Source organism: Rhinatrema bivittatum, chromosome 2, assembly GCF_901001135.1.
Source record: "Rhinatrema bivittatum chromosome 2, aRhiBiv1.1, whole genome shotgun sequence".
Taxonomy (NCBI): domain Eukaryota; kingdom Metazoa; phylum Chordata; class Amphibia; order Gymnophiona; family Rhinatrematidae; genus Rhinatrema; species Rhinatrema bivittatum.
Window position 1 is genome coordinate 189,164,309 of NC_042616.1, and position 1,085,460 is coordinate 190,249,768.

A 1,085,460-nucleotide genomic window follows, 5' to 3' on the forward strand; every position below is an offset into this window, starting at 1 on the left:
GATAAATCGGGGGAATTTCTATTGTATCGCGACTCTAACGATTTTTGACTATTTAAAAAATATCTGATGATTTTTTTAAATCGTCAAAAAACGATTCACATTCCTAGTAAAAACTATAAGGGAAGGGAGTTTGAAGAGAAAGTCAAAGACGGCATGAAAGCAATAAAGGTAACTGGGCAAAGTCTATGTAAAGCATTAGATTTCCATGCCAAGATGAAAAGTTGGAAGGCATCAGAAAGGGAGGGGATTTGGAAAGAACCTCAAAGACAACAAGAGCAGAGAAAAAACCATGCAAAGATAGCAAGAGTGGAGCAGCAGCAGTACTGGCATTTAAAATAATAAATGGTAGGTACAGAGTAATGCAGCAAAAAGAGTGCTATCAGGACACCAAGATATACATAAAGGGCTGAGGCAAGAAGAATAGCATCAAATGCTCTTCTCAAAGTCAAGTACCGTTACAACCAGTTTCTGAGCTCACAAGTCCAACTAGGCCTCTTCCGGGCTAAAGCCCTATACTATGCAGAAAACAACAAATGTGGCCATCTACTTTCCTCACTCCTAAAAAAGAGAATAGACAGGAAGCGTATTGTCAAGATACACTCTTCATCTAATCAAGCATTAACAATGGATGCGGACATAGTGCAAGCTCTTCGAGACTTCTACGCCTCTCTTTATCAATCTGACAACCCAGCCTCCACTGACGCCCTTCAACTATTTTGTCGACATTACCACGGGCTGCCTTATCCGGCAGCCACTCAGCGGCTCTTGACTTTACAATTTCAATGGAAGAAATAGGCTCAGCCATAACCTTGCTATCCTCTAGGAAGACGCCAGGTCCTGATGGATTTACCACAGACTTTTACCAAGCATTTAAAAAAGACCTTCTACCACATATCCACACTTACTTTGCATCTCTCCTGTCTCATCCTGAAGCTTTCTCAGCCTTCACTGAGGCCTGTGTTGTTGTCCTTCCAAAGCCAGGTAGAGATGACACAAGCGTAGCTATCGCCCTATTTCTCTCTTAAACACTAATTATAAAATTTTTGTGAAAATACTGGCCACTCGCCTCTCCCGGCTTATGCCCACTATTATTCACCCTGACTAGTTCGGTTTTATTAAAAATAGGCTGATTGTCAACAATTCTCACCTATTCCTCCATATCCATGAGTCGATGTTCTCTTCTCCACAACTTCTGTAGCAGTGTCGTTAGACGCAGAGAAGGCCTTCGACCGGGTTGAATGGCCTTTCCTTTTTGTTACACTCTGGTGGTTTGGAATTGGCTCTACTTTTCTGTCCTGGGTGCAGTTTCTATACCGCTCTCCAACAGCTTTCTTATATGTTAACAATCAGTCTTCCCCTCCTTTTCCTTACACAGAGGCACCCGTCAAGGATGTCCTTTGTCCCCGCTCCTCTTTAACCTGGCTTTGGAACCCCTTTTATTAGCTATTCGCTCTGATGAATCCGTAGAAGGTATCTCTATTGGTCCTAATACATATAAATTGTCTGCTTATGCTGATGATGTCCTTCTCTTCCTATCTAATCCTGTTTCTTCCCTTTCTCGCTTATTTGATTTAATTTCCTCATACTCTTCTCTTTCTGGCTATAAAATTAATTGCACAAGACTGAGCTTCTCCCCTTGAATTACTTGGGATCAGCACTAGAGCTCTCCCAGTTTCCTATACAAAAGGTTAAAAAAGGTCTCAAGTACTTAGGGATCTACTTTTATAAAGATCCAGTGGCCACGATAGCAAACGCTGAGTTAAGCATTCTGCAGATGTTGCATGATGCTACACTTAATTAGTCTCCTTTACATCTCACCTGGTGGGGATGGCTAGATACCATCAAAATAGTATTGGCTCCAAAAATCACATACACCCTTGCTATGATTCCCATTTTCCTTTCCAACGATTTTTACAAACATGTCGATAGGTATTAGTAAGATTCCTTTGGCGGAACAAGGTGCCAAAGATTGCAATTAGTAAACTGAAAGCTAATAAACAAACTGGAGGTGTGAACTTTCCGGACTTTTATGCATACCATCAAGCCTTCATTCTGCAACAAGCACATAATTATTTTATTCCTGAGGAGGCTGTTTTGAAACAGCCACGTTGGTTGTGCATAGAACGGAATCTTCTCTCTCCATACCTGCTCACCAGCTTGCCAGGGATGTTGCTCCTCCCCAAACATGCTTCTAACCCGATACTGCGCTCCGTACATCGAGCGCTCTCAGAAATGGAAACACTTAGACCAGCGAACACTTGCTCCTGGCGGTCATCAAAGTTAGCCCCTTTTTGGAATAACCCCTCACTTAAAATTGGGGGATGGCCTCTCAATTGGCCTACCTAGCAGAACAGGGATATCTGGCATCTATCCTCTTTTACACAAGATGGTGGCTTGATGACCTTTACCCAACTACAGGCTCAATTTGGCCTACCCAGATCCCAATTCTATGCATGATAACAACTGCGCAATGCCTTACAGTCCTCTACAGGACAGAACTTAATCTCAGACGCAACACCATATCTCTTTACTACCTATCAAGTGCTGAGGGCAAAGGGACACCTTGCGTCTCATCTATATAAACTTATTAAAACTCTCTCCCCTCGATGCTCTATAGCGTCCCTATATTCCACTTGGGCCTCTGAGTTTGAGGAGGTTCAGTCTTCAGAAGTGTGGGCTCATGTTTGGACAGTTTCTCTGCATATCTCCCTATCCTCTAGTCTCACACAGACCTCCTTCTTTATCCTTCACAGAGCCCTTTGGACCCCGTGGAAACTTCACCGAGCAGGCCTACTTTTATCTCAAACATGCTGGTCCTGCTCTTCTGCTAAGGCCACTCTATAACACATGCTTTTTTCTTGTCCTCACATCCAGTTTTTTTGGCTCCAAGTTTGGGGTACCATCTCTGCTATAGTGGATCTCCACCAACCCATCTCATACTCCTTGGTCATTCTCAAAGGCGCAAGCTCTTCTTTTGATGTCCCTGTGCCCCAAAGGAAATTATTAGACTTTTAGCTTACTGTCGCGCAACATAATATTATGTCTAATTGGAACCGTAGTGACTTGCTTTCTGAACACTTATGGTGGAACGCTGTTTGTTTATATTATAAATATGAAAAAGCTATGAAGATAAAATTTAACAGATTGCGGAAATGGTCTCTCATGTGGAAGCCACTGGATATATATATTGCTTCATTGTAACTTATTAATATATATTGGTCAGCGTTGTTCACACCGTAGATGTTGTCCTTCCTTCTCCCTCCTTCTACTTCCCTCCTCTTTATTCTCCTCCTTTTCTTCCTTAACTGAGCCACACTCTCTTGTATACTCTTTTATTTCTTTTGACGTTATTATTACCCTATAGCAATGGATTATTTTTGAATTATTCGGGATGTTCTCCTTTTTGACTCCATGTTTCTCTTATTATAGATAACATGATTGTATGAATGTTATAGTTGTATCTGCTGAATTTTTCTCTCAATAAAAAGATTTAAACATAAAAATATACCTATGGCTAACTTACTATTCCTGGCCCCTATTTCAGGCAATTTCCCTGTTTACCTCTGAAGCAGACTCTGGCTGGAGAGCTGGAGAATCGTTTGAGGAGGAGGCTTGCTTATTGGTCTGGTCCTGGCTGAGCTGCCAGGCTTCTCTCTGCTCCTGCTGTCTCAGACTCCACACAACTGTCAGATCCCAGCATCCTTCTTTGGCGCTTATGATTCATATTGGGTGCTTTCAGTGGTTAAACATGGGATATATCCCTACAGGGATGTGGGAGTTCCTGGTCAGTGGGGGGGTTACTACTTGTAGAGAGAACTTGGGCCAGAAGGCCTGAAACTGTTCTTTTTTTATTTGTTTGTTTTTCAGGAGTGCTATTTACCTAGATATCTTTGACGATATCTGATGAAATAACTAGTTATCCAACCATACAAGGTCGGATAAAATTAGGCCTAACTGGTCATATTCAAACAATGGTTGGTTAGGGTTATAGTTATTTGGCTATATATAGCTGGATAACTTTAAACAAATATATTCAGAGGGACCTTTATCCTGCTGAATATACGGGACAAGTTATCCAGCTAACTTTAGCCATATAACTTGTCCAATAACCACCTTAACTGAATATGACCCCCATAATGGAGGTAATTTTCAAAGAAATTATGCATGTAAATCTAACACATTTTTGTAGCAAGTTTCAAAAGCCATTTACCTGCTTAAAGTCTACTTATTAGTGTAAAATCTATGGACAATTATATGGCATATATTGTAGCAAATTTCAAAAGCCAACTTTCATGGGTAAAGAATATTTACATGTGTAAAACCCAGTTTTAAGCACATAAATCTTTTTGAAAATTACCTCCCCTTAGCTATAATAATCCTTTCTTTATGCATAGCTTACAAAATATGTGTTTTCTGGATTCAGCATAATCAAGTCTTTTCAAAAGAATTAGGAACACATTTATATAAGTATTATTTCTCTGATTCAGTAAGTTGAAGTGTTACCGTAAAAGACAAGTTATATTATTTAGATTGGGCCATACTCCTTTCATTTGTGTTGCGTTCGTCGGTTGCAGACAGCTGTGACCGCTCTGCCTCACTTCTCTTCTACCCTTTTCCTCCTGCCTGGGAAGGACAGCTGCCTCCAGTACTGATTGCCGAAACCCTTGGCGTCTCGGACACAGCATGGGCGTCCCCATCCACCATGCTTCTTCCTGAGGCCTCCTAGGTGCATGTGCGCATGCCACCTATGCTTTTGAATACATCATGGTGGGAACCTCAGGGGCGTCCCCACCTCATGACGTCAGTACCTCCGGGTATTTAAACCTCCGCTCCGCTATAGCCCAATGAGTTAGCAAGGACTTCAGTTTTGCTACTCTGACCACTTCTAAGCTGCTCGCTTGGATTCCTCTCAACCCTCTGGGGTAACTCGTTCCTACGGAAGCTCTGGGTACCCATGCCTTGGGGGCCTCTCACTTCTATCTGCCCTTCGGGGTTCAACTACCTAACCAAAGGTCAACTGCTCCTCAGGGGTCCTATCTACTTTCTTCCAGGATTCTTTGGTTCTCCTAGGTACTCTCTCCTTGAGGGCCTATCCTGCTCAGGGTATCCTGCACCTCAGACCTCGGGTCCCTCTCTCTATTCTTCTACCAAGGAAGTTACCAGCACTGCCATTCCGTGAGTATTGCTACGCTCCAGCTCTCCTTATTCCACCCTTCAGGTTCGGCTTATCACGCACTGCGGAACACTACCCAAGCTTGCTACATCTGGGTGAGACAATCATCTATAGAGACTGTCTGAGCTTACTGTGATATCGCTGGCCTACAGTACTATCCCTTCCTTGAAGCAAGATTCAACTTACATCAGCAGTACAATAAAGCTTTATTTCCTTAGTGTCTGCTTACTAGAGTCTAGCCTATCATTGTGGTTCCCCACGGGGCCCCTCCTCATGGGAGGAGTCATCGCCACTTCGACCAAGAGTCCACAATATACCACAAACCCAACAATTTGAAATACCCAAGCTGTGACAGAATAATTAATTATTCATCTTATTCCATGTATTTTGTAAAGAAAGTGTAGGTTTCAAGAATGGCTAATGCAATTCTCCAGGAAAAGTTTTGTTACCTATACTTCCTCTTGAATAAATATTGTATTTCTCCCTTTAACTTTTATAGGCTACAGCAGCTATGGAAAGACACATCCGATATGATGTGCATTTTAATGTCGGTATAGAAAAGTTGCTACATAAATAAATAACGTTCGGTTGTCATAATTTCTCAAGAATGTGTGAAATAAAGGAAGGCAAGAAAAGTTTCAATATATACCATATTTTCTGGCGTATAAGATGACGGGGCGTATAAGACGACCCCCAACTTTTCCAGCTAAAATATAGAGTTTGGGACATACTCGCCGTATAAGACTACCCTTCTTGGCTGGTTGTTGTATACAAATCCTGCTTGGATTGGTCAGCTCTCCCTGCCTGCCCAGCCCTCCCTGTCTCCAAGACTATCAGAGCGGTAACGCATCCCTCTGGCCCACCCTTGTATCCTATTACCGGTACCTCCTTCTCTGCCTCTCAGATCTCGCTCCTGAGGACTGCAGTGAAGCAGCGCAGACGCGCATGTGCGAGATCTGAGAGGCAGGAAGGTGCCCACAGCCGCAAATCGCAGTGAACGTTGCCGCTGGAGCTCCGGCTGCTGCCGCCGCTGTGACTTCACTTTATAGTCCCTGCCCGGGCCTCCGCAGATAACCCGGGTCAAAGGCGATGGCGAGAGGGAGAGAGCGCGCACGCTCCGAGGAAAAGGCGATGGCCGGAGTTTGCAGCCCAGACCGGAGGCCCTCGCCGCCTCTACCACTGCCGTTGCTGCGTCCGCCGCGGCTCTACCCAGGCATGTGTTACTGACAGAGCGCAACCCCAACTACTCTCCAGCGCCCCACCCGCCGCTGCCAATCCCAGGGCCGCCTGCCTGGGCCCAACCGCGCTTCCCACCAATCGGAGAGAGGGAGAACTGGAAAATACACGCTGACGTGCCTAGAGGGAAGGCGGATGGGAAGCGCAAGGGAAGGGCTGGAATGGAGTCAAAAGGAAGAACGGGAGGGTGGGGAGTGGAATATCAGGTGAGTGTCTGGGCCATGGGGGGAGGGGTGGGGGCAGGACGAGCCTCCCCCTCCCGGAAACGTTCTCTACCTGCTGCTACAAGACCTTTCGGAGAAACGAATAAGGGGAGGGTGGGGGGGGTGCATTTCTATATATACTGAAAGAACTTTGTGATGGAAGGTAGAGAAAAGGATTATCTAATTTATTTTATTGCCAAAAGATACGACCTGTCATTCTGAAAAAGGAATCTAATAACTTTGCCGGTAATAGGATACAAGGGCGGGCCAGAGGGATGCGCTACCGCTCTGATAGTCTTGGAGACAGGGAGGGCTTATAAATTAATTATACACCCTATAAAACAACACCCAGCATATAAGACGACCCCCGACTTTTGAGAAGATTTTCAGGGGGTTAAAAACTCGTCTTATACACCGGAAAATAGGGTAGTTTTAATTTATGCCAATAACTCTTTACATTTACTTTAAACATTGAAGAGGCACATTTGGGGATTGCTCTGATTGATCTGATTATGTAGTTAATGTTATAGCAGTGCTCCCAAATTATGTACCAAATACACATATAAGTTATACCAATTTTCAAAGTGGACTTTTGCACATAAGTCTGTTTTGGAAATCATTCCACAATAAGACACCAAGAAACCATTAGAAGACCATCTATAAAACAGACTAACTATAAAACCCCAACAAAGGAGACAGTCTATATTCTCAGCTCACAGTTCAAATCAAGCTGAGCATATAGACTGTCTCCTTTGTTGGGGTTTTATAATTGGAAATTATTCCACCAAACTTACTTGCATATGGATTTACCTTCCAAGAAATGCAACCAAAAAGATATGGATTCTGCACCAAAAGCCTTATGGGATGAGACTAAAGGATCCATATATGTGTGTAGATATGTGCTAGGCATGTTGCCTAAGGTTAAGAGTCTAGGAGTGATATTGGACCCTGTTTTCTCTTTGGAGGTTTTTGTGAAGCAACATTGTCAAAAGGCATACATACAGTTGAAAAGAGCTCATGAACTATGCCTTTATTTGGATGCAACTACATTGAAAGTTGTAGTGTTGTCATTTGTTATGGGAGTCTTGGACAACTGCAATGTTTTGCTAGTGGGGCTACCAGTTCATCTCACTTGGAAACTGCAATTAATCAAGAACACGGCAGCTTAGTTGGTATGTGGGAAGTCTAGATGGAAGACGGTTTCATTGTTGCTTGCTTTGTTAAATTGACTACTGATAGCTGAAAGAACAAAGTTTCAATTGCTGACTTTGATCCTCTGTTATATGAGGGCTAATGGGCCAAAATATTTGTCCAGTAAATTGGCTTGGTTTTCTCTTGGGGGTTTTTCAGGGGTACAGGTTTAAAACTAGCTATTACTTAAAATGGGCAGATACAGCTACAGTGCCTCAGGTTTGGAATTCACTCCCAACTCTAGTTAGGGGTAAATTGAACTATTTGAAATTTCTGAAACTGATTAAGGCCCATCTATTTCCTTTCAAGGATCTTTAAGGGAGGCTGTATGACCTTGATAATGTAGCTATGGCAGCTTTTTTAGGGACAAAGGCTGAGAGGTGTAGGATGGTACTGGGATGTGATTGTACTGGCAGAGGGATGATGTTAAGAGTCAATAGTTCTTTGTTCATGATTTTGGATTATTTTTATTATATGTGGATTTGTAAAGCAGTTTTATTGTTGCAACTGTTTATGCAGTATATAAATTTTAATTATTTGCAATATAAAAGAAACAAAAACAATTTTTTATGAAAACATTCTCAAGTACTAATAATGATCGATGATTAAAACAAGTTGACACTACAAGCATGTGTAAGTCACACAATATGTGTGCAGCTTGCATCCAAGTTATGATGAACAGATGAAAACATATTTCATTATTGTAGTGAAATTTCTATAGTGCTCTGTAGTGAAATTTCTATTTTTGTGGATTATTTGTTATTTTCATTGTTATGGTTTTTCTGTGGTATTTTAACTTTAGGTATAACATTTCTACATGGGGATAACCTGCACGAAGAGATAGTTTCTTCTCTAAAAAACTTGCTGGGCAGATGGGATGCTATTATATATGTGGACATTTTTCAGGAAAATTTACCTGCATACCAAAAGTATGCGGATAAGTCCAAAGTTTGCCCCTTTCCCCTCTGTGGTTCGGCTAAAATGAGCAATCAATGTCCCCTCCTCTCCTTCCTGTGTCCCCCCCATTCCCCATGTCCCCCTAACACTCCCACCTACTCAATACCTTCACAACCCTTTTCTTCTGTCGGGATTGTGGTACAATCCTGCCGCCTTCCTGACCGCTGAGTGATCATACCACTTTTATTTTTAAATTCTGTCTGGAGGGATTGGGGATGGAGGAGCTTGGCCTGGCTGGACTCCATTTTTATACATTGAGTGGGAGTATAGGAATCTGGCCATAGGCCGTGTCTCACTTCTTTTTTTTTTCCTCTGTGCCACTTATATTCTTTTGAATATAGCTGGTTAAGTCTAAAGTTATGGGGCTAACGGTAGCCAGATAACTTTATTTGGGTATATTCAGTAGATATTTATCCCACTATCTGGCATAACTTATCTATTCTACTTTAGTTGGATAAGTTAATGTTTTAGAGGTATTTGAATATTGCCCCCTTGAAATTCAACTACAGCAAAGTGCAAATGCCATGGTTTGCAGTGGGGGGCCAGGCAAACTAGCAGAAACTCCTGTCCCAGTCATATACATTTAACAAAGCATCGAAGAAAGATATATAACGTAACTGTTAGTACAAGGATCATCATGATTTAAAATGTGCACATTGTGAAAGTTATTCAAAATTGTAATATGAAAAAATTAATAAAATGCTGGCACAGTTTATTTATTCTTGTTGTTGATTGTTTATACATGATTTTTGTAATACAGTAACTTGAAATAGAATTATTGCTTTGGACAAGTACAAAATAATCTATGTTCTCTCTGCTATTGTTTGAGTTGTTTGTAAGAAGTACATTGTTTTTCTGTAGAGAATTCAGAAAGAGACACTGGCTATGTCTAGTTGTTTTTCTTCCCTTTGGTACAGGGTAAATTTAGAAGCAGCTCATAACACAACAAAAACCATAGCAGAAAAGCCCAGACAGTAGAAAAACGTCTTAGGATGTGCATGACCTTAGAAGAATATAAGTAACAAAAGAGCCAGATGGGCCACTTTTTTTTTCAAGCAGGTATCTTGCACATAATTTAATGAAGGCTATAGAAAATTGAATAATTCTTTAGCAAATACCAGATGGTAGCAGTTAGGAGCATGCCAAGGAATTTCAGTAGAAGAGTGATGAATCAGGCAGGTTGGATCTTCAAATAGCTGACTCTTGCACATCAACCATTTGTATATGTGCAAAGATTAACGATATGTTAGCCTTGAGTTTTACAACACTCCCTTTAATTTGTTAGCAAAGGAAAATAAAATATTTATATTCGGGGGATGCATGATTGTGTTACTAATGTCATTGTTCCTACTTCATCCTTGGAATGTCATAAGATTGGATAATACACTGACAAATCAACTTCTGATAAGCTTTATGATTTGATATAATATTTGTTCCAATTGCTGAATTCATATATGTTCAACAATTCTTGTAATGTTGTTTAAGAAATCAGATCAATTTTATTTATAATCTGCCTTTCCTCTGACATTTCAAAGGAGGAGAACAGCAAATCAAAATAGTCATAAGTATTCCAAATGCCATAAAACAGGGCTTCCCAAACTATAGATCGGGACCCCAAGTTGGGTCACACAACCTTCAACTGGACTCACAAGTGCTTCAAACAGCAGCATTCTTCGGGCAGCAGCTGCGGCAGCAGCATTAGTAGTAGAAGTCAGGGTGGGGCCTGTGAGCCACTGCTGGCTGTGGGCATGCACAGTGGCTACAGTGGTTCCACCTTTGCATGAGTTTCTGTGGTAACAGGAAGCCTTGAGTCAGAGGATTCAGGGCTGCTGCAGGGTCTGTGCGCTTGCACTGGCTCACAAGCCCTGTGCTAACTTTGATTTCTAATGCTGCTGCCACTTGCGGATTCGCTGTTGGACTTGGGACGAGCCATGAGGGGAAGATGTGTGCACGAGCCAATGGAGCTTGCCATTGATCCTCTTTCCCCACCCACCACTGAACCTACCCAAGAGAAAAATGTTGTCCCTGCCATCAGCCTGGTTAACATCCATCTTTGGACCAGGGTCCAAAGGAAAATGTTGCCGCTGAACTTGGCCAAGGGGATGTTTGAAGGGAGGGATAGGATGCAGGAGGGATTTGAGAATTGGATCAACTGGAAAGGGATTGGCCGTGCAGGGTGAGAGAGAGGGGGGGGGGGGGTGACAGAATATATATAAGGGAGGAGCTGGGGGATGAGAAGGGATCGGCTGAGGGGAATATGAGACTGGGGAAAGGGTTGGAGTGAAGGAGGGGGGACTGGGAGGTGAAAGAGAAAAGATGGGGATGAGATCAAGGAAGGAATGGGGGTCGAGGTTAGGGGAAGGACTTAACAGGATTAGTTGGTGTTATAAGAAGGGCTTGGGGGAGAGAAGATCAGCTGAGAGTGTGTGAAAAGTGCTGGAGGGGATGTGAGAGAGGGGGTGGTGTGAGGAACTGGGAGATGTAAGATTCAGAGAGGGGGGCCCACTAGATGGGAAGAGGTTAAAAGGAAAGTTTATCTGGAGGGGTGGAGGTTGAGGGAGGCCATGGAGGTGGAGAGAAGGATTGACTGAGGAGGTGAAGGCTGAGCATTTGATTCAGCTGGAGTTCAAGAAGCATCTGTTATCACATACAAACATAGAAAAGAAGTACCCTCACAATATTGTCTCCTTCACAACTGAATCCAGTTCTAACAGGCAACAAATTCCAGAATTTCATATTTTCCTAGGAACAAGCCTTTGCTCTGTCATAACAGAAAGGCATCATGGCACGAGCCCTGGAAAGCTGACTACCATATTTGTCACCAACCTTGAATAATCAAAATACATCAGTTTATTTAGATTATAATAATGTTTATGAATGTAACTAGGTGACTGAAAAGTAATGGAGTTAGATTTTTTTTTCTTCCTCTAAAGCAAGTATAAAAGTAACAGAGCAGATATAATTCAAAATTGTTGCTTTCTTTGCTCAACAAAGCTGATTTAAAAGGCCAAAGGGACAGTTGACAGCTGTATGCTGCAATTCCTTTTGAAAGTCAGGAATGTCCAATGGAGGTAAAAAAAAATGTTTTGAAAAACAAAAGAAGTGTTTATAGTAAATATTAAATGGCTCTTGATGTGTCCAGGGAGCACTTTGTGTCACAACAGGTTTGCTAAATTACACTGACACTTAAGGCCCGGTTTTAAAAGGCTCGTGCACATAAAAAATGGAGCTGACGTGCGCAGCCAGGCCCCGTGCGCACTACTCACATTTTAGAAAGGGCCCGGCCACGCGTAACCCCTGTTATGCGCAGAAGTGCCGGGCCAAGTAAAAGGAGCAGACCAGGGGGCGTTGTCTGGGCAGGGCTCGGGGCAGGCCGGGACTGCACCATTTGACGCTGTCCTGGGGAAGCAGTTTACTTCTGCTCCCAAGGAGCAGTAAGTATAGAAATAAAAAAATTTGGGGTACCTAGGTAGGGGTTAAGGGTAGGGGTGGAAAAGGGGAAAAGGGAGGAAGGTTAGATAGGGGGGGTAGGGAAGTTCCCTCCCAGTATGCTCCTTAATTGGAGCGGACTGGGAGGGAACTGGGAAAATGGGCGATTGCATTGCCGTGCGTAATTGGAAAATCCCCCTGAGCACGCGAGTCACGGGATACCCGCACATGCGCGTGGATGTTAAAATCTGTCTTGCATGTGCTCACAGACATTATATTTTATAACATGCGCACAGCGATATGCACGTGTTATAAAATAGGCACGGCCATGTGCACACTCCAAGAACCACATGCACATGGACGTGTGCGCACTGCTCTTAAAATTGAGCCTTTGGTGGATATTATTGGACAGGGGAAGCTATGTGCATTTCGTGGATGGTTAGTTATTATACATTCTAATTGGGATTCAAATTATAGGTCTTTGCATCAGAATTTAGGTGGGCAATATCTGCCTAGAGCCATTAGGATCAGGGGAAACTGTTGTTAATGAACCTTCTTAAGCAAGCATAAAAGATACTGGTGCCTTTGTTTAGGATTAGACAGGGTCAAGGGCAGACAGAGGCTGCAAAAGAGATGCCATAAAGTGAGGGGTTTTCTATTTCAGCCTCTAATTGGTTGATTGCTGCAGCAAAGGAAAGAAAAGTTTTAGGTGTTTTTCTTACAGTCATTATTTAAATACAAGTACTTATCCAACAATATGAAAAGAGATGTTTGTTATTTTGTAATAAGGGAAAGGAAGGGAATTTCTAAATATTTACTGATCTTTTTTTTAACTTTTTTTTTAGATAAACAGCATTAGGAATAGCTGCTTAGTGCTTAGATACTATATAGTATTAAGCAAATTCTAGCTTCAGGCATTTCAGAAGATTTAGTGTGATTTTATTTAGCGTACAGAGGAAATATAATTATTGTTTTGTGTGAGAATCTAGACATTCAACCCCATGAAGCAAGTGGATCCTGAATCTGTGCTGAGTTCTAGACTCTAAGCATCTGCAATGGCTTTATCAATCAACCAGCAGAGAAGTTCATTGAAAAGGATTCAAAAACCAGATGAGCCTTAACGGATGGCCAGAATTTAGATGGGAATTTTGAAATATTCTGCAAGTGAACTGACCTGAGATTTGGGGCAGGGTTAGTCATTTTCTTTTATAATTTACAAAACTGATTTCCCTAATTTTAGAATATTAATAAGGTGTTTTCTTTCATCACAATGCCATGTGTCTCTGTTTGCAATAGAGCAGATGTTGCCAAACCTGTCCTAGGGGACCCCCAGCCAGTCAGGTTTTCTGGATATCCACCATAAATACACTTTAGATAGATGTTCATGCATTGTCTCAATTGCATGCAAATGTATCTCATGCATATTCATGATGGATATCCTGACAATCTGACAGAGAACCTGCCTTACTGGGGGTCCCCTTGAACAGGTTTGGGAATCACTGCAATAGAGTGTAAGGATTGTAATTGCTATATAAATGTGCATGCACATTTATATATTATTATATACTATAAATGTGCACGCACATTACTTGCAAAAGTAATACATTGTGGGTTTTATGTTATTCTGTATTGTTTTTATTTTCTGCTCCATCCTCTTCTCTTCACCTCTGAAAGAACTTTTAGTTGTATGTGTATGCTACATGTGCCTATCCTAAATCACAAAGCTGAGCAGTAGATGGTGGGGGTTTACATGAATATAGAAAATAACTTCTAGTGACATAGAAAGACTAAGGCCTGGATTTTCTAAGGTCGCAGACCTTAGAAAATCTGGCAATAACGGGGGGTGGGGGAGGGGCGAAGCAGGGGGGCTGGCCTGCGAAAGCCAGCAGCTACCACACCACTGTGGTGCGCTGGCTGCCGGCTTTCGCACCGAATAACTACACCATAAAAGGTGTAGCTATTCGGCACGAAACTGGCGGCAATAAGGGTCCTTATCTTTCGCAGCCAGCAATGTCTCCTCATAGTCGGCCCCGGTGCCATCCCGATTCCTCCTTTTGCATGCAAAAAGTACCTTTCCGCGTGTGATCGCTTTTGAAAATGACCCCCTAAGTCCACATGAGTGCAACCTGTTATCCAATCACATTGGGAAGATGAGTTATCTTATAGAAGCTACTTCACACCTTCTACTTTTGGTGAGCAGTATAGAGATAATGGATATACTGCCATACATTGACACACAGAATACTTGCTCATGACAGTTATGTCTTCAGTCATTGTTTAGAAAAATAAAACAGTAGTAAAGAGCTTATAAACCATCTGTGCTACTCCCTTCAGATGCAATCTGTGAGAGTGATCTTTATGAGATTGTAGATGTCCACTCACTTGATCACACAGTTCAGAGATGAGAGATCTGATGAGGCAACAATTGGCAGCCAGGAACTTTCTCTGTTAGCTGTTCTAGATCCAGGATGGATATACTTTAAATCCCATTTTCATGGAGGCTTGATGTCTCCTTAGATTTTCCTCAAAGATGAGGTTCAGTGTTAAAACCACCAAGCTCTGTATCAAGGATAAATATATTCTAATAAGGGAAATTCAGAATAGAGTTCATTCACTCTTCTGGCTTTTTATAAGTTGACCTAAACTGAATGCCATAATTCATTTTTCCCATAAAGTATGAGATGGACATTGATCGTTTAAAGGTACCACCTATTTCTGCCATCTTGTTTTTACTGGGCCATCATTCTATTACATACACATGATTATGCTTAGTGTATGCAGGTCTAGATTTATCAAAAGGCACAGTTGGCCTCTGACTAGGGTGGCACATATCAGAGAAGTAGGAGGTAGAACAAAAGATTTACCACCTATACTGTTGCTACTCCAGGCACTTGAAAGAAAAAGAGCTGCGCCTGCTCTCCCCCAGCTGATGTGGCCTGGCAGAGCTGAGAAAAAGCCACCACAGCCAATTGCCCTACTTCCAGCCCAACATAACCAACAGTGAACCAGAAAAAAATGTTGCGCTCAGGGGTGGACCCTTATCCTGGGACAGTGAAGGAATATCTCCTGAAAGGGAACAGGAGGTAACTGCCCCCAGGGGATGGAGCACTGGAGAGACAGAGGCTGTGAAGAGCTTCACCACTGGAAGCCCGAGGTCCCCCCAGGAGGAGCCCGTAGGGACCCGGGCCACTTGAACTTAGGTGGGCCTCGCAGGGTCTCCTGGGAGAATGAAAGTCCGGTGTGCCCACGGACACAGGGGGAGCATGATCAGGTTCGAAGCTGGAGGCTGGGTGGAACAAGGAGAACCAGAACAGAGTTTATTTATTTTATTTATGAATTTATTTATCGAGTTTTATATACCATCGTTCGGTTTTGCCATCACAATGGTTTACAAAGTTTCGATGTTTAACAGAGTGTACAAATAATTGATATTCTTGTTAATAAAGTTATCTTAGTCATTAAGACATAGTTTGGTTGTTAAATTGTACAGTTAAATTACTTGCTTTAGATTAATTCTGCATGTTTATATCTGCTGGTAGGGAGGGAAGTTGTAGCATAGAGTCATAGGGTGTTTTGGTAGGCTTTGGTGAACATCCAAGTTTTTAGTTCTTTTTTGAAGGTTTTTAAATTTTGTTGTGTTCTCATTTCAGTTGGGAGGGAGTTCCATAGTTTGGGGCTTCCTAGAGATATGGCTCTCTTCCGAGTTGAGGTAAGTTTGTGATGAGCAGTAGGAGTTTTTAATAGACCTTTGTTCGCTGAACGGAGATTTCGGTTTGGTGAGTGGAGTTTTATGGATGCACTTAGCCAATTTGTTTGTTTTTCATATATTATTTTGTGTATTATGGATAGTATTTTGTAGTCTATCCTGTATTTTATTGGTAGCCAGTATAGTGATATGAGAGTTGGGGTAATGTGATCATATTTTTTCGTTCCTGTGAGTATTCTGGCGGCTGTATTTTGAAGGATTTGGAGAGGTCGGATGGTGGTGAGAGGTAAGTTGAATAGCAGGGAGTTGCAGTAATCCAGGTTGGAGAATATGAGTAATTGGAGGATTGTTCTGAAGTCGTTGGGGGAAAGGAAATGTTTTAGGTGTCGTAGGGTTAGGAGTTTGTGATATCCATCTTTGATTTTTGCGGAGATGTGGTTCTTGAAGGATAGTTCCATGTCAATTATGACTCCTAGGTTGTGGGCATGGGTGACGAGCGGGATTGTTGTATTTTGATTCATTATGTTGAGTGGTGGTATTTGCGTAGGGTTGTTCTTTCTATCCAGCATGATTATTTCTGTCTTATCAATGTTTAGGATAAGTCTCATGTTGGTTAGTAGTTGCTTTATTTTGGTGAGGTAGTTGGCTGTTTTTTTGTAGGTGTCTTCCAGACACCTACAAAATACTTATCCAAATACTTATTGGGATAAGTATTTGGATGTTATCAGCATATAAGAAGTGAGTCAGTTTAAGGTCTGAGAGGAAGTGGCATATCGGGAGAAGATAAATGTTGAATAGTGTTGCCATAGTGCGGAGCCTTGGGGAACTCCAGTTTCAAGGTTTATTTTCTTTGAGAGGGTGTCGTTGATTGATACTTAGTAGGTCCTTTGAGATAGATAGGATGAGAACCATTGTAGGGTTTTTTCATTTATACCGATTTCGGAGAGACGGTCAATCAGTATTGAATGGTTTACCGTGTCGAAGGCTGCTGATAGGTCTAGTAGGACTAGAAGTTAGCTGTGTCCGTTGTCGAATCCTTTGAGCACAGTGTCGTTAAGTGACAGGAGTAGTGATTCAGTGTTTAGTTGTTTCCTGAAGCTGAATTGCGTGGGAAGTAGGATGTTGTTCCTTTCCAAGTGGTCACTGAGTTGGGCGTGGACAAATTTTTCAATAATTTTGGCAATGAATGGTAGGTTTGATATGGGTCGGTAGTTTAGTGGGTTTTTTGGATCCAGGTTGGTCTTTTTCAGTATGGGTTTGATAATTGCCGATTTTAGGCATTCGGTGTAGTTTCCTTCTGTGAGGGATAGGTTCACGAGGTCGGTTAATGTTTTGGTTATTGATGGTTCGATGGCTTTGATCATCTGTATGGGTATACTATTGATCGGGTGCTTGGCTGGGTTCATTTTTTTGATGGTATTTTGAATTTCCAGTGATGATGCTGGGTCAAAGTTGGGCCAGCTTGTTGTTTGATTGATTTGTATTTTCAGGTCTTGCGTGTTGTTATTGAGGTTGTTGATTTTTTCGTTAAAGAAGTCTGCAAAGTCATTGCTTGAGAGGTTGGAAGTTGGTGGTGTCTGGTCATTTGAGGATTTGGTTAGTAGTACAATATTAAAGAGCATTCTTGGGTTGTGTTGGAATTTGTTTATTTTTTTTGAGTAGAAGTCTTTTTTTGCATTGAGGATAATTTTTTTGTAGTATGCTAATTGTGATCGGTACGTGTTCAGTAGTGTAGTTGTTTTTTTGTTCCTCCAGGTTTTTTCTTTTTTCCGGAGTTCACGTTTGACTGATCTGATGTTGTCATTGTACCATTGGTTCTGGTGTTTTGGGGTTTTTATTGTTTTCTTTATTATGGGGATTATCTTGTCTGCTATTGTTTTAGTGATGTTGAGCTAGGATGAGGTGGCGTTTTCTGCGTTAGATAGGTCTATTTTTGTTAGTTCTGTTTGTAGATTGTCTTGAAGTGTCTCTATGTTGAAGGGTGGTCGGTAGGAGAAGGATCTAGGTGGGATTTTTTCTGTTGTAAGTTTACAGTTGAAAAACAAGTTGGCATAGATTAGAGAGTGGTCTGACCAGGGGATATTAGTGCTGTTTGTGTGGTAATTAGCCCATGTGTCAGTATTGACGAAGACTAGGTCTAGTTTGTGGCCTGCTTTGTGCGTTGGACCTATGATGATTTGACTTAGCTCTAGGGTTGATAGGGCGTCTGTTATTGCATTGCATGTGGGGGAGCAGGGGATTTGTCGACGTGTATGTTAAAGTCTCCTAAGATGATGATGGGTTTGTTGATAGTTTGGACAAGAAGAATTCATTTAGTGGTGAGCAGTTCCGGTCCAGTGAGTTGGGGGACAATATACCAGACAGATCTGAAGTAGGGGTGAGTCGAATAGTGCGATTTCCAGAGGTGGGAGTGTGTTGGTAGGGAGTAGTTTCATCTGTAGGTTTTTTTTTATGATTAGCATTAGATCTCCTCCTTTCTTTTTTGATCGGGGGATTGAAAACATTCTGTATATGGGGTTGTTTATTTGGTTGATTAAGACTGGGTCAGTGTTTCTTATCCATGTTTCCGTGATGGCTATGAAATCTGGTTTGTGATCGTCTAGTAGGTCAGAGATGACAGGTATTTTCTTTACTATGTGTTGAATAGAAGGAATGATAGTGCTATGTAACTGCTGTATGTCTTAGTGTTGATATGAGTGATGTTAGATTGTTGGTACTTACATTTTTTCTTTGTTTATTTTCTTGTTTCCTTCTGTGGGTTTTCCGTGCTTTGATCTTTTCTGTGGGATTTGAGGTGATGTAGTTATGAGGTGGAGTGTTTGCCATTTCTTGTGGAGTGCACTATGGTTGCACAAAGGGGTGCACAAAGGGGAGTGCCCCTTTGTTGTGCACCTTCAGTGTTTGATGCCTGGGGAGCGCGCCTTTTTGTGCGGTGGGTCGTCCGGCGCCTCCGGACGATGTCACCGGGGGGGGGGGGGGGGCGCCCTCCTGGCCATGGACTTCGGCACCAGCGGGTGGTGATAACAAGGCAAGGACAGAGCCAGAATCTGGAGATGAGATCAGGCAGGCACAGGTCAGTCCGAGGTCAGTCTGAGGAATGGTCAGCAAAGCAGGTACCAGAGGTCAGATGAGGTCAAAGGCAGGCTGAGGTTTTGAGACAGTAGGCAGGCAGTCAGGCAGGTCAGGAGCAAGCTGAAGTCTTTGAGGCAGGCGGCAGGCAGGCAGGTCAGGAACAAGCTGAGGTCTTTGAAGCAGGTGGCAGGCAGGCAGGTCAGGAACAAGCTGAGGTCAGTACCAGTAAGACAGTCCAAGGGTACTACCAGGGTAGACAGACAGACAAACACGGGAACAAGCAGGACGCAGGAACTAGGATGCAGGAACAAGTCAGGAACAGAACTGGAACAGAAGGATCCTGGAACGAGACTAGGAATAGGCAAGAACAGGAACAAATGCAGAGGCAATCTTAGAGCAAACCGACCTGATTGCCAAGGCAAGTAAGTGTAGAAAGGAACTTCCTTATATCGAGGAATCAATCAGGGTGTGCTGCAGAGCTAAGACCTGCCCTTGGCCCTACATGAGTCAGGGCTGTCCGCGTGCATGTAGGGGCGTGGCTAACATGGCAGAGGACACCAAGCCTCGGCGTGAGGCCTGGCGGGCAGTGGAAGGCCCAGCAACCGCCACTGTGGGACGCCGGGGCCTGGCAGGGCTGGCAACTACTGCGAGGGAGGTCGGCCCGGGACCTGCTGTGGAACCATGAAGGTGAGGAGGCCCGTGTGCGGGACGGCCGTGGGCGGGGCACGTAACAAAAAAAATGCCTATGCATAGAAGCATGATGACAAATAAAGACCGTATGGCTCGATCAGTTTGCCCATCTGTCCAATTAATTTAGTATTATAATTCTCATTACTTCCTTAGAGATAAGTTCTTGGAGGAGAAGTCCATTAACGGCTATTAATCAAGTTTACTTAGGGAATAGCCACTGCTATTAATTGCATCAGTAGCTTGGGATCTTCTTAGGGTTTGGGTAATTTCCAGATTCTTGTGGCCTGGTTTGGCCTCTGTTAGAAATAGGATGCTGGGCTTGATGGACCCTTGATCTGACCCAGCATGGCAATTTCTTATGTTCTTATTTTCTTATGTATTTATTTCATGCTTTCATGAATTCAGATACTGTTTTTGTCTCTACCACGTCCACTATAAGGCTGTGTCACACATCCACTACCCATTCTGTGACATAGTGAGGGCAAAGGCTATCGGCACCATTTTGAATACTGGCAGCTGACAGCCCGAGTGCAGGTCACTTCCGGACCCCCGCTGGACTTTTGGCAAGTCTTATGGGGGTCAGGAAGGTCCCCAAGACTTGCCAAAAGTTCCTGGTGGTCCAGTGGGGGTCTGGGAGCGATCTCCTGCACTCGGGCCATCGGCTGCCAGTAATCAAAATGGTGCCGATAGCCTTTGCCTTTACTATGTCACAGGGGCTACCGGTGCCATTGGTCAGCCCCTGTCACATGGTAGGAGCACAAGATGGCGCCGGTCATCCATTGCTCCTACCATGTGACAGGGGCTGACCAATGGCACTGGTAGCCCCTGTGACATAGTAGGTCAAAGGCTATCGGCACCATTTTGAATACTGGCAGCCGAGGGTGTGAGTGCAGGAGATGGCTCCCGGACCCCCCCGCTGGACCACCAGGGAGTTTTAGTAAGTCTTGGGGGGGGTCAGGAGGGTGGGGGGGTTTGTTTAAATTGGCTCCTTTAGATGGCCGAATAATTCGGCGAAGATTTGTTGAATTCGTTGGGAATCGCAATACGTTTTGCTTCCCCACGAATACAACAAATATGGCCCTATATGTTGCGGATTACAAATATGTAGGAAACGAATGCACACCCCTACTACCTTAACACCTTTCCAAGGTGAGTGCTGAACTTTTCAACCTTTTTATTTAGGTATACACTGCTCCTAGCTTATTTCTAGCTTCTGGCTACTTTTTTTTTATTTTAATATACAAACACTCTAACTTTTGCTTATTAGCTGCCTTACAGACTAAATAAACACACTAACTACTGCGTATTAGCTGCCTTACTGACTATTTAAAAATACAAAGTCTAACGTCAGTTTATTCCTTGCTTTACTGACTATTAAAAGCACAAAAGCACAAACACACACAAAACACTAAATAATATTCCCAAATAGTTAACTTCGTCCCAATGCTTTTAAAAAAGAAAATTTCCCAAGCACTGAGAGGAGAGGATCACCTTATTTATTTATTTATTGGCTTTTAGATACCGACTTTGCTCAAATCCCTTAATATGTAGCTGCTGCTCCCCCTCTAACCCAGCCCCAGTGGGTCATAGTGGGCACTGGAAGTCCTACACCCCTCCCCTAACAGGCAGTTCCTGCTTCCACTTGGCAAGAGAAGGCAGCCTGACAAACGACGAGATTAATTGAAAGTGTCTGTCACTGTGTATGTAAACCCCTAGTAACAAGTTCGCATGTGTATGTGTACACATGTCAGCACATAGATCTGATTTAAAATACATCATTACGCACATACGCATAGTCACACATAGACCACACCCTTTCCATGCCCCTGATACACCCTTTTTATACGCGCATACTGTTGCGCGAACACGCATATATATGTGCATATTTTGCAACTTTAAAAATACAAGCTCATCCCGTGCAGACCATATATATGTGTATGTGGCCATTTTTGCACAAGCAATGCTTTTAAAATTGACCTCTAAGATTTGCAACAGAATGGGCACATCTGAAGGAGTAGAGCAAATGAGAAGTGATCTAAGAAAGCTCAAGGAGTGGTCGAAGCTTTGTTAACTGGGATTCAATGCCAAGAAGTACAGTTATGCATTTGGGATACAGAAATCCAAAAGAGCCATATGTATTAAGATGATGAAAGACAGGTGCGTATGGACAGAGAGAGAGGCCTCGGGACGATAGGGTCGGATGATCTAAAGATAATGAAGCAATGTGACAAGGCCATGGCTTAGGCCAGAATGGATGCTGGGCTGCATAAACAGGTGCAACCAGCTGGAAACAAAAAGAGGTGATAATGCCCCTGTACAGGTCTTTGGTGAGGCCTCTACTGGTGTTAAGTTCTGGAGATAGTATTACGAAAAGAATAGAAACAGGATGGAAGTGGTCTAAAGAAAGTTAAGCAAAATGGTGTGGGGTCTGTACTGGAAGACTTATTAAATGAGACTAAAGGACAAATATGTATAACCTGGAGAAGAGAGACAGGGGAGGTATGATACAGACTTCTAATGATAACACATAGATATCTTTTCCAGTGAAAAGAAAGCTGATGATATGAAGCTCCAAGGAAGTAGACTCAGAACCAATGCCAGGAAATCCTTCTTCATGGAAAGTATGGTGGGCGCATGGAATGCCTTCCCAGAGGGGGTGGTAAAAACAAGGACACTCATGGAATTCAGAATGGCGTGGATAAACATACAGTTGTGGAAATGAAGAAAAAGGGTTACCTGTGTTACCTGGGGTAGCCTTCATGAAGCAGTAATTGCTACCCTAAAAACTAATCAATCAATAAAAATAAAGTAAAATAAACTTGCTGAGCAGACTGGATCGACCTATTCGGTCTTTTTCTGCCATGTTAGAGAGGCAGAGAAAAAGATATGAGATGAAAGATAAAGATGAATGTTCCTTATGAATATGTCCTCAACCAGATTCACATCTTTCCACTTTCCACTTTTAAGTGAAGTTCAAGAAGAAATTATTTACAAAGTTGTGCATAGAACAGACTTCTGAGGCTTCTCGAACAAAAAAAAAAAAAAGAAACATTAATTAAACTGTGGATTTTACTTTATCCTTGAGTTCGAGATAACAGAAGTACACAGAAGAAATTTCATAAATAAATGATAACTACTGAAGCTAGTTACAGAGAAAAAAACAGGCTGAGTTTTATGATCTGAACCCTGCCAAAGGTAATTACTCTTAGTCCTGTTAATAAAAAAGGGGCTTTCGTACATACAATTCCATAGAAAAAGTTATTGGAGAACTAATGCTTCTCATTTGAAGTAATACTTTTATTTTGCAACATTATTATATTTAGTAAGGTCGCTTTTCTCCTGATGCACTATGCATACCAACTTTTTCACCACACATTAACAAAGAATAAAAAACAATAGATTTTATGGATAACAAATGTTAATTAATTTTGCTATTATGTAATTTTTATTCAAGCTTTTAATTATTACTTGTTATTGCAATTTTTTTCTTTATTATTTGCATTTATTAGTTCCTCCAGTATCCGTATTATTAAGTGGAAGTTTAGAGAACATACTTCAAATTGTGTTTCATATAGTCTTTAAATTACATTTCCAGTGTTAGATATAAAAGTATTATTGTGTACTGACATTTGATCTCAGTTGAGAGATCACACTGGTTTATATTCAGGTACTTTAGGTATTTCTCTATCCCCAGAGGGCTTACAATCTAAGTTTTGGTACTTGAGATAATGGAGGGTAAAGTGACTTGCCCAAGGTCACAAGGACTTGAACCTTGGTCTCCTAGTTCATACTCCACTGCTCTAACCACTAGGCTATTCCTCCTCCCTACCTGGCATTACCAAAAATAAATAAATAAAAGTTATCACCACTAGTTGGTCTAGAGCTAAAAGATTTTCAATGTAATTTTTTTTCATTCTCATCTGGGGCAGTGTTTCCAATTGGATTTGTTTTGTGCATAATGTTACAGGAATTAACCTATTTTCTAAGCTGGGGTAGGCTGGGACTGATCGCAAAGTTGACTGCAAGTGCCTTTCCCAATACTCGCATTGTGCCAAAGAGAGCCTTCTTCTGGAGTTCATAAGATGCAATATGCATAAGCAACATATCAAGGTGCACGTGGACGCTCTTTTTAATCAGGTCGGTGGCATCCAGTACATTTGGGACTATTTCTGTTTCTGTCACATTTCCTTGGTCTCTAATTGCATTCCTAAGTACAAAAGGATTTTCTCTTTCTCCACAGTATAGTCTCTTGTTACTGATACTTCTATCAGTAACTTAGTGCACTGACAGGAAGCAGAGACGAAGAGGTCCAGTCAAGGGTCAGAGCCGGCAGCTAGAATAAGAGGCGAGGTCCAGGCAATGGTCAAGAACTGGGAGACATTCCAGAAAAGGAAGGGAGACAAGTCAAGGAACACAGGAACGTGGCAAGAGCAGACCAAGACACGGAGGCACAAGAAGGCAAGGCAGGAACCACAGAATATGGCAAGGGAGACATGAACCACAGGACATGGCAGACAAGGCAGGGACCAAAGGAAATGGCAGGGACCACAGGACATTGCAGGCAAGGCAGGAAGCAGTAACACAGTAACTAGCACCACAACAAGCATAGGAGGACCTGTTGCTAAGGTGCTGATGAGCTTCAGATCAATACTTAAAATAGGCCACTGGGTGATGTCATTGGGGCATGCTGTCGTTGCCTTCCCACACTATCTCCCAAGGCTCTCAGAATCCCACACATGCATGCCTACAGGATGTGTGGGCCAGTGCCACAAGGGCAGAGTCACGATGCCAGGAGGGCCTGAGCTGTACCAGTAAGGAGACACCAACCGCAATGTGGCTGCCACAGCTGCTGCACCATTACAGAAACTATATGGTAACAATTAATAAAGAGTACTGTAGGCATCTTATATCTGTAGCACCCTCTGAATCCAATTCCCCCCTGAGTACTCATGAACTAATATAGTAACATAGTAATGATGGCAGAAAAAGACCAAAATGGTTCATCTAGTCTGTGCAGCAAGCTTCCCAATGTAGTTACTGCTGCTCCGTGCAGGTTACCCCATGTTTCTGTTAAGGGTAGTAACTGCCGCTCTGTGCCGGTTAAACTTTTTTATTTATTCCCATCCTCTAGCCTTTAGGGATCCACAGTGTTTATCCCATGCCCCTTTGAAATCCTTCACAGTTTTAGTCTTCACCACTTCCTCCATAAGGGCATTCCAGGCATCTACCACCCTTTCAGTGAAGAAATATTTCCTGACATTGGTTGTAAGTCTTCCTCCCTGAAGTTTCAAATCGTGACCCCTAGTTCTACTAAATTGTTTCCAATGCAAAAGGTTTGTTGACGACCATGGATCATTAAAACCTTTCAAGTATCTGAAGGTCTGTATCACCCCTTCTCCTCCTCTCCTCCAGGGTATACATATTCATGTTCTTCAACCTCTCCTCATAAGTCATTCGATGGAGACCACCCACTGTTTTGGTTGCCCTTCTCTGGACCGCCTCCATCCTGTCTCTGTCTTCGGTCTCCAGAACTGAACCCAGTACTCCAGGTGAGGCCTCACCAAGGACCTGTACAAGGGGATTATCACTTCCCTTTTCTTACTAGATATCCCTCTCTCTATGCAGCCTAGCATTCATCTGGCTTTGGCTATCACCTTGTCACACTGCTTTGTCGACTTCAGGTCATTAGACACTATCACCACAAGGTCTCTCTCCTGCTCCATGCACATCAGCCCTTCACCCCCAATGCATATAGTTCTTTTGGATTACCACACCCCAGATGCATGACTCTGCATTTCTTGGCATTGAATCCCAGCTGCCATATCTTCAACCACTCTTCCAGCTTCCTTAAATCCCGTCTCATTCTCTGTACTCCTTTTTGCGTGTTCACTCTGTTGCAGATTTATTTATTTATTTAAAGCTTTTCTATACCGGCATTCATGATACAGTCATATCATGCCGGTTTACAAATAACAGGGGGGTGCAATAACTTTGTTCTTTTAACCAGTGCAGAGGAAGCAAAAAGTTACAATATAACAAGGTTGTTGAAACTGGGGGGAAGAAGACAAGAATAGTCAAGAATAAATATAAATCTTTACAGAGGTAGATTATTTACATTGTGCAGTAAGGTCTCTCAATGGATATTAGACTCTGGAGGGCTTGATTGCCGTAGGATCTCTCCTTGGATATTAGACTCAGGAAAGGCTTGTTTAAATAACCAAGTCTTAAGCCTTTTTCTGAATGTTAATAGGCAAGGTTCAAGTCTGAGATCAGGTGGTAAGGTATTCCAAAGAGCGGGGCCCGCTGTAGAGAAGGCCCGGTCTCTGTGTGTAATATGGTGTGTAGATTTAATTGGGGGAGCAGTCAATGATCCTTTGTAGGCTTCTCTGATGGGTCTGGATGATGTGTGTAGTCTGAGGGGGATTTGGAGGTTGAGAGGGGCTAGGGAGTGGATGGATTTATGGATGATGGTGAAGGACTTGTGTAGGATTCTGTAGTGTACTGGCAGCCAGTATAGATTTATTAGAATGGGAGAGATGTGGTCTCTTCTTCTGGAATTTGTCAGGATTCTGGCTGCCGTATTCTGGAGCATCTGAAGTGGTTTGATGGAAGAGGACGGGAGGCCTAGTAAGATAGAGTTGCAATAATCTATCTTGGAGAATATTACAGATTGTAGGACTGTTCTGAAGTCATGAAAGTGTAGGAGTGGTTTCATTCTTTTGATTACCTGCAGCTTATAGAAGCAGTTCTTGGTTGTATTGTTAATAAATGTTTTTAGATTCAAGTGTTTGTCTATTACAACCCCTAGGTCTCTTGCTTGTGTAACAATGGTGTTCATTGGAGCAGTTTGTGGGGAGTTGCTGTTTTCGGGTGTGATAAGGAGGAGTTCCGTTTTGGCTGAGTTTAGAATCAGATTTAGGTTTGCGAGGAGTCCGTTGATCTCTTGGAGGCAGTTTTCCCAGTATTTAAGAGTTTTTGTGATAGATTCTTTGATGGGTATCAGAATTTGAATGTCGTCAGTGTATAAGAAATGTTTTAGTTGCAGGTTAGTTAACAGTTGGCATAGAAGAAGAAGGTATATGTTGAATAGAGTTGGGGATAGTGAGGAGTCTTGAGGAACTCCTTGTGAGGAATTGTAGCGGGGGGATTCTTTATTATTGATTTTAACTTTGTAACCTCTGTTACTATGGAATGTTTTGAACCATGTGTGAGCAGAGCCAGTTATTCCGATGTCCGAGAGGCGGTTGAGGAGGGTGGCATGGTTGACAGTATCGAAAGCTGCTAACAGGTCCAGTAGAATTAGTAGGAAAGATTGTCCTTTGTCCAAACCCATGATGAGGTGGTCTGTTAGCGATAGGAGTAGGGTTTCAGTGCTTAAAGCCTTGTGAAACCCGTATTGTGTGGGGTGTAGTATTTCGTGATCTTCGAGGTAGTTAGAGAGTTGTGAATTGACCAGTTTTTCCAAAATCTTTGCTACAAAAGGCAGGTTGGAGATTGGGCGGAAGTTGTTTGGATTCTTAAGATCCAAGTCTGGCTTCTTTAGTAGTGGTTTCAGAGAGGCAGTTTTTAGGGCATCAGGGAAGATTCCCTGTGTTAAGGAACAATTTACAATGTCTGCTAGTGGTTTGGAGATAGTTTCGGGTATTAGCAGAAGTAGTTTTGATGGTATTAGGTCAAAGGGATGGGAGGACGGTTTCATTTTCTTTAAAAGGGTTTGGATCTCTAAGGCGGTGGTAGGTTCGAATGCATCCAGTGAGATTCTTTTGTTGAGTAGTTGGTAGGAGCTAGTCAGAGGGGTGGGACTAGGTAGCAAGAGGGTTAAGAGATTGTGATTTTACTTTGGAAGAATAGGGCTAGTTCGTTGGCTTTGGATTGTGCTTGTTCATTGGGGATAGATGGGGTGTTAGGATGTGTTAGTTCTGAAACGTAGGAGAAGAGGGCTCTTGCATCAAAGGTAAGGTTGTGAATCTTGTGAGCATGGAAATCCCTTTTTGCCTTTAGGGTAGAGTTCCTGTAGTGGTGGAGGGCAGATTTGTAGGTGGAAAGTGTGCTGGGGCAAGGGGTTTTGCGTCATAAGTTTTCCTTTCTTCTGAGGATTTGTTTGAGTTTCCGTAAGTCATTGGTGAACCATGGTTGTCTCTTTGGGGAATTTGGGTTGAGTGTTTTTGTTGAAAGTGGACATAGTTTATTTGCTATTTCCTCTGTGATATTGCTCCAGGATGATAAGGCTGAGTTGGGATCTGAAAGGTTTAAGTGTGTAAGTTCTTTAGCCAGGTGGAAGCTGAGGTCATCAGAAGAGCAAGATCTTCTGTAGGTGAGCGGGGATTGAGGGGGGGGGGGGAAGACTACGGGTTTCTGTTATTGAAAAAGTAGTGGTGATTAGTGAGTGATCCGACCAGGGGACTGGAGTGCAAACCGGAGGGGATGAGTGCGTGATGCCGGAGTTCATCAAAATGAGGTCCAGGGTGTGGCCTGCTTTGTGGGTGGGCTTGTTTATAATCTGTTGGAAGCCCATGGCTGTAAGTGTAGAGAGTAAGGCTTCACAGTTGGTTGTGAGTGTGGTGTTATTGACATGCAGGTTGAAATCTCCCAGGTTCAAGGCGGGAGAGTCCAGGTTAATGTGTTTTGCAATTAATTCTATTATGAGGGAGGCGTCCGAGTCGAGGAGTCCTGGAGGGGCGTAAACTAAGAGGATTTGGAGTTGGGTTGTTTTGAAGAGGCCTATCTCCAGTTTTGAATCTGATTTTATTGGAAGTTGGGAGACTCTCAGCTCTTTTTTGGTTGCTAGAAGTAGCCCCCCTCCCCTTTTCTTTAGTCGAGGGAGGGAAAAGAAGTCAGATCTTAGTTATCATCCACACATAGACAAACTTTACCTTCTATCCCTTCCGCAATGTCGCTCACGAAGATGTTGAACAGAACCGGTCGGAACACCGATCCCTGTGGCACTCCATTTAACACCATTCTCTCTTCAGAGTATGTTCCATTTACCATCACCCGTTGTCTTCTATCTGTCAACCAGTTTGTAATCCATGCCAACACCTTGGAGCTGACTCTCAAGCTTCTCATTTTGTTGATGAGTCTTCTGTGTGGGACTGTATCAAAAGCTTTAATAAAATCCAAGTAAATTACATTGCACGCTCTTCCCTGATTCAGTTCTCTAGTCACCCAATCAAAGAAATCAATTAGATCCGTCTGACAGAACCTTCCTCTGGAGAATCCATGCTGCAAGCGCAGTCCCAAGGTATACATACCACTCTTTGGGCCCTTGAAAATTGGATTAATTGAGATAAGAGGGGCAATCTGATGGATCTTTTGAGTATGAGGTGGCACACTCCCTGTGCTGGCTCAACTGTCCCCTCTTTCCGTCTACCAAGGTGGGTAAAGGCCCAAGGCATCTGGTCTCAGAAAGCCAGGGTTATACTGCCTGCTCTGCACAGAAGGGCAGTCTTGTGACTAGATGGAAGGGTAATCAATAAATCTGCACTCCACATGGGTAGAGATTTGTCTCAGCCATGAAGATGCAGGGGAATGAGAGGGAGAAAGAAAACAAACTCCTATCCCTCTTGTAATGAAGGATGTTTTGTTCCTGGATTTAGCTTGAATGTGAAACTGAGGGTTTACATGAAATGGTTCCCATTAGCATTGTAATTCCTGATACCCTGTTTCAGTTCAGCTACCTCATCATGAAGGAGAGGGGGGGGGGGGTTATCTCTCCCTGTTGAAGTTTAACCCTTAATTCCTGGTTCTGAAGAGATACAAACTATTGCAGTAACGAGTCTTGATCTTCACTATGGTCAATTCTCTTCAGTTTACTGTGTCCTTTTCTTATAGCAAGGGACTGCCAGTAGATTGGGAGTGCATTCCTTTATCAAACCCATGAGGCTCAGTATAGCATTCCTGTAGTAATCATTGTCCATGCACTGCTCATTCACCTCACCAATATAAGTTCATAGGGAAGGGACCTGAATTATAGTACCCTTCCACATATGATTTGTTTAAAATATGCTGGTTATTAGTTTCATGGAGTGTACCCTTCTTTTAGCATATTTGAAAAGGTAAATAACCATCCCCTTTTTACCCATTTCATCTTATTCAGGATTTTATATACTTCTATTATATCCCCTCTCAGTTTTCTCTTTTCTAAGTTTAAGAGCCCCAGCCTGTGTAGTAGGGAGCCATGTCATCTCCTTTATCATTTTTGTCACTCTTTGCACCCTTTCTAGTTCCATTATGTCTTTTTTGAGATGGGAAAACCAGAACTGCACACAGTACTCAAGGTTCAATCACAATATGGATCGATACAGAGCCCAATGTACTAATTTCCATTTTATTCTCTGTTCCTTTTCAGATCATTCTTAACATTCTATTTGCTTTTTTGGCTACTACACATACAGGCCATAATGTCTGCGATAAATAATGCATTGCGAGGTGCGTATACAAATTTTAAAGTTTTTCCAATGGGCAGAGTTAATTAAAAGGAGGGGTACTTAGTAGAGATGTGAATCGGAACCGGAATCTGATCGGTTCCGGTTCCGATCCAAATCTTAAATTTCTTATTGCCCGGCACGATTTGTTTTTTGATTATCGGCTGCGCCCGATCCGATAATCAAAAAACCCTCCCCCACCCTCCCGAACCCCCAAAAAAGGTTTTAAAAATACCTGGTGGTCCAGTGGCGGCGCAGGGAGCGACCTCCTGCTCTCGGGCCATCGGCTGCGTTAATTAAAAATGGCGCCAATGGCCCTTTGCCCCTTACCATGTGACAGGGTATCCGTGCCATTGGCCGGCCCCTGTTACATGGTAGGAGCACTGGATGGCCGGCGCCATTTTTAAAGATGGCGCCAGCCATCCAGTGCTCCTACCATGTGACAGGGGCCGGCCAATGGCACGGATACCCTGTCACATGGTAAGGGCAAAGGGCCATCGGCGCCATCTTTATGAGTGGCAGCCGACTGCCCGAGAGCGGGAGATCGCTCCCCGCACCCCCACTGGACCACCAGGTAATTTTAAAAGGTTTTGGGGGGGTCGGGAGGGTGGGGGAGGCTAAGGGGGACATTTTAAAGGGTTGGGTGTGCTTTTTTTTTTATCAGGTCATCTGCGCCATTTATATTAGTGGCAGCCAAAATGGCGCCGATGGCCCGAGAGCGGGAGATCGCGCCGGGACCCCCCCATTGGACCCCCAGGTAATTTAAAACATTTTGGGGGGGTTCGGGAGGGTGGGGATTCGTTTTAAAGGGTCGGGGTGGGTTTAGGGGTTGTTTTGGTGTGCCGGTTTTCCCGCCCTCCCCCTGCCCCGATTTACGATTTTTCACGATAAATCGGGGGAATTTCTATTGTATCGCGACTCTAACGATTTTTGACGATTTAAAAAATATCTGATGATTTTTTAAATCGTCAAAAAACGATTCACATCCCTAGTACTTAGCATTGCATGGGATAGCAAAGCACATGCTATCATGTGTTTTAATGCCGGAAATAACTTTACCTTTTTCCATGGCGCTATGCCTGCAATAGCTATACATTACTGCTGAAAGGGGATTTGCAATATTAATCACAAATCCCATTTCGGGCAGGGAGAGGGGAGCGGTGGAGAGGAGAGAAAGAGAGAGGCATTGGGGGAGGGGCACACATATTAGTCAACTATTTATACCACTGTAAGAGGGGCCTCTAGCAACTTGGGGTGAGGTTTATGGGGTGGGATGGGTTCTGGGGGACAGTTTTACATGCACAGTCATAATTACAAACAGAACAGTTACCATCAATACAGATTTTATGTGATTTGGGGGAATGAAAAATACACAAAGTTGAGAATTGTACATTGTACTCTTGACCTAGCTTGATGCACTCTCTATCTACCTGTTACCAAGCTAGATCGAGAGTTACTTATATGCTGTTCTTATAAAAAGTCTCTCTCTCTCTCATTATTCTTGTTAAATTTATAGCAAAATGATAAATCGATGCCTAAGTTAGGATGTCATGTAGATTCACTTATATTGTTTTATGTAAGGTTACACATTTATTTAATTTTGTTTGTTACATCTATTCCTCATTTTCTTAGAAATCAATGTGAATTACATACATAAAAATTCAGTAGTACAGAACATATACACATATAAGGTACAACATTTAATTAAAAGCATCTAAAAATGACATTGCTTTCAACCTTTTTCTGAATTTCAAAAAATCATCTTTATTACATACATTCCAGGGCAACATATTCCAAAAGAAGGGTCCCATTATAGTAAATATTTTGTTTCTAGTTGCTGACAGCCTAGCTATGGAATTAAAGATAATGATAATAAGTCCTGTGATGCAGATTGAAGAGGACAAGAAGGAATATTCCATTCTTTAGACAAAAGTAATCAGAATAAATAGCCTTATAAAATAAAAATAACAACTTGAACTAGACTCATTGTGCAACTGCTAACCAGTGTAGTTCCTTTAAAAAAGGGGTAAGGCTCTCTCTCCGTTAAAGGCTAAAATGCCAATTGGCCTAAATTTGATCCCCGGACCTTTCCCCTATCATGTGGTAGGGTAAGGTCAGGTTGGCCCAATTTGAAAATGGTGCTGACCAGGTCCAAGGCTAAGGGGTCCCCAACAAGGGGTCATCTTCAGGTTTTCAAGGTTTGGGGGTGCAGGAATGAGGTTGGGAGGTGCTTAGGGGGTGGAGCATGATTGAACATCAATTAATTTTTTAAGACACTTGGAGAATGGGAGCACTATATGTTAGGGAGCGTAGGAGAGCGGTCCCATTTCCAAGGGGATTGTGTGCCCTTGGGCCACTGAATGACCTCAGAGAACTCCAAGGCGGTACCGAGGCAGGTGAGACATGCACGAGCCTGGGCTGAGACCAGGAAGCCAGGCCTCTGCCGACCTGCACAGCCTCAGTGAGGCCAACCTCACTGAGGTTCACTGGATTCAGAAAAAACCTAAACACAGAATCTCTCCTTCTCTCACTAAATGACATAATACTAAGAGGCTTCGACAAAGGTGAAAAATACCTACTCATCCTCCTTGACCTCTCAGCTGCTTTCGACACAGTAAACCACAATATACTGTTAGAACGACTGACTCAAATCAGCTTAACTGACACCACCCTACAATGGTTCTCTTCCTATTTATCTGACAGAACCTACCAAGTTTTAATCAATAATAACCCATCCAAAAAGATCAACCTCAACACTGGAGTTCCCCAGGGATCAGCGTTATCCGCCACCCTATTTAACATATATCTTCTCCCCATCTGCCAATTACTAAAAAATAATGGAATCATCCCACTTCCTCTACGCCGACGACATTCAACTTCTAATTCCCATCCAAAATTCGATTGAAGACACCTACAAGAAAATCTCGACTCTACTTATCTCAATTAAACATCTACTAAATTCTCTGAAGCTCATAATCAACATAGACAAAACTGAAATAATATTCATGGACAAAAAACCCAATCCAACTCTGCCACCCCTGCCTTTACTTGACAAACAAATGAACTCTATACTCCCCACCACCCACACCAGGAACATTGGAATTATCATTGATAAAGAACTTTCATTTAAGAACCACATATCAAATAAAACTAAAGAAAGATATCACAGACTTCTAACCCTAAGACACTTAAAAGCATTTCTTAAACCTTATGATTTCAGAACAATCTTACAACTACTCATTTTCTCCACCTTCGACTACTGCAACTCCTTACTAATTGGAATACCTTATTCAAACCTCAAACTGCTCCAGATTCTGCAGAACTCAGCAGCCAGAGTTCTGACAGGAACAAAAAGAAATGAACACATAACGCCCATATTGATATCACTTCATTGGTTCCCAATTAAAGCATGCATCGAACACAAATCAATGACCATCATTCATAAAATTCTAAACAATGATCATCAAGGACTAAATGGCTTAAACATAACCCCCCAGAATCCTCAAAGAAACCTACGCTCAAACAACTCAGGATGCTTAAACATCCCCCCCCTATCAGAGATGCGCATCTAACAACAACAAGAGAAAGAGCCTTTTCCATTGCCTCCCCTAAATTTTGGAACTCCCTACCCAAAGATCTGAGAACCCAACCCAACCTCAAAACATTCAAAAAAGACCTAAAAACATTGCTGTTTCGCAAATTGTACCTTGACCTTCATACTTCTGAACATCCTAACTCCCAATCAAACTTTCATCCAAAAACCTCAAAATAACTTCTCTCCAGCAAGAACAAACAATCCCTCCTCCTCCCACATAATGATACTTTCTGGACTTGAAATGTTTAACCTCTGTTTAATATGCACATTGTTATACTTATTCCACAATTGTTAAGAGAGTTACAATTTAAATTTTATACACTGTTATGATGGCTTTACCGAATGATGGTATATAAAACTCAACAAATAAATAAATAAATAAATATATAAACCACATAAGATTGGTCTCTGAGTGGTCCTCTGACCACTCCAAGCCATTTTGGACCTCCCGCTGGGAACGGCAAAGGCGGCAGGCCGGACAGGAGGCAAGGGCGGATGAAGACTCTGGAACATAGAAGACTCAGATGAGGAACTTGGAACGAGGAGACTCAGACGAGGAACGTGGAACGACTCTGAGCACTAGGAAGATTCAGATGAGAACTTGGAAGAACTCAGAACAAGGATTCAGGATCAAGTACTAGAGTGAGGCTGCGACGCAGCATGCCCTACACAGCCCACCCAAGGGAATGGTCATGGACCACGCTTGATGCGAGACAGACTCCAGGAGTAGAAGTGAAAGTTGAGACTGGAACATGTCGAAGATTCAGTAGAGGCCTGCACCAGTGCGCACCCTACACAGCCTCCCATGGCTGGTCACGGACCACGCTGGAGCAGAGCAGGTTCTGGCAGAGTCTTGGTCATGGACAGAAGCAGACACAAGGGAATCCGAGAGCCGGAACAAGCTTCAGGGAACAGGACCAAGACGGGACTTGGCTACAGGGAAGGATGACCCTCTGGAGGCTTGTGTTGCAGATGAGAAGAAGGCCTTGTACCACGTAGCACCCTACACTGCCCACCATGGTCTGGTCACGGACCACGATGGTGGCACGCCAGGAAAGGTGGATGAGGAACCAGGGGGTTCAGGACATCAAGGCTGGATCATGGAACATCCAGAACATCAGGATTGGATCACAGAACATCAGGAACATCAAGACTGGATCATAGAACATCAGGACTAGATCACGGAACATCAGAACTAGATCACGGAACATCAAGACATCAGCAGAGACCAGGAATGGAACAACGAGGGATCCCGTGAAGAACAAGGAATGCCAGCAAGAGTGAAAATGAGAAGTCCTAAGGAGGACTAACCCCTTGTGAAGGCAAGGACGGAATGACTGAAGTGCCCTTAAATAGAGCTGAATATCAGAAGACGCCCATGGAGGAGTCCAGGTGGAGCCAGGAGGGCTGGCCCTTTAAATTTGCAAGGAAAACGTGGCCCTGCCCCTTAGGCCTTAGGGGAAGAGGGAAGGTCCATGGACAGCGGCCATGCTGCCTCTGCATCGCTGGAGAGCAGGGGTGAAGCAGGAACTGGGCCTTGGAGCAGGTCACGACGTTGGAGGTGGCTCCCTGCCACAGAGAAGACACCAAGGGCGGTTCTGGCCACCGGGAAAGACTGGGGATTGCGGTCTTTGGGCCATGAAGATGGAGAGGGCATCGGCGGTGGCTCCAGCTGCAATACAGCATGTGCAGGAAAGGGACGCCAAAGTCCATGGCTCCTGATGCGGTGAAGGAGAAGGGCTGGCTGCGGCTCCTGCCACGAAGAACATCGGCGGCTCCATGCCGCGGAGGTAAGTCACTGCTTGTGGTTGGGACCATGAGCAGGAGTTTAACAGTACCCCCTCCTCAAAGGCTGTCCCCTCCCGCCTTCGGGAAGTCAAAAACCAGGCAAAACTGGAACTGGAACATGGATGATGCAGGGCCCTCCTGCAGGTTGTAAGGAAACACATAGAAATGTAGAACTTGAAAACACCAAAACCAGATACTAGAGATGAATTCTGGGTGCAGGCACCTCCTGCAGGTCATACAAACCCAGAATAGAAAGGTTTTGGAAACAAAAGTTCTTGGAAACAAGGGCACAAAGAAATCCAAAGGTATAGGCTCATTATAGAAACACTGGAACAAAGCAAAACAAAAATGATGGAACAAACAGGCAAGGCAAAACATGATGGAACTAAGCAAGGCAAAAAATATACAACGGAACCAAGCAAGGCAAGGCAAAAAATATATAGCGGAACCAAGCAAGGCAAAAAATAGCAGAACCAAGTAAGACAAAAAATAGCTGAAGCAAGCAAGGCAAAAACTAAAAGAATGGGCAAGACAAAAATACAGGAACAGACGAGGCAAAAAATACTGTAACAGGCAAAAGGGAAGGCAAAAAATACTGCAATAGGCAAAAGGCAAGGCAAAAAATACCACAACAGGCAAAAGGCAAAAAATACTGCAACAGGCAAAAATCCAGAGTAAAATAGGAATCTTTAATGCAGGGCGGGTGGGCGGGACTAAAGTTCAGAAACTGATGAATTCTTGAATGTGGGGTGGGTGGGTGGGACAAAATTTCTGGAGATGGAGATAAAGTCCAGGAACAAGACCCAGGACGTGGACAGTCTTACCGGACACATGGCCTTTGCAAACTGTTAGGGAGCATTAGGAGAGCGGTCCCATTTCCAAGGGGATTGTGTGCCCTTGGGCCACGGCAAGACACCAGAGAACTCAAAGGTGGTACTGAGGCAGGCAAGACATGTCCAAGCCTGGGCTGAGACCAGGAAGCCAGGCCCCAACCGACCTGCACAGCCTCAGTGAGGCCAACCATGCAAGGTTGGTCTCTGGGTAGTCCTCCGACCACTCCAAGCCCTTTCGGACCTGTCACTGGGAATGGCAAAGGCGGCAGGTTGGACAGGAGGCAAGGGCAGACAAAGAATCTGGAACATAGAAGACTCAGATGAGGAACTTGGAACATGGAGACTCAGACGAGGAACGTGGAGATTCAGACAAGGAACTTGGAACAACTCTTAGCGCTAGGAAGACTCAGACGAGAACTTGGAAAAACTTGGAACAAGGATTCAAGATCAAGGCTGTGACGCAGCGCGCCCTACACAGCCCACCCACGGGACTGGTCACGGACCACACTTGATGTGAGACAGACTCCAGGAATAGAAGTGGAAGTTGAGACTGGAACATGTCGAAGATTTAGTAGAGGCCTGCACAGGTGCGCGCCCTACACAACCGCCCATGGCTGGTCACGGACCACGCTGGAGCAGAGCAGGTTCTGGCAGAGTCTTGGTCATGGACGGAAGCAGACACAAGGGAATCCAAGGGCCGAACGAGCCTCAGGGAACAGGACCAAGATGAGACTTGGCTACAGGGAAGAATGACCCTCCGGAGGCTTGTGTTGCAGATGATAAGAAGGCCTTGTACCAGGTAGCGCCATACACAGCCTCCACATGGGCTGGTCTCGGACAACGACGGTGGCACACCAGGAAAGGTGGATGAGGGAACAGGGGTTCAGGACATCAAGGTGGATCACGGAACATCCGGAACATCAGGATTGGATCAAGAACTTCAGGAACATCAAAACTGGATCATGGAACATCAGGACTTGGTCATGGAACATCAGAACTAGATCACAGAACACGGAACATCAAGACATCAGCAGAGACCAGGAACGGAACAATGAGGGATCCCATGAAGAACAAGGAATGCCTTCAGGAGTGAAGACGAGAAGTCCTAAGGAGGACTAACCCCCTGCGAAGGCAAGGATATAATGACTGCAGGGTCCTTAAATAGGGCTGAAGATCAGAAGACGCCCAGGGAGGAGTCCAGGTGGTGCCAGAAGGGCTGGCCCTTTAAATCTGCAAGGAAGAAGCCGTCCTGCCCCTTAGGGGAAATTGGCAGGACCATGGACAGCGGCCATGCTGCCACTGCTTCGCTGGAGAGCAGGACTGATGCAGGAACTGGGCCGTGGAGCAGGCCCTGACGTTGGAGGCGGCTCCCTGCCATAGAGAAGACACCAAGGGCGGCTCCGGCCGCTGGGAAAGACTAGAGATTGCAGCCTCCAGGCCGCGAAGAGAGGGTGGCGGCGGTGGCTCCAGCCGCATAAGAGCACGGCGGCAGGACACGCCGTGCAGGAAAGGGATGCCAAAGTCCACGGCTCCAGCCACGGTGAAGGAGAAGGGCTGGCTGTGGCTCCTGCCGCAAAGAACGTCGGCGGCTCCGTGCAGCGGAGGTACGTGCATGCTCGCGGCTGGGATTGCGAGCAGGAGTGTAACACTATACCCCCAATGTTTTTGCTTTTGGTTCCCTATTGGGGGGAAGGCGCAGTCATTAGGAACTTGGAAAGTTGGGTTGGTGAAAACAGTTTTTTTTAATGACAGGGTAGGGGGTGTGAGGGTGGGCCATCGTCATGCTACGATTTTATTAAATTTTAAATACTTTTCGGTATCAAGGCCCCCCGCCTTCAAAGTGGCAGCTCCAACTTGAGCCAGGTGTCAGCCCTGACCTCAGCTCAAATTTGTCTTTTCCCTGTGGCACTTTTTAGTTCCATTGCATGAGCCTTTAAGTGTAACACGGGAGCCTCGGTACTTAGGTCCAGGGGCTCCTGCATTACATTTAACAATTCCCTAGCAGGTGTCGATATTTTATCATGGCTGACCACTTTTTCGTTTGGCTGTGATTAAATATTAACATGAAACTGCCTAGTAATGAACTGCTTGGCAGTTTCATGCATGCAAAGCAGCTTATTGTAATAGGGGAGGGAATCTGGGCCGGGCCATGCAAAATATTATGCATATCGTGCAATGTGCACTGTTTAAAGCACGTTAGAGCCCTATCCTAGCTTGAAGAATCTCCCAGAAAGCTTGATAGAAGATCCTTTCAGGCTCTCCCCCATTCACAATCCTCAAGCTCCAGCACTTTGTCATAGGATCCCTTTTCCATCCACATGTACATTCACATGGTCCCCTGCGAACTAAAGTGCAGTTACAGTGTCACTGAGAAACAAAACTTCAGGTGTAACTTTACGTTGGGCAATCAGGAATAACTCCCTGCCCTTATCAGAGAGATGAACACCGCCCAGCCCAAACAGGCCAGAGCGTAATGTGTCCACACAATCATGTCCTATGTCCGCCATGTGTTTGCCCTCTAGGGACATTAAGAACGAGCTTACTTGTCTGTTGACTTTAGCTATCTCTTTTTTCTATAACTTGGATTGCATAGTGTGCATCTAGATTATAATCTTGGAGCAAACTACGGTCATGGAAGGTAATGAGGTCTTAAGCGTAGTAATTATAATAAAATATTAGTCAATTTGGTGGCTTTCTGCTCTCCAAGAATTATTTAGTTTTATGTTTTCAGTCATATTGTTTATTATGGCATTGTTACCGCTGTTATCGCTAATTCCCCTCACAAATGGGCAACAAAAGGACTTGGAAGAAGACTGACAGGAGGAAAATGGAAAAAAGATCAACGTGATTAGAAACAAATATGCAAAATGGAGAAAGGCTAAGTGTGACTAGAAAATAAAATGTTCACACACAAAGGTGGAAGAAAAGGATTTTATTTCCGTTTACTTATTGGAATATGTCAGCTTTGGAATGTGCATCTTTTATGTCTTTGTATTTTGCATAGTACAGGAGGAAATTGATTTCTCTTTCTCTTTTTCCATAGCTGCATTGCTTGCAGAGTCTGCTTCTGAAATCAGTTTTTGCCTGCATGTTTCTAATCTGTGGTCACTTGTTCTATATTTGGTAAAGCTTTCTCTGTGTTCTGAATGTGTGACTGATGAGATGTATCCTGCTAGCATGCAGTGTCCAGGTAGGGATCTGTAGCAATCTGGCTGGTTCTGCTTTCCCGATAGGTGGAATGTTTGTGTTCTAGGGCTTGTAATATTTGCAGTGTTACTTTTTCAGAGGTAGAATTTTTACTGTTTGAGTTCTGGGTGTTATTGCTTATGTCAGGTTTTTATTAATATTTATGTGCATAAATCTTGGGCTGACAAGTCCTGGATAGGATCCCAGGAAACACACCTCAAACACAAACTCAAATATCAACGTTCTTCCTGATAGTTTATCTGCATGGTCCATAATTCTCTGAGCAGAGGGAAAATTAGCTTCTATGCCCTATGCATTACTTAATTCTCACTCCTTCATTTAAGCACATGGAAAACAGCACTAATTATTATCTCATAGAGAAAAATAGTAGTGATAAGCATGCTGGAAGCTGGTATGGTTTCCAATTCAAACTTACTGATGAGTGATGAAATTTGATAAAGTCTCTTTATAGCTTAGAATAGTTCCATATCCAGATTCTCATTCTAGGGTTTTAATAAATTTGTGATTCTGCTTCTCTAAATTATTTACATTGATGATGAAAGGCAATTGTCATCCTTTAGATCTATTTCATGTCTTAAGATGAAGCAGGGTTCTGCTTCCCTCCCATTTATTGGATGGAAAGAATAATTTAGATGTTGGTGTCAATTCCCCAATCTCATACTCTCCTGCAGTTCCTCCCTCTCCCTCTCCCCTTCGTCCCAGTTCTGTTGTACCTGATTGGCATGGGTTTTGTTCCTCTCCATTCTTGATCTCATTCACGAACCTCCTCCTTCCATCCTTGACTCCTTCACCCTGGGGATGAAAGAAGATCCATCTCTCTCAAAGGATACAAATGATCCTGTGGCTCTTTCTCTTTGAAAGACACCCTTCCTCTTGATGGTAAAGAATCTGAGTCCCTAGGGTCTAGGGTACTCAGTAAAAGCAAAAATAAAATCCTTTACAGAACAGGAAAATTAAACCAGAGGCAGGAAGGGTGGAAAACTTCCTCCTCCATAAACATGGTTTCCAAAAACATGCTTCAATTAAGCTAAGCGGAGGCATTTCCTTTTTTCTTCACTGTACCCAAGTATAGAGACCCAAGAGCCTTCTCCTAAGGAAGATAAACCAAAATGAAGCTGCATGTTACCTGGCTAATCCAGGGGCAACTGAAACATCCATGCCTTATTTATTGTTCTATATCAGAGGTTTCCAAACCTGTTCTGGGGGACCCCCAGCCAGTCAGATTTTCAGAATATCCACAAGGAATATGCATGAGATAAACTGTGCATGCTATGGAGGCAGTGCATACAAATTTATCTCATGCATATTCATTGCGGATATCCTGAAAGCCCGACTGGCTGGAGGTCATTCAGGACAGGTTTAGGAACCACTGTTGTATATGTCCTCTATTCCCATTCCTTTTGTGCTGCCTTAGACTGCGGGAGGGAAGCCTCTCCTTTTGTTGTTATAATTTTAACAGGAGCCCAATGCCCACCGATAGGATCATATTACCCCTGTCCTCAAACACCTACACTGGCTGCCAATCTCATCCCGGATAACATTCAAGTCCCTCGCCGTCATTCATAAATCCCTCCACAACCAAGACATGCATTGGTTCAACGAGCGCCTAATGCTTTCGCACCCCTGACAGACCCACTAAGAACTCAATATCAGGCAACGCTGCACACACCCTCCCCTAAGCTCACAAAACATATCACCACCAGAGAACGCTCGCTCTCCATCGCAGGGCCTGCTCTTTGGAACAAGATGCCCCTCTCAGCCTTCGCCAGGAATTGTGTCCAAAGAAATTCAAACAGAACCTCAAGACCTGGCTTTTTAAACAGGCATTCACCTGAACTATTTCATCCAATCCAATCCCCCCCCACCATTGCTTGCACCGCCCCATCTACTGTAAATACTCTTTTTGTCAATACTCTGTTTTGTAAACTACTCTGTCAATTCATCTTATCGGTGAATATTTCTCCTCTGTGAACACATCCCATCGAAAACCCTTTAATACCCTGATAATACCTCCCCTGCAGATACCCTGTGAAAAACCTTCCCCGATCACCCGACTGTAACCCGGCCCGTTTTATACTTCCTGTTATCAGACCACAATTTATCCTCTTGAACGTTAACGACCTCCCTTTCAAGGTTCTTTTATTGTACATATTTTCACATGGTTAATCAGTTTGTTGTTATTCTCTGTCGGGCGGATTTTAAAAGCCCTGCTTGCGTAAATCCGCCCGGATTTACGCGAGCAGGGCCCTCGCGCGTCGGCGCGCCTATTTTGCATAGGCCGTCGGCGTGCGCAGAGCCCCGGGACACGCGTAGGTCCCGGGGTTTTTTGAAGGGGGCGTGACAGGGGCGGGGCCAGATGACACGGCGTTTCGGGGGTGGGACGCGGTGTTTCTGGGGCGGGACCGGGGGCGTGGTGCCGGCCAGGGGGCATGGTCCAGGCCTCCAGACCAGCCCCCGGGTTGGAAGACGGCGTGCCAGCAGTCCGCTGGCGCGCATAAATTTACGTCTGCTTCTCGCAGGCGTAAATCTAGGGACAAAGGTAAGGGGGGGGGGTTTAGATAGGGCTGGGGGGGTGGGTTAGGTAGGGGAAGGGAGGGGAAGGTAAGGGGAGGGAACAGAGGCAGGCTGCGCGGCTCGGCGTGCGCAGGCTGCCCAAAATCGGCAGCCTTGCGTGCGCCGATCCAGGATTTTATAAGATACGCGCAGCGATGCGCGTATCGTATAAAATCCTGCATACTTTTGTTTGCGCCTGCTGCGCGAACAAAAGTACGCGATCCCACTTTTTAAAAAAATCTACACCTGTGTTTCTTGTAAAGTCTGTTGCTGCATTAAGTTAACTGTAAACCGAGGTGATGTTCCCATCGTGCCGCGGTATATAAAAATGCTTAAATAAATAAATAAATAAACAAACAAACAAATAAATAAATAGTAAAGTTCTGCAGGGAAAGCACTGCTTTAACCACTGATGTCCCTTTGAAAATTGACTTCTTAGAGGGTAAAACCTGTATAATTGAATGACCTTAAAGGGTACTTTTCAAAGGGGCTTCTATGGGTGAAGAGGTGCTTTATCCTCAGGAATGGCCTTTTAGAAGATTGTGTAATTAATGAGCATTGTATGTGTCTTCATCTATGCACATAAAGGGGCGGATTTTCAGAGCCCTGCTCGCCTAAATCCGCCCAAAACCGGGCGGATTTAGGCGAGCAGGGCCCTGCGCGCCGGTGAGCCTATTTTACATAGGCCTACCGGCGCGCGCAGAGCCCCGGGACTCGCGTAAGTCCCGGGGTTCTCCGAGGGGGGCGTGTCGGGGGTGTGTCGGGGGTGGACCCGGTCGTCGCGGCGTTTCGGGGGCGTGTCGGCAGCGTTTTGGGGGCGGGTACGGGGGCGTGGCTATGGCCCGGGGGCGTGGCCGCGCCCTCCGTACCCGCCCCCAGGACGCGGCCTGGCGCGCAGGAGGCCCGCTGGCGCGCGGGGATTTACTTCTCCCTCCGGGAGGCGTAAATCCCCGGAGAAAGGTAAGGGGGGGTGTAGACAGGGCCGGGCGGGTGGGTTAGATAGAGGAAGGGAGGGGAAGATGAGGGGAGGGCATTAGAGGATTCCCTCCAAGGCCGCTCCGATTTCGGAGCGGCCTTGGAGGGAACGGGGGTAGGCTGCGTGCCGGCTATACAGAATTCATAGCCTTGCGCGCGCTGATCCAGGATTTTAGTGGATACGCGCGGCTCCGCGCGTATCTACTAAAATCCAGCGTACTTTTGCTGGCGCCTGATGCGCCGGCAAAAGTACGCCTATTCGCGTTTTTTGAAAATCTACCCCAAAGGAAAGAGCAATCCTGGAGGTGGAGTCTGGGCAGGGTTGGCACTTATGTGCATACTTTTGATTTTAAAAATTGTAAAGTGAATTTTCAAAAGGTTTTGTTTGGACAAATAAGATCTTTGTGTGTTAATAGCATTTATTCGCACATATGCTATTTTATAAACTTCAAATACATATATGTGAATAGGGTTTGTGCATAGGGGTGATCTAGGGGCAGGGCCAGTATTTGTGCATGTAAATTTGGCAACATGATTGCTACCTGGCTGTTGAGGCTGAAGAACCAGCAGGACCTCATTAACCTGCAGAACGAATGGGCAAGCTGGTGGACTCTTTGGTAATTTCTACCTGGGTGCTGTCAAGCTAGGGCGAGAGTACATTGTAGAAATCTCATCTTTGTGTATCTTTCCTCATTCCAAATCACATCAAATCTTCACTGATGTGTACTGTGCTGCTCGAATGTCTGACTGTGCATGTAAAATTGGCCCCCATACCCTAGACCACCACCAAAACCTCACCTCAAAACTAGTTAACCCTCCTATAGTGATATAAATAATTGACTAATACATATGGCACACCAGAGGCTTTCTCTCTCTCTCCTCACTCCTCCTCCTCTCCCTTCTCCCTGTTCAAAACAGGGTTTGCAATAAATATCACAAATCCAAGGTATATCATACAGCTTAACACCAGGAAAAAAGGTGCAGTTATTTCCAGCATTAAAACATGAATTACACTATAACATGCAGCAGTAAACACCCTCTTTTTCATAAACCCCACCTAAACTCCTCCCCTTTGACTACATTTTCAAAATTTGCGTATGCATCTTGTGATGTGAAAAATAATGCATTTTGATAAATGACCCTGCTAGTGTGTAAATTCTTCACATGTATATTTTTAAAATATAAAATAAAAAAACACACATCACTTATCTGCATAAGTAAGAGCTGGTTAAGTCTTTAAAATTGCTATGTATTTGGCTAAGTAGAGCTTTTCAAGAGTTATTCAGCTAACTTGAATATCTATTCATGCATTATTTTTACATATGCACAGATGTTGCAGGGAAAATGTTTGCGTATTTAATACTTGCGGGTTATGAAATATTGAGGTAGATCTGGACGTGTTTATGTGTGCACTTGCAGGTCTTTTAAAGTTATCCTCCCCGAATGTAAATTCTCTTTACGAAACTATGTGCACCAAACAGCAGGTGTAATTGTGTTCACATGATTATGCTTGGATAATTTCCAAAGCCAATTTACTTGTGCTAATTAGCTTTGAAAATTTCAGCCTGTTATAAAATTAGCCACAATATATGGTTTGATAGGGCCTATGAAACAAAGTGGTAATTAAAGAATTGCAATTTAAAGGGACAATTCCAGGAGAAAAGTACAATGGAAGATTTTGATTTGCTTTGGAAGTATATTTTAATAAAATAATGCCCTTGAAGTAGATCTTGTATTTTTCAATTATTCTATATTGGTTACTGGTGTTCTGTTTTTTTTAAACCCAATTCATATAGAAGTAATGTGTGGGCAGAGAAAGCTTTGCATGCACACAGATGGAATTTTAGAGTGACTTTACTTGTCTTCCCAAACTGCAGTAATAGATCTCACATCTCTTTTCCCAAATAAGCAGGGTGAAAGCTAAAAATGTCTTCTGCAGTACAGACTGTACACTGCACTGATTTTGTCTTGTAAAAGGACATGAATAATTGCAGCAGTTTCCCTTTAAGGAAGCAGAGAGTGAGTGAAGTGAACTGGTTTAATTTACTTAGTTGCTATAGCTAAGCTGATGCTGCCCTCTTGTGGAATCAGAGTGGCAGTGACCAGTACTGAAGAATATCCAAGCATTTACACCTTTCATTGTAATGAAGCATTCTCATGTATTTGAAGGAAATAGGACTTCACTTTACATTTTCCCCTTTTTATTTATTTATTTTTTGAAACAGATCAAAAGTGAGGTTATAGAGTCATTCAACTGCTAATTTTTTTTTAGTTTTTTTTTTTATTATTGTTTCAGAATACAGGGCAGAATGATAAAAACAACACCTGTTCACAGTCATCTGCAGATTATTCATAGATATCCACAGAAATCTGAGCTTTTTTGAAGTTTGTACTCATAAAACTTTTCCACGTGTAAAATTGGAAGGTACGCGGTATTAGCAGTAACTTGCAAAAGTCTGATGTCCATGCGCATTAGCAGTGTCACACATAAAATTAAAGAAAATAATGGATGGTTTAGGGGCAATCTGAGCAGGGTTCAGAAGTTAGTATTTTGTAACTGGAATATGCACATTCATTACCAAACTTTCCATGCGCTTTTAGACCTGCTAATTTAGTCTCAGAAGTGAAACTGCATTTGCTTTCATCTGCATTTATTTAGGGGAAGTCTGGGTAAAGTGGTGGGAGGTCTGGGTGAAGTGCTGGAGAGTCTGGGTGAACTGCTGATTGTAAGTAAGAGCACAAATAAATATTTTTATAAGCAGGATATCAGCTTTTTTTTATAAAACATATGCCTCTGCATATAACTCAGGGGTATAAAGTGCATGTATTACAATTATTATGTGCATAATATATATATATGTATATACATCCTATATACTGATCCTATTGGACCTCACAGCAGCTTTTGACACCATAAACCATGATAGTAACATAGTAACATAATAATGATGGAAGATAAAGACCAAATGTTCCATCCAGTCTGCCCAGAAAGTTGATCCATGCCCCTAGAAATTAGACTACAGAAAGATTTCAAATTTAAGAATTTAAAAACCTGGCTATTTAAACAAGCTTTTTACAAAGAGAATGGAGAATATTGGAATAATGAAAGCTGACAGCAGAACATCAGCACATAGCACATAGCTCAATATGTGTTTTTATTACTTTATTTTACCTTTAACATAAAATATACAATCCAATAGAGCCATACATGTAATTAATACTGATACATGAAGGGAAAGGACACAATTTATATCATTCAGCAAATAGTCTTTATTATGAAACTATGTTACCGGACTTTAATGGCACTTCTTATAGATAAGTATTAACATATACAATTACCAAATTTATATATGTGCCTTTCTGTAAAGCGTTGTGATGGTATATAACTTAACAACGGTATAGAAAAGATTTTAAATATATAAATAAATGATAGTAACTGCTGCTCCGTGCCAGTTACCTTCATTCCTTCTGTTAAGGGTAGTAAATACCACTCCCTGCAGTTACTCCTATGTCTTCTGTTAAAGATAGTAACTGCCTCTCCTTGCAGGTTATCCCCATGCCTTCTATTAAGGGTAGTAACTGCCGCTATGTGCAGGTTACTCCCATGCATCCCTTTTTTCATTTCCAACATTTACATCCTTCAGCATTTCCTCATAATTCTTCCGATACAGACCCCATTTTGGCTGCCTTCGTCTCTATCCCTTTGGAGATTCAGTCTCCAGAACTGAACACAGTACTTCAGGTGCGACTTCACCAAGAACCTGTACAAGGGTATTATTTCCTTCTTTTTCATATTGGTTAATCCTCTCTTTATGCAGCCCAACATTATTCTGGCTTTAGCTATCACCTTGTCACATTGATTCGCTGCCTTCAGATCACCAGACACTATTACCCCAAGGTCCCTCTCCTGGTCTGTGCACATTAGTCTTTCATCCCCCTATCACAAACTGGATTACTGCACCCCAGATGCCTGACTATATTTCTTGCCATCGAATCCCAGCTGCCAGATCTTTGACCACTCTTCAAGCTTTCCTATATCACTTTTCATTTTCTCTACTTCTTCAGGCATGTCCACTCATGCATATCTTAGTATCATCCGCAAAAAGGCAAACTTTACATTCTATCCCTCTGTAATATCCCTCACAAATATATTGAAAAGAACTGGTCCCAAAACTGATTCTTGAGGCACTCCACTTAATAATGTTCTTTCTACACAGCAGATTCCATTTACCATTACACTCTGTCTCCTGTCAGTCAACCTGTTGGTAATACATACCTTCTCACTTGGTGCTTACTCCCAAGCCTTGCATTTTATTTATAAGCCTCCTATGCAGGCTCGTATCTAAAGCATTGGTGAAATCCAAGTAAATCACATCAAACCTCTTCCTTGAGCCAGTTCTCTAGTCACCTAATCAAAAAAATCAATCAGATTTATCTGATAGGACCTCTCCCTGATTAATCTATGAAGCCTCAGGTCCAGCAACCCACCGGATTACAGATAGTTCATTATCCTTTCCTTCAGCAGAGTTACCATTAATTTTTCCACCACTAAGATAAGACTAACCAGCCTATAGTTTCCAGCCTCCTCTCTGCTACTGCTCTTGTGAAGTGGAACACAACCACTCTTCTCTAATTTTGCGATACCACTCCTGTTTCTAGGGATTTATTAAACAGTTCCTTCAGTGGACCTGAGAGCACATCCCTGAGTTCCCTTGGTATCCAGGGATGTAATTTATCTAACCCATGGCCTTGTCTACTTTCAGTTTTACTAGCTCTTCCCATATATTCTCCACTGTAAATGGTCTTGTTAGTGTTGCATCCGTCGGTCTCAGACGGCTTCACCCAACATGCCTCACCTCTGTTTCAGCCTTCTCCACTAGCCTTGGGAGAATGGTGTCCATAGCGTCTCCTTGCCGCACACTCCGGCATCCCTGGAGCGGCTTTGGCACGGCGTCCCGCCATGTTGACCTGAGGCCTCCTAGGGCGTGTGCGCGCGCACGCCTCACATCTTGTAGCAGTGTTGGCTCGAACCTCGGGGGCGTCCCCCTCGAGTGACGTCACTGCGTCTGACTACATAAGGTTGCCCATTTGCTGACTCTCGCCGAGTTAGCAACGGATTGGAGTCATTCCGGTCTGAAGCTGCTCTGCTGCTTCTGCTGCTGCTGGAAGCTTTCTTCACCCTCCAGGGTTCTACTAACTTGGGTACCCGCTCCTCGGGGGCTCTTTGCTTATTTCCAGGTGCCTATCCTGAACCCAGGTACTTGCTCCTGGAGGGCCTGTGTGTCTATCCTGGTGCCTGCTACCAGTTCTTCTACCTGCTGGAACACAACCTATCAGCTACAGAGAGTGGGTACTACTTCTCCCAGTCTGTTCGTCTACAGCTCCTCATTGTCTATCTGCATCAGGCCCTACACCACCATTGTGGAACGGGACTCCTCTGCTGAGGATCACAGACTGTTGCTACCTATCCTCTCTCTACTGCTTATTGGGAACTCTATCTACTCAGCTACAAGGGAGTGTGTAATAACATCTGCCAGTCTGTCTCTCCTACTGCACCTCACTGGATACCTGCATCGGGGCCTTACACCACCATTGTGGGATGGGTCTCCTCAGCCGAGGATCACAGACTGTTGCTATCTAATCCACTCTCTACTGCCACCTCTGGTGAACCATACAAGCTGCATAATAAAGATATATTCTCTGTGTTTGTGCATCTGAGTCTAGCCTGGTGCTACAGTTCCCTACGGGGCTCCTCCCTGTGGGAGTCACTATCACTGTTGTCCCTAAGAATCCACCAAACACCTCAATATCATAACAGATTGCTAACTCCATGGATTCAGCTCAGTTTACCGTGTTGCAGGCCATTCCAGGCCTGGTCCAGAGAATCACCGAACAACAGAACTCGCTGGATAGCTTGACTGTGGCCTTTAATCTACTGCACTCACAGATGAACACTTCTACTACCTCAGGTAAAGAGGAAATACCACCAGAAGTGATGGTTAAAAATGTTGTACCCCTCTCCGCTCCTATTCGCTTCTCAGGGGAAGCCTGGAGATGCAAGGGATTCCTCAACCATTGCTGTATGCATTTTGTACTTCAACCTAATAATTTCCCCACAGCTTATGCCAAGACCACGTATATCCTGTCTTATCTGGACGGAAGGGCACTAGCTTGGGCTTCTCTGCTGTGGGAGTGAGATGACCCCATCCTGAGGGACCTTGCTGGGTTTTTGGAACTGTTCAAATCCGTATTTGATGACCCTGCCAGGTACACAACCACAGGATCCACATTGGTTCATCTACAGCAAGGTAATAAACCTTTACCAGACTTCGCCATCGAGTTTAAGACTTTGGCTTCAGAGTTGAATTGGGACTCGAGATGCCTGAAGACTCTTTTCTTTGAAGGCCTGAACTCCCGGCTGAAAGATGAATTGGTGGCTCGAGAAATGCCTGAGACCTTGGAGGACCTGATGAAGTTAGCTACAAGAATCAACCAACGACTTTGGGATAAGGTTCAAGAGGTTAAAATTCCAAGAGACCTAGCCAGGGAGAAATCCGAGTCAAAACTATACCTGGCGAAGAAGAACCTATACAACTAGGCCGTAGTCACCTGACTTCTAAGGCGAGAATAACGCAGAGAAGATTAGGCCTCTGCATGTATTGTGGTCAAGCAGGCCATGTGGTACAAACATGCCCTATCTGTCCGGGAAACGGTCAGACCTAACTCCTGTGGGAGGATTCTTCTTAGGTTAACTGCACCATCTCCTCCACTCTCTGCCAGTCTCCTTGATAAACAGACCTCTTGAATTCCAGACTCTTGCCCTAGTGGACTCCAGGGCAGGAAGGAATTTTATACTGAGACATCTAGTGGAACATCTGCATATCCCCACTATGACTATGAAGCCTCTGCTTCTGTTATCCTCTATCCATGGGGAGCCCTTACCGGGTGAAGTAACCCTACAAATGGAACCGGTCAGTTTAAGGTCTGGAGCTCTTCATACGGAATCCATTTCCTTCTTCGTGCTAGAAAAGGCTATGCACCCCTTAGTACTCGGGTTACCAAGGCTACAAAAGCGCATGCCTCAATTCAACTGGGCTACTCTGGAGCTTTCATGTTGGGGCCCAGATTGTCATGGCAAATGTCTGAAGGAAGTTTCAACATTACCCTGTATGCTTACGACTCCATTGATGCCTGGGTTACCACCCCAATACACATCGTTTCAAGATGTGTTCTCTAAAGAAGCCGCTGATATACTTCCCCCGCACAGACTGTGCGATATACTTCCCCTGCACAGACTTCCCCCGCACAGACTGTGCGATCAATTTGAAATCGAATACTGAACTACCTAAGGGAAGAATTTAGCCCCTCTCGGTGGTGGAAAATAAAGCAATGTCTGAATACATCCAAGAAAACTGCAAAAAGGTTTCATAAGGCCATCCAAGTCTCCTGCAGGAGCAGGGTTTTTCTTTGTGGGGAAGGACAGAACCCTACATCCATGCATTGATTATCGTGATCTAAACGAGATCACGGTCAAAGACCACTATACCTTACCACTCAATGCAGAGCTGTTTGACCACCTACAGGGGGCTAAGATCTTCTCCAAGCTGGATCTTAAAGGAGCATATAACCTTGTTCATATTCGTTCAGGTGAAGAATGGAAGACAACTTTTAACACCAGGGACGAACACTGAGTATTTGGACAGCTTAGTGTATAGCGGCTTATGCAATGCCCCAGCTGTCTTCCAAGGCATGATGAACGACACCCTGCGTGACCTACTCTACCAGTGTGTTGTTGTCTATTTGGATGACATCCTGATCTTCTCTCAAGATCTGAATATTCACATTATGGATGTCAGGAGAGTGTTACAAAGATTGCGGGAGAACCATCTATACGCTAAGCTGTCCAAATGTGAATTCTACAAGGAATCTGTACCATTCCTAGGGTACATAGGGGTAGATTTTCAAACAAGGCGCGTTGGCGTACTTTTGTTGGCGCTCCAGGCGCAAACAAAAGTACACTGGATTTTAGTAGATACGCGCGGAGCCACGCATATCCGCTAAAATCCTGGATCGGCGCGCGCAAGGCTATCAATTCCGTATAGCCGGCGCGCCGAGCCGCGCAGCCTACCCCCGTTCCCTCCGAGGCCGCTCCGAAATCGGAGCGGCCTCGAAGGGAACTTCCTTTTGCCCTCCCCTCACCTTCCCCTCCCTTCCCCTACCTAACCCACCCGCCCGGCTCTGTCTAAACCCCCTCCTTACCTTTGTCGGGGGATTTACGCCTCACGGAGGGAGACGTAAATCCCCGCGCGCCAGCAGGCCAGTTGCGCGGCGGGACGCGACCTGGGGGCGGGTACGGAGGGCGCGGCCACGCCCCCGGACCGCCCCGGGCCGTAACCACGCCCCCGGACCCACCCCCAAAACGCTGCCGACACGCCCCCTAAACACCGAAACGACCGGGCCCGCCCCCGACACGCACCCGACACGCCCCCCTCGGAGAACCCCGGGACTTACGCGAGTCCCGGGGTCTGCGCGCCCCGGTGAGCCTATGTAAAATAGGCTCACCGGCACGCAGGGCCCTGCTCGCCTAAATCCACCCGGATTTGGGCGGATTTAGGCGAGCAGGGCTCTTAAAATCCGGCCCATAGTGTCTAACAAGTGATTCCAGATGGACCCACAAAAGCTGGAGAGCATTCAGAAATGGTCCCAACCTACTGGTCTAAAGGATCTCAGAAGGTTTCTGGGATTTACAAATTACTATAGAACCTTCATTAAGAATTACTCCTCACTGATTGTGCCTTTAACAGCTCTGACAAAGAAGGGTGCCAATGTTGCCAATTGGTTTATAGAGGCTGTCACCACTTTCCAAAAACTGAAGGACACTTTCTCCAGCAAGCCATGCCTCTATCACCTGGATCCTACTCGCCCCTTTATTGTCGAGGTGGATGCCTCTGATGTTGGTGTAGGGGCTGTAAAGTCAAACCAGTGACTCCAAGATCCTGCAGCATGTTCCTTCTTCTCCAGATGATTCACACCGGCTGAGAGGAACTATGGAGTCGGAGATAAGGAATTGTTGGCAATAAAGATGGTGTTCGAAGAGTGGAGACCCTGGCTCGAGGGTGCTCAACACCAGATTACAGTTTTTATTGACCATAAAAACCTAGAATACCTTTGTCATGCCCAGCGTTTCAACCATAGACAGACGAGGTGGTCCCTGTTCTTTAACAGGTTTGATTTCATCTTGAAGTACCAACCTGGAGATAAAAACATCAGAGCGGATGCCCTATCTCGCTCCTTCTTATCTGAAGATGTGCCTGACGCTTCGCAACACATCATTGAACCTGAGAGAGTCATTCTATCAGCTACTCACCCAGTACTTGCGGGCAAAACGATTGTGCCTATCAAACTCCGAAAGAAAGTACTAGCTTAGACTCATGACTCTAAACTGGCTGGACATCCCGGTCAATGGAGAACCCTGGCAAAGCTGCAAAAATTCTACTGGTGGCCATCTGTGAGAGAAGACGCCTTTGCTTATGTAGCGGCCTGTACCAACTGTGCCAGACAAAACCTCCACCCGGACGTCCTTGGGGTCAGCTACAACCTTTACCCATACCGGATGAGGCCTGGACTCACATCGCCATGGACTTTGTGGTGGACTTACCCCTCTCTAGGTGCAACAACACTATCTGGGTAACGGTGGACAGATTGTCAAAGATGGCTCACTTTGTGGCGCTTCCTGGCTTACCATCTGCCAGTGAACTTGCAAAGCTTTTCATCAGCCACATATTCTGCCTGCACAGAATACCGAAGCACATGGTCTCAGACAGAGGTGTACAATTCCCAGCCAAATTCTGGAAGGCTCTTTGCAAGAAGTTTAATATCACTCTCGACTTCATTTCATCTTACCATCTGCAATCCAACGGCCAAACTGAGAGGATGAACCATACCCTCAAACAGTTCCTCAGATCCTACGTCTCTTCATGCCAGAATGACTGGGCTGAACTTCTACCGTGGGCCGAGTTTTCCATCAACTCTCATCCAGCAACATCTACTGGATCAACACCATTTGAAGTGGTATATGGATGACTACCTTCACCACCTTTGCCACTTCTACTTTCAGTGTAATCCCCAGCAGCATAAGCCACTGCCGATGAGATTCAACAACTTTGGAAGAAGACAAAGGAGATGCTCATCAAAGCTTGAATTTGAGCAAAACGAGACTATGACATTCATCACAGCAAGGCTTCTGAACTCAAGCCTGGTGGTAAGGTCTGGTTGTCTACGAAGCACCTTAGATTGAAGCCATCTGCTTGCTTCGCTCCATGCCATGTCGGACCATTCCCCATCCTCCGACATCTGTGCAATCTCTCCTACAGTCTCAAAATTCCTCCAGCAATGAAGATCCATAATGCGTTTCACATCTCATTAGTGAAACCACTTTTTCTCAACAAATTCAGCACCAAGACACCAGATCCCCCTCCTGTTGATTCAGAAGAAGACATTGAGTACAAAGTAGATGCTACACTTGATGTAAACAAGAGAGGCAGAGCATGGGAATACCTCCTGTCGTGGGAGGGCTATGGACCAGACAATAACTCATGGGAACCTATGTCTAACATTCTGAACCAAGAGATGCTGAACCAGTATCATCGTTCACATCCTTGGAAACCAAGACCAGGTAGGGGGTCTGGAGGAGGTCCTTTGAAGGGGGGTACTGTTGCATCTGTCGATCTCAGAAGGCTTTGTCCGACATGCCTCACCTCTGTTTCAGCCTTCTCCACAGCCTCAGGAGAATGGCATCCATAGAGTCTCCTTGTCGCACCCTCTGGCATAACCAGAGTGGCTTTGGCACGGCATCCCGTCATTTTGACCTGAGGCCTCCTAGGGCGCGTGCACGCCTCATGTCTTGTAGCAGTGTTGGCGCGAACCTCGGGGGCATCCCCCTTGAGTGACGTCACTGCTTCCGACTACATAAGGTTGCCCATTTGCTGACTCTCACCGAGTTAGCAACGGATTGGAGTCGTTCCAGTCTGAAGCTGCTCTGCCGCTGCTGCTGGAAACTATCTTCACCCTCCGGGGTTCTACTAACTTGGGTACCCGCTCCTCGGGGGCCCTTTGCTTATTTCCAGGTGCCTATTCTGAATCCAGGTGTTCACGCCTCAAGGGCCTGTGTGTCTATCCTGATGCCTGCTACCAATTCTACCTGCTGGAACACAACCTATCAGCTACAGAGAGTGGGTACTACTTCTCCCAGTCTGTTCGTCTACAGCTCCTCATTGTCTATCTGCATCAGGCCCTACACCACCATTGTGGAACGGGACTCCTCTGCCAAGGATCACAGACTGTTGCTACCTATCCTCTCTCTACTGCTTATTGGGAACTCTATCTATTCAGCTATAAGGGAGTGTGTTATAACATCTACCAGTCTGTCTCTCCTACAGCACCTCACTGGATACCTGCATCAGGGCCTTACACCACCATTGTGGGACGGGTCTCCTCCGCCGAGGATCACAGACTGTTGCTATCTAATCCACTCTCTACTGCCACCTCTGCTGAACCATACAAGCTGCATAATAAAGATATATTCTCTGTGTTTGTGCATCTGAGTCTAGCCTGGTGCTACAGTTCCCTACGGGGCTCCTGCCCGAGGGAGTCATTATCACTGTTGCCCCTAAGAATCCACCAAACACCTCAATATCACAACAGTCAGCCAGCACTGTTTCTTCTCCAGGGACTCCTTCTTTGACTGAGGTGTGACATGCATAACTGCGCACACGTGCACTCAGAAATGCATACAGGGGGATGAACTGACAGACAGACAACACATCATCAACAATTGCTCTCACTTTTTTCAAAAATATGCCAAAAATGTTGCATATTTCCATATATAAAATGTATTTTTTTGAACATTTCTGGGCACAACACCTCGGGGGCATCCCCCTTGAGTGACGTCACTGCTTCCGACTACATAAGGTTGCCCATTTGCTGACTCTCACCAAGTTAGGAACGGATTGGAGTCGTTCCAGTCTGAAGCTGCTCTGCCGCTGCTGCTGGAAACTATCTTCACCCTCCGGGGTTCTACTAACTTGGGTACCCGCTCCTCAGGGGCCCTTTGCTTATTTCCAGGTGCCTATTCTGAATCCAGGTGCTCACTCCTCAAGGGCCTGTGTGTCTATCCTGATGCCTGCTACCAATTCTACCTGCTGGAACACAACCTATCAGCTACAGAGAGTGGGTACTACTTCTCCCAGTCTGTTCGTCTACAGCTCCTCATTGTCTATCTGCATCAGGCCCTACACCACCATTATGGAACGGGACTCCTCTGCCAAGGATCACAGACTGTTGCTACCTATCCTCTCTCTACTGCTTATTGGGAACTCTATCTATTCAGCTATAAGGGAGTGTGTTATAACATCTACCAGTCTGTCTCTCCTACAGCACCTCACTGGATACCTGCATCAGGGCCTTACACCACCATTGTGGGACGGGTCTCCTCCGCCGAGGATCACAGACTGTTGCTATCTAATCCACTCTCTACTGCCACCTCTGGTGAACCATACAAGCTGCATAATAAAGATATATTCTCTGTGTTTGTGCATCTGAGTCTAGCCTGGTGCTACAGTTCCCTACGGGGCTCCTGCCCGAGGGAGTCATTATCACTGTTGCCCCTAAGAATCCACCAAACACCTCAATATCACAACAGTCAGCCAGCACTGTTTCTTCTCCAGGGACTCCTTCTTTGACTGAGGTGTGACATGCATGACTGCGCACATGTGCACTCAGAAATGCATACAGGGGGATGAACTGACAGACAGACAACACATCATCAACAATTGCTCTCACTTTTTTTCAAAAATATGCCAAAAATGTTGCATATTTCCATATATAAAATGTATTTTTTTGAACATTTCTGGGCACAACACTTTGAAAAGTAAATGCAAGATTAACAAAAGAGAAAATCAATTGATTTTTAAAAATATGTATGCCCCTGAGCCAAAAAGACTCACATATTGAGGAATGAAATACATTCATAGATAGTTAATAGTGTCCAGTGAATCAACTATTCTATGTTGAATGGACAGGGTTGTCCTGATCTGCATTCATTAACTGCTACAATAAGCTCACACTGTCTGTTTGAAGCACTGCTGACCTATAATTCTTAAAAATTAATTTTAGAGTATCTTGCTGTCATAAGATGTGCTTGGCTAACTGTACATTACATTTTGCATGGTCATTAGCTTCTGGAAAATGAAGGCTTATTGTTATGCACTTGGTATTGTGCTTGGTCTCAAAACGATGAAATTTAGTGCTCATAGGCTTTGGCTTTGTAAATTAGTCCATAAAGAGAACCACACTTAAAATTCATAGTTCACAAGAGTATCTAGAAATCAAAGTTGCTGTTATAGGCTCAGAAATATTAATTCATCAACATGATATAATAAAGATTAATACACCAGTTATAAATGAAATCTAATTAATTTTTACATGTGTTATTTAACAAATTTAAAACTCCCCCCCCCTCCACTCTGAAATGAAATTCAGCCAAAATATGAGTCAAAAACAAATGGAATGAACTGTTGTAAAAATATTTTGCCTACAGATAGATCCCTATGTATTACCTTAACCAGTGTTTAGGTCCATAATTAGACCTTAATCAAAATGACCTGTCCTGGGCACCAGTTAGGAAAGCCCTGGAAGACCCATACCCTTGAAGCCTGCAGTAATCTGACTGACCTGAGTCAGGAGGGCATTGGCAACCCTCTGTGAGCACCTTCTTTTGTTGGGGCAGCAATGCTTAGATGTCATAGTCCACAAGGGCCTCTAAGGTCTAAGGGGTAGATTTTAAAAGAAGCGCGATCAGCCTACTTTTGCTTGCGCATCAGACTCAAGCAAAAGTACGCTGGATTTTAGTAGATACGCGCGGAGCCGCGCGTATCCACTAAAATCCTGGATCGGCGCGCGCAAGGCTATCGATTTTGTATAGCCTGCGCGCGCCGAGCCGCGCTGCCTCCCCCCGTTCCCTCCAAGGCCGCTCCGAAATCGGAGCGGCCTCGGAGGGAACTTTCCTTTGCCCTCCCCTTACCTTACCCTCCCTTCCCCTACCTAACCCACCCACCCGGCCCTGTCTACACCCCCCCCTTACCTTTGTCGGGGGATTTACGCCTCCCGGAGGGAGACGTAAATCCCCGCGCGTCAGCGGGCCTGCTGCGCGCAGGGCCGCGACCTGGGGGCGGGTACGGAGGGCGCGGCCACGCCCCCGGGCCATAGCCACGCCCCGTACCCGCCCCCAAAACGCTGCCGACACACCCCCGCAACGCTGCGCGCTCCGGCCCCGCCCCCCCGACACGCCCCCCTCCGAGAACCCCGGGACGTACGCGAGTCCCGGGGCTCTGCGCGCGCCGGGAGGCCTATGTAAAATAGGCTTCCCGGCGCGCAGGGCCCTGATCGCGTAAATCCGCCCGGTTTTGGGCGGATTTAGGCGAGCAGGGCTCTGAAAATCTACCCCTAAGGAAAGAGCTCAGCATTCTAACTAAGGGCCTGATTTACTAAGCATTTTTCCTATAGACACAAAATGGAAGAGAAACCTTAGTAAATCAGGATCTAAAAAAGAGTTGATCTCAAAATGCTATACAAGTTCAGACCACCAGTCAGGATCAGGCCTCACAATGCCTGAAGTGCTCTTTGGAGTAACTAATCACAGCAATGATAGACATTCAGGTGATCGACAGTACCACTGTATGCCCCATCCACTATCCCTTCAGCCACATCCATGCTACATCATTGAACCCATTGCAGAGGGCAATATACCAAAGATAGAAAGGCTGGGTCATTCCAATTTTGATGGAAAAAGCCTGATTCCTCAGCACACTTCCTAATTCCCACTTAGAGCCTTCTGTGAAGTACTTAGTGCCAACTGCAGTAGATACTGTGAGGATACGTTGTAATCTTTTTACCTTTCTGCTGCAACATGTTTCTTGCAGAAAGTTGGTACCATCTATTGAGACCCTGCAAGACATTAGGCATCAGGCGCAAGCAAAGTTGGTACCATCTATTGAGACCCTGCAAGACATTGCGCATCAGGCGCAAGCAAAAGTAAGCTGGATTTTAGTAGATACGCGCGGAGCCGCGCGTATCTGCTAAAAACCTGGATCGGCGCGCGCAAGGCTATTGATTTTGTATAGCCGGCGCGCGCCGAGCAGCGCAGCCTACCCCCGTTCCCTCCGAGGCCGCTCCGAAATCGGAACGGCCTCGGAGGGAACTTCCTTTTGCCCTCCCCTCACCTTCCCCTCCCTTCCCCTACCTAACCCACCCACCCGGCCCTGTCTAAGCCCCCCCCTTACCTTTGTTGGGGGATTTACGCCTCCCGGAGGGAGGCGTAAATCCCCGCGTGCCAGCGGGCCTCTTGCGCGCCGGGACGCGACCTGGGGGCGGGTACGGAGGGCGCGGCCACCCCCGGACCGCCCCAGGCCGTAGCCACGCCTCCGTACCCGCCCCCAAAACGCTGCCGACACGCCCCCTAAACGCCGCGACGATCGGGCCCGCCCCCCCGACACGCCCCCGACACACCCCCCTCTGAGAACCCCGGGACTTACGCGAGTCCCGGGGCTCTGCGCGAGCCGGTGAGCCTATGTAAAATAGGCTCACCGGCGCGCAGGGCCCTGCTCGCCTAAATCCGCCCGGATTTGGGCGGATTTAGGCGAGCAGGGCTCTGAAAATCCGCCCCTATATGAATAGTTTATGGACATTCATACCATTCTACATGAACATATGGTCTTTTATTTGAGAGAACTTAAATCATGTGCTTTGTACTTTGTAAAGAACACAGCACTGTTTGCAAAACCTTGTCATCTGTAAACCTTTGACTGGAAAATATTTTTTATTGTATAAATAAATGTTAATTTTGTCCACTTTTAAAATTATGTTGGTGTCTTATCCATTTCAAAAGAGAAGTGCAGAAACATGAGTAAACGTTGTTTAATAGTCCATGGCAATGGAACCCCCAGATCTAAGTACCCTCACATGCCTTGTAAGATTCTTCCAGTAGAGTCATAGCAAAGGCCTATGCTAAAGGCCTTCAGTGATTCCTTCATAAAGTATGTATTATGCTAGACAAAAACAGAAGATTTGTAACTCTCATTTTTAAGTGCACATGACAGAGTCTGCATAAGAAGGCTTGAGGGGATAGCCCTGCTCTGTAAAAGGAAACACAAAAAGACAAGCTTAGTAAGTGAAACTGGATTTAAAGGGTCCATTAAAACAGAACTTTCTTTCTCAGTTTGGTACCCCATACTGGTTAAGGGACCTGCTGCAATAACTTTGTTTCTGCTTTGACTCTGTCTCACAGTGCTATTCTGATATCTGGCAGGGGGCACCAGGAATCCTGGGGGTTGTGAGGATTAATTTTGTCCTCTATGTAGTGTGATTCTCAATCCAATCCTTGAGATACAATAACATGTCTAGATTTTAGTATACTCACTGTGAAAAACGTTTATGGGTGTACTATTACTGAGCTTTTATATTTTTAATAATTATTTTTTTAAAATGTTTTACACCTACACAAACTATGGAATTCTCTTTATGAATTGTAACCAGAAAAATTTTTTTTGTAGAGGGGTTGGAAGGGTCTCATATAATCGTGTAGGCAACCCTGCCTCATTTGGCATGTTATAATCATAGAACCGCCAACCTCCTCCGTTTTTTTGTGCCCTTCTATGCAAATATTGTGTTTCAAAACTTCAATAATTTCTACTATGTTTAGAATGACATCCAGTACAAAATGACTCAACTAGATGCAGGTTGTTCTTTGTTGTTTTCAAATACCACGGCACCACCATTGATGTTCAATCAACTATGATCTCTGATCCTTCTCTTATTGAGAACTAACTCTATTCTTATTACTGTATATCAGATCTCACAAGTTATCAATATCCCAACATGTACATGTTTCGGACACGGATGCGTCCTTCCTCAGGGGATGTTCCGGTGAGTGATGTTTAAACCTGCTGTTGAAAACAAAATCAAAATTTTAATGTGTAAATATTACTTTCCTTAAGTTTTCTTAAGGTAATTCCTTAAAGTAATATTCACACATTAAAATTTTGATTTTGTTTTCAACAGCGGGTTTAAACATCACTCGCCGGAACATCCCCTGAGGAAGGACGTATCCGCGTCCGAAACATGTACATGTTGGGATATTGATAACTTGTGAAATCTGATATACAGTAATAAGAATAGAGTTAGTTCTCAATAAGAGAAGGATCAGAGATCATAGTTGATTGAACATCAATGGTGGTGCCGTGGTATTTGAAAACAACAAAGAACAACCTGCATCTAGTTGAGTCATTTTGTACTGGATGTCATTCTAAACATAGTAGAAATTATTGAAGTTTTGAAACACAATATTTGCATAGAAGAGCACAAAAAAACGGAGGAGGTTGGCGGTTCTATGATTATAACATGCCAAATGAGGCAGGGTTGCCTACACGATTATATGAGACCCTTCCAACCCCTCTACAAAAAAAATGTTTTCTGGTTACAATTCATAAAGAGAATTCCACAGTTCGTGTAGGTGTAAAATTTTTTTTAAAAATAATTATTAAAAATATAAAAACTCAGTAATAGTACACCCATAAACGTTTTTCAAAGTGAGTGAACCTTTTTGGTTCCTTTTTGATTTTTTGGATTATTTAACACTGTGTATGTGGCATTGATACATTTAGATTTTAGTATAGCCACAAGTAATATGCATGAAGTACCTTTGCATAAAGTGGAGGCAGTGTATATAAATCTATCTCATGCATATTTATTATGGATAGCCTGAAAATCAGAGTCGCTATGGGTGTTCTGAAGATTGGGTTGAGAACCAATGTGGTAGCATATTGCAGTATTGGAAAGAATGCAGCAGATGAGTACAATCATTGCCACATTTTCAGGTGAGAATTAAAAGGAACCACCTGAAAGATCGAAATTGTGATGCAGTACGACCTGGCCCGGGGCAGAAACAGCTGAGACACAGCCGAGCAGAAGCTAGTGGTACCAAACTTAGCCACCGGAGGGCGCTGAGGAAGGTAGCAAAGACTACACTTCCCAGGTTCCCCGAACCAACACCTGACCCCTGGCTGGAGCCTGAGCAGGAACAGGTGGAGGAAATTGGGACTGATCCCTATGACTCAGCATGCTCTATGGAGGCTGAAGAAGAGGGCGTGCCCCCGTGGTGGACCTGGCCACAAAAGCCCGGCTCCTCGGAGTCTCTGAAGGAGGAGATGGAGGTAAGCTGGGGAGAGGAAAGCTCCAGCTGTTCCTCTATGGAGGTGGAATAACCAGGAGGTTGGGGGATGGTAAATCCTGTATTGCTGTATGGATGTATGAGACAGGCGGGAAGGGAATTGTGTTTTAAATGCTGTGTACCCTGGGGCTTGTAAGGACAACCCCGCATTAATATAAGGCTGCAGCCGCTGAGCTACAGCACCACATTAAACTCCTTATTGATTAAGATCCTTTTTCTGTGTACTGCTTGGGAGTGCCAGGACTGGGCCTGGCACTCTGACTAGAGGCTGTGAGGAGTCCATAGCAGCGCTATGCTTGAGCTGTGCAAGGGGACAAGACGTGTCATAGGAGCAAAGCCAGAGGCCTGAAGCCCAGCAAAGCCCCACAGCACGCTGAGCGGAGGGACCTGATCGTGACAAAATACATGAAGAAACTTTTCAACATTCCAAATGTACATTCTATTATGGAGTGAGTGGACGTGGGCTTCATTGTACTTCCTGTCTGCCAGACTCTTCAGGATAGTCACCAGAGAGAGTGGCATGGTCAACACCTATATCAGTAGGGATGTGCAGGAGAAAGACTTTTGTTTCATTTTGAAATTCATTTTGTAGGGACCCAAATTCATTGTTTTAGTTACAAAACAAAAAAATTATTTATTTATGTGATTCAATTTTCGTTTGCCATAAAGAGGTACAGAGAAGGGCAACCAAAATGATAAGGAAGATGGAACAATTCCCCTATGAGGAAAGACTGAGGAGGTTACGACTCTTCAGCCTGGAGAAAAATAGAAACATGATGGCCAATCCAGTCTGCCCATCTGTCCAATTGTTGCGTCCATTGGTCGCAGATGGCTGTGACTGCTCTGCCTTACCACTTTTTCTTCTCTTTCACTCTCCTTGGGCAAGATGGCTGCCTCCGGTGCCGAGTGCCAAGGGTCTTGGCATTTCCAAACTAAGATGGGCGTCCCAGTCCACCATGCTCACTCCCATGGTCTCCTAAGGTGCAAGCACGCACATCTCTTACGCTCAAATACATGTCATGGCGGGAATCTCGGGGGCGGCCCCACCGCATGACGTCAGTACCTCCGGGTATAACAAGCCTCCGCTTTTGCTACCACCTTGAGTTAGCAAGGTCTTCGGTTTAGCTACTCTAACCGCTCTAAGCTGCATGCTTAGATGCCGCTATCACTCCAAGGGCCTCGCTCCTGTAGAAGCTCTAGACACCCGCTCCTCGGGGGTCTCTCGCTTCCAACTACCCTTCAGGCTCCTCACTAACTAAGACAACTGCTCCTTGGGGGTCTTTTTCTCTCTCTACATTTCAGGATATCAGACTATCAGGTACTCATTCCTCGAGGGCCTACCAACCATTATATCCTACTCCATGGACCTTCGGTCCCACCATTCCACCATCAGGAAGACGCCTTCATTCCTGCGAATACCTCTATGATCCAGTGCTCCAGCTCCACCCACCAGCTGCGGCGTTACCCGCACTGCGGGCTCCCGCCTATCATGAACATCCCGGGTGAGACTATACATCTGAGCCTGTTGAACATACTGGCACTTCGTGGATCAGTGCCTTACCTTCCTACTTTCACCATCTATCTACAGCAGTACAATAAAGCCTCTATCCATTAGAGATGTGAATCGGAACTGATATCAGATCCGATTCTGGTTCCGATTCACATCTATAGAGATGTGAATCGGAACTGATATCGGATCCGATTCTGGTTCCGATTCACATCTCTACTATCCATACTGTGTCTGCTATCTGAGTTCAGCCTATCGCAGTGGGGCTCCTCCCCATGGGCGGAGTCATCTCCACTGCAACCAAGGGTCCACAATGCCACAAACAAAAAGGAAAATTGGTTCTTACCTGCTAATTTCCGTTCCTGTAGTACCAAGGATCACTCCAGACTGCTGGGTTATGCCTCCCTTCCAGCAGATGGAGTCAGAGAAAAGCTGAAAAGCACCCCCTAGATATACCAGTGTGCAACCTGCGATCCTTCAGTATAATCAATATCAAAGCAGAATGAAGTAAATTTAATAACCAATGACTAGATCAAGGAAAAAAACCTTTCCTATTTATTTATTTATTGTAAAACAATCAGCGAAAACTATGTATAAGTGTTCCTGCGAGACTTCGAAGATGCCAAAACCTTTTAATCGAAAACCACAAAACAAGCTGAGTGGACTCTCCTGGACAATATATCTCTGGGTGGGCATCTGGACTGATCCTTGGTACTACAGGAATGAAAAGTAGCAGGTAAGAACCAATTTTCCTTTCCCTGTACGTACCAGGATCAGTCCAGACTGCTGGGTTGTACCCAAGCTGCCCTAAATGGGGTGGGACCTCGAGAGTTCTGCTCTAAGCACACTGCTGCCAAAGGAATCCACATCCAGAGCTCGGACTTCCAAACGGTAATGCTTAGCTTATGTGTGCAAAGACTTCCAAGTAGCTGGCCTGCAGATTTCTTAAGGTGATACACATTGGCTCTCTGCCCATGACACCACTTGCGATCTGATAGAATGAGCCTTAAGACCATCTGGCACTTGTCGGCCATGACATATGTACGTTGAAGCAATAGCGTCCTTTAGCCATCGGACAATGGTAGTCTTAGAAGCCTTACACCCTTTCTTTGGACCGCTCCATAAGACAAAAAGATGATCAGACAGTCGAAAGGCATTAGTCACCTCCAAATACCGTAGGAGAATCCGTTGTACATCCAACTTCCTCATATCCTGGCCCTGAGGAGAACTCTTATCCACCTCCAGAAAGGCTGGTACCTCAACAGACTTGTTGACGTGGAACGCCGAGACCACGAACGGATCTCTACATGACAACGCCTGAAGTTCCGAAACGTGTCTAGCTGAATAGATAGCCACGAGAAACACCGTTTTAAGAGTTAAATCCTTCAACGTGGCCCGCTTGATAGGCTCAAAAGGAGAACCACAAAGTCCGCAGAGCACCAAATTCAAACTCCATGAAGGACAAACCACCCACACCGGTGAGTGTAAATGTTTAGTTCCCGTCAAAAAACAAGCAACATCCGGATGTCCCGCGATGGAGGTACCCTCAAGCTTACCATGTAAGCAGCCTAATGCCGCTACCTGGACCCGGAGTGAACTATATGCCAAAACTTTCTGCAAGCTGTCCTGTAAGAAGGCAAGAATGTGTACTATTGTGGCATGCCGAGGGGACACTTTCAATCCACTACACCAGGAATCAAACACTTTCCACATCCGAACATAGGTGAGAGAAGTAGATGCCTTTTGTGCGCTCAGAAGGTTGGTAATCACTGCCTCTGGATAGCCTTTCTTTTTCAATTGCCTCCTCTCATAAGCCATTGCTAGACAAAAGCGATCCGCCTGATCGAAATATACTGGACCATGTCACAGTAAATCCGTTAGGTGACCCAGACGCAAAGGGCCCTCTACCGCTAGGTTGATCAGATCTGTGCCCCACGGCCTTCTCAGCCACTCCGAAGCCACAAGAATAACCGGTCCCCAGTGGGATTTTATTCGCCTTAAAACCTTTCCCACCAAAGGCCAAGGAGGAAACACGTAGAGGAGAATGTCGGGAGGCCATGGAAGAACCAGGGCATCTACCCCTTCCGATCCGTGCTCCCTTCTGCAACTGAAGAAACGAGCCTCTTTGGCGGTCAGCCGAGTCGCCATCAAGTCCAGCCGAGGGGCCCCCCAGCGGCGCATCACTAGCCGCATCACCTCCTTGGACAGTTCCCATTTGCTGGGATCTAGCCACTGTCGGCTGAAGAAGTCTGCCTGGATGTTGTCTACTCCGGCTATATGAGATGCCACTATGCGGGTCAGATTGCATTCCACCCAGGCCATCAACTTGTCCGCCTCTGAGGGTACTGACCGACTCTTTGTACCCCATTGACGGTTTATGTAAGCCACGGTGGCCGCATTGTCGGATAGAATCCGCACCACCCGGTGCCGGACAAGCGGGAGAAATTGGTGCAGCGCTAGCCGAACCGCCCTGGTTTCCAACCGATTTATGGACCACTTGGCCTGCTGAGGTGTCCACTGACCTTGTGCCGAGTGGGACTGACAGACCGACCCCCAACTGGTCAGACTGGCATCCGTTGTCATAATTAACCACTGGGGATTTTCCAGGTCCTCACCTTGAAGCAAGTGATCCAGGACCAATCACCCATCTAGGCTGGCCGTGGTCAGATCCAGTAACGGGAAGGGCAGGTAGAACTCGTCCAAATTGGGATCCCAATGGGAAAGCAATGCCCTCTACAAAGGTCTCATATGAGCAAAGGCCCATGGAACCAACTCCAGGGTAGACGCCATAGAACCAAGAACTTGTAAATAGTCTCACACCTTGGGCAAAGAAAGGACCAACAGATGTCAAACTTGAGCCATTAACTTCTCCATCCTCGCTAGAGACAAGGAAACCTTGCCCTCAGATGTGTCAAAACGTGCTCCGAGAAATTCCACGTGCTCCCGGAAATTCCAACATTGGGGACAGAGCCATCTGGCTCTTGGTGTAATTGACGACCCAGCCTAGACTGTGCAACACCGACTGCACCGCAACCTTGCAAGGCTATTTTGATTTTGCTTGAATGAGCCAGTCGTCCAGGCAGGGATGAACTAATATCCCATCGCGCTGAAAGCATGCTGCGACTACCACCATTACCCGAAGAGTGGGCCAGTAACGTTTCATAGGGTAGATTTTAGCCGGAGCTCCTTGCGAAGAGGAGTCCCGAGCTGGTCTCCGGTCTCAAAAGGAATGAGACCAGGACTGCGACCATGAAGAGGGAGTCCTGTGAGGCACCGGTTTAGTCTAATGACCACGCCGTTGCCCACTGAACCGGGGCCGCGTAGTGTTGGAGGTTCTGGTGGTCCGAGGACGATCTTCCGGCAATTTATGTACCTTATCCACCCCAAGCGATTTAATGCCCTGTGCGCACTGCCCGTTCCCTCCTCCTCCCCCCACCTTCCCCTCCCTTCCCCTATCTAACCCACCCCCCAGCCCTACCTAAATCCCCCTACTAACCTCCGGGCAGTTGTAACTTACGCATGCTGGCTGTCTGCCGGCGCAGCAGGCCCCGACACAGGCCACTGTGTTGGGGCACTCGGCCACGCCCCCAGATCGCCCCCACGCCCCGAACACGCCCCCAAGCCGACACCACGCCCCCTGGGCACGCCCCCGGTGGCCCCTTTTTGCAAGCCCCGGGACTTACACGTGTCCCGGTGCTTGCGCGCGCCGCCGAGCCTATGCAAAATAGGCTCGGCGCACGCAGGGTTTTTTTTAAGGGTTACGTGCATTCCAGTCGTGCTTAACAATTTAGATAGAATTGATGTGGATACTGCATTATCTTCCTGGAACACTATAACAACAAATCTGGCCAATACATTATGCCCTATTATTATAAAATAAATCAAACCATCTGATAAATATAAAGCTCCCTGCTACACTTCATAATTGAAAAAAATCAAATGTACCCTCAGATCATTAGAAAGGAAATGGGGAAGAAATCTATCTTGTCAACAATAAAAGTGGAACCAAATCAAATTAAAGATAATGGCTTTAGAAGGCGTCAGCAAGCCTGACGTTGTGTGACTTTTTTACAGAGACACCAACCGGTCTTTTCAATCATTCGCCTTCTTTGTAGTTTTATTTAATTTCAAAAATAATTTTTTATCAGAAATATTTTCTTTTTTCTTAAAATGTCCTCCGTCAATCAAGATAGACTCTTAATCATCAGTGCTTGAATATATCGCAGCCCAACACGGCCAGTGTTTCACCCATAAACTTCTTCAGGGGCATATAAAGGACATATAGACAAGAGTCTTTATCCTACAGTGACAATAAATAAAGCATTGAAAAAACCTTATCTCAAAGAAGGTAGGAAAAACTTATACTCATCTTTAGATTAAGCCAGCTACCCATTCATCAGGACTTCACGTCTCAGCAACCGGAACTGTTGCTCCTATAGAAACATAGAAATGGCGGCAGAAGAAGACCAAACGGCCCATCCAGTCTGCCCAGCAAGCCACGCAGTTTATCCTTTTTTTGTTTCCCCCCCTCCCTTTTTCTCCCTCCCACCCGTCACTATTGGCTTCCAGTGCCCTCCGGCCCCAACTCCCTTCCACCCCTCCACCCCTTCCACCCCTTCCACCCCTCCACCATTTTTTCAATGCTATGGGACTTAATGCAGAATTGGACTTGTATTCTTTCCTTGGATAAACAAAGAAACTTGATTATCACCACTGCCTACCTTGATGGATTTCGTAAGATAAGACGTCATAAATAATTGGCGTAATTAATGACATCACATAATCTCGAACGTTTTAAGAGACGTGAGGTTTGGCTTCTTCCCTCCTCCTCCTTGTTCCGGTTGCTGAGACGTGAAGTCCTGATGAATGGGTAGCTGGCTTAATCTAAAGATGAGTATAAGTTTTTCCTACCTTCTTTGAGATAAGGTTTTTTCAATGCTTTATTTATTGTCACTGTAGGCTAAAGACTCTTGTCTATATGTCCTTTATATGCCCCTGAAGAAGCTTATGGGTGAAACACTGGCCGTGTTGGGCTGCAATATATTCAAGCACTGATGATTAAGAGTCTATCTTGATTGACGGAGGACATTTTAAGAAAAAAGAAACATTCATGATAAAAAATTATTTTTGAAATTAAATAAAACTACAAAGAAGGCGAATGATTGAAAAGACCAGTTGGTGTCTCTGTAAAAAAGTCACAAACGTCAGGCTTGCTGACGCCTTCTATAGCATTATCTTTAATTTGATTAGGTTCCACTTTTAATTGTTGACAGTATGGATTATAGTGGATAATTATTGACTCTTCATGCTATTAGAAGAAATCCATCTCCCATTACGCTGGGCAATTATAGGGCTACTCTTACCAAATATAGAACTACTATCTATAAAACTAAACGAGATTTTTTCTCCAAAAAAATTCATGACTATCAATTTAAGCCTAAAATCTTTTGACCTAACCAAAGCCAGTAAACAGATGGAAAGTCAGGATAATTTGAAAATCAAATACGAGTTAGCTCTCTTTTTTAAAGACAAAATCTTGAACTTAATTAAGAATATCCTGGTGTCAAATACTCAACAGATTACTCTTCATAATAACCCAGATTCCATCTGCTATACGTTTAAATAATATTTCATCAAATGAAACTGAATACTAGTAAAAAAAGATGAACCCCCGCTGGCTCATCCAATAGATACAATTCCTATCAAAGCTTTAAAGTTAATTCCGAACATTGTTGCAAAACCATTAGCAGACATCATCAATATCTTCTTAATCAAGGTAAATTTCCTGAGATTCTTAAATGTGCAATCATTAAGCCTATTCTAAAAAAAACCTCAGTTAGATTCATTAAATCCTGCTAATTTTAGACCTATCTCTAATCTACATTCTGTGGCAAAACTCATGGAAAAAGCAACAACTTATAGAGCACCTGAAAAAAATAACATTCTGTATCCAGCACAATTTGGCTTCCGCAAATTCTTCAGCACAGAGACACTTCTTGTCTCTCTTATCGACACTTGATAGTGGACAATCCTATCTCTTAGTAATGCTGGACATTTCAGCAGCATTTGATATGGTCAATCATGACATCTGATTAACCAGTAAGGCTGATTGAAATTGGGTTACGAGATATTGGGTTCAAATCATACTTACATAATAGATCATATAAAGTGAAGATGGGCATCTATGAATCTCAGAAAACAGACCTTGAGACTGGGGTCCCTCAGGGGTCCCCTCTTTCTGTAACACTGTTCAACATATACATGTTGCCATTCTGTAAATTATTAGCAGGACTTGGGATAAACTATTACATCTATGCAGATGATGTTCAAATTTTAATACCAATCAAAGAATCTATTGAAAATTCACATGAAATTGTTGCGATCCCCGGTCGCGGCACTTGTGACCAGGGCCTTACCTCTTGGCTTCTGGCATCGGGTCCAGACTCGCTGGAGAGGCTTGCTGGGTTCCGGGTCTGTTCGGCGGTGGGCCGTCATCCCCATGGGGGCGACGCCATTGGGACGTCCCAAGCCAGCCGCCCTCCTTCTAGGTGCGCGCGTGCGCAAAGAGGCCGAAGATATAGGCCCTTTCCCGCCACTCACTGCTCCACCACCCGCTCCCGTGACGTCAGACGCCGGCGGGTAAGTAAGGTCGGCACCTGCCTCTAGCAGATGCCTTGCCAACGAGGTTTACCTTGTGGTTCCTAGTTGCTGTGTGCCTCGGAGTTCGCTAACTTCTTCTCGCTTGTAGCCTGCTTCAGTTCCAGCTTGGTTCCTGCTTCTGTGTCTTGCTTCAGTTCCAGCCTGGTTCCTGCTTCTGTGTCTTGCTTCAGTTCCAGCCATGTTCCTGCCTCAGTATCCTGCTTCAGTTCCACCAGCCTGATTCCTGCTGGTAGGCCTGATTGACAAACTGAAGAGTAGTAAATCACCTGGACCGGATGGTATACACCCCCAGAGTTCTGAAGGAACTGAAAAATGAAATTCAGACCTATTAGTAAAAATTGTAACTTATCATTAAAATCATCCATTGTACCTGAAGACTGGAGGATGGCAAATGGTAACCCCAATATTTAAAAAGGGCTCCAGGGGCGATCCGGGAAACTACAGACCGGTTAGCCTGACTTCAGTGCCAGGAAAAATAGTGGAAAGTGGTTCTAAACATCAAAATCACAGAACATATAGAAAGACATGGTTTAATGGAACAAAGTCAGCATGGCTTTAACCCAGGGCAAGTCTTGCCTCACAAATCTGCTTCACTTTTTGAAGGAGTTAATAAACATGTGGATAAAGGTGAACCAGTAGATATAGTATACTTGGATTTTCAGAAGGCGTTTGACAAAGTTCCTCATGAGAGGCTTCTAGGAAAAGTGAAAAGTCATGGTATAGGTGGCGATGTCCTTTCGTGGATTGCAAACTGGCTAAAAGACAGGAAACAGAGAGTAGGATTAAATGGGCAATTTTCTCAGTGGAAGGGAGTGTACAGTGGAGTGCCTCAGGGATCTGTATTGGGACCCTTACTTTTCAATATATTTATAAATGATCTGGAAAGAAATACGACGAGTGAGATAATCAAATTTGCAGATGACACAAAATTGTTCAGAGTAGTTAAATCACAAGCAGATTGTGATAAATTGCAGGAAGACCTTGTGAGACTGGAAAATTGGGCATCCAAATGGCAGATGAAATTTAATGTGGATAAGTGCAAGGTGATGCATATAGGGGAAAATAACCCATGCTATAATTACACAATGTTGGGTTCCATATTAGGTGCTGCAACCCAAGAAAGAGATCTAGGTGTCATAGTGGATAACACATTGAAATCGTCGGTACAGTGTGCTGTGGCAGTCAAAAAAGCAAAACAGAATGTTGGGAATTATTAGAAAAGGAATGGTGAATAAAACGGAAAATGTCATAATGCCTCTGTATCGCTCCATGGTGAGACCGCACCTTGAATACTGTGTACAATTCTGGTCGCCGCATCTCAAAAAAGATATAATTGCGATGGAGAAGGTACAGAGAAGGGCTACCAAAATGATAAGGGGAATGGAACAACTCCCCTATGAGGAAAGACTAAAGAGGTTAGGACTTTTCCAGCTTGGAGAAGAGACGACTGAGGGGGGATATGATAGAGGTGTTTAAAATCATGAGAGGTCTAGAATGGGTAGATGTGAATCGGTTATTTACTCTTTCGGATAGTAGAAAGACTAGGGGGGCACTCCATGAAGTTAGCATGGGGCACATTTAAAACTAATCGGAGAAAGTTCTTTTTTACTCAACGCACAATTAGACTCTGGAATTTGTTGCCGGAGGATGTGGTTAGTGCAGTTAATATAGCTGTGTTTAAAAAAGGATTGGATAAGTTCCTTGGAGGAGAAGTCCATTACCTGCTATTAAGTTCACTTAGAGAATAGCCACTGCCATTAGCATGGTTACATGGAATAGACTTAGTTTTTGGGTACTTGCCAGGTTCTTATGGCCTGGATTGGCCACTGTTGGAAACAGGATGCTGGACTTGATGGACCCTTGGTCTGACCCAGTATGGCATTTTCTTATGTTTCTGTGTCTTGCTTCAGTTCCAGCCAGGTTCCTGCCTCAGTACCCTGCTTCAGTCCCAGCCTGGTTCCAGCTTCCGTGCCTTGCCTCAGTTCCAGCCAGATACCGCTTGATCCTGGTTCACCATCTCAGCATCCTTACTCGCCTAAGTCCCATCGGCCGGACTCCTATGGGCTCCTCCCGGGGGAGTCTCGGCTTCCAGGGTGATTGTGCATTGAGCTACTACCCGGAACAACGGATAGGGTATACCCCTTGTCTCTACCCGAGACCCCGGGCCATGTCGGAATACATCTCGGAAAACCTGGCTAAAAGTTTCATCCGCCCATCCAAATCGCCAGCTGGGGCGGGTTTCTTTTTCGTGAGTAAGAAGGACGGTTCACTAAGGCCATGCATAGACTATTGGGGCCTTAACGCGATCATGAAGCGGGATCGCTACCCCCTCCCGTTAATACCAGAGCTCCAAGATAGACTGCAAGGGGTGAAGATTTTCACGAAGCTTGACTTGCGCGGTGCCTATAATCTGGTCCGTATCCGTCCTGGGGATGAGTAGAAAACTGCTTTTAACACCAGGGACTGGCACTATGAGTATCTCGTGATGCCCTTTTGGCTATGCAATGCCCCTGCGGTATTCCAGCACCTAATGAATGAGGTACTGCGAGATCTCCTGAACACCTCAGTCATCGTCTATCTTGACGACGTATTAATTTACTCCCATGATCTACCGTCACATTGCCAGCAGGTTCGTCAAGTCCTACAGATCCTCAGAGATAATGGTCTGTACGCTAAACTGGAGAAGTGTATCTTTGAGAAGACTTCCCTGCCTTTCCTGGGCTACATAGTCTCTGCCTCCGGATTCCAGATGGACCCAGAGAAGGTAGCCACCATTAGAAACTGGCCTCGGCCAAGAGGCTTAAAGGCGTTACAGCGCTTCCTCGGCTTTGCAAACTTTTATAGACATTTCATCCCGAACTATTCACGTATTGTGGCTCCGCTCACCGCTCTTACCCGGAAGGAAGCCAATGCATTAGACTGGCCCGACTCCGCTTGTCAAGCCTTTGAAACCCTCAAGGAGGCTTTCCTGCAGGATACCTGCCTCCGCCACCCTGACCCACTCCGACCATTCATGGTGGAGGTGGACGCATCCAATGTTGCGGTGGGGGCCGTGCTCAACCAGTACTCCGACTCTGGACAACTACTACCCTGCTCGTACTTATCAAGGAGATTCTCGATCGCCAAGAACAACTACTGCATTGGAGACAAGGAGTTGCTGGCCATAAATCTTGCTTTTGAAGAGTGGAGGCAGTGGTTGGAGGGAGCCAACCATCCCATTATGGTATACACCAATCACAAGAACTTAGAGTTCCTGTGTCAGGCTCAACTCCTGAACCCGAGACAGGCCTGCTGGTCCCTGTTCTTCAACCACTTTAATTTCACACTGCGTTATCGGCCAGTCTCCAAGAATGTCCGTGCCGACGCCCTGTCTCGTTCCACTGAACTGGAAGAGGCTGAGGAACAGCCACAGTATATCGTGGACCTCGCAAAGGTCAACCTTTGGTGACCTCGGTGAGCTCCCTAGGGAAGAACGTAGTCCCACAACGCTCTCGGAGAGCGGTTCTTGTCTGGACCCATGATTTCCTCACTGGGGGCCATACTGGCCATTTCCTGGCACACTGCAAGAACCTGATTAACCGGTTCTATTGGTGGCCTACAATAAAGCAAGATGTCCGTGCATTTGTGGATTCCTGTCCCACCTGCACCTTGCAGAAGCCACGCACAGGGGATCCTTGGGACCTACTACAGCCATTACCCATTCCGGTAGAACCATGGACTTACATCTCCACTGATTTCGTGGTGGACCTCCCAGTCTCCGAAGGGAACACCATCATCTGGGTGACTGTGGACCGGTTCTCCAAAATGGCTCACTTCGTTCCCTTGCCGAAATTACCATCATCCCCGGAGCTGGCTAACCTATTCGCACAACACATCTTTAGGATCCACGGCCTACTGCAGGACATAGTGTCCGATCGGTGTCCACAGTTCACCGCCCGATACTGGAGAGCCTTGTGTAAGAGATTCAACGTGTAACTCAGCCTGTCGTCCATCCAGAGAAAACTTGCTAAAGCGGCCAAGGCCACTAAGAGATTTATTTATTTATTTTATTTTATATACCGGCAACCGTTTGCACATCGTGCCGGTTTACAAGTAACTTATAACAAGGAATATATAGGCGAGGCCTTTACAAAGAACAATATGTAACACAGTAACAAAGCAGATAACTAAATAACTTGGGGAAGGAGGGATAGATACAACAAGGGGGGGTGGGGGAGGGAGAGAACAGATACATAAGGATAAGATATATACATGGATTTGAGGAGCAGATGGTATGTACACTGGTTATATATGGAGTTATATAAGTGCAGATAAAGACAGACACATTATTTTAAAGTAAGGGTTGAATGAAGTGTTTGAAGTTCTTAGAGGGAAAGGGGGTTAAGTGTAGGGTGTGGATCCTGTAGGGGATTAAAGGATTTTAGGGGGGTATTGGTGAGAGATGAGGGTTGGGTGAGAGTGTTAGTAGGTGGGGAAAAGGATTGGGGGTATGCTTGGAGGAAGAGCCAGGTTTTGAGATTCTTTTTGAAATTGGGGGTGGAGGTTTCTGTGCGTAGGTGAAGAGGCATTGAATTCCAAAGGGAGGGGCCTGCAAGGGAAAGGGCTCTATTGGTGGTGGAAATAAGTCTTGTGGATTTTATGGGAGGAGGAATAAGGGTTGCTTGGAGTGATGAACGGGTAGGTCTAGTGGAGGTACGAGGAAGGAAAGGTGGGTTTAGCCAGTTGTAATGCTCGTTGGTGATACTTTTGTGGATGAGGGTAAGCGTCTTGTAAATAATTCGTGAGTGAATGGGAAGCCAGTGGAGATCAATGAGGGTGGGGGTAATGTGGTCTTTTTTTTTTTACATTAGTGAGGATACGAGCGGTAGCGTTTTGAAGGAGTTGGAGAGGTTTGATGTGGGTGGCAGGGAGTCCAAGAAGGAGAGAGTTACAGTAGTCAATTTTAGAGAAAATTAAGGATTGGAGTACAGTACGGAAGTCAGAGAAGTAGAGAAGGGGTTTGAGTTTTTTGAGGGTTTGAAGTTTGAAATAGCAACTGCTAAGGATGGATTTGATGTATGGTTTGAAGGTAAGTTGGTTATCAAGTATGATACCAAGGTTTCTTGTGTTAGAAAGCAAATTGGGGGAATGGAGAGTGGAGGGAATGGGTATGGATGCATGTTTAGAGGAGATGAGGAGGAGTTCGGTTTTTTGTGGGTTGAGGGCTAGGTGCATATCAGTGAGGAGCTGGTTTATGGAGGTGAGAATAGTGTTCCATTTTTGGATTGCGATGAGTACAGAGTTTGTGAAGGGGATGAGGATTTGCACATCATCCGCGTAGATGAAGTGTGTAATACCAAGGTTGGAGAGGAGGTTTGTAAGGGGGAGCATGTAAATGTTAAATAAGGTGGAGGAAAGGGAGGAACCTTGAGGAACGCCACAGTCGAGATTGACAGGGGGGGATGTAAAGTTGTCAGTGAGGACTGTGTAGGTACGGTTTTGGAGGAAGGACTTAATCCAAGAAAGAGCAGTACCTGAGATTCCTATACTAATGAGGGTGTTGATGAGGATGTTATGATTTACGGTGTCAAAGGCAGCGGAGATGTCCAGCATGGCAATGAGATAGGAGTTGCCGGCATCCATTCCTTTGATGAGGGTATCAGTAAGGGAAAGAAGTAGGGATTCAGTACTGAGGTGTTTTCGGAAACCATATTGTGTGGGTGGGAGAATGTTGGATTGTTCTAGGTGGTCAGAGAGACGGTGGTTTACTAATTTCTCCATGACTTTGGAGAGGAAAGGGAGATTGGAGATAGGACGGAGGTTGGATAGGTTGGAGGGATCAAGGGAGGGTTTTTTTAGAATGGGTTTGACCACAGCTTGTTTGAGGGAGTTCGGGACCAGGCCATGTTCCAGGGAACAGTTCACGATTTTGGAGAGTGGAGTGGCTATTGTTTTAGGGATAGCGAGTAGTAGTTTAGTAGGTATGGTTTCCGAGGGGTGGGAGGAAGGTCTCATCTTTTTTAAAATGTTCTCTATTTCTAGAGATGAGGAGGGTTCAAAGGAAGAGAGGAGGGTGTGTGTAGGAGGGGTAGGAGGGATTATGTTGTTGGTGTTGTGGGAATTTTTGGTATTGGGGGTAAACTTGGCAGTGATGTTGGATATTTTGTTTTTAAAGAAGAGGGCGATTTCATTACATCGGGTCTGTGTGATGGGGACTTGGGGTGAAGACACGTTGGGTTTGGTCAGATTTGAGACTAGGGTGAATAGTGCTTTCGGGTTGAATTGGAGGTGGTGAATTTTCTTGGCATAGTATTTTTTTTTGGTTGTTTGAATGGCGTTTCTGTATGCATGCATGAGTTGGTAATAAACGGTCTTTGTGGCAGGGGAGGGGTGTTTACGCCAGTGTCTTTCAGCTGCTCTAAGTTGGATTTTTGGGTTTGAGAGTTTGGGTGTACCAGGGTTTTTTGGATGAAGTGGTTTGTGTGATTGTTTTTTGGATGATAGGGCATAAGTTGTTGGCTATGTTTTGGGTGGTTTCTGCCCAGGAGGATATAGCGCTATCTGCTGTCTCCAGGTCAATGTGATTTGGAATGTTGGAGCACGCCATTTCAAGAGTGTCTATGGGGCAGGTTTTACGAAGTTGGAAGGATTTGGGTTGAGGAGGAGAGGGGGTGGGTGGGGGTGGTAGAGAGAGGGTAGTACTGATGATGGAGTGGTCAGACCAAGGAACTGGGAGGCATGTGGGGGTGTGGATGACATTGATGAGTGAGTTAGTGAAAATAAGGTCAAGGGTGTGACCTGCTTTGTGGGTTGGGGAGTGAATCAGTTGGGTGAAGCCCATTGCATCTAGGGATGAGATGAAGGCTTCGCATGTAGGGGATTGTGGAGAGGAGTCGACGTGGAGGTTAAAGTCGCCAAGGAGTATTGTGGGGATGTCGGGGGAGAGGGAGATGGTGAGGGAATTCGATGAGGGGGGAGGGGTCTTTTTTTAGTAGACCAGGAGGGGTATAGATAAGGCAGATTTGTAGGGATTGAGATTTGAAAAAACCTACTTCGTATTGATTGGGAATATTGCAGGTTTGTGATGTGAGCTTGAATTCTTTTTTGGCTATGAGGAGAAGGCCGCCACCTCTTTTCTTTTTACGGGGGATAGAGAAAATGTCATAGGTTTCCGCAGGAAGTTGGTTAATGAGGGGGGTGTCACAGGGTTTAAACCAGGTTGCAGTTAATGCGAAAATTTCTGGTTTGGACTCAGTTAAAATATCGTGGAGAAGGTGCGTTTTTTGTTTCAGTGATTGGGCGTTAATGAGTAGAAGAGAGATGAGTGAGAGGGTGAGGGCTTGTGAGGTGGGGGATATGGGGATGGGGGTCAGGCGTCTTTTTTGGGTGTTGTGGGGACTGTATGAGGGGAGGAATATTTTTGAGGGGTGTCTGTATAGATAATTGGGGGGGCAGGGGCTAGCGTGTGGAGGCATTGTTGGGGAGGGTGGCAAATTGTGAAAAGTAGATACCGAGAAGCAGTTGAAGAGGTTAATGCTATTATATCAGGTTAATGCAGTTGAAAAGAGTAATGTACATTGACAAAGTAATGCAATTGTATAGAGTAGGCTGGCATTTAGGTAGATTAGGTTATGAGATGTATATATTGTACAGTATTATACACTGAGACAGTAATGTGGAAGACACACACTTACGTATGATAGGCTTGGTGAGAAAGTATAGTGTTCTGGATGAATTATCTAGAGGAGGGAGGAGATTTGCCAACAGTCCATGTGGTGCATTTCGTGAGCGTGGTATTCCTGGGGCAGGTTCTTGTCTCCGAGATGGCAGGTGGAGGGGCTCCTGGCAAGGCACTCTTGGTATTAGTTCATTTGCTGGGTACCAATTGGGAGGTATATTGGGGTGCTGCTCGAGGTGAAACGAAGCCCCTTTGTCGTGCTCCTTCGTGCGCGCGACGCCCGGCGCGCGACGCCTGGGAGGGGGGTGGTTTAAAAACCCCGCCGGTCGCGCCTCTGACGTCACCGCTGCGCCGTCTTGGTGGGCGGTTCTTTTTTGTGTTGCTGGCGGTGCGGGCGAGGGCTCGTGGCCGGGATCGAGGCCGGCTGGAGGAGGATCGAAGGCCCGGATCGAGGTCGGCTGGATGCTGTAGGCAAGGGCTCGTGGCCCTGCTTGTGGTCGGCAGGAGGAGGAGGTTCGCGGCGTTGCAGGTAAGAGGAGCTGCTGGACGACGGTGAGAGGGCCGGCGATCGGCGAGGGAGCACGATCGGGGTGAGCGGAACAGGAGGCCTTACCCCGACGGGCTCCAGCGCCGGTTGCGCAGGCCAAGTTCACCGCTGGGTTCCCTCTGAAGCGCCGGAGAAGCAAGAGGAGTGAGTCGGGGAGAGCGGCGGTTTAAAAACCCCGCCGGTCGCGCCTCTGACGTCACCGCTGCGCCGTCTTGGTGGGCGGTTCTTTTTTTTTTTTTTTTTGTGTTGCTGGCGGTGCGGGCGAGGGCTCGTGGCCGGGATCGAGGCCGGCTGGAGGAGGATCGAAGGCCCGGATCGAGGTCGGCTGGATGCTGTAGGCAAGGGCTCGTGGCCCTGCTTGTGGTCGGCAGGAGGAGGAGGTTCGCGGCGTTGCAGGTAAGAGGAGCTGCTGGACGACGGTGAGAGGGCCGGCGATCGGCGAGGGAGCACGATCGGGGTGAGCGGAACAGGAGGCCTTACCCCGACGGGCTCCAGCGCCGGTTGCGCAGGCCAAGTTCACCGCTGGGTTCCCTCTGAAGCGCCGGAGAAGCAAGAGGAGTGAGTCGGGGAGAGCGGCGGTTTAAAAACCCCGCCGGTCGCGCCTCTGACGTCACCGCTGCGCCGTCTTGGTGGGCGGTTCTTTTTTGTGTTGCTGGCGGTGCGGGCGAGGGCTCGTGGCCGGGATCGAGGCCGGCTGGAGGAGGATCGAAGGCCCGGATCGAGGTCGGCTGGATGCTGTAGGCAAGGGCTCGTGGCCCTGCTTGTGGTCGGCAGGAGGAGGAGGTTCGCGGCGTTGCAGGTAAGAGGAGCTGCTGGACGACGGTGAGAGGGCCGGCGATCGGCGAGGGAGCACGATCGGGGTGAGCGGAACAGGAGGCCTTACCCCGACGGGCTCCAGCGCCGGTTGCGCAGGCCAAGAGATGGGTAGATAAGCACCGGCAGCCGACGCCTATCTTCCTTCCCGGAGACTGGGTTTGGCTCAGCACAAGGAATCTTCAGCTTTGAATCCCATCTCGAAGGCTAGCTCCAAGTTACTGTGGGCCCTTCCACGTTGCTTAGCGCGTAGGGGCAGTATCTTATCGACTACACCTACCCTCCTCCATGCATATACACAATGTGTTCCATGTTTCCTTGTTGAAACCCCGTGTTCTCTCCTCGAGTTCCTGATTCTACAGATCCATCAATGCCAGACGAGCCTACCTATCAAGTCCGAGAAGTCCTAGACGTACGGTTCCATCACTGACGCTGGGAATATCTGCTTGCCTGGGAGGGCTGAGGCCCCGAGGACAACACATGGGAACCAGCCCGCAACATCCTGGATAAAGAACCTCTTCGACAATTCCATCGTCAGCACCCAGGTAAACCCGGACCTGCTAAGAGGGGGCGTAAGAGGGGAGGTACTGTTGCGGTCCCGGTCGCGGCACTCGCGACCGGGGCCTTACCTCTTGGCTTCTGGCATCGGGTCCAGTCTCGCTGGAGAGCTTCACCGGCTTCTGGGCCTATTCAGTGGCATCCCCGCAGGGGCGACGCCATTGGGACGCCCAAGCCAGTCACCCTCCTCCTAGGCGCACATGCGCGCAAAGAGGCCGAAGATATAGGCCCTTTCCTGCCACTCACTGCTCCACCTGCTCCCATGATGTCAGACGCCGGCGGGTAAGTAAGGTCGGCGCCTGCCTCTAGCAGACGTCTTGCAACGAGGTTACCTTGCGGTTCCTAGTTGCTGTGTGCCTCAGAGTTTGCTAACTTCTCGCTTGTAGCCTGCTTCAGTTCCAGCCTGGTTCCTGCTTCTGTGTCTTGCTTCAGTTCCAGCCTGGTTCCTGCTTCTGTGCCTTGCTTCAGTTCCAGCCAGGTTTCTGCCTCAGTATCCTGCTTCATTTTCAGCCTGGTTCCTGCTTCTGTGTCTTGCTTCAGTTCCAGCCAGGTTCCTGCCTCAGTACCCCTGCTTCAGTCCCAGCCTGGTTCCAGCTTCCATGCCTGCCTCAGTTCCAGCCAAGATACCTGCTTGATCCTGGTTCACCTTCTCAGCATCTTTATTCACCTAAGTCCCAGCAGCCGGACTCCTACGGGCTCCCCCCGGGGGAATCTCGGCTTCCAGGGTGAAGTCATTACCACCGATCTCCTAAGTCCCAGCGGCCGGGCTCCTACGGGCTCCTCCCGGGGGAGTCTCGGCTTCCAGGGTGAAGACATCTCTTCAGTACTCCTAGCCCTATCCCTCAACTCCCACAGGCTCCTCCTCTGGAGTACGGGCGCCCGGTGTGAAGGCCACCTCCTTCACCCGGCCTGGTGTCCGCCTCCCGGCCTGCTCCCCCTCCTTCGGAGACAATAGTCCATCCTACCATAGTCTCTGGCAGGCCGGCCCAAGGGTCCACTAAACAGTATAATCACAACAGAAATTAAGGAATATATATCTTTCTGCTATTAAACAAGTTTTATCACATATGAGTCTCTGTTTAAATGAAACTAAAATGGAAATATTATTAGTATGTAATAAACTAAACGAACATACCAACCATGAAATTAATGATCTAAAATATAATCAAGTCATAGGAAATTATGTACAAAATTTAGGAGTGATTTTAGATACTGAACTAAATTTTAAGAATTTTATCACTTCGCTAACCAAAGACGGCTTCTTTAAGCTTCATGTGCTTAAAAAGCTTAAACCATTCCTACATGCCAAGGATTTTAGGACTGTCCTACAAGCACTGATTTTCTCAAAAATAGACTACTATAAAGCACTATTCTTAGGTCTTCCAGCATCCACCACCAGACCTCTTCAGATTCTTCAAAATGTGACTGCAAGAATTCTAACAAACACTAGAAAATTTGATCATATCACACCCATTCTGAAAGAACTCACTGGTTAGCAATTATCTAGAGAATACAGTTTAAATACTTACATTATTACATAAAACATTATATAATGAAAAAATTGAATGGCTTAATGCCGCCCTACATTTCTACATACCACAAAGAAATTTGTGTTCATCAAACAAAGGACTATTATCTATACCATCTCTTTAGCAGGTCCAAAATTATGGAACTCTATACCAATAGATTTGAGAGCTGAGGCAACTCTGCTGACTTTTTCAAAGAAATTAAAAACCTGGCTATTTCAGCAAGCTTTTTCTGATTCAATAATGCCATACTCTTATTTTATTTTTATTATTATACTGATTATTTTATGACTATTGTATTTGTATTTTTAATATATTATCTATGCTGATTTCATTTTTTGCTTTTTATCTGATGTATTTTTATTTACTAGTTTTTATTTTTTATTTTGTAAACCAATATGATGTATTCTCGAATACCGGTATATAAAAACAAGCAAATAAATAAATAAATAAATAAATAAATAAATTTGACTTAGCCACATAAGTTGTACAGCTAAGCTAGATGTGCCATAAAGCAGGTCTAACCTTAGCCGGTTAGACTTATCTGGCTAAGGCCTGGATTTTCCATTCTCGCAGAGAATGGAGAATCCAGCAGTAATGGGGGGCAGGCTTGCAAAAGCCAGCAGCAATCGCACCACCGCGGTGTTATCATTGCCCGCTTTCACGCCGCCAGCGAAGATAACACCGCGTCCACCTTCTCGCTACCCCGACTCTTCCTCTCAACCGCCCCCGACTCCACCCCTGGCAAGTTATCACATGTGAAAAGGGACTTTTTGTATGCGATAGGCTTAGAAAATGACCCCCTAACTGCTCAGTTATACATGAATTTTCAGCAGCATAGCTGTGCCATTAAATATACTTCTTAACTTAACCGGATAAATTCTAACCAGCTAAGGGGGTTATTTTCCTAACATTTATTGCATGCATTAGGACCTTATCACGTGCGATGGGATGCAAATTAGCTGGAGAGGAGGAGTTGGGGAGGGGAGGGGGAGGAGTAAGCTGCGGCACCGCTGCCGGCGATAATGTGAGGAACATTATCACTGGCAGTCATGTAGCGAATAGCACCACCACTACCTTTTATGGTGGTGCTATTTGCACGAAAGGCTGCAGAAATCGCACCACCAAGGTGCAAATGGCTGCGGCCTTTCACAGGCCCCCCCGTTTTTCGCAGGACGGGAGATATGATACAGGTCTATAAAATAATGAGTGGAATGGAACAAATAAATGTTAATCAGTTGTTTATTCTTTTGAAAAGTACAAAGACCAGGGGACACACAATGAAGTTACTAGGTAATACATTTAAAACTTATAAGTGAAACTATTTGTTTACTCAACACATAATTAAGCTCTGGAATTCATTGCCAGAGGATGTGGTGAAAGTTATTAGTATAGCTGCATATAATAAAGATTTGGACAAGTTCCCGGAGGAACATTATTTATTTATTTATTTACTTACTTTTATATACCGGTGTTCGATTTTACATATCACATCGGTTTACATTTAAACAAAATTTGCAGGAACTTATGCGTTACCTTTGTCAAATACATTAAACATTTAAATATGGGGATTGTTAACAAGGGATATAAAAGAACATGGGGAATGGCTAACACTATGGGATGCATGAAGGGGAGTGCCACTTCAGCGCGCGACGCCTGGTGTTATGGCGCCGTTTAACGTCCGTCACAGTCCTCAGTGACATCAGAGGGGACGGGTCTCCCAATCAAGGATCACACACCACTCCTCCCCTCTCAGTTCCAGATGGATTCTTTCATCTTTTTTTCTTTCTTTCTTTCTTAACAATTATTAAGGTAGATTTGCAGAAATCCACTGTTTATTCTTGGGCTAAGCAGCTTGGAATATATCTACTCCTTGGGATCCTGCCAAGTACTTGTGACCTGGATTGGCCACTGTTGGAAACAGGATACTGGGCTTGATGGACCCTTGGTCTGACTCAATATGGCAAGTCTTATGTTCTTATACTCTCTTCAAACCTCACTAAGAGGAGTTCCTTGTCACAGAGGGGTCTTGTCATCCCTTACAGCAGATGGATCACCCAGCTAGTCCACCACAAAATCTGCTTGACCATGGCTTCTTAAGAGCATAAGAATCCCTTTCTCAGGACTTACCTCAGACAAGGGGTACACATTGATGTCATAATGGCATCAAGCAGACTGGAATGCAATATTAGAAGATATAAAGTTTATTTTTAAAACTCTAGCTTAACTCATACCGTGAGGCTCAAAACATGTTCATCATTAATTCACTTTAATTAAATAATATTGCTGTAAGAATCCAATAGCCAATTTTACTCCCAAAACTATTTTCTAATGTTTACAGTATCCATGTGACTTCAGGTCTTGTAAGTAAAATGGCTCTGATGGGGAAATGAAGTTGTTACAGGATCTGCCATCTCATCTTATTCTAGTTCAATGATAATCCAGATTCCACAAGGGCACAGGAGGAATCCTTCTCCTGCCCTCTGCCCAGGTTTCATTGACCCATGGCTGCAGTAGCAGGAGATCAGATGTGAGAGACAATACTGCAAAGTCTGAAGAGGGTGGTAATTAAAATGCATGGTATGGGGGAAAACACCTCTCATTTTATTTATTTTTATTTAACAGTTTTATATACCGACCTTCATAGTAAATAACCATATTGGATCGGTTTACATTTAACAAGGGGTATAACTGGAGTAACAATTCAAGTGAACGAAGATAACAATAGGTAGGAATAAGTCAAAGTTACAATCAACAGGGGAAGAGAACTTGGAAGCTTGCAACAAGCTGGAAGGAAGATAAGGCAGGAAAAAAATTATAACGAATTACAACGTATTACCAAAGAGCGTACGGGTTAAAGCTTGAAAGGTGCTTTAACCTGGAAGTTTAACTTAGAAGTTTAACTGAAGGACTTAGGACTGGGAATGAAGCTAAGGATAGATATCTGTTATGAGAGGACTGCCAAAGAATCCAACCCACAATTATAACCACTGTATGTTGGGATATATGTAGAGGCTGGAACATTTAGCAGTCAATCATATCAAAGGGAATGTTCCCACCATTCAATAGCTTGATCCATTTTGCTTTTTATGACATAATTTAAACTTTTTTATTCTGGTCCCATCACTCATGAAAGGAGACTTCTCATGCTCAAAAAAGCCACATTTTCTAACTGGACTGACTTATAAATCAGGACTATTTGTTCAAAGATCATCAAGAGGAAAGCTTTGAATCAATCTCTTAGCGACTGATTCCCCACTGCGGGGAAGTATTATTTGGATCAGTTAGCCCAATAAAATTATTTTTAGTTCACACAGGGGTAGATTTTCAGACGAGCGCGAACAGCCTACTTTTGTTTGCGCTCCAGGCGCAAACAAAAGTACGCTGGATTTTAGTAGATACGCGCGTAGTCGCGCGTATCGGCTAAAATCCTGGATCGGCGCGCGCAAGGCTATCGATTTCGTATAGCCTGCGCGCGCCGAGCCGCGCAGCCTACCCCCGTTCCCTCCTAGGCCGCTCCGAAATCGGAGCGGCCTAGAAGGGAACTTTCCTTTGCCCTCCCCTCACCCTCCCCCTCCCTTCCCCTACCTAACCCACCCGCCCGGCCCTGTCTAAACCCCCATCCTACCTTTGTCGGGGGATTTACGCCTCCCGGAGGGAGGCGTAAATCCCCGCGCGCGAGCGGGACTCCTGCGCGCCGGGCCGCGACCTGGGGGCGGGTACGGAGGGCGCGGCCACGCCCCCGGGCCGTAGCCACGCCCCCGTACCCGCCCCCAAAACGCTGCCGACACGCCCCCGAAACGCCGCGACGACCGGGCCCGCCCCCCCGACACGCCCCCGACACGCCCCCCCTCCGAGAACCCCGGGACTTACGCGAGTCCCGGGGCTCTGCGCGCGCCGGGAGGCCTATGTAAAATAGGCTTCCCGGCGCGCAGGGCCCTGCTCACGTAAATCCGCCCGGTTTTGGGCGGATTTACGCGAGCAGGGCTCTGAAAATCCGCCCCTTCCAGAAGAGGGCCACCAAAATGGTGCATAGTCTACCCTATAACTCATATTGTGAGGCTGAAGATGAACTTTCCAAAAGAAAGAATGGAAATGAAAGATATGATACAAGCATTCAAATTTATTTACCGTATTTTATTTATTTATTTAGGTGTTTTTATATACCGGGATACGTTGGGAACATCATCTCGGTTCACAAATAACTAAAACTGCAACAGGCTTTACAGAGAACAAATTAAACAGTGGAAGTAAATAATGTAAACCATGAACGACATTTGAACAGTTAACACGATATGCTATATAGTTAACAGATTATAATGGGAAAGATAATTCAATGTAAGCATGATTATATAGAATAGATGGCAGGGAGGAATTATACAGGGGTTGGGTTGAGGCGGTTAGGTTAAATGGGGGTTACAAGGCATACTCGTAACAAAAGAATGAGGTAATCGGGCTTGAGATAGGGGAGAGGAGGTAAAGTGAGATGAGGGGGGTAAACTGAGTAGGGTGAGGGAGTAAGGTGAGATGGGAGGGGATTAGGTGAAGGCCTGCTTAAAGAGCCAGGTCTTGAGGTTCTGTTTGAATCTTTTTTGACAAGATTCTAAGCGCAGGTTTGGGGGCATTCTGTTCCAGAGGGTGGGTCCAGCTAAAGAGAGCGACCGTCGCTCCCTGTGACAAGATAAGGGCAAAGGCGATCGGTGCCATTTTGAAACCTCCAGCACCGGCACCAGCACGATTGAAGGGATGGCTCCTGGACCCCCCGCTAGACCACCAGGTACATCTAAAAGGTTTTTGGGGGGGTCGGGAGGGTGGGAGAAGCAAAGGGGTAATTTGAAAAGGGTCGGGTGTTTTGTTTTTTTTCGGGCCATCGGCGCCTTTTTATCAGTGGTAGCCAAAATGGTGCCGATGGTCCGAGAGCGGGAGATTGCGCTGGGGACCCCCCCCCCCCCCCCCCCACTGGACCACCAGGTAATTTAACATTTTTGGGGGGTTCGGGAGGGTGGGGGAGTGTAAGGAATTTGTTTTAAAAGGTCGGGGTGGGTTTAGAGGTTGTGTTGGTGTGCCGGTTTTCCCACCCTCCCCCAAATAATTCCCGTGCCCTATTTAACGATACAATATAAATGCTCCTGACGATAAATCGTGGGCATTTGTATTGTATCGTGTACTCTAACGGTTTAGAACGATTTTAAAATTATTGGACGATAATTTTAATCATTCAAAAACGATTCACATCCCTAATTAGCACTTAATATTTAATGGAGCAGAAGGAGGTAAGAGCCTCTCTTCTTCCTGCTCTGTGTTGGGGGAGGATTTTGAGAGTTAAAAGATGGATGTGATAGGAGGTGGAGGTGGGAAGTGGAGATTTCAGACAATCTCTTTTTTGAAGGGTAGGGAAGTTAATGGTGCAGCTCGGCACTGGCAACATTTTAAAATATATAGTGGGCAGAAAAGGGTTCCTGCTTGGCCATGCTAAAATTTAAAATAGATTGGGTGAGGGAAGGGGGCTCACTCAGCCGCAATAAAATGTAAAATAAACTGGGGGTGGGAGGGAGGGCCAACTTGGCCATTGCTACAATTTTTATCCTGGCAGGTAGGAGGGAGAGCCCCTACCTGTTTATTTATTTGAATATTCAGTAAGCTGCTGAGTTCTAGTCCTCTCTCCTCACATTTTTGTAGAGCTTTTTGATACCCTCAAGGGTTAATTATTTTTCATGACAATAAATTCTGGATTTCCCCAAGGGGAGATCTCTTGCAAGAACTCTTCTTCATAGTTGGTTTACTTCACATTAAGGTGGGCCCACAGAATCTCAAAATCTGGGAAATCATGTCCCAGGACACCCGGATATGAAGGCTGCTAGACAGTACCCAGTTCAAGACTAATCTGTCCAGTCAACGTCCCCAGTGAGACCCATGTGGCCACGCCCCACTGCTGTTCTCCATAAGTGTATGCTACAGTCACTGGAGGTTTATATTCAGTGTAGAATGTCTTAACTAATTCCCTCCAAATCAGGGGTTTTCTACTCCCATAATCAACTAGATTTTGTGAAGGGATCCTATCCAGTTCAACCAGGACCACAAAAACATCAAGCCTGGGGTGAGAAGTATCCACAAAGCTACAACGGTGGGGTCTCATCAAGTTGGCACCCATAGCTTCTTCTTCGTTCCCAGGAGCTTCTTTGGTGAAGTGGACGCTCGGTCCATAATAAAAGCATGCCTGTGAACCTAAGCATTGAGGCTATACTTTCTCTGGGTCTTGTGACACAGTGTGCACATTTTCCTTTCTTTCTTGGTTATTATTCACAATAATCCTCTCAAGATCTGTCTTGTCATTTTCCTTGATCTCCTCATCGTTGGCATTCACCTCCTTCTCTCAGTCTTCTCCTAGGCTCATCTTGGGTGTCATAGGAATGAATGGGGTATGCCAGGCTATACCAGCTTGCAGGGCTTGTGTAATCCATACCAAGGAAGCCTGGTTCTTGTTTGAACCCTCTTGAAGGACTTGCTGCTGGGCACTCCAAGTCAGTACAACAGTCTGTAGCTGCTGCTGCCCATCTACAAGGACCTGGAGTAAAACTTCCATCTCGGCTTAGTATATGTTCTGCTGTAAACAAGGCTTTTTGGCTCCCAGAGGACCACTGCCCTGCTCAAGAACACAACACACGAAAAAAAAAAAACCCTCTATTTTTTTATTTTGGAAAAGGGGGGAAACATTTCCTAGCTGGCTCTGACTCCCTATATGTCTCTCACTATCTTGGCCTGCTATATGTACTTTCAGGGCTGCCGCTGCAGCCAGGCTCCAGGAAAAAAACTTTTCTTTTAGCACAGATCTCTGCTTTGTGCTGACGCTTAGGGCAGAACTCCTCTGGCACGGGTCTCTGCTCTGTGCAGACAATTAGAACAGGTCCCATCATCTTTTCTTTGTTTTTTTAGTGCAGACATCCAGCTGTTACCACCATATGTGATTACATGCAAGCGGACTTTGGGTTTATAAGAGTGCCAGAGGACAGAAGAGTTTGGATCTGGCCTTTTCTCCACAGAACTGGCCTTGTTTACTGCATAACAGAAACAGGCAGAAAGATCAGCTTTCTGCCTGTTTTAGAACTCAGCTTTCTGCCTTGATTTAGAACTCAGCAGTTCTAAATCAAAAGTTACGTCAATAGATACTAGTCTTGTCCTAGGAGCTGCCTGCTCCTCGTCCCTGGATCTCAATGTTCGCTCCTGGTACTGTTCTCTTATTCCTTGGTTAGGGAAATGTCCTGAGACCAGAATTACCTTCTGGGCTGTGAATTGAAGTGGATCAGGCTAAATGTCTGTTCCTGGTCTTTTAAAGGGGTCCTGAAATATATACTTTTACAGTTTAGTTTGATTTTGGGTTTGTTATAAAAGGACTTAGCTTTGGAAGATTTTTTTCCACCTCAGGTGAGCTTAGGTTCATATTAAAACTTCAATTAAATGAATTGCTAATTAGTGAAAATGGCATGTTTATAATCATTTCTCTGTAACATTTCTTTCTTTCTATTACTTTAGTCATACTTGTAGGAATTACAGTGATTTCTTTGCTCTTGTTAACTGCGTACACAGATTTGAAAACAAGAAATTAAGCAAGGAGTTTCATTATTAGTAATTCTTAGTAGGTGAAATTACATTTAAATTGCTGACTAAGCTCTTCTTTCCATTCACTAAGCAGGCTGCCATTGATTTCTTTTGGTAATAGTTTTCACCTTTGTCCTATGCTTTGCTACCATTAGCAAAGACAAACATAAAGCTTTGTCAGCAGCTTACAGATGAGAACGCTCAGGGCCACTGGATTTCTTTCTTTGTTACAATTCTAACACAGGATAGAAGATTAGTGAATTCCAGAAAAATATACAAAAGAAATTCATAGCATATTAAATAGATGTAATCTTTCTTTATAAATTACTATTGTACCAGCTCATAACCAGTAACAGAATGTAAAACAGAAAAGCATTGAAAATATCGGCAATTTGAGATCCCCCCAGAAAATCAAATGTCACTTTGTTTGATATATGACATCCCACTATTATATTCTCTGGTAGAAAAATTCACAGTTTTGACTAAAAACTGCTTTAAAATGCAAAATGAATGAATGCTGTAGTCTAGTGCAGCTTCATCATGATTTTTGAGATTTAGGATTATTTGTATAGCAGTCCTGTGCACCAATGTATGCCAAGGCCAGTAGCATGCATTCAGGGGGTGCATTTTTAAAGGGGGTTTCCTGCATAAAAATAGCATATATGCATGCATATAATAACATTTATGTGCATGTATGCTATTTTATAAGACTTGAGAGTACATATATATTTTCGGTTTCATGCATTCATTTTACCAGGGGAAAAAATAGGGTGGGTCTAGAGGCATTCCAGGACAGAGTTCAGAAGAAAATGCCTTAGTTGCTATTTTGTAAGGGACACACATACATTACCAAACACATTCATACACTTTCATACCTACTAATTGACTCATTCAAGTGAAATTGGACTTCTCTGTTGTTTGCAGTTTTTGGGTGGGAGATCTGGGTTTTACAGATAGGGGGTGTTTAGGGCTGCTGCTGGCCCTTTATTTTTCAGCCTGGAAGCATCAAGACATGTGTTACTGTCCCGATGCTCCAGCATAAAATTAACTAGAACTCCTGAATTGTAGCTAACTCTGGGAAATAACACAGCTCTGGCAAGCCAAGTTATTTTATTTGCATAAAACTAGCTAATAATGAGCTGCTTTGCATTCATTTGATAGTTGTATATATGCAAAGCAGCTCTTTTAAAGACACAGTGGGTTTTAGTTAAAATACCATGCAATACTGCAAGATAAATAGTGATTTTTCGCACTTTGTATGCTTCTCGCAGCCTAGTAAATATACCCCTAAGTTTCTACCTGAGGCACTAGAGCAGGGGTGGCCGACTCCAGTCCTTCAGAGCCAAAAACAGACCAGGTTTTCTGGATATCCACAATGAGTACGCATGAGTTAGGTTTGCATACAATGGAAGCAGTTCATGCAAATCTATCTCTTGCATATTCATTGTGGGTATCTTGAAAACCTGGGCAGTTTGTGGCTCTTGAGGACTAGAGTCAGACACCCCTACAATAGAGAGTGAAGTGACTAACCCAAAGTTACAAGGAGTGTCAGCAGGACTTGAAGCCTGGTTTCCCTGGATCGCAGCTTGTTGCTTTAACCATTAGGTTACTCCTTTACTACACAGTAGAGGTGTTTTGGGGAAAACATGCAGCTGCCTCAATATTTTGCTGCTTGAAGCAATCGCCTCACCCTGCCTAATGATAGAACTGCCCCTGTGCAAGGCATGTATGTAGTTGGAGATAGGACTGCAGAAACTGAGCTGCAAGCCCCTCACAGTTGCACAAAGTATGGAATTGAGAGGGATGGTCATGAAGCAGCATCCTTTCACATATGGTTGGAAGCTCCTCTCCAGTCTTTCTACTTCTGTTGTGTAGCCCTCTAATCCAGCTGCTTCTGCATGGCATGGATGGAGTGGTCATTACAGAAGGGGTGGGAGTAGCTTTGGGGGATGAAGAACACAATGATGCTGTTGGTTATCTCAACTCTCTGCTGGGGTATGGCGATGGCCATTGCTTGCATTCCTGCTGTTAGTCTTTCGAGAAACAACTACAGGTTTTCTGAGGCTTATGGTTTCTTTGATGTCAATCATAATTGTTTGAGTACAGAATACAGGATATTGTAGTAGGTGGTTGGTCAGATGCCAATGCTTTCCAGAGTCAGGGTTGGCAGATTTCCTTTCCAGCAGTAAATGGGACTGACTGAGGCACCTTCTGATGTTGGTCTATCTCCTCCTTGCAGACTTTCTCAGCTGGGTGTCATGTGAGAATATGGGTCACTCATCTTGGATGTGTGATACAGCCTCCAAAATGATGATGAGGTCTTTGCCTCCTTGCTTTGATTCTTCTACACTGTCCTGCTCCTCTTCCTCCTTGGCAGACATCAGAGTTGTGCACTTTTGGTCTGGTTTTTTTCAGAAAGTCTTTTCTTTCACCTTCTCTCTGGGGGTTTAAGAGCATGAGAGGAGGGTTTAATCAAAAACAGAAAAGCACACCAAAGGAAGCAACCAATCAAAACACTAAAGGAGGGGAAAGGCTGATCAAACCCAAGAGTTACAAGACTATACAACCAGAACTATGAATAAAAAGAAAGAGCCAATCAGAGATTATGGGGAAATGACCAATCAGAAATAGAGGTTTCAGAAACAGTGAAATCATAAAATATCATAAAAAGATTGACACCTCAATATCCCAGTTCAGACCATCAAGGGAAAGAGAGAAAGTTTATGGATCTAGCACTGTTCCCTGCATATCAGAAAAACAGAGAAATTGCCTCTTCTTGGGGGAGGAGTTACCATATTAATTGTGAAGAATTTCAGATCACAAGAAAATGGAAAACCTCGAACCTATGTGAAACAAGGGGAGCTTTAGCACAAGCTATGGGGCGGATTTTCAGAGCCCTGCTCGCGTAAATCCGCCCAAAACCAGGCGGATTTACGCGAGCAGGGCCCTGCGCGCCGGGAAGCCTATTTTACATAGGCCTCCCGGCGCGCGCAGAGCCCCGGGACTCGCGTACGTCCCGGGGTTCTCGGAGGGGGGCGTGTCGGGGGGCGGGGGCCGGAGCGCGCGGCGTTGCGGGGGCGTGTCGGCAGCGTTTTGGGGGCGGGTACGGGGCGTGGCTACGGCCCGGGGGCGGGGCCGCGCCCTCCGTACCCGCCCCCAGGTCGCGGCCCGGCGCGCAGCAGGCCCGCTGGCGCGCGGGGATTTACGTCTCCCTCCGGGAGGCGTAAATCCCCCGACAAAGGTAAGGGGGGGGTGTAGACAGGGCCGGGGGGGTGGGTTAGGTAGGGGAAGGGAGGGTAAGGTGAGGGGAGGGCAAAGGAAAGTTCCCTCCGAGGCCGCTCCGATTTCGGAGCGGCCTTGGAGGGAACGGGGGGAGGCAGCGTGGCTCGGCGCGCGCAGGCTATACAAAATCGATAGCCTTGCGCGCGCCGATCCAGGATTTTAGTGGATACGCGCGGCTCGCGCGTATCTACTAAAATCCAGCGTACTTTTGCTTGAGTCTGATGCGCAAGCAAAAGTAGGCTGATCGCGCTTCTTTTAAAATCTACCCCTATGTGTAGGAAGGAGGTGTGTTCAAAGGTGCGAGTTTTCAGGAGACGTGTGGTTTTTCCCATGTACAACAGGGGACATGGATGAATGATAACATATACCACTCCAGTTGAGATACAGGTTGAAGAATGTTGCAGGAGGCATGTCTTTTCAGTGACCGAATGTGAGAATACAGAAATAGATAAAGAAGAAGGGCATGCTGAGCAGTGGCCAGTGGCCACATGGGTAGTTGCCCAGATCCAAGGGGGCCTGGGGGAAGTGAGAGGGTGGAATTCTGAGTATTCTAAATGCTCTTGTAGATTTTTACCATGGTGAAAGGAAAAGTGGGAAATTTCATTAAAGATTGCATATAGATTAAGAATCTGAGAAATATGTTTGATTATGGAACAAATCTGTCCAATTTAGTTAGAAAAGGGTAGGAAACATGTGAGATGATCCTAGGCACAGGTGGGTGCTCAAATGAAAAGAAGTTCCCAGTTAACATAAAGGGTGTGTTTAAACACATGTTTACCACTCAAAGGCCTAGATTTATCATTTTGCTATAAATATAGCAGAAATAGTGCCTGCGATAAAAAAATGGGTGTGGTTAGGCAATTGTAGAGTTACTGCATTGCGTAGATAAATATCGCAATGCACATTTTTTGTTTTTAAAGCACGCAGTATATTATTGTGGGTTCTAACTATAGTGAACTAGCTCCTACAAAGGGAGGAGTTAGGAATCTGTTATGGATCTCCTGTTAGGGAGTTAGCAATCTGTTGTATATCTGATGCCTGGTGGGCAGAGCAATCAGATAGGAGGTAGCAATCCGTGTAGATTGACTCCTGAGGAGGAGGAGTTAGCAATGTGTATGAATCGGCTCTATGTAGAGCATGGAGTTAGCAAACTTGTTGTGTATAGACTCCTGAGAGGAAGGAGTTAGCAAGCTAGTTGTGGAACTGCTCCTGAGGAAGGAGGAGTTAGCAGTCTGTTATGCTTTGGCTTCCTATGGAAGGAGTAGTAAACAATCTGTTAGGATTTAGACTGTAGAGTATCAATCTATATGAATCTGTTGCTGAAGACTCCTGATGGAGAAGGAGTAGCAATCTGTTACCAGCAGAGTGCTTGGAGAGAACACTCAGCTGTAGAGGAATGTAGATAGGTGAATCCTTGGGCAGATGGCAGATGACTGCGCCCCCAGGAGGATATCCTGAGAGGGACCACCGGCTAGGCTTCAGTACGGCGACAGACACAGGTATTACTTTTATTAGACAGTTTAGTAGAACCATCAGAGGTGGCAGTAGTGAGTGGATATGCCCGGCAGGGCTAAAGTCCCTCAGATGCTGGAACCATGATTCCAGGGTTGCTGAGCTGTAGAGAAACTATAGACAGTGAGTAGACAGGGTATGCTGTATTCATAGCCAGAACTAGATGACAACACTCACATAAGGTCTTTAGGAAGCCCAGTAGCTGGAAAGGGTTAGGCCCTCGAGGAGCGAGTACCTGGTTTCAGGGAAAGCTCCGAGAGAGCGATGACAACTCACAATTGTCTGTATGTGCAATAGCTTCCAGGTAGTAGATAATCTTCAGGAACATGGGCCCTCGAGGAGCGAGTACCGGTTCCTGTCAGCAATCTGAAATAAAGAAAAGAGAGCGAGGCCCCCGAGGAGCGGGTACCTCTGGTAAGTCCAAGGAAGCAGGATAGCTTAGGTAATAAAACCCCTTGCTAACTCGATTCGTTAGCAAATACTGAGACCTATATATTGGAAGCGGATGATGTCATCTCTGGGGGACGCCCCCAAGGTTCGCACCCTTGCTGGTACATTAATCAGAGCGCGCATGCACACCCTACGTCATCAGGAACATGGCGGATCCACAGCATCGTGCCAGTCTGTGGACGCCGGAGGGAGACGGCAAGAAGACGCCGCGGCTGCTAACAGTCCATCAGACCTGGAGGGAATTGCCACAGAGGTAGAGAGGGCAGAGTGAGGGCATTGAGCAGCGACGGACGCAACAGTATCTCCTTTCAAAGGGCAATCTCCTTTTCGGGTACCAGGCTTAGGTTTCAAAGGATGCACGAGGTGAAACTGATGAAGCATTTCTTTGTCCAAGATATTGGTCTGAGGCTCCCAAGAATTTTCTTCGGGGTCGAAACCTTCCCCTTTCAGAAGGTATTCAAAATTCTTGTCTCTGTTACGAACATCCAGAATCTCTTTCATCTTGATTTCTATTTCATCTTCTGCAATGATGACAGATGGATCTTGAGATTTGGAAGAATCTTTCAGAGTGTTATTGATGATATCTGAAGCAATGGGGAGATCTGCTGTGGACATCACTGAGGAATTCAGTGGAAGTGATGATGTTGAAGAATGTCCAAAATCCACTTCTAAAGATGACTCTCCAGTAGAAGATGCAGGATGAGAGATGGTAGTATAGCAGCAATAGCTAACTGCTATAGACGCCACTGTGATATCAACGGAAGTGGTAATGTTGGTATCCGTCCAACCCCACTTTAAAAGGTAACATCTTCAGTAGATGAAACTGGATGAGATGTTGATTTCAGCAGCAATCTCGCTGCTATGACGTCACTGAACCTTCCGTGAAAGTGGCGATGTTGGGGTACGACCAACCCCACTTCTAAGGGTTCTTCTTCAGTAAGGCGACTGGATGAAGTGTTGAATTCAGCAGCAATCTTAGCTTCTATAGACGTCACAAAACTTCAACAGAAGTGTCAAAGCTAGGGTACGCCCAAAACCCACTTCTGGATAACTCTTCCGTAGAATTAGCTGGAAGAGAGATGGTGGCAGCACCAGCAAATCAAACAGGCTGTTAGCTAGAGATATCTTCTTCGGAACTAATAGTGCTGTAGTGCTTCAGACATGACTTCCGAGTGAAACAATCGTAGCAGATATCTCTAAGTCATAGTCCGTGAAGATGGTAAAGATGTAGAGTGCCATCTAGCCATGGCAAACATAGCAACCGCTATGGATATCAGCAGCCAGGAGTAGCACGGTTGTGGGAGTCATTAAGATCTTCAAGAGAAGTGGTGATATAAAGGATCGTCCAAAGCCCACTTCAAGTTGTGATGCAATAATGGATCTTCAAATTTGATAAAGGGATTCCTCAGGTATTCCACAAGATGTCTGAGAATAAGGTTGCCTCCTGCCCCTGAGTCCAACAGAGCAGAGGTTTGAACCGTAGCTGGTTCAGAGGTCACAGAGACTGAACGAGAGAGTGGAGGAGATAACGCAGAATGGCCCAAGAACAGTCCTCCCGCGGGACTTAGGCCCATCCGTTTCCCGGACGAATGGGGCATGTAGAGACATCATGGTTGGGCTGACTGCAGTACATGCACAAGCCACGTTTCTTCCGAAATCTTCTCTCCTTTGAGGTCACGTGACCATGACCAAGTTGCGTTGGTTCATCTTTATCAACAGCAGGAATTGCTGGACCCATCCGAGGTGCAGGGGTACTGGCCTATTTCAACCCAGTTAACACCTTTGGCCAGAGTTCCTTCACCTTGTCTCAGAGCCGACACTCCATCCGAGGTGCAGGGGTACTGGCTTGTTTCAACCCAGTTAACACCTTAGGCCGGAGTTCCTTCACCTTGTCTCGGAACCGCCAATCAATCTGAGTTGCTAAGGCTATCAATTCTTCCAGCGAGTCAGGTGTCTGGTGAGTGGTCAGCTCGTCTTTCAAGCAGGTATCAGGGCCTCTGCAGAAGAGAGTTGAGACATCTGGGGTCCCAGCGAAGTTACAATGCAAGAGTCTTGAATTCTATGGCAAATTCAGCCAATGATCTGTTGCCTTGCTTCAAGTCCTCTAAAGCAAACCCGGCCACAGACATAGGAGCAGGGTCATCAAAAACAGATTTAAACAAGTCCATAAATCCTTCTATGTCTTGCAAAATAGGGTCCATTCGTTCCCACAAGATAGATGTCCATGACAAGGCTCTCCCATCCAAGTATGACAGGATGTAGGAGGTCTTAGAGAGGTCCGTGAGAAACAATGAAGGCTGTAAGTGAAATGCAAGCTCACTGGTTCAAAAAGCCCTGCTTCTTTTGGAGTTCTCTGGTGAAGTGAATAGGAACAGCCAGTGGAACAGCAGTCTTTAAAGTTACCTCCTGTAACTGACCTTCTTTAGCAGAAGCTGTGCCTTGTATCTTCTGTGTGTGAAGCTGATGGAATGCTGCAGTAAGTTTCTCCAAGGTTTCTTGCTGTTCTGAAATGCGTTGCGCCAGGCCTGGTATAGCCTGCAAAGTGGAGAGGTGTGCCGGGTCCATGGGTTACTGACATCTCATACCTGAAGCTGGATTCCCAGGAGTACTGTTTCTCCAATATAAGCCGGATCCACTGGAGTTAGCAATCTGTAGTGAACTAGCTCCTACGAAGGGAGGAGTTAGCAATCTGTTATGGATCTCCTGTTAGGGAGTTAGCAATCTGTTGTATATCTGATGCCTGGTGGGCAGAGCAATCAGATAGGAGGTAGCAATCCATGTAGATTGACTCCTGAGGAGGAGGAGTTAGCAATCTGTATGAATCGGCTCTATGTAAAGCATGGCGTTAGCAAACTTGTGTATAGACTCCTGAGAGGAAGGAGTTAGCAAGCTAGTTGTGGAACTGCTCCTGAGGAAGGAGGAGTTAGCAATCTGTTATGCTTTGGCTTCCTATGGAAGGAGTAGTAAACAATCTGTTAGGATTTAGACTGTAGAGTATCAATCTATATGAATCTGTTGCTGAAGACTCCTGATGGAGAAGAAGTAGCAATCTGTTACCAGCAGAGTGCTTGGAGAGAGCACTCAGCTGTAGAAGAATGTAGATAGGTGAATCCTTGGGCCGATGGCAGATGACTGCGCCCCCAGGAGGATATCCTGAGAGGGATCACCAGCAAGGCTTGAGTACGGAGATAGACACAGGTATTACTTTTATTAGACAGGTTAGTAGAACCACCAGAGGTGGCAGTAGTGAGCTGATATGCCCGGCAGGGCTGAAGACCCTCAGATACTGGAACCACGATCCCAGGGTTGCTGAGCTGTAGAGAAACTATAGATATTGAGTAGACAGGATATGCTGTGTTCATAGCCAGAACTAGATGACAACACTCACATAAGGTCTTTAGGAAGCCCAGTAGCTGGAAAGGGTTAAGTCCTCAAGGAGCGAGTACCTGGTTCCAGGGAAAGCTCCGAGAGAGTGATGGCAACTCTCAATTGTTTATATCTGCGATAGCTTCCAGGCAGTAGAGAATCTTCAGAGTGTTCAGGAACACATGAGCCCTCGAGGAGCGAGTACCGGTTCCTGTCGGCAATCTGAAATAAAGAAAAGAGAGCGAGGCCCCCGAGGAGCGGGTACCTCTGGTAAGTCCAAGGAGGCAGAGTAGCTTGGGTAACAAAACCCCTTGCTAACTCGATTCGTTAGCAAATACTGAGACCTATATATTGGAAGCGGATAACGTCATCTCCGGGGGACTCCCCCGAGGTTCGCGCCCTTGCTGGTACATTAATCGGAGCGCGCACGCGCCCTACATCATCAGGAACATGGCGGATCCACAGCATCGTGCCGGTCCGGGGACACCGGAGGGAGATGGTAAGAAGACGCCGCTGCTGCTAACAGTCCATCAGACCCGGAGGGAGTCACCACAGAGGTAGAGAGGGTGGAGTGAGGGCATCGAGCAGCGACGGACGCAACACTAACACACAAGCACAGCCATTATCATGGGGGAGTGGGGGTTGAGAGAGAGAGAGAGAACCTTAATTGGGTGAATAGGACTCCATATATAAGTAGCACTGTAAATGGGCACATTCAACTCAGGGTGGGTTTTGGAGGTTGGGATGGTTTGGAGGGGTTGTGTTACATACACAGTCAGAGGAATTAACTGCAAATTTGATATGACTGATGAATTTCTATCATTTGAATCAATGAAAGCTACAACAAGAGATCCCCTACATGTGCCATATTTCGAGACTCATGTCTGCATCAGGGGATAAAAACGTTCAACCAATTTTGGTTAATTTGTCAAGTCTATAAAGAAACAGTACTAAAATAAAATACAGCTTCTAGCACAATAAGTAACGGTGTGCACTCACCACTTATATTTTTATCATCTTCCTTGGATTCTAATTTCCCTCTGCAGTGATAGTTACTTCTTATAACCTAAATAATTCTGACTCTGCACCAGTCAGAATATTGTCTAAATAGTGACATCATCAGTGTCCAGGATCCTACATTCTATGATTTTACTAATCAGGAAATTACCTTAGTGATGCCATAATCAGAATCTCAGGACCTAAATTCTTATCCCTTGATGCAGATATGAGTCTTGAAACTTGGTGCATGTCAGGATAATGAAACAGACTTTTAATTCAACCATTAAGATTAGTAAATTAATTTTATTTGCAAAAAGGAAAAGAAGTCTCACAAAAATTTATAATTTTCGGACCAATGCTTAAGAGTAAAGCAATGAAGGTTGGATGACCGGGAGTGCTTATTATGATGGTTCTATATTAACACAATTATATTTGATTTAAAAATAATTTAAGAAATAATTCTTTGTGAGGTTTGATACCGTCTTCTGCCAGGTTCTTCCATTTGATCCTTCCCCATGACTTTCTGCATGGATACAGTCTTTGGTTAAGCAGCGGACTTGTGAGAGATTTTCTCACCACCCTAGAAGCAGACATTCTAGTTGAAAAACACTTGGTGGTTCCTACTTTTTACACCTTAGCTATAATACATTAAAACCTCAATAACCCTCCTGGCCAGCTGATTGTATCAGGAATTGGCTCCCTTTTGGAACCACTGTCCATATTTGTAGACTGATTTCTCCAACCATTTGTCCCCCATTATGTTCGTGACTCAAGCCATTTTACAAGTTCTTCCTGTACCAGTCCATCCATTTTTTTCTCATTACCCTTGATATCATTTCTCTATACTCGAATATTCCCCAGGGGAGGCCATATCCCTGATAGAATCAGACATCTCAGCATACCCCCAGCCCAAAAATTCCCACTTCTTTCTTGGTGGACATAACATGTGTTGCTTTGACAGAAAATGTGTTTTCCAGGGTCAGTTTTACCAGCAAATATAAGGTATAGCCATGGGCACGATCATAGCCCCTGATGTAGCTTGCCTGTATGTTGCCAATTTTTAATCTTCTTTGTATATTCTTCCTCTTTCAAACAGTGGATACCAGTTTGACTGTGTTATATTGATGATATCTTTTTCCTCTGGATGGGCACAAACATCTAGTTTTTCCTCTTTTTTGACTGACTGAACATCTGCGACCCTAATTTACAATTTAACTTTTCCATACACCCCTCCTGTATCTCTTTTTTAGATATTCATATCTCCTACTCTGAAGCGGGTTTTTCAACTTACATCTACTATAAAGACACTGACCACAGCACTCTACTTTCATATATGAGTCACCATGGGATAATATCCCTGTAGACCAGTTTTTCAGACTACGCTGCCTCTGTGCTAAAGAGGAAATAGAGACTTTCAGAGACACTAAAGCATTCCAAACAACTTCTAATGTAATCACAGGAGGTTTGTCAAGGCCATTGTTTAAAACCAGAACATTCAACACCATACCACCTCCACTCAGTACAGTTCCTTCATCCATATCACCAAGAGGGGCCGATATCGGGGTGAATGCTAAGGGAGCAGCTGCTCCAGTAGTACCCAAAGCAGGGGATTTCTCTCCAGTGATATCTGGAGCTGCCATCGCAACAGATGAAACAAGGCTCCCAGCTTCCTCTGCTGCCACTCATTCCAAATTTGGCACTCTCCAACTCACCTCAAAGAAGGCCGATGAAAGGTCTGAGAGCACCGGCAAACTATGGTGAGGGGGAGATGGTGCAATAGGTGCACAAGGGATAAGGGAGATTTCTTCAGCCAACGGGGGTGGCGTTTGCTCAACGTCATCCACTGCAGCACCTATTGCTGCCAGGAAAATTGCTGGCGTGGCTGCAAAGAACCCCTTGATCCGGGGTTGATGTAAATCCAGTGAGGGAGAACTAGTAATGTTCTCCCTCAGCTTAGTCTTCCGCTTTGTATGAGGCACTGTAGAGGAAAATTGAATCCAAAGAGGTAATCTGGAGAGGGAGAGCTCATGCAGCGCTTCTCAATCAGCAGCCTTGTCTCCCAGCTTTGCTATGTTCTATCTGTAAAGGATTTAGTGACTATTCTGCATGATTATATTATGATTAGATTGGATTGTTCTATCTCATTATATTAGGTTTCATCTGGGATTAGCATGGAGCATTTGCAGCTGCCCCAGAACACAATCACTCAGCTGGTGGTAGGATCACATAGGTAGGACCACAGTTGAAGCTAGAATACAGTTTAAAACTATGATATTGGTTTTTAAATATATCCACTGGGGTTCTCCAGGTTACCTTGCTAAATTAACTTAAAATTACACTCCAGTGCCACCATTAAGAACATCTGAACATCATTTTTGGATATTCTTTTTTCATCTGTCAAACTGACAACTAGAAAGACAGTTTTTAGCTATTGCACTCCATTTTTGTAGAACAAATTACTTATTGAGACCAAGGAAGAACAGAATTACTTAAAATTTTGCAGACATCTCTGGACATGGCTATTTGCTCAGGCATTAGAATAAAAACTCCAGATTGTTAAAATGTAATGAGGAAGAGCATTATTAGTGGGATTCTACTGTAATATCATAAATCTAATTTGCATTTAGAATGTTATCTTATTAGAAGTGTTTATTGTAATGGTCTGTTTTTTTAGTTTTTATTATGTCTTATATATTCTGTAATTTGTTTTAATGGTCCTTGCTATGATGGATACTCTGAAATGGTGAGTAATCAAATATGAATAAATAAAAAAAGAAGTTAAAATCCAGCATTAAAAATCGATGGGCCTTTGGTTCAAGAGCCCCCAGGCCTGAGATCTCCGTTCTAGGCCTTTGTGCCCTGTAACCCCCAGATCTGGGATTCTTGGGCCATAGATGCTCTCATCCAGGTCCCCAAGGCCATAGACTCTCTGACCGAAGATTCTCAGGTTAGAAGGCCTCCGTTCAGGTTAGCTCAGGTCCATGGGAACTTCTTATTTAGCACGAGCAGGATGTGTGACAATAAAGTAGTGCTGTTCCATCTCAAAAAAGAACTGGCTCATACAAAGAGTAAAGTTTTCAATATGCTGACTGAGCTTATTTATTCATTAATATTTAAAGTCAGTAGAGTTGTACAGACAGGGGGCCTGGGCAAGGTTGGATTGAGGCCATTTTGGAAAATGGCGCTGACCGGGCCAGGTGCAAGAGTGCGCCCCGGTCTCACTGCAGGAGAGCCATCTTAAATTTAAAGTTTGGGGGGTGTGGGAGTGGGGTGGTAGGTGGGGGCCTGGACCCTAATTTGTTTTTTGCTCTTGGGGGGGGGGTGGGGGGTATCAGAACCTTATTATGAACTTGGGGGAATGGGGTGGGTAATGGGACAGGGGAGCCGGGACTGTAGGACTTTATCTTCGATTTTTGGGGGCTGTAGCCAGGGACTTTTTCTTTGGTATTGGAGGGGTGGGACAGGGGACTTTATCATGGTTTAGGGGATGGGCCATCACTGCGTGACTGCATTAAGACTTTTTTTTTATTTGGGGGAGTCAGGGCTGCCTTGAGTGGTGGCCCTGGGTTGAGACAGGGGTCAGCCCTGACCTCTGCTCAACCACCCCGTTTTGCTGTAATTTTTTATTTTTGGGCCAGTGCCCCTTTAAAGTGATGGTGGTCCCGTGAGGTTGGGGACGCCATCTTTTAAAGGGCCACTGGACGCATTCTTTTGGCACGTGGTGTTTGGCCGCAAGAAGAAAGAATGTGCCAGAGAACTGCGATATTTTTCTGGGGATGGGCCCCACTACCTCAACTATACCCCTCCGCGATAGCGGGAGCCCCCTCCTGTGATAAAACCTCACGGCAGAGTGGACATAGGCCTAAATGTGTTATTTTTGTATGCAAATGCACCAGCAGAGAAAAGCAGGTGCAAAGGTCTGGGGTTTTTTTTTGCTCCCACAGAAATTTTCAAAGCGATAGCATGTGTGGGTTTTCACTTTGAAACGTGGTGCAAAGACTGGGGCAAAAGGATTCTGTTTCTGTGGACATTTCAGCAATGTGGGCAGTTTGAAATTAATCCCAGTAAAAACACCGACACTGCCTGAAAACAAGTACATGCTCTCATCAGCCTTGGCCTGCTGTACACTGGAAACCTTCAGAGATCAATATTCACTGGTGTGGGGAGCAGGAAGTTAGCTGCTTAAACATTTTGAATATTGAAGTCTAAATGTCCTGCTGTGTTAATTGTCATGCATTATATAATGTGTGATTTGATTGAACAGTGAAAGACTTATCACAGCTTTACTTTGCACAGTGAGAGCCCTCTTGATAACAAATGTCTGTCTAACCAAGAATTGCTCCGGGTCAAAAAATAATTCTCACTCATTTTGCAAAACCATATCAATGTACAGTGATTAATCTGGATTATAAAGAAAAGGCATAGTGGAATGTCACAAACATCTCATTTACTATTTGTATTTACTAAATAATATAAAGTATTCCTTATCTATTCCTTGATGTCTCTAGTTTAAATGTAGCAATTTGACCTTCACCCCCATGTTGGCCACCAGATGTCACAGTCCCTGTATAGAACACATTATTAAGCAGCCATCCAGCCCTTCAGTCCTCCCACCTGGAGGGCTATGGTTGGATGCTTCAATATTATTAGGACAGCCATTTTAGGACAATTTGGGATCAGTTTGAGAAAGCATCGGAAGAGTAAGGATGTCTAAGGTTTCATACTCTGGTGAGGCTTCCCAGCTTCACCCATATGGAGTTTCAGTTACAAGTGACACTTCTTCGTGCACTCCCAGCCAGAGGGCCCTTCTAATTTACAGAGAGATTGATTTTTAAGCCTGATACTTTTTGGGGCAAAAGGGTTCTCATCAGAGGACCTGTGAACCCTGCTAAATCCTAGGGGGTCGATTATTAAAGGAGTGCGTGCGGACACATGGACGCAGCTATTTTATAACACGCGCACGCATGTTATAAAATACGATATCTGTGCACATGCGCACTGGATTTTAAAATCCGCACATGCATGTGTGGGCAGCGTGCACTGGGGGGGAGGCGAATTTTTGATTAATATGCGTGGCGATGCAATTGGGCCTCCCCCAGTTTCCTATCCCCCTATGTAACCTTCCTCTTCCCCTCTCCTCTCCTCCCTGACCCCTAACCCAGGTCTATCTTCTTACTGTTTTTTGGTTTCATTACTTACTGTTCCTTTGGAGCAGATGTAATCTGCGCACACCAGCTGGCTGCTGGCGTGCGCTTCCCTGGGACAGCATAGAATGGTGCTGTCCTGGCCCGCACCCCCACCCCCACCCCTCCTCTCCCTGCCCAGTCCCCACCCCCCAGCCTATCCCTTTGGAGAGGCCCGGCACTTGTGCGCGTACTGGGGTTTACGCACGTGGCCAGGCCTGTTTTAAAATGTGCGTGGCCACAAGCATAAACCCTGGTTTTTAGGTGGGAGGGCCTTTGAAAATCCAGGCTTAGATGGGCAAGTACCAGTGATGTATCCTGTTGCGAGAGACTGCGAGAGACAGTGAGGGCAGAAGATGTGTCCAGTTTAAACTTTAAAAGTAGTTTTTGGATCTGAACAGAGTGGGGAGGTTTTTGGATCCCCTTTTCACTGGGATTGCAGTGCTGAGGTGGCCTGATCTCACTTGACTTTTCTCCACGAGACTTCTCCTCAGAAATATCAACTAAGGATGGAAGAACAAGATCAGGCGACCCCCAACCGGACCTCCAACCATGGGACCAGTACAGACTGGGTATCTGAGGAGAAGATGACCTAAGGTAGGACTTTTTGCTGTGAAGCTGGGGACCCTTCCACTAGGATTCCTGGTTAGCTGCTGGGTGAGCTTTGTGCATTAAATATCACCATGGGAGCTCTACCCAGATGCCTGAACAAAGGACACTTAGCTACAGAGAAAATCACTCATATATCACAGTCAGATGTAACTTCAACATTACGGACTAATGGACTTTAATCTAGTTATTATCATATCAGTAAACTTTAATTTAACAGCCAGAGCCTGGTCCTGTCTGATTTATCACAGCCTCTCACCTCATGGGATGCAATCCTCATTATTTAAACACTCTGTGAAGCAAGACACCATGGTTCGGGCCACAAGTAAGAGCTTTCCCCCCATAAAAAGAATCCCCCCCGGGATTAAGAGTTTCAGCATGGGAGTACATTGCTAGACAGAGCAGCCCCTGAAGATAAACAAATATGTTTGTGAGCCCTTGGGTTAAAACCCCACTAAGGGTTACTTAATAAGCCAAATGAACTGGAGCCTAAATTAATATAAAACTAATTACCCATAAACTACTCTTAATGTGCCATTCAACTGCTCCAGCAGTAAAGTGTTATTCCATAATACTTTCTAAATTCGTAGTGTTTCTTCTCTGAGATAAGACCTCATGGAATCATTCTTATAATCCATTTTTAATGTGCTGGTGTTTATTGGACTGCCCTTTTATGATTAAACATGCTTCAATTCCACTTTGCCTATCAGTATTTTGCAATTTTCTCATTAACCATAATGTTCATGGTTCATTAATGCGATCAATGTAACATTTTCTAGAAGCTGATCATCTTTCGGTACTTCACAAAGCCTGGAAAGTATTTCATCATTTTATAAAACATATTCTGCCGATGCCTCTAATAGTCTCAATCTGGTGAATATCAATAGCGCTATAAAATATCCTACCTATTTGTCATTCTTTCTTTTTGTATTTGTCTTCCAGCCCAATCAGAACCAGTTTGTATTGGAGCTGTGACTGCATGAGCTTTTCTTGGCAACTATCCTATGGTTTTCTCCATTTTTTTTTTACCTCCCTTATTCTCTTTCATCTAGCCAAGTATTATAGCAATAGTCATCAGCCTGGGCCCATAAAATGCCTCTTCCTCTAGAGCCATAAGCTATGGGAATAACTCTTCAGCAGCTGGCCTGGATAGTTATGCTGATAGCTTATTCTTCGGAGCTGCTACCAGATCAATGCTGGACTGTGATCCCGGTACTGAAAATGGGGACCCCCACTGTCTGATCAGGTACTGGGTGGGTGGGAGAGTTAGGGTTGAGAAGGTCATATGTTTTGTTCAATTTACCATGGAGGGCGTGCGGGGGGCTGATGCCGAGAGTCTCTATACTTTTCTCTATCTGATGGGTTGGGGGTGGGGGGAACTTGGCCAGCAGAGTTGTTAAAGATGTATGGTGGGATGTGAAATCAGGCTGGGAGGCCCACAGTCAAACTTTTTTTTTTTTTTTAAAGAAGAGTGCCATTAAACTGGATATCGTTACAAGATAAAAATCTGTCTAAAATGTAGCCAGATAATGGATCAATATTTTAAAAATTGCCATTTAGCTTGGTAACTTGTGAGTTATCTGGCTACTTGGCTTTGAATATTGACTCCCCCCCCCTTGGTAATAAAATATGGAAGGGTATTTGGGTGTTGGATTAATTATTGGTCTTCTCCTCATCCCTCCATTATTCTACACCCATTTCCCTCATCCAATCTCCTCTCATACTTCGATCCATCACTGCATCCATTTTCTCAGCCATCCGTACCGTCCCTTCCCAGGCCATCATCTTCCCTTTTTTACCTCTTCATATTTTATTTTCCATTTCTCACTCATTCATCCCTCTCCCTTCCCCATTCAACCATAATCGTCCATCCTCAATACCCCCAACCCTTATGCACCGCCTCCCTTTCCCCATGCTCAGTGCTACCTTTTGCACCTCATCCCTACCTTCATTGCTCAGTTTAGTCTCAGTCATGTAATGTAGACTGTTGGTACCTCCTGGCAACTACGGTCAGGGCAGATTTTGCAACCAGTGACTGGCACTTGGAGGTGAGAAGGGAGATAACGTATCAACCTGGCAGGAGTAAGGGGGAGAAAGTACGGCAGCCAGCAGGCTAGGGGTGAGAAATGAAGAATGTGATGTACTAAGGGGGGGGGGGGGACAGAGGTCAAATGCATTGGCTGGTGGGAGTCTGAGAAGAAAGAGCGCAGCAATAGTTGTGAGAATAGGGGGATTAAGAATATTGTGACAACTGAAGGGAGGAAGGAAGGAGACAATGAGGTGCATAGGGTGGATGTGGAATATTAGAGAAAAACAATAGAAGTGTGAGGCTTGAGACTGGTCACCAGCAAATATATTTCACTAGAGGCAGCAAGAGCAATCAGCGGCAGGGCTTCTGCCTTTCTGATATTTCATGGGGACATCATGTTCTGCTGCAAGGTGCAGATTCTTGCAGAATTGAGGAAACCCAGGTACTTTATCGATATATTTAGCTAGTAAGGACAATAGCGTTGTTTATGCTGATCATTCACCAATAATTGAACTTGCACGTTATTTTCTAAGGTATTAGTCCATAATTGGTGTGAAATGCAGGTAGATTTCTCTCTTGAAAAAGAGAAGATTCCAAAATGCTTTTGGGAAAGAAGTTTGAGAAGAATTTAAGGGGTAAGGGGAGAGAAGGCATGTCAAGAAGGCAAAGGCAAGGGGAGACAGGTAGGTACACTGACTGCATGAAAAGAGAGCAGAAGGAATGGAGGGAGAATCATAGCTGGAGAAAAGGAAATTGAGAAGGAAGGGAAAGAGGAGAGAGAAGCTGGCATAAAGTGAAAGATGTACAGGGGATGAAACACTCACATTGGAACAATCATGGGAGGGGTCGGCACTGAGGCAAAGCAGTGAAGGAAAAAGGCATCAAGGACTGGCAATTCTCTGGCGTTTGTCTAACGCAGAAAAGAAATGTACCCTGTGCTTCATGCTATTGTGAAATGATGTCATCAAAAACATTTGTGCTGTCACTTGTGACATAATGACACTGCCAAAGCGCAATTGTAGGCCTGACTAAAACAATTATATTTTATGAACTTTATTCCCGTATGAGCAGAGAGGATGCAAACGGGAACAGGCTGCAGGAGTGCTGTTCAGGAGGGATGGGTGAGCAACGGGCTGTTTTCATGCTAGAGGAGAGTTCATCTGAAAGAAAAGAGATCCAGTTGGTTTTGTTTTGAGCAGGCTGAGGAAGTGGAATTCTATTGCACTTTGGTGGGGTATGTGGCGCAAAACTGGCATTATTGTGCTTTATTGTAGTCAGCCTTTAATAAAGTAATATGGCTGCCATGCTAACAAATTCCAATATTTAAAAAATAAATGGCAGCAAAACAAGTTGCAGGTGATACCTTAGGATTGGCTTAGTGGGTACTCTAATGGCCTTAGGTCCAGGGTCCTGCCATGGCTACTCCTTGTGACCTGTTGCAAGTCTCTTTGTCTCCTGTTGTCTAAGATTTCCTCTTAGGTTGCAAGCTCTTACTGTACCTGCATGCAATTTGAACATTACCTAAATGCCGAAATAAATATATAAGGTGGCAGGTACCACATGTAGCCATATAAAGCAGCTAATAAGCAAAAGTCCTGAAGTTCAGACATCATCTTCCTCAGCCCATGTTGCCCAGTCCAGCTGAGAGAAGTGTAGCTCCTGAAAGCCAGCCACCAAGGTATTGTGATAGGCCAGCAAAAAAACACATCGCCTGAAATTTGATTTCCTGTCTGTATCTTTTACTTAGTAAAGTGAAATCATTGTCTTTACATATAAAGTTAAAGGTAAGACACCTGACACAGGATCCTGAAAATACTTTTATTATTGGAATTTGTGACAAGTAATGTTTTAACACATTTGTTGGCATTTATTTTAGCAAAACTTGTTAATTCTGAGAAAAGCATAAAAAAATTCCCTCCAAAACTCAAGGCATTGTAAACTCTAAAACACCTTTGCTGAGCATGCACAACACTGAAAAAGGAGTCACCTTGAGAAAGTGACAATCTTGAGAGAAGTCAGAGCTTGATTGTTCCTTTAGTAAAATAAAGCAGCGTGGTTATCATTTTAATACACTTGCTGGAAAGGTAGGAGTAGAGATCAACAAATAAGTTGTTGGTGATGCTATTTTATTGGACTCTCTTAATACATTTGGGAGTAGCTTTTGGAGGGTTTTTTTTCTTTTGCCTGGAGCTGATGAAGGGAGCATAGATCTTGAGAGCCAGTCTCATTGCTACTAAGTCCAATAAAAAGTTATCACTGGAACTTCTTTGTTGAATTTTATTACAACGTAAGAACTTTGCGTTATTGTTTTCAACAAAGATTTCATCAGTGAGCCTCCACAATAAGAGCACAAAAGTTCAAAACTGAGACAGAATGATTTCAATGAAACTGATTTAGGGATTATGTTTAATGCTGACAGTGTGCCATTTATGCACAAACAAATCCATATGAAAGTGGGGAAACCCTGTTCACATGCCATTGACAATGTTCCCTCTAATTTCTTCCAGGGTGAGTACCTTATTGTTGGGCATATAATTTTAGCAAGTGAGCAGTGGACAGAGGTACAAAGGGGGTACTGCCACCACTTACTGCTTCTACCGCCCCACCACTAGGAAGGAACCCAAGCTCTGTTGCTCTCCTTCATTCGCTTCAAAGCGTCTCTCTCTTCCATTTTCATAACCGCCTCTTCTGACTCCTCTCCACCTTTCTCACTTCTTTTAGTTTTCACCTACCCAGATACTCTCTTTTCCTCTCCCCTACCCTTTCTGTCTCCCTTCCCTTCCACCCCCTTCCCCTGTTCCTCCATCCCCACTTCTCATCCATATGATCTCTGGAGCCACCTTCAGAGCACTTCAGCTGGCACGGAATGCGTTGGCTGAAAGGCTAATGTTGGTGTGAGCGAACATATCACACCCCTTCTTCAGTCACTCCACGGGCTTCCCATACAATGGCAAGCTCAATATAAGGTGACATCCCTAATATACAAGCAGTACTTTGCCGTGGGTCTCTGCCATTTTGTAGCTTCACATTACATCTGTACATACATGAAGATCAGTAAACCATAATCCACTTGAAATTCCTTCACTGCAATGCACTCATTTGGTCTGTGTGCATTATCCTCTGTGCAAATAAAATAAAATAAAAAACAAACAGCTGAAAGTGTTCCTTTTCACACAGGCATTTGCCACCTGTGTCTAATTTAACCTTTGCCTCCCTGTCTCTGGGCTGCTCATCCTGGGGGTATTTCCTGCAGGTTTCATTATTGCCTAGTATGTTTATATTATGTCTTTTAGTTATGTGAGTTTTATTGTTCCCCACCTTGAATAATGGATAAAGCAGGAAAAAATCATTTTCAAATCAATCAATCAATCAATAAAACAATGGTTACTTTTCCATTCTTACCCCTTGCCACTAGCAACAATCAATGTTCCTCTCCCTCCTACATCTCCCTTCAGGCTGCTGTTTCCTCCATCCCCAGTCTTTGCCTTCCTTCTCTATCCCCAGCATCCACCCTTCTACCATCTTCTCCCACATCCCCAGCATCTGCTCCCCTGCCTCCTTCTCTCTCATCCCCAGCATCCACCCTTCTACCATCTTTTCCTGCATCCCCAGCATCTTCTCCCCTGCCTCCTTCTCTATCCCCAGCATCCACCCTTCTACCATCTTCCCTGCATCCCCAGCATCTGCTCCCCTGCCTCCTTCTCTCTCTGTCCCCACTCAGCATCCACCCTTCTACCATCTTCTCCCACATCCCCAGCATCTGCTCCCCTGCCTCCTTCTCTCATCCCCAGCATCCACCCTTCTACGATCTTCTCCCACATCCCCAGCATCTGCTCCCCTGCCTCCTTCTCTCTCTGTCCCCACTCAGCATCCACCCTTCTACCATCTTCTCCCACATCCCCAGCATCTGCTCCCCTGCCTCCTTCTTTCTCTGTCCCCACTCAGCATCCACCCTTCTACCATCTTCTCCCACATCCCCAGCATCTGCTCACCTGCCTCCTTCTCTCTCATCCCCAGCATCCACCCTTCTACGATCTTCTCCCACATCCCCAGCATCTGCTCCCCTGCCTCCTTCTCTATCCCCAGCATCCACCCTTCTACCATTTTCTCCTGCATCCCCAGCATCTGCTCCCCTGTCTCCTTTTCTCTCATCCCCAGCATCCACCTTTCTACTTTTTTCTCAGATAGATAGACACGGCTTAATGGGGAAAAGCCAGCATGGATTTAGCAAAGGAACGTCAGATATTACTAATCTATTACAATTCTTATAAGTTATAAATAAGCAGGTGGATAAGAGTGAGCCATTCAATATGGAATATCTGGATTTTTCAGCAGGTATTTGATAAAATCCCTCATGAAAGACTGCTTAGTAAAATAAAAAGCTATGAAATAGGAGGCCATATCCGATTGTGAACTGGTAAAATAGGATTGTATGCTCAGTTTTCTCAGTGGGAAGAGGCAGAAAAGAGAGTATTCAAGGGCTCTGTATTGGGACCAGTGTGTTTAACAAATTTATTAATGGTCTGGTCAGTGTGCAATATCAGTCAAAAAAGCAAATAGAATGTTAGGAATTATTTGGAAAGAAATAGAGAATAAACCTGAAAGTTTAGCATACATAGAGCACAGTGGTGCATAGACACCACCAGCTTTAAAAATGGGTGTGCTGCACACCACCAACTCGAGACACTGTCACCTCCAGCAATTCCTTCCTTTCTGCATGCCCATGTGCTCCACTGCAGGCATCAGTTACTAATACAATTGATTTCTGCAGACACTCTGAACTACTTCCCCCAGCCTGACAACATCTAAGGCCAGCTCAATATTGTGCAAATTGGTACAATATAGGAGGCATTTCAGGCAGGCCCTCGTTGATGACATCAGGCTGGGGGAGGCAGCTCAGAGTCGGTAACCAAGAGTGGGAGTAGAGCTTTACTCTGCCCATGAGCAGTGCCATTTGGCACCTTTTCTGCCACTCGCGATGCGTATCTGGAGCCAAGCGGAAGCGGGCACAGGCACAAAGGCTGCATTATCTACCAACCCCCATTTCCTCCCTTCTTCATCCCCCACCCCCCACACCATCCTGTGTCCTGGAAGCTCAGGGCTGGGGGCTGAGTTCCAATCGCTGGGATCAGAAGGGGTTCTGGTAGGCTCACCTTTGGCAGAATGGGGAAGTAATCCCAGGCTCTCTGTCCAGAAGTGGCAGCTGCTCCCAGGTCTGCCACACTCTGCCTTATTCCTGGGGCCAGAGGAGGATCTAAGCACAGGGAAAGTTCAGAAGGGAAGTAGGAATGAGGGACCACAGAGTCTGAGGCTGGACTCCCGTCAGTCTACAGGAGAGAAGGAGGAAGGTTGGGGCAGGAGTTGTTTTTTTTTAATTGATATATTTTAATGTTTTATCTTGTAATTGTAAATTGCTTTGTTCTGCTATATCTTTTTAAAGAGAGAGTGACCGGAACTGCACAAAATACCCCCCACATTTTTATACAAAGACCTTTTGAAAGGGAAAAGGAGTGACTGCTGAAGTTGGTAATCCACCAGAAAATGTATTACTGCCATGGGACTGAAAAACTAATTTTGAGGTCCTTCAAAGGAATTATATCAGACTCTCTCCCAGGCTTAAACTCTCATTGTTGAACTCTTTCCTGCACACTAGGCCATAAATTGTTAATATAACTATCTATTTATATTTTTTACATAGTTTTTATTTTAAAGCTAGTGTGAAGTTAAAATAATTTTAGAATCAGAAGTAAGCCATACTTAGGCTTTGCAGAGTTCAGATCTCTGGGTCTTGATGTCTATAACCAGTCTTATACAAATCCAGACATCCATCTTCTGGGCTCTCCTTCTGCTCCACCCTCTAGGATCTACTCTCTCCCTCTCTCCTGTGGCTCCTGCTCCACCCTCTAGGCTCTCCTTCCTGCCTCCCCCCCTGCTCCATCCTCTGGTATCTCCTCCATCCTCTCTCCCTCCTTCTGATCCATCCTCTGGGAACTCTTTTCACCTGCCCTCTTGTGGCTCCTGCTCCTACCGCTAGGCTCTCCTTTCTGCCTCACTCACTTCTTCCACCCTGGTTCCTGCTCCATTCTCTGGATTATCCTCCTTTTTCTCTCTTTCCTTCCCTCCTTTTTTCCCTTCTGCTCAATCCTCTAGGTTCTCTTTTTTACTCTCCCTTCCTTCTTTCTTCACTCCTACTGCTCCTGCTCCATCCTCTGCCTCTCTCTTTTTTGCTCTCTCTCCCTCCTCCTTTACTTTAATTTTAGTTTAGTTTAATAAACTCTATTGATTATATTGCCTTTTTTTCCAGTTAGTGAAGACTTGGGCTGTGGAATTTTTCTTGGAATATGTGCTCAAGGCTAGTGGCATAGCTGAGTTAAACCAAAGTCTGGATAAGTTTTTGGAATGAAGGCCTGTAAAAATGTATCAGCCAGATAGACCTGGGCATCTCTACTTAAAACTTCTGAGAGTGAGCAATAGGGAATGAGTTTTACGATTAGGATCTGCTGGGTTCTTCCAGGTGTCAGGTAAACCTGGACTGGCCTATGTCGTAGACTAGATGTTGGGCTCCATGGAGCATGATCTGTCTTATGTTCTTCCTTCCCCTGCCTCTGGTGCCCTGCTGCTTCCCTCACTTCCTTGCCTCTGGCTCCCTGCCTCTGGCTCCCTGCCTCTTTTCTCCTCCCTCTTCTTCTTTCCCCAGTATGTGCTCCCTGCTTCTTCCACTCCTCCCCCAGCATCCAATTCCCTCCTTCCAACTCTCTGCTGCACCTGCTTTCTCCTCCCAACCTCTGTATCTGCTACTGTCTCAATTTATTTATTTATTTGGTGTACTACCCCTTTACATTTCAGACTCAGGGCATCAGGGGAGAAGGAAGCAGAGGGAGCCATCCAGGGTAGGAGCCTAGCCTGTTCCAACATTATTTTTAGGCCCATAGTCCCAATCAGCTATTTGAAAAGGGGGGAACTGCTGCAAAGCAAGGCCCCGCCGTGCTGCAATCGATGACTGTACCACTCCTGTGAGTGGGTTCAGAACCTGCTGGCTGATCCGCCATGCATGCTGACCTCATGCATGGCAAGATCAGTCTACAGGAAATGCCTGCTTGCAAGTTTTGAACCTTCTCGCTGGGCCAGCTTGGAGTGGCAGCAACAGTGGCATGAGCTCCTGGTTCTCCTGCTACCTGGGTCAGGTTCTGCTTGGCTGTGCATGCATGCACCTTAGAGGGAACATTGGCTCATCTGCATTAAGTGAATGATGTTTCCGGGTAATATACACATAATTGCAAGAGGAAACATTTTATGCAGATAAAAGAGAAAGAAATATACAAAGTTCAAATAAAATACATGAAATAATTTACAAAATAATATTAACAAAAATAAGTAAACATGTACATAACATTAACAAATAACAGTAAAATGCTGCCTCCTTATTCTCCAAAATAAATATTCAAATAAATAAAGTTAGGCAAATAAACTCTTACCTTTTTGTGAGCACAATTAACAGAAATGATAAGAAAACACACACGTTTTATTATCAGTATATTTTACATTGATTTTACATAGTGATGTTTCATTATTGTGGCATTATCAAATGGCTTTTTGCCATATTTTGGTAGTTATTAGGGAATTTATATAGTTGATAAATAAATGGGGACTAGAAAACACAGGTAAAAGCAGAAATGGGAATAGAAATAAAATAGAAAAATACAAGTTATACTATCACCAACACCCACAACGATGCTATTTAATGCTTCGCTTAATCAAGTAGAGGTTTTGGATCACAGGAAACTTTCCATCCCATAGCTACTTGGAGGAAGGGTGGCCTAGCACTCAGAGCAATGGGTTGAAAACTAGGGAAGCCAGGGTCTGAATCCTGCATCTCCCTCCTAATATGCATTGTGATGTTGGGCAGGTCACTTTATCTTCCATTGCCTTAGGTATCTACTTGGACTATAACCTCTTTTGGGCAGGGACTTATTGTACCTGAATACTTAATATCTTTGTACACTGCTCTGTACATATTAGTATTGCCTCTTTTTAACCCTTGCCTTTTCTGAAACCCTCACATTATTTTTCTGAAATTTAGTTTTTGTTTCAAAGTGGTGCTTGCTTAAAGGTCACAAAGCAGACTTGTTCTTTGTTACTTAACAGAATCCATGTTTGCAGGAATAATTTTGACCAACACACTCTCCCTATTTATAGATCCTTGCTTAACAGGATGAGTTTGATTGTGCTAAGTTAAGAAAAACACCCTGCAGAACACAGTTGAGTCATTTAATAAAAATCAGAGACATTAAACAATTGGAACTGGGGACCAATGAAGCAAGTCAGCTGAGTTCAGCACTTGCATTGCACTCATTTCTCATACCGTGGAGGTTGTTATTTATTGGTGTCGTAAAACTTTAGAAGAATTTGAAGTGTGTTTATATAGTTTTCTGCCTTAACCAACTTCACTTCTCTGGAGGTTTACAGAGAGGAAATTACGAGATGCGTCTTCTACATATGAAAAAAAAAAAAGTAAGTGATGAGAGGCTACCTCTGCTGAAAGTTGACAGTTAAGGCCATAACAGCATTGTGAGGATGGTTGCAGGTGCTCTAAAGAGCTTGCATAAGTACCTGTGTTCACTTTCATTTTAACAGCTATAGTAAAGAAATACCTATGCTACTAGGTGAATTCTGCCACTGTATTTTATATGAATTTGGGCAAAATATATTTTAGACATTTGAAGTGAATACAATGGATTGAATTGATATCATCCAACTTAAATTGTCTCTCTCTCTTTTTTTTTTTAGATGTTTCTGAAAAAATGAAGAGGTGTAGGATACTTGATTTTTGATGATCCTGAGTTCAACAATCTTGATTTGCATTATTCTTCTGAAAACATCACTGGAAAAAATATCCACTTCACAATGAATGTTTCCCTGTCGCATTAAAACTATCATTTCAGACATGGTTGCAAAACTGAACATCTCAGTGATAAATAGTTCTACTGCTGTTGTAGGCTCTTCAAAGTCTACTGTTAATTTAACAGAAATTTAGGAAAGTGCTTTAAAAAAACCAAGAAAAATAGTGGATGTACCAAACTACAAAATGGACAGGAGAATCTTAACGTTATACAAGATTGGTTTTGCTTATTAAGAAAAAACCTGAGAAGTAGAACCCAATACTGCACGAAAAGATTATTTTCTTAGAGGCTGCCTACTAAAGAATATCACATTTAGAGGAATGCTAAGATGCTGCAAAGACAATGGTATTCTATGACTGAGGATATTTCAGAGCTGTTGTAGCCCAAGGACAGCAATACAATCATTTATGATTATTCTTATTGTAAATTCAATTTCTATTTGTTATTGGTTAGCAATGGTAGGGATATCTTGTACCCTCTTTCAGTGTAAACCAATGCAAGAAAATGATCCAAAATGAATTAGATACTGAAAGGAGGAGTATAACATTATATTATTGGCTGACTATCTCATGACTGGTAGTGGAAGCTCTTTGATAACCTGGCTCATTAACTAGATTGCAATTGGCTAACTTCATTAATTAAACCTTGGTACTGCTCCAGCCACTTAAAAGCTGAGACATTTAGCACACTTATGATACCTCTTCCCAGAATATGGAAAATGATACATGACCTCATTTTCCTTCAGCTGGATGGATGATGAGAATATTTCCTCTGATGAGTAGGTATAGTGTTCCACACAAGATGAGGGGCAACTACTTACAATTTTATATCAAAGATAAATATCAAAAAAGTCTAGTCATAAACCCCTTTAATATACAATTAGAAACCACCTAGAGAGCTACATTTTATAAGTTAATAGGGTAACAGACTAGACACTTATATACTGCCGCAGTATAGACTACAGAAACCATATTCTATATTTACATATATCAGCTGATTTTGTTCTGTCAGTCCCAAAGGAATTCCACTCAGCCTAGAATTTAAGAACTTACTTGTAATTGTCTACATGACACTTCTAGCACAAGACACATCACCCTTTATGAAAAGAGGCAGTTTCTATGGCAATACTAGTTAAGTGCATATCATGCGGCACTAATATAGTGCAAAAAGTTGCCTCACATGTACCAAAAAGATGCAGGCAACAGTTGGAGAGTTCAAGAATGTAGAAACAATACTATAACATTTACAAATAGATACTGATTTTCCAGTGTACTGTAATCACTTTAAAATACGGAATCTGAGCATACTTGCTAGTATACAATACGTGGCATAGATACTTTTGGAGTGAAATGAGAACCGAAGCCCTGAAAATTAAAATGTTGACATCAAAAGGCAGGTGAACAAAAGCTATCATTAGCAATTCAGGTGCTGCTCAGAAGGCTAATCTTGATTAAGAGCTGACATCTTCAACTAAGTACTAAATGCTTTTAAAGAAGTACGGTTTATAATTCTGACAGATTACATATGATTGAACTGAGTATATAGGTTCCGAATGAATACAAAGAGTTGTAGAGAACTTGGTATTAACTCTTCATGCTAATTGGTTATACTGGGTTAATACTGTCATTGGATAAATCTGGCATGAGGCCTGTTCACAGGTACATTTCTGGTAAATCAAGTTTTCAGAGATATGGACAAATTTGCAATTTGCAAGTTTCAGAAAGACCATATAAAAAACACCTGTTGTAGTTTATGTTAAAGAAAAACTGCTAAAATGTTCGGTGATGATGGTCAACAATGGGTAGAAATGCCTTGAGTGGCTCAATAGCACTGTGAAGTTTGTTCTTTTTATTTTATTGGCAATATTTCAAGATGTCAAAAGCCATTGTTCTTTTAGACACCTTGCAGTTTGAGAATACGAAGTTTTTAAAGAAATAAAATGGAATCCAATTGTTGCAACATAGATTTTCGGTTTTACATATCTGCATCTCCATCGTAAGCCAAGGTTAGTGGTTTCAGTCGATTGTTCTGCCTTCTTGGAGGCTTCTTTGGCTTTTTACTGCAATATAAAAAAAAAAAAAAATCAACATTAACAAAAAGTTTCAGTCATTCTGGGGGTACATTTCGAAAGGATTTACAGACATAAACCCCAGTTTTATGGGCATAAATGTCTCTTCAAAAATTACCTTGGGGGGGGGGGGAGAGGTTTGTGTGCATAAAAGTACGCAAAAAAAACAAAACGATTTCACACGCATTACAAAGAAGCACTCTGGGGTGAGAGCTGTGGCAGGGATGTCATTTACGCACATTTGATTTTTGTGATTTGGTTGCTAATCCTAGCTGGTATGAAGAGCAGTTATTAAGTGAATATGTTTTCTATTTTATTTGTAGTGTATGGTATGTCTAAAGAATTATGTTTTTTTTTTTAAATTGTAAATTGCCTACGGTTTCGAACATTTGGCGATCCATAAATTTTAATAAAGTGTAAACTTTAGAAAGTATGGGGTAGATTTTAAAACCCTGGCGCGCGTAAATCCCGGGGTTTACGCGCGTGGCCGGGCCTTACGCACGTCGGGCCAATTTTCAAATGGCCCGGCCACGCGCGTAAACCCCGGGACGGGTGTAAGTCCCGGGGCTTGAAAAAGGCATGGTCCGGGGGCGGGGAGGTCCGGGGGCAGGGTTTGGCGGTCCGGGGCGGGGAAGGGTGGGGCTAGAGGCGCCCAGCACAGCGGCAATTCGCTGCTGTACCGGGGGAGTTGCGCGCCGGCAGGATGCTGGCGCACGCAACTTGCTCCTGCTCCTTGGAAGCAGCAAAAGGCAAAATAGAAAAATTAGGGCTAGTTAGGATAGGGATAGGGGGAGGGCAGGGGAAGGGGAAGGGAGGTTAGGCTAGGGGTTAGGGAAGTTCCCTCCCAGTCCGCTCCTTAATTGGAATGGACTGGGAGGGAACTGGGGAAGGCCCGGATGCGTCGCTGCACGTAATTGCAAACATAGACCCCTCCTTGTGCGCGCTGACCCGGCATTTTATAACATGCACATGGACGCGTGCGCGTTAAGTTTAGAAAATCGACCCCATGTGTGTAGATGTACACGAATAATGTTACAGCTGCCCGTGAGCCACTGTAACTTTGCGTGTGTATGTTGACACTGGTTCTGGTCACACTCACAAATTTATGTACATAAATTGGCTTTGAAAATGCTGGTTAAAGTCTGCAGGTGAAAAGTACCCACAGACTTTCACCTATTCGGGTTGTTTAAAAATCTCCCCCCCCCCCCAAGTCTTCCAGGTCCAGAAAAAGGTTTCAAATGAAAGAAACTGTACCCCATTCTCAGCAATGCTTACAGCAGTAAACTATCCGTCGAGGAGAAAAATGCAGCAAATTCGTCTGCGCTTTGATTTAACATAAACTGTGAAATTAATCCTCTAAACTATGGAAACCTTCAGGAGCTCGAAACAAATGTGTGAGATTTCTGTTCTATAATTAAGCTAAAAGGCTTCCATCCATTAGGGAGGCATGGAGGAGCAGGTGGCCCACTCCTGGATGAGTACTACTTCCCTTGTTAAAACCGCAGAAGCAGGAAGTGAATACAATGAATTCAGTATGCAAAGCTCACTGTGCTGCAGTTCCATCATGCTTCTCTTTATTGTCCCATATCTAATTGTATTGTTTTTCTACATACAAGAGTAATTATTGAACTAATATTTTTTTCTGGGTTGAGTGGACAGGACGTGTTTTGGCATATCCTGTACCTCCTGATCTGTGGAGTGCACGTTTGTATATTTTTGCTGTTCTGCTTTGTTGAAAAGTAGTTTTACAAATCTAATCTTTTTCTCCTCTATGTTCCTTTATAGTTAATAGATTAAGCATTTATTTTCCCAAGTGTTTTTTAATAACTTAGAAGAATTTACATATAATATTTTTCAAATAAAATATTTTATCCTCTAAATGGCTACCCGACAATATTCATTGCCATATGCAGCTAAATTCTAGCCACATAATGGGCTGGATTTTCAAAAGGTTACGTGCGCCGGGCCTATTTTCAAAAGGCCCGGCAACGCGCGTAAAGCTCCGGGATGCATCTAAGTTCCGGGGCTTTACTAAAGGGGCGGGGTGTGGGCGGGGCACGGGCGGGGCCAGAGGCTTCCAACACAGCGGCCATTTGCCGCTGTACTGGGGATCGTGCGTCGGCAGTTGGCCGGCTCGCGCAACTTACTTTAGCCCCAGGGCTGAAGTAAGTTTTAAAACTTGTAACAGGGGAAGGCAGTGAAAGGTGCACTAGTAGCAGGATAGCACGCGCACATGTACGTACATGTGTGCCCGCGTGCTGGTTTGAAAATCTACCCCAATGAGTTCTATAGTTAGAATTTAGCCGCTTAAGTTGGGGGCATTGCAGGGTGGGCGGGAGGCGTTTCTGGGAGGATCAGAGTTAGCCCCATAAGTTATATGCAGCTAACTCTGGTTGGGCAGTAGGACTATCCTAAAGTTAACTGGTTAGACATAACAGCTAACTTTAAGACAGCAGGGTATGTTTATCTGACTAACTAGCTGAGCCACACAGTGGCTGAAATTGGACCCCATGATTTCTTTTTCAATATTGTTAGTAGGACTGGAGAATTTATCATTTCATTCTATTAACTGTGGCTTTTTTTTTAGCTCCTCTCTTTCCAATTCATTTTCACTATAATGGGATCTCATTAAAACATTCCTCATCATCAGTATCCAATAAGCATGTTATAGGGTGAAAATCTGTTCTCTATCTAAGGGGGGGACAGTAATAGAATTCCCCCAAATCCTCTCGATTCTTATTGGGGCAATTTTCAAAAGTGCCCAGAAAAGTCTGCAGATACTCTTCCCCATGAACTGTGCAGTAATGCTTAAAGAGAAAGTACACACACACTTTCCCTTTGAAAATTCCTTTTTCTGCAGATACCTTTTCCCTGAAAAACAACGCCGGCATGTTTTAAAAATGCAAAGCTATGTGTCTTGTTGCCTCCTCCAACCTAACTCTGCCCCTGATCCTACCTACTTTCCCCCCAGGTATAAGTACACGCTTTGGTGATCCCCGTGCTGTACTTTTATCCATGTGTAGGCTGGGCAATTTTCAGGCGGCCTACTTATCTGAATAAATGGCTTTTGAACATTTTCCTCCCCAGGCATGTATTTCTTTATTTCAAATCTGTTACATTCTGATGATTGCAGTGCCAAACCATACTAAGCGAATTACAGCTTTAAAACATTTACAATCTTCTGACAAATGCTACAAAACAGACCTATCAAGAGAATAAGGGCCTTGGAATTCTACAGGACATCAATTGCCATGCACTTGAATACTGTGGTGCTCTCTATTTACAGTGGGCTCTCAAATTTAAATAAAGCCGAGGCTTAAGCCTCCAACAAACAGATTATTCCTTTGGTTATGCATGTGGTACTGCAAAGTCACGGTGGATCCTATTTGATTATGAAATGTGTGCACACTTGGGAAATAAATCAGGGATTACTGATTTGGGAATGTATTTATCTGTTGTGAAAATGATGTCTAATATCTATACATTTGGCATTAGTCCCCTTTGCCACTGGATGTCGCTGTTGCTTGCAAGCAGTGCATCTTCATGTACAACGGTTCTGCTGTGAACATTTCACTTATCACCCATAGAAATCAGTGAAAAGCAGCTGCAGTTCCCTCCAGGCCAAAAGAGATGCTAGGCCAATAAACTATAAAGGTGAGCATGCTTCCTATATTTCAGTCAGTGCACCGGATGAATCTGACAGTGTTCTGAGCCTAAACACAATCTTACATTTTTATGCTATCCTAAAATGGCTCTTGGATTATTCTGGTTGTTATGTATATGGAACCAAATGCTGACACACTTCATAAAACTTCACATTTTTCTATCATTAGGTTCTATATCTCACTCAGACATGTACTGGTGTCTTCCATCATCCTCTTCTGGGGTCTCAGTTTTGACACTTGGTGTTGAATTGTGCCAATACATTGCATATATTTAATAAGGCTGCCCTATAATCAAGTCTTCTGTTCCTTCAAAAGACCATCAATTTGGCTATGAATTATCAGAATAACTCACCAGGCTAGATAGATCATAGAGACAATAAAGATGAGCAAAACAAAGGCGCCTGCAGCTACACCATAAACCCAAGTCTTCAGCCTCCCATCTAAAAAGAATGAATGTTAGTCATTAGCTTATTAAATTAGTCATGGCTGCATGGAAATGTTTTTAATGTAAATTAATATTGACATTCTTATCCATGAAAATAAATGCAGGTAGTGTTAAATCCTACTTTGGCATTATTAGAAAATTAAGCCCTCCCTTTCATATCCATGAGTTAATTGTCATGAATTATCAATCCTATTAGTTGCAATTTATGGCAGTCTTTTTGTCTTGCCCTTCTTTTGATGTACATTATTATGGATCAGGCATTTCAGTTCCAGAGCGCAGTCTAAGTGAGGCTGTGGCTGCCACTGGAAGTGATTTGTTAATAGAACAACACTGTAGATAGATGAATTTTAATGAAGTTAATACAAATGTACATTCTAACATCATAAACCAACTGAACTGTTAAAATACAGTTAGGGGAACAGATGTGCTCTGACCTATTCCCTGTAGAATCAAAAACAAAGAGAAATTCAGAGTTCATTATGATAACATTAACTATTATCTTTCAGGGCTATTTCCTTTAAGCTCATTTCTGTACCTTTCTTTTTCACAGCAAATGGGTTGTTTCTTTTTTTGTATTATAAGCAGTAAAATATAATGGGGGCAGTTTTCAAAAGTATCTAGCAAGCGAGGCTGGTGCAAGGGTATTAGGTGCCCTAGGCCAAACTTCTGCCTTGTGCCCTCCTCCCAGTTCAGGCCCTGGCTCCAACCCCGACCTCATTCACTCAAACAGGCCCCCTCTCTTACATACACTCAGGGCTCTTATCTCATTCACACATGCACCCATACACAAGCTCCCTCCCTTTCTCTCACTAACATCATTGCTCTCTTGTATACTCACAATCCCTCTCAAACACACACACACACACACACACACACACACACACAAACAGAGGTGCCGCTTGTGGCCCACCGAGTCTTTACTCCTCTCGACCGTGAGTGGGATAGGCTCTGCTTGCGGGCCCACATGGCTGCTCTTTGCTGCTCCCTAATGGCTGATACCCTAGGCAACTGCCTTGTTGGCCTATTGGGGCACGCCGGCCCTGCTAGCAAGGTACCTATAACAATGTATTATATCTGAGGTAAAATCTTTAGTAGCAGAGAGGGAGGGTTGTAAGAGGAAACAGGAAGTGAGAAGGTGTAAGGAGATAGAGAGGAGGTGAAAGATAGGGAAGTAAGAGAAAGAAAAACAGACTGGATTCCAAGAGAGGATGAATGTCAGTAAGGAAGACGGGGCTAGTTAGGAAATGAAAGTCAGAGGAATAAAAATGAGGGCTGGGGAGGCAGGGAATAAAAAGAGTGGAAATGGGGGCCTAGAGAGTGGATGAAAGACACAGGTAGTAATAGGAGACCGGGCTAGGAGAAACAGGGAGAATGGGAGGACTGGAGATGGAGTGAGAATGGGAAATGGAAAGTTGGTAGGTAGGTGAGAAGTGAAAATATGGAGCCAAAAAATTAGAGGGTGGGAGAAGCAAAAAACGAGAGGTAAAATCAGGTTATGAATGGATTGAGAGGTACAGAAGAGAGAAATGGAGAAAAGGGTGAATGGAATATCTCAATGTCAGATACAGATGTAGAGAAGGAAGGGAAAAAGATAAGAGGAGAGAAGAAATGAAAAATGGATAGGAAATCCTGGATAAGAAAATAACTTAGGAGAAGACAAATACAAAGAAAATGGAAAAGAGACACGGACCAAGCCAATTATCAGAAGAAAATTGTTCAGGCAACAAACAGAAATTGAAAATAATATTTTTTTAGAGATAAGACTATATCAGCTTTGAGAAATGTGCATCTTTTTGATTTTAGTATTTTGCAACATGCAGGACAAAATTTATTTTTGTTTTTCTTTCTCAAGTACTGCACTGTCCTCACAAACAGTATGGCTTCTTGGGATTTCCATTTCAATTTATTGTCTGCATGTTTCTGATTTAAATTTGTGGCCCTTTATTCTATATTACGTGAGGGTCTGTGCATATTCTGTTTGTATGACCAAGATGAGGAATTCTACTAGTGTGAATTTCCTTTGAAGGGAGCTGTAGCAATTCAGTTTGTTTTGTTTCTCAAATATGAGGTGTATTGGTGTTCTAGGACCCAGTGCAATATCTAAAATGCTACTTTTTCAAAGGCACAGTTGTTGATGTTTTAGTCCTGGGCGTTAGAGCTGTTGTGGTATGATAGGTTTGCTGTTTAGATTATTTCTTTTTTGCAGAGTTTTGTGTTCCTTCACAAAATGCCTGTCAGTGGACGGTGCTTGTATTGTTGTTACTGAAATAACAACAGAATTTGAATATTTTTTGTATGATGAGTTGTTGGGGGAAATTCTGTGGATGCAGAGTGTGCTGCAGAACTGGAGATGCTGGATTTATATTGTGATTCTATCTCTTCCTGTATAGACTTCAAACTTCACTCCCATAATCCACATAGAAGAATTAATTGAATGAGGCTATCAAATCATTTTAATGGTAGTTTTATTGAGAGGTAACAACTGGCTGGGTTTCTAAAAACAGCACAATAATACCTTGGGACTGTCTCATTGTGTCTTTTAGAGTCAATTTAAAGACAGAGGGCCATTCTATGGGGGTGGGGGTGATATATGGAAATATCACTTGGTTTGCCTGCCTCCATACGTAGCTTGCCCCCTTGTTACCTCCCCAAATACTTTTATCTAAAGATACCACTGTCGATCACAGGAGCTGTACAGCTTCAAGTGATCTATCAATAATTGGTGTGATGTTATCTATGGATCAATAGTGCCTCTAAGATTAAGGCTAAATCCATAACCCAAGAAGTTAATAAGAGCACTCAGTAGATTCACTGCTAGTCTACTACTACTATTACTGCTACTACTCAGTGGCATACCTGAAGTATTTGGCACCAAGGGTGGATTCTTCCTTTGGTACCACCTAAGGTTCACTTCTTCGTCCAACCACCAGTGATCTCCAGTTCCCCTCCCCTCTCCCTCAAACAGGTTCTCTCTCTCTCTTGCAAAACCTCTCACATACCCCTGCACACAGGCTCTCTCCATTTGTCTCTCCCTCACACATACACACCCCTTCACACAGGCTTCCTCTCTCACACACAAACACACACCCTCACTCCCATACAAACACACACACACACACACACACAGGCTTCCAATCTCTAACTCACATACATACATACATTCACACACTCCTTCCTTCTCCATCACATAGGTTCACATGTGGTCATTCTGGCCCTCTTCCTCTTCAGCTGCCTGTAGCTATCCAGCTGCTCTCTTCACTGTCTTCCATCACTTACGGCCCGGCAGCCTCCCTCTTCTTCTTCCATGAGTGCAATCGCCTCCTCTTCTTCAAGTGCGAGCGGGATGGGCTCCGCTCACGGACAACGACCCTAACCTCTCGATGGAAACCCCCCTTCCTGGCTGGCACCTCGGGTGGACTGCACCCCACCACCCCCTCCTCTGCAGTATGCCACTGCTTCTACTAATACTACTTAACATTTCTATAGCACTAATCAATGTATTCAGCACTGTACAAACAACAACAACACACAAGAGACATTCCCTGCTTGATAATTTATTGTTCTACTTTTGTAAATTAATTTGGAAACCACTTTGATAAAGGGAAAGGTGATGTATCAAAACTTTGAATAAGTAAACTGATGCAGAGGTTCTCATCAAGGGCTGCAGCCGGGTCTAGTTTTCGGGATATCCACAATGAATATTCATCAGATATACGTGGGTATGTATGGCCCAAGAACAAGGCTAATTTGCATAGCTTGCTTACCTGGAACCCATTTGTGGCAATAGCAGAGAACCCCTCTGTTAATACATATCTTCTATTTGAGGGTGAATTTTTCATCGCCATTTGTTCACATTAAATATGGGCTTATGCATGCACGTGGCATGTTATTCAATTGCCGGATGACTGTGCACATAAAAGTATGCAGGCAGTCTGATTTTACACATACTATTACATGCACAAGAAAAAAGGTATTTGGAGGGTGGAGTTGGAGTGGAGTTTGAATTTATGCACATATTGAGGGAGATTTTAAAAGCCCGACATGCACATCAATTAGGGGATGTGCGCACAAGTTGGGCTCCTGCGCGCCCACCTCATTTTAAAAGCCAAACAGATGCGCACATATCTCCTGCTGTGTGCACATCTCAAACGTTTTCAAATAGGGGTGGGGTAGGGGCAAGGACTGGGCGGAAAATGGGCAAGAGGTGAGAGCATAAATACTTATGCGCCTGGGTGCACGCTCAAATCCCCTGCCGCTTAAATTTACTTCTGCTATGGAGGACGTGTAAATTTAAAAAGAAAAAGAAAATACCATTTCTCAGGGGTTTAAAGGATTTGGGGTAACTGTGGGGGGAGTGGGGGAGGTTGGAGGGTCTAACTGTTAACTGGATGAACTGGTGAATGAACTGGTGAAACTGGCAATGGCGTAGATGCGCACCCATTTTAAAATTCCCCAACTTATGGGGTAGAAAAAATTGAGCAAACGTGTATGTGGTCAGGCTATTTTATAACTTGCACGCATATACGCGTGCAAGTGATAAAATGGACACATATCTGCATGTACTCCGACACACATGCACCAAAGTGCACCCGCCCGCCAGTTTGAAAATTACCAGCCCTATGTGCAGGTGTAACTTTGTGCGGGTGAGTTTGTGCATGTACTTAGGCACAATTTTCAAAGCAAACTTAAGATTATAAGATCACCATGAAAACTGGTATAAGTTATGCTCTTAGCTGCCGCATATGTTGCTCGCAATGTTACAGAATTGAACACTGGCCTAGGTATATGCTAATGATGTGATCACGGATGCGTGCTTACTGAGGGTCCAAAACTTAAAAGACGTGTTCAGTGAATGATCAGAAGGCAATGATCAATACGGAGGCAATGTTCAAACTGTCCAACTTTGGAACAAAGCCCACGGGGAGTTTTTGCCTGCGGACCTTGCATCAATTCTCAGAGTGCAATTACATAAAATATTTTCACTTTGAAACTTGCTGTGGGTGCAAAGCACTTGCTTTTTCTAAGAGTATTTGTTTTCATGGAAAACAACACATGCAGATTGTAAAATGAAGTTTAAGCACATTATTTTCCTTCCCTGAGCTTGCCACATCCCTGGGAACACCTCCTCTATGTATGGCTAAAAATACATATGTGTACAAAGTGTGTATGTATAGCAGCACTGAAGGAGAACAAGTCGCAGGTAGCTAATTTATGCATGTAAATCACTCTTTACCCATGTAAATCACTTTTAAAATTATCCCCCAAATGGTTATGGAATACCTAAAATGTACTGCATATAGAACCACTCTCAAACAGATATATCTCTCGTCTAGTATCAAAGAGGAGCATACAATTAATCGTATTTATAATTACATAGCACAGTGTAGGTTGCTGTTATTTTTGACAGAATATGCTTATGTGTAATTGGGCGTGTGTGTGGGGATAATGCTGCCAGCCATTTAATGAGAGCCAAATTGTGATGTCACACGCTCTTCCTTTCCTCTTCTCTCCCACCATATATTGATTTTTGTGAATGGAAAATCTGCAGCTACATTAGCACCTGCTAAGCACCAGCGCCAGACAGATTAAATAACTGGCACAGTACACTGCTGTACCTATTAAAAAGAACTGATATTCTCTCTTCCAGCAGTTGTTTGTGATTTAACAGCATGCAAAGCAATATCTTCTTTCAGTTCAGCTTATTTAAATGCTGTTTGTTTGAGGTTTGCCTCCTGTGATAGCAGACAATAATAAGGAAGGCGTTGTGCATAAGGCTGTAAGGAATTAGCAAAAACATTTTCAATAGTCTCAAAACCCTTCACCCTTTGTCACTTCCCCCACAATAAAAGAATGAGAGGAAAGAATCTAAAACAAAGGTAGCAGAGATTTCTATGGCAAAAAGGGACTGGCAGTCCTATCTATGGCCCTTCTCCAGGGTCTATAAATGCTCTTTTAGCCTCTTCAGACCTCGTCTAGATCCCTCTCTAAATCCACAGCTCAAGAGAAGATACAGAACAAGCGTTTCAAACTTCAGTCCTTGAGAGCCACATATCAATCAGGTTTCCAGTATAACCCTAATGAATATGCATGAGATGCATTTGCATGCACACTCTTTCAATTGCATGCAGATATATCTCATGCATATTGATTAGGGATATTCTGAAAATCAGACCAGTTTGCGGCCCTCAAAGACCAGTGTTGGACATGCCTGATGTAGAAGGTAAGAAAAACAGTTACAATAAATAACTATAGCCCCCTCCTTACTCTTGTGGCTTACATTTTGCCCCACTCAGGACCAAATCCACTCCATGATTCTCTACCTCAGAGGCCCTTAGAAAGTGGAGGTGCCCACCATCGGCAGAGGCAATATCTTTCTTGGTTCGATGGGTACCAGCGGGGGTTGTGGGAAAAGCAACTATTTGCATAGCACAACCCTGTGGGCAAACACTGAAAGTTTGGGATCAATGGAGAATTTATGTTATTCTCTTTTTAAGAAACATTTTCCATTGTTACAGGAGCAGACACCACTAACTGAAGTTTATTTGTAGCAAGTATAGGAAGAATTGTTAGGTTACCTATGTATACTTGTAGTCGATTTCAAGAATACTTAAATACATATTAACTTAGATCTTTTAGATTCGATTCAGATAAATATAAATATTCAGTGCTTCAGCAGTATGAAACATCAGGGATAGCTGCTCTGTGAACTCACCTTGTCCAAATGGCTGCAGAAACCATGTTCTTCCACCTCTACCAGAAGGATTATTGGATGGTTGGGTAGGGTTAACAGCTCGACTTGTTTTCACATCTCCCTTTTTGTCATCTGTTGTAGGGATCACAACAACTGGAATGAGCGTGCACTGATCGAGTGTGCCATCTGATGAGGTGACTTCAGTGTAACCTTCTTCACAGCCACAGGTTCCAATCTGAAGGAGACCAAGCAAACAAGGGTTGGAAATCGGGATGGCAGCAAATGCCAGCACACTCTTGGAATGTTTCAAATAAGGTCAATTGGGACAGAAAATTGTCTAGATGAATAGATGGGGGGAGGGTAGCGCAAACTATTTGATTAGCATATTCTTTCCAAGCAATTCACCTCCCCTCCCAGCTCTTTTGTTTTTGACATTTAATGCAAAACACAGGTAGCGGAAGATAAAACAACCGTGGGAAAATTTTCAAATGGCTTGCATAGATGCAAAGTAGGCTGGCTCTTTTCCATGCCAACTTTGTAGCTCATTATCACAGAGAAACTATCTGGGTAATTCTCTTGGAAAATGAGCCGGCATAAAGTGTGTGTGTGAAAAGTGCCCATGTGCTCTGAGTGGGCGGGCGGCCAAGGAGGGGTAAAATAACATGCATATTTCTGAAAATCCCATGCATGCACATTCTTTTACTTTCTTGACCAAAACAGACTACCCAGGAATGCATCTTTATAACTTGGCTACTAGTACACACTGTGGCATACTTGTAGGCACTCTGAGCAGGGCAATTTTCAAAGGAGTCAATTCGTGCAGGCACATCAATATTTATCTTGGTAAGCAGCTTTGAACATCCCCCCTTCCCCCAGTTCAGGAAATGTGTAAGATCTTACCAGACGAGTGGAAAATGTCCCTATAAAGTGAAATTTCAACAGAGAAAGAAAATCTGTTCTTCCTGTTCATTGCAATCTGTCTTCCAGGATAGCTTCTGACTTTATTTCATTTGTTTATTAATATTTAAAAAATGTAGATGAACTGTTACTTAATGATTTCTCTTTACATTCACTTACAGTGGTACATACCTCAGTACAGTAAGAGTGTGGCTGATGACATGGTGGGTTACATGACCTGTCAGCCTCTGGCTGGTACCCTGCTAAACAGCCACCTGTAGGGCAGGAAATTATATTTTATCAATAAGATCTTACCCACAACTTAAGTACTGCCTGTAGTCATGAAATGGAACATCACAGTATGGGTCACATAGGAATATCTTGCTGTCAAAAGTTACTTTCTTATATGCATGAACTTTGGCTTTGACTCACCCAAATTCAGCATTTAGACAAATTTAAAACAGGAAGTCATTTGCCTATTTTGGCTAATGAAAATAGTAGGCTCCTATACAAGAAAAAACCATTGCTTTAGGATCTCTATATACCAGGAAAGTCACAGAGAGCCCCTTGTTTTGTTTTGTTGGATCTAGATTCATTACAATATGCATGACCTTTATTCTCTTTTCCCAGAAATGCAGAGTCATTCACTTTATGTCACCAATGTCTGGAATTTGATGGAAAAATAAAAGTGGGATCCTACCTTATGACAGCTTGAATTAACAACAAGAAGGCAAAAATGCTTGCCCACACGTTATTCACCAGACACTTACACAGCCCTGGTCATAGTAGGAGTGTGCTGGGAAAATGCAAAGACATTTCTTGTTTTATTTTATGTCATTTCCAATCAGAAACAACCACCACCACAAAATGTTTTTCCTGCTATTTCTACACGAGCCCTGGCACCACACTTTTAAAATGAAAAGCCATACTTGGCCATCCTTCACTCCAATGATACAGTAATATGCCCCATCCCATCTGATAATTTGGCTCTCCTACAAAATACCAAAATCTCACCCGTAAAGGGTCCCCACCCTCAGGACCCCCTACCCAAGTATCCTCATGTGCCCACAGATCCAATCCTACTGATAGACCTGATGACATTTTAATTATGGTGCCGATGGGGCAGCAGTGAGAGAGGATCACTGCTGCTCCATTACGTCCTTGGGGGTGGGGTGGGGGTGGGTGGGTGGAGGGAACATGAGGGTAAGTGGAGGGGGGCAATGCAGGGGTAGGACTGGGGATGGTATATTGTAGGGGGATGGGGCTTCTTTGTTGGGTGTAGGGCATGTTGATTCCACTAAGTTTGCACTAAAATTATTTAATAAATACCAAAATGATTTAGTGCACACTAAACATTTTAGTATGCACTAAATCATTTAAACATGCTTTAAAACAAAAATGAAATATTTTAAAAAATGGAATAAAAAAACCCAAACAAAATAAATGAAATCCAACACTAAATAAAACATTTTTTTCATGCACACCACTATGCCACAGGAATGAATGGGAAATTCTAGGAGAGAGAAGCCGCTATAGTAAAACCCTACCAACAGCAAACCAAACCTCTATAAATCTACAGACAGTACTACCTATTTAGAGGTCAATTTTCATAAATGTTCAGTACTTTAGGTAGGTGCCTAAATTTAGGAGTATATTCAGCTGAAAAAGTTTCTTAAAATTAGGGATCTAAAACTTTGATGCCTTAGTGTAGGGATTCCAATTCATTGTTCTAGATTTAGGAGTCAGGGAGGATAACATTCAAACCCTGCACGCAGTGGCACATATGTGTATATATGGTCGTGCATAGATTTACTATGGCATTTTATATCAGGCGCGTTTGATATACGTGAGCTTGATAAAATATGTGCATGTCTAACCAGCGTAACCACTGATGCCACTGAATCCTGCAACCCTTTTTGGTAAACGAACTTGATGCTGTAAATCATTTCCATGATCCTTATTTTCACTTCGTGATCGTTTTTGGCAAACTAAATTGATGATAAATATGTAAATGTGTCCCCGCTATCTCTGATTTCCCCTTAGGATCTTCTTACAGTTTTCAGCCTTTGTTTTCATGCACACCTTCGATATGCTGCATACATTGAAACAGGGTTAACATCTGATTTGTGTGAACTCTCTGGGATTCTTATAATTTGGACAATTCCTAATCCTTCTTTTGCGCCCCTCCCGATGCAGCTCCATCTATGAAACATGGCCGTGTTGGGAGACTGTACTACTAATGAAGATTATTTAAATAAACGTATTGTTTGCTTAAAGAACTGGTGATTGGTTTCTAAACCCCAAGAACAGTCTTACCTAGTGTCACACATTCCCTTCCTGCTTTGATGCTGCATGTATAACTTTTCTACTCCACGCTTTTTTGTTTGCGCTTTCAATTATCTCTCCCCTGTAACATGCGCACATATCTAGGCTTATACGCACAACCACGTTTATCAATGCACCGAACACATATACCTTACCCACCTATTATAAAAATATACATGCATAAAGTAGGATCAATGTAAGTCCCGATTTATGTGCCTAAGTTGGTGTATCCTCTAGTATGCGCGTATTGATGAAATTTCCAGTTTTAACCATTAGTCCACCAGGTTGCCCAGTCCCTCTGCAGTTCATCAGGCCTTCCTGCTTCTTTAGCTTGAGCTCATCCCAGTTCACCCAGACCTTTCACCCCATTGATACTATATAATAAACACATTTAATATCACTTTTGCAAGATAATTATCAAGTGTGAAAATATGCAAGTGGCTTTTAAAATAGCAACTTACGTGTATAACTGCTGGCCCCACTTGGGAACGCCCCTAGACTGCCCCTTTTAAACACGTGCGTATATGCATACAAAAGTGATAATACACGCATATTTTGGACATTTCTAAAATATATAATACACAAGTAGAGCTTACTTACGCACATATAGGCTAATTTTTCACCTTTAAGTTAAGTGCCTAGTACCCACTTTTAGGGACCTAAATTTAGTTGCCTGGTGAAAATAGGCTCCAAAATTTTGATGTCCGCTGCCCTTATCATTTTTTAAAGGGGCCAATTTACATGCCAAACTCACATAGTCTTTGAAAGTTCATCCTTTAGTTGATAATTTAGCCCAGTGACATGAAATTAATTCTGGCATATCTCCAGTACACCCTAAAAAAATTTCATTTTTTTGGGTAGATTTTAAAGGCCTTTGCGCCCCAAAGCTGGGAGATATGCACGTGTCTCTGGCCAGTGCACACTGCACAGATTTTAAAAAACGGCTGAGTACGCGTGTATCTCCTGGTACGCGCATAAATCCAAAAGGCAAAAAAATGGGCGTGGCATGGGCGGAGTCTGGGCAGAACATGGGCAGGGCATGAGCAGTTCGGATCCATAAGTAAAAATTTGCGTGTATGTACTTACACGCACAAGCACGTGCCGGGGTCCCTTACCGCATAACTTTACTTCTGCTTTGGAGGAGGTGTAAGTAGAAAAAAAAAAAACTAGGCTACTCAGCTGGGTTTTAAGGGTAGGGCAGATAGGGAAAAAGAAAGGCTAGCTAGCGAACTGGGAATGGATTGGGGAAATGGGTATTGGCGCCAGTACACGTATCTTACAAATTCCTCCCACTTATTCAGTAGACGCGGCATTTGCACACATCCATATAACATTGTGCACACATGTACGTGCTCATCCTTCAGATTTTATAACATGCGCACATGTGTACACACCAGCAAATATGCGCACATGTGTGCCCATACGCCAGAATGAAAGTTGCCGTCTTCATTTTCATTTTTTAAAAATTTTCTGTAGTTTTCCTCAATTCATTGCTTTTTAGTGTGCACTATTTGGATTTAGTGCACTAATCAAAACAAAAAGGAATGCACATCCTTAATCTCTAGGTTGTCAACCAGCTCCATATTTTCAGGAGAGGTTCACACTGTTCTAGGTTTACCCCATTTCATGCAAGTACATGTACTTCTGATTTCCTGGTTACATTCCTTACAAAATGCAAGACTACAGACTTCTCTGCATGAAGTGAGATAAAATCAGACCAGGGTCAACCTGTCTGGAAAATCTGGAGCCAGGTGGCAACCCTACATTTCTCAGTGACCGTTCAATACAGCAACAACAAAGAAACAATAAAGAACATGCACTGAAGGTGAAAACATCTTTAAAAAATAAGTTTTATTTTGACATTTATTTATTTTATTTATTTATTAAAGGCTTTTCTATACCGAATTTCTTGATACAAATCAAATCAGCTCGGTTTACATCAAACAAGTAGGAACTATAACCAACCAAACAGTAAAGATAATTTGAAGGAGAGTAAAGTTACATTATAACAAGGATGTGTAACTTGGAGGAGGAAATAAGAAGGGGGACGAGAGATTAAGATATACATTGGAGTATGCGAAGGTTACAAGTTGAAGACCTCATGATAAATTTGTAAACATTCTCTTGAAATTTATATACACGGATTAGCGTTTGTTAAAGTGCATAGTTGCTAGAACAGTTATAAGTCAGGCTGTTATAAGTCAGACATCTCCTATATCTTATCAAACAATTAACATCTTCACTGACCTATTCCAGTGCAGACTATATATATGAATTGCTTGTTCTCACTCCACTATTTTATTATCTGGCAGGGCAGTTGAGCTACAGACCAATGTGATCCTACCTGTGAGGAAAGTTAGGTAAGTATTAGACCAGTCCTCAGACTTTAGGGCTCAAAGGGAAACTCATGCTCCACTGGTTTCTGACAAGATGCTGTCTAAGCACAAAAAGAATTGGGAACTCCGTATTCCAACAAAACAAAGGTCTTGATCCATGAGGTCCGCTCACATTTTATATAATTCTATAGGGGATAGTCTGGAAGTGCTGACAGTGTGGGAAAGCTGCAAATCTGGCATCAGATTCAGATTGCTGTCAATAGCACTGGAATGGCATACTGAGAGGTAAATGAGAGGTGAAATCACAAGCATTATTTATTTATTTGTATCCACAGTCCCATTTTAGCTCAAATTGCAAGTTACCTAGGATGAAGCAGGTTATCCTAGAGCTACTAAAGGGAATCACTCCTCCAGGAACAACTCAGACCTCTGGAGGAGTGAGTCCTAAATATACATTGCCAAAGACCTATCCCAGGAATTCAAAGCAGGGTTCCTCCTTCTTAACCTGGTATTACTGTAATTTACAGTTCTGTCAGTGCATTCAATTAAAAAGCAGACTGGGAGAGAACTTTCCTACCCTCCTACCTACCCTCCCTCCCTCTTCCTCTCTCCTCCCCGACCCCTTAAGACTTCATACCTTTTTTTTTCTTCTTTGTTTCTGAACATCTGCCAGCTCCTGAGCTGGCGTAATTTGCGCGCGCCAGAAGGCTGCCGGTGCGTGATTCCCCAGCACAGTGGCAAATGACCGCTGTACTGGCTGCCTCCAGTTCTATCCTGCCCCACCTCCTGGACCACCCATCCCCGCCCCCTGGACCACCCCTTTGCCGAGGCCCGTCTCTTGTGAGCGTAACAGGGTTTACGCGCATGGCTGGGCCTCTTCTAAAATGTGCACGTAAGGCCCAGCCACGCGCGTAACCCCCATATTTTACACGTGTGGGGGAATAAAAATTCGGCCGATACTGTTTTGAAAATACTTTCTTGCATGAAAGTACTAGTTCGCCAGTACCTCCACCAACTGCTTTTCTGTACTTCTTTAAAAGTTAAAAGAAAAAAAAAAAAGCTCAGCTGCCGCATTGAAGACCGACGCCAATATGCTCATCGTTGGTTTTCATAACCAGCGGACTGCAGTTATGGAAACCGACGCCGTGTTTATCAGCGTCAGTGATCATAACCAGCAGACCACCGGTAACCATGGATTCGCGCAAGGAGGTGCTAAGGTCATGCAAGCGACCCTAGTGCCTCCTTGCTAGTGCAACCCCCTAATTTGCTTATAGCATGGCACCCCCCTTGCTGACTTTTCAGCGCCCGCTTTCTTAACGCGTGAATGGCACCCGCAAGGGAGGTGCCATGCTGACTTTTCAGCGCCCGCTTTCTGCGTTTTTTATAGCATTGGCCTCATTACAGGCAACAGACAATTTCAATTTTACTTGCATGAGTAAATTAGCAGGAGTAAAAGTGTATGAATAAGTATGGTAACGTAAATGCATATATCTCTTACAAAATAGAAATTACTGCACCCTTCCTCTTGCCAGCTGCAGATTTAACAGCAATCTCTAAGTCATCTTCAAGTTAGACTCGCTTCACAACTTATGCTTAACAGTGTGTCTTGGATCTTGCTGCAATCCAACACAGAAGGTCTATGGATCATTGACCATTTCTAATCCTCAAACTCTTCAGTGCTACTGAAGGAACTACCAAAGGGACATGCCTTTTGACACATGCTGACTTTTCAGGGAGGAGGAATAGCCTAGTGGTTAGAGCAGTGGACTATGAACCAGGAGACCAAGGTTCAAGTCCTGCTGTTGCTCCTTGTGACCTTGGGCAAGTCACTTTACCCTCCATTGCCTCAGCTACAAAAACTTAGATTGTAAGCCCTCTGGGGATAGGGAAATACCTACAGTACCTGTGATATCTCAATTGAGATGAATGTTGGTATATAAAAATAAATAACATGCCTCCTGCAAAATGCCACATCCTGTAGCTCTTTTTATGAATAACATTGGCCAGAGAAGATGATGGCAGCTGGGAGGGGTCAGAGTTTCAACCTCTCTGCCTAATAGAGGAATGTAGCAAAGCTCTGAGGGAAGCTGCAGCATCAGGAGAGATTGATCCTGTACCCTTTGCTCCTCCTTTGCTTACTGGGCTGCTGCTGCTCAAGGCACACTGCAGCTCTTTTTCACAGATGGCATAAACCACAGAGGATGATGTCAGCCTCTGATTGCTGTTTCACTGCGGTTTCACTTGCTATGTTTTTATACTTTTGCTGGACCTTTCACTATAGTGATAGGCCTGTATAGGAAAATTGCATTTATGGAGTCTACTTTACAGTTGTTCATGCTATATTCATACTTCACAAGGGTTAGTGGAATGCCTGAATGTATTCAGATGAGAATCAACATAGTACTATTCCAATTTACTTATATTCATAATGGAAACTGCCAAGGAGAAGTAGCTTTAAAAAAGCTTTTAGTATCTTATTGATTTTGTTTTAGCTAGGTTGATCATACAATGCCATGTCAAAAGGATAGGCTGCATAGACAGAGATGCAGATTGTATATCCTTAAATAAAACAAGACTGCATTTCCATACATGACATTGAGCTTCATGGATGTCCTAGTTTTAATTGATAAATGAATAGCATAAAGGGAGAAATCTTTCAAAGCCATTCATGCACATAGAACACAAGATTATGTGTGTAAATGTCTCCTTATAAAATTGCATGAGTTATGGGCATAAAAGTATGCACAGAACCCAATTTAACACACATCACTATGCACACAAGATAGGTGTTCCAGGGGCAAAGTTGGGGTGGTTTTAGATTCCATGAATAATTCACCTAGAATATTTAGAAATTAATCTGGCCTAGTAAATTACATAACTAAAGGAAAACATCAGATCAGCCCAACTTCAGGACAAGCAAGAAGAGACAAATAGTACTATGGAGATAAAATGATGCTGTGGGAAAGGGTGAGGACCGTTTCAGTGTTAAGGTCTCCTCTATCATGATGCTTTACAACAGAGTCCTCAAGTGCCAGGTCAGTCTGCTTTCATGGATACACACACTGAATACGCAGGATACATATTTGAATGCAATGAAGGAGGTGGATGCAAATCCATCTCATGCATATTCATTGTAGGTATACTGAAAACCAAACTGGGTAGCAGGTACTTGAAGAACAAGTTGATAAATCATGGCAACGTAGAGGAATGGTTTTTAACACAGTAATGTAAAAATCATGCTTGACTATGACATTCCAAATGAAATGCATTTTATTGGTGCTTGGGATTATAAATTATGGATTGGAGGGGTGGAGTCAAGATGGCGCCTTAGGCAGACGCGTTGTTCAGACCTGTGCCAGCGTTTTTTCTTAATTTTGAAATATTACAAGAATATCATGCCACCAAAGCGTAAGGGGAAAACCAGGAATTACCCCTCGATACCTGCACTTCCCTCCGGACAGAGGACAATCTCACAATGCGTCGGGAAACCGGCATTATCAGAGCTAGGAGGTCCGACTGTCGGGTCACAGGAAGGGGAATGTGACCCGACCTCGGAAGCAGTTTCCCTAAGCCCTCTGATGATAGACTGCCTCCGGCTGCGCATGGAACCTCAACACCGCGATTGGGGCTGAGCCCCGAAGTGGGTGAGCAGCTTAACCGACCCGAGGGGGCGGTGGGGATGGAAGAACCGGCGCAATCCTCCATGGACAACGGAGAGAGCTACCACGGAGATTTAGTTCTGGAGAGAGGAGGAAACCAGACTAATGGAGAAGGTGAGCGGTCTGGGACATGCCCTCTCCCCCCCGAAGTAGTTTTGGCAATGCAGAGACCGGAGGTAGTGACTCTAGGTTCATTATGGAATCTATCACTTGCTTTAGTAAAAGCTTTTGAGACTACCTCAGGGAAGATAAATACCATCTCATTTCAAATGGAGACATTGAATAAGAACTTTCAAGGATATAAATCAGAAACTGACGGGGAAAATTCAAAATTTAGAGACTGAGATTAATCAAATTAAGCAAGTGCAGGCAACGATCATACAAGACTGTAATGACATGAACAGGAAAATTGAAAACATAGAGAATAAATTGAGACATTTGAATTTGAGGTTACTCAACTTTCCCAGGGTGGTTGGAGAAATTCCCAGGTTGACAATTAAAAGATATTTCTCAGAAGTATTGGAAATTCCCCTCGAGCAGACTCCACCCCTGGAAAAAGTGTTTTTTCTACCTATTCGGGGTAACCAGCAGACACAAGTGCCTCCTAATGTGTTAGAAAATTTAACAGTTTTTTTTAGAAACATCTACATATGAAGTAGTAGAAAGATCTACTCTATTAATTTCCTGTTTCAATGAAAATGACCTGGGAATAATCATGCGTGCCTACTTCAAGAAAATTAAAGCTGTGTTCCTGGGTTCAAATGTGAGAATATTCCCGGTTTAACTAAATCAACTCAAGTTAAAAGGAAAAAATGTCTTGCCTTAAAACAAGAAGTAATTGCAGTAGGAGCCTCTTTTTATTTAAGGTTCCCCTGCAAATGTATTGTCAAGTTTGAAAGTAATAATTATATTTTTTTCCAACCTGAGCAACTCAGAAGCTTTATTGAAGCAAAGAAAACATTGCTGCAGTTAGGCAGTAGTTAATATCATCCACACAAGGAATAACCGGTTTAAATGTCGCCTAATTTTCTATAAAGTTGTTTTATTACCTTTTTTTCCCCCCTTTAATTTGCATGTACTCTACCCCCACTATTAGTGGTCTAAAGGGTTAAGATTAAATAATGTAAGTTGAATAAATTACTATATATGTAACTGTATAGAAGTGGAAATTTCCTAATTTTAGTTTCTTTTGTTCTTAACCATATTTCATGACAAAGTGGATGCTTTGTATGTTATGTTTAAAATTAGTAAAGATTAAATTAAAAAAATAAATAAATAAATCAATAAATAAATAAATTATGGATTGGGCAAGGGAGACCCGACCATTTGCAGTCTTATACCTGAAATTGCTTCTGCTGCTGGAATGTTTTATTATTTTCTTGTGAAACTTTTCCAGTTGGTATAGTGAAGCAGACAGGGAAAAGTAATGTTTACCCCTTGGAGCCCTCTGCCTCCCATCACAGTTCCATTGACCAGTTCATTGTTCGCGGTTCAGGGGTTGAGTCCCAAGGACTGAGGGAGTCACACTGGCTCATGCAGTATGTTGACTACCAAGCTCTCTGGCATGCCAGCTACTTTAGAAATGTCAGCTTGAGCATTCTTCACAGGGGAGAATTTGATGGATTGAGGAGAACTTGTAGAACAAGTAACTTTAGGCAAGGGTCCTGAATTGGTAGAAACCTGAATGAGTGAATTGAGTCTGAGGATTAGCATGGGGAATAGACTGATTGTTGCAGGTCTAGGGATCCAGGCTTGGGATAGAAAGTCTCTCCCTTACCAGCCTACACTTTCATTTACAGTTTCAAAAAGACTGATGTTGTTAACCTTGGGGCTATTTGGACTGACACACCACATTAGAGAGGTCAGTTGCAAAATCAGTGAAAGACTTGACTATATTTTCTGAAGATCTGCATAATAGGATTTAGACCTGGGAAAAGACACTGAAGGAATTTCTGAGAAATGTATCAGTTTAAATAAACAAGTTAATGCCTTTCAGTCCACCAGCTCAGTCATGGCTAAGGATAGTCTGACAATGAATACCAAGTTGGATGCATTAGAAAATTAAACTAGATGCCTTAATCTGAGGTTCTGAAACTTTTCCAGATAGCCTACTGTTTTTCCTGGGGGGATGTTGATGAAAGATCTCCTTGAGGTCTTGCAAATTCCATCTAAGGTAATCACCAAAGAGTAAATGCATGCAAATCAGTTCATTACCATGCCAATGAGTTGCACAGCTCATGAAAACATTTTGAAAACAGGAAAGTAAGTGTCACTAGGCTAAAGTGCCTGATAATACTCCAGAGCTGCCAGCTTAAAGGGGTCAAAAGACTCTATAATATAGCCCTAAGAAAAGCTGTCTGGTGGCCAATGTTTCCTCCAAAGAAAGACTTGGTGTTGGCAAATTTTTTTTCATGTGAGCAACACATTTTTTTTTCATGTGAGCAACAATTTTTTTAAACCAACCATTTTTGAGCACCAGTATTAGCGTCGCAGTTCTGTGTATAGCTCAAAGAAAAATGTATTGAGCGATGATGTAAAACCTGTGAGCGATGCTCCGAAATGTATGAGCGATCGCCCACATGCTCAGCTTAGAGGGAATTATGCTGGGGGCCTCAACAAGCAAGGTACAGTCTTTACCTCCTCCTGTCAGCTGGCAGATAAATTTTAAAAAAATAAGTAGTGCCCCTGAACGCCCTCATCCTGGGCTTTAGGCTCCACATATTTAAAATATCCAGTAACTCCCTTACAGTAACCCCTCCCAGATCCACCCCTGCCTACCCTATCAGTATTGTGGTAACCCCCGCTTGCGCCGGCCTGCTAGTGCCATCATTCAAAACTTTCATGTGGTGGGCAAAGGGGAGCCAAGAGTCAGATGGCATTGGCAGAGCAGGAACTAGTATGGATTGCTTCTGCCCCCTGAAGACCCCATACTGATGGGATAAGCAGAGGAGGAGAAGCCAGAGGGAGTGGGGTTCAGCAAGGCTACTTTTTCAAATGTACCTATTGGATGGGGGGCCATTAGGGAACTTTTCTGGAAGGCCATGCTGCAGGGTCTTGCGGCCTCTTTAAATCACCTGGCCATGAATGAGGGCTCGGCATCACACATTGCCATGGCTGGAAATGCAAACTTTTCACAACCATAGCAATGGTGGTACTCAGTTTATTGCTGAAGGAAATTTTCTCATAGTAAAACGGTACAATAATGTATTGTTTGACTGTGGCTTAGTAAATTGGCCCCTCAGTTTCATCCAGAATTTGGAAAGGTCTCTGGAGGAAGAAGAGTCAAGGGCCACATTTCTCTTTTCTTTTGTTTGAGAATCAGATCAGGTCTGGACCACAAGCTTTTACTTTGTCATAAGGATAAGATGTTTCTGGGTCAAAGACTTTAGGCAAAGCAACACAATTGAAGAGGGACAGTTTCTTTTAATGCATCAAGAGGTGCAGAAGTTTTTTCTTAGATGCTCATGAAGATGCTTGATCATATTTTGTTGCAAAAATTACATTTCTTAGGATCCAAAACTACCAAGGGTTTTTATTAATGACAGAACATTTCCTAATTTGATGGTGGGAAACATTTATGTATCTTGACTTTTGCTTTGAGGTCAAAAGTTTCTGATAATGTAGTAGTGAACTTCCAGGCACTCATCATTTTTGCCCAAATTTTTCTGTTTTGGATCCACCTTCTTTTGGCTAGGAAAGGGGTAATGTAAGGTTAATTTACTTCTGTAGCTTTTTCTTGTTTATGTTTCCTTTCATATCTGCTTAATTTTCCTTTTTGCAAGTTGTTAAAATGAAAGTATGTAAACTGCTTGCCTAGCCGCAAAAGAGATAAAAGAAAGAAAGGGCAGGATGTATTCGAGTTTATTTTTCTTTCTTGGTCCTTATCATAAACTAGATTTTTTTTTCCAGAACCATGCACCATTGATGCACATGACAGAAATATTCATGTGAAGGCCCCTTTCAGATTCCTGTGGATCTACAAACTGTGTTGTTTACCTTGTCACTAGCAACATCTAGACTAAAACAAACTTTTTGACTAAGGTTGCCATCTGGCCCAGGTCAACTCGAATAGATTAATCTAGCCTTGATTTTACCCATTGGGGCCAATGTAATAATACCTGCGGCAAAACAGGTGCTAGTTATGAGCGTGGGTTTTGATCACTGCATGTGGCTAAAGCTGGTGCCTTGGCGGGATGTAAACAAAAAACATTATGCAAATTATTTGCGTGCAGAAATCCATGCACACGTGAAGAAATGCGTGTGTGCCTAAGCGCAGTAAGGCCCTATGTAATAAGCAGCGACATCCATGTAGAAAAGCCTTGCCGATAATATGGGCATAAAAGCAAACGAGGGAACGGGTCTCCCTATTCAGTGAAAGTATGACCCTGGAATGTATTCTTAATATTTTGAATAACTGTGTACTGCAGAAAACATGGCAAATATTTTCATGGGTGCTCGGGCGCTGAGATTGGTGCTCAGCTGGGCGTGAATCTGGACCCTCGAGTGCCCAGAAAGGTGCCTAGCTAAGCACAAATCTGGACGCTCGGTTACCGAAATAGGTGCTCAGCTGGGCGTGAATCTGGATGCTCAGGTACCCAGAAAGGCACCTAACTAAGCATGAATCTGGCTGCTCGGTCACTGAGATAGGTGCTCAGTTGGGTGCGAATCTGGATGCTTGTGCACCCAGAAAGGCACCTAGTTTTGCATGAATCTAGCTGGAACAGCCTGCTCCTCATGATCACTCCTCTCTGCCTGCTCCCTCTGATCTTCTCTCTCCTGCCATGACCTCTGTCACCTGCCAAACCTTCTACTGTTGTCAGCCTTTGGTGAAGCCACAGGATATACCATAACATCAAGAATAGCTGGACACAATCAGAAATTTCCATCATCAAGGGGACTGCTTAATCCTTCAGCTCTTCAGCTCTTCTTACTATTTTTCAACTGTTGTTGCCCTTCCTCAACTTTTACCCATTTGTGAAACCAGGAAGGAATGGAGAGAATAAGATGTGATTTAAGAAAGCTTGAAGAGTAGTTGAAGATATGGCAACAGGGATTTAATGCAAAGAAAGTGTAGAGTCATGCATCTGGGATGTGGTAATCTGAAAGAACTGTATGCGGTGTGGGGGGGGGGGGGGTAAATGCTGCTGGGCACGGAACAGGAGAGAGACCTTGGGGTAATAGAGTCTAGCAATCAAAAGATGGCTAAGCAATATAACAAGGCAAAAGCTAGAAGAATGCTGGGCTGCATAGAGAGAGGAATATCTAGTAAGAAAAAGGAAGTGATAATCCCCTTGTTCAGGTCCATGGTGAGGCCTCACCTGGAGTAATGTATTCAGTTCTGGAGACCATATCTCAAAGGGGACAGAGACAGGATGGAGGCGGTCCAGAGAAGGGTGATCAAAATGGTGGGAAATCTCCATCAAAAGACTTATGAGGAGAGGTTAAAGGAACTAAATATGTATACCATGGAGGAGAGAAGGTGCAGGGGAGATATGATACAGACCTTCAGATACATGAAAGGTTTTAATGCTGCACGATCAACAACAATCCTTTTCTGCTGGAAAGAAACCAACAGAACTAGGGGTCACGAAATGAAATTCCAGGGAGGACGACTCAGAGTAAATGTCAGGAAATATTTATTCATGGAGAGCTGGATGCCTGTAATGCCCTTTTGGAGGAGGTGGTGAGGGCAAAAAATGGTGTTCAAAAGGGCATGGAATAAACACTGTGGATCCCTAAAGGCAAGGAGGAGGGAAATGAAGTAAGAGGCATGGGGGTAACTTGCTGGTGTGGCAGATACAACCCTTAACAAGTAAGTCTTCAGACTGTTGATGCAACTCCATCATTGCTCACTGCGTCAATGGCAGGGGGAAAAGAGGAAAAGAGGAATTGGATTCAGACTTCAACCAACAACGACACTGAACTGTACAGTCTGGGAAAACAAATAGGTATGGGGGTAACTTGCCTCATGCGGTGGTTACTACTCTTAACCAAAAAGCCTGATACTACACTTCTGATGCAACTTCAATATTGCTCTCTGCTTCAACTACAGGGGGGGGGAAGGAAATTGAACTCAAACTGTAACCAACAAGAGCCCTAACCTTGGTGGTCTGAGTAACTGATAAGTATGGGAAACTGATAATTATGGGAGCTTGCTGGGCAGACTGAATAGGCCATTGGGTCTTTTTCTGCCATCACTTCTATGTTTCAATGTATGTTTCTGTGTTTGAGGACAACCTCATAAGATGTCTATCACTAACTCTGGGAAGATTGAGATTGCTTTTGCCATAGCCTCAGGGACAAAAAGAACCAAACACGATCGACCCTCCCCAGAGAAGGTACTGACTAGTCAAACAATATCAACTTAGCATTTAAAAGAAATGCTGCAATATAACATGGAGACTACCTGTGCTATAAAATTGGAGCTCTTGGATTTAACTGCCATGTTCTTGCAATATCACTGCGTTTGGACACTGTGGAGCATAGGCTGGATTCCTGTGAGTCAGCAGTTGCTGACCTCCAGATTGTTTCACAGAAATGTACCTCCTTACAAAATGACTTTGAAGATCTGTCAAACCGTAACAGACACAATAACATCTGCATCCTTGGTGTACCTGAAGGCTGCGAAGGGTCTGATGTACTGCCGTTTCTCCAGCAGCGGATACCTGCCAGTCTGGGCCTACAATTTGAGCTCCTGCTTGAGATTGAATACACCCATCGGATTCCCTCATGACCGATTCCTCAAGCCATGCACCCACGGCCTATTAAATTAAAGGTCTTGAGATACCAAAAAGTCCTGATGATCTTGGCTGCTGCCAATGCCAAGTCAACAATTACATTTGATAACATGCACCTTACTTAGTTCCGGATTTAGCCAAGGCCACCGCCACCCCCAGGAAGGCCTTTCTAGGCCTACGACCATGCTTTCAGGAAGCCGGAGTCCAATATGGCCTATTTTACCCAGCCAGAATGAAAGTAACACATAATAACTACACTTGTTCTCATGATGACCTATCAGCATTGATCGCCTACCTAGATGGACTTAAACTGACCTCCTCGATGGTTATTTGAGCACTGCAAGATGACGCCATTTTTTTTTCTTTCTTCCTTATTCAGCACTCTCTATATCTGCATCACAAAATCTATTAACTTGAAGAAGCTGTCCTGACATTTTCTCCTACTTGGTGGATCCTGCCCGACCTTGTTCTCCTACATTATTTTTTTCCAGTGTTTTTCTCTCTGGCTTTAGATCGATATACAGCTGATCATTGGTGCATAGAGTTGATAATTTTTGCCTTATTCCCTTCATTTGCTGAGTGGCAGCCTTTCTAGGCAGTGGTTCCTGTGTGGCACTTTGATTTCATCCTACAACAATGGATGGTATCGTGTTTGGCTCCCCTATAGAACTCACATTATTAGTTGACTTTTTGTTATATATGTGGGTTTTTTTTTATTATTTACTAGATTACTGCATACTTCTCCTATCTATTATTATATTGCCAGGATTGGAGGCATGATGATTGTGTTTCCATTCCTTTCCATGCTGTACTGACTTAGAAGTTTGGACCCATGACGTATCAGTACCTGCTGACTTCCCGTGGACCATGTCTGGAACAAATCCATTTGAGTCTCCCTCTCCTCCCACCTTACTCAATCCAATTTCTTTCTGGCTCACCATGCAGTTTGGACATTCTGGACCACATTTAAGGCCGGTCTTTCCACAACTAATCATTGTTGGATATGTAATGCCCCTAAGGCTGCCCTTTCACATCTTTTATTTCATTGTCTAAACACCAACAAATTCTTGCACGTCATCTAGACTATGATTTCTAAGATGCTAAATTTGACTTGCCCATTATCCTATAGTCTTATTGTTCTTAAATCCCTTGCCATTCAGCCACCCTTATCACCCTTTAAAGGGAAACTGTGTGACTTTCTGATGACTATAACAGTTAAATTAATATTGTAAAATTGGAAACACTCAGCTGTCTAAATGTTACATTCTGGTGGCACACTGCATGTCTAATTCATCGTTTTGAAAAAGAGGTGGCCAGGTATTAATGGATACGGAGCTGGGTAGCCATGTTGAGATCGGTGGACCACTACTTTAAGGACTAGGATGTCGATCTGTATTATGTCAGCATTTTGTTGTTTTTCTTCCATTTTTGTGTAGACTGCCTATTCCTTTCTTATGTTGATGCAACTGATGTATAACTATCAGTTTTCTTTGGAATATTCCCATATGGTTTTGATTCTGCTTAGAAGTTCCTCCTCTCTTCCCCTCCTCCCCCTCTCTCTTTTTTTCCTTTTGAATCTCAATTTTTTATATATCTTAAACTTGTTACTGTGTGTGATACTCCTCTGGAGTGCATAAGGAACCACTGTACTCTAGAGATATGCTTGTTCACATACCTTGCTGTTTTAATAAAATGTTTTGAACTAAAAAATAAAAAAGGAATCTCCATCATCAAAATCACATCAGAACTACACAGATTAACAACCAGACCACACCAATGCAAGCAATGGAATAAAAAAGCCCTTGAGATGGTGCTGTCACTTAACTCGTGCTCTGACCATGGCGGTAAAAACCCGCATTAAAAAACCTGCACTAGCATTAGCGTGGTTCCCTGCATTGACCATGATTAGATAATTGCCTCCTTTGCAAGCCATTAACATGCACTCACACAGAAAATATGCAGGTCAGTTAGCTCGTTCATATGCGCTTTTTTCCCATGCACAAAACCTTTATTACATCCCCATTAGAGCTTTGCACGGGAAAACGCACGTATTTGCAAGTACAAACCCGCAGCGGCTTCAGCACACCTTATTACGTCGGCCCCATTGTGCACATGCAGATTTACTTCTATTTTGTTTTTCTTAGGAAATCAAGAACTACAATTCTCTGCATGCAATGAGGCAAAGCCATGACTGGAGCAACGTGGATGACCTGGCAACCCCATTTTTCAGAAGTCTGATATTCCTATCTATTTTTGTGCAGGCTGCCTGGAAGATGTAAGTATGACTAGAAGTGCAAACATAGAATGAAATCCCTTCTCTAATGAAATCTCGCAGTCACTCCTGTGCATTAGAAGAATAAACACTCTTCCCTGCTTTTCTTCCCACCTCCCCCGTGTTCCAGTATTAGCTTAACACCACTGAAAACATTTCCAGATAAATAATATGTCAGGTGGCATTGTTAACATATTTATTCTTGGAAAGTGATACATATGAGGGAGAGGGATCAGGCATACTTAGAAAAAGGAAAAAGAAGCTTTCTTATTTTTATTTATTTATTTATTTATTATTTTTATATACCGACATTCGATCTCAATTGAGATATCACACTGGTTTACATTCAGGTACTGTAGGTATTTCTCTATCCCCAGAGGGCTTATAATCTAAGTTTTTGTACCTGAGGCAATGGAGGGTAAAATGACTTGTCCAAGGTCACAAGGAGCGACAGCAGGACTTGAACCCTGGTCTCCTGGTCTCCTTTCTTAAAGAGTTATGTACAAAAAAGGATACCAGCTGACCATACCTGTTTAAATTCATTCAAATAGTTATCTAAATTATACTCTCTAATGTTCAGCTCTCCTGAAAGCATAGCTAAATAAAATCCCAGAGGGATAAAATTAATTTTTTAATAAAGTGATATCATCTGTGATGTAGGTATTGACGTATGTCGGGAACTTTGTGGCTCTACAGGCCTCTGTTGAACATGGCACGGAACTGTGTGCTCTAAAGGTACAGCTGTTTCCCGGGTCATGGTGCCATCAGGTGAACTCTACATAGCACTCCAAAAAAATCCCTCCTCCTCCCCAATATCTGCATAATTGGGCATCCTGTCATAAGTTCTACTTTCTGAAACTAAACAAACAGGTTGAAGGTGATACCATTTTATTGGACTAATGCTTTATGTTATGTCTATGAAGACTGATTCTTGTCTTTAATTTTGGCTTGTTTCACCCAATGTAGCATCCTTCTCATATTTTTGCATTAGATTATGTACACAGTATTCACAGAGCAGGATGAATGTAAACTTCTTAGAGCTGTAGAGACATTTGATACGTGATGGCATCGTGGTGTCTTGCAGGGTTTGGTGCTATTTTCTTCTATCTGGGTTTCTATTTGGAGCCTACTGTTTATAAGTTTTTGTTTCAGGTTAGGTAGCTAGAACTGGGAGGGAGGGGGATAGTAGCTCCCTTTGCAATGCTAGAAGCACCGGGTCTGGGTGGCGTAGGACTGCTACTGCAATCTGGGCTGAAGATCTTACAGTTTCAAGGTACCAGCAGAGCGGCAGGGTTAGGGTTGGATTAGGGGGTGAAGGGAGAGAAAGGGGGGCCGCTTTTAGAGAAAATTTGAAACTGGGAAGGGTGGGAGGGGGAGGGGAAGGCGGTGCCAATAATTAAGTCTTTCATTTTTTTTCTTAATGCTGGGAGGAGTTTGGGAGGTGGGGAGGGTCTCAGGCCAGCTGGCACCTTGTTTGCAATATTGAGTGGGGGCATGGATTTGGGATGCCAGGCCAACTTTTGTTTTTATAACAGGCCATCACTTCTTAACTGGCTATATTCATTTCATTTGAATGTAGCCAGTTAAGCTAAATTATCCGGTTGTACAAAGATAGATAACTGTATATCTAGCTAGTGATATTCAAAAGATTGCCAGTGAAGGTAAAATTACTCAGATGAAGATGGCTGGATAACTTTAATCTGGGATATTCAGTGGGAAGTTTATCCCACCGAATGTCCTTAGTAACTTATCCAGCTAAATTTAACTGAAAACACTATCTGTTCTACACTTGTGGAACATTAGCATCTTTATTGCCAAAATATCCACAAAATCCCTATAGCTATGGAGACTTCAAACACCTTTGCCGTGAAATGGTTAAAAATGATACAAAAACATACCCCAACTTTGTAATTCCTTCTTGTTTTCAACATTTATGCAGTATCTTTATCTTTTAGTTTGTGTTTTCCTATTCTAAAGAAATGTAGAGGCTGATATTCAGTGCCATTTGCCCAGCTAAGCTCAGATATGAAAATCTCACCGCGCTGACTGGCCCCGAGTTACCTGGGGCAGAATCAGCTAACTGGCTAAATTAGCCTGATAAAAGCCAAAGAGCTATCTTAAAGTTAGCTAGTTCAACTTATCCAACTAACTTTCTGATAGCTGGGGATCTTCAGCAGCGCACCAGGCGGTAACCATTCCAGACAGCCAGTGGTTGAATACGTACCTCTTAATTCCTACGGTCCTTTCTTTCATCCACTGTCCCCTCTCTCTCCCATCATTTCTGCTCTCGTTTTATTTTAGAAAGACATTCTGTATGCCCTCAGTATATTCTGAACAGTCTTGCAGCTAGGATTGTGCCTTTTAATTACTCTGAAACCTGTTCGCGAGCTAAATAAAAAAGTGCCCTAGCAGCAGCGCTTAGAGCAAATGACGCCATGCGGAATATCTAATTATTATGTATAGAGGGGGGCAGCCCTGCTGAGAAAAGGCCAAGAATAGTCAGGGTAAAAGCAGAAGCAAACAGGAAGTTAGCAGATTTGACAGCAAATGCCACAGCATGTGAACCCTCAGGACACCTTGAGAAAGACAAAAATATATGGATTTCTGAAATTGGGACATGTATTCTTATCACCTTTTCATCAAACGCTATGCCTGTACTCGGAAGATAGTGGCCAGGCCACTATGTCCTTAGATGTTTTTAAACTTAAATCCATATGTAAGGGTAACAGTGTCTTTTAGTACTTGCATTAGGAAGAGAAAATACATTACCTGTAACGTTCAAGCCATCTGACCTTTGACACCAAACTGATCGAGAAGATCCTTTCCAATGGCTGGCCATCCACTTGTATTCAAAGCACTGACCGTCTGCATATACAAAAGGGATCTTTGAGGATAATTTTGTAATAGCTCGCTTAAGAAAGTTAGCAAATATGGGATAGATATTCATAGATATCAGGTTAAATAAGTTAGCCAGATAAGACTTATCCGGCTAACTTACAAGGGATATTCAGCAGAACAGCTATGCTGCTGAATATCCTCATAAAAACTGCTAATTAGCTGATTACATTTATCTGCTAACTTTAGACCTGCTATTGAGCAGGTCTAACTTATCCAGTTAAGTTAATCAAATACGTTTGAATATTGCTGTTTATCTGGCAGTCAGGGTCATTCATCAACATGCGTTAGGGCCTTAATGCCTGCGATAATGCATGCATTATTTTTCACATCACAAGATGCATATGCAAATTTTAGTCAAAGGGAGGAGTTTATGAAAATAAGGGATGTTTAACATTGCGTGCAATAGCATTACACATGTTTTAAATACACCTTTTTTCCTGGTGTTATACCCAAACTGGGATTTGAAATATTTAGCACAAATCCCATTTTGGGCAGGGGAGAGAAAGAGAGAGAAGTAAACTATTTATACCACTGTAGGAGGATCAACTAGTAACTCGAGGTGAGGTTTTGGTGGTGGTCTAGGGTTTGGGGGTAGTTTTACATGCACAATAAGAGGTACGAACAGCACAGTACACATCAGTGAAGATTTGATGTGATTTGGAGTGAGGAAGGTATACAAAGATGAGATTTGTACATTGTACTCTCAACCTAGTTTGATGCACTCTCTACCTAGCTGCTAACAAGCTAGGATTAGAGTACATTGTAGAAATCTCATCTTTGTGTACCTTTCCTCATTCCAAATCACATCAAATCTTCACTGATGTGTACTGTGCTGTTTGTACCTCTTATTGTGCATGTAAAACTGCCCCCCCAAACCCTAGACCACCACCAAAACCTCACCTAGAGTTATTAGTTGACCCTCCTAAAATGGTATAAATAGTTTACTTATATGAGAGCCTCTCTCTCTCTCTCTCACTCACACACACATGTGGGCACTTTGCAAAGTGAAAATATTGCAGGTGTGATAAATTTAAAACATGCTCTGGTAAAATACCTATCAAAGCAGTAACTCAAATATTTGGCTAACCACACCCCTTTTTATCACAGGTTTCATTCATGCAAAATTAATAGCAGAATAATGAATCTAGATCTAAGTTAGCTGGATAAGTAGCTCTACCTCGGAACGTCTATATCCAACCTATCACTTATCCGACTAAGTGGTAGCCGATGAATGGGATCATTTATTCAGCCACCACCACCTAGCTGGATAAGTCCCTATTTATCCAGTTAAGTAGTGCTGAATATCATCCTCTGTGTGTATAGGTTATACAAATTTTTAAAGTAAACTTCAGTGTGTATTTTCACTTTAAAAATAAATCTACTAAAACTACCTGCATACAATTACTAATTTATGCACTCAAAAGTTTAGTAAAAATTCACATGCATACTTTAAAAAATCTACAAGTATGCATATCAATCCAGAACCTCTTCCAGCTCTGTCCCAGAGGATGCTTCCACTCTGTCCAGATAAACTTATGCATACACAGGGCATATGTGCATAAGTTTACCCACATATTGGGTAGACAATTTTATAACAAGTCATTTATAGGGACTTGCAATTGTTTTTCCTGAATTAGGCAATGTCAATGAAATTTCCTAATTCGGAAAACTCCCGATAGCACACGGTAACTCTGCCAGGTTAGTGCGCACTAGCCTGAAAATCGGGGCCCCCGAAAAAAAAACCCCAAACCACGGGAAAAACAAAATTCCCATGGGGGGGCCTGAAATGAAGTTTGACATGAAATTTTTACCCGAAGCACATCTGTATTATCAACATATTGTGAACCAGTATGATGTTACCATGAATATTTGTATATAAAAATAAATAAATACAATAAAATACATTGGTAAAGCACCATTTTACCGATGGAAATGCCTTTGAAAATTACATAATATCTAATCAGTGCCTCAGATGACAACAGCATTCTACTTTAAAAAATTGCTAAGGCAGAAAAAGGTCCAAAGGAGTTATTTAAGACTGATGTTCTAATAGGCAAACATAGTAGACTCAGTAATGGAATTCCGAATGAATTGAATGGGAATAGTTTTTCTAGGTATGGGATGAATAAAATCAAAGAGTATTGTAAGATATTGGAAAATGACTTAGTAATCAGATGGCAGATGGATGCAGGAAAGAGTTTAGAGGAGGGGATGGTATTGGGGAAGAATGATTAAGGTTTAGTAGATTTTTGCCCAGTAGACCAGATGGAGATGAGATATATTTTGTCTTTGTGTAAGGTGTTTGTATGATCTATGCCAAAGACTCAGCCTTGCATAGGTTGAATTTGTGGCAACCTACAGCAACCTCGGCCTCGGCCTACTCAAGGTTGATGCCTGAGCTTGAGCCAAGGCTGGAAATTGGGCCCAGGCTCAATGCTGTGGCCTGGCAGGGAGGCCAGATCCTGACTCTGGGACCTTGACCCAGATGCAGACTCAGTGCTGGGGCCCCACATCCTGAAGCTGAGGCCTAAACCCAGACTGAGGCCCAGGGCTAATGCCCGGCCTAGAGGTGAGTTCCAATGCCTTGGCCTCAGTCTTGCATAGGCTGAGGTCACAGTAGGTTGCTACTAACTTGGCATTGGCCTATTCAAGGCTGACATCTTGGCCTAAACCAAATCACAGGCCCAAGCCCTATGTTGCGGCCCAGCTGGAAGACTAGGTCCTGAGCCAGGCCTTGACCCTGACCAAGGACCGATGCCAAGGCCTGGCACATAGACCAGGTCCCAATGCCTTGGCTTCAGCCTAGGGCCAGACTGAAGCCTTGTCTTGCTTAGGCCAAGGTCATTGTAGGTCACTGTGACATCAGTGTCAGCACACTCAAGGTTGATACCTCAGCCTAGGCTATAGCCCAAGCCCAGGCCCAACGCTGAGACCCACTTGGAGGCTGGGTCCTATCACCTGGGTCTTGGATTAAGATCAGGCCTAGGCCTAGAGCCCAGGCTTCGAAATAGCTCCAATGTGTCCGATGTCCTTTTGTTTTCTTTTTCAACTGATGCCATCCATTGGAGTCGTACTGGACTTAATGAACTCTGGTGAATTAACCCCATCAGACAGTGCCATTTTAATTTATGGCAATGTATGCAATGCCATACATCAGAATGGCACTGAGCACTGGGGTGAATATACCAGAGTTCATTAACTCTGGCGTGATCTCAGTGGACAATGTCAGTTAAAAAAGAAAACAAAAGGACATGTAGAATATCTGTTTTTGCAGAATATCTGCCATCATAAAATGGAATATCTGCCATCATAAAATGGAATATCTACCATCATAAAATGGTTGTTATTTGGTATGTTTTCAAACTCTCAAAAAGTTATTTGGAAGAATCATAATAACAAAAAGGCTTATGGGGAAGCCAATTTTCAAAGAAATTTGCCCAGGTAATTATACAGTTACCTAGGTAAATTCCTCAGGCTGAAAACCCCTCAATGGCCAAAAGTATACATGCTGTTCATTTTTGGCTGATGGGTAAAGGCTTGAGAGGAAAAAAGCAAAGTTTAGGCAGAGTGCAGAGTCTATGGGTACAAAAGTACGCACAGTCATCACAGGCCCCACATTTTCAAAAGGAAACCCCAAAAAGTTTCCCTTCAAAAATTAGCTTGTGGGTCTACAGATACATATCTGTTTACTCTGTCCAGGCACAGATGTGAGGCATTCTTGCTTTGCTATGATTCACAAGATCTAGCTTTACAGAATGGGTAAGAAGACTGAGTGACTACAGTCACTCTTTGATCTCCAGATGTGTTCATTGTACATGACATAGTTATATCCATAAGAACTGATATGCATCCCTGTTGAGATGTATCACAGTGGGAGGTGTGCGAGACATCCTAGCCTAAAAGGCATTATGCCAGTTAATAGGTATGATTTCCATGTTGTAGAAGTTGGCGGGGTGTTTGTAGGAGTGTGATTTACAAAGATAGACCCCCTCTATTTCAGCATGACTGCTAGGGAGATAGACTAGGTAATGCAGTGATGGAACCCTTGAGAGTGACAGGTGAGATTCCAATGGCAAATAATCTTAGGCTTGCTAGCCATTATCTAGTAGTACTATAGCAATGATAAATAGAAGCCTGTGTGAAAGGAGGCTGTGAGATTGTCAAGCCATGACAGTAGTGAAGGAGTTAATGATTGCATGGTGTGTATAAAGGAAAGAGATTTGGCTAGCATCCTGTCAATTATATCCTTTCATGAAGAAGGCAACTATGCATGAAGGATACAGGATAAATATTGTGTGGATGAGAACATTATTTCTCTTTTCATTTGGTCACCTGTTCTTGCTTACTAAGCAATGGTGACTAGGTGTGTGTGGGCTTTTCTTGTTTGGTTTTTTTTTGCTTGTGGTTTTGTTAAATAATTTACTTATTATCATTAAGATCTGAAATTGTTTATAATAATAAATAATTGTATTTGAAAATGCATACATAAAAAATTTAAAAAATAAAATACAAAATTCACTCTAGCCTACTCACCATTACAAGATCTAGATTCCAGAGTTTGTTCTGGACATAGATGCTGATTTTCTAGTTCTTGAATTATTACTGCTCTGGATCGAACTTGTATGCCTTCAAATCCAAGATCTTGACCATTAACACATGTCAACTGACACAGGCTCCATTCAGACCACTCCTTCAAATAACAGTCACCTGCCAATAGGAAATTACATAAACAAGTTTTACGGCCTGGGGGTACTGATATACAGACATAAGTGAAAAACCATAGGATTGCTTCTATGGCCTAGTCCAAAAGCAAGTCAGCGTGGTCAGAATTTTCAGGAAGGCTTCTCAACCAGTACAAATTAGGTCCAAATTCAAAACCCATTTAGATGGATAATTTAATAGTTATCCATCAAAATGACTTACCGAGCTATATTCAGCCTTTATCAGGCTAAATTCTAGATGGCTAATATGTTAGGTGGCCAGAATTTAGCAGGATGAGTTAGGGGCTTATCACTGTTAACCTGCGATTGGACGCATGTTTTGGACGCGCTAGCTTTACCCCTTATGAGCATCCAACCCTCCCGAACCTAAAAGCGCCCACAACATGCAAATGCATGTTGATGGCCCTATTAGGTATTCCTGCGTGATACAGAAAGTAAAATGTGCAGCCAAGCTGCACATTTTACTTTCAGAAATTAGCGCCTACCTTCAGGTAGGCGCTAATTTCTCCGGGCACCGGGAAAGTGCACAGAAAAGCAGTAAAAACTGCTTTTCTGTGCACCCTCCAACTTAATATCTTGGCGATATTAAGTCGGAGGTCCCGAAAGTTAAAAAAGTAAAAAAAATAGAAAAAAAAATGTGAAATAGGCCCGTGGCTCGAAAACCAGACGCTCAATTTTGCTGGTGACCGGTTTCCGAACCCGTGGCTGTCAGCGGGCTCGAGAACCGACGCCGGCAAAATTGAGCATCGGCTGTCAAACCCGTTGACAGCCGCCGTTCCTTTCAAAAAAGAGGCGCTAGGCCTAATTTAAATAAATTAAAATACTGTATCGCACGCACAGGAGAGTGGCCTGTCTCTAATAGTGGCCAATCTGGGTCACAAGTACCTGATAGATCCCCAATAGTTGATTTGTTTCTTCTATCTTACTCCCAGGGATAAGCGCTGGCCTTCCCAAGTTTACCTAGCTGATAACTGCTTGTGGACTTTTCCTTCAGGAACTTGTATAATCCTTTTTGAACCCCATTATATTAATTGCCCTGACCATGTCCTCTAGCAACTGATTCCATTGTTTGATTTTGCACTGAGTAAAAAAACAAAAAAAAAACCTTCCTAGTATTTGTTTTAAATCTGCCAGTTGCTAATTTAATGGAGTATCCCCTGGTCCTTGTATTGTTTGAAAGAGTAAATAACAGTTCCCTATTTACTTTACATGTTTCACCCCAGTCATGCTTTTATAAATCTCAATCATATCCCCTCTTGATTAGCTCTATTCCTTTCCAAACATTCTATTTGCCTTTTTGACTGCCACCACACACTGAGCCAAAGATTTCAAGGTATTTTCCACAAGGACTCTCCTTTTCCTGAGGGGTGGCTTCTAACATGGAACCCAGCGTTGTGAACTGGTAGTTGGGGTTATTTTTCCTACATGTATCGCTTTGCAATTTAAATTGTATCTGTCATTTAGAAGCCCAGTCTCCTACTCTCACAAAGTCCTTCTGCTGCTATTTTAACAAATCAAAATGATTTTGTGTCATCTGCAAATTTGGTCATCTTATTCGTTGTTGTTTTCTCAAGATCATTTATGAATATGTTAAGTAGCACAGGTCTCAGTACAAACCCCTGGTTCACAAATCCACTAACAGCATTCCTCCATTTGGAAAACTGACCTCTGTTTCCTGTCTTTTATCCAGTTACCAAGCCACAATAGGACACTTCCTCCAATCCCATGACCTCCACATTTCCTGAGGAGTCTCTCATGAGGGACTTTGTTAATCTTTTTGAAAATCCAAATGCTCTGTATCAACTGGCTTACCTTTATCCTCATGTTTATTTATACCTTCAAAACGAATCTAGTAAATTTGTAAGGCATGACTTCTCTTTGTAAAAACCATGGTGACCCCCCCCCCCCTTTAAACCTAGTCTGACAACAGTAATTTTGTTTTTAAAAACAGCTTCTACCATTTTGCCCAACACCAATCTATCGTTTCCTGGATCACATTTTAAAAATTGTCAATATTTTGGGCACCCTCTAGTCTTTTGGTACTGTGTCTGTTTTATATGATAGATTGCAAATCACCAGAGACAGGTCTGCAATTTCATGTTTGAGTTCCTTCAGAACTGTGGGTGAATACCATCTGGTCCCAATGATTTGTTGTTTAGTCTGTCAATCTGACATTATATATTTCATTTTCACAATGATTTCATTTAGTTGCTCAGAGTTATCACTACCAAAATATGTTTCCACTGTGGGTATGATTCTGACATCTGCCTCAGTAAAAACAGGCAACAAATTCATTTATTTTTTTTCTGCTATTTCCTTGTCCTCCCTGACCACCCTTTTTACCCCCTTGGTCATTTTACAGTCCAAGTGACTTCCTCACAAGACCTTACAGCATACTGGCAGATTATACAACTAATACTACCTAAAACAATTGGTACTAATTTTATCTGCTTTAACAATATAAATAATGCTTTGAATGTACCAGGACTTGAACTTGTGAACCTTGAGTTTACAGCATCACAGATACAGTATTACAAATTGTTCTTTAGAAAACAGTTGAACCCTTCAGCATCAAGAGTTTTATATAGTTCCTATTCCTACTGTATTAGCTTGTTGTGGACGTGGACCCTTGGACTGAGATGGAATTGGCACAATTCACAGGGTGGAGACCTGCAGGTCCCCACTGTCAGCTGGTGGAGTTGAACAAGGCAGAGGCACAAGTGGAGCATTGCCTGTGCCAACCCATGTTCCCCTTAGGTTGAGTCCTCAGGTGCCGGGGCTGGCAGGTTTTAGGTGGTGGCCTCTGTTGATGAAGGTAAGATCTGTGGGACATCGGGTAGGCAGGAGAAGTCGAAGGCAGATATGGGTTAGAGCAGGCAACGTTCAAGAGAAGCCCAGTAAGAAAGCTGGGGTAAAAGCTGAAGATCCATCCAAAGGAAGGCGGGACAGAGCAACACAAGAGGCAAGGCACACTGAAGAACTGAAAGGGTAATGGATGCCTGGAATGCCTTCCTAGAATGGATGGTGAAAAATAAAATAGTAATAGACTTCAAAAACGTTGTTGAGTAAACACAGAAGATTCTTACTTGCTAAAAGAAAAACAAAATAAATGAAGGGACAGCAGAAGCATTACCTAGTGGCACCACAAGCCATGGGTATAGCCTAGGGATAACATGTATGAAGTGGCAGTTATGACCCTAATAACAGTGGTATGATTGCATCGGGCTCCAAGAATGCACTGGGGTAGTATGCATAGAGTGACAGTTACAAACTTAATAGCTGTATAATGGCTATATTGGGCTTACAAGAAGATATTGGGGTGACCTGTAGAAAGTAACCTATGATTAAAATCCAAAATTCAGCTAGTATGGTGAAGTCAAATGCTTAGGACAATGGCTTTGCTAGTTTTATTGGCTGTGTGGATTATTGAAAAACTTGGTAATAATTAGGGGTATGCACAGAAAAAATTTCTGTTCAGTACATTTCCTTTCATGGTGAAAGGGGTTGGTTTAGACCACATTTCATTTTGTTGGGATGGGAATATTTTTCATTTTGGAGGGGTTATTCTTGGGAAATATTACATACTTTTTCTGTTGCATTTTGCAGTCTGCTGGCTAATCTCGTGAACCGCCACTCTCACCTGTCAGTCCGGCCCCGGGCACAGAAAGATGCCCTCATGGCAGGATGTCATTCTCTGTTACTTCAGGTCCCACACCTCTTCAAGGCAAGATGCCGCTGGCTTCCCTCATGGCTGGACACTGCCAGTGGCCTGCTAATGCGCTTCCCTTAGAAGTGCATGGCTGACACTGACAAATTTAAAGGGTCCATGCTGGGAAAAGCCCCATGGTGTGGGCTGATGACATCATGCAGCTAGGCCTATAAAAGGCCTCCAGACCTTGACTTCCTTGCCTCGGCAACAGATCTCCCTACGTTCTGTTGTGTGAGTTGTCTCAGCATTCAAGGTCTTCGTTCTCAAGTTCCTATGGTCCTTGCCTTCGTACTTCAGTTCCTGTGTTCCAGTTCCTGTGGTTCATGTCTCCATTTTCAGTTCCTATGGTCCACATCTTCATCTTCAGTTTCAGAGATCCTTGTCTTCATCTTCAGTGTCTGTGGTCCCTCTTTGGTTCTTCTGTCTGTTCTTCACCTGCTGTTCTGCTCCTTGCCTTCCTGCCCTGCCTATCCGTCCCTTCTTCCCTACAGATGGATACCCAGTATTGACCTTGGCATGACTCTCAGACCTTTTTGTTTGCTGCCTGCCACTGTCCACTGACTGGCTCTTGAACCTTCTTCTTGCCTCCTGCCTCTGACCACTGCCTGACTCTTGGATCTTCCTGCTTGCTGCCTGCCACTGATCACAGTCTGCCTCCAGATTCGCCTCATCCATTCCTACTCCAACCCAGTGACCTCGACCGATCTCTCCACCCGCAGAGGCCCACCAAAGACCTGTTGGCCCCAGCACCCAAAGGCTCAACCCGAGGGGAATGTTGGCTGGTATAGGCAAAATTACAGTTGGGATCTCCCTCATCCAGATCCACTTGCCAATGGTGGGGACCTGCAGGGCTCCTCCCTGCAGGTTGCATTAACCCCACCTCAGCCTCAGGGTTCACACCATTAAAAGATTGCTGAGGCCATGGACTCGGTAGATGTCATAGCCTTACAGGTCATCCTGGTCCTTGTGCACAAGCTACAAGAGCAGCAGAAGTTTCTGGAGTTTCTGTTGGCATTTTTTAAATGAGTCTCCACATGGTTGGATGCTGCCTTGCTTTGGCAGCCCTGTCACCTCCTGTGACTGAACTGCTGAGATCCACGGCACTCAGCCACCCTATACTGCAGCTGCTGGCGCTACCCAAGTACACCAGGGACCCCAAGCAATCCTGTGGATTCCTGAGCCAGTGCCAAATGCATTTCACATTGCAGGCACCGTTGTTCCCGAATGACTTGGCTAAGAGCACATATATTCTTTCCCTTCTGGATGGCAAGGCACTGGCTTGGGCTTCCCCCCTCTGAGAGCATACAGATCCATTACTACATGACCTGCAGCAATTTATTGCTGTATTTAAGATGATCTTTAAAGAATCAGGCTGGTTGGCCACTATGGGTTCGGATCTTTTCCACCTCTGTCAGGGCACCAGAACATTAGCGGAATACGCTATTGAATTCTGGACCCTGATCATGGATCTTAATTGGTGGAATGACTGTCTCCTCACCATTTTCCTGGAAGGCGTGTCCCCCCAGGATATAGATGAGATCATGGCCCGAGATTTTCCTGCATCCCTGGAAGGACTTATCAAGTAGATGGGCAAGACTGACCGCTACCTCCAGAAATTGGGAAAATAATTTAAACTACCTTGTAGAGCTATTACCCTGACACCCCAGTTCCAAATGCCACTTTCGCCTCCAGTTCCTGCTCTTCCAACTGTCAGCTCCCCTCAAAAATCCATGCAGCTGGGTTGCAGCCATTTAGCCCCTGAGGAGAGGTTCTGCCTGGCAACTAGGCTTATGCCTGTATTGTTCGGGCAGGAGTCATCTATTAGCTCAATGCCCACTGAAGCTGGGAAACTCCAGTGCTTAGGGTCTGGTGGGAAGATGACCATAGGCCTTACTGTCCCAGCTTCCCAATGCTACTTCATGTGACCTTAAAAATGGGTCCTTTAAGCTTTCCCACCCAGGCTTTCATGGACTCTGGTTCCGGTGAGAACTTCATCATGAAAGAACTCATGGACCAGTTACTGATTCCTATCATATGCAGGATGCCGCCCCTGATAATCTATTTTGGGAGACCCAGGTCCTGGCCAGGTCACTCTGATGACCATGTCTCTAATGCTATGTACTAGTCTTCTCCACCAGGAGGAGATTAGTTTGCATGTCATTGCCAAGGCCATTCATCCCATGACCTTGGCATTACCCTAGCTCCAGCAACATTGTCCTCAATTTGACTGGGCCACCCTATAGCTTACCCATTGGGGCCAAGAATGTCAGGACACTTATCTGAAACATGTGGAATCTCCTCTCCACTTGACCATGGCCACAGCCCTTCCAGGCCTTCCTTTTCAGTACGCCAAATTCGAAAACATGTTTTCAAAGAGAAAAGCCAAAACCCTACCTCCTCACGCTCATACAACTGTGGAATTGAACTCCTCCTGCATACCAAGCCACCTTGGGGAAGGGTCTACCCCTTGTCACTCTCCACGACCTGAGCTATGTCAGACTATATCTGGGAGAATCTGATGTGAGGCTTTATCTGGCCCTCTGACAGAGGCAGCACTGGAAGTGTTGAAAGCAGGAGAGATGGCCCCTTGCTCCTGGCATTGAAGGAAAAGCTATCAGCAGGGATGGGGAGGGGTAGAGGGACGGGGATGGGGATGCAGTGTGGGAACCACATTTTTTCTTAGTGGTTGGGTTGGTGGGAGGGGAACGGCAAGATAACATAGGGATGGGGACCCGACTTCCAAATCAGAATAAATCTCTTTGATTTAAAAAGGTTTGGGGGAGTTAGGATACAATGCATGAACTGACTTATGCTTTGTGGGGAGGGAGGGGATGAGCAACATTTTTTCTTTAGTAGATGAGAATGCTCCTTAGCTGGATATCTTTACAAGAAAGCACATTATCTGGCTACACAGGGCCACATAACTAAAAAATCAACCTGTCTATTTTCAAACATAGCTGGTTAGCTATTTTGTTATCTAGCTATATGTAGCCGGATAACTTTAGGCTGGTTTATTCAGCGGGATGTTTCTCCCACTGAATATGTGGGACCAGTTATTTGGCTAACTTTAGCTGGATATCTTGTCCACTAACCAGCTTCCTGAATATGGACCTTGATATATTGAGGTTGCTATTTGACTTTTTAGGAAACATTGCTTTTAACTCTTGCTTTTAATTAAATGTTATTTGGTTGTTATTTTTACATCTACCTTGCTTGATTATGGTAATGGAATAGTAATATATTTTACTGTTTTATACATTTCAGTTGTCATTGTTTATATGGGTTGTTATTAGCTTGTGATGTTAGGTTTGTCTGATCTTTCAATAGAATTTTATAATATTGATCACTGTATTTAAATGTATATTTTCTTCTCTGCCATGAGCCTATAGGATAGGCAGATAATACTGTAGATCAAACAAATAAGATAAATAAACAAATATATTTACTGTAGAAGAAATCTTCTTTTTAGTTGACACATTCCACAATTTTTTATGCTTGCTTGACCCCTGATGATTCAGCTTGCTCTGCCAAAAGGGGAGATATGTTTTGGAACTCCTGCTCAACTCAATACCTGGGGAGGGAGATGAGAATGCATTCTGGGAAGAGGATTAACTGAGGCTTCTGAGAGACGTATGCAGTTCCTCCATTTCCTAGGCCCTCGATTACTCTGGTCATGATTCGGTTTGATGCAACAATGGTAACAAAGGTCATGTCTATCCACAATGGACATTTTCCTATTGCATACACAGTCCTTAAAGCTACTCCAAGTGGTGCCTTTTCTTGCCGGACAACTTTATTTATTTATTTATTTATTTGTAGCTTTTATATACCGAGGTTTAGCACTGATGAGTGCTGTTTGGAGGCTGCTGAAGCAACAAGGTAATTTTGAAGAAAAGAGAAATTAGGAATTTTACAGAAAATTGAAGACAAAATTACAGGAGATAGGGTACATGTCCGTGCTGCTGCTGCTTGGATAACAAAAGACTGAGGGGGCTCATGAAGCAATAACTATATGAGAATTCCCATATATGCTCAATAGAGCAAAAGCTCTATGAGGTTAGAGAGAAGGGTCCGTTCGGTGCCACCAGGTGATGTCACCCCACATAGGCACATACAGTACCCTGGCTAATTCAGCCTTGCTTGTCAACTCCAGTATAAGGCAGGAACAACTTTTTGGACCTTCATGTTGCCGTGCAGCCATTATCCTCTATAAGAGGTAAAATGTGACATTTTATTTTCCTTTCATGGAAAATCACAGGAGTTTGTCTTTACTGCCTTCTGTCATTCACATGGAATATGAAAATAGTGTTAGGCCAGAGATAGTCAGCAGCTCTTTTTTTGGGAGCATTTCTTGCTGCTTTTCAAGAGACCCATATAAGTTTCTTTATTGGAAATCAAAAGCACTTTTCTGGACCCTTCTGGTTGCACATGCATCCTGACGGTCTCACCATGCAGCATCCAAATATTCAAACCTCATTTTCTCATCCTCTCTCACATCTACATTATTTGTTAGGGACGTAAAGCCCCAAGTTTGTTTCAATTCACTTTTTTTCGTTTTTGGTTTCTTTTTTTGTTTTATAGTATTTTTAATGGGTTTGGGGATTTTTTGGTTAATTTGTCAAACCCAGAAAGTCAAAACAAAACATTAAACAGAGCCCCTCTACCCCAAAATATTAAAAAAGGGCATCCTGGAGCTCTGCTGACTACACAACAATATGGGCAGTTACAAAATTTACCATCAAAGTGAAATTACTGTAATCTGTTCTTTCAATGGAGGAATAGCAAATTTACACAAATTTGCTTCTGATGTCCTTGCATGGCAGACCTTGACATTGATATTTAGCTCCTGAACATATTGCTATATGCAAAAACAAAATAGAAGCAACAGCAAAAAAAAAAAAAAAAGTTGTATTTCATGAGTTTTTGAGGCCACATCCAAAGTTCTGTAGGACCAAGTGGGCAAATAGAACCAGAATCTAACAAAATCAGTTTTTCTTATTTTACCTGGACATGGTAAGGTACAGGTTTCCTCAAGTACCAGCTTCTTATCGCCGTTTACAATTATTTCTGTTTCTCCACAAAACTCTTCATCCACTATTTTACCAGGATCTTCACTGGATCCATCATAAACCATGCAGGAAATATTCCTGATTCTTATTCCTTCTCCACACTGAGCATCCTGGGAGACGGGGAAGAAGACCACAAAACCTGAATTAGAAATAACATTTGTGGCATCACTAAGGTTGAAATAATATTGTGTTTCATAAAGAAACTTTTTACTTATCTTCTGCACCCAACAAAGAGTTTGTACTGCCAGCGTTGCTGACATTGGGTGGCTACCATTACCTGTTACAGTACATTGTGAACATATTGGGGGTCATTTTCAAAATGATTTACACCCTTAATATTGGGTAGTACATGTGTAAATGCACTTTAAACATGTAAGTGAGCTTTTGAAAATTGCTACAATATATCCCATTGAATTATCCACAGGTTTTGCATGTGTTAGTGCACTTATAAGCTTATAAATGGGCTTTTGAAAATTACTGTGACAGAATGTTACATTTACAAGTGTAATCTTTTGAAAATTACCTCCATTGCAAAGCCTAAGGCTAGGGAACTAGGTTATTGGTCAGATGCAACCTATGAAAGGTTTTCGTCTTTTTAAAGATAAGGTCACTAAACTGTGTGTTGAATGGTTTGAAGTTGAGAACCTGGTGCTCCTGATGTAAGATCATATCAGTGATGTAGAAGTTTCAGTGAGGTATCAAATACCAAATCAGCTTAAGGTACAGGAGTTCCAGTTGGTTCTGGAGAAGGAGCTGTTGAATTGAGTTTCTAGGATTAGATCTTTTGCCTTTTTCCTTGGAACCAGTATGGTGATCCAGCATCAGAGAGAGAGGCTAAGAGAATGAATGAGGCATATTATTAATGTTTCCTTGATGGAGGATGTGAAGATCTCATCTTTGAAACTGGTTATTGCTCACACACTTCTAAAAAGCAATCTTCCAATTTCTAGTGCTAATTCAGAAAATAGACTTGACACGATTGTGTCAATTTATTTATGACTACAATGTCTTGGATCCATGCCAACTGAGGTTTTACCCTGGATATGGTCTGAGACATTGCTGGTAGAACTATTAGGGTTGAGGATCATGGATACCCTGTCATGGTGAAGGCGTCTTAATTTCTCTGCTGCTTTTTATCTGGTAGACAACCAACTTTTAAATCTTTCTGACCTGAAGTTATCTGGTCCTGTATTTGCATAGTTAGCTTTGTTTTTGAGTAATTAAGTATAAAGGATTGCGTTAGGAGAACACTGTTCATCTTTTTGCCCATTTTGTGTGGGCTCTCATAGATGTGGTCACTTTCCCCGGTTATTTTTAATTTGCTTTTGCAATTTGCAGCCACTTGCCACTGTCATTAGACAATTTGGTGCTGGAGTACAGATATTTATTTATTTATTATTTAACAGTTTTTTATACCGACCTTCATAGTAAATAACCATATCGGATCGGTTTACATTTAACAGAGGGTATAACTAAAGGAACAATTCAGGTAAACAAAAGATAACAATAGATAGTAATAAGTCATTTGTAGACAATATTTGTAGACAATGTTCAACTATATATTACACTGGGGAGAGATGGGACAGGAAAGAATCTGAATGTATGCCTGGCAGCAGTTTGGAATTGGACTGGGCCAATTAACAGGATAAATCCTGTAAAATCAGAAATGCTGGTTATGGGCAAATAAATTCCTTTTGATACAACGGTTCAGTTCTCATTGAATGGGATCATATTGTCTATTAAAACTGAGGTTCACCACAGCCATGGCTAGCCTATGGCCAATATGGCCTCGGCCATTTGCGCCATCCTTCAGGGGCACCGTCAGTTCCAAAATCTGGTCAATCAGCTGCCCCTCCGCTTATACATATTTAGCGCCTCAAAAACTCAGTTATTTTTAAACTTGTCAATTTCACAATCGCAGCGAACGTTTATTATTCTGCGAGTCACGAGCTTTTGAAAAAATCCAAAATACTTCACAGAGGGGAAACCACAGAGAACAGTAGATTTACTGCTTTTGATGATTAACAGTAAAGAATTAATGAAATGGATCGATTACAAAAAAAAACCAAACATTTTTTTTAACACACGCTCCAGGCCGATTTCGCCCTTTGCTATTGTGCATCCAGAAAAGTTTTTTCGTTTTAAATTGATTCATTATATTAATTCTTTCTTGAGTGTCAGTAGCAATTGTATTGAGTGCTCGTAGCAATATGTATGCGAACAGCCACGTTTCCTGTCCACCAAATGCATTTGAGCGCTGGGGAAGCACAATTTCTCCCTACAGCATCCCTTTTAAGCACCAGCTCATTTAAATATAGCATTGAGTGCCCAGGAGAGGTAGCTGTGCACGCATTAAAAAAATGGGCACCCAATTTGGATGCATGTTTTTACGCACGTCTTATTGCATCATCCTGTCAGCTGGTGCCCATTGCCCAGTTGCCCGCTGCTCAGACAGTCAAAAGCAATGCTGCAACTCTCCCACTGTCTTCACCCACACCCAGACCCTGCCTCCACCTTCCCCAAGGGAAGAGAGAAATCAGCAACAAAGCATTGCCTGCCTTTCTCTCCTCACTATCACAGTGGGCAGGGTGAGACCAGTGCAGCTCAGACTTGAAGCCACCAAAAATCATGTTTTGAAATTAAAACTGAAACTCTGTGAGACTCAAATACTCTGTTCTTTGCATACAAAATCTACAGAAGAAATGTACAGCACTTCTTATACATTTAGACTATAGATCTCAGCGTCACTTGATCCAAACTGCAGCAATTGGCTACATTTGGAAAAATGTTTCACTGTGATTTGTCATGTCTTGCCTCTTTGATTACATGTCCTACCCAGAGTCTGACAAGGCAGTGAGACCATACCTGACCTATAGGGAAGGACTGATTGCTATAGTTAGTTAAACCTGTTCTTCCGCTGATTTCTATGGCCCATAGTTTTCAGTGGGCCATAGAAATGAATGGAAAAGAAAACAAATGAATCAAGTAGGATTTTTTTTTTTTTGTGGGACCCCTCCCCCCTCCATTTTGGGGCCCCATTTTTGTTGGATTGCCCATCACTTTAAACAAATACACAACCATATCAAATAGTGCAAATTTTTGGGCAAACCATGTTATTTGACTAGCACAGTTTAGGGAAGTAATGAGCTCATGCATTCATGGGGGGGCTCAGATAACATGAGATGCTTAAAATATCTCACATTATCCCCGTGTTAGTCCATTTACTGTGAGAAAAACAGCATTTTTTGCACAATATATGTCCTAGCATGGCTTAGAGAATGAGACTGTTGGACTGTTTAGGGCAGTGATGGCCAACCTTTTGAGCTCAGTGTGTCAAAATTCATAAAAAAACCGAGCATAACTTGGGTGGTGTGTCACTTCTAGAAAAATCCATAATTTTGTGATATTTGTAGCTCTAATCAATAACAAAAAGTTATAATTTTAATATGTACTGTATTTATTAATAAAACAAAACCAAATAATTCTTTACCTTACCTGCTTAGTGACTTTTTTGTTGCTGAATTTCATTGGCTAAATCTTCAATTGAAGGTTGGTATTTCGTACACTTCAAGTCCAAGCAAGCGTTACAAACTTCATCTGTCAGTCGGTTTCTTTTATTGGCTCCCATTCATTTTCACACCACTCCCTCCCCATCCCCCAGGCATGCACACATTCATTCTCACACACACACAGACCCCCAGGCAGGCACCCATGCATTCACACACATATACCCCCAGGCAGAGTCCCATTCATACACATGCACACACTAAAGGCAGACCCCCTCTCTTTCTTTTGCCAGCAATCTCGGAACCTCTCTCATTCCTCTGCTGCCACTGTCACTGCTGCCACATGGCTATTGGGGAGGTGCCGATTGCTGCTACTGACACTGAAGCCCATTCTGCTGCCTCCTCTGTGCAGGCCCCGTGGGCTTCCACTTTCTCCATGCTGATCTCGTACATTGTGAGATCCGCATAGAGAAAGTGCTATTCTTGCACATTCCCAAAGATTACATGTGCCAATCACTAAAAAGTAATTTTTTTTTTTTTTTTTGCCTTTGCTGTCTGATCTTAGTTTTCTAATTGGTTGGTCACAGGCTTTTTTTTTCCAACTTCCGTTTCTTATTTTTTTGCTAATTCCTTTTATATTGTCTTTTTTTCTGTTTCTTTTCTCTCCATCTTCTTCCCTCAAACACACAGTCAGGTTCTCATTCTCGCATGCATTTCTCTTTCTCACACACACACAGGCTCTCACTGGCACATGCTCTCTCTCTCTCTCACAAACACACAGAGGCTCTCACATGCTGTCTCTGCAAACATTCAGGTCTTCACTCCCACACACAGTCTCTCAGCTCATCTCAAACACGCACACATACACCCTCTACAGACCCTCAGCCTCTCTCTCACCTCTGGGCCTCCTCTTCGCGGGTCGCCGCAGGATGGGCTCTGCAGTGGCCCTGATCTTCTCGGGCTGATCTGCGGCAGCAGCAGCCCTGATCTTCTCGGGCTGCGGCGGCCCTGCTACCGGGCCTCTTCCTCTTCTCGGGCCGCTGCGACTTGGAATTCGCGGCGGCCCGTAAACGCAAATGCTGCTCCTCTTCTGCACGCGCTGATGCTTCACATCCTTCCTGCCCACGCGGCTCCAGCAACGTTTACTTCCGGGGACACACAGGAAGGAAGGAGGAGGAGCATCAGCACGTTTAAACGCGATCTTTGTCTTGAGCCTCATCGCTGCGCCGCATGAGCCTCCCTGCGCCCGGGGGCATTGGTGGAGGGGTCCGGAGGGTAGGGGGATACTAAAAAAACAAATTTTAAAGAGTCGGCGCAGCTGAAAAAGAAAAGGCTTGGCGCAGCCGATAAAAAAAAAAAAATCCCGATAGTCCTTGAAACGCTGCACGTGTCAGCAAAAGCGTCTCGGCGTGTCACCTCTGACACACGTGTCATAGGTTAGCCATCACTGGTTTAGGGAAATACCTAGAGTACCTGAATGCAATCCACTTTGAAGTGGCTGAAAGTTAGAATATAAATCAAATCAAATAAATAAACTGGTTAGTTATTCCAGTGCTGAAAGAGGTGAAGCTCGGGGCCACTCAGGAGACACAGCTTTCTCTTGCATCTCTCCTTTATATCTGGAAATAGAGTAACTTCCCTTAATGACAGCTCAGTGGGGGCTTAGCTTCAGTTTCCTAAACTACTAAAGACCTGGCTATTTCACAGAGTCTTTGATTAGTACTTCCTACCTGGGCTGAAATAGGAATCAATGTAAAAATATGTCCTGTGTTAGTGGGTTGGAAAACTAATCTCTGGGAATTTTGATTGTGTGTCATTTGAGGATAGATTTCTTTTTTCTATTGTACCCGATAATAGAATTTGAAATGTGATATTGCTGTATCTGAAATGTTTTCACCTTGAACTGTGCCATGAATGTCCATGGTGATACGTCAAATAGCAAAAGATTTGTTTACATTGTTTAAATACATTTTGAGGGGTTTTAGATTTAAATTCCAGCCCTCCAGATTAATTTTCATTGGAAATCTGGGGGGAAGTACAGCCCTGTTCTCTGAGCGTGATTTCTTTCTTTCTCTCCAAGGGTTTGAATTACTAAACTTTTTTTTTTCAAATACAGAATGAGAGAAAATACTTATCCAATTAGACTCTAAAAGGTGAATTTTAAAAGAAATGTGCACACAAAGGGGTATATTTTCAAAGGGTTACGCGCGTAACCCCGAAAACCGGCTCCTGCGCGCACTGAGCTTATTTTGCATAGGCTCAGCAGCGCGCGCAAACCCCGGGACGCATGTATGTCCCGAGGCTTTGGAAAAGGGGGCGGGGCTGTGGGCATGGCGCAGGTCCGGGGGCGGGACTGAGGCCTCCAGCACAGCGGCTGTGCCGGGGGATGGCGCGCCGGCAGCTGGCCGGCGCGCACAAGATACGCCTGCCACAGGCAGGCGTAAAACGTGGAACAAGGTAGGGGGAGACTTAGGTAGGGCTGGGGGGTGGGTGAAGAAGAAAAGTTCCCAATTTCGGAGCGACCTTGGAGGGAACGGGGAAATCCATCAAGGCTCCCCTAGGGCTCGGCATGCGCAAGGTGCACAAGTGTTATACCTTGGTGCGTGTATAACATGCGGCAGCATGCGCATGTTATAAAATCAGGTGTACATTCGTGTGTGCCACGGAGCGTGCACAAATGTACCCCGCGCACGCCGTTTCGAAAATCTGCCCCAAATAGCACATATTCGCACCAATGCTATTTTATAAACAAAATACGCATGTATGCCATCAACTGTGTGGATATTTTTACATCCTCAATTTAATGCACCAAATTCAGACCTCACTTGCATTTTGGGACCTGGTGCTTGGTATAGTGGCTACTCGTGGAGACTGCAGATTGGGGGGAGTTCTTGGATAGTGCATTTTTCTCATTTATCTGCTGTTTCTTTGAAGTGTCCTTCATTTCTTGTGTGCTTGTTTTCTCAGTTTCTCTCAGTGTGTCTCAGACTCTGGGTGCCTTTCAGTGTGTGTGGGGCTCTGTTTAGGAGAGTTTGTGTGCCTGTTATGACCAGGGGTGTGTCTGGTGTAGAAGGTGATGGTGGGTTTCGTGTAACTGGTGGTGAACAGTGTAGCGATGAGTGCTATAAATGTAGAATCAGTGTGTGTAGAGGGAAAGACAACAGAGAAGGAAGAGGAGGCATGCCATAGTGAGAGTATATAGGTTCCAAATAGTTTTTGGATCTGTCTGGGAAGGATGTCATATACAAATTCAGGTTCAATAAGGAAGGCATAGTTTATCTCTACCAGCAGTTGGAGGAAGATCTGTGCCCTTCCACACAGAGGCCACGCCTTGCCAGTCCACCTTAAAATCACCACAGTCCTGGCCTTTTTCATCACTACACCTTCCAGACCCCTCTTGAGATCACAGCTGAAATAAGCCAGTCAGCCTCCTCGCTCTGGTGTCAATCAGTTTTTGGGTGCTGTTGTTCAGGAGAACTCAGCAATATATATCTTTTCCTGATGACAGACATCACCAAAAGAAAATAATGATAGAGTTTTGACATAGCTCATTCCCCATTACACATAGCAATCAGACCACCTGCTGGTAGTGAGGGCAGCTTCCGCAACCTCAAGGGCTTCCATTTTTTCAACATGCAAATGGTATGCAATGCCGGAGATCTCAAACAGATGTCGTGCCAGTGTTTCTGGGATCCTGCCATTATAACAACATTCTGTCACAGTCAGACATTCATGATCGCTTCCATACTGGCCCCATCACTGGGGGATGGCTTTTAGCTATGTTTGCAGCTCACACAACCACTGCTCTACAATTAGCCATGGCTCTTTTCTCTCATTCTGTTTCTAGCAGATCTTGCAGCTCTTCATAAAGAGAAGAGCTAGTTTTTGGGAAGGGCAAGCCAGGCAGTAGCCTGGGATGCCATCAGCTGAGGGGAACCCTGATCATTACAAGGCCAGAGGAAAGGCCCAGTATAGCCACAGCAGATCCCATTCTGCTGCAGCCCAAGAGAGGAATCGCATGCCCATGGCGGACCCCATCCCACCTCAGCTGAAAAGAAAAATCACATGGTCATGGCAAATCCCATCCTGTCATGGCTGAAGACAGACACGGCCTGGCTATGGCAGATTCCACCTCGCCACTGCTGAAAATAGGCCTGGCCATGGAGGATCTTATCCTTCCACGGTCAAAGACTGGAATCACATGGACTTGGTGGATTCCAACCCACTGTGGTCGGAGAGAGGACAAGATGGGGGGGGGGGGGGTTTGCCATAAATTGGGGGGGGGCACTTTTCACCCAGGGTGCCGTTTATCCTAAATCAGGCCCAGACAAGGAGACCCACTCCAGGTTCACCAAGGCCAAGATACATAGCTCTCCACCTTTGCCTCTCTAATAATCTTTTCCTCTGTCTTATCCCTCTCATGTGATAGAAGCTTTCTCAAAACCTGCCTCATGATCCACCCCAAGCACTTCCCAACAGTAGAGCAGAAAAGCAATACAACAGGCCCCACAGGCAGACCAGAGAGGAATTTTGGCCTACTCAAAACCCACTTTCAGTGCCTGGACAAATCTGGGGATGTATTTTTTATACCCCAAATAAGGCCTGTGACATATTTCTAGCCTACTACATACTTCATAATCTGGCAAACAACCATGGCCTGCTTCCTCCTAAAAGAGAAAGCCCACAGCTCACAGACCCAGGATTGAGTGATGGGAAGGAGGGGAGAACAGAATGAAAAGGGGAAATCAAATTGCGACAACGCCAGGCCCATGACAAGGCTATCTACCAACTGGAGATAGGGCTCCTTGGTTCTCTTTTGATTTAATTATAAGAAAAGAAGAACTTTGAAAAACAGAGAGAGCTTGGCATGGGAATAAGGATCCTGAGGTGAGGCAGTGTATAGAGTGCGTGAAAAGCTTATTACACTCAGCAAATTGGTTTTGCCCTTAATCAACCAAGGGAGCTATTTTATATAGTGAGAAATTTCTTAGAAGCTCTTAAGAAAAAGGCCATTAAATGTACTTGACTGTGAACGCATAGATGGGTTTGTTTTTTTTTTTGTGTGTGAGAAAAACAGAGAAATTGCAAGCTACTATACCATCTATTGATCGAAAAGCACTAGTATCTTTTGAATCCAGTCTGTTATTATAACAACTGTTCTCAGCTGTGTACTAGTGTTGTACAGAAACTGTGTATTTGTCAGTGTTATGTTACTTAAAGTTTTTATTTAAAAAAGGGGCTACTTCCTCTGCACTCTGTACAAGAAGCAGGAAATTGTTCTATCTCTATCTCTTTGTGCACACTATTACACATTCTGCTTGTCTTACTTGCATTTTTGCTAACTATATACTATCAGGTATGGACCCAGAGCTGGAACAAGCTCAGAATTGTAACAAACATAGGGCTGCGGTCAGAACAGTGCTAAAAGTCAGAGGCTCAGTGAGGAAAACAAACAAAAAAAAAAAGGCAGAGTCAAAGGAAATGGCAGCCATTGGCAGTATTGCATCCAAGTTTGCAGTTGCTCATCTGACTAACCAGAACTACCAGACTTGGAAATTTAAGGTAAAAATGCTCTTTACATGAGAAGGTGCATGGGAATGTGCAGAAGAGGCTGTCCCTGCTCCAGTCAGTCACACAGGAATGGGCTGAGAAAAATCAGCAAGCTCAAAGTACTTTTTCTCTCAGCATTAAAGATGATCAGATTGTGCATTTTTGTGAATGTGTAAGAGCCAAACAGTTGTGAAATGAGATGAAGAAAGTGCGTGACAGAGCAAATGTAAGCAATAAGCTGTAATTACTTGGAAAGCTGTTCCAAACTAAAACGCTCAAGTGGGCTGGCTTCGCAAATTGCAAAGTCATATAGCACAGCTTTAACACATTTTGCAATGTTTTCACAAATAGCGTTTTCAGTATTTTAAGAAAAGAGAGAGAGAGAGAGAGAGAGAGAGAGAGAGAGAGAGAGAGAGAGAGAGAGCGCCTAGCTATAAGACCCTCATACTAGATAGGTATTTATACCTCTATATGAGGCCCACCTAATAACTCGAGGTGAGGTTTAGGTAGTAGTGCAGGGGTTAGGGGCCACTTTGACATTCAGAGTGCGACATATGAACAGAACAGTGCGCTACCTTTGCCCTCACTATGTCATATGTGCGACGTCGGCCCGTATGACATAGTGAGGGTAAAGGTAGCGCCGGCGCCATTTTGAATATTGGCAATACGGCCCGCGTGCAGGAGGTCGCTCCCGGAACCCCGCTGGACTTTTGGCAAGTCTTGTGGGGGTCAGGAGGCCCCCCAAGCTGGACAAAAGTCCCTGGGGGTCCAGTGGGGGTCCGGGAGCGATCTCCTGCACTCGTGACGTCGGGTTCCAGGAACCAAAATGGCGCCGACGCTACCTTTGCCCTGTCACATGTTAAGGGCAAAGGGCCACCGGCGCCATTTCTATTAATGCAGTCGTGGCCCGAGAGCAGGAGATCGCGCCGGGACCCCCCCACTGGACCCCATGTAATTTAAACATTTTGGGGAGGGTGAGAGATTTGTTTTAAAGGGTCGGGGTGGGTTTTAGGGTTGTTTTGGTGTGCTGGTTTTCCCGTCCTCCCCCTCCCCCGATAAAACGATTAAAAAAAAAAAACCATGACGATCAGATTTCACCCCCCCCAGCCAAAATCGATTTTTAAGACGATCGATCACACAATTCACATCTCTACAAGATACTGGCGAGTCAGTTGCTCAATCAATAGTCTTATTTGAGGACAATCAATGCAAATAGTGAGAAAATAAATGCCAGAACCAAGCATGTATAGTTTGGGCAATTGCCAGTTCTTGTGGCCTGGTTTTGGCCTCTGTTGGAATCAGGATGCTGGGCTTGATGGACCCTTGGTCTGACCCAGCATGGCAAGTTCTTATGTTCTTATGTAGATGTGAAACATCGTTATCTTTGACATTCAGTGGAAGAAGATGTGATTGTGTTTGAATGTTCTAGTCTGACAATATGCTAGCAGATATTGGAATAGATTTTAAAAGAAGCGCGCGCGGCCTACATGCAGGCGCGCGCATGTTATAAAATCCGGGGTCAGCGCACGCTAGGGGGTGCACAATTGTGCATCTTGCGCGCGCCGAGCTGCACTGCCTTCCTCAGTTCCCTCCCAAAGCTGCTCCGATTTCGGAGCGGCCTGGAAGGGATCTTTCCTTCACCCCTAACCTAACATTCCCACCCCTTCCCCTAACTTGTCCCCCCCTAGCCCTACTCTAACACCCCCCCCCCCCCGACTCTTGTCTTACCTTTTGTGCCTGCCGGCAGCCTGCTGGCAGGCGATTCTCTGACACAGTGGCAAAGCCACTATGTCGGAGGTCTCTGGCCCCGCCCCTGCTCTGCCCCGGACCACCCCTTCCCGGATCGCCCCTTTTATAAAGCCCCGGGACTTACACGCGTCCCGGGGCTTTATGCACGTCGCCGGGCCTTTTTAAAATAGGCCCGGCGACGTGTAACCCTTTTAAAATCCGGCCCATTATGACTAAGCCAATTCCAAGGCCAAAGTTTGAGAGTATCTAAGTTGGGACTTATCTGAGAAGCAGTTGTTGAGTAGGGGTGTTAGACTTGTATTTTGAATCCAATCTGCTGCTGTAAGAACTGTTCTCAGCTGAGTACTAGTATTGTATAGAAACTGTGTATCTGTCAGTGTTGTGCTGCTTACATTTTTATGCAGTTTGTACAAGAAGCTGGAAGTTGTTCTGTCTCCATCTTTTTGTGCACACTATTATTTTATTTATTAGGATTTTTATATTCTGCTTTTTGGCACTTCAAAGTGTACATCAAAGTAGATTACATTCAGGTACTGGAGGTATTTCCCTATTATCCCCACAGGGTTTACAAACTAATTTTTGTACCTGAGGCAATGGAGGGTAAAGGTTTTCCATGTGCTTTTCAGATTTTGCTTGTCTTACATTTCTGCTAACTCTCTGTTATCATATCTGTTGAATATTGCAAAGATATACAGTGGTTACAGTTTAGATCTGTCTCTGTGATCAAAATCACTGAATTGATTAGTCAATTAAAAGCTACTTACCGTTTCTTAGAGCTGTGCCCATTTTGGTTTCTTTGTGCAATGCACACTTTTGCGTATGGGCAATTAGTCAAAGTGGTAAATGCATCACTTATGGACAGAGGTATGCCTGCTTCTTTTAAAAAATATTTACATTGGCTGTGTCTGTTTCCAACTACTCCATTTCCAATCTGACATTTTTAGCAAAAATAATTGAAAAGAGAGTGTTAGTTCAGTTGAAGGAGAATTTGTAGGCGCAATCTAATTTGGATTCCCAACAACCTGATTTCAGAAAAGGAAGAGAAGATTGTATGTTTTTTATTGTAAGTGGATTGTTATGCTATTTTACAGATGTCAGCAGCTTTGTTGATTCAATTAGATGTTGCAGTGGCTATGATATGATTAATCCTGAGATTTTATTAAAGCACTTGCAAGCAATTGGTATAGGACATACTGTTTTAGACTGGTTTAGATTTATTTAACTAGTAGACAGCAGTTGGTAAAGGAGGGTGATAATTGTTCTTAGTGACAAACATTGAAGACTGGGGTGCCACAAGGGTCAGCACTCTTGGTTGTATTTAATAGCTGTTTGTTGTCACTTGCTGTGAATTGATGTCATTAGGGGTTAATTATTATATTTATGCTGACAACATACAATTTGGGATTCCATGTAATACTGATGGGAGTATTCTAATAGATGTTGTATTTCATTGTTTCAACCAGATAAATAATTGGATGGTTTTGAATAAATTAGTGATGGAATGGGGGGAAAAAAAGAGGTGCTATGGATAAAGAGAGAAAGCATTCTTGAGAATAAAGCGATGCTAGTAAATGCAAATATAAAGACACAGATTGTTAAAGAAAAGCCCACAATTTTAGGGGGAGGGGGGTTTATAGATTCATAGCTCACTTTAAAATCTCACATTGGAAAGGTTGTAAAAATCAACTTTTTTAAATTGAAAAGGATAAGAAGAACATGCTGCAGCTGAGCGGAGGCTGCCATGCTCTGTCTAAGGCAATGGTATTCACTTGCAACCCTCGAGGGCTGCAAAGAAGTCAGGTTTTCAGGATATCCCTGATGAATATGCATATTTGCCTACAGTGGAGTCGGTGTGCATGGAAATCTCTTGTGCATATTCATTAGGAATATCCTGAAACCTCACCCTCAGGCGAATTCAGTAAAGTCCGCGGGAGAGCGAACGAACGCCCGCTCTCCCGGTGCGTGCACAGGCCACTCTCCTGTGCACGCGATTCTGTATTTAAATTAGGTGGTGCGGTAGAAACGGGCAAAAGGAGGATCTAGGGACACCAGCGCGTTCCTAGCACCTTCTTTTGACCCGGAGCGGCGGCTGTCAGCGGCTTTGACAGACGACGCTCAATTTTGCCGGCGTCAGTTCTCGACCCCGCTGACAGCCATGGGCTCGGAAACTGGACGCCAGCAAAACTGAGCGTCCGGTTTTTGGCCCGACATCCGCCGGCCCATTTTAAATTTTCTTTTCTTTTTTTTTAAACTTTTTTTTACCCTTCGGGACCTCTGACTTAATATCGCCATGATATGAAGTCGGAGGGTGCACAGAAAAGCAGTTTTTACTGCTTTTCTGTGCACTTTCCTGGTGCCGGCAGAAACTAGCGCCTACCTTTGGGTCGGCGCTAATTTCTGAAAGTAAAGTGTGCGGCTTGGCTGCACATTTTACTTTCTGTATCGCGCGGGAATACCTAATAGGGCCTCCAACATGCATTTGCATGTTGAGGGCGCTATTAGGTGCCACGGGTTGGACGCGCGTTTTCCGCCCCTTTCTGAATAAGGGGTAAGGGAAAACGTGTGTCCAAGGACCTGTTTGCAGTCCTCAAGGGCTGGGAGGGAATACTACTGGTTTAAGCTAAAAGAGTTAGCAACTTGGCATTCTCTTTGCTTCAGAGTGCTCCAAGGGAGCTCCACCAGAGCTGTGGCAGATGGGATGCGACCCCAAAAATTCAATCTGCATGAAAGGGTATCATGATGCTTGCTGTAAATATGGGAAAGTCCCACAGATAATCAACCCAGTGCTCCCTAGTAGTCAAAGGCATTGCTAGGTTCTTAAAAGACTTGGGACTCAAGCCCATAGGCGCCCCTTCCAATATTTTCGCAACTAAAGAAGAGAACAATCACAATCCTTCCCCCCCAGAACAATCCTGTAAAAATACATAAATACACATCATACATTTCTAAATATTATACTTTAAATATTCAAATTATGGTACCATCTCAGTCGCAGCAACATAGACTCTTTCCACTGATAGGCACATTGTGAAATAACACAAAACCTTGCAAAAACATGGCCCCAATTCAGAATGAACTTTGCCATACAAAGTGATAACATACACTCATGACAAAATCTGAATACTGATATTAAGCTGAATTTTCAAAGGATAGCATGTGTATAAAAGGCCACACGCACACATATGTGGCCTTTATATGTGCTACTTGTATTTTAAAAACAGGCCACATGCATGTGTATATGCACGTACTCATGCTCCTTTCCACACACAAAAAAAAGAGGTGTATTGGGGGCATAGTTATGTGAATGTGTAGAATGACTTATTTTAAATGTATGTAAACACACGTAAATGCAAATACACTTCCTCTTCCTACACCTCATTTTTGCATACAAATGCTAATGTTCACTTTGAATAGCGACTTGGAATTTTGGGGGCCTGGCTCCTCCAGGTGAGTGGACACAGGAGAAGGCCAGAGGATGGGAGGGAGTGTAACAGGGACAGAATGGGATCTTCGGGGTACAATACAAAATGCCGGGTCATACAGAGGGGGTTACAGGGAAAGACTGTGTTTGCACTAAGAGTTTATGGGATAGATAGGGCCAAACTGGTTGATAACTAGGACATACAGGTTTATATTGGTGGTTAGTGAAAGACAATGGGGGGAAACAGGAATATAAAGGACTATAAACAAGAGTGGCATTGTGTCTTCCTGCCAGATATTGGGGGTCCTAAGTCAATGGTGGAGAGCCCTTTTCAAGATGACTTTAATGGCCTGTGAGTACTCAGGTCTATATGGCTGAGGAAGAGAGAGCAGAGGAGGAAGAGGAAGAGGAGGTACCTCTTACACAGGGTATACAGGACTTGGACACAATTTCTGGAACTTTTTGAAGATCAAGACATGTGCAGGTTCAGGTTCAACAAGGAAACCATACTGTACCTGTGCCAGCAGTTAGAGTGGGATCTGGAACCTATCCTTTGAAGGGGCCATGCCTTCCCTGTATACATTAAGTTCACTACCGCCCTGGCATTTTTTGGCCACTGGCACCTTCAAACACCTCTTGGGGTAATGGCTGGAATTGCAGTCTGCCACCTCTGTGTATAGATCAGGTCCTGGCTGCCTTGGTCAGGACAACGTGGCACTATATATCCTTCCCTTGGGGAACACAGCAACAGCATGAAATAATGCATGAGTTCTATCAAATAGCACATTTCTCTTCTGTCTTGGAGGCTACTGATTGTACTCATGTCCCAATAAGGGCACTGGGGAAAATGAAACCCCCATACTGCAACTGCAAGGGCTTCTACTCCTTCAATATGCAGGTGCTCTGCAATGCCAAGGGCATCATCCTGATAGCTGTTTTAGGTTTCCGGGATCCCCTCACAATGCCTATATTTTCCTGAAGGACTGCTCTGACCTTTTCCTGTCAACAAGCCTGCTGCCAAGCCCTAAGCCATATCTAACTCTGCTCTTCTCTACCTTCTCCCCTACAGGTGACAGATGATATCCATTCAAAACCTGGCTCCTCATTCAATGCCTAGCCCAAAAGCCACTGCGGAGGAGCCTCACTACAGCAGAACCCACCAGAAAATCAGGGCAGCTTACTCAAAACACATTTCCTTTGTCTGGATAAATCTGGGAGATGCTTTCTCTACAACCCACCTAAAGTCTGTGAGATCTTTCTAACTTGCTATATGCTACATAACCTGGCCCTAACTAGATGCTTGCCTTCTCCAAAGGGACTGGAATGAATCCAGATAAAGAGGAGGAACAGGAGCTGAGTCAGGATAAATTGCAGGAGATATAGTGCATGAGTCAATGACAGGCTTTACAGAGAAGGAACACTCTGATACAGCGATATTTTCGAAGGTGAATACATTTATTTATAAACTGTGCTGTCTATTTAATTAAAAGTAACAAAATTAACGCTTCCTTGTCCATCCTTTTTTGTGGGTGGGGGGAGCTCTGCTGCCTGGGCTTGCCCTGTTTAGGAGCTCTTCTGCAGCAGGATCTTGCCACTGCTAATATTGCCCTCAGAGGGCACAGGATCTGGGGGAAGAAGCACATTGGCATTGCTGCACAAGGGTTCATCAGGAAGTGTTGCAAGCTACAAAGGTGGTGGTAATGGTGGCAGCATTACTGGAGGTGGTAGATTGATGGATGATGGTGGATCAATGCCTTAGTGGACAATAGCACAAGCAGACCTTCAGCCTGTTGAGGTACCATCCAAGATCCTAATGCTGGAATGGGTGGTAGGAGCTGCATGCAGGGTCTTGAAAAATAATATGGAGCCAGTGATGGCTGCAGCTGGCAGTGGGGCCTCATTTCCAGCCTCTCCCTTCGTACTGCAGTCTATGCATCCATGGACTGGTGAAGGCCCCTTAGCTCATGCTGCCATCTCCTCCCTCACAGCCTCCCAGAGGCCCTGCCCTTCCTCTTTCACCGCATCCTGGAGGTCATGTATCTTGGAGTATGGGTTTCTCCTCCAAAACCGAGGCATTGATATCTATCATTGGCCTTTCAGCTTGACTGGTTGGCATCTCCTTCTCTCGAGGAGGGACTTGATCCTTCTTTGATGAGCTGCTTTCCTGCTGCCCACCTTCACGCTGCCCAATGATAGGTGCCACTGAAAGAGCTGACTTGTCCTCTCCTCATCCATGATGGGCTGACATGGCTCCTCTGTGGGCCACTCTGTCTCCTCTTCTGAACTATTAGACAGCACCCATATGTGCTGCCATGCCTTTCATGGGCCACTTTGTCCAAGCCAATCAGGTTAGTCACCATGCTGCTCCCCTGCAACAGTGGAAAATCTACATGCTTTAAACTGACATAATATGCAGGTTATTCTCTGTGATCCTTCCTTTCTGCCTAAGAGAGCAGCTCCCTGATCTTTCATTGAGCACCTTCTGATACACCACAAAATGTATACAATTCATTCCTGTAATGTTGATATATTTTCTGGAATCACATGTAAAGCATTAGCATGAAAAGCTGACTTACTACATGCTGTAATTCTAGAAAAAGGTTGTTTACTGGCTAAAGGTGTGGAAAACAGGAAGATCTGGTCCTGGAATGTAGCCATTAGGTAAAAATGGTGCCTTCCCAGTGTGGTGGGTCAGGAGATGACAGGAAAGTGGATTCTAGTAAGTACTTATATGCATACAGAAATGGAGGAAACATGAAATAGAGGATGTGCCTGGCTAGACATGCATTTCCAAGCCATCTATCAATAAAGCTTCATGTATACCATCGGTGTGCAAATAGTTTCCTGGGAGAATGAACTAAGAAGCAGGACAAGTCTCAAAGCTTTCTAGTGCTTTAAGGTTAATGCACAACTCTTCTAGTCAGTCTGAACCCTGTATACAAAACTGGGAGTTCAGGAGGCCTCTCTTTGTGGGGATTTTCAAGCCAGTCTTTGGAGCACATCGAGCCAGTCAGGTTTTCAAGATATCCACAATGAATATAAATGAGATAGTTTTGCATGCACTGCCTCCATTATATGCAAATCTTTCTCATTACATATTAATTTTGGAAATCCTGAAAACTTGACTGGCTAGGTGTGCCCTGAGGATTGGCTTGAGAACCCCTGTGTTAAAGTGCATATAACCTTCACAGAATGATGACTACATATATCTGAACAGGGTACAATACATAAAATAAATAATTCTATATACACACTATTTAACGTTTTCCTATATAAAATGCTCACCTTGCTGGCATTCAGGTTGGGAGGTGTCCAATTGGCAAACCCCTCCTACTGCAGCTTCCAATATGGTGTTCAGCACCAACCATTCTGCTGCAGTGAAGCTCACCTGGGTGTCAGGCCCCTCCTTTAACATCCTGGCCTGCTTCCTTTTCTCCACCAGAAGCCGGTCCCACCAGTAGTAACGCAGCTCATTCACACTGTGATCATTGTGGTAAACACAGTTCACCTTGTGGTGGATCATCTCCTCTCCTGGACTGAAAGCCAAACAGGAAATGCTGGACTCTCATCACCTACTGCACCAAAAGGTCCAGCTCCCTGGGCAGGAGGTTGGGCTTCCAGATAAGTGTTCCACACCTCTGGGACATAAAGCCAAGTAGGAGAACAATATTCTCGATCCCAACCCTTTTATATCTGTATACATGCAAATTGCACATATTTGCTCTTGTATGGACCAGCAGTTTGTGCATCTAAATATTACGTGTATATAAATAAAACTGATAGGAAATGTATGCGTGTTCATTCTTACTCGCATATATATGTTTTATTTTCCATGTGCAACTTCTCTGGATTTGTAGAGATGGTTTCTATCAGGGACTCTTCATCCCATCCTGGTGAGCCACTTAGGTAATCAGGTGCTCATAAATTTCAGAATGATAAAGCCGAAGAGGGATAAGCACACAATGCAGGCAATGCATGATATTCCAGCTCATGCATAATCATTGAGGACATCATGAAAACCCAACCGTTTGTCTACCTGTGTCATCAAGGCTGGGTTGTCAGTGCCATGGATCCAGCAGCTATGCCTCCAGCATCACAAGTTAGAACTTTTAATGTATGATACGATGGAAGTTGTGGATGATTAAGAATCATCACAGCTCTGAATGAATGCAAATGTGGCCTTGGCCTTGTTCCCTGTGAAGCTTTATTTATCTCCATCTGCAAATGGACCATGATTTTGGAAGTATCTTCTAGTCATTTATACAGTATGTGTCCTGTACATATCTGGCCCACATTTTCCATTCAGAAAGTGTCTTTTCTTTCCCCTTCCATCCCTTTCACCTCTTATTATCAGTAAGAATGGGAAACAGCTGCTGACAATTACACTTCACACCAACCTTCAGATGCAAGGCAAACTCTGAGGGTTACCTTAAATCAGATCATGGTTCTAGTCCTTAGCATTTACCATAGATGGAAGAGATTGAGGTAAAGTGACTGATAGTCCTGGTTGGTAGTTAATAAAGGACACACACACACACACACAAAGCACAGCAAAAAATCTTGTTAATGTAAATAGTAACAAACAAATGTAAAAACTGCTGATGAAAAAAAACCATAAAATGGGATAGGGGTAGGGCGAACTAGGGAGCAAAAATATTTACAACAGAATAAAAAGGGCCAGGTATGTGGGAAGGCCAGAGACTATAGACTTAGGAGTCTGGTTGGTATGGTGGCAGACTCATTGCGAGCTTCAAATTTTCCCCCAGCAGTGGCAGCTGCCATGATGGGATCAGGGGTTGGGACCTCACTACCAGCCTTCTTCTCCAATGAGGTCTAGTCATCTGTGAAGAGAAAAGTCATTGTGTGTCATGTCCTCACATTTTGCAAGGTGTGCTGTTCATGATCATAGAGGTAGTTGGAGGGCATTACTTTTCTGGAAGTGGTGTAAGCAAAAGCTGTACAGGATTGGGGGTCATATAATTTCAATGGGAATACAATTAGGATTAAATGAGAATACCCTGAATGGTTACCAGCTAGGCCTGAGGGTGCCTTCCATTTGACAATTCATGACAGTGTTACCTGTGACCCAGAGAAATTTCTAGATCTCTGTATGGGTGAATGAGTATTTGTTGAAGCTGAAGGCAGAGACAGAGTCAAGCAGAGCAGTAAGCCAATTGTGTGGTTGGTGATGGAAACAAAACAGACACAGCTTGTGAACATCTCCCTGATGGACATATAATAAACTTACCTCCATCCCCATCCCTCATAGCTCACAGCTGATTCAACCACCTTCTCTTCTTTCAGCGCAGCTCCCAGGCCTTCTTCTTGAGGTTCTCATTCTAGGATGACAAATTCTAGGGTGTACTGTATAGAGATGTGCATTTGTTTTTGCCGAATTGGACAATTTCAATGAAATTGTCCAATTCGGCATGTTTCGGGGAGTCCGAAAAACCATCGGGATTTTCCCGTTTTTTCATGAAAAATCATTTTTTGGATTAGAATGTGCTAACAGGAGTTAGCGCGCGCTAACTCCCATTAGTGAGCACTAACAAAAACTGTTAATTTTGTTACTTTTTGTGAGAAAGTAACAAAATCTAATGGGTTTTGTTAGTGCGCGCTAACCCAAAAAATGATTTTTTGCAGAAAAAAAACCCGAACCACAAAACAATGACATTTCCTGCAGTGGTCGAAAAACGAAGAATGACACGAACACAAAAAACGATTCACATCTCTAGTACTGTAGCTGTTACTGTGACCTCCATTCTGGTACATAACAATTTATTCTCCTGATGTCAGAAGTGAGTAACATGACCCTTTGCACTCCATTAATTCAGATAGAATTGGTGTACTGCCACCTGGCCCAAAAGTAGACCAAACTAAGGAGCCTCCATGAAGGGCCATGAGTAAACAAGCTGTGCAATGCAGCCAGTAGAAATATCCCTTTACATAGAGAAGACAGCTTTGTGAAATAATGAGAATCATGCAACGGCCGTAATCTATGGTCCTCTAAAAGGAAGTCAAAGGTTTCCAATACTATAGGTACTATCATGGAATGTATGTAATGTCCCGGAGGAAGTTGTATCTAATCATTACACCAATCTTTTGACTATAGATTTCAGTCATTCCTTGTTAATCTTGCCTATTATTTCAGTTACATTATATTACATTGGCAACAAATGTATATTAATGCTATTAATGGAATGTACAACAGTTACAATATCCATACAAATCTATTGACTCTTGCCCTATTTGTAGGGCAAGAGTCAATAGTGCCTTTAGTGACCCCCCCCCCATGCACATCATTACCCACCCCACCCCTCCACAGCCTCTCTAGTGACCACCATGTACAGCCTTAACTACCCCTACTATCCACATTCTTCCTATCCCATGTGCTTAGGATGCTTCTCTGTTAAAGGCATGGGGCACTGTGTGTCACGCCAGCTTGTTCCTCTTGACACCAGTGATGGGGGAAAAGGTTCCGTTTATACTCCACCACCAGGGATGCCAGACAGGCGATGTCTCTGGCAGTGAAATTAAGCTGTCTGGCTATATTTTCTATCCATACCTCTGAAGAACCAGAGGCTCTGCACTTGCAGAAACATGCATGTGTTCAGACATGTGAATGTGCAAAGTACACACAAACATGCATGTACAGCACAAAACTATATGCAGATGTGTGCATATGTGCTCAGGCAAGTGGAAACTTAAAGTTATGTGTATTTTGTATCGTGTGTGTGCTTTTGCATGCATGATACAAAATACATGCAAATTCACACATATATGCCCATATACATGTGTATATGGGTGTACGCGAAGTTCTTTAGAAGTAAACCTTGATATGGGATATAGATTATCACAAAGCTAAAAGGCAAATAGATTTAAAATATGAACAACAATTTTTTTAAAGTAAATATTATAAGCCAAATAAATTCAAAGGTAGCACTTGTTTGAGGAAAAGTGGCAACAGATTGGTTGCCTCATGTTCTGTGACATCACTATGAGGCAAAACAGTGATGTCATGGTGTTCCTGAAGCTGACAATGCCTAACTGTCATCAAAATAATGGCTGGTGTAATTAATATTGTTGCTATTATTTACGGAAACGTGTTAAAATATTATATGGACACTAGCATTTGTGAACAGACCTTACAAATCAAAGAGTTCACATGTTTAACAACTAGACAGAAAGACATATTGAAGAACTATACAACATGTGCTTCACTCTTTGTGGTCTATATAATACAATATCCATGTCTACAAATCTATGTCAGTCAAACTTCAAGAATGCTCTGACAACGGATTTGTGAACACAGAAGTTGTCTTAAACACAAAGAGAAAATGCACCTCTAGTAACACATTGCTCAGAATTTGAACATTCTTTTTCAGAATTCAAATGGATCATGATAGATGTTGTGCATAAGAGTAAAAGAGGCGGAGACCGGTTAAAATCTTTATATCTCCGGGAACAACAGTGGATTTTCAAGTTGAAAAGTGAGGAACCATTAGGGATGAATAGTAGAATAGATTGGAATACTTTACTATAAATAAAGATAGTTTTTCAAATCGATTGGAAAAATATTCTTAACACGTAAATAAGTGAACGTGAACATGCACGAATGTAATGACATGTGTTGTGAATGGTTAAGACAGGTTTAAAAAGCAAATCTTTGCCATAGTGAAATAGCCCGATGGAATTGCTACAAGAGAGGTTTAAAAGAGAATCGGAGTAAGTACATATAGAAGCTTTCATTGCCAGTATGTGGAATGTTATATTAAATTTAATTGAAAATGATGTTGTTACAGAACCATATAGCCCTAACGCAGCATTGGCGAAATGTTGTCAATGTCGGCGTCCTACTGGTAGCTATTATCAGCACCAACTTCACAGTCTTTTGCAAATCGAGAACATTTTGCGATTAAAAGGGATTAAAGAATCTTATGAAAATCTCCATATGAGATAAGTACAAAATAATCCTATTTTTTCCAATGGGCAAATATGTTTCTATAAATAGAAAGAAAATATGTGTCATACATAATTATTCTGAGACTGGTTTATCTATATAATTGTTTTTCAAACATAAAGGAAGTAGAAAACCAGTGAATAATTTTTTAAATAAAAATAAGAAAGTTTTTTGATAAAATAAAAGTGGAATAAAAATAATGAGAGGCTTTTCTAGACCCTTGATTGCACCTACTGGTATAAAAATCTGATGAAATATTCAGTGGAAACCAGTGCGGAGGTCTTTTCCTCTCTTTTGAAAGACATATAATATTTTAACACGTTTCTGTCAGTAATAGCAACAATATTAATTACACCAGCCATTATTTTGATGACTGTTATTAGATACTGGTGTTTTCCTTAATCACATGCTGCTTGACAATGCCTAACTGACCAACCTGTCCTCCAATCTTTTCTCCATGTCCCTTTTCCTCTTGGCAGGAGGAAGCAGCAAAAAAATAGTCTTCCTCCGATTCAAGGGCTGGGCTGCAAATTGTGTATCAGCACCACAAAAAACTCTTAAAATTTGCAAGCTAACACAAGTGATTGCTCATGAATTTTCAATCTACTTTCTTTTGCTGTGGTGCAAAAATGAAAGTTACACACAATTTAATGCCCATTCATCAGATCAGAGAGCAGGAGGAAGTGACAAATACCAGCAGTGATCCAGACCAGTGGAAAGGGATGGGGGGGGGGGGGGGGGTGGCATTAGTGGCAAGGCAGAGGAAGAGCTGGGAAGTTCTTCCCTTCCACCCACACCCAGATCTGGTGGGGGTCTCCAGTGCACTGGTTGCCAGACCCAGACATGACAGGGAAGGTTCCCGTCAGGTAACGCAGGTCAGTTCATGACCGTGCACTGAAGAACGCTGCAGGAGGGTGGAGGGGGCACCCGTGAGCAAGTTAGAAGTCATCCTAATAAGCATCAGGTTAAGGACTCTGAAATTACAGCATCTCCAGTCTAGGCAACCTTAGTCACCTACATCTCAGCTTATCCACCCATGAAAATCACAGAATAGCCTCATCAAATACAGAAGAATTGACCATAAATTAGGAACAGAAATATACAGACAAAAAATGAAATGAAAATTGCAATAAGTGAGATTCAGCCTTTTAGCTCATTTCCTCTTGAGTAGTGTAAAATATAGCAATATAAAAGATGTACACTTCCCAGAGTCAACAGAGAAAAAATGAACAGGAAAAAAATCTCTATATTGTAATCTTTGAGAAATTGGAAAACAGCATCTTTCATTGGTCCTGGAGTACCACAAACAGGTCTGGTTTTCAGGATATCCATAATGAATATGCATGAGAAATATTTACATAAAATGGAGGCATTGCATGCAAATATACCTTATGCATATTCATTGTGGATATCCTGAAAACCAGATTTGTTTATGGTACTTAAGGACTGGAGTTGCCTACCCTGATCTAGTACCACAAAATATATTATATCCTACCATAAATTCGGAAATGTAATATGAACAGAGAAAATATTTAACTTCACCAGCACAGCTGGTGAGGATGACTGCATGGACCACACTCACAGCTCTTCTCTCCCCTGCCCTATCTTTGCCCTTCTCCCTTCCCTCCCTATATCTTTTCTCTTTTTCTTCTCATTCTGTGCCTCCTCTCAATACTTATTTCACCCCTTACTCAACTTCCTCTTTCCTATCTCCATCACTCTTCTTATCCCTCAACACCTCCTCCTCTCTCTCTCCGATCACTCCTCTTTCCATTCTCCCACATCACCATAAGGGCAACCAGTTTCCTCTGCCACTTCAGCCTTGGGCTGTCTGCTCATGTGACCTTCTGCCTTGCCATCATGCTCACTGTAAATGCAGCCCATGCTGCCAGTGGAGCCCCGCTGATGCAGTACATAGCAGCTGCTCGTTTCTCTGGCCCCACAGCTTTCACCACTGGCCGTCAACATCTTCATGTTTCTGAACCACTATCTGTGGCTCCGATGCAACTGCTGGCACATGTGTGATCCACCTTCACTGAATATATTTGTCAAGTATTGCCAGCAAATATATAATTCATGACAATTCTATTGTGACAATATTGCTGGGTCTGCCTGGGAAACAAGAAAGGCTGTAATACTAGCAATGGCCATAAAGTGTCACGATGTTCTATTGTAACACTTAGGTTGTCCTCAAATAGGGTACTCCTCAATTTCAAGGGCAAGTTTCAAGAAGGCTCAATACCCAGTAAAAACGAAACTGGGGGTAACCTGCACAGCACGGCAGATACAACCATAAGAAGCTTACTGGACAGACTGGATGGACCATCTTGGTCCTTTTCTGCCGTCAGTACTATGTTACTATGTTAAACCCACCACATTCCAGAAACAGATGAAGATCCATTCCTCTGATTTGACCTTGGAAGAGTCAATGGAACTCTCTGGGTGAGAGACTCCTCTGGAAGAACTCCTCTTTCGATGATGGTTGATAAATGTCTTGGCCATGGTAATTTAGTTAGCAAACAAAAGTGAAAACAAGTTTTCAATAACTGAATCAAAAGAGGGGAGGGTGGATAAAAACTTCCTTCAACACACATTCCAAAAAGAGGAAATGTTTGCTAAAAATGGGAAGAAGACACCATTCTAACCTTTCTAACCCAGACCTTAAACAATAAGTCCCAAAGGTCTTCTTTCCCCAAAATAAGAGGGTTAATACCATCCTGCCTCCTAAAAGTCCAATTAAAAGTCCACACTTTCAGATGATGTTGTTTCTGTTTCTTACCGAACCAGAACATTATGCAGCAGCCCAGATGAGGGAGCTATAAAGCACTGGGGATACTTCTCATCCCCCTACACAGATGGAATATTCCTCTTAGTGGAGTTCTAGTGGGGCTCTACATATTATAATAGGATACTGCTATCTTGCAGTCTCTGTTCGAGTATATCTCCACAGATAGACAAGCATCCATAACTGTATTATTATAATATTGTTGGGGTTAAATACTTATTTTACTTCAAGTGGAATTTTATTGCTAAAAAAACAAAGCAAAATTAAAGTGGGATTTGGTGGGTTATTCTAAACATATAGGGCCTGATTTTCAAAAGGTTATGCGCGTAAATCCGGAGGATTTACGTGCATAATCGGCCTTACACGCGCCGGGCCTATTTTAAAAAGGCCCGACGGCATGCGTAAGTCCCGGGGCTTTACAAAAGGGGCGGGGCGTGGGCAGGGTGTGGGCAGGGCGGGGCCAGAGGCCTGCAACACAGTGGCCATTGCTGCTGTGTCGAGGGATCACATGCCGGCAGCCTGTGCTCGCATGTTATAAAATCGGGCGTACATGTGCGCGCACCGGGTAGTGTGCGCACATGTAGGCCGCGTGCGCATGTTATAAAATCTACCCCATAGTGCAGCTCTGTTTGCTCTGTGTTATACATACCCACAATAAACAACATGTGTACTTAAAAAACATTTTAAAATGCTCCAGAATATACCTCAACTTTGCATTCAGACCACTGGCCATATTTCCATTGATAACAAGGTTTCACTGGGCAAGGCTTGGATTGCTCCATCTGTGAGGGACAAGGTCTACCATCCCCTTGGAATGGTTGTGTTACTGTCCTCCTCCGTAACATTTTTCCTTACAAAAAAGAGAAATAAAAACTCAAATTATTTACCTTGTATAAATACATTAAAATAATCACAATCTTCTAATATCTGCAATTTCCTAAGACTATAGCTTTCATTTTAGTACAATAGACTACTGGGCCTTAGAGTGAAAATGTAAAATTCAGAAGCAGTGCATTTTTCAAAAAGGGGATTTGACAAATTAATGGAAGACAAGGCAGAAATGCAAGCTGGGGTGAATGCTTCTCTATACTAAAAACATTGGAAACTGAAAGGATATGACAGTAATTAATAATGTAACACATTTACTGATCGTATGTACCTTCTCTTGCACCCATTAGTTGCCACTGTCAGAAATGGGATGCTGGAATAGAGGTACTTTTGGTTTGATCCATTTTAGCACTTCTAACAATTTTACATCCAGTAGTAACAGGTCTTAATTGTAAGTCTTGCTTAATATTTTATGATAGGATTTATATTTTTTGCTTACATCATATATTTTGCATTTGTCAAAAATGTAAGGCTTTCAAAAACAAATCCCCCTTAAAATTAATGAGGTCAATATACAAATGATCTGTTTGGCTAACTTTAGGAGTTAATGGAATACTTTGGAACCCAATGGGTTTAACTGAGATATTGAATGGAATATATTTTTGTGAATGAATCGGTGCGGGGTAGCTTAGTTATTCATTGTTTGATTTCAATTTATTGCTATGAGGAGGCGGGTCCTCTGACTTTCCTTCCTATTTAAAAGCCAACAATGATGTGGGACACGCATGCTTGGCATCTTGTTACTGCTGACGCCATGTTAGAGGTATTGGAAAAACATATTGGAGAATTCTCTACCGTGATACTTTCTTGTAAGTAGTATTATGTTTTTGGCAGTGTTCAATGGTTTGCATTATCAGACTTTTTTGAATTGCTTTATTATGAGTTTTGAAATGAGATCTCATTTTATTTTTTCAAAGGCTGCTTATAGTTTGGGTATATGATGGTGTGGTAAAAATGTGGGTAATACAGCTTTGTGGTCAACTGCGTAAGTGGGATTTTTTATCCTTATGTGGACTTAGGCTATGAGATTTTTGTTACAGAGAAATTTTTGTTTTAATTTCTTTGTTTTTGTTTTGTTATTGCAGATATCCATTATCCAATGTTTTTGGAAATCAATAGCAGTTCAACATTAGGACTACACAAGCAGCTGATTTTTAAAGTACATGTGAAAATTCTAATATGCAGCTTTATGGCTGTTGTTTTCTGCACTGTTATATAGCAATTTTGCAAATTAATAATGATATAATACCACGACCCTATAGGCAGCTAAACCTTTAAATATATTTTAATGTTTTTATATAAATTTTGTGATAATGTGTTATATTGGGTGCATTTGCAGAAATTTCAGTTGCGTGTGTTATCGATTCCCCTGAAGAAGCCGTCTTTATCAGCGAAGCTATGGTCCTTAGTTGGGAATGTGTGAACTGTTATAGTAATGCAATTTTGTATGTGCATATATGGGTGTTGTGTGTAATTTTTATATTTGACTGTCTTGTTAATAAAATATATTGTTAAATTTATTCAGGCACTTTATAGTTTTTTGTTATTTGCTTACATGGTGCCTGCTTAATATACCTTCCTATTTTTTTGTAACTTTAGGAGATAGCCTGATACAACTTTGTGGTTTAAATTATGCCCCCTTCCCCTGCTGAATAGGTGAATTTTGTCCAGAGAAATCGTTGCCTAGACCAAATTAACTGGAAGGAAGAAAGCCACGGCTGGAGGTGTTTTCGGCATGTGATAAAACTGGACAGTGCTGATATTTAGTGCTACCTGGCTATATTTATGCAGGTAGCTCTGGTCAGGCTGAAAGGCTGTCCTAAAGTTTTCCAGATATATTCAGCTAATCTGGATAAGTCACCTGCTTGCTAGCTTGCTGAATAGGGCTCTCTAAGTATTACACACGTCTACAAATATTCAACAAATCACTTACAGGTCATCCATTAAAACGCGATGGGATGTTATTGCGTGTGTTAGAGCGTTATTGCATGTGATAACACCCTAATGCACACGATAACTACTGCATCGCGACTATAACATATAAATGAGGGAAAGGGGTGGGGTTAGCATGGGGTTTGGGCAGGGAAAAAAAATTTATGCTGGTACCATTCTGGGTGATAATGTTTTACACATTACTGCTAGCAGTATCGCCAGAAATAACACCACCTTTTGCAGTGGCGCTATGGGGACAATAGTTTGTGGCTCAGTGACAACTGTGGCAGGTGAAAATGCAGCGCTGTGATGCAGTTGGCTGTACATTATTGCCCCCCGCCCCTTTCCTGACAGAATGATGAATCCCGGGGTTAGCCTAGCTAACTTCAGAGTAGCACGTTTTTCCTAAGACAAAATTATTGCACTAATCTGAAAGCAGAAAAAAAATAAAAAATGTCCCCCTACTGTAGAATCCTGATTCAGAATTAGTCAGCTTTTTCCTACCCTACAGGATTTGAAAGTGACCCCTTATCTTTTACAGGGACTGCCCTGTAAAAAGGGGATTATAGATAGATTCCTTAACATCAGTGTTCATAGTGAGATGATGACTTATGCTCAATTTTCAAGAACTAGATTTGATTGCAGATATTTGTCTGATAGAAAGTGAACAAAGTTTTAAATTTAGTATTAGGTTTGGAAATTTAGTCATCACCTATTAAAGATAACCATTAGGTCTCATTACAAGGATACATGTGTTTATATACAGGGGCAGATTTTTAAAAAGTATGCACACGTGTACTTTTGTTCGCGCAACCAGCACAAACAAAAGTACGCCGGATTTTAAAACATACGCGTGTAGCCGTGCGTATCTTTTAAAATCCGGGGTCAGCATGCGCAAGGCTGCGCAAAATCGGCAGCCTGCGCACGCCGTGCCACGCAACCTGCCTCCGTTCCCTCCGAGGTCTCTCTGAAATAGGAGCGGCCTCAGAGGGAACTTTCCTTCTGCGTCCCCCCACCTTCCCCTCCCTTCCCCTATCTAACCCACCCCCAGCCCTACCTAAATCTCCCTCCTACCTTTGTTGTACAAGTTATGCCTGCCTGAGGCAGGCGTAACTTGCACGCGCCACCTCGCCATCCCCCGGCATAGGCCGCAGTGCCGGGGGACTCGGGACCGCCACCCCCAGCCCTCCCCCGAACCGTCGCCATGCCCCTGGACCCACCTCGGACCGCTCCTTGACCCAAGACACGCCGCCAGACACACCCCCGGACTGCCGACACGCCCCCGGACAAGCCCCCTTCCGTCCCTTTTACGAAGCCCCGGGACTTACGCACATCCCAGGGCTTTGCGTGCACCGGTGGCCTATGAAAAATAGGCACGCCGGTGCGCAGGGCTTTTAAAATCTACCCCATAAAGCTTTAGAATAATCGTTAATGTAGTTAGAAAGCTCTGAGCAACAAAACATAAGATTGATGTTTTAATGTTAATTAGTTCTGATGTCTACTGCATAATTTTGGCATGTACTAATAATATACTATGGTTAGCAAATACATTAAACATCCCCTGATGTACTAAGACCCTAATACTGGGGAAACCTAGTGCTGCTTAATGCCTATGTGGGTGCTTTCAAGTTAGTGTGCTCATATAGTCTAAACTGTTACATAGCATAATAATGAACTCATCTATTGGGACTAGCAAAGTTCTCCCAAATGGTTCCACCTGCCAGTGCTGTACTCTATGACCCATATGTAGATTACAGTGGCCAATGTCCAATCCAAATGGTTTCAGTTGATATGAGTGCCTTTGAAATTTAGACATTCAAGCCAGTAGGAATGAGGTCTGTCTTCTACTGCCAGTTAGAGAGGTAGAAGGTAGAGTGGAAAACCCTGAAATGGATTTGTTGCCTTGGGAAGATTGGAGGAAACTGGGTCTCTTTATTCTTTGTGGAGAAGGAGTGAAGAAGATGAGCAGGGCTGAGAAGACATTTTTTTGAATGTTGGGTCAGAGATGAGAGTACCCTTTGTACTTATTAGAGATGTGATTTGGCCGAACCTTTTGGTTCGGGCTTCGTTATCGGCCCACCACAGGAAATTTTGTTTCCCATGGTTTGGGCCGATTTTTTTTCGGCTGTCCCAAACTGAAACCCCCCCCCCCACTCTTCAGATTTAATTAATTACAATCCCCCACCCTCCCGACCCCCTCAAAACTTGCCTAAAGTCCCTGGTGGTCCAGCCAGGGTCCCGCCATCCATTGTTCCTACCATATGACTGGGGCCGGCCAATGGCATCGATAGCCCCTGTCACATGGTAAGGGCAAAGGGCCATTGGTGCCATTTTGATTAGTGGCAGCTGATGACCCGAGAGAGGGAGATCACTTCCGGGACCCCCGCTGGACCACCAGGGACTTTGGGCAAGTTTTGGGGGGGGGGGGGGGTTGGGAGGATAGGGGATTGTAATTAATTAAATCTGAAGGGTTGGGGTGGGATTGGGTTTTTTTTTTAATGTGCCCTTTTTCTCTCCCCCCCGAAAACGATATTAAAACCACATGAAATTTCATGGGTTTCCTATTGTTTCGGGGTCCCCCCGAACCGTGACGAAATAGAAAATATCATCTATATTTCCTATTTCGTCGCAAGCGAATGCACATCCCTAGTACTTATCAACCCTTTATTTTGGGCAGGTTAGCTCGGGCGAACATTAAGTCAGAGGTTTCCTAAGCATGTATATACATTTTAAAGACCTTGTTTACTTTACTTCAGGACTTTGAGGGCATATGTACTCTGCATAACAGTAACTCAGTACATCAAAAATTACACTTACTTCTAGTGTTGTGCTAAGAAATGTGCACTTATGTTAGCATAACAAATTTGTAGTGCACATTTAGTACACAAGATACTGATCTTGTGTTCCCAGATCAGAACGGATTTCATTTCATCCCAATCATGTATACTTGTCTGAACTTTTCTTCTCCCCAGCTACTAACCTGAAAGGCCACAGGCTTGAGAGCACTCAGACCAGGAAGACCACTCAGAGAGTTGACAGTTTACTGGGCATTCCACCACACATGACGTGTTCATCTGCCACGTCTTCTCCAAGCCAAGCTAGAGGAGAACAAACTACACAATTAAAATATTTCCTCATTGATCAAAACTATAGGTCCACCCATCTAGAAAGAGCCAAAATAAAACATATCTAACTTGTGTAAGGGAAGAATGTAAGAGAAATTTGACTTAATTACCTTAACATATAGCGTTATATATACAAACAAGGTACAGTATCTTTGGGTATTTGGAACCTTTTTGTAAACAAGTATAAAAATATCAGTGATTAACAAAATAAACCATTAACTAGGCAGCAATAATGGGAAACCATTCTTTGGACTTCTTACACATAAGTTAAAGTGAATCTGATATAATGGCTCCATAAAGGGGGCAATTTTAAAACTGTCCTATTGGTGCAAAGTCTGTTGGTCCATTTTCCTGCAGTCTTTATGCAAGTTTTCAAAGAGAAAATATGTGTAGTCTTTCACTCTGAAAATTTCTATGGGGTAGATTTTCAAAATGCAGGTAATATATGTATGCTGAAGAGCAACATGCATAATTTCAGTTGGGAAAAGAAAAGACAAGTTTCAGATAGCCCTTTTACTTGGGAGTAAATCTTTATTTACCCAGGGAAAAATTGTTCTCAATATCAGCATATTTTAAAGGGCATTACAACAATTTTTTTTTAATTTAAAGAAGCCCAGATACTGATTAATATAATAAAAACAACAGTTTGAAGGCAAAAAATAAAATGTATTTATTTATGTATGTATTTTCTTCTAAAATATTATTTTGCAATGTATAATCTGGTCTTTGTCTGTCCTTCTGATACTACAGTCTTGAAGCACCTACTGCACACATGCTGTGTGTTGCGTCTGTTGAGATTGGCTCAACCTGTGGGGAAGGGCCCATAGGCTCTTACCACCATCAGGCGGACCCTAGCGTGGCAGAGACCAGAATGAGGCTTCACCTATACCAGCCATCGTTCCCCTCAGGTTGAGCCTTTGGATGTCGGGGCTGCCAGGGCATAGGTGAGGGTCTCTGGGAGTAGGCAAGGTAGAGGAGTCCAGAAAAAGGATAGGGTTAAAAGCGGAAAACTAGCAGTCAAGATGAGGGTCCAGGCAAAGGTCGGAGGCAGGCAGCTGCCAGGCGAGATGAGGATTCAAGCAGTGATCAGTACCAGTTATCTATCTGAGGAGTTAGGAGAGCGGGAAGTGGAGTAGAAGTTGGGTCAAGCAAAGCTGACGACATAAGATCAGGCTGGGCAGACAAGGCAGGAAAAGGCTAGGCAGATGAGGCAGGAACATGCTAGCAACATGCACTACAAAGTTTCTAGAACTGTTGCTGAGGCATCAGAAGGGCATCTCGCGAGCCTTTTAAAGGAGGAGGTATTGACATCATCTAAGGGCGCCGCAGAGGTTTTGCCACTGTGGGTCCGTTAAGAAGCCAAGTGCTGGCGTGTGCACATGCTAAAGGTAGCTGGCAATGTCCTACTGCGTTGGTGACAATGGTGGTGTTGGGGTCAGTAGCGTGGCTTGGGGGGTTCCGATCGCCGTCATAGTGAGGGCAAAGGCGATCGGCGCCATTTTGAGTATTGGCGGGACGGCGATTTTGAGTCTCAAAATGGCGCCGATCACCGTCATAGTGAGGGCAAAGGCGATCGGTGCCATTTTGAGTATTGGGATCGGACGGACGGCGTGAAAGGAGGTCGCTCCCAGACCCCCGCTGGACTTTTGGCAAGTCTTGTGGGGGTCAGGAGGCCCCCCCCAAGCTGGCCAAAAGTCCCTGTGGGTCCAACGGGGGTCCTGGAGCGACCTGCCGTCCGACGCCAGGACTCAAAATGGCGCCGATAGCCTTTGCCCATACTATGTCACAGGGGCTACCGGTGCCATTGGTCAGCCCATGTCACATGGTAGGAGCACAAGAGTTAGGAGTTAGGAGAGCGGGAAGTGGAGTAGAAGTTGGGTCAAGCAAAGCTGACGACATAAGATCAGGGTTGATGTGATGCCTATCATGAAACTCGGTATAACAAAAACAATAAATAAATAAATAAATAAATAAAGATGGCGCCGATGGCCATGTGACAGGGGCTGACCAATGGCACCGGTAGCCCCTGTGACAAAGGCTATCAGCGCCATTATGAAACTAGCACCGAGGGTCTGAGTGAGTTCCCGGACCCCACCGCTGGACCACCAGGGAGTTTTGGTAAGTCTTGGGGGGGTCAGGAGGGTGGGGGGTTGTAGTTAATTTAGTAGTAACGTATTTACAGATCGACAACTTATTGAATTCTCCATACTTCCGCATGAAACGGAATTGACCCCCCACGAATACGGATCACGTACGCAACGAAAACTTTTTGCCTGCACATCCCTACTGTTTTCCTAATAGGAGGTGTATTGATGTTTAGGGCCTGGTGTAATTTTTGCAGTGTTGCATTTTCATAGGTAGGGTTGTTACTGTTTGAGTTCCATAATGCAAGTGTAACTTTGTGCACATTAGTTTGTGTACATTATTTCACATCCTGGAAGTCTGATAGGTGCTATATTTTTGTTTTGCACAGAATGCAGAGTGGCTTTTTTGGGTTTCCATTCCAGTTTCTGTTTCCATATTTGTAATTTGTGGTCTTTCTGTACTTGGTGAAGGTTGATTCTATGTGTGTGACCGAGGTAAAGTATTTTACTAGCATGTAGGCATTTGTATCAATATTATTTGTTGTGTTTTCTCAATAGAACATGCATTGGTGGTAAATTACTGTTTTTCATAAGGAGGGCTATTGCACCTGGTAGGAGAGAGTGTTTATGTTGCTGTTATTGAGATGTCACCAGAAATATCTTTTCATGTATGGTAAATTGAACGGGGAATGTCCTAGTTCTGCTCTGCACCCATTGTTGGGGGTCAAGGGGGTTCCTGTGGAATGCAGAGTGTTTGTTTACATTTAGCCTAGTGATGGTTACATGTTCAGTGTGTCACGCATGTGAGAACCATCTGTCAGGTGTGTCCCGACAGAAAAAGGTTGAGAACCACTGCTCTAGGCCATAATGTTTCCAAGAGATCAAGTATTCCACCTTGTTAACCTTCTTGCAGGAGTCTAAGATTTGTTGGACTTCATATACCGTATCTTCTTCAGAGTCGATTTTCTTGGGTTCTGGAACAGTGTGTTTGGCCATGAAAGTACTAGAGGTTTAAGTACAGAGACATGGAAGGAATTATGAATCCTCAGAGTGGGAGGTAGTTTCATTGATTGGTGATGGGATCTAGTTGCCATATCACTAGAACGATCCTATGAAGCGAGGTGCCAAGTGTAATGAGGGGATGTTGAGGCATAGGTGTTTGGTGCTTAGCCATACCTTGTCTCTTACCTTGAGTTGAGGGGCTGATCTCATTTTGGCATTGGCAAGTCTTTTAGCTTCTGTGACAGCCTTGTTGATCAGGACATTGGTTTGTTCCCAGAGCCTCCAAAGTTTCTTGGCAGAGATTAGGGCTGTAGGCAAGGGTATCTGAAGTTGCTTCCAGTAAACAGTGTGAAAGGGGGAAGATCTGGTGGTGGTATTGACCCGATTATTGTGGGAAAATTCAGCCCATGGAATCAAAGAGGTCTAGTTATCCTGGTACTCATTAACATAAGAGCTTAGAAAGGTCATAAATGTCTGACTAGTGTGTTCCACTTGTCCATTGCCTTGGAGGTGATAGATGGTAACTTAGTCTAGGGTGATCCCAAATTTCTTGCAGAGAGGTCACCAATGGTGAGTGGTAAATTTCACACTCCTATCTGAAAGAATGTTGTCAGGCTAGCCGTGTAGGTGGAAGATGTGATGTGTGAAGAAATGTGCCAGTTATGGTGAGGAAGGAAGACCTGGCAGGGGAACATAATATGTCATCTTGGAAAAGCGATCTATTACCACCCAAATCAAGAATAGCGCCATAAGAGAGAAGTTGGTCCATGATAAAATCTGTGGACAAGTGGGTCCAGGGTTCCCTGGGGGCTGGTAATGGCTGTAACAGCCCCCAAGGTCAGCTAGCAAGGATTTTTTCTGGGCACAGGTAGGGTATGAGTTGACATAGTCCTTAACATCATGTTTTATGTGAGGCCAGCAGTAGTGGTGTTGGAGTAATTTGAGGGTTACTGCCACTCTGAGATGTCCTGCAACCTGAGTGTCATAAACCCATTGTAACATTTTCTCACACAGACATGAGGTTACCACGGTCTTCCCAGGAGGAACCAGTATGGCGGCAGCCAGGAATATCTTGGCGGGATCAATGATAGGTTTAGGAGCTTCCAGCAGGTCCTCGGTCTGGAAGGAATGAGACAAGGTGTCTGATCGCTGGTTCTTGGATGTTGGATGGGTTTGTAACTCGAAATTGAAGCAGACGAAAAAGAGGGACCAGAGGACCTGTCTGGGGTTGAGCTGCTGGGCCTTGTGAAAGTACTCCAAATTTGTATATATGGTGACGTGATGTTGGGTTCCTTCAAAAAGATGGCGCCACTCCTGTAAGGCCAATTTAATGGCCAAGAGTTCCTGGTCTCTAATACCATAGTCACGTTCTGCAGGCGAAAATTTCTTAGAGAAGAAGAGGCATGAGAGGAATGCACCTTCACTATTGTGCCAGCTGAGGACAGCCCCTACCCCCAGGGTGGAGGCTTCCACCTTGAGCACAAAGGGCTGGGTTGGTTCCGGGTGGTGCAGACAAGGCCCTAGGGCGATGGCAGTTTTTAGTTCCTGGAAGGCCTCGAGAGCCTCTGGCATCCAGTTCCAAGTATTGGTGCCCTTGCAAGTAAAAGCAGTGAGAGGTGCCGCCAAGGTGGAATAGCCAAGGATAAATTGGAATAATAATTGATGAAACCCAGTAACCTTTGGATAGTCGTATCCCAACTGGACAAGGCCACTCCAGGACAACATTTAGTTTAGTTGGGACCATGTAGAATCTAACCCTTGAGACTATGTATCCCAAAAGATGGAGCTCATCTTGCTCGAAAAGACACATCTCAAGCTTGACATACAGGTTACTTTTACGGAGTTGCTATAGGACCTTTCTGATGAATCTATGATGAGAAGTCAGAGTTTAGGAAAAGATCAAGATATCATTCAGGTATATGGCCACACAAGTATAGAAATGGTCATGAAAAATGTCATTAACCATATTCTGGAAGATTGCAGGGGCATTACAGAGGCCAATAGGCATCACCAAATATTCAAAGTGCCCATCCCATGTGTTGAAAGCAGTCTTCCACTCATCCCCAGCCTTGATGCAGATAAGATTATTGGCATCTCAGAGATCCAGTGTCATAAAAATCTTGGTACCCTGAGGGCGATCAAAGAGTTCTATGATCAATGGCAGAGGGTACCGATTCTTCTTCATAATGGAATTTAGGCTGTTTAATCTATGCATGGCCTAAGGAATCTATCCTTCTTAACCACAAAGAAGAACCCAATGCCTTCTGGAGAAGATGACGGTCGAATAAATCTTCTGGCAATGTTGTCTCTGATGTTTTCAGTCATGCCTTACATCTCAGGTAGCGAGAGTGGGTAGATTCGGCCCTGAGGAGGTGATGTTTTGGGAAGGAGTTCTATGCTGTAATCATATGGGCGATAGGGGCGGCAATGTTTCTGTGCTTTTCTTAGAGAAGACATCCTGGAAATCCAAGTACTGGGGCAGAAGCCTGGGTAGCGTTGAAGCCACAATCATAGAGTTAGCAGCATAGACCAGTCAAATTGGGGCTGGTACTGATGAAGCCAGGGCAGGCCTATAATCACTGGATTAACTTCCCGGGGGATGACATGAAAGATAATATTTTCAGTGAGCAACAGGCCAGAATGGAGTTTAAGGGGTGCAGTTGTCTGGGTGAGGAAATTGTGAGGGGTTGCAGCAATGACAATGTAGGTGTCTGGAGCTGTTGTACAAGGTCCTGGAGGATGAAGTTCCCTCTGGCTTGGGAGTCGATGAAGGCCTGTGTTGAGAAGGATGTTGGGCCAATTTCCAGGGTGACAGGTACCAGAAGTTGGGGAACAAGAACAATAAGATCTAGGATCACCTCCCCAGTTGAGCTTGGACATTTAAATTTCCCAACATCTCGGGATACTGAACGATGAGGTGACATGTGGCCGCACAGTACAAAGCTCATGTTCTTTGCGATGGAGCCTCTCCATGGGAGCGAGCTTACAATGACCTAGCTGTATGGCATATTCAGTGACTTCAGGCTCTGCTGGCAGAGTGGAAACCGGTGTAGGCAGGCATTGAAAACATGGAGCCAAAGTGAAGGACTTGCATACCGGATGAGTCTCCCTAGCCCTCTCCTGCAGACAGTGGTCGATCTTGAAAGTCAAAGTGATAAAATCCTCCAAGGAATCCGGTAACGCCAGGGCTTCAAGCTCAATTTTTATCCTCCCCAAGAGGCAGAATATCCTTGCACCAATTGAGCTCCAAGGCCAGGGTTCAGAATTCCACAGCATATTCACCTTGGCAGATGTGGAACAATTCTGAAGCCATTGGTCGCCTGGGTTCTTCAAATACAGAATGAAACTGCTCCAAGAAGGCAAGGAGGTCTAGTAAAATGAGATTCTCTTGCTCCCAGAGAGGAAAAGCCCATGCCAGAGTGAGGCCATCCGGCAAGGAGAGGATGAACATTTTCTTACATTGATCATTTGGGAATAGAGCTGCCTGAAGCTGCAAGTGCATCCTGCATTAGTTGAAGAATCCCCAATATCATTTGGTATCCCCCAAGTAGAGAAGAGGCACAGAGCTGAGCAACTGGCCAGTTAACTGATGCATGATGTGTGGGAATGGCTACAGATGGAGAAAGAGTGGAGGCTGAAGTCAGAACATCCAGTCAAAGGTTAAGGTGGTCCATGGCTGCTGAGAGTTGTCCCAAGATACCCTGTTGCTCTTGAAGCCTAACCTGGAATCACTTAGAATGAAGACAAGTCCACTGAGTCCATGGCCTCAGGAAACTGTTGTGTCTGTGGATCCTTGGACTGGGGTGAGATTGTCTCAACCTGTGGGGAGGTACCCTGCAGGTTCTCACTGCTATCAGTCAGACCCTGGCATAGCAGAGACCGGAGTGAAGCAGCACCTATACCAGCTCTTGCTCCCTTCGGATTGAGCCTTTGGGTTCTGGGGCGGCAGGATTTAGGATTGTCTCTGAGAGTAGGCAAGGTAGCGGAGTTCAGAGCCAGGCTAGGGTTAAAGGTGGGCAGCTAATAATTGAGACAAGGGTCCAGGCAGAGTTCGAAGACAGGCAGCTGTCAGGTGAGATGAGGTTCCAAGCAGTGGTCAGAGGCAGGCGGCTATCAAGCAAGAGGAGGGTCCAGGCAGAGTTCAGTACTAAGTATCTGCTGAGGAGCTGGAAAAGAGTGAGGCAGAGCAGGAGCTGGGTCAAGCGGGGCTGATGAGGTAGGATCAGACTGGGCAGATGGCGCAGGAACAGGCTGGGCAGATGAGACAGGAGCAGGTTCATAACATGCACTACAAAGTAGCTGGACTTGTTGCTGAGACATCAGAAAGGATCTGGACCAGACTTTTATAGGAGGAGGTACTGACATCATCTTAGGGTGCAGCAGGTGTTTTCCCACCGTGAGCCCTTTAAGAAGCCAAGCATCAGCGCATGCTAAAAGAAGCCGACAGTGTCCTGTCATGCCGGCAGTGACGGTGGCATTGGGGTGAGCCACAAAACGCATCACTGTGGATTGCTGAGTTTGAATAGGAGTGACCAGAATGCTGCAATACCATGTTCCTTACTGGGAGTTAATTTGATATATATTTTTTGTCCATCAGGTTCTACCAGTTAATGGAACAAGATGGCTTACTGTATTATTACAGGTGCACAAAGGATTTCAGATTTAAGTCACTGTTTGAAATCTATACTAAAGCGGCAATGCATTTTTGGCAGTCTTAGCAGAGTACGGTCCAGAACAAATTGGGTATGCAAACTAAACTAACTTATCAGTCTGAGATATTCTATGGTAAGATAAATTGGTACAGTGGCATGGAGCTTTTATGGTTTCTGTTCTGTAAATTGAAATAAATGTCACAGATCAAGTGACTGCAATTAGTTATTTTTCATTCAAACTCTGAATTTTACTTTCCACAATCCTGCATTCTTCTATTCAAGGAAAAAAGAAAATAAACTGATTTTATTAACTAGAAAATATCCATGAGATGCCAGCAATTTATCAAGAGACATGTTAGAGTTTAGATATTACAATGGAAATTAGTTTTATGTCCAATTCCACAGGATTTTTTGAAAGTAATGTAGGGAACTGTTTAAGAATGAATCTAATAATTGCTAAATTGACTGTACCAGACGCACGTATACCACGTGTAATATGGCCCCCATGCTATTGGATGGACTCAGTATCCACCCACGGCTGCCCAAGGCTTTTCTATACATTGGTGCTATACTGGACCTCCACATTCCTCTTTCACCCCAGATAGCATTATTTGGCATATTTCCTACTTCTTCATTGGGAACTTTGAAATAACAATTATGGATCAACAAAGTTTTTATCTTGGCAGCCACCGCCATTTTGTGTCTGGAGGCAACCAGATGAGCCTGCTTTGACCCAGTGGTGCAATAATATTCACAATGTACTGATAATGGAAATACTTTTGTGTAAACATTCTTCTTCCTTTAGGCTTAAAAAAAGACCTGACCCCCGCTGGAGTTTTGGCAAGTCTTGTGGGGGTCAGGAGAGTCCCCCAAGACTTGCCAAAAGTCTCTGGTGGTCCAGCGGGGGTCCAGGAGTGATCTCCTGAACTCGGGCCGTCGGCTGCCAGTAATCAAAATGGCGCCGATAGCCTTTGCCCTTACTATGTCACAGTGGCTACCGGTGCCATCGGTCAGTCCCTGTCACATGGTAGGAGCAATGGATGGCCGGCACCAACTTATGCTTCTACCATGTAACAGGGGCTGACCAATGGCACCGGTAGCCCCTGTGACATAGTAAGGGCAAAGGCTATCAGCGCCATTTTGAATACTGGCAGCCGAGGGTGTGAGTGCAGGAGATGGCTCCCGGACCCCCCGCTGGACCACCAGGGAGTTTTGGTAAGTCTTAGGGGGGGTCAGGAGGGTGGGGGGTTTGTTTAAATTGGCTCCTTTAGACGACCGAATAATTCGGTGAAGATTCATTGTATTTGTGGGGAATCATGATACATTTCGCTTCCCCAGGAATACAACAAATATGGCCCTATACGTTGCGGATTACAAATACGTAGGAAATGAATGCACACCCCTAATAAAAGATGCAAGCGTAGAAATTGGTCTGTAGGTATGTTGTTCCTTAGAGGACGTGGATGATCACTGGTGATTTGTAACAAAGTGTTGCAGTCAGTAGACTTGCGATAGATGGAAGTAGATAAGAGGCCATCATTCAGGGTAATCATGATATCTAAGAAAGGGATGCTGTGGCTGAGATACAGAGTGAGTGAAATGTAAGTTGGAATCAAAACAATTCAAGCAGTCTAAAAAAAGGAAAAGTTGTATGGGTCATCACTATCATTAATATTTAGTCTATCAACATGATTCAGGTATAGCATGTATTCATGTTCTCTCTGTCTTCTAATTGTTGAGCTGTTTTAAAATGGTTTTGTGCCCTCTATTGTTCTGAAGCTCACCTAGCCCCTTAAATGGATGTGTGGCAGTTCTCTTTCTTTCTCCCATTTTTCAATACATTTCTCCCATACTCAATAATAAACTTAGTGGTTTTCGTTTCTTCTTTCTGATTTGGAATATTGTTATATTGTTTCTCATGTAAGTATTGGACTTATGTATACATATAAAAAATTCTCTTCTTTTTCTTACTGATATCTCTTTACAATATTAAATACAGTTCCTTTTGAATTAGGTATGTATGTCTTCCATATACCTCTTGCTTTATGCCCTTTTCTGTAGATTTGCAATTTACTGCTATTTCGTTTGATTTTGTTTAGAGTATACCTGAAACATATTCAGTCTGCATTTGTCCCTCCCGATGCAGCCTTGTGAAATATGGTCCCGTGACGGGGGACATCCATTCATTGAGCAATTGCTTAACCTGCACAAGACTGGGGATTTTTGCTTGAATAGATTTACACTTGTAAAGGACATTCTCTGATTAAAATGAGTTTTACAATTTGATTAATGATAAGATACATCCATTTTCTTGAAGTTTTCTAAATTTATTGTTTATTTGCAACCACATTAAGAGTTAACACAGCACACAATTATATATTTTTGTTTTCCTTACCTGTGTGTTCTGTGCACCGGTCCACTATTTTTTGTGATATTGGTTAAAATGCAACACCTCTTTGGGGTATTGTAGATCTAGATATCATAACCTGGTTATCATCTGTGCCAAAAAAGCAACTATAGCCCCAGTTTTGAATCATAGTTGCCAGTGGGATCAAGAATAAATTAAAAAGGCAAGGAGACATGACAGAACCCTAAGAAACTCCACAGTGTATATTTAGCTTCTGAAAGTTCCCATCTCCATTTTACCCTACTGACCCAATCTGTAAGGTAGAATTGAAACCATGACAGAATGAAACCTTCAATATAAAATTTCAAAAGTTGATGGATTAATAGTTTTTGGTCACTGGTACAAAGGCTGTGCTGATGTCAATAAAAACTAAAAGTGAGTCCTCGCATTTGCTCTAAGTCAGATGTCATTGCATACAGCAAACAATACTGACTCATAGTATGAATGACTTGGAAAACCAGATTGATGGTGCTACAAGGAATTAGAATTACGAACAAAATACTTGAGTTGTTTCAATATTACTTTCTCAATAATGTTGGAAACAAGGGGAGGCTGGACAGTGAGTGACAGAGACTGAGCACAGTAGGATGCACGGTCTTTTTTTTTAGGCATGACACATATCATGTTTTAAGGCAGGTGTGGCAAATGAATTAAGCTAGAATTTACCATAGAACTTAATTGGTGTGCTAACCCTAATTTAGATCTCTTAATCAGTTTAGTAGGAATGGAATCTAGATGGGATGTACTAGAGTTCATGGAATACAACACAAGATCATTTACCACTGGAGTGGGAACAAAACTTTTCCATTGTAAAAAATTCTGTACATGCTTTCATCTCAACCACAGAAAAGAGCCAAAAAACTCTGGAAATGGTTCAAATATATTTTTGGTGCAGAAGAAAAAGCAGCAAGGCAAACACTGACAGTTATTCAGCCATGTATGGGGGAATGGATTTTTTCTACAACTGATACATTAATGAATTTCTAAATTGAATTAATAACAAATGAAAAATTTGAACTTAATATATTCATGTTTCATTTGAGGTGATTTTCTTCTCAATCAGTCCATGAGAGAGAAAATTCTAGTTTAATGTTCATTTTTAGGGAGACAAAGCCTAAGCTTATTCATTAGAAAAAGATAGCACCCACCTCTTCACAGTACTTCAGGTCAACTGATTTGCCATCACTGTTCACACAATCCAGCATCCTGGTTTTAATGCCATTGCCACAGACAGCCTTCTCACTCAGCTGACATGTACTCCAGTCTGTAAATGAGAAATTAGCCAGTAAAAAACAGTGCTTGAGGAATATTCAACAACCCTAAATTTCACATTCAGTTCAAACTTTGGCATTTTTAAAGATCTAGAGTCAAACAGTCTTGCAATCATTTTTAGGGAATGTTGAAGCAGTTATGTGCAATGACTCCATGTCTGTCTCTATCTGTCTGAGGCCAAAACAGCTCACTAAAAAAGGGGCAGAAAGTCACTACATTTGGTTTCCTGGAAGAACATGAGACTATCTTGGATACTTTTGGAAACCAGAAACATAGGGCCAGTAGTTTGGAGAACCAAGCCTTTAAAAGCATTCATTTTGCTTTCTATGAGAGCTGGTTAAAGGCTACAGAATGCTGATGTCCATTTCAAATGTTCCCCTCATCCCTCCAGCAGTTTGTCCCAGCAGGGGAAAAATCTAAAGCAGCTGGTGAAGGATGCTATACACCTCAACAGACACATACATGTACCAAAATCAGCACACCCCTCTCAAATTGCCCTCCACATATACACACATTTTTCCCAGCCTGATATAAAACAATCCCACACACCATTACCGTCGCCCCTCTCTCTCTCCATAAAAGGTAGACATGTGGCGAGCCTTCGTGGACCATGCATTTTTGAGCTTATGAGCTTATTACAGATATATGTTGGGTGTAGTGTTGATTATTTAACACGGGCAGCCGCAACCACTTGTCACTAAAGGAGAGGGAGAGCGAAGGCAGCACACACTCACACATTCCAAAATGCTATAAAAACCAGATGTGGGGTAAAATTGGCCACAGCTTTATTTACAATAATAACAATATACAACCATAACTGTGAACCCGAGCCGTAACATAGATAGAGATGCCAAAGTATCCCTTTCTCACAGTCAGCACGTCACCTCTGGTCCGGGGCCCGCAGCAAACAAGCAAGGCCCTGCCCTCTGAGAGATAATTATCCTCAGGGCGTTCCTGGTCACCCACCTCACCCAAACAAGGTTACTACCCAGTCACAGGGTGGGGGCGTCCGATCTGCCACTGCTACGGGGCCAATATGTCCTGGTGACAGACAGTCCCCATCACACCAAAGTAGGGTATACCATGTGCTGTGCACTGCCTAAAACTAGTGACCCCCCTTCCGGCTTGGGTAGCCCCGCCATAGTGCCTGGATAGCCCTACCACTTATCCGGGAACCTCCACTAACCCAACTGTGGCCAATGCCTAGGAGTCTAAACACCCTGTGAACAACATGCTTCAAAATGTTCAAGAACAGATCCTGTCACATATCTGAGAGATGTACCTCATCATTGCAGAACAACGCCATGCAATGCACGAATAGCCAGTCGTGCCTAACGTGAATGCCATCCCAGCATTCAGTAAAATTGGCAATCTGCTTGTTTAATTTTTTCATTCACCATCCCCAGAGTGGCAAGTTCAGGAATTGGTGATGGAGGATGACCTCCAACCAAATGAGCCCGGTGCAGAGGATTAGGGACAAGATGATCACGATTTCATTCCACATGTTGTCCAGGAGCAGGTGCCCCGGCATGGTTCCCAAATCATTAGTTCTGAGGTTATGATTAATACCTCTGGAAGGGAAGATCTTGTTAATTGCTGCCTTAGCAGGGGGAAAAACTGGTCTCAGCGCATACCCCTCCAACCCAGCCATCGCACTATTCTATCCATCGCTGCTGTACCCAGTTGTGTACCAATGGTATTTTTCATTGCATGCTGCTCCACCCAAAATACAAACTAGTGTCCAGTGATCCATCAGAGACGATCTGTGCTGATCTGCAGAAAACGTATGTGGAACCATTAGTGAATGGAACCAACAGATGTTTAAGCATTACTCACTCTATATAAGATATGTTCATATTGCGGATGACATTTTGAATTCCATTGCGACTCTCAGTGTTTTCAAATTTAAGCCCCTGAGGCAGCCACTGGAATGTGGCGAAACTCGGCCTGAGTCGGGCAGTTTTAATTAATACGTCTCCACCCAATAAAGATTTGGCAAAGATTTTTCGGGCATCTATTCTTTGGTGTTTCCTCACGGCTTTGTTAGATCGCCTGCCTTGCTGTTTTTTGGGTCCCCCCGTGGAGGGCCTTAGCTCCCTGTAGCATGCCACATTAGCAATGGGATATGTAACCAAACCCAGTATTTCAGCAAGTGTGACTGATGCTCCATGGCTGAGCTGGTCGGTTTTTGATCTCCATATCCGGTGAGTCAGCTTCCCATCGGTGATGGAAAAATCACAAGCTCAAAGACTGGAGCGGTCACGTCTGCAACTGGCCATGGCAACTAATTTGCTCACGTGACAAGCAGCAAGAAATGAAATACAAAAGGTGGCTCAAAACAAGACCAGTTTGAAATCGTCCAGTACCAGAGAGGGCAAACAATGCCACAGGGCAAGCAGGTGATCATGCAAGATAGGATGGCGTGCATCAGGAATGTGTGGATTGTATTTGGGCCAACCCGCAAGGACACACCTATCCACAAAGTCCCTTACAGGGTGGGCAAACCCTGGGCTTTCACAAAAAAGGTGTAACCTGCCAGATTGGTTTGAACTGTGCCTCAAGATGCGTCATAATGCTTAGCTTGCGCAATGTATTCCACCATCATGTGTGAAAGACTTAGGTCCCCTAAGAAACATAAGAAACATAAGAAATTGCCATACTGGGTCAGACAAAGGGTCCATCAAGCCCAGCATCCTGTTTCCAACAGTGGCCAATCCAGGTCACAAGAACCTGCCAATTACCCAAACACCAAGAAGATCCCATGCTACTGATGCTAGCAATAGCAATGGCTATTTTCTAAGTCAACTTGATTAATAGCAGGTAATGAACTTCTCTTCCACCTACTTATCCAAACCTTTTTTAAACCCAGCTACACTAACTGCACTAACCACATCCCCTGGCAACAAATTCCAGAGCTTAATTGTGCATTAAGTGAAAAAGAATTTTCTCCGATTAGTTTTAAATGTGCCACATGCTAACTTCATGGAGTGCCCCGTAGTCCTTCTATTATCCAAAAGAGTAAATAACCGATTCACATTTACCCATTCTAGACCTCTCACGATTTTAAAGACCTCTATGATATGCCCCCTCAGCCATCTCTTCGCCAAGCTGAACAGCCCTAACCTCTTTAGTCTTTCCTCATAGGGGAGCTGTTCCATTTCCTTTATCATTTTGGTCATCCTTCTCTGTACCTTCTCCATCGCAACTTTATCTTTCTTGAGATGCGGCAATCAGAATTGTACACAGTATTCAAGGTGCGATCTCACCATGGAGCGATACAGAGACATTATGACATCCTCCATTTTATTCACCATTCCCTTCCTAATAATTCCTAACATTCTGTTTGCTTTTTTGACTGTCACAACACACTGAGCTGACGATTTCAAAGTACTATCCACTATGACACCTAGATCTCTTTCCTGGGTGGTAGCTCCTAATATGGAACCTAATATTGTAGAACTACAGCATGTTTTTTTTTTCCCTATATGCATCACCTTGCACTTATCCACATTAAATTTCATCTGTGATTTGGATGCCCAATTTTCCAGTCTCAGGTCTTCCTGCAATTTATGACAATCTGCTTGTGATTTAACTACTCTGAATAATTTTGTATCATCTGCAAAGTTGATTACTTCACTCATCATATTCCTTTCCAGATCATTTATAAATATACTGAAAGCACGGGTGCTAGTATAGATCCTTGAGACACTCCACTATTTACTAGGGGTGTGCATTCGTTTTGAACGCATATGTAAAACGCAACTTATATTTTTAAAAGAGAAAAAAAAGGTTTGAGGAGAAACGCATCGCGAGTTCCAACGTATTCAACATATTTCTGTTGAATACGTTGAACCTAAATAAACACTTAAACCCCCCACCCTCCTGACCCCCCCAAGACTTACCAAAACTCCCTGGTGGTCCAGCGGGGAGTCAGGAAGCCATCTCTGCACTCCTTTGCGATTTCCTCATGGCGCCGATAGCCTGTGTCACAGGGGCTGCCCGTGCCATTGGTCAGCCCCTGTCACATGGTCACCGGCGCCATCTTGTGCTCCTACCACGTGACAGGTAGGTCACGTGGCAGGAGGTCACTCCGGGACCCCCGTTGGACCCAACCGGAACTTTTGGCCAGCTTGGGGGGGCCTCCTGACCCCCCCCAAGCTGGCCAAAAGTTCCGGTTGGGTCCAACGGGGGTCCGGGAGTGGAGGAGCACATGACGCCGGAGCGGAGTGACGCCAGCGTCACGTGCTCCTCCGCGCCTCCGCTCCCGGACCCCCGTTGGACCCAACCGGAACTTTTGGCCAGCTTGGGGGGGTCAGGAGGCCCCCCCAAGCTGGCCAAAGGTTCCGGTTGTGTCCAGCGGGGGTCCCAGAGCGACCTCCTGCCACGTGACCTACCTGTCACGTGGTAGGAGCACAAGATGGCGCCGGTGACCATGTGACAGAGGCTGACCAATGGCACGGGCAGCCCCTGTGACACAGGCTATCGGCGCCATGAGGAAATCGCAAAGGAGTGCAGGGCTGGCTTCCTGACTCCCTGCTGGACCACCAGGGAGTTTTGGTAAGTCTTGGGGGGGATTAAGGAGGGTGGGGGGTTTAAATTTTTATTTAGGGAACCGGGACACTTATGGACAGATCCACAACTTATGGATTTCTCCATACTTCCATATTGAACGGAATCGACCCTCCACAACAACGTATCAACGATTCAATGTAAACTTTTTGTCTGCACACCTCTACTGTTTACACTCTTTTACTGATAAAATTGTTCATTTAATCCTACTCTCTGTTTCCTGTCTTTTAAGCAGTTTGTAATCCTCAAAAGGACATCGTCACCTATCCCATGACTTTTTATTTTTCTTAGAAGCCTCTCATGACGATCTTTGTCAAATGCCTTCTAAAAATCCAAATCCACTACATCTACTGGTTCACCTTTATTAACATGTTTATTAACCCCTTCAAAAAAGTGAAGCAGATTTGTGAGGGGCTGGTCAAGGGCTTCCAGGAAATTCGAGACTTCATTTTATCCCCTCAGATTATGACCGCCAGGTAGATGATGCGATCGACTGGCACAAGAGGTCGAGTGCATCCTGGCTCCAATGTTCCAGAGGTGTACAGGAACTGATGTCCCCTTCTCTTCGGTGTCCAGACCAAGCCTCCGGAAGTCTTTCCATGTAGAACGAGATAGACAATCAGCAATCTCATTGTGAAGGCCTTGGATGTGCCTTGCCTGCACCATCATGTTTATCCTCAAACACCTCAAGACCACTAGCCTCAGGAGTTCCCAAATTGCGGTGCATCTAGCAGACTGCTGATTGATTATTTGTACGACTGCTAGATTGTCACACAAGAATATCACATTTCTGTTTGCCAGTTGTTCATTCCAAATGTGGAATGCCACTACTATTGGAAACAGCTCCAGAAAGGTAATGTTTGATGTGATCCCCCACCCAATTCTGTGTCCATGACTCTGTGCACCAGCTGCCCTGACAGTATAGGCCAAAGCCAATGCCCCCTGAGGCATCAGAGAACAGCTCTAGGTCAAAACTAGATACTGGTGGGGGTAGCCACACTACTGAGCCATAGAATTGAGCCAAGAATGTTTCCCAGACCCCGAGATTCTTTTTTTTTTTTTCTTTTTATAATTCTTTATTTTTCAATTTTTTGAAAATATACCCAAGACATCAAACTTGTACAGAAAAGAAGTTGTTGTCATTACAAGTATTATAATGCAAAATAAAAATAAGAAATTAGATATACAATGACCAGCAACAAAATTATAAGAAATAGGGGGGGATGGAGAAAAGTAATAATGAGCATTATATAAGCAAATAACTGTGTTACAAATCAGGTCGCTGCACACTAGTACAAACCCTTTTTTATATAGCAGAAGCAGTAACTGGATTCTCTTGGGATAATGACCGTATAAAGGCTCTGAGCTGGTCTGGTTCTAAATAAACATATTGTACATTCCTATATCTTATACAACATTTTGCTGGATATTTTAACACAAAGCTCGCACCAAGTTGTAATACCTCTGATCTCATTTGTAAGAATTCCTTACGTCTCACCTGAGTTACTTTAATAACATCAGGGTAAATCCAAATAGGGTGACCAAAAAAGGATACCTGCCTATTTCTTAGAAATAATTTTAAAACATAATTTCTTTCAAACAGGAAAGCAAATGAAATAAGTAAAGGCTTCCTAGTTTTGATCTCAGAGTCCAAGGAAGTTTCCAAGAAATTTGTTAAGTCCAAATTTTCCATTAGAGGTCCAACTCCGGCTTGCTCTGTAGTTTCCCTTTGCTGTAGGTAATAAGCCTTAGCAATGACAGGGGTAGCAGCTTCTGGAATCTTTAATATTCGATTCATATAGATCTTAAACATATCTAGAGGGGGTGTCAAGGGTTGTACAGGAAAATTAAGAACTCTCAGATTGTGGGCTCTTAAAGAGTTCTCTATTCCCTCTAATCTTTTATTAGCAATTTTCTCAGATGTTATTAACTTCTGTTGAACTTTCTTTATAGAATCCACTCTCTTTTCTACTCCATCCATTTTCTTATTAAATGTTCTTATCAATTTATTATTAGTTATCGTTTGCTCTCTTGTATCCAAAGTTATTTGAGAGAGAGTTTTAATAGATGTTTCTATAGACTTCAGAGCGGCCCAAATTCCTTCTAATGTTATATTAGTTGTTGTAGATATCCCAAAACCAGCAGTCATTGCCCTCAATCGGTTTTCTCCCTCCTCCATATTACCTTGCATGCTCCTGGTGGTTCCTTGCAGTAAGGAGAATTGTTCCCCCTGATGTCGCTCGTCCACCGGACTGGGGGCGGCCACCTCCGTAGTTTTTCCCGGGCTGGCCTTCTCCTCTCTCGTTCCGATGGCCTCTCTAGCTCGAGTCGCGCCACATGCTCCACCCAGATTTGCTTTCTGGGGAGCCTCTACCGCGACCGGCCTGCTAGGCTCACCACCATTGTCAATTGCAGGAGCAGGCCGCTTCGACTCACCGGGGCTCAAAGAGATGTCCAGGGTCAGGGGTGAAATCGCTTGCTCCAGCGACTCCGTTCCAGCGACCACTCTCACCGGCGTAGAGGCTGTGGATCCGGCGAAGAATCCGTCCTTTGCATGGTTGGCATCAATAGTTGACCGAGCTGACCCCCACAGCACTCCAGGTACAACCACAGCAATGTGGTTGTACCTGGAGGTACTTGGAGGTCAGCTCGGTCAACTATTGATGCCAACCATGCAAAGGACCACTCCTAGTTATTAATAGTCCTTAGGACCCGCTTGGGACCCGTAGGAGCTTCCTGCCGCCTGCGCTCCTTGTGTGACTTATCCTCCCTTCTGCGCCTTTCCATCAGACTAAATATGTCGACGTATTGACGACGGCATATGCGGCATCAGAGCGAATGCGGGACACCCTGCCAAAGCTGCTTCGTAGTGTTGAGGGCAGGTAAACCTGTGCTAGCAGCAGTGGTGTTCCACGATCCCTCTGCCACCGATGACCCGCATAAACCAGAGGAGGATACTGAAGAGGAACTCCTGCTGCCAAGGAGTCGGAGTGGCAGGAGTGTCTCCTACTTTTTCTTTTGTGCCTCTGCCCCATGGCCTTGTTGCCCTGCAGGGTTTGGTCAATGGTTGCCTCCTCCACCCTGGTGGATGAGTAGCGGTCTCCCCAACCCCAACCACAGGAATAGCAATGGTAGACTCACCTTCAACAGACACAGGGGTCACTGACTGTACCACAGGGGTTGGCACGGGATCCGCACTGATGGCATTCCGGATATCTGGCAAGTCAGATGGACTGGCACTCTCGCTGGAAGCTGATGTACATGCACAGGTGGGGTCGAGCTGCTGTTTTGGGCTTGTGGGCACATAGCATACCCAGAAGCCCACTGCCCCGTGCCAAGGGGTACCCCAGGTTGCCATTGCGAATAGGCTCCATGATTAAAACAGGAGGGCCCAAGTATGGCTACACAGGCCAGGAAGGAGGTACAGCCTCTGTAGCCCCCAAGCTGATATCTGCACTGATGGTACACTGTATGGAAAAGAAGGGTAGTTGCACGACTGGGCTCCCCCAGCTGAATACCACCCTATTTCTGAGGGGATGAAACTGCCTGAATGGATGGCTGCCTGGTCCCTATGTGGTCTGCTCGCCTGGATCTGTGCATCTTGCTGGCGGGTGGCGGGTGCATAGTGTGGCCATGTAACTTACTTGAGCTCGGGCAACTGATTCTTGTGCAATAAAGCTGCAGCCCATTTGATCCCCAATTTCTGTCTGTGTTTTCATTGCTATTGATTGTGAGAGGGTGGGTGCTGGGAGAAGAGTTGGTCCTGGCTACCCATATTAAGGCTGTTGACCATAAAGTAGTAGTATAAGTTAAATTAAATTGTGAAAAATTTCTATATTCCCTGATGTATCTAAGGTGGCTCAAGTTTGGAGGAAGCAATTTCTTCAATTGAGGCCCAAAGGTTTAGCTTTAGGTGCCTCTTTCTATAAAAATAATTTTAAAAAATCTGTGAAAATGTTTGATTACTTTTGCAAAGAATGCATTTGTTTTTCAGGATCCATTATATTTAGAAGTATTTATAGTGGATAAATCAGAGACAGAGTAAGAGCTTCTGTTTGGTTAATTGTAATCTAGATATCAGTTTATAATCTCCATTTGCTTGATTTCTGTTTCTTTTTAATTTCTTGGTATTATGCTCCCCCTATATTTGTGAAGTAGACTTTATGTACTGGCTATTTCTTCTATTTTTGTTTTTATATTTCTGGAATCAGCTTGTTGTATTACACATGATATTCTTTATTATGTTAAAATGTTAAATACTTAAACTTTAATAAAAATTAAATTGAAAAATTAAATTGTGAAGTGCCATTTGTATCTTATCTGTAAAACTGCATTTACAAAACCTCTCAACTTAATTGCTATGTAAAATAAGGAATTCAAATCTAATATCAATTAACCTGTGTAAAGCTGGAGATGTTGGATCCTTGCTGGTTTCCTAACTTTCATCCTGATGGCTATAATTATTTCTATAACTGGGATGGTATAGATTTTGCAGGAGACTAGCTTTGGTATTACTGGTCTACTCATTCAGTTACAGAAATAGATCATTGGTGGAGGTAGTGTTTATAGAAGTATTCAAGGCTTAACATTAAATAGAGCTCATGTGATGTCCCTTTTACAAGTAATCCAGGCTTGACATATATAAATAGGTTACAAAGCACAGGCTCAGATTACTCTCCTGGCAGTGATAATAAACCAGAATCCAAAAATCATCATTGAGGCCCATGTACAGTCAATGAAGCCAGAGAAAGATGGTTCTGGGGTGAAAAACCAGTGTCTCTGTAAGGAAGACCTTTTGCAATTTGTCTCACCATTAGCTTCTGCAGAAGTAGGCAGCTTGAGACCTCAAGTGCTGCACACAGGCCTGGTTTTCAGGATATTCACAATGAAGATACATGAGATATATGTGCATACAATGAAGATAGTGCACGCAAATCTATCTCATGCATATTCATTGCGGATATCCTGAAAACCAGATCTGCCTATGGCACTTGAGGGCCAGAGTTGACTATTCTTGAGCTACTATTTCCCATATGGAATATTTTTAGTAAACAAATCAAACTGTTTCCAGGGGCTTCAGTCTTGGATTCTTATAAGTACAACAGAATTAAAAAAGGTATGGGATAAACACAGAGGATCCGCAGTGGCAAGAGGATGTTAAGGAAGCACTGGGGTAACCTACATGGAGATGAAATGATTGCATTTTGAGTCCTTGAAGGCATGGGATAGAGGAGAAGTTACTACACTGAACAGAAAGTATGGGGTAACCTGCACAGAGTGGCAGTTACAACCCTAAATAGAAGGCATGGGAGGAGGAACAATTACAATCCTAAACGGATGGCATGGGTAAAACCTGCACAGAAAGGCAGTTACAAACTTGAACGCCTCACTGGAAGACCGGATAGATCACTTTGATCTTTATCCATCATTCTTTACTATATTACTATGTTACTTTAGAATAAAGAGGGATATCATGACAGCCCAAGTTTGCTTTTTTGACTATAAGACCAGAGGGGAACTGAATGAATAATTTACAGGAAATGCTTGTGCCACTTACTTCCTGCTTCCATAGCATTTGGTACTAGGGATGTGCATTTGTTTAAAACAACCAAATAATCCTACTTGAATCAGGAAGATTGGTATCTGTTCTTTGAAAATTAATTTCAAATGACGAGTGCCCTAAAAATATTAATGAAAAAATGTGTTTGTATTAATTATCATTTTCTATTAAAGTCTATGGGACAAGGAAAACTTGAGGGTTATTTTTCTACTCATGGCAAGCTAGTAACCACCAGTGATGTCACTCTGAGCCTGAACTGACTGGAGTTGGGGTGGAAAGGGACTGGGAATAACCCAGCAAGCCAGACAAATCAAGTCAAGCATTTTTTTTAACCAATTTATCTTAACTGGCATCTGCATGGATTGACAGTGACATCCTCATTTTTCAAGCTGAAAGTGAAAGAAACTGCTCATTTTAGTTCATTTGTTTCTGGCCTGCAGGACAGGGTAGTTGTGTAGATTTCTAGCTGTGAAAGCAGAAAATACATTGAGAAAAGAGACTAAAAAGAGCCTATAACAATTGTGAGATGGGCTGGGCTCTATTTATGGAGTCATTTTCTGACACACTGAATTCAAGAAAGCATGAGATAAGCCAGGGGTCCTCTGCGGGAGTAGTAAGGCATAAGGAGCAGAGTAGTTGATGTGGACAGGAAGATTAGATAGACAATATGTTCTTTTTTTCTGTCATCATTTTTCTATGGGCAGTTTTCATATGCTCCATGTTGGGACATGATTATGATTTCGATTATTTTTATGTTTAATTTATAAATTCTGTGAGATTTTCAAGAGGTAGTGAAATACTACCATTTTTTTTCAAATATATTTCCTTTCATACTAAATCATTTTTTCCTCTTTAGTTATATCCAAATTCCTGTCTTTAGCTTCTTCTCTGAAACACTTTACAATTCATCTTTCTGCTGCACTACTTTTCTTGCTTTGGTTCTGCTTTTTTCCTAATCAGGTTCATAGCGGTAAACTTGCACAATGTTATACTTGATCAGATTTCTGCCAATGAACCACATGATAAATGAGAAAATCTGCAACAAAGTAAAAAAAAAATAGAAATAGAAATAAAGAAAACTCTGAAAAAATGGCAGAGAAACCTAGAACCAGTGAAATAAGGAATTTCTACAGGTACAAATGCTTTACTGTCACTGATCATCTTAGGCTAGATTTCTTCTGCTCTGACTGATCCAAACTCCAAAATGGTTTTCTTCAGGACAGATAAATGACTTGGGGTGTGATCAAATATTCCTTAGTTTAACTTGCAAAGGCATAACGGAAACATATAAGAGAACATAGCAGTAAGTATCAGAAGAAAAAGGTGAGGAGTAAAATTGGAATTTCACTATGTTCATGATTTTGCAGTGACCCTTGATATGTAACTCTGTTTGGCAGTGGGTCTTCTTACTGATACATTCTTTTCTTACTGTATGCCGTGTGCATAGTTCGAGTTTCGCAATGTAATACATAGGCTAGGCAACTGCACGAAACATACCTGTCACATTGTAATCGTAGTGGTAACAGTTTTTGTTTATACTGCAGGGTTCAGTCTCAACAGCAGCATGACAGTTCTTTCCTTCGTCGGGTTGTCTTATGGGAACTGCTGACCTTTCCCGAAAGTTGTCACCACTGCAGGGCTTGCAAATTAGAATAAACACATGGAAAGTTTGAATAAAAGAAAATTGCCATAAGAACACGGCATTGTGACTGCTGCAGCACTGCATTCCTATAAAACAGAGACCTTTTATAGGTCCATATTTGCACTGTGCTAATGGGTCATAGTGTTGCAGAGCTGATGCTATCACAGCTTGTTTTTTTGCATTTATTTACATAAAGTTATGTTATCACTATGCAACAGTTTGCTGATATTTGGGACAGAAAAATACATGCAGAGATATTGGACATATAATAACATATAGAAAGATGACTAAATTTGCACTAATTTCCAATTTGTGCCAGTCAACCATTCACTTATTTGGAGGAAGATTGGAAATTGGCACTACAGTACTAGTATATCCAAAATTAAAACAGGATTTTATAGTCTTAAGATGGGCTAAATACCCAAATATATTTCTTTTAATTGGCCTATCCTCAAAAATTGTAATTTGTACCATTGTATTTTGTATGATCTCTTTTTATAGATAAGGTACAATTTAAATAATGTAAATAAGTAAGTTAAAATTTACAATGCTAAGCATAATTCTAATAGCAAGTTACAGCTAGTCTCTTCCTAAGCCATCTGTCTTTCATTGCCCATTCCTAACTGAAGGTGCTCATTGTGGGATCCCTGCACAGGACAGCAGGCCTAATTGGACAGAGTCACAGACAGAACATGAGCTATCCTCCTCTCTCTGTGCCCACTTCCCTCCAAAATCCAGGGCAGACCTGAAATCTTAATCCCATCCAGCTTCCTGACTGGCCAATTCTTCCTCTGCACTTATACTGGTCTCCAGACCCATGCGACCAGTGGCAGAGTGTAGTTCCATGAATTTATGGCAGGCAAAGGCAGGCATGCTGAGAAGTTGATAGATGCCCCAGAAGCAGAAATCAACAATGTCTCGGCTGTACCCCTATGAAAGGCATGAAGGTATGGGGTGTCCATTCAAGGAGGAAGTCAATAGAGCCCTACAAATGTATCCTATACCCAGACTGCTGGATGAACTGAACTTTAGTGAAGATGGAGGAGGTTATCCCACCGGGAAGCTCACAATGAAGCAGCAGGAGCAAGCTTAAGCAATGGAGGCAAGTACCCCCCTCCAGTGGGAGTCTCCAGCCCACGTCCCAGTCTGCCATTGCTTTTCCGATACGCTATCCAAGTAGTTGCACCCTACTATTTGAGAACTATTCTGGGTCAGGAGAGATTTGATTGAACTGCCCATGCAGACTTCTTGGTCTTCAACAAGGAGCTTTGTCTAAATCACCAAGACATCCAGCACTTAGACAAAATTATGCAAAACCAGAAAACGGTAATCCTGCAATCCACTGACGACATCACTTCTTCACTAGACAGAATACATTTGATTTTGGCTGACATAACCCACCCTTTTCTGGCAAGCTAAGACAGTAAATGGCTATTTCTACAATGGTGGAGTCCATAACTGGTGCCAGCATGTGCCAATAGAGCCAGCAGCTGTGGGGACGACCAGTTCAAGGGCAAAAAAAGGTCCCCAGCTGAAGAGCTCAATGATGAAGATAGTGGGAAGCCTCCTAAGGGGCCACCCTAAAAACATAACAGCAGGAATATGCAGGCTGGTGCAATTAACCAGTATTTTGATGACTGTTGATCCAGTCTGTGGGTCCTATGCACCTGAAGGTATTATTTTTGCCTAGAGCTGCTACCTGGGGAAGTAGTCTGAATCTTGTGTAAATCCTGGCCTGATCAACCATCTGATTCTATGCAAATGTCTCCCAAAGAGCAAGATTTGGTTGCTGGGGGCTACACTTAGCTATAATTTGTTGACTTTTATTTATTTTCCTGCATGATGTGACATGTTATGCTTATTCACTTTGAGACAGATGCCTCAGACATTCCAATATAAAGCTTTTGTTGGCTTAACAGTTCTGTTATCAGTTGTACTTGGGAGTGTGTGAGAAGCCTTTTCCATACCTTATGTGGCAATAGGTCCTTCCAAATATTTACATGGTATCTTCTAAGGGGTGCATTTGTTTTCAACGTATTGGCAATCCGCAACATATATGTCCATATTTGTTGTATTCGTGGGGCACGAAACGTATGGCGAACCCCCACGAATACAACATATCTAACAAATAAACCCACCACCCTCTTGACCCCCCCCCCAAGACTTGCCAAAAGTCCCTGGTGGTCCAGCGGGGGTCCTGGCACGATCTCCTGCACTCGGGCTGTCGGCTGCCGGTATTCAAAATGGTGCCGATAGCCTTTGCCCTCACTATGTCACAGGGGCTACTGGTGCCATTGGTCGGCCCCTGTCACATGGTAGGAGCACAATCCTCTTTGAAGTCCGAAGTTATGTCATAATTTACAGACTTATATGGAAGAGGATAGTGCAACCTCTGCCACATTGTCGGTTTCCTAAGTATACAAATCTGATCAAGACTGACCCCCCCAAGACTTGCCAAACATCCCTGGTGGTCCAGCGGGGGTCCTGGAGCATGAGAAATAAAGCAAAGTTGCTCTTGTCGCAGTACCAACAACAGTTTACGTTGATGCTGTATGGCCCCACAAACATCAGATGAATGTAGATATTTAACATCCAGTCTTGATCAGACATAACTTCGGACTTCAAAGAGCAACTCTCTTCCTTTTTAAACAGACAAATTAGTCTTCCTATGTGCAAGTTCATTTGTTAACTTTTCTGAGACAGCTTTATATGGACGTTATACTCCGCAAATTTTGGAAAATCCTATTTTTAAGAAGATGTCTTGCACTTGCTTCTGAGGCCCCTGGTAAAGGGAATTATTATCTTCCTAGTCTGATGGTCAGGGCCTTTGTCTTTATTCAGGGTTTGGGCAAATGTTGCCTGAAGCAGTTCACATTACATAGTTTACACACTGCCACCTTTCCACCTTTACATTGATAAACCTACTACTAACCTCTACTTGGTAAGCCTTAGCGACAAATACATAAATATACAAAAATAATAGCTTCTGTGCAATTTCCCCTTCATGTATACTTTTTAATGTATGGAAAAGGCTGATAAAAATATAGGGCTGAATTTTAATACCTATACGCGAGGGGTACATTTGTGCGCGCTACCTGGCGTGCACAAATATATGCCCGATTTTATAACATGTGCGTGCAGCCGCGCGCATGTTATAAAATCCAGGGTCGGCGCGCGCAAGAGGGTACACACTAGTGCACCATGCATGCGCCGAGCCCTAGGGGAGCCCCGATGGCTTTCCCTGTTCTCTCCCCCACCTCCCCCTATCTAACTCGCCCCCCAGCCCTACCTAAATCCCCCCTACCTTTATTTTGTAAGTTATGCCTGTCTCTGGCAGGCATAATTTGCATGCGCAGCCGGCTGCCGGCGTGATCCTCCAGCTTTGCTGCTGTGCAGGAAGCCTCAGTTCTGCCCCACCCCCGGACTGCCCCACGACATACACACATCCCGGGGCTTTGCACGTGTCGCCGGGCCTATGCAAAATAGGCTCGGCGCACGTAGGGTTTTAAAATCGGCCCCATAGCATGTTCGGGATCTAAGATTCTGTTGGTGTTTGTTTTCTGTCTGTGAAAATATTGCGATACATGGGCCGGATTTTAAAAGGGTTACGCGCATAAGGTATGTGCGTAACCCTTCTAAAACGGCCCTGCGCGCGCCGAGCCTATATTGCATGCAAAGCCCCAGGATGCGTGTATGTCCCGGGGCTTTCTTGGGGTGGGCATGTCGGGGGGCGTGACATGGTTGGCGTGTCATCGGGGGCGTGTCAGGGACGTGACGCAGTCGGTGCGTCATACGGGGGCAGTGCTGCAGGCGTGGTTTCAGCCTGGGGGCGTTCCGAGGGCATGGCCGCGGCCTCCGGACCAGCCCCTGGACCGGAACATGGCGCGTGGCAGCCGGCCTGGCGTGCGCAATTTTACGCCTGCTTCGAGCAGGCGTAACTTCTGCGACAAAATGGGGGGGTTAGATAGGGCCGGGGGGGGTGGATTAGGTAGGGGAAGGTGGAAGGAAAGTTCCCCCCGAGGCCGAAGTTGCACAAATGCGCACCCCCTTGTGCACGCCGACCCCGGATTTTATAAGATACGTGTGGCTACGCGCGTATCTTATAAAATCCGGTGTACTTTTGTTCGTGCCTGGTGCGTGAACAAAAGTATGCGCGCACGCTATGTTTTAAAATGTACCCCATAGTGTCCAAGTTCTATTTGGACGCCCTTTTGATGTGTTTTCTTTATGTGGAACTTTTTTCAGTGCTTTGGGATACTAGAGTTCTGGAAGAAAATTCGCCATTTGTTTTGGTTGACATCCCCTGAAGAAGCTTTGCTGAGCAAAACATGTTGGGATTATGAAGGATTGAAAACTCCTCTGGGACTGTGATTTCTATGGGAGTTCTATATCTCATGGGTTGCTAACTCCTGTGATATTGTATATCTGAACAGATATTGGGACTCTAATTCCCATGGACTTTTATATTTTAGAATTGTTTTTGTGTCTTTATATGTTTTGTGTTTTTATGTTTGTGGTCAGTGTGTAATTAATATATTGCAATAGTTTTGTAAAATATGTTCAAATGTTTATGCTTTTTGTATATTGATATTAAAGATTTATACTATTGTATTGTACATCATCCTTTTTAATCCTGGTAAGGCTTAGACATTCTTACCAAAGAACACTTTGTCCATGGTCCCCATTCAGACATAACACAGTCCTCAGGGCATGGTAGTTTGCACTTTCTAGCTCCATGAGGCATCTCTTCTGGATCACACAAGTAGTCTTCTACGGTATCAGAGGGACCATCAACTGTGTTCTGCATGCATCTGAAAAGAAAGAGAGCTGCCTATGACAAAGGTAAAAATATTTTGTACTTAGACAAAAAAAAAAAAGATCTGATGGCCAACACACTTCCTTGCTTCTCCATTCCAGTGGCTCTCTAAACATTCCCTCATCAGGAAGTGCCATTGTTCTTGTGCTCTGCATAATATTTTTTCATGGATTCTAATGAATGGAAAAAATGAACTAGTGACAGTTCCTAATGACATTTTCTTCTTGAATTTTTTTTTCACTTTCTGGGTATATTGCACTATATAATTGCTGCAGACTGCTGAGTTGATGCTTTAAAAATGTTGAAGGAGTTAGCTGCAAGGTCATGGCTCTTTCAATCCAGCAGCTGATTTTAGCCCACGTATTTACAAGTAGGATTCAGCTAATGTAACTGAACACTTCCAGTAACAGTATATGCACAAACACACTATGGGTTGGATACTCAGAATTACGTGAGCGCATAGATTTGTGCGCGCAACCTGGTGCGCACAAATCTATGCATGATTTTATAAGATGCTCGCGTAGCCGCGTGCATGTTATAAAATCCAGGGTCGGCGCACGCAAGGGGGTGCACCGAGATCTAGGGGAGCCCCAATGGCTTTCCCCATTCCCCCCATCAAAAATCGGAGCGGCCTTGGAGGGAACTTTCCTTCCACTCCCCCCCACCTTCCCCTCCCTTCCCCTATCTAATGCGCCCCCCAGCCCTACCTAAATCCCCCCCTACCTTTGTTGTCTTAGTTATGCCTGCCTCTGACATGCGTAACTTGCGCGCGCCAGCCGGCTGCTGGCGTGCGATCCTCCGGCATAGCCGCCGCCGGAGGCCTCGGTCCCGCCCCTGGACTGGTGGCCCGCCCCCATCCCCGCCCCTTCCCGCCCCTTTTTCAAAGCCCCGGGACATACGCGCATCCCAGGGCTTATGGGCGTCACTGAACCCATGCGTAAGTTACGTGTGTAACCCTTTGAAAATCTGCCCCTATGTGGAACAATCTGTTTGGTGGCATTTAGCATGTTTATTGAAAGAGGAAGCTATGCTAAAGTTTTGTTTTGTGTGTCACTCAAAAGAGCAAACTGTCTTGTAAAATGTATACTGTACACAATCCTGGTCAAGCATGTAAAGCAGTTTAAATATATTTTAGCCAAATTGCTACTGAACAATAATGTCAATGTTCATGTTTTTTCAGCAATGCATTCTGTGTCATTGTAGTCTTAAGCAACTCCAGTGGATGATTCTATTTGAAATATAATCTTGTCAGACCTACATACAGCAGATTAAAGAGGATATTGATAAAATGAATGCACACGGGCATTGATATAATGTTTGGTAGATTAAATTCTTTTGGCAACCTATTGCACTCTAATTGGCATTTTCAAAATGACACCAGTAGGTATACTTATTACACTATCAGGTACATTTTCAAAAGGATTTAAACATGTGAATATAACTACTATTGTAGCAATTTTCAAAAGCCATTTACGCATCTAAAATGCACTTACATGATGAGCAAATCCTATGGACAATTCAATGGCATATATTATAGCAATTTTCCCAAGCCCACTTACTCAAATAAAGTGCATTTACTCATGTGTGTACATGTTTTTTTAAAATCAGGCCCTATAACCATAAGGACAGATTTTGTTTCTACCTCCCTCGGAGGGAACTTTCCTTCGGCCCCCCTACCTTCCCCTCCCTTCTCCTATCTAACCCACCCCCCAGCCCTACCTAAATCCCCCCTACCTTTATTTTTTTATTTATTGCGTGTGCCAGCCAAGTGCCGGCGCGTGATCCCCCAGCACGGCCACTGTTCTGGAGGCCTCGGTCCTGCCCCTGCCCCACCCATGGTCTGCTCCGCCATGCCCCACCCCTTTTTTCAAGCCCCGGGACATACGCGCGTCCCAGGGCTTGCGCGCGTCGCCGGGCCTATGCAAAATAGGCTCGGCACGCACAAGAGGGGTTTGAAAGGGTTACGTGCGTATATTACGTGTGTAACCCTTTTAAAATCCACCCCATAGCTTTTTTCCCAAATTAGGCAATGTCAATGAAATTGCCTAATTCAGAATGGTTTGGGAGCACGCACTAACCCCAATTGTATTCACTATCTCAGCCAGGTTAGTGCACACTAACCCAAAAATCGGGGCCCCTGGAAAAAAAAATCCAGAACTGCGGGAAAAACAAAATTTCCGCGGGGGGGGGCCCGAAACGAAGCCCAACACAAAATTTCTACCCAAAGCACATCTCTAGTGCAAATCCATCAGCCTGCATCCGGGGACATGGCTATTTTATAACTTGCGTGCGTATATGCGGGCATGTTATAAAACAGCCTGACCATGCACACATGTGCACCATATTTTAAGTGGATGCACACAAGTGCATAAAGGGCCGGATTTTAAAAGCCCTGCACGCGTAAATCCGGCTGGATTTACGCGCGCAGGGCACTCGCGCGCTGGTGTGCCTATTTTGCATAGGCCGCCGGCGCACGCATAGCCCCGGGACGCGCATAAGTCCCGGGGCTTTGTAAAAAGGGCAGGAGGGGGCGTGTCTGGGGGCATGTCCGGGTCAGGGGGCGGTTCATGGCGCCGGCCTGGGGGCGTGGTCGAGGCCTTCAGACCAGACCCCGGGTTGGGTGATGGCGCGCCAGCAGCCCGCTGGTGCGCGCAGATTTATGCCTGCTTTCGGCAGGCGTAAATCTGCCAACAAAGGTAGGGGGGGGGTTTAGATAGGGCTGGGGGGGTGGGTTAGGTAGTGGAAGGGAGGGGAAGGTGAGGGGAGGGGGAACAGGCAGCGCGCACCGGGCTCGGCGCACGCAGGTTGCACAAATGTGCACCCCCTTGCGCGCGCCGACCCCAGATTTTATAAGATATGCATGGCTATACGCGTATCTTATAAAATCTAGCGTACTTTTGTTCGCGCCTGGTGCGCGAACAAAAGTACGCGCTCGCGTAAATTTATAAAATCTACCCCAAAATGCACACAAATGCCACTTCTACCACATAAATCAGGGGATTTTAAAAGGGGTCTGTGCCAGTGCCATTTCCATTTTTACTAGTTCATTCCCAGTTAAGACATAGGTCCTCCAAACCCCCCATGGTTTGATAATCTTCACCCACCCCAGCTATCCCTGATCCTTAAAACCCTGCTGATCTGCCTTTTTATCATAATGTTTGTAACTTACACAGCATCCATAGCAGAAGTAAAGTTACGTGCAAGGGCCTTGGTGAGAGTTGGATTGCGTAATTATTTACACACACATCTCTGGTTCACACTCCAAAACAACCATGCCCTACCCAAATTATGCCCATGCCCTACCCCTTTTGGAAAACGTTTAAGATGTGTGTACCTCAGCGTTTACATGCATATCTGGGTGGCTTTAGGAATCTGCTCGGCGTGCATGAGCCCGACATATTCATGCATCCCCTAATTAATGCATGTGTTAGGTTTTTAAAATTCACCTTAATGTTGCTTGGATGTTTTGTAAGTGGACTGTCTGAAAAACAACCAGGACATATGGGCTTTTTCATGAACAGTAATGACATCTTTATGGAGAATGAGAAAAGAAGAGGCTCATACCTCCAAAATGTGTTGTACAGTCTCTCTTCTTTACTGCAAATAAGTCAGTCAAGGAAAATTGGACAGACTACTGTATATTGTAATATTGGGATAATTTTGAAAGAAATAGTGGTATGGTATTGTAAAATGTGTCTCTTTCAAAAGTATGGAGGTACTGTGATGGATTATCAAAATGTTTAACAAGCTAAGGGGGTTATTTTCCAAGCCGCGTTATGGGCATGAGTTAAGGTGTTTTCACATGCGAAAAATGCCTTAACCATACACCATAATGCATGGTGCAATGCTAATTTAGAAAGGGGGAGGAGTTTAGGGTGGGATGGCTGGCCAAGTGGGCTGGCTTTGCAATGCTATATTGTACATTTTTAATGTGGCAAATAACTATACCTTTTTTTGTTTGTGTTAAGCTATGCAATATGGCATCATTGCACTTTGTGATGTTTTCACAAATAGCTTTTTTGATATTTTAAGCTGAGAGAGAGAGAGAGAGAGAGAGAGAACCTATCTACAAGGCCCTCATAGTAGTTAGGTATTTTACCTCTATATGAGGCCCACCTAGTAACTAGAGGTGAGGTTTAGGTAGGAGTTAGGGGCCCCTTTGACATACAGAGTGAAACGTACGAACAGAACAGTACACTCTTGTGAAGATTTGATGACCTTCGGAGTGAGGAAACTCACACAAAGATGAAATTTGTACAATGTTCTCTCAACCTAGCTTGATGGACTCTCAACCTGGGAGAGCCAGTCTCTCTCTCTCTCTCTCTCCCCCCCCCCCCCAGTGGTTGTAGGTAGGAATTGCAACAATTGTGGTACTTACCACAAAGTGTGAAAAAGTTATTGCAGTCTGCGGTAATACCTGTGCTAAGTTAGCACACTTTGCGATAAACAGCCTATTACCATAAAACATGCCCCTTTTCCTATCACATGCGATATTTAGTGCATTTTGATAAATCCAGGCCTAAATTTGTAAGGTAGATAAAATTTGATGATTTAATAGGGGGCAGTGCCAGTGGCATGGTTAGGTTGGTGGATGGAACTTAACCACTTATTGCTGATTTTCAGTGCTAGCTGATTATTTTAGCTTGTTAATTGTGGGCAAAAAAATTGCAGGCTGAAATCCAACTTATCAACTTTTGACTAGCTAGATTTAAGGTAAATTTCAGCTGCAAATCTAGCTGCTTAGGTTTGGCTGAAAGTTTATGTATTTAATGCTTATGTATTTCCTTTTGGGAATCTTTTTTTCTATTTATTTCATTGCAAGTAGAATAAATAAAGAAATGTTTTTACGTATTTTATTTTATTTTAACCATTGTACATCGCCTAGATGGTCTGGATAAGCAATTCAGAAACAGTAATAAAAAAGATAAGCAGTTAAAATTAGCTTGTTATCTTTGCCGCTCACCAGTTCTTTGAAAGTTGATCCCACTGTGTATAAACACACCTTTTGGTTTGAAGAGATACTGTAAGACAGCAGGAAGATGCATCCACAATGTAAAAATATCAAAAGGGTTAACGACTTTAGGATGAGGAACTGTAAATATAATGTGTTTGTCTTATCTCTAATTCCCTCAGCCATGTTATAAAATACTCCTGATTTAAACCATTTATAAAGATCTGATGAGACGTTCAGAACAGTATAACATTTTCCCACTCAGGGGCTCTTAGATCTCACTAACAGGTCCTTAGTTATTTTTCAAAACCAAGGGTAGATCATTGCTCCACAATACACAGGGCTGCAAAATTTTGATAAATGTTTATTTTTATCTTCTTTGCTCTTATTCTTTGTCACGTTTTGCTTGGTAAGAAATGTAGCTATTTTCCCCAGCTCCTGCTTTTTTTTTTTTTTAATCTTTTTTAAGTCCATTCTATGATATGTGCTGAAAATTATGTCTTAGCCTATGCAAAAATAAAAAACAAAAAACAGCTTGGATGAACCTATTGCTGAAATGTGTAACGTTGATCAGTGTATATATATATTTCAGATCTATTAAGAGTAGGAAAAAAAGGTGTGCCTACTCTTAATGCTCATGCATCATCAGGCCAATGCTTCAGTATGATGGCGATGGAAAATGTGAGCTCTAAGTAGCTTTAAATGCACCAACCTCACTTTTCTGGTTTGTACTCCTTCTCCACAGTTCTCTTTTAGGTCCACATTAGTCACTTTGCAAACACTCCATGGCTCTGTAATCCATATATACTGACTGCAGTCACTGTGACATGGAACCACTTCATAAACCTAAAGCACACCAGAAGATATCAGACTTTCTACATGGACATGAAGAAACAAATTTACAACAGAAAAATATATTCCTTAATATAGTGAGTTCAAATATGAAAGAGCTCACCAAAAAATGAACCTTTCATGCTAGTATAACAGAATAAAAGTTTCCACCACTAAGCATATTTAAAATGCTGCAAACATTTAGATTAAAATGATTAATCTATTATCTACTTTCCTTTGATTACATTTATGTACACAATAATGCCTGAGGCTCCAGAAAATAATTTCATTGCAAGATTTAGTTAAATCAGACCACTGCGGCAGAGCTTGATTGATTATCAGAAAGCCCCAAGATGAAAGAATTTCCTTCTACACTCACTTGCAGTCCATGTTTTACAGAACACTAAAATGTGAATTTTAAAAGCCCGACTTGCGCATCACTTGGGGGTTGTGCGAATAAGTTGGGCTTGCGTACGCTGAGCAGATTTTAAAAGCCGGCAAGATATGCATGATCTCCTGCAGGATGCACATCTAGAAAGCTTTCAAAAAAGGGTAGGGCATGGACATTTTGGGGCACGAATCTGTGATGTGTGCATAAATACTTATGTAACCTGGTGCATGCTGAGGCCCCCTGCTGCATACCTTTATTCTTGCTATGGATGCCGTATAAGTTATAATTTAAAGAAAACTAGGTAGATCTGTAAGGTTTTAAGGGTCGGGTCTAACTGGGAGAATGAAGGCTATCAAACCAGGGTGGATTGGAGGACCTATCTCATAGCTGGGTGATCTGGGGATGACCTGGGAAAATTGAGAATGGTGTCAGCGCATGGTTCTTTAAAATTCCCCAATCTACACGGTAGAAGTGGGATTTGTGCGCACGTGTGTGTGCCCATGTAAAATCTGGCACACGTCTGTGCACGGCTAGGCTATTTTATAACAAGCACGCATGTGGGGACTCAGCTGAAACTTCAGTTAATCGAAGAAAAAAACAGTTGCTTGTAGATGACAGGGATGGTAACTTTAATACTGGCATGTAGGCACACATGTACGTGTGTTCATTGACCCGCATCCAGAGATGTGTCTATTTCCTAACATATATGCATATATGCGCTCATGTTATAACATAAGCTGGATGCACGTACGTGTCCTCACAATTTTAAATGGACGCGCGCATGTGCGTGCAAATACCACTTTTTCTGCATAAGTTGGGAAATTTTACAAGGGACATAAGCCGACGCCATAGCTAGTTTTCCCAGTTTGTCCAGTTAAGGGATAGGACTTCCAAATTCCCCTAGTTTAAGAACTTCCCTTCCCCCCTGTTAGCCCTAATCCTTAAAGCCTTGCTGACTAGCCAAGATTTTTTGTTTTAATACTTACACCCCATCCATAGCAGAAGTAAATTTATGCACAGGGGATTCCAGCGTGTGCAGGGTCACGAATGTATTTCCGCGCATATTTCTTGGCAAGGCCCCAACATGGCCACGCCCCCTTCCCAGACCATGCCAACACTACACGGGCCCAGGACAGCCCCATTAGGCACAGTCCCGCTGAAACGCACTCCGGGATCTGACCAGCCCGTGCAACCTGCTGCTGCTCTGGAGAACGAGTAAGTTTAAAAACAAAAAAAATCTAGGGTAGTTAGGGGGGTTTTAGGGGGTGGAGCTATTGGGTAAAAGGGAAGCAGGGTAGGAAGAGGGTTTAGGAAGTTCCCTCCCAGTCCGCTTCTTTACTGGAGTGATTGGGAAGGAACTAGGGAAAAGGCCTATTCTGTTGCCGCATGCATCTACTAAATTCCCCCCTGCTTATGCTCATAAGACGGCACTTGCGCTCACATGTGCGTGCTGATATAAAGTCGTACACGCATGTGCACGCGGGTAATGAATTTTATAACATGCGTGTGCTAGCTGCCAACGTGCACGTCCCGGGATAGTGCTAATGGCCACAGTCCCGGCTGGCTTCCGTCCTGCCCCACGCCTCCCTGCCCTGTCCATGCTCCTGGCCCTCCCCTTTTTCAGGGTCCTGCACTTGTACGTGTAGCAGGACTTACGCACCTGGCCGGGCCCTTTTGAAAATGTGCACGGCGCGCAGAGGGCCCGGCCACGTGGGCAAGTCCCAATTTTTATGCATGGCCCTTTAAAAATAGGTCTTTATATTTCCCAAGTCCAACTTGATAATGGTTTATGGCCTTTTCCTCCAGGAATCTGTCCAAACATTTTTTTAAATCCAGCTACACTAACATCTTCCATCACATCCTCTGGAAACTAATTCAAAGAGCTTAATTATGTGTTGAGTAATGAAAATATTTTCTCCTATTTCTTTTAAATGCACTACTTAGTAACTTCATGGCGTGTCTTCTAGTCTTTATACCTTTTGAAAGAGTAAACAACCAATTTGCTTTTACCTGTTCCATCTGCTCATTCTTTTATAGATCACTATCATATCTCCCCTCTGTTCTCTCTTCTCGAAACTGAAGAGTCCTAATCTCTGAAGCTTTTCTTCGTAGGGGACTTGTTCCATCCATAGAAACATAGAAACATAGAAATGACGGCAGAAGAAGACCAACCGGTCCATCCAGTCTGCCCAGCAAGCTTCACACATTTGTTCTCATACTTAACTGTTTCTCTTGGCTCTTAGTAACCTTATGTTCTAATTCCCTTTTCACCCCCACCATTAATGTAGAGAGCAGTGCTGGAGCTTTATTTATTTAGTCACCTTTCTCTGTATCTTTTCTAATTCTGCTATATCTTTTTTGAGATGTGGTAATCAAAATTGTACACAGTACTCAAGGTGTGGTCGCACCATGGAGCGATATAGAGGCATTATGAAATTTTCTGTTTTATTCTTCATTCCTATCCTAATAATTCAAAACATTCTATTTTGTTTCTTGACTGCTGCCGCCACTGGCTTTGCCACTACTTAGATGGATAAATCAGAACTTATCCAGATAAACAGGAGCAGAACACTACTTAGTTGGATAAGTTGGAATTTAGCTGGATAGGTGTGGGTAACTGGTATACGTGTATATTTTTACTTCTACTTTTAAAGTTTTATTTGCAAGTAGATTTAACATGCATATATTAAATGCATTCATGCCCTGCAAGTTGGAAGTCTTTCTAACACATGCATAGCAATGAAATTACCAGTTTACCAATTTGTCTACCAATTCACCTAATCCATCTGCAGGTCATTGTGACCCTTCTAGCTCTTCTGGTCCCCCCATTTCACCCACCCAGTCATTATTTCACTTTTAAGAGGTTTACGATCACTTTGTATATCGAGCAGGAGTAAACATATGTGATAAAGGTGCCACATTTATATCCATAAAATACTTATAAAATAGCAACTTGCTCACAGAAATGCTGGTCCAGCCCCAGAACCCCCTTGGCTTGCCCCTTTTATTACTTGTGGACCCTTATCTACACGTGCATGTTGAGATTTCTAAAATAGCATATATACGTGTATATGCTACTTTACAGGAGTATCTGCTAATTTTTATGTGCATAACGTTTGAAAATTCACCTTTTAGAGTGGAAGGGGTTGGAAGGGACTGGCAGCTTCTCACTAGGGGAGTGAATTTTCAAAACATTTACATGTGTAAAATTTGCATTTATGGACATAAGTAGCTTGTACTTGTGTATATGCTATTTTATAAACATCAAAAGTACGTGCGTATTTTCAGTCTTGTGTGCACGTTTACATGCAAAAAAGAGGTACACAAGCAAAGAGATCTATGTGCACACATTTTGCAACTTATTTGCATAATTTTATGCCTACTAATTATCCTCTGCAATTGATATAAGACTTACCTAGTAAAATATATGAAAATAAGATTTGCCATACTAGGTCAGATGTCCATCAACCCCAGTATCCTGATTCTGTGGCCAATCTAGGTCACAAGCAGATGGTAGGATCCCAAAAGGTCAATAGATTCCATACTGTTTTTCCTAAGTCTGACTTAATAATGGTTATGGACTTTTCTTCCAGGAACGTGTCCAAACATTTTTTAAATCCAGCTACACTAACAGCTTTTACCACATCCTCTAGCAATGAATTCCAGAGTTTAATGTTGAGTAAAAAAAAATTTTTCCTATTTTTTTTTAATGTATTACCTAGTAATTTTATTGTGTGTGCCCTAATCTTTGTACTCTTTGAAAGAGTAAACAACCGATTTGCATTTACCCTTTCCACTCCACTTATTATTTTATAGACCTCTCTCATATCTCTCCTCAGTCATCCCTTCTCCAAGCTGAAGAACCCTAACTTCTTTAGCCTTTCCTCATAGGGGAATCATTCCATCCCCTTTATACTTTTGGTCACCCTTCTCTACATTTTCTAATTCTGCTATGTCTTTTTTGAGATGTGGTGACCAGAAATGCACACAATATTCATGGCTGTTTACTATTGTTTGAGTGGGAGTTCTGAGTGAACTGAGGGTAGATCAGAGCGAAGAACTGGAGAAAGACTAGATGAGTTGGTGGAGGTTTGGGTAAACTGGTGATTTCAATTATGCGCACATGTTTTAAAATATACTGATTTCCACGCATAAACAGGATTTTATGTGAGCTAAGTCACAATTTTTTACACAGATAAAATATATGCATTTATGTTTTTAAAATAGGTAAGAAAATTAAGTGCTTTCAATGCACTGCAGATATTAATGTGTAAGGAAACATACACATGCATATTAGGGGGGTAGACATACATATAGGGGTAGATTTAAAAAATTTGCGCGAACAAAAGTACGCTGGATTTTATAAGATACGCGCGTAGTCGCGCGTATCTTATAAAATCCGGTGTCGGCATACGCATGGGGGTGCACATTTGTGCAACCTGCGTGCGCCGAGCCCAGCGCGCGCTGTCTGTTCCCTCCGAGGCACTCCGATTTCGGAGCGGCCTCGGAGGGAACTTTTCTTCATCCTCCCCCCACCTTCCCCTACCTAACTCACCCCCCCGGCCCTATCTAAACCCCCCCCCTTACCTTTGTTGGCAGATTTACGCCTGCTAAAAGCAGACGTAAATCTGTGCGCGCCAGCAGGCTGCCATCACCTGCCATCACCTGACGCGGGGGCTGGTCCGGAGGCCTCGACCACGCCCCGGGCCGGCGCCACGCCCCCGGAACGCCGCAGCACGCCCCCGAAACACAACGTCATTTCGCCCCTCCCCGCCCCCTTCCCGCCCCTTTTACAAAGCCCCGGGACACGCGCGCCGGTGACCTATGCAAAATAGGCGCGCCGGCGCGCGAGGGCCCTGCGCGCGTAAATCTGGCCAGATTTACGCGCGCAGGGCATTTAAAATCCACCCCATATTTTATAATCTGCGTGTACCTGATACAGTTAGGGGTAGATTTTAAAAAATTGTGCGTTCGCGTACTTTTGTTGGCGCACCAGTCGCAAACAAAAGTATGCTGGATTTTAGCAGATACGTACGTAGCCGCGCGTATCTGCTAAAATCCAGGATCGGCGCGCGCAAGGCTGCCGATTTTGGGCAGCCGGCGCGCGCCGAGCCGCGCAGCCTGCCTCCATTCCCTCCGAGGCCGCTCCGAAATCGGAGCGGCCTCGGAGGGAACCCTCTTTCGCCCTCCCCTCACAGTGGCAAAGTGACCTGGGTAACTGCAGTTGAGTATATTCAGCAGGAGACTTGTCCCATGGAATATCCAGGTGACTTTACCTGGAGGGAGGCGTAAATCCACGCGCGCCAGCGGGTTGCTGGCGCGCCGAGACGCAACCCGGGGGTGGTTCCGGAGGGCGCGGCCACGCCCCCGGACCGCCCCGGGCCGAAACCATGCCCCTGGGCCCGCCCCCGAAATGTCGCGTCCCCCCCCCCAAAAGCCGTGTCGATCGGCCCCGCCCCCCAACACGCCCCCGACAAAAAACCCCGGGACTTACGCGAGTCCCGGGGCTCTGCGCGCGCCGGCAGGCCTATGGAAAATAGGCCTGCCGGCGCGCAAGGCCCTGCTCGCGTAAATCCAGGCGGATTTACACAAGCAGGGCTTTTAAAATCCGCCCCTTAGGTTATAAAATACTGTAGTAGATCACTGCACAGCCATGCACGAGTGTATAGGAGGCCACGTGGAGTTCTTTGAAAGTTCTCCTCAGAGTACTTGGGAGGATGGGAATGCTGGAATTGGGTTGCAGCTGGCCTGCCAGATGTTTTCTCCCCCAATAACAGTGGCAAAGTGACCTGGGTAACTGCAGTTGAGTATATTCAGCAGGAGACTTGTCCCACGGAATATCCAGGTGACTTTACCTGGAAAACTTTGCTGTTTGCAGGCTTACTGAAAATGGAAATTTTGAATTCCATAAAAAAAAAAAAAAGGAGATAATTAATAAACTTGGAGGAAATATTTGTAATCAACACTATACAAATTCCTTGCCCAAGAAAAAAAAATCTGAAATCATACATAAAACAAGGATGACAGAAACGGGAAATAAATCTATGACAGTCAAGCTTACCTGAGCCTGGTCCAGGTATAATCCAAGACAGAGGGCCAGCAGGCAAAGAGAAAGAAAAAAAATAGTTTAGCTACAGAGCACAGCACAGGCACTAAGATTTTCAGCAGATAAATAATTTATAAATGTCTTTCTATAAAGCCCTGAGATGAGATAGGTAAATCAATGCTTGTATGAGAATGTCAACTTAGGGCCATTCTTTATCTATAGGGAAAATAAATAATCTTAGTTAATCAGTTCCTTAATTTCACATTTGGCTTTACATTTTGTTTGGTGTTCTATTGTGCTCATGTCACAAAATGTTCCATTTTAGTCAGTGTGGCTTTGCCACAGTTGGCGGTGGCAGTTGTGCAGATTTATTAAATATCATAGGTAATAGTGGTTTTAAGCATATCAGTCGAAGGCTTTATGGTGAATGACACAGAGTGGCACTGTGCCAGACTATTATCAGGCTCCTCAGTTTTTCCTCTATTAGGTACATTCCACCAAGGAGGATTATTGAGGCTGGTGGTGGGGGAGGATGAGTGAAGTTGGGGTAGAGGGAATACTGGGAAATTATGAATTTGGGGAGAATGAATGAGGTTAGTGGATCACTGGGGGAGGATTAGAGAAGTTGGGGAAGCACTGGAACAGATGAGAGAAACTGGGGAGGGGCAGTATTGGAAAGGATGAATGAGGCTAGGATAAGGAAACACTGGAGAAGGGAGATGAAAGATTGGGAAGAAGAAACAGGGACAGGGAAAGATGGAGGAATGTGGTTCAATGAGGGATGGATATAGAAGGTACAAGGCTTAGATGCAGAAGAGAGCCAGAGAGGGATGAAAAAGATAAAGATATGTGTGGAGGGGGAGGTGGGAGGGGGAGAGGGGAGTGGAAATGGGGAAGGAGAGAATGGCTCGGAGCAAAGGAGATGCAGGTTAGAGATTGAGAGAGGAGGTGCAATGATATAAAACAAAGATGGAAGGTGTGCAAAATAGGGATAAGTAAAAGGCCCAAAATTAGAAGTAAGATGAGAGAGAAATGTTAGCAAGACACGTGGAAGAGGAAAGAGAGAAGGGGAAAGGAGAAGCACATGAGGAAAGGTAAGATGGAAAGAAAACCAGGAAAAGAGTTGAGAAGATAGAAAAGAGGAAAGATTGCAAACCATTTGATGGACACAAAGGCAGAAAACAGTTTTTGTATTTGGTAATCACTGGAATATGTACCACTTTGCAGTGTTAAACAATTATATTTTCAACATATTTTTAATTATTTAAAACTGTATGTGTAATCACTGACAAGTGCTCTACTGTTCAACTTAAATATTTTTAGTATAATATTTTAGCTGATGACTAGAAAATTTGGCTGGCTTCCATATTTTGGGGAATATTTGTAGCCCTGCTCAAGCACCATGCAGAGAGGGTCTAAGCTAACGTTTATTTGTATTTATTTGTATTTAATTAATTGCCAAACAAAAAAGATTTAGGTGATACAAAAATCAAATACCAAGACACAAAAATTACAATAAAATACAAAAATAATACAGTATGATACAAATCAAATAAAGCAATAAATTACAATATAATGCAAAAGAAAAGTACAGTACAGTACAAAGAAGTAAATATGCAGTAAGAAAAGAATAAAGTTATAAAATAGTATTAAAAATTAAATGTATCATAAGGCTCACATAGTAAGAAAACAATACAAAGACCCTAACCCACCCCCCGGCCCTATCTAAACCCCCCCTTACCTTTGTCGGCAAAGTTACGCCTGCTTTCAGCAGGCGTATCTTTGCGCGCGTCGCCGGCAGCCCCGATCCGTCCTCCGGTCCCAGGGGCGTGGTCCGGAGGCCTCGACCACGCCCCCAGGCTGGCGCCACGCCCCCGGGCCTGCCCCCAGGCCCATACCTTTCTGAGACTTACAAAATTTCCAAACTGCACTTCAATCTCTGACTTCAATCAACTATTGCAATGCTTTATATATCGGTGTCCCATATACTACCATTAAGCCTGTCTAGTTAATTCAAAATTCTGCAGTAAGGTTACTTACAAACATGAGCAGACAAGAACACATCACCCTAATCCTTCAGTGCTTGCACTGGCTTCCAATTGAATACTGGATACAATATAAACTGGCACTCCAGTGTATAATTTATTACACCAAGTCAATTCTCCATGGGTCAGAGGTACACTTAAAATGTATGTTCCAACTAGATTTCTCTGATCAACCTCCCAATCTCTACTCGAAATTCCATCTTTAAGTCTAGCTAGACAGTCTTCCACCCATGAAAAAGCATTCTCACTTGAATGTCCCATGCCAAATACTTTTTGATTACCAGAAATTATTCTTGAGCATTCTCTTTTTGTGGGATATTAATCAGGAAATCATGAATATCTGGAAATATTCGCCATTTCGAGCCAAAGAAGACAGGGGCAGATTTCCCTTTCCCCAACCCCTCCCCCAAAAATTAAAAGAGATTTGTTGAGATATAGGGTCCCACCCAAAACCTTGACCTCCCCCTGATTCCCCAAGTTATACAAAACCTTGTTGGTTTCTGGTGGAAAACCCCCCCCCCCCATGAACCCCTGTTTCATGACTGCACCGGACCTTGCCCCAGTCATGTGACTAAGGCAAGGTCAGGTCAGCACCATTTTGAAAAATATTGCTGACTGGGCCTGGGGCTAGAGAGCACCCTGGGTGCCAATGTTGGAGCCTGTTTGCACTTTTGAGGTTAGAGGGTGGGGAAGGTGGTTCAGGGGGGTAGGGGGTTGGGGGTTGGGTTTCCTATACAAACCAACAAGGTTTTGTAAGGCTTGGGGGATCAGGAGGATGGGGGAGGTTTTAGGAGGGACCTTATATCCCAATGAATATGTTTTTATCATTGGGGGGGGGGGGGGTTGGGGGGGAATGGGGGAACCATGCTAGGACATTATAAATTTGAAATGGGGTGGAGGACACACTTTATTGATTTTTGACAGGGTTGAGGGGCCATCATTGGTGCACGAACAAGGCATTCTTCTTTTTTAAACTTGGCATGTCAGAGCTATTTGAGTGGTGGCCCCGGGGTGCGCAGCGGATTGGCTTTGATCCTCCTGCACATTTTCTGTTTTGAGCCAGATTTTTTTTTGGGCAGTCCCATGAGTTCGGGGCCATCATTGCACTTAAAGGGCCTCAGCTGCATTGTTTTGCCCCATGGCGTTTTGCTGTGAGACAAAACAACATGGCAATACAGCTGCTATGTTTTTCAGCACAGGGACCCAGTATTACAGCCCCCCCCCCCCCCACAATAGTGGATTCCCTCCCACGAAAAAACATTGCGGCTTAGTGCATCTAGATCAAAATTAGCATGGCTTATTTTTTGGAAAGCAAGGAAATACAGTGGTATACAAATACTTTTTTTAAATGCCTGATTGATTTTAGTCTCTAATAACTATAATGACTGGTTTATGATATTTACTGAATTGTGATGTGCAGAAAGCTCTCTACATAGCTAAACCACATATGATCCTAAAGACTTTATGAAACTGATTTCCAGCCAACACAGTATCAACCTAGTTACCATTAGAGGGCAGTGCGGTTATGCACATACTTCTCTTGACTAGTGTTTGCAGCACAAAACCGGCATGGGAAGCTTCCCCCTTTCATTCTATAGTGTCAAGAGTTTAATCTGAAACAATTATTAGCCACATTGTTCATTCGTGCCCCCTTATTTCTAATGCAGATCACATTAGTAACAATATTTGTTTTGATAAACAGCCATTTAATTTTTTATAAAACACGATGGTGTGTTCCCACTGTAATTTGATTACAAAGATTATGATAGCAGTTCACGAGTAACACGATCTAATGACTTCTTACATGAACTACCTCTGTAATAAAACCATTAGTAGCTTACTAATTGACAGCAGAATATTTCGTATCAGATCTTTAAAACAGAAGGCATAGTTTTCTGTGTTGAGAACGCAGCAAGATGAGCGGTATGCATTCTATTTTTGTAACGGTAATGAGAAAAGAAGATAATAAGTCATTCAATTCTGAGGCACATGGAAGGTCTCCCAGAAAGTAAATGCCCTCCTTGCTTATTTGTGGAAAAGCTGAAACATCACTGCAGTTATTTCTGAGAGATAAGTGCATTGGGCAGCAACTGCAGGAGTTGCATTAGCTTATTAATACAGCAGAAGTCATGAAAATGATTTAAAAAAAATTAAGATGAATTCATTCATGCAAACGCACTTACCTGATTGACATGATCCAGCTTTGGGCAGGGCCTTCCTCCATTATACGGTTTCTCGCGAAGCCATTTAGAGCGAACCTTCACTCCACTTCCACAGGATTTACTACAGCGGGACCAGCTGGACCATTCACTGAGTTTGCAATCAGAGGGGCATGGAATGATACACGCTTCCTCTATATAATCTGAGAGGAACACTCAGAATTAAAACATGTATTGGTCATGCTGCCACTCTTTTTAAACATTTCTAGCTCATTTCATGGACCTTGAACAAGAGGGCTATTTTAATCCAGTCTCATCCTGTGCACCCTGAATATCTAAATACTCTTTTGGCAACAGCAAAAACAACAGCCAAGCATCCAAAATACTAGCCAATAAAAATTTGAATACATCAAATTTCAGAATTCTGGTGGTTCTGTTTTAATTTACACTGACCACTGCTTTTTTCTATTATTTTCAAGATATAGAAGGGATATTATGGATATTTTATGTTTTAGCTTTAGCTAAACTGAGTTGTTCAGATTAACAAAACCATCTAAATAAAGAATAAAAAGAGAGAGAGAGAGAGAGACATACATGTATACGTTTGTATCTAAAAATATAATGAACTGAAGATACCACTGAACTGAAATTTAGACATTACAATATACATTATTAATATATATTTAAGAAGCTGATATGCAGCCAGCTGTGTCCAGATACAGTAACTCTATGCAGATATACAGCCTAAAGCCGCACCAGCTGAATATCCGGACTAAGATTATCCAGACAAGTTTGTCTAGGTAACTTTAGGCCTTCAGGGTGGCGCTAAATAAAAACCAAATATTTACGCTGCCATGACAATGTAAAAGCATGCCTTGGGAATATCCACAGTGCTGCTTTTTCGCCTGGACAGAACTTAGGACAACAAATTGTTTTAACTTAAAAGGGGACAAATCTACCCAAATTCATTTTGGTAACCAAAAGCCAAATGCAGCAATTTTGTTAGTCCTGAATTTCAACTATTCTAAAAAAAGACATTCAAAGAAATTCAAGAAGGCCTTGCAAAAAAATATGCATATTGCATAAGAGGACGGACCATCATAGATGCATCATAAATGCCTTCAACCCCACCCAAGGACCTGTCTCCCATAGCTAAATCAACAAAATATTGTACTCCATGTTTGAACATTGAGATTATACAGAATATAAGTTATTTTCAAATAAATAAACAATTATTAGCCAGATAGACTAATATCTCACTCCCAGGAATAAGCCAGTGCTTATTCCTGGGAGTGAGATACAAGAACTACATCAACTATTGAGGATCAGTCGGGTACGTGTGACCCAAACTGGCCACTGTTGGAGACAGGATGCTGGACTCAATGGACCTTGGTCTGACCTAACATGGCATTTCTTATGTTTTTAAGACTCATTATCCTCTTTACTTAAACAAACTTCTAAAATGTGGTAAATTTAATAAAACTAACCCTCAAAACTACAGCCTAGTTTCCAATATGCCTTTCCTAGTAAAGGTCTTAGAAAAAGTAGTCTGAAGTCAACTACTCAAATATGTGACAAAGATCAATGATATACACCCCAGGTAATCTGGATTTGGGCAGGAATTTAGTACAGAAACAGCTCTGGCTGCACTTACCAATGAAATTACGATCAAAATTGATTCTGATATGAGTGCAGCTTTTGATGCTATTAATTCGCGATATGAGTGCAGCTTTTCACCCTATTAATCATTTCATGTTTTTATGATATTTGCAAGATCTGTGGTTTATGAATACTGTTTTAAAATGGTTGTATCTAACTGATCAGGTCTTTAGAGTTCCCCAGAGAGTTTACAATCTAAAGGCTAGATTTACTAAGGCTTATTCCTCATTCTGAGTCTATGGGAATAAAGCTTAGCAAGGCCCTAGGTTTGTATCTAAGACAATGGAGGGTGATGTGACTAGCCCAAGATCAGAAGGAACCAGAGGTGTACTAGGTCCACCCCAGGTGGCAACAGGGAGCTCCTGCGGTGACGTGGAACAGTGACGTGGCAGGGGAAACCCCGCCAGCAAAGGCAAGGACCTGCAGTGGCAGAGGCCAGCGGCATTTCCTGGAGCCAGCACAGTGGCAAAGATCAGGCCCAGCACTGTCACCGGTGCTCCGGAAGCTAGCAGCAGAAGAACAGACCCAATGTTGCTGCTGGAGCCGGCGGCAGAAGAGGCCGTGTGGTGCCACCGCCAGCCGAAGAAGGGAGAGACTGGCTCTATGAGAGTGTTAGTGTGGGTGCGTATATGAGGGTGTGTGTGTGTATGAGAGTGTGTGTGCATATGAGGGTGTGGGGGTGTGTATGAGGTGTTGGGGTGTGTGTATGAGAGGGTGTGGGGGTGTGTGTATGAGACAGTGAGTGTATAGAAGAGTGAGTGTGTGTGTGCCTGCATATGTGTATGAGAGGGTGCCTGTGTGTGGGGATGGGGGTGAGAGAGAGGAAGCATATGTGTGTGTGTTCGTGAGTGAGACAGGAATCGTGTGTGAGAGATACAGAGATAGTGTGTAGGTGTGAAAGAGAGACGGAGGAAACGTGTCTGTCTCTTTCACACACACACATGCACTCAAACTCCCTCTGTCTCTCACCAAGCATGTATGTGTGAGAGACAGAGGAAGAATATTTTGTTTGTGTCTGTGTGTGTGTGTACCCCCAGCTTATGATAATCTCAGGGTGACAGGTGTGGAGAGTGGGGGATTTTTAAAATCCTGATTAGTTTTAATTACTGGCTGTTATTTGATGTCTGCTGTTTTGAAATATTTTATTGATGTTTAGGAAATTTTTAAAAATTTGTATAGGAACTTCTAATTATTGAATATTATTCTATTCATCAGCTGCTTTAAAATGTATATTTTTTTAGTATGGTTTTACTATTCTGATTGATTTATATTTCTTGATTATATTGTTTTGAGGAATAGTGATTTTTGGCTTTTCCATTGTTACACTACATACAGAATTTGGCTTGTGGTTTCCAGTTCAGTTTTGGTCTGCATGTGTGTGGGTATGTGTGTGTGTGTGTGTGAGAGAGAGAGAGAGAGAGAGAGAGAGAAAGTGTGTGTGTGTGTTAGCGTGTGAGAGAGACACAGAGGAAGCATGTGGGTATGTGAGAGAGAGAGAGATGGAAGAAGAATGACTGTGTCTGACAGAGACCCAGAGGAAGTGTGAGTGTACCTGAAGACTGGAGGATAGCTAATGTAACCCCAATATTTAAAAAGGGCTCTAGGGGCGATCCGGGAAACTACAGACCGGTTAGCCTGACTTCAGTGCTAGGAAAAATAGTGGAAAGTGTTCTAAACATCAAAATCACAGAACATATAGAAAGACATGGTTTAATGGAACAAAGTCAGCATGGCTTTACCCAAGGCAAGTCTTGCCTCACAAATCTGCTTCACTTTTTTGAAGGAGTTAATAAACATGTGGATAAAGGTGAACCGATAGATGTAGTATACTTGGATTTTCAGAAGGTGTTTGACAAAGTTCCTCATGAGAGACTTCTAGGAAAAGTAAAAAGTCATTGGATAGGTGGTGATGTCCTTTCGTGGATTGCAAACTGAGACAGGAAACAAAGAGTAGGATTAAATGAACAATTTTCTCAGTGGAAGGGAGTGGGCAGTGGAGTGCCTCAGGGATCTGTATTGGGACCCTTACTTTTCAATATATTTATAAATGATCTGGAAAGAAATACGACGAGTGAGATAATCAAATTTGCAGATGATACAAAATTGTTCAGAGTAGTTAAATCACAAACAGATTGTGATAAATTGCAGGAAGACCTTGTAAGACTGGAAAATTGGGCATCGAAATGGCAGATGAAATTTAATGTGGATAAGTGCAAGGTGATGCCTATAGGGAAAAATAACCCATGCTATAGTTACACAATGTTAGGTTCCATATTAGGTGCTATAACCCAAGAAAGAGATCTAGGCGTCATAGTGGATAACACATTGAAATCATCGATTCAGTGTGCTGCGACAGTCAAAAAAGCAAACAGAATGTTGGGAATTATTAGAAAGGGAATGGTGAATAAAACTGAAAATGTCATAATGCCTCTGTATCGCTCCATGGTGAGACCGCACCTTGAATACTGTGTACAATTCTGGTCGCCGTATCTAAAAAAAGATATAATTGCTATGGAGAAGGTACAGAGAAGGGCTACCAAAATGATAAGGGAATGGAACAGCTCCCCTATGAGGAAAGACTAAAGAGGTTAGGACTTTTCAGTTTGGAGAAGAGACGGCTGAGGAGGGATATGATAGAGGTGTTTAAAATCATGAGAGGTCTAGAACGGGTAGATGTGAATCGGTTATTTACTCTTTCGGATAATAGAAAGACTAGGGGGCACTCCATGAAGTTAGCATGTGGCACATTTAAAACTAATCGGAGAAAGTTCTTTTTTACTCAACGCACAATTAAACTCTGGAATTTGTTGCCAGAGTATGTGATTAGTGCAGTTAGTATAGCTGTGTTTAAAAAATGATTGGATAAGTTCTTGGAAGAGAAGTCCATTACCTGCTATTAATTAAGTTGACATAGAAAATAGCCACTGCTATTACTAGCAAGAGTAACATGGAATAGACTTAGTTTTTGGGTACTTGCCACGTTCTTATGGCCTGGATTGACCACTGTTGGAAACAGGATGCTGGGCTTGATGGACCCTTGGTCTGACCCAGTATGGCATGTTCTTATGTTCTTATGTTCTAAGAGAGGTACAGAAAAAGAGCATGCGTGTTTGTGTCTCTATCACACACACACATGCTCCCTCTGTCTCTCACCAAGCATGTATGTGTGTGTATGAGAGAGAGGGAGCATAGTATGTGTGTGCACATCCAGTCTAAAACAATTTTGGATGACAGATATGGAGAGCGATACATTTTAAAATCCGTATTAGTTTTAATTTATGGGTATTATTTGATGACTCTACTGTTTTGAAATATTTTATCAATGTTTAGGAAATTTTAAAATTATATATTGGGGTTGGGAGTGCCAAAGAAGTATCTATACCAGGTGCGCCTCTGCAAAGAATGGCAGTGGGACTTCAACCCTGACTTCCCTAATTCGTAGTTCACTGCTTTAACCACTAGGCTACTCCTCCATGAAGCCAAAGATTATCCAATACTGTATGGAGATCTGCAGGGTTCCATTTTATCATCAACTTTTTTTAAACTCTCTTTGGTCTCCTAGCTATGTTAATCCAGGATCATGGATTTAGTGGATATTTTTATGCTGATGACCTTCAGCTTGTTGTTTTTACTTACTCATGCTATCCAGTTGCTTGATCGTCACTTTATTCCTGCTTGCTGGCATTTGTGGCTTGGGTAAAAGATCACAAACTGAAGTTAAATCCTTCAAAACCAGATGCACTTTTGATTAGCAGAACAAATCAGCCCCTTGATATTTTACATAAGCTAATGGGTATGAAGATCTACCCCCAAAAATGGAGTTATTTCACTGGGAGTCATCTTAGACCCTAAACTATGAACGTTCATATTTCTACTGTTGGGAAAATATTTTTGTAGTAGGAAAGGCCTGGAAATATTGGTTCACTCATTAATCCTTACTAAATTTGATGATTGCCATATCCTTTATCAGAGCTGTATAAGTTGGCAGATCTGAAGGCTTCAGTTAATTCAAAACATGGCAGTCAGATTGTTGTTTGTGCAATGAAGGTCAGTTTCTCCTTTATTGATATATCTTCATTGGCTCCCCGTTAATTGTAGAATGATGTTTAAAATCTTCTGCCTACTCAATAAAGATTTACCTTCAGATGTTCTGCAGTATTTGCTTAACCATTTATGTAGGCCTGGAATTGTCAATCGGCCCTATAGGCCTGTGCCTAGGGCAGCAGAAACCTGGGGGGGCAGCAGTCTGGCTGAAAATTTGCTGCTTTTCAGCTGTGCTGAATCTTACTCAACAGAGAACAGCCCTCTGCTTCCTGATATTAGAGAGGGAGATGCAAGGAAGAGCAAGTCCAGAGCATGGTAGGGACCCCTCCCTCCTCTCCTCCCTACATGCTGTAATTCAAATCCTCCTTTCCTTGATCTTAGATTCTATCCACCAGATCCTGAAACCTCCCTTTCCCTCCCTATCTCTTCCTTTTCCCCAGATCCTGGAACCCACTCCCCAACTCTGCCTAATCTTTCATCAGTCCAAAACCTTTCGTCTCTCTTCTCTTCCCCCATGCTAGATTCCTAATCTTCCCTATCTCCCACCCCGCTCATTCCTAGTCCTCTTTCCTTCTCACACTCTTCCCCCTTTCTCCTCCCCCCCATTCCTGATCCACCTCCCTTCCTCTCCCCATCCCTGAGATCTCCTCCCTGTATTGATACTTGAGATCACTTTTCTGCACTCAATACAAATAAAATTATACATATTATTAATTAAAGTGTAAAACAATTTTTATAATGTAATATAAATGATGGAAATGTTTGACAATTTGCTCAGGATCTACTCCTGAGCTGCCACAGGAAGCTAGGGGGCTGTGCCTTAGACCTTCTGCTCCCTGTTGTCCAACATTGAGGTGGGGGAATGGAAGGGGAGTGGCAGGGGACAACTGTACCAACAGTGCCCAGGGGTGCCAAAATCCTTATCAGCTGACACCTTTGCATTCTATGCAGCAGGATCTACTTTACTTCCCTCACTTTCTACCATCAGGTTGGAACATACTAACCTTTCTGTATTTAGTTATCCAGTTACTTCATTTTGCAATTGCACGCCTTTAATGATTAGAAAAGAAAAGAACTACTTAAAGCTCTGTAGGAAGTAAAAAAAACAAACTGGTTTTCACAAGACGATGAGCAGTTGGCTAATTACTTTGATATCACACTGGGTGTTCTGGTTATTTGAAACAGTCTCTTAAATTTTGTTTTATTTTAAAGTTTGTTCTTTTACTTGTAGCCCCCTTTTTTTGTGAGTGTCCTGAATTAAGGGCTACACAGTTGTCCCTGATCACAAACTCCCTTTCTCTCTCCCTCAGTCCACAGGCCCCAGGTACGTGGGTCCTTTTCAGTGGTGGGAGGCTAAGACTCAAGACAAACCACGAGGGGAAACAATCTCTCTGTCTCTTTCTCTCTCAGATGTATTCACAGTTGGGATGTCCTTGCTTTAGGGGGGAACCTTGTATGCTCACACCAGAGCACTGGACACGCTGGTGGGATGTTCCAACAAACATCTTACTGCAAAACCCAAATACCTTCAATCCAATTAGCAAAAACAATCTCCAACTGATCTTCACAACCTTCAAAACTGTACATCTTGTCTCAGAGCTGCACAGCTGAATTAGTGTCCCTTGGCACTGGGAAACAATCCCAACACTCCCAAGTGAGAGAATGAATGTGGGATTCTGATGGGGAAAGGGATCTCCTATCCTATCTCTGATGTTTCTCTTGGACCTCTGGGTTAGAAAATCTGAACAAATTAAAAAAAACCAAACAAAACCTTCTCTCCTTCTCCCGGGCAGGAACTCGAGGCAAAAATTCCTCCCAAACAAAACTGGAACAAAATCTTCTCCAAATCTCCCCTCCTCCTCTCTGGCATGACCCTGCTGTCCTCCTAGTATTGCAGGCAGGGAATCACAGCACTTTCTCCTGATCTCCTCCTGAGGTGGGACTGGGCTCCACACAAAAACTCTTTACAATTCCCTGAGACACTCCCCGCCAGACCGAGGGGGTACTGGTCAGAAATATGCCTCTTCCCAGGTACCAGGCTTTGGGGACCAAAGATGGGGAAAACTCTTAATGCTTTCCTGCTTCCTCAAAACTCAGCTCAAAACTGCCAACTAAAAGTGCACCATTCCTCCTCGTGCTCTGCCTGCCTTTATACAGGCTGGCTGACCAATCCAGGCATCCTCCCGGGAGGTGTCAGCAAGGGATGGTCTGCAACCTACCCTTTCTTCCTAACCAATCCTAGCCCAGTTAACAGCTTGGTCCTCCAAACCCTCCCTGGTTTGATAGTCTGCACTCCGCCCAGTTACCCCAGGCCCTTTAAACCCCCTGCAAAATTGTTCTCTCTTTTTATTTTCCAACTTGCACCTCCTCCGTAGGAGAAGTAAACTTACGTGGCAGGGGATCTGAAAGGCTCATGTCCCACTCAGACCTTGCCCACACCCTGTCCCCTTTTTGAAAACGTTTGAGATGTACGTTCTGTGTTCACTAAAGAGGACCCTGGAGAAGGACCGTCACTAGTTAACAAGAAAGTGGAGGGGAATGGAGTAGATGTAACTCCATTTACAGTAGAAAATGTATGGGAAGAGCTGGTGAAACTGAAAGTGGACAAAGCCATGGGGCCTGATGAAGTTCATCCCAGAATAATGAGGGAGCTCAGAGATGTGCTGGCGGGTCTGCTGTGTGACCTGTTCAATAGATACATAGAAACGGGAGTGGTGCCGAATGATTGGAGAAGAGCGGTGGTGGTCCCACTTCACAAGAGTGGGAACAGAGAAGAGGCTGGTAACTACAGACCGGTTAGCCTCACTTCGGTGGTGGGAAAAGTAATGGAGTCACTGTTGAAAGAGAGAATAGTGAACTATCTACAGTCGGGAGAATTGCTGGACCAGAGGCAGCATGGATTCACCATTGGAAGATCCTGTCAGACAAATCTGATTGACTTTTTTGACTGGGTAACCAAGGAATTGGATCAAGGAAGAGCACTCGATGTCATCTACTTGGATTTCAGCAAAGCTTTTGACACTGTCCCACACAGGAGACTGGTGAATAAAATGAGAAGCTTAGGAGTGAGTGCCGAGGTGGTGGCCTGGATTGCAAACTGGTTGATGGACAGAAGACAATGTGTGATGGTAAATGGAACTCTCTCTGAAGAGAGAGCGGTTTTAAGCGGTGTACCGCAGGGATCGGTGTTGGGACCAGTCCTTTTCAATATCTTTGTGAGCGACATTGCGGAAGGGATAGAAGGTAAGGTATGTCTTTTTGCGGATGACACTAAGATCTGCAACAGAGTGGACACGCCGGAAGGAGTGGAGAGAATGAGACGGGATTTAAGGAAGATGGAAGAGTGGTTGAAGATATGGCAGCTGACATTCAATGCCAAGAAGTGCAGAGTCATGCATATGGGGAGTGGAAATCCAAATGAACTGTATTCGATAGGGGGAGAAAGGCTGATGTGCACGGAGCAGGAGAGAGACCTTGGGGTGATGGTGTCTAATGATCTGAAGTCGGCGAAACAATGTGACAAGGTGATAGCTAAAGCCAGAAGAATGCTGGGCTGCATAGAGAGAGGAATATCGAGTAAGAAAAGGGAAGTGATTATCCCCTTGTACAGGTCCTTGGTGAGACCTCACCTGGAGTATTGTGTTCAGTTCTGGAGACCGTATCTCCGAAGAGTCAGAGACAAGATGGAGGCGGTCCAGAGAAGGGCAACCAAAAAGGTGGAAGGTCTTCATCAAATGACTTATGAGGAGAGATTGAAGAATCTAAATATGTACACCCTGGAGGAAAGGAGGAGCAGAGGTGATATGATACAAACTTTCAGATACTTGAAAGGTTTTAATGATCCAAAGACAACAACAAACCTTTTCCGTAGGAAAAAAATCAGCAGAACCAGGGGTCACGATTTGAAGCTCCAGGGAGGAAGATTCAGAACCAATGTCAGGAAGTATTTCTTCACGGATGGTGGCATTCCACGGATGGTGGCATTCCACCTTCGGAAGGGCATTCCAGGCATCCAGGTGGATGCCTGGAATGCCCTTCCGAAGGAAGTGGTGAAGACCAGAACTGTGAAGGACTTCAAAGGGGCGTGGGATAAACACTGTGGATCCATAAAATCAAGAAGCCGTCAATAAAGAGTGGGTGGCTCGCCAGAATGACGGCTACTGCCTGGAGATAATACCCTTATTCAATAAACATACACATGGTTACTGTGACTCCAACATCACTCTAAGCTACAACAGCAAGAGGAAATGTGGAAAAAAGGATTCACACTCACAAAGCAGGGAGTAGCTGGCTTGTTACGGCGGTTACTACCCCAAACCAAATAAGCCTGATACTTCACTTTCAATGCATATCCAGCATAGCTCTCTGCTTCAACGGCAGGGGAGAAGAAAAACTGATACTTCATGCATATCCAGCATAGCTCTCTGCTTCAACGGCAGGGGAGAAGAAAAACTGATACTTCACGCATATCCAGCATAGCTCCCTGCTTCAACGGCAGGGGAGAAGAAAAACTGATACTTCACGCATATCCAGCATAGCTCCCTGCTTCAACGGCAGGGGAGAAGAAAAACTGATACTTCACGCATATCCAGCATAGCTCCCTGCTTCAACGGCAGGGGAGAAGAAAAACTGATACTTCACGCATATCCAGCATAGCTCTCTGCTTCAACGGCAGGGGAGAAGAAAAACTGATACTTCACGCATATCTAGCATAGCTCCCTGCTTCAACGGCAGGGGAGAAGAAAAACTGATACTTCACGCATATCCAGCATAGCTCTCTGCTTCAACGGCAGGGGAGAAGAAAAAAGGATTTGCACTCACAAAGCGGGGAGTAGCTGGCTTGTTACGGCAGTTACTACCCCAAACCAAATAAGCCTGATACTTCACTTTCAATGCATATCCAGCATAGCTCTCTGCTTCAACGGCAGGGGAGAAGAAAAACTGATACTTCACGCATATCCAGCATAGCTCCCTGCTTCAATGGCAGGGGAGAAGAAAAACAACCAATAAGGGCTGAATAACATAGTCTGGGTAAAACAAACAAGCATGGGTGTAGCTTGCTTATTGCGGCGGTTACTTCCCCTACTACCCCTAACTAATCAAGCTTCATATTTCACTTGGATGCAGATCCATCACTGCTCTCTACATTAATGGTGGGGGTGGAAGGGAAATAGAACCAAAGAGCTAAGAGAAACAGATAAGTATGAGAAAAAAATGTGTGAAGCTTGCTGGGCAGATTGGATGGGCCATTTGGTCTTCTTCTGCCGTCATTTCTATGTTTCTATGTTTCTATATGTGAAGCAGGAGATACCCCTTAGAAATTTAACACCTGCACACTAACATTTTTCTTTTGTGACATTGAGTGAATTGGCCATAATGTTGTTACTCGATTCTTTAACAGAGTTGTTAATGGAAGGTTTGTAGCTGCCCAAAGGGCATAGAATGGTCTTAGAAATTATGTTTTTGTGTGAAATAGTGCTGCTCATATTTTAGTTGCTCCCTGTGGCTTTATGTTTCAGGACCAAATGGATGAGATTCTGAGAAAGCTTGTGATAATTTTTTCTATATTCTTCTATAAAGATATTGTATGTCAAGTCATAGCACCTGAAGAGAAAGGGGTTGAAAATGTAGCTTATGAGTTGTGCTATGAGAATATAATGAGGTCCATATTCAAAAGTCATTTAGATGGATACATTAATAGTTGTCCATCTAAATGACTTACCCAGCTATATTTAGTCTTTATCCAGTTACATTCTAGCTGGCTAATGAGTTAGGCGTCTAGAATTTAGCCGGATAAGTCAGGGGCATTCTGGGGGCATAACTGGGAGGAGTTGAGTTAGCTGGCTATCTGTAGGATTTTTTATTCCTGCAAAAGGTGTAGATATTTCTGGCGCTACTGCCAGTGATAATGTGTAAAACATTATTGCCTGCAGTGCAACTAGCCCCAAAATTTTTAAAATCCCACCAAACCCCTCCCATTTTCCTCATTTAAATTATATTGCCGCGGTGCAGTTGTTATCACGTGCATTAGGGCATTATTGCACATTATAAGGCTCTAACGCACGTGATAATGGCCCATCGCATTTTGAAAAATGACCCCCTACGTTAACCGTCTAACTCTGATATTCATAGTTAGCCGGTTAACTTAGGGCTAGATTCATAAAACTATCGCATGCAATAGGAAGAGGGGAGTGTTTTATGGTAATAGCCTATTTATCGCAATGTGTGTTATCTTAGCACTTCGCATAGGTATTAAGCAAAGTGTGGTAACCCAGGTTGAGCGTCCATCAAGCTAGGTTGAGAGAACATTGTACAAATCTCATCTTTGTGTGAATTTCCTCACTCCGAAGGTCATCAAATCTTCACAAGAGTGCACTGTTCTGTTCATATGTCTCACTCTGCATGTCAAAGTGGGCCCTAACTCCTACATTACTACCTAAACGTCACCTTGAATAATTAGGTGGGCTTCTCTCTCTCTCTCGTGTGGCTGCACTACTAAATATGCCTCCAAAGTTAGCTGGTTAAGTTTATTCGGCTAACTTTGCTATCCTGACTGTGTCTGAATATAGACCTCATAGTGTTTGCATATTACAGTAATGATCATTTTAGTTGTGTTTTCCAAATCAGGTATGAGTAGTGACAATGTACAGTGCCCAAGAAAATATATCTGAGAATGGAGTTTTCAGTTTCATTCCAAACTGAAACCAGAACATATTCAAATCATGGTATTCATAAATACATGATTTGAGATGCAGAGAATAACAGATTTCTACTTTCATTTTGAAAATCTGTTTCTCATTGATGCCTACTGAATTACATTATCCAAACTGCATTGAAAAAGTTAAAAAAGAAGTGAGACGGAGGTTTCAGGATTCGAATGTGGATAGTTATTCTTGGTTTCATGTCCTTCCTCTATGCTGTTGACATCAGAGCCTGAAGATATTCATTGTATTTCCCATCCCTATTTGAGATATACATACTTTTGAGGGCAGGTTTATATTGGAAAAGTAATGATGATACTCATCCATATTTAAATGGGTCTGATAATTTTCTACATGATTTAGAGAAAGCCATCCTAAAACTGTATAGTAAAATAGATTTATACAAAATATGTGAGGTACACTGCAGAGTCACATGTTTTACTATATGATAGAAATAACTGTATAGGTAGTTTCTTAAATATTCTCCAGCTGGACATATTTCAAAATTGTTAATTTGGATGAATTAAGAACCAGAATCATAAAAGCGGTATTCCAATAATCTAAATGGTCAAGAAATTAAATTTGAAAACCTCAATCACAGTGAAGAGCTTTCCTCTTGCCCTAATCAATCAATATATCAGTTTACAGGGATCAAAGCTCTGGTTATTCCTGAATAAGTAAATATTTATGGGCCTATACTATGATTATTTAGCATGCACCACGAATGGAGAGGCTGTGCACGCTAAACTGGATCCAGAATGTATTAGCATTCACATGCTAAAATTAGATTGGAAGAGAATGTAAATGAAGAGATTTTAATTGAAAAACAGATTTTAGAGGGCATGAAAATAGCATTGTATACTCTCCTTTGCATGCTATTGAGCATGTTATTGAGCACTCAATAAACTTTAGGCTTTAACCACTGCTTCAGAACAGATGTTAACTTTTTACTATGCATGGTATGTCAGAGGCTTAGCTTGCAGGATGTATTGTGGGTTACAGATCAAGGAAATGTACAAGAGATGACCCTGTTTAACTTTGCCTACATAGAGCTATAACACACATTCCTACACATCTCTTTGTAAAAGAAAAATACCAACACACACTGTAGACTTTCCTACACAAATCCACATTTATTTACAGACGGAAAACATCTGTAAAAATCAAAGAGTAAAATGTGAAAGACCATGATGATCCTCACGACCAACAGTAAGTACAATCTTTTATAGCGATGCACTAGCGTTGTTGGGATTATGGTTCAATACAATCTAAATTACATAAAAAACCCCCAAAAAAGAGTAACACACGACAAGGGGATTTTCAAATATTGTTGTATATTCCACAATCTTTACAGCACAAGTGTTTCATTACCTCCAATAAAGGACCATTCCACAAAATTCTAGAGAAAGGCATGGTTATGATGGCTCCTACAGTCCTTGCTATGGTTAGTCCAACCATAAACCATTGTAGGCATTCTGAGGCCTGAGCAGAACAGTGGTTTGAGCAGCAATGGCTTCTTTAATGTCAAAAATTATTTTTGTTTGACCATTGCATTCTTTCTAGAGAGTTTTGAAAACCTTGAGCCTCAATCAGAAATGCCAGTGTCATTTCCCTACACTACCCTATTTTTAGCTCACTCACACAGGGTACCTCTAGAGCCAAGGCAAGCCTTGGCCCTAACAATGCAAGATGATTGTAGAGGGTGGGTGGTCATTTGCTGATGCTCTCCAGAGTCAAGGCTGCTAGATTCCTCTCTCTGACTGCTAGATTCCTCTCCCTGACATCTGTGGGATGGATATGGAGGAGACAGCCAGCACATCAGCTGATTTCTGTCTTTGTCCTTGCTGACTCTCCTCACTGGATGTTGTGTGAGGGGATTGGCCAGTCATCCTGGACGTGTGTCACACAGCCTGCAGGATGATGCCATTGCTTTACTACTCTGATTTTTCTAGGCTTTCCTTGTCCTCTGCCTCCTTTATGTCTTCTACCTCCTTGTCAAACTCCTTTCCTGGAAGACTCTTCTCTTTTTCAACACCTCTTTTGGACTCCAAAGGCTCTGCCACTTCTGCCTTTATTACTGACAACCAGCCCCATGTGCCAGACTTACTTTATAAAGGATTCCAGTAAACGGGCAAACCCATAAAAAAGGAGGACTATATGTTCATTTTAGCACATATGGGCTCATTTCTGTAAAGCTTACATACTACTTAGCAATCAGGTGGATCTAGCAATGAAACACCATACTTTATGTGTTAGCATGCCCTGTAATATTGTGTTCATGCTACTGAAGCCATATTTGAGAATACGTGCAAAACTTTAATGCATTGTCCATTAAGTGGCATTTTATCATGCACATTAATGTTTTTAGCACATGCATCTACACATTTTTAAATGAAGTTTCTAGTGCATAGGCCTCTTAATTCATATTTTTGGGATTCTCAAGAAAATAGTTCTTCTGAAGCCATACAAACTATAACATGCTGCTAACCACTGGATGCTGCATTGCAGTCAGCATCTTGTACCTCAAGGTCCTGAGTTCAGCAAGGTCCCTAGCATCTTGATCTTTTGCTGCTAATGGCTGCTCTGACAAAGGGCCAACTCCAACTCAGCAGTTTTAGAGGCCCAGCTCCCAAGATATCCTGTGGCGTGCCTTGATGACATCATCACTACTCTGTTATAAAAGGAACCTCAGTCCTCTGAGCAACAAATTAGGATCCTCAAGTTCCTGTTCATTGCAGTTCCTGTTCCTATCTCCTGAGACCCAGCTTGATTTCTGGCTCTTCTTTCGTCTGTCACCACCCTGATCTCTGCTTGCCTCTTGACACTTTATGAACTCTGCCTGTCAATGCTTTTGGTCTACCTCTCGTGCTTGAACAAACTCTGCCTGCCTTGACCTATGCTTACTTTCTGATGCTGAATGAACTCCATCTGCCTGCCTGTCTGACCACTCTTCTGCATTTCGATTCTATTCCGATTTCTTGGTCTCGATCATCAGCTGTTTCAGAGTCCACCCTCAAGCCTGTGACACAAATTTATGAGCAACTTTAGAGAGATTGAGTTAATCCACATCAGTCAGTCAGCAGAATTTGAGAGACTGATGTACTAAAGTGTGGTGCATGTCACTAAAGCATTAATGAATGAAAAATGGAAATAACTTGCACACACTAATTGCACCTGGAGTACTGTGTTTAGGTCTGGAGTCCATATCTCAAAAAGGATAGAGACAGGATGGAGAGGGTCAAGAGAAGGGTGATGAAAATGGTGTGGGGTCTGTATCAGAAGACTTCTGAGGAAAGGTTGAAGGATTTAAATATATATACCCTGGAAGAGAGGAGGTGCAGGGGAGTTATTATACAGAACTTCCGATACCTGAAAGGTTTTAGTGATGCATGTTCCTTGAACCTTTTCCATTGGAAAGAAATCAGTAGAACTAAGGGTCATAGAAATGAAACTCCAGGGGGGATGACTCAGCATCAATGTCAGGAAATATTTCTTCACAGAGAGGATAGTGGATGTCTGTAATGCCTTTCCAGAAGAGGTGGTGAGGATGCAGTCAAAGAATTCAAAGGGGCATGGAATAAACACTATGGATTCCTAAAGGCTAGAGGATGGAAATGAAGAAAATGGTGCATGCTACTATAAAATTCACCATAAAATCTATACAAAACTAGGTAATGAGCTGCATAATTACATAAAATAGTCCATTACCTATGTTCTCACAGCTAAATAACTTGCAAATACAGATTTTAGCATAGGGCCATCATTATGAGAAATGTTATTATATCCCACAAAATTTAACACATGATTTTTAGCAAAAACCCTAATTTGCATATGATTATCATGGAGCATTTTCGCATGTTAGTTAACACATGGTAACACATATTAACAAAGTGTCAAAAAGTAATGGATTTCACATACATGTGAATGATTGGAAGCCGGTGGGCTTTTAGCTGAAGAGATCTGGAAAACTATACAGTGAATGCAAGTCCAAATGCAATTTGACATTATCCAATGAAAGGTCACAAATAAATGTGCACAGAAAAATCAAATGTATAAAAAATAACCATATGGGAACTTTTTTAGCTGCATTTAGTGTAGGAGTTTCCAATGCAGTCTTATAAGCGCTCCCCAATCATTCTGGTTTTCAGGTTATCCACACTCAATATGCAGAAGATATATTTGCTTGCATTAACCCCACTCTTAGATCTAATGTATGCAAATTTATCTTCTGCATATTGATTGTGGATATTCTGAAAACCAGACCAGTTGGTTGAGTCTGTAGACATGGCTGACAACCACTGATTTAGTGACTATGAGAAAACAACAGTGCTGGCTCTGTGTTCAGCAAAGACACAGCTGCTCTATACAGTATTCAAAGTAGCAGGTTAAGAGCCTCACCTGAAAGACAGATGAGCTGTTTGTTGCATATTTAAAAAGACAAATGCTTAAAAAAAAACCACTCCAACCTTCTAGAAGAATAGGAATGAAAAAAATACGGAAATCTTGAAACTCAAACTGTAAATCTTGACAAGCTATGTCAAGAAAAAAGCTATGTAGAATATCAAGTAGCCAACTACTGCAGAATTGATAAAACACCTTTATATATCCAAAATTTGACTTTGTTGTAATGATTGTGTAACAAGGAAATTCCATGTTCTTGCTTGATGGGTACAATTCTGCTTACTTCAGTCCATTTTAAATGCAAATAATGAATTTGTTAGGCATACCTTAATATACATTTTCCATGGAAAAAATTGTAGGGACACTAATTTTCAGGGCAGGATGTTTCCTCTCATTAATATGCTGGTTATGAGCCCCCAGCTCTTCCTACAAGGGCATTAACCAGCTGCAAATGTCCTTACGGATTTCCATTATTATGCAATTGGAATTCAGATTCTGTTTACTCATATTCAGAATGAAACCAATGTTTCAATTAAAAGTCATTGTTTTCATTCAAGGGCAGGAAGAATATGAAGTTGTTTTTCACTTAGTCCTATTTAACCTCAAGATCTGCATCTGCCAGTGACTTTGCTAAGGAAGGGTACGTGGATTGTATAACCCTCTCCTGGAGGCACATCTAACCAGTCTGCTTTTCTTTTCTTCTTTTTTTAATAACTTTATATTTATTATATTTCACAAAATTCCACAAGATATAACTTGCTAAACATTAATAGAAGGGTTACACGATAGCAACAAAACATGCAATCAACCCATACAGATATACATAAGAATCAAATTAAGAGCTCACAATAAACTACAATAGGGAGGAAGAAAAGAAAAGAAAAGAAAGGTATAAAGAGAGAAAGTTACAAAAAGAAAAAGAAATAAGGCAAAGACATTAGCTAAATGCTTGGGATAACTAATAAACACCGCACAATTCAATCAGAGTCATTCTCATTTATGGGGGTAATATTAAATTCTTCATGTCCAGGAAGGATCAAAATTGCTCAGAAGCAAAAACTACAAAATTAACTTGAGCATAGGCAATCAGGCATTTACAGGGATAATGCAACAAAAAAGTGGCACCACAGATTTAGTCTTCCATCTCATTGATAGGAATTTCTTTCTTTCTTCCTGAGTGAATTTAGTCATATCAGGAAAAACCCAAACACATTGTCCCAAAAACTCTACAAAACTTTCTAAAAATACAGCTGGAAAATATTATCTAAATCTTCCCTGAACACAAAAGAAACTAACAAATTTGCTGTGTTAGATTCCAAATTGTGAGAACTTTGACGCCATTCTACTATATTCAAGTTTTCCCCAGATGGAACTTCAGGCAACTCTGTGACAGAAATTTGCCTTCTCTTCTTGGGAAGAAAATAAATCTTATTTAAAAGGAGGAAATTCCTTCACAGGCATTGAAATAACCTCTCTCAAAGTATTTTTCAGAAGTCTCCAAGAGAGATAAGAAGCAATTTTGGGAAAGTTCAAGAAACGTAGATTTAACTGGCTTAACTGGTTCTCAATTTGCTCCAAATAATCTATGGATAAGAACCTTATCCTTCACCAAGGAGGCAATAACCATTTTAACCTCTTTGAGTTCCTTGTCCAAGTCATCCTGTTTATCGTATTTTCCGGTGTATAAGACGTAGTGGTGTATAAGTTGCTCCCCCCTATAAATTCCCATTTTGATAAAAAAGTTGGTTGATATGTCACACCTGTTGGTACAGCGAGGTTAACAGCACAGGCTGAGAGAGAGAGAAATTGTGACAGTATATAAGTATATATAGTATAAAATCGCTGAAAAAAGATGACATATACACCACAAAATACGGTATTTCTTAAGCCATTAACATCAGCATTTTGTTTCTCAGTCAGGGCCTTAAGAGATTAATTTAAATTAAGAATATCTTTAGAAGAGGCATTGACAGATGAATCTAAATGAGCCAAGACAACCCAAATAGTGTCCAGGATAACAATCAATGGTTTGACCAAAGGAGGCAGAGTCTCACTAGATGAAGACAAAGGGAGAGTTCCAGCATCCAGACCAACAACAGCAACTGAGTGGTCAGTCCTCTACAAGACCAAATTCATATCATTCAAACTTCCCAAGCTCTCCTCAGAAATGGGAGACTAGGCTCCTGTGGCACCATGATCTTCTCTCCCTGTGACAGTGATCATGATGTCATCAGAATGCAATTGACTATCACAGGATCCGTATGTTGTTCTCCGGTAACCAGTGGTATGGAGCAAAATGGAGACAACAAAACCTTCTCTCCAGCCAAGAGAAGCTCTCTCTCACCACTCATGGCAGCGGAGCCCTCATCCTCACAGCTTAAAGCAAATTCTAGGAAGGCGTTCAATTTCTGCTGAACTAACAGCGTTGAAGTAACAGCTGCTTGAGGAAAACCACAAACCTTCAAAACAGTTCAATCAATCAGTGGATAAAACAACAGCAAGGGTAGAAAACATATGCAGGAAAAACAGAAGAAAATATGAGCACAACCGAGAGTCACGCCTCCATTTTAACTCTTTCCCCTTAATCAAGTCTGCTTTTCAAGATATCCGTAATGAATATGCATGAAAAAGATTTGCAATAACTGGTTCTCTCAAATCTATCTCATGCATATTCATTATACAAGTACTAAAAACCTAACTAGCTAGATGTGCCTCCAGGAGAGGACTGGGAAACACTGGTATAAGACTACAGTTATTATTGCTCAGTCAATGGTTCAGATACATAGTATGAACATTTAAATTAACACTTTAATGCAGAGCTTGCAGTGTACTAAGCCTCCATAAGTGTTCTACCATATTGTGGCAATGGGTAAAGCCCTTAATAAATCCAGCACACTGTATCATTTTGAATGGAAAGCACATGTTTCAGATACAGCAAAACATGCATGCTGCTTTATTTACCTTTGATAGATAGAAACAGTTTATTTCCATTTGTAATTTAATTTAGAAAATGGAGTTTATCCATTGCATATATAAACAGCTAATTTGCACCATTTTCCTTAAGTTCCCTGTACACATATATCATCATCTCATGTTCAAGATGTTTTGCTGTGCTGGAGACCACACGCCCCCTAAGGCTAAAGGAATCCATCATAAAATCAGTTGGCTTCAGTAAATGTTCAGAAAAAGAAACATTTTTTTCTGAAAGACTTGTTAGATAATTTCTCTGAACATTGCTTGACATGCTTGATTTTATACTACAGTCATCAACTAAGCGATTGTGGATGCAAACCATAAAATATCAGGACAAAAAGTGACCTAGCAATAAGTCTAAATATGCAAGCAACAGAGATTAAGAAAACTAGGAAGATCCTTATTCACCAAACAGGGGAGCAGACTAGTTATCCGTCTAAAGCTAGCCAGATACACTTATCACAGATATTCTGCCGGACGAGTCTCTGGCTGAATATTCTTGGCTAAATTTACCCATGTAACACCCTGATTACTTTTAAACCTAACTAGCTATGTTTGAATATAATTAGTCAGGTGTATAGTTACCTGGATATATGTGTCTGGATAACTTACTTTAACCGGTTAAGTAGCAAAAACTAACTAAATACAAATCCTTCCAGGCCAACAGACCAGATCCCCTAACCTTTTACCTCACAAAAACACTAAAAATGTTGTAGGGCATTGGGTCTAATTTCCCTCCTCCCACCAAGCAAGCAAGGAAGAAATCTTATGGACCATATTGGTCTGTGGATTCCCATCCTCCGAATTTGCAAAAAAAAAAAAAAAAGGTGGGCTCGGAGCTCCTTCCTACTGCCTACCCTCCTACTCCCACCTGCAACATCAGCCTTCCACCTTCCACCCCACAGGAGCTCCCCCAAAAGGCCCATGACCTCCCAGCGGCTTCCAATATATATGAGCTTCCATGCATGCTTGAACATTTTCACCTTGAAGTTTACTTGAGCGCGGTGCTCTATTTGAAATACAAGCTTTTGAAAATGTGCAGTGCTATAAGTATATTCAGCTATATTTTGTTGAAACTTGCATTTACATGATACTTGCACTCTCTTTAGATTTGGTTACAGTCACACCCTGAGGCAGTTAACAAGAAACGCTGGCCAACGTTGGTGGTTTGGCTTTTTGCCATTAGTGAATTAACAAACAGTTAAAAATTCCTTTGGCTTTTTTCTTAAAGAAGTTATTTCAATATAAATTTCAAAAAGCAAAAGAGCAAAAAATTAAAGTTGCAATAAAGTGTGTTTGGAGGTTTTTTTGAACTATGATTATAAAGGTATGCAAGCTTTAACTGTTTGTCAGCAATGGCATACAAACATATGGGAGGTCTTTTCCTCCTTTAAATAGTATTTCACCTTTCAAAAGCACAGAGTACTGAAATTTGTAATGAAGAATCATATATGTGCAGGCTACTGTCTTCCAGGGATGTGCAGAGGGATGTCATACATTGCATTCAGGATTCGTATTCGTCGGGGGCCAGATACGTTGCATTCAGCAAGGGGGGCCACCGATACATTTATACATTAATTCTTATTTGTTTCCCGGCTAAAATTAAATTAACTACAACCCCCCACCCTCCTGACCCCCCCAAGACTTACCAAAACTCCCTGGTGGTCCAGCAGGGGGTCTGGGAGCCATCTCCTGCACTCACACCCACGGCTGCTGGTATTCAAAATGGCGCTGATAGCCTTTGACCTACTATGTCACTGGGGCTACCAGTGCCATTGGTCAGCCCCTGTCACATGGTAGGAGCAATGGATGGCCGGTGCCATTTTGTGCTCCTACCATGTGACAGGGGCTGACCAATGGCACCATTAGCCCCTGTGACATAGTAAGGGCAAAGGCTATCGGCACCATTTTGATTACTGGCAGCCGACAGCCCAAGTGCAGGAGATCGCTACCGGACCCCCACTGGACCACCAGGGACTTTTGGCAAGTCTTGGGGGACCCTCCTGACCCCCACAAGACTTGCCAAAAGTCCAGCTCCGAGCCCACCTTATTACTTATTTTTTATAATTTAAACCCTGTGGGCCACTTCCAGAGGCAGTAAGGGATGGAACAGGGGTCTTGCAATACCCCTAGGAGGGCTTTTCACACCTTGTGGCCCTATAAGATGGCTACTCTTGGAAAAGGGGGCTACCACTGCATGATTTTACCATACTTCCCAGCAGTATTTTTCCCACAGATTTTTTCAGCAGAGGAAAATACCACATGGTTTCCTGAATTATGGTACCTATTACGACAGCTGGTAAAGCCCCTGTGGTATTTTTCTGTGACTCTCCATGGAAAAATACTGCAGATTAATAAATGATACCCTTATAAGGGCCCAATTCACTAAGCTTTTTTCCCATAGACACGGAATAGGAAAAAAGCCTTAGTGAATCAGGCCCTTATTAGTTTGGTAATTCTGTACATACAAATCTATTGTCCCAATTAAATATGTTGGAATATACTATAAGTTTTCTTTTGTAGTTTGATATTTGTACTGAGATGTTTATAACTTGTGTCACTTCTGTCTTACCTTTTTAAAAATATTGTAAAAAAGCTATTTCAATATTTTAATTGCAGGACACTAGTATGCATGAATTCTCAACACATTCCCCTGAACCGAGGCTGTCATCTCCCCTGAAGGGTGAAGAAGACTGTATTCCAGCTCAGGAGCATTCTCCCCTGCACCTTCAGTACAAGGGGCAATGTGCATGAGCTCATACAAACTCCTCTCTCATTTTAAGAACATAAGAAATTGCCATGCTGGGTCAGACCGAGGGTCCATCAAGCCCAGCATCCTGTTTCCAACAGAGGCCAAACCAGGCCACAAGAACCTGGAAATTACCCAAACACTAAGAAGAACCCATGCTACTGATGCAATTAATAGCAGTGGCTATTCCCTAAGTAAACTTGATTAATAGCCGTTAATGGACTTCTCCTCCAAGAACTTATCCACTTGGGAGGGGGCAGGATTCCCCCATAGTGGTACATCATCCTCTCTTCCACAGAGAACACTTCTCTTCCTTGAATGGTGGAGGAGAGGACAGTGCACAACTATGGGGGAACCCTGCACCCTCCCACGTGGATAAATGAGAGAGGAGTATATATGAGCTTATGCACTGGTGGTCAAAGTGTGTGCAGAGATCCAGCGCCCTTCTCTTTCAGAACTGGTAGTGGAAGCAGTTCCGGGGTGGGGGGCAGGGAGGTCTAGGGCAGTGTTTTCCGACTTTATCAAACCCAAGTCATTAATAAAAATGTTGTGTGGCATACCAGCTTCCAACGGATGTCAATGTTGACATGGAGAGGGCTTTAATGGTCAAAATAAGAGAAAGGGAAGCACTAAAACCTCCACCAGTCTCTCTTCTACATTTTAAAAGAAAGAGAGAGAGAGAGAGAGAGAGAGAGAGGATGGAGACATGAATGAACCCTCAACCTAAAGGGCCAGTTTCCCCTATTTACAAGTGCAGGAAAAGAGAGAAATCATATTGTAAGTAGGAAGAAAGGAGCTCCTATATGTTCAAGAGCCATTGCAAATGACTCGTTGCTGTGAGGTGCTGAGAGCAGAGTCCAGGTGCTGCGCTGCATCTCAGCATCAGACAATGTTGACTTTTCTGTGGAACACCTAATCTAGTTGGGGAACAACGGCGTAGGAAATGTAATTGGGGATGATATGCTTCAACTATATGACTGCCTATCTATCTCGCCATCATGCACTGTCTACAATGTTCATGGTGTTTTGAGGGTACACAATGGGACAGAATTTCTATTAAAGAAGTGAAGATTTCTCTCTCTTTCTGGGGAAAAAAACCCCAACATGAATTTCTTTAACAGTAGATTGGATAAAGTAGTATGGCTACAGTATTAGTCCATTTGTGAAGCAGTAGCTGAAACTAAGTTAATTTTAAGAAGCTCTGCAATCCTTAAAAAAAGAAAAATCTAAGCCTGTTAATGTGCAAAATGTTTTCCCCCATGCCAAGATCACAGTTGACATGATTAATTTGCATATGATTCTTTTATGAAACTGCCTATAAAATGTATCTCATACAATAAATAAATTAGGAAGCCAAAAGGTGCAAATTAGACATTTAAGTCAACAGAAAAGGGCAACACAATAAATACTTCATATCTTATTTTTATATTTCATTGCCTAATATTCACAGACCCATGGGTAGTAACATTTGAACAATTGCCAGCATCTTCACCTATTCCAATGACATTAATAACACTTGAAGCATTAAGTGAACAGGATCAGCATGCTGTCATATTTTCCACTGAGATCATTTGTGAAGTCAATTAACATGAAAAATTAATTATCTAAAAGTTTAGAGGCAAAGAAATATTTTATGTTAAAAAATACTGAACTTATATTACCTCTTTATTCAAGCAACATCTCACATACACAATAAATCTAATGAAAATAAAGGTTATCAAGTGCCCCTTCCTATGGAAAGGATGAAATAAATTGCCATCTCCCAGGTCTACAGTTATAAGCGGATATGATCAAAAGGCCAGAAAGGGAAGCTAAGACTTCTACCTCACCCTTGTAACTAATTACCGGAGCTGCCTTGTTTTTCAGAAGATAATGCCATAGTAGATGAAGATTGATAAGGACCACCCAGTCTGCCCAGTTGTTCTGATCTATAATAAGGATATGTCCCAGCTGTCAACCATACAAGTTTGACTGCCTCCAGGATAATGCTTCTTTATACATCTTAGATTTATTGTCTTTCCTCTTTGGTCCTCTACCACTCTAAATAGATAAACGTACAGCTTAAACCAACACCCAACAAAACTGTCTCCGGCCCTCCAATGTATTTTACCCACCCTAACAACCACATTCATATCACTGTCCTCCATATCTGTACCAAACATGCTTTAATTTCTGGCACAGTATTGATTTCCATCACCTCTGTTAAAACATTAGTCCAGTTATCTACTACCCGCTGGGTAAAATATTATGTCCTTATATTTCTACTGATCATCGCTTTTAATTCAAATCATGATATCTTGTCCTTGAATTAATTTTCCTATGGTATTTTGTATATTCCTGTATTTCACTGAAGCCTGTCAATTATTTGAATGTTTCTATCATATTTCAATTTTGCTTCTTTCCTACAGTAAGCACATTTTGAGTGCCTTAAGCCTCTCGCTTTACAGGGCTTGTGTTGCAGGCCTTGTACTATTCTAGTAGCCCTTCTCTGAACCTCATCGATGCCCTCATCATCATTGCAAAAGTTATGGCTTTCAGAAATCATCACAGTATGCAAGCTAGGGTCTAACTACTGGACAATATTACCTTCTTTCTCCTGCTTCTAATATCTCTACTTTTAAACCTAAGCATACTGCCACTTTATTACATTGATTGCTAACTTTCAGGTTGTGTGAGATAATTACTCATAGATTGTTTTTCCTACTTTAGGTGTACCCAGTGACTATTACTACTAATAATAATCATTTTTAAAACATTACTATACATACATAGCACTGTTCAGATACTGTACATATAAAAGACAGTTCCTGCTCAGTGGATCTTACAGTCTAGTCAAGGAAAACATACATCATAAGAGTCTGTGGAAAGTGTAATTATAGAGAAATGTTTAGGATTTAAAATCAGCCTCGAAAAGCTGAATCTTTAGGCTGGAATTAAATATGACCAGGAAGAGAGTATGATACACCAACTCAGGAAATCAGTTCCATGCATATGTCACAGTAAAGTGCAATGCATGGAGTTAGCAATTGGCAGTGGAGGAGAACAGCCCAGACAGGAGTAACTTATCTGATGAATGGCATTCACAAAGTAGGACATAGGGAGAGTGAAGAGAAAAGAGGTAACGAGGAGCTGCAGAGTAAATGCATTTATAAGCAAGTCTGAGAAGCGGATGGGGAGCCAATGCAGCAACTTGAGAAGAGGGGTTACATGGTCATAAAGATTCTTAAGGAAGATGAGTCCTGCAGCCAAATTATGAATAGAATGTAGCAGAGAAAGATGGTTCAATGGAAGGCCCACGTAGAGCAAGTTGCAGAAGGCTAAGAGGCAGGTGATAAGAAAGTGGATGAGAGATTAGGTTGTACATTCAGAAAGGGTGGGACTGTTCTGTAACTTAATTGAACATCCGAATGTAAGTAATTCCACACGCTGGGTCAGACCAAGGTCCATCAAGTCCAGAATGCTCGCCCTGAAATTGACCAGTCTGACTCAAGTACCTGGCAGATCCAGATAAAACAGATCTATTTCTTGTTACTCACTCCCAGGGATAGCAATGGTTTTCTCTAGTCTAATTGACTAATAATGTTTCCTGGACTTTTCATCCAGGAACATAAACCCCTCTATGCTGGTCACCTTGACCATGTCCTCTGGTAACAAACACCATTGCTTGTTTTTGCACTGAATGAAAAAACACTTTTTACTATTTGTTCAAATCTACTGGTTGTTTGTTTCATGAGTGTCTCCTTGTTTTAGTGTTTTTGAAAGGGTAAATAACCATCCTTTATTAACCTATTCCACTCCTTTCATGATTTAGTTTTTTGCTTCTATGGCAAGATTCTTCTCAAACTCTCTTTGTTTTACTGCTGTTTTATATCTAACTTGCCTGAAATTTATGATCTTGCATATCTTCTTCAGTTGAATCTGCTTTCCATGTTTTTGCAAAAATATCCTTTTTGTTTAAACTATGCTGGTAGTCATTTGGTCTTCCTTTGAACTTTTGAAATGCAATGAATACATTTTATCTGGGCTTCCAAAAGTATATTTTTTAAACAATGTCCATGACTCATGCAAACCTTTGTGACTACTCTTTTCAGTTTTTCTCTAAATGCCTCATTCTAAAATATGCTAAATATTAGGGATGTGCAGGAGAAAAAAAAATTCATTTTAATTTTTAATTCGTTTTTGGGAGATATTTTTTCCACGAATTTCAGTTTCTGGATTTTTTGATTTGTTTTAATTCGTGAGAAAAACCCAAATCAAACAATAATAAAAAACCCATAAATGGACAAAATACAAAAATGAGGCCTCCTGGGACCTCCCGCCCAAAAACATTCTGGGGCCCCCAGTCTGGTGAGGATCTGCTGGCTTCGGCTTAGGCACAGGCTGAAACCTCAGCCTTGCGTAAGCCAAGGACACAGTAAGTCACCGTGACTTCGGCCTACTCAAGGCCAAGGATTTGACATGACCTGGAGGCCGGGTCCCAATGATGGAGCCTTGGCCCATACCCGGGACCGATGCCATGACCAGGCCAGAAGGCTGGGACCTGACGCTGGGGCTGTGGCCAAGGCCAGAGCCCGGACCCATGCCTGACACCATGACCTGGCCCGGAGGCCAGGTCCTGATGCCAGGGCCTAGGCCCAGGCCAGACCCAGTGCCACAATCAGACCCTGAGACCATGTCCCGATGCCGAGGCCTCAGCCTGGACCCAGGCCCAATGTCATGACCTGGCCTGGAGGCCATGTTTCAGGACCAATGTCGTTACCCAAACCAGATGCCAGGTCCCAATGCCAGGGCTTCAGCCAGGACCCAGGCCCGACACTGTGACTTGACCCAGAGGCCTAGTCCTGGCACTAGGGCTAGGGCTAGGGCCAGGACACCGACCTGATGATGGGGTCTCATCCAGGAGGCTGGGTTCTGACACATGGGCCTCAGCCTGGCATAAGGCCCACGCCTCAAAGCCCAGGCCTTAGAGCCTTTTCTTGATGCTCTTCATTCTTCAGCACTTGCAAGCCAAATGATGCATCCACTGGGGTCGTGCTGGAACAAATTAACTCCGGCATATTCACGCCAGTGGATGGTGCCATTTTGATGTATGGCAATGCCATACACATTGCTATACATCAAAATGGCGCCATCCACTGGGATGAATGTGCCAGAGTTAATTAACCCTGTCGCAACCCCAGTGGATGGTATCATTTGGCTGGAAAGTGCTGAAGAACGAAAAGGACAAGAAGAGTCTTTGAGGTCTTAGCCTGACTCTGGGCCAAGGTACAGATGTTGGAACCCAATCTCCTAGCTGAAGCCTTGGCTTGAGGCCTGGGTTTGAGCTGAGGCCCCATCGTCGGGACCTAGCCTCCAGGTCGGGTTGTGGCAATGGACCTGGGTCTGGGGCCAGGGTCCCAGCATCAGGCCTGGGTCCGGGACTCAGCCTGGGCCAAGTCCCTGGAATTGGGAACCAGCCTCCAGGTTGAGTCATGGCATCAGGCTCGGGTCTGGGCACCAGCCTGGGCCAATTCTCCATAGTCAGACCCCGACCTCCGGGTCGGGTTGCGGCATCAGGCCTAGGTCCGGGATGAGGGCCTGGCATCGGGACCAGGCATCCAGGTCAGGTCACAGCATCAGGCTGAGTCCCCTACATCAGGAACCTGCCTCCAGGCTGGATTACCACTTTGGGCCTGGGCCTGAGCCCTGGTCTTGTTCAAGGCTTGGGCCTGGGCCGGGTCACTGCCTAGGTCAAGACTCTGGCATCAGGCCCTGGCCTCTGGGTTGGGTTGCGGTGACAAGCCTGGGTCCAGACTGAGGGTCTGGCATCATGATGCTCCTCCAGGCTGGGTCACAGCATCAGGCCTGTGTCTGGGTCCAAGCCTAGGACAAGGCCCTGGAATCAGGACATGGCCTCTGGGTTGGATCTCAAAGTTGGGTCTGGGTCTGGGCCTAGGTAAGTTTTATTTTTTTCCATTTAATTTTTGGGGGTCTCGACTTTGGCCCCCAGCATCAGCCCATGCCTTGGCATCAGCCCATGCCTCTGCCAAGACCCCAATATCACACTCAGGCATAGGCCACAGTCCCCCGATTCACTTCGGAGCCCCCTCGAATGAAACGATTTAGCCTTATTTGTTGCATTTTGCAGTATTGTTTTAAACAAATGCACATCCCTACTAAATATAACTGCAGTAATTTAATTAATGTTGTCCCTCCAGTTATGTCAAATTTGATTGCATTATGATCACTATTGCTAAATGGCCCTAGTACAGTAATCTCTTGAACCAGGATCTGCCTTCCACTGAGGAATAGATCTAAAGTAGCTGCCCCTTTCATCAGTTCTAGGATCAGCTGTTCCATGAAGCAGTCATTTATGGTATCTAGAAAACTAACCTCTTTAACATGAACCATTGACAGATTCAAAACTGGGAATGAGGGAGTCTACAGGAAACACCCTCAGACCAGTTTAAGGGACCAGCCACAGCTATCTCGCCTGGCCCTCCTCAAGTCCCAACCCAGCATGGGATTCTGGGCCTAGGTATGATACCTTTAGCCTAGCATAAGAAGGTAGGGTCCCAGGAAGAAAGCAGAGACCCAACCTACGCAAAGACCTGCTATGTTTGAGGACTTTGTGTTGCATGAAATTAAGGTGAGCATAATTGTTTGATTTTGGTTTTCTCACTGTAAATAAACTGCACCTAAGTAAACAGACAGAATCTGCCTCTTTATCACTCTTGGCTGTTTTCTAAGCCACAATGGGCCATATTACCACATATGGTGGCAGCAGTGGGATCTCTTGCCTAAGTGGGAAGCACAGGCAGGAATTCACAGCTGCAGTAGCAGAAAATTAATTCCTGCAGAGTTGTTTTCTCTTTCTCTGGAGCCTCTCCATTTCACTCACCCAGCTGAAGTTACAAATGGTCAAGGAAGTAGCCTGTCTGTGCAGTCAGGGTTCAAGCAGTGGGTCAGGGCCAGACAGGCAATCAGGTTTTTTTCCCCTCTCCTTTACCCAGAGAGATACCCAGTTTGGAGGCAGCATGGAAAGCAGGGAAGATAGAGCAAATGATCCAGTTCCTTGCTACAGGGTAGCAGCAACTGCAGAATGTCCTATAAACCCAAATTGACTAGGAGCAGGCACTGCAAGCACAGCTTATGCCACAAAACACAGTGCTTACCCAGGTAGCACAGGCCAGCAAACCACTGTGACCACATCACCTTCCCTGTCACCAGTTATACTTAAGATGGCTCCAGGAGAAGAACCCAATTGTTTCCTGAAGAATTTTGAAAAGACCGCTAGATTAGCAGCCTGGTCAGAAGATGGTTGGATGAACTATCTTCTCACCAGAAGTAATCAAGAGGCCTTCTAGACCACCATTTCTTCATTTGTTCTGATAGAACAATTCCTAGTTCCCAAACTATATCATCAGAAGCTCATCCAACTAGCACACAACCACCTTCTAGAAGGGAAATTATTGGCACAATTCTATTAGCCAGGCCTACATAAACAGGTCCAGTTATATTGCCAGTCCTGCCCTTCCTGCCTACTCACAAAGACTGCAGGCATAGGGGTGGCACTTCTCAAACCAATGCCCATAATTTAGATCCCTTTAAAAAGGGTGGGCATGGATCTTGTGGGGAAACTAGAGAGATCAGCTCATAGAAATAAGTACATCCTTGTCATTCTGGACAATGCCACAAGATATTTGGAGGCAGTACCGCTACGGAATATGAAAACCCTGATGGTGGCAACCATTCTAATGGAGGCTTTTTTGCGACTCAGGTTTCCCAAGGATATCCTGACAGATCAGGAAACCCAATTTGTGTCCAAGGTAATGAAACAGCTCTGCATCTTTCTCAAGTTAAAAACACTTTGTACCCTGGTGTATCACCTGCAGACCAATGGCCTGATTGAGTGCTTCAATTAGACACTCAAAAAATGTTGAAGAAATTTGTAGATGAAGACGTCAGAAATTGGGACAGATTGCTAACCTATGTGCTGTTTGCAATCCGTGAAGTGCCACAGAGGTTAATGGGGGTTTTCCCCTTTTGAGTTACTGTATGGGAGAAGACAGAGAGGAATCTTGGACATAGCCCGCGAGACTTGGGAAGACAAAAGGAACCCCAGGCAGAGCTTCATTGACTATGTTCTCCGAATGCAGGATTGCTTAAAAATGTCTGGGGAGGCAGCCCACCTATGCCTAGAGAAGGCTCTGGCTACCCAAGTCCAAGGTTACGATCCACCATGGTTCAAAAGGTATTCCAGCTGGGGAACCACATCCTTGTCCTCCTCCCATCTTCAGAAAGCAAGTTGTTAACTCATTGGAGAACCCAATGAAGTGTTGGAGAAAACAGGGCTGTAGAATATAAACTAGCCCAGCCAGATAAATAAAAGAAAACTCAAATCTACCACATAAATCTTCTGAAGAAGTGGATTGCACAGGAAAGGGGAGTGTTACAAGAAGGAGAGTTTGGTCCAGAGGTCAAACATGAAGTGGACTGAACCCGGATTCCTTACAGAGAGCAGCTGTCTACCGCACAGACAGCTGACTTAAAGTAGCTGGTGGAGCACAACAAGGAGATCTTTTTGAACCTAGGAGGTCATACCCACTTGGTGCAGCCTCCTGGAGCTTTGGTACAGCAACAACCCTATCAGATTCCTGAGACAAGGCACCACATCATTGAGACCGAAGTGAATGAGTTGTTCCAGTTCAGGATGATAGAGGAGTCTAACAGTGATTGGTCCTCACCTATCGTGTTCATGCCGAAGCCAGATGGGAGCATAAGGTTCTGCATTAACATTAAAAAGATCAACAAAGTCTCAAAACTTGACACGTACCTGATGCCATGAATGGATGAACTGACTGAGTGTCTGGGATCAGCCCAGTTCATCTCTACCTTGGACTTTACAAAAGGCTATTGGCAGGTACCTCTTATGCCAGCGGGGAAGGAGAAGATTGCCTTCTCAATGCCAGGGGGACTTTTTCAGTTAATCATTCTCCTGTTTGGACTTCACGTTTCAATGCTTGGTTGACTGCCTGCTTTACCCACATCAAAGGTATGTATTCGCCTACTTGGATGATATCATAATCTATAACCCAGATTGGAAGACACATCTAAGCCAACTCCAGGCCACACGAACCAATCTGGGGAAAGCAAGACTGATGGCCAACCCTAAGAATTGCCTGTTGGGAGGATGAGAAGTCCAGTATCTTGGCTACAACAGAGGAAAGGGCAATGTGCATCCATAGAACCAGAAGATGAAGGCAATAACTTGGGTACCAGTCTTGCAAACAAAAGTGAAATTGAGAGTGTTCCTAGACCTTATAGAGTGCTACCGGAGGTTTATTCCCAATTATTCAGAGAAGGCAGAGCCTCTCAGAAGGCTGTTGTTGAAGAAAACAACAGAGAAGGTCCAGAGAATAGCTAAAGCAGAAAAGGCGTTCTGGGCTATGAAAGGGGCATTATGTTCTGAACAGGTCCTGATAAGTCTGAACTTCACCAGATTCTTCATGGTGTAAACTGATGCCTCACAATTTGGCTTGGGAGCAGTCTTAGTCCATGACAAGGATGTCCAAGAACATCCTGTGGCATTCATTAGCCGGAAGTTGATGTCACTGGAGAGATGATAATCAACAGTCAAGAAGGAGGCCTTGACAGTCAAGTGGGTCTTAGAGGCCTTGTGCCACTACCTGCCAGGATGGCAGATCACACTCATAATGGACCATCAATTGCTCTTATGGATAAATAGAAGTAAGGAGTCCAATGCAAGAATGATGAGATGGTTCCTGGCCCTACAGCCCTTCATCTATAAGATCTGACATAGGGCAGGAAGAGAAAACACTAATGCAGATTTCCTGTCCAGAGAGGTGTCCCTATTATGGGCAGGCACTCATCCTGGCAGGGCTGAGCTGAGGGGGAGGGTATGAGAGGGAGTCTACAAGAAATTCCCTTAGACCACCTTAAGGGACTGGCCTCACTATTTGGCCTGGTCCTCCTTAAGACCCAACCCAGCAAGGTATTCTGGGCCCAGGGAGGATCCCTTCAGCCTAGCATCAGAAGGCAGTGCCAGGAAGGGTTAGAGATGCCACAGGGAGCAGGCAGAGATCCAGCCTACACAAAGATCTGCTATGTTTGAGGACTGTGTGTTACCTGAAGTTAAGGCGAGCTGCATTAATGGTTTGATTTAGGCTTTCTCACTGTAAATAAACTGCACCTAAGATAACAGCCAGAATCTGCCTCCTTATTTCTCTTGGCTATTTCCTAAGCCATGGCTGGCCACGTTACCACACTAGGGTAATTAAAATCTCCCATTAATTCTGAGTTGGCAATTTATTTGTCTTTCTTATTTCTTTTAGCATTTCACAGAGTGTGTCTTCATCTTGGCCAAGTGCACTGTAGTATACACACACATATACTCTTAGCCATCACACATGGAATTTCTATCCATAAGAATTCCACAGTGCATTTTGTGTTCTGAATGATTTTTCTCCTGCTTGATTCTATGCCATCCTGGATATATAGTGCCACCCCTCTACCAATTCGATCTATCCTGTTATGGCAATGTAATTTATATCATCTTGCATTGATACACTTATTCCACTTTGACAGTCTTCAGTTTCTTTGGGCCCTGAATGTGGAATAAATTGTAAGCAGGGATGAGAGAAGCAGGGAATTTCTTGAAGTTTAGGAAACAGCTTAAGACTAGTTTATCCAACCAAGCATGGGATATTTCTGGACATGAAGGATAAGGATTTTAAGAGGGTGCATTTATAGGATATGGGAGATATTTATTAGGTATAATGTATTTTTAAATATGCTTTGGAGTTTGTGTGGAATATAAAATGTATGTTAAATGTATCTCCCTTGTTGCGATTCTGCCCCTTGGCAGCCTCTTACCTTCCTTTTTGCAGCCTTTCCTGCGGCCCAGAGGCCGCCGACTCTCCTTCAACGCAGCTGCCATCATCGCAGCCACGACCCGCAGCAGGGAACCAGCATCGCTGCTGTTTCCATTGCGGCAGGGGTTGCCAACGTCTGCCCTCTGTCCCGCGGTCGGGAGGCCATGGTCGCCACTCCCACTCAGTCTGGAGGCTGTCCTGAGCCACTGAAATCCTCTTCTTCTTTGCGGTCTGGAGGCCGCAGACACCGGTGTTTCCTTGCAGCTGGGGCCGCCCTCGGTCCTCCTTCATGCGCAGGGAAGCCACCTCCCACATCGGGGCCTCTGTGGCCTGGTTCCTGCTCCAGCTCCATCTTCAGCGGCAGGGACGCCGCTCTCCAAGGTTCTGCCCACTTCCTCCTTAGGTGCGGGGCTGTGCCTTTCTTCAATACTTAAAGGGCCAGTGAGGGAGTGGTGCTCCAGTAATGTCATTGTGGAAGTCTCCTCTTTAGCCCTATAAAAAGGGCCTGTCTTCACTTCATCCTTGCCTTCGCAAGGAGCCAGTCCTCCTTAGGACTCCTCTGCTATCCAGCTTCTCCTAGGCACTCCTTTCCATGTTCTTTGTTGGAATTCCATGTCTATGTCTTCGCCTTCATTAAGGTCTCTCGTCGGATCCTGTGTTTTGCCCAGATCCTGATATTCCGGATGTTCTTCATGTTTTCGTCCTTCATTGTTCTTGAAGTCCTGATGTCCAACTCTCCGGATGTCTTCATGCTATCATCTTCTTCATCCAGATGTTCTTCATCTTGGCAGCGCAATACTCCAGATGATCCTGGCTTTTATTCTCTAAGTATCAGCTTCCATACTCCGAGTTCGCTCGAGCTCCATGCCGAGCTTTACTCCGAGCCCCTGGATCATGATTGAGAACTCTGCCTTTTACGTGCTCCACTTGACGTGGCCGCGCCTTGCCTTGATTGGCTGGGAGGGCGGGTCTCAGTACAGGCCTTGCTGAGACTTGTCATGTCTTCATCCTGAATCTTCAAGCAACCTGCTTTGGGAAATATCAAGCGCGGTCCGTGACCTGCCTTGCTTGGTAGTGTAGGGCGCATGAAAGCGTGGTCTGCAACTTGCCTTGCTTGGTAGTGTAGGGTGCGTGATGTGGCAGTACCAATCCAGAACACCAGATCTTGTGACTCTGTCTGAGACCTCCGTATATCCTGAGTTTCGTTTTAGCCTACAACTCTTCATCTCACCTTCTATTACCCTGAGTCTCATCTCAGCCCTACAAGTCTTCGTCAGATCTTCTGTCTGCGTCTGATGTCTTCGCCCTTCAGCCACTCTCCATCCTGTCGCATTTGCTGCTCCCATGCAGCAGGTCTGAAAGGGCTATCAAGTGGCCGGAGGGCTACTCCAGAGATGTAAACAGGTTCGGCAGGTGCCAGGGATCTACATCACAGCATGGACTTGGACACTGCTCGCCTGTCTCGGTGCTTCCTGGAGCTCCTCTGCGGTTGCATCGTGGCCAAGGGTACACAAAATCCCAGAAATGGGACTGCCTCAAGTGTTCCCATAACATCCCTTGGATGGTTATATGATGGGTGAGTAAGTTTGGATATAGATAAAGGTAAAGATATCCTGCTATCATAGTGTCTCGTTGGTTACTCTAATAAAGATGTATCTGAGATGCCTATAATCTCTCTATCCTCAAATAATTCTAACTCTCCAATCTTATTCAGACTTGTAGCATTTGCATGCAAGCATTTTGAAGTATGCTTTTTGTTTGTATTCACAACTTGCTTATTTCCAAAAGATACAGGCAGTTTAGAGTAATTCACATCTGCTTGTTTTCATTTACATCCATCTGGGCTGCTACAGCCTTAATCACATCCTCTTTACTGGGATATTCTAACTTCCCTGTTTTGTTAGTATCTTTGGAAGATACCTCCCTCTGACTATGAGCGTTTGAGTGATTGTCAGATTTCCTTCATGGTTTAATTTAAAAGCTGCTCTATTTCCTTTTTAAAATGTTATTGCCAGCAGCTGGTTCCACCCTGGTTAAGTTGAGCCCGTCCTGTCGAAATAGCCCCCTCCTCCTCAATGTTTCCCAGGTCTTAACAATCTAAAGCCCTCTCTCCTGCACCATTGTCTCATCCATGCACTGAGACGCTGGAGCTCAGCCTGCCTCTGGGGTCCTGCATGTAGAACAGGGATCATATCTGAGATGCAACAGTAGAGCTTATGCTTTTAAATTTCTTAGCTAAAAGCCTACATTTAGCCTCCAGAATCTCCTTCCTGCACCTTCCTGTGTTGATCACTCCCATAAGTACCACAACAGCTGGCTCTTCCCCAGAACGCTATCCTATCTCGCTAGCGTGCGAGGTCCACTACCTTTGCTACAATTGCATTGTAAAATTTGTGGAGGAGCAGGCAGAATCTGTGATCAATGGTATGAACTCTCCTTGAGCTTGCACTGGAATAGACTATTCTTTATTGGAGGCTTCTGTGTCTCAGGTACCTGATAAAGCAGTCCTTCAGTAATTCTTTAAAAAAAAACTTTAATGCCTAAGTCTGATAATTTCCCTCTTAAACCCAGAGAGCTGAACAGAGAAAAGGCAACACTGAAGTTTCCCCAATGTTTCTCCAAATATTTCAGATGCACAAACATTGCATTATGAGGATGTTCAGGCCAAAGAAATTTAATTTAGTTTCTTTTTCATTTCTGGGATTTTTTTTCTTTGTTTTTTGGTTCATTTAATATTTATTTAGGTTTGGTTCATTTCCCTGACCAAAATACACATTAAAAACCACACACAAAACAAATAAAATAAGCAAAATGGTGCCTCCCAGATGCCCTCTATCCCCTCTCTGGGCCCCTAAGGCAAGTAAGGAGCTTGGACAGAGTCCAGTTAGGACTCCCCTAGACTCCTCCAATCCCTCTCCTGACCCTCCAAAAAAAACACAGAGCTTGGATTCTGCCAGCTCTGAGAATGCAGCAAAGTGCAGTTTGGTGCTGTTCTTAGGGCTGACCAGTGCCATGATGTTGTATGGCTGTACAGCAACATGGTACTGGCCAGCAATGAGAACAGCACCAAACTGGTCATGTTGGTGCTGTTCTTAGGACCAGTGACAATTTAGCTTCAAGAAAGCAGGAAGAAAAGTGAATGAGAAATATTCTTAAATCTAATGAAATAGAAGTCAGTTTGAAACAGCCTGACAAACCTCACTGCCAATACCCCTGACATGCACCACCATGCAGAATCCACCAGCATGTAGTAGCAAGGCAGAATCTAAAGTTACACAGATCTTCAGTGATAAAGGATTCTCATAGGCTTTTACATTTCTAATAGAGAAATGTAAAAGCTGTTTTTGCAGTAAAGCAGTACCTTAACCATGGACAGTGGATTTATAAGAAATGTCTGCCTGATGGGCAGGTGAAAACGTATGTGCAGCCTGTATGTGTGTATTTTTACCTGCATACCAGAGAGTAGGGATGTGAATTCATTTGAAAGAAATATACAAAACACAATGAATGAGGCCATTTTCAGTTTGTTCTAAATGGAACGAACTGAAAATGGCCTTTCAAAAAAAATGACTGAAAAATTTGGGGCATTTAAAAAATAAAAGCCTTGCCTGGGTCCTTCCAACTCCCTTCTTGCCCCTCAAGATAGTATCATGGCTCAGTCTGAGCTCATCTGGACCTGTCTTACAAAACCAGCCTTGGAGCCCTGGCCTACCTGGCTGGGCTCAGCCAAATGCAGCAAAGTCCTCCTCAGGCCCCCTCTCTAGCTTTTGATAAACAAACTGAGAAAGTGAACCACCCCAAAATGAAATCCCCCACACACAAAAATTAACTGAAACAAAATTATTGGGCCTGCACATCCCTACCAGAGAGGTGCTCCTGCAAGTGGGACTATGGAAGGGTTCCACGTTCCACGTTACATGCAGAGTTTTTAATTTTAAAAAAGTATATGTATAAATGTCACCGAGAAAACTACCCACACATATTAGCAGGTGTAAGTGTGTATGGGTAATTTTCAAAGTGAAAAGATTGGATGAATACTTTCCCTTTGAAAAATAGTGTAAAGTCTGTGGATAAAAACTACCTGCAGACTTTGCACTCTTTGAAAATTACCTCCTAAACTGTAAATTCCTCATATTACAACCATGTTACAGAAAGAAGCATACATTCACTGATTCCCAGATAAACTTCTGCAGTTCTCTGTGTAAATTCTGCAGCTAGAGAAAACAATTTTTACAGTCAGAGTTAATCAATGTATGTCATCAAAGTAATGCTAAAGGAAAAAATAATGTAACATTAATAAGTGAACAGATAAGCACCAAAACTAAATTGAGTAATTTTTCAATTCTGAGCTTTCAAGAGATGTATCTACATCAAGATCAAACCATAAAGCGCCAATAAATTCCCTATATATTGTATGTCAAAATATTTTAACATTTGCAGCCTTTAAAAATGTACATTTTTCCTTGATTGTGTTTTTTTTTAATATTCTAAAATCACACCTTTATTGAGTTTAAACCACAGTTCAACTTTCTGTACTACAGGTAAGTTTCAGACTTGTGGTAATTCAACCCATTTGGGTGTATGCTCCAATATACTGTATGTCCAATATACATGCATGTAATTTTCAGGAACCAGACTAACTAAAGGATTTTCTCCCATTCTCGGAGTAATTTTTAAAGGGATTTCCATGGATAATCTGGAGTTTAAAGAACGAAAATCTCTAAAAAATTGATCAATCCATCCTCTCCCCATGGAAGGTAAGGTGGGAAGTGCACTTGCTTTTTACAGCATGGGTATTTTTCCTCATGGGAAAAGTGTCATTATCAGGTGGGCTGGAAGAAATACAAATCCCCACAAATTGTTTACCTTCATGCTTTGCATCTGCCAAGTATGCTAGGTAAGAAAATCTTCATGGAACCAGCCACTGGTGGATTTTCTAAGAGAAATTCTTTAGGCCTGAAAGTTATGTAGAGGGCCTGAAAATAGGCCTCCTTATATCTAAGGGGATAGACATAAAGAGACCCATATTGATAAGCGTTTAGCTGGCTAACTGACAAGTTAACTGGCTAAATGAATATTTGGGTCCATGCCCAGCTAAATTCTAGCTGGCTAATATGTTAGGTAGCTTGAATTTAGCCCGATGAGTTAGGGGCATTCCAGGGACATAAAAGAGATGAGTTGAGTTAGTTGGCTTAGGGGGTCATGTTCTAAGCCTATCGCACGTGATAGCTTGCTGGGGGTGGAGTCGGGGCGGCAAGGGGAGGAGTCAGGGCGGTGAGGACACGGACGTGGCATTACCTTTGCTGGCGGCAATAAGGTAAAGACCGTTATTGTCACCTGTAGCGCACCTAATAGCACCACCTTTCACGGTGGCGCTATTGGGTGCGAAAGCCGGCAGCAATAACACCGCGGTGGTGCGATCGCTGTTGGCTTTCGCAGGCCTGCCCCCGTTACTGCTGGATTCACCATTCTCTGCGAGAATGGAAATTCCAGGCCTAAGTTAACCAGCTAATTCCAATAGCAGGTTCACTATAGCCACCTTAGTCTGGGCAGGCCAAAAAACTATTCTAAAATTAGCAGGTTAAACTTATCCAGCTAACTTTAAGATAGCTGGTTAACTGCGTCACTGAATATACAATGCTAGTTAGTCAGATAATTTTATCCATCTAAGTAGCTGAGCTGCACAGCGGCTGAATATGGACCTCAAGGAGTCTTTGATCTATTTATAGCAAAACACAGTAACAAAGATGAATCAAATGTTTCTGATCTTGATTGCACTGATTTGGTATTTTTATATTTGTTAGAAGAATCACCTGAAATGTAATTGAGCCTATAAATAGATGTGTAATATTTTATATCATCATAAGCTTCCTGCTGTTGTTAATGCAGTGCAATACAGTCTTTATTGAGCTTTCTACTGAGTTTGAAATTAATTTTACAAAAGTATTTAAGATGATTTGTAGCATAGGCAGAGACACTGTAAATGAGCTGAAAATGTGCTAAAGAGCTGAGGCAAGTTTGCCTGTTTTTTTTTTTGTTTTTTTGCAGAAATGTGTAAAGTTTTCTTTTTTCTTGAAGTCACAGGCAATGACAATTATTTATTTTCACACATCTTGTCATATACTGTATACTCTAAATCCCAGTTCAAGAAGGAGGAAAGAAAAATATTTGTTCAGGTCACTAAAACTGCATATGTACTTTTACTTTTAATTGAATTATGTTAAAATGTTGCATTAAGAAGTTAATTGAAAGTAAACTGAAATCTCAGAAGTATATGAAAATAAGTTTTATGTTTGTAGAGGGATGATAGATGAAGAGTTATTATTTTGCCATTCATATTTCAACCCTTTTTCTACCACTGATTCTCAAATGTTGACTCCTTTATCTTCTTTTTGACATACCCAGAGCCAGTGCCATTATGCAAGTATAGATTCCCTCCTTCATTGATCTGTAGATTCTGACACAGAAGGAAAGTCGATGTGATTCACAGCTGCAGACCCACTCAACATGGCTGCTTAAATCTGTCATTGCATCATAAGGCTGTACCCCTGTTTCAGGAGATTTGATGTTTTGAACCAGTAAGAAAGAGAAGAGTGATTTGAAAGTAGCTTGCTGGAGAGAGAGAGAAAGAGAGAGAGAGAGAGAGAGAGAGAGAACCTTGCTATAGGGCCTATGCCTAGACAGGTATTTGTATCCCTATGGGAGGGCCACCTAGTAACTCGAGGTGGGGATTAGGTATGAGCGTAGGGGGTTGGGGGCCACTTTCACATTCAACATGAGACGTACGGAAAGAACAGTGGTCTCTAGTGGAGATTTGCTGGCCGTCGGAGTGAGGAAACTCACTCCAAGAAGAGATTTGGGCAATGTTCCCTCAACCTAGCTTGATGGACACTCTACCTGGGCAACAACAAGCTTGGTTGAGAGAACATTGCCCAAATGTCTTCTTGGAGTGAGTTTCCTCACTCCGACGGCCAGCAAATCTCCACTAGAGACCACTGTTCTTTCCGTACGTCTCATGTTGAATGTGAAAGTGGCCCCCAACCCCCTACGCTCATACCTAATCCCCACCTCGAGTTACTAGGTGGCCCTAGCATAGGGATACAAATACCTGTCTAGGGCATAGGTACTATAGCGAGGTTCTCCCTCTCCCCCTCCCAGTTCGGTCTTGTTGCGAATGAATGTGTTGTAGCTATTAGCCGTGATAACACTGTGGCTGTGTCACAGCACCTGTTTTACATATGCTCCAGCCCCTGAATATATACTTATGAATATGCATTCGCAAATCGTGTTAACGGCTGTTAGCGCGATGTGCGGTATTATCTCCTGTGATAACACCTTGGACAATGACCCCCAAAGAGAGAAAACAGGCTGCTCTGATTGGGGAAAGGTTTCCTAATCTATGAAGAGATCTGGACAGTGAACTCCCTGCTTAGTTTGAGAAGTTACATGAGAACAAAATGACAGCATATTACTGAATCTCCAGTGTCTTGCTGGAAGCTGCTTTAGCTGAATCTTGATCTGAAGAGTTGTATCAAGACTAAGAGTGGGAAGGGGGGATAATTTTGTTTCGGTTTTCATTTCATTTTTGGGGGAGATTCCCCCCTCAAATGCAATTTTGTGTAATGTTTATTTTGTATCTTTAGTTAAAGAAATAGAATAAACATTGAACCCCCCCCCCAAAAAAAAAAAAGAAACAGGGCCTCCCAGTACCTTCCCTGTCCCCCTCCCACCCTCCCACCCAGAAAAATGCCAGGGCCAGGATCCTCTCCAGCACCCACTTACCCTGTACAGGGGGGATCTGCAGACAAGCCCAGGCCCCAATCCAAGCTGGGGACTTGTGTGGGATCTAGGCCAAGGTTGCTGTGACCTACCACATCCTAGGCCTATGGAAAGCCCAGACTTGGAGGCTTGGACCCGATACTTGGACCAGGGTCCAAGCCCAGGCCTGACTCCGCAGTCCAGCCCGGAGGTTGGTTTCCAACGCTGGGGCCTCATACTGGACCCAGGCCCAATACCGGGGCCCAGAGCTTGAAGTTCCTCTTCAGTATCTTCTTTCTTCAGCTCTTCTTCTCTAACTGATACTGTCCGCTGGGTTTGCACCGGTGTTGATTAACTCCAGTGCATCCATCCCAGCGGAGAGCACTGTTTTGATGTACGGCAACTAATTTGCAAGGCCCAGGCATCAGGATGCGTCGGCATAACCCCCGATGCAATAAGGGGTTCAGTGCGTCCAAAAGTAAACGCTGGTCCAAAGAAAGGCATAGTTAATAGCGCTCATCACTTGTAAATGCCATGTAGATGAGGCTCTTAACTATTATCCTGCAATGCGAAAAATCCCCGTGTGCCTAAGGCGCATTTTTTAACCTGTAAAATTGTATGCCTCCCTGGAGCAAGCGTAAAGCCTTCCTGCACATCAAGGGCCCAACTTAAAAACAAAAAGACCTGCTTTTCTGTGGTTCCTCCTACTTAGAATCGTCGCTCTGGGCCATGTATATTATGGTGCGTACTGTACCAGTAAAATAGCTGCTGCGGGAAAAACGGATGCTGGTAAATTGAGCATCTGTTTTACTGACTGCGTACAGCCATGTCTCCTGGGCGCCCTATGTGATGGACGCACTAGGAGCACACAATTTATCCCTAGCGCATCCTTTTTAGCGTGGCAGCTCATTTGCTTATTTCATCGGGCACCCAGGAGAGGTGATTGTGGGCACATTAATAAGACACCCAGTTTGGACGCACATTTTTAGAGCATCCATATTGCGTCGGCCTTTATGTTACTGAAACGAGGAAGTAGGATTATTAGAGTAGGTATTTTTAGACTGAGAGACGAAAATGACAAATGTGAAAAGAGTGAAAAGAAAAAAGCAGAAATGCTAAACAAACACCCTTAAGCAGTTTTAATCAAAGAAGGGTTTGAAGAAGTTTCACAGATAATTAGAGGGAAACTTATGGTAATGGTGCAGTGTTTGTATCAAACTAGCAAAACTAAAACAAAAGTATGGGATCAGATAAGATACATTTTAGGATATTAAGGGAACTGAGAAAAGTTCTGTCGAATCTACTGATGAATCTATTTAATTTTTCTTGGGAGTCTGGAGTTATTCTGTAGGGAGGTGCAATCATTTTTCCCAAATTAGGCAATGTCAACGAAATTTTCTAATTTGGAATGGTTCGAGAGAACCGAAAAACGATTCAATTTTTTCCGAAATTTCGGAAAAAATTCATTTTTGAGTTAGTACACACTAACGGGAGTTAGTGCGTGCTAACTCCCAATAGCACGTACTAACTCTGTTATCATGCACTAACTCCCAATAGTGCGCACTAACCCGAAAATCAGGGGCCCCCCCAAAAAACCCCCCGAACTACGGGAAAATTCACGCGGGGGGGGGGGCCAAAACGAAGCCCGACACAAAATTTTTACCCGAAGCACATCTCTTTTATTCTATGGGACTTGAGAAGAACAGATATAGTCCATCTGATAAAAGTGGGGGTTTGAAATTACAAACTAATGAGCCACAACTCAGTGGTGGGAAAACTAACGCACACTACTGAGTGAAAACATAGTGAAGTACATAAGAACATAAGAATATAAGAAATTGCCATGCTGAGTCAGACCAAGGGTCCATCAAGCCCAGCATCCTGTTTCCAACAAGGGCCAAACCAGGCCACAAGAACCTGGCAATTATCCAAACACTAAGAAGATCCCATGCTACTGATGCAATTAATAGCAGTGGCTATTCCATAAGTCATCTTGATTAATAGCTGTTAATGGACTTCTCCTCCAAGAACTTATCCAAACTTTTTCTGAACCCAGCTACACTAACTGCACTAACCACATCCTCTGGCAACAAATTCCAGAGCTTTATTGTGCGTTGAGTGAAAAAGAATTTTCTCCGATTAGTCTTAAATGTGCTACTTGCTAACTTCATGGAATGCCCCCTAGTCCTTCTATTATTCGAAAGTGTAAATAACCGAGTCACATCTACTCGTTCAAGACCTCTCATGATCTTAAAGACCTCTATCATATCCCACCTCAGCCATCACTTCTCCAAGCTGAACAGCCCTAACCTCTTCAGCCTTTCCTCATAGGGGAGCTGTTCCATTCCCTTTATCATTTTGGTTGCCCTTCTCTGTACCTTCTCCATCGCATCTATATCTTTTTTGAGATGCGGTGACCAGAAATTGTACACAGTTTTCAAGGTGTGGTCTCACCATGGAGCGATATAGAGGCATTATGACATTTTCCGTTTAATTAACCATTCCCTTCCTAATAATTCCTAACATTCTGTTTGCTTTTTTGACTGCTGCAGCACACTGAGCCGATGATTTTAAAGTATTATCCCTATGATTCCTAGATCTTTTTCCTGGGTGGTAGCTCCTAATATGGAACCTAATTTCGTGTAACTACAGCAAGGGTTATTTTTCCCTATATGCAACACTTTGCACTTGTCCACATTAAATTTCATCTGCCATTTGGATGCCCAATCTTCCAGTCTTGCAAGGTCCTCCTGTAATGTATCACAGTCTGCTTATGATTTAACTACTCTGAATAATTTTGTATAATCCGCAAATTTGATATCCTCACTCGTTGTAATCCTTTCCAGATCATTTATATATATATATATATATATATATATATATATATTGAAAAGCACCGGTCCAAGTACAGATCCCTGAGGCACTCCACTGTTTACCCTTTTCCACTGAGAAAATTGACCATTTACTCCTACTCTCTGTTTCTTGTCTTTTAACCAGTTTGTAATCCATGAAAGGACATCACCTCCTATCCCATGACTTTTTAGTTTTCGTAGAAGCCTCTCATAAGGGTCTTTGTGAAACGCCTTCTGAAAATCCAAATATACTACATCTACCGGTTCACCTTTATCCACATGTTTATTAACCCCTTCAAAAAAATGAAGCAGATTTGTTAGGCAAGACTTGCCTTGGGTAAATCCATGTTGACTGTGTTCCATTAAACCATGTCTTTCTATATGCACTACGATTTTGATCTTCAGAATAGTTTCTACTATTTTTACCGGCACTGAAGTTAGGCTCACTGGTCTATAGTTACCCAGATCGCCCCTGGAGCCTTTTTAAATATTGGGCTTACATTAGCCACCCTCCAGTCTTCAGGTACAATGGATGATTTTAATGATAGGTTACAAATTTTAACTAATACATCAGAAATTTCATTTTTTAGTTCCTTCAGTACCCTAGGATGCATACCATCTGGTCCAGGTGATTTGCTACTCTTTAGTTTGTCAATCTGGCCTACTACATCTTCCAGGTTCACAGTGATTTTGTTCAGTTCGTCTGACTCATCACCCCTGAAAACCATCTCCAGAACTGGTATCTCCCCAACATCCTCATTAGTAAACACGGAAGCAAAGAATTCATTTAGTCTTTCTGCAATGGCCTTATCTTCCCTAAGAGACCCTTTAACCCCTCGGTCATCTAATGGTCCAACCGACTCCCTCACAGGTTTCTTGCTTTGGATATATTTAAACAAGTTGTTATTATGAGTTTTTGCCTCTATGGCCAACTTCATTTCAAATTCTCTCTTCGCCTGTCTTATCAATGTTTTACACTTAACTTGACAATGCTTATGTTTTATCCTATTTTCTTCAAATGGATCCTTCTTCCAATTTTTGAAGGATTTGTTTTGGTTAAAATAGTCTCTTTCACCTCACCTTTTAACCATGGCAGCATGGTTTTACTACAGGGAGATCATATCAAACAAATCTGTTCAATTGCTTTTGGATGTAATGTACTTGAAGTTCAGGAAAATATTTTATATTATCCCATGTAGGAGACTCATAGATAAACTGTGTGGCCTGGAGGAAGTCCTAAGGTGGTGGACTGGATCAGAAACTGGTTGATTGACAGACAGAGGATAATGGTACATGAAATTCACTCTGAGGAAAGAAAGGAGATAAGTGGAGTGCCTAAGGGATCGTTCTGAGGCCAGTTCTGTTTAATAGCTTTGTGAGTAATATTGTGAAAGAGTTAGAAGAAAATTTCCCTCTTTGCTAATGACACTAATATCTTTTACAGAGTGGGCATCCTTGAGGAACTTTGAAAAGTGATGTAACATGGGCTGAAGAGTGGTTGAATGATTGTAAATTAAGATTCAATGGACAAAAATTACAGAATCCTGTATTTGGGATGCAGGAATCCAAGGACGTGAGCTGTTGATGTGTACCAGCTAGGAAAGGGACCTTGAGGTGATCATATCTGATGATCACAGGCTAATAATACAGTTTTATAAGGCAGTGGTCAGTGCCAGAAGGATGCTAGAGTAAATAGGAAGAGGCATAAAGCTGATAAAAAAAGAGGAACCAATGCCTTTGCCTGGGTCAAAGACAAGATCTTACCTAGAAAATAGTGTCCAGTTCTGGAAGATTTCCCTGCAAAAGGCTGAAGGTGGTCGAGAGAGAATGGCCAGCAAAATGGTGCAGAGTCTACACTAAAAGCCAAATGAGATGAGACAAAGGCCTAAATATGCAAACCCTAGGAGAGAAGGTGTGGATGGGGGTGGGGTGGGGGAGTATATATGAAAGCAATTCAGTAACTCAAAGAACTAAATCTTTTTCTTTTTTGTTTTAAAGGAAAGAATACTTTTGAACAAGAGATCATAAATTGATGCTCTGGGAAGCTAGACTCAGCAGCAGTGTAAGCAAATATTTCTTCACAAAGAAGTCAGTATTCACAGCTGGCCATTTAAGTAGCTTAGCCGGATATAATTTATCTGGCTAAGTTGCAAGGTATATTCAGTAGCACGGCTAAGCTGCTGAATATACGCATATATATGTATATACATACATACTTAGCGGTATAAGTTATAACCAGCTATAACCGGTTATATTCTGTTGTATGGAGGGTCTAATAGGGCCTGATTCATTAAGGTTCTTTCTCCATTCTGTGTCTAAGGGAAAAATGCTTAGTAAATCACGCCCTTAGTCAGTTAACTTATGCGGCATTATTCCTGGAATGAAATTGGGCAGACCAGATGTATTTCATTGTTTTATCCGTTATCATACACTATGGTTCTGTGTAAGTAAAATTAGTTTGATAAACTTAGCGATACACATGACACAGGTCATTTTATATGGGACATTTTCTGTATAGGAAAAGCCAGCAAAGAAATTTTTTTTTTTTTTTTTGCTATTCTTTCTCCTATTATACTGTGCTCTGCTTGACTTATGCATAAACATTAATAATAAAAAAAATAATTCTCATTTTCACTTAGTCCTCTGCTCTGATAAGTCAGATTTTACAGTACATGAGAAAATTGCTGAATTACAGGGGGAAGTGATGCCTTTACTTACCATGGCTGTTGCATCTTGATGTTTCTACGAGCCTGTTGTTCTGATCGTAGCATGCCATTGCTTGGTAGCGATATCCCTGCCCGCATTCCTTGATATCTCCTTGGACTTTCATTCCCAATAATACTTCAACCTTGCCTTCAGGTAAAATGCAATCAGACCAGTTCCCCACTGGCTGGGCATTGTACTTGTCACAAGGACAGAACTGGGTCTCAATCAAAGGATGCAACTGGGGATTTTTGCATTTGTCGTTCTTCTTACTTTTCCCTGGGTTAGAAAATCAAGAGGCATTATTAGCAGTCATTATTATACCTGGCCAATATTATGGGGCTAATTTTCCAAAGCATTTACATGGTCTTATGTGCGTAAATGGACTTTTTGGAAATTATCCTGGAAGTTGTACACGTGATATGATTTCATGTGTACTTTTTCTGTGTACTGGGAAGAGGCACGCCTGGGGGCAGAGCTGGGGTTCAGGGAAATAATTTACTTTCATGCACCTTTGATTTCTGAAAGTATGCACATGCACCCATTTGCACCTGCTTACAGAATTGTCACACCCACTAAGCTTTCCTATTGAGGGATTTACCGGGTTCTGGCTCTTTTTAAATTCTCATTTAATTTTTTAAAATAAAACAGGAGAAAATGTTTTAAAGGAAAAAAATTTCTTAAAATGTATGATTATCCTCTAATGTTAATATAGGGCAGACTTTTACTAATCCTGGAATTATTCCTAGCCCTTAGTTTGCCTCTCCCACACCACAGAAGTTTGGTGAAATGAAGCTGAAAGTACAGCTCTGAAAAAGAAGGCTATTTGGTAGTGGCCTATGCTTGGGGGTGATTTTTTTGGGTATTATAGCTGCTACAATTCTTGCTAGTGTATGCAACATGTTGCACAGTACTTCTTTTTAGATTTATGTTTATATTCTGATTATATCTTTGTGAACTGTATTTTTAACATGTAAGCTGGGATTGATTTGTGACTTGTATTTTTTTACGTGTGCGACATTTTGGGCAGTCTTTTTTTTTTGAACTGGCAAAGGTGGGGCATAAGTCTAAAGATAGACAGTGTTTACCATAATAAATCATCACTGAAAAATTGCCATCTATTTATGATGTACTATTAAAAAAAAAAGTGACATATTAAAAAAGAAATCAGGTTATATTTATGAAATGCTTTCTGGCGTGAGACATTGCCCATGAAAATAGTGAAAATAGGGGTACTAAAACATGGAACTCTCAAGGAGTTCACAGTTCAATGTACAGTATACTCGAAGCCCAATCACAATTTAGGAAAGGCAATCTGGGTCTTCCCTTGTCTGCTCTGATTATGTATCTCCATTCTCAACCTGGTGAAGTTATTCTCCCTCTATTCCTGCTGAGAATAATTAGATCTTCACACTCAGTTAGGTGTATAGATTTATTTGTCATAAATATAGCATTGCAGTATGGGCTTTAGTTATTTACTAGGAAATAGCCTAGGTAACAGGAAATAAAAAAACATGTGGGTCACAGCTGCTTTAGAATGCATGGGCCTAGCTGCTGTACTTCTATTTCCCAGGAGATAAACATAAAATAACAAGGGAATAAATTAGTACATACAGGGCATGATCTATAAAAGCTACTTTTTCCCTGTAAGCACACACGGGAACAAAACCTTTTATAAATCAGGTACAATAGCATTCACTATTAATATCAAGGGGTGCTATAAAGTTAACCCTGGGGTTATAAGAAAGGAAAAATTGGAAAAAAAAATGAAGAAAAAACCTCTGTGTTGTGTGCATGTTAGGAGGGGCAGGAGTGGCAGCAGTGAGGGGTTGTATTTCTGATTAAAACATGGTGACATGAATACATTTTCATATGGGTTCAGAGGAGCTGTTCAGTATACCAGAAATTTGAGAATACACATCATAAATATATCCATACAGTACTTTCCAGATCTCATTGCTTAAGTCTTTATGACCACGTACTCTGTTGAGTTTAATTCTGTACAAATTTGTGAATAAAATGGGTTCAGAATTTTTGTGCTTGGGGCAGAAATAGTTTTATAGTTTGTGTAAAATGAATTGGAGGGCTTTGATGCTGCGCATTTATGAGGTCACTCATTTTTTAATGGTTACTAGTCCTTAGGCAAAATGGGAGTAGATTTCACATAGCATATGAATCGTCTTATATTGAATTCAGTTTCATTTCAAATGTAATAGTACAGAGAAGACATGAACTTTAATGCAAAATGCTTTGAGCACCCAGAGTGCTAAAAGCATACAAAGGCATACTGAGGGTCTCTGGCACCCGGGGGCCAATGCATTTGTGTTGCCTCCCCTGCGCCACCCCCTCACCATCTCCTTGTAAAAATGCTTGCGGTCACAGAAAGTCACATTAATACAAACCCCAGAAAAGAAATGAACTGACAAACTAGTGTGAGTTGCCTATGAGTCAAAAGCATCCCTGCCTAGAGACAGGCTACCAAAAGAGTTTCCTTTGCCGCTTCCCTGTGTGGTACTGCAATCAACAAATACAGCCTCTGATAAAGAATGAGACCAAGAGCCAAGGATTGTGATGTAAAATGTCTAAAGTCTTCCAAAATTTCCTAACTTTCGCTGTACTGTAAAAAAAAAATAGGGTTATTCAGATGCACATTTCCACAGGGAAAATCAAATTCTTCCCACTTCCCATCTCAGAGAAACAGAAACAATAGCAGTCCTACTCTCCCAGCCCCCAGCAGTCTTGCTCCGTCTCCCCTTTCAGTGTTGCGGAAGTGGACCCTTGGGCTGAGGGGGAGTTAGTGCAACCTGCAGGGAGGAGCCCTGCAGGTCCCCACCATCGGCAGGCAGAGCAGGCTGAAGCAGAAGCCCAACTGGAGCTTCACCAATACTAGCCCTCGTTCCCCTTAGGTTGAGCCCTTGGGTGCCAGGACCGGCTGGACTTAGGCGCAGGCCTCTGTGGAGGTGAGGTCCATGACATAGAATATGATGCAGGTCAGCACAATAAGAGAATGTGGGGTCAGGTCAAGTAGCGGTCAGGACAGGCGGCAGGCAATCAGAGTCAGGTTCAGGCTGTGATCAAGGCGTGCAGAGATCTGTCAGAGTTGGGGGTTCAGGCAGTGGTCGGGCCAGGTGAAGTTTAGCCAATAACAGTAAACAGGCAGTGGTCAGTGGCAGACTGAGGTCAAGCAGCATCAACGTCCAATCCAAGGTCAAGCCAGAAGTCCTATCCAAAGTCAAAGCCAGAAATCCAATCTGAAGGGACAAGGAATGAAGAGGAGGATGAAGGGCCACAGGAGTAGGAAGAGACACTGAAAACAGATGAGGAAGACTGACCAGGAAGACTAGAACTCAAGATGAACCAGACTGCCAACGGAACTGGGAACAAGACACAGGAACTCAGGAACACGGCAGGATTCAGAATCAGGAACAGGAGTCAGAAACCAGGAGCGCAGAGGTAATGCACTTCTCTAAAGAGATGACCTATTGACGAGGCACAGAAGGACTGCCAAGGTGGCCTCTTATAGGCCTCAGGTAGTGACATCATCTTCATGCACCTCAGGGATTTTCCCACAGCAGGCCCTTTAAATGGGAAGCCATCAGTGCATGTGCCCCTAGGAGGGGCTGGAAAGAGAGGCAGCATCAGTGGCAGATCAGGCCCAGGGACCTGCTGCAAGTCAGCGGGGAAGGTGGACAGAGTGTGGCAATCTGCCCCAGTGTCAGAGGCTGCCTGCTAGAGTCCAAGGCTGGAGATGAGTTCAGCGGCTTGTTGGGGGGAAGGGGGGCCTGCAAGCACCAAGTACAACAATCTCCCTCCTCTAACCCCCCCGAGGGTTTAGGTTTCTTGGGGTATGTGGTATGGAATTCCTTGAGGAAGCTCTTGTTCAGTATATTGGAGGCAAGTTCCCAAGTGTTTTCTTCTGGACCATATCCATCCCAGGAGATAATATATTCCCATCTTTTGCCACATCAACTGATGTTCAAAACCTCTTTCACCTGATAGGTGACATCGTCTTCTGTGGAAATTTCTTGAGGTTCAGTAGTTTCCTGGAGGGCCATGAGAGAATGAAAGGCTTTAGAAGTGAAACAAGGAATACATTGTGGATTCCTAGGGAGGCTGGTAACTATAACTGGTAAGTCACTGGACCCAGTTGGCACAGGATCGGGAATGGCCCGATGTATCCGGGGGTGAGCCACATTGAAGGCATCTGGAGTTGGATGTGATGGGTGCTAAGCCACATTCTGTTTTCCAGCTGAAAATGTGGTGCTGGATTCCAATGTAAGTCCATAGTTTATCTGGTCTTCTCAGCAGCTTTTTGGAGCATCTCTGTAGTGTGTACCCAGTGTTCCTGGAGTTCCTGGGCAGTCAGCTGGGCCGCAGGCGAGGGGACAGTTTACAGAATAGGCAGCGGCGGTGATGGTTGCCTCCCTTATACTATTTGGAAAAGTGAAGATCCTATAGTGGTACAGATGTGTGAGTTGTAGGAAAATTCCACCCACGGTAAGAGAGATGCCCAGTTGTCTTTAGGGTTATTCACATATGTTGTGGAATAGTGGAGAAGTGAGGGAGCAGGGGAGAAGGAAATATACAAATTTTCTCCTTTCTCTGTCATACACACACAATACTTCTACTATCTCTTCTTATTCCCCTCTTCCACTTCCTCACTCCCCCATCCCCTTCAGACTCTCTCACTTACCCCTCTTTCCTTCCTTCCTAGTCACTCACCCCCTCACTTGCACTCGCTTTCCCTTACCTCAGTCACTCACCACTCCCTTTTCTCTCAATCGCTGGCCCCCTTTCTCATCACTCACCCACTGTTCCCTCTCAGGCACTCACCTCCTCCCTTGCACTCACCTCTTCCCTTCCCTTTCAGTCACTCACTCTCCCTCCACCTCTGCCGCTGGGCATGATGAGATCCTCTGGAGGCCGTGAGCAGGGCCGGTGCCAGCATTTTTGCTGCTCTTTGTGAACAAATACTGTGCTGCCCCCTCCTCATTCCTTTTTTATTTTTTTTTAAACACAGAATGTTGTTTTTCCCAGTAACCAAAACACATTAGAAACTATCAGTCTCACACTCTGTCACAGGTCCCCTTCCCCACCAAAAAAAATCCATGCTCCCTCCGGTAATCTATAGTTTTAAAATCGACCACCCCCTGACCTCAGTGTCAAAATTGGGCAGGAGTCATCCATTAACCAGTATGTTAAAATGGTGCCAACTAGCCTTGTAGATGGCACTGCTATGGTGCCACCTAGTAAATCCATATGGTATTAGGCCTATTGTAACATGTGTTGGGTGTGAGCTTGGTCCTCAGAAGTCTTGAGTAAACTAAATGACAATAATGATATAGTAAACTTCCCATACCTAAACAGTACTAACTGCCAGAGCTCAAACAGGAATAATCCTGTCTATGTGTGGCACCCCTCCACGGATTGGCCACTAGATGTCATAAGGTCCCTTTATAAAACTTTAATATCATGAGCCTTCCATCCTCATCAGTCCCTCCCACGTGGAGGGTCTGGATTGGATGCCTGAACCCTATTTAGCCCAGCCATTTTAGAACTCACTGGGATCAGTTTTAGGAAGCCTTGGAACAGTAAGGATATTTAAGTTTTATACTCTTGTGAGGTCTCCCAGCTTCACCCTGGAGTTTCAGTTAGAAGTGCTACCTTACCGTGCACTCCCAGCCAGAGGGTCCTTCTTTTACTAATTTACAGAAGAGATAGATTATTACACCAGATACCCTCTTGGGGCAAGAGGGCTCTCATCCAGGGACTGAAGACCTGGGAGTACAGTCTAAACCCTAGGTTAACATGGACCAGTGACCGATCCTGCTGAGAGAGACAGTGATGGCTGAAGGTATATCCATTTTTCCATTTAGAAGTATTTTTGAACCTGACCAGTGAGGGGAGGATTTTGGATCACCCCTCCCCACAGGGATTGCAGTGCTGAGGTAGCCTGATCCCACACTGACTGTTCCCCAAGAGAAGTCCCCAATAACAACAAGTAAGAATAAAGGAACAAGATCGGGAGACCCCAATTAGATCTCCATTCATGGGACCAGGTCGGGATGAGTGTCCAGGAAGGAGATGAATTAAGGTAGGACTGTAACTGCTGTGAAGTTGGGGACCCCTCCAATAGAATTTCCGATTAGCTGCTGGGTGAACTTCTGCATTTAAAATCATCATGGGAGCTCTACCCAGATGCTTGAAACAAAGGATACCTACCTACAGAGAAATGCACACAGGTACCAGCAGTCAGCTGTAACTTTAATATTATGGACAAATGGACTTAAATTTATCTATTATCTAATCAGTAAGCTTTATTTTAACACCCAAATCCTGTCTGATTTGTCCCAGCATTTCACCCCATGGGATGCACCTGCAGTCTACACACACTGAACGCACACACCATCATCTGAGCCAAAGGTGAGAGCTTCCCTCATAAAAAGAATCCCCCCCAGGATTAAGAGTTGACTATGGGATACAGATTGCTAGCTGGAGCAGCCCAGAAGAAAATAAATATGTTTATGTGCCCTTGGGATTAAAAACCCCCGCTAAGGGTTACATATAAAAAGGCAACACTTCAAATATTACAACAGGCCTTAAAACACCAATACAAGTCCTGTGGGAAAACAGAACAAACCAGGATGAAACAAATCCCTACATAAAAACCACAAACTAACAGAATATCCTACCTCAGTTACACATGCAGAACACAGACTCACCCCACACCAAATACAGAATAAAGAAAAGAGGCCATAAACTATAAATAGAAACAGAAACTGAACTGGAAACTGCAACAAGTCAGACTTTGCATGGAACACAGCAATGGAGAAACAAACATCACCAGTTCTCATAAATCTAGGAATATACATTAATCCTATAAGTAAAACCATACTAATATAAAGAATATTTCGAAAAAGCTAAGGATTAGAATAACACCCAATAATTAGGAGCTCACACAAAATTTAAAACATTTTCCAAACATTATTAAATATTTCAAAATTGCAGACACAGACATCTAATAATTAAAACAACAAGGAAGGAAAATTCACCACTCTCCAAACCTGAAATCTTCATTTCCAGTCACCCTGAGCATGTCATGGATTACTTGGGGTGCACAAACTATCTCCACACACACAGTGGCAGGCTCACATTTACACATACACACACCCCAGACAGGTTCCCATTCACACACATACATACACACACACAAATACACACACACACAGGCAGGTTCTCAATCATACACACACACATACACACACACACAGGCAGGTTCTCATTCATACACACATACACACACACACACACAGGCAGGTTCTCATTCACACACACAGGCAGGATCTCATTCACACATACACACACACACACACAGGCAGGATCTCATTCACACACACACACACACACAAGGCAGGATCTCATTCATACACACACATATACACACACAGGCAGGTTCTCAATCGTACACACACACATACACACACACACACAGGCAGATTCTCATTCATACACACACACACATACACACACACACACACACAGAGGCAGGATCTCATTCACACACACACACACACACACACACACACACACACAGAGGCAGGTTCTCAATCGTACACACACATACACACACACAGGCAGGATCTCATTCAAACACACACATACACACACACACACACACACAGGTTCTCATTCATACACACACACATACACACACAGGCAGGTTCTCAATCATACACACACACATACACACACACACACACACACAGGCAGGTTCTCATTCATACACACACACATACACATACACACACACACAGGCAGGTTCTCATTCATACGCACATACACACACACACACACACACACACAGGCAGGATCTCATTCATACACACACACACACACACACACACACACAAGCAGGTTCTCATTCATACACACATACACACACACACACACAGGCAGGATCTCATTCATACACACATACACACACACACACAGGCAGGATCTCATTCATACACACACACACACACACACACACACAGGCAGGTTCTCAATCGTACACACACACACACACACACACAGGCAGGTTCTCAATCGTAAACACACACACACAGGCAGGATCTCATTCACACACACACACACACACACACACAGGCAGGTTCTCATGCACACACACACATCCAGTCAGTTGCTCATTCATTCTCTCACACACAAACACACAGAGACTCTCAGGCAGGCACCAATTTATTCTCACACACACATACACCACACACAGGCAGGCACCTGTTCTCACACAGACAGACCCCAGGAAGACACCCATTCATTCTCATACACACAGACACACCCTCAGGCAGGCACCCATGCATTCACACACATACACCCCCAGGCAGACTCCCATTCATACACATGTACACACTAAAGGCAGACCCCCTCTCTTTCTTTTGCCAGCAACCTCAGAGTCTCTCTCATTCCTCTGCTACTGCTGTCACTGCTGCCATGTGGATATTTAGGGAGGTGCTGATTGCTGCTACTGGCACTGAAGCCCGTTCTGCTGCCTCCTCCGTGCAGACCCCGCGGTATTAAATATTTACGGGCTTCCACTTTCTCCATGCTGATCTCGTACATTGTGAGATCCGCATAGAGAAAGTGCCACTCTTGCACATTCCCAAAGATTACATGTGCCAATCACTAAAAAGTAATTTTTTTTTACCTTTGCTGTCTGATCTTAGTTTTCTAATTGGTTGGTCACAGGCTTTTTTTTCCACCTTCCCTTTCTTGTTTTTTTGCCAATTCATTTTACCGGGTCTTTTTGTTTTTTCTATTTCTTTTCTCTCCATCTATCTTCTTCCCTCAAACACACAATCAGGTTCTCATTCTCATAGAAGCCCTACTACCGGGTTTCCTCCTCTTCTCGGGCCACAGCGATGTGGGATTTACAGCGGCCCATTCACACTGCTCTTCTGTACATGGCAGATGCTCCTCCTCCTTCCTGCCCTCGCGGCTCCGGCAACGTTTTTCTTCCGGGGCTGCGCAGGCAGGAAGGAGGAGGAGTGAACGTGACCCTTTTCTTCGGGCCGTGGTGAGGGTAAGCTCCACCACGGCCCCGCCGATCTTCCTGCTGTAGTTCCCTGCTTCCACTGGCCCTGCTGCTATGTGGACCGGGCAACACCTTCACACTGCAGGTGACACACTCATGTGTCACAACTCACAGTTTGGAAAGCTCTGCCCTAGAGAATGGCACCCGGGATCTTGCCCCCTCCCCTTGGTGCGCCACTGAAAGCATATAATAAACATATATTATTTTCTTCTAAAGGATTTTCAGATCTTTAACAATGTTTTCTTCAACCAAACAGAGGCATGGTTTAACAGAATGATTTTAAAGAAAAAGCCCATTATTATTTACATCCGAAAGAGCAATTTTAAAAATAACCTATTAAAATAATTTTTTAAACTAGCTTTTCATTCCATTGGGTATAATCAATAATGCCCTTGATCACAATCTATATCATTATAATTGTTTTGTCTTCAATTACATACCACTGACTTTGGCTTAGGACATTTAACTGTAGTAGGGGGTAATTATCTGGCAGTACTGCCTGGTGCCACAGGGACTATATCTTAACAAAAATGACAAGGTTACTGTTTAGAAGATTAACTAATACAGATGCTATTCAGAGTACATTGTACTGTTAGCTCAGATCTTAACATACCTGATGGATTCTAAGCGGGTAATGCTTATTCCCTAGAAATGCTCTTGTTTGTCTTTGTAAAATGGTTGGAATGTCTGTCTTTATACAATCTCAGAAAACATTAATTTTATCCTACAATAGCAATAAACTTGCCTCAGCAATCCTTTATGATCAGGTAGAGCACCGAATTAACGAATATGAATTTCCCACAATGCCTTCACATCCACTTAGACAGGGCATAGGTTGCACGTACATGCCTCGTCTTGAAGGTTTATTGATGCGTTATAAGGGCTGGCTTATCACATTGATGGTGTCTTAACATTGCTGCCTTGTATTATTAGTTCTGTATGCTTTGTGTACATTTTGTTTATGTGTCATGCTGTCATTTGCTGGATGTTTAGGGAAACTGCAACAATACGTATTGAGTTTCCTAATGCATGAACAATCTTCACTCTGATGGGGCAGGCTCTAAGGAGTGCTGGAGATTTTCTCCTGTGTAAGGAGACACTCCATCTCGTGTCAGCAGCTTAGAAAAGCATGCGGTCAGTACCGGTGGAAGGGTGTCCAGCCTACCTAGGCAGTCACGGCGTCACGTAATCCATCTCTCTCTCTCTAACCGCTCGTGACAAACAACCCCCAGCTCTGTAACGAAAGACATACCCAAAAACAGAAAATGCCCTCCAGCTCCGTGCCTGATCTGCACCGCTTCTCATCTCGTCCGTCCTATCGAAACTGCCGCCTTTTATCGGCTACTCTGCCACCCCGCCCACTTCCGGCGCTCTAGGCCACTGCCTACCCCGCCTAATGCTTCCATGGCCCTGCATGCAGCCTGTCTCTCCAGAGCCTAGAGAAGGCATTGCTTCTTACTAACATTACAAATCAGCAGAAGTATTGCATGAAGGACTCCAATTATCTTCAGATCAGAGACTATGTGACAGATTGTGAAAGTTAAGGAGTGAGTGTCTCACATACCAAGCTGAATTAAGATTAATTATCTGTCTAGCTTTATACTGTGAAATGTACAGTGGGAACAGAATAAGGGTACTGAGAACTTTCACTTCACAGTCAGAGTTCTGACATATTTTGCCACTGTGAAGATCTTGATGTTATGGAATGGTAACAAATGTTATTTATTCAAACCAAAAACTGAGAAAATTATTGTTGTTGGTGCTGTAGGAATACATACATACACTCACTGGGGTCTTTTATCTTCATTTAATGCAAAATTTTATTTCTTTAATGGAACAATACTTTGAGTGCTATTGGATTTATGCATTGCTATGGTGATAAGTATTCAAACATGTCCCTTACCAAAATGCTATTAATCACAGTGCATATGGAAGATAAAGGGGCCTATTCTGCATGAATGCTAAGGCAGCATTAATATGCATTAAACCCCCTAATCATCTCATTTAAATTTAACATTGCTTGCATTCATACAACAATCCATATTATTGTGCCCATTAATGCAAAAGTTAACTACAACTTAAGAGGTGAAGCTAACTTTTTTTCCCAGAGCCTTGGAAAGCTAATATTCCATTGTATGTAAAAGGCTGTCCAGGATCAAAGGTACACCCTGGTTTGTAAGAAGCATACCCACCCTAGCTGGAAATCATAAGCATACTCCCCACCACCATTGGAGACCCCTCGCTCAAAGAATACTTAATCTCCTGCTGGAAATTCCAGTGAAGTTTTACATAACTCCAAGCCCCAAGCATCACAGATCCCCAATCCCATTAGAATCCTCTGCCTACCCCATAAGATAAAGTGAAGTGGGCAGTTGCAATCCCCACCCGTTCCACTGACTCCGAGGCATCAAATGATGCTGAGTGACCTGACACTCTTTCGTCCCACATGTACATCAGATGAGATAGTCAGGGGCTTCCAGGGAGATCTGAGGACTCAGAGCTGCCACCTTGAAGTTCTGGGAGAAATGGAGGAGGGACATCAGGGCAAAGGAGAGTATCATTTGATGCCTTGGATCCTGTGAAGCAGGAGCAAGTGAGGATCGATCCTGTTCCCCACCTGACTTTTCATGTCATTAGATGGGATCAGGGCCGGTGCTAGCTTTTTTGCTGCCCTGTGAGAAAAATGATTGCACTGTCCCCCCCCCCCCCCCCCCCCCCCACATACATACACACAAACACACATACACATACACACTCACACTTCATTCAGTCTCTGTCTCAGGCCTGCCAAAAAAAAAGCCCAGCTCCTTCCAGTGATCTAAACTTTAAAACTGTCACCCATCTACCCTCCGGGTCTTCACCCCCTCCCCTGGAACCCATTGCTCGTGCAAGAGTATTAGGAGCCCTAGCAAATCTTATACCCTTGCTCTCTATCCATGTACACAGTTAAAAATTATTCATTTATAATGACAGATTTTACATGAGAAAGAATATTCAAAATAAAAAATTATCACAAGTATTTGCATGCATTTCTTTGGTATCAACCAGAAAATGCTACAAAAAAAGACACCTGGAACCCATATGTTAATGTGTGTTAGGAGTAGGCTTGACTCTCAAAAAGCTATGAGTAAATTGCAATTAAAATATAATAAACCTACCACAACAAAACAGTACTAACTGCCAGAACTTAAAAAAGTAAAAACCTTACCTATGAAAAGGAAACGCTTTACACGTCCTATTAAGAAAACAGAAAAAAACAAGCCGCTATAGATTCCTACACACTATCAGAATCCCTCTCCTTGGTCACACTTGAAGAAAACAGGTAGACCCTCATCAAATACAGAATAAAGAGACCATAAACTATAAATAGAAACATGCAGACAAAAACTGAATAGGAAAACTGCAACAAGTCAGACTCTATGCAGGGCAACAATGGAAAAACAGAAACCACCATCAATACACAGACATTAAACATAAAATCAAGTAATAATAAATGTATCATAGTAGTATAAATATACTAATAAAAATAATATTTCAAAACAACTGGTGAATGGCAGATCCAATAATTAAAAACTCATGAACAATTTGTTTTAAATTTCTCAAACACCAATCAAATATTTCAAAACAGCAAACACATCAAACAGCATCCAAAAATGTAAACTAATACGGATAAAATAAGTCACACTCTCCATACCTGGAAACTTTGATTTCTAATCACTCTGAGAGTGTCGTGGATTAGTGAGAGAGGGATGCATAAACTTTCTCCTCTCTCATAGACATATATCTATACATACACATATATAACATATGCTCTCTCCCTCATACACGAACATGCTCCCTCTTACATCACATGCTCACATACACATACTCCCTCTTTCTCACACACATTCTCAGACTCACACACATGCTCACATATGCTCCCTCCTACATATACATGTTCAAACACATGTTCCCTCTTACATACACACACAAGATCCCTCTTTTTCACACATATACAGGCTCACACACACACATGTTCAGACTCACACATGAAGAGAACACCCTATGCTTCAATACCTCACTTTCCTAATACAAAAAAGAATTTTCTGCTAAAAAAAACTTACTAGTATTTAGACCTCTTATTCCATCATCCCTAGAGCTTGCATCTGTCTCAGTGCTCCCTCTCACACACACATACACTACCTCTTTCACACATGCTCAGACACACACACATGCCTCCTCTCACACATACATGCTCAGACACCCACACACATACATATATGCTTAGACACACACATGCTTACACCAAGGCCACTCCCAGAAGCCGTGGCCTTCCACTTCTGCTGTGGGACAGGTTAGGAACTGATCGTGGTTTTTTTTCCTTTTCGTCATCTACCAATATAGGAACCATGTGGCCCTGCAGGTTGGAGCTCCTCATCTTTGCCATGCGGCTCTGCAACTTATCTTGGCAGCATGGCCCTGCAGTTCCTCCTCACCTTTGCTGCGCTGCAGGTTGGGAACTGCCGTGCAGCTGGGGGCCCTGCAACTCTCTTGTCTTTGCCCAGCGGCAGGTTGTGAACCGCCACATGGCCCTATGGCTCCTTCTTTTCTTTACCACACGGCAGGATGGGAACTGCTGCACGGCCATGAAACTTCCTCATGTTTGCTGTGCGGTGGGTTGCGAACTGCCATGATGCCCTGTGGCTCCTCCTTTTCTTTGCTGCGTGGCCCTGCAGCTTCTCATCTTCATTGTGTGGCAGTTTGGGAACCACCGCATGGCCCTGTAACTCCATGATCTTCATTGCCGAGCCCTGCAAATCCTCTTTTTCTTTTCCTTGTGGTGGTGCCAGCAGCTCACTTAATTTGGTGGTGGCCCTCAGGCTGTCAACCCCTCCAGGATGCTGCCTTGTGCAAGCGCACGGCTTGCACAATGGGTTGCGCCGGCCCTGGATGGGATACATGGGGTGTGAATGGAGAGAGGATCATGGTAGCTTGGAGCCCCCCACAAAATTCTAGGGAGGAAGAAAGGGGGCATTGCACCTTAGAAACATTTGATACCATGAGGGAGGGGCATTGTCAAATTGGAATGAGGTGGTGGAGGGAGTATTTCCTGGTTAGTGTAGATCAGCTTTCTGGGGGAGGGGAGGGTATGCTTCTGGCTATATGGAGGCATGTCTGCTCCTGGTGTATGGAGCAGGAGAGAGACCTTGGGGTGATAGTCTCTAATGATCTGAAGTCGGCGAAATAATGTGACAAGGTGATAGCTAAAGCCAGAAGAATGCATAGAGAGAGGAATATTGAGTAAGAAAAGGAAAGTGATAATCCCCTTATACAGGTCCTTGGTGAGGCCTCACCTGGAGTACTGTGTTCAGTTCTGGAGACCGTATCTTCAAAAAGACAAAGACAAGATGGAGGTGGTCCAGAGAAGGGTGACCAAAAAGGTGGAGGTTCTTCATCGAATGACTTATGAGGAGAGATTGAAGAATCTAAATATGTACACCCTGGAGGAAAGGAGGAGCAGGGGTGATATGATTCAAACTTTCAGATACTTGAAAGGTTTTAATGATCCAAAGACAACGACAAATATTTTCCATTGCAAAAAAATCAGCAGAACCAGGAGTCACGATTTAAAACTCCAGGGAGGAAGGTTCAGAACCAATGTCAGGAAGTATTTCTTCATGGAGAGGGTGGTGGATGCCTGGAATGCCCTTCCAGAGGAAGAGGTGAAGACCAAAACTGTGAAGGATTTCAAAGGGGCATGGGATAAACACTGTGGATCCATAAAGTCAAGAGGATGTGAATGAAGAGAAGAGGCACGGGGTGGCTTGCTTGCCGGAATGATGGCTACTATCTGGAGATTAATATCCTTATTCAATAAACATACACACAGTTAATGCAACTTCAACATTGCTCTATGCTTCAATGGCAAGAGGAAATGTGGAAAAAAGGATTTGCATCCACAAAAAAGCAGGGGAGTAGCTTGCTTGTTACGGCGGTTACTACCCCAAACCAAATAAGCCTAATACTTCACTTTCAATGCATATCCAGCATAGCTCTCTGCTTCAACGGCAGGGAGAATGAAGAAAAGATGATTTATATTTAGACAACAATCAACAAGGAATGAATTACATAGTCTGGGTAAACAAATAAGATACGCACGTAGCCGCGCGTATCTTATAAAATCCGGGGTCGGAGCGCGCAAGGGGGTGCACATTTGTGCAACCTGCGCGCGCCGAGCCCAGCGCAAGCTGCATGTTCCCTCCGAGACCGCTCCGATTTCGGAGCGGCCACGGAGGGAACTTTTCTTCGCCCTCCCCCCACCTTCCCCTCCCTAACCCACCCCCCCGGCCCTATCTAAACCCCCCCCCTTACCTTTGTCGGCAAAGTTACGCCTGCTGAAAGCAGGGACTTACGGGACTTACGCACGTCCCAGGGCTTTACGCGCGCGGGCCTTTTAAAATCCGCCCCTTGGAATACATATCCAGCACAGCTCACAGCTTCAACGGCAGGGGGGAATGAAGTAAAGAGGATTTATATTCAGACAACCAACAAGGACTGAATTGCACAGGCAGGGTAAACAAGTGTGGGAGTAGCTTGCTTATTACGGCGGTTACTACCCCAGACCAATTAGCTAGATACTTCACTTAGATGCAGCTCCAGCACTGCTGTCTGCATCGATGGTGGGGGTGGAAGGGAATTGGAACCAAAAAGTTACTTATAATGGCCAAGAGTAACAGATAAGTATGAAAACAAATAGGTGTGAAAGCTTGCTGGGCAGGCTGGATGGGCCGTTTGGTCTTCTTCTGCCGTCACTTCTATGTTTCTATGTTTACTTCAGGATACTGACAGCCCTTTATGTTAAATGGTCTGTACTAATATGCATGTTTTTTTTCATGTGCTTTCAGGCCCCAACATCATTTGCCCAAGATCACAATTACTATCGGTGAGAGGTTGGATTTGAACCCTGGTGTCCTTGGTTCCCTGACAAATGCTCTAACCACTAAGTCATGTCACCTCACAATATGTTCTCACAAGGCTCTTTATAAATGACAATTAAAGAGTTTTGCATTCCTTTAGTACATACCCAAGAGAGAACGCCTTCTTGTTCTGACTGCCCCACAGTCACCATTGCAGGAAGAGAACTTTGACCAGTGAGTGAATTGACAGTCATCCTGGCATGGAATCTGGCATGACTGAGTTAAAGCTGGCAGTGGACCTGCATACTTAAGGCACTCGCTAACATCAGCTTGTCCTCCATCTTGCCGGCGACAAGTGATTGCTGTAAGCAGAAAAATACATGGTGTATATCAAGCTGGCAGGCATATAATTAGTTTACTGGTCAACAATTAATATGGAATGGCAGTCTCTGATTCATAGGGTCACAATTGTTACTTGGTAATTCAGTGATATTTATGATTTATTAAAGATCTATGGGGACATTATTGAACTAAGACAAATGTCTCATTTTCAGTAAGATCTTGGGGCAAAGAACAAACTACTAAGCAATTACAAACACCATGGTATGATAAAATATTAAGGAATGGGAACATTTTGATGGATGCAAAGTCTTATTCTAGCCTACCAGCTTCAAAGAAATCTCAAAAGAAATAAAAACGAATGTCATGAAAAAGGCCCACAATAATAAAACACTTGTGAACAAGCTACAGCTCTAGTCTTGGGAATAATGAAAAACTGCTACTTGAAACAGAGGCATATAAGGCAACAGCAATGCGGTATTACTTTTTAAATCAGATGAAAAACCATGAAAATACTTAAGAAATAAATACAAAAGATAGCATCATCATCTTAAATGAGCCAGATTATAAAAAAAATAATAGAGGAAACTACAAAATTATGAATAAAAAGAGGCAATTTCGGAGATACCAGCGGTGCCACCCCAAACAGCCACCACATGGGATTCATCGTTTTGTGTTTACTTCTCTTCACTGTTTTACCATGCCCTGTCTAATTTGTATGTACAAATACAATAAATATATTATACAAAAAAAAAAAAAAAAGAGGCAATTTTCAATTTCCCACCTAATTGCAAAGTATGGAGTAAATTTTCAAAGGGGTTTCACATGTAAAAATGGAATATATGTGCGTACGTAGCATGTACGTGCGGATATGCTATTTTATAAACATCAAGAGAATGTACATTTTTCCATTTCACATATACATTTTATTAGCAGAAAAAAGGGGAGGGACAAGGGTGTATGGGTCATGTGATAGTTACTGTTTTGCAAGCTATACGCACATTACCAAACCTATTTGTACACTTTTACACCTGCTAATTGACTGGCACAAGTGAAATTGATCTTGTTTGTTGTGCGCAATTTTTGAGTGGGAGGTCTGGGTGAACTGGTAGGGTTCAGGATAAAGTGCTATAGGGTCTAGATGAACTGGAGATGGACTGGGTGAACTGGCAGAGGTATTGGCGAACTGTTATTTTATTCAAGTATGCATGCAAGTAATTACTTTCAAAATACTATACGCATATACTTTATAAATTATCTGCCTACACATACATATTGGGGTTATTACACATACATGTTATATTTTTACATGCCTAAAATATATGAACGCATATGTTTATAAAATAGGTATATAAAGTGAGATTTCTTGCACGGGAAATATTCGCCCATATTGAAACACTGAGAACATGTATTCTTTCAGAGAAGAACTATGTGGTATTTTATAAACTGTGCAGCTCCCACCACAGTTTGCAAAATACTGGTATGGCCCTTCTCGGCCAGTAAATGGCAGTAGTGTAAGTTATAAAATAGGAAATTTAATCGGGAGAATGCTCTATCTTTTACAATGTAGAAGCTTCTCTTTAGGAGAGTTCACTAAAAGGACAGTAGGTGTCCTAAATTCTGTTCTATCTTTTAAAATGGGGAACTCTCTGTCAAAGCAGTAAAGTCAGGTTGGTGCCATTTTGGAAAATGGTGCCCTGGTCTCTTTGGAGTGGTGGACTTCAGATTTTCAAAGCATTGGGGTGTGGGAGAAAGGTTTGAGGAGGTAGGAAGGGGGTCACACCTGAACCCAATGATTCTTACAACTTGGAGGGTCTGTGGGGAGGAGGGAGGCCACCACTAGATACTGAAGGGTATTTTTTAAAACAGGGAGAGAAATTGGGGAGCTGGGGAGTGAACTGCCTGCCATGTTATATATGGAAAAGGGGGGTAGGGGGGCCTTATTCCAGCTATTTTATACTTTCTGATTAGGTTTTGGGGTGCAGGCTCTGTCATCATATGACCTTTGAAATATTTTTTGTATGGATGTTGGTACCATCACTCAAGTGGCAACTCCGGGGTGAGGAGGGGGGTGAGTTTGACCCCTATACACTTTTTATATTTTTGGGCACAACTATGTTTCCCTGGGTTTGTCCTTTAAGGCGATGGTGGAGCATGCTTTGGGAGCTGACATTACAGATAAATTCAATTATTTTTGTTCAATTATCTTGTTCAATTATTGTCCAATTTTTTGTTCATATTGTTTGCTGTAATTTCCAATTGTTGGTTCTCTGTAAACCGAAGCGATATGTACTTGTACATGATCTTCGGTATAAAAAAGTTTTAAATAAAATAAATAAATAAATAAAGGGACAATGCCATGTTGTTTTGCCTCACAGTGGAGAAGATTTTTAAAAAGTACGCACGCGCATACTTGTGATCACGCACCCGGCGCAAATAAGAGTACCCCAGATTTTAATAGATACGCGTGTAGCCGCGCGTATCTTTTAAAATCCTGGGTTGGCGCGCGCAAGGCTGCACAAAATCGGCAGCCTGCGCGTGCCGAGCCGCGCAGTCTGCCTCCGTTCCCTCCAAGGCCACTCCGAAATCTGAGCGGCCTCGGAGGGAACTTTATTTCCGGCGCCCTCCACCTTCCCTTATCTTCCCCTAACTAACCCGCCCCCGGCCCTAACTAATTCCCCGTAACTCGTGCATGCCGGCCAGCTGCCGACATGTGATTCCCTGGCCCGGGAGCAGTTTCGGAGGCCTTGGCCACGCACCTGAAAAGCCCCCAGGCTGGAACCACGCCCATGGCCCCGCCCTCGGAACACCCCCGATGACACACCGGCCGCGGCACGCCCCCCCGACAGGCCCCCCCCAGGAAAGTCACGGGACTTACGCACGTCCCGGGGCTTGCGCGTGCCGCCGAGCCTATTCAACTTAGGCTCGGCGTGCGCAGGGGGAGCTTGGGGCAGATTTTCGGGGATACGCGCATACCTTGCACTCGTACCCCTTTGAAAACCTGCCCCAGTGTTTTGTTGCGAGATGAAGCAATGCGGCAATACAGCCAAAATGTTTTTTGGGTGAATGGCCAACTATCGCGGATACACCATCCTGCGATAGTGGGAGCCTTCCCATGTAGAAACATCGTGGCTTGATGCATTCAGACCTAAGTTTACTGGAGAAGTGGCCATGCCCAGGAAGGTTCCCATTCCACCCACCACTGAGCTGGATAACTCTTGAGCTGGCTAAATGGTGGACACTAAACACAATCGAATATTCAAACAATGGTGGTAATATTGACCTCATTAGGAATAACAGTAAAATGTATTTCTTCACAGAAAGGGTGGTAGATTCATGAAACAGCTTCCCAGTTGATGTTGTGGAGGTTAAAAAAAAACCTGAATTCGGGAAGACATGGGATAAACACAGAAGATCCTTGTGAAGAGGTTATGGGAAATCCTAAGATTGACACCAGTCTGCAGCATCATAAAAGGAAGCAAACTGGGCAGACTAGATGGACCTCATCACTTTCTATGTTCTATGTGTACTCTGGTATGGAATTGGTTTGAATTCAGGGTCCAGATTTCCTAATAAATTCTGGTGGCTACAGCAAAGTGGCTATCATCCTGCAGTAAAATAAGGGAACCAATCAGTTGCCCTGTTTCATCTGAAAACTAGATTATAATTTTTTTTTTCATGGATTGAGGCAATGGGCATAGAGTACTTGTTTCGTAGACCACCCTAAGATATTACGATATTGTCTGTCACTATGAAAATGTGTAGCATACTTGTTTTGTTAATTATTTAAATTACACAGTTTTAAATGAAATATCCTGCAGCTCATGCAATCATACTGCTATTTTTTCACTTCCTTGGCCTTTAAGGCACTCGGCATTCAGCTTTGAGGTTCACAGATACCTGAGATATGCACATTTCTTTCTGTCCAAATACCATGTTACATGTTTTCCCTAGTTTATATACAACCTGCTCTACCATTTGTAAATGTGGGTGGACCCCCAAATTTGTGCTCACTTTTCTGTTCTAGTCGCACAGGATATTTTGGGTGGGGAAGACCCCAGAATATTCATTGGTTGCAGTTAATCTAAAAATGATTTACTTGTTGAAGAGGCACAACGAATGAGGTCATCAAATTTACAGTTGACACAAAATTATTCAGAGTAGTTAAATCAGAAATGGATTGTGATAAATTGCAGGAGGACCTTGTGAGACTAGAAGATTGAACATCTATATAGCAGATGAAATATAATGTGGACACGTGCAGGGTGACGCATATAGAGAAAAATAACCCTTGTAGTTACACAATGTTAGATTCTATTTTAGGAGTTATCACCTAGGAAAAAGATCTGGGTGTCATAGTAGATATTACATTGAAATTGTTGGCTCAGTGTGCTGTGGTGGTCAAAAAACCAAACAGAATGTTAGGAATTATTAGGAAAGGAATGGCAAATAAAACGGAGGATGTCTGTTGCACTAGAGGTGGACCCTTGGCCTGGTACAGGATTGGTACGGCCCTCTGGTCAGACCCAGAGAGCGCCTGCCACCAGGAGGTGGAGTACACAAGGAGACAGAAGCTATCTGGAGCTTCACCAATAACAGTCCGAGGTTTCCGCAGGTTGAGCCCTTGAGTACCCGGACCGCCTTACTTAGGTGGGTCTCAGATGGTCTCCCGGAGAGGTAGCGGAGGGGTGTGCCCACCATGAGCAAGGGTGCGTCACTGATGCAGAGAGGATGGACCAGACCTGAACTGGAAGCTCCAAAGACCTCAGGGAGGTAACAGCTCAGGAAGGTTCTCCGGGTGAGACAGGCAGCGCCTGCGGGTCTAGTCAGGTGAAAGCTGCGGGTGGATTTCAAGCAGGTTGATCTGGTAGCCACAGTAGGCCAGAAGAGAGTGCCCGAGTGAAGCGCAAGGGTCAGAGCCAGAGTATCAGTCCAGGAGTGGTCAGCCAAAGCAGGGGTCAAATACCAAGGTCAATCCTAGTGTAGTCAAGGCAAGTGAGGGTCGGTTCCAGGCAGCAGGCGAAGAGAATGGTCAGGTAGGCAGTGGTCAGTTCCAGGCAGCAGACGAGAGAGTAGTCAGACAGGCCGAGGTCTGTACCAGAGATCAGTCCGAGTGGTACTACCTGAGTGAGGATACGGGAACCAACGGAAACTCAGGAACAAGGAGACGCTGGAACAAGGAGATGCTGGAACAAGGAGACACTTGGAACACAGGAGGCAAACTTGCTATACCACTGTGCAAACCAATTGCCAAGGCAATGTCCTGGGGACAAGGCCTCACTATTTATGGGAGGTTCAAGTGACATCACTGGGCAGCAGCCGAGCTGGATTTCCCACGCTGGGCCCTTTAAAGAGAATAATGTCTGACATGTGCACACCTCGGGGTGGGGCTGAGGCAGCCAAAGATGTGGAGCCCTGATGGGAGCTCCGCTATAAGGCCTGCGGCCTGGAGGAAGCTGGAGAGGGCCGTGGTGAGCGTTGGGGATGCCGGGAACTGTCAGCCGCAGCAAGACCGGAGCTAGTGGAGGGCTGAGCGAGGTGGGCAGGCCCGGTCGCGGCACTCATGTGGCCGGGACCCGCAACAATGTCATAATGCCTCTGTATCGCTCAATGGAAGACTGCACCTAGAATACTGTGTGCAATTGCGGTCACTACATCTGAAAAAAGATACAGTTGCACTGGAGAAAAAACAGAGAAGGACGACCAAAATGACAAAGGGCATGGAACAGCTCTCCAATGAGGAAAGGCTAAAGAGATTACAGCTGTTCAGGTTGCAGAAGAGATGGATGAGGGGGAGATATGATAGGGGTCTACAAAATCATGAAAGGACTTGAACAGGTAAATGTGAAATGGTTATTTACTCTTTCAGATAATACAAGAACTAGGGGGCACTCCATGAAGTTAGCAAGTAGCACATTTAAAACAAATTGGAGAAAATTATTTTCCCTCATTTGTTGCAGAGAATATAGTTAAGCAGTTAGTGTAGCTGGGTTTTAAAAAGGTTTAGATTAGTTCCTGGAGAAGTCCATAAACTACTAATAATCAATAGGGAATAGCCACTGCTTGTTGCCGACATCAGTAACATGAGATCTATTTAATATTTGGGTACTTGACAGGTATTTGTGACTTAGATTGGCCACTGTTGGAGATAGGATACTAGGCTTGATGGACCCTTGGTCTGTTTGAATATGGCATATCTTATGTTTTTACAAGCCGTTAAGCCCATAATGGGCTACATTAATTTTTTTTTTCAGTCCATTTTCGAACACAGCACCTTTCTACACTTTTTTCCCTCATTCCCCTTCCCCTCGCTCATTCACCTTGGTCACTCATCCTCCTCCCCCTTGGTCACTCACCCCTTCCCTCCCCTTAGTCTTACTCACCGTTTGTCTCCCATTGCCTCCCTCCCCTCACTCTCACCTCCTCCTCCCTCCCCTTCCCTCAGTCACTCCCCACCCTCTCTCAATCCCATTCCTCACTCTCATCCCCTCCAATCCCCTCTCAGCTCATCCACAACCCCTTCCCTCTCCCTTAGCCCTCCTCCACTCCCTCTTTTTCTCTTCTCCACAACTTCTTACCCTTCCCATTTACTCACTCACATCCCTCTGTCTCCCACTGCCTCCCTCCCCTCACTCTCACCCACCCCTCCCTCCCCTTTCCTCAGTCACTCCCCACCCTCTCTCAATCCCATTCCTCACTCTCATGCCCTCCAATCCCCTCTCAGCTCATCCACAACCCCTTCCCTGTCCCTCAGCCTCCTCCACTCCCTCTTTTTCTCTTCTCTACAACTTCTTACCCTTCCCACTTACTCACTCACATCCCTCTGCCCCCCTCCCCTCAGTCACTCCCCCTTCCCCTCAGTCACTCCCCCCTCCCATCACTCCCCAGTCACTCCTCTCTTCCCCTCAGTCACTACCCTCAGTCATTCCCCCTTCCCCTCAGTCACTCCCCCCTCCCCTCAGTCACTCCCCCTTCCCCACAGTCACTCCCCTCCTCCCCCTTCCCCTCAGTCACTCTAGGACGGTGCAGACGGAAGATCTCCGGGGGTCCCTCCCTCGCATGCTCCTCGCTGCCGGTACTTCTCCTCTCTGCCGCCACCACCACCGTTACTGCTCCTCCCAGCGCCATGTTTTTTAGCAGGTCACGCTCTGCTCTGACCGACGTGCTCGCCCACGCATTCACGGTAGAGCTGCTTTCTACTGCGCATTTGTGGGCCGTCAGTCAGAGCCCATTTATAAGATTGATGTTCTTTTGTAAGGTGTAGTACCACTGAATGACCATAGAATGGCATTTATTGTGGGGAGGGTTATATGATGTTCTTAATGTTATGAATGATAGATTGTGTGTTGGTTCCCTTTACTGCATGGGTTTAAATGATTGGTGGAAGAAGGTTTAGCAGTAGGGATACATTTGGGAGGATTTGGTGGGACTGCGCCCTTTTTGCCTTTTCCTAGGTTGGAGTTGGTGTGAAAGGGATCTCTAGGATGTAGTAGCTTGGAGTAGCCAGCTTGTGGGTTGATGGGATGGGGAACCCTGCAGGGGCTCTTCTCCTCATGGGAAGAGGCCCAAGGCTGTGGAAAACAAGAAGGGGTCTCTCTCCCTGAGGAAAAACTGGAAGTTAAATGTGGAAAAGAGGCAATTCCTCCCCTTCAGGAACTGTCTTAGAGGAAGGAGAAAGGGGTTTTTCTGATATGAAGAGACTTCATAAAGCGCCCAGGGCATGAAGGATACTGGTAAAACCCTAAACTTTACTGGAGTAGAGAAATCATATTGAAAGGCTGAGTAAAGCCAAAGTTGTGAGTAAAACATAAGGGGATGAACCTCATTTCCCACAAGGATTGTGGGAAATGAGAAGGACGATTGTTTAAAATTAAGATGGATATGGGAATGTGGTACCTGTTCCTTGTGGTTTTCAGTGGGTTTGAGATAAGGAAGCGAAGGAATATCTATTGGTATGAAAATGGGAGAACTGTACTCTGGGGAACACAATATTTATATTCTGGTATATTTGGAGTTCAGAGATCTAGGTGATGTTTAAGTGTAGACTGAGTGACGGGTACACTCATCCTGTAGAGCAGTGGTTCTCAACTTTTTCTCTGCTGGGATACACCTGACAGATAATGCTTACATGCATGACACAATGAACACTTGACAGTCATGGGCATCCACAGGAACTTGCTCCCCACTCCTCGGTCCCCAAACACCTACATAACTCCCTCACTCCTTCTCAGTTGTCAGCCTGCAAGTAAAAGACATTTTGTTTAGTGTGAAACCTAAAAAGGGTTTGGGCCAGATTGCCTTTTAAGTGAATTGAGGACCCAAGGAAGGGGCCAAATGTTAAGTCTTGTGGGGTGATTAGTGTAACTTGCACTTAACACTACATAAACTTTAGATCTACACTATGTACTCTCTGGCTCTGGAACCTGCAGCTGCACATTTGCTCTCCCTAGAGATGAAACACACCTAGGGCTTTCTATAATTTTCAAATAGCCCTCTGACTAAAGACTTATGTCATAATAGCATTCAGTGCCAGAGCCAGAGAGAAGGTCCATTGTTTGGTTAGAGGTGATATATTTTACAATGGAAGAAGCCATATATAGGTTATAGGTGCACTATGACCTTTACATAGTTGTACAACCTATTGGTCCCCAATAGAATGAAGATATAGCTACTGCACCTCTAGCCAAGCATTTCTATACCTATTCCACTGGACTGTGTATGGAGGTGAACACTAACTAGCTAATGCCCATCTCACACACAGGCCCATGAACCCAAGAGTAAGCTAAGAGTATGCTCCCTGGAGAAGGCAACTGGAGTCAATAGTGAAGTTTCACAGTAAGGAGTTTCCTGTGTAGTTCTTGTTGTCTTGCTTGGGAGCATACAATGGAGCTTTTGGTTGTAGGCCCTAGGCCATATGGTCTTGCCTGTCAGAAAAGTACCTATTTGGAATGGCCACTGGCACTCCACCATGCCAGCTCATATGGATCCCAAGCTTTTGACCTAGTCAACCTTTAAGACAAAAAGCACACAATGAAGACAGGCAACTGGAAAGTATTTTCTACAACCTATAACCACTTTATTATACAACAAATGTCATCAACAGATTGAAAGCAAGTCAACATCTTTGGTAATCACATTCTGCATGGACAAGATATCAAAATGCACATGACATTGTCATTAACATGTCATTAAAATGAGTGTAGACCTGTACATACATTGATCCACATTGCAACATTACAAATACAGTCTAACCATCTTGTCATTTTGCACAATGATGATTACAGAAAAAAACAAAGTGGAAGTAACACCCCTACAGCTACAGTATACCTCTAATGTTAGAGCTGATAGAAGCACAACTATGTGATATTAAGAAGAAGGTCCCAGACAGTCCATGTTGAAAGAGTGCACTCTAGGGATACCCTAAGGGTCAAGGCAGCAGAGTTCAACAAGAAGGCAGCAGGACCAGTTCCAAAGAGTGCAGAATAAAGGCTGAGGACAAGACACAGCAGAATTGAAGCAGGAGCCCCAGGAGAAGACACAGCAGCATGAAGGCATGATGACACAGCAGCATGGAGGCTGCAGCATGATGAGCTGAGATGAGATGAGATATAGGCATGGAGGCAGCAGCAGGATAAGATGAGATGAGACATCAGCATGGAGACAGCAAAAGGATGAGTTGAAATGAGATCAGACACCAGTATCAGGAGTAGGAAATGAGTCATGATGAGAAGAGAGTCATGATGAGAAGAGACAGCAGCTGGATCATCACTGGAGACTGCATCAAGGAGGCTGCACTACCGGCAGAGCATCAAGGAAGGCTTTAGGACTAGACTGCAGGACAATACTGGTAGACAGTAGACAATCCCTATCAGCAAGTTGGCATAGAAATGCTGTCGTCAGGACAGGTCCAGCAGGCTTCTTCCATCTAGCTGGCACAGGAAAGCTATACAGAGACCTGGACAGACTTCTTTGGACATGTCTTGTTATCATAAAATGTCAGGATGTCTGCTCCTTCATGGCCCTTTGCCATGTCTTGCCTTGCCACTTGGGAGTGATATATCTTTGGGAGGCCTACCCTTGGGTTGTCTCTCAGGCCAGGGACTGCTGCGGGGCATGGAGTCATGGGATGCTGGGGAAGGGATAGGTAGAGACTCAGGCATGTGTTGTAAGATATGAGTCAATACGCTGGTCATGTTGTTGAATTATGTCACCACCATTGTCAGAGCTTGTGGGTCTACTGCCATAGAATCATGCAGGGCCTAGATTTGATTGTTGACAACCCTCCTTGTGGTGGAGCGGTACCCCATGCTTCCTTTCCAGCCGGTTCAGCTGCTCATACATTAAGGTCTCTGTTGCTGCTGGTGCCTGTGTCAGTACTGTGCTAGTCATGGCACAAGCTAATGTTTCAGGCTCCAAAAGTGGCAAGAGGGGGGCTGGTTGGCTGCTCCTGGTGAGTACTGCTGCCTCGTGCTCGCAATGTGGTGTGTTCGAGAGAGGTTGGGCTGGTTTAAATGGCTCCCACTGCAGGCTGGGTTCTCCATGAAGGCTGATATTTTTAAGCTCACACTGAATGGGCTTGCTGAGCGGAGGAGTTCCAGCATCTGCCTGTGCTCAGGAGGCTGGTGCTGCTGCTCCTACTCCCACTTCCTCACTGACCTGTGTCTGTGTGTCAATCAACAAGGGGACACAGAAAAGTGCTGCTGGTCCCTGGGGCTTGACAGCTGGGACCGGCAGAATCCTGGGCAAGAGCTGTGAAAACAAAGAAGAAGAAACAAGTATAAAAGCCAAGAAGTACACACGTACCATTTGGCATGAGATGCACACTTTGCATCTCAGTCAATTTAAGCATCTTATGCCAAATGATGAGGGCAACTGTAGCGGCCTTGCCATTTACAGGTAAGGTGAATTTACTGGCTCCAGCTTGTGTGATGTCCAGCTGCTCAGTGATGTCTTCAAACACATCCAGTCCCAGCCATTGGACGAAGTGCTCCTCTATCAGTATCAGCACTATCGGATAAGAGGCTTCTCCTCCAGTCTGCTGTATATATTTGTTCCAGTTCAACACATTTGTTTTCAATTGGGCCTTTATGTCACAGTATCTGTGGGTCACCTGCTCCCCACTCCACTTCACACCGCTGCACCTGGATATTGCCTGAGCAGTAGAATGCCAGATCTGGCACTTGGATACTCTGGATGTCCTGGCTGCATGGTTACTGAAGAGCATTGTGTAATGTTCGACAGCCCTGTGATAATCATTTCATTGCGCTCCACGCTGAACTTCAAAACTCTCAGATGAGGGTGCCTTGCTGCCTGGCTGCCAGAATGGAGTGCCACTTCTGCTTCCGGAAAGGTATCCTTCCTTTTCCTCACTCTCGCTCCCACTCCCCTCTCCCCTTTCTCCTCCCTTCCTCCCCCTGCCACTGGCCTACAAACTCCCTACCCCTCTGCCCTCTCTGTCTATCCCTAGCCTGCCATCCTCCTCCCTCCATACTCGCCTGCCTATCCCCTTCGCTCTCCCATTTCCTCCTATCCCTTTCCTCCTGCCTATCTCTGCTCCTGTCCCTGTCCCTACTCCTGAACCTAGCACTCCTACCCTCATCTTCCCTCTTCCCCCTCCTCTCCTGAAGCCTGTCCTCTTCTCTCTTCCCATTCTTCTCACACTTTATCCTCTCCACTCCTCAACACCACCACGCCTCACCACTATTCCTCTGCCTCTTCACCACATCTCACCACTCCATCTCTGCCTCACCACCAAGCCTTATCACTACACCTTACCATTTCTCCTCCACCTCACCACCATGCCTCACCACCATACCTCACCACTCCTCTAAGCTGGTATATACAAACCTGAAAAATAATGTGCCTTGCATAAATCAATGCATGCCATGTAATATGACACATGATGTGCTGTCGCCACGCGCATCGCGATAACTTATTGCGCTTCACGAAAATTGCCTATGTGATGTGGTACACAGGAACTTAGCCTAACCATGCCCATTTTTTATCGCTCATGCTATTGCTGCTATATTTATAGCAATTTGATGAATCTAGCTATAACTTTGCTATCCAGATTATGACTGAATTTGGACCTTTTAACAATTATATTGTAATATTGCACTATGTATATTACAATTGTTATAAAGTCTACTGAGATTCTTTTAGATGAATGGCAGTATGTAAAGTTATAATACATGTGTGATATAAGTAGAATCATATTTCTTATAAAATGTATAATATACGTGAATCTACTTTTTATCCATATTTTGTTTTTATTCAAATTTTGAAGTGAATCCATTGAAATGTTCCAAGTTTACCTATATTGGCTTCAGCCAACGACAAGAAACTAGAAATAGAAAAGTTTCAAATGCAGGAAACCTACTTTGGAAAAATGCATTACCTTCCATTTAAATAGGTAAGAATACATACAGGTAGAAGAAATGCTGTAGTCTGGTCTTGCTATATCAAAGATCATACAAACACAGGGCCTACAGTAAGTATGATGACTACTGTGAAAGAAACTAAACATGATGGAACTGAAATACTAAAATAACACACTACCAAACTTCTAATTCTGCCTATACATGCATTTATTGATTTATTTTTCATAAGGCTTGGGATTTCCTATTAGTAGAATCCTGACTCATAATTAATTTAGATTTCCTCATTACATGAGTTAGATGTGAATTTTATTGATCTTTATTAAGTAAATTCATTTCTCTGCATACAATTATCCACTACAGTAGTCCGTAAAATCCATTAATGGTAATTTTACTTTTGGTGTATTTTTCCAACCACATCTGCTAGAGCTGATTGCACTTTAAATCTCAGCTGTCAGTTCCAGACATATCTAACATGCAATTGCTTTATTTCTCTTTTATCAATTTGCACAGTATATCTGTGGAATGTTGCTTCGAGCCCTCTAGAGGTAGTTCCTCTGCTGTTGCTAAGATCCAGAGACAATACGTATGATAGCCAGGAGCAATATCTTGGCAAAAACTGAAAGGCATGATTCTGCTTTAATTTGTGCAACAGAGATGGTATGATAGTGATCACAATGACAGAAGCAATACTAGTAATAAAAAAGAATTTCTATAATTCTTTATTTCTAGTTCATGCGTTTTTATTGTTAGCCCTCAAAGGTTTACAATCTAAGGGGTAATTTTCAAAAGGATTTAAACTTGTAAATGTAACTAGTATTGTAACAATCTTCAAAAACCCATTTACATGCGTAAAGTGCATTTATGCGTGTAAAAGTCATTTTCAAGTGTGTAAATGCTTTTGAAAATCAGGCCATTAATGTATACCTGAGACAATGAAAATCAAAGTGACTTGCCCAAGGTCACAAGGAACATTAATGGAAGAAACAAGATTTGAACCTTGGCTTTCAGCCTGCTGCTCTAGCCACTAGACTACTCTTTCAAATTACTGTTCTGTGATGTACCTGCAATCTTATTTCTTAAAATATGTGCAGTACCACCATGTACATGGTAGAGTGCCATGCATACTGGGTATCATACTATATGACTGTTACTGAAGAGGAGAATAAGAAGGAGAAATTATATTACTCAGTCATAGTAGGATAGGCTGAGCTGCTAGAAAATAAATCAACTAGTCTAAGGTCACATGTGGACAAAGCAAAATGTTAAAAAACCACATAGGGGCCGATGTAATATTTGTGCGTAGAAAACAGGCGCTCAATGTTGAGCACCTGTTTGTCTAATGCATGCCTAGCAACCTCTCCTGAGCGAGTGATGCAATATTTAAATTAGGGGTGGCACTAAAAAGGAGGCGCTAGGGAAAATTTTGCGTCCCTAGCACTTCCTTGGCATCAGGCACACAGGAGAGTTGCTGACAGTGTGGGTTGGAAAAATGGACTCAATACGAGAGTCCGTTTTCTCCTGCTACCGGTACAATATACACGCACAAGATACATGGCCTGGACCGTGTATCTTTGCGTTTATATTGGGCACCCGGAATTTTTTTTTTACCCCAGAGTTTTGGGTTTTTTTAACTGGAATCTGCTTTCTGTGGTTCCTTCTAATTAGTATCACACCGACACTAATAGGAGGAATCACAGAAAGCAAGATTTTTTGTTCTTATTAATGAGCCCTTGAGCGTGGGATTTTAAAAGCCGCCCGGATACACACGTAAATGTTGCAGCTCACATACACACTCAGCCTGACTATTTAATAACATGCGCGCATATATGTGCGCAAGTTATAAAATAGCTGCATCCCTGGGAATGGGCTGATGAAGGCACACACATATGCACCCTCGCGCTGGTTTGAAAGTTACCGTCCTGAGCAATCGCTACATCTTGTTGCTGTCCCCTTTTCTATTCTACCTCCAAGATATGGTTTTTGTGCAGGAGGTGGAGTCCCATGGACACTCTTTTTCTCTCTTCCTCCTTTTTATTCTTGCTCAAATTTATCTGTCTGACTTTTCTCCCTGGGGTTACTCTGTAGTTCTCTAGTCACATGGACTCAATCACACACCTCCCCCTAAAGGAATGTGCACCAGTACAACCAGTATAAGTCTCACTCTTCTCTTCCTGAATTTGAAATCTGCATTATTTTTCAATACATTTTTTATTTAAAATGTAGATGCACATAAAATTTACTTTAGTACAGTGCATAATATCTCTATGTAAAATGTAATAAAGAGCAAAGTGCTGAAATATGCCATGAAAAATCGAATATATTTCCAAATAATCATTAATGTTGCATGCAAAACTACTGGTAAATCAAGATCAGTCATAAACAAAAAGCTCAAAAGCAAGATTAGTCTTATAGCAAAATATAGGGAAGTGGTTAAACCATATTAAAATATCTTAGACAGTACCCCATATCTAATGAAACTAATGCAATTCTCTTTTCATTGCAAAATACATTTTTCCAAAAACAAAGGAACTTTAATATGATTATACCAATAAATTAATTAGGGAATATTCTTTTCATGCATGGCTATAGTGAAGTAAACTGCTAGAAGCAGCTATGAAACCAGCCTTCTGTGCCATAAAGGAAATTCAGATGTATTTCTTTTCCTAGTAGACACAGAGAGAGTGATCACATATGAAATCCTAACCATAACATAAATTTCACATTTTATCTTATTCCAAAAGGATTGAACCCATCTACAAGACCATCACATATAGAGATGCATGCCAACTTGTCCATAATGTCTCCAATGAAACATTGAGGCAGTAGGGTCAAATTTATAAAAAAACAAAACAAAACAAAAGCAGGGATATCTATAGGTTCTAGGGGTGGGTAGTTGTTTGCAATGAAATAGGTAATTACATTTTGGAATTTAAAAAAATGATAGGAAAAAACATGAAATTTCAAAATGGCATCTGCCAGACTTTTGCCTTTATCAAATGTGACATGGGTTGTCCAAGGGTATGGGGAGGCCCTGTCACAAGATAGGGGCAAAGGACAGTCAGTGCCATTTTGATTAATGGCAGCTGCCAGGCCAGGAGCAGGAGGTCGCTCCCGGGCCTCCCTAGACCACCAGGGCAATTCTGGTGAGTCCTGGGAGGGGTTAGGCTGGGTGCAAGGGGTCAGCTGGTGGAGGGGGGGGCTCCATAGTTTAAGAAATGGGAAAGGTTGGGACAGACTCTGGGTTATTTTTTTTTAAATCAAAATGAAAATGTAAAAAATGATATTAATGCCCATACTGAGTAAGCCAGAGAATGGCAAAGTTATCTAGGAAATTTTACCTGGATGTTCAACGGAGCATTCTCTGGTAAGTGTTCTGCTGAATCTACCTGTCTAAATATTTAACCAGATAAAGTTACCCTCTTAACTTTAGGACATTGATTTCTTTGACTAGAGTTACTTGGCTCAGTTTATCCAGTCAGTGCTGAAAATTGGCGCTAGCCAGATAAATTTTAGCTATGCTTGCAGAATGCTCCCCGGCCCCTGCCTTTTTTTATCTAGAAAATTGTTACCTGGGTAATGACTTGTCCAGACAAAATTTTGGGAAAATTCATATCTTGGGGATTGTCCAGGTAACTCTTTGAATAATGACTTCATTATGTACAGATTTCCAAATTCTACTCCAATCTACAACTTCTAGGTTAGCATTTAGTTCTTCATTCCCTGCACAAGACATCAAGTCATCCTTCCAAATATAAGATCCGGTATCGCTTTAAATAGTGATGATATATTCTTAGCATAAGGACACGAAAGACAGCAGGCCAGCTCAGCCTGTGTGGGTGCCTAGGAACCCAACAATCTGCTAGGTATTCAAATAATTCACCCCAATCTAGTAAATCATATATGAATATGTCTGGCTTCAGAAATTCACATCTCAAATCTTCAAACAATTTGAATGATGACTCTATGAAAACTTAACATACTAACTTCAATCCACATGCTATCTAGTATGCACTAGCAGGAGAGAAAATAACTATAGAGATTAACAGATTATTGTAAATTGGAACCAATGGAGAGAACTTCTCAAGACAAACTATAAACAGCATGACATATTTGCAAAGTATGTGTAGATAAGGGGCTTTGTCTACAAATTTATGGAAACCATTGGGTGTTTGAAGGCAAAGTCAGTAAAATAGACAAATTCAGATCTCTAGTTTGGTATCTCTCCAGAGAAGTCCAAATGAAGGTTGAATCTCCACTTATCCAATTCTTAATATAGGTTGCTCTGGAGGCCAAATTATATAATTCAAGATATGGGAAAAACAGAGGGCCATGTAATTAACTTGCCAAAACCTACTTAATTTAATATTTGGTACTCTATGATGCCAGAAAAAAGGTATCTATTCCAGTAAAAATCTTGAGGAGAATATGGAATGGCATATGTTAGAATAGGTACAAAAAATGGGGTAAAATATTTATCTATGCAGCCTACAAGTAGGTTAATGTGCTGAACCCATGTCCTAAGAAGCTCCATCCATTTCATCATATCTCTCTTGATGCCCTTTACTACTAGAATATAATTCCATTTCGATAACTTTAAACATTTTGGAAATCTTTATATAAACACCTATTTGTCAATTTAAATGCTTAGAAGCCATTCAAACTACAAGTTCTGAAAAAGCTAAAACCGCTTCTGCACTCTCAAGATTTCCGCCTGGTCCTACAAGCTATCATCCTTACCAAAATTGACTACTGTAACTCTCTGTTACTCGGTCTACCAGCTACCACTATTAAGCCTCTACAGATGTTACAGAACTCTGCAGCCAGGATCTTGACTAACGCTAATAAGAGAGACCACATCACACCCATCCTCTACAACCTCCGCTGGCTGCCGATCAAATACAGAATTCTCTACAAAGTCCTGACCATCACACTTAAATCTTTATACAACTTAGCCCCAATGGATCTTACATATCAACTGCACACCAACAAATCCTCGAGACCGATCAGAAAAGCTTACCAAGGCACCCTTTTTATCCCTCAAGCCAAAACTTCGCTAAGGAACAGGGCACTATCCACCACAGGTCCTATGCACTGGAACACACTCCCACTAGAACTCAGACAAGACCCCTGCCTGATTTCATTCAAGAAAAAACTGAAAACATGGCTATTTAACCTAGCGTTTCCTTGTGGGCTTACAGTCACTCCCCTCTACAACCATGTTTTTTGCTCTTTGTTATCAATCCACACTTAAACCCTCCCCTACACTCTACCTCTGATCCACTGTTCCCCTTATCCCCTTCTCCCCTCCCCACACCCTATCTCAATTGAGGCAATTCTCCGACTGCTTTCATTTAAAGTCATTGGTTTTTTGCATCAACCTTGTATAAAAGTTTATTTTAACACCATGTTACAAAAGGTTTTTTATATATTCCTTGTTCTATGTATTGCTCTCAAGCATTATGTTGCTTTCTGTTCTATGTTCTTCATTCTATGTAATGCTCTTAGGCAAGTTCCAATGTTTCACTGTAAACCGGTTTGATTTGCATCCAATGTAAGAAGATCGGAATATAAAAAAACAAAAATAAATAAATAAATTCAAATTATCACAAAGGGAGAGAGGATCAAAAATTCAGATTTCAAGTAAAGTATCCTTTATGTGGATGCACAACTAGATTTCTCAAAAACATGGAACAGTTTGATAGCTGATTTTTTTTTAGGGTTAGTGATGAAAATAAATGTAGCAAAATAAAGCAAGGTTTTATGCTCTTATTTGTGAATTTTGTATCCATATACAACTGAACTCTCCATGATAATGTAAGCTAGTGGCTCAATCATTAGGTTAAATGAGAGAAGTGACAGGAGGTACCCCTGTCTAGTACCACCTAAATTATTGAAAATAAATCTGCTATCATCCCATTATATAAAATATAGACTCTAGATTTAGTATACAAAGTCATAATGGAGGCAATAAACCCTTTAGGAAAATGAAATTTCCTTGGTGTAGCAAAGAGAAAAGTCCATTTCACTCTATCAAACGTCTTGCTTGTGTCAAGTGACAAGATACCTGCAATCTTCTCTTTTTCCACTAAATTTATAATATTGAACAGCATCCTTGTATTGGACACAGAGGATATGCTCTGTATGGTCAGGATGCAAAAGTGTGGGTAGGATATTTTCTAGACACAATTGCAGAATTTTGAAGAGAAACATTAAATTCAACGTGATCAAAGATATCAGCTGGTATAAATTACAGGAAGTAATGTATGTTCCTTTTTGTGAATGAGCATGATAATTGCATGTGACAAGGCACCTACTGATGTATTAGGATCTCAGAGTTAATTAAATATTCCTAATATAAAAAGGAGCTAAATAAGCACATTTATTTTTATAAAATTCAATATGAAAGCCATCTGGCCCAGCACATCTTTTAACTGGAAGAATGCTAATCTCTTTAAAATCTCTTGTAAAGATATGAGCGCCAATAAAATCTTTGTTTGCTTAGCAGCTACCATAGAGATTAAATTTAGAACATAAAAATTATTCAACTCCTCAGGAAAAGAGGTATCATCTTTTGCATACCTAGATGAAAAATATTCTTTAAAAAAAATCCTTATCTATATTTTCAGCACCATATTTTATATTACCAGATTTAGGCCCCTAGACACAGAATGGGAGAAAGACCTTAGTGAATCAGGCCCTTAATGAGGTATGAATATAGCGAAAAATAGCACCTGCAATTAAAAAAAAGGGCATGGTTAGACTAATTTGCAGCCTGCCGCATCACATAGGTAAATAACGCGCACTGCGTTGTGTCAGCGACCGGCTCGTTGTGTCAGTGTGTTATGCGTTACGTCACCAGGTCACTGCATGCCACGTCATTTTACACAGCTAGCATACATTAGTGCATAGTGCGATATATTTTCAGTTTATATATCCTGGCTTTCTGCAGCTGCTTCTTTGAGGGTGTGTGGCAGCATGAGGGAGAGTAGAAGAGTGATTTATTTATTTATTTATTTATTTGTGGAGTTTTATATACCGTCATTCGGTAAAGCCATCATAACGGTTTACAAAATTTAAATTGTAACTCTCTTAACAATTGTGGAAAAAGTATAACAATGTGCATTTTAAACAGAGGCTAAACATTTCAAGTCCAGAAAGTATCATTATGTGGGAGGAGAAGGGATTGTTTGTTCTGGTTGGAGAGAAGTTATTTTGAGGTTTTTGGATGAAAGTTCGATTGGGAGTTAGGATGTCCAGAAGTATGAAGGTCAGGGTAGAATTTGCGAAACAGCAATGTTTTTAGGTCTTTTTTGAACATTTTGAGGTTGGGTTGGGTTCTCAGATCTTTGGGTAGGAAGTTCCAAAATTTAGGGGAGGCAATGGAAAAGGCTCTTTCTCTTGTTGTTGTTAGATGCGCATCTCTGATGGGTGGGGGGGGGGGGGGTGTTTAAGCATCCTGAGTTGTTTGAACATAGGTTTCTTTGAGGATTCTGGGGGTTATGTTTAAGCCATTTAGACCTTGATGATCATTGTTTAGAATGTTATGAATGATGGTCATTGATTTGTGTTCGATGCATGCTTTAATTGGGAGCCAATGAAGAGAGATCATTATGGGCGTTATGTGTTCATTTCTTTTTGTTCCTGTCAGAACTCTGGCTGCTGAGTTCTGCAGAATCTGGAGCGGTTTGAGGTTTGAATAAGGTATTCCAATTAGTAAGGAGTTGCAGTAGTCGAAGGTGGAGAAAATGAGTAGTTGTAAGACCGTTCTAAAATCATAAGGGTTAAGAAACGGTTTTAAGTGTCTTAGGGTTAGAAGTCTGTGATATCCTTCTTTAGTTTTATTTGATATGTGGTTCTTAAATGAAAGTTCTTTATCGATGATAATTCCAAGGTTCCTGGTGTGGGTGGTGGGGAGTATAGAGTTCATTTGTTTGTCAAGTAAAGGCAGGGGTGGCGGAGTTGGATTGGGTTTTTTGTCCATGAGTATTATTTCAGTTTTGTCTATGTTGATTATGAGCTTCAGAGAATTTAGGAGATGTTTAATTAAGATAAGTAGAGTCGAGATTTTCTTGTAGGTGTCTTCGATCAAATTTTGGATGGGAATTAGAACTGATGATGGAGTGTGGAGTGATGGAGTGTGGAGGAGTGAGGAGGAGTGGTATGAATTAAGGAGTGGTGTTGTGGAGGATTGTGGAGGAGTGGTGTTTGTGATGAGGAGGAGTGAGGAGGATGGAGCGGGACCAGCATGGGGAGAGAGGAGAGGAGAGGCATGAGGAGAGGAGTGGTGGAGGGAGGATGTGGGAGGACAAGGGAAGGAGTGCTAGGAGAAGAAGGAGTAGGAGAAGGGACAGGGACAGGGTCAGGAGTAGAAATATGCAGGAGGGACGGGATAGGAAGAGGCAGGAGGGGGAAAGGATAGGCAGGCGAGGACGGAGGGAGTAGGATGACAGGCTAGGAATAGAGAGGGCAGAGGGGAAAGAAGTTGGCAGGGCAGGAGGGGGATGAAGGGAGGGGAGAGGGAGTGGGAAATAGGAAGTAAAGATGATATTTCCTATTTCATTGGCATTTCGGGGAGTAAACAAAATGAAAGGAAAACCCACGAAATTTTATTTGGTTTTCCTATTGGTTTTTTTTTTTGGGGGGGGCAGAAAGGGCACATTTATAAAAAAAAAAACAAAACCCCAAACCCACTCCAACCCTTAAAGTTTAATTAACTACAACCCCCCACCCTCCCTACCCCCCAAAACTTGCCAAAAGTCCCTAGTGGTCCAGCGTGGGTCCCGGGAGCGATCTCCTGCTCTCGGACCGTCGGCTGCCAGTAATCAAAATGGTGCCTGTGGCACTTTGCCCTTACCATGTGACGGGGCTGTCGGTGGCACTTTGTCCTTACCATGTGACAGGGGCTACCAGTGCCATTGGTCAGCCCCGTCACATGGTAGGAGCAATGGATGGCCAGCACAGTACACCTTGGTAAAGATTCGACATCATGTGGAGTGAGGAAAGTCTCATAAACATGAAATTTCTACTATGTTCTCTCACCCTAGCTTGATGGACTCTATAAGAGGGTATCATCAAGCCAGGGTGAGATAACTTGGTACAAAATTTCATCACACTCAGGCAGGAACCTCAATACCAAGGCAAGGTCTGAGAGGCAGACCTTGCCTTTAAATACCTGGAAGAGGAAGCAGCATCAGAAGGGAGCCACAACATTTCCTGTCGTGGCCCCTTTAAATCTATTCTTCAGCTGTGCGCGCGGCTCTAAGAAGCCAGGAAGAGGGAGGAGTCACTGCAGCCCTGCTGGGCTCTGCGGCTGGCCCAGACAGCGGCCAAGGCTGCAAGAAGAACGTCGGAGGAGGCTCCCTGCTCCTGCAGGAGCCTCCGGGTTCCCCCGATGTCTCGGGTGAGTTGTTGATCCCGACCGTGGTCCGCCTCGGCCGGTGGCCATGACGGTCGGCCCCGGTCGCAGCTTGCTGCGGCTGGCGGCCATAACACTATGCACCTTCTGCCTTGTGCCGCCCCAACCTCCCCGGTCGTGCTGACCCCCCCTCACCCCTGGTCACAACCCTGACTCTTATCTCCACAGCAGGGACCACATGCTGCCACTCCACCACCCCTGCACCCCCCAAAATTTAAATAAATTAACCCCTCCACCCTCCTGACCCCCCAAGACTCATGAAAACTCCTGGTGGTCTACCGGAGGGCCTGGGAGTGATCTGCCAGGCCATTGGCTGCCACTAACCAAAATGGCATCAGTGGCCTTTAGTGCCTACCATGTGACAGGGGCTACCGGTGCCATTGGCCGGCCCCTGTCACATGTTATGGTGCTGGTCATCCATTCCCTCTACCATGTGACACGGGCCAGCCAATGCCCCCCCCCCCACTGGACCACCAGGGGTTTTTGTGAGTCTTGAGAGGGTTGGGAGGGGGAGGGAGGCAGGATAAGCCAGGGGCTGGGCAGATTTTTGAAGGGGCCCTTTTTGCCGCTTCAAAATTCTGCCGCATGAAGCAGCCACCTCACCCTGCCTCATTGGCTCGTGAGCGTCAGCAGTGCCCTAAACCTGGACCTAGGCCCAGGCCTATGTCACCTAGTGCTTGCACCAGTCCTGCCCCCTGATATTAAGAGTCGAGCTGGGAAGAAGTCAGCTAGCCAGAGCAGCCCCAGAGGTTATAAATGTAATGTGTGCCCTTGGGACTAAACACCTCTGGTAAGGGTTACATTAGTAAGTCAGGCCCTTAGATTATGAACCCTCTGGAGATAGAGAAATATGTACAGTACCTGAATATAATCCACTTTGAAGTGCCTGAATAAGTAGAATATATATAAAAACAATTAATATAGCTTAAGAGAAATGTGTTGTACCAGAGGATCTCATCTGAGGAACTGTATGGGGCAGGAAAAGGGACTATAGAGTGAAACCCAGTCAAAAGCAATATTTAACCCCTGTGATCTATACCTCATTGAATAAAGATAACAGAACCATTAAAGCAGGTTGCCCCTGCTCCATTACTATTTTCATTTAGGTTATTAAATGTTAGACTGGCCAAAAATAAGATTCCCCTAATCCATGACTTGGTTGATGAACATTGACTTCCGTTGTTATCTCTAATGGAAAAACGGATGGGAGAAGGGGATACAATTACATTTTCTCAAATATGCCCTAACAGTTATTTGTATTATCATCAATCAAGGGCAAATCAAAGGGGAGGGTGTTAGCAATAATATTTCATGACTCTTTAGCACTTGAAATTGAAGCTTGCAAAGCAGTTGCCTGGCTAGAATGCCTAATGGTTAAATTTATAGGACAGGATACTAAAAGAATGAGAATTGTTTATCACTTCCTGTCTGCTGATGCATCAGTTCTGATAGAACTATTGGAATTTATCACTGAATTAATATTTCTTATACTAGGTGATTTCAACACCCTCATAGACAGTAGTATGAAAGGTGCATAACACGACTGTGCACAATGTATGAAATGATCAAGAACATAACACATAGAAGTGGAATCTCCTAGATCTCATTTGTGTAAGAGACAATGAGAATCTAATGATGACTAATATCATAATAATTCCAATTTGCTGGACAGATCACTTTTTTGTGCGGACCTCACTATTAGATGGCCATACAATACAGCACGGGCTGGAAAAACAGACAAGAATGCAGACTTTGAGGAAGAATCCTCAGAGGAATAGCCGTGTTAGTCTGGTGCAGCAAAAGTGATAAGAGGCGAGTGGTACCTTATAGATTAACCAATTTAAGCCCAGATTTTAAAAAGGCTACATGCATAAATGTCAGGGTTTACGTGTGTGGCCGAGCCTTGCGCACGTCATGTGCATTATATAACGGGCCTGGCCACGCGGGTAAACTCTAGTACGTGCAGAAATGCTGGGCCTCTCCATAGGGATAGTGCCATTAGCCGCTGTCCCAGGGAAGCGCATGCTGGCAGCTGGCCGGTGTACAGAGGTTACTTCAACTCCAAAGATGAAGTAAGTAGAAAAACTAATAGGTAGGGGTTAGGTGTCGGGAAGGAGACGGGAAAAGATAGGAAGGTGAGATAGGGGTATACGGAAGTTCCCTCTCAGTCCGCTCCTTAATTGGAATGGACTAGGAGGGAGCTGGGGAAGCCCTATGCTCATCGCCACGCGTTGCTTTGTAAAATTCTCCCCCGCGTGCGCAAGTCGCGGACAACCCACACATGCATGTGGCCATCGGCTTTTATAACATGCGCACGTTGGGAACCATGTGTACAAGGACATGAGCTCTCGGGTCTTAAAATCGACCCCTGATTGAGGCATGAGCTTTCAAGGACAGAGTCCACTTCATCAGATGCATCTGTCCTCAAAAGCTCATGCATCAATACATTGGTTAGTATATAAGGTGCCACTTACCTCTTTTCAAATTTGAAGAAGGTAGCCTTTGAAAAAGTACTAGCATAAATTGTATTTCCAAATATTACAAATACAAATAAATCTTTAGAATAAGTAATCACAGTAACACCCATTACTATCTAAACCCTGCTCCCACTGTTACTAAAACCTGTTGTAACACGCTTTCAACACTCTGGATGGAAGAGCATGATATAAATAAACAACGATGATGATCACGATGATAAAGAGCTTCAAAGGATACTGGATATAGTAGTACCACACTAAAATGAGGCAAATGAAACAAAGAGGTAAAAATAATAGGAATAGTCAAAAAATATTCAAAAGATTTATGCAGTTAAAATCAGCTTTTAGATGCATAAATCTAACTGATAAAAAATTCCCTTCCCACCTCATCAGGCTTAAAATAAGCCGACATAAACAGGACCAAGTTGCAGTATGCTTGTGCCATGGTTTTCAAATTTAGGGTCCTATATACTAAGCATTTGTTTCATACACATAAGCAGGTGAATTTTCAAATGTTGGGCATGTCAAATTTAGCACTTGTGCACATAAAATAGCATACGTATGAATGCATGCTATTTTCAAAATTGCAACTTTTATGTATCAATCGCCATCCATGAGTAACTTTGTACATATAAGAAAGATGCATGCCACGGGCGTTCTGGGGCAGGGCCAACATTTACGCAAATAAGTTGGTATTTTAAAACCTGCTAAAGTGACTTGAATATGTCATATAACAGTGTATATTTATTTCTGCTCAATCTGGTGTAAGTGATTGTAAATGTTGTTAAAAAATGGCTGGGTGGGCGGTCTGGGTACAATGAGGGGATTTCAGGCTGAAGAACCAGGAGGGTCTTCATGAGCTGCCGATGGACTGGGCAAACTGGGAGACGAATTAGTAAAACTGGTTGTTACATTGCACTGCGCATGTTATAAAATTCTGTGACTAGTGCATGTAAAAGCCGACTTAATGGGGGAGTAAAAGCATCAAATTAATGTGAATAAAATCTATACGTGTGACCTTTTAAAACTGGAAGTACAAAAATGCAAGTATATGATTTGCACACATTTATCTGGCTAATTTCCAACTTATTTATTTATTTATTTTAACATTTTCTATACCGGCCTTCATGACAAGATTCATATCAAACCGTTTACATGGAACTTAGGGACTAACTAAATAACCATATAACAGGAAGGCCAAAGCACAGTTACATATAACAGGGAGATTGAACTTGGGGGCTAGAGTAGCCAGGAAGTAAAAGGAAAGCAAAAACTAGAGGTTGAATACATATGTATATACTGGGGCTGGACAGGGAGTCTAGCCAATTAGGCTGAGTCTGATTGAGAAGTATGTTGATATGTTAGAACTTAAGGGAAGGCTTGGAGGAAAAGCCAAGTCTTAAGTTGTTTTTTTTTTCGGAAGTTTAGAAGGCAGGGTTCCAATCTTAGGTCAGTGGGCAAGTTGTTCCAGATGACGGGGCCCGCTGTGGAGAGTGCACGTTCTTTGGTGGAAGTTAGACGCGTGGATTTAGTTGGTGGGACTTGAAGGGTTCCTTCATATGCTTCTCTGATGGGTCTTGCGGATGAGTAAAGTTTGAATGGGATCTGAAGGTCTAGAGGTAGTTGATTGTGGGGACAGGGGTGCAGTCTGGAATGTTTTTGTATGATAGGTATGAGTTTAGGAGGATGAGGTCGAGCGTGTGTCCTGCTTTATGGGTGGGTTTATTGATAATTTGTTCAAAGCCCAATGCCAGGAGTGTGGAGAGGAAGGTTTCACAATTGGGAGAGAGCGAGGAGGCGTCAACATGCAGACTGAAGTCCCCCAGTATCATAGCTGGTGAATCTGTGTTGGTGTTTAGCAATGGTTTCTATGAGGGGTGAGGCATCGGAGTCTAGTAATCCTGGCGGGGCGTATACTAGAAGAATTTGAATATGTTTTGACTTGAACAGTCCTAGTTCCAGTTTTTTTAGAGGAAGTCTTGACTGATTGCTGGCTGAGTGCTAAGCTAAGTGCTTTCAGCTAAGTGCTAAGCTAAGTGCTTTCAGCTAAGTGGCGCCTTTGCCGCTACTTAGACAGATAAATTTGAACTTATTCAGATAAGCAGCAGCACTTATCTCGCTATATTCTGACTTATCTGGCTAAATCGCAGCAGATTTAAATAGCTGGGTAAGTCTGAAAAGCGCTACTTGTCCATCTATCTAGCGCTTTTCAGACTTATCCAGCTACGTGCTGCTGCATAGCCAGATAAATCGTAATTTATCCAGATGTCCAAACTTGCACAGCTCATAGTTTTTACATAAGCGAGCATTTGAGCATGCACAGGTTCTCATACTTTTTTAACCTACACATATCCTTTCTGCGCAGGTGATAAATTACAATAACAACTTTACTTACACCCATAGGCATGCGTAAATGGGCACATGCGAGCAGATTTGAAAGTTAGCTTCCTTGTGGGGAAAAATCTGGGACAACAACTTTCAAACTAACGTGCATGCGCGCATTTGCATGCATATCTCAGCCCGTACCCAGGGACATGACCATTTTATAACATATATACACACAAATATGCACATGTTATAAAATAGCCTGGCGCAAAACATTAAGTGGGCATGCGCATCTGTGCACAAATGCTGCTTCTACCTCATAAATCAAGGAATTTTTAAAGAGGCGTGCGCCAGTGCTATTCCCAGTTTTATCACTTTGTTCCCAGTTCGCCCAGTTAAAAGATAGGACCTCCAAACCCCTTTAGTTTAATAAACTTCACTCATACCCCGACCCTTAAAATTCCATCGATTAGTCTAGTTTTCTCTCTTTTTTTTTTAACTTAGACATCATCCACAGCAGAAGTAAAGCTTCGTGGCGGGGGGGCCTAGGCACGTGCTGAGTCATGTCAGTGTTTGTGCGCACATCTTAAGTTCACACCCCCCGAAACGCCCATGCCTCACCCACACCACGCCCATTCCCCGCCCCTTCTTGGAAACATTACAGATGTGCGCATTGCGGGAGTTATGCAAGTAACTTGGCGGCTTTTAAGTCCTCTTGGAACGTGCAAGCCAGACCTTTCCAAGCATCACCTAATTAATGTGCACGTCGGGCTTTTTAAATTCACCTCTATGCCTATTAGCCTAATATTCAGAGCTGCACAAACGGCAGCCTTAAATCTAACCTCACAGAATTTGTGCGGTTAGATTTAACCAGATATTCAGCCACAACTTTAGCAGTTAGTGGCAGCTGAATATCTGGTTAAAATTAACTGGTCAACTTTGCTGCTCAGCTTTAAAAAAACAGAATGCTTTTAACAAAATTATGTTTGAAACTTTTTTCACCTATTTCCTTCACACAAAGCCAGTCTGTTTCTGATGAATTCATTTATAGTCATGATTTGCATGAAAAAGGATTGTTTGGTTTCTTTTTATAAAAGGCAGCGAGGCAGAATTGTCTTGAAGAAAACAAATTGTACTGCATAACTTTATGAGTCATCCAATGTACCTTTACTGCCAAGCAGGCAAGATGAGATATAAAACAAAAAATTGCAGATGGAAAACATGTGCAGATGAAAATGAGGCCCAACGTTCAATGCAAAGCACAAATGTTTTCTAATTATATCTACGTCCTGTCAGGACTGGTTTGCCTTTCCTCAACCTATACTCCCCTGAATGACTTGCGCTCTCTGTTTTTCCATGTATGACAAATTAAAACATTCTGTGGAAGGCATGTTATTCCTACAAATATTATATTGGTGCAGAATCTGATAGTGAAAGGGCAGGAATGGAGCTTGTTTCTTTCCTGCAGTGCTGGCTGGAGGAAACCAAAGAAATTAAGAGAACCTCACGGAGTGGAGCAGACCCACTGAGAGAAAATTGGAACATATCATTGACTCTATGTGGGGGTCAAAAATTGCAATAAGTAAATTGCTTTAATAACTTGAAAATTAATATGTGCAGCACTCAAAGTTTAGTTGAAAAGGAGGAGAGATAATTAATCCAGAAGCTGTTTGCAGTATTTTTCTAAACATTTAGAAGAAAACAGAGAGTGACAGATTAATGGAACGGCCTCCTAGTAGAGATGATGGAGACAAAAATGGTATCTAAATTCAAGAAAGCATGGGATAAGTACGGGGGATCTCTGAGGGAGTGATGAGAATTGCAAGGGTTAAATAAATTGGACAGATCGGCAGACTAGATGGGCCATATGGTCTTTTTGTACTGTCATGTATCTATGTTTCTATATATAAAGTTACAAAAATGTATATACAAAGTCCCGCCACATATTTTATGTGCCCATTGAAAATGACTTCAAGTGCTCCTATATACTTTATCCACATAACCACCTTATCTTCAAACACACAAACGATGTGGGAAGTTTGAGTTTGAAGATCAGATTGGATTGTGCAGGCCGAAAACTATGCACACACATGCTTTGTCAGGAGGATTATTGAAAGTTTACCCCATCTGCACACAGTACATTCATTATCAAGTAGTAAGGTCCAAACCTATCATGATGAAAGTCAAGGAGGTTGAGACTTTTTTTTTTTGTTTAATTTCTATATACTTTTGAGGCTTTCCAAACTTTTACATAACATCTCATTATCTTTCCACTTAATTATGCCACCCTTTTCTTTTCCTCACTGGAAATAAAAGCTTTCTATTTTTTTCTCTTAATGCCCAATCATACATTTGGAGTTGGGCTGATTAGGTTTAAAGGAGGCAGTGTTTTTGCCCTTAGTTCAAGCTGGCATAATAATTGGAATCTGCCCAATGCCAACTGTTCTGCCAAATCCATTTTGGTGGTGATAAAACAATGACTGTAATATTAGGTAAAAGATAATGAGGTTCATTCATATTCTGACAAGGATGATAATCTATTACACAATTCTGAGTAAGGACCAAAATAAAACTCAACATAAACTCAATGTAAAAGAGGTTGTTTGTTTTTTTCTGAGATGCACAGGATATTTGAACCATAGGAGGTTTTTTTTGTAACATAAGATATAATTATTTTTGCTCCCTGAAGTCAATGAATAACTTTCTGCAAGAATAGTTTCCAAATTAGAACCTAGTTACTACTAGTCTGGCAACAATGCTTTCTTGCTAGAATTTGAGACAGTTTTCAAAACTGGCATTTCCAAATTGGTACAAATTCTATCTATACCTTGTGAAACACAGCCACAGGTCAGGATGGGTCCCAGACCCTGGGTCGAACATAAAGCTGCACACTTTTATTCCCCTATAAAGGATTATTTTCAGACTCCGTGCATCAATGAGCAAACCGGTTCACAGTCATTCAAAACAACAAAGCTAGCTCTGTCGCAGCATTCACTAAACACATGTACCGACCAGGCCAGGCTAAGTCTGTTAGCTCCACAATGAACACATTCTCCTTTACCCTTTGAATATATCAGAGTTCAGTATCACTGCCATCTTTAAGGAGATTATTATAGCTTTCTCTGTAAAGAAATATTTCCTAAGGTTATTCCAGTGTCTACTCCCTTTCACCTTCATCCTGTGCATGGAAACCTTTGAGATATTTAAATATCTCTATCGTATCTCCCCTATCTTGCCTTTCCTCTAGGGCAGGGGTGGGCAATTCCGGTCCTCGAGGGCTGCAAACCAGTCAGGTTTTCAGGATATCCCTAATGAATATGCATGAGAGAGACCTGTATACACACTGCCTCAGTTGTATGCAAATCTATTTCATGCATATTCATTAGGGGTATCCTGAAAACCCGACTGGTTTGCAGCCCTCGAGGACCGGACTTGCCCACCCCTGCTCTAGGGTATACATGTTTAGTCTTTAAGTCTGTCCCCATATGCTTTAGAACGAAGACCATTGATCATTTTAGTAGCCACTCTCTGGACTGACTCCAATCATTTCATATCCTTTGAAGGAGCGGTCAACAGAATTGTACTACAGTGATGGTAACTTTCAAACTGGTTCTCAGGGGCTCTTTAGGTCCCAGATACGCGACCATTTTATTACTTGTGCCTGTATATGTGCGTATGTTATCAAATATCCTGCACATGCACATAGGGGTGCCAAATTTTAAGTGGGCGTGCACCTACTGCTTCTACTGTGTAAGTCTGGGGATTTTAAAAGGGGCGTGCAACCACACCATTGCCAGTTTCACCAGTTCATCCTCTAGTGTGCCTTGTAACAGCTAGGTCCTCCAAAACCCCCTGGTTTGGTAGTCTGGACTCCCCCTGGTTACTCCAGATTTTTTAAACTTCTGAGAAACAGCTCTATCTTTTTATTTTTTTAACTTACATTTCAACCCTAGCAGACAAACGTACACGGCAAGCAATAGGGGTCACTGACAACAGTAATCCTGGTACACTGAAGAGAGGTCATTCTTGAAGGTAACGGGTAGGTGGGAGGGTGATGACTGGGGGGAGGCAGATGTGGGACATTTTAAGTATTTTTAGTGGAGGGGGGGTGAGGGCTGGGCAGGCAGCAATGTCTTTTGAAAGCTGTAAACTTGCCGGCAACTTGTTGGGACCACAGAGTGGGATAGAATCATGTGCTGGTGGTGGTGGAGGTGGGTATCAGGCCAGAAGGCCCACAACCTTTTTTTTCAAAGATGTGATACTTACCTGGATATCTCTGAAGATATCTGGGTAAGTAGTGAGTTATCCAGCTGACCTAGCCGGATATACTCAATATTCTGAAAAGTTAGCCAGATAACTCAACCTTCCATGGAACATCCCTGAAATGCCCCTTTTTTAATCCAGCTAACTAGTTACCCAGCTCGAATTTAGCCCAATAAAGGCTAAATATAGCTGGGTAAGCCATTTAGGCAGATAACTATTAACTTATCCATCTAAATGACTTTTGAATATTTAGTTCCCGATATTTTTATATTTAATTATTTATTTGTTAGTTTTTATATACCGCCGATCATCAGAGATATCACATAGGTGTACAGAGAAAAAAAGGAAAGATTAATTACCTTAAGTCACTGTAGGCACGCCAGAGTGACTTTAAAGTTGCAGATCACAGTGAAAGCTTTATTGTTTGTTACTAAATATTGGGTTAGACCATATTTAAAACATAAGAAAAAATAGTAAAAGAAAAAAATGTAAGAAAAAATAATAAAATTAAAAAAATGACAACATAAACTAAAAATTGTTTAAGAGTCGGGGGTTAAATCATACGTGGTTCATAATAACCGAACTGGATAATTTCGTGTGCACAGTGTTGAAAAATAAACTAAGGTTTCAGGAACACAATCCATTTAAATGTTAATAGACTAAAATAATTATTAATCAAAAATAGTCTGAAACCTTTAATTTTGTCTTTTGATAATTTATACCGACATGCAGTTCAGCTAGTGTTTTAAATGTACACATTGCAGTAAATAACTAAATTTTGTTTGTGATTGAAGTGTCAAAGTCGCTCCGTTCTTGTGAACACCCGTGGTGAACATTTCAACTTGCCAGCGGAATTGATGATTTACACGCTATATAAGAACATAAGAAACATAAAAAAATGCCATACTGGGTCAGACCAAGGGTCCATCAAGCCCAGCATCCTGTTTCCAACAGTGGCCAATCCAGGCCATAAGAACCTGGCAAGTACCCAAAAACTAAGTCTATTCCATGTTACCATTGCTAATGGCAGTGGCTATTCTCTAAGGGGTAGATTTTAAAAAATAGCGCGATCGCGTGCTTTTGTTCGCGCACCAGGCGTAAACAAAAGTACGCTGGATTTTATAAGATACGCAAGTAGCCGCGCGTATCTTATAAAATCCGGGATCGGCGCACGCAAGGCTGCCGATTTTGGGCAGCCTGCGCGCGCCGAGCAGTGCAGTCTGCCTCCATTCCCTCCGAGGCCGCTCCGAAATCGGAGCGGCCTCGGAGGGAACTTTCTTTCGCCCTCCCCTCATCTTCCCCTCCCTTCCCCTACCTAACCCACTCCCCCGGCCCTATCTAAACTCCCCCCCCTACCTTTATCCATGGATTTACGCCTGCCGGAAGCGCCAAGACCCGACCCGGGGGCTGTTCCGGAGGGCGCGGTCATGCCCCCAGAACGCCCCAGGCCGAAACCATGCCCCCAGGCCCACCCCCCAAATGCCACGTCACGCCACCGAAACGCCGCGTCATTTGGCGACGCCCCCGACACGCCACCTTAAAATGCCCCAGGACTTACGCGCGTCCCGGGGCTCTGCGCGCGCCGGCGGCCTATGCAAAATAGGCGCGCCGGCGCGCGAGGGCCCTGCTCACGTAAATCCGGCCGGATTTACGCGAGCAGGGCATTTAATATCCGCCCGTAAGTGAACTTAATAGCAGGTAATGGACTTCTCGTCCAAGAACTTATCCAATCCTTTTTTAAACACAGCTATATTAACTGCAGCAACCACATCCTCTGGCAACAAATTCCAGAGTTTAATTGTGCGTTGAGTGAAAAAGAACTTTCTCCAATTAGTTTTAAATGTGCCACATGCTAACTTCATAGAATGCCCCCTAGTCTTTCTATTATCCGAAAGAATAAAAAAAACGATTCACATCTACCTGTTCTAGACCTCTCATGATTTTAAACACCTCTATCATATCCCCCCTCAGCCGTCTCTTCACCAAGCTGAATAGTCCTAACCTCTTTAGTCTTTCCTCATAGGGGAGCTGTTCCATTCCCTTTATTATTTTGGTAGCCCTTCTCTGTACCTTTCTCCATCGCAATTATATCTTTTTTGAGATGCGGCGACCAGAATTGTACACAATATTGAAGGTGCGTTCTCACCATGGAGCGATATAGAGGCATTATGACATTTTCTGTTTTATTCATTCCCTTTCTAATAATTCCCAACATTCTGTTTGCTTTTTTGACTGCCGCAGCACACTGAACCGATGATTTCAATGTGTTATTCACTATGACGCCTAGATCTCTTTCTTGGGTAGGAATGGTTATTTTTCCCTATATGCATCACCTTGCACTTGTCCACATTAAATTTCATCTGCCATTTAGATGCCCAATTTTCCAGCCTCACAAGGTCTTCCTGCAATTTATCACAATCTGCTTGTGATTTAACTACTCTGAACAATGTTGTATCATCTGCAAATTTGATTACCTCACTTGTCGTATTTCTTTCCAGATCATTTATAAATATATTGAAAAGTAAGGGTCCCAATACGGATCCCTGAGGCACTCCACTGCCCACTCCCTTCCACTGAGAAAATTGTCCATTTAATCCTACTCTCTGTTTCCTGTCTTTTAGCCAGTTTGTAATCCATGAAAGGACATCGCCACCTATCCCATGACTTTTTACTTTTCCTAGAAGCCTCTCATGATTCCTCATTTGTCAAATGCCTTCTGAAAATGCAAGTACACTACATCTACCGGATCACATTTATCCACATGTTTATTAACTCCTTCAAAAAGGTGAAGCAGATTTGTGAGGCAAGACTTGCCTTGGGTAAAGCCATGCTGACTTTGTTCCATTAAACCATGTCTTTCTATATGTTCTGTGATTTTGATGTTTAGAACACTTTCTACTATTTTTCCTGGCACTGAAGTTAGGCTAACCGGTCTGTAGTTTCCTGGATCACCCCTGGAACCCTTTTTAAAAATTGGGGTTACATTAGCTATCTGCCAGTCTTCAGGTACAATGGATGATTTTAATGATAGATTACAAATTTTTACTAATAGGTCTGAAATTTCATTGTTTAGTTCCTTCAGAACTCTGGGGTGTATACCATCCAGTCCAGGTGATTTACTACTCTTCAGTTTGTCAGTCAGGTTTACCACATCTTCTAGGTTCACCGTGATTTGGTTCAGTACATCTGAATCATTACCCATGAAAACCTTCTCCAGGATGGGTACCTCCCCAACATCCTCTTCAGTAAACACTGAAGCAAAGAAATCATTTAAATCTTTCCGTGATGGCCTTATCTTCTCTAAGTGCCCCTTTAACTCCTCGATCATCTAACGGTCCAACTGACTCCCTCACAGGCTTTCTGCTTCAGATATATTTAAAAAGTTTTTACTGTGAGTTTTTGCCTCTATGGCCAACTTCTTTTCAAATTCTCTCTTAGCCTGTCTTATCAATGTCTTACATTTAACTTGTCAACGTTTATGCATTACCCTATTTTCTTCTGTTGGATCCTTCTTCCAATTTTTGAATAAAGATCTTTTGGCTAAAATAGCTTCTTTCACCTCCCCTTTTAACCATGCCGGTAATCGTTTTGCCTTCTTTCCACCTTTCTTAATGTGTGGAATACATCTGGACTGTGCTTCTAGAATGGTATATTTTTGAACAATGACCACGCCTCTTGCATACTTTTTACTTTTGTAGCTGCTCCTTTCAATTTTTTTCTAACAATTTTTCTCATTTTATCAAAGTTTCCCTTTTGAAAGTTTAGCACGAGAGCCATGGATTTGGTTACTGTCCCCCTTCCAGTCATTAATTCAAATTTGATCATATTATGATCACTATTGCCAAGCAGCCCCACCACTGTTACCTCTCTCACCAAATCCTGTGCTCCACTGAGAATTAGATCTAAAATTGCTCCCTCTCTCGTCGGTTCCTGAACCAATTGCTCCATAAAGATATCATTTATTCTATCCAGGAACTTTATCTCTCTAGCGTGTCCCGATGATACATTTACCCAGTCAATATTGGGGTAATTGAAGTCTCCCATTATTACCGTACTACCAATTTGGTTAGTTTCCCTAATTTCTCTTAGCATTTCACTGCAGTCTCACCATCTTGACCAAGTGGACGGTAGTATACTCCTATCACTATAGTCTTCCCTGAAACACATGGGATTTCTACCCATAAAGATTCAATAGTGCATTTAATCTCGTGCAGGATGTTTATCCTGTTGGACTCTATGCCATCCCGGACATAAAGCGGCACACCACATTCCTCGTGCTCCTCTCTGTCATTACGATATAATTTGTACTCCGGTATAGCACTATCCCATTGGTTGTCCTCCTTCCACCATGTCTGTGAGATGCCAATTAAGTCTATGTCATTATTCACTGCTATATATTCTAATTCTCCCATCTTACTTCTTAAACTTCTTAGGAAATAAAAATGTCATGGGATAGGGAGCAGTGTCCTATTGTGGATTGCCAACTGTTTAAAAGATAGAAAACAGAGGGTAGGGCTCAATGGTACATTTTCCCAATGGAGAATAGAGTTCCCCAGGGATCTGTCCTGGGACTATTGCTTTTTAATATGTTTCTAAATGACCTGGAAATGGGGTGATCAGATTTGCTGATGAAACACAATTATTCTAAGTTGTTAAATCACTGGAAAATTGTGAGAAATTGCAAAACTGGGAGACAGGGCAAGCAAATGGTAAATGAAATTTAATGTGGGCAAGTGCAGAGTGTTGCACTTAGAGAGAAGTAACCCAAATTATAGCTACACAATGCAAGGTTCCACATTAGGAGTCACCATTCAGGAAAAGGATCTAGGTGTCATCATTAATAATATATTAAAATATTCTGCTCAGTGTGTAGTAGCAGCAAAGAAAGCAAATAGAATGCTAAGAGTTATTAGGAAAAGAATGGAGAATAAAACAGAGAATATCATAATGCCTCTGTATTGCCCTATGGTGTGACTTCATCTTGAGTATTGTGTGCAGTTCTGGTCACAACATCTCAAAAACAATATAGCAGAATTAGAAAAGGTTCAGAGAAGGGTGACTAAAATGATAAAGGGGATGGAATGATTTCCCTATGAGGAAAGAGGTTTGAACTCTTCAGCTTGGAGAAGAGATGGCTGAGGGGAGATATGATAGAAGTTTCAAAATAATGAGTAGAATAAAACCAGTAAACATTAATCAGTTGTTTACTCTTTCAAAAAGTACAAATACTAGGGGACACACACTGAAGATACTAGGTAATAAATTTAAAACTAATAAGAGAAAATAATTTTTGTACTCAACACAAATTATCTAGAATTTGTTGCCAGAGGATGTGGTGGAAGCTGTATTTAAAAATGGTTTGGACAAGTTCCTGGAGGAAAAATCCATAAACCACTATTAAGGTGGAGTTGCAGATATCCACTGCTTATTCTTAAGATAAACAACTTAGAATCTATCTTCCCTTCCCTGCCAGGTACTTGTGACCTGGATGGGCCACTGGTGGATACTGAACTTGATGGACTCTTGGTCTGACCCAATATGGCAAGTCTTATGTTCTTATGTTTTTGTATTCTTAGCAATGTTCAACAGAATAACTGGGCATACTTGGACTGATCAACTGGTCTTTATCTATCATCTACTAAGTTATTATGTTATATTTTAGATGATTTATACCAGAATCCCATATTCACATATTTCATGTATTAAATAAACAGTGCTTAGACATGTCAAGCAAAAAAAATCATCCATAAGATAATATCATCAACTTGTTAGTGAGAAAATTGAAAGAATTATAAAAAATATTTAATGATTAAAAGAGTTGAACCCCATTTACCTCTAGCTTGTAGCCCTGGTCCACAAGTCTCATGTGCCCCAGGGCTGTCCTGTCGGACGTACCAAGGTACTAACTGGCATCTTCGCCATTTGTGTGTCTTCCATCTGTAAAGAAAAGATCAATACCTTACAATGCTTGCAAGATGGAGAAGGAGGTTAAGAAAAAGTTACCTTTTCTATAGCACTTTAAGGAAACAATGAGTAAAATCTCCACTTGGACTGATCTAAATTCTTTAGAAGATGAGAGCAATCCTTGAAATTTGGAATAGTTCCATCTAGACAAAGAAATATGTTATACTGTAGTGCTCAGAAATACAGAACATTTTCATAGATATAAATGTGGTTTATTTCTATTTTGAAGTTTATGAATAAGTGAATTTTTATGTGATCCTGTTACTGGCCTGTTGCAGAAGCCCCAAACTGAGGTACCTGTGGTCCACTCTTTGTCTTCTCTCTTAACATCTGGTTGTTAAGGGAGACCTACCAGAAGCTTGCACACTGCTAATATCACACTTGGGATCATCAGAGTACTCAAGCCTCTTAACCAATATCAAAGTGGAGGAATCACTAGGAAAATGATCCAGGCAGACTTAGGAAAAAGTGGACCAAAGGGGATGTAAAAGAAAGTTATAACATGTAATTGGGCCTAATCTGTGTCATGATGATGATATTAATTTACATAATTGTCAAGTAATTTATAATAAGTCTGTCATAACATTCAGCATAGAACAAAATGAAGAAGGTGGGAAAAAAGAGAACTCAAGAGGGTCAATATTGAAAAATTATCCATTTATCTAAGTTAGCCGAATAGACATATCTAACTAACCTAATTGGGATATTCAGCAGCATGGCTATGCTGCTGAATATTGCTGGAGAAATCGCTATTTAGATGGATGTCTCATCTATCTAAGTTTAGACTTGTTATTGGGCAGGCCTGACTTAGATTTAGATTCATCAAATCGCTATAAATATAGAGAAAAAAGTGCCAGCGATAAAAAAAAACGGGCGTGGTTTGGAAAATTAGCAGCTTGCCTCATCGCATAGATAAATAGTGCATGAGGCATTGTGTCAACAGACTCGGCATTGCTTCAGTGCATCACGTGTTGCATCACCATGTGGTGCATTGCGTTAGCAGGCAGTGGGGTAGATTTTACAAGCCCTACATGCTTAAATCTATAGGATTTACATGCGTAGATGGGGTTACGCATGCCGGACCTATTTTAGAAAGGCCTGGCAATGCACATAAAGCCCTGGGACATGCAGCTGTCCTGGGGCTTCAAAAAAGGGTCAGGGCGGGCTGTCTGGGGAGCCAGAGGCCTCCGGCACAGTGGCCATTTGCCGCTGTGTCAGAGGATCGTGTGCCGGCAGGCTGCTGACGCGTGCAACAGGTAAAATAAAGGTCAGGGGGGTTAGGGGGCGGGAGGTTTAGGGGAATGGCAAGGGAGGTTAGGTTAGGGGCTTGGGAAGTTTCCTCCAAGGCTGCTCCAAAATTGGATGGCATGGGAGGGAACGGGGGAAGGCCTTGGGCATCGGCACGCGCAAGTTACAGAATTTGTGTACGCCCTTGCGTGTGCCGACCCCCAATTTTATAACATGTGTATCTGCGCGTACATGTTATAAAATTGTGAATCTATGTGCACGCGCTGGGTAGCATGCGCACATGGACGCGCGTGCAAAATCTTTTAAAATCTGCCCCAGTTCGTGCCGTGTGATTTTACATGGCTAGCATTAATTAGTGTGTGATGCATTATTTTTTTCTGTTTATATATACAGGCTTCCTGCAGCTGCATTTTTTAGGGTATGCTGAGGCGTGGGTTAGTGGAGAGGAGATGAGTAGCGGTTAGTGGATTAGGAGTTAGTTGTTATTGGGAATTCTGAGTGCATTGTCCTGTTCTTTACAGTTTTTCCTTGTGTTTACCTTGACCTTTGTCTTTTGTCTATCTGTGTGTGTAAAAGATTTTGCTTCTTTGTCACGTTTTTCAGTTTGCCTTTTTCTGTGGAGGAGGTGAGTGTAGAAGTGAGGAGGTGTGTGGAGAAGGTGAGTGGAGAAGTGGAGGAGTATGGAATTGTGTGGAGGTGAGTAGAGGAGTGAGGAATTGTGTGGAGGAGGTGAGTGGAGAAGTGAGGAGGTGAGTGGAGGAGAAACATAAGAAACATAAGAAATTGCCATGCTGGGTCAGACCAAGGGTCCATCAAGCCCAGCATCCTGTTTCCAACAGAGGCCAAACCAGGCCACAAGAACCTGGCAATTACCCAAACACTAAGAAGATCCCAAGCTACTGATGCCAGTAATAGCAGTGGCTATACCCTAAGTCAACTTGATTAATAGCAGATAATAGACTTCTCCTCCAAGAATTTATTCAAACCTTTTTTAAACCCAGCTACACTAACTGCACTAACCACATCCTCTGGAAACAAATTCCAGAGCTTAATTGTGCATTGAATGAAAAATAATTTTCTACAATTAGTTTTAATTGTGCTACTTGCTAACTTCATGGAGTGCCCCTAGTCCTTCTATTATCCGAAAGAGTAGATAACTGATTCACATCTACCCTTCTAGGCCTCTCATGATTTTAAAGACCTCTATCATATCCCCCGTCAGTCTTCTCTTTTCCAAGCTGAACAGTCCTAACTTCTTTAGCCTTTCCTCATAGGGAAGCTGTTCCATCTCCTATATCATTTTGGTCACCCTTCTCTGAATCTTCTCCAGTGCAACTCTATCTTTTTTGTGATGCGGTGACCAGAATTGTACATAGTACTTAAGGTGTATTCTCATCATGGAGCGATACAGAGGCATTATGACATTTTCCGTTTTATTAACCATTCCCTTCCTAATAATTCCTAACATTCACACTGAGCCGACGATTTAAATGTATTATCCACTATGATGCCTAGAGGAAGGAGGGCAGCAGGCTATGGATAGAGAGAGAGGGCAGAGGGGAAGAGTGTTGGTAGGGCAGATTTAGGAAGGAGTAGGAAGGGAGGGGAGGGGAGAGGGGAGTGGGAGGGAGAGTGAGGAAAGGAAGGACACCTTTCGGGAAATGGAAGTGGCACCCCCTTCTGGCAGCCAGGCAGCAGGATACCCTCGTATCTGGGCTATCAAGTTCAGTATTCAGGAGAACAAGATGGTCATTGCAGGGGTCCTGTACCATTATGCCATGCTCTTCAGCAACTGGGAGGCCAAAACCTCAAAGGCAACTAAGGGCCAGATCTGGCAAAACATAGCCCAGGGACTAGCCGCATACCACCCTCTTTGGCAGCCCCTTCCTCATGGATGTCAAGACCCAGGTCAGCGAGAAGGAGGAGGAGCAGCAGCAGACTTAGGCTCAGGAGCCATTGGCGATGATGCAACCCCTAGGTTCATCCAGCCCACTCAATGTATCCCTCAACTTGTCTGGCTTCATGGAGGAACAGAGCCTTGAGTGGAAGGCTACAGATTCTGAACTACCTCAAGCCAGAATACCACAGCACCAGCCCAAAGCATCACGCACTCACCAGGAGCAGCCCATAAGCCCTGTCATGCCACAGTTGGAGGCCCAACTTCCAGTACTCCACATCACCATCACAGCGGTGCCACCAGCACTGGCACCAGGTTCAGCACCAGCACCAACAACATCCCCAGCATCAACAGAGGAGTCCATGCATGAGCAGCTGATCCAGCTGGAAAAAGAGGCATGGGGGCCCACCTATGACACATACAGGCAGAGCTAGTGTGCCTCAACAGGACTGTCAACAGGCAGAACTAGATCCTGCGAGAACAAATAGTTGCAAACATGCAGAATGTGATGATGCTGGTTGCAGCACTCAACAGCATGACAAATGTGCTGACACAAATCCTGCAAAGGATGCCCAAACCACCTTCCTGATATTAATCAAATTGATTTAGGGAATAGCCACTGCTATTACTGGCATCAGTAGCACGGGATTTACTTAGTGTTTGGGTAATTGCCAGGCACTTGTAGCCTGGCTTGGCCACTGTTAGAAACAGGATACTGGGCTTGATGGACCCTTGGTCTGACCCAGTATGACAATTTCTTTTGTTCTTATATTCTTCTGAGTCATCCCCAGCATCACTGCAGTCCACCCCTTGCAGCAGTCCCCGGTATGACAGATGCCTGAGGGGTAGGCCCCCAAACTCCATGCCCCCCAAGTGGCAAGTGCAACATGGCAAGGGATCATAAATGACAAAAGGTGGTGTCATCAAATGACAAATAAGAGTTTTACCAACAATCCTGGGCCAGCACCTCTACAGAGCTGTTTTGCCGTCTAGATGGAAGAAACCTGCTGGGCCCATCTTCACTACAGGCTTGTTGTTCCAGCAGGCAGAAAGGATGGTCTACTGTTAAGCATTGTGGTTCAGCAGCCTAGCTCTAAAGCCCTCCTCAATGCTCAGCCTGTATTCCATCCTCTTTGAAGTAGCTTCCAGTCATGATGCAGCTGCTGTCTCTTCCATCATGTCTCATCTCCTGCTCTAGATGCTGGTGTCTCATCTCATCTCAGCTCCTACTGCTGCTGCTGCCTCCATGCTGCTGGTTTCTCATCTCAGCTCTTACTGCTGTTGCCTCCATGATGCTGGGTCTCCTCCTGGGCTTTCTGCTTCCATGCTGTGCTCGATGGTCCTCATCCTGATGTCTTCTTGTTGCGCTCTTTGATTCATGTCCTGCTGCCTTCTTGCTGAATTCTGCTGCATTGCCCCTTAGGCTGTCCCTTTCAGTGCAGTCTTTCAACATGGACTGTCTGGGGCCTTCACTTGAACTCTGTGTTGTGGAGGTGGAACCTTGGCTTGAGGTGGTGTTGGAATCACCTATAGGGGAAACCCCCACAGGTCCCCACCTTTGGGAAGTGAGGCCAAGTGAGAAATGATGGCCAACTGATACTTCGCCAATACCAGCCCCCCCGCAGGTTGAGTCCTTCGGTACTGGGGCTGGCTGGACTTAGGCAGGCCTCAGTGTCGATGATCCAGAGAGAGGTGTCCATAGGGCAGTATACCAGAATGCAGAGGAGTCAAAGGTTCTCAGCAAGAGGTGAGACAAGGGCCAAGGTCGAGTCCAGGCGGAAGGTTAAGGGCAGGTGGCTATAGGTGAGGTCAGGTTCAGGCAGAATTGTCAGAGGCAGGCGGCTAGGTTCGGAGTCGGGTTCAAATCCAGGTCGAGCCAAGGAAGTCTGTCCAAAACAAGGCAGGATCAGGAACTGAAATAGGAGCTGGTACTGGAATGGGAACTGGAGCAGGAGCAGATACTGGAACAGGGACTGGAACAGGAGCAGTTATTGGAACAGGAACTGGATCAACAATGAAGGGCATAGCAGAGTAGCGTGGAGACCTGTTGCCAAGGGAGGTTCTGGGCGACTGAGCCTGCCTTAAATAGTAAAGCCGGTTGACATCATCACCTGGGGCCATGGGTGGCATTCCAGCCGCTGCCCCCTTAAATCCTGGATAGACAAGTACACTTGCGCCTAAGGCCAACAGGCCAAAGAGGAGGAGTTGGTGGCATCTCCCTGCTCGGCACGCAGGGAGGCTTGGTTGGCCCTGGAGGAACTCGTCGTGGTGCAAGAGGGTCCCGGGAGAAGCATGGACATGGAGGCGACTGCCCACTGCCGCCAAGGAGGTCAAGCCAGCTCTGGAAGTCTGGCATCGGGGGTGAGTGAACCTGTCCGCGGGCCTGCCATGGCAGGGGAGCGCAACAGTACCTCCCACTACTTACACCTCCCTCCTGAAGGTCTGGGCTTACAGGATAAGTGGTGTGGAATTGCTTAAGAAGACTTTTATCAAGGATATTAGTAGTGGGCTCCCAGGAGTTATCTTTGGGGCTGTAACCCTCCCAGGAGAGAAAATATTCCCAATGGCAACCTCTTTTTCAGACGTCCAGGACTTCCTGCACCCGATAGAAAGTGTCAGTTTTAGAGATGAGGTGTGAAGGCTCAGGAATTCTGTGAGAAGGTCAGAAAAGAAACAATGGTTTGAGAAGTGATACATGGAAAGAGTTGTGGATTCCCAGTGTAGGTGGAAGACAGCTGATAAGTCACCGGGCCGATGCACTGAGTGACTGGAAATGGACCAATATATCTGGAGGTGAAACGTTGTGATGGAAACTTTAGATGGGTATGGCGAGTGCTCAGTCATACTTTATCGCCTTGTTGAAACTCTGGGGCTGGCCTTCGATGCGTGTCCGTTGATCTCTTAGCATGGGCAGGTGCCTTCAGCAGCCTATGATTCATGCAGGTCCATAAAGCATGAAGAATGTCTGCAGTCGCTTGAGCCACTGGAGAAGGGACTGTAAGAAGCATCGGGAGAGGTGGCCGAGGTTGTCTCCTGTACACTACAGAGAAAGGGGAGGCTCCCATGGAGGTAGAGACATGTGAGTTATGAAAAAACTCTGCCCACGGGAGCAACTAAGCCCAGTTATTCTGTTGATCATTGGAAAATGAACGTAGGAACATCTTGAGTGAACGATTCATGTGTTCAGCTTGGCCATTGGCCTGAGGGTGGTAGGCAGTGGTCAGTCCTGCCAATATACCAAATTTCTTGCAAAAGGAGCACCAGTAGCAGGCGACAAATTGAGGTCCTTTGTCAGAGGTAATATGTTAAGGTAATCCTTGGAGGCGGAATACATGTAGGAAGAACAGGCATGCCAGTTCAGGTGCAGAGGGCAAGCTAGGTAGTGGAATAAAGTAAGCCATCTTGGAAAACATGTCCATTACCACCGAGATAATGGTGTTGACATTAGATGCGGGAAGGTCCATCACAAAGTTGATGGACAGGTGGAGCCAGGGCTCCCTAGGAGATGGCAATGGCTCTAACAGCCCCAGGGTTTCCCACGGGTGATTTTGCTGTGCACATGTGGGACAGGAGTCCACATAAGCTTGGGTATCCAGGAACATGGTTGGCCACCAGTAGTAGCACTGAAGAAGAGACAATGCCCTCGTGCATCCCAGATGTCCAGCAACTCTGGAGTCATGTTCCCATTTCAGCACTTTTTTGCGGAGTCTGCGGGGGATCACCATCTTCCCTGCAGGAACAGTCATGGCGGCAGACAGGTAGATACAAGCCAGATCAATAATATGTTGGGTCTCCTCCAGGGAGTCTATGGGGTTCAAAAAAGTGAGATAATGCGTTAGCTCGCAAATTCTTTTCTGCAGGGCGATAATGTAAATTGAAGTTAAATCAGGTGAAGAACAATGTCCAGCGGGCCTGGTAAGATTTCAAGCACCGAGCCTGTCAGAGATGCTCTAGGTTCTTATGATCTGTAAATATTGTGAATCGGTGTTGGGCGCCCTCTAGCCAGGGGCGCCTCTCCTCTAGGGCGAGCTTAATTACAAGAAGCTCACAGTCCCCGATACTAAAATTTTGTTCTGTGGAGGAAAACTGGTGCGAGAAGGAGCACGGATGTAGAGTGTCCTTAGAGGAGTGTTGGCTTAAGACTGCACCTGCTCCCATGGAAGAAGCATCTACTTCAACAGTAAGTGGACGACTCGGGTCAGGGTGCCATAAACAGGGTCCATGAATGAAGGCTTCTTTCAAAGCCTGAAAGGCTGCAGTTACTTCAGGAATCCAATTCGTGATATCCGCTCCCTTACAGGTAAGCGCCATAAGGGGAGCTGCAATAACAGAGTACTTTCATATAAAATGTCAATAATAATTTGCAAAGTATAAAAATCATTGTAGTGTTCGTAATCCTACTGGCTGGGGCCAGTTCTGGATGCACAGCAGATTGCTAGGGTCCATTGAGAAGCCAGGTCTGGAAATGATGGAGCCAGCTCACACACCAAGCTTTAGGGCTGGCACATTGTTTGCCCTCACAGTCCTCTGCAGCATGGGGTGAAAAGGCCAGGCCTGAGCCAACTGCCTGCAGATGTAACTGTACAAGTTACTTGTCATGGCAGCTCTGCTTTTCCTCCCCCCTAGCCACCCTCCCATTTCCATCCTGTTTGCCAGAAAATCACATAGCCTGAGATGAAATATTGAAAGAAGCATCTCTCTTTCCTATGAGCCAACTATCATCATACAGGTCATACTCAAAATTTTCAAAGAGGCCCGACTGGCTAAGTATAAAGGAATCATGCTTGGCTCCCGGGTACCTGAACACCACATTGAGGATGTGCATTCGAGAATCACAGACCACGTGCACATTGATGGACTGGAAGAGCTTTCTGTTGCGGTACATCTCCTCCCTAGCATGGGGTACAGTTAATAGCTCCCATCCCAAAACACTGGGAAAGTTTGCAAAGGCATAAAACCTTCTCTTCAAGTCCATCAAGTCCTGCCTGTCCCAAGGAAATGCTATGTAGTGATTAATGTGGTCAGAGACTGCTGTGATGACCTGTTCCAGACAGCGGGAAAAAGTGGTTTGGAACATTTCCCCATGACCCCTACTGTTGTTTGGAAGAAGTCGCTTGCCATGAAATGCAGGGTAGCCAACAGTTTGGTGAGGCCAGGCACAGTGTGGGACCTTGTGGTTACGATCCTCCCCTTGGATTTCTTCATATAATTCCAGGATAGCCTGAGAGCTGTGGTGATACCTGCAAACCACATAGTCCTCTGGCAGGCCCAGCAAGGATGTTCTTGGAGGAAAGATGCACTCCCTGAATTTCCTCCGCCGTGGCTGCCTGCGTGCAAGGCGCTGCCCTGGGCCCCAACCCTGCAGGGCCCTGTGGCTAAGCTTGCGATGCAGGGACTTCACTAGTAGGGCTTGGAACAGGCCTGCCCTGTTTTTGAGTTTGTTGTTCCACTTGTTGTTGTCTGCGGCGAGCCTCCTGAAGCATCCAGTATCCCCCAACAATTAAACTGGCCACAAACATTATGGCTTTAGGAAGCTAGGCCAGGTAAGAACAGGTGTTTTTATTGGGGCAGGAAGGGCTGGTAGGTGTGTCCATTATAATTCCTCTTTCTATCATTTACGATAAGCGCTGCGATAATACCCATGATCTGCGATATCGCCTGCAATAAATACTTTTTTCACTGTACCGCAAAATAAATAGGTGTAGTTATTTCCGGCATTAAATCCCGCGATAGTGCACATTAATCTATGGCACACTGTGCTAGCAGACCCTCATTTCCATTTACTCTACCCAAACTCCTCTTACTCAAATACTAATTTTAAATTTGCACATACATTTTGTGATGCAGTATTTATCATGAGCATCACGCATATTAGGGATCAGTAGCACCGCCCTGATGTGCCTATTGCCCATCCACAAATTGTCCAGCTAACTAGATAACTGGATAAGTGACTTATCCGCCTAACTAGCAGTCGCTGAATATAACCAAATATTCAGCAGCCACTAGATAGCCGGATAAGTCCTACTTATCATGTTATCCAGTGTCTGAATATCAGATTCTAGGTCCCTAAATAGTAAGGGGTAAATATTCAGCTGCTGAGCAACTAGTTAAGTTAGCTGGATTCACATATCTAACTTAATCGAGATATTCAGTGGCTCAGCCGCACCACAGAATATACCCAGATAAATTAGAGTTAGCCGATATGTGATATCTGGCTAATTTTAGACCTGCTCTAAGGCACATCTAGAGTTAGCTGGTTAATTTAACCGGATAACTCTGCTCCTCCCTGGAACGCCTACCTCCCGCCCTAGGAATGCTCCCGACTTACCTGGCTAAATTCGAGCCGGATAATTTGTTATCCGGCTAGAATTTATTCAGATAAGCCTTTTAAATATGCTGCTAAGACATTTAGATGGATAGCTTTCATGTTATTCATCTAAATGGTTTTTAAATATCTACCCTTAAAAGCCTAACTTTCAATAGTTTACATAAATCACCAAATTTCTATGTAAATGGGCACATGATTTATGCTAGTATTTTATAAATTGCATGGTAGAAACTACACAGTTTATAAAATACTCTGTTTCTGCGCTGAAAGTACGTGCATTAATTTGTAATGCAGGAAAACACATATTTGTTCTACCCATTTTATAACATTATGGGGTCGATTTTAAGAACCCCGCGTGCGCACGTCCATGTACACGTGGTTCCCAGCGCACGCACATGTTGCGCGTTCCGTCCGCGCCTGGCCCGCACACGGGCCTGCTCACCTCGCTAGCTCCTCTGCAGGTCACGGGTCAGCCTCCCCAGCGGCAACCACGAGCACTTCCAGGCCTCGGCGTCACGCGGCGGTGGTCGCCGGGCCTTCCACTGTGCACCAGGCCTCCTGCCGGAGTTCAGCGGTGGCATTGGCCATGCCCCTAGGCACGCGCGCGCGGACTGCCCGGCATCTTGTAGGGCCAGGGGCAGGTCCTAGCTCCACGGCGTGCCCTGATTGAACGTACGATATAAGGAAGTCCCTGCCTGCACTTCCTTGCCTTGGCAAATGGGTCGGCACTGTAAGTGTACTAGTTTGCCTCCGCGTTCACAGTCTTGTTCCAGTCTTGTTCCAGCCTTGTTCCAGCGTCCTACTGTTCCAGCCTTGTCCAACATCCTTCTGTTCCAGCGTCTGTCTGTCCTGTCTCCCCAGGTAGTACCCTCGGACTGTTTCTCTGGTACTGACCTCGGCCTGTTCCTTGACCATTCTGCTCGCTGCCTGGATCCTGACCTCTGCCTGCCTTGTGACCTCGTCTGACCTCTGGAACCTGACCCCTGCTTCGTTAACTACTCCTCGGACTGATCCTCGGATTCTGACCCCGGCTGCCATTGACCACATCTCCTGATTCTGGCTTTGTCCCTTGCCTTGTCATTGCCTACGCTGTACTGGCCTTTCTTGGTTCTCCAGACCTACAGCCTAGTAACAGACCGCGCTCCCTTGCTGCTTGTGGGCATGCCTCTCTACTAACTCTCCAGGAGACCCTGTGAGGCCCACTTAAGTCCAAGCGGCCCGGGTCCCTACGGGCTCCACCAGGGGGACCGTGGACTTCCAGTGGTGAAGCTCATCCTAGCCTCTGTCTCCTCCAGTGCTCCGCCCCCTGGGGGCAGGTGCTTCCTGGTCCCTTCCAGGGAGCCGTTCTACACTGCTCCAGGACAAGGGTCCACCTCCAAGCACAACACGCAACTTAATTGGTAGATGTAAAATTGTAAGGACAAGAGAGTTTGGTAATGTATTCACATACATGGCTTGCAAAACAGCAACTTGTGTGTGCACTTCCAAACACCACCTCAGAATATCCCTAAACCACATCTTTTTCCCTGTCAATTTTTATGTGTATTACCCAATGTTTCCAAAATAGTATATACTCATGTACATGCTACTTACATGCACATAACCAATTTCATTTGTGGAAACATTTTGAAAAATAACCCTATACATTCCCATTGAATTAAAGTATGTAAAAAAAACAAACAAACCAGATGCACATGTTTTAATAATCAAAGTTAATTTTAAGGCATATGTAATACACTATTAAAGGACACAAGAAAGCTTTATCAATGTGCTATATCTTTTCCCTATAAAGCCTGTCTTATCATAATTGATTTCTTTGCTAAGCTATTGACTGGAGATTTTTTCATGTGCTACTTGAGAATTTTGTCAGCTTTCATTTTTAGGAGTTTTCTATATTGTTGATTACATTGCTGTTTTTACACTTCTTTTAGTATTATTATTTGCGCCATTTTGGTTGCTATATTCTTTTGCTCCATGTTGCTCATAAAACCAAAATATGATATAGATCACTGTTCATTAGTATTTTAATATATTGTGAATATTCTATTCTTAAAACAGCTTTATTTTCAAATACACACAGAATGGTAGAAATCTTTTTCAAAAGTGGGCCCTATATATACTCTTACATTGCTTCTTCTTCTCTTGTATCTCATCTCTCTAAAATCAATGTTGCATTACATACTATCATTGAAAATTGTCTCACAGACAAGTTTTCAAACTTCAATTATTTATGGCTAGATGTATTAAGCATTTTTTCCCTTAGAGACAAAAGAGCTGATTCACTAAACTACTAACATTAATGCGTGCAAAACACGTGTTCACATGCATTAATGAATACAGTATTCACAATCAATATAGCATTGGAGAAAGTTGATAGATTGCAGTCATGTATTAAAATTATGCAACCTGGGGATAATAGGCTCATTAGCACATTAGCCCTCAATATACCAAGCTGCAGTAAATGGAGCAAAATGTTACACAGCTGATCTGCCAAAAAAAAAAAAAAGCTGCAGGTATTTTAGGTAGACCAATGGGGCTAGCATGCCTACTCAGTGATCTGGTCCTTTGTCTACTGATCCATCCTGATCTTTTAACATTCTTTCCACCATGCACATCCAAAATCCCTCCAAGCACCTCCTTAAAGACCCAATTCCTTCTGGCACTTCCTTAAAGAACCCCACCACTGCTCCCCTCAGTTCCTCCAGAAAGACCTTTCACCCCGTGATTCACATCCCCTCTTCTGGACCTGCATAGTTTCCTGTTCTTTCCCTTCTTCACCCCACCCCCACTGTAAGAAGTTTTCTATGCCCTACCAACACCAGCATCAAGTTCAAAAGAATGTCAGTCGATGGTGCTATACAGAAAAGCACTGCATTTTGATTCCATTTTGATTCTGAAACCTAGAGCTAACAGTTGGTAGAGAGCATCTTCTGGTGGGTGGGGAGGGGAAGTACGGGGGAAAAATTCTTTAGGATTTGGGAGACCACATGTGTCAGTGGATAGCATCCACCAACCAGCATTATTTTATTTATTTATTTATTTATTTAACAGTTTTTTATACCGACCTTCATAGTAAATAACCATATCGGATCGGTTTACATTTAAACAGGGGGTATAACTGAAGGAAACAATTCAGGTAAACAATAGATAACAATAGATATGAATAAGTCAAAGTTACAATCAACTGGAATCGAGAACTTGGAAGCTTATAATAAGCTGGAAGGAAGATGAAGGTAAGTAATAATAATAAATGAATACGATAGTGAGAGCGGGTTAAAGCTTGAAGGTGTTTTAACCTGGAGGAGCCAGAGTCCATAGTTCATGGAGATAAGTGTCTAAAGGCCGGGTGAAAGTGGAAGGCCATTAGTGATTGTCTGGTGGATCGGAGAAGGCTTGGTGGAAGAGCCACATCTTGAGTCTTTTTCTGAAAATTAAGAGGCAGGGTTCCAATCTGAGGTTTGAAGAGATGTTATTCCAAATTGATGGGCCTGCTATCAAAAAAGCTCTGTCTTTGGTCGTAGAGAGGCGTGTGGCTTTAGTAGGAGGAAATTGTAGAGTGCCTTTGTGAACATCTCTCGTTGGTCTGTTAGAGGAGTGGAGTTTGAATGGGATTTCCAGGTCGAGTTGAAGTTGATGATGGATGGTTTTGTTTTTAAAGTTTGATTTTAAAGTTTGATTTTAAAGTTGATGCTGGAGCTGGTAGGTGTTCCTTCTATCTGTGGGGGAGGGGATGGGTGTGGAGAAAGCAAAAGCCATGGGGGAAGGGACAAGGACTAGAAGGGGGATTGCAAGGTGGGGCCCCTTGTGGAAAAGTCAAGGGGAACAGGAAGGGGGGATCCCGTGAAGTGTCAGGTTGGAACAGGGAGGAACAGGGAGGAAGATTAGCGATCCTGCATCCTCATAATTGCCTAGCTGGACATGCATTGATTTTTCCAATATGCTCATCAGCCCTCAGACTCGGGGGCCAGTTAGTGCAGGGAAACAGATGTAAATAGTATGTTACAATAACTTTCTAAAGAATAATTGTTTTGTAAAAATGTTAGTATCTTATCAAAATACCATTCCTAAAGTGAATCTCTTTACAAAATAAAATATTTACTATTATTTCTCTTTTTATATAGTGCCATTATCCAGAGAAACAATAATTACTCGCACATAAGCAGAATAATAAAGCCTAGCATAATTTAACCTCTACGTATATAAAATGAAGGGGATTTTCTGCCTGGATTATTGGCCTATCATCATAAATTCATGCTGACCAATCGGGTTTTGAACAGGTTGCTAGGTAACCAGGTAAAAGGAATTAGAATCCAAGTTGACCACTGGTTGATGCCTTCACATTTTATGGGCGACCTCATTCAGAATGAGAATTTTCTGAAACCTGAAAACTTTTGATTGTCCTTTCACATTTTGAAACTTAACTCTGACATCTCTAAACAGTGGAACATAACTTGTTATAGTGGTGTTCAACGCACAGTTGAGAAAAACATCCATTAGATGGTCATCTATCCCTGTCAATAGTAGGGTTTCTTTGATTTTTAATTTATAGTTGAAAATAAACATTTTTGGAAACATTTTCTGAATTATTTAGCAAGTTGAATTGAAACGCTGCGGACCTTCGCACAAATTATGATGGATCACTGCAGATGTTTTATGATGAACATTAAGGAAATCAAGGGAAAGACAGTGGGCATGAAATAGGCAAAATCTACACATTTATTCTCAAAGATATTACTGCCATGTGCAAATCTGTGCACTAACGCTCTCACCATAATAAGCAGACAAGTATGGATCCAAGGCTGTCTTTATTGATGAAATGTCCTAAAATTCATAATTATTTATTTAGTTATCTATTTATCTATCTAATTATTTATTTATTTAAAGTTTTTTATATATCGATACTTGTTAAGAAAACATCACATCGGTTCCATGCAAAGCACAGAGACCATGTATTTTTTTTTTCCTATAAGTATGACCTGCATTTGATATATTTTCATATATTTCAATGCACATCTGGAAAGAAGTGCCTTGTGAATTCCTGACAGAAAATGTTTATAAAGGGGTTATCTTCATACAAGACTGAGATGATATATTGCTTAATAACACTGATTTATATTTTTGTAGCAATAACAAAATAAAAAAAAGCATGCTGCAGGAATAATTACGGAGAAAATGACATTTTGTGAGCCAGAGTATAAGCACTTATACAAAGAAAAAGTGTTTTTGTGTGTTGTAGAGGAGAAATGAGATCTTATTTTACAAAAAGGGTAATGACTTATTTTTTTTTCCAAAAGACAGAACAAATGTGATATTTATGATCTGAGCTAAATTAAACTGATAACCTGCTGGTATGACCACATGGGGCTTCTTTAACTCATAAAAAGACCTAATTAAAGCAATGCAAAGATTCTGCTGAATTTCATCTGAAGTGATACTATAGATTTTATATTTATATATGTAGAATGCATAACTGTCATGATAAAAGAGCATAGCATACACTTCATATTCAACCCTGTTAAACTCTGACTCAAACTGGAACTCTGGATAGGACTCCAAAAAAAACTACACTGCTGTCTAATGTCTATATTAATAATTTGCTTCTTCCTATCTTTGAATCTGCCTAGCATTCATCCTTTGCAGGAGGAATATGCAGAAACGAGAGGGTCTATATCCTGTTCAGCAGACTGACACATGGTTAAGGGGTCTCTCACGTCTACAGCAGGCCACCAGATCAAATCTGGTGACCTGCTGGGTCAGTATCATCTGAAAACTGGTGGCCCTACCTGAAATGACTTGGGGGGTCTCATTCCAGTGGAAGGGTGTTCACATTGTGAAAACAGCATCATGATTTGGTGCTAATTATTAGCACCACTGTTATGTTAGCAGTCTTTGCCAAGCGATCAAGGACTGCACATGCATGAAGACTGGATAATCCTCTCATCCTCTCCAGCCGGTTCCCAAAGTTCTAGATTAAGATACATTGTTAGGTCAGTATGGAGAGGCTTGTACTGCCCTGCCTGTGCTGTGCTAGCTCTGTGAGTAAATGCATGACCTTTGTTGCTAGTGCTTTCAATCTGCCACATTTCCTGAGCACTAGGTTTACTAGAAACCCTTCCCCCTTAAAAATAAACAAGACAAAAGATATCCTGTCCTCTTCAATTTTTTTTTTTTTTTTTTACCTGTAATTATGGCAAACTTGAGGAGACTGACATTCTTTTTCTTCAAATAAAGTGTCAGGGCAGTCGCGACCACCGTAAGATGGGAACTGGATGATAACACGATGGCGAGACTGCTTCCTTACTGCAATATCACCTGCAGAGAAGAATATATGTCAGGAATTTCATTTTCTCATCCCAGTCTTTGGAGCAGTTCATAAAACCATTACCACAAAAATGAATGCCACAGTTCCATTTAATGTTACATTGGGCGGGTTACAAAATATAAACAATCGTACTTCAAATTTGAATTGTGCTACATTAGGTGAATACACATTGTTTTCTAAAGCAGTCACATAGATGTCCATATTCAGTCATTGTCCAGATAGAAAAATTAGTCAAATAAACTTATCCGGCTAACTTTTATAGGTATGTTCAATAGTGCATCCACACTACGGAATAGAAGAAGCCGGATAAACTTATCCAGATAACTTTGGAGGTATATTCAATAGTGCAGACGCTGGCTATCTTATATGTAGCTGGCTAACTTTATCCGGCTTCCTTTAGGATAGCTCTTTGGCCTGACAGACTTGCAGGGTGATGCATCAAGCCGAGTTAGTGCTCTAATGCACGTTATAATCACGTTTATCGCCATGATAGAGTGCAATATAGGCAATATTTTGCATCACCCCGCCAGATACCCTCCGCTATTACAATGACCTTTTTTGCATGTGATTTGCATGCATGAATAATGCAACTTCATGCAAAGAAGGTCATATATAGGAAATCCTAAGCCAGTGATGGCCAACCTTTTGAGCTCAGTTTGTCAAAATTCATAAAAAACCCGAGCATAACTCGGGTGGTGTGTCACTTCTAGAAAAATCCATAATTTTGTGATATTTGTAGCTCTAATTAATAACAAAGTGTTAATTTTAATATATGTACTGTATTTATTAATAAAGCAAAAACAAATAATTCTTTACCTTACCTGCTTAGTGACTTTTCTGTTGCAGAATTTCATTGGCTAAATCTTCAATTGAAGGTTGGAATTTCGTACACTTCAAGCCCAAGCAAGAGTTACAAACTTCATCTGTCAGTCTGTTTCTTTTATTGGCTCCCATTCATTTTCACAACACTCCCTCCCCATCCGCCAGACATGCACACATTCATTCTCACACACACAGACCTCCAGGCAGGCACCCATGCATTCACACACATACACCCCCAGGCAGAGTCCCATTCATACACATGCCACACACTAAAGGCAGACCCCTTCTCTTTCTTTTGCTAGCAACCTCAGAGCCTCTCTCATTCCTCTGCTGCCACTGTCACTGCTGCCGCATGGCTATTGGGGAGGTGCCGATTGCTGTTACTGACACAGAAGTCCATTCTGCTGCCTCCTCTGTGCAGGCCCTGTGGGCTTCCACTTTCTCCATGCTGATCTCGTACATTGTGAGAGCCGCATAGAGAAAGTGCTATTCTTGCACATTCCCAAAGATTACATGTGCCAATCACTAAAAAGTAATCTATATTTTTTTCTGCCTTTGCTGTCTGATCTTAGTTTTCTAATTGGTTAGTCACAGGCTTTTTTTTCCCCACCTTCCCTTTCTTATTTTTTTTGCCAATTCCTTTTATATTGTCTTTTTTTCTGTTTCTTTTCTCGCCATCTTCTTCCCTCAAACACACAGTCAGGTTCTCATTCTCACATACATTTCTCTCTCTCTCACACACACAGGCTCTCACTGTCACATGCTCTCTCATACAATCATTCATACACACAATCTCTCACTGGCACATGCTGTCTGACTCTCACACACAGGCTCTCTCTCTCTCCCCCACACATGCTGTCTTGCTCAAGCACATGCTGTCTCTGCAAACATTCAGGTCCTCGCTCTCAAACACAATCTCTCAACTCATCTCATACACACACACACACTCTACAGACCCTCAGCCTCTCTCTCACCTCTGGGCCTCCTCTTCGCGGGTCACCGCAGGATGGGCCCTGCAGCGGCCCTGATCTTCTCGGGCCGCGGTGGCCCTGCTACCGGGCCTCTTCCTCTTCTCGGGCCGCTCCTCTTCTGCATACGCTGATGCTTCACCTCCTTCCTGCCCACGCGGCTCCAGCAACGTTTACTTCCGGGGCCGCACAGGTAGGAAGGAGGAGGAGCATCAGCGCGTTTAAATGCGATCTGTTTCTTCGGGCCGTGGTGACGTGAACCTCACCACGGCCCTGCCTATCGCTGCGCCGAATGAGCCTCCCTGCGCCCGGGGGCATTGGGGAGGGGGGGTGGAGGGGTCCGGACGGTGGGGGGATACTAAAAACCTAATTTTAAAGGGTCGGCGCAGCCGGAAAAAAAAAGGCTCTGCACAGCCGATAAAAAAAAAAAAAATTCCCAATAGTCCATGAAATGCTGCGCGTGTCAGCAAAAACGTCTCGGCATGTCACCTCTGATACGCGTGTCATAGGTTAGCCATCACTGTCCTAAGCAAATATTTTATTGCGGCCGATTGAGAAAGTTGTCATTTGTGAAAAATAAGCTATACCAATTTGAAATGTGTTAAATATATGGTGGGATGTCCATGATCCTAACGTGGGTCCCAAGGCTCCCGCCGCATATTTAAAAGGGCAGGAAAAAAAATGCAGGCAAATTGGGGGGGGGGGGGGGGGGGGGGTTGAGGGCTGACCCCTAGCTCAATCCAGGGCTAACCCTCAAGGTGGCCCCCAACTTCCCTCAAACACACTGATGCAATATCGGCACACGTTAAATGAGCACTCGTGATTGAGCACCCACTCTCTTAATGCGAGCTGATCCACCTCTCCCAGGCACACAATTTAATATGTAAATTGGTAAAAAGGAGACGCTAAGGAACATTTTGCGTCCCTAGCACCTCCTCAGCATTGGGTGCCTAGGAGAGGTGGCTGTCAGCAGGCTAGGAAAGTGACCGCTCAATTTTACAAGTGTCTGTTTTCCTAACCTGACTGTTGGCCCCTTTTTTTTTAAATTTTTCTTTTAGGATTCTCCTTTTGCAGTTCCTCTGACTTACTATCGCCATGATATTAGGTTGGAGGAACTACAGAAAAGCCGTATTTTCTGCTTTTCTGTAAACATTTTGGGCTTCTCAAGAATTAACGCCTGCTCCAGGGCAGGTGTTCATTTTTTAGGGTAAAAATGTGCGCACCAGGCGCACAATTTTTTTTTTTTTTGCATCGAGGGAAATAGCTAATAGCCTCATCAACATGAATTTACATGTGATGAGCACTATTAGCTACATCAGTGATGGCTAACCTATGACCGGCGTGTCAGAGGTGACACGCCGAGACATTTTTGCTGACACGCGCAGCGTTTCATGGACTATCGGGAATTTTGTTTTTTATCGGCTGTGCCGAGCCTTTTTTTTCTCGGTTGCGCCGACCCTTTAAAATTAGGTTTTTAGTATCCCCCCACCCTCCGGACCCCTCCACCCCACCTCCCCAATGCCCCCGGGCGCAGGGAGGCTCATTCGGCGCAGCGATAGGCAGGGCCGTGGTGAGGCTCACGTCACCACGGCCCGAAGAAACAGATCGCATTTAAACGCACTGATGCTCCTCCTCCTTCCTGCCTGTGCGGCCCCAGAAGTAAACGTTGCCAGAGCCGCGTGGGCAGGAAGGAGGAGAAGCATCAGCGCGTGCAGAAGAGGAGCAGCACTTGTGCTTACGGGCCGCCATGAATTCCAAGTCGCACCGGCCCGAGAAGAGGAAGAGGCCCGGTAGCAGGGCCACCGCGGCCCGAGAAGATCAGGGCCGCTGCAGGGCCCATCCTGCGGCGACCCACGAAGAGGAGGCCCAGAGGTGAGAGAGAGGCTGAGGGTCTGTAGAGTGTGTGTGTGTGTATGAGATGAGTTGAGAGATTGTGTTTGAGAGTGAGGACCTGAATGTTTGCAGAGACAGCATGTGCTTGAGCAAGACAGCATGTGGGAGTGAGAGCGAGTCTGTGTGTGTGAGAGTCAGACAGCATGTGCCAGTGAGAGACTGTGTGTATGAATGATTGTATGAGAGAGAGCATGTGACAGTGAGAGCCTGTGTGTGTGTGAGAGAGAGAAATGCATGTGAGAATGAGAACCTGACTGTGTGTTTGAGGGAAGAATATGGAGAGAAAAGAAACAGAAAAAAAGACAATATAAAAGGAATTGGCAAAAAAAATAAGAAAGAGAAGGGGGAAAAAAAAAAGCCTGTAACCAACCAATTAGAAAACTAAGATCAGACAGCAAAGGCAAAAAAAAATATATAGATTACTTTTTAGTGATTGGCACATGTAATCTTTGGGAATGTGCAAGAATAGCACTTTCTCTATGCGGCTCTCACAATGTACGAGATCAGCATGGAGAAAGTGGAAGCCCATGGGGCTTGCACAGAGGAGGCAGCAGAATGGGCTTCAGTGTCAGTAGCAGCAATCGGCGCCTCCCCAATAGCCATGTGGCAGCAGTGACAGTGGCAGCAAAGGAATGAGAGAGGTTCAGAGGTTGCTGGCAAAAGAGAGGGGGGTCTCTGCCTTTAGTGTGTGCATGTGTATGAATGGGACTCTGCCTGGGGGTGTATGTGTGTGAATGCATGGGTGCCTGCCTGGGGGTCTGTGTGTGTGAGAATGAATGTGTGCATGTCTGGCGGATGGGGAGGGAGTATTGTGAAAAGGAATGGGAGCCAATAAAAGAAACAGACTGACAGATGAAGTTTGTAACTCTTGCTTGGGCTTGAAGTGTACGAAATTCCAACTTTTAATTGAAGATTTAGCCAATGAAATTCTGCAACAGAAAAGTCACTAAGCAGGTAAGGTAAAGAATTATTTGTTTTTGCTTTATTAATAAATACAGAACATATATTAAAATTATAACTTTGTTATTAATTAGAGCTACAAATATCACAAAATTATGGATTTTTCTAGAAATGACACATCACCTGAGTTATGCTCGGGTTTTTTTTAATGAATTTTTACACACTTAGCTCAAAAGGTTGGCCATCACTGAGCTACATGTTCGGTTGAATGCACGTTTTGGACGCAGTAAACCCCGTTTTGCATCGGGGGTTATGGATGCACATCCAAAACATGCGTCTAGTCGCGTATTGAGCCCTGCGCTTCAGCCAGCACATGGTAATTCATCGGCCTGAAAGTGTAAAAAAAAAAAAAAAATGCACTGGCATGGTGATGCCCCATCCTTGCACCCTCCCAAATCTCTCAAGTAAAATATAGGCCCAGTCCCCACCCCCCCCAAAGTGAAAATTAATGTCTCCCCACCCCCTTAAATTCCTCAAATAAAATATAAGTCCGGGCTCTAGCCCCCCTCCCATCCCCATCCTCTCAAGGGAAATATAATGGCCTCCCACCCATCAGCAATTTCCCCCTACCCCCAAACCACCTCCAGCACCCCCCTGAATCAAAATGGAAGCCGTGTAGGGGCTGGGCACACCTTCACATCTGACCCGGTCGCCTTGGGTCCGATCATCTCCGGACCCTTACAACAGTCACATGCCTGGGGGCAAGTTCAGGTTTGTGCCGTTTTTGGAAAGTGGCAGCATCCTGGCTGGTGCGAGGGTACTCCCTGCCCCTTCACAGGATCCATTTTAAGGTTTGGGGGGTGCTGGAGGGTTATCAGGGGTGGGGGGGGGGGGAACCATTATTTTTCATGTGTGTTTGGAGATGGAAAGAGGAGGCCAGGGCCCAGGCCTATATTTTATTTGAGGGATTTTGGGGGTGGATGGACACAGATTTTCATCTGGGGGGAGTGGAGTGGGGGACATTAATTTTCACTTGGGGTGGGGCTGGGGATGGGAAGGGGGGGCCAGGGCCCGGGCCTATATTTTATTTGAGAGATTTGGGAGGGACATTAATTATCACTTGGAAGGTGGAGGCTGCAGTTGGGAAGGAGGGGCTGAGGCCCGGGCCTATATTTTATTTAAGGGATTTGGGAGGGGTGAGGGGCCGGGGCCATCGGCTCGTAGGTGCAGATTTTTTTTTTTACACTTTGGGGTATGTCGAGGCCATCTTGAGTGGTAGCCCCCAGGTTGAGACAGGGGTCAGCCCTGACACCCACTTAACCTCTCTGTTTGCCCACTATTTTTTAATTTTTGGGCTAGCAGTTCTTCAAGGCCACCATTGCATTAAAGGGCCGCTCGTTGAATTGTTTTGTCCTGCGGTCTTTGGCCGCGAGACCAAAGAATGTGTCAGAGAGCCGTGACAGTTTTTCAGGGGAGGGGGCCCCAGTATTGCACCGACATCCCCTTGTGATAGTGGGGACCCCTGCTGCGATAAAACATTGTGGCTTGGTGCATCTATGGGCGACCAGCTAACTTTGAATGTTGGAGTTAACTAGATTGCTTTTCCTGACTAACTCAGCTCCTTCCAGTTATGCCCTTGGAATGCCCCTAACTTATTTGGCTACGTTCTAGCTGGCCAGCTAAAATATAGTCAGTTAAGTGCCCAAATACTCATTTAGCTGGATAACTTCTGAGCTATCTATCTAAATGCTACTGAATATGGACCTCATAATTTTCTTCCATTTGGTGCCTACAGGAAAGATACTCAGGATAACTTTAAAACTACACACAGCTCCATAAACTCATATAGATCTCTGTCAGTTAATTTATAACCAGTACATATCCTATACACGTGCCTTATAAAATATATGCATATCTACCCTTAAAATCATGCAAGTAGAGGCTACTTATGTGTGTGTATATGCAAATGTTTTACACATGTAAAGATTTGAAAATTCACCCATAAGCACACAAGTCCCATACAAGCTAACTTTTGGAACAAAACTTTCTATACTGGAGCCACAGTAATAATGAATGCGAGGTCGAGTATCATTTGTCAACGACATAGTGAAATGAACCCGTTCATAAATATTCCAGTATCTGTTTTCAATTGTTTATGTCATATTTAAAGGATAAAACAAATTCTCCTTCATATGTTCAGATTCAACCGAGCAGAGGAAAATAAAGGTGCATTTTATTTTTACTTTAGTTAACATCAGATTTGTGCTTAAAACTTGCTTGTGGTTTCTTCATAATGAGGGTGGGGAAAAAACATGTTTGTGCCTTTTGGCAGTCAATGGGATGCAGATGAAAGTTACAAAGAAACGCAGTAGATGAGGTTTGTGCCTCCTCAGCACTTTAATTCCCAGCAGCTTTAATTCCATGGTAATTTTCAGATATGGAATAATTCTAACTATTGTATTGAAAAGAAGGTTTTGAGTTCAATCACTAAAATCTTAAATTAGTTATGGATTGCTCCAATTACTTAATGTAATTATAGCAATAGGAACTCGCTTTACAAGCGCTGCTGAGCGCATAATGGAAGACCTTGTAAAAAAGGGTGAAATGACAAAGCAGTACATAAAGGACAAATTGTCTTATGAGTGATTATGAAAACATGTCACACAGTGACAAAAATCCATAAATAATGAAAACTGTACACTGGTAGCAGGAATCAAATGTCCTAAGCAGTGTAATTACAACGGAGCTGCGAAAGGTCATTTTTCTAGCACAGAACGCACCATGTGAATGAGGGAATGCTGAGCAGGCTAGGGCGGGCCCCTGTTTCTTAGAAATGACATGTGAGGGGGAAAACATCTTTAGATCTTGATTCAGGAAAATAAAATCCCATCCCACTATTCATTTTTTTTTTAAAATCTCTTTATTCCCTAGCCTTTTCCTGCATGTACTCCTTTTAGGTGATTTATGGTCACCTCCTGATTCAGCTGCCTATATATATCCCTACAGAATAGAAAGCTGGGCTGGTGGAAAGGCCTATTTGGAAATTAATTTACATGATCTTGCCATGCTGGTCCTGCCAATCTGGGTACCTGTATTTCTGTGCTGACATCAGCAATTTATGAAACAGAGGAGGGAGACTATGCAAAGGGATAATAAATGCAAGTAGTTTATTGATAGGCTTACGGTTTATTTATTGGAATATAAAAGAAAATTACCCACAATCTGCTGTGCAAGAATTTAGAGAGGCATGGGGAGAGAAAGGAGTATTATGAGGTCTGTGTATGTTTGTTTTTGTTCTGTCTCTTGGATTATTATCTGATACAGGTTTTATTATTTTTAAATAGAATACGCTCCACTAAGATTACAGTTCAACACATTAACAAAAGACATCGAGGTCAGTTATTAAAAGGATCTATCTGCCTAAGTTAAAGATTTAGAAATGGATTCACTAAGTCATGGTATTTTATCGTGGGAGGGTCCCAATACTGCAGAGGGTAGTCCCGTGATAATTTCCCACTCTCTGACAAAATATCATGGCAGTAACACTGCTTTCTTTTGTCTCACGGAAAAAGCCCACAGAACATAACAATGCGGCTGAGTCCTAGTCAAAGCAAAATGGCGGCCTCCAACTCACAGGGTGGCCCAAAGTAAAAATAAAGTAATCGGGGGTCTTAATAGACCCCCCCCCCTCACCCCTTGGTCCCCCAAAAAAGTTAAAAATAGAAGAAAGGTGCAGTGTGATGATGATGCCCCTGGTCAACCCGTCTATAATGAATAACCCTTACAAAGATTGAGGTGCCCCACCTCTCGGATCCCTTTTTCATGCAAATAATAGGCCAGTAGAGGCCCCCTTAATCCCACCCCTCAACTTTTCAAAAATTACATTAGTGGTCTAGCGACCCCCAACTTGGACTCCCCCTGGATGTTCCTCATACTTCATTACCTTAAAATTCTCATTGGTGTTCAGTGTGTGGACCCGGGGCACTCCCTAGCCCCAAGGTCAATCAGCACCTTTTCTCAAAATGGCGCTGAAAAGGCCTTCTCCTATTAGATGATAGGGGCAAGGTCTGGTTAGCACCATTTTAGAAAATGAAGTTGACCAGGCCTGGGGTTAGGGAGCACCCCAGGCTCACACACTGAACAGCAATGAGGATTTTAAGATAATAGGGTGTGGGGGTTCGGAATAGGGGCCACTAGGCCACCAATGTAATTCTTAAAAATTTAGAAGTGGGGGTTAATAGACTACTATCAGCCTATTATTTACATGGAAAGGGGGGGCAAGAAAGTGGGGGGCTCACTCTATGGAGGATTTATTCAATATGTAAGGGGTGGGATGTGGGGATCATTGTTGCATGGCATCTGTCATCTATTTTTTTAACTTTTATTTTGAGAGGTGCCTTGAATAGCAGCTCTGGAGTAGGGAAGGGGGTCTATTAAGACCCCCAGTGACATTTTTTTACTCTTTTGGGGGGATCCATGTTGGGCTGCAGGCCCCTTTATTTCTACCACAGGAGCATCGGGACACACGTTAAACAGGTCTCAGTGCTCCTGTGCTAGAATAGCATTTCTGAAAATTTGTAGATAAAGTAATGTGGCAAAAACATTTTCTAAGTCAGCTACATTATTTTATTTACATAGGATTAGGTATGCATGAGCCACTTTGCATGATTTGCCAAATTAATGCATACAAATGCCAAGCAATGCAACTCACTGTAATAGGGATGGGTTTCTGGCCCAAACATCATGACATATAGAGCTTTTATCACACAATATACACTGTTTAATGCATGTTATAGCCCAGTCACAGCTTGATAAATCTCCTCTTCAGCTGAATAGATCAAAGTCTTTGAAAATTGACTAGGCAAACTGGCAAAAGTATCCTCCTACGTTTCACTAAGCAGATAAATTCAGTCAACCACTGTTGTGTTTGAGGCATTGTGGATCCTTGGTCACAATGGAGATGACTCCGCCCAGGGGGAAGAGCCCCGTGGGGAACCACTGCGATAGGCTGACACAGTTAGCAGACACAGAATGGATAGAGTCTTTATTGTATTGCTGTAATTAGATGATGAAGCAGGAAGGTAAGGCAGTGATCCACGAAGTGCCAATACGTTCAACAGGCTCAGAAGTGTAGTCTCACCCAAATGTTCACGATAGGCAGGAGCCCGCAATACGGGTAACGCCGCGGCTAGTGGGTGGAGTTGGAGCGCCGAATCACAGAGTGAAGGCATCTTCCTGATGGTAGAATGGTGGGACTGAAGGTCCGTGGTGCAGGATATGAAGTTGATAGGCCCTCGAGAAGCGAGTACTCAATGGTCCAATATCCTGAAAATGAATAAAGAGAAAAGACTCCCGAGGAGCAGTTGTCTTGGTTAATGAGGACTCCGAAGGAAAGTTGGAAGTGAGAGACCTCCGAAGAGCGGGTGTCTAGAGCTTCTGCTGGAGCGAGGCCCTTAGCGAGAAAGTGGCATCTAAGTGTGCAGCTTAGAGCAGGCAGAGTAGCGAAGCGAAGTCTTTGCTAACTCAAAGTGGTAGAGGAAGCAGAGGCTAGATATACCCGGAGGTACTGATGTCATGCAGTGGGGCTGCCCCCGAGGTTCCCGCCATGACGTGTATTTGAGCGTCAGAGATGTGCGAGCTCGCACCCTAGGAGGCCACAAGAGTGAGCATGCTGGATGGGGACACCCATGCTGGTCTGGAAATGCTGAGGCCCTCGGCACTCGGCACCGGAGACAGCCATCTTGCCCAAAGAGAGAAAGGAGAGAAAAAGAGGTATGGCAGAGTGGTCGCAGCCGTCTGCGACCGACGGACGCAACACCCACATTGTGAGCTGATCCAAGAGTAGAGTTAGATCAGGAAAAGCAAGTTAAAGAACAATTTTAAAAGCCCTGCGCCCGTGAAATTTGGGAGATACGCATGTGGCTGGGCTGCACGTATGCCGTGCGGATCTTCATAGGCCCGCAGCCTCGCGCGTATCTCTCGGTACATGCAGAAGATTGGGTTAGGGAAAAAGGGGCGAGCCTGAGGCAGGGTCTGGGTGGGTTATGGGTGGGCTGGGACAGCGCCGTTAAGCACTGTCCCGCTGAAGCACGCGCTGGGAGCTGAGTGGCCCATGCAAGTTGCTGCTGCTCCAGAGAGCAGGTAAATAGAAAAACAAAAGGCTCTAGGGTAGTTAGTGGGGTTTTAGGGGTCGGGATTAGTAGGGGAAAAGAGAAGCAGGTTAGGTGGGGGGGTTAGGAAGTTCCCTCCCAGTCTGCTCATTTACTGGAGCGGACTGGGAAGGAACAGGAAATAGGTCCTATCGCATCGCCGCTTGCATCTAATGAAATCTCCCCCACTTGCACGCGCGATTCGGCACTTGTGTGGAATGCGCACACACTGATATAAAATCGTGCGCGCAGGTTGCTGCGGGTAGCAGATTTTATAACATGGGCACGTCGAAGCGCTCATGTTATAAAATCAACGCATCCTTGTGCCAGTGCCGGGAACCGCGCTTACATGGATGCCCGCTCGCGGGTCTTAAAATTTACGTGTTAGGCAGCTAGCACTGGTTTTTTAGGTCTGCGATAGCAAACTAAACCTGGCCAGCCCCTCTCCTTTACGACCATTATTTTAAAACAAAAAAAAGTTCTTGCCAGTGGAATCTCCCACCCTCCCCACTTGTCACGTTAACAAAATGTCCTCACTGCAGGACTCCACTCCTTCCCTCTCAACTGTCATTTAAAAGAAAAGAAATGTCCACCCTGGGCTTTGCTGGAAAGGATTTTCTAGCAGTGGAAAAATAAATAAATAAAATAAAGGAATGTCCCTGCTATCTAATAGAGATGAGCTTCGTTTTTCCGTGTCGGGTCAAGTTTCGGTTCGGGCGCTTCGTGGGAAATTTCATTTTCCCGCAGGTCATTTTTCGGCGGTACGAATGGGGAAAATGAATCCAAAAAACAAATCGAAAAAAACCCCCGAATTGGAAAAAAACTACCCCAACCCTTCAATTTTATTTTATTACAACCCTCCCACCATCCCGATCCCTCCCCAAGACTTACTAAAAGTCCTGGTGGTCCAGCGGGGTCCCGAGAGCGATGTCTCCCTCTCGGGCCATCGGGCCTACCACAAATCAAAATGGCGCTGGTGCCCTTTGCTTTTACCATGTGACAGGGGCTACCAGTGCCATTGGTCGGCCCTTGTCACATGGTAGGAGCAATGGATGGCCGGCACCATCTTAGAAAATGGCACAGGCCATCCATTGTTCCTTCCATGTGACAGGGGCCGACCAATGGCACCGGTAGCCCCTGTCACATGGTAAGGGCAAAGGGCCACTGGCGCCATTTTGATTCTTGGCAAGCTCGACGGTCCGAGAGGGAGACATTGCTCGCGGGACCCCTCTGGGTCATCAGGGCTTTTAGCAAGTCTTGGGGAGGGATCGGGATGGTGGTGGTGGTGGTGGTGGTGGGGGGTTGTAATAAAGTAAAATTGAAGGGTATCGTCTCAGCAACGGATCTACCCATGATCGAGAAGGGCAAAATGCAATTGTTAGATTCATCGGAAGGATTATGGGATGGTAGAAACAGCCAGTCCCTACTGGGATGGTAGAAACAGCCAGTCCCTACTGGGATGGTAGAAACAGCCAGACCCTACTTCAATATCAGAGTTGTCACCCTCGCGCTTTGCGCGATAATATACCTACGGGGCAGTTCTTACGCCTACGTCGGTTGTGTTCGACTCGTCTTGAATTTTTAACACAAGCAGAGGGTATGATGAGCCGGTTTTTGGCCCGGGGTTATCCGTATCGGGTAATAAAGAGAGCTTTTAAAAGAGCACTATATACGAATCGGGACTGGCTGTTTCTACCATCCCATAATCCTTCCGATGAATCTAACAATTGCATTTTGCCCTTCTCGATCATGGGTAGATCCGTTGCTGAGACGATACGTAGACACTGGTCCGCTCTGTCCCTCACAGACTTGTTACGTAGCCCGCTCCGCTTTACTTTTAGACGCGGCAGGAACCTACGAGACACCTTAGTCCACACTTTTACAGCTACCAACCAACCCGAGAGTCTTGGCACGCATGGACCCTGTGGTCACTGCACTATGTGCAGATACACCACAACCACATCTGAGTTTTTGCACCCCAACACTGGACGGATATTTAAACTTCGTTCTCCCTCGGACTGTCTCACAAAAGGGGTTGTATACATAGTGAGATGCCCATGTCCTCTTCTTTATGTAGGTAAGACCACCCGCATGTTGAAAACTCGGATTATAGAACACTGTTCTAATATCCGTTTACACAGACTCGATGAACCATTGGTGTCCCACTGGCTGGCGTGTGATCATTCCATCTCTGAACTCTCCTTCCTGGCGATCGAGGTGGTGCGCCGCCCCTCCCGGGGCGGTAACTACCCCGAAATCCTGGGTCGGAGGGAGCAGAGGTGGATCTTCACTTTGGATACAGTAGCTCCCTCTGGCCTTAATAAAGAAATCGAGTGGAATCTATTTTATTAACTGTACGGATCCACCGAGACCAGCTGTTAGTTCTGACAGCTCTCGCGAGAGCTGCCAGTGTTCGCGCCTCTTTTCTGTTTAAATGTTTCACACCTGTGCGGGCTTGCGCGCTCCGGGTATTTCTGTATAGGTATGTACATCAGTAAAGGTTAGTACTATGTAGCCTCTTTTCACCTTCTGTATACTGACTGATATTTGTGTGTTTTTATATCTTAGATTCAAATATACCTTTGGTCCCCCCCGACGCAGCCTGGCGAAACACGGGACCGTGTCGGGGGATCAATTTAAACGCTGTCATTTTGAACGGTTTGGAGTCGCCATTATTAACATTGAGATTCTTTATCCATTGGAACTGATTATGACTACTATTGAATGTGTGGTGATTAAAGATTCATTATCCTGCACCAGTGTACTGTGATACTTGCTTACGTGCAAGGTTTTTGCTCCTTCTTAGTTTGGATTACGTGCCGTTTTATTGGAGTATGTAATGGCTACTGATGATTATACATTCAGTTATTCTGAAGAGGCAGTGAACGCAGTACTTACAGCAAGTCATTTCTTTGAGGATTCAAACTTGGAGACGGTCACCCCGGTGTCCTGGACGGATTTGATCAACACTCAGAAGCGTTTGACCAGGGCTGAGCTCCATTCATTAACTCTTATTGAATACTGTCGTACACGCCGGATACCCAGGGGTCTACGGGTTCAGAAGGAGCCACGTCTTCATGCTGACAACCCCTCTTTTATTACCTGCTGGAATAAAATTCTGAACAAATGCTCTTTGGACTTGATGGTGTTGATCATCGAGACCAACAAAGAGCTTATTGAACAGCTCAAGGGAGAAGTTACATTTAAAATAGACACCATCAAATCATCTACTGTGGTTGATCAGTTTGACCAACAACTTCAGGAATTTCAAGATAACTTATCTAAGTTTCGTTCTGATTTGAAAGCTGTCAAACTGAGTAAATTCCAGCGAGACGCCACTGATTATCAGACAGGATACGTCTACAAATGGATGAACCAGAAACCTTCCAAGAAGGTTACATTTGCCGAAGACTCTTCGTCCTCTGGAGATTCCTCCTCAGAAGGTTTCACAACACAACGCCCGCGTGTGGCTCAGCGTCGAAATCGAGCACCACCCCAGGAAGAAGCCTCCGCACCTGTGGCTCTCGACCGGACTGCACAAGCCTCCGAGGCTTCTTTAGGACTTTCTACATCATCTCGATATGCTTCAATCTCGGCCTCTTTTTTAGACTCGGGCCATGCCCCACGCAACACGCGGGGGTCGCGAGCGAGGGGCTCTATTCCGTCCCAACGGGTACAGAGACCACCTCGGGTAACACGTTCGCAAGTAGATCCGTGGCAGTAAAACAAGAGACAGTGTTCAATTTATCATCGCGTGGCCTAACAGAGATGGAATTAAAGGTTTTGCAGAGGGGTCTATCTTTTGTCCCTACGGTTAAGGGGGATGTATTTGATGTGTTTATACACTTGCATCGTTTCTTTCGCTTGCTTAGGCTTAAATTGTTTTTCTTGGATGTTGATGGATCCACAGATATGTCGATCATGCGCCCGCGGTCTCGGTGGATTCCCCCCGGCCCTCTTGACGTCTCGTTAGGGGCTTTTGAGCGTTTAGTTAGCAAAGATGTACGTAACCTTTTTTTGTCTAAACGTTTTATCCGATATAACCTGACTAGAGATGAAACACGTGCATTGACGTCTCTGAGCAGGGATCAGTCGATTATGATAAAACCAGCGGACAAGGGGGGAGGGGTGGTTGTCCAGGACCGGGCGGATTATGACATGGAAGTGTTTCGCCAACTGAGTGATAGGGAATTCTATTGTCCATTACCTACTGACCCTACTACTGGATTACAAGATACTATAAAACAGGTTGTTCAGGAAGCGTTGGATCGACACATGATTACTCTGAAAGAATACAAATTTCTTGTTACCCCACATCCTATTACCCCTCAATTTTACACGTTACCTAAGATTCATAAAACTTTAACACATCCGCCAGGTCGACCTATTGTCTCAGGCATCGGGTCTATTCTTGAACCCTTATCCCAGTTTGTGGATCATTTTCTGAAACCATTTGTTCCATTGATTCGATCGTATGTAAGAGACTCTGCTGATTTGATTTCTTTATTGTCTGCAATAACTACCCCTCCCCACCCCTTTTATTTTGTTACATTGGACGTAGTTTCGTTATATTCCAATATACCTCAGTCTGAGGCACTCCAAGTCATTTCATACACCTTGGAGAAACGCCCACGACCTCACAGAGTATCTACTTCATTCCTTATGCAACTAACTGAATTAGCGCTCACAAAGAATTTTTTTCAGTTTCATGACTTATTTTTCCAACAGATTAAAGGGACAGCTATGGGGGCCACGATGGCCCCCAGTCTTGCCTGTCTCTTTATGGATAACTTTGAGAATCTATTTGTTTACCCTTCTGACTGGTATAAATTTGTTTTCCTCTGGCGCCGGTATATTGACGACGTTTTTGTTATCTGGAAGGGTACGGACATACAATTCTATTGTTTTTTGGACTGGCTCAATTCTCTTAGTGCTCACATCCAATTCAATTTTTGTATTCACCACCGAGAAATTGCCTTCCTAGATATTTTGATTATGGCTGGTCAGGACTCTTTTGAAACGTCTATTTACCGTAAGGAAACCGACCGCAATACCCTACTTCAATATCAGAGTTGTCACCCTCGCGCTTTGCGCGATAATATACCTACGGGGCAGTTCTTACGCCTACGTCGGTTGTGTTCGACTCGTCTTGAATTTTTAACACAAGCAGAGGGTATGATGAGCCGGTTTTTGGCCCGGGGTTATCCGTATCGGGTAATAAAGAGAGCTTTTAAAAGAGCACTATATACGAATCGGGACTGGCTGTTTCTACCATCCCATAATCCTTCCGATGAATCTAACAATTGCATTTTGCCCTTCTCGATCATGGGTAGATCCGTTGCTGAGACGATACGTAGACACTGGTCCGCTCTGTCCCTCACAGACTTGTTACGTAGCCCGCTCCGCTTTACTTTTAGACGCGGCAGGAACCTACGAGACACCTTAGTCCACACTTTTACAGCTACCAACCAACCCGAGAGTCTTGGCACGCATGGACCCTGTGGTCACTGCACTATGTGCAGATACACCACAACCACATCTGAGTTTTTGCACCCCAACACTGGACGGATATTTAAACTTCGTTCTCCCTCGGACTGTCTCACAAAAGGGGTTGTATACATAGTGAGATGCCCATGTCCTCTTCTTTATGTAGGTAAGACCACCCGCATGTTGAAAACTCGGATTATAGAACACTGTTCTAATATCCGTTTACACAGACTCGATGAACCATTGGTGTCCCACTGGCTGGCGTGTGATCATTCCATCTCTGAACTCTCCTTCCTGGCGATCGAGGTGGTGCGCCGCCCCTCCAGGGGCGGTAACTACCCCGAAATCCTGGGTCGGAGGGAGCAGAGGTGGATCTTCACTTTGGATACAGTAGCTCCCTCTGGCCTTAATAAAGAAATCGAGTGGAATCTATTTTATTAACTGTACGGATCCACCGAGACCAGCTGTTAGTTCTGACAGCTCTCGCGAGAGCTGCCAGTGTTCGCGCCTCTTTTCTGTTTAAATGTTTCACACCTGTGCGGGCTTGCGCGCTCCGGGTATTTCTGTATAGGTATGTACATCAGTAAAGGTTAGTACTATGTAGCCTCTTTTCACCTTCTGTATACTGACTGATATTTGTGTGTTTTTATATCTTAGATTCAAATATACCTTTGGTCCCCCCCGACGCAGCCTGGCGAAACACGGGACCGTGTCGGGGGATCAATTTAAACGCTGTCATTTTGAACGGTTTGGAGTCGCCATTATTAACATTGAGATTCTTTATCCATTGGAACTGATTATGACTACTATTGAATGTGTGGTGATTAAAGATTCATTATCCTGCACCAGTGTACTGTGATGACTATACATTGCCCCCATGGACCATTAGGGACTTCCTGCCAGTGGGATGGGGGGGGGGGGGGCAAGTCACAAGATCTTGCAGCACCCTTGGAGTATCACCAGACATATAAGCTAAAGAGGCATAGCTAATTTTCCCCCAAATATTGGAGTGCACAAAATGTTTGCATTGTGCTACTCGCTGGCATGCCAGTGAGCCACTGTGTACACATCTGCATGCTGCACAACTCATTAGCATGTCTGTGTTGCACCTGATTTTTGACCTGGTAAAGATGCAAAAGTTTTGTAATAATCACAATTTGTGCATATTATTTTCAATTAACACAATAACTCACTTATCCACATGGGAAATGGTATTTGCTGCATGCAAATGTGTTATCACAGCTTACTAAATAGGCCACTAAGGCCTGGATTTTCTAAGGTCACAGACCTTAGAGAATCCGGTGGCAACGGGGTGCGGGGGGGGGGGGGGGGGGGCCAGGCCTGCGAAAACCGGCAGCGATCGCACCTCCACGGTGCAATCACTGCCGGCTTTCGCACCCAATAGCATCATCGTAAAAGGTGGTGCTTTGGGGGCGCTACTGGCAGCGAAAAGGATTTTTACCTTTTCGTCGCCAGCGAAGTTTCCGCCGTGACGACGCCCCGACTCCTTCTCTTCCGGGGCTGACTCTGCCCCGATCTAGGTATCGCATGCGAAAAGTCCCTTTTCACGTGCGATATGCTACGAAAATGACCCCCTAAATTAGCTAAATTTGGCAGGCTAGATTTAGGAGAATATTGAGCAGAAAACATGGCCATTTAGGTTCACTTGAAAATTCTCCTAAAGATAAGTGGCTAAAATTACTGGTTATTTTGGCCGTTTAGTGGCTTTTTGAAAATTGACCTCATTAGGATCATCTAATAAAAGCGGAATATGTGAAAATACCCTTTGCAGACCTCAGTCCATATAAGAATTTTTGCAAATGTAAGGCAGCTCAGGCTTTAATATAAATTGTAATAGTGGATTGGCTAAAATGAAGAATTTTCCAGAGTGGGGACGTTCTAATTATTTATTTATTTTAAAATATTTCTAACCTGCACTCTTTTGTTACTTGAGGCGGCTTATATAGTTAAAATCATTCATATTTAAAAATGCAATGTAAATAGTCAAATGAAGTAACAATATATAATGTATAAGTAGGGCCTGATAGAGAGAGAGCAGATATCTAACTGGTAGATGGTTTGCCTTAGTAAACAAGAAGGGTTTTAGGGCCTTTTTAAATGCTTTTTTGCAAGAAATTTTGCAGAGGGTATCTGGGATGGAGTTCCACAGAAGTGGACCTGACACAGAGAAAGCTTTTTTCCAAGTATCTTCAAGCCTCAGAGTGACAAGGAGTCCCTTCCCCCCAAAAAAGGGATGGGTTGGGAAGAAATTATTAAAAGTGCTTTCACAAGCACTTGAGAGTTGTTGCTGTTTTGAATTTACTGAGGAGCACTGGAGCTGGGGCTGGAAAGTCAGGAGCCTGGACTGGAAGGTGAATGTTACGAAGTGGACCCTGAATCCCAGACAGGGTTGTTACCTACCTCCGAGGAAAAAACCCCTGTAGGTTCTTTATGTCGGTAGGTGGAGCTGGCAGATGTGGAGGCCCAACAGGAACTTCAGAGAAAAACAACTCCATGAGGCAACCAGCGGAAGGTCAAGGATGAGCCAGAAGTCAGGGCAGGCAGTGATCCAGCAGAATCCGTATCCAATCCAAGAGTCAGGGCAGGCAGCAATCCAACAGAGTCTGTATCCGTTCCAAGAGTCGGGGCAGGCAGCAATCCAACAGAGTCTGTAACCATTCCAAGAGTCAGGCAAACAATAATCCAAAAGATATGTGTCTGTTCCAAGAGTCAGGGCAGGCAGCAATCCAGAATGTAATCCACACAGTCCAATCGAAACCAGGCAGGGCGATCCAGGAGAAAACGGCGACAGACAACGAGAGACCCACAAGGAGCACGACCTGCTGCTGAGGCAAAGCATAGCAGGCAGGGACAGCTTTAAATAGGTAGAACCGCTGATGTCTTCAGAGGATCGGCGGGAACCTTTCCCACTGCAGTCCCTTTAAGAAAAGCGGGGAGGCGCGTGTGCGCGTGCCCAGGAGGCCACTGGCAAGGTCGAACTTCTGCGTGCTGAGCAGCAGCCCTAAGCCGCGGGGAAGTCATGTGCTGGCGGCGTCTTTCTGCCGCTGCAGATGAGGACGGGGTCGGACCGGGGCTGCATCGGGTGAGTGTGTCTGGCTGCGGGACGCCGCAGCCGACTCACGCAACAGTGAAGCAGGCTGAGGCTTGTAGCCTGGAGAGTTAATCAGGATAAGTCTGAGGATTTCTGTGGATGTGAAGTATTCCTAGGAAGAAGAGCATTCTTCTGAGGTGTGGAGATTTTCTGAGACTGGCTTTGGGAAGTCACAGCTTGGGATAATTCTTGAAGTAAAGAGAAACTGTGAGTAACCTCTGTGATGGGGTAGAAGATTTGAAAGCGAGAAACTGTTTGTATTTTGTTTGGACTTGTGCTCCTAAAGTTGTTTTATTTTCTACTTTTATTCTGCCTGATCTAGACTTTTCTTTTTCACCTTGAATAAATTATCTACCTGATTTGGGACAACAATTTGGTGTAGACCCCTATCTCTTTTTCTTATGAGTGTAAGTCTCCCCTTGGGCCTTGCAGTTTTGCTGGTCCCCACTGGATCAAATCCTGAAGTTTATCTGTTCTGGGGCTGCAGAAGGGTCGCTCACTACCCTTGTGGCTGTTGTGTCCCGTGCCCGTGGCCATCCACAGGCGCGGCCCCCTACCTCCACCGCGGCGGCGACCCGCTGCGGCAACCTCTGAAACGCTCCCTAGGGCTGGTGCCCATCACCCCGGGGATGCTCCGCAGTCTGGCCGCCCGCTGGGGAGCCGTCCCTGCTCCTCCCTCACGGCGCTCTGCTGGCTTTCCTCCTCGGAGGAAATCCAAGATGGCCCCCGCCATCTTTAGGTGGGAGGCCATGCCCCCCTGCTGGATTTAAAGGGACCTGATCCCTTTAATGATACTCACCTGCTTCCAATGATCCAGAGCAGAGGAAGTATTTAAGGAGGCTTCTTCTGCTCATTCCTCGACTTGGCAACGTCTCCTATGAGCTTTGTCCAGTCTACTTGCTTCGGTGAGTTCCTTGAGCTTGGCTTCTGGTTCCTGCTTCGTCTTCCTGGTTCCTGACTTCGGATTGGCTGACGGTGATTCTCTGGTTCCTGACTTCGGATTGGCAAGTGGTGATCCTCTGGCGTACAACTTTGGACTGGTGAGCGACGACCCTCTGGCACTCGACCTAGGACTTCTTCAAGACTACCGTCTCCAAGGGCCCGTCTAAGTCCCAGCGGACCGGGTCCCTACGGGTTCCTCCTGGGGGGACAGCGGGCTTCTAGGGTGAAGCTCCAGTTGGCCCTTGCACCGTTCCCTGACCTCCCTAGGTCCACCTAAGTCCCAGCGGTCGGGTCCCTACGGGCTCCTCCCGGGGGAACCGTAGACCACCAGTGGTGAAGACACAATGCCTCATCTCGTCTCTTCATCGCCTCTGTGTTCGCCTCAGCCTCCAGTGCCAAGGGTCAGCTGGTCCCGCCTCCTGTTCTGCCTCGTCACCCGACGAGAGAGCCTACGGACCCTCCGAAAGGTATACCATCCTCTCGTCGGCCAAGGGTCCACAAGCCTGAGCATAACAGTGGCCATCAAAGATGACCCCTGATGGGAGGCTACACAAATATAAACACTGAACGTTGACAACTTATTCTGTGAGAAATAAAGCTGTTGCTTTTAATCTGCTATTCAAAAAAAAATGTAAGCAATTCATGTGAAATTTCACAGTATTCCTGGAAAAATTTTTGGAAAACAGCTTCATGGTAGACATTATGAGAGATACGCAAATTCGTAGAAAATCTTTTGTGGGAATGTGTCAGGAAGCAACATCATTAGGTGCTCAGATAAACATTAGATATCCATGTAAATGAAGTTTGCAACACAATGGTAAAAGTTATATTTTTTATGACCCATCACAACTGAGGAGTTTTCTAGATAAATGTAAAGGTGAAACTAGTATTACCTAACCTGTTCAGGTGTAATTAGGTAAAAAGGCTGATATATCCTCCATGTTTGCTTTACAAATGCTTTGTGATATAAAGATATGTTCCAGTAAAACCAGAGATCCTTTTGTTTCCTTATAACTTGCAGAAAAAAAAGTTTATATTACATTATATAATTTGAATAGTAATGTGTTTATTAATTCCTGTCCATAAAGGATAAGAGTTATGAGATTTAACTTGATGTAAACTTTTCTGTTTGTATAAATGAAAAACTGATAAATAAAGAATTGAAAAAAAATGGATCTTCTGATCCATGTACTGTGTATGATGTCATTTGTAGTCAAGTTCTAGTAGACATATTTGTCCTGGAGAAAATAGAAGTCTTAATGGCTGATTCACTAATTAGAATAATCATTAGCATGTACGCTAAATCATATTAGTGCACATGCTAATTATTAACAAAGTTATTGTTCTATGTAAACCGGTTTGATTTGCATCTAATGTAGGAAGATCGGTATATAAAAACAAAAAATAAATAAATAAATAAATGCTCATAACCGTGCTAAAATGAGTGATCAAGGTCATAGTGAAACTGAGCATGGTCATGAAGTTAAATTATGCAAAAAGGATAAAATTAGTTCATTTTTTCCCTATTCCTTAAACTGCTTTCTCATGCTGGATCACAATCTCACAAAACATATGACTATGCGACTGTGATTCAACAAGTGAAACCATTTCAACAGCACTAGTCCCTGATGAAAGCCATGATTGTTCCAAACATTGACAGTCTTGGGCATTTTTTGAGTAACTTCATAATCATCCTTCTGGTTCTTTAACTTGAATAGGCATGAGTTAAGTGAAACATCTAACTGGAGTTGATATCTAGTGAACTGTACAATTGAAAGATTTTTAAATGAAACTGACCCCCGCCCCCCCCCCCAAAAAAAACACAAAAAAACAAAACATAGCATGGTTGAGGTCATTTCATCTAAGGTGATATATGACTGAATGTGTGTAGGAAGTGTCAAGACATTTCCCTTGTTATTACGAAGGTAAGCATGTCCTATTAAGCAAAGCTGCACTTACCTAAGATACCAGGTGCTGAAAAAATAAAGGCAAAAAAAAACAAAAACAACCCAGCATTCAAAAAGTAGAAAGCATCCCAAAAAAAGGGAACACAAGAAAGAATATCTGTAAAAACTCAGGGAGACGAAACAAGAAATAAGGAAAGCAAAAGATGAAATGGAAGAAAGGATTGCCAAAGAGGTAAAGCAAGGTGACAAAACATTTTTAAGATATATAAGAGAAAGAAGGGATGCCAGAAGTGGTATAGAGAAAATGAAAGGTGCCGAGGAGCAATGCGTGGAGAAAAACGAAGAAATGGCAAAAATAAACAAATACTTTATTCAGTGTTCACTAAAGAACAACCTGGAAAAGGACCATTGCTGGCTGACAAGACTGTAGATGGGGATGGGATAGAGGAAACTCCATTTACAGAAGAGAATGAATGGGATGAGCTAGGCATGAGATACATCTCAGGATACTGAGGGAGCTCAGAGATGTGCTGGCGGGACTGCTGAAGGACCTGTTCAATAGATCCAGGCAAACGGGAATGGGACCATGGAATTGGAGAGGAGCGGTGGTGGTCCTGTTTCACAAGAGTGGTAGCAGAGAGGAGGCTGGAAACTACAGGCCAGTTAACCTCACCTCAGTAGTGGGAAAATTAATGGAGACTCTGCTGAAGGAAAGGACAGGGGTTACTGGACCCGAGGCAGCATTGATTCACCAGGGAAAGGTTTTGTCAGACAAATCTGATTGATTTTTTTGATTGGGTGACTAAAGTACTGGTTCGAGGAAGAATGCTCAGTTTGATGTACTTGGATTTCAGCAAAGCTTTTGATATGGTCCTGCATAGGAGGCTTGTGAATAAAATGAGAAGCTTGGGAGTGAGTGCAAGGTGGTGGCATGGATTGCAAACTGGTTGACTGATAGGAGATCACATGTAATGGTAAATGGAACCTACTCTGAAGAGAGATTGGTGTTAAGTGGAGTGCCACAGGGATCGGTGTTGGGACCAATAGAGATGTGAATCGTGTCCTCGATCGTCTTAACGATCGATTTCGGCTGGGAGGGGGAGGGAATCGTATTGTTGCCGTTTGGGGGGGTAAAATATCGTGAAAAATCGTGAAAATCGAAAAAACGTAAAATCGCAAAACCGGCACATTAAAACCCCCTAAAACCCACCCCCGACCCTTTAAATTAAATCCCCCACCCTCCCGAACCCCCCCCCAAATGACTTAAATAACCTGCGGGTCCAGTGGCGGTCCGGAACGGCAGCGGTCCGGAACGGGCTCCTGCTACTGAATCTTGTTGTCTTCAGCCGGCGCCATTTTCCAAAATGGCGCCGAAAAATGGCGGCGGCCATAGACGAACACGATTGGACGGCAGGAGGTCCTTCCGGACCCCGCTGGACTTTTGGCAAGTCTTGTGGGGGTCAGGAGGCCCCCCCCAAGCTGGCCAAAAGTTCCTGGAGGTCCAGCGGGGGTCAGGGAGCGATTTCCCGCCGCAAATCGTTTTCGTACGGAAAATGGCGCCAGCCATACGCGTATGGCCGGCGCCATTTTCCGTACGGAAAATGGCGCCGGCAGGAGATCGACTGCAGGAGGTCGTTCAGCGAGGGTTCGCTGAACGACCTCCTGCAGCCGGCGCCATTTTGAAAAATGGCGCCGGCTGAAGACTACAAGATTCAGTAGCAGGAGCCCGTTCCGGACCGCTGCCGTTCCGGACCGCCGCTGGACCCGCAGGTTATTTAAGTCATTTGGGGGGGGGGGGGTTCGGGGGGGTGGGGGTTTTATTTAAAGGGCCGGGGGTGGGTTTTTAGGGGGTTTTAGTGTGCCGGCTCACGATTCTAACGATTTATAACGATAAATCGTTAGAATCTCTATTGTATTGTGTTCCATAACGGTTTAAGACGATATTAAAATTATCGGACGATAATTTTAATCGTCCTAAAATGATTCACATCCCTAGGTACCAATATCTTTACCAGTGACATTGCGGAAGGACTGAATGTATAGTTTGCCTATTTGATGATGATACTAAGATCTGTAACAGAGTGGACATGCCTGAAGGAGTAGAGAGAATTAAATGTGATTTAAGAAAGCTTGAAGAATGGTCAAAGATTTGGAAGTTGGGATTCAATGGCAAGAAGTGCAGAGTCATGCATCTGGGATGTGGTAATTCAAAAGAGCTGTATGTGATGGTGAGTGAAAGACTGATGTGTACGGACCAAGAGAGATCATGAGGCAATAGTATCTGGCGATCTCAAGGTGGCAAAGCAATGTGACAAGGTGATAGCTAAAGTCAGAAAAATGCTGGGCTGCATAGAGAGAGGAATAACCAGTGAGAAAAAGGAGGTGATAATGCCTTTGTACAGGTCTTTAGTGAGGCCTCACCTAGTGTACTGTGTTCAGTTCTGGAGCCTGTATCTCAAAAAGGACAGAGACAGGATGGCGGCAGTCCAGAGAAGGGCGACCAAAATGGTATAAAATCTGTATCTGAAGACTTATGAGGAGAAGCTGAAGGATCTGAATGTGTATACCCTGGAAGAGAAGAGGTGCAGGAGGAGATATGATACAGACCTTCAGATACTTGAAAGATTTTAATAATGCACAAACTTCAAACCTTTTCCATTGGAAAGAAAGCAATAGAACTAGGGGTCATGAAATGAACTCCAGGGGGGATGACTGAGAACCAACTTCAGGAAATATTTCTTCCCAGAGAGGGTGATGGATGTGGAATGCCCTGCCAGATGAAAACAGTCAAAGAATTCAAATGGACATGGGATAAACACTGTGGATCTCTAAAGGCTAGAGGATGGAAATGAAGAAAAGCGAGCAGTAATTTGCTATTGTGGCAGTACTACTCTTAACAGAAGATTACTATCCTTAGTAAAGGAGCCTTGATGCTTTTAATGCAACTGTAACAATACTCTCTACTTAGACAGCAGGGCTAGAAATGGGAATCTGATTCATATCACAACCGATGGCCCCAACTTCTATGGTCTGGGGTACTGATATGCAGACATAAGGGAAAAATCACAGGATTGTTTCTACGGCCAAGGCCTTAAGCAAAGCACATCAAGTTGCACTGTTTGAACTTTCAATAAAGCTCTTCACCCAGTAAAAAATGGTGCTAGCTACAATTTTTATAGGTTATCATAAGGCTTGAGATATTGACTCAGAGCAGCAGTTACTACCCTTAGGAGAAACATGGGAGTAACCTGTGCAGAGTGGCAGTTACTACCATAAGAAGCTTGCTGGGCAGACTGGATGGATCATTTGGTCCTTTTCTGCCATCATTACTATGTTACTATATACTTCTTTTATAAAAATGTATTTAGAGTTTGTGCTTGCTACTGTTTGTTGGATTTTTGTGGTAAGTTATTTTGTTCTGTTAGTATAAAAGATGTATACCTAATCAAAAGATAGTGGTTCCTATTGTTGGACATTAGCACATCAAAATTATTCTGAAGATTTGAAATATTTTGCTATTGATCATGTAAAACTACATTTGAAAGGTAGAGATTGTGAATGCCATTTGACGATTCTTGACCAGACTTGGAGATACCGGTATATATCTATATAAATAAAAATGTTAAATAGTTTGGACAAAATCGCTAATCTTGGAAACCACTGAACCGATTGCTTTCAAATTTGGACACAACCTTCATTTCGCATACAGGAAGGTTCTTCTGTACTTACATTACAGATATGTCACACCTGTGACAGGTAAAATAGGTTTAAAAATTGTTTCAAGAAAACAGCGACATCTGCTGGATGTAAGCGCCATCTGTTACACCTTACACTAACACACGCTACACTAATCATTTCGCCAGTCCAGGTCCACGTTTCACTTCCATTTTAACACATTCATGCACTTTTTTTTCCGGAAGATAACTATTTCCTTTACAGATAAAATACACCCACCACCCTCCTCACACCCCCCACACACATGCCAAATTGATTTACTTCCCACAGCCTCCCAACTCACACAAAACCACCCTCCTCACACCCCCCACACACATGTCAAATTTATTTACTTCCCAGGCCCTCACAACACACACAAAGCCTGACAGAAGACCGGGAGGCTCCAGCGGGGGGCCAGGACCGGTCAGGGACACATCTCCTGCACTACGGCCGTCGGCTGCCAGCAATCAACATGGCGCCGACGGCCCTTTCCCTTACTATGCCACTCAGGGACATCAATGGCAGCAGTAGCCCATGTGACATAGTAAGGGCGAGGGCCCGTCAGCGCCATTTTCAGGACTGGCAGCCGGCGGCCCTTTGCCCTTACTATGTCAGAGGACCTACCGCTGCCATTGCTTCACCCCACTGACATAGTAAGGGCAAAGGGCCGTCGTAACCCGTTTCAGTGCTCGCAGCCGACGGACCAACGCCAATACATCGCTCCCGGACCGCTCCTGAATGCCCGCTCCACCGACAGACATTTTTATCAGGTCTCGGGGGGTCCGGAGGGTGGGGGGGTGGTAATGAATTTATTGCGAACATCTTGGGGAGGGGTCACGAGGGGGGGCAGGTTTAATTCATTCGGCAACTCTGGGGTGGGCAGGGGGGTGGGCTACTGTTTTTCACAGGGCTGGGGGAGGGGGGCAGGAGAGTGTGGGGTGGTTAGTTTAAGAGAACATTTCTCATAGGGTTGTTTTTTGGGGGAAGGGGGAGGTTCACACACAAATACATACACTAAACTTGCACGATCTCGGGAACGCTCCAAAATAGCCCTCCCCAGACCACAAAACAAATTTTGGAGTGCAAATTTGGTTAGGCACTCCCCTATTTATTTATTTATTTATTTAGCATTTTTATATACCGACTTTCCAATAACAGAATTACTGATCAATTCGGTTTACATTCTGAACAATAACATTGACAAGTAAATGTCTTACAATGAACATGTCGAAATAACTTGGATTAAGATATATGGGGTTAATAACATAATTCAAAGATACGGTGCCTAATGTAGGCTAAATAGACAGGTGATAGGTATAAAGTTAGGTTTTGATATTAGACTGCCAAAGTTCATGTGATTTCTAGAGGGTTACCACGGAAGGGATCAATGGCAGGGATATTCCGCGCACAGACACCCAGGGACAGACCACATGTAGCACCAACAATTTTAATTTCCCAGGTCTTGGGGGGGGGGGGGGGGGCAGGAGGATGGGGGGGTTATTATTTGATTTAAAGGGTTGGGATTGGGTTGTTTTTTTGGGGGGGGTGGGGGGTTCCCACAGAAATAGAAAGACAAAAGTTTTCTGATCTGAAGGGTAGGCAGTAGGTGGGGGAAGGTGATAGTGAGGGGAGGGAGAATGAGGGGGGAGGTGAGTGTCAGGGGAGGGAGAATGAGGGGAGAGGTGAGTGTGAGGGGTGAGAATTGGAGTGGGGACAGGGGAGGGAAGGGGGGGTGAGTGACCAAGGGGGAGGAGGATGAGTGACTGCGGTAAATGAGCAAGGGGAAGGGGGAGGGAGGGAAAAAAACCTGACTCTGCCACTGCAACGTGTGGCGGGGTACCGCTAGTATATATTTATATATATATATATATATATGCACATTTATATCCATTCAATATCACTGTTGTGACCCATAAGACCAAATGGCCCATCCAGTCTGCCCAGAGAGCTCCTACACTTATTTTCCCATACTTAGCTGTTTTACCGACCCCCAAGTTCAGGCCCTCGTTGGTAATTGTTTGATTCAAATTTCCTGCCATCCCCTGTCATTGATGCAGAGAGTAATGTTGGAGTTGCATCAAAGGTGAGCATAAGGCTTAATGGTTAAGGGTAGTAACCGCCGCATCTCTGTCTTTCAAATGTAGTTTTATTTGATCAATTTAATGGCATGTTTTGATTTAGACTGAATATTTTCATTACTCATATTGATGGAGTATATATTATTACATCACCTCTTCACAAATTCTTCACAGATTATTGCTTGAAATCCACTGACTGCGGGTCCTTTGAAAATGAGAAATCACATGGGGTTTCTTGTAGCCTGGCTATTTTATGACATCTCAGTTGGTACATATTCTCACTGCTTTCAATGAATTTGGCAGGATTGATTAAAATGTGTTTATTATTGATTGGCAGAATCATTATTGATGCTTTTGTTTAGTTGTAATCTAATCTTACACTTGTATCCCACCTTTTCAGTTCCACTGGACTGCCCAAATTGGTTTTCAGCAATCACTTGAAAAACTGTGATATATTGCATTTGACTATTTCAATATGGCATATTGAAATACCTCCTTCTAGTATGCTTGATCCAGTGCACAATTAAATTCTATTGTCAAATATGGTTTTAAGTTCAAGGATAGGCCAAAAAATGACCTTACCTGTTTATCTGAACTGTGAAGGAAAAGAGAACAGTGACATTTGAATCTATTTTATTTGGAAACCGTTTTGGCCAACCTTAGTTGTAAAAGTGAAACAGATTTAAATAAATAAATATCGGGGGGGGGGGGGGGTGTAGGGCAATAACCAAAACATTTTATGAGTGTTTGGCTGAATAAAATTAATCTAATCCTAGAACCCATCTCCTCTGTGTTGCTAAAAGTTCATAATACTGTGAACAGCGCGCATACTTTAATTCAAGGGGAAAAGCAGGCAGGGTCTGGTTGGGGGAGACACAGCACAGATCGAGATTGCATTTTTGAATACTTATGCGTATCTTCTGGAGAATACGTTATGTTTGCTTCAATGAAGGGGCAATGTGAGGAGTTTCGATCTGGAAACTTGTTTACAGTCCCATTAGTAATTTAGGCCTGTGGGGTATTCCAAAATAGGCTTCTAGATAAGGAAGGGATAAGGTATCATGCCTGGCCAGGGGCATACCTCAGAGATGCCGGGTACTCTGAGCAGGTATTATGCCTGATGCAGCCACTGTTCCTGGCTGGTTTTGGTTAAAGGTAGCTGCTAGGATTCACCGATCAGAGGCAGCAGACACTTAGAAAAAAAACTTGTTTGGTCTGTTCTGTCTCTATGAGCACAGACTCGCTTTTTATACCAGCCATTCAAAAGACTGTTTCCCTTAAACACCCAGCCACTGGCCTCTCTGCACAAGTTGTGTATACAATTTGTTGTCCATGCCAGAAATGTTATATTGGCAATAATGGTAAATATTTGTCTAATTGAGCACAGAAGCTGCTTGAAACTCAAGTGGGAGAATGCCTCCTTGATTTCACATTGACTTGAGTTTGTGTCACCCTGTGGAACAGCTGCGCGTCTGCGGATTAAATTTAGCTGTCAAGGATTGGCGAGGTGGAGACTTACCTGGCTATCTACTACGTCTAGAACAACAGTGGATTTATAATCTTGAGTACCTTAGCTCTAACTGGATTGTATATAGAACATAACTTTTCAGTGTTTTTATAGATTGTGTGGTTTCATTAGAGGAGTATATTTTTGTCTTTGAGATCTTATAATGACCTCAATGCCCTTTTGTTTTCCAGAAATCTGAGGAGCTGACATTGAGACGTGTTGACATAACAGAATCTTCTTTTACTCAGCATATGGAAGAAGCTTTCCCCTGTCAGAACTCCATGTTAACCTGAGAGGCTGTGCAGTCCGATTAGGGGCATGGAGATTTTAGCTAAGTCATCATTTTTTAATTCCCCCTGAAGCAGCACTTGTATGAAATGTCAGCTGATGTCAGGGCATTTTTATATAATTTTGCAAAAACTTGAATGTATTTGGTTTTGGTTGTCATGTTTGCATTAAAAAAAAAGTCTTTTAAAAAAGTAACTGAAGCACATTAAGAGAAAGCAAAGTTTCTGAGTGATTGTTGTAAGGTGGATGATATAAAAGAACAGGTATTGAAAACTTTCAGTATACTCCATCTGGCTTGCTGACACCTTTTAAAAAATATTTCTTTATAATGTTTTTAGTTTAATATTTGCCTTGGTTTGACACTTTGTCTCCTTGTCTTTTTTTCTATATCAAAATCATAATGGAGGAGAACCTAAGAATGGAGCCAAGGACCAGGGGCCAATTGGAACCAATAACAGTCAGGAAACAGGCGAGGTCAGTAGCCAGTCCAAGGTCAAGGCAGGTAGCAGGCATGGTGTAGTCAAAGTCCAGGCAAGAGACCTGGCAGGTGGTAAGCAAGGTGAGGTCAATGTTCGTGCAAAGTCAGCAATTGAAGATCAAAGCCAGGGAGACACAGACGAGGCAGGGAGACCAGGGAGTCACAGATGAGGCAGGGAGGGCAGGATGGGATGGCAAGACCGGCACTTGACAAGGAAGGAATAAGGCAAGAGGACCGGAACACGGCAAGACAGTAACAAGACAGGAATACAAAGCAACTAGCACTGTAGGCAGGAGCATAGCAGAAGACCTTTGCTGAGGCACTGGGTTGGCAGTGCTGAGCTTCTCTTTATACTAGAAGACAGATAACGTCATCAGTCAGCATCCCTAGGAAGTGCTGGCTGCCTGGCTTATAAAGGGGCAGATGGTCCTAACCAAGCCCTAGGATGCATCATGCTGTAGGAAGCTATGCTGGGAGTATCTGGAGGTAAGGGGCATTACAAAGTGATATTCTCCTCAGTCCTCCCAGTCATGGATAAAGACCCATACAGGGAAGTTTGCTGTACGCTAATCCTCACAGTATGGGAAATAAATTCTCAGATCTAGAGGTAGTCATAGAAGATGTTTATTGGAAATAGTGGCTGTCACAGACATGGGATACATGAAAACCATGACTGGGATATAGTTATACTGGGTAACAATTTATTCAGGAAGGACAGATAAGGACAAAAGATAGGTGGCATGGCACTATATATAAAAAATAACATTAAAGCTACAGGACTTAAAAGGTAAGGAGGAAGCACTGTAGGTTAATCTGAAAAGAGGGAATCAAATGTCTATTTATATTGGTATAATATATAGACCTCCATCAGTCAAAAGAAATGAACATAAGAAGAACATGAGAACATGCCATACTGGGTAAGACCAAGAGTCCATCAAGCCCAGCATCCTGTTTCCAACAGTGGCCAATCCAGGCCATAAGAACCTGGCAAGTACCCAAAAACTAAGTCTATTCCATGTTACTGTTGCTAGTAATAGCAGTGGCTATTTTCTAAGCAACTTAATTAATAGCAGGTAATGGACTTCTCCTCTAAGAACTTATCCAATCCTTTTTTAAACACAGCTACACTAACTGCACTTACCACATCCTCTGGCAACAAATTCCAGAGTTTAATTGTGCGTTGAGTGAAAAAGCACTTTCTCCAATTAGTTTTAAATGTGCCCCATGCTAACTTCATGGAGTCTTTCTATTATCCGAAAGAGTAAATAACCGATTCACATCTACCCGTTCTAGACCTCTCATGATCTTAAAGACCTCTATCATATCCCCCCTCAGCCATATCTTCTCCAAGCTGAACAGCCCTAACCTCTTTAGCCTTTCCTCATAGGGGAGCTGTTCCATCCCCTTTATCATTTTGGTTGCCCTTCTCTGTACCTTCTCCATTGCAACTATATCTGTTTTTGAGATGCGGAGACCAATGCTTTTTTTATAGTCGCGAGTAGTTCTGGAGGATTGGCTACATACTGTTGTGGTTCCTCATCATAAAAGTGTACGTAAGGAGGAGACTGGGCACTACTTGTGTCTGTCTTTGATATGCTCCCTCTGTCTCTAATTGTTTCCCTAGTTTACTATCTGTAGTTCTCATTATTTCTTTGTGAATGTGTAACCTGTACACTGTTTCAAACTAGTGATTTTCACATGGAATGAGGGTCCATAAAACATAAATAAACAAGCAAATAAATACAAAAATAATCTGACCTCTTTGGTGAGCAAGTACATGGAATTGCTGCTAAAAAAAAGAGGATAGTGCACATTCTGAAACCCAATGGATTTCAACATCTGAAGCAGCATGGTTGTACCAGAGGTAGGTTTGTCAGATTAATCTGATCAATTTCTTTGATCGTTTGACCAGGCATTTGGTTTCGGGGACAGGCCATTTTTAAAGATGGCCGACGCCATCTTTAAAAATGGCACGGGCCATCCAGTGCTCCTACCATGTGACAGGTGCCGGCCAATGGCACGGATACCCTGTCACATGTAAGGGCAAAGGGCCATCGGCGCCATTTTGATGAGTGGCAGCTGACTTCCCGGGAGTGGGAGATCACTCCTGGGACCACCACTGGACCACCAGGTACCTGTAAAAAGTTTTTAGTGGGGTCGGGAGGATGGGGGAAGCTAAGGGATCAGTTTTAAAGGGTCGGGGTGGGTTTAAGGGTTATTTTTGTCTGCCATTTTTCCCGTCCTCCCCCAAAACAATAAGAGAACCCCCACGAACAATATTGTGGGGTTTTCCTATCGTTTTGGGGGAGCCCCCGATTTCTGACGATTTTGAAAATATTGTACGATATTTTCAATCATCTGAAGCCCGATTCTCATCCCTAATATTTATCATCTTTCAACATGATTTGAGTTTTTTGATTGGCTAAATACTATGCACCGTTCTACTTATATCTTCCTATGGCATTTTTCATTTAAATTGTTGCATAAAGATGTTCTGCACTCATGGAACATTGAAATGAATCATCTTTTCAATACGATTTGATTTATTTAAATGTTTCCTTTATGCAGATTCTACTCTAAACACTGCCAGAGTGTTTGTATGGGGTTATCTATTCAGAAGTGATATTTTCTCTTTCTTTTGGCCACAGGAAGAAAACGGACATTAGATCATACTTTGGGCAGTATTGTTTTGACACAAAGCACTAGTGCACTTAAACATTTTTTTTCATCAATCCTTACTATATTGTTAGCATATACAAAATATTTTTCAAAAAAGGCTATGACTGGCATCTCAGAGACATGGTAGAAGGAGGATAACCAATGGGACAGTGCTATACCGGGGTACAAATTATATCGCAATGACAGAGGGGAACACCCGAGAGGTGGTGTGGCGGGGTGGCGCATTATGTGTAGGATGGCAGAGAGTACAACAGGATAAACATCCTGCATGAGACTAAATGCAAAATTGAATCTTTATGGGTAGAAATCCCTTGTGTGTTGGGAAAGACTACAGTGATAGGGGTATACTACCGTCCACCTGGTCAAGATGGTGAGACGGACAGTGAAATGCTAAGAGAAATTAGGGAAGCTAACCAAATTGGCAGTGCGGGAATAATGGGAGACTTCAATTACCCCAAAATTGACTGGGTAAATGTATCATCGGGACACGCTAGAGAGATAACGTTCCTGGATGGAATAAATGATAGCTTTATGGAGCAATTGGTTCAGGAACCGACGAGAGAGGGAGCAATTTTAGATCTAATTCTCAGTGGAGCACAGGACTTGGTGAGAGAGGTAACGGTGGTGGGGCCGCTTGGCAATAGTGATCATAATATGATCACATTTGAATTAATGACTGGAAGAGAAACAGTAAGCAAATCCATGGCTCTTGTGCTAAACTTCCAAAAGGGAAACTTTGATAAAATGAGAAAAATTGTTAGAAAAAAATGAAAGGATCAGCTACAAAAGTAAAAAATGTGCAAGAGGCGTGGCCATTGTTAAAAAATACCATTCTAGAAGCACAGTCCAGATGTATTTCACACATTAAGAAAGATGGAAAGAAGGCAAAACGATTACTGGCATGGTTAAAAGGGAAGGTGAAAGAAGCTATTTTAGCCAAAAGATCTTCATTCAAAAATTGGAAGAAGGAACAAACAGAAGAAAATAGAATAATGCATAAACATTGGCAAGTTAAATGTAAGACATTGATAAGACAGGCTAAGAGAGAATTTGAAAAGAAGTTGGCCACAGAGGCAAAAACTCGCTGCAAAAACTTTTTAAAATATATCCGAAGCAGAAAGCCTGTGAGGGAGTCAGTTGGACCGTTAGATGATCGAGCGGTTAACGGGGCACTTAGAAAAGATAAGGCCATTGTGGAAAGATATGATTTCTTTGCTTCGGTGTTTACTGAAGAGGATGTTGGGGAGGTACCCGTACTGGAGAAGGTTTTCATGGGTAATGATTCAGATGGAGTGAATCAAATCACGGTGAACCTAGAAGATGTGGTAGACCTGATTGACAAACTGAAGAGTAGTAAATCACCTGGACTGGATGGTATACACCCCAGAGTTCTGAAGGAACTAAAAAATGAAATCTCAGACCTATTAATAAAAATTTGTAACCTATCATTAAAATCATCCATTGTACCTGAAGACTGGAGGATAGCAAATGTAACCCCAATATTTAAAAAGGGCTCCAGGGGAGATCCGGGAAACTACAGACCAGTTAGCCTGACTTCAGTGCCAGAAAATATAGTGGAAAACGTTCTAAACATCAAAATCACAGAACATATAGAAAGACATGGTTTAATGGAACAAAGTCAGCATGGCTTTACCCAAGGCAAGTCTTGCCTCATAAATCTGCTCACTTTTTTGAAGGCGTTAATAAACATGTGGATAAAGGTGAACCGGTAGATGTAGTATACTTGGATTTTCAGAAGGCGTTTGAGAGGCTTCTAGGAAAAGTAAAAAGTCATGGGATAGCTGGCGATGTCCTTTTGTGGATTGCAAAGTGGCTAAATGGGAGGAGGAATAGCCTAGTGGTTAGAGCAGTGGACTATGAACCAGGAGACTAGGGTTTGAGTCCTGCTGTCACTCCTTGTGACCTTGGGCAAGTCACTTTAACCTCCATTGCCTCAGTTACAAAAACTTAGATTGTAAGCCCTCTGGGGATAGAAAAATACCTACAGTACCTGAATGTAAACTGGTGTGATATTTCAATTGAGATCAAATGTCAGTATATAAAAAAATAAATAAAATAAAAGACAGGAAACAGAGAGTAGGATTAAATGGACAATTTTCTCAGTGGAAGGGAGTGGGCAGTGGAGTGCCTCAGGGATCTGTATTGGGACCCTTACTTTTCAATATATTTATAAATAATCTGGAAAGGAATACGACGAGTGAGATAATCAAATTTGCAGTTGACACAAATTTGTTCAGAGTAGTTAAATCACAAGCAGATTGTGATAAATTGCAGGAAGACCTTGTGAGACTGGAAAATTGGGCATCCAAATGGCAGATGAAATTTAATGTGGATAAGTGCAAGTTGATGCATATAGGGAAAAATAACCCATGCTATAGTTAGACAATGTTAGGTTCCATATTAGGTGATACAACCCAAGAAAGAGATCTAGGCGTCATAGTGGATAACACATTGAAATTGTCGGTTCAGTGTGCTGCGGCAGTCAAAAAAGCAAACAGAATGTTGGGAATTATTAGAAAAGGAATGGTGAATAAAACGGAAAATGTCATAATGCCTCTGTATAGCTCCATGGTGAGACTGCACCTTGAATACTCTGTACAACCCTGGTCGCCGCATCTAAAAAAAGATATAATTGTGATGGAGAAGGTACAGAGAAGGGCTACCAAAATGATAAGGGGAATGGAACAGCTCCCCTATGAGGAAATACTAAAGAGATTAGGACTTTTCAGCTTGGAGAAGAGACGGCTGAGGGGGGATATGATAGATGTGTTCGAAATCATAAGAGGTCTTGAATGGGTAGATGGGAATCGGTTATTTACTCTTTCGGATAATAGAAAGACTAGGGGGCACTCCATGAAGTTAGCATGTGGCACATTTAAAACTAATCAGAGAAAGTTCTTTTTTACTCAATGCACAATTAAACTCTGGAATTTGTTGCCAGAGGATGTGGTTAGTGCAGTTAGTATAGCTGAGTTTAAAAAAGGATTGGATGAGTTCTTGGAGGAGAAGTCCATTACCTGCTTTAATTAAGTTGACTTAGAAAATAGCCACTGCTATTACTAGCAACAGAAGCATGGGATAGACTTAGTTTTTGGGTACTTGCCAGGTTCCTATGGCCTCGATTGGCCACTGTTGGAAACAGGATGCTGGGCTTGATGGACCCTTGGTCTGACCCAGTATGGCATGTTCTTATGTTCTTATGATGATCTACGATTACGTGAAAAAGGGGTGCCCTTCCGACAACGCCCATACCCTCCTACTCCCTAATGACACAGTCAAGACATTTTTCACACTTAATAGGCTGAATAGAAATTGTCAAGAATGTTAATCATTATATTACTAGTTGCCATGTTACTGTTAGTAAGGTTAAAAACTAACAAACTGTGGCCTGGATTTATCAAAATGTGGTAAATATCACATGAGATCGGAAAAGGGGCGTGTTTTATGGTAACAGGGAGTTTATTGCAATTCGTGCTAATACCCTTGTGAAGAGCTAAGTTACTGCAAATTGTGATCACTTTTTTGCACTTTGAGATAAGTGCCAAAATGTGGTATTTCCTACATACAACGACTGTGGGGACCATGTTTAGAGAGAGAAAGAGGCCATAATGCTGTCACCCTAGAAAGATATTTATCTCTCTATGGGAGGCCCACCTAGTAACTTGAGGTGAGGTTTAGGTATTAGTGTAGGGGTTTGGGGCCACTTTGACATTCAATGTGAGACGTACGAACAGAACAGTGCTCTCTTTTGAACATTTTATGACCCTCGGAGTGAGAAAACTCACCCAAAGATGAGATTTGTGCAATGTTCTCACTCCGAAGGTCATCAAATATTCACAAGACAGCAATGTTCTGTTCATACGTCTCACATTGAATGTCAAAGTGGCCCCTAATCCCTACACTAATACCTAAACCTCACCTCAAGTTACTAGGTGGGCCTCCCATAGAGATAGAAATGCCTAGAGGGAGAGGGCATTATGGCTAGTCTCTCTCTCCTCTCTCTGTCTCTCTCTCCTCCAAGGTCTCTGATAGCTAGGTGAATGCTCTGGGAGCTTCAAACTACCAAAACCAGCATCTGCAAAACACATTGCAACAGGTGATACAGCCATAACACAAGCTATCACACAGCTTAACACTCCTGAAAACATTGTAGCTAAAATCAGCATTAAAGCCGTGCAATAGGGCTTTGCAAAACAGTCAGCCCAACCCTAACTCCTCCTCTTTTTCGGATTTGCATCACACCAAATGATATGGTGCTTTCGCATGCGTTAACAGCACTTTTCGCATGTGATAAGCCCTTAACACATGCGAAAATGCCTTAGCACATTTTGATAAATGAGGGGATATATCTGTTATTGTACAAAATTATCTGTTTTGACCTTTACTTTTAGAAGTTGTTATACTTGTAAACCGGAGTGAAGGCCTGTTCCAAACTTCGGTATATAAAAACACACAAATAAATAAATAAAATAAAAATTTATAAACATACAAAGACAAATTTTAAAAGAGATGCGTGCACCAAAAAACAAGATGTGTGCGCACCTGGCACATGTGCGTGGCCAACTTATGTTATAGACTTCACACATGCACGCAGAAGAACTGATACCCGAATATAGAGTGAAAAAAGGGCAAATGGGAGAAGCATCATGGGTGTTCCAGAACAGGGCCAAGAGATATGCGTGATTGTAGCGAAATGAACGTGGTGCATGTCCGATAAATCAGATGTAAGTCTAAATAAAACTATTTTTAGCCACATACGAAATGCTTGAGGGGTCTGTTCAAACTGGGGGGGGGGAGGGTGCAGGGGGGGCTTGATGACCTCAGTATAGACTGGGCAAACTGGCGGACAAACTGGTTAAACTGGCCATTTCCTTCACGAATGCATGTTATAAAACGTCCTCACCTACGCGTGTAAATGCTGACAATTCCCAGCAGTTCACATAAATGCCTAAAATTAGGAGCACACGTACATGCGCAAGGCCTATTTTATAATATGTGTGCCTACTTGCGCGCAGGATATAAGATTTCAATTTATGTGGCCGCGCACCCATACACATGTATATATGGGCACGGACGCGTTCACTTTAAGTTCTTTTTTTGCAATTTTTATTTCATTGATGCTAGAAATGCCCAGTGCAACAAGAAAAATCAGAGCTTGCAAGGTCATGAATAAATCCTATGTGAAATTCATAGGAAAAAATTAGCCAACACATATTTGTTTCCAAACATTTATTTTTTTGAATGATTACTGCAATGACAGAACTACAGCAGTGCAGTACTTTATAAACACTGCCTTTCTTACAAACATTAGGCATCCAATTTTTCTTACTGGATTGGCCTAATAATAAATAGCGTTATATGCTAGCAGTCTAACAAGAACAGATTTGCTGTAAAAATGGTAACTGAGTACAGAGGATGAACTATTTATACTGCATATCACATGAGCCCCATGTGGATATTATTTCTGCCATAAATTTTATTTAACAGGAAGACCATATATTTAACAAAGGAGTCTTTCCATGCTCAGGAAATAACTCAAAAGAAGATCTTTTGACTCCGGGCTTTTTACTTTAAGACATCTCAATTGGTGACATCCCTAGAACAAGCAAATGCCTGGTTTTCATTTGTTTTATATACACTGCAGAGCCTTTAGAGATTTCCAGATAAGCTATCCTTAAACATAGACTCTATGATCATTTAAGTGTTTCCTTGTAAAACCTGCTATTAAAGTTTTATATAATGCATGCTGCAAGACATGAGTTTCGCATAGCATGTACGCCATCATGGATTGTTAGGGAGGACTGAAAATGATAGCAGTAACCTGCCCAGGATTGTAATGCCACTCTATTTTTTTTCAGTACTATTCTGCCTTCAAATTTCTGCCTTTATCAGTACTCTCCAGATTGAACTTTTCATTCCACACAAAGGTTTTGTTTTTTTTTTCAATAATGCTGACTACTATTGTTTTACTAAAATTTCACTTGAAATCATCTCATATCCAATAATTTAGCAAAAATAATTGTGCATTTAAATATGAATTTTTTTAGACTGTCATGAGAGTTGACCATTAAATTTACCACACTGATATAACAATTTAATAAAAAATGCAATGTTTTATCAAAAAACTTTTTTTGAGGTAGAGAGGAAGGTTTCATACTCCGTTCTTTTTACCACAGCAATAGGGTAATATATATATTTTTTGTAATCATCAACACTCCTCCAACCTAGGTTTTTTTGTGTATTTTTCTATGTTGCGTGAGTTTAAAATTGTTTTAACAGTGATGCCGTGCCAGTCTAACAAATCTAAAGCGTCCGCTTTTGATGCCCAGGCTTTGATATAAACATTCAACCGACTTATCTGTTTAGTAGCTATGACCCAATGTGGCCGCATTTCAGATCCAACAGATCTTTTCTCAGGGGATATTCTCTCCTTCAAGCTGTCGGTGGTTTTCGGCACATGAGTGTTCAAATGAAGTTTTTCCTGGTTGTAAGACTTTTCATTGGCAAATTCTTCATCTTTAAATCGACTTCATGCAGCATCACTATTAACATTTTTTTAAACTCACGCAACATAGAAAAATACAAAAAAAACTAGGTTGGAGGAGGAGTGTTGATGGTTACAAAAATATATATTACCCAATTGCTGTGGTAAAACGAACGGAGTATGAACATCTGAAATATTTGCCTCACATTTTCAGAAAATTCAAAAGACTGTTATTTTTCTTAAAACAAAGAAAAGCAGACATTTTGACAAAACTTCACAATTTTCCAGGTTCATCGACTAGTTTGATAAACCAATTCTAAAAATAACCATATATCTTTAGCTGTCATCAGTGTTCCATTTTCTAAATTTTGATCAATCCATGTAACTTGACCAGTTCATGCAAAAGCAGCATTAGCCAGGTAGCAAGGTTAAATGTACCTCTGACTTACTCGAAGGAAGAGCAATACAAACTTCTAAAAACTCCAACACATCATTAAAAATGTTTTCCACCAACTAAACCAACAACTGCACGGATAGCAAGAAGAATTCTTAGATTTGTAATTTCTTTGTGTAAACTGTAAACATTCTTTTGCAATGCTATGTTGCACATCAATTGATCAAAATCACAGCCTGACCTTACCTTCTTGACATAAGGAAAGACATGGTGTCCAGTCACTGTATGGGGTCACTATGCAGTCTTTCCTACAGGGAAGTAGACAAGGCCTCATAGTTTCTGGTCGAAGGCTCTCAGGACATCTTCAAAAAGAAAAATAATGACTAAATTATATAGTTCCTTGCCAGCTGAATAGCCAGTAAACTAATGCATTTCAGTACTAAACTCAATAGGCCCAATTTTCTGGTTGAAAATAAATGACTAATTAGACATCCAAATCTATACCTTCAAATACGTACCAAAAGTTAGTAATGACCATATTTAGCTTCTTATTTTCTGATGGGGCTGCTTTTTGTATTAAATAAATAAAATACTTCTTTTTTAAGATAATTCTACTATGCATCTGTTGTCATATTTTGAGATCAGATAGATAATATGAAAAGAAGATCTACTGCTCATGCCAATACTTTTTGTAATAATGTCTCATTGTAATGATATAGTTTAACTGATAAATTTGCGATCTATACTAGATTGCACTGGAATGCTCCTGGACATGTTCTTTTCTACCGAGCACATACAATAGCTGATGCAGATGAACAGAGGATGATTTCCTGTTCACATGGGAATACATCTGCCATCATAGTCAATGACAACAGGAACGGTAAGTACAAAGAATGAGATATTTTTGGAGGATGGATATGTTGGCGGGGGGTGGGCACCCCGACAGGTTCCTCCTGCTCCTTTGCTCTTCCTGCTCAGTTGGAAACATCTTATTATTGGGCTAATATGCTAAGCCTTCATCCACAAACTCCCCCCCTTGTTTTCTATCCTTGCTCCCAATTGACTTAGCTTCTTCACTGCAGTGGCAATCCTTTATTTATTTGAAAATTGTACAGTCTTCTTATATCAGTCTAGTCATGCTAAGCGGATTACATCATAACATTCACATTATTTAAAAGACAAACATTAACTATACAAAACAAAATACAAGGTGTTACTGTTAATGATTGGGACTCCTTTCCGCAAGAGCCACGAGCGCTGCCTTCGCATCAACCCCAGCCAGCCCAGAGAGCAGAGGCTTGGCCAGGGAATCAAAGCCGAGTCCTCCACATGGCAGTGCACAGGGCCACCAGACTGGCCCATAAAGGACAATTTTGAAATCAGATTCAATATGCCGCTGCTGGCCTCACTCACCCCTGATACACTGACATCCTTCATGGCAGGATACTGACGATGCCATGCTGCCTACCTAGGTGCACACATCTCTCCCATTCCTTAGGGCCACATGGAAGGAACCTGGCTGTGGTACCCGAAGATGACATCACGGCCAGCTGGATATTTAAACCCCAGCTGTCCTGCATGCCCGTGCCTCACTAACAGGTCTCCTGCTGTGCTTCCTGCATGCAGTGCGATTTGCTTGCGTTCTCATTTTACTCCTGCCATGTTTCAGTTCTCATCCTGTTCCTGCCTTGTTCTAGCCCTCATCTTGCCCTGCCTAATTCCAGTTCTTCTTCTCCTGCCTAGTTCCAGTCCTTGTCCTGCTCCTGCCTTGTTCCTGTCCTCTCCTTATTTCCTGCCTCCTGCCTTCTGCTCTCTTTTCTGATCTCTTCTGCTTGACTTCTTCCTGGATACTGACTTTACCTGATTGCCGCCTGCCTTGACCTCTGCCCGGATATGTACTCTGCCTGATTGCCACCTGCCTTGGCCTCTGCCTGGATCGGAGTCTGCCTGATTGACATCTGCCCTGATCTCTGCCTGGATACTGATACTGCCTGCCTGCCACCTGCCCTGACCCCTACTGTGACCCAACTCCACTCAACCACTCCTTGCTGGACTCTTGTGGAGGAAGAGGCTGGTATGGGTGAAGCCTAATCTCAGTTCCAGCTTGAGCATGTCTTCCTGCTATTGGCGAAGGCCCAGCTGGTTTCATCTGCCGGGCTGTGTCAATCACACAACAGTCCATGGACTTACACGCCGTGACACTAAAATAAAGAACTGAAAACATAAATTGAATTTCTTTAATCATTTTCTTTAATAATTTGTAGTTTGTATTTCCACTGATTTTTCCTTTTCTGGATTATTTCCAGATGGTTTAAATTTGCTCTTCTTCAGTTTAAATGGTGCAAAGGAATATATATCAGAATCCCCTTAAAAGACCAGGACCAGGCATTTAGCCTGGTCCACATTAAGGTACAATCCAGAAGGGAATCCTGGTCCCAGGGTGTTTCCCTAAGCAGGGGAATAAGAGAGCCAATCCAGGATGGAACAGAGAGCCCAGGCAGCTAGAGGTAGGACAGAATACGCCAAGGCTTCCTATATCTGACTTCTACTGTTTCTGTTTAGCACTGCTGAGGTAAGCAGGTCTTTTTCTGTCTTTGGGAGTCATTTTCTAAAGTGATCGCATTAAATCGGGGTGGAGTCGGGGCGGAGTCCGCACCATAAGGGGAGGAGTCAGGGCGGCCTCGGGGCAGATTCTGTTACGACTTCGCTGACGGCGAAAGGTAAGAATCCTTATTGCCGCCAGTATCGCGCCCAATAGCACCACCTTTCATGGCACCGCAGAGGTGCGATCAGTGCCGGCTTTTGCAGGCCCGCCCCTCACTTCGCCCCCCCGCCCCCCCAGTACCACGCGATTCAGGGAGCCAGGCGAAGATAGAAAATCTAGGCCTTTGTGTGGTTATAAGTAATAAAGTATTTCTGTGAAGCAAGGATGGAATCCAGACTGCTCTGTCCTCTTGCACTTGATCTAAGCCTAGGCTGCTCCCAATGATACCAACAAATCGGTTCAGATTTTTTACAAATCTGCACCCACTTCATAGTAACATAGCAAAGAGTAAATGATGGCAGATGAAGATCAAAATGGTCCATCCAGTCTTGCTCAGCAAGGTATTTAGGATTGCAATTGCTATTCTGGACATTACCCCATTCAGAAATATTACAGAAAAAGTTATCACAGGTGACTCCGGTTCTTCATTTTCATCTTCTAGCTCAGTGATTCTCAACTTTTTTTCTGCCGGGACACACCTGACAGATGGTTCTCACATGCATGACACACTGAACATGTGACCATCACGGGGCAAAATGTAAATATACATTCTGCATCCTCACCTTTCACGGTGGCACTATTCGGTGTGAAAGCCGGCAGCGAAGACACCGTGGTGGTGTGAAGGCTGCCGGCTTTCACAGGCCCACCTCCCCCTTCGCCCCCACCTCCTGTTTTCGCAGGATTCATCATTCTGTGATAGAATTCTGTGATAGAATGATGAATCCAGGCCTAAGTTTGTACCTGAGGCAATGGAGGGTAAATTGTCTTGCCCAGGTAAAGTGATACCATATCGGTATTGAACATCACCTAATAAAATACCTATCCCTTTTTGAAAGCCTCTTGAAATAAAAGGGCTTTTAATTTCTTCCAAAACAAAGAAATATCACCCAACCCACACAGAAGTTCAGATAATCAATTCCAAAGAATAGCGCCCATAATAGAAAAAGCTTGTTTCCTAGTTTCATACAAATGCCCAAATTGAAGGAATTGACAATAGCCCTTTACCCTGTGATCGAAGAGCTCAAGTAGGAGAATAGATTTTAAAGGCATCATTTTGGGGTCAGAGTGTCTCTGTGACACGGATCTTACTCTGCTGGAGCCCATGGTAACCCATCTATTCCTGCGCTTACAAATCATCTGTGGGAGTTGGTGCAGACTTCCTGGATGCCGTCTAGTAAGGAAGGTTCTTCTAATGGCTACTAATTCCTCTTTAGTTCTTTTATTTGTACCTAATTCTGCTTTTAAGTTGAGTCAACTCCTTTTCTATGCAGAGAACTGAAAACAGATGGGGAAAGCTGTAAGCCTCCAGATGGTATGACTTAAGACTAAGGCATCACAGTTATCATATTGAATAATAGTCAATTAGAAAAAGATAGTCTTGTTAAATCTTTGTGATCCAGTGAAAAGTTTAGTCAGTACTACTTGCCTTACACAGAATGTTCATGATGGCATTGTTAAACAAGAACGGAAATTAAAGTTCATATTGTACACATATAGGATAGTTAATTATTAAAGTGAGTTTTTACCACCATGGAACTCTAACTACATAAAATAAGATTAGCTAAATGTTCCAAAATTGTGTAGGCCGAGCAGCATTACAGTACTGCAATTGTTTCTAATGGAAAATTGGATTCTTTGTTAAGCTGTAGTACCTTTTATTGGAACAACATGAGAATTTTCAAAAGATGCTGTAGTACATATGCATTTGAGACCACGTAGATATATTTTCCTCAGTCAAAAGAACTAATTCCGAGTTAGCTTTAAAAGTCAACTGTTTATCAGAAAGCATCTTTTCCCCTTCATTGTGTTTGTGTTGGTATCTGTGCTTAAAAGCAGATTATTGATTTTTTTTTTAAACACTAGTCAAGGTCAAATTAAACTGAAGTGATATGAGGTGAAGTCTGTTACTTGAGAGGTAGATAAAGAACAATAATATTGATTTTATCAAACCACTGTAATCCTTTTTATTAAAGAGAATTTAAAACAAGGTTCCCATTTACACGTTCATGTCAATGTTCAAAGGTTACTTAATGAATTTAACATTGCATCTTTGAGGATTGATTTAAATCCTTTTCTTCATGACTGACATAGTAACTCCTTGTCCGAACCTAAAAGGTCAATGCAAGGATACCCCCAACATCATACAGATGCAAATATAGCACTGTGGTAGAAATAAAAATCAGAGACAATCCACTGTAGACCGAGTCCAAGGAAAATTCTAATGAATACCAGTTTATGTCCAGAATACAGTCAATCTAATGATCTGGCTATTTATTATTTATTATAGCTTAATGCGGTTAATGCTACAATTTGACAAATTATAAAGTATTTGAAGAATTAATTTGTAAATATGTTATGCCACTTTGTTTCATTATAGGCTACTGATTTAAGCATGCTAAGAAGCTAATTTAATGCCAGAACTATGAATGGATTTCCAGTCAGTTTATACTACATGAGATGTCTCACTTTGTGCTACAGTTTGTAATTCTCATCTGAAAATTGAGAGCAATACTTTTCTTACTTTTCTGTCTAGAAAGAGAAAGATAAAAATACCCATCCAAACATCAATTTTTGCTGTTCAGGAGGAAACTCCATTTTTTTTTAAAGGAATTAAAATAGGTGATTTAAAAACTTCCAATACTTCTTACTATATTTCAGAAAGTTCATGTTGTATTATGGTCCCCTCTAAGTTTACTAGGGAATTTGTCATGAATGCCCTTTATTATTTTCAATGTTATATTTCCTTTTAAAGATTGTGTGCCTTAAATCTTAATGCTCCAATGAAAATTAGAAAGTAGCTTTAAAGATATAATTTTACTAATACTTTTAATGTGCTTATTAACTTGCATTATAATGTGTTTTCCACATGTGTTCCCATAAGGGGCCTGTTGGAAAACATGTATAGACATTTTATATTTCATGGACAGGTTCATTGCAATTTCTTAATTTGTTTCATCAGTGGACCAACATTTAAAATTCACTATAAACTTTGACCAACATAGTCTCATTTTTGGACATTAAAATCAATAAAAAGGATGGCTTCTTATCCACTACCATTTACCGCAAGCACACTGAAAAAAAAAAAAAATTTAGAGATGTGAATCGGAACCAGAATCGGTTCGGATTCTGGTTCGGATTCACATCGTGGTTTTTTTTTTTCGTCCGGCCCGATCACAGTTTTGTTTATCGGCTGAGCCCGAGCCGATAAACAAAACACCCACCCCAACCCTTTAAAACTAATCCCTTAGCTACCCCCACCCTCCCGACCCCCCCCCCCCCCAAAAAACATTTTACAGGTACCTGGTGGTCCAGTGGGGGTCCCGGGAGCGATCTCCCGCTCTCGGACCGTCGGCTGCCACTAATAAAAATGGCGCCAATGGCCTTTGCCCTTACCATGTGACAGGGTATCCGTGCCATTGGCCGGCCCCTGTCACATGGAGGGAGCACTGGATGGCCAGTGCCATCTTTAAAATGGGAGGGTGGGGGAAGCTAAGGGATTAGTTTTAAAGGGTCGGGGTGGGTTTAGGGGTTATTTTTGTGTGCCGTTTTTCCCGCCCTCCCCCAAAATGATAAGAGAACCCCCACGAACAATATCGTGGGGTTTTCCTATTGTTTTGGGGGAGCCCCCGATTTCTGACGATTTTGAAAATATCGTATGATATTTTCAATCGTCTGAAGCCCGATTCACATCCCTACAATTTTTTAATGCTATGAGAGCTTTCAATCTCAGCGTTTTAAGGAAAGTTTACCTGTCAGCCAATTGTAAAGGCTTGGAGGCTCTGCATAGAATTGGATGATTTTAAGACTGAGTCAGAAATCATGGGAAAGCGTTTTCTGGAAAGGAGCTACCTATAAAAAAAACGCTTGTTTAACACTATTGTATGAGCCCATTTTTCAGATCTTGATTTGCTGCTCACAGCTAGACCTAAAATGGTAGAATTGTGGCAAACGTGTGTTTTGCAATGTTCTCATTTATCATCCAACATCTGCCAGATGTTGCAGAAGTGCCAAGTTTTGCTTTTTCCCTTGGGAAAAATCTGAGAGAACATAATATAATGAGATCTGACATGCGAAACACCCCTCCCCCCCCCTTCCCCATCCAGTGGTTATGGATGTGAGAGTTCACTTTGCTTGTGGGAATTACATGTGTCCTAACACTATAATGACTGACAATGTTTGTTACTAGATCAGGCATGATTATTTGGTTGAAATATCATACTGATTTTAGATCAGCTTTTGTTGTGTTTATCTTATTAAGTGGTCAGTATAACATTGGTAAGACTAAGAGGATGATTTATGAAGAGGATGATTTACACTTGTCTAACAAAATGCAAACATTGTATTAATACTCAGAAGGTTGAAATACCCAAGGTCATTCACTATTTACAATTTAATTTGAGGTGGTTGGTCATTGATCAAATTCCTCAAGTTGGTGAAGAGGTGAACAGAAGCAAATACTGGAGAGGTGAGAACAGGAGTGAATTTACTGGTTACAGACAGTTGTTCTCAAAGGACTCAATGCTGAAACTGATTGGAGTGTGCTCTTGTAATTTTTCAAATGCAATGTGTGTGTGTGTGTGTGTGTATATATATATATATATATATATATATATATATATATATATATAAAAATAATAGTGGCAGTGAGCATAATTAGAGTTATTAAAAATCAATACTCTAGCTTATTGATAACAAACTGTTTACATCTGATATAATTTCCTCCTCTATTAAAAGAGTTTCGAATTCAGCAGTGAACCTAATGGCTGTGTGCAAGATGGCAGTCTCCTCCAAAAGTTATTGATGTGCGTTCCATTTGATGACACCAGCGAAGAAGTTTCATGTTGCACATTTTTCAAGTCCTAGTGCAGACATAAGTTATAATCGTGAAACACAGTACTGTGTTGCATTTGATTTAGTGCTTTATTATTCATGAAGCTGGTGTTTAGTATTGTGAACATGACTGTGAAGACAATTGTTTACTGGGAGACAGGAGACAGGAGCATTAGTTTCAAGTTTTATTTGCATACACATAAAAAAATTAAAAAAGAGATGAACATTTGGGACTATTTGGACTTGTGATTTTAATTTTGCACTGTTGTTCCAATGTGTCTATGATGGCACAATACATTCAGTATGATGGTCCATATTTTTAAGATTTAGAATTTAGTTATAGAGAAACGTGTCACACAGCCTGACCTAAATATTTAAAGTCAATATATTAAGGTAAATAGTTTTCAAGATTTTTTTAACTTAGTCAGTAATGTAAATGCCCAAATATCATGATAATGATCAATTACTTCACTTTCTGAGAAGTCCCTATCATGGGGTCAATCTTCTAGCAGATACCGACATAAGCACTACTTTCACAGAAACCCTCCACACAGGTGCTTCCTTATCAGTATTCCATGCATAGAAGGTCCCCGCCAAGATATTCCCTTTACAGGTATGACAGTACTGGCATTTTTGTTATGAAACCCCTCACACAGGCACTCTCTATGGAGAGATATTCTTCCCAACTACACCTCCCCCACATGGTGATTCCCCATAGAAATATTCCCTACTTGGAGTCCCCTACAGGAGATCCCATCACCCCACCCTGTGCATTGCAGAGCACCTGAATGCTCACAGACCCCCTCATATACTCTTATTACACCTACAGGTGCAAACCCTGTGGTTGCTGGGGAGAATGGGCAATATAGGTGTGATGACCTAATTCAAACCTGTATGGAAAAACCTGCTGCAACCAGGAATGTTGCTCTGTGACTGGAGGGCAAGTTCGACACAAAGAGTAGCCCGAGGCAGCCATCACAGAGGACGATCATAAGGTCAAATGAAAATGTAAAATTTGGAGCAAATAGGTTATTTCACCTCTTGCAACAGTAGCCATAGTTCCTTTCCTGGCTCCAACGCTTCAGGGTCCTCTTCAGTAATGGGCGATGCCCATGCTCTAGTGCTCAGTAGGGGATCCATTGGCATGGACTTGGACCACAAACTGTGAGAATCTGTCCTGGGATCTTTATGTATCAGACATCACCATTAAACTAATAAATTCAGGATATTAGTAGGGCATAGAAAGTGAGGTCAGAGCCAGAGAAAGCAAAAGCATGGGTTGGAAGACAGCAAGTAAGACCATTAGAAATTAGTTAACTGTATTCATTCTTTCATTTGTTTAGTTTCCACAGTGAACCATGAAGACCCTATCCTAGTGCAGTTTCTGTGGTGCTACCATGACTCCATCTTGGGGGTGTATAAGGAGTAGGGATGTGCATTCGTTTGTGACGAAATAGGAAATATAGACAATATTTCTTATTTTGTTGCAGTTCGGGGGTCCCAGAAAATGATAGGAAAATCCCATGAAATTTTGTGTGGTTTTCTTATCATTTTCGGGGGGGGAGGGGGGGGGAGGAGAAAGGTCACATAAAAAAACCCCCAAACTTTCGGATTTAATTAATTATAATCTCTTACCCTCATGACCCCCCCAAAACTCACCTAAAGTCCCTGGTGGTCCAGCGGGGGTCCCAGGAGCGATCTCCCCCTCTCGGGTCATCAGCTGCCACTAATCAAAATGGCGCCAATGGCCCTTTGCCCTTACCATGTGACAGGGGCTATCGGTGCCATTGACTGGCCCCTGTCACATGATAGGAGCAATGGATGGCCCGTGCCATTTTTTAAGATGGCGCCAGCCATCCATTGCTCATACCATGTGACAGAGGCTGGCCAATGGCACCGATAGCCCCTGTCACATTGCAAGGGCAAAGGGCCACCGGCGCCATTTTGTTTACTGGCAGCCGACGGCCCGAGAGCGGGAGATCGCTCCCGGGACCCCCGCTGGACCACCAGGGAATTTAGGCACGTTTTTGGGGGGGGGTGTCGGGAGGGTGGAGGATTGTAATTAATTAAATCTGAAGGGTTGGGATGGGGGGGGGGTTGTTTTGTTTTTTTTCACAAAATAGCACGATAAAAGTTTTCCAATCCAGGGAGTGGACCGAAATGGCCCTCCCCAGACTTGAAAATGAAATGCGGATGAAAAAAAATGTTTGCACACCCCTAATAAGGAGTACAGTGGGTTTGCATGGCTCAGTTACGATGAGGCATTCTGAGAAAGAATGGCAGGGAAAACTATCATTAGGTGAGGAATTCAAGACATCAGTCTTTGATTAACCAGATAATGAATAAAGCCATCACATATTTGCCCAGTCTCACTCCTTTCTGACTGCTGTCCTGAGGGCATTTACAGTGAGAGCTCCACACCTAGTGAGGACTGTTGGTGCTTCAATAGAGGAGAATGTCCTGTACCCTACTTTTAAATATCCAGAAAAGTGTCTGATGGCAAGGGGAAAGTAATATATTATTGGTAATAACTGTCCCCACTCTAATCCAATGGCAGAGTATGGCAAAATAGTTATCCCAGTACCCTAACAAGCGATTGGTTGCCACACTCCTGCTCGGGTTCTGCAAATAATTCTTTATTCCCTACAAGGGCTCTAGGTTCCCAACAGAAGTAGTGCTGCGCTGGAGGTGGACCCTTGGCCTGGCGCAGGATTGGTACAGCCCTCTGAGGATTCCCAGAGGATGCCTGCCACCAGGAGGCGGAGCACACGAGGAGATAGAGGCTAACTGGAGCTTCACCATTAACAGTCTGGGGGCTCCTTGGGTTGAGCCCTTGGATTCCAGGACAGCCTGGGCTTAGGTGGGCCTCTGAGGGTCTCCCAGAGAGGGAGCGGAGAGGTGTGCCCACCAAGAGCAAGGGTGCGTGGCTATTGGAGAATAGATGAGCTAGACCGGAACAGAGGGTACCGGAGACCACTGGAACGAAGCAGGAACTGAAGGTCCTCCGGTCAGGATAGGCAGTGCCTATTGATCTAGCTGGTAGAAGGCTGCGGGCAGCATAAGAACAGGCAGGCCTGGTGGTCACAGGAGAAGCAAAGAGAGTGTCCATGTGGAGCGCAAGGGTCAAAGCCAGGGTATCCATCCGAGGGTGGTCAGCCAAAGCAAAGGTCAGTTCCAGGTATCAGTCCGAGCATGGTCAGTAGCAAGCAGAGGTCGGTTCCATGAATCAGTCCAAGAGTGGTCAGAGGCAAGCTGAGGTCAGTACCCAGTATCAGTCCAAAAGGTACAACCTGGAAAGCGGATCAGGAACATTGACTGACTATTTTTAAATAGTCCGTCAATAAGGTAGCTAGTAAGCAGTAGGTAGTGTGTTTATTTTTAAAAGTCTGCAGAACTGAGTGTTCTGTAGACTTTTTAAAGAACTGAGTGTTTGTATTTAATACAAACAGAGTGTTTATATTGAAAAAAACCCAAAAAACCAAAAAGTAGCCAGAAGCTAGAAATAAGCTAGAAGCAGTGTATACCTAAGTAAAAGAGTTGAATAGTTCAGCTCAGTTACTCACCTTGGAAAGGTGTTGAGGTAGTGTGATTGGGTTTGAATAGGGACCAACATTTGTTAATCAAGAGAGCAGTGAGTCACTCTGGCTAACTGTATTTAGACTGTTTGTCTCACGCGTCACCTAGATAGGATTTTAGACAGTGCTGGGGAGGAGCCGGCTGTCGTGGTACATGTGGGCACCAGCGACATAGGAAGATGTGGGAGGGAGGTTCTGGAAGCTAAATTTAGGCTCTTAGGTAGAAAGCTTAAATCCAGAACCTCCAGGGTAGCATTCTCTGAAATGCTCCCTGTTCCACGCGCAGGTCACCAGAGGCAGGCAGAGCTCCGAAGTCTCAATGCGTGTATTCAGTTTTTTTAGGAACTGGGGAACCTTTTGGGGAAGGGGGAGTCTCTTCCGAAGGGATGGGCTCCACCTTAACCAGGGTGGAACCAGACTGCTGATGCTAACCTTTAAAAAGGAGATAGAGCAGCTTTTAAACTAGAACAAAGGGGAAAGCTGAAAGTTGCTCAGCAGCGCATGGTTCGGAGAGAGGAATCTTCAAAGGATACTAATGATGCATTAGAACTAGGGCATCCCAACAGTGAGGTTCCAATAATTAGAAAAATAGTCGAAGTGCCTGTAACTAAAAACTCACCTGAGATAAAAAATTCTAACTTATCCCTATCAATTAAAAAGCAGAATGAAAATACAAACAAAAAACAAACTTTGAAATGTCTGTATGCTAATGCCAGAAGTCTAAGAAGGGAGAATCAGAATGTATAGCAGTGAATGATGACAGACTTAATTGGCATCTCAGAGACATGGTGGAAAGAGGATAACCAATGGGACAGTGCTATACCGGGGTACAAATTATATCGCAATGACAGAGAGGAGCACCCGGGAGTAGGTGTGGCGTTTTATGTCTGGGATGGCATAGAGTCCAACAGGATAAACATCCTGCATGAGACTAAATACAAAATTGAATCTTTATGGGTAGAAATCCCTTGTGTGTCGGGGAAGACTATAGTGATAGGGGGTATACTACTACGTCCACCTGGTCAAGATGGTGAGACGGACAGTGAAATGGTAAGAGAAATTAGGGAAGCTAACCAAATTGGTAGTGCAGTAATAATGGGAGACTTCAATTACCCCAATATTGACTGGGTAAATGTATCATCGTGACACGCTAGAGAGATAACGTTCCTGAATGGAATAAATGATAGCTTTATGGAGCAATTGGTTCAGGAACGAACGAGAGAGGGAGCAATTTTAGATCTAATTCTCAGTGGAGCACAGGACTTGGTGAGAGAGGTAACGGTGGTGGGGCTGCTTGGCAATCGTGATCATAATATGATCAAATTTGATTTAATGACTGGAAGAGGAACAGTGTGCAAATTCAAGGATCTCGTGCTAAACTTTCAAAAGGGAAACTTTGATAAAATGAGAAAAATTGTTAGAAAAAAACTGAAAGGAGCAGCTACAAAAGTAAAAAATGTCAAAGAGGCGTGGTCATTGTAAAAAAATACCATTCTAGAAGCACAGTCTAGATGTATTCCACACATTAAGAAAGGTGGAAAGAAGGCAAAACGATTACCGGCATGGTTAAAAGGAGAGGTGAAAGAAGCTATTTTAACCAAAAGATCTTCATTCAAAAATTGGAAGAAGGAACCAACAGAAGAAAATAGGATAAAGCATAAACGTTGGCAAGTTAAATGTAAGACATTGATAAGACAGGCTAAGAGAGAATTTGAAAAGAAGTTGGCTGTAGAGACAAAAACTCACAGTAAAAACATTTTTAAATATATCCGAAGCAGAAAGCCTGTGAGGGAGTCAGTTGGACCGTTAGATGATCGAGGGGTTAAAGGGGCCCTTAGAGAAGATAAGGCCATCGCGGAAAGATTAAATGATTTCTTTGCATTGGTGTTTACTGAAGAGGATGTTGGGGAGTTACCCATAATGGAGAAGGTTTTCATGGGTAATGATTCAGATGGACTGAATCAAATCACGGTGAACCTAGAAGATGTGGTAGGCCTGACTGACAAACTGAACAGTAGTAAATCACCTGGACCGGATGGTATACACCCCAGAGTTCTGAAGGAACTAAAAAATGAAATTTCAGACCTATTAGCAAAAATTTGTAACCTATCATTAAAATCATCCATTGTACCTGAAGACTGGAGGATAGCAAATGTAACCCCAATATTTAAAAAGGGTTCCAGGAGCAATCCGGGAAACTACAGACCGGTTAGCCTGATTTAAGTGCCAGGAAAAATAGTGGAAAGTATTCTAAACATCAAAATCACAAAACATATAGAAAGATATGGTTTAATGGAACAAAGTCAGCTTTGTTCCATTAAACCATGCCCTGGGTAAAGTCAGCATGACTTTACCCAGGGCAAGTCTTGCCTCACAAATCTGCTTCACTTTTTTGAAGGAGTTAATAAACATGTGGATAAAGGTGAACCGGTCGGCCTCTACGACATAGTGAGCGCAAAGGTAGCGCCGGCGCCATTTTGAATACTGGCAATACGGCTGAGTGCAGGAGGTCGCTCCCGGACCCCCGCTGGACTTTTGGCAAGTCTTGTGGGGGTCAGGAGGCCCCCCCAAGCTGGCCAAAAGTCTCTGGGGGTCCAGCGGGGGTCCGGGATCGATCTCCTGCACTCCGGCCTTATTGCCAATATTCAAAATGGCGCCGGCGCTACCTTTGCCCTGTTACATGGTAAGGACAAAGGGCCATCGGCGGCATTTTTTTTAGTGCAGCTGATGGCCTGGGAATGGGAGATCGCTGCCAGCAGCCCCCCTGGACCACCAGTTATGTGTAAAAAGTTTTGGAGGGGGGGGGGTCGGGAGAGTGGGGGAGGCTAAGGGGGTAATTTTAAAGGGTCGGGTGGGGTTTTTATTATCGGGCCATCGGCGCCATTTATATTAGTGGCAGCCAAAATGGCGCCGATGGCCCGAAAGCAGGAGATCGCGCCGGGACCCCCCCCCACTGGACCACCAGGTAATTTAAAACATTTTGGGGGGGTTTGGGAGGGTGGGGGATTTGTTTAAAGGGTGGGTTTAGGGGTTGTTTTGGTGTGCCGGTTTTCCCGCCCTCCCCTGATTTACGATTTTTCACGATAAATCGGGGGAATTTCTATTGTATTGCGACTAACGATTTTTGACGATTTAAAAATTATCTGACGATTTTTTTAAATCGTCAAAAAATGATTGACAACCCTAATTGTTATAGGCATTACAGAGGGTGGTAGTGATGTCTGAGAGCCATGCCATAGCCAATATAATGACTGGGGAACTCACCCATTTCCAAACCACCCCTGCGTGGGGGTGGGCAGATGACAGGGGTGCTCCCTATGGTGTAGTATTCAATTCTAGTTCTTGGGGAGAGGTAGACTAGGGGAGGGACAGAGTTCTCATCAAAGAGGCATGATTAAGGTCATAGCCTTAGCCTAATTAAGCAAAGGAACAAAAGTGTGTCAGCAATGGGCCCAGTGGATAGGGATGAGAAGACAACTGCAGGTTCGTATTCTGCAGATGATAGGAAGGAGCAAGCAGTCTTGCTGTATTTGGCAGCCTGCCCAATGAGACCACACTTTATGATTATTGCAGCATCCAAATGAACCAGCTTTGAAGACTGCTGTGTGGAATTCACATAGGCCTAAAGCTGTCACCCGAGGGAGGGAAGGGTGTAGCCCAAACACAGGTTCAAGTGTCCATATTATTTATTATTATTATTATTATTATTTATTTCTTTTATATACCGACATTCAATCGAGATATCACATCGGTTTCCAGATAACCAAGAGAATAGGGCGTAGTCTGCCCTATTTTACATTATAACATGGTAACCAAAAAAAAAAAAAATAAATAAAAAAAAAATTATAACATATTATAACATATTATATTAGATTCAATTGTTAGAAATTTTTTAATAAAAAGCTATAGTCAGTGATATCAGATATGATAATTTCCAGTCATGATTGTCATTGTGTTCGTTATCATAATGTAATTGTTAAAAGTAAAGAGTGGCTTGAACTGGTTTGTCATGATTGCCCCAGTTACAAAATTCACTAAAGCATTGGATAAACACTATGGATCCTTAGTTATGTAGAAGTGAAGGGAAAATCAGAAATCAGCAGTAGTCTATGGCATTATAACAAAAAATAAATTGGGTAGACTACATGGACCTTATGGTTCATATTTTCTCTCATATTCAGTTTCATTTCTTCAATTACTGTGGAGCATTATGATTAAGAATGCATTTTCTGATGATAGATAAGAGGTTTTCTATACGCGTTTTCATTCTTTTTTCCTATTTCCTAAAGAACAGGGATGTGTACATTTTTTCAGAGGGTATTTTTTAAAATGGTTGAATGGTGATTGAAATGTGGGCAAATATTTTTAGCTTCATTCCTTAGTTCATGCTGATTTTGTGCCAATAGAATTCTTCATGCACTTCCTCTGCTCTATTCCAGATGTTGCCCTGGAGCATTATGTTGCATGTATAAAAAGGAATAATGTGGTTCATGTATTGTAATAAAGCTGATAATGAAAGGTTTTTATTGGATTTCTCTGAGATATGTGGGTAATCATAATTGCATTTTTCAAATATAAGATAGAAATGTTTTTATTCATCTGATGTAGCTATTTTGTGATTGAAACATGATGTTCTTGAATGTTAGCTTGGTGAATAACAACATTTCAATATTATATGATTCATTAATCGATGAATGTTTAGATGTTCTATGCTTAACAGAAACATGGTTAGATGATGACATTGATGAGGTTGATATTAAGCGCCACTTAGCCAGAAAAGTTCAGATTTATCTAAGTGGCAGCATCTAAATATCAGTTGTATTCAGTGTCTGCTACTTAGCTGAATAACTATTTATCCAACTAGTCATCCACTGAGTAGTGGGTGGGACAGGAGAATAACAGGGAAGAGCTACTTATATAGCTAACTAAAAGGTGGATTTACTAAGTTGCAATAAGGCAATCCTATGAGTTAAATAGCATTAAATGCTGTTTATCACATGATATCACCAGGGCCGGTTCAAGGGTGTTGGGTGCCCTAGGCAACCCTTGAGTTGCCGCCCTCCCCCCCCAGTTGTGCCCCCCCCCTACCTGTTTTGGCACCAACCGTGTGCTTCTCAGGGCGCCGAGCCATAGGGGGCGCCGAAGAGCAGCCACGTGGTGCTGCAAGCGGGGCCTATCCCGCTCACAGAAAAGAGAAATAGAAACAGTCGGCGCCGAAATAGGTGGGGGGGGGGGGGGGGGGGCACGACCCTGAGAAGCACAAAGTCTCTATTTCTGTTTGCTGCGAGCGGGATAGGCCCCGCTTGCGGAACCACGTGGCTGCTCTTTGGCGCCTCCTATGGCTCGGCGCCCTAGGCGACCACCGAAGTTCGCCTAATGGACGTGCCGGCCCTGGATATCACCATATAATGGCGTTATCACATGATATCGTGCAATAGAACATGATTTCCTCCTTCACTGGAAATAAACTGCTTTGCATGCATGTGCATCCATAAAATTGTCTAATGCATGCAAAGCAGTTTGAGGTAAATATTCAAAACTAAACATTTAAATGGATAACTTGGAATTAGATGGCTAACTTAGCTAATATGGAGTTAGAAGGACAACTTATGAGTAAGATGGATAACTTGGAGTTAGATAGATAACTTGTGAGTTAGATGGATAACTTGCCATTTAGATGGATAACTTGTGAGTTATTCATCTAATTAGCTTTGAATATTGATGCCCATATGCATAGACAATCTTATGGTAATAAAATAACATGGATGACTTAGAAAAAAGTCAGTTCCATTATTTTAGTGTGTTTGAGAGAGGTGCAGTTATTTTCTCGAGGGAGCATCAGTCCACTAAGACAGGTTCTTAATGGTCCCATGGGAAAATTAAAAGGCCAAGATGTCTGAAACCCCCCTCCCCCCAGAATCAGCAAAAAATGAACCCGCCACAAATCAAGCTCTCTTGTTTCACAGGTTACTATACTACAATGTTCTCAACAGCCCTGCTATAATTTGCAAGTTTACCACCTCTGCCACAATTAACAGTGCCCTCTTCTCAATCATATTATTACATACACTGCTAAACATATAAGGTCTGCTCTCCTTCTACCATAATATATAATGCCAAAGATACACTAATCACTAAGTTACCCCATGACAGAATTCAGGACACATGTTACAATGGCTTCTCTTCTTCTGCTTTAAGAGGCAACACCAAAGTCACCCTTGCTCAAAGTACTCATGTTACACAGCTACTCAGACTACAAAGTCTCATTGTAAAGAAGAAACCTATGTAAATGGAGTCCTTAGTAACTACATAAACCAGTGTGATAACACTAGTTGAACATCGGTATAGAAAAACAAATAAAAATAAATAAAGACCCTCAGCTGCCACATGCCACCTTCTGAGATGACTGTGGCCCCCTGAAATAAATAAAAAGCAATGAGGGCAACTGTGCGGCAAAGCCCTCATTGCCCTTCCCCACCCTTTCCCCTTATTAGTGAAAAAGGGAACCTTGGTATTAAGATTCTATCCCTCAGAATGTGACAAGGGTTGGGTGACAAATTTGTTGGGTTTTTATTGATTCTTCTGCCAATTTGTAACAACTAGCATTTGTAGTATGTTTTTGTTTTGGTTAGTCAAATATATTAGGGATGGACATTCAGGAAAAACAAAATAGGTAATTAGGCAATTTCCATTTTCATCTCATTTCATTATCAAAGTGAAATAATTGACAATCTGCAGGAATTTCATTGGTTGTCACATTAAATTTTGAAAACAAAATTGAAATGTTGGGCCTAGGCCCAGGCCAGAACACAGGGATCTCGGCCTAGGCCAAAATGTGATGCAGGGTCCTGGGCCTAAGTCAAGGCCCAAGGCCGAGGCCTCACCTAGCTATAGGCTGTGGCCCAATGCACGAACTGCTACTAAGGATGTGCATTCATTTAAAATAAAACAGCAAAATATGATGAGTAAGGCTAATTCATTTCATTTTTGGGGCCCTGAAATGAATCAGGAACCCCCCTAATGAAACAAATGTTATTTGTTCATTTTGTTTTAAACTAATGATTCGGTCCTAGGTCTAGGAAGAGGTCCAAATCAGGGATTACGACCTATGCCCAAGTGCGATGCCGGTGCCTCGGCTTGAAGCTGGGGTCTCACCTAGGCATAGGCCGCGACCCAATGCATGAAGTGCGGCTAAGGATGTGCATTCATTTAAAAAAGAAACTGCAAAACTTGATGAATAAGGCTAATCAGGGGCCTACCTAATGAAACAACTCTTATTTGTTCATTTTGTTTTAAACTAATGACCTAGGCCTGAAGCCGGGCCTCATCAAGGGCATAGGAAGAGGTCCAAAGAGCCTATGCCCAAGTGCAATGTCGGCGCCTCAGTCGGAAGCCAGGGCCTTGCCTAGGACATAGGCCAAGGCCAAAAGTAGGGGCTGCAGCCTAGGCCCGAATGAAATGCCAGGGTCTTGGTGTAAAAATGATGCATTTCAGACCCGCATGGAACTGTATAAATTTTTCAGACGGTTACACATTCGAGAATTTTTCTCTAATGAAGATACTGTATATGAGAGAGGGGGTTTATATAAACCTTCTAAATGGGTACCTTCTATTCCTCCGAGTCATTTGTTACAAACTTTTCAAACACTGGTATTGGCTGAAGTGGATCAAATAGATGAGCAGACTGAATTTGCACAGTATAATCTTTCCAAGGATGAATGGACAGCCCTCAAACAGTTGAGGGATGATCCCTCTATAAAAATTGTTGCTGCTGATAAGGGTGGTGGAATTGTTCTTATGAATGATTGTGATTATGATCATGAGGTTTATAGACAGCTGTCAGATGAAAAGTCTTATAGGAGGTTGGAAAGTGATCCCACCATATTATTACATCAACAGATTAATGATGTTTTGGAGGATGCATTAAAAGAAAAAATCATTACTGATAAAGAATATCGATATCTAGTAGTATTGTTTCCGGTTACGGCTTATTTTTACATCCTGCCAAAAATACATAAAACTTTGATTGACCCTCCCGGTCGCCCAATAGTGGCTGGGATTGGCACCATATTGGAACCAATTGCAAAATGGTTGGATCATTTATTACATCCTAGTGTTTTGGCTATTCGATCTTATATAAAAGATTCCACGGATTTTATTAATTCGTTAACATCATTACAAAATATGGAATCAGATTGGGTGTTGGTGACTGCTGATATAACCTCTTTATACACCAGTATCCCACAACAGGCTGCACTGGATATCATTAAAGGGGAACTAAGAAAAATGGATATGCCTATGCGAAGATTTAATTTTTTGTCAACAATTGCTGAGATGGCACTTACTATGAACATTTTTAGTTATAAAACTGAGTATTACTTGCAGGTTAAAGGCATTCCAATGGGCTCCCCAATGGCCCCTAGTACCGCTTGCCTTTATGTGGCAAATTTTGAGGAGAATTTTGTTTATAATTCAGCTTTATTTCAGGATGTTATATACTGGAAACGATTTATTGATGACTTGTTTTTCATTTGGAAGGGGAACAAGGTTGATTTGGAGAGATTTTTGAAGTTGTTGAATTCCAGTGATCCCAATTTGATATTTACTGTAACCCAAAATACAGTATCTACAGTATTTTTGGATATGAAGGTATCGGTTCATGAGCATAGATTGATCACTAGTGTACACAGGAAACTTACGGATCGTAATACATTACTGCATTACCGTAGCTGTCATCCTAAAATGCTTAAGGATAATATTCCAACAGGACAGTTCTTACGGTATAGACGTCTGTGTAGCTCTACAGCGGAGTTTAAAATACAGGCTCAACAATTATCGGAACGATTTTTGGCAAGGGGTACAGTAAATCTACAGTAAAGAAGGCATACAAGCGGGCACTTTATTCAAATAGGGATACTCTTTTATTATCTAATATCAAGGAAAAACCGGTTCGGCCCATTTGCTCCATTCCATATTCTGCCAAATTAACTAATATAAAGCAAGCCATCTTGAAACATTGGCATATTTTGGCCACTAACTCATGTTTTAGAGAAAAACCTATTTTTGCGATTAAAAAATGTCAGTCGCTGCGGCAACAGCTGAACAATAAGAATAGTTTAATAGATTCTGATGAAAGTTGTGGTCAAGAAATATGTGGATCATGTTCAGTATGTTCATTGGTAATGGTCTGCTAATCCTTTCAACATCCTCACTTGAAGTATCCCTATAAAATTCCTGGGAGATTTGATTGCAATTCGAGTGGTGTGGTGTATGCCATAGTTTGCCCATGTGAGTTAATTTACGTGGGGCAAACAGCACGTTCGATACGCTCTAGAATCATTGAACACCGAAGTTGTATTAGGTTGCGCCGAGAACATGCTCCCTTGGTGGAACATTGGGTTTTAATGAATCACGTTGTGGAGGACATTCGATTTTTTGTGATCAAACAGATAACATTAAGACATGGTGGAGATTTGTCTGGTGCTTTAAGGAAGATAGAACAACGTTTTATTTATAATTGGCGAACGATTGTTCCATCTGGTCTTAATGACTCTATCGAGTGGCGTGCATTTTTCTGATGGGGATCAGGTTGAGAGGTTTTGGGTAAAATCATTTGTATGGCAGGGGTATATAAAGTTTTGGGTTTTCAATCTCAACACTCGACTTTTGACGCAAGACGTTGCGTCTGATTACGTGTGAGTATGGCGGTGTCGAAATGTTCGTGGTGAGGAGTGCTAGAAAGGAATGGTAAGTTTGTATTAAAAATCGAGTTTATAAAGAATTATTTATTCCTTTTTGAATAGATATAATGAGGCACAACATGCAAGGTTTTTGAATCGAACCCACTTTAAAATTTCGCTTGAACTTTGAGCAGTTTAAAGGTTGAATTATGCGGCGTTTTTTGGAAGGAGTACTGATCGCTGCTGAAGAGGCGTGAGTAAATTGGATTGTACGTGGTAGAATAAGATTGTGGTATAATAATGGATTTGAGCTTTCAGATAATGATTGTTGTTCATTATAGATGAAAACCATTGGTTATAAGCAGCTCTTGGAAAGGTGTGTTCACAGAAGAGAATTATCTCTGGTCATAACGAGGTTATGAAAAAGTATTGTGAAGATTGGTGATTTATAAGAGGTAAGATTCTGGCTTATAAAGTATCGATGAAATAGGTTGAGTGGTTTAATAAGATATGTTTTTTGATTCTTTAGTGTGAGAATGATTATGAAAGCATCCAGAGATATGATCTTCTGTGTGAAATATTAGTCCCTGAGGAAGCCTAATTGAAAGGCGAAACAAGGAGATCCTTTGTTGGACAGATAAGGATGAATGAGGGAATATGATTTGAGACGAACAACTTTAATGAAATAACAGTCTCACACATCTGATATTGTTTACATTATGTAAATTGTATGTATGTAACTAATTGTAATTTTGATTATATAGGGGCGGATTTTCAGAGCCCTGCTCGCGTAAATCCGCCCAAAACCAGGCGGATTTACGCGAGCAGGGCCCTGCGCGCCGGGAAGCCTATTTTACATAGGCCTCCCGGCGCGCGCAGAGCCCCAGGACTCGCGTAAGTCCCGGGGTTCTCCGAGGGGGGCGTGTCGGCAGCGTTTTGGGGGCGGGTACGGGGGCGTGGCTACGGCCCGGGGCGGTCCGGGGGCGTGGCCGCACCCTCCGTACCCGCCCCCAGGTCGCGGCCCGGCGCGCAGGAGGCCCGCTGGCGCGTGGGGATTTACGCCTCCCTCCGGGAGGCGTAAATCCCCCGACAAAGGTAAGGGGGGGGTTTAGACAGGGCCGGGCGGGTGGGTTAGGTAGGGGAAGGGAGGGGAAGGTGAGGGGAGGGCAAAGGAAAGTTCCCTCCGAGGCCGCTCCGATTTCGGAGCGGCCTTGGAGGGAACGGGGGTAGGCTGCGCGGCTCGGCGCGCGCCGGCTATACAAAATCGATAGCCTTGTGCGCGCCGATCCAGGATTTTAGCAGATACGCGCGGCTCCGCGCGTATCTACTAAAATCCAGCGTACTTTTGTTTGCGCCTGGAGCGCAAACAAAAGTAGGCTATTCGCGCGCCTTTTAAAATCCGCCCCATAGTGTTGTTTGTGCATACACATGTTTTTATATGGTATGTGTGTGATTGAGGGATGAATGTGCGAGCTCAGTTTTTAAATGTCTATATAGGTGAATATGTTGTGAGTTTCAATAAATGGTCAAAGTGTATTTTGATTATATGTGATCTCTCTGTTGTGTGGTATGGCTAAGGGTCTTGGTGGAGGCATGGGTCAATGCCGGGAACTTGGCTGATAACGCCAAAATCTAAACAAAAAAATCCTTACCTTATTCATCGGATATCCAATGAATACTGGGTCCCAAAGCTAGGGCCTAGGCCCAGGCCAGATGCCGAGATCCAAACCAAAAAGCCAAGTCCCGATGCTTCTGGGCCGGGTTGCTGCATCGAGCCTGAGTCTGGGCCCTGGCCTAGGTTGAGATCTCGGTGATGGGACCCTGCTTCTGGGTCAGGTCATGGCATCAGGCCTTAGTCCAGGCTGAGGCCCCGGCATCAGGATCTGGCCTCTGATTCAAGCTAAGTTCTCAGCCTTGAGTAGGCCGAGGTCGTGGTGATCTACTGCTTCCTCAGCCGATATAAGATTGAGGTTTCAGCCTGAGCCTAGGCCGAAGCCGGCAGATCTCCACCAGACCGAGTAAGTAGGGGCCGGAGTGATTCCAGCCCTGGCCTTTTTTCCTACAGGTAGGTGGGAGGCCTTGCTTTTATTTTTGGCCATTTTTTGTTTTTGTTTTCTTCTCATGAATGAAAACAAATCAAACAATACACAAAACAAAATTTGTGGAAAAAAACCCTACCAAAAATGAACTGAAAACAAAAACATTTTTTTCTCCCGCACATCCCTAACTGTGGTCTAGGCCCAAGTGCAACACTGGGTCTCGGCCAAAGCCCAGACCTAATGCCTGAGTCTTGACCGAGACCCCAAAAATGTAAAAAACTTGCTTGCACCAGGGATCCAGTGTCATGGTCCAGGACCAAAACAGACACTTGAGCCTCAATCCTGGCCCAGGTCCAACGCCAGAACCCAACCCAGAGGCTGGGCTCTGATGCCTGCACCTCGGCATAGGCCAGGGCTTGAGTCCAGACCCGACACCGCGACCCGGTCTAGAGATTGGGTCCCAATGCTGAGGCCTGAACCCAGACCCAGGCCCAATGCTGGGACCTACCCAGAGGCTAGATCCCAATGCTTGGGCCTTGGCCTAGGCTGGGGAAAAGGACCAGATCTAACACCTCAACCTGGTATGGAGACATGGACCCGACATGGAGACCCACCCAGAAGCTGGGTCCTGATGCCTGGGCCTCTTCCGTCTTTTCTTCGGCTCCTGAAGCCAACTGACACCATCCTCTGAGGTGGTGCCAGAGTTAACTCCCTCACATTCAACCTAGCATTGTATGGCATTGCATGGCTTTTTACGGCATTGCCATAATATATAATAGAGCCATCCACTAGGGTTAATGTGCCAGGATTAACTCTGGCATGACCCCCAGAGCACAGCACCAGTTGGCCTGGGTTCCAAGGCCTGGGTCTTAACTTGGGCTGAGGCCCAGGCATCGGAACCCATCCTCTAGGGCAAGTTCTGGTATCTGGCCTGGGTCTGGGCTAAGGGCCCTGCATTTGGACCCAGTCTCCAGATCTGGTTGCGGCATCAGACCTGGGCCCAGGGTTGGGTCCCAGCATCGGGCCTGGGTTTAGGCCAAGCCTCCAGCTTCAGGACCAGTTCTCCAGACCAGGTTGCATCATCAAGCCTTGCCCTGCGCCAGGCCGAGACCCAGGCATTGGGTCCAGAATTAAAGCCTAGGCCTTGCTAGGGTGTAGGCATAGGTCACAGTGACCTACCATGTCCTAGGCCTACATAAGGATGAGGCAGCTGTAGATCTCTGTGATCTCAGTCTATGCCGTATGCAAGGCCCAGGCTTCGGCCTAGGTCTAGGCCTTGGCATCGGATTCCCCTGGACCACATAAGTGGGGGTCAGGGAGGATCCTGGCTCTAGTATTCTTTTGGATGGGAGGGATGGGTGGGGGCTTGGGAGGCCTCAGGATGTCCTGTTTCTTTTTTTGTTTGTTTTTTGGGATTATTTTTGTTTAAATGTTTATTTTGTTTTTCTAACTAAATAAACAATTGACAAAATGAAATTTGTGGAAAATCAAATCCCTGAAAACAAAATGGCAAACAAAATAAACATTTTTCTTTGCTCCCACCCGTAATATATACAATATATGTTAAATGTTGTTTATGTATGTTCTTTTTGTACATCACCTCAAGCAACCCTTTTTTGAGCCTAGAAATTATTCTAAATAAATAGATAAATAGCTTATGATACTGCCACAATCTATGGCAGATAAAAAAAAGGAGGAGGGTGTAATGATCTTCTGCCAGGAACTTGTATTATTGAAGAAATGAATGGTGAGGCACCCAGAGTACTGTTGAATGCCTTTACCTTTCTCCATGCTCAAAAGATGGATTTAGCAGCTGCTTGGTTTATAAAGCCTCCAGAGACTTTCTACCCCATCAAAAGATATATTGAATTTAATTCCAATTTTAGCATTTGATAGCAGAAAATTATTGCTACTTGGAGATTGTATCATCATATTTTTGATCCAGATTAGTCCATAGAAACAAAAATTTTAGATACTATGAAATTGTTATGATTTGAGCAACAAATCTCAGCTCCTTCTCATATGGCAATCATTGTCTTGACCTACCCTTTTGCTCAGGTTGGGTGGGACATGGGGGACAGGCACTGGGTCAAAGACTCTTGGATTTAGAGATCTAATAGTTACTCCAGTATCCTATTCATGCCATTTCAGGATTAGATGGTCATCCTGAGAAGCTTATCATCTAGCAGAAACTTAGAATATTGTTCAGCTTCAGTAGAGATTATTTTGTACTGGAGAGATTTTGGGGGAACTCTTCAAGCTGCTGAGTTTTCTTAAATGACAGATGACAGATGTTTTTTCTCAGGTGAAAGGTGATAAACTCCTGGAATTTTGAATTGACTTCAGCATTGGATAGGACCAGCAAAAATTGTAAAGTGTCAGAGATAGAAAGCCTTCCCGGTAATTTACTCCTATGTTGAAGAATCTGAAAAAAAGGCTAAGTGGGCTTTAGAAAGAAAATAGCAAAAGTCCCAGCAGGAAGCTGATAAGGTTTTGTTCAAGGAATCATTAAGAATGTATGAGAAGGCTGTGAAAGTTGCAAAGAGGAGTACTTTAAGGTTAATATTCTATTAGCAGAAAATTCCTTGAAACAGCTTATTAAAATAATAACAAACCAACTGAAATTCCCACACATCCCTGTTATCTCTCAGTCAATACATGAGAATTTTGCTTCTCATTTCAGCAATAAAAATTAGAGATTGGAAAGGAACATTGGATAGGAACAATATTCAGTTTCCTAATCCTGACCAGTAGCCTTTCGCATGATTAGAATTCTACCCACTATTTCTTTAAGAGGGAGAAAATATTTTAGCTAAGGTGAATTCTAACACTTACAGCTTTTTTTTTTTTACCAGCCCCTCTTGGCTGGTAAAGAATGTAAAATCTGGTGTTTTTCCCACCTTATTGCAAATTGTTAACAAGTCTTTACAGGAAGGATAATTTTTTAATATGCTAAACCAAAAAAAAAAAGAAAGCCAATGGTGCATACTTTATTAAATAATCCATTATTAGATCCTGCATATTGTAATAATTTTAAATCCGTATCTAACCTCTCATTCCTCTGTAAAACAATAGATAAGGCATTTTTTTCCAACTTCGATCTTATGTCAATGATTTTCATATTTTGCATGTTTGACAGTCAGGGTTTAGAGAGAGGGTGCTCAGCTGAAACTGTGCTGACTTCGTTTATGTTGCTTCAATTTGTTGCCTGCAGCTCATAAATGCTCTATTTCCTTCCCAATCCTTTTTGACCAAACGGCTGCTTCTGACAATATTGACCATGATATTCAAGTCAGCCACTTTGTCATTAGAACTGGGAATGAAAACATTAGCCTAGTTGAAGTCTTACCTTGAAAAACATACCCAGTAGCTTTCCTTGGCTAACTTTTTATTTCAACTATCTGTGGTCACTTATGGGGTATTGCAAGGCTCCATATTGTCTCCATTATTATTTAACTTGTATACACCATTGACAGCATTATTATAGCATAACAACGCTCAACTTTATGTTATTCTGGTTAAATGTATCATACATTGCAAGAGCTAAATAAATCTGACATGTATTTTTAATTGGATGTCAATAAGCAAGCTGTGATTAAATTCATCCAAGACTGGGATTTTGTTTGTTGGGAAGAAGGGACCAAAGACCTGATATATGCCTTTGATCCTTTTGCTTGATAAGTTACTTCTTCCAGTCAAGGACAGAGAAAATGATTGGTTTAACATCAAAGCTGCTTATTACTTCAGTTGTAAAGAGGGTTAGGCATAATGTTTGGATCATTCGATCACTTAAACAGATCTTAGTACTAGAGCAATTGGTGATCTTGGTTCAGTATTTTATTTTATCCAGACTAAATTATTGTAACATTCTTTATTTTGACTTGCCATGTGGATCTGTTTATAGGCTGCTCGCCTTTTGACTGGCATAAATTATTGAGAGCATATTTCACCAGTTGTGAAAAAATTAAACAGGCTTCCAGTTCATTTTAGATTTTTTATAGCTCTATCATTTACATCATCTAATAGTTAAGGGTAATTTTACCTCCAAGATTGTCAGATGAGGGATATAACCTAGAACACACCCTCTATCACAGGTTCCAGCAGTAAAACAAGCCTTTTCTGTGCAATGCCAATTTTAATTGAATTTCTGATTTACATTCCATCTTTTCTGACTCTGGTTGGAGCCTGATTATTTGATTTTCTGGCAGAAATTAAAGACTTGGCTCTTTACACAAGCTTTTATTAATCAAGATTGGTTAATTGATTTTTTTTTTAGCTATTTTATTCAGTCTGCTGTTTATGAGTTGTAAAATATTAAGTCTAGATTTTTCAGGGTGGGTCTGGTTAGATATTAGTTTTTTGTTCTTTTATTTTAGAGTTAGTTTGGTTTATATAACATTAATTTTAAATTTTTTGCTAATTTTTATGTGCAATTGATGTATTTATATTGTTTGATTAAGATATATTTTATTTTATGCTTTGCTTTTAAAGGTTTATTCACTTTGCCTATTAAGGGCCTTATTTTCTAAGGCTATTGCAGGCTTGCGCTAACAGCACAAGCCTGCGATAGCTAGCGAAAGTAGCGCACGCCTGCACTACCTACATCGGGGCAGAGTCGGCCCCGGAAGAAGAGGAGTCGGGGCATCACGGGGGCCAACTCTGCGAGGACGGCGAGGACAGCGAAAAGGTAAGGAGCCTTTTCACTGCTTATTTCATGCCCAATAATAAACCTTTTATGGTGTAGTTATTCGGCGCTAGCCGGCAGCGATCGCACTGTGGCGGTGCGATCGCTGCCGGCTAGCGCAGGACCGCTCCCCCCGCCCCCTGTGACCACTGGATTTTCTAAGTTCGCAGAACTTAGAAAATCCAGCCATAAGTTTATATAAGGAATTAATTTACTATTTGTTGCGCTATGCTTTGAACAATTTTACTGAAAAGCATAAAAAATATAAAGTTATTATTATTATCATTATGAAAGACCGGACAGACCTTGTGTCTGGACGGTCGAGTTAATGTGGGCCCAGTCCATTCGCGAGGCGGGGGCAGGGGGGGGGGTGGATTGAGGGGAATTAGGAAGCAGGGAGATAGGGGGGGGAGGGGAGCAGGCGCGCGGTAAACAAAGAGCAAAGGGAGCACGGGTCGGTGAGGAAGGGGGGGGGAGGGGGGATGGGGTCGCGGAGAAGGAAGAGTTAGAGCGGGTGCGCGCATCGAGACGCGTGGTGGTTAGGGATTGGGCTGGTGAGTCGGAAGGCAACGCGGCGTCTAGGGATTGGTTAGGGGAGTTTGAATTACAGGGGAGTTGCGGACGAGGCGCGCGGGGGGGCCATTGGCGCGCGAGTAAGCCGAGCGGTAGGCGCGTCGTTTGAGAAGCGGTGAGGCGGAGCGATTTGGGACTGTACCTGGTCCGAGGGTAGGATTCCTTGCTGGCATGGAGGGAAGGCGTTCCGAGTGGGAGGAGGAGGAGCTGGATCAAGTGCTGGCGGCGTTCCTGGAGTCGGAGGAGGCGGCCTGGGTGCCTGAGGAGGAAACAGCTGAGGCCGATGAGGCGGAGGCGGAGCCGGAGAGGGTGAGAGGCTTCGGAGTGCGGGGAGAGGAAGGTTTGGAGGGGTTTGAAAGAACAAATGCTCGGGGCGCGCCACGAGGAGCCAGGGGAGAAGGGTCGGAGGGGCTGCTCTCCTCGGTGTTCAGTTCGGGGATTCGAGGGACGGTTAGGGGGCGGGGAGTGCAATTCATGCGCACTCGAGCCAGGGGCCGTCGTGGCAATGCAGCGTCGGGGGGTGGGGAGCCCCTTTTAGTAGTTGGGGGGAGTGCTGGCGGCATTGACAGTGTGCATAGGGGCGCTGGGAGGGCAGACAGACTGGGGAGATCGAGAGTCCGTTCTGAGGCTCGCGGACGGACGGGCAGGGGAGTGCTTAAGAGGAGAGCGAGTCTGCCTCGGGAGCTTCAAGGCAGGGGGGTTTGCGGGCCAACGGGGGGCCATGGCCATGGGGGGGACAGAGAAGTATTTACTTTGGCACAGGTCCCGGAGCTGGTTGAAGGCTCCGGAAACAGGGGGAACAGTTTATGGGAAAACCAAGGAAGGAGTGGAGGAAGGAGCAGAGGAGCGCGGCTGACACGCTGTCGAGGGGAAAGGCCTTCTAGGACCACGTTGAGGGTTGGCAATGGGCAGGGGTTAATGAGGGGTCAGGGGGTTCACGGCAGGCCTATAGGTGGGGGTGCAGGAAGTAGTGGTGGAAGGTTGGCATCAGGCTTGGGAAGAGGGCTGGATATTGTGTCGGGTGTGGTTCCTTCTTCTGTTCCGGTTGTTTTCCCGCAGGGGGGATGGGATATGGATGACGGAGAAATGCCGGGGTCTTCCCAAAGTGAGGCCTGGCGCAATGTGGCCTCGGCAGTGGAGGACAGTGGTCCGAGGGAACAGAGAAATGTTGATGCTGTTCCAGTGGTGGAGCCTGACTCAGTTGGTGAGTTTCTTATATTTCCTCGTATGGTCAGGGGAGCAGTGCCTAGAGCGCGGGAGGGGGGAGAGAAGGTAGGAGGGGGGGCGGGCAGCGGGAGTGCGGATCGAAGCGTAGGGTTCCCCCAGGTTAAGGAGGGGGACAGGGTGATGGGGAAAAAGGGGTCTTCTAAGGCAGGGAAGGCTAGAAAGAAAAGAAAGAGGGGGCGCTCCAGTTCTTCTGACTCGTCGTCGTCATCTTCTTCGACCTCATCTTCTTCATCTAGTACTTCGAGTTTGGGATCTGTAGCGCGGGCGAGTGCTGTGGGAGGGGGAACGGTTCATGGAGCCCCGGCGTTGGTAGCCCTGACGGAGCTTTGGGAAGAGGTGCCGCGTTCTATTCGCAAGCGAATTCGGCGACGTCAATTTATTGATATTTTTCAATTATTAGAAGGGCGGCGGGGTAAGCGCAAGGACAAGAAGAAGCGGGGAAAAAATGAGAGATTCCCGGGAGCACAGAAGAAGGTAGCCCGCAATATCCATAACTGGATGCGAGCGTTTCTGAGACTAGCCAGTGTGGTAGGAAAAAAGGATCCGTCGCAGTATGGGGCTTTGCTGTCTTATGCTGATTCTATCTTAGCCGCTAGCAAGACGTATGAGGGCTGGTCTTGGCTAAATTATGATGAGCGTTTCAGAGATCGTATGGAGGAGAATAAATTTATCTCCTGGGGCACTCAAGATGTGGGACTTTGGTTAACACAGATGGCTAGCAAGGTGTCTGGAGGAGTGACTGGGCAGGGACTAGTATCAGGCACAGGTCAGGTGCGGCCCTTTCGGAGGGACATGTCCGCTAGTGCATCGAGTAAAGGCAGCGCGGGACGATCAGATGTGTGCTGGCGTTTTAATCGATTCGAATGTATCTTTCCGGACTGTAAATTCCTACATGCTTGTTCCACGTGTGGAGCAGGGCATCCGGCTACCAGATGTTTTAAGCGACAAAGTGAAGGAGCCGCTGCGGCTCAGACCACAAAAGGTTCCGGAAAGTCAGGTCTTTGAACGGGCACGGACGCCGGTCCGGGTGTTAGCCATGGAACCTTGGTTACGGTTGTATCCTAATAGGGAGATGGCATGGTTATTATTTCAAGGTTTTAAGTGGGGCTTTAAAATACCATTCCGGGGAGGGGAGGAGGTTGGGGGGGGGGGGCTAATTGCCCGTCAGTGCGCCGCTTGGTGGGAGTGGTTCGGGAAAAACTGAGTGTAGAAATGGATTTGGGGACGAATCGCCGGGCCGTTCTCGGAGCCTCCAGTTGCGGATTTGGTGCTGTCACCACTGGCGGTCATACCAAAACGGGAGCCGGGTAAGTTCAGGTTAATTCATAACCTTTCTTTTCCGGAGGGTAGATCGGTTAATGATGGCATCCCTCGGGAACTCTGTACTGTGAGATATGCTTCATTTGATTCGGCGGTGCAGGTTGTTAGGAAGTGTGGTCCGGGTGCTCTGATGGCCAAAGTGGATATAGAAGCGGCTTTTCGGTTGTTGCCTGTTCACCCGCTCAGTTTTCGTTTGTTCGGTTTTCAATTTCAGCAGGACTACTACTTTGATAAGTGCATGCCTATGGGTTGTTCCATTGCTTGCGCTTATTTTGAAGCTTTTAGTTCATTCATACATTGGGTAGTGCAGACGAAAGTGAAGTCCAGAATGTTAGTGCATTATCTGGATGATTTTCTGTTTGCAGGGCCTGCAGGTTCAGCCGATTGCGAGAGTTTATTGCACGGTTTTAAAGAGGTGGCGGCTGCGTTCGGGATTCCTTTGGCGGAAAATAAGACGGAAGGCCAAGTACCACTTTGGTCTTCCTAGGTATCGAGATGGATTCTGTAGCCATGGTTTCGCGTTTACCGATTGATAAGGTGGAGCGTTTACGTAATTTGGTGCAGGAAGCTGTGAGTCGATCGAAATTGTCCTTGAGGGAATTGCAGTCGGTAGTTGGCAGTTTGAATTTTGCCTGTCGGGTAATTCCGATGGGCAGAGTTTTTCTGCGTAGGTTATCACATGCTATGTCCGGTTTGAAACATCGGCATCACCGTGTTCGTAATACTCGGTATTTACGCGAAGATTTGCGGATATGGGACACATTTTTGAAGAACTTTAATGGGGTAGCTTTGTGGCAATCCAATCCACGGTCCAATCATGATTTGGAGTTGTTCACAGACGCAGCGGGTTCGTTAGGATTTGGGGCTTATTTTCAGGGGGCGTGGTGTGCTGCACCTTGGCCAGCGGCATGGTTGGCATCTGGAATTACAAAAAACATCACTTTCTTGGAGTTATTTCCGATTGTAGTGGCGGTGCACCTCTGGGGTGAACGGTTGAGGGGCAAAAGGGTGGTGTTTTGGAGTGACAATATGGGGGTCGTAGAGGTCATCAACAAGCGATCAGCACACTGTATGAAGGTTTCAGAATTGTTGCGTGAGCTCATTTTAAGTTGCATGTCCTTAAACGTGACTGTCTGGGCGCGACATGTTCCGGGGATCTCTAATGGTGTGGCTGATTCTCTTTCTCGTTTCAAGTGGGAGTTGTTTCGAGAATTGGCCCCGGATGCGGAGCTTTGCGGCACTCCGGTTCCATCTTCCCTCTGGAGATTTGGTTCCCTGAGTCCTGGAACATGCTGCGAGCTTCATTAGCTCCTTCAACGTGGACAAGTTATGTAGGGGGGGCTAAGAGGGTTTCAGCGGCATTATCGGCCGGGGGTTGGGTGGGTGGTCCTATTTCTGATGTAGCTTTGATTCGGTTTATCGAACAAGCAAGAGCGAGTGGCTGTTCGAGGTCGTCGGTGGGGAGGCACTTGGCGGGCTTCTCCTTCTTTATGAAGGCTCATGGGTGGGGATACCCGTCGGGTCGTTTTATTGTCCGTCGAGTTTTGGCGGGTTGGTCTAGGGGATTAACCCCTCAGGTAGACCAACGTGTCCCCATCACGCATGATATTTTGGTTTTATTGTGGGAAGTTTTGTCGGAAGTGTGTTCCTCGGAGTATGAAACAGGTCTGTTTCGCGTGGCGTTTGTTCTGGCGTTCTTTGGCGCGTTTCGAATCAGTGAATTAGTGGCTCAAGCGGTTCGGAACAGGGCGTACCCGGGATTATTGGCAAAAAATGTGGTGGTGACAAACAGAAAGGTGACAATTGTGATCCCGAGGTCGAAGACGGATCAACAAGGTAAAGGTTTGACTGTGGTGCTGTCTGCAGTACCTGGTTTGATCTCTTGTCCGGTGTGGAACACGGTGATGTACTGTCAACGGCGTCCGGAAGGGGCGGACCAATTTTTGGTTCACGACAATCTGTCGCCCTTGACCAAGTATCAGTTTGATGTGGTATTACGCAGGGCTTTGTATTTGGTGGGTCTCGACGATCGTCGATTTGGGTCTCATTCTTTTCGGATTGGGGCGGCAACTTCTGCAGCGGGTGCGGGTTTGCCCGGCGGGGTGATTCAGCGGATAGGCCGGTGGCGGTCTAGGGCGTACAAGAGTTATGTCCGCCCAGATTTAGGGTGTGAATGAACAGATTCTAAATCCACTTTCTTTGCAGGTGCGGGGCCCGAGACATTGGCGGTGTGGATTATCGGGCATTCCTACACCTACTGGGCGCAAAGACACGCCAGCGGTCGTCCATATGGCCCACATTTGGATTTGCAGCAAAGGGGGGTACGGGTGGTTTGGTTGGGGCACAGGGGGATGCTCTGGAATGAGCTCATTCCTTGTGTGCGACGGGAACGGAAAAGGAGCGGGGCACTGCGGGTCTTAGTGGTGCATTTGGGAGGCAATGACTGGGGCGGGATGTCGGGGAAGCAATTTATCGTCATGGTTCGCAAGGATTTGATGACGGTCTCTATATTGCTTCCAACGACCATCTTGTGCTGGTCAGATATTATAGTGAGACCTGCTGAATGGGAGAACATTCGATGGAGACGTTGCAGGTCCAAGGCAAATCAACAAATCGGGGCCTGGTTGGAACGTTTGGGGGGTCGCCATATCAAATACGATTGGTCATGGGGGAAAGTAACCGGTTTATTTCGGTCAGACGGGATTCACCTTTCCTTTTGGGTTTGGATTTGTTCTTAAACTCCATTCAGGAGGTCTTAGAAAGTTTGTTTCCTTTGTAAGCGAGGCCGCATCTTTGGGGGGTCACAGGGCATAGGATGCCTGTGCCTGGTGGCGGTTGGCCCGAGCCTAATCAGCTTATTTATGGTTCTGTTAAATGAATTTAGCAACAAGCAAACGAGGATGGACAGCTGGGGCTGTCGTTGGGAGGCTCGGCTCCTTGCCGGAAGGTGGCGGGAGCGGGTTGGCCAGACCTCTGGCAAGTGGGTAGCGGAGGTCCACCCAGGCTGGCTCCTTGCCAGAGTGAGGCGGGAGTTTATCCTGGTGTGCGAAGGGCCACACGAGCAAGCAGTGATGGTTGGTCAAGCTATCCTGCCGGATGGTGGCGGATAGTTGGTGGGGGGCTTGGTAATGCAAAAATTCATGTTGTTTTGTTAACTGTGTTATAAGGCTCGGGTCAAGTGTTGATTAAAGCTGCGGCCTTGTTTTTCCCCAAAATTATGTTTCAGAGAATTTATTTGTTTGCATTTGAATGGATGTGAGCGAATGAAGTACTGGATGCCCATATTATGAAAGACCGGACAGACCTTGTGTCTGGACGGTCGAGTTAATGTGGGCCCAGTCCATTCGCGAGGCGGGGGCAGGGGGGGGGTGGATTGAGGGGAATTAGGAAGCAGGGAGATAGGGGGGGTAGGGGAGCAGGCGCGCGGTAAACAAAGAGCAAAGGGAGCACGGGTCGGTGAGGAAGGGGGGGGGGGGGGGGGGGGGGGGGATGGGGTCGCGGAGAAGGAAGAGTTAGAGCGGGGTGCGCGCATCGAGACGCGTGGTGGTTAGGGATTGGGCTGGTGAGTCGGAAGGCAACGCGGCGTCTAGGGATTGGTTAGGGGAGTTTGAATTACAGGGGAGTTGCGGACGAGGCGCGCGGGGGGGCCATTGGCGCGCGAGTAAGCCGAGCGGTAGGCGCGTCGTTTGACCCTCCCACCCGCCCTCTTCTTAGTTGAGGTTTGTGGGTGAGGTGGGGGTAGAGGGTTGTCGCAGCAAGGGGGGGGGGGAGCGAAGGGCATTGTGGTTGGCCCGAGCCTAATCAGCTTATTTATGGTTCTGTTAAATGAATTTAGCAACAAGCAAACGAGGATGGACAGCTGGGGCTGTCGTTGGGAGGCTCGGCTCCTTGCCGGAAGGTGGCGGGAGCGGGTTGGCCAGACCTCTGGCAAGTGGGTAGCGGAGGTCCACCCAGGCTGGCTCCTTGCCAGAGTGAGGCGGGAGTTTATCCTGGTGTGCGAAGGGCCACACGAGCAAGCAGTGATGGTTGGTCAAGCTATCCTGCCGGATGGTGGCGGATAGTTGGTGGGGGGCTTGGTAATGCAAAAATTCATGTTGTTTTGTTAACTGTGTTATAAGGCTCGGGTCAAGTGTTGATTAAAGCTGCGGCCTTGTTTTTCCCCAAAATTATGTTTCAGAGAATTTATTTGTTTGCATTTGAATGGATGTGAGCGAATGAAGTACTGGATGCCCATATTAAGTCCTTAGCTGGGATAAATCAAGTTCTAAGAAAATGTCTCCAAACAATTAGCTATGGACAGTTTCTTTGGTTATTTTATAATTTTTCTGGGATATTCAGGAGAATGTTCATCATTTCTAAAGCTGCCAGTTCACTACATATATTTTATATACATTTATGGGCCATTTTTGCCTTTGTCATCAAACGTATAGTTATAATGACTTATTTCTATCTCATTATGCATCAAAGTACATTCTATATTTAAGTTTATTCACAAAGGGGTAGATTTTCAAAGGGTTACGCGTATAGGTTACGCTCGTAACCCCCGAAAACCTACCCCAAACACCCTCTGCGCGCACCGAGCATATCTTGCATAGGCTGCTGGCATGCGCAAAGCCCCGGGACGTGCGTAAGTCTCGGGGCTTTCCTGGGGGGGGCGGGCGCATTGAGGGCGTGTCACGGCCGGCGCATCCTCGGGGGCATTCCCAGGGCATGGCCGCTGCCTCCCGACCAACCCCCGGACTGGACTATGGCGCGCCGGCGGCTGGCCCAGTGCGTGCAAGTTATGCCTGCCTCGGGCAGGCATAACTTGTGCAACAAAGGTAGGTGGGGTTAGATAGGGCCGGGGGGGGGGGGGGTGGATTAGGTAGGGGAAGGGAGGGGAAGGTGTGGGGGGGGGATGGAAGGAAAGTTCCCTCTGAGGCGCTCTGATTTCGGAGCAGCCTTGGAGGGAACGGAGGCCAGCTGCGCAGCTCGGCGCGCGCTGGCTGTCGATCTTGGGCAGCCTTGCATGCGCCGACCCCGGATTTTAACGGCTAGGCGCGTATCTATTGAAATCCGGCGTACTTTTGTTTGCGCCTGGTGCGTGAACAAAAGTACGCGCGTGCGCTTTTTTATAAAATCTACCTCAAAATATATGAACCATTTTTGTAACTGGTTTTAAATACAGTTCATGATATCTGTGGGTAAGTTACTTTATAGTTCTTAATGAACTACATAATGCTCCCCACCCAAAAAAAAATTGTACTGGTAGGGCGTCATACTTTTCCAAATGTATAATTATTTTTTTATCCTAACAGAAATTTACTAATGATATGAATTTTTAAAAATAGAGTCAAAAGGTATCTACTTAGAACTGACAATAACAAAATAGTATTTAAAAAAACTCTTTACTTCTTTGGTCCTACTTGTCCCACGTTGACTCTGACACAGATAACTTTTCTTGTTTGCATTCCAACTGCACAAGTTGCTTCACCATTCCAACTAGTCGATGAGTTGAAAGGAGACACAGTGATGTCTTCTATACACTGACCCCAGGGTCCAGTTTGCCAGTGATACACTGTACATGGGTGCTCATTACAGCCGCGCGCCTCCTGCAAAGCACTGCTGTTAGGGCACTGGGTTCCCCCTGCAAGAAAGCATTTAAGAAAATGATTAGCAGACAAGAAGAAATAAAGGTAGAATGTGAAGTAGAAATAAAATGTCTCATAATTTTTATTCACAACTAACTACTTTTGAAGAAATTATTCACACCACACGTGTGCTCTACGGGCATGTAAAAATATCTTGATTTTGAATACAGAGTCATGAAAGTTAATTTTCAAAAGTGTTTCACACATAAAAGTAGCATATATTGTAGCAATTTTCAAAAGCCCATTTATGCATGTAAAGTCCATTTTTGCACATAAAGCCTTTTGATAATTCAGTCCTAAGGAGTGTATTTTCAAAGATACCTTTATGCGTATATTTTCAAAAGTACCTTTATGCGTGTAAAACCCAGTTTTATGCATGTAAAACCTTTAGAGAATTATCTCCAGAAAATGAATTCACTGACCCAGTACTGTACCTTTAACTACTTGACTTGTTTTTAATTCAAAGACCAATTTCCCTCAGAGAGGAAATTTTCAGTAAGCCTATCTAGTTTCCTTTTGAACATTTGCTCAACACTTAACATGGATACCAAAGCACCCATCTACTTCACACCTGCTATTTGTGCGGATAGATACAGGAAAGGGTACAAAACCATTTGTATTGATTTGAAAATGTAAATTTGTGTGCACAGTTTACTACCCAGACCTAAATACAACCTCAAGAATGCCTCTAAAAGTACATGTGTTGTGAAAATAGGCATGGATTTTTAGCAGCTATGCAGGATCCAAGTTTCACCCTGAAGGATTTAACCAAATAACTCAGGAGTTACTTGGCTAGATATCTTTGAAATTTGACCTCTAATTGTTTTATGGTTCACTGTGTTCAGGGTGGAATATAAGAAGTATATTGTTTTGAAAAAGCATTTCTCCTTCCTAGGTATTCATTTACCTGCATCCTATTATATATAGTCTTGACTGTACCCATTCTTCTGTTGATTAATGTCTACTGTACAACCCCATTAGGTGAAAATAACCAGCGAGGAAAGCATATGGATGCCTATAGAATATGAATGCCCATAGCAGTTCATGCATTCTTATGGAAAGAAATTCATTTCATTTGAGTGGCATGTTGTTTCACTATGAAGAGAAAAAAAAATAATTACAGAAAATGTGCTCAATGTCAGAGATGACATTTGTACAACAGAATGAAATGATATCTCAGCTCTCCTTCTATTGCTTTTTCCTAAGGTGACAAGCTCAATTGCCATTTAGTTTATTGCCTCTCTTCTGTAATAGGTAATAACAAGTAACTGTGGAATGAATATCACATAGACAGGAAGGAGACGGGAGGGATGACAAATTTAGCTACTAAAGCAGCATATTTCCACAATTTTAAGAATACAACTGACTGAAAACAGTGGCATGCAGTGCCAATAAGAGTCATCAAGGGTGCAGAGAAGGGGGAATATAGAGACTGGGGGAGGAGGAAAATAGGGAAACCTGGAGGGATGAGAAACTACATCCTGCTGGAGTGCAGTCAGGAGGAGAAAGCAGCAGCAATAGCTGGTATGAGCAGCAGGAGAAAGAGGCAGTGGAGTCTGATTCCACAACCAAAAATCAAATCTGTAACAGCATGAAAAACCGTGTCCATATTATATATGGCAGATCTCCATGGAACTCAGTGATGCTATGAGCTGATAATTGAGCTATGTTAATGCAAAAATGGGTAGCAGAAATGCTGGAAAAGGTGTATTATTAGACAATAACATCACAGAAAAAAATAAGATGAAGCTATTGCATAGGAAACAATCATAAAATACAGCTAAACAAAGGGATGATAACTTTCAAAAAAGCTCTGTGCGGCTCCATATATGTATGCATATGGCCGCGTGGAGATCTACTACAGTATTTTATAACCTGTGCATATCAGGTAAAGTACAGATTATAAAATACATGAATTTTTACATATGTGTGCATGTTTGGTTATGCGTGAATACCTGCGATGCACAGAAAGTGTGTACTTTTTCTACCTAGTTAATAAATATATGTGCAAATATTTTATTTGCAAAAAAAAAAACAAAACAGAACTTGCTAGCATAAAACCCTGATTTTTATGCAGAAATCAGTATATTTTAAAATATGCACATGTAATTGAAATCACCAGTTTGATGTTACTTCATTCCTTCTCTAGGTCACCAAGACTCTTTTAGGTTTTCACCCTGCACTCCCCCTAGTTCATCCAGACCTCCCACCCAACCAATAGCAGACAAAATATGAGTCATATCAATTGTGCTAGATTATTAGCAGACGTAAAATTGTACAATTAAGTTGACTAATATATTCATATAAATCTTTTATAAAATAGCAACTTACACTCGACCCTCTTGACCCCACCCAGTAATGCCTCCAGATTGCTCCTTTTCTGCTCAAGTAAATGTGCACATGAAACCAAAAATATGTACGGCTCAAGTAAACAAAGTGGTGTTCGTACCATGATAGGCAGATAAAACTACAAAAAGGCATGTGGGAGATCCAAAGCATAAGAACTAGGGATGTGCAGCCACACAAGTTTTAGTTTGGTTCATTTATTCATTCTGAGGTATTTAATTCATTTTTATTCAATTCATTAAATATTTTTTTCAGTTTTGTTAATTTGCCAAACTGAAAAAAAACATTAAACAAGAAATAAAATCTGAATCAATAAAAAAAAGAAAAGGGCCTTCCTGGGCTTGGCACTGGGGTCTATGTCATGCATCAAAATAGTACCATCCACACTGGAGGCATGTGCCAAAGTGACGTCACTTTAGCACCATTCTCCAGGTGCAGGGCATCAGTTGTCCAGAGTGGGATCAGGAAGAGCAACTGGAGGCCCGGGACCAAGCCTATGACTGCACCGGGTCCAGGCCTCAGTCAGGTCCAGCCTCATGCCTAGGCCTCACTTCCAGGAAGGCCCAATCAAGGCCACTGGAGGTCTATTTTTTTAATATGCTGTGAATTTGAAAATACCACCAAATGTATGGGCATTTTTCTCAGAGGTTATTTTCGGTTCATTCCATTTGGAATAAACCAAAAATGGCCTTGTTTGTTGCATTTTTGGCATTTGTTATTATAACCCCTGGATGGGAAGACCCAGATAATAGACCCAAAGGTTCAAAGTCTAAGGGTGGACCCCATTTGCAAAGTTCTCCAATTAACTTCAAGGCTCTTTTGCATCGATTGATATTACACAGCCCCTTCAGTCCCCCTGTAAGTAGCACTGATAACCTTCACATTCTGTAGCAGCAATAATCATACTGGAAGCTGAATGGTTTTCAACTTCTTTTTACTGATAGTTGATAAGACGAATGAAAATGTCTTTACAGCTCTTTGTTATTAAGTTCAATTTATTTATATCGATGAAAATTTAATATATTTGTGACCTTATTCTACCAGGAAAAGTTTTTTAAATTTCTGAAAACCAATTCCTTAATTAGTTCATTTCTTTACATTTCCAATTGAGCAAACTGAAAAAAGCATAAACTTTTCCCTCCTTAAATTTCAGTAGATTTTGCCCATTGCAGAATGATTTGAATTATAGTCCCAATTACTTATTAGAATGAAAAGTCCCAAATCTCATATCTCTTTTGTAGTCTTCACTGGCAGTACCAAGTTGGCACTCTCCTCTAGGGATGTGCAGAGGGATGCCATACGTTGCATTTGGGATTCGTATTCGTTGGGGGGCAGATACTTTGCATTCGGCAAGGGGGGCCCCCGATACGTTTATACGTTAATTCTTATTCGTTTCCCAGCTAAAATTAAATTAACCACAACCCCCCACCCTCCTGACCCCCCAAAAACTTACCAAAACTCCCTGGTCATCCAGCGGGGGGTCCGGGAGCCAACTTCTGTACTCACACCCTCGGCTGCTGGTATTCAAAATGGCACCAATAGCCTTTGACCTACTATGTCACAGGGGCTACCGGTGCCATTGGTCAGCCCCTGTCACATGGTAGGAGCAATGGATGGCCGGCACCATCTTGTGCTCATACCATGTGACTGGGGCTGACTAATGGCACCGGTAGCCCCTGTGACATAATAAGGGCAAAGGCTATCGGCGCCATTTTGATTACTGGCAGCCGACAGCCCGAGTGCAGGAGATCGCTCCCGGACCCCCGCTGGACCACCAGGGACTTTTGGCAAGTCTTGGGGGACCCTCCTGACCCCCACAAGACTTGCCAAAAGTCCAGCGGGGGTCCGGGAGTGACCTACTGCACGTGGGTCGTCGGCTGCCAGTATTCAAAATGGCGCCGATAGCCTTTGTTCTCACTATGTCACAGGGGCTACCGGTGCCATTGGTCAGCCTCTGTCACATGGTAGGAGCACAAAATGGCACCGGCCATCCATTGCTCCTACCATGTGACAGGGGCTGACCAATGGCATCGGTAGGCCCTGTAACATAGTAGGTCAAAGGCTATCGGCGCCATTTTGAATACCGGCAGCCGAGGTTGTGAGTGCAGGAGATGGCTCCCGGACCCCCCGCTGGACCACCAGGAAGTTTTGGTAAGTCTTGGGGGGGTCAGGAGGGTGGGGGGTTTGTTTAAATTGGCTCCTTTAGACGGCCAAATAATTCGGCGAAGATTAGTTGTATTCATGGGAATCGCGATACGTTTTGCTTCCCCACGAATACAACGCATATGACCCTTTACGTTGCGGATTACCAATTTGTAGGGAACAAATGTACACCCCTACTCTCCTCCCAAGTGTGGCAGACTTGAGTCAATAGAAAAATACTCTTTAATCCCTTCTTAACTCCTTTTCTCTGGAAATGGATGTAAATCCATTCTTCCATGGTGAGACAACCTCTCCTCAAATTCTTTCAAGGCAAAAAACATCTCCTCCTCTAAATAACCAAAACTCTGAGCCCCTGGGCCCTAGGGTTCTCAGTTCAATAAACATAGTCAGAAAAAGTATCTTATTCAAAAAGGGCAACCTTATGAGAGAAAGGAAGGGTGGAAAAACGTTCTTCTCCAGGAAGAAAAAGATCTTCAAAACTCTGAACCAAAAATAGGGTCAAGTACTCTTTTCCAGGTCTCTGTGAAGAAGACCTTCAGAGTCCTTTTCCCAGAAAAAGTAATCAAAAGTGGGGATTGCAGAGACAGGGCTGTCCCAAAACCAGGCAACTCAGGAAAAATTGAACTGAGAATCCACACTCTACGATCGTGGCAGGAATTTATAAAGGCTCAAGCACACATCATCTACTTCTCTCACATAGGGGAGCTCAAACCCCAACCTCTACTCATTAATCTCTCTGAACCTCCCCATGATTTTGGTTCACTTCCTTTTGGTAAGGAAACCTATGGTTCTCTATATTAGGAGGCAGAAAGTGTATTGTCAAATGAACAATTTTATGAGATAAACCACTGCTATCAGGTCAACTGCAAGGACAGCCAACTGGATAAGTGATTCATAGGCAGTGTGTTAATTCAGCGAATCCTTAACCAGTGAGGCTTTGGAAATATTTTTTCTTAAGACAATTTTGGATTTTAAATCCCTGATGGTTTTACCAACATTCAGGGCTGATGCAAGGGTATTAGGTGCCCTAGGCGAACCTTCTGCCTTGCGCCCCTCTCCCGGTCCAGGCCCCAGCTCCGGTCCTGACCTCATTCACCTAGACAGACCTCCCTCTCTTACACACACACTTAGGTTCCTTGTCTCATTCACACATGCACCCTTACACAGGCTCCCTCCCTCTCTCTCACTAACACCTTTGCTCTGTCATTCACACACAATCCCTCACACACAAACATACACACACAGAGGCACCGCTTGTTGTCTGCAGAGACTCTGCTTCTTTTGGCCACAAGCATGATGATCTCTGCTCATGGCCCACTGAGTCTCTGCTTCTCTCAGCCACGAGCAGGATGGGCCCTGCTCATGGCCCACCGAACCTCTGCCACTCGCGGCCCACCAAGTGTCTACTCCTCTCAGCCATGAGTGGGATGGGCTTTGCTCACGGCCCGCCAAGTCTTTACTCCTTTTGGCCATGAGTGGATTGGGCTCCACTCATGGCCCCATATGGCTTCTCTTTGCTGCCCCCTAATGGCCGGCACCCTATGCGACTGCCTATTTCACCTATTGGGACTGCCGGCCCTGCCTACATTAAGTCAGTCAGAGGTACATTTTATGGGCCAGTTCATGTACTTTCAATACATGTGGAAGATTAACTCAAGTGACCAAAGTTTATTACATACAGGGGTAGGTTGTCGGGGGTCACGCGCGGGGTTTGCACGGGACATACACGTATGTCCTGGGGCTTTCAAAAATGGGTGGTCCGGGTGCGGGGCCAGGGGCGTTCCTGAGTCCTTCGGCACGGCGGCCATGCCGGAGATTCATGTTCCGGCAGCCAGCTGGCGCGCAAGTTATGCCTGCCTCAGGCAGGCATAACTTTTGAAACAAAGGTAGGGGGGATTTAGTTAGGGCTCGGGAGTGGATTAGATAGGGGATGGGAGGGGAAGGTGGGGGGGGGGGGGGGCTGAAAAAAAGTTCCCTCCAAGGCTGCTCCAATTTCGGAGCAGCCTTGGAGGGAACGGGGAAAGCCATTGGGGTTCCCCTCAGGCTCGGCGCACGCAAGGTGCACATGTGTGCACCCTCTTGCGGGCGCCGACCCCGGATTTTATAACATGCACGCGGCAGCGCGCGCAGGTTATAAAATCAGGCGTACATTTGTGCGCGCCAGATAGCGCGCACAAATGTACCCCCCGTGCGTAATATTTAAAATCGGCCCCACATTGAATTGCTTATTAATGCAGTATGCACTACATTTGTAATGTTTGCTGGTTGCAGGGTCATCCTGCGACCGGCTGCACTCAGCCCCAGCACCTCCGGTGCCTCCTGGTGTGGCAGGAATGCCGCCGCATGCAGATGGGCTCTTTGCAGCAGACACCACCATCGCATCAGTGTAACTGTCAACCCCCTTATGCGTGTGCGTGCGCATGCACACCCGCCTTATATAGGCCCTGGGCAATAACGCTCTCTAGGTGCCCTCTGATGATGTCAGCCTTGCCAGGCTATTTAAGCAAGGGCCCTTCCATGCCTCATCTCGTCCAGCCTGCCTTGTCCTGCCTCTCCAGACTGCCTTGTTTCATCTCGTCCAGCTTGCTTTGCTTCTCTTGTCTCCTCTTCTTGCCCTTTCTTGTTCAGTCCATCCTGCCTCATTCTTGCCCTTGCCTCAGACTGTCTTCCTACATCTGACCACTTCCTGGACCTTGACTACTCTTTGTCTGCCTCCTGCCTATGACCACTTCCTGGACCAGGACCACATTATGTGCTGCCTGCTCTGACCTTTGGCCTGCCTCTGGTGTCTCTTGCTGACTGCTGCCTGCCCAGACGTAGCTTGGTCCTGGACTCTCTCTCTCTCTCTTTGCCCTGTGGGACCACTGCCCAAGTTCTGCTGGCTCCTGCTGGAAGCCAAGGTCTCAACCTGCAGGAAAAGGAGTTGATAAAGGTGAAGCTCCTGACCAGTCCCGTCCCAGGGTACATCCGCCAGCTGTCAGTATGCTCCTTAAGTTGCTTTAACCACACCACAGCACAAGCGCCCACCTTTCTTACAAAATGAAATGATAAAAGCAGGTGTGGCATTATTCCCTGTGACAGCGTTTCCTGCAGGCTCAGTAACTGTTATGTTATCAAGGGTCAATGCAGATTCCTTGCTAAAAGGGATATGCCTCATGGGCTGCATAAGGGGAAAGACATCAGCATCTTTGAAGTACTGTGCTGCCCTTTCTAGATGATACCAATCAGGGCTCATCCCTCTCTCCTTTTTCAACTCTCCTGCATTTTTCATGTTAATCACTTCTCTCAACCCCCTCTTTTCTGTTGTTCCACATTCTGTCTTTGGCAGTCTTTCTCCTCCATTTGCCTCTGCAGCCACTAATCAGTTCTCCTAACTGTTCCCCATGCTGCCCTTTTGTGCTATCTGCCATAAAACATGCCTCTCATAATGCCTCTTCCCTTATCAGCTGGTTTAATCAGAATGTCAGAATTATTGATAAAATTATAAAGTGTTCTTCTTAAAGTGTCACCAAAAATTGTAAAATAGTCAGTGTGAACAGGATTCATGGCTCTGTCTGTGGGTCTGCTGAGCCAAAAGGCATAAATTTGGATCTAGGTTTAAAAATAGTACTATCTGGGGTTGATTCAATACATTTCTGAGCAGCAAATTATTGCTTCAAATTGTAACTTCCTCATACATTTTGAAAATGTCAGTCCTTGTATGAAACAGGTCATATAACAAGGTAGGGGCAAAGGAATGGCTCATTCTGAGAACTTTAACTGGGCCAAAAGAAAGAGGGAAAGACTTGGTGAAATTAGTCCCTGGAATGATTGGCTTGGGAACTAGTAAAGAGAAGAGAGTGCCTATCTGTCCTGTGTTGACTGGTCCTGTATCTTCTCAAGGACTGCCCTTTCTTGTATGAAAAATATTAGTTGACTTGCATCTTTCTAAACTCTCTCTACCGCCTCAAAAAAAAAAGAAAAAAAAAAAAGAAAAGAAAACTAGTGCCCTGTGATGTGGTAGATCCTGCTAAACTGTTTTTATCACTGGATTTAGAACCAGATGTTCAATGAAAAGTGACAGATAAGGATACATATTCTCAGAGTGTAACCAATCATAAACAGGACCCTTTAAGTAATTTTTTGCAGATTGATGAATTTATCAAATATAAATATCTTTAATCAGTTAGAAATGTGTCAACAAAGATTTTGTTGAGTCTTATGGGATGTCAAATACCTTGTGATCAAAGTCTAACAGGGTCATTCATCAAATCACGTTAGGGCCCTAACGCCCACAGTAATGCTATAATGCATGCATTGTTTATCACAGCACATGCTGTGTATGTAATTTACAAAATGTATTCAGGTCGGTGGATTTTGGGAGGAGTAAATGAAAATGAAATGTGGTAATGCTGTGTGTGATAGCATAATGCATGTGTTATTCATGCTAACCTTTTTTCCTAGTGTTAGGACCTAATTGGGATTTTTCACAGAAAGAGAGAGAGAACCTCTAGGGTGGCACACATATTAGTGTTCTACCTATTTATCACACAATAGGAGGGTCATCTAGTAACTCAAGGTAAGGTTTTGGTGGTGGTCTAAGGTTTTCGGGCCAGTTTTACATGCACAGGCAGACGTGCGAACAGCACAGTGCTCATCAGTAGAGATATGATGTGATTAGGAATGAGGAAAGATACACAAAGATGAGATTCTTATAGTGTTCTCTTGCCCTAGCTTGACAGCTCTCAGGTAGAGAGTGCATCAAGCTAGGGCGAGAGTACATTGTGAAATCTCATCTTTGTGTATCTTTCCTTATTCCAAATCACATCAAATCTTCACTGATGTGTACTATGTTGTGTTCGTACGTCTGCCTGTGCTTGTAAAACTGACCCTAAAACCCTAGATCACCACCAATCCTCACTTCTAGTTACTAGATGACCCTTCTACAGTGCTATAAATAGTTGACTAATATAAGAGCCTTACAATGAGTCTCTCTCTCTCTCTCTCTCACATCCTAAGTATAACATTCTGAATTTCTTTTTGGATTTTGGCAGTTTCACAATTAGAGGTTTTAAGAAAAGTACCATGAGATCCAAGGAGCATTTATTCAGAAAGAACTTGCACTGGCTGAGAAATTCATAGTTTTCAACTTATGGCATGCTTTTAAAAAGTTATAATTCCAATTAATCCCTTAAAGTGAAGAACAGTCAATGCTAGCCAATAGGGGTGTGCATTCATTTGCAACGTAGTGGCAATCTGCAACATATATGCCATATTCATTGTATTCGTGGGGTCACGAAACGTATGGTGAACCCCCATGAATACGTATTACTAACGAATAAACGCCCACCCTCCTGACGCCCCCAAGACTTACCAAAAGTCCCTGGTGGTCCAGCGGGGATCCTGGAGCGATCTCCTGCACTCGGGCTGTCGGCGGCCGGTATTCAAAATGGCGCCGATAGCCTTTGCCCTTACTATGTCACAGGGGCTATCGGCGCCATTTTGAATACCAGCTGCCGACGGCCCAAGTGCAGGAGATCGCTCCAGGATCCCAGCTGGACCACCAGGGACTTTTGGTAAGTCTTGGGGGCGTCAGGAGGGTGGGGGTTGTAGTAAATTAAATGTAAAGGGTTGGAATGGGGTTTTTTTGGGGAAACGAATACATATGTACCTAATAAATGGATCGAGGTCCCCCGAGAATGGATGCAACGGATTTGGGTCCCGACGAATACGAATACCGAATGGGACGAATCCGTCCCTGCTGCACATCCCTACTAGCCAATATTTCAAAAACTCCACATAAATCACTTGTGACTATTATATTTTTTTTTCATATTTAAGGCCATCAAAATAGGCATTCTTGGTGATAAAACTACCTTCTTAGCCTTATATTTAATCATCAGCCATAATCATGTCAACTTCTTTTATTAAGATTTTTTTTAAATGCAATTTAAAAACTTTACTTTCAACCAAGGTCTGTATATTTCGAAGAAGAATTCACTGACACAGGTCCAGGGATGATTTTAAAAAGGCCAAGCACATAAAAAGCAGGGGTCACGCATGTGGCTGGGCCATGCATTCATTGCATGCATTTTAGAACAGGCCCAGCCATGCGTGTAACCCTCGTTATGTGCTAAAGTGCCAGGCCCTGCAAAACAGGCGGGCCAGGAGGCATGGTCCGGTTGGGGAGGGGAGGGGCAGGGCAGGGTGTGGGTCAGGACAGCACCATTTTGCGCTATCTTGATGACTCACATGCTAGCAGCCAGCCGGCGCACGCAACTTACTTCAACTCAGGGCATGAAGTAAGTTGCAAAACAAAAAAAAAAGTGGATAGATAGGATAGATTTTGCTGTCGGGGGTGAAGAGGGGAAGAGGTAGGAAGAGTAGGGTTAGGGTTAGGAACTGGGGCCCGGCCAATCGTGTTGCCGCAAATAGGTTATAAAATTCCCTCCCTCCCACCCTCTGCATGCACGAGTCACGGGCCGCATGCACATGCGGATGTGGATTTTAAAATCATGCCGGCCTTGGATGCTATAAAATCAGCGCGACCATGAGCGCACGCCAGGAACCACATGCACAAGGACTTGCACGTGCTCCTTTTAAAATCATCCCCCCCCCCCCCCCCGTCTAAGGGCTTTTTATATGTATTATCCTGAAGGGATTTTATTTTTAAGGCACTATTCCAGAAGCATGTCAGAGAGTACATTTGTCCATTTGTTCTAATAAGTCTCTTTTCAAATTGAATTTATTTTTGACAGGCAGTTTCATGCTCTTTCTCAGGGAGACCTAAAAAAGTAGATTTCTTCTTATAAATTTTGAAGTAATTCTCTCTATTTTTATCCTTGTAGTGGATATATTTATTTATTTGTTTTTATATACCGAAGTTCGTGGGAAACATCACATCGGTTTACAATATAATAAAATATAAAAAACATAATTCAAAATATACAGTGAAGTACATTATTTGTTAAAAGAAACATTAAGATAAAATAAAATTTTCTAAAAGCATCTAAGAGAGCAATTACTAAAATACATAAAAATAAGATTTAGATTTGGTAGTTGATTCATTCTACTTTTGCTTCCATTCATACTCCAAGGCTCCATCTCCTATTAATTACTGCTCTCTCTCTCCTTTAAAAAAAAACCAAACAAACCACAAACATTATTACAGCTTCTAACACTTTGCCTAATTCTCTTGGTTTTCTGGTTTGTAGCAGTTTTGCTAGCTTGTTATGTTGCAGCAAGTAGATTCATTGGAATCTCAGCGATGTCCTGCATCTCCCAATGACTACTTCTGGAATTAGTCTTCTCAGTTTATATTTTGATACTCTTATCATATCACAGTAACTATAAATGGTTATGGGGTATGTGTGTGAGGGGTCTTTCTTTAAAAAAAACAAAACAAAACAGTTATTGAGTCCTTTAATATATTGCCTGTGAGCCAATTACCCTGGAGGCTCGCTCTTTGATCTTCAGTGGTGGTTTGAGATAGCCTTGACTGCTTATAATGGTACAAACAACACTTTAATTGGAACTTGGCACAATAAATGCATGTGGAAGCAACTTACCCATTGTTTCAATTCTTTTAATTTAACTGTTCAGTAAGCATTCCAATTCTTTCTCTCTTTGTGCCACACATTCTATTTTGAAATACATTTGCATCATGCTGTTGAGCAAAACAGTCTCTCCCTGACTTGGACTTTAATTAGCTCACGTTTTTATTATGATTGTTATTCCTCTTTTTGTTATTCTCTTAGTATTTGCCATTGCTTACATTTTTTTTTTAAGTTTAGCAGGTGCATCCCTCATTCTATATAAGAACAAGACAAAATTTTGGCTTCAAGACACAGCTCTCATTTACAATCGCCAGTATACTCATTAGTAATCATCTTGGCTTTTGTGAATTTTCCATTCTCCTATAGGATTATTTTCCATTCATATACTTATGTTTCATTTGATTAATTAATGTCTTGGCATTATAATACTCGGTTTTGCATCCCGATGTAATATGCAATTTATTGCCATGAATGCTAAGTTTTTACCAGGGATGTGCAGAGCAAAATTTTATGTTCATATTTCTTATGTCCGAAAGGGGGTCCCACTTGCGGCCAATATGGACATAAAAAAAATCCAATGAGTTGGGTATATGTACATATGTGCAAAAAAAAAATTTAAACCCCCTCACCCTCCTTAATCCCCCCCCAGACTTACCACAACTCCCTGGTGATCGAGCGAGGAGTGAGGACGTCATTTCTGCAATCCTTGGCGAGAAGCATGTGACGTCGGCGGCACGTCGAGTGACGCCGGCGTCACGTGATTCCCGGCGAGTTCGCGCCAGACGGCTCGTTCGGCCCAAAAAGAACTTTTGGCCAGCTTGGGGGGGTCACGTGATTCCCGGCGAACTTGCCGGGAATCACGTGATGCCGGCGTCACTCGACGTGCCGCCGACGTCACATGCTTCTCGCCAAGGATTGCAGAAATGGCGTCCTCACTCCTCGCTCCATCACCAGGGAGTTGTGGTAAGTCGGGGGGGGGGGGGATTAAGGAGGGTGAGGGGGTTTATATTTTTATTTTGGCTCAACAATCGCGATTTCCCACATATCCAACATATCTATGTTGGATATGTGGGAAATCCGATCGTTTATGTTGAATCAATTTTTAAGTTAAAAAAAATATGAGTAGCGTTTTACTAATGCGGTCAATCCGAATGCACAAGTTTTTACCTTGATGTAATTTGAACCTCCTGATACTCACAGTTTGGTTTCACATTTATATGTGTATGTTTGTCTGAACACATTTTTTTCCAACTTGCCTCTTATAGCTTATCTACATACAATTTTTTTATTTCTTCATAAATGTATGCATTCATACTACATGTTATATTTATGTCTTTTAGAGCCTGCTTTACTAAGGCTTTTCTTACAGTCTGTGCATGGGAAAAAAAAAGTGTAATAAATCACGTCTTTACTTTGCTATTAAGGTACATTTTTTCTCTTTCTCATTATAACTTTTAGAATTTAAAGTTTTCTAATGTCTTTTTCCCTGCATCCAGATTTATTTTCTGGAGTCCTGTCTATATATATATGGCTACACTCACTCACTCTCTCTAATAATCATTTTTTGTTGTCATAACTAAAGAATATCTTTCATATTTATTTATGTATTAAATATTTATATACTGCAAATCAAACTTCCTAAGCAGTTTCCAGATTTAACATTCATAAAATTATTTAAAACAAAATAAAAAAATTTAGACAATAAAACAACGTTATTAAAACATACAAGATAACATAAAGATAAAATGATAGAAAAATGAGCTTCACATAGTCACAACATTCAGCGCAACCTGCCAAAAACAATTATTCTGAAATGCCTAATATTAAAATAAAACCTGCAAAAACAAATTAAAAATAGTGACAAAATACTAATCAAAAACTAAACACAAATACTGCCAGTCATAAATAAATTGAAAGGCCATAGGACTAGGATCTCTGACAATACATTTAAAATCACTATACCCATCATATTTTAAATCAATTAAAAGCTTGCTGAAAAAGAATGCTCTTGACCAATTTCCTGAACTTTAATATTGATGTCTCCTGCTTTATATGAAGTGGTATTGCATTCCAAAGCTCAGGCCCTTGTACATTAAAAAAAAAAAATCTCTCTCTTGTGATTCATCCAGTCTAATGACTCTAAAAGAGGGAGCATCCAATAAAATTTGCGAACTAGTTCTCAATGAGCTAGACCCTAGAGGGAAAATAACATTTCTAAAAAGCATTAAAACTATCTAGCACATGGACATGCAGAACTTTGAAAACTTGCATAAATATTTTAAATTGAATCCGCCAATTTATTGGTAAGCATTAAGCAATGATATTTTAAAATTATCGGTGAGATATGTTGGCAGATTGAAGTCCCAGGCTCTATTCTGGCAGCTGAATTCTGTACACAGTGCAATGCTCTAAGGGTTGTTTGGGGAAGAACAACACATAGATCATTGTAATAATCACAAAGGTCATGACCAAGGAGTGGACAATGGTCTTCAAGTCTCATTTGTTCAAGTAAGGGCGTAATCTGCTTAATATATGAAGTTTAAAATATGCCTTCTTTATCATTTGACCAATGTCAAATGTGAGGTTTCAGGGCAAGGAGGAGTTCCATAATAATTCCAAGATTCCTGACTTGATTAACAATAGCAGTTTCCTCCGCCTCTGCAATCAAAGACTGTGGAACATCTTGTGAGAGGTAATGAGCCAAGTAAAGTATTTCAGTTTTGCTCATGTTTAATAAAAGCTTGTCATCAGCTAGCTACTTTTTTTTTTTTATAGAAGATAAACTATTCAAAAGTTTATCAAGAGCTTCCTTTTAAGAGCTTTTCACTGGTGTATAAAATTGGATATTGTCTGCATAGAGACGATAACCAACATCGAGCTTGCCCAAGACCTTATAGATTGGGGAGATGTAAATATTGAACAGAGAAGCTGAAATGACAGAGCACTGAGAGGCTCCAGTATTCAAATCAAACTATTCAGATTTCTGCCCTGGTAGCACAATGCACTGAATTTTCCCTTTTAAAAAATAATTAAACCATTGAAATACGGTATGATCAATCCCTACATCACTGAAGTGCTTTAGTAAAATCTATGGTCAATAGTGTCAAAAGCCACTGACACATCAAACAAGACCAGAAAAAAATTCAGAGCCTCCTTCAAAACCATGACAAAAGACATTGAATACAGACAACAACAGAGTTTCTGTATGCTGGTGAATTAGGGATGTGAATCGTTTTTTGACGATTTAAAATATCGTCCAATATATTTTAAATCGTCAAAAATCGTTAGAGCCGCGATACAATAACAATTCCCCCGATTTATCGTTAAAAAATCGTAAATCGGGGGAAGGGGGAGGTCGGGAAAACCGGCACACTAAAACAACCCTAAAACCCACCCTGACCCTTTAAAATAAATCCCCCACCCTCCCGAACCCCCCCAAAATGCCTTAAATTACCTGGGGTCCAGAGGAAAGGTCCCGGTGTGATCTTTTACTCTCGGTCCTCCGTGCATTGTAGAAATGGCGCCGGCGCTCCCTTTGACCTGTCATATGACAGGTCAAAGGTAGCGCCGGCGCCATTTTGTTTTTTTGTCCCCCGACGTCAGGAGCGTAGGAGATCACTCCCGGACCCCACCGGGACCTTTCCTCTGGACCCCAGGTAATTTAAGGCATTTTGGGGGGGGTTCAGGAGGGTGGGGGATTTATTTTAAAGGGTCGGGGTGGGTTTTAGGGTTGTTTTAGTGTGCCGGTTTTCCCGCCCTCCCCCTTCCCCTCCCCCCCACTGGACCCCAGGTAATTTAAGGCATTTTGGGGGGGTTCGGGAGGGTGGGGGATTTATTTTAAAGGGTCGGGGGGGGGGGGTTTAGGGATGTTTTAGTGTGCCGGTTTTCGATTTACACGATTTACACAATATTTAAAAAACCCAAACTGCGACGATCCGATTCCCTCCCCCTCCCAGCCAAAATCGATCGTTAAGATGATCGATCACACGATTCACATCTCTAGAAACCATATTGATGGACATGTAGTACAGCAAATTTGTCCATAAAATCTTGAAGTTGTTTTAACAAAAAATGTTCTAAAAAAGTTTAGAAAAAAATGACAAATTTGAAATTGGATGTTAACTGCAAATCTGATTATGATCTAAATTAAGCTTTTTTAGTTCAGGCTTAACAGTGGTTGATTTTAAAGCTAAAGGAACATTTATTTATTTAAAATGACTTCTATCCCACACCCTCCAATTTTCAGGACAAGTTACATGAGAAAACAAACATAATTAAAGCAATAGTACAGAAAAATAACATTATATAATAAAACAATAGATCTAAAAAAAAAGAAAGGAAAGATCAACAAAACTCTTTTATAAAGATAACTTAGTTATCAGTTTGGAAGGCCTGGGTGAATAGATATGTTTTATTGCTTTCTTGAATTGTTTGTGACATGATATACTATATATTTCTAATGGGATTCAGTTAACATGAACATGACCTTCATTCAAAGAAAAGTTAACGGCCACATATTAAAACCCTGATGCGCATAAATCATGGGTTCAGGCCCCGAGTAAGTGCCGGGGCCTGAAAAGGGGGCATTCTGGGGGCGGAGAGGGGTGGTGTGGGGTGCAGGGAGGGGTGGGGATGGAGATGCCGGTACAGCAGCCATTTGCCGAGGGAGAAGCAATTTAAAGAACAAAAAAAAAAGGTATGGGTGATTAGGTTTAGGGGTGGGGAGGAGAGGGGAAGGGGAAAGGAGGCTAGGGTAGGGGTAGGGAAGTACCGTCCCAGTCTGCTCCTTAATTGGAGCAGACTGGAAGGGAACTGGGGAAGGCCCCGATGCATCGCCGTGCAAAACTTGCAAATTCGACCCACCCTTGCATGCCACCCCCAATTTTATAACATGCACACATCTTTCCTAGGCATATAATCTCTCAGTAAGGTTTCACAATGGACCCAATTAAATTAAAAGGCATTCGAGAATGGCCTTGGCCTGTGGACCTTTGGGCGCTCCAGAGGTTCATGGAATTCACTAATTATTACCGCAACTTTATAGCTAATTACTCCTTGCTGGCAGCGCCTCTTATGGCTATGACCCGTAAAGGCAGCGACACCAAGAATTGGCCACCTGAAGCCCTTGCTGCATTCCAGAGACTTAAAGATGCCTTCCTCTCAGGCCCTTGCCTGCGCCACCCAGACCCCAATCGCCCCTTCATTGTAGAACTGGACGCCTCTACCATAGGGGCTGGGGCGGTTCTGAGTCAGCACTCAACCCAAGGAGTTCTCCATCCGTGCTCATTTTACTCCCACAAGTTCTCCCCTGCTGAGCAAAATTACAGCATCGGTGATAGGGAATTGCTCACGATTAAACTCATCCTCGAAGAGTGGCGTCCCTGGTTAGAGGGCGCTCAGTTCAAGTTCACCATTTTCAACGACCATAAAAACCTCGAGCACCTTAGACACGCCCAGTGTCTCAACGCTTGCCAAGCACGCTTGGCGCTGTTTTTCTCCCAGTTTAACTTTTAGCTTCATCATCCTCCAGCGGAGAAGAACCTCCAGATGGATGCCTTATCTCGCTCCTTTGAACCAGATGACACTCCATATGAACGTAGTCATGTCATCGACCCTGCCTGTATCTGTCTGTCTGCCACCATCAGAGTGGCAGCCGGGAAGACAGTAGTACCTCGCCGGCTCCGAGAGAAGGTCTTGCATTGGGCACACAATTCAAAGATAGCCGGTTATCCAGGATGCGCCTGAACACTCTCTCTCCTCCAATGCTAATATTGGTGGCTCACCATGTCTACCGACACTCACGCCTACTTGGACTCTTGTCCAACTTGTGCTCAGCAAAAGCCACCAGTAGGTTGACCCTGATGCCTTCCTCAGCCATTACCTGCACCCGAAGAGCCGTGGACCCACTTATCCACAGACTTTGGGTGGACCTTCTAAAGGGAATATGGTCATCTGGGTCATCGTGGACAGATTCTCCAAAATAGCTCATTTTCTCCCCATGCCTGCCTTACCATCGGCCCCGGAGCTAGCACATTTCTTTTTGCTGCACGTATTCTGCCTGCATGGCCTACCCACAGATATTGCCTCTGACAGAGGTCTCCAGTTCATCGCTCATTATTGGCATGCTTTGTACAGTAAATTTGGCATCACCATCAGTCTGACGACTACGTATCACCTTCAGGCCAATGACCAAGTTGAGCAGATGAACCGATCACTCAAGAGCTTTCTTCACGCCTATACTAATGATCAGCAAGACAATTGGGCGGTGTTACTCCCATGTGTGGAGTTTTCCCACAACTCCCACATTGTAGCAGCCACCGGAGTCTCACCATTCTCCATAGTATATGGCAGGCAACCCCGGCACTCAGGCCACTGCAGACACCCTTTAGGCACTTTGGGCCCAAACCAAACTTCATTTGTGTCAGGCCATGACTTGGGCCAAGAAAGCTACAGATGCTCATCGTTGACCAGCTCCAGAGTTCCAGCCAGGCCAAAAGGTCTGGCTAAGTACACCCTATATACGACTCAAGCTCCCTTCTCAGAGATTCGTGCCAAGATTCATTGGTCCTTTTCCTATTACTCGGTGTATTGGACCAGTCACATACCAACTTCGACTACCACTGACTCTTGACATACATAATTCCTTTCATTTGTCCTTACTTAAACCGATGGTACTCTCCTGGCCTTCTTGTGAGACTCCTGTGCCTTCCCAGGTTACTGCTGAGACTGATACTACATATCAAGTTCGAGAAGTCCTCGATATCTGCAGAAGAGGCCGCCACTGGGAGTATCTTCTTTCGTGGAAGGGCTTTGGCCTACTCCAGCCTACTATTACTCGGTGCTACCTGTCTTTGCCTCTGGTTCTCTTTAGCTCTCAGGTCTCTGGATCTCTGCCTCATGCGGACCTGCTTCGGCTTTCCTATTACCTCTGCTGGTCCCTGGCTGATTACCACCTCGTCTACTGGGAGTCATCTGACGGAGGCCCACCTAAGACTAGCCGGCCCCAGCATCCAAGGGCTCAACCTACGGGGAACGTGGGCTGGTATTGGCGAAGCTCCAGTTGGTCTCTATCATTCAGCCAGCTCTGCCTTCCGATGGTGGGGACCTGTAGGGCTTGCCCTGCGGGTAACATCAACCCCACCTTGGGCCAAGGGTCCATCTCCAGTGCAACAGCTGAATGGAAAGGGCAGCTTGCTAGGAGTAAAGGCCAAGGTTATGGGGGGCTGACTGGGAAATCATTCTTGCCCATAAGATTATATGGCATCCCTTAACTTTTTTTTATTTTTTATTTTTGCAGGTCTGTCCTATTTCATCCATGGTTTGCTTCCATTCTTTACGGATGGCACTGCATTTCTGGTAGGGGAGCAAGGGTGTCACAGGGGCTGATTGGGGATAACCGGGGCTGTGTGTGTGTCTCAGGGCTAACTGGAGCAAACTGGAGGTGTTTGTATTTCACTGGGGCTGACTGTGTGTGCATATGTGTGTCTTAGGGTCTGACTGTGGCTAGCTGGGGAGTGAGTTTGTATGTGTCAGGGACTGACTGAGGGGGGAGTGAATGGTAGAGATGAAGAGACCTTCATCAAGCCTATAGATACTCAGAGTGCAATGTTTGAGGAGGGAGAGAGAACAGAGAAGGAGGATGAGGTGCAACTTAGAGAGCATATATAGAAGCAGGGCACAGTTTCTGGATCTGTCTGAGGGGCAAGTCATGTGCAGGTTCAGGTTTGACAGAAAACCATACTTTTAACTTGGCCAGCATTTAGAGCTGGAACTGTGCACTTCTACTCAGAGAGAACACACCTTGACTGAACACTATAAGGCTTTTTTGCTACTGGCCTTTCCAGACACTTCTAGGGGTGATGGCTGGATTAAGCCACCTTGGGGGGGTCAGGAGGGGGCTCCTGACCCCCCCAAAGCTTGCCAATAATCCCTGGGGGTCCAGCAAGGGTCCGAAAGCGATTTCGTTTTCGGCTGCCAGTAACCAAAATGGCGCCGATAGCCTTTGCCCATACTATGTCACAGAGGCTTTCGGCGCCATTGGTCAGCTCCTGTCACATGATAGGAGCACAAGATGGCGCCGATGGCCATGTGACAGGGGCTGACCAATAGCGCCGAAAGCCCCTGTGACATGGTAGTTCGGGCTATTCAGCACCATTTTGAGGCGCACGGCTTGCAGCACAGCACACCGGGCATGGAGGGAAAATGGACCCCGGGACCCCGCTGGACCACCAGGGATCTTCGTAAGTCTTGGGGAGGGATCGGGATGGGGGGGGGGGGGTTGTTATATATGTACGAAAATGCTTAAAAATGTTTTTAAATGCTTGGGGTGGTTTTTTTTTTTTCGCTTCGTTACCGATTCGTTTTTCGGTCCGGTTTCGGGTTTCTCGTTTCGTTTTCGGGCAAACGAACCGAAAACGAAACGAGAAGACCCGAATTATACCACGAAGTATTCGAACCGAAAAACGACCCGGTAGAAAAAAACGAAGCACATCTCTAATTTCTACCAAATTTCATGCTCCCCCTCTGTTCTGGGACTATCAATTGCACTCACATCTCTATAAGGTCACCTGTGGGCAACAAGGCCACCTTCCATAATTGCAAGGGCTTCTACTTCCTCAACATGCAGGTAGTCTGCAATGCCAAGGGGATCATCATGGATATAATGCCTACATCTTCTCACAGTCAGGCATTCTTTGACATCTTGAAGGAAGATCTCATTACTGGGGGTTGGCTTCTAGAAAGGTATGCAGTACTCACTTCAATGGCACAGCAACCAACCTCTGCCCTTTTCTTTCCTTCTGCCTCTAGGTAGTCTTAGGCCTAGGAAAGCTGATCCAGCCTCCACAGGCTACACCTTGGAATATCTCACTCTCTTTCTTTCTGCCTTCTCCCCTACAGGAGATAGAGGATATCCATTCAAAGCCTGGGTCATGATCCCTTTGGCATACCCACAGACTGCAAAGGATGTCCTCTACTACAGGGCTCACCGACAGACCAGTGCTTTTGCTTGGATAGATTAGGAGGATGTCTTCTCTACACCCCAACAAAGATCTGTAACATCTTTCTAACCTGCTACATGCTTCATAACCTGGCCAAAAGCAAAGTTACCAATGATGAAGAGGAGGAGGAGGAGGAGGCATAAGACCCGAGTGAGGAGAAATTGCAGGAGAAACATTATCATACCCACCAGCAGCTCTAGCGGAAAGGAACTCTCTGATACAAAGACATTTTCAAAGGTGAATGTGCATTATTTTACAAAATATGTGATGTTTGTGCATAGGAAAAAAAAAATAAAATTCTTTCTGCATGTCCTGCAAGGCCTGCCTCATGGTCTGGGCATTACTCCAGACTCCGTGGATGGGGAACAGTATGTTCTCCTTTGCCACCACCAGGGAGGCCAGCTTGGCTATATCCTTAACAATGAAAATTGGCTGTCTTGCTAGGAGAAGGGGGTACCATTCTGGAATGAGCCACCTCAGCAAAACTGAAAATATACATATGCATGAAAAAGTACATGTGTACTAACATTGCCATATATGAACAAAATTTTGCATGTACTTGGGGGTGGCGTGGAGATATGCATATTTTAAAACCTGCACAGATGGTCTGAACAGGTCTAAAATACTAGAGCAATCCTCTACAGATCCATATTCATGTGTTCATGAGGCCACACAGAGAAGATTGAAAGTTGGGCTCAATATTTGTAAAGTGTAGTCTAAATGAAACAGGTAAAATATCAGTCTACTAGCTCTTGCAAGCGTTTTTTTTCAGCGTTTTTTCCATATTAATGGAACAGCCTTTTACTATGCAGCTATAGAGAAAATACTTTCTCTGAATACTGATCAAAATTAGTCTTCTGTCTCTAGGGCTGAATCCTAGTGACTTATTTCTGGAGGTGAAAGATCATTCATTACCAGTTTTACAGCAAGTGACTAAACTACATACCGTAATAGATTTACAGGTACCGGCAATTTAATTTTAATAGTCACAAGACATAATTTGATATAGACAGAATAAAATCTGTATAATATAATAGCTTCCAAACATTGAAGAGGTACAGATCAGTCAAGTATCTCACTAACAGGCCGATTCAGAAAAACGCGCGGGAGAGCTGGCGAGCGCCCACTCTCTCGGCGCGCACACAGACCACTCTCCTGGGCGTGTGATTCAGGAGGGTGGCCTATGCAAATTAGGGCCCGTGGTAAAAGGAGGCGCTAGGGACACTAGCGCGTCCCTAGCACCTCCTTTTTGACAGGAGTGGCGGCTGTCAGCGGGTTTGACAGCCGACGCTTAATTTTACCGGCATTGGTTCTCAAACCTGTTGACAGCCACAGGTTCGGAAAACAGACGCCGGCATAATTGAGCGTCCGTCTTCCGACCCGCGGACCAATTTTTAATTTTTTTTTTAATTTTTACTTTTTTAATTTTTACTTTTGGGGCCTCCAACTTAATAACACCTTTGGGCAGGCGTTAATTTCTGAAAGTAAAATGTGCGGCTTGGCTGCACATTTTATTTTTTGTATCGCGCGGGAATAACTAATAGGGCCATCAACATACATTTGCATGTTGCGGACACTATTAGTTTCGGGGGGGGGGGGGGGGGGGGGGGTTGGACGCGTGTTTTCGACACGCTATTACCCCTTACTGATCAAATGCGGGTTAACAGTGCGCTCCCACCGGAGGTCACTGTACTGTATCGGCCTGTAAGTGATGCCAAAGATGAGATTAGCAATGTCAAGTCAAACATTAAAGATAAAAATAGAATAACATTTATTTTTAAATATATTGGTGAAAGATTTCCACGTTGTATTACATGTGACCCAAAAAAGAAGAAAAACCTCCTTGGAATTGAGTCCTACAGCTTGGGGCACATTTTCTCCTCCGATTTCCCATGCAAATGTCTTTAGTATACCAGAGAGGCCATTATATTTTCTTTAGACCTGAACAGATAGAAGAGTTTTTGCATCACAGTTCTTGGAGATTTTTCTTTTCCTCCATTTCACCTGTTTAAAGTGTAGATTGTAGTTTTGGCTGTATCTCCCTTCAAGTTTTTGTTCTTTTATTTGTTTGTTTGTTAAAATATTCTTTCAGTATTTGTCTTGCCCCGCTTGGTTGTGGATCTTATTTTTATAGGATTTAGGCCTGAACTGTATTTCTTTTTGTTCTTCTTTGAAATCTGTGCTTCTATAATATCTTTATACTATTATGGCCTAGACTTGAATGTTTTCTGACTGAGATGTTATGTCTTAATTTGTAAAATTTAAAATTCAATAAATATTAAAATTAAAAAAAACTAGTGTAGCTTGATGATAAAAATACTAGCTATAAAAAATCAATTTACATTTAGCACTATTTTTACTTAATGTAAACATTTTTTAAAGTCACATATCACATATTATAAAACGCTTTAAAAAATAGAAACATGTCATATATAAAACCTGACAGTGGTCATTGTTTCAACATAAAGCCTGTTTAATGGGATCATCTTCAAAGGTGTACTGAAGAAACATAGAAACATGATGGCAGAAAAAGATCATATGGCCTATCTGGTCTGCCTATCTCTATAATCTCTACCACTCCCTCAGAGGTCCACCATGCTTGATTTCATATACTGTCTTTGTATCCACCACCTCCATTGGGAAGTTGTTCCATACACATCTACCACCTTCTCTGTGTGGCACCCCTACAGGTTGGCCATTTGATGTCACTAGGTCCCTGTATAGAACTTTAATATCATGAACTTTCCATCCCCCATCAGTCCCTCCCACCTGGAGGGCTGTAGTTGGATGCCTCAACCCTATTTAACCCAGCCATTTTAGAATTCCATGTGATCAGATTCAGAAAGCTTCCAAACAATGAGGATGTTTTACTCTCTGGTGAGGCCTCCCAATCTCATTCTGCATCTTCTGTTGGAAGTGACAACTCATTGTGCACTCCCTGCCAGAGGGTCCTTCTCCTACTAATTTACAGAGAGATAGATTTTTCACCAGATTCCCTTTTGCAGTAAAAGGGCTCTTCTCCAGAGGACTGAAGACCTTTGAGCTGACTCTACACCCTAGGTGAGGCAAGCACCAGTGACAGTTCCTGCTGAGAGAGACAGTGAAACATAGAAACCTAGCAACACAGACATGATGGCAGAAAAGGACACAATGGTCCATCCAGTCTGCCCAGAAAGCTCCCATAGAAATCAGTTTCCCTTACTTATCAGGTACTCAGACCGCCAAGGTCAGGGCTCTTGTTGTTTACTGCTTGAGTTCAATTTCCTTTCACCTCCTGCAGTTGAATCAGAGAGCATTTTTGGAGTTGCATCAGAAGTGTAGTATCAGGCTTTATGGTTAGGGTAGTTACCACCGCATCAAGCAAGTTACCCCCATGCTTATCTGTTTTCCCAAACCGTACAGTTCAATGCCTTGTTGATTGTTTTCTGAATCTAATTCCTCTTTTCCCCCTGCCATTGAAGCAGCAAGCAATGATGGAGTTGCATCAACAGTATGAAGGTTTATTGGTTAAAGGTAGAAACAGCCATTCCACCAAGCTACCCCTATGCCTCTTACTTCATTCTCCTCCCCTTACCTTTAGGGATCCACAGTGTTCCTACCATGCCCTTTTGAAATCTTTCACCATTTTTGTCTTCACCACCTCCTCTAAAAGGGCATTCCAGGCATCCATCACCCTCTCCATGAAGAAATATTTTCTGATATCGATTCTGAGTCATCCTCCCTGGAGTTTCATTTCGTGACCCCTAATTCTACTGGTTTCTTTCCAACAGAAAAGGCTTGTTGTTGATCGTGCATCGTTTAAACCTTTCACGTATCTGAAAGTCTGTATCGTATCTCCCCTGCTCCTCCTCTCCTCCAGGGTACACATATTTAGGTTCTTCAACCTCTCCTTATAAGTCATTTGATGGAGACCTCCCACCATTGTGGTTGCCATTCTCTGGACTGCCTCCATCCTGTCTATGTCCATTTTGAGATACGATCTCCAGAACTGAACACAGTACTCCAGGTGAGGCCTCACCAAGGACCTGTACAAGAAGATTATCCCCTCCTTTTTCTTACTAGATGTTCCTCTCTGTTGCATAGAGGTGGATCCTTGGGTTGAGGTGGGGTTGATGCAACCCGTAGGCAAGGGCCTATGGGTCCCCACCGTCAGCAGGCAGAGTGGGCTGAAGCTGGAGGCCACTGGAGCTTCATCTATACCAGCCCACATTCCCCTCGGGTTGAGCCTTTGGGTGCCTCGGCTGGCAAGACTTAGGTGGGCCTCAAGGTTGAATACAGGTAGGAGATGCTTCAGCCCAGAGGCAGCAGCCAGCAGGTGGTGTGGTTGTATCCTGGACGGGATGTGGAACAGGAACTAAAGCACTAAGGGATAAGAAGGAACTGAAGGTGCCTGAGCAAAGGAAGGCTGAAGCCTTAATAGTCTGTGTCCAGAGAACAGGGACAGAGGCGACACTGTAAAGTTTAATGGAAGCTGGCGGCACTTGGAAGGTGTAGCAAGCAACGTGGAACTCTGGACTCAAGAATGTCTGAGATGAAGTCGTACATAGCAATGATCAAGGCAAGGAGAAGGCAGGCGTGGTCAGAAGTAGCAATGAACAAGGCACGGAGAAGGCAGGCGTGGTCAGACGTAGCAATGGTCAAAGCACGGAGAAGGCAGGCGTGGTCAGACATAGCAATGGTCAAGGCACTGAGAAGGCAGACGTGGTCAGACATAGCAATGGTCAATGCATGGAGAAGGCAGGCGTGGTCAGACATAGCAATGGTCAGGCTTGGAGAAGGCAGGCGAAGTCAGTCGTAGCAGAGGTCAGACTTGGAGAAGGCAGGCGAAGACTTTAGTGATAGGGGTATACTACCGTCCACATGGTCAAGATGGTGAGACGAACAGTGAAATGCTAAGAGAAATTAGGGAAGCTAACCAAATTGGTAGTGCAGTAATAATGGGAGACTTCAATTACCCCAATATTGACTGGGTAAATGTATCATCGGGTCACGCTAGAGAGATAACGTTCCTGGATGGAATAAATGATAGCTTTATGGAGCAATTGGTTCAGGAACTGATGAGAGAGGGAGCAATTTTAGAACTAATTCTCAGTGGAGCACAGGACTTGGTGAGAGAGGTAACATTGGTGGGGCCGCTTGGCAATAGTGATCATAATATGATCAAATTTGATTATCATCTGTGCAGGGGAGATTAGCCAGCTTTTCGTGTAACTCTTCTTGGATGGCGCTGGCCTTCAGCCAAGCTAGTCTCCTTGCCGCTATAGATGTTGCTGATGCACAAGAGGAGTTCTCAAATCTCTCGTATACTGCTCTAAGCATGTGACGGGAGCATTCTTCCATGTCTGAAATAGGGGAAGGGATGGTGTCCCCTGCTGAGGTAAACATCCCCTTGGTTGCTTGGATACATTCATACATGTATTGTACCATGTAGAATTGATGATGATGGATTCGTGCAGTTAGCATAGCATTTTGATAGACTCGTTTTGCGAAGTCATCTAGACATTTGTTATCTTTGCCCGGGGGGTTAGAGGCATGAGTTTTGGACTTCCTTGATCTCTGTAAAGCTGATTCCACAACAATAGACTCATGTGGTAATTGTGGAGTGGAGTACGCAGAAGGTTTTTGCAGTTTAAACTTTAAATCAGTCTTCCTAGACACCGCTGGTAAGGCAATGGGGGTCTCCCATGATTTCTGAAGAATGCTATGCAACACGGTGTGTGGCAGAAGCGATGATGGTTCTCCAGGGGTATCGAAGATCTTCAAGAGCCCTGATGTCTCCGCTCTCGGTTCTGGCAGTTTCTGCACTTCCAACTTTAAAATGGCTCCCATTTTATCCACAAATTTTGGATAAGAAAGATCCTCCGGGGGAGAATACGGTTCCTCAGGTTGTTCCAGTGGATCAGACGGATAGCCAGTGGAAGAGGAAGACGAAGAGTGTACTGATACCGAATCATTTTAAGAGGTTGGTGACCGAATTGGGGAGACGGGCAGAGAGTGTGGCTGTACCAATACTGGTTCTCGAAGGACTGCTTGAGGTTGTTCCTCTGGGTCCTCACGAGTGGGTGAGGATTCCTGTGGTAATGTATAGGAGGATTTGAGTCTCAAAAAAATCCTGCTAAGGACTGAGTAAGGTCCCAAAACACCTTTGTGGTGTGTGGTGGCATCAGAGGGCGTTCCTGAGATGCTCTCAATTTTCCTGATAAATTTAGCTGTTTTGAGTGTGGGGTAAGAGGCCCCAAGTTCTCATCTCCGCCAGATTGACTACTCTATGCTTCCTCCCGGTGTTGCGATCACTCTTTGTCAGTTGACCTGGAGTTGGAACGAGGGGAAGTAGATGAAGAAATTTGTAATATTCGTCTAGTTGAACTGTGAGAGCTTCCGGATCTGCTCCTATGATGGGAGGAGGAAGAGGTTGATGACACATCTTTTGTGTGGTGTGAGACACGGCAACGTTTATGCGCATGACCATATTCTCGTCTGGAGGAGGAAGATGAATCCCTATGACGCTTAGACCTTTTCCTGCGGTCTGAGTGTCTGGTCTCTGTCCGAGAATCCCTCTCTGATACAGACTTCCATGATGATGTATGACTCCACGTCGACGATTGGGTTTGGTGTCTCGATAGCTTTCTTTGTACTGTGAGTTGCGATTGCAATGCTCCAGGAGTCGAATCTCGTGCTTGTTTCTCCAAAGGTAGAGTCTCTCGCATCTCCAATCTCCTTTCCGGTTTTTTCTGAAGCTGATGCATTTGTGGCGCTTGATGCGACTCCTCTGTTGTTGGTTGTTGGTTGTTGTTGGTTGTTGTTGTTGGTTTCGGTTTTTTTGGCGCCGGCTCCGATCTCTTGGGAGTTGATTCTCATCTGTTCGGTGCCGATTCATGTCTATCCGGGACTGGTTCCGGAGTCTTCGGCGCCGGCTCCGACATCTTCGGCGCCGGCCTTTGCCCCTGTCACATGATAGGAGCACTGGATGGCCCGCACCATTTTTAAAGATGGCACCGGCCATCCATTACTCCTACCATGTGACAGGGCATGGACAATGGCATGGATACCCTGTCACACGATAATGGCAAAGGGCCATTGGTGCCATTTTTATTAGTGGCAGCCAACGGCCCCGAGAGCGGGAGATTGCTCCCAGGACTCCCACTGGACCACCAGGTACTTGTAAAAAGTTTGGGGGGGGGGAAAGCTAAGGGAACAGTTTTAAAGGGTCGGGTGGGTTTTTTTGTTTATCGGCTCGGACGCAGCCGATAAACAAAACCGCAATCGGGCCGCACAAAAAAAAATTAACAGTTCCGATTCACATCTCTAGAAGATAATAAAGTTTCTGGAATCCAATGGACTGCAAGATTTGAGACAACATGGTTTTATCACATATATGTCTTGTCAGACAAATCTGATCAATTTCTTTGATTAGGTGACCAGAGAGTTGGATCAGGGAAAAGATATAGGGATAGACTTTATAACATGCGTGCGTGGCCTACATGTGCATGCTCCCGGAACCCCGCTGGACTCCCAGGAAACTTTTGGCCAGCTTGGGGGGGCCTCTTGACCCCCACAAGACTTGCCAAAAGTCCAGCGGGGGTCCGGAACGACCTCCTCCGTCGAATCGTTTTTGTCTATGGCCGCCGCCATTTTGCGGTGGCCATTTTGAAAAATGGCGCCGGCTGAAGACAACACGATTCTATTGAGGGGGCCGTTCCGGACCGCCGTTCTGGACCACCGCCGGATCCCCAGGTAATTTAAAGCATTGGGGGGGGGTTCGTGAGGGTGGGGGATTTAATTTAAAGGGTCGGGGGTGGGTTTTAGGGGGTTTTAGTGTGCCGGTTTTCCTGCCCTTCCCCTTCCCCCGATTTACGATTTTTTAACGATAAATCGGGGGAATTGGTATTGTATCGTGGCCCTAACGATTTTTTGACGATTTAAAATATATCGGACGATATTTTAAATCGTCAAAAAACGATTCACATCCCTAGAAAATATAAAACAGTGGAAATGAATGAACACAGTACTAGAAGGTAAAAGGTTCCTGCAGTGGCAGGCTGTGGAGTATCATTACCCACATGCAAAGATATTTTAGTCAAATTGTGATATTTCAGAACATATTAGGCCCGATTTTAAAACCCCGGCGCGTGTAAATCCCGGGATGTATGCAAGTCTTAAAAGGGGGAGTCCGGGGGTGGGGCAGGGCTAGAGGCATCCGGTACAGCGGCCATTTCTACTGTGCCGGCGCACGCAACTTGCTTCTGCTCCTTTGCAGGAGCAAAAGGTGAGTTAAAAAGACGGGGGGAGGCTAGGATAGGGATGGGGGAGGGTAGGATAGGGGAAGAGGAAGGGAGGTTAGGGTAGGGGGTTAGGAAGTTCCCTCCCAGTCCGCTCCTAATTGGAGCGGACTGGGAGGGAACTGGGGAAGGCCCCGATGCGTTCGCCGCGCAAATTTGCAAAATTATACCTCTCCTTGCGCGCCAACCTGGAATTTTATAACATGCGTGTGCCAGCGTACGCATGTTATAAAATCACGCATCCACGTGTGCGCACCGGGTAGCACGCACACATGGATGCGCACGCGTATTTTTTGAAAATGTTTTGAAAATCTACCCCACTGAAGATATCATGGCTGCAAAGTCACTTATCTGCGGATTTTGCACCAATTTCAAAGTGAAATTATACACCTATTTTCACTTGGAAAATTATTCTGGAAAAACTAGCCACACCCGTGTTTCTGCTTGCTTATTTGTGTGGGCAGCTTTCCTAAGAAATCGGTGCATGCTTTTAAAATGTCGAGACACAAGTCCATCCCAAGTCCAGCCCTAGGAAAGTGACTTCTCATTCTGGGTAAAACGGTATGTGTGGTGGCGCTATGCATGCAAGTTTACCCAGACACAGGGAGGAGCATTTCCACGGTGTTACCCTCAAAAATGGCTTGGAAAACTGGCCTCATTATGATGATATAACACAGCCTTTATTGCATATAAGAAATAAGACATCAGGAGTTCTAAAGCAGTACGGTATTTACCATAACTATTTAAATAATAATAATAATAACTAAGAATGTTTTCTGGTAAAGTACAAAGATTGTTGATGTACTCTGTGTGACCTTACCTTCCCCGGCATATGCTAGAATGGAACGGGCTCTCATTTGTCTTCCTTCTGTAGTTTTGCCTGAACAGGTGTGAGAGCAGGAGGACCACTGAGACCACATGCTGAGAACACAGTCTTTTGGGCAGGGGACATCACAGACAACTGGTACTGGATAGATAGCATCTCTGCACAGCTGTCTGTCAACCTCTTCTCCTGGGAAAAGAAAAGGCCAGTGACAGTCTATCACAGCTGAATTAACAGAGAATGAGCAATCAAGTGCAGATGGGTACCCAAGCAAATTAGATTACCCTTGTCCAATAACAAAGTAAACTGATTAGTTATTAATCAAAGGGACCATCTTCCTCAGTCTGATGTTCAAAAAAAGGTGCATTATAATCAGTAATCAAGTTGTGTAGCCCATTTCTGAATTCTACCAAATTAATTTATTTGGTTATGGACCTTGCTCCTATTTCACCATGGAGGACAACGAGTGTGTCCAACAGTCAAACATACAAAATGTCAAAGGCTGCACACAGTGAATTTAATTTCCAGGCTCATCAGCTCATATTCCCTCAGGTAGGGTGCAAATGTAGAAATGTCCTCTTAAATGGAAAGCAGCCTTTATGAGATGTAAAGAACATGGAAAATCTTTCTGAAAACAAATGCCTTATTTTTTTTAGGAAGAAAGTAATGTTGAGATGGCAAACAGAAGATCAAAAATCAGCATCGATGCATATTTAATTGAGATTCAATGTATGTGTGTGTGTGTGTGTGTGTGGGTATGGGAGTACTTTTACAGAAGAAAGAGAAGACAACACACAGAGCAGCGGTCTCTGGGCCCTTTTACATGACTTTTCTGCTGGCCTAGCAGGAATTTAGGTGCACTATACCATTTTCAATCAACTCAGCTTGAAAAAATGAACTCTCAGACATGGCACATAAAACAAGATACAAGTTTTCAAATAAATGTATATCAGTTGATGAATAAATACAAAGATATTGGAGCTGGATATATGCAAGTATTTCAAGACACAGATGCCCCTCACATTCATATTATTCATTTGAAATAGGCAAAAGTTTTATATTTATCAAAAGAAAGGAAAATGTGCACTGTATTTGTCACATTAGCTCGATGGTTTGAATTTGATCAACTATAGCAGGGGTGGTCAACCTTTCACCTACCAAGAGCCATAAAATTATAGGAGCAGAGAGCTGCGTCACCTCTGAGGAGTGTGGGGGGGGGGGGGGGGGGGGGGGGGGGGGGGGGGGGGAAAGAGGTGCCCTTTCCCCAGCAAAGAAAAGGCCAACTCTCTGAATCTCTCTTTTCCACACTCTGGCCCTCCAGTCTCTCCCTCTCTCATACAATCCTAGCCCCACTAGTCTCTCCTGTCCTCTCTCTCTATTCAGCCCCAAAAGTGTCTCCGCTTTCTTTTAATCCTCCCACCCTGACCCCACATCTGTCCCTCCCTCTTTCATCCCCACCAATCTTTTCCTCACTCTCTCTCTCTCTCTCTCTCAATCTCCCTCCCCATAGTCATTTATTTGTTACTCTCACTTGTCCCCACCAGTTTTACCCTCTCAATTTTCCCACCACCAGCTTGACCCCAACAGGCTTCCTCTCTTTTAACCCTGCCATCATCTATCACCCTCCTCCCTCTTCCTCAACAGTCAATAAGCCCATTCCCCAGTCACCCCCCTCTGTCAACCAGCAAATATGTTACCTCCAGCCAGTTATCCTTCCTCCCAGCCAAACTGAGTCAGTCATCCTCCAATTCCTCCTGATGGCTGCCTTTGCAGTACCCATGTAACCAAGACTTAAAAAGTATATATTTTTTTAAATACTCTCTTGGTAGCCAGTGTCCAGGATGCTGCCCCATTCAGGGATCTGAAGTCGGCAGGAGCCTTCGTGGCTGCAGAGCTAGCAGCTCTCCATTATTTTTAGGAGGAGGCTGCCCAGTGCTCAAGGAAACAGCAAGTGGCAACTCCTTGGTATCATGATTGTGGCAATTCTAGGAGTAACAGCATACCAGTGAGGGGTACCGAGCTGGTGGGACTGGATAGACAGTCCAAGTATCTCACACTGCCACCCGTAAGCTAGGGTGCAATCAGCAATGGATCCTCACAGTACCCCACCTCCCCTTCATCAATGGCCTCTGGATGGCCCATTGTGATGCTTTGCAAGAAATTTCTTTAAAAGACGAGGTGCATGGAGGTCAGATACATCAACCCACGATTTTTCTTCTGGGCCATATCCCTCCCAATTTGCCAAGCTCTATACTCTATTAAGGGACACTCTAGAGTCCAGAATCTCCTCAACCTCAAATTCAGGCTGACCATCAACCAGAGCCAGATTTGGAGATGTTCCTTGTGTATTAAAAAGATCTGGTGTAGCCAGCTTCAACAAGGAGACATCAAATGATAGTATCTTAAGCACATTGTTACTGGATTGACTTTCTCATTGTTAGGATATATCCCTATGTACATGGGACCAAGCTTAGCACAGGGGAGTCTCCAGATGTAGATTCTTTGTAGAAAGCCAGACCTTATTGCCAACCTCAAATTAGGGTTCACATCTACGATGGCATTAAGTGATTTTTTTCTGCTGAATTACAGTTCTCGCCAAATTATTGCGCACTTGTGCCAGATTCTCTGAAAGTGTTGCACAAAGTCATTGGCTGCAGGAATTTCAAAGGCTAAAGTAGAAGAAAGTAGAAAAGCAGTGTTGTGTCAGCATATTGGCCTTAACATTCTTTGAGCCAGGATGATAGGAGATAATTAACTGAAAATAAGTGAGCAACATGGCCCATTGGGTTTGTCAAGGGCTCAGATGTTTAGCATCCTCAATATAAAGTTTAATTTTTATGATCTATAAGGCTTGTGATTGGAGAGGTGGATCCTTCCAACAGGTATCTTCACTCTTACTAAGCCCTCTTACTGGCAATGAGTTCTTGGTTTCCCACATCATAGTCGCATTCCCCCGGACAGAACCTTCAAAAAAGGTAACCACACGGTTGGAGCCTGGAGTTCAGATCAGATCTTTGTGATAAAACTGCACCTGAACCAACCTCAGAGGCATCAACTTCTAAGATGAAAGGCTAGACTAAATCAGGGTAACACAAGATTGGAGCTGGCACTAAAAGTTGCTTCAGTTCTTCAAAGGCCCACTGAGCTTGGAATTCTATGAATTTGTAGGAGTCCCCCAATGTGTATGGTCCATAAGTGGTGCCACTACTTTGGAGAAATTTTGAATAAAGCACTGATAATTGTTAGAAAAGCCCACAAAATAATGGAGTGCTTTAACACTCAGAGGTACTGGCCAATAAAGTATTGTGGTTATCTTATCCAGGTCCATCTCAAAACCTTGAGCCGAGCTTACATATGCCAGGAAGTGAATTCAATTATATTCAAAAACACCCTTCATAAACTGGACGAAAAGCTGATGCTGGCAAAGATGAGAGAGGACCTTCACTACATGTTGCCTATTGGTGGCCAGGTATGGGAAGAAGACTGAGATGTCATCAAGGTAGACCACTATATACTGAGAGAGTAGGTTTTGTAAGACATCATTAATTAAAAACTTGGAATATGACAGGAGCATTACAAAGCCCAAAAGGAATGATTGTATACTCATACTGACTGTCCTTGGTATTGAAAACAGTCTTCCACTCTTCATCCTGTCAGATCTTCATAAGGTTATAGCCCCTCTGCAAGTCCAGCTTGGAAATAAACTGGGCAATCTGAAATCTATGAAGAGTTCAGAGGTAGGCGATAATGATCCTTATCTGTGATCTTACTGAGGCCCTGGTAATGAATACAATGTATAAGAGACCTATCCTTCTTTTATATGAAGAAGAATCCAATGCTGGCAGGGGACTTTGCAGTCAAATAAAGCCTCAAGCAAGATGTTCCTGGATAAATACTATAAAAATATAACGTGGCTCAATATAATGCAAAATTGCTTAAAATGTGGTTAGTGGTTGGCTCCCGGTTGGCAGCCCGATCCAGTAAAGTCCGTGGGAGAGCGGACTAACGCCCGCTCTCCCGGCGCATGCACCGGCCCCTCGCCGGTGCGAGCGATCCAGTATTTAAATTAGGTGACGCGGTGCAAACGAGGAAAAGGAGGCGCTAGGGACACTAGCGCGTCCCTAGCGCCTCCTTTTGGCCTGGAGCGGCGGCTGTCAGCTGGTTTGACAGCCGACGCTCAATTTTGCCGGCGTCGGTTCTCGAGCCCGCTGACAGCCACGGGCTCGGAAACCGGACGCCGGCAAAATTGAGCGTCCGGTTTTCGGCCCGACAGCCGCGGGCCGAATTCAAAAATTTTTTTTTTTTTTTTTACTTTTTTTTACTTTTGGGGACCTCCGACTTAATATCGCTATGATATTAAGTCGGAGGGTGCACAGAAAAGCAGTTTTTACTGCTTTTCTGTGCACTTCCCTGGCGCCGGAAGAAATTAGCGCCTACCTTTCAGGTCGATCCAGTAAAGTGTGCTCCGTCGGAGCGCACTGTCACCCTGCTCTGGACGCGTGTTTTCCCTTACCCCTTATTCAGTAAGGGGAGGAAAACACGCGGCCCACCCGCGGCACCTAATAGCGCCCTCAACATGCAAATGCATGTTGATGGCCCTATTAGGTATTCCCGAGCGATCCAGTAAGTAAAATGTGCAGCCAAGCCGCACATTTTACTCTAAGAAATTAGCGCCGCCCAAAGGTAGGCGCTAATTTCTTTCGGCGCCAGGGAAGTGCACAGAAAAGCAGTAAAAACTGCTTTTCTGTGCACCCTCCGACTTAATATCATAGCGATATTAAGTCGGAGGTCCCCAAAAGTAAAAAAAAGTAAAAAAAAAAAATAAAAAAATTTTGAATTCGGCCCGCGGCTGTCGGGCCAAAAACCGGACGCTCAATTTTGCCGGCGTCCGGTTTCCGAGCCCGTGGCTGTCAGCGGGCTCGAGAACCGACGCCGGCAAAATTGAGCGTCGGCTGTCAAACCCGCTGACAGCCGCCGCTCCAGGCCAAAAGGAGGCGCTAGGGACGCGCTAGTGTCCCTAGCGCCTCCTTTTCCTCGTTTGCACCGCGTCGCCTAATTTAAATACTGGATCGCTCGCACCGGCGAGGGGCCGGTGAGCGCGCCGGGAGAGTGGGCGTTAGTCCGCTCTCCCACGGACTTTACTGGATCGGGCTGTTTGGGCGGCGCTAATTTCTTAGAGTAAAATGTGCGGCTTGGCTGCACATTTTACTTACTGGATCGCTCGGGAATACCTAATAGGGCCATCAACATGCATTTGCATGTTGAGGGCGCTATTAGGTGCCGCGGGTGGGCCGCGTGTTTTCCTCCCCTTACTGAATAAGGGGTAAGGGAAAATACGCGTCCAGAGCAGGGTGACAGTGCGCTCCGACGGAGCACACTTTACTGGATCGACCTGAATGTTTTCAATGTTAAAATACATATCTTGTTATTGTTTTTATTTTTACTAGATATTGATAAAGTACAGGTGTTTTATCCTTAGCATTTTTGTTGTTAACAATAAAACCTTTATTTCCATGAAATCTTTATTTTCAGCATCCAAAACTTTGCACAGTATAAGATAATCTCCTCTTTCTGTAGCAAGCTACTATAAACCAGGTTCCTTCCCACAAGAACATATCATGCTTTAAAGCATTCCAATGTGGATCAAGCTGCATCTGGATCTGAGTGATGTGTTTTGGACCTGTCAAAAAGTGTTTCCAATCCTGCAGAAACTGCAAGCTGCCACAGCCAAGGTGAAGGAATATAAAAATATGCCAAAAACCCCTGTGTGCTCTTCTGTGAATGACAGACGTTAATTCACAGGAGAGCATACAGGAGTTAACACGTTGGGGAAAGAGCTATACTGTTTAGCCTTTCAGGAGAACAGAACTACATAGCCAGCAGCAGAAGAAGCCAAAGGAATGCTGGGAGACCATTTAAAGTAGAAAAGGCACAATTTGGCTTGCTTGCACTGTGTGTACGGGGCGGGGATGATCAGGAGTTAGAACCAGGAACCAGGAAGAGAGGAGTGCATGTGGCAGCCCTGAAAGCAGCTGCTCTACTGAAGAGCTAATTGTCAAGCGGGAGAGACAGAAATCTGCACTTTGAGGAAATAGAGAGACAGACACCTGTTCTTGCTTCAAAGCCGAGTTACATATAAAATCCCAATGGAATAGCTTCATGGAAGTAGCATCAGAGAAAATGTCCACAAAAACCTGGCAGATCTTCCCTGCTTAGCGTCCAGTCTTTTCATTGAGAAGCTCTGGGAGATGGTCACTCAGATAAAGGACAGTGGTAGTGCAGTCATTCTCAATGGCTCCTGAACAGCCCTCCATTTACGACATCATTTCCACCCATTCAAACAACCATACTTCCACAGGAGGTCTTTTCAACAGTACTGTCTGCTGCCCCTTTCAATCTAGTGGCAACAGCCACTTTTGGCCAGGCTTCAACAAAGAGAGCACAGTTAGCAAGTAGCACATTTAAGACTAATCGGAGAAAATTATTTTTCATTCAACGCACAATAAAGCTCTGGAATTTGTTGCCAGAGGATGTGGTTAGTGCAGCTGGGTTCAAGAAAGGTTTGGATAAGTTCTTGGAAGAGAAGGCCATTAACTGCTATTAATCAAGTTTACATAGGGAATAGCCACTGCTATTAATTGCATCAGTAGCATGGGATCTTCTTAGTGTTTGGGTAATTGCCAGGTTCTTGTGGCCTGGTTTGGCCTCTGTTGGAAACAGGATGCAGGGCTTGATGGACTCTTGGTCTGACCCAGCATGGCAAGTTCGTATGTTCTTATGTCAGCAGTAAACTATACAACAGGCCCAGCCCAAACTGGGGCCTAGTTTTTGATCCCTTGATACAACAGGGGAAAGAATCAAACATTTTGTGAAAGAGTGGCGTCAGTTCACCAAAGACCCCTGGGTCCTTCAAATTGTGAGGTCTGGGTACTGCTTGCATTTCCCGGGTCTCCATGTCTACCACATTGTTTGGCACTCCATCTAGATCCCACTCATTTACCGCAGCTTCAACTGGAAGTCAAATCATTTCTTCAACAATAAGCGATAGAATCAATTCTAGCATCACAACATGCTCTGGGTTTCTAATCACAATACTTAGTTATCTCCAAGAAAATGGGGGGGACTGGGGCTTATTCTCGACTTGAGATGCCTGAACACACATATATTCTGAGAGAAATTTGAAATGAACTTCCTTAGCATAATCCTGCCTTATATACAGAAGGATGAGTGGATGTTTGTCTTGGATCTAAAAGATACATACACTCATATATCCATCCTCCCTTCACACTGACGTTACCTCCACTTCCTGGTAGATACTTCCTACTATAATAAACAGTGCCTCAATAGTACATGCCCCCTGTAATAAACAACTAGCAACCATATGGGGAAATAAAATAATGAATACCAAGCTCTAGTGTCCAGTACTATATTACGAATAGTAACCATTTAATTGGTTACAACTCACATTGTACAACGTGATGTGAAATCAGAATTGCTTATTTTTCATTTTTTCTGGTTTTTGTTTTTTATGCAATTAAAATCGTCAATGCTCCTTTTTAATCATTTCTCAAATTCCCATAGCTCCCCCATGTGAAGACTTCACTTAAAACTTCATCTCATCTAAAGATATTGAACTTATCTCATGAATTGCCTTGGGCAGTAATTATTCCCGATGGCAAACTTCTTGATTTAATAGTACTTCATTCCGAGGGACTCTTTGACTCATATGATCTCAACAGGCTAAGAGTAATGGTCACCAAGCATACCTTATCTAACTTGCTGGCTGAGTATATTCTCCACTGCTACACCTTAGCACGAATGCAAGTCACAAACTCTGTAAAAGCTTATCAAGTGAGAGCTATGGCTGCTACTGTTGCTTATCTTTGAGAAATACCTATTGAAGTTATCTACAAATCTGCAACTTGGTCTTCCGGTAATACCTTTACATGCCACTACTGTTTTGATAAACTCTCAAAGACAGACAGTAAACTTGGACAAGCAGTTTTTCAAAAATCTGATCTCTCTGTAGTCCATGGTAGGGGCTGGGCTGCTTACTAAGTAAAAGTTCTGCTTCAACCCTCAGCTTGGAACTCCCCACATGTAATGGCTAATTCAGCCTGCTTATCAATGGAAAAAGCAAGTTAGCTTATTGTAAATTGTGTTTTCTGTAGATAGCAGGATAAATTAGTCGTGGAATATTTTCCCAGCTCTTTGGAGAGTTGACTACATACCTAGATTAGCTCTGGTATAGATTGAGGATATTCACAAGGCAAAGGCCCATGCAAGAACTCCAGCACATGTTCAGTAGAGCTCAAAGCTCTATCAGCTTGGAGAGACGAGTTTGTGCTGCTGGATGACATCACCCACATGTAATGGCTGATTCATTCTACTATCTATGGAAAACACCATTTACACTAAGCAAACTTGCATATATGAATTTGCTTACATTATCCAAAAACTTTAGAGTTGTCATTATAATAATCATTGTTTGAAGACTAGTAGGGAAAGCCCATCCAAGGATGGGGAAAATACTGTGATGCTGTTCTAGATCTGCTCCTCCAGAGGGGAGGAGTTAGCAATCTGTTATGGATCTTGCTAGGGAGCTAGCAAACTGTAGATCTACACCTCCAGAGGGGAGGAGTTAGCAATCTATTGTGGAGCACCCCACCAGGGAGGCAGAATTAGCAATCTGTTAGCGATCACCCCACCAGGGGGGTGGAGTTAGCAATCTGTTCAGGATCTGATGCTACGAGTTAGCTATCTGTTCAATGCTCTTCCCCCAGGGGGATGAGCTAACAATATGGAATACTCTGTAGGCAGAGTTAATGATCTGTTGTGGGTTGGCTCCCACAGAGTGGCAGTCTGTATGATACTGCTCTAGTAGTGTAAGGAATAAACACTTTATGGAAATTAGTGAATCCCTGGGCTGATGGCAGATGACAGCACCCCCAGGAGGATATCCTGAGAGGGACCACAGGCTAGGCTGGAGTATGGAGACAAACACAGATAGTTCTTTATTAGACAGGAAGTAGAACCACCAGAGGTGGCAGTAGTGAGCTGATGTGCCCAGCAGGGCTGAAGTCCTTCAGATACTGGAACTGTGATCTCTGGGTTGTTGAGCTGTAGAGAGAGACTATAGGTAGTGAGCAGACAGGATATGCTGGATACATAACCAATAGTAGATGGTACACTCACAATTGTAGATATCTGTAATGGCTTCGTATGTAACAGAGAGTCTTCAGTATATTCAGGAACAGGAGCCTTAGGCGAGTACTAATTCCTATATGCACTCTGGAATAAGAACTCACAATATCTATGTATGAGATGGCTTCTGGAAGGGAAGAGAGTCTTTGGAGGGTTTTAGGAACATGGGCCCTCATGGAGCGAGTACCGGTTCCTATCTGCAATCTGCAATAGTAATGTACCCGATATAGGTATGCGGTAGCTTCTGAGATAGAAGAGAGTCTGTGAAAGGTTTTAGGAACATGGGCCCTAGTGGAGCGAGTACCAGTTCCTATGTGCAAACTGCAATAGTAATGTACCAGATATAGGTATGTGATAGCTTCTGAGATAGAAGAGAGTTTTTGAAGGGTTTTAGGAACATGGGCCCTCGTGGAGCGCGTACTGGTTCCTATCTGTAATAGAACTCACAGTGTTCACGTCTGCGATCGCTTCCAGGCAGTAAGGAGTCTTCTGAGCATTCAGGGATGTAGGCCCTCGAGGAGCGAGTACTGGATCCCGTCTTAGCAATCTGAAATCAAGAAGAGAGAGCAGGGCCACCGAGGAGCGGGTACCCCTAGGTAAGTTTGTGGAGGCAGAGCAGCAGAGAAAGAATTCCCCTCACTAACTCGATTCATAGTTGCAAGCAAAGACCTTTTAATTTGGAAGCAGATGACGTCACTATGGGGGGATGCCCCCGAGGTTTGCGCCCTTGCCAGTACAAACTCTGGAGCGCGCGCGTGCGCGTGCCCTTACGTCATCAGCAACATGGCGGATCCCCAGCATCAGGCCAGCCCGGGGATTCTGGGGAGAAGCAGCGAGGAGAAGCTGCAGCAGCATCTGTCCATCAGACCCGAAGGGAGTCGCCACAAAGGTAGAGAGGGTGGAGCGAGGGAGAGAACAGGCACGAACGCAACAGATGCATAGGAAATGTGTAATTGAGTTGTGTGGTAGTAGAGCGTACACGCTGAGCTTGAATGTACTATGTGGTAGTGGAGAGCAGATTGACAATTTTGTGTCACTGCATATTTGATTATCTCACTCATCGTATTTCTTTCCAGATCATTTATAAATATATTGAAAAGTAAGGGTCCCAATACAGATCCCTGAGGCACTCCACTGCCCACTCCCTTCCACTGAGAAAATTGTCCATTTAATCCTACTCTCTGTTTCCTGTCTTTTAGCCAGTTTGCAATCCATGAAAGGACATTGCCACCTATCCCATGACTTTTTACTTTTCCTAGAAGCCTCTCATGAGGAACTTTGTCAAACGCCTTCTGAAAATCCAAGTATACTACATCTACTGGTTCACCTTCATCCATGTGTTTATTAACTCCTTCAAAAAAGTGAAGCAGATTTGTGAGGCAAGACTTGCCTTGGGTAAAGCCATGCTGACTTTATTCCATTAAACCATGTCTTTCTATATGTTCTGTGATTTTGATGTTTAGAACACTTTCCACTATTTTTCTTGGCACTGAAGTCAGGCTAACCGGTCTGTAGTTTCCCGGATTGCACCTGGAGCCCTTTTTAAATATTGGGGTTATATTTGCTATCCTCCAGTCTTCAGGTACAATGGATGATTTTAATGATAGGTTACAAATTTTTACTATTAGGTCTGAAATTTCATTTTTTAGTTCCTGCAGAACTCTGGGGTGTATACCATCCGGTCCAGGTGATTTACTACTCTTCAGTTTGTCAATCAGGCCTACCACATCTTCTAGGTTCACCGTGATTTGATTCAGTCCATCTGAATCATTACCCATGAAAACCTTCTCCATTACAGGTATCTCCCCAACATCCTCTTCAGTAAACATCGAAGCAAAGAAATCATTTAATCTTTCTGCAATGGCCTTATCTTCTCTAATTGCCCCTTTAACCCCTCAATCATCTAACGGTCCAACTGAATCCCTCACAGGCTTTCTGCTTCGGATATATTTTAAAAAGTTTTTACTGTGAGTTTTTGCCTCTACAGCCAAATTCTTTTCAAATTCTCTCTTAGCCTGTTTTATCAGTGTCTTACGTTTAACTTGCCAACGTTTCTGCTTTATCCTATTTTCTTCTGTTGGATCCTTCTTCCAATTTTTGAATGAAGATCTTTTGGCTAAAATAGCTTCTTTCACCTCCCCTTTTAACCATGTCGGTAATCATTTTGCCTTCTTTCCACCTTTCTTAATGTGTGGAATACATCTAGACTGTGCTTCTAGAATGGTATTTTTTAACAATGACCACGCCTCTTGGACATTTTTTACTTTTGTAGCTGCTCCTTTCAGTTGTTTTCAAACAATTTTTCTCATTTTATCAAAGTTTCCCTTTTGAAAGTTTAGCACAAGAGCCTTGGATTTGCACACTGTTCCTCTTCCAGTCATTAAATCAAATTTGATCATATTATGATCACTATTTCCAAGCGGCCCCACCACCGTTACCTCTCTCACCAAGTCCTGTGCTCAACTGAGAATTAGATCTAAAATTGCTCCCTCTCTCTTCGGTTCCTGAACCAATTGCTCCATAATGCTATCATTTATTCCATCCAGGAATGTTATCTCTCTAGTGTGTCCTCATGATACATTTACCCAGTCAATATTGGTGTAATTGAAGTCTCCCATTATTACTGTACTACCAATTTTGTTAGCTTCCCTAATTTCTCTTAGCATTTCACTGTCCATCTCACCATCTTGACCAGGTGGACGGTAGTATACCCCTATCACTATAGTCTTCCCCGACACACAAGGGATTTCTACCCATAAAGATTCAATTTTGTGTTTAGTCTCATGCAGGATGTTTATCCTGTTGGACTCTATGACATCCCAGACATAAAGCACCACACCTCCTCCTGGGTGCTCCTCTCTGTCATTGCAATATAATTTGTACCCCGCTATAGCACTGTCCCATTGGTTATCCTCTTTCCACCATGTCTCTGAGATGCCAATTAAGTCTATGTCATCATTCACTACTATACATTATAATTCTCCCATCTTACTTCTTAGACTTCTGGCATTAGCATACAAACATTTCAAAGTTTGTTTTTTGCTTGTATTTTCATTCTGCATTTTAATTGATAGGGATAAGTTAGAATTTTTTAGCTCAGGTGAGTTTTTAGTTACAGGCACTTGCACTATTTTTCTAATTATTGGAACCTCACTGTCGGGGTGCCCTAATTCTAATGCATCATTAGTATCCTTCGAAGATACCTCTCTCCGAACCATGCGCTGCTGAGCGACTGTCGGCTTTCCCCTTTGTTCTAGTTTAAAAGCTGCTCTATCTCCTTTTTGAAGGTTAGCGCCAGCAGTCTGGTTCCACCCTGGTTAAGGTGGAGCCCATCCCTTCGGAAGAGACTCCCCCCTTCCCCAAAAGGTTCCCCAGTTCCTAACAAAACTGAATCCCTCTTCCTTGCACCATCGTCTCATCCACGCATTGAGACTCCGGAGCTCTGCCTGCCTCTGGTGACCTGCGCATGGAACAGGGAGCATTTCAGAGACAAACAGTCTAACTTCAGTTAGTCAGCCAGAGTGACTCACTGCTCTCTTATTTAACTAATATTGATCCCTATTCAAACCCAATCACACTACCTCAACACCTTTCCAAGGTGAGTAACTGAGCTGAACTATTCAACTTTTTACTTAGGTATACACTGCTCCTAGCTTATTTCTTCTGAAGATAATGAAAAGAGAGAAATCCTGCAATTTATTCAAAGAGTTTGAAGAGAATGTTAAAGATGCTAAACTGCATCAATACATAAGAACATTTTGTTATTCTTCAATCATTTTCATATTATTATTACTGTTTCACCAATTGATAACATTAGTTGAGTAAACTTGTGTCTCAAGCTGGTAACAAGGAACAGTTCCTGCTCTAGGAAAAAAAACCAAAACAACAAAAAAACAAATTAAACATTGTTCTGTAACCGTTTTATACCAAAAACCCCATTTCATTTGTTTTGATATTAAAGCCACAGTCAGATTTAAAACAGCACCCATATATGTGCACGGTTCTGTTGTATTGCTCATTTAGTATCCGAACTGGTCAATACAGGACAGAATGGAACAGTTTGGGATCTGCTGGCTACTCCCTAGTGAACCTGATTGGCCACTGTTGGAGACCAGTATGCAGGACTCAATGGAACTATTGTCTGACCTAACCTGGCACATGTTAAATTCTTATGTAGTTACACTGGCATTTACTGCTTATATACTGCAGTTGCTTTCCATTTACGTTTGTTGAAAGCATGAGCACCATGTTGGAGATCCTATTATCAGAATGCTAGGAAGACTGGCAGCTTTCCCAAGAAGCTCTCTTTACATGATTATAAATTGTCTTATCATTAACCTTTTCAATTGGCAACAAGTGTATTCTAAGCCTGCACATGCTCCATCTCCGAATGCATTTAACAAATGAGAACAGAAGGTTCGCTGGCTTGTGATCAATGGTAATGGTTTACTGGCTTACCCCAGATGTAACTTTAGTTTTGCTTTATTTATTCCTTTAATTGAAATCAACATGTCACTCCTCTAGGCCCACCCAAGGGATTTCATGAAGCACGATGGTGCATTTAAACCAACACACCAAATGAAGTTACATCATACTACCCAGCTACTGAAGCATTTATAGTTCCAGAGGGTAGTTTTCCAGCTGTTCCAATGCTACTGCATTTGGAAGTTAAGGATCTGAGAAGATTAAATTAAAATAGCCATCTTAATGTGAAAGAAAAAATAAAAAGTAATATGCTACATTTCAATTCCCATGATCATGAGACTTCCAAGAAAATATGGCCTTATCTGGTGCCATTGTGCATTATTGCTTGAAGATTGTAAGCTATGTCCTAAAAAGTCAACACATATAAATTCAAATTTAACAATAAAATAAACATACAAAGCACTAGATTCTCCCAGGGATAACAGGCAAACATTTCATATTTCTCTTGTTTGCACAAGGCACTTCATATACAAAAATATTACTGCTTCACAACTGTTCATAGTTTAGATTTTTCATGGCTTTGTCTAAAATGAATGTTTAATTTTACTCATAAATTTTCAGCCATGATTTATAATACAAAAATAGAAAAACATATTACAAATATGTTACTTAATTAGATATTATCCTGCAAACCATATTGATGTCAAGCTATTTATCATTCTACAATGAGATCCATATTCAGACACAGTCTGGATAGTAAAGTTAGCCGGATAAACTTATCTGGATAAATTTGGAGGTATAATAGTGTTGCCGCACTGTTCAATATGACTATCTTAAAATTAGCCAGCTAACTCTAGAACAGCTAAATTTTGGCCTGACCAGACAGCTTGATAAGTCAACCAGCTGTCTGGTCAGCCCCGGTGCACCCCCGACTCCTCCTCTTCCGGGGCTGACGCCGCCCCATCTTGGAATCGCACACGATAATCCTTGTCTTACCTGTTGCGCCTGCTTTGAGCATGTGATCCCATAGCACAGCAGTAAATGGCAAATAGCCCTGCCCCCATACCTCCCCGCCCCACCCCCCGGTCTGCCCCTTTAAGCAACCCCAGGACTTACACGCATCCCGGGAGTTTAGGTGCATTGTCAGGCCTTTGAAAATAGGCCCGGCATGTGTAAGGCCACCTACACACGTAAAACCCTTGGTTTTAAGTGCATAAGTCTTTTAAAATCTACCCCTATCTGTCTCCTCCAGGCGATGAGTCCTGTGGTCTCTGGCATCTGCTCCTCCATCAGTATATCTACTCTAACTATACCAAATCAAAATCAAAGATTAACTCCCTGGTACCAAGTTATCTTCCGCAAGCTAAAGGTCTTTCTGCTGTGGGTGTTCAATGGCATGGTAAAACAATTTTATCTAGCTAAAGAAAATAAATGATAATCTGGAAGTCTTGTCTTTAATTTCAGGGGAACAGTAATTACTCTACACACAAAACAAAATCCCACTCCCCTCTAATTAGAACAGGCAAAAACAATTACCACATTCATGTTCAATTCCTTTTACTATTAACTACTCTGTTCCATCTTTTTTCTACCTTTAGGGCATAGAAATTTCTCTGTGATTTGGATTCAAATCTTTTTTTTTTTCTTTCTTTCTCCTTTTCTTTCAAATCTCCCAGGGACACAGGAACTCAGTAACAGCAGGGTTACTGGTTTCTGGCTGTTCCTCTTAGGGTGCAGGCTAGCTTCACAACAAATACTTTTTGGCTTGGCAGAGCTGACCACCAGCATTCCTGCCTTCTGCTAAATTTTCTGCCCTCTGCTTAATTCCCCACATGGAAAATCTCTTTCTCTCAGAGCTAATCCTTGCTTTACTGGTGTCACTACAAAGTAGTGCCACTTTTAAAAATCTTTACTTTCCTTGGAACTGCCACTCTCAACCTTTCTGGTGACAGGACAGAGGTGTCAGCCATTTCTATTTAACTTTACTTATATTTTAAAAATAGCTGCATTGTAAGAGAAGATTTTAGAGGCTAGTCACCTTACATTTTAGTGCTCCTATGCTAGGCAAATTACTGACAAATGCCACGAGGCTAGCCCCTGTGCTTTTGAGCTGTACAATACACATACAGGGAGCCTGAAGGAAATCCTGGACTGAATTTCTGCTTAGAATGGAGTCCCAGCACAGGGGATTTTCCTGGCCATAAACTAGCCTTTCACAAGTGACGGGGCTAGCACTGGTCACTCCAACACTAAATCATTTATTTTAAAACTATTTTTACCAGGAACTACAAGGACTTACCAGGATTTATCTTTTTCTCCAGGACCCTCCCTCCTATAACCAAGAAGCAGAGGCTATCCCAGCATTCCTTGCTGCTCTCCCTGCTGTGTTATGGGCTCTGTTGCCTTTATCACTCCCAGGGAGGGGGGCTGAGGTAGCTTGTCATTGCTGAAGGAACTTGGTAAGTGCCCTCTGCTGTTTGTCATTTCCCCCTTGCCTTTATTTTACTCTGTCTTAGTTTTGCTTTGCTTTATTTTATTTTACTTTTGTGCCTGCCCCTGTGATGCTGATATAACCTGGCCCCTTTAAGAGTCCAGGCCATGATGTCATTGTCACAGCTCCATTCAATCACTTGGCTTTAAATAGCTGATATGGGGAAAAGAGACAGTAATAAAACAAAAGAGCAGCATGCTGCCTCTGCCAAGCCCAGCCCAGCATGCTTTCTGCAGCACAGGTAACTTTTAGTTAATACTTTTTTAACCTGTTCCCATTTCAATATCTTCCTTACAAGATAAATTCATCTACCTCCAGCCAAACCAACAGGAAAGTCCAATATTTGCTCTCTGCTGTGTTTCCTTCCTCAGAATATCTCTGCTAACTATCCTGTCATACAACACAATGAACTGCAAGTTCAGTTCAAAATTTGAGTCATCACTGAAAGAGGTAGTGAGGGAGGGGGGGGGGGGATGACTTGCTTGAGGAGATCAGGAGAGGAAGGAGTCATCATGGTGATGGGTAGGAGAGCGTGAGGTCAGGAGACTGCCTCCCCTTAGTTCATTAGCTGTTAGCTCTACCTCAGCTTCATACATACAGTAAGCCCTATATCTATTTGAAGACATGAACACCTTTTCTATAGTGGTCACTTCCCATCATTTGGCCAGCACTTCTTACACTCCAGAAATTGTAGATTGATTCTTTCTAGACCCTACCTAGGATATATATACATTGATATTTAAAAAGTGGAATATCTGACCAAATATAACAGGGAAGTAAAAGGGTCAAGTTAAAAGTAGTCAAATCGTAGTTTTGATATCACTAATTTTATCATTTGTTAAAATTCCTGCAGTGGTGTTTAATCCCACCAAAAGAGAATAATGGTACGTCTGTGTACACATTTGAACGCCCTTTGACCAGGAAGGGAGTGGCTCACAATATAGTTTAAAAAGGCCTACAATAAGGTCTCTTGAAATCTAGCACTGAATAATATCCCTTCTTTTCTGTTTCCCTGTATTATTATATCCACACCAACCTAACTCAGAATTTCCTTTTTGGCTCCTATATTTCTGCTTACAATAAATCAAGACTACTAACTGATTCCTGTTAAAGCATATCTAGATCAAACAAGTGACATTTTACCATCAAACTGCATAACACAATGAATGACCATTGAACTATCATGATTGCCTGCCTGGCTGAAATCCCTAAGCTGTCCTGCTTTGTAAAGATTCCAATAGTTTTATTCTTTTAACTCCTTTAATCCCTGTGGTCCCTAGACCCTCTGTCTGGCCCAGTCAATTACTTGTTAAATGACATTAAAGACTATTGTTGTGATTTTTCTGTAGATAGCTCAAATTAGTTCTCCCTTTTCTGTAACTTGTGAAAATACTCCAAAGATATTTTTGCATGAAGTTGTACAAGATTTCAAGCTTTTCTTAACTTCTAGCCCAGTTCATTAAATCTAAGTTTGACATTTCAACAAACCTTAGAAGAGTCAAATAAAATAAATGCATACATAAAGCTATAAATATAGAACACATAAACAATATTTTCTTTGGGTTCTCTCTCTCTCTCTCTCTGTATAGATAGATACTAGTTAAAACAACCTGACGTTACTCGAGTTGTCTGGTGCATAACTCATTTAAAATGTTAAAAACAAACAAAAGGGAAAAGATAAATATTGTTTCATTTCATTGACAAATTAACAGAAAACATATTCAATTACATTGACACTCCTGTTGTCAAGCAGCAACAGTATATTTGACTTTTCCTGTTGGCCAAATCTAGTGAGTGCTGATACACCTGTCCATGGGAGAAACAGCCACTTCGCTTATTGAAGAAAAACACGGTTGAAAATAATAGAAAAACACAGCTGTCCAGGGAAGAAAGAGCTACTTCACTTACTGGAGTAAAAAGTGGTAGGAAAATAAATGTTCCTACTTCCTCAGACCAACACTAGCACTGTCCCCCATCTCTACACATCCCCCCTTTTTTCCCTCCTGCTGCATCTGTCCTCTTCCTTGCTGCCCCTTTGCCCCTGCTACCTGTCTCTGACAGCTTTTCTTCCCGTCCCACAGGGCATCTTCCTTATTGCCCCGTTGGTCCTGCGGCTCATGGATGTCAGAATGGACCCCCATAATTTGGGCCACTGCCAGCAAGGACTTCTCCCTCCTTCTGCTTTACTTTTCCTAATTGAGCAAGTGCTTCGGCTTGCTTGTGGCATCTTAAAGATGTAACTTCCATTGCGAGCAAACTTAAAAAGAGCCTGGAACACATGTACGCCCTTTTTTCTCACTTGCCCTTTGCAGTCCTGTACCTGCACTTCCCCCCCCCCCCCAACCCCCAAGAACAAAAGCATCATTGGTGGCAGGTGGGGTGGTGCGTTATTTCCTATCTGCACCCTCCTTCCTGCCGGCAGACACTCTTGCCTCTGTCCTAATCCCTTCACTCACCCTCCATGTTTCGAAAGTGGAGGAGAATCATGGCCATGCAGTGCCTCAGCTTTCTTCCTTCTCTTTGGCTGCTGGTGCCTGAATTCCATCATTTAGGTGCCAGAAGCTAAGGAGGAAGCAGCTCGAGGCACTGCAAGCCCATGGTCCTCCTCCTGTTTTAGAACATGGAAGGTGAGGGAGGGAATTGCGGCAGCCACCAGCAGGTGTGGAAAATAAATAATGTGCTGAATCACCTTCCTCAAGTAAGGCTTCTTTACAGGGGGGAAGATAGGGGAGGTGAGTTGGGGAAGGGAGTGAAGGATGAGAGGGGATTGTGGGGGGTGGGAGTAAAGGAGGTATGTGAGGGGATTGTGGCGGGAGGGAGTGTGTTGTGGGGGCTGGAGTGAAAATGGTGAATCAGGGGGGATCATGGTGGGAAGGGAGTGAAAGAGTAAGGGAATTGTGGGGAATGAAGGAGGTGAGGGAGGGGATTGTGGAGGGAGGGAGGGAGTAGATTGTGGGTGAGAGAGTAAAAGAGGTGACAGAGGGAACTGTGTGGGGATGTTGGAGAGACGGAGTAGGGAGATTGTGGGGGAATGAGCTAAAGGAGGTGAGGGGATTGTGGGGGGTGGGAGTAAAAGATATGAGTGAGTGGATTGTGGCAGGGAGGGAGTGAGGGAAATGTGAGGGATGGGAGTGACGAAGGTGTGTGAGAATTGTGTTGGGAGGTTAGAGAAATGGAGTGAGGGGATTGTGGGGAGGGGGTATGAAGGACGTGAGGGAATTGTGGGGGTGGATGTGAAGGAGGCAAGTGAGGTGATTGTGGCAAGAAGGCAGTGAAAGAGTGAGGGGATTCTAGGGAGAGGGAGTGAGTGAGCGACTGTGAATGGGTCAGAGTAAAAGAGTGAGGGGCTTGTGGAGGGTGTGAAAGAAGAAGGTGAGTGAGGGAATTGCGGAAGAAGGAGTGGATTATGGGGGTGGGAGTGAAAGACATGAGTGAGAGATTGTGGGGCAGGGAATGAAAGAGTGAGAGGATTTTGGGAGGTGTGATGAAGGAAGTGAGAAGACTGGGGTAGGAGTGAAGGAAATAAGTAAGGGGTTTGAGGTGGGAAGGGAGAGACAGAGTGAAGGGGTTGATAGGGCTATGAGTGAAGGAGGTGTGTGAGGGGATTGTGGAGGGAGGGGATTATAGGGTTGGGAGTAAAGGATGATTGAGGGGATTGTCGGGGAAGGAGTGAAGGAGTGAGGTATTGGGGGTTGGAGTGAAAGAATGAGTGGATTGTGGAGTGGGTATGAAGATGAGTGAAGGGATTGTGGGAGGGAAGGAGTAAAAGAGTGTGTGGGGGAAGGGAATGAATGAGGGTAACTGATGGAATTAGAGGAAAGGGAATAAAACCTGGGAGATTGAGGGGATCAGGTGGGTAAGGTGAGGGAGGCAGAGTAAGGGGATAGAGGGAAGGGAATGAGGGAGAGTAAAGGGAGTTAATCTTCCTGCACAGTGTTTTGACTTGATTTTGAAATTAGCATTATATGGTTTACATAAAGAATGTATTAAGAGAATGATAGTTGAAGGTAGAGTTGGGGCAATTTTTCATGGCTCTCTCAACTAAAAAGGTTTTCCATTGCCCCTCTTATCTTCCATTCTCAAAGGACTTTGCAGTCAGAGCATATTGTCTTTGCATAGTGCATCTTCTAATGTTCGAAGAGCCCCCAGTGGCTACAGACAGACAAGAAAGACTGATTGACACAAGTCTTTTATTAATATAATAATAATAATATAATAATATAATATAAAAACATAGAAATGTTGGCAGAAAAGGACCAAATGGTCCATCTAGTCTGCCCAGCAAGCTTATGGTAGCATCAGCCGCGCCACACAGGTCTCCCCCATATTGGTAGCATCTGTGGCGCAATACAAGTCACCCCCATACTTAGTTCCCCAAACTGTTAAAGTCAGGGCCTTTGTTGGTTGCTGTCTGAGCCAATTCTCCATTACCTCTTGCTGTTGAAGCAAAGAGCAATGTTGGAATTGCAGAACAAGTAAAAGACTTATTTGTTAAAGGCTATAACAGCTGCATGAGCAAGTTACACCCATGCTTATTTGTTTTCCCAGACCGCGCACATGTTATAAAATACAGGGTCGGCATGGCTTTCCCTGTTCCCTCCAAGGCCACTCGGAAATCGGAGCAGCCTTGGAGGGAACTTTTTTTGCAATCCCCCCCCCACACACACACACACCTTCCCCTCCCTTCCCTATCTAGCCCATCCCCCAGCCCTAACTAAATCCCCACCCTACCTTTTGTTTCCAAAGTTACGCATGCCAGCTCGCCATCCCCCGGCACAGGCCGCTGTGCCGGAGGATTCAGGACCACCCCCAGACCGCCCCTGGCCATGCCCCCAGCCCGCCCATTTTTGAAAGCCCCGGGACAAACGCACGTCCCGGGGCTTGAGCACGCCACCAAGCCTATGCAAAATAGGCTCGGTGCGTGCAGGGGAAGATTTTTGGGGGTTACGTGAGTATCTTACGCGCGTAACCCTTTGAAAATCTACCCCATGTGTGGGTGCGTGTGCCTGTGAGAGCCTATATGTGACACATGGACTCTCACAGGCACACAAACATATACACAGGCTCTCACACAGACACATTCACAGGAACACACTCATGCACAAACACACAGGCTCTAACTCAATAATGCCCTCAGTCACTCACACATCTACAGACATGGCCTCCTGTTGACTTCAGGCCGGGCCTGCGGGCCTTCCAATTTGGGGGAGGAGAGCGGACGTTGTGTGGGTGCGAGGGTACATGCGCACACGCAATCATAAGACGGGCCTTTCCAATGGCCGCCGATGGGTTGATTACCGGTGGCTTGCAGCCTCTCTTCTTCTTCAGCTGCTGACAGCCCCACTGTCTCTCTTACTACTGCTGGCTCACTGCCTTCCCCAGGTATGCTACCTTGTGCAAATGCAAAGTATGCACACCCGGTTGCGCCAGGCCTGACCATTCTCTCTTCAGAGTAGGTTACATTTACCATCACACGCTGTCTTCTATCCGTCAACAAGTTTGTAATCCATGCCACCACCTTGGCGCTCACTCTCAAGCTTCTCTTTTTATTCACAAGTCTCCCATGCGGAACTGTATCAAAAGCTTTGCTGAAATCCAAGTAAATGACATTGAATGCTCTTCCTCGATCCAATTCTTTAGTCACCCAATAAAAAAAAATCAATCAAATTTGTCTGACAGGATCTTCCCCTGGTGAATCCATGCTGCTTTAGGTCCAGCAATCCTCCTGACTGTAGATAGTTCACTATTCTTTCCTTCAGCAGAGTCTCCATTAATATTCCCACCAGTGAGGTGAGGCTAATCGGCCTGTAGTTTCCAGCCTCCTCTCTGCTCCCACTCTTGTGAAGCGGGACCACCACTGATTTTCTCCAATCACTCGTCACCACCCCCGTTTCCAGGGATCTATTGAATAGGTCACACAGCACATCTCTGAGCTCCCTCAGTATCCTGGGATGAACCTCATCAGGCCCCTTGGCTTGTTCCACTTTCAGTTTTCCTAGCTCATCCCATACATTCTCTTCTGTAAACGGAGTTTCTTCTACTCCACCCCTATCCACTGGTCTTGTTGACTAGCGAAGGTCCTTCTCCAGGGTCTTTAGTGTACTGAATACCGAACAGAAGTATTTTTTTTAATATTTCCACCATTTCTTTGTCTCTCTCCATACATTGATACCTTTCACCTTTCAATTTCACTATACCACTTCGGACCATTCTCCTTTCTCTGATGTATCTGAGAAATGTTTTGTCACCTCACTTTGGCAATCCTTTCTTCCACCTGCCTTTTTGTTTTCTTGATTACTTTCTTAGTCTCCCTCAGTTTCACCAGATATTCTTCCTTGTGTTCCTCTTTTTGGGATCCTTTATATTTCTTTAACACTGTTCTTTTTGATTTTATTATGTCAGCCACCTCCTTTGAGAACCAGATAGGTTTCTTATTTCTCTTACTTTTGTTTACTTTTCTAACATATAGAGTTGATGCCTTTCTAATTGCTTCTTTTAGTTTTTCCCACTGTTGTTCCACCTCTCTCATTTTCTCCCAGTCTTCTAGTTCTACCTCCAGGTACTTTCCCATTTCAACAAAGTCCGTATTTTTGAAATTCAAAACGCAAACCTTCATGTGATTCTCCGTATCCTATTTGCAATATCAAACCATACCATTTGATGGTCACTGGGGCCAAGGTGGGCACCCACCCAGACATTAGAGACATTATCCCCATTAGTGAGCACTAAATCGAATATAACTCCCTCCCCTCATTGGTTTCATTACCATTTGTTTGAACAGAGCCCCTTGCAGGGCATTCACTATCTCTCAACTTCTGTTAGATTGTGCAGAAAGGATTCTCCAGTTTACATCTGGCAGATTAAAATCTCCAACAATCAATATTTCTCCCTTCTTTCCCACCTTTTGGATGACTTCAACCAGATCTCTGTCTAGTTCTTCAGTTTGAGTCAGAGGCCTGTAAACCACTCCAGTAAAAATAGATGCACCTTCATCTTTTTTTTTAGGATGACCCATAATGCTTCTTCCTTACCCCACATTCCTTGCAGTTGTTACGACTGTCGCTGCCCGACGTATCTGTGTATGTTCACGAAATGAACAATGGTTATATACTATATCAAAAACAGTTGAGCTATTTTTCCTTTCATATCAACTCTTGGATTTTTTATAGGTTTCACAAATCCTTACATGTATAATAATTTGAGCAGCTTAAATCAAGCTTAAAATGATTTTTACTCCTTATTTATTTGTATAAATGTTTCTCTTAAGAGTTACAGTAATAAAAGCCCCTTTATTAATTTTACAGATCTGTTTTTTTCACTGTGCAGCTGTTTTTTAAACCCAGCTACACTAACTGCAATAACTACATCCTCTGGCAACAAATTCCAGAGCTTAATTGTACATTGAGTGAAAAAACAATTTCTCTGATTAGTTTTAAATGTGCTACTTGTGAACTTCATGGAGTGCCCCCTAGTCCTTCTATTATCCAAAAGAGTAAATAACCGATTCAAATCTACCCATTCTAGACCTCTCTCATGATATTAAAGACCTCTATCATACCCCCCCTCAGCTGTCTCATCTCCAAGCTGAAGAACCCTAATTTTTTTCGTCTTTCCTCATAGGGGAGCTGTTCCATCGCCTTTATCATTTTGGTCACCCTTTTATCACAGGAGGGGAAAAATATCAAGGGGGATTTCCCATGATATTTGATCTCTCCCCAGTAAAATATTGTGGTGGTTTCCCTGTGATGTCCAGAAATGCCCATGTCCCGCCCAGATGCTGCCCAGTGGGGGTCCTTTCCCTTACCATGTGACAGGGTATCCGTGCCATTGGCCAGGCCCTGTCACATGGTAGGAGTAATGGATGGCTGGCGCCATCTTTAAAAATGGCATGGGCCATCCAGTGCTCCTACCATGTGACAGGGGCCTGCCAATGGCACGGATACCCTGTCACATGGTAAGGGCAAAGGGCCATCGGTGCCATTTTGATTAGTGGCAGCCGACGGCCCGAGAGCGGGAGATGGCTCCCGGGACCCCCACTGGACCACCAGGTACTTGTAAAAAGTTTTGGGGGGTTCAGGAGGGTGTGGGGAGCTAAGGGAACAGTTTTAAAGAGTCGGGGTGGGTTTAGGGATTGTTTTGGTGTGCCATTTTTCCCGACCTCCCCCAAAACAATAAGAGAACCCCAGGAATAAAATCGTGGGCCTCTCTTATCGGGAGCCCCCGATTTCTGACGATTTTGAAAATATCGTCCAATATTTTCAATCGTCTGAAGCCCGATTCACATCCCTACTGGTATGAGGCCCTCAAAGACTGGAGTTGGGCACCCGAGATCTAAACCAGCAAGGTTGCTGCTAGCTGATGCCTATCAGCCTTCCAACTTACCACCTTCCTAATGCATTTGGGGATTGATTTTTTATAAAAGATTCATGCGCAAAAATATTTGGCTTTATGCATGTAAATGGCTTTTTGAATATCAATCACGGGCCTATTCCCACAAAAGGAGGCACTTTTGCACAACACTTAAGAACACGGCAACAAGAGGCATTGCAGAGGGCAGAGTTGGGGTAGAGAAAGCTCAGGTACAGGTTTTAACTTTGTGTGTGCGGTCACGCAATTATGCGGGAAACCGGGAATTCCCAAAGCGGACTTGTGCACACAAGTCTACTTTGAAAATTTGGGATAAAATCTAAAAGTAAAAAGTTACCAAACACTTTAGTTATAAAATAACTCTCCTTCAATCTAACCACAGCATGAGCTGCTAAAACGTGCATTAAGGAAAGGGCATTTATGAATGGAAAGGCAATAATGAAAGGTAAAATATTTTATCAGGTAAAATATTTTATCAGTGAAAACTGGCTTTCATTATTGCCCAACCTATCTGCGGGCAAAAGGATGGCACATTGATGAAAGGGCAGAGAGAGGAACTATGAGTGTGGATTTGATTATTCCATCTACCCACATGGTTTCTGACTGAAAAATTACCTAGAGAGAAAGCAAGAACAATCTCCGTGAGTAATTTTTCCAGGGGCAAGAATTTGCTTTTAATTTCATTTATTTTACAAATTTTTATTCTACCTTTTCAGGGATTCTGTTATGCTCAGGCTTGTGGACCCTTGGGCCAACGAGGGGATATACACCTTGTGGAGGATCCGTAGGTTCTCTCGTCGGGTGGCGAGGCAGGACAGAGGAGGAGAGCCGCTGACCCTTGGCACTGAAGACAGAAGCTACTGTGGAGATGGACAAGGAGATGAGCGGATGAGCAGTCTTCACCACTGGTGGTCTGCGGTCCCCCCGGGAGGAGCCCGTAGGGACCCGACCGCTGGGACTTAGGTGGACCTAGAGAGGTCAGGGTATCGGTGCAAAGGCCAACTGGAGCTTCGCCCTGGAAGCCCGTGGTCCCCCCAGGAGGAGCCCGTAGGGACCCGGGCCACTGGGACTTAGGTGGGCCCTTGGAGACGGTGGTCTTGAAGGAGTCCTAGGTCAAGTGCCAGAGGGTCGACGCTCACTAATCCGAAGTCGTGTACCGGAGAATCACCGCTTGCCAATCTGAAGTCAGGAACCAGAGAATCACCGTAAGCCAATCCAAAGTCAGGAACCAGGAACACCAAGACGAAACAGGAACCAGAGTCCGAGCACAAGGAACTCACCGAAGCAAGCAGACTAGACAGCGTTGGAGGACGTTGCCAAGTCGAGGAATGGTCAGAGGAAGTCTCCTTATATACTTCCTCTGACCCTGGAGGTAAGAATCAGCTGCAGGCAATTAAAGGGGTGAGGTCCCTTTAACTCTGGAGAAGGGGCGTGGCCTCGCATCCAAGGATGGCGGCGGCCATCTTGGATCCGGGCTGCGGAGGAGAGCAGCAGCGGCCACGCGGGAGGAGCAGGGACGGCTTCGATCCCGGCGGCCAGCCCGAAGGCCCGCGCCGCCGCGCGGGGATACGGAACTCGGGGCAGGGCAGTCGACCCCGACGCTGCCCTGGTCGTCGGAGGAGGTAGGGGACTGCGCCCGCAGACGGCCACGGGTGCGGAACACAACAGATTCACTCACATAAAGTGGAGAACAGTAAAATAATAAGCAATATTTTGTATAGAGCACTAAAAAAACAAGTGCTCCATACAAAATAAAATATTTAACATTTACATATAACTCAAACTGACTACATATTAAAATCTTTCATTAAAAAACAGAATTTATAAAGAGAACAGACTAACTAAATACAAAGAGGTCCCTATTCAAAAGCATTTAGTCGGATAACTCAGAAATTATCCAGCTAAATGAAGATTTGGGTACTTGTCCAGCTAAACTCTAGCCAGATGATAAATTAGCTAGCTAGAACGTAACCAAATAAGCTAAGGCCATTCCAGGGGTATAAATGGGAGGAGTTGAGTTAGCCCATAACTTATTCAGCTAAGTACAGTTGACCCAAAAACCTGCTCTAATGTGAGCCAGATAAAGTTAGCCGGCTAACTTTAAGATATCTTGCTATATTCAGTAGTACAGCTGTACTATTAGATATTAGGGATGTGCAGAGCAAAATTTTATGTTCATATTTTTTATGTCCGAAAGGGGGTCCCACTTGCGGCCAATATGGACATAAAAAAAATCCAATGAGTTGGGTATATGTACATATGTGCAAAAAAAAAATTTAAACCCCCTCACCCTCCTTAATCCCCCCCCCGACTTACCACAACTCCCTGGTGATGGAGCGAGGAGTGAGGACACCATTTCTGCAATCCTTGGCGAGAAGCATGTGACGTCGGCGGCACGTCGAGTGACGCGGCGTCACGTGATTCCCGGCTCGTTCGCGCCGGACGGCTCGTTCGGCCCAAAAAGAACTTTTGGCCAGCTTGGGGGGTCAGGAGGCCCCCCCAAGCTGGCCAAAAGTTCTTTTTGGGCCGAACGAGCCGTCCGGCGCGAACGAGCCGGGAATCACGTGACGCCGGCGTCACTCGACGTGCCGCCGACGTCACATGCTTCTCGCCAAGGATTGCAGAAATGGTGTCCTCACTCCTCGCTCCATCACCAGGGAGTTGTGGTAAGTCGGGGGGGGGATTAAGGAGGGTGAGGGGGTTTATATTTTTATTTTGGCTCAACAATCGCGATTTCCCACATATCGAACATATCTATGTTCGATATGTGGGAAATCCGATCGTTTATGTCGAATCAATTTTTTAAGTAAAAAAAAAATATGAGTTGCGTTTTACTAATGCGGTCAATCCGAATGCACACCCCTATTAGATATACCTCCAAAGAGCCAAGAGATGGGCGCATAAACACTTATGTGCCTCAGCGTAGCACTGAGGTCCCCCTGCTGTGTAAATTTACTTCTGCTAGGGACAAAGCGTAAGTTTAAAAACGTTAAAAAAACAAAAAGATCCAAGGGGTTTAAAGAGTATGGGCCAAGTGGGGGAATGTAGGATATCAACCTAGGGGGTTGGCAGGAACTAGCTGGTAACTGGGTGAATTGGTAAATAAACTGGTAAAAGTGGAAATGGCATCCATGTGTGCCCCCTTTAAAAATCCCCCAACTTATGCAATAGAAGTGGGCTTTGTATGCATTTGCTTGCAGCCACTTAAAATTGGGCACACTTGTATGCCGCCAGGCTATTTTTATAACATGTGTACATAGACACACACATGTTATAAAATGGCCACGCCCCTGAGCGCAAGCTGACGCACAGCCGCCAATGTGCACCCATGTGCCTGTTTAAAAGTTACCGTTCCTGAGTCTAATTTGCTAAGTATTTTTTTTCATAGTCACAGAATGGCAAAAAAGCCTTAGTAACAGGATCTGGGTGTGACTTAAAGGAAGACATTCAGATCTTTTAGAAGTTTCAAATGCTAATTGGACATAAGAAATGGAAAGAAGAAAACAAACCTTATCATGAAAAAAAATTATTGCTAATAATATTCCTGGGTGGCATTCTTGCCTATGTATCTGATCCTTCCTGTCTACTGCTCTACTCAAATGGACTTTCTACTACAGTTTGAGTGGGTTCCTGGTAATCAGGCAGGTTCAAACATGATAATCTTAGTCAAATTCCCAACATACAGGTCAATACAGTACAGTGCACTTCAGTATCCCTTATACAGTAAGGGGTAATCGCGCGTGGAAAATGTGCGGCCAAACCCCCCCCCCCCCTGAAATTAATAGCGCCCACGACATGCAAATGCATGTTGATGGCCCTATTAATTATTTCTGTGCGATACAGAAAGTAAAATGTGTAGCCAAGCTGCACATTTTACTTTCAGAAATTAACGCCTACCCAAAGGCTGGCGTTAATTTCTGCCGGCACTGGGAAAGTGTACAGAAAAGCAGAAAAAACTGCTTTTCTGTACACCCTCCGACTTAATATCATAGCGATATTAAGTTGGAGGCCCCAAAATTTAAAAAAAATCAAAAATTTAATTTTTTTTTTTTAAATCAGCCTGCGGCCCACGGGTCGGAATATGGACGCTCAATTATGCCGGCGTCCATTTTCCGAACCCGTGGCTGTCAGCAGGTTTGAGAACCGACGCCAGTAAAATTGAGTGTCTGCTGTCAAACCCACTGACAGCTGCCGCTCCTGTCAAAAAGGAGGCGCTAGGGATGCGCTAGTTTCCATAGCGCCTCCTTTTACCGCGGGTCCTCATTTGCATACTCGATCGAGCGCCCAGGAGAGTGACATGTGCGCACGTTGGGAGAGCTGGCGCTCGCCTCGGAGCGCCAGCTCTCCCGCGAAATTTCCTGTATCGGCCCGATAGGAAACAGTCACTAAAAAGATGTTACCACAATTGATATTGACACCATAGAAGAAGGAAACTTTGATCCTCATGTCCTAGAACAATCAGGAATTCATGTTCACCAAAGAATATGCAAATATGATTTAATTCTGTGCAAATGTATCTCATATATGGGGCCTATTTACTAAATTACGTTTAAAATGTGTGTTTTATATTTGAAATTGAATCTATGCATAATTAACTCCTCTGAGGGCAATAATCAAAAGTGCCTGCATACTAGTACAAGCTCCTAGGTACTTTCACATGTGAGATTTATGTGCTTCTGACTAAGGGGGTCATTTTCTATCGATATCGCACACGAAAAGGGACTTTTCGCGTGCAATAGCTAGATAGAGGTGGAGTCAGGGTGGAGTCGCGACCTGACGTGGTGGAGTCGGGGCGGCGTCGAGGCGGCGTCGAGGCGCACACGGCGAAAACTTCACTGGGGGCGATAAGGTAAGACCCGTTATCGCCGCCAGTAGCATGCCCAATAGCGCCACCTTTCACAGTGGCGCTATTGTGTGCGAACGTCGGTAGCGATAACACCGCAGTGGTGCGATCACTGCCGGCTTTCGCAGGCCTGCCCTCCGCTAAGCCCCCCGCCCCATTACCGCTCGATTCAGAAAGCTGTGCGACGTTAGAAAATCCAGCCCTAAATTTTGTTAAATCTTAAGTGAACAATACATTAAAATGACATTTGCTGTAACCCATAATGTATGCATTTACCAGCAACAGAAATGCTTCTGTTCCACTGTAAACCTAAGCCTGATGGGGGCATTAATATACCCATGCCAAAGAGGGAAAACATGGAAACAACAAACCTAAATTATATAGAGAGAGTATGAGCTCCTGAAGATAGTCAAGCATGCCCGGCTTATAACTGGGATATGTATCTTTAGCTGGATCGGTACAAAGTAAATGGCCAAATGGAACTTATCTTTCATCATCTATCATATTAAATGTGTTACTATGATTCTGCACTTTTAACAGACTTAATTTAAAAATGTCATAAGCAAAATGGTTAACAAAATTAATACAAATTCAAGTACACGTAGCATGTCTTTGCTTTCAAGTCTGCATTCCTAATGCTTTCTATTTAAAAAGTGAAAGTAATGCAATGAAAATGAAATAGTTAAAGTGAAAGCAACTACGGAAAAATTGGAATCAAATATATTTAACATGCATTATGTTTAAATGTATCTTTTCTTTAGCGTCCAAATATTTTTTGAATTGATAATGTAAATACGTAAATACTATAATTGAATTGTTTTACTATTTATTTATTTAGAGACATTTTTATACCGGTATTAGAGGGGACAAAAATAATATAATCTAATACTATAATCTAATACGGAAACCAAGTAAACAAACCAGTGGATTCTCCTTTCTTATCCACTGCGGTCATTAAATCTACTTAAATGTTAATTAGCAGGGGTGTTATGTTTAAACCTCAGGTCTCCTACTTTACAATTAGGGTCACATAACATTATTTGTGGGTGCATTGCATATAATTATGTTGCACCTCTCTGTTCAATGTTTTGTTAAAATAAAGATCATTACATTACAGTTAATTCAAATAACAGACTTTCAACTGCTGTTACCTCTGGGGCCTGTGATTGGCATTCTCTTTCCACAGTGAACTGGCGTAATCAGTGTTCGCCTTCTGGTTGGAGAAAGCAAACATTCTGCAGCCCTGCAGGGTAAATCTGAGCTCAAAATGGGACATTTTAACCAGGGCTCTAGCTGGCAATGTAGCCAGCAGCCAGATGCTTTACTTACTTTAGTTGAGGTGACTGGTCCTTGAAGAAACTGAGCAGCAGTGTAGGAAGCAGGATGCAGCTCAGGTCACAGGGTCATTGGCCAGTGGGAAGGTAAAGAGCATCAGGAGTGGCATCTGCGGCAGCAGCTGGGGGTAGTGGAAACATAGCGGCAGCAGCTGGGGGTAGTGGAAACACAGCGGCAAAGCTGGGGGTAGTGGAAACATAGCGGCAGCAGCTGGGGGTAGTGGAAACATAGCCCTAGCATGCCTGTCAGGAGATGGCAGGAGTCTAGAATCGGGCCAGCCCCAAGATTGCAGCAGCAGCAGCATCGGGTGGAGGTTGGGTGGTCGGTGGGCCCCTCACTGATGTAGGGTCCAGGCATCGGGAAGACCAGCAGGTTATGGGCAGCAGAGGCTGCATATAAAGCAGCAGTGAAGGCTGTGCAATTCATAGGCCACCAGTCAATTGGGGTGACTGAAATTGGGCTACATAAGGGATTGAAAGGAAAGGAAAGGCAAACTTTTATTTTAGATATTTTTGGGGGGGTTGGGAGGAGGGGCGCCTTTGCAGTGGTGCAACTTTTCGAACTCATAACAAGCTTCCAGGGTCCCCATATTAAAGATGCCAGCATGCGGAGCATATTGATGATATTATTCAGCCCATGCAGATAGGTCCACATCCATTTTAACTTGTAATTTTTTTTTATCTGTCTCAGGTCTACACATACACATGCAGCTTTCACACATATGCAGGCTCTTGTACACCTGTAGGCTCTCCCTCTCATACACACATAGGCACTCTCTTTCATGCACACATGCAGGCTCTCTTTCTCATGCACAGACATGCAGATGTTCTCTCTCTCATACACATAGACATGCAGATGCTGTCTCTCATGCACACATACACACACCTCTCAATCATCCTCCTTTCTTCTGGGCCTTGACCACAATGTTCCTTATTTACTGCCGGAAGGGAGGTTGGAGGAGGCCATTGTTTCTGGTGGCCCTGCAACTGACAGATGAATCCTTCTTCCAGCCCTATAGGGCTTTCTTCGAGCCGTGGTAGGTTGGATTCTGCTGCAGCCCTGCCAAGAGCTTCTTCAGGCCGCAGTGGGTTGGGCAATAAGTTAACAGATAAAACTACTAGTCCCAAGTGCTTGACTAGAACACAAGGGACACACAGTTCCAGCTTTTCACTCTAATGAACTGGCCCATATGATTTGTGGCCCCCAAAATTTAAACATATCATCTTGAATTAATTCAGAGAAGTAATGGCAACCAATGCAATGAGACCAGCGGCGGTCCAGCACTTTCCCACTCTCTGTATCCTGTGGGTAAATTTTGAAAGGTTTGCAAGCAAGAAATAATTTGTTTGAAAGACCTTCATAAATAGAATTACAGTAGTCAAAGTGACTTAATGCTGAAGCTTTCATAACTGATCTAAAATTATCTGGCCTAAGCAATGGTTTCAATTGCCTGACAAATGTAAGCCACCAAAATCGTTTCTAGTGACTACAGAAACCAAGTTTCAAATGTCAAGGCGGAATCCAAGACAACACGGAAGCTTTTAACTACAGTCATATATGCAGACTGAATGTTGTCAAGCTCAATAAGCCTGTCTTGTTTTTAGTTTTGATTATTGGTGTACTCCCTACAGGTAAAAGGGCTTAAAGATTTGCACCAACACAGGCAGTTTTGATTATTTCCCCCCAGAGAGTGAAAAGGTGCATACATTTTATTTCACATGTGAAACATAGAAACACAATACATTGACATAAAAGTGAAAAATAAATTAGGAGGAAAACAAGCAGCAGGAGAGAATGAAGCCAAGGCAGTAGGCAAATTGACATTTTAAAAAATATTGGTAGTACTTCTACTATAAGACTGAAAAGCTTACCATTGCCTGCTCTGGAGAAAGATTTTATCACAGCCTGATAACACTGAAGTGCTCCAGAGAGACAGAGCTTTGGCTGACTAATCTTCTAAACTACTTACATACAGGGCACCCAAGAGGTTTCGTTTTAAAAAATCCAAGATAATCAATGGAAACACAAGTAATATTGCCATGGATAGACTATGGCTCCCTTCATTAATCCCCCCTCCCCCCCCGGGTTTTCTAAAAAGTACCAAGAAATATGTTTAATCATCAAACTGTTTTTGATGCTCTTCCTGTATGATTCACTGTACAGTAGAACACATTTTCTCCAAAATCCATTAAAAAAAATTGCATTTCCAGGGCCATGTTCCATTATTTGGAAAATCTTCTTTCAGCCAGAATTCTTTCAGCCAGAATCTTCTTTCAGCCAGGACCTGAAGTGCAGCTTGACCTGAATCCCCCCTCCCCTTCCCCTCCCCCTCCCCACACCATCTCTGCTACTCAGTTCAATGGTCCAACTGCTGCCTGATCCATCCTTCTCGTGGCTCAACCTGAAACCCACCACTCCCATAGACTGATCCAACGTGGCTCACAGGTCTGATGCTTGTTACTGTTGCTACTGTTTGTGCTGCCTCTCCCTTCTCTGCAATTCACAATCTCAGCTCAAGGGGAGTTAATTTTGCACATACTTGACAGAAATGAGCATCATTTGTAAGCCAGGGTAGGTTGAGTCTGATCTCAGTCTCTCAAATTGCTGCTAATGCCCATCTTCAATTATTATTATGCCAAAGTGTTGCGGGAGCTCTAGGGAGCAGTCCCAATTTGGGAAAGAGAGTATGCCCTTGGGCCATGGCACGGCCCCCAGTGGAGGACTCTGGAGAAGCGCCGAGGCAGGCGAGAAGTATCTGAGCATGGGTGGACAAGCTGAAGACTCGGGGCCCTGACCTCTGCCAAACCTGAATGCCCCAGAAGAGACCCAGCAACGCAATGCTGGTCTCTGGGGAAGCCTTCCGGCCACTCGATAGCCCTTTCGGACCCGCCTTCTGAAACGGCAGGTGTGACAGGGACAGACAGAGGTGAAGGACAGGTGATGACTATGGAACAGGGATGAGACATAGGCGAGACGAGGCACTACGAGACTCAGGCAGGCACTACCCCTCATGGTGCCCTATACAGCCCTCTGTGGGCTGGTCGAGGACCACCCTGTCCCACTGCACGCCCTACACAACCTGAAGAGTCTGGTTGCGGACCACGCGGAGAACGGGACAAGCACATGACTGAAGCTCAGGACAGAAGAGGAATCTGGGCAGCACTTGAACACGGATCTGACCAGAACAGGGTTCCAATGACTGGGAACAGGACTCTGGCTCAGATTCAAATACAGATTCAGGCAAACTCAGGATGGTCATCTGGAGGTGGAATCCGGTGGCAAGACAAAGCTGGAATACTGGGAGCCAGGAACTGGGACAACTGGACACAGGACCTGAAGTGCTGGAAGAACTGGAGATGAGGACTGAGAACAGGCACATTTGGAGACAAGAACATCTAGAGACGAGGACATCTGGAGATGAGGACATTTGGAGACAGGAACCAGAGAACTGGAACGACAACGCAGAGGATGGACAAGGATGCAGGATCCAATGAGAGACCAGGAACCACAGATGAAGACAAGGGAGCTCCCACGAAGAACACAGACCTTGAAGGAGAGACAATAGACCTCAGAGCCTCCTAGATGAAGAACTGTAATGGAGCATCCAGGAGCAGGCTAGCTCCTTATGAAGGTGACAAGGTTCTGCTGGAGAGCTCTTTTATAAGGCTGAAGATAAGACGCTGGGATGATGTCATCAGGCAGGGCTGCATGGCTTTTCCCACCACAGGCTCTTTAAATATCGAGGAGAGGTGTGGCCGCATGGCTAAGGAGAAGCCAGAACTGGGGACAGCTGCAGCAGCGTCCTAGCTGTGAAGCAAGACTGAGGGTGGCGCTCCTGCCGCAAGATGAGGCCGGGATGTCGGCGGCCCCATACCATGAAAAAGGGCAAGTTTGATGTCAGCTCCACCTGCCCTGGAGCAAGGACGGTGGCGGTGCTTGGGCCGCTCAAGGGGGCAGCGACGATGACGGCCTCCAGGCCACAGAGGGGAGACCACAGCAGCAATGTTCCTGCTGTGAGGCAAGCAGCGATGTCGGCGGTCTCCGGGCCACAAGGAAGGACAGTAGCATCGGCTGGTGGGCAGCGGTGTCAGAGAGCAGGGCCGGCGGGACCAGCGAAGATGAGAGGCTGCTCGCAGCTGGGGCCCGCGAGCAGCATCGTAACACAAAGAGAGCTTCCTTCTGGATTTCATAGAATGTGATATGCAAGACAACATGCCTAGATGCACCTGGAAGCTCTGTTTAACCAGCTCAACTGTTTGGACCATACGGCGCTCCATAGATTTATCATGCAGTTCAAGCAAGGAGAAGCAGCAGGAGCAACAGGTTGTGGGGCTCAGGTTGTGAGGGTCCTAATGGGTTGCTGAGAGGAACTCCCATAATCTGGAAAAATCAATTATCTGCAATGGTCTCAGTCTTGAACAAACAGATTAAAGGTGCTCTTCTGTAATTGCAATATTATGTAGCCCCGATCGCATTCTAGGCCTGTGCAGGGAGGCACACGGGAAAGGCCACAGACCATACAAGGCTCCATGACCATCCCTTGGATTCCATCATGGGGGGGGGGGGGGGGGGGTGTGGAGAAAAGTTTTCAAGGCCCTTAGGGTTTTTACTCACTATGGGGCTTCTTGGAACTCTAATCATTCTCTTCCCCACCATAGAAAATATCATTTCCCCTGTTCATGTGGTACAGAGGTTTTTATAACAATGGGGAGTGGTGCTCCTCTCTAACACACTGACTCTGTCTCAGGCATCACCAAAGTAACCACATCTTGCATGCTTGTGAGGGGCAAGGAAATGTTCTAAGGGTCAGGAAATGGCACACACACACACACCCTCAACAAGTGCAAAGAAACAGGAAAAGAAAAAGAAAGAGTGGTACAAGCCAATGCCCAATTCCAAGCAGAAACTCAGATTTAAAAAAAGAAAAAAGCACAGCTCCAATCCAGCTATGTGTTCCATCCACAACAAGTAAAATGTGTATTACACGTCACTGCCTAATTAGTTCATCACATGCAATAGCTTTGGAAATGCTTTGAGTTAAAAAATAGTTTTCTTAATTTTGACACTACTCAAAACTGTCTCTCTTACAAAAATGTAAACAGGAGCTTCATAACAATTCCCAAGAGGCTACAAATACAATAAAGTTGCTAGTGTGAACCACCTTGCCTGTTAGATCTCTTCAAAATGGAAGGGCTGCATGCACAGTTGAATAACATTAAGGACCAGAGTAGTCAGCAATAAACAGGAACATTGCTGCTCTAGTGTACACCAGACAATTGGATTGTAGATTGCTTTTTCAAGGTCACTAGTTATAGCAAAAAATTACTGATCAACATAATCTATGCCTCTGTGAGAAAGCTTAACCACAAGAAACAGATGCCACTGCAAGCAACAAAGTTGGAAGGAACTGGTACAAACATTACTTATAAAAATAAGGTGATTGCTTTGTTAGAAGAAAGAAGCTTATTGATGCTTTATGATATAACGTCCTGATATGTGAAAACCTAGTAGATGCTTATGTATAATTTAATTTACCTGGGCCACACGCACACAAACAGAAAGGTTAGACTCAAGAATTCAGTTTTCCCAGTTGAGCCTTTGTTCAATTATAAATCAAAATCTATAGTCACAGCACCAGTCTAGATGCAGACTTTGCAGACGTAATGAACTCCAATTCCCTATGCCCAATTTAATTACAAGCCAACATTTTGTGCAGCTGCTAAATACTGTACAGGTGATGCCTTGGTTATTTCTATGTGAGACATTTGCAGATCTCCTTTCTCTATTGCAACTAGCATAGTTAGGTTCAATTTGCATTAAAGTCTGAGCAGACCACTGTATCATCAGTAATGATGTATGATATAAATTAAGCAGCCCTGTGGCAAATTATGACCTAGTACTCTTATATTTTTGTGGGAGAGGCTGTATAACAGGGTGTGTGTTTCTTTAAGCCCCTGGTAAACAGCTTGGTAAACCCCTATATGGGTTTTGTGTAATTCCTCTAGAGTTTTTTTTTTCTAGACAGCTAAAACAGTCTCCTGGAAAAAGCTGAAGAAACAACAGATTATTGGCTAAGATCCCAGAATTAATGGTGAAATCAAGCTTTCCATCCAACTTCTAGTCTGAGAATTCCACCTTGCATCTAGAAGGAGCATGCAGAATAATCCAGAGGATGCTTTTCCCCATCTTAGGAACAATTGCTAAGTGAATAGTGAATATTGCTAGTGAATATTGTTTACTGTTGAGTAAGACCTTTGTGGTGTTTGAACTGGGTAATGTTCAACAGCTTGGCATTAAATCAGCTTAGAGAGACAGGGGCATCAACCACATCACTGTACTATCTCATGACAGATCCACAGAACTGAAAGAGGAATGTGTGGTAGCCTCACACAAAATACAAAATTCTGTTAGAGAACAGTGCGTGTATGCTGCTGCTACCAGGAACATCCCTGGAGGAAAAGTCCATAAACCTCTATTTGCCATTTAGATTTGGGGAAGCCACTGCTTAAATTGGTTATAAGCAAGAAGGACTGAACCTATTCTTTTAGGATCCTACTGGGTACTTGTGACCTGCATTGGCTGCTGTTGGAGACAGGATGCTGAGCTTGATGGATGTTTGCTCTGTCCCAGTATGGCATGTTCTTATGTTCTTATCATCTTATGTGAGGAAATGCAATTTTCATTCACTGAGATCTGCCTGTGGATTGGATTTTATCTTGAACTCTACTCCTATAACTGATCATATTGAACCACCACCTAAGTTTCAGTCTGCCTTTGGTTAAGGGATCAGTCCAACTAAGGCATAAGACTACAAACCATATGCGGTGTAAACTCTAGAGTCTGAATGTTATAGGAGAGCCTAGGAAATCGCTATCAATGTCTAGTCATCTTTATCCAGTGGATGTTTCACTTCAGGAGATCCACTACACCATTTATTAAAATGAATTTCTTGAAGAACTCAGTAACCCAGGAGGGGCTTGGAATTCACCTACCAACAAATAGTTACACTTAAATAGTAGATTACTATCTAAATTCACATGTTTTCAATGCATTGACTGTAAAGGAGTTTAATAAACATAATATTTGCGTATGGCTGCATTGGGATTTTATTAAGTAGTGTGGCCTAGTAGCAAAGTCATGCAGTTCAGAGTAGAAGAATGCATGATCTTTGACACAGCATCCCCCTATGAGGATGCTAGAATGATTTATTCCTGCTAGCAAATTAGCAAATGACCCCTAATGTCTGTGTGGACTTTTTCAGTTTGGAGTTGCAAGGTTCAATATTGCCCTTTCAGTTTCTTTAGGTTTGCATAGTACAAGCCCAAAGCCTTGGCTGAGGATTCCTAGTTATGAGATTTACTTCCAACTCGCTTCCAGTGGTTGGGTAACTTATCTCTCTTTGGTTTTTGAGTGGTTTATTTTTGTTGGGAGGACAGTTTTGCCAGTACCATTTCCTTGCAAAAGTTTTAAAATGAAAGATTATATGCATTAATGAAACCACCGCCCAGACCCTGTCCTCCCCCGCAGATAAAAGTATGCACACAGGACTTGTATTCCTGCACTTTTATCTGTATATCGGGCAGGAAATTCTATAAAAGCCCATTTCCACAGGTAAAACAACACTGTACCTGTAGAAATGCCTTTTAAAATTACCGTTTTTATGTCCACTTCTAACTTCTGATTTGTAGCGGTTTTCGTTACCAACAAATAAAGACAACTTCACAACCAGTTTTTAGAAAAAAAGTATTGGAAGCTGCCAAGACTCTGTTGTATTATAGCAATTTGTTGAATTTATTGATGAACATTTTGCTTTGGACTATCATCAATGTGGATTTAAAAAAACATCTCAGTACTGAGACTTTTTTTCTAGCCTGTGTGATTACTATACTATGAGGTTTTGATGCAGAGAGAAGATATGTAATGCTACTACTTGATATATCCACTTCCTTTGACATGGTTAATCCTAAGATTTTGCTTTCGTGTCTAAGTGAAACAGGTACTGGGGGGAAAGGTTTTATTGTGTTTCTCCTCTTATCTTACAAACCAAACTCAACAGGTTAAAACTGCTAATAATATATCTGATCAAAGAACAAGGGTGATCAGAAACAGGGAGTTAAAAGGCCAAAGTCCCATCACAAAAAGTGAGTATGCCCAGTCTACAAAGGATCAGCCACCTTTATGTACAGAATCAGTATCATGTCAGAGAAAATTATTTTAACAAAATAGGCATGCTTTCTAAAACGTGATCAGAGAGAAACGAAAAAAATCTCTATCAAGAGAAAAATAAGAATCATACTACTATTTAAAAAAGGATCTTACCATCACTGTTAATGCAGGTAACTAGTGGTACTTGTGTGCCAGTGCCACACTGGTTTCCATTGTCAGGTATACAAGCCTCCATTTTTACCACTCGCCAGTCAGAGCAGGATGGCTCCTCACAGGGGATGGCTTCAATCAGGTTAGGGCAGTTTCCAGTCCCTCCTGTGGGCTCGTTTGTAATGTGCCGCTTCCTTAGTTTAAAACCTAGGATACAATACAGAGGAAAGCTAAAGTATTGGGCTAAATCTGGCCATTTTTCCAGGCACTGGTAAATGTGTTGTGTCTTTCAGATTCTGAAGAACTACTTGACAACTGACCCCCAACTTAAATCAAGGCCATGTTTCTCCTGTTTTATGAGGTCCATGAGGGCCTAGGCAAGTTGAGTTTTCAGAACATACGTCCACATGAGATAATTTGTATAAGGGTCTAATTTACATAAGTACAGCATCAATTTGCATATGTCTATCGAAAAAAACCTAAAGTGTAAGTGATTTCTTCCGTTTGGTAAGTTTCAGAAAATATTTTGAACACCTGGGGGCCAAGTCACTGACCGGAGCAAAGTTTTGAAAGCATGTGCACAAACCCGACTTTTAATTCACAATTCACGTAAGTAATGACATGCAGATGACTGGTACACTCTGTCTTATCAATATCTTTCAGATTTTCACCGTGCTAAGCGCCTTAAAGTGAGGGAGATTTCATTTCACAGGCAGTGAAGGATTGATTTGCTTCTTTATTTGTAATTCAAATTTTATTAGATCTTACATATCATAAATCCAAGAGTGGGTTACAATAAAACCCGGCTAACAATTTCAGATTGCCCCTTGACATATTTATATAACTCTATATACTCCTTATCGCCCATCACCACAACAACTTCAAAATAGAAACATCACCTTTGATTCACTCAATTTCCCTCTGATATCAGTACATAAAATCCTTACCTCCCCCAACATTCCTGCACTATACCCCGCTCTCCGATTCCCCCCAGTTTCACAGCCAACAACAACCCCCCCTCCAACCCCCCTGATATACATACCCAGATAACTTTAAACTTGCTCTGAGGCACATCCAGAGTTATTTGGCTAGCCATGAAAACAGGAGTTAGCTGGGTCAGTTATCCAGCTAAGTTAACGCCACCCCAGAATGCATCTGGAACGCCTCCAATTTATCTGGATAAATGACTTAACTGGTAAATGCATCCGGTTAAGGGGGCCAGATATTTAAACCTCGAGGATTGCTCAGCTGACTCAAAAGTTATCGGGACATACCCCTTTGAACATGGATCTCCTTGTGCTTTTCTGTTTTTTCTGTTATGGTTTCACACCTCAGCCACAATCATTATCAGCTTTTTCATTTTCTTTCTGGCATGGTGTTTAAAGTAACTTTCACTGGCGGTTAAGGAAGAGTTTACGTTTATATTCTGTCTCTTATGTTTCAGACACAAAAAGACATGATTCTCCTGAAGACGTATGAGTAGAAATTGCAGAGTAGCCACAAAGGCCATTAAGCTAACACAGTAGAAGCAAACATGGCAAGCCAAACCATTCACATCCTATCTCCTTGTCATAGGATATTGTTTTATTTCTGTAATTAGAAGCTTAATGTTTGTCATATGCTTTGTATTGTTATTTGGCGTCAGCTCTTCTATGAACTCTTTTATATTGTGGCATGCTCGTGGTTGAAGATCCAGGTTTCAGTTTGTAATGGGAGGCAACTACTAAGGTGGTGTAAGAGACTAAATTGTATCCGTTTGTTTTTTTCCAGTAATGCTCATATGATTTTGCTCATTTCTTTTCCAATCTCAGTATTTGTTGCTGCATATGGTTTGGTTTCCAGCATTATTTTAACTTCTGTTTCCTTGCCAGAAACATTTAACATTTCCTTGTAGTTGTGCAGCCATTCTGTCCTTGATTTTAGTGCGATGCATTATCTGGCCTCTTGTGAAGCTCTTTACTCTTCAGTGAATTTCAAACAGGGATATCTACGGGTCAAGTCATGAAGCTTGGGTACTGTATGCCCATTAAGCTTGCTACTATCATGTGACATCGGTGAGAAGCTGAATCTGTTTATAGAGGGACACTCATTTTCTGCCCGAAAATGGTGTCCCTGCCCCTTAGAAATATGCATTCTGAGGCTTCAGCTGAAAACCCTCACAGTGACAGAGGTCTCATGATACCTTGCCTTCATGTCAAGTCAATATAGTGTCAGTATGTATGGAGTAGTACCACTGCCCACTGGGAGGAATGGCGTGAGAGTATGAAACCTCTGCTCCCACATGAAGCAGAGGGAATAGCAAGAGGATTCAAAGAACTGGAGTCCTGCTTGTGTTTGGAGCTCTCTCTTCACAGATTGGCACCATACAGCCTACCTCCTCAGAGGAGTACTGGGAAGAAAGATTTTAGAACTGAAGTTCCTGAAAGTCCAGCAAAGAGGGAAGAGATAAGAATCTGGAAGAACAACAGATCCTGTGGAGTTCGGAGGGAAAGGGGATTCCCTGGAAGCTGGGGACATGCACACTGGGAGGTGCCAGATAAGAGGCATTCTGTCTGGAAACATCAACCAGAGTCAAGAACTGATTCACCTATAATTAGCCAGAGACTTAAGAGAGAGAAGAGGAACCCTTAAGGAAAAAGATTTTGGCTACCCAACAGGTACTGGGAGGACCCAGGGTGGAAAGGGTACCCATCCTAAAGGGCTGAACTGTATTGGGGAAGGAGTGCAGATAAGATATTGAGAAGAAACTGTGATTTATTTTTTGTACTGTGGATTTTATTGCAGTACTGAGGCATGGTCTTTAATTGTTATTTTTGATCTTTTGTGTGAAAACCAGCCTGACTTTTTATGCATTATAGAGATTTGGCTAATACTGAAAATGCGCTTTTGAACCAACTATGTCTCCCTGAGAATGTTGTTAAGTCATAGCTTCATGCTGATAGAAGGGAAGTAGGGGAAATGATTAATCTTAGATGCAATGGTATCTCTAGGATGGAGTCAGTTTGTGGGCCAACTCATAAACTGAATCACACATTGGACTTAATTTTTGCTCATCTTTCTTTCCTTCTATTTGGGACATCAATAGTACAAATTATTTTGGTTCCTTAGTCAGATCATTATTAAATGAGGAAAGTTGATATTTTGAATTTAAGTAAGGAGAAAGCAACTGAAATTAACTTTGTGGCCAGATGTGCCTCACAGATACTGACTAATTTAGGGAATTGTTCCCACCTCTGCTAAACGATGTTAAGTGACAGGATGCTCCTGGTTAGTTGATAAATGGAATTCTGTTTTACAGACTACTGTTGACCAGCTGGCTCCACAGAAATCTGTTTACATACAACAGTTTCATGGTGATCCATGGTTGACTGCTGAACTTAAAGATGCAAAAAGAAAATTAAGATGGTTGGAGTGAAAATGGTGTAGACATCCCTCTGATGATAATCTGGCAGTCTGTCGGTCATTTGTAGACACGTCACTTACAGAGCAAAGTCTTAACGGCACAAAATGAGGTATTTCTCATCTAAGATTGATGCCTCATTAAATTATACTAGAGAACTGCTTTCTACAGTAAACATTTTGAGAAATTCAACCCCTTATGTTCATGACACAAAGAGTCTGATTTCTAATTAAAAATTGTGATTTGTTCTCTGACTTTTTGTAAAAAAAAGTCAGCACGTCTGTGGTCAGTTTACTTCAGTAATTTCTGAGCCAGTTGGTACAATACCACCTGCAGAGATATGATGAGAAAATGTCTTGAATTTTTCATCTACAGAAATAGCTCAAATTATCAAGAATATGACCTTTGCTTATTGTCCCTCAGCCTCTGCTCAGTTGATTTGTTAAAACTGACCAGAGGTGAGATTAGTCCATTCCTTTCTGATCTGGTAAATGCTTAATTGGAGGAAGGATTTTTGCCTTCCTTATTGAAATAGGCATCACTATGTCCTCTTTTTAAAAAGTCAGGCTTTGATCAATCATTCTTGCTAATTATCAGCCCATTTTGTCTATGTCTTTTTTGGCAAAAATATTTGCTTTTGCATCTAAGTGAAATGGGTACTGGGGGGAAAGTTTTATTATGGTTCACCTCTTAACTTACAAACCAAACACAGCAGGTTAAAATTGCTAATAATACAGCTGATCCGCATTTCATGTTGACTGGTGTTAACACAAAGCTCAGTACTGTCTGAGGTACTATTTAACAAATATTTGACACCTTTGTATAAATTATTGTTAGTTATAAGATCTACGCCAATGGTATACAGTTTTTTGCACCAATCACTTTATCTTGGTACACTGCCTTTGAATTTATATTTGACAGCAGGTAAACGTTGGCTTTGCATAACAGATTAGCACTTAATATTAATAAAACCAAGATTTTAATATTAAGTAGGCAGTCATCTGAAGGTATTCCATCTTCCTTCACATTCGAGATAATACAATTGCCAATTAGATCATAAGTTCAGAACTTAGGGATGATTTTGGATCCAGAGCTCTCAATTGATGGCCATATTAAACATTTTATAAAAACATCTTTTGATTGTTGCAACAACTTAAACCATTATTAGAACTAAATACTTTCTGAACCATTCTTCAGGCTCTGGTCTTCCCCTTGCTAGATTATTGTAATTCCTTATTAGCAGGTCTTTCTGGCACTGCATTGAGAGCACTAACAGTTATTCAGGATTCCTACAGTCATATCTTAATGGGCACTTGCATACGTGAGCATATAACTTCTGTCTTACAATCATTATACTGGTAGGCAATTCAATAGCATATACACCAGAAATTCGCAATGATTTTTCACATCTCTACTCCCTGGATAAATGCATTGTTATGCATATATAAGCTTTCAAGATGCATAAGATTAGCAAATAAGGATTTGCTAGCGATTACATCCCCCAAACTAGCAACACTTATAGAAACTCGCGATCAAGCCTGTTCAATTATTGGGCCTACTGTATGGAATTCTCTCCCAGACGACCTACATCTTACAACTGATCTGTTTGTTTTTAGAAAGGGTCTTAAGATATTTTTTTTTATAGAAAAGCATTTGGTAAGAGACATTTTGCTGTGATAGCCTGGCCTCATTATCAGTTTGTTTTTTAATTTGTTTTGTTCTATATATTTGTTTATTTTATATTTTTATCTTTGTACTTTATGATTTTTATACTGATCCCACCTCAAAATTTGAAGAGTGGGCTACATATTCTAAATAAATAAATATTGTGCCAAAGTTTTGGACTTGGTTTATCCTGCCAACAGTTAAAGTACAGGATTTTATTTTTTAATAATAGCATAGATTGAGAATATCTGGAGAATATCAAGGAAGAATATTTAGTGAAACTGAGGGAGATGAAGAAAGTAATCAAGAAAGCAAAAAGTCAGGCAGAAGAAAGGATTGCTATTTAAGTAAAGTGAGGTGACAAAACATTTTTCAGATATATCAGAGAAAGGAGAAAAGTCCAAAGTGGTATAGTGAAATTGAAAGGTGAAAAGGATCAATATGTGGAGAGAGATGAAGAAATGGAAGAAATATTAAACAAATACTTTAGTTCATCATTTACTAAAGAAGACCCTGGAGAAGGACCGTCGCTAGTTAACAAGACAGTGGATGGGGGTGGAGTAGATGAAACTCCATTTACAGAAAAGAATATATGGGAAGAGCTAGGAAAACTGAAAGTGGACAAAGCCATGGGGCCTGATAAGGCTCATCCCAGGATACTGAGGGAGCTCAGAAATATGCTGACAGGTCCGCTGTGTGACCTGTTTAATAGATCCCTGGAAATGGGAGTGGAGCAGAGTGAATGGAGAAGAGTGGTGGTGGTCCCGCTTCACATTTCAGCAGAGAAAAGGCTGGAAATTACAGGCCGATTAGCCTCACCTCGGTGGTGGGAAAAGTAATGGAGGCTCTGCAGAAGGAAAGAAGAGTGTACTATCTACAGTCAGAGGATTGCTGGACCTGAGGCAGCATGGATTCACCAGGGGAAGGTCCTGTCAGACAAATCTGATTGATGTTTTTGATTGGATAACTAAAGAATTGGATTGAAGAAGAGTGCTTGATGTGATCAACAAGGATTTCAGCAAAGCTTTTGATAGGGTTCCGCATAGGAGGCTTGTGAATAAAATGAGAAGCTTGAGAGTGAGTGCCAAGGTGGTGGCATAGATTACAAACTGGTTGACTGACAGGAGACAGTGTGTAATGGTAAATGGAACCTACTCTGAAGAGAGAACGGTGTTTTGTTTTTTTTAAATTTATTTTTATTCAGTATCAGTAAGGTAATATAATACGCACAGTATAGCTGTTTTATAGTGCTTACAAATAACAAGTTATAAAAACTCAAGTATAAATACAGGCTTACAACAGTATGAACTTTGGCAGGAGAATGTTAGTTCCGATCCCCTGGAGCCATTATTTTAATTTAAACACATCTGCATCAGAGAGAATTAAACAAATAACCAAATAAAAGTTGAAACCTCGTTCTTTAACTGAGCACATTTAGCAGATAGGACATGCACTAACATGTGTCTTCCTTAACAAGATACTCTAGGATACTACCTTTTCTGTTTTTAACCCCTCTTTCCCTCCCCATTGTCTGTGCTGAGAGTAGTGACATAATGAACTACTAGGCCAGTGTGGCCTAAGAACAAAGCAAGGCAAGGAAACATCAGTGTGTTCAGGTCCAAAACAAATTATTCACTAGGAATTGGTTATAAAGCTGTGACTCCCCCAGAGGAGTCTGGGGAATTGACCTGTTATTAGTGAACAGGTGTGGTTTTACTTACATTCGGGAGATGTAAATGATTAACCAAGTCTGCAGGTTGTTGTTGGAGGAAACTGGACCAGATTTGATCCGTCTGCTTTTGTCTCTGGACACGGAGAGACATTGCTGACATGAACTGGAATGTAGCTAACCATAACATTTTCCTGCCCCAGTGATTGAAAAATGGGGGATCAGTATTGATCCAAACACTCAAGATAACCTGCTTGGCCATCAACCCAGCTGTATTTAAGATGACCTTCTGTGGTTTCATTAACCCCCTACAACTCTCTGGGTAGTCACCAAATAGCCATATCATAGGGTCCAGGGGTATTGGGTGTGCACAAATCTTGGAACAGTAAGTATTCATGTGCCACCAAAATTGTTGAATTTTTGGGCATGTCCAAAAACAATGTATATAATCCCCATTGCTTGCACCACACTTTAAACACAAAGGTGAAGGACATTTCCCTGCTCTAAATGCTGTAACATTAGAAAAATAAAGTTGCCATATGAATTTGAATTGCATCTCTCAGTGTAATATTCTATGTAATGGTACAATTATTTTGAAAATAATGTTTAACCTAGGTTGAGGTCAGGGAGATTTCTGAGATTTTATCCCACTTATTCAGGAGCTCATCGTAAGTGGCCTTGTCAGTATATGTCTTCAAGAGTTTAGAGAACAAGGTGCAAGAGAACTTCTGTGTGGGTTGGGAGCAAAAAATACTCTCCAGTAATAACCTCTTGGCAAGGGGGAAAAGAGAGAACGGTGTTAAGTGGAATGTCACATGGATCGGTAATGGGACCGGTCCAGTTCAATATCTTTGTGATCGACATTGTGGAAGGGACAGACGGTAAAGACTGTCTTTTTGTGGATGATATTATGATCTAAAACAGAGTGGATACACCAGAAGAAGTAGAGAGAATGGGACATGATTTAAGGAAGCTTGAAGAGTGGTCGAAGATATGGCAGCTAGGATTCAATATCAAAAAGTGCAGAGTCATGCATCTGGGGAATGGTAAGCCAAAAAAGCTGTATGTGATGGGTAGGTGAAGGGCTGTTGTGCACAGAGCAAGAGAGGAACCTTGGGGTGATAGTGTCTAGCAATCTGAAAATGGCGAAGCAATTTGAGAAGGTTTTAACTAAAGCCAGACGTAGAGAGAGTAATAACAAATAAGGAAAAGGAGGTGACAATCCCCTTCACAGGTGCTTGGTGAGGCCTCACTTGGAGTACTGTGTTCAGTTCTGGAGACCATATCTTCAAAGGGACAAAGACAGGATAGAAGCAGTCCAGAAAAGAGCAACAAAAACGGTGGGGGGTCTCCATCAAATGACTTATGAGGAAAGGTTGAAGGACCTACATATGTATACCCTGGAAGAGAGGAGGTGTAGGGGAGATATGATACCTGAAAGGTTTTAATGATGCACAATCGACAAACCTTCTCTGTTGGAAAGAAATCAGTAAAACTAGGGGTCATGAAATGAAACTCCAGGAAGGACAACTCAGAACCAACATCAGGAAATATTTCTTCATGGAGAGGGTGGTGGATGCCTGGAATGCCCTTCCAGAGGAGCTGGTGAAGACAAAAATGGTAGAGATATGATAGGGGTGTTTAAAATCATGAGAGGTCTAGAATGGGTAGATGTGAATAGGTTATTTACTCTTTTGGATAATAGAAGGACTAGGGGGCACTCCATGAAGTTAGCATGTGGCACATTTAAAACAAATCGGAGAAAGTTCTTTTTCACTCAGTGCACAATTAAACTCTGGAATTTGTTGTTACAGGATGTGGTTAGTGCAGTATAGCTGTGTTTAAAAAAGGACTGGATAAGTTCTTGGAGGAGAAGTCTATTACCTGCTATTAATTAAGCTGACTTAGAAAATAGCCACTGCTATTACTAGCAACAGTAGCATGGGATAGACTTAGTTTTTGGGTACTTGACAGGTTCTTATGGCCTGGAATGGCCACTGTTGGAAACAGGATGCTGGGCTTGATGGACCCTTGGTCTGACCCAGTATGGCATGTTCTTATGTGAAAGATTTCAAACAGGCATGGGATAAAAACTGGGGATCCCTAAAGGGTAGAGAATGGAAACGAGGAAAAGAATGCATGATGATAACTTGCTGTTGTGGCAGTTACTACCCATAACCAATAAGCCTTCATACTGTTGCCGCAACTCCATTATTGCTCTCTGCTTTAACAGCAAAGGGAAAAGAGGAAAATAGGAATTAGTTTCAGACAGCAACCAACAAGACATTGAATTTTACTGTCTGGGAAAACAAACAAGTATGGGGTAACATGCTGATGCGGCTGTTACTACCCTTAAACAATAAGCCTTATACTTGTGATGCTACTCCAACATTGCTCTCTGCTTCAACATCAAGAAGTCATGGGGAATTGGACTCAGACAGCAACCAACAAGAGCCCTGACTTTAACGGTTTGGGAAACTAAGTATGAGGATAACTTGTACAGCACGGCAAATGCCACCCCCTGATGCTACCATTATGGAAGAGACCTGTATGGCATTGATGATGCTGTCATGGGCTTGCTGAGTAGTCTGGATGGACCATTTGGTCCTTTCTGCCGTCATTTCTACATTTCTATATATTACAAGTGAAGAGGACTTGTGAGTATTGGTTTTCTCAGGAAAATGTTTGTTTAAAGCTTGCAAATGAAATAGAGGGTTGGATTAATTCTGTGTATGCCTAAAGTATGTTAGGTCTGTGTGTATAGAGTGTGTTAAGGAAAATAATTATTGAATTTAGATTCTTTTATATACCGAGGTTTAGCAGGCTGCCTTCACTCCGGTTTACAATGTAAACAACATAATACATACAACGAATTCATTATGAACATATTGAAACGTGTATAGACAACTATTAACAATCTGGCGTAAGTCAGAAGTGTGAAAATAGGTATAACAGAATACGACTTACCAATAGGAATTGCAGTAGGAAAGCATGAATAGGTAAGCAATAGGTAAGAATGGAATGAATTCTGTGTGTGTAGAAAGTGTGTTAAAAATAGAGGGTTAAATTAATTTTGTATGTGTTAATAGTTTATTAAAATTAATTGTTTTGCTGAGAGATGTCAAAGCTGTTGCCTGGAAAAGTAATCAGCAATGTTTTTCTACAAGTATCATTAGAGAAAGGTAAAATAGATGAGAGGGCTGATTTGTCAAATATTTGCATGCCAATCAATAAATGAGTTTTTCTTTGAAGCAACTGTCGTAAAATCACAGATATATTGGGAGGAAATAGCTGAGTAAATGTTAGTTCTGAGGGAATGTATTTAGCAGAAGTATGCTGGTAGGCGAGCAGGACTGTGAGTATTGTATTGCTGGGGAAAGTATGTTTATAGCTTGCAAAAGAAATAGAGGGAGAAATTTATCTCTGTGTGTGTATAAAGAGTGGTAAAGAATAAAGGATTGAATTAGGTAAAACAGAAGGTTGAATTATTTCTGTGTGGATAAAATGTGTTAAGGAAAATAAAGGGTTGCATTAAATCTGTTTGTGTTAAGAATTTATTAAAGTAAATTATTTTGTTTGGGAAGGTGAGAGAACTATTTCCTGGAGAACTAATCAGTGGTAGTTTATTTTCCCAAAGTAGAAGTCTAGGAGTGGACATTTTTCCCAATAAGAGTCAACTAGGCATTCACATCAATAAATGAGCAATTAATCTTGAGGGGAATATGTTCAAAGTTTATTCTTATTATCCAGTATTGTTGGAATGGGGGAAAAATAGGGAAAAGCATTGTGCATATTTTACTTTTTAGTGTGACATTGAATCCATGTACAATGAGCCTTTTGCATGTCTTTTGTTTAATGCAATAAAATGTTTATATATAATCTTAGCAATTGCTTAATTGTAGTCCTGTTTCTGGCCATTGACAAACAGATTAAAATAGTCCCTTATGTTATCAGAGTATTTTAAATTTCAATAAGTGTTCATACTTCTCATTCAACTTTAAATAACTTTAACAACTTAACAACATTAAGATGCAGAGAGCAGTCCAGCAAAGGGATGGGGGCTATCCAATCTCTTGCACTGAGAGACACATGTATGGTTAGCTACCTATTGGTGAGACATTGTATGTGTGCACTCAAAAGAATTCCTGGTATTCAAAGAATGAGTTTGATTCTGGAGGAGCTGAGGCAGAGAGGTATATAAAGGATAGGGATGTGCAGAGGGACCGCATACGTTACATTTGGTATTCATATTCGTGGGGGAGCAGATACGTTGCATTCGGCAAGGGGGGGCCCCGATCCGTTCATGCTTTCCATTCTTATTTGTTTCCTGGCTAAAATTTAATTAACTACAACCCTCCACCTTCCTGACCCCCCCAAGACTTGCCCACTGGTGGTCCAGCGGGGGCCGGGAGCCATCTACTGCACTCATGCTGTCAGCTGCCAGTATTCAAAATGGCGCCGATAGCCTTTGACCTTACATGGTAGAAGCAATGGACGGCCGGCGCCATCTTGCGCTCCTACTATGTGACAGGGGCTGACCAATGGCACCGGTAGCCCCTGTGACATAGTAAGGGCAAAGACTATCGGCGCCATTTTGAATACTGGCAGCCGACAGCACGAGCGAGGGAGATCGCTCCCGGACCCCTGCTGGACCACCAGGGACTTTTGGCAAGTCTTGAGGGACCCTCCTGACCCCCACAAGACTTGCCAAAAGTCCCTGGTGGTCCAGCGGGGGTCCAGGAGTGATCTCCTGCACTTGAGCCATTGGCTGCCAGTAATCACAGGGTCTATCAGCGCCATTTTGAATACCGGCAGCCGACGGCGTGAGTGCAGTAGATGTTTATATATAATCTTAGCAATTGCTTAATTGTAGTCCTGTTTCTGGCCATTGACAAACAGATTAAAATAGTCCCTTATGTTATCAGAGTATTTTAAATTTCAATAAGTGTTCATACTTCTCATTCAACTTTAAATAACTTTAACAACTTAACAACATTAAGATGCAGAGAGCAGTCCAGCAGAGGGATGGGGGCTATCCAATCTCTTGCACTGAGAGACACATGTATGGTTAGCTACCTATTGGTGAGACATTGTATGTGTGCACTCAAAAGAATTCCTGGTATTCAAAGAATGAGTTTGATTCTGGAGGAGCTGAGGCAGAGAGGTATATAAAGGATAGGGATGTGCAGAGGGACCGCATACTAGGGATGTGCAGAGCAAAATTTTATGTTCATATTTTTTATGTCCGAAAGGGGGTCCCACTTGCGGCCAATATGGACATAAAAAAAATCCAATGAGTTGGGTATATGTACATATGTGCAAAAAAAAAATTTAAACCCCCTCACCCTCCTTAATCCCCCCCCCAGACTTACCACAACTCCCTGGTGATCGAGCGAGGAGTGAGGACGTCATTTCTGCAATCCTTGGCGAGAAGCATGTGACGTCGGTGGCACGTCGAGTGACGCGGCGTCACGTGATTCCCGGCTCGTTCGCGCCGGACGGTTCGAGCCGGGAATCACGTGGCGCCGCGTCACTCAGACGCGACGTCACGTGATTCCCGGCAAGTTCGCGCCGGACGGCTCGTTCGGCCCAAAAAGAACTTTTGGCCAGCTTGGGGGGGCCTCCTGACCCCCTCAAGCTGGCCAAAAGTTCTTTTTGGGCCGAACGAGCCATCCGGCGCGAACTTGCCGGGAATCACGTGACGCCGGCGTCACTCGACGTGCCGCCGACGTCACATGCTTCTCGCCAAGGATTGCAGAAATGGCGTCCTCACTCCTCGCTCCATCACCAGGGAGTTGTGGTAAGTCGGGGGGGGGGGGGATTAAGGAGGGTGAGGGGGTTTATATTTTTATTTTGGCTCAACAATCGCGATTTCCCACATATCGAACATATCTATGTTCGATATGTGGGAAATCCGATCGTTTATGTCGAATCAATTTTTTAAGTAAAAAAAAAATATGAGTTGCGTTTTACTAATGCGGTCAATCCGAATGCACACCCCTACCGCATACATTACATTTGGTATTCATATTCGTGGGGGGGCAGATACGTTGATTCGGCAAGGGGGGGCCCTGATCTGTTCATGCGTTCCATTCTTATTCGTTTCCTGGCTAAAATTTAATTAACTACAACCCTCCACCCTCCTGACCCCCCCAAGACTTGCCCGCTGGTGGTCCAGTGGGGGCCGGGAGCCATCTACTGCACTCATGCTGTCGGCTACCAATATTAAAAATGGCGCCGATAGCCTTTGACCTTACATGGTAGAAGCAATGGACGGCCGGCGCCATCTTGCGCTCCTACTATGTAACAGGGGCTGACCAATGGCACCGGTAGCCCCTGTGACATAGTAAGGGCAAAGACTATCGGCGCCATTTTGAATACTGGCAGGCGACAGCCCGAGTGAGGGAGATCGCTCCCGGACCCCCGCTGGACCACCAGGGACTTTTGGCAAGTCTTGAGGGACCCTCCTGACCCCCACAAGACTTGCCAAAAGTCCCTGGTGGTCCAGCGGGGGTCCAGGAGTGATCTCCTGCACTTGAGCCGTTGGCTGCCAGTAATCACAGGGGCTATCAGCGCCATTTTGAATACCGGCAGCCGACGGCGTGAGTGCAGTAGATGGCTCCCGGACCCCCGCTGGACCACCAGGGAGTTTTGATAAGTCTTGGGGGGGTCAGGAGGGTGGGGGTTTTGTTTAAATTCACTCCTTTAGCAAGCCGAATAATTCGGTGAAGATTTGTTGAAATCGCGATACGTTTCACTTCCCCACGAATACAACGAATATGGCCCTATATGTTGCAAACGAATGCACACCCCTAATAAAGGATAATTCAGGGACATAGTAGAGTGGTCCCATCTGTAGTCTAGCAGTCCATATGCTGCTCTGAAGACGCAAGGTCACCTACAAGGGCAGTGTCATCTTGGTTTGGCAGAAAGTAATCCTACATGCCGAGCTTGCCCTGTAGGTGATGAGTTATCCTCTCATAACCAAGTATGAGTCTTGAGGAGCATATACCCAGGATGGAATGCTAGGACAGCCATTTTACTTAGTGATTCAGTCATTAGAAATGTAGATAGCTGGGTAGCTGGTGAGCATGAGGATTGCTTCGTAACTTGTCTGCCTGGTGCAAAGGTAATGGACCTTACTACCATCTAGATAGTATTTTAGAGAGTGCTGGGAGGAACCAACTGTCATGATAGAAATATAGAAATGACAGCAGAAAAGGACTGACGGTCCATCCAGTCTGCCTAGCAAGCTTGCTATGGTAGTATCTGCTGCGCTGTGCAGGTTACCCCCATGTATCAGTCAGCTTTGCTTGACGTGCTTTGCTTATGGACTAGGTCATAGAAGCAGTCCTGTGTTTCTTTCTTAATGTCTAAGCATCAGTACCTCAGACTGTAAAAATCTCATAGCTCATGTTGGTTTTCCCTAAATCCAAATTTCTCTTTCCTTTCAGCCCCACCCCCCTCCTTTGAAGCCGAGAGCAATGTTGCAGTTGCAGCAAAAGCATTACTTGACCAAATTATCTATATGAACTAGAGATGTGAATCGTGTCCTCGATCGTCTTAACGATCAATTTCGGCTGGGAGGGGGAGGGAATCGTATTGTTGCCGTTTGGGTGTGTAAACTATCGTGAAAAATCGTTAAAATCGTGAGCCGGCACACTAAACCCCCCTAAAACCCACCGCCGGATCCCCAGGTAATTTAAAGCATTGGGGGGGGGGGGGGGTTTGGGAGGGTGGGGGATTTAATTTAAAGGGTCGGGGGTGGGTTTTAGGGGGTTTTAGTGTGCCGGTTTTCCTGCCCTCCCCTTCCCCCGATTTACGATTTTTTAACGATAAATCGGGGGAATTGGTATTGTATCGTGGCCCTAACGATTTTTTGACGATTTAAAATATATCGGACGATATTTTAAATTGTCAAAAAACGATTCACATCCCTAATATGAACTAATAATAAGAAGCTGGCAAATAAAAAAAATAAACACATGATTTAAACTGTATGTGAATGGCAGAAGTCTTAAAAAATAAAATTGGAGAGTTAGAATATATGACACATAATTAAGGCATAGGCATAATTGGCATCTCAGACCTGGTAGGAGAATAACCAAAAGGGCACAGAGACACCAGGGAACAAATCTTATCAACATGATAGGGCAGATCGGACTGGTGGAGAGGTGGCCTAGAATCAAGCAGGATAAAAACCCCACAAGAGACAAAATACACTGGATGTATTTATTTATTTAAACTATTTATATTCCACCTATCTACAAATTTAAGCAGTTAAGAACAATCTATCCAACATAGAACCACTTAAACATTTAAAACATATTACTATTCTGCTAATTCTCATCAGTAAAACAGAAATGCCATATGTGATGGGGAACAATATAGCAATGGATGTAAACTATCATCCACCCAGGCAAGATGAAGAATCAGAAAGTGAAATGCTAATAGAAATTAAAAATGCAAATAAAACTGGCAACACAATAATAATGGGAAATTTCAGTTACCCCAGTATTGCTTGGGTAAATGTCTTATCAGGACATGTTAAAGTTTCTAGATGTTATAAATGACTGTTTCAATGAGCAGATGGTCCTGAAACTGATGAGAGTGGGAGTCTAATAGTGGAATGACACATCTGATGTAAAATGTAAAGGTGTTGGGATTGCTTAGAAACAGCAAACATAATGCAATGGGAGCTCAAATGACTACCAGCATGATTAAATGGTGAGGTGAAAGAAACAAAGCCAAAAGTGTTAGGGATGTGAATCATTTTTTAACGACTTAAATTATCGTCCAATATTTTTAATATCGTCAATCGTTAAAGAGTGCAATACAATAGAAATTCCCTTGATTTATCGTAAAAACATCGTTAATCGGGTTAGTGCGCACTAACAGAAAATGATTCAATTTGACACTTTTCAGGTCAGTTAAGGTCAGTTAGGAATGAATATGTATTCCTATTGGCTGCCCTCTTATTTACTGATGTTACCAAGGTTCCCACTGAGGTGATGGTTTAATATATGGGGGATGGGAAATGGAAACGGTTGGTAGCTTGACAAAGGGAAGGGAAAGGGGGAGATGAAGGGCCAAGCAGTCCCTCTCCCTGGTCTCTGAAGGACAGATCTCTTCAGAAAATCAGAGCTGCTGAATGCAGGGGCTGTCACACCCTTCACATCCCTCTTTCCCTCCCCCCCCCCCCCCCCCCCCCCATTCACTGTGCTCAAGTTTGCAGTTCCTGTGTTAAACTAAACTTCTTTTTTTTCACTAGAGTAGAATAAAATAAAATGAAGTACTTTGTGTATTAAACTAAAGAAACTTTACATAACATGAAATTAAGTACTTCTCTATATTCTACTTTAGTGAAACAAAACATTTACTAAAGAAACTTGCAACCTGAGCTTCAAAACATTAACATAATATAGAAAAACTAAACAAAAAACTTCATTATTAATATATTATATTTACAGTGGTTAAAGAGCAGGCTGAGGCTAGACTGGCTACTGGCTAGTGGCTACTACTGGCACTGTCACTGCTGCAGCCTGCTGGCACTTTTTTTCTCTTTCTGGCTAGTGCGTGCTATATCTGGGAGCAAAATGGCCATGGGGGACAGCACCAAGCACCTCTAGCTAACAAACATTTCCTCAAATATTTTGTTTGGTATTCACTGAATAAGAGATTGAAGAACGACCACTAATTGTTTACAAAGGTTCTTCTGGGACCGAGGTAGATACTGTTCCATTCATGGAAGAGTGTGCTTATGAGGATTTAGCAAAACTGAAAGTAAACAAATCCATGGGGCAGGATGGGATACATTCTAATATAGTAAGGGAGTTTAGAGTGGTTCTGACAGGGCTATTTAAGGATGTATTCAATAGATCTCTGGGGAAAGACGTGGTCCTACCAGACTGGAGAAGGGTGGCTGTTGTCCCTCTTTATAAAAATGGTAACTGAGAAGTTGGAAGCTACAGGTTGTTTAGTCTTACTTCAATAGTTGGAAAATTAATGAAGCGACTATCAAAGGAAAGGATGGCAAAGTATCTAGGCTCCTATGGGTTGAGGTAGCTGAGACAATATGTTTTTACCAGAGGTAGATCATGTCAGACAAATGGGTTTGATTTCTTTGATTGGATGAGTATAAATGTAGATCAAAGGCATGCCCTGGAGGTGGTTTTCCTGAATTTCAGCAAAATTTTGTAGTGCAAAGGTCCCATTATGTCATTATTGTAGCACAGAAAAATACTACAACTATATTGTCTCCCCCATCTTCCTGTTCTAACCTTTTTGTTGAGTTTCTTTTCTTTTTGCAATAATTAACTTCAAGCTTCCTTTATAATTCTTTAATACTGTCATATTTATCGTGGTACTTTCCTTACCCTTTTTGCCCTGTTGGTCATCGCAGCTTTCATATGTGCAGGGTCCCCATGCTGACCAAGCAGACACATCACATTCTATCGGACAAGGGATTTGACAGAGCTGAGTGGTACTTGGTATTGGGACTGTACAAAGAAATCGATCCACGGGCTTGGAAGCTGTTGAAAATAAAGGAAACATTAATATGATCCTCTGCTACAAATAAACATAACTTTCTATTATATTAAATGATTGTAGTTACAGACTTTATTTGTTTTTTGAAGCATAAAACATGCTACAAAAGACCATTTATTTTTGTAAACATAAAATGAGTATGGTAGCTGCTTGCATTGCTCCACCGCACAGCAATTATTTACACTCAGATTCATTACATCTACTTTCAATATCCAGAAAATTTTTAAATCAAAAATGGATTCCTATAGAATACACTGTATTATAAATCTAACAAAAGCATGATACATTTTTCCTAAAATCAAAATGTTAAGATTTTTGTAACTTAAAGGAACAAACATTCCAATCATATTTTCTATTGAAAGGTCTACATCCAAGAGGTGTACATAGGGACAATAAGGAGCATAATATTTTTTGTTTCAAATCTACTTTTCATACATTTAGGAGTCAATGTACTAAAGTGCATTAATACTAACATAAGTGAAATGCAAATTAAACATGTGGGATAAAGGGATAATATCTCTAGTGTCTGGGTATGTGCCCAGCTAAGCACCAGTGATCATCAGACAGCATGTTTGATATCGCAAATAGAATATAGAGAAGTTACATGAAGACTCAAGCTTTGAATTTAATAGTATGGACTTTGTCAAAATAGGGGACGTACCTGGAGGAAAAACTAAAAGACTGGGAGAAAATGGGTGAGGCAGAACAGTTGTCCAAATTAAAGGGAGCTTGTGAGGGAGTGTATAAGAAACTCCCTCAGAACACCTTAAGGACTGACCACAGCTATCTGGCCCGGTCCTCCTTAATAACCAGCCACACAAGGGATTCTGGGTGAAGGGAAGATTCCCTTACCACAGTATAAGGACTCAGAGCTCAGAAGGGTTAGAGAGGCCCTGGGGAACAGGCAGGAAGCCAGCATACTTCAAAATGACTTATATTTGATGCATTTAAGGACTGCTGAGATAAGTAGTCTTTGGTCCATCTTTATCTGTTTGTTTTGTGTAAATAAGTTTTTTGTGTGTGAATTAGATAGAATCTGCCTCATTACATCCTCCTGGCTGTTTCACAAGCTGTATCCATTCCCAGCTACCATATATGGTGGCAGCGGTGGGACCTTCTTGTCTAAGCGGAGAGCATAGACAGAAGACTACAGCTACAGCAGAAAGAAAAAGAGAAAAATACTCCCTACAGAATCTTATTTTTTCATAGGGCCTCACAGTTTCACTCACCAAGTCCAAGTTACATTAGACCAAGGAGGCTATCCCTACCTCTCAAGTTAAATTATAGCCAAACTTGAACCTGCTACACATCCCCTTGACCCGATACCAACCACCTACTAAATCAAGTAAACCAGACAATAAACCCCACAATCACAATGCTAGTCAACCTCACCCTTGAGGAAGGTTATATGCCCAAAGGTCTAAAACAGGCAGTTATAAAACCAATTATAAAAAATAAATCTGGAAGACCTGATGACTGGAATAACTACTGTCCAATCTCCAACTTAACCTTCATTGTGAACATACTTGAAAAAGCTGTCCTTACCCAACTAGAAAACCATCTTGAAGATACTTTATCCTAACCAATTTGGATTCTGGAAAAACCACTCAACCGAAACTCTTCTTCAAGCCTTAACTGATCCTATTTTACGAGGTTTTGACTCAAACAAATCATACTGGCTAGTCCTAATTGATCTAATAACTGCCTTTGACACTGTTGACCATAACCTATGCCAACAGTTAAAAAACATCAGGATAGACAGAAATGTGCTAAAATGGTTCACCTCCTTTCTTGCAGATAGATCTCTGTTGGTGTTTGATGTAGTTGTGGGTGGATCCTTGGGCCAGTAGCAGATGACCACGCCCCCGGGGGAAGATCCTGAGAGGGACTACCGGTCAGGCTCAGAGTATGGAGGCAGACACACACTAGTTCTTTTATTAAACAATATATTGAACCACCAGAGGTGGCAGTAGTGAGCTGGGCTGTAGTCCCTCAGATACTGGAACAGCGATCCTGGATAACTGAGCTGTAGAGAAACTGAATATAGTGAGTAGGCAGGGTATGCAGAGTTCAGGAACAGAACCTTGATGGTAACTCTCACACAATAGTCTCTTAGAAGCAGCCCAGGAGCTGAAAAGAAGTAGGCCCTCGAGGAGCGCTCTGAGAGAGAGATGGTAACTCACTGGTGTTGTAGGCAGCGATGACTTCCTGGCAGAAGTGGTATTCAATAGCAAGTCCGGGTACTCGGATCCTTGAGGAGCGAGTACCAGTTCCAGACTGCGATCTGAAAAGCAAAGAGAAATGAGGCCCCCGTGGAGCGGGTACCCCTGGTAAGTCCGAGGAGGCAGAGTAGCTAGGAACGTACGGAAACCTTTCCCTTGAATCCAACTCCTTGCTAACTCGATTAGTTAGCGATTACAGAGACCTTAAATATCCAGTGCGGATGATGTCACCTAAGGGGGGACGCCCCTGAGGTTCGCGCCACTGCTGGTATTTCAGTCGGGGGCTGCGCCACATGCGCACCCTTAGGCTCTGAAGAAACAGGGCGGTGTGCAGCGTCTATCCGATCCGTGGCAGCCAAACTTCCAACAGGCAAAGAGGGAGTCACCAAAGCAGTAAGGTGGGCATAGTGGAGACATCTGGCAGCGACAGTCACAACAATCATTCTAAGTAAAACTTGACAATTACTTGCCTGATACCTTCCAAAGCACAACTGGCATTCCACAAGGATCAGCGCTATTAGCAACATTGTTTAATAACTACATGCTGCCCATAAGCAAATTACTAACTGACCTGGGTTTAAACTTCTTCTAATATGTAGATGATCTACAATTCTATACCCCTCTAACAAAATAATTTGAAAAAACAACATCTCAAATTTCCGAATAAATGATTAAAATAAAAGAAAAACTAGCTCAATGGAAATTCTCAATGAACCCCCCAAAAAACTAAAATAATTTGGTTAAGCCTCAACCCACAAAAAACTATACCCCCAGGGATAAATCTCGGATGTTGCCAAGTAACCCCTGTAACCCAAGTGAGAGATCTAGGAGTCCAAATCGATGAAAATTTTACAATGAAAGCCCACAGAAGCAAGCTAATTAGATCTGGTTCCATAATGTTAAAGCCGCCGGCCGCGGCAGACCACGACCGGGGCCAGACACTCACCAACGTGGCAGGCCGCCCTCTAAACGCTGACAGCATCTGTCATCAGCAAATTCCCTCCCGCGGCTGTTCCTGCTGCCGCTAAACATGGCCGCATCTTCGGCCGGCTTCCTCCTTCGCGTCTGGCTCCTCCCCCCACCGGGCCTTCCTAGAGCCGCGTGCGTGGCAGAAGCTATACTCTTAAAGGGGCCACAACAGGATATTGTCATGGCTCCTTCCTGTGGGCTCCACCTTCAGGTTTACTATTTAAGGCAAGGTCTGCCCCTCAGACCTTGCCTTGGCTTCTTGGCTCTTAGTTGGTGTGGTCCGGTGCTCCAATTTCCTGTCTTCTCAGTTCATGTTCTGCTTCTCTACCCGCTGTTTGGATTCCTTTGCATTTGACCCTTGGACCGGCTGCCGACCATTCTTCAGGCTTTGATCCTTGGACCGGCTTTTGACCTCTCTACGAGCTTTTGCTCAGGGACATACTTTCGACCAGCTGGAGGTGCCAGCCATCTGGATTATACGACCTGCAGGAGGCACCTGCATCCAGATTCCCTCTCCAAATTCAAGGGTTCTTCTGAGTTCAGCCTCGCTTTCCGACGGTAGGGACTTGAGAGGTTTTACTCTCTTAAGTAGTACCAACTCTACCTCGGACCAAGGGTCCACCTCCCGAGTCATAACACATAAACTGCGGATATTGAGCCGATTAAAACCTCTACTAAGCACTATAGAACATTTTTTACAATCTCTCATTTTTTCAAACACTGACTACTGTAATTCATTAATTCTAGGTCTTCCGACTAGTCACTTAAGACCCCTGCAACTTCTGCAAAATGCCATGGCCAGACTATTATCTGGAGCAAGAAAATTTGACCACATCACTCCAATTCTGATGGCTCTACATTGGCTTCCTGTTCATTTAAGAATATATTATAATGTTCTAACTATAATACACAACAACATTAACCTGAACAATAATGATCTACTAGGAATAACATTTAAACCTCACATCCCCCGATGAACTCTCAGATCACAGAACAAAGGCCTCCTAGAAATTCTGAACTTAAGAGACTCTCATCTAACACTAACTAGAGATAGAGTGATCTCAATCGCTGGCCCAAAACTGTGGAATTCCATGCCAGAAGAACTTCAAACACTAACTGATAAAAAGAAATTGAAAAATGGCTTAAAAAACTGGTTATTCAATAATGCCTTCTACTTGATTGATACAGCCAGTTACTCATGACTCCAATAACATTAACAATTCTTTAACAATATCCCCCTTCATTAACCCTTTATTCCAACTCTATTTCTACATTAGAAGTCTACCTTTGTGTACTTCCGTATCTATGAATATCTTTCCTCCTTGTAACACTCATTTTATTTATGAACCTATTCCACAGACTCAAGGATGTCACTTGGAAGTGGCTGAACCCAGAAGGGAAGATCAGGGTGGAGATAGCTAAGCGGATCTGCTGGAACAGTTCCTAGACAGCCTAGAAAGGGCTTTACAGCAGTGGGTGTGCCAACACCCAAACCTTATGCTTGAAAAGGTGTTGGAGATAGCAGAGGCCTACTACCAGGCCCAGACCATGCAGACTCGCTACAGACTCTGGAGAGACCATTTGACCTGGTTTCTCCAGAGCATTCAAGCCCTAAGGACCAGAGGCCCCAGCAAGCAGCAGAGCCAGGTCAGCCAGTTTCCCAACTTCAACTGCAAGACATGCCTGGTCCACCATGTTTCAGCTGCAGAGAAAGGTGCCATTTTGCCAGAGACTGTCCTCACAGGGAATATGATGCAATGGATGCTAATTTCATGGATGTTCCCAGCCAGGGAGTCTTTTGTGGTTCCTGTGGAGGTGAAGGGCTCTCCAACCCAGGCCTTAGTGAAGATGCTTATTCGAAGAGAGCTAGTAAAGCGGATCCAGATTAACTATGAAAAATCTGTGACCCTGGCCTGCATCCACGGGGACTAACAGTAGTATCCCACAAGCTAAGTACAGCTGAAAACTCCGGTCGGAAAGGACTGAATAGAAGTGAGAGTTCTTCCTTGGCTATCCTACTCTGTAGTGATAGTTCAGGGCTGTCCAAAGTTTGAGAGCCTGTGGAACAAGCTCACATCAGGTCCATCCAACATCCACACAGAAGATTTGATGTTTCCGGAGCTCTTCCTTTTAGAAAATCCCAACCTGTATCATAAAGACTCAAAGACACCTATGTCTCAGAGGCAATACTGACAGGAAAATAATGTTATGCTACTAATTCAAGGGCAACTGGAGAAGATGGGTTGGAGTCCTGAGAAGAGCAGCAAGTTACCCAGAATTTCAGAACTAACCCCTTTGAGTGGGAAAATGGGTGTAACCTGTGGAATTTCAGATGGGCCCAGAAGGAGGATGAGTCTTTTAAGTGGGCCCGGAAACATATACAGAGAATGGATGAAAACCTAGCCCCTGGAGAGCAGGTTAAGGATCCTACTACTCCCTAATGAAAGGGGACCCACTCTACCGAATCACAAAGGGAAGTGTGGAGGTGGAACGTTTTGCTAACAGATCCTCAATTAGCACACAGCCACCTTTTAGGGGGTCAGCTGGGGGAGAAGAAGACCCAAGAAAAATTATTGGCACAGTTATATTGACCGAGTCTACATAGACAGGTCTAGTTGTATTGCCAGTTCTGCCCTACTTACCAACTCATAAAACCTGCAGGCATACGTATGGAACCTCTCATACCAATGCCCATTATTAAGACCTTTTTTGAGAGGATGTGCATGAATCTAGTGGGGCCTCTAGAGAGAACTACCCAGGGAAATAAGTGCATCCTAGTGTTTCTTGACTATACCATGAGATATCCAAAGGTACTACCGCTATGGAATATAAAGGCCCAGATGGTGGTGACTACTCTAATAGAGGTTTTTCTTGACTTGGGCTTCCCAAGGAAATCTTGATGATCAGAGAACCATGTTCATGTCCAAGGTAATGAAACAACTCTACACCTTGCTCAAGGTAAAACTCTGCATACTTCAGTGCATTATCTGTAGACCTATGGTCTCATGGAGTGCTTCTGTCACACACTCAAGCAAAGGTTGAGGACATTTGTAGATGAAGATGGCAAGAACTGGGATTCATTACTACCCTACGTGCTGTTCACAATTCACAAAGTATCCCAGAGCTTGATAGGGTTTTCTCCTTATGAGTTACTGTATGGGAGAGACCAAAAATAATCTTGGACATAGCTTATGAGACTGTTATGAATCGGCTCCTGTGGAGGGAGGAGTTAAAAATCTGTTATGAATCGGCTCCTGTGGAGGGAGGAGTTAGCAATCTGATATGCTCAGCTCCTGTAGAGGGAGTAGTTAACAATCCGTTAAGGTATAGACTGCGGAGTTGCAATCTGTAATGAATCTGTTGCTGAAGGCTCCTGATGGGGAAGGAGTAGCAATCTGCTACCAGCGGAGTGCTTAGAGAGGGCACTCAGCTGTAGAGGAATGTAGATAGGTGGATCCTTGGGCCGATGGCAGATGACTGCGCCCCCAGGAGGATATCCTGAGAGGGACCACTGGCTAGGCTTAGGTATGGAGACAGACACAGATAATTCTTTTATTAGACAGGTTAGTAGAACCACCAGAGGTGGCAGTAGTGAGGTGATATGCTTGGCAGGGCTGAAGTCCCCCAGGTACTGGAACAGTGATCCCAGGGTTGCTGAGCTGTAGTGTTATGATCCCCCCTGTTGCTGCGCTACAGGAGGTATCTTACCTTCCTCCCAGAGGCCGCTTCGAAGCCAGGGCCTCTCCTGTGCACCATCCGGGACTTGCTCCAGGGCCTGGGAGGCCTAGCGGTTCCTGAGGCCTGCCTGTGGCTTGCATGCATGCGTTTGGACTTCCTGTTTGGCGACGCCCTTCTCCTAGGGGCCGGCCCGCAGCTCTCTACCCCACTTATAGGGCCAGCGAGGGGCGGTCCTGGCAAACTCCTCCCAGGGAGTTGCCTACAACCTCCAGTATATAAGGACTTTCTTGTCACTTGCAACTGGCCTTCGGATCGGGCTCTACAGTTGCCTGTAACCTTCTCCTCGATCCAGGTCATCCGTGGTCTTGCCTGTGTTGATGGTGCCTTGCCCTGTTTTGATGTCTGTTCCAGTCCGTGCTTTGATGTCTGTTCCTGAAGCCGCCTGATCCTGTTCCAGTTCCGGTTTTTCTGCCCTATGTCCTCGTCTGGCTCCTGAGCCTTCTGGCCTGTTGGGCCCTGGTGTGGCCAACAGGAGGGATTCGTCCCCCGGGCTCTTGAGCTTCTGTTCCTGCCAGCCGACGGGGCTTCGGATGTCATTGGTCCCGGCATCGGAGTTCCTTCTCGACTGGACCTTTCCTGGTGCTCTCCTGCTCTCAGCGTGGTCCGCGACCAGCCTTCCTGGGCTGAGTAGGGCGCGTATGGGACGGGGTGGTCCGCGACTCAGTCCCGTGGGTGGGCTGAGTAGGGCGCCCTCAGGGACAGGGCCCATGTCTCCTTCCAGCCCTCATCTTCGATGTCTGCACTAGCCTTTGTCTACGATGTCTGCACCTGCCTTGTCTACGATGTCTTCAGTGTAAAGGACTCTGTCTGCCCTCGCCTATGGCCGGCCTGCCGCCCATTGCCGTACCTAGTGGCAGGTCCGAAAGGGCCGGGAACAGTTGGAGGACCGTTCATCAATCAACTTCCCAGTGTTGGTTGCCATGGGCGTGCAGGTCCGACTGAGGGTCAGACTCCATTCCTTACTCCCTGCTTTTGTACCCACCTGGCTCTCCATGCCTGCCCAGCTCACCTCCCACGGTGTGGCTTGGGGCTCCTCCTTGAGTCCTGCCGTGGCCCAAGGGCTCACCACCAGCTTGAGACGACCGCGCTCCGCGCGCGCTCGTAACATGTAGAGAAACTATAGATAGTGAGTAGACAGGGTATGCTGTGTACAGAGCCAGAACTGGATGACAAAACTCACATAAGGTCTTAAGGAAGCTCAGTAGCTGGAAAGGGTTAGGCCATTGAGGAGCGAGTACCTGGTTCCAGGGAAAGCACTGAGAGAGCGATGGTAACTCACAAATGTCTGTATCTGCGATAGCTTCCAGGCAGTAGAGAATCTTCAGAGTGTTCAGGAACATGGGCCCTCGAGGAGCGAGTACCGGTTCCTATCTGCAATCTGAAATAAAGAAAAGAGTGCGAGGCCCCCGAGGAGCAGGTATTCCTGGTAAGTCCGAGGAGGCACAGTAGCTTGGGAGGAAAGCCAAAGCAATCCCCTTGCTAACTCGATATGTTAGCGAATACTGATTGGAAGTGGATGACATCATGCCAGGGAGTCACCCCCGAGGTTTGCACCCTAGCTGGTACATCAATCAGAGCTCGCGGGCGCGCACCCTACATCATCAGGCAACATGGCGGATCCGCAGCGTCGTGCCGGTCCGGGGACGCCGGAGGGAGACGGCAAGAAGACGCCACGGCAGCTAACCGTCCATCAGACCTGGAGGGAGTCACCACAGAGGTAAAGAGGGCAGAGTGAGGATGTCGAGCAGCGACGGTCGTAACAGAGACTTTGAAAGATGAGAACACTGGGTAGAACCTCATTGACTACATTCTCTGGGTGCAGTATCACCTAAAAATGGCTGGGAGGTGGCCCACCTATGCCTAGAGATGACTCAGGCTACCCAAGCTTGAGTTTACAATTGCCCCACGGTCCAAAGAGTATTCCATCTTGGAGACCATGTCCTTGTCCTCCTCCCATCTTTGGAAAGTAAGCTTTTAGCCCGTTCACAAGGGCCCTATAAAGTTTTGGAGAAAATGGGGCCCATGGATTACAAGATTAGCCCAACCAGAAAAACCATGTAAACCTTCTGAAAAAATGGGTTGTACTGGTATGCCAACTGGTATGAAAAGAAAAGGAATGCTCAGCCTGCTAAGACATCATTTGGAATACTGTATATATTTCTGAAAACTGCATCTTCAAAAGAATATAAACAGGATGGAGTCGGTCCAGTGGGTGGCTACTAAAATGGCCTTTGGTCTTCGTTCTGAGATATACATAATGATTTAAACATGTATGCCCTTGAGGAAAGGTGGGATAGAGGAGATATAATAGAGACAATATCTCCAAGGTTTCTATTCATAGAAGGTGGGCCTTTTTCAAAGGAAAGAGGTTCTAGAATGAGGGGTCATGGGATGAAGCTGAAAGGAGGTGGACTCAGGAGTAATATAAGGACATGTTTCTTGACAAAGAGAGTAGTGGATGCATGAAACAACCTCCCCATGGAGATGGTAAAGACAGTATCTGAATTCAAAAAAGCATAGGATAAGCACAGACGATCTCTCAGGAAGTGGTTGGGATTTCAAAGCTGATTAGTTGGTATGGTTAGGCTGATTAGATAGGCCGAATGTATTTTTCTGCCATCATCTTTCTATGCTTCTATGTAACTCCTGTCAGATTTCCAAAAGGCCAGTTACACTTATTTATTTAAAATTTCTTGTATTCTGTAAACTCCATAATGTTCAATGAAGAATACAGTGAAATATTCATAGTCAAACTGGGTTTTATGTGCATAAATGCTTTTGAATCCTTTAGAGAAGATATGAAGTTGTATAAAGTATAAATACTGTCCTTATGTAGCTAGACTGGGAGTGAAGTAGAGTATGTGTAATATTGTTGTAGTCTAAATCTGTAATATTCTTGTCTTGTGTTATGCATTTCAGGTCATGGACTATAAGGATGCCTTTGGTGTGAGAGGCAGATGATTTTTTTTTTCTTTATCCCATTACTCTTTCTATGCTGTGTTAAGAAGATTATCTGTTTTCTTTCATGATGTCAGGTATTTTAATCTGTGGAATAATGTCAGTACATCTGTAGGTACTACTCATGCCTCGATGCTTCATGGATGAAATTTAGTATCTTGTGAATACCAGTTCCTGTGCTGCACAGAATCTGTATAGTCTGATCAGTCATATCATGAATGGGAATGAAATACTAGTCTCAAGTATTTCAATGTGTATTGCTTTGTTTTATGATATTTTCATGTTCCAGACAGAAAAACGAGTTCCATTTTAGTTCTCAAAATTTTCCCTTTTTAGCAAGGGAGAGTGTAATGTCCACTAGGTTTTTATTTATTTATTTCTTTTGACTCAATTGGTGCTTCCTAATCATTTTTTCAAAGCAGGTGCATTAAAATACAAATAAGGCACAAATTTACAATACAGAGGATAATATAAATAAGACATCATGCATAACATAATATAAAACCAATATAAATCTCATCCTCAAGCCTCAACTTACTCAAATATAAAAGAAAACAATAAAAACTAAAAAGAGAAACTATAAGGAACAAATATTTAGAATACCTCAATGCACAAAAGTCTGTTTGAACAATCAATACTTTAATTTTCCTAAAACTCAAATAAGAGGACAGAAAATGATTATCTTATGGTAATGAATTTCAAAGAGGTGGAGCCCCATAACTTTTTACCATCTTTTATTCTATAGAAGCTTCCAGAACAGGGTGTAATAAGGGGAATAAAGTTAGTGGAAAGTTTTGGCATGGCGCATCTCCATACGGAGGGTCTTTTCCTTTTAAATTATAAAGATGGAAGGTAGAAGGGGAATTTGTGGAGAAAAACTGGCAGAAGCAGAGCATATGTTGGCTTTCTAGATAGAGAGAATGTTTCTCTCACTATTGCTGGAGAATTGGTCAGAGTTTCCAGTGGGAGTATTGAATAACTGGTAGAGTAGATATTCAGGAAATAACCAACTACAGTTATCCAGGAGAGGAAACTATGCCCAGCCAAGGGTACAAGACTGTCTCAAGAAGCTGTGCACCATATAGTGTTTCTGTTATGCACCCCGTCCGCGTCTGGCCCACACACAGGCCTGATCACCTCTCTGGTTCCATGACAGGTCCCGGGTCGGCCTCCCTAGTGGCAGCTGTGAGCTCTTCCAGGCCTCGGCGTCCTGTGGCGGCGGTCGCCGGGCCTTCCACTGCGCACCAGGCCTCACATCGGAGTTCAGCTCCCTTCATGGCGTTGGCCATGCCCCTATGTGCGCGTGGACTGCCCGGCCTCTTGTAGGGCCAGGGGTGGGTCTAGCTCCATGGCGCACCCTGATTGATTCCCTGATATAAGGAAGTCTCTGCCTGCACTTCCTTGCCTTGGCAATCAGGTTAGTTTTGTGCTAGATTATCACTGCGTCCTGAGCCTTGTTCCAGTCTTGTTCCAGGATCTTTCTGTTCCAGCCTTGTTCCTGCAGCCTTCCATTCCAGTGTCCTCTTGTTCCTGTGTTCATCTCTTGTCTCCCAGGTAGTACCTCCGGACTGTCTCACTGGTACTGACCTCGGCTTGCTCCTTGACTACTCTGCCTGCTGCCTGAATTCTGACCTCGGCCTGCCTGTGACCTTATCTGACCTCTGGAACCTGACCCCTGCATCATTGACCATTCCTCGGACTGACCCTCAGATTCTGACCTCTGCCTGATTGACCTTGTCTCAAGATTCTGGCTCTGTTCCTTGCCTTGTCATCGCCTATGCTGTTCTGGTCCTCCTTGCTCCATCTGACTTCCAGTCTCGAACCTGATCACGCTCTCCTCCTGTCTGTGGGCACGCCTGTCTATCATCTCTCCAGGAGACCCTGCGAGGCCCACCTAAGTCCAAGAGGCCCGGATCCCTACGGCTCCTCCTGGGGGGACCTCAGGCTTCCAGTGGTGAAGCTCATCCTAGCCTCTGTCTCCTCCAGTACTCCGCCCCCTGGGGGCAGGTGCTTCCTGGTCCCTATCAGGGAGCCTTTCTCTACTGCTCCAGGACAAGGATCCACCCCCGAGTGCAACAGTTTCTACCAATATTCCAGAGTAAAAAATGACCTAACGTCTTGTCGTCCTTTATCATTGCTGTGATTCTCTTCTCAAGTCACTACATTGATTCCCTGTTCACATACAGTTCAAGCTTCTCTTACTCATCTACAAATGCATTCATTCTGCAGCTCCTCATTACTTATCTTCTCTCTCCCTAAACCCTTCCTCACGAACTCTTAACAGAAGGCATGGGTGGGAGATAAAACCTGCATGGAGTGGCAGTTACTACTTTTAGCAGAAGGCAAGGGGGTGATCTGCATGGAGTGGCAGCTATATACAATAACTTGCTGGGCAGAATGGATGGACCATTTGAGTCTTTATCTTCAGTCATTTACTATGTTACCATGTAACTCTGCTCATTGAGCAAGTCCATCAGTGCCCTTCTCCTCCACTACCAACTCCTGACTCCACGCTTTATACCTTGCTGCACCAAATGCCTGGCATAGACTTCCTGAGTCGATGCATTTTGTTCCCTATCTGGAAGTATTCAAATCCAGTTTAGAAACTTTTTGAAGCTGCTTTTAAATCCTAACCACTTTTTCATTTTTTTAAAAAATAAATACACTTCCCAGAGACTCGTTTATCATCGATATTTGCCTTAACAAGACTGTAAATGCCATGGAACAGGTACTGTATATGTATTTGAGCAGCACTACATATTAGGGATGTACACAGTCAAAATTTTCCTCTTCATTTTTTCATTTTACATGGGCTTTTTTTTTTTTGCTTTTTAGTTTCATGGGTTTTAATTTGGGGTTTTTTTTTTGGGGGGGAGGAGGCAAATAATGTACACTATTTTCAAATAGCATGCACTATTTGCCAAAGATGAATACAAATTATTTGTGCTTTTCTTCTCTCAGTTTTGACTCATTTGAAACAAACCAAAAACAGGCTTATTCATCCTGTTTTACACATTCATTTCAAATGAATGCACATGCCTACTGCATATGACTATTAGTGCTTTAGAAATGATAATAGCAGTGGTAGTAGTAATAGAATAAATTCAATCATTGGGAGTACTGGTATATCAAGGGGCTTTGTAGGAATCAGAGTTCAATTCTAGAAAAGAGAAGAGAGGGGGCTTTAGGGAAGTATGTACCTGAAAATGATCCTGTTTTGTGATTGTACTTGTGCATCTGCTATCAACACTGTAAGTGTAGCTTTTGCCAAATAGAGGTTGTTACCAACTGAAATTGTTTTCACCTTTAGGAAACCTTTTGTAGTAAAGATTATTACTGGAAAAATCCAACTTGCTGTTCAATGTCCCGTTAGACAAGTTCTATTCTATCGCCTTGGGTCCTAAAAGGTAAATCACTTCCCCACTGAAGAACCTAGGGGGTAATATGGGATGAATGATGGCCCCCTCAAACCCCCTAAAGAGCCCAGGTACCCTTGAAAAGAGTACAAATGCATTTTCTTCCCTCTCCAAATGTTCTATCCAGAAGAAAATACATTTGATTGCCAGCAGAAAATACATAACCACACATTGGAAACACTAGTTAGTTATTAAAAGGAAAAAAAAAAAAAAAAGGAGAGGGAATGAATGAGTTAGTTGAAATACTGTAAGAATTTTACAGGTCATAGGCAATCACGTGGGGGGGGGGGGGGGGGGGGGGACGGGGACGGACGACTTCTCTGCCAAGAGATTTCAATTAGTGCACCTGGGACAAAAATCATTTTTAAGAAAGGTCTGTTTGTAATGATTAATTGTGCATACAGCATAACCGATTAACGGCATAAACATGATCTCCTCAAATATAGTCAACAGCAAATAACAAACACACATATAGAATTGTACAGGCTTGGCAGGGGTGGGTAAGCATACAAGTATAAAATCTGTAGTTTCCAACTAAAACACTAACATTTGTATTTAATAATCACTAAATCAGTTCAGTGTGTCTAGCAAATGTGTTTGTAAAATTGACATACAGTTTGTTGTTTTGACCTCAGTAGATTACCATATAAATCCATAATAAGTTTGTGTATGCTTCTGTTTTTCTTGTTTGCTGTTCCTTATATTGTTCATTGCTTGTAGACTAAATAAATATTAATGACTTTCACAGTGATACATGTTCTGTATGTGAATGCCAAAATGGACATCTGCTCTCTACAGAGCTATCACATTGGAGAGCCAGGACAGATTTTGTACTATTAAGCGAAGAGAAGTCCACATTTAAACAAATGTTTTCTCCATCTGTGACACACTCAGAGGCATTTATACAGTTTCTGGGAACAGCTTCATGTGCTGCACCAAAAGCACAGAGCATTTCAGTAAAATTCTTTATAGCATACAATTCTCCAGTGTCTTCGTTATTGGTCATCATTATGGCAAACATTTACTCCTAGTTCCTGCAGAAGTAGATAAACAGTACTGGTCACAAGCTCCTTACTTAAATGATTCAGTGTTGAACTCTTTGTAGGCAGGCAGGTGGGAGAAAGCCCAGCAGTATTCATAAGTGCGATAACATGTAGTTATGTGGGTACTGTAATGAATTATTCAGAACTGAACTTGGACTAACACCTGATGCTATATACAGTATATATAAAAGCTACTCATAGTTAATGATCATTGCTGATGTTGCCATTCCAGGGTTAGGAAAGCACATAATGATGCATGAAAACTGTGCTTAATCTACTGCTGTTCCAAGTCTCAGTAGATCTGTTTCCCAGTTCAGAAGGCTTGTAGCTGAATCCCCTTTAGAGTCATTGACTGCTGTGACTAATAGTTGAGTGGGTCAGTTGCAGAGACAGAGAAAGTACGGAACTAATAATTGGGAGCAATAATCAAAGCAGCTGAAATGGTGCCAACTACATGCGTACTTTTACCCATCAGGGGTTTGCACTAATAATCAAACAAAAAGTTTGTTCAGGTTTTTGCTTTGATTGCCCCTGGTAAATTACTGGCAGAGATGGCTCTCATTGGATGCTATGCCAGTAGGTTTGACAATCAGACCTATGCATGTTGTTCCTCTCTCCTCCTTTCCAACCTCTGGAACACCTTCAGAATCTGTGAGCAAATGTATGAGCCTTATCAAACAATGCACATGCAGACAAGGTGGGCAATATCCAAAGCCCCTGCTTTTGCAAGTAAAATGCATTCTTATTTGTCAAAAAAACTTTGAATATTGCCCACATAATAGACATCTCAGAGACCTGGTAGAAAGAGGATACCCAATGGGGCACTGATACCAGGGCACAAAATATATCAAAATGAGAAAATAGAGTAAATAGGTAGTGGGGTAGCATTGACTATATAAAGTGGGGTAAATATTCACCTAACTTAACCGGGATATTCAGCAGTGCAGCCGTGCCGCTGAATAATATGCCCAGATAAGTTACAGTTAGCTGGATATGTGGTATCCGGCTAACTTTAGACCTACCCTATGGCACATCTACAGAGATAGCCAATTAACTTAACTGGTTAACTCAGTTCCTTCCCGGAATGCCTAGATCCCACCCCAGAAATGCTTCTGACTTACCTTGCTAAAAAATGCGGCTAAGCCATTTAGATGGATAACTTTACCATTATCCGTCTAAATATGTACCCCACTGAGTATATTTAGGATGGTTTAAAGGCAAGCAGGATCAAAGTTCTATAGTAAACAAACTGCAAACAGAATCTCTTATGTATAAATATTCTGTGCATGATGAGGAAAGTAAAGTAGTGGGGTTATAATACTGTCCCCCTGAAACCCATGGGCGAGACAGAACCCTTAGCCTGGACCCAGGGGCACATAGAAATAAATAAGGACCCTATTTGCAACCAGTTCTCCACAGATAGCTTTTACCTCTGAGTTCCAGGGCTCCCTATGGGGGGAAGCATAGGTTCAAGGCCCTTTTGCATTAACCAACATACAAGCACCAGAAGGGCAACCAAAATGATAAAGGGAATGGAATGGCTGCCTTATAAGAAAGGTTAAGGAAGTTAGGGCAGTTTGGAAAAGAGACGGCTGAGGGGGATATGATAGTGGTCTACAAAATCATGAAAGGACTTCAATAGGTTAATGTAAATCAATTATTTACTCTCATATAATAGAAAGACTTGGGGACACTCCATTAAGTTAAAAGAAATCGAAGAAAATTATTTTTCACTCAGCGCATAGTAAAGCACTGGAATTCATTGTTAGAGGATGTGGTTAAGTCAGTTAGTGTAACTGGGTTTAAGAAAGGTTTTGATAAATTCCTAGAGGAAAAATCCATAAACTGCTATTAATCAATACGGAATAGTAGCCTGAGATATATTTAGGGGTAGATTTTCAGAGCCCTGCTCGCCTAAATCCGCCCAAAACCGGGCGGATTTAGGCGAGCAGGGCCCTGCGCGCCGGGAAGCCTATTTTACATAGGCCTCCCGGCGCGCGCAGAGCCCCGGGACTCGCGTACGTCCCGGGGTTTCGGAGGGGGGCGTGTCGGGGGCGTGTCGGGGGGGCGGGCCCGGTCGACGCGGCGTTTCGGGGGCGTGTCGGCCGCGTTTTGGGGGCGGGTACGGGGCGTGGCTACGGCCCGGGGGCGTGGCCGCGCCCTCCGTACCCGCCCCCAGGTCGCGGCCCGGCGCGCAGCAGGCCCGCTGGCGCGCGGGGATTTACGTCTCCCTCCGGGAGGCGTAAATCCCCCGACAACGGTAAGGGGGGGGTGTAGACAGGGCCGGGTGGGTGGGTTAGGTAGGGGAAGGGAGGGTAAGGTGAGGGGAGGGCAAAGGAAAGTTCCCTCCGAGGCCGCTCCGATTTCGGAGCGGCCTTGGAGGGAACGGGGGGAGGCAGCGCGGCTCGGCGCGCGCAGGCTATACAAAATCGATAGCCTTGCGCGCGCCGATCCAGGATTTTAGTGGATACGCGCGGCTCCGCGCGTATCTACTAAAATCCAGCGTACTTTTGCTTGAGTCTGATGCGCAAGCAAAAGTAGGCTGTTCGCGCGCCTCTTAAAATCTACCCCTTAATGTTTGGGTACTTGCCAGGTACTTGTGACTTGGATTGGCCACTGTTGGAAACAGGATGCTGGGCTTGACCCAGAATGGCATCTTATGTTCTTATGTAAGCCCTTTTCCCGTTTTGTCCACAGCACTGATAATCTCTATGGTCTCTAGCAACAGAAATCACACTAAGAAGCAATGTGGTTTCCAACTTCTTTACTGATAGTTGGTTGAATTGACTGAATAATATTTTCAGCACTCAGATTTTAAATAAAGTTGATGAACAATATTGAAGAAGAAAGATTAATAAATTTGTAACCTCTGTCTTCCAGTAAAGTCTCTGATTTTATGGAAGCCAATTCCTTAATATCTCTCTTCCTTCCAATTACTCAGACTAACAAAGGATGAAAGCCTACTTCAAAGACCCAACTTTATCTCAATCCTCACGCCACTGTGAGGTGATAAGAACTTATTCTCAATTCCTTATCAGAAGACAGCAAGTCCCAGGTCTCTTACCTTTCCTATAGTCTTCTTAAATCTTTTAGCTCTCCCTCTGAAAGCACTAAGTGGGTACTCTCCTCTCAAGTACTGGCACAACTTGAGTCAGCAACTAACACAGCTCTTAAAAAAATACCTGCAGAAACTTTCCTCTGATAATGGAAGTGATCCATTCCTCCTTGATGAAACCTCCATGCCTCAGGCCCTTCCCCTGCTGAAAGTTCCTCTTATCCCAAAAGACTGGAAACTGATTCCCAGGTATCAAGGGCATTCAGTTCTAAGTGCAACAAAAGTAGACTTTGATTCAAAACAAGGGGAAAAACAAAACAAGAGACAGAAAGCATGGAAAATGTCCTTGTTTCCCAAATGAGGAGATAGTCACTGGAAGGAGACAACACAAGGTTGAAACTCCTCTGCATCAGATCACTGCCTGATCTATCCATGGAAGGTGAGATGGAGAGAAGCAGAATCTTCCCTACTCTGGATCTAACCTTTCACAGAGCTGCCCCAATCCTATGTGAAGGAGCATCAAGGCTCTCACAGAGAAAATCTCCAAAAAGTGGCATAAAAGAGTAAATGAGCCAAACTAAGTCAGAGTTGACCCAAGACGGGGAATCAAGAAAATTCTAACAAAAGGTGCAGAGCACATTCACTGTAACCCAACTAAAAGCCAATTCAGAATTCAGGCTCTAAGCTGGTGGCAGGGATTTAAAAGCTGCTAGATCACACCATCTGCAGCTCCCTCTTGAGTGTGCCAAACCAAAACCTCTCTTCACTAAATTTCTCTGAACCTCCCCAGCTGGGTGGTGCACTCCTTAGGGTAAGGAAATCAGGGGTTCCTTATTCAACTGTCCAGAATATATAAAGTCTAACCAAGATTAAATAGGCTAATAAAATTGTAAATACAATAATTATGGGATATTTCAATTCCTCTAGTATTGATTGGGTGAATGTCTCTTCAGGACAAGCTAGGGAAGAAAAGTTTCTAGATACTGTAACTATTTCATCGAGCAGCTAATCCTGGAACCAATGAGAAGGGAAAGTTATATGAGTAATTTTCTATGCTTGTACAGATGAAAACCAATGCAGAAAGAGAACAGCAGAAAGAGTTGATGATTGGCTGAAGGGTTTTTTTAGTGCCCACCAGCCAAAGAAAAATAAAATGGAAGAACCTGCCACTAGAGCACTGGTGCATGTGGGTCCTCCAATCCTCACCAGTTGAAGAACAAAGTGAAGAGATGGAAGCTGGAGAAGCATGGCTGGCTGAGCTTCCTTAGTCGCCACAGAAAAGCATAGCTGGCAGAGATCCCTGGGCTCCAGCAGTTAGACATTAAAGTGAGGAGCCAGTTGCTGGAGAGCAGGGCTGGTGGGGGCTCACCAGGTTTTCTTAAGCTAAGACAAACACCTGATGCTATATACCATCGCCTCCTTATCAGGGACATAAGAGACCAAAGACTACATAAGAACATAAGAAAATGCCATACTGGGTCAGACCAAGGGTCCATCAAGCCCAGCATCCTGCTTCCAACAGTGGCCAATCCAGGCCACAAGAACCTGGCAAGTACCCAAAAACTAAGTCTATTCCATGTTACCATTGCTAATGGCAGTGACTATTCTCTAGGTGAACTTAATAGCAGGTAATGGACTTCTCCTCCAAGAACTTATCCAATCCTTTTTTAAACACAGCTATACTAACTGCACTAACCACATCCTCTGGCAACAAATTCCAGAGTTTAATTGTGCATTGAGTAAAAAAGAACTTTCTCTGATTAGTTTTAAATGTGCCCCATGCTAACTTCATGGAGTGCCCCCTAGTCTTTCTACTATCCGAAAGAGTAAATAACTGATTCACATCTACCCGTTCTAGACCTCTCATGATTTTAAACACCTCTATCATATCCCCCCTCAGTCATCTCTTCTCCAAGCTGAAAAGTCCTAACCTCATAGGGGAGTTGTTCCATTCCCCTTATCATTTTTGTAGCCCTTCTCTATACCTTCTCCATCGCAATTATATCTTTTTTGAGATGCGGCGACCAGAATTGTACACAGTATTCAAGGTGCGGTCTCACCATGGAGCGATACAGAGGCATTATGACATTTTCCGTTTTATTCACCATTCCCTTCCTAATAATTCCTAACATTCTGTTTGCTTTTTTGACTGCCGCAGCACACTGAACCAACGATTTCAATGTGTTATCCACTATGATGCCTAGATCTCTTTCTTGGGTGGTAGCACCTAATATGGAACCCAACATTGTGTAATTATAGCATGGGTTATTTTTCCCTATATAACCCATGCTATAATTACACAATGTTGGGTTCCTGATCTGCCCTGCCTTCACATGCATCAAAGGTCCAAAAGACAGCCACTTTCTGGCAGAAGGCAGAAGGCAGCCATGTCTTTGGCACCTCATTGGCACCTCATTGGGTCAAAGAGACAAAGAGTGCTGCAACAGCAGGTGAGGGTGAATATAACAGGAGAATAAGAGTGCTGCAACAGCAGGTGAGGGTGAATATAATAGGAGAATGAGAGTGCAAGAAGGAAAGTAGAGTGAGCGGAAAGCTAGAGGAAGGCAAGTTGGGGAGAGAGGCATGGGGGTTAGTGGGTGGCGGGAGAGGACTGCATGTGAGTGGGATGGGGACTAGAGGAAGAGGAGGATAAGAAGAGAGAGAAAGGAAAATAAAAACCTAAGAGAGCCACATGGTTTTGAGATGGGATGTGCCCTCTCTGGGAAAGAAATGCACTTACCATGTACTCCTGTCAAAACAAATTATTGGGGGAGGGGGGGTGAGAAAGGGATGGCAGGAGTATATTTTCTTCCTGGTAAATGCTGGAGATAAAAAAAAAAACCTTTGGATAATATATATTTCATGGAGTTTACCTTTCCAATCAAATTTACTCTGAACTTTAATCCATAAACAACCAATGTTCCCTCTAAGGTCCACGCAAGACCAAAGATGCTTACCCCCCCCCCCCCCTGCCAGGCGTGCTTCAGCCATCTCGCTGTTTATGTCACACATGGCAGGCTGCTCCCACAGACCATGGCGTCCTGTGCAGGTGCAGCTTAAACCGCAGGATGTGTAGAATGCACCTGGCAGGGACTAGGCAAGAAGATGTTGGCAAACTCGTGCGCACTTCACAGGGAATGCGGCGCAGCACTGTTTGATCCCCCACCTGACCAATTCAAAAGAAAGAAGCCAACCAAACCTAATCACACTATTTGTCAGGGTTTCTAGGAAAGTCTGACAACCACCGGTTAACTTTATTACAATTTGGATTCAGTCAATCCTTAAATGTTTGATATGTATGCCAAAAACAATTTAACTTACAAGGTAATGCATGCATCCTTAAATGAGAGAAATCAGAGAAAAGGCTGACTGCATCTCTTTGTTGCCCGTTTCGTAAAGTTGTATTTGTCAGGTGTACCTTGAGGCACTGGGGCTTGACAAAGACTCATGTTTGTTTGATTTTGTTGTGGATCATTTTTTGGGTTTGTTTGTTTTTTTTTTTTTAATATTTTAAAAATTATTCTCCTCATAGAACTATGGATACAGCGGAATACACATCTAAGTAAATAAAATACAATTATTTATTTATACCTACATAAAATAGAGCAGCAGAAGCTTTCACAGTCAGTGTGTACATGAATAATCAACTAATATAGACAAGTCAAAAGCATGGAAAAGCAAACAAAAGTTGGATTATGACCAGAAAACAAAAAACTTTAATCTTTCTAATCAACCAACGGCTAAGCTAGCTCTCTCAGCTAGCAGCTTACTCTTAGAAAGCCCTGGGGGTCAGACCTAGAGGTATCATCCACCAGCAGTACAGGCAATAGAGAAGGGAATAGATTCAGTCTCCTCCCAGCAGTGCCTCAGAGTGTTTCATACTCTTCCAGATATAGGGGGCAATATTCAAGCTGCCTGCATTGGGACAAAGTCTGTGGCTACGCTTTACCCATGGGCTTTGCACCAGTTTTCATAAAGAAAGGTTGTTACTGTTGGAAGGGGAAACTTGAGGTGATCATCTAGGGCCCCTGTTCCTCTGCGGTAGACCTTGCCCCAGTGACTGACGGAAGAGCTCAGGGATGACACAATCCTTTCCTCTTCCTGTCCTCCCTCCCACCAGCAGGAGGCACAAGAGAGCATTGCTTTTACCTGCTGCTGCCTCCTTTGTTGCTGTCATGGCAAGGGAAAGGATAGAGGGAGAAGTGCACCAGTGTGGGGTGGGAAAGGAAAAGCAATGGGGAGAGAGAAGGTTGAAAAAGAAGCACCAGTGGTGCCTTTCTCCCTCCCCCTTCTCTTGTCCATTGGTGGTTTTCTCTTTCTCTGCCCCCCCCCCCCCCATCACCACCAGCAATGGACACAAATATACAGACTGATGACTTCCTCACTCTCCTCTCCATCTCCCATGAAATTTTCTCTGTCTCTGTCCCCTCCCCTTCCACTTGCAGACACTCTCTCTGTCTCCCCCCTCAGGCCATCTCCCCAAGCATTCACCCACTTCTCCTGTCACGAGTTTTAGCCCTCTTCATCTCCTCTCCCAGTTGGCAGTATCATCCTGAATCTCAGGAGCAGAGAGAGCTGTAGGTCTTTTGCTGTGTCCTCTCCAGACACCCCTCTCCTGTTCTTAGGAAAAGACAATACCAGTGGGGGGGGGGGGGGGGGGAAGAGGACATGACAGGAGCAAGGGACTGGATTAGGGAGCAGAGGGCTCTTCTATGTTGTGTGAGATTCAGGGCACTGGCCAATAGGGTTGGGGCATAAGCCCTTTGTGACCCAAATATATTGGCCAATGCCTCAGTTCTCGTCCAGCAGAGAACAGCCCTTTGCTTCCAGATGTAAACTTTCCACTCCCAGGCAGCATGCAGGGAACAGGAGGGGAGGGCTGAGATTGGAGGGGGCAGATTGGAGAAGGGAAGAGCTGCCTTGCTTCCTAATAGAGCCCCTCTTCTCCCTCTACTCCCCTTCTGTTTAAGAACATAAGAACATAAGAAATTGCCATGCTGGGTCAGACCAAGGGTCCATCAAGCCCAGCATCCTGTTTCCAACAGAGGCCAAACCAGGCCACAAGAACCTGGCAATTACCCAAACACTAAGAAGATCCTATGCTACTGATGCAATTAATAGCAGTGGCTATTCCCTAAGTAAACTTGATTAATAGCCATTAATGGACTTCTCCTCCAAGAACTTATCCAAACCTTTTTTGAACCCAACTACACTAACTGCACTAACCACGTCCTCTGGCAACAAATTCCAGAGCTGTATTGTGCGTTGAGTGAAAAAGATTTTTCTCCGATTAGTCTTAAATGTGCTACTTGCTAACTTCATGGAATGCCCCCTAGTCCTTCTATTATTCGAAAGTGAAAATAACCGAGTCACATCTACTCATTCAAGACCTCTCATGATCTTAAAGATCTCTATCATATCCCCCCTCAGCCGTCTCTTCTCCAAGCTGAACAGTCCTAACCTCTACAGCCTTTCCTCATAGGGAAGCTGTTCCATCCCCTTCATCATTTTGGTTGCCCTTCTCAGTACCTTCTCCATCGCAACTATATCTTTTTTCAGATGTGGCGACCAGAATTGTACACAGTATTCAAGGTGTGGTCTCACCATGGAGCGATATACAGGCATTATGACATTTTCCGTTCTATTAACCATTCCCTTCCTAATAATTCCTAACATTCTGTTTGCTTTTTTGACTGCTGCAGCACACTGAGCCGATGATTTTAAAGTATTATCCACTATGATGCCTAGATCTTTTTCCTGGGTGGTAGCTTCCTACAAGGCATAAGAGGGGAGGGGGGATGAGGCTGGAGGACAGACCAGAGCAGAGAAAAACTAATCCAACTCCTCCCTTCCTTTCATTTCACAAGAGCTGATACAGATGAAAAAAGATGCCAGTACTAGGTATCAGTATTAAAAAAAAAGCCCTAGTTTCTCTTTTAAAATTGACTGCAACACATGCGGACTAAAAGTGTCCGCATGTATTGCAAATAACATGAACTATTCAAATTTGGATCCAATAGGTTCAATATATACTTCTCAGCCCTGGCTAAGATTATGTAAGGACTGAGCTCTGAGCTAAGGATGGTCCTCTTTCAATCTTTTGGCTAAGATTGAGAAGTTGTACAACATGGGTTGCTAATGCCCAGTGCCGTACTGGTGGTATAATTATGTTATGACTGTTTCTAAAGCAGGAGGACTAAAAATCCTGATAAGAAAATGTACAAAGTATTCTGAAATATACTCTGAAGCTGTAATCTGTATAAAGTTCCCCTTTAACTCAGCTCATCTGTTATTGGCCATTGGGTCGAGTCCCTGTAGTTTAGACTTCCAGCTCATGCAGAGTGCAGTCACTATCACAAAGGCTTTTTCCATTTCTTCCTATCTAAGCAATAGAAAATAAATAGCCTACCCCGACAAAGAGTTCTGCTGTAACAAAGAAGAGTTTTCTAGGAGTAGTGTTTCTAAATAAGTTAGTTTTGCTCATACCATGACAGGAATGAACCTCACTCATAAACCAGTATATATTGGATATGAACTCAATCTCTCAAATTTAGTGCTAGTGCTCGTCGTAATACTTGCATTATGTTAAAGAGAGCTTCCTTTGGTAGCTAATAGGAAATAATAAGTACAGGCAACATATCAGGGTGTACTTGGAAATTATTTTAAATCAAGCCAGTAATGCCAGGTACAACTGGGATGATTTTTTAATCTTTCTGCAACATTTTCTTCATCTCTGATTGCATCTTAATTAACAAATGTGAGGATTTTCTCTCTCTCCATATGTTGCACAAAATAGTTACTTGGTACTTACATTTCTATAAGCAAAGCCATTCTTGTGTTTTTCTCCTTCACCACAATGTTGGATTTTCCTGCATTAAGCTTTTTATCTATTGCAATAAGAATGACCCAGAGAATGTCTTCACTCTCTTGTACCCATTTTCCATTGGATGAGTTGTGCCTTATTGTGCCTTTCTATATCCAGGCATCGACACGTCACACCTAGCAATGTATAATCATTTCCAGTTCTGTGCTACAAAATCTGTATTTGTCTGTTTTACCATTTGTTTTCTATGCTGGCTCTGAAACATCTAGTCTGTAGTCCACTGTCCTGGTCTGCAATTATCAATAGCTCATCTTTATGTTTAAGTTCACCTCTCCTTAGCCCTGTCTCAGGGTTTGATTTACATATTATTGCTGAAATAACTATTTCCCTCTGAACTGTGCTAATTATTTTTTCTTCTTTGTTGGTCTGACTCTTAAATAATTGTTTCTCTTATTTTGTAAATTCTGCCGCTCTTTGTGTGCTGACGGTTTCTCACTCATTCCTTCTCATCATCAGAATACTTGTCCAAGTTTAAAGATGAAGACCGATTATGGCTATTCACGTTCAGTATTTCAGCACTTTTTGGGTATTTGGGTTTGCTAATGCAGCTAAGTATGCCTGAAGGCCTATGACATTTACTCTGTATATGAATATTCTATTTCCATAAGGTCCATACTAACCAGCTCTTGGGATGTACAATCTTGGCATACACTGTTCATATAGATTAGACGGTAAGCATGGAAGAGTTTCCTTGTTCTTATATTCAATTGGTCAAGTCATTTCTGGGGCTATGATTCCAAAGCTGTAGAGATTGTAGCTGTTGAGATTGTGGGTTTTGCAAGTTGATTGCTGATTTGTTTCTTGTTGTGTTCTGTTAAAGCACTTTTTAATTTCAGTTTCAGTCTCCTGATCTTTCTCTCAGTGATTTGTGTTGAGTATTGCACCTTCATCTATTTATATATGCCTTCTTGCTCATGTTCCTTTATATTGCAGCCTTCAGTCAGACAGATGTTTTCAAGTTTGCTTAGTTTTTCTCTAAGGGAGATCACCTTAGCACATTTGTCCTGGCCAGATGTCATCCTGTTGTCATCTGAGAAACTCTCCACCACTAGAATTTTCCAATAAGTGAGCTATAAAGCTTCAAATCATCTTCCAATAGTAGATGAAATGTTATCTGTGTATTATTAGTGTCTAAATTTAAAGAAAAAATATGTAGTGAAGGAGTTCATGAGAGCATTCAGTTTTCCTGTGATATTCAAAGAATGTAGGCCAAGGTAGAATCTTCTCTTCCCAAAGTCAGAAAATTCTATTCTACCATAAACCAAATGGTTTACTGTTACAATTAAATTTAAAAAATACAAGAAAGAGGATACAAATGAGTACCTATCTGTAATTATGACAATTTGATTTTATTTGTATTATCATAGTAACATAGAAACAACTATGATGGCAGATAAGGCCTCTAAGGCCCATCTAGTCTGTCCATTTTAATTCCTGTCATATTGCTGTATGATCTCAGTTAATCTCCTTTCTTCTCCTTCACTACTTTGCATCTAAGCATTCTCTAGCTTTTCTACATGCCTTCTTGAATTCTGTTACTCTTCTTTCTACCATCTCCACTGGGATGTTATTCTACCTAACATCTCTTCTGTTAAAAAGTATTTTTGAAGATTCTGAATCTTCCTCAGAGCCTCATATCATGACCTTTGTTTCTAGAAATTCATTCAACTGAAAATGTTTGCTTCTTGCTCATAGTGTATATCTTTGAGGTATTTGATTATATTGATCATAAAGCCCCTGCTTCTCCTCTCTTCTAGGGTATGTATATTTAGGCCCTTAAGTCTCATCTCCTAAGACTTTTGATGCAGTGCCTTTACCAGTTTGCTAACCTTTCTCTGAACTACCTCCAGGCTATCTGTATCATTTCATCAATATAGACTCCAGAACAGGACACAATACTGCAGGTGAGGTCTCACCAATGATCTGAAAAAGATACATTACCAACTCTTTTTTTCTACTTAGATTGGTGATGCACACCTTACTGGTAAGTTTCATCGATTATTGCAATGCTTGATATGTTGGCCTACCTTCCAAGCTCACTCATAAGTTGCAAATTTTGCAAAATGTAGCATCCAGGGTGATTACAGGCAGAAAAGAAACAGCTAATTTCATTCCTCTGCTTTACCAACTCCCTTGGCTATCATTAATAGTGAGAGTCAAATTTAAAGCCTTGGCCCTTACTTTCTGGGTTTTCAGAAGTAAGCAGCATCCACCACTGACTAACAAGAACTCTGTTCCTCTCAGGTTTGTTTAAGAGTCCCTACACTGAGAGAAATGTGATTGGTCCATAATAGGGCTTTTTCCGTTGCTGCTCCAGTACTTTGGAACAGTTTACCTATCGAGCCTGACAGGAGAACTGCTTCCCTTGTAAAAGGGCTAAGGCTTGTTTTTTTCCCACTGTAGTATCTGTTAGAATTAAAACACAGGGATTGTGCTTGTTTGTGGTTTCTCTTTTCCATAATGGATTGGTGGATTGGAAGCTATATTTGTTTTGTTTTTATGTTTCATTTATTATGTACCAATTATTTTTTTATAATGTTGCTTTGATATGTATTCTACCTCGGGCACATGAACAGACTGTGGTGGTGGTGGTCAATAAATATTTTTTTTTAATGTAAATAAATAAATACTGGCTAGGCCTCTCCTTATATACCTTAGCTGTCCCCTGGCTCTGGCTACTGTCTTGTTGTACTACCTTTGGATCACTGGATGTGATCTCCCTGAGGGCTCTCTCCTGCTTTGCATACATCAGTATCTCTTCGTTGATTGCATACTTCTCCATTGGATTTCTGTACCTCGAATGCATGCCTTTGTACTGTTTTTACACTGAGACTTAGCTGCCATGCACTTGACAACTCCTCTAGTTTTCTTAGAGCACTCTTCATTCTGTCTAATCCCTCAGGCATCTTTCTATATTGCAGATCTTAGTATTATCTGCAAAAAGATAAACTTTTCTGCAAAATCCTTTGCAGTATCACTCAAAATATTGAATAGAACCAGACTCAGTGCAGATTTTTTTCCTCAGTGAGAATTCCGTCTAGCACTATTCTCTAATATGTCAACCAGCTTGGGGCTCACCTCTAGTCCGCTCAGTTTCTCTTTCAGCTCCCTATCCAAGACATTATCAAATGCGTTGCTGAAACCCAAATATAGCACATATGGTGCACATTTTTGATATTTTCTCATTTCCCAAGCCTAGATTTACTCAGATTTGTTTGATACAATCTTCCTCTGGTAAAGCCATGCTGCCTCGGGTCCTGCCACCTGTGGGATTCAAGATACTTCACTATCTTTTCCTTTAGTGGAGTCATTGATTTTCCCAGCAAAGATAGGCTAATCAGCCTATAGTTTTGAATCTCCTCCCAATTAGTACTTTTATGAAGAGGGCAGACATCTGATCTTCCCTAGTTTTGCAGAACCACTCAAAAGAGAATCACATTTCTTTAAAGAACCAAGTAAAAATGTATTCCTTATTTCTTTTTGACTTAATGAACTTTGGAATACTACACCTCCAGCTTTCAGCAAGAGTGGAGCTAGTTTTATTTTGGCCCACTTTTTTTTCTGCCCACTTTTTTTCCCTCCATCTTCTTGTTAATTGTGGTCTTTATTTTTGGAATGAGATTTATATTTGTAATATGATCATTTATTTATGTGTCATATTTAGGGTGGCCGCAGTGCTATGTGTAAATAGAGATACGCTGCAATATTCCTGGTTTTGTCCCATTGCATACATGGAAATACATGCCAGTTTTCCCTAGGGGAATTAGAACTACAACTCCACATAGGCAATGTGGTAAAAACCAGGACTGACCGAGACTGTCACCCTAGACATGGATCTGTATAACAAACCTATTCCTATCACTCTGGGGAATGTTACACCCTTCATTTTTCTCAGTGAAACGGGTTTGTTTGGTGGATTTTAGGAAAAAGCAAACAGAAAGTTAAAACAACCGTGGATCTAGCTCATGTAGAATTGTACAGCCTCAATGCAAGCTGCAGACCCACACATGAAGTGAAGGCCTTTGTTTATAATACATACCTGTTATTTCAAAAGTGATTGATAGAAGTGGTGCAACACTAGACTTCAAAATGCTCGGAGACTGACTTTCTGAAAATAATAGGTAAACATGTCTATGAAAAAGCATTTCCTAAATAGCCTCATTGATGGTGTCAGATGAACAAAAAAGACCACATTTTAAGATATTATGCAAAGCTTAAATTGAGAAAACATTTTGGCTGGTTAAATTTAGGGAAAATTTCAGTCTGAAAATTTGGTTCAGTTAATCTAGCTGGGTATAATATAGCTGGATTTAAGTTGAGTGCTCTACTGAAAATGTGGCCTTGTACAGGTCTTAGCAATCAGATCCTTAAAAAAAAATGTAATTAACCTCCTACCTGCCAAATCTTGGATATAAAAGATCTCCCACAGAGCCCATCCCTCCTCCCACTTGGCCAGTGTTGGATTAAAAAGTCTCCTGCAGTTGCCCCTCTCCTACACCATTCCCTTCAGAACCCCCCCCCCAACCTTCCAAATGCCAAACCAGCAGAATAATGACATCAGCTTATTTCCTACCAGTGCCTAACACCAGAGCCACGATGAATGCCAGGCTGGTAGGAATTGAGGTGGTATCCTCTTGCTAGCTTGGCATTTAGAAGTTTTGGAGGACCTGGGGGAGGAAGGAGAGATTGGGGGATAAAGACTTTTAAAATTCATCATTTATTGGGTGGGAGAGGAGATCGGGGAAGTGGCTGCGTGGGAGATTGTTTTAACTTCAACAACAGGAAGATGGGAAGGGGCTTCACTGATTGCAGCCCTTCTCTTTAACATATTGGGTAGCAGGGCATGGGAGGGGGAGGGGCAGCGCTGCTGCTTTGAAACATCAGGCGGGTTAGAGGGAGTGGATCATGGGCTCCAGAAACAGGAATGGCTAACTAGATTTAAGCCAGCTCTCCCTGAACCTAAGTTTGGCCGGTTAAATTAGCTGCCTAGTGTTGAAAATTTGTGTTAGACATCAACTTTTCTTCCACAGACTTAATCTTGGTCCCAGAACTGCCCAGAATTTGAGTGACTAAATGTAGTTGCTCCGTGCTGGACAATTTCAAAAAGGCTTTGACATAAGTGGATAAATTGTTACTTAACCAGCTAGGGTAGATGGTTTTTAAAATTTACACCCACAACTCTAGTTTATTACATGTGGGTCTGGGGTGTCTGAAGCATTAACATTCCCCTGTGCTGCCTCCTCAAATGCCATCTGCTTAGGTTTTGTTACTGGTAATTCTCAATATTCTGAAGTACTCTGATCCTCTTATGCTCCGGCAGGTTTCATTTATCGATTTCATAAGATGGAAAGATCCCCAGGGCTTTAGGTACCCAAAGCCCACTTCTTTCTCCTCTCCTCACTATCCTGAGCTCTTGAACAGTGTCCTCATGTTTATGCATCCGTAGACTGGTAACATTTTAATCAGCTTTCAAGAAGCCTACAGAGATTACCTCCTGGTGAGCTCTGCCTATTCCTGTCACATTCTGATAAGAACAGATTTCATGCAAGCAGACTCTGAGTCTGCAAAAAAAGCATGATAAATTGGGATTCTGGGCTGTGTTTCTCTTGCGTTTTGCTGTTCTCTTTGGTAGAATGCTGGTCAGTCATTTTTGCTCAGGGTATGTTTGAGCTCAGGATCTCCTTTTCTTAAATTCTGTGGGATCCTCCATAGCTGCAGCAATATGTAAAGTGTTAAAATAACATTATGTCAATAGTTAGCTACTGTAAACAGAGAAAGATCCATATTCAAAGGAATTTGTCTGGCTAAGTTCAGACTTAGCTGGACAAACCCCCGGTTTTGAATTTTCTGCTGCATTGAACAGAAAAGTTTTAACTAAGTCATTACCCAATTAACCAGATAAAAAAAAAACAAACAGCCAGTGCAGGTGGAGTGCGGAGGAGGGGCTTCAGCTTACCCAGCTAACATTAAAATGAAATTGGTATATTCTGAGGGAAACACTTCCTGCTGAGTATAGGATAACAATCTCTGGGTAAGTTTGCTCAGGTAATTTGTCTCCATCCTCATATATACCAAATGGCTCAATAAACATCATATAAAGACATTAATTTGTACAACCATGATAAATATTTCTGGGCATCAGTGCACTAATATTTCATTTGTTTCTAGAACTTTGAGTACTTTTATGGCATTGGTAGTAATGATGACGCAACATATTTTTTCCAGTTGAATGAAACTGATGCTAAAGTCAGCTAACTTCATACTGGCCAACAACATCGCAAAGGCACACTGACAGCTACAGTCAAATCTAAACATCTAAAAATATCATAGGTTAAGCAACATAACATTGTATTTAGCATAAAAAAGGCATGTAATGATTGTACATTAGATAAAGTTTCTTTCCAATTACTTATGTCTGCACTAAAAGTCTTAAAGCGAGATGGGGAAGGCAATAATGAGAGCCATTTCTGGAGGTAAAACACTGTTTAATTATTTCCCACCTGGACTTTTTGATTATTGCCCACCCTTTATGTGGGTTAAAGTCCATGCCTATATCAACAAGATACATTTTTTATCTATGTATTTCCGTAGGCATTCCTGAGGCAGTTAGGACAGGGGAGGCAATAGGGATATGAATTAATTTAAAACAAATACATAAAATGCAACAAATAAGGCCATTATCAGTTTATTCTTAATGAACCAACGAAAAATAGCTTCCTATGAAAATACCCTATAATTTTGCGGTATTTTCTTATTTGTATATATTTTTTTAAAAAGGGTCTTCAACAGGCCTAGACCTCAGTCTAGTTTCATCACTGAGACCTAGGCCTGGCTTCAGAGCCCATAGTCCTGGTCTTGTCACCAAAGCTTGGCTTAAGGCTTGGCCCATCGCCAAGATCTAGGCCCAGTGCTAGGGTGCTGCCTAAGGCATGGACCCATCACCAAGGCCTGGGACTAGGCCCAGCACAGAGTCCCAATCTGAGGCCTGGTCCCATTGCCAAGGCCTAAACCCAGGTTTAGCACCAGACCCTAGCCCAAGGCTTGGTCCTATACCTGAGTCCTAGGCCCGGTGCTAGGGCCCAGCATAAAGCCTAGCCCGAGGCTTAGACTTGGTGCTGAGGCCTAGCCCTAGGCTTAGTCCCATCACTAAGCCTAGACTCATTGCCAAGGCCTGGCACTAGGTCTGGTCCCAACACAGAGGCCTAGAACTGGACACCTAGGATGAGGCCTCTACACATCTTCATTTTTAAAAATGATGCTGTCCATTTGAAGGATGCACTAAAGTGACATCACTGTGACACCTTCCTCCAGAGAGGACGGCACCATTTTGATGTACAGACATGCATTTCTATGGGTTTACATCAAAATGGCGCCATCCACTCTAGTGGAAGATGCCACAGTGATGTCATGGCCACACATCCTTAATCTAGATGGCATAATTTTTCTGAAGATTTAAGAAGAAAGAAGATGTCGGGAGCCCTGGACTTTGGCCTCTAGGCTTAGGTCTATGCCTCAGTGCTGTGACCAGGCCTCAGACTGGGTCCTGATGCCAGGCTTAGGCATAGGTACTGGGACAAAGCCTCAGGCTGGGCCCCAACCCCAGGCATAGGCTTTGGTCCTGGGACATGATCTTAGGGAGGCATCAGTGCCATTCCTAGGCCTCAGTGTCAGAACCAGGCCTTGCTGCTGGAAGCAGGCCTTGGGCTATGCCCTAACATCAGGCCTAGACTTTGGCATAGGGCCCAGGGTTCAGATCAAGCCCTGGCAATTGGTCTATGCCTAGGCAGTAGGACCAGGCCTTGGGCTGAGCTCTGGTACCAGGCCTTCACCTCAGCAAGGGTTAGGCCTTAAGCAAAGCCCTTGAACTAGGCTTAAGCTTCAGCGCTGATAGCAAGCCTTAGTCCATGTCCCATTACTGGGAACAGGCCTTGGGCCAAATCCATGTGCTGGCCTAGGCCTTGGCATCAGGACCAGACCTTAGGCTGGGCATTGATGCCAAGGTCTGATCCAAGCTGAACCCTGTTTTTTTAATTTTTAGAGTTTTTTTTTGTCTTTTTTATTTGGAGTAGGGGGATTGCTTAATTTTTTTCCAGCAAACAAACCAAACCAAACCAAAATAAATTAAACCAAATCTTAATAAAACACCCTTTCCCCTCCCACAATGAAAACACAAATCAAACTGAAAATTTTGGGGCTGCACATTCCTAGGAGGCAACTATGTGCACTTGCATTAAAAAAAAAAATCGGATACAAATTTGTGCAAACACATTTGAGGGGGGCACTAATGAAAGTAAAACAACCTGTGTAGCTTTGTTTTCATTATTGCTTCCTTAAGAATCAAACTAAGTGTAACCTAGAGGAGAGGTGAGAAGGAGCTGGGGATATGGCACCGACATTCAAATGCCTCAAACCTATAAATGCATGAGTAGTAGTTTTCAGTGGAAAGCATATTCTAGAACAAGAGTTATGAAATGGGGCTGAGAGGGAGTTGTCGAAATTACATTCAGGCCGATACAGTAAAATGCACGAGAGAGCTGGTGCTCCGAGGCGAGTGCCGACTCTCCCGACGCGCGCCCAGGCCACTTTCCTGGGCACGCGATTTTGTATTCAAATGAGGGCCCGCGGTAATAAGGAGCGGCGACTGTCAGTGATTTTGACAGCCGATGCTTAATTTTACCGGCGTCAGTTCTCAAATCCGCTGAAGTCATGGGTTCGGAAAATGGATGCCAGCAAAACTGAGCATCCGTCTTCCAACCCGCGAGCCACAGGCTGATTTTTTTTTTTTTTTTTTTTACGATTTTTTTTATTTTTTTTATTTTTGGGGCCTTCACTTAATATCGCTATGATATTAAGTCGGAAGGTGTACAGAAAAATATTTTTTTCTGCTTTTCTGTACACTTTCCAGGTGCCGGCCGAAATTAACTCTTGCCTTTGGGCAGGCATTAATTTCTGAGAGTAAAATGTGCGGCTTGGCTGCACATTTTACTTTCAGTGTGATACGGGAATAACTAATAGGCTCCTCAACATGCACTTGCATGTTGCGGGTGCTATTCGTTTTTTGGGGGTTGGACACACGATTTCCTCGCGCTATTACCCTTACTGTATAAGAGTTAATAATAGCGCATCAAAAACACGTGTCCAGATGGGGGTTAATGGTGCGCTCGGCAGAGCACATCATTCTGTATTGGCCTGATTAAAATATTTGTTCATAGGAACAAATAGTGTGTATGTCTGGAATGGCCTCACACAAGAGATGGTGGAGAGACAGCAATGGTAACAGATGGCAAGAAGGCATGGAATAAAGGACAAAGGATTTTTAGATCCAAGGAATGAAGGGGAAGAAAGGTCAACTGGGATGTATGGCAATACAACAGATATTAAATTGTGAAGGCTAGATGTACCTTATGATCATTATATGTTGTCATACTTTGGGGAAGATTTTAAAAGCCCTACGCACGTAAATCCAGCTGGATTTAGGCGCGCAGGGGGGTTACGCACGCCAAGCCTATTTTGCATAGGCCCGGTGACGCGCGCAAGCCCCGGGATGAGCATATGTCCCAGGACTTGAAAAAAGGGGTGGGGCTTGGGTGGGGCGGGGGGCATGGCCAGAGGCCTCCGTAGGGCCTCTAGGCTGGGGGATCATTCGCTGGCACTTGGCCGGTGCATGAAATCTACGCCTGCCCAGAGGCAGGCGCAACTTGCACATCAAAGGTTAGGGGAGGGTTTAGATAGGGCTGGGGGGCAGGTTAGGTAGGGGAAAGGAGGGGAAGGTGGGGGGTGGAAGGAAAATTCAGATTTTGGAGCGGCCTCGGAGGGAACAGGGAAAGCCATCGGGCTCCCCTAGGGCTCGGCGCGTGCAAGGTGCACAAGTGTGCACCCCCTTGCGTGCGCTGACCCCAGATTTTATAACATGCGTGCATGTTATAAAATCAGGCGTAGATTTGTGCGCGCCGGGTTGCGTGCACAAATCTATGCCCACGCATAGGTATTAAAATCTGCCCTTGTCTTTCAATGCTTCTATAAGATGAATGACTTCCCATAGTTATGCTGTGGCGTTGCTATTCATGAAGAATAGAAAGTCATTTCTTTAATAAAGATCAATGAGAATTAAACCTGCATCCAATGGAAAACTTTTATACAATATTACATTTATCACACTGATGTGGAAGGAGTTCCTTGTTACACATACAGGAGGAAAATTCTTACCTTATATTGGATCTTTTCTGTATAGGAATATTATATATATATATGTGACTTTGTAAAATTAGCACAGGATGCATATCTGATTACACAGATATTTTGCTTTTAATGTGTTATGGTGCAGGGTTGAAATGAAATAATTTGAATTTTAATATAATGAAAATGTACCAGTTTCGTATAGTCCATATTTTATATAGATTCTACTATTTTAAATGGTCTACTGTTTAGCATACTACAGATCTCACTTGAGAAAAACTATATACTATAGACCCCAAGCCACTATAAAAGCATATGCATGAGCCATTTTGATAAGAGCAGCTTACAGTATATTTTTTAGTTAATTTGTTCTAAGCCTTCTATTTCATTATTAAAAAACATAAATAAAATTGCACATGATAGATAATATCTGTATATATTACAGAATTCACTTAAATTAAAATAATATGCAGAGCTCAAGGGGAAAGCTTCAATAAAATCCAGTATCCTTTATTAAACAGTATATGGGGAGTCAACATTCAAAACTGTGAGATGTGTACATTTAAAGTTGAATTTTAAAAGACTTGTGCATGTAAAGATGAGCACATGCAAACACAAATAATGCAGATTTGCACAACTGCTATTTTATAAACTTCAAATATTTGCACATAAGTAATGGTGTGTGAATACATTTGCTCGTATAAAAAAAGGGAGGATTAGGGCAGGCTAGGGGTATTCCGGGACAGGGCCAACATTTTGCGCTTAAGTTGCTATTATGTGACCTGGAAATATGAAGCACATACGGCTGTTACCTATGCATATTTACATCTGCTAATTATCAGGTGTAAATCAGAATACAATTATTTATAGGCAAATACTGACTGGGTAAGGGGTCTGGGGAAACTGGGGGGGGGGATTTGCAGACTCAAGACCCAAGGGGGGGGTCTTGATGATCTAGAGCACAGGTTCCCAAACCTGTCCTGGAGGACCCCCAAGCCAGCCACCCATATTTTAAAGTTATCCTCCCTGCGCGGATAAGTGGATATGCGGAGATTTATGCAAGTATTTTATAAACTGTGGGGTGTGTACCGAACAGTTAGGAACCTTTGTTTTCAGTTATTGTATTTTCCCTGGAAATTTATCAGTGGTTATTATAAGAAAATAAACAGCAGAAAAATCTGTGCAAAATGATGACATTTTTTGCATGGATTTTTATCCCTTTTATGTTCATTATAATAAACACTGATAAATTCCCATGGAAAATAAAATAAAAACTGAAAACAAAGGTCCCTAAGCACCGTTTATGAAATACCACATATTTCTGCCTCTAAAGTACATACACATTTTGTAGTAAACGCTTATATTTCTAATGCCAGTGCATGCTTATTTTTGCTACCTGTTTTTTAGACGTAAGAATAGGATATTTTAGACTGGTAAAAATATAGAATATATCAACCTAATAACCCTGATTTTAATGTGGAGGAAGGCATTTTATAAAGTATGCATGTGTACCTTTCTGAAAATACTTGTGTGCTGACTTGAACAACCCAGTTTGCCAATACCTCCAGTTCACTCTGACCTTCACCAGTTCCCCTAAACCCTCCAGCACTTCATCCTGAATCCCCATCAGCTCTTGCAGACCTCTTACCCAAAAACTGCAGATAAAAGGAAAGTAAGATTTCAACGGTGTGAGTCCAGTAGCAGGCGTAAAAAAAGGGGTTGGATAAGTTTGGTAACGACTGCGCATGTGCTCCTTACAAAACAGAACTTGCACCCAGACCTCTGAACCGCGTCCCAGAATGCCTCTAGAGCACCCCTCTCCTCTCTCGGTAAAATGGACGTGCCATGCTGTAAGTACGCACGCACTCTATACAACTTACATGCATAGATGCTATTTTAATACACGAAACCCCTTTGGGAGAATAAGCCCCCATCACCCATATTCACAAGGGTTTTTCTTTTGGCGGGAACCTCAATGATTTTAATTGGAAAAGGGGTGAAAATGTCATCTTTTGTTTGGAAATGATGGGAGGATGACATTTCCCAGACGGGACAGATGTAGTAGAGAAAATGAAGTTACAATGTTCAAACTATGTAGTAGCCAGATGGCAAGGGATCGTTACGTAGCATTATGCACCTGCAGTCTTCTAGAACTGAATAGCCCTTAATGCCCGTGGATGGGATGGGACTGGGGAGCAACCATCGCCAAAGAATATCTGAACTAAATAGCCAAGGCGGAGAGGTCCGCAGAGGCCCACTGAGGAAGAATTTGCTGTGACAGTCATGTTCTTAAGCACACATGCACTCTATACTAGATGAGAACCTTAGCTCACCTGGGTCCTCGTTCATACCCGGTACTCACCCCTAATTAGAGGAAAGCTAATAAAAATCTGTCTTGCTTGGTCATGTATTTTTTTTTTCACTGACAGCTTAGCACACAGGTGAAAAGAAGCAATTTGCTCTCTGTAGCATTGTGTTGTTAAACAACCTGCTTTTATAATCCTGCAGGAGTTTAATTCACTCTAAAATGATTGTAACCTGACCCAGGATTGCTCAGACATCTGACTGCTTACAAGCAGCATTGTGGTCTTTCAGACTAGACCACATAAGGCAGACATAATGATGGTTTTCAGTTCTTGCCGGGGCAGTAACTTTAAAACAGGCATGTGGGTGCACGAATACACGTGTGTAGGAGCGCACAGCTAGAAGCGCTGCAATTTTATATCATGTGTGCACATTCACGCATGTTGCAAAATAGCCCTGGCGCATCTATGCGTGCTCCTAATTTTATGGTTGGACATGAACAGCTGCTTAATGTCGGCTTTCAGGCGCGCAAGTGAAGGAATTTTATAACAAGTGCGTATCCAGGTGAGAACCAGTTTCACCATTTCGTCCACCAGTTTGCCCAGTCTACACCTAGATCCTCAAGACCCCTGGTTTTCTAGCCTCTCCTCCCCCCGTAACCCCAAACCCCTTAAGCATTTCATAGATGCCAGGAAATAGTTTTATTCAGACTTGTGCCTCATCCATAGCAGAAGTAACTTTGAGCTGCAATAATATACCTGTGCATGCACGCAGGCGTGTAGCTACATGCATGCATATCTCTTTGCTCCACCCTGGATTGCCCATGCCCTGCCCACATTCTGTCTTTTTTTCCCCCAATGTGAGATATTCACACATCAGTACTTGTGCACATGTATGGGTGGCTTATAAAATTGGGTGGACATGCACATGTGCTAGATGCGCATTCATCTCCTGATTTTGGCACATGTCTGGCTTTTAAAATTCACCTGTAAGGCAGTCTGTATGGTTGTCCAAGGGTGTTAAACTACACTGTAGCTAGATTTGTCATAAGACTGCACAGTATGTCTATTATATATTGTTTTAAAATAAAAATAAGAATGACCAGGGGACATGCAATGAAGTTGCTAGATAACACATTTTAGACAAATAGGAGAAAATATTTTTTTACTCAACACATAATTAAACTCTGGAATTAATTGCTGGAGGATGTGGTGAAAGATGTTAGTAGAACTGGATTTAAAAAAGATTTGGACAAGTTCCTGGAAGAAAAGTTCATAAACTATTATTAAGGCAGACTTGGGGAATTCCACTGCTTGTCCCTGAGATAAGCCGGAGAGAATCCACTGAATTTAGGAATCCTGCCAGCTATTTGAGACCTGGATTGGCCATTGTTGGAAACAGGATTCCAGGCTTGGTGGACCTTTGGTCTGACCCAGTATGGCAAGACTTATGTTCTTAAGTTCTTTTGACTATTAAATCTAAGGCTTTATTAAAGCATATTTCTTGGGCAGTTATGGGTTGCTTTGAACTGGGAAACACAAATATTTCACTGTTGTTTAGCCCTATTATCTGGACAGCTTCTTCAACCAGGTTTAAACAATAAAACAAAATCAACAACAAAAACAAAATAAAAGAAATGTGAAATGCAGAGATGGACAGATTAAGATGAAAAGTGATTTACATATTTTCGAAATGTGTTTAAAAAAGAAAAAAAAAGAGCTTAGCACTAGGTAATCTTTCCTGCTAACAGCCCTACTGTGAAACAGAGATTCCCCTGGGTCCTGGTGCCTTATAGATGCGGGTGTGTATGAGCATGAAACAGAATGAAGCTACACACAAGTGTGTGTGTGTGTGTGTGTGTATATGTGTGTGTGTGTGTATTACTGTGGGGCTTAGTGTGTATGAGTCTCAGAATACAGGCCTTGATCTGTGACCCACGTGTCCATATGGAAGAGAGTGTGACTGAGGTTCATGTACTGTACAATATGTACAGAATGTCTCACACCACAATCTTTGATCTAAGCTCTTGTCTCCTGTTTAACTAGTGATCCCGGCAGCAAGTTTAATGTAATGATGGAGATGAAATATTTTTGCCCATTCATATTTCACAATAGTTAACTACATTTTAAAATGATTATTTTGGTGAAATTAATGAGAAAAAAAAGTCGCTAACAGGAAGTTTCTAAACAAGATGAAACATCTTAAGTTACGTAGAGAATGTCTGTATTTTCTTTTGAAAGGAATGTGAAATAATGTAACCGAGTATTTTTAAACAGATTACAAAACAGTAGATATTCAGAATATTTGGGTGGCAAATAGTTTTGTCAGAACTGACATTCATACTGCCTGTTCATGCTCAAGATTATCCAGAACAGGTTTGGAGTTTACTGCATACTTCTGGATTTTTAAAAGTATCCATGTAAATTTAAAAATGTTCAATGTGGGGTAGATTTTCAAAGGGTTACGCGCGTAAGATACGAGCGTAACCCCAGAAAACCTACCCCTGCCTCCTCCTGTGCGTGCCAAGACTATCTTGCATAGGCTCGGCGGCGTGCGCAAGCCCCGGGGCTTGAAAAAATGGGCGTTGCGGGGGCGGGACCGAGGCCTCCGGAACAGCTACCGGGCCGGGAGATGGAGAGCCGGCGCGCACAAGTTACGCCTGCCCGGAGGCAGGCGTAACTTCTTCGACAAAGGTTGGGGGGGGTTTAGTTAGGGCTGGGGGGCGGGCTAGATAGGGGAAGGTGCGGGGAGGGGGCGGAGGGAACAGAACAAGGTGGCTCGGCGCGCGCAAGTTGCACAATTGTGCACCCCCTTGCACACGCCGACACTGGATTTTATAACATGTTTGCGGCTGTGTGCGCATGTTATAAAATCGGGCGCAGATTTGTTCACGCCGGGTTGCACGAACATATCTACGCCCACATGCATGTTATAAAATCTGGCCCTGTATGTAATAGCAGGTGTAGTTGTCTGAAGAGAAATATGGCTGTATATTTTTCAAAGTGGACTTGTGTGAGTCAGTAATTTTCTGTAACTTACGCACATATTTGTCAATATGGGCTGTTATAAAATTACCCCCTATGTATTTCAAATTTACCTTCCTTTTCTTTCAAGGTGCTCACAAAGGAGAGTAGGTTCTCATTAGCTTGTACACAGTAAACCTCTCGGGTCTGAATTCCTCCTCCACACAGAGCTGTCTGGTTTCCTCTCCTTTTGTCTTGTTGGCTGAGTAGAGGATCTACGCGACATTCAGTCCATTCTGTGGCCCTCCAGGTATATCTGCATCAAGACGATTATTAAGAAGGTTAAGTATTTACATATTGTCGGTGTTATCACGTCATATTAGCATTATAAAATATGGAGGTGGGCTTATCCAGTCAAAAAAAAAAATAGCCTGCACTGCATGGTATGTATGGTATATCTTATTCTATCCAAAATATTTCCTTTCCTCTTTTCCACATTTCTGAATATACATAATTCTAATATGGTACTATTTTACTTTAAAATAGTTGGATATGGCAGTGTTAGGAAAGGCAGTGAGGAGTAAGTCTTCAGTAAGGTGTCTAACTGTGAAGGTTTGCACATAACAAGGCGGCTTTCAAAGACAGGTTACCCATGTACATAGAGTTTTAAAAATAGGGCTGCTCTTCAGGTAAATATACAAATGTACAATTTAGGGAATAAAACAAGAGTGTGAAGCTGGGTGTGCTCCTGTCAGGCTATCTATGTGCACACTTTTTGTAAACAGGTCAACATTCAGAGCCATTTTGATGGATAACTCGCATGCTCTGAACGTTTACACTGGTAGCGTACGTTTCCAGAGCTATTACCAGAGTCACGCGGGAAGTGCCCGGGTCACAGTGTATAAAATAGGGGCCCTGAATCAGGTGTCGGGTGGATGGGAGGGCTTCAGATGGAGGGTGGCTCGAGGAGGCAATATTTTTTTGTGTATGTAGCAGGGAGGGAGGGGAAAGGGCTGGAGTACCGACCCAGCAGGCACCGATATCTACTTTATTTTTATATTCGCAGGAGTTGGTGGTAGGAGGAATCAGGCCAGGAGGACCACAATTGCTTTCATTTTTAACCAAAGGGTGCTACTTAACCACATATCTTGTGAAGATATGTGGTTAAGTAGTTAGTTATCTGGCCACACAAAGCCGAATAACTTTAGGCCTAACCAGCCATATTCAAAAGCTGGCCAATAATGTTTAAAGTTATCTGGCAAAAAGTAGCCAGATAACTTTAGAAGAATATATTCAGCAGGATGTTTAGACCACTGAATATCTGGGACAAGTTATCTGGATAACTTTAGCCAGATAACTTGTCTTCTCGCTGGCTTGCTGAAAATGGACCTTATAAGGTCTGGCGCATACATTTTGTACAACGTCCCAGATTGTCTCTGTATATGCAGACAAATTTGTGCCCATAATAAACGTACATGAGTTGTTTTAGGTGGCTGAAAATCCACTTCCTTGCATTTGGCTTACTCATGTTATTTTTTTCCATTTGTACCTCTGTAGCAGTTGACTCAAGTAATTTAAAATTATACCTCCTCCCCCTACCAGTATACTGCTGACTTTTCCGATACTTTTCAATGGAAGCTTATAGACCACCGCAGCAATCAGAATAAAGGGTGAACACGAAATGAAACCCAGGATTCCCATCCTACAGTGCTAAGACACTTTTATAGCGGAGGGAGATTGCTTCTAATCACATTCCTTCCTGCCCTGGCCCCACGCTTAAGTTTTTATCCCAAACCACAATCTGTTCTTCATGATATAAAGCATCCCTAGTCATCAGGAATGAAGACTGAAAAATTCTCCATACCCTAATAAAATTCTTTCAGATGTGCATCATTTTTCTTAGAAGGGTAAGTTATGCAGGGTCTTGATTCTGCATCGCTATCCTTTTTACCACACATCAGAAGTTGGTTGATTTTTATGAATATGGAGTATTTAAGTATTCAGAATTTCCTTCAAGGAGACTCATATAAATATTTTATTGCAAAGCAAAATTTACATCACTGCCTGGGAGGAATTAAAGTGCTCTGTTCGATTAAGCTAAACCCAGGCTTGTTGTTCCTGAAGTTGATTTAAGATTAGAGAGAATAAATAAAAGATATCAAAGATGTGTGTGCTGTGAAATAGTGTAAGTCCTGAAATAATGAGAAAACAAATTACATTTGATGAGAGGCATAGAAGCTATTTTATTTTCAGTCTGGGGGCCAAACTATAATTATATCTCTTTTCCCTTTCAAAAAGATGTTAGTATGTTTCTTTTGTATAGCCAGGTTGCTTTCTCTGCAGCGCACAAAGTCTCCCTGCTGCGCTCTGATGAATAATGAGAAGCTGCGAGGCTTCAAATCAGCGAGTGCAAAGAACCAGGAGATCTCTGACTCCACGTAAAATCTCCTATCAAGTTTACAAAGCAAAGGAAATGCCACAGGATTCTTTATCATGCCTTTGTTCCAAGGACATAGCATGGGAACCTTTTCCTAATGTTACTGGAGACATTGAAGAAGCTGCTGGAATATAGGCTCCTACAGGCCAAAGGGATCCAGCAGTTACTGACACTATAGTACCTGAATATACAAGGATAGTATACAGCGTACAACAGTGGTGCCTATGCCAGAGTATCACTAGATTCCTAAATTTAGGAGCTAAAAAAGTGGGTTGCTTAGGCCCCTAACTTTGGGGTCAACGTAATAAGACCCATGGTGAAATCAGCGCTAGTTGTCTGCAGCTATTTTTTATTAGCGTGGGTGGCAAAAGCAGGCGCCTGTGCGGGATGAAGTAGAGGGATGGGTATGCAAAGGAGATGCACGCAGAAAATCTGAGCAAAAGTAAAATGCATATAAAAATGCACGCAAATATAGACACTCAAGGCCTTATGCAATAAATTGAGCAAAAACCCACACTGAAACCCACATTAATCTGGTGATCCACGAGCGATTCACGGGGTGAAAGCCTTCCCCTTTTATAAAACAGTGAAGAAGTTAGTGTTCCGGGAGTGGGACTAATCTTTCATCTCTGATCGTGTGGTAGGTGAACTGAAGAATGCTGGTAAGCGCAGGAAATGCAGTAGAGATTTCTTCAGCTGACTCGCAAAATGTTCCATAGCATCCGCAAAAACTGAAGGTAATCCATGATTACCCCAGAGTTTCAGACACACAATGACACTAATGCCAGCAATGGCATAAACTGGCCTCCAAACAAGTGCTTTAACTTACCTCCTGCTCTGTCCTAGGTGCTTAAAAAACCCCTCACTAAACGATGCGCGGCTCCCTGCATAGCCCGTGAATATTTAATTGCTTCCTTTCAATGCCAGATGTATGCATTTGTGCAAAACCAGCCACAGGTTTTTAAGCAGGTTGATGCACACGTTTTTCCCACGCTGAGCATGTTATTACATAAAACCCATACAAAAACCCTTGGCAGCTTCAGCACAGCTTATTACACTGGCCTCTTAAGAATCTAAATCTAGGCAAATTAATACTAGACCTAAATTTGGGATCCTATGTTTTAGAGGCCTAAATGCATGTGAATATTCACCTGAAAATTTAGGTACCTTATTCTGTCAGAAATTAGGTACCTAACATACTGCCTGATTCACTAAGGTTTTTCTCCCATTTTATGTCTATGGGAAAATACCTTGATGAATCGGGCCCTAGGTTCTTAGATTTAGGTACTTAGTTTTTTGTTTTGTTTTTTTTTAAATCGGCCTTTGTTTTGTTTCCCATAGACACAGAATGGGAGAAATGCCTTAGTGAATCCGGCCAACAGTAATATCTTTAAATCATACATATAAACTGAAAGCCCCAGACCTCTAAAGGGTCAATTATATGGCGCTAGCTATATGACTTGCCTAAAGTATAGTCATAGACATGCCAGAAGGAGTAGAAAGAATGAGACATGATTTAATGAAGTTTGACTGGTGTTCTAAGATATGGTAGCTGGGATTCAATGCCAAGAAGTGCAGAGTCATGCATCTGGGGTGTGGTAATCCAAAGGAGCTGTATGTGATGAGGGTTGAAGCGTTGTTGTGCACAGAGCAAAAGAGGGACCTTGGAGTGATAGTGTCTAGTGATCTGAAGTCAGCGAAGCAATGTGACAAGGCGATAGCTAAAGCCAGAAGAATTCTGGGCTGCATAGAGAGATGAATAACAAGTAAGAAAAAGGAGGTGATAATCCCATTGTACAGGTCCTTGGTATTATGTTCAGTTCTGGTGACTGTATCTCAAAAGGGACAGAGACAAGATGGAGATGGTTCAGAGAAGGGTGACAAAAAATGGTGGGATGTCTTCATCAAATGACTTATGAGGAGAGGTTGAAGGACCTACATATGTATACCCTGGAGAAGAGGATATTCAGGGGAGATATAATAAAGACCTTCAGATATCTGAAAGGTTTTAATGATGCACATTCGACAAACCTTCTCCATTGGAAAGAAATAAGTAGAACTAGGGGTCACGAAATGAAAATCCAGGGAAGACAACTCTGAACCAACGTCAGAAAATATTTCTGTATGGAGAGGGTGGTGGATGCCTGGAATGCCCTTCCAGAGGAAGTAGTGAAAATAAAAATGGTGAAAGATTTCAAAGGGGCATGGGATAAACACTGTGGATCCCTAAAGGCTAGAGGATGGAAATGAGGAAAAGAGAACATAAGGGTAACTTGCTGGTGTGGTGGTTACTACCCTTAACCAATAAGCCTTCATACTGTTGATGCAACTCATTATTGCCCTCTGCTTTAACAGCAGGAGGAAAAGAGGAAAAGGAGAATTAGTTTCGGACAGCAACCAACAAGGACATTGAATTTTACAGTCTGGGAAAACAAGTAAGCATGGGGGTAACTTGCAGATGCAACATTTACTACCCTAAACAATAATCCTTAAACTTGGGATGTAAATCCATCATTGCTCTATGCTTCAATGGCAAGAGATAAGAGCTAATGGGGAATTGGACTGAGACAGTAACCAACAAACTTTAAAAGTTTGGGAAACTAAATAGGGGGGTAACTTGTATGCCACAGCAGATACCACCCCTTAATGCTACTATTATAGGGGTGACCTGTATGGTGCTGCTGATGCTACCATAAGCTTGCTGGGCAGACTAGATGGACTATTTGGTCCTTTTCTGCCATCCTTTCTATGTTTCTATTACAGCACTCATAATCCCTTTCTTCTTTCATTTTTTTTATTTATTTAGCTCGCATCTTTTCATTTGTAACTCAAGGCAACTTATATTTAGGCAATCTAGTTACCGTATTTTTCGCTCCATAAGACGCACTTTTTTCCCCCCAAAAGTGGGGGGAAAATGTATGTGCGTCTTATGGTGCGAATATAAAAAAAAAACAAACAAAAATCTAACAACCCCCCCCCCCTCCTGACTCCCCCAAGACCTGCCGACTTAATTTACTGCAACCCCCCACCCTCCTGACCCCCCCAAGACCTGCCAAACGTCCCTGGTGGTCCAGCAGGGGTCCAGGAGCGGTCCGGGAACGATCTCCTGGGCGTGGGCCGTCGGCTGCCAGTAATCAAAATGGCGCCGACGGCCCTTTGCCCTCACTATGTCACTGAGACCGACCAATAGCAGCGGTCGGTCCCAGTGACATAGTGAGGGCAAAGGGCCCTCACTATGTCACTGGGCTATTGGTGTTTTTTTTTAAATGTTTGTTATTCTGCATCCTACAAGGAGGATGGTGGTGGTGGGTAGGGTGGGGGCTCAGGGGAGACAATACAAATGTACTGGCGTTTGAGTACTGGAGACCCTTGCTACACCGCTGGGGTTTACTAATCTAACACTACTGTTTTCCCTCAAATTTGGGGCATTTATATGAAATTCTAAGAAATCATTAGAGCAGTAGACACATACACACAGGCTTCACTAATACACATACACAGACTCCAACTTGAGGCTCCCACTCAAATGTATATACACGCTCCCACTCCCACACACATTTTCACACACTCACACACATACACAGAGGCTCACGCTAGCATACAGGCGCACAGGCAGACACACATAGACACACTCATTCACATACAAATACATAGACACATACAGGCTCCTACTCACACAGAAACACACAAACAAACACATGCACCAGCACACACATACACAGACTCACATACACATGCACACAGGCTCACACAGACACACAGAAGCACACACACACATAGGCACACAGACATGCACATAAAAAGCTCACACAGGCTCACACACACAGGATTGCACAGGCACACAGGCACACACTCATGCACAGTCATATACACACAGGCTACCACTCACACATACAGATTCAGAGGCTCTCACATACACATGCACATATCCACATATACAGACACATACACATATAGACATGCATATAGACACACTCACACACACATACACATGAACAGGCTCCCCCATATATACACAGATACAGGCTCCCATACACACACACAGACACATACATCTACACACATACATACACATACACACTCACTTGCTCACCCCTCCAAATGTATACACACACACACACACACACACATACACACACACACAAAGAGCATCTTCTTCAGCCACTTCTTCATCCTCTTCCAGATCCCTTCTTCATCCAACATAACCATCACATTTTTGGGCAGCTGTGGGATTGGGTTCCATGGCAGCCATCCTGCAGACCTCTTAAGCAGCCGTAGGAAACCATCCCATGGTGGCCAGCAACAGGAGAGTTCTAATATATTGTTAATGTACTTTATAAGCGGTTATCTAGTATTTTACACACTTTCTGTTAATTATTTACTAAAATAATACAATATATGTTGAGGTCTATATTCAGCTGGTTAAACTTATCTGGCTAACTGCCTGATTCACTAAGGCTTTTCTCCCATTCTCTGTCTATGGGAAAATACGTTGATGAATCAGGCCCCTAAGATAGCTCATATTTTCAGTGCTGATGAATATACCCAAATATCTTAAAGTTAGCTGGAAAAGTTTATCTGTCTAACTTTAGGACAACTCTATTGATCGACCAGTTAGGTGGATATGTTATCTGGCTAACTCAATTGACGGGCGCTCAAGCCAATGTAAGCACAGGGAAGGGCGGGCGTGACGTCTTTTTTTTTTTTCCCCTTGGCTGGACCCGCGCTCTTCTTTTAATTTCTTGGCCGCTGGTGACGTGAGCGCTGGAGGCAGCCAGGCATCGAGGCAGCTGGAGGCAGCCAGGCATCGAGAGCCAGGAGAACCGGGACCGGGGGGGACACCGCTGCAAGCCGCTTTCGCCGCCGGCTGCCCCCCCTCCGGAGGACGGCAGAGAGGACGGCAGAGAAGGCTGAAAGGGCTGAAAAACAACAAAAGTTAAGTTGGCACATGTCGAGCCGCTTCGGGAGGAGGGGATTTTAGGTTTTTAGGTTTTAGGTTTTAGGGTTTAGGGTTAAAGTTGGGATCCACTTCCTGGTGTCTGTCATTTCAAATGTCATTTGAAATGACAGGCACCAGCGCACCCAGGATACTGTATAGGCGCTGTATTAAGCGCCTACACAGTAAAATGGGTTGCGCGGGCCTACGCTTCGCCTAACGCTTCTTGGACGCTGCTTACATTTGCATGAGATTAGAGTACAGGATCGAGCGGTAGGTGAGCCGGACTGTGCGTGCGGCAACTGCGGGTGCGCCTGGCACTAACGCAGCTCTTCCTACCTGCCCTTACTGGATCGACCTGTTATCTGGCTAAATTCTAGCTGGCTTACTTATTATCTGGCTAGAATTTAACTGGATCAAGTGCCCAAATCTTCACTGAGCCGGACAATGTTATCGGGCTAAACGCTTTTTTTGTTTTCACTTTTGTTCAATTGTAATATGTGTATCAGTTTATGCATCAAACTACCCGAGCAAAACTGGTCACTATCTACTAGCATATATATATTCAACCAAAAATATTTTGTTTACAATACTTGATTTTACTCTTAATGGATTTGTAGATGTGGTAATGCCTCAAAGTTTCACATCAAACAACCAATTAATAATGAAGTTATTTATGCATCAGACCAGGCTACATATTTTTCCCTTAATACACAGAAACATAGAAATATGATGGCAGAAAATGTCCATTTAGTCTATCTAGTCTGCCCATCCACTAAGACTTTTTGACACATTACAACCTCCCATTAAAAGAGGAGGAAAGAAAATGTGCAGTAATTTAAAATGAAACTATATTTGGATGCTGAGACTTCTGTAGTTATGTTATATCTGTATCCTCCTAGAATTAAAGTATTAACTCTTCATTAGATTTACTACTGTTTATGACAAGCTACATTAGGTGTAGTGCGTATTTGTGAAAATATTCCACATTGGGACAAAATGTAGGCATAGATTAAGGATGAAATGGAATGCTATTCATAAATCAGATGGACATTTTAATTATATAAAACACCATTACAGCGAATGTGTTACTCAATCAGGCCCTTGCAGCATTAAGAGTCGCTTTCAAATAAATATACTTGCTTCATAAACAGTAGCCTGTGGACTTTAAAGGAATTATTTCTATTGGATTTAACCATCACATCAAATCTAACTTACTCAATGGAAGAAAATATTAAAGTACTGTATTTTCTGGTGTATAAGTCGCACTGGTGTGTAAGTTGTATCCCTCTATAAACAGCTATTTTTACAAAAAAGTTGGTAGATAAGTCGAACCTTTGCATAAGACGCACCTGTATGTACAGAGTCATATGTATATTTATGCAATTCTTTTCCAATACAAAAATAAATTAACATGTAATCTGAAAGATGTTTTCATTATCATTCTCCTTTCAGATTGTTCTCAGGGTGGTAGGGAAAGGGAGAAGGAGAGAGGGAGGGAGGGAGGGAGAGAAAGAGAGAGAAAATGAGAGAAAATATCAGTGTATAAGTCACAGTCACTGAAATTGCTGGAAAAAACCGCACCTATTTACCGGAAAATAGGGTATTCGTTAATGCCTTCTCCTTCATTTTTTAATGAAACAAATATATACTTACGAAGCACAAGGTGAAACATCATCTCCCTGTGGGACACAGTCTTCTACTTCCTCTAGATCTGGGCATTCGCTGTCACTGCCAACTGGAAATTGCTTGACAAACCGTGTTCTTGTGCGATTTCCATAAATTGATGGCATATGACATGTTCTTAAACAGGGGCTCCACTCTGACCACTCTGATACTTGGCACTCCTTAGTAACAGCACAGGACTGGAATGTGATTGGCAACTTGTCTTGTTGGCAAAAGCTGGGAGAGAGCAATAAGACTGTCAGAAGATATTCATTCAAGCAGACACACACACAAGCCACTGCTGCAATGTAAAATTAATATATAACACACACCATGTGGAACATCTGCCAGCAATGATTTATCTCTTGAAAGGCAATAGTTATTACAATCTCAGGCAACATACAGTTTTAAAAAAACATTATGATCCCGATATTCAAATCATCTGGGTGCCAAACTTTAAGAGTTAAGTGCCTAGATCTGGCCAATAGAAAATTGCCTCCTGCTAAGTGGTTAAATTTAGGTCCTGTGATTCACCTTAATAGGGGGCAGAACTAGGGGAGGAGCTGGGTCACAGCAGTGAAGTTAGGAACTCAAAGGCAGATACTGAGTGCCACTTACAGATTTGCCCAAATTTTCAAAAGCCCACGCATGTAAAAAACGGTAGATACACACGCGGCAGGGTCAAGAGTGCGCTGAGTGCATATTTAAAATGGCCCGGCCTCGCGCGTATCTACTGATAGGCACGGAAGTGCCAGAGTTCACAAAAGGGGTGGGGTGGGGGCAGGGCGAAGTCTGACTGGGACAGCGCCATTTTGCACTGTTGGAGTGATTCATGCAGCAGGCCGGTGTGTGCAACTTACTTATATTTGACTAAAACTTAGCCGGATAAAAAGAGGCAGGATGTGGGCTTTACCCACCTAGCCGGGTAAAGTTCTCCAGCTAACTTTGGTCAAGAAAATAGCAGTCCTACAGTTAGCCAGAAAATTGCCTCCCTACAAATAACATAAGTGGCTGTGCAGCCGCAGCCTTCTCAGGTCCCTCCCGATCCTCCCATTAAGTTTTAATACTGTGCCAGCAGCCCTCAACCCTCCTGCTGCCTTCTGATCCTCACAATCAGGCCGATGCATCATCGGTTCTCGTAAAATGGGAGCTCATGATTGAGCACCCGCTCTCCTAATGCAGGCCGATCCACCTCTCCCAGGTGCATGATTTAATGTCAACATGAGCTGCCATGGTAAAAAGGAGGCGCTAGAGGAAATTATAAATCCCTAGCTCCTCCTCGGCATTGGGCACCCAGGAAAGGTGGCCGTCAGTGTAGGTTAGGAAATGGACACTCAATACGAGCATCTGTCTTCTCCCGTTACCGGCACAATATACACAGCCTGGACCATGCATATTGTGGGTGTATATTAGGTGCCCCCCAATTTTTATTTTTTTTTACATGATTCCGCTTTCTGTGATTCTTCCTACTTAGTATCGCGAGGATACTAGTAGGAGGAATCACAGAAAGCAGGAATTTTTGTTTTTTTCCACTGAGCCCTTGAGCAAGGCAGCCCTTTATGGCAGCCCTTTATGGCTGGTATAAAATTTGCGACGTTGCAATGGGCGCATTGGCCATGCAGGAAATGTTTTGAATCACGGGGATTAGCTAATAGCTTATCTACATGTACTTTCCATGTCATGAGCGCTATTAGCTTCGCGCTCGATTGGACGTGCATTTTGGTTGCACTGATCCCGTATTGCATTGGGAATTGTGGCCGGTATTGCATTGGCCTGAAAATGTTTTAATGTAACTGCAGAGCAGCCCCTCTCCCTCCCCTTAATTTCACCCACATGCGGAACCTCCCACCCCCACTCCTCAACCTCCAAAAGTGTAAACTAAGCCAGCAGGAAAAGAAGTTTTGCCCTTATCCCACTGGCTTCAGAATTAAATGCCCGTACAGCAGACAACTGGGTACTATTTGTATCAGAAAAACAATTAGGTAATGCTTTCCAACATACATTTATAGAAGGGGTATGTGGTGGAGGTGTGTTTGAGGGGAATGAGAGAAATTGAGTAATATTTGAGCATGAGTGGGTGGGTGGAGGATGAGTATGAACGTATAGGAAGCATATGGGAGCTGTGGGGGTAGGAGTGTGTGGATTTTGGAATTGTGTAGAGATATGTTAGTGGGTGTGTAGGGGTGTAGAAGTTTATGAAATGTGTATGAGGGACTGAGGTGGTTATAGAAGTGAGGATTAAGGGTTTGTTTGTGTTTAGGAATGTATGTAAGTGTAGAGATTCCTGTTCTAAGTGAGAAGTACAAATAGGAGCCCACAGAGACAGAAGAAAACATTTTTTTTCTGAGGCCTAGCTGCAGGGACAGCCTAGAAATCAGTTAAAGGAGACCAAGGGGGCTAGTCCCACCTGAAGCAACTAGGGAATTTAGTAAGGGCCAGACAAGACAGAAAGGTTTTTTTTTTCATTTTCTTTTTCCCCTATCCCAGAGAGTCTCCAAGCTTCACCACTTGCACAGTTGGAGAAACAACGAAGATGGAGCAGGTAATACAGCTTTTTGTTGCAGGGCAGCAGCAGCTATAAAAATTCATTCAGTATTTACATGAACAGTTCACCAAGTAACAGGGGATACTGGCGCAGACTGCCCAAGCCATGCAAGTGTCCAAAACCCAAGTGAATCCATTACCTCATGTCCTATTTAAGATGAAAGCAGGGGAGGATTTGGAGAATTTCCTGGAAAACTTCAAAAGGACTGCCTACCTATTGGGTTGTAACTAATATCCAAGGGAACCAAATGCTCACTCACTGTGAGACAAAATATTCATAATTGATTTACTAACTTTTACACTACCATGTTTAATCTGTATACTAGCATTTTTTTGAAACCTACACGCCAAGTGGAAGTCACCTTTTTGTGTTGTTAAAAAGTTTTTTGAAAATAAAATTTTTAAGTGGTGTTGGTAAGGTTTCATATAACCGTGTAGGCAACCCTGCCTTGTTCAAGCATATTATAATCATAAACCAACCAACCACCACCAATGTTTTTATGTGAATGCAATTTAAAAAGTTTTTTTATATGATGTTATCTTTGAATTTTCAAAAAAAACTTTTGAGACATCCAGAAAGAGTATATGTAGACCCACCAAGGTCTTCTATTAATCCCTTAATTTTTTGTGATAACGTGACACCATCACATGGGCATAATTCAGAAACATACCAGCAGCAGTTCTGGCGGGGAATCCTACAGCCTGGTGAAAGCCCACAAAACCTGTTCTATCCTCTGAAAGATGCCCGCTGGAAATGGCTGCAGCCAGAGGCAAAGACTGGTCTTGAGGTAGCTAAACCATTGCTTCTAGAACAGTTTCTAGACAGGCTTGAACATCCCTTGTGGAATTGTTTCTGCCACCACCAGGACTCGCCTTGGTAAAAGCAATAGAAGTAGTAGACACTCTTCACTAGGCACAATTAATGTTTGACGTGGTATGAAGGCTAGAAAAACAACCTGTAACAGTTGCCATGGTGCAATGCTAAGACTGTAGGACCCCAGCAATGATCCTGTGAGGCAGACAGCCATCTTCTGTAACCAGACCACTGCTTGCTTCAATGTGGAAGGAGAGGTCATTTGGCAAGGGACTGTCATTATGAGGGAAGTAAAGTTATGGACATTAGCTTAGTGATACAGCCAAACTAGAGAGTAAAGTCTACTTGAATAAAAGCAAATCTCCAAAGCAGGAACGATCCTCAAATCGAAGGAAAAATGGAATCTCAGAGATACTGGCACAACCCAGGAACAAGGCTACAGACACATTTTCCTTTTGTGCCCTTTGTGCAGCGAATAGACATGAGGAAGATTTCTGCCTATAAGGAAAGACAGAAAACGAAGAGCCATTAGGAAGAGCAGCTAAAGTCAAAGGCAGGGCCCAGAAGGCTGAGGGGGACCCAGAGAGAAGGCAGGAAGCCAGTCTAGGCAAGAACTGTGTATATATTGGATTGTTGTGAATCTGCTGAGGTAAAGAGCCTCTGTGCTGTACTTTTGGATTTGCTTATAAAGAGTTTTTGTGGAATCAGCCAGAGTTTGGCCTCCTTTTTGTACTCCTGACTGTTTCCCAACTCATGGTTGCATTCAAGGGACCACATAGGGGTTTAGAAATGTTCTGGATATATATTGGCTTGTGTTATGTGAAGGAGTGTGAGGTTTGTAGGTATGCATATGCTTGACTTTGGGAGCATGGAGGAAGTAGATTTGAAAGCATCTCTTAGGGCCATCTGTCACCGGTTGCTTCAGTTATTTTCCCCCATCTCTGCTGGCCTATGTTCCTTTAGGTCGAGCAATTGGAAGGGAGGGGAGGGGACTTTTGGAATGGAGTCTTTATTGTACAGTTCTAACAATTTCCCATAGAAAGCAATGGGGAAATATTTTGAGGAGGTTCAGTTCTCTGAAAATTCTGATCTGAAGCTTTTTGTTTTGAAACTTATCTGAGCTATACACATTGGACCAGATTTTAAAAACAGTGTGAGGGCGTAGATTTGTTTGTGCAACCCGGCGCGAACAAATCTACGCCCAATTTTATAACATGCGCGGCTTTACCACCTAGTGATAAGGAAATTTATGTTTCTAAAGTTTCTTCTCTTTTGCAAACACTTTCTTTTATTTAAGTGCTTGAGACATCAACTGTTACTGCAGCTTCAAAATGAACTCTGTTGGTTGCTCTCTTGTCCTTGAGCCTGACAAAAATTTGATAATGCGTCTTTTCTCTCATACTTTGAATAAGAATAGGGGCACCAGAAGAATATATCCACATGTTTCTGTAGAGTCAATTTAAACATAACTGTTATCTAGCAATGCGTAATACAATGTAAAAAATGGGGTAACATTTGTCCTCAAATACCCTGCCAGCTGTTGTATTGTATATAAGGACCATAAGTATACTTTTTGGGATCCTAATCGAGAATTTTTAGCTAAACTTGACTCATCCCCTTATGAGTCACAGATGCCTGATAAAGTTAGTTCTGTGTCTTCAGAGAAATTATCAGGTTCCTAATTTTTAGAATTTCTTTTCCTTAATGGTTAGTGTCTTGCTTTCATAATGACATGGACCTGCTTACCTTTGGGCATATGCTGGACTTAATCTTTTTGACCTGGAATATTTTTTTCTGCTGCCTCCTTTAGTTTGTGATCCCAGATTGAGATTTATATTTTGTGATGATTAATTTTGATCTTCTTTTTCTTTTTATATATTTTCTTATATTGAAATTTCCTGTAATATATTTGTGTAAACTTATATATTCTTATAAAAATTTAATAAAGAGAAAGTTAACAAAAAACTACCTGGATCTCACAGTAATTAGAAGGTACTAATTTAGTGATTCTAAGCTTACAAACATATTTGTAGTTGCCATCTAGGTTTTGGAAAATGTACCCTGTGTTATAACTGTATATAGTATGGGGGTCAATTTTCAAAGGGTATAGATGCCTAACTATGACACTTTAACCCCTTTTAAAACTAACTATGACTAAGATCCTAAATTAGGTGCTTAAAACTCAGGTAGCTTTGGGGAGTAGAGTTAGGGTGGGGAAAATTGTAGATGCTTAGCAATGATTTTCTCCACTAGATAAAAATAACTTGCAGGTATATTTACTAAACTACATGAAAACAATCCATAGTATATATTCTACCCTCCAGAGTATCACCTTCCCAAAGGCATCCCTTGGCATCAAATCCTCCACCCCTCCATAGTATTAGATGTACACAGTCAGAAAGCACCTACCCCTCCCAAGGTTGAAAAAGCCAGCAAACCCCAATGCCTCCCCCTTTCCAAACCTCAAGATCTTCAAAAGTAGGGTTCTGAGACCCACTCCAATCTCTCTCTCCACAAACTCCCCCTGTTTTCCCTTCCTACCCTTTAAAATTCTAATTAAATGGAAAGGAGCGATCCCCATTTGCTTGTGCACATGCTAGATCCCAGGCATTGAATGATGCCAACAGACCTCACATCACCACTCCTCTCTCTCATCAATACTCCTGTTTGCTCTTTGGCCATCTATTTCTAGCAGGACTAATATGGCTTACCTATTGTTGTGGGGAATTATGAGCGTGCCAGCAGGCCATGTCAGGGTTTAACACTAACTTCCCTTCTCCCTGACCTTTGCACTGAATGAAGCAACACTAGTGCATCTAAATCTCTAGCTTATAATTAAACCTCTCTGCCTAAGGAGAGGATACCTGGCTGTCATGTATTTCTCTAGCTTATGATTAACCCTGACTGCCTGAAAGGATAGCTAGTTGCCACGTAGTTAGATGCAGTTAAAAGACAGACACATATGGTATAGGATTCAGCAGCCAATGAGATGATCCGTACACACCCCCTGAGCCAAGCCAATGGTGTAGTGACACGTCTGTATGCTATGGGGAGAGGAGCCAATGATGTGATGACACATTGTATGCTATGGGTGTATGTACAATAAATAGGGGACCCATGGGAGTGGTCGGCCCTTTTTCCTGCCTGCCATGAATCCTGCCTGATGTGTCTTCATTGCCTCAATATGAGGGTCGGCCCTTTTTCCTGCTTGCCATGAATCCTGCCTGATGTGTCTTCATTGCCTCAATAATTGTCATCACAAATATTGGAACTCCCCAAATCTTGTTGCAATTAAAAAAGCCAAGCAGCACACAAACCGAACATATCTGCTGATTCAGTGAAATTGACTGCATATCCATCTTTAATTGTCAAACAGAAAAATCATTTTTATCAATCACAGTGTTTTGTTTTCCCAATAATTGCTTACATGGATTATCTAAGAAAGGTATGCGTAGATCAATATAAACATTCACTGAATCATTAACATTATTTCTCTTTTTAAAGTTGCTGAAGATGTTGACATCTATCAAAATGGATCTAAAGTGCAGCTCATCTAAGAACTTTACTCAAAGCTCAGCTTTGTCTCTGTGCATCTCATTTATGGAATGCCTATCTGCAGTTTATAATTGTTAATTGTGAATCACTTGCTGATTCGATATATGCATCAATTTTTGGTTTATTACAGATTGTTGATATATATTTCAGGATATTAAATACCAGTGACTTTCCCTTTCTTGCTTATGGAAAGGTCATATGCATGTGTTTGCTGTATTGCTCCAATTAATTAATTATAAGCTCATCTATTGAGAATGCCACCTAAAATGCCATGACTGGGTTCTTCCTTCCAATATTTTATTAAAGTTGTCAGTGGCCACAAATTGTTGTTAAATTAGGAAGGAAACACTATATTCTTAAATGAAAACATCAACTGCAGGAAAAGCAACGTCTTGCTAATTTATTAGACTAGTAATTTTCTACCTGTATTCTAAGGATTTTTCCCATAGATGCAAAATGGGAAAAAAATATTTGGGACATGATTCTCAATTGTATCAATTTATTTTATTAGTTTGGAAATTTTCTGTATTAAAAACTGAATATTTATGAGAGCTGAAGAGCTAATTAAATCTAGGAATGTTACAGAAAAAAAAAAGTTTAGTTCAGTTCATTATTTTGCTTCATTTGCCTCAGTGATTAGTTTCATTCAGTTTGGGTTCCATAATTTCATCCATTTATTTGTTCATTTGTTCGTTCATTTTTCCACTGTAGTCCATGGAGAAAGCAATGCATCTTACTTTGGGCTCTAACTTTGGATTTTTTTTTTTATCCAAGTTTACTGAAATTTGCAGGCAGGCATCAGCAGAAAGGGAAAAGTACTCCAAGACATCAAATGTAGCAGAGTGGCACCAAGAGTAGCATAAATAGCCCGTTGCACAATGAGAAAGTCAAATCTGAATGAACAGCACTGTGAAAGGGACAAAGCATCACAAACACTGGTGAGAACACTCCAAGGCACCAAGAGTGGCATGAACATCACAAGGCATTATGAAAGTGGAAAAATAGCACCAATGACAGTGTCATGAACACTATACAGCATCAAAAGAGGGGCAAAGAAGCACCAAGAGTGCCAAAAACAGCTCAAGGCACCAAAAGAGACAGGCCAGACATTAACAGTGACACAACAACACTAGAAAGTGCTGAACCAAGAAAAAGGCAGGGCACAGGAAGTGGAAGGGGCAGCAATTGTGAGATTAGCAATTGGCAACAACACAGCAGGGAGCCAAGGGTGAAATGCATGGGTGTTGTCTCGCTGTGACTGTGCACTCTATCCTCCATATACTTTAATGGAAAAACTAGCAGAGGGAGATTTATTTATTTATTTATTTTTTTAATGAAGATCAACTTTTGACCAACTCTGGCGCCAGCCATGAATGATATAGACTCACAATATCCTCTGCCATTTAAAATAACCATTGATTTGGCATGCTGATCAGTGGGTATAAAGGGAAATGCTGAACTACCTTGGTCAGATCTGAACAGATCATGGCCTTGTGTACCTAGTTTGCTTATGGCTCTGTGGCCATGACCTTGATGGGCTTTGTGAGGTAGCACATGACTGAAATTTGTGCAGGGGTCTCTAAACTGGGATGAGGGATGAGGATTCTGCTCTACATTGCCAACCACTGTAGCTATTGTCTCTGTCAGGAAGGTTTGTACTCTGGTGGCCACAGGGGATAGTAGATAAATGTGGTGGAGGAAGTGGTTGCTGACAAGGTGTTTTGCATGCTTAACATGCTGAGTGTGGTGTCCACTTTTTCCTCTTCTGAATCTCCACTGCTCCAATCAAACCTGACATCCCAGGGCAATCTACATCTATCTCAGTTTCCAGAGACAAGTCATGAAGGCATTTCTGTTGCTTCACTATCTTCTGCAGCATCAAATAGCTGAAATTCCACCTAATGCCTGCAACCCGAATAAACTTGTGTAGAGGTGCTCCTACTGCTTCCTTCATCTCATGGAGCTGCTGAACACTCTTCATGCTCCAGTGAAAGCTTTCTACTATTATTCTGTACCTCTCCATCAGTTCCTTCAGGACTAAAATATTATATTTCATGGCTCACAGCCCCAGAGCATATCTTACTGCTAGGAATAGCTAGTGTGCAAAGCACCTGAATCCTTGATAATCCCTATCTTCCACTGACCATCTGTTACTACCACAATCTGTAATAAAAAAAATCCAGGAGTAACAGTCATGTGTCTCCAGCTTATCTACCAGCCCTCCATCATCCTTCTTATTGCAGCTAAGATATAACTAAGGTATTATGAGGAGCAACCTTTTTGGGTCTGGGGGCCATCCATGCTCCACCCCCAGCTCCAACTTCCAATTCCCTTTGCCAATTTCTTGCTTTACTTTTACAGTTAATATCATTATTACTTTCATATATATTATTTGCATAAATCATAGAGTATGATTATTTGTTCCCAGATCAACCTATAAAAAACTTGATGCTAGAAAACCAGACCTAGTGGTAAAGGAGAAATGACAAAAACAGTATTACTAGAAGAAGTATCAGCAGAGAGAGAAGATTATTAAATACCAGCACTAAGCACATGGACAGTAACTTTTAAACAGGTGCACAGCTGCATGTGTTTTTCATCCTGTGCCCAGGGACACAGCCATTGTATCACATACATGCCTATATGGTCACATGTTATAAAATAGTCTAAACGCACACATGTGTGCACAATTTTAAGTGGACAAGTGCCTCTGTGCACAAATACTGCTTCTACAGCATAAGTGGGAGGGGAGTTTAATAGACATGCGTGCCGATGCCATTACCAGTTTTCCCAGCTCATTCCCAGTTCACCCAGGTAAGGGATAGGACTTCCAAGTCCCCGTTAGTTGAAAAGACCCCCTTCTCCACTGTTAGCCCTGAACCTTAAATCCCTGCTGAACTATTTACCTTTATTTTAGTACTTACATGCCCTCAATAACAGAAGTAAAGTTAAGCAGCAGGAAACCCCAGCGTGCACCTGTGCACGTAAGTATTTAAATGCTAATTTGAAACCCAGGAATGCCAATGCCTCGCCCAGATCCTACCCACCCCGCCCTTTTTTTGGAACTTTTCATTTGTACATGCAGCGGGAGATATGTGCATACTTGGGCAGCTTTGGTTTTGGCATGCATTGGGCTTATAAAATTCACTTTTAAGAGAGAGAAGATTATTAAGTACCAAGAGATGTAATTAGAGACCAAGAAAATGTGGTCTAAAGATACAGAAACAGATCTAATTGTTTGGGCACCAATCATCTGATTAAAAATCTTCCAAGTTCACCTCAGTATGTTGTCTTTATATTATGTTGCTCTTTGGCATAATGCAAGTATTAAGAAGATCACTAGTAGAAAATTTAAGAGACTGAGATCATACTCTACATACCCTAGTTTATGAGTGAAGTTAAGTTAGTTCATTGTTTGTGCAAGACAATCCCAATATAAATTCTATACCTCCACTTCAGTAAATATATGTTTTATCCACAGAACCTCCCTCCCACCCCTACACACTCCTCCAACAAAGGGGCAGAGTAGGATATTTCTCCATACATTACATCACACACACACATACACACACACACACAAAATTCAAATTCTGATGTCACCTAAATAACAGTATCACAAGCTCCCTTCATCATCAAGCGCATTGTGAAATAATACAAAATCCTAAAATAAGAAAAAAATAGAAACTCGCTCAGGACATATGGTAGAAAACCTACCATACCATAGCAGTCCTAATTCATGGGACTTCAATAGCAAAAATGCTACTTATGAAAGGACAGAACTGCAAATATTGCATCAGACCCAACAACAACACCAATACACCTCCTGTTGAGAAAATATAATGAACAAAACTGCTCTAGTTCCCAACATTATAGCAGAAAATATCAGCTTTGTCTCACTCACAAAACACAGAAAGATCTGCACCAAATACAGAATAAGTGACCACATACTACAAATGTGTAAACAAAAACTGAAATGGAAACTCCAAGAAGCCAGACTCTGTATGAAGTACAAAACTGGAAAACTAGAAATAAAAATATATATTCCATCTACGTTTAAACCAAAACCCCAAAACCATTTTTGGGAGGAATGGAAGGTGTTATATTGGAGCTGATGAGTTCCTCTCATTATTTTTGTGGAGAATGGAAAGGGGAGGGGGTGTTATGTTATAAAAATTTTTTTATTCCTGACACCACAAGAGCAACAAGGGCTTGGTGGCCACAAAATCTCCCACCCACCCACACTCTTTTGGTGCTTTGCTTCCCCAGCCCCGGACCAGTATCTTTACCTGGGATCATCACTTTACTCAGCACCAGTATCCTTATGCTCTCTCGTTCCCTGTGCACAACAGCAAGCCTCCAGTCCTGACCTCCTCCCACAACCAGTCAGCCTCAACCACTCTGATCCATCCTCCAGTGCCAGACTGCTCCCCTTCCCCAGCCGGCCTCAGACTGCACATCTTCCTCAACCAATACCAGAGTGCCCTCCACGCCAGCCAGCCAGCCTCAGATTCCCCCCTTGCTAGCCAGTTTCCAGCCTCAGATCCCCCTTCACCAGACAGCCTGAGATTCCCCTCTTTCCCCAGCCAGCTTAGACCCCTGCTTCCCCAGACAGCCTTCAGGTTTAGATCCCCCGCCCCAAACAAGCCTCCAGACTCTGAAGCACCTCTTCCTCCCACAAGCTTCCAGTCTCAGATGACTCCACCAAAGCTCCACCCTCCCCACACCCACACAAGCAAGACTCTAAACTCCAACCTTCAGTCCCAAGCACGGCACCATGTGGGTGCCTGTATTCTCACACTGGTCTGCATGTCTTGTGAAAAACAAGACATGCAGTGAACCATGGAAGAAGACATTCTGGGACAGTAAGCCAAAATTTGGTGTTGCCAAGGCCCAGGTAGCCCACCCCATTCCAATGCCTAATGGTATGATTCTGGCCCATCACCTGGGTGGTCAACATATATCACCTGTACCCTGATGGACTGTCCAGACTACTAATGTGCTGCTTGCCCCTCATCATCTAGCTGCCACCAGTGTATCATCTGGACTCTAGCAGAGGTATGTGTAGTGTTCTGGCTAGTCCAGGTATTGCTGGTGTAATGGATGATATTCCTCTCCTCTTTTGCCTGCATCTGGATATGGCGCTGAGTGTACAGGATAGAGGGCATTCGTCTACTAAATCTTGTCCTGGAATGAACTTTGTAACTGGAGGCTAAGATGAGAAACAGCTGACTATGGACCTGATTTTCAAAAGCATTTACTTGCATTAAAGCTGGCTTTATGTACATCAAATTATTTTTTGAAAATTGTCCGACGGTTTGTGTGCTCGTAAATGTAGGCATACACATGTACACCTGTGCCCAGACAGGCGTTAATGTGTGCGTGTAAGCCATGCAGGGTTCCAATTATGCCTGCTAATTAAGCTCGCTTTGAAAATTCAGGCTGAAGTCTGCGTGTATTTTCTACACGGGGACTCCATCCCTATGCAGGCTGTTATAAGATTACCCTCCTTATGTAGACCTACACTAAGAGGCCCTCTGTGAAGGAGTTTACACACACAGAAAGAATGAAAGACTAAAGTCTGCTGTGCCTGCCGGTCAGAGTCAGTGCTGTATACCAGGCACTGCTCCCAGTAACTCACAGACCTCTCCTTACCATGTGCTACAGACATGCACTCTCTGTGGTGCTCTTATCCCTGGCATTCCGTAAAGGCGGAACAGTCACAGAGATTACAGTGTCTTCTATCACACAGTAACCAGTTGGCAATGGCCCACTTTGCTTTCTCCTGTCTAAATATTTTCTTTCTTTCTTACAAAGCCTTTCAGAGCCTTCTCCTCTCTCTGAAATCCAACGGAGGAATGACTCTGAACAGAATGGAGACTGAGCACAGTTAAGTTTTTCTTTCAGTTTCAGGTTTGAAAAATGAGGAAGTCATGCTAAATAGGCTGGTTGATTGCTCCTCCTCCTCCTCCTTTGTCTCTTCCCATCCTGGCTTCACTCTGTCTGGCTTGAAGACAAAAAGCATGCAATTTTGCTTGCTCTGTAGGCTTTAATGGATCCGAAATGAATGAAACAAATATTTTTGAATGTAATAAACCAAACCAAAAATGGACTCATTTGTCGCTTTTACCTATGTTTTTTTTAAACAAATGCAAATTCCTAATTAACCCTCATAGTGGTGACTACTCCAGCTATCTTCAGGAAAGGCATTTGAAATTTCACAGCCTGATCATGGGAAAGACCATCTTTCTTTTGTAGCAATACAGTATATATTAATATGCATTGTTCATTTTAAGCAGATTGAGGGATCACCAACACCCATCTCACTGTTGGGCGCACTCCAGCAATCTTGCAGTTTGAACTACGCAGCTCTAGAAAGACTAAGGAGCCCTGCATAATTTAAAAGGTAAGAGAACTGGAATGCACCCAGTCATTAGATGAGTTCGGTGCTCTCCACCCCTACCCCATGTAGCTTAGTGGATAAATTGTTAACAGGTTGAACTGTAACTGTATAAAGTGCGAGCAGCATGATTTGCCTGCCTTATTACAGATTTGTAAAAATTATTACCTAAACATGAATTTATATATGGTTTCTAATGTGACTGAATATATGCATCAGTGTGACATCACTGCAGACTTTTTTGAACATGCAGTAACTTTAAAACCAAGTTGCAAGTGCCATTGAACCACATTAAAATACTAAAAGAGCTCATTCTTAGAACAGTTTTCAAAATTACAGCCTCCTACTCAATTGATTACAATGCTCATTTACAATAATATTCTAGAAAATAATCCAATTTTTAAATACACAGAGCTAAATATTTTTTGATAATTTGGACCTAGATTCATCAAAATGCTTTAAATATAGTGCAAATAGCATCCATGATTAAAAAAAAAAAAAAAGGGCGTGATTAGGATAATTTGCAGCTTGCAGCATTGGTAAATACCACACATGGCATTGTGTCAGTGCACATGGCATTGCGTGAGCACGTCACACATTGTGTCACCACACGGCGCATTGAGTCAGCGCATGGCTCATCATTTTATGTGGCTAGCATAAACTAGTGCGTGGTGCATTATTTTTTCTGTTTATATATCCCGGCTTCCTGCAGCTGCATCTTTGAAGGTGTGTCAGGAGTTTGGAGAGATAGGTAGGTAGATGTTGGTGGCTAGTTGGAGGTTCTTTATAGTGATTACTGAGTGAATTGTCTTTATTTTCTGTTGCCATCTGTTTCCCTTTGCCTTGGTCTTTTTCTTCTTTGTTGGGGTGAAAGCTTTTGTTTGTTAGTCCAGTTTGTCTGTCTGTCATTTGGTAAGGAGGAGTAGTGGTGGAGGAGTGGTGGTGGATGAGTGAAGAAGAGTGGAGGAGTAGCATTGGAGGAGTGGAGGAGGTGTGGTGGAGGAGTGTGGAGGAATTTGTGTGGAGGTGGGAGGAGGTGGGAGGAGTGTTGGTAGATGAGTGGTGTTTGTGGTGAAGAGGAATGAGGAGGATGGAGTGTGAAAGACGTGTGGAGAGAGGAGAGGTGAGAGGAGAGGATGAGGATGAGGAGAGGATGTGGGAGGACAAGGGCAGGAGTGCTAGGGGAAGTAGAAGTAGGTACAGGGACAGTAGTAGAGATAGACAGGAGGGAAAGGATAGGAGGAGGTGGGAGGGGAAGGGGAACGGGATAGGCAGGCAAGGACGGAGGCGGAGAACATCAGCTTAGGGATAGACAGAGAGGGACAAGGGGAAGGGAGCTGGCAGGGCAGATGTGGAGGGGAGGGAGGAAGGGAGGGGAGAGGGAAATAGGATGGAAGAGTGAGGAAAGGGATGGCACCTCTCTGGAAGCAGAAGTGGGACCCCCTCCTGGCAGCCAGGCAGCAGGACACCCTCATCTCAGGGCTATCAAATTCAGCATCCATGATAATGAGATGGTCATTGGAGGGGACCTGGAGCATTATGCCTTGCTGTTTAGCAACTGGGTGGCCAAGACCTCAAAGCCATCCAAGGGCCAGATCTGATGCCACATAGCCCAGGGCATTTCCAGGCTCAGCGGAATCCAATGAAGTGGGTATCAGGTAACCCACAGGTACCGGTACATCAAGGTGCAGCCAAAGAGGCAGCCAGAAATAAATACATATAGCAGACAAGAGGAGGAGCCCCTTGTTCCATTGTCCTCACCCCTATGGAGGAGCTCCTCATGAAAAGGCTGGGACCGGATGTGTTCAAGGTCTTGGCTGAGCAGCTGGACAGCTCGTGAGCCACAGCTGGTAAGTTCACCTCACCTGTAAATGGGCAGGCAACAATGGATGTACACATCATTTGTCATAAGATGCTTATGATACTAAGAAGCAAAGTGCACCTCTGATGCCAAATAAAAAAAAAAGAATACTTGCTGCCATTGGTACTTATGTTTTATGTTTTGTTTCCACAGCTCTCACAGCTCTCTCTCACGAAGCAGCCGGTCACAGCCAGGATGCACCAGGGACCAGCAGTGCAGCAGCCCTTTTGCACAGGACCTTCCTGATGGATGCCCAGACCCAGCTGAGTGAGAAGGAGGAGGAGGAGCAGCAGCAGCCAAGGGCTCAGGAGCCATTGGAGATGATGCCACCTTTGGATTCACCCAGCTCACTCAATGTGTCCCTGAACCTCTTTGGCTTCATGGAGAAACAGAGCCTTGAGTGGGAGCCCATAGAATTGTCACAACCTCACCAGCAAACCACAGTGCCAGCCTGAAGCACCACGCCCTCTGCAGGAGCAGCCCCGAAGCCCCATCATGCCACATTTGGAGGCCAAAAGTCCTGCACACCCCACCACCATCAAAGCATCACCAACAGCACTGCCACAAGCTCTGCCACCAGCACCGGCACCAGGCCTGGCACCAGCACCAACAACATCCCCACCACCAACAGAGGAGTCCAAGCACAAGCAGCTGGACCAGCTGGAGAGGAGACATGGGGTACACCTCTGATACATATGGGCAGAGCTAGTGAGTCTCAGGAGGGCTATCAACCGGTAGAACCAGATTTTAAAAGATCAGAGAACCGCAAACACACAGAATGTTATAACGCTGGCCGCAATAGTCAATAGCATGATGAACATGCTGACGCAGATCCTGCAAAGGATGCTTGAGCAGCCTTCTGAGTCTTCCCCAGCATCAACAGAATCCACATCCTGCAGCAGTTCCCAGGCTGCCAGATGCCCAAAGAGTAGGCCCCCAAAAGAGATGTCCCCCAAGTGGCAAGCCACAACATGGCAAGGGGCCATGAAGGATCAAAGGCTGTGGCATTGAATGGCAAATAAGATTTGTACCAATATTCCTGGGTGGGCCCCTCTGCAGAGTTGGTGTGCCATCTAGATGGAAGAAGCCTGCTGGGCCCGTCCTCACTACAGAGCTCCTGTGCTGACTAGATGAAAGAAGCCTGCTGGGCCCATCCTCAATACAGAGCTCCTGTGCTGGCTAGATGGAATAAGCCTGCTGGGCCTGTCCTCACTACAGAGCTCTTGTGCCGGCTAGATGGAAGAAGCCTGCTGGGCCTGTCCTCACTACAGAGCTCCTGTGCTGACTAGATGAAAGAAGCCTGCTGGGCCCAACTTCACTAGAAAGTTCCTGTGCTGTCTAGATGGAATAAGCATGCTGGGCCCATCCTCACTACAGAGTTCCTGTGCTAGCAAGCAGAAGGGATGGTCTACTGTCAGCCATTGTGGTCTAGCAGCCTAATTCTAAAGCTCTCCTTGTCTCCTTTATGCGGCCTCCAGTCATGGTCCAGCTGCTGCTTCTTCTCATCATGTCTCATCTCTTGCTCTGGATGCTGGTGTCTCATCACATCTCAGCTCATGCTGCTGCTGCCTCAATGGTGCTGTGTCATCTCCTGGGCCTCCAGCCTCCATGCCGCGCTCTATGGTCCTCGTCCTGCTGCCTTCACTTGAACTCTGGTGCCTTGCCTCTTAGGCTGTCTCTTTGATGCACTCTTTCAACATGGACTGTCTGGGGTCTTCACTTGAATTCTTTTGCCTTGCCCTTTAGGCTGTCCCCTTGAGTGCACTCTTTCAAGCAAGGACTGTCTGGAGACTTTTACTAGTTATCACATAGCAGGGCTGCTATCAGCTCTAACATTAGAGCTGTTCTGTAGCTACTGGGGGTGCCACTTCCGCTTTCTATGATCATTGTTAATCATGATTGTGCTTATAGGATAAGATGCTAAGCCTGTATATGTAATGATGCCATTTCAAACAATGTAGATACAGGTCTACACAGAATGTACTGTTCATATAGGGCCGGATTTTAAATGCCCTGCGAGCGTAAATCCGGCCGGATTTACGCGCGCAGGGCCCTCGCGCGCCAGCGCACCTATTTTGCATAGGCCGCCGGCGCGCGTACAGCTCGGGTCGCGCGTAAGTCCCGGGGCTTCGTAAAAGGGGAGGGGGCATGTCCGGGGGCGCGACCGGGGTCAGGGGGCGGTTCGGGGCAGGACCGGGGGCGTGGCGCCGGCCCGGGGGCGTGGTCTAAGCCTCCGGACCAGCCCCCGGGTCGGGTGATGGTGCGCCAGCAGCCCGCTGGCACGCGCAGATTTACGAAATCTGGCAACAAAGGTAGGGGGGAGGGTTTAGATAGGGCCAGGGGGGTGGGTTAGGTAGGGGAAGGGAGGGGAAGGGAGAGGAAGGTGGGGGGAGGGCGAAGGAAAGTTCCCTCTTAAACTCTGGGAAGCCTGCACATCCCTAAATAACTGGACTATTAGGCCCACTCCCAGTACTAGGTGGAAAAACCTCCATGGCGGGAGATGCACAGTGTGCATTACAGACAAATGTCAACTAATACGCACACTTGTAAGGCTGCATATATGATGTGTTACCTCTCACAATGCTAGGTATAATCAGTGAGTGGACTAGGGGAAATTTTAGAGTACAGGCCTGAGGCCATGCATTCTACAATTCATTCGGTCAATTCTCAGAGGTGCCCCTTCTCAAGAGTGGAAGCACTTGATCCCTGCTGCTCAAAAGCAGTGTGTGCAAAATGAATGCACACACACCGCTTGCTCTGGGGTTTGGATTGCAGTGGTAAGGTAAGGACCTCCTAGTGCACCAGCTTCCCCAGAGACCGAGATTGACAGAGGGTAACACAGCACGCCACTCAGCGAAATGCACACTAACACACTTATCTTTTGAGTACGGACTACCTGCAGCACTTTGTGCACTTACACATAGGCAATAAGTATGTTTCTGGAATGTTTGTCATCAGACAACATTGATGTGTGTGGCAGCTTGTCCATAACAGCTAGTCCTTACTCGGCAATGATTATGAATACCTGGCCACATAAAACACATCTGTCAGAGGCATATTTGACCACTACTTTGTCGGAGGTACTGACATGGGTCCCTCAAGGTCTTAGGTGGCACCAAATATATATTTGACAAGAAAACAACACAGAAAGGCCATCAACCATCATGCAAACCACACGAGACCACTGGGAGCAGTAGGCCTATACATTCAGCACTGTGTGCCGTGTTCTATACAGGCAGCTTGTAGACTCATGAAGTCATCAGCTGAGAACAGTTTCTCTAGCCTTAATGCTTTATACAGAGCAGATCATTGAGAGTGTAGGAGCACACCTGCCCAGCATTATCTGTAAAAGTGACTTATACCACATGAGCTACAGCGCAGAGGACAGAAGCTCTTCCTGATTACCCACAAGTCATGACAGGCATGTGGATAAGCAAGGGACTACAACCATTAAACCACGGAAATGTGTGGAGTGACATTGCAAATGGAAGTATCTGCAAGCTGTTTGGCAAAATTCACTCTGCCCCCACGTGACTGTTTGGAGTAGTGCAAACTCTCACTCATCAAAAGGGGAAAAGTGCTTTTTGGCAAAGATTGCCTTTTCATGTAATGAATTTGTGTCATCTAATACAGTCCATTCCCCTCGTGAGGGAAGACCAGAATGGGATTCTTTCTCTGTTTTATCATCAGTAAAGATCTTACAAATCATTAGGGGTGTACAGGCCAAAAAATGTTGTTTTGTATCATGGTGTGTCGTTGGGGGTCGATTTTCATTGTCGTTAATGTTTTCAAATTTATTTTGAAGTCAGTTAAACAGATTGTGTCAGACTAGATGAAGAAAAAACTATGTCAAAAGAAAAAAATATAATTCTTAAATATGGCAGTCTCACACAATATAATGAAAATTAGAAATCATATAATGACCAGTCATACTAGGCACTACCAGCAAAATCATTCTTCCTTGCCTTACAAATAATCATAGCAGAATTTTTTGAAAAGTTTTGTAATGCAAATAAAAATAAAGTTATTTTAATGGATCAAAGCTTGATCAGTCCATACCTCACAAAATAAACCCTGACACAGTTCTGAATTTCATATTTTGCATCAGGGGGTCAATTGATGGAATGATAACAGTTCATGAAGCTATATATCCAAATTCTTCAAACTGAAACAAAAGTCCTTCAGGTGTGTTTGGCATGAAAGATATTTGAGATGCTGGCTTAAATGGATTGTGCCACAATATGGAAATATAACTTGTTCTTGAAGGACTTTTGTTTCAATTTGAAGAACTTCAGATAAAATTTGTACCATAGCATGCAGAGTTTATCTGATGTATATTCATTGTGGATATCCTGAAAACTTGACTGGCTGGGGGGTCCTTCAATTCAGGTTTTTGAACCTATGATCAATGTCATTTGAAACAATTCACAAATTCACAATTCACATTCCTACAAATCATTAATAAATTGAACAGTTCTTTTTTTCCCTTTAAATCTCTGTTCCATTGTTTTATTGAAGGCTATTAGGGAGGACTTAGGTTCATTCATTGGTAAAATTGTTAATCTTTCTCTGAATACAGGTCTTTTACCTACGTCTCTGAAGGAAGCTTCGATCTGTCCTTTACTAAAAGCCTAATGCTGATCAAAACGTGTTAGCTATATTATTACCTTAGCTAAATATTGGCCAATATCTTCTCTATCTTTTTTGTCAAAAGTCATCAAATTAACAGTATTGACCCAGCTATCGACTTCACTGAAGAGAACTCTGTGCTTGACTAACAACAATTTGGCTTTCGAGAACACTTCGGCACAGTGACACTATTGCTGTCCAGCTTCAATACCATCTAGTGAGGCTTTGACTCAGGCACCAAATATGCGATGGTACTCTCAGATATTTCAGTGGCATTTGACACCGTTAATAATCAGATGTTACTAAATAGACTCTCAGAGATTGGGATAGCTGGAATACTACATCCTTGGTTCAGTTCATACCCAAGGGATCATAAACACCAGGTTAGGATGAATTTAAAAACATCCAAATAGTATGTACTAGAAGCAGGTGTCCCACAGGGCTCAGTCCTGTTTGCAGTACTCTTCAACATCTACTTGACCCCAGTGTGTAGTGTGAAGGTCCGCGGTCATCCGACACCTCTGGTCCGCTGGAACACGCTGGAACTTCCATCTCTTGATCCCCGCTGCAGAACTCCCAGACTTTCCTTGACGGAACTTGAAGGGAAAGGTGTATACCAGTCGATGCATCTCTGCATGAGGTCGAACAAAAAAAAAAATAAACAAAACTCTTGGTCCAGAGGCTGCCCAGGAAAAACAGGGAGAGTCCAAATCCACTTCCTCAGAGTAGTAGTCCAGACTTCTCCTTTCCAATTAATTGGCAAGTCTTTCTCTCCTCTTTTAGGGCCTGCCTCCTGGTAGGCTCTCCTCTCCAAGGTTTGAAATGGCACTTTTCTTCCTTGGGGTTATAGTATTACTCAGCCCACAGGTTTACCAAGCAACAAACACTCACAAAAAAAACAACTTGTGGTTAGTCAAGTTTTTTTCTTTAGGGAAAGAAACAGATTTTTTTTTTTTTTTAAATTGTAGCACTGGCAACTTTGCAAGGCCACAAATACACAAAAACAAGCTGAGCAGCTGTAAACACCTCCCACCTGTGGTAGGGCTTGACGATCCCTAACGAATGCTTTGGATGCAGTCAGCCCTGCCACAATCTCCCACAAATATCTTTCCCTTCTGAAAGTGTGCTGTACCTGCTTGCAGTTTCCTTTCTTTTCCAGCTTATAAATCCCTTGGGTCACTCAGTTTCCATGTCCTCATCACTGACTTCCCTTTCTGAGGAGTAGTTTATTCCTTCCTCCTCCTGGCTCTCTCCTGCTGGAATGAATTCCATTTCCTCCTTTTCATCTCCCGGAGCCTCCTATTAGCTCCTCCCCTCCCTGGGCGGATCCTTCTGGCTCTTGCCCTGATTTCTCCTGGGAGAACTGGCCCCTTTCCTGCCACTGGACATCCCAAGGTGTCTCACTTGGTTGGGGAGGGCATATCCAATGAATTGTTTCCCTCCTTGCAGAGATACCTCTTTTTCCGCCGCCCCGCAATCCCTTTGGGTTAGGACTGCAGCTATTTATTTATTTATTTAACAGTTTTATATACCGCAGTTCAGGTAACAATGTTACTAATCACTTCGGTTCACATTTCAACAATTACAATGACAATATAACGAATAAATTATAATGTCTTACATAGAACAGGGGGGATGAACTTGGAGAAAATTAACAAAGAACTGGGAGAGTACAACTTATATACAAATAGTTTAGAAGACCCGTATGTGAAGTCAATAGAGCTGTCTTGGAAAGACCTAGAGTCACTGTTATGACATTCGTTTGGAGAGGCAGGTGCGTATAGGAGAGTATTTTTTGAAGGAAGTAGCGAGGGTGTAGAAGGAAGTAGGGGGGGGGGGAAGAATTAATCCGTGGTGATCTTAAGAGCATAGAGGTTATGAAAATGCTCAATGTCTGTTACTATAAAATGTTGGTTGAGCCATAACAGACTAATCTTGAATATAGCTACAACAGTACTCACTAACATGAAATTGGGGAACCCCCCAAAAAAATCCCGAACCATGGAAAAACGAAATAACCCACGGGGGACCCTAACCGAACCATGAAACAAAAACAAAAAAATGAAACACATCTCTAAATGTTGCGGCTCCTGAGCTTTGTTTATTTTCTTGTGGGAGGTGGGTAGGGATGGGGCAGGAGAGAGACAGAGAATGTGGAGTGAGAGCATGGAGGAAGGAGTGGCGATATGGAGAGAGGGGGATGCTGAAGAAGAGAGGGATGAGGATATAGATGGGGGTGTTGAAGAGAAAGAGGAGAGGGCTTAAGGGGAGGCAGGGGAGAAAGAGGAGGGTGTCAGAAAGAGAGGATTGTCCTCAAGAAAAACAACAAAGGACATGCGGCCCTAGATACTATATTTGGCCTATTAAGTCTTTGTTGATTTCTTGTGAAGGGTAGGGGTGTGGGTATGTATGGGGATAGGAGTGGTGACAGGAGGGAGAAGAAAGAGCAAGAGGAGGGGATGGGAAAAAGGGAAATGAGAAGGAGGAGCAGAAGGGAGAGGAGAAGGTGGTAAAGAGAGGCCAAAGGGAGAGGAGAGGGAAATGAGGCAGTCTAAAGGGAGCAAGGGTGGTGAGAGATAGGGCCTGAGGAGAGAGGCTGAAGGGAGAAGAGGTGGACGAGGGAGGTAAGTGGAATACTGGTTTGGGGAGAGGGCTGAGAGAGAGAGGAGAAGCCTGCCTCCCAAGAAAAACAATGAAGGCTCAATGGCCTCAAAATCAGACTCCCCCCCCCCAGGTCTCCTCCTCTTTCTTGCTGCCCCTAGCCCCTCCCCTTCCAACAACCATCTCTCTCCAGCCCCTCCTCCTCCCTCCATACCCACACTGCTTGTTCTCTTCCCCGTCCCATTCTCTCCCCTCAGCGCCCTTCTCTCCCTAACTTTGCTCTCTCCACCTTCCTCCAACTCCCTTCCCTCTTATCTGCTCAATCACTCTCATTCACTTTCTCCACACACAATCCTCTCACCTCCTTCATCCACAATTCCCTCACTCCTTCACCCTGATCCCACTCATCTCCTTCACTCCCACCCACAATCGCTCTGACCCCCTCACCTCTTTCACTCTCACCCCACAACCAACTCATCTTCTTCACTCACATCCAGGGGCAGATTACCCTATCGGGGGATTGGGTATCCCCATGTGGGCCGGTTGCTCTAGCCACATGGTCTGCCGAGCGTGGCTGTGACATTGCCGCCCTCGGCAGACCACGTGGTATCTCCTGAGCCGGCCCGGGAGGCAAATCCCCAAGCAGCAAATCCCTGGGCTGGCCTGGGCGGCAAATCATCGGGAATCCGCCCCTGCTCTCATCCCTATAATCTCCACTCTTTCTCTCCCATCCACACAATCACCTCCTTCACTCCCTATCCCAGCTCCTTCACTCCCACCTCCACAATCCCCTCATTCACCTCCTTCACTCCCCTACCCCCACTTCCTTCACTCACACCCGCCACTCACTTTCATTCCTGACTTAGAAGAGAAGCCTCATTACTGGCAGGTGGGACAGTGCATTATTTCCTTTCCAAGTTCCTCCCCCAGGACTACCCCTCACTCAACCCACATGCTCCTAATGAGTTGGAGGATTGCAGCCTTGCAAGGTCTCAGGACTCTTTCTCCTCCATGGCTGTTGGCGCCTGATGATATCATTAAGGCACCCTCAACCAAGGAGGAGGAAGAGGGCCCAAGGTGCTGCAAGGCCACAATTCTCTAACTCTTTAGGGTGAATGAGGGGATTGCAGGAGGGGCAGCAGCAGCGGTGGTGGCCACCACTGGATGGGATAGCACCAATGAGGCTTCTTTTCTTCCGTTGCCAGCAACAATATTTGGGGGGACCATGGCCCATGCTCCCTGCTCTGACACCTTTGAGTAAAACAAAATGAATACAAATTTAAATCAATAGATGCAAATACAAACATATCAATCAAACCCATCAATATAAAACAAAGCAGGAAGGATCAAATACACTACAGCTACAACAGAGACCAGAAAATAGAAAAGTCCACATTCCATATTAAAAAATACAGTTGTAATAAGCCAGTCTGAATATAACAAAAGATGAAAGCAGCGATCGACAGGTCCCCACATTTCAACCCATTTGGCTATTCTATTGTATTTAACTGCTGCTTGCTTTTCCTATTTGTAAAGCAAAAAAACAAAGTACCACCGAAAATAAATATTAAACCAAGTATTGTTTTTCCAATTTGCAAAGGCATTTGTCATAGTAACAGAATGCAGAAAATCCATCAATTTCCCTTATGCAGTTGACAAGGTGGGTTGAAGTGCTAAAGACCTAAGAATAGCAATCTTATCAGTAAGTGAATGATTAATATGCAACAGATTAGTAATTTGTCTCCAAACATTCTGCCAAAAGACCTGTGTTCATGGACAGCAAAAAAAGCACTTGAGAGAGAGTTGCATACATCGGAAAATAGGACCAGCATCTATGAGACAATATTATAACAGCTTTACAGAACTTCCAGGAAGTCCCAAAGGCACAATATGAAATAAAAAACATAAGGCTTCATTAATTAAGCATTTTTTCCCATAGACACAGAATGAGAGGCCCACAGACTGTGTAATATTAGCAGAAAAAGAAATTCTTACAGACTTTCAATGAAGATCCCATGGGAATTGTCCATCAGAATAAAGATCATCAGTCTACAGTTTTTCTAAACTGAGGATGTTTCTTTCCTTTGAGATATGTGTACAAATTAGAGGCTATGAGTGCTTGATGCAACTTTTGAATAACAAGGATTTGAGGAGTCGAGGTCAAAGACACATTTGCAATGGCAGCTTTAATATAGCGCTATAACTGTGATCAGTGAAAAAGTTGAGAAGGCATGTAAACAAAATTGAGTAGTGAGTTCAGAAAAAGAAACAAATGCCCCATCATCAATAATTTGACCTACAGACCAAATCCCACAGCTCTGCCAGGACATTTCCTATTTATCTTAAAAACACGATTAAACCATAGGGAAGCAAAACATGAAAATATCCACAGACATTTTATATCTGTAGTAAACCTTTCAAATTCACAATACAGACCTACAGACCAAATCCCACAGCTCTGCCAGGACATTTCCTATTTATCTTAAAAATACGATTAAACCATAGGGAAGCAAAACATGAAAATATCCACAGACATTTTATATCTGTAGTAAACCTTTCAAATTCACAATAAACTCTACAGTTGAATCCGTGAATAGAAAATGAGGGCAACTTCAAAGCTAGTAAAGTCCACAAAAAAAAACAAAAAACAATCTGAGCTTGTTGCAACACTAGCGAATATGCAACCTCAGTTGTACCATTCAACCAGGCTAAACCTTGTTGTTTAATAAAAGTTGAATGATAGCAGTAGACGTGAGGAAAATTTACTTCTCCTTTTTCCTTGGGAAGTTTCAGTTTTCTAAGTGCAATTCTTGCAATTTTATTATGCCAAAGAAATCTAGTTAATAATTTATTCACTTTCAAATAGAATGCCTTAGAAAAAAGACTGGGATCATACTGAGAATATAATTAACTTGAGGGGCAAGTACCATTTTAATCATGTCCCCACCAAGAAAGATGTAAAGGTAACCAGCAAGAGGACCACTGAGTAATTTATACATATATGCATTCTTCACGTTTATTTTCTTTCTTTATTTATTATTTCTTATATGCCACACAACAGATACCAGATCTGGCCAGAGCGGTTCACAAAATCACATTTAGAGATGGTAGCACCTGTCAGAGTAAAAAAATATTTTAAATCATTCGGCACAAATTGGAAATGATGATCTTGCAAAGAAACACAATGACTTAAAAGATTTTTAACTGTACAATTTCAAATTTATGCCAATTAGCCTTATAGCCTGCAATACAGAAAGAAATAATATCCATTATAACAATTATAGCAGTTTTAGGACTATGTACACATAACAGAACATCAGCATAGGCTGACAATTTACATTCAGTCTCTTGGGCCAGGATACCAGTAACCTTAAGATCTTGATGCAGTAAAATATCAATAACAGTTCAAGGAAAAAAGAAAAAGAGACAGACGGTATCCCTGTCTTGTGCCCCTTTGTAATACAAACTGATTCAGCAATAAACCTTTAATCATAATACTGTATAAGAATATGGGTGAAAATACAAAGGATAAACACAGTTAATGAAAAATTCTCCAAACTCAAACCAGCGGGGAGCATGAAATAGATTGCCCCAATCCATATGATCAAAAACCTTTTTTTGCATCAATAGAAATTGCAACTGCAGGTTCCGATAATGCATATGCAACAGCCAAAATACTATAAAAGGTGAGCATTATCAGTAATAAGATGCCCTTTAATTAAGCCAGATTGATTGAGGTGAATTAGATTATCCATAGCAGGTTCCAGTTGATAGGCCAGCAACTTAGCAAATAGTTTATAATCAACATTAAACAAAGAAGCTGGCCTATAATTAGACATTAACAAAGAATCCCTATTTGGTTTAGGGAAAGCAGGTTCTGAACATTGGAATTCTTGATATAGCGATAATAGCTTAGGTGTAAGCTCTGTGTGATATTCTCTCTCAAATTCAATCAAGAAATCATTGAGATTTCCCCAGCCCTAAAGAAAATACAGCAGTTTTAATTTCTTCCATAATAAAAGAAAGCAACCTTTCCCATCAGCTGAAAGGGAGGGTTGGTTAACCTTTGCAAGTAAATCATCAGAAAATTGTTTATCATGAAGAAATAAATAATATTTATGAACATGCTCAATGCTATCTTCCTCTTTAACCAGCAATTTCAGTGCTTTGTAAATAGTTTTTTACTGTCAAAGTACTGTAATTTACTCCTACTCTTGTTTCATCCCTTCTCCAGTTCCAACTACCCTGTTTTATTGTAACTTTTTATTTTCCTTTCCACTTGTTATTTGTTTAAGGTTATTGCACCCCCTGTTACCTGTAAACCGGCATGATATGATTGTATCATGAATGCCGGTATAAAAAAGCTTGAAACAAATAAATAAATGAACAATTTAGAGCCATCTGACTTAATAGCAAAGATCTTTTTTCTTCTCACGCCTAAACTTCAGATATGAGGCTAGAAGTTTACCACGCTTGTAATTTTCTGAATAACAGAGAGACTTCTAAAGAAAAAATAGCTTTCTCATCTCGTTCACTCAGAATCTTATTGGATTGATATTGCAAGTACCATAAAGCTGGTGATAGATTGGAGCTCTAATATGTTCCCAGTTCCCACTCCATGTGTGTGTGTGATATCTCCTCCGCTAAAACCTTATTTTCATTATGTAACTCTTTGCTTTTTCATAGTATAACTAATAATTTCACCTCTAATAGTAGCCTTAAAGGCCTCCCAAAGTGTTTGAGAAGAGACCTCCCCCATTTGATTGCCCGGAAAATAATTATTTATAGTTATGGCAATCTGTTTACGAAAGGCCTCATCGTCCAAAAGACCCACATTAAATTTCCATGCAGGATTCTGAGATTGGGAGGTTAAGCCTTGCACTGTGATTAGGAGATCAATGCATGATCAAATACTAAAATAGTATAGGGTTTGTCAGAAAAAAACATGGATGATAATAGACTGCTAGAAACTAGAAAATAATCAGTCCTGCAATATGATTGGTGGGATGCTGACTAATAATCTTTGTCAGAAGGATGAAAAAGCTTCCAAGCAGCCAAGACAAAATGTGAGTTCATGTTATGAATTTCCCCATGTGAAGCAGAAGGTTTATTTTTACAAAGAGAATGTTTATCCAAAAAAAATGATCTAATGGCAGGTTAAATTCTCCAGCAATAACCACAGACAGCACAATGTTTACAGCAAGAATGGTAGAGATCATGAAAAAATGTTGGCACATCAGCATTAGAAGCATAAACATTTATCAAAAATAGTTTATTATTATTATTTCTATTAATAGTATCTAAAGCTGAGACTGCTCTACCATATGGATCTAATGCTTGTTTTCCACCAGTGGCTCTAAATGCTTATATTAAATAGTCTGATCCAATTAGGTGCATTCAGCAGAATGCACAGTTTTACCTGTAGTTGTGTGCACATTTTGTGCACATAAACCTTACTGCTGATACAGCAAGGAGTTTCATGCATGCAAAATGTGCATGTAAAACTGTGTGTCCTGCGTGGAGCACGCGCATGGAAATCCAATGCAAATGAGGATATTAAGCATTATCCCGTAGTGCAGAGAGGTGCGCTACCCTAACACAAGTTTTCTGAGTGCTAGTAACTTTACACCTGGTCAGAGAAGAAGTGAAATTTCTAGTAGGGATGTGCAGACAAAAAGTTTTCGTTGATAAGTTGAAGTTGAGGGTCGATTTCGTTCAATATGGACATATAGAGAATTCCATAAGTTGAGGGTCTGTCCATACGTTCACCGGTTCCATAAATAAAAATTTAAACTCCTCACCCTCCTTAATCCCCCCCCCCAAGACTTACCAAAACTCCCTGGTGGTCCAGCGGGGAGTTAGGAAGCCATCCCTGCACTCGTCTGCGATTTCCTCATGGCGCCGAAAGCCTGTGTCACAGGGGCTGCCGTGCCATTGGTCAGCCCCTGTCACATGGTCACCGGCGCCATCTTGTACTCCTACCACGTGACAGGTAGGTCATGGGGCAGGAGGTCGCTCCGGGACCCCCGTTGGACCCAACCGGGGTCCGGGAGCGGAGGCACGGAGGAGCACGTGACGCTGACGTCACGTGCTCCTCGCAAAGGAATACAGGGATGGCTTCTTGACTCCCCGCTGGACCACCAGGGAGTTTTGGTAAGTCTTGGGGGGGTCAGGAGGGTGGGGGGTTTAAGTGTTTATTTAGGTTCAACGTATTCAACATAGCTATGTTGAATACGTTGGAACTCGCGATGCGTTTCTGCTCAAACCTTTTTTTTCTCTTTTAAAAATATAAGTTGCGTTTTACATATGCGTTCAAAACGAATGCACACCCCTAATTTCTAGTACTGCTGTGCTGGCATTTTGAGGCACAATGAAGTTAACAATTTCTTTCTCTTTTAAAGGAAAAGTGATGTCAGATCAGCACAATTTCATTTTTTCTGGCTTTTATATATATTTTTTAAGACCTTTAAGGCGCAGCATGGTGGAGCAGATCTTCGGTTTTATTTTACCCAGAAAAATCCCCAGAAGATAGTGTAAAGCAAAAACCACATCTTTCTGCTGTCACCAGGGCCGCCTTAAGCATGGGAAGGGTCAGGCAGAGGTCCCAGATCCTGCCGAAACCTCCCTCTCTCCTGGGGTGCCTGCTGCCCCGTCCTCATTTCCCCATATGTGGGACCCCCACAAAGCTTCCATCGAATGAGACCCAAAGCAGGGAAGATTCAAAGGAAGCACCTTCCCCTCACACTTCTGACAACACCTAATCCCTGGCGAGAGGAATGTCTAGGGAGGAAGGCTGCTTCATGATCCTTGGTGGACAGGGAGGGGGCTCAGGGTACAGCTTACAGCAAAGAGTCAGGGAAAGAAACCAAATAATCATTTGTTTTTTAATCTACCACAACCAGGCAGGATCGAAGCTGATCAGATGCTGGAATGCAGTGCAGGGTGGGGAGGGAAGCTTCATTGACTGCTCCAATTAATTCAGCTGGCTCGTTTTTGTTACTATTAGCCGTCACAGCCAATAAGAAAACCTAGTTCATGAAATAGGAGAATAAGGATGTTTTTCCATCAACAAAATGTGGCACAATAGCAATAATGTTCAAGACTGTATAGTGTAAAAATTCTCCATGCGGAAAAATAACAATGGAGCAACCACTGTGAGAAGAAGATCCAGAAAAATGAAAGTCCTTCTTATACAGATGACTCAAAAGCAGTCTTTCACACAGCCTCACGACCCAAGGCAAGTGGCCACCTCATGGAATGAGCATCTTTATGTCCTGTAGCAAAGCATTCAAGTGTTCACGAGCAAAAGCAGGAATTGCTGGAAATACAATGCATAGCACAACAGAGACCATGTGTCTGTGCCAAGTATGCATAATACAGCAAGATCATCCAGAAATGATAAGAATGCCCCTTATGTTTGGGAAATAGTGTCCCTCTGGAATCAAATAAAAAAGAATGGACACATTGAACTTGCATCAGATAGCAAGAAGAGTCATATCAAGTGCCCCTATTTCAATAGTTACATTAGTTAGACAAAACTAGAAATCTGCTGTTACTCGTCAGAAAAAATAAAAAGGTAGCAGTAATATCAACTTGTGATGCACTAGTGAGAAACATCTTCAGGAGTTTTAAAATGTTACCTGCATACATGCAGGGTCCCAAGCTGTTTGGGCTGTGGACGCAGGCTTAAAAAAAAAACCTTACAGCACTGATCTGTTGATTTGGCCAAATCTGTCACAAAGAAAGGTTTCACACCAACGCAGTGAATCACCTTTTTAATTCATGCCATGGTCAGGATAGCTAGTGCTTGTGGATATTTCAGAAGTTTAGCTACAATAAGCCTTGGGTGCATACGCTCTACTCCAAGTGGGGGAGAGAAAGTCATTTCTAAATGAAATTCAGCAAAAACCTTTGGGGATGCCTTGTATTTGAATATTATTCTGCCTGCTTCTGTTAGACAACTCTTCCACAACTCATTTTAGGACAGCCATTTTGGAAGAGAGGAACTGGAACTGAGATACAGCATTTTCACAGACAAACATTTAGTGCTCAAGAGCTTCCATCCTGGGATTAGATTCATCAAAATATTGCATGAGATACGAAGAAGGGTGTGTTTTATGGTAATAGCATATATTATATTGCAATGTGCGTTATCTTAGTGCTTTGCATAGGTATTACCGCATTATGGGGCGGATTTTAAGAGCCCTGCTCGCCTAAATCCGTCCAAATCCGGGCGGATTTAGGCGAGCAGGGCCCTGCGCGCCGGTAAGCCTATTTTACATAGGCCTACCGGCGCGCGCAGAGCCCCGGGACTCGCGTAAGTCCCGGGGTTTTCGGAGGGGGCCTGTCGGGGGGCGGGCCCGAACCGCGCCGCGTTTTCGGGGCGTGTCGGGAGCGTTCCGGGGGCGGGCCCGGGGGCGTGGCTACGGCCAGGGGCGGCCCGGGGGCATGGCCACGCCCTCCGGACCCGCGCCGAGATCGCGTCCCGGCACGCTAGCGGCCCGCTGGCGCGCGGGGATTTACTTCTCCCTCCGGGAGGCGTAAATCCCCCAACAAAGGTAAGGGGGGGTTTAGACAGGGCCGGGCGGGTGGGTTAGGTAGGGGAAGGGAGGGGAAGGTGAGGGGAGGGCAAAAGAAAGTTCCCTCCGAGGCCGCTCCGATTTCGGAGCGGCCTCGGAGGGAACGGGGGTAGGCTGCGCGGCTCGGCGCGCGCCGGCTATACGAAATCGATAGCCTTGCGCGCGCTGATCCCGGATTTCAGCGGATACGTGCGGCTACGCGCGTATCTACTGAAATCCAGCGTACTTTTGTTGGCGCCTGGAGCGCCAACAAAAGTACGCCTATTCGCGGTTTTTGAAAATCTACCCCAATGTGTTAACTTTTTACATGTTGCGGTAATACCACAATTAATGCATTTCCTACCTGCAACCACTGGGGGGGAGGAGCGAGAGAGAGAAATAGAGAAAGAGAAAGAAAAAAAGAAAGAAAGAAAGAAAATGAGAGAGAGAGAGCATCGCTGGGGGTAAGCAGCTATTTATACTACTATAGGAGTCCACCCTAGCAACTCAAGGTGAGGTTTAGGTAGTAGTGTAGTGGTTAGGGGCCACTTTGAAGTGCAGAGTGAGACGTACAAACAGAACAGTACACTCTTGTGAAGATTTGATGTCCTTCAGAGTGAGGAAACTCACACAAAGATGAGATTTGTACAATGTTCTCTCAACCTAGCTTGATGTTACCCAGGTAGAGAGTCCATCAAGTTAGGTTGAGAGAACATTGTACAAATCTCATCACTGTGTGAGTTTACTCACTAGTAGACCGATAAGTACTCCTTATTCAGTAAGGGGTAATAGTGCGTCAAAAACGCCCATCCAATCCCCCCGAAACTAATAGCACCCGCAACATGCAAATGCATGTTGATGGCCCTATTAGTTATTCCCGCGCAATTCACTAAGTAAAATGTGCAGCCAAGCCGCATATTTTACTTTTAGAAATTAGCGCTTACCCAAAGGTAGGCATTAATTTCTGCCGGCACCGGGAAAGGGTACAGAAAAGCAGTAAAAACTGCTTTTCTGTACACCCTCCGACTCAATATCATGGCAATATTAAATCAGAGGTCCCAAAGTAAAAAATAATAAAAAATTTAAAAATTTTTTTTTTAAATCAGCCCATGGCTAGTGGGTTGAAAATCGGACGCTCAATTTTGCCGGCGTCTGGTTTCCGAACCCGTGGCTGTCAGCGGGTTTGAGAACCGATGCCGGTAAAATTGAGCGTCGGCTGTCAAACTCGCTGACAACTGCCACTCTGTCAAAAAAGAGGCACTAGGGATGCACTAGTGTCCCTAGCGCCTCTTTTTACTGTGGGCCCTCATTTAAATACTGAATCATGCGCACAGGAGAGCGGGTGCTCGCCTGCTCTCCCATGACTTTTACTGAATCAGCCTGTTTGTAGGACATGAAATCTTCACAAGAGTGTACTGTTCTGTTCGTACGTCTCACTCTGCATGTTAAAGTGGCCCCTAACCCCTACAACCACTACCTAAACCTCACCTCAAGTTACTAGGCGGGCCTCCTATAGTAGCATAAATACTGCTTACTATGGCATCACCCCCACTAGCTCGCTCTCTCTCTCTCTCACCCACACATACCTCAAAATGCCTAAAATACAACTTATGAAAAATTGTGTGATATTATAGGCTTTGCAAAGCAGCCCACTTTTACAAAAACCCCGCCTGACTCCTCCCCTTTTAAAAATTAGCATTGCACCATGCGTTATGGTGCTTTTCACATGCGAAAATGCCTTAACGCATGCGAAAGCACCATAACGCGAGTTGGAAAATAACACCCCTAGTTTGAAAACTGGCTATGCTATTCAAGAGCTCTGAAATTTCCAGTTTGATCACACATATTGTCAGCATATTCAAGCAGAGTGTTTCTTTTAATAGCTGTAATTTCACTAGGATTGGATCAGGAGTGGCAGTGGCTTTGGCGAGTGGTGTCTGCTCCAGAGTCAGAGAATCATGTGTCAATTGCTTTCTCCTAGTCAAGACAGCAGATGCCACTTCAGTCTTATTGGAATTAGAACCGGACATGTTCAGAGGTTAGTTTAGCCTGCTATCAAAAGTAGAAAATAATAAATAAAGAGTGTCATATTTGATTTCCCAAAATATCATGAGGAGCTAACTATCAGGTAGTTACCATCTTGCCGTTCATGAGTACCCCTCCCCCATGCAGCTTTTTTTTCCAGATATTATTGCCTCTTAACTGGTTACTTTCTTTTAGATATCTTTATCCGGATAACTTTAAACTTCGATCCTCAGGATAATACCCCTTCCAATCTACTAGTTAATGATATAGTTGTCCTCAGATGTACCTTTGAGTCTAGAATCTTCCTGATATTGAATTCTTATTGACTCTTTAACATTACTGGTTGCAGGGGAAGAATCCATCAAACTGAGAATGCTAATGTTGCCCCCCGCCCCCACTGTGATTTTTGGGATGGTCTTTTGTTGCAGTCTATTTTTATGTCTCTTTTGACAGTCTTTGACCCTTTTCAGGGCTTGCTGAACTTAAGCATGCACCTCTTGCAATTCTTGGTCCACTCTGTCATAGCTGGGACCTTAGACTGTCAGATGAAATCTACTATTGGCAGAGAAATGCAAAGATTTCATTGAGATGCTTTTAGCATTGTTATATGCAATTCCACTGCTGGGAGCAACTGAACTTAGTCATTCAGGTGATGAAAATCCATATAGTCATATAATCTCTTATCAACATCCCTGAGGTTTCCTGTGCTGAAAGGGAGCCCTCTGCTGTAATAAAGTGGGCCATGTTTGAAAATGACTTCATTACCACTGGAATCATGAAAAGAGAAATTCATGATTCCAGTGTTAATGAAGAGAGGTAACTCTGTGCTGAAATCCAGGGATATCCATTCCTATGTTCTGGACAGTAATGGTAATGGCATCTAGAATCTTAGTGGGCTTTCCTGTTGTGTCTTGGTTCTTGCACATATTTCACAAGACATTATGTGTCCTATCTCTAGCTCGGCAAGCAGAAATAATGCCTTACCAGGTGACTCATTTTGTACATGTCAGTGTGTCCTATCAGTCAGGAGTCATGACAGATCCATAACATGTCCAATCATAAAGCCCCTTTTAGCACATACAGTACATTTATCTTATACAGGCAATCCCCTTGCCAGCTCATTTCCTCTTCCATTCTGTCGGGCATCTATCAATTTGGATGCAAAGGGTGATCAGAGCCCCCTAAACTCCCTTGAGGGTTCAGCTGAGTGAGCTCAACCTTTATGTGGCTTGCAAGACCCCTTCTATAATGAGCTTGAAGCGATGGTTTGTTCCAGTCCAGATCAGTGATTCAGTAATGAAACTTTGCAGTGTAATCTACCATTATTTGCAAACCTTGGCAGAGATGCATAAGACTATTCTCTGCCAACTGGACCAGGTCTGGTTCCCCAAAGGCCTGAGGAGACTATGAATTTGTTCACAAAGTCAAGGACTGGACACTTTTGCTCTAGCAGTGGAGTGACTCAGGCCAAAGCCTCTTTTGAAAGTAGATTGAAAATGAAGGCCATTTTAAAAGAGACTGCTTCATAAGTATGAGAGTATAGTCAGAACCAGAGTCTACACTGATTGAAGAATCCATGGAAATCCTCTCTCATTCTGTCAAATGTTTCTTAGAATTCACAGATATTTGAGTCTTAAAGAATGAGTACATGACTGGGAATGATCATTCAGTATGAACATGGTTAGGCCCATGCAGCATGTTAGCCTTCTGTGGAGGCTGTGGAGCTGGCTCTGCATTGCTTGAATGCAATTTATATTAAGCTCTTCAAAATGTCAGCATCCCAGCTGACTGTTCCATCCCAGCCTAGCTTCTCTTTTGTTTTTTTAATTGTTTCAAGCTGTCAGGGTTGCTAATAGATGGTACATTAGGAAGAGACATACCTGAAGACACTGGATGACTGAATGAAGGTTGAGCCATGGCCAGTAAAACCATGTATAACTTGGAGGTATCTAGGTATGCAGCTATAACACTGATGCAGGACTGCAAAGCTGGATGCAGAGCAGCAACAAGGCCAAATGAGCAGAGGTTCTGGATAATGAACCATGGAATCTATTCTCCTTAATATACTATTACTGATCAAAGCCCACCCTATGGTGAACCAATGGAACCTATCGGGCAACCAGAGGCTAAATGTCATCTTGCCTTTCCCTAACTGATGGCAAATTTTGTCTTATCTGTTCTTTATATTGGTACTTTTTAACTGCAGATTTATACCAATTTTAAAAAGAAAAGCACATGTATACTTCTTCTTTGAAGAGTATCCCATTAAAAACAAGCTGCATACAATTATACCTGCTAATGTGAGCACAGATTTTTTTGGGAGAAAACTATACACTCACACATTTGAAAAATGCAAAAGTGTGTGTGTGTAATTCAAACCCTACCCCAACTCCACCCCTGCCCCAAGAACACTTCCTCAGACTTGGGTTGAAGTGCATGCAGGCTCTATGCACATAGTTTTACCCATATATTGGTGGGCAACTTTGTCAAAGTCCATTTTGTTGGATAAAGTACTTTTTAACTGAGGAAATGGCTTTGAAAATTACCCTCATACAGTATTTAGAGGCTCAATTGTTTAAAAATGAGAAGATCTGTGTGTATAAACAAATCAGAAACAAAATATTCACTAACTTGAAATTATTTGGTGCAGGCAATGATACTTAACATTCTGCCTTCTGATTCACTTAGATTTTTCTACCATTCTGTGTCTAAAGGAGAAAACACTCGATGATCTTTAAAAAAAATTGAGTTATTTAAACAAATTATCGTGTAAACAGATTTAAATTTGTATCAACTAATTAAATTCGTGATTCAACTATGTAATTTTACTTTTCCAGTTGTTTTAAATATGCATGCAGATATCACAAATACATTGTATTTACTTTTGCTGTGTATTTGCTTTAGATTTTGTTCATTTATGAATTGTTTGTGAAGCCTATTTCTGGCATTTTAAAGTGTACTACTGCTCAGATAATTTAGAGTAGCCTGAAGGGCATGAATAACAAACCTCTGGAGTTCATTTATTTATACATATACACATTGGAATACTCTTAAATAAACTCACGTGCACACAAACACACAGAAAAGACATTAAAGAGTGGTCAATAACAAATTGGCAGAAGAAAGAGGAAAGGGAATGCAAAAACACATATGCCATTGCTTACAGTGAGCGGTCTGCCAGGCAAATTCAGCATCTGCATCAAAATTGCTCCTTGCCTCATTATTTTTACACTGGTGGTTATTAAACATATCTAGTATTAACATACAGAGGCTGATGCAAGGCAGAGCACTGACTCGATACATGAGAACTGCCCTGATCTGATACATGACCCTATTGTCTTTTTTTTTTTTTTTTTACTATTTTAAAGCAGATAAAGGTGCCACTTGGCCTTTTGCAATTACTGCTCCGTAAGTACTGCACAAATACTGGCGAATGCAAAGCATTCTTCAATGATTAAAGGTATGCAGGTAGAGTACCAGCTGCTTGAATCTTTCCAATTCCAGAGTGTATAACGGAGAGACTACCTGCTGTTTCTCAATTAATAGGAAAAACCAACGGCAAATCACTTCAAGCTCTTTAATATCATAGATGTATACAGAAGAGTGGAATATATTATCTATCTACATATTAACAATGACCTAATTAATTCTAAGGCAGCAAAGCACAGCAAATTTGTGAATAATTTCTGAAAGGCCAGTGCTAATGTGGGGAGATAAGTACTGTAAGTGCAGTCAACCCATGCAATATTCTGTTTGTGACATAGTGTTGCATTTATTCATCAATTTGATTTTTTTCAGGAAGTCCCTTTTTGTTAAACTTTCCATTTTTATCTACAATGCTCAAGGACCCGAGGAGATGGGAAGGGAGGGGGTGGGAATCATAGATTATTCACATTATTATTATTATTATTATTGTTATTTGTTTATCGCTGGCAGTTGCATGAAGCATTTTACAGACACACATAATAGACAGTCCTTCCTTCATAAAGCTTTCAATTTAATCAGGGATGGCTTTAAAAAAGGGGTGCTTATAGGCAAAAGGATTGGGGAAGGTCAAGACCAAGAAATAATGTTAGGGTGCAGGAGGCATACTCCCACCTAGAGGTCACTGGAGGTGCGAGGGACCCAGACCCTGCCCAACCCAATTGTTACGATCCTGCCCGCAGCTAGGCCGCGAGCAGTCGCTCACCTTTTTTTCCCAGCCAGCAAGCTCCCCAATGCCGCCGACATGCTCTGTTGCGGCCAGGAGGCCACCCCGCCATCTTCATGCGGCAGAAGCTGCCGCCGTGTTCTGCGGCGGGCCCGCTGCCATAGCTTCTCTGCCTTGTGGCCTGGATGTCGCTGCCGAGGGTTCCCCATGGCCCGGAAGCCACCCATGATTGTCTTCTGCACGGCAGGCCTTGCTGCTGTCCTCCCATGGCCTGAGGCTGCTGCTTACCTTCTTTCATGGCCAGGAGGCCGTCATTGAAGCTACCTTCCATGGTGGACAAAGCCGCCATCGTGCGACCTTCCTGCGGCAGGGAATGCCGCCATCGTTGCTCTTTTTCCGTGGCCTAGAGGCTGCCCTGGAACATCTATTCCTTCGCACCAGGAAGCCACCTTTACAGCTAGGCCTGCTTCCTTCAGCTCCGTCTTCACAGCATGGCTGCTGTCCCTGGTCCTGCCTCCTTAGGCACGGGGCCACACCTCTCCTCAGCATTTAAAGGGCCAGTCCTCCTGGCTCCTCCTCATGATGTCATCCTGGGTGTTCCTCTTCAGCCCTACAAAAGGGCTCAGTCTTCAGTTCTTCTTTGCCTACGCAAGGAGTCAGTCATGGAGTCGGTCTGCTCCTGGATCCTCCATTCCAGCTCTTCAGTCCAGGAGTTCCTGACGTCCAGCTCCACTTCTTCAAGGCACTCTGTTCTTTGTGAAAATTCCCTTGTCTTCCTCTGTGGTTCCTGACCTATTGTCTCATCTTTGTTCCATGTTTGTTCTCTCGCCAGATCCCATGTCTGCGTCTTCAGATGTCTTCGTCATCCGACCTGCCTGATGTCTTCACCTTCAAATCTTCCTGAAGTCCTCATCTTCTGATGTCCTGTCATTCCTGAAGTCCGTTATCCTGTTGTTCTGCCTCTTGGAGCCTCCTCGATGCTCTTTGTTGGGTGACCTAGGGGTCCGAAGTCCAGATGTCTCAGATGTCTCATTTTCCAGTTCACTTGACACCTCTGTGATGCTCTTGACTGAGTGCCCTGGGGGTTAAAGTCCAGATGCTTGATGTGCCAGACGTCTTCGAATCAAGTTGTCTTCATCTCCATCTTCAGTCCTTTTCGCTGTCAAGCATTCAGACCTTTTTAGCGCCTTCTTCAAGGAAGCCTTCTGGCTCTTTGGCACCCTATTCAGGGTAGCCTCTTTCTTGGATATCCTGGTTCTGGATCTACCTCCTAGTGGGCTGTCCTCTCTTCAACTTCGGCTGACCTTCTGATTCATTTTCCGCATTGGGTCTGAAGTCTCCACTTCTTATGGTTGGCCGCGCCGATCATGCCGGGTCCCCAAAGCCTCAGTTCAGGATGGTAGCTGCTATGAGTCTTGGCCAGATACCTTCATACTGAGTTTTAACTCTTTTGTCGTCTTTTCACTCAGTAAGAGTTTTCATCAGTGTCCTTGATGTTCTTCTCTTCAACCTAGCCTTATCCTTATCCAGTCTCATATGATCATCGTCTTCAAGTCTCGTCTTGTTCCAGTTTCATCATCTGCCCTCAACCTCTGTCCATCCTGGCGCATTTGCTGTTCCCGTATGGCAGGTCTGAAAGGGCTATCGAGTGGCTGGAGGGCTACCCCAGAGACCAGCATTGCGTTGTTAGGTCTCTATTGATGCGTCATGTTTGTCAGAGGTGCGAGTCCCTGGTCTTCTGCCTGTCTGCCTGTGCTGGGATACGTCTCACCTGCCTCAGCATTTCCACAGACTTCCTCTCTGCAGTTGTGTCATGATCCAAGGGCATACCACTCTCCCCAGAAGTGGGATCACTCCTTAGCTCTCCCTCAACACCAAATCTTTCCTCCTGCCAGCATCCCCTCACCTAAGAATTGTGGTGCCAGCTCTGGATCAACAGCAACTCCTTGAAGAAAAATTCATCATTGGGCCTGAGAGGATGTGTATTGACAGAGCTGTTCCTCCTCCATAGGTATCCTGTTACCATGGAAATGCATGTGAGGGGTGGCTCATGCAGCAGGGTCTATTGGCATGTGAAGGTGCCCAGGCCCCATGTTGGATTTTCTTCAAGGGGCTAGTGATGCTCTGGCAGGACAAATGGTGCCATGGTAAGGGCAGGCTCGGATAGTAGCATGGCAGTGACAGTGTTCCAGCTCCTATCAAAATTTGGCACTGGAGGCAGTTGTCCATATTTCCTATTCCTAAATCTGGGCCTGAACCTATTAGGCACAGTAACAAAAGAGAGAGGCGAGCTGCAAGGAGTGGAGCCTATATGGATTCAGGTCTTGACCCATTCACTTGTTAACAAAGTCTTCTGATAATAGAGAAAATGATTCATAGAGGTTTAGCACTTTATTATCTTGTGGCTTTTGAAAATAATGAGATTATAAATTAAAATTCTAAAAAATTCATAAACTATCACAAATGTGCTGTATGGTCAAATTTATAACTGACTAATGATACATTTGAGTGATAAAGTGCTTTTTTGTGTCAAACAACATTTCATGTGCTGCATATCCTTCTTATAACCATTGTTCTCCATTGTATTTCACTGACAATTTTCTTTCCCCAATATATGAAGCTTAGAAGTCAGCTTAAGAACATAGGATATGCCATGTGGGTTAGATCAAGGTCCATTGAGCACAGCATCCTGTCTCCAACAGTGGCCAGTCTGAGTCACAAGGAGGGTGGCCAACTGTCCTGATATTTTCTGGACTGTACAGAATTTTGAGGTAATACACTGAAAAAAGAGGAAGGGCTAAAATGTTTGCAAATGTCCTGATTTTATCCCTCGAGCCACAGGTTAGTATTTGAGCCTTCCTTGTGAATATACGATACAGAATGCTCTCTGGAGCTTCGCTATATTCTTATTCAGTATGCCTTGGATAAATTTATTTTGTGTCACTTTCATACTCTTCAGTCCATGATTTAATTTACAGAACTGTAGTTTGGCCCCTGGGCTAGTACATTCAAACATTTTTCAGAATTAAGTTCGAGAACATTAAACTATTAGAGGATAACTTTCAAACAAATGCACTCAGTGGCATGTGCACATGGATATGGGCATGCATACTTTTATCCTATTATTTTACATCCTGTGCATACGATATATGTATGTTTTATAAAATACTTGTATCTTGACCACTCAACATTTGCGTGTATGTAGGCTTATGTGCGAATGCATGCAATGCAGTAAAACCAGGCATTTCAATGCAGTGAAAGTACATACTTTACTCACCTATTTAAAAAATATATGTATGTATATTGAAACTAAAATAAGACCTACTCACATAAGTTCTGATTTACCCACATAAGTCAGTGTATTTTAAAACATGCACACATCAAGGAAATTACCAGTATCAAAGTATCCAGACCACCTTCTTCCTAAATTTAGGAATATAATAAATGTCAGACAAGGCAATTTCCCTCATCTCTGTAACATTCAAAACCTCCCATAGATATTTCTTAAACAGCTCCTGGGCTAACAACAGTCTTGTCATTGTAACATTTAAAAAATCGTAAATTCCTCACACGCAGGGTATTTTCCAAGGACTCCAAATGATTATGAAATATTAAGCTGATTTTTTATATTAGCTACTCTAGTAGCTTGCAGAGGAGTCAACTGGGATCCTAAGATGGGCACTGTATCTTCAGTTTCACTTAGGCATTGCTCATGTTCTGCCAACATAGACTTTGCACCACCAGTGAAATTACAAAGCTGAGATAAAGAAAGCATCAAAATCTGTCCACCCTCCAGACATCAATAAGCAAAATATTCCCAGGTTCTACAAGGTTCCCAACTGGCTGAGGACCTTCACCGAGTTGAAGAAGCCAGCATTAAGCCAAGAATCTGGGACAACAATGGGGTCAGGAGACCAGTGGGCACTCCTCTCAGAAGCGCCAATATCGCCTGTTTGTAAGGAAAACTATTTGCCCCCTTTCCTACCTTCCTCCACTGTTCCACACATCTACTACTTGAGGCTTCATTCTTCTCTGTCCTTTCTCCTTCCCTGGATGCACAAACTCCAGCCAATCACAAGCAGGAGTAACATCTGCGGACCTCTGCTTACTTGTCCCAACAGTCTTCGCAGGAATTGTAGAAGTACCTCTAACAGCAGCAGCAACTGCTTGAGCCAGCAGATGACTTATCAGCTGAAGAGGTGTTCGACTAGCATCAGGAGTCAGAGAGGTCTCAGAACAAGAAAAGGTTTCTTCATTCAGGTCACCATGGGTTTTACCTGACTGACCTGAATATGCTGATCCTTTGAACCTTGTACCTAGGCTAAATCAGGAGATGAAGTCAACTTTTTTGCATTTCTCTTCGTCCCCATCAGAGCCAGATGGAATCAGAAAGAGGTAGCAGAGGAAAATATAAAGAAAGAAAAAGGACTTCAGCAGAGGGACAGGCAGTGGTGACCATCTTGACATTACCCACCCTTTATTTGCTATTCTATGTTTCTGTGCTTTTCTAATGACGAGGTATCAATATGTCACATGTGTGTAAAATCTATCACCAACGATATTAAACATCTCCAAATGTTCAGAAATTTGACAGATGAAAGGTGCCAACCCTAATCATAATTATCTGGCAGATCCCAAAAATTAGACCTATTCCATGTTGCTCACCCCCAGAGTTAAGTGATGGCTTTCCCTAGACTACCTGGCAAACAGCCCTTCTCCTCTCCAAGAACTTGTCTGAATCTCCCGGACACGCGTCCCGGGGCTTTACGCGCGCCGGCGGCCTATGCAAAATAGGCGCGCCGGCGCACAGGCCTTTTAAAATCCGCCCCTTAGAGAATAGCCACTGCCATTAGCAATGGTAACATGGAATAGACTTAGTTTTTGGGTACTTGCCAGGTTCTTATGGCCTGGATTGGCCACTGTTGGAAACAGGATGCTGGGCTTGATGAACCCTTGGTCCGACCCAGTATGGCATTTTCTTATGTTCTTATGTTCTTATGCGGTTCTTATGTGGTTCAGTTGGTGTCTGGAAAGGCTTGTTTAAACAACCATGTCTTAAGCCTTTTTCTGAAAGTTAGTCGGCACGGTTCTTGACGTAGATCCGGTGGGATGGAGTTCCATAGAGAAGGTCCTGCTGTAGAGAAAGCCCGGTTTCTAAATGTTATATGATGAGAGATTTTGGCTTAGGGTACATGTAATGAATCTCTGTAAGCTTCTCTAATGGGTCTGGAGGAGGTATGTTTTCTGAATGGGATTTGAAGGTTAAGTGGAGCATGGTTATGGATGGCTTTATAGATAGTGGTAATGGACTTATGAATGATTCTGTAGTGGATTGGCAGCCAGTGTAGGTCTTTAAGGATGGGAGAAATGTGGTCTCTTCTCCTCGTGTTTGTTAGTATTCTGGCTGCCGCATTTTGGACCATCTGAAGAGGTTTAGTGTGAGATGAGGGGAGGCCTAGTAAGATAGAGTTACAGTAGTCTAACTTAGAGAAGATTATAGCTTGCAGAACCGTTCTGTAATCTTGGAAGTGAAGGAGTGGTTTATTCTTTTCAGGACATGAGTTTATAGAAGCAGTCCTTAGCTGTTTTGTTGATGAAGGATTTTAGATTTAGCCAGTTATCTATAATAACCCCTAAGTCTCTTGCTTGGGTGATATGAAGGTTTGTTGGTGTATTCGTAGAGATAGTACTGTTTTCTGGGGAGATGAGAAGGAGTTCGCTCTTAGAAGTATTTAGAATTAAGTTTAAGCTAGTGAGGAGGCCATTGATTTCTTGAAGGCAGTTTTCCCAGTATTCGAGAGTTTTAGTGATGGATTCTTTAAGGGGGATCACGATCTGGACATCATCGGCGTATAAGAAGTGTTTTAGGTTCATTTTGGAAAACAGCTTGCATAGTGGGAGAAGGTAAATGTTGAAAAGCGTGGGGGAAAGGGAGGCGCCCTAGTGAGGAATGATGACGATGTGATTCTTTATTGTGTATTTTGACCTTATATCCACTGTTATCAAGGAATGTTTTGAACCAGGCCAATGCAGTGCCTGTTATTCCTATGTTGACAGCTGGTTTAGGAGGATGGAGTGGTTCACAGTGTCAAATGCAGCCGAGAGGTCCAGGAGAATCAGTAAGAATGAATGACCTTTGTCTAGGCCCATGATGAGATGGTCTGTCAGGGATATGAGTAGGGATTCTGTGCTTACTGCTTTTCGGAATCCATATTGGGTGGGGAACAGAATTTTGTAGTCTTCGATGTAATCTGATAGTTGTGTGTTGACTAATTTTTCCATGACCTTGGCTATGAATGGAAGGTTGGAAATCGGGCGGAAGCTATTGAGATCTTTAGGATCCAGATTTGGTTTTTTTTAGAAGTGGTTTGATGGAGGCCAGTTTAAGATCATCTAGATAAATTCCCTGGGATAAAGAACAGTTAATGATGTCTGCCAGTGCATTGGAGATGGAGTCGGGAATTAGTAGGAGCAGTTTGGTAGGGATTCGGTCAAGGGGATGTGAGGAGGGTTTCATTTTCTTCAAAACTGCTTGGATCTCTGAGGCTGTGATGAGTTCAAAAGATTTGAGAGATATGTCTTTGTTGGGGTGGTGATATGCATTGGAGGGCGAGGTGGTGTTGGAGGGAAGCTGTGATAGGAGATAGTACTCAGAAATGTCTCAAAATGCCATTTAAAAGGGATGTAATTATCCTAAAGTTTTTTATTATTATTTGTAAGTAAAAGAGGGACATTTTAGTGACTTAGTTTCTGAGGAAAAGACTCTAAAAGAAGCATATTTACCATTAACTTTAGTGTTTTTCCACCGGTCATTTTACCCTGTACTACAGTATGGCACATATACCTTCCCATGGTAACAGCTCTGACTGAGCATTCCAACTATTTGGAACCTTGCCATCATGAGCCGTGCACTAGAAAGTAATAGGAAAAACCTGGATTGGACTTTTCTAAAGTATCTGCAATGGAGCTGAAGTTGACAATAAATTTAAATCCTTTTTGTTACCCATTTAAAGAGACATACACACTAATGTGTTTAACTTATTGATTTCTCAAGTTTAAAATAAATGAAAGCCTATTTCCTCATTATTGAGCACTACTTTCATGATTTCTACCTCTCAATTTAATTTAGCCATTTTAAGTACTTTTAAGCACTTTTCAGGGTTGCTTGGAATTAACATATTTTTAATTATTTAAACTCCTTTCGGAATCCATTTGAGGTTAGGATAGGGGTTTTTTAGGTCCCCACACAATACTTAGCTTTGATTTGCCTGACTATTATGTTTTTTATGTGATTTCAGGCATTTTAAAATCAGGATCGCCAGGGTTGATTCAGGCGCTGAAACTTATGTGTGTGTTTGGTGCACACGAACTTAGGGGCTGATGCAATAAAGCCGCGTAGAAAGCGGGCGATGAACAGTCAGCGCCCACTCTATTAACGCTCCCCAGGTGCCCCCAAGGGGGTGCCATGCAATATTTAAATTGGGGGTCACGTTAGCAAGGAGACACTAGGGTCGCATGTGTGACCTTAGCACATCCTTGCTAACGCGAACCCAATAGGTTTTCATGACTACCGTTCACTGGTAAAGAAAATTGACGCTGAGTTTATCGGCGTCGGTTTTCCTTATCGGCAGACAGCTGTCACGAAAACCAACACTGATAGACCCGCCGTCGGTTTTACTTACCGGTGGACGACAGCGTTGATTTTCATGACACGGCTGTCTGCCAGTAGAAAACCGACACTGATAAACTCGGCGTCGGTTTTCGTGATGGGTTTGACTGTCAATTTTTTTTTTTTTTTACTTTTGTTTCTTTTGTTTTTCATCCTACTTAATCTCACAACGATATTAAGTAGGAGGCAGTACAGAAAAGCAGTTTTTTCTGCTTTTCTGTACTTTTTTTGCTGTGTGCAGCTATTCACGCCTGCTCCAGGCAGGCGTTAATAGATAACAATTAAATGTGCATCCGAGATGCACATTTTTTTTTTTTTTTTGCATCGGGAGTGAATACCTAATAGCCTCATTCACATGCATGTTGAATATGCACTAATCCCCTTATTGCATTAGGGGATTGATTAGCGCCTATTCTACCCGCGTCCGACTGCCGGTTAACAGTGCGCTCAGCTGAGCGCACCGTATTGCATCGGCCCCTTAATTTGGGGATTTTTACAATTTTTTTTCTCTTCAGTTTTATTTTGATTTAACTTTTATTTCTGCTGTGGGTCTCTTCACAAAACCGGAAGTGACATCATCGTCACTCTGGCATCCATTGCCTGGCTTCCTGATTTACCTGTCACCTCCGGGGTATGCAATTTCTTTTGCCCAGTAGTGGCAGTGTACCCAGGGCTGCAGCGGCAAATATGAAACTAATGATGGCAGCTCCCTCTCTGCTGCTTTCCAGATCTTGAATTACAGGAGAGAGCACTTATCTTGCGGTTGCTCTGCAGATTTCAACCTGCTCTTCATTATCAGCAGCATAATGCTGCAAGAAAAAAAAACTCTTCCCTGCAGCCCTAAGCCAGCTTAACCTTAGCAGCCAGAAACCCACACAAAAAAAACCCCCAAAGGTAATCAATGTATTCATTTTAAAATCCCAGTCTTGTTTTGGTTGCACATGGATTATTTATGGTCCCCCAGCCCTTGAAGCAAGCAGAGAAGAACAGAGAGTGTGGGAGAGAACCTTACCTTGAGAGAAGGGCAGTCACACGGCTTTGATTTTTGTGCAATTTTCCAGCACAATTTAGAAGACTGTGAGGGACAGCGGTCAAGGGAAACAAAAAGATGAGGGGTTGACTGCCTGTCAGTTTCACTACTTCTGCTACTCCTGGGTACGTTGGCTTCCTGCTTATCATGGACATTCAAGGCCTTGTTGCTTTTACTTCTGGTGACCATACTGGTGAGGGTGAAAAGGACCAAGAGAGAGAAGGAGGGGATGTGTGTATGCGTTTGTGTGGAGGGGGAGTGAGTGAAGGGATTGGAGGGAGGGGAAGGAGGGGAAGGAGAGTGAGGGATGGGATGTATGAAGGTGAAAGAGTGAGTGAAGGGATTGGAAAGGCTGTGGACTGTGTGGGGGAGAAGGGGAAAGAATGAGTCAGGAGATCAAAGTTGCTGCAGGGTGTGAGTGAGGGGAGCAGAGGGACTATGAGATATGAGTGAGATGATCAGAGTGGTCAGCAGTCTGTGAGCAAAGTGATCGGAGGGGTGGAGAAAGGATTGGGTTGTGGTGGAGGGAAGGCGAGAGAAGAGTGAGAAAGGAGAACATGTGGCATTGCTCCCTTCCTTCCACCCTTAAGAAAGCAAGGAGGAGGCCATACTTTTGATTTCCAGACCCCCACATCCCTGTCCAAGAAGACTGAAGACAGCGGACACAGTGGACACCATTTTGCTCCCACCCTCTAAAGCAGAAGCGAGCCAGCTGATTCTGGCTTGATGAGGAGGTCTGTACGTTTATGAGCCAAGGAGGGAAAGGAGGAGAGTTGCTGGAGAGGGTGATTTTCCAGGGAGAGGATGGGCTCAAAGATAATAGAAAATGAATTCTCCTTCCTGCCGGGTCTCCCAATATTAAGAATAGGGGTCCGGAACCCAGCCGGCAAGTCTCCCAGGGGACGAGAGGGAAGGCAGAACACAAATATAAAAAAAAAACAAAAAACCAACTTTGAAAGCAAGCAGATGAAATTCTTATAAATTCTGAGTTGTGCCTCAGATTTATTAGAACAAGTTTATCTAGTGAAAAGCAAGCAATGAAAACTTTATAAACGCACTGTGAATTTTTCAGAATAGACACAATTTGTTTTTCTTTTTTTTTACAACAATTACTTTAGAAGCAAACTGATTCTCCTAACTTTACCATAAGATAATTAGAAAAGTATGGTTAGAATATTAACTGCTATACTTTCGATATCATGGATTTAGTAATTAATGCTACTACAAAGAAAGCGAGCCATTGTGTACCAATTCTGTCTTGCAGGTGTAGCAGGACAAAATCAGCACTCTCATAAGAACATAAGACCATACTGGGTCAGACCAAGGGTCCATCAAGCCCAGCATCCTGTTTCCAACAGTGGCCAATCCAGGCCATAAGAACCTGGAAAGTACCCAAAAACTAAGTCTATTCCATGTTACCATTGCTAATGGCAATGGCTTTCTCTAAGTGAACTTAATAGCAGGTAATGGACTTCTCCTCCAAGAACTTATCCAATCCTTTTTTAAACACAGCTATACTAACTGCACTAACCACATCCTCTGGCAACAAATTCCAGAGTTTAATTGTGCGTTGAGTAAAAAAGTACTTTCTCTGATTAGTTTTAAATGTGCCACATGCTAACTTCATGGAGTGCCCCCTAGTCTTTCTATTATCCGAAAGAGTAAATAACCGATTCACATCTACCCGTTCTAGACCTCTCATGATTTTAAACACCTCTATCATATCCCCCCTCAGTCATCTCTTCTCCAAGCTGAAAAGTCCTAACCTCTTTAGTCTTTCCTCATAGGGGAGCTGTTCCATTCCCCTTATCATTTTGGTAGCCCTCCTCTAATTGCAGGTAAGTAGATAACAAGTGATTTGTGTTGTTTCTTTTTTGTGTTTTTGACTCTATGTTTATTTAACCTTTTTTCTTTCTCTCTGTCTCTTTCCAGTGAACTCTCCGGGCCCTATGAATCCTGAGCCTTTTGTATTGTGGTTCTTCATGTACATCTCTGGCACAATCACTTATGACAGCTTCTGCAGTGATGCTGTACTCTCTTTCTTTGTGGTGCTGAAAAGATTCAGTCTAGCTATACTTTGTGGCAAGTATACACTTAGCTGACTTTATTTAGGATGATTCTTCGTACGCTCTGCCACCGGTAGAGGGCGTGGCTTCCTGCAGTGCTGCTCGAGGGTGTGGATTGAGTGCCAGAGGGTCTCGGATGTTGCTCCCCAATTGTGATACGTTGTCTCCGGAGCAGTCAGAAACCTATCTATACTCTAAATAAAATAATAGCATGTTCCTCCAATACACTAACCGTGTTTATCTTCCGGAGTGTTCTAGGAATGTCCCCTCAGTGTTTATTTGTGGCAACTAATTGGAACTGGGCTAGCTGATTATGAAAAACCAAAAGATAATTAAATATCCTTATTCTAGCTAGCAGAGAGGAATTAAATTCAGATGCTCACTTTTATATGTTGAGGATTATTTTCACACTTTCTTTCACTCACCTCTCACACTATTACTACAGTGCACTGATTACAGGTTCAGCTGCTCATCAATATATAGTTAAGACCAGAGGCTGTATGTTTATATATGCAATCTGAGAAGGTATCACCAAGTATTTTCTTACTGGGGATGTTATAGTACTAAAGCACAATTATCTATACTTCTGTGTACTCTGCCTGTGTTTTCAACCTGAAGCAGAGTGATGACTATCACAGGGGCAAACTATTTCCACCCAAGATAAATAACAAAATGGTTCCTCTTACTTTAGAAGCAGTTCTTCTGTTTGTTACCCCTTTCTTTTCTTTTAGTTTTCTCAGTGGGTTGTGTTATCAGCTTTGCTATAATCAAGCTTTCAGTTTCATATATCCATCTTGTCTCTCACCGCAGCACACCACTACAATAAACTAGACTTTAACCTGAGTCAGACCGGGTTCTCATAAATCAATTCAATTGCAGAAATCGTACTTCTTTAGAAGATTTGTGTATTATCCTATATTATAAGAGCTGTAACCCTCTTCTTGCTAAAGAAAGCCAAGATCATTTATTATTATACATTTCTTAAAAGCAAGCCATAACAGTGGCATATACATTCATATGTAGGTATAGTGACTGGAAAATCACTCACTCAGTTCCCATTACCTTTGCCAAATTTCCAATCAACTCTTATAATGTCATCAATGGCTGATTAAAATTCATCATGACAGAGCTAGGTTCATTTTATAGTAATGGTTAAACTGCCTACCCTGAACTCGCTTGGCATTTACCTTGTTTTTAAAACAAATATAACACTAACACAATCACACATACTTCAAACATCCATACTGGAGATGTGTGCCTTCCTCTCTGTGCTCCACTGTTGTGTATTTCTGGGATTTCAGAGCAGTCTCTGAAGAGAACTGGCCAGGTGCCTTCTGCTCTCTCACTTACTCAAACCCAGGCTAACTGAAATCTCCAAGTGTCACACCCAGGAAGATCAGTGCTCCTGTGATGACTGCAGTAAAAAATAGTTCTGACAAGCATTTTAGGACCAGTTTTAATATATTTTAACCTATGGACACCCACCGTCTTTGTATGAAGTTGTAGAAAAAAAAATTGGGGAATTTTGAGAAATAGTTTGAGGCTGAGATGGAATCTGAATTCTTTTATAAGTGGGAAACTTATATATATAAGTCCGCCAGCCCCTTTGCAGCATTTCCTTCCAGCACTGGCTCACAAAATGGTATCACTAGCTCATTTACATAAACACAGACACACTTTCCTCAGAATTCCAGTCACAAAATGGAGTCTGACTTTTATCTGAGAAAATTAGCTCGGGAATCCAAATTTTTACTCTTCCAAATAGTTTGGAAAGGATTTTGAAATGGTATACATTTTTGTTTAATGTATTACATTCTCATTATAAGTAAAATACTTCATATGCCAACTCAATAAAGTTCAAGTCCTTTTCTCCCAAATTTTCTTAAAAATGAAATACTTGGAGGGTCCCCGTAATCCTCCTATTAAGGTTTATAAACCTTTAATCACAGAGGTTCCTTGCTTTTGTCCCATTTTGAGACATTTTTCCCCACTTCCATAATCATCTCATTATGGCTCTCAAAATTCCTTTAATAGCCTTTAAAACATAGGATGAATGTAATTAGGCTTCTCTCCCCTCTCCTTTTTTACCAATCAAGTCCATCTTGGGCACATTGAGAAGCTGTGGGCACCTGTTTGAACTGAGGTATTTTTGATACATTCAGAGACCTCAAACTACCTTTGGCTGCTAGGAGAGGGCCCCCCATATGGCCCCACTGCTTATTTTGTCACAATTTTAACTTTAAATAGAGTTTTGGAACCTCCACCCCCTCAAATTCAGGTCAGGTGACTTCTACTCAGAGCTTTGAAAATTAGGTGGGAGCATCAGCAGGGTCCCACCACCAAGAATCACTATTTTTTAAATTTAATTTTGCCATTTAGTTTTTATTTTATAAGCTCTTGAAGTTTCCCTCATTTTTGTTGAAACAGAAAGTGCACTTTCAGGTCACTTCCAGGTCACAACTCAGCCTCAGAGCAGCAGCAGGGATCTTGCTTAGGGTCCCCAGCACTTAAACCTCACTCCTACAGCATTAGCAGCCTCTCAAATGCTAGTACTGCTGCACTGATAACCTTGGGGTTTTTTTTCCTCTTTTTCTCTTTAGCTGCAATGATATGGCCAAACCCGCACCCCCCCCCCCCCCCCCCCACCCTGTCATTCATTCCTCCAGGACTGAGACACACAAACTGTTTGCTCTCCTTCCGATGCAGCTTAAATCAGCTGATAGTTTTTCTCTAAGACTCAGGCAGGAATTCCTCCATCTCTCTTCCTTTTATCTATAGTACCTGGCTGCTAGATAATGCTGCTTCCCAAGCTAAATATATAGCAAATGCTGATCTTCTCCTGACACTGCCTCAGCCAAACAGTACAGCATGAGCCAACAGCCAGGTAAATTTATTTTAAATTTGTTTTCCTAGTCACTTTCTTCTTCCTGCTACTTTTTTATGAGCCTGAGATGGCTCAGCATAACCTCTCCTCACTGACGGGCCAGGCCGATACAGTACAGTGTGCTCTGGTGAAGTGCACTGTTACCCCGCGTTTGGACACGTGTTTTCGACGTGCTAGCTCTACCCCTTATTTAGTAAGGGGTAATAGCGTGTCGAAAACGTGTGTCCAACCCCCCCAAAACTAATAGCGCCCGCAACATGCAAATGCATGTTGATGTTGATGGCCCTATTAGTTATTCTCGTGCGATACAGAAAGTAAAATGTGCAGCCAAGCCGCACATTTTACTTTCAGAAATTAGCGATATTAAGTCGGAGGTCCTAAAAGTTTAAAATAATTAAAAAAAACAATTTAAAATCTGCCCGCGGCTTGAAAACCGGATGCTCAATTTTGCCGGCGTCTGGTTTCTGAACCCGTGGCTTTCAGCGGGTTTGAGAACAGACGCCGGCAAAATTGAGCTTCAGCTTTCAAACTCGCTGACAGCCGCCACTTCCATCAAAAAAGAGGAGCTAGGGACGCGCTAGTGTCCTTAGCGCCTCTTTTTACTGCGGGCCCTAATTTGCATAGGCCACCCTCCTGAATCGCACGCCAGGAGAGTGGCCTGAGCGTTCGCCAGCTCTCCCGCGCATTTTTCTGAATCGGCCTGTGAATTGGCTATAATAACTTTCACTCTAGCCAGATAAATACACTTTCATTCTCTCTTTTTTTCCCTTCCTGCTTTTACAGCAGTAGACTAGCTGCTTTTGATTTCTTGAATTTTCTCACTGCTGTGAAAGTCTCCCAGGGCACTTCAGCCCTCTCCCAGCAGCTCTCCAGAGCCCAGGTCAGTCTTATTATTTAAAAAAGATTATACCCCTCTTCTTTAATTTGTATCTCTGGGGTTACACATGTCATCAAGGCAGAGAGGAGGAGGAGGTTAGGGAGAGAGTCTCATTCTCTCTATCCACCTTCTCCTCCTTACTCCAATTATCTTAAAGCCCCCACCCCCAACTGTCCTTCACCTACCTGTGCTCATTGAGCTTGTTAAGTGTGTGAAGAATATGTTTGGATATGTGGGTGCGTGAGAGAAAGAAAGTTACACCTGGCCCTAATCCTGCTTCTTTGCACAGGTCATATCTGGCCCTGGCTCTGCCCTTCTCACCACCCTCCACCGTTCCACATCCTTTTTGTCTACAAATTAATCCCTGGATGAGAATAACCTAATATTTTAAATACAGAAACATGCTGCAACTGTTGCATAATCTCAGATTTTTTTCATTACAGTTTATAAAGGGAGATTCATGAAGTTCAGAAAAATATATTGTAAAGGCATGGAGAAGTGTAATAGTTCTCTGGAAAGCTGGTAGAATAGTTCATCGTACATTAGCCATATTTACATAGCAAAACTCAGGGAATTTTGTGAAATAGTCATTGACATGATATAAACAAAAAAAAATGCCTCTGGCTTTATCTACAAATAAACTCACACTTCTAGAATCTCTAGTCTAATGCATCAGGTATTGTCATGTTTTTAGAGAAAGCACAGATTCAAGGGACCTTCTACAGTCTGATTAGGAAAAGAAATACATAATAAATCCCTGATCTGACAGATAGAAAAGCCATTAACAGGGTGGGAGGGATGCTGGGAATTCAACTGGATAATAACAAAGATCTGACTGCAAAAACGTGAAGCGCTGAATGAAAATTCACAGCAAACGAGAATGCTAAGTTCTAAAGTCAAAAAACAATATAGAATCTGGGTTCATATATTTGTTCATTTTTGGCCTTTGTTAAGGGGGGATAACATAACAATGCATTTTTCATCAAAGCATTCCATGATTACGATAAAAAAAAAAATCCAGATTTTTTTTGTTTCTTCATGTACGGTCTTTCTTCCTGACCCCCCTTCATTGTTTAAAATAGTGTGTTGTTTGCACTTAAGCAGAGAGGAGGGTTATGTAATTGTGATGGTGATAATTTTATGTTAACAATTAGTGACTCGGATCACTAAGTAAGATAATACAAATTGTAAATACGCATTGTAAATTACAAATGCTAAATTAATTGGATGGATGGGCAGACTAGATGGGTCATATGGTCTTTTTCTGCCGTCATGTTTCTATATAACATGCTCAGTCTTTATTCTGTGATGGGCCGTTATCGCATGCATTAGGGCCTTATCACATATGATAAGGCCTTACCACATGCGATACCGGCCGCAATGCGGTAATATTATTCTAATTAGGGGAAGGGGAGGCGTGTGGGTGGAGTTTGGGCAGAGTCATCTCCCGGAAATAACTACACCTTTTCCCGTGGTGCTATGGGGGCGATCGTGTGTGGCGAAACCGCTCCGCCGCAATGCGGCCGGCTGCCCACTATTGCCCCCCCCCCACCCCTTTTTTATTCACAAGACATCATTCTGCTATACATATAAGGGTAAGAAGCCTACACTCATAGTTCCTGAGTCATATGCTATAAATGCAATAATAAAGAATGCCATTTTATGTCTTCAGTCCTGGAATGGTCCACAGTTCTTTCTGCATTGCTGTTATAACAAACCTTCATGTTATCTGCAGCCTACCCACAGTTTTGTTTCCCATTACTTATAATAAAACTGCAACTGCTTATGGCTTATAACAGTGTTCTTAAAACAGCGACTTGGTGACTACAGTCACCACAAAACATCTAGTGTTGTAAAATAGGAAAACATGAAAAAACACAAATACCTTCCTCTCTGGTGTTAAACAATATTTATGCACACAAAGTGGATTGACTGCCGTACATATTCAAGGCTTGACTGTGCTACTTGTAAATAAAGCTGCTTCCTAAAGGTATGAAAAATAGAAGAAATCACTCTTGTAACATCCAAGGGAGTAAATGTTTCCACTATAATAAGTTTTTTTTTTTTTTGAGGCAATGCATACATTTAACATTGCAACAAAGGCACCAGTCTTGTAAGTATCAATGAAACACAGAGACAGTCTTATGAGGCTATTTTTAGTATAATGTCTAGTGCTTATTTAGCCAGGAATAATATCTCCAACTAAATTCAGACAAATTGTCAGCTGCAGCCTAGCTGGATATAATATAATATACTCAGTTTTCAGCAGTTTCTCTTTCCCCTTCAGGCTGAAACATGATCTATTTGGAGCTGGATGGACCCCATCCACAATATTTATAGAAACGAAAAGTCCCCTGGTGCCTAACCCCCCTCCTTCTCACCCTGCCCAAACCCACTGCACTCCCAGGTCATTTCCCTACACCTTCCTGCCATGCCCCTAAAGGCAGGAGAAAGCAAGCTTATACGACCTTTACAATTTCATTTTTAAAGATGAGTTTGAGCAGTTTGGGGGGCTGCAGACTCGTGGAGGGGGGACACTGATAGGACACTATGCCCACTGAAGCTCCGCTAACATTTAGCCAGATAAATGAGGGAGGATATTCCAAGCTCGCCACCTAGCCGGATTGCTTGTGAGGTAGCCAGATGCCTTGTGAGTTATCTAGCTAAGTGGCTTTGAGTACTGACCTGACCACAGAATGGGAAAAAAGCGCAGAATGGGGAAGTCAGGCCCTAAGTTTCTATATTTACCTAATATTCGGGCCGATACAGTAAAGTCCGCGGGTGAGCGGGTGAACGCCTGCTCTCCCGGCGCGCGCACAGGCCACTCTCCTGTGCGTGTGATTCACTATTCAAATTAGGCCCGGCGGTAAAAACAGGCAAAAGGAGGCGCTAGGGACACTAGCGCGTCCCTAGCGCCTCCTTTTGGACCGGAGCGGCGGCTGTCAGCGGGTTTGACAGCCGACGCTCAATTTTGCCGGCGTCGGTTCTCGAGCCCGCTGACAGCCACGGGCTCAGAAATCGGACGCCGGCAAAATTGAGCGTCCGGTTTTCGACCCGACAGCCGCGGGCCGACTTCAAAGTTTTTTTGTTTTTTTTTTTTTTTACTTTTGGAAACTTTCGGGACCTCAGACTTAATATTGCCATGATATTAAGTCGGAGGGTGCACAGAAAAGCGGCTTGGCTGCACATTTTGTTTTCTGAATCGCACAGCAATACCTAATAGGACCATCAACATGCATTTGCATTTTGCGGGCGCTATTAGGTTCGGGGAGTTGGACACGCGTTTTCGGCCCCTTACTGAATAAGGAGTAACGCTAACGCGTCGAAAACGCGCGTCCAATAGAGGGTTAACAGTGCGCTCCGTCGGAGCGCACTGTACTGTATCGGCCCGATTGTCTGTACAAACGTTTCAGAAATATCTTTCTATGATTACATACATTCCGTTTTCTGAAATCTGTATAAATGCATACGTAAGATTTATAAATCATGAAAACTGGTAAATCACTTCTAATAAATCTTAACAAGTTTTCTTATTTTATTCAACAAAAAATAAAATATACAACCTTGTCTTGTGCAACAAAATAAATTCAAGTAGCACAACAAGCAACAAATAAGAGCAAACCAGTAAAAGCATTCTCATGTGCAAAATAAGATATCTATTCCTACAGTAGTAGATATGATTTTTTTTGTTAGATTCAAATATTCATCTGCATCTTTATTTGCTTGTGAATCTAGTGACTTCCTGCTCGCAACTTGAAATGCCCCAACACTTGAATTCATGAAAATGCATTCTTTCAATATGGTAGAGAATTGTGTATTATTACTGTATCACTTCTCTGTACATTTAATTACAGTGTACCATCAAAATGCATGAGTCCTTACATGAAATATTCAAACATAGCAAGCAGCAGGCTATAGGACTATGTAACTTGTGTAATTCTCAGTCACTTGGTTATAGTGATACCCAGCATCAGTCACAAGGGACGTGCTCTGCCGGCTATATTACTTTTATATTCACATTTCAGTGTGACTGCTACATGCAACTCTTCAATTCTAATCTTTTAAAAGCTGGAACTGAGTCCAAAATTATATTTGATAATGAATTTTAAAAAGCCTGAACTACATACTGTCTCCCATGACCTGCAGCCAAGTTGTTACGGTATGACATTAATTCAGTAAATTAAATAGTATTCACCACCACCGCAACAGGAATTAATTGCTATTCGTTTTGGCAGTCTCAGCAGAAGGGCCAGCCATTGAATGGGTTTGAAGACTGATTTATATTCTCACCATTAGTGGTGGCTCCTCCAAAACAGAGTTGGCAAGAAGCTGTGGGGAATCTCCTGACTCCTAGTGCTGTGAGCCTTTCATGAGCTCTAAATTCGCCAAAATTGTTGTTAAATAAAACACTAAATTAAATTTTGGCATGCTCGAGAGTGCTTATATAGATGATCTATAAGGGTTGCTCACTGGGTCAGTGGCTGTGCTTGTGCACAGCCATATGGATGACCTGGGTTGGAATCCTGAGCCAGCCAGACTATGCTAACAGTCCTGAAGGGAAGGGAGTATCACTTATTATACAAAGGTGAGACTGGGTGGCCGGATTTTGGTCCTATGAGTGCAGGGTTCCAGGAAAAGCCCTAGTGTATTACTCCCCACTGGTGGACAGTCACTGTAAAGGCTGGGCTAAATAATTTGGGAAGGAATATAAAATACAGTAAATTGATCCCCAGAGAGCTTCAAATGAAGACTCATGGTACTGGATCCCAGTTCTGATTGTTATCAAGACGGAAGCCAAAAACGATCAGCAGAAACTGCCATGTCTCTCTCTCTCTCTCACACACACACACACACACACAAAATCTGCAAAAGCAATAGCTGAATATTTTATTCTTAGTTTATAGTAGACTTTACCTTTTCTATACTTGGGGAGTGAATGGAATTTTGTTTTCTGTATACACAATGATATTTCTCAGGGCTTTTATGTGTCCTGGTCACAGCTAACAGCTTTAGGCCCTTCTGTCACAGATGGGTGTGTATAATGCTAACCTGTACCTAGGAAGTTCTTCGCCCTCCATTCAGCCACTGAAGGTGGGACTACTGTACAAGCGAGAGAGAAGCAAGATTGCCATTTATCACATCTTAGCCAACGCACCGCTGTTCCCTGTAAGTTGTGTGCTTCCATGCCCAGCTCACAGACCTGCTACACACAGCCTCCCTGCTTGCTTACCTGACATCCCAACCCATGGGAGGAGAAATGAGGGGGCCAGTGCTACAAAGAAATCAATGATTGCAGCCCGCAGGAGCAGAGGAAGACACCAGCTTTGTGCACAACATAAGAAAAATGTAGCTGCCCTGAATCTGTCAATGTCAAATAGGTGATCGTGAGAAAACATATCTGTGAGAATATTTTTGGAGTTCCTCTGCTCAGTGTTTTACATCTGGAACACTGGAAGGGAGTTCAAATTCCCCTTTTAACTTCTTACGCCTTGAGCACTGTTTAGACTGAAAAGCAGGCATTGCTCTAGGATTTTGTTTTGGGGAAATAAAGGGGTCAATTTCAAAGAGAAAGTATTCGCACACTTTCATGTTGAATACAGTTTAAAGTGCAAAAATTGTGAAATAATAACAGCAATATTTACGTTTCACTCCTCACCAGAAAAGTGAGCAAAGCTTGGGGATTTTGTTGACAAAACCCCTACAAGGTTATTATACTCATAAAATATTTTAACCTCCATATAACATATTCATGTTATGCAGTAAAACAGGCAATAAAATCAATGAAAATGCAAAACTAACCAAACTATTATAAAATCATAACACTCTGAACAGTAAATAGAAATAAAGCACCTTCTGCAAGATTTGAACCTAAGCAGATAACAGTAAAGCACCTTCCCATAAGATCAGTGAACTTTTAGGCAAACAGATGGAAGACAATTTTCAGACAGCCAATTTACGTATGCAGCACCTGATACCATTTTGCCCTATTTTTCAACATCTTGGGGTTTTGCATTATTGGGGACCTCCCTGTGATTTTATCCCACCTTTTTGTGGGATGTGTCTCAGGGATACAAATTGCCCTTGGAGCATGTGCAAAGGGTCTCTTCTTTGGTACAGAGGATTGATTAGGTGGTCTTTCTGTTCTTTGGGAGAATTGACTAAGAGGTTTTGGAGGTATCGAGGAGGAAGGAAAATAGATATTTTTGACCGGTGCTCTTGTTAGGAGGGGTAGTGTGCCCCTCTCTGGCAGTACTGGATTTTTGCTCTGGAGCTTTTGTTTGTGACGAGAATATGGCAAGGCCGAGATTTTGGATGTTGCTACTTTAAGAGTCTGGAGTAGTTCCAGAGAACTGTAAATAGGCAGATGTGGTTCTTATTCAAAAAGTGGAAGTAAGGAGGAGGCTGGAACTACAGACCAGTTAGTTTGACTTCTGTGGTGAGCAAACTAAAGGAACTGATGCTAAAACAGAGGATAGAGCAGTTTTCGGAATCCAATGGATTGCAGGATCCAAGGCAGAATGGTTTTACCAGAAATAAATCTTGTCAGATGAATCAAATTAATTTCTTTGATTAGGTGAACAGAGAGTTGGATTGAGGAGAGGGCTAGATATAGTGTACTTGGATTTCAGCAAGGCATTTGACATGGCTCTGCACAGAAGAATTATAAATAAACTGTGTGCCCTTAGTATGGATCCTAGAGTTACTGACTGGGTTAGAATCTGGCTGAATGGGAGGTGACAAAGGTTAGTGGTAAATATGGTTTTCTCTGATGAGGAAGCTATTACTAGTGGTGTGCTTCAGGGATTGGTCCTTGGACCAGTTCTTTCCAACACTTTTGTGAGCCAAATAACAGAAGGATTTTCAGGAAAGGTTTGTCTTTTTGCCGATGATACCACAATTTGTAACAGGGTGGACAGCCAGGAAGGTGTGGAAAATATGAGGAGGGATCAAGCAAAGCTCAAGGAGGTTCAAGATCTGTCAGCTAAGATTTAATGCTAAAAAATGCAGAGTAATGTATTTACAATGCAAAAAAACAAAGGGAAAAGGACAGTATTGGAGGTGAAATTCTTCAAAGCACAAAAGAAGAGTGGGATCTGGGGGTAATTGTGTCTGATGATCTTAAGGTGGCCAAACCGGTGGATAAAGTGATGATATAAGCCAGACAAATGCTTGGCTGCATAGGGAGAGGAATGGTCAGTAGAAAAGGGAGGTAATATTGCCCCTGTATAAGTCCCTGCTGAGACCTCACTTGAAGGAATACTGTGTACAATTCTGGAGACCACATCTTCAAAAGGATATAAACAGGATGGAGTTGGTGCAGAGAGTGGCTACTAAAATGGTCAGTGGTCTTCATTCTAAGGAAAGGCAAGATAGGGGAGATATGATAGAGACATTCAAATAGCTCAAAGATTTCCATGCACAGGAGGTGAGCCTCTTTCAATAGAAAGAAGTCTCTTAAATGAGGGGTCATGCGATGAAGTGAAAGGGGTAGACTCAGGAAATATTTCTTTATAGAGAGGATAGAGCAGTGGAATGGAATGGACACTAGGGATGTGAATTGTTTTTTGACGATTTAAAAAAATCATCAGATATTGTTTAAATCGTCAAAAATCATTAAGAGTCGCATTACAATAGAAATTCCCCCGATTTATCGTGAAAAATTGTAAATCGGGGGAGGGGGAGGGCGGGAAAACCGGCACACCAAAGCAACCCCTAAACCCACCCCGACCCTGTAAAACTAATCCCTTACCTTCCCCCACCCTCCCGAACCCCCCCAAAACTTTTTACAAGTACCTGGTGGTCCAGTGGGGGCACGGGGACCGATCTCCCGCTCTCGGGCCATCAGCGTCATTTTGGCTGCCACTCAAAAATGGCGCCGATGGCCCGATAAAAAAGAAAAAACCCACCCGAGCCTTTAAAAATGACCCCTTAGCTTCCCCCACCCTCCCGAGCCCCCCAAAACATTTTAAAATTACCTGGTGGTCTAGTGGTGGTCCCGGGAGTGATCTCCTGTTCTCGGGCCGTCGGCTGCCACTCATAAAGATGGCGCCGATGGCCCTTTACCCTTACCATGTGACAGGGTATCCGTGCCATTGGCCGGCCCCTGTCACATGGTAGGAGCACTGGCTGGCTGGCGCCATCTTTAAAGATGGGCGCTGCCATTGTAAAAATGGGCGCCACCATCTTTAAAGATGGTGCCGGCCATCCAGTGCTCCTACCATGTGACAGGGGCCGGTCAATGGCACGGATACCCTGTCACATGGAAAGGGTAAAGGGCCATCGGTGCCATCTTTATGAGTGGCAGCCGACGGCCCGAGAACGGGAGATCGCTCCCGGGACCACCTCTAGACCACCAGGTAATTTTAAAATGTTTTGGGGGGCTCCGGAGGGTGGGGGAAGCTAAGGGGTCATTTTTAAAGGGTCGGGTAGGTTGTTTTTTTTTATCGGGCCGTCAGCGCCATTTTTGAGTGGCAGCCAAAATGGCGCCGATGGCCCGAGAGCGGGAGATCGGTCCCCGCGCCCCCACTGGACCACCAGGTAAAAGGTTTTTGGGGGGGGGGGGGGGGTTTGGGAGGGTGGGGGAAGGTAAGGGGTCAATTTTAAAGGGTCAGGCCTCACTAAAAAAAAATTAATGATGTGAATCGGAACCGATTCCGATTCACATCACCACCGATCAGATTTTTTTCTCCCTCTAGCCGAACCCGATCGTTAAGATGATCGGGCACACGATTCACATCCCTAATGGACACCCAGTGGAGGTTGTAGGGACAGAAACAGTATCTGAATTCAAGAAAATATGGGATAAATACAGGAGGTCTCTAAGGAAGTGATGGGAATTATAATGCTAAATTAATTGGGTGGATGGGCAGACTAGATGGACCATACATTCTTTTTCACTGTCATGTTTCTGTGTTTCTATATTTCTTATCCCTTGATCAGAAATAGTTAGTTGTTGCAATGTTTTGCAGGAGTGTGAAGAACTGGAGGTTTTCTAAATTTTGGGCAAAGGGATTTTTCCATCATCTCTCTTGCCTATGCTGGTTACTGAAGAGAATAATCCTACCCTCCGGGGGAAAGGGATTTTGGAACAGGACGCTATATCAGTTTATCATCTTCCAGAAGGAGAAAGATGTTATGTTTGGTGACTCTTGGAATGTCCCCATGAGCCAATGCACTTACTCTGATGCCACCAACAGCTGGGCATCGTGGTTACAGCAGGACCCCACCAGGCTCCCCTCACACAGTGTGGGATGCTGCCATGACCACCACCTCATCCAGTCCTCCTTAAGCATGCACACACCCTACCTCTTGCCATTTAAAGGTCCCGTGGCAGGAAAGGCCTACAGGTGCCCACCGATGATGTCAGCAGCCTCAGGCCTATATAAGATCTCCCTGTACTTCAGCAGCAGGTCTGCTGCATCCTGGGAGTAGTGCATGTTGCTATTTGCTGCAGCCTGCTTCCTGAGTTCTGTATCCTGCGTTCCTGTTTCCTGCCTCATCCAGCCCAGCCTTGCCTCAATTCTCCAGCCTGCCCTGCCTTGTCATATCCAGCTTCCCCTGATGTGTTAGTCCTCCTCCTCCTCCTCCTTGTCTTCCCTGCAGGCTGATGCTTGGATCTGACCCTTGCCTGGACACTGACTATTATTGTTTGTCGCCTGCCACTGACCCTTATCTGGATACTAACTATTTTTGATTGCTACTTGCCACTGACCCCCTTGCCTGGACTTTGACTTTCCTTGCTTACTACCTGCCTCTGATCCTTGCCTGGCCCTGGACCACTGCCTACACTGTTCTTGTAGAGATTCTCGCCTAATTCCTATCAGCCCCCAGAACCCAAGGGCTCAACCTACGGAGAAAGGGGCTGGCTAAGGTGAAGCCCTAGACCAGTCTCTTTCCAACAAACCTCTGCCAGCTGTTGGTGAGGGCCTATAAGGTTCACCGCATAAACTGCATCAACCTCACCACAGCAAGAAGGGTTCACATTACTTACAAGACTGTAGATGTGGCACTATTGATAATGAAACCACTGCTTTATTTTGTCATGATTTTAATTTTGCTAAGCATGATTTTTGCAGTTCATCTTGAGTCATCTTTTTTAAGTTAAATTAAATATTTTTTCAGTTGATCACAACCATTAGACTCCAAGCGTTATTCCAGGGTGTTGTTCCTACCATAAGACCTCCTCTCCTGTGGGCATATACTGACCAGTTTAAATGAGTTGGGGTGCGAGTTGAAGTCAGAGATTGTGTTACCCACTACACCGCAAGGGGTTCAGGAGGTTAAACCTCCCCTTTCGTGCCCACAGGATGAACCATGGTCCCCAGGGGCTTTTGGGAGACGTGTGAAAGGAAGAGAGATCTACAATATCAAGGATCAGCTTAGGGAACTGTGTGATCCCTTTCTGTACACCCCACCAAATGGGAGTTATACACATGTGGCTAAGATAAATCAGGGAACCTAAACAATTTGGGAATGCAATAATAATGGGAGATTTCAATTAACCCTATTGGCTGGGTAAATGTAACAGCACGACATGATAGAGATGTACTGTTCCTAGCTGGAATAAACAACTGCTTCATGGAGCAATTGGTTCAGGAACTGACGAGAGAGAGAGAGAGAGAGAGATCTGTTTTAGATCTAATTCTTAGTGGAATGCAGGATTTGGTAAGAGAGGTAATGGTGGAGGGGCCACTTGGTAATAGTGATCATAACATGATCAAATTTGAACTAATGACTGGAAGGGGGAAAAGATGCAAATCTACAGCTCTAACACTAAATTGTCAAAAGGCAAACTTTGATAAAATGAGGAAAATAGAAAAAACTGAAAGGTGCAGCTACAAAAGTTAAAGGTGTACAATAGGCATGGACATTGTTTAAAAATACCATCTTAGAAGTGGAATCCAGATGTATTCCACACATTAACAAAAGTGGAAAGAAGGCCAAACGATTACTGGCATGGTTAAAAGGTGAGGTGAAAGAGGCTATTTTAGTCAAAAAATAGTCCTTCAACTATTGGAAGAAAGATTTATCTGAAGAAAATAGGAAAAAGCATAAGCATTGTGAAGTTAAGTGTAAAACATTGTTAAGACAGGCGAAGAGAGAATTTGAACTGAAGTTGGCCATAGAGGCATAAACTCATAATAAAAACTTTTTAAAATATATCCGACGCAGGAAACCTGAGAGGGAGTTGGTTGAACTATTAGATAATCAAGGGGTTAAAGGGGATCTTAGGGAAGATAAGACCATTGTGGAAAGGCTAAATGGATTCTTTTCTTCTGTGTTTACTAATGAAGATGTTGTGGAGATACCGGTTCTGGAGATGGTTTTCAAGGGTGATGTTTCAGATGAACTGAACCAAATCACGGTGAACCTAGAAGATGTAGTAGGCCAGATTGAAATCACCTGACTGGATGAAGAACTCAAAAATGAAATTTTGGATCTATTAGTAAAAATTTGTAACCTATCATTAAAATTGTCCATTGTACCTGAAGACTGGAGTGTGGCCAATGTAACCCCAATATTTAAAAATGGCTCCAGGGGTAATCGGGAAAAGTATAGACCAGTGAGCCTGACTTCAGTGCTGGGATAATAAATAGTGGAAACTATTCTAAAGATCAAAATCACAGAACATATAGAAATACATGATTTAATGGAACACAGCCAGTATGGATTTATCCAAGGGCTTCGTGCTGATATGTGCGGCGGGCCCACCTCTAACAACGAGACCAGGCCGCATCAGCTTCCCATCCCCGCCACTGGCATTGCTCGTTAGGGCTGCGCAAGCAAATGGGAAGGGCGATGCATGGCACATGCTCAACCTCCCCCCCCCCCCCCCCCCCCGGACATCGTCGTGACAGCATGTCATCAGCAAGGGTCGGGGCGCCCGGCAATGATGTCACTGGCCTGATTTAAACAGCTAGCCCACACACACCAGCCCTTTTCTCCTCCCCGGCCAGCGAAATTTCCACCCACCCCCCTTACTGTCGAAGCTAAATCTTTAGCTGTTTATGTTTGACCAAAGTTATTGTCTTCAACCTTATGTTAAATGAGATAGTTAGATGAGTTATGTTAGTCTGTTATCATTAATACTAAACCATGATTTTAAACTGTCGCAGCTATAGGCGGGTGCACGAGCCGGTGGGGCGACTTTGTCGGCCCGGCTGACCCCCTTCCTCAGAGGTCACAGCGTGGGGCCAGGCATTAAGGGCTGCTTTGCTGGGCAAAATGATGGGTAGCTGGGTGGCACCAGTCTGGTGTAGGGAGTTTATTTGGCTCATGCTGGAAGGGAATTCACCTTTATATTGTCAGCAATAAAGCTGCAGTCTTTTTCAGCCACTTCATTTCGTGTTGTTTTGTCTGCGGGTGCGGCCTTTGGGGGGGCAGGACAGGAATGCCCATGGGCAATAGTGACGGATCTCAATGTTAGTGTTGCCTCATAAATCTGCTACATTTTTTTGGAGGGGTTAATAAGCATGTGGATAAACATGAACAGTAGATATAGTGTATTTTCGATTTTCAGATGTCATTTGACAAAGTTCCTAATGAGAGACTTCTAAGAAAACTAAAAAGTTATGGGATAGGAGGCAAAGTCTTTTCATGGATTGCTAACTGGTTAAAAGACAGGAAACAGAGAGTAGGATTAAATGTTCAGTTTTTTCAGTGGAAAAAGTAAACATTGGAGTATCTCAGGGATCTGTACTTGGACCGGTGCTTTTCAATATATTTATAAATGATCTGGAAGGGATACGATGAGTGAGATGAGACACAATTATTCAGAGTAGTTAAATCACATGTGGATTGTGATAAATTGCAGGAGAACCTTGTGAGACTGGAAGATTGGGCATCCAAATGGCAGATGAAATTTAAAGTGGACAAGTGCAAGGTGATGCATATAGGGAAAAATAACCCTTGCTGTAGTTACACGATGTTAGGTTCCATATTAGGAGCTACCACCCAGGAAAAAGATCTAGGCATCATAGTGGATAACACATTGAAATTGTCAGCTCAGTGTGCTGCAGCATCAAAAAATTAAACTGAATGCTAGGAATTATTAGAAAGGGAATGGTGAATAAAACAGAAAATGTCATAATGCCTCTGTATCGCTCCATGGTGAGACTGCACCTTGAATACTGTGTGCAATTCAAGTTGCCCCATCACAAAAAAGATATAGTTTCACTGGAGAAGGTACAGAGAAGGGCAACCAAAATGATAAAGGGGATGGAACAGCTCCCCTATGAGGAAAGGTTGAAGAGGTTAGGGCTGTTCAGCTTGGAGAAGAGACGGCTGAGGGGGGATATGACAGGGAGCGGCCTTGGAGGGAACTTACCTACCCCCCCCCCCACCCCAACTTCCCTTCCCCTACTTCCCCCTCCCTTTCCCCCTTACCTTTTTTGTCTTCTTTTTTTTTGTTTCAAAACTTACTTCAGCCCTGGCACAGCAGCAAGTGGCTGACCCCGTCCCTGGACTGCCCCACCCTGCCCACGCCCTGCCCCCTTCCTGCCCCTTTAGGAAAGCCCCAAGACTTACATGTGTCCCGGGGCTTTATGCGCGTGACCGGGCCTTTTGAAAATCCTCCAAATTTACGTGCATAACCCTTTGAAAATCCGGCCCTCAGGGAACAGCCACTGTCATTTCTGGCATTAGTAGCATGGTCTATACTTAATGTTTGGATGCTTTGCAGATACTTGTGGCCAGGATTGGCCACTGTTGAAAACAGGATGCTGGGCTTGATGGATCCTTGGTCTGACCCAATATGGTAACTTCTTATGTTCTAAAGTTGTCCTCCCCATGTCTAGAGCTTGATTTAAAATGTTAGCACCTATAAGCAGAACTGGAGAGCTGGGGTAGGAGGGGAAGGATAGAGTTGCCATGGCAGCAGCTCTTGAAAAGGTTCTTCTTCAATGCCCTAGGCAGTTGCCTTTCCTATTCCACCTAGGTATGGAGTTGGGGACTGCACAGTCTCTCAAAATCTCTGCAGTTTTAGATGTTCTAAGATGGAATCAGAACAAAATTCTGATACTTTTCATGCCTAGAAAATTGCAGGATTTTAAAATTCTCTTCCAGTTTGCTCCTCCTATCCTTATCTTCATTTTGTGATAACAGCAGGATCCAACGAACTGAGTGGCCTCTGCAGTTGAACAAGTCTAAAGATAATCCTGTCGTTATATCTGCCATTACTTTCTTTACTTCCAGCTTGATATGGAACACCACTGAATCTCTTCAATGGTGCTCCGTAGCCACCTAGCTCCTTTTTGGTTTTGGGCCCATTTAGCTGCCTGATAGGCCTCAGATTCCTCCACTGCTCCAGAATGGTGGGATGAAGGGGGAGGCAGCAGGATTTCTGAACGTCCAAGCACCATGGGCTTCGACAGGTGCTAGGCCTGCTGAGAAGCTGACATGAATGACCCAGTTCCTGATGGAGGTGTAACCCAGGCAGTCTTCTAGTCCTAAAAGTCATTTTTGGGTTTGATCATAATAAAAATCCTCATTGAACCAGCTCAATGAAATCAGAGGTCCAGGAATACAAAAATAAAAATTAAAAAAAAAAGCACAAGTGAAAATTCCTTAAGAGGGTTTGTTTTGGTTTGCTATTTATTTTTTTTATCAAGTGACAAATGTTTTAAAGGTGCCAAAATTATGACAACAGGAAGTACAGGGAGAAAAAAAATTGTAGCAGTGCTCCAGCCCAGGCTTTCTGACAAGGTATTTATATCTGAAAGTGAGGACTCTTGAAGCAAATGAAAGCTCCTTAAGTAGTTGGGTGAATCAATGTTTATAGCCATGTTTGTTGAGGATTTTAATGGAGTGCTACTTTTTCTTTTCTTCCTGAATATCCTCTTTTAGTCCATGCTAAAAATGTTCTTTTTGCCGGTTATCTCCCAAATACTTGGTTTTATGCCAGTTGCTATGCAGGCTTTTGGTTCTGTTTGCCCCTTAGAAGTCACATTTATTTAGGGTAAATGAAGCACTTAAAAACAAGCTTGAATAACCCGAACAATATTAAAATATAACTTAAAAAATATATATCCTCATGTCTATGGAACTGTGTGTCAGAAAACTTTAGATGATTTTGCTAATGTGCAAAATCCATGTCCCTGCTAGCATATTGAAGTTTCAAATTATTAGCCCCTGTGTAGGACTTCCATCCTGGGCTCTGGTTTAAAAAATATAAGTAATGGAGCTACAGGTGAGATTGCTCTAGAGTGGCAATGTAGTTATCAAGGTGTCTGCAAGAGAATGCAACATGGCAAATGATTCTTCCAGGACATAACAGCAAGAGAATAAGCATCTAATAATAAAAGGTTGTGACAGGCTCAAGGCAAACACAGGCTGGCAGAGATATTTCAACAAGTCACAAGTTTGTTTGTAAGTGGCAGCAACATTTTATTCATGAAACCATATGCATAAGCTTATATGTTCCACTTCCCATGGCAACATAGTCCTCTGCTAAAAGTATGAGCCACAGTTCCCCATAATACAGTTCCAATGGGTTACTTTTTTTTTTTAAGGATGTATTCTGTATTCACTATTCAGTTGCTCTGCCTTTTCTTGCTCACATAGCCAGCTCTCTGTAATTCTCCCTTGGCTCCTCTGGTTTCTAGCAGTATGGGTTTCTCTTTGCTTGCACCCAGATACTGATTCTGACAACCTGCATGCGGTATTTTTAAATTCCTGTCAGACCACACCCTGTTTCTAGTTGTGGCCAGGAAGGATTCTAATCCTACCTTCATTCCCAGACTCCCATCCTCAGGGATCCATTCAGACTCTGGATTGGCCCTTGCCAATGCTTCTTTTGCAATATAATGTACATGTGCCCTCATTCAGTGCCTGCAAGCACTGTCATTCATGTCCTGACAGAATCATTTCAATACTCAATTCATTTTTACTATGCAGGAATTGAATATGCAAAAGTTTTCTTTATTTTTGTGATAAACTATGTATATATGGTCTGTGAGTAATAGAGCAACCTTATGTAAGCAAACAAAACAACCTATTTATAAGAACATAATATATCATAAGAATTGCCATAGTAGGTCAGACCAAGGGTCATCAAGCACAGCATCCTGTTTCCAACACTGGTCAATCCAGGTCACAAGTAGTTGGCAAGATTCCAAATAGTAATCAGATCCCATATTGCTAATGCTCAGCAATAAGTAATGGCTTTCCCCACCTAGTCAATTGTAGTTTATGGACTTCTCCTTCAGGAACTTGTCCAAACTTTTTTCAGCCCAGCCACATTAACTGCCCTAACCACATCCTCTGGCAATGAATTCCAGAGGTTAATAGTGCGTTGAATTTAAAAGAATTTTCTTCTATTTCAGAGGTGGCCAACTCCAGTCCTCCAGAGCCACATACAGGTCTAGTCTTTGAATTTTTGAAAGAGTAAATAACCAATTCACATTTACTCGTTTTAATCCACTCCTGATTTTATAGACCGCTGTCATATCCCCCCTCAATCATCTCTTCTCCATGCCAAACAATCCTAACCTTTTTAGCCTTTCCTCATAGGGGAGCCATTTCATACCCTTTATCATTTTGGTCGCCCCTCTCTGTTCCTTTTCCAGTTCAACTCTAAGTATTTTGAGATACAGTGACCAGAATTACACACAGTCCTCTAGATAGCAATGCCTGAGGGCCACTTCAAGCTAGCGGAACTGCTTATTTTACTGAAGTGCCAGAGCTTAGAGAGAGAGGAAGAGTGAGAATTATGTGAAGTGCCACCACCACCATACACCCTTGGCTGTTATTAGAGGGTATATTTTTGCATAATATTTGGAATTCAGAATACTGCAGTTAAATGTGTTTACATACACAATACTATTCACATTGTCAGACAATCAGCTGAATGGTTTTCACAACAGCTGCAATATGTGGGAATATATTTTTGCATAGCAATTCTCAGTGCCTCACAGTATAATGGTTTACTACTTCTTCAAATACAATGCAGTCTTTCTTTTTTTTTTTCTTTTGACAATTGAAGTACTGTTGAAATAACTGCTGTTCACAAAAATAGCTCTCAGTGGTGATATCAATTTTAAATTAGCTTTGTCAACAACAAAGAGCTCCAGAAATGATGTTTGGAGAATGCAAACAAAAAGCAAAACCACTTGGATGCTATCCACTAGAAAACATATTTTAAAGTAGAAGACTGATAAAGAGCATACCATAAACACATGAAATTAAGAAAGATAATGAAGATTGAGAAACTTTCAGTGGGCAGGCAGGCGTTAATATCTGAGCGATAAATGTGCTTCTGAGAAGTACATTTATTTTTTTGAATGCGGAGTGAATTAGTAATAGCCTCATTTACATGCATTTGCATGTGATGAGCGCTATCTCATTCACTCCGCGTCGGACGCACGTTAAATAGGTGCTGATCCCACTATTGCATTAGGGGGGGATTAGCACCTATTTAATCTGCATCCGACAGCGGCATCAGCCCCAGTAAACCATTATCCTGTGAGGCTCTGAGAATTGCTTTCTTCAAAATCTGACCGGCATGGAACCCTTGAGGAGCAGCATTGCCTACCCTGCTATAAATCATTAGGGATATACTTTTAGTTGAAATGACATAAACAATTGTCAGTGACATTGTCAATATCATTTCATGTCATTTCAAAAATAAAACTCAAAAACCTACAAAATTGTCTTTTTTTTTCCATTTTTATTGCGCACTAATTCAAACACTAAATTGAAATAGTGCACACACTATGGGGTAGATTTTAAAAAGTGGTGTGCAGGCGTACATGTGTGTGTGCTATCCGACGTGTGCACCTGTACACCCAATTTTATAACTTGCGCGCGCAAGTTATAAAATCAGGGGTCAGCGCACGCAAGGGGGTGCAAAATTGTGCACCTCGCGTGCACCGCACTGCCTTCCTCTGTTCTCTCCCCCTAACCTGACCTTCCCACCCCTACCCCTAACCTTTCCTCCCCCTAGCCCTACTCTAACACCCCCAAAATTTTTTTTTTACCTTTTGCGCCTGCCTCTGAGCAGGGACAAGTTGCACGCGCCAGCAGGCTGCCGGCACACGATCCTTCGACACAGCAGCAATGGCCGCTGTGTTGCAGGCCTCTGGCCCCGCCCCTGCCCCACCCCTAGACCACCCCTTTAGTAAAGCCCTGGGACTTACACGCGTCCCAGGGCTTTATGCGCATCGCCAGGCCTTTTTAAAATAGGCCCGGCGCGCGTAACCTTTTTAAAATCCGGCCCTATCACGGTAACTTTCAAGCGGACACACATATACACGTATGCGCTGGTATGTGCCGAAGGATGCAGCCTTTTTTATACCATGCACACACGTATGCATGCATGTTATAAAATAACATAGGTGCGCATATGTGTGCGCCTAATTTTAAGCTTGTGTGCACTCAGGAGTGTAAGTTTGCTTATGGACGCGCAACTGTTTGAATTTTAAATCAGAAGAGTATCCACCCGAGGACTAGTTTCACCAGTTCATGCACTAGTTTGCCCAGAGTTCTCCTAGGTCCTCCCAAAGCCCCTGGTTTACAGTCTGCACTCTCTCCAGTTACCCCAGACCTCTCAAACCCTTTATAGATGCCTGTAATTTTTTTTTTTAACTTGCACCTCCTTCAGAGTAGAAGTAAAGTTGTGAAACTGGCCCTGGGCATGTGCGCACATCTCTTGGCTCTGCCCTGGAATGCCTACACCATGCCCACACCATGCTCCTTTTTCTTCTGATGCAAGATGTGCACACATTGGCAGTTGTGTGTGCATCTGCCTGTTTTATAAACTAGGTGTTTTATAAACTAGGGCATGCATATAGCACATGTTAGTGCTATATGCATGCCCCTCTCCTGATTTCAGCTTGCATCCAGGTTTTAAAATTCACCTCTATTTGATTTAGTGCACATTATTTCAATTTAGTTCACTCTATTTCATGTTAGTGCGCATTAATTTGATTTAGGCCTGGATTTTCTAAGGTCGCAGACCTTAGAGAAACCGGCAGTAATCGGGGGCGGGAGGGCAAAGCGGGGGGCAGACCTGCAAAACCTGGCAGCGATCACACCTCCGAGGTGCTATCGCTGCTGTCGTTCTCACCCAATAGCGCCATCGTAAGAACATAAGAAAATGCCATACTGGGTCAGACCAAGGGTCCATGAAGCCAAACATCCTGTTTCCAACAGTGGCCAATCCAGGCCATAAGAACCTGGCAAGTACCCAAAAACTAAGTCTATTCCATGTTACCATTGCTAAAGGCAGTGGCTATTCTCTAAGTGAACTTAATAGCAGGTAATGGACTTTTCCTCCAAGAACTTATCCAATCTTTTTTTAAACACAGCTATACTAACTGCACTAACCACATCCTCTGGCAACAAATTCCAGAGTTTAATTGTGCGTTGAGTAGAAAAGAACTTTCTCTGATTAGTTTTAAATGTGCTCCATGCTAACTTCATGGAGTGCCCCCTAGTCTTTCTACTATCCGAAAGAGTAAATAACCGATTCACATCTACCCGTTCTAGACCTCTCATAATTTTAAACATCTCTATCATATCCCCCCTCAGCCGTCTCTTCTCCAAGCTGAAAAGTCCTAACCTCTTTAGTCTTTCCTCATAGGGGAGCTGTTCCATTCCCCTTATCATTTTGGTAGCCCTTCTCTGTACCTTCTCCATCGTAATTATATCTTTTTTGAGATGCGGCGACCAGAATTGTACACAGTATTCAAGGTGCGGTCTCACCATGGAGCGATACAGAGGCATTATGACATTTTCCGTTTTATTCATTCCCGTTCTAATAATTCCCAACATTCTGTTTGCTTTTTTGACTGCCGCAGCACACTGAACCGACGATTTCAATGTGTTATCCACTATGACGCCTAGATCTCTTTCTTGGGTTGTAGCACCTAATATGGAACCTAACATTGTGTAAGTATAGCATGGGTTATTTTTCCCTATATGCATCACCTTGCACTTATCCACATTAAATTTCATCTGCCATTTGGATGCCCAATTTTCCAGTCTCACAAGGTCTTCCTGCAATTTATCACAATCTGCTTGTGATCTAACTACTCTGAACAATTTTGTGTCATCTGCAAATTTGATTATCTCACTCGTCATATTTCTTTCCAGATGATTTATAAATATATTGAAAAGTAAGGGTCCCAATACAGATCCCTGAGGCACTGCCCTGTCCACTCTCTTCCACTGAGAAAATTGTCCATTTAATCCTACTCTCTGTTTCTTGTCTTTTAACCAGTTTGCAATCCACGAAAGGACATTGTCACCTATCCCATGACTTTTTACTTTTCCTAGAAGCCTCTCATGAGGAACTTTGTCAAATGCCTTCTGAAAATCCAAGTATACTATATCTACCGGTTCACCTTTATCCACGAGTTTATTAACTCCTTCAAAAAGGTGAAGCAGATTTGTGAGGCAAGACTTGCCCTGGGTAAAGCCATGCTGACTTTGTTCCATTAAACCATGTCTTTCTATATGTTCTGTGATTTTGATGTTTAGAACACTTTCCACTATTTTTCCTGGCACTGAAGTCAGCTAACTGGTCTGTAGATACCCGGATCGCCACTGGAGCCCTTTTTAAATATTGGGGTTACATTTGCTATCCTCCAGTCTTCAGATACAATGGATGATTTTAATGATAGGTTACACATTTTTACTAATAGGTTTGAAATTTCATTTTTTAGTTCCTTCAGAACTCTGGGGTGTATACCATCCGATCCAGGTGATTTACTACTCTTCAGTTTGTCAACCAGGCCTACCACATCTTCAAGGTTCGCCGTGATTTGATTCAGTCCATCCAAATCATTATCCATTAAAACCTTCTCCATTACGTGTACCTCCCCAACATCCTCTTCAGTAAACACCGAAGCAAAGAAATCATTTAATCTTTCCGCAATGGCCTTATCTTCTCTAAGTGCCCCTTTAACCCCTCGATCATCTAACGCTCCAACTGACTCCCTCACAAGTTTTCTGCTTCGGATATATTTTAAAAAGTTTTTACTGTGAGTTTTTGCCTCTACAGCCAACTTCTTTTCAAATTCTCTCTTAGCGTGTCTTATCAATGTCTTACATTTAACTTGCCAACGTTTATGCTTTATCCTATTTTCTTCTGCTGGATCCTTCTTCCAGTTTTTGAATGAAGATCTTTTGGTTAAAATAGCTTCTTTCACCTCCCCTTTTAACCATGCCGGTAAGCGTTTTGCCTTCTTTCCTTCTTTCTTAATGTGTGGAATACATCTAGACTGTGCTTCTAAAATGATATTTTTTAACAATGACCATGCCTCTTGGACATTTTTTACTTTTGTAGCTGCTCCTTTCAGTTTTTTCTAACAATTTTTCTCATTTTATCAAAATTTCCCTTTTGAAAGTTTAGCACGAGAGGCTTGGATTTGCACACTGTTCCTCTTCCAATCATTAAATCAAATTTGATCATATTATGATCACTATTGCCAAGCGGCCCCACCACAGTTACCTCTCTCACCAAGTCCTGTGCTCCACTGAGAATTAGTGGAGCACAGGACTTGGTGCTATGGGTGTGCTACTGGCAGCGAAAAGGGTTCTTACCTTTTCACAGCCAGCAAAGTTTCTGCCGCATCCGCCCCGACAACACCCTGACTCCTCCTCTTCCGGGGCCGACTCTGCCCCGATCTAGCTATCGCACGCGATACACTATGAAAATGACCCCCTTAAAGTGCTCTGAGTTCATATGCACTATTTCAGTTCTAGTGTATGCTATTTTGAATTAGTGTACACTAAAAATAATACTTAAATATAAAAATGAAAATTATTCTAAACTAAAAAAATAAATTAAACAAAAACCAAGATAAAAATAAAACAAAATGAAATATTTTGCCATGCAATGCACACCCCCTAATACTGATTGTGCTGGAAGACAAAAAAATTGAAGGAAACTGCTGAGCCAAAAACCTTGTATTGGTAAATATTAAAATTCAAAACCCTTTGCAGTATACTGCTCACATTTACCAAAGTATGATCAGAATCTGAAAATATACTAGTAAATTAACAATTATTACCCTCAACGTTTTTACTAGAAGATAGAAACATATAGCAAAAAAAAAATAATATATTGTGTCTCTGACCCTTAGATGATACTCATCCAAATGATAAGGATTCAATATTTTTTCTAGTGCCCAACAAGCAAATTCTAGAACTGAGATTTTTTTAAATTTCAAAACAGTTAATGCCATCTGTAATAGAAGCAAACATTTATCATATTATGATCTCTGATTATACTACTATTTCCATTTATTTCCAAAGTGAGGATGCACACATGAAAAATCCTTTTTGGAGGTTAATTTCCTTGCCAGTAGCTGATTAAGATTTCTTGCTACAGATGCAAGGTGCAATAATAGGAATTTTGCATTAAATCAGGGCAATGGTTTGTCCTCTTCTATTGTTTGAGATATGTTTAAGGCAATGTTGGTTAAAGGATTGAAATCAAAGAGTAACATTTTCCCAGTGGAGCGAGGTGAATAGTGGAGTGCCCGAAGGAGCTTATTGGGATCAATATATTGTTTCACATATTATTAATAATCTATAAAAGGAATAAAATGAGATGAAAATGTTTCCAGATGGCACAGACTTATTCATGAAAGATTGCTACCATGATAATACATGTTAATTGTGAATAGGCACCATTAGAGTAAATGGAAGCAGCAGTAAATAGCACTTGCCAGCATGCACTATTGTGATAGTAAACTTTTATAAAACAGCCTAAAAGTTATTCAAAGTAGTTAAGTCATGAGCAGACTAAGGGACTTCAGGAGGACCTAGTGAAATTGGGCACTGGGCAGATACAATCGGCGCCATTTTGAATACTGGCAGCAGATCGCCTTTGCCCTCACTATGGGCCTCATTTTCCAATATCGCATTGGTAACGCATTAGGGGGCGTTACCAATGCAAATGAGGCTTATTTCGTGCAGTGGGGAAACATCGCGTGCGGTGATGTTTTCGCCATTCGCGAAAACATTAGCACCACATCCCAGTGTGCGATGATTCTTTCAGAATTTTATCGCGGTGCACGATATTTGCCGGTTTTTGGATTTCAATCATCGCAGGCCACGAGAGAGAGAGAGAGAGAGAGAGAGAGAGAGAGCGCCTTACTATAGTGCCTATGCCCTAGACAGGTATTTCAATCCCTATGGCAATGTTCTCTCCACCTAGCTTGATGGACACTCTCCCTGGGCAACAACATGCTAGGTGGAGAGAATGTTGCCCAAATCTCCTCTTGGAGTGAGCGTCCTCACTCCGATGGCCAGCAAATCTGCACTAGAGACCACTGTTCTGTCTGTAGGTCTCATGTGCAATGCGAAAGTGGCCCCCAACCCCCGACGCTCATACCTAATCCCCACCCCGAGTTAGTAGGTGGCCCTCCCATAGGGATTCAAATACCTGTCTAGGGCATAGGCACTATAGTAAGTCTCTCTCTCTCTCTCTCTCTCTCTCTCTCTCTCTCTCTCTCTCTCTCTCTCTCTCTCTCTCTCTCTCTCTCTCTCTCTCTCTCTCACTCAGTGCAGTCCATAATGCAAATGTCAGGTTACTAATTTGCATTCGCAAATTGCGTTAACAGCTGTTAATGTGAATTTATCGCACGCGGTACAGTGCTTGGAAAATGAGGCCCTATGTCACAGGGGCCGACCGTCTGTACCTGTGACATAGTGAGGGCAAAGGTGATCGATGCCATTTTGAGTACTGGCATCGGACAGCTGGCGTGCAGGAAGTCACTCCCGGACCCCCGCTGGACTTTTGGCAAGTCTTGTGGGGGTCATGAGGCCCCCCCCAAGCTGGCCAAAAGTCCCTGGGGGTCCAACAGGGCTCCCGGAGCGACCTCCTGCACTCCGGCTGTCCGATGCCAGTACTCAAAATGGCGCCGATAGCCTTTGCCCATACTATGTCACAGGGTCTATTGGTGCCATTGGTCAGCCCCTGTCATATGTTAGGAGCACAAGATGGCGCCGATGACCATGTGACAGGGGCTGACCAATGGCACCGGTAGCCCCTGTGACAAAGGCTATGGGCACCATGATTAAACCGGCACTAAGGGTGTAAGAGTGCAGGGGATGGTTCCCGGACCCCCCGCTGGACCACCAGGGAATTTTGGTAAGTCTTGGGGGGTCAGGAGGGTGGGGGGTTGTAGTTAATTTTAATTTTAGCTGGGACACGAATAGAAATCACTGTATTAACACATCGGGGTGCCATACGGTCGAATGCAACGTATCTGCTCCCCGACGAATCCAAATCACGAATGCAACGTATGGCGTCCCTCTGCACATCCCTAAGCAGTATGCCATCACAACTTTCACCTCAACAGATAAGGTGTGAGGATGCTAGATTTGGGAAGCCACAAAAGTTATTGCCCAATGAGGATCTGAGAACATTGGTTAACCAGACTATACTGAGCAATTCTTTCTGTCATCTTCTCCACATCTTTCCTGGGCCAACAAATTATCTGTAAAGGAGGCTTCATATGTATACAAGAACAATTGCACTGATAGAACCTCAGAAGTCTACTTCAAATATTCATCTGCTAAATTAATAGACCCCTTTATCTGCAGCTACTTATCCTAGATATATTATTTATTAGAGATGTGCTTTCATTTGAAACAATATAGACAATGTCAACATAGTCTATATCATTTCATGTCATTTTTTAGATAAAATTTAAAAAACCCCACAAAATTTTATTTCTATTTTTAGTGCTCACTAACTCAAAACAGTGCACCGTAAATTGAAACAGTGTGTTCTAACTCAAATAGCATGCACTAAATCAAAGAATGTATACTAATTCAAATAATACTATTTGGGGTACATTTTAAAACATAGCGCGCACGCGCCAGGCACGAACAAAAGTCCAGGGTCGGCGCGCGCAAGGGGGTGCACATTTGTGCAACTTGTGTGCGCCGAGCCCTGCGCGCACTGCCCATTCCCTCCGAGGCCACTCCTATCCCACCCCCTCGGCCCTATCTAAACCACCCCTATCTTTGTCGCACAAGTTACGCCTGCTCGAAGCAGGCATAACTTTGCGCGCGCCAGGCCGGCTGCTGTGCGCCATGTTCCGGTCCGGGGGCTGGTCTGGAGGCTGCGACCAGGCCCCCGGAATGCCCCCGGGCCGAAACCACACCCACGGCACCACCCCTGGATGACGTGCCGACTCCGTCATGCCCCGAGACGCCCACCCCCAAGAACGCCTCGGGACTTACGTGCATCCCGGGGCTTTGTGCGTGCCGGAAGCCTATGCAATATAGACTTGGCATGCGCAGGGGCGTTTTAAAAGGGTTACGTGCATACCTTATACGCGTGACCCTTTTAAAATCCGTCCCTTTGAGTTAGTGTGCACTATTTGAGTTGGTATGCACTACTTTTAGTTACTGTGCACTATTTTAAGTTATTGTATGCTAATTTGATTTGGTGAACACTATGGGGTAGATCTTTAAAAAATACGCGATCGCGTACTTTTGTTCGCGCACCAGGCGCGAACAAAAGTACGCTGGATTTTATAAGATACGCGTGTAGCCGCGCGTATCTTATAAAATCCGGGGTCGGCGCGCGCAAGGGGGTGCACATTTGTGGAACCTGCGCATGCCGAGCCCAGCGCGCGCTGCCTGTTCCCTCCGAGGCCACTCCGATTTCGGAGCGGCCTCGGAGGGAACTTTCCTTCGCCCTCCCCCCACCTTCCCCTCCCTTCCCCTACCTAACCCACCCCCCCGGCCCTATCTAAACCCCCCCCTAACTTTGCGCGCGCCGGCCGGCAGCCCCGCTCCGTCCTCCAGTCCCGGGGGCTGGTCCGGAGGCCTCGACCATGCCCCCGGGCCGGCGCCACGCCACCAGGCCCGCCCCCGAAACGCTGCATCATTTCAGGAACGCCCCCGGACATGCCCCCCCCCACCCCTTTTCGAAAGCCCCGGGACTTACGCGCGTCCCGGGGCTTTACACGCGCCGGCGGCCTATGCAAAATAGGCGCACCGGCGCAAATAAATCCAGAAGGATTTATGCACGCAGGGCTTTTAAAATCCGCCCCTATTTGCATTAGTGTGCATTAATATGAATTAGTGCACACTAAAAACAAATATTAAAACAAAAAGTATTCTGAATGAAACTAAAACAATTAAACAAAAATAAAATGAAACAAAATATTTTGCCATGTATACCTCTATAATTCATCTCTAGTTCTACCCAGGAGCAATAGAATATGACATCTCAATATCAACCTATTACTCTACTATTCAATACCCTACTATCTAATAACCTATAACCAAATACCATGACATCTCAATATATCCCAGTACCCAACTATAATCTTTTATCCAGGTTAAGAGCATTATATGAAAAGATAGTTCATACAGCAATATGCACAATAAAAATGTCAACTAACAAGATAAAATACCCAGTACATTGAATGGTAAAAAAAAAAAAATCAAGTATAGAATTTACTAAATAACCAGATTTTTATGTCTTTCCTGAAGGGTAAATAATCCTTTTGTCATAAGTCATCAGAAATTAATGCCACAGAGATGAATTTGTTTTTGCAGAGGGTTGACAAGATCATAAAGTTAGTTTGACATTAATAGGTTAACAAAAAAATGCAGAGGTAGCAACAATAAAGTGAGCTGGATAAAAAAAGAGGTATTTCAGAAGTGTTTCAGGACAGAGCAAGGTTATACAGCTAATTTATCCAGTTTTCAGATGTATGTGACTGGACGTGCCAGGAGCAGGTAGGAGATTACTGCACTCCCAGCAGAGGTTGTGGGTCTAGGAGAAAGTCAGAGGGCATGGAGAGGGTGCAATGTAGGTAGCAGGTGTGTGGCGAGGGGGAACAGGAAGGTTTGGTGATTTAAACCATGAAAGGGGGTGGCGTTTTTGGATAACAAAGGCCTGCTTGATTTTTTTTTTTACTTGCTGGGTTGCAGAGGTGGGAGATTAGGCACTATGCTGGCAATTCATTTTAGGGTTTTCAGGGTGTGGGCCTGGGAAACTGAGCTTAAAGATCCCAAAATGTTTTCAATTTTTTGGATTCCAGAAAGCAGCCACTTAACCAAATATATTTTTAATATATCTGGTTAGATGGCAAGTTATTCAGGTACAAGAATCCAGAAAATTTTAAAACCTAACTGGTTATATTCAAACATAGGAAGAAAAATGCGTGGCTCAGAATATTAAAAGGGGTTCCCTGTTCAAGGAGTTATCTGAAAATCTCCTTTTCTGCCTATAATTAAATAAAACTGGTGTTTTCACATATTAAACAGTGCCTTTTAATTTTGTGAGCCACCACATTCTTCTTCCTGCATTGATGTACATGTGTGTGCTGTTTACTCTGCATTTCTGATGTATATTCAAACATAACCAGAGAAGGATAACTTTAGGATATATATTTAGTAGGGATGTGAATCGTGTCCTCGATCGTCTTAACGATCGATTTTGGCTGGGAGGGGGAGGGAATCGTATTGTTGCCGTTTGGGGGGGTAAAATATCGTGAAAAATCGTTAAAAATCGTTAAAAAAATCGAAAAAATCGAAAAACCGGCACATTAAAACCCCCTAAAACCCACCCCCGACCCTTTAAATTAAATCCCCCACCCTCCCGAACCCCCCCCCAAATAACTTAAATAACCTGCGGGTCCAGCGGCGGTCCGGAACGGCAGCGGTCCGGAACGGGCTCCTGCTCCTGCATCTTGTCGTCTTCAGCCGGCGCCATTTTCCAAAATGGCGCCGAAAAATGGCGGCGGCCATAGACGAAAAAGATTGGACGGCAGGAGGTCCTTCCGCTGTTTAACTTCCTTGGTGCACTTCACCTCTAACGTGCTCTTAGGTAGATACGCCTGTTTCTCCTAATATCCTTGGCTCCTGCCATCCTGACAGACCCCCGCTGGACCCCCGCTGGACTTTTGGCAAGTCGTTCAGCGAGGGTTCCTGCGCCTCGCTGAACGACCTCCTGCAGTCGATCTCCTGCCGGCGCCATTTTCCGTACGAAAACGATTCGCGGCGGGAAATCGCTCCCTGACCCCCGCTGGACCTCCAGGAACTTTTGGCCAGCTTGTGGGGGGCCTCCTGACCCCCACGAGACTTGCCAAAAGTCCAGCGGGGGTCCGGAAGGACCTCCTGCCGTCCAAACTTTTTCGTCTATGGCCGCCGCCATTTTTCGGCGCCATTTTGGAAAATGGCGCCGGCTGAAGACGACAAGATGCAGGAGCAGGAGCCCGTTCCGGACCGCTGCCGTTCCGGACCGCCGCTGGACCCGCAGGTTATTTAAGTTATTTGGGGGGGGGTTCGGGAGGGTGGGGGATTTAATTTAAAGGGTCGGGGGTGGGTTTTAGGGGGTTTTAGTGTGCCGGCTCACGATTCTAACGATTTATAACGATAAATCGTTAGAATCTGTATTGTATTGTGTTCCATAACGGTTTAAGACGATATTAAAATTATCGGACGATAATTTTAATCGTCCTAAAACGATTCACATCCCTAATATTTAGCACAATGTTTATCTCGCTAAATATCCGGGACAAGTTATCTAGCTAAATTATGCCAAACAACTTGTCCATTTGCTGGCTTTATGAATTTTAGCCTCTAAAGTTTTTTATGGTCTTTAGTTAATTAATAGCACAATATACTTTATGAAAAGGAAGACTAGATGCTTTGTAGAAGATCAGCTTCAAAGATCCATATCTAAACCGGATGCATTCATTATTTGATTTATCTCTTTTGTCTGAAAATGTGTTGATGACAGACATGGGCAATAAGCAAAGAGAATATACAGTATACTGTTTGGACAAAGTTAAACAATGTCAGAGTTCTGACATACATCTATTGTGGATTTTTGGCAAGAAAATACAATTGGTCATAGAGAAGGGAATTCTCTGCTAGATTCATTGTCCCTTTCCGGATTTCTCTAGATGGGAACCATTGGGTTAGTTAGCAACCTTTTAAATATCCCCCGTTTTCCTTATCCCCTGTTTTCCCTATTTGTTTAACTTCCTTGGTGCACTTCACCTCTAACGTGCTCTTAGGTAGATACGCCTGTTTCTCCTAATATCCTTGGCTCCTGCCATCCTGACAGATGTACATTTTGTTACTTCCATTGTGCATCCTTTTTTATTGAATTTGCATTGTTATATTTTCTACTTATTGTTTGTTGTATCTACTGGTTGAAAATTCCAAAAATCGATATTTATTGAATTTTCGTGGTTGTTCTTTTACTTACTGACATATCTTAGATATGACTGTCTCTCTTTTCCTCCCCTGTTTCCCCACCCTAGTTTTAAGTAAGTTCAACTCTTTTGTTAATTTGTTCGATGTAAACCGGCATGATGTTCTTACAAATGTCGGTAGATAAAAAAACTTTAAATAAATAAATAAATACATATTTGTCTTTACATAGCATATCTACTTTGATTTCTGTAGCTAGGTTCTGTCATTTTATAGGAAATTAGATGCACATTCTTCCCAATCTGATTTAAAAACTGGAATACTTTTCAAACCTGATATTAATTGGGCAATGCTAAATTATATTTAAAGTCCTATGAATTATTCTAGTTTGGAGTGACATTAATGGTCTGGACCCCAGTTTAATCATTCCAGTGATAACAGAATATTAAGTCTGTTCTGGCCTGTTCTTGTAGTCCTTTATTGAAATTATAAATCAACCAAGTGTCCTGATTTCCACAAACATTAAACATTTTCTCCCCCTTTTTTTGTAAATTATGCACACGGTTCATGACTGTTAAGTAACAGCTTTGAACTAAGTTGTTTTGCTTTGCCTAACCAAATTGCTATGTGCAGCAGCTGTGATGACAGGGGGCATATTTTGGGATCAATAAAATAGACAATTGTATTTTATCAGGTTAGAGAAAACATGATTACTGCTCAGGATGGAAACATCCCTTTCTCTAGATTTTTTTTTTTTTTTTTTGGGGGGGGAGTGATAACTACAGCCCTCAAGAGCCACAAACAGGCCTAGTGTTCATGATATCCATACTGAATATCCATGAGATAGATTTGTATGCAATGACTCCACTGTATGCAAATCTCTCTCATGCACATTCATCTTGTGTCCTGAAAACCAAGCATGTTTGGGGTACTTGAGGACCAGAGTTGGCCAACCCTACTCAGGTACTGCTGGTATAGCCCTACGGAATACATCGTATGGAGACAGGATGCTGAAATAAAGAAGCATGAATATGAGCTTTTGCCTTGACACAGCTTTCCTGCGAAACATTGGCAATGTTGGTGTTTGCCGAAATTGGCGTTCATTGAAATTATTAGAATGGTAACTGGGACAGTCTGTGTTATAAAGACCGTGTCTCAAAGATAAGTGAAGTTAAAGAAATTGTTTAACATCTTCAGTTGAACCGCTGGAAATTAATAGAAAAATAGAAAGCATTGTGGTGAAGAAAATAGACCAATAAGTTAGTTGATTCAGCGTGCTGAAGGAAATATGCTAATACGCTAGTTGATTCAGCAAGATATCAAAAATTGTATGGCAGCACTGGGCATAATTTTGCTTTTCTAAGAAATCCTAAATTATGAAAAAGTAATTAAAAAGAAAAAGAAAATAGTTTGTATATATAAAAATAAAGGAAGAGAGGATTTTTTTAGACCAGAGACTGCACCAACTGGTTTGGAATTTAGCCTGAGGCATTTTCCTCCAGTACTGAGGTCTTTTCCTCTCAAAATAAAATTGTGTGTTTTTGATTTTTGAATATATGATAGAAATATTTTTATAAGAAGAAGTATGCCATTACATTGTATGCTGGCTTTGTTGTTGGACAACCCTACTGTAGGCCATAATACTCTTAACCACTAAGCATTAAAACAGTGCTAATCAAAATGTTTCTATTGTTAATCTAACAAAGTCCAATTTACAGTTAATCATTATTGTACATTGATATTATATATATACTAAATAAAAGTCTAATACAAAGTCATTTACTGATGACTCAGCTATGTATAGCTATAAATTGTATTTTCTTACATAGGCATATTGAGGTCTATACTCAAAGAGCCGTATTCTAAGAGGAACATGCAGGCGTACATTTGTGCGCGCAACCCGGTGCGCACAAATGTACGCCCGATTTTATAACATGCACACGCAGCCATGCACATGTTATAAAATCCAGGGTCGGTGCGCGGAAGGGGGTGCACAATTGCGCAACTTGCGCATGCTGAGCCACGGAACCTTCCTCCGTTCCCTCTGAGGCCGCTCCGAAATCAGAGCGGTCTGGGAGGGAACTTTCCTTCTGCCCCCCCTCACCTTCCCCTCCCTTTCCCTACCTAACCCACCCCCCCAGCCCTACCTAAATCCCCCCCCCCACCTTTGTTTTGTTATTTATGCCTGCCTCTGGGCAGGCATAGGTTGCGCCCGCCGGACTCAGCAGCAGTGGAGAGGCCTCTGGCCCCGCCCATGCCCCGCCCTGGACCATTCTGCCCTGCCCATTCCCCACCCATTTATTCAAGCCCCGGGACTTACAAGCATCCCGGGGCTTGTGCACATCGCCGGGCCTATGCAAGATAGACTTGGCACGCGTAGGCTTTGAAAATCTGCCCCAAAGAGTGGGCATGTTATCTGGATAACTATATCAGGATATTCAGTGAAACTTATCCGGAAAAGTCTGCTTTTGAATATATCCAGACAACTTTATCCGGATAATTTTAGGACCGCCTTTTTCTTGAACAGACTTACCTGCATAAATTTAGCTGGACAACTCTGAATATCAGCACTGCACCCTGGTAATGCCTCCAGCCTCAGCTCTTTTTATGCAGGTAAATTTTGTGCAGGCAACAGTTTGCCAAGAACATTTGCAACCTTTCCCTGTGAGAGGTGGTAAACATTTGTATGTAGTCTGCTATGTGTGGAGGTTTCCACAAATTCTGAATTAATGAGCTGCTGTGATGCAATATCATGGAAAGCAGTTCATTAATTCAGAGTTCAGAAAACATCTTCATGGGCCGGTTATTGCCAAAAAGGATCATCTTTTTTGGCTGGTCCAGTAACAAAGTTTCTACTAACATTTGCTGCGGAGCTTATCTGCATCCATAGCAAACTTTTGCAAAAATGGGCTTACCCTTGGGAAATCCCAGGGGTATAATAAGTATTCATTTTTAAAATAGCTCAGTCTTTATTTTTTAGCTACATCTTAATGCGTAGCAAACAGTCAGATTTTAAACATTTTATTATTTACTTGTGATTGACACAGTGTATCAAGAACCCAAATATTTCCACGAATTGCCCCAGGCTGTCAGCACTCTCAACATGCAGGAGAGTCATATCTTGTACCATTTTGGCATTGCACATAAAATATAATTGGTTAAATTCTGACATTTGATGTGATCAATATTAGCTGTCTGTGACATTTTAAACATGTTACAACATATTTAAAATGAATTGTTGAAAGCTGACACAGACTGCAGTCAGGGACTGTTTTTAAACACACTGGTCAGACAAGGATGAAGATCATGCTGTACTTAATTAAAAAAACAAGGTCATACTGGGAAATTATATATCTATCTATTTTACAGAAGTATTCAAACACACTGACAAAAACAGACACATACTTAGGGAAAGATGCTTACCTTAGGGCAACAGTGTTTCCATTTCTGTGAGTGCATGTAACTTGCCTTGTTTGATACCCAATTTGTATATCCCAGTATCTGTTCTCTTGTCTGTTTTGTCGGTTTCTGTTTCTCTTTTTTTTAATAAGCTCACGGGTTTCAGGATCCTTTACCCCTTTCTCTCGGTCCTTCTCTCTCTCTTTGTTCTTCCCTCGTTTCCTGGCTTGCCTTATCTGCCTGGAATGTGGCATTGAGCAGGCACTCCATGCCCCCACATTCAAGCTGTACATGGTTTCTTCAGTCTCACAAGGGTAAGATTGGCAGACCTGGAATTCTGTTAGATTAGGACAAGCAGAGCCACCAAACTGAGCTGAAGCTACTATATGACGAGTCCGATGCTGCAGGCCATTGCCGCAAGTCTTGGAGCATTCAGACCAGGGAGAAAACTCCGATACAGTGCAGTCCTGAGGGCAAGGGATGAGACACGCCTGCTCCAGGCGGGGTTTGGGCTCAAAGTATTCACAAATCGCATCCTCAGCGGCAGTTCCACTTGATTTTTGGAGACAAATTACATCTCTTGTCTGAATTCCTTCTTCCCCTTTGGTGCATTCAAAAGGTTTTCCCAGAGTCCTCGATATCACTGGTTGGCATTGGTTCCAGCTGCCTAGCTGCCAGTCATAAAGCTCTTTGTGCCAATCGCAAACTCTGAAGCAGTTCTGTTGGTTGTCAGGTCGCTCTGTCTGTTTACAATTTGTGGGCAGTGTTGTCCATCCTTCTATATGGGAACACCAGACTGCCCTTGTTTGAATGCCACCTGGACCACATTCCTCACCCATACATCTCCCCCATGGACCTAGAAACAGAAAACAACATTGTTAATCATTCAAACATTATACTCAACCAAAGAGTCTTTATAAAATAAAAGACTTCTCAAGAAGTTCTACCATTCTCATGTCTATAAAGTATTATTTAGTTTGGCAGACTGGAAGAAAAAGTTTCTGATTATAATCTAAACAATGTTGGAATGACATGGTAACAATTAAGTATATCTGCTTTCTAATCTGCTTCTGACTTCAAATTAATTTCATATTTTAAGCTTGTGTACCTTAGCTATACAAATTCCTTGTAAAGGCCACACTTTACAATAGCAGTGTCTTCCAAAACAGAGAAGGAAGCTTTTACAAGAGGGGAAAGAAATGCTAGTCTCCAAGGAACACTAATAAGTCTGGGTTTTCAGGATATCCCTAATAATGGATAAGCATAATATAGATTCCCATGCATACTGCCTCAACTGTGTTCAAATCTACCTTATACATATTTAGTAGCATTATCAGGAAAGTTCAACCAGTTAGGTACTGTAGAGATGTTTATCTATGCACTGGTATTATTCCCACAATCTAAAATAGACAAGGAGGATGAATCTGTTGCAGTAAATGCTTCTAAATGTATTGTACATGTAATATTACAATATTACATTGGAGAAAACCAGACCTCACACAGGCTCTCAGTGGGCATTCTCAAAACCAGTACATAAAGCAAGTCTTAAATATGTTCTAAAATAAAGTAAGCATGATTCAACAACACATCTTAGGTCATGATCAGTCAACAGGTCAATGTGGCTTAAGTTCTAATTATAATTACCTACAATTATCTATATACACAGCACATTTTATTACTGATAAGAATGGATCATATATCATTATATACATTTTATACCAAATATAATTAATTCTTCAACATTAATATAGTTGTAATCAGCATATCTAAGCAATGTTTAGACTTCAGCATCCTTCATCATTATAATTTACCTCATCCATGGCGCCAAGAAGTCTTAATGGTGCAGCCCTATGCAAGTTTGCAACAGCTTTACATATCTTTATTTACATTATAATGTAAGAATGCTTAAGGTCTAATTAGGAAATCTTGACTTTGGCTCCTTTGTTGTTGCAAACATAGTAAAAATGAATTGAATGAGTATAACTGCAAAAATAACAACCTGCCAATAGGGATGTGGAGCAGGAACGGATTCGTCCCATTCGGTATTCGTATTCGTTGGGACCCAAATCCATTGCATCTGTTCCCGGGGGACCCCGATCCATTCATTAGTTACATATGTATTTGTTTCCCAAAAAAACCCTTATCCCAACCCTTTAAATTTAATTAACTACAACCCCCCACCCTCCTGACCCCCCCAAGACTTTCCAAAAGTCCCTGGTGGTCCAGCGAGGGTCCTGGAGCGATCTCCTGCACTTGGGCTGTCGGCTGCCAGTATTCAAAATGGCGCCGATAGCCTTTGCCCTTACTATGTCACAGGGGCTACCGGTGCCATTGGTCAGCCCCTGTCACATGGTAGGAGCAATGGACGGCAGGCACCATCTTGTGCTCCTACCATGTGACAGGGGCTGACCAATGGCACTGGTAGCCCCTGTGACATAGTAAGGGCAAAGGCTATCGGCGCCATTTTGAATACTGGCAGCCGACAGCCCAAGTGCAGGAGATCGCTCCAGGACCCCCGCTGGACCACCAGGGACTTTTGGCAAGTCTTGTGGGGGTCAGGAGGGTGGGGGTTTATTCGTTAGTGATACGTTGTATTCGTGGGGGTTCGCCATACATTTCATGACCCCCACGAATACAACAAATATGGCATATACGTTGCAGATTGCCAATACGTTGCAAACAAATGCACACCCCTACCTGCCAGCATGAGCTAAACTGGATAGAGAAGTACAATAAAACTTTTTAATTTCCTCAGGACCCTCGTTTCACCCAACAAATGGGCTTCATCAGGCTATCAATATAACCCCCATGACATGAGCACTGATGGAAGACCTTGTATGCAGCTGTTCAGTGGGCAATCGAGGGAACATATGTAAAGATAAATAATTTCTGGTGTTCAACTGCCAGTTGTTACTGAGGTGGCATTTATGAAGGAGTTTAAAAGGAGCAAAAATTAAAAACTCCCCCTGATGAAGCCTGTTTGTCAGATGAAATGAGGTCCTTGTTGGGGTGGATTGAAATCAAATATACAATATCTTATCATCTGAACTATTCTTATGTGGATGAGATGAACTGAAAGTAAATATACAATATCTTATCATCTGAATGGCTCCTGTGTGGACACTTTTTGAAGTATAAAGGTGTAACAAAAAGATCAACTTTAAATCTCCCATTCTCATTGCGGTTGAATTAAGCAAGTACTTTGTTGAATTACTCCTGCATACAACTGGCAAAAACATGCATGGCATAACAGGACTAGAATACAGATGTTTCTAATGGAATTGAGGAAGCATTTGGTAAAGCTGAGACTCATTCTATAACAGCACTAAAAATTACCATCTCACAAAGAATGCTTGTGTTTGAACTGCTTATAAATGGAAGAATTGCATAGAAATGTTTAACTATTTGCAATGTTTAGTGATTTTTTTTTAAGTTTGCATATGGGTGAGTGTGGTGTGCTTGTATGAATGGGAATATTTTAGCTAATTTTGGAAGTCGCTGAATTATTATGGGAAACATATATGGGTTTGAGCTATTTGATTTTCTGTGAAGTATTTCTAAATAATAAAATGTGTGTATTCTTCTTGATAGGTATTTGGTCGTATATATATATTCAGTATATATACAGAAAAAAACAAAAGAACATTAATGCCAAAAATCATCAAATATTTCCAATTATATATTCTTTTATTAATTTTTTTATGTTTTAGAAACATTATTGCTGCGCTGCGATGGAAGGGAGTGCTAGGGGGTGCTCCCCGTAGCAGGACAAGTGGTATGTGCCCTTGCGGTGAGACGAAGCCTCATCTGGGAATGGAGCTTGGAACTCGGAAGACAAGACGTGGAGCTAGGTCCCTCAGGCACTCTACACAGCCTGTGGGCTGGTCGCGGACCACACTGTCCTCTATGCACCCAACACAGCCAGACGGCTGGTCGCGGACCACGAGAGGAGTGCGCAAACTCTGGACACGCATAGGCCAGGAAGAAGGTATACCCCTTGGATCCTCCGAAGTCAGAACAGGAACAGTCTCAGAGTTAAAACATGAAACTTGGAATCCAGAATTTGGGCTTTAAAATCAAGGAACCTCCAGAGGCACGGGTTGCCCAGGGCCTAGAACATCAGGATCAGGACACCAGGACTCAGACATCAGGACTCAGACATCTAGTAAATCACAGGAACAAAGATGCCTTGGCAAAGAGCCAGTTCTCCTGGGAGCTTCTCCTTCTTTGGACTTCGCTGCATCCTGCTCCAGCCCAGCATCTTCGTTCCTGTGATTTACTAGATGTCCGAGTCCTGATGTCCTGACCCTGATGTTCCAGGTCCTGGGCAACCCGTGCCTCCAGAGGTTCCTTGATTTTAAAGTCGAATTCTGAGTTCCAGTGAGACAACCCATATGACATAGTGAGGGCAAAAGTAACGCCGGCGCCATTTTGAATATTGGGAATACGGCGCGAGTGCAGGAGGTCGCTCCCGGACCCCCGCTGGACTTTTGGCAAGTCTTGTGGGGGTCAGGAGGCCCCCCCAAGCTGGCCAAAAGTCCCTGGGGGTCCAGCGGGGGTCCGGGAGCGATCTCCTGCACTCGTGACGTCGGGTGACAGGAACCAAAATGGCGCCGGCGCTACCTTTGCCCTGTCATATAGTAAGGGCAAAGGGCCACCGGCGCCATTTCTATTAACGCAGTCGTGGCCCAAGAGCGGAAGATCGCGGGAGATCGCGCCGGGACCCCCCCACTGGACCCCAGGTAATTTAAAACATTTTGGGGGGTTTGGGAGGGTGGGGGATTTGTTTTAAAGGGTCGGGGTGGGTTTTAGGGTTGTTTTGGTGTGCCGGTTTTCCTGCCCTCCCCCCGATTTACGATTTTTTACAATTTAAAAAAAAAACAAAACATGACGATCAGATTTCCCTCCCCCCCAGCCAAAATCGATTGTTAAGACAATCGATCACACGATTCACATCCCTAATTTTTATATATGTGGTCTCCTGTTCTGTATGCTTGTCCTGCCTTGTCCTGTTTGTTTGTTTCTGTTTTGTTTGCCTTGTGCTCTAGCCCAAGTATAGGGGCATCTTGGTTTTATGTTTGTCTTATCTGTGGCCTTGCTTATTTGTTTATTTGTTCTGTCTTAGTAGGCACCCTTTAGTGCTTATCCGTTCCTGCCCTTTCCTATTTTCGTGAGCCCTTCCAGTTACTTGTATGTTCCTTAAGCCCTGCCGGCTACCAGAACCTGAGGGCTCAATCTGAGGTTGAAATGGTCGGTCAGGCAGAAGATCCCTTTTGATGTCCAGTTGCATCCCTGCTATCCCTGGGTACTATGCTGGGGGTTACTGGCCAGTGGGCAGTGTCTATTATAAACATTTTCTGACTTTTGTTTGGCAAGTTCTCATTTTAGAACACAGGGTGTACAAGGGTTGTAATTATGGTTTTAGAATGATAAACTATCACAAACATTTATTATTTTGGAGTGACAAATAATTACAAGTTTGGGGGCAACTGGCAAAAATAATTTCTTTGCTGTTTTTCTTATTAATGCCATTCATTTCACATTTTTAATTTGATTATTTTGAAAACTGAACCAAAGAATTTGCCTCACTAGTTCACATTAAATGTCAATATGAGTAATCCATGCTTGCCAGTGCAGTATTATTGCATGATGACAATGTCTGTATTCTGATCTCCAGGACATCTCCTTGATGTCCTGGAGATTCCACAGTTCCATGGATGCTTTTTGTGTGATAGAACATACAAACATAAGATTTGCCATACTGAGTCAGACCAAAAGTAATCAAAACCAGTATCCTGTTTCCAACAGTGGCCAGTCCAGGTCAGAAATACCTGGCAGGATCCTAAAAAATTAATAGATTTCTTGGTGCTTATCCCAGCGAGACATAGTAAATTTCCAGAGTCCACCTTAATAATGGTTTGTAGACTTTTTTCCAGGAACTTGTCCAAACTTTTTTTTAAATCCAGCCACACTAATAGCTTTTACCACATCCTCCAGCAACAAAGTCTAGAGTTTAATTATGCATTGAATAAAATATATTTTCTCTTACTTGTCTTAAATGTTTTACCTAGTAACTTCATTGCATGTCCCCTAGTCTTTGTACTTTTTGAAAGAGTAAATAACCAATTAGCATTTACTCATTCCATTCCCTTCATTATTTTATAGATCTCTATCATATCTGCCCTCAACAATCTCTGTTCCAATCTAAAGATCCCTAACTTCCTTAGCCTTTCCTAATAGGAGAATCATTTCAACCCCTTGCTTGCCCTTCTCTGTACCTTTTCTAATTCAGCTATATCCTTTTTGGAATGCGGTGATCAGAAATGCATAAATATTCAAGCTGTAGTCGCACCATGGAGGGATACAGATGCATTATGATATTCTCTATTTTATTCTCCATTCCTTTCCTAATAATTTCTAGCATTCTATTTCTTTCTTGGCTGTCGCTGCACACTGAACAGAGGATTTCAACATATTATCCATTATGATACCTAAATACTTTTTCTGGGTGGTGACACCCAATGTGGAACCTTTCCTTGTGAAGTTATAATTTGGATTGCTCTTCTCTACATGTATCACTTTGCACTTGTCCACATTAAATGTGATCTGGCATTTGGATGCTCAGTCTCCCAGTCTTGCAAGGTCCTCTTGCAATTTCTCACAATCCTCTTGTGATTTAAGAACTTTGAATAATTTTGTAGCATCAGCAAATGTGATCACCTCACTCATTGCTCCCATGTCTAAGTCATTCATACATATATCTTCATACATATATTCATACATATATTCATACATATATCATATATATATAGCTAATGTAAATATATTTATTGTTATCTAATGTTATCCTATCCTGTATTTTCTCTTCTCCCAGTTTTATTTCCCCTGTTATTTGTAACTGCTTACTTCCTCACCAATAAGTTACGCAATTGTTCATTGTACACCCCTTGTTTTATGTAAACCGGCATGATGTGATTGTATCACGAATGCCGGTATATAAAAATCTTAAATAAATAAAATATATTAAAAAGCCATGGTATGAGAACAGATCCATGGGGCATTCCACTATTCACTTCCTGGATTGAGAAAATTGACCATTTAGCCCTACTCTGTAACCCGGTCTCAATCCAAAATACAACATTGCTATTGTGGGCATGGACCCTTGGGCCAAGGTAGAGTAGGTACAACCTGCATGGAGGAGCCCTGCAGGTCCCTAACATCACCTGGATGAGCTAGCTGTGGGAAAAGCCCAACTAGATAGAGCTTCACCTATATCAGCCCTTGTTCTATTTAGGTTGAGCCTTCAGGTGCCGGAGTTGGCAGATCTAAGGTGGGGGCCTCGGCTGACAAGCTGGATGTCTGGAGAAAATATCATGGCACAGGCCAGGGTCCAAGGTAGGCTGGGTTCAGGCATAGTCAGAGGCAGGCATGTTCAAGGTGGGCAGCTTTCAGACTTGGTCATGAGTCAGGCAATGGTTAGTGGCAGGTGGAGTTCAGGTGAAGTCGAGAGTCATGCAGGCTGAAGACAGAACCAGAAATTCATCTGAAGGAAGGTGGGATGGATAGGCAGGCAGGGAGGTTAGGAATAGCACATGCACAGAAGACACTGAAGAATTGAAGGCTGACCACAGGACAAAGATGAAAACCAGTAACTGAAGAGATGACTTCAAGGACCACAGGAACAATGATCAGGAGCACAGGAATGAAAACCAGGTACATAATAATGATGACCAGGAATAACCTGAGACAACTTGCTTTACTAGTGTAATGTGCCTATTGCCAAGGTGTCCTAAAGCAGGGGAACTGCCCTTTTATAGGGCAGTATTGATGACATCATCCATAGGGGTCACAGAGGCTTTCCCACCATAGTCCCTCTAAATCTGGCAGAGGGTTGCGGATGCACACCTAGAAATGGTGTTGCTCACAAGGACCGATCTCACAGGGAAAAGAGGCAGCATGAGCATGGCTACCTGCTGCGAATTCTCCAGGGGCGTTTCCTGGCATCGACATTCTCCCCACCGAGCTCAAGGCTAGAGGTGAGCACGGTGGTCCATGGGGCAGGCCCGTGAACTGCAAAATGCAAAAATTGCTTCCTATCTCATGACTTTTTTTTTTTCCTTGAGTATCTCATGAGGTACTTTGTCAAGCAATTTCTGAAAATCTAGATACACTGAGCATAATATTCAAATGTCACTTAACAGATAGGTTCAACTTAAGCAGCTAAGTGGTAGCCACTGAATATCAGGCAATGTTCAGTGACTGCCACTTAGCCAAATAAGTCACTTATCTGGCTAAAATTTTAGCCAGATAACTTGTGGGTGGGCAGTGGGCATAACAGGGCAGCACTACTCAATTGGATAACTTCTCCAGCTAAGTAGCAATATTGAGACTTAGATAGATTTTCTGTCTAAGTTAGACGTGCTCAATAGCAGGTCAAAATTTAGACGGATAAGACTTATATGGCTGAGTAGCACTAAATATGAGGATATTCAGCTGCATAATTGTAAAACTGAATATCTCATCTAAGTTAGCCAGATAAGTCTATCCAGGTAACTATCAGGGTCATTCAACAAAATGTATTAGGGTGTTATTTCGGGAATTAGGGGGTGGGGGGGGGGGGGGGTAGCCCGTAGCTTGATAGCACTCAGGTAGAGAGTGCATAAAGCTAGGGTGAGCGTACCTTGGAGAAATCTCATCTTTGTGTATCTTTCCTCATTCCAAATGATATATGGGCAGCAGCTTAACATGAAGACTTTGGCTCAGGACTTTGGCTCATTCAGCTTACCCCAGAATCCTTTGCTGTCTGACTTAACTGAAACTGCTGGCATACAATGAACTTAAGCTGACCTGTGCGTGAATGGCTACTGAGAGCCATCTGGAATGAATTCAGACCTAGCCAGATATGATGAAGGGTCATGAGGTCACAACCAAAATATGGACCAAGCTTTGTTCTCTCAGATTCCTATCTCGACTGAAAGAGGCCAGTTAAACTGAATATCCCCCGAGGTTAAGACTCTGATCAAAGGCCTGGAACGAGTGACAGAACAAAGACCTACTACAATGATTGATAGCCATCATCAGACACGTCGCCTACTGAAACTAATCATCAGACATGTGAGCTCTTCTTAGGCCTAATTGGATCTTAAGGTGGGAGGCGGTATCAGGGAAGTTTAGACAGTTTGCCTGATTTGATAGGGCACACGTGGTACCTGATACTTTATGCAGTCCCATCAGGGATCATTGAATGTTCTTATCTATAAAAACTAAAATCTTCACTGATGTGTTGTGCTGTTCGTACCTCTCACTGTGAATGCTAAACTGCCCCCCAAACCCTAAACCACCACCAAAACCTCACTTCGAGTTATTAGTTGACCCTCCTACAGTATATAAATAGTTGACTTATAAAGAACCTCTCTTTCTCATCCAAAATGCCTAATTTAACATGTGTTGATGAATCTAGGTCTTAGGTAGCTGGCTATATTTTTGAATTTCTACCCTACTATGTCAATTGGCTCATCTTTATCACATGTTTTATTGATGCTTTCAAAAATTGTAGCTGATTAGTGAGACAAGACTTCCTTTGTCTACATCCATGTTGGCTTTAACCCATTAAACTATGACTGTCTACATGTTCAGTAATTTTTTTCTTTATAATAGTATCAACCATTTTTCTTGGCATTGGTGTCAGGCTCACCAGTCTATAGTTTCCTAGATCATCTCTGGAGCCCTTTCTAAAAATTGTTGTTATATTGGTTACCCTCCAAGATTATAGGTTACTAATAGTAGGTTTCAAATTCATTTTTCCATTCTTTCAGCACTTTGGGATGATTACAATTTAGTCCAGGTAATTTGCTACTCTTTAGTTTGTCAATTTTTCATAGTATATCATCCAGGTTCAATGAGATTTGTTTCAGTTCCTCTGAATCACCACCTTTAAATATCACTTCTGGTATGGGTATCTGCCTTATATATGAGTGGTTTCAAAGTGAAAAAGTTTACATACAAGAAGAAAGCATATGGAATGCAAATGTGAGTATTAGAATTATTTGAGAAAGAGTAAAGCTGTGATTGAAAGGAAATAGAATAAAAACCGTGTCATGAATTTTATCTAGCTTAGTATAAGGGATGAAGGTAGACATAGCAGTTTTTAAAAGGTAAATACAAAAATCCAAGAATGGAAAATCAACACAGTTCTTTTAAAGATAGTAAATAGGGGATATTTGTAAAAAGAAAAAAAATAGAATCAATTCAGAAGACCTGGGAAATTTCTGTAGGGATGGAAAACATATTGGCTCGTGAACTTTTTTAAAATAAGTTTGTGCATCCCTAGCAGAGGCAGTGTTCTGCCCTGGATTTACACCAGCCTTGAGCAGCTGTAAATATTTCTCCTGTATAGATTAGAAACAGACACATCAGTTTATTTAAATATCACATATAGCTGTTACTATATTACTAAGTTTACCAGGGTAAGTTAGTTAGACCTTGCCAACTCATATTTTAGTTGTATGTTGGGCAACTGCAATATTTATAAAATATAGAAATTAAAGAATGGGCATACACAATGTACGTTATCAAAAAAAAATCACATGCAATAAAATTTCTCCAATTGCTTTGCAAATGAGATCATTTTGCTGGACATTTGGCTATATTACAAACATTACTACCAGGTGTGTTACTTGTGGAGGGTAATTATCAATAAATGTTTCCATAGAAACTATGAAAAATTTGAAATGGTGCAAGGACAGCATAAAATATGTATGAGCCCAGAATACTAAAAAAACAATTTAACTAGATAAAATCTGCACAGGGACAAGATGCTGCACTATATGAGTAAATGTATTTTATGATTATGAGACCTTTGAGGATGTAACTAAGGAACGAAAGCAAGCATCACAACTATCACAGTTTGCTAGAGAAGCAAGATATTTTTTTCAACAGCACAGATCAAATCAGCCTAATCTCTCACTGTAAGAGTCAAATATAGGAATATGCATGAAAGTAAGTTGGTATATGAATATTTATGAAAGATGAATGATTGTAATTTGAGAAAGACAATCATTGTGACAGCAACAATAGCTGAAGCCTTGACAATTGGCCTTACTGATTATGAATTCCAAACCTGGGCAAATTAAACCACTTTACTTTGTGATTCAATAATAAAAATATTTCTGTGTATTGTGTAACTTTGTATATATACTCCTTGCAAAGTAATTGTTTTCCTTTGTTATAACTAATTACAGGGACCAGTTTAAAAGATCAAAGGCACAGAAAATTTGAGATCTATCCTGGAATGAGGGTTCATGAATGAGGATGAAAGAAGGTAGCCTCAGGAATAATCTAAGGAAATATTTCTTTACAAAAAGGGTAGTAGCGCTTGGAACATCCAATCTATGGAGCTAGTGAAGGCAAAGACAGTATCAGAATTCAAGAAAACATGGTAATAACATAGAGGATATAGGAAGGGAGTATAAAACTGAGCAGCAAATATGGATGAACAGACTGAATGAACCATCGGCATTATTTCCCATCATGTTCTATGTACTTAAGAATGTTCCATTGATTTCCATAAGAAAATCAGAACTACAAATCCATGTATTAGGCATATGCAGTGTCAAAATATTTTTTCTGGTTCATTCATTCATTTCATAGGTCACAGTCATGTGTTAGGCTTGCTACAAATTTAAAAAAAAATAGTTGTATGTTTTATTCATTCATTTGTTTACCATTATAGTAAATAGAAGTAAAGGGAGATAATTAGAGGGAGGTAAAAAAAAAAAAAAAAAAAACACAAACCCAGAAGGGGGGCCTAGCTCAGTGGTTAGAGCAACTAACTATGAGCCAGTGAAGGTAGAGTTCAAATCCTGCTGATGCTCCTTGTGAGTCTTGGATAATCCTCAGATACAAACATAAAGCTGAACTTTTGAAGGGGTCATGAGCATGAACACATGTATATGCTATTTTATAAACATTGAGGGGTAGATTTTGAAAAATTGTGTGCTTGAGTGCAAATGCGTACGCTACCCGGTACGCGCACATGGACGCATGCATGTTATAAAATTCCGGGGCAGTGAGCGCAAGGGGGTGGGGGTGGGGGGGGAGATATATGCAGTTACTCATGGTGATGCTCCCAGTCTGTTCCAATTAAGGAGCGGACTGGGAGGAACTTCCCAACCCCCTAGCCTGACTTCTCTTCCCCTTTCCCTATCCTGCCCTCCCCCTAACCATTTCCTAAATCCCCCCAAAATCTTTATCTTACCTTTTGCTCCCGCTTCTGCCGGCACGCGATCCCCCGGCACCTCTAGCCCTGCCCTGCCCCCTGGACTGCCCCTTTCACTAACCCCGGGACTTACACGCGGCCGGGGGTTTATGTGCATGGCCGGGCCCTTTGAAAATTGGCCCGGCGGGCATAAGGCCCCAGGTTTCACGCGAGTAAGTGAATTAAAATCCGGCCCTGAGAGTATGCACATATTTCATTTTAAAGAGGATAGAAGGGGCGGCCTAGGGTGTTCCAGGACAAGTTCAGAAGTGCACACAGGAGTTGCTGTTTAATAAAAGATATATGCTTATACATTACCAAGCTTATTTCTACACTTTTATACCTGCTAGTTGGTTTGTTGAAGTGAAAATCGGAATTGTCTGTTGTCTGCAGATTTTGGATGAGAGGTCTGGGTGAACTGGTAGGGGTTCAGAGTGAAATGCTTAAGTGTCTGGATGAAATTTATTTAAACGTTTTCTTTTATTTAAACATTTTTATATACCGTCATTAAGTTATTCACCGTCATAACGGTTTACAATAGGGCACCTTATATCAAAGGAAAATATATCTCATAATTTACATGGGTGGTGCCATTAGAATTCGGTAACAAACAAGAGTTTATATCAAAAGACATTACTTGTGGATGAGTGTTAAGTAGAGTTTCATTCTGAAAGTTGACTATAGTTAAAAATAGGTTGAACTAATTCCATTAGGAGCTGGAATATAGTCATTGGGTGCTTTATGCCGCTTATCTTTAAATTCATTTATTTAATTTATTTAATTGCCTGCTTCGTTCTCCTTCTTGAAGGCTTGTTTGAAAAGCCAGGTTTTGAGTTGCGCGGGCCATCCAGTGGACGGCCGGCGCCAGCCATCCAATGCTCCTACCATGTGACAGGGGCCGGCCAATGGCATGGATACCCTGTCACATGGTAAGGGCAAAGGGCCATTGGCGCCATTTTTATTAGCGCAGCTGATGGCCCGAGAGCGGGAGATCACTTCCCATGCCCCCACTGGACCACCAGGTGATTTTAAAATGTTTTGGGGGGTTTGGGAGGGTGGGGGAGGCTAAGGGGTCAAGTTTAAAGGGTCGGGGTGGGTTTTTTTTTTATCAGGCCATCAGCGCCATTTTTATTAGTGGCAGCTGACGGCCCGAGGGCGGGCAATCGGTCCCGGGGCTTCCACTGGACCACCAGGTGATTTTAAAATGTTTTGGGGGGGGGGGGGTTTTGGGAGGGTGGGGGAGGCTAAGGGGTCAGGTTTAAAGGGTCGGGTGGGTTTTTATTTATTGGCCATTGGTGCCATTTTTATTAGTGGCAGCCAGCGGGCCCGAGAGCGGGCGATCGGTCCCAGGGCTTCCACTGGACCACCAGGTGATTTTGAAACATTTTGGGGGTGGGGGAAGGTAAGGGATTCGTTTTAAAGGTTCGGGGTGGGTTTAGGAGTTGTTTTGGTGTGCCGGTTTTCCCGCCCTCCCCCAAATAACTCCCGTTAGTGGACACAAACCCGATTAACGATTTTTCACGATAAATCGGGGGAATTTCTATTGTATCGCACTCTTTAATAACGATTTTTGACGATTTAAAAAATATCGGACGATATTTTAAATCATCAAAAAACAATTCACATCCCTACTGCTTAGCTTATACAATAAGGGGAGAATTTTAAAAGCCCTATGCATGCCAAAGCCGGGAGATATGCGCATAAGTTGGGCCAGCGTGCACCGCGTGGATTTTAAAAGCCACCTGAGTACAAGTGTATCTCCTGATAGACGGCACAAAATAGTTTTTCCAAGAAAGGGGCAGGCCATGGTCGTGCTCTGGGCACGGGTATTCCTGGATTTATCAATGAAACCAGCACATAAGTATTTACGCACACAAGCGTGTGACAGGGTCCCCTACCACATAACTTCTGCTATGAATGATGTGTAGGTAATAAAACAAACAAACAAACAAAAATGGGCTAGTCAACAGGGTTTTAAGGGTTGGGGCTAACAGGGTAAAAGGGAGGCTTTTAAACTAGGGGGTTTAGGAAGTCCTGTCCTTTTCCTGGGTGAACTGCGAATAATCTGGGGAAACTAGTAATTGCATCGGTGCAGTTGTCTACTAAAATCCCCCCCACTTACGTGGTAGAAGCAGCATTTGCGCGCACATCCATATAAAACTGTATGCATATGTATGTATGCGCATACAGCCTATTTTATACCATGTGCTTATATATGCACATTTCTTATAAAATGGCCGCGTCCATTGGCGCAAGCCGGCATATGTACATACATGTATGCCTGCGCGACTGTTTAAAAGTTACGGTCTAATAGCATTAATCTTCACACATCCACTTATGTGCGCAAAAGGTTTGAAAGTTGGACTCATGGATTGTAAGCTGTCTTGGGAAAAAGAAATACGTACTGTGATAGAATGTAAAAAAGTGCTGGCCAAATATTAAGGCTGTGCATTAATTTAAAACAAATGAGGAATCCAAACTGAATCAGGCAGATTTGTTTTGGTTCATGGAAAATGAATGTAAGGGACAATGCCCCAAAAATCAAAGGCAATGCTCATTTGTTTTTGATTCCCATTAAAGTCTATGGGACAAGCAAACCTGCACAAGGGTGAAGAGAGAAGATGTTACCGATAAAAACAATCTATCAACCAGTGATGTCATTCTGATGCGAGTCTGAATGAGGCTGGTGCAAGAAGGAACAGGCAAAAAGCCAGAAAACAGCCCCCAATCCCACATCAGCTGTAAAGCCACTAGGGAACAGATGGGGGAGAGGGGCGTCACAACATCACTGCCTCATATAGGAGGACGGGCAGTATCAAAGGTGGTCCTGAAAGAAATGATGAAGGGATGCAGGAAAATAGTGAGGCATTTTCACTGAAGCATGAAGAGGGGGAAGGGCAGCAGCTGCATGAGAAGTAGGAAGCAATGCTGTTCACTAGATGATTGAAGATGTAGAAATAAGGCAAAATTCCACCTATCTAATGCTGCAGAGTTCAGTGCAGCAACAGACAATCCTTTATGGGTTACATCTGGATGGCAAGAGAGGTGGGGATCATCCCCCTGGGGCATCATGATTGGCCACACAGCTGGTACAAGCTCTGAAGCCCTTGAAGGATTCCACGGAGGATGTCAGTTCTTCAAGAGTCACCCTGGGTGAGGTGACCTCCATCGTCAACATAAGAGAGTTTCCAGCAGGAACAGGCACTGACGGCAGAGGTGTTGCTCTGTGTGGACTCCTTGCAGTAGTCAGTACAAGATAGGCTGAAACCCTTTACCCAGAAGGATAGCTGTATGCTAGCCACTCCTTTTCACCCTTCTGTCACACAGCATATCGCCTTCTGGTCTGACTGTAGTAATTAAGCGGATGGCTAGGATGCGGGAATGGGAATGCCAGAGACTGAGGGAGAGAGTGGGGATGCAGTAGAAGAATGAGTGAGCATCTACACAGTAGTGTCAGCCAGAGTAGTGCCCTGTCAATATTCAAATATTCTTTCCATTAAAATCATCCTGGTCAGCCACATCGTGTTTTGTCTCCTTATGCTTATCTACAAGCAGGAACTGGCTTTCACACAACAAACTCTCCCCATATTGAAAAAAAAAAAAGAAACCATAATTTTAGGAAGCACATCATCAGATCACTTCCCAACTACCTTAACCTTTCAGAAGCAGACTTTACAAATTTCACAAGAATTATGTAGCCTTGCTGTAGTCCTTTATTCCTCCCTCATCATGCAGAGCTAAATTAAAGTGGTAGTCTGAGCATCTTTTTCCAAGTTAAAATGTTTCCGCCATCTGAAGCCGCTTTTGGACCTGCCCCTATCCCAGACTTCATGAGAGTCCTACAGGCACTAATAAACCCGAGTCTTGGATATTTGCAACTCACTTTACATAGGCTTACCACATTTCTTAATTAGTTCAAAAGGTGGCTACTTGCCTGCTCACCAGTATATATAGCTCCACAATACCATTTTCCCAGTACTACAACTTCAATAGCTTCCCATAAAACAACGTATACCATATAAACTGTCATGGATAATACACAACCTGCTCAACAATGTCACATCCCGCTGAATCAGTTCTACCCTCAGATTATCTGATCTCCTTCCCAATTCCTCCTGGGGGTTCCTCCCCTTGCTTAGCATGACTAACAGTAACTGGTGAAGGAACCTTTTTCATAGCAGGACCATTTTTCTGGAACTCCCTCCCTTTAGCCATATATTGTCTGAAGGACTCTAAGAATTTTAAAAAGCACTGAAGATTCACTTATTTCAAACAGATTTTCCAGCAGATGTCTAGCTATCTCCTGCCATTCTTAATGTCAACTGTATTTTTCTCTAGAGTACTGCAATAGAAGGCCTAATACTATCTCAGGCTAGAATGTATTTTTATACTGATACTAGATCCCTGTAATGTCTACGTTGTAAGTCTTTGATTTTATTATGTATGTACTTTTATGTACCCCATTGCAAACTTTGTAAGGTGCAGGAAACAAATACTTTTAAATAAATAATCTTCCATACCCTCTCCCATCTTTATTGCCCTTACCCCCTACCCCCATAGCTGAAGAGACTTTATATGAAGTTTTGAATTAATCTGACCTTCATATATGATATTGAATATACTACCTGCTTATTGTTTGGCAATTTTTACCATCATTATTACATTTTATATAAGTATATTGTGATCCATATGTAGAATGTTATGGTGAGAATGTATAAGCACTTGATCTTTTATTAGCACTAGAAAATATTATTATATTTTTTTATTTTTGAAGGGTATTTTTTTAACCTATGATGGAAATCTGGCCCCAGGGTCTTCATTGTGTGCGGGCTTTCTGAGGTTTTCCCTTCAATTTTTTTTTTTTTTGAGTAGGCTGGTTTTGTGGTATGTGAGTTTACCAGGTTATATGCCTTCTCTAAACATTTGTTTTGAAGTTGGAGCAAGTGATTTTGTTTGATTTTTCAAATTGTATTCACTTTTCCACCAACTCTGGTGCCAGCCATGTCAAATGTGGACACACAATGGCTCCTGCTATTGAAAATACCCATTCACTAGGCACGCTGGTTGGTGGGCAGGAAAATAAATGCAGGGCTTCCTTGGCCAGATCTGGCCAGACTGTAGTTTTTGTGCTCAGTGTTCTAATGGATCTGTGGCCATGACCTAGATAGGCTCTGTGAGGTAATGCATGACTGATATTAGTGCAGGGGTCTACTGTGCGGGGAGTGGATACTGGTCTGTACTGTCAACCACTGTGGTTATGGCCTATGTCAGGAGAGTCCATTGTGTAGTAAAGGATGAGGTAAAAAATTTGGGGAAGAAGTGCTATTCAACAGAGTACTGCTTATGCTGGCAGTATTGTGTGAGGTACCACTCTTTCCTCAACTGAAACCCCACTGACTCTCTTCTACTGGTGCTCCTGTTCCCACACTCTAACCACCAGTATCTCTTTTCAGTGAATAAGACTGTTATGCCATAGGACAACACTCCTTATCACCCATAGGTCACACAACATGGCAAGCATGTAAGTATAGAGCTGGGTGAAGGCTTTGATCTTATTTTCCAGTTGCAGCTGCAAGAAGTCCATGAGCAGCAAAACCTCTAGTTTCAGTTCCTGTTCCTGACATAGAACTAACTTCCCTTCAAGGATAGTGACTATGGGGTTGACTTTGCACAGGTTGATTCTTGTTTAACTTATATCCTGCATAGCATCTTTGAAGAGCTACAGCACTTTTTCCATCTATAGCATGAACATCCAATCATGATGTCCTAAGTGGCAATTCACATCTATATTGGTTGCCAGAGACAAGCCATGAAAGGCTGTCTGTTGTTTCATTAACATCAGCAGCATCAGATAGGAAGAATTCCACCTGGTTCCTACATCCTGAATAAGCTGGTATAGAGGCACCTCTTTCCACCTCCCTTACTGCTTCTCACAACTCACAGATCTGCTGCCCACCTTTCACATTCCAGTGAAAATCCTCCATTATTTCTCTCCAACTCTCTATCAGTTCTTACAGGATTAAGCTGCTGTATTCCTTGGCCCCCGGGCTCATCAGCCCCAAGTCACCCATTACTGGTAAGTACAGCATTAGTTCAAAATATCAGATCCCTTCACAGTGCCTATCTTCTACTGCTTTAATCATGTGATTGCCATCGTCTTTACTGAAAAATCATCAATGGTAAGATTTTCTGGCTTTACCACCAGTTCTCCAGCATCCCTTTACTCACTATTAAAATAAAGGCCAAGGTATGGCTCTTATCCATTACGGGATATGCAGCACAACCCACCTGTGCCCTGCTGCTCTGCAACCATTAGAACTAAAACATAAGAACATACAAATTTACCATAATGGGTCAGACTGAGGGACCATCAAGCCCAGTATCCTGTTTCCAACAGTGGCCAATCCAGGTCACAAGTACCTGGGAAGATCCCAGAAGTAAACAGTTCCCATGTTGTTATCATTTGATAAGTAGTGACTATTTCTTAAGTCTATTTGGTTAATAAAAGTTTACTGACTTCTCCTCCAGGAGCTTGCCCAAATCTTTTTTAAACTTAGCTAAACTAACTGCCTTAACCACATCCTCAGATAATGAATTCCAGAGCTTAATTGTATGTTGAGTAAAAAATAATTTTCTCTGATTTGTTTTGAATGTGCTACTTAGTAACTCCATGGACTACCCACAGTCTTTGTATTTTTTGAAAGAGTAAATAGACAATTTATATTTACCCATTCTATTCCACTTATGATTTTATAGACCACTATCATATCCCCCCTTAGCCATATCTTCTCCAACCTTAATTTATTTAGCCTTTCCTCATGTGGATTGTGGAACCATTCCAGCCCCTTTATTATTGTAGTCACCCTTCTCTGTATCTTTTCCAATGCAACTTTATCTTTTTTGAGATGCGGTGACCAGAACTGCAAACAATACTCTAGATGCTGCCTCATCATAGAGCTAAACAGAGGCATTATGACATTCACCATTTTCTTCTCGATTCCTTTCCTATTAATTCCTAAGATTCTGTTTGCTTTTTTGACTGCTGCTACACATTGAACTGAGGATTTCAAATTATTATTTACTATGACTCCCAGGCCCTTTTACTGGTCAATAACTCCTAATATGGAACCTAACGAGTAACTGCAGTGTAGATTACATTTCCCCATGTGCATCACTTTGCACTTGACTGTCCACATTACATTTCATCTGCCATTTAAATATCCAGTCTTCCAGTCTCACAAAATCCTCCTGCAATATTTTACAATCTGCTTATAATTTAACAAATCAGAATAATTTTTTATCATCTGCAAACCTGATTGCTTCCATAGCATTCCCCTTCCAGATCATTTATAAATATATTAAAAAGCACCAATCCCAGTACAGATCCCTGAGAAAACTGACCATTTATTCCTACTCTCTGTTTCCTATCTTTTAATCAGTTTACAATTCAAAATAAGACATTGCCTCCTATTCTGTGACATTTTAATTTTCCCACAGGTCTCTAATGGGGCACTTTGTCAAACGCCTTCTGAAAATCCAAATACATTACATCTACTGGCTCACCATTATCCACATTAACCCCTTCAAAAAGATGTAGCAGATTGGTGAGTCAAAATTTCCCTTGTGTAAATTCATGCTGGCGTGTCTCATTAAACCGTGTCTTTCTATATTTTCTATGATTTTTGTTCTTTAGTTCCATGATTTTTCCCGGCATTGAAGTCAGAATCACTGGTCTATATTTCCCAAATCACCCTTGAAGCCCTTGCCTGCCTGACTCCTTGCCTTGACCAGCTACGACCAGTGTGCCGTCATAAAGAGATAGGCATGTGTAATTTTCTGACTGGTCTAGATATCACTAGTAAAATGGATGCTACTCCCTTCTACCTTGGCTAGCTGCATCTGCTTCCAAGTATTTCACCAAGTGTACAGGGTGGGGATCATATGCCTACTAAATATTGTCCAGGAAAGCAGCAGGCACTTAAAAATCCCATGTTCTCAACCACCTGCAGGGTCTTCACCACCATCCACCATGTCACCACCTATGATGATTCCTGCATTTTAACATGGGACAGTGATATAGAACACCACCCTATCTGCTCCATTGTGGCTTGCCACTGACATAGGCAGAGGGTCTGCCTGCCTGCCATCTCACTGGGGAAAGGGAACTGGGGGGGGGGGGGGGTCAGCTTGGGAGATGGACATCCTCTCTTCTGTGGCTTCTTTGCTGCTGCTGCTGCTGCTGCTGCTTTAAATGGGAGATGGGGTCCCCAGACCAGTACTGGCATTCTCTTCTGAAACCAATGCTAAAATGTGTTGGTTATGGCAAATGATGTGCATTCCACTGTTGGAAAGATGGCCAAATGTCTTTCCTCTACTGTTGGCTTTTCAATAGTGAAAGTATTCTTCAAAACACTGGCCCACTTGATGTCTTGTGGGATCTCCTCTCCATGTCTGGATCCTTGGGTGCTGCTGCTGGTGCTGGGGTGTGGGTGGACAAGGAGAGGAAAAAGCCAGGGCATTTCTCACCCTTGCCACTAACTTCTTTTTCTTGGCAACCCCTAGAATCGATGCATTATCAATTACTGCATCCTATGACTGCTTACTGTATGCTTTCCTAAACCTTTTCTCCCATGAGAAAGAATTTCAGAATCATAACCTCTCTGTCTGTCAGAGAAATGGCTGAACAAAATGGTGATTTCTCAAAATTAAGATTTTCTTTCACTTTCAGTTTAAATAGGATTGCAGAAGTCATACTGAGATAGGCTGGTTGAAAAAGTACTCCATCTAGATTGGTCCTATTTCAGCCTTGTTTCTTCCAATCCCAGCTTCACTCTAGCTGGTTAAAGAAGAAAAAATGCAGTTTTCTTGCCCCATAATCTATTATGGGGCAGATTTTTAAAGCCCTACGTACGCCGAGCCTATTTTGAATAGGCCCGGTGATGCGCGCACAAAGCCTCGGGACATGCGGCCTTGGAGGGAACGGGGAAAGCCATCGGGGCTCCCCTAGGGCTCGGTGCGCACAAGGTGCACAAGTGTGCATGCCCTTGCGCGCGCTGATCCCGGATTTTATAACATGCGCGCGGCTGCAGGTTACGTGCACAAATGTAGCGTGTAGGTTTAAAAATCCACCCCTATGTGTCTGAAAATAAAGGAAATGAAAACATTTTTGGCACTTTTGGAGGCACAGCCCATTTGTTTTGGAAATAATAAATTAAAAACCTGGAGTCTCATTGTGTTTTACTCATTTGTTTCAAGTGAATGCACATCCCTATGGTAAGCCAGCCTGTGAAAACCCTAGCACCATTTTCTTTAGGTAAATTTGAATTAGAAGTATCAAAGATACAGCTAGATACCCATAAAAATAAATAAATGCTAAAATACAAATGTATTTTGGTTCACAAATATATTTCAATTCCCATTTTAGTTAAGATTATTGATTATTCCTTTTGAGCTGTAGCCAGCCTTCCAGAAATGTCATCATTGCTGTTGTATTTGTTAAGAGAATCAATATCAAGTACAAAGAGCTTGCATATCCCTGGAAAATTGCATGGAAATCTACTTAAGGGCACCGAATGAGATTAAAGTGAAAAAAAGTATTTAATCTCACTAACAAAAGCAATGGAAGAAATGATAATCGCAGTTTATCATAAAGGTAACTCAACCACCTAGCAGACAGCACACTCCTGTCTTATCACAATTCTGCACCTTCTAAACAGTATACATAGTATGCACCAATTAACCAAACCTCTTGCAGAGATCAAATCTTTGCCATTCCGCTCTGTAAGAATTGCTACTTCCTACATTCCTGAGAGACTTACTATAATCCTAGTAGTACAGGGATCCTAAAAATTGCTCCTGACAGCAGAACCTTGTACACACTCTCGGTTAATATGTTCCATAAGTCAAAAAACTGGCACATTCACTTAAAGGAAAGGTCTTACAAACTGCAAAGCACAAAAGTAAAAATCCTTACCTTCTTTCTGAGATCCCATTTATTTTCATGTATATCTGATGTCTAGCTTAGCCCAAAAAATATAAATAAATAAATAATAAAGGACTAATTGAAGAGGCATGGAAGGGGAGTGGTCATCTCAGTTCTCAAGAACTTCACCTCAAACCTCCATTATGTACTGCAGCTGATCATGTTATTGTACATAGCTCTGCTGGAGGTGGAGGGGGAGGAGGTGGGATAAATGATTGTATATGCTAGAAAACAAATGTCCTCTTACTCTATTGCATTGTTTATTAAAATTATCATATTACCATTAGTCAGGAAGCCCTTTCAGCAAAATGATATGGCACCCAACAGTGAGAATAAAGCAGAAGAGTCTTAAAGCGAACTTCAGAATCAATAGGATTTTTTTTTCTTTTAGAGCCATAGCCCACTCTACTACTTAAGCCCTCACTAAAATTCCCTGCAGATGAGCTTGAAAAGAACAGTGAGGAACTACAAATCCCAAGCAAATATAATAACAAAATGTAATTAATCTAGAAACGAGCATTATGGAGCCATCCCATGCTACAATTCAATCTTTATTTATGTATTTGTTTACACTTATTAATTGCTTTTTTGAAGCACACAAAGAAAATTACAAATATGGCATAAAAAAACAAACATCTCATGAACAAAAACAAAAAAACACACAAAGAGAAATCAACACAAACCCTCATCATGTACTTAAAATTAAAACACAGTAGAAAACTACAATACAGCAAACCACTACCCTACCTTACCTCCCATCATATACTAACATATTCTACCTCAAATACACAAGAAACTATGGAATATAAGGCAATTACATTGTTTCTATGATGGTTTATTGCAATTTAAAGTGCCTTCTCCTCTTTGTTTCTATATTATTTTGATGTCTTTAGGGGTTCTAGGGCATTTTTTGCCATTTATACCCATTTTCTCCATTAGTTTCTGTTTTGACCTAGGCCTGCCTTTCTTCATCTGTTCTATATTTACTTCAGTTAAGCTTGACTTGCATTCTAAATAAACTTCAAACACATTTCTCTAAATGGTCTAGATAGTCTTGTAAAATTAACAAGCTGCATAAACTCTTTTGAGTAAATGTTTTCATTGTTTCTTGTCATAAGGGGATAATATAAAGGATATTGCATTCTATCTATGAAGGTATAGAATGACATAAACCTGCTTACTTTGCAATACCAATAGTATTATTATTTTGGCACAGTGGCAAGTGGGCCATATTACAACAAGTCTATGCTGTAGTTGCATATTTTTAGAACAAATTTAAAGTATGAAACTCAGAAATAGAAAAATACAGATAATGGCAGATAAAGACCAAATGGTCTATTATCATCATCAACATCATTGTTTATTATTTATTTGGGTTGTTGCACCCTACAAACGAATGAAGATAGCAGGAAAAATAAAAAATGTGGGAAACTCACTAATCTACTCTTGAGCCACAGGGAAGGTGAGGGGAGCAGATGTGAGGCTATACAGTGGATTAACAAACCAAGAAGAAATAAACAGAAGGCAATGAGCACAAAGTCCCGTAGTCTAAGCAATGAAGTTCTTCATCTTCAAACCCTTATGGTGGAGAGACATTGTTGTCATCACAGAGACATGCATGGTTCAATGAATTCTACAAATGGGATACAGTCATACCTGCTTAGGAAGGGTTTGCAGAAAAGGGAAGAAGTAGCTTTTATATTTCAAAAATATCAAAGTGACTAAAATGCAGGGAGCTTGGGGTAAAGGGGAGGCACTGTGGGCTGTACTGGAGAGAGGCGATGGCAATTCCATTTCAGTTGGGGGTGGTCTATAGATCTCCCACTCAAGGGGAAAACCTGAACAGAGATCTGGCTGAAGACATCCAAAAGGTGAGCAAGAAAAAAAGATCTGGTGATGGTAGAAGATTTTAACTTGCCAGGTGTTAATTTGGGTATCCTATCAGCAGACTCATTTAGGAGTAGAAAACTTCTGGATTCCTTTCAAAGGGCTAAGCCTCAAACAAATGGTGATGGAACCCATGAAGAAAGGGGGTGATTCTGGACACGGTGCTTCCAAATTATACGGTCTCTGTAATGTCCGGAGAGGTACACACCTTAGTACAAGAGGCCATCAGACAGTATAATTTGATATTACCAGTAAGGCAGAGAGGACTCATACAAAGCTAAGAGTTCTCAATTTTAAAAATACCGACATTTGCACAGTATGGAAGTGCGTAAATGAGACTCTGACAGGGTGGGAGTAGTTGAGTAAAGTTGAAAAACAGTGGGCTAAACTAAAAGTGCTATAGCAAGGGCAACAGATATTTATATCATAAAAGCTAATAAAAGTAAGAGGAAAATAAAATCTTTATGGTTTACCAAATAGGTGGCTGAAAATGTAAGGGCCAAAAGATAGCATTCAAAAAGTATAAAGAATCACAAAAAGAATAACATAGGAAAGAACAATTAAACTGAAAATAAATGGGAAAGAAGTCAAGATGGCCAAAGCAAAAAATGGAAGAAAAGATAGCAAAAGAAGAAAAACGAGATGACAAAATCTTTCTTCAGACACATCAGTGAAAGAAGGAAGGCCAGAGATAGTATTGTAAGACTGAGAAGAAGGGAGGTGACTCCCAGGGCCCCGAGTGCTAAGGATGGCTTCCTTGTTTCCTTTTATTTCCCTGGGGCAACCAATGTATGTCTGGCCCACAGTGTGCTGGGTGTGCCAAAGAAAGACTGGAGTCACTGGGTTAGTGACCAAATGAATATGTACTGATCAAAATGGTGAAACTGGTACAATCTTAATTTGCAGCAACACAATGATTTCTCTCATCAGTTTCCTCCTCAATCTGTGCAGGAAGGTCAAACGCCAGCCAAGGGGATTCCTACCCATCAGGGCTTGAAAAAATAGGATCCCCAGGTGGACAGGGTGTCCTTTAATGGGCAGAACAATTCCTTCCAACTGGCAAGGATATTTTGTTGCAGTCTGCCCAGAGAGACAAACTCCTCTCTCTCCCCAGGGTATGGAAGCACTGGTTAGGTGACCTCTTGAATAGTAGGCTTTGCCTTTACTCACAGTTGGTTGGATTAGTCTAGGTTACTGTTGCAGTCCTTGTTCTTTTCTTTCTTTTGGATCCCCGATGGGAGGAGCTCAGGAGCAGGATCACAGGCAGTTCTATCATGAGGCAGAGTAAGGCGGCCGCTTCAGGTGGCAGTATTTTGAGGTAGTAAAAAATGGCTCCCCCCAAAAAAAATGCCCCTGCAGTGTCTGCCTCATCTGACTCAATGCTTCACGTTACTAGAGTGGTGTGGAGGGCCACCGGGGTGTGCAGGCTCACCTTTTTGTTTTGTCTCATGTTGCACAGCTTCACTGAGCATGCGGCAGGGCTGAAGTTAAGGAGCGACTGCCCTCTAGTCTTGCCACATGCTCAGAGGTGGCAGAAAGATTCACGGTGGCACTGCTGTTGATACTACTGGAGTGCACCGTGCCAAGGCTCTCCACGGGAAAACACGGAGCTCTCGCAGCCTTTGCCAGAGAAAAAACAAAAACAAAGGCAAGGGCTTGGCGCCACTTTTCACTCCTCACTCAGCTGCTAAGACACGCTGTCGTCTTCTACCAGGTCCAGAACTAACATGTTTTATATTTCTTAAACCCGCGAGGCTGAGGGGGCGAGGAACCATGCGCTGTTTGTGAAGATGTCAGGGGCGCACGGGGATTGGGAGGGGGGTTCTCCTAGGTCCTGTGGACCTAGGACGTGCTGGTCTCTCTCGTCCTGAGATTTTGCATGCTGGTGCATCTGCGGTGTAAGCACGCAGAGAGCTGTGTGGTGTCCGGCAGGCAGTGAGCACCTCAGGTACAGAAGGAGATATGGCACACCACGGGGTAAGCTGCAGGAGGTGTGGGTTCCAAGGGTTTTGGCTGGCTGGAGAGGGATGAAGGGAAGGCTCTGAGGCTGGGAAGGGATGGAAGAAAGGGTCTGAGGTTGGGAAGAGAGGGAAGGGAGGGAGGGAGAAAAAGAAAGGGAAAAGGAAAGAAGGGTCTGAGCTGGGGAGAGGAGGAAAGGACGGAAGGATCTGTGCTGGGGAGAGGAGGAAAGGAAGGAAGGAAGGATCTGTGCTGGGGAGAGGAGGAAAGGAAGGAAGGAAGGATCTGAGCTGGGGAGAGGAGGAAAGGAAGGAAGGATCTGAGCTGGGGAGAGGAGGAAAGGAAGGAAGGAAGGATCTGTGCTGGGGAGAGGACGGAAGGAAGGATGGATCTGAGGATACCGAGGGTGGGAAGAAAGAAAAGAAGGAAGGGTCTGAGGTTAAAGGGTGAGGAGGGAATGTTTAAGGCTGGAGATTGGCTGGAGATGGGGGACATAGGCTGGAAATTGGTTGGGGGGATTCTGAAGCTGGGGAGGGGGAGCAGGGGTGGTTTTATAATAAGGTGGACACCTCAGGTGGCAAGATTTTGAGGTGGCAAAAAATACCCAAAACTTTCCTGCCCTGACCGCCTCACCCTGCATTCAGGCCAACACACCAGCCCAGCAAGAAAACCCGCTTTATGAAGAGGTGACGTGCTGGTGGGGTTCCCACTCCCTGCCAGTATAGAAGAAGGTCCCATGGTGCCAGGGAGAAGTGGTGTGCTGGTGGGGGGAGGTCCCACTATCTGTCAGCAAAAGGAAGGTCCTGCTGCAGAAGAAGGGGCCTCACAGTGCCGCCGGCATTTTCCTTGGAGCCAATGACAGAAGACGAGGCCCTGCAGTGCTGCTGAGATTTTCTCTGAGCCAGCGGCAGATAAAGATGTCCTGCGATGCCACTGGCATTTCTTCTGGAGCCAGTGGTAGAAGACGAGATCCAAAATGTGAGTGAGAGACTGTCCCTGTGAGAATGAATGCCTGTGGGTAAGAGAGACTGTGTATGAGAGACTGTGTGTGTGTGTGTGAAAGAGGGTGTTAGGAGTTTTTCTTGTAATGTCTTACAGTCAAGTTGCCAGATAGTTAATGTCAGGCCAAGGTATACAAACACTAGGGTATGTTATTTAGACAAAATTTGAAATTTGTGTATTTTTTTGGCTCAATTCTGCTGGCAATGTATGATCTTGGGATACATGATTGATAGAAAATGAAAAAAAAATGATTCTATAGATCAGTGGTTCCTAACCCTGTCCTGGGGACCCCCCAGCCAGTCATGTTTTCATGATATTGTTAGCGTTTTGAGGTGTTGAAGTGGATTCTTGGGTACTGCGGAGATGGCCACTCCTGCGGGGAGGAGCCCCATGAGAAACCACAGTACTAGGCTAGACTCTATACACCAGACACAGAGAATTTGTATTTATTATACAGCTTGATGGTACTGCCCGGTAGGGATGTGCAGACCAAAAGTTTAAGTTCATAAGTCCATAAGTCGAAAGGGGGTCCCATTTGCGGTCAATATGGACATATGGAGAATTCCATAAGTTGAGTCTATGTCCATACGTGCAAATAAAAATTTAAACCCCTCACCCGCCTTAATCCCCCCCCCCAAGACTTACCAAAACTCCCTGGTGGTCCAGCGGGGTCAGGACGCCATTCCTGAACTCCTTTGCAAGGAGCACGTGACGTCTGCGTCACGTCGGAGTGACGCGGCGTCACGTGATTCCCCTCGGGTTCGCTCCCGGACCCCTCGTTGGGCTCAAAAGGAACTTTTGGCCAGCTTGGGGGGGCCTCCTGACCCCCCCAAGCTGGCCAAAAGTGCCTTTTGGGCCCAACGAGGGTTCCGGGAGCGAACCCGAGGGGAATCACGTGACGCGGCGTCACTCTGACGTGACGCGGACGTCACGTGATTCCCCACGCGTCCGCTCCCGGACCCCTCACGGAACTTTTGGCCAGCTTTGGTAAGTCTTGGGGGGGGGGGGGGGATTAAGGAGGGTGAGGGGTTTAAATTTTTATTTAGATCAACAATCGCGATTTCCAACGTATTCAACATAGCTATGTTGAATAAGTTGGAAATCCGATCGTTTAAGCCTCATCTTTTTTTTAAGTTAAAAAAAAAAAAAAAGTTGCGTTTTCCATTTAAGTTCAAAACGAATGCACACCCCTACTGCCCGGGGTGGACAGTAGTAAGGCAACCTCTAGAAGTAGTCTAGAGGTCCTCAGCAGAGGAGACCAGTCCCACTCTTGAGTAGATGAAAGGCAGCGCAGGGTAGAAAGGCAGGACCCAGATGTAGACTCCAAGCGCTGAAGCTGAGGGTGGAACAGACTGAGAGAATTAGTACTCACTGAGTAGTTAGCTGTATTGATGGAGATCCTGGCAGGCAGAAGCGAAGCAGTTGCAGGCACCAGTGTAGGGAGCACAGGACCTCGAGGAGCGAGTACCTGGTTTCCCAGACAAGTACCTGAAAGAGAGAAAATGAGCCCCCGAGGAGCGGCTACCCAGGTTAGCGATGAATTACCCCGAAGGGCAGAGAGAGAGCTTACAGCGGCTGCTGGGAAGCGGCAGAGCAGCTTAGACCGGAGCAAATCCAATCCTTGCTAACTCAGTTTGTTAGCAAATGAAGGGCAGGCTAAATACCAGGATGTGCTGACATCACTCGGAGGGGACGCCCCCGAGGTTCCCGCCATGACCTGAATAAAGACGTGGGTGGCGTGCGCACGCGCACCCTAGGAGACCCTTAGGAGAAACATGGTGAATGCCGTCGCCGATCCAGGGACACCGGGGAGAGCGGCATGAAGACGCAGTGGTAGCAACCTCCCAATGCTCGAGGAGAGAGAAGGAAGAAAGGTGAGGCACAAAGGTCAAAGCCGTCTGAGACCGACAGATGCAACAGATATCTACAATGAATATGGGATTTGGGGGCAGGCAGGGTGAAATACAATGCTATTTCAATAGCAAAATTCACTGTATCATGTTTTTTCTTGTTTTTCACAGTGAAGTTTTCTATTCAAATAATCATGATCTATAATCATGCAACTTGCTCTGTTTTCCAATTTGCACCAAAGTGTATTGGTGTTCTAGAGCAGGGTTTTCAACCCATATCTCAGGACATTCCCATCCAGTAAGGATATTTCATGCGCATTTATTGCAAATATCCTAAAAACCTAACTGGGTAGGTCATTGTATCCCAAGGACTGAACTGAGAACCAATATTCAAGGGTACTTTACAATATTTGCAGTGCTGCCTTTTCATATGAAGGGTTGTTGCTATTTGAGTTCTGGGTCTTAATACTGTTTTGGTATGGCTTTTTCTTGCAGAGTTTTGTGTTACTTCACAATGGGGTAGATTTTAAGAGGCGCGCGAACAGCCTACTTTTGCTTGCGCATCAGACTCAAGCAAAAGTACGCTGGATTTTAGTAGATACGCGCGGAGGCGCGCGTATCCACTAAAATCCTGGATCGGCGCGCGCAAGGCTATCGATTTTGTATAGCCTGCGCGCGCCGAGCCGCGCTGCCTCCCCCCGTTCCCTCCAAGGCCGCTCCGAAATCGGAGCGGCCTCGGAGGGAACTTTCCTTTGCCCTCCCCTCACCTTACCCTCCCTTCCCCTACCTAACCCACCCACCCGGCCCTGTCTACACCCCCCCCTTACCTTTGTCGGGGGATTTACGCCTCCCGGAGGGAGACGTAAATCCCCGCGCGCCAGCGGGCCTGCTGCGCGCCGGGCGCGACCTGGGGGCAGGTACGGAGGGCGCGGCCACGCCCCCGGGCCGTGGCCACGCCCCGTACCCGCCCCCAAACGCTGCCGACACGCCCCCGCAACGCCGCGCGCTCCGGCCCCGCCCCCCCGACACGCCCCCCTCCGAGAACCCCGGGACGTACGCGAGTCCCGGGCCTCTGCGCGCGCCGGGAGGCCTATGTAAAATAGGCTTCCCGGCGCGCAGGGCCCTGCTCGCGTAAATCCGCCCGGTTTTGGGCGGATTTACGCGAGCAGGGCTCTGAAAATCCGCCCCAATGTGCCTGGTAGTTGTGGAAGTTTCTTGGTCATTTTTAAAATGATTAATTGATTAATCTTATTTATCATTGTTTTGTTTTTATATTGATTATTTTATTGATTTTATATATTTTTCACTACTTTTTGATTATATGCTTTGGTCCATGTTTTTATTTTTGGTTGTTTGTGTTTTGGTTAACTGGTTTAGGTTGGGTCCCTTTTCTTAGCTATTTCTTGTGTAGAGTTTTAATTTATGTGGTTTATACCTGTAAATGCTTTGTTATACTGTAGTCAGTTTTTTTGGAAATGTGAAATATAAATCTTGATAGATAACAGCAGCAGTGATATGACCACATTGTGGTTCCTAGGAGGCATGGGGTAACCTACTGGAGTAGTGGTTAAAACCTTAAGCAACAGATGATGTTGGATTCCATGTGGGAATTTGTTTGTATATCAACCCTAAAGGTGACCAGACATTTGCACTATGGATTGATACAGAGGCAGTATATTTTTTGTTTTCTTTTCCATCCCTTTTTGGGACATTTATAGCATCCTGTTTGCTGTTTTGACTGCTGCCAGCCTGCTGTATAATGAGCTGAAGACTTCAATGTGTGGTCCATGAGGATTCCAAGGTCTTTTTCCCAGGGTGACGACTCCTAACATGGAACCCAGCACTATGTACCTGTATTTGGGATGAATGACTGCTCTCCATTTGGAAAACTGACCATTTAATCCAACTCTATTAACTCTCTTTTAAGCAATTACTAATCCACGAGAGAACCCAGACTGCTGTAAGTATGTAAGATGGACAGAAATGTCTATCTGGAGCACAAAATAAAAAGAGAAGGGAAGCAAAGGAGGCTGCTCAGTCAATACAAAAAGGAGCGATACAAAGGTTTATACAAAGAAGCAACTGAGACTCATCATGAAGAATCCTCTGAGATGGAAAGTTATACCTTTTAAGGATACAGCTCTTGCAGATGTTCCAATGGAGCTTCAGCTGACTGCTACTGCATCCATATCAAGACCTCAAATGGATAAAGATTTGCAATTGACCGATGAAGAAACTACTGCATCTGTGAGTGTGGGTGGAGCCAGAGGTTGCAGCTGCCCCAGAATTCAGTGCATCGTTCTTAGAAGATCCAGGGCTTTGGCCAGAAATAAGCAGTAAGCTGAGAGACTTCCTTGTACTACATGGTCCAAAGCAAGAGCAAGTGTGTTGAGGTTTTCACAAGAACCTGTACACAGAAGAAGCTTTCATTGTACTCACTACTGGCATGAAAAACCTAATGGTGAGAAAATGGAGAGACAATGGCTCATGTACTCAAAGAGCCATGATGCTGCATACTGCTTTTGCTGCAAACTGTTCCAAGCTAACACCACTATATCTGCTTTAAGTTTTAGTGGAATAAGGGATTGGAGAAACCAGGCTAGGATTTTGCCAAATCATGATAAAGAACCACATCACTGCAGAGCATTCTGCAACTGGAAAGAGCTAGAGACAAGAATGTGGTTAAAAGCAACCATAAATGAAATCAGTCAACAGAAAATAGATTCTGAGACTCATCACTGGAGAAATGTTCTAAAAAGATTAATTGCAATTATGAGAGTACTCACTACACAGAACTTTGCTCTGCATGGGAAATCAGATCAGTTATTTGTGCCAAACAATGGTAACTTTCTTAAAATAGTGGAACTGATGGGAGAGTTTGATTCTGTACTTAAGGAGCATTTAAGAAAAATAACCTCTAAAGAAACTCACATTACGAATTTGGGAAAAAAATTCAAAATGAGATCATCCAGTTACTGGCCACACAAAAAGAAGATTTTGGAGCTCCTGAAATCTGCAAAATATGTACTCCTGACATCAGCCACACTGAACAAAATGACTTTAATGGTACGTTTTCGTTTTTGTAACAGCAGAAGAATCTTTAAAAAATGAAACTTCTGTAGTAAGTGTCAGAGAACATTTCCTGGAATTCATTGACATAGATGACAGTACTAGAGCTCGGATGACAGATGTGCTGCTTCAGAAGTTAACATTAACATTGAAGATATGAGAGGACAGGTCTATGATAATGGAGCAAACATGAAAGAAAAAAAAAGTGGTGTACAGGCTCGGGTGAAGGAGTTAAATCGCAAGCTTTTTGTGTCCCCCTGCAGTTCCCATTCATTGAACTTGGTAGTGAGTGATGCAGTTTCTGCTTCTACTGAAGCGTTTACATTCTTCTGTACTTTTCAAAGTATATATGCATTTTTCTCTGCATCCACTCACTGATGGCAAATTTTATAGCAAAATCTGAGAATGTCAAGTCTTACACTGAAACCACTGGGGCGGATTTTCAAAGGGTTACGTGCGTATATTACGCGCGTAACCCCAAAAACCTGCTCCTTCGCATGCCGAGCCTATTTTGCATAGGCTCGGCGACGTGCACAAGCCCCGGGATGTGCGTATGTCCCTGGGCTTGAAAAAAGGGGCGGGGTGTGGGTGGTCCGGGGTGGGGTGGGGCCAGAGGCCTCCAAAGGCCTGCTAGGCCGGGGATTCGTGCGCTGGCACTCGGCCGGCTCGTACAACCTATGCCTGCCCAGGGGCAGGCACAACTTAAATAATAAAGGTGGGGGGGGGGGGATTTAGGTAGGGCTGGGGGCGGGTTAGATAGGGGACCCCGGATTTTGTAACATGCGTGCGGCTGCGTGCACATGTTATAAAATCTACGCCTGTGTGTAGGTTAGAAAATCTGGCCCACTGAGCACTACAAGAGGGGAAATTTGAGTGGAGGTAGTAAAGACTATTCACAACCATATTGGGAAGGTGGATGATGCCTTAACTGCAATTATGGAAGATGGTACTTTAACAGGAACCACTCGAGCCAAAATAATTGCAGAAGGAACAAGAGTTGCAAGCAATATCTGCAAATTAAAATTTCTCTATTGCTTAGTGTTATGGCATGAAATCCTTTTGGAAATAAATCTGGTAAGCAAGACCCTCCAGACAGTTGAGATTGACATTTCTGGATCAATAACACAACTGGATTCTGCAAAATCATTTTTTCAAAATTACCATTCTGATGAAGAATTTGAAAATGTCCTGAAAAAAGCACAGAAGCTGGCAGGGGAACTTACCATCGATGCCAATTTCCCAGCTGAACCAGTAAGGTCTCATCATAAAAAAGACACTCTTTAATTATGAGGCACAAGATGCCCCTATCATAGACCCTAAAGAACAATTCAAAGTAAATATTTTTTTTTTCAGTTTTTGATGCTGCAAACATGTCAGTTGATGAACAATTCTTCCAGCTCAGAGAGCACTGCAGAATATTTGATATACTAACTCTACAATATTCCAAAACTCCAAAATACTGCACCTGAAGTCCTTCAACAAAAGTGTGGTGAACTTGACAAAGTGCTCTTCAATTGTGAGAAGCAAATTGTTTGTATGATGAATTGAGCACACTTTCCAGACGCATATTGGCAGACTCAACTCCAAAAGATGTTCTGGAATATATATACCTAAAAAAGGTATCTACTATTTTTTCAAATGCTTCCACTGCTCTGCACTTACTTTTGACTCTTCCAGTAACTGCTGCAAGTGGAAAACACATCTTCTCTAAATTAAAGCTGATAAAGACATAGCTACGTTCCACTATGACCTGGGAACGGCTAGTTGGGCTTGCAACTATATCAATAGAGCATGAACTAGCCAAAGCATTAGATATGAAAGAATCGATTTGGATCTTTGCTGCCTAGAAGGCACGAAAAGCAGGCATCTGATTAGTGAGGATGTGCCATTGCCTATCCAGTCAGAAACTGAAAAGAAAGCCTTGTGTGTTGCCACTTTCATCGTGACAAAAATAATTATAGAAACATTCCAAAAGTAATTACAAATTTTTTTGATGGCAGAATATAAAAAATGCAGAAGTGTGAGCAATTTTTTCAAGGCACTGTATTTTATTATATTTGGGGATTATGTTATTTATTATGTCTTTCTTTGCAGATTTGCCATTTGTTGTTTTATTTTTTATATTTGTTTCATGTTATTTATTGGCCTTGAGTTCTTGAGAAAAAAAAAGCAGTTGAATAAATCCAAGAACAAATAAATCTTTTTGTGAGTATATGCTTTTTGGGTGTCAATGTATGTATGTGGGGGGGGGAGGGGGCGCCATCTCATTCCTCGCCACAGGCAGCAGGTTGCCTTGAGCCACCCCTGAGCAGGACTCTTAAGGCTCCCAGAGGAACAGAATTTCCAACCTAAATCTTGAAATTTGGATTACCCAACTCAGGAAAACTGTGGGATGGCTCACAGCAGGTTACTACACCCCCTTCCTCACTGAGGCTCAAATGGAGGGCAGGCTTTCCCTAACCTGCCTAGGCCCAAACCCATGGTTCTCCGTTGCCTGAGCCAGGCACTGAACAGCCCCCAGACAGGCCCCGAAAACTTAGAGTAAAAGTTCCAAAAACTGACTCAGAGGGGAATAACCCAACCAGACAGTCTGTTTATAGGAAAGGAACCCCTCCTGACCCTGGCTGGGACCACCAAGCAGGGCTTGCCTGGCTGAAATTGACTGGGCCTGTAAAATAACGAAAGTCTAACTCCTTTCTACCTTCTGTACTCAGTACTAAACCCAAAAGACTGACTCCCGACCTGTAGCAAGGGCACAGTTATATAATATTTCAAGTGGGATGACCATGGCAAACCCCACAGAAGGAGGGCTGCATCCACATGGACCCTCCAAATCCATCTTCCTCTGACGAGCTGACATTGTCACTAAACACCCAGGGTTTACTGGCAACTTAAGAGGGCCCAGGTTACACATGTTATATAAAACAAGTACAAATAAAAACTGGGATAAGAAGAATTTTTTCAGATTTTACTTTTGTAGAGGAAAAGACTACAGAGACCAAGCCTGGGGCAAACAAGCTCACAGCTTAATTTGAATCCATAATCATCAGTTAAAAACCTCCAACATAATTATATATGAGAAGATGCCCTCCAAACAAAAGTGAAAAATCATCAAACCCTCTTTATTGAATAATAAGTACTTAACATAAAAAAGGGGAAGAGGTTGAAACAAAGCCATATTTACAGCAAAGTTTCAGCCCTAGGTGAAGACTGGATTTTCTCTGTGGCACCCATTGCTGTACATTTTATCTGTAAGGACAGGGCACATGGTGAGGTCGGTTGGGGCAGAGCCTTTCAGGTTCTTGTATGCCAGCACCAGAATTTAGAATTTGGCTCAGTGGAAAAAGGGAAGCCAGTGTCGCAATTTTAGGACTGAAGACATTTTGGCAAATTTGCTCACATGTCATATCATCCGGGTTGCTGCAGCTTACACTCTGATTTTAACCAAAAAGGTGATGAGCAGCAATCTTAGAATTCACTGTGTTTATACCATGCTTTCTTCATTTTTGTCACAACCACATCCTCTGGGAAGCTGCTTCACCTATACAGGAAGATGCAGCTCTTCATAATTCTTCTTAAACTACCACTTTCAAGCCTCATATTGTAATGAGTTGTTATAGAACTTTCTGCTGAAAATTGCTTCTTTCTTGTGCATTATTTATAACTCTGAGTAATTTGAAATTCTCTATAATGTCACGCCATAACATAATTAGGTCCTTAATCCTCATTTAATAAATCTTATAGGATAGGTCCTGCACCATTTAGATAGTCCTTCTGTGGACTGCTTCTATTCTGTCTGTATTCTTCTGAAGGTACAGCTTACAAATTTAGACACAATGGAGTAGATTTTAAAACTTGTGCGAGTGTATCCATGTGCGCGTGCTACCAGGCACGCACACATGGACACGCGATTTTATAACATGCATGCACAATTGTGCACCCTGCATGCGCCGAGCCCACGCCAAGCTGTGCTGCCTTCCCCCCTTCCCTACCCCCCCACCGCCCCTTCCGTTCCCCTCCCCTACCTTCCCCGCCCTTTCCTCCCTACCTTTTTCTTCATTTTTCTTTTGTTTTAAAACTTACTTCAGCCCTGGGGCGCTGGCCAACTGCCGATGCGCAATCCCGCCCCGTCCCTATGGACCGCCCCCTCCCACCACATTTTGCAAGCCCCGGACTTACACGCATCCAGGGGCTTTATGCGCGTCGCCGGGCCTTTTGAAAATAGGCCTGGCATGTGTAACCTTTTGAAAATCTGGCCCAATATTCCAGATAAGGGCTCACCAATGGTTTTAACAGAGACATTATTGGTTCCTTTATTCTACTGGTAAAACCTCACGCTATGCAACTTAGTATTCCTTTGCGTCTCGCTACTGACTTGTTATATTGTTATTCAGATTTAAGATCTGTCAGGTACAGGAGCCTAAGCACTAAAGCTTACAATGCACGCTAAAGTTCATCTAGAGTTAAGGTTGCCAACTGACTCTGGATTTTCAGGACAGATTGATCTAGTCCTGGTTTTAACCCATTGCATGCTGGGACTTATTCTGATTTACCTATTGCATGCCCTCAGAAAATCAAGGCACCTGCATGCAGAGGAGTAAAACCAGGACTGGATCAAACTGTCCTGAAAATCTGGAGCCGATTCGCAACCCTGTCTACAGTGCATTTAGGCTGCTATGCGCTACAAGAATGGTATTCAATAGGGATGTGCAATTTCAACGAAATTGCCTTATTCGGAATGGTTCGGGAGAACCGAAAAACGATTGAATTTTTCCGAAATTTCAGAAAAAATTAATTTTCGGGTTAGCGGGCACTAACGGGAGTTAGTGCGCACTAACTCCCCATTAGCACACCCTAACTCTGCCACTTTAGTGCGCGCTAACCCGAAAATCAGGGCCCCCCCCCCAAAAAAAATATCCCCGAACCGCGGGAAAAATGAAATTTCCACAGAGGGGCCCCAAAACGAAGCCTGACACGATTTTGAAACCCAAAGCACATCTTTAGTATTCAATAGCATTTATCTGGATAACTCAATGCTGGTCTCCAGTGCTGAGACCTGGCACCGGGATGATGTATCAGGACCAGGCCTTGGTGCTAAGACAAGGCCTCAGGGTTTGGCCCCCGCACCGGGACCATGTCTCAGGACCAGGTAATAGTTCTAGGACCAGGCTTCAGGGCTAGGCCTGGATCTAGATCAGTGGTTCTCAACCCTGTCCTAGGGACCCCCCAGCCAGTCGGGTTTTCAGGATATCCACAATGAATATGCATGAGAGAAAATGTGCATGTTATGGAGGCAGTGCATGCAGATTTTCTCTCATGCATATTCATTGTGGATAACCTGAAAACCCGACTGGCTGGGGGGTCCCCAGGACAGGGTTGAGAACCACTGATCTAGACATTGATGCCAGTTTGCCAGATGTTTTTTGGCCTGGAATGACCCAATAATGGCCTCCTGAAGTATGCAAATAATTTTTTAGCAATTTGGTGGGGGGGGGGGGGGGGGGGGGGGGGGGGGGGGGGGGGGGGGGGGGGAGGGTTCAAGATTTTTTTCTAGTTTAATTTTATTTTCAGTTTAGCAAATGTACTGAACAAAAATAAATAAAATAAATCTAATATAGTCAAGGAAAAAAAAACCAAAATGAAAAATCAAACTGAACTGAAAGTTTGAGCCTACACTTCCCTAAAAAAGACCTCAATGACTCAAACCCTTACTCTTGCAATTCTACCTCCATTTTTTGTTCCTTTCAATGATATACCTGAAAAATGGACTTACTAGCTTTAGGTCAAAAATGAGAAAGGCATGCAGGGAGGTAACTTGCTGGTGCGGCAGTTACTACCCTTAGTAGAAGGCATGGGAGATTACTACTCGTAACCAATATGCTTTGATGCTTTTAGTGCAACTGCAACATTGCTCCCCGCTGAAACTGCAGGGGGCAAAAAAGGAATTGGATTCAGATGATAATCGAGGGCCTGACTTCCACAGTCTGTGAGACTGATATGCAGACATAAGGGGAAAAAGCACAGGAGTGCTTCTATGGCCAAGTCTTAAAGGAAATGAAGAAAGCATGAATGGGGGTACCTTGCTAGTGCGGTAGTTACTAATCTTAGCAGGAGGCATGGAGATTACTAACCTTAACAATAATCCTTGATACTTTTATTGCACCTGCAGCATTGCTCCCCATTTTGATGGCAGGTAGAAAAGGGAAATTGGATTCAGACAACAACCAAGAGGGCACTGATTTCTATGGTCTGGGGTACTGATGCGCAGATATATGGGGAAAAGCTCAGGCCTGCTTCTACTGCCAAGTCCATGAGCAAAGCCCATCAAGCAGCACTGTTGGAATTTTTGATAAAGCTCATCTCCCAGTAAAAAATGTTGGTAGCTGCAATTTTTATGGGTTTTCATAAGGCTTGAGGATAACTGCATGGAGTGGCAGTTACTATCCTTAAGAGAAACATGGGAGTAACCTGTGCAGAGTAGCTGTTAATACCTTAAGAAGCTTGCTGGGCAGTCTGGATGGACCATTTGGTCCCTTTCTGCCATCATTTCTCTGTTTCTATGTTTACTTTCCTTTATTATGTTAGTTTTCTTCTATTTACACTTTTACTGTACTAACTACTTTCCCTGCTTCCATCTGCCTTTCCAGATCGGCATCTGTATTCCCTGTTTTCTGAGATCTTTTTCATCTTTTAATTACAATTTTGCTTTTAATTTTTCTGCCACTTCTTTTGATAATAGTACTGTTTTTTTCTCCTCTGACTTTTATTTTCCCAATATAAAGATGTATTAGGTTAGCTCCCGGTTCTTCTATTTCACAAAGATCTTCCCACCTTGTCAGTGCTTCCCTAAGGCTCCCTTCCATCCTAACATTTACTAAGCAGCATGATTAGGGCACAGAAAGAAAAGAAGGCAGGGCATGGCGGTATATAAAAAAAAATAATAATAATAAATAAAATAGTGTGAGTGATATCACTGGGTCCAGAGCCTAGGGGATTTCTGAGCCCCACTACCAACCAGGAATGGAAAGGTATGATAAAGGGGGAAGGGGGTTTGAGAGGTAGGCTTTGGAGGAGGGGGGGGGGGTTCAGAGGCTCGAGGAGATTGGAGGCCATTGGGGGGGTTCAGAGGCCTGGGGGGGGAGATTTGTTGGGTCACTCAGGCCTTATAAGAAGATAAATTTCAAGGTATGCCAATTTTCATGACAGTATTTTACCATAGGGGTAAATACTACAGCTTAATAAATGACCCCCCAAAAAATCACTTCCCTTGAAGACATTGCATGAGACCTGACAAAACAGCTTCTTATTAAATATTAAATTGTTAAGATATTTGATATTAGAAACTTTAAAAAAAAATGTATAAATACATTTCTGACTCTTGAATGAAAATTCCTTTCTCTTCTCTGCATTTTCCATCTTTTCTGTGGTCCTTTTCCTTTATCGTTTTGTCTGATATAATTCAACTCGTTTAAAATAATTTTATTCTACAATTTCAATATTTTTAATCATGAGAGCTTCTTTTTCTCTCAGACACTTTTACATAGAATATCTAGAGACCTTCGTTTTCAGTTTTTATTTTATTATGCCTGGGAATTTCAATGTTAGAGAAAAAGAGACAGTGGAAAAATGACTTTTGACATAACACACACCATTTTTCCACAGCTTTCTTTTTATTTATAACAGTAAATTTCTCAGATAAAATAAAATAAAATCTGGAAAAGAAAGTCCCGAAGCATAACAAATGCTTTGCTTATTTCATGCTTTTTTCACTTGGTTTTTTTCACATTCATCTCTCCATTGATTAAATTGGTCACAATTAAAAATATTGAAATGCATGTACATACTCATTCTCTAACAGGCATAGAACCAATAATTCACATATATATACACACAAATCAATGTATTCTTCCATTTTGCTCTTCCTTTCTACTACCAGCTTTTAAGAACATAAAATCCACTTTCCTTTTGGCTAATTATAACATTTTTGCACTGTAAATTATTTATTTACAATGTTTTAAAAAGCTGTAAGAACGAGAAAATAGATACTCAGTGGGCATATAAAAAATATCAGACACCAGCATCTGTTTTGGGGCAAAGACCCAGAATGAGAACATCCAAAAGCCTGGTATCTGTATCTGTAGTCTACCAGAAAAAACTCAGACTAGCTTGGGCACATTAATCATGTGCCACAATCCCCTGCTGTGGTTGCCAATATGATATTCCAGGTCTTGCAAACAGTGTACCACCCTTATCTCATTCCACAAGTATAAGCACTGTGATTGCTTGGCCTTGTTAGAATGGAGGAGTATATCAAGGATGGCTGTGTGGGAGGGCAAATACTCTGTATTAAGTATGTCCTGCTGAAATTGAGAGGGCTGGCAGCTTTGACAGTACAGATTAGCTCTACCTAATAAAGATTTCCAGTACATGAGACATTTCTAGGTTGGTGTTTTAATAGCTCTAGCTATGCTTGGCTATAGCATATTATCACATTATAAAATTCTCATTGTTATCATTGCATATTAATTCTAAGTATTTATTTGCTGCTGTAATCAAATAGACTCCTATATAGGCACGTTATTACTCATTGTTTAGAGCAATCATGCACAGAACTATAATTTTTCATTAAAAAAGACAATTTTGTACTATTATCTCATATTGACTAAGATGACTGAATGAATGCTAATTTGCTAATTTTGGCTTATTGGAACAGTTATTCCTCTTGATTTTTCTGAGCTAGGAAATATATTTTGCCTTTCAGTGTGATTGGAAAATGTGAATGAAATTCATTTCCATGTACAAGCATGCATAATTTTTGGTTTATTAACCTTTATTTCCAATCATGTACACATTGAAATAGTAAGAGCTCTATCTTGGCAAGGATTTCTCCAGTTTAGTGTCTAGGAAAAAGGCTCTTGACAACACAAACCTTATTTTATAGGGTGTTTCTAAGTTATTAAAAGATTGAAATTCTAATAATGAATTTTACAAGTGTTGCTCACATTAAAAGGTCCATACATGTGAGCATATGGATCACATGAGAGTAGCAAGTTCTGCGTGTATGCCGAGCAGGACCAAAATTTACATGCATAAATCCGAATTTTAAATCCGGTGGCCACAGCATGCTGTTAGCCATGGTGAGCTGTAAGTCTGCATAAATCTCTATTTGGTCCTAAAATGACTGGGATCTGGGTCAGCTTGGGAAAATCAAGGCTGAAGAACCAGAAGGGTCTGCATGATCTCGAGACACACTGAGGAAACTGGTGGACTAATTGGTAAAACGGAGAATGTCCTTCACGTGAGCATGCTTTAAACTCCGTTTACCTGCATGTGTTAAAGCCGACAAAGTCCTAAGGAAGATACGCAAAATATGCTTGCTTGCGTAACAGTTTAACATTAGGAGTGCACATATGCATGGTAGGAGCTAAATTTTAAGACCCGAGCGTGTCTGCCGGCCTGTCCACATGGATGCAGCGATTTTAAAACATACGTGCTTATATGTGCATATACGTGTGCATATTTTAAAATCAACTATTTGCACATACATGTGCACATAATTTCAATTTGATGTGTGCGTGTGCACTAATGCCACCTCGCTAGTGTAAGTGGGAGGGATTTTACTAGATGCGAGCCGATGCAATTACCTCTTTTCCCAGTTTGCTCCAGTAAAGGAGAGAACATTCTAACCCCCCTAACTAACTTGCCTCCCTTTTACCCTCTGAGCCCCGACCCTTAAAACCCCGCTGACTACCCTATTTCTTTTTATGTTACAACTTACACACCATCCATAGCAGAAGTACATTTTCGTGATGAGGACCTTTATATGAGTAAAGATTTACATGCAGACTTCATGATACAGACTCAGCCCGCCCATTTCCCGCCCATACCACACTCATGCTTTGCCCCTTTTTGTGAAAAAAAATGTTTGTGTGCATACTGGGAGATACTCGTGTACTCACATGGTTTTTGAAATCTGTACAGTGCATGCTGGGCAAAGTCTCATGCATATCATCTGGTTTTGGCACACATAGGGTTTCAAAATCCACCAGTAAGTGTATTTTAAATCATACGCGTGCAACTGCATGCACAATTTAAAATTCCAGCCTATATGTGTGCTCATGTGCTCATGCACGTGCATCCGATCACTCGTTTTAAAGTTACCATCCCTGTGAAAAAATACTTTCTATGATTTGCTTTAAATCTGCCAGTTGCTAGTTTCATGGAGTGTCCTTTAGTCCTAGTGTAAACACTATTCCCCATTTACGTGTTCCAACCTACTCATGATTTTATAAATTTTAATCAAATCCCTGCTCAGTTGTCTCCTTTAAATCTATAGAGTACTAATCTGTTCAGTCTTTCTCCATAAGGAAGCTTTTCCATCCCCTTTATCATTTTTCTTGATAGGTGGTAGACATATTTTAAATCAAACGTGCACAACTGCACGCATGATTTAAAATTCAGGGTACGGGCACCCGCAAGCTCATATTAAAGTTACCGTCTAATTGTTTATATTGCATTACCACTGCCTTGAAAAACTGATTTATAATCTTCGATAAAATGAGTTGATCTTTTCTTGGATCTAACAGATCTATTTGAGGATGAAGAGGAAATATAGTATGAGATAAGTTTAATGTGTTTCTCCATCCTGAAACTTCCTATCTTACATTCAGAAAGAAAACCCAAGGCTTAGCCAGTGCTTTCCTTAACTGCAATGACCAATGCTATTGCATCCAGACATAGCATGTGCATTCATCACTTTATTTGTTTCATTCACTTTGACAGCAGGTGCTTTTCTCACAAATGGATAGCAGGCATGCCAAAATGCACGGTGCGCCTATATATAGTCGGCACATACATATGCGCTTACCATTCATTTTGGTGCGCCTACTATCTATTTGTGAGATACGTGCCTGCTGCTGAAACAAATGAAATAAATGGAGCAACGAATGTACATCCCTATAGACAAACAGCAACAAAGATTTCTTAACTTGTCCTCTCCACTGTGCCTTCCAACACTCACATACACACTTTTAACTCTTCTTCCCCTACATCCTTTTTATCTTTGCAGCCTTTCTAGTGCATTTTTCATTCCATTTACACATAGCACCTAGCAGTCCTGACTACTAATTCACCATGTATCTTCTTTAGTTAACTGCAGCACACCTCTACTTACACATTTCCTGGAATTTCTCTATGCATAGCACCCCTCTCACTTTTCTTGAAATCTCTAAGTTTATGTGACAGGTACAAAATACATGCAGTTAGTTATTTGCCAGCACTGAAGGTACCAGTCAGAAAAATATTCCAAAATTATGCAAGTCTCACTTGATGAACAGTTGTATGCTGGAACTTAGAACCATCAGGAATTTTATACAGCCCTAACTTTTCTTTTTCAGCATGTTTCTTTATCTTCTATTTAAATGTAGTTTAGCAGCACAACCAACAACCATGGAGCATAAGACCATGATAACTTTCCCTGTTCCTGCTTACTGAACTATATTTATTAATATACATTCTACTAAATATAATATTTTCTCAATGTAATTTCCACCTAATTGCTTGCCAGTGAGTTTTGAGCCAGGGAGGACATTTCCAGATACCAAATTCTCAATTTGGATGCAATATATAACAGCTTAGCAGTAGGAGATATAGCCCAGGACAGAAAACCAATGGGCTGATGCCCTCTCATGTTCTTTCGATACTGAAGTCTCCTTGGAGCCCCTACAACATATCATAGACCCTTTAAGGACTGAGGATGCAGCAGCAGTGACAGTCCTTCTGGGAAGACTATTGTTCCCTGGCACCTGTGTCAAAAGGTTCTTTGGTGGGCCCATGACTCTCATTTGGTAGGACACCAAGGCAGCACCAGAACCCTGGAGTTAATCTTCTGATACTTCTGTTGGCCTCAGTTGAAGGCCGATGTTAAGCGATATGTTGAATCTTTCCCCACATGTTCCATGAACAAGAGCTCTTGAGCTTGATCTTGGGAAATGTTACAGCCCCGGCTAGTCCCCAAAGAACCCTGGACTCACTTGGCCACTGACTTTGTCACTGACCTTCTCCTCCCAAGTGGCAACACCACTATTTGGATAGTGGTGGATTGTTTTTCGAAGATGTCCCATTTCATGCCTCTTTCTAGCCTTCCTTCCATGCCCAAATTGGCTAATCTCTTCACCCAACACATCTTTCTTCCACATGGGCTCCAGCTCCACATCCTATCTGACCAGGGAGTATGGTTTAAGGTCTACTTCTGGAAACATCTGTGCAAGAAATTTAGAATTACCTTGATTTCACTTCTGCCTACCACCCCAAAGCAATGGACAAACCAAGAGGGTAAATCAGTCTCTCAAGAACAACTGGGCATTTCTACTCCCCTGGGCAGAGCTCACCCAAAATAATGATGTGAGTAGCTCAACTGAGTCCTCATCTTTCTATGTGGTGTACAGTTGTCACCCTCATATGCCAAAGCCTGTTCTGGTCTCCATCACCTGCCCCACAACCAACTTAATGGGATGGAAATTTCAGGACCTCTGGCAAAAAAACTTACCACCTCCTGGAAAAAGTGGCAGGGTGTTCAAGAAACAGGTGGACAAGAAACATCACCCCAATTCTAGTCTGAAGACCTAGTATGGCTCAATATAAAGAATTTATGCCTCTGAAGATTGTCCTGAGGTTTATGGGCTTATTCTCAGTTATGCAACAGGTGGGGCCAGTAGCCTACAAACTAAAATTACCTCCAATACTCTGATTTCATGATATATTCCATGTGTTCTTCTTGAAACCAGCAATCTCATCTTGGCCATCCAGACTGTTCCTCAGCCAACACTCATTGTAGCTAAAGAATATATCCAAAAAGGTGAAGATGAAGAAATTTTGGATTCCAAGAAGGTCAGGAACCAAATCCAGTACTTAATCTCCTGGAGGAACTTTGGGCCCAAATAAAACTATTGGAAGCCAGCCTCTAACCTCCAAGCCCCACTACTACAACAAGATTTCCACAGGAAATTTCCAAACAAACCCAAGCACAGAAAACTGGGGAGAGGGATACTGTTATGTTTGGCAGCTCATGGGACAGCCCCATGAGCTGATGCACTCACCCTAGACATTGCTGGTTTCTTCCTGTGGTGAGGATACTGCCAGTAGATGAACGCCACTGACAGCAGCACACACCACCTGGATGCCGCCATGTTTTGGCTCCTCCCCGAGCAGTGCCGGTGCATGGGATTAAGTCTCCCTAGATGGTGATGGCATCATGTCGTCATGTGATCTCTCTCTTTCTCTGTCTCTCACACATTACAAATGGCTTCAGCTCCTCAAATACATCAAAAACAACAAATTAACACGCTTCCCAGCTCCACGACTCACTTGTACTGTGTCTCACACATCCTGCGCTTCCTTCAAATCTGCCACCCTTATCAGCTACTCTATCTCCCCACTCACTTCTGGTGCCCTACAACACTGCCTACTCTTCCTAATGCTTTCCCTGGCCCTGTCCCCAAGAACTCCCTACGCATGCGCACATTAGAGGTGTGCATCCGTTTTCCACATATTTGTAATCCGCAACTTATTTTTTGCTATCTGTTAAATACGTAGGGAGGCGAAACGCATCGCAACTCCCCACGTATTAAACAGATTTCTGTTTTATTCGGCCTAAATAAAAATTTTAACCCCCCCCACCCTCCTGACCCCCCCAAGACTTACCAAAACTCCCTGGTGGTCCAGCGGTGGGGTCCGGGAACTCACTCAGACCCTCGGTGCTAGTTTCATAATGGCGCCGATAGCCTTTGTCACAGGGGCTACGGTGCCATTCGTCAGCCCCTGTCACATGGCCATCGGCGCCATCTTGTGCTCTTACCATGTGACAGGGGCTGACCAATGGCACCGGTAGCCCCTGTGACATAGTATGGGCAAAGGCTATCGGCGCCATTTTGAGTCCTGGCATCGGACGGCAGGTCGCTCCGGGACCCCCGTTGGACCCACAGGGACTTTTGGCCAGCTTGGGGGGGCCTCCTGACCCCCACCAGACTTGCCAAAAGTCCAGCGGGGGTCCGGGAGCGACCTCCTTTCACGCCGTCCGTCCGATCCCAATACTCAAATGGCAGGAAATCGCTCCAGGACCCCCGCTGGACCACCAGGGACTTTTGGCAAGTCTTGGGGGGGGGGGGGTTTATTCATTAGTGATATTGTATTGTTGTATTCGTGGGGATTCGCTATACGTTTCATGACCCCCACGAACACAACGAATATGACATATACATTGCAGATTGCCAATACATTGCAAACTAATGCACACCCCTACCTCACAGCCCCAATATATCATCCATGATCTCCTTCCGGGGGAAGGGACACACCCAATGATAACAATGGGTGTTTGATAGCTCTAACATAACACTCCCCTCATAGAAGGGTAAAAGTAGATGAAAGGTCAGTGGGCACCATCTTTAAAGTTGCAGGTAACACAGTAGGATGGGGTCCTATGGTCTCCTGCCCCAATCATCATTTGGAACTCAGTGAAAAGAGTAGAACCTGCTGAAGAGGTAGGGGGACTGGAGGGCAGGAGAAGTGAGCTTGAAACTACCAGAGACCTTCAGATATTATTAAGAGGTGAATGGAGTCACCAGGGAACTTCTGCATTTGTCAGGTGGGATGAAATCCTCCATGCTAATTGGCTCTTTCATTTTTGGCCAGACAGCATGGAAGATTTTGCTATACACAGTATGTATCCTTTTTTCGCACACACTAAAAAGTCTTCATGCATCTTGATCAACAGGAACAGATATGGTAGCATACAGCTAAAATACAAAATTATTTCATCAGGTACAATTGGCAAAGATTGTGTCAATGAATGCAAATGGACTGAATCATTACATTAAAAAAAAGGAAATACTAAATGATATGAAATAATTTCATGTAGGCATAGCTATGCTGCAGAAAACACATTTGAATGAACAAGAAGCAGAAAAAACAGATAGGACTGAGTCTGGCAGTTTCTTTACTGCTGTATGCAGGAAGCGAGCAATAAGAAGGGGGTTTCTGTCTTGATTCACAAGAAAGTCCTATATAAAATAATCCAGACCCTTAAGGATGAAAAGGGAAGACAAGTAATAGCAGAGATGAAAAATGATGACACCATATTTGCAGTAGGCAACATGCATTCCACTAGCACAGATAACATCAACTTTACAGGAGGTTTCTATAAAAATCCAAATATTAGGGATCCTAACAGCTCAAACAGAATACAAAACCTTCCTATATGCAGATGATTTTCTGCTGACCCTGAAAAAATCTGAGGAAACAGCAACCACCCTGATGATATGAAATTAACTGGAGTAAAAGTGACATTCTCCCAGTCACATCTTTATTTCTCAATACAACCTTGAGACAATGAAATTTCAAGTAGACACGGAGAAGGACTGAATGCTTAGGAATTCTATTCAATCCTGCATGATTTCTTAATACTTTTCTCTTTCCCCCGTTCTTTTTCTCATACTGTACTTCATTTTTCATTTAAACCACTGTGTCCATATTTAACAAATCATTTTTTACCTCTTTTTAAGGTATAAAATAAACAATGCAAAGCTTGAACATAGTGTAACATCTACCAAATCACATCAATCAACAATAAGAATAACAATAATTAGTACAGTGTCATATAAAACATATCACTTCACCAAAGACATAACATGGAAAAAGGAAATATGAAAAAAAAAGAAAAAATCATGCAGAGGTTTTACCAAAATGGTTCTCAAAGTTGTACCATCAAAGTGACTGTCTCCATGTCCAGTACAGTCTCCGTATACAGTCCTAACTCTCCAGCTTATCCGTCAATGGAAAGGAAAGCTTTTTTATTACCACTAGTTTTGCTACAACAGTCCTCCAATGTGTTAATGTCAGTACCAATTTCTAAAAGTATGCAACTGTGATATGGGCTGCATGAAGTAAACGTATTGTAAGTAACTTTATATTGCAAGAGACGTCTTGAGATCCCCGTTTTCCCAGCAAACTTGATGAGTCAGTTGAACGCAAAGCAGAATACGAGATGGCCTGCTTATCTAAGGTGGCCATATAGCTCCTTGTCAAGGGGGAGTAATTTGCATGTAGAGTGACCCAGTAGGTCTTTGTCAAGGGGAAAAAAAAAACCTAAACCAGCTCCTGGTTTAACCCAATGCATGCAAAGAGACATAGTTCTGGTTTTCTTATGGAACTCTACAGAGAAATCAGAACTACATTTCTATGAATCAAATGGGATAAAATCAGGACTGGATTGGTTTGTCCCCCTTGACATGGAGCTATATGGTCACCCTATGCTTACCTATTTGCACCTTTCTCCAGAAATTGCTCACCAGCACACAGTCCCACCACATATGAAGGTATAATGCTGGGATCTCACATCCCCTCCAGCAAAGTAGTGGTCTAAAAGCATTAAACTTTACAAAGAACATAGGGTATCTCTATGTTCTATGTGGCAAATGAAACATCAACCGGTTTGTCTTGTTACACTGTGACAATTTAATTTATGAAATCTTTCAGAGGTTTAAATGATCACTTAAAGCTGCAAAGGATAACTGCCACTTGGGTTGGGAGACCTTTCATGTTTGTATTTTTTTCTCATTCCTGTTCAATAAAAGTAAATATTTATTTTCAACAAAAGAACACAAACGAATCCCCTCCATAGCATTCAGTCTTAACACTTCCTGTATATCTCATGCTAGTAGACAGGTCATGCAATTTCAAACATCCAAGCTCTTAAATTCAAAACTGATTACAGTGGAAACAATGGGATGTCACTCATGGGCTTCTGTAATTAATTTAGTATGCTGGGCTGGCTAAGAGTCCTACATACATAATGCACTTCCACCCTACTGCTACACCACATGAAGCTAATGGGGCTTAGCATTTTTCTCATGATCTGCCACACACACCATTTGCCTTGACTTCCAAAAATGCAGCCTTTTCTGCATAACAAAACATTTAGCTTATACATTCCCTATATGTATAAATCTTTCTTTGTTTCCATGCTTGCATTTTTTCTGAAAATATGTGCTACAGCCTTCACATTCAGCTTTCAGTTCACTACAGAATTTCACCCAGCAGAAGTAGCAATGACTTCCTATTAATTTTCAAGGGTTCACTCTGATCTTTGAATGAAGCATGAAACATGAAATATTTCATCTAAGCAGCAGAATTTAAAAAGAAAAAAAAAAAGATCTTCTATAAAGCAATTATGCAGCCTTGAGCTTCAAGCCATTTTGTAATAAATGCCCTAGATGTGAGATTGTGACAGAACATGCTGACTTCAAATATTTCTTTTTTTATTGTCAAAAAATTAAATCTAGCTTAACTAAGAGGGAGTCTGGACATTCTGTGTTATCTCCCTATTCCTGACCTGTAAGCATCTGCATCTCCATCTCGGGGCATTATCAAAATATTTAAATCAGGATACATGTAGAGAGGACTCTGGGGGTCTTTACCATTGCATTTTGCTCTGGCATTAAAGAAATAATACCGGTGCACAAAAAAATTAAATTGCATTTATAACCTGGTGCTAATAGTGCTAGCTTTGGCTTTAAAGGGCTTAACTGCAATATGTGACCTAACTGTTTATTTTACTGAAGCATCTAGATATTATTAAGCAGGCAAGTATTTAATGAAATTTAAGAAAGTAAATTGTGCTTGCCTACCTCATTTGAGTTTCAAAATTTACTGCGGCTGAAAAGCTAGAAAATATTTGGTCATAAATGTTTTTAGAAATCCACTCCACCTTGAAAGTTTTATTTCCTAAAGTATGAGGTTTGCTGTATACAACTGTCCAGTTTTATAATATGGTACATTTTAGGAATACGAAATGTATTAATTTAAAAATGAGTGGTAATCTGAGTCAAAGCGGGCATTTTCACTTTTTTTTTTTACTTCAAAACAAATGCACAATCCTCCTGAAATTCCCCAAAATTTTCAGATGCATTCATTTCAGAAAATAATGTGCACTATTGGCAAATAGTGTGTGCTACTTGTAAACAGTGCATGCAATTTTACAAAACAAATACAAATCAGAAAAAAATGAATGATAACATGCACAAATCAAAAAACTAATAAAAAATTATTTAAAACAAAAGAAACTGCACATCCTTAGTACATTTAGATTTGATTATTCACCTTTCCAAAAGCTGAGTTGAAGGCAAGTTACATTCAGGTACTGTGAGTATGTCCCTGTCCTGGCAGATTAGAATCTCATTTATGTAAGACAATGGAGGGTGATGTGAGTTGCCCAAGATAATAAGGAAGCTGACCTCAAAATCCTGATTGGCTGAGGTTGAGATGAATAGCTTACTGGCAGAGGGGACTTCTCTTAGCTTGGAGGGTCAGACAGCATATCCTATGAATCATTGCCAGCCCTTGTGAAGATTCCAATTTCACATCTGGATGTTAGTACTGCAATTTTGGCATTTTCAGGCTCCTATACTTTGGTCTCGATTGAGGCTGAAGAGAATTCTCAGCAGAATGGATGAGCTGTTCTCTGGATGCCATGGCTGCAACAAATGGCTTGAATATAGAAGAGGAAAATGGAGCTGCTTCCTTAATTTTCGGAGAAAACTGTGACCAACTTATCAGAGGTGGATCAAGCAATTGCTGGACTCAAGGTTAGAACTTCCCTTGCTAAGCTACAGTCATGACTTTGGATTCAGGCATGACTGTTGTCCTCCTTGGAAAAAAAACTGTTGCTTCTTTAGCTGTACTTACATTGTATATTCATTTCAACCTTCAACTCCATGTCCAAACTTTTTTTAAACCCAATTACATTAACTAACTTTATGAACAATGAATTCCAGAGTTTAATTGTTTGCTGAGTGAAAATGTTTCTCTGATTTGTTTTAAATGTGCTACTTAGTAACTTAATGGACTATCATGTAGTCTTATTTTTTTTAAAGTGTAAATAACTGATTTACATTTATCTGTTCCACTCCACTCATGATTTTAAAGATCTCTATCTTCAGCTCTCTCTTCTCCAAGCTAAAGAGCCTTTCTTCATAGGGGAACTTGTTCCATTCCATTTATTATTTTGGTCACCCTTCTCTGAACCTTTTCCAGGTCTTCTATATCTCTTTTGAAATTTAGTGACCTGTATTGCACATAGTACTCTAGATGTAGTTGCACCATGGAGTGATGCAAAGATATTTTGATAGTCTTCATTTTATTCTTTTTTTCTTTTCTTAAAATTTCTAACATTGTATTTGCTTTTTTTGACTGTTACCATACACTGAGCCAAGAATTTCAATGAATTGTCCACAACAACACCTAGATCCTTTTCTCAGGTGGTAACTACTAATATGGAACCTAACGTTTCCCTATCTATATCACTTTCCAATTGTCCACTTTAAATTTTCTCTGCCATTTGAATTCCCTGTCTGCTAGTCTCATAAGTTCCACCTGTAATTTCTTGTGATTTAACAACTCATAATAATTTTATATCATCTGCAAATTTGATCACCTCACTCTTTGTTTTTTTCCAGATCGTTTATGAACATATTAAAAAATGCAGGTCCCAGTACAGATCCCTGGGGCACTCCACTATTTACTGTATCATCCTCTATTGAATAAGCTGCCCATATAGTCCTGCTCTCTGATTCCTGTCTTTTAACCAGTTTGCAATCCACAATAGGACATTGCCTCCTATCCCATGCCTTTTTAATTTTAGCAGGAGTCTTTCATGAGGGACTTTGTTGAATGCCTTTTACTTTTGAAAACTCAAATACACTATAGCCTGGATTCACTAATGCTGCAAGGCTTAGTGAATCCCAGTGATAACTGTGGGCAGAGAGGGGAAGTGAGGGGCAGTCCTGCGCTAGCCAGCAGCGATCACACATCCGAAGTGCGATCTAGGGATGTGCAGCAGGGACGGATTCATCCCATTCAGTATTCGGATTCGTCGGGACCCAAATCCGTTGCATCCGTTCTCGGGGGACCCTGATCCATACATTAGTTACATATGTATTCGTTTCCCAAAAACCCCCCGATCCCAACCCTTTAAATTTAATTTACTATAACCCCCCACCCTCCTGACCCCCCCCCCAAGACTTGCCAAAAATCTCTGGTGGTCCAGCGGGGGTCCTGGAGCGATCTCCTGCACTTGGGCTGTTGGCTGTCTGTATTCAAAATGGCGCCGATAGCCCCTGTGACATAGTAAGGGCAAAGGCTATCGGCGCCATTTTGAATACCGGCAGCCGACATCCCGAGTGCAGGAGATCGCTCCAGGACCCCCGCTGGACCACCAGGGACTTTTGGCAAGTCTTGGGGGGAGGGGGTCAGGAGGGTGGGGGTTTATTTGTTAGTGATACGTTGTATTCGTGGGGGTTCGCCATACGTTTCGTGACCCCCACGAGTACAACGAATATGGTATATACATTGCGGATTGCCAATACGTTGCAAATGAATACACACCCTTAGTGCAATCGCTGCAGGCGTCGCGCCGAATAACTACACCATAAAAGGTGTAGTTATTTGGCGCGAAATAGGCAGCGAAAAGGCTCATTACCTTTTCGCTGTCTGCGTTGTCTTCGCGGAGTCAGCCCCAGTGATGCCCCGACTCCTCCTCTTCCGGGGCTGACTCCGCCCCGATGTCCCCTTCGCAGGCATGCGCTACGATTTCTAGCTATTGCACGCTTGCGCTGGTAGCACAAGCATGCAATAGCCTTAGAAAATGAGGCCCTATATTTGTCAACTCACTTTTATCCACATGTTTATTAACCTTTTCAAAAAATTGTAGCACATTGGAGAGGCAAGACTTCCCTTGGGTAAATCTATGTTAGCTTTATTCCATTAAACCATGTCTATTTATATGTTTCATAATTTTGTTCTTTAACATAGTTTCTACAGTTTTTTCTGGCACTGATATCAAGCTCTCTGGCCTACTGTTTTCTGGATCACCACTGGAGCCCTTTTAAAAGAATGGAATTACATTGGACCCACTCCAATCTTTAGGCATAACAAATGATTTTAATGATAGATTACAAATTACTAATAACAGGTGTGAAATTTCATTTTTGAGTTCTTTCAGTTTGTCAGTTTTCCCTATTACATCTTCCAGGTTCACTGTGATTTGTTTCAGTTCATCCAAATCATCACCATTAAACACAATTTCTGGAATTGGTATCTGTTATGTGCGCCGGCCGCAGCAGACCTGCAGCTTGGCCCCCTCACCTCTTTCCAAGCAATCCAGCATCTGGTCCCTCGTCTCTGGCGGCTGTGGGCCGCCGGCTCTGTCAGGCCGACCCTGGTGCCTCCGGCTCTGCTGAAGCTTCTGATGCTCTGAGTCGGGCCTCTCCGCATGGCCCGCGGAGAGGCGCCGTTCCAACCAGCGCCACGCCCCTCCCTAGGCGTGCGTGCACGCACAACCAGACCTTAAGTAGGGCCCGCGTCGGGAACCTAGCTGCAGGCCCCAGATGATGACGTCGGCAGAGCTCCGGTATATAAGCCCAGGGTCCGCTCTCTCTCAAATTGCCTTTGCAACAGGTCCCCTCGCTAGTCGAGTGCTCGTTGCTTCCACTGTTCCTGGTTCCTGATCCTGACTACCTTTGTTCCTGGTTCCTTGTTCCTGAGTTCCTGTTCCTTCATCGCTCCTTCGGATTGCTAACCTGGTTTGACCTCTGCATTGCCTGACTACGCCGTTGCCTCTCTCCAACCCCAGACCTCTGCATTGCCTGACTACGTGGTTGCCTCTCTCCAACCCCGGACCTCTGTATTGCCTGACTATGCCGTTGCCTCTCTCCAGCCCCAGACCTCCTCATTGCCTGACTACGCCATTTCCTCTCTCCAGCCCTGGTCCTCTGCATTGCTTGACTACTTCGTTGCCTCTCTCCAGCCCCGGACCTCTGCATTGCCTGACTATGCCATTGCCTCTCTCCTGCCCTGGACTCCTGCTTCGTCTGACCATCCTTGACTCTCTCCTTGTCCAGACCTCAGCCTTGCTTGCCACTGCTTCCAGCCTGCTGCCAGACCTGAACCTAGCTTGCCTAAAGACGCCTCTTCAGCCCTTGTCCTGGACGGGGTTCATTCAGGCTTTGGCCTGCTCTTGCTCGGGCACCCTCTGTCAGACTGTGTTCCTATTGGTGCCTGGGTCTCCAGGATTACGTTTCATACAGTACAGACTGTTACCTACACTGGTTGCTGCCTCTGGGCTGACCTCGATCCACCCATTGATGACCACTGACGGAGGCCACCGAAGTACAGCTTGCCCTAGCACCCAAGAGCTCAACCTGCGGGAAACGAAGGCTGGTATTGGTGAAGCGCCAGCTGGCCTCCGTCTGTCAGCCCTCTCTGCCTACCGATGGTGGGGACCTGTAGGATCCCTCCTATGAATAGCATCAACTCCACCTCACCCAAGAGTCCAGCTCCGGCGCAACAGATTGCAAAGGCCATGGACTCGGCGGAGCCGCATGCCCTCCAGGCTATTCCTGGTCTAGACCTAAAGGTACAAGAACAACAACAGTTTCTCGAGGCTCTGGCCTCTTCCCTCAAGCGTCTGCATACCCGGCTAGATGCCATGTCCAGCAATTCAATTCCAGTGATGGCCTCCTCTCCGCCACAGCCATCTACTTCCTCCTCCCGAGCCATACTGGCCCTGCCAGCCCAGCCTCATTCCAACTGTGACTCCAAACTGTGTAGAGGGTTTATTAACCAGTGCTATATGTAGTTTGCTCTTCAACCCTCTATCTTTCAAGATGAATTAACCAAGGTCACCTTCATCTTGTCTTGTCTAGAAGGGAAGGCGCTGGCGTGGGTTTCTCCCTTGTGAGAGCAATCGGACTCACTCCTACGGGAACTGTCTCGGTTCGTGACCATGTTTCGGCGAACCTTTGATGATCCTGGGTGACATGCCATGGCAAGTACTAGTCTACTACACCTGCGACAAGGCCAAACAAGCCTTTTCGACTACACCATTGAATTACAGACTTTAGCGTCTGAACTTGCTTGGCAGGAGGATTGCCTGTGAGCTATCTACCTGGACGGGCTCTCCCTGCAACTAAAGGATGAATTGGCAGCATGAGAGTTCCCTTCCTCTCTTGAGGATCTTATCGATTTAACAGGCCAAATTGACCGTCATCTCCAAGATAGTCACCGGGGGAATCGGACACCCAAGAAATCCTCTCAGGTCCGTTCCCACTCGCCACCTGCTACCAGCTGTACTACTGGTAGGAATTCTGCTGTGGCCAAGACCGCCAAACCCATGCAATTGGGTCGTGGGCACCTGTCCCCACAAGAGCGCCTCAGATGGAGGCAAACAGGCTTGTGTCTGTACTGTGGAGCACCTGGCCATCACCTAGATTTGCCCAGTCCTTCCAGGAAACTTCCCGGCCTATGTTCAGTTGGGGTCCTGAACTTGGGCGCAACGTCTCTGGCCCCTCAACTGTCAGTGCCTTTTATTACAGTCTGCAACTCCCGATCGTTTCCTTGCTCTTGTAGATTCCAGAGCAGGTGGTAATTTTATCCTTAAAGTCCAAGTTGGAAACAGGATGCTGGTCTTGATGGACTCCTGGTCTGACTCAGCATGGCAATTTATGTTCTTATGTTCAAATCATGGGTATCAATACCCATCCTCTCGAGACTTCCTTGTGCATTGCCTCAATTTATGGAGAGCCGTTACCCAGTTGAATCTCTTCATCCACAGAGCCAGTTCGACTTCTTACTGGCCCTCTCCATTCCGAAGAAATTTAACGTTTGGTCCTAGAGAAATCCATCCACCCAGTAGTTCTGGGACTACATTGGCTCCAATGTCACTCCCCCAATTCGATTGGGGGTCTCTTCAGTTGACAGAATGGGGCTCCGCCTGTCACCAGACTTGCCTGCAGAAAGTGGCGCCCCCACCAGTGGTTCCTCTGGCGACCACTTCCTCAGGCATACCTGCCCCCTATGCGGATTTTGAAGATGTGTTCTCGAAGCAGAAGGCAGACCTCCTACCACCTCTTTGGAGATTTGTCTCATTGCTCTTCTACTTTGGACCACGCCTCTCCGAAGGCGTACTTATCCTCTGTCTCTTCCCGAGACCAAGGCCATGTCAGAATACATCCGGGAGAATCTTGCAAAGGGGTTCATTCGCCCCCTACCTCTTCTGCTGGCGCAGGGTTCATTTTCATCACAAAAAAGGATGTATCTTTAAGGCCGTGTATTGATTACCATGGTCTGAATGTGATCACTCTCAAGGACAAGTACCTTCTGCCCTTGATATCTGAATTATTTGATTGGCAACACAGAGCTTCTGTCCTCACCAAGTTAGACTTATGCAGAGCCTATAACTTGGTGAGAATTCACCCTGATATCATCTGGAAGACTGCTTTCAACACCAGAGATGGACATTATGAATATTTAGTGATGTCCTTCGGCCTTTGTAACGCACCTGCAGTTTTCCAATGAATGATTAATGAAATCTTCAGGGATCTCTTGTGTATCAAAGTTGTGTTGTACCTGGATGACATTCTTGTCTTCTTCAAGGACCTGGCTATGCACTGTACCGATGTCCGTACCGTACTTTAACGTCTTCGAGAGAACCATCTGTATGCGAAGTTGGACAAGAGCCTGTTTGAAAAATCCAGCTTGCCCTTTCTGGGGTATATAATTTCCCAACAAGGTTTCTCAATGGACCCTGAGAAACTCAAAGGAATCCAAGACTGGCCACAACCCATGGGCCTGAAGGCACTTCAACGTTTTCTAGGATTCACGAATTAGTACCGCCACTTTATACCGCACTACTCTACGTTGGCGGCTCCTCTGACAGCTTTAACCCATAAGGGTCAAAACACCCGAAACTGGACCCTGGAGGCTATTTCCGCCTTTCATTGCCTCAAAGAGGCTTTCTTGACCGGATCCTGTCTCCATCATCCAGACCCTAATTGCCCCTTCCTGGTTGAGGTAGATGCCTCCGCGATCAGAGCGGGGGCGGTCCTGAACCAATGCTCTGCTTCCAGATCCATGGTCCCGTGTTCCTTCTACTCATGCAAATTCTCTGCTGCAGAACAAAATTACAGCATTGGAGACTGCGAGTTACTCACCATCAAGCTGGCTTTGGAGGAATGGCACCCATGGCTAGAGGGCGCTCAACAGAAGTTTACAGGTTTCACAGGTCATAAAAATCTGGAACACTTGAGCCAAGCCCAATGTCTCAATGCCCGTCAAGCCCGATGGGCTCTGTTCTTTTCCAGATTTAACTTTGAGCTTCGCTACCGCCCGGCAGAGAAAAAACTCTGGGCAGATGCCCTATCACGTTCATTTGAACTTGAAGATAAACCCGATGAACCCGATCATATTATTGACCCAGCCTGCATTTGTCTTTCGGCTACTCATCCTGTTCCTATCAGGAAAACTGTGGTGCCCTGTCAACTCTGTGAAAGAGTCCTCCTGTGGGCACATGACTCTGAGCTTGCTGGCCACCTAGGGCGAGCGCGAACCTTAGCGCTGCTTCAGCGGTTCTTCTGGTGGCCCACTATGGTCTCTGATGCTAAAGCGTATGTCGATTCCTGCAGTACCTGCGTTCAACAGAAACTCCCGGTCGGGCGACTTTGGGGTTTACTTCAGCCACTTACAGCTCCCGAAGAACCGTGGACACACCTTTCCATGGATTTCATTGTGGATTTGCCACCATCTAAAGGCCACATGGTCATATGGGTTACAATTGACATATTCTCCAAAATGGCCCATTTCGTTCCACTACCAGGCCTACCATCTCCACCTGAATTGGCATGCCTGTTCTTTCGACACATCTTCTGACTACATGGCATACCCAAGGACATTGTTTCTGACAGAGGCCCACAATTCATCGCCAGATATTGGCGCGCTCTTTGTAAGATGTTTGGCATTAACATCAGTTTAACAACAGCATACCATCCTAAGCCAATGGACAAGCCAAGCATACAAATCGCTCCTTGAAGTCCTTCCTCCACGCATATATAAACGATCATCAGGACAATTGGTTGGAGCTTCTTCCTTGGGCGGAGATCTCCCACAACTCCCAAAATGCCGCTGCCACATGTACGTTGCCCTTTTCCATCATCTACGGGAAACAACCATGACCACTGCTACCCATACCATTGTTGGTGCCTTCTCCTGATGTGCAAGCCACTGCCGATGCCCTCAAGGAACTTTGGAACCAGACGAATCTTCGCTTAAGCCAAGCCGCTTTCCGGGCCAAGAGATTTGCTGACAGCCATCGATGCTTGGCTCCTGAGTTCCTTCCTGGCCTGAATGTCTGGTTAAGCACCCATTATATTTGTCTCAAGATACCTTCTCAGAGGTTTCCACCAAGGTATATTGGACCTTTTCCAATCATTCGTCATGTCAGACCAGTAACTTACCAAATCCAGCTGCTGCCTACATTGGGAATCCACAATACGTTTCATTTATCAATCTTAAAACCTGTGGTCCTATTCTGGCCTTCAAGAAAGTCTCCTGCAACTCCTCCACTGGTCACGGAGACAGACACCACTTATAAGGTCCATGAAGTTCTTGACTTACGCCGTAGGGGCCGCCGGTGGGAATACCTCCTTTCCTGGGAGGGTTACGGCCCTGAAGAAAATTTGTGGGAGCCAGCCTGTAACATCCTGAATAAGAAACTCCTCCTCCAGTTTCATCATGCCCATCCGGGCAAACCTAGACCTCCAAGGGGGGGGGCATGGGGGGGTACTATTAGACCTGCAGCTCAGCCCCCTCACCTGTTTCCAAGCAATCCAGCATCTGGTCCCTCGTCTCTGGTGGCTGTGGCCCGCGGAGAGATGCCGTTCCATCCAGTGCTGTGCCCCTGCCTAGGTGTGCGCACGCGCACAACCGGACCTTAAGTAGGGCCCACAGCGGGAACCTAGCCGAAGGCCCTAGATGATGATGTCGGCAGAGCTCCGGTATATAAGCCCGGGCTCTGCTCTCTCAAATTGCCTTTGCAACAGGTCCCCTCACTAGTCAAGTGCTCGTTGCATCCACTGTTCCTGGTTCCTTGTTCCTCAGTTCCTGTTCCTTCGTCTCTCCTTCGGATTGCTAATCTAGTTTGACCTCTGCATTGTCTGACTACACCGTTGCCTCTCTCCAACCCCGGACATCTGCATTGCCTGACTCCTCCGTTGCCTCTCTCCAGCCCCGGACCTCTGCATTGCCTGACTACTCTGTTGCCTCTCTCCAGCCCTGGATCTCTGCATTGCCTGACTACGCCATTGCCTCTCTCCAGCCCCGGACCTCTGCATTGCCTGACTACTCCATTGCCTCTCTCCATCCCTGGACCTCTGCATTGCCCGACTATGCCGTTGCCTCTCTCCAGCCCTGGAGCTCTGCACTGCCTGACCACGCTATTGCTTCTCTCCAGCCCTGGACTCCAGCTTCGTCTGACCATCCTTGTCTCTCTCCTTGTCCAGACCTCAGCCTTCCTTGCCACTGCTTCCAGCCTGCCACCAGCCCTGAAACCAGCTTACCTAAAGACGCCTCTTCAGCCTTTGCCCTGGACATGGTTCATTCAGGCTTCGGCCTGCTCTTGCTCAGCCGCCCTCTGTCAGACTGTGTTCCTATTGGCACTCGGGTCTCCAGACTATGCTTCATCCAGTACAGACTGTTACCTACACTGATTGCTGCCTCTGGGCTGACCTCGATCCACCCATCAACAACCACTGACGGAGGCCACCTAATTCCAGCTGGCCCTGGCATCCAAGGGTGCAACCTGCAGGGAAAGATGGCTGGTATTGGTGAAGCGCCAGCCGGCCTCCATTCGTCAGCCCTCCTATGGGTAGGATCCCTCCTATAGGTAGTGTCAACCCCTGCTCGGCCCAAGGGTTCACTTCTGGCGCAACTGTATCTCCCCGACATCTTTCTTTATAAACACTGAAGATTAAATTTAGTCTTTCATTATGGGCTTGTCTTCCTTAAATGCACCCTTTTACCCCTGTCCAATTGACTCCTTCACAGGCTTCTTGTTTTGGATGTTTTTGAAATATTATTTATTATGAGTTGTTGCCTCTATAGCAAGCTTCTTTTAAAAAATAATATTTCCCCCACAATCTCTAATCAATAGATATAAGGCTAATAGATAATGCTATAAATATGAAATAACATGCAGTCTGAAGATTTACTGCAGGGCAAGCAAATTGGTGCAGAATTTATTTCACCAAATTTTACAAGCCTTGAGTCACCAAACGTTTGATGTTAGAAAAATGTAGGATAAAAAATGTTAACAAGAATGTCAAATAAATAATATGTAGCCAATAAAAAAGTGTTTTATTCAATACAAATTTAAAAAACTCATATTCCCTCTTCCCCCTTTCTAGCCACCTCATTTAAAAATGTATGACCCAAACCTTCTTAGATATGTGATCCCCATTTCCAGATAACATCATGACAGCTACAATAGGAGAGGAGAAACCATATGGTTCATGTTCTAACTCTTGTTATTATGGCGTAAGGACCTAAAGACACAAAAAGATGCCGACTCTTCAAACATACAATTTTTGTAATTAAAGCTTCACATCAATCCTATGATGAATTAATACTAATATAAACCACATTTTAAGTCTGGTAATAATCATCAATTCTAGATTTTATGGCTTTTTATATTAAAAATGCTAATTACACCAAAAGCGTCAGTTATATTTCTATTTCACTTCACACTGAGACACAAAATAATGAGCAGTTGTGCCTATATTTTTTTTTTTGTTTGATAATCCTTCCGTTTTTGTTTAGTAACACACACACACTAGGGTCCTCACTTACTAAGCCTTTTTCTCCTTCTCTGTCCATGGAAAAAATGTAGTAAATCAAGCACTGGATATTAAAGAGACAACCAAACCTTCTCCATGTATTTCCAGAAGGGTATATTGCATGATGATCTGTGCTTTCTCAGCTAATGTTTTGCCATTATACTTGTCCCTTTCTCTCACATTTCCTGATGCTGGATTTAACAGTGATGGCAATAACTAGTTCTTGCTGTAAGGGTGATGCTACTTCATGGTGCATCATTCAGTGCAAGCCAAATCCCCCATCCCTTGTGTCAGTTTAATAGTTTGCAATCCTCGTCTTAGTATATTTTCATAGCCACAGGCAGCAGTTCAAAACTCACCCGAGATATATCAAGAACTGAAAATCACTGTTATACAGTGATGCACTGTTAGGCTGACTACAGCAGACACAGAACCAGAGTCTCTTTGCCCAAGTCATACTTCTCCCTCCTCTGAATGGAGCTGCTTTGGGATGATTTCTCATGTGATTATGCATGTAGAGAGCTTAAAGGGAACTCTTCTTTATTTAAAGACTGTTTTAGAGGCTGTAACTTTCATTAAAAACAATAGGGTTGCAAATTCCAGAGAGTGATTTTTACAATATTATAATTCTCTCTATTTCTGTCCCAAGAGTTCTCATATGATTTAGACTAAAGGAAAGCAGAACACATTTTGAAATATCAGCAATAAGCATGAAAAAGAACAAGTGATCTGGAACAGATTCTTTCAGCATTTCAAATAAAAAAAAAAAACGCTTCAAAGAGAAAGATTCTTGCCAGCCAGCCAGCAATTTAATGACAACAACTGGTCTGTGCCCAAATCTTGTCCAAATAGCTCATCAAATATCCTAAGAGCCAAATTAGCAACTTTGCAGACTGAAGGCTTTATAAAAATAAATTCCCCCAGTACACTTTGATATCAGGGTATAAATTATATTGAACCCACACAGCAGATCAAATTGGTGGAGAGATGGCACTATAGATAAAGAATGACATTGAGGCAAGCCAAACAGGATAAATGTTCTGCAAGAAACAAAATGCACTGTGAAATCCTTAATTATTATTTTATTCAAAATCCATATATTCCACAGCCTCCAAAGTGCAATGTTCAAGACAGATTCCAGTAATAACCATCAAAATAGCATTTTTCCCATATTGCAAAACACAGCAAAGTTTTAGGTTAAACTTTCATATAAGGCAATTTAGTAATCCGTCTGTGTTAACACAACAATTTGTGCCGTTCGTCTAAAATCATCATAAGAAATAGAAACTTTCATCTAGGAGATCCAAGATGGCACAGTGAAGGGAGGACGGAGTTAGAGGCTCTCTCTCTTCATGTTTTTTTTTTCTTCCTCAACGTAGATGCCGCATACTAAGAGGAAGGGACGGATTCGGGTGGAATCCTCGGTGCCTACCTTATCCACGCCCAACTCAGCCTACTATAGAGGGGTTTCTTCACCCCGTCAAATATATCAACCCCGGGAGGGGGGTCCGTCGCGGAGTTCGGGGAGGAACACACCCCAGTTCTGCAGGGCATGCAAACATCTTTGAGCCCCGGGGCTCCGTTGACTCCTCCTCCACCATCCCACGACCTAGCGCGGGTTCTGGGCCAGGCTTCACGACAGCTATTGCCGGATGTGAAGCTGGCCGCCGAGGCAGGATCCGGCACAGTCGGCGTGGGCTTTGCAACTGAAAGCACTGCAGGCTCGTTGATTCAGCCTGCGTTGCGGCAGGCTGACTGGGAAGATCAAAAACAACTAAGCCGGAGTGCACCAGTTTCCATCTGTGATGGGAGAGAAGAACCGGCAGATTATCCTGCTAGGACTTTAGACGTCTGCCAGGAAGGTGCGGTAAGCACTGCTTTAAATTTGAAAACATTTAAACCTCAGGCTATTACCTTAGAAACTGTGTAGAGTGCTTTGATTTCCCTGGAAACATCTATTTCAACATTAACTTCTGTTATAACTGAATCACAAAAAAGTATTCAACGTATGGAACCGTTACGCAGCTCACATGCTGCTAGAATTAATGATATCGATTCACGAGTTTCCCAGCTACAAGATGTCCAGAGAGACTTGGTTCAAGGAGAATTAGTGGCTTCAAAGAAAATGGAGAATGTGGAAAATGCTATTAGATATTTAAACTTGCGAGTGTTAAACTTTCCCCATGTAAAATTATCACCTCGAGATCAATTTAAAAAGTATTTAATGGATATATTGCATTTTCCACCTGATGCAATTCCACCTTTCTCTAATATATATTTTTCATCTACGGAAAAGAAAGAAAATCATGAAACCTCTGTCAACCAGTTTCAGAATCAGGGGGGCCCTGATCTCTCCATTTTATTCGAAACATCGGGGGAAGATCTAGTGGATTTCTGCTGAACTTTGCTTGCTACTTTTGTTTTTCCTGCTGATCGGGACTCTATATTAAGGCTTTTTCTTCGCAATAGAGATAAATTGTACTATGGTCAGAGGATTTGGGTATATCCCGATATTACCAGATCTACTCAAATACATAGGAAGATGTTTGTAGGAATGTGACAAGAGGCTAGACAGCTAGGAGCACAGATTACCATTAGATACCCCTGTAAATGAGTACCGAGATTGAATAATGTTAGATATGTCTTTTTTGAACAGTCTCAATTGCGTTTCTTTTTAGATTCACAAAGAATGGAAGGCAGTGCTACCTAACTGTGTCAAGGTGTAAATGTATAATATTCTATGTTTCCCTTTATTTTTCTTTTTTCCTTTTACCTATGCTTAAATTGTGTTCTTTGTAAGCTTTGGATCTCCTTAAATTGCTTTGTACAGGGTTAAATGATTTCCTAGTAATAGGTGGATATGTGTTTATCCGAGTCTTAATTTTCTTATATATAATTTGTTAATGACCCATTCTAGATTGGTTGATTCCTGTCTAAAGTTAATTATAATGAATAAATAAAAAATAAAAAATAAAAAAACTAACTTTCATCCAATGTATTATTTTCAGTTTATAAAATATGGATGTTGCCACAGTTTTGACATGTGGTTTTAAAGTTAGCTTGGAATCATTATGGATAGAAATTCCATGTATGATAGCAGAAATTAGAAAGGCAAATAAAACTGAAACACTATAATAAAGGGAGATTTCAATTACTACTCTACTGACTGGGTCAATGTCTCTTCAGAACATGCTAGAGAGGTCAAGTTTCTAAATGTCATAAATGACTGCTTCATGGAGCTGCTGGCCCTAGAAAAGATGAAAGGGGGAGCTACTTTGGACCTAGACCTCAGCAGAATCTAGGACCTTGTGTGTTTACCGTGGTGAGGTGCTTAATAAAGGTGATCCTAATGCAATTAAATTTAACATAATCGTTGGAGCAAAGGCATTAAGTAAAACTAACGAGAAAAATGATAAAGCAGATGGAAAAGCTCCCTTATGGAGAAAGATTGAACTGATTAGGGCACTTTAGCTAAGAAAGGAGGCGACTGAGAAGGGATATGATTAAGTTTATAAAATCATGAGTAGGGTATAACAGGTAAATAGGGAATGGTTATTTACCCTTTTAAACAGCACTAGGACTAGGGGACATTACTTGAAACTAGCAACTGGCAGATTTAAAACAAATCACAGGAAGTATTTTTTCACAGAGACATTAAGTTTAAAACGAGCTTGTGGACGTGCATGCAATGAGAGCACAGGCACGCATATCCTGGAATTTTAAATTGTGTACACAGTTGCACGCATATGATTTAAAATATACCTACCGCGTATATGTGTGCTCCTAATTTTATGTGGTTATTCGAGCAAACATATTTTGCGTATCTTCCTTAGGACTTTGTTGTATGCGGATTTTAAAACATGCTCACATGGAAGACATTCCCAGTTTTATTAATTAGTCCATCAGTTTGGCCAATCCATCTCAAGAACACCCAGGCCCTCTGGTTCTTTACCCTGTACCCCCCCCCCCCCCCCACTCCTCCCCAGTTGACCAAGACTCCTCACCAGTCATTTTAGGCCTAAACAGAAATGTATCAAGAGCAAAAGTAAACATGCACAGCTAGCAGCCCATTGTACACTGTGACTACTAGATTAACAATTCAGATTTAGGTGCATACATTTTGGCCCCACCCTGGAATGCCCCTGACACATCCCAACTTTGCCTCCTTTTTTTTTTTTTTACTTGTGCACACACATATATGTGCATAATTTGCGGCTTTTAGAATATGTATTGCTCACATCAAATGTTTTATGCCCTTCATCCCACGGTGCCATTTTGAAGATGCTAAACAGCGTGAATGGGAGTGTTTGGTGTTTAGATAACAAAAAGCAAAGTCTGGTGCAAGACTTGAGAGTTCACCATTGAACCATTGTTTTAGAACTGAATGTTTGTGATATTCAATCACAACTCGTATGAGGTTTTGAAAAAAGGTTTGGGGTGAAGTGTGTCAAACATTTGACTTGTCTTTGTCTCTTAAGAAGATCATCTAACAAGCAGCTTGTCTGCAATGTGAATTATGAGTGAATTTATTGGTGAGAAATATTGCATCTTCAAGTTGGGAGACATGAACATTTAAAGCTTGGAAAACATTTTGAACAAAAAAGAAAAAAAACTTTTCTCTGCAAGAGAATGTCTACTGTAAGATTTAGTACATATAAATCTGTCTAGAAATCATGCAGTGTTTTTGGCAAAATTTCAGAAATTACAAGTTATTTATCGTGAACCTGGCAGAATTTTTTTAAATATATCAATAACTTTGTACATAACTTTCAGCAAGCCTATCCTGACTAGTCTCTCATCTTACCTATTTTATTCTTCTAGGCTGCTCACCTCTCCACCTCAAGAACCACCCTTCCTGAACCCTATCCCCTGCCTGAAACTGCCCCCCCCCCCCCCCCCCCCCGGTAACTCATTGTTACTCATTACAGCTATAATTCTTGTAATGCTTGCACCAGCCCCCTTTCTGGAATACATTGTTACTCATTTCAGCTATAACTCTTGAAATGTTATTTAGTTTGATACAGCAATTCTTACGACAGTCATAACCTTTGAATCATTACTCCTTCAGTCACCTTTGCTGCTGTTTCGTTATTTACTTTTTTGTTATATTCTCAAAACATTTTGTTGTTGCATCTGAATTGTACTTCTGTGCTTTACTATGTTGCCCCCATCCCTTTTCACTGTTATCATGTAATTTCACTACTTTTGTTATAATGTGAACTGGCGTGATGTACCTCTATGAACACCGGTATAAAAAAAGTTTATTTATAAATAAATAAATAAATAAATACATGTTAATTATCCTGAAGCAGCTATGCGAAACATCAATATTTTAAGATATTGGTATGAGATTTATTGGATGAGTCCATACAGAGGGTCCTAGATTATTTTATCAGGTGTTTTTCACATGTAGTCTACAAAGTACTCAGCTATTGTACTTGTTTGATCATTATATCTGCTTTTAACATATGTGTATCCTATTTTGTATAATAAACATTTTTTTATAATGCCACATCTTTTTGTGTAATTTATGATCAGCTTGCCTTTAAATATTTGGGGTGTTTTTCTAATTTGCATTATATTTTGATATTTTTTCACTCTTTTTGGTCATGATAATAGCCATTATTATAGGAACCACCAATACAGGAGCTCACATGGAGGAGTTGTACGCCAACTAAAAATACGTCTCACCTACACAGTTGGTATATTTCTTTTAGTAGAGACCTAGGAGGGTTCTCTTCATAAACATGTGGATAAAGGTGAGCTAGCTGATACAGTGTATCTGGATTTTCAGAAGGCATTCAGTCCCCATAAGAGAAATAATTGTGGGATAGGAGACAGTGGAATGGAAACTGGCTACAAGACAAGAAATGGAGAGTGTGACTAAATGGTCAGTTTTCCAAATGAAGAAAGGTAATTAATAGAGTGCACCAGGGATCTGTATCAGGACATGTGCTATTTAACATATTCGTAAATGATCTGGCAAACAGAATAAGCAAAATAATTGAATTTGCAGATGACACAAAATTATTCAAAGTTGTTAAAACAGCAGCAGATTGTGAGGACCTGAACAAAGAAATTTGCAAGACTAGGAAATTGGCAGATGTGGGAAAGTGTAAAGTGATTCACATAGGGAAAACTAATCCTAAATACAGGTATACAAATGCTGAGTTCCATATCAAGAGTTCCGCGTTACCACCCAGGAAAAGAATCTTAGACAATATGTTGAATTCAACTCAGTGTGTGTGTGACAGTGGTCTAAAAAGCAAATAAAATGTTAGGAATGATCCAAAAAGCAATGGAGAATAAAACAGAGAATGTAATATTGCCTCTGTATTGAGTCATGGTGGGATTGTACCTTAAATATTGTATGCAGTTCTGCTCATCCTATGTCAAAAAAGACTTAGCAGAACTAGAACAGGTGCAAAGATTGGCAACTAATAAGATAAAGAAACTGGAACAGCTTGTCTATGAAGATAGCCTACCGAAGATAGAGCTCTTCAGCTTGAAAAAAAGATGGCTGAAAGTTTAAAAAATTATGAGTGGGGTGGAAGGGGTTAACTAAGGTTGGCTTTTGCTTCTTTAAATAATATAGTTTAGATTTTGTCTTTTATATTCTGCTTTTTTAGCACTTCAAAGTGAATTAAATTAAGGTACTGTAATTCTAAAACAAGGGAAGGGGACTGTGACAGAGTGCCCCTATTTTCCCCCTTAAACCTGTGCAGAACCAGGCTAGATATCTGGTCCACCTTATTTCCCCTTGAGAGAGAAAGAGCTCTGAGGGTAGGGCCCAGAAAAGGGGGGGGGGGGGGGAATGAGAACTGGGACCCAGGTCTCCAGGAGGAAGGCAGTTCTTGTAGAATAATGCTGTCCAAACACTGAGCAGTGAAGAAGTTGTGAGTACTGAGGGAAGCATTACTATACTGGGAGTAAGGAGAGTACACTGTTCTGAAGATAAGATGTTTGTTTGCTGTAATTACCCAAATAAAGTTAGAAGTTCTTTTAACAAGCTGAAGTCAGACCAAGGGGGTCATTTTCTAAGCCTATTGTGCACGAAATGTCCCTTTTCACGTACGATAGCTTGCTGGGGGCAGAGTTGGGGCGGAGTCGGGGTGGAGAGAGGAGGAGTCGAGATAGCGAGGAGGCGGATGCGGCATTATCTTCGCTGGTGGCAATAAGGTAAGGACCGTTATCGTCGCCAGTAGCACGCCCAATAATACCACCTTTCACGGTGGCGCTATTGGGTGCGAAAGCCGGCAGCGGTAATACCACGTTGGTGTAATCGCTGCCGGCTTTCGCAGGCCTGCCCCCCCCCCCCCCCGCCCACTGTTACCGCTGGATTCACCATTCTCTGTGAGAATGGAAAATCCAGGCCTAAGTTTGTGCCTCCAGGCCTGAGGGTTACCACTCGCTCCCACAGTTACACTCCATGAAATTAACAGCCGGAAAATGTAAAACAAATTATAGAAAGTACTTTTTCACTCAGTGAACCATCAAGGTATGGAATCATTTGCCAGAAGACTAGGTCAAGGCAACTGGCCTTGTTACTTTATGAAATTTGCCTCGGGCCTCCCTTTAGGATAAGACAGAATATCAGATGCTTACAAATAAATAAATACATAAATAAAAGGTATTTGGCCAAGTTCCTGGAGGAAAGGTCCATAAAACATTATGAGCCAGGCAGACTAGAGAACGCCATTACTAACTATCCCGGAAATGAATAACAAGCAATGAAAAAAAAAAACCAAAACAACCTTTTTCAACAGTAGAAATTTGGGAATGAGAAGTAAGTCTAGCATCAAGCAGGATGCCGAAACTCTGCATTCTGTCCTTCATCTCAATAACTATGACATCCACTGTGACAACTGACTGCAGGCCAGTAAACAATAACAGTATGTGGGTACCATCTTTTGCAAACTGGTACAGCTTGCAGTCATGACATTCAAACGAACAGAATTTCAATGAAACGGCAGCAATGACATCAAAATGTCCCCAAAGCAGGGCTTGTCATCAAACATGATATGCTAGGCTTTTATGGCAAATAGCAAGGGAAGTGAATAGTTTACTTCAAGATTTTGAAATGCTGGCTTAATTTTATGTGTAAAAATTGAAAATATTTGAAAATAATTTTGGAGCTAAGATTAGATTGTAGAATGCACAGGGGGTGAAAAAAAAAGTTATACCCTTCTCATGGCCCTTTGACAAATGTATGTTTGGTTGGCACTGCCAGTAAAAGCAAGTTATATGATATTTTCTGTGAATGCTTTTTGATTTATGGGTAGATTGTGCATTCCTGATTGACTTTTTTTTTTCATTAAAACTATTTTGACCATCAATCTTTGGAACTGAAATCAGAATTGCTATCTTGCTGGGAAACATTCTCTAGAGTACGTTCCCTTTTCATTTATTAATCATCATCGTTATCTTTGTAGCCAATCCCTGTGAAGCTAGCTAAAGATTAGTGATAACGATTTTTCACTTTGAATTGTACTAGTTGCCCGCAATTAACATATTTAATAGGAAAGGCCTTCAGCAATACTTAATGCATTAAAAATGGAACACAGTAGGTGCAGCACAGCAGGCGGGATCAGCACAGCTCTACCCTATTTCTGACAATTTCTCAAGCTACTAGTTTTGATTAATATGTAAAAGAAAGTACATGATTTCATGATATGACCACAAACCATTTACTTCCTATAAATGTCATAAGACATTAGAACAACGCAGCTACATGTATTAGTTTGCCTGGGCTCACTTCTAGGACGTTGCTGCTGCTCCCACTCTCATCACTATGGTCGGTTTTATTTAGGAGCTTTTTTCATGGTCCAGATTCCATACAGGTATATACCGTGGAGAACAGAAGTGATGCAGTCTGAGGCGTTCCTTTCCTTTCCTTTCTCTCCTTTCAGTATCAAAGTATTATAAGCATAATCTTTCTTTTTTAATGGCCCTGTGCAATTTAAAAAATCTCTCTCAATTCATTTCTGTTTTATTTCTTATAAAATACCTACAATCAAACGCTTGGCACCTGAAATCTGGCATACAAACTCTACTACTGACTGTCTATCTGTCATACATACACAGAGAAGTTGATAGAATTGAGTTGAACAGAATTACCAGTCTGTCAGTGGCACAAGCTCTGCTGTCTGGCTGATCCTCACAGTTTATGCAAAAATGTCTCTCTCTCTCCCCTGCCTCACACACTCACACAAACACAGAAGGGTAGATTTTCAGAAAGCGCGATTTGGCGTACTTTTGTTGGCGCATCAGGCGCAAACAAAAGTACGCTGGATTTTAGTAGATACGCGCGTAGCCGCGCGTATCCGCTAAAATCCTGGATCGGCGCGCGCAAGGCTACCGATTCTGTATAGCCGGCACGCGCCGAGCCGCGCAGCCTACCTCCGTTCCCTCTGAGGCCGCTCCGAAATCGGAGCGGCCTCGGAGGGAATTCTCTAACACCCTCCCCTCACCTTCCCTTCCCTTCCTCTACCTAACCCACCCGCCCGGCCCTGTCTAAACCCCTCCTTACCTTTGTCGGGGGATTTATGCCTCCCAGAGGGAGACGTAAATCCCCGCGCGCCAGCGGGCCGCTAGCGCGCCGGGACGCAACCTGGGGGCGGGTCCGGAGGGCGCGGCCACGCCCCCGGACCGCCCCGGGCCGTAACCACGCCCCCGGGCCCGCCCCCGAAACGCTCCCGACACGCCCCCCTCTGAAAACCCCGGGACTTACGCAAGTCCCGGGGCTCTGCGCGCGCCGGTAGGCCTATGTAAAATAGGCCTACCAGCGCGCAGGGCCCTGCTCGCCTAAATCCGCCTGGATTTAGGAGGATTTAGGCGAGCAGGGCTCTTAAAATCCGCCCCAGAGTGTATGTATATACGCTGCCAACTCCTTTTGCACATGTAGTCTCCTCTTGGTTTTGGGGCCACCTAATCGAGGGCTACAGTAAAGACCTAGGGGCACAGTTTCTCTCCTGAATCTCATACTTGCTCAAACTCATCAGACTTCAGCCTTGGGTGCTGGGGTTCACTGGCGAGGAAGAGGTATATATACCCTAAAGTGTTATGGTGGGGATCTGTGTCACAATCAGCCGCTCCAATACCATTCACAGTCACTGATCAGCGTGTATTCAAAGGTAGAGGAATTTTACCCATTAATTTCAAATAAAGGAACATCTCTAGAAAAAAGTCCAAGAATGCATTTTACCTGTGGGGTTTTGACAAGTTTTCAATGTTGAAGTATGCTCATGCTTTCATTTTGAAACTTGATGTGGGTTCAATGTACCCATAAACATTTGCACCTTCTTTTTGTAAAGATACTTTTTTTTATTATTGAAAATAACATAGAGAGATTTGAAAGTGGAATCTGCATGTATTATTTACCTCCCCTGATCTAAACTTGCTCCTGGAACTCTACCTCTCTATATAGCTAAAAGTGTATGCATTGAAGAAGGGCAATTTTCAGCCAGTTTACATGGGTAATATAATTTTTACTGACTGAAATGGCTTTCAAAATTGTCCTTTAAATAAGAAGAAAAACATTTTATTGACTTGTTTATACATTTTTTTTAATTTCTTAAAATATGATACATTACTCTATACTTCAGAATTACATGTGAGCATGCAAACCGGCTACAGAAAGAGAATCCGTGTGTGCTAGATTTCCCAGGAAGGAAACCAACCGATTATATCTGCAGGTCAGCTGAGAAAAAGGTAGGCAATTTGGTATGTTTCTTTTCTTGTTTCTTTCTACAGCTACCAAGGTCCAAACAGGAGCAGAATAATGATTGGATAACTTGTCAACAAAGCTGCTACTAGAGTTGCTTTTGCAGCTTTTTTTCAGATGGATATTTTGATCTATAACAAAGAACTAGTTTAATGTAAAAGATGCTTGCTGGTTGACTCATTCAGAAAACAGATGGTGGAATTGAGAGAAGAGGAGTTGGTGATACTTAGAAGCATCTATGACAATGAGGACTATATTAATGAAATGATTCTTGAGGTATCCAAGATGGAAAACTCCAATAGAGGGAAAGGAGAACCTGGACCACAAGATAACAGCTGGACACAGATTACAAAGCCAGTAGAATCCTTACCCTGATCCTGCCTTCACTCAAGCTGAAGAGTCAGTATGTAGTCCTGGAAGTAGAAGCAGAGAAACCTTCCCAGAATGAGGTGGAACCTAAGCTCAGGTACCCTGAATACTCAGAATTGTCAACCACTGTGTCAAGAAAGCAAAGGGTAGTAGTGTTTGGTGACTCTTCTGAGCAGCAAGGAGATATCCATCTGCTGACCAGACATGCTTTCCTGGGAGGTGAGCTATCTGCTAGATGCTACAATCTGAGACATCATGGAGAGATTGAAGAGAATCATCAAGCCTATTGACTATTTTCTAATGCTGCTCATTCAAGTTGCCCTGATTGATACTGCTAGGTATCCCCTGGAACATATCAAAAGTGACTACATGGCTCTGAAAGAGAACATGAAACACAGCTGGTTTACTTCTTAAATTTCACAGTCAAGGGTGAAGGCAGAGGCAGGGAAGCTTACAATCTGGACGTGAATGAATGGAGGTATATATGGAGTCAACAAGAGCATTTCAGATTCTTGGGCAATAGGATGGGATTCCATGGACTGCTGGGCAAAGATGGTATCCACCTATTGAAGAAGGATAAAGTATATTCCAGAATAGACTTGCCAACCTGCTGAAGAGAGCTTTAAATTAGGATCATGAGGGATGGGTGAAAGCCATTCCGGGTATTGCACAGAGGTTGCAACAACAGCAAATCTGCATTGACTCCCTGATGACGACCGTGCAGAGATTAGCTGACTGGATTGATGAAGCCACTGCTCTCAGCCCCCCGGTACCCATAGCCGTGGCCGATACCTGACCGGCCACGCCCACACAATTGCCAGCACCCTCACAGTACTCTGGGGATGCGAAGTTATGCCGAGGATTTCTTAATCAATGTTTTATTTGGTTCAACCTACTGCCAGCCCAGTTTCCCATGGATCAGATCAAGATTTGTTACATTATTTCATTGTTGGATGGGAGACCCCTAGCACGGGCCTCTTCACTATGGGAGTGTCAGGACCCCCGCCTGGCTAACCTGGTACAATTTGTCGCCACCTTCCGACAGATCTTCGATGAGCCCTCACGCGGGCCTACGGCCGCCTCAGAATTACTTCAGCTACACCAGGGTAACCGGCCCCTTTCTGAATATGCAGTGGAATTCCAGACACTTGCAGCCGAGTTGAACTGGGGGAATGACAGCCTTCACGACATATTCCTGGAGGGTCTCTCCTCAAGACTCTAAGATGAGCTGGCAGCCAGGGATCTCCCAGACGACCTGAATGGTCTCATCGATTTGGCAGGTCGCATAGACCGCCGTATCCAACGCCGGTTCCGGGAGGGGAGGTCCGCTCGGAGACCTGGGAGCTCTGGAACCACACCTTCATGACCAGTGCCCTCCTCTTCTGCTTCTCCGGGGAATCAAGATGCTGAACCCATGCATTTGGGCCGGGGCCCAATTTCTCAAGAGGAGAGAAGAAGACATCGTGCACAAGGCCTGTGCCTATATTGTGATGGCAAGGGACACTTCCTTGCTCAGTGTGGTGAGCGTCCGGGAAACGTGGGACCTAAGGATAGTTGTGGAGCTAATCCTAGGTAACACAACTTCTGCCTCCCCGTGTACTGTTCTGGTGATCATACTCCTTCCCAAAGGGAACTTCGATACACTAGCCCTGATTGACTCTGGAGCCGGAGGGAACTTTATCCTCTGGGATTTAGTCCAACAACTTCAGATCAGGGTCCAATCTCAAAGACCTCCCATCCGCATGTCTTCCATTCATGGGACTCCCCTTCCAGGGGACCATTTCTACCTGTACCAAGTCCCTCACGCTACGCACGGGTTTCCTGCATGTGGAGGAAATCTTGTTCCTCATCTTGGAAAAGTCCATGCACCTGGTCATCTTGGGGCTACCCTGGCTTCGGAAGCACTCCCCGGTAATCCATTGGGATACTCTCCAGGTTGCCCCCTGGGATTTGTCTTGCTTTAACACCTGTTTGACCGCTGTTCCTCAACCTTCGATACCTCTCCTGACCGCCCCTCTACATGGATGTCTACTCGAAAGAAAAGGCTGAGCTCCTTCCGGAGCACCGACCCTTTGACTGTGCTATCAACTTGATCCCGGGTACCATGCCGCCACAAGGATGGGTATACCCTCTATTGCTCCCAGAGACTCAGGCCATGTCCGCGTATATCCAGGAGAACCTGGACAGAGGGTTCATTAGGCCATCTAACTTCCCAGCTGGAGCCATGTTCTTCTTCGTGGCAAAGAAGGATGGGTCTCTCCCACCCTGTATAGATTATCGTGGTCTGAACAATATTACATGACATGACCGATACCCACTACCATTGATTCTGGAGCTACTGGATCGACTACAAGGAGCCAAGGTGTTCACGAAGTTGGATCTCCGAGGGGCGTACAACCTGGTGAGGATTCGACCAGGTGACAAGTGGAAGACCGTGTTCAACATGAGGGACGCCCACTACGAAAACCTGGTCCTGCCCTTCAGCCTCTGCAACGCTTCCGCGGTTTGCCAGAATCTCATGAACGAGGTATTGAGGACGAGTTTACCTGGACGACGTGCTGATATACTTGAAGGACCTGGATTCGCACCACAGAGATGTCCGCAGGATTCTGCAGAAACTTCGGGATAACTGGCTCTTTGCCAAAATGGAGAGGTGCCAAATTGAGCAAGAGTCCCTACCCTTTCTCGGGTATATTGTGTCCTCCACGGGTTTCCATATGGACCCTGAAAAAGTAATGGCCATCAAGGATTGGCCTCAACCTGTGGGGGTCAAAGCGCTTCAACGCTTCTTTGGCTTCGCCAATTTCTACCAACAATTTATACCCCACTAATCCAGGATGGTGGCTCCACTTTCGGCCCTCACCAAGAAGGGGGTTGATGCTAGAAACTGGCCTGCAGCTGCACTACTAGCATTCCAAGATCTGAAGACAGCCTTCCTTCAGGATACATGTCTCCATCACCCGGACTCCCAATGTCAGTTCATTGTGGAAGTTGATGCCTCTGACATGGCGGTTGGAGCCATCCTGAGTCAAATATCCGGCAGCGGTAGATCCCTGCTGTGTTCCTACTTTTCCTGGAGATTCTCACCCGCAAAGAAAAATTAAGGCATAGGAGACAAGGAACTTCTGGCCATCAAAATGGCCTTCGAGGAATGGCGCCAGTGGTTAGAGGCAGTCCAACACCCAGTGATCATTTATACGGATCACAAGAAACTGGAATGTCTATGCTGCACCCAGCATCTGAACCTTCGACAAGCTCGGTGGTCCCTCTTTTTTAGCCGCTTCAACTTTCTCCTCCGCTACAGACCAGCGTCCAAGAACATCCGGGCGGACGCCCTCTCCCACCCGGCGGAGACGGAGGATACCCCTAATCCACCTCAATACATACTCGACCCGGCCAAGGTGCTTCTCGCAGCATCCAACGTGCTTCCTATGGGGTAGATGGTAGTAGTACCAGTTCGCCTCCGGAAAAAGGTACTGTCTTGGGCCCATGACTCCCTAATCGCAGGTCACCCAGAGTAGCTAGACCCCAGGAATTACTGTTCTACTGGTGGCCCCAGTTTAAGAAGGATATCCGGCTCTATGTCAGCTCCTGCCCAACCTGGGGATAAAGTATGGTTGAGTACGAAATATCTTCGCTTGCGGCTTCCCTCCATGCGCCTAGCCCCAAAGTACGTCGGTCCGTTCTCCATCATGGAACGGGTAGGGGAAGTCATTTACCACCTCCGCCTCCTGCCTATGCTCATGGTCCACAATGTCTTTCATGTTTCCCTGCTGAAGCCGTTGGTACTGTCCATCTTCCATAGGAAGACCCCCGCACTGGCCACACCTGAGGCGCACAAGGATTCAGTCTACCAAGTCGAAGAGGTCCTAGATGTGCGAATCCACCACAGATGTTGGGAGTACCTCCTCTCTTGGCAGGGTTACGATCCTGAGGAGAATTCCTGGGAGCCTGCCTCCAATATAGTGGACAAGGACCTCCTCCATCAGTTCCATGTGGATCATCCTGCTAAACCTAGACCTCCGGGAAGGGGGCATAGGAGAGGAAGTACTGTTACAGTCCCGGGCCATGCCCCAGTCCCTCCACCTACCTCGGGGCCGGCCCGAGCAGCTGGAACTCCTCTCCCTTCTGCTAGGCCCGTCTTGGCCTCTGCTGTGGTGCTCCCTCGTTGAGGTAGACGCCGACGATCTGACGCATCTGGCCCCGCCCCCTAGGTGCGCATGCAGGGGCTTGAGATTTAAAGGGGCCAGCATGGGAAGATGCAGGACAGCCTCCGGATGATGTCAGACGGTGCAGGTGTATTTAAACCCTGCAGCTAGGCACTTACCTTGCCTTGCAACGAGGTTCACTCAGCTTAAGATGTTCTAGTTGCTGTTCCAGATCGCTGATCTTGTCTTCGGTTTCTGACTTCTGGTTCCTGACTCTGGCTTCCGTCCCTGGACTATGTCTCTGCTTCCTCCCTTGGATTTGTCTTTGGCTTCTGACTCCTGGCTTCCGACCTTGGCTCGTCCACTGATTTCTGGTTTCTCGCCATCCAGAGGTATCTGGTTATTTGCCCTCCAGAGGGCCTCGCCTACGTCCCAGCAGCTCAGGTCCTCACGGGCTCCTCCTGGGGGGGATTGCGGGCTTCCAAGGGTGAAGTTTTCATCTACCCCCTGGTGCTGGCTGCTCTCCTCTGGTTCTCGGTCGCAGAGGACCTCGCCTAAGTCCCAGTGGCTCAGGTCCTCACGGGCTCCTCCCGGGGGGACTGTGGGCTTCCAAGGGTGAAGCCTTCAAGGGTTCCTCTTCAGCACCACCTCCCGGCTGCAACGTCCACTGTGGGCTCCCACAGTGCATCTCCATCCGTCCCAGCCGACTCAAGGGTCCATGTTCCTAACATAATATAAAAAAATCAGTGCACACACACATTTATACAACATATTTAGATTCTTATATTCTATAGGAAACAGAAGCAGATGACATTTTAGTAAGAAAATAATTTATTGGCATTGCAAAATAAGAAAATACATTTTGTAGTTAATAACAGAAAACCAATAATCCTGTCCTTTACTCAGTTTTCAGTTCCTTTCAAACAAACTGAAAAATGAGTTTGCAAATTTCTCATCTAAATTCTGGCCAAACATTAGCATAACTTCTCAGTTTAAACTCACATGATTATTGAATATTTTAGATGAAATTCTCTGCAGTCCAAATGGTTGATGAAACAGTTGCTGATGCTTGGGAAATCCAGAATTGTTTCCAGCACTCCAGTGAATCCAGAATTAACTTGCCTCAGAGAAAATGTCTAAACTCTCACAAAATGAAATTAAATTCCCTCTTTATTCTAAATAGAATTACAACAAATCTTCCAAAACTTATGTACTGGCAACTTATGTACTTCCAAAACTGGAAGCTCTGGCAACAGGTGAGAGCATGTCTCACTCCTAGCTGGAGTTTTTAGGGTCAGAGATATGTCTGGTGTTAGGGGGATGGCCTGACACATAGGGACTGCACGTCACTGAGGGGTGGGAGGTTGGTAATCTGATTTCAATTTAAAAATAGAACAGAGAAGGAATTGTAGGCTCAATCTGTGGACCCCACAACATTTTTTTCAGATTTAGGAGGGCTTTGAGGGAGGGAGTGTATGGCCTGGTAGGATCTTTCATGAATTTTTTTTGGAGGGGAGGATGGAACCCTTTGAAGATATCAGTTTAAGTAGCAAGTTATCCAGCTACATAAGGCCAGATAAGATTAAACCTGCTTTAAAGCAGGTCTAAAGTTATATGGCTAACTTAGCCGTTGGAACTGAAAATTGGCTAGTTAACCAAATAACTTAAGCCCACCTTGGAAGGCCCTCAGATAGCTTTGCCAAAGGACCACATACTTTCTCAAGGGACATCAAAATCCACTTAAAAGTCACTATAAACAGTTGATTACCCTTCTATTGACATTCAAAGAACATTTTCTTTCTTAACCATTTAGCATTTCTTGAGTTTAAATAAAGTGGCAAGGGTCTATCTCCTTTGTTAATGAATTTATCTTAACTAGGCAGGGAAAAACAATTTAATAAGCCACTAGCTTACAGGAGGAAATGCAAAAATATCATTGTGAATAGGAGGCATATGAAGGGGCTATCGAGGAAAAAGTAAAATTGCTTAACAAGTATTTTTGTTCAGTGTATACTGAGGAAAGGCCAGGAGTAAGATAGTAGAAAATAGATACAAATAGGATTGAATGTGAGGTAAACTCAAACAATTTTCAGAAAATTGTGTTCATGGGGTGTTAGTTAAATTAAAAATAGATAAAGTGAAGGGTCCAAATGGAAGTGAGGGATATACTAGTGTATTAAGGGAACTTGGAGAAATTCTAGCAACTCCACTGGATGACCTTTTCAATTCTTCTTTAGAGTCAGGAGCAGTTCCAGTGGACTGCAGACATGAGGACGTGGCGCCTCTTGAAAAAAGTGGAAATAAGAAGGAAGCTGGGCACTACAGACCAGTTAGCCTGACAACCCTGAGTAAATTAATGGAATTGCTGCTCAGATGATAGTGCAATTTCTGGAATCCAAAGGATTACAAGTACCAAGGCAGAATGGTTTTACTAGAGGTAGATCTTGTGCAAATGAACTTAATCAATTTCTTGGATTGCATGACCAGAGAATTGTATAGGAAGAGTGTTCAATGTAGTGCACTTGGATTTTAGAAAGACCATTGACCCAGTTCCAAATAGGCAACATAAATAAATTGAGCACTGACTGACTGAGCTAGAAACTAGCTGAGTGGGAAATGACAAAAGTTAGTGATAAATGGAGCTCACACTGAGAAGAGAGGCATCATTAGTGGTGTGCCACAGGGATTGGACTCTGAACCAATTTTAGAGTCTGGCTGCTAAGATTTAATGCTAGACATGCAAGAGTCGTGCATTTTGGCAGCTAAAATCCAAGGGATCGGTACTGCCTAGGGCAGTGGTTCGCAACCTTTTTTCTATCAGGCCACACCTGAGAGATGATGCTCACATGGGACTTAATAAAAGCATATGCTCTGCATCCACAGGAGTCTCCCACTTCCTAACAATGGGTGCAGAGCAGAACTAAGTCATTTCCCTGTACAACTCACCATACAAAAAAGATATTCTGATTCTGGTGTTATCTTAACAGCATCACAAACTCCCTCTACTACCAGGTGCATTGTAAAATAATACAAACAAACTCCACTCTGTACACATCTTATCAAACCTGCCATACCTCAGCAGCACTAACTCCAAGAAATGAAACAGCAATAGCCCTACCCATGAAAAGGCAGCAGTTCACCACCAGTGCAATATCATATTGAGAAAATACAAGAAATAAGGCTGATACAAACCTCTAGGAAAGTACCTAATGTCAGTCACATACACGCAGGACACAGACAGACCTGCCTTCACCAAATATAGAATAAAAGACCACAAATCACAAATATGGAAACAAAACCTGGAATGAAAACCCCAAGACCACCTTCTGCATGCAGTGCAAAACTAGAAACAAAAATATTTCCTCCTACACTAAGCAAACTTCAAAGAAAGAAGAAATGCATATTCTCAAAACTGACATAGTTTGGCCCTTGTACCCAGTCACTCCCCTCCATGTCCCCATCACCTCTCACTTCTTCCAAATGCTCAATCATCCCTTTCTATGCGCATATCCCTGTCCAACATTCCCGACAGCCCCCACCCCACATCTTCTTCCCTGTGCTCCCTCTCTCCCCTGTCCAACTCTTTCTGCCCTTCCCTCTTCCCTTCCCTACCCAGAATACCTCTGACCACCTCTTTCCTACCCCTTCTTGTTCAACATCCCTCATTCCCTGTTCCCCTCTCCTCAACCCAGCTGCTCTACACCTCCATCTCTCTTCCCTGCTCAGTAGGCCCCAACCCCTCCCTCCTCCTCCTCACCCTACCCAGCAACCCCAACCTATTCCCCCCCCCCCCCACTCCTGACTCCCTATTTCCCCATGCCTTCCTGCCCAGCAGACTCTTGAGCTCCTATCTTCCCATGCCTTCCTTCCCAGTACATTTCCCCCTTTTCATGGCTCCCAGCCAGCAGAAAAGAGTTGTCCAATCCAGAGTCTCCTTCCCTCTTTATCAGCAGCAGATGAGGGCAAGAAGTACTGAGGAGAGGAAGATGAGAAGGCGGCAGCAGATCTACAGAACATGCACCTTTCTCCCTTCTGTTCCTGCTTTCATATCCAGGCACCATGAGGTGAAGCGAGCATCAGCAGCCTCACTGCCAGGCCAGGCAGAGGAAGATAAAGTTGGTGTCCTGCCGGGCCCACATGAACAGGAGCTGGTTATATCACACTTTGATCTGGGTGAAGAAGGAAGGAACAAGCTCCTACTGACCAGGAAGAGGAGAAGGAAGCAAGAGCAGCTTCCTATCAAAGAATAAAAGAGATATCAGCCAACTCCTGACCAGACTGATGAGGAAAGATCAGTCTTCTGCTGGCTCTGCAACACGCCTCCTAGGACTTCGCACACACACTGGTGTGTCCTGACACACCTGTTGAAAACCACTGGTCTAGGGGGTGAAATTCTATGCATGAAACAAGGCAGGCCTCTTTCAATGGAAAGGAAGCTTTGATATTAAGGTGAAAGGAGACTCAGGAGAAATCTAAGGACGTATTCCTTTACAGAAAGGGTGGTGAATACATGAGAAAGCCTTCCAGAAGTGGTGGTGGAGACAAGCACAGTATCTAAATTCAAGAAAGCATGGGACAAGCACAGGGTATCTCTGAGCAAATGATAGGTATTGTAGAACTAAACAGTTGTAGATGAGCAGTCAGGATGGGCAGACAAAATGTGCCATATGGTCTTTTCTGCCTTCATGTTTCTATGGTTTCTCAATATTTTGGCTAGGAGCCACGTTTTCTCAATATTTTTCCACCTCTGCATATTTATACACTGCAGCAGCCCACAGCATATCCTCCGGGCACAGTAAATTGCCAACATGATTTTTATACCAGTGCTGCATGTGTTTATAGCATCTATCACTTAAAGCAAGAAAATATGCATTTTAAAAATGGTATGCAGCATGAAAATAAAGATTTCCCCTAGTCAGCCAGGACTGACAGTGTCAATTGTACAAAAAATAGTCATTATATTATGTAATATCAGTATTCACCCTAGGAAAATGAAAGCCATTTTGCTAGATATCAGATATATTTTTTGTTTCAGAAAGCTGAACCCCGTGACAAAATTTTGAACAAAACTATTAACTTAAATGGCTATTTTAAAAAAAAGTTTCATATTGCTTGGTATATTAATAATTGAAGTCATTAACCTTGTAGTCAAATGTTGAAAGCATCATTTGCCATCAATTTTCTTAAACTCTGTTGGAGTTTCAATGTCTTCAGACCTCTAGTACTGAGGCACCAACATATGGTATGTAAATATTTTATATATTACACTAGCGCTCAAGGGAAAACATCAAATCTCCATATCTCACTGTCCTAGAAAAGAGTTTGATGCTGATGTCAAGTCAAGTTGAGCTATCTTTTACTAAAAGGCTGATGTATTAAATTGCAGAAAACATTGCAAATGACACTTCACTTTCCTTCTGCCCCCCCCCCCACCTTCCCCTCCCTTCCCCTACCTAACCCGCCCCCCAGCCCTACCTAAAACCCCCCCATACCTTTGTTCTTCAAGTTACGCCTGCCTCTGGGCAGGCGCAGGTTGCGCGGGCTGGCACCCCTGGCCTAGAGGCCCTTCGGAGGCCTCTGGCCACGCCCATGCCTCACCCACTCCCCGCCCCTTTTTCAAGCCCCGGGACATATGCGCGTGTCGCCAGGCCTATGCAAAATAGGCTCGGCACGCAGGAGCAGGTTTTCGGGGTTATGCACTTAACCCTTTGAAAATCCGCTCCTATCTGCAGAGTGCCATTTGCAACATTTTCAAAATTCACAAAGAATAAAATTGTGTGCTTAGTTTTCCATATGCTAAATTTTATTCAGATTAATAGTTAACAGGATTTGGGAATTGGTTTTAGAGTTTAAGTTTGTTTGTGAACAGGAAAGATAAGTTGCTAGCTCGAGGAGGTAGGAATCAATCCAGACTCTCTCCTCCAATACATTAATGTTTACCATTTTTTTTCTTTATTTTCTTACTATATAACTCTCCTCCTTCTAGTCCTCAGTAACTTGCTTCAATTACCAGTCTCATAACACAACCTCTACTGACGATAAACTTTCTCTTGTCTTTATTGAGTCTTGCAACATACCTGTCATCTCTGGTGTCAGATTAACAGAAGAGAACAGCATAAAAATTCAGCTGACATATTTCGCCTGGTAGTGCTAGAGGAGCTAGTGCAGGTATTAATAACATTGGTGGTAGTACTGACAATAGTCGCTGTACTTGTGTTTGCAGTGGTAGTAGATAATCTATTCTAGGCCACCTCCTCCTGCCTTTCTCATTCATGTGTTTATGTGTTTTTTTCACTAACAAAATACTCTTCATCCTATAAACATTTCCCATGCAGATCTCCAAAATGCCACCACAACACTATGATCTGCATGGGACTACCCAAGTAGGAGTAGGTGCCTTGCCATCTAGCGACCACTGGTGCTGCCACTCTGCTGACTCTCTCCCACTCGCTGCCGCTGCCACCATGTATGAGTACAGAGCTTCTGGTTTCTTTGTCTGTGCGCTGGCCTCCTCCATGTGTGGTGTGTGTAGACACAACTGGACACAGCTAATGGGAAAGTGGAGAAGGAGCTACTGTGGGAAAAGCAGGAGACAGACTGTAAGCAACCAATATAGGTGAGTGAATTATGAATCCTCTTATTTAGGCACTAAATTGTTAGTTTACTGTGTAGTTAATGGCAGTTAGAGACTGTGTTAATTAGATTCAGGAAAGTCCAAGAATGTATGGAGAGGTGACCAGCACTCTCACAACAGGTGCTCCCAATACCTTGCAAGGGAGAACTGTGCAATAGGAGGGAATACCCCAGTAAAAAGACCAAATGAGTCATCTGCATTTTTGCATACTTCCATTACACTTTTCTGGACCCTTTGTGCCTGGATTCTTCTGTTATACATTGAGACTCAGAACTTCAAAGGCAGGAAGAAGAGAGAAACTACATATAGGAAACAACAGGGCTGGCTTTTGGGGTATGCCACCTTTGAGGCCGCACAGTGTGCCATGCTCAAGAGGGTGCTTGGCGAAGGATCAGCCTGCAGGGAGGAGGACGAGGAGGAGGAGGAGAGGGGAAAAAGTGGGGGATACTTCTGGATAGGAAAAGAAAGACAAAAAGAGAAGAGGATGCTAAGGTGGGAGAGAGAGAGAGGGGGAAATACTGGGTACTGTGGACAGAGGAAAGAGAGCTGGACAAAAAGGATACTGGTGCTGGACAGAGCGGGAAGGAAGCATGTGGATGGGAGGGGGAAGCTGGGTGTACTGTGCCAATCCACTGCCTCACTGCTGATAGGGGCAGTGCTGCACCAAAGCTGCTGCAAAGAGAGAGAGGCACCAGTTAGCTTACATCCACCTGTGTAACAATACATTACATTCCCCCAACAAAAAGTGAACTCTGTAAATACATCTCATGCACCTAACCAGCCTCCCAGTGTTGGTAGCAAATAGGTAGAGAGATGTGCATTCGTTTTCAATGCATTGGCAATTTGCAATGCATAAGTCCCTATTCATTGTATTCGTGGGTTCGCGAAACACGTTGCGATCCCCCACAAATACAACATATCATATTAGTTTCATTCTTTTGGCTCGCAGTGATTTCTTAGCGGCCATTTGAAATAGGCGATAGCAAAAACCAGCCCTTTCCTGTGAGTGACATCACAGCCCTCTCAGAGTGGGTCAGACAGGTTGGCAAGGAGACCAGAATGCAACCTATCAGAGCTAAGTAATGTAAGCAATTTTAATGCAGCCAATCGCCGCTCTCAGTCAGTGCTCTGTGACGTTATTCCTGATGCAGCACTATTTATACGTTAAGCACGCAGTGTGCCACGCACTTTCTAATGCTATGCCTGCCTGTCCATCCAAGCTTTATGTCCCTATGAGGGCTTGACGTCTAATGCTGTGCCTGTCCGTCAAGGCCTTATGTCCCTACAAGGGCTTGACCTCTATCCTCGAATGCTGTGCCTGTCGGTCCAGGCTTTACGTCCCTACAAGGGCTTGACTTCTAATGCTGTGCCTGTCTGTCCAGGAGCCCTTTCCTGCTCAAAGGAAAGGGAAATCTCCCTGGGTGTAGCCAGCCTATCTCTTAGTACCTGTTGACCCATGTTGAACCGCTGTTCACATGGCACCCTCCTCCACATCACCATGCTTTGAAGGCTCGTGCTCCACTCTAGGGGCCAACCCATTCCGGGGAGCCCTTTCCTGCTCAAAGGAAAGGGAACTCTCCCCGGGGTAGCTGGCCTATCTCTTAGTACCTGTTGACCCATGTTGAACCACTGTTCACATGGCACCCTCCTCCACCTTGAAAATTCTCATTTGTATGTCTGCTAACTCCACCAGATTTTGAAAGACCAGCAAGAGCTCACTAGATGCCAATGGAAACACCCTACTCTAGGGGAGAACCCATTCTAGGAAGCCCTTTCCTGTGCAAAGGATAGAGAACTCTCCCTGGGGCCAGCCTGTCTTGCCTCTATAAAAACAACAGGGACCTGAGTACCTCAGCTCTACCAGCCTGTCTTGCCCTATCAAAACCACAGGGACCAGACTACCTCTGCTCTGCTAGCCTGTCTTGCCCCTATCAGCTTTCTGCCACTTTGCCTTGCTGCCATATACCAGATGACTCACTCATCTCCTTGTGGTGTTCTTGCCACTATCATGGTTCCTCAGTGTGTTGGTGCTAGTCTTTCTGCTTGCTATGTTCCCCCATCATTGTGCTGTAGGATGTTGATGCCACTTGTCTTGCCACTTTGCCTGTCGTGCTGCCTTCAAGGGTTCATGCATCTGTTATCAGTGTTCTCTTTTGAAGCTGTGGTGTGTTTTTGACACTCTTGCTGCTGCTTTCCACCTCTGTTAAAGCACTCTTGCCACTCCTGGTACCCCTTTGCTCCTTTAAAGTGCCTTAGGCTATTCATGCCACTTTTGTGCCTCTTTGCCAGTCTAAGTACCTTGGAGCTCTTTTCTCGTTCTGATGATTACTCCCCAGAAGTTTCATCAGAATTGATAAGAAAACTCCAATTCTGCAGCCAAAAATAGGCTGCAAATACTTCCCCCATTGACTTTAATGGGAAATCGGAAAACAAATAAAACTAATCAACAAATTGCTTTCCCCCCTCCCTATGTAACAGATGCAACAAATTTGGGTACCCCTGAAACGAATATGAAATTGAAACACATTTTTTCCTTCTGCACATCCCTACAAATGGGATCTTTTTCAGGATATTATCAGATTTTCATAGCATTGCAAAAGCTTTCACTTAATTTTGGTGATTCCATAAAAGTTCTGTGGAAAGTTTCTGCACAAATTTAAATACAACTCAGTATAGTGATTGTACAAATGGACAGGGTAGACTGGGGGTGTGGATGGTATGATGGCACAGGGCATGCTGTTGGGAGCAGAATGGACTGAACTGGCAGGAGATGGTTTGTGGTGGTAGAATTGCTTTTGCTGTCCACTTGAAAGGGATGAAGAAGAGCGTGTTTTACTGTTCTAACACACGGAGCTGAATTCTCCAGTTACGTCATTGTGCTGAAGCTAAACAAACTTCTTTCTGTCTGCATCCCCTTATGCCCTGGGCATCTCAGGTGTAAACTTTTCAGGCTGTCTAGTCTGTAATTACAATTTGGACCAGATCCTTGAAGTGAATGTATTTCTGCATGTTATGCTTCCTTGGCTAACAAGGAACTGTGCATGTGTGCGCTGTGGATGGGGGTGTATGCCTCTTCAAATTGGTTTGACAGATGATCGATAAAGGCCTGAGAGTGTATAAAAAGTGTTTGTCTGTTGGATAATCCCTTGATACCACGAGAATGGTCATTAAAACTTCAATGTATGGAGAGAAAATACCCCAAGATAAGGATTTTTTGGATTTGGATGAAAATAAAAGGTTAGGTTGATATGCATGCCATGAATGCAACAGTGTAAACTGATGCTGAATGCTCTTCTGTTGTCATTGTCCTTTCTTCCTTATTGGTTTCTGAAGCTTTTACAGTTATTAAAAGCAGTGCAAGTGAAAAAGCAATCATGGATAAAAGAGCTTTGCAGTCAACAAATCCAGAGAATCTGTTTATTACATACCCTCATTGTAATTCTTGATGTTAGAAAAAGTCAGCACATTTTATTTATAAGTTTAGAACAGAAAGAAATAAAATGTATTTCTGAATTCCCAGTGTTCCCATATCCCAAAATCATTCTAGGATACCCAGATTCATATCATGTCACCATTTTTAACTCACCACCCTTTAGTCAACCTATTTTCTGTGTTTTTTATCTTAATCTTTCTTCACAGAGAGGATAACTTTCAAACAACTCTACACATACACACATGTATGGGCACACAGAGATCTACTATAGTATTATTGTATAACCTGTGGGATAGATTTTAAAAGCCCTGTGCGTGTAAATCCTGCCGGATTTACGCGCGCTGGCACGCCTATTTTGCATAGGCCGTCGGCATGCACAAAGCTCCGGGACGCGCATAAGTCCCAGGGCTTTGCTTGGGGGGTGTGTCGGGGGTGACGTTGCGTTTGGGGCGTGTCCGGGGGCGGGGCTGATTGCTCCGGCACATCGGCCTGTGTCGGGGCAGGGAGCCGGTGACGCGCGCAAGTTACTCCTGCCAGAGGCAGGGATTTAGTTAGGGCTGAGGGGTGGGTTAGCTAGGGGAAGGGAGGGAAAGGTGGGGGGGGGGGCAAAAAAAAAGTTCCCTCCGAGACCGCACCAATTTCGGCGCGGCCTCGGAGGGAACGGAGGCAGGCTGCACGGCTTGGCACGCGCAGGCTGCCGATTTTGTGCAGCTTTGCATGCTCCGACCCCGGATTTTAAAAGATACGCGCGGTTACGCGCATATCTTCTAAAATCCGGTAGACTTTTGCTCGTGCCGGTTTTGCGAACAAAAGTATATCAGTAATTCATTTAAAGCACATACATTTTCTATTTTATAAACATACGTATGTCTAGTATTTTATGCAAGAAAAAATTAGACTTTCTTTGCGTAAAACCCTGATTTATATGTGGAAGTAGGTATATTTTTCAAAGTATATGCATAATTTAAATCACCAGCTTGTTGTTACTGCCACTATTTCATCCAGTCAATCTCCAGACTTTCTCCTGTTATCCTCCCAATTCACCCAGATCTTCCACTCAACAACAGCAAACAGCAGACGAGTCAGATATCAATTGTGCTACATAATTAGCAGGTATAAAATTGTGCAAATACATTGCCTAATATATTTACATAAATCTCTTATAAAATAGCAACTTACATGCCTACCTCTTGGCCCTGCCCAGGAATGCCCCAAATTACCACTTTTTTGCATAGGTAAATGCAACCAAAAATATGTGCATAATTTTGATGCTTATAAAATAGCATGAATACATGACAGCATGTTCACATTTTGGCTGTTAGAAGATTTTGCAACCATGTATCTTTGAGAGTATACACGGAGGTTTTTTACAACTTTGTATCTTTGACATATGCAGATGGAGATTTGTCTGTTTGACATTATTGAAGATCTCTTTGATCTCCTGCTTTGTCCCTCCTGATGCAGCCAGTGCGAAACATGGCTCATGTCAGGAGACTTACAATGTTTCTACTATAAACTGCTCTATTGCCTCAATATGCATGATATGTCTGCCAGAAAATTTTGCTGATTGAATAAAAGACTTTATTTACTTCAGTATGGCTGTAGTGCCTGTAGATATTATACCTCATTTGACACACCTTAAAACCCTTTGGTGTGTTGTTGTTCTCCACTTTTCTCGGTGGTTTACATACTTATACACACATAACTCTTTTGAAAGAATGGAAATACTGAACATTAAGGGGTTTTCATTTAATATTTCTTTCAACTGTACAGCAAATGATACCATTGTGCTTTTATTACTATTGCACCATTAATACTCATATTAATATGATGGAATTAAAATACTTGCTTTAGGGTAAAAGACCAAATCATGAGTCCAATAATGAGAAACTGAAGAATCAGCTGCCATGTTATACCTTGCTATTGCCCTACATGAGTAGAGAGTATTTGGAAAAAGTAAAACCTTGAAGGTGAATTTCAAAAGCCCGGCATGGGCATTAATTAGGGGACGTGCGAACAAGTCAGGCCCATGCATGCCAACATTTTAAAAAGTGCCCAGATATGCACATAAAATGCCGTGGTGTGCACATCGCAAAAGGTTTCAAAAAGGGGCGGGGCCTGGGTGTGGGCATGGGCGGGGCGGGGCCTGGGTGTGGGCATGGGCGGGGCGGGGCAGAGCGTGGCCAAGGGATGCGCACGTAAATACTTATGTGACCTGGTGCACACCGAGGTCCCTTCCCACGTAACTTTACTTCTGCTACAGAAGTAAAGTTATAAAAGAAAAAGTTACAGTTACAGAAGAAAAGTTATAAAAGAAAAAGATCGAGCCATTTTGGAGGAATATAAGGGGTCTGGGGTAACTGAGGAGAGTACAGGCTATCAAACCAGCGGGGTTTGCAGGACCTAACTCTTATCTGGACGAACTGGTGGATGAACTGGTAAACTGGTAATGGCGTGGGCACATGCTTCTTTTAAAATCCCCCGACTTAAGCGGTAGAAGCGAAGGATTTTAAAAGGGGGGCATACCCATGCCAGATGTGCGCCACTTAAAATGCAGTGCATATGTGTGTGTGCAGCCAGCGCTCAGAGATGTGTGCAAATTATAAAATAGCCGCGTCCCTGGGTGCGGGCTGATGAATGAAAGCCAATGTGCACCCACATGCCAGTTTGAAAGTTTCCATCATAGTTTTGTTGAAAAAATTAGTATTATTAAGAAAAAAAGTAAGAGTCAATCTGAAAAAAATACGATGTATTTGGTGTATGTTACAGTGAACACTGTTTTTTACTTATTTCTTTGGCCAAAATACAATTCCTTTCTTAATTTTTCCATGCTTCTGTAGCATGGAGAAATGAAGTATAAGTCAGGTGCTCCCAAACTTTTATTTTTTTTAATGTATGCGTTTAACATCTTAGATAGCAATACATGCATATCATTACATTGAACCTTGAGGTAATATTATTCTCATATTACAATTAACAATTACCATCATTTAACACAAACATTTAGATTCGTTATAAAGAAATCAGGAGAATCAATTTACTAGGAGCTATTCAAAAGAAGAAAATAAAAAAAAATTCAATGAATGAATGAAGGGACAGAGAGTAATAATTGATAATTTTATTTATTTATTTATAGTATTTCTAGACCAGAAGTTCCTGTATAGAATACATATCACCCCGGTTTTAGTTAACACTGTGATTAACGGGGCAATGCCAATCAAGAAATGATCTTAATTGCGGAGGATCGAAAAAGACATCTCAAATTATTAAGTCTCAGCACACATTTGCAGGGAAATCGGATTGTAATTTGAGCTCCAATATCCCTAGCCTCCTGACACATAGCCAAAAATCTTTCCTCCTTTGTTGAGTGATCTTTGTCAAATCTGGATAAATCCATAACTTATGTCCTAAGGACAATTTTTCTCTATTCCTAAGAAATAATCTTAGGACTTGATCTTTATCTGCAATAGATGAAAAAGTAACCAACACAACATTCCACTATAGTCTATTTGCTCTTCAGATGGTTGTTCTAGAAAGATTGTAAGATTTCCCGTATCCAGATTTGGAATTGGATTTACTTGCCCTTCTTTCTTCTCAATTCTAGCATAAAATATCTTAACAATGGATGGAATTTGTTCTCTAGGAATTTGTAGTAGATCCACTAAGTAGTTTTTAAGCTGTTCTAGTGGTGCAATTCAACTTATATGTGGGAAATGTAATATTCTTAAATTTCTAGATCTTAATTTGTTTTCTGTATTCTCTATTTTTCTGGAATTCGTCAGACCTCCTTGCCCCAAGGTATTCTGTGTAGTTTGAAGTGTGGATACTTTGTTTTCCAGCTTTTGTATTTTATCATTATGCACTACTAACATAGGATCAATTTGGCAGATATGTTTCTGTGGATCCGTCATTACTTTAGACAAATTCACTATAGTGGATTCCAAGGATAAAAGAGCTTTCCATACAGACTCTAAGGTTATATCTTGCATCTTTACAGAAGTTAAGGTGGAAACAGCGCTTGCCATGGCCTCATGGTGGCTTTCTGCTCCCAATACTGGGGGCACCATCATGCCTTCTTTCCCAGTTGTTATACACTCTGGAGTGACTGGTTCCAGGTCTTTGTTCACATTCGATTCCAGCAAACGCTGTGACGTGTGCTCCATGGTTCCAGTTATTCCAGCACTGCATATGCTTGTGGCCAACTCCAACGGATTCCTCCCGAAAGCACCCAGCTCACTCGGCAACTTCGGTCGAGTAACTGGACCTGAATCTACTGGCTGCCCAAGCCACGGGGGCGAAGGTATTATGGGAGCCCCGGGACTCAAGGTGCTCCCAAACATTTTAAGTGAAGGGCCACATACAACATTTTTAATCCCTGAAAGGGTGGTGGGAGTGGAGTCAAGAGCAGTGCTTGGAGGATGGATGAGCAGGGTTTTGGGCAGGAGGATTTTAGCCTTTTCAGTGATTTGAAATTTTGAAATAAATGATGGAAAAGAGGAGAGGAAGGAGGCAAGGTTTCCACAGAAGCATGGCAGATAGGGTGTCAATAAAAATATTTCTAGGAAGTTAGCAACTCTGCCAAATCCCCAGGAACCCGACTGCCTGCCTCCCCTGTTTCTCAGCATCTGTATCTGCCCGCCGGAGAAATGAGGCTATGTGACTGGCAGGGTTGGGTGTTTGTGGTGCACTCTCGCTCGCTCTCTCCTACTCTCCCCCCATACACGCTTGCTGTCTATGCCCCTTCCCTTTCCTCCACCTCCCCTTTGCCCCTCTTTTCATTTTTCCCTTCCTTATTTCCTTTCACCCTCTCCCCTCCTTTCATTTCCCCTTCCCTCATCCACACTACTTTCCCTTTCTCTCTTCCTCAGGCATCTTCCTCTTCAACCAGTGAGGTTAGAAACCCAACCAGTACTTGCACATTTACACCAGCTCTACCATCTTGGCTCTCTTCTGCTGACAGGGGTTGGGAATCCCACCAGCACTTCTGCCCAGTCTGATGCCAGCACCTTGGCCATTATGATCATCAAATATTTATTTATTTATTTATTTACTTGTTTATTTACTTGTTTAGTTATTTTCCTATACTGTTGTTCAAAAATATTCAAATTGGTTTAGAATAAAATATATAAAAACACAATACATTACATTAAATCAATTTCCAAATACTAAAATGTGACCTGGATGTCACAGTGGTGAGCCCTTGGACAGTGGCATGGTTGACACAGCCTAGTAAGCAAACTTACCAGGCCCACGCCAACAGCTAGCAGACACACCCTTGTTGGGTTGAGTCCTTCGGTTACAGGGTCTGGCAGGACTTAAGGGAATGTCCCTTGAGAGTGGTTGGAGAGAGAGAGTCCAAGTACGGGCTGAGGTTAGAGTTAGCAGGAAGCAAATAGTAACTTGATCTATGCTGAGAGTCAGGGCAGGCAGTATTCAGACTGTAACTGGGTCTAGGCCTACAGTCATGGAAGACAGCGATCAAAGTGTGGTCACCTGGTCCATAGCAGAAAACAATATCAGGCAGCAGCAGGAGAGTGGTTAAGGTCTGTAGCAGAGTTCAAAACCAGGCAGGCAAAAGAGAAGGACAGGATGGACAAGGTGGACCAGGAAAAGGCAAAGGGATGCAGAGAAAAAAGGAGCAGGCCAGAAGGCACAAGATAACTTGGCAATGGAAGGGCAGACAAGGCAAAGAATGGCAAGAGACACAGGAAGCAAGACAAGCACAGAAACAATAGCAACATGCACTGCAGGCAAGGCAGGAGACCTATTGAACAGGCATTGGCAGAGTGGATGGATAGGAACACCGATAACATCATCAGAATGTGCTGTGGCACCATTCCCGCTGCAGGGCCTATATCAGCTGTTCCGAGATGCACAGGTATGCCTAGAGCAAGGCGCAGGAGCAGGAGTGGGAGAAGAAGACATCGGCATGTCCTTGCTGTGGTAGTAGCTCATGACATCCCAGGGTGAGTATAATCAGTCATGGAGCTATCCCATGGCCGGCCAAACATTATACTGGCTTGGCCACTGTTGGAAACAGGATACTGGGTTTGATGGACCTTTGGTCCACCCTATGATGGTAATTTTAAAATGAGTGCACGTATCTGCTCATGAGCGAAGATATGCTGGAATTTTAAACCATGTGTGCACTTGTGCGCATGTAAGTGTGCTCCTAATTTTAAGAGATTACTTGAGGAAAGTTAGCACGCGTCTTTCACAGGACTTTATTGGCTTTTATGCGCGTATGTAAGTGGATTATAAAACATTCTTGTGCGAGGCACATTCCCAAGACCTCTACCAGTTTTGTCCAGTTAATTTCAAGATCTTTCAGACCCCTCTGGTTCTTCATCCTGAACGCCGCCCACCTGACCCAGACTCCTCACCTTGTCCTATAAGCCCTAAAACATGAGATTTCCACACTTGCTCCTCATCAGGAGCAGCAATAATTTCTGGGTATCAAGCCAATGTTTGCTGCATAGTTCCCTCTAAACTGAGCATGTGAGTGATTGCTCAAACATTTCGCAGCATCCCTCACAGGTTTTACATGGTCACTCACATACATTTTTCTTTGTGCTATATATAGAAATGTAATGCTAATACTGACGCTCAAAAATTGGTGGTTTAAAAAAATTGCTGCTCACACGAAAAAGATTTGCACAACTTAGTCACTCCTTGGAGGTAGCATTGGCATGCTATAGTTTTTGGTTTTAAAATTCAGATTTATGCACAGAAATGTTGGCTCCCTCGTCATAATGCCGTGCCTCACCCATGCACTGCCCCTTTATTTCTCACTCACGCATGGGTACCTACGCACATGGGGGTAGATTTTCAGAAAGCGCGATTTGGCGTACTTTTGTTGACGCATCAGGCGCCAACAAAAGTACGCTGGATTTTAGTAGATACGCGCGTAGCCGCTAAAATCCTGGATCGGCGCGCGCAAGGCTACCGATTCTGTATAGCCGGCGCGCGCCGAGCCGCGCAGCCTACCTCCATTCCCTCCGAGGCCGCTCCGAAATCGGAGCGGCCTCGGAGGGAATTCTCTAACGCCCTCCCCTCACCTTCCCCTCCCTTCCTCTACCTAACCCACCCGCCCGGCCCTGTCTAAACCCCCCCCTTACCTTTGTCGGGGGATTTACGCCTCCCGGAGGGAGACGTAAATCCCCGCGTGTCAGCGGGCTGCTAGCGAGCCGGGACGCGACCTGGGGGCGGGTCCCCGGCCACGCCCCCGGACCACCCCGGGCTGTAACCACGCCCCAGGGCCCGCCCCCGAAACGCTCCCGACACGCCCCGAAAACGCCGCGCGGATCGGGCCCGCCCCCGACACGCCCCCCTCTGAAAACCCCGGGACTTACGCGAGTCCCGGGGCTCTGCGCGCGCCGGTAGGCCTATGTAAAATAGGCACACCGGCGCGCAGGGCCCTGCTCGCCTAAATCCGCCCGGATTTAGGCGGATTTAGGCGAGCAGGGCTCTTAAAATCCGCCCCATACTTTGTGGATTTTTAAAAACCCATGTTGCTCATGCATAGCCCATATAAATGCATATGTGGGTATTTTTGCACAAGCAACAATTTTAAAATCAACTATTAAGCAATCAGGTTTGCATGCTTTTCCACAATTTCATCTAATTCAACCCAGACAAGTGAATTTTCAAAGCAGTTATGTGAGCAAAATTAGCATATACGTACGTGAGTTGGATATACTCGTCTACATGGTATTTTAGATACATCAAAAGTACACACATACTTTTATTTTGCACACACATTTACACATGCATGTTAGGGGCAGTTTAGGGGCATTCCAGGGCAGGGACAAGAGTTAAGCATACAAGTTGCTATTTATAAGAGATTTATGTGAGTACATTTGGCAACTTATTTCAGCAATTTTATACCAGCTAATTATCTAGCTCTCTTGCTATCAGACTTGTCTGTTGACTGTTATTTTGAGGTGGGAGGTCTGGATGAACTGAGAGTTATGGATGAAGAATTAGGGGGGTCTCAATGACCTGGAGAAGACTGGGTGAACTGGTGGACGTAACAGAAACTGGTGATTTCAACTATGCTTGAATGTTTTAAAATATGCTGACTTCCACATATAAATGAGGGTTTTACTCAAGCATTTTATATTTTTCTCCATGTATATATGCATGAATGTTTATAAAATAGGTGAGAAAAGTTCACTTTTATGGCATTACAGTTATTCGCGCGAATGTTGGGGGGAGATGGACCCATTTTATAATCCTGAGTATATATGTAGTGGATTAAAGATTATATGACATTCTCAAAGTGACCTCATATGCCGTGCCCTGGAGGCTACAGGCTATGGAAGCTACAGGCTCGAAGGAGCTTTCAGCAACAGGGATCTTTTTTAATCATTGGTCATTGAGAGATATTTTATGAGTTGCTCCCATATGCGGAGCTAACTAGTATTACACTTATCTTGTGCGATGTGTCGCAAACCTTCCAGAACTACATATATACTCAGGATCCTTGTTTTGTGTATGATCAGTGGTTTCCTGTTTATTCTGGATTCTCTCATTATTGTATCCCATTTTATAATCTGCATATACCTGATACATAAAAATACTGTAATAGATCTCCGGTGACCATATACACGCATATATATGGGGCTGCTCAGAGTTTTTTGAAAATGACCCTCTAAGAACGTAACTTTACAATGAGCCCATGTGCAACCACATAAGCATGTATGTGGGCACAAACTCACATACTCTAGAATTTTAAATCGTTCGTGCAAGTGTGCATGTATAATATAAAATACATCTAGCAAGCATATTGTGTGCCCCTAATTTTAAGCAGTTGCATGAGGAAACATTTTTCTCATGTCTTTCCTTAGCACTTGTCGGCTTTTGCATGCAAAAATTAGCATATTTAAAACATGAGTGTGAAGAAAATAACCAGTTTCACCACTTAATTCACCAGTTTGCCCAGTCTATCTCTAAGTCATCAAGACCCCTCTGGTTCTTCAGCCTGCCCTCCTCCCAGTTTACCCAGACGCCTCACCCAATCAATTTTTCTTGTCTATTGTGATGCAGTGCAGCACTGCCGGGGTCAGGAACAGACAAGACAACATAGGACGGCAGGTAATACCAGAGCCAGACAGCAGAGGGCGCAGTTGAGAACAAGAAAAACTACAAATCCCAGGTTCTTAGAGCCACCACCTGACCCATGGGGAGAGCCTGAAGGCGAACAGCTGGCAGACTCAGAGGATAACGAGTCTGACATAGGTAAACCCATGGAGTTAGAGGAAGAGGGCGTGCCTACATGGTGGCAATGGCCAGAAAAAGCCAGCTCTGGGAAGCAGGAGGAGGAGGAGGAGATGGAGGTAGGTTCTGGGGGAGAAGAATCCTCCAGCTCTCATATGGATACAGAGTAGCCAGAAAGGGGAGTGGTATAACTTACACCTTAAAGGAAGTTGGGGAGGAGGGCTCTGAAGAGTCTGGTGTGTCTGGTATTTAAATATAGACATATGGGACGTGAAAGGTAACTCTGCGCAAGCACCGATTGTAAGGGAGCCGGAGTGCTTGAGGGCAGGGTCATTTATCTAGGTTTTGATCCACCAAGAACTGGTGGAGGCAGGGGATGTGAAGGAGTAAATGTAATAGATCCATCTATTGCCTTATAAAATGCTTTGAAGAAACTGTCTCTCTGTGTTATCTTTGGGGATTGGGGGCTGTTTCACCCCCAACTCCATACAAGGAGAACCCGGAAGCCCAGCAAAGCCAGGGCCTGCTGAGACCTGAACCCAAAAAGTTATGAGTGGCTGACGGACTCCAGGGATATCAGGGACTCACGAACGGCCTGAGCGAGAGGCACAGGACCAGCACCCAGGGCAGCGCTGGCGGTGAGCCATTACATTTGGTGGCAGCAGTGGGATTCTGCGGAACTCGCCATCCAGAGGAGCTGGTAGGAGGAAAAAGGACACATCAGGGCATTTACTGACCTGGTGAAGGTAAATGTAGATCAGATGGCCTAAAAGAGGATTGCCAGCAGGGCGGGGAAGAAGCTAAGCTGCAGCGAGGGCAGCTTAACTTTTTCTGCTAGTGAACTAATAGCCGCTGGTAAGCAGCTAGAGCTGCGGGGCGGGGATATCCTGGATAAGGAGCAAGAGGGGTCAGGTGTTGAACGGCCACACTTGGATCCCGTCTTGTTGTTTTTTTTGCAGAGATGGCGTCAGACGATGTATTGAAGTGGTTGACCGCCCAGATGCAGCAGCAGCAGGAAGGAATGCAGCAGCTAATGCGCCAGATGATGGAACAACAGCAGCAGCAACAACATCCATTGCTACAGCTCTGGAATTTGTTGCCAGAGGATGTGGTTAGTGCAGTTAGTATAGCTGTGTTTAAAAAAGGATTGCATAAGTTCTTGGAGGAGAAGTCCATTACCTGCTATTAATTATGTTGACTTAGAAAATAGCCACTGCTATTACTAGCAACGGTAACATGGATTAGACTTAGTTTTTGGGTACTTGACAGGTTCTTATGGCCTGGATTGGCCACTGTTGGAAACAGGATGCTGGGCTTGATGGACCCTTGGTCTGACCCAGTATGGCATGTTCTTATGTTCTTATTGTAAGTACGAAAAAGCTATGGCAATCAAATTTAACAGATTAACAAAGTGGTCTCAAGTGTGGAAGCCTTTAGACACATAAATTGCTTCTTTGTAATAAGCTCGTGTGACTTGATTGGTGCTAGTTCTCATCTAGGTGCTATCCCCATTTTCTTCTTCTTCTTCCTCTTCTACTTTCTTTTCTCTTTTTCCCCTTTATCTTATTTTCTTCTTTTGTTTTTGGACGCTTTTTAGTTAACCTAAATCCTCACAGTGGAATGTTTGGTTGTTCATGTTTTAATGTTCTTGATATAATGACTGTACAAACATTATAACTGTATCCATTGTTAATTTCTTTTCAATAAAAATGATTTAAGCAAAAAAATAAGAAGAGCATCAATAAATAAAATCAAACAAGTTTAAAACAAAATAGAGTAGAACAAAGAATACTGTTGTGGTTGGGTTCTATAAGCTTCCCAAACAGGTCCTTACAGCTAAACAGCAGTCTAGTGATAAACCTCTTTAAAAAGGAACTTCTTTAGATGTCTCTTAAATGGTTTCTTACAGGTTATGGATCTCAGATTAAATGGAAGACTATGCCATAGGTTTGGAGCAGTTACTGAAAATGAATGCTGCCAAGTTTCAGCAAGTCTTGCCTGTTGCAGTGATGGCACCTCCAGTTGGGCACTCTGAGAAAAGTGTGAAGTTCTTGAAGGAATATAATTCCTTAATAAATTCTTAGTCCAAACAAAAGAATTTTGCATAAGCAAATTAAATACTAACAAGGCGCTCTTGTATCTAATCAATCAGAACCAACACATCCTTGGGCTATGGCACAATAAGCCTTTATTTGCAGGCCTTCATTCTTCATTTCTCAATCAAATCATTTGGTGCAGCCATTGCAGTGACACCCCATTGACTTGGGGCCATTCACTCTCTTGATCTCTACTGAACCCAGTACATGGTCCCTTTGTTCATAACCAGTGAGTGCATTTCTTGTGTGAAGGCTGAAACTCCTTGTTATGACTTGTAGGTGTGTGGGCCCTGGGCCGAGGTGAGAGATGGTACCACCCACAGGGAGTAGCCCTGTGAGCCTCACCGTCGGGAGGTGAGGTCTCAGCGGACGTCAGACACAGCTGTGGAATAAAGTCTTTATTAGAGAGGTAGAAAGGCACAGCCTGCGGAGCAGGGGGTGCAGGAGAAAGTAACAAGGTCTGTTCAGGGGGTATACCCAGAGGGAATACCTCTGACGTGGAGATCCGGTATTGGTCCACAGAGTAGGGTACACCGAAGAAGTTACTTCATAGGGGTGATGTGGTAGTGGCCTGCAGCGCAGGGTACACCGAGGGATTCCTCACTCCAAGATGGTATGGTAGTGGCCCAAGGTACGGGGTACACCGGTGAGGGTCCTGTAGCAATGATACGGTAGTGACCTGCAACGCAGGGTACACCAAGGTGGTTCCTCACTTAGAGATGGCATGGTAGCGGCCTGAGGCACGGGGTACACCAGAAAGGATCCCACAATAAAGCTGGTACTTTGAGTTAAGGTACTCAAAAAGTGGTAGTTGCAGGAGATTTCCCGGGGCACGGGAACAGACAGCAGCCCAAGGCAGAAGGCCTTCCGAAGAGCGGATAGCCAGAGACGAGGCAGGATCCCTGAGGAGCAGGTACCCAGAGCGTCTCACGCCAAAGTGCAGGAACTGGAACAGGTAGTCCGTAAGAATAAAGCGGATTCAGCAACGAGGGAAGTCCTTGCTAACTCGTCAATAGGCAGGCACAGCCAGCTTAAGTATTGCAGAGTGAAGACATCATCCGAAGGGGTCGCCCCCGAGGTTCCCACCATGACGTGCTTAAGACTGGCCCTAAGTGATCCCGAAGGCAAGATGGCGGTCGGCAGCGCCCAAGCTGTCCCAGGAACGCCAGGAGGGTTGGCGGTAGCTGGCGGAGGCCGCCACTTTCCCCAATGGTGTCAAAGCAGTAAAGAAAGAGGTGAGCATTAGTGGTCGCAGCTGTCTGCGACCGACGGGCGTAACACTCCTTCCCCTATTGGGAGCATTAAACCCCTACCAAGCACAGATTTCCAGCTTCAGAGATACATAACCTGGTCTATGGGTAAAGTATGATGATCTGGTATTTGTGTTGATCACCTCTGATCTGTTCTCAGTTCGGACACTAAAGAAAAGTTTATCATGGGATTAAACAATGGATCATTATCACTTTAAATTCTGTATTTTGCTTGTACTTACAGTATTTATTAAAAATTAAATTAATGCTGATAAATGACAGAAAAATCTTGGTGGGAGAGCACATTCTTTTCAGTCCTTACCAATAAAAATTCATATTCATTATCACATGCCATTAATATCATTAGCTTTACAGAGAGAGTGTTAATTGTGCAAGTAGAAATCAATTAAATATTACATAATGCTTAAAATGACAGGTGTTATTTCTTTTTAGAAAGATGATTACATTTTTCCTTTATATCTTTATGATCGTTTGTTCCACTTATCATGTAATTTGCACTTTGATTTACCAGTATATCTCAATCTGAATTATATCGGTGAGTAGCAAAAATACTCTACTCTAATCTTAAAATTGATCTTATTAAAAAATGAAATGTATGCAGAGAAAACCTTTTTATTTCCTCCCTCACTCACCCCTTCTTGGTTTATGAATGAGAACAATAACTTAAGCCACTAAGCATTTTAATTAAATTCATATTGTCTTCTCTGTTTAGTGCTGGGAAGAAACAGCACTTAATACTTTTGTTTCCAACAACTAAACAGAGCTTAATTGTGCCATAATTGGCAACCATCAAAGAGGAGGTTAGAAAACATAACACATTTCAGAATACATTAGATTGTCACTTAATTAGCATTTCATACAAGCACTGTTAGAATAATATGTGAGATTACAAATGTCATTGTTACAGCGACAAGCATTATAAATAGATAATAATGTTTTAGCTCAAGCTTTGCTTGTACTTGAGGTTAGCCAGCTTTACTCAATCAAAAAAAGAATATTTATTATCAACCTATACATCAAAAGGAAGACAGATGTAAACACCAAGTATCAATGCAGGATGACCATAACAAGGACTTATGTTGCATTTTTTCATTACCTTAAAAATGGGAGTATCCTGCATGGAGCGGCAGCTACTACCATAGGCAAATTGCTAGGCAAACTAAATGGACCATTTGGTCTTTTTCTGCCATCGTTACCATGTTACTATGCTATTTATTTAAAAACCAGAGAACAGACAAGGTCTTCCATATTAATATATTGCACACACTATATATATTGAAAGTAAAAAAAAATATTACATATTTGAATCCATGATATTGTTATGCACAATTTTTCAAATTAGGAATATCTCAATTATGTTTTACTGGTGTTATCTTTTTATGCCCACTGCACCTAACCTGATAATATGCACACTGGATTCCTGACAGAGTCAGGAGAGGCCTAAGATGATTGTTGTACCTTTTTGTTGCAGATTTTATAGTTATAGAATTTTGCTTTTAGCTTTGGTTGAAGGCTCTGAGATATTGTGTATTTGCAATATACACTTATTCTTAACATTTCAGAATCAGTCCTTGCAGAAACTAAACTAATTGAAAATAATTTCTAAATCTTTAAGGTTTAGGCAACAGATATTAAGTAGAACCTACCCAAAAGACTACCTCTGAAAAGAAAGCAAAGTTGCTTACCTGTAAAAAGTGACAGCAGGAAACCAGTCCACACAAGTGGGTGACATCACTGGATGGAGCCCAGGACTGATCTATTCTCCAGAACCTTCTAGATCTGTTTTCAGGCTCTTAATGAGCATGTGTGGGATGAGTATCATTGTCATTATGCAGGAAAACCAACTCCTAGGTGGAGTGAATGGGTTTGTGTTAACTGATATCCTGCTGTCCTCGGAGTACCTGTCATAAGTAAGCAACTTTGCTTTCTCCAAGGACAAATAGGATATAGTACCCACAAGTGGAAATTCTTAGTCACGAGTTACTTATTAATTAAGCAAAGGGGAGAGGAATAAGATAAGGGGAGAGCAACATAATTTTTGTTGAGAACATCCCCAATTATGTGTTATATATTGTATATGTATTAGGTGGAATGAATGTGGGTTTTATTACTCAAAGAGACCTTGCAGGAATAATTGACCAAACCTACTGTCATATCTGGAGTCAGTGTTCAGACAATAATGTGACCGAAATATGTGAATTGAACTCTATTTCTCAGCTTGCAAATCTCCTCCATGAAGACTGATTTTAGATGGGCCAAAGATGCCACCATGGCTTTTACACTGTGAGGCTTGACATGCTCTTCTAGAATTAGGCATTCCTGGGCAAAACAGACAGCGATGCAAGCTACTATCCAATTAGATATTTGGCTACAGTATTTGGCTACAGTGATCCAAGGAGAAGGATGACTTATAGCCATCCTGGAGAGGAGAAGAAGTAGAGAGGGAAGAAAATAGTTGGGATGGACCCCAACAGGGCCCATGAACAACTACTATAGATTTGGAGGAGCAAAAAGTATCTTCCTGATACTGAAAAGGAGAAGAGAAGTAGGACTTGTACCTTTCAGGTACAGTGAGGAGATTGAGGAGTAAGAGAAGACATCATGGAGGAGGTAGGTGTTAAATGAGTATGTATAATGAATTACATCTTTGATTGTTGTGTTTGAGGCATTGCGGACCCCTGGTTGCAATGGAGATGACACCGCCCGTGGGGAGGAGCTCCGTGGGGAACCACTGAAATTGGCTGACACAGCAGACACAGAATGGATAGAGTCTTTATTGTACTGCTGTAAATAGATGGTGACGCAGGAAGGTAAGGCACAGATCCACGAGGTGCCAATATGCTCAACAGGCTCAGAAGTATAGTCTCACCCAGATGTTCACCATAGGCAGGGGCCCGCGGTGTGGATAACACTGCAGCTGGTGGGTGGAGTTGGAGCGCCGGATCGTAGAGATACTCAGAGTGAAGGCATCTTCCTGATGGTAGAATGGTGGGACTGAAGGTCGTGGTGCAGGATATGAAGTAGATAGGCCCTTGAGGAGCGAGTACCCAGTGGTCCAATACCCTGGAATGAATAGAGAGAAAAAGACTCCCGAGGAGCAGTTGTCTTGGTAAGTGAGGACCCCGAAGGGAAGTTGGAAGCGAGAGACCCCCGAGGAGTGGGTGGCTAGAGCTTCTGCTGGAGCAAGGCCCTTAGCATGAAAGTGGCATCTAAGCATATAGCTTAGAGCAGGCAGAGTAGCGAAGCGAAGTCTTTGCTAACTCAAATTGGTAGCGGAAGCGTAGGCTAGATATACCTGGAGGTACTGACGTCATGCGGTGGGGCCGCCCAGAGGTTCCCGCCATGGCGAGATGTGCGTGCTCGCGTCCTAGGAGGCCATGGGACTGAGCATGGCGGATGGTGATGCCCATACTGGTCTGGAAACGCTAAGGCCCTTGGCACCAGAGACAGCCATCTTGTCCAAAGAGAGAGAAAGGGGAGAAAAAGAGGTAAGGCGAACGGTCGCAGCCGTCTGCGACTGATGGACGGAACAGTACCCCCCTTCAAAGGGCCCCCTCCAAGACCTCTTCCAGGTGGTCTGGGCTTGCGGGGTGTGCCAGGTGGAATTGGCGTAGCATCTCCTTGTCTATAATATTGGCCAGTGGTTCCCAGGAATTTTCTTCTGGGCCATAGTTCTCCCAAGGGATGAGGTACTCCCATCTCTTGCCTCTTTTACATACATCAATGATGTCGTCTACGGCATATTCAATGTCATCTTCTGTGTCCAGACTGGTAGGCTCTGGTTCTTTTCTGGAGAACCCTGAGAGTATCACTGGCTTTAGTAGAGATACATGAAATGTATTGAGTATCTTCATTGATGGAGGCAGTTTGAGACTGTAATTTAAGTTACCTAATCGCCGAAGGATGATGAAAGGTCCCACAAAGCGAGAAGCAAATCTTGCATAAGGGAGCTTGAGTTGGAGGTATTTTGTGCTTAACCAAACCTTGACTCCAAGCTGGAACTGGGGTGCCTTTTGATGATGAGCACCATAAATCTTCTTTGCCTTTTGTCCTGCTTTAAGAAGGAGCTCCTTCGTCTGTCTCCAAAGCTGGGATAATTCTGCTGTGGTAGCCTGGGCAGCAGGAGAGGCTACTGTCAATGGAACAGGCAGCGAAGGTAAAGGTTGTCTCCCATAGACAAGTTGGAAAGGGAAAGACCCCGTTGAAGAAGCAGGATATGAATTGATGGCAAATTCTGCCCAAGGCAGTAAATCAGCCCAGTCGTTCTGTCTGGAGTTGACATAAGATCGCAGAAATTGTTTCAGTGTCCTATTCATCCTCTCAGTCTGACCGTTAGACTGAGGATGGTATGCAGAGGTTAAATCCAAGGTGATGTCGAATTTTTGACATAATGCTGTCCAAAACTTTGCAGTAAATTGCACTCCTCTGTCAGATAGGATAAATTTGGGCATCCCATGAAGATGGAAGATGTGTTTAATGAAGAGTTTTTCTAACTCAGTAGCAGAAGGTAATCCTGGTAATGCTACAAAGTGTGTCATTTTAGAGAAACAGTCGACCATAACCCATATGGTGTTATTGCCGCTGGATGATGGCAAGTCCACTACGAAATCGGTAGCTATATGGGTCCATGGTTCATCCGATGATGGCAAAGGTTGTAATAAACCCCAAGGTCACCCAGGTGGTGGCTTTTGCTTGGCACAGACAGCGTAGTAACCCACATACGCTTGCACGTCCTTCTTCATGGATGGCCACCAATAGTATCTTTGCAACATTGCTTAGGAATGACTCTGTCCAGGATGGCTTGCCAGACAGAAATCGTGTGCCCAATTCAACAGTCTTTTTCTTAAACCTCTGGCCACCTCCGTCTTCCCAGCAGGAACCATGTGGGTGGCTGCGAGAACCACTCCTGTGGGATCGATGATATGACGGGATTCATCTGGCACGTCCTGTGGTGAGAATGAGTGTGCTAGAGCATCAGCCCGGGTGTTCTTCTCTCCTGGACGGTATTTCAGAAGGAAATCAAACCTGTTGAAAAACAGAGACCATCTTGCCTGACAGTGGTTGAGTCATTGAGCATGTCGAAGATACTCTAGATTCTTGTGATCGGTGTATACTATTATTTGGTGTTGTGCGCCTTCTAGCCATGGACACCACTCTACAAAAGCCAGTTTGATCGCGAGAAGCTCCTTGTCTCCTATCCCATAGCTTCTCTCAGCAGGCGAGAATCACCTAGAAAAGAAGGAGCAAGGATAGAGCACATTGGATTCGCTGGACTGACTTAGAACCGCCCCCACACCAACGTTGGATGCGTCAACCTCCACGATGAAAAGACGGTGTGGATCAGGGTAGCGGAGACACGGCTTCTTTTCAAAAGCGTCTTTGAGCATCATGATGGCTTCAGGAGACCAATTGGCAGGGTTGGCTCCCTTCTTGGGCATAGCAGTTAGAGGGACTGTCAATGATGAGTAGTTTTTAATAAAGGATCGGTAGTAATTGGTGAAGAAGCGACGCAGTGCCTTCAGGCCTGTGGGTTGAGGACAGTCCCGGATACTCTCAAGTTTCTTGGGGTCCATTTGAAACCCGTTCTTGGAAACGATATATCCCAGGAAGGGTACAGATTCTTTGTGAAATTCGCACTTCTCACTTTGTGAAATTCGCACTTCTCAAGCAGGCATCTTAGGACTTTCTTGACATCCTCCTGATGACTTTGCAGATCCTGAGAAAAGATCAGTATATCATCAAGATATACTACTACGCATTTATTTATTTATTTATTTATTTGTTTGTTTAAAATTTTTATATACCGACATTCATCAGGGATATCACATCGGTTCACAGTGTAACTCAAACAGGCGCCTGGGTAGGCGTTTTACATCGAACAGAATTATATCGAACAGTTATAACATGTTAAAAATAGAACAAGAGAGGAGGGGAGGTAAGAAGTGGGATATAGGGAGGGAATATAACATTAAATGTTAATAACAAGCTATGCAAATAGAAATAAAATAATATAACAATAAATTCAATATCCATTAAGGAGCATTGATATAGTAAGATGTCATTCATCATATTTTGAAAGACTGCGGGTGCGTTGCTTAAACCGAAGGGCATGAAGAGGTATTCAAAGTGTCCATCACGGGTGTTAAAAGCAGTCTTCCATTCGTCTCCTTCTCGAATACGCACCAAGTTGTAAGCTCCTTTTAGGTCCAATTTGGAGAATATTTTGGCCCCTTGGAATCTATCAAACAGTTCAGATATTAAGGGCAGGGGATACCTGTCCTTGATGGTAATCCTATTCATATCCCTGTAGTTGATGCAGGGGCGTAAGGTGCCATCTTTTTTTCCTACAAAAAAGAAGCCTGCACCAGCAGGGGATTTGGAAGGTCTGGTAAATCCCTTTTGTACATTTTCCTGTATGTAGGTAGACATAGCTTTGGTCTCAGCTACAGAAAGAGGGTAGACTCTTCCTTTGGGAGGTTCAGAATTTGGCTTCAGATTTATGGCACAATCAAAGTCTCTGTGTGGCGGAAGAACATCAGCTGCTTACTTGGAGAAAACATCCTGAAAGGAGGCATATTGTGGAGGTAAGCCAGGTAATGATGGAGTGGTAGGCATGCAGATGAGTGGTGAAACTTCAGCAAGACACCAACCATGACAGTCTGGTCCCCACTGGGACAGTTCCAAGGGAGCCCAATTAAATTGTGGCATATGGTCTTGAAGCCACGGCAAGCCCAACAACACCAGTTGCATGGCTTTTTCCAACACTAGAAAGGAAATAGATTCTGAGTATAAGACTCCAGTGCGCAGGCCGATGGCCTGGGTGGTCAATGAAACTTCTCCAGGAAGTGGTTCTCCATGAATGGATGACAATAGCAGAGGCTTAGCTATTCGTGTGGTAGGAATCCTCAGATGTACGACCAAGTGCTTCAGAATAAAATTACCTCCGGCACCGAAGTCAATGAGAGTGAGAGACTGAAATTCGAGACCTCCGCCAAGCAGAGATACAGGTAGAGATAATGGAGGAGTAGGAGATGTGAGGCCCAGGAGAAGTCCTCCTGCAGAACTTAGGCCTGGCAGTTTCCCAGACAAATGGGACAGGTTTGACCTGCATGACCCGATTGGCCACAGTACACGCACAACCCCATGTGCTTGTGATAACGTCTCTCCTTAGACGTCAAGTGGCTTTAGCTTAATTGCATAGGCTCTTCCTCCTGTAGGAGTGCAGATGGTAAGCTGGAAGCAATAGGCACAGGCTTAGGATGGTTAGCCCTAACTGTAGACTTGCATGGACTCTTAACCTCTTGAGTACGATCGCGGATACAGCAGTCAATTCTCCCAGCAAGTTCTATCAGGGACTCAAGGGAATCAGGCAAATCACGAGCCACTAATTCATCCTTTATGCAAGAGTTGAGACCCTCCATGAATATGGCATGTAAGCATCCAGTGTCCCAATGCAGTTCAAATGCTAGGGTCTTAAATTCTATAGCAAAGTCTGTAAGTGGCTTGTTACCTTGCTGAAGGTTAAGCAAGGCAGATCCAGCGATGGTCTGATGAGCTGGGTCATCAAACACAGACTTAAAAAGTTGTAGAAATCCTGCTAGGTCATTCAGGATAGGATCTTCACGTTCCCATAGCGGTGGTCCAGGCCAGGGCTCATCCTTCAAGGAACGACAGGATTTAGGTGGTCTTTGAAGCCTCAGTGGGAAAGAGGGTAGGCTGTAAAGAAAAATGCATGCTGCATTGATTGATGAATCCTCTGCACATCTTGGCTTCACCCGTGAAGCAGGTAGGTGTAGATAAGGGCACAGTGGTCTTCAGGGTTACCACTGGTGACAGCAATTCTTTCACACGAGAAGCTGAAGAGTTCAGTTGAGCATGTAACTGATGAAAGGCAGTGGCTAGGTTCTCCAAAGACTTTTGTTGTTCTGTAATCCACTGGGCTAGGCCAGGGATGGCCTGCAGGGCTGCGAGCTGAGCCAAGTCCATGGAGTTAGCAATCTGTTGTGTTTGAGGCATTGTGGACCTCTGGTCGCAATGGAGATGACTCCGCCCTGTGGGGAACCACTGTGATTGGCTAACACAGGTAGCAGACACAGAATGGATAGAGTTTTTATTGTACTGCTGTAAATAGATGGTGAAGCAGGAAGGTAAGGCACAGATCCACAAGGTGCCAATATGCTCAACAGGCTCAGAAGTATAGTCTCACCCAGATGTTCACGATAGGCAGGAGCCCGCAGTGCGGGTGACACTGCGGCTGGTGGGTGGAGTTGGAGCGCCAGATCGTAGAGGTACTCACAGAGTGAAGGCATCTTCCTGATGGTAGAATGGTGGGACCGAAGGTCTGTGGTGCAGGATATGAAGTAGATAGGCCCTCGAGGAGCGAGTACCCAAGTGGCCCAATATCCTGAAATGAATAGAGAGAAAAAGACCCCCAAGGAGCAGTTGTCTTGGTTAGTGAGGACCCCGAAGGGAAGTTGGAAGTGAGAGACCCCCGAGGAGCAGTTGTCTAGAGCTTCTGCTGGAGCGAGGCCCTTAGCGTGAAAGTGGCTTCTAAGCGTACAGCTTAGAGCAGGCAAAGTAGTGAAGCGAAGTCTTTGCTAACGCAAATTGGTAGCGGAAGTGGAGGCTAGATATACCTGGAGGTACTGACATCATGCAGTGGGGCCACCGCCGAGGTTCCCTCTGACGTATATTTGAGCGTCTGAGATGTGCGTGCTCACGCCCTAGGAGGCCACGGGAGTGAGCATGGAGGATGGGGACGCCCATGCTGGTCTGGAAACGCCGAGGCCCTTGGCACTCGGCACAGGAGACAGCCATCTTGCCCAAAGAGAGAGAAAGGGGAGAAAAAGAGGTAAGGCAGAGCGGTCGCAACCATCCAAGACCGACAGACGCAACATTGATACTCCGTTACTTTGGGAGGGAAGCCATCAACTTTCCCCTGTTCCCATGGGAGGGAAGAAATCAGTAACTTAAAGAACTAAATCATTTGGCTTTACCATTTTAAGCTTTTATACAAAACCGTAAGAAGTTACAAATTTATTTTGAAACACTTGTACCATCTAAAAGTGAATTAAGCAGCTGTAAATAACTTTATTTCATCAATTACATCCTATCATTAAAGAGTATTGTTGGAAACCATTCAATCATTGCAATGTATTTTAGGGGTGTGCATTCGTTCCCTATGAATTGGCAATCCGCAATGTATAGTGACATATTCGTTGTATTCATGGGGAAGTGAAACGTATCGTGATTCCCCACGAATACAACTAATCTTCGCCGAATTATTCGGCCGTCTAAAGGAGCCAATTTAAACAAACCCTCCTGACCTCCCCAAGATTTACCAAAACTCCCTGGTGCTCCAGTGGGGGTCCCGGAGCCATCTCCTGCACTCACACCCTCGGCTGCTGGTATTAAAAATGGCGCTGATAGCCTTTGACCTACTATGTCAAAGGGGCTACCGGTGCCATTGGTCTGCCCCCGTCACATGGTAGGAGCAATGGATGGCCGGTGACATCTTGTGCTCCTACCATGTGACAGGGGCTGACCAATGACACCGGTAGCCCCTGTGACATAGTAAGGGCAAAGGCTATCAGTGCCATTTTGATTACTGGCAACTGACAGCCCGAGGGCAGGAGATCGCTCCCGGACCCCTGCTGGACCACCAGGGGCTTTTGGCAAGTCTTGGGGGACCCTCCTGACCCCCACAAGACTTGCCAAAAGTCTAGCAGGGGTCCTGGAGTGATCTCCTGCACGCGGGTCATTGGCTGCCAGTAATCAAAATGGCGCTGATAGCCTTTGCCCTCACTATGTGACAGGGGCTACCAGTGTCATTGGTCAGCCCCCATCACATGGTAAGAGCACAAGATGGCACCAGCCATCCATTGCTACCATGTGACGGGGGCTGACCAATGGCACCGGTAGCCCCTGTGACATAGTAGGTCAAAGGCTATTGGCGCCATTTTGAATACCGGCAGCCGAGGGTGTGAGTGCGGGAGATGGCTCCCGGACCCCCCGCTGGACCACCAGGGAGTTTTGGTAAGTCGTGGGGGGTCAGGAGGGTGGAGGGGTTGTAGTTAATTTAATTTTAGCCAGGACGAATAAGAATTAACATATAAACGTATCGAGGGCTCCCCTTGCCGAATGCAACGTATCTGCCCCCCGACGAATACGAATCCCGAATGCAACGTATGGCGTCCCTCTGCACATCCCTAGTGTATTTACTTGTTTGGTGATCATTTATGCTATTATCACTGCAGTCTATAAGAACTGTAAATTGGGAATTAAATGAATGGAATGCAAAGGGCCTTGAAAGACGTGCTTTTCCTCCATGTAGGAAACTCTGAAAATACATCTCGTTGCATGATAAAAGTGTTTCAGTTGGAGAAGTGTCCAAAATTTTGCAAATGCCATGTTCATTGTTTTATTATTTTCAATCTGTTAAAATCATGAAATAAATAGTAATTTTGCATTAAAAATTGCAGAAAGATATCATTTTTAACTTTGCAAAATGGAGAAGTTGTATAAGCTTCTGTTTATTCAGAGATTCATTGAATTTGACCAGGATTTTAAAGTTTTTTGTAAACAACTATATAAATGTATGGATACACAATGCATTAGTTTAGTTTAGTTTAATTTATTAGATTTTCTTAATTACCTTTCTTTCAAAAAATTAAGGTGATCTACACAATAAAATTAACATGTATAAAGAAGTATACAATAATAATAAATACAGTTTGAACAGCTGAAACATATAGTAAACTGTTGAAGCATAATTATATAGCACATACATTTTCAGAACCACTAAAACCCTTAACTAATTATCAAGGCAAAAAGCAAGCTAAAACCTAAAAGGTGAATTTTAAAGGCCAGGCGTGTGCCAAAATCAGGAGATACGCATGGTCTTCATATGCGCGTCCACCCAATTTTTAAAAAAAACGCCCGCTTGCGCGCACATGTCCCGATGTACCAATATCTCACATCAGGAAACAAGAGGGTAGAGCGAGGATGGGGATGAGGGCGTTCTGGAGCGGGGCCAAGAAACATGCACACAAGTACCTACATGCCTAGGAGCATGCCAGGTTAATGCTGCATAACTTTATGTCTGCTATGTATGAGGTGTAAATTTGAATTCTTACATTTACCAGTATCTAGGAAGTGTTTGAGAGGTCTGAGTTGGATGGGAGGGGTGTACAGACTAATGAACCAGAAATGTTTGGAGGACCTAGCTGTACACTGGACAAACTGCATGCCTATTATAAAATTCTCTCATGCATCTCAAACCTGACATTAAGCTGCTGGATGCACACAAGCTTCAAATTAGGCACACACAGATACGCACACTTAGGGGATTTTATAACACGTGCATATATGTGTGCACGTTATAAAACTGCCGCATCTTTGGGCGCACAAGTGTATACGTGCGCCCGCACCTCCGTTTGAAAGTTATCATCCCTATGATCAATGATGGCATAAAAATATAAAAATACCCATAGCCCTAATTAAGAGAAAAGCTTTGAAAAATGTGTTTGTGTGTTCTTGATGGTGTGGGAGTGCGTAATGATGGTTGTGATGGGTTTTGGAAGTTAGCACAGGGTAAGATGGGGTTGGTAAGCTCTGCTCTTTGTGGGTTACAAACTGGTTGGTTTTCAGTATCTCCCAAATGAATGTGCATGAGATAGATTTGCATATAACTGAGGCAGTGTGCATGCAAATAACCCCTTACCCTTGGGGTAAGATATGCCTTAATGGCATGCAACATTTTATTAAATATTACTTTGTTAAAAGAAATTAATTAAATTCTTCTTCAAGTTATAATTACTAGCCAGTTTGCAGAGCAGATTTTTGCCAAGCTATTAAGATGAAACTAGGGTAAAAACATAAACTAGAACTAACCTAACATTGTTATGCAGGGATCTTTGATGCTGATAAAAGAGGAATGATTTGCATGCTGTTTCTTTGTAAGTAAAGACTTATCTTGGCATTTTACTGCACACTCTTTCCATTTTGGAAGGGTGGTACAATACAAAAGTTGAACTTATTTTCACTCTGAACATAACTGATTTTCACTGCTGATCCTTTTCAGCAGCAATGTATTAAGAGCAAATAATTTAAGCTGTGCTTCACTGCTTAATAAAAGCAGGAAGAAGATTAGATAGCAAACAATCTATTTCTTTGTAACTGGAGTACTGGGCTGAACCATATATATATATATATTTTTTTTTTATTTTATTTTTTTTTAATTTTATGCTACAAGCAAACCGCTGGAAAATGCCATTATGTTAGTGTAACAGCTTGTATAACTCACTCACTAGATAAGGTTGTTCAAAATGACACACACACACATACACACACACAAACATGCAACACTGTATGTAGCCTACTGTTTAATCATACAGATGCTGAATACTGCAGATAAATACATCAGGCAGCGATCAATACTGCATTGCCATTTCTGCCACATTAAAAATGCCAAGGAGCGTTTGGGAACATGGAAAGACTAATAAATATTCACAAGTCCCTACAGCTGACATTGCTGGTGTGCGCTTTTGCAGACGACCCTTCCGCCCCTGTTTTGTTAAGATCTTCTCTAGTGGCGAAAGGAGGAGGGGGTGGGGTAGGAACAGGGCCAGTGTTAGCGAGCAAATACTGTGCTGCCCCCCCCCCCCCCCCTTCATTCAGTGTCTGTCCCTGTCCAGTCAAATAAAGCCCAGCTCCCTCCTGCAATCTATATTTTTAAAAACTGACATGCCCGCACCCACCCCAGAAACCCATGGATCGCGGAGGGTATTAGGTACCCTAAGCAAACCTTACAGCTTTGCACTCATGCCACCCACACACACACACACATCCCAAACCCTTTACAGACACACACAATTAAATTATGCATTTAATACCATTTATAACAAATTTTACTTGAAAAAGAACATTCAAGAGTACAGTGTTCTGAGGCAAAAATATCACTTACAACATGCATATTATATTAACATGCACTCCTGTGGGGTGAACCAGAAAACTCTCTGCAAAAAAGACACTTGGAGCTCCTAAGGAATAAGACTTTTTATAATGCATATTTGTTGTGAGCTTGGCTCTCAGAAAGCCATGAACAACTAAAAATACCATTACAATATAGTAAACCTCCCACACCAAAACAACTTTAACAACCTTATCTATGAAAAGGCAGAACTGCACATATTACACCAGGCCCTAGAACACCAATAGCACTCTTATCAGGAAGCCAGGCTGCTATAGATCCCTACACAAAAATTACATGCTAGCAAAATACCTCATCTCGGTCACATATGCAGAACACAGACAGATCCTTCCCAAATACAGAATAAAGAGATCAGAAAGTATAATCAGAAACGTGCTGAGAAGAACTGAACTGGAACTCACATTAAGCCTGCCTCTATATGCTGAGCTACAATGGAAACAAAAAAAACATTACCATTCTTCATAAATACATTAAATAAAATCAAGAAATATAAAACATCAATCATAATATTAAAATCATGTTCATAAAAATAATATTTCAAACCAGTTAATGAATAAAATATTGAAAATTTCCCAAATGCCAATAAAATATTTCAAAACATCTGATGAATACAAATTCCAATAATTTAAAAATGTTCTGTTCCCCTAAAAAAATTAAATATTTCAAAAGAGTAGAAACATCAGATTACACCCAATAATTAAAATTAATAAGGATTTAAAAATGTCCTGCTCTCCATACTGGGATCTTTTGATTTCCAGTCACCCTGAGATCGTCATAGAGTGGGGGAGGTTGGGCCACAAAAATGTTATCGTCTTTCTCAAACACACACACAATAACACATTCATTCTCTCACACGCTCCCTCTCTCTGACATACACAGGCCCCCTCTCCCTCACAGATACATTATGTCTGTGTTTGTGCATGCATTTGAGAGCCTATATTGACACATAGGCTTTCACAGGCACACAAACATACACACAAGCTCACAGGCTCTCACACAGACAAAGACACAGACATGCACAGGCTCTCACACAGGCACATTCACAGGCATATATATTCTCACATAGACATACACACGCACCGCACATAGGCTCTCACAGATTCACACAGGCTGTCACTCGCTTACACATGCAAACGTTATCCTCTCTGTCTCACACATGTTCGCATGTCCATTCTCTCTTACACATACACTATCACATATACACACATACATACTCTTATACACACCCACAACCTCTCTCTCACAGACACACTCTCATGCACAGGCTCTAAGACCCTCTCCCCCCCCCCCCCCCCACAAACACATATACACACAAGCTTTTACTCCTCCAGATTCTCTCATACACACACATGCTCCCTCACTTATACATACACACTCACACACACACACCCCCAAGCAAGTTCCCATTCATTCTCACACACACAAAGACACCCATGCAGGATCCCTTTCATTCTCACACCAACCCCACCTATCCAGGCATGCAAATATTCATTCTCACTCACCCACAGACCTCCAGGCAGGCACCAATTCATTCTCATACACACACACACACAAACGCGCACACACACTCAGGTAGGCACTCATTATCACACAGACAGACCCCTGGAAGGCATCCATTCATTCTCATACACAGACAGACCCCCAGGCAAGCACCCATTCATTCACACCCCACCCCCACCAGGCAGATTCACAAACACACACATGCATACAATGAAGGCAGACCCCTCTCTTTATTTTGCCAACAACCTCGGAGCTTCTCTAGTTCCTCTGCTGCTGCTCTCACTGCTGCCGTGTGGTTATTGGGGAGGCGCTGATCGCTGCTACTGGCACTGAAGTCCGTTCTGCTGCCTCCTCTGAACAGGCCCTGTGGTATTTAAAATTTGTGGGCTTCCAGTTCCTCCATGCTGATCTCGTGCATCATGAGATTAGCATAAAGAAAGTGCTACTCTTGCACATTCCCAAAGCTAACATATGCCAATCACTAAAAATTCAATATATATTTTTTTTACCTTTGCTGTCTGATCTTAGTTTTCTAATCAGTTGGTCACAGACTTTTTTCCCAACATTCCCTTTCTTGTTTTTTTTGTCAATTCCTTTTACAGGGTCTCTTTTTTTTCCTGTTTCTTCTCTCTCTACCTGTCTTCTTCTCTGCCTCCCTCAAACACACACTCAGGCTCTCATTCTCACATGCTGTCTCTCATACAAACTCACACAGGCTCTCATCTCACATACTGTCTCACACACACATGACTCTCACTCTCACATACTGTCTCTCTCATACATACACACTGGCTCTCTCTTTCACATGCTGTCTCACTCACACACACACAGGCTCTCACTCTTGCATGCTGTCTCTCACACACAGGCTCTCACTCTCACACGCTGTCTCTCACACAGAGGCTCTCACATGCTATCTCTCTGAGCATACAGGCTCTCACTCCCGCACGCAGTCTCTCAACTCATTTTCTCATACACATGCACACAATCTCTCAACTCACTCTCAAAACACACATACTCTACAGGGCCTCTATGGGTTGGGCTTCGCTGCAGGCCTCCTCTTATCTATTATGAATCAGAAGGTGGTCCCCTGTTCTGAGGTAGAGTCAGCGCTACCTAAAAGGAACAATCCCCTTAGGTCTCTACCGTCAAAGGGTGAGGCCGAATGCTGTAGCTGTTGAATGAAGACTTCACCCTGGAAGCTCATGATCCCCTTAGGAGGAGCCCATGGGGACCCCGGCCGCTGGGACTTAGGAGACTCCCCTGAAGACTGAAGAAAGGTCTGGATGCAGGCGCCTCCTGCAGGTCGTGGGTTCCAGATGGCTGGCGCCTCCAGCAGATCGTAGTAGTCTTGAAGAAGGAGTCACAGAGTAGTCCAGAGCTGGTCTGAGGGTTCGGTACACAAGGGTCGGAAGCCAGTCCAGGATCAAATCAGGAGAAGGGTCCGAAGCCAGTCCAGGAGAAATCAGGAGAAGGGTCGCAAGCCGTACCAGGATCAAGCCACGGAACCACGAACGCCAGTCCAGAGGTCAGAAGCCAAGAGTCAATCCAATGGAGCAGGGAAGCAGAGCGGGGCGAAGAACCAGGAACAAGAAGCTCAGGACTAAACCCAGCCAAGAACCTTGATACCAAGGCAAGGTCTGAGGATCAGACCTTGCCTTAAGTACAGGAAGTCAGGGGAGGAGTCTCAGGAGGAGCCATGACTATTTCCTGTCATGGCTCCTTTAAGAATTCTCATCAGCCGCGCATTCGGCTCTAGTAGAGGCAGAGGGGAAGGAGCCGGCCCAGCCGAGGAACCAAACGGCTGAGCCTGGCCATGGCAGCAGCCGCAGGAGAAAAGCAAAGAGGGCTGCCTGCAACCGCAGGAGCCCTCGACGACGCCCGACACCTCGGGTAAATTACTTTCACCGCGACTGCCGGCCCAACCCTGGTTGCGGCCCGCCACGGCCGGCGGCCATGACACCCGGCCCCGGGCGCGGGCTGCTCTGGAGCCGTACAGGCAGGAAGGAGAAGGAACACCTGGAGATTTGGAGGTTTCTTCAGGCTTTGGTAGGTGCCCTGATGATCTTCCTGCTGTGCGCTGCCACGCACATGCACAGTTTAGCGGCAACAATGGCCGGCACATAGGAAAGGAAGGGCACACTTCTTTGCTCTGCCACCAGTGGGATGAGGTCCACTAGTGGCTGCACGGCTTGTCTTCCTGTTGATGGGATCCAGCAGCATCCCCTATGACCTTGCTCACTGGGACATTGGCCCCCCTCAGTATAGCACTGCAGCGGCCCCGTGGCCTCTCCTGTTGCTGCCGGCAGGCCGCCCCCCCCACAGGTGTGCCGCCCTGTGCAAATGCTTGTTATGCACATCCGGTCACGCTGGGCCTCGGTAGGAAGGGGCTATACCCCCTGAGCATCAGGCTGAGGGAGAGTACTGACCAGCCTAGGTGTTACCATCAATGATCAATGTTTCTGCTGCTCAAGGTGTGTGTGCATACCTGGGAAATCTGACCCACCTCCTTCACTCCATTTTTCTGCAGGCAGCCAGGGAAGAGGAGAAACAACAGGAAGGGTGAGGCTAGATTAGGAAGCAGAATAGTTCTCCCCATCTTTGCTCTTCCCTGTCCATTCCAAAATCACCTCCCTGCCCCCTATGCAGGAAACAAGAGAGAATGGGAAAGAACACAAAGAGAGGAGTTAGATTAGAGGTTTGTCTTGTATTTCCTTGTCTTCAGTCTGCTCCAAACTCATACTCACCACCTCTCCTCCTTTTCCCGGAATGCTGCCTGGGAGAGGTGGGGCTGGAGAAGAAAGCAGAAGGTTGTTCTCTGTTGAGTGACATTCTTGCAATAGCCTTGTGTGTCCATGCCAATCCAGGCAGGGCTGGTGCTTCCATTAGGCAAACTAGGCAGTCACCTAGAATGCAAAACCTTAGGAGGTGGCAAAATCATAAGAAGATGAGGGCCAAGGCTGCTGGCAGAGCCCCTCTTGTCAGCAATCAAACAGTGTGGGAGGAGGCCTAGGGCTGCTTTGGAGCCCATCCTGCTAGCAGCTGGAGAGTGCAGTATCTACTGCCAGCAGGTAAGTCCTGGGGGATGAGAGGGGGCAAGACTAAAGCTTGCCTAGGGAGACTAATACCCTTCCATCAACCCTGTATCCTGAGGAAGAACACTGGGATTGTGGGGCAGGGGAGGGGGCATAATAGGGTCAGATGGGGACAAAAGGAAGAGTGCTGGGTTCATTCATGGATGGGGAAATGAGAGAGAGAGAGAGAGAGAGAATGTGTGTGATAATTATAGAAAAGGAGTCTCTTTGTGCATCTGTGTGTGTGTATTTGAGAGAGGAAAACTCTGTGCCTGTGGATGCCCAAGTGACACTGCTCCCCCTTATCCATATAGTCTTTAGTGTCACCTGTATGAGCAGAAGCTTCTCTGCTGAACCCTCCTCTGCCATTGCACCCCTCCACCCCATCTCACTTGAGTCCCTTTCAAACTGCTGCTTACCACATGTGACTTTTCAGCTGTATCGCTGTTTTCCCCCCTACAGCAGATGGCCTAAAACAGGATCTCATTCCCCTAAATGACTCTTACCATCAATTTGTCTCTTGCCAATACCGCCAGTAGACATGTGGTATGGAGCTCCGTGGCCCCCATAGATCAATACATCCCCTCTACATGAGGGTGGTGGGCAGTGTGATGTAATGAGGCCACAGTGACATGTGAAGCCCCAGGAAAAAAAAAATGTAAAAATTCAGATCAAAATGTATCTTTTTTGTACCCTTTAGGTCAGAAGTGGAACACTCCTGATATTTCCTTTTGTTTTGGTGGTATTGTGATTTTCTGTAATTTTAAGTATTGCTGTGAGAATGATGAGGGGCGAGGGGGGGGGGAGGCTGGAAATGGAAGACACCCATGGTATACCACTGATCTCCTCTCATTCTAAGGCCGATGCACTATCAGCGTGCAGAAAACGGGTACTCATTTTTGAGCACCCGCTCTCCTAACACGCGCTGATGCACCTCTCCTGGGTGCCTGATGTAATATTTAAATGGGCTGCCGCAGTAAAAAAAAGGAGGCGCCGGGGGAAATCGTGCGCCCCTAGCATCTCCTCAGTAGCAGGTTCCCAGCAGAGGTGGCTACCAGTACAGGTTAGAAAAACGGACGCTCAATTTTGTGTGCACAGCCAGGGGTTAGGAAAATAGACACTTGTTAATTGAGCATCCGTTTTCCTAACCTGACCACTGGCAACGTGTTTTTCCCCTTACTTCTTTTTTCTGTTCCTCTGACTTAATATTGCCATGATATTAAGTCAGAGGAACTGAAAAAAGGAACAAAAAGCAGTATTTTCTGCCTTTCCGTTAACTTTAGTGACTCCTCAAGAATTGACGCCTGCTCTGGGGCAGGCATTAATTTTCGAGAGTAAAAATGTGTGCGCCAGGTGCATATTTATTTTTTGCAGCGGGGTAATAGCTAATAGCCTCATTAACATGAATTTACATGTGATGAGTGCTATTAGCTACGCGCTGGTTAGGACGCGCGTTTTGGATGTGTTAATTCTCCTATTGCATAAGAGGTTTTGGACGTGTGTCCAAAACGCGTGTCCCGGCGCATGTTAAGCAGTGTGCTCAGCCGAGCGCACTATATTGCATCGGCCTCTGTGTCTATGGCACGGCTTTTTTAAAATAGGGATATAATCATTAGCTGTTGCTGCTGCTGCCAAGAAAAAGAATAAGGAGAGACCTTAGGATGACAGGTATGTTTTGATTTGACAACAAACATCACCTAATTCAGTACCAAAATCTAGGCTTGGTATTCATATTGTGCCATTCTAATCAAATCAGAATTATGCTTAAAAGTAATCCCCATCTGAGAAGGCCATTAGTAGATTAGGCCTGAGATAAAAAGTCTCAGGCATTTACAACAGGTCAGAAAACCAGCAGCCGGCATGTAAACCTTCTTTTCGGTTATATTTATACAAGTGATTAGTACTCCCAAGAACATACTGTGACCTAAATACTATATCAGCAGCCAGATTCAGTTTGATTTCAGCTTAAGGCTTTTCTTAAAAACAAGTTTTAAAGAGGAAAACTGTCTCTGTTTGTCATTTTTCCTTTATATACCCCATCATCGGTCCTTCTCCCTTGATGGCATTACAGGGCTGCTGCAGTCCACCAACTGGCTCTATGGCTAGAGGGGAAGGTTTTCCAAAGTATACCCTCATCATCACTTGTTGAGCTGAAAAGACCATAACTATCTTCCCTCCTTCTCCAGGCCTGATCACTAAGGAAAAAACAGGCTTGACCTGCCCAATGGACAAGAGATCCAACACAGGATTCCTCATACATCAGTACTGCAGCCTTAGCCACAGGGTCAGCATTAAAGACATACATTTAATATAGAGTGCCTATAAAATGTAGTATAAAATTAAATATTTACTAAATCTACTCTTCCATCAAATTTGTCATTCTGATGTTTCTAAAATGTTATACATGCCGCATTTTCCTTGAAATGTTAAGAATGTAAGAAATGCCATACTAGGACAGACCAAAGGTCCATCAAGCTCAGCATCCTATCTCCAACAATAACCAAACGAGGTCACAAGCACGCAGGAGGATCCCAAGAATAAGTTCCATTCTTCTTATTGATGAAAACTGAAATGTTTACTCTGCTTTTAATAAATGAATCTGGCAGATATATTTGATAAATAATGCAGGAACATATGAAATATAAAAACATGAACCTTAATTCATTTCTAAGGCTTAGTTCTTGAATCTTTTATTATGATTACTATTACTATGTTGTCTTCAGGACTAATGATTCATGGGTCACCTATCTACCTGAATCTCATGAAATTATTACTAATGAGATCAGGATTCTCTACCTATGCACAAATTTAGGAACAGGTCAAGAAACAATGAGGGTCTCTGAAATGGAAAAAGATGTAAGAGAGATCAAACAAAAGATGCAGTTCAGTACAACCTGAACAATTAGAAATATTGGAGGATGCAGAGCAGGATGATAGATCCTAGGAAATGTGCTTGTGATAAGGAACAAGAGACAAAGATTTTGATTTATCCAGTTTGAGGCCAGAAGAGAGACCATGGAAAGAAAACAGCTATTTGAAAAGACCAGAAAATTAAAAACACGCTGTTCAAAGCTGATGCAGAGCCTGCATAGTAATTTGAATAGCAGTAAATTGGGCAATAATAGGCATTTAATGAAACTTTTGGAGTCCATCTGGCTCTAAGCCTCTATATGTATTGGTTACCTTATTTCCTGATGCATAATCCTGATTGTCCCCTATTAGATATGCAGAGTCACTCAGCTGAGGTCAGTCTCAAATAGAAAACGACTGGGAAACTATACAGAGAATACACAAGCTGTGATTTCAACACAAAGAGCAAGGAGTAAACAATGCCTACCCACAACTCAGGCTGCATGCAGTCTAAATCTGCATACTCTGAAACACTTATTCACCATAGCTCCAAAGAGTACAGTGGAGAAAAGCCCAGCACTCACACATGTTAAAAAGTGTTTAACATGTGTGAGTGCTGGGGCCAATGCCTGAGTAAACTGCAGTACTAGAAGAACTGCTAGTGTGCAAGACCAGCCTGCATCCAAATGCCAATCAACAAACCCCAGTTACCATCATCTATACATTCTTTATTTTACATCCTTCTCTCGCAGCTGTTCTGTCAATGACAAGACAATATTCACAAGGACTAAGCCACATACTGTTCCATTACACATATCATCCCCTGCATTGCTATCAAAACCTCACAATCTCAAACACTTTCCACACATCAACTCAGGCTAGCAAATCTGAGGCACTTAGATTTCACACCAACTTCATCACTGCATTACTTAATCTGCATGGTTTGAAGTTGTATCATAATAGGAGTTCTAATTTTGCGCATATTTATTTATGATATTTTATTTTCTGTTCCACCTGCAAGCTTCCTGCCACCTTCTACAACAAATCCATAATCCATATTGTCATATGCACTCCATGTTAAGGTGCCCTGTGTACCTTCTGTTGTCACTGCTTTGAACAGGGATGCATGCCAGTGTTCATGGATGCAAACATGTTATATATGCCAAAGGGCACATCTGAAGTCCAAAGAGTCACTGTTGCCACACACCCCTCTTTCCATTATCTGTTTATGATTACTAGGGAGCAGAGGATGCCTGTCAATTGTGCCTAGGCAGCACAAACAAAATAGAAGTGATCCCTTGAAACACCTGAAATATTTTGCCTTCAGGGCCGATACAAGGATATTTGGCACCCTAGTTGAACCTTTGCCCCCTCCCTCAACTTAACTATTGGTGGCAGCTCAGGGCTCCTTCCTACCAGTGGCAATGGCTCCCTTCTTTGGCAGTATTGGCTCTAGTACAGCAGCCCTCCGGACCTCACACTGGTAAGATTGTGTCACCCCCAAAAGCTTGGCACTCTAGGCAATCATCTAGTTTGCCTAATGGAAGCACCAGCCCAGACTACCTTAGCTGTGACACTGGACTTGGACACAGTATTTAGCTTCACAGTCAATGTCAGCAGAAAAAGACCCAAGTGGTCCATCCAGTCTGCCCAGCAAGTTTTTTTTTTCTTTTCTTTTTTTTGTTTTTTTTTAAGGGTAGTACCTGCCATTCCCTGCAGGTTATCCCCATGCATTCTGTTTTGGGTAGTAACTTTATAGGTAGTAAACATTTACCTCTGATCAAGGTCTGACTAGGTTTACAGCCCACCAGCTCAGCCACCCCCAGCTATTGCCCACATTCCTGCAGCTGACCCAGGACCGGGACAAAGACCAGTAAACTAACCCAGTGGGTCTTCCTGTCTACTCTGGTTAAGTTTACTATGTCTTGTCTCTTATCTTGCTCTATGAGAATGTTATAGTCCACATTCCTGTTGATGAGGTCCAATCTGTGAGGCCAGAGTAAGAGCGAGTTATTTTTCTTACACTTTTTTTGCGCTTAAAGGACTCAGTCAACTATCTTTTTTGTTTTGCTGGTTTTCAAACTGACTCAGACCCCATGAGGCAGCTGCATCTTGCCTCTTTCATACCAAGTGGCAGAAGTGGAAGAGTAAAAGAATCCTGATAGCACATGGAAGACCCTCAGGGATATAAGAGTCAAGAGAAAGACTTTTAGCCATTATTTTCCTGTATATATTTGTCATAGAAGGGCAGAAAAGGACCATAAGGTCTTTTTAGTGTGCTCAATTTACTTTCTTCAGCAATGCCATAAACGACAGTTGATCTGTCTTTCCCTTCACTTGTTCACAATTAGGGTCTTCTGCATTTATCTTACGCCCTCTGTGAACAAGCACAAAATGATGCACATAGAGAAAAATAATTTTAACAACATATACATAATATTTGGAGTCACGAACCAGGAAAATGATCTTGGTGTCAATATGGCTAATATTTTAAAATCCTCAGCTCAATATATGGCAGCATTTTAAAAAGCAAATACAATGTTAGGATTTATTTATCTATAATATTTACTTACCCTTCCATACATAGTTCAGGGAAGGATACAAAACATACATACATAATAATCTTAAAACAAAGTCATTAAAAACAAGCAGAGAATAAACTAAAATTAAAGTAAAAAGGAGACTCAAAGTATTGACAGGACTGAGAGGAAGGCTTAATTAGTTGTTTCATAAACCATTTTAAATAGGTGAGTCTTGAGGGTTTTCTTAAAGAGATTAGCTTCTTTGATAGTGCTTCTACATCCTGGAAGATAATTCCAGAGAGTAGGACCTACAGCTGAAAAAGCTCATACTCTGCTCTCAACAGTGAGCTAGTTTCAGAGACGGCACATCGAGGAGAACTTGATTAGAGGATCCAAGAGTTCATACAAGTGTGACAATTTCAACATTGTGGAAATCTAGGGAAAGGAGAAGTTGTACAATAGATTAGGTATAGTGACCGGGAGTTTATACTGAATCTGGTATGAAACGGGAAACCAGTGAAGGGAATGAAGGACTGGAGCGATTTGATCACAGATCGAAGCACCAGTCAGCAATCGAGCAGCAGCGTTAATTTGTAATATCTGGAATGGCCATATGACATATGTGGGAAAATCTATATAGAGAAAGTTACAGTAGTCCATTCCAGAACAGAGAATGGGTTGTAAAACTGTACAGAAATCTGAAGACTCTTAGTGGTTTTAGATGACACAATAACCAGAGTTTCAGAAATAATGACTGAGTAACATATTTTAAATAAGCATTCATTGATAAAGAAGAGTCTATTAGGACAGCAAGGTTATGGACCATGTTAGTAATGTGAATGTGATAACCCTTAAATAATAAAGCAGAAGGCAAATGAGAGAGCATAATGATTTCAGTTTTGTTGATGTTAAGCAAAAGTTTAATGTGATGAAGCCAATTTTGGATTAAAGAGAGAGAAAGGAAAATAAATTGTTCTGTTAATGCCCCAAATGATTTAGATGAAAAAAGAATTGTATGTCATCTGCATACAATTTATACTGTACCCCAAGTCTGGCAAACAGACGACACAATAGAGTGAATAGATATTAAATTGGGCAGCAGACCAAGCCGAGCCTTGGAGTACATCAGAAGAAATGGTGAACCAAGGGGATATGTCAGATCCCACTACAGTTTGTTGAGAGTCATTAGTTAAATAAGAAGTAAACCAGGAAAAGATATTAAGAGTCACATCCAATGAAGAAAGACCAGACAGAAGAATGGAATGATAAATGGTATCAAATACTGAAGAAATGTCAAGTAGAATAAATAAGTTTTCAGTTCCTGTAACAAACCCACAGCAAAAGGTATCAAACCTGGATGGGAAAAGTATCTCAGTGCTATGACATTTGTGGAAATCAAATTGATACTGATCTAAGGTGGAGTATGAGTCAAGGAAATGTGATAACTGATGTAAAACAACATTTTCTGTAATGTTTACAGGAAAAAGCAGGGAAGAAAAGGGGCAATAGTTTAAGAGTACTGTTAGGTCAGAAGAGAGGAATGAAAACCAATGCTGATAATATTGAAATGCCTCCATATCGATCCATGATGTGATTGTACCATGAGTATTGTGGGCAGTTCTGGTCACCCCATCTCAAAAAAGATATAGCAGAACTAGAAAACGTCCAGAGAAGGACAACAACAAAAAAAATGATAAAATGATTGAAAGGTTCCCTTATGAAGAAAGGCTAAACAGGTTAGAACTTTTCAGCTTGGAGAAGAAATGCCCAAGAGGAATTATAATAGAGGTTTTATAATATCACGAGTGGGATGGAACTGAATACTAGGGAACTCTTTCTGATAATTCCAGATTTAGGGGACACTCCATGAAACTAACCAGTAGGAAATTTAAAACAAACTGAAGAACGTGTTTTTTTCACTCAACACACAAGTAAGCCCTGAAATTTATTGACAAATTATGTGGTTATGGTCTCTAGCATAGCTGAGTTTAAAAGGGTTTTGGACAAGATCCTGGAAGAAAAGTCCATAAACAATTCTTAGCCAAGTAGACTTAGCAAAAGCCATCATTTATCCTTGGGAGTGAGGAAGAAGAACTGGATCTACTCTTTGGAGGATCTGCTGGGCAGGGACCTAGGATGACTCCTGAAGTTGGTGATACCCCAGGAAATTTGCTGCTGCCAAGTGCCCTAGAACACAGTTCACCCTCCTACATTACCCTGTGAGCACCACTTTCTTTGATGCAAAAAGCTTATCAAATATATGCTCACAGCATTCCAATCCTTAGAGGGAACATTAGCTAATCCCTTAAAATAATCTCCTAATCTACTAACAGCAGTTACAATAAAATATGTGAGTGAAAAAATATTTTCTGCATCAACATTCAAAACCACTTTCTGCGTACAAGTGAAATTAATAAAGAACAAACATCTGCTTAAAATAGAAATGAGAAAGAGAAGACCATAATGCCTTAAAAGCCAGTGATGATAAGTACCATCATTTTCACAGCAAGAATTCAAGTTACACAAGAACTGGACTTTTAAAATACAGACAAACCCTCATCAAATACAGAATAGAAATGTGCCACCAAAAACTACTGGAAACTCCAAGCAGTGCAGTGCAACAATGGAAAAACTGAAACATCATCATTCCTCTCAAAACATCAAGCAATAAAATCAACAGATATAAAACATCATTCAAATTATTAAAACCATGTTAATAAAAAGAATAAATGTCAAAACAGAGGAAGAACATGCAATAATTTTAAAAAACTTGCATAAATGTGTACTAATATTTCCCCAAAACCAATAAAATATTTCAAAACATCTGATGAATAAAACATCCAATAATTTCAATATGTTCTGATATTTCCCAAAAAAAGAATAAAATATTTCAAAACAGAAACATCAAATTACATCCAATAATTAAAACTAATAAGGATTTAAAAATCTCCTGCTCTCTGTACCTGGGATCTTTTGATTCCCAGTCATCCTGAGATTATCGTGAGAGCCTATGTGTGACACACAGGCCCTCACAAGTACTTGCTCACACATACACACAGGCTCTCACAGACACAATACACAGACACACATACACACAGCCTCTCACATAGACATGCATGCATGCAAGCTCTCACACAGATACACCCATGCACACAGGCTTGCACAAAAGTTCTCACATAGACATACACACCCAGCCTCTTCATCACTTCAGGCGATGATGGGATAGGCTGTGCCAAAGCCACAATGGCCTCTTCATCACTTTTGGCTGTGGTAGGATGGGCTCCACCATGATCCCACCAGCATCTTCCTCACTTTGGGCCATGGTGGGATGGCTACACCATGGCCTCGATAGATCTTTGTCAATTCGGCCATAGTGAGATGGGGTCTGCCATGGCCTCAGCGGCCTCTTCATCACTTTCGGCCATGGTGGGATGGGCTCCACCACAGCCCTGACAGGCTTCCTGAACTGGGAGGAGGGGGGAGCTGTGTATGTCTGCATGCAGGTTAGAGAAAACAGCAGTAGTGGCAGCACTTATCGTTTTGGGGGTCGGGGGAGAGACATAGCTTCCCAAGTCGGTGGCGCATATACACCCTGTTTTAAAGTCGGTGGTGCCTGTGCACCACTATGCACTATGGACACTATGCCCATGTTGCTATGTACTTCCTAGAGATGTGGGTTGGCCACTGTTGGAGAAAGAATGCTGAGCACTATGGACTCTTGATCTGATCCTGCATGGCATCCCTTATGCTCTTTATGGTATACATATTTAAGTCCCTAGATCAGGGGTCCCCAGACTCAATCTCAACCCAGTCAGGCTTTCAGGATTCCCTGAACATGAACGAAATCTGTTTGCATGCCCTGCCTCCATTTTGGCAACTAGATCTTAAACATATGCATTATGGAAATCCTGAAAACCTGACTGGGTTGTGGCCCTCAAGGATTGGGTTTGGGCACCGCTGCCTTGGAGGAAAGGTGAAAAAAAGAAAGCCTATCATTTTTGTCTTGACTATATGTCTGCGAGTTCCTTTTCATGTGGTGTCTGTGTGGTACGCTGATGTGGCACCTTCCGTGTTCCCCTGGCTTCATGTCTGTAACATTTGGTCCAACTTTGCCACGCTGCACACCCATTTCTTCTGTCACTCCCTGCTGTGCCTGGTGTGGGTGCGCAGTATGATATTTCCTTTCTGGGCTTCGGGCATGGATCTCTATGCAGTGCCTGCCATGTTGCTTTTCTTTACTTCTCTTGGATACACAGTCAGGTAAATTTTCAAAGGCCCACGCGTGTACATTTCAGGGTTTACGCGCGTGGCCGGGCCTTGCGTGCCCTGTGCGCATTTTGTAACAGGCCCGGCCACACTCATAAACTTGAACACGCGCACAAGTGCCGGGCCTTTCAGAAGGGAGGGGCGGGGCAGGGGGGTGGGCTGGGACAGTACCATTAGCTACTGTCCCAGGGAAGCGCGTGCCGGCAAGCAGCCGGCGCAGGAAGTTGTTTTTGCACCAATGGAGCAGTAAGTAAAAAAAAAAAAATGGGGATAATTAGGGTTAGGTTAGGGGGTTAGGTTAGGTTAGGGGTCGGGGAGGAGAGGGGAAGTGGTAGGAAGGTAGGGTTAGGGATAGGAAAGTTCCCTCCCAGTCCGCTCCTTAATTGGACCGGACTGGGAGGGAACTGGGTGAGGCCAGATTGTGTCACCGCACATAGTTTACTAAAAGACTAAAATTCACCTCCCCTCGTGCATGCCGCCCGCACATGTGCGTGCAGATTTCAAAATCCGGGGCACATGCAGCCATGAGATTTTTTAACATGCGCATGCCAGGAACCGTGCACAGATGGACACGCGCGTGCTCCTTTTACAAGTGATCCCTGTATGTATGTATAGCTTCTGCTCTGGGTTTCCTGCCTTTCCATTCCTTGGTCTTGCTTCCTCATGTACCTTAACCCCCTTGTATCTGAGTTTTGCCCCACGTCTCCCCCCTCCCCCCTCCTGATACCCTGAACACGTAGCAGCCTCTCTAAAGAGTCAATGGCTTCTAGTCCCTGCCTGCCCCCAGTGGATGCACGGATGCAGACATTCCTTTAGATGACAAAATGGAAGTGTGGCTGGTTGTGCTGCCTTCCCTCTAACTTTGTCCTTGCTGCTTTTGTGCTGTCTGGAAGGCACGCTGCTGACTGTCCTTTTTCCTCTCTTCCATCCTCACTTTCACATGCTGCTGCTTTGCCTCCAGAAAAAGCCCTCCCTCGGTGGCAGGGGCAGGATCTCCAAACTTCCCTTCCCCAAAAGGTACTAAGACATTGCTTCTCTTTTAGCCACCTTACCCCAAAGAAGGGGGCACAATTATTTGATGTCATTTTTAAAAAATTATTTTCATTTCAGATAACTTCAGTCTCCTATGTATGCTAATGAAGAGGTATAATGATGCATGAGCATGAATGATGAGACTGAGAGCTGGAGGGTAAGTGCACGTGGCTCTCAGTGATGCTGCTGTCCGAGAATGAAAGCTGCATGAATATGAATAGTAGTGGCAGGCGGTGTGTGGAGAGGGGAAGAGAATATCTGGTTTGTTTCTTTGGAAGTGTCTTGTGTCTGACAGCTCATAGTAAATAAAAAAATAATAATTGGTGCCATTATGCAGTTAATCTATGGCAGATTTTGTCACAAATTGCAACAATTGAAAGAAATTGTTAAATATCCTGCATTTTGAGCTTTTGTAAACCGTTATGATGGCTTTACCGAATGACGGTATATAAAACTCACTAAATAAATAAATAAATAAATAAATAAATAAATAAATAAAACTGCCCCTTATTTGATTGATTTGTAGATTTGTAGATTTTTGACAAAACAAACCAAACACTGCAACCCTTGCCTATCTTTTCCCCACTGTTAGGGATGTGCAGATTTATTCACAACATAACTTGATGAGATGAAGATTGTCCTGTTTAAAGTCCACAAAATCTATCACTGATGTGCCTCAAGGCTGTGAATTTTCATTAATGTACCACAAGCTTTGCTGCAAAAAGGCCATATTAAAAAAAATGACAGGTTTTTTTTTCATTTTCAGGAAAATCCCCAGATTTCCCAAGAGCTGCATAACTTTACCTCATACCTTCTCTACACCCATGCACTACACTGCACTAATCATTCACAGAAAATAAGAATTTCTGTTTGCACTACTTTTACTTTTTCAATTGCATCAATACGTAATGAAAATCATACTTGATTGCTTGTGATGTTATCCATGAGCTATCTTCACAGATCTCTAGTTTTATAAGATATGAAAAATGTCCACCTTTGCGAGCACCGTTTAATATTTTTGTTCCTGCTTTGCCACAACCTAAGTACATTTACTTCCATTTCCTAGAGGTGCAAGGCCTTGTGTCTTCCCTTGGCTACATTTATGAACGTACACATCCATGGGTGCTTAGACAATATTCTTCAATGCCATTCGCTAAAAATATTTTATACCAATTAGAAATGAAAGGCATCTGCAGGCTCGGAAGGGTAACATGGTCTTGCCAAGATCCATCACAAGCAGAAAATAATCATTGTGCATGCATCTACCTCAATTAAATTTGGAATCTTGAGTAAAGAAATCATCAATTTCTGTGCCTCAGCCTTTTGACTCCTGTAAGCAACCTTGGTGTTTATTTCACATTATTTGCTTCCTGACTTGGAAAAATCAAGACAAAGAGGGGAAGGAGAGAAATCTTCTTTGGATTGCTCTTTATGTGGTTGAACTACAGGATGTTACTGTGTTTTAGACTTTATAGACTACAAGGTCAAACAGAGGTTACTGAATTCTCCAGAGTCAGATGCTACCAATATAATCACAACCCCTAGAGAAAATTTGCATTGTCACATGCCTGAAAGGTTGAAGAAGCTGTTTCAATCATTCAGCCAAGAAATAGGGCATTTTACACCTCCAGCCTTTGAGGCAAATGATTTTTAAATAGGAGCTGCTGTTTTAGTGGTTTTAAAACAGATTTCCTTGCATGGATTTAAAGTGACAAATGAAACCCAAAAAATGTGCTGACACAAAAAGTGTTGTTTAAAAAGGATTTCACCAGGCCACAACAGCTGCAGATATCCCCAGCGGTCCTTTTGTTGAACTGTAAATGTTTCCAGATATTTCATAGAAAAGTGTAAAAAAGAAAACGAATTGCTTGCAAAAGATTCATTTTATAAACCATATTTGCCTTTAAGAGGGTAATATTCAAAGAGACTTCTACAGGTAAAGTAGTGTTTTATTCACAGAAATGGTCCATCACAAAATAGTGTGACTAATACGCATATAAAATTAAGTGCATACACACTGCACGTGAGAACTTTTTATACACATGGGGCAGATTTTAAAAGGTATGCGCGCGGGGTACATTTGTGTGCACAACCCAGCCGCGTGCATGTTATAAAATCAGGGGTCGGCGTGCACAAGGGGGTGCACACTAGTGCACCTTGCGTGTGCCAAGCCCTCGGGGAGACCCATTCCCTCCGAGGGAACTTTCCTTTCCCCTCCCCTACCTGTCCTGCCCCCCAGCCCAAAAAAAAAAAAACCAAAACCCCGAATCTTTATCTTACAAGTTACGCTTGCCAGCTGACTGCCGGCGTGCGACTCCCTGGCCCAGCGGCCTTGCAGAGGCCTCTGGCCATGCCCCTGCCCCCCGCCCATTTTTTCAAGCCCAGGACTTACATGCGTCCCAGGGCTTTATGTGCGCCGCCAGGCCTTTTGAAAATAGACCCGGCGCGTGTAACCCCCCCACCCCCTTACATGCGTAAATCCTCCTGGATTTACACGCGTAAGTAACCCTTTGAAAATCTGCCCCATGGGGAGAGGTGTTCTAAGGGGTAAAGTCTAGGCAAATTGAGCCGTACATGCAAAAAAAGTTCACTGAAAGTGGGTGCTGAGTGTTCAGTTCCCGCTTTCCTAACGTACCCCAGGCACCTCTCCCGGGGATGCGATGCAATATTTAAATTAGGGCTCACTCTGTCAAGGAGGCACTAGGGGCGATTGTGCGCCCCTAGCGCCTCCTTGACAGCATGTGCCCGAGAGAGGTTCACTGTCAGTGGCTGTCTGCTGGTTAAGAAAATGGCCGCTGATAAATTCAGCGTCCATTTTCCCAACCAGCGCACATCCACGGGTTAGGAAAACAGACACTGATAAATTCAGCGTCCATTTTCTGAACCTGACTGCCAGCACTTGTCTGATCTGCCCTAAGTTCCCTCCCCCTGGGGGAGCTTAGGGCAGGTCAGAAGGAGTAAAGAAATGAGTATTAAAGTGTCAGGAACTTAATATTAATTTATTCACTCTTCACTTATTGCCAATTGGTCCGTTCTCTGTCACATGTCACTGAAAGGGCCAATCTCCTTTCAGAAGGCTGTCGTGAAAGGGGATTGGTCCTTTCACTGCATCAGGAGTGAATAACTAATAGATAAGCCTCATTCACATGCATTTGCATTTTGTGATGAGCGCTATTAATTTCCCGGTGCATTGGACGCGCATTGTGGAGGCGCTAATCCCCTTATTGCATAAGGGGATTTGGTTGCGCATACACAACCCACGCCCAACTGTGGGTTTAACTGTGCGCTCGGCTATATCTTGGACTTTATCTTAGAAAATTAAGAAGAAATAGATGAGGGTCTCTCTCTCTCTCTCTCTCTCTCTATTCTGCAGAAAACCTTCCTGCTGATCTGGAAAAAAATATATATATATTTAACAGTACCTAATTTAACAACGCATCTGCATGGAAACTGAAGAAGTAATAAAGCACCTATATCTAACACTCGTTTCTTTTGCAAGAAAATGTTCCTTCTCAGTTGAGTGGTTTTAGCCACATCAGGAAATATGACAAGTTGTTGGCCAAAAAACCTCTTGTCTGAGGCATGAAAAAACATTTTCATGGTTCAAATTTTATCAGGTTCCAGGGCAAATACCACAAATAAAGTGGCAAAGCTCTCAATATCGACCTGAGAGTCCTGGAGCATGGCTGTTAAATTATCTAATACATTGGATTGTATAGAAAGATTGCTCAATGGTACAGCAGAAGGTCTAAAAGAAACATAAAAAGCTTTAGTAATAGGTGGTATAGAATCACTTGGTACCTTAAGTACCTCCACATAAAATTTCCTAAGCATTTCAATAGGAGAGATAATATTAGACTTGGGAAAATTAAGAATTCTCAAATTCAGCTTCCTTGAGTTATTTTCTAAGACTTCTAACTTACGTTGATTAAATTCTTGCCCTTTAATCAATGCAGTATCACATATACTTAATGTTTCACATTGCTTTTCCAAATGAGAAATAGGATCTAGAGGAAAATTTATTTCACTGGTCATTATTCTTTTATTGATATTTTGTTAAAATTATAGTCCCCAATTTTGAGGTCTTATGAGGACAATTATTTACTTTAAATATTTTGTCTTTCTTGTATTGTTCCATGTTTCTTATGGATCATTTGCCATTGTATGTATGTCATTGTATGACTTAAATTTTGGAAATTATGAACATAAAGAATAAAAAAAAAAAACCCAGTGTGCTTAGCTGAGGGTACTGTATTGCATCGGCCCCTTTGATTTTTAAAAGTGTCTGCGTAAATTCTCTGAGCAAGACTACCTGCACTAAACAGCAGATTCAACTGGGTGTGTTTAGTTTTGCCAGGATAACTTTCAAAGCAGGCTTATTTGGATAAGTCCTCCTTGAAAACGGGTATAAATAAATGTGCATATTTGTGGGCTATTTTATGCATAATGCTATCTTTTTCTGCATTAGTTGGCTTTGAGGAGTAATTTTGTAATTCATTTCATTCAGTCATACCTACTTCATCCTCAAAGATTTTGCTCAAAATAAAAACAAAATGCATACGAAGACTGTTGCTAATGGAATTTATTGATGAAACAAAAAAGACAAATAGAGAAAATGTCTCTTGATAAATATGGAGAAATACAAAGACTAAAAAACCCCCCAAATCTCTAAGGCTTTAATTACACATTGTCATTTTTACAGCAATCTAATGGACTTTGCAAAGGGGCACTCATGGTTATGCTATCTATCACATACAGTAGATACTACAAGCTACATTTAGAATATCATCACCTAATCATTGAAATATGCAGTATCATCCATGAGCATGTGGTTTCTTTCCCACAGCATGATTAACACTCTGACCCCATTACTTATTAGTATTTTACTCATACTAGTGCATAAAATATTGATCATGGTAAAGTATCCTGTGTTCACTAGTGACCTCCTTTCCTAGATCTCATTTTTAATGCTTTCATTCAAGCTAGAAGTGGAGTGTAGAGGAGAATACAAAAGCAAATTAAGTATTGTGGTGTAAACATAATGAAGGTCATTTTCAAAGTCATTTCCACTGGTAAAATAGCACTTACCTGAAGAAATGGGCTTCCAGAAAATTGCCCACCCCTGTGCATTTTTTAAAACCTGTGTAGCGCCTCTATGCATGTACTTTTATCTGCAGTAGGGAGGGGACATTCATGGGGGGGGGGGGGAGACTATTGGAAAAGGGGTTTGTACTTAAGTGTATCCTTTCGCATTTTCAAAAGTATGCACTTAATAGGGATATGCCATAAAAGAATGGGTACCATCTGGTCCTGACACTGGCACAATTTTGATGTCATTTTGACACTGGTCTCAGGGCCAGCCAGTGCAAATTTTAAAGAGAAGTCAGCATGGGGATGAGTGAGTGGTGATCCCTCCTGCCAGCCTCCCCCACACAAGTGGTAAGTGGGGGCTGGAGAGGTCCTTGTGCTCTAGCACATTTATGAGGGGCAGGAGGGGAGGTCACAAAGGCCCAGGGAGATCCTGACTGGGCTTGAACCATCCCGGTAGGTCCTGGACTAGCCCTAGAATATTGGTGAAGGGAATCAGATGGTAAGAGGGTGGCAGAGGGCAGTAGGGCCATATTAGTTAACATTTCTCAGCAAATACTGCACATTAGTATTAATTTATTTAGAGACATTTGATACCTCTCCTTTTCCTCAAGACTGGTGACAAGGCAGATTACAGTAAATTTTAAAATCAAACAGTGGCATTTGAATCAGCTTTCAAGATACAATCAAATATATAATTAGAATAACATTGCATACCCCATGGCGTACTCATCACTCAAAAACTCTGGTAGTTAGGAGAGAAGATTGAAGGTATTTGCAAGGTTGGCCTGGCTGAAAAGCCATGTCTCTTTTTTTTTTCCTGAAAGTGAGGTAACATGGCTCAATGCATAGGGATAGTGGTACCTTGTTCCAAATTTTTGGTGCATTACAGCTGAAAGCAAGGTGTCTTGTACAGGACAGTCTGACAGAGGATAGTGCAGTGGAGGAAAGAAAGGGCCTTTTGGATGGATTGGAGTTCTCTTAGGTGAGTGTAGGAGAAAAGATGTTGGGAGAGATACGCAGGGGACTATTTATTCATTGGAAGATGAATGAAGTAGAGTTTTAGATTTTATCCTGCTTTTGACAGGGAGCCAGTGTAGTTGATACAGTATTGGTCTTAAATGGTCAGTTACTCTGGCCCCTACCAAAATTCTAACAGCTGTACTTAGTAGGGACTGTATTGTGAGATGCCATTAAACATAAAGCTGCAGCCAGTTCAGTGGATGACTAATGCATGCATTACAGTAGCAATATTGTGTTTATCAAGATATTTGTATTCAAAATAATCGTGCAGCTGACAAATCTGGCACAGATGCATAAAAGAGGGCCTTACTATCTTAAGGGTCATTTATCAAATTGCTTTATGGTGTTTTCACTGCGAAAAACATCTTTAATGCATGATACGATACAAATGTTCTGGCTTTGCAAATTTATATTGCACAGTTTTAATGGAAAATAACTACACTTTTTTTCATTTGTGTAAAGCTGTGCAATATGGCTTTATTGCAAATAGTATTTTCAATATTTTAAGGAGAGAGAGATAGAGAGAAATACTAGTTATAAGGCACGAGATTAGGTATTTATATCTCTATATGAGGCCCACCTAGTAACTCGAGGTGAGGTTTAGGTAGTAGTGTAGGGGTTAGGGGCCACTTTGACATTCAGAGTGAGATGTACGAACAGAACAGAGCTCTCTTGTGAAGATTTGATGTCCTTCAGCGTGAGGAAACTCACCCAAAGATGAGATTTGTACAATGTTCTCTCAACCTAGGCATCACATTGACACTTTGGGGAGAAAGGGATGTATTTGAAAGGTTAAACAGAAATTAGAGGGGTGACAGCTGAGCCAGAGGAGTTTTGATTTGGAAGGTGTTAATTTGAGTTTGTATTCATTGAGCCATTGGGCTACTGCTGTAAGACAATAATTGAGATTGGCAATGGATGGTTTGCAATAAATAGGCTATTACCATAAAACACACCCCTTTTCTTATCACATGTGATGTTTACTGCATTTTATTAAATCCAGGCCTTAGAGATGTGTTTCAATTGTAGGTTTCTGATTGAGTTGAACCCTTAGGCATCACATTGACACTTTGGGGAGTAAGGGATGAACCTGAAAGATTAAACAGAAATTAGAGGGGTGACAGCTGAACCAGAGGAGTTTGGATTTGGAATGGGTTAATTCGAGTTTGTATTCATTGAGCCATTGGGCTACTGCTGTAAGACAATAATTGAGATTGGCAATAGATGAAGTTTAGTCAGATTCTATTTGATGCAGATTTGGATGTTATTAGGTAATAGTGTGCACTAGTTGCTGAAATAAATGCCTTAAAAGTTTGGAGGCTTTCAGAACTAATAGGGATTTGCTTTGTTTGAAGTAAACTGAACTGAAAATGACCATTTTTAATTCAGATTCCTTATTTGTTTCCAACGAATGCACATGACTTGGGTATAATTTTTTTCTGAAAAATTAACTGTACAAATAAGCAGGTATATAAATGTGTGTGAGTAGTTTTCTGGAATAATTTTCAAAGGGAAAATACCTTAAAAATTAGTGCAATGTCCACAACTAAAAAGTACTCACAGGGTTTGCATCAAACCGTGCAGTTTCAAAATTACCCTTAATGAGTGTATATACAAAATAATCAGCATTCATGATGCATTAGGGAGGGATTTGTGTATCTGATTATATATACCTGAATATCTGTGATAAATTCCAGGGAGGACAATATTCAAAGCAACTTCTGTATGTAATGTGGTCTTTCACCCATAAAAACGGGCTGTTTGATAACTGCCCACCCTCTGGGGGTTACCAACCTAGTCCTCGGTACACAGATCGTTTACTCCCTCCATTGTATGAGACAGATGTGCATGCAATGGAGGCGGTGCATGAAATCTATCTCATGCATATTCATTATGAAGATCCTGAAAAGATCCTGAAAACCTGACTGGCTAGGTGTGTCCTGGGTTGAGAACATCTGTTTTATGTGACTAAAATTATGAAGTGTTCTACAGTGAACTTGGACTACGCTGAATATATACTGAAGGTGCCTTTGGAGATTACAGGCATAGAAAGTTGAGGCAATAACAGAGAGCTGCAGGAGGACACTGGAGGTGAGAGAGACTCCTAAGAGCTATGCTTTTGAGGGGAGGGGGGCAGAGGAAGATAGACTGGCAGTTCTGGTGTGCTTCACTTCATCAGAGGATGTGCAAGATGAGGAAATCCCCTTGATAGCAGAGAGAGGAGTTGACACCCATGTGCCCAGAGAGGGAGGAGACATCCTCAGATGTGGTGAGGCTAAATAGGCATCCTCTGAGATTGTGGAGCCATAGAAGGAGGAGGTATTATTGGTGATTTTGGACAAACAGGGTTTGCTTCCAACCAGACTAGTGGAACAGCAGCTGTTAGAGGTTGAAACCATGATAGTGATGATGGTACTGCAGGGGAAGGCAGCAGCTAAGAGTCATGTGGCTGCCAGGGAACTCTCCATACTGGTTGTAGCAGGCACTGAAGCACCTCCTTCAAAGCTGAACTGATGGAATTCATTTCCTTCTTCAGCACCTGTTTAACTACTTGTAGCTCCTCTTGCAGTACCAATCTATCATTCTGTGCAAGCATGCGGTTCTCTGCAGGAGTAAATGGCAACTGCTTATCAGCTCCTGGCGTATTGCTTTGCTCTTCACCTCCAGTGCCTACTCCCTCATTGTCCTCATTAAGTCCAAAGAGATTAGGAGAATGTTCTCACTATAACGGGGAAAGGCTCGTGCTCCAGCAAATGACTTGTTTTGCTCCTCATCTCTTTCATCATACATTTCCTGCTCATGTGCGGCATCTACAAACTCTTCTGACTCTCTCTGTGCCTCTGGACTTTCAGCCAAGACTCTAGTACAATGCCTAGGTCTACCCAGACCACTGGGACTACACCCATCTAAGTAATGGTTTGCCTCAACACTTACAAGAAGGTAAGATACAAATAGTGTCATAACTGGCTCTTTTTATTAGGTGCACTTTCAATCTCAGCTTGGGTCTCCTTTGCAGGCATGGAGAATAGCCACAAGGGTCCAACTCAACAGCCTCTTGCTACTGAATAGACTTGTAGTACACCACACCCTAGGGACTCCGTGCCACTATTATTCTGTTTTCAGTAATCACAAACAAGCATGAAAAGAAAGTGGATTTGCAACAAAACACGTCCCATGACTGCAGGTCATATAAAGACATTTGGACCATATAATATCTGTAAATATATAAAGTTAGATATGTTATAGTAGGTCCTATATGCAGCTATCATAATGTTCTTCTTAAAAAGAATGCTCATCTTGTCTTCCTTGGGAGCATGAGGCTGGTGAGCGTCTTGCTCACCAGCCCCTCACACTGCCGCCTCTGCTATGGTAGTCAGGACCATCTGTTCTGCTGGGGTAAATGCTGTCTGGATGACCCCTCAGACTTCATTTTTGCCTATTTACCTTGACCTAGCATCTAAGGTCTTGCCACTTGTGGCTTAAGCCTTTCACATTTCTATTATTGTGTCATTTAATTTCCGGTAGATTTTCTCCCATGTCTGCTCCTTTCTACATGATCCCACTTTCCTTGAATCCTTATACAGGATGTTCTGAACCTTCATTATCCCCCTGTAAGAAGGTCCACCTCCCATAGGGTGTCATTTTTCAAAATGCTATAAGGCGTTTTTGCATGCATTAAGGGCTTATCGCATGTGAAAACGCCTTTAACGCATGCGATAGCACCATAACGTATAGTGCGATACAAATTTGAAAAAGAGGAAGAGTGGAATTACTGTTTTGTGAAGCCCTATTGCACAGCTTTAATGCTGATTTTAGCTACACCTTTTTCAGTAGCTAAGTGTTAAGGTTTGTTGCATTTTGTGATGTGTTCTCAAATGCCTGTTTTAGTTGTTTGATGAGAGAGAGAGAGAGAGAGAGAGAGAGAGAGAGAGAGAGAGAGAGCACCTAGCCATAATGGCCCTACACTAGTAGATAGGTATTTATATCTCTATGGGAGGCCCACCTAATAACTCGAGGTGAGGTTTAGGTATTAGTGTAGGGGTTAGGGGCCACTTTGACATTCAAAGTGAGACGTACAAACAGAACAGTACTCTCATGTGAAGATTTGATGACCTTTGGAGTGAGGAAACTCACTCAATGTTGTAAACTGTGGGGTTTAGGTGGAAACTTGGACACTGTGGCAGCTGACCATGCCTACGGGGGGAAGTCCTGTGAGGGGCCACAGGTCAGGCTTAGCTCAGGACACACAAACACAGAGTTTGATCTTTGTAAGGAAGCCACCAGACTGTGTAAGGAAGCCACCAGAGGTGGCAGTAGTGAGCAGCTGGAATAGCCCGGCAGGGCTGGTATCCCTCAGGCGCTGAAACAGCGACTCCTCCGGTAGCAGTGCTGTAGTGGAAAGAACTGAGAGAATGAGTACAGTGGAGAATATACAAGACCCTGGTATGGAGATCCCTAGGGTAGGGAGAGCAGACCCTCGAGAGTCTGCTCTCCCTACCCTCCCAGGGTAGGGAAAGCAGACTCTTCTGACTCTCTCTGTGCCTCTGGACTTTCAGCCAAGACTCTAGTACAATGCCTAGGTCTACCCAGACCACTGGGACTACACCCATCTAAGTAATGGTTTGCCTCAACACTTGCAAAAAGGTAAGGTACAAATAGTGTCACAATTGGCTCTTTCTATTAGATGTACTTTCAATCTCAGCTTGGGTCTCCTGATGTACTCACGCAGCGGTTCCACGGAGATAGCACTGGGGCTGGAACGGAGGCAGGCCCTCGAGGAGTGAGTGCCTGGTTCCAGGGAACAGCTCTGTGGTGAAGATGGTAGTACTCACTGATGTTGAAGATTAGCGAATCCTTCCAGGCAGAAGAGAAGGTAGGAGTAGGCAGTGAGTCAGGGAACATGGGCCCTCGAGGAGCGAGTACCGGTTTCCTGATAGTGACCTGGACAGCAAGTGAGGCCCCCGAGGAGGGGGTATCCCGTTAGCGTTAGAGAGTCCAATAGAGATTGGAGATACAGAGTAGCTGGGTATGGAGAGAGAATCCCATCCATGGATTCCCGAAGAATAACCCTTGCTAACTCAAAGGCTAGCAAACATTGTAGGCTTTAAATATCCGGGCATCATGACGTCATCATGGGGGGATGCCCCGGAGGTTCGCGCCAAGTAGGAAATAAGAAGAAGGGCTGCGCGGCGCGTGCGCGCTATGGTACAAGCGGAGCATGGTGGGAAGCAGCGCCCAAGCCGGTCCGGGGACACCGGAGAGGGTGGCAAGCAGACGCCGCGGGAGCCAGGCATTCATCCGCAGCATGAGGAGGAGCAAACAGAGGTAGGCGAAGTGAAGCCGTCGGAAAGGGACGGTTTCAACACTCAAAGATGAGATTTGTGCAATGTTCTCTCAACCTAGCTTGATGTTACCCAGGTAGAGAGTCCGTCAAGCTGGGTTGAAAGAACATTGCACAAATCTCATCTTTGAGTGAGTTTCCTCACTCTGAGGGTCATCAATTCTTCACAAGAGAGCACTGTTCTGTTCGTACGTCTCACTTTGAACGTCAAAGTGGCCCCTAACCCCTACACTAATACCTAAACCTCGCCTCGAGTTACTAGGTAGGCCTCCCATAGAGATATAAATACCTATCTAGTGTTGGGCCATTATGGCTAGGTGTTCTCATTCTCTCTCTCTCTCTCTCTTTCCCTCCCTCCCAGTGGCTCTGATAGTAAACATGGTCCCCCAGTGGTTGTATGTAGGCAAAACCACACATCTCAAAGTGTAGAAATGTTATCACAATTTGCTGTAACTTAGCTCTTCACATAGGTATTAGCACAAACTGCCTATTACCATAAAATACACCCCTTTTTCTATCACATGTGGTATTTAGTGCATTTTGATAAATCCAGGCCATAGTTGGAAGTTAGGATTCCTAAGCAGGGCTCCTCAGCTGACACACCCATGCCTGCCCAGATCCCATCCATGTCCCTTTTTGAAAACTTCTGAGATGTGCACACTGTGGCATTTAGGCACATAGCCAGGTGGCTTTTAAAATCTGCTTGGTGCATGCAAGCCCGACATATTTGTGAATCCCCTAATTAATGCATGTGTTGGGCTTTTAAATTTCACCTATAAACGAACTGAAAAATGAAAAAAAAAAAATCTTGACATAAAAAAATGAACAAAACCAAAAATCTTGATCGGGCACATCTCTATTTATCAGATGTCTTTTTGTGGAATTTATGAGTTTAAGGCACCACTGAGAGTTTTTCTTATCTCTGATTGCAATCCTTTATTGGCCTTTCTAGTGTGCTTGACTTTTTGCATAATCTCTCTATCTTTACATTTTCAGCAATTTCTCAGAAACCATGGCTAAACCATAGACTACAAATATTCTATCACCCATGACAAAGTTAAAGGAATAATTAAGAAATGACAGTGTCTATCATACTATCATCTTACTTTGCAAACAAAATTTATCTACCAGTGAAAATAAACATGACATGATGAATATGAGATTGTTGTGGAATGGAAACAATCTGAGTAAGAAAACTATTAATGAAAGAAAACAAGAAACTTAGGGGTCTATTTGTCAATGCATGACCTGCAATAAGGCACAACATTACCACAGCTCCCTTTATTTGCAATGGAGGTTTTCACTAATAGTGAATATTAACGTGCTTCATGGGTTGATAAATAAACCCATAGAAAGGCTTGGGGTAAGTAGAGTTAAAGCAGGCACTTGTTTTTGCAAATAAAGCAATTAAAAGAGAAAGAAAACTACAGATCATTTTGCACACAGACTGAACACATGTTGCTCTTCTGCTCTATATTTCTAGTCCAAATTTTAACAATGAAATATGCATCCTTTTGTACATTTCTGTGTATATAACTTATACTTATTATCCATAATTAGAAGACTATTCTATGCTTATCAACTTGTAGGGAAAGATACTTGATAAGAAATATCAAGTGTGTAGTTCTGACAAAGGTACAGGTCCCTCCACTGCAATGCATTCAAATTTCAGTATGTGGCCAGCTGACATGTGTAACAAGAGTAATAGATCTGGCAAGCACAGCATTAAACTATCAGAGTCTGGGGACAACTGGGAGCAGAGTAGGCATTGTTTCATTATTTTTTCTTGTATGAAATCTTTCTTTATTAAACTATTTTCTAACCCTTCATCACTGATTCCCTTTCACTGGTCAGCATGCCCAGGTGCCTGCAAGAAAGGTCTGAACAGACACACATTCTCCGAAATGTACCCTCAAAGCCATTTGTGGACCAGCAGGATTCACCACTGAAGCAACAGCCATCTTTCGGCCTTCTCTGATCCTGAGTACACATCCACTGTGTACTCAGTCCTGATCAGGGCACAGTGACATGGGGATGCAAACTTGGGTTCCCTGCGCCATAGTGCACAGCACTGTTGTCTTAATCACGGGACCAGCTCCATAATCCAATTTTTTTTAAGTACTTATTCAACAATCATATTTGCCTGTTGGCTACTAATAAGATCCTATCCTACAAGCATAACTCTTTTTTGAAATCAGTAAAGGAATTCAAATGATAACAGAGACAATTCTTTAGTAATGCATGCTGGAATGAAATAACCATGTCTGTTTTATTTGTGGAAATCGGAAAAAAAGTTAAATTGTAACATGATAGAAATTCAAGCAACATAATATTACAATTTAAAATAATCGTTATCATAGTAAAATCCTATTACATTATATTCAAATTCCAATTCAGTTTCACTAGGGCACATCAGTCATAGTAAGGCTAATGTATGGAGGCCTTCTCAAATGATTTCAAACATAGCAACAGAGGTTTTGCATTGCTAATTTAATAGTAAGGTAGCACTTAACTAAACATGCCAGACTGAAAAGAAAAGAGGTTCTGAGCACCACAGAAAGCTCATAGAAGAGTGAGAGATTTTCCAATATACCACTACCCATGCTATTTAAATATTTATTTTACTTGATGCTGAGAACTGGAGGTTAAACTTGTTAATGCTACATTAATTGAGACCCCAAACTTAATTCATCCAGTATTTTTGTTGAGATACTTAGGGCCTCATTTTCCAAGTGCAATAAATTTGTGCTAACAGGAGAGAGAGAGAGAGAGAGAGAGAGAGAGAGAGAGAGAGAGAGAGAGAGAGAGAGAGAGAGAGAGAGAACCTTCCTATAATGCCTATGTCCTAGACAAGTATTTGTATCCCTATGGGAGGGCCAGCTAGTAACTCGAGGTGGGGATTAGGTATGAGCGTCGGGGGTTGGGGGCCACTTTCGCATTCCACATGAGACGTACGGAAAGAACAGTGGTCTCTAGTGAAGATTTGCTGGCCGTCGGAGTGAGGAAACTCACTCCGAGGAGATTTGGGCAACGTTCTCTCCACCTAGCTTGATGGACACTCTACCTGGGCAACAACAAGCTAGGTGGAGAGAATGTTGCCCAAATCTCATCTTGGAGTGAGTTTCCTCACTCCGACGGCCAGCAAATCTTCACTAGAGACCACTGTTCTTTCCGTACGTCTCATGTGGAATGCGAAAGTGGCCCCCAACCCCCGACGCTCATACCTAATCCCCACCTCGAGTTACTAGGTGGCCCTCCCATAGGGATACAAATACTTGTCTAGGACATAGGCATTATAGGAAGGTTCTCTCTCTCTCTCTCTCTCTCTCTCTCTCTCTCTCTCTCTCTCTCTCTCTCTCTCTCTCTCTCTCTCTCTCTGAAACAGGCTGCTGGGAATATCGTGCACCGTGATAAAACAACCAATGAATCATTGCAGTGCACAATGTTTTTGCAATTTGCGACTCCAGTTCCGCGAATGGTGAAAACATCGCGTGCGGCGATGTTTCCCCACTGCACGAAAAATTCCTTATTTGCATAGGACACGCCCCCTCATGCGTTACTGCTGCGATATTGGAAAATGAGGCCCTTAATCTGCCTGATGAAGAGGGAGTAGCAGCTTCGACCCCTGGTATTATGTTGACATTTGTGCATTTCAATAGATATCAAACCAAACAGTGGATTGTCCTTTGACTAAAATGTGTTCTGGAAATCAAACAAATATGTTAGTAGATTAGAATAAAAAATGTGAAACGGAACATTTGTGAATTTCAGTTTGAAGCATATAAGCCATAAAAGCTATAATAGGCAATCAAAAGGCTGTTAATGGACAGTAAGCCAAATACTATGGCTCACACTCGCTATGTGGGTCCCAAACAGGGAGTGTGGTAGTAGCTGTCTTTCTAAGCATGGCTTACTGAGCTCATAAAATGTTCTATAATAAAAACAATGTATGAATATGTAAATAAGGGAAACACTAAATATTAACTTATTTTTCAATGTAATTTTTATTAGCCTTTAAAGCTAAGAAACAATGAGTTATAATATTAAAAATAATGAGAACAAATCCAGGGAAAACCTAAACGTTCACTTTAGCAATTATCCTGTTGCAAGGCTTTTTATTTTCTCTTTTGGGAGATTATTCCATGTATTTGTCTGGAATTAATTTGCTTTTGCAATGTAATTAAAACCTAACACTCTGTACTGTAAACCCATGCTGGACGTAGCAATGAAACTGACACACTCCCCTGACAGAACATGGGCAGTTTCTTTAGGTTGGTGTAAGCGCCACAGAAAGCAGTTTGAGACTTATGATAACTCTCATACTGTGATGTACGTCAAAGTGCACTATGCAAGTAAAATGTTGATGTGATTACAAAAAAAAAATATTAAAAATGCAATAAAAAAAAAAGTGTAATCCTCTTATTTTCAGTTGTCGGTTCCCCAGAGAACCACACACTCCAGAACCTACTGTCTTTCCTAGTTCCCATTCTGGCCCGAACCCTCCAATCTTCAAGCTTCTTTCTGGTCTAAAGAGAAATATGCTTGCATACTTAACTATTTCGGCTAGGAATAAGCTGCCCAGTCAGCTCACTCAGAGCAACCCTCCTTCATTCAGAAAGCAGAGGAATGAAAAACTCATTAACAATATGCTTGGCCTCATCCTGCATATTTCTGTTCTAGGACTGGAATAGAGATGAAGAGCCCTTTGACCCTAGTGCGGTCCAAGTCTATGCTCCCCCAATTTTGGATTAGATAGGGGGAAATGGGAATCCTTCTGGATCTGGGCCTGCTCAAGCCCCTTGCATCTATATTTGTTTGATCAGTAAAGAAGATGAGGAACAAGGCTAACACTGTGACTAATTTGGTCACATATGTCTGCATTTTTAATGACAGTAGACGAATATGACCAATGCTGAGTCTAACTCAACTTTTGAGTCTGCATTTTTAGAATGCAAGAAGGATGGAAATACCACCAACTTCAAGCCTACACTCTTCCTTGAACTGGTCCTCAGGTGCAATGGATAAACTCTCTGTCGCAAATCCAGCTTTGCCCGGCTTTTTCTTCTGCAAATCCCAGTATCAGCTTGAGGAGTCAACTTTTTTCTTTTTTAATGTTTAATTTTTTAATTAAATTTAATAAAATTACATTAATTAGCTTGATATAACATTACACTGGATTTTTTTAAAGGAAAATAAAAGAGAGAAAATAATATATAAATTATAACATACATTGTCAAGAAATATATCCATCAACAGATCACAAGTTTCCTGAGGGGATCAAAAATAGTAAGTTAAAGAAAATATGCCAACTAAATTCAAAATTAATACAGATAATAATACCTACTTATTAATCAATGGGGAGGGCAATCAGGAAAAACAAAATAGGAACAGAGACAAAATTTCTCATTAGGTTTTGGGTCATTTTCGAAATGAAATAATTTAAATTACAATAGAATTTCGTCAAAATCTTGTTTGGTTTTGAAAATCTAAAAATAAAAATAAAGTCATCTGTTGGCCCAAGGCTGGGGCCTCGCCTAGGGAATAGGCTGGGACCTAAAGCAGGCACCATGGCCTACTCCTGAGCATGATGTTAGACCCTTGCTTAGACATAGGCAGTAGCCCAATACAAGGGCCGCAGCATAGACCTGAGCAAAGACACAGGCCTGAAAGGTTTTGCTGGGGTCGGGAAATTTCCTGAAACCAAATAGCTTTTCTGTCGGGGATTCTACACCGTGACCAGGCCCAGGACCTTGGACCTTGGCCTATGCCAAGGCTCAGGCATCATAACCTGGTTTCCAGATCAGGCGTCAACTTTGGGTCTGGGCTCTGGCCTTGGCCTAGGCAAAGTCCCAGGTATCAGGACTTGGTCTCTGGACCAGGCCTCAACATCAGGCCTCAGCAACGGGCCTGGGCCTTTTTGTGGCATTAAATCTGATAGTCCAGAGACTGGGTCCCCAATTCCGAGGCCTGTGCATGGGCCCAGGCCCAATGGTGGGGTCCAGGCCAGAGGCTAAGTCTCGATGTCTGGGCATTGGCCTAGGCCAGGGCTTGGCCCAAAGACCCTGTCCTGATGCCTGGCCTTTGGCCTGAGCCCAGGCCCGACACCAGCCCAGACCGGAGTCCTGGTCCTGACACCTTGGTCTTGGCATAGGTCAGGCCCAATGCTGGGGCCCAGGCCCAGAACCCAGGCCTCAGAGGTCTTCGTTCGATGTCTTCTTTCTTCATTCTCTCTCTCTCTTAAAATAATTCTGTCTGCTCGGAATGCACTGGAGTTAATTAAATCTGGTGCATCCTTCCTTGTGGAGGGCAGCATTTTATTGTATGGCAGACCTCCAAATCTTGAATTAATCCTGGGCTGAGTCCCAGCATTAGGATTGGGCCCTGGCTTTGGCCGAGGCCCAGGGTTCAGGACCTGGTCTCCAGGCCAGGGTCCTAGGCATCAGTACCTGGTCTCCAGATTGGGCCCCCTGGTATTGGGTCTGGGCCTGGGACTTGGCCTAGGCCAAGGCCCAGGCATTGGAACCAGGCCTCCAAGCCTGGGCCTTATGAAGGGCATTGGCCAAGGTTGTGACAACCTACTGATGCTTAAACCTATGCAAGGCCGAGGTTTTGGCCTAGGCATAGGCCTCATCTGTGGATCTTCCCTGGACCAGGTAAGTGGGAGCCAGGAAGGATCCCGGGCCTGGCATTTTTTCTGGGTTGAAGGGATGAGTGATGGGCACAGTAGGTCCCATTTCTTTTTTTTTTTCCTTTTTTGGGGTTTGCTTTTTCTAATATTTATTTTTCTTGTTTTTAAACAAAATAAAAAAAATAAACATTAAATGAAACAAAATTTGTGGGGGAAAAAGAACCCCAAAATTTAATGATATTAAGGGCCAGATTTTATAAAATGCACGCATGTTATAAAATCTAGGGTCAGCACGCGCAAGGGGGTGCACAATTGTGCAACTTGCGTGCGTCGAGCCAAGCAGCCTTCCTCCGTTCCCTCCGCCCCCCACACCTTCCCCTCCCTTCCCCTATCTAACCCCCCCCCCCGACCTTTATCAAAGAAATTACGCCTGCCTCTGGGCAGGCGTAACTTGCGCGCACCAGCTCTCCATCCCCAGATCTGGTGGCTGTTCTGGAGGCCTCAGTCCTGCCCCCGGAACACCCATTTTTTTCAAGCCCCGGGACTTACGTGCGTCCTGGGGCTTGCGCACGCCGCAGAGCCTATGCAAGATAGGCTCGGCGTGCGCAGGGGGAGGCAGGGGTAAGTTTTCAGGGGTTATGCGCGTATCTTACACGCGTAACCTTTTGAAAATCTACCCATAAATGTTTACTTCTGCACACCCCTATTAATCAATGAAAATCACTGAGCTGAGCTTTTGTAAAGATTAACATCTTTGGAAATCTCTTTTTGAAAGTATTCCTTTATTTAAATTATTTATTTATTAAAAGTTGTATCATCCTCCACTTCTTTCATGTGTACAGGGTGGATTTCAATAGAAAATTCATAAAATGTAAACATGCAAAACAAACAAGTTAAAACATGTCACAGCACACCAGCTGAAACATGTTAGCACAAATCGCAGAAAGCCTGCTCATACAAAGATGCTTTAATCATTTTTCTAAAATGTCTTAATGTCTACATCTATATTTCTAGTGATAAAGCTACTCATATTTCAAATGTTTAGTAAATTGCACATATTTTTTTATATTGGAATGTCTACTCCAGGTCTCTGTCTATCCAATTAGCCAATTATTTGGCATTTTCATTGCAATAAAATTGCTACAGCAGTCTGTGATATTTTAGATCCTTCCATTTTATAGATGCAGCAGCAGCAACAAACATATTTCTTCATGGACAGGGTAATGGACAGAGATGTGTTTCGTATTTTGTTTTTTTTTCGTTTCGTGGTTCAATTCAGGTCCCCCACAGGTAATTTTGTTTTTTCAGCAGTTCATTTTTTTTTTCATGATTCCCGAATTTTGTGTTAGTACGCACTAACCCTTTTAAAGTTAGTGCGCGCTAATTATGGTTAGCGCGCACTAACACAAAATACAAATTTTTCCAAAATTTCAGAAAAATGTCTTTCATTTTTTTAACTCTCCCGAACCATGACAAATTAGACAATTTTGCTGAAATTGTCTAATTTGTTTAAAATGAATGCACATCTCTAATAACTGATGCTTGGAATTGCCTCAGGGTGTATCATTTTATAGCCATGTGCAATCTGGAAGGAATGTGCAATCCTTTTAAACAAATAGCATATCAGAACAAAAAAAAAGGCCAATTCTGGTTCAATCTGAATGGAATAAATGAAAAATGGCCTTGCATGAATATACCTGAAACTTTTTAAGTATTTTTGTTTCTTTAAAAAAGTTCCCCAGCTCACACAGGCCCTCCCTTTGATTCTTAGGGATTCTCTGGGGCCTACCTAGATACTTCTAATCACCTTCCTGCCCCACCTAAAGAAAGTCACAAGGCCAAGCTCTACCTAGTTTGACTGAACCAAGCCCAACTAGGGCTTCACTGGGTCCCTTCAACCTCACCTTCCAATCCCCTGGGAAATTTTTTCTGGGCCAAGGACCTCCCTGACCCCCACTTACTCCTTCCATGTCGGTCAATGGTAAAGAAAGGGGCAAGAGTGAGGCCTGTTAACTTTTGCCCCTATGCAAGTTCCATTAAAAATGGCATTGGTCGCTGTGAGGCACACAACTATACCCCCAAACATAAGTCCAACTATGCCTATGAATGAGAAGTAAGAAGAAAGGAAGAAGAGGAGAAGAAGAGGAGAAGAGGAAGAAGAGATTACGAGAAATTGAGAGAAAAGGGGTTTGAGAAAGACAGGCAGGGATGGGCTAGGGGAGAGTGTATGTGGTGTGGAAAGCCTGGGGAGAAAAGAGAGACTATTGAGGACTGGCTGGGAATAAGAAATTGTGGTGGTATTGATGATCTGGGTCAGACCGGAGAAGAGAGTGTGTATCATGTGGATGGGGGAAAGGAAAAGAGAGACTGGCAGGGTTGAGCTAGGCTTGGGGAGAGAAGAGACTGTTAGAACACCGAGTGCTTCTCAGGCTCTTCTTTTTTCCACAAGGGTCTTCCCCATGTCTGAACCACTTGCTCCACTCTGTACATTTAAATACAGGCTGGCGAGTCTTGCCATACTTTCTTTTTATATTTTTCAGCCAGGGCAGATAATTTGTGTTAACCTGAGCACTCCCCAATAATTTTAAAAAGTTGACTCTTATGATAATATTTCCCAACAGGAGATATGTTTGCATATTTTGGATCCCCAATGAATGCAAATCTATGTGGTTATTTTTAAATAGTCAGTTAGTAAACAGAAGTTAGTGTGTGTTTGTATTTCCCAAACCTCCCACCCCTCTCCCACTCACCCCTAGCTCAGCCTTTAATTTAAAAGCAGGTGCCACTTTCACACTAAAAAAAAAAAAAAAAAAAATCAGCCTTTTAACTTCACTTCACGAATTCCCCACAACTTATTGAGAGTTTGATCATTCCCCCGTAGGCCATTACCAGACATATAGTGAATATACTAAAACATTTAAAGGATGCTAATTAGACATTTTCCAACTCCCATAGCAACCTAAAACTTAACTAGGAACTGAACAAATTTGAGATGAAGGCAGCAGTCCAGCAGCAAGAGGGGGGCCTCCCAGTCTTTTGTATCGAGTGTCACATGTATGATTTTTACCCGCTGGTGAGAAGTTGTACGTGTGCATCTGATGCAAAGAGCTCCTGTCTCTCAGAGAACGAGTCCCATCTCTGGAGGCTAGAGAGGCAGACCTGGAGGAGCTGAGGAAGACCGAGAGGATTATTGATGAGACCTTCAGAGGCATAGTAGCCAAGTCCAAACTTTAGACTGGCAGCCCTGGTGCTGCCTTGGAGGAAGAAGGTCTCATGATCGGAGAGCATCAACCGGGTGCAGCAAGAAAGGATCCTGTAGCAAGGACCTGCTCTCCAGGTGGTGCATTGTCCTTTCGCACCAAGGATATCTCCCCAAGGCCTACTGCCCAGGAGGGAAGGGTTAGGTCGGCTGTCATAGTTGGTGATTCGATTATTAGGAATGTATACAGCCGGGTGGCTGGAGGGCGTGAGGATCACCTGGTAACATGCCTACCTGGTGCGAAGGTGGTGGACCTCATGCGTCACCTAGATAGGATTTTAGACAGTGCTGGGGAGGAGCCAGCTGTCGTGGTACATGTGGGCACCAATGACATAGGAAAATGTGGGAGGGAGGTTCTAGAAGGCAAATTTAAGTTCTTAGGTAGAAAGCTTACATCCTGAACCTCCAGGGTCGCATTCTCTGAATTGCTCCCTATTCCACGCGCAGGTCCCCAGAGGCAGGCAGAGCTCCAGAGTCTCAATGCGTGGATGAGACAAAGGTGCAAGGAAGAGGGATTCAGTTTTGAAAGGAACTGGAGAACCTTTTGGGGAAGGGGGAGTCTTTTCCAAAGGGATGGGCTCCACCTTAACCAGGGTGGAATCAGACTGCTGGCACTAACCTTTAAAAAGAAGATAGAGCAGCTCTTAAACTAGAACAAAGGGGAAAGTCGACAGTCACTCAGCAGTGCATGATTCAGAGGGAGGTATCTTCAAAGGATACTAATGATGCATTAGAATTAGGGTATCCCAATAGTGAGGTTCCAATAGTAAGAAAAGTCCAAGTGCCTGTAATTAAAAACTGACCTGAGCTAAAAAATTCCAATTTATCCCTATCAATTAAAAAGCAGAATGAAAATACAAACAAAAAACACACTTTGAAATGTTTGTATGCTAATGCTGGAAGTCTAAGAAGTAAGATGGGAGAATTAGAATGTATAGCAGTGAATGATGACATAGATTTAATTGGCATCTCAGAGACATGGTGGAAGGAGGATAACCAATGGGACAGTTCTATACCAGGGTACAAATTATACCTCAATGACAGAAAGGAGCATCTGGGACGTGGGGTGGCTCTTTATATCTGGGATGGTATAGAGTCCGAAAGGATAAAGATCCGCATGAGACTAAATGCACAATTGAATCTTTATGGATAGAAATCCCTTGTGTGTTGGGGAAGAGTATAGTGATAGGAGTATTCTATCATCCACCTGGCCAAGATGGTGAGATGGACAGTGAAATGCTAAGAGAAATTAGGGAAGCTAACCAAATTGGTAGTACAGTAATAATGGGAGATTTCAATTACCAAACACAAAAACTCTCTTAATAAACAATCCCACGATTAGAATAACTTAGTGTGGAAGAACGTGGTACTTGATAATTTTAAACAATCTCAACGCTATATAGATCTTTGTAAATGTTTAAACTGTATATTTAAGGACCATCATACCACCCCCAGTGCTTACAAGTTGTACTTGCACTTTCTGCACTTTCACAGGGTCATGTTTAATCAATTGGTCCAACTAACGTCAAATTTCAATTTTTTTCTTTTTTCTGTAATATTGTAAAAAAGGCAACTTTCCTTATTTCCTGGGTCTCGGGGTTATTAGTCCCGGGGCTGTCGGAGGCTCTTGTCCGACGCGCGCGTTTCGCCAAAGCTGCTTCAGAGACATCTGATTCAGGCTCTCCAGGTCCAGCACTTCCCCTCACTTAGCGGGGTATCTAAACAGCATATGTTTCATCTCAAATGCTGCAGAAGTCCATAAATTTTTCGGACTCCGACGCCTTCTCCCTGCTCAGAAATTTCAGCAGTTTCTGAGCAGGGAGAAGGCGTCGGAGTCCGAAAAATTTATGGACTTCTGCAGCATTTGAGATGAAACATATGCTGTTTAGATACCCCGCTAAGTGAGGGGAAGTGCTGGACCTGGAGAGCCTGAATCAGATGTCTCTGAAGCAGCTTTGGCGAAACGCGCGCGTCGGACAAGAGCCTCCGACAGCCCCGGGACTAATAACCCCGAGACCCAGGAAATAAGGAAAGTTGCCTTTTTTACAATATTACAGAAAAAAGAAAAAAATTGAAATTTGACGTTAGTTGGACCAATTGATTAAACATGACCCTGTGAAAGTGCAGAAAGTGCAAGTACAACTTGTAAGCACTGGGGGTGGTATGATGGTCCTTAAATATACAGTTTAAACATTTACAAAGATCTATATAGCGTTGAGATTGTTTAAAATTATCAAGTACCACGTTCTTCCACACTAAGATTTCAATTACCCCAATATAGACTGGATAAATGTAACTGCGGGACATGCTAGAGAGATAAAGTTCCTGGATGGAATAAATGGAGCAACTGGTTCAAGAACTAATGAGAGAGGGAACAATTTTAGATCTAATTCTCAGTGAAGCACAGGTTTTGGTGAGAGAGGTAACAATGGTGGGACTGCTTGGAAATAGTGATCATCATATGATCAAATTTGAATTAATGACTGGAAGGGGGACAGTAAGCAAATACACGGCTCTAGTGCTAAACTTTCAAAAGGGAAACTTTGATAAAATTAGAAAAATGGTTAGAAAAAACTGAAAGGAGCAGCTACAAAAGTAAAAAGTGTTACGCGCGCCACCAGCAGCAGCCCCACGGCGCGGCCCTCTCACCTTCTCAGACGGACTCCAGGGCCTGGCTCTTCTTCTTTGATGGCAGTGGGCCACCAGCTCCGACCTCTGGTTCCCTCCAGTGCCTCCGGTCCTGCCTCATTACCCAGTGTTGCCAGCCAAGATGTCCCTGCTTGTCGGGCCTCTCCGAGTGGCCTGCGGAGAGATGCTGCCCATCAGCGCCGCACCTCTTCCCAGGCACGCGTGCGCGCAACTCTAGTTCTTTTTAAAGGGCCCGCGGTGGGAACCTGGCTGTGGACCCGAATGCTGTCAGACTCTTCAGCGTATAAAAGCTCAGGCCTCGCTCCATAGCATTGCTTTTGCAACAGGTCTCCTCGTATTCCGAGTACTCGTTGCTGATCCCAGAACTGTGTTTTCATGGTGTTCCTGTTTCCTGTGATTCCCGGTTCCTGTTCTCCTTGTTCCTGTTTGTCTTTATGTTTGGACTAACTCTCGGATTTGACCACCACTATGCCTGACTAGTCTTCAGCTTCTCTCCAGCCCAGGACCTCCGCTACGCCTGACTACTCCTTCAGCTTCTCTCCAGACCCAGATGTCCGCTATGCCTGACTACTCTTCAGCTTCTCTCCAGCCCTGGACCTACGCTACACCTGACCACACCTGCCTTCTCTGTGCCCTGACCATTGCTTTGATTGACCACGCCTGCCTTCTCTGCGCTCTGACCATTGCTTGGATTGACCATGCCTGCCCTCTCCGCACCCTGACCATTACTGTGATTGACTACGCCTGCCTTCTCCATGTCCTTGCTTTGAACAACTATGCTACAGACTCTCCTGTGGCCAGAGTCTACACCGCTTGCCATAACTTCTCCTTGCCACTGGATCTGATCCTTGCCTGTCAGTGATGCCTCTCCTTACCTATTCTCTGGACATGGACTTACAAGGCTTAGGCCTTTCTTTGCTCGAGTCCCTTCTGCTACCTATTGTTCCTCTGGCACCTGAGTTCCAGTTCCGAATCCTGTCCAGGATAGGACTATGCCATCTACTGGCTTCTGTCTCTGGGATGAACCACCTTCCATCTCTAGCTAACTCTGAGGCCCACCTAAGTCCTGCAGGCCCCGGCACCCAAAGGCTCAACCTGAAGGGAACGATGGCTGGCATAGGCGAAGCTCCAGTGGCTTCTAGCTTCAGCCCACTCCACCAGCTGATGGTGGGCAACCATATGTTCCTGCCTATAGGCTGCGTCAACCACACCTCAGCCCAAGGGTCCACCTCCGATGCAACAAAAAGTGTGCAAGAGATGTGGACATGTTAAAAAATACTATCCTAGAAGCACAGTCCAGATGTATTCCATGCATTAAGAAAGGTGGAAGGAAGGCAAAACAATTACCAACATAGTTAAAAGTAAGGTGAAAGATGATATTTTAGCCAAAAGATCATCATTCAAAAATTGGAAGAAGGTCCAACAAAAGAAAATAGGATAATGCATATGCATTGGCAAATTAAATGTAAGACATTGATAAGACAGGCTAAGAGAGAATTTGAAAAGAAGCTGGCCGTAGAAGCAAAAACTCACAGTAAAAACTTTTTAAAATATATCCAAAGCAGAAAGCCTGTGAGGGAGTCAGTTGGACCATTAGATGATCAAGGGGTTAAAGGGGCACTTAGAGAAGATGAGGCCATGGCGGAAAGATTAAACAATTTCCTTGCTTCGGTGTTTACTGAAGAGGATGTTGGGGAGATATTCATTCCAGAGAAGGTTTTCATGGGTAATGATTCAGATGGACTGAAGCAAATCATGGTAAACCTAAAAGATGTGGTAGGCCTGACTGACAAACTGAAGAGTAGTAAATCACGTGGACTGGATGGTATACACCCAGGGTTATGAAGGAACTAAAAAATGAAATTTCAGATCTGTTAGTAAAAATGTGTAACCTATCATTAAAATCATCCATTGTACCTGAAGACTGGAGGGTGGCTAATGTAACCCCAATATTTACAAAGGGCTCCAGGGGCAATCCGGGAAACTACAAACCAGTTAGCATGACTTCAGTGCCAGGAAAAATAGTGGAAAATGTTCTAATGATGAAAATCACAGAACATATGGAAAGGCATGGTTTAATGGAACAAAGTCAGCATGGCCTTTACCCAAGGCAAGTCTTGCCTCACAAATCTGTTTCAGTTTTTTGAAAGGGTTAATAAACATGTAGATAAAGTTGAACTAGTAGATGTAGTGTATTTGGATTTTCAGAAGTCATTTGATAAAGTTCCTCATGAGAGACTTCTAGGAAAAGTAAAAAGTCATGGGATAGGTGGTGATGTCCTTTCATGGATTACAAACTAGTTAAAAGACAGGAAACAGAGAGTAGGATTAAATGTTCAATTTTCTCAGTGGAGGGGGGTGGGCAGTGGAGTGCCTCAGGGATCTGTACTGGGACCTGTGCTTTTCAATATATTTATAAATGATCTGGAAAGGAATTTGACGAGTGAGGTTATCAAATTTGCAGATGATACAAAATTATTCAGAGTAGTTAAATCACATGTGGATTGTGATAAATTGCAGGAGGACCTTGTGAGACTAGAAAATTGAGCATCCAAATGGCAGATGAAATTTAATATGGGTAAGTGCAAGGTGATGAATATAGGGAAAAATAACCCATGTTATAGTTACATGATGTTAGGTTCCATATTAGGAGCTACCAACCAGGAAAGAGATCTAGGCGTCATAGTGGATAATACATTGAAATTGTCAGCTCAATGTGCTGCGGCAGTTAAAAAAGCAAACAGAATGTTGGGAATTATTAGGAAGGGAATGGTGAATAAAATGGAAAATATCATAATGCCTCTGTATCACTCCATGCTGAGACCGCACCTTGAATACTGTGCACAATTCTGGTTGCCCTATCTCAAAAAAGATATAGTTGCGATGGAGAAGGTACAGAGAAGGGCAACCAAAATGATAAAGGGGTTGGATCAGCTCCCCATGAGGAAAGACTAAAGAGGTTAGGACTGTAAAGCTTGGAGAAGAGATGGCTGAGGGGGGGATATGATAGAGGTGTTTAAAATCATGAGAGGTCTAGAACAGGTAAATGTGAATTGGTTATTTACTCTTTCAGATAATAGAAGGACTAGGGGGCACTCCATCAAATTAGCATGTAGCACATTTAAAACTAATTGGAGAAAGTTCTTTTTCACTCAACGCACAATTAAACTCTGGAATGTGTTGCCAGAGGATGTGGTTAGTAGTTAGTGTAGCTGGGTTTAAAAATGGTTTGGATAAGTTCTTGGAAGAGAAGTCCATAACCTGCTATTAATCAAATTGACTTAGAAAATAGCCACTGTTATTACTAGCATCAGTGGCATAGGATAGAGACTTAATTTTTGGGTACTTGCCTGGTACTTATAGCCTGGATTGGCCACTGTTGGAAACAGGATGCTGGGCTTGATAGACTCTTGGTCTGACCCAGTGTGGCATGATCTTATGCTCTTATGTTCTTATCTCATGCTTATTCTTTATGGCCCGGATTTTAAAAGGCCTACACGCATAAAACCAGAGGATTTACGTGCATAGGAGGCCTTACTCATGCCGGGCCTATTTTAGAAAGGCCTGGCCACGCGCGAATGTCCCGGGGCTTCAAAAAAGTGGTGGGGAGGGAGTGGGGGCTGAGTGGGGTGGTCCGGGGGACAGGGCAGGGTCAGAGGCTCCCAGGACAGCAGCCATTTGCCACTGTGCCCGGGGATCGCGTGCCAACTGGCTGCCGGCTCTCGCAACCTGCACCTGCCTGGAGACAGACCCAGAAGGTAAAACAAAGTTCGGGGGGGGTGGGGATGGGTGTTTGGATAGGGCTGGGAGGGATAGGTTAGGGGAAGGGGTAGGAAGGTTAGATTAGCGGTTGGGAAAGGGGGAAGGCCGCTGGCATCAGCGCACACAAGTTGCACAATTGTGCACCCCCTTGCACGCGCCAACCTCCAATTTTATAACACATGCGCACCTGTACGCACATGTTATAAAATCGCGTAGCCATGTCTGCGCACCGGGTAGTGCGCACACATGGACGCTCGCGCTTAGGTATTAAAATCTACCCCCATGGATATTCTGAAAACCTGACTGGTTAGATGTGCCTCCAGAAGTGGTTTGGGAAACACAGTCCTTGGAGCAATTGCTTCTATTAGGCAAATTAAGTGGTTGCCTTGAGCGCCAAAGATTTGAGGATGGCAAAATCCCACCTCCATGAGGCCCAGAGTGGTGCTTTGCTAGAGCCAATACTGCCAATGAAGGTAGTGCTGTGGAGGGAGAGCTGTGCTGGAGGTAATTTGAGAGAGAGTAGTGAATGACTGAAGGTTCACCTAGGGCTCCAAATACTCTTGCATTGGCCCTGACTGTCGTAATGTTCCAATATTTTCTCCACCATCATTCAAAGTTGATGGATTTTTCAAATTGATAAATCTGACAAAATTCTTTCAGACCATTTTTTTGAAATATTTTCACATCTCTTGTGAAGTAAAAAAACATCTATTTGTTCTGTGCCTGTTCAGATCTATATTTAATATAATTTAACCTGGCAAACATCTGCTGGGTGAAACTTTCTCAACATTAATATAAAAATATTGGATCTGATTTATGGAAGATTTTTCACATAGGTACACTATAGAAGAAACCCCTTCATATATTTTAATCAGAATTCCTTCAAATTCTATAAGAAAACATAAGAACATAATAAATGCCATACTGGGTCAGACCAAGGGTCCAACAAGCCCAATATCCTGTTTCCAACAGTGGCCAATCCAAGTTACATGTACCTGGCAAATAACTAAACATTAGATAAATCACAAGCTACTATTGCTTATTAATTACCGTAATAGAAGTTTAAGGATTTAACCTCTAGGAACTTTTTCAAACCTTTTTTAAACCCAGTAACACTAGCTGCTGTAACCAAATCCCCTGGCAATGAATTCCAGAGTTTAACTATGGGCCTCATTTTCCATCTGGATCGCACGCGAAAAGGGACATTTCGCACGCAAAATGTCCCTTATCACGTGCGATACCAAAATGGGGGCGGAGTCAGCCCCGGAAGAGGAGGAATCGGGGCGTCACTGGGGCCGTCTCCGCGAAGACGCCGCGGACGACGAAAAGGTGAGGCCCTTTTCGCGTCCGAGTTCGCGCCCAATAGCTACACCTTCTATGGTGGCGCTATTGGGCGCGAAACTGGCAGCGATCGCACCGTGACAGTGCCATCGCTGCTGGCTAGCGCAGGCCCGCCCCCCATTTCGGACCCCCGCCCCTCATTCCCTAAAGTATCGCAGGCCTGCGATACTTTAGGGAATGAGGTCCTATGCGCTGATTGAAAAATAATTTTCTTCGACTTGTTTTATATGAGCTGCTTGCTAACTTCTTGGAGTGCCCCCTGGTCCTTCTATTAGCTGAGAGAGTAAATAACTGATTTACATTAACTGTTTCAAGTCCTTTCATGATTTTGTAGACTTCTATCATATCCCCCCTATGTCATTTCTTTTCCAAACTGAACAGCCCTAACTTCTTTAGCCTTTCCTCATAGGGCAGCCATTCTATGTCCCATATCATTTTGATCGCCTTTCTCTGTACTTTCTCCAGTGCAACTATATCCTTTTAGAGATGCGGTGACCAGAACCGCACACAGTATTCAAGGCATTATGACATCCTCTGTTTTATTTTCCATTCCCTTCCTAATTATTCCTAACATTCTGCTTGCTTTTTTGATCACCACAGCACACTGGGCCGACGATTTCAATGCATTATCCACTATGATGCCTAGATCTCTTTCCTGGGTGGTAACTCCTAAGATAGAACCTAACATTGTGTAACTACAGCAAGGGTTATTTTTCCCTATATGCATCACTTTGCATTTGTCCACATTAAAATTAATGCAACTAATTAACCATGGTTTCCAGCTTTACAACCCTGTCATGGAGATCCCTAGTACATAGATTGTGACCAATATACTATATTAGCAAATAGAGTTCTACTTAATTTTATTATTTATTTATTGATGCTTATAATCTGCTTTTCCAAAAATATTTCTCAAAAGCAGGGAACATATTATCACATATATTAGAATAAAATCATTAAAACATAAATATGATATCATTGAAACAATCTGAATCATAAAATCATATAGCAAGGCAATATTGTAACAGAATCAAAATCAAAATAAATAAAAAAAAATGAACTCAAATAACCAAAGCATAAAATCAAATAAGAGCCAAACAACAAAATGGTAAATTAGATAAAACATATATGGTCATAAAATATATCTCATAAAATTCCTACCTAGGGCTAAATATTAAAGCTCAATTGCAAAGGAAGAGTGCAGAGAGATCATCATGTGACTCTGAGTAAATATAACTAAATCAATCAAAGCCTGTGGAAAAAGCATTGTGCTTTTGCCAGTTTCCTAACGTTCATATAATTAATTTCCAGACCTAACTCCAAAGGCAGTTTGTTCCACAAAGTAGCTAGCCACTCTCTAACATCTGAAGTTTGTTAAAAGCTCATATACATTTTACTACCATGCATGTTTTCAATACTACATGCAATTATTGTTCTTTCTCCATCAGACCACAACATTCACTTTCAAATTATAATATGGTAAATCACATTCAAATCCTAAACTGAGAAAAATAATGACCATGAAGTGAATGTTCTTCACAATGGAACATTACTTCCAAGATATCTACGCTACTCACTCTTTGTATGCATGTATGTACAATATACATGTCTGTTTATAAGTTTATATTTATTCCTATTATCTTATTGTATCAAAAATCTAATGGGCAGATTTAAAAAAAATACGTGCGCATACTTCTGTTTGCGCAACCGGCGCGAGCAAAAGTACGCCGGATTTTAAAAGATACATGCGTAGCAGCGCGTATCTTTTAAAATCCGGGGTCGGCGCACGCAAGGCTGCGCAAAATTGCCAGCCTGCGCGCGCCGAGCCGCGCAGCCTGCCTCGGAGGTAACTTTTTTTTTCGTCCCACCCCACCTTTCCCTCCCTTCCCCTATCTAACCCCCCCCCCCACCCCCCCCCCCGGCCTTACCTAAATCCTCCCCCCTACCTTGTTCGATGGAGTTACACCTGCCGCTGGCAGGCATAACTTGCGCATGCCGGCTGGCCAGGCCCTGACACAGGCCGCTGTGTCGGGGCACTCGGCCACGCCCCCGGACCGCCCCGGACCGCAGACACGCCCCCGGACATGCCCCCGAACTGCAGACACACACCCCGGACACGCCCCCGAACCGCAGACACGCCCCCGGACCACCCGTTTTAGCAAGCCCCGGGACTTACGCGCACTGGCGGCCTATGCAAAATAGGCATGCCGGCACGCAGGGCTTTTAAAATCTACCCCTAAGCATCCTTCTTTCTTGGTTCATTTCTTGCTTTCTTGGTTTGGTTTGATTTTAGATATCCTTTGACTTTAGGCCTAAAGAAAATCTTTGTTTCAGATGAGATGTATCCCTTTAAGTATGGTCATGTACCTTAATTAGGTATTTTTGCTATTTTCATAAATTAGATATCAGAGTAGCACTAACACTAGTTTTAGACAACACTTAATATGGTAGTGTCCTGATTTTCTTCCTTTCAGAATATCTGAATGGACTGCATAAAATAGCAGATTCAGTAAACGTCCCTAACGTAATTGTTATATGTGATTATGTAATGATATCATTATCATGTAAATGAAAATGTAGTTTTGAGGATCCAGACAGTTAATTGTACAAATGCAGCACTGGAATAGTTTGTCACACAGTCACATATTTACAATGATTCTAAGCATTCATTTGTGATTAAAACAGTTGCTGAAAATGTTATTATTGAAAATCACACTGGTCTCTTCTACAAAATTTGGAAATGTGCAAAAAATATGCTTAGAAGCAATTCTTCATGGGGTAGAATTTAATGTTTATTATGTGAACTGAATGCTAGGCCTCACTCAGTCTGAGCATTTTGGTGTCTTAATGTTATGCTCCTTAAGCCAGTCTAAATACTGTATCTCTTCTGCAGTATAAGGGAAAATGCTGCAAGTCAAACTTTTCCTATCATTTGCCCATTTTTCAGCTTGGGAATTTTGTAGAATAGTGGTTACTAATATCCTCTTGTTGCTTATCAGAAATGTTATTCTAAATGAGATAAGTCAATTCACTAAAGGGAATAATAGTTACAGTCGAACATAAAACACGAAACAGGAATACTATTGACTATTTCTGGCTTGTAGTAATAATCAGCTAAAGCACAATAAGACAGACTTTGGGTCAAAATGTGTTTATCCTTTTTCAAATTTGGTGGCTGTATAGTTTGAAGAAAGAAAGGTATTGCATTAGATTTTAATAGCTTCAAACCATATAATGTTAAGAACGTGTCAATCTTTCACCAACATAAAAATTATTTATATATTATTTGACATTTATATATTGCATTTTGCCTGCACAGACAGTATCTGCAGTCACAGACAGATGTCTTAAGCCTTGGAAAAAAAAGTGAATTACCTGCAAGGGCAAAAGACAACTGAATCTAAATGAAAGGTTCATTAGTGGCATAATAGAAGCCACATTATAGCATTTTGTAATGAAACACAAGGATTTCCCTTTTGACTGCTTTTGGTTCCCAATCTATCTTTGCCCCAGGCCTGCTGGCAGACAGATGCCTGGAATTGATTCTTGTGTGTTAATGATTCCCTCGTCCCCTCCTCCCCCAGCTCCATATTGCTCAAAGTGGTCACTGAACACACCGATATTGAACCTACTTGCTGCATTCCCATGTGGCTCTCCCATATCAGTTAGATGGGAAATTTATTATGCCATTACCATTTACTTTGTACTATTCCTGCTTCACCCATAAAGATGAAGCGTACAATCCTGGTTCTGTTTCTGATGACACGTATGACTATTTGACTATTTAATAGGAGGTAAAATGTCAGCCCACATAAAATAAAATTTGTTTATAGAAAACTAACAAAGTTGTTGAAAAGATATAATGCACAGTAGACGGACAGAGGAAGTACCTTTCAGTCCCTACAAAGGTGTTTTCTCTGTCCATCTATTATGTTGGGATTTTCTCATGGATTTTAGACATGGATACTGAAGGTGTTAATTATTATTTTCTTGTTTCCACAGAAGATATTATATTTGTATTTCATTTTACATTGCTGGAGTAGAATTTAAAATGAGAGCTCAATATTTCTGGCCATTTCCAAAACTTTTCTGCTCTGCTTTGGGTCTGCTTTGATTTTCTCCAAAATCATTCTTACTACCTCTGTTTGAAGTAGACATCCTTTGATCTGCCACAGCAGTCATGGCAATTGGCTGCTTTTGATGACAATGTGCAGAAGAAGTACTGTCTTAAGCCCAAATTTTAAAAAGCCCAGCGTGCACAAATCGTGGCTGGGCCGGGCGCATGCCGAGCGCATTTTTTTGCAACGGCCTGACCACACGCGTATCCCCCAGTTCACACGGAAGTGATGGCCTTTGTGAAAGGGCTGGGGTGGGCCAGAAGCTGACCGGGACAGCGGTCATTAGGCCATGTCCCAGAAAGTGCGCGCCGGAAGCTGGCTGGCACACAGAACTTACTTCATCTCATCAGATGAACTAAGTTTCAGAATTAAAATAAAAGATAGGAAATGGGGGTTAAGGGGTCGGTGAGGAGAGGGGAAAAGGGAGGCAGAGTAGGAAGGGGGTTAGGGAAGTTCCCTTCCAGTCTGCTCCCACCCTGCCCCACCCCTTTCACGAAGGCTGGCATTTCCGTGCGTATTGGGAGATACGTGGGTGGCCGGGCCGTTGCAAGAATGTGCTCGGAAGTTCTCTCCCAGTCCGCTCCTTAATGCACTGGGACGTTCCCTCCCAGTCTGCTCCAATTAAGGAGCAGACTGGGAGGGAACTGGAGGAATAACTGGATCGCAATGCCGTATGTTTTGTTTTGTTTTTTTAATCCCTCCTTGCATGTGCGAGAAGCCACCCGCCTGCACATGCGTGGTCGATATAAAAATCAGCAGCATGTGAGCTCGGGTATCGTATTTTATAACATGTTTGGCGACACATGCATGTTATAAAATCAGCTTGTCTCTTAAGATCTACCCCTTAGGATAGAGAGAAACCATCATTCTTCTCATTGATAGAAATATCAATTATTTTTTTTTTATAATGCTAGAATTTTCTTATCGTTGTGAATTTGCATTTCTCTTAATAATCTATTATTTCCAACTACAAAAATACACAATTATCTGCTTATTTATTTTAACATTTTGTTTTAGTAATATATGCTCTACGATTTTGATCTTTAGAATAGTTTCCACTATTTTTCCCTGCACTGAAGTCAGGCTCACTGGTCTATAGTTAACCGGATCACCCCTGGAGCCCTTATTAAATATTGGGGTTACATTGGCCACCCTCCAGTTTTCAGGTACAATGGATGATTTTTTTTTTTTATTCTTTATTTTCAAATTTTTGAAATTAACCCAATAATTTACATCTTGTACAGAAAATTAGGGGGATTATTTTCTAAAGCTATCGCACACGTGCGATAGCTAGCTCGGGGTGGAGTCATCCCCGGAAGAGGAGGAGTCAGGGTGGCACCGGGGCTGACGCCACAAAGACTGCACCGACAGTGAAAGGTAAGCGCACCTTTATCGCTGTCAGTTTCGCGCCGAATAACTACACCTTTTATGTAGCTGTTTGGCGCGACACCGGCAGCGATTGCACAGCAGAGGTGCAATCGCTGCCCGCTAGCGCAGGACCACCCCCCGCTTCCCCCCCCCCCCCGCACCCACTTATCGCGGGATTCACTATGCCTTGCGGCATTAGTGAATCCAGCCCTTGGTGTTGGTATCAAAGTAAATTGAATAGAAATACTAAATTTAATTTGTTAATACATTCATTATCATAATGATACTAGACATCAAAATTATAAGAAAATTTAGGGGGGGGGGTGGACAAAGAGCGTCAGTACAAAGCAATATTAACTTTGAAAAAGAAAACAGCTACCTTATCAAGTAGTGCTACAGCTATATATCAATTACACTTATTGAGCCTGTAGTAGGAGCTTCCTGGGAGTGTGACCGCAAAAAGGCCCTGACCTGCTCTGGTTCTTGAAAAAGATATTGAACATTTAGATACTTTACACAACATTTAGATGGATATTTTAGTACATAACTAACCCCTAGCTGAAGAACCTTGGATCACAATGTAAGGAATTCTTTACGTCTCATCTGAGTTATTTTTATTACATCTAGATACATCCATATTGGGTGTCCAAAGAAAGGTACTTGCCTATTTTTAAGAAATAACCTCAATATGTGATTCCATTCAGAAATTAAAGCAAAAGAAATAAGCAGGGGTTTTCTTTGGGTAATTTCTGTCTCCAGAGATGTTTCTAAGAAATTTGTTAAGTCCAAATTTGTTGATTGAGGATCTGCTAGGGCCGGTTCTGTAGCTTGATCTCTCTGTTCCAAATAATATGCTTTTGCGATAACAGGAGTCACAGTCTCTGGGATCTTAAGAATCCGATGCATATACATCTTAAACAAATCTAGAGGGGATGTTAAATTTATCACAGGAAAGTTGAGGACTCTTAGATTATGAGCACTTAACGCATTTTCAACCCCTTCTAGTCTATTATTAATAACTTTCTCCGAGACTATAAAATTCTGTTGTATTTTCTCAGAAGAAGTAATTCTTTTATCAAGATCTTCCACTTGTTTATTAAATGTTGATATTAGATTATTATTACTTATCGTTTGCTCTCTGGTATCCATAGTTATTTGCGATAACGTCTTGATAGACTGCTCTATCGACCTCAGTTGACCAAATACCTTCTAAAGTTCCATTTTTTTGACACAGTTATTCCAAAACCTGCAGTCATGGCTCTTAATTGGCTTCCTCCCTCCTCCATACTACCACTCCCGCACTGCACAGTACCTTGCAGGATAGATATTCCAGGCCCCTAGAGAGGAACCCAGGCTTACCATCGCCGTCGCTCTTCCCGGGTGTGCTCCTCCTTTCTATTGGGTTCCTCCAGAGTCTCTCTCTCGGGCAGTGGCTCCCGCTTCACTCTGGTACACAACCTGAGGAGTCTCTGCCACTGCCAGACTGCCAGAGACCATGTCGATGTTTCCTGGCGGTGCGGGCCTTCTCGGCTCTCCAGGGCTGAATGTGGTGTCAAGGGTCAGGGGGGAGGGGGGAGGGCGCTCGCTCCAGTGTCTCTCTCCAAGAGACCTGGCTCTCCGGTGTTGAAGCTGTTGCTCCTAAGAAGAAACTGTCGATTCGAGGCTGGGAAGGCTCAGACAAGGGTGAGTTATCACTCAACCCTCTCAGTCTTCCTTTTCTTTTTGTATGAGGCATGCTTTAAATAGGTAAAAACTCAAAAAAGTATCAGCCTCTTCTCTGTCGGTCTTCGCAGACCTACTCAGTGGCAGCCATCTTGCCCCATCCTCACAATGAATGATTTTAATGATAGGTTACAAATTTTAACTAATAAATCAGAAATTTCATTTTTGAGTTTCTTCGGTACCCTAGGATGCATACCATCCGGTCCAGGTGATTTGCTACTCTTTAATTTGTCAGTCTGGCTTACTACACACAGTGATTTGGTTCAGTTTGTCTGACTCATCACCCTTGTAAACCTTCTCTGGAACTGGTATCTCCCCAACATCCTCATTAGTAAACACGGAAGCAAAGATTTAATTTAGTCTTTCTGCAATGGCCTTATCTTCCCTAAGAGCCCCTTTAACCCCTCGGTCATCTAATGGTCCAACCGACTCCCTCACAGGTTTCTTGCTTTGGATGTTTTTATTATGAGTTTTTGCCTCTATGGCCAGCTTCATGTCAAATTCTCTTTTCGCCTGTCTTATCAATGTTTTACACTTAACTTGACAATGCTTAAGTTTTATCTTATTTCTTCAGATGGATCCTTCTTCCAATTTTTGAAGGATGTTTTTTTTGGCTAAAATAGCCTCTTTCACCTCACCTTTTAACCATGCTGGTATTCGTTTTGCCTTCCTTCCACCTTTCTTAATGCGTGGAATACATCTGGACTGCGCGTCTAGGATTGTATTTTTAAACAATGTCCATGCCTGTTGAACACTTAACCTTTGCAGCTGCACCTTTCAATTTTTTTCTAACTATTTTCCTCATTTTATCAAAGTTTCCCTTTTGAAAGTTTAGTGTTAGAGCTGTAGATTTACTTATTGTCCCCCTTCAAGTTATTAATTTAAATTTGATCATGTTATGATCACTATTGCCAAGTGGCCCCACCAGCATTACCTCTCTCACCAAATCCTGCATTCAACTAAGAATTAAATCTAAAATAGCTCCCTGTCTTGTTGGTTCCTGAACCAATTGCTCCATGAAGCAGTCATTTATTACATCCAGGAACTTTATGTCTCTAGCAAGTCCTGATGTTACATTTACCCAGTCAATATTAGCAACCAGCCCAATGAGTCATGATTGCCTTGTCAGAGCTTTGCAGGACATGTTGTCAAGGAGACAATGGATTGCAATGAAGTATTTTCTAAACTAACCTATCACTGTTCTGTGGATCCAAGAACACTGATCTTGAAGACTGAGCACGTCTGAGATGTGCTGTGCAAAGTTTGCATTCCTTCTGTAGTTATTGTCATATCTGTCTGCTGCTTGATGTTCAGCTTCCAAACCCCTACTAACAACATAAGGGACTTGCTGCCTCATGTCTAGCTGCCAAACTCCTAATACCACCATGGGGAACTGGCTTGCACATGCCTCCCTGCCATATATCTATTTCTATCAAAAGGGACTTGCTGGTACATGCCTACCTGTCATGCCCCTAATAACATTATGGGGGACTTGCTCACACATATGCCTACCTGCCATATTCCTAATACCACCATGGAGGACTTGCTGGCACATGCCTACCTGCCATATCTGCTAATATCACCATTGTTACTGCTCTGCCTACCTGCTATGCCATTCTTAATTATGTGCACAGGAGTTGTTTGCTGTTTATTTCCTGGTGGTACTTGGGGTGTTTGTTTCCCCCCCCCCCAAAAAAAAAAAAAAAAAAAGTAAAACATAAAAACAAAAGTTCTCCCTTCCACCTATTTTGTGGTAATTTGTTTTGTTTTAATCCCTCTACAATGATCCCGGTGTGGTTCTCCCACACTGTTTATTTGTTGGTTCTACTAGGGTGTTTTGTACACAGAACAAAAATGTAAAAAAAAAAAAAAAAAAGGCAAAATAAGCAAGCTTCTCCATCCATGTACTTCCTGCCTCAAACCTATCTGCTCAGCTGCCATTTATTACATCCATAGTGGACTTACTGCCACATGCCAGCTGTCCATTATGTTGTAGGTTTGGAGCCTTGGAGGGTTCTAACTTCACGTGTTTCTTCTTGGTTTGTTATACTGGTATATTTTGTCTCCAAAACAAAAATTTGAAAAAGTAAAAAAAGGCACAGGTTTCTATAGCTATTCCTTTTCTCCAACCCCTCCACCATCTCAGCTTGGTTCTCTCATCTCATTTAATGGTTGATTATACTGAGGTGGTTTTCCAAAAATACCTACATTCAGAAGGAAAAATTAAAGGCACAACAGAAAAGCTGCTCAAGATTAACCATTTCAATGTTCTGAATGTGCTAACAGTTAGAGAAGCAAGATAGATTTCACATAAAACTAGAAAACATATTGGAAAAGGTTGACCAGAAAAAATATAGGAAATGGTTTCTAAATAAAGCAACCATCATGACTATCCATGAAACCCACACCATACTTATTAGAGAAACTATTTAGATGTCCTGTATGTAATAGCTGTCTCCTTCGGAAAGCCCATTTCACAAGAAACTAAAATGTGCATGCAGCACCTTTGAGTTATTTGTCCCACTCAGCCTTGTTTCCATACACAGACCTTACACATTAGAATTCTCTTTTCCACTATGCATTGGTGTCATACCCCAGACCTCACAGCTTGACTTACTCTTGTCTATCTGGATGGCTACTTTGCACCTCTCATGTTGCTTTGGAGTCTTAAAGCTGTGCTTTGTTCTACTTGGCCCCTTTATCAGTGCTTGCCTTGGGGGTTTTCTGTCACCTTTTCTGTTTTGTTCCCCCTCCATGCTGCCTTAAGATGCTGATACCACTTTTGGGGCCAGGTTGCCACTCGAGACACCATCATGCCAGTTCATGATAGGGTTGTTGGTGCCCTCTTTTGGAGCCTTGGAATGTTCTTCCCACTTTTGCTGTTTTTTTGCACCTCTCACAGTTATTTGGAGAATCTCCTGGCAAAGTTGATACCCCTTTGCCCCTTTACAGAGCCTTAGGCTATTTATATCACTCTTGTTGCCTCTTTCTGCCGCTTTTCTAGGTACCCTAGAGTTCATTACCTCCTGATGATTTCTTACTACAAGTTTTAAGACAATTGATTAGAAAACCCCAATTTTGGAGCCAATATAGACTGTAATGCTTCCCCCACTGACTTTAATGGCAAACAATAAACCAATAAAACGAAAACCTTTTTTTTATATTCATTTTGAAACTAAAGAAATCAATTGGGATCCTCATGAAATGAATTTTGAAATGAAACATTTTTTTCTCCTGCACTTCCTAGAAGATATAGGTAAAGTAATAAAAGAAAGAGGAAAAAAGAAATCAGATATTTTTTTAAGAGACAGGATAAGAGCAAACAGATTAGCATTTGATAGGATTTCAGAAAGAAGAGGACAGAGAAAAATATTTGGAAAGACAGCGGGAAGCAGCAGGGAGGATAATCAGGTCAGTAAAGCCACAAAATCAGCCTTCCATTTCTTCTTTTCACTGAGACATTGGGAAGGGTCTTGTCATCTTGCTTTGCTATCTTACTGTTTTATCATATTCAAGTCTCATTTAAAACCCTACCTTTTTCGGGTAGCTCTTAAATTGCAAATCCTTGTTCTTCCTGATCATATCCTTGTCAATTTTATTGTAACAACTGTTCTGGTCTTTCCTTTATTTTGTCTATTCATCTTCACTCCATGGAGCAGGGACTCTCTCAATGTGGTGTTAGAGAAATGATAAGTAGCAGCACGATTCATCCGGTAGAGAGGTTCAAACCTCAGATGAATTGACCCTTTCATTTTTAATATGACAAGATGCCAAGTATGGTTTGAGTTTAAAACTCCATGTATTAATTCTTCAAGAGACACAATTCCTGGAAATAAGGGAAACCTGACTGCCTTATTTTCAGGAAGTCTGAATGTTAAGTTAGATAGAGCTAGTCAGGCATGACCATCATAGTACGGTACTGATAATATTTAAGGGTTACTGTACAAGAGCCTTTACAAAGCATGATGAATGAGGCTTTCAAGTTTAAGTCTCTGAATTTCTGCAATCAATAATTGCAAAGAACATCTCAGTAAAATTTCAGATGCTTTTTTGGATGGATGGGGAAGAAAAGAGGACCTTTGGGTAGTGTCATTTGTGCTTGAAGTGATTGCCAAGAGAGCTGAAGGTTGTTATTAATAAGGATCCCTGCTGTTACTGCAGCCTGTGATTTATCACCTCCCCATCTAGATGGGAGGAGGTCAGGTTACAGAAAGGAAACCATTCATTCAAGGTGGCATTTCTCCTTCCATAGTACAGCACAGAAGAAAAATAGTAATTCATTCTTAATTAATGGCTGTCTATGGTGGCATTATGAGCCTGTTCATTGAGGTTCACAATAAAAATTGCTGCTCTCTGGCATAATTTTTCAATGGCTTCGCTATTAAGGGTAGAAATGTACCTCTGCAATTAGGAATCATGATTTTTCTTCCCCCCTGGTAATCATCTTCCATGTCCTCTCTCCAACTATATGAATGATTATGGGGTTTCATGATTTAGAATGCTGTGTTACTGATTATTACATCACAGTCTGGGATTTAATACCCTGAGACAGCAGTATTTGTTTACCTGTTCATTCCAGTTAGTGACAGCAAGGGTTTACTGCTATTTTTAAAGACTTGATGGATTGCATATTTAGTCATTTATTCCATTTACGTGTCCTGACTTTTTCTCTCTTTTCTCTGTTTGAAATGCCCATGCAGTATTCAATCATTGTTTCTAATAATGCTGCAAGCAGCTTGAAAATATTTACAGCAGGTTAACTGGACAGTACAAATAGTCCAAGCAGTATCCAGTCAAGGCAAAATAGGGAGGTAGAAATTCAGGCTTATCTGGGTATGTAATTTAGCCAGATAAGATATTTCCGGCTAACTTACCTGGGGAAGCCAATATTCAGTAGGCAGTTTATGTTACGAGCGCGCACGGGCGCGGTCGTCTCGAGCTGGTGGTGAGCCCTTGGGCCACGGCGAAAGCTAGGGAGGAGCCCCAGCCACACTGTGGGAGGTGAGCTGGGCAGGCATGGTGAGCCAGGCGGGTACAGAAGCAAGCACAGAGTCCGACCCTCAGCCGGACCTGCACGCCCATGGTAGCCAACACTGGGAAGTTGACTGATGAACGGTCCTCCGACTGTTCCCGGCCCTTTCGGACCTGCCGCTGGGAACGGCAATGGGCAGCAGGCCGGACAGAGGCGAGGGCAGACAGAGTCCTTTACACTGAAGACGTCAGATGGGGGCTGAAGCAGACATCCAAGACAGGCTGAAGCAAGACGTTGAAGAGGAGGGCTGGAAGGAGACATGGCACTGTCCAACAGGGTGCCCTACTCAGCCCACCCACGGGACTGAGTCGCCACTCCAGGGCCCAACAGGACAGAAGGCTCAGGAGCCAGACGAGGACATCAAGGAAAAGCAGACATCAGGAGCACATCAGGTAGTGGATATCCGGACCGAGACAGGACAAGGAGCCATCAATACATGGAGGACCTGGATCGGCAAGGTTACAGGCGACTGTAATGCACAATCTGCAGGCCAGTTGCAAATGACAAGAAAGTCCTTAAATACTGGAGGTAGAAGGCAACTCCCTGGGAGGAGCTTGCCAGGACCGCCCAACGCTGGCCCTATAAGTGGTGTAGAGAGCTGCGGGCCGGCCCCTAGGAGAAGGGCGTCGCCAAACAGGAAGTCCAAACGCTGGCATGCAAGCCACAGGCACAGCTAGGCCTCTCAGGCCCTGGAGCAAGTCCCTGATGGAACACAGGCGAGGCCCTGGCTTCGGAGCGGCCTCCGGTGGAAGGTGAGAGACCACCTGTAGCACAGCAACAGGGGGGATCGTAACAGTTTAGTTGGACAATTTGTCCATTATATTCAGCAGGATAAACCTCCCACTGAATATACTTGTTGAAAGTTATCTGGCTACATATAGCTGGATAACTTTAAACCTAAGCGGGTATTGATTGAATATGCCCAGTTGGACCTAAAATTATCCGGCTTTGTGGGGCTGGAGAATTTGCTACTTACCCGGATATCTTCAGATATATCGGAATAAGCAGAGCATCTTAGGGAAAAAACCTCTGTCATGGAGCTCCCAGCCCCTGCTGCCCCCCCCCCCCTCATCACATGTAGCTCCATCCTTCCTCCCTTGGATATCCCAACAAGCTGGCCAAATCCTTTAAACCTGGGAAACTTTAAAACTTTCAGCAGACGTTCACTGCCAGCCCAGGCCTCCCCTTCCCTTTTCCCCACTGAAAAAAAACTTAAAATGTCCCTCCTCTGCCTTCCCACCTCTGTCAACCTCCTCCCCTTCCCCTGTTTGAAACCCTCCCACCCACCTGTTACCTCCAAGAATGGCCCTTCTTCTGTGTGCCAGTGTTCTCAGCGATCCTGGCCACTTCCTGCATAACTTAGGCTGTTAGCTACATACTGGAAGCGTACTTTTACCCTAAACAGTATGCTTCCATCATTACTACCTGGAAGTTTTACGTAGATAATAGCCTCCATATCTTCTGAAATTTATGGAGCTCACTACTTGCCCCTCCAGGATGAAGCCATGTAATCCATGTCAGGAATGGAAAAGCAGATAGTCGATACATCTCTGGTCAAGATAGTCAGTGCTGGCTGGAGGTGGACTGCCTGGCCCATTCCCTGGGCTCGACCAATCAGAGGTATGGGTGATGGCCTGAGTGTGTCTAATATCCCAGGCCCTCTTGATGTTGTGCGAAAGGAGGGACCAAGTGCAGACTGGAAAGTAAGAGAGATTTTTATAAACCCGTCCCCAATCTCAAACAACCTAGAAGTTTACTTTTTATTTTAGTTCTTCCCATGTCTGGATTTTTTTTTTTTAATTACCAGCTACAATTGAAGCCAGCTCAAGGCACACATTATTATCACATCTCAGAAACAGGGAACCTCTTCCATTTGTGACTGGACAGAAAATCTGATATTTTATTTAACACACACACATCTTCGTTAGCTATAACGTTAAATCTACTTACGGACTGCTGCCAAGAAATGCTATGAGCATAACAACTTGATGACTTTATGGCAGTCAGAGTGAAAAAACTAACAACTGTAATTAATAATCTTTTTATTTTTTAACCAAAGGCAAAAATGAACATTCTCTGACCTTCAAGTTATGATATCCTGCTGTTCGCAACACAAAAGTAGGAATCTGTGATATATCTCTGCCCTGTGCTAGGGTTAATGGTAAACTTGCTGTGCTTGACATGATACCATGACTTGTATATATCAATTCACTGCAAGTCAAAGTTATAAGTCAGCAAATGCAGAGGTTTAGATGTCTCAGTCACCCAATCCAGACCGCGTTAACACAACAGTTAATGTGATTACATTTACAAATTCTTAACTAGTCAGGATTAGAACATTTATATAATAGTTTTCCTTTGGTTGGCAAAACTGTATCCAACAAATCCCTCTAAACCATACAGCAAAAATGCTAATTCCTTTACTGAACAATTACTTTTCATTAGTAAAGTAATCACCAAAGAAAGCAATTACAAATACAAGAGGTTATATTTTCAAAGACAAGATCTGTGCATATATTAGGGCCTTATTCACTAACAGGTGAAGTTTTAAAGGAGTTATGTGCATAAATATAACATACTATTGTAGCAATTTTCAAAAGCTCACTTACACGGGTAAAGTGCATTTACACATGCAAACCCCAGTTTTTCGCTTGCAAATGCTTTTGAAAATCAGGCCCTAAAGGGGTAATTTTCAAAAGGGTTTACACACATAAAACTGAGTTTTATGGGTATAAATGCACTTTACCCATTTAAGTGGGTTTTTGATAATTGCTACAATATGTTCCAATTAATTATCCATAGGATTTACCCGCAGAAGTGTACTTTACATGTGTAAATGGCTTTTGAAAATTTCTACAATAATATGTTAGTTACATTTACGTGTGTAACTCCTTTGAAAATTCACCTGTAAGCCAGTAGTTCTCTACTTTTGCTAGGAAGTACACCTAACCAGTCTGGTTTTCAGGATAGCCATAATGAATATGCATGAAATACATTTGCATAAACAGGGTCTTCCATGTATGCCATTATTTTAATTATTTAAAGTTAAGTTTAATAACATTTGATATACTGTCCATATATTATATCTATACTTGTATCTATCTATCTATCTATCTATGCTGTATAAAGGTCAATAAACAATGTGTACATAATACTTTTATTGAACTAACTTAGGGCTTGATTTTCCAAAGTTCTAGTCTAGTCCCACTGGCAGGATCATGGTCTTATACTACTGCTCTGATCTCGTGTATGAAAATTAAGGAATGTCTCAGTCACAATAAGCTCACTTTAAACTTGGCAAAACCAGAAATCATAGTAGTTAGCCATAGTAACTAGGTAGGTAGAAACCCCTTTGAGTATTCAAGTTGATGATGTTTTTATACCTATCTCTTCACAAGCCTGGAGCCTGTGTGTGATTATCGACTCATACTTGTCCTGCATTCCCCAGATTAGATCAGCAGTCCATGCAGGATTCTATAAATAAAGGTTATTGAAAGATCTTGAGTCACTTTTACTCGCAGGCAATTTCCAGGATGTCATTCAAGCATTTCTGTTATATGCCCTAGATTACTGAAATTCTCTCTATATGGGCCTGCCATTTACGTTGAATGATTTAAAACTTTTTTAAAAACCTAGTTATAATAAACAGGCTTTCAGTTAACATTTTATTTATTTTATTTATTATTTTTATATACCGACATGCGATCTCAATTGAGATATCACTCCTGTTTACATTCATGACATTTTCATGTTTGAGCATGTTAAATTATTTTTTTATCCAGCTGAATTTTAATTTTTTTTTTAATCAGATATTATTTATGAATTTTCAGATGAATGTCTGTGTTTTAATTTCCTTAACCACAGTTTTAGCATTTTAGCCAAATTTGCTTAGTTTTACCTGTTTTGGTCTTACTGTTTATCACATGTTTTGCATGCTATTATGTTTGTTCGCTTTGAAAGCTGCTGCAGGCCTCGGTATCAGCAGCCTATAAATATCAATAAATAAATCGTTTTTCCAGTCTCTGCCTATGGGGAAAAAACGCTTGGTAAATCAGGTCCTTAGCATGTTGCTGACTAGCTTTCAAGAGTTATACTTCCTTCACCAGTTAGTATAAAATTAGTAGCATGTAAGAACTAAGGTCCACTGGCATCTGTTCCACTAAGACTTCTTTCTCACGGTTGATTTATTTGCCAAGTAATTCCTATTTTCTTGCACTAAGATATATTTAGCATCTATGAATACAGAACTATTAACTTAAGGTTATCAGTGTAAAAATAAAAAAGGATGTTAAATCCCACTGCATAAGTAATTCACAGGCTGCTGATGTTCATTTCTAATAATATAACAATCATGCAACAGGTCATTTTAAGAAGTTTGCTAAAAGGAAAAAAAATGTATATTTTGGGGTTGATTTACCTATATTTTGGGTTTAAAAATATTTAAAGGCAAAACTTATTTGCTGACTAAGGTCAATGAAAATGATCCCATCCTATCTTTTAAAAAGCACAGCTCAAGCCTTAATGTATCTTGGGAAAAGCACACAAACTCTTTATGAATTTAGATCCTTCATTAGATTAGAGTATGCATGATTCTCATTCTCCATTTCAAAATGTGCAAGAGTCACTTTTTTTGCCATTACCAACATCCAAATTAGGTGCAGAACATGCTACAGGCATGGTGTCACTCTTGTGCCAGTAACAATAAAAGCAAGATGTAAAATCATTTTGCCCACACCTCATTCACCAGAATTACTTTTAATATTTATTTAATTTTTTTCTTTTCTTTTTTTTTAATATTCCACTTTTCACACTTCTTTTTTCAGCGCTTCAAAGTGGATTACATTCAGGTGCCGTAGGTATTTCCTTATCCTCAGAGGGCTTACAATCTAAGGCCGGGATTCATCATTCTTCACAGATTGATGAATCTTGCAAAAACGGGGGGCGGGCCTGCGAAAGCACGAAGCCTTCGCACCACGGCGGTGCGCCGGCTGCCGGCTTTTGCACCGAATAGCGCTACCGTGAAAGGTGGTGCTATTCGGCGCGCTACTGCCGACGATAACGTTAGTAACATTATCGCCGGCAACGAAGCCACCGGCAACTCCGCCTCTCCCCGACCCGACTTCTCCCCTCCCCCTATGAGGTTAAAAAATTAAAGAAAACTAAAAATATTTAATTAGAGAATGCAGAACTGTCTTGCTTCTACTGCACTTACCCAAAATGTTAAAAGTAAAGACTGAGTTATATGTCAGTGACCCTCTCTCCCCTAAACACTTACAGAAATCCAGCTTGATCTCTGTTGCACTCTGGGCTATGCTATCACTCTGCAGAACAAATATTCCAAAGGGAACTCGAGGAAGGTGACGCCATAGGCAGTAGGGATGTGAATCGTTTTTCTGACGAATGAAAATATCGTATGATATTTTCAAAGTCATCAGAAATCGGGGGCTCCCCGAAACCGATAGGAAAAGTCCACAAAATTGTTCGTGGTGTTCTCTTATCGTTTTGGGGAGGGAGGGAAAAATGGCACACAAAAACAACCCCTAAACCCACCCTGACCCTTTAAAACAGATCCCTTAGCTTCCCCCACCCTCCCGACCCCCCAAAATATTTTTAACAGTACCTAGTGGTCCAGTGGGGGTCCCGGGAGCGATCTCCCGCTCTCGGGCCGTCAGCTGCCAGTAATAAAAATGGCGCCGATGGCCCTTCCCATGTGACAGGGTATCCGTGCCATTGGCCGGCCCCTGTCACATGGTAGGAGCACTGAATGGCCCGTGCCATTTTTAAAGATGGCGCCGGCCATCCAACACATACACAAAGCAGGAAGTCACCTGGTGCCATTTTTAAAGATGGCGCCGGCCATCCAACACATACACAAAGCAGGAAGTCCCTGGTGACCCCGATGGGTCACCAGGTACCCATCGGGGTAAGGCCTCTAAATTTCTCCCTTGCCCCCGCTGGGTCCGAGGCCAACCATGAGGCCTACCGCGCCTTTCTGCCGCCGACCTGCTGCCGAACCCGACCGAGAGAAGGCCCGCCGACCCGCCGACACGATCGGATTAAAGGCCCGCCTCCTAACTTACCTTAAGCCAATCGCAAAGGGCACAGGGGCCCTTTAAATCGACTGCAGCTCCGGCGCCGCGCACCATGCGTCGCACGCCTAAGGAGCGCGACAAAGGGGCCTGCTCCTTTGAGCGCCCCTTAGAGCAGCCCCGTCAGACAGCCCCGAAAAGCCTTACCAGCGTCTTCCCCTCATAGACTACCACGTACAGGCGGACTCTGAACACAGCAGCCACGTTCGATACGCTTCTTCTCTCCGGAAACGACAGCAAAGTACCTCGTAGACGTCAGCCGCAAGCAATACCCCGCTGAACAGTACGACCAGTAAGGTATTCTGCCAGCAGTAATCCGAGAAAAGTCTTTTCCATCTATGTATAATGTCTGTATAACCTGCCTTATAACGTACTTGTCAGTAAACTGTATGATATCTCCATTTGGACTGTAATTTCCCGATACTTGGAATTTTACCTGATAACCTATTTACTGCAATTTACGTGATCCTCTTACTTTCCCCCATCCTTATACCTTAAGTACCCTGCAGTTCTACAATGCCTCCATTAATTGCCAATTGTTCTGTAGCCTACCAACCAAGACAGTACGCTAACCCTCCCCTTTCTTTCTCATACCATGCCTCACAACACAAGACCACATACAACAAAAGAAGGCTTATCCCAATAACCACCCTCACACGCACCCAAGCCATCAGTCTCTCACTCATCTCCATTATCCTTTTCAACGCACAATCACTTCAAAAGAAAACTCATCTCCTACATGACATTCTCACTGATTCCAAACCAGAAATATGCGCTGTTACTGAAACCTGGTTCAAGCAACATGACACTCCCCTCATCAACCAACTGCCCTTAGCTACCTACGACGTCTTCTCAATCCCTAGGAAAAAGAAGAGAGGAGGCGGCATCCTCCTAGCTGTAAAAAAGGACCTTCATCTCTTGTCACAAAAATGTGACATTCCAAATCAGTACGAAATTGGCTTCTTCAAATCAAAATCACTTCAACTCTGTCTCATTTATAACCCCCCAGGGCTTCTAGAGAAAGACTCATCCCCACTTATTGAATTCTTTGCAAACTCACTATCCCTCGACATACCTACGATTCTATTAGGAGATTTTAACTTACATGTCGATTCCTCCCCGCAATCCCAGGCCTGTGAAGCTTTCCTCTCATCCCTCGAAGCGATGGGTTTCCAACAAATTGTTAACTCTCCCACACACAAAGCTAGCCACACTCTTGATTTGATTTTTATTAACTCCCCCATCAACATTAGCAATCCCCTCTCTTGCTGTGCTGTACCTTGGTCAGACCATTCCATGATTCAGACTAAACTCATTCTTCCGCAAAGTTCTCCTTCCTTGCCACAACAGCCCATATCTTTTAAATTTTGCAAATCCTGCACTATTGATACCATCACACAAGCATGCGCTGACATAGAAGATCAAATTGACCTCTCTTCCCCTGATAGCGCCTTCTCCACCTGGGTCAACCTCACTCTTAGCATTGCCAATGAACATTGCCCTCATACAACGAAAACAATCAACCCGAATTGTAGAAATAGAAAACCCTGGTACACCCCTGCCCTCAGAAATCTTAAAACACAACTCAGAAATGCGGAAAGGTCCTGGCGCAAACAGCAATCCGCCTCGAATAAAACAATATACTACCAACGCATGCATGAATATAGAAGTTCCATCCTTCACACTAAACGTGAATACTACTCCAAAAAAATACATGGTTTGCAATATAACCCCAAGGCCCTTTTCTCTATGGTAGCTGACCTTACCTCTCCCTCCCACACACAGCAACCTGCAAATGCCTCAAAAAATCGATGCAATGAATTAGCACAATTCTTTAAAAATAAGGTTGCCACCATCACGACACAATTCTCCCACAATAACTTCACTATTAGCCTCCCTAATCTTAACTCCACAGTCTCCCTCTCCTCGTTTCACTCTTCGTCCTCCCTTGAAGTAGAGAACATCCTAAAAAAAATGAAACCCTCATCGCATCCCTCTGAAACCATCCCTTCTAAACTCCTGCTTTCTATTCCCAAGGTGATTGCAAAACCCCTATCGAATATTATCAACTGCTCCCTAGAGCATGGCACAGTCCCAAATTTCCTAAAACAAGCAGTAGTAAAACCACTACTCAAGAAACCCAATCTTGACCCCTCCACTTTGTCTAATTACAGACCTGTCTCCAACCTTCCATTCCTAGCTAAAATCCTTGAAAAAATAGTCAACTCCCGCCTCTCTGATCACCTTGAACAAAACAATATCCTCCCAACCACACAACATGGTTTCAGAAAGCATCTTAGTACTGAAACCTTACTCCTCTCCCTTCACGATACACTTCTAAGAGGTACTGACTCGGGTTCCTCTTATCTGATTGCCATGCTTGACATTTCTGCTGCGTTCGACACAGTCAACCACGATGTCCTCCTCAATATCCTCAGGAGTATTGGGATTTCTGGCAATGCCCTCGCTTGGATACAGTCATACCTGCAAAACCGCTTTTTTACTGTCCTAGTGGATAATAATGAATCTGACCCCATCAGTCTGCCCCAGGGTGTCCCCCAAGGTTCTTCCCTCTCCTCTACCCTTTTCAATATATACATGCTTCCCCTTACCACCTTGCTCTCTAACCTGCACATCAAGCATTTCATGTATGCTGACGATGTGCAACTCATTTTCCCCTTCTCTACGAAGCTGGGAATCCTGCCTTTCCGCCATCAACCAACTCCTTAATGATATGCACCTAGCTGTAAATCCTAACAAGACTGAACTTTTAATAATTTCCAACAAACAATCGCCTCCAGACATTCCACTTACACACGCATCCACCACTTTCCCTGCCCACGTTTGCAATTTAGGTGTACTTATTGATAATCACCTCACATTTAAATCATATATTAACTCCATCATAAAGGAATGTTATTTCAAGCTACAAACAATAAAAAAACTCAAACCCCTGCTGCATTTCACGGATTTCCGTATAGTACTCCAGTCTATTATTCTATCCAAAATAGACTACTGTAACACACTCCTCCTTGGCATCCCCGCCTCACACACCAAGCCGTTACAACTATTACAAAATGCCGCCACTCGTATACTGTCAAATTCCAAAAAAAGGGACCATATCACTCCCATACTTATTGAACTTCACTGGCTCCCAATACAATCACGAATTCTTTATAAAGCACTTTCCATCATCCACAAAAGTTTGCTAAACTCCAACCTCAATTGGATCAACCCCCCACTCCTTCCCCGTACTTCCAATAGACCCACACGCCCAGCTCTACAAGGAACACTACGTGCCCAATCCATCAAATCATTCAAACTTTCCTCTACCATAAGCAGAGCTTTCTCTCTAGCCGGCCCCACCATTTGGAACTCCTTACCGCATGATATTCGCATAGAGACATACACACCCATTTTAAAAAAAAAAACTGAAAACCTGGCTCTTTCAGCAAGCCTACACCATGACGCCCCCTATTACATAAATATCATGTGTATTGTATATTTGCTATCTTCGAATATGAAATCGGTTTGAATACGGAATACGGAATAATCTTTGTCCCCCATTTTGTACATTGTACGTTTTTGAAGTTATGTTTTTTAGTTATATTATATAACATAGTTTATTAATGCATTGGTTTTCTTTCTCTACCCCCTACCCTCCCCACCCTTGACCCTCCCCCTAGTCTCTGTTTTTCTCTGGTTATATGTAAGGGCTCTGCCCTATAGTTAATTGTATACCTCCTGTTTTATGTAAGGGCTCTGCCTATAAGTTCTTGTTTATTGTGAACCGATGTGATGTGCGAACGGACATCGGTATATAAGAGACTTTAAATAAATAATAAATAAATAAGTAAAAGCAGAACTGTTTATTTTTATTATCTTCTCACAATTATTAAATGAGACAGTTAATCGTAAATGGTAACCACACCCATTCCCCATTTAGAGTATATTATTGAACTATGTAACCGTATAATAATGGCACCCTATGGATAATTTAGAAACCACATATTTGTGCCTAACCATAAACCATTGTGATGGTGCTCTACTAAACGACGGTATAGAAAAGTTTTAAATAAATAAATCTCGAATAGGCAGTGCCCTCAGTTTCCTGTGGCAGACTTTTCAAGATTCTTAGGCAATTGTGTATACTGTATATATGCTCTATAAATATATATATTTTACTTTATACAAATAAAGTCATTTTCTAAAATTTTTGTAGTTACTTTATTTTGTTCCTTTTTTGAAGGAAGAAATCTTAGTGATGGTATTGGGAAAGGAGGAAAGAGATAAGAAAAAGGATGGGGATAGATCATAGGAGGAGAACAATGGAGAGGGAATCTCAGGCAGAAATGGTAGAAAAAGGATGGAGGGGATAGAGGCACAGAAGGAGGAGAGGGCAAGTGGAATCAGGGAGCAGATGGAAAAGGAATGCATGGAGGAGACGTAAGGGGGATCAAGGAGAGGGGAGAAAGAGGAGATCTTGGATTGGAATACAGGGATATAGGATCAGGGTAGGGAGGAATGATTCACTTTCACCAATTCTTCTCAACACTGATCCCTTCTTTCACACTTCTCACACTTCATTCGCAGCCCGTCCGATCCCCATGCTCTCTCTGCACCCCATCCTCTGATCCCCTCACACATTCCAAAGCCCCTCTGATCTCCTCACTCACCTTTCACATACATCTGTTACATCATCTATTTGTGGCAGCACTCACCACTGCCAAGGCCCCGGTTTCTCTGACGCCACCATCAAGGTCCCGATCCGGACACGCCATGCCTAAGGCAGGCACAAGCACCTTCGCCCCAGTATGAAAGGCCCTGCAGTGGGAAAAGAAGATGTGGTGGTCCCTGATGACGTTGGTGTGGTTGGGTATTTAAACACTCACTATGCTTCCAGACGATGTCATCGTAATGGTTCTGTTGCTGCACCTAGCTGCTGCAGCACATGCTGCATTGTGTTCCTGTTCCTGACTCCAGCCTTGCCTAGTCCAGCCTCATCCAGCCTTTCCTCATCCAGCCTTGTCTTGTCCAGCTTCATCTCATCCAGCCTTGCCTTGTCCAGCTTTGTCCTCTCCTGCCATTGCTCAGCCTCTGTTCTGTTCTCCTTGTCTTCGGAATCTGATCCCGCCTTGCCTTGGCCGTCTTGCCTGATCCTGTTCTTTGGTGTCTCACCTTGCTTTATCTTGTCTGTCTTGTTCCCTGTGTCTTCTCTGTCAGATTCCTCAGTTCAGACCTCAACTTTGGATATTGATGAATTTCTTGCTTTCCGCCTGAACCTAACCTTGCCTTGAACCTGACTACCCCCATCTGTTGCCTGCCCAGACTCTTGGGCCATCTCTGGACTGTCTTGAAGACCACCCTCTGGTCCCACCTAAGTCCTGCCAACCCCTGCAAAGCAAGGGCTCAACCTGTGAGGAACAGGGCTGGTTTAGGCAAAGCTCCAACCTGTCCCAGACAAGCGCGTGTTTACCGTCAACGTGGGCTTAGTGGGCTCACTCTCTTGGTAGCATCAACCATGCTTGTAGCAGAAGGGCTCACAACCCTTATAACATTACTTTTCAATCACCTCACCCTTCACACCCTCGCCTCCTATCCTCTCATTCACACTCCACAGTCCCTCCACATATCCTTCACTCACATCCCACTGCATTTTATCACGCTCTCTCAACTCCCTATGATCTTTTCAGTCATAGCCAGCCCCCCACTCTGATTTACTCATTCACACCTTTTTAACACTACCCTGAAACACCCCTTGACCACCCCTTTTTTCCTCCCCCTAAAATGTTCATGCAAAACCAAAAATATGTGCGTAATCTCGATGTTAATAAAATAGCATGCATACATGCTGGGTTCAATATTCAAAGCTGGCCATTTAAATAACTTGCCGGATATAATTTATTCTGCTGAGTTACAAGATCTATTCAGCAGCACAGTTAAGCCGCTGAATATACACATATTTATCTGCATTTAGCCATTATAAGTTATAACTGACTAAGTTAAGGCCTGCTCTATGGCTCGTCTAACTTAGCCATAAAAGTTATGGGGCAGATTTTAAAAGCCTACGCACGTAAATCCAGGTAGATTTACACACTTAGGGGGAGTTACGTGCGCCGGGCCTATTTTCAAAAGGCCTGCGGCGCGCGTAAAGCCCCGGGACGCACGTATGTACTGGGGCTTGAAAAAAGGGGCTGGACGTGGGCGGGACTGAGGCATCCGGCACAGCAGCAAAGCTGGGGGATCGCCCGCTGGCAGCCGGTTGGCAGGCATAACTTACAAAATAAAGGTGGGGGGGGATTTAGGTAGGCCTGGGGGGTGGGTTAGATAGGGGAAGGGAGGGGAAGGTGAGGGGGGGGCCGAAGGAAAGTTCCCTTCAAGGCCTCTCTGATTTCTGAGCGGCCTCAGAGGGAACAGGGAAAGCCATCGGGGCTCCCCTAGGGCTCGGCGTGTGCAAGGTGCATTAGTGTACACCCCCTTGCGCACGCCGACCCCAGATTTTATAACATGCACGCGCCTGCGCTCGCATGTTATAAAATCAAGCATACATTTGTGTGCGCCGGGTAGCATGCACAAATGTAGGCCGTGCTCGTAGGTTTAAAAATTCGTCCCTATGTGCTTAAGATCGAATATCGGTAGTTAGTCGATTAACTTGTTCAGCTAATTTACTCTGCTCCAATCCACCAACTACATACCCACCAGTTATGCAGCTAACATTTTAGCCATATATGTGACTTATGAGGCTAAGCGGTGGTCATTCAGCGGCTGTTACTGAACTGTAGAAGTTATACTTACGTGGCTAAAAAGCACTGAATATGCTTTGAATATTGACCTCGTTATTTAAGCATGTATATGCTATTTTTATGTGCAAAACCCCTTTGAAAATTCACTCCATAGGTAAGCTATGTTGCATATTTTTACATCTCATTATATCATTAGAATGGATTTGTATTAATTATAATGCAAGTTGGTATTTGTGCAATAATTGTTCTAATGCATTTTAACCATTTGCAAGAGACAATGAAAACAAAATGTTTAAGGCTTGTGTTGCCATTAGTACAGTTTAGTACACTAGATCCGTAATAATTTATTAATAGTGCTGACTGCTTGAGCTTCTTTAATTTAAACACAGACTCGTTTTCTATTTAGAGAAAAGATACCTTTGCTCTCCCAGATTAAACATTCTTTGTAAACCAAAAAGCTTGATTCACAACTCAAGTGCTATTAAGCAAAATATTGCCTTGTTTGGTTATCCTAGATGTTAGTCACATTACCATGAGTCAATTAATGCAAATGCCAATGAAATCCAATCTTGTCTCGCACTGGAGATTTAATAGCGCTTCCAAATCTCTAGTTTAAGAGGAAGTTCAGCTCTGGTACTTCACCCTCCAGGCCCACATTATCACATTTTCTACAGCTTGTTCATTTAACCTACACACTGCGCTGTTATGCTAGTCTTCTGAGCCAATAATGTTGCTGTTTTGGCCTAATCAACACTTGACAATATTTAGAAGTACATGATGAATATATCATTATATTACAATCTGTTCTTAATTATGAAACCTTTATCTCTATAAGCAATACAACATTTTGGCTTTTCTAAATATGATTCCCCTAAATTAAAATTAATATCTGTAAGGGCTGAACTATTTTCTCATATTTTCATGCAATGCAGTTTAGCATGAAAAAGGTTAGGTAGCAAAACTGCATTGAGTAATATGAGTTTTACTGTGACTGTTTCCATATCAAAATTCTAGGGTACTCAGATATACTTGTACCAGGAAGAAAGTCACAGCGCCACACCATGTGCATGGTCTCCGTGTGAAAAAGAGCAACTGCCTTCTTTCAGCCTAACCAACCAGTTAATTATTCAATACTAGAGTCAGAAATACTATGTGATTTCCATTTTTTTAAAATCCTTTACCCACTTTATGCGATGGGTATATATATTTTTAGATAAAATAAAATCATTTGCATATGTGCAATCTATGATAAATATGGTTAGGATCATTAGAAAAAGTATATATATAAAATATGTATATTTAGTAGGATAAAGGAACGTTACTATATTTTTGGGATAAAAATTGTAAGACAGGTTGATTACCTACTGATACATTTTTAACCAAATCATGAATAATTGAAGAGGAATTTTCAAAGACGTTATGTGCATAAAAGTGGCATATACATGCGTAATTAGCTTGCACTCACATAGATGCTACTTTATAACATATCAAAAGTACCCACATATTTTTGTTTTGCATACACATTTACCTGCACAAGAAAAGGGCACTCTAAGGCATTCAGGGGCAGGGCCAAGAGGAATGCATATAAATTGTTATTTTATAAGACAGACACATAAATACATTATTCAACTTATTTGCCCAATTTTATACCTGCTAATTATCTAGTTCACATGATATCAGATTTGCCTGTTGTCTGCTATTGTTTGGTGGAGGATCTGGATGAACTGGGGGGAGTTCAGGGTAAAGTACTAGGAGGGTCCAGGGGCAGATTGGCCTATCGGGGGATCGGGTATCCCCGCTGGGCCGATCGCTCCAGTCACGTGGTCGGCCGTGCGCGGCCGTGACAGAGCCGCGCTCGGCAGACCTCGTGATGTGTCCTGGGCCTGCCTGGGCGGCGAATACCCGGGCCAGTCCGACATCGTGAATCCGCCACTGGGAGGGTCTCAGTGAAATGGAGATGGACTGGGTGAAAAGGCAGAGATATCGGCAAACTGATTTCAATTGTGCATGCATTTTTAAAAATGTACCAAAGCTTGCATATAAATCAAGGTTTTACGTGAGTACATTTTTTTCTGCTTGAAAAATATACACAAATGTTTATAAAATAGGTAGGAAAAGTATGCGCTTTCAATACATTGCAAGTATTCACATGTAACCAAACACGTGCACATATTTTGGGGGTAGACATGCGTATTTTATAATCTGTGTGTACCTGATACGTGTAGGTTATGAAATACTCTAGTAGATTTCATGCACAAATATGGGGCTGCATGGTGTGGTTTTAAAGTTATCTTCTAGCTATGTTTTGGGTAAAATACATATAATAAGGTCATGGGCATAAAATGAGTTTGCACCTTAGTTCTCTAGATACATCTGGATTTTTATTTGCTCATTACTCAGAAATGTTTGCTCACTAATCAAAAATATACTGTCCTTTGTTTAGAAAAGAAATATATATATATATATAAATATATGTATAAACACACACACACACATTCTGAACAAAGGACCATATTTCTGATTAGTAAGCAAAAAAGGACTATCAATACAATAGCAATAAAAAACTAAAACCCACCTCTAGATACCAAAAAGAACAGTGACATAAAAAGAGATTTTCAAAGATATGCTCTTTGACCTTGCCTTATTACTATTGCCTACTGAACCTTCTCAGGATGAATGGTGAATATCGTTGTCTATGACAGCTCATTCAGCAATCACAATATTTCCTATAAGTTAGATAAATTGAGTGGTCACTTAACAGGGAGAAAGGCCAACATCAATTGCAGCAAAGGTCACAGAGTCCAGTTATCATGTACTGTATTAAATTGTCATCAGCTCAGAAGAGTAGTTGCATCAATAACCCATCCACCAAGAACAGCTGCAAATACAATCAAACCCTATAAAAAAACATACTGTATAGGATTGTCATGGGCATATGTTGCTATGTTTTCTATAATAAGTGCAGAAAAATGAAGAAGGACCCTGAAATTTGATTAGTCAAATTCAAGAAAACATCACACAAATGGTTTCCTCATTTCATCCCATATTATCTCAGATACTGTACTTCTTTTATGTTTGAGTTACCATAAAACTGACAAAACCTGATGGAAGCCAAGTGCATGAGGGTTTTTTTTTAACTACTGATTTGTAAATACCTCTCCTGGCATTGAGAAAATGAGTGCTTGTTGTAGCAGAAATTATGAGCTTGTCTTCTGGTAAAACAAAAATCTCTTTATGACTCTGAACAGGCTCATCTATTGTATGAGATATATATAGCTGATACATCATTATGCACAATAGGAGATGTCACTTACATAGTTTATTATTCATACTTTAGATGCATTAGGGAGGTGCTAGTATAGGAATCAGATGGCAGACACAATAATGCTTTCATTTACCTAGATCTGCAAGCGTGAATGAAGCAGCATGGGTAGATTCCACGGCAAGCTATGTTGTGGCACAATTTTCAACATTCTATGTCATATTTCCATAAAGTTCAATACATCCTAGATATGCACAGAATGACAATTTATTGAGAATCCTTTGATTTACAGGTTTTTATTACAAATAAGTTTCTAAATTTTCTTATCTGCATCTGAGTAATTTTGTATTCTATTCTCATTTCCCTTTCCTTTTCTCATGCCAGTTTTCTCACTCATCTTTTCTTTACTTTTCATTTATTCATCTACTCAGTTTTTTTTTACTCACAGTTTGCTACATTCTATTCCTTTCATAAAATCTCTTCTCACTTGCCTATGCTCTCTAGTCTACTCTCTTTTCCTTCCTATCTAGTCTGTCCTTCACTCCTTATCCTTTTCCCTCTAGTTGCTCCATCCTATCTTCCTTTCTTCTTCTTTTTCCTAGCTCTCCTTCATGTCTCTCTTTTCTCCCCTCTCAAGTTCTGTTTTACTGTATCATCCCTCCCTTGTATCCCCACATCTTCTCCTTCCTCCTCCCCGCCATTCTTATTCCACTTCTCTCCAGTTCTCAAACCTTCAATCTATTTTTCTCATCAAATCTCTCATTTATCCCTTCCTTTACTCTCATTCCCTTCTTTCTCTTTCATTTCTTCCCTCCATGCTCCTCCATCATCTCTCCCTTTGGCCATCCTCTCTTCTTTTTTCCATTTTGTTCTCATTTATCTCTCCCCCTCCTTCATTATTTACTCATACCAAACCCTCTTCACTTCCCACTGCTGATGCAGTATGTGTCTGCTAGGGATGTGCAGAGGGACGCCATACGTTGCATTCGGGATTCGTATGCGTCGGGGGGGCAGATACGTTGCATTCGGCAAGGGGGGCCTCCTATACGTACATGCGTTAATTCTTATTCATTTCCCTGCTAAAATTGAATTACGTACACCCCCCCACCCTCCTTACCCCCCCCCCCAAGACTTATCAAAACTCCCTGGTGGTCCAGTGGGGGGTCCGGGAGCCCTCTCCTGCACTCACACCCTAGGCTGCTGGTATTCAAAATGGTGCTGATAGCCTTTGACCTTCTATGTCACAGGGGCTACCGGTACCATTATTCAGCCCCTGTCACATGGTAGGAGCAATGGATGGCTGGCGCCATCTTGTGGGGATTAGGAGGGTCACCCAAGACTTGTCAAAAGTCCCTGGTGGTCCAGCGGGGGGGGGGGGGGGGGGCCGGGAACCATCTCCTGCACTCATGCCCTCGGCTGCCGGTATTCAAAATGGCGCCAATAGCCTTTGACCTTCTATGTCACAGGGGCTACCGGTGCCATTGGTCAGCCCCTGTCACATGGTAGGAGGAATGGATGGCCGGAGTTTTGGTAAGTTTTTGGGGGGTCAGGAAGGTGGGGGGTTTGTTTAAATTGGCTCCTTTAGACGGCCGAATAATTCGGCAAAGATTTGTTGTATTCGTGGGGAATCGCGATACATTTCGCTTCCCCATGAATACAATGAATATGGCCCTATACGTTGCGGATTACAAATACGTAGGAAACAAATGCACATCCCTAGTGTCTGCTTACTGTGAACTAAAAGGACACTTTTCAAAGCCATTCCCATGCATAAAACAGTTTTATGCATAGAAATGGAGTCCTTGAACAATGTCTACCCACTATGTATATAACTTTCTGTGCAGATAGGAGAGGCATTCCCAAAAGCAGGGCTGGAGAGGAGTTAGCACTTACATGCATACTTTTAAAGTTTCAAAAGTAATTGCACATATTTTCCAGGAAAAAGAACTGCACAAATAGCAGGTACAAGTCTGTGTATCTGGATACTTTTTCCAAGTGTAACCACTGGTCGGTACGGCACCCATAGACTGCACCCTAGGGCATATAGAAAGAGAGGTGGATTGTATCTGCTTTCAGTTTCTCCATGGATAGCTTCACACATCTGAGTTCCAGGGCTCTCTCTTGCATTAAAACAATATCAGCCCTTCTTCCTTCTCTGTACACTACACCCATAATAGTCACAGCCTGTTGCATTCAAAAATCACACTGAGAAGCAATGTGGTTTCCAACTTCTTTACTGATAGTTTATTAGATAATAGAATATTTACAGCACTGAAATCTGAATTTGAAATAAAGTCAGGGTACAAACAGGCAGAAGAAAGAATAATAAATTGGTGACCTCATTTCGTTAGCAAAGCCTCTGAATTTCTTTTGAAGCAAATTCCTAATACTTGTGATCCTTCTCCTTCCAGTTGCCCAGATTGAAGATCGTTCAGTCCTCTTTACAACTCCCATATGTATCACTCATCTTCTCCCCCTACTGAAGAATGGTTAGAATAACGTCACAATAATTTCTCAGAACATAAGTCCCAACTCTCATATCTTTCCTGAATTCTTCTTAAATGTTTTAGATCTCCTTATGACAGTACCAGAAGGGCACTCTCTTCTCAAGTGCAGCTCAACTGAGTCAGCAGCAAACACAGTTCTTGAATACTTTCGGCTCCTTCCCTCTAGCAATGGATAGGAATTCATATCTCTTCTGATGAAAACCTTCTCTCCTCAGGCTCTTCCTAGGTGAAAAATTCCTCTTCCCAAAAGAATGGAAACCGATTCCCTGGAACCAAGGACACTCAGCTCCAGGTGGAACAAAAATAGACTTTGACTAAAAGGGGGGGAAGTACAACAAGATACAGGAAATGCAGAAAAAAAAAAAAAAACATCCTTGCCTCAAAAATGAAGAGATATTTACTGATAGAAAAACAATTCAAGATCAAAATTCTACTGCATTAGGTCACCAACAGGTCTATTCTCTGAAGGAGTGAGAGAACACTGCCAAAGTCTTCCCTACTCCTTGATCTAACCTTGCACAGAGACAACCCATCCACTGGGAAGGGTACCAAGCCTCTCACAGGGAAAATCTCAAAACTTGGATCAAAAAGAGTAATCACTGCTTCAAATAAGTCAGTCTGTCCGGCTGGGTGTAAGAGAAAAATCCCACTAGCTTCTCTCTTCCTTAAGTTGCAAAACAGACACAAGGCAGAGACCTCCTGCATCCAGAAAATCTAACTAAAAATACTACAACCTAAAACGATGCCCAGTAGTCAAAAAGGCTAAGGAGACACCTTCTCAGCCTCCCACACGGTGGAGTAAAGCCCAACCCACTGTTTAGTTAATTGCTCCAGATCTCCCCGGCTGATTAGTATACTCCTTTGGTAAGGAGACAACTTTTTAATGTTGAAAATTGACAAAAGGTCAGACACATCAAAAGTATATTCAGAGTTTAAGCTCTGTGCACAGTTTGAAAGTTGAACCCTAAACACCAGAAGTGGCAGAGGTTAAGAGAGGAGTGTGACAGAGGTAACAGCAGTAGAAGTTGGCAAAAGCAGCTCAAAAGCTGGTCACCAATGTATTATTAATCCAACTAAACAGCATCACCTGCTTGTTGACCTTTATTTTTATGCATAATACTATGTTAAACCTGTTTTTTAGATAGAGAGGAAGAGTAATTTTCAAAGTCATTTCCATGGGCAAAACAGTTCTTCACCCACGGAAATGGCCTTTAATAAAACTGCCTGCCCTATGTGCAAGTGAATGCATGCGTGTAGAGTCTGCACACATTTGTACGTTTCCCCTAAGTGAGAAAAGGCATTCCTGCAGGTGGGGTTAGGGAGGGTTTTGCACTTATGTGCATACTTTTCACTTTTCAAACCTATGAACACATTTTTCCCCCTAATAAATTACCCATGCTCATTAAGAAGTTTCAATGTGTGTGGGTAGCTTTCCTGGGGTAATTTTCAAAGTAAATTTATGCATGCTAAATTCTTTATAAACATTAGAGTAAAGATCATAGGTAAAAACTATAACTATAGACTTTGTTATGGGAGTCTCAGTTTAGTGGACCCTTGGGCCGACCTGCAGGAGACTGGGAAAGGCGGTCAATGTCTCTAGGATATGGCAGACCGGGAGGCAGATGTTCAGGCTGGATGTAGAGGTGCTCTTCACCCTGAAAGCTGGTACTCCCCCGGGAGAAGCCCGTAGGAGCCCAACCGCTGGGACTTAGGTGGCTTCACCCTTGGAAGCTGAAGCCCCCCCCCCCCGGGAGGAGCCCGTAGGGGCCCGGCCGCTGGGACTTAGGTGGTAGTGGATCAGGACTGGGAACTGGAACCAGACTAGGACAGTAGGTCAGTACTGTAACAGGGCTCGGGTTCTGGAACCAGGCAGGAACTGTAGCAGGCAAGCAGGAACGGAGCGAATAGCGAGGCAGGTCGCTCTGGGGCACAGCGCAACAGGGATCCAGTAGGTAAGCCAATTGCAAGGCAAAGACTGGGTGGCTGTGGCAGACTTATCAAGGCCGCAGCATCTGACGTCAGGAATTGGGCGGAGTCACCACTGGCGGGAAATGGCCTAGAAAAGCGCCCAAGTGGCGCACGCTCATGCCCCAGAGCGACCTGCCTCGCTATTCGCTCCGTTCCTGCTTGCCTGCTACAATACCTGCTTGGTTCCTGCTTGCCTGCTACAGGGCGTCCATGGAAGGCTTCCCGGCGGCACGGCCCTCGCAGGGACACCGCCGAACAGGCCAGGAACTAGGCCAAGGAAAGCGGGAACAGGTCCAGGAACACGGAGGTAAGGGTCTGGTCGCGGCGCTCGCGGCCAGAACTGCAACAGACTTTACATCAAATGCAGGGAACTTCAAAAGGAAAGCTGGCATACAAAATAGGAACTAGCAAAGATTAAAGAAGAAAACAGGGATGGCTAGAAGAGAGACCAGCAGAAGGCAGAAACCTTAAATTATTTTTCTTAGAGGTGAATTTTCAAAAGATGCGTGCGTAAAAAATAGCATGTACACTTGTAAAATGGCATATACACGAGTATACACTGTTTTAAAAACTGGGACATCCGCGTGTATATCAGGGTCCGCAAATAAATTTGCGCGTGTATGAAAGGGGAGAAGCCAACATTTACACACATACCGGTTCATTGAAAAAAAATGCGTTAGGGGTCTAACAGATGTGATAAATATCGCAATGCAAGTTAGCATGCAAATTTTTAATTTGTTATGCAAGTGAGAAGACTTAAAGCAAACTGTAGTCTCCTACTGCAGAATGTGGTAGATTAACGAACAGTAATGCGGGATTTAATGTAAAAAATAACTACCCCCTTTTTTTTTTCATTACAGGGGAAAAAAAACTTTTTAGCATGAGACCGTGGCTGTTATCGCAGCGATTATCAAGAGCAATAGAGGTATTCTATCAGACACATCGACCAGGCCTTCCTGGCCCAATAAAAACATCCATTCTTACCTGGCCTGTCTTCCTAAACCCATAATGTTTATGGCAAGTTTACTTGTTGGAGGATACTGGATGCTTCAGGAGACTCACTGCAGACAGTAACAGGAACAACAATAACAGCATGAACAGCCAAGGGCCATTCCAACCCCTCCTAGCGAAGTCCCTGCACTGGAGACTGAGCCACTGGCCCCACAGGGAGAGGGTCGGGGCCCATGGCAGCGCCTGGCACGCAGGAAGTCATGGTGGAGGAGATACAGGGAGCTCATCTTTCCTCCACGATCCTCATTAATGGGCATTCCAGAGGATTATGTGGTTAGCAAATATCGCCTCAGCTCTATGGCTATCCTGGAATTATATGAAGAAATCTGAGGGGATCTGGATCCAGTCATGGAAAGGTCCCATGCTGTGCCGGGACTCACTAAACTATTGGCCACTCGGCATTTCATGGCAACCGGCTCCTTCCAAACGACAGTAGGGTTCATGGGGGGAATGTCCCAAACCACTTTTTCCCACTGTCTAGACCAGGTCATCACAGCGAAAATTGACCCCCAGTGTATCTAAGGCAGGAGATAGGATAGAAATTATTTAACAATGGTCATAAATTTATTTGCAGAAGAATTACTAGCACAATTTAAAAAGTATATAAGCCATAGGACCTGATGGAGCACCCCTCAAAATAAGGAAATCTCTCAATAAAGTGCTGACTGTACCCTTCACAGATCTGTTCAACACGTCATTGCAATGAGTACACCTTCCAAAGGCCTGAAAGAGAGCAGGTGTACTAGTTTACAAATCATAAGAACATAAGAACCTAAGAAAATGCCATACTGGGTCAGACCAAGGGTCCATCAAGCCCAGCATCCTGTTTCCAACAGTGGCCAATCCAGGCCATAAGAACCTGGCAAGTACCCAAAAACTAAGTCTATTGAATGTTACCATTGCTAATGGCAGTGGCTATTCTCTAAGGGCCGGATTTTAAAAGGGTTACGAGCATAAGGTATGCGCGTAATCCTTTTAAACCCCCGCTGCGCGCGCCGAGCCTCTTTTGCATAGGCTCGGTGGCGCATGCAAGCCCCGGGACGCACATAAGTCCCGGGGCTTGCAAAAAGGGGCGGTCGGTGGCGTGGCCAGGGGGTGCAGTTTTCGATCGGGGGCGTGTTCGGGGGCATGGCCGAGTGCCCCGACACAGCGGCCTGTGTAGGGGCCTGCTGCGCCGGCACGCGTAAGTTACTACTGCCCGGAGGCAGTAGTAACTTTTCTGTTAAAGGTAGGGGGAAGGGTTAGATAGGGCGGGAGGATGGGTTAGGTAGGGGAAGGGAGGGGAAGGTGCGGAGGGGGGTGGGGGGTGGAAGGAAAATTCCCCCCGAGGCCGCTCCGATTTTGGAGCGGCCTTGGAGGGAACGGGCAGCACACACAGGGCTCAGTGCGTGCAAGTTGCACAAATGTGAACCTCCGTGCATGCGCCGACCCCAGATTTTATAAGATACATGCGGCTACGCGCGTATCTTATAAAATCCTGCGTACTTTTGTTCACGCCTGATGCACGAACAAAAGTACGCGCGCATGCTCTTTTAAAATGTACCCCTAAGTAAAGTTAATAGCAGGTAATGGACTTCTCCTCCAAGAACTTATCCAATCCTTTTTTAAACACCGCTATACTAACTGCACTAACCACATTCTCTGGCAACAAATTCCAGAGTTTAATTGTGCATTGAGTAAAAAAGAACTTTCTCCGATTAGTTTTAAATGTGCCCCATGCTAACTTCATGGAGTGCCCCCTAGTCTTTCTACTATCCGAAAGAGTAAATAACCGATTCACATCTACCCATTCTAGACCTCTCATAATTTTAAACATCTCTATCATATCCCCAATCAGTCGTCTCTTCTCCAAGCTGAAAAGTCCTAACCTCTTTAGTTTTTCCTCATAGGGAAGCTGTTTCATTCCCCTTATCATTTTGGTAGCCCTTCTCTGTACCTTCTCCATCACAATTATATCTTTTTTGAGATGCGGCGACCAGAATTGTACATAGTATTCAAGGTGCGGTCTCACCATGGAGCGATACAGAGGCATTATGACATTTTCCGTTTTATTCACCATTCCCTTTCTAATAATTCCCAACATTCTGTTTGCTTTTTTGACTGCCGCAGCACACTGAACCGACGATTTCAATGTGTTATCCACTATGACGCCTAGATCTCTTTCTTGGGTTGTAGCACCTAATATGGAACCCAACATTGTGTAATTATAGCATGGGTTATTTTTCCCTATATGCATCACCTTGCACTTATCCACATTAAATTTCATCTGCCATTTGGATGCCTAATTTTCCAGTCTCACAAGGTCTTCCTGCAATTTATCACAATCTGCTTGTGATTTAACTACTCTGAACAATTTTGAGTCATCTGCAAATTTGATTATCTCACTCATCGTATTTCTTTCCAGATCATTTATAAATATATTGAAAAGTAAGGGTCCCAATACAGATCCCTGAGGCACTCCACTGTCCACTCCCTTCCACTGAGAAAATTGTCCATTTAATCCTACTCTCTGTTTCCTGTCTTTTAGCCAGTTTGTAATCCACGAAAGGACATCGCCACCTATCCCATGACTTTTTACTTTTCCTAGAAGCCTCTCATGAGGAACTTTGTCAAATGCCTTCTGAAAATCCAAGTATATTACATCTACCGGTTCACCTTTATCCACATGTTTATAAACTCCTTCAAAAAAGTGAAGCAGATTAGTGAGGCAAGACTTGCCCTGGGTAAAGCCATGCTGACTATGTTCCATTAAACCATGTCTTTCTATATGTTCTGTGATTTTGATGTTGAGAACCCTTTCCACTATTTTTTCTGGCACTGAAGTCAGGCTAACCGGTCTGTAGTTTCCCGGATCGCCCTTGAAGCCCTTTTTAAATATTGGGGTTACATTTGCTATCCTCCAGTCTTCAGGTACAATGGATGATTTTAATGATAGGTTACAAATTTTTACTAACAGGTCTGAAATTTCATTTTTTAGTTCCTTCAGAACTCTGGCGTATATACCATCCGGTCCAGGTGATTTACTACTCTTCAGTTTGTCAATCAGGCCTACCACATCTTCTAGGTTCACCGTGATTTGATTCAGTCCATCTGAATCATTAGCCATGAAAACCTTCTCCATTACGGGTACATATAACTACAAACTCATCAGTCTAACTTCGTTAGTGATCAAAGTTATAGAAACCCTAAAGGGACAGAGCAGCACCTTGAAATAAGTAGAAAACACTAGGATGAAACTTGGAAAACCAAAGTAACTGTGTTCTTTGTTGAGGTGGTTAGGTGAGTGGGGAAGTGCTGTTTCCTATCTTAAATTCAATATGGCCTTTTACACCTTTTCAGATAGAAGACAGATAAATGAAGTAGCCAGAAAATGGGCAGGACAGAAAGTTGTTACCTGGATGTAAAGTTGATAAAATGATAGAATTCAGAACAGCTCTAAAATAAATCTACTCTGGTAAAAGTTGAAACCTACTCTGTAGAAGGCAGAGTGACCAGTAGCGTGCCTCGGGGCTTGGTGCTGCAATTAGTAATTTTCTAAATCCATATTAGCAGTAGGGATGTGAATCGTTTTTTGACGATTTAAAATAGTCCGATATATTTTAAATCGTCAAAAAATCATTAGGGCCACGATACAATACCAATTCCCCCGATTTATCGTTAAAAAATCGTAAATCGGGGGAAGGGGGAGGGCAGGAAAACCGGCACACTAAAACCCCCTAAAACCCACCCCCGACCCTTTAAATTAAATCCCCCACCCTCCCGAACCCCCCCCCCAATGCTTTAAATTACCTGGGGATCCGGCAGTGGTCCAGAACGGCGGCGGTCCGGAACGGCCCCCTCAATAGAATCGTGTTGTCTTCAGCCGGCGCCATTTTTCAAAATGGCCGCCGCAAAATGGCGGCTGCCATAGACAAAAACGATTCGACGCAGGAGGTCGTTCCGGACCCCCGCTGGACTTTTGGCAAGTCTTGTGGGGGTCAGGAGGCCCCCCCAAGCTGGCCAAAATTTTCCTGGGAGTCCAGCGGGGTTCCGGGAGTGATTTCTTGCCGCAAATCGTTTTCGTACGGAAAATGGCGCCGGCAGGAGATCGACTGCAGGAGGTCGTTCAGCGGCGGTCCGGAACCCCCGCCATTTTGCGGCGGCCATTTTGAAAAATGGCGCCGGCTGAAGACAACACGATTCTATTGAGGGGGCCGTTCCGGACCGCCGCCGTTCTGGACCACCGCCGGATCCCCAGGTAATTTAAAGCATTGGGGGGGGGGGGGTTCGGGAGGGTGGGGGATTTAATTTAAAGGGTCGGGGTGGGTTTTAGGGGGGTTTAGTGTGCCGGCTCACGATTTTAACGATTTTTCACGATAGTTTACACACCCAAACGGCAACAATACGATTCCCTCCCCCTCCCAGCCGAAATCGATCGTTAAGACGATCGAGGACACGATTCACATCTCTAATTAGCAGCAATGCTGTGAAAAGCAATATATACACCCAGGTTTGCAAATGATACACCAAACTATTACAGAGAAAACAAAGGGAATGGAATAAAAATATGAAAAGTAGTTTTATGTAGAGTAAAACAAAGGATTCTGGTGGAGTGGTCAAGGACTTTGAAGCTGGATTTTAGTGCAAATAAAATATAAGCTCTTGCATTTAGGACTCAAAAATCAATTAGCTGAATATCATTTTAGAGGACAAGAAGTGACAACTATTTATTTATTCACAATTGATTGATTGCTTATCCCACAGGCTCAGAGTAATGTACATAGCAATTAAATATTAATAAACAATAAATACCACACCAAAATAAAACATGATTAATACATTAACAATATATCAGCCAGAACTGACCCCAGCAGGATATGGAGCCCTCTCTGGAATTTGAACACCAGGGGACTGTGTAGTCCCTCTCCCCCTAGCCCCCTACTGAAGATTGGGCCAGGTCTCGGCCAAGAAGAACAGCCTGGTTGGGGGGGGGGGGGGGGGGAGAGGCAGAAGCATAGGACCAGCCAGTGAACCCCTAAGTAGTGGCAAGAGTATGGTGCATAGCTCCTGTCACATCAGCTCCATCCCATTAGCTCTCCCGACTCGATGTTGGTGCTCGGCCCTCTAAAATGCGAGGCCAAGGGTGACTGTCCTTGTTTGCCTCTCCTCCTAGAATGGCCCTGCATCCAGCATATAGAATTATACAAGTGAAAAACTCAAATCCAGAAATAACTCAGCTATCCAGAACAAACAGAGACCATTCCAATTATGCATTGATGACCTTTGGGAGAAGGCAAGTGAGTAAGAGCAGAGGATAAGTAAGAAAGTCAGCAAGTATTCACTGCTTCCCCTCTTGAAAAATTCAAAGAAGCAGTTAGTGACTTTTAGAGCTAACAAAAAACAGGGCCGTGTTACAGGTCTTTATCTGGCAAACACTATATTACTATGCAGTTATTCAGCATATGCTAGTTATAAAAGTAATAATGTTATGCATAATTTTCATCCCAATTTTAAATGTATTCTTCTAAACTTGGTCATTCAAGCAAATCATGAATTTGATACTAATGAGGCAGACCAGGCATTATTTATCTTTTCTTTTTTTTTTTTTTACATAAGGCTAAGCAATTAGTAGTTTTGAAAATTCTAATTTTAAAACTTTATAGGTATGGCTATAAATTGTCAAATCTGGTCTGCAATTTTGTCAGGTCGTAAATAAAATTAATGTCCATAATTAAATCTGCTGGTTAATCATTAAATGTCATTTGAATTTACTTTAGAGGTACCATTTCTAATGAAAGAATTAGCAGGAATACAGTTAATAGGACTTTATTTCTAAAGTTCATTAGAACATCAATCTTTCTAACTACAAAATCTATCAGGCCTCCAGTAGTTACCGGGATAGAGCCTGGTGGAAGGATCGTGGTATCTGTGCCTTTAGTACTCTTTACATACCTTTTCATTTTCCCTGTCTCTCTTCTTTTATTTTCTGTGCACTGGAGTTCCAGGGACTCTGACATTTCAAGGGCATCAAGTTTTATCCTTCATCTATTTGCAGCAATATATCTTTTAGCTTCTCAGTATGACTGCTAGCCTTTTTGACATAATTTACCTTCTTGCCACAAATCTTTTGGTTTCCCTCTAAACTGAATAGAGCAGTGATATTCAGCGACAGTCCTCGAAGGTCATAAAAGGGTCAGATTGAAAGGATATACCCAAATGAACATGAGTGAGCTAGATTTACATACAATTTAGGTATTGTATAAGAAAATCTATCTCATGGATATTCATTAGTGATGTCCTGAAAAACCATATGTGGTGCTTGAGAAACTTCAATGAATGCAACTGGAATAGAGAACTGAAAATAATCAGTAAAGGCCAGCCATTGCAAATCATTAAAAATCTGAACATATTTTCCCTGTCTCATCTCCCATTCTCCCAAACCCAATCTCCTCATTGCTTCTCCCTGTCTCTGTTCCTCCTGCACATCCCAACCTGGTCCGGCATCAGCTTCTGTTGTGACCCAGCTTGTAGGGTCTGGCCTCCATGCAAGTCACATCGCACCTGTTTCCCATCATTGCTTCAGCTCACTGGGCAGCAGGGCCTGGCATCTCGAGTGGTTTTTGCCTCCCTTTTAGGCTTGTGGAGCTTATGCTTCCCACCAGCTACGGCATTTACTGCTTTTTATTCTCCTTTGTCTTGAAATTTGGGATTTACCAGAGTATGGTAGATTGCTGTCATGGAGTGTGAGTTCTTTGGCTGTGGTATGCTTGGTACTAGCCAGTTCATGAAAATATCTGGACCAACACTGTCAGCAGGCAGTCCCGCTTATAGGCTGGGATGGAGAAGACTTCACCTATACCAGCCCCTTCCCCCTCAGGCTGAACCCTTGGGTTCTGAGGTCAGCAGGACTTAGAAAGACATCCACAGTAGGAAGAAAGGTCCACAGATCGGGCAGATAATGGTCAGATGGAGTTGGTAGCCAGTCAAAGGGACAAGGCAGATGGAGGTCAGGCAACATCAGAGTTCAGGCAAGGGTTGGGACAGGCATAGGTCAGGTGGTATCAGAATCCAAGCAAGATTTGAGGCAGGCAGATGTCAGGTAGGTCAGAATCTGAATCCAGGCAAAGGTCTGGCAACAAGAGAACAGACAGAGGAACAAGGAGAGCATGGGGCATGAACAAGAAAGGAATGAAGTAAGGCGAGCTGGGCAGGAATGAGGGAAGAACGGGAACAAGGCAGGGAGGGCTTCAGGCAGGAACTGAGAAGGCACGGAGCAAAGCAGGAACAAGGCAGTACAGGAACAAGATGAAGAGCAAGATATGCAGGGACTGGAACTTGGTATGGAGCAGGAACAAAGGTTGTGTCCCAATGCCTGGGCCTGGGTCAAGCCCCAGTGTCAGGACCTGGACTCTGGGCTGTATCCTGTCATAGGGCCTAGGTCTAAGCAGAGGCCCCAGCGTTGGGTCTAGGCCTTGAAGTCTGGGCCTTGCTTATGGCTTAGGCTGAGGTCACAGCAGCCTACTGCTGCCTTGCCCTGATGCCTAGGCCAAGTCTGAAGCCTCAGTCTTGCATAGGCTTAGGTCATAGTAGTTCACCGTGACCTCCGCTTAAGGCCTACACAAGGCCCAGGCAAAGGCCTCAGCATCAGATTCCCCCCAGACCAGGTAAGAGGGGGCTAGGAAGGATCCTTGTCCTGACACTTTTTAGGGTGGGAGGGATGGTTAGATGGCATGGGAGGCCCCTGGAGGCCTCATTTCTTTCTTTTTTTTTTTTTAAACTAATTAAATGAAATAAACAGACAAAAAAAAATGTGTGGAAAACCAACCCCACAAAAAATGAAACTAAATTTTTCTTTCCTCCCACCCCTAGTCTCTACTACCTCCACTCCACTACATCCACCACCTTATACTTTCCAGTCTTTCCTTGAATCCACTTTTGTGAGGCAGAAATGCATCTACCTGTCCCCAAATTTTTCAAAACTGCTTCCAATTCTAATTAGTATTGAAAAGGTCAGCCATTGGAGCTACCAGAACTTCTCAAAGTACCATCAGATATATTCTATCCAGCCTCACCACTTTATCTAGTTTAGCTAGCTCTTCACAAAACACACTTCTGAAAATCATTTGAAATATACCTTACTTCCAATCCTAGAAACATGATGCCATAAAAAGGCCATATTGCCTATCTAGTATATCCATCTCTACAATCCCTATCACTCCTTTAGAGATGTATCCCTATGCTTGCCCTATGCTTTCCTGAATTTAGATATTGTCTTTAACTCCACCACCTCCACTGTGAGGCTGTTCCATACATCCATACATATATTTATGTATAATGCACTTAGGAGGAAGTGATTTCTGTCTACAGCAGAGGACCACAAGGCTCATCTTCATACTTCTCTCAGCAGCTGTCTAGGCTTCAACTTCCATAATCCCCACACTGTTTCCAGCTGCAGAAAACTAGAAGGCTCATTTGCATACTTTTCCCAGTAGACCCAGCAGAAGACTCCAGAGGATACTGTGAGCTATCTAGGTTCCAGTTTTCATAGTCTGCCCCCCCCTCCCCCCCCCCACACACACACGCACAAGTATTCTTTGCAACACCAGAGGACCTGAAGGCTCATTTGCTTACTTCTCCTAGTAGCACTAGCAGAGGACTCTGCAAGCTGTCTAGGCTTTAGCTCCCATAGCCCCCACTCTGCTTCCAGGTGCAGAAAACTGGAAAGTTCATTTATATACTTTTCCCTGCAGCAGAGGACAGTGTGAGCCATTTAGGTCTGAGTTTTCACAGCCCCCACACTCTTTCTAGCAGTAGACGACCAGAAGGCTCATCTGTATACCTCTCCAGAGGACACCGTGAGCAAGCTAGGCTTTTAGCTCCCACAGCCCAACTTCTACATCCCCCTTCTTTCCAGCAGCAGAGGAGCGGAAAGAATGCACCAAAACACCACTTCCTATACATTTTCAACAACAGAGATATTTGATGCAATAACAGGGAATTAGTTCAAAACGAGGTCCCAATAAGGTGTGTAACAAATAGTTATAAGTAGATTTATTGTGGTCTCTGAAGGATCACTGACCGACAAATATGAAATAAACCAGTAGATTAAAAGTACTTTAGATTAGTTTGAACATTCCTACTCTTAGAAATTGTAAATCGTTAACAACTGAGCGAAATTAAGATGCAGACAGTATTCCAGCAGTGAGAGGGGGGACTATACAGTCTTTTGTACTGAGTGCCGCATATATGATTATCTACCAGTTGGTAAGAGGCTTTATGTCTGCACTCGTACAAAGATTTCCTAGCCCTCAGAGAACGAGTCTGATATCTGAAGGCAAGAGTATGGCAATGGCTTGGGCTGGCGGTGGAGGGGGGGGGGGGGGGCAGGCTGTTCTGTGACTGGAAGGAGGGGCTCAGCCTGGGGAGGTGGGTGCAGGCTTTGCTGGGGCTGGAAGAGTGCAGGCTGTGCTGTGGCTGCTGAGGTGGTATAAGGACAAGCTATTCTGGAGCTGGGGCTGCGGGGGGGGGAGGGGGGTGAGGTAATCTGTGCTGGGGTTGGAGGGGGGGAAGGTCAGGCTGCTAGCGCTGGGAGGAAGGGTAATATATAGGAGGCCTCCAGGGAATTCCATGGATGTCTGTGCTGTTGCTGAGGCTGGGACTAGGAGGGGTAAACACAGCAGGGCTGAGGGTTGGGAGGCAGGCTATGATGCTGGTGGGGGAAAGCAGCCTGATATCAGGCTGAGTAGGCTGTGCTGAGGCTCAGAGCAGGTGGGTAGGCTGTGCTGGGGGGGGGGGGGGGGTAGATATTAATTCATAGGGGCCTCTGAGGAATTTCTGAATGTCAGATAGATATATCTTTATAACTATATAAACTATGTATGTACAAACACACCTTCATTTTTAGTTTTATTTTATTTTCCCTGCAGATTTCTCCTTGTTTATTATAAGTAACAAAACAACAAAATAAAAGTGGAAAAATATTCTCTCTTTTTTTCCTATGATTTTCTCCTATTTTGGTTGGTGCAATAAACACTGATAAATTAATAGCGAAAATAAAATAAAACCTGAAAATGAAAGTTATATACCTATATATACACAGAGAGAGAGAGACACACACACACACACACACAAACACACACACACACACCAAGAATGATCTAACACAAATGCAATTGCTTGCCTATATGCATTGAGGTATCATGCTCCGTTTATCTTATTTCATAGCCAGCCTTACTTAACAAAGTCAGATCTTACCCAAGTTTCATCCTAGCCCCAGAGACTTACGTTTGCAAAGAAGCAAACTCGAGCCGGTTCTCTTTCAAATGATTTTTTGGCAGTCCCTAACAGGATAGAAATGTAAAATTTTAGAAGGTTTCAATTACCCCTTTAGGCAATCTGGCAAATTTATAGGAGAAGATGCTGCAGACCTCACAGACGAAATCTGACCCATGGGACTGGATCTCTACATGAACAATCAGGAGCACTAATTGCATGCATTCTGTTGTCTTGAATGAAGTGCCCAGAAGAAATATACAGAAAATCTTTCAAATCTTTCTGACATTCCCATGAGAGAAACTAAAAATGTATCATTTGGCATCTTTTCATAGCAGTAATTTACTGAAAAACTGCAAAGCCTTCAGTCAGGGTTTACTTTTGCTTTATTGTAAATCTGTGATTCAGAAGTAAGTATGCCAATCAATAAAGGCTACCATTACACTAGATTTTTCCTTGCGATTCTTCTTGTCAGCCAGTCTTTCACAGTTTTCCCACATATGGTTTGCATGTGCTTTTAGAGAGCATTTAGTTGTGGTAGTGATGTACTGATCGGTGACCCCTGGCTATAGGCTTCATAGTACAAATCACGTGGGTTTGTTCTGAAATGCTATCTGTACAGAAAACATACTCAGAACTTTACTGTTGCGCCAAAGATTGCCCTAGACTATCAAGTAGCCTGCTCTTTTGCTCCCTCTCTTATCCTTTTATTCCCTCGTTGTGGGTGGGGGCGGATTAGACGCCAAGGGTGTTCGGGCTGCCCGGTTAATAATGGGTAAATCATCAAATATAAACAGGGATACATGAATGTATCAGCTGATAAACTAATGTCTGGTATAGCTTGTCTTGGGGAATGACTGTTTAAAGGTGCACACTCACTAGCAAGCCAAATACAGCTTTGCTCTATGTAAAGACAGATGAAAAAAAGTTTTTTTTTGTGAATTTTATCTTTTGTGCAAATAAAAGCTCTTATTATATAAATCACTTATTCCACTATTCCTTTAAACACTTAGGGGCGGATTTTAAAAGGAGCGCGAATAGCCTACTTTTGTTTGCGCTCCAGGCGCAAACAAAAGTACGCTGGATTTTAGTAGATACGCGCGGAGCCGCGCGTATCTGCTAAAAACCTGGATCGGCGCGCGCAAGGCTATGGATTTTGTATAGCCGGCGCGCGCCGAGCCGCGCAGCCTACCCCCGTTCCCTCCAAGGCCGCTCCGAAATCGGAGCGGCCTTGGAGGGAATCCTCTAACGCCCTCCCCTCACCTTCCCCTCCCTTCCTCTATCTAACCCACCCGCCCGGCCCTGTCTACACCTCCCCCTTACCTTTCTCCGGGGATTTACGCCTCCCAGAGGGAGGCGTAAATCTCCGCGCGCGAGCGGGCCTCCTGCGCGCCGGGCAGCGACCTGGGGACGGGTACGGAGGGCGCGGCCACGCCCCCGGACCGCCCCGGGCCGTAGCCATGCCCCCGTACCCACCCCCAAAACGCTGCCGACACGCCCCCTAAACGCCGCGACGACCGGGCCCGCCCCCGACACGCCCCCCTCGGAGAACCCCGGGACTTACGCGAGTCCCGGGGCTCTGCGCGCGCCGGTAGGCCTATGTAAAATAGGCTTCCCGGCGCGCAGGGCCCTGCTCGCCTAAATCCGCCCGGTTTTGGGCGGATTTAGGCGAGCAGGGCTCTTAAAATCCGCCCCTTAGCGTCCATGTGCGCCTGCTACCCGGCACGCGCACATGGACACGCAACTTTATAACATGCGCGCGCATGCCTTGCCCCGTTCCCTCCCAGGCCGCTCCGAAATCAGAGGGAACTTCCCTACCTCCCCCCCAACTTCCCTTCCCTTCCCCTAACTCCCCTGGCCCCCCAGCCCTAAGATAAACCCCACAAAAAAAAATGTTCCTACCCTGTTGCGAACGCTAGCTGACTGCTGGTGCGCTATCCCCTGGCACAGCGGCAAATGGCCGCTATGTCGGGAGCCTCTGACCCCGCTCCACCCTGCCCCCGGACGGCCCCGCCCCACCCCTTTTTGAAAGTCCCGGGACTTAGACGCATCCTGGGGCTTTATGCGCATCACGGGGCCTTTTTAAAATAGGCCCAGCGCACGTAAGTCCGGTTACGTACGTAACATTTTGGTGCGCATACATGGACGCCCGATTTTATAACATGCACGCGTAGGTGCACGCATATTATAAAATCAGAGGGTCGGCATGCGCAAGGGGGTGCACACTTGTGCATCCTACGCGCGCAGATGCCCATAGCCTTCCTCAGTTCCCTCCCAGTCTGCACCAATTTTGGAGCGGACTGGGAGGGAACTTCCTAACCCCCTACACTAACCTCCCTTCCCCTTCCCCTAACCTACCCATCCCCTAGCCCTAACCCACCCCCCCCCCCCCCCCCCAACATCTTTATTTTACCTTTTGCGCCTGCCTCAGGGACAGGGACTTTTGGCAAGTCTTGGGGGACCCTCCTGTCCCCCACAAGACTTGCCAAAAGTCCCTGGTGGTCCAGCGGGGGTCCAGGAGCGATCTTGCCATTGGCTGCCAGTAATCAAAATGGCGCCGATAGCCTTTGCCCTTATTATGTCACAGGGGCTACCGGTGCCATTGGTCAGTCCCTGTCACATGGTAGGAGCACAAGATGGCACTGGCCATCCATTGCTCCTACCATGTGACAGGGGCTGACCAATGGCACCGGTAGCCCCTGTGACATAGTAGGTCAAAGGCTATCGGTGCCATTTTGATGCGTGGCAGGCCGGACAGCCCGACAGCACGGAGGGAGATATTGCTTGCAGGACCCCGCTGGACTGCCAGGGATGTTAGTAAGTCTTGGGGAGGGATCGGGATGGTGGGGGGAGGGGGATTTGTATTTAATATATTACAGTAAATTTTATTGCTTGGGGTGGGGTTTTTTGAGCTTCGTTTTCCTCCGTCGTTTTTTGGGCCCATTTCGTTTTTCTCCATTTAGTTTTTGTTCGTTTTTCCAAAAAACTGAGGAAAAACGAACTTTACCCCAAAGCGTCCGACTCAAAAAACAACCCGGTAGAAAAAAACGAAGCTCATCTCTACCGGGTACCCACTATATGACCTTAAACTGGGGATGATATTTTCTCATTGCCTATCCATGAGATTGCAAATGTGCAGATGCTACGTGCATGAATCTTATCTTGTTATCTCTCTCTCTCTTAACTAAAAATAAAGTATATTGCCAATGTTTGTGACCCACCTATTTTACTTACATAGTGTGCACTTTTGCCTCACTTTACCCATACTATTATATTTAGATTTACAGTCTGTGAATTAACCATTCACCCTGTACTCATTCTATTCATTACTCAGAGAATATAAATGTCAGTCTACCTTATAACTTCATAGCTATGAATGGAAACACTAGCCAGGACACAGCTAGTGTACTTCTAAACAGTGTAACATACTGTAAGTCTTGGTCTGCTGTAACACGTTTTAGCTGTGCAAGACAACGATGATGGTGAAGCTGGCATATAATCTGCTGCTAGGTGTCTAAAGTACGAAAGAACTACTCAAAAATCACACAAAAGACAAGCTATAAATATTCAGATAACCAAAGACCAAAAAACAGCACCAAAGTCTTATACAATTGGGGTGTGAATCGTTTTAGGACGATTAAAATTATCGTCCGATAATTTTAATATCGTCTTAAACCGTTATGGAACACAATACAATAGAGATTCTAACGATTTATCGTTATAAATCGTTAGAATCGTGAGCCGGCACACTAAAACCCCCTAAAACCCACCCCCGACCCTTTAAATTAAATCCCCCCCCCTCCCGAACCCCCCCCCAAATGACTTAAATAACCTGCGGGTCCAGCGGCGGTCCGGAACGGCAGCGGTCCGGAACGGGCTCCTGCTACTGAATCTTGTTGTCTTCAGCCGGCGCCATTTTCCAAAATGGCGCCGAAAAATGGCGGCGGCCATAGACGAACACGATTGGACGGCAGGAGGTCCTTCCGGACCCCCGCTGGACTTTTGGCAAGTCTTGTGGGGGTCAGGAGGCCCCCCCCAAGCTGGCCAAAAGTTCCTGGAGGTCCAGCGGGGGTCAGGGAGCGATTTCCCGCCGCGAATCGTTTTTGTACGGAAAATGGCGCCGGCAGGAGATCGACTGCAGGAGGTCGTTCAGCGAGGCGCCGGAACCCTCGCTGAACGACCTCCTGCAGTCGATCTCCTGCCGGCGCCATTTTCCGTACGAAAACGATTCGCGGCGGGAAATCGCTCCCTGACCCCCGCTGGACCTCCAGGAACTTTTGGCCAGCTTGGGGGGGGCCTCCTGACCCCCACAAGACTTGCCAAAAGTCCAGCGGGGGTCCGGAAGGACCTCCTGCCGTCCAATCGTGTTCGTCTATGGCCGCTGCCATTTTTCGGCGCCATTTTGGAAAATGGCGCCGGCTGAAGACAACAAGATTCAGTAGCAGGAGCCCGTTCCGGACCGCTGCCGTTCCGGACCGCCACTGGACCCGCAGGTTATTTAAGTCATTTGGGGGGGGGGGGGTTCGGGGGGGGGGGGGATTTAATTTAAAGGGTCGGGGGTGGGTTTTAGGGGGTTTTAATGTGCCGGTTTTGCGATTTTACGTTTTTTCGATTTTTCACGATTTTTCACGATTTTTCACGATATTTTACCCCCCAAACGGCAACAATACGATTCCCTCCCCCTCCCAGCCGAAATCGATCGTTAAGACGATCGAGGACACGATTCACATCTCTATTATACAAAGTAATCTTAAACACAATTCCTCAAACCTTGCACCTCAACAGCCAAAAATGCTGCAGGGAAACACTATCATCATAGGAATTGTGTTAAATAAAGTACAAGACTTTTTTAATATTTTTGCTGCAAATAAAAAAGGTCTGTATCTTTATTATATCCAAAAATCACTTAGCTCTTTTTTTTTTTTTTTATAGGTGAGGTGTGAAGCCAAGAACCAGACATTGACAGCATTTTGAGAGCTTAATTGATCTCTGCTTCAGGGAACTGCATGGAGTGGCGGTTACTACATTATGAAACTTGCTGGGCAGACTAGATGGACCATTTGGTGTTTTTCTGCTATCATTACTATGTTACAGCAGTGCAGCAAGATAAGCATGTACAAAGTGTATTGATGTAAACAGGAAGTAATTTGCAAATTGTTCACATTATTACTATTTCTATTACTATTTATCAAGTTCAATGCACTAAACACAGCTGTACAGATACACATGTGAGACAATCCCTGCTCTATGGAGCTTGCATACATGACCCACAAGAATCTGGAAGAAGTGTAATATAGAGCCATGCTTAGTATTTAAAAGCAGTTTCAAAAAGGTGAGCTCTTAAACTGAATTTGAATACAGCCAGAGAAGGTGAAAGATGCACAGACTCAGGAATCTGTTCCTGTCAAATAGTGGAAAGGCTGGAGTCGGGAATTGGTAGTGGAGGAGAGAAGAGGACAGATAAGAGTCCCATTCATTGGGAAAGAGACTTTCCCAATGAATGGAGTTTACGAAAAGGGTGTAGGGAGAGAGACGAGAAGATAGGTAATGAGGAGCTGTAGAGTGAATGTGTTTATAGATGAGTAAGAGAAGCTTGAACTGTATACACACACTTTTTACCTATGGACTCAGAAAGCATTACCTCCTTCAAAATTAGCACAGGTATAAAGCATGCACCTGCTTTTTTATGCAGGTATTAATTGACCTGAAGAGTATGCATGAAAATTTGAACTATCTGCATGTGCTCTCTTCCTCTCCTCAGCCCAGGAATACCTCCTTTCAATGCAGCTGTGCTACTTTTAGCAGCATGAAGGGGGAGGGGGGGATTTTCACTAGCAGAAATTGCTTTGAAAATTACTCGCTGAAACAGTAAATCAAGGCAAAAAAATTATGGGCCAGATTTTAAAAGGGTTACGCGCATAAGGTACGCTTTTAAAAAACCCCTGCGCGCGCCGAGCCTATTTTGCATAGGCTCGGCGGCACGTGCAAGCCCCAGGACGTGCGTAGGTCCCGGGGCTTGCCTGGGGGGGGGGCGTGTTGGGAGTGACGCGGCGTTTTCGGGGCATGTCCGGGGACGTGTTTCCGGCTCGGGGGCATTTCGGGGGCGTGGCCGAGTGCCTCAACACAGCGGCTTGTGTCGGGGCCTGCCACGCCGGAAGCGCCTAAGTTACTACTGCCCGGAGGCAGTAGTAACTTTTAAGATAAAGGTAGGGAGGGTGTTTAGATAGGGCCGGGGGGGGTGGGTTAGGTAGGGGAAGGGAGGGGAAGGTGCGGGGGGGTGAATGGAAAGTTCCCTCCGAGGCCGCTCCGATTTCGGAGCGGCCTCAGAGGGAACGGGCAGCGCATGCAGGGCTCGGCGCACGCAAGGTGCACAAATGTGCACCCCCTTGCACGCGCCGACCCCGGATTTTATAAGATATGTGCAGCTATGCGCATATCTTATAAAATCCAGTGTACTTTTGTTCGTGCCTGGTGCGCGAACAAAAGTACGCACGTGCATAGATTTGTAAAATCTACCCCAGCGTGTACTAGTCTGAAGAAAATAAGAATAACAAAAGTGTGAGTGAATTATAGCATAGTTAGGCAAAGGCTACAGGAGAGCTCCAAATCGTTTATAGTTTGGATTCATGTTTCCGCAAATATATCATCTTGAATTATGGCTGCAGAAGTACACTGTGAAATCTAGGGCTAGATTTTTGAAAGCTTACTTCAGACATGTAGTTGATGTATAATTCTAGTTAAGTTGCCTCTAAATTGGCTGCATGTTTGGAATGAGAAAATTCAGTCATTTAAAATATATGTGCACTTTCATTCTATGCTCCTGAATTTTGGGGACATGCTTGTGACTTGGAAGGGCAATGTTCAAAAGCCATTGATTGCTATAAATGGATACTTTCATGGGTAAAAGGGCTTCTTGAAAGTTGCCCTGCTGTACGCAGGTAAAAGTATGCATGTTGCTCCACAAAGGATATATATTTACCCACATTCTTGTGTTAGCATTCCCAGGGCAGAATTGGGCTGAGGGAAGCAACAACACATGCAAGTTTTGCATTTTCAAAACAACATACTGGGCCAGATTTTCTAAACTATGCGCGGGCGTAGATTTGTGCGCGCAACCCGGTGCATGTTATAAAATCCGGGGTCGGCGCACGCAACGGGGTGCACACTTGTGCACCTTGCGCATACCGAACCCTAGGGGAGCCCCGATGGCTTCCCCGTTCCCTCCGAGGCTGCTCTGAAACCTAAATCCCCCCCCCCCCACCTTTATTATTTAAGTTGCGCCTGCCTCTGGGCAGGCGAAGGTTGAGCGTGCCAGCTGAGTGCTGGCACGCGATTCCCCGGCCTAGCAGGCGGGGCGGAGGCCTCTGGCCATGCTCCGCCACAGACCACCCATGCCCCGCCCCTTTTTTCAAGCCCCAGGACATACGCTCGTCCCGGGGCTTGCGCACGTCACTGAGCCTATGCAAAATAGGCTCGGCGCGCGTAGGAGCGGGTTTTCGGAGTTATACGCGTAATATACGTGCGTAACCCTTTGAAAATCCGCCCCACTTTGTTTTTTGCTAGAAAAAAATATCTTCGTAAAAACAGGTGCAAACCTCTGCAGGTACCTTCTCCTTGGACAATTTTCAGAGGAAAAGTATTCACATATTTTCCCTTTTGGGAATTGGTTCAAACTGCATTGATAAATGTAACCACAGACTTTGCTCCTGCCCACACAGTTTTGAAAACTGCAAACTGAAATGTCCAAAATGCATTTTATGTAAATGGCATATTTTTTTTTATACACATAACTTTACACTGAATATTGAAATGGGCAGAGTTACATGCATATACATTAGTTTACATAACAAAAGACAAAACAAATGATCAAACTTTAGAAGACTGCTGAAAATCAGGCATATTTAACCATCTGCAAGTAATTTTAATGAATTAATAATAATCGACCTGAGATATATGCAGTAAATCTATGTATAATCACAGTCAATCATACAGAGGACCAGAAGCATTCAAATTCCTGAAGTGTATTTTACAAAGTTGGAAACAATAACCTCAATTTTTCAGCATAGCATTTTGATGTAACTTCTTCCATTTATCTATGAATCATTTTTCATTGATTTCATTCGCTATGAAGTAAAAGGTAGATTTTAAGAGTCGCACACCCGTTTGCCGGTGTGCGCACATGGATGCGCCAATTTTATAACATGCGTGCATATATGCATAGTGGTGCTGTCCCATCCCGCCCATTCCCTGCCCAGACCCCGCCCTGGCCTGCCCCTTTTTGCGAAATCCTTTCCGACGCGTGTATCGGGAGTTACACGAGCACACCCGTGGCTGTGGGCCTTTTAAAATCAGCGCAGCCCGGGCACATCACAGTCACATGCATATCTCGCAGATGTGCCGCATGTGGGGCTTTTTAAAATTCACCCTTAATGTTTCAGTAGCATGTATAACTGCAGATCTGTATGTATGTACTTTTATTCATGCAGAAAAAAATGCCAATTTTCAAGCACTGGATAAAAGTGCAGGTTGATTAAAAATTGGATGTATCTTGCTGCTGCTTAGGAGTAGCCCAATGGTTAGAGCAGTGGGCTTCAAGCCAGGGCTCATCCTTCTTTTCGCACTGATTCCCCTTGTGGCCTTGTGCAAGTCACTTCAACCTTGATCGCCCTCAGGTACAAATTCAGATGGTAAGTCTTCTGGAGCAGGGACCTACACTGTACCTAAATTTATAACTCACCTTCAGCTTGAATTTGGAAAGGCAAGTAATTCACATTTTTAATATCCCACTAAATACACACAAACTTGTAGAAGAAGAGAATTGTCTAAATGACCTATAAGCAATATAAATAAAAATAGGGAACTTAAAGATAGAAGACTAAAGACTGTGTACTACATTATAATCCCAGAAACAAATTCAATCTCCTCCTGCATAAAACAGTCTACGTGTTACATGACCGATCCTATTCGCTAGAAATTAGATTTCAATATGTTAGATTTCAGTAAATTAAAAAATGTTGTTTTTCATAATGTTCTATGCAATCTAATGTAATTTCATTAATGTTCAGTAATTTAAATTGTTTTTTATCATGTTCTATGCTATTTAATTTATTTATTTAATTTTCTCCCAGTTCTCACTGCCTTGTTCTATGTAAGACATTCGTGTTATGTCATCCCAAAGTTAAATGTAAACCGAAGTGATTGATAACATTGTTACCAGAACCTCGGTATATAAAAAAATGTTAAATAAATAAATAAATAAATAGAACTTGCTAACATTTGAAAGAATGGTATAATGAAAAAATTAAAATAGATTTCTATAGATTGTAAGTCAAATAGATTGCTATAGATTGTAAGTCATTCCAACAAACACATCCCCCTATGATCTCATGATTTTCACTCTGTAAAGTTAAGCTGATTCTTGAATATTTGACAACAGAGAATTAATAGATTTTGGCTCGACAGACCAACCATATAAAGGTTTCTGAATTGCTTCCATCTAACATGAATGAAAATGAATTTTTCATGGGGATTTTGAACTCCCAAACTCAATTGTTGACTTTTAATCTGAGGACTAAAATTAGGTAGACGCTAGAAATAATTTATAGTGGCGTTTACAGCACAAAAGAGAGAAAAGGGCTGTAAAGTAACTTTCACCAGTACGGGTTTACCCATCTGTCCTTCTGTCATTCAATATGTAAGAGTGAAAGAGGCCTCAGTTCTAGTCTACTGATTAAATATTGAGTCTAAAGCCATCTGTTAGCATTATACTAATCTGCCAGATTGTTGCAAATGATTAGCCCAATGGTGAGACAGACAGAAAAGATTCCTAGTGATAAGAATGATAGCAAACATTTCTGTATATTTACATCTAAATTAGTTTGCCAAAAGATTATGTTATATTCAATAGCTCAAAGTTCTCAGGCTTAGAGGTAACTGTAAACAAACATGCAAAAAGCAAGCACAAAGAAAAGGATGAGGGGCATATACAATATCTATATTTATTATCTTTTTGCCTTGATACATATTTTACAACATATGACAATGAGCATTATGAAGAAAGCAGGAAAGTGAATTCTATATCAGAGTTTGTATATGAACACAGTTTGCAAAGTTTTTAAATCACTGTAATTGTCATTCCTTCAATAAAAATACTATTTATATTAAGGATGAAGAGAAGAAAAAAATAAATTTTGTTTGTTCATTCATTTTGTAGGTTGCAGTCATTCATTCATTTGAATCGGTTCATACAAAAAAACGTGTTTCTTTTATTTGTTCATTTCTTTATCATTTTAATCAATAGGGGAAACAATGCAGCCTATGTTGGGAGCCCCATATCGGGATTTTCTAATCATTATAATGAAAACTGGTGGGTAGGAAATTGTCCAAAGGGTGAATGCATGTCAACGCATCCAGACTATGTCAATGTGGCACCAAAGTGGCATAAAACCCAAGAACTCACAGTGAGGGAAAACCAGTACAAGCAGTGGCAGGGGTTATTCATGGCCCATCAGAGAAAGGAAATCAGCATTACTCCAAGGCAGCAAAAGTGGGGCAAGGGCACCAATAACAGTGGTATGAACCCCCAAGGCTGTATGAGAGGAGCAAAACAGTGCCAAGAGTGGCATGAATATGCTCAAGGGCACCATGAAGGGGGAACAAAGCATCAAAAGAGCCAGAAAAGCCCCAGGACAATGATTACGAAGATCAAAGCAAGGTAAAAGATTGACATGAAGACCCCAAAGCATCGTGAGAAGCACAAAGCAGCCACACAAAGTAGCAAGAACATATCAAGACACCAAATGAGAACCAATGGGCACCAAGCAAGTAGGTAAAAAACCCTAGATAGGGAGAAGCCAGAGGAAATCCCTGAAAGAGGCCTGATGTCACTTCCATATGGCATCATTTGGTGAAGGAACAAGGGTGTTCAGGCTTGGAGTTGGTCTTAACTGGAGGCTAAGATGCTACTGACCAGAGGTACCAAATGATCTTTGGCTATTTAAAACCCTTTGTGAGTCATGAATCCAGAACATGATTATTCTTCTGAATAGTTTTTGCAATTACTGCCTCTTTAACTTCAGAAGTAGTCATGGAGAAGTGTGGTCCTAGTTTTGGGTGCCACACTTCTGCAGCCCTGGCGTTTTGCTGTGGTATAATCCACTGAAGGCTAAACACTAGATGAGATCAATAATCAAATGAACCACAAGGAAATAGAGTTTGAAGAAATGTTCAAGAGGGTATGAAACTGTTAAGATAACTGGGGGGTAAAGCTTGTGTCAAGCACTGGATGCCTAGGATAAAACCAACAGTCAGCAAGTACCACAGGGGAATGGGATTTGGAAAGCACCAGCCAAAACAGTCAGAGCAGGGAGAAGGAAGCACCCTAAGATACCCAAGTTTGGCTTGGAGCAGCAGTAGTAACTGTGGCACTGGCAATTAAAAACCGAAAAGGTAGGAGTCGAGCAACACAGGAAAGAGTAACTGAACCCCCAGGTGTTTCCTTGGGGATTGAGACAGAGGAAGAATAGTATTAAAAGCCTGAGGAATGGTATTGAAAGTGTGCAAAGGAACAGATAGCAAGGGGAGACCAAGAGTTGGCAAGTGCTGTAAGGAAAGGAATTTAAAAAGAAATTTTAAACAAAGAGTGGAAGCATACCTACCTGGTTGATCCTACGAGTAGCAAATGCTTTTGTCAAAAAATTAAGAATTGAGACATGCAGGCATGCACATGTTAAGTGCACACCAGCCAGCACAGTGAAATTGTGAATGAATCATTAAACCAATTATGGTTCCATCTGTTATTTGGATAATGATAATTGTAGGATTAATATCTGCTGATGAATGCTGAATCTCAAGACAGAGTGCAAGGAATCACAAACAGCACAAATGCATCAAAACCCCCAAGACATACAGTGTAGGGAATTGCAAACAACACAAAGGCATCTAAACCCACAAAGCATAGAGTGTGGCCAATCATATAAATCAAGCACAAAAACATCAAAACCCCAAGGCGTACAGTTGGGTCAATCATAAATAGCACAAAGTTGTCTCAAGCCCCAAGACATAGAATGCAGTCCATTATAAACTGAACAAAGGTGTCCAAAGCCACAAGGCCATAGAGTGAGGTCAATCAAAAAGAGCACAAAGCCCAGACAGGTCTCAACAGCAATATGAAAACCAGAAAAGAAATGGGGTGGGAGGAGAAATTTGTATGTTTTTTTCCCAGTATAACAAGGAATAAGTAGGGTGGGAGAACTAGAATGGGATTGCAGAGGGGTAGAGCAAAATGAAGAACTGGAAAAGAAGTGGGGGTGGGAGGAAAAATTTGCATTTTATTTATTTTTAACATTATTTCACAGGGGACAAAACATCCTAGTATAACAATGAAAAAGTTGAGAGGGAGATCTAGACTGAGATCCAAAACGCAACAACATGAAAGCACCAAAACCTTCATGTGGTACATCGTAGGCATGGCATGACCTCTAAGGAGGTATATCATTGTCATGGACAGGTAGGCATAATAGCATCATCAAAACAAAGGTGGTATTATTGGGCATGGCAGGTAGGCAGAGTGCAGCAAGACCCCTAAGTGTATATCTAGGGCACGGCAGATAGGCATAGTAGCAAAACCCAAAGGAGGTAGATCAAGGACATGGCAGGTAAGCATCGTAGCAATATGACCTTTACATCATGGCATGGCAAGTAGGCACAGTAACAGCATTTAAACATAAGGCGGTATATCTGGGGCATGAGCAGATAGTCATAGTGGTAGCAAGATCCCCAAGGAGGTACATAAAGGACATGGCAGGTAAGCATAACAGCATGACCTCTAAGGTGGTACATCATGGGCATGGCCGGTAGGCAGGTGGTAACAAGAACCCCTAAAGTAGTATATCTGGGGCATGGCAAATAGGCTGAGCATCAGCAGACTTCCAACTTGCTTTCAATCATCTTGCCACTTCGTATAGAAATCATGAAAAGCCTAGCAAACATGGATTGATTTTTAAAACACCAACTTTTCCATTATTTCTAGTTGCCAACTTTGAATAATAAGGGCTTGGCAATGTCCTCTGCCACTGAGAAGACATGTTAATTTGGTTCACTGGTTGATGGGTAGGAAAGATAATGTTGAGTCATCTTGGATAGGTCTGGCCAGACTGTGGATTTGAGTGCCCAGTATGCCAACCTTCTGTGTTCATGTTTTCTATGGGCTTTGTGAAATAGCATTTCACTAAGCATTTCTGCTGAGGTCTCCATTGCTGAGATGGGGCCAAGGGATTCTCTTGCCATTCTGCTTTAGCTATAGCCTTTGTCAGGAGAGATGTTTCTTTGCAGTCCATTTGGTGTAATTGAGGTGGGGGAGTAAGAGGTAGCTGACAGGGTGCTGCTTGTGCTTCATAACTCTCTGGGGTGGCCATTCGTTCTTGTGCTATATGCCCACTATGCCTCTGCCACTACTGTTCACACACCCTATCTACTAGCATCTCTTTCATGGATGTGAGATGCTGGGACTGGAGGGTTAGGCTCCCTTTCACCCAAGATCTCAAAGTGTAGCAAGCATGTATGTACTGTTTTCTGTCAGAGGTTTCAGTTTCATTTGCATCTTGCTGCTACAGGCGTCCACAAACACCTCTTTGTCCATTTGCTCTTGCTCACAGAAACTCTCTAATTATTTCTCCAGAATATTTACTAGAGGGATAACCCCTCCCAGGGTGGTGTTCTGGATTTGTATCTACTGCCTCATCATTACCCAACCATGATTCCTCAGAGACAATCCACATCTATCTCTCTTTCCAGAGACAGATCACGAAGGAGTGCTAACCTCTGCAGTATCACATAGTTGCAATTTGGCAGGAGTCAAAATCTTGAATCAGACGCAAAATTCTTCTTGCTTGACAAGGAGAAACATCCCACCTTTCATGCTTCAATGGAAATGCCCTATGATTTTTCCCAGCCCAGCACATCCCTTACTACCAGGTACAGGCAAATGTGCAAAGCAACAGATGCCCCAAAGGCCCCCATCTTCCATTGCCATTATCATAGTTTTTCCCACTGTCTATCACAAAGAAAGTTGAATGAAGACGCCTGCCTCTCCAGCCTGGCGGCCAACCCTCCATAATATTTCTTATCACTGATAGAATATTACATGAGGTATGGTGGCTATCCATCAGCTGGTTGTATAGCACAGCCCCAACCTGCACATTGATTACTCTGTCCCTGCTAGAGCTACTGCCTGCCCCTACCTCAGGCATGTGCTGTCAAGGGAGAGGTAGGCATGTGTAGCATTTGATCTGTGTCCAGATATCACTGATGGAGATTTACCCTTCCATATGCCTTATCCAGCTGCACCTGCAGGCAACTAAAACACTGGTTGTACAGGGTGCAGATAACCCAACCACTAATTGTACTAATTTTTAAATTGCTGGCTAACACATGCAGCAGATGCTTAACACCCATGTTTTTGTTTTTCACTACCTGCAGGGAAATTATTTCCCCAATGCTCCTTGTTACTATTTTCAATGCTGCCTGCCTCTTATCCTGGGACAGTGATATAGCACACTACCTCATTTCTCTATAGGGATGTATGACAGGGGGCTGCTAGTCTGCCATCTGACTGTTGGAAGGGGCAGTGGAATCAGCTTGGGGAAAAAAGTCTTCCTCTTTTCAAACCCTTTCCTCTGGTTTTTACTTTGACTGGCAGAATCCAATGCTAATGGGTGCTACTTCTCCTGGTGATGCTGCATGCTAGGGATGGGCATTCTAGATGAATGAAATAGGAAATGAGATGAAATTTCCAATTTCATTGTGGATCATTTTCCAAACAGATTGAGTTACATTCTGATAAACGTTTGTTGGAATATGGTTTCATTTTCAAAACCTATTAAAAAAAAGTCTCCAGCCCAAAGCCAAGAATTCACCTAGAGAATAGTCTGAGACCTAAGGCAGGGGGCCTGGCCTATACCCAAGCATGACTCTGGTGCCTCAGCCTAGGCCCAAAGCATGGGATCACCTAGGCATAGACCATGGTCCAACAAAGGGGCTGCGGCCTATGCCCAAGCACGATGCCAGGGTCTCGGTCAAGGCCTAGGCCTGAAGCCAGGGCCTCGCCTACGGAATTTGGCTGAGACCAAAAGCAGGGGCCCAGGTCTACAACAGAGCATGACACCGGTCTCTCAGCCTAGGCCCAGGCTGAAGGCTCATTCTTGCATAGGTTGAGTCCTCAATAGGCCACTGTGGCCTTGGCCAAGGGTCTACATAATGCAGCGATTTGGGTCAGGGCCTATGTCTTGTCTGCAGATCCACTTACAACTGGGTAAGTGTGGGCCAAATAGGATCCTTGCCCTTGTATTTTTATAGTTGGGAGAGATAGGTGAGGGGCTCAGTAGGCCTCAGGAGGCCCTGTTTCTTTTTTTTATATATATATTTCTTTCCTTTTTTTAAACTAAAGAATCAAAATAAACATTACACAAAAGAATTTGTGAGGAACTTCCAGAAAAACAAACAAAAATGAAACAAAGGTTTTCCCCATTCCCACACCTTCTGCAAACGAGCATTTATCAGATATCCCACTTTATTCCCTTGACTGATATCTTTACTGCAAGGAGTACACTGAGCAAAACATGAGTACTCCCTCACTTTAAAGTACCTCCAGTTCATTTATATATTTCACACTCTCTTCTCTCCATCCTTGGGTGCTGATGCTGGCATTGAAGTTGAAGTCAAGGATGGACCCTGAAGAAAAATGCCAGGGACATTACTCATGCCATCTACCTGCACTGCCTGCTTTTGCTGGGGATTACTCTCATCACCACCAGTATCATTACCTATTTCCCCATCATGCTAAAAGATTACTGACTAATCCTCCCAGATTTTCTTCAGCTACTAGTTCTTCCAGTTCTGATTCAGGAAATCCCAAACAAGATTCTTCATCAGAATCAGTGGTGGAAAAAACTGCCTTCTCTGCTTCATAAGCAATAACCATAGAGAAGCAAGCTGCTTGTTTTGGGGGTTGGACATCTGCTGCCCCTGCTCTGCCAGTTCCAGCCTTGGATAGCTCTCCCCTCTTTTCTCTCTACTCCAAAACTAAATGGAGAGGGACAAACAGCAGTGGTACATGCTCTCCAAATTTCAAGTGCTTCTGCCTTGTTCTGCCTTCCTCTCCTGCCATTCTGCAGCTAAAAAAGTCTCTTTTCAATTTAGGGGAAGGATTGCCATTTTATCACTGCTCCTAGGCTGGGCTGGCTCTGCAGCATATCTTCTACTGTTGCCATGGGTGCCATTTCCTATGCTCCCTTTTTCTTTTCAATGACATGAATGAGTTTGAAGTGCATGACCTACTAGTAGGTATTTGGATATCACAAAGGATTTTTTTTGTTGATGCTGTACCCCAACTCACAGTACTACTCTATTGTGTAGAGAACTGTCTGTCCACAAACACACATACACACATACATAGAAACACTACAGTATAAGTATGTGCTGTGTGCACTCAATACTAACTGACTCCTTTCACACAAAAAAAAAACCCTGTTAGTTAAACAAAACCAAGAAATTAGACTGGCAACCTGGTAAGACTCTTCTTATCTTCAGACTGTCAGTGTGTGCTAAGTTAAAATCTGCTGCCCTCAGAAACTCAGGGACAAAAAAATCACTAGCACTGCTACAGTCTCCACATTCCTAACCTAACCCTTCACCCAGAGAAAAGAAAAAGCAGCAGTGCCACTGCCTCTGTGATTCTGGCACAGTGAGTGAGACCACTGTATCACAGAAGATCAGAAACAGCCCTTTCCAGCAAAATTCAACTTTTTATAGGTTTTTTTAAATTCTAAGAGTTTTCAAAATAGGTCCTTCCTAGAAATCTCTGGAGAGGAAATACAGAGCTTTTTGCACATGCTCAGACTTCAAAATGGGAGTAAGCCAGCATCATTTGATCCAGATAGCAGCTGTAGGTTAGTTAAAAAGAAGTTGCACTATTTGTCATCTGGTTTTCTTGCCAACTTGTCCTACCTCTGCTCTGACACACTCTGACACACGGGCAAAAGTTGAATGCTATAGTTTTCATTTTGTTTTATTTTTTGGGGTTTTTTTTTTGCTCAGTAGTATACTAGGGATGTGTATTCAAATAATATGATTTTTAAAAACAAAAAGAATAGGGCCAATTTCATTTCTTTTGTGGAGCCATGAAACTAATCAAGAAGCCCCCCAAATGAAATGAGTCCTATTAGTTTCCTTCATTAACAATAAAACTCTTGTTGAGGCAAAGCCAGAGTCCTGGGCTTCACCTTTGGGAAAAGGCCGAGACCCAAAGCAGGAGATACAGATTATGCTCAAGCACAATGCTGGAATCTCAATCTAGGCCTAGGCTTGAGGCCAGGGCCTTGCCTAAGCCTGGGCTGTGGCCCGATACGGGACCATGGCCTATGCCTGAGCATGATGCCAGGGTCTCGGCCTAGGCTTGAGCCCAACTTCAGGGTCTCAGCCAAGGCACGATCAAAGGCCCAGGCTCCGTGAATAATTCTGCAGGGGTCAGGAAATTCCCTGACCCCCATTTACCTGATCCATTGAGGATGCAATGCCATGGCCAAGCCCAGGCATGAAGCAATGGCCTGATCCAGAGACAGGGTCCTGATGCCTCACCCTTGGCCCAAACCCAGACCTGATGCTGGGGCCCAGGGCTTGACACCAAGGCTTGGTCTGGAGGCTGGATCTGGAGGCTCAGGCCTGACACTGGGGCCTGGTCTGGTGGCCGGACCCCAGTATTGGGCCTGGGTCTGGGCTAAGTCCCAGGCATCAGAAACTGGCCTCCGGACCAGGCCCTGGAAGTGGGCCTGGGTCTGGGCTCTGGCCTAGGCATTACAATCTGGCCTCTGGACCAGGTCACAATGTCAGGCCTGAGTCTAGGCTGAGGCCAAGGATCCCATGTCCAGGATTGGACCTATGCTACGGCGTCAGGCCCAGGCCTCCAAGCCAGGACTTTGTATAGGGCCTAGACCAAGTTTGCAGCAAATTACCATGGCCTATGCCTATATAAAGCAAGGCTTCAGCCTGGGCCTAGGCTTTGCCAGCAGATACCCTCCCATACTGGGTAAGTGGGGGGTAGGGAGTATCCTGACCCCAGCATTTTCCCGGATGGAAGGGATGGGTGATGGGGACGGCAGGTCTCAAGAAGCCCCATTTCTTGTTTTTAATGTTTATTTTTCTTTTTTAAACTAAAGAAGTGAAAAATAAACCAATTGAAATTCATGTGAAACACCACTCCTCTGTAATGAACAAAAAACCCAAAACATTTTTTACCCCCGCACATCCATATAGTACACAATCAAAGACCTAAATGTGCCACAGACTTGAATAGAAAACAAACAAGATTTCTAAAAAAACACATCAATTCTGTCCTAAAAGATGGCTTCTATAAGCTCAATGTAATAAAAAAAACTCAAACCTTTATGCCATACCCACGACCTCAGAACAGTCATTCAAGCAACCCTTTCTTCTAAACTGGACTACAGCAACTCTCTATATCTAGGCCTACCCTTCTCCACCATCAAACCACTTCAAATGCTACAGAACGCCATTGCCAGAACCATCATGAATGCCCACAAATCTGATCATATAACCCCCCTCCTCAAAGACCTCCACTGGCTCCCTATCACTTCACGCATCCTCTTGAAGACCCTCACCATTATTCACAAATCCATTTACAATCACAACTCCAGCTGGCTCGATGAGCCCCTCCGGTTCACATCTTCCACCCGCCCTACCAGAGCAACTCTTAAAGGTACATTGCACATCCCATCCCTCAAGAATGCTCGCCTCACCTCCACAAGGGATCGCACCCTTTCAATTGCTGGCCCCTCCCGCTGGAATGCACGACCCACAAACCTCCTCCTTGAGCCTTGCTCCTTCAAATTCAAGAAAAAGCTAAAGACCTGGCTTTTCCACCAGGTCTATCCAGACTAGATCCATGCACATCAACTCATCACCACTCATTACCACTAATTTATGCCTTCTAAGTTAATACGTTAATATTTTACCTCTCCAGTTTCTCTTTTCTGGCTCATCTATCTACTTTCTCTAGTTGCTGCACTATGTTGCACTATGTTGTCCCCTCCCCCAATTTCCCTGTTTTTTGTACTTTCCATCTATTGTTTGATGTAAACCGATATGATGTACCTACTAATATCGGTATAAAAAAGTCATTAAAATAAATAAAATAAATAAATAAATAAAATGAAAATGTTTGTTCAAATTCCTAAGACCCCTCAATTTATTTTGGGGGTCCACAAATTAAACAAAAATAGGCTCATAAATCCTTCTGAAAATTTCATCCATTGTGTGATTATGTGTTCATAATGTTGTCTAGATAATTTTGAAAGTGTAAGTTTTCTATGAAATTAATGTAACTCATGTGCATAATAGCCAGTTAAATAATGCATGGTGTTACAAAATTACCCTTACTAGTGAATGCTTTTTAAGAAAAAAATGTTTAATTTAATTTTTGCAATTGAAATTAGCTTATTAGTCTTGTTTCATTCTGTATAAAATTAGCATAAAAAAGTAAACTGAGATCACATGCACTTTCAGTTGCATGTAATAATAAAAAAATGCTTACAATAGGGCCCCAATTAATCTTGAAAGTTCAGTCATATACAAAGGGAATGTTAAGCAATGCACTTTTACCAAAAGTATAAAGCGCTTAAATTAATCATAATTTTCTTTGATTAAATAATTTTAGTCCTTTACTTATGTATCACAAAGGGCTGCTCCCCTGTAACTCTATTTAAGATGCAGATTCCCCTATGATTTCACATTTATATTGATATCAACTCCCCTGATTTACATATCTTATTTTACATTGCACATTACCTAATAGCCCAAAGCTCATGGTGAGACTAACTTTTCAGTCCTTCACTATTTTCTATATGCAGATATCATTTGATACTAACAGATTTATCAGAGGTCTTTTTAGAAGCAAATTGTGCTAACTGTAATACAAATAATATACAGTCACGCCATCTTTTTTCATCCAAGTAATAAAATATGTACAAGATCAGACAAGTCACCCCATGTATCTTCTCCATGAGATAAAAATTAATAATATCCTGAGGTATACATGTAATAAATGTGGGCAAACTAGACTGGATGGCCCATAATGTTTCTATCTGGTACCATAGTCTCTGCTTTTTTGTAGTGATCTTGAGGTGAAAGCATTGCTTATGTCGATGGTTAAATTACTTTTGCAGTCTTTATCTAATTGTTTCCATTGATTCTATAATTGACTCACTTGACAATATATTTTAAAAATTAGCAACATTGTGAACAATGCTAAATATGTGGTAGTTTCTTATCATGAAACAGCAGAAATGATGAGATTACAGGCCAGAGTTATTTTATAGGCTTCCAACACATTTGAAAAAAAAAAAAAAAGTTTCAGGAAACTCTAAAGGGCAAAAAGCTACTGAAATGTCACTTTCATTTTCAGAGAAGTAGCTTTAAAATAAAAATCAATAGGCTCTACTCATATTTTTTAAATCTGTATTAACTATAAAGAGATAGGTAAATGCAATCCAAAGAAAAGCTTCTAAACTGGGTGAGAGTCTATGCCAGGGGTGGCCGACTCCAGTCCTAGAGAGCCACAAACAGAGTTGCAGTGCATGCAAATCTATCTCATGCATATTCATTGTGGATATCCTATAAACCTGGCCTGTTTGTGGCTTTTGAGGACTGGAATCAGCCACCCCTGGTCTATACCAAAAGCTATGATATGCGACTTACAGACCTAAATATACCCCAAACCACTGGAGAGATAGGGGGATATGAAAGAAACATTCAAATACCTTAAAGCAGAGCTTTCCTAACGTTTCATGTTGGTGACACACTTTTTAGACAAACAATTTTGTGACACAGTAATTCAGTCTACTAGCAAAGCAGAGGTTAAAGGTTAAACAAACAAAATGTATTTTGATAATTTATGTATGCTTCCTTAAATATATACCATATTTTTCGCTCCATAAGATGCACTTTTTTCCCCCAAAAGTGGGGGGAAAATGTATGTGCGTCTTATGGAGCGAATATAAAAAAAAACAAAAACTAAAAATGTAACAACCCCCCCCCCCCCCCACCCTCCTGACTCCCCCAAGACCTACCAACTTAATTTACTACACCCCCCCCACCCTCCTAACCCCCCCAAGACCTGCCAAAAGTCCCTGGTGGTCCAGCGGGGGTCCAGGAGCGGTCCGGGAGCGATCTCCTGGACTTGGGCCATCAGCTGCCAGTAATCAAAATGGTGCCGACGGCCCTTTGCCCTTACTATGTCACTGGGGCCGACCAATGGCAGCGGTAGCTCCTGTGACATAGTAAGGGCAAAGGGCCGTTGGCGCCATTTTGATTACTGGCAGCCGACGGCCCAAGTCCAGGAGATCGCTCCCGGACCCTGCTGGACACCAGGCACTTTTGGCAGGTCTTGGCGGGGGGGGGGGGGGGGTCAGGTGGGTGGGGGTTGTAGTAAATTATTTTGGCAGGTCTTGGGGGGGGGGTGTTAAATAATTTAAAGGGTTGGGATGGGGGGGGGGGTTTGGGGGGGTTCCCAGAGAAAGATAAAAGTTTTCTTATCTGAGGAGTGGACCGAAATGATCCTCCCCAGACCCGAAAACAAAATGGGGAGAAAAAAAATGTTATGCACTCCCCTAATTTGCTCCATAAGACGCACAGACGTCAGGGGACAGAGCCGGTTTAGCACAATTTTTTTTATTTTATTTTCCCCCTCTGTATCCTAGGTGGTCTTATGGAGCGAAAAATACAGTACATAAATAAATTGTTTCACGACACAACCTATCTTGTGAAAACCTTTCATTTATATTAAAAATATATAATAATCCAAGATTAATGTTATTGTTATAATCTATCAGGAACAATAATAAAACAAAGTTATTGTGTTATTCAATTTACCTCTTTAATGAGATATATGAGCTTGATGGGATGAACACAGCTTTTGAATATTTGGAGTTAATAAAAAAAGTCCAAAGGGTCTTCTGCGTAATTTAAAAAAGCTGGCCAGTTTCACACTATAAAATTATTTGATAGCCTCATTCAACTAATTCTATGTGGCTATGAGCGTGAAGTCTGGAATATATAGGAAGGGACAGAATGTCAAGACAAATCCTGCACCTCCAGTTCTGTAACTCTATGTATCCACTGAAATACCCCAAACAATGGAGCTTGGATGTTTCCCTTACAGCTCATTATACTAAAAGATATTTTCAAATTCTGGTGTCACCTCACAGTAATAGCAACACAAACACCTTCCACTGCCAGGCACATTGTGAACTAACACAAAACCCCGCAAAAAAGACACTCAAAATCTATACTGCAATCCCTTCATAACATAACAGTAATAACACCAAGGACTCAAACAATAAACCTACCTGTGAATAAGCAAGGGTAAATATTACACTGGGTCCTAGAATACCAATACACCACCTACTAAGGAAACAAAACAAACCCGATTGCTATAGATCCCTATACAGACACAATATGTAGCTAGCTGAATCTCTCATCATGGTCACACACACAGAGCAGAGACAGACTCTTACCAAATACAGAATACAAACTAAAGGAGCACAAATTAGACAAAAACTGAAATGGAAACCCCAAGAAGCCAGACTCTGAGTATTAACAATGGAAAAACAGAACCACCATTCCTCATAAAACAATAAAATCAAGAAATATAAAGCATCAGTTATAATAGTAAAACCATACCAATAAAAGAATATTTTAAAACTACTGATAAATAGAATTTCTATTAATTAAAATCATATACATTTTTTACAATTTCCCAAACACCAATAAAATATTTCAAAACAGCACATATATCAAATAAGATCCAATAATTAAAGCTAATAAGGATTTTAAAAAGCCCCTGCTGTCCCCTTCTGTGGGAGCTGTTGATTTCCAGTCACCCTGATATTGTCGAGGATTAGGAGGTTATCCTCTCTCTCACACACATACTCACATGTCCATTCTCTCTCACACATACACTGTCGCATACATACACATTCATGCTTTTACACATAACCTCTCACTCTCACAGACACTGACACACTCTCAGGCTCAAAGACACTCTCTCCCCTGCCACACACACTCTTAATCCCCTGGAATTTCTCATACACACTCATGCTCTAACTCTCACTGGCTCCCTCACATACACACAAACACACACACACAGGCAAGCTCCCAATCATTCTCACACAAACACACACACCCAGGCAAGCTCCTAATCATTCTCACACACACACACACACAGACCCCCAGGCAGGCTCTCCTACGGAGAGAGGAATCTCACTCCAAGATGAGATTTGTGCAAGGTTCTCTCCACCTAGCTTGATGTTACCCAGGTAGAATGTCCATCAAGCTAGGTTGAGAGAACCTTGCACAAATATCATCTTGGAGTGAGTTTCCTCACTCCGAATGTCATCAAATCTTCACAAAAGACCACCATTCTGTTCGTACATCTCACTTTGAATGTCAAAGTGGCCCCTAACCCCCTACACTAATACCTAAACCTCACCTCGAGTTACTAGATGGGCCTCCCATAGGGATACAAATACCTATCTAGGGAGAGGACATTATGGCTAGTCTCTCTCTCTCTCTCTCCCTCTCTCTACATGATCCTCCAGTGGTTGTATGCAGGACATATAACAAGTCTGGCACTTATCACAAAGTCTGAAAATGTTATCACAATTTTGCACTAACTTAGCTCTTCACATAGGTAATTAGTACAAATTATGATAAACTGTCTATTAGCATATACCATGCCCTTTTGCTATCACATTTTGATAAATCCAGGCCTTGGTCTGAAGTCACCCAGGTCTGTAGAGGACATTATTGGGGGATTTTCTTCATAGCAGAATAATTTCCATTTTTTTTTATTTAGAGATAGCTTGAGATTAGAGAGTTCTTGCTGAATAGCCTTCATGTATGATGCCAGCGTTTTTACTGTATTTTCAACAGACATGGTGTATGGTATGTAGAACTGAATATCATTGGCATATAGTTAAAAGGCAATTCCAAGATCAGATAGTAATTTACATAGTGGGAACATGTAGATGTTGAAGAGAGTTGGAGATAGTGCTGAACTCTAAGGGACACCAGTGTCAATTGGAAACATAGAAACATAGAAATGACGGCAGAAGAAGACCAAACGGCCCATCCAGTCTGCCCAGCAAGCTACGCACTTTATCCATTTTTATTTCCCTTTTTCTCTCTCCCACCTGTTACTATTGGCTTCCAGTACCCTCCAGCCCTAATTCCCCTCCACCCCACCACCAATTTAGAGAGCAGCGCCGTATCTGCATCCAAGTGACATCCAGCTCAATTAGGGGTAGCAACTGCTGTAACAAGCAGGCCACACCCTTGCCCCATACTAGAAATATGGTTGCCCAGTTTGACTTGGAATGTCCTTTTAGATAAGAAAGAGGTAAACCACTTCATTACATCCCCATCCATTCTGAGTTTTCTTAGCTGATGGCATAGAAGGGTATGGTCAACAGCATTGAAGGCAGCCACCAGGTCAATTAGCACCAGGATATAAGATTTATCATGGTTAAATCCCATAATATGGGGATTTTATGGATACGAGTAAAGTCTTGGTAGAGTGATTTTTTCTGAATCCAAATTGGTTTGGATGTAAAATGTGGTGGTTATCTAGATAGTTTTATAGTTGTAATAATATGGCTTTTTCAAGAATTTTGGATATAAAGGGAAGGTTAGATATAGGTCAATAGTTTTCTCAGTTGCCATACTGCTAGTTTTATTTTTTAGGATAGGTTTTAGCTCTGTTTGTTTTGCTTTGTCTATGACTAGACTTTCAAGAGGGATTGATTGATTGATTAAGGATGTGATTGTTGGAGTGATCGTTACTATGTATTAGTTTTAAGGAGCTAGCTGGGCTGCTGAGTGTACTTTTGAAGACCACATTATGGAAGGCAGTGGCAAAGAGAACTATAGGAGGGCACCAGAGGTGAGAAAGGCTCCTGAGAGCTTAGGGGAAGCCAGAAGATGGACCTAGCAGCTCTAATTTTATGGATCTTTCAGAGGACATGGAAAATGATGACATAACAGGGCCCACAGCGACAGGTGGAACTTGTACATACCAGTATATTCACTTGGGGGAGAAAGCATCTTTGAAGCTGGTAAAGCTATATTGAGGGAGACCTCAAACCATGGCAGTGGTAATAACGCAAGGAAGGCTTCATTCAAGGGACCTATGGCTGCCATGGACTGGCCTATGCTAACTGAGGCTGCCATGGAGGCATTGCATTGAAGCATCTACTTCAAATCATTACTAATGTCAATCATTTCCTCCTTGCAATACCTGTCTATTTCTCTGTAGCTCCTCATGCAACAACTTCTCTTATGTCCTGCATTTCCTGCTGTAAGCCAACAGGGAAAGTCCACAAGGGCAATAGTTCTGTACAAACATAGACTTTCTGCAGGAGTGAATGGCAGACAACTGCTCTGGACACTGACAAATAGCTTTCCTCTTTCCTGCCTGGGTGTCCTCCTTCCTTCATCATGTGCAAAGAGATCCAGAGAATGTGGTTTGCCATATGTGAGGTAGGTCTTGTCTTCCATCTGTACCTCAGTCTGCTCATCTCCTTCCTCATCCATTTCCTTATCCTGTCTGGCATCTACAAACTCATGAGAGCCATTCTCTTCAGACTCAATAGTCACCGCTGTTCCTTCAGACAGCAAAATTCTGTATTCCCATTAGCAGACAGAACTAAAACTTATATTATTCTGCCAGTTCAGAACAAAAAGTAAAATAAATGTCCAAAGCTATCTACAAAAATAGTTTCATCTTCACAATTTAAAGGAACCATTCTTTTTATTTCCAATAGCTGTACCTTTTACTTTAGTTTTTATTAATAAAAGGTTTTTTTTACTCTACATAAAACATAGCATAAATATTGTTTATAAGCAAAATGTACTTTTTCAAAGACTTGCCACAATAAAAACAGTCAACCAGATATACCCAGGGTGAACTACAGAACACTTCTTTCAATAGATGCAATATCAGATTCCTACCCACTTTTCTTTTTATATATAAAAATCAGTAATGAATGGATATGCAATCCATGAATTTTAAGACTGCTATATTTTATACAACTATAATACTGCAGATGGAAAGAGATTTGGATATAAATAGTCTGAATATGGACCTGCAACTTGCAAGCTCATTAACTGACAGGAAATTGTGTGACATTCCATATTTTCCAAATAAAGCCCCCCCCCCTCCAAAAAAAAAAACAAAAAACAAAACACTATTGGTCTCTGCTATTGATTGGTAAACAAATAACACTGGGTGTTTCAAAATGATGGACATAATTTCAAAGCCGTATATTTCAAAATCGGGTCCATCTTTTTGAAACCCCCTGTATAATACAGCTGGCTTCTCATTTCCTTCTTCCTCAGGAGCAGACTCTAGGGGTGTGCATTCGTTTTGAAGTTAAATGTAAAACGCAACTTTTTTTTTTTTTAACTTAAAAAAGTGATGAGGCGAAAACGATCGGATTTCCAACTTATTCAACATAGCTATGTTGAATAAGTTGGAAATCGCGATTGTTGATCCTAAATAAAAATTTAAACCCCTCACCCTCCTTAATCCCCCCCCCCCCAAGACTTACCAAAACTCCCTGGTGGTACAGCAGGGAGTCAGGACGCCATTTCTGAACTCCTTTGCGAGGAACACGTGACGTCGGCGTCACGTCAGAGTGACGCGGCGTCACGTGATTCCCCGCGCGTTCGCTCCGGGACCCTCCTTGCACCCAAAAGGAACTTTTGGCCAGCTTGGGGGGGCCTCCTGACGCCGACTTGGGGGGGCCTCCTGACGCCGACGTCACATGCTCCTCGCAAAGGAGTTCAGAAATGGCGTCCTGACTCCCTGCTGATCCACCAGGGAGTTTTGGTAAGTCTTGGGGGGGGGGGGGATTAAGGAGGGTGAGGAGTTTAAATTTTTATTTGCACGTATGGACATAGACTCAACTTATGGAATTCTCCATATGCCCATATTGACCGAAATTGAACCCCCCCCCCCCCCCCCTTTCGACTTATGGACTTATGAACATAAACTTTTGGTCTGCACATCTCTAGCAGACTCATCCCAGCTAACAGGAGAGGCCACAACCGGGGAGGTGTTCCACCTCTGGTGAAAGGGAGTGGACAGAAGCTTAGAGGTGGGCCAGCAAGCATGATTCAATGATAGGCCAGCCTGACCACCAGCCTCTTCTAAGAACATAAGAACATGCCATACTGGGTCAGACCAAGGGTCCATCAAGCCCAGCATCCTGTTTCCAACAGTGGCCAATCCAGGCCATTAGAACCTGTCAAGTACCCAAAAACTAAGTCTATTCCATGTTATCGTTGCTAGTAATAGCGGTGGCTATTTTCTAAGTCAACTTAATTAATAGCAGGTAATGGACTTCTCCTCCAAGAACTTATCCAATCCTTTTTTTATAACACAGCTATACTAACTGCACTAACCACATCCTCTGGCAACAAATTCCAGAGTTTAATTGTGCGTTGAATAAAAAAGAACTTTCTCCGATTAGTTTTAAATGTGCCACATGCTAACTTCATGGAGTGCCCCCCTAGTCTTTCTATTATCTGAAAGAGTAAATAACCGATTCACATCTACCTGTTCTAGACCTCACTTGATTTTAGAAACCTCTATCATATTCCCCCTCAGCCGTCTCTTCTCTACCTGTTTGAAATCTGGCCAGGTAGAGAATATCAAGTAGGATGGTATTCCTGCTCCTATGTTGCATCGGTGGGTGAGAACAAGACAAGTTGCCTGTCAAGTCTTCAGCTTTGATGGCAAGGATGTGTCTGCGCATCACCCTAAATTGTGTTGGCATGCTTAATCAGTGAAATCTGCTCTTTTTCGGACCAGGATTTCATTACACCAGAGAACTTGGGCCTAGATTCATCATTCCTCGCAGAATGATGAATCATGTGAAAACGGGGGGTGGGGGGTGAAGGGGGGGACGGGCCTGCAAAAGCCCACAGCCTTCGCGTTGCGGTTGATCTGACCCAGCATGGCAATTTCTTATGCTTCTTATGTTCTTATGTCACATATTGGGAATAGGATTGGTGAAACTGCTCATGAGATACCTCTGTTCACAGCCGAGGTTCTGGATGTTTCGGCATTGATGGAGTCTACAACTATAGACGAGGCTTACCAGGTCACTTTTTGTTAGTATTACAGGACTGGGATCTTGTACAATGATTATACTTTCATGCTTCTAATTTGTTATTCATGGGTTTTAGAGTTCGTATATTTCCTGATTTTTGAATGGCAATGCAAGATTATAGGAAAGCAATGCACCAATGCCTTGGGGGGGGGGGGGGGAAGATTTCTGTTTCGTTTTCCATGTAAATGTTTGATTTCTTTTCCTACTGAGAAGTTTATCATTTTTGAGCCATCACAGTTGCATTGCTTTATTGATTCTAGAAGCATCCAAGATAGGGTTTCTAATGCTTGACAGATTTGGGTGTGAATGTGTATTATAGGATACCCATGGATTGTATATTTAGAGCTTAATTAGTTTTTCTAGGAATAGTTTTTTTTCCTTTGCATATTTTCCTGAATATCACACTTATTGTTCATCAAGTTGAAAGTTGAAGGTCTAAGAATATTCTTGTATCCTTCATGTCCTAAAGGTCCTTCAAAGTTAAAATGTAACAATTCATAAACCTCATAAAGTGAAGGCAAATGTCTGAAAATAATCCGTAAATTGAATTTTTTGCACTGATATGTTTCTGAAGCTAATGAAAATATTTTTCTAAAATGTGGCAGTCCAATCCATACTGCCAAAAAAAGTGTGTGTAGATATCTAGGAATTGAAAATTGTGGTTTAATAATAAACAGATGTTATTATGACAGATGCAAGAGAACATTCAAGATGCATAAGCTACAACATTTTTCATACTCTAAGTAATAGTCTCTAGAATAATCTACCATTGGATCTAATTGAAGCATCTTCTATCAAAGCTTTTCAACATAAAGTGACATTTATTTATTTATTTAAGATATTATTTATTACTCAGAGGCATAGTAAGCAAAATAAGAAGCAGGAATATGATGGACAAAGTATTTATTAGGTGTAAATGTGATTTAACTAACTATATTTTAATTTAAAACTTAAATTTTGACTATTTATATGTAAAATGTTAAATAAAATCAAGATAAAAACTAATTATTACTAAATTGTCAAAAGTATCTAATGAGTAATTTCAGTAATCACAAAATAATTAATGTGAGAAAAATTAAATGAATATTGAAAATAATATTTTATATATAATACAAATAATGAGCCAGTTAAATACTAATTAGTGAGCATATAGGCTTTTATAATTTAACAGAAACAATGTAGTACATAAAAATAATATTGCTGAAGTATATTATTAAATCACTCAGCAGTACATGATATAGTTGAAAGCAAGATCACCCCAGGTCGTAAATACATCCTATTTATTTTCTTCATACATTCTCCCAATAGAAGATTATTTCAATCACGTTTTTAGGCCTCTAAGCAAAAACAAGTATGGTAGATGCTGTAATTTAATGTAACCACTGTACACTTTCGAAAGAACAGAAAAACAAATAAATTGGAAAGCATCAAAATGCTTTCCAGTGCAGTACACTCAACCGGATATGCTGCAATGCACATGCAGAAAGGTTACATAAACCAAATCTAGTTTGGTTTATGTAACTTGATGATGAAAGTATTCACAAGGCACATACATTTTAAAGAAATGTATAGTGAGAAAGGAAGTGGGTAGATTTATGGTAAATAGAAGCATTAGAGAATGCTTAAATAGTATTAGGGTGGTGTTCCATATTGCAGCTTGTATGTTTTACTCATTCTCATGTACTGTTTAGACATGGAAGAAGGTTAAACTAGCTAATATTGTTCCTGGCCTGATGTCATGGGGTGTAAGAGAGGCATTGACACCAAGTTTTTCTGCGCCCCCCCCCCCCCCCCCCTTCATCCTCACCAGCTCTTACCAGCAGGATAAGGTTACTTCTGCGCTGTCTCCATGGTTGAGCAGAATTGTTGCAAAGTCCTTTCAGAAGGAGGAGAAAGTGTGGGTGCAGTTAATCACATCAAAGAAAAGATTATGGAGGTGTTTAAGAAGAAAGAGATCACTTTAAGGAAGGAGCAATACAGTTTATTAAATGGCTCCTCCTCCAACTGGGGCTGGCAAAGGAAAGGACTCTATGAGAGAGCATCTATAACTTTTTTATGATCTAATTTTTTTAGTTGGAACTTAATCTCACTCCCTAAGCGTTGCACATCCCGGCCGCGTCCACTCCGCGGCTGACCCTGCTCACCTTGCTCTCTCGTCCATGAGCTCCGGGATCTCCTCCTCCGCAGCCAGTTTGCGGTGTCCCCGGCTTCCCCGCTCTCCGTCTCCAATGTAGGCCTCTCAGCAGAGTTCCTGGCGGGGCTCTGCATACTCTGCATCCTCAGCCCTGCCCCTAGGTACGCGCACGGCCAACCCTTTAAAGGGCCAAGCGTGGGAAAACCCGGAGAGGCGCATGCTGACGACATCACAGAGCTTCCATATATAAGGCAGGGCTCAAACCCATGATCCCTGCCTTGATAATCGGGTCATACACTCCGGTGTTCTCTAGTTTGCCTGTTCCAGCATCTCTTGTTCCACCGTCTCCTGTTCCTTCATCTCTCCATCCCTGGTAGTACCCTTCAGACTGATCTCACAGTACTGACCTTTGCCTGTTAGCGGACTACTCCTGATTGCTGCCTGGACCAGACCTCTGCCTGTTCGCCGACTACTCCTGATCGCTGCCTGGAACTTGACCTCTGCCTGACCTGACTACTCCTGGATTGATTAAAGGTATTGACCCCTGCTTTGGCTGACCATTCTGGACTGATACTCTGGCTTTGATCCTCGCTATCCATTCGAACACTCTCTTCTGACCTCCTGCAACCTCTGAACATTCTAACATGAACATTGACCACACACCCTTGTTCGTGGTGGGCATGCCCCTGCGCTTCCTCTCAAGGAGACCCTGCGAGGCCCACCTAAGACCAGGCGGCCTGGGTAACCAAGGGCTCAACCTGAGGGAACCCCGGGTTGCTATTGGCGGAGCTCCAGCTAGCCTCTGTCTCCTCCTGTGCTCCGCCTCCTGGTGGCAGGCACTCTCTGGGTCTGACCGGAGGGAAGTACCAATCCTGCACCAGGCCAAGGGTCCACTTCCAGTGCAACACTAAGTATTTGGATCAGTGCAGAATTGAAAGTTATCAACACATAAAACAAGTCAAAAGTTATTTGTTTGTTCATATGATAGGTGATGCACATAACCACCAAAAGAGTGAAAGGGTTAACAAAACTGAAACCAAAATAGCAGAAGAAACTGAACACCGAAGGTCAAACCTTTGGTGTATGAAAAGAATGTGCCTAGCTCTGAATTATTTTGCTCAAAGTGACTTCTTTATCGAAACTCTAAGAATGTATTAGATCTTAGATTGTTCATTCTTTACAGTAATGATATAGAGGTCCATATTCAAAAGCATATAGGGGTAGATTTTAAGACCTGCGCGCGCAGCTGAATATGGTCCTCCTAGTTGCCATTTTATTTAAGGATGTGCGTTCATTTGAAAATAATGGGTAAAACACAATGAATGAGACCATTTTCAGTTTGGTTTGTTGTTTCAGAAACAAATGTATGGTTCCTCTATGCCCCAAACCTGTTGTTTCATTCATTTTCAGATACATTAGAGTCTATGAGACGAGAAATACTCTTTCAATTTCCATCCTCTAGCCTTTAGGGATCCACACTGTTTATCACATACCTCTTTGAAATCTTTCACCGCTTTTGTCTTTACCAACTCCTCTGGAAGGAATTCCAGGCATCCATCACCTCTCCAAGAAGAAATATTTCCTGTTGTTGGTTTTGAGTCGTCCTTCTTGGAGTTTCATTACGTGACCCCTAGTTCTACTGATTTCTTTCCAATGGAAAAGGGTTGTCGATTGTGCATCATTAAAAACTTTCAGGTATCTGAAGGTCTGTATTATATCTCCCCTGCACTCCTCTCCTCCAGGGTATACATATTTAGGTCCTTCAACCTCTCCTCATAAATCATTTGATGGAGACTCCCCACCATTTTTGTGGCCCTTCTCTGGATTACCTCCATCTGTCTCTGTCCCTTTTGAGATACAGTCACCAGAACTGAACACAGTACTCCAGGTGAGGCATCACCAAGGAATTTCAGACTTAGAGGATTTCAGAAGGCAAGTTACTAGCATGCTATCGTGAGCAGCTGCAGGAAACAGCAAATGATACTGCTGGGGTTAAGAGCACCCCCAAGAAAAGCAGAAAATGAAGAATTTGAGAAATGACCCTAGACTTTTCCCTTTTGGTCTATCCTCAACGTCTGCCCCAGCAGGTGCATCAAAATACTCAAAAAGATAAAAGGGATCCTGCAAGAAATCAAAGGTATGGGCGTACTTTTTAATTCTGAAGGACCATAAAATTGTAGAATGCATTTGATGTCTGAAGGCCACCAGTAGAGGAAAGGTAGTGAGCAATATTTCAAATAGTAATATGCAGCAGCATCATTTGCAAAAACACCCATTAGCATTGGTTTCAGGGGAGAACACCAATGCTGGACTGGTGACCTCATTTTCCACTCAAAGCAGCAGCAGCAGGAGCAGGAAAGACACAGAAAAGTATAACTCCATCTTCTAAGCTTCCCCTACTGAGGTGGCAGGCAAGCAGCCCCCAAGCTACGTCAATGGTAAGCCACAATGAAGCAGATGGGGTAAGAGCCAGTAAGCATCAAAAGTGATGGCACAGTGCATTAGGGAATGATTTCCCTGGATGACCAGCCCCTGCAGATGGTGGAGAATATAGGATTTAAATGGCTGTTGCACTTCTTAGCTCCCAATTACAAAGTGCCTTGGGCTATTCATGCCACTCTTTGTTCTATTTTGCTCCACCTTTGGTATCTTAAAATGCTGCTCTGTTGTTGATGACTGCCTGTAAATTTCATTATACTTGGATAGAAAACCACAATTTTTTGTCCAAAATAAGATGTATTGCTTTCACCATTAACTTAAATGGAAAATGAATGATGTAATGAAATAAATAAAGGAATTCAATTTTGGGACCCATAAGAACATAAGATATGCCATACTCTGTCAGACCAAGTATTCAAACCCAGTATCCTGTTTCCAGCAGTGGCCAATCCAAGTCATAAGTACCTGGAAAGTACCCAAACATTAAATAAATTGCAAGCTACTTTGCTTATTAATTACTATAACAGCAGTTTATGGATTTTTCCTCTAGGAACTTATCCAAACCTTTTTTAAACCCAGTAACACTAACTGCTGTAATCACATCCTCTGGCAATGAATTCCAGAGCTTAACTATGAGCTGAGTGAAAAATAATTTTCTTTGATTTGTTTTAAATGAGCTACTTGCTACCTTCATGGAGTGCCCCTTGGTCCTTCTATTATCTGAGAGAATAAATAACTGGATTTACATTAACTTGTGCAAGTCCTTTCATGATTTTGTAGACTTCTATCATATCCCCCCTCAGTTGTCTCTTCTCCAAACTGAACAGCCCTAACTTATTTAGCCTTTCCTCATAGGGCAGCCATTCCATGCCCTTCATCATTTTGGTTGACCTTCTCTGCACTTTCTCCAGTGCAGCTATACCCTTTTTGAGATGTGGTGACCAGAATTGCACAAAGTATTCAAGGTGCAGTCTTACCATGGAGCGATATAGAGGCATTATGACATTTTCCGTTTTATTAACCATTCCCTTCCTAATAATTCCTAACATTCTGTTTGCTTTTTTGACTGCAGCAGCACACTGAGCCGACAATTTCAATGTATTATCCACTATGATGCCTAGATCTCTTTCCTGGGTGGTAACTCACTCCTAAGATAGACCTTAACATTGTGTAACTACAGTAAGGGTTACTTTTCCTTATATGCATCACTTTGCACTTGTTCACGTTACATTTCATCTGCCATTTGGAAATTCATTGCAATCCGCTTGAGATTTAACTACTCTGCATAATTTTTTCTTAGCTGCAAATCTGATCTCCTCACTCATCATACCGCTTTCCAGATCATTTAGAAATATATTAAATGCACCAGTCCAGGTACAGATTCCTGAGGCTCTCCACTATTTACCTTTTTCCACTTTGCAAACTGACCATTTAATTCTATTCTCAGGTTTCTGTCTTTTAACTAGCTTGCAATCTACAAAAAGACATCGCCTCCTATCCCATGATTTTTTAGTTTTCTTAGAAGCCTCTCATATGGGACTTTGTAAAATCCAAATACACCACATCTAATGGTTCACCTTTGTCCATATTTATTCACCCCTTGAAAAAATGTAGATTTGTGAGGCAAGACTTCCTGAACCAAATGAATCATTGAACCAAATAAAACGAAAGAACAAGCTGAAATCGTTTTCTGTGCACATCCCTAATTTTATGTAATAGTCTGGGGGGGGGGGGGGAAGTAGTATAACAAAACAGAGAAAAAGGACTTGCTTTAGTTTGCCTAATGAAAACTTTGCTAAAAAATCTAATAGCAAAGAGAAACCAAAATGAACATGTGTGAATGCAGGAAGAAGACAACGAGAAGGAATACTTGATACCATGAACAAACCAAGGAATGACCTCATCATAGAGAAAGAGAACTTGGTAAGAGATGAGTACCTTGTACCTTATGTAAATATATAAATAAATAGAAAGAAGACCCATGACTACAGAAGGACCTCATGGGACACAGTCTGCTGTCAGCATTATGAAGAAGTCTAGCTTGTTACAATTGCTGTTGTGGTCTCGGTCGCGAGACTCGCAACCGAGCCCTTACCTGCGCCTTTGCGGTTTCCGTCTGTGGGGTCCGGGCTCCGAGTTCGCTCCCTCTTTCCCAGCGTTCTGGCGAGGGCCACTGCTACTCGGGCCCGATCAGCCTGTTTCCTGGCAGCGTCTCCACGAGGGAGACGCCACCGAGCCTCGGAACCTAGCCCTTCCCTTCTTAGACGCGCGTGTAGGGAGGGGTAGTTCAAACAACTTTTCCCGCCGGACTGTGGCCGCTTCTGGGAGTGACGTCAGACGCCGGTAGATATTTAACCCGGCGTCTGACTGATGCTAGTTGCTTGGCAACAAGGTTCTTGTTTATGCTAGCTGCAGCGTTTTGTTTCTGCTTAGCCAGGATCTTCAGTTAGTATTTTTTATTGATTTTGTTCCACTCCATCTTCAGATCTTTTGCTTCAGTACTAGCTCAGGATCTTCTGCTTGTTATTTTGATTTCTGACGTTGGCCTGTTTGTTTCTTCGTACTTGTCACTTGTCTCAACAAAGGTTAGTCACATCCATCTTCAGTTCTCTCTGTTCACTTAAGTCCCAGCGGCCCGGGACCTCAAGGGCTCCTCCCGGGGGGGTCTTCGGGCTTCCAGGGTGAAGACGTCTCTTCAGTTCTCTTGATCGTCTAACTCCCAGCGGTCCGGGATTTCACGGGCTCCTTCCGGTGGGTCCTCGGGCTTCCAGGGTGAAGACGTCTCTTCAGTTCTCTTGATCTCCTAACTCCCAGCGGTCCGGGATTTCACTGGGCTCCTTCCGGTGGGTCCTCGGGCTTCCAGGATGAAGACGTCTCTTCAGTTCTCTCTGATCACCTAAGTCCCAGCGGTCCGGGACCTCAAGAGCTCCTCTCGGGGGGGTCCTCAGACTTCCAGGGCGAAGACTTCTGTTCTACTTTCAGCTTGGCACTGCCTCCCGGCCTACATCTTTTCAGTGGAGTGTACTTCCTTTCACACCTTCTCACTCCATTAGGCCGGCCCAAGGGTCCACCGCTTCGCTCGCAACAATTATATAGCCTCATCTTCTAGTGGTCAGTGCAATGCCAGAGGACCCAAGACAGCATTATGCCACTGTAGCCAAGTGAGCTTTCCTGTAGCAATGATTGAGAATGGACCAAATGCTATTGAGCCATAGTGAATTTGATTCAGTTCTTTTTAATATTAGACTTTACAATTTCATTTAAAAAATATTTATAACTGCTAGAATGTTTCTAAAATTAAGGAAGGGTTAAAATTGTTGGAAAAATCATAATAGCTTGTTTTTTGCTTTTGTAATTCAATTTCTGTAATAGTAATAATTTATTTAGAATTAAGAATTGCCTTGCTATAATTTTTTTGTCTGGTTGTGTCTTCCTCTTGTCTGCTTTCACTTATATACATTTATTTTTATAGTTTTCCTTGATGAGCTTTGAAATTGTATTTAAAGGGGGGAAAAAATCACTGAAATCTTAAATACCTATACAACAGCTTACAAGTTAATAAAAAATGCATCATATAACAGACAAATGTACAGTGTCTGAGATTTGCAAATGCTCATGGACTCTGTTAAAAAAAATAATGAGCACATTGGTACACTTCAGCCTTTTTCTCTTCTTGGATTAGTTCACGTTTTGGGTTTTTTTTTAAGTTAAGAGGTAATCATGTTTTCTGTTAAAAAAATGAATGAAATGATCAACAGTAGGTTTAATTATTTAAATGGTACAAACAAGACATTGAAGGTCAGTTTCATTACTACAGGCAAACATTATATGGCCTTGGATTGTCAGACTAAGCTAAACAGAGTAGGGGGTGGGATTACAAGGAAAATTGCTAGCCTTGCTAGGCTGGGAGATAGAAGCAGAGGATTCAGTTTTTCAAAAGCATTAATTTATAATCCAGTTTTAGTTTCTTCAAAACAATCAATAAGCCAGTGAATCTTTCTATATAGTCCCTCTGAATAGGGATATGCAGCTGGAAATTATTGGAAGGGGGATTTTGTTTCATTTTAGTACAAATAAAGTTATATTTACTGTGCACCAAATCACTTATGTGCACGTTTGATTTCTTATGTACTGAAAAGGTTTCTGTGCACAATAGGAAAAAAAACAGCATATCCCTACCTCTAAGAAACAAATAGTTTGATGTCTAGTGTCTACCTCTTTCATTTTTGATCTAAAAAGGTCTAAAGCATGTTTTCCTTTGCAAGCAAAAGGTCAAATTTTTAGAGTTGGAATCGAATGAGTAAGGGGCCAGTGTACTAATATTAGCTGTTAACACAAATGAACATGTTTCTTGTGTGTATTGATGGCAGATGGTAAATTACATGCATACATTCCCAAAAGGCACTATTGCAAAAACTTAACTACACCTCCCCAATGTGCAATTACGTGTTTTGTGTTAATGCTTTTGTGAAGCAGTTTGTGTGCATACTTTTTTGCTGTGTTTTGCCTCTCTTTCTCTCATTTGCATTAAACCTTTAAGAAGCTAATTTACGTGTGTTAATACATAGAAACATAGATACGTGACAGTAAAAAAGACCATACGGGCTATCTAATCTGCCTATAAACACCAACTATTCAGCTTTATAGTCCCTATCACTCCCTCAGAGTCCCTGTGTGTTTATTCCATGCTTTCTTGAATTCAGATGCTATCTTTGTTTCCTCTACCTGCACAGGGAGGCTGTTCCATGCATCCACTACTCTGTAAAGAAATATTTCCTTAGATTACTCCTGATTCTACTCCCTTTCAACCTCAACTCATGTCCCCTCATTCTAGAGCCTCCTGCCTTTGAAAGAGGCCCACCTCCTGTGTATGGAAATCTTGGAGGTATTTACATGTCCCTATCATATCTCTCCATCCCACCTTTCAAGAGTATAAATCATTAGATCTTTAAGTCTATCTCCATATGCTTTAGAACAAAGACCACTAACCATTTTAGTAGCCACCCTCTGGACTGACACCATCTGGTTTATATCCTTTTAAGGTGTTGTCTCTGGAACTATGCACAGTGTTCCAAATGTCTAACCATGAACATAAAACATATACAGGGGCAATATCACCTTTTTCCTGTTGACATTCCTCTCCTTATGCAGCCAAGCATCCTTCTGCCATTTCATTATTCACCTTTTTGGCCACCTTAAAACATCTGATATAATTGCCTCTATATCCCACTCCTCTTTCATTATTAGAAGAATTTCACCTCCATACTGTACCACTTCCTTAGGTTTTTGCAGCCCTCATGCATGACTCTGAATTGTGCTTGCTAACAAAATGCATTAATTCTTGTGAAAACATTAGCTCAGTAAACTACCGTGACTCCTAAATCTGATGTTAAGTACATGAAGTAGGTTTAGAAAGGGTCTAACTGCCTAAGTCCATAGCCGACGCACTAAACTATGAATGGTTTTGTAAATGCAATGATGAGTGGAAAATGTCAAATTAGGTGCATAAACATATTTATGAATTTTAGCACACAGTATAGAATATTTTTCCATGCGTAATTTTGTGTTTGTAAAGTTGTTCACAAAAATTATACAAAATCACTAATGAGCTGAAGGACTATGCAAATCAGCTCACTAGTTATTTTAGCATAGCTAAATTACACGCAAAAAATCATGATCAATGGTAATTTTTCCATAGAACTTAGGGAAGTACAATTTTTTTTTTTTTGCAATAATATCCATAATTTTTCATGGACTTTACAACAAAAATAATCCTCACAAAATTATTTGTATATTATATAAATGGCCTGGTATCGCAAAGAAAACCCTCATGGTAACAGATACTGGGTTTGATACCCAGGTAATATTGTTTGAAAATCATCTTCTAATTGTCTGTGTGGTATGGCTATAAATTTGAAAGTCTGCTTTAGAAGTAGAATGTGGTCCTGGAAGGAGATAGAAAAGATAAGAAGCTCCAAGGATGAACAGGAATTCTGTGTTACCAGAAGCAGCTCAGGGGTAATCCAGAGGGCCAGACAGGACTAGAGAAAAATTCCAGCAAGAGCTGGAAAGGGAGAGCTCCTGTGTGAGAGCTGCCAGGCAGGCAGACAAGACAGAGGAAGCAGTGCTCATTTTCTTCAACAATCTACATGGGCCAATGGGAAGCAGGAAACGTCGGCTGTAGGCATGGGATGGAGGGAGCAGGAATCAGTGTCAGTGGCCCCCCTCAGTCCAAGGAGATAGAAAGCAGCATCAGTTGCCATTTTATGAGCAGATGATGGAGGTGTTAGCAGCTCACATTGACCAAGAGAGAAGTAAGGAGAGTCTGCATCCTGTACAGGTCAAAGGTAAGGAGGAGGCGAGGTCAGCAGCCTGCGTGCGCTGAAGTGAAAGAGGTGTTCTCTTCCTTATCGGACAGTAAGAAAGAGAAAATGAGGAAGGGGTTGATTTGAGAAAGGCCTCACCACTGAAATGGGGTGGGGGTGGGGGTGGAGAGATGTTTGGTTTTGGTGTCATGCAGCCTCCCCCCACTACCCCATCGTATTTATACCACCCCGCCCCCAACCTAATACCTTTTTTTTTTTTTTTTTTTTTTTAAATCACCCCTGCCATAACATTAAGGGAAGGCTTCTGTGAAACTCAAGAGATTGCATGGGGTTTTCACAGTTGCTCAGAGCAACTGGGTGCTATTTTGTGATAGAAAGTTGACTGCCTCAAGTACCTCCAGTGGACAGACAGAGAGGATTTGAAGTGATAGTTAGAGGGCCTCATCACAATACAAATTGAAAATGTCTCCAATTACCTAGCCAGGCGCCTGGAGATTAAGCTTCTAATGCACTTAGGCTGCCAAGTCCCAAATAAACTTTTGAAAATTTAGCTCAGTGGGATGCTGCTCATCTTTTATAACAATTAGTAATTTTTAAATAACTGGGAGACACACCTACCAGGAAGAATAGTTAAATAGTCTTGGGAATCAGGACAATTTGCCATATTCCCCAAATAGGCATAAAGTGCGTAATTACACATGTTATACTGATCTGAGAATGCAAATGTGCATAGCAAAGTAACTAAATTTAATAGAGCTCATTTTAACTCTCTTCCCAGCTTGGCCGTTGCTTTCTCCTTGACAGAAGGAGAGAATTGCCCCAGCCTCATAATGTAATTTTGCCTTGGTAAACTGTACAAACACATGCCTTCATTCTTGCAGAAGAAAAGGATGTGGAGGGTTCTGGAAAATTCTTCCTCCCACTTGCAGGATAGAAACTTGCTCTTTCCCGGTTACCCGGGAATGAATTCTATGGAGCATATTAAATGTGATTCATTGCACCAAAGTGATTTCTGTTTTGCATCTCTTGTAATTATGGTGATGTTCCAAGATAAGTTTTAACCAGACAGGAGTATGTAAAGGTTCCCAGTTTTCAGCAGCTGCTCTAGTCATAACTAGAGTCTGTGGCAAAGATTTTGAGCTTCTGCATCAATTCTACACTACATTTGATTTACTTGGGGGGAATTATGAGATCTGACAACTAATTAAACTATTCCAAAGGAATGGGAAAAAATTCCCCAAAGAACTATTTCACATTACTTAATGCATATCAAAATATTTATCTTTTAAAAAAATATACTGTTTTCCAACTTTAATGCATCCTGATTATTTGTTCATTTTCATTATTTCTTTCTTTTCTCCATTTCAATTCTTCCTCCTTCTATGGTTTTCACAGATTTTGCTTGTTTCTTTTCTTTGCCTCTTTATCACTATTACCTCACCATTGTAACACAGAGTGGAAGAGTAACCTAGTGATTAGAATTGTGGTTTATAAACCCCTGAGATTAGAGTTCAAATTCTATTGCTGCTCCTTATGACCTTGGGCAAATCAGTTTACCATTTATTATCCAACCTTAGATTATGGAGATAGGGAAATATCTGTACAAACTAAATATAATTCACTTTAAAGTGGAATATACATTTTTTGCCGGCACTGTATGTTTCTCTCCAATGAAGTCTCTTCCCTTCTCCTCTGCCTCTCTTCCCTAAGTCTATCCTTTGCCTTCTTCCATAGTTTTTACTTCCTTCCAGTCTCTCCTCTTTCTCCATCTGTTCTCTCCTCCTCTCATCTTCCCTGCTTTTATTGCTCATCTATGCCACTTTGTTTAACCTCTCTTCCACAGTTTTCTAAGTCTCCACTCCAGTCTAACCTTTCCCTTCCTCAAAGTCATAATTTGTTCTTTGAACACCTTAACTCTTTCCAACTCCAGCTGCCTTCCTTCTGCTGGCACTACATTACTGTTTACTGTGAGAAATGCAGCAGCAGAGGCAAGAGGGAAGATGTGATATGAGAAGGAGGCAGCAGGTAACTCAACTGGTAGCAGTTTTACAGGGAGGCGGAGGTGAGTTAATAGACCAAAGTTGACTTAGAGGTCGATTTTAACAGACGTGCGCACGCATCCATGTGCGTGTGGTTCCCCACGAGTGCACATGGATGCACCGATTTTATAAAATGCATGTGCCGGCGTGCATGGTTAAATCTGCGTGCGCATGTGTGGGCAGCCCGTGACTCGCATGTGCAGGGGTAATTTTATAACCTACGTGTGGTGATGCAATCGGTAGGTCCCCTCCCAGCCCACTCCAATTAAGGAGCGAACTGGGAGGGAACTTCCCTCCCTTAACCCTATCCTTCGTCCCTCTTCTCCTCTCCTCCCCACCTTCTAAACCTACCCTATCCCCAAAGTTTTTATTTTTGGACTTACTGTTCCTCTGGACAAAGCCTCCTGGCCCGCCCATTTCTTTGGGCCCAGCGCTTCAGCGCATAAATTCACCCTTTGTAAAACGTGCATGGTGGGGCGGATTTTAAATGCCCTGCGCGCGTAAATCCGGCCGGAAGTCTCCGGTCAATCCGGCCAGCCACGTCTATGAGGTCGTTTAAAACATCAGGAATGTCCCTGGCAGCCAGTTCATCCTTGATACGACTTGCCAGTCCCTCCAGAAATATACCCCTCAGACAATCCTCGCGCCAACCCACCTCCATGGCGAGGGTGCGGAATTCGATGGCGTAGTCTGCCACGGACCGGGATCCTTGCTTTAACTGCAACAATTCAGAAGTAGCTGTAGACCGGCGTGCAGGATCATCGAAGGCTTGTCGGAAGTTAAGGACGAACTCCTGGAGGTTGTGCAGTAAGGGGTCCTGTCACTCCCACATGGGAGAGGCCCAGTCAAGCGCTCTCCCATCGAGTAGAGAGAAGATGTAAGCTACCTTTACGGAGTCCGATGGAAACTGAACAGGCAGCAAGGTAAACCGGACGTAACACTGGTTTAGGAAACCACGGAAAGCCTTAGTGTCCCCCGCATAGCGTGTTGGAGCAGGAAGTTGGGTGATCGCTGTTACGTTTGTGGCGGGAGCTGGAGGTGGTACTGGCGGTGACTTCGGGGTTGCTGCCTCTAGACGAGTGGCCAGCCGCTCCACGGTAGCGGCGAGAACATCAAGACAGTGTTGCTGCTGTTGCAGTCGCTGTGCCATCCCGGGAATGGCTTGCAGGCTAGGTGCTTCCGCCGGGTCCAGTGCCTTGCAAACTGTTGTGACTGGGAGAACCGGTGGACCCTTGGGCTGGCCTGGTGAAAGGAGGGTTCCTTTGGACAGACCGGGAGGCGGAATCCAGCTGTGGGCCTGGTGACGGCTTCGCCCTGGAGATCCAAGATACCCCCAGGAGGAGCCCATAGGGATCTGGACCGCTGGGACTTAGGCGGTCTCAGCCGGCGGATCTGGGAGGCCTTCACCCATGACCCAGGATCCCCCCAGGAGGGGCCCGTAGGGACCTGGGCCCTTGGGACTTATGAGGCTGGAGCAGATGGAGTAAGAAACAGGTCCGAGATCGAGGCTGGCAGCAAGCATCGGAAGCAGGCCGGAGTCAGGAACCAGGAAGTCAGCAGAAGAAGGGTCAGCTGGAGCAGGAACTGGAGCAGGCACAGGAAGACCAGGAACCAGCAACCAGCAGCAAGCAGGAACAGGACGGCAACTAGAGTCTCAGAGAGGGACCTCGTTGCAAGGCAAATTTCCTGAGTCAGACATCGGCTTAAATACTTTGCCGGCGTCTGACGTCATCTAGGGGGCTGTCCAGCACTTCCGGGTGCTGGACCTTTAAATGGCCTGATCTCGCACGCGGGGCAACGCGAGGGGGGCAGAGCTACCGACGGGCTCAATGGTGTTCTCCACGTGGAGACGCCGCAGCCATGCGGCCCACCAGGCCAGGACCCTGGCGTTCCTCTCCGCGGTCCAGGGCGGAGGTAAGTGGCCCCGGCCCCGATCGTGGGGGAGGCGGTCAGGGCCGCAACACATGAATCAATTTTTTAAACAACTGGCTGTAAAAAACTATCAATATATTTTGAAATTGGTTCAGACAATGATCTTAGATTGGATACTATAGGACAGCCTGGTGGTGAACTGTTAAATTTATGTATTTTAGGTACCAGATATAGTTCATATACAAAAGTCTTAAAAAATTTTGCGGGCCACCCATTGCTCCTACCATGTGACAGGGGCCGACCAATGGTACTGATAGCCCCTGTTACATGGTAAGGGCAAAGGGCCATCGGCACCATTTTGATTATTGGCAGCTGATGGCCCGAGAGGGGGAGATCGCTCCCGGGACCCCACTGGACCACCAGGGACCTTCGGTAAGTCTTGGGGGGGGGGGGGTGTTTGCAATTAATTACATTTGAAGGGTTGGTGGGTTTTTATGTGCCCTTTCTCCCTCCCCCCAAAATACGATAAGAAAACCACACGAAATTTCATGGGTTTTCTTATCGATTCGTCACCCCCCCAAAACGCAACGAAATAGGAAATATCATCTCTATTTCCTATTTCATTGCAAACGAATGCACATCCCTAGTTTGTATTAAGAACCTGCTTTTCAGTTGTTGGAGATAATTTAGAAATCATTAGCTTCGGTGATTTTTTACATATAGGCACATGAACTATGATTGCTTTTATTGGACCTCTCTGTTGGGATGTCCTAACTCTCCTGTTTCATTATTATCCTTCAAGGATACATTTCTCCGAACCATGCACTGCTGTTGGATTTCCCCCTTGTTCTAGTTTAAAAGCTGCTCTATCTCCATTTTGAAAATTAGTGCCAGCAGCTTAGTTCCACTCTGGTTAAGGTGGAGCCCATCCTTTCGGAAAAGTCTCCCCCTTCCCCAAAAGTTTCCCCAGTTCCTTACAAAACTGAATCCCTCTTCCCTGCACCATCGTCTCATCCACGCATTGAAACTCTGGAACTCTGCCTGCATCTGGGGACCTGCACGTGGAACAGGAAGCATTTCTACCTAAAATCCTAAATTTGGCTTCCAGAACCTCTCTCCCACATTTTCCTATGTCATTGGTGCCCACATGTACCACGACAGCCGGCTCCTCCCCAGCACTGTCTATAATCCTATCTAGGTGATGCATGAGGTCTGCCACCTTCGCACCAGGCAGTCCTCACATCTACCAGCCACCCTGCTATCTACATTTCTAATAATTGAATCACCAATTATGTTGACCGGCCTAATCCTTCCCTCCTGGGCAGTAGCCCTAGGAAACATCCTCAGTGCTGGAGGACAATACATCACCTGGAGAGCAGGTCCTTGCTACAGGATCACTTCCTGCTACACCAGGGTGATGTTCTCCTACTGGGAGACCTTTCTGATCCAAGGCAGCACTGGGGCTGCCAGACTGGATTTTGGACTTGGCTACTATGTCCCTGAAGGTCTCATCAATGTACCTCTCTGTCTGCCTCAGTTCCTGCAAGTCTGCTACTCTAGCCTCCAGAGATCGGACTCATTCCCTGAGAGCCAGGAGCTCTTTTCACTGAGTGCACACATACAATCTCTCAACGGCAGGTTAAAAATCATACATGTGACACTCAATGCAAAAGACTGGAAAGCTCCTTTCTTGCTGCTGGACTTCTGCCTTCATCTTAGTTTTATTGAGTTCCTAGTTAAGTTTAGGATACTAAGGGAGTTGGAATTAGAGTACTTTAAATTCACGGGTGAATTTACTAATTAATCAGCTAGTGTCCTACAAGTGGATGATTAAACTTTCAATAAGGACTGGTACAATATTATGATTTAGATAAGACCCTGATTGATTTTTAATGAGAAATTGTCTCTTGCCTAAAAATCAAGGGTTGAGTGGGTGGGAAAGACAGATACTAGAATTAACTATCTCTGGCTTGCTTATTACCTCACACACACACAAACTCTAAAGAATATATCCCTCTGTTGCACCTTTCACCAAAAACTTTTATAAGTCCAAAGATTTCCCAAAGCTATACTTACCAATCCTCTTTAACCACCATTAAATTGAACTTCACTCAGTTAATTGAAGGGTTTGAGATTCAGTCCTCTTCTACTGCAAAGGGTGTGGGGCCTCTGGAAGTTGGGGCTGTGGAATTCAATCCCTGGATCACTTGCTGTGAACTTTTTACTTCTCTCCCGGTGGATGTTGGGAGCAGTATGCAGATGAACCTTCCAGTCCACTTCTACAGCAAAGGATGCAGGGCTTCTGGAAGCTGGGGCTGTGGAATTCAATCCCTGGATCACTTGCGGTGACCTCTGGACTCCTCTCCCAGGGGATGCTAGGAGCATTATGCAGATGTGCCTTCCAGTCCTCTTCTATTGGTACAAGAACTGCGCATAAGTGTGCAAAGTGATTATTGTATGCTGAGCAATGTAACAAGAAGCCATTTGTCATTGCAAAAAATTACTGGAATGAGGAATTAAATGTCTGATGTGATATGGCTACATCCCAGATATTCTTGGTTGTAACTCAGTAGTTAAGTGAGTCACTAAAGAAACATTTGAACTTGTCTAAAGTGGAGTTGATGCTCTTGGGAAGCATGAGACAAGCACAGAGGATGCCTGAGGAAGTGAGAGGAAAGCCAAGCTGGAGACAATGGCACTCTGGCAGGAGCGCTGGGCAGACAATGTAGACCTGCATGTTCTAAGTTTCTATATATATTCTTTTATGGAGGATACACACACAAAGGGGGTCATTTTCAAAGGAGTTACGCATGTAAATGTGACATACTATCGTAGCAATTTTCAAAAGCTATTTACTCGAGTAAAGTGCACTTACTTGAGTAAATCCTATGGACAATTCAATGGCATATATTGTAGCAATTTTGAAAAGCCCACTTACTTGAGTAAAGTGTATTTACTCGAGCAAAAACCAGTTTTGCTCGAGTAAATGCTTTTGAAAATCTGGCCCAAAGGGGGTAATTTTCAAAAGGAGTTACATGCGTAAATGTAGCTACTATTGTAGCAATTTTCAAAAGCCATTTACTCAAGTAAAGTGCACTTATGTGAGTAAATCCTATAGACAAGTCAATGGCATATATTGTAGCAATTTTCAAAAACCCACTTACTCAAGTAAAGTGAATTTACTCCAGTAAACCTGGTTTTTACTCGAGTAAATGCTTTTTAAAATCAGGCCCAAAATCATTTCTGTGCACTGGAAGCACAAGGAAGAGTAGTTTCTAAGGTTTGTTTACTCCCATGTTGGAATATGTTTAGGTCATACTTGTTTCTTTCAGTAATTCTTTTTTAGCTTGTGTCACAGCTGGAAATGATGGAGCAACTCTCATGCTACACTACAGCTGAGCAGCCTGTACAGAAATGAAGACAGCAGGATTGTTCTTGGTTCTTTAAAAAATGAAGAACAGCTATAGCCTGGGTTAACATCCATTTTTAAAGCAACAGGGCACTGCCAAGGTCAGATATTTTATTGATAACACTGCTATATTTCAAGAGAGAAATGGGGGTTGCATCAGACCTCATACTTAAGAAATACAGTTTGAAATTGTAGGAGTCTCTCATGGCTATTAACATATTAGTAAAACTGCTTGTTGTGCAGTTGAAAAACACCATTTGTTTTCTTGGAGTTGTTACGTATTCATTTTATTTTATGCAGCTCTTGGAGAACAGCATTTACAATCAGTCCACCCTGCTCTGAGAAGACACATACCTTTCAAGTATTGCAGATTCATGGAATTTACTAAATCTGAAAGCTTTGGTTTAAAAGTGAGATTTTTGGGGGGTAAAAATCGGTGCAATATTGTCTTGTTAAGTTTGCTGAATGGTGCCTGGTTGTCTCCCATAGCCATTAACATACTAGTAAAACTGCTGATTGTAAAGGGGAGAGGCACCATTTGTCCTTTCAGGAGCTTTTCCCCAACCTTTTCTGATTTTCCTATATAGATTATTTGTGGAGCAAAGACCTGATTTTTTTTTTTTTTTTTTTGCAGCTTTACCCAATTAGTAAAGATAATTCCTGTCCTCGGTTAAAGCCCACATATTTATCTGACCGGTCAGTTTCCTTCTGTTCCATTTTATTTCCAGGTGGGGGCTGGGGAAGGGATATAAACTTTACTTTTGAGATTTAAAATGTTATCTTTGTTTCTCCCCCAATCACTTTTTTGTCTTGTCTGTCTTGACTAGATTGTAAGCACCAAGGAAAAGGAACTGTCTCTTTTATGAGTATTCTGTACATCCAGTAGCATTATATAAATTAATTAAATTAAATAATAGTAGAATTAGTAGTAGTAGTAGATAATGTAAGTTACCATGAAGAACTGTACAAAATAAAATTTCAAAAAAAATCAAAACAGCTGGATATGGTTTTTATTGTTGTGGATGTGGACCCTTAGGCCGAGGGGGAATTGACGCAACCCAAAGGGAGGAGCCCTGCAGGGCTCCATCATCGGCAGGCATTGTTGGCTGAAGCAGAGGCCCAACTGGAGCTTCACCAATACCAGGTCAAGTTCCTCTTAGGTTGAGCCCTCTGGTGCGGAGCTGGATGGTCTTAGATGCGGGCCTCTGTGGAGGTGAAGATCCATTAAAATGAAGTTGTTGCAGGCCAGCAAGAAGGAGGAAGTGACGTCACACAAGCAGCGGTTGGAGCACGCAGCAATCACCAGGGTCATGTTCAGGCTGTGGTCAGAGGTAAGCAGCATTTTAGCAGGGTCGTGGCCCAGGCAATGGTTGGGGTAGGCAATCAGAAGTGAAAGCAGGCAGTGGTCATATGCCGGAGGTCAAGCAGGGTCGAGATCCAAACTGAATTCAAAGCCAGGAGTCCAATCCGAATGAGACAAAGAAGAGGGGGGGATGAGGAACCACACAAGAAGGACGAGACACTGAAGACAGGTGAAGAGGAGACTGATTACAATGATGAGAAGACTGAAGACAAACCAGACTGACATGGACCAGGATCAGCACACAGGACTCAGGAAGACACACAGCGAAGACAAGAACCAGGAAGCGAGGATCAGGAACCAGGAATGAGGATGCAAAGCACTGCTCCAAACTGAGTCGACCTATTGCCAAGGCATCGAAGAGGTATCCTGGACGGCTTTAAATAGTGGAGTCCAAGTGACATCAACAGTTAACGCCAGCCGGGCTTCACACCAATGGCCCTTTAAAGGGGACAGGATCAGTGCATGCGCATGCCTAGGAAGGCCCAGTATAGTGGTGGCGTCAGAGGCTGGCTGAGCGCAGCGGTTGCCACGCCAATGAGGAGAAGCAGCTTTGGAGTTCCTTAGAGCAGGGAAGGCTGGCAGCTCACAGCAGGCTTAAGCCAGAGAGTTGGGAGGTCTCCCCAGCATCTGCAGGAATCAGCTCAGGTTTGGGGCTGGAGGTAAGAGCAGCAGTCCACAGAATGGGCCTGCAGACCATAGAAAACAACATTAATGAAAAATAATTCCTAACTTCCTACAAAAGTATGTTCTTGGAGCAAAAGATTATTGGATACCAGTATTATACTGATAATATACAGTACATACTGCCTAACTATTCTTATATGCACAGTTATAGATTGTCTATTAATCTGAAACAAACTGCACTTTAATAAATAATGAAGACTATATTCAATGGGTTTCTCTTGGTAACATTTTGAGTTACATAAAGCTCAATATTTGAATATTTCCCCTCACTGTCCAGCAAAATATTGCCTGGATAACTTATTACCTGCACAGTATTTAGCCAGATAAAAAGAGGCAGTGAAGGAAGGGCTTTGGGAGCATGATTGCAATTTAAACAGTGAGCACTGATATTCTCTTGCCAGAAAGGCACATGGACTCTCGTCACTTTTATGATGTCAGTCTAGCAGCATAGAAGGTGAGTGTCATACGTTATCACCTGGACCCTGCAAGACCTAGTGACAGAACTCTGGAACCCACAGCTCAGGATTCACCACCTACAGTAAAAAGCAATTATATTCCATGTATCAGTGTTCATACTTATAGATTTCAGTTCCTGCCTGAGACACCAGGACCATCCCAGTAAGACATGTTGGTAGTCACTTTTAGGCCATCCTAATTCCCCAGGACCCTACAGAAGCTATTTCCCAACTGTAACATTGCAGATTCAACATCCCAAACAAAGGCTGCGGGCATCTCTACATCTGGGTCTGGGTCAGCCCTCTCTCCTGGCTCCCTGCCTGGCTCTGTCTGTTTTTGAAAGGTAGTGCTTTTTCACTTAAGAGGCAAACTGATCCTCTGTAGTAGCTCCGTAATTAGCCTCAGCTGAGTCTTCCAAGTAGTAACACATCTTTCTGTGACTGCTACCTTCATCCTAATTGTTTCTTTGCCAAGAATCTCTAAACTACATTTCTCAGCATCCCCGTGCTTCCTGTTGCTTCTGGCTTTACAATCCTCTTGCCAATTTGCGGATGATACAAAATTATTCAGAGTAGTTAAATCACAAGCAGACTGTGATACATTACAGGAGGACCTTGTGAGATTGGAAGATTGGGCATCCAAATGGCAGATGAAATTTAATATGGACAAGTGCAAGGTGTTGCATATAGGGAAAAATAACCCTCTCTGTAGTTACACGATGTTAGGTTCCATATTAGGAGCTACCACCCAGGAAAAAGATCTAGGCATCATAGTGGATAATACTTTAAAATCGTCAGCTCAGTGTGCTGCAACAGTCAAAAAAGCAAAAAGAATGTTAGGAATTATTAGGAAGGGAATGGTTAATAGAACGGAAAATTCATAATGCCTCTGTAACGCTTCATGGTGAGACCGCACCTTGAATACTGTGTACAATTCTGGTCGCTACATCTCAAAAAAGATATAGTTGCGATGGAGAAGGTACAGAGAAGGGCAACCAAAATGATAAAGGGGATGGAACAGCTCCCCTATGAGGAAAGGCTGAAGAGGTTAGGGCTGTTCAGCTTGGAGAAGAGACGGCTGAGGGGGGATATAATAGAGGTCTTTAAGATCATGAGAGGTCTTGAACGAGCAGATGTGACTCGGTTATTTACACTTTCGAATAATAGAAGGACTAGGGGCATTTCATGAGTTAGCAAGTAGCACATTTAAGACTAATCGGAGAAAATTCTTTTTCACTCAATGCACAATAAAGCTCGGAATTTGTTGCCAGAGGATGTGGTTAGTGCAGTTAGTGTAGCTGGGTTCAAAAAAGGTTTGGATAAGTTCTTGGAGGAGAAGTCCATTAATGGCTATTAATCAATTTTACTTAGGGAATAGCCACTGCTATTAATTGCATCAGTAGCATGGGATCTTCTTAATGTTTGGGTAATGCCAGGTTCTTGTGGCCTGGTTTTGGCCTCTGTTGGAAACAGGATGCTGGGTTTAATGGACCCTTGGTCTGACCCAGCATGGTAATTTCTTATTTTTTCTTTCCACCATATGGCAGTGTTTTCCCTGGAACACCCTTTAAAGCTCCTTCTGTCTTCTGGACAAACTGTCCTGTCTCTTCAGGCTGCTTCTGCCTTGGTGAAACCCCTTTTTTATCACAGTGAGAGATGTTAGGTGGCTTTCAAACCCTGATCTCCTCAGGTAAACCTAACCCTTAAATGCGAACATTTAATCTGATAACATTATTGTCTAAATGCTCCATTAGTATAGTCCTTGTAGATTTACATGATATTTCTAATGTAATGTCTTTCTAATATAAAAATGATTCATTTTTAACTGTAAAGAATCTTGTCTTTCAGTAAAAGAGCAAGAAAAAATATACATAAAATATACAGTTCAAAGTTAATTTTTACATGTCTATTAGGTTAGAAAATGGAAAGTATTTCTAATAGAGCCTGATATTTAGACATTTATATACCTATATCATATATATATATATATATATATATATATATATATATATATATACACACATATACATACATACATACATACATACATACACACATACTGCAACAGCAAGGGAAACCTTGCAGACTAGTTAAACTTTGCAGACTTTAATCTGTCATCATATTCTATACTTCTGTGTTTAGCACAAACATATCTTCAAGCTTGATTATTTATTTATTTATTTATTTATTTACGATTTTTATATACTGATGTTCATTTCAAAAAGAGATATCACATCGGTTTACAATAAGGTACAATAGGTAATTCACTATCCCCTAAAGGGCTTACAATCTAAAGTGCGGTACATATTTTTCAACCAGCCACTTACATAATTAACATACAAAACATTTCACCAATTTGGTATCTGTGCATTCGTATCAACTTAAATTGAGAAAGGATCCATATCCAACTCAATGACTGAGAATTTTCAGATGTCTATGCATTATTTTAAACCAGCAGAGGAAGCTATTTTACAATGGAATTGAACCTCATTAAGCTTAATGACTCTCTACAGTAATTATATAAGCACCTCACAGACAGCCATCGGAGCTGATACTGACAACTCCTCACTGTTCACAGCCTCAGTTGACAAATAAAAATGAATAAATCACACAGCAGAGAGGCATGCATTAGAATTCTGATGCTGAAAAAAATGCATATATTTAATCACCAGTATTTGAGCATGCAGACTATAGCCACATCCATACAAAATGAGACTTTTAAAGGGAAGGGAAATATTTTAGAATATATAGCTAATTACTATATATCACATAAATATCAACAAAATAACCTGGTTGCAGTAAGGGTTAGGGTTAAAAAGTAACTGAACACACTTATCAAAACTCTCCAATGTTATTCTGATTCCTAATTATTGTGGGTTCACTTTAATTCAGGATTTAGAGACATTTCTGTTTGACATGGGTAAAAATAAACACAATAGAAAGTACAGGAAGTGTGGAATATAAAAGTTGAAAGAGTCCTTTTTCAGGAAAGTAAACATTTATTTAAAGGAGATGCTCATTCCAAATTTCAACAATGGAGTAGGTCTATCTACTCCATTGTCCAGACCCTGTTTTGTATTAGCTATCTCGGAAGGCACAATAATCTAGGAACAAGCACGGTAAAAAAAAAAAAAAATTGTGTTGAGATAAGACAAAGAGTAAACAGCATCGGACAAATAAAGCGAGAAACAAACTTGCCAATATTAAGAAACAAACAAGGCTTAGACTGTCAGCGGATTAGCAGCCTCTATGTGACAGAGCTAGCTATAGGCATTTAAATCATAAACACTTGCCACATGGTAAAAGATCACAAAAAGAAGTATGCAAACACAAGTGATTCAATTACAAGAAGCAAAAAGTGGCCAAAAAGAAAAAGTAATAGAAATGTCTGGGATAATTGTAGGAGTCGAAATAAAAAAAACATCAAAAGGTTTAACATATCAAAACTCACTTTATATTAAAAGAGTGAGTGAGAACACTATTGTAAAGGAACAGCATGGATACACATAGCCACATGACCCAAGGAGCCAATCAAATAGAGATATATCCCAAGTAGTTGCAAAGCAACGCATATAAACAAATATAAAACCTTAAAAGGCAAAAACAAAACTCTTACACACATTGAAGTGGGATTATCATATAAAACTAACTGTATAAGTAAATATTATTTACATATTCAGTGTCCAAATGATTGATCTCTTGCTTGTTGTTGCGTTTGTCGCTGCTCGACGCCCTCACTCCACCCTCTTTACTTCTGTGGCGACTCCCTCCGGGTCTGATGGATGGCTGGCTACCGTGGCATCTCCATGCCATCTCCCTCCGGCGTCCCCAGACCGGCTCGATGCTGCAACTCCGCCATCTTGTCCTAATGCCTAGGGCACGCACACGCGTCCCGACTCTTGTGCCAGCAAGGGCGCGAACCTCGGGGGCGTCCCCCTGAGATGACGTCATCTGCTTCCAATATTTAAAGGTCTTTGAAAATGCTAACTAACTGAGCTAGCAAGGGGTAAGGGGATTGCTTCGGCTACTCCTTCCAAGCTACTCTGCCTCATCGGACTTACCAGAGGTACCTGCTCCTCGGGGGCCTCGCTCTTTTCCTTATTTTCAGATTACAGATAGAAACCAGTACTCGCTCCTCAAGGGCCCATGTTCCTGGACACTGAAGATTCTTTACTGCCTGGAAGCTATCACTGCTACAAACAACTGTGAGTTACCATCGCCCTCTCAGAGCTTTCCCTGGAACCAGGTACTCGCTCCTCGAGGGCCTAATCCTTTCCAGCTCCTGAGCTTACTTGAGATCTTACATGAGTTTTTTCATCTTGTTCTATTCATGAACTTTGCCTACTCTGCCTACTCACTTTCTACAGTTTCCCAACAGCTCAGCCATTCTGGGATCGTTGTTCCAGTACCTGAGGGACTACAGCCCTGCTGGGTATATCAGCTCACTACTGCCACCTCTGGTGGTTTCTAATAACCTGTTTAATAAAAGAACTAATGTGTGTCTGTCTCCATACTCCAGCCTAGCCAGTGGTCCCACTCGGAGTATCCTCCCGGAAGCGTGGTCATCTGCCATCGGCCCAGGGATCCACCCACAACTATATCAGATTCATTACAGATTGCTACTCCTTAGCAAGACGATATCTGAGACTACAATCTCTGACTCCTCACTCTCCAGGAGTCCGCTACACAGAGCTTTCTCTACAGATTGCTCCTCCTATCTGATTGCTCCTCCCCATCAAGCATCTTCTCCATAACAGATTGCTAACTTGAGCAGCAGATATACAACAGATTGCTAACTCCCTAGCAAAATTCACAACACTTGTACAAGGCTTTAATGGATATGATCCAAACTGAGTAACATACATATATGGGAAGATGAGAGGAAACATTGGGAACACAAGAAGATGAATCAATTTAGCTGTATATAGCTTAAGTGTTCTATTTTATTGACATCCATATCTAAAGGTGTTCAACCAGATCTTAATGCAATTCTTCTATCTAGAAAATAACTTAATTGCTTAGATTCAAAGAAAACATATCACATTGGAGATTTTTATTGAGCACTTTGAGGGATATCTCAGGAAGTATTAATCACCTATGTCTCTCTGGTGCTTCTGATGAAACATTCTCCTCCTATCCTGTGTCTGTTTACAAGGTCCCATGAAAAGTGTAAAGTAGTCACCCAGAGGCAAGAACACCCCAGAGCTCCAAATGAAGAGCAAAGGGCACCAACCAAATTGGTATGCAAACCTAGGTATGGAAAAGCCAAAGGAAATCTCTCTAGGAGGCCTGTAGTGGTCTTGATGTGCAATTCAGACTTCACACCTGCAACTATATTAGGATTAAAGACTAATCAAACCATCTAGATGCTGGAAGATGGGGAACTAAATATCCTTGGGCTCTGGCTGCTTTCAAGACTAGAGTACAGTGTGCTGGAGTAAGACAAAGACAAAAATCACCCCTGTTCACTGCTTCACGCCACTATCTAACCCCAGTGTACAGAGACAGAATTATAATGTCTCTGTCTCTCTTACACAGCAAGCATTACAAAAATAAACAAAGCATTCCTTTGCCCAACTTCCTTATTCTTCATTTTTTTTTAAGTTTTTCTTCCTACTCAGATAGAGCTCCAGAAAATAGAACCTTCCCTTGTGAAATCCACTTCAGAAGTGAATCTTAAAATGGAATTTGCATAAGCTAAAACCTTTCAGTGGAAAGAAGTCAGCATCACTTCATAGAGGTGCCAGCTATAGAATGATTTAAAAAAGAAGGCTTGACCCTTGATTCTCTGTTTTTCCCATTCTCAGCTCCATTGAAACTATGACTTTACTGGCATTGCTTGGTTCCTAAATTACCTTCAAGAAAAGGAAAGCAAACTAGCTGCTGCTGTTTTACTTGAAAAATAAAAAAACTGGTACAATATGTGATAGAAATTATAACAAGAACGTGAGAGAATCACATATATAAGAATATTACGAGTAAGCAATGTGTTAAACCCTCATTGAGAGGAATAATTTCCTCACACATCAAAGTTTTCACCTGAGGGCCTTTAAAAATGGCCTCCCAGTGAGCCAGTTCTTTCGTTTACGTTGCATATGTTCTACATTGATGTATTTTAAACATCAAGCTCTTGATCTGGCGAAACGTTTCTTTGAACGGGGCTATCCTTTTCAATTATACGAGCAGCGTCTAAAAGAGGCCTATATTCCTCAAGGGAATCGCTGCTTACGTACCAAACCAGGAAAACAGTTTCACAGGATGTGTACGTTTTACAACATATGGACCGGTCCTCAGCCATTGTTCAGAGCATTCATAAACATTGGCATGTACTTCAGCTATACCCTCTTTTTTCAAAACCACCATTGATTTTATTTCAAAGAGGGTCAAATATTAGAAATCATATCATGCGAGCAGCATTACCTGACATTACAGATCAATCCAGTATCGGTACCCACACATGGGGTAGATTTTCAAAGGTTTGCGCACGTATCTTATGCTTGCAACCTCCGTAAACCTACCCCTGCCTCCCTCTGCACGCGCCGAGCCTATCTTGCATAGGCTCAGCGGCACACGCAAGCCCTGGGATGTGCGTAAGTCCCGGGGCTTGAAAAAAATGGGCATTCCGGGGATGGGGCGCTGGCCGAGGGGCATTCCGGGGGTGGAACCGAGGCCTCCAGAACAGCCACCGGGCCGGGGGTTGGAGAGCCGGCATGTGCTAGTTATGCCTGCCCGGAGGCAGGCATAACTTCTCCAAAGGTCAGGGGGGGTTTTAGTTAGGGCTGGGGGGCGGAAGGAAAGTTCCCTCTGAGGCCGCTCCAAAATCCGAAATTGGAGCGGCCTCGGAGTGAATGGAGGAAGGCTGCTTGGCTCGGCATGCGCAAGTTGCACAATTGTGCACCCCCTTTTGCGTGCCGACCCTGGATTTTATAACATGTGCAAGGCTGCGCGTGCATGTTATAAAATCGGGTGTAGATTTGTTCGTGCCGGGTTGCGCGAACAAATCTACGCCCACGCGCATGTTATAAAATCTGGCCCAATATGTGGACAATGTGATATGTGGCAAAACTCTATAACAGGCGAAATGTGGAAACAACCGATTACTGGGGTCATTTACAAGAAGAAATTTTCAACAAATTGTAATTCTCAAAATGAAGTTTACCTAATCCAATGCAACTGTCCTCTATTGTATGTGGGACGTACATCTAGACCAATCAGGACTCGACTAAGAGAACATCGAAGTCGATTAAATACGGGTAACATTGAAGCTCCCATAGTCAAACATTGTTTACTAGCAAACCATATGTTTTTAGAGCTGCATTGGACCATTTTAGAAATGGTCCAGCGAAATCCTAGAGGAGGAGATAGTCATTCCACACTGAACTACAAAGATGGATTTTTGAATTGTCAACAGAATTTCCTCGGGGTATGAACAATATTACTGAATGGTCTTCGCTAGTTTAAAAGGCTGACCCAAACGTTTCTCATTGGTCAGTTTAAAAAATATATATATATTTTTTTAAATTCCCCCCCCCCCGATTGGTTGCAATATGAACCGACGTAAGCTTAAATGCGTCCTTTTTAAAAATGGCGGATCCTTGATTTGAAACGCCACATAACGAAGCAATTTTTTTTCATACTCAGACGCGCATACTCCTGACGAATCCATGAAACACCAGCGGTGTCGGGCGGTTGTTGAGCATTTGCTGAGCAAAGTAGGTGAATGCCTTGCTCCAAGCGTTTTTTTCTGGAAGGATAAGTTCAAAAATATTTTTCTTATCTAAAATGATGATGGAATGACAAAATTCTCCTTTAAAAATTAAAAAAAAAGTGTGAAAAAAATTCAAAATAGTTGTTTCTTTAAACCGTGGCAACCTTTTATAAGAAACAATGTGAATCACCCCATGATTAAGCATACTGAGCAAGCACTACTAAGAAGTGTTTAAATGTTAAAACGCTTTCGCAGCATAAGTGTGCAATTGCTCAAAGATGAGGGTTTAACACATTGCTTACTCGTAATATTCTTATATATGTGATTCTCTCACATTGTTGTTGCTGTTTTACTTGAGCCATAGATTTGAATGAGAAAGAAAATGAAAATTTTCATTAGTTTTGTGTGTCCTCCATTTATTTCAGAGACCATGAATAAATGAAAATGGTCTCATCTGTTGCAATTTACACATTAATTCATAAGGATGCACATCCCTACTGTAACATTCTCTTTTTCATTTTATGTTCTTCTCTGTATCTTTTCTAGCTGCAATATAACTTTTTAAAGATGGGGAGACCAGAACAGCATGCAATACTCAAGGTGCAGATATACCAAGGATCAGTAGAAGCATTATGATATTCTCATTCTTATTTTCTATTCTTTTTCAAATAATTCCTAAATTCTACTTACATTTTTTTATCCCTGCTGCAGTGCATACTGAGCTGTGGATTTCAATGTATTGTCAATGGCACCAAGATTCTTTTTCTAGGTAGCGACTCCAAATACAGAACTGAGCATTGTGTATCTATATTTTAAATTATTTTTCCATATGTATCTTACTTTGTATTATCTACATTAAATTTAAATGCCCAGTTCCGTAGTCTAGCAAGTAGGGATGTGAATCGTTTTTCGATGATTTAAAAAAATCATCAGATATTTTTTAAATCGTCAAAAATCGTTAAGAGTCGCGATACATTAGAAATTCCCCTGATTTATCGTGAAAAATCGTAAATCGGGGGAGGGCGGAAAAACCGGCACACAAAACAACCCCTAAACCCACTCCAACCCTATAAAGCTAATCCCTTACCTTCCCCCACCCTCCCGAACCCCCCCCCCAAAACTTTATACGAGTACCTGGTGGTCCAGTGGGGGCACGGGGACCGATCTCCCGCTCTCGGGCCATCGGTGCCATTTTGGCTGCCTCAAAATGGCACGATGGCCCCGATAAAAAAAAAACCCACCCGACTCTTTAAAAATGACCCCTTAGCTATCCCCACCCTCTCGAGCCCCCCAAAACATTTTAAAATTACCTGGTGGTCTAGTGGTGGTCCCAGGAGCAATCTCCCGTTCTCGGGCTGTCGGCTGCCACTCATAAAGATGGCGCCAATGGCCCTTTGCCCTTACCATATGACAGGGTATCCGTGCCATTGGCCAGCCCCTGTCACATGGTAGGAGCACTGGCTGGCCGGCGCCATCTTTAAAGATGGCTGCCGCCATCGTAAAGATGGCGCTGGCCAGCCAGTGCTCCTACCTCCGGCCCCTGTCACATGGTAGGAGCACTGGCTGGCCGGCACCATCTTTAAAGATGGCCGCTGCCGCCATCTTTAAAGATGGCCACCGCCATCGTAAAGATGCCGCCGCCATCTTTAGCCTAGTGGTTAGAGCAGTGGGCTACAACCCAGGAGACCAGGGTTCAAGTCCCACTATCACTCCTTGTGCAAGTCACTTTACCCTCCATTGCCTCAGATACAAACTTAGATTGTAAGCTCTCTGGGGATAGGGAAACACCTACAGTACCTTAATGTAAACCAATATGATATCTCAGATCAAATGTCAGAATATAAAAAAAATAATGAAAAATAATAGCAGGTAATGGACTTCTCCTCCAAGAGCTTATCCAATCCATTTTTAAACACAACTGCACTAACCACATCCCTGTTTCGTACCCCGCCCGTGGCAGTCCCGTGCACGGGCCCTGCTCACCTTCATGGTTGCACAGCGGGTCCCGGGACAACCTCCCTCGCGGTAGTTGCCAGTCCTGCTAGGTCCCAGCGTCAGTCACCGGGTCTTCCACTGCATGCCAGGCCTCACACCGAGGCTCGGTGTCCTCAGCCATGTTAGCCATGCCCCTACGCGCGCACGGACTGCCCGGACTCATGTAGGGCCAAGGGCGGGTCTTAGCTCCATGGCGCGCCTTTATTGATCCCTCGATATAAGGAATTTCCTGTCTATGCTTCCTTACCTTGGTAATCAGGTCGATTTGTTCTAAGATTGCCTCTGCGTTTGTTCCTGCTCTTGCCTGTTCCTAGTCTCATTCCAGGATCCTTCTGTTCCAGTTCTGTTCCTGACTTGTTCCTGCATCCTAGTTCCTGCATCCTGTTGTTCCTGTGCTTGTCTGTCTATCTACCCAGGTTCACATCTACCCGTTCTGGACCTATCATGATTTTAAACTCCTCTATCATATCCCCCCTCAGTCGTCTCTTCTCCAAGCTGAAAAGTCCTAACCTCTTCAGCCTTTCCTCATAGGGGAGCTGTTCCATCCCCTTTATCATTTTGGTTGCCCTTCTCTGTCCCTTGTCCATCACAACTATATCTTTTTTGAGATGTGATGACCAGAATTGTACACAGTATTCAAGATGCGGTCTCACCATGGAGTGATACAGAGGCATTATGACATTTTCTGTTTTATTCCTCATTCCCTTTCTAATAATTCCTAACATTCTGTTTGCTTTTTTGACTGCCACAGCACACTGAACAGACAATTTCAATGTGTTATCCACTATGATGCCTAGATCTCTTTCTTGGGTGTAGCTCCTAATATGGAACCTAACATTGTGTAACTATAGTATGGGTTATTTTTCCCTATATGCATCACCTTGCACTTCTCCACATTAAATTTCATCTGCTATCTGGATGCCCAATTTTCCAGTTTAACAAGGTCTTCCTGCAATTTATCACAATCTGCTTGTGATTTAACTACACTGAATAATTTTGTATTATCTGTAATTTGATTACCCTCACTTGTATTCTTTCTAGATCATTTATAAATATATTGAAAAGAATGGGTCCCAATACAGATCCCTGAGGCACTCCACTGCTCACTCCCTTCCACTGAGAAAATTTGTCCATTTAATTCTACTCCCTGTTTTCCTGTCTTTTTGCCAGTTTGTAATCCATGAAAGGACATCACCACCAATCCCATGACTTTCTACTTTTCCTAGAAGCCTCTGATGAGGAACTTTGTCAAACGTCTTCTGGAAATCCAAATATACTACATCTACTGGTTCATCTTTATCTACATGTTTATTAACTCCTTTGTAGCTGCTCCTTTCAGTTTTTTTCTAACCATTTTTCTCATTTTCTCAAAGTTTCCCTTTTGAATGTTTAGCACGAGAGTTGTGGATTTGCTTACTGTCCCCTTCCAGTCATTAATTGAAATGTGATCATATTATGATCACTATTGCCAAGCGGCCCTACCACTGTTACCTCTCTCACCAAATTAGATCTAAAATTGCTCCCTCTCTTATCGGTTCATGAACCAATTGCTCCATAAAACTGTTATTTATTCCATCTAGGAAGTTTATCTCTCTAGCATGTCCCAATGATACATGGACCCAGTCAATATTGGGGTAATTGAAATCTCTCATTATTACCACAGTGATTTGCTGTTATTTAGTTGGCCAGTTTGCTCTAGCACCTTTTCAAAAGTCACATTGCTTTCTTTCAGTTCCTCTGAATCATCACTTACAAAGAATGGTCCCAGTATGGGTAAAACCCCACATCCTCCGCAGTAAAATTCAAAGCAAAAAAGTCATAGAAGTCCATCTTTAAAATCTATCTGCAGTATAGCATTTGCACACATAAGTGAATTAGCAGAGATTAATGCTAATATTTATAAACCATGTGGTGGGAGCTGCACAGTTTATAAAATACTGTATTTCTGTTACGACTGTTGCTGCCCGACGTCTCCACTCTGCCCTCCTTACCTCTCTGGTGACTCCTCCTGCGGTTGACGGACGTTTGGCTGCCACAGCGTCTGCCTGCCATCCTCTCCGGCGTCCCCAGACCGGCTTGGGCGCTGCCTCCCGCCATGCTGTCCAGCTGCCTTAGGGTGCGCAGCCCTGCTTCAAGTACCTTCAGTGGCGCGAACTTCAGGGGTGTCCCCCTGTGATGACGTCATGCATCCAATATATAGAAGACCTATGCGATTGCTAGCTAATCGAGTTAGCAAAGGTTTCCGAACCAGGTTTCCGTTCCAGGTTTCCGACAGATGGGATTCGCTCTCCATACCTTGCAACTCTACCTCCTTCAGACCTACTCTATTTGGGGTACCCACTCCTCAGGGGCCTCTCTCTCTTTCTTATCTTTCAGGTCGCAGTCTGGAACCGGTACTCGCTCCTCGAGGACCCATGTTCCTGGACTGGCTACTTGGACTCCACTTCTGCCAGGAAGACACCGCTGCCTATAACATCTGTGAGTTACCACCTCTGTCTCTCAGAGCTGTTCCCTGGAACCAGGTACTTGCTCCTCGAGGGCCTGCCTTTACTCCAGCTGCTGTGCTCTACTCTGAGAGACTGCTGCGTGAGTACATTACCAACGAGGCTCTATTCCTGAACTCTGTATATCCTGCTACTACTCACAATCTCATTTCTCTCTATTACAGCACAGCCATTGTAGGATCGCTGTTCCAGAGCCTGAGGGACTACAAGTCCAACCGGGCTACTTTCCAGGTCACTACTGCCAATTCTGGTGGTTCACCAATCCTGTATAATAAAAGAACTAGTGTATGTGTGTCTCCTCCGCTGAGCCTGACCTGTGGCCCCTCACGGGACTTCCCCCCATGGGCGTGGTCAGCTGCCACAGTATCCAAGGGTCCACCCAAACCCTTACAAATATTAACAATTTCCAAAGTACATGTGAATGTTTCAAAATATTCATATACTTCAAGTGCAAGAAAATGCATGCCTTCTATGCCCATTTTATAAAAATCTGCATGTATATATTTTACTCATAAAATAATTGTGACACCGCATGAATAAATACCTAGAATTAAACACAGAGGCAGATATTTTATAAAGTATGCAGGAGTACTTGTAATCACCATTTTACCAATATCTTCACCAGTTCACCTAGTCCATCTACAGTTCACCTAGACCCTATAGCACCAGAATCCCCACCAGTTCTCCCAGACCTCCTATCCAAAAACTGCAGTCAATAGATGAGTCTGATTTCACTTGTCAGCTAGTAGGTGTAAAAGTATATCACAAGTTTGATAATGTATATTTGTTTATCTCTTACAAAATAGCTAATACAGCATGTATTACTACTAGACCACCCCTTTTATCCCCCTGTAAAATGTATATGTGAAACAAAAAATATATGCATGTATTTGCTATTTAGATACATATATGCTAATGTTATGCAGATATCCCTTTTGAAAATTAACTCATATTTGTTTTGCTATTGTCTTATCCTCTGTCAGTGCCCTTTTTACCCTTGGTTATCTAGCGGGTAATTCTCTCTGCAAAACTATGCATAATGAATTGCAGGTGAAATTGTGTATCCATAACATTGCTTGAATAATTTTCAAAGAGACTTATGTGCATGTCCATTTTGAAAACTGATATTACTTATGCACATATTTGCTGGCTAACTTATGGACAATGTTACAAAATGATTCCCTTGCAGGTTTCCTGTTTTATCATTATTTTTATCTCTTTGACAAGTCTTTCTTCAAATTCTCTCTTGGCCTGCTTTGTGTTTTAGATTTAACTTTCCAGTGCTTATGTGCTTCTTATTTTCTTCATTAGATCCTGCTTTCCATTTTTTTAATGGATGTCTTTTTGGTTTTAATATCCTCTTTCACAGTACCCTTTAGCCATTGTGTCAGATGTGTGTTCTTCATTTGATATTTTTAAATTTGTGGAATGCATTTTATCTGGGCTTCCAAGATGATATGTTTAAAATAGAAACATAGAAATGACGGCAGAAGAAGACCATACGGTCCATCCAGTCTGCCCAGAAAGCTTTCACTTTTTTTCCCCATACGTATCCGTTTCTCTTGTCCCTTGTAAGTGACTTTTTGTTCTATTTCCCTTCCACCCCGCCATCCCTTCCACTCCTGCCATCGATCTATTTCCCTTCCACCCCTGCCATCGATGTAGTTAGCAGTGCTGGAGCTACATCTAAGTGAAGTATCAGTGCTGGAGCTGCATCTAAGCGAAGTATCTAGTTAATTGTTTAGGGATAGTAACTGCCGTCATAGCAAGCTACTCCCATGCATGTTTATCCAGCCTGTGCAACTTAGTTCTTGGTGGTTGTTGACCGAATATAAATCATCATTCCCCCTGCCATTGAAGCAGAGATCTTTTCATCATTCCCCCTGCCGTTGAAGCAGAGAACTATGCTGGATATCATCAAAAGTGAAATATCAGGCTAATTTGGTTTGGGGTAGTAACCACCGTAACAATGTCGACCAAAAACAATTCTCTCAAAAATAATTATAGAGGGATAATAGTCGTATGTAACAGTGACACATGGACAGAAAGGCTAAAATATCCCAAAGTTAATTAACAAAAATAAATCACTATGAATCATGATTTTTAGTCTCATTGGATGAACCTCTTACATGGGCATAGGTGTCAATGCTATTTAGCAAGGACTTTTTACACCGATAGTATAATCATAGGTCCAAATGGATTTTTTTATGCTTAGTGAAATCACCATCTATTCTTAAACATGGAATTCAAATTAATTCATAGTTTCTCAATGCATAACACTGCATAGCTTTATAGTAAATGCTATCATTACTTAGCTTTATATTTTCAAAGAAACTCGTTTACTATAAAGTTATGCAGTGTTATGCACTGAGAAACTATGAATTAATTTGAATTCCATGTTTAAGAATAGATGGTGATTTCACTAAGCATAAAAAAATCCATTTGGACCTATGATTATACTATCGGTGTAAAAAGTCCTTGCTAAATTGCATTGACACCTATACCCATGTATGAAATCGTGATTCATGGTGATTTATTTTTGTTCATTAACTTTGGGATGTTTAAAATGTCACCATGGTTTTTTTTTGGAGGGGGGGGGGGTGGAAGAACCAAGAATGCCACTCCTCAGCAGACATGTTCCTGAGCAGCTCCAGAAGGTTTTCCCTTTTTTCTTTTGAAATATTGCCTGAATTTCTCTCGAAGATGGGGAAGCAAAAAGGAGCTATCAAGAAGGGTAAGCCACTGGAAATGTCGGCTGCCCTTCATCAGACAATGATGCTGGAATACGCACTTACCCTCACTTCAGTGGATGAGGCTGGCTTGGCTGGATCTGGGGACAGTAGCCTGTCTGCAGCAGAAGTTTCTCTTAGCCCCAATAGTCAATCCATTCTGCATTTGCACACTAGTGCTGCCATTCTGATGGATGCTTCTTTTGAAGTTGCTGGACTTTTGGATGGCTCTATTTCATCTTCTAGTTCTGCTCTCCTTGCCCAGCTGATGCAGACTTGGCAGCAGAGCTCAGCAGGAGAGCTGCAAGAGTCCTGGGAAACATTGATTGGTGCAGAGAGGATGGTCACACAATTCACCATGTCGGATGGATTATCTGAAGTAAGATCTAAGGGTTCCATGTTACCTCTTCTGAGTCCTTCTCTGGGTATTCATGATTCTGCTTCTTTTGTGAAACCTGCAGTAATAACTCTGGACAGTCTGTGGACTGTTATGATGTCTATCAACAAGTCTGTGTCATATTTAATTTCTTTAACTACAGACCTGCATAATAATTTTCAATCTCATGAACTTTGATTATGTTCTGTGGAAAAGAAGGTGTCTAAAGGAAGACATCTTTAATGAAGGTTCAAGATGTGCAGGTCAAATATTGAGAATTCTCTCAGGTCTTTGAACCTGAGAAAACTTTCCTCAGAGTTCCTTTGGAATACTTGCTGAACTTTTTGCCTCTTACATGGAGGAAGTTCTGTCAATTCCAGAGAATGTACTACCTTCTATAAAACATTTATTTCTTGCCTGTTTCTTAGTTATCTATGGATAACATTTTGGCAGATGTTCCCGCTAATTTAACTGATTTCTTGGAGAATTCTGAAGACGGAAATGTGGTGGGTTGTGCTGCCTTGTTGGTGACTTTTATTTTCATACAAGATAGTAACATTTTTCGTCTGTATTTTCGTAATAAAGAAGTTCTGATTAAAGGTCAAAACATTTGGATGTACCCAGACCTATCCAGAGCTACACAGGATCATAGAAGGAAGTTTTTGGCCATGAAACCTGAAATTCTTTCTTTAGGGGCCACTTGTATTATACATTATCCTTGTAAATGTGTGTTAACCTTAGATTTTTCATGATTCTTTTATTTTGATCCAACACAACTGATAACATTTTTGGATGCCAAACGTGGCATGATTTCCTCTTCTTCGGCTAATGTGGAACTTTGATTGGGTAATGTTCTGCCTTGAAGCTTTCATCCTTATTATGTTCGTAATTTGTCTTGTGTTTTAGCCATTCCCCATGGCTTTTTTCTGTTCCCCCTCTCATATTGGGGTTTAAATTTAGCCTTATTTCTTGGGATACTTATTTCTTTTTTAACAATTTCTTCATTATGTTATGTATAACCATGTACATTGTCTATTTATCTTTGTCAAATATACTTTATATTTGATTTAAAATTAATAAATAAAGAGTTTAAAAATAAAGTCCCCATGGTTCACGCAAACATTTTTTACCCTTGCAACTGCTCCTTTTAGTTTTCTTCTAAATAGTTACCTAGTGGAGGAGTTTCATAGTGGTTAGAATAGCAAGATGGAAACTAGAGAAGCCAAGGATCAAATTCCACTGCCACAACTTGTTACCTTGGGCAAGTCACTTTACCCTCCATTGCCTCAGTCACAAATCTATGGCATTATTTACTAAGGTTTTCCTTTATTTAGTAAATGCTTAGTAAATCAGGTCCTTAGAGGTCTTTTTAATAAGCCACAGTATTTTACCCCTTAGGAAGAAAATACAATGGGTTTACTAAGCTGCGGTTCTCATTACCACAGCGTAGAAAACCATGCAATATTTTTCTCAGCAGTAAAATACCTCAGGATACTTGACCCACAAATTCCATATAATAGCAATCCCTCAGCCTAGGTCCACCATCTGGGTAAATGTATGGAAACCCCCAAAATATAAAAAATCTCTAGGGGTTCTGTGAGAAACGTGTTCCATCTCTCTGCACCTGTACTGGTTGCTTTAAAGTAAGAAAATGTAAAAAAAAAAAAAAAAAGGTTTTAATGTAGACCTCTCTCTTCCTTTCCTAGTCCTATCTATTTATCCAAATTTCCTCCAGCTTCCAGACATCCAAGATCTCCAGAACCCATGTCAAAGCTGTTAAACCCCAATGACCTAGTGGGGCTTGGAATGCCTGTAGGCTTGGGCTCCTGTGCTGTCCCTGAAAAAATGACTGGCTAGTTTTAAACTTATACCTTTATCATGTAATAGGAGCATAAAATGATAACTGGCATGCTGGTTCCAATTTTTCAGGGATATCGCAGGGCCTGCAGGGGTACTCTGAGACCACCAGGCTACCAGAGTTTAATAGGTATGACTGGGGGTTGGGAGTAGGCTGGAGAGGGGAGGGGTCTGGAGGCCCTGAAGGGTAAGGAGACTGAGTAGAATTTGGACAAAGGGGCAGGGCTGGGAATGAAGGGGATGGGCTTGAACTACATGTTTAAAAACTTAAGTTTTTACATTTACTTCCTTTGGGGCTGCCTCTAGACTTGGTGGGAGGGGAATGTGACAGGGAGGTCTCCCAAGACCTCCTGAGAGTTTTTACACTTTGAAGGTGGTTTCAGGACACTCAGACCCTTTAACACACTGGCTTGGGAACACTGGTATCCCAATGCTCCTGGGGAAAATTAGCTAGAACCCTAGAGCTGTAGCTAACTTTCATGAAAATAATGTGGCCTGTGATTTTAATGCTATTCGTCTCCATCAAAATAAAGTATTCTTAAGGACATTGGCATCTATTCTACTTTGTTGATCCTCTGTGATTTTTCAGGCAATCCACATAATTTTATAACCATAAAAATTTGCAAAGCATTTTCATGCCTAGCAGCTCAGTACCATATTGGCATTTCTGAGGGAAAATAGTGTGTGTTATTTTAAATACCACACATTACTGAATATAGAATAGGATCACGATAGCAGAAAAAGACCATTATGGCCTATCTAATCTGCACATCCACACCAACTATTCAGCTTTACATTCCCTACCATTCCCTCAGAGATCCTCCATGTTTATCTTGAATTCAGATAATGTCTCCACCACCTTCACAGGGAGGCTGTTCCATGCTTCCACTACCCTGTCTGTAAAGAAATATTTGTATGCTTCCAAGGAATGCAAATTTTGTCTCGTGCATATTCATTGTTTTATGTAATGCCTTGTGCAATATTGTTGTTACAATGTAAACCGATTTGATATGTTACGTCAACATGAAGGTCGGTATAGAAAAGTTCAAAAATAAATAAATAAATAGTGGATATCCTGAAAACCTGATTAGCTGGGTGGTCCCCAAAGGACAATGTTGGGAACCTCTGCTCTAGGGAATACATGTTTAGATGTTTAAGTCTGTCCACATTTGCTTTAGAACAAAGATCACTGACCATTTTAGTAGCTGACTCCAACTGGTTTATATTCTTTGGAAGATGTGTTCTTCAGAACTGTACATAGATTTCCAAATGAGGTCTAACCGAAAACTTATACAGGACAATATTACCTTCTTTTTTTTGCTGATCATTCCTCTCCCAAGTATCTTTCTGGCTTTTGCTACCATCTTATCCACCTGTTTGGCCAACTTAAGATCACCACATATGATAAATCCCAAACCCTGCTCTTCTTTTGTGCTTAGAAAAATTTCATACCCTATGCTATAACTGACCCTTGGGTTTTTGAAGACTAAATGCAGAGCTTTGCATTTTCTAGCATTAAATCTTAGCTGCCAGACTTTAGACCATTTCTTGACCTTCACTATATACCTTCTCAAGTTGTGCATACCTTCCTGGCAGTCTACCTAAAATGCATGGCATGGAAGCGATTAATTGGTGCTGTTGCATAGTTGATGCAGCCTTGTAGGTTAACCTACGAGGCCCACGCTGACAGGGGGTTAACATACCTTGAAGTGGGACAGACTGGAGCTTCACCTATACCAGCCGCCTCCCCCACAGGTTGAGCCTTTGGGTTCTGGTGGCCAGCAGGGCTTAGGTGGGTCCTTAGAGTGATAGAGCGAGAATAAGAGACTGAAGACACACTAGGGTCAGGGCAGGCAGCAGACTGGGGATACCAGAGGCAGGCCAGTAATTGAGGTGGGCGACAAGCAAGCATAGTCATGTACAGGGCAAGAGTGAGGACCAGGTGGCAAGCAAACATGGAAAGATCCAAAGCTATGATCAGGTCCAAGAGGCAGGCAAACATTATCAGGTCCAAAAGCAAGGCCAGTACCAAGAGAACAGGCCAAGGGAGGGCAAGGACCGACAGAGTGACACTGGACGAGACTAGCACGATAAGGCTGGATGAGAAAGGTTGGGCAAGGTAAGGCTAGAAGAGGCAGACTGGGCAAGGCAAGGCTGGACATGAGAACACGGGAATGCAGGAACACAGGAATGCAGGAGCAACAAACTGTGCACAAGGCTGGAGACCTGCTGCTGAGGTGGCATTAGGCAATCTGGTCCGCACTTAAATAGTGAGGGCCTGCTGTCATCACTAAGTGCTGCGGGGCTTTTCCCCACCACTGGCCCTTTAAGTAAAGATGTGTGGCATGCAGGATTTATTTATTTATTTATTTAAGTGATTTTTATATACCGACAACCGTATGCACATCGTGTCGGTTTACATGTAACTTACAACCAATAGATATATAGGCAATGCCTTTACAAAAAACAGTTTGCAACAAAAACGTAGTAACAGTGCAAGTAACTAAATAACTTCGGGAGGGAGGGATAGTAGTTGCAATAGTCTAATTTGGATGAGAAAATGGGGTTGCAATAGTCTAATTTGGAGAAAATGGGGTTGCAATAGTCTAATTTGGAGAATATTATGGCCTAGAGGACAGTGTGGAAGTCATTTAAAGTAAAGGAGAAGGTTTAAGTTTTTTGAGGATATGAAGTTTGTGGTAGCATTCTTTCATGGTAGAATTTATGAACTTTTTGAGGTTCAGTTGGTTATCTAGAATTGCGCCAAGGTCTCGTATGTGTTGGGAGATGGGAATTGAGGGGGGTGGGGAGTTGTTGTTAGTGGATGTCAAGGTGTTGTGATTGCGTGATATGGTAATATCACTGAGTCAAAGAGATTGATCAAAATCATCTGCCAAGACATACTTCTGGTAAAGCCATGCTGCCTTGGATCTTGTAATCCAGTGGATTGCAGAAACTGCAGTGTCCTCCGTTTTAGCAGCAATTCCATCATTTTGCTCACCATAGAAGTCATAGTAATTGCTCTGTGGTTCCCAGCCTCCTCGTTAATTCTACTTTTGTAAATAGGAACTACATCTGCTTGTCTACAATCCTCCAGAACTACTACTGACTCTAAAGAAACATTGAAAAGTTCAGCCCATGAAGCTGTTAGAACGTCTCTAACTTCCCTTGAAACTTATAAAATGCTCTATTGTTTTATCTATGGTGAGGTCAATATTAAACGAGCGCTTAGTGCTATTTTGCCACATAAGTGTAACTTATCCAACTAAATAGTGGCCAATGGATATGTGCCTACATTCAGCAGCAACCACTTAGCCACATAAGTCACTTATACAGTTAAAAAGTTAACCGCATAAGTTGTGAGCATGTAGTGGGTGGATCTGGGCGGAGCGACTTAGCTGCATAACTTACGTGGCTAAGTAGCAAAAGGGCTGAATTTTAACTTAAATCTAGTTGACTAGATTTTGATCTGTCACTGAAGAACCTATATTTGGACTTAGCCAAGCTAGCACGGAAAATTACTGGTAGAAGCTATTTTTCCTCCCCTGACCAATTTCTAGCTCCCTTCTCCCATACACTCAGAGTTGCTTGCTTAGCCCCAGTAATTTTTTAAAGGGGTTAATCTAACCACCTAACTGACAAACTTGGAGTGCTATGCAGTTTCAAATTTTACCCCTATATGGTATAGATTATCAACTGGCAAGCTGAAGCAGTCATAGTTTTACCCTACTGTAGGGGTGTGCATTCGTTCCCTATGAATTGGGAATCCGCAACGTATAGGGCCCTATTCATTGTATTCGTGGGGAGCGAAATGTATCGCGATTCCCCATGAAAAACAACAAATCTTCGCCGAATTATTTGGCTGCCAAAAGGAGCCAATTTAAAACAAACCCCCCCCACCCTCCTGACCCCCCCCCCCCCCAAGACTTACCAAAACTCCCTGGTGGTCCAGCGGCGGGTCCGGGAGCCATCCCCTGCACTCACACCCTCGGCGCCATTTTGATTACTGGTAGCCGACGGTCCAAGGGAAGGAGATCGCTCCCTGACCCCCGCTGGAACACCAGGGACTTTTGGCAAGTCTTGGGGGACCCTCCTGACCCCCACAAGACTTGCCAAAAGTTCAGCGGGGGTCCAGGAGCGACCTCCTTTACACCGGCCGTCGGCTGCCAGTATTCAAAATGGCGCCAATAGCCTTTGCCCTTACTATGTCACAGAGGCTACCGGTGCTATTGCTCAACCCCTGTCACATGGTAGGAGCACAAGATGACGCTGATGGCCATGTGACAGGGGCTGACCAATGGCACCGGTAGCCCCTGTGACATAGTGGGTCAAAGGCTATCGGCGCCATTTTGAAACCGGCACCCGAGGGTGTGAGTGCAGGGGATGGCTCCAGGACCCCCCACTGGACCACCAGGGAGTTTTGGTAAGTCTTGAGGGGGTCAGGAGGGTGGGGGGTTGTAGTTAATTTAATTTTAGTGGAGACACGAATAGGAATTAATGTATAAACGTATCGGGGGGGCTCCCTTGCCGAATGCAATGTATCTGCCCCCGATGAATACGAATCCTGAATGCAACGTATGGCGCCCCTCTGCACATTCCTCCCCCTACTGCATGCACAAATTTGTTCTGATTATGGTTTTATATTACAAAACATCCTGTGCACCGTGATTTCATTTTTGATAAGCAATCATTACATACTCGTTTTTAATTTTTTAGCTTTTTTTTCCTATTGGAAAGGAACTAAACATGTCTACACAAGGGAAATTTCTTCAAGAAAAGACATAACTATAAATTTATTCAAGGAGGGAGACTATAGGAGGCAAGACAGCATTACCGACAGACTCTTCCTTCCCATGAGGTTTCATCTGGATTTCTAGCCTGCAATTAATCTTGGACCCAGTGCCTGATGTCATCATTAAGCATCCGGATTTTTCCATTTAAAGGGGTGACTTGCAGCCTCCTGATGGGGAAATTACAGGAAGCAAGAGAAGGTTTTACCTGCCTGTGAGATTTCATCTGGATTTTCAGCCTGAAACTAGTCTTGGGCCTGGCGTCTGACATCAATGTTACGACCTGCATTTCCCTGTTTAAAAATGTGACTTGTGGGCTTCTAGTGGGGAGTCAAGAGAGTATTACCAACAGGCTCTACCCTCCTGTGAGATTTCATCTCCTTTTCCAGCCTGCAACTAGACAGCCATGGCATCTGACTTCATAATTAAGTGCCCATATTTCCCCATTTAAAGTAGTGACTTGCAGTATGCAGCCACAGACGCACAGCAGAATCTGCATGCCAAAGGGGCATGTTCTAGTAAGAGTTATGCACATGCCTTAATAATATTATTGTTGTACAGACTTTGGGAGGTTTCCCCTTTTGCATTGGAGGTTTCTTTTAGGGGTTTGTTCCCAGCATAGGTGAGAAGAGGAAAGGGAATGTCCACATTCTCTCATCCAGTTCTGGCATTACTTATTTGTCTTCTCAGTCCCCAGTTGAGACCTTCAAGATTCCTCTGAATTAAGGAGTTCAAAATACCCAGGGACTGTGCAGCTTGATAGATCTATTGCCACTCTTGAAAATGTTTCTGTTTCTTTGAGTCCTAATCCTACATTCCCCCATAATTGGGACTATGGAGTATGAATTTGAGTACAACAATACCTTTTTCTGGGTTCTTAAAGGTCTCTATAATTGATGGATTGACTATATGGAGAGCACAGTGGATATTTATCAAAAGTAAAATATATTTTTTAGATTTTGTAGTGCTTAGCAAGCATGTTGTGTTCTGAGTTGCTATTATCTCAAGAAGTGAATGTACAATTAGATTTTGTTTGGACATCTTGTAGTCAAAATATGGAGCAGGCTACATGCTGGATGTATAATGTTGCATCAGACTTTGCAACCGACACCTAGCATAATACATTTGATGACACCTAGAATGTATGAAAAAAGGATGTTTCAGTATTCAGACTTGGTTTCAATGGGACAATAAATGATTGGCAGCAGGCCCTAGATTAAGTCTTTGACTGGACCAATTATGTGTCAATAAGAATAAAGATGTGATGTAAGAATGCTTGTCATCAGGGAATAAAGCATTGATTGGTTACATGCCCTGATAATGAAAGATATTAGAGATGAGCCCCGGGGGCTAAGGGGCAGATCAGATGAATAGAGCAACTGTGCCATAGCCATTAGGGATGCGAATCAGGCTTCGGACGATTGAAAATATCGTACGATATTTTCAAAATCATCAGAAATCGGGGGCTCCCCCAAAACAATAGGAAAACCCCACAATATTGTTCATGGGGGTTCTCTTATCGTTTTGGGGAGGGCGGGAAAAAAGCACACAAAAATAACCCCTAAACCCACCCCGACCCTTTAAAACTAATCCCTTAGCTTCCCCCACCCTCCCGACCCCCCAAAAAACTTTTTACAGGTACCTGGTGGTCCAGTGGGGGTCCCTGGAGCAATCTCCCGCTCCCAGGCCGTCGGCTGCCACTAATCAAAATGGGGCGATGGCCTTTGCCCTTACCATGTGACAGGGTATCCGTGCCATTGGCTGGCCCCTGTCACATGGTAGGAGCACTGGATGGCCCGCGCCATTTTTAAAGATGGCACCGGCCATCCAGTGCTCCCTCCATGTGACCGGGAAGAAATGGAACAATTATTCCTGAAGCATTCATTTATTGTACAATATTGTACATATGTACAATATTGTACATATTTTGTACATATGTACAATATTGTACATATGTACAAAATATGTACATATGTACAATATGTACAAAATGTATATATTGTACATATTGTATATACTTGCAAATCTTGTTTATAATATTTAATGTTATACTCCCATTATCTTCCCCCCCCCCTCAATTACTCTCTTGTTAACATGTTATATTTGTTCGATGTATAGCGCCACTCCAGGCGTCTGTTTGCGTTACACTGTAAACCGATGTGATATCTTTGATGAATGTCGGTATATAAAAAATTTTAAATAAATAAATAAATAAATAAATAAATAAATAAATATCAAGTGTTCTTGATATTTTATGCAAAAATTTATAAGGATAACTAAAATAAATTAAATGTAATGGGAGAAAACTATAAGAACATAAGAAGTGCCATAGTGGGTCAGACAAAAGCTCCATCGAGCTTAGCATCTTGTCTCTGACAGTGGCTAGTCTTGGTCACAAGTACCTGGTAGATCCCCAATAGTTGATCTATTTCTTGTATCTCACTACCATGAATAAGCACTGGCTTTCCCAAATCTACTGTTAGTTGCTTTGACCACATCCTCTGGCAACAGATTCCATAGTTTGACTTTGCACTGAATGAAAAATACTTCCTATGATTTGTTTTAAATCTGCTCTTGCTAGTTTCATGGAATGTCCCCTAGTATAGTGTTGTCTAAAAGGGTAAATAACTATTCCCTATTTCTCATTCCACCCCACTTATGATTTTATAAATCTCAATCATATCATCTCTCAGTCATCATGTTTCCAAGCTAAAGAGCTCCAATCTGTTTATTCTTTCTCCTTAACAGAGCTTTTCCATCCTGTTTATCATTACTGACATAATTCTTTTTTGTATCTTTTTTATGTGTGCTATGTCTTTTTTGAGATAGGGTAACCAGAACTACACAAAGTACTCAAGATGTGGTTGCACCTTGGATCTATACAAATGCATTATAATTTTCTCAGTTTTGTTTTATGAGGTCTATATTCAGATACAGTCCAGAAAGCAAAGTTAGCTGGATAAACTTATCTGCCTCACTTTGGAGACATATTCAACAGTGCAGCCACAATATTGAATATTAGAGATGTGAATCGGAACTGGAATCGGTTCCGATTCACATCGTTAATTTTTTTTCGTGCGGCCTGATCACGGTTTTGTTTATCGGCTGCGCCATTTTTAAAGATGGCGCCAGCCGTCCATTACTCCTACCATGTGACAGGGGCCGGCCAATGGCATGGATACCCTGTCACATGGTAAGGGCAAAGGGCCATCGTCGCCATTTTGATTAGTGACAGCCGACGGCCCGAGAGCGGGAGATTGCTCCTGGGACTTCCACTGGACCACCAGGTACTTGTAAAACATTTTGGGGGGGTTTGGGAGGGTGGGGGAAGCTAAGGGATCAGTTTTAAAGGGTCGGGGTGGGTTTAGGGATTGTTTTGGTGTGCCGTTTTTCCCCGCCCTCCCCCAAAACGATAAGAGAACCCCACGAACAATTTCGTAGGGTTTTCCTTTCAGTTTTGGGGAGCCCCCGATTTCTGATGACTTTGAAAATATCGTATGATATTTTCAATCGTCAGAAGCACAATTCACATCGCTATTGAATATAGCCGATTATCTTAATTGGTTGGCCTGCTAACTATAGCCAGATAACTTTAGGACAGTTCTTTGACTTGACCAGATCTAGCCTGCTAAGTCATTTGGCTAACTCTGAATATTGAATTAGCTAGTTAACTTAGGCCTGGATTTTCTAACATCGCAGGCCTTTGAGAATCGCATGGTACTGGGGGGCGGGCCTGCGAAAGCCAGCAGCAATCGCACCACCGCGGTGTGATCATTGCTAGCTTTCGCACCCAATAGCGCCACTGTGAAAGGTGGTGCTATTGGACGCGCTACTGGTGGCGATAAGGAGTCTTACCTTTCGCCATCAGCGAAGTCGTCGTGGAGTCCGCCCAGACTCCTCCCCTTACGGTGTGGACTCCGCCCCGATCTAAGTATCACATGTGAAAAAGGGACTTTTCGCTTGCGATCCCTTTAGAAAATGACCCTCTTAGCCAGCAAACTGAACTTTTCACAGTTATGTCCCTGGACTGCCCCTAAATTATCCAGCTAAATTCTAGCCACCTAACTTATTAGCCGGCTAGAATTTAGCCGGATAAAGGCTGAATATAGCCGGGTAAGCCATTTAGACCGATTACTATTATGTGATCTGTCTAAATGGCTTTTGAATATGGAGCTCTCCATTCCTTTCCAAATAATTCATAGTAAAAATTCATAGTGAAAACCACTTCTGGAGTGGTGCAGGATGACAGGGAGAGGCTGGAGCATGGCTAGATAGTCTAGTAAGGTTGGAGCAAAGCTTGGAGAGGCTGGTGCAGGGTGCAGGTAATACTGGAACCAAGACTTGGATTGGAAAGCATGCAGTTAGGACTGGAACTCAGGAACAGTGTGTAGGTGAGACAAACTCAGGAACATTATGCCGGTAAGACTGGAACTCAGGAACAGTGTGCAGGCAAGACTGGAACTCAGGCTTAGATAGAAGCAGACTAAGACAGGACAGGACTAGACAACACAGAACATGAAACATAAAGGCCCAAAGGCAGTGAAGGAAAGGCAGAGGAAGGCCTTGGTAGGCCACAGAACAAGGCAAAGCACAGGAAGACCTTTAGGCCACAAGGCAAGGCAAGACAAATGTGGCTAAGGCAGGGAGCCAAGAGAGATTCGATGCAGAAGAATTGACGCAAAGGACAGACAGAGTTAAGTAGGGCTGCTGGGTGTGGTGCAGGCAAGAAAGAGGGGGCCTGCCAGGCTGAAGGGTATGCTTGCTGGGGTCACCTGGTGGAGGGGAGGCTGTACTACAGCTGGAACTGTAACACAAGATCCCCTGGCCTTGAACATCCAGGGCCACAGATTTAATCCCTGTTGCCCTAGACAGACAAATCCAAAACTGAATCAGTGTCTTGAATAAATGGAGTCACTTGATAATCAAAGTACAACATTAAACAAGTAAAAAAAAAAAAATCACAATCTGAAAAAAAAACCCCAAACTATTTTATGGACATAAAGGATGGTTATCAATTAAATTGGTGATTATTTTAAATTTTACCAATGGAATTTTTCAGTTTTCCTGTTAGTAACTTGCTTTACTAAAGGAGTTATGCAGTCAAAATCTAAAACTATCACTAAGAAACTCATAATAGAACATTTTGGAAAATGCATTGATTTAGTTGTAGTTGTGTGCAGTAGAAGTGGATCCTTACAGGTCAATTTTAAAAGCATTGCTTGCTCAAAAATGCCTACATACATGCATATAAGGCCCATGCATGAGCAACACAGATTTTAAAAAGCCACAAAATACACGCATATTTACCCAGACATGAAGGAATAAGGGGGCGGAAAAGGGATGGGGCCAAGACTTACGGGCATAACACTGAATTCCACAATTGGAACCCACAGCGAACATAAGCTAGATATTCATGTAACTTTACTGCTGCTCCAGAGGAGGACAAATTCTGTAGATCTCAAGTTTTAAGGCTTATAAGGCAGGGTAAAGGGTCTGGGTCGACGGGCAATGTGAAAGATGAAGACCCAGCGTGGTCTGAAAGACCTTGCTATTAACTGGACAGACCGATGGACTAATTGGAAAGCTGAGAATGTGCCTCGTGCGAGTATGTTTCAGAAGACACTGACATATGCACTTAAAAGCCAACATGATGCTATTGAAGATGCATGCATGCTAGCTGTTCTCAAGCAACTTCTTAAAATTAGGAGCATACCTAAATGTGGTTTGTGCATTTTAAAACATATGCACATAAGTGTGAGCACAATTAAACATTCTAGTGTATTTTCACTCGCGAGTCAGTACGCGCACGTGTGGGCACATGTACGCTTGTTTTAAAATCAACCTGTTATCTTCTAATATGTTCTGTCTTTCAAATTAAAATTTAAATTACATGATCCATGGCTATTTCTGCATATAGCTTCATTATAATTTAAAATATTCAGTACTGGGCACATACTATATATTACATTATATTAAAAACAGACAATATCTTTTTGTCCCTTTTAATGGGATCCAGTTCGTGAAGGTCCGGATTGAGAACATTTTAAAACATCTCAGGCTGGTGTCAAGATTTTCTTCACCAAAAATGTATAAATCAGTTCATCAGATTAGATATTCTGAGCTTTTCTGGTTATTAGATTTTCAATATTTGGAGTATTTGGTACAAGTCACATGATTGATTTAGGCTCTACATTTTTTTTTATGACAGGCTTTATCAATGGATACTCATGTCATATGCATACTATTCACGAATTTAACTCACCAATTATTAGTAACTGTACACATTCTTTTTATTATTATCTTCCGCAGTATACATCTGACTTTATTACTGTGACAGCCACTAAATTCAATTATGTATATGACAAGAAGAAATAGTACAATTCAAGATGAACACTTTAAGCCTTTATTGATGTTTTCTTAGTTACTTCAGAACCAAAAGCATATTACCAAGTTCTGCTTCTAAGGACTCCTATGTTTTTAAAAACATTTTTTCTGGTCTCAAAGATCAGATGCATTACATTATACTTTTGAGGCTCAAAAATTTACTAGCCTGTTATTACAAAAATTATGGACATATTTGTATCACTTATGCAGAATTTATAAGCTAGAATGTTTTTAAAAGTCACAGTACTTAAAATAGAGATGGGGAAAAAAAACACTCATATTCTGAAGTGATGAGACAGCGAGTTGACCATCAAAAATAAAAGGCTTCCAGAAGTTTGAGTTACCAGTGTCTCGGGGTCTGACATCTATCGATGCAAATGTATTTCCCTAAATTTATTTTTTCCTACTTTTATTCTGTTTGCCTGCCTGCTTCAGAATAAATTAATTTCTCTTTAATCTCTTCACCAAGCCTCTGGATAACTGCATCAGCCTCTTAAAATCGCCAGAGTATCTGTATTTGTAAATTGATCTCTCTCTCTATGGCTGGGGGCCAGGGCCACTCTTATATGCAGGGCATAGACTTAGCATTTTCTAACTTCTTTTCATTTGTAAGACAGAGAGACACGTTCTGTCTATCGACAAGGGAGCCATTCTAAAAGAGTGTTAGAACAAGTGTATCATAATGCAGCCTCTGGTACCGTTCTGAAAGCCATACCCCAGACTCTTAAAAAACAAAAAACAAAAACCTAGCTCTACATCTATTTCAAATTAGTTAATGAACAGTTTTCTGAAACCCTCTCATCTGCTTCCTCCTAGCCAAATAAGATTTCAGATAGACATCTTAAAGTCGTCTTGATTCCTCTTCTGAATTGTTTATAAAGTGACTCACAAATATAGATAAATGATTTCACTTACATATGCCAGGAAATGATATTGTGCAGAAACACGTGATCTTGCAAGACTACTCTGTGCTTCTTCAAAACATTTGAAAGTATGAAATTAAAGTGTCACACAGAAGCTCTGGCGTTTTGCTCCCAGTAGCTACAGCTTCAGGTCTAATAATATTTTATGGCTTTTTTTGCTCAGTTATCTCATGCTATGTGTGAATGCTGGATTACAAATAATTAGTTAATGATAGATGGGTATAATCTACCTACTACCATTCTGCAGATAAAGAAAGCACAGAAGGGTTGGCAGTTAGTTAGTATTTCCATGTAATTATCAAAAACTATTCCTTTTGTTGAAAATGAACAGTTAAAGCATATATGCAGTACCTAATGCCACAGCCACTAAATTACATACATCACTCATTAACGGCAGAGTATAACATATAATCCATCTTCTGACAATGGACCCATGTACCCCCACTTGCCTTTGGCTCTTTGGTTATGAGATCTGGCATTACTTCCTAATCCATCATTAGCTTTCCCACGTCCTACATATACCAAAATCTAAATATAACTCACTAACTCCACATCAATTTGCATGCTACACAGAAACAATTAAAATGTGTCATGTCTAGAAGAATACATGCAAAACAACATTTCTATGCATTCTTATTGTGTTTATGGGAAACAGAAAAACTGGTTTTGAATCCCTGGGTTAACATTTTCATCTTTGGCATTGAAACACATATAGTCTATATGTAACCTCATAATATGATATAGTGACTTTTCAGATATATAAGTAATTACCTTATTTTATTTTACTTTCACATTTTAATCAGAAACTTTAAATGAAAATACACTATTATATCTGCCACATAAGATTCCAAATACAATTCCCACAATAGGCATGTTTTTACGTGGGCTAGCATAGACACCGACACCTTGCAAATAGATATCTGAATAAATATGCATATTAAACTCAGTTTTACTTACCGGTCTTCCATATATACACAATTTTTGTTTCAAGTTCACTTTGTGCCTTAGCTACCCCGATTCCAATGAGAAGAACCATAAGCGGTCCCAAGCACCGGGCTGAAACAGCAAAACCCTTCGGACCATCAAATAAAGCCCTGCCTGTCTCTCTTAGCCCCATGCCTTCAGCAGCCTGCTTCGGAGTCTCAGTTGTCGGTAGCACAATGGATAACCCTGGCCGGAGTAATTTCTTTTTTTCAATGTTTCTTCACATGTGGTGGCGGACGGAAACCTCTTTCCAGCTATTGTGCATGCCAGCTCAGAAGGAAAAAACTGTTTAACACCAGGGAACAATAGAATCCTTGGCGGCTGCAGTGGCCGCTGCTCTAGTTAAAGCTACAGCGAGTGTGATTGTTGCTCCCCTCTTTCCATTCAGTGGTTAGTGGCAGTTTTCCATCAGCTGAGAGAGACAGCTGTCCGCAGGGGGCTCCAGCTGACTGAGCAGGTTATCTTGGTTTGGAAGGTAGCAGCAGTAATTTACACCAGCTGGAGAGATGGAGAGAGAGAGAGAGGGAGAGGGAGAGAAAGAGAATGAGAAATGTATCAAATGTTAGAATTCCAACACAGAAATAAGGTGGTTCCTATTTACAATTTTACAGCCAGCCAAAAAAAAAAAAATATATATATATATATATATTGACAAACACTTACATGCATATTTCAGAAATATGAGTTAGATCCTCTAAAATGATGTTTATGCCTTTATATAAGTAAATTAGAATATCTTTCACATTGTGGGCTTTTCACTCTGCTTGAACAAGACTGCATATGCAACCTTGCCTTTTACAAACACAAGAACAAAATACTTATGCTGGTAAACTTAACATATGAATAAGCCTTTTTCCAACTGTATAAAAGGAAAAATAATGTAGAATCACGAAATCTTAATTATTTTGGACATATTTTCATGCATATAATAACTTAAAACAATGTATTTCAAACACATAAAACCATTTAACTTAATATTTAACAAAAATACCAATGAGTCTCTACTATAAGAAAATATGTAAGATAAAATTGTAATTCTGGTTAGGGAATCTTGTGTTTGTAACATAACACACAATTATGCACAGAAGTGACTTTCCTGGAGATGAAGTAGAGTATTCCCCAGGCTGGCTGGAATATCTTTTTTTTTGGAGCATGAGAAAAAATGCCACAGGGTAAATATGTCCATTTACGCAGCTCAGGAGTGTTACAGACTTGAGACTATCATGCCTGCTATGAGCAGGCAAAGCATTCCAAATAAATATAGCATGAGAGACAAGTGCTAACTACAAGAGCTGAGCCTCATAAACAAAAGCCACAATATGGCTGCCACGTGAGCATCTGACCTTGACCGTGGTCTGCAAAATGGCCACATGCTGGCTCATGCCCACCATTTCTCCATAAAGGAACTAAAAAATGTGCAGAGGAGGGTGACAAAAATGTTAAAGGGAATGGAAAGGCTCCCCTATTATGAGAGGTTATGCAAAATAGAGTTCTTCAGCTGAAGAAATAGATGCTTGAGAGGCAAATTGACAGAAGTCTATAAAATTATGAGCGGGCTGGAACAGGTAAATAATGAACGGTTATGTATTCTTTCAAATATTATGAAAACAGGGGATTCCTCATGAAACTAATAACCAGCAGATTTAAAGCAAATCATGGAAAGTATTTTTTCACTCTGCATACAATCACGTTATAGAATCTTTCTCCTTTGTTCTAGTTTAAAAGCTGCTCTATCTCCTTTTTAAAGGTTAGCGCCAGCAGTCTGGTTCCACCCTGGTTAAGGTGGAGCCCATCCCTTTGGAAGAGAGTCCCCCTTCCCCAAAAGATTCCCCAGTTCCTAACAAAACTGAATCCCTCTTCCTTATACCATCGTCTCATCCACGCATTGAGACTCCGGAGCTCTGCCTGCCTCTGGTGACCTGCGCGTGGAACAGGGAGTATTTCAGTGAATGCTACCCTGGAGGTTCTGGATTTAAGCTTTCTACCTAAGAGCTTATATTTGGCTTCCAGAACCTCCCTCCCACATTTTCCTATGTCGTTGGTGCCCACATGTACCACGACAGCCAGCTCCTCCCCAGCACTGTCTAAAATCCTATCTAGGTAACGCGTGAGGTCCGCCACCTTTGCACCAGGTAGGCATGTTACCAGGCGATCCTCATGCCCACCAGCCACCCAGCTATCTACATTCCTAATAATCAAATCACCAACTATGACAGCCGAACTAACCCTTCCCTCCTGGGCAGTAGGCCTTGGGGAGATATCCTCGGTGTGAAAGGACAATGCATCACCTGGAGAGCAGGTCCTTGCTATAGGATCCTTTCCTGCTGCACCCGGTTGATGATCTCCAATCATGAGACCTTCTTTCTCCAAGACAGCACCAGGGCTGCCAGTCTGAAGTTGAACTTGGCTACTATGTCCCTGAAGGTCTCATCTATATACCTCTCTGTCTGCTTCAGCTCCTCCAGGTCTGCCACTCTAGCCTCCAGAGATCGGACTCGTTCTCTGAGAGCCAGGAGCTCTTTGCATCGCATGTACATGTACAACTTCTCAACGGCAGGTAAAAAATCATACATGTGACACTCGATGCAAATGACTGGGAAGCCCCCCTCTTGCTGCTGGGCTGCTGCCTTCATCTCAATTTTGTTTAGTTCCTACTTAAGTTGTAGGTTGCTATGGGAGTAGGAATGTGTTACGGCTATGGCTGCTATGCCGCCTCCTCACCACCAGAGGTCCTCCACGAGCATGTTATTCTGGCTGGGCCACTCCCTCCTTCCTGTCTACTCTATACCCCAGACTTTCCTTTATAACCCTGTCTAGCAGTTTCATCGGGGCTTCAGCATCGAGCTCGCCTGGGCTCCCTGCTCTAGCCTTCCTTCCTTGCTTGCTGTGCGTTTGGTCCCTGGACCTTGCCTTGCGCGGCCTTCGGGCCTTATTCCTTGTCTTGCTTTGCCCGGTCTTGGGCCTTCTACCTTGTGCTGTGTATGGTCTTCGGACCTTCTGACCTGCCTTGCCCTGCTTACTGTGTGTGGCCTACGGGCCTTCTGTGTGTGTGTGGCCTACGGGCCTTCTGACCTGCCTTGCCCTGCTTGCTGTGTGTGGCCTACAGGCCCTCTGTGTGTGTGTGTGGCCTACGGGCCCTCTGACCTGCCTTGCTCTGCTTACTGTGTGTGGCCTACGGGCCTTCTGTGTGTGTGTGGCCTACAGGCCCTCTGTGTGTGTGTGGCCTACGGGCCTTCTGACCTGCCTTGCCTTGCTTACTGTGTGTGGCCTACGGGCCCTCTGTGTGTGTGTGTGGCCTACGGGCCTTCTGACCTGCCTTGCCCTGCTTACGGTGTGTGGCCTACGGGCCTTCTGTTTGTGTGTGTGGCCTACGGGCCTTCTGACCTGCCTTGCCCTGCTTACGGTGTGTGGCCTACGGGCCTTCTGTGTGTGTGTGGCCTACGGGCCTTCTGACCTGCCTTGCCCTGCTTACGGTGTGTGGCCTACGGGCCTTCTGTGTGTGTGTGGCCTACGGGCCTTCTGACCTGCCTTGCCCTGCTTACTGTGTGTGGCCTACGGGCCTTCTGACCTGCCTTGCCCTGCTTGCTGTGTGTGGCCTACAGGCCCTCTGTGTGTGTGTGTGGCCTACGGGCCCTCTGACCTGCCTTGCTCTGCTTACTGTGTGTGGCCTACGGGCCTTCTGTGTGTGTGTGGCCTACAGGCCCTCTGTGTGTGTGTGGCCTACGGGCCTTCTGACCTGCCTTGCCCTGCTTACTGTGTGTGGCCTACGGGCCCTCTGTGTGTGTGTGTGGCCTACGGGCCTTCTGACCTGCCTTGCCCTGCTTACGGTGTGTGGCCTACGGGCCTTCTGTTTGTGTGTGTGGCCTACGGGCCTTCTGACCTGCCTTGCCCTGCTTACGGTGTGTGGCCTACGGGCCTTCTGTGTGTGTGTGGCCTACGGGCCTTCTGACCTGCCTTGCCCTGCTTACTGTGTGTGGCCTACGGGCCTTCTGACCTGCCTTGCCCTGCTTACTGTGTGTGGCCTATGGGCCTTCTGTGTGTGTGTGGCCTACGGGCCTTCTGACCTGCCTTGCTCTGCCACCTGCCCTGACCCAGCCTGGACCCAGACACTGCTACTTGCCGCCTGCCCTGACCCAGCCTGGACCCAGACACTGCTACTTGCCGCCTGCCCTGACCCAGCCTGGACCCAGACACTGCTACTTGCCGCCTGCCCTGACCCAGCCTGGACCCAGACACTGCTACTTGCCGCCTGCCCTGACCCAGCCTGGACCCAGACACTGCTACTTGCCGCCTGCCCTGACCCAGCCTGGACCCAGACACTGTTTCTAGCCTTTCCTGTCTCTCTCCACCTGGAGCCACCCTTCTGGGTGGTGTTCACGACTCCTGACCGGAGCCCATTCGTAACAGAATGTGTCTAATTAAAGTCCTTTAAATGTATTAGTGAATTCACTATATGTCTGGTAGTGGCCTACAAGGGACTGATCAAACTCTCAATAAAGTTTTTGTTCTTGGGGGTTTTGGGTTTTTTTTGTGAAAGTGGCACCTGCCTATAAATTAAAGGATGAGCTAGAGGTGGGTGGGCAAGGGGTGGGAGGGTTGGGAAATCCAAACAGTCTAACTTCAGTTAGTCAGCCAGTATGACTCACTGCTCTCTTGATTATCAAATGTTGGTACCTAATCAAACCAAATCACACTACCTCAACACCTTTCCAAGGTGAGTAACTGAACTGAACTTTTGAACCTTTTTACTTAGGTATACACTACTCCTAGCTTATTTCTAGCTTCTGGCTACTTTTTTTTTTTTTTTTTAAATATAAACACTCAGTTCTGCTTACTAGTTGCCTTACAGACTTTTACAAATAAACACACTAACTACTGCTTACTAGCTGCCTTACTGAATGACCATTTAAAACTACAGTCTAACTTGTTTATTCGCTGCCTTACTATTTAAAAGCACAAACACACTAAATAATATTCCCAAATAGTTAACTTTGCCCCAATATGTTTGAAAAAGACAATGTCCCAAGCAAAAACTTACTGATTCCTTTCAGCCACCAGCAAGGTGATCCTCTCCTCTCAGTGCTCCCATCTTCTAGTGCGAAGGAACATGTCCAGTAGCACACTGCATCACATTATTTCAGACACAGACTCCACCACCTTGAATTGTATTGATGAGGAGATAAAATGGCTGAAGGCAAGCCCTTTCCAGTTATTATGTGCGAGAGGTCTTCCACTCTCAGTTATTCAGTTTAGGGGAATTCTAAAACTGAACTTAGCAACCATAGATCTGGACAATTGTTTATATAGCATATATTTCTTCACAAAAGTGCTATGACTATAACTGCTTAGACCAATTTTTAAAAAACATTGAGCATAGGTGAATAGCACTTGCATTATGATTGCTTATAAATATGACTGGGATGCTATTAATGGCAGTCATTTTATATGCTTGGAGAATTATAATGTTGTTGTTGTTTTGGTTTGCATAATCTAACTTAATGTGGTTCTGCAATGTACAGCTCTGCGGGTACTCCTTTGTTTATTAGGTCCACAAAAGAGCATTAGTTAAATCCACTGATGAGCATCTTGTCTAGCCAGCATTTGGACATCCTTATCCTGTATGGACCTGTGGAAGATGCAGTGGGATTTGGTAATACCTACACTACCTGATTATAGTGTCATGAAAGGCAGTGTTATGTTTTTACTTGGTTTGTGGCCCTTGGGTAATGGAGAGAGCTGACTCTACCCACAGGGAGTAGCCCTGTGGGGACTCTCCATGACAGGTGGGGTCTCAGCAGTGATGGACGTAGGAGTCAGAGAATATTTATTATACAGCAAAGAGAAACCCGAGGAGCGGGTTTGTAACTCAGTCCTGGAAATAGAAGACTTGAGATGGATTCTTCGGTAATGGTCTGCAGGGCGGGGTAACCCGGGGAATCCTTGCTTCTTGATAGAGCTTTGTGTGTGGTAACTCCAGTAGTGTCCGCAGTGCCGAGTAGGCCGGGGGGCAGATATGAGTAACTGGTACAAGACAGCGTGAATCCGGTAGTGGTCTGCAGAGCAGGGTAACACGGACAATACTTGCTTCTTAGTATGCCTTGTGCGTTGTAGCTCAGGTAGTGGTCCGCAGTGCGGGGTAGGCCGGAGGTAGGTGTTGGCAACTGGCAAAAGACCTCGTGGATCTGGTAGTGGTCTGCAGAGTGGGGTAACCCGAGGGTCCACACAGCAAGACAGACGTGATAATGTAGAATAGGTCTTGTACTCATGATTTAGTAGAGAATTCGTAATAGCAGCAGTGCAGACCCAATGCAGGAGAAACTCACTTAGCTGTTGAAGGTGAGACAGGTAGAAGAGGCTCTCCGAGGAGCGGATAGCCCTGAGTGCAGCAAGGCCACTGAGGAGCAGGTACCTGAGGCACTCAGTCAGGAACACAGGCACAGCAATTCGAAGTGTCTCAGAGTAAAGAAATTAAGCAAGATGGAATCCTTGCTAACTCATAGGTAGGAAAGTCCAGTAGGCTTAAATACAATTAGGCAGTGATGTCAAGCGGAGGGGACACCCCCGAGGTTCTCGCCATGATATGCATAAGAAGGAGGCAGGCGTGCACATGCGTGCCTTAGGTCACACCAGATTCATCTGGAACTGGTAATGGCTGTAGGAGACCTCAAGGGTGAACGGCAAGAGGCTTTTGTCTGGCACAAGTAGCACACAATTCAGCGTACGCTTGGACGTCCTTTTCAAAGACGGCCACCAATAAAAGCATTGAAGGGTGGCAAGTGTACGGGCCTGTCCAGGATGACCGGCTAACCGGGAATCATGAGCCCAGTTCAGAAGTTTCTTCCGAAGACTTTGAGGAACCACGGTTTTACCCGCTGGAACAGAATGGGTAGCAGCCAGAACTATCTTATCTGGGTTGATGATATGATGGGGTGTGTCAGGGACATCTTCAGGTGTAAAGGAGCGTGAGAGGGCATCTTCCCAGACGTTTTTATCAGCAGGACAATATTTGAGCAAGAAATAAAATCGGTTGAAGAATAATGACCACCGAGCTTGGCGATGGTTGAGTCTCTGTGCATGACGTAAATATTCCAGGTTCCTGTGATCAGTGAACACTGTTATCGGGTGTTGAGCACCTTCTAGCCAGGGATGCCATTCCTCGAATGCAAGCTTGATAGCAAGCAACTCTTTGGTGCCAATACCATAATTTCTCTCGGCTTGAGAAAAATAAGCAGGGGTGAAGAGTATGCGTATCACTGTGCTGACTGAGCATGGCCCCTACGCTGACATCAGAGGCATCAACCTCAACGATGAATGGCTGATGAGGGTCAGGATGATGTAAACAAGGTTTTTTGAGGAATGCCTCTTTAAGTGCTTGAAAGGCAGAAATGGCATCTGGAGACCAGTTTGATGGATTGGCTCCTTTTTTAGTCATGGCAGTAAGTGGTGCTGTTAAGGATGAGTAATTATTGATGAATGTGCGATAATAGTTCGTGAAACTTAGGAAATGACGGAGAGCTTTAATACCGGTAGGCTGAGGCCAGTCTTGTATGCTTTTGGTTTTCTGAGGGTCCATTTGGAAGCCTTTGTTGGACACATTGTATCCTAAGAAAGGAACAGACTCTTGGTGGAATGCACACTTCTCGAGCTTGGCATATAAACGATTATCTTGCAGCCTCTGCAGGACTTTGATGACATCAGCTTGATAACTCTGGACATCACTGGAAAGGATGAGGATGTCGTCCAAGTATATGACTACACACTGGTATAGCAAGTCTCGTAAGATGTCATTCATCATATTTTGAAAAACGGCCAGGGCGTTGCACAGTCCAAATGGCATCACTAAATACTCGAAGTGGCCTTCGTGAATATTAAAGGCCGTTTTCCACTCGTTCCCTTGACGAATGCGGACAAGGTTGTAAGCGCCTTTTAAATCTAACATCATGAAGATCTTTGCGCCATGGAGCCGATCAAACAACTCTGAAATTAATGGTAGAGGATATTGATCCTTGATGGTAATTTCGTTCAGACCTCTATAGTCAATGTAAGGGCAAAGGGATCCATCCTTCTTGCCAAAAAAAAAGAATCTTGCTCCTTCCGGCGACTTAGATGGTCTAATGAAAACTTTCTGTAGATTTTCTTGAATGTAAGCCGACATGGCCTCAGTCTCCGATAATGAGAGCGGATAAACTCTTCCTCTGGGTGGCTCTGTATCCGGTTTCAGGTTAATTGCACAGTCAAATGATCTGTGTGGTAGAAGCACATCAGCTGCTTGTTTAGAAAATACATCTTGTAATGATGCATATTGCGATGGTAGACCAGGGAGAGCAGTAGTGGACAAACAGGGCAATGGGGTTTCCTTTTTTAAGCATCTATCATGGCAGGTAGGACCCCATTGTGATAATTCCATAGAAGACCAGTTGAACTGGGGAGAATGATCCTGCAAACATGGAATGTCCAGTACTATAGGACGGATAGCTTTCTCGAGGATCAGAAAAATGATGGTCTCGGGATGCAAGGACCCAGTGCACAGGCAGATGGGTTGTGTGGTGAGCGAGACTTCTCCTGGCAATAGCTTGCTGTGTATGGATGAGAGAAGCAGCGGTGTGGGTACTGGTTTGGTAGGAATTTGTAGCTCTTCTACCAATCTTTTCAGAATAAAATTCCCACATGCATCGGAATCGACTAGTGCTTGTGTGGCGAATTCGAGCGGCCCAGAGATGATAGAGACCAGGAGAGTCAGTGGAGGAGATGGTGCAGTCAGACCTAGGAAGAGTCCTCTGGTGGATCCTAGGTCTGCATGTTTCCTGGACAGATGGGACAAGTTTGAACTGCATGACCAGTTTTCCCGCAATACATGCAGAGGCCCATCTTTTTGCGAAAGTTAAGTGGCTATGGCCTAATTGCATGGGTTCGTCCTCTTTTTCAGGATTGGGTTGTATCTGAACCAGAGCTGAAGGCAGGATTCAAGGGCGATTACCTCCGGAGGAGTGTTTCTTGGGAGGCTTCACCTCAGCAGATCGCTCTCAGATATGGTGGTCGATCCTTCCAGCGAGGTCAACAAGAGAACTTAGAGTGTCAGGCAACTCCCGTGTGGCAAGTTCATCTTTTATACGGGAGTTGAGGCCTTCTGAGAAGATAGCTCTTAAACAACCCGAATCCCATAGGAGTTCAGAAGACAGGGTTTTAAATTTGATTATGTTGTCCGGGAGTAGCTTAGTCCCTTGTTGGAGGTGTAGGAGTGCTGAACCAGCTACAGACTGGCGTGCAGGGTCATCAAATACAGATTTGAAGAGAGTCAGAAAGCCAGGCAAGTCATTCAGGACTGGATCATTGCATTCCCATAATGGTGAAGCCCACGCCAGGGCTTTCCCATCCAACAAGGACAAGACATACGTCGTCTTGGTAATTGCTGTAGGGAAGTACAGCGGTTGTAAGGAGAAGTGCATACAGCATGGATTTAGAAAGCCCCTACACAACAGGGAGTCTCCTGAGAATAGAGTAGGGGCAGGCAAAGGAACTGTGTAGTACGCCCAGTAAACACTGGGGTTATGCACTTTGATCAGGAATAGGAGAAGCATTCAGTCTGGTATTCAGCTGATTAAAGGCGGTAATCAATGACTCCAAAGTTCTCTGCTGCTCTGAAATCCATTGGGTCAGGCCAGGAATGGCCTGTAAGGCTGAGAGCTGAGCCGGGTCCATGGAGTTAGCAGTCTGTTGGGTTTTTACTTGGTTTGTGGGCCCTTGGGTCATGGAGAGAGCTGACTCCATCCACAGGGAGGAGCCCTGTGGGGACTCTCCATGACAGGCAGGGTTTCAGCAGTGATGGACACAGGAGTCAGAGAATATTTATTATACAGCAAAGAGAAACCTGAGGAGTGGGTTTGTAACTCAGTTCTGGAAATAGAAGACTTGAGATGGATTCTCTGATAGTGGTCCGCAGAGTGGGGTAACCCGGACAGAACTTGCTTCTTAGCATACCTTGTGCGTTGTAGCTCCAGTAATGGTCCACAGTGTGGGGTAGGCCGGAGTTATGTGTTGGCAACTGGCATAAGACGGCGTGGATCCGGTAGTGTTCCACAGAGTGGGGTAACCCGAGGGTCCACACATCAAGACAGACGTGATAATGTAGAGTAGGTCTTGTAGTCACAATGTAGGGGAGAATTTGTAGTAGCAGCAGCGCAGTCCCAATGCAGGAGAAACTCACTTAGCTGTTGAAGGTGAGACAGGCAGAAGAGGCTCTCCGAGGAGCTGAAAGCCCTGAGCGCAGCAAGGCCCCCGAGGAGTGGATACCTGAGGCACTCAGTCAGGAACAGTGATGCGAAGCGTCTCAGAGTAAATGAATTAAGTAAAATGGAATCCTTGCTAACTCATAGGTAGGAAAGTCCGGTAGGCTTAAATACATGTAGGCAGTGATGTCATGTGGAGGGGATGCCCCCGAGGTTCCCGCCATGACGTGCACAAAAAGGAGGCAGGCGTGCACGCCCTAGGTCACACCAGATTCAATATGGTGACAGGGATCGCCCACGCCATCCCGGGAATGCCAGGGAGGTTGGCATGCAGAGGCAGAGGCGGCCATCTTAGCCAGAATCGGAGCTACTGGGCAAAATGAGGTGAGCAGCAAAGGTCGCAGCCATCTGCGACTGAAGGGTGCAACAGCCAGAATATAAATTTAAATATATGATTAGTATTACTACAATAATGCTACCTCTAGTGAAGAAAAAACTTTCCCCAGGTAATGATCTTCAGTTTGAGAGACAATGGCTTTGTATTTTTGCACGGCGTGGGACTTGTCTAAAAGATGCAGAAGGTTTGCATTTCAATTGCTAGGTTATTCCTCTCAGCATGCATTGTCTGGTCCTAGATGATCATCAGGAAACTATGGCACAAGGCAAATTCCCATCAGGCACTGGTAGAATCAGGAACAAATTAAAAAATTTAAATAACAAAAAAAATGGAGGCTAAGTCAGTGATTACATGTGCTTGTATTTTGTTTTCTATGTGTTATATTGATGTCTTGCCTCAATAAAAAAAAAAAATACTTGAAAAAAAAATGAATCAATGGATGCACATGTAAATATTCACTGTCATCAGACTAGGTATCTCTCATAATCTCATCATCAAAGATTATCCCAATGCATCTGTCCAGTGTAGGCTTAGATATTTTTAATAACAGTATCCAAGAATTTGTTGAAAGATTAAAGCTTAAGCATGGCCACAGCACAGGTGTTGAGGAGTCGAAAGTAACTGAGGTGTCACTATCGACACTGTGGCAAGAGTGGCCATCTCAAGGACACACAGATAAACATTTCATTAGTAGGGCACCCATATAGGGCAAGCAGCCCGCTTTCCTATCCCTTTCATCGTAAAGTGTTTATATCTACTGAGGGGGGCAGATGACCTTTCTTCAGCTTTTATAGCCAGGCTGAGCCTACTCCAAACCCAAACATTCTACATGTGGATGAGGTTATGCTGCCCATGCAGTTTTCTGAACAGATATCCAAAGAGATATTGTGATCAGTATTTTTTTTAAACTCTTTATTTAGGAACTTTTTAACAATACAGAAAGTAAAATCTTGAAACATAATTAGGTGGAACAGTAGTAACCCCTTTACCCACCCTCCCATGGAGCCAAACCAAGTGCACAGTATGAACAGGATAAGTATATTATGCAAGTATACCCAGGTTTAACCCAGCAGCACATAACTTTTTCCAATGACAGCTGAAGTACGTTATTACACAAGGAATGTCCTCCTGTAAACCCAATAGGGTGACCATATTGTGTCATATACTGACAATTTCCATTTAAGAGTGTAAATGAGTTTCTCCACGAGCAATCTCGTGTACCTGCCTCAACCATTGTTCCAATGTAGGAGATGATTTCCACATTAGCACGATAGTAAATCACCCTGCATGAATTAAATGATCGGCTAGTTTTCTTTGTACAACTGTGAGGGTATGTTTCTTCCATAAGCCAATAAACACAGCTCAAGGATCCGGGTTATTTCCTTGCCCAGGATAAGGTAACACACCCTTAACCCTGCTTTCCAGAAGGGATCAATATGTTTACAGGTCCCCCACATGTGAATATAGGAGCCTGACAGGCCACACATCCACACCAACATAGGCCAGTAGAGGTGGGACAAAACTTAGTATAAAACAAAGGATATCAATAAGCCCTGTGAAGAAGCTTCACCATAACTTCCACCCGTCTGGCATATAATGAAATCTTAGCTTTTTCCCAAATAAGTTTCGATTGTTGACTAGTTAGATCAAGTTGTAGGTCGATATTTCACTGTTGATTGAATGATGTTGGGAGGTGGATCTTGCATACCCTAAACATTCAACAAAGCTTTATAGAAAAGAGAGATTCCCTTGCAGGGAAAGAGTATCCTGAATAAGAATTCGTATAACAGGATCCGGAAGCACTGGTTGCCAACCTGTTTCCTGTAAGTGGTCAAATTCTACTAGTAGTTGAATATGGAATTCCACTGAACTATAGTCCAGGTCATATTCATCTTGAAGGTCTTCAAAGGATTGAAATTGAGGTACATCATCCTCCCATAACTGACCCACAAATTTAAGACCTAATTTCCACTACCTAACTGGTTCTGCGGACATCATAGCCATAGACAAGTTCCAATTCCTGCGCAAAGGGGTAAGTGCAGTAACACCATGGAGAGACCATTTGAGCTTCATGCTCAAGACCTTTCATATTTTGAAAGTGTAACTTAAATGTGGACTAGCTCTTCCCACACATCTTGCTTCCTGTGGTGAGGGTTTTGCAATAGTAACAAAGACAAATCAGTATCACCCAGAAGTGTGCACTCCAACATGTACCAAGGCATGGTATAATCCCGATGTAGCCACACCATGGCACCTGCAAGACCACAAGCCCAATAGTAACACTGCAAGTTAGGCAGGGCCATCTCACTTGCCACCTTAGGACTCCAAAGTATACGGCACTTAATACGCACAGGTTTGTTATGCCAGATAAACTTGGACATAGCCACATTTAATGATGTGAAAAAGCCTTCAGGTAAATAACATGGAATATGTTGAAAAAGATACATCAGGCATGGCAAAATATTCATTTTAAGAACATTAATTCTGCCAGCCCAGGAGAGAAAATCCTGATGGATCTTTGTGACTACCGGGGCATAATTGGGTCTATATAGATCTGATGTCTCCTGAGGGATTCATATGCCTAAGTACTTTAATCCTGTCCATGCTGTCTTAAAAGGGGAAAAACAACGGGGGTATCCCTTCTAATGACAGGGGACCAAGGGGGAAAACTTCTGATTTAGAGAAGATAATTTAGTAGCCTGAATGTCTACCATAATGAAACAGGACATTCAAGAGATGGGGCCCTGACTGATTGGGACTAGTAAGATAAAACAGAATGTCATCTGTGAAAAGAGAGATAACATGTTTTACCCTTGCACAGTGAAAACCCCTCACACCAGGATCATTGCGAACCTTAAGCACCAAGACTTCAATAGCTAAATTAAACAGGAGTGGGAAAAGGGGAGCAACCCTGTCTAGTGCTGGAAAAAGGCTGGAGCAATAACCATCAGTGTAGACTTGGGCTTAGGGATGTGCGTATAAAATATGCACTAATTCCCTAAACTCTAGAGGGAGCCCTGCCTTTACCAGCACCCTAAGCAGGAAGGCCCATTGAAGGCGATCAAACACCTTTTTCCACATCCAAAGCAACCACCAAACCAGCGGTGTTAGTTTTCTTTGCCAAAGCAATAATGTTAAAAAGCCGTCTGGTGTTAGTAGTCGATAGGCGGCGTTTAATAAAGCCAGTTTAATCATCTCCAATTAGGACAACTATTGCTTTCTCAAGATGTGTCTGCATTCCTTTTGCCAGTATCTTGACATCAGAGTTCAGTAATGAGATTAGGCGATATGAACTCGGATCTAACCTGTCTTTACCGGGTTTCTGAATCAAAACTATGACACATCTGGCATCGTGTGGGGGTTGTTTCACAAATATTCAATAGCTCCTTTCAGTCTATCCATTAGTTCAAATGGTAATTTTTTTAAAAAGTCTGTGTAATAGCCATCGGGGCCTGGGCATTTGCCTTTAGGTAACTGCATGATTGCAGTATATATTTCCCCATCTGTAATGGGAGCCTTAAGTTTAGCAATATGATTATCAGTAAGAGGTGGAAATTCAATGTCACTAAATAATCATCTAACTCAGTGTTGTTGCTTTGGCATGTTTGACTATAAATAGTTTGATAAAAAGTCTTAAAAACTTCATTAATAGAGTATGGATGGTATACCACCTCCCCATGCCTTTTACGGATCGCCCTGGCCAGTAATGCTCCTGTTTTATTCCTGTATTCATACATACGCTGGTGGAAGAATTGAAACTGACATTCAGTGAAGATCCTCCCTTGCTCGTTGTAGGGCAGCGTAGATCTTTGGGGAACAAATAACTTTGTGTTGCGTTTCAAGATTTGGAATTTTCCTTTCTAAGGAACACTCCTGACATTGTCTGATTCATTTTTGATAAGTTACAAAACTAATGATTCTCTCCCAAAGAACTGACTTAAGTGTTTCCCAAAGTACTACAGGAGATTGTTCAGCATCTTTATGGACCTCCTTAAATTCCTTAATAGCATCTCTAATCATCTGACAGAATTTGTCATTATCCAGTAAGGAAGGGTTAAAATGCCAGGATTTGTCTTTCGGCGGTCCCTGAGGGATTAACAGCGGGAACAGCACTGGACTGTGGTCAGAAAGGTGACAAGCAAGAATATCAAGGGACCCAAAAGATGTAAGGTGCACTATCTTAGTGCTTCTCATAGGTATTAGCTCAAACTGCGATAACGTTTTCGCACTTTGCGATAAGTGCTAGATTTCCTACTTACAACCACAGGGGGGACCAATTTAACCTGCTGGAGATCCAGCCTAGCTATCAGGGCCCTTCTACAAGGAGAGAGAGAGAGAGAGAACACTGTTCTGTTCGTATGTCTCACTTTGAATGTCAAAGTGGCCCCTAACCCCTCACTAATACCTAAACCTCACCTCGAGTGACTAGGTAGGCCTCTTATAGAAGTATAAATACCTACCTAGTATGAGGGCATTATGGCTAGGTGCTCTCTCTTTCTCTCTCTATCTCTCTCTCTCTCTCTCTCTCTTTGTAGAAGGGCCCTGATAGCTAGGCTGGATCTCCAGGAGCTTAAAACTGCTAAAAACATCACATTGCCAGCCAGTGTCTGAATATGAACCTCTGTGTTTTGTTAGATACAGCATGCTAAAAATGTTTAGGTGTCACTGTGTGCCCAGACAGAGGCAGCTCTTACCTTTTAGTACAGATTAGAGTCCCAGTGGAAACACAGATGCTCATGTTTCTGGGTCTGTCTGGCAGGCTATGCAGGGAACCTAGGAAGCTCAGTAGTTATAACTATTTAGATCAGGCTTGTTAAGCACCATGCCATTTTTTAGGACGCTTATGGCCAGGGAGACAAGAATACTTAGATTTTCAGTGTAAAACATAATCTTTTATTGAACAATATAAGTATTCCCGGGAGATACTGATGTCATGCCTCTGACAACCTGTCCACCAGCATCTCATCTTATACAGGAAGTGATCCTTCTTATATAGATAATATACAAACATAAGAACATGCCATATTGAGTGAGACCAAGGGTCCATCAAGCCCAGCATCCTGTTTCCAACAGTGGCCAATCCAGGCCATAAGAACCTGGCAAGTACCCAAAAACTAAGTCTATTCCATGTTACCGTTGCTAGTAATAGCGGTGGTTATTATCTAAGTCAACTTAATTAATAACAGGTAATGGACTTCTCCTCCAAGAACTTATCCAATCCTTTTTTAAACACATCTAAACTAACTGCACTAACCACATCTTCGGGCAACAAATTCCAGAGTTTAATTGTGCGTTGAGTGAAAAAGAACTTTCTCCGATTAGTTTTAAATGTGCCACATGCTAACTTCATGGAGTGCCCCTTTGTCTTTCTATTATCCGAAAGAGTAAAAAACCGATTCACATCTACCCATTCTAGACCTCTCATGATTTTAAACACCTCTATCATATCCCCCTCAGTAGTCTCTTCTCCAAGCTGAAAAGTCCTAACCTCTTTAGTCTTTCCTCATAGGGGAGCTGTTCCATTCCCTTTATCAATTTGGTCGCCCTTCTCTGTACCTTCTCCAACGCAATTATATCTTTTTTGAGATGCGGCGACCAAAATTGTACACAGTATTCAAGGTGCAGTCTCACCATGGAGCGATACAGAGGCATTATGACATTTTCCGTTTTATTCACCATTACCTTTCTGATAATTCCCAACATTCTTTTCGCTTTTTTGACTGCCGCAGCACACTGAACCGACAATTTCAATGTGTTATCCACTATGACGCCTAGATCTCTTTCTTGGGTAGTAGCACCTAATATGGAAGCTAACATTGTCTAACTATAGCATGGGTTATTTTTCCCTATATGCATCACCTTGCACTTGTCCAAATTAAATTTCATCTGCCATTTTGATGACCAATTTTCCAGCCTAACAAGGTCTTCCTACAATTTATCACAATCTGCTTGTGATTTAACTACTCTGAACAATTTTGTATCATCTGCAAATTTGATTACCTCACTTGTCGTATTTCTTTCCAGATCATTTATAAATATATTGAAAAGTAAAGGTCCCAATACAGATCCCTGAGGCACTCCACTGCCCACACCCTTCCACTGAGAAAATTGTCCATTTAAGCCTACTCTCTGTTTCCTGTCTTTTAGCCAGTTTGTAATCCACGAAAGGACATTGCCACCTATCCCATGACTTTTTATTTTTCCTAGAAGTCTCTCATGAGGAACTTTGTCAAATGCCTTCTGAAAATCCAAGTACACTACATCTACAGGTTCACCTTTATCCACATGTTTAAACTCCTTCAAAAATGTGAAGCAGATTTGTGAGGCAAGACTTGCCTTGGGTAAAGCCATGCTGACTTTGTTCCATTAAACCATGTCTTTCTGTATGTTCTGTGATTTTGATGTTTAGAATACTATCCACTATTTTTCCTGGCACTGAAGTCAGGCTAACCGGTCTGTAGTTTCCCAGATCGTCCCTGGAGTCCTTTTTAAATATGGGGGTTACATTAGTTATCCTCCAGTCTTCAGGTACAATGGATGATTTTAATGACAGGTTACAAATTTTTACTAATAGGTCTGAAATTTTATTTTTTAGTTCCTTCAGAACTCTGGGGTGTATACCATCTGGTCCAGGTGATTTACTACTCTTAGGTTTGTCAATCAGGTCTACCACATCTTCTAGGTTCACCGTGATTTGGTTCAGTACATCTGAATCATTACCCATGAAAACCTTCTCCAATACGGGTACCTCCCCAACATCCTCTTCAGTAAACACCGAAGAAAAGAAATCATTTAATCTTTCCGCGATGGCTTTATCTTCTCTAAGTGCCTCTTTAACCCCTCGATCATCTAACGGTCATCCAACTGACTCCCTCACAGGCTTTCCGCTTCGGATATATTTTAAAAAGCTTTTACTGTGAGTTTTTGCCTCTGTGGCCAACTTCTTTTCAAATTCTCTCTTAGCCTGTCTTATCAATGTCTTACATTTAACTTGCCAACATTTATGCATTATCCTATTTTCTTCTGTTGGATCCTTCTTCCAATTTTTGAATGAAGATCTTTTGGCTAAAATAGCTTCTTTCACCTCCCCTTTTAACCATGCCGGTAATTGTTTTGCCTTCTTTCCACCTTTCTTAATGTATGGAATACATCTGGATTGTGCTTCTATGATGGTATTTTTTAACAATGACCATGCCTCTTGCACACTTTTTACTTTTGTAGCTGTTCCTTTCAGTTTTTTTCTAAATATTTTTCTCATTTTATCAAAGTTTCCCTTCTGAAAGTTTAGCACGAGAACCGTGGATTTGCTTACTATCCCCCTTCCAATCATTAAATCAAATTTGATCATATTATGATCACTATTGCCAAGCAGCCCACCACCGTTACCTCTCTCACCAAATCCTGTTCTCCACTGAGAATTAGATCTAAAATTGCTCCCTTTCTCGTCAGTTCCTGAATCAATTGCTCCATAAAGCTATCATTTATTCCATCCAGGAACTTATCTCTCTAGCGTGTCCCGATGATACATTTACCCAGTCAATATTGGGGTAATTGAAGTCTCCCATTATTACTGCACTACCAATTTGGTTAGCTTCCCTAATTTCTCTTAGCATTTCACTGTCTGTCTCACCATCTTGACCAGGTGGACGGTAGTATACTCCTATCACTATAGTCTTCCCCGACACACAAGGAATTTCCCCCCATAAAGATTCAATTTTGCATTTAGTCTCATGCAGGATGTTTATCCTGTTGGACTCTATGCCATCCTGGACATAAAGTGCCACACCGCCTCCTGGGTGCTCCTCTCTGTCATTGCGATATAGAAGCTTCTAGACTTGCGTGACTGCCCAAAGAATCATTTACATAGGTTGTCATGTCAACCACATGATGACTATCTCTGAACTGCCATGATTAGTTTTCCCAGGAGGTGGGGTTCATTTACCAATCACTCTCTAGGTAGTCTTTTGTTCTGTTAGAATCTTGCTGGTCAAGGTAATTACCACATCTGTGGCTGTGTTGATAAAAACTGAGAATAGTGCCTGAAGCTCTCACCGTTGGTTTCTTCTTTGTGACCCAATGAATAGGCCTCCCTTTCTGGTGCCAGCTTGTCTGCCTTTATAGATATCCGGGGAAATTCTGCAAGTCATGCTCAGAAAGTCACTTAGAGTTCATTCAGCCCAGGCAGGCTAAAGAAAAGCAGAGGATTCTGGGGATGTCCTTCTCCATGTTGGTTTTCTGTTCAGGCCCACTCATCAGGCTATAATGATAGAATCAGTTTAGCAACATAAAAGATAGAAAACCTATCAAAAATGCATGCACTCACTTGCTGCACAGAGGGCCTTGGAAGTCAGATGTATAGGCAATGGCCATGCTAGTATTACTGACTATTTAGATTGTTATAGAAATGTATGCTTGGACATAGGATGAGGAGCTGCTGGGGGTGGGGGGAACTAAGTATATATTCTTCTACCCAGGATGGTGGAGCATATGGGAAGAAATAAAAAAAGACTGTTCTGGATAAGAAGTGATATATGCAAATTGGCCAGGCTCTGTGTTCGGCAGCTGTGATATATCCTTAGCAGGGTAGACAGAAATAACTGGGCAGACTAAATGGGCCGATTGGTCTTTTTCTATCATCATCTACTGTGCACTACTATACACATCAGGTTTTTACAAACTTGTGATTTTGTATGTGAATTTTGTATGCTATGGCCATGTATCTCCAATACAAAAAGATTTATTTCCAAAACAGTTGTGCATTCGGTCCTTTTTTTTTTTTTTTCTTCTGGGGAGAAAAGTGCACACATGGTCATGTTGTCTACTCCTCATGCATTCTAAAAACCCAAAGACTAATTTAATTCTGAGCCCTTACTCTAGAATAAATTGCTGGATCTGCACAAAGAGGAAACACAAAACATTAAGAGGGAGATTTTATAACTGCGAATGATGGAGTAAAATCTGCTCATACTCTTCATGCATAGACTTTACTCTAAGATGGTAACTTTCAAATGGGCACACAGGCACACATATACACGTGTGTATATATGTATGTGGCCAGAAATGAGGCAATTTTATATTCTGTGCGTACATATGTGCATATGTTATAAAATAGCCATGGTGTATGTATGTGTGCTCCTAATTTCAAGTTTGGTTTTGGGAGATGCAAGTGAGGAAATTTTATAGCAGACACACGTCCAGCTCACGACCAGTTTCACCAGTTCATACACCAGTTTGCCCAGCCTAGAGATAAGTCCCTTTGGTCTTTAGCTTGCACTTCCCCAGTTAACCCAGACATCTCAAATGCTTCAGAGAAGCCTGGAAATAGTTTTATAAAGACTTACACCTCCACCACAGCAGAAGCAAATTTGGGCTCAACTATTCCTTGGTGTGTGCCCAGGCATGTAGCTATTGCGTACATATCTCTTGGCCCACCCCAGAACACCCATGTCCCACCCACATTCCATCCTTTTTTTCTCCAATGCAAGATATTCGCGCATTGGTACCTGGGTGCATATGTGAGTGACTTATAAAATCAGGTGGACACGTGCATGTGCTACATACGCACCCATCTCTCGATTTTGGCGCATGCAACAAACTTATGAAAATTCACACAAATGTGCCATGGTACATGCACAAATTCACCTGCATAGTTACATTTGCTCTATTGAAGGTGCAACTTGTGCAGGTGACCTTAAGCACAGGGGAGGTAATTTGCAAATGGGTTATGCATACTATCATAGCAATTTTCAAAAGCTCATTTATGGGCTTAAAGTGTACTTACATATATATATAAACCTATTGACAATTCAATGGCATATACTGTTGCAATTTTCAAAAGCATCAATCACACCACAATGTTCCTCAGTAAAATCTTAATATCATTAGTTCAGCTATTTGTGTAGGACCTTCATAGGCACAACTTTTCAAATAACAGCCAAGTTGTCTGACCTTCTGGTCCGCTTTTATTTAATTTTTTAGAGATATTTTTAGTTTTCTTTTTCTTTACACACGATAAAGGGGTAGATTTTCTAAATCTATGCGCGCGAACAAAAGTACGCCATATCTTATAAAATCCGGGGTCGGCATGCGCAAGGGGGTGCACATTTGTGCAACTTGCGCGCGCCGAGCCCTGCAATCGGAGCAGCCTCGGAGGGAACTTTCCTTCTACCCCCCGACCCTTTCCCTCACTTCCCCTACTTAACCCACCCCCCGGCCCTATCTAAACCTTCCCCCTACCTTTGTTGGCAAAGTTACGCCGGCCAGAGGCAGGCGTAACTCTGCGCATGTCAGCGGGCTGCTGGCGTGCCATCATCCGACCCGGGGGCTGGTCCGTAGGCCTCGACCATGCCCCTGGGCCAGCGCCACACCCCCGCCACACCCCCCAGAACGCCCCAAAAATTGTGCCGCCCACCCGGCACGCCCCCGACACGCCCCCCCTTGCGAAGCCCCGGAACTTATGAGTGTCCCGGGGCTTGCGCGTGCCGCCGAGCCTATGCAAAATAGGCTTGGCGCGTGCAGGGAGGTTTTAAAAAGGTTATGCGCGTAACCCTTTTAAAATCCGGCCGTTAGTGTAGATCCCTAAATCGGGTCCCCACATCAAACAAACATGTTTCCTATCTTCAAGTGAAGGGGGTGGCAATGGGAGCTATGGTTGCCCCTGATATTGCCAATCTTTTTGTGGCTCAATTTGAGGGGGAAGTGTTGTATCCTTCCTATTGGTTTAGTAAAATACATCTGTGGCGTCGTTATATCGATGACATTTTCTTCATCTGGGTGAGGTCCTGTGAGGAATTGCAAGCATTTGTGATGCGGTTGAATGGTCGGAGTGCACATTTGAGATTTTGTTTGAAATATCATATCTTCTCTATAGTGTACCTGGACATCACAATGACAAGGGAAGTTGACAGATTGAAAACCACGCTCTATCGGAAGGAGACGGATCAAAATCAATTCTTAAAATATTCCAGTTGTCACCCCAAAAAATTGAGAGACAACCTGCCCATCAGCCAGTTTCTATGTCTAAGGAGACTTTGTTCTACCCTTTCAGAATTTAAAGAACAATCCGTAAAGATGAAGACCAGGTTCCTTGAGAGGGGTTATCCTTCTTCAGTCATTAAGAAAGCTTTCAAACAGGCACTTTTTGCTAACAGAGAGTTGCTTTTGGGATATAAAGCTAACCATGAAAAGGATGGGCTGACATATGTTCTTCACTATAGCAATCGAGTACAAGATATTATTGAAATACTGCAGAAACATTGGAGTATCCTATCTCTCCACCAAATTCTAGATAAGTTTCCTTGTTTTGCCTTCTCTAGAAACCGTAACTTACGGGATAAGGTAGTGAGGGCATGCTTGAAGTCAGAATCAGAACTAGAGATGGATCAACAGATACAAAGGAATGTTCCCTGAGGTACCTGTGAGATGTGTAACTTGTCATTGGCGGGTGCTGTGTGGCAACATCCGGTTCTGAGACAAAAAGTTTTTCTGAATAAACCTACAAATTGTAATTCAAAGAATGTTGTGTACGTACTACAGTGTCCCTGCAATTTGATTTATGTAGGGTGGACCAAAAGGAAAATACGGACACAGCTCTTGGAACACAAGAGCTGTATTAAAACCTTGAAACTGACAGCTCCGCTAGTTAATCATTGTATCACCAAAGGACACCAATTCAAAGATTTTCGCTGGACGATTCTTGAAATGTTAATATCATCTCGTAGGGGTGATATTCAATCTGCCCTAGATAAACGAGAACAGTTCTGGATTTTTAAATTAAGATCTGTTCACTCAGATGGGTTAAATGAGGTAATAAATTGGTATTCCCTGACGTAAGGGGTGAGATCATGACGCTTGCTGACGTATATAAGTAGAGGAGTTGGACGCCATGTTTAAAGGTCCGATGAAGGAAGTACAAATGGAAGCAAAACTTTGTCAGGATACATAAGGAAACAATAATGGAAATCGAATGCTGAGAGCAATTTTGAAAGGAGATGTGGAACCCCCTGAAGCAGATTTTTCACCGAAACATGGCCATGTCGAGATGTGGATCCTCCTGAAGCAGAAGCAGATTTTTCACCGAAACATGGCCATGTTGGGGTTGTGAGAAAAAGCGGACTCTGGTTTAAAAGATAAGTGTAATCAGCTCTCATTATTGTTCTTGGGAAACATGTTTGTTTGATGCGGTGACCTGATTTAGGGATCTTCATGGGACTGTGTGTAAAGAAAAAGAAAACTAAAAATATCACTAAAAAATTAAATAAAAGCGGACTAGAAGGTCAGACAACTTGGCTGTTATTTGAAAAGTTGTGCCTATGAAGGTCCTACACAAATAGCTGAACTAATGATATTAAGATTTTACTGAGGAACATTGTGGTGTGGTTGATGGTTTTGTATCGTTACCTCAGATTACTGTGTGGTTGGGGCTGTGTTTGAGTTTTCAATTTTCAAAAGCCCACTTACACACATAAAGTTCATTTACACATGTAAAACCCAGTTTTAAGCCTGTAAATCCTTTTGAAAATCATCCTCATACCTCCAACCGATATATCCAAGATTGTTCTATTTGCAGAATGCAGCAGGAGAAATAACTGCTGCACCAGTTGGGATGGGGGAACATCAATGACACAATATTCCAGTTCTTGAATGGCTTGAATACCGATATTGTTATGAACACTGCCCGCAGGTCTCCCCGCGAGCAGGCACTCACCTTTTCCCCCCATGCTTCTGTGCCTGACGCGGCCGGACGCTGCCGAGGTCGGGCCTGCCTATGCGGCTGGAGCTGCGGACTCGATTGCCTTCGCCGTCCGGAGGCTGCCCATTCTGCTTTGATCTTCACAGCGGCCGGAGGTGCGGACTTCTGCCTACCATCTTCGCAGCACGGAGCCGCCGCCAATGTCCTGGTGATCCCCGGAGCTGGAGGCCGCAAGCCCCAGCCTGGATTGGCGGCTGGAGCTGCCCCGGGGCTTCCTGCAGCGGCTAGAGCCACTGCCGTCATCGGGGCCTGCTTCTCAGGCCCAGCCCTGCGTCTGCATCTGGACGTCGGTGCAGGACCGCTGTCCACGGTCCTACACAGCTTCCTTTCTGCTTCCAATAGGCCCGTGGCCGTGCCTCTCTTCAGAATTTAAAGGGCCCACAGCCGGATATGACCTGGGCCCCACCTAGTGACTATTTCCTGTTCTAGCCCTATAAAAGGGCTGTTCCTGCTCTTCCTCGTTGCCTTGCATCAGAGTGACTTCAATCCTGGAGGCTCCTGCCTGCAAGAGCTCCGTCAGATCTTCTGTCTTCTTTGTGGAGCTCCTCGTCTCGTCTTGTCTAGTCGTCTCATCATGCCATGTCTTCATTGCCTGAGGTCCCCGTCCAAGTGTCTCATCGCCGGATGTCTCGCTTCCTGGTGTTCTAGCCCTCCTTGGTGTTCGTTCTTGCCCTGGAGCCTTCTGTTCTACCGGCCGTGGATCTCCGGGTGACGCAGCTTCGTCATGGGAGATGCCGGCAGTGGACTGGTGTCCTGTGCTCCTGAGCCGTCTTGTCCTGCCAGCCTTTGTGGAGCTCCAGATGACATCTGGCTCCATCGTTGAAGTTCTGCCTCGGCTGCATTCTTCCCTGCGCTTGTCCCGCTCTGCACGTGGTCCGCGACCAGCCCATTGGGTCCACCCGTGAAGGTGGGCTGAGTAGGGGCGCCCTGAGAGACAGTGCCAATGTCTTCCTGCCCAGCTTTTTGTCTCGTCTGGACTTCGTCAAGTTCCTCATTTCGTCTCTGATGCCGTTGCATCAGCCCTGGTGTCATGTCTTCAACAGCCCTGGTGTCATGTCTTTGCTTCAACCCTCATATGTGATGCCGTCGCATCAACCTTGGTGTCATGTCTTTGTGTCAAGGTCTCCGTCTACCCTCATCCTCAGGCCGACCTGCTACTCCATGCCGATCCAAGCAGCAGGTCTGAAAGGGCTTGGAATGGTCGGAGGACCATTCACCTACCAACATCATCTTGTTGTTGGCACTGGGAGCTTGCAGGCCTAGCAGAGGCTAAGACCGTGCTCTGACATCCTGGGACACATGCCAACCCTCGGTTCGGTCCTGGATCCGTCTGGGGTCGGGCTGAGGCCCAAGGGCACACTAAAACACCCCCTTCTCAACAGATATGGACCATACTGTGTTCTTATGATTTTTGAACATGCATAAATGTTATTAGTGGACTAATTCTGATATTCTATATGTTTGGCTTCTGTCTTTGCAGACAAAGATTTTTTTTATTTGTTGACAGTTCGGCATTGAGGAAATTATGACATCACTTCCTGGACATATCTTTTAAACTTGGTTGATTATGGCTGTATCTGGAAGACCTTGTCTTACTCTTAAGAGATCTCCTGATCCATGTTGGAGGGAACCACATTTAGATAAGTTCCCCCTGATGCAGGTTGTCTGAAACACCGATTGATGTAAGGGTTTTATTTCCTTATGATGGCATAATTGCTTCTTTGGGGACATAACTATTTTGAGCCACTGTGTTGCCCTTACAATTCTATGAACATAAGAAAAATTATTTTGAAAAAATGTTTTGTTTTGGCATCTTCAGAGGGCCATGGGTGAATGATTGAGATATCCAGGGTACTTCTCTTAGAAAAGGTCTTATACACATACCTGGCTTGCTGACACCCAGTAGTAGTGTGCTTTCTTTAAGATTGGTTGTATTGACTCCTCGCCTGTTTTCTAATTGTTATACTGTTCATATGTTCTTTTGTACATGCAAAACCAAGCTGCACACATTCTTCTATACACATTGAATGTAGGTCAATTTTAGACCTGCCATTTATATGGAGAAAACCTTGTTTTTACTTATAAATGGATTTGAAATCATACCCTAAAAAGTTAGTTTAAAAAAAATTATTTTGATAAGCATAAATGAATACTGTTATTTTGAACAGGATAATCCATTATGATGAATCCCTCTCTGGAAGTAACTACACTGTAATCTAGGATTATGCAAATTTGTAGTTTCAAAAGTCAAAATAAAACACATATACTGAAATATTCCCAGCTTTATAAAAGAAAAAAATTGAACCATAAAAAGATGGTGTTAAGAAAATATTTCTTTTCTTAGGAGCTTCACACATTAGAGAGCAAAATGTGTCAAAAAGGCGTTTAGAGGAAACCTTCATTGCTGGCCAATTTGTTGTCAAATATACTGCACACCAAACCAAAAAGACAAAAGGGAATGCTCTCATCACAACAGCTATTATGAGCCAGAAGTGAGGTGCAGTGGAAAAAACACTATAGAAAAGCATTTTATCAACACAACACTGCAGAGAGTTTCAATGATAAAGCCCTACTGCTGTTGAAAGAGGAAACCTTCAATAGGCTTCCCTTGGGAGGCCTGTCATTTCACATACCCTGCCCAGATTCAGCCTTTTCGCATGCATTAGATGAAAAACAGCCTTGATCAAATAATTCCCAAGTCCTTGCCTGTTTAAATATTCTGACATCGGAGCAAATTAGCAATGTTGAAGGCTGCAAATGCGTCTTTGTTTATTTTCCACTATGTTTTTGCCTCTAAAAGGGAATTAAAGGCTCAGGCAGCTCTCGTACTGTGAGGCTGTGATTAGGGGAGATAAGGAAGTGTGGATTACCCTTCCTCAGCTGTTGAATAACAGGCAACAATCAAGAGATTATAGGCTGATAAGGGATACATAGACAGCTATGATCCTCACAAATTTATGGTATCCTGAAGGAGGACTGGTTATCAGAGCTAAGGGACAGTGTCAGCACAATGATGTACTGTGATCCGGTCCTCTCTCTTCCTTGCCCTGTTTCTTCTATAGAGTTACACAGAATGTGCAGATCATAAGCCAGCTTGACCTGCTAGATTTCATTAAGTGAAATTGTATTCCACATTTATAAGATGAAATAACTCTTTCAAAACAAAACAAGAAAACTGCTGCATTCAGGGATTTTCTGCTTTGAAAATGTACCTGTCTAAACTGTCAAAGCTGTCAAATTCTAGGCGTATGATTTACCACAAGAAAAAAAAATATTCAGTCAATTGATCATAACAGAGTGGAGATGCAAGCTGCAGACAGAAATGATTAACATTCTGGGGTGCTGGGGGTGAGAATGTATTCCATTTCATGTGGCTACATATGCTTGGAAGTTTAAGTTAGCCCTGCAATCAAAATTACATATAGTCCACTCAAATGAATAGCAATTTAAATAATGGACTGAGTTATTTACTTCTTATTTCTTCAGGGCTGAAGAAATTAGAGTTGTGTAAAGATACTGAAGAAGTACAGCACAGCAGGATGGACAGACAGACAGAGAGATAAAAGAAAATTTAGCAAACTTCCTTCTCAAATGCACTTTCTCTCTCAGAGAGATAGACAGAGCGAGAGAGAAATCCATATCCACAGCTCTGCCAGCTTCAAGGAACTCCATGAATTTTAATTTAATTGATTTGAATTACTACACATAAATGGTAAAAAGACTAATAAGCAATGGGGTTATTTTTCAGTGAGTGAAATAAAATACAATGTGTAAACTTATGAACAGAATGCATTTTATATAACACAGAAGGAAGATGAAGCAAGTAGATGGACATGCATAATAACAACACTGAATACATACATACATACAGCATATATTTATATATTTAAAATGTACATGCATCATTTGATAAAATGTATGCCTTTTAGGGATACATTTACATTAATATGTCTAACTGAGAAAGTACGCATTTACTTTACAGTCTGCCCAACCTCTCCGATCTTCAGACACATTCTAGTTGTCTTTGAAGGGCAGGTGGATAAAAAGTATGGACAAAATTTTAATTTGTTTCCAGTACTAGCAGAAAGTACACTGGCTGATTACATTTTTGTACATTTTTGAAACTTCTATATATGCAAATAGTTTTCTCTCCTGAATAAATTACACCCCCCCCCCCCCATCAATGCATGTTTTTGCTCCTGCTAAAAATGCACACCTTGTGAAACGATGTGAGGATATTTAACCAGCTCAAAGTTCACTTAGGCAGATTCAGCCTTTCTACTGGCATAACCCCTGATTCTACTTGCACAGTGCTCAACCTGGAATTGAAAATGGATCCCTTATATGTAGATTTTAAAAGCCCTGTGCACGCCAAAAGTGGGAGCCATGAGCAAAAGTTGGACTGGCATGCACTGAGCAGATTTTATAAGCCGCCCATGGACATGCACATCTCCCGCTGCATGCACAAGTGAAAAGTTTCTAAAAAGGGACAAAGTGTACGTGTGGTCTGGGCAGGGCCTGTGCGTGTTGGGGAGTCTGATTAAAAAATGTACAAGTAAATACTTACATGCACAGGTGCATGCCAGGGTCCCCTGCCGTGTAAATGTACTTCTGCTCTGGAGGACGTGTAAGTAGCACAATACAAAAATGTAGGCCAGGCAGCAGGGTTTTAAGGGCTGAGGCTAAGAGGAGGGAAGGGTGGCTATAAAATAAGGGGGATTTGCAAGTCCTATCCCTCAACTGGGTGAACTGGGAACGAACTGGGAAAACTAACTATGATGTTAGCGTGCGTGCCTTATAAAATTTCCCCGACTAACACAATAGATGCGGTATTTGCGTGCACATGTGCATGTCCATTAAAAATTGTGTGCACATGTATGTGCGTTCAACCTATTTTATAACATGCACGCATATACGTGCGTATGTTATAAAATGGACGCATTCTGGATGTGAGCCACCAAATGCGCTCATGTGTGCCTGCGCGGCTGTTTCAAAGTTACTGTCCCTGTGTTCACTGCTAATATTTGCAAGTAAAATAAACCAAATTTCATCCCGTTTTCCAAGTGTCTTGAAGAGAATATTTTCTATGAGGTATTCCTCACAGTACCCCCCTTAAAGGTGAATTTTAAAAGCCTGGTGTTGACCAAAACTGGAAGATATGCCAACAAGCCGGGGCCGGTGCATGCCAGGTGGATTTTAAAAGGCACCCGTGTACGTGAGTATTTCCCGCCATGCATACAAAAAAATGTTTTCAAAAAAAGGGCGGGAGGAGCTTGGTTGTGGTCTGGGCAGGCGGGGCATGATCATTCCTGGATTTCTCAATGAAATCAGTGCATCAATACTTACGTACACAAACACACGCTGGGGTCCTCTTCCATGTAGCTTAACTTTTTTTTGTTATCTGACTTTCATGCCATCCATAGCAGAAGTAAAGAGGTGAGCAGGGTTTTAAAGGTCAGGGTTAATAGGGTAAAAGGGAGGCTGTTTATGTAGGGGGGTTAGGAAGTCCTATCCCTTTCCTGGGTGAACTGGGAATAAACTGGGAAAACCTAGTAATTGCATCAGTGCATGTCTACTAAAATCGTCCTACTTAGGCAGTCGAAGCAGCATTTGCATGCATAGGCGTGGGCCTATTTAACATTGCGTGCACATGCATGCACATTCAGCCTGTTTTATGCTGAGCCCGCCTATACACGTGTATATTATAAAATGGCCGCGTCCCTTGGTGCAAACTTACAAATGCAAGCACATGTTCACCTGTGCACTTACTTAAAGGTTACCATCATAGGGAGTACATTTCAAAAGGATTGAGATCCCAGTTTTATGCGCATGAATGTCCTTATAAAAATTACCTAGTGGGTTGTGTGCATAAATGTATGCACAAAAGCGATGCCATGCGTACTTTTCCATGCACCACAAAGAGACATGCCAGGGTATTTTCAAAATTATGGACGTCTAAATATATACTCACTTAAAAGTGAATTTTAAAAGCTGGTCGTGCACCAAAATCCGGAGGTGGATGCCCATCTAGCACATGTGGATGTCTTCCTGATTTTATAAACTGCTCACATGCATGCACAAGTACTAATGTGCAAATATCTTGCATCGGGAAGAATAAAGACAGAATGTGGGTGGGGCAGGGCCAAAAGATGTGCGCACATGCACTTATATGCCTGGATGTGTGCCCAGGTCTAATTAAGTGCCAAGTTACTTCTGCTATAAATGAGGTCTATGTCAGAATTAAACAATTTCTAGCCACATATGAACTGATTTAGGGGTCTGGGTTAATGGGCAGGGGGGGGGAGGTGTCGTGCAGGCTAAAGAACCAGGGGGTCGGCAGGATTTAGGTGTAGACTGGGCAAACTTGTGGACAAACTGGTGAAACCAGTCATGGACTGGATGCGCGTCTTTTATAAAATTCCTTCATTTGCACGACCAAAAGCCAACGCACGCTGCTGTGCACATACCAGCTTAAAATTTGGAGCACACATACACATGCCAGGACTATTTTCTAAGATGCAAACGTATGTGCATGTAGGATATAAAACTGCTGCATATCTGGCCAAGCGCCTGCATACACATGGATATGTGTGCCCATTTTAAAATTACCGTCCCTGTTAACACCTGCTTCCGAGAGGGTGTAAGTAACTTTGTGCATGTGTGTCAGCGCTGGTCCCGTGCACATCTGCAAATTTTCAAACACATTTCTATGCATAAATCCATACCGGCAGACTTTGATCTATGCAGGTTCCTTGCACAATTATCAAAATTAATAAGCAATCATCCCTTATATACATATACTGTACATAATAAATATATGCTGAGGTAGATCTTAAAAACATACGCGTGCATGTACTTTTGTTCGCGCCACTGGCGCGAACAAAAGTACACCAGATTTTATAAGATATGCGTGTAGCTGCGCATATCTTATAAAATCAGGGGTCGGCGCGCGCAAGGCTGCGCAAAATCGGCAGCCTGCGTGCGCCGAGCCGCGCAGCCTGCTCCGAGGCTGCTCCGAAATTGGAGCGGCCTCGGAGGGAACGTTCCTTCTGCGTCCCCCCACCTTCCCCTCCCTTCCCCTATCTACCCCATCCCCCAGCCCTACCTAAATCCCCACCCTACCTTTGTTGGGCAAGTTAGGCCTGCTTGAAGCAGGCCTAACTTGTGCGTGCCGCCTTGGCATCCCCCGGCACAGGCCACAGTGCCGGGGGACTCGGGACCGCCCTCCCGGCCCGCCCCCGAACCGTCGCCATGCCCCCGGACCCGCCCCGGACCGCCCCCCCCCCGATCCCAGACACGCCCCAGACACGACCCTCCCGCCCCTTTTACGAAGCTCCGGGACTTACGCGCGTCCCGGGGCTTTGCGTGTGCCGGCGCGCGAGTGCCCTGCACGCGTAAATCCGGCCAGATTTACGTGCGCAGGGCTTTTAAAATCTAGACCATTATGAACAGATGTACACCTATCAATGCAAAAGAAAAAGTATTTTTTTGTATTTCTTGTAACTTAGCCCCAGAAGATCATCTCTCTATAAAGAGCACTCTTACCTATCACTTTTTGTGATTATCCCAAAAAGAAATATTATAATCTTACATTCTATCATCCTAATATCCAGGGGCTTCCTCCCACAAAAAAAACCTCCTAACTGCACAGTGGAGTCAGCAACGTTCGTGACTTACCCAATAATGTCTTCCCCTAGGGGATGTAGTAAGGTTGTGTAATTTCCTTTACTGTGTTTCTCCCCATGTTGCTTTTTTAATGTAACGTTTAATGTGTATAACTGTCATCCTGCCTTAAATTAAGATGCTTGTTCCGCTTGTGTTGAGTGGATGAATATTTTGAAACAGCTTAAAAGGAGTTATTAAATGAACGTGTATGTGTATCTAGCAATCTTTCAAGATGGCTATTTCATAATATATACAGTACCTATGCAACACAAATGGAAACATCTCAAGATGAGACTAGAGAAAATAAGTGGTACAATTATTAGTCTCTGCTAGTGTTACATATTTGAAGTGTAACAATCTCATTACTGCACTTCAGGACTCCATCTGAAAGGTCCCAGTGGAGAAGAGAGAGAATGGCTCTGCATTCAGAGGGATGTGTTCATTTGCACAGGGTTGCCAGATGGACAAACTCTATAAACAAGATGAATAAATGATTGATGAATGAACATATCATCCTTGAAAGCAGCAACCTTTTCTTTTTCTTTAATGTGGTATTAGTTTAAGTAGGAAAATTATTATCAAAAGATATCGTGAAGTTGGTAGATGGAAAAGCACGCATGTGTCAGTAATTTGAATCTTGTAAGTAATGTGAGGATTCCAGTGCCCTACACTGATCAAGGATAAGGGGTACATTTTCAAAACATATGCTAATAGCATATATGCACACAAGTAACATCTACTCACTTATTCAGTATTTTATATACAGTAAGTTGAAAATGTGTATATTTTCACTTTTGCATGCACATATATACATGTAAAATGGGACGGTCTAAGGGCGTGTAAGTTAATATTTTAAAAGACATTTGCATGCGTATATTTGCCAACTTACTCGTGTGTTTTTATCCCTGCTAATTATCTGGCATAAGGGATGTTAAGTGTGTTTGAGTAGTACTGACTGGATGGAGGTTCTGGGTCAACTGGGGGACGTTCAGGTGAAGAATCCGGAAAGTCTCGATGACCTGAGAAGGATTGACTGAACTGATGGACTAATTGGTAAACTGGTTAATTTCATTTATGCATGCATGTTTTAAAATTGACCAATTTACTGTAGGTGCATAAACTGAGTCATATGCAAGTAAGACCTACTTTATTTTCATGTGTAAAATATAAACATGTATATTTAAAAAATAGGTAGGAAAGTTTACAATTCAATGTCTTGATATATATATGATTTCAAAGCATTGCATGTACTCATGTGTAAGCATACATATGTGCATATGTTCCAAGATATGCATATTTTATAAAACACGCATATATCATACTCACGGGTTATAAAATACTTGTGTACATCTGCTCATGGCCATATAAGTGTGTATATGCCACTGTGCACATTTGTTTGAAAGCTATACTCCCTGTGTACCATGGACATAATTCGCTCTACTATGTTGAAAAGAATTCTGCTGGCTATATCACTATTGTAGGAAGCATTCATAAAACTGTCTTGATATTAGTTTCAGAGAAAGACATTAACTGATGTTTTAGAATCCCTTAGTAGTACATAACTGGAGAAAACACAATGCTTGAACCAACAGTGAAGCAAGTCCAGGAAAAGTCAACTCTGACTATTCTTATTTTACAGACAAATAATATTAAGAACTAATATCATATTGAAAGGGCTACTAATAGTATTTAAAAAAATCAATTAAAAATCAGTGATTACTTTTAGTGACATAGTAACATAAAGGTAAATTTTAAAAGCCCTATGCATGCCAAAGTCATGGATTTTAAAAAGCACACAAGTACGCACATATCTCCCAGTACACGCACAAAACATATTTAGCAAAAAAGGGGTGAGGTGTGGGCGTGGTCTCAGTGAGGCATGGGTGTTCCTAGATTTTTCACTGAAATCTGCACATGAGTATTTATGCACACAAGCACGGGCCAGGGTCCCCTACTGCATAACTTTACTTCTGCTATGGATGGCGTGTAAGTCCTGAAACAAAGCAGGATTTTAAGGGTTGGGGCTAATATGGTAAAAGGTAGGCTAGTTAATTGGGGGGAAGGGGGGGGGGTTAGGAAGTCCTATCCTTTAATTGACAAACTGGGAATGAACTGGGGAAATTGGTAATTGCGCCGGTCCACCTATGTACCAAAATCCCCCCACTTACATGGTGCAGGTGGCATTTGCATTCACATGTGCATGTCCATATAAAATTGTGCACACACGTACATGCATACAGCCTATTTTATATCATTCATGAATATATGCGCGTATGATATAAAATGGCCGCGGCCATTAGCACGAGACAGCATAAGGGCGTGCATATGCACCCACCAGGCTATTTAAATGTTACCACATAGTAGGTAACATCAGATAAAGATTAATTGGTCCATCTAGTCTCCTCAGCTTTTTAGCCTATACTGCCATGGATACATGCATCCCAGCTGCCAACTATAGAAGCTGGAAGGCTTGTAGGATTTCTTTCCTTATCCAAGTCATATTTTGTTGTCTTCCTCTTTGATTCTTCATCATCTTGGATAGAAGGACATGTAAGATCCCATACATATACATAATGCAATGTCCAGCAGACATTCATGCTCCCTCATAGCCTAGCGAGACTATTGCCTGAATATCTACCTGCTTTATTCTTGTGACCTTACTGGACAGTACCAGGTCACCATCAACCTGTCAGCATCAACCCGGTTGGTTTCTGGGGAGCTATTGCCTGTTGGTTGCAACTCAGTTACTCTGTGGTGTCTCTAGGTGATGCTTCTTGTTTTCTCCATATCACCTCTCCTCTTGCCCCTGCTCTAGAGAAGTGAAAGGTGAGTGTTTGCAAAAGTGTATCCTCTCAACCCTATTCTAAGCATGTTGAATTCTGTCACAGTCCTGATTTCTGTCACCTCTGTTGGTAGATTATTTCAGGCATCTACCATCCTCTGATAAAGAACTATTTACTTATATTTCTTCTGAATTCCTTTCTTGTTATTTATTTTCTTATTTAATCACTATTTCCTCCAACTCTAAATCAACATGATGTATAGTTAAAAGTGAGGTAAAAACTAATATACTCCATCTAAAAAGGGCTTAATAACAGTATCAAAACAATCAATTAAAAAAACCAATAAAATTGCTACAATTAATTAAAACTAACTTGTCAAAGAATAATAATAAACAAGATAAACATAAATATCAGACAAATGCAATAAAATGATTTTTAAAAAGTTGAATAAAACAATAGTCATAAATCAACAGAGCTTGACAAAAACAAATTTAATAATTATAAAGTTCTATCAAGTACTTGTGGATACCCCTTTTCTAAAAGTTTCTTTGCTATCGAAAATTTCACTTTCCAGTAACTTATTCAAGTCTGTCAAATATCTGAATGTTTTGATCTTATCATCCTTTCCCTTCTTTCCTTCAGGGTGCAAATTCTGAGTGTTAAGCCTTTTTTTGTAGGATGTGTATTGCAGGCCCTGCATCATTTTACTTTGCCTTCTCCAATTGCGTCTCTGCTTTCAATGGAATTATGAATTGTAGAGCCCTCTGCATGGATGTCTGCTTCTTGCACTTCTCCTGGTAGGTAATTGCTGCAATATCCCTGCGACCCACAAGACCTGGATATGGCTTGAACCAATGTTGAGTGCGGATACACAAGAGTTAAATGCAAACTGTTCAGTAAGGCTGTGGATTTTTCTCCTGCACAGTCCGGCCCGCTTTCCAAATAGAATCCAATCAGGCTATGCCTGTCCCAGCATCGCAGCCTATGACAGCAAAGTCTTTAACTAAAATTCCTTAAAGCTGTGCTTAACTTCAGAGTTCAAGCTCAATCACAAATGCTCTGAAGTTCCCCTCCCCCTGCTCAGTGATGCTCCAGAGCTGAGGAGGATTGCCACCTCCCCCTTCTATAGGAAAACAGCCCAAAAGCTCACATTCCAAACTGGTACCTCAGCATTTTCTGACTCCGCCCACTAGCAATCCAACGGAACTTATTCTGTTGTCCCTTACCAGCTGCTTCCTCTGCTGCTGTCTTCCTCCTCCTGGTGTTCCCATCAGCCTTGTATATCAGGTTGCTCTCCTCTAATCAGGTTGCCACCTGGTTCCTGATCTTGTGCAACTCCCTGGTTTCTCAGCCTCATAGCCCTCTAGGAGATGTAGTCATTCCCTCCCCCACCAGGGCTTCTGCCTGCCATGGTTTTCTCCTGCGCTCCATTCCCCTTTAGCCTAAATAATGGGACGTACCTCCCATTACAGAACGTTTGACCTCCAGAATTAGGGTCTCACTGGTGATCTATACTATGGCAGCAGTATTACCTTTCATTCTCCCTGCTGTTAGCTTTCCCTATTGCTTTATTACATTAACTGGCTACCTTCAGGTCGTCTGAGAAGATTACTTTCAGATCTCTTTTTTGTTTAAAAGTCACAGATTTTGTACCCCAAAAGGGATTGTAGAGATGAGCAACTGATGGATGGGCAGACCAGGCACGCTGTATGGTCACTTTCTTCTATAATATTTCTGTTTCTAAAGTCCATTTTCATAGATCATAATCCTTTACTGATTCCAGTTTACTTTTAGAGTATTTTAACACCAAAGATTGTTGAATCTTCTTAAGGTATAAACTGAAATTCAGCATCACAAATTATCATACCAGATCCTAATTACAAAAGCCTTTTTAAAGTTTTATAGAATGGGAAAATGCCTTTTAACAGTCAGGCCTACTAAGTTATCATTTTTTTGAGGGCAGTCAATCAATTGTTAGAAAATGAAAGAAAAGTAGCTAACATATGTTCCCTCTTGCTCAAAGAAAATAACCTAGTTGCTTGTTAAAATTAAATGTGCATATAGCACCCCGTAGAAAATTAATCAAATGACAATTATTTTAGCAACTCAAAATACTGGGCATTGGCCTACTTTTGCTTCTGACTGAAAACAGTTCATCCAGAACCATTAATAACAATAAGCAAAATATTGAAACATTTGTTAAAACTAATAAAGTTATATGGCTTTAACATGAATTATTTTTTGCACATTCTCAAAAACAGATATCAAATGAATGCTAGGTAGATGACTTAGATTTCATAAATAAAGTTCAACCCCTTATCCAGATAAGAAAGTTATTCCTTCAAGGATACAGTAATGTCTGTATAGCCTCTAGGTGTCACACTTTACCAATGTTTAGAAGGTTATTAAGATTTTATAGAAATAATGAAGAAATATCTCCCTCATTTGAAATTTGAAGCTCAAATTATTTTTAGTTTGCAGTGTGTGATACTATGTTTGTAATTGTATTTGTGGCATTTTTCTGCAGTAAAGAAGAGCAATACAGTGTAGTAGAGATGACAAATCTTGAAAAGCTCTGCTGCCATAAAATGACAAACATCTTGCAATACCAAGAGGGTAGCAGTATTAGTAAGACTTCATTCATTTTCCGTGGGGAGTAATGCTTTTATGAGGGCTAAGAACAGGCCATGAGTGCTACCTTGGGCACTTATTTGCCATTTTTGGAATATTATATTTATTTTCACAGTTTGAAAATGTAATTTCTTATATGAACAACAAAACAATTTTCAAAAATAGAGTCAGTGCTTCACTAGGGTGACCAATTTTAATTTTTTTCCTTAAGTTTAGGAACATTTTTAGTGGCACTTAAAAGCCTAGGAAAGACTGAAACTCTTCCTGTATCTAGGAGGCCTGCTATTCATTCACTTCAATTTGTGTACCTAGGTTAGGCACTTATGTATTGAGAATCGGTGCTAAGAATCTAACCTGTTTTCTAGGGATGTGCAGAAGAATAGTGTGCTTTGGTTTGTTAATTAGTTTCATTGGTACCCAAATTAATTTCATTAGTTTCCAAATGAAAAAAAATGTTTGATCACTAATTCCATTAGTTAATTTGTTTGCCGTTAAAATCTATGGGGGAGCATTGCAGTCTATTCTGGGCTCCACAATCGTGTTTCTCTTATCAAGTCTAATTAAACTTATGAAAAGAAATCATCAGAAGGGGAAAAGACTTGCAAGGCAGTTAGAATGTGGCGAAGTGGCATCAAAAGTAGCATAATGCCAGTCTAAGGTTCCGCAAAGGGGCAAAAGCTTCCAGCCCTAAAACCATGAGAGGAACAAGGAAGCAGCAAGAGGAAGAAGAACACCCTAAGGTGAAAAAAGAGGACGCCAGCAATAGTGACATGAACACGTGATGGCATCACTAGAGGCAAAGTGGCACCAAAAGTGGCATCAGCACCCTAAGGCACTACAAATAAAGAGACCAAAAAACCAGAAAAAGTGGTATCAAGATTTCAAAAGCATAGCAGAGGTGCACTGCAGCACCCTAGATTGTCCTCAAAGTGTAAGAGCTGGAGTATGCCAGGAAGGTACAGAGACAGAAAGAAGTTAAAAACCCCAAGGTGTAAAATCTGCACATGGCAGCAAGACTGAGTGGTAAAAGGATCCGAAGTGTAGGTTGAAGGGCATAGCTGTTATGGGAACCGGACACTGTAGGCCGCAGACTGCTCCCTCCACCTACCGCTGCAGCTGCCTGCTGCTTGCTAGCCCGGACGTCTCGTGGCCATGGGGCACCACGGTCACCATGGTCTCTCCGCTCCAGGCTCCTGTCAGGTCTCTAACACAGCTGCTCCTTCCCGGCCATGCGCTCCTTCCGCGCAGGGCCTCTGTCAGGCCTCCGACGCTGCTGCTCCTTCCCGGCTGCACACTCCCTCTGTGCGAGGCCTACACCAGGCCTCCAATGCTGATGCTCCATCTCGGCCTGGATGCGGTGGTGCCCGTTCCGCAGGGGTGCCCCATGCTCCTAGGCGTGTGCGGCCTCTGGAATCATTTAAGGGAATCGCTATGGGAGGAGCTAGGGCCCCTCCCTCTTGACCCTGGACTATTACTATTTAAGGCAAGGCCTTCCTGCAAGCCCTCGCCTTGGCTACTTGGCTCCTGCTTGTGTTCCTGATAGTCCTGTTCCTGTATTCTTGCTTCTGACCGGCTAGACCTCTGCTTGTACCTGACCTCCGAGATTCTCTGCCTGCCAAGACCTCTGCTTGTACCTGACCTCTGAGATTCGCTGCCTGGCAAGACATCTACTTGCACATGAGCTCAGAGATTCGCTGCCTGCCAAGACCTCTGCTTTTATCTGACCTCCGAAACACGCTGCCAGCCAAGACCTCAGTTTATACCCCACCTCCAGCCATGTCATCTGCCTTGCCTTGCCAGCTCCTGCCTTCTACTCATCTCTTGTGTTGTTGGAGTTGGGATATGGTAGTAGAAGGCTGCTGTAGCCCTGTAGTGTCAGGTAGTGTTGTTCTTGGCACATGTAAGGAGCAAGCAAGCTGGGTCAGGTCCCAATCTTGTTGTTGGGAAAGTGTACAGTGGATGCAGGAGTAATGAAGCCCCAGTATTGTTGTTGGGGTTATATAAAGAAGAAGCAGGCTGAGTCAGGTTTCACTGTTTTTGTTGGGGGTCCTGTAAGGAGGAAGTAGGAGGAGTGAAGCCCTAGTGTTGTTGTTGGGGATATGTAAGGAGGAAACAGGCTGAGCCAGGACCCACAGTTGCTGTTGGGGTTGTGTGAAGAGGAAGCAGGCTGAGTCAGGTCTCACGCTTGTTGCTGGGAATGTGTAAAGAGGAAGCAGATGGAGTGAAGCCTCTGATTTGTTGTTGGGGACATATAAGGAGGAAGCAGGAGGATTGAAGCCACAGTGATGTTGTAGGGCAAGGATGAAGCAGGCTGAGTCAGGTCCCATTCTTGTTGTTGGGGATGTGTAAGGAGGAAACAGAAGGATTGAAACCCATGTATTGCTGTTGGGGATTAGAAGGAGGAAGGAAGAAGATTCAAGCCACAATGTTGTTGTAGGGTAAAGATAAAGCAGACTGAGTTCGTTAGTCAAAGAATATTTCTGGATGCTGGATGTAAGCCCCATTACTGGTATTTGAGGCACAGCAGGCAGACAGGCAGAGCTTCAAATTCCTTTCGTTCATCTTTCCACTCACATGGCAAACCAGGAAACCCAAACAAAGGAAGAATAATTTTCAGGAACACTAGCTTCTCCATCAAGTGTGGTGATAGGCTGGAGTGATGAAGGCTTATGATGTCCCCTGTCATCAAAAACATTCTTTCACTGTGGACACTTGTTGGTGGGCAAGAGAAAGCACTGCACCACCCTCACTAGGTCTGGCTAGAAGCTGGATTTGTGGGACCAACATGCCAACACATTTGTGTCCATGTCCTCAATGATCTCTTGCGAGATAGCATGTCACTGAGATTTGAGTTGATGTCTCCTTTGCTTGTGTCATTCTTCCCATGTCCAACACAAGCAAAGGATTGCCTGAGACAAAACGGAGGATTGTTTTTGTTTTACTGTGGAAGAGGAAGAGCTAGAAGCCGATGATAGGTTGCTGATATGACTTACAGTATTGTCTGGCCTGAGCAATAATGGTGCTCCTCTGCCTGAACATAGGGTGCTCTAGTCGACAGACCTCCTTTGTCAGCATACTCTTCATATGTGTCAGATTGTTGACTTGCAGAGCAAGCCTCCCTTTCACATGTGGATGTGGATGAGAACATGTATATGAGGTTTATGATCAAATGCCCTAGACTCTATCACCTGCTTTTTCAAGGACAACAAACAAAGCAGCATCTCAGCTCTCATTCCCTCTTCCTGTTGAAAGCCCTCCAGCTTTCCTAACAGTTTGTTTACTATAGGGATGACATCTCCCAAGGTGGCACTTGTGGCATTCAACTCCTCTGTCGAATCCTTAAAGGGCTTCAGGATTTTCACAAACTCTCTTATCACTGACCAATCATGATGCCCTAGGAGAACCTGCACACCTATCTCCATTTCCCAAGACAGATTATGCAGGGGTATCTGCTGCTCCACTAGCCTCTGCATTAACATGTAGATAGAATTCCAGTGGGTACTCACATCTTGAATGAGATGCTTGTGAGGCATCTCTAATTCCTCTTGCTTTTCACAGAGAAGTTCCCCTGCCTTCACACTTTGGTGGAAATGCCCAGCTATTTTTCTACACTTCTCTAGTAAACCATGCAGGTTCACATGCTCTGGGTTCCTGGACCCCAGCTCCAGGGCCTCCTTCACTGCTAGGTGCAAGGTGTGAGCAAAGCTTCGTAGTCCTTGAAATCCCCTATCAGATACTGCCTTTACCATATTAGAGCCATTGTCAGTGACAAAGAACCCTGAATTAAGAGGTCTGGCTCTCTCAGTCAACTGCCAGCCCACCTGCATTTGTCTAATATCTGCTAAAATATTGGCAGATGTATGGGCACCTGTTATGATATTGAGGTGTTTGGTGGATTCTTAGGGGCAACAGTGATAATGACTCTCACGGGGAGGAGCCCCGTAGGGAACTGTAGCACCAGGATAGACTCAGATGCACAAACACAGAGAATATATCTTTATTATGCAGCTTATATGGTTCACCAGAGGTGGCAGTAGAGAGTGGATTAGATAGCAACATTCTGTGATCCTCGGCGGAGGAGACCTGTCCGACAATGGTGGTATAAGGCCCCGAGGCAGATATCCAGTGAGGCGCTGTAGGAGAGACAGACTGGCAGATGTTATTACACACTCCCTTGTAGCTGAGTAGATAGAGTTCCCAAAAAGCAATAGAGAGAGGATAGGTATCAACAGTCTGTGATCCTCGGCAGAGGAGTCCCGTTCCACAATGGTGGTGTAGGGCCTGATACAGATAGACAACGTGGAGCTGTAGATGAACAGACTGGGAGAAGTAATACTCACTCTCTGTAGCTGATAGGTTATGTTCCAGCAGGTAGAAGTATTGGTAGCAGGCACCAGGATAGACACACAGGCCCTTGAGGAGCGAGTACCTGGATTCAGGATAGGCACCTGGAAATAAGCAAAGTGCCCCCGAGGAGCGGATACCCAAGTTAGCAGAACCCAGGAGGGTGTAGATAGCTTCCAGCAGCAGCAGAAGCGCAGAGCAGCTTCAGACCGGAATGAATCCAATCTGTTGCTAACTCGGCGAGAGTCAGCAAAATGGGAAATCTTTTGTAGTCGGAAGCAGTGACGTCACTCGAGGGGGACGCCCCAGAGGTTCGTGCCAACACTGCTACAAGACGTGAGGCGTGCACGCCCTAGGAGGCCTCGGGTCAACATGGCGGAACGCTGCGGCAAAGACACTCCGAGGACGCCGGAGGTGCGGCAAGGAGACACTACGGACACCATTCTCCTGAGGCTGGTGGAGAAGGCTGAAATAGAGGTGAAGCATGTCGGGTAACGCCGTCTGAGACCGACAGACACAACAGCACCATCTACCAGGTGACTGTGCAGAAAAGCCCACCTGCATCCAGTTGCTCTGGCCACTGTGGAACTGCCGTCTGCCCCTCAGCCAAGTCCCATTAATGTGCTGTTAGAAAGAGGAAGAAGTATGATGCATTTGTGGATGTCCAGATGTTGCTTGTGAAATGCATATTATTCCCCTGTGCCTTTGCCAGCAGCACCTACAGGCAACTACAGCAATGCTTGAACAAACTGGGGATGACCTTTCTGCTGAAAGTGGTCCTTCAGGACACTTTATAGTTTGGCGCTAACAGCTGTAACAAATTCTTGAGACCCACGTTTCCTTACTACCTTTCCTTACTACCTTCCTCCGTTGTGCGCTGTTGCTTCTTAGATATAGCTGGGGACTGCTGCTGCTGGCCTGCCACTTGACTGGTAGAAGGAGCTGAAAGATTAGAAGCAGCTTGAGGAACACTCATCCCCTTTTCAAATAGGGTTCTCTGGCTTGCAGAAGGGGCCCCCTGCCTACTGCTAGAAGCATCCCCAGCTGCATATTGAAGGGGATGCTACTTCTTCAGCTGATGCTCCATCCCAGAATTACTTACATGGGCCAATTGTCTCCTTTAGCTGATGTCCTTCTTGCAATAGTTAAAATGCACAAAATGTGGGTCCTCCCTTATGTTAAAATGGCTCCAGATTACAGATTTCTTTCATGATCCCTTGCTTCTGTCTGCATCCATAGGGGTGAATGATGCTGGCACTAAAGTGGCGGTGGAGATGGATGGAACCTGAAAAACTGGGGCAGAGGATTCACTCATCCTCTGTGCCTGCACTGTCAGTGTGTCATGCTCTCCCTCACCAAAATCAGCTCCTGCCTCTCTCTCTCCTGTCAGTGAGATGGAGGCTAACACGATACTGACTAATCCTCCTAATACAGGGGCCAATGCAATATGCCTAGCACACTCTTAACGAGCTGTTAGACGTGGGTAAAATAGGTGTTAATCAATCTCCTAATGTAATAAGGGGATTAGCACCTATTTTACCCGCATCCAATGTGGAGTGAATGAGATAGCGCTTATCACATGCAGATGCATGTGAATGAGCCTATTACTCATTCGCTTCCAATGCAAAAAGATAAATGTGCATCGGTCTCCATAACTCGGTGGTCTTCCAGTAATGAAAATGGCCGCCGATAAACTCGGGGGCCATTTTCATTACTGGCAGACAAGCAGCCACGGCAGGTTGCGCTAGGAAGGAGGCGCTAAGGTCACACCCTAGCACCTCCTTCCTAGCGCAATCCCTTAATTTAAATATTGCATGGTGCCCCCCTCCCCTTTGGGGCACCATGCGCACGTTAAGAGAGCGGGCGCTGACTGTTCAGTGCCTGCTTTCTACACGCCTTTATTGCATCGGCCCCACAGCTAACACCTCCCCCATCTGTGCTTCAGTAAATCCTTTAAAGGGAAATTCCTCACATTCGGCAGAAGATGATGACAAAACTGCTTTTACATCCTCTGCAGTACTAATGGATTGCATTGCTGGTGCTTTAGGTTTTACCACTTGCACTTCTACTTCCAAAGGCACTGGTACCCTGCAGCTGCTAGTGCCACTGCCTGCCCTTTCCCTCGCCTCCCACACAACAGTGCCTGCTTACTGGGATTTAATTGATGGGCAAAAGATGTTTTTATCTTTATTATTTTCAATGAAGTAGATGTGTGTGTGACACTGATTAAAATGTTCACTTTGTGTGTAACAAACACCACACAGAGAGAATGTGCTAAAATATTATTTTAGTATTTTGCTCTTCTGACTAGTGCTCTGCATGGTGCATGCACCCACACACTCACAAAGAAAAAGCAAGGAAAACTATAATGCTCTAATATAATTATGTGCGTACATAGTACGTAGCACAGCCATACACGAAATACTATAACAAAATTCATCCACAAAGTGTCTGGTTGTACCTGTGGTGGTGACTGGCATAGACTGCTTTCTTTCTGGATGCACTGACTCTGCCTGGTACACACAGACCCAGATACAGAGAGTTAGAACAGCCTCTCTATCTTCGGTACTGTGGCACAGCTAGCAACTAGCGCTGGCACTACACTGGTTCACAGCAACAGGTTTAAAATTAAAGTAAATCACTGCAGCCAGCAGCCTGCCTTTACTTAGGAGGGTAGAAGGGGGCTGGAAAACACAAACCTTCCTCTTGGGCTCTGGCAGTGATGGTGAATGTTAAATAAAAATTAAAAACCTGTGCAAATGAACATAACGTGACAGCTGTCAAAAGGATTAGAAAGGATCGAATGTTTCCAGTCTTGCACAAAAGTGCATTGTTGATTCAGAGCTCTCAGTGTAATACACAGAGCTCAATTCAAAGCTAAGAGCAGAAGCAAGTGTCTCCAATAGAACACAAATTGAAATGCAAGCTGAAACAGTCTGCACATACTATAAGAAGAATAGACAGAGCAGTGATTCACTGAAAATGCTTCACTTTGATACATTGCCTTACTTTGTCAGTCTCGTTTCCTTGACAACAGATCCCGGTCATTGTGTGACCTCACACATGAGCCATAGGCATTAGGGCTGCTCGCTATGGAGACTCCCACATGACTAGCCTGAGCCTCAGACAGGCAGGCACTATTCTTTACAATGCAGCCAATGCTTTTCTATGGGAAAACAAAAACAAATGACAATAATAACATATGTTTCATTCATGGGACGTACTCATTCATTTTCGAGGGCCAACAAATGGGATATATTCATTTCAGCTTGGCCATTCTTTTTAAATATATGAACATCCCTATCGCTTTCCCAACTTAGTCCCACCCTTTGTCCTGCCTATGTGTAGCCAATTAAATTTAGGCACCTTGTGAAATAAGATCCCTAAATTTAAGGGCTCAGCGCAGGGCAGTTTTTAAATGAAAGGATGTAGATGCATAACTCACAAATTTAGGCAGCTACACCCTTAGAAAATTGATCCCACTGTAGTTTAAAAAAAGAAAGATGGTATTACAAAGGTATTTCATTGTGCTACTATTCAAGGGGATGTCTAAGTCTGTAAAGGCAATCTAATGCTTCCTTCAAATATAACGGATTTGTAAAGCTGTACTAAAACACCATAATGGCATGTATAAATCTTACACTCTGAATAGACAGGAAAGGGTAAAACTCTGCCTATACTGAAGAAATAATTGCTTCTGGGAAATACTGCCAGAGCTGCAGATTCTGCAGTCACTAATTAATGAGTGCACTTAAGGTCCTAGCTAAGCAGCAGGCTCCCTTCTTCTGGTGGTACTCCCTGGCAGGAGGTGAATTGCTGTCCCTGCTTCATGAGAACTGTCAAGCTCTCTACCTCTGGGAGTGCAGCAAGAAAATTCACATTCGTGGAGGAACCTGTTGAACTTTTCTTTACTGTTTAAAGTTTTGCTGTTGTTTAATATATGTAGGCTAATACTGTTAATGTACCTGATTAAAGCTATTTCTGCACTCCCTTCTGGGGCTTCAGCTGAACCGAACTGTGATGAATGCATCATGAGCAGTCACCAGAGAGAAATAAACCACATTTTACTCTTACATGCTGTGCTCATTTTGTGTCCTGTCTCCTATCTGCAACCCAGTCTAAAACAAACAAAGATGTATGCAAATTTGAGTTAGCTACACAGGTACAGGTCATGAGGCATCAAGTAGTACCCAGTCCTTAAAAGGCTATAGAATTCTTTAATAAGTAAGTTGAACAGATATTGTGGTGGACTTCAGGTAGCTATTCAGTTAAAATGCACTCCTTTTTGTGGGATAAGGTTCTATTCTCTCATCAGTGTCCCCAAATGGGTTTGTTTTATGTACTGTAAAATAGGATTGAATCACTCTTAAACCAGAATATGTAAATTATGATCTCAGTCTACCAGATCTACTTGGGGTAATGTCTCCCGGTAGTGGTCCGCAGTGTGGGGTAGGCTGGAAGCAGCTGGTATAGTTGCACAAGACAAAAGGGATCCAGTAGTGGCCCGCAAGCGGGGTAACCCAAGAATCTGTGCAGTGGAAGCACATCTGCAGCTTGCTTTGAGAATACGCCTTGAAAGGATATGTACTGTGGTGGTAGACCAGGAGGAGTGGATGTAGTAGCAATACATGGTAGTGGAGTTATTTTTTTTAGACATCTGTTATGGCAGTCAGGACCCCATTGAGACAGTTCCATAGATGTCCAATTAAATTGAGGAGAGTGCTCTTGTACCCAGGGTATACCTAGCACTACAGGGTGGATGGCCTTTTCGAGAACCAGGAATGTGATGGTTTCTGTATGTAAGGATCCCGTGTGGAGGCAGACAGGCTGTGTGGTGATCGTAACTTCTCCAGGCAAGGGTTCGCCATGAATGGACGAGAGGAGAAGCGGTGTGGGTAATGGCTCAGTAGGAAGTCGTAGGTGATCAACTAACCTTTTGAGAATAAAGTTCCCACCTGCACCCGAGTCGACCAGGGCTTGAGTGGCGAATTCGAGAGGACCAGAGATGATGGAAACAGGAAGAGTCAGGGGAAGAGAAGGAGCAGTTAGACCTAAGAAGAGTCCTCCAGTGGATCCTAGGTCTGCGTGTTTCCCGGACAGATAGGGCAGGTTTGAACTGCATGGCCGGTCTTCCTGCAATACATGCACAAGCCCATCTTTTTATGAAAGCGCCTCTCTTTGACTGTCAGATGACTACGGCCTAATTGCATAAGTTCATATTCTTCTTCAGGGCTAGGTGCAGCCTGGACTGGAGTGGGCGGCAGATTCTGTGAACAGATACCACTGGATACATGTTTCTTCTGAGATTTTACCTCAGTAGAGTGTTCACGTATACGGTGGTCAATTTGCCCAGCAAAGTTCATCAGTGAGCTTAGAGTGTCAGGTAACTCCCGGGCGGCAAGTTAATCTTTTATGCGGGAATTGAGTCCTCATAGAAATAAAGCTCTTAGGCTCCCTGAATCACACAGGAGTTTGGAAGAAAGGGTCTTGAATTCGATCATGTAGTCCAGGAGTGGTTTGGTTCCCTGTTGTAGATCCAAGAGTGCTGAACGGGCAATAGACTGGCGAGCGGGGTCATCAAAAACTGACTTAAAGAGAGCCAGAAACCCAGGCAAGTCATTTAGGATAGGGTCATTGCGCTCCCAAAGGGGTGAAGCCGAAGCCAGGATTTTCCCATCCAACAGGGACAAAATGTAAGTAATCTTGGTAGTAGCAGTAGGAAATTAAGCTGGTTGTAGAGAAAAATCCATACAGCATTGATTGAGGAAGCCCCTACACAACAGGGAGTCTCCTGTGAATCGTGTGGGGACTTGTAGAGGAACTGTAGCTTGCCTAGTAATCACCGGGGGTGATGCATTCTTGCTGGAAGTAGAAGAATCCTTCAGTCTGGAATTCAGCTGGTTAAAGGCAGTAGCCAACATGTCGAGAGACCTCTGTTGCTCGGTGATCCGTTGGGCCAGGCCAGGAATGACCTGCAAGGTTGAGAGCTGAGCCGGGTCCATGGAGTTAGCAATCTGTTATGTTCTGAGTGTCTTGAACTAGTTGTGGGCCCTTGGGTCATGGCGAATGAAGACTCCACCCACAGGAAGGAGCCCTGTGGGCTCTTACCACAACAGGCAAGGTCTCAGCAGAGATGAACAACAGAGGAAATAACTTTATTATACAGCAATAGGGATGTGAATCGTGTCCTCGATCGTCTTAACGATCGATTTCGGCTGGGAGGGGGAGGGAATCGTATTGTTGCCGTTTGGGGGGGTAAAATATCGTGAAAAATCGTGAAAAATCTAAAAATCTAAAAATCGCAAAACCGGCACATTAAAACCCCCTAAAACCCACCCCCGACCCTTTAAATTAAATCCCCCACCCTCCCGAATCCCCCCCAAATGACTTAAATAACCTGCGGGTCCAGCGGCGGTCCGGAACGGCAGCGGTCCGGAACGGGCTCCTGCTCCTGAATCTTGTTGTCTTCAGCCGGCGCCATTTTCCAAAATGGCGCCGAAAAATGGCGGCGGCCATAGACGAACACGATTGGACGGCAGGAGGTCCTTCCGGACCCCCGCTGGACTTTTGGCAAGTCTCGTGGGGGTCAGGAGGCCCCCCACAAGCTGGCCAAAAGTTCCTGGAGGTCCAGCGGGGGTCAGGGAGCGATTTCCCGCCGCAAATCGTTTTCGTACGGAAAATGGCGCCGGCAGGAGATCGACTGCAGGAGGTCGTTCAGCGAGGGTTCCGGCGCCTCGCTGAACGACCTCCTGCAGTCGATCTCCTGCCGGCGCCATTTTCCGTACGAAAACGATTCGCGGCGGGAAATCGCTCCCTGACCCCCGCTGGACCTCCAGGAACTTTTGGCCAGCTTGTGGGGGGCCTCCTGACCCCCACGAGACTTGCCAAAAGTCCAGCGGGGGTCCGGAAGGACCTCCTGCCGTCCAATCGTGTTCGTCTATGGCCGCCGCCATTTTTCGGCGCCATTTTGGAAAATGGCGCCGGCTGAAGACAACAAGATTCAGGAGCAGGAGCCCGTTCCGGACCGCTGCCGTTCCGGACCGCCGCTGGACCCGCAGGTTATTTAACTCATTTGGGGGGGGTTCGGGAGGGTGGGGGATTTAATTTAAAGGGTCGGGGGTGGGTTTTAGGGGGTTTTAGTGTGCCGGCTCACGATTCTAACGATTTATAACGATAAATCATTAGAATCTCTATTGTATTGTGTTCCATAACGGTTTAAGACGATATTAAAATTATCGGACGATAATTTTAATCGTCCTAAAACGATTCACATCCCTATACAGCAATGTAGATCTAAAGAGCGAAGCAAAAGAGTCAGTATTGTAGCTGGTCAGTCCAGTAATAATCCGCAGCGTGGAGTGGTCCAGTGAATACCTTCTCTAGGCTTAGCTTGTGCTGGCAAGCCCGGTAGTGGTCCTCAGTGCGGGGTAGGCTGGAAGCCACTGGTATAGTTGCATAAGACAAAAGGGATCCGGTAGTGGCTAGCAAGTGGGGTAACCCGAGAATCAGTGCCACGAAAGTAGTGTACTCACACCGGTACTGTAGAAGCAGATGGAGAACAGGCACCAAGGATGACTGGAACCAGACAGCTGGAGTCGTCTGAGAACGATGCAGGAACTCACTGAATTAGAGAGAGACAGAGAATGGCTCTCCGAGGAGCGGATAGCTCTGAGCACGGTAAGGCCCCCGGGGAGCGGGTAACTAGGTCACCCAGAAGTCAGTGAGGCGAAGTCCCAGAGAGGCGGAACTAGCAGGACGAGATTCCTTGCTAACTCGTTTTCCAAGAAGTCAGCTGAGTTTAAGTATGGTAGGCGAATGACGTTATGCGGTGGGGACGCCCCCGAGGTTTCCGCCATGATACGTTCAAGAAGGGGGCAGGCACACGCATGCCTTAGGTAACCCTGGATGTAAGATGGCTTCTGGGAGCATCCATGCCATCCCAGGCATGCCATGAGGGTCGGCGTGTGGAAGTAGAGGCCGCCATTCTTCCCAGACTCGGAGCTGCATAGAGAAAGGAGGTGAGCAGCAAAGGTCGCAGCCGCCTGTGACCGACGGGCGCAACATGCTTCTCTAGAAAGCATGAAAGAAGAATCTCCCTCCAAATCCTTCCACAGGCTGCCTAGTTTTATTTATTTATTTGATTTATCTTCTGCTTTTTCAGGTACTTCAAAACAGATTACAACTCCTAGAGGATACACCATTTTAAACCAGTGGTAACATTTGTTTTTGATACTAATTTCAAATTATTGGGGAGGAGGGGATTTAGGGGGGTTGTTGTGTTATTTTCTGGAATGAAAAAAAAAATAAGGTTATCGCTTATAGCCTTCATTAATGTGATCATATCTGATGATCTTGTCATGTAGGAAACCTGAAGAGAATACACATAGGTCCTCTTAGCTCAACATAGAGTTTTAGTCATGCACTTCAGGTTTAACAGACAGTGCATCTCTTTTCTTCACTTTTACTAAGCTTGCACACAACTTATTTCCACCTAGAAGTTTACAGATCACTCTGGCCTGGACCCATCATATGGCTCACAGTTCTCAAGGTGCCAAGAAAAACTTCCTTGTCCCCAGTGATCTTTTTTCTAAGACCCAAGGATCAATCTGCTTCATTGGGGGGTGGGGTCTCTATCTCTGCTAGAATATTCAGAGCAGAAACTCTTTAGTTGTGTTTGTTTACATTCTACAATTTCTACCCATGGCTCAGAGGACATAACATATGCCACTGGCCAGCCAGTTAACAAGCAGAACTAAAGAGTTTCTGCATTGATCATGCAGGCAGAAGACAAACCAGTGGCCCTCTGAGTGGCCAGGCCCTTGCTTTAAGTCCCACCACTGTTTTTGCCCTCACAGATCTTAATATAGAAAATCAGTTTGACAGGGCAGTGAAGAAGGCTAGAAGTAAAGAGTTCATAGGTGAGGTACAGTATGAGAAAAGGAAGTGATTATGCCTTTGTATAAGTCAACGGTAAGACATCATCTAGAATACAGTATCCAATTCTGGAGTCCAGAGAAGAGCTACCAAAATAGTGCAGAAACTGTACCATAAACCGGGGGTGCTCAAACCAGCCCTCATTCCTCCCACCCCAACCAGTCGGGTTTCAGGATTCCCCTGATGAATATGCATGAGATATATTTGCATACATAGGAGGTAATTCATGCAAATAAATCTCATCATATTCATTCAAGGTATCCTGAAACCTGACTGGCTGGGGTGAGACCCCAGGGACCGGTTTGAGCACTAATGCCATAAACCTTAAGAAATGAAACATAAGGACCTAAATTTGGACACCTTAGAAGAGAAAGATGGGAAAGGGAAACATTAAAATAATTAAAAGATATAAATAATGCACAAGCCGCACAGCCTGCCTCCGTTCCCTCGGAGGGAACGGAGGCAGGCTGCGCGGCTCGGTGCGCGCCGGCTGCCCAAAATCGGCAGCCTTGTGCGCGTTGATCCAGGATTTTATAGGATACGCGCGGCTACGCGCGTATCTTATAAAATCCAGCGTACTTTTGTTGGCTCCTGGTGCGCCAACAAAAGTACGCGAACGCGCAGTTTTTTAAAATCTACCCCACAGCTAACATCTGAAAACCAGGTTCAGGTTGTCTCTTATTTACGATTAAGCAGTTATATCCTTTCCTTAGAGATAAGACTTTTGCGACAGACACATACACACACATATGTTGCATATCTTTATCTATATTTATTTATACATTTTTATATACCGACATTAGATCAATGATGTCACATCGGTTTACAGATAACAAAAATATAGATATAGATATTATGTATCTATATACAGTAGATATATCTATACATATAAAGTTCAGTATTGCTTCAGATGTTTATGTATTTATATTTATTATCTTAAAATTACAACTCAGGACAATACAAAATCTCTCTTTATATAAGTTTACTTATATGAGTGATACATAAATTATAACTGGTTCAAAATTCAGCAGCTCAGCTGATTACTAAACCTGGGTGCAATGAAAGAACTATGCCAGTTTTTAAACCTCTAATAAATCAATACCCAAAAATAGCATGAAAAAATGAACCATACAATGAATTATGAATTCAGCTGTGAAAAGGGGAACTTGTCTCAAATACAGTGACCGTCATATAATCCACTTGCTGCTTATGGCTTTTATAGGTGAAGCCCTGTATAGCGCTTGGGCTTCATAATCATTGGTCACTTGTATGTAAAGTTCATAGATTCTTCATATAGAAGCTATCAGGTGCACTTATCTGAGAAACAGTCCACGATACAATGATAGCCCATAGTCCATCTGACACTGCAATGTTTCGGAGTAAACCACTCCTTCTTCAGGGTGACTCGGCTTTTACATGTATAAACTTGTGGTACACCAGTCTATGTGACAAAGTAAAGAGTGCCCCTTAAAGTGCAATGTAGCATAAGAATTAAAGATGTCATCAAAAGTGGAAAGAACACTTACTTGCTTAGTAGTGCGGTCAATTAACTAACACGTTCAAACATCTGTACATGCTGCAACACATTGAGAATGATATGAGCAGAAGATTTTGTGGAATTCTAAGAGTGTTTAAAACACAAAACAAGTGTTGTACTTACATATGCGGTGCTGCAAACTGCCTGCTAGAATGTGTACTCGTTACTGACAAATGGCCGCTCTCTGGCCGCCATTTTTAAAGGGAAATCCCCTGGCTGAGCAGATTGATAGCCGGAAATGATGTATGCTAGATTATACCTATTAAGGGTATATGACGCGTCTGGTGGAAGCCATGAGATAAAAAGTGCTGAACTTGGGGAAACTCATATCTCTTATATGAAGGAATGCCACTCTATTTTTTCGTTGAGACCAGTTGGTTCAACAGATCGTAAACGGTAAATCCATTGATTCTCTTTAAGATTCAGTATATATGCTCTATCTCCTCCTCGCCAAGATGAAGGAATATGCTCCAAAATAATCCATTTAAAGTCCTCGAAAATCTGTCCTTCATTTATACAATGCTGCACTGTTGGCGCTTTAGTGTCTTTATTATTAATATGACTTCGATGTTCTGTGAGGCGCATGTGGATCTTACGCTTTGTGTGACCAACATATATCTTCTGACATGGACATTGAAGGGCATAGATCACATAGTCTGTGTTGCAATTAACATCATGTTTGCTAATTATTTTGATGCCACTATTTGGGTCCTGCCATTCTGTGCCCTTGTGTGCTGATGCACAGAAGGTACAATTGCCACATGGGAATTGTCCTACTGATGTAGGAGGTGACCTTGACGAAGGGGCTGCTCTCACCACATGCTGTTTGACGTTTGTACCCCTTGTATAGGAGAATAAGGGTGGATCCTGGAAAATGGAATGTGGGCTTAGAACGTGCCAGTACTTGAAATCATTTTCCTGAATTGTTGAGTCAGTTCAGTATGCTGTAAAACACAAATTAAATTGGGAACCAAAGTCTTTTTTCTATATTGTAGCAATTGTTCTCTATCGGAGTACGTTGCCCTTTTATATGCTTGATGAATCACGTGCTTAGGATAACCTCTTTCACGAAATCTTTCTCCTAATAAGGATACTTGATCATGGAACTCTTTACTGTCATAACAAATCATATGGATGCGGAAGAATTGGCCTATGGGTAAGCCTTCCTTAAAGTGATGGGAGAGATGACTCTCAAATTGAAGAAAGTTGTTTCTATCTGTGGTTTTCCTGTAAAGAATAGTTCTGATACCATGTGTATTTTTGCTGATTTAGCTATCCAGAAATGATAAATGTTCTTGATGGTAAGTGAGAGTGAATCTCAGATGAGGGTTAGCTTGATTTAACCATGTATGGAAAGCCATCAACTGTTCTTCTATATGGGTCCATATAAGAACATAAGAACATAAGAAAATGCCATACTGGGTCAGACCAAGGGTCCATCAAGCCCAGCATCCTGTTTCCAACAGTGGCCAATCCAGGCCATAAGAACCTGTCAAGTACCCAAAAACTAAGTCTATTCCATGTTACCATTGCTAATGGCAGTGGCTATTCTCTAAGTGAACTTAATAGCAGGTAATGGACTTCTCCTCCAAGAACTTATCCAATCCTTTTTTAAACACAGCTATACTAACTGCACTAACCACATCCTCTGGCAACAAATTCCAGAGTTTAATTGTGCGTTGAGTAAAAAAGAACTTTCTCCGATTAGTTTTAAATGTGCCCCATGCTAACTTCATGGAGTGCCCCTAGTCTTTCTACTATCCGAAAGAGTAAATAACCGATTCACATCTACCCGTTCTAGACCTCTCATGATTTTAAACATCTCTATCATATCCCCCCTCAGCCATCTCTTCTCCAAGCTGAAAAGTCCTAACCTCTTTAGTCTTTCCTCATAGGGGAGCTGTTCCATTCCCCTTATCATTTTGGTAGCCCTTCTCTGTACCTTCTCCATCGCATGAAAAATATGTCATCTATGTAGCGTGACCACTGCATGACATGTTGAAAAAATGGAGACTTGTAGACCTTGTTTACTTCAAATTTGGTTTCAAAAAGATTTGCCACATCTGGGGCTTTGGGAGATCCCATGGCTACACCATGGATTTGTAAATAAAATGTTTGTTCGTTGGAAAGAAAGTTATTAAACAAAATCAGCTCTGTGAGAGATGCCAGGAATTCAGATGGAATACGCTATGGTCTATCTCTTTGTGATAAGATTTTCTTAACTAGATCTAAAGCTTCCATTTGAGGTACATTGGTGTATAACACCTCTATATCCAGACTGACAAGAAAGGCTTCCTCTGATACTCGGTCTAGAAGTGCAAGTTTCTTTAACATGTCTGATGTATCTTGTATGTAAGATGTAGTATTCCGTACAACTGGTTGAAGAAACAGATCAACAAATTTTGCTAATGGTTCCAAAATGGATCCATTAGCTGAGACAATGGGTCCACATGGGTACTTATGTAGTGTTTTATGAATTTTAGGAACCCCATATATGACCGGAGTGCGTGGAAAAGTGACATTCAAGAAATTATATTTTTTGGTGGTTAAAAAACCATCCGCTTGTACCTGCTGCAATAGCTGTTGAATTTTGATTTGTAACATTGGAGTGGGGTCAGATTGAAGTAACTTGTAATAAACTTGATCTCCCAATTGGTGAAGAATCTCTGTCTGATAGTCGCTGTAATTCATAATGACTACTGCTCCCCCCTTGTCTGCCGGCTTAATGACAATGTCTGTATTATTAGCCAATGTTTTTAATGTGTGATTTTCTCCAGTGGACAAGTTGAAGAAAGTGTGATGTATGTTTTTAAATCTCTGCATTGGCTTTCACTAAAATGCCATTTCCTATTTAAGATTCTACTTTTAATTTTTAAGATTATAAATATGTCTATTTAAATGAAAAATTATTGCAATAAAGGCCCACATGCCAACCTCCAGTAGCACAATGCTATTTATTGAAAATTCTTGCACCATCAGAGTTTAGATTATTCAGGCACCAGGAACAGGTCCTTTCCTTTGGTTGCTCCTACATTATGGAACCAGCTTCCTAGAGAGGTTCTTTCCTCTAAGGACCGACTGTCATGTAGGAAAGCACTGAAAACCTGTTTCTTTCAAAAAACGTTTACTGGGCTGTAGTCTAGGACTACAGTTGAGGGTTTTACTGAATGTCTTATAAACGTAGTATAATATGTATTGCTAGTTAAGGAAAATGTTTGTCCTTGTTGCTATGATGGCATGTATGGCTAGTTTTATTTTTCCAATAAACAATATATTAACCCCTTATATAGAAAGGTCAATTAACAATGTAGAAAGACATTCATATTAGGCACTACTGGTCTGATAGAACTTCATTTGCCTTCTCTATAATCATCAGTCTTAGGAATGTTACTTTTTTAAATCAGATTTTTGTTATGCAGTTAAAACACTTATCTTTGTGCTTTCTCTCTGAAGTCAAGTCCACTGATATCTCTTCAATGGCATCCTATAAAAAGTAGTCTCCCCAATAATTTAGGGGGTCATTTTCTAAGCCTATCACACGTGAAAAGGGACTTTTTGTTTGCGATAGCTTGCCGGGGCGGGGAGGAGTCAGGGCGGTAAGGAGGCGGTCGTGGCACTATCTTTGCTGGTGGCGATAAGGTAAGCACTGTTATTGCCGCCAATCTGAAAATTTGGCACCAAATGCACTAAAGGGGTCATTTTATAAGCCTATCTCACACATGCGATAGCTTGCTGGGGACGGAGTCAGAGCAGGGAGGAGAGGAGTTGTGGTGGCGAGAAGGCAGACAAGGTGTTATCTTTTTTTTTTTTTTTTTGAATTTAATATTTATTAGTTTTCAATATTCACTTCCAGCAAATATAATACAATACGTAGAATAACATCCATCATATAAATTTAAGTAATAAGACTTTTCATCTCTTACTCAGTCATTCATAACATTTTTTTTTCTACTATTCCAAGAAATTGGGGGAGACTTTAAACATGGCGGTTTACAAGAAATTTTTACATAATTTGAAAAAGCATATTGACCGTCGTGAGAATGCAACAGAAACTTCTATATTAGCTACGATAGCTACAGGTTCTGGGGGTTACTGGGCTCAAGAAACCTCTGTAATTGGGCGGGTTCAAAGAAAATATATTTCACATTTAAATGTTTAATTACACATTTGCTGGGATACCTCAGACTAAAACTGGAGCCCTTGGGCACAACATCAAACCTGAATGCCAAAAATTTCTTACGTCTCTCTTGTCTCATTCGAGATATATCCGGGTATATCCAGATTTTGCTCCCATAATATACTACCTCTCTATTTCTCATATATCTTTTTAAAATAAGATCCCTATCTGAAGGAAAAGTACATTGAAGAAATAAGGTCATTCTTCTCTTAATTTCTGTTTCAGTGGACATTTCCAAAATCTGAGTCAAATCCAATGCATTTTCTTCTTCTTGAGGCAGTTCTTTCCCTTTTTCTTCTTTATTCAGTTATTTTCACTGGCGGCGATAAGGTAAGGACCATTATCATCGCCAGTAGTGCGCCCAATAGCACCACCTTTCACAGTGGCATTATTGGGTGTGAAAGCCGGCAGCAATAACACTGCGGTGGTGCGATCGCTGCCGGCTTTCGCAGGCCTGTCCCCCTCACCCCCCACCCCCCATTAATGCTGGGATTCACCATTCTCTGCGAGAATGGAAAATCCAGCCCTAAATGTCATAATAGGTTTGTGATCTCAGACTAGTGACATATACTGTTATCGTTTCCTCTTTTACTTTATTCTGTTTCTTGTGACACAGTAGTTTCATACCATTGGATAATTTCATTTAACATAAATTGATGGGTCATCTTTTCAGATGCCATTTTAAAGTACCGTAGTTTAGTGCTACAGATTTTAAATTGTTATGTTTTTTTGTTTAGTTTTGCTTTATTATTGCATATTGAGATATGGGGATGCTGCTGTTATTTTTATTTGATTTTACTGCTGTGATATTTCTGTTTTACCATTGTTATGAGCTTGACTTGGGCATTTAAAAAAAAGGAAAGTTGGTTTTAAATAAAAAAATGATGATGAAGATGATGTTGATGTTGATGATATGAGGTCAAATGAGGACAGACTCAGGAGTAGTATAGTGAAATATTGCTTCACATAAAGGGTGGTGAATAAATTGAACAGACTTCCAGTGGAGGTGGTAGAGGCCAAAACAGAGACTTGAAGAAAACATGGAATGAGTACAGAAGATCTTCTGAAGTGAGGAGTTAGCTTTTTTTTATGTATTTATTTATTTAAAATTCTTATACTGTATATATCACCTTCTGACTACAAGTTCAATCAAAGCAGTTTAAAACAATAAAACCATACATACATCAGTAAAATAAGTAAGCACTATAACACCAAACATAAAATTCAATACAATAAAATATATTCTGCTACTGTTCCCTCACCCTACATGGTTTAGATAAGAACTATGATACTTTAAAAGAATTTATACAAATACACTCTCACCTGGAAACAACTATGTCTTTACTTGTTTTCTGAATCTCAAATAATGTTCCTCACAGCAAAGTGAAATTGGTAAATCATACCAAAGTTTTGGATCCACTACCAAAAAAGCACAGGATCTCACTAACTGTCTCCATACCATCTTCATGGTGGGAACCACCAAAAAAGCTCCCATCACTTGACATTTATTTATTTATTTATTATTTTTATATACCGACATTCGATCTCAATCGGGATATCACATCGGTTTCCATACAGGTACTGTAGGAATTTCTCTATCCCCAGAGGGCTTACAATCTAAATCCAGGAGCACTGGATGGCCGGCGCCATCTTTAAAGATGGCACCGGCCATCATTATTCATCAGCCCCTATTATATAATAGGCCATCGGCCATCCAGTGCTCCTACCATGTGACAGGGGCCGGCCAATGGCACGGATACCCTGTCACATGGTAAGGGCAAAGGGGCATTGGCGCCATTTTCTTTTAGTGCAGCTGATGCCTGGGAATGGGAAATCGTCCCCCGAGGCCCCCCTGGACCACCAGGTAATGTTAAAGGTTTTTGGGGGGTCGGGAGTGTGGGGGAGGCTAAGGGGGGTCAATTTAAAGGGTCGGGTGGGGTTTTTTTTATCAGGCCATCGGCGCCATTTTAATTAGTGGCAGCCAAAATGGCGCCGATGGCCCGAGAGTGGGAGATCGCGCCGGGACCCCCCCCATTGGACCACCAGGTAATTTAACATTTTTAAAAGGTCGGGGTGGGTTTAGGGGTTGTTTTGGTGTGCCGGTTTTCCCGTCCTCCCCCAAATAATTCCTGTGCCCTATTTAACGATTTAGGATGATTTATGACGATAAATCGGGGGCATTTGTATTGTATCGTGCACTCTGACGATTTAGGACGATTTTAAAATTATCTGACGATAATTTTAATCGTTCAAAAATGATTCACATCCCTAATAAGGACATTATGGTTTATGGTGTCAAAAGCAGCTGAGATATCAAGCATTGCCAGTAGATAGGAGTGTCCTTTGTCCAATCCAGTGAGTAGCGAGTCTGAGAGTGCAAGCAGCAGGGTTTCAGTATTGCAGTGTTTGCGAAAGCCAAATTGGTTAGGAGAGAGAATATTGTATTTTTCAAGGAAGTCAGTAAGTTGTATGTTGACAATTTTTTCAAGGATTTTTGCTAGAAAGGGGAGGTTGAATATGGGGCGGTAGTTGGCCAGTATATTGGGATCGGAGTTGGGTTTTTTTAGAATGGGTTTAATGATGACTTGTTTAAGGATGGAAGGAACTTCACCTTGTGTGAGAGAGGAGTTAATAATTTTGGCTAAGGTGGGAGCAATTACTTCCGGGACGGTCAGGAGTAGTTTAGTGGGGATGGTGTCAGTGGGGTGTGTGGCAGGTTTGATTTTCTTAAGAAGGGATTCAATTTCGGAGGTGGCTGTGATATCAAAGGTATTGAAAGATATATTTGGGTTGAGTGATATAGTTTTGGTAGGGAGGTGGGTGGTAGTGAATCGTGTCATGGTCTTTGCTATTTTGTCATGAAAGAATTGAGCGAGTTCATTACTTTTATTTTTGGTATCTAAATCGGGAGTGGAAGGAGGGTCAATTTTGGTCATTTTATGGACAAAGCTAAAGAGGGCATTGGAATTGAATTGTAAGTCATGGCTTTTTTTGCATGGAAATCTCTTTTTGTTTTAAGGGTTTGTTTATGATAGTTATTCAGGGCAGATTTGTAGTTTGCTAGGTTTGTGGGTGAAGGGTTTTTACGTCAGACTTTTTCTAATTTTCTAAGGGTACGTTTGATAGTCTTTAATTCTGAGGTGTACCAGGGTGTTTTGGCGGGGGTGGAGGGAGTTGAAATTTTTGGAGAGTAATAGACAGATTTGGTTGGAGATATTATTTGTAATAGAGTTCCATGATGAGATGGCAGTATTGGTATCAGACAGGTCTAGTTTGTGTAGGTCATTATTGAGTGTGGCAGTGAGGTCATCTTTAGAGCATGGTTTACGATAGTGGACTATGTTACATGCAGCATGCTTTTGTGGAGTTGTATATTGCAAAGAGAGTGTTGTCTGTATAAGGTGGTGGTCAGACCAGGTTATGGGAGTGTAGATGGAGGTAGAAGAGATGGAATTGTTAATGAATATGAGGTCAAGGGTGTGACCAGCTTTATGTGTGGGGTTTGTTAGGATTTGGTTGAGGCCTATTGCTTTGAGGGAGAATAGGAAGGTTTCACAGATGGGGAGGATGAAATGACATCAACATGGATGTTGAAATCCCCTAGAATGATGGCAGGAGTATTGATGTGGATGTTTTTTTGCAATGAATTCAATGATAGGGGAGTGTTTTTTTTTCCAGGAGACCAGGGGGTATATAGGCTAGGCAGACTTGGAGTTGTGGGGATTTAAAAAGCCCTATTTCAAATGTATGTGTGGAGGAGACAGTGTGCAGGGTTAGGTTTAGTTCTTTTTTTGCTGCAAGAATAAGACCCCCACCCTTTTTTTTTTTGGAGAGACCCACTGGACTATATTACAATAATCTAGTTTGGACAAACTGAAGCCTGTGCCACCTGTCTAAAGACCGGTGTCTCTAAAAAAGTCGAAACCATACTCTCTGAACTATGGAAGATATGTGAAAATCCATGGTCATATCCTTATCTATTACTACCCCCCAAATCCTAACTTTCTGACTTCTCGGAATAATTGCATCTCCTATTCTCAAATTGCTTAATTCCTTAGGGAGCCTCTTTCCTTATACACATCCATTCTGTTTTGTTGATGTTCACTAAAAGTTTTTGGGAATCAAACAACTCCAAAATCCTTTTTATCCACCTATTAATTCTATTCAGTGAGCTCGACAGATTGTCCTCCACAGGAAATGATAACTGGACATCATTAGCATAAATTGGCCAGGAGCATCACCATCACTGAACAAGAAGGATATAGAGAGCTCAGGAACTCAGAAAGGAACTGAATCAAAAACAACAAAACATTCTGAGCATAATGGCACAGCTCTTCATACACACGCTTACTTTCTTTGGAGATTTTTTTGCACAGCATCCTTGTGGAATAGAAAAACAGTTGGAAGTGGCCCTATGTAAATGTCTTCATTTGGAATTTTCTCTTAAAGATTTAAAGAATAGGAACCTACACATTAAACAAGGCAGTAAGGTTTATGATACTGCTGGGCTAATGAGGGAGAGTCAGTTATTGAGGGACAAAAGGAGAGGAAGGCAGGTGAGGGAGCTGCCGAAAAACCCATAATTTCTTATCACGGTAATTGCTACCCTTTAATGGTGTGGTAGAGCCCCAAGCAATAGATACAACACATGAATAAATATTAGAGCAGATAATTTTATCGCATCTACTGCATAAACAGAAGGCAAGGAATTCTTGAAAGTGCTGCGCCTGCAGTGTTGTTTGATTCATGAATAACATGAGAACCTTAAGCCTGTGTCTTTAATATTCGGATTTCTCATCCATTAAAATTAAATATGTTTATGATATGACTTGCTAACTCCAAAGTTTATACTTGCACACATTTAAAACATTTGCATTTCTTGATATGATGCACATTACATTGACTACAAATCTACTTTCAACAACAAACTTGCATGCATGTCTCCTGACTGCACAAAGCATGATCAAGGAATTTCGCCACTGGTACCCTGGTTAATTAAGCTCCACAGAGTTCTATAATGTTGACGCCTTCCAATCTGCTGTTTTACTTGCCAAGCAAGATTATTATGATCATCTGACAAACACTCTTGTTCCCAAACCCTGCTATCTTGCCACCCTCATGGCCCTCCTCAAACTGCCTCTATCTCCTATCTCTCTTCACTCTCTGCCCATGCTATGGCTGACATCTTCCAATATTAATGGTAAATTCTTCAACAGACTGATTCTTCCACTCCTGCTTCATTCACCTCCACTTTCTTTGACCCCTACCACACTTTATCTATTTTCTGAAATTACAGAGGAATAACTGTTCATCTTCTTTCCTCCTCCAAACTCACTACTCGTACCTCTGACCCCATTTCTACCCAGGTTCTCAGTTCTATGTTCCCTGCAATCATCTCTTCCAGCTGTCTCTTCCTCAACTTTATCACTTGCCACTACAAATATTTTTGATTACACCGCTCCTCAAAAAACCTTCACTGGACCCTTCCTGCCCTGCTATCATTCCATATCCCTCCTCCCTTTTGAATTCAAACTGTTTGAATATGTCATTCACCTCCGCTGTCTTTACTTTTTTTGATCTCAAGTCATTCTGGATTCTCTCCAGTCTGATCTTTACCCTCTACATTCCACAGAAACTCCTCTTGTCATCGTCAAAGTCTTCAGTGACCTCGTCATGGCCAAAGTTTTACCTCGCACTCTATGCCTTACGGTCCTGAACACTGTGCTTCCTGCCTTACTCCTCTCTAAAAACTCTGGAATGTTGATGCCATTGTGTGCAAAAGTGACTATCTGCTGAATGCGCATGAGTTCACACTACTTAGTATATTGTAATGATGGACTCCCCTAACGTCCTTCTATAGCCTTCTCTCTAAGTCTGGGCTGTTCATGCTACTGTTGATGCTGTTTTGTCCCTTTCATGAGCCTTAGGGTATTCATGCCTCTGTGTGGCCCACTTTGCCCTCTCACTGTCTTGGCATGCCTTGGGATATTCATTCCACTGTTGGTATTGCATTGCCCCTCTTTTGATATCTTGGGGTGTATTTAACACCGTTATTAGTGCCCTTTGCCCCTCTTTAGCTGCGTTACAGTGTATATAAAACTGTTGTTGATGCCATTTGCCCATTTTTTGGTACCATAGTGTCTTCAAGCCACTATTATGTAGAGATGTGATTCGGCCCGCTGCTGGAAATTTAGTTTCCCGCGGTTCGGGCCGATTTTTTTTTTTTCAGCTGTCCTGAACCAAAAAAAGCCCCAAACCACCCAACGCTTCAGATTTAATAAATTACAACCCTCCACCCTCCCAACGCCCCCCAAAAAACTTGCCTAAAGTACCTGGTGGTCCAGGGGGGGTCCCGGGAGCCAGTAAACAAAATGGCGCTGGTGGCCCTTTGCCCTTACCATGTGACAGGGGCTATCGGTGCCATTGGCCGGCCTTTGTCACATGGTAGGAACAATGGACAACCGGCGCCATCTTAAAAAATGGCACGGGGGGTTGCAATTAATTAAATGGCACAGGGGGTTGCAATTAATTAAATTTGAAGGGTTGGGGTGGGTTTGGGGTTTTTTTGTATGCACCCTTTCTTCCCCCCCCCCCCCCCCAAAGCGATAAGAAAACCACATGAAATTTCATGGGTTTTCCTATCATTTCGGCACTGTTGCGACCGTTGCTGCCCGACATCTCCACTCCGCCCTCCTTACCTCCTTGGTGACTCCCTCTTGCTCAAGTGGAAGGTTGGCTGCCATGGCGTCATTCTGCCGACTCCCTCCGGCGTCCCCGGAGCAGCTCGACGCTGCAATCCACCATGATTCACAAGGGCCTAAGGGCATGCGCGTGGTGCGGCCCCATCTGATGTACCAGCAGTGGCGCGAACCTCAGGGGCATCCCCCTGAGATGATGTAATCCATACCGGATATATAAGGTCTCTGAAATCGCTAACTAATCGAGTTAGCAAGGATAAGGATAGGGGTTACTCTACCTAAGCTACTCTGCCTCCTCGGACTTACCAGGGGTACCCGCTCCTCGGGGGCCTCGCTCTCACTTTGTTTTTCAGGTCACAGTCTGGAACCGGTACTCGCTCCTCGAGGGCCCTTGTTCCTGGACTGGTTGCTGAATACCTCTTCTGCCTGGAAGTCATCGCTGCCTACTACACCAGTGAGTCACCATCTCTCTCTCAGAGCTTTCACTGGAACCAGGTACTCGCTCCTTGAGGGCCTAACTCTTTCCAACACCTGGGCTACTTCTATGAGACTATTGTGTGAGTGTTACTATCAAGGTTCGGTACCGGAACTCTGCATACCCTGCCTACTCACTATATTTAGTTTCTCTACAGCTCAGCCATCCTGGGATCGCTATTCCAGTATCTGAGGGAATACAGCTCAGCCAGGCGCTTCCAGCTCACTACTGCCACCTCTGGTGGATCTATATACTGTTTAATAAAATAACTAGTGTGTGTCTGTCTCCAACCTCTGAGCCTGACCGGTGGTCCCTCTTGGGATCTTCCCCCGGGGGTGTGGTCATCTGCCACTGGCCCAAGGATCCACCCACAACTACCACAAATAATTACAGATTGCTAACTTCATGGATTCGGCACAACTTAATGCCTTACAGGCCATATCAGGCCTGGCCCAGCGCATTATGGAGCAGCAAGACACCTTGGAGAAACTTACTTCAGCGTTTAATCAGCTACACCCACAGAAGGTTCAAGGCACAACTTCCAACCATGAAGGTCAGTTACAAAAGGTAACTTTAAAGACTGCTGTACCACTGGCGGTTCCTATCTGCTTCTCCGGAGAAATCCAGAAGACCCGGGGCTTTTTAAACCAGTGCTGCATGCATTTTGCCTTAAAGCCATCTTTATTTCCTATCAGTCTCTCTGACTACCTACATCCTTTCCTATCTGCATTGTAGAGCCTTGTCTTGGGCATCTACCTTGTAGGAAAAAAAGGACCCTATTTTGCAGGACATAGAAGGATTTATGGACTTATTTAAATCCATTTTCAATGACCCTGCTCGAACTGCTGTAGCTGGTTCTGCTTTGGTGGAATTGAAGCAAGGCAGCAGATCATTGGCTGAATTTGCCATCGAGTTCAAAACTCTTGTGGCAGAACTTCGCTGGGACCCCAAATGTCTCAAGACACTCTTTTGCAGAGGCCTGGATACCCGTTTAAAGGTCGAGCTGGCTGCTCGCGAAACACCTGACTCGCTGGATGAATTAGTAGCCTTGGCCACTCAGATTCATCACTGGCTCCGGGACAAGGTGAAGGAACTCCGGCCCAAAGTGTTACCTGAGTTGAAACAGGCTAGTGCCATATCTGCACCTCGGAGGTTCCAGTAATTCCTGCTGCTGATAAAGATGAAGGGATACAACTTGGTCATGGACGTTTGACCTCCAAAGAGAGAAGATTTCAGAAGAAGCGTGGCCTTTGCATGTAGTGTGGTCAGTCCGGCCATAATGTCTCTACATGCTCCATTCGTCCGGAAAACGTATGGGCCTAAGTCCTGCAGGAGGACTGTTCTTAGGCCATACTGCGACCGCTCTCTCTCCCAGTCTCCCTGACCTACAGACCAGTCACAGTTCAGACTCCTGCCCTGGTGGACTCAGGGGCAGGAGGTAACTTCATTCTCCAATGACTAGTGGAATATTTGAGGATTCCCCTCATCAAGTTGAAAGATCCACTATTATTATCCTCCATTCATGGAGAACCCTTACCGGGCGATGTGACTTGTCAAACCGCTCCAGTTACTCTCCGCACTGGAGCCCCCCATATGGAATCACTCTCCTTCTTTGTACTGGAAAAGGCCATGCACCCTATCATCCCGGGGTTATCCTGGTTGCAAGTGCACCAACCCCAATTTGATTGGGTGTCCTTGGATCTCTCCTCCCGCTGGGGCCCTGAATGTCATGGGAAGTGCCTTGAGATCTTGTCTATCACTTGCATGCCTACGACTCCAGTGATGCGAGGACTGCCACCCCAATACGCTTCCTTCGCGGACGTATTCTCCAAAGAAGCGGCTGATATTCTTCCTCCACATAGGCCCTATGACTGTGCCATAAGACTGAAGCCCAACACTGAGCCAACGAAGGGAAGAGTTTACCCTCTCTCAGCTATCGAGATTAAAGCAATGTCGGAATATATTGAAGAAAATCTCCAGAAGGGCTTTATCCGACCATCAAAGTCACCAGCTGGTGCAGGCTTTTTCTTTGTGGAGAAAAAGGACGGTACCCTTCGTCCATGTATCGATTACTGAGGTCTAAATGAAATCATGATCAAAGACCGTTACCCCTTGCCATTAATCTCGGAGCTGTTTAACAGACTGCAAGGGGCCAAGATATTTTCAAAGCTTGACTTGAAGGGGGCCTACAACCTCATTCGCATTCGGAGTGGTGATGAATGGAAAACAGCCTTCAATACGTGAGATGGCCATTTCGGATTGTGCAATGCACCCGCCATTTTCCAAAATATAATGAACGACATCTTGCGGGATCTGCTGTACAAGAACGTTGTGGTCTACCTGGATGATATACTCATCTTCTCCCAGGATTTGGATACCCACATTGCAGACGTTAAGCAAGTACTCCACCGTCTCTGCGAACACCGGCTGTATGCCAAACTCTCTAAGTGTGAATTTCACAAAGACTCTGTGCCTTTTCTAGGCTACATAGTGTCAAAGGAAGGCTTCCAAATGGACCCTCACAAACTTGAAAATATCAAGAATTGGTCTTAACCTACCAGCCTGAAGGCTTTAAGGAGATTCCTGGGGTTCACCAATTACTATCGAAGCTTTATAAAGAATTATTCTTCTTTAACCATACCCTTGACTGCGATGACTCGCAAGGGTGCCAACGCTTCAAAATGGTCAGCGGAGGCCATTTCCGCATTCAAGAAATTGAAGACTGCCTTCTCCACAGAACCGTGCTTGCGGCATCCAGCCCCAACAAGCCCTTCATAGTAGAAGTTGATGCTTCAGATGTGGGGGTAGGGGCTGTGTTGAGCCAACCTGGAGACTCGAAAGCCTTACGCCCCTGTTCCTTCTTCTCACAAAGATTTTCTCCAGCTGAGAAAAAGTATAGGATCGGTGATAAAGAGCTCTTGGCAATAAAGCTTGCATTCGAGAAATGGCAGCCTTGGCTCGAAGGCGCTCAACATCAAATAACCGTATTCCACGGATCATAAAAAAGTGCAGATTTGCAGTTCATTGACAAGCTCAAGCAGTTTACTTCTTCTGCTGGCTGGTTTAAAGAGCAGATATTGTCCAAATAAACAAAGTCATTCCTTTTGTGTTTTATTTGTACTCAACACATTTTGTACTGATGGACTTGCATCTTATACTTGTTAGATTAATAAATTTGCTACAATAATTTTTGGCCCAGCAACAAAAAGAGTTAGACTGACTTGAACCCTTATATTTTAACTGCATTAATCAGTATATACCTATTAATTTACTCATCTTTGTATACTAACACATAAAAGGTTAAACACATATACAAGTGCCAATATCCATAATCAATACAAACCAGTTTTGCAGTAATATTCTGCCCTTAGGATAATAAACCATAGATAATGTATATCTTTGTATTCATTGGTACTGGTATACCTTTAAATTATTAGTGAACTCACTATTATCCTTAAGGGCATATCACCACACTAATCACTGAGTCCAGTAAAACATATGCATTAACAAATACAATTGTCCCTTGGCCATCTATAGTTATGTTCCTTTGATGCCTAATGTTCCTTTACCTACAGGGGTTAGCAGCCACATGATGTACCTTTGGGTGTCTAATGGTGACAAACAATACTGAAGCACAACGCTGGTTCAACTGAGATGAGCAAAAAGATGCCCCTTCCATCTGGGACACAGTGATGGGACCAGGCATTCAATGGTTAATGTAGCAACAACACAGAACAAGCTTACATGTAATGCAGATGAATAAATACTTTTAAAGTCAAGATGAATGTCATTACAGTGAATTGGCAGCTCAGAAATCAGTACAGAGCCCATTACCCAAAGTTTCTTTCTGAGTCTGAGGAAAGTAATCATGCTCCCACGGATCTCCAGATAGAATTCCAATCTTCACGCCAAGGGCCTTTATCCCAACCTTCCTGTGCAGAACTGCACTGATCCAGCAGCAGCTTCAACTAACACAGCAATGCAGCAGAGATACTGAAATCCCTTGTGCAGCTCATCCCCAGCTGTCCAAGCAGGATACTCATTGTGAAAATCCCTGCAGGGGACAGCAGATCCATTTAAGCTGAGTTAGAGCCAGCTTGTCTGCTGTTTACTCTGTTTTTCTTCCCAACTGTTCTTCTCACGAAGTCTGGGCAGAATTGAAAAATCTTCCTCTTCTACTCCTTGGCCCTTAGAATCATGAGTTCTGAAACACAGTGCAGTCACATGATACAGTGACAGCTGAAGCAGCCATATTGTGATTGTCTGCAGGAATCTCAACATCATTAATTATTAGTGGCCTGGCTGTTACTCTGTGATAAGCACAAAGAGCCCGATAAGAGAGTACTACACTTACCTAATTATCTCGGCTAAGAAAAATACATTTCATACTTTGGAGCAGTAATTAATTAAAACAATCATTTATTTAATTGCTTGCATATGATCACTGAAATGATTTTTAAACTTTTTAAAATGATTTTTTACTGTATGGTATTGAATACGTAAGATCATTGTATCCAGTTCATTATCTCAGCTGATTGGGTTTAGATTCCTGGACCGTGCAGCAATGTCTGGATGTGTCTTATGCAATTAGACACAGTTAGTGCATGCTGTGAATAATTATCTTCACTATGGTAGAACAAATGATTTCTTTGCAAGCACTGACTCCCTCTTTTAACTAAGATTACAGGAGAACATCGAAGATATGTGTGTCCTATAGTAAAAACAGCTATTTTGTTTTAATTAACATTTTGGTACACTAATTTCCCTAATGACCACATTGACCCATGTGGCAACTGACAGAATGCAATTTACTTTCACAAGGTAGTAGAATTTTATCAGCTAAGCTGAATCTTCTTCATGTTGCTGTTAACAAACAGTACTCGTTTTTCTAAAACCATGTTATTTCAAAAAAATGCTACAACTCACAATTCAGAAAAAGTCATGCAAAGGTGCATGTTTGGCTGTTGCTGGCAACGTTGATCTGTCAAATGTTTCATTTTGCTGAAGAGTAATTAATTTAGAATTTTTGTGAATGCATCCCAGACATCTGCACAAGATAAATGCATCAACATCTATATGCTACTCACTAAAAGTGCATTATGTAAGTATAGTATTGTCATATTCACATATTCCTTCATTGAAGGGTTCTCTGGAATGACATGAAGCTAAAAGAAACTTACGATCTGTGGGGAAGCAGTATTTCCAGCTTCTGCTGGTAAAAAAAATTTGGTCATTCTTGTTTGTGTAACAGATCTTTTTTCAGCTATAATTCCAGGTTTATGGAATAGCCTTCTGTTGGAATTGAGAGAAGTAAATTCAGTAAAATTCTGTAAAAAGTTAAAGACATGGTTTATGCTGTTAACAATTAGATCCTTTTGTTATACAGATCTTGGATCTGATATTCATGCCAATCGCAGAATATCCAATCCAATATCCCACAGTCGCTCCTTGTGACCTTGGGCAAGTCACTTTACCCTCCATTGCCTCAGGAACAAACTTATGGGGTCATTTTACAAGGTGCGATAGTCCTAACGCACACAATAATGGGCTTATTGTGATGGTAAAATTAAAATTAGGGGAAGGGTGGAGTTAGGGAGGAGTTTGGGAGGGGTTTAGGGAAATGCGTTGCATCTGGTCTCAGACGGCTTCGACCTTTGTGCCTCACCTTTCTTCCTTCTCTCTCCTCAAGCCTTGAGAAGTTGGCTGCCACCCCATCTTCATGCCGCTCTCCCCAGCATCCCCGGATCGGCAATGGCGATGGCATTCGCCATGTTTTTCCTGAGGGCCTCCTAGGTTGCGTACTATGGGGGCGATAGTGTGCAGCATGACCGCACCACCACAGGTGAAACTGCACCCCATGATGCCGCTGGCTGCACACTAGCGCCCTCCCGCCCCTGTTTTCACCGCCCCACCCCCTTTACAAAGGCAGCTCAGCATTCCGCAGGGAATGATGAATCCAGGCCCTAGATTGTGAGCCCTGTGGGGAGAGGGAAATACCTACAGTACCTGAATGTAATCCACTTTGAAGCGCTGAAAAAAAAAAAGTGTGAAAAGCGGAATATAAAAATCTAAATCTATCCAAAATCTGATAATTATGCTTCAGTTGCAGTGGGATGAGGGGGGAGTATGAACTAGTTGTGGGTTGGGATCAAATATGTACCATTAAAGTTATTTAGATTCTTCTTATATTCTAATTTTACATTGATTATATTATTCAAGTATGTGTCTTGCAATTTGTTATGTTCACTGCTTTGGGCGATTGTTTCAATCTGGAAAGTGATTCACATATAAATACATAAAAACATATTAAGATGTATGACAGAAGGGCAACAGGGAAGACACACATTTCTTATAGTCAAGTTTCACTTGCAACTTTCTTTACTAATATGAAAAAAATCATCTCTATCGTTGTCCCAGTTCCATATAAATCTATTACTCCTTACTTTAGTGTAGCTACCAAGAAGATCCTTATAACATCAGTCTAGAGAAGTCCTGAAGAGTCAATTAACCCAATCTGAGGCCAGAAATAATGCCATGGCACATAGCTATTCAGGAAAGCTATTAAATAAAATAAATGCTATTCAAAACTGGAGCAGAAGCTATGTAGCAGGCTGGGTAGCTGTGAATTTGGCAAAAATAAGTTTCAGGCCCTCCATACTCTGAAATTTAGAATGCATTAGCTGATTCATTTTCTTATTATCCCTTTCAGACAAAAAAGTTGCATGGGCCATGGCTGTCCATTATAGAAAAAGTTGAGGAAATTGAACTCAGATTGCTCAGCCTGTGATGACAGGATAAGCTAAGGGCAAGAAGCCACATGTGTATGCATGAGACATCCAAAAAGCAGCAAGAGATGGGGGGCAACAGTCAGAAATGGACAAAAAGCTGTTTTTATCCCAGGGATAATAAATAATGAATACAATTGGGCAGAATAAAGAAAGGAACAGGAAAGGCCCGTCCAGCAGGACAAAAGGAAATCCCAGGACAGAGTTTGGAAACTGCAACTTCATCTCTACAGGAACACAGAAGAAGGAGGACAGGAAATTGAAGGAAAAGGGAAGCCGCAGAAAACTGAGGGGGAAGAGCTGGTAAAGGAAAGGCAGACATAGGACATTGTGCTGGGTAACAAGATGATGCTGAGGAGGATTTATGTAAGGAAATGGGAAAGTGGTTGGGTTGGGGTATTATTATTATGGGACTGATGTGTAAGTATTCACTTTAATGTCTCTGCTAGTGATGAAAGGCAGATATCACATTTTAATACATATATAATAAATGAATATACCCTGGAAATGATGAATAGCTGGGCTTCAAGAGAAAAACTAAGAATAGGACTTTGAGAAATCAGCCTGGGGTAATCTACCTCTTCTCCTTCCCACTAAAAGGGAGAAGGTCATTGCAACTGGGAGTACACCCTGAAGGACAAGACATGACCAATTCTCAATGAATATACCCCGTCCGTTTGATTTGTTGACCCCCAAAAATGAATAAGCTTGTCCCACGAATGAAGCATGTCATTAATATCATTTGTTTTCATTCTCCCATAGAAAAATATTGGTTGCATTGTAAAGAATAGTGCCTGCCTGTCTGAGGCTCAGGCTAGTCATGTGGGAGTTTCCATAGCAATCAGCCCTAATGCCTCCTTTTCCCCAAATGCCATCACCAAGACATTACTCCACTCAGTTATTCTGCCTCCTTTTCCATAAAGACCACCAATGAGGCATGATTCCACTGAACTTTGCCCCAGACAGTTGTGGAGGAGAAGCAGGCAGGGAAAGTCAGTGGAGTCATGCCTCTTTGGTGGTGTTAGCCAAACACCACTGGGGCATGACTCCAGTGAGATGCACTGCCTTATTTTCTCCAAATACCACCATGGAGGCCTACTTATTCTTTATCAGCCTGACTTACTCCAGTCATAACCACTATGGCCTGACCCTTATAGCTGTGGCATGCTATGCTCCAACCATAACCACTTTGGCCTGACACAGCTAGTGCAAGTCATGCTCCAACCACCAGAACAATACAGTCTTAGATACGCTCAGGATCCATACATTACTATTTGCAAATATACTTTGCTGTCCTAAGAATGCTATGTTTTCTGCTTGCATAGGTATTTTTACAAATGCTGCATGGACCTGCCTCTGACAACACCACAGCATTGGAGGTGTTACAGGGACACATCTTGTTGCATTGCTCTGCTACTACCATTCCAGTTTTTATAAATTATTCACCAAAAGCATTTCTACCGCCACTGCTCCAAAATATTCTTGCCATGTAAGGTGCTCGCTCGCTCCACTCTTCTGTGCATGTTCAAGCATTGAAGCAAACACCTTTGAGGGTGTTACGGCAACTTCTCTCTGCACTGCTCTGCTTTACCTGGATCAGCCAGGTAAAGCCATACTTCGACAGGGAGAGGAAATCCCCCTCTCCGGTTGTCTATATGCTTGAATTGAATGACTGGCATCTCCCATGTCATTCTCCTTTAATTCTATGCCTCTCATCCTACACCTTCGGATCCTTGTGCTGCTCAACCTTACTGCCATGTATAGAATTTACACCTTGGGTTCTTAACTTCTTTCTGCCACTGTATTTTCCTGGCATACTCCAGCTCTCACATTCTGAGGTCTTCTTGCCAATATAGGATGCTGATGTACCTCTGCTATGCTTTTGAAATCTTGATACCACTCTTTCTGATTCTTGGTCCCTTTATCTGCACCTTGGGATTTTTCTTGCCACGTTTTCTGCTTCGTTCTCCCTTCACCTTACCTTAGGGTGCTGATGCCACTTTCAATGCTACTTTGCCTCTTTTGATTCCATCAAGTGTTCATGACACTATTGCTGGGTTGGCATCCTCTTTTTACATCTTGGGGGTGTTCTTCCTCCTCTTCCTCCTTCTTTGCTCCACTCACATTGCTTTAGAGAACTCCTACCAATCCTGTAAGCCTAGTTTGGGTGTGGACGCCAAGTTGGTGGAGTGGATTACTAACTGGTTGACTGACAGGAAATAATGTGTTTTGGTAAATGGAACCCACCCTGATGAAAGAATGGTGTTAAGTGTAGTGCCTCAAGGATCGGTTCTGGGACCCGTTCTGTTCAATATCTTCGTGAACAACATTGCAGAGGGATTAGAAGGAAAAGTTTACGTTTTTGCAAATGATACTAAGGACTGAAAAAGTAGAGAGAATGCAAAGTGATTTAAGAAAAATGGAAGAGTGACTGAACATTTGGCAGCTGCGATTCAATGTCAAGAAGTTCATAGTCATGAACTTGGAGTGTGGAAATCCATAAGAACTGTATGTGATGGGGTGAAAGACTATCATGCACGGACCTGGAGAGGAACCTTGGGGTGATTGTGTCTGGCGATCTGAAGGTTACAAAGCAATGTGACAAGGCCATAGCTAAAGCCAGAAAGATACTGGGCTGCATAGAGAGGTATAATTAGCAGGAAAGGGAAGTGATAATACTCTTGTACAGATCACTGGTGAAGCCTCACCTGGAGTACTGTATCTCAAAAAGGATAGAGACAGGATGGAAACTGTCTAGAGGAAGGCGACCAAAATGGTGTGGGGTCTGTTTCAGAAAACCTATGAGGAGAGGCTGAAGTATCTAAATACCACTCCTGCATCCCAGCGACTTCAGAACTGTGCTTCAGGCACTCATCCTATCCAAAATAGATTACGCAAACGCCATCTTACTAGCCCTTCCCAAAAATGCCACAACCCCCCTGCAGCTCCTTCTAAATGCAGCTGCACGCATTCTAACAGGCACACGTAGAAACGATCACATCACGCCCATTCTTAAACAACTACATTGGCTCCCCATATCCTCAAGAATCATCTTTAAGACTCTAACTCTCATACACAAAGCCATCCACAACCCAAACATGCATTCTTTCTCCGACACCCTACACCTTCGTACGACATCAAGACCAACCAGATCACCATACCTTGCAACAATACCCACTCCCACACCCAAACTATCCCACCTCGCTTCCACCAAACAACGCTCCATCTCCTTAGCTGGTCCCAAGCTATGGAACTCAATGCCCACCAGTCTACGCCTTGAGATCTGTCCAAAGAAATTCAGACAGAAACTTAAAACATGGCTTTTCACGCACGCCTACTCTTAATCTGCCATCCCAGTTCCATTTCCCCCCCCCCACACCCCCCCCAATCCACTCCACCCCTCACCCAGACTCTTTCCTCCCCCTCCACCCCCCTCCAACCCCTACCCCATCCTCACTCTCACCCCTTTCTCACCCCCCTACCTCCCATCCCTCTCTAACCTAGCCCCCCACCACTCCCCCTCCGTGTATATTGAATGTACATATTAGAATGTATACAGAATGTAAATAACTCCTGCTTTTTGTAAATAATCCCCCTTATTCCCCTCCTCTGTTCCCAGCATACTCATGTAGGTCCAGGTTTCTGCCCTGCCCCCTTCCTTCCCCTCCCCCCCAGTTATAATATCAGTTACAATGTAAAGCCCTGTTGGCTGAATTTGCTGTTATCTGGAAACCGATGTGATGTCTCGTGCGAATGTCGGTATAGAAAAATGTTAAATAAATAAATAAATAAATAAATAAATAAATAAATATACCCTTAAGGATCTAAATATGTATACCCTGGAGGAGAGGAGGTGCAGGGGAGATTTGATACAGACCTTCAGACAGGACCGGCACATTCATTAGGCAAAGGTAGATGGTTGCTTAAGGCGCCAACCAGTAGGGGGCACTGAAAAGCAGCCATGTGGTACCACGAGCAGAGCCTATCCCACTTGTGGCAAAGAGCAATAGAGATTTGTCAGGCTGCAAGCAGCGCCCAACCTGCTCGCAGCCCTGAGAAGCAAACAGTTTGCGGCACGAATGAGGTAGGAGCAGGGGTGAGACTGGGGGGCCGGGGCAGTGCAATGGGGGGGGGGGGCAAGCACAAGGCAGAAGGATCTCCTAGGGTGCCTAATACCCTTGCACTGGCCCTGCTTTCAGATACCTGATAGGTATCAATGATGCACAAACGTCAAACCTTTTCTGCTGGAAAGGAAATAGTAGAACTTGGGGTCATGATATGAAACTCCAAGGAGGACCTCTAAGAACCAATATCAAGAAATATTTCTTCACAGAGAGGGTGGTGGATGCCTGGAATGCTGTTCCACAAGAGGTGGTGAAGAAGAGAACAATTAAAAAATTCAAAACAGCATGGGACAAACACTGCGGATCCCTAAACACTTAAAGAAATGGATGGTATAACATTTCTGCATGGGGGTAATCTGCACAGAGCAGCAGTTACTACCCTTAACAGAATGCATGGGGTAATCTAGAAGGTGTGGCATTTACTATCATAAGCAAATTGCTGGGTAGAATAGATGGACCATTTTGTCTTTTTCATTACTATGTTACTATGTTAATATGTTAGAAGGAACCGTAATCAAGTTAATCTTACCAGTGGAGCTAATGACAAAGGGTTAGATTTTAAGTCCTGCGCATGAGAGTACATGTGCCGTGCTCCCTTCCCCGTTCCCTATCCCCCCACCCCAACCTACCTTCCTTTCCCTCCCCTACCTCCCCCGCCTTTTCCCCCCTACCTTTTTCTTTTGTTTTCTTATATTTCAAAACTTACTTCAGCCCTGGGGCTGAAGTAAGTTGCGCCTGCCAGCTGACTGCCAGCATGCGATCCCCGGCACAGGGCAAATGGCCGCTGTGCTGGGAGCCTCTGACCCCGCTCCACCCCCGGACCACCCCGCCCATGCCCCGCCTTGGACCTTCCCTTTATTAAAGCCTGGGACTTAGATGCGTCCTGGGGCTTTACGTGCGTCACCAGGCCTTTTGAAAATAGGCCCAGCGCATGTAAGACAATTTACGCATGTAGAGCTTTGAAAATCCGGCCCTAAGAGGTAGATTTTTAGTTTAAACAATTTTTATTGAGTTTTCTATAACAAACATACAATGAGGAGGGTGGTATCTGATCCCTCCACATAATATCGAACTCAGATAGTAAACAATTACAACATTTCCCCCTCCAGAAAATCCCTCCCAGCCTATCCCAATCCCCTCCCACCCCTCCCCCAATAATTGCATCATGTAGGTCAGCAGATGAGATAAGGGCATCATCCTCCACGGTCCTCAAGAATGTCAGTGTGCGCAGTGACAGTCCTCCAGTCAGTCGTTCAGTACTAGACTGCGCGTACAGTGGGAAAGCTGTTGAATATAAGGATTCCAGATGCTTAAAAACATGCGGCGTCGACGTGGGGAGCCTCGGGAGGCCAAGCCCTCCATTGTCATCATAGAGTGAAAGTGGTTTCTCCAGACCCAAAAGGACGGTGCATCAGAAGACCTCCAAACCAACAGAATGATTTTCTTCCCCACTAAACTAGCTTTTGTAACTGCAAGCGTGAGCCAGGATCTCGAATTCTAATGGGGGAGATACAACCGAATAAAAGCCACATGAGGGAAATGGGAAAAGCCACATCCGGTAAATCTGCCATGTAATCTGCCTATGCCTATGCCAAAATCTATGAATAGGAGCACAAGTCCAAAAGACATGAGACATAGTACCCTCGGTCCGATTACATCGAACACAAGTAGGCGAGGGGGCAATGGTCAATCTATAGGCCAGTTGGGTAGAGACATTTGCCCAGCATAAGAATTTAAATTGCAGCTCCCGGTAATACATGTTGGTTGAGATCCTGATGATACGCCGAAGGCATACATGCAAAATAATGCTTGTAATGTGAAAATCCCCATCCCGGTTCCAATGAGTTACCAAACAAGAATAAGTATCCACCCAAGCCCATTGTTGCAGGGCTTTATAGTAAACAGATAAGGAAGGAACGTTAGCATGGTCAAAGTGAAATATACTGTCTAAAGTTGTAAACATCGCAGAATCCTTCATGATACTATGATGGCACATGTTTAATTTGTAATCTATAACACTCATATTTACATTTCCGTGCCTTGCTGTAAACCGTTGTGATGGTTATCTAACTTAACGACTGTATAGAAGAGTTTTTAAATAAATAAATAAAATAAATAAATATCAGGTAGGGCACCCACATAGTGGCACATCTGCAGATAGGAAAAAGTGTGCCTAACCCCTAAATTATAGAGACTGCAAAACTCCGTGAACTGTAAAACCACACCCTCCCATGTTAGTAATTGACCTAAGTATGTAATTCCCCGTGTTTCTCACTCCCGAAATACACCAGACTGTGAACCCGGGGGAAACTCAGCACTGCCTATGACCAGGAGAAAGTAAGCACACACCCTTGAAATTTGTAAAGATTTAGAAAGGCGTATCCAGGTCTGCCGCACAGTCTAATAAGCGCTGTGCGAGTTTAAAAAGAGGGGAGGTGACATAGTCCTGCTTGTAAAACATAGGAGGGGGCTAATGGGGACATTAGTGCATGATCCGCCAACAGTGGAGCATGAGTCAAATTCCCCAAAAGGGACTCAGATTGCAGGCTAGATTGTAAAGGGCAAGGTCAGGTACTCCTAAGCCCCCTGCTCCCCAACTATTCTTCAACCACTTAAGGGGAAGTCTTGGCTTCCCACCCCGCCACACAAAGCATCGCAGGGTGCTATCCAGATCATCAAGGTCCCTCTTCCTCACCAACAAGGGCAAGTTTTGCATAAGGTATAGCCATTTTGGGAGAATGGTCATCTTAATAGTGTGAAGGGGTAGAGACCGCTAGTTGGTTAAAGTATCTCACATCTAAAAAGATTAGAGATAGTTGAAAATGCATTAAGAGCATATAATCTCCGTATAATAAGTTTCCCAGAAATAAATTCTATCTCTCCACTAGAGCTATTTAAAGTTTACATGAAAAATAACTTGAAAATTCCTGATCAAGCTTTGCCAGTGGTTAAAAGGCTTTTTATTTACAACAACAATTTAATCAAGACCAAGAACAAATTCCTTCTTTAAATTTAATGAATATTTTGGAAATGTCTACTGATTATGAGGTTAATCAAAGGAGACCTCTACTGGTGTTGTTTGCATTTCTCACGAAGAGAAATCACGTAATGCGTCTATTTTTTAGAAATCGACAAATTCCTTTTTATGGAAGTCCCATTTGGATTTACCCCGACGTGATTAAAACCACCCAAACCCGTAGGAAGGATTTCCTTTCTCTCTCTATATATATATATATGTGATGTTAAATATGTATATTTAAGAATAATATACCTTGTTAGGACAATGAATTTTCTCTAAGGAGTATTTCCTGGTATAATTGTTCAAAATTGAAAAATAAAGAATTTAAAAAAAAAAAGTATCCCGTGTCTGACGGAGTAATCGGGGTACATTCACTTGGTATACTAGTTTTGGATCCAATGGGATGAACACTCCCAAATAACGAAGACTGTCTCTCGCCCATTGCAAAGGAAAAGGATCCCACCTTTGGTCCCGCAGAGTAGGCGGGAAAGCTAATGCAGAGGACTTAGACTCATTTAATTACAACCCTGAAAAGGCCCCAAAAGTCCCAATCAGTCTCAAGAGCGGAGTCAAGGAGGAGTGAGGGTTAATAGTAAAAACTAATAAATCGTCTGCAAAGGCAACACACTTGAATATACTAGAGCCCATGCGAATGCCTCGAATTTCTGGGGTATTGTTTATAGTGAGCAGCAGAGGTTCCAATTGTAAGATGAATAACAATGGGGAAATAGGGCAGCCCTGTCTAGTACCCCATGTTACAGGAAAGGGCTCTGATTGTGTTCCGTTGGCTAGAATGATAGCCTGTGGAGCAGCGTACAGTAATTAGATAGCCTGAAGGAAAAAGCCCTCAAATCCTAGTCTTTGCAACACATTGAATAAATAATTACACTCCACCCTATCAAATGCTTTCTCAGCATCAAAACTAATGGCTAGGTAGGGATGGGACATCTGTTGGCTCATTGTCATTGCTGTTAATACTCTGCTTTTGTTGGCAAGGGCATATTGCTGGCGCACAAAGCCAACCTGATGGTTCCCAACAAGGGCAGGAAGGAGGACCGCCATTCTCTCCGCCAATATCTTAGCCAGTAGTTTCTGGTCATAGTTAAGTAAAGATATCAGGCAATAAGATTCCGGTAACATGGGATCCTTATCAGCCTTGGGTATTAAGGTAATATTCGCCAGATTGGTATGTTCTGGAAAGAAACCTTGGTCTACCAAAGCTGTGAACATCAAGGCCAGTGGTTTGGGTATCTGCCCCTCTAACAATTTAAAGAACTCTGCTGTAAACCCATTGGGTCCTGGGGCCTTAAAATTCTTAGAGTGGTGAATAGTGAAGCATACTTCAGTCTTCGTTCAACATATCACGCTGGTCCTTAGTTAAACAGGGAAGGGAGAGGTGTTCACAAAACTGTTGGCAAGTGTCAGGGTTCCATCCCTTGGATGCAAAGAGAGTTGAGTAGAAGTCTTTAAAACAGCGTAAGATGGAAGGGGTGTCTCTTACCACCTCAGTGTGGGATTTGCACAGTGCCGGGATAAATCTACTCATCCTGGAGGACTTAATGAGTTTGGACATCATCATGCTGAGAGAAATAAGCAGCACATGTTTCATCTGTTTCCAATCTGGTCAATTGAGCTCTGGCCTTACGCACCTGAGAACTTAATGTCAGGATACGTTGATTCAGGACTTTCTGGCGCTGAGAGACATAGGAAATTATTTCACCACTCAACACCACTTTAGCAGTGTTCCAACACAGAATAGGTTGGGTTTCATGAATTTGATTAAAAGCTACATAGTCAGCCCATTTAGCCTTGACAAAATCCTTAAATTTCTCATCTTGAACTAAGAAATATGGGTATCGCCAAATTTTTGGGAAGTTTGAGGTACGAAACCTATGTCTACTCATACTGGGGCCTGGTCAGATATCACAATATTATCAATTCCAGCATCCAACACGCGGTGAAAAACATGGTCACTCATGAGAAAATAATCAATCCGCGAAAAAGACGTATGCGCCCGGGAAACATGTGTGAAATCATGTTCGGTAGGGTGAAGGGTTCGCCAAATGTCCAGCAAATGCAGGTTAGATTCTAGCATTGAGGGACCCCTACCCATGCCTGACTCCTGTCTGCGGTTCTGGGATGCGTCCACTTGAGGGTCTAGAATGGTGTTCAAATCCCCCCTACTATCAAAATATCAGTTAAATAGCGAAGCAAATGAGTGTGCAGGCCTCTGAAAAAATGGGGATCATAAGTATTGGGCGCATAAAAGTTACAGAGCACTACTGTGTGATGAAAAAGCTCAGTAACCAGGATAAGGTAGCAGCCATGGGGATCCTTTATTTCCTTGCACATTTTAACAGGGAGCTGCTTATTAAATAAAATTGCAACCCTGGTTGATTTAGAGGTAGCGGAAGCAAACTTTACCTCCCCCACCCAAGTACGACGGAGTTTTGCATGTTCTATATTAGTAAGATGGGTTTCTTGTACAGTGCTTGATAGGGGAATTAAGACTGCAAACGTTCCAGGAAATAAACTGGGTGGAATTACTCATACCACCAGAGAAAAAAATACCATGGGGTCCAAAATTGTATCATTCCGGTAGAAACCCTCCCAGCTGAGGTCTCCACTAAAACCATTGCAATCCAGTGTGATCTAGCATGCGCACTGCAAACCCTCAACAAACCCATCTCACCTGTCTGTCCACCTTTGTCCAGAGTGTAATTCACCCCCTTCCTTATCCCTAAGCCCCAACCCTCTCCTACCCCCATCCCCCGCAACCCTTCCCTGTCCCCCCCACCCACCCACTCCGGTCCCCCACTCCCCTCCCAACTCCCCCTGTCCCCCTCCCCTCTTTTCATCTAATCCCCCATTCTATCTTGCCTCCAACTAAGGAGGACACGGAGATCCAGTATTGATGTGTCTGGACTCCCACTCTTACGGTAACTAAGACTAACCGCGTCAAAGTGAAAACAGTAAGGCCATTTCAGAATGAAATATGAATTATAAGGATTATCTTTGAGAATAAAAACAAACCACCCTTCCACAGGTATGTATCCACAGTCTGCAATCCTAGCTCTCACAAGGGGGCAAAGGATAAGAGCACTGTAATCTATGTTCATATGGAAGGGAAACCCCGCAATGTAAAATGATGAGCAGGTATGTCATGTCCATAAGAAGGAAACATAGAACATTTATAAAAAACTACAAACAACTGTAGCTTGGCCCTACACAAAATGCATAGAAAAGTCCCCCACACAACATATGTAACCCCATTAGCAAAGTCCAGTGATTATTTTGATAAGCAAAGATGAAACACTCATGCAGGATCTATACCACCATGCTGTGGAGAACGGGACGCATTAGGCTAAGCAGAACATTTAAAGAAAAGAGAATTCAACCTGGCCAGTATGAGAGAAAATATTGCCCAGCAACTGTAAATGGCAACAGTCCAGAGAGACATGGGCTCATTCAAAGTATAATCCATATGGACCTGCGTAGGTAAATGTCATCTACATTAAAAAAAAAAAAAAACATCCCAAAGATTGTGAAAACCAGAGCCCTTAATAGGAAAAAAATTGTCATACTAAATCCATGGTAGCATGATGGCCAGAGTGGCAAGAAGACAATCAGAGTTTAGAGGCCTCTGTCGGCCAAACCGGGTCATTTGTCCATTTTATCCACAAAGGCCTGTGCCGTCTCCGGGTTCTCAAGGATGTGCAGCTTGTCCGCGTGCCAAATCCGCAGCCGCACTGGGAACAGCAAGGAAAATGTAATTCCTCTATTGTGCAATGTTGTGCAGAGGGGGGTGAAGCCCCGCCGGGCTGCCGACACCGAAAAATCCTGAAATACCCGGATAGGATTGCCTTGGTATTGGACTATTGATTTAGCCCACGTAGCATGCCATATTTCAGACTTGTGCGCTGAATTTAAAATTTTTGCTATGACCAGTCTCGAGCCCCCCGATCCTGTATTCCTTACTCCAAGCCTGTGAGCACGCTCTATAACAAGTTTCCCTTGTAAGTGAGGGAGAGTCAGCACCTCAGAAAGCCAGTCTGTTAATAGCCTGCACAGGGATCTCTCCTCAATATCCTCGGGGGATCCCATGAACCTAAGGTTATCACGCTGAGCTCTGATTTCAAGCTCATCCACCTTGCTGTGGAGGATTGCAAACGTTTGTCACTGGCAGCCATGCTTGCACTACATGCAGCCGCGCCATCTTCCAGCCCCGAGATCCGCGTTTCAGCCTGCTCTAAGCGGGTCTGTAAGGCGGATAGTTGGTCTCTTACCTCCCCCAATTGTGCCGTGATTTGAGTCCACTTCTCATCCAATGCCTCTCGAATTGCCTCTTTAATATCTGCGATTGTTACCGCCGAGGGAGAGGGAGGGGAGTCACTATCACTGGCGGCCGCCATCTTGGAATCGAGTGCTCTCGGTTTTTCTTTGTCCCTTTTTCCTCCCTTCACGGACATCACAGGCGTGGATTTTGGCAGAGATTGGGTTGCCGACATAAACTCTGTCCCCTACAGTGGACGAATTTGGGTTTCAAGAACTAGATGCGGTCCGATGAGCCACGATGGGCAGAGTGGGTCCCGGAGCCAGAAAGAATGCGTCCCACTGGCTCAGCACATCATGTGATCTCCAAGGGTAGATTTTTAAAGTTGCACGAGCGCGTTCATGTGCATGCACTAGGCGACACGCACACATCGACATGCAATTTTATAACATGCGCGCGCATATTATAAAATTGGGAGGCAATGCATGCAAGGGGGTGCACAATTGTGCACCTTGCGCGCACTGAGCCTGTGCCAAGCTGGGCTGCCTTCCCCGTTCCCTCCCAGGCCACTCCAAAATCGAAGCAGCCTCGGAGGGAACTTCCCTACCCCCTCCCTAACTTCCCTTCCCTCCCCCGCCCTTTCCCCCCTACCTTTTTCTTTTGTTTTCTTTTATTTCAAAACTTACTTCAGCCCTGGGGCTGAAGTAAGTTGCGCGTGCCGGCTGTCTGCCGGCGTGCGATCCCCAGTACAAGGCAAATGGCCGCTGTGCCGGGAGCCTCTGACCCTGCCCTGCCCCTGGACTGCCCCGCCCTGCCCCCTCCTCGCCCCTTTTTGCAAGCCCCAGGACTTACACGTGTCCCGGGGCTTTACGTGCATCGCTGGGCCTTTTGAAAATAGGCCCGGCGTGCGTATGACCGGTTATGCACGTAAATCCTCTGGATTTACGTGCATAACTTTTTGAAAATCCAGCCCAAAATGAATTGTGCCACTATTCTATCTGTTATCCGAAAGTAAACTTTGATATAGACACCACTTTGGGATCTGGAGCAGATTTTGCACCATGAGTCCACAGTGTGAGTTTTCTTATGGGGTACTCTTCTCCCAGGAGTACATGGACTTACAAGAGACACCCTTAGTGCTCGGGGTCTTGAAAGGAAACTTTCCTCCCAATCAACAAATGACTCACACCTTGGGGGCACAAGAAGAGATGGTATCTACAGCTACCCAAAGAACTTTTAAATTGTTTTACGGCCCCACCTATGCAGGACAGGCACACCTGGGTGGGGTTACATATACAAATCACACACAGGCCGATACAGTACAGTGCGCTCCGATGGAGCGCACTGTTAGCCTGCTATTGGACGCGCATTTTCCCTTACCCCTTATTCAGTAAGGGGAGGAAAATTTGCGTCCAACCCGGGGCACCTAATAGCGCCTTCAACATGCAAATGCATGTTGATGACCCTATTAGGTATGCGCGCAGGATACCGGGAAAGTTCACAGAAAAGCAGTAAAAACTGCTTTTCTGTGCACCCTCCGACTTAATATCATAGCGATATTAAGTCGGAGGTCCCGAAAAAAAAAAAAAAGTAAAAAAAAAAAAAAATTTGAATTCGGCCCGCGGCTGTCGGGCCGAAAACCGGATTCTCAATTTTGCCGGCATCCGGTTTCCGAGCCCGTGGGTGTCAGCGGGTTTGAGAACCGACGCCGGCAGAATTGAGCGTCGGCTGTCAAACCCACTGACAGCCGCCGCTCCTGTCAAAAAGGAGGCGCTAGGGACGCGCTAGTGTCCCTAGCGCCTCCTTTTACCCGGATCTACCGCCGGACCTAATTTAAATACTGAATCGCGCGCACTGGCGAGTGGCACGCACCGGCGAGTGGCCGGTGCGCGCGCCGGGAGAGTGGGTGTTCGCCCGCTCTCCCGCAGACTTTACTCTATCGGCCCGACAATGATCTTTTTCTTTTAAAGTGGCAGATAACAGAAAATAATGAAAAGTATGAAACTGAAGAGGATACCCCCCCCCCAAAAAAAAAACAAAAAACAAAAAACAAACCTGTAGAGAAATTAGAGAATTCTGGAACTTGTTCTCTATGTAAAATAAAGTAAAAGATATCACATATGGAACAAAAAATGTTGAAAGAAACTGCAGCAGATATTGTGTCCAATTCCATGATAATGTAGTGGCATCACTTTCAAAATAAATTTTCAGTGTGTGTCATTCTCTTGTAAAAAACAGGTGACGATGCTAAAGATGATGCAGAGCCAACTGCTAAACTTCTACATTTATCAAGACCAAATGAACAAGTGAAAAATATATTGTGATGTGTTATACATGACCAGAGAACCTGTAAGTGTGGTGCCAACCTTTTGCACATCCATGAACAGATTCAAGCTAAGGAGTTCCTTAATGCAAAAAAACAAAAAAAAAAAAGATGATATCTTCATGAGAGTTATTATAATGGAGCCCTCCTGTGATGTATATGCAGCTGAAATAGCATGAGTTCCTGTCTTTTGAGATATCACCATTCAACCATCAATAAGAAATCTAAAAGCTATCAGAAAAAAACAACATGATTTTGTGGAGGAAGTATTCCTAACACTTCTTCAAAATATTGATTTCCAAAAAGTAGGATTCCTCTCTTGAGAATGTGTGACTACAGGAATGCTCTCTCAACTGATAAAAACTGCAGCTGTAACTAATTTAAAGATAAAATTTCATTTTCAAACCCTGGAGGCAAAATTAATCAATAATGGTATTTTCAATATCCCTGGATCTCAGCGAGCTGGAGACAATATTTGGTCATTCAACACAGTTACAAATTGTGCAGAAATCCTACAGCTTGAATGGGAGGGTATGATTTTAGAACAGATGACAGTTTTTGTGATAATGGCCTCCACACTTCTGGTTGTGTTTCAATCAAATAAACCATAATCTTGGTAACAATTTTCTCATGCATTTTTGCCTTCCCATAAATCATCATCTTTCCAGAGAAGGAAGTGCAAGTTTTTCAATTCTGTATAATCTAATGCACAACAGGAAAGAAAAACATCTTTTCAATTAAGTTTAACTCAGTTTGTACACAAAATCAGCTGATCAAAGTTACGTATTAATATGGTTAACCATTTATGCTTTTGCAAGCAAAATTAAATTGCTTGCAAAGCAAGAATAAATCTGATGGAAAGTCAATTTATGGGCAGTATGAGCACAATCAAATAGTTTGAACTAACTTTTGCACCTTATCAACAGGCAAAGGAGATATAACACATAATCTGAAACTAACTCAGTCCCTAAAAATGTGAACACTGTAGAAGGACCAGTTAATTTTTCTGCAGCTAAAGGAATTCCCATTTCCTTAGCCAGCCTCTCAAATGTGACCACTAGATAACTGTTACGGAAATCTCAGTTTAGTGGACCCTTGGGCCGACCTGCAGGAGACTGGGAAAGATGGTCACTGTCTCTACTATGGGGCAGGCCGGGAGGCAGATGGACAAGCTGGACGTAGAGGTGCTCTTCACCCTGGAAGCTGGTACTCCCACGGGAGGAGCCCGTAGGAGCCCAACCGCTGGGACTTAGGTGGCTTCACCCTTGGAAGCCGAAGTCCCCCCAGGAGGAGCCCGTAGGGGTCCGGCCGCTGGGACTTAGGCGGTAGTGGATCAGGATTGGGAACTGGAACCAGACTAGGACAGTAGGTCAGTACTGTAATGGGGCTCGGGTTCTGGAACCAGGCAGGAACTGTAGCAAGACTCGGGTACTGGAACCAGGCAGGAACTGTAGCAGGCAAGCAGGAACCAAGCAGGTACTATAGGCAGGAACCAAGAAGGTACTGTAGCAAGCAGGCAGGACCCAAGCAGGTACTGTAGCAGGCAGGCAGGAACCAAGCAGGTACTTAGCTGGCAAGCAGGAATGGAGCGATTAGGAAGGCAGGTCGCTCCGGGGCACAATGCAACAGGAAACCAGAATGTAAGCCCGTTGCAAGGCAAAGACTGAGTGACCGCGGCTGGCTTATCAAGGCCGCGGCGTCTGACGTCAGGAATTGGGCGGAGTCACCACTGGCGGGAAATGGCCTAGAAAAGCGCCCAAGTGGAGCGCGCACGTGCCTAGAGACAGGGCATCTATGGAAGGCTTCCCGGCGGCGTGGCCCTCGCCGGAACGCCGCCGAACAGGCCACGAACTAGGCCAGCAAAAGCGAGGACAGGTCCAGGAGCACGGAAGTAAGGGTCTGGTCGTGGCACTCGTGGCCAGAATCGCAACAGTACCTCCCCTCTTACGCCCCCTCTTAGCCAGTCCGGTTTTACTTGGGTGGTCCAAATGGAACTGCCGTAATAAGTCCTTATCAAGGATGTTACGGGCCGGTTCCCAAGAATTGTCCTCGGGTACGCAACCCTCCCAGGCAAGCAGGTACTCCCATCGGCGTTGATGAAATCGGACATCCAAGACTTCACGTACTTGATACGTAACTTCGTCCGGTACTGAAGGATCCGAAGGTTCAGGAGCCCTGGATAAAACAAGAGGCTTCAGCAAAGACACATGGAACACGTCATGTATGCACATGGAGGAGGGTAGGCGTAGTCGGTAGGAGACTGCTTCCACTCATTCGGCGACTCGGAAAGGCCCACAGAATGTTGGAGCTAGTCTTCGAGACAGAATACGGAATACGGTCCCCTGGGAGGAAAACAGGTGCTGGCTGACGATGCCTATCCGCCCATTTCTTGGCGGATTGGGTGGCTTTACGAATCTTTCCCTGGATGGACGTCCATAAGGAAAGAAGCTGGCGAGCTGAAGGCAAGAGCGGTCAAAGTTGCTTCCCATAGACGCCAGAAAAGGCGAACTCCCGGTAGCAGCATGCGTGTGATTATTATATGAGAACTCCGCCCATGGGAGTAACTTGGCCCAATTATCTTGATGTTTGTTTACGAACAATCGGAGAAAAGTTTTCAAGGTTCAGTTAGTTCGTTCCGTTTGCCCATTACTTTAAGGATGGAACGCAGACGAAAGACTAAGTTGTACATTGAAGCGTTTGCAAAGTGCCTTCCAATAACGAGCAGTAAACTGTGGTCCTCGATCGGAGACTATATCCTGTGGGAGACCGTGAAGTCTGAAGATATGCTGAGCGAAAAGGTTAGCTAGATCAGGTGCGGAAGGCAACTTTGGCAAGGGGACAAAGTGCGCCAACTTGGAGAATCGGTCTATGGTCACCCAAATGACCGAATTACCTTCTGAGACGGGAAAGTCCACGACGAAGTCGGTGGAGATGTGTGTCCAAGGCTCCACCGGGATGTGCAATGGTTGCAACAGGCCCCTGGGCTTCCCGATGAGCGGCTTTTGGACAGCGCAGGTAGGGCATGAACCCACAAAAGCTTGGACGTCCTGTCTCACCGTCGGCCACCAGTAAAATCTGTTCAACAGATCTAAGGTCCCTTTACAGCCAGTATGGCCCCCAGTGAGGGAGTCATGGGCCCAAGTGAGAACTGCTCTCCGGGAACGACGTGGAACGACGGTCTTCCCTTGGGAGGACACCAAGGTTGTTGCTAGACTGACTTTTACAGGATCCAGAATAAACTGAGGCGTGTCAGGGGTCTCTTCGACCTCAGAAGAACGCGAGAGCGCAGTGGCTCGAACATTCTTAGAGCCGGGTCGATAGCGCAAAGTAAAGTCAAACCGATCAAAAAACAACGACCACCAGGCTTGCCTTGGGTTCAGGCGTTGGGCTTGCTTCAAGAAGGCTAGGTTTTTGTGGTCGGTGTAAATTGTAACCGGATGGTTGGCTCCGTCCAACCACTGTCTCCATTCCTTCAGGGCAAATTTCACGGCTAGCAACTCCTTATCACCAAAACAGTAGTTGCTCTCAGCCAGAGAGAATTTCTTCGAGAAATATGAACAAGGTAACAATTGTCCAGAGTCAGAATACTGGCTCAGCACGGCCCCCACGGCCACATTGGAGGCATCAACTTCTACCACAAAGGGCCGGCTGGGATCCGGATGATGAAGGCAGGTGTCTAACAAGAAAGCTTCCTTAAGGGCCTCAAAAGCTTGGCAGGTGGGAACAGGCCAATCCACCGCAATGGCCCCCTTTCGGGTGAGGGCAGTCAACGGAGCCACAATACGGGAGTAATTAGGAATAAAGTGGCGGTAGAAATTGGAAAAGCCAAGGAAGCGTTGCAACGCTTTAAGGCCCTTAGGCCGGGGCCAATTCTTAATAGCCACAACTTTCTCAGGATCCATTTGAAAGCCTGTTGCAGAGACTATGTAGCCCAGGAACGGCAGGGACGTCTTTCAAAGCTGCATTTTTCCAGTTTTGCATAGAGACCATTCTCCCTAAGTATTTGGAGTACTTGGCGGATGTGCTGACTATGTGAATGCAGGTCCTGGGAGTAGATTAACACATCGTTGAGGTAAACGATTACACAGGTGTTCAGAAGGTCCCGCTACGCCTCATTCATGAGGTGCTGGAACACCACTGGGGCATTACACAAGCCAAAAGGCATCACCAGATACTCGTAATGCCCATCTCTGGTATTAAACGCGGTTTTCCACTCGTCTCTGGGACAAATTCTGACTAGGTTGTACGCTCCTCGCAAGTCCAACCTTGTGAAAATCTTCACTCCCTGGAGCTGATCGAGGAGCTCTGGTATCAACGGGAGCGGGTAGCGGTCTTGCTTAGTAATAGAATTTAGGCCTCGTTAGTCTATACATGGTCTCAGCGAGCTGTCCTTCTTGCTGACAAAGAAGAAGCCTGCCCCTGCAGGCGACTTGGACGGGCAAATGAACCCCTTGGCCAAATTCTCTGAAATGTAGTCGGACATGGCCCGGGTCTCAGGTAATGATAGGGGATACACCCTTCCTCGAGGAGGCATAGTACCGGGTAACAAGTCTATAGCGCAGTCATATGGATGATGCTGCGGAAGGATCTCCGCCTTGGTCTTGGAGAATACGTCGTGAAGTCCTCATACGGTGCAGGAGGACCTAAGGCAGAGTGCATCAATGGAAGCGCGGGAATCTTAGGCACTTTCAAACAATTAGCTAAGCAGAAAGGACTCCACTTGACAATCTGTAATGTATCCCACTGAATCATGGGTGAGTGCTTCTGTAACCACGGCAACCCTAGCACCACGGGGTGGACAGCCTTATTCAACACTAAGAAGACTATCTCCTCCGAATGGATCGCCCCGGTGCGAACAGTAATGGGTGCCGTGGATATCAGGACAGGTCCTGGAAGGAATGTCCCCTGGATAGAGGTAATTCGTAATGGGACCTCCCGTCTATGCGTAGGGATTCGCAACTGGGAGGCTAGGTCCTGCAGGATGAAATTACCTCCAGCTCCCGAATCCAGGAACGCATCGTTTCAAAAGAACCTCCAGGATACTCCAGGGTAACAGGGACAATACACTGAGGAGCTGTAGCACAGCCTAGGAGGAGCTCCTCTCGACCTCCTAGGCTTTGGTGTTTTCCGCATGCTCCTGGCAGTGTGCCAAGAAGTGGCCCTTCTGACCACAATACAAACACAAGTTCAACGAACGGCGACGTTGCCTTTCTTCAGCAGAAAGCGGGGCCCGTCCCAACTGCATAGGTTCGCAAGTGGGAGCATCTGGACGAGAAATCTTGGGAGAAGATACAGGTCTCGTTAGCCCGCCCACGAGCAGGACTATGGCGAGAGGAGCATTGCTCCTTGGCCCATTGTTGTAGGCGGCGGTCAATGCGAGCAGCCATCTCTATCAGGTGTTAAGGTCCTCCGGAAGATCTCGGACAGCAATCTCATCCTTTATTCGTCCGGAAAGACCCTCCAAGAAGATGGCCTTAAGACTACCATCCTGCCAACCTACTTCTTGGGCTAAAGTCCGAAACTCCATAGCATAATCTGCCAAGGAGCGAGCCCCCTGTCGGAGTTGCAGCAGATCAGACGTAGCCGTGGCTACTCGGGCGGGCTCATCAAAGGCCTGACGAAAGTTTGAGATGAACTGTTGTAAATTCCTTAGCGAAGGATCATTGTTTTCCCAAAGGGGAGAAGCCCATATTAAGGCTTTCCCATCAAGCAGGGACAGGATATACGCCACTTTCACCGCATCTGAGGGGAACTGCCGAGGCAACAGAGAGAAACGTACAAAACATTGGTTCAGAAAGCCGCGGCAGGTGCTTAAATCTCCAGCGTAGCGGGAGGGTGCCGGTAGCTGAGTCACAGAAGAGCTGTGTCCCTCGGGAACCCTGCCCGCAGGAGGCAGGGACTCCAGGCGTGAGGATAGCAATTTCACCGTTGCTGCCAGTGTATCAATGCAGCTCTGGTGCTGTAGCATCTGCCGGGCCATCCCAGGCAGATCCGAAGGCGCGGACACATCCGCCGAGTCCACGGCCTTGCAATCTGTTACGGAAATCTCAGTTTAGTGGACCCTTGGGCCGACCTGCAGGAGACTGGGAAAGATGGTCACTGTTTCTACTATGGGGCAGGCCGGGAGGCAGATGGACAAGCTGGACGTAGAGGTGCTCTTCACCCTGGAAGCTGGTACTCCCCCGGGAGGAGCCCGTAGGAGCCCAACCACTGGGACTTAGGTGGCTTCACCCTTGGAAGCCGAAGCCCCCCCCAGGAGGAGCCCATAGGGGCCTGGCCGCTGGGACTTAGGCGGTAGTGGATCAGGACTGGGAAATGGAAAAAGACTAGGATAGTAGGTCAGTACTGTAACAGGGCTTGGGTTCTGGAACCAGGCAGGAACTGTAGCAAGCTCGGGTACTGGAACCAGGCAGGAACTGTAGCAGGCAAGCAGGAACCAAGCAGGAACTGTAGCTGGCAAGCAGGAATGGAGCAATTAGGAAGGCAGGTCGCTCTGGGGCACAACACAACAGGAAACCAGGATGTAAGCCCGTTGCAAGGCAAAGACTGAGTGACCGCGGCTGGCTTATCAAGGCCGCGGCGTCTGACGTCAGGAATTGGGCGGAGTCACCACTGGCGGGAAATGGCCTAGAAAGCGCCCAAGTGGAGCGCGCACGTGCCTAGAGACAGGGCATCTATGGAAGGCTTCCCGGTGGCGTGGCCCTCGCCAGAATGCCGCCGAACAGGCCACGAACTAGGCCAGCGAAAGCGAGGACAGGTCCAGGAGCATGGAAGTAAGGGTCTGGTCGCGGCACTCGTGGCCAGAACCGCAACAGATAATGACAATCATTCAAATGAAACAGATCTACAAAAAGAAAATCATTCAGATAATGAATTATGTTATAAAAACCAGTTGCCTATGCAACTACCAAATGAAAAAAGGTAGAAAAGGCACCAGCGAGCATAGGCATTCTTTTACTCAAAAAAGTATTGAGAATTAAATTTGAACCCCAAAAGAAGGAAGGAATCTGGATGAATTAGTGAAAGATCAAAAGCTTCTATGTCTGTCTTAGATATCATTGAACATTTCCCACAGTGCTTAAGAAGTGCTGTAGTTTAATTGAAAGAGGCATTTTGAGCTGCGCACTGAGCAGGGTGCAGAAAATCATTAGCACTTCTTCCTAAAGGAACTATGTGAATAAGACAAAGTTTACCCACCTCTTCTTTAGGAAATTAACCCAAAAGAAACATGAGGCGGTATAAGAAAAGGGTCAGCTATTCTTTCTAGAGCTAGTTCATTATTCAGTTTTTCTAAACTAGGATACAGTCTAGGGATGTCAGGGATAAATGAAGAAAGCCAAAGGTAAGTAAAAGTATTCAGGTAAGTGAATCCTTAAACATTTAAAAAGAAATGTGAAAAAAAGAGAAACATCTGGAAAGCTATGTACACTAATAATATGTGAAATAAAGTCTCAGATCTCAAGGTAATGATGGAAGAAGCTGACTTGGATGCAGTTTTCATCATGGAGATGTAAAACACAGAAGATCATGACTGGAATATTGTTATACAGGGCTCAATCTATTCAGGATGAACAGGATAAGGAGAAAGGGAGGAGCAGTGGTAATACATAAATATATATAAAAAATAACATTATAACTGATGTGCAGGGCTTACAAGTTAAGGAGGATGCATTGTGGGTTAATCTGGAAAGAGGGAGTGGAACATCTATTTATATTAATGTGATCATACAGACCTCAATTGCAGACAAAAGAAATGGATAGAGTTTAATAGAGGATTTTCACAAAATTGCTATGAAAGTTGAGGCATTATTGCTAATTGACCTCAACCTGTCAGATGCTGAAATCGGACATCCTAGCTACAGTGTCATCTAGAAGCAGGAAGAGCATGGATTCTCTGCATGGAGAAATGTTCTGTCAACTGGTTACAGAATCCACATGAGAGGGGGCTATACTAGACCTGATGCTTACCAATGGGGACAGTGTTTCTGATCTTTAAGTGGATGATTATCTGGGAACCAGCGATCATCAGATGGTGTGGTTCAGTATTAGATCACAGGAGATGAAAGTTCATGCAAATGCGAGAGTCCTAGACTTCAGGAAAACTAACTTTTCTAAAATGTGTGAGTACCTCAAAGAGTTGTTAACTGGATGGGAAAATCTAGGAGAAGTAGATGAGCAATGGGCAAAACCAAAAGAAAATATTGTAAGGGCAGCTATCCTTTTCTTAGGAAAGTAAATAAAGGTAAGAGAAAATAGAAGCGACTATGGTTTTCAAAAGAAAAAAAGATTAGCATTCATAAACTACAAGAGATCGCAGAAGAAGAAGACAGTCAATAGGGATGTGAATCGTGTGCCCGATCGTTTTAACGATCGGGTTCGGCTGGGGGGGGGGAAATCTGATCGTTAGAGATGTGAATTGGGATCGGTTCCGATTCCAATTCACATCACTAATTTTTTTAGTGAGGTCCGCGCCGATAAAAAAAAACCCACCCCGACCCTTTAAAATTACCCCCTTAGCCTCCCCCACCCTCCCCACCCCCCCCCCCCCAAAACTTTTTACACATACCTGGTGGTTCAGGGGGGCCACGGGGAGCGATCTCCCATTCCCAGGCCATCAGCTGCGCTAAAAAAAATGGCGCCGATGGCCCTTTGCCCTTACCATGTGACAGGGTATCCGTGCCATTGGCCAGTCCCTGTCACATGGTAGGAGCACTGGATGGCCGGCGCCATCTTTAAATGGCACGGATACCCTGTCACATGGTAAGGGCAAAGGGCCATCGGCGCCATCTTTATGAGTGGCAGCCGATGGCCCGAGAGCGGGAGATCGCTCCCCGCGCCCCCCCCCCCGGACCACCAGGTAATTTTAAAAGGTTTGGGGGGGGGGGGGTCGGGAGGGTGGGGGAGGCTAAGGGGGTCAGTTTAAAAGGTCGGGTGGGTTTTTTTTTTATCGGGCCATCGACGCCATTTATATTAGTGGCAGCCAAAATAGCGCCGATGGCCCGAGAGCGGGAGATCGCGCCGGGACCCCACCCCACTGGACCACTAGGTAATTTAACATTTTGGGGGGTTCGGGAGGGTGGGGGAGGGTAAGGGATTGGTTTTAAAGGGTCGGGGTGGGTTTAGGGGTTGTTTTGGTGTGCTGATTTTCCCGCCCTCCCCCCAAATAATTCCCGTGCCCGATTTAACGATTTTTGACGATAAATCGGGGGAATTTGTATTGTATCGCGCACTCTAATGATTTTTGACGATTTAAAAAATATCGACGATTTTTTTAAATCGTCAAAAAACGATTCCCATCCCTAACAGTCAACAGTATCTGAAAAAACTAAGAGAAGCTAGAAAAATACTTAGGAAAGTAGAGATTCAAATGGAAGAAAAATAGCCAATATTGTAAAACTGTGAACATGACTTTTGTTACATATGTTAATGACAGAAAGAAATATATATTACCGTAATAAGATGCAGACATATGTCTTCTGTAAAGGTTTCACCTGCTGCACAGCCTCCCCTCCACCAGGGGTCTTCAGTGAGACCCACTGCCAGCTGCACAAGTCATCACTTTCCTAATCATCTAATGCCTCAGCCCCAGCCCTACTTAATCCAGCCTGTCCAGTCCCTAACAGCTTCTTCATTGAGACACCGCGGCTCTCTGACCTGGCCAGCCTTACCTTGTTATTCTCTCTTGCCTTGTGGCCCCTCTTGGTCTCTTACCTTGCTCTGTGGCCTCTCTTATCCTCTTGCCTTATTTTGGGCCCTTCCAAACCTTCTGGCCTTGCTCTGTGGCCTCCCAGGCCTACCCAGCATGTTCAGTGCCCTCTTGGGCTTTCCTACCTTACTTGTGGCCTCGGCCTGTTAGGTTCTCCTACCCTGCCTTATGCCCTGTTGGACTTTCCTGTTTATTGTTGCCTGTTTTGTTCAGTCCAGTCTCTGTCTGCACCCTGACCTTGTTCAGTTCTTGTTCTGTCTTGCACTGCCCAGTCCAGTCCCTTGTCTGTTTCCCAGATCTTGCCCTTGTCCTCTAGTCCCAGTCTATGTTCTACATCCAGCCCATAGACTGTGCTCTGCATCCAGCTCCCAGACTGTGCTTGAACCCATCTCCCAGTCGGTGCCTGGATCCAGCTCCCAATCAGTGTCTGGCTCCAGCTTCCAGTCTGTGCTTGACCTCAGCTTCCAGTCTGTGCCTGACCCCGGCTCTCAGCCTGTACACAGATCCTACTTTGCGCCGGCATCATGATGTTTTCAAGAAAGCAAGCCCTACCAGCCCCCAGAACCAAAGGCTCATCCTACAGAGGATGGAACTGGTGAGGCAGAAGACTAGCTCCAGTCCTGCCCTGCGGTCCTGTCCTACTTCTGCAGGGATGTTGCCTGACTCCAGCTCACTACTCTGTGATATGTACTTTGTGTCTACAAGTAGCATGCTTACTAGGGAGCTAACTGAATATCATTTTATTTATTTATTATTTATATGCTACCTATACCTAGACTCTATACAGTGTACATGAAAACATACATAGATCAAAACAACCTTTTATTTTGCATTCATAAAAATAATATCAATATTCAGATAGCCAAGAAGTGGGTAACTTATCTGAGTAAAACTATGCATGTAACTTTATCCATATATTCAGCAGAACTTACCCAGAAATTCTGTCACTAAATAAACCTAGATTAAGTTGTATGCATAACTTTACCCCGATAAATATAACAGGTATTTTTTCAATCAGACTAGCATGTATATCTTTAGCAAGAGGGCACTCAATATCTGGGTGCATTATCTAAAGTTTAGCTACCTTTTAATCCAGAAAAGTTTGTGTGCACAGATCTTGACTTTTGACCAGTTAACTCCAAAAGCTAAATAGACAAAACCTTTGAATATTAATCTCTATGTGAATACATCGTAGAATAGTTCAAATAAATGTTTAAGTAAATTGGTTAATATTGTAAGAATGGTTCTCAAGGTAAGATCATTCCAGAGACCTGTCGAGATAGTTGCAAGGAAAGGCCTTCCAGAAGAAGTAATGCAGACCAACAGTAACATAATTTAAGAAAGAAGTAAAAGTACAAAAATTCCCTATCCTTTTACAAGTAAATGAAACCTTGAGAGAAACTGGAGTCTAAGGCATTCAACACTACCCCACCCATGTTCTGCCTTTTTTTGTCCAGTGGGAGATTTTTGGGCATTGGCACTTGCTCACACAGCTGGCTGCCTTATAAAATCGGGTGGACACGTGCAAGTGCTAGACGCACGTCTATCTCCCACTTTTGGCACTCGTCCAGCTTTGAAAATTCATCTTTAATTTTTTATGACTATTAAGAAACACACACACACACACATGAATATCACTTTTTAAAAATAGTATTTTGCTTCTGTTTAAAAATAAATTGTTATACATCATGTAATTAAAAAATAATTGGAATCCGAAGATAGTGTAGGATTCTCATAATGTGTGGTATCATAACATTAAAATCATTGTACTGATTTCAGAAAATATTTTACAGAGGCTTTGATTAAGCCCATGGCAAGCATTATCCTTATAATTTGAAAAAAACTGAATAAAATTGAAACTTCATATTATCTAGTCAATTGGTCATTCATGTGAAATGTGAGTACAATTTCACCAACGGTTTCGCCTAGAAATCAATATAGAGTTAAAACAGTTTAATATTATGCAGGAGCTCTCAAAGAAGCACTGGGGAAAATAAAAATCAGTATTTGGATACACCTCCAGGCCTTTCCAGAGTGCAGTTGAGGGAAGAGACAGCAGAAGGGAAACCTATTCAGCCTGATCCAATTTAGATATGCAAATTTTGTCTTGGGTGTCTGAAAGGAACATTATGGCACAATATAATTTGCACCTCAAGATCTAAGACACAGTGGAGCAAAAATACGTGTGCATTGTACACTTTCCCATGCTCCTTATTTGATCCAAAATATTGTTTCAGTCAAATGGTTCACACTTAAAATAATTAGTTATTGGCAAGAGAAAGCATATGAAATAAATCCGTTTATAAAGGTGGGACACTACAAAAATAAATAAATAAAGGCCACGTGATCATAGACAGATTAATGTCAGATAATTTGTGTGGAAGCTGAGATGGGATCAAGCCAGAAGTCTGAGTGAAGAGAGAAAACAATGTGCCTGAAGACCCTAAAATGAGCACAAGCCAACACATTTTAAATGCACGATTATGTGAATGCTCAGCTTGTTGGTTCGATTAGCTGTAATTCTCTGGGGTGCTAAGAAAGTAACATACGTAAACATGAACCTTTGATGAGTGGAGATAACAAAAGCCTGGGCTAATACTCACAGGTTGGACTTCTACCAAATCCTGGAGTAATAGAGAAACCAGAATAACGGTTGAATATACTCCATAGCAAAACCACAAAATGAGAGGGAACAATATTAGATTTATTTTCTACAATGAGTACAACGATGGGAACTGAACATGGAGATTGAGTGAGATTTCCATATAATAGTCTTCTTTAGCCTCATAGGAGGGCCAACAAGAGATACGCATTTTGCGTTTACTCCTAGGAAACCACATGGCAGTCAGTGATTGGAGTTCACGTCATGCTTCGTTGTTTAAATGCTGCTGTGTTTTTTTTTCTGTTACTTGCAGAAATGCTGTCTCTAAAGAGAAGTTGAGATATCCCCCTGATGCAGAAGTTTACAAGGTTTTGAAACATGGAGCAGAGTTAGCCGCATAGGTTAGCCAGTTAACTTATGCTGCTAACTCTGCACGGTCAGCCCCATCACAGAGACACCTGGAGCACGCATGACTCGTGACCTGTTCTCTTCTTGTCAGGAGGGAGGCGTCTCGCGGATGGCTCCAGGCCACCCGCTTCACGTCCCCCTCCTCGGTTGCCAAGTGCTCAGCGGCTGAATATTGCCTCTGCTCCCTTGTTTTTCTTCAGAGAAAACTAAAAATAGATTTTACCATAAGAGGTAGAATATCAAAGATATTGAAACATTTTATATAGAAAAAAAACCAGTGTGTTATATGAGATTGTGCTATTGTGGTTTGAATTACATGTTAATTGGTACAGAAATAATCTAAAAACAAAAATTGTAAAAGAAATTGTCTATATTGCAGAATAATTAGTCAACATTTCACTTCTGTCCAATTACACAGAACTGAATTCCTTAATTAAAAATGGTTAGAATGCAAAGGGACTGTTGTACCATGAGATGAAAACAACATTTGTATGGTGATACATCAAATTGTAATGATAGATCAAGATGCAGACTCTACAGCAGAGCTTTCCAAACTTTTCATGTTGGTGACACACTTTTTAGACAAACATAATTTCACGACACGGTAATTCAGTCTACTAGTAAACCAGAGGTTAAAGGTTAAACGAACGAAACATATTTCGACAATTTATGTATGTTTCCTTAAATATATACATAAATAAAATGTTTCACGACACAACCTATCTCATGAAAACCTTAAATTTATATTAAAAATATATATTCCAAGATTCATGTTATTGTTATAATTTATGAGAAACAATAATAAAACAAATTGTCTGTCCCCCACACAGTCATCTCTCTCCTCCCCCCAGCACATGTCTGGCCCCCACACACTCATATCTCTCCCCCTCAAGCACATGTCTGTCCCCCCAGCACGTTTGTCCCCCACTCACTCATCTCTCTCCCCTCAGCACATGTCTGGCCCCCACACTCATGTACCTCGTCTTTTTGATTGTTGCCAGTTAAGTGCTTCACTCCCTTCCATGATCACCAGACACTGCTGCTTGCAGTCAGTACTCCTCATGGCCAGGCCTCATCGGCAGCAGCAGCCAATGCAAGGATGGCTGGGCTCGTTCCACCCACCAAGCCCCCCCCAAAAAACGCGATTGACAGCAAAAATCACCCAATAATAAGCAACCCATAAACTGAAAAAAAAAAGTGAATCTCTAGAAAAAAAAAAGCCCAAACTCGCATCAGAGTTGACCGGGCTTGCGCGACACACCTGCACACTGCAGGCGACACACTAACGTGTCCCGACACACAGTTTGGAAAGCTCTGCTCTACAGTATATATTGGCTCTTAGAAATAAGAAACAAGAGAGTTTTCAGTATATCATTAAGTATCCTTGAAGGCATGATGCTTAGTAACTGCAACCAAAGAAAAACATTTGCTAGAATATAAAAATTGGAAATTAATTACAGGGATTTAACTAATACTGTACAGTGTCTTGGATAGACTAGTGCTGTGAAATAGAACCATAGGGGTAGCTGGAGAGGTTAAAAATCAATGAAGCAATAAACAAAATTGGATTATATTCCTTAAAACAAGTTAAAGTCAATAAAGCCTAGATAACCCTTAATTAGCACATAAAGGGCCATTACTTATTATTACTGTAAGGACAATGGAAATGGAAAATCAAGAGGTGTTTAGAAATAAAAGAAGGCTGTCACCAAATGAATAGCTTCTCATCACTGTGGAGGAGGCCAACTCACTCCGCTAAATACTCCCTTAACAGTCCTTGAAGGTGAATACCTCCTAACATCCAATGTACTAACTTGGTTGTGGTAGTGCACCGAAACAAGGGCATTAATCGATTGTGCACATCCAAGCGTGCTGACTTAATATACATCCAAATGCTAAGATCAATGCTGATGAGGCCGCACTAAGTCATGCTCAGGTCCTAAGATATGTAAACTTTAAGAGGCTCCACAGCATTGCCAAAAACACGCCAAACTTTAAATTTAATAATTGGTGCAATAGGTAGGGAACAAGATGTGCAGTGAGGGGGAGGGGGAAGCAGAAAGGGATGTGGATATACGCAGCAGTCTGAGGTGCTATGAAATCTGACACAGGTGAAGAATGCCCGAGAGCTGAAGAGTGGAGTGGCAGCATAATGCAAACAAAGAAGACCAGCTACATAGGAGGCCGAAGAAGCATTCTGTTTAATTAGCCATTGAAGAGAGAGGAATCCTCAGTCCATGTGTAATGCTGAATCCAAACAGTGCATTTTCAAGTCAGATCTTGCTGTGTGCTTCAGGACTGCTAATAATTCAAGCAGGATTGCCTGTAAGATGATACTTAATTGTGAAGTAAATCTTTTCTTCCTCATCTATACGGTCCCAAAGGCACCACCCATCTATTTGCTGGTGACAAGATAGAGAATTGCTCAGAAAGGAAATTCTGCATACATTTTTCCCTCAAACCTAGCAGTAGATGGACTCTGGAGAAATGAATGACAGACAGGTACAAGTCTTCTTCAGTGTAGAAGCCTCACTGTAAAAGAGGGGATACCTTGATGAACAGCATACTTTTCAGAGAAAAAATATTCCATAGAAAGTCTTTCTTTGTCTTGAAGGTTGCAGACAATAAGAGAAGCTTAATTTGGAGGTCAATATTGAAACAATTTGTGAGATTAAGTTCTGGACTTATCTGGACAATCTGGGGGTTTTGCATTTTCCACCACGTTGAACGACCTCTAACTTATCTGGTTGACCATATATCCAGACTAAAGTTAGCAAGATAAGTCAGAGGCATTCCAGAATCATTCTGGGGTGGAGTTACGTGAGCTGGATAACTAGCTAACTCTGACATAGCTGCATAACATATCAGTTAGGTCTGGTTGTACTAGAGAGGAGTCCTAAAGTTAGCCGATAGGTTTATCCAGCTAGCTAGGACATTATTTGGCTGTATTCAGCAGAGCTCCTAATCAGCACGGCTTCACTGAATATCCGCAATAATTTTGCTGCTAACCTTAGCCAGATACATTCTCTGTTCACTGCGCTGTGGAATATTGGCCTCATAGTGTTGAGGATTTTCATCTCTATTTATAGAAAGGGGAACAGATTTAAGGATGGTCAATGCATGTTATCTATCTAGTATTGCTGTTGAATCGAGGCATTTAAGATGTTGACAGCTACACTGGCAGCGAGGTTAAATACAGTGATCAGAGAGGCAGCACCTGAACAAGACTCATGAAAGGATGACATTGCATTAAAAATGTTCACAGGCTGCTTGCTACTCTTTGTAATAAACAAGAGGGAATTAATTAGGGATTTAGACACTGAAAAGGCATTTCACAAAGTAATTTGGGATTATGTTTGGTGTTTTGGAAACTAAGAGAGACATCATAAATTGGATTAGACTACTGTATACTTCATCCCAAACAAGATTATTAGTAAATGGCATGAATCAGACACTTTTGAGTTAAGAGGAAAAACAAGACAAGGATACCCATTATCTCTAGTTATCTTTATTTCCATACTTTAACCATTAGCAATAAAGTTGAGTAATTGAAAAGCACTGCAGGGAATATCTTTTGAGTGACAAGAGGTTAAGTTATGAATGCTTGCAGATGATATTTTATTATTTATAAGCAATGCATATGAAGATATTGAGGTTATTGTGCATATCTTTCCCAAACTGAGGTTTTTTTTCAGGATGAGTAGGGAATACATATTGATAAAATCAGAAGCTATGCCTTTGAGACATGTGATACAAGAAAATTGATAAGAAGAATTATATGAAACGTTGTCAGTAGTAGATATAAAAATAAAAAGATTTCAGGAAGCCTATAGATGCTGGTAGAGTTCTACAGTATGAAATGGGTTTTGGCGAATCAGCAAACTGTGTCAAATGCAAAACAAATGAAGGCACTATGGTTCATAATTTCTTGTTATGTCACCTAATGTTTTCCTTTTAGGATGATTTAATAATAGAAATCAAGAAAATGATAAGGGTGCAAATGCCTTTTCAAGGTACGATGTTACTTTTGGGGGATTTGGTCAATATAACCTGACCTTTCTAGGGGATTCAAAAGCTATGAGTAGAGACACCCTGGGTCTCCACTGTCCAGCAGGTCGCTAGCTAGGCTCTGTAGGATAGGGTGTTTGTAATTTGCAACCCATCCATGCGGGCACCGTCATAGGGGCTTGTCTGAATTGGTCAGCAGGATGTGCATGAGGAGCAGCAGGGCATTTTTGTGAGTAAGGAGAGAGTGTTGAAGTGTTCCCCATTTCTAGGCCCCCAGCCTGGTACCGGGGAAGTGGTTTCTGGCATTCTGAGCTGTCTGTTTTATCCTGAGTTGCAATTAGGGAGCTTTTTCCTTTTTGGTGCCTCACAACCTGAAACAGGGAAAGAGGTTTTTGTTTTGGAGCTCTGGAGTGTTGAGCTGAAGGAGAGTTGGTGATTGATACCTATTTTTGACTTCATAGCCTGATCCAAGGGAAGAGGCTCTGCCCTATGCCAGTATCCCATGATCTGGAAGGGATTGTCATTGTGGAGTGGAAGAATAGTGGAAAGAAGCTGGAGAAGAGCTATTTTGTTTTCGGTGAGGCCCATATTCAAAAGCCATTTAGATGGGTAAGGTAACAGTTATCTGTCTAAATGGCTTACCCAGCTATATTTATACATTATCCAGTTAAATTTTAGCTGGGTAACTAGTTACTGCAGCGCTGAATATACCCTGCTAGTTAGCTGGATATGTTTTTCTGGCTAACGAGCCGAGCCACACCATGGCAGAAAAGGGACACTGGTAATTTTTGCTTTTTGAGATCCTGTGCCTGTCTGAAAAGTATTTTCCCCTTCCTTTGGGAGATCAAGAAAAATGCTGTGACTCCCTCTTTCTAGCTAAGAAGGGAAAACAGTGACCTGATAGAGTACTAGAGTGAAGAAAAAAGTCGCATTTTTGCAGAGTTTTGTTCTTGAATTTTGGGAGGTATTCTTTGCTACCAGTTCCTGACCACAGAGAAGGAGACAGAAGATCCCAGCCCTACTGGGAGCCCACTCTCAATAACTCAAGTGGTGGAAGTTTTCCTAGTGTTTGCCTTCCAAAGGAATAACTGACTCATCTGTAATGCGTGAGAAAGAGGCACTTTTGGAATATTTCTTTTTGTATGAAGATAAATTGGACAATCTTTGTTATGAATTGGACTTTCAGTATTTTTGGTTAAAGTCATTTTTTTTTAACACCCAACCAGAGCATCCAGCATCTTCATTCAACTTCAGAGGTGCTTTAAAGCAAGTGTGAGTACTGTGAACAAAGAAAGATCAAAGGAAATGAGAGACTGTGCATGGGTGTCCAACTCAGTGACCCCCAGCTCTGAATCCTTCACCCAGCCGGAATGAACCCTACTCCCTGGTGGCTTGGTGTGAACTGTGCTGGTGTGAATTGAGAGGAGACAAAGAGTAGGGAGCAGAAGTGTCCCCGGGGACTCCAGAGAGCCCCTGCTTTCTGGGAAGTCCCTAAAGAGGGGGGTTACAATAGGGTTTGCATTTGTTTAAAATAAATGGCCAATCCACAATGAATATGCCCCTTTTGTTTGATTCATTGGCCCCTGAAAACTAACGAGCACATCCCATGAATGAAGCATACGTCATTAATTTCATTTGTTTTCATTTTCCCTTAGAAAAGCATTGGCTGAATTGTAAAGAATAGAGCTTGCGTAGCTGAGGCTCATGCTGGGCATGTATGTGGGAGTCTCCATAGCAAGCTGCCCTAATGTCTATGACTCATGTCTGAGGTCTTAGAATAACCGGGATCTGTTGTCAAGGAAACCTGACTGACAAAGTAAGGGAACGTATCAGAGTGAAACATTTTTCTAAATCAACAAGTCACTGCCCTGTCTATTCTTCTTAGAGTATGTGCAGAGTGTTTCAGTTTACATTTCAATCAGTCTTCAATGGAGACACATGCTTATTCTCTTAGCTATTGAATTGAGCTCTATGATTACACTGGGGAGCCAATTTTAAATCCTACACGCGCAAGGTACATTTGTGCACGTTACCCAGTGCGCACAAATGTACACCCGATTTTATAACATGCATGTGCTGCCGCGCGCATGTTATAAAATCCAGGGTCGGCATATGCAAGGGGGTGCACACTTGTACACCTTGCACGCACCGAGCCCAACGGGAGCCCTGATGGCTTTCCCCGTTCCCTCCAAGGCCGCTCTGAAATCCCTCCCTTCCCCTATCTAACCCACCCCCCAGCCCTACCTAAATCCCCCCTACCTTATTTCGCCGAGTTACGCCTGCCTCTGGCGTAACTCGGCAGGCGTAACCTGCCTCTGGCAGGTGTAACTTGCACGCGCCAGCCAGCTGCTGGTGTGCAAACCTCTGGCATGGCCACTGTGCCGGAGGACTCTGGACCACCCCCGGACTGTCGCCCCACTCCCAGACTGCCCATTTTTGAAAGCTCCGGAACATACACGCATCCCGGGGCTTGCGCGCACCACCGAGCCTATGCAAAATAGGCTGAGCGCATACAGGGGTAGGTTTTCGGTGGTTAGGCACATATATTACGCACGTAACCCTTTGAAAATCGACCCCTGAGTGATCTGAATCAACAGTGAAATTTTGTTCAAGATTAGAAACATACCATCCTTTCTAAATCCTTTTCGCTGCTGTCACGCTGTGTTCATTTGCACAGGTTTTTACTTTTTAACATCTCACTGTCACTGCCACTGATCAAGAGGAAGGTTTTTGTATTCCAGCCCCTTCTTCCCTACTGGGGAAATGCAGGTTGCTGGCTGCAATGATTTAATTTAATTTTAAACCTGTTGCTGTGAATCAGTGTAGTTTTGGCACTAGTAGCTAGCTGTGCCATACTTCACAAGATAGAGAGGCTGTCTGGATCTGTGTTTACCAGTCAGAGTTAGTGCATCCACAAAAAAAGCAGTCTGTGCCAGTCACCACCACAGATATAGTCAGCCACTTTGTAGATTAACTTTGTTACTGCAATTAGTATACAACTGTGTTATGTACTACTCATGCACATAATCATATTAGAGCATTATACCATTCTTTGCATTTTCCGTCTCTGTGTGCGTGCACTGTGCACTAGTCAGCAGAGCAAAATAATAGAATAGTACTGTAGTGTATTCGCTCTGTGTGTTGTTCAACATTACACACAGAGTGATCTCTTTAATCACACACATCCACTTCATTGAAAATAATAAAGATAAAAACCTGATTTGTGCATCATTTAAATCTGAAAGCAGGATCTACAGTAATAAAATCCCATCATGTCAGGGAAATGTATCAGAGGCGGTAGCAAGCCCACAGTTGTTGATAAGAGATTTGTTTGCCAGCCAACAGTGAGTCCTCCAACTAAAACAGAGGGATTTTTTCTCAAATCCAAAATGTCAGCAGGAGAGGCAGGCATTTCAAGCCGCAAGAAATTGAAATTTGGGTAGGATATGACAGCACCATTTGTGTATCTGCCAGACCCTGTTGTATTAGAGGAGAGGGAAAGGCCAGGCAGTGGCACTAGCAGCCGAAGGGTACCAGTGCCTTTTGAAGTAGAAGTACAAGTGGTAAAACTTAAAGTACCAGCAATGCAATCTATTAGTGCAGCAGAGCATGTAAAAGCAGTTTTGTCATCTTCTTCCTTTGAATCAGAGGTTGAAGAATCTTCCTTTAAAGGACTTCCTGCAGCAGAGATGGGAGAGCTGAAGACTCTTTATTAGGAGGATTAGTCAGTACCTTGCTAGTCTCCACATCACTGACAGAGGAGACAGAGGCAGAAGTTGATGTTGGTGAGAGAGAGCAGGCCACACTGACAGTGCAGAAACAGAGGATGAGAGAATCCTCTGCCTCAGTTTCTCAGGCTCCATCTATCTACACCACCACCACTCCAGTGCCAGCATCATCCACCCCCAAGGATGCAGACAGAAGCAAAGGATCACGAAAAAAATCTGTGATCTGGAGCCATTTAAAATGAGGGAGAATCCATGCTTTGTGGGTTGTAACTATTGTGCGAAGGACATCAGCCAAGGGGGGCAACTGGCCCATGTAAGTAATTCTGGGATGGAGCATCAGCTGAAGAAGCAGCATCCCCTTCAATATGCAGCTGGGGATGCTACTAGCAGTAGCCAGGGGGCCCCTTCTGCAAGCCAGAGAACCCTATTTGAAAAGGGGATGAGTGTTTTGCAATCTGCTTCAAGCCTTAGGCTCTTTCTACCAGTCAGGTGACAGGCCAGAAGCAGCAATCCCCAGCTAAACCTAAGAAGAGATAGCTCACAATGGAGGAAATGGAATGCTGTTAAGTGGCACTATCATGGAGAAAGTTGCAGGCAGCATCCAAAGTGGTGACAAGGACTATTGGTGAGATTTGTTTTAAATATTTAAAAATTCAAAAATTCAAAAATCAGATTTAAACATTTACATTGTATAATTACAAAATTATATACATTCTATACAGTATACTTCATGTTTAATGATGAATATTGATTTTATATGTGGGTGTATGTGTGATGAATGAGTGTGTTAGAGAGATTTTAATGTTAGATAGGTTATTGGTACATATGAATAAATGAATTTATTTGTTGAATAGGTCCTCTTCTTGTGTATGTTTTGCATTACTGTGACAAAGAGGTAGTTTGACTTTTGCTTTTTGACCCTTGTGTGACAATACCAACAGAATGACTGGCATCTCCCATGCCATTCTGCCTTAATGCTAGGCCTCTCATCCTACACATTCAGATCCTTGTGCCACTCAGCCTTGCTGCCATGCATAGATTTTAACCTTGAGATTCTTCACTTCTTTCTGCCACTGTACCTTCCTGTCATACTCCAGCTCTTACACTCTGAGGTCTTTTTGGCAATATGGGGTGCTGATGTGCACCTCTCCTGTGCTTTTGATATCTTGATATCATTCTTCCTGATTCTTGGTATCTATACTTTGGGATTTTTTTTCTTGCCACATTTCTGCCTCGTTCAGCCTTCATGATGCCTTAGGGTGCTGATGCCACTTTTGGTGCCACTTTGCCTCTTCTGATGCCATCACGTGTTCATGTCACTATTGCTGGTGTGTTCTTTTTCCACCTTGAGGTATTCTTCCTCTTGCTTCTTTGCTCCTCTCATGGTACTTTGGAGAATGCCTGCCAATGCTGAAAGCCTGGTATCCCTTTGCCCCTTTGCAGATCTATAGACTGGTATTATGCCACTTTTGATGCAACTTTCTCACAGTCTAGCTTCCAGTTCTTTCCCCCTTCTGATTATTTCTTCTCAATAGTTTTGTTAGAATTGATAAGAGAAACACGATTCTGGAGCCCAGAACAGTCTGCAATCCTTGCCCCATAGCTTTTAATGGCAAACAAATTAACTAATGGAATGAATAAACAATTTGGTTTTTTGTTTGGAAACTAATGAAACAAATATGGGTACCAAGAAAAAGAATTAACAAACCAAAACAATTTTTTTTCTTCTGCACATCCCTGGGTTACATTGCTGTTGATTCTGTTATTAGCACGTAATTGTGTATTGATTAAACGGACAGAGGTAACACCTCTGCCATTAAAATTATGGAAAGACAAAATGGAGTATCTGATGGTGAGATAAAATGTTAAACTAGAATATCACAAGGTCGACAAGGCTTATGTAGAGGCATCAAAAAATTTTTATGGGCTTTTACCTGAGTTAAAGAAACAATTCTTTATTGAATTGCACTATTCACAAAAGTGGAAATGACAATGATCCATAAAATAATCAGATGTTTTACAATGTTTTACTTGGGATGGGAGGAATAAGTGTGGGAAGATATGATGAATGTGTGTGAAAGTATAACTTTTGGGGGCAAGAAGTTGGGCAATAAAATGAGAAAAATCTGCATGACAGTAACACTGGGATATTGCATAAACTGAATACTGAATTTACTCTGTTGGAGCCTGCTTGATAAATGAATGAATGTACAATATTATGCTTGTGAGCTCATGCATTGTTTTGGTTTTTGTTCTACTATGCAAATAGAATTAAAACAAAAAGACCAAAAATATTAAACCAATCCTTTAGTTGTTATGCACCTTTATCTAAAATAGAAGAAACCCAAAAAAGCAGATACTGATGGACATGCAAATGCTTATGAGCAATGTGGTCACAATGGGAAAGCATGCCAAGCTCCATCAGAGACAACAGTACAGACAGTCCACATACTTTAAGCCAACTCTCTGGGAAGACACAACATACAACTTCAGTGATAGTAGTGGTAAGAGACTCACAGAGACCAAAGTCAGTGACACACCTGTTGCTGTCAGTAATCACCACGGAGATAGCACTACCAGACTATTTCAAAATCTGGAACCTATTAACTTAAGAGGTAGAGTTCATCACATTGGTAGATTTTGGGCTTGATTAGGAAGTGGTAGAAAAAAGGTTGAGAAGACAGAAAAAAGACAGGAGGAGGATGAAGTTGGTTTTAGAATGCATAGGGATTTGGTTTTGCAAATACCTAATAGGGTGTATGCAATCCTTTCAAATGAATGAAAAAAGTACAAAGAATAAGGCCATGTTTGATTCTTTCCAGGCAGGCTCTGGACATGCTCTCGTCAGGCCCTGGCCAAGCCATCCCTGCCTGAGTACTCCTAATTCCAGCTCTCATCCCACTGCCCCTATCCTCTGCTCTGTCACCCCATTCCTCCGTTCTTTTCCTTCCTTTAATTGCCTTCAGACACCATGGCCAGAGTGAGAGGGCTTCACTCTGGCCCTTACCATTCTTTTTGTTATGACCGTTGGCTGCGGCAGTCTGCAGCCGGGACCAAGTACTCACCCGCGGCATCGGGTTGGCTCCGAGGCTCCTGCAGGAGCAGGCAGACTCCTTCGGCGCTCTCCTCGCGGCCATGGACGCTGATGATGGCCGGCCGCAGGGCCCTGCATTGCCGGGATGACTCCTCCCCCTCCTGGCTGACTTAGAGCCATGTGCGCGGCTGAAGATAAGATTTAAAGGGGCCATGACAGAAGTGGCTCCTTCCCGGGACTCCTCCCTCACCTCAGGTATTTAAGGCAAGGTCTGCCAAGGTGAAGAGTACTCCTCAGCAAAAGCAGATAGAGAATAACATGAGAGATGTCCCATCTTGTACCTCCTGGTCTGCCTTCAACCGCAGGCTCTACACCCAAGAATCCAGAGAGGGTGAGGGAATCCCATAAGACACCAGAGGTATGGAGGCATTTTTCTGTTCTGGAGATCCTGCATTTTTCAGAATCCATTCACTTTGAGAAGTCCATAAGTAGAAATACGCATCATCATCTGCAAACCCAACACTTGATAATATTGTTTGCAGATGAAGCCACTGGTACTAGTCTGGGGGCCTTGTTTCCTGATCAAAGCAGCAGCAACAGCGGGAAAAGGGGAAAATGGGGAAGAGAAAAGGAGAAGTCCATTTCCCAAGATGCCCACTGGCCCTTTCCTCTAGTGAGATGACAAATAAGTAGCCCTATGCCTGCATTAATGACAAGCCACCATGCAGCACATGGAGTATGTTACCGTAAGCAGGATCAAAGTTAGTTACATGGTACATCAAGGAAATGATTGCCTTGAATGACCAGGAGCTGGGAAGATCATGGAGAAAATGGAATTTAAGTGGATGCTTAGGAGCATATCCTGAAGCCCTCCAAGGATGCCACTGAATATCTCGGTTCCACAAAAAGTCATTCCCATAGTCAATATCCTGGAGGATAAATTAGAAGTTTTCTGGGAGAGACTGGCACCACAGATGTTGCTACTCATGGATTCTTGCAGCAAAAATTAGAAAGATAGGATAAAAACCCTTATCGGAAAAAATACTTACATACCAACCATACTATCTGACACATGGGTGAAAGGGAATATTAATTACCCTCTGGTGCAACATTCTAATTTACTGGAAGGGTACACTGATGGCCAACATGCAAGAACAGGAGCACTAAAGGCAGAGGAGCAGTGGGAATGCAGTGCTGGAATAAGTGGGCACTCCGCACAGGAGTGTCAGCATGAGCAGCACCCTGTCAGCTATCACCATTATCAACCACCCACCCTCTTTCATTGTCATCATAGAAAATAGTCTTCTGAAACACACCCTAGCTACAGTGGTTAGCATCAGAGATCATAATCCCCCCCCCCCCCCCGAGCACAGAAGGCCCCTGCACACATTTTAGTCATGAGCTATCTCACAGAGTTCACTGAAGACATGGCCACAGACCCATTGGAATACTGAGCATACAAAGCCATTTCCCTGATGTACCATGTCCAAGGTGAACTAATGTTTCTGTTCCTGTGCACCAAGCAGTGAGTCTAGTGAATGGGTATTATCCACATCATTCGTGGCTGACACCAAAGTTGGTAGAAAAGTTTATCTTCACTAAAATAAAACCTTGCATTGCTAAGTTTCCTTGAATTTCCATGTGAGTGGCAGGAGAACTGAGTGCACAGATATAGTCAGTCATTGCCCACAGGTTTTACCTTCAACGCCTTGCTATGTTGTTGCCAGCTGCCACTCTTGATGCTGTTGTTTGTTTGGCTCTTTGCTCTACTATTGTATTACAGTTGCTGTCCTGCTTACTCCTCCTGACCTGCCTCTCTCTTGGTTATACTGAGGTCTTTTGTCCCTGAAAAAAAAAAAACCAACCTGTAAACGAGGAATAACCTTCTCCTCCCACCCCACCTCTCTGCTGGTTCAGCACCTTCCTGTGTCATTCTTGCCACTACTGATAGTGCCCTTTGTCCCTCTCATAATGCTTTGGGTTCTTCATGCCACAGTGGTTGATGCCCTTTGCCCTTTTTTAGGAGCCATGGTGTGTTTTTGCCACTCTGGGTACTGCTTTGATCCTTTCACAGATCCTATGGTTGTTTGTTGATAGCTTTATTGGGGCTGCTTTCCCTAGCCCAGTGCCTTGGGTTATTGCCCCGCTCTTTGTATCTTGGACTGCTCTACCCTCTGCTGCTGATGTCTGCCAGTACGTTTCTCTAAACTTGGCTAGAAAACCCTTATGTTAGAGCTAATAATAGGATGCATTGCTTCCCCAATAATTTTAATGGAAAAATGAATGGCCGAGTAAATGCTATAAACAAATAATTTTTTTATTCTGAAAGCAAATAAAAAATTACTGAACCAAATGAACTGAATGAACATTCCAAACCAACATTTATTTCCATGCATAGCCCTACGTCCCTGTAATATTCATAACATCCACTACATCTTTTCATTCAATGCCAAACTCTTTAGTGGTATCTTATTGATGTCTTCCTATCTTGAAAAAAATGTTCTGATTGGATTCTCTGCTTTCTTATTACATTCTCCTTCATTATGCCTCTATTTATCTGTTTTTTCAAACTCCCTATTATTCCTTTTCTGCCATTCCTGCCTCCCTTGGCTGCCAAAATAATCATCATTTCAAGTTATTAGTCTTCACTTTCAAAATTATGCATTGCCTAGTTCAATCTTATTTACTGTATCTACACTTGTCTTCTGCTTCTCCTCTCGATATTTCTTACACTCAGTCTACATGCCTCACAATTCCATATACTAGATAAGCCTCCTTGCACTTCCATGCTTTCTCTCATGCTGTCCTTCATATTTTAATCAATCTCCTTTCTGAAGTTCAACTCCTATTCTGTCCACATTTTCTTCCCTCATAGATTAAAGGGGTAATTTTCAAAAGTATTTACACGCATGTAATGTAGCAATTTCCCAAAGCCCATTTATGTCCTTATTGTGCACTTACATGTGTGGAGCCTACTGAAAATTCAATGGCTTTACACATGTGAGGGAAGGTCCAGTCAGACAAATATGATTGTTTTTTATTATTTGGTGACTAGAGAATTGGATCAAGGAAGAGCAGTAGATGTGATTTACTTGGATTTTAGCAAAGCTTTTGCTACGGTCCCACATAGGAGATTAATGAACAAAATAGAAGTTTGGGAGTGGGCACCGAGGTAGTGGCATGGATTGCAAACTGATTGACTCACAGGAGACATAGAAACATAGAAATGATGGCAGAGAAGGACCAACGATCCATCCAGTTACACTCATACTTATCAGTTTCCCAGACCATCAAAGTCAGGGCCCTTGTTGGTTGCTGCTTGAGTCCAGTTCCCAGTTACCTCTTGCTGTTGAAGCAGAGAGCAATGTTGGAGTTGCATAAAGAGTTACAGGCTTATTGTTAAGCGTGACCCCTCATTCTACTGATTTATTTCCAATAGAAAAAGTTTGTTGCTGATTCTGCATCATTAAAACCTCTCAAGTATCTGAAGGTCTGTATCATTTCTCCCCTGCACCTCCTCTCCTCCAAGGTGTACATATTCAGCCCTTCAACTTCTCAACATAAGTCAATTTTGATCGCCCTTCTCTGGATTGCCTCTATTCTGTCTCTGTCCCTTTTGCAATACAGTCTCTAGAACTGAACTCAGTACTCCAGGTGAAGTCTCACCAAGGACCAGTACAAGGGGATTTCTTACTAGTTATTCCTATTTCTTACTAGTTATTCCTCTCTCTATGCAGCCAAGCATTCTTCTGGCTTTAGCTATCGACTTGCCACATTGCTTCACATCTTCAGATTGCTAGACACCATCACCCAAAGGTCCCTCTCTTGCTCAGTGCACAACAGCCTTCACCCCCCCCCCCCCCCATCACATATAGCTCTTTTGTATTACCAACCCCACACACATGACTCTGCACTTCTTGGCATTGAATCCCAGCTGCCATATCTTTGACCACTGTTCAAGCTTCCTTAAACCGCGTCTTATTCTCTCTACTCCTTCTGGCATGTCCACTCTGCTGAAGATCTTAGTATCACCCACAAATAGGCAAACTTTACCTTCTATCCCTTCCACAATGTCACTCACAAAGATATTGAACAGAACCAGTCCCAACATTGATCCTTGTGGCACTCAGCTTAGCATTGCTGTCTCTTCAGAGAAGGTACCATCACATGCTGTCTTCTGTCCATCAACCAATTTGTAATCCATGCCATCACCTTGGCGCTCACTCCCAAGCTTCTCATTTTATTCACAAGCCTCCTATGCGGGACCGTATCAAAAGCTTTGCTGAACTCCAAGTAAATCACATCGAGCATGCTTCCTTGATCCAATTCTTTAGTCACTCAATCAAAACAAATCAGTGTTGTCTAACAGGACCTTCCCCTAGTGAATCCATGTTGCCTTGGGTCCAGCAATCATCTTGACTGAAGATAGTTCCCTATCCTATCCTTCAGCAGAGTTTCCATTAATTTTCACACCACCGAGGTGAGGCTAATCGGCATGTAGTTTCCAGTTTCCTCTCTGCTACCACTGTTGTGGTAGCAGAGAGGAACACTCTTCTCCAATCACTCGGCACCACTCCTGTTTCCAGGAATTTATTGAATAGGTCCTGTAGGGAACCCACCAGCACATCCCTGAGCTCCCTCAATATTTTGGGTTGAACCTTATCTGGCCCCCATGGTCTTATCCACTTTCAGGTTTCCTAGCTCTTCCCATACATTCTCTTCTGTAAATGGAGTTTCATCTATTCCATCTAAGGTCTTGTCAACCAGCAACAATCCTTCACCAGGGTCTTCTTTAATGAACACAGAAAGAAGTATTTGTTTAATATTTCCGCCATTTCTTCATCTCTCTTCACACATTGATCATTGTCACCTTTCAATTTCACTATACGACTTCGGACATTTCTCCTTTCTCTGATATACCTGAAAAATGTTTTGTCACCTCTGTTTACCTCTTTGGTAATCCTTTCTTCTGCCTGACTTTTAGCTTTATTGATTTCCTTGCTCCTTTTAGTTTGGCCTGCTGTTGTTCCACCTCTCTCATTTTCTCCCAGTCTTCTAGTTCTGCCTCCAAGTATGTCCCCATTTAGTCAAAGTCCATATTTTTGAAATTCAAAACCTGGGTCTTCATGTGACTTCTCTGTATCCTATTTGCTATATCAAACCATACTATCTGATGATTACTAGTGCTGAGGTGGGCACCTACCCAGACATTAGAGACATTGTCCCCGTTAGTGAGCACTAAATTGAGTATCATATCTTCCCTTGTGGGTTCCATTACCATTTGTTTGAACAAAGCCCCTTGCAGGGCATCACTCTCTCTCTACTTCTGGAAGATTCCACAGAAGGGATTCCCCAGTCCCCAAATTAAAATCTCCAACAATCAACACTTCTCTCTTCTTTCTCACCTTCTGGATGTCTTCGACCAGATCTCTGTGTAGTTCTTCTGTTTGAGTTGGAGGCCTGTAGACTACTCCAGTAAAAATGGATGCACCATTATCTTTTTTTAGGATGGCCCATAATGCTTCTTCTCTACCCCACCTTCCTTGCAGTTCAGTTGCTTGGATATTGTTTTTGACATAAAGAGTTAGTTCTCCCCCTTTTCTGACTTCTCTTTCCTTCCTTAACAAGTTATACCTGCTATGACCTAATAATGAGAATCCATGAACCATGTCTCTGTGATCGCAATAATGTCCAAGTCCACCTCCACCATTAGAGCCCGCAGGTCTGGGATTTTGTTACCCAAACTGCGAGCATTTGTAGTCATCAATTTCCAATTTTTCTCTCTTGGTATGTTGCACTTCCTAGATACCTTTTCTGCTTTTTTGAGCTGATTTTGTTAATTTCTCATCCCACTTTCTGTTTTGCTTGGGAGTGACATGTCAATTTCATTGCCCATTTCCTGCCACTCCCATTCTTTGGTTTAAATGCCTGATAATATATGATTTGTTTTTCTCACTTAGCATCCTCCTTCCTCCTACAGACAAATGTAGGCTATCCCTTTCATAAAGCCTTTTACTGCTCCATACACAACTCCGGCCTCCAGTGTATCCAAAACTATTCTCTGTACACCAGGGTTTGAGCCAGGAATTAAAATTATCTATATGGCATAGCTTCTCATTTCCCTTTCCATGAACAGGTAATACTTCCGAAAAGGCAATAGTCTTTGCATTGTGTCTTATAATCTTTCCTAGATTGTGGAAATCTTTTTGTACTTCATAGAAGCCATTTCTATTGAGGTAGTTGATCCCCAGATGGATGATAACACTGATACCAAATTTCCTACTTTCTTCTTCAATGACTTGGACTATCTGGTTTACATTTCTACTAGGTGAGGATCCTGGAAGGCATTTAAATGTTGTGTCACCCTCAAAATGCACTCCCAAATTGGTTTCTCTGTTGATTGAGTCTCCCAGCAGAAGCAGCTTTCTTTTATGACAGTTACTAGAAGTAAAGGCTTTTTTTTTCCCTCAGCCTCAGAAAATAAGGCTAGATTGCACCCTGTTAAGTTTCAGTACAAAATCTGCCCCCTCCTAAAAATCAAGGCAGTGTGTAATGGTAAATGGAACCTACTCTAAAGAAAAAATGGTGTAAAGTGGAGTGCCTCAGGGATTGGTTTTGGGACCAGTTCTGTTCAATATCTCTGTGAGCAACATCTCGGAAGGGATAGAAGATGAAGTTTGTCTATTTGTGGATGATACTAAGATCTGCAGCAGAATGGACATGCCTGAAGGAGTAGAGAGAATGAAAAGTGATTTAAGAAAGCTTGAAGACTGGTCAAGGATTTGGGAGCTGGTATTCAATGCCAAGAAGTGCAGAGTCATGCATCTGGGCTGCGGTAATTCAAAAGAGCAGTATGTGATGGGCAGTGAAAGACTGATGTGCATAGACTGGGAGAGGGACCTTGGGGTGATAGTGTCTGCCAATCTGAAGGTGGCCAGGCAATGTGACAAGGCGATAACTAAAGCCAGAAAACGCTGGGATGCATAGAGAGAGGAATAATCAGAAGGAAAAAGGAGGTAGTGATGCCCTGCTACAGTACTGAAGCCTGTATCTCAAAAAGGATAAGGACAGGATGGAGGCAGCCAGAGAAAGTGACCAAAATGGGGTGAGGTCTGTATCGGAAGACTTATAAGGAGAGGCTGAAGGATCAGAATACGTATACCCTGGAAGAGAGGAAGTGCAAGGGGGATACGATGCAGACCTCAGATACCTAAAAGGTTTTAACAATGCACAAACTTTGAACCTTTTTCATTGGAAAGGAAACAGTAAAACTAGGGGTCACAAAATGAAACTCTAGAGGGGAAGACTCAGAACCGACATAAGGAAATATTTTTTCACGGAGAGGGTGGTGGATGCCTGGAACGTCCTTCCAGAAGAGGTGGTGAGAATGAAAACAGCAAGTGACTTCAAAAGGGCATGGGACAAACACTGTGGATCCCTAAAGGCCTGAGGAAGATGAAGAAAAGGGTGCATGAAGAAAATGGTGCACGGAATAGCAGTTAGTACCCTTAACCAGAAGGCATAGGAGATTACTACCCTTAACTAATTAACCATGATGTTTTAGACACAACTGCAACAATGCTCTCCGCTTTGACAGCGAGACAGGAAAAAAAAAAAAGGGTATTGGATTTTGAATTCAGTGAATGCTGGGTCCTGACTTTTATGGTCTGAGGTACTAAAATGCTGACACTGGGGATAATGCTTCCACGGCCAAGTCCAAAATCAAAGAACATTAATGCAGCATTGTTTAAATTATCAGGAAGGCTGCTCACCATGTAAAAATGTTGCAGCAATTTTGTTATGGCTTTGACACATGCTTGGTCTTGCTTGTAAGTATACTGGGGTAGATTTTCAAAGGGTTACGTGCGTAATATACGTGTGTATCCCTTTAAAAATTCCCCTGCGCGAGCCAAGCCTATTTTGCATAGGCTCGGCGGCGCGCACATGTCCCGGGTCGCGCTTATGTCCTGGGGCTTTGAAAAAGGGGCAGGCAGGGGGTGGGGCGGCGGCCCGGGAGCGGTCCCAAGTCCTGCGGCACAGCACCTGTGATGGGGGACAGCGCACCGGCATCTGGCCGGTACGCGCAAGTTACACCTGCCTTCGGGGGGAAGGTGGGGGGGGAGCAAAAGGAAAGTTCCCTCCAAGGCCTCGGAGGGAACGGGGAAAGCCATCGGGCCTCCCCTAGGGCTCGGCGCACGCAAGGTGCACAAGTGTGCACCCCCTTGTGCATGCCGACCCTGGATTTTACAACATGTGTGCGGCAGCATGTGCATGTTATAAAATCGGGTGTACATTTGTGCACGCCGGGTAGCGCACAAATGTACCCCGTGCACACTCCTCTAAAAATCTGCCCCACTATTCTTAACATAAGGTATGGGGGTAATCTTCAAGGAGTGGCAGTTATTACCCTTAACAAACATACGGGCCGATACAGTACAGTGCGCTCCGATGGAGTGCACTGTTAACCTGCCATTGGATGTGTGTTTTCCCTGGGTAAAGGGGCCAAAAACGTATGTCCAACCCACTGAACCTAATAGCGCCCTCAACATGCAAATGCACGATTCACAAAGCAAAATGTGCAGCCAAGCCGCACATTTTGCTTTCAGAAATTAGCGCCTACCCAAAGGTAGGCGCTAATTTCTTCGGGCACCGGGAAAGTACACCCTCTGATTTAATATCATGGCGATATTAAGTCGGAGGTCCCGAAGGGTAAAAAAAGTAAAAAAAAAAAATTTTAAAAATTTGAAGTTGGCCCGCAGCTGTCGGGTCGAAAACCGGACACTCAATTTTGCCGGCGTCCGGTTTCCAAGTCTGTGGCTGTCAGCGGGCTCGAGAACCGACGCCTGCAAAATTGAGCGTCGGCTGTCAAACCCGTTGATAGCCGCCGCCCCGGGCCAAAAGGAGGCGCTAGGGATGAGCTAGTGTCCCTAGAGCCTCCTTTTGCCTGTTTCTACCGCTGGGCCTCATTTAAATACTGAATTGCGCGCACAGGCAAGTGGCCTGTGCATTTGCCCGCTCTCCCGCGGACTTTACTGAATCGGCCCGATATGGGGGTAACCTGCAAGAGCAGGAATTACTGTCCTTGGTGGACCCTTGGGAGTAGCCTGCATGGAGTGGCAATTGCTGTCATGGGAAGCTTGCTGGGCAGACTGGATGGACCATTTGGTCTTTTTCTGACAACAAATCAAAATTACTATGTATCAATTTTCAAAAGCCCACTTGCACATGTAAAGTGCAATTACATGCGTAAAACCCAATTTTAAGTGTGTAAATCCTTTGGAAAATTATTTCGCTTCCCATGTTTTAAACTGGAATCTTTTTAACTTTAGTTTTATACAACTAACTACTAAGTTACTCATTCTGTCTTTTTGTGAGCTTTGTTTTGTGAGGCACCATTGGTAGAGCACAATATAGCTAAAATAAATAAATAAATTGCTCTGTTATTTTGAGTGTGTCAAGCTGCTAGTGCTTGATTAACACCACATAGAGAACAATACAACTAATTTAATAGTTCCAGCTATACAATACTTTTGTTACGAGGGAGCGCTGGGAGAGCGGACCCCTTAGAGAGAGTGTGCCCTTGGGCCCTTGGCATGATCCCGCGCCAAGGGTAGGTGTAGCGTGGGTGGCGAGAGATCAGATGCTCATTGTTGCTAAGTGCCAGTCTCTTGGAGAAAGTTACAAAATGAAAAATAGTTGAACAGATGGTACAGTGGATACATCCAGAGGCAGCAAGAGAGTTTAAAGTTACCTGAGCTGCACAGGGAGTCTCAACTCTGTGGTCTCCCCTCTGTGAACCCTAACTCCATCCAGCCCCTGGATGCTGCAAGTAGGATATTCAATCACAATTAACTCCACACCAATGTAATGTCAAAATGATCAAACTTTTCTAGGAGAGTAGTAAATAGCATCAGTTTCATCAGGTTCACAGGCTTAACAGTCAAGATACCAGATTCCAGATTTCACTTGACCAGTGAACCAAAATCCCCATACCTCTAAATACTTTCCCACTTTTTATGTTGAATTATTCATGCTCCTTGCTTCTGTAGAAGCATTTGAGGGCATTTCTGTCATACTCCTGCACCAAAACTCTCCCCACTATTAATAAGATACATTCCCCTCTACTCATTCTCAATCTATCAACATCCTCTCCAGTCCCTATCAAGTACTCACATTCTGGACACTGGGCACCCCTCACTCCGGGTCCCTTGCTCTGGAACTCCAGCAGTGTAAGGTATATCCTCAGCATCTTCCACACACTGGTTAGTCTGATATATCTCCTTCATAGGATCCTCCATCAACTGTTGGATCCTCTTCCTTCTCCCACTTTTCCTAGACCCAAACTAGGTTCCCAGGCTGATTTCCAGTGACAGTAAACACCACTTATATTTGGGCCTTTCCCCTTGTGGGGGGAAGACCCTACAGGGATCTCTCCCATAAAGGAGGGGGTCACCAGGTGCCTACTCTCTTCCCTAAGCCACGGTGAAGACTCTCCCCACCAAAAATTGGAACCCTGATTTATAGTGTTTTGACTTCTCCCCAAACAGGATCTGTCTTCCTACACTCTTAAAGGAAAACACCCTACAAACTTATCAAAAACTTCTGGAAATTTCCCTTCATAGACTTTATGGACATTAACCTGTACCATGGATTTTGCACCACTCCTTGTGCCATCTAGTGGTTATTTATCAAAACTGCAGACATCTAAGGGGTCTGAAACATCTGAACTTGAACAAACATTTATACTTCAGAAACTAGTCAAGTCCTTTCCTAAACTTTCCACAGGCCACCATCTCGACTGGGCAGATTGGATGGGCCAATCTGGTCCTTTTCTGTCATCATTTGCTATGCTACCATATTCAAGTGAACTAACATGGCAATCATACTACATTGCCCTAAATGAGTCTCCAAATATTTTAAGAGGCCATGTGAATCATGACACCTTCTCTACATCTTATACTGAAATGTATTTCCCTTCAGTGACATAGTTCCTGGCAATATCACAACCAAAAAAGCCTTTGCATTGAATAAGTAAGAGTAAATGGACTACTGCCAAACTCTAAATATTAGTCACAAATAGAGAGCTAAAAACATTTAAAAAAAACAGCCCCAAATTCAATATTTGACTTTGGTATTTTTTAAAAATTGGTCTTCTGGTATGAAAAGCATACCCCTTTCAGCTAGAATGCATTTGCAACTCCTGGGAGATATGGCCCAAGTTGGATATCCTTGAAAAAGCAAAAGGTATTGCTCACAGTCATAGCATTTGGTTTACATCTTTACTTTCTCTCTCCTTTGGTTGTAATCATCCTCTTGATTTTAAAATATCTTCTGCCCTTAATCATATTTTTCAATTGTTGACAGATTTGGACACAGATATATTGGGTATGTAGGCTCATCCCCCTTCCTTCTCCTCAAAACCATTGTTGGCAACAATATTAGGAAGCATTCAAGGATGGAATTCAAAGTAAAGCAGGACATTTGTGACAGAAAAAAAGAGGATGTGAGTTTCTTCAAAATAATTTATATGTCACCAAAATAGACATGTAAAATATGAAAAAAGATAAAATAAGATTTTGATGAAATACTGTATGTAGCATAACAAACAATAGCTGTCGGGCCTGATAAGCATCACTGTGATGCAGGAAAGAAATGAACATGCTGCCATTGTGTCAACTTCTGTGAAATATAAATGGCACTTGTTGGCATCTACTGAATTAATTTTGTTATGTATTACTTACTAGGGCTTCAATGCATTTCTGAATCTGCTTTTGCTTTGCAACAGAAAATATAAAGCAGAAACTCATTGACCTTTATTTATTTATTTATTTATTTATTTATTTTAAGTTTTTCTATACCGGCATTCACAATAGATATCGCATCATGTCGGTTTACAATTAACAAGTGGATAGGTAACAAAAAAAAGGTAAAAACTAATATTTATCTTAATAATAATAATAATAATAATAATAAAACATTAAACAAGAGAAGGCTAAGGTATGCAGTTACAATAAAACAAGGGAGTAATACAACTTGGAGCATAGAAAAGAAGCAGGGGATTAATAGTATGAAATTTGGACCTCTATAGTATGAAACTTGCAGGCGTGAAAATACTCATGCATGCCAGTATAACACCAGTATAACCACATATTTGCCAAGCTGGTAAACATTTTTTATGTTTTCCAACATTAAAAAAAATACAGTGGGCTCTCCACATAGCAGAGGTATTTTGCAGAACTGAGGCCACTAAACACATCCAATGAGCTATTCAAAGAAGCCTGAATATTTGTGCATTTTAAATAATTGAATTACAGCTAAAGTTATTTAAAATATTGTAAGAACAAAGCTATCTGACATTATAGAAAACTTGTAGGCTTTTACAGCTTTTGGAGAATAAATCCTGAACAGAACTCACAGTTGAGGTGGTAGAAGCAGGTTCATAAATCACAGCTTGAGGAGAATCTACTTGTATGGATGATACCTATGTAATAACCCCTTGGGCTCATTACCATTAAGGCCCTAGTTTACTCCTTGAGCTAAGAAGGTCAGGCTATTCAATAGGAGGAGACACCATTCAGTACAGCCCTTCCTCTTGACAGTCCTAGGTTGGCCATTCCCCTTATGGTATTTATTTATTTATTTAAGAACTTTTCTATACCGATGTTCGTGGCGACATCATATCGATTTACAGCATAACAGCAGGTAGAAAATACAATGAACAGGTATAGGGGAGGGGATCCATAGGAACAGAGAGCATAGCAAGGAAATGTAACCATAAACCATAAACATCAACTATTTACATTTAAAATAGTTATGATTATAATTATAGCAGGACTATATACAAGGATTTGGCTAAGAGCTGGCATGATGAATGGGGGAGAAACAGAGGGCTGGAGTTATTGGGGTATGCTTGTTTGAAGAGCCAGGTCTTTAAGTTAGCTCTGAATTTGGAAGGGCATGTTTCGAGTCATAGGATAGTCAGTAAGGAGTTCCAGTGTGAGGGTCCAGCTATGGAAATGGCTCCTTCCCTTGTGGATGTGAGATGAGCTTTTTTAGGGCGGGTACATGAAGGGTCCCATTATTGGAGGCTCTAGTGAGGCGCTTCGAGCGCCTCACTAGAGCCTCCCTAGAGCAGCTTACAGCAGCTTACAGCAGGGTAAGGGTGGAGCAGTGCAACTTGATTTTTGGAGTTAGAGGAAGTGCAGGAGTTTTTGTCTCAGTTGGATTTTGGGCCTACCCTTGGACTCAGGTATCATCTGCCTGCAGTCAGTGGGAAAGGATGGAGAGCTGTCTTTCCAATCCACTCCTTGGCTGTGTGGGTCTGTCTTACGGATTGCTTTTGGCCTGGAGGGAGATTATGAGGAAGTATCTCAAGGGGGCCAGGAGAGGGAAGATCAGTCCCTTTGTACCCATCTGAAGGACAGAAGATAGTGGTGACTTGCTGCAAGTACCTTCTAGTGTTTGAAATCAGTTTTGAGGAAGATGATTTTTGGTTAGAAGACCTGGGAGGAAGGTTTGGCTGTCCCCTTCCTGCCCTGAAGGAAGAGCATTGAGAGAGGTGTCGTGTTCCTGTTTGGATCCTCTTTCCATCGAATGATCCAGAAAGTGAGAGAGCGAGAACTGCTGGAGAACTGTGAGTAAGACTATATCTGAGATATTCTGAGGCCCTCCATCAGGAATCTTCACCCTGAGGAAGAGGTATTTTGGGACTCTGTGCAAAGACTGATTTTACTGCTTTTCTTTCCAGTTTGGAGGGGGTTTTCTGCCTAAACAAGAATATCCCCTCCCATTTGAGAACCTTATTTAACCAAGCCCTGGAGGGTAGGTGTTTTCCCTTGCCCAAGTAAAGAGAGAAAAACCCTTGCACAGATAATGGAAAAAAACTGAGAACTGTATATACCATCTGTGGTGATGTGAACTGTGCTATTGACTTATCATGGAAAACTTTCAAAAGAGTTTATTTTTAGACACTCCATCAAAGTCTCCTGCATGTTTATTGGCACTCACATTCAAAGTGGAGAAAGAGATGGTATACTTCTCCCAGGTAAAAAAGTCAGTTTTAACTAGGGATGTGAATCATTTTTCTAACGAATTGAAATATCGTACGATATTTCTAAATTCGTTAATATATCGGGTAAAAAAAGAAATGATCACTTTTCCCCCTGAATTTTCGTAAAAATTGTTTTTCGGGTTAGTGCGTGCTATCTCATGTTAGCGCGCACTAACAAAACTGTTTATTTTTCATATTTTTTGTTACTGTTTGCTATTTTTGTTAGTGCACGCTAACATGAGTTAGCGCGCACTAAGCCGAAAAATGTTTTTTCACAAAAAAAAAACGGGGATCCACGGGAAAATGAGATTTTCCCACGGCCAGACTAACCTGAAAGCTGGAACGATCGGGCACCTGATTCACATCCCCAGTTTTAACCTTGCCACCCAGGATATTGGCGAAGAAATTCCTTTCCCTGCCAATAAAAGAACCTGGCCCTTAGACAAGAGACTTGGGAGTGAGAGAGTTGGAGTTAAAATCGACCCCAAGATATATACATTTTTTATCTCCCCCATTGATGTTTAATCATCACCCAGAAATGGGGTTATACCTACTTCAGTATATTTTAATATAATTAGTGGCATATTAAATGCTATTTAAATAAACTTAAGTGAATGTTGTAAAGTACATTCATAATTTAAAAGAAATCATTGAAATAAATTACATAATTATTGCAACCCACAATATTTTTATTTAAAGACATCATTTCTGACAGCTGTTTTCATTTGGTCTGATGTGCATTTCTGATTTTAATAGAAATTACCATCTATTTACACTTTACTATGTCCCCATAGGATTCTTTCAACAAACAGTTTACATGTATCTATATTATTAGCTTGGAATGGGAATTGTTCAGTTGTGGAAACTGTTGAAAACTGTAATAAATGTTTCTCTACTGTAATGTGTAGCTGTTTAATTTAAATAGACAAAACCGCTATAACAAATATTTCCTGTGCATTTTCCGGAACAATATTTTAATTCACAAAAATTATGCTTACAAAAAATTGCCTTGCAAATCTGGATCATATTGTCCAGTCACAGCTGTATGTGGGATCTCTAGTCTGGTAAATACCTGCAGTCCATTATATTTTCTGCCTTGGTGATTAACAATACAAAAACAGATTCTAAGCAAAGCTATCAATTTAATCTCACAAAGCTTTCCATCTAGTCTGTCAGATGGAATCAGACTGTTACCAGTGGTGAGTCAACGATGCGGTCACAATATCTGAACAAAGATAGTGAATTTTTAAAAACCCAGAGGAGTTACAGCCCCATCTATTCCATCTGCGAGACACTACTTGAAGAAAATAAGAGCCAGGGTTTTCTGTGCATTCATCATGCTACTTGTGAGCTCCAGTGAGTCACTCACACAGCAAAACTGTTAGTACATCTTGTAGGATGTGCATGGCCAGAGCACAGTGGTTACTTTACCTTTACAAACATAGACCTTGATTCACTAAGCCCCCTGCCTCTCCCCGCACCTCCCCCCCCCCCCCCCCATTCTCCCCATGACAAGTAGAAAGCTTGCTAAGCTCCTTCATTTTTCATATTTATGTAACAGATAATTTCTTTGTTCTTTAAATGACTTGGCATTTTAACTTAAGAATTTACTTCCACAATCCTTGATCTGTAGTTTATAGATCAAGATAACAGGCAATAATGAATCAAACACCTACTGTTCAACTAAAAAAATTTCCCTAAATTCTTCGCTTTCATTCACTTTAGCTATGCAAAAATCTAACACAATATCATAGTTCTTACAGACTGTGCAAATACATTGATATTCCAAAATTGAACCAAACGGAGGGGGTCATTTATGAAAGTGCTATATGGCGTTTTCGCATGCGACAAGCACCTTTAATGCATGCGAAAACACCATAACGCATGGTACGATGGAAATTAGGAAAAGGGGAGGAGTTTGGGGTGGGATTTCTGGCCAAGAGGACTGGCTTCACAATTTGCAAAGCCATATTGCACAGTTTTAACTACACCTTTTTCATTTGTGTTAAGCCATGTGATATGGCTTTATTGCACTTTGTGATGTTTTTGCCATACTAGGTAGGTATTTATACCTCTGTAGGAGGCCCGCCTAGTTACTTGAAGTGAGGTTTAGGTATTAGTGTAGGGGTTAGGGGCCACTTTGACATGCAGAGTGTGACGTTCAAGCTAGGTTGAGAGAACATTGCACAAATCTCATCTTTGTGTGAGTTTCCTCACTCCGAAGGTCATCAAATCTTCACAAGAGTGCACTGTTCTGTTCGTACGTCTCACTCTGAATGTCAAAGTGTCCCCTAACCCATACACTAATACCTAAACCTCACCTCAAGTAGCTAGGTGGGCCTCATTTAGAGGTGTAAATACTAGAGATGTGATTCAGCCAAACCTTTCGATTCAGCCTTCGTTATTCACCTGCCGGGGGAAATTTCGTTTTCCCACAGTTTGGGCCAATTTTATTTCATCTGCCCCGAAATGATACCCGAAACCCACCCCAACCCCTCAGATTTAATGAATTCCAATGGGGGTTGTAAAAAAAAAAAAAAAAAACCCCAAACAAAACCCACCCAACCCTTCAAATTTAATTAATTGCAACCCCCTATCCTCCCAACTCCTCAAGACTTGCCACCCCCCCCCCCCCCCCAAGACATACCAAAAGACCCTGGTGGTCCAGCGGGTTCCCGGGAGCGATCTCCCCCTCTCGGGCCGTCGACTGCCACTAATCAAAATGGCACCAATGGCCCTTTGCCCTTATTGTGTGAGGTCTATATAGGTGACTCAGAGTCACCAGGGGAGTCGATGCTAGGAGGAGTTGGTGAGAGGCAGTCATGAGTTGTGGCTTTTCTGGGCTAGAACCTAAGAGCGGACAAGTGGCCTTGTTTTCTGTCCATTGAAAGAGCAAGTTTTGCTTTCTCATCTGGTTGGTGAAGAATTCTAAGAGGGATTCATCCACAAGGACTCTGGATGATGTCCTTTTCCTACATTCCACAGGAAAAAGGAACTTGTCTGCGAGATTGAGTGCACAAATGTGATGTCCACTATTTCCATCATAAAGAGAATTTCTGAGGGTGTCTGAAGAAGATGAGGCCTTTTAAGAGTTAAGGGAAGACTAAACCTTCCTGTTACTGTTCTTATGGTGCATGAGGATTATATTTTGAGACTGTGAGCTGATAAGCTACTGTGTTGGCCATTTGTGAGTCTTCTGCTTTTTGAAGGACTGTTGTATTTTTTTTGGTTTGACTGAGGTAATTTAATTTTGATAAAGTTTTCTCTCTGCTTTGGAACCAAAAGTGTGAGGACTTTTATTTGAAGTGACTGAGTGTGAGGCCCTGAGCATTACAAATTATCCTGTCCCCTATAACATGTTTTTCAGACACTGCAATTAGTTCAGTGCTCATCCGTCTCTGCAGTGTGGCCCCCTATGAAGGAGATGGGAGTTACATTTATATCAGGAGCTATTGTTTTATGCTAATCTCCCTTCCTTGAGACACATTTTGCTTGATACATTTTAAAAGCCCATTTAATTTATTCTGCCAATATTTGCACATTTGCATTTATTCACAGGTTTTGCTGCTTTCTTTTTTAAATATTTCATTAAGTCACAGGGCAAGCTAATACTTTCTCGCCACCTCCCACACCCCGCACACCCCTTCTTCATGTTTCCTACAACAAATGCTAATTAAAGCACTAGCAAAGGTAATGTCCTTGCATACATTAGTAACTTCCATTATCACCAGTGCTAACACTTCATATATCAACCTTAAAATCTTGGATTCTCTAGATCATTAAAGCAATATAGACAATTGTGTTAGTTGATCTCATCCTTAATATTAGGGATGTTATTTCTCCAGAAGAAAGTTCATAAAAAGCACTTTGTGCATTTACATGAAACTTTGGAGCATTCAAATGTTGAATGAGTACCATTGTAATAGAAGCAATATGAAATATTAAAGTCATTCCTTAGCAGTTCTTTAAAGCAATATTTCAACAGAGATCAGTTAGTCAGCAACTTTGCTATGCTGAAACATTACTCTATAACTATGGAGTGCCTAATAGTGTAACATTGGGCTGGAACTCAGAACCCTAGTCAAACAAGGGATTTCAGATTCAGGTGATCCCAAACCAAAACTGGGGACCTTTGTTTAAGTAAATTTGAACTCAAAGCCCCAACTCAGGTTTGGATTTGGATTTATTTTGGCATCACTGCTGTGCTGAAATTCAGTGGGAGGCCTCATTCTCATAAGATTTCTGCTGCAGGACTATCCTTTCCAGTGCAATTCTGATGACTGTGGCAGAGGGAAGGGGGGGGGGAGGCAGTGGGAGGTGATAAGAGGGGAGGATGAACCAGTAGAGGCAGATGGAGCTGGAGGGAAGGAAGGAGGATAAAAGATAAGCAGATGGAGCTGGGAAAGGCAATGGTCTCAGAATAGAGATAATGGGGAAGGCAGGCAATGGGGATATGAGATATGAGGAAAACTGTGACAAATCAACAAAAGACCAGATAAGAGGAAAAAAAACAGAAATAGATAGATGAAAGCAGTAAAAGTCATAGAGATGTTATAACTCTGGTTCAGAGTAAGTAGGAGTACTGGTATGCTATGGAGCAGTGTTTCCCAACCATCCCACCTCACCGGTTGGGTTTTCAGGATTGCCAAAATGAATATGCATGAGATAGATTTGCATATAATGGCTCTCCAGTTATGCAGATCTATCTCATGCATATTCATTGTGGATATCCTGAAAAACCAAACAATTTGGGGCTGGTAAAGGTGAAAACCAGACTCAGTCTGCAAGCATGTCTGCCTACTGAAGGCATGGCCTAGTGGGTTCACCTGCTATACTGAGTCGATCACGCCTCAGTCCATGACATGAGATCACCCAAAGGATGCAAAAGTGGGGCAAAGGCAACCAGCAGCAATGGCATGAACCCCCAAGGCTGTATGAAAGGAGCAAAGCAGAATTAAGTGTGGCATCAATAACTCAAAGCACCATAAAAGAAAAAAAAAACACCCTAAGGTACCAAGACTGGTTTGGAATGGTGGTGGCAACAATGGCGCTGGCAATTATTAAAAAATGGAAATGGTAGGAACAGAGTAATGCAGCAAAAGAGTAAGCTCCCGTTGGAGGCACTCTCTGTGGAATACTGTATATCATGGAAGAGGTTAGGCATAGGGTTTTCAGTAAAATATGAGTAAAAACATTCATAATCACCACACCACCTCCTTTGTCGGCAGTTGGGGTTTTTTTTCAAAATTTTTTTTATCGTGAGAAGGAAGCATAAAAATGAAAACAGAATAGGTACCCCGTAGGGACCCTGACATATCCGAAGATCATACGTGCACCAATTTCAGCATTTGTAATAAGGTAATTGAATAATAAAAAAGAATACAGGGCAAGAACACATTAGAACATTGCAATACGTAGTGAAAAATGAAACAAACCTAACCTCTGTACCCTGAGTGTACTAAGGCATAATTGGAATAAAACACGGAAAACAACCCCCTCTCTCATTTTACATTTCCAATATCTACCAGTTCCTAAAGAATTCCCCACAAACCCTTCACAGAACAGCCACACGTCAATCATACAAACTACACACACCCTAAAACTCAAAGCCTGTACTCCAAACTCTGTGCCCCTAAAGTCCATCCTTACCACCACCACCACCACCCCCCCCCCCCCCCCCGCCACAACATCGCAGCCCAACCCAACTGGAGAAAGCACAAAAAGAAATGTGTAGCTATCACTTCCAAAAAATCCATGGAACCACCCCACAAAGGAATACAAATACATAGATGGACCACAGGGTCCATCCTTCCTACAAAGGTGAGATACTTATGAATCTTTCCAGTGAACTACATAACCCATATTCTGTAGACTGCTTTGAATATCAAAGGGCAGTAAATGAAATAAAGGTCACCCACGCCTCACAGTATATCGCAGTTGGCCTACTCCTACCTAACTTAATATCCAGCCATTGCATCTGCATGATTAAAGCCATACATTGATACCAAGAATAGATAGAAGGAGAAGCCTCTTCTATCCATGTTGTCAGGATATGTTTGCAGGCTGTTAACACAGCTATGTGGGCAAATCTATCATGTGGAGTACATTTACCAACTGTTCCCTCTATCCCCTCAGAGAGAAGGTGGCCATGTCTTGAAACCTCTATCCCAGTACAATGATGGATCGCAGACAAGATTGCAACCCAAAACAAATTAAGAGCTGTACAGTATAAGAAATGATGAAATAAGGAGCCATCTTTCTTCCCACAGTTAATGCACATTGGAGTAGTAACCAAACCCATATGATGTTTCCTCATTGTCTAAGTAGGCATGGTGTAAAAACTTAAACTGTAATTCGCGCAAACTTACATCAGGATTGCCTCCATGGAACGCCTTAAAGCAGCTGGCTAAGTAATTCACTGAAATAGATTCCCCTAAGGAGGCAGACCAATAAATTGCTAGAGGTTCAAGAAATTGAGCCTACTGTCCCTTTGTACACAGTTTATGCCAATTAGCTATAGCGTTCCCAGTGATTGCTATGTCTTGAAGAACATCAATGAAAGTAACCTCTAGAGGGAAGGAGGTAGCATCCAACTCAAAAGATCTTAGGTAGTCATGGCTCGGAGATATGCAAAAAAATGCTGATGGGGTATTTTAAAGCTTTGGCACAGCGTAGCAATAGATACTACCTCCATCTTATTAGTCTTGTAGAGATGCATTATGTACTTAGCTCCCAATTTGTCCCAACCCTTAAATGATTGTTCACATACCGAGCATTTTTGTACTCTAGTAAAAATTTGATTGACATTTGGGAGGTGATTGCTTCTGGTAATGTTTTTGAGGGAAGTATAACTCAGAGGAAATGAAGGTTCGGCTCGCTTGAACGCCGAGGCGTCATTATGTTTTGTTAGTTAGGAGTGAGCATATTAACCACCTTGGTGAGTTTTTACATTTTTAGATAGGATTATGTGTAATTCTTTTGATAGGCAAAGAAGGATGTTTGATGAGAATTGGGGTGTGGGGTTGAACAGTTTATAATGGTTTGTGTTTGTGATTTTAATTCTAGGATGAGACAGTAGCTCTGAAGGCGTCTAGTTGGATACGAGTTAAAGTTTCCCCTGATGAAGGCTTTTGCAGCTGAAACATGGTCCGTGTTGGGTAACATTTAAGCACCATAGTGAGAGCTAAGTATTTGGTTTCTAATATGTTTACAAGTTAAGCTGAGATTAAGACTTAAAAGAAATATTTAATGAATATTTTGAAATAATTTAATAAAGTTGGAGACATGTTGTACATATGAGACCATGGTAAATGATTATAAATATAGTGTTGAGATGGCTGATATTGTCTGGGGCTCATTGCGGGCAAGAGACCATGGATTAAAATCAAGGTACTTTATTCTGATACCATCTTTCTCATTATAGTGATTTGTTTATTAATTTTACCAATTTAAAAAAATCATTATTGGTTTTTCTCTCTCTACTGTATGTTTTGGATTTTAATTGGGGAGGTGTTGCTTCTGTATGGGTGATACTTTATAAGTTTACATGGTATTAGATAGTCATTTTTTATTTATTTTGTTCTTTGTTTCACATCATCTGTCTCTTTTCATTTGATTAGTTGCTTTTTGTACCATTTTCTTTTTAAATATGGCAGTTTGTTTCTTTGAGGTTTGACATCCATGAGCAATCCAATAAACCCCTAAGCGAAGAAACACAAGGTGATCTGTATAAAGCAGCCTTTATTGGAATATCGGTATAAAGCAGTTGTGTTTCTTCGCTTATCAGCATTTTGGATCAGCTTCCGATTTGTTTCTTGGGTCCAATAAACCCCTAATGCAAAGAATTCCTTCTCAAAACCTTGGTCCAGTGGTGGGCTTTGCAAGAAGAGTTTTCTACTAACAAGATAACAAAAGTGGAGGAAGTGGTGAAGTCTAAAACTGTGAAGGACTTCAAAGGGGCGTGGGATAAACACTGTGGATCCATCAAGTCTAGAGGACATGAATAAAGAGGAGGGAGCAAAACACTGCACAGAGCGGCAGCAGCCACAGAGGCATTCACGGAGCGGGATGCCAGTGGCCAGTGGTTGGTGTTCCACCTTCACGGAGCGGAAGGATAAAGTGCATAACTTGCTGGGCAGACTGGATGGGCTGTTTGGTCTTCTTCTGCCGTCATTTCTATGTTTCTATAAGTGGTATTCTTGGAACTTTTATTTGCAATTTCAAAAAGCAACAAAATATTTTTACATGGATTTCTGACCAATGATTATAATTGCAGACATAAGTACAGGCACTTGATTAGTGTGAGCAATGGTATGTGTCAAGTATATGATGGTCAGTTAAGAATCTTTTGGTGTTTCTAATATGCTCTGATTTGAGAAGGATATATATATATATATATATATATATATATATATATATATATATATATATATAGGTTGTGTTATATCACTTTTTCCTACCCTTTTAGCTTTGTTTTGGGGAATGTTTCCATTCATGCCAGCTAGCTCTTCACTCACTATTACAGAGGATTTTCACTGTTCCTTTTGACATCAGTATAGGCATTTCTGCTTTTGGACCCAACCCTCAAACCTTGTCACAGCTAATCACAACTTAATTCTAAGAAGTGTAGCCTTAGCTTCCCTTTGCCCAGCACCACCACCCCTAGACTTATCCTACTATCATAAGGGCCCTGGTGCTGACCCCTGAAGCTCCTTGAAGGGCTGTGCTGCTCCAACAGCTGTGATGATAGTGCTCTACACAGCCCCAGTGTTCTCATGTATGAAGAGGATCCTTAAACTATAAAGATCACCTAGACCATACAGAAATATGCTGCGAAGTCCACTAATAATAGTATGCAAATAAAAGGAATGCTCATATAAGGCTACCTGTTTTTACATGGTTAGCCACCTTATCATCATCATCCCTTTAATGGATATGTTCAACAATCCTGCAAATTTACAAAGATTTTTTAATGTAATTTTGATGCAATTAAAAACTTATCTTTAGTGTAATGTCCATTGAATATGGCCTTAACCACCACTATACCCATTAAACAATTATGGATAATGGCAAAACTGGAAGTGTGTGAACATGGCAAAAAAAGTATGTGCACATAAAACTCTAGCGCAGAGGTTCCAAACCTGCCCTGGAAAACACCCAGCCACTCAGATTTTCAGGATATCTACAATGATAAACTATGCATGTTTACCCCTCCCCCCAGGCAACACTGTCCTGAGAGAACCTAAATTCATTAGATCTCGGAAATTGAACAGGGTGAAGCCCAGCTAGCACCTGGATGGAAAGCCTATCAGGCAAGGTCAGATGCTGTAGAAGGCAATGGTAAACTCCTCAGTGTGCTGCCAAGAAAAAAGTCACAAACAGCATGAAAGGATTATAGTCTCTTAACCCTCAACATCCAAATCTACCCTGTTTGGAATGACATATCTGAAAATGTAATATAAAAATATTTTAACTAAGTAAAGTATATAGGATAGGAAAAGCAATAAACTATCAATAATGAAAATAAAAGAATCAGTTACATTAGTAAAAAAAAAAGCACCATAAATTTAAATATCAGTACAATATTATCTTTAGATAATTTACTTGATAGTTAAAGCAAACAAAAACAACAAATCTACTTTTTCCTGATATTTTACATTTTAATTTTGTTTTTGAAAAGATATTGTTTAAAAATTTAGATGCTTGTTCTGCTAATCTACACTTACCACTACAAGTCTAAATAAATCAGACTGCTGGCATGGTGACATTCATCAGAATCCCTCACAGGTATCACACATGAATCTATCATAATAAATTGTATAGTGAATGTACAGAAAGAAAGCTATAAAAATGAGGCATTACTTTTATTCAAAACAGAGGCATAGCTACAAGGAAGCCTTGGGGGGGAGGAGGTGACCTGTGCTCTCTCACATTTGGCTCAGGCCCTCTCCCCTAGCAGCAGTATGATGCAACAGCAAAGCCTTTCTGTTTATTTTTGGCATGTAATTATCCCCACTCCTCACAATACCTTAATAACCAAAGCAAAAAGGCAAAACATTTGGGCAGCTATGTTTTCATATGATATCGTAAAGAGACTTTGCAAAGATCTGTGCCGAAAAATTGAGCCCAGCAAACACTGGTGCAAAACTAGAACAAGTTTTGCATTGGAGCAAAACTTTAATAACTCCAGTGTTGCACAAACATTCTCTAGCCAGAAAAAAACTAATGTTGCCAATGTTCAATTCTGACTCCAGTTTACCTGGCTAATCAAAGTCATCTTCACCAGTTTGGATGGATCTGAGTTTTTTTTTTTGTAAATCCAGATTGACTTGGTTTGGTTCAGGTTTGTAAAAGTATCTACCAGTTCAAACTATTTAAAATATTCCAAGATATCATGAATGTTCAAATGCATTGCATGTAAGAGTGTATATGTGGAAATCTGCATCCAAACAAAGAGATCTCAACGAGGCAAATATGGAGATGTAATCTGAGCTGCAAAGAATTGTGATTTATTCAAGTCAATCCATAGCCTGTCCCAGATAACCTCTGATTATCTGAAACCATCTGAACCTGCTCCCTGCTGGTCCAGATGGCATTTTGATTTAATCTGAACCAATTTTCCCATCCTTAAATCCTTCCTATGTACTGACTAAAATGAAATATGAGAAGAAAAGGTTAAACATATAAAGAGATCAGGATTGTGTTCAAAACAGAGAGAGAAGCATGCACAAAGACTTTGTAGTAGTTCAATTCCCAATCATTATGAAGAGAGTGTAGGAAAGACGTAAAGAAGCTAAATAAGCATATAAAAATTAAGCAGAAATGCAAGGAGACAGCAGGATCCCTGAGGGACAGGATTGGAAAACTAGTGACAGATGAGGCTAGTCCCATGAGGGCTGACTACAAATGTGCTTTGTCTCACTATTTAGAAAGCAGAAGGTACTAATCCAAGAGACTGGTAAATATTTTCCTGATGGCTAAGGGGAAAAGTGAAAATGTTAAAGGCTTGATCATTGCAGTGAGGCAGATAATAAGGCAATTAGAAATATTAAAGGATGACATAGCCCCAGGTCCAGATAAATAACAGCACATTGTGTATCACATAGTTTAGAACATCTGATTGTTATCATAAGAAAAACAGAAAGGCCTTGAACAATAGTTTTTGATACAGTGACTCATGGGTGGGACTTATACTAGAAAGTTAGTGATGCTTCTCGTCCCTGGTCACGTGACAAGCTTATGAGTTCAATTATAGTTTGATATCATATCATTTACAGTGTGGATACCCATGTTTCTATTGTGAGAACATAAAACTCAGATTTGAACCAAATTAAAATGCCTATATTGAGATATATTTATAAACATTCACTCACTAAGCAAGGGACGTTAAACTAAGAACGTGCCTGTGGATGTTATGAATGTAAAAAGTCAACCAAATGAGTCAATTGTTGGTTTAAATTGGTTATTCACGACTAAATAGGAACAGTTCCCAGAAACATCTGAATCCTTTTCAGCTCATTCAGTTTAGTCCCTATTCTATCAGGGCTGATGGGGTTTGAGCTCACAGTCCTTGGAATCTCACTCTGTGAACCTGCTACAGAAACTGTTGATGCTCCAGGGAGTCCTAACATTTTCACCCTCTATAAACCTTGGCAGCAGTTTCATTAGACCAACACCAAACTGACACCAACCTATAAGGCACTCCCAGAAGGCCCACAATTGCTGGTCTAACAAACTTCTTGGCTTCTACCCTGTGGAAGTGCTAGTTACCTTACTGTTTAACCTGATCCTATTACAGTTTTCCTGTCTTGCTATCCAGTTCCGGTGGCCCTGTTCCACAATAGAGATGTGCATTCATTTTAAACAAATTAGACAATTTCAACAAAATTGTCTAATTCATCATTGTTCGGGCGTGCTCTGAAATGAAAGAAATTTTTCTGAAATTTCAGAAAAATTTGTATTTCGTGTTAGTATGCACTAACACGAGATTCAGGAACCACAAAAAAAAAAAAACCCAGACCGCGGAAAAATCTAAATTACCCATGGGGGACCCGAACTGAACCACGAAACAAAAAAACAAAACGCCGATACACATCTATAATTCTCTCCTAGCTCTAGTCTAGGCCCTAGGTTCCATCATCATCATTCCTTGGCCTGATCTTTCCAGGTATGCACCTCACATCCAGGGCAGCCCTTGATAGCTGAACCTAGATAGTCCAGATACTTTGGACTAGCCCAAACCAGAGGCAAGGTTAAAATAGAGGAATCCTGAGAAGTCAAGAGAATTGACAAAAAATGTTCTAAAAATGTGTCCAGCTCTCTTCAGTGATAGGTGATCTTGCTCAGTTAAGATATTTTTTTGGGAGAATCATTTCCAGAAAAGATGAACTGTTTGAGAAAGAATTACTGTAGGTTCCTTTCTGGTACAAGTTCTGTGTGAAACTTAGCAATGAAGTGGCTGCTTGACTAGGCCTCTTGATTATGATTGTTACCTATGGAGGAACAAGGAACACATGGCCATAGTCATGCATGACTCCAGAATGAGCCCTTAGACCACAGCAACAGGCTTCTTTGACTTCATTCCAGATTGCTCCAGGCGAGGAGTAGTAGTGGCAGCGGCTCGCTCGAGGGAGGAAGGGACCCCCTGGAAATCTTCCGTCTGCGGGTTGTGGATGAGCTGAAAGGGAAGGAGATTGAGAGAGGAGGAGAGAGTGAGGTGAGGAGGGGGGAGGGAGGAGAGAGTGAGGGGAGGAGGGGGGGAGGGAGGAGAGAGTGAGGGGAGGAGGGAAGGTGAGAGGGAGGGAGGGAGAATAGAGGTGGGAGGGAGAATGAGGGTGAGGGAGTGGGAAGGAAATGGACCAAAAATTTTTTTTAAATGTAGCCCGTTTTTACGGACTTAACGGCTAGTTTTATCATATAATGATCTGATTGTTGAAGCATGGACCCCTGGGCTGGCTAAGAGCAGGATCTGTAGCCGGGAGGCGGATCAAGCCCAGGAGACCAAACTGGAATCTTCACCACTGAAAGCCCGAGGTCCCCCCGGGAGGAGCCCTTGAGAACCTGGACCACTTGGACTTAGGTGCGGTCTCCTGGCGAAACAAGGAATGGAAGAGATCCGGAGGAGACCATCTGGAATCTTCACCACTGGAAGCCCGAGGTCCCCCCGGGAGAAGCCCTTGGGGACGTGGACCACTTGGACTTAGGTGCGGTCTCCTGGCGAAACAAGGAATGGAAGAGATCCGGAGGAGACCATCTGGAATCTTCACCACTGGAAGCCCGAGGTCCCCCCGGGAGAAGCCCTTGGGGACCTGGACCGCTTGGACTTATGTGCGGTCTCCTGGCGAAGCAAAGAACAATGAAGATCCGAGGTGAGGCAGGCAGAAGTGAAGCAGAACTAGGAGTAGTCCAATGGTCATGGCGGGTGGCAACGGTGCAAGATGAAGATACGAACCAGCAGTCGGAGCACGTGGCAGACCAGTAGGAACCAGAGACAGGCCAAGGATAAGGACGGGCAGCAGACGAGAGATACCAGAAGCCAAGGTGAAGTCAGGAACCAGGAAGACAAGCCGAGGCGGAAGCAGGAGCAGGAAGACAAGGACCGGAGTGGAACAGGAACACCGAGGCAGGAACAAGCAGGATCAGGAGCACAATGGCAGGAACAAGCAGGATCAGGAACACAATGGCGGAATCAGGAACACGAACAGCAACTAGCACACCAGAGTGAGACCTGTTGCTAAGGCAAAGGAAAAAGGTTAGAGTGAGCCTATTTATAGTCCTGCGCTGATGACCTCACTTTGGGGGCCAGACCGAGGTTTCGCGCCATGGCCCCTTTAAATTCAGATCGCCGGCATGCGCGCGCGCCTAGAGGGCGGAGTCAGTAGCAGCACTCGGTGGCGTCTCCCTCGTGGGGAGAACGCCATATGAAGTTCCCGTTGCGGCCCATCCCGGGAGAGAAGAGTCGCCAGCGAACTCCTGATGTAGCGGGGAAGGGGAGCCTGGCCGCAGCTGTCCGCAGCCAGGTTTCACAACACTGATCATGCTAAAATTTAATACATAGACCAATTAATATTGAAAAGCAGACACTCTATCTCAAGCTTGAAGTACTTTCACAATGATGTGTCAAAACATGGCTGCATCATGGTGCTTCAGTTCTTTTATTTATTCTTTGTGCTTGTTATATGTTTTTGTGGTCTTGGAATGAGAACATATAAATGTACCAAACAACCAATTTTCATCATATAAGCTAGCTCTTGATGATTATGATCCTTTGCTTTCACTGTATGGTGTATTAGATATAAACAGTATCTTTTTTTCTTGGTTGATCAAAAATGACTATATATGAATCTGTAGCTTAATAAATAGCAAATTTTATATTTAGATATGATACAATATGAAAGTTCAAGTCTGTCTTCCAGAATCAGGTAGCAGAAAGAGTTTGGACTTGATGAAATGTGTTTTCTGCCTAATATGGCTCAATTATTTGTATGTACTAAATCATCGGGCAAGAGTGAAGTAAAGTTATTTGAAAGTTCTTGAAAGTATTTGATTAAAAAACTGGCACAACAAATTAAGACCTAGATTCATCATTTTGCTATAAATTTCGTGAGTACAGCGCCTGTGATTAAAAAAAAAGGGTGTGGTTAAGGTAATTGTCCGAGCGAGAGAGAGAGAGAGACTCGGTATAAGGGTCTTATATAAGTAAACTAATAATACCATTGTAAGAAGGGCAACTAGTAACTCGGGGTGAGGTTTTGGTTGTAGCCTAGGTTATGGGGGACAGTTTTACATGCACAGTCAGATGTACAGGAGTGGAGGAGTAGCCTAATGGTTAGAGCAGTGGGCTATGAACCAGGAGACCACAATTTGAGTCCCACTGTCACTCCGTGTGACCTTGGGCAAGTCACTTTAGCCTCCATTGATCAGGTACAAACTTAGGGGGTCATTTATCAAAGGCTTATTGCATGCGATAGAATGCAAAAGAGGGGAGGAGTCGGGGCAGAGTCGGCAGTGTCTTCGCTGCTGGCAATAATGTTACTAACATTATCGTCGGCAGTAGCACGCTGAATAGCACCACCTTTCACGGTGGCGCTATTCGGTGTGAAAGCCAGCAGCTGGCGCACCGCCGTGGTGCGAAGGCTGCAGGCTTTCCAGGTCCGCCCACCCCTCGCCCCGCCCCCCGTTTTCGTAAGATTCATCATTCCACGAGGAATGATGAATCCAGGCCTTAGATTGTAAGTCCTCTAGGGATAGGGAAATACCTGAATGTAATCCACTTTGAAGTGCTGCAAAACGTGGAATATAAATCTAAAATAAATTAAAGAAATAGACATCTGTGAAGATTTTATGTGATTTGGAGTGAAGAAAGGTACTCAAAGATGAGATTTGTACATCTCATCTATCAAGCTAGGTCGAGAGTACATTGTACAAATCTCATCTTTGAGTACCTTTCTTCACTCCAAATCACATAAATCTTCACAGATGTCTACTCTGCTGTTCATACCTCTGAATATGCATGTAAAACTGCCCCCCCAAAACCTAGGCCACCACTAAAACCTCACCCTGAGTTCAGAATGGCCCCTCTTACAGTGGTATAAAAAGTTAACTAATATGTGTGCCTCCCTAGAGGTGCTCTCCCTCTTCCCCCCCCCCCCCCACCCCTCCCTCAATAGGATTTGCAATATTTATTGCAACTCCCATTTTGGGCATAACGCGCAGCATAATGACAAGAAAAAATGTAGTTAAAGCATGTGTTATGCTATCGCACACAATGTTAAACACCCCTCATTTTTATAAAACTCTTCCCTTTGTACTACATTTTTTTTAAATTTGCATATGCATCTCACGATACAATATTTATCGCATGCGTTATGGAATTATCGCTGGTGTTAGTGCCCTAATGCCTGCGATAATGCCGTAACACAATTTGATGAATGACCCTGTAAATTTGAAAGCTGAAACAACAACAACCTTCCTCTTTTTCTTTAAACTTGATTTCTCTGCTGATTTGAAGTATTTTAATAACCTCCATTCTTACAGCAAATTTCACGGAAAGAGTTAATCTTTTAGACACTGCAGTTACAAACATCTGTATATGAAAATTTAAATGAAGATGCAGCTAATTTCCCAGCTTCAGTTTCTAACCTTCTTGCGCGTGCCGACCCTGGATTTTATAACATGCGCGCGGCAGCGCGCGCATGTTATAAAATCGGGCGTAGATTTGTTCACGCCGGGTTACGCGAACAAATCTACGCCCGTGCGCAGGTTTAAAGATCTGCCCCAAAGTGTGCTTACCACAGCTAGAGCAGTGTAGGTGGTCAGGCTGGTATGGATGACAGCTGGAAGGTCTTCGTTTTGTTTCTGTTTGTATGTCTTTACATTTAATCAACAAGTTCATCTTGCTACATCAATGGAATGTGAATTCAGGGAAAAAAAACATTAGAAAACATTACCAGACAAAAATAAAAAATACCAAGTATTCATTATTAGAGATGTATTTTGTTTAAAGATATCTGGTCGGGCTTTGGATTGGCCGCTCCATGAAAAATTTCATTTTCGCATGGTTCTTTTTTTTTTCGGCAATTTCCGCCGAAGTGCATTAGTGCACACTAATGAGCCTTAATGCGCATTAACAACCAGTATTAGTGAGCAGTACACCGAACGAGACAGTGCACACTATCTAGATGTTAATGCGCATTAAGGCTCATTAGTGGGCACTAACAGGTTAGTTAGTGCACCCTAATAGAATTTACAGCGTACTATGTGTTAGTGCGCTGTAACTAATGTTAGTGCGCACTAAAAAAATGCAACTTAAAAAGTAAAAAGAATCAATTCAGAGAAGTTTGTTAGCTAGAAAAACATTGCGCACTAATTGGTATTTCTGCGCAGTAACTCCGTTAGTGCACACTATCATGAAATACGAATTTTGCTGAAATTTTGGCAAAAATTTCAGCGTATCCAATCCACGACTATTTAGACAATATCATTGACATTGTCTAATTTGTAAAAAATGAATGCACATCCCTATTCATTATCAAGCGCCCAATCCTTAAACAAAAGGAGATACAAGGGAAGGATTCCAGTCAGAAAAGAAGAAGTTGTATACATTATTGTTATAGGAAATTTAAAAAAGGAAATAGAGAAGATGGGTTAGAATTAACCATATCATTATCCTTTATTCACTAGGGGGTAGATTTTATAATTTTGCGCGAGCACGTACTTCTGTTTGCACACCAGGCGCGAACAAACGTACGCTGGATTTTATAAGATACGCGCGTAGCTGCGCGTATCTTATAAAATCCGGGGTCTACGCACGCAAGGGGGTGCACATTTGTGCAACCTGCACGCGCCGAGCCCAGCGCGTGCTGCCTGTTCCCTCCAAGGTCACTCCGATTTCAGAGCGGCCTCGGAGGGAACTTTCCTTCACCCTCCCCCACCTTCCCCTCCCTTCACCTACCTAACCCACCCCCCCGGCCCTATCTAAACCCCCCCCCCCCTTACCTTTGTTGGCAGATTTACGCCTGCTGAAAGCAGACGTAAATCTGCACGTGCCAGCGGGCTGTTGGCGCGCCATCACCCGACCCGGGGGCTGGTCCGGGGGCCCGCCCCCGAAATGCTGCGTCACGCCCCCAAAATGCCGCATCATTTACAGCCCCGACATGCCCCCGACACGCCCCTTTAACGAAGCCCCGGGACTTACGCGCGTCCCGGGGCTCTGCGCGCGCCAGCGGCCTATGCAAAATAGGCGCGCCGGTGCACGAGGCCCTGCGCGCGTAAATCCAGCCGGATTTACGCGCGCAGGGGCATTTAAAATCCGGCCCTAGGAATGTACAGTTACTACTGGGTGAGAAATCTTAGCATCAAGGAAACTATTTAAATGATGAGGGTCAAAAAAGATATAATCTTTCATTAAATACTTTATCAAATGTAAGAAATTATCCTCCAAAAAATGTATCTCTAGACAAATTTGCAAGAAAAGATTTCTGCTTTACATATATCAGAAAATAACCATGGGCCCTGATTTACTATGGGTTTTCTCCCATGCTGTGTCTATGGGGAAAATGCTAAGTAAGTGAGACCCCCATATGGTTTGATCCAGAAACATTCAGCTTCTAGAGAGAATGAAAAGTCAGAACACATAATTTTTATCTGATTTAAAGACTAATGAAATCAGAAGAGTAGTTTTATTGCGTTCTTCTTCTGCTGATTTTTTCCAAGGGCCCACTTGAGCCTGATTGCTTTTCACATCTTATACTTCCATTTGAAATAGATTAAAAATTCAGTTTTCTTCCAGGCTATCCCCCAGACTATTAAATATTAAATATGAACTTTTTAAAATTATTTAACCCTAAATAGCAGTAGGAAATATAAGCAAATTACTTATCTCTAAGAGGCAACAGAAAAATGCAATTTTTCAACCCTCTATGGTGCCCCTTCCCTTGCTGCCCCTAGGCACTTGCTTATTTTGCTTAATGGTTAATGCAGGACTGACTGGAGTCAACAATGAGACTGCAAGCGCCTCCCGATCTCACAAAACTGGCGATCTCATTACTTGATACTGGACTCCTGTAACCTGTTTTGAACTCTTTGGCTACAAAAGCATGAACCAAATAATGATGATGACTATAAACCAACTCTATTTCTCCCAAAGTCACTGTGGTAACTCTTGTTTCACATTTCTTCTTTTGCAAGGGCTCGAGCCCTTTTGTTGAATAGCTGCGCCTAAATCTCTTGAGAGCTCACTGACAGATACCCACTCTAGTTTACATGGCTGCTTCAACACTTTTGCTGTTAGCGTTTCCTATGGCACTCAAGGCTCAATGAAGCTTCTGCCCCCATCATCTCAATCCAGCAATGGGTACCAGTGCCAAGATAGTTGCCACTCCTGGAACTGCAAAAAAAGCTATGAGGAAAGAATAGACTAATTTTGGCCTTCCGTTTTTTGGGACACAGTAGAAAGGCATTAGAAAGAAATAATTTCAGAGAAAAACTGGAGGCTGTAAACAGTGTCGTACCAGGGCAATGCCATCTAGGAATCCACCGGCCCCTCATTCTGAACTCCTGACTAGTCATTTGATATCCATTAGGTTGTGTCTAAATTTGTATTTATTATTAAATATTTTCTTTAAAGAATATTCCATGTTATTGAAAAGATACAAGTGCTTTTCAGAAAGACAAAGGGGGTCATTTTCCAAAGCGATCACTAACTGGGGTGGAGTCGGGGCGGGGCGGCGTCAAGGACCGGAACAGGAGGAGTCAGGGTGGCACTGGGGCAGACGCCAGCAAAGACATTAAAGACAGCGACGGGCCGGCTTTCGGGTGGCGAAAGCCGGCCCGTCCCCCGCTTCGCCCCCCCCAACCCCCCATACCGTACGTTCAAAGAGCCCGGGTGGTATTAGAGAATCTAGGCCTAAGGGTTCTGATTTACTAATCTTTTGTTTCCACATAAAAACAGGGACAAGACATTTCTATGGGTAAAATAGTGCTTTATCGCTGGAAACAGCTTCTTATAAAATTTCCCACCTAAATATGCAAGTAAACATACGTGTGTGTGTGTGTGTGTCCTGGATTCACATTTTGCTCAAAATGATTTGGAGGTGTTCCTGGGGGCAAAGATGGGAAGGGATTTGGACTTATGCACATACTTTTGGATTTTCAAAAGTTTACATACAAATGAGCAGGTGTAATTGTTAAGAGTGTGCAGGGGAAAAAAATTTGTTTTCATTTTTCGGTTCATTTTTGGGAGGTTTTTTTTTCCCAATGAATTTCAGTTTGTCGATTGCTTGATTCTTTTCATTCTAGTGAAAAAAAACAAATAAAGCAATTAAAAAATAAAAGGGTCAAAAAATGAAAATGAGCCCCTCCCTCCCACCCTCCCAAAAAACAACACTGGGGCTAGGATCCCCCCAGTCCCCAACTTACCCGGTCTGGTGGGGATCTGCATCTTGGTCTAGGCTGAAGCCTAGACCAAGATGGCAGATTGTTTTTTTTAGTTTAATTTTTGGGGGTTTGGCCAAGGCCCCGGCAACCTGCTTGTGCTTTGGCCAAGACCTTAGCAGCTCCCTTATGCACAGGCCATGGCCCCTGCTTTGGACATCGGGGCTATGCCTTAGGCAAGGCTTTTGGCCTTAGGCCTAGACCTAGGCCCGAATCATTAGCTTAAAATGAATTGAACAAATAAGGTTTGTTTCATTGGGACGCCCCTGATTCATTTCAGGGCCTCCCAAATGAAACAAATTAGCTGTATTCATTGCGTTTTGCAGTTTTGTTTTAAACAAATACACATCCATAGTAATTGTGTAGGTACATTAAGGTAAGTCATGTTGAGTCCGGCCAAAGATCCATCAAGTCCAGCATTATGTCTCCAGCAAATGAACAATCCAGGTCACAAGTACCTGGCAGATCCCAAGCAGGTAGTCTCTATTTCTTGTTGCTCACTTCCTGGGATGAGTGTGACTTTCCAAATCAACCTAATAATAGTTTTCAAGTTGAACATATGCATGAAAGTTTACTTTGAAAATTCTTGTAATTTATGCACATATTTGCTAACTTTCTTGTGCACATGGAATGGGAGACATGTTTTAGTGAATCAGGCCATCAGTTACCAATTAATTTTAATACATTACAAAGTATTGCATAGATTATAAAAGTACATGGGCTATTTAATTCTTTGGGCCAGCCATGCAGGCACTGAGCTTTTTATGATTACTTTAATGTCAGATTGCAGGGGCCTCAAAATCCTGAATCTGAAGGCTAATATCTTACAGCAGAACTCCCCAAATCCAGATCTGAGGATCGTAAGCCAATCTGCTTTTTGGATATCCACAATGATTATGTGTAAGGCATATTTGCATTGAATGTAATATATTTCATGCATATTCATGCAGCGATCAAGAAAGTAAACTGGCAGGCAGATTCTGGAGGACTGCATTTAGGGACCAATGCATATAAGCATAGTTGCAGACCTACAAATATGAGCATGCATTCATTCTGTGGAAAACAACATTTTCAAAGTACTATATAGTAGTGATAGCAGACATAATCAGTTATGTAGACATCTATCTACTTTTTTTCCTAACAGAAAAATAAATGTCAATCATCCTTGACCCCAAAATGCTAGCAGGATTTTGCACCACAATGTAACTATGCATACTGTATGAATAAGGACACCTTTTCATGTCAGCAGAAATCAGGTAACTAATTCAATTAGTGTTAAGAGATCATATGTGGTATATTATCATTCACTTTGTTCAGTAACTGAGCAGAAAAAACAGCACAAAGCAGTAAACGTGAATTTCTAAAAGTTCTTTGTTTCACCATCTGGTTGGACAATTTTTAGTCAATAGATCTCGGAAACGATTCCAAAACTACTCCCAAGGTGAAATCCAATACATTAAGCAAGCACAATAATTTACAGCATCAACTAGACTGCCAATATTATGTCTTTTACTTTTAATGAATAAACCATCACATTCGTCCAGTACTGATAATTTTCCTCTTAATGTCATTCTTAATCATGCATTTATTTAATGTAATTAGAAAAACACTATTATAATAATATTCAGAATATTGTGGGACTATACAAATAAGATTTAAGTTGTAAGGACAATAAAGGACAAGATATATAAGCTCTAAAATTCTTACGAAAATCTGAGGCTTTAAAAGTCAACCAAGCTACAATTTTGTTCTTTTGAACCATGTGTGAATCATGAAGCTATATATAATAATTTATTTATTTTTTATTTATTTATTTAGAGTTTTTCTATACCGGCATTCGTGATTAGAAACCACATCATGCCAGTTTACATATAACAAGGGGGTGTGAACAAAAAACAAAAATGGAACATAAACAAGTGCAGAGAGATCAAAAAGTTACATTACAACAAGGATATTATAACTGGGGAGAGAATAATTAAATATCTGAATAGAACAAAGCCTATTAAAAGAGAAGCACTATCCAAATATTAATGTGAAACAGACAAGGATGTAACATGAATTATGGCTCAATGATAACTTGTCATGATGGTTTTTCATACTCTTGTATGATCATAATGGGGCCCTAATTCCAGTCCTAGACCGCTAATAATATGTCCTATACCTTTGTCTAATATTTATTTATTTATTTATTTATTTATTATTTGTTATACCGAGTTTCATGATAGGGATCACATCAACCCGGTTTACAAATAACAATGTGTGCAAAGTATAGCGTAACGTAATAAATATTTCCAATACAAATTTGAACTTTAAATACAGAGAATCAATTAAAAGGTGTGAGAAAGTTACAATATAACAGGGAAAATTAACTTGGAACTGGAAGAGGGGAGAGGTTAAACAATGTAATATTTACATTTAACACAATTAAAGTGATAGTGCAGCAGAGTAAGTAAATAAGCCTATTTGCATGAATGTGACGGTACATAAATATGAGCGGTAATATAAACAAGAGAATCAATATGACACAGTAGAGTATGGTGATGATATGATAAAACTCAAAACGTAATAGTGATAAGATTATGATAGGTGGATTCTTATTTGGATCCAGAGGTTACATGGCAGTTTGTGTTGATGAGTGTATTTTATTCAAGGCTTGGAAATGCTTTTTAATATTTTCACAACCTCTATTTTTGGGTATGTTGTAATGTTGGTATGACACTATTTGGTTTGCCGATCTCTTTAAGTAATTGTGTTTGTGGAAGACCTCTAGGGGTATACCCAGTGATACATAAAACTAAGCTATTAGAGTGATTTGTTCTTCTTTGAAATGGGATTGAGAGGAAAAAACTGAGTTAGATATAAGGAGTCCTTGTGGCCCTGCTGTTTGTTTTTTTATTTCCAGTCTAGAAGGGATCCTGCAACTATGGTGGATAGCAAACTATATACTCTTAGGCATTTGCCATAATACACCTGGGGGAGATGACCAGAACTACAGTGTGAGAAATCCTTTTCTAGAGTTCCTTCTAAGAAGAATTCAGTGATGGGATCTGAGTACTAATGAGCTTGGGTATGAAGAATCACTAATGCAAGATGGTTATTTGAAAAAGGAGATTAATATCTAAATGCTAGAAGAAAAAGTATAATATGTATTTATTGTGTTGCTTCTGATGCTTACTTCTGTTGTGGATCCTGTGACTCATCCTTTTTGGTGATTTTTATTGTGAGTTGACTGTTAGTACCCCAGAAGAATAAAAATGTATAATTTTGCAATATAATTCATGGAGTATGTGGGTAGTTCTTGCCTCCTTCCAGCAGACTCCCTCAATTGGCCATGTGCAATTGCTCCCTTATCCTCCAGGCTGTATGGTTTGGAGGCCCTGCTGGTGGCCATGTCCTTCTGGCACTGCCACAGTTATAAGCCATTCTAATACTATGCTCAGTGACAGAACGTGGGGCTCCTGGACTTGGTCCCCGTCCTGCTCTGCATTTTGTCTTGCCATTTGCTCTTGTTTCTTGCTCTTGACTGTAATCATGTAGCCCTAATTTGAGGCCTTACATGGGTCCACCTTTTGGGCCTGTGAATCTCTTGTTTGGTTATTTGGTGTTCCTGTCTAGTTTTGTCTTACCTTTGTATTCTTGTCTGTTCCTAGTTTTGTGTTCTGAAGACTTGTTTTGTCTACTAGGTGCCTTTTTGTTCCCTGGCAATGCAGCAGCTCAGTCCAAAATGGAGCGTCGGCTTCAAACCCGCTGACAGCCGCCGCTCCTGTCCAAAAAGAGGTGCTAGGGATGCGCTAGTGTCCCTAGTGCCTCTTTTTACCATGGGCCCTAATTTGAATAATTTTATTTACTGAATCGCGCGCACAGGAGAGTGGCCTGTGCGCATGCCGGGAGAGCGGGCGCTCGCCCACTCTCCCGCGATTTTTGCTGTATATGTATCTTAATTTTTAATGTTTGCATGATTTTGATTAACAGCATTTGGATGTAGCGGATTTTAAATGTAACAAATAAATAAATATACTAAGAAACAACACCTCGGTTACTCTAAAAATCAATTCAGACCAATTAGTTTAGTGATGCCTGAGGAACCAAATTGTAAATGAGTGAATGGATTGCTTTCACAAAAATGTCTTAAGGATAGCTGCCTGTGAGCACCAAATGTCTCTGCAATTTCAGAGTTCAATTTTAGTTGAAGGTGCAAAGGAGTACATTTTGGGGAGATACTTTTTAAGCGATAAAGAAAGGCAATGATTAAGTAAAAGAAATACAAATAATGTTTAAATGAATTAGACTTAATTTTTTTTTTTTTTTAAAGCAAGAGATATAGCAGTCATTTTCCAACTGTCTGCACTGGCACAAAGACCATGTGCCCTTTTTGCACAACAGTGTTGTACCCATTTCCAAAGTGAAGTATACACACACTTTTGCTTTGAAACATGCCGTGGGTTCAATTTATGTCTCCTGCACCTGCTTTTTCTGCTGGTAGAACTGTGCTAAAAAGTATGCTTGAACATTTAAGAGTGCCATCTAAACAGGTACTTTTCCTCCCCTGACCTAAGGTAGACCCCTGGGAACACTTCTTCTCCACGCAGTTAAAAATACACATTGCGTGGAACATGCAAACTTTTAGTCATAGCAAGGGAGAACAATGTTCACACAGCCAATTAACACGGGTAACACTCTGTCACCACACTTTGAAGATTGATCTCATACTGACAAATGATTCACAAGTCGAGAACGCACATAACATTGAACCTGACAGGTTTAAGAAAGGCTACCTGGCAGAAGCCTTATGCAAGCACTCAACTTGTTCATTGTGCAAATTATGCCAGATATTTTCTTGGAACAAAATTTAACTGCACCAGTGTATTTAATTACTGTTCATGCAATATATTTTGGGCCTCTGGAGGGTGAATAGTAAAAAAGCAAACTGCTTTAAAAGGAAATACCTGGGAAATATTCTGCAAAAAATAAATACAATACCATCATGATATTGAAAAATGCATTTGGAGCATGTAATAGCCAACAATACTCCAAAAATATCCTCAAGTCCATCCACAGTAAGAATGTGCATTCCTTTAAAAGGAATGTTTAAAATGCAACAAATGAGAACATTTTTCTTTCATTCATGGACCCCTAAAATGAATGGAGGGCACCTACAAATTTAAACAAAAAAATGTTGTTTCATTCATTTATGTTTCCCATTTAAGACTATGGCCCATTGAAAAGTGCTGCAGTGAGACTTAACTATAGCAATCAAGAAATTTCTGAGTGAGATAATGTTGTGACCATCACTTCCCAACAGCTTCACTCTGCCTACCTTTCCTTTTCTGCAACTCCTCCTGCTCTTCATGGATGCCTGGCTGCCGCGGCGTCCACCTGCCGTCCTCTCCAGTGTCCCTGGACTGGCTTGGGCACTGCCTCCCGCCATGCTCTTCAGGTATCTTAGGGCGTGTGCGCTGGCGTCCCTCATTCTTATTTCCTCATTGGCGCGTTCCTCAGGGGCGTCCCCCTGTGATGACGTCGAGCTGCCCGGATATTTAAGCCTACAGTTTATTGCTAGCCGTTGAGTTAGCAAGGGGGATTCTTACGGATGGGATTTGCTCTCCGTACCCAGCTACTCTGCCCTTCCAACTTCCATTGGACTCTTTCTGCTAATGGGTTACCTGCTCCTCGGGGGCCTCTTTGCTTCTTTCAGGTCACTATCAGGTAACCGGTACTTGCTCCTCGAGGGCCCATGTTCCCTGACCCGCTGCCTGCATCTATCTCCTCTTCTACTTGGAAGAATTCGCTACAGACACCATCAGTGAGTACTACTATCATCCACTCCTCAGAGCCCTCTCCCTGGAACCAGGTACTCGCTCCTCGAGGGCCTGCCCCCGTTCCAGCGCCAGTGCCATCTCTTACGTGGAACCGCTGTGTGAGTACTTTGCAGAGTCTCTCTACCTCCAGGGATCTGGTACTCGCCCCTCGAGGGCCAGCTCTCCCTATCTCGGGGCTTCTCCATATTTGGGAATGTGAATGTCTATTGTACTCACTTTCTCAGTTCTCTCCACTACAACACTGCTACCAGAGGAACCGCTGTTCCAGCACCCTAGGGAATACTAGCCCAGCCAGGCTACATCTTCTACTCACTACTGCCTCCTCTGGTGGCTTCTCAAGCTGTCTAAATAAAGAACTATCCGTGTTTGTGTATCCAGAGCTGAGTCTGACCTGTGGCCCCTCACGGGACTTCCCGCCGTGGGCGAGGTCAGCTGCCACACTGTCCAAGGGGCCACCCAAACCTCACTAACTATAATAGATTACTAACTCCATGGATCCGGCACAGCTCAATGCCTTGCAGGCCATTCCTGGCCTGGCCCTGCGCATTGCTGAACAACAAGACGCATTGGAGAAACTCACTTCTGCGTTCCATCAGCTGCACGCACAGAAGAATCAAAGCGCTGCTTCCAGTAATGAAGGTCAGTTACATGAAGTAACTATAAAGACTGTGGTACCTCTGGCTGCTCCAGTTCGTTTCTCTGGAGAGATTCCAAGAACTAGGGATGTGAATCGTTTTTTGACTATTTAAAAAAATCGTCAGATATTTTTTAAATCGTTAGTCGCGATACAATAGAAATTCCCCCGATTTATCATGAAAAATCGGGGGGAGGGGGAGGAGGGAGGGGGGAGGGCGTGAAAACCGGCACACCAAAACAACCCCTAAACCCACCCCGACCCTTTAAAACAAATCCCCCACCCTCCCGAACCCCCCCAAAATGTTTTAAATTACCTGGTGGTCCAGTGGGGGGGTCCCGGCGCGATCTCCCGCTCTCGGGCCATCGGCGCCATTTTGGCTGCCACTAATATAAATGGCGCCGATGGCCTGATAAAAAAAAAACCCACCCGACCCTTTAAATGACCCCTTTAGCCTCCCCCCCCAAACCTTTTAAAATTACCTGGTGGTCCAGCGGGAGCGCGGGGAGCGATCTCCCCTCTCAGGCCATCGGCTGCGTTAATAAAATGGTGCCGATGGCCCTTTGCCCTTACCATGTGACAGGGCAAAGGTAGCGCCAGCCCCATTTTGAATATTGGCAATACGGCCTGAGTGCAGGAGATCGCTCCCGGACCCCCACTGGACCCCCAGGGACTTTTGGCCAGCTTGGGGGGGCCTTCTGACCCCCACAAGACTTGCCAAAAGTCCAGCGGGGGTCCGGGAGCGACCTCCTGCACTCGGGCCGTATTGCCAGTATTCAAAATGGCACCGGCGCTACCTTTGCCCTCACTATGTCACAGGGGCTACTGGTGCCATTGGTCAGCCCCTGTCACATGGTAGGAGCACAAGATGGCGCCGATGACCATGTGACAGGGGCTGACCAATGGCACCAGTAGCCCCTGTGTCAAAGGCTATCGGCGCCATGATGAAACCGGCACCGAGGGTGTGAGAGTGCAGGGGATGGCTACCGGACTCCCCGCTGGACCACCAGGGAGTTTTGGTAAGTCTTGGGGGGGTCAGGAGGGTGGGGGCTGTAGTTAATTTTAATTTTAGCTGGGACACGAATAGAAATCGCCGTATTAACGCATCAGGGCGCCATACGGCTGAATGCAGCGTATCTGCTCCCCGACGAATCCGAATCACGAATGCAACGTATGGCGACCCTCTGCACATCCCTACTAATATCCTTGACAAAGAGATGCTCCATCAGTTTCATCTCTCGTATCCTTGGAAACCAAGACCTGGTACCCGCAGAGGAGACCGCCCTTTGAAGGGGGGTACTGTTGTGACTGTCACTTCCCGGCGGCTTCACTCCGCCTACCTTTCCTTTTTGTGTGACTCCTCCTGCTCTTCACGGATGCCTGGCTGCCGCGGCATATGCCTGCTGTCCTCTCCGGCATGCCCAGACTGGCTTGGGTGCTGCCTCCCGCCATGCTCTTCAGGTACCTTAGGGCGCATGCGCCGCGCGGCCCTCATTCTTATTTCCTCATTGCCGCATTCCTCGGGAGCGTCCCCTGTGATGACGTCACACTGCCCGTATATATAAGCCTACAGTTTATTGCTAGCCGTTGAGTTAGCAAGGGTGTTCTTACGGATGGGATTCGCTCTCTGTACCCAGCTACTCTGCCTTCCAGCTTCCATTGGACCTGAGGAGCAGGTAATGGGTTACCTGCCTCAGGGGCCTCTTTGCTTCTTTCAGGTCGCTATCAGGTAACCAGTACTTGCTCCTTGGGGCCCATGTTCCCTGACCCGCTGCCTACATCTATCTCCTCTTCTACTTGGAAGAATTCGCTACAGACACCATCAGTGAGTACTACTATCATCCACTCCTCAGAGCCCTCTCCCTGGAACCAGGTACTCGCTCCTCGAGGGCCTGCCCCTGCTACAGCACCAGTGCCATCTCTTATGTGGAACCGCTGTGTGAGTACTTTGCCAACAAGTCTCTCTACCTCCAGGGATCTGGTACTCGTCCCTCAAGGGCCAGCTCTCCCTATCTCAGGGCTTCTCCATATTAGGGACTCTGTGAATGTCTATTGTACTCACTTTCTCAGTTCTCTCCATTACAGCTCTGCTACCAGAGGAACCGCTGTTCCAGCGCCCTGGGGAATACTAGCCCAGCTGGGCTACATCTTCTACTCACTACTGCCACCTCTGGTGGCTTCTCAAACTGACTAAATAAAGAACTACCTGTGTTTGTGTGTCCAGAGCTGAGCCTGACCTGTGGCCCTAATGGGACTTCTCCCCATGGGCGTGGTCAGCTGCCACAGTGTCCAAGGGTCCACCCAAACCTCACTAACTATAACAGATAATAGCCAGAACGGAGCCAAGGCAGGAGAAGTAGGCAATTATACAGGACAGAGGTCCAATCATGGTGAAGTTGCCCTATACCTAATACTACACCTTGGGGGCATTGCTGCCACTTTGTCATGCTACCATACCTCTAAGGTACCATTTTGGGGGTCTTGCCACTCACCCTTGCTGGCATATCCTAGAATTTACATTATAGAGGTCTTGTTGCCATTCTGCCTTGCAGCTGTACCCTTTAGACGACAGCTTGAGGGTCTGGCTGCCACTTTGCTGTTGTCCATTGGTGCTAGATGGCTTCGCCCCGTTTGCCTCACCTTGTTCACGGCTCCTCCCGCATCCCTAGAGAAGATGGCTGCTGTTGCATCTACAAGCTGACCTCTCTGGCGTCCCCGGAATGGCTATCTTGCTGCCTCCCACCATGCTCCTCCCAAGGGCCTACTAGGGTGCGCACGCCACCCACGTCTTTATTCCAGCTGTGGCGTGAACCTCGGGGGTCTTCCCCTCTACTGCTGTCACGCCATCCGGGTATATAGCCTGAACTATGTTGCTAGCTCATTGAGTTAGCAAAGACTTGGTCTCGGCCGGTCTAAGCTATGCCGCTTCCGTGCTGCCGCTGGAAGCTCCCACTCTGCCCTTCGGGGTAATTGCTAACCTGGGTACCCTGCTCCTGGGGGCCCTCTGCTTTATTTCAGGTGCCTTACAGGGATCAGGTACTCGCTCCTCGAGGGCCTGTTCTCCCTGCCTCGGTGCCTGTACCATCTTCTTCAACCTGGTGGAATCGCCAACCTACAGCAACCATCTAGTGAGTAATCTGACTCTCAGTCTATCTCATCCACAGTACTGCCTTGCTGGGAAACCTACACTGGAATCCCCCTATAACAACGGGTGAGAAGGGCTCCCTCTGCCTAGGGTCCTGAGACTGCTAATTCCAGACTACCAAAGGAGATAGAGACAGGATGGAGGTGGTCCAAAAAAGGGCGACCAAATGGTGGGTGGTCTCCATCGTATGACTTATGAGGAGAGGTTGAAGAACCTGAATATGTATACCCTGGAGGAGAAGAGTAGCAGGGGTGATATGATACAGACCTTCAGATAGAAAGGTTTTAATGATCCATGGTCATCAACAAATCTTTTCCATTTAGTAGAACTAGGGGTCATGATTTGAAACTCCAGGGAGGAAGACTTAGAACCAAATGTTATGGAGAGCGCTGGGAGAGTGGTCCCACTTAGAGAGAGTGTGCCCTTGGGCCCCTGGCACAATCCCAGTGTATCAGGACCGCGCCAAGGGTAGGTGTAGCGTGTGACAGCGTGAGTGGCGAGAGGCTGCCCGACCCCCAGCCGGACCTGCATGCCTCTGGAACCAACTATGGAATGTTGGTAATGAACAGTCCTCCTACCGTTCCTGGCCCTTTTGGACCTGCCACTGGGGTGGCAAAAGGCAGTAGGCCGGGCTCAGGGCGTGGGCAGATGGAGGTTCAGGAACAGAAGACGAAGACTCGGGAACCATAGACTGTAGACGTAGACTCAGGAACTTGGAAGGTTCAGACATTAGCACAGTCCCTCAGGGTGCCCTACACAGCCAGTACCACTGGTCTGGTCACGGACCACCCTGTCCTTCATCCGCGGGAGCAGGACCAGCACAGGAAGGGAATGAGGTACTAAAGACAAGGAATCAAGAAAAAAATGCTGCACACCGGCAGTCCAAAGCAAGGTACTGCACACCGGCAGTCAGGAGCGGGTACTGCACACCGGCAGTCAGGAGCGGGGTACTGCACACCGGCAGTCAGGAGCGGGGTACTGCACACCGGCAGTCAGGAGCGGGACGAGGACAGGAACAACAGGAACCAACATCAAGGAACATCAGGAACGTGCTAGACACCGGACACCAAGCTGGAAAGAAGGCCTGATGGTGAGCTGGAAGAGGAGACATCCAGAGACGAGTAACTCCAATGTAAGGCAATGCATGAGGGCTTGAGAAGAGCTTTTATACCCCAGGAGCAGGCAACTGCCTGGGAGGAGTCCAGATGGGCCACACCTCTCTGGCCCTACAAGAGTGGAAAGGAGCTGCGGGCCCACCCCTTAGGAGAAGGGCGTGGCCCACACCAGAGCATCCAGGCTGCAGTGGAGTAAGCCTCGGGTAGGCCCTGCTGACACGAAGGCCTCCCAGGCTGTGGAGCAAAATCCGGACGATTACTCAGGTGAGGCCCCGGCTTCGGAGTGGCCTCCAGAGAAGGTGAGAGGCCTCCCGTGGCACAGCTATGGGAGGAATCGTAACACCAAAGTCACGAAATATTTCTTCACTGAGAGGGTGGTGGATGCCTGGAATGCCCTTCGGAGGAAGTGATGAAGACTAAAACTGTGAAAGATTTCAAAGGGGGATGGGATAAACACTGTGGATCCAAAAAAAGCTAGAGAATGGGAATAAATGAAAAAGCTTAACCGGCATGGAGCGGCAGTTACTACCCTTAAGAGAAACATGGGGTAACCTGCACGGAGCGGCAGTTACTACCTTGGGAAGCTTGCTGGGCAAACTAGATGGACCATTTTGGTCTTTTTCTGCCGTCATTACTATGTTACTATCTGCGGTGAGCCTCCTGAAGCATCCAGGATCCCCCAACTATTAAACTTGTCACAAACATTATGGCTTTAGGAAGCTAGACCAGGTAAGAACAGGTGTTTTTATTGGAGCAGGAAGGCCTGGTGTGTCTATCATTCCTCTTTTTATCATGTGCAATAATCGCTGCAATAATACCCAAAAAATCGGCTGCGATAAATAGTTTTTTCACCATACCGCAAAAAAAGGTATAGTTATTTCTGGCATTAAATTCCACAATAGTGTGTGTTACACTATTGCACGCCATGTTAGCAGACCCTCATTGCAATTTACTCTGCCCAAACTCCTTCCTCTTGAATTCTAACATTTATTTTGGCTCTGCAAACCCTTATAAAAAATAATTGGCCATCCTTCTTTGGCTGCAAACTGTTTTCACACATTTTGTTTGTGTGTCCAATGCTATGGAGCAGTTTACTATTTGCTCTCAAACAGTAAATAAACATTATGAAAAAAGCTGAAAGTCTGCTTCTTCAATGAAGTATTTCCCCTTAATATTTGATGGCTGGGGCAAGGTGAGGTCGGTGCAGGCTGGGATGAGTGAGAAGGGCACTCGTCCCCACTGTGGGATTGTGGGGAAGCTGAGGGGGTCTCTGGAGGCAGGCTGGGGTTGGGGGGAGGGTCCTGAGAAATATTGGGGGGTCAGGGGGAGGGGGCCCTGTTTATGGATATTGGGAATTATATAAGCCTATAGGGGGGTCAGGGGAGGAAGGCTATGAGTGAGCCTATCAGGAAGTCAAGGAAGGGGACTTGTTTATGGATATTGGGGGACCTGGGGGGGGGGGCCGTTGGTGTCATGTGCTTACTATACACTTTATTTTTCTTCTCGGGGAACTGGGGCTACCTCGACTGACAGTCACAGGTTGAAATGGGAGTCAGCAATGACCCCCGCTCAACCTCCCCATTTTGGTCCATTTTTCTGGCAGCCAGGAGCCCTTTAAGACAATGGGGGGGTAACATAAGGCTGGGGCTGCCATCGCGTTAAAGTGCTGCTCACCGCGGTCTTTTGGGTCGTGGTGTTTGGCCGCAACACAAAAGAATGCACCATGAAGCTACGATGTGCTTTCACGGGAGGGGGCTCCCACTATCACGTGATAATGTGACCCCCCTCCTGCAAAGACACATAGCACTTTGATGAATCTAGGCCCAAGGTTGCAAGCAGCTAAATAAATGCTGAAATAATTTTTAAAAGTCTGTTTGGTTTTTGCTGTTGAATGTAATATTGAGATTCTCACAGATTCTCTCTTCTGCTGTCCAGTACAGCCAGCCAGCAGGCAGACACAGGCACTGACTGCAAGGCCCACCGTTATATGATTTATACTGAAAGCCATTAACCAACCAGTGTCTGCAAGCTTATGCAGGGCTTCTTGTTACACAGATAATGTTCTATTTTTCTAAATGCCAATAAATATTATACATATGATCCATTTCATTCTGCTGCTTTTTAGCCATTTCTCTCAAATCAATTGTATTGGGACAGTTAGATTATTCTGTCTCTCAGTTTTGATGTTATTATATGCATGGCTTAAGGGAAGAAGAAAAATCTCTCAGAGGAAATTTATATTGGTATTTTTTATTGCACAGTGCCCCTGAGGAGACATTTAAGGGAAAGGGATTCTGCAGATTATCTTTCTAAAGTGGCAGTTATTACATTGTAATCGGAGCGTAATTTGTAAATCACTGAAGAGTCACTTCAGAATTTATACAATCAAATATATGATTCTAACAACATTATATTAATCCCTCCTTTTTCCTGCTATCCCCAAGCTAATATATCAAGATATAAAAAATATACAATTATGACTATAGCTAGCTGTCTTTAATATAGAGCATGAATAAAATCATCAACTGTGAACACATTTTACATTAGATTCTCACAGAAAATGAGAATAACTAATGAAAATGTCCAGTACTTGAAATATTTTTTCTAATACACCTTTTAAATCCATTTGCTACTGATGAGAAAGATCTCTTTCATATTTTTCTGTATTGAAATTGCTTGTCCTATTTAATAAAACCACAATATGAAGGGACTAGCAAGTAGAGCGTAAAGCTTCATTTTTTTTTTTCATGTTTGACTACATAAAAATATAAATACATAGTGGGTTGGGGGAGGGTAAAATTGTAACTGCTTGTTCAGCCAATATGTGATTTGGATTTTCAACTTTATGATCTAGAAAATAAAATGAACATGTGTGCCTACACCTGGAATAAAATGATAAATAATAACCACTTTGTTTTGTGGTACTACTGCATTCCAGTACATACACTCATGGGTCTCTTTTTCCATCATGTGAAACTTGCCTTCCATCTTTACATAACTTGGAAAACAGAGTTTCTGAATTGAATCTCACCAAAATGGTGACACAGAGACTCACCAGATACACAAGGAGAGGTTCAAGGAAATCAAAGGCAATTTGAAATGAGAGAAATTACAAAGTATCTCTCTCTCTCTCTCTCAATATAGATAGATAGATAGCTATAGAAATTGCACTTGGTTCTCCAAATGCTTTGTGTTGCCAGGAGTGAGAGGCACATCTGCCCTTCCAGTCCTGGCTATGGTGGAACATGCTTTCTAAAAGAGGGAGGTGGGAGGGCTGGTGGCAAGAGGCCGACTGATCCACATCACAGCTGGCTACAGGAGAACCTGAAGGCCCCACTGCAGCAGCTGGCTGGGCACTAAGCATGCACACACCAGGGCCCATGCACAATACTTCTTTACCTCAGAGACTCAGGGGCAGAATATAGCTGAGAGCTTGCACACCTCAGACTGCAGTATCCACCTGCAGAATCAGAGGCAGACATCACCCAAAGGCTGGAGGTACACCCTTGCATCTCCACAAGGCTTTCCAGCTGCTTCATATCCTGCCAGCAGTTGACCAGAGGCCCTTCTTTAGCTGAAATGCTGAGATCTTGCTTTAAATCAAATATTCGGTTTAGCCTGGTACAGGGAGACCGTGAAAATGTGTCACACTGACTGCTGCACCTGAGACAAGTCACTATAACCAATAGACAGGTGAAAATAGCCCAGTCCCAGGACTCCTCTCTGCAGCTGGAAGGAGGGGACATTTAAGAGCCATACAGGCATGCAAAAATTCCACTTCTGATGCTGGATGCACAGCCCACTCACACACATACCCAGGAACTCATACAGAGGCTGGACAGGGGGGGAACGGGAATGCTGGGATCAGGATGGGGCAGCAGGTAGAGTGTACTGGGACAGAGCTGAGGAGGGTGGTCAGTGTGCTGGGGGCTAGGCTGAGAAAGGGGAAGGGTCTGTTAAGTTGAGGCTGGGGAAGAGCTTCAGAGTGCGCTTGGGTCAAGCTGAGGATGGGAGGGTCACAATTCTTTGGTTAAGATCGGGAGCTGAGAAGGATGTGATGACGTGAGGCTGGGGAAGGGATGTCGGGGTGTGCTGGGGTTGAGCTGGGGAACAGTATCTCAGAGTACTGGGGTGGAGCAGGGGAGAGTGGGCTGGATGTGCTGGGTCCAGTTAGAAGAGCAGGGTCAGCTTCTGCTGGGTTATGAAGGGGGGAGAGTATGCTGGACAGCGGAATCAGAGTGATCTGGGGAGAAGCTGAGGAGAATAATGTAAGATAGTGCTGAGGAGGATAGAAGGAAAGAGGATGGTGAGTAGGGACCTCTGGGGAATTTGAACCAGATTCAGCTAGATTTTTGTGAAAAAAAAAACTCAAAGCACATTATCTACATCCCTCACCCTGCATCCTTTTACTTTATAACAGTTTACAGCTTTGAAACGCGAATGTTGCAATTAGGGGAGTGCACTCAAACTTATTTCATTTCCTTCTGATTTTCATTTCCATTGTTTTCTCTTCCATTGTTTTTAGCTGTTTCTGATTTATTTCATTTCATTTATTTGAAATAAAAATAAAAAACAGACAAATGAAATGGAAAATAAAAAAAAAAAAGGTAAGGGCCTGGGTCCCCCCTCCCTGACCAAAAAATAACCATCAAGAATACCACACAAAATGTAAAACTGAAGTCACCCCACCCCAGGCCTTCCCCTCTTCCTTATCGCTCCCCGCCTGGGCCTGAAGAAATCCAAATGGGGCAGAAGCAATCCCCAGTCACTTCCTCTCTGTCATGTCCCTTCTTAAAATGGCGCCAGCCAGCCTAAGGTCGGCACCATTTTGTTGAACCAGGTGTCTCAGGACAAAAAAATAACTCTGCGCTGCCCAAAGCCATTTTAAGAAGGGACCTGATAACACAGGAATGCCTGGGGATTATTTCTGTCCCATTTGAATTTCTACAGACTCATGGATGGGGTAAGGGACCTCTGGGGGGGGGGGGGGAGTAGTGGAGGAGGGAGAGGCCTGGGATGGGGATACTTTAATTTTTTATTTTTACATAAGAATATAAAAACTGCTATACTGAATCAGATTAACGGTCCATCAAACCCAGTACCCTGTTTCCAACAGTGGTCAATTCAGGTCAAATGGCAGGATCCCACACAGTAAATAGATCCCTTGCTGCTAATGCCCAAGGATAAGTAGTGGCTTTTTCCAAGTCTATTTGTGCCCCATGAGAGACTCCTGAGAAAATTAAAAAGTCACGGTATAGGAGGCAATGTTCTACTGTGGATTGAACATAAGAACATAGATATGCCATACTGGGTCAGACCAAGGGTCCATCAAGCCCAGTATCCCGTGTCCAACAGCGGCCAACCAAGTCATAAGTACCTGGCAAGTCCCCAAACTAAATAAATAGAGCCCAAGCTGCTAATTCTTATTGATTAACAGCAGTTTATGGACATCTGCTCTAGGAACTTATCCAAACCTTTTTAAACCCAGCTACACTAACTGCCATAACCATATCCTCTGGCAATGAATTCCAGAGCTTAATTATGCATTGCATGAAAAAGAATTTTCTCCAATTTATTTTAAATGAGCTACTTGCTAACTTCATGGAGTGCCCACTAGTCCCTGTATTATCCGAAAAAGTAAATAATCGATTCACGTTTACCCATTCAAGTTTTTCATGATTTTGTAGACCTCTAACATATCCCTCCTCAGTCATCTCTTCTGCAAGCTGAACAGCCCTAACCTCTTTAAACTTTCTTCATAGGGGAGCCATTCTATCCTCTTTATCATTTTGGTTGCCCTTCTCTGTACTTTCTCCATTGCAACTATATTTTTTGAGATGTGGCAACCAGAACTGCACACAGTATTCAAGGTGTGTCTCACCATGGAGCGATACAGAGGCATTATGATTTCCACCATTTTATTCGCCATTCCCTTCCTAATAATTCCTAACATTCTGTTAGGAATGAGCCGACGATTTCAAAGTATTATCCACTATGACACCTAGATCTATTTCCTGGGTAGTAACTCCTAATGTGGAACCTAGCATCATGTAACCACAGCAAGGGTTATTTTTCCCTATATGCATCATCTTGCACTTGTCCACATTAAATTTAATCTGCCATTTGAATTTTCAGAAGGGGTTCGAGAAAGTCCCTCATGAGAGGCTTCTAAGAAAACTAAAAAGTCATGGGATAGGAGGCGATGTCCTTTCGTGGATTACAAACTGGTTAAAAGACAGGAAACAAAGAGCAAGATTAAATGGTCAGTTTTCACAGTAGAAAAAGGTAAACAGTGGAGTATCTCAGGGTTCTGCACGGGGTCCAGTGTTTTTTAATATATTTATAAATGATTTGGAAAAGGGAATAACGAGTGAAGTAATCAAACTTGCAGATGAT

The 1,085,460-nt window shown here is 43.3% G+C and overlaps 1 protein-coding gene across 3 annotated transcripts; it reads right to left on the reverse strand.

Annotated features, from left to right (window-relative positions):
* Positions 1-109,674: 109,674 nt before the first annotated feature.
* Positions 109,675-971,674, reverse strand: THSD7A (thrombospondin type 1 domain containing 7A). Of its 3 annotated transcripts, XM_029588973.1 has the most exons (30): positions 971,548-971,674; positions 927,715-928,239; positions 648,544-649,375; positions 564,313-564,558; positions 555,418-555,599; positions 543,880-543,948; positions 515,385-515,540; positions 498,278-498,481; positions 459,291-459,482; positions 428,910-429,144; positions 393,073-393,188; positions 352,861-352,993; positions 337,078-337,181; positions 300,213-300,407; positions 284,074-284,337; positions 237,369-237,547; positions 233,156-233,161; positions 226,585-226,718; positions 220,763-220,916; positions 215,961-216,102; positions 204,211-204,326; positions 192,773-192,890; positions 187,677-187,822; positions 161,937-162,111; positions 153,036-153,209; positions 148,374-148,469; positions 128,468-128,550; positions 127,400-127,613; positions 120,595-120,682; positions 109,675-116,568 (listed from the first exon to the last, which is right to left on the reverse strand). In XM_029588973.1, exons 2-30 carry the CDS (start codon positions 927,872-927,874, stop codon positions 116,484-116,486), a joined length of 4,998 nt encoding a protein of 1,665 aa, XP_029444833.1. In that variant the 5' UTR covers positions 927,875-928,239; positions 971,548-971,674; the 3' UTR covers positions 109,675-116,483. The 3 variants fall into 3 exon arrangements, with proteins under 3 accessions (XP_029444833.1, XP_029444834.1, XP_029444835.1); XM_029588974.1 differs by lacking the exon at positions 543,880-543,948; XM_029588975.1 differs by lacking the exon at positions 120,595-120,682.
* Positions 971,675-1,085,460: the final 113,786 nt, after the last annotated feature.

Coding starts and splice junctions, on each gene's coding strand:
- THSD7A (XM_029588973.1), bottom strand. CDS start 927,874: ATGGGGCTAAGAGAGACAGGCAGGGCTTTATTTGATGGTCCGAAGGGT. Junction 237,548..284,073: donor ATCAAGATGCAACAGCCATG/GTAAGTAAAGGC, acceptor TGTTCCTCTCAG/ATTATATAGAGGAAGCGTGT. Junction 148,470..153,035: donor GGAATCTAGATCTTGTAATG/GTGAGTAGGCTA, acceptor TTGTATATGCAG/ACGGTCAGTGCTTTGAATAC.